This window comes from Tamandua tetradactyla, chromosome 24 (assembly GCF_023851605.1).
Source record: "Tamandua tetradactyla isolate mTamTet1 chromosome 24, mTamTet1.pri, whole genome shotgun sequence".
In the NCBI taxonomy this organism is placed as follows: Eukaryota; Metazoa; Chordata; class Mammalia; order Pilosa; family Myrmecophagidae; genus Tamandua; species Tamandua tetradactyla.
Window position 1 is genome coordinate 16,944,037 of NC_135350.1, and position 1,153,433 is coordinate 18,097,469.

General features: G+C 36.5%; 7 protein-coding genes, 1 long non-coding RNA gene, 1 other non-coding gene and 4 pseudogenes across 27 annotated transcripts; 5 read left to right on the forward strand and 8 right to left on the reverse strand.

The window, feature by feature from the left end:
* Nucleotides 1–66,134: 66,134 nt before the first annotated feature.
* On the reverse strand, nt 66,135–107,540 carry LOC143668592 (myosin regulatory light chain 12B pseudogene; annotated as a pseudogene).
* Nucleotides 107,541–119,735: 12,195 nt separating this feature from the next.
* Nucleotides 119,736–132,386, forward strand: GIMD1 (GIMAP family P-loop NTPase domain containing 1). The gene is made up of 3 exons (XM_077143221.1): nt 119,736–119,846; nt 121,154–121,547; nt 132,109–132,386. Exons 2-3 carry the CDS (start codon nt 121,155–121,157, stop codon nt 132,367–132,369), a joined length of 654 nt encoding a protein of 217 aa, XP_076999336.1. The 5' UTR covers nt 119,736–119,846; nt 121,154; the 3' UTR covers nt 132,370–132,386.
* A 37,112-nt stretch (nt 132,387–169,498) lies between these two features.
* Nucleotides 169,499–226,847, reverse strand: AIMP1 (aminoacyl tRNA synthetase complex interacting multifunctional protein 1). 2 transcript variants are annotated; one of them, XM_077142627.1, is made up of 7 exons: nt 226,491–226,847; nt 203,457–203,590; nt 201,806–201,919; nt 198,455–198,625; nt 189,361–189,572; nt 177,507–177,675; nt 169,499–169,749 (listed from the first exon to the last, which is right to left on the reverse strand). In XM_077142627.1, exons 2-7 carry the CDS (start codon nt 203,563–203,565, stop codon nt 169,583–169,585), a joined length of 942 nt encoding a protein of 313 aa, XP_076998742.1. In that variant the 5' UTR covers nt 203,566–203,590; nt 226,491–226,847; the 3' UTR covers nt 169,499–169,582. The 2 variants fall into 2 exon arrangements, with proteins under 2 accessions (XP_076998742.1, XP_076998741.1); XM_077142626.1 differs by having other exon boundaries at nt 226,535–226,840.
* Nucleotides 226,832–515,104, forward strand: TBCK (TBC1 domain containing kinase). Of its 8 annotated transcripts, none has more exons than XM_077142618.1 (26): nt 226,835–227,146; nt 236,227–236,449; nt 270,847–270,919; nt 299,675–299,789; nt 301,122–301,195; nt 316,039–316,180; nt 321,403–321,463; nt 322,584–322,645; nt 322,837–322,898; nt 323,856–324,004; nt 326,974–327,112; nt 328,387–328,486; nt 330,488–330,537; nt 330,729–330,858; nt 341,249–341,347; nt 342,930–342,992; nt 343,511–343,637; nt 344,855–344,905; nt 347,258–347,341; nt 359,258–359,343; nt 389,924–389,960; nt 390,931–391,092; nt 430,646–430,821; nt 474,105–474,280; nt 493,857–494,016; nt 514,481–515,104. In XM_077142618.1, exons 2-26 carry the CDS (start codon nt 236,257–236,259, stop codon nt 514,589–514,591), a joined length of 2,682 nt encoding a protein of 893 aa, XP_076998733.1. In that variant the 5' UTR covers nt 226,835–227,146; nt 236,227–236,256; the 3' UTR covers nt 514,592–515,104. The 8 variants fall into 8 exon arrangements, with proteins under 8 accessions (XP_076998740.1, XP_076998736.1, XP_076998737.1 ...); XM_077142617.1 differs by having other exon boundaries at nt 226,835–227,142; XM_077142619.1 differs by lacking the exon at nt 514,481–515,104 and adding an exon at nt 509,064–509,490 and having other exon boundaries at nt 226,835–227,142.
* A 13,370-nt stretch (nt 515,105–528,474) lies between these two features.
* On the reverse strand, nt 528,475–657,664 carry NPNT (nephronectin). Of its 5 annotated transcripts, XM_077142628.1 has the most exons (14): nt 657,357–657,663; nt 655,003–655,103; nt 637,526–637,576; nt 625,012–625,104; nt 620,555–620,647; nt 617,123–617,242; nt 615,733–615,852; nt 613,984–614,118; nt 613,579–613,701; nt 611,811–612,182; nt 591,301–591,387; nt 590,686–590,784; nt 583,378–583,634; nt 578,916–581,950 (listed from the first exon to the last, which is right to left on the reverse strand). In XM_077142628.1, the coding sequence occupies exons 1-14, from the start codon at nt 657,428–657,430 to the stop codon at nt 581,855–581,857; spliced, it is 1,821 nt and encodes a 606-aa protein (XP_076998743.1). In that variant the 5' UTR covers nt 657,431–657,663; the 3' UTR covers nt 578,916–581,854. The 5 variants fall into 5 exon arrangements, with proteins under 5 accessions (XP_076998747.1, XP_076998743.1, XP_076998745.1 ...); XM_077142630.1 differs by lacking the exon at nt 620,555–620,647; XM_077142629.1 differs by lacking the exon at nt 637,526–637,576 and having other exon boundaries at nt 578,917–581,950; nt 657,357–657,661.
* Nucleotides 541,557–556,052, reverse strand: LOC143668454 (uncharacterized). The gene is made up of 4 exons (XR_013168449.1): nt 555,961–556,052; nt 555,743–555,863; nt 544,867–544,949; nt 541,557–542,587 (listed from the first exon to the last, which is right to left on the reverse strand). It is a non-coding gene; the product is annotated as an uncharacterized LOC143668454 (long non-coding RNA).
* An 8,598-nt stretch (nt 657,665–666,262) lies between the features above and the next one.
* On the forward strand, nt 666,263–667,538 carry LOC143668455 (GTP-binding nuclear protein Ran-like; annotated as a pseudogene).
* Nucleotides 667,539–712,158: 44,620 nt separating this feature from the next.
* Nucleotides 712,159–918,763, reverse strand: GSTCD (glutathione S-transferase C-terminal domain containing). The gene is made up of 12 exons (XM_077142633.1): nt 918,411–918,763; nt 901,970–902,410; nt 900,890–901,357; nt 884,622–884,873; nt 880,165–880,258; nt 755,626–755,741; nt 755,421–755,465; nt 753,786–753,914; nt 731,577–731,710; nt 728,989–729,019; nt 725,586–725,655; nt 712,159–714,873 (listed from the first exon to the last, which is right to left on the reverse strand). Exons 2-12 carry the CDS (start codon nt 902,387–902,389, stop codon nt 714,692–714,694), a joined length of 1,941 nt encoding a protein of 646 aa, XP_076998748.1. The 5' UTR covers nt 902,390–902,410; nt 918,411–918,763; the 3' UTR covers nt 712,159–714,691.
* On the forward strand, nt 744,021–744,211 carry LOC143668625 (U2 spliceosomal RNA). The gene has a single exon (XR_013168491.1). It is a non-coding gene; the product is annotated as a U2 spliceosomal RNA (small nuclear RNA).
* LOC143668503 (prolyl-tRNA synthetase associated domain-containing protein 1 pseudogene) lies at nt 790,545–793,005 on the reverse strand (annotated as a pseudogene).
* Nucleotides 791,828–950,780, forward strand: INTS12 (integrator complex subunit 12). 7 transcript variants are annotated; one of them, XM_077142638.1, is made up of 9 exons: nt 854,706–854,868; nt 877,648–877,759; nt 878,416–878,597; nt 936,630–936,794; nt 940,144–940,296; nt 941,821–942,008; nt 943,432–943,591; nt 945,029–945,175; nt 948,405–950,780. In XM_077142638.1, the coding sequence occupies exons 4-9, from the start codon at nt 936,639–936,641 to the stop codon at nt 948,987–948,989; spliced, it is 1,389 nt and encodes a 462-aa protein (XP_076998753.1). In that variant the 5' UTR covers nt 854,706–854,868; nt 877,648–877,759; nt 878,416–878,597; nt 936,630–936,638; the 3' UTR covers nt 948,990–950,780. The 7 variants fall into 7 exon arrangements, with proteins under 7 accessions (XP_076998750.1, XP_076998753.1, XP_076998754.1 ...); XM_077142635.1 differs by lacking the exons at nt 854,706–854,868; nt 877,648–877,759; nt 878,416–878,597 and adding exons at nt 791,828–791,946; nt 849,393–849,491; XM_077142639.1 differs by lacking the exons at nt 877,648–877,759; nt 878,416–878,597.
* LOC143668065 (RNA polymerase II elongation factor ELL2 pseudogene) lies at nt 853,324–856,221 on the reverse strand (annotated as a pseudogene).
* Nucleotides 950,781–953,292: 2,512 nt separating the features above from the next.
* On the reverse strand, nt 953,293–1,121,799 carry ARHGEF38 (Rho guanine nucleotide exchange factor 38). The gene is made up of 14 exons (XM_077142641.1): nt 1,121,439–1,121,799; nt 1,077,087–1,077,274; nt 1,044,328–1,044,451; nt 1,023,131–1,023,278; nt 1,018,080–1,018,097; nt 1,004,783–1,004,982; nt 1,001,364–1,001,497; nt 990,062–990,166; nt 988,218–988,340; nt 984,403–984,714; nt 975,495–975,638; nt 974,505–974,703; nt 974,099–974,358; nt 953,293–957,256 (listed from the first exon to the last, which is right to left on the reverse strand). Exons 1-14 carry the CDS (start codon nt 1,121,632–1,121,634, stop codon nt 957,071–957,073), a joined length of 2,337 nt encoding a protein of 778 aa, XP_076998756.1. The 5' UTR covers nt 1,121,635–1,121,799; the 3' UTR covers nt 953,293–957,070.
* Between the last annotated feature and the right edge of the window lie 31,634 nt (nt 1,121,800–1,153,433).

The window sequence follows — 1,153,433 nt, forward strand, 5'->3', positions numbered from 1 at the left end:
AAAAAAGGGGGGGGGGCAAAAATAAATAAATAATGGGGGGACGGGGTAAAAAATGAGTATATTGAAGTACTAGTGGTCAATGAGAAAGAGGAGTAAGGGATATGGGATGTGTGAGGGTTTTTATTTCTTTTTCTGGAGAGAGATAAATGTTTTAAAAGTGATTATGGTGATAAAAACACAACTATGTGATGATATTATGAGCTATTGAATGTACAGTTTGGATGGACTGTATGTGTGTGAGGAAATCTCAGTAAAATATTTTTAAAAAGAAGAGCAAAAAGCCAATTCTCACCTGGAGGAACTAGGCAAAGAATTGCAGAGTAACCCCCAAAGCAAACAGAAGGGGAAAAATAACAAATATTAGAGCAGAAATAGATATTGAGAACATGAAAACAATAGAGAGAATCAGCAAAAACAGAAGTTGATTCTTTGAGAAAGTCAGTAAAACAGATGGACCCTTAGTTAGACTGACAAAGAAACAAATAGAATGCAAATAAATAAAATCTGAAACAGGAAGGAGAACATAACTACTGAGCCTACATAAATAAAAGAGATAATGAGAGATTAATATGAGCAATTATACGCTAAGAATTAGACAACTTAGGTGAAGTGGATAACTTTCTAGAAAAGCATGAACAACCAACACTGACTAAAGAAGAAATAGAAGACCTCAATAAAACAATCATAAGTAAAGAGATTGAACTAGTCAGCAGAAATCTCCCAACAAAGAAAGCCCAGGACTATATGGTTTCACATGTGAATTCTACCATGCATTCAAGAAAAAATTAGTGCCAATCCTTCTCAAACTCTTTTTGCAGGTTTGAAAGGATATATGTACCCTAGAAAAGCCATGTTTTAATCTAAATTCCATTTCAAAAAGGCAGAATAATCCCTATTCAATACTGTATGTTTGAAACTGTAATCAAAATATCTTCCTGGAGTTGTGATTTAATCAAGTGGTTGTTAAGTTGGATTAGGTGATGACATGTCTCCACCCATTTGGGTAGGTCTTGATTACTTTCTGGAGTCCTATAAAAGAGAGAACATTTTGGAGAATGAGAGCGATTCAAATAGAGCAGAGTAGAATGACATAGCCATGAGAAGCATAGTCCAACAGCCAGCAGCCTTTGGAGATAAAGAAGGAAAATGCCTCCCAGGGAGCTTCATGAAAAAGGAAGCCAAGAGAAGAAGCTAGCAGATGACACTATTCATCATGTGCCCTTCCAGATGAGAGAGGAACCCTGACCGTGTTCACCATGTGCCTTTCCAGATGAGAGAGAAACTCTGACTGTGTTTGCCATGTGTCCTTCCCCTTGAAAGAGAAACTGTGAACTTCATGGGCCTTCTTGAACCAAGGTATCTTTCCCAGATGCCTTAGATTGGACATTTCTATAGACTTGTTTTAACTATAACTTGTTTTAACTGGGACATTTTCTCAGCCTTAGAACTATAAACTAGCAACTTATTAAATTTCCCTTTTTAAAAGCCATTCTGTTTCTGGCATATTGCATTCCAGCAGCTAGCAAACAAGAACAGATTTTTGTACCAGGAGTAGGGAGCTGCTGCTGCAGTTTTCAAATACCAAACATGTTGGAACAGCTTTTTAAATGAATAAGGGGAAGAATCTGGAGGGGTTGTGAGGAACTTGATAGAGAAGGCCTAGAATGTTTTGAAGAGAATCTTCACAGAAATGTGGACTCTAAAGATACCTCTGACCAGGCTCTAGACAGAAATGAGACGTGTGTCATTACAGACTGGAAGGAAGGCAATCCTTGTTTTAAAATGGCAAATCTGGCAAAGTTGATAAGTGCCTTTGTCTGGAAGGCAGATTTTAAAAGGCATGAACTTGGATACTTAGCAGAAGAGATCTTCAAATTAAATGTCGAAAGTGCAGCCTGGTTTCTCTTCACAGTTTATAGTGAAATGTGACAGGAAAGAGATGAGCTGAGAACTGAACTCTTGGGTGCAAAGAAACCAGAAATTGATGTTCTGGAGAATTCTGGGCCTCCAGGAAGGGAGACCCCAGAGAACAGTGCCCCACATGAGGACTTTGCCAAATGTGAAATCAGTCGGCCATTTCACAGAAAGCCAGGATTGGACATGGAGTTATCCAGGAAGGATTTGTGGAAACTCCTTATGTCTTATGGACATGACCACAGCTACTGCATAGAAAGCCAGTAGGAGTGCTGTGGGACCTATATAAACAGAGCTGCTGCCAGTCTGGACTGGGGGGTTCAGAGAAGGGACACATTGGAGGAAAAATAACTTCAGAGGCAAAGCCACAGAGGCTGAGATCTGAAGTCAAGAAGCCTCAGGCCAGGAGAGCAGACCCATTCAAGCCCGTGAAGAGGGTGAGTTTGTCCCAAAGGCAAAGGATGGGCCTCCCACCTCATTGCAGTGTAAGAGTTATGTCGCCTCAGTCTTTGGAGAGGGTGAGACATATTCCTTGGGTTTTGGGGAGAGCCTGGCTGCCACCACATGGAGGGGTTGAGCGTGTGTCCCAGAGAAGGCAGAGAGCCTGAGTGCAGCCCCAATGCTTAGAGAGGGTGGAGCTGAGAAAAAGGTGGTCTCCCCAATGTCCCCCAAGGTTGCATTCAGAAGGAGTCAGGCCTTGGCACAAGCCCTTAGAAAGGGTGAGACTGATGCTTTCAGAAGTCCTGAGGATAAATGACTCTTAGACTTTGAAATCTAATGGACTTTGCCCTGCAGGTTTTTGAAACTGTATGGGTCTGGTGACCCCTGTGTTCTTTCCTTCCTGTGCAAATGTGTATATGTGTCCTGTGAATGTTCTTCCTTTGTATCTTGGCAGCAAATGACTTGTCTTGGGTTTTTACAGGTCCAAAGCCAGAGGATAAGTTTGTCTTAGAACAGACCATGCCTGTAGCTAACTTTGATAGAAGTTTGTACATTTCTAACTTCGTATTTCATGTATATTGCTACTTGTGGCTTAAAGTTCTCTGATATTGTTATGGAATGAATGTATTTTGTATATGGGGAAAACATGCGTTTTTTAGGGTCCAGAGAGTGGAATGTGCAGATTTGAAAGGATATATGTCCCCTAGAAAAGCCATGTTTTAATCTAAATACCATTTCGAAAAGGCAGAATAATCCCTATTCAATACTGTATGTTTGAAACTGTAATCAGAACATCTCCCTGGAGATGTGATTTAATCAAGAGTGGTTGTTAAACTGGATTAGGTGATGGCACGTCTCCACCCATTTGGGTGAATCTTGATTAGTTTCTGGAGTCCTATAAAAGAGAGAACATTTTAGAGAATGAGAGTGATTCAGAGAGGGCAGAGAATGACATAGCCATGAGAAGCAGAGTCCAACAGCCAGCAACCTTTGGAGATGAAGAAGGAAAATACCTCCCAGGTTGCTTCGTGAAACAGGAAGCTAGGAGAAGCTAGCAGATGACACTGTGTTCACCAGGTGCCCTTCCATATGAGAGAGGAACCCTGGCTGTGTTCGCCATTTGTCCTTCCACTTGAAAGAGAAACTGTGAACTTCATTGGCCTTCCTGAACCAAGGTATCTTTCCCTGGATGCCTTTGATTGGACATTTTTATAGACTTGTTTTAACTGGGACATTTTCTTGGCCTTAGGACTGTAAACTAGCAACTTATTAAATTCCCCTTTTTAAAAGCCATTCTGTTTCTGGTATATTGCATTCTGGCAGCTACCAAACTAGAACACTCTTCAAATAAATTGAGGAGGAGGGGAAGCCACCTAAATCATTCTATGAAGCTAATATTACCCTAACACCAAAGCCAAAGATACTACAAGAAAAGAAAATTACAGACTAATCTTTTTAATAAATATAGGATGCAAAAATCCTCAACAAAATACCTTCGAATTGAATCCAGCATCAGATGAAAGAATATACACCATGACCAAGTAAGTTGTATTCCAGGCATGCATGTCTGGTTCAACACAAGAAAATCAACTAATGTATACACCACAATAAGTCAAAGGAGAAAAACCACATCATCATCTCGATTGATCAGAAAAGACACTTGACAAAATTCAATATCATTTCTTGATTAAAACACTTCAAAATATATGAATAGAAGTAAACTACCTTAACATGCAATAGATGAAAAGCCCACAGCTAGCATCACACTCAATAGGGAAACACTGAAAGTTTTCTCTCTATAAGCTGGTTAGAAACTGCTATGCATCCCCAGAAAAGCCATGCTTTTCTAATCCAATCTTCTGGGGCCATACCTATTGTTGGGTAGGACCTTTAGATTAGGTTGTTTCATAGAGATGGGACCATGTCCATTCAAGGTGGGTCTTCTTAATACAGTTACTGGAGCCCACTGAGGGAGACCCATTTTTTTTTGGAACTCACTCAGAGCCAAGAATGTTTAGAGAAGCTAAGAAAGAAAATTGCCCAGAAGAAGCCAGTAGGACTGACAGGAACTGCAAGAGACATTTTGAAGCCAACCCAGGAGAGAAGGGTTAGTAGGCATTACCATGTCCCTTCCCATGTCACAGAGGATCCCCTGATGTCATTGGCCTTTCTTCGGAGTCAATAAATCTTTCTCTGGATGCCTTAGATTGAACATTTTCATGGCCTTAGAAGTGTAAATTTTAATGTAATAAATCCCTTTTGTAAAAGCTAATCCACTTCTGATATATTGTATTTTGGCAGATTTACCAAACCAAAACATTCTAACATCAGAAACTAGACAAAGATGCCCACTGTTAGCACTGTTATTCAACACTGTACTGAAAGTTCTAGTTAGAGCAATTAAGCAAGTAAAAGAAATTTTAAAAAACATCCAAATAGAAAAAGAGGAAATGAAACGGTCACTGTTTGCAGATAACATATGTAGAAAATCCAAAAAAAAATCCATAGCAAAGGTACTAGAACTAATAATTGAGTAGAGCAAAGTGGCAGGGTATAGATCAACATGCAAAATTCTGTAATGTTTCTATAGAACAGTAAACAGCTATCTGAAGAGGAAATAAAGAAAAAAATCCATCTGCAATAGCAACCAAAAGAATCAAATATTTAGGAATAAACTTCACCAAGGGCACAAAAGACCTATACACATCAAACTACAAGAAATTAAAGAAATTAAGGAAGATCTACATAAATGGAAGGATATGCTGTATTCGTGAACTGGAGGATTAAGTACAATTCAGATGTCAGTTCTACCTAAATTGATTTATAGATTCAATGCAACAACAATTAAAATCACAACTCACTTTGTAGAAATTAAAAAACAAATAATCAAATTTATTTGGAAAAGCAAAGTGTCCTGATAACTAAAAAATCTTGAGAAAAAAAATGAAGTGGGAGGTCTCACACTACCTGACTTTAAAGCATATTACACTTGCTATGGACACTTGATACTTGATAAAGCAGTCAAGTTGACTCAACTGAGACAGAGCAGCCTCTTCAATAAATGGTGCTAGGAGAACTGTATATCTGTACCTAAAAGAATGAAAAGGTCTCCAATATCACACTTTATACAAAGTTAACTCAAAGTGGATTAAATGCCTAAACATTAGAGCTAATACCATAAAATTTTTAGAAAAAAATGTAGAGAAATATATTAAAGATCTTGTGACAGGAGGTGGTTTCCTAGACCTTATACCCAAAGTGTGAGCAACGAAAGAAGAAATAGATAAATGGGATGTCTTCAAAAATCGAATACTTTGGGGGCATCAAAGACTTTGTCAGGAAAGTAAAAAGGCAACCTATACAATGGGAGATAATATTTGGAAACCACATATCAGATAAGGGTTTAATACCCAGATATATAAAGAGATATTACAACTCAACAACAAAAAGACAAACAACTCAATTCAAAAATGGGCCAAAGACATTGTGCTGATCTGAAAGTGTTGTCAGGAAAACCATGTGTTTTAATCCTGAATTAATATTGTAGGGTGAAAACCTTTCATTAGTTTGTTCCCAGGGAAATTGACCCACCCAATTGTGGATGTGACATTTTAATTACATTACTTCCATGGAGATGTGGCATGCTTAGTTGTGGATGTGGCCTTTTGATTAGATGGAGATGTGATTCCACCCATTCAAGGTGAGTCTTGATTAGTTTACTGGAGTCCTTTAAAAGGGGAGCCCTTTTGGAGAAAACACAGTTGCTTCAAAGCAGACAGACATGCAGACTTTTGAGGAAGCTTGGAGTGATGACAGAGAGAACAGATGCCTAGACATGGACCCTTGGAAATGCAGAGCCCAGCAGACATCGCCATGTGACTTCCTATGAGATACTAAGCAAGACAGAACCCAAAGCTGTGTACTAGAGAAGCTAAGTGAAGGCCCACAGATGCTTAGAGAGGAAACTACTGGCATCAGAAGCTGGAAGCAATGGAAAATGGAACAAGGACCAGCAGATGCCAGCCACATGCCTTCCCATGTGATAGACATTGACCTTTCTTGAGTCAAGGTATCTTTCTCTGGATGCCTTAGTTTGGACATTTTTATGGCCTTAGAACTGTAAACTTATAACCTAATAAATTCCCTTTATAAAAGCTAACCCATTTCTAGTACATTGCATTTCCAGATGCAGTAACAAACTAAAACAGACATGGACACTTTTCCAAGAGGAAATACAAATGGCTCAAAAACATGAACAGATGCTCAACTTCACTGGCTATTAGGGAATCCAAAACAAAATAAAATGAGGTATCATCTCAGAACTACTAGAATGGCCATCATAAAAAAAAATAGAAAACTGCAAGTGCTGGGGAGAATGTGGAGAAAGAAGCACACTTATTCACTGTTGTTGGGAATATAGAATGGTGCAACCATTCTTCCCATCCTTGGGAAGCTAAGTATAGAATTTCTGTATGATCCAGCACTCCCATTACTAAATATATACTCAGAGGAACTGAAGGAAGGGGCATGAATTGACATTTATATGCCAATGTTTACAATGGAATTATTCACAATTACTGAGAGATGAAAACAGCCCAACCTATCAACAGACAAGTAATAAACAAACTGTGTTATATACATACAATGGAATATAATGCAGTTGTAAGAAAGAATAAAATCATGATGTATGTAACAATGTGGATGAACTGTGAGAACATCATGTTGAACAAAATTAGGCAGAAACAGAAGGACATACAGTATTTGCTGTATGCTCTCACGAATGTGAACTAGCTATAATGAGAAAACTCTGAGAGTTAAAGTTGAGAACACAGGTTATCAGGAGATAGAAAGAGGGTAGAGATTGGGCATTGATGCTGGAGGAGTGAAAAATGTTCAACAAGATAGATTGTAAAGATCCAGAAATGGATAGCACAATACTATCTTATGTAGCGCAATATTGTAAGTATAATGAAAAAATATAAATATGAGTATATGGTTGAAAGAGGAAGGCTATGGGCATGTATCACATGACAAGAAAAGATAGAAGATAAAGACTGGGACTGTATAACTTACTGAAACTTAGAGTTCATAATGATGGCTATTAAATGTACAAACATAAGAAAAATTTTGAGGGAGAATGAATGAATGTCACTATTGTAAGGGGCTGAAAATGGGGTGGTATATGGAAAAAATACAATCAGTGTAAACTAGGATTATAGTTAACGGTAATTTTTTCCATTAATTGTAAGAAAGGCAACATACCAAAGTGAAATGACAATAAGGGAGGGATATAAGGGAATGGTACGGGATTCTTGTTGCTGTTGTTGTTTCTCCTTTTTAGTTTTTATTATTTTTTAATTTTAATTTTAATTTTTTCCTCTTCTTTCTTTGTGGAAAAAAATGGAAATGTTCTCATATAGATTGTGGTGGTGAATGCACAGCTTTGTGGTTATACCGGGAGCCATTGATTGTTCATTTAGAATTGATTATATGGTGTGTGAATAAAACTGTTTAAAATAATTAGCAGAAAGATACAAGTGATGGAGAATATGTGGAGAGGGAGATACCTATTCACTGTTGGTAGGGAAGTAGAATGATGCAGCTCCTCTGGAGGACAGCATGGTGGCTCCACAGGAGGTTAAGTGTAGGGTTACCATATGATCCTCTCTTAATAACCCTGTTATTTGGTATATGCTTGGAAGAAGTGAAAGCAGGGACATGAATAGACATTTGCACACTAGTGTTTATGGCTGCATTTTTTGTGATTTGCAATGGGTGGAGGTTGTCTAAGTGTCCATTGATGGATGAATGAAAGGGCAAACTGGTTTATACATACAATGGAATATTGAGCAGCTTCAATAAGGAATGAAATTGTGAAGCATGCAACATGGTGAATGAAACTTCAGGACATTATGTTGAGTGAAATAAGCCAAAAACAAAAAGACAAATATTGTAAGTCCTCACTAATATAAACTAACTATAATGAGTAAATGCTGAGAACTGAATTTGAGAGCATAGGTTATCAGGGGATAGAATGTGGGCCAAGATTGGGCAATCAACGATTAAGGAGTACAGAATGTTCAGAAAGGTTTATTGTGGCTCTTACAGCACAATGGTTGTAAGCTCTTACAGCAGTCACATCAATCCTGAGTTTTAACTGTTATTTCTAAATTCTAAAAGCCTGAGCTCTTTGTGTATAAACTGGTTGTTCCTTGTAACTTTGGGTATCTGTGTGACACCTGAGACTGAGAGTTGGAGTTGTACAGCTCTGAAAGTCTATATTACTCCATACAGCAACTGTTAAAGAAGTCAAAAAAGAGATCAGACTTCAATTAGAGATGTGAATGATATGGAATTTGTTAAGACTAAGTTAAATCAGAATACAGGGTAATGAATGATATTGACTGTAGTTTGAAAGTTCAATTTTGTATGAGACCAAAAGAATAGATGTTTATTTGGTAGAAACTTCATATTTTCTGTAATACATTATTTGATTTAACCTATATGCTCAGTTTATTTAAACAACATAATTTCATGGAACCTGGAATAGAGAACGAGGTCTTATTATTCTGTACAGGTTAATGTAAAACTCAGACACATCTCAGAGTACTTTGGACAGAAAATAAAATTATTTGCAAAGCCCACCAAAGGACTGGGGGAAATGTGGGAATATTAAACTTCCCCACTTTGGGAATTCCTGATATGTTCACAAGCATTAGGGACTCTGAATTTGATAAGTCAAGCCCTTGATCTTGGGGCCTGTCTTGTGAGACATATTCTTGTAAAGGAGAAACTAAGTCTACTTATAATTAAGCCTAAGCATCACCCCCAGAAAACCTCACTTATTGCTAAGATGTGGCCTCTTTCTCTTAGCCAACTCCACAGGTAAACTCACTACCCTTCCCCCTATGTTGGATATAATTCCCAGGAATGTAAGTCTCCCTGGCAATGTGGGACATGACTCCCAGGAATGAGCCTGGCCCTAGCATTGTGTGATTGAGAATGATTTTTTTACTGAAAGGGGGAAAATAAATGAAACAAAATTAAGTTTCAGTGGCTAAGAGATTTCAAGAGTCGAGAGGTTATTCTGGAGATTATTATAGATATTCCTTTTTAGTTTCTAGTGTGTTAGGCTTGCTAGAAGAAAATACCTGAATCCTTTGAACTATAGTCCAGTAGACAGGATTCTTGATGATTATTGTATAAGTATATAGGTTTTATCATGTGACTGTGATTGTAAAAACCTTGTGATTGACACTTCCTTTTTCAAGGTATAGGCAGATAAGTAATAAAATAAAGACTAAATAAAGAAAGAAGTAATTGGGAGTTAAGGGGTATGGGATGTTTTGTGTGTTTTTTTTTTTTTTTTTTTTTTTTTTTTTTTTTTTTTAAGAGAGAGGGAGGAAGGGAAGGAAAGACAGAGAAGGAAGGAAGGATGGAAGAAAGGGAAACATTTTCTTGTTTTATTATATTTTGTTTGTTTGTTTGTTTTTTACATGGGCTGGGGCCGGGAATCGAACCGGGGTCCTCCGGCACAGCAGGCAAGCACTCTTGCCCGCTGAGCCACCGCGGCCCGCCTGTCTTTTTAATTTTACTTTTTTCTTGAAGTAATGAAAATGTTCTAAAAATGATTATGTGATACTTTGAGCCATTGATTTTGTACTTTGGATGGATTATTTGGTATGTAACTATATTTCAATAAAATTGCATTAAAAGTAACTATATTTTTGAAGGTTAGCAGTTCTTCATTTGCAGAAATAGTTCTATTTGAAACTATTTCTTTACATAAAATAATAGACTGTCACTTTGTAAAACCAGGAATAGAGTTGCCAAAATCAGTCAATGCATATATATCAGTTCACATTACATCTTTGGAGTTAACTGATAATTATGCTAGACAAGAGAGAGCAGAGAAAAAGCAAGAGATATAATTTTCTCCAAAATAAAATGAAATACAGAAATAAATTTCAACTTACCCCAAATATAATGTTTGGCACAAATATCTTTGCAATATTAAATCCCAAAAATCCAGTGGAAAATAATCTTTGTATATCGCAAAAACATGACAGCATATGAAATAAACTATGTCCTTTTAGAAATGTAAGTCAAAAAAGCTCTATTTTTGCTTTCAATGCCAGTTTTTCAAGTAAGAAATTTTAAAAAAATGGGTGCTATCTTGTGGTAGCATCCACTGCTACATATTATAAATTGCCCCTACCTTCCAAAAAAGGCTTCCCCACCCCTCAGTAGAAGTACTTTTACCCCAATCTCAGGCACCCTCTCAGATTTGGTCTTGGTTCAGTTCCAGAATATAGAAGAGGATAATTAAAACAAAAAAGAAGAACTAGAGTTAGAAGTAATGTCCTGACAACATTACCCTGATAAGAGGTGAACATCAATGTTAAAAAAAAAAAAAAGAGGTTGCAATGGAAAATAAAAGCACATTGGTGGTAGCAAAAGGGATTTTAAAAGTTCATGAAGTGAAATTGGCAGTCTCAGGTGAAAATTAACTACAGTCTACATAAGGAAAGATACCTTTTTAAAGAAGAGGACAGGAAAGCACACAAATTAATGTTTACCCTACTATTGATAAGTTTGCTGACAATCAAGGAAGGGAATAAGAATTAAAAAGGAAGGCATTACTAAATTCATTTTATTCTATTTCTAAAATGCTACAAACCATATAACTATTATGAACGGTGATTTCCTACTAATAATTACATAAAATCTTTCAGTGTAAGAATAGGCATTTCAAAGTAGGCAAAGTAGGATTCCTGATTACAATGTGAGTCAAATGGATTTGCCCACAGACTTTTCACATTGTAAGGTACTAAAATATAGAGTTCCATGGCAAGTGTTGTGAAAGCTGTGGTTAAAACCAAAGGTTTCATCATGGAATGATCGTCTGTCATCTTTAATATGTTAGCATTTATTATGAATACTCAAGAGATAGATTTAGAGTTTAATTATTTTCTAAGCTCTTACAGGTAAAGAATCATGTTTTATTCCTTTCATGTATAGCTGGGGACTAGTGTTCCATGTGAAACATTTTGGGAGACATCGCTCTTATTCCATGGTTCCAAATCATTTTCATTAATGAAAGCTTTCAGCATCCTTTTCCACTTACTCTAACTGGACACAATATGACAGAGGCTAAGTAGGCATGTAATAAAGAAGGGAGTTGTATCTTAAATGAGTACTTGCTCTAATAATTAGAATTTCGGCATCATGATATTGTCAACAGAGCCAATGACTTCTTTAAAATTTTTTATTGTAGTTATGGAATAATGGTCCCATTCATACTCTGTAACACTGCTGACAAAGTCTTTTGCCCTAACTACTTGCAAAGTCAATGACTATAGCAATAATTGTTGATAAATTGCCTATTGGTCACATAGGTACAATATGTAAAGAGGTCTTGATACCTGCATGATATGTGGCAAAGACTGGGTAGCTATTCACCAAAATCATTTCACTTTTATCCTAGGCACAAAGCTGGGGTATATTTTCCAATCACTTTTGCATTTTAATGTTACCATGTAACTAATTTCTGACCAATGGAATTTGGATGAAATAATGTATCTCACTTCAAGGTGAATCCCATAAAAATCTGCTACCTGATCCTTCAGTCTCTTCCTTTCCCCCAATACACCAGTAGAATTTGATGGCCAGAATGACCTTTGAAGCAATGAGTTGAAAATGAGTCTCCTTTACCCTGGACCTCTGAATAACTGCATAAAGCAGAGGCCACCCTCTAATACTACCAACTCTGATTGCGACTTTACATGAACAAGAAAGAAACAATTGTATTGTAACTGAGATTTCAGGTTTATTCAGTTTATAGCATCTAGAACTACTATAACTACTGATGAAAGATACCTGGCTGTTTGGCCAAGACCAACAGTGGCCTTGCCGAATGTGGCTACATTTCTTTAATTTGACCACAGTGTTTGGGTTTCTTCTATTCCATATCTCTGTTTATTTTCCTTATATTTGGAAAGGCAGTGAGAAAAAAATAATGCATGCACAGTCAGAAAGTCTATCATTTAATCCCTGCTACTTATGAGCCATGTGATTTTTTAGTAAGTCAATAACTTTCACTTAAATGATCTCTAAATTATTTTTGACTTTTTGGTTCCATTTTCTGAAACACGCTGCCCCTTTCACCACTCTAAGACGCACATACACACACACATGCACACACACACAACCAATATTTCCCTTTACCCTTTTGACCCAGACTTATCTTATTCTGCCTTTCTCTGGCCTTAACTTACCCTTTCAAATCACTGGTTGATATGAAACTTCTGTATGACTCTCTACCATCTGCTTTGTCTAGTTCCATATGTGCCACCCACCCCCAGGACAAGTTATTTCCTCAATTAATGCTTGACTGCGTTCACCACCCAGTTCTTCTAACTTCAAGTCCTATAATCTTTTCACTCTATCACATGGCCTTTTTATTATAACTTGAAAAAATATTACAGTGATAACAACTGACATTTAGTATAGCAGATAAATTAGTTACTGAAGCAGAGCTAGAGCAAGGAAGGGAGTAAAAGAAAACTACACATTGCAAAACTAAATGTCCTGAGGTCACTGCTTTTAGTTATACTATTTACTCATGGAAAAAACTTTATATCTTCATATCAAGTCTTACTATGGATGCATATAAGTATTAAGTATAGTGATATTAGATATTTCTTTCTGGGCTTCTTTTTACCCTCTACCCACTCTATCATCAGCCTCAACATTCAAAGAGTGGTTATTGTTTTTTATATGCACCAAAGAGTCAATTCTTGGCTGTGAGTTCTAAAACAAGCTCTTATAATTTATAACAGAAATAATAGTTCTTCAGAGGCAGAGTTTTAAACCTTAATTATAGACTTTTGGAGAGAGAAAATATTTTTGAGTGTTAAAAAACAGACTTTTACCATTAAAAGCCTAAATTCCTAAACATAATAGTTATACCACAAACAATAACTTCAAAGGAATCTGTCAGGTTAAAGCAGTTTCATTCTTGAAAAAGATCCCTCAGGTTCTGCAAAGAAAAGGAAGTGGAGTAAAGTACCTGATTGGTGAGTGACAACCATTGGTCCAGGGTTCTCAGTTGTCTAGTGCTAATCTAGCAAAAGAATTTAAATAAAGGGGACTCCATCTCTTCCTACTCTTTTCACTTGGCATATTGCAAGACAATAATCTTGAGTACATCTGCTCTCTACATCCAACTTCATCTCTGGTATGTGGTTACAGAATTTAGATTAAAAAGTGGAAAGGCTAAAAGTTCTAAGCTTCCAATATCCAAAAGTGATATTCTGATTGCATCTCACTCCTGCATCTATCCCTCAAATGGTTCCAAACATTAAAAAGAATAGAAGTGTCAGTGTTACAGATTGGTCCTCTTAAACTGCAACATTATCATAAGCAAGTACACCTTGATATAGTTTATCAGAAATCATCTGAAGTATCATTTTATGACTATTTCATTTGTTTCTTCAGTCCACACCTTACATTTGAAAAGAGCTCACTGAAATATATTTTATATAATTATAAAAACATATGGAGAGGGAAATTGAGACAAGGAAAATATAAAACATAGGAAATAACAAAGAATGTGAGATGAAGTTAGAGCCCAAGGATATATGCTAAAAAACCTGAGCAGAGAGAAGTGAAGAGTGAATTTGTTTCTGAGACTCCTTGGCAGCCAACATTCTAATTTTCTCATCCATTGAATTATAATGTCTTGTAAATATTACTGCTTGAATTCAAATCAGTAAATCTGTAGATATTACTGAACTCTTATCAAAAAGAGAGACCATCAAAACCAATCTCTTCATTCAGAATCCAGAGGTTCTTGAGCCTTGGTCTTTAATAGCTAATTAGGAAAGTTATGATCACTCAAATCTTTATGTGACCTTGTTCTACCTTCTTGCTTTAAAAAATATGAGTATAGTAAATACAGTAACATATCAGATCAATATAGTTTTCATTTTGAATCCAAAGAATTTTTAATCAAGAAACATCTGTTTCTTATTCAATACCATAGGTTGAAAACTTTTGATTAGATTATCTCCATAGAGATGTGACACACCCAATTGTGGGTTTGATCTTTTGATTAGATGGAGATGTAACTCCACCCATTCCAGGCGGGTCTTGATTAGCTTACTGGAATCTTTTAAAAGAGAAAATATTTTGGAGAAACCTCAGAAATGACAGAAACCCCAGAGCCGACAGAAAGAGAACCAATAGAAGTGACAGAGAAATGACACAGAGAGAGCTGACACAGATGCCATTGCAGCAGATGTCACCATGAGATGCTAAGCAAGTCAGAACCTGGAAAGAGTCAAGGGAAGCCAAGAGATGAAAGCCAGCCCCAGAGAAGCAAAGAGAGGAACCTCCACAGGAGCAGAAGCTGAAAGGATGGATCTCAGGAGCAAGGGACCAGCAGAAGCCAGCCAAAAATGTTTCTGTTCCATTGACCTCCTTTTAGTTAAGGTATTTTACACAGGATGCCTTAGTATGGACATTTTATAGGCTTTTAATACATTTTATAGGTTTAGAACTGTAAATTTGTAGCTTATTGAATTCCCCCTTTTAAAAGCTGTTCCAGAATATAGCATTCCAGAAGCTTGCAAACTAGAACATACAGAATATATTTTCTGAGCATAATGAAATTAGATTGCAAGTCAATAACTGAAGACCAAAAAGAAAATCTCCAACCATATGGAAAATAAGCAGCATACAGCTAATTAACCCACAGGTCAAAGAGAAACTCTCAAAAGACATTTTTTAAAAAGCATATCACTGGGGGGTGCAAGGGTATTTCAATGGTAGAATTCTTGACTGCCATGCTGGAGACACGAGTTCAATTCCCAGTCCATGCTCTTCCCAAAAACAAGCAAGAAAACAAAAGAAAGAAAACATTCAAACAAAAATTCAACAAATGGTGCTGCAATAATGGGATACTCAAATGGAAAAAGAATATGTGGCCCCCACCATACATCATACCAAAAAAAGCATAGCACTGAAGGAAAATGAAAATACAGCATATCGAAATATGTGGGATTCAGCGAAACAGTGCCAAGAGAGATATTTATAACACTACATGCTTACATCATAAAAAAGTAAAGCTTTCAAATCAACAATCTCAGTTCCTATCTCACTAGGAAACAAAGGGAAAAATAAAGCTGAAGCAAGCATAAGGAAAGAAATATTCAAAATAAGAGAAGAAATCAATGAATTGAAACAGAAAAGGAAGAGATAATGAAACAAAAAAATACTGATCTTTGGGGAAAAAATCAAGATAATTGATAAATCTCTAGCAACACAGACAAAAATAAAGAGAAAATATACAAATCATCAAAATCAAAATGAAATAAAAGGTATCATTACAGATCTTGCTGCCACTGAAAAGCTAATTAAGGAATACAATGAACAATTTAACACTCATGAATTTGACAACTTAAAAGAAATGGACCAATTCCTTGGAATTCACAAGCTGCCAAAACTCAACTATGATAAAACTGTAGGAAATGCAACATGTTTGCTAGAAATGTGTCATATAGAAAGTATGAAGTTTAATGGAGTCAGACATAGTAGATAATAACCTAAATTCTACTCCATATCCAGCACGTGTAAGCTATTGACTGTGGGCAATTTATTTAACCTATTTGAGCCACTATTTCTTTAATAATAACATGGATTTGATAATGTAGTCTTCATAGTATTATTGTGAAAGCTAAATGCTATAATATACATAAAATAAATAGCATGCACTGATTGTATACTTTGGATGGATTGTATGGTGTGTAAATATATCTCAATAAAATTACATTAAAAAATGGGTAGTGTGGTGGTGCCTAGCAGATTAGATGCATATTAAATTTTATCCTCCTTTCTCTCTCTCTCTCTCTCTCTCTCTCTCTCTCTCTCTCTCTCTCTCTCTCTCTCTCTCTCTCTCTCTCTCTCTCTCTCTCCCTCCCTCCCTCCCTTCCTCCCTCTCTCTCCTTCTCTCCCTCTTTTTGCATGGGCAGGCACCCTCCTTTCTCTTTTGATGTTTTAATTTGAATTAAAATTTTAATAAAACTCATATATTGAGAATAAAATTTCACAATAAGAAAATCATTAACAGAAATAAACTTGGTCAACAGCTGACACTGGAATAAATATATTATTTACTATTTTTCTTATCTTGAAGTGAAAAGGGTAAAATAGTTCCATGAACTAACACTACATTTTACTGCCACTCTTTCAAATACAACTGACAGAATATGTTAGTTTACATGTCAAAGGCAACGAAGGAACTGACTTTTCAGAGTCTGTCATACTTCCAATTGATAACTTAAAAGCTTTTACAATGTTAATTTGCATTTAATTAATTTTGTTTTCAGCAGAAAAAAGTTTTAATAAAATCAGTAGTAACCTTCCTTTGGAGCCAGAAATTATTAGTCTTTGCCTTACAGCAAAATATTAACTTCAAACTCTTGAGTAAGTTGACCTCAAAAAAAATGTTTCAGCCTTTACTTTTATGGGGGGGCAGGCTCCAGGAATTGAACCCACATCTCTGGCATGGCAGACAAGAATTCTGCCACTGAGCCACTATTTTACTGCCCTCAGTATATACTTTTATATGCAATTCACAATGATAAATCAGGATAGAGAGAATATGTGCATGTGTGTGTGTGTGTGTGTGTGTGTGTGTGTGCAGCTGTAGAGAAATTTTATGGTTTTCTTGACCTTATTTTGGCAACTTGAAAACTCCTGAGACTTGAAGTTACTGTCCTAGGGAAATTTTGTATGCTGAAGCTGACAGTTGGGCTTCTGAACCATTCCCTCTGGCAGTTAAAATGTTCAGAGAATCTTGGCTTTTTCATGACAAGACAGCTTTGTTTATTTGGGGGGGGGGGTCCAGGAATAGAACCTGGGTCTCCCACAAGGAAAGTGAGCATTCAACCCCTGAGCCACCTGTACACCCAAGACAGCTTTAAAATAACAAAACCACAAAAGGGTGAGCCATGGTGGCTCAACAGGCAGAGTTCTTGCCTGCTATGTCGAAGACCCGGCTTCAATTCCCGGTGTCTGCTCATGCGAAAAAATAAAATACTAAAACAAAAGAAATGACATTTTAACTAAAATGGAAAAATAATTACTGTTCATTTTTTAAAGAAAGTTAGGGAAATGTTTTGAAATTATTTTATCAGCTATTCATCTTCATTGATCTTTTAGAATAAGTGCTCATTCTGTTAGAAAAGTTATAGTTTTCTTTAGGAAAAATGGAAATATGTCTACTTAAGTGTCTAATCTAAAATATATTTGGCAGAATAGGAAGCTCTCACCCCTCCAAGAAGAGGTAGTGGACAGGCAGAAACTGTCTGAAATAATTGTTCTGGGACTCCAGAGGCCAGGGGAGCACTATACAGCATCCAGGGAAGAACAGAACAAAGAAGCTGAGAAACTGTGATAAGAAAAACAAACAAACTGTGAATAACTTGCTCCATGGCAACTGCCAGCACCCATCACCCATTCTCACAGTGAGCCACCTCGGGTCCAACTTCTGGCAAGCTGCTACAGATGGAGAGGGATGTACAAGCCCTCCTCCCCAAGAACAGGTGAGGCACAGCCAAGTACTGATCATAGCTTCTGATTGGTATACTTAGATTGCTGAGTCCTGGCTCTGAACTGCTGCTTTAGCTGGCCCTGGATGAGGTCTGTCATGGCCTCTGTTTCAACACTACCCCCAATAGGGGTGAAGGTGGTAGATTTTAAAAAGCACAGGTCCTCCCCAGGGCAGTGGGGAACATTTTGTTGAAAAGTACCATCTTCTGGGCATATTAGGAAAGTGCAACTTTGGGAAGCATCAGAAAAACCTTTTGATGCTTTTTTCTGACCCTAGGCCTCTTTGTTACTGATCTGCATTCCCTTCATGAATCCCTTGCCCTGTTTTGGCTGGGAAATACTGATTTGGGAAAGTTCTTTCCAGGGTGAGCTTCTCCCAGAATTTGCCCTCTAGGCAAAAGCAGCTAGAGCCAATGAAAGGACAGGAAAAAAAAGCCTATAGGCAAAACAAATACAAACAGAAGAAATCACAATTCCTGGAGAAGGAATAGAGGAAGGGAAGCTTTCTCCTAGAGGTGAAACAACTGCACAAAAATGCAATCTTACAAATTGTTCTGCATACCTAGGGCAAGACTCAAATGAAGAAGAGCTGTAAAATCTGATCAGTTAAACACAGGCAATTCTAAAGGTCTAGAATAAGTAGAAACAACTGTCAAAGAAAAGCCTGAACATAAAGACAATCAGCAATAAAACCCCAGGCAAGAGAGAGAAAATGACTTTCAAGGTAAATTCATCAAGATGATCAGATGCCTACACATCAGCCAAAAAAAAATTGCAAGCCATACAAAGAAACAGGAAGATATGGTCCACTCAAAAGAACAAATTAAACTTTGGAGGAGATGCAGAATTTGTAACGACCAATCAAAGATGTTTAAACAAATATCCTAAATCAATTCAAGGAGATGAAGGAAGATATATCTAAAGAGATAAAGGGTATTAAGAAGGCATTGAGCATAAAGCAGGATTTGAAAGTATGAAAAGGAAAACAGAACTTACACTAGAGTAGATTTGAACAGGCAGAATAAAGCATCAGCAAACTAGAAGATAGGGCAATAGAAATCTTACATACATAAGAACAAATGAAGGAAAGAATGAAAAAAAAACCGAGTATGGTCTGCAGGAATTGAATGACAACCCAAATGCACAAATGCATACATTAAGGGTATGCCAGAAGAAAAAGAGCAGGGAAAAGCAGCAGAAAGAATATTTGAGGAAATAATGGCCAAAAATTTCCCAACTCTTATGAAAGATATAAATATACATGTCCAAGAAATACAGTGTACTCCAAACACAATAAATCCTAATATACCTACTCCAAGACACATGCTAATCAGAATGTTAATGCCAAAAATAAAGAGACAATCCTGAAAAAAGCAAGAGAAAAATTATTGGTCACATACAAGGGAGCCTAATGCTTCATAAACCATGGAGGTGAGAAGGTAGTGATATGCTATATTTAAGCCACTGAAGGAGAAAAACTACCAGCCAAGAATCCTTTATCCAGTAAAACAATTATTCAAAAATGTGGGAGAGCTTACAATATTCACAGATAAACAAAAACTGAGAGAGTTCATCCACAAGAGACTTGTTCTATAAGAAATTACTAAAGGGAGTTCTGCCAACTGAAAAGAAACAACAGGATAGAGAGGCTTGGAGGAAAGTGTGTAAATGAAGATTATCAGTAAGGGTAAATAAAAGGGTAATAAGAGACAAAATAAGATATGACATAAATGAAACAAAAGGTTAAAATGGTCAAAGTAGACACTGCCATTACAATAATAATGTTTACTATTAATGGATTAAACTCTCCAATCAAAAGACACAAGCTGACAGAATAGATTAAAAAGAATGAGCCATCTATATGATGTCTACAAGAGACTCATCTTAGATTCAAGGACACAAGTAGATTGAAAGTGAAAGGTTGGAAAAGATATTCCATGCAAACAGTAACCAAAAAAAAAAAAAAAGAGCTAAAGTAGGTATACTAATATCAGACAAATAGACTTTAAATGCAAAACCCTTATAGAGATATAAAACGGGCAATTCACAAGAAAGAAATAACAATCATAAATATTTATGTACCTATCCAGTGTGCCCCAAAATGCACTGATTCAAACACTGGCAACACTGAAGGGAGAAACAGATGTCTCTACAATAATAACTGGAGACTTCAATACACCATTTTCATCAATAGATAGAACAACCAAACAGAGGACCAATAAGGAAATAGAGAACGTGAATAATACGATAAAGGAGCTAGACCTAGCAGACATATACAGAAAATTGCACCCACAACCAGCAGGACATTCTTCTGAAATACTTATATATCATTATCCAGGATAGACCACAAGTTGGGTTACAAAACAAGTCTCAATAAATTTTAAAAGACTGAAATTATACAATGCACTTTTTCTGGCCTTAATGGAATGAAGCTGGAAATCAATAACAGGTGGACAACTGAAAAATTCACAATATTTGGAGGTTAAACACACTGTAACACAATCAGTGGATTGAAGAAGAAATTGCAAGAGAAATCAGTAAATATCTCTAGATGAATGAAAACAAGAGTCCAACATATCAAAACTTATGGGATGTGACTTCTGGGAAGATGACCAAATAGAATAACTCCAGATTAGCCCTGCTCCACAGAAATGTTAGAGAAGGGACAGGAGGGTGACTAAGGCTGATCTGGGAGAGCCTTCTGTACCACATGGGGCAGATCTGGTTGCAGAGGCTGAGAAAATGAGAGGCAGAAAGCTGGGCCCTGGCATGGAGACACAGAGCCACAGAGCTGGCAGGAGTGCACAGATGGGAGCCCTGGACTAGAAAATAAGCCAGGCTGCATTATTTGGCTCTGCTACCCTCACCAGTACAGCCCCATGACTGGCGACTCACCCCACACCCCACACACCTGAACCCCGTCACCCACTATTATTCCCCATGCTTCAGATGCCCCCACCCCACTACCTCCCAGCAGATGTACCTGCCCAACACCCCACCCCAAGTGCAGCCCAACCTACTTCTCCTGCACCCCTCCTGAGCACTATCTTCCCCTCCCTCATTCCTGAAGAATGTTGCCAGTGCATAAAGACTTTGGACACTAACCTCCATACCTAGGCTACCACTGACCCCCTCCTTGCCCATTGTGTTGCACAGCTTCACTCCACCCTCCCTGAACTCAGCACATCTGTTTATGACACTTCTATGGCCCATGCATGCATGTGGGCCCCCAATCATGTCATTCAGTTCTGGGAACTGCACTTTACAGCAGCCCTAGAACTGCATATACACATGGTCCTCAGCCACACTTCCCAGCTCTCAGAAAGTGCTGAGCTGTGCAGTCAGGTCACAGCTACCTCAATCCATGAAGGAATAACACATGCACACAAAGGGCCACAGCTCTACACATGCACACAAAGGGCCCCATGCCTTTGACCAGTGCACACCAGGGTTACATCCCCCAGACTAGTACAACCACACAGCTACATCCTCCCTGGGCACTGGGTGCTCATGTTCACAAGCATCAGTGTAACATCCCCAAACTGTGCCTATAACCTGCCCTGAAACAAATCACTGCACTGAGAGCCCCACCCCATACCTTGCTCCCTGTTATACAACCATCCCACAAACACAAGGCTTTAGACTACTGAGAGAAATTAACTCCCAACGTAAATCAATCAAGATATTTACATGCTGCAAAGATAGTGGAGGATCACTAAGCATATTACAATGCAGACAGATATAGCCCTGTCTAATGAGCAAATTAAAACACCAGAGGAGACACAGACTTTGGAATAACTAATCAAAGATATTCATACAACTCTACTTAATAAAATAAGTGAGATAGTGAATGATATAAAGGAGACCAAGAACACAGTTGAAGAGCACAAAGAGAAATTTGAAAGAATAAATAGAAAAATAGTGGATATTACAGAGATTAAAGACTCTGTTGACAAAATAAAAACATACTAGAGCACACAACACCAGATTTGAAGAGAAAGAAGAAAGAATAAGTGATATAGAGGACAGGATAATTGACTTCAACGATTCAAAACAGCAAATGGCAAAAAAAGATGGAAAAAAATTGAATGGGAACTCAGGAAAATGATAGACAAAATAAAGTGCCCAAATAGAAGGATCATTGGTGTCCTAGAAGGAGAAGAGAGCAGTAAAGGGCTAGGAAAAGTAGTTGAGGATATAATGGGGGAAAACTTCCAAACCCTCATAAAGGACATAAATATGCAAGTCAATGAGGCCCAAAGAACTTCAAACAGAATAAATCCAAATAGGCCTTCCCCAAGGCATGTACTAATCAGTCTATCAAACGTTGAAGAGAAGCAGAAAATCCTGAAATTGGCAAGAGAAAAACAATTTACTACATACAAGGGAAATCAAATAAGGCTGACTTTAGACAACTCAACTAGCACCCTGTAGGTGAGAAGGCAGTTGTATGTTATATTCAAGATCTTGAAAGAGAAAGACTTTCAGCCAAGAACTCTGTACCTAGCCAAGCTGTCCTTCAAAACTGAGGGGTAGCTCCTGCTCCGGTGGCTCTCCAACCACCACGGTGCCCTCTTCCTCCTTCACCAGCTCCTCCGCCACCAGACTCGACAGCCTTGCCACCCTCACCTTTCCTCCTCCAGAACAGCTACGGGGAGTGGAGACAATACAGAGCAGCTCCCGGAGCCACGACAGAGATAAAAGGGACAGCGTACCCCATCCTGGAACGGCTGACTGTCTGGGAGAACCAGCTCCGGTGAGATCATCGAGGGACGTGGGCTTTCCTGGGTGGGACGGCAAGTGGCCAGAGTACCTCCCTTCCTCCTTCCCAGGCCAGCTGGCAGAATTGGGCAGGCAGTCCCCTTGGGCCGCGGGAGCTGGCGTTCCCACCACGCAAGGCCCCACAGACCAACTGAGAGAGTTGGGTCGGAAATCCCCAGACTGCGGAGAACGGTGACCAGGGGGTCCCTTCCAAACACGTGACTCCCCAGTCCGGCTGGGAACAGTGCACTCTCCCGGGCTGCGACAGCTGGTGCCCTTCCACCACGCTTGCCGCCCTGGGCAGACTAGGAAATTCGGTCGGGCGCTCTCACGTGCTGCAGCGGCCGGCGGCCCTCCCTGCGTTCGGATCCCCGGGCCGGTTGGCACTCTTCGAAGACGCTTCGGCTGCCGAACCTCCCCTATGGCAAGAGTTTTCCAGAGTTAAAGGACCCAAGCAACTTTAACTGGTGGATCCCGTAGACAAATGTGTGCCACAAGCGCCACCTACTGGGCAGGATAAGAAAAACAGAACCCAGAGATTTCAGAGAAAAATCTTTCAACCTGTGGGGTCCAACACTCAGGGAAATCTGACTAAATGCCCAGACGCCAGCAGAAGATAACGGATCACGCTCAGAAAATTGAAAATATGGCCAAGTCAAAGGAACAAACCAATAGTTCAAATGAGATACAGGAGCTGAAACAACTAATGCTGAATATACGAACAGAAATGGAAAACCTCTTCAAAAACGAAATCGATAAATCGAGGGAGGACATGAAGAAGACATGGGGTGATCAAAAAGAAGAAATAGAAAAACTGAAAAAACAAATCACAGAGCTTATGGAAGTGAAGGATAAAGTAGAAAAGATGGAAAAAACAATGGATACCTACAATGATAGATTTAAAGAGACAGAAGATAGAATTAGTGATTTGGAGGATGGAACATTTGAATTCCAAAAAGAAACAGAAACTATCCGGAAAAGAATGGAAAAATTCGAACAGGGTATCAGGGAACTCAAGGACAATATGAACCGCACAAATATATGTGTTGTGGGTGTCCCAGAAGGAGAAGATAAGGGAAAAGGAGGAGAAAAACTAATGGAAGAAATGATCACTGAAAATTTCCCAACTCTTATGAAAGACCTAAAATTACAGATCCAAGAGGTGCAGCACACCCCAAAGAGATTAGACCCAAATAGGCGTTCGTCAAGACACTTATTAGTTAGAATGTCAGAGGTCAAAGAGAAAGAGAGGATCTTGAAAGCAGTGAGAGAGAAGCAATCCATCACATACAAGGGAAACCCAATAAGACTATGTGTAGATTTCTCAGCAGAAATCATGGAAGCTAGAAGACAGTGGGATGATATATTTAAGTTACTAAAAGAGAAAAACTGCCAACCAAGACTCCTATATCCAGCAAAATTGTCCTTCAAAAATGAGGGAGAAATTAAAACATTCTCAGACAAAAAGTCACTGAGAGAATTTGTGACCAAGAGACCAGCTCTGCAAGAAATACTAAAGGGAGCACTAGAGTCAGAACCAAAAAGACAGAAGAGAGAGGTATGGAGAAGAGTGTAGAAAGAAGGAAAGTCAGATATGATATATATAATACAAAAGGCAAAATGGTAGAGGAAAATATTATCCAAACAGTAATAACTCTAAATGTTAATGGACTGAATTCCCCAATCAAAAGACATAGACTGGCAGAATGGATTAAAAAACAGGATCCTTCTATATGCTGTCTACAGGAAACACATCTTAGACACAAAGATAAATATAGGTTGAAAGTGAGAGGTTGGGAAAAGATATTTCATGCAAAAAACAACCAGAAAAGAGCAGGAGTGGCTATACTAATATCCAACAAATTAGACTTCAAATGTAAAACAGTTAAAAGAGACAAAGAAGGACACTATATACTAATAAAAGGGACAATTAAACAAGAAGACATAACAATCATAAATATTTACGCACCGAACCAGAATGCCCCAAAATATGTGAGGAATACACTGCAAACACTGAAAAGGGAAATAGACACATATAACATAATAGTTGGAGACTTCAATTCCCCACTCTCATCAATGGACAGAACATCTAGACAGAGGATCAATAAAGAAATAGAGAATCTGAATATTACTATAAATGAGCTAGACTTAACAGACATTTATAGGACATTACATCCCACAACAGCAGGATACACCTTTTTTTCAAGTGCTCATGGATCATTCTCAAAGATAGACCATATGCTGGGTCACAAAGCAAGTCTTAACAAATTTAAAAAGATTGAAATCATACACAACACTTTCTCAGATCATAAAGGAATGAAGTTGGAAATCAATATTAGGCAGAGTGCCAGAAAATTCACAAATACATGGAGGCTCAACAACACACTCTTAAACAACAAGTGGGTCAAAGAAGAAATTGCAAGAGAAATTAGTAAATACCTAGAGGCGAATGAAAATGAAAACACAATATATCAAAACTTATAGGACGCAGCAAAAGCAGTGCTAAGAGGGAAATTTATTGTCCTAAATGCCTTTATCAGAACAGAAGAAAAGGCAAAAATGCAGGAATTAACTGTCCACTTGGAAGAACTGGAGAAAGAACAGCAAACTAATCCCAAAGCAAGCAAAAGGAAAGAAATAACAAGGATTAGAGCAGAAATAAATGAAATTGAAAACATAAAAACAATAGAGAAAATCAATAAGACCAGAAGTTGGTTCTATGAGAAAATCAATAAGATTGATGGGCCCTTAGCAAGATTGACAAAAAGAAGAAGAGAGAGGATGCAAATAAATAAGATCAGAAATGGAAGAGGAGACATAACTACTGACCTCACAGAAATAAAGGAGGTAATAGCAGGATACTATGAACAACTTTACGCTAATAAATACAACAATGTAGATGAAATGGACGGGTTCCTGGAAAGACATGAACAACCAACTTTGACTCAAGAAGAAATAGATGACCTCAACAAACCAATCACAAGTAAAGAGATTGAATTAGTCATTCAAAAGCTCCCTAAAAAGAAAAGTCCAGGACCAGACGGCTTCACATGTGAATTCTATCAAACATTCCAGAAAGAATTAGTACCAACTCTCCTCAAACTCTTCAACATAATCGAAGTGGAGGGAAAACTACCTAATTCATTCTATGAAGCCATCACCCTCATACCAAAACCAGGCAAAGATATTACAAAAAAAGAAAACTACAGACCAATCTCTCTAATGAATACATATGCAAAAATCCTCAATAAAATTCTAGCAAATCGTATCCAACAACACATTAAAAGAATTATACATCATGACCAAGTAGGATTCATCTCAGGTATGCAAGGATGGTTCAACATAAGACAATCAATTAATGTAATACACCATATCAACAAATCAAAGGAGAAAAATCACATGATCATCTCAATTGATGCAGAGAAGGCATTTGACAAGATTCAACATCCTTTCCTGTTGAAAACACTTCAAAAGATAGGAATACAAGGGAACTTCCTTAAAATGATAGAGGGAATATATGAAAAACCCACAGCTAATATCATCCCCAATGGGGAAAAATTGAAAACTTTCCCCCTAAGATCAGGAACAAGACAATGATGTCCACTATCACCACTATTATTCAACATTGTGTTGGAAGTTCTAGCCAAAGCAATTAGACAAGAAAAAGAAATACAAGGCATCAAAATTGGAAAGGAAGAAGTAAAACTATCACTGTTTGCAGACGATATGATAGTATACGTCGAAAACCCGGAAAAATCCACAACAAAACTACTAGAGCTAATAAATGAGTATAGCAAAGTAGCAGGCTACAAGATAAACATTCAAAAATCTGTAGCATTTCTATACACTAGCAATGAACAAGCTGAGGGGGAAATCAAGAAACGAATCCCATTTACAATCGCAACTAAAAGAATAAAATACATAGGAATAAATTTAACCAAAGAGACAAAAAACCTATATAAAGAAAACTACAAAAAACTGCTAAAAGAAATCACAGAAGACCTAAATAGATGGAAGGGCATACCGTGTTCATGGATTGGAAGACTAAATATAGTTAAGATGTCAATCCTACCTAAATTGATTTACAGATTCAATTAGTCCTAAAAGACATATACAGGTCATTGCACCCCAAAACACAAGGTTATGCATTCATCTCTAGTGCTTATGAAATATTTTCCAGGGTAGATCATATGCTGGGACACAAAACAAGTCTTTATAAATTCAAAAACATTGAATGAGAGCATTCACAAATATACAGAGATTAAATAGCACACTTGGATCAAAGAAGAAATTGCTAGAGAAATCAATACCTATCTGGAGATGAATGAAAATGAAAAAACAATTATCAGAACTTAAGGGATGAGACAAAGGCTGTGCTAAGAGGGAAAATTATTGTCCTAAATGCCTATATTAAAAAACAAGAAAAAGCAAAAATCAAGGACTTAACAGCACACCTGAAGGAACTTGCGAAAGAATAGGAAGCTAATCCCAAAGCAAATAGAAGAAGAGAAATAACAAAGATTAAAGCAGAGATAAATGAATGAGAGAACAAAAGAGCAATAGAAAGAATCAATAAAATCAAAAGTTGGATCTTTGAGAAAATCTATAAAATGGATGGGCCACCAGCAAGACTGACAAAGGAAAAAAGAGAGTGAATGCAAATAAAGAAAATCAGAAATAAGAAGGGGTGGATTATCACAGACCCTGAAGAAATAAAAGAAATCATAAGAGGATAATATGAACAACTATATGCCAGAAAACTAGACAACTTAGATGAAATGGACAAATCCCTGGAGACCCACAGACAAGCTGCACTGACTCAGGAAGAAAGAGAAGATTTCAACAAACCAATCATAAGTACAGAGGTTCAATCAGTCATCAAAATCTTCCTACAAAAAAAAAAAAAATGGCCCAGGGCCAGACAGCTTTAACAGGGGAATTTTATCAAACATTCCATAATGAACTAACACCAATCCTGCTCAAACCTTTCCAAAAAATTGAAGAAAAAGGAACTCTACCTAACTCATTTAATAAAGCTAATATCATTTTAATACCAAAACTGGGTAAAGATGCTATAAGAAAGGAAAACTACAGGCCAATCTCCCTAATAAATAAAGATGCAATAACTCAATAAAATATTAGCAAATCAAGTCCAACAGCACATTAAAAGAAGTATACACCATGACCAAGTGGGGTTTATATCAGGAATGCAAGGATGGTTCAACACAAGAAAATCAATTAATGTTAATACAGCACATTAACAAATTGAATGGGAAAAATCACATGATCATCTCAATTGATGCTGAAAAAGCATTTGACAAAATTCAGCATCCTTTTATGATAAAAACACACCAAAAAATAGGAATCAAAGGTAACTACCTCAATATGATAAAAAGAATATATGAAAAACCGATAGCCAGCATTATACTCAATGAAGATAGACTGAAAGCTTTCCCCCTAAGATCAGGTACAAGACAAGGATGCCCACTGTCACCACTATTATTCAACATTGTGCTAGAAGTTCTAGCTAGAGCAATTAGACAGGACAAAGAAATAAAAGGCATCCAAATTGGAAAAGAATAATTAAAACTCTCATTATTTGGAAATGATATGATCCTATACTTATAAGATCCTGAGAAATCTACAGCAAAGTTACTTGAGCTAATCAACAAATTCAGCAAGGTGGTGGGATATAAAATTAATGTGCAAAAATCTGTAACATTTCTATACACAAACAATGACCTAGCTGAGGAGTCAGTTAAGGAAAAAATTACATTCAAAATAGCAACTAAAAGAATCAAATACTTCAGAATGTACTTAACTGGGCATGTAAAGGACTTGTACACAGAAAACTTTATAACATTGCTAAAAGAAATCAAAGATCTAAATAGGTGGAAAGAATTCCCTGCTCATGGATAGAAAGGTTAAATACACTTAAGATGTCAATTCTCCCCAAATTGATCTCCAGATTGCACCATACCAATCAAAATTCCAACAACCTACTTTTAAGATTTGGAAAAGCTAGCTATCAAATTCGTCTGGAAGGGAAAGAGACCCTGAATAGCTAAAAGCATCCTAAAAAAGAACGAAGTGGTAGATTTAGCACTCCCTGACTTTAAAACCTATTATAAAGCCACAGTGGTCAAAACAGCATAGTACTGGCACAAAGGCAGAAGTATTGACCAATGGAATTGAATCAAGAGTGGAGAAATAGACCACCAAATCTATGGTCAACTGATTTTTGTCAAGGTTCCCAAATCCTCTGAACTGTGGCAAAATAGCCTTTTCAATAATTGGGCATGGAAGAACTGGATATCAATAGCGAAGAGAATGAAAGAATACTCTTTCATTCTATTCTTTCTTTCCTATCTTCACACAAAAGTTAACTCAAAGTGTATCAAACACCTAAACATAAGAACTAGCACCATAAAGCTTCTAGAAGAAAATGTAGGGAAACATCTTCAAGACCTAATAATAGGAGGTGGCTTCCTAAACTTTACACCCAAAGCATAAGCAACAAAAGAAAAAATAGATAAATGGGAACTCCTCAAAATCAAATGGTTCTGCATTTCAAAAGACTTTATCAAAAAGGTGAAGAGGCAGCCAAATCAATGGGAGAATATATTTGGAAATCACGAATTGGACAAAGGTTTGATTTACTGTATCTACAAAGAAATCATACAACTCAACAACAAAATAACAAACAACCAAATTATAAAATGGGCTAAAGACATGAATAGTCATTTTTCTGAAGCACAAACACAGATGGCTCAAAAGCACATGAAGAGATGCTCATTTTCATTGGCTATAAGGGAAATGTAGATCAAGACTACAATGAGATACTACCTCACATCTATAAGAATGGCTGCTATTAAACAAACAGGAAACTATAAATATTGGAGAGATTGTGAAGAAACTAGGACATTTTTGCACTGCTGGTGGGAATGTATAATGGTGCAGCCACTATGGAAGACTGTTTGGCTGTTCCTTAGGAAACTAAAAATATCGAGTTGCTCTATGACCCAGCAATAGCACTACTTAGTACATACACAGAAGAGCTGAAAGCAATGACACAAACAGACATTTGCACACTGATGTTCATAGCCACATTATTCACAATCACCAAAAGATGGAAACAAACAAATTCCCATCAACAGACGAGTGGATCAACAAAATATTATATATACATACAGTGGAATATTATGCAGCTGTAAGACAAAATGATGTCCTGAAGCACATGACAAGATGGATGAGTCTTGAGGACATAATGTTGAATGAAATTAGCCAGACACAAAAGGATAGCCACTGTATGATTCCACTTTTATGACCAGCATAAAGGTATAATCAGAGGCTTATAATATAGAACATGGGGGGCTTAGAGATACATAGAAGCTAGAGATGGGTGAACTGTTAGCTAATGAGGTTGAGCTCCAATGTAAGGGAATAGATAGGTGTGAAAGTGATTCTCTAGTGGGTCTATAAGTAATATTACCATATTGAAGATGAACAAGATTGAAAGCGATTGTATAGACCTACGTGTCCCACTAATACACACTAGAAATATGAATTAGTTCTCACAAGAATTACTTCAAAGATATGATTCTTGTATAAAGAGTGTTTAAGTCCAGGCTACAGGGGGAAAACAGCTATTGCATGCTTTGGACTATGTTCAAAAGGAAACCATCAGCACTATCACAGCAACAGCAGGGGTAAATAATGGGGAGAGGGGCAAGAGTTAAGAGGAGGTTTAGATTTCCAATTTGGTGAATGTGTGTTTATTGGTTTTCTGTCTCTTGGGAACAATGAAATTATCTAAAATTGAGAATGTTGATGGACTCAGGACCTTGGGCCTTCTACTTGATGCCTGATCAATGCATATGGCTGAAGGATGTAGTGATGGAGTAGATTGAGGAATGCTGGTGTACTTGTGAATGACGATTGTGCTGCTGCAAAAAGGAACAAAGTCGTGAGGGATGCAATGATGTGAATTAACATGTGGGACATTTGATGAGACAAATAAGCCAGAAACAAAATAACAACAATGGTATGGTCACCTTTAGAAAATGCTTATACAGAAACAGGGGCCTAGACTGTAAGCTTTTAGAGCAGACATATTAATTCCAGAGTGGTGATTATTATTTCTGGATCTTGAAAGGTTATTTTATATACATAACCTGATATTTAGAGATAAGAACGAAGCTGAACACGGTTCGGGTTAAAGTAATTCAGAATATAGGGGTAAGGAAGACAGTGTCTATATTTTAGAACTATACATACTCTTTGAGACCAATGGAAGAAAGGTTTATTTTGTCTGGAACTGAAATTTTCTGTAGTGCATAATCTATTTCAACCTATCTGTTTAGCTCATTTGAACAATTGAAACACAGGGACCACAGAATAAGAAAGAGGTCCTTTAATCCTGCTTAGATTATTGTAATGTCTGGAAACATCCTAGAGTATATTAAGCAAATAATCAAGAAGTATTGGCAAAGTCCACTGAGGGATGGGAGAAAGAATATGGAACTATTAAATCTTACCATCAGGGAATCCCCCGATACTGTGTCAAATTTTAGGGACAACCAAATCAATAGGCCATGCCCTCAATCATGAGGCTTACTCTTGTGAAGTTTATGTAGGTAGTGGATAAGCTTAGACTACCTATAGGCATGTCTAAGAGTTACTTCTGGATGACTTCTTTTGTTGCTCAGATGTGGCCTCTCTCTCTCTCTAAGCCCAATCATGCAAGTAAAATCATTGCACTCCCCTCCATGACACCATGAGATCAACAATTCCACCCTAACCAAAAGGAGGAAAAGAAGTATAATTGATAAAGTATCAGTGGCAGAGAAAGTTCAAATACAGCCGAGAGGCTACTCTGGAGGTTGCTCTTATGCAAGCTTCAGTTAGACCCTTACTACCTATCATAACCTGCCACCCCTAACCAGGATCATTCCACCCAATCCTAAAGAACACCTAGGGCAATTTATAAGATTCCACAAAGGTTCCATACACTAGAGTAACTTTCCAGACACCTACAACAGCCAGATGGATTCCTGATCCAGATAAGTCTTGAAACCTAACCCAGCCTGTCCAGAACATCAGATAGTTCCATCTCTGTACCCCATATTAGTGAGACCCTTCCAATATCAAAAATTTAGAATTGCCATAGCCCAAACACCCTCAAAGAGAGGGATGGAAAAATCAAAGGTGATGGTGCAGTTATACATAGAAGATAGGACTTAACAAATAAATATGAATGCTGAATCATTAAATTGATATCTCTTTTAGTCTCCAGTATTTTAGAGCAGCTAGAAGTAAAAACCTAAAATTGTGAAATTGTAACCCATGTCAAACTCTGAAATATGTTCTACAACTAAATGTGGTGCTGTGCTTTGAAATTTATAGATTTTTTGTATCTATGTTATTTTTCACCAAAAGAAGAAGGAAAAAAAGTTGATTGTGATGCTAAAAAAATATTTAAGCCCTCTAGCCTCCTATATTCTGGAGCAGCTAGAAGGAAAAATATGAGAGGATCATAGGGTAGCCCATGAGAAACTCTGGGATCTGTCCTGTCACCACTTGTTGAAGAGTGTTTTGAAAGCCATTGCTTTTTTATTTCTTTGCTTTGTATATATGTTTTACTATATGATAAAAAAAGTTTTTAAAAAATTATGGGATGCAATGAAGGCAGTGCTGAGAGGGAAATTTATAGCACTAAATACCTATATTTAAAAAAGAAGAAAGAGCTAAAATCAAAGAGCGAACTGTATACCTAAAAGAATCAGAAAAAGAACAGCAAACTAATCCCGAAGCAAGAAAAAGGATAGGAATACAAAGATTAGAGCGGGAAATAAATGAAATTGAGAATTAAAAAACATAAGAGAGAATTAATTAGAAATGATTTTTAATATTGAAGGTTTTTTTATATTTGTTTTGTAACAGTAATATTGCTTCTCTTTCCCTTCTTTCTTAGTTACAGTAGGAATAAAATACTGTACCGGGATCCTTACATTACTCTCTAACATTTCTTAGAAACCCATTACAAATTTATCTTTCATTTTGCAAATGTGTAACAGATCTGAATCCCAAGAGAGTAGAGGCACAATACAGGGTATACACACACACACACACGCTTCCTCCAAATGTTGTTTACTAATTCACTTTTGCTCTATCATCCATATCACAACTCCCCTCTAACTCTGCCTTCAGTCCAAATCCCAGTTATGGATTTATTATAATAAATTTATAATAGCATAGATTTATTCCATGTTAGACCTTCTGCCAAACCCAGATTTGCCTATCTAGGCTCTAGACTAGGTGTTCTAGGTATATACTCCCATGAAATGCTGGTATTTCACCAGCTGGCGGGATCCAATTACTCCAAAAAGAAATGATGGTTTTTATTTCAGTTCACCGGGGAAGATGAGGGGGTCAGAGGAGGACTAAAAAATAGTATTTTCTCAATTTTAATTTTAAAATTTAATTTTCCTCAGATACTTTTTATATACCATTGGAAGCTACTACTTATCCACAGAGATGTCCGTATTATATTGATCTTTTTATCAGTTGCTAGAACAAACTATACCTTGATTTAGGTTCTTTTATCTTTGCACACACTGTTCCTCTGCCTAAAATGTCCCCTTCTCCTTCCTTATTTTCTCACCCTCTTTTTGTTCTAGCAAAATCTTTTCCATCTTTTAAATGATAAAATTTAAGGCCTCCTCCTTGCCCATGCCCTTCATCACTCCACGCTTAGTTTAGATCTCCCTCTGGGTGCTTCCATTGTCCCAGTGCACATATCAACTGTCACATGGTCACTTTATAACCTCACTACCTGCTTACTATTGTTTTCAATAGATGACGGAGTCTCTTTAGGACAAAACTGAGGCATAGTTTTCGCGGTGTCCTCAATAGCTTGTATTCATTCAACAGTGTCATATAGAGGCCAATCAAGAGATGTTTATTGACATAAAAAGACAACAGAAATTGAAGACAAATATTTTTTAAAATTTGAAAAGAATTGATCATGCCAGTTTATGAGCTTTTCCTATGGATGTCCGTTATTTTTGACATTTATATTGTATGCAAATTGTATAATCGTTTTTCTCATAGAAAAATTGTTCCAAATTTAATTATAAAATACAATTTATCAGAATTAAGCCATATGAACAACTTTTGAAAATTACCCATTTCTTATTTTGCTTCTTTTATCAACTCTGTCCCCAGCATTTTTTTCTGACTCAAACTGCTTATATAATCTTTTATTTTATTAGAAATAGCAGAAATAGTGCTACAGTATTAACCACGGAAATTTTATCTTCTGATTCTCATCTTCAACTGCAAAGTCTTTAGAAAGAATGGACTTCTCAGGGTAAAACTTAGTATTAGAATTAGGCAGGTTTATCTCCATAAGTATTACATCTTCCTATGTTCTCTACTCCTCCAAAGAAGAAATCTCAAATATCTCTCCACATGATGAAAATCCATGTGATAATATTCCTTAAACGAAGGGTAGCATTATGTACTATTGTTGTTTGTTCCCTTTGGGAAGAGTTCTTTTAAAATTCAAGTTCTCTTTGTGTGCCTGTGGTGTTCTCTTTAGCCATTTTGAAAATGAATTTTAGTAAAGTGCTCCTTTAGGTGGCATTTATAATGGATGCCATTATCACTTATTTCACACATATGAGAATTTTGACCTTGGCATAACAGCCATTAAGATGCCTGAGCAACTCAGCAGGTAAACTCATATCCCTCCACTATGTGGGACATGAATCCCAGGGTGTAAATCTCCCTGGCAAAGTGGGACAGAAATCCTGGAATAAACCAGGACCCAGCATCAAGGGATTGAGAAAGACTTCTTAACCAAAAAAGGGAAAAGAGAAATGAGACAAAATAAAGATTTAGAGGCTGAAAGATTTCAAACAGAGTTGAGAGATTATCCTGGAGGTTATTCTTATATATTATATAGATATCCCTTTTTAGTTTATGGTGTATTGGAGTGGCTGGAAGTACCTGAAACTGCTGAGCTGTGTTCCAGTAGCCTTGATTCTTGAAGACAATTGTATAATGATACAGCTTTTACAATGTGACTGTGTGATTGTGAAAACCTTGTGTCCAATTTTCCTTTTGACTAGGGTATGGAAAGATGAGTTAAAAAATCTGAATTAAATAAATAAATCATAGGGGGAACAAAGGGTAAAATAAAGTGGGTAGATGTAAATACTAGTGGTCAATGAAAGGGAGGGGTGAGGGGTATGGTATGTATGAGTTTTTCTTTTTTCTTTTTATTTTCTTTTCTGGAGTGAAGCAAATGTCCTAAGAAATGATCATGGTGATGAATACACAACTATGTGATGATATTGTGAGCCATTGATTGTACATCATGTATGGGATGTATGTGTGTGAAGATTTATCAATAAAAATATTAAAAAAAAAAAAAAAAAAAAGCCTGATCAGGTCAGGAAAATATCTCAGGTGTGAGCATGGGAGTGGCGGTGGCGGTGGTGATGGTGGTAGAGGGAGTAGTGAACCAGGTAGTTACCCCGGTGGTCACCTGATGGTGGAGGTCACCACGGTGGTCATCTGATGGCTCTAGGGTCCTGACAACAGCAGTAGGAGTGGTGATAATGGTAATAACAGTCATTTTTAGTAGTGACAGTAACGATGGTGCTTGAGGTAGTAGTGGTGCTCTTTCCTTGTACGAATTTAGAGACTTAACACAACACTAAAAGGGGGGGATTTTAAACTCCTGACAACTTTTCTCCACTAATACCCAAGAGACATTGAATACTTAATGAATACTAAGAAAAGAGCTTCCATTTATATGTAGGTAACATGGTGACCACAAACGTTCACAGCTCCTTTAAAATCATTTCTGCCTGAATACACCAGCTGGCATCTGCCCCTCATCCCCTGCCCCCAGAACACACACATCACACTTCCATTCACCTCTCACATTATTTATGTAAAGGACTCAAATCTTTCCTCATTGCCTCTGAGAAATCTCCCTTGATGCCAACCCCCATTTAGTTCTCAGGGCTTTCTACTCTCCAAGCATTTATCTGAGTTTTTAACTATTCACTTGTCCATCTGTCCCAGCAAATATAAAGATACTTGAGGGAAAAAAAACTATAGTTTTTCAACTTTGTATTTCTCCTATCTAGCACAGTGTATGAAATAAATAATGTTTGAATACCTGCTTGAAAGAAAGAATGAATTTCCCTATAAGATAATTGGCTTCTTTGAAAGAACATATCATGTCTTTTCCATCTTTTTTGTTTTCTCTTTCTCTCAAAAAGAGGGTGCTTAGTGATAGTCAAGGAAAAATAAATTCTAAAGATAGCTTTTATATTTATTTGAAATAAGCAGTGATATTATTTCCCCAAGATTTCTTCCATTCCTAAGATTCCAAAGCACTATTGTTCTGTGATATGTAATTTAAAGATGAGAAAGAATATTGACAACAAAAGATGTCTCATTTCTGTTCACAAATTATTTCGGCAGCAGGGCCCGGACTGAATATAAGGCTTGTTACTCCCTTTCTAGTTCTCTTTCCACAAAATCATATTGACTTATACCTCATTTCCTCCCTTCTTGTGTCTTTTTTTATCCAGTACTAAGAACTTAAACAATCTTCATCCAGTAAGACACAGACTTAATAGTGATTCAACTATTTCTGTATTTAGGACCTGCCTCTTCTCTGGTTCAAACAGAGTCAGTCACCATGGAAAATGACACCTGCAGAGATATAGAAAGAAATTATTTGGTCCAGATGGTAACATTTGGCAATGCATGGTCAGAGCTTTAGGCCCAACCAATTCTATCACACCATTCCTTAGAGATGAGCTGAAAGCAAAAACATCCAATTCCCAGTGCTGTTACAGTTTCTTTGATATAGGTCTCACCTATATTAGGTACATAGTAGTGAGACCAGAGATCAAAAACAACTGGTCTTTATTATCTTATGCTAGTTCCCTAGGACACCACTTGCTCAAAGGAATGGAGGTGAATGGATTCCAACTTAGGTTCAGTTGCCCTGAGAAGTTTGCAGTTTCATGAATCTGAAAACAGTACAATCATTCTCAAGACGACTTTGTCCAATAGTGTTCATAGGATCTCCTGCTCCCAAAGCAAAGTTCTAAAAGCCATTCCTTCCAGAAGAGCCAGTTCAACCAGCAGCCAAGTGTCAACTGTGATAAATACGGTTTTAATAAGTGCAAGAAAATCAGGAAATTGTAGACTTTTGGCTCTTGTGATTTTTATCATACCAAGTTTCCCTACAAGGACGTAAAGAGGAGCCAGTAATGTGTCATCCTTTCCATCAGAGAGAGTCCTGCAAAAAGTCAGTGTTGAAGAGACATTTTCCTGTCAGGTACTACTGTATATCAAATATATTCCTTTTGGAGAAAAAGATGAAATTAATTTTTAAAAAAAAAGAGAGAGAGAAGAGACTGTAGCAACACTGGCAGAGGACAGAGTTTATAAGCTGGGCCCAAGGGTACTCCAAATCTATCATAAGGGAAACATCTGACAAAGAAAAATGTGCACTGGCAACTTGTTTGATTGTAATTTCAATGAAAAATTGAAACCATACTTCCATGGGATTAGGCTTCCTTCATTCACCAGAAGGAGGTTCCTGTTAACAATTACAGACCATGTTATTATTGCCTGCACTTCTACTTTCAGGCTGCTTGCCCTTCAGTATACATTGTGAGCTTTGGATGCCTTGAAATGGAAGAAACCTCCTCAGTGAGCCCAGAGGTGGTAGAATTGGTTCTTGATAAGTTAACGTGGACTAAAGTGGTTACAACGGTGGCTTAAAGTGGGCATACATCCTGCAGATGCAATATTAATTAGAGAGATAAATAAATCCAAAGGTTTCCCTTCCTCAGCGACAATAAGCCTTTCTTTATAGTACTCAAAAGAGGCCTATTGTTTGCCCATTATAGTGTAACAATGTTGAGTGGAGGGAAGGCACTTCAATGTATTTTCCCCATGAGGTAAGTATCTTTATTTTTGTCATACACAGAAGAATGATATAAGGAAAATGGTCTTGTGCATGGTTTGCAAAAGCATAAATGTTAAGTAAGGAAAAGCAGTGCCCTAGAATCTGAGAGTTTCTTCACAGAATGTGTTGCATGGAATACCAGAACTATTTACAGCATGTAAATATCGCCAAGAGTCAAAGCAGCAATAACTAATATGTTTAAAGACTAATGAGCTCAAGACCAGTATGTGGAGAACACAGCTGACAATTTACCAAATGTAGAGGCTGGAAAGGGGGGTTATTTTTCTTTATCTATTTTTAACCAAGACTGCTGCTTTTGCATTACAGTTCTCATTTGCCTCTTTGACAGTACACTGGCCATGCACAGAAACATGGATATTAGCCTCCTATGACAAGGTTTTTCATAGAAAAATTTATCCTTGGAACAGAGAAATGATTCTCCAATCCAGTGAAGTTATTTCACTATATAAAGTATTGAATTCTATCGCAAGGGAAAAACACATCTGATGGGGAAAGAGAATGCATCTGAAGGTTAATCCCTTATGAAAGGGCCTCAGCCAAAAAATCTTCTATAGAGTGTGTGATGAAATACACTTGTCCTAGGTAGTGCCAATTATGTAGAAAAATGTCCAATGTTGTCCTGCCATGTCCACTTTTCATGTATATCCCCAGAGGCCAGGAACCACATCTTTTAAACATTGACTCTATTAATTTGACATATGATTGATGCTGAGTTAATAGAATCAAATAAAATATCCTTTATATAAACTCTGTTTTAATATAATTCAAAAGAAATCATACAAAACTCAGAAGTCCTTTCCAATAAATTAAGAATCACAATAGGACTTGCTACAACCTAAGAAAATGCACTTAGGCCTTTAGATGGTACATTAAATCTAACTCCAGCTCTGCCAATGTCAGTTCAAGCCTGATTTGCCTTTATGCATTTCTTCCATTGCTTCAGTGGGTAGCCTAATGGTTTGAAATTATCACTGAATTTCCCAAGAGGCTAAATTACTATGAGGGTGGGCACCAGAAAGACTCTCTCTGATCATTTCAACAGCTTTCTGCCTGCAAAACATCATGTGTAGTCATAGTGACAAGGAGTAATTCATCACATACCTCTAAGGAACAGAGGTAAAAGTGATTCAGACACCAAAGATTCTATAAATTTTGGGGCCATCTCACCTGATTTTGTTTAGGAATTTTTTTCCAAAGATGGAGAAGCTGTTCTCCCATGTATTTTTTTGGTCCCCAGAAAGCAGGACACAAACCTTGGTAGGAGGCAGCTTATATAACAAATGGGTTAAGTGTTGTGTACTGAATTGATATTGACGATCTTGAATCCCCAAAACATTGTGAGCATGTTGACCACAAGTAGAATATAAGCAAATTAAGAAAAGCGTGTTTTTGCAACAATTGATAACCAAACATTGACATGTGGATATGACATGGGCTCGCTTGAATGCCTGTCGGAGAGACGTTTCTTTGATAAAGACCTTACTCACTGAAACTCTGAGGCATAAAACCCCAGCGGGGATGCCGCTGTGGTGAGAGTCAGGTGCACTCAGTTGACACCCCGTTTCTCTGAATCCCAGCTCCAATATCCAGGCTGTGCTGAGAGACACGGGGCCTCCTGCTGAGGTTTTGGATCCTCCACTGATACCTGGTCAGACCAGCTCTGAGGATGCTGTATTAAAGTTTCCTGCCTACCTCGTGTCAGCCCTCGGGCAGAAGGACTTTAGTGCCTCTGGTATCCTCTACCCTTAAATGTGTTGTATGTCCTGCTTATTGCATACTGTTGTGTTAATTAAGCAAGCACATAAACTGCATTGAACATCCAAATCATAGTCATGCCAAATCTGCTTTTGATTGGGGATCCTTTCTGAGGTCATTTTACAGCAATTTTACGACACTCACACAGTATCAAAGAAGACTCTCTTTCCTCTGTGAATAACCATTAAGGCTCTGTTAAAACATGTGTGTTCTCTGTGAATAACCATTAAGGCTCTGTTAAAACATGTTACTTGGGGGACAAACAGATGAATAAAATCTCAATGATCTCAGAAAATTGAAACTAATAAGTGAGGTTTTTGATTATTTGCTTTTTTAAAAAAACAGTTTCTTTTCCAATGTACCAAAAAGGAACAAAACAGCTAAACAAGCTGTGGTATACACATACAACAGAATATTACACAGCTGTAAGACAGAATAAAGTCATAAAGCATATAACAAGATGGATGGACCTTGAGGACACTATGCTGAGTGAGATTAGCCAGAAACAAAAGGACAAATACTGTATGGCCTCACTGTTACGAACTAACATGAATAAATGAACTTGGAAAATTTCAGTTAAAAACAGACCTTCAGGAGATAGAAATAGGGTAGATATTGGGTAATTGAAGCTGAAGGGATACATATTGTGCAACAGGACTGATTATGAAAATTCAGAAATGGATAGCACAATACTACCTAATTGCAGCACAATAATGTTACTACACTGCATGAAGCTGAATGTGAGAATGATAAAAGGAGAAGGGCTGGGGGCACAAATGAAACCAGAAGGAAAGATAGATGATAAAAGACTGAGAAGGTGTAATCTAGGAATGCCTAGAGTGTACAATATAGTGACTAAATGTACAAATTAAAAAATGCTTTTACATGAGGAAGAACAAAGTAATGTCAATATTGCAGGGTGTTGAAAATAGATGGTAATTCGTATTTTAAAACTTTAACTTGTGTGGGACTAAAGAAAAAAATGTTTATTTGGTACAAAATTTAAACAAGCAAAAAAAGAAATGAAAATAGCCAAAAATACACAGAATACATGGTCTCAAAATGTGGACCGATGGACCCTGGATCTATAACAACAGCACTCCCAGGGAACCAACTCAAAATACAAATTTTGGGGTCTCCCTCAGCCAAGGAACCTGTGCTTTATTGACCTCCCACCAAGTGATTCTGAAGCTTGCTCTAGTTTGAAAACCAGTCACATAAATAATAAGGGTGAGCACAAAGTAGGAATGGTGGTGAGGGGGGTTGAGATGCCTACCAGATGGAGACAGTTTGAGAAAATAGTGGCAATAAAAAGATGAAACAGTAGGGATAGTTAGTTGCAGGCAATGGATTGACCAACAGAATATCTTTATATTGTGATCATTAAGTAGGTATCCAACTTGATCTGTAAAACAATGCACCTATTGCATTCAGTAGGTTTTGAACTTCTACTTTAATAGTAAGATTCTCCAATTTTAAAATTAAGAGGAAACATGACATTTAACTTATTTGGAGAACATCTCTAAATACATTTCAAGTATTAGAAAAGAAATAAAGATCAAATTACCTAAGGAACAGTCCTTGGAGATTGTGGTAGTTAGATTCAGTTGTCAACTTGGCCAGGTGAAGGCACCTAGTTCTGTTGCTGTGGACATGAGCCAATGGTACGTGAACCTCATCTGTTGCTGATTACATCTGCAGTTGGCTAGGAGGCACGCCTGCTGCAATGAATGATGTTTGACTTAATTGGCTGGTGCTTAAATGAGAGAGCACACCATGGTACAGCCCAAGCAGCTCAGCATACCTCATCTCGGCACTCGCAGCTCAGCCCAGGCCTTTTGAGATGCAGAAAGAAATCACCCCAGGGAAAGTTGTTGGAACCCAGAGGCCTGGCGAGATCACCCTGTGCCTTCCCACGTAAGCAAGAACCTCAGCTGAAAGTTAGGTGCCTTTCCTCTGAAGAACGAACAAAATAAATCCTCTTTTATTAAAAGCCAATCTGTCTCTGGTGTGTTGCATTTCAGTAGCTAGCAAACTAGAACAAATTTTGGTACCAGAGAGTGGGGTGCTGCTGCTGCAGTTTGCAAATACCAGACATGTTGGAACTGTTTTTTGAATGGCTAAGTGGAAGATTTTGGAGGAACTGTGAAGAGAATGATGGGGAAGTCCTGGAGTGGTTGAAGAGACTGTTGGTGTAAATGGAACCACTGCCAATCTGGACAAAGGGGGACACAAAGGGACAAATTGGAGTTTGCAGAGTGACAACAATGGAAGCTCAGGTCTGAAGCCAAGAAACTTTGGCCAGGAGAGTGGACCCACCCGTACATAGAGAAGGTGAGTTGCCCTGAGGGCAGGGGATGAGTCTCTCATCTCGTTGCAGTGGAAGAGTTGTGCCACCTCAGGCCTTGGAAAAGGTATAGCATGCTCCCTGGGGACTGGGGAGAGCCTGGCTGCCACCACATGGAAGGGTTGAGCATGTGCCCCAGAAATGGCAGAGAGCCCAGGGGTGGCCCCGATGCCTGGAGAGAATGGAGCCGAGAAAAAGGTGGTCTCTTCAAAGTTCCCCAAGGTTGATTTGGAAAGAGGCAGGCCACTGAATAGGCCCTTGGAAAGGGTGGGAAGGCCACTTTTCTAAAGCTGAAGGATAAATGACTTTCAGACTTTGAAATTCAATGGTGTTTGCCCTGCAGGTTTCCTTCCAGTTTCTCCCTATGGATTCTATGACTGTCCCTCCTTTGCATATTAGCACCAGACAACTTGTTTTGTGATTCACAGGTCCACAGCCAGAAAAGAATTTTTTGTACCTTAATATTGTTTAAGGTGATGCATGTAGTTGCCAAATTGACAAGAGGTGGACATGTGGTAGTTAGACTCAGTTGTCAGCTTGGCCAGGTGAAGGCACCTAGTGCTGTTACTATGGACATGGGCCAATGGTACGTGAGTGAACCTCATCTATTGCTGATTACATCTGCAGTCGGCTAGGAGGCATGCCTCCTGCAACAAATGATGTTTGACTTAATTGGCTGGTGCTTAAATGAGATAGTGCAACATAGCACAGGCCAAGCAGCTCAGCATCCACAGCTCAGCCCAGGCCTTTGGCAATACAGAAAGGAATCACCTGAGGGAAAGTTGTTGGAACCCAGAGGCCTGGAGAGAAGGCCAGCAGAGATCACTTTGTGCCTTCCCACATAAGCAAGAACCTCAGTGGAAAGTTAGCTGCCTTTCCTCTGAAGAACTAACAAAATAAATCCCCTTTTATTTAAAGCCAATCCATCTCTGGTGTGTTGCATTCTGGCAGCTAGCAAACTAGAACAGAGAGATTCAGTAAAATTTTTTGTTTGTTTTGTTGTTGTTGTTTTAACAGATTCTAGATTTCTGTAATCCTCCTCCATGGGTGAATAGTTCTAAAATATAATGAAGGATTTAAGTTGGTTAAGTACAGTTGTTAAACAAATAAATGGTTGACACAAAAAGGTGTGTAACCTTTCATTGAGACCTTAAATCAATTCTTCTGGGATGGTTTACAAGAAAGCCAATTAAATGTCAAAATTCAAGTTCATTTTCTAATTTGAGTCTGGATTTGTGGATATAATTTTTAAAAATATAAATTTCCCAGCTCTATATAATTTGATAAATAGGTCTTTTTCTTCTGAAGTGAACCAAAAAGCATAAGACCATTGCTGAGGAATCAAGTATTTAAGAGACAATATGCTAGAAAACAAATTTTAAACTAGTTTTGATATCTTGAGTGCTCAAATCAGAAGAATTAATGTATACTCTTTTTTTTCCTAGTTGTGTAGCTGGCTCAAGATCTGAAATCCTTATGTAATTCACATTCCTTACTTTTAATGGCCATATTGTCATACCTTTTTCAAAAGGTGATTGCACTTATATGGGATAAGACATGGAAAAACCTTGGTAAAAAGTTTGCTATATAAGCAAAAGGTATGGCTTTTTTAAAAATGTAGGAATTACAAATGACTTAAGATTTTCTCTTTAAGAATCATTTCTCATAAAAATACTTGAATGATATATTGCCAGACTATTAAAATATTCCCTGAGGAACGTTTAATTTTTATTGGCAAATTGAAAATTCTTTTCTTTCTTTTTAATATAGTAACTAAATTAGTTTCTTCTGAACTACCCTAATAAACTATTTTCTTATATTTTAAGAAGTTTATTGATTTGAATGTCATTTTTTTAAAACTAACCAAAATTAGGCCTTGCTGAACATTATTTTGACTAGCGCTAATACAGGGAGCAATTGTAAAGGGAAATCCTTCGCCTTCTATGTTCACTTAGCAACTTTACAGCCCAAAATAGAGCAGCTCAAAGAGCTATTTTGCAATTTCGTAGTCCTTCCAGTATGCCACAAGGTCAGGCTGACGCAGCCTTTGGAAAAGGAGACATTTTGAGAGCAGTAAATAGAATAGCAGCCTAAATGCTCAGGCGACCTGGAACCACAAACAGATCATCAAGCAATGATTTGCCAAACAAGAATGAAGTCGTCAGGACACAGACACAGCTGAGACATGAGTTGATGTGATGAATGTTTGCCTGATCCATAGTCAAAATACAATGAAATACACAGAAACCTGAGAGATCCAGTGAAATCCTACTAAACCTTTACCAGTCTTTCCTCCCCCAGAGAATCTAATTATCTAAGAAATGTGACACACAATCTGGTTTGTTCAACATTTTCAGTGGTAATCCAGTTTAGCGTAGGAACTGCCCTATGCCCCATTTTGCTGGGGGCACTATTTGATGAAATGCTCTTTTTACAGAGGGAGGATAATTCTCCTCAAATAACCTAACATTTCTAAGAAATCCTGGCTTTGTAGTTTATGATGTTGAATTTTACAGGGAAGAAGAATTTTTGCTTTGGGAGAAAATCCAAGCTAAAGAGACTTGGGAAATAGGACTGCCTCATTCTACGGGAACAACGGTGACCACAGCATTTGCGGAGTGTATTTTCTTAAGTAGTTACATATGGTTTGCGTCTGTTAATCTCTTGAGCACCCTGTATCTTTACCATTTCATTGCTTGGTGAATTTTCCATTAGTTTTAATTATATAAGAAAGGTCCCCTTCCAAAATGGCACCTTTCTTATTGTTTGTCCTGTAGCTTCACTAAAGGTATAAATAATTCTGTGGCTCTTTCATGTCGCAGGAGCCTCATTTATTTAATTCAGCAAATATTTATCATTCCTGTTTTAAGCTCGATGCTTAAAGTAGAGAATACTTAGAGATACTTCTGTGTTCCCTCTGTAATTCTCATTGTTTATACATCTACTTTGTGAATAGGAATTCATTTGAACGTTATCTGGAAAATTTCAAAAAGGCCATCAATTACTAGTTAAAGAGTTGCTATTTTTTTGCATACCCTACATAGAAATGAACATGTGATAAAGGCTAGGAAACCTGGGTTCTAGTCACAGTTCGGCCACATAATTGTTATGTGATCTTAGACAAATCCCTTAACCTCTTTGGCCCCAGGTTTCTTCTCTAGTTAGGGAAGAGCTTAGACTAGAAAATCTCCTAAAGTCCTTTTGGTTCCAGAGATTGGTGCACTTTCAGGCTGTCATCTGAAATTTCTGTCTCCCTTGGCAGTTGCTGACAATTCTTAGACCAAATTTTGATTTCAGCATTCACCAGTTGAGAGATATAGATCACTTGAAGTGAATGATAGCCACAGATTCAGAAATTATTTTCATCATAAACTCTGACAACCACTTCTTTCATGTTCAATGTCAACTCAGTTTCTCACCTGGAGGTTAACTGCTCTGTGGTCTGTCAGCTGCATACATTCTGGTCAAACCTCTGATGGCTGGCTCCGGCTGTTGACCGAGAAGCCAGTTAGAAAATATTTGGATCTTGACTGTATAATGGGGACTTTCTGATCCCAAAGGAGGTATCAGATGTAATGTGGATCAAGCACTAAATCTTTAGCCAGCATACTCAGGTTTCCACTTTAATTGTGACGCTATAAACTGGATATGAACAGCCTTAGTGTTGTGTGCTTTAATCTAGAGAGTCAGAAAAGTCTTGGAGGACGGGGATAGCGAAGTTTTGAGGCCCTCCCGGCACAGAGTTTACAGCTGCCCTGCCCCCACCCAAGCAGTGTACAGCTGCTTTCAGTCTACCCACCCCGGGCTGAACCCTTTCCTGATGTATACTTAAGTCAGCTGCTCATAGATTTGTGATGCCAGAGGGAAATAGAGAAAGGAACAGAAGGTGAGAAAGAGGGAAACAGGGGTTTTTGTGTCCTGAATCCTCAAGGGGTTATCATCCGGATAAGAGCGAGAGTTCTTTCAGTACATTGTACATCTACTATGTTTTTCAAGATGAAGAAAATGACCCTCATCGTGCTTAACAAAAATGCCTGCAATTTTATTGAAATAAGGTTTGTTGCTTAGTCAGGTCCCTGGAGAGAATTCACCTGTCTCCTCATCCCCACCTTTCCCAACTCCCTCGCATTCCCTACCTTCCAGGCCCTTTCCCCATCCCTCTGCCTCCTCCTCTCTATGCCTCCATCTCTGATCTCACTTCTAACTCATACTGTGTCTGCATGTCTGTCTGTGTGCTTCTGTGTGTTTCTTTCTTTGGCTCTGTGTGTGTGTGTGTGTGTGTGTGTGTGTGTGTGTGTCCAAGTTTGTCTCTCTCTGTCTATATCCACCTCTCCGTCTCATTCTGACTTTCTTTCAATCTCTCTTGCTCTGTAACTGTGTGTTTCTCTTTCGGTGTCTCTCTTTGTTTCTCCTTCTCTACTTCTCCCCCAACCCATTCCTGATCCTGTAGAAAATAAATTTCATGCTGCTAAATACACATTAACCACCGATACTATTACTGATTCTGTTCTCAAAAGTTACAAATATCAGCACAAGTGTATAATATAAAGGGAAGTTAGAATCACTTTCTTCTAGGTGTCTTCTGTAAAAGAAAGTATGGCAATAAATGAAAACCCCCCAACGAAGAACAAGGGCTATTTATACTGAGCTTGCTATAGAAATGGAGTCAGCCACCATCGCTTGTGTGTGGCAGAGATTGAAAGACAGGAAAAGGAGTGGGAAGGCTTTATGGTGGAAAACAGGGAAGACTTCAGGTGCGCCCTAAATGGAAGCTGGAGTGGGGCTAACTAGAAGTGGGGCATCCTATATGATTGGTTAAGGGAGCATATTTGGCTTTCTTGGGTTGATCCAAAAATTGGAAGTGGAATTAGAGAAAACTTAGGGAAGCCGTTAGCTAGTGATTAAGTTCTGGCTATTTTGTGTAGATCATTACAGAGACTGTGGTTTAACTTCCCAGAATGTTTACTGTAAATTATGGCCAGCTTCCTGGACTGTTGCATGGTCTGGGCCAGACTTTCCTGGGCAGGTTACTGCTGATAGTGGGTCAGAGTTTCATTTGTATATTCAGCCTCTCAAAAGGGTCAGAACAGACCTGGAAATTCTTTTACCAGGCTTGAGAATGCCCAGTTGGGAAGCTCAGGCCACAGCTGCCTGAACAGTAACTATGGTCCCAGGATCCCAAGTTAAGCCTCAGGCCCCTTGGACCTCTGGACTTGAGGACAGCCTTGGGAGGGATCGGGAGGGATTTATCTGCAGTTCACTCAGCTTCCGGGGCCCTCAAGGTCTCCAAAGCTGGTGTTCATCTCAGGCTCCCAGAGCCCTTCTTGTGGGTGTTTCTACTAGGGTAGCAGAATAAGTCTGTAAAAGTGGCAAAAACTTTGGAATTAAAAGACCTGATTTCATAGTCTTCACTCCACTTCTGATAATGAGGTGATCACTTAATTTGTCTTCTTTACTTTTCTTCATATATGAAATGGAAACCTCACTAAGCTGCCACATGAGATTTTTGAGGCTGTTGGGACAGTGTGATGAGATAATGTGAAAGACTTTTCTGTTATTGTTGTTTGGTTTGGGTTTTGTTTTTATCATTCTGAGGAGCTTGATAAACATAAGTTTAGGGCAGTGGTTCTCAACCTGGGAAATTTTGTCTCTCAAGGGACATTTGACAACATCTGGAGACAATTTGGGTTGTCACAACTGGAGAGATATTTCTGGAATATACTGAGTAGAGGCCAAGGGTGCTACTAAACTTCCTACACTGCACAGAACAACCACTTATACCAAGGAATTTTCTAGTCCAAAATGACATAGTGCCAAAATTGAGAAATCCTGGTTTAGAGTGGTAAACTTTTTGGAGCAGTCTTATTTATTTATCATTGTATCATCCTCTTCTGTCATTGTTTTATGGCTTTTAGCATGGCCTTTCTATAAATGTATTTTACCTATTTTATCTCCTTGGCACAACTATAAGGATTCTTCAGACATTAAGCAAGAAAAGTTTGCCACTTCTACCCACTGACCAGTCAGCTCCTAATCTTCCTTTCCTCCTTTCTTTGATGAACTCCTAAGCAATAAATATAATGTATTGTATGAAGTTATGCAAAGATTCACAAATCAAAATTCTTCTTCATGATACAGCAATTACAGGTCTAGTGGCAATATAGCTAAGTTTATTCATTCAACCATTTGAAATATGATTACCTAATATGAGCATGGCATTGTGCTAAGCACCAGGGAGACAGTTTTAATATAAATTCAGATATAGACTCTGCCACGAGGGAATTTAAATTCAAGTGGATGAAGGTCTGAAAATCAGCTTTGCTATACACAACAACTGTCAAAGAAACCAAAAAAGATATCAGGCGTCAATTAGAGAAAAGAATGAAGCCGATCAGGTGAGGAATAAGGTAAACTCGAATACAGGGATAAGGAGGATATTGTCCATATTTTAAAATTTTATCTACCCCTGGAACCAAAGGAAGAGAAGTTGATTTTGCCCAAAACCTTAATTTTCTGTAGCATATAATCTAATGCAACCTGTCTGGTAGGTCATTTAAACAACCCAAACATATGAATGGAAATGGGGACTTGTAATTCTGTGTAGCTTAATGTAATGCCTGGATACATCCTAGAGTATGTTGAATAGATGATTAAAAACTATTGGCAAAGTCCTTTGAAGGACAGGAGAAAAAATATGGAACTATAAAGCTTTACCACTGGGGAAACCCTTGATACTTTCCTAAATAGTAGAGACTCTCAAGTCAGTAGGCCAAGTCCTTGATCTTGAGGCTTGCTCTTGTGAAGCTTATTTATGTAGCAGAGAAGCTTAGTGTCATGGTCAGGTTCATGTGTCAACTTGGCTAAGTGGTGGTACCTGTTTGTCTGGTTGGGCAAGTGCTGGCCTGTCTGTTGCAATGAGGACATTTCATAGAATTAGATCATGATCATGTCGGCTACATCCACAACTGATTCCATTTGTAATCAGCCAAGGGGAGTGTCTTCTGCAATGAGTGATGCTCTAATCACTGGAAGCCTTTTAAGGAGGATTCAGAAGAGACAGGCTCATCTTCCTGCTTTGGCTGGCAAGCCTTTCCTGTGGAGTTCATCCAGATTGTCCATTGGAATTGTCGGCTTCATAGACTGCCCTTTGGATTTTAGATTCTGCATTCCCACGGTCACGCGAGACGCTTTTATAAATTTTATATTTGCAAGTGTTCCCTGTTGATTCTGTTTCTCTAGAAAACCCTAACTAATACACTTAGCCTACCTATAGTTATGTCTAAGAGTTACTTCCTCTTTTGTTGCTCAGATGTGGCCTCTCTCTCTAAACCCAACTCTGCAAGTAATATCAATACACTCCTCACTACGTGGAACATGACATAATTAAAGGTTAAAAGTCCCCCTTCAATGTGGGATATGAATCCCAGGAATGAGCCTGGCCCTGGAACCAAGGGATCAACAATCTCTGCCTGACCAGAGGAAGGAAAATAATTGTAACAAACTAATGTGTTAGTGGCTGAGAGAGTTCAAATAGAGTTGAGAGGCTATTCTGGAGGCAACTCTTATGTAAGCTTCAGCTAGATATCGCTCTTTACTGTGGTTTGCCAAATTCCAACCAAAACCATTCCTGCCAATATGTAAGAACACCTAGGGCTTTATCTGAGATTCCACACTATGAGTACTTTCCAGAAACCTACAACCTCCAGATGGGTTCCTAGGCCAAATAAGTCCTGAAACCCAGACCAGCCTCTCTAGAATATCAACTAGTTCAATCACCCTCTCTCATATTATTGACAGCCCTTTCAAACATGAAAAAGTTAAAATGGGCATAGTCAAAATGTCCTAAAGATTGGGAGAAAGATCAAAGTAAAGGGGAGTAATAACAGAGAAGATAGGATTTAACAAATGAGTATGACTCCTGAATCATTAAATTGTTATTTCTTTTAGTCTCCAGTGTCTTGGAGCAGCTAGAAGGAAAAAACTAAAATTGTGGAACTATAACCCATACCAAACTCTGAAATCTGTTCTGTAACTACTTGTAACAATGTACTTGAAATGTATTGCTTTGTTGTGTATATGCTATATTTCATGATAAAAAAAATGACATCTTAAAACAATAAAAAATTTTAAGTGGAGAAGGAGAGGGTATTTTTATCACACAAATAAATATATATTCATAATTGACAGATCCAGAAGGTAGAAAATCAGCAAGGATAGAGTTGGACTGAACCGACCAACAATCAACTGGTTCTAATTTGAATTTATAGAATACTTCTTCCAACAACAGAGTACATAACCTTCTCAAGTTCACATGGCGCATTAACCAAGATAGGCCATGGTTATAAAACAAACACACTTTAACAAATTTAAATGACCAGAAATTATACAAAGTATGCTCTCAGATCTCGATGGAATTAAACTAGAAATCAATAACAGAAAGACAGCTGGAAATTCCATTATATTTGTATATTATCAAATGACATATGGGTCAAAAGAAGAAATCTCAAGAACAATTCAAACACATTTTGAACTAAATGAAAAAGAAGATACAATGGATGAAAATGTGTATGATGAGTGAAAGGGTTTAGTGAGAAATTTAGAGAACTGAATGCATTTATTAGAAAAGAAGAAAGATCTAAAAACAATAATCAAACTTCTACCTTAGGAAACTAGAGAAAGAAGAGCAAATTTTATCTAAAGTAAGCAGAAGAAAATAATAAAAACTTGAATAGAACCCAAATGAAATTGAAAATGGGAAACCATTAGAGAAAAATTAATGAATCCAAAAGTTGATTCTTTGAGATCAATAAAACTAATAAGGGCAGGCCACAGTGGCTCAGAAGGCAGAGTTCCTGCCTGCCATGCCAGAGACCTGGGTTCGATTCCCAGAGCTTACCTATGCAAAAAAAAAAAAGAAAAATAAATAAAAATAAAACTAATAAACCTTTATCCAGGCTAGCTAAGGAAAAAAGATGGCACAAATTGCTAGTATCAGAAATTATATAAGGGTCATAAATACTGATCCCATGGACACTAAAAGGAAAGTAAAGGATTATTATGAAAACATCTATGCCCACAAATTTGCTAACTTAGAAGGAAAGGATCAATTCCCTAAAAGACACAATCTACCAAAGCTCACATGAGAAAAAATAGATTTTCTTAATAGATCTTTATTACATAAATTGAATTAATAATCAATAACCTTCCAAAACAGAAAGCACCAAGCCCAGATGGTTTATCAGGTGAATTCTATCAAACACTTAAGGAAAAATGATACCAATTCTTCAAATATCTTCCAGAAAATAGAAGCAGAGGGAACATTTCCTAACATTTCTATTCATGTATATTATTATAGGATTATATAATACAACTAAACCAAATGGGATTCATTTCAGGTATACAAGACAGGTTCAGTATTCAAAAATAAATTAATGTAGGGTGGTGCAATGGTGGCTCAGTGGCAGTATTCTCACCTGCCATGCTGGAAATCCAGGTTCAATTCCCAGTGCCTGCTCATGCAAAAAATTTTTTAAAAATTAAAAATTAAATTAATGTTCATCACATCAATACACTAAAGAAGAAAAATGATAATATCAAATCAATAGGTACAAAAAGTCATTTGACAAAATTCAACATCCATCATGATAAAAAGTCTAAGAAAACTAGCAATAGAGGGAGACTTCCTCAACCTGCTAAAGAATATCTACAAAACACTTGAAGCTAACAGCATACTTAATGGTGAAAAACTAGATGCTTTTCCCTAATATCAGGAACAAAGCAAGGATATTCCCTCTAACCACTCCTATTCAACATCATATGAGAAGACCTAACTAATGCCACAAGAAAAAAAAATGAAATAAAAAGGATACAGATTTGGAAGGAAGAAATAAAACTGTCATTGTTCACAGATGACATCATTGCTCTTGCAGAATGTAAAAAAAAACTAACCAAAAAAATACAAAATTTCCGGAACTAATAAGCAACTATAGCAAGTTGCAGTATACAAGGTTAACATTCAAAAGTCAATTGTTTTCTATACACCAGCATTGAAAGATTAGAATTTGGAATTAAAACACAACACCATTTATATTAGCTCTAAAAAAATCAAATACTCAGATATAAATCTAACAAATATGAACAATATCTATATGAAGAAAACTACAAAGATCTGGTGAAAGAAATCAAAGATTTAAGAAATGGAGAATTATTCCATGTTCAAGGACAGGGAGGCTCAGTATTATGATGTCAACTCTTCCAACTTGCATAGATTCAATGCACTCCCAATCAAAATCCCAGCAAATTATTTAGAGGCTATCAGCAAGTTAATTCTAAGGTATATAGTCAAAAGACTCAGAAGAGAACTTAAGATTGAAGTAACAATGTACAAACCAGTCTTTTATTTCAGATCAGAATTGTTTCTTTTAATTTATAAAGATTCCACAGTGAGAGGAGGCTTCAGAATTGTCTTCTTTATTCCATTCAATACCTATCTCTTTTATGGGTCTGGGGCTTTAATTAATGTTTTTGAAGCCTCTCCAGTGGTTATTTCTATTAAAACCCACTGGAGAACAAACGTTTTTCCTTTGGACTTCTGTTCTTTTTTTTCCTTTTGCAAGGAATATCCATCCTTTGAAATCTTTGTTCCCTTGCCCCATTCCCCAAGTCCCACCTTACTTCCTCAGCATCTGCTTTGAGTAGCCATTTGAAGGCCCTTTGGTTCCCCTCTGCATGACTTTAGGGCACTTTGATCCTATATGTGAACAGCTACAAAATAACCAGATGTTTCACAGGACCAACTGGGCTGTTCATATGTTTTCAGGTGTTCATATGTTTCATATGTGTATCAGAGAAAAGTACACAGAATTGAAAATTATGAAAGCAACACATTAATGTTGTCTGTTTGCCTTTAGCATAGTGGTTCTCAAAGAAGGGTGATTTTGCCCCAAGGGGACATTTGGCAATGTCTGTAGACATTTCAGTTATCACATTGGGGAAAAGTGCTGCTGGCATCTAGTGGGTAGAGGCCAGTGATGCTAGTAAACATCCTAAAATGCGCAGGGTATTCCCCACAACAAAGAATCATCTATCTCAAACTGTCGATAATCCCTGGGTTGAGAAACCCTCTTATAGCACATGACCTAAATATATCTACTTCCATCTTGTCTTTTGGTGGGAGGGGGGGGATGTGTTTGACTGAATAGTGATGAGAAATAATTCAGTAAGTCACATGAAAAAATATTTGTTTTGTGATGAAGTTCTTAAAAATCACCTTGAATATTTAGAAATGTAAAATTATTTTCCTTTTTATCCAGTAGTGCATGACTCATTTCATACAAAATTCTACTTTAATGTCAATATACATTTTGTCTCTTTAATCTGGGACTAAATTTATGAACTTCTGGTACAAAGCAACTTCCTTTTTGGTGCTCTATTCCCTTTATGATATTGGCTTGCTCCTAATAAACTTACAACTCAGACGTGTGTCTCAGTTCTTACATACTGTCTCCTCTTTTTCCTGTCTCTACTCTCTTTAACCCTCCCCATTTCTGGTTTTACTAAGTTTTGGAAAATACTTTTAAAAAGATAAATCTGCCAAGATTCTAAAACATTTTAAGGAAACCATAGCTAAGAGAAAACATGTAGGTGACATTTTTTCCTTCAGCTACCCCATAGGCTGATGCTGAACTTAAATGAATGCAATTTTACTAAACCTAAATAATTTCTGTTAACACCTCCTCTTTCCAACCAATATTTTAAACATTTTGTCATGCTATAATTCCCATCTTTTCAGTCAGAATCACTTGCTATGCAAAATATTATTTCACTGTAGATTTCTCAGCAATTTTAAATTTCCTCTTTTTCTGTTTGATACCATTTTTGTTTGACTTTCTAAAAGATTAAAGTAAATTGTAGCCAGTGCTAGTGGTCACATGAGTTCTACCTTAAATGGGAGAAGACTCAAGTGTGCAAGCATGATTGGTGAACTAGGAGATAGCAAACGATGGATTCCTTAAGCTCTGTTCTGTCACTTGTTTGTTTCATAACTTTCGTAAATCTGATTTATCTCTTGGCAGAATTTATTTATTTTCTCCTTTGCCAAATAGAGTGTCCAAAAGTAGTATTTCGGCCACTGTTTGTAATAACTGGGTCCTGGACCCTGAATATACCTTCTGTGTAGATTGACAAGTCTCATCTTCATTGCAGACTTGCTGAATCATGAAAGGGTTAGTTTGGAATAAACATGTCTTACCATATTGGGTCACAGCCTAAGGAACTGGCAATCACAATGGAAGACAGAGTGTAGGAAGAAGGGAATATCCTACCTTACCTTACCATAACATTTGAGAAAGTTGTTTTGAAGCTGTCAGAGTTCAAATGTCTCACCTCTTTGCATAGACCACTATTCCTTTTTTTGTCACATCATCACATTTTCAAACACCAAAATGACCTTCTAGGAAACAACAAGAAATCTGTTTCTTTCTGGAGAAAGGAATTAAATGGACTGGGTGAGGACTTGAATGAGACATTTTTTGAATGAATATGACAGATTTGGAAGTCAAAATGCTACCCTTAATACTAATGATACTATTTTAATAATCAGTGGAGTGTTTACACTGCTGCAGGAAAGACACTACAACTTCAAATACAAAAAAATTTGCTAAGCGTTGAAACAATACATACTGTCAAAAATGTAGCTCATTCATATTAAAATAAAAAATAGCTCAGTAAATTTGTTCACTATATGAACATAAATGACAGGTTGTTGGTCCACCAAATATGCAGTGATGACTACATTTCATCAAATCAAATAAATTGTCAATTATCAGACAAATTGTTATTTCAAGTATAATTAATTTCAACTAGTTGTAAGAACATTTTAAGTACAGTTAAGAAAGAAAAAATGAATTATGACATAATTCTTTCTAATTACACTGAGTATGGAGACATATAAATTTCAGATGCATTAAAATGTGAAAATGGGCATCTTAGAATGGATAAAATATGGTAGGTCTATTTTTTTTTCTTTCGAGTTCTATTGTGTAAAAATGAGAAAGATTTTTTTTTCTTTTCCTTTCCCATTTCTTCTTTTGAGGCTTGGATTATTCTGAAAGTTGAAAGACAAAAGAGGTAATTTATTGATGTTCTTCAATGTGGAAGAAGAGTCAAAAAAAATCTCTCAGCATTATTCTCAAAAAATTTTAAATTCAGGTTGGTACCAAAGAGCTTTTTGCTCTTGGTAGACAAACAGACTACCATAAGAGACTATATTTGGAAAAGTCTTATGCTGAGAAGATTGCTTGGTATTGTACTCTCTGACCAACTCCTTGGCATTTTAACAGTTAAGATTTATCATGTAAACTGGCTGCAAGAAAGAGAAAGTCTAAGAAAACAGTAGGAGTAGATTTAATCTAGCTGACCTTAGACTGATTACAGAAATGCGTTATTTTCAGTCAGTGGTCAAAATAAAGATACCTGGTAGACTATAACAACTGAGTCCATAATAAGACAGGTTTAACTCTTAGTTTGCTAGATCTGCTGTAATAAAGTACCACACACTAGTTGGCTTAAAACACAGAAATTTTTTGTCTCACCGTTTTGGAAGCTAGAAGTCCACAATCAAGGTGTTGGCAGCATCACCCTTTCTCTGAAATCTGTAACAGTCTGGTGATGGCTTGCTGACAATCTATAATTCAATCTCTGCCTCCATCACATGACTTTCTCTTTCCCTGTCTGTCTCCTCCTGACTGTTTCCAAATTCCTTCAGCTTCATAAGGATTCTGGTCATTTGGGATTAAGGCCAACCCTTAATATAGTTGGCCTCATCTCAACTATAAGAACTTCAAAGGTACTATTTTCAAATGGGCTCACATCCACAGGAGTGGGGGTTGGGACTTGGATATGTCTTTGTGGGGGATATGATTTAATCCATAACACATGGTAACAAATAAACCCAAGATATCAGTGGCTTCATCCAATAAAAGTCTATTTCCTCCCAGGTTCAATTCCTAGACCATCCACCACCCCCCCTAAAAAAGTCCATTTCTTGCTCATTGCTCATGAAATAGTGTAAAGAAGGTGTTATAGGCCAAAAGCCATCCTCAAATTCTATTTTCAAAGCCCTGCAATATTGACATTCTCTCCTCCAGAGACTCAGGGACACACAACCTTTCTAAAAGTAAATAGATTCCTCTCTGTTCATCTGGAAGATGGGGAAGTAGAATGGAAAATCATATGTGGGAGAGTTCTGTTGTACAGAAAGTAGTCATGGCCACATCTAATTGTAAGGGAGATGAAGTATAGCTGTGTGGCTGGCAGGAAAAAGGAAATAATGAAAGTTTCTGCAATGATCACTAATATTTTCAGGCAGTCAAGTATATTTATATTGCTTGGACTCTCAGCAGATTTCAAGAAAGTTGATCAAACAGTCTTCAAAATACTCATTTCCTGGATTATGTTATATCACACTCCACTAGTTTTCCTCCTACTTCAGTGCCCACAACTACTCAGTCTTTGTTGACTCCTTCTCTCCTGCCTAAAAGCCAAATGTTGCTGCATACCAGGACTCTGTTATATACCTTCTTATTGTCTTTTTATACTTTCTTCCTAGGGGGTTTCATTCAGGTCTAAAGCTCTGAGGTGGATTGAAGCTGTTCTGAACTGCAGAAAAGATCGTGTTCTTTTAATCCATTCTGGTGGATGTAGACCTACTGTATGTGGAAGCTTTTGATTAGGTTATTTCAATTGAGATGTGACCCACCTCATTCAAGGTAAGTCTTAATCTTCTTCCTGGAGTTCTTTATAAGAGGATAAAAGACAGAAAAAAAGAAAAAAAAAAACAGAGAAGTTAAAGAAAAAGCCCCTGGATAGGCTGGGAGATGACACACAAGAAACAGAGAGGAACTTACTGAAGCTAGAGGCCAAAAGCAACAAAATCTGGGAGACAAGGGCTAGCAGATGTCACCATGTGCTTGGCCATGTAAGAGAGGAATCCCAGTTCATCAGCAACTTTTCTTCAAAGAAGGAATTGTCCTTTTGATGCCTTAATTTGGACATTTTCATAGCCTTAGAATTGTAAACTTATAAATTTATAAATTTCCACTGTAAAAGCCAACACATTCCTGGTATAGTGTATTCTAACAGCTTTACCAAACCAAAACAAGCTCCAAATACAATTCGTATACAGATGACTTCCAAAATTATGGCTCTGGCCTGATGTCTTCACTATTTTCAGATTCATTTAACATCCAGCTTTCTACCTTGCCTGTCTATTTAAAAGTCTACTCTATATGCTGCATAGTACTTCATGGTAGGTAGGATTATGCACCCCAGTAAAACACATGTTCTTAATCTTTATCCATTCCTATAGGTGTAAACCTATTGTACACACTGTAAATAGGACCTTGAAGATGTTATTTTTACTTAAGGTATGAATCAGCTGAATGAAGTTGGGCCTTAATCTTATTACTGGAGGTTTTATAAAAACAGAATCATGTGAAAGAGCAGAAGTCAACAGGACCTGGAAGAGAAAGGAAAAGATGTGACCATGTGCATTGCCATTTGATGGAAATTTGAGGACTTAATTAGAAGTTTGGCTTATCAACTGGCAGCCAGTCCAGAACACTGCAGTCTTAGGGAGAAGGCGCTGCTTCACTGACACCTTGGTTTTTTATTCCTAGCTTCAAATCTGTGAGCCAATAAGTTCCTGTAGTTTAAACCAGCTCATTTTATGGTATTTGTGATCACAGCTAAGAAACTAAAACAGTGGTTATTCTGAGTAAACACCTTCTGCAGGCAAGATTTGTGTCCTTGGATAGATAATTCATGAACTTAATCCAGCCTCCGTGTGTATGTGCAGGTGTAGGCATGTGTGTGTATGTGTATTTCTGTCTATAATTTATCAGAAAGACTGTACCTCCCACAATAAAATGAAGAAATGTAAAGTTGGAAGAATTTGGGGGAGGATTACAATTACAAGTGCAATAATAGAAAATATTGGAAGAATACAAGAGAAGAAGCTAAGAATAGGCAAGTGAGTTGGAGATACAAGAGATATGGCATTAATGCAGATCGTAAGGACAGCATAGGTTACATTTAAGAAGGCACTTCAGAATATTGGTGCCGTAAAATGCTCCATTAAAAAAGCATTCCCAGATCAACTGTTGTAAGAAAAGGTTTTTAAGAAATGCTACTATTGAAATTCCAAAATGTACCTTTACCTAGTAAAACTTATAGACTATTTTGTTTTGACTATTTGTGTGAGAAATGACCATCTAATTGGAAGGATGGATGAATGTATGGCTTGTTGATAAATTGCTGTAAATATTACTTAAATAAATAAAGTGTACATCATAGGTTTCTGTATTTGTATTTGTCTTAAAATAACTGTGTAAATGTTACTTTTTTCATGAGTATAAAAATTGTCGTTACCTAATGTTTTCATCTCCATGTGAAATATTTGCCCCTAATCTTCTAAAACTGATGAGAAGTTATTAGAAGAAGATTTGGGGGGTTGGACTGAATTTTTAAGATGATCCTTCCATCTTTAAGCAAATTGTGTAATTAAAGTCTGTTATTCCTTTATAATCCTGCATAACTTTCTCAAGGAACTATGGTATACATGAGGAGGGATACAATTCTTTCCATCTCTAAAATATTATATGACAACAATATTTTAAACTAAAGTAGACTATGAATCATAGTTATCAATGGCAAATTTTCTGCTTATTTATTGGATGTGAAAAGGAAAAGAATCACTTTAGGATTATTTAAATAAGCATTTCTTAAGAAAAAGCTCTTGGCCATGATGACATAATTTGAAGTTTTTAAAAAATATTTCATTATGTATTATTTAGTATTACATTGATACACCTTGTTCTAGTTTACTAGCTGCCAGAATGCGATATACAAGGAACAGAATGGCTTTTAAAAAGAGGAATTTATCAAGTTGCAATTTTACAGTTCTAAAGCCATAAAAATGTCCAAATTAAAGCAAGGATATAGAAATATCCAATCTAAGAGATCCAGGGAAAAATACCTCAGTTCAAGAAAGCCAGTGAAATTCGGGGTTTCTCTCTCAACTGGAAAAGTGTGTAGTGAACATGGCGATTTCTGCTAGCTTTCTCTCCAGGCTTCTTGTTTCATGAAGCTCCCTTGGGGGCATCTTCCTTCTTTAACTCCAAAGGTCTCTGGCTGCATGAACTCTGTAGCTCTTTCCAAAATGGTTTCTTCTTAAAGGGTTGCAGTAAGTAATCCCACCTTAAATGGGTGGAGACACAACTCTATGGAAATCATCTAATCAAAAGTTACCACCCACAGTTGGGTGGGTCACATCTCCATGGGAACAATCAAAAAGCTCCCAGCCAGCAATAATAAATGAGGATTAAAGGACATGGCTTTTCTGGGGACCACCACAGATTCAAACCAGCACACACCTCTTCTTAGAAAACATTTAGTGTAATTGGTAACAGCCCTGTGTTAGTTTACAGTTGTTGCTGTAATGGTTGACTACAAATTTAGTGCCTTACAAAAGATAAATTTATTCTCTTATGGTTCTGGAGATTAGGAGTCTGAAATGAGTATTCCAGAACTCAGAACCAGTGTTTGCCGGGCCATTCTCCCTCCAGAGGCTCTAGAGGAGAATCCATTCCCTTGCTTATTCCAGTATCTGGAGCCGCATCCTTCCCATTCTTTGGCTTATGGCCTTTTTCTCCATCTTCAAAGCCACTGGCATAGCATCTCTTCTCTGATTTTGCTTCTATTTCTGTCTCATGATTTTACCTTCTCTGTCAAATCTCCCACTGCCCCCATTTTATAAAGATACTTGTGATTGCGTTTAGACAATACACAGTAATCACCCCATCTAAAGATTCTTAACTTAATCACATCTGCAATGCCTCTTTGACCATGTAAAGTAATCACAGGTCAAGGATTAGTATGCTATAGTCTTCCCTCTGGCCCAAAATGATTCATGACCATGCAACTTCTCCCAAGGCAGTCAACTGAAAGAATATGTGTATTTTGTATTTTATTTGTTTCTTCCCTTGAATAAGAGTGTTTCTCTGGTTAACTTATCAATCTTTCTGGAACAACCAAGTCAAGCCAACTAGAAATATATTCTGAGCCTCCAAGTCTGGCTTTGTTTAGTGCACCAATGTGTGTAAGGCAACAAATCAGCTGGAGGCAAAAGTTTTGTCAGCTAACCAAAACCATCTGATGTTCTGTTGAATATGGAAAATATGAGCCACTACCACAGATATCACACAATCTATTTCTACTTGTCTCAGACCTACTTTTCACTCTTAGGAGTGATTTATTCATAATGCTCCAAATTTGCTTTTCCATTTTAAGTCTAGGCTTCTTTAGGGGGAACCTTGTTAACGTAGTTAAATTAAAATTCTGTTAAGATTCAGATTCTGTGTGCCCATAATTTTTGTTTAAAATTAAAGTGTTTACACAGATATGACAAAGAAACTAAGGCTTCTGGGTATGAGCTTCAGGGCTCATAGCACAATACAGCATGCTAAATGTAATAGTAGAAAAAAATCAAAACAATTGCATGAGGAAAAAGTAGATTTGTGCTGCTCAAATGTTTCCCTTTTTTCATTTGTTCAATGGATTTCCTAATATACACCAGTACAACTATCATTGTGTTGTCTCAGCTAATCTGAGACAGAACCAAAACATTAAAAAATAAAAGAATGGAAAATACAGAAGAGTGCATAGGAGATATATAGAATTATTTTATTTACATCTAAGTATTTCACTGAAATTCAAGAAAGTAAGAGAGACAATAGGAGAGAATTAAAATCTGAAAGATAACTGTCAAGAATTATACAAAACTGATAAATTATGTCAACCATAAATATAAAATGGTCCATGAAACTCAAACTGGATAAGCAAAAACATAATCACACCTAGATGCTATAATGAAAGCTGCTAAAAATCAAAGATGAAGAAAAGAGAAATTTCAAAACAGGCAGAAAGAGGTACGCACCTCTAAAGAAATAATAGTGTCTTTCTTCTGAATTCTCAACAAAAGAATACAAGCCACAAAAGAATAGAAGGGCATATTTGTTTATAGAAAATAATTCAACCTAGAATTCTAAAAACTCTAAATTTAAGGTGTAAAAGCAAAGATACCAAGACAATTCAATGGGGGAAAGAACAGTTTTTTCAATAAATGTGGCTGGAACAATGGGATATCCACGTGCAAAAGATGAATTAACTCAAAATGGAAAATAGACCTAATTGTAAAATTTAAAACTCCAAAATACTCAGAAGAAAATAGAAATATTCTTAACCTTGAGTTAGTCAGTGATTTCTTAGATATAAAACCAAAAAAATCACAAGGTATAAAGGCAAAAAAATCAATGAATGTGACTTCAGCAAAATTTAAAATGTTTGCACTTTAAAACACATTATGAAGAAAGTGAAAAGGCAAGCCATAAACTAGGAGAATATATTTGCAAATCATATATTTAATAAGAAACTTGCACTCAGAAGGTACAAATTACTCTTGCAACTCATTAATAAAGAGACATGTAACCCAATTTAAAAATTGGACAAAATAAGTCAAGATCCCTCCCACTTCCAACCAGGGACACAGACTGTAAAATCTCTCACAGTAGTGAGACAAATCCCCACCTATATCCAGATACAGAGACCCAAGACCACAGGGACCCTTGGTAGGACTTAAGCCACTGGAGAGGGTTGAATATAAAAGGGAAACAAGGATGAGTTTTTAAAATAGAGGATTAGAGAGGAAATGGCAGCATATTTCCCCAAAGCAGCAAGTAACCAGGCATAAAACTGCCCAAACCAACTGCTTGGGGACCCAGGAGAAATGGGAGAGTATCTCGAAGTCCCTATCAATGAGGGATGAAGAGTCTGGGGAAAGGTGGTCAGAAACTAATCCCAATCTTGGTTTCTGGTCCCATCTCCCACCCATGAGGAAAACAGCATCACGTGGCCCAATCCTTGCCTAGGGGACAGCTGCAGACTGGGATGACTGAGGGAATCCTCCCCACCCAACATTGAGCCGTGTATTTGCCAGTGATAGGAATCCCATAGTTTCAGCTTGTCCTTGTGAAATGCTGCCAGGCTCCAGGAAGTAAACTTTAGGATGATTAAGTCACTGAAAAATGCTATAGACTGTGCAGTCCAAAAAGTGCAGGGGGAAAACTGCAGGGCTTTATAGAGCCTCTCCAAACCCTATCCCAGACCCACTGGAGCTTGTCTATACCCGCTGCATGGGTCCCAGCACTGTTTCGGATGAGAAATATGGATACCCTAAGTGTCAAAGCAGTGCCCTAATATAAACCCAGACAAGAACTGAATCATAGACAAGAGAAAGAAATCACCTTCAGAATAGATGCATCAAGAAAATCAGAAGACAAGTATCACCAAAAAATCACAAAGCATACTAAAAGTCAAGAAGAAATGGCCCAGGGGAAGGAACAGATCAAAAAGTCAGAGGAGATAACAGAAAACTAACCAAAGATATGCAAACAAATCACTTGAGTCAATCCAAAGAAATGAAAGAAAATGTGTATAAAGAGATAAATGATATTAATTTATCATTTAATTAATAAAATTAAATAAGTGAAATAAAGAATAACATGAAAGAATATATAGAAAAATAACAGACATTATGTAAATAAAAGACACTGTGGATAAAATTAAAAATTTACTAGAGACAAACAACAGCATATTTGAAAAGGCAGAGGAAAGAATCATAGACTAAAAGGGATCAAATGAATTTAAACAAAGAATAAATGGAGAAAAAAATGGAAAAATTTGAGCAGGTTCTCAGGGAAATGATTGGCAATGAAAATATGCATATCATGGGTGTTCCAGAAGGAAAAAAGAGGAAAAGGGCCAGGAAGAATATTCGAAAAAATAATGATTGAAAATTTTCCAATCCTTATAGAAGACATACATAAGCAAATCTAAGAAGCCCAACATACCCCAACAGAATAAATTTGAACAGACCCATTCTAAGGCACGCAGTAGTCAGACTGTCAAATGCCGAAGAGAAGAAGAAAATTCTGAAAGCAGCAAGAGAAAAGCAATTCACCACATACAAGGGAAGCCAAATAAAACTAAGTGATGATTTCTCATCAGACATCAAGGAGGTGAGAAGGCAGTGGTACAATGTATTTTTAAAATACTGAAAGAGAAAAATTGCCAGCCAAGAATTTTCTATCCAGAAAGGCTGTCCATCAAAAATGAGGGAGAGTTTTAAATATTCAAGGATAAACAGAAGCTGAGATAATTCGTTAATAAGAGACTGGCCCTATAAGAACTATTAAGGGAGTTCTGCTGGCTGAAAAGAAAACAGGAGCGATCACAGCCTATGGTGAGTGACTGAAAGTTATCCCTCTAAGATCAGGAACAAGACAAGGATGCCCACTGTCACCACTGCTATTCAGAATTGTGCTAACAGTTCTAGCTGGAGCAGTTACGCAAGAAAAAGAAATAATAAGCATCCAAATTGGAAAGGAAGAAGTAAAACTGTCACTATATGCAGAGGACATGATTCTCTATTTAGAAAATCCAGAAAAAAACAGCAAAACCACTTGAGCTAATAAGCAAGTTCAGTAGAGTAGCAGGATACAAGGTCAATATACAGAAATCAAAGATATTTCTACACACTTATAATGAGCTATCTAAGGAGGTAATCAAGAAAAAAAATTCCATGTGCAATAGCACCCAAAAGAATAAAATATTTAGGAATAAACTTGACCAAGCATATAAAGGACCTGTACACAGAAAACTACAAAACATTGCTAAAATAAATTTTTAAATGACTAAATAGGTGGAAAGACATTCTCTGTCTATTGAGCTACAGATTTGAATACCAATCAAAATTCAAACAACCTACTTTGCAGAAGTGAAAAAGCTAACTATCAATTTTATTTGGAAGGGCAAGGGGCCTTGACTAGCCAAAAACATCTTGAAAATGAAGAGCGAAGTGGGAGGTACCCCACTTACTGACTTTAAAGCATATTGTACAGCCACAGTGGTCAAAACTGGTACTGGCATGAAGCAAAACTGGTACAAAGCATGGTACTGGTATGAAGACAGATATATCATTCAATGAAATCAAATTAAGAGTTCAGAAATAGACACTAAATTTATGGTCAGTTAATTTCTTTTTAATTTTAAGATTTTATTGAGGTATATTCTGATACCATATATTCCATCCAAAGTATACCATCAATATCTCACAGTATCAGCGCCTACATTGTAATATTCCACCAAATATATAGGCCACATTTTGTTTATCCACTAATCTGCTGGTGGACACTTAGAATGTTTCCATCTTATGACAATTGTGAATAATGCTGCTATGAATGTCAGCGAATAAATGTTTTGTCTGTGTTCCACTTTCGGATCTTCTAGGTTATACCAAAGTAGTGGAATTGCCAGGTCATCAGAACACTCAAAATTTAGTTTTCTGAGGAGGCATCAAACTGCCTTTCATAGCAGCAGTACCATTTTGCATTCCCACCAACAATGAATAAATGTTCCTATTTCTCCATATCCTCTCCAACACTTGCAGTTTCCTGTTTGTTTAATAGCAGCCATTTTGTAGGTGTGAGTTCATTGTCGTTTTGATTTGCATTTCCCTAATAGCTAATGAAACTGAACATATTTTCATATGCTTTTTAACAATTTGTATTTCCTCTTTAGAGAAATATCTATTGCCATCTTTTGTCCATTTTATAATTGGGCTGTTTGACCTTTTATTGTTGAGTTACAGAATTTGTTATATTTACTGAATATCAAACCCTTATCAGCTATATAGTTATCAAATATTCATTGAGTTGGCTGCCTTTTCACCATTTTGACAAAACACTTTGAAGCACTGAAGTATTTGATTTTGAGGAGTCCCATTTATCTAACTTTTGTTTCATTGTTTATGCTTTGGATATGAAGTCTAAGAAGCTACCTCCTATCACTAAATCTTGAAGATGTTTTCCTATATTTTCCTCTAGAAGTTTTATAGTGCTGGCTCTTATATTTAGGTCTTTGATCCACTTTGAGTTAATTTTTCTATAGGGTGGAGGTAGCGACCCTCTTTCATTCCTTTGGCTATGGACATTGAGTTCTCCCAGAACTATTTTTGAAAAGACTATTCTGCTCCAGTTCAGTAAATTTGGGGGCCTTGTAAAAAATCAATTGATCATAAGTCTGAGAGTCTATTTCTGAACCCTCAATTAAATTCCATTGATCAGTGTATCTATCTTTGTGCAAGTACCATGCTGTTTTGACCAGAGGCTTTATAATTAGCTTTAAAGTCAGAAAGTGTTTGCCCTCTGTGCTGGTTTGAATCTGTAAGGACCCCAGAAAAGCCATGTCCTTTAATCCTCATTCAATATTGCTGGCTAGGAGTTTTTTATTGTTCCCATGGAGATGTGGCCCACCCAATTGTGAGTGGTAACTTTTGATTAGGTGATTTCCATGGAGTATGGCCCCATCCATTCAAGGTGAGGTTGCTTACTGGAGCCCTTTAAGAGGGAACCATTTTGGAAATAGCTACAGAGCCCATGCAGACAGAGACCTTTAGAGATGAAGAAGGAAAATGCCCCCAGGGGAGCTTCATGAAACAAGAAGATAGGAGAGAAAGCTAGCAGATGCTGCCATGTTCCTTTCCAGTTAAGAGAGAAACCTAAACATCATTAGCTTTCTTAAACAAGGTATTTTTTCCTGGGTGCCTTAGATAGGGCATTTCTGTAGCCTTGTTTTAGTTGGAACATTTTCATGGGCTTAAAACGTACAACTTATTAAATTCCCCTTTTTTGTATGTGTGGTTATAATAGTTTATTTTCTATTTTTTACCTGGATAGAATTTTCCAAAAATCTGTTCAAATAATCAATTGCACCAAGATTATTTAAAATTTCAATTATGGCTACAGAATTATTTTATAATGTAGTAGAAATGCATGACACTTTTAAGAATTTGGTGCTTTTCAGAGACAGCATAGTCGTTAAAGCATGATAAGCTCTAGATAACCTCGGTTGAAATTCCAACTCTTTCATTCACAAGTGAATGAAACCTACAACACAACTTACAACCTCATCCCCATTTCCAGTCTGATTATACAATTGCTAAGTGGTAGAAAGGTTTGGAATAAATCTCTCAAAAGAGGGAAAAAAAAGAGTTGTGAAGCTAAATGCATGCAAAAGTTTCTATGAAGGTGGGGGGGGAAGTCTTGGAAATGAAACAGAGTAAGACAAATTAACTGGAAGGTTTTAGCTAAAATTCTTTCAGTCATCCTTGTCCTTTGCTACATGTTTAAGGATGTGCATGAACTCAATGTAGTTGAAGTTCCCTTTTTTGTCAGTAGGTGCTTCTCTGTATAGCTTGTCTACTTCCTTGTCTGACAACCTAAACCTATTCCCCATGGTTGTCAGCAGCCCTTTCAGGTAATCCTCCTGTATGGTGCCTGTTGCTTCTTCATCAAAGCAAGCAAAAGCAATTCTGATGACATCCTCTGGGTCTGTGCCATTGGATTTCTCAACAAACATAGTGAGGAACATGGTAAAATTTATGGGACCCAGAGCCTCATTCATCATCGCTTCAAGGTATGCATCCATTGAATTCTTCCCCAGACAAGCTAGCAAATTGTGCAAATCTTCCATATCCATGAAATTATCTGTGTTCTAATTGATCATATTGAAGACCTCTTTGAACTCCTGAATCTGTGACTGGTCAAACATGGCAAATACATTGGATGTTGCGTCCTGAGGGCAGTTCTTGGTGGTCTTGGTCTTTACCTTTTTGCTCCAGATGGTGGTTGTTTAATTCTGTCCCAGACTCAGACCAGGTTGTCTTGCATGAGTTAACCAGTGGCAGCAACAACCAAGGAGAACACCCCACACTTTCTGCCCCAGTGAGTGGTGGTGGTGGGGTCATTGTGGCAGGCCAGAAGTTTCAGTAGCTCCAACTCCGAGTGAGGGGGGTTGCTGTTGCTTTTATCACTGGGGCAGAGCAAAGCTGAATGTAGCCCTACAAGGAACAGGACTGCATGGTTGGAGCCAACAGAGCATGGGCTTTAGTTGCTGTTGATTTACTTTCTCCAGTCAGTTGCACCTTGTCCCTGCCTCCCCAGGATCATTCCTAAATTCCCTTTTTTTTTTTTGAAAAAAAAAGGCCATTCCATTTCTGGTATATTGTACTCTGGCAGCTAGCAAATTGCAACAAATTTTGGTGCCAGAGAAGTGGGGTGCTGCTGCAGTTTGCAAATACCAAACATGTTACAACAGCTTTTTAAATGGATAAGGGGAAGATTCTGGAAGAGTTGTGTGGAGCTTGATAGTGAAAGCCTAAAATGCTTTGAAGAGATTGTTGATAGAAATGTATCTTGTATCCACCACTTTGCTTTATTAACTCAAATAGCTTTGAATTTGTTTATTAGTTCAAATAGCTTTGCCATAAATTTTTGGGGATTTTCCAAATTATAGGATCATGGCATCGGCAAATAATGCATCTTCCTCTCCAATTTGGATGCCTTTGATTTCTTTTTCTTGCCTAATTGCCCTTGCTAGAACTTCTAACACAATGTTGAATAACAATGGTAACAATGGGCATCCTTGTCTCATTCCCAACGTTAGGGAGAAGGCTTTCAGTCTTACACTGTTAAGTATGATGTTGGCTATGGGTTTTTCGTATATGCCCTTTATCATGCTGAGGAAGTTTCCTTCAATTCCTACCTTTTGGGTTTTAATCAAGAAAGGATGTTGAAGTTTGTCAGAGGCTTTTTTAGCATCAACTGAGATGATCATGTGTTCTCCCCTTTTCCTTCACATTGTCCCTTTCTGAGCCCCCAGTCTAGACTGGCAGTGGCTCCATTTATACACATCCCCCAACACTCTTGCTGGCTTTCTATGTAGTTTGCAAGGATCATGCCCATCAGACAGCAGGAATTTCCATAAATCCTTCCTGGATAACTACATCTCCAATCCTGGTTTCCTCTGAAATGGCCAATTGGCTACACATTTGGCCAAATCCTCATGTGGGGCAGTATTCTCTGCCTGGCATTGCAGTGCAGCTCCTTTACCCCCACCTCTACACTCATGTACAAAGTGAGTGCCTTGGGGCTCTGTGGAGAAAGGACGGAGGCATTAGGACCCAGAGCTTCTCTCTTTCTGGCCAATTGTCAGATTAGCACTGTTCTGCATGCCCCTCTCCTCCTGAGTGGAGAGAATCCCAGTTTCCCCCAAAACCAAGCACCCACATCAACCTGCCTCAGGGATGGGAAGTAAGCACTGGGCAGTACAGCAAGGTCTCTGTGTGTAGATAAAATGAGTCTGCTGGTTTCTGGTTCCTATGAGGGAATTCTAGGTTACATGACTGAGTGGGTTGGTGTTCCCAGCCAGCAGCTGAAGAAGGGGTGTGCCACTCCTCAGCCTTTTCATCTAGCCAGCATGCAGTGGTGGGCCCCAGGGATAGTCACAATTGAGTATACTCACTCCAACTTCCCAATCATAGTTTCTCTGCTTTTTCATCCATGTTTTGTCTATATAAAGTAGAGGTCCTTCTCTGGTCCTAGGAATTGCAGTCATTTTCAATTTTTTTCTCCAGTTTTTCCATGGCGGTGGAATGAGCTCTGCTATCCTACTGCACCATCTTCCCAGACTGATTTTTGATACAGCTTCCAAGTCCACTCAAATGAGAAAGAGCGATCTCTTCAATAAATGATGTTGGGAGAACTAAAGATCCATAACCAAAAGAATGAAAGGGGACCACTATCACATACCCTATTCAAAAATCAAAATGAATCAAAGACCTAAGTATAAGAACCAGTACCATAAACTCTTAGAAGAAAATGTATGGGAACATCTTCAAGATCTAGTGATAAGAGGTAGTTAATTAGACTCTACATCCAAAGCACAAACAATGAAAGAAAAATAGATAAATGAGAACTCCTCAAAATCAAATTCAGTGTTTCAAAATATTTTGTCAAAAGGGTAAAAAGACAACCAAGTCAATTGGAGAAAATATTTGGAAACCACATATCTCATAAGGGTTTGATATCTAGTATATCTATAAAGAAATTCTATAATTCAATAAAAGGACAAATAACTCAATGTTTAATGTTGCACAAGATTCCATGCCTATTCTTAGGCATTCCATAAGACCTTGGAGAGTATATTGAATAATAATCTGCAAGTAGCAAAGACAAACCCATAACCAGAAAAGCATAGGGCAAACCCATATTTTTCTCACATTCATCAGTGAGAATGAACCCCTAACCATTCCCTGACATGCCAAAAAGTGGTTGGTTGGTCTTCGCTAGGAATAGAATCAATTTGAGAATTCATGTTTCTTCCCAAGGCCCCTAATATGCTTTCAATCCCATGCTAATCCTCTCAAAGAGCATATCAGCAGTGTAATAAATCAAAATGATGCTCTGTGGGATGACAGGATATTCTAGTTTGCTAAAACTGCTAGAATGCAACATACCTGAAATGTGGTGGCTTTTAAAAAGGGGAATTTAATAAATTGAAAGTTTATAGTTCTAAGGCCATGGAAATGTCCAAATTAAGGCACCAACAAGAGTGCCTTCACTCAAGAAAGGCCAATGAATTTTGAACTTTCTCTCTCAGCTGTAAGGGCACGTGATCACTTCTGCTAGCTTTCTCTCCCCCAGCTTCTTATTATATGAAGCTCCCCCCAGGGGTGTTTTCCTTCATCTCCAAAGGTCTGTGACTATGTGCACTCTGTTGGTTCTTGTTGCTCTTTCCAAAATGGTTCTCTCTTAAAGGGTTCCTATAAGCAACCCTCTCCCCTTGAGTGGGTGGAGACATATCTCCTTGGAAACCATCTAATCAAAAGTTACCACCGACATTTAGGTGGGTTACAGATCCATGAGAACAATCAGAAAGGGCCCACACAGCAATATTGAATGAGGATTAAAGGACATGGCTTTTTTTGGGTGCATAATAACTTCAAACAGGGTGATTCATATCTCCTTGGAATATTTTATGGCAAAGGATAGGGAAGACTGTAGGCAAATATTTTAGTGAATTACACATGAGTTCAAATGCTATTCATCCTCTTTCCTTGTTGAAATAGAAAAGTATGCATATGACAACTCAATGGCCCCATGCCATGCATTTGAAACTTTATTAATCTTCTCCAGCAACATATTATACTGCATTATTACATGAGTTTGGGAGAGTCTTCATGGAGAGATAGGAAATATTTCAATGTTTTTATTGATGGGAAAAAGGTATAAATTAAAGAATCAGGGAGGGTAAATGACTGAAAAGGTAGAAATTCACATACATTGAGGACATGGTGGTAACTTCTGTAGAGAAAAATAAAGGAGGTAAGGGAAGTAAAGGTTACCAAGGAATGTGTGTGCTACTTTATATAAGGTTGTCAATAAACAACCTCACAAGTGAAGTGATATTTGCAGAGAGAACTGAAGAAAGTAGGGAAATTAACCTATCTAGAAAAAAAAGCATTGAAGGCAGAATAATTGGCTTGCAACATTTGATGGAGGGATAAAATACAATTAGAATAGGAAAATCTAGGTATGGAATAGGAGAAGATGAAGTAAAGAGTGGGTACATGGGGTCAGGGATTAGGGAATAAGGGACAGGGATTTATAAGCCATTGTAAATTCTGTGGCTTTTATTCTGAGTGAGGGGAAAGTTAGTTAACCATTTTGACCTGGGGATGTTGTGATCTGACTTAACATTTTAACATGATTCCTGCTATGTTAAAAATACACCCTAAGAGAGTTAGAGTAAAAACCAAGAGACCAGTTCATAGTCAAAGTATAAATGAATATGGTCTAACTCTCCAGTGAAATAACTTTTACACAGGAAGAAGTTTTCATGTTCCTTTGACTTGGGAGAATAGGATAAAATATGCAAATATAAATAGCATATGCCATGGAATAAATATGAAATACATCTCACCTGGCATATTTTTTTCTGTCTGGTGCTGAAAATTGTATTGCCTACCATATTTCCTTTTGGTCTTAACTATCAAGAAGGTCAGAGCCAAATTTAATGCTTATTGAAATCATTCATCGGTTGACTCATTCATTCACTCACACATTCATTCACTTGATAATCATCTATTTTGTGGCCAGTATGTGCTAAACACTACTAGAAGGTATAGTCCAGGTCTTAAAGACCTCAGCCAAGACAATTATGAAAAAAATCTTGTGTTTTGTTTTTTGTGCACTTTCCTTTTTTGCAGAAGATAGGTATTATCTAGAAAAGCCATTTTTTAATTCTCAAAACTTTAAATGTCACCAATTGTCTGGGCCCAGACCAAGCTCCTGCAAAGCACAGAAGGGGACAGCTGCTAGACAGAAAAACACACCAGGCACAGAAGTGGACATGGGTTTATTGAGACTTATGAACAGGGAAATTTTTCTGGTGACAGCTGGCTGGCTGATTAGTGCTCTGCAAAGGGAAGAGAAATGTACAAGACAATATATGATTTCAGAAAAAAGACATTCTATATAGTCTGAGGACATTGGTTCTCTAGTATAGTCATTAAAGAGGCCTATGGCCTAATGTCTACTAAGGTTAGTGTTTAAGACTGAGATACAACCAAGCATTTTTTAGGTCTATAATTATATTCTTCCCCCTCTGGGGAGATAGTTTATTTTCTTGGCCTTTGTCTTTGTCTAAAGCTGGTTTGTTATGAGGTTTTAGGAGGGGCCCAGGCATTGGGCCATGATATTCCACCCCCACCCCCTGTAAAGGATGCATTGACCATAGGACAGACATTGAATCCATATACCCCAACAATATAAAAGACAACTGGATAGTAATAATCCAACACATAGGACAGATAATCCTATAAAGAAATGCCACCAAGACTGAGTAAGAGAATTAAACCAACTAGAAACAGAGTCAGTAAATAATTGATCAATATTGTGTATATGCTCTTGCATATAATTTAAACTTGTGAAATATTTTGTGAGTGATCAGGAATCTATACACAACATTGTTTATAAAGGCACAGTTTCTGCCCTGTTCCACAGTTAAAATGTCTAAGACCATTCTATTTTGTAAGTCTACTTTCTGTAATTGGGTAGTGAGCCAGTTTGAACGCATTTATGTACCCTAGAAAAGCCATGTTTTAATCCCAATCACTCTTACGGGAGCAACTGTTTCCTCTAATTGCTACTCAGTGCTATAACTTGGAAACCTGATGAGGTTATCTCCATGGAGCTGTGACTTGATCAATTGTGGGTATTAAACGTGCCCCCCCCCCCACATTCCACATGGGTCTGATTAGTTTACTAGAGTCTTCTAAGAGGAGACAATTTGGAGAGGGTTCCTTTGAGAACAAGGAGAGAGCTGCAGAACCATGGCAGAAGGATGGGAGAACCAAGGCCAAAGGACCTCATTAAAACCAAGGCCAGCACCAAGGCCAAAGGACCTCATTTTCCCGTTTGTATGGTCCTGAGCATAAGCAACAACACGTTATTATCATTCCCCTTTTAGGCTGTAAAGTGGCTGATTCTATAGTCTCAACACCTGCATAGGCCCCTCATTAGCATTTCAATAGGAGCTGGGGCTACAGCTCCTGGTCTGGAGTTTAGATGGGTCAGGGATTGATAAATCCTTTTAGTCCATTGTTGTAGGAATTTCTTATCTTTCAACTGTTCCTGTAAGAGCCATTCATTCTATTTATAAGGCCTGCACCTGTAGGGTTATAGGATAAATGAAAAATCCACATTACATCATAGTCCACAGGCCATGCTTGGGCCATTTGCCAGTGAAAGGGGATCCATAATCACTGTCTGTTTTTGTAGATATTCCACAGAGGGCACTTACATTTCTAGAAAGCATATAGTGGCTCTCTGATTAGTTTTCCCCACCAGAAAAGCTAACAGAAGTCCTATGGCAATATCTGCTGCAGTGAATGCATACCTTGCCTCTTTCAAGAGTGGAAAGGGGCTAATGTAATCCAGTTGCCACTGGGCCACTGGAGATTGTGATCAGCTGATGTGTTCCATCTGATGGGGCAATTGTTGTGGTCATTGTAGGAAGCGTAACAGGCATTGCTGTGTGATGTCTATAAGTTGTTGGCATGTGTTAGGTAGCTGGAACATTATAAAGGCTAAACATGCTAGGCTAAACATCATAAAATTTAATACTATTGGTGTCCGCTCTTTTGATGAAGCCACTCAACTGTTTCTTGTGTTTCGGTAGTGTGGCTCTGGACTAGAGTGAGGATGTCTGCCTCAGTGCTCCCAAGTAGCATGTTAAGAGTGTGACGAGGGACATGATAGACAGTTTCCTTTCATCACTGGCAGGTCCCAGATGTCTTAGCACAGCTCTCATCCCCATAAGGAGCAAACTATGATGGTCTATTGTTCTTGTTTCCAGGTTGCCACACAGGTCATAAGGTCTTTATAAACAGCCAAGCTGTTCATACAGACAATATATCTCCTGGTTCATGCCCTATTATCATCCATATGATTCTTAATTTAGCACATTGATTGCTTTGCATAGCACCAGTCTCCTACTGTATAGTGTCAGTCCTTGATTATATCACCACAGCTGTCCATGTGGAAGGCTGTCTACTAGTGGATCCAACAGTATATCATGTAAACTCAGGAGTTGTTCCTGCGCCCTCTATAGTGGGTATTTTCAATGAGTATTTCAGGTCAGAAATTTTAGCTGTTGAATCTTCTATATATGACACTGGTCCAAAACTTTTGTGCATCTCAGCACTAGAGGACTGGTATTGAAAATACTGCTAAAACAAGTAAGCTTTTCCACTTTGTTAAGGTACTTAACTGCACTGCCAAAGTGTGGCTTATTGCCCATATCTATAATCCTTCCATGTATATGGAGGGCAGTACTCAAGGTGACAGGACGTTTCTGTCAGAACTTCTACTTGGAATAGAGCATTGTAAGCAGCACACAATTGCTTTTCTAAGGGTCTATATCTTAATTCTGTCCCTTTACATGACTGTGACCAAAACCACTAGATATTCATTCGCAATGTTGTCTCCGCCACAAACCCCATGCAAAGCCAGTGTCAGTGCTAGCCCCATCCAGTTCCTGGGTAAATCAGCAGGGCAGGGCCTTGCAGCTTGTTACATTCGATTGCCTATCTCTGGCTCTCAAGATGGGCTATTAACATTTTGGACACCTCATTTAATTCTGAAGGAGAGTTGCTGGTTAGCATAATATCATCAGTATAAGGAAGTAAAGTCACAGATTCGGGTTCCTTCCAACTGACTCAGTCTTTAGCCACTAGCCCACCGTAAAAATGGTTGGGTTGTGTAAATAGCCTCATGGGAGCACCATGAAAGTACTTTGTTGTCCTTCCCAGGTGAAAGCAAAAGCAAGTTGACTGGCTTATCCAAGGGAATACTAAAGAAAACATTAGATAAACCTAAAACAAAGTGAAAATAATGCACTTGAGTGCTAATTCCTTGTAGTAAGGAGGCAATATTTGGAATCACTGTAGACAAAGGTGGTGTTACTTTATCCTCTACTTCCCAAACCTCTTCCTTTTCCTTCTCTTCATCATCAGATGAAGACTCTATGGGATTCCAAGCTTTCAGGTCCCACCCAGATTAGTTGGTATTCTCCAGACACAAACTCATGTCTACAGGCTAGTGTTTCTAAGTGATCATCCACACTATGCAAGCATTTGGTTAAGTCATCTTTTTTGTTCACTTGAGCAAGCTGTTTGTCCTTTTCTAATTTTAATTTTTCCTCTAGATGTTGGGCTATAGTTTTGCCACTTTTTCTGCCTCTGTGGCCATATGCAAGGCTCCCAAAAGGGGACTGGATAGGGCCACCACTACTTGGTATTCTCTTTTCCTTTTACTAGATTTAGTTGCCCTGCTATCTGTTGCAAAATGCTTAGCAACCCCACCAGTTTTCAGGGCATCTTTACACTCTCACGGTGGTCCCTATTCATCCAGGAGGGCAGCCACCTCTCTCTATGGATGATAAAGGCGAATTAGGGATTTCCCCATGAATTCTCCCTTCCCCAGACCAATGCCTAGTGTTTGGTCTCCTGGCTGGCTCACCAATTGTTCAGACCCAGACCAAACTCTTACAGAGCTTGGGAGGGGGCAGTTCGTAGACCAAAAATCACACCAGGCACAGAAGTGGGCGTGGGTTTATTGGGACTTACAGACAGGAGAAATTCCCCTGCTGACAGCCAACCAGGTAGTTAGTGCTCTGAGAAGGGAAGAGAAATGCACAAAACAATATATGATGTCAGAACAAAGACATTCCATATAGTATGAGGACATTGGATGTCTAGAGGAGTCATTAAAGGAGCTTATGGTCTGATGTTTACTAAGGTTATTGTTTAAGACTAAGATACGATCAACTGTTTTTTGCATCTGTTATTACAATCCTCCCCCTCTGGGAAGATTGTTTACTTTCTTGATCTTCTTCCTTGCTTAAAGCAGGTCTATTACAGACTTTTAGGTGGGGGTCCAGGCATCAAGCTGCCAAACTAATGGGCATTAAGTGACAAATTAAAATTTGGGACAGTGGGAGGTATTACTTCAATCAAAGAATGGCTAACCTAACATGAAACAACACATAGTTTTTATAGTAAAAAGCATTCATTGTCTATCTCAGAAACAATAAATCATGAATTGTGAAAATATACTGGGTTTTAGATTTTGTTTTCTTTATTTTTCCCCTTTGTTATATAAATTGTGGATTTACAGAACAATCTTGCATAAAATACAGGGTTTCCATGTGCCACCCCACCACCAACAACTTGCATTAGTATGGAATATCTGCCACAATTGATGACAGCATATTTTTTAATTATACTATTAATTAAAGTCAATGGTATAACCTAGGTATCCCTTTGCAATGTAGTTCTATGGATTCTTTTAAAATTTTCAAACTGTTACCATATATGCAGTTCAACACTTCCCCCATTGTTCTAGTTTGCCAGCTGCCGGAATGCAATATACCAGAAATGGAATGGTTTTTAAAAAGGGGAATTTAATGAGTTGCTACTTTACAGTTCTGAGGCTGAGAAAATGTCCCAATTAAAATAAGTCTATAGAAATGTCCAATCAAAGGCATCCAGGGAAAGATACCTTAGTTCAAGAAGGCCGATGAAGTTCAGGGTTTCTCTCTCAAGTTAGAAGGCACATGGCAAACACAGTCAGAGTTTCTCTCTCATCTGGAAGGGCACATGGCAAACTTGGCTTCATTTGCTAGCTTCTCCTGGCTTCCTGTTTCATGAAGCTCCCCAGGAGGCATTTTCCTTCTTCATCTCCAAAGGTCACTGACTGGTGAACTCTGCTTCTTGTGGCTATGTTATTCTGCTCTGTTCTCTCTGAATTGCTTTTATTCTCCAAAATGTTTCCTCCAGTAACTTATCAAGACCCACTCAAATGGTGGAGACATGCTGTCACCTAATCCATCTTAACAACCACTCTTGATTAAATCACATCTCTAGGAAGATGATCTGATTACAGATTCAAACATACAGTATTGAATAGGGATTATTCTGCCTTTACAAAATGGAATTTAGATTAAAACGTGGCTTTTCTAGGGTACATACATCCTTTCAAACCAGCACACCCATTAATCACATTCAGATATATAGCTCATTGCTGTTAATTGTGTTCCCAATGTTGTGTTATCATTACCACCATTTATTATCAAAATATTTCCAACAACTCAAATAGGAGCCCTATATATTTTAAACCTTAACTTCCCAGTCACTATCCCTATCCCATATCCTAGTAAACAATAATCTAGATTCTTAATCTTTGAGTTTGCATATTCTTATTATTTCAGATCAGTAAGATCATTCAATATCTGTCCTGTTGTGTTGGGCTTATTTCACTCACATTTGTCCCCTCACTATTTTTTGTACTTATCACTTATATCTTTGTATATGTTATGTTCAAAACCTAGATTTGTCATTACTTCTATGTATTTGCATTTTATACCCGTGGGAAATAAGAAGTGCAGCTACATAACAAATAACACAATACAATAATTCTGATCTTTATAATTATACAAATGGTTACCTTTATCATAGGTCTTTATTTCTTTATGCTGCTTTGAACCACTGTCTAGTGTCCTTTCATTTCAGTCTGAAGAATTCCATTTAGCATTGCTACTGGTATAGTGATATACTCCTTCAGCTTTTGTTTATCTAAGAATGCCATAATCACTTCCTCATTTTTGAAAGTGAGTCTTACCAGATATAAAATTCTTGGCTGGCAGTTGTTTTCCTTCAGTACTCTAAGTATTTCAACCCACAGCCTTCTTGCCTCCATGGTTTCTGATGAGAAATCAACACTCAATGCTATTGTGACTCCCTTATATCCGACATGTCATTTTTCTTTTGCAGTTTTCAAAACACTCTCCTTATCTTTTGCATTTGATAGTCTAATCAATATGTGATGGGGTATATTCTTAATGTTTATCTTATTTATCTTGTTTTGTGTTCTCTGAGCTTCTTAGATGTCCATAGCCATGTCTTTTTCTAAGTTTGAGAAGTCCTCTGTCATTATTTCTTTGACAATTCCTTTTGCCTCTTTCTCTTTTTCTTCTCCTTCTGTGACTCCCACAATGATATGTTGGTGTGTTTTATGGTGTTTTGGGCCATTTTTGCTTTTAACATTTCTTTTATCTTTCTGCTTCTCAGACTGACTCATTTCAAGTGTATTGTCTTTGAGGTCACTTATTCTTCTGCCAGCTCCATCCTGTTGTTGAAACCCTCCTGGGCATTTTCCATTTCCGATATTGTGGTCTTTAACTCCAGTAGTTCTGTTTGGTTCCCTTTTAAGATTTCTCTCTTTACTTAGGCTCTTATTTTGTTCATTCATTGTTTTCCTGGTATCCTGTAGTTCTTTCCATGTACTTTACTTTATCTCCTTAATCATTTTTAAGTTCATTTTTAAAAGGCTTTGTTCAGTATTCTCATCTTCTTCATTGGTGTTTTCTGTATCTTTATCCTCTTCCTTTGGATGGGCCCTCATTTTCTATTTCTTTGTTTGTTTTGTATTCTTTTGTTGCCCACTGTACATTTTAATAATAATAATGTTAACTCTGGTATTTACTCCCTTGGATGTGTTTCCTGGTTTTATAACCAGCTGGTGATGAGACAGAGATTTTCTTTAGCTCCAACCCTCCTGCAGGTCAGCTCAAGACAAATGCTTTGTGCAATGTTTTCCTTGTTTTGTCCTAGACTTTTGTTTCTTAGTTGTTTTGGAGTTCCCTGTTTACAGGAGTTTTGTTGTCCCCCCTATTCCCAGGAGACCTCCTTCTCCATGTATCTGAAGCCAGTAGGCCTTAGCCCCAGACTGTCTGCCTCTATAGTTTTTTAATTCTCATTTTATCGTCATACACTGCTTATGCCCAGAGGGCAAATTCTGGAAGGAGGGTCACTCTGGGAAGGACTTTCCCAATTTGGCCTTTCCCAGCCAAAACATAGCCAGGGTCCCACAAAGCTAGTTCAGACCAGCTCCAAAGTGTTCTGTGGAGGGGGTCAGGAAAGGCACCAAAACTTCTGTGACAAACCTGAACTTTTCTGGCCTACCCAGCAAATGCATCCCTTCATTCATGCAGCCCTGAGGAAGTGCTGAATCTTAATTCTCCACCACCCCTGCCCCATCTGGAGAGGGTTGAAACAATAGCTGCCTTCAGGGCCAGGATTTAGCTATTTGAATTTGCTAATCTGAACTTGCTAATGAATGCAAGATGGCCACCATTGGCTCAGACAATTTATGAAAACTGAATATATGGCCTTAAAATAGAATGTAGACCGAAATACCCAAAATTTAAATACCCTAAACCTAAATTCTTACTTTTGTAAGATTTGTAGCAAAATTAATATGAATGGAGTTAACATTTTTAATTGTGTAGTGGACCACAAAATCATATCAGTCATAGCAAAATGGCAGAATTCGTGTAGTATCAAAGTTGTCTACAAGAGCTTCAGTGCCTAATGATTTGTAAAGAAAACATGAAACTCCCTCAGCTGCCTTCAATCTAGCTCATCTATGCACTTTTATGGTAATCTATAAATGTTCTTTTTATCTAGAGTATGGTAAAATAATCAGTGATGTATGAGTAAGCTAAGCTACTCAACCAAATATAGATTAAAAAAAAATAGTATCGTATTCAAAATCTGGAAATCCTTGTTGAAAGTCAAGCTCTGTCATTTAAAAGATAGAATGGCAATCTGGAAGTTAGTCACTCATTGGGAATAATAACCTTGGGGTTTCAAATGTAGCCAGCCTATGATATAGAGAGGGAATAAAAACATGAAATTTCTGTTTTGTAATTTTACAACTCTACAAAAAACTTAAAAGAAAACAAAATTAAATCTGCTGGATGTCAACAATGAAAATATTTAATTATCTATTAATTTTACTTAGAAACCATTTCCCAGCATCTGGGAATTCATCAGTAGTTATCATAGTTATTTAAAGGTTTTACAAATAGAAATTTGAGGAGATATAAATAGCAGTCCTTAAGTCCTAATGATTAGCAATACAGGAGTGAAACCAGAAAGTATAAAATTTAGCCCTGTAAAATACTTGTGAAATCTATTTCTCAGTCACATATTTTTCAGTCATGTTTGGCCATATTATTATCTAGATGTCCTAAATAATAATGTTCTGAAACATTTTGGTTCAACCGTGAATAATGCTCCTTAAAGACCTACCTTCTCAATGACCTCTATGATACTAAATCAAATCATTGGTTCTCATCCTCGTCTTTCTGAATCTATCAGCAATATTTGAAACAGTTGATTACCCCTCTTCTTTTATATACTTTCTTCACTTTAATTCCAAAATACCAAACTGTCTTGGTTTTCCTTCTACATCAGTTATCACTCCTATTTCAGACTCCTTTGTTGTTGTTCTCCTCTGATTTCTTAATGTTGCAGTGGCTTTGGGCTAATCCTTGATCCTTTCTCTTCTTTATTTATATGTCTCCTTCAGTGACCTCATTCAGTTTCATAACTGTAAAAGCTACCTGTCATGGTCAGGTTCATGAGTCAACTTGGCCAAGTGGTGGTATCTATTTGTCTGGTTGGGCAAATGCTGGCCTGTCTGTTGTGATTAGGACATTTCATAGAATTAAATCATGATCATTTCAGCTACATTCACAGCTGATTCCATTTGTAATCAGCCAAAGGGGAGTTTCTTCTGCAATGAGTGATGCTTAATCTAATCACTGGAAGCCTTTTAAGGAGGATTCAGAAGAGACAGGCTCATCTTCCTGCTTTGGCTGGGAAGCCTCTCCTGTGGAGCTCAACCAGAGCCTCCATTGGAATTGTTGGCTTCACAGCCTGCCCTGTGGATTTTGGACTCTGCATTCCCATGGTCATTTGAGACACTTTTATAAATTTTATATTTGCGAGTGCTCCCTGTTGATTCTGTTTCTCTAGAGAACCCTAACTAATAAATATCGATACTGGGAGTAGGGTCTTAAGAAACAGAATGGGTTTTTTATGAATGGTTTTCTACTCTGAATGGACTCAAATACACTAAGGACTCTGATTCCCCTAATCAGAATGACACTCCCAATTCATGGAGTGAGTTGGCAAAAGAGATAGTCAAAATATCACCATTCAATTCTCCTTCACTTGTACAAAACCAGGCTCTGGCGGATAATGTTTTTGACACCTTTACAGAGTTTTTTGGAAATAAGTGGTATAGAGATGTTGGCTGGTTGTTGTTAGATATACTGGCTACATTAAGGAGTGAAAAGAATGGGCTTAAAGCTTCAAATGAGAAGCTTAAGCACCATCTGACAGATGTAGACGTTTCTATGAGTATCCTGAAGGAAAATCTTATTTCCTGTAGCTGTAGACTTGAGATCTCTGAAAATCAGACTCAGAATCTTATTGTTAGAGCAGCAACTTTACAACATAAACTGAAATCTCAATCTTGCATGGTGTCTGCTGTTAAAGTGAGGGCATTGGTTGGAAAGGAGTGGGACCCTGAAAAATGGTATGGTGACGTATGGATTGATAATGATGTCAGGGGTGAGGGTGAAACCATAGGTCATGCTGATTCTTCTCGAGTCACTCTGGTCCACCAGTTAGAATGGGGACTTATGGAGGCCAGGTGATCGATGGAGTTTTAGCGCAGGTCTGTCTCACAGTGGGGCCCTGAACCCATTCTGTAGTTATTTCCCCAGTTCCAGAACGTATAATTGGTACAGACATATTGAGCAACTGGCAGAATCCCCACATTGGCTCTCTAACTCGTGCAGTGAGGGTTATTATGGTGAGAAAGGCCAAGTGGAAGCCACTAGAACTATCCCTACCTAGCAAAATAGTAAATCAGAAGCAATATCAGATTCCTGGAGGGATTGCAGGGATTACTGTCACTCTTAAAGACTTGAAGGATGCAGGGGTGGTGATTCCCACCACATCCCCATTCAACTCTCCTATTTGGCCTGTGCAGAAAAAAGATGGGTCTTGGAGGATGACAGTGTATTATCATAAGCTCAACCAGGTGGTAACTCCAATTGCAGCTGCTGTTCCAGATGTGGTTCATTGCTTGAGCAAATCAATGCATCCCCTGGTACCTGGTATGCAGCTATTGATCTGGCAAATGCTTTTTTCTCAATAGCTATTGGTCAGGACCACCAGAAACAGTTTGCTTCCAGCTGGCAAGGTCAGCAATATACTTTCACTGTTCTACCTCAGGAGTATATCAACTCTCCAGCCCTATGTCATAATCTTGTCCGCTGGGAACTTGATCATTTCTCCCTCCCACAAGACATCACACTGGTCCATTATATTGATGATATCATGTTGCTTGGACCTAGTGAGCAAGAAGTAGCAACTACTCTAGACTTGCTGGTAAGACATTTGCATGTCAGAGAATGGGAGATAAATCCAACAAAAATACAGGGGCCTTCCACCTCAGTGAAATTTCTAGGTGTCCAGTGGTGTGGGGCATGTCAAGATATCCCTTCTAAGGTGAAAGATAAGTTGCTGCATCTGGGCCCTCTGACAACCAAAAAAGAGGCACAATGCCCAGTTGGTCTCTTTGGACTTTGGTGACAACATATTCCTCATTTGTGTGTGCTATTCCAGCTGATTTATCAAGTGACCAGAAAAGCTGCTAATTTTTAGTGGGGACCTGAACAAAAGCAGGCTCTGCAACAGGTCCAGGCTACTGTACAAGCTGCTCTGCCACTTGGGCTGTATGATCCAGCAGATCCAATGGTGCTGGAAGTGTCAGTGGCAAGTAGAGATGCTGTCTGGAGCCTTTGGCAGGGGTCTATAGGAGAATCACAATGCAGACCTTTAGGATTTTGGAGCAAAGCCTTACCATCTGCTGCAGCTAACTACTCTCTTTTTGAGAAACAGCTTTTGGCCTGCTACTGGGCCTTAGTAGAGACTGAACGCTTAACCATGGGCCACCAAGTTACCATGAGACCTGAGTTGCCTATCATGAGCTGGGTGCTGTCTGACACACCAAGCCGTAAAGTTGGGTGTGCGCAGCAGCACTCTATTGCAAAATGGAAATGGTATATACGAAATAGGGCCAGAGCAGGTCCTGAAGGCATATGTAAGTTACATGAAGAAGTGGCCCAAATGCCCATGGTCTCCATTCCTGCCACATTACCTTCTCTTTCACAGACCAGAGCTATGGCCTCTTGGGAGTTCCTTACAGTGAATTGACTGAGAAAGAGAAAACTTGGGCCTGGTTTACAGATAGTTCAGCATGATATGCAGGTACCACCCAAAAGTGGACAGCTGCAGCACTACAACCCCTTTCTGGGGTGTCCTTGAAGGACAGTGGTGAGGGTAAATCCTCCCAGTGGGCAGAACTTCAATCAGTGCACCTGGTTGTTCATTTTGTTTGGAAGGAAAACTGGCCAGAGGTGCATTTCTGTACCGACTAATGGGCTGTTGCTAATGGTTTGGCTGGATGGTCTGGAACTTGTAAGGACCATAACTGGAAAATTGGTGACAAAGAGGTCTTGGGAAAAAGCATGTGGATAGACCATTCTGAGTGGGCTTAAAAACATGAACATATTTGTGTCCTATGTGAATGTGCACCAGAGAGTGTCTTCAGCAGAGGAAGGTTTTAATAATCAAATGGATTAGATGACCCATTCTGTGGATACCAGTCAGCCTCTTTCCCCAGCAACTCCTGTCATTGCCCAATGGGCTCATGAACAAAATGGTCTTGGTAGTAGGGATGGAGGTATGCATGAGCTCAGCAATATGGACTTCCACTCACCAAGGCTGACTTGGCTACAGACACCACTGCATGCCCAATCTGCCAGCCGCAGAGACCTACAGGGTGGCAGGTTGATTACATTAGACCACTCCCTTCACGGAAGGGGCAGTGATTTGTTCTAACTAGAATAGACACATACTCTGGATATGGGCTTTCTTTTCCTGCATGCAATGCTTCTGCCAAAACTACCATCCCTACTTATCCATCATCATGATAGTCCACATAGCATTGCTTCTGATCAAGGAATACACTTCATAGCAAATGAAGTGCAGGAAAGGGCACATGCTCCTGGAATTCTCTGGCCTTACCATGTTCCCCATCATCCAGAAGCAGCTGGATTGATAGAATGGTGAATGGCCCTTTGAAAACTCAATTATAGTACCAACTAGGTGACAACACCTGGAAAGTCTGGGGTAATGTTCTCCAGGAAGCTGTATATGCTCTGAGTCAGCATCCGCTGTATGGCGCTGTTTCTCCCATACCCCAGGATCCATGGGTTCAGGAACCAAGGGGTGAAAATGGGAGTGGTACCACTCACTGTTACCCTTAGTGATCCACTAGGAAAATTTTTGCTTCCTGCCCCTGCTACCCTGAGCTCTGCTGGTCTACATGTTTTAGTTCCAAAACAGGGAGTGCTTCCATCGGGAGAAACAACAATGATTCCACTGAACTGGAATCTAAGACTGACACCTGATCACTTTGGGCTACCTATTCCACTGGATCAACAAGCCAAGAAGGGGATTACATTATAGTTTGGGGTGATTGGCCCTGAATATCAGGGGGAAGTAGGACTGCAACTACATGATGGAGGAAAAGAAGAGTTTTCTTGGAATATAGAAGATCCCCTAGGGCGTCTTTTAGTACTACCATGCCCTGTGGTTAAAATCAATGGAAAACTGCAACAACCCAATCAAGGCAGGACTACCAATGGCTCTGAAACTTCAGGAATGAAGGTCTGGGTCACCCCACCAGGCAAAGAACCATGGCCAGCTGAAGTGCTTGCTGAGGGTAAAGGGAACATGGAATGGGTAATGGAAGAAGTTAGTGATAAATATGAACTTCAACCACGTATCAGTTACAGAAATGAGGACTGCAATGCTGTTTTGTTCATGTTATACTATTTAAGTTGTAAGATATCAAGTTTAAGAATGAACATTACCCAAGGATTTGCACCCTATTCTGAAGAGATTTAATGTGTTTCCAATTATATGCAGGACAGTTGAGTATTGTTAGGTGAAAGAAAAAATGTGTGTTTTATTGTTTTTTATTTGGAAATTAGGTATGGTTTAAGGTGGTATGTATAGCTGCCAGGTTGACAAGGGGTGGACTGTCATGGTCAGGTTCATGTGTCAACTTGGCCAAGTGGTGGTCCCTGTTTGTCTGGTTGGGCAAGTACTGGCCTGTCTGTTGTGATCATAGAATTAAATCATGATCATATCAGCTGCATCCATAGCTGTTTCCATTTGTAATCAGCCAAAGGGGAGTGTCTTCTGCAATGAGTGATGCTTAATCTAATCACCGGAAGCGTTTTAAGGAGGATTCATAAGAGACAGGCTCTTCTTCTTCCTGCTTTGGCTGGTGAGCCTCTCCTGTGGAGTTCTTCCAGAGCCTCCTTTGGAAATCATTGGCTTCACAGCCTGCCCTGCAGATTTTGGACTCTGCATTCCCACAGTCACGTCAGACACTTTTATAAAATTTATATTTGCGAGTGTTCCCTGCTGATTCTGTTTCTCTAGAGAACCCTAACTAATACATCACCTATATGTCAATGACTCCCTACTTTAATTTTTCCAATCTAGACTTCATTCCTGAATTCCAAAGTTATATATACAGCTCACTAGTTGTCATCTCCATTTATCTATCTAAAGGGCATTGTCAAAATTAACATGTTTGCAATTATTTCTCCACAACCTTGCTCTTCTCCTAGCCTTACCCATCTTGCACCCAACAATTAATCCTGAGAAAACCCTTTTTGTTTCTCCACATAAAACATATTCAAAATCTGACCATTTCTTACCAGCTCTATTCCTACAACCCTGGTATGAACCACTGTCATTAATAGTGTCAATAACTTTTCAAATAATCTCCCTGTTTCCACTCTTGCCCTTTGCCATGTCCTTTCTGAACACAGTGATACATTTAAGTATAATTCAGATCTTATCACTTCCCTACTCAAAATTCTTCAGTGATTCCGCATTTGAATCATTTGTTAAAACCAATGTCCTTACAGTGGTCTGGATATAGCATAAACACTGTCTAATCATTATAAATGCTGTGATGAAGAGAACCTCTAGGTTCTATATAATCTATCTCTCTGTCTCTGTTAGCTCTTTACCTTATCTCCTTTTACTCTCTACCACTTTCACTTCACTAACCTACTTGTTATCTTTACAACAATGTAAGCAACCTATTGACTTAGGGCATTTGAATTGGTTCATCCGCCTGCCTAAAATACAATTTCCATAGAAATGCACATGGCTAACCATCTCACTTTCTTCAAGTCCTTATTCAAGTGTCAACTTTTCAATGTGTCTTATCCTAATCATCCTATTTTAAATTGCAACTGGTTACTTCCACCTATACCCATGATTATCCTTAACATTTTGCCACCACTAACATACTATATAATTTATGCATTTCTGTATTATGTGCCTCGTTTATTGACCTGAATTCCCAACTCATATATACACCAAATTATATAAGCTCCACTAGGGAAGATGGTTTTTACAATTTTCTTAACTGTCGAATTCTCAAGCACCCAGGGAAGTGAATGACACATAATAAGTAAATAATATATATACATTTATATTTAATAATTTAAATTGAAATATTTGCAAATATTTTTCTCATAAAGATATAAACAAAAGTTACCATCTTATATCATAATATCAATCCAAACTCTTCCCAAATAAACTTTACCCATGTTCAGTGTCTAAGTTTAGTGCCATTTTTAGTGAATAGTCATTATAATAATACAAATTAAAAGGACTCCAGATGATCTGAGTACAAATTCCCAAAGCAATGGAGATAAGAGTGATTGATGACATTCATCCCACAATCAGAACGAGATGAATGATGAGAGACTGCACATACCATCACTCTCTTGGCTGCACACCAGCTCTTAAAACTAGTAATGTGAGTATCATAAAAAGCAAAATGGCAAAAGGTCATGGAAATTAAGCTACTTAATAGTAGCTTAAATAATTGCATCAACAATCTACCCTGGCCCTTTTAGAGGATTATTTGAGAGAACCTATCTGCGTGCATGCCCTGATTTTACCCAGGGCATAAATATTTACTCTACTTAATCAATATAATGTATTCTAATTCATTTGTCTTTGACATTTTTTCCTGGCTGGAGTACACTGTCATCTTATGAGCCTAGCAATCTAGGGCAAACTACAGACCACCTTCCAATTTGGATTATATTTCTGTTCCAAACATATTAAAGAAAATAAGTGTTCACCCTCCATTTTTTGTTGATTCTTTCATTTAATTGTATGCTTACAATTTTTAAAAACACTGTCCTAGAAAGCAATCAGGTATTAGAGTTGAGCATAGTATTAACATTCAAGAATGCAACATAAGCAGAATATTTTAACAGTGCTGTGAATTATACCACCATTCAAATCCCAGAAAACATTTTCAAAACATTAAAATCAATCATATAGTGATGGTGGCGCAGTGGAAGAATTCTTGCCTGCCATGCCAGAGACCCAGATTCATTTCCTGATGCCTGCCAAACAAAAAAAAAATCAATCATATGTGTATATATATAGCTAATTCAATTTTTGGCCCCCACAGTAATCAAATGATTCACTCAAAAATAGATTCTCTATAACGATAAAGCAATTTTATTGTTTAGATTTTCTAGTAATAAAAGAAATACATGTTTATTGCATAAACTCTAAAAATATGAGAGAGCTAATATCCTGATTCCAGTATTTCAAGGTAAAAATCTGTTAAAAAGAAAAATGTAAGAGGGAGTGATCTTAAAGCTCTCTTAACTTGAAATAAAAAAAATGTTGGTACCAATCCACTTTCAGAGTCTGGATGATGAATTGTACAAATAATTTGCCACTATTACGAACCATTATTGTGTTTGTAATTAAGTTCAGAGCTACATGTACTGGGGCAGAATTTGCTAAATCTATAAGAACTATATACCTTGAAAGCAATCTTAGACTCTCAAGATTTGAAATATAATTCTCAATATTTAATTCATTTTGTAATCCATTGTAAAGAAAAAAAGAATTTTTAATAACCCTCATTGCTGAAAAAAAAATCCGATCTGTACTCCTTTTTTTTTTTTTAAAAAAAGGGGAGAACAGATCATAATTGAATTTCATGATTTCATGAACTATCTATTTTGATCTGGCTGCAGAACAAAACTAAGTTTTATTTTATTTCTTTATGAATTCTTTCTCTGAAAACACAAAATTAAAATTAATAAAAGAAATATAATATAGCCTTGCATGAGAGTTTATATAGTGAATTCCTTACAACAGCTGCTTCTATTTGGTTTTAAATTAACTAAGCTTTATATGGAATCTTTGGAGCTGAACTTATAGAACTGCAATACTCTTAACCCTAAAGCACATGTTTCCGATTTTGTGTATCAAAGATAACATTTGTTATACTATTGGAGAAATAAAACTGCATTGTTCCTAAGAGGAAAAAAATGGTGTATCATTTAAAATATTATTGAAATCCATATGGATGTTAACCTTTGGGGGATTGGAGAACTATAGACTTTATCTTTCTCTTGTTTAATATACCATTTCCACTGTCTAGAGAGTATTATTTGGAAAAAGAAAAATAGGGTCCATAACTTTGATATCTAACAAACACGGAATGGTAAAAAGAGACACTCTCAACTCAATTCCTTTGCCCAGTGAAATTTTATATTTATATGTAATAACTTTCTTCTATGGAGATTAAGGAATTCTATGGATACTAATTGATGAATCCTTTCACCACCCTTATGAAATAAGCAGGAAATTTCTTCAGGTCAAGAAATAAACGAAAGCAAAATCACACACTATTGTTTAGTATAGAAGAGGAAATCTAATGAATCATTACACAAAAACTGCTAATTAGCTATTCTTCATCTCTGTTGAGAACCAAACAAGAGGAAATTGGCTTAAAATGTTAAATTACAGAAGGGACATATACAATGGCAATATGAAAGACATTTCTAATGGTGAGAGTTAAATGAGACTGGGTCAGGTTGCTCAAATTACAAAATGAACCTTAACAATGCCCCACAAGACGACAGGGAGGCGCTGAGATCATGAAGGGGCAAAATACTCCCTCCTCTGACCTTCCACTCTTTCACCTCTTCCCATCATAAGATGTGCAGGCACTTGCATTTGAGTTGTTCTCCCAAAACAGTTCCAGCTCTCAGGGAAATATATCTTCTGTGTCAACGGGTTTATCCAGGGCAGGTCCGAGAGCTCCATGATACAAAAGCACCTTGTGAACCATTATCCTCATTTAGGAAGTGGGTAAATAAATAGATTTCATATGTCCTTATGCCAGGAGGAAATTAATTAATGTTCACCTCAAACTCTTCCAAACTCATGAAATCCCATATGAAATTTGTAATGAAAATTACATAGGGGCAGAGTTGGATCAATCTAGAAAAAAGCAGAAAGAAGAACACTGTCATGGATAATATTCTCTTAAGGATGTTGTCTAGGTGATTACAGGCTGAATGGGTGAGTCAACTAAATTTACCATAAGGCGCTATAAGATTCTCCAAATCAAAAATGTTAAACATACTTATTGTCTCTCCTACACTAAGTGAGCAGCTATGGCTGTGAACCCCAGAAAATTTACTTCTCCTTTTTATTAATCTCCCCATGATTTCCCAAAATATGTTGTAAGTACATAAATGGTTAGGAGTGTTGTGCATTAGCATTTCCTCCCCTAAAGCATGACCTCATATAATTTTTCGAAATTGCTAATTAAAATTTTTCCTTTGATTTAGAGACATTTGTCAAAAAAAATAAATTCAGACCCCAGGGGAAAAATTGTTGCTCTAAAACTGATCTGCCTCACAACATTCCAAAAAAAATCAAAGCAACAGCCTGCAAACATTTTCAAAGTTTTGGGACTCAATCCTAGGAATCTCACATTTTGTGGTTGTGGGCCATTCAAAGATGTTGTACCTAATGGCAGGAATCCCATCAACTTGATTAAATTCATTGGCTTAATTTAAAGGACTTTTCAGAATTTTTCATGTATTGTCTTCAAAGGTATGACTTTGGATCCAGTCTTTAATTAGAAGACCTTCCAGACATAATCTCCTGCCTTATTTTCCACATATTGAAGTTTGGAGTAAACAAAATTTTATAAGATAAAATTAATAATGAAAAGTAAATTTTCATTCACATATTCAGCTTGTTAATTTATTCACTTGCTGTAAAGAATAAGATATCCATGCCTCTTGTTTGCAAAATTATTCCACAAATATTCCACTACAACAGGAGATCCAAGGCAACATAAAAATCCCTATTCAGTGTCTCAGTTATTGCCGAGATGGCCTATGCATTTAAGTTATTTGATGAGTTTGATTATTCCTACTAGTCTACACCCTTTTAACAGACCATCCCTGAAAGTGAAGCCACTTATTAATGCTCTTAGGGCAAAATGAGAGTTCTTTCTTTTAACACTTTACAGTCACATTTTACAAGTTGTTGTTCTAACATGAAAAAAAGACATTTTACATTACATTAAAGAAGACATTTTATCATTTCCTGGACCATGCACCCCACCCCCCAAAAATGAAGCCATTTTACAATAAAATAATTTCTCCAATAGTTTTAACAAACAGGGTTCTCCAGAGACAGAACTAAGAGGAGATATATATATAAGCACACTAATTCTTTCACCTGAAGAATATGCAAGTTTTGGGGTAATTTTTACTCTAAAATTTGATATCCTATAACTTGAATCCTATGACATAAAGTTAATACAACTTTATATGATAAGGGGTTGAGACAAGGAAGAAAACAAGATAGTTGCTTTATATATGTATATATACAAACATATTAGTAATAAAACAAAGAAGAAATACTCATAACCACTACAATCACCATTACAGTCCTCATTTATGCAACTGGTCACATGGCTCATAGCTCATGCTTATAACTACCTTTTCCTACAACCCATTCCTTTAACCCTCAGCAAGCATATTAGCTGGTAATGGTTCCTTTTCTGGTGGTGTGACAGAAAGCTTCATTCCTGAATGTTCTGCCTGGAGTTGGGTTGCTGCAGGTTTTCATTGACTTTAATCACAGGGCATGTGAAACTCTTCTGCATTCCAGAAGAACTCTTCTTTACTTCCATATGTAGAAACAATCTTATTTCACCTTGATAATCAGGATCAGTCACTGCAGCTAGTACAATAACTTCCTATTTTTGCCTGGTGATTCAGAGATATCAGTTTCCCAAACTGGGTGGGTAGAAGTCTTAACTTCCAGTACAATGAAATCATTGTTGTGGTTCCTGATGGAAACACTCCTCCTTTTAGAATGAAGACTTACCAGTGGAGCTTAAGGTTGCAGGGACAGTAAGCAAAAATTTTTCTAGGGCTCACTAGGGATAAGAGTGAGTGGTAGCATTTCCATTTCCACCCTTGAATCCTGGACTGTGAATCCTGGCTATAGGAAAAACAGCACCATAGGGTGAATGCTAATTTAGAGCAAATACAGCCTCCTAGAGAACATTGTTCCAGCCCTGCAAGGAATTTCTACCTAGTTAGCACTATCACTGAATTTTCAAAATGCTATTCCACCAATCTATCAATCCAGCTGCTCCAAGGTGATGGGGAGCATGGTAAAACCAGTGAATTCCATGAGCATGTGCCCATTCTCACACTGCTTTCTTTGAAGTGAATTCCTTGATCAAAAGCCATACTGTGTGGAATAAAATAACGGTGGATAAGGCGTTCTGATTTCCACAGATAGTAACTTTGGCAGAAGCATTGCATACAAGGAAGGCAAATCTGTATCCAGATTATGTGTCTATTCCAGTACGAACAAAATGCTGCCCCTTCCATGATAGAAGTGGTTCACTGTAATCAATGTGCCACAATGTAGTATGCTGATCATTTCAGAGAATGGTGCCATGCTGGGAACTGAGTATGAGTCTCTGCTATTGGCAGGTTGCGAAAACCCTGTGTCTGGTGCTCTTTTTATCCAGGGTATGAACAGATGAGTAAAAAGCAAATAAATCATAATGGGGGGGAGAAAGGATAAAAAAAGAAACATATATCCACATACCTCTCCCCCAGACCCCTTTGTCACCAATTTTCCAATCTCATCCCTTCTAAATCCCTGACCATTCACCTGAACCATTGGCCACAACCCATGAGTCAGTATACAAAGGTACCTCCAGGTGCAGTGCTTGAAGTTCTGCCCACTGAGAGGATTTCCCTTCAACACTGTCATTCAGGAGTATCCCAAAAGGGTTGTGGTGTTACCCTTTTCAGTTTTGGGTAGCACCTGTATATTGTGCTGAACTGTCTAAATCAGGTCAAATTTTATTTTCCTCAATCAACTGATCATTAGGAAGTCCCCAAGAGGCCAGAGCCATAAGCAGGGAAACAGAAGATAATGTTGCAAGAATTGGGGCCAGGGGCATTTGGGCCATTATTTAGTGCAATTGACCTATTTGTGACTTCAGGATCTTCTTAAGGCCAATCTCATACATACCACTTCCATTTGAGGATGAAGTGCTGATTTGCATGTCAGACTTTATGGCTTGGTGGATCAGACAACATTCAACTCATGATTGGCAACTCTGTTTTCATGGTAATCTGCTGGCCCATAGATAGGTGTTCATTCACTTCTAAGGCTCAGTAGCTACCCAAAAGCTGTTTTCCAAAAGGAGAGAAGCTATCTTCAGAGAATGGCCGGGTTTTGTTCCAAATCCTAATGATCTGTGCTGTGATTCCTTTAGAGGGGCCTCCCAAAACTCCAAATAGCATTCCTATTTGCCACTGAAACTTCTAGCACCATCCAGAATCTGCTGGATAATATAGCCAGAGTGGCAGAACAGTTTGCATAGAAGTTGGGCCTATTGAAGAATGACCTCTTATTTTAGGCCCTACTCAAAATTAGTAGACTTTTGGGTCACTCAGTGAATAGGCCAAAGTAGGACACCCAGATGAGGAATATGTTGCCTCCAAAATCCGAAGAGAACAACTAGACATTGTGCCTCTTTTTTTGGTTGTAGGAGGAGCCAAATGCAACAGCTTATCTTTCACCTTTGAAGGCATATCATGATATGTCCCACACCACTGAATGACTAGAAATTTCACTGAAGTGCAAGATCCCTGAATTTCTGTTATATGTATCGTCTACCCTCTGACATGGAAATTCCCACCAATTAGTTTAATTTGGTTTCTACTTCTTGCCCACTAAGTCCAGTCAATATAATGTTATCAATAAAATGGACCAATGTTATGTCTTATGGAAGGGAAAGGCAATCAAAATTCTGCAGACTAAATTATGGCATAGGGCTAAAAGTTGACATTATTCCTGAGGTAAGACAGTAAAGGTGTATAACTGGCTTTTCCAACCAAAAGCAAATTCTTTCTGGTGGTCTTTACTAACAGGTATTGAGTAAAAAGCATTTTCTACATCAATAGCTGCATACAAGGTACAAAGGATTTGATTTTATCATTGCTTAATGATACCACATGTGAAACTGCAGCTATGATTGGAGTCACTACCTGGTTAAGCTTATGATAATCCACTGTCATGTTCCATAATCCATCTGATTTCTGCAGAGACCAAATAGGAGAACTGAATGAGGTTGAGGTGAGAATCAGCATCCTTCAAATCCTAATTAATCTCTGCAATCCCACTAGGAAATCACTATTGCTTTTAGTTCACTGGTTTGATAGGTAATGGCAGTTTTATTGGCTTCCACTTGGCCTTTCCTACCATAATATCCCTCATTATACAAGTAAGGAAACCATTGTGAGGATTCTACCCATGGCTAAAAATTTCTATTCCAATTATGCATTCTGGAAATAGGAAAATAACCATAAATGGATTCAGGGACCCTTTGGACCTATTGTGAGAGTCCTTCCCCATCAATGCCCTCACTTTAACAGTAGACTTCCTGCAAGGTTGGGAATTGAATTAACATTGTAATTCAGCCAGTCACACAATGAAACTTTACTAGTCTGGTTTTCAGAAATCTAAAGTCTGCAGCTATAAGAAATGAGTTTCCTTTAGGGCACACATAGAAACTTTCATGTCCTTCTTGCAGCCCTTGAGCTGGGAATTTGAAGCCGTGAACTATCTTTTTCTTTAACAACTGCATCCAGCATATTTTGGAACAAGAAATCAATACCATCATATTTTTTAACTGCACAAAATTTTGTTAAGATATCCAGTGCACTGTCACCCAGAGCCTTGCCTCTTATAAGCATTAGAGTAGCAGTATACACTGGTGATATTTTGCGTATCTTTATTGCCAGTTCATACCATGGGCTTTCAGTGCCACTTCGATCATTGGAAATAGAGTCATTAATGGCTTTTACTCTATTCAGTTTTGAGAACCAATTTCAAAATCCCCAGACCAACTAAGAAATCTCATCCTTAAGATTCTGTTTCTCAATAACTTCTTTCAGTACCAAAATCTGAATTAGTGAGGGTTCTCCATATATATAAAAAGGAAGGCTGCAAGTTGGGAACTCCAATAGAGGTTTCGATGAATTCCCCAGGGGAAGCTGGCTGACTGAATTAGAAACAGAGATTCTTCTTTTTAACTTCTGAAGTCATCAATTTTACCTTTTAGAACTTTAACTGATCAGATGAAATGTCTCTTATTGCTGAAGCCAATCTCCTTTGTTGGCTGTAGATATAATCAGCCATGAATAAAATCAATTGGCTATGACTTAAAGCCATGAAATATCCCCACAATAACAATCAGGCCAGGCTTGCTTAGACGTCATTAACCTGGCCAAGCTGATATATGAAATTAACCATCACAATATGTGAAGAGAGAAAAGAAACTATCTATTGAGCACAATATACTGATATTTTTGAAAATTATTATTTGAACCAATAGGCTAATAATATTATTTCTTAATTTAAAAAATTCCCCTCAAGGATTTTGAACATCAACAATTCTAAGAGGCTTTCTATGACTAACTAGCCTTTGGACTTAAGCCAAAATAAAACTCAAACCACAAAAAAGCATGTATCATGTTACTTTTTATGTGAGGGTGTGGGAAAGAAAACCCAAGTAGTGATTTAAAATAAATTAGAATGTTAGATTATATTTGAGGTTAAAAGTCACATTTTTATAGTATGCAAAATATAAATTACCAATCTCATCAGCTTTTTTACCCTTTAGACAAAACATGAAGAAATTTTTAAAGAGCAAGCACATGTAAGTGATTTTTTGTGTATGTTGTTTGCATTTTAGAAGTGCAATTTGCTTCAAATCTGAACCAAATTAAAAAACAAAAAACAGAGAACATCCTATGAACCAGAGCAAAGACCCAAATAAACTTTACACATCTATTTTTTCTTTCAATTTTCCCAGTTGATGTCATTTGCTTACTTTACAAAAGAAAGAAACTAAAAGTAAAAACACGTACAGAAAATTGCTTTATGTTTCCTGATCATATGTTTTGTCTTTAAGTATACACACTATTTAACTAAATAATCCCTAAAATGGAATTAAAATAAGATCATCCATAAAGCAAAACCTGAGAACAGTGATTCAAATGTGGAAAGAAGGGATTGTTTCTCAGGTCTTCTTTGCCTTTCACATGTATATTTTTCAGTATGCAAATGATTTTACAGAAAATAGTCACTACTCAGAGCAAACAGTATTCTTTGGATCAGAAAAACTAATGAATACACAGAAATCTAACATATTCCCTCTGAGAAATGTTATCCCTGTGGATTATAAAACTTTTAATTTGGGCTTCTTGAATTCTTTCTTTTTTAAAAACATGGGCAGGCACCGGGAATCAAACCTGGGTCCTCTGGCATGGCAGGCAAGCATTCTTGCCTGCTGAGCCACTGTGGCCCACCCCTTCTTGAATTCTTAACTAGAATTTTCTTCCTGTAAACTATGTAAGTTTATCATAATAGCATAAAGTTACTCATTGCATGACCTCCGGAGAAAAGAAGGAATAATGTTCCCCAGTGAAAACAAGTGCGATAATGAAAATCGAATGTGAAGTAATCAAACCCATGGTAGTGCATTTCCTAAGGAAACATTTCATTATTTATGTTAAAACTTTGTCTAATGAACTGTCAAAGCCATAATTTAGTCTTGGAATACTTTGGGTGATAAAATATTTGAGTGATAAAATATTTGAGCTTTGCACTGAGTTCCACCTCTTAGAGTAGATGATTTTATTAATCCATTCAAAACTATTAATTGAGTATCTATTATATTGTCAGGTGCTCTACTTCTGCTTTCAAGGAGCTCAGGGTCTGAGAGAGAGCTGGATAGCACAAACAATGAGAGTAGAATAAAGTGCTTGGAGACATATCAGCCTAGGATTGGATGGAAGCTCTTGGAAGAGGCACTTAACCTGAGTAGGGGCTAAAAGGTGAAAGAAACCTTTTCGCAGCTGAGGTCACTTGAAAGATAAGTGGGATTTTACCAGGAAGAGAAAAGAAAGGAAGTCTTCCAGACTGAAGGAAGAAGCACAGATGGATTTGAGAGCTATTAGAAGGTAAACTAGCACTTGGGGCGATGCAATGGTGGCTCAGTGGCAAAATTCTTGCCTGCCATGCTAGAGACCCAGGTTCTGTTCCTGGAGCCTGCCCATGCCAAAAATAAATAAATAAATAAAGAATAACATATGGGGGTGCAAAGGTAGTTGAGTGGTGGAATTCTTGCCTGCCATGTGAGACACCCAGTTTCGATTCCCAGACTATGTACATCCTCCCAAAAAATCCACAAATGGTCCTGCAGTAATGAGATAGTCACAAGCAAACAGAATGAAGTGCACCCCTACCATACACCACACCAAAAAAAATAAATAAATAAAAATGACATATGATCACTGTCCCAACAAAGCTTCAAGTCTAATTAGCTTGGGTTTGGAGTTGCGGTAAAGGAGGGCAGGAAAACTATCTAAATGTAAGTACAAAAAAATGTTACAGATATATAGAAAAGATAGAATTCTTAAACAGTTTGTATGTAAAGAAAGGGACCAAGTCTATCTGGGGATTAAGTAAGTACTAATAAATTTGTTGATTCAGGCTTTTAGAGAACACAGCACTCTTCCCTGCTAATCCCAGATTCACCTCTCAAACAATATACTCCAGGTACCACAGCCAATCAGAGTGGCTGTATACTCCCACCTTGAAGATCTTAGTCTTCGAAGGGAAAGAAAAAGAAAATGACGTGGGAGCTAAGGTCAGACATCAAGGAGGGAGATAATAGGCTCGGGTGACACTGGTTTTCTTTTACCTAGCAGGTATAGGAGCCTTGGAGGGAGGAGCAGATGGGCCAGGAAGATCTTCAAATGGAAGAACTAACTTGCTTGGCCCATGCCAGCCCCCAGTGCAATTGGTTCTCTGAAGGGAATTGGTAAAGGGCTCCATGGCCCATACTCATTTTGATTTTACAGTGAAGAGGAATAGGACTCAAAAAAAAAATTCTGCACAGTAAGAAAAGAGGCCACAGAAAATGTTCATGCCACCTAAGTGGGGAAAAAGAAGGAATTAGATCAGGTTTCTCATTATGAATGGCAGCAGGGACCAGTGAGACTTTATGGGGAAGGAAGCCAGGCTTCCTTGTTCCTCAATATAAAACAATCTCAGCGTTGCACTGGAAAAAGAATGGAATGCTCATCAATTATATTAAAAGTAGATTGACTTATTTAAAATGCAGCAATGTTTGCCAAAAGCAGATGGAAAACAGAAATTCAAAACAAGGTGAGGTCATCTGCAAAACCCCAGTCCTGCCACTAACTCCCAGCAGCGGACAGATCTCCTATATCAGTATGGTGTTGATGGGAGATGGTTGGGAAAGAGGGAAAGAGGCCAAACCCAGGAGTGGGGAGATAAGCCCAAGAAATCATTTGTATGTCTGTTCCCTTCCATTGTTTCCAACATGGAGGATATCCCCCTTTCCCCTTCTGTTTAAGAGACATTGATATCAATTTAGACTGAATGAATTATTCCTTGTGGGAATCAGGATTTCCTCCATAAACCTATTCTGGATACATGTTCATTAATCTTAGGCACAGCAATTTACTACAGCTAAAACATGCCAAACTCTTGTAATTTCTGAGACTGAACTTGGATGAACACTTTCTATAATGTTAGAATTGTAATTCTAAAGTTTGAAATAACCTTAGAAATATCTAGTCCATTTCCCTCAATTTCCCTACTGGGAAAAGCAAAATTCAGAAAAGTTAAGTGATTTGCCTTAGTTTACAAAACATATTAGTAGCAACCCTAGGCTAGAATCCAGGACTCTGGCTTCTGTTACACTATAAAATTGAAAAAATGAATACTTTGGTTTTAAATAATTAATTCAGGAATAAGGCTTCGAATGCTGGCTAGAGGGTACTCAGTGCTTAGTTATTATATTACTTTAATGAGATCTAAGTGGTAATGTCACTAAAACAGCAGGAATGATAAGAATATACAAACATTATTCAACACTCAAATGATTTTAGGGCACTATACAAAGGGTTTTTATTTTTTTGGTTTTTGTTTTTAAAATCCTGTTAGATCTATGGCCATAATTCAGACTGACTTTCCTTAAAACAAACGCTGGGGATAGGGGAGAGGAAGACAAAGACTTTCCCACCTATTTCTGGGGGAATCATAGTGGTGTGATTGACAGAGCTTGCAAAGGAGAGATTAAATTGAAAGAAAATCACCCCTTGTTACTTCATTGATCCAGTGGAAATTTTTTGACAATCACTGTCAATTTGCACATTAGGTCACTATTCAATTGGCTGAATTTGAAACAGAAAGTACTGTTTTCTGCTACAATGGGATTAAAAATTAAAACATCACAAATTATGGGAATGCTGACTGTAATCACTTACTCTTATAGTTCTTTTCTTTTTAATGTCATCTTCAAATCAGAACATTCAAAACATGGTTTCCAGAAAGAAAGTTGTGGATGGGCTTAAGAGCACATAGAATCATACTTTTTCTCAAGACAAAGAAATGCTATACTTTTCAAAGTTAGAGAAAATAACTAAAATTATTTTGATACTAGAATCCTCCCTCATTGCTTTTAAAATGAAAATGAGTTTCTGAAAATAGATAAAATTGACAGGTGTAAGTAGAATGCCTAGAGACAAGGCATTAGAAATTTAATAGGGATCCTAAAGGGCCTAGCCTTAGAAATTTTTTAAGAAGCTCCATTCTTCCAGTGGCGCAGTGTCTTCGGTTCTGCATAGTCAATCTCAGCATTACTCGATGTTTGAGCTTCTTTTGTTGGAAAATAGGAACTTCCCATCCACCTCTCAGATTTTTTAGAGAGTGAATGACTGAAATGCTTTTTTAAAAAAAATCCAGTGAAAAATTTCAGAGATGTTTCACTTCATTTTCAAAGATTTCAGTGTCTTAAGGTCAAGGTAATCTGAATGAATAATATAGCCCGTGGGGCAGGATGAAGTGGAGAAAAGGAATATTGAACATGTGTGGGTTATAGCATAACTATCAATCCTCTACGATTTTTCCTTCACATTCTTACCAAGAGAATGTACCTCTTTTAAATACCAACGTAACAGCGTGATTAAGAATAGAGGCTTTTGTGTCAGACAGTGTAGGATGGACACCCCAGCTCTTCTGGTTACTAGCTGTGTGATTCTGGATACATTGCTTCACATGTCTGAACTTCAGTTTTTTCATTGAGGGGACATACATCTATGACAGGATGTTGAGTAGAGTTTTTTATTATCTTTGAGATGTTGAGGTCTAAGTGCCCCACTTTGAAAAGACAGTCCCAATAAACCATACCTTCCCAAGGTTTCAGCAGAGGCCAGACTATCACCAACTACCACCCAAATTTCCCCATTTTTGCAAGACCAGAAAGTTATGGAGGGTCCCAGTTGTCATTAATGAAAATCAGTAGAAAAGGGACAATCGAAATAATATTTTTTTCTTTTTTAATCAGTTTTTAATTTTTTTAAAAAAATATAACAAACAAATGCAAACATTCTTAACTTATGATCATTCTGTTCTATGTATATAATCAGTAATTCACAATATCATCATATAGTTGCATATTCATCATCATGATCATTTCTTAGGACATTTGCATCAATTCAGAAAAAGAAATAAAAAGACAACAGAAAAAAATTCATACATACCATACCCCTTGCCTCTCCCTTTCATTGATCACTAGCATTTCAATCTAAATTTATTTTAACATTTGTTCCCCCTATTATTTATTTTTATTCCATATGTTTTACTCATCTGTTGATAAGGTAGATAAAAGGAGCATCAGACACAAGGTTTTCACAATCACACAGTCACATTGTGAAAGCTATATCATTATACAGTCATCTTCAAGAGACATGGCTACTGGAACACAGCTCTACATTTTCAGGCAGTTCCCTCCAGCCTCTCCATTACATCTTGAATACCAATGTGATATCTACTTAATGAGTAAGAATATCCTCCAGGATAACCTCTCGACTCTGTTTGGAATCTCTCAGCCATTGACGCTTTATCTTGTCTCATGTTGCTCTTCCCCCTTTTGGTCGAGGAGGTTTTCTCAATCCCTTGATGCTGTCTCAGCTCATTCTAGGATTTCTGTCCCATGTTGCCAGGAAGGTCCACACCCCTGGGAGTCATGTCCCACATAGACAGGGGGAGGGCAGTGAGTTTGCTTGTTGTGTTGGCTGGAGAGAGAGCCAAATCTGAGCAACAAAAGAGGTTCTCTTGGGGGTGACTCTTAGGCCTAATTTTAAGTAGGCTTGACCTATCCTTTGTGGGGTCAAGTTTCATATGAACAAACTCCAAGATTGGGGGCTCAGCCTATTGCTTTGGTTGTCCCCACTGCTTGTGAGAATATCAAGAATTCAGCTTGGGGAAGTTGAATTTTCACCCCGTTCTCACCATTCCCCAAAGGGGACTTTGCAAATACTTTTTTACTCACTGTTCAAATCACTCTGGGATTTATTGGGGCATCACTCTGGACTAACCAACAAAATCTCCTGTCCTACTCAAGGTTCCATGTACTTATGGTGTTCAATTAAGCTGTCTACATAAGGTATATTCGGAAATGCACTGGTCAAAGTATAAATTTTGTTGCAAATAGACATTTTTTTGCTTTAGTCTCACACGTAAGTTAAAATTTTAAAATATTAATTACCATCTATTTTCAACACCCTGCAGTAATGACATTCCTTTGTTCTTCCTCATGCAAAAACATTTTTAAAATTTGTACATTTAGTCACTATCATTATACACTCTAGGCATTCCTAGATTATACTATCTCAATCTTTATCATCTATCTTTCTTTCTGCTTTCATTTGTGCCCCCAGCCCTCCTCCCTCTATCATTCTCACATTCATCTTCATTCAGTGTTTTAACATAATTGTATTATGGTTAGGTAGTATTGTGCTGTCCATTTCTGAGTTTTTATATTCAGTCCTGTTGCACAATCTGTATCCCTTCAGCTCCAATTACCCAATATCTTACCCTATTTCTATCTCCTGATGGTCTCTGTTACCAACGAAATATTCCAAATTTATTCACTAATGTCAGTTCATATCTCTCAGTGAGACCATACAGTATTTGTCCTTTTGTTTTTGGCTAATCTCAGTTAGCATAACGTCCTCAAGGTCCATCCATGTTATTACATACTTCATAACTTTATTCTGTCTTACAGCTGCATAATATTCCATCGTATGTATATACCACAGTTTGTTTAGCCACTCGTCTGTTGATGAACATTTTGGCTGTTTCTATCTCTTTGCAATTGTAAATAATGCTGCTATAAACATTGTGTGCCCTGTCCATTTATGTCCTTGCCCTCATGTTCTCTGAGTAGATACCTAACAACGGTATTGCCGGGTCATATGGCAATTCTATATATATAGCTTCTGAGGAGCCGACAAACTGCCTTCTTCAGCAGTTGTCCCATTTGACATTCCCACCAACAGTGTATAAATGTGCCTCTTTCTCCACATCCTCTCCAGCACTTGTCATTTTCTTTTTTATTGATAATGGCCACAAACTCCTGACTTTCTTTAATGGCTGATGGCATGTGCCTTGCCTATTTCTCCAACATCATCTTGCTCCATTTACCCTCTCACAGATTATGCTCCAGATATGTGGTTCTTTCATACACACCAAGCTTATTTCTATTCTGGGGACTTTGCACATGCTGTTCCCAATGCATGGAATATCTGCCCTCTGTACTTGCAGGCGACTTCTCTTCCTCATTCGGGATTTCTCAGATTAAATGTTATCATGTTGAAGTAGCCTTCTCTAATTGCCCTGTCCCTTCTATTTTTCTCCTGCTCAGCCATTTATTTATTTCTTCTACAGTACTAATTGCAATTTATTTTATTTGTGTTCATTTAAAACTTTTTTCTGTGTCTCTTCATGAAGACAAAGATCGTGTCTATGCTGTTTAACACTTCATTTCCAGTGTTTATATTGTGCCAGACATAAATATGTGCTCAATAAATACAGTTATCATAATTTTGAGGCTTCACATTTATGAATAAAGCTTCCAAATCATATCTCTAAATCTTCTTTTCTCTAACATGCTCTTTAGTTCTATTTATCTAACCACTTACTGAATATTTCTATCTGGATATCCAATGTTCAGTTCAAAATAATATAAAATGAAACTACATTTATGTTCAGCATTGTATCACTTACGAAGTATAAGTACTTTCAGAGATGCTGTTGTCGTAAGACTTCATTTTTTTGAGTGTGTTAAATGCTGCTCTGAGCATGGAGGAGGTTTATTAGTATTTATTCCTACAATGATATTACATAACAAAACCAAAAAAAAAAAAAAACTCAGAAGTACACAATAATAAAACTTTATTGTTCATGCATCTGGAGTTGTCAGCTATGAAGCTCTGCTAATGTTGGCTGTGTGTTGCTCATACATCTGAGACTGGCTGGCCTTCAGCTGATTTAGCTGGCATGGTCAAGAGCAACTGGAGAGACAGCATCATACTCTTCTCATGGCAATGACAAAAATGCAAAAGTTCAACCCCCAGTGCATAAACCCACTTCAATTTTCTGTTTGTTTCGTGTATGCTCACATTCTATTGAAAAAGCAAGTCACTGACTGAACCCAGGGTTAAATCCAGGTGGTGGGAAGGCCCTGCAAAGTTATATATGGCAAAAGATATGGATACAAGGATTGAAGAATTGGGGACCTTAGTGCAATCAAACTATTGAAAAGGGAACAAATAAAAGAAGGCACCTTTCATGCCCTCTTGGAACTCAGCCTAATCAAGGAGACAGACATAAAGCAATGGTGAGCACATGGCATCAGAGAGATGAGTATGAAGAACCATAGGAGGAGGGAATAAGTAACTCAGCTGTGGGAAAGAAAAGGCTTCACAGCAGAGACAACCACATGTAAATGTTGAAAGATAAATAAAAATAGATTAAGAAATGGTAGAGGGATGAGGAAGCATAGTACATTCTGGGAACAATGACTTGTATGATCCTATTCGAGCATAAAAATGATGGAAGGAGTTAAGGCAGTAGAGGTTCAAGCAGAAACTGGAATGATAGCTTGGATGTAGAGCGTAGTAGTCTCACTTTATTCTGCAAAACTGATATTAAAAGCCAAGTTGTCAGCAATGTTCATAGATTAGCACTGCTAATTTTAGAATATTTTCATCACTCCAAAAGAAATCTCATATCCAGTAAAAGCCAGGGACCTCAGAGAGGCATGGGCAGGCTCCCTGGAGACTGCTTACTTTGGCTATCTCCCTTAGTAGGACATAAAGGGGGACAATGGGTGTCTATAACTGGTAAGACTGGTGTAAATTTTATATAAATTAATTGGCTTTTGTCCTGAAAAGATACAGAGGCCCACATAAGGAGGGGCTATTCCCAGGTCTGTGTGTCTTCGGCCACCCATGGCTAAGCACTCACAGGCCTGCCATTGGCTGCATCTGCCAAATGGCCAGAAGAGAGGCCCAAGGATGGCATAGTATCAGGATGGGAGCCTCTGTAGCTCAGTTCTGTCTGAGCTGTGTCTGCTCTGGTATTCTACCATCCCTGGGGGCTGGAGATGGGAAACACTCCTGATCTGGAAAATATAGCATCCTGATGATGAAAAGGAGACAAGGATCTACCACACTTATGTTGCTGCTGTTTCACTGCAGTGGCTTTCTGTGCACTGTTTTAGTCAGGGTTCTATTAGGAATAGAACCAACAGGAGCAGACACATTTATAAAGGTGTCTCAGACAGCCGTGGGAATGGAAGAGTTCAAAATCTATAGGGCAGGCTGTGAAGCTGGTGGCTCTGATGAAGGGTCTGGACAAAACTCCACAGGAGAGGCTCCCTGGCTGAAAAAGCAGTGAGAGAGTCTCTCTTCTTCCTTAAAAGCCTTCAACTGATTGGATCATCTCATTGTGGGAGACATGCCTTAGTTGGTCACAGATGTAATAAGCCACAGATGCAATCAACTGACTGATGATCTAATACACCAGCCTTACAGTTTATCAACCAGCCATGAAATATCCTTGTAGCAATGGTTGGGCCAGTGCTTGCCTGATCAGACAACTGGGGATGATCATTTGGCCAAGGTGACACCAGACTCTTACCATCACATGGGTTGTGAAGGGTCCAGTCCTTGGCTGTGGATGCTAGCTCCTTAAGGTCAATTGGGACAGACTGGAGAGAGAAGTGGCAGAATATGTGACAGGGTAGATGGAACACCCCTACCCCCAACCAGATTTTTCTATCAATGACCTACGAGATCAAGCAAACCCTGGATGAGGAAGACATTAAAAGCAAAATTAGAAATTTTACCAGACTAGACATTCTAAGCATTCTTAAGGATTTTGTTCAACAAGAGGGAGAAGCAGTGGCTGGCTGGTTACTAAGGGTATTCAAACTGGGGTCTGAATTATTAATAACCCACAGGAGATGAGACAATTAGCAGGCCTTGACAAAGAATCCAAAGTACATCATTAACTCCTGGACCCTCGTGGCCTCCATGCTAAATTTATTCATGACAACCAGGGTTCTGCTATATTTAAAAGGAACAAGGTGGCAATCTCATACCAGGATAAGAAGGTCAATGATATAGTGGAGGAAAGTGAGGGCAAAGAGGCCTCTACAACCCCTCCTCTACCCCTTCTTTCATGGACTTCTATCACATGGAAGAGAGCCTCTGCCTCTGTGGCTGTTACAGCCTCAAGGTAGGGAGCCACTTGGAGGACCATAGAAGAAGTAAGGAACCTCCTGACTAAAGTAGGAATGGTACAGTGGTGTGCTGGTTTGAAAGGATGTATGTACCCTAGAAAAGTCATGTTTTAATCAAAATCCCATTTCATAAAGGTAGAATGATACCTATTCAATACTGTATGTTTGACACTGTAATCAGATCATCTCCCTGTAGATATGATTTAATCAAGAGTGGTTGTTAAACTGGATTAGGTGATGACATGTCTCCACCCATTTGGGTGGGTCTTGATAAGTTTCTAGAGTCCTATAGAAGAGGAAACATTTTGGAGAATGAGAGATTTGGAGAGAGCAGAGAATGCTGCCGCACTACGAAGCAGAGAGTCCATGAGCCAGAGACCTTTGGAGATGAAGAAGGAAAACGCTCCTAGGGAGCTTCATAAAACCGGAAACCAGGAGAGAAAGCTAGCAATGATGCCATATTCGCTATGTGCCTTCTCACATGAGAGAGAAACCTTGAACTTCATTGGCCTTCTTGAACCAAGGTATCTTTCTCTGTATGCCTTAGATTGAACATTTCTATAAACTTGTTTTAATTAGGACATTTTCTCAGCCTTAGAACTGTAAACTAGCGATTTATTAAATTCCCCTTTATAAAGGCCATTCTGTTTCTGGTATATTGCATTCTGGCAGCTAGCAAACTAAAACAAATGGGTATATCATTTTGATATCTCCTTGATAAAGATTTTGTTCAGTAGAATAAGGAAAAGGAGCAGATTAGTTGCTAAGAGTCTTTAATAGGAGGTCCAAATTGCCCCTTTTATGCTCAGCAAAAAAAAAAAAGTCAAGAAATGAAGTTATTGGCTGATGTCACTGAAGACTCCAAGCCCCACCCCTATTGACTTAAAAAAAAAAGTCTAAAACCTATACCACTGCTAGGGCAGATCCCACTGGCAAACAATTAATGAGGCCCGACTTTACTTAAAAAGACTGAGGTGAAGCAAATAGGTAGAGCATTTCTTTGAGCATTCAGACAAGAGACCCAAATGTATCTCCAGCCCTGGAGAAGCCCTCTTGGACACTGAGTCACTGAAAATTTTATTACAGGGAATCCCCTTTTCCTCCAATTTACCAGGCTATCTTGCTCAACCTTATCAGCAAAGCTGATGTAATCCAGGTTATAGATATGGTGGAGCTATTTGGAGGGAGACTGATGTCAAAGTCAAGATCCTGGATTATCAGACCCAGGCAGCCACCTTACCAGGGGCTACATGGACCCTCCCTGTGGCCCCCCACCTCCTCCTCCTTCATATCAAAGGTCCAGGCCCTCCTCCCCACCCCCAAGTTGTGACTACTGGAATATTTTTATTAAGCAGCTACCTCTAGTGGTGGTACCTTTTGCTCTTACTTTCCCCACTATAGGTATTTATGCTTTAACACATCACTTGGAACAAGATCAAATCTTTGTCTCCCTTGGGGGGCTGTGCCAAATGGGACCCCTGTGGAATTGCTCCAGGCAATCAAGGTAATAAACTCTGAAATATCACCTGACAAATATTACAGTGGGGCCCTGGCCTATAATCCAAGATCTCTTTAAAGAGGGATTAATTCATTATACTTACCATGGCCCCGTACAATAACCCCAGTTGTCTAATTCTTAAAGCCTCTACCAGCGAAGGCGAGTAACCATTAATCATACCAACCTTCATGTACAAGTCCTGCCCATCAAAGCTCCTATTTCTATCATCTAATTAATAAAAGGTATACAGGTGAGTGTGGGCAATTGCTTTATTGTGACCAAGTTGGCCAACATATTTTATTCAGTGCCAATACTTAGAGATAAAGAGAGAGAGGAGGGGGAGGGGAGGAGGACAAAGAGGGGGAGGAGGAGAAGGGGGAGAAGAAGGAGGAGGAAAAGGAGAAGAAGAAGGAAGAGAGAGAAGAAAGGAAAAGAAAAGAAAAATTCCTAACCACTGTCTGTACCCCAGAAAAACATGTTCTTAAATCTAATCCATTCCTGTGAATATAAACCCATTGCAAGTAGGATTTTTGATGAGGTTACTTCAGTTACCCATCCTAAATCCTTTTACTGGGGTCCTTTAAAAAAGAATAAAAATTCAGACAAAGAGAGAGAGAAACCCACAGAAGCAAAAAACTGAAATCATTGAAACCCTGAAGAGAAGGGAGAGACCAGCAGATGCTGCTCTGTGCCTTGCTATATGGCAGAGGAGCCAAGGATTGTCAGCAGCTGGTCTTTGGGAAGAAAGCATTGCTTTGGTAATGTTTTAATGTGGACTCTCGGACTCACAACTGTGAGCTAATAAATTCCCATTGTTCAAGCCAACCCATTTCATGGTATTAGCTGGGGCAGCCTGGGAAACTAAAACAACTATGAAGCTGAAATCTGATTAAGGGGCAACTCTAAAGAGAGCCTCCAAGAGGACTTAGCTGCACTTACACATCATTTACAAAAAATGGGGCTGGACAATAGCACCCTATAAAATACAAGGAGCATCAAACTCTGGCAAATTCCTGGACATAAGCCAGTCCTCTAAAGACAGCCAGATTCCCACCACTATCAAACACAAGCTCACCTTAAACACTAAGACTTGCACAACATCTTTTATATTATTCATATTCTAGAATAACACATCCACATCTCATTCTCCCTGAAGTCCATAAACAAAAATCATGTGTACATCTGCTGCTTTCCAGTGGGGACAGCCCCAACAATGTGCCCTAGAATTGGCACAATAAGTCATTTCCTAAGTCATGCCCCTATCCCACTGGGAACAGATTTTAAATTAGAGGTCTTGGCTACCTCTGAATACACCTCTTGGTGTCCTTGGACTAAGCATGGCAAAACCTGACTATTTATTGGGCTCTTCTAAAAACAGAGGCCACAACCCATAGGCTGTACACACAGATTCCCATAAATGCCATGGATGAGATATAATTCCCATCCGGAGCTCAGCATGGCCACTGAAGCCTCACTTATAAAATAGAAATAGTACCTACCATAGAGGTCTAAGCCTGACAAACAGGACCTCTCCAAATTACAGGAGGATGTGGCTTCCCCCATGTGCAACCTCTTGCCCATGGATCGTGAGATGCTGGTGATGGTATCCCCATTGTCCCGTCCTCTAGCTAAGTGGAAAGCCACAAATTATCTGACATGAAAAGTAAGTCAATAATGTCGCTGATAGCAATGCTATTTTCAGCACAGGTCACTGTGGGGCCTGGCCTTGAACATCACACTTACTCAAGAGGGCTATTTGGGTTCTCCACAGTTGGCAGAGCAGGAAATGGTCCAGTTTACCCTCCAGGATGCTCTGAGATGCTAGTTGCCTAATCTCTAAATCTTTACTATTCTTGGGTGGTAGCCAAAAGGCTAATGGGGGTTGGGGGTCAGGCCAATGGAAGGAAAATAATTTTCTCACAAAGTCCCTTGTGAGGGACTCCACATTTGAAACCAGCTTGCATCATCACCCATTTCCACACACACTTTACCCACCACACTAAGGTCACTGTTCAACGTCAGTACTGATAAACCACTTTAATTCATTCCCACACTCTATATCTGGTGATCCCTTGAAGACTACCCACTCAGGACCCCCAAGCTTTCCCCATCAACTGACAGTCTGGGCCTATGCACCTCTGCCTTGCTGGAGTGGGCACAGAAAAAGGAATTGCTTCACTGGCCAAATCATTTACAGGCTGTGATTTGTACTCCAAATACAAACATTGACAACCTCTAGATGGAGTCATCTTCCACAGGGTGGGAGGATAAAGCCTTTTCCCACTGCCCTATTAATTACATGGACAACTTCATCACTGCTGGACCCACCAGGAAGTAGAGATTTTAGCTCTCAAACAAAGCAGTGTCTAAAGGTCCAGGTCACCTTTAGAGATGAAGGAAAGCTTTTATCCAAACAAGGCACAACACCCATACTGGCAAACATGACATACAACAAGCCTTGAGAGGAAGCATTATGTAATCTCTTAGCAAGGGCGAAGCAATGCCAGGTTCAACTCTCATGATGCAGGTAGCAGCCTCGAAGCTGATCCTCACCAATGTTTATTCTGGTTGTGGGTTTTAGTATCTTTGCTGGCTTCACGGGCCATAGGCTTACTTATTGACCCACAAGGCCCCATCATACAGGTCCAGGAATGCTCAAACTATATTCAGCTAATCCTAAAATTGTGCCCGTGGATGGAATAGAGGATATTGCTGGTTGTTTCTTGTCAATCACTTGAAACCAAGCCTGCTACTGAGCATGGCTGATGACCTAAAGCTATCCAACTTATACAACAAATGTGTCCATGGACAGCAATGCTTAAATGACTCTCAACTCAGGAATAACTTAAATAAGATTCTCATAAAGCGTGAAACCGAGGGTCTGGTATACCATTTGCATATGCTGGGCTACTATAATTGACAACCATCCCTGGCATGGAGGATATCTGTTTGCTGTTGGGAGGATGTGTCTACCAGTGTTTGTACTGTACCACCCAAAGAACTTCCACATAGCATCCTAAACAATGGAATCATATAATATAGCCTTTTGTAACCAGCTTGTTTCATTTAGCATAATATTTTCAAGGTTCATCCATGTTGTAGCATGTGTCTGTACTTCATTTGTTTCTATTGCCAAATAATATTCAATTGTATGGATATGCCACATTTTATTTATCCATGAATTGGTTGATGGACATTTGTCTTGTTTCCAATGTTTTGGCTATTATGAATAATAGTTCTGTCTTAGTCATGGTTTTCTAAGGAAACAGAACCAACAGGATATATATATAAATATATATATATTATATATACTTACATAATGTAAATATTATGAGGTTTTTAATAGGAATTGGCTCATGTGACTATGGGAATGGGCAAGTCCAAATTCCATAGGGCAAACCACAAGCTGGGAACTCCAATGAAGGTTTTTGATGAATTCCCCAGGAGAAGCCAGCTGGTCTGAAGTAGAGATGGAAAATCTCCCTTCTGACTGCTGAAATCATCACTTTTCCTTTTAAAGCTTTTAACAAATTGGATGAAAATTCTTTCATTGTTAAAGGCAATCTCCTCCAGTTAATTGTAGAGGTAATCAGTCATAGATACAATCAACTTACTGATTATTTAAGTTCAGGAAATATCCCCACAGTAACAATCAGGCTAATGCTTGCAAATGGACACCATCATCTAACCAAGCTGACACATGAACTTAACCACCACAGTTGCTAAAAACATCCTTTTACAATTTTTGTGTGGATATATGTTTTCTAGAAGTGGAATTTCTGGATCATATGACAACTCTGTTTAACAATTTTGAGGAGCTGCCAAATATTTTTCTGAAGTGACTGCACCATTTTATTTTCCCACAAGCAATCTACGAGCGTCTAATTTCTCCAGATCCTCTATAACACTCATTATTGTCTTTCTGATTTTAGCCATCTTATTAGATGTGATTTTTTGATTTTGGTTTATATTTTCCTGATTACTAATGCTGTTGAGCATCTTTCCATATGTTGATTGGCTGTTTATAGATTTTCCTTGGAGAAATGACTATTCAAATCCTTAGCCTTTTTTTTTTCTGCTCTTTTTTGTGCATGGGTAGGCACTAGAAATGGCCTGAGTCTCCCATATGGCAAGCAAGAACTATGCTACCGAGCCACCATTGCCTGCCTCTTAGCCCATTTTTAAACTGGCTTATTTGTCTTCTTATTGCTGAGTTGTAAGAGTTCTTTATATATTCTGACTTCAAGTCCCTTATCAGATACACTATTTACAAATACTTCCTCCCATTCTGTAGGTTGTCTTTTCACTTTCTTCGTGGTATCCTTTTAAACACAAAAGTTTTTAATTCCGATATATCCAATTTATCTATTTCTTCTCTGTCACTTATGCTTTTGGTGTCTTAGTGTTATATTTAAAAGTTATTGCTTAACCCAAAGTCACAAAAATTTACTGCCATATTTTTCCAAGAGTTGCATAGTCAAAGCACTTTCATTTATGTTAATTATCAATTTTAAGTTAAATTTTGTATATGGAGTGAGGTAGGGAGCCAACTTCTTTCTTCTGCACGTGGCTATCCAACTGTCCTAGCACTGTTGTTGAAAAGACTATTCTTTCCTATTGAATTGTTTTCGCACCTATGGCAGATTCAGTTATGTTATTAATCTTAATCTGTTACTGTAGGTGTGAACCATTTAAAATAAGACCTTTTGAAGATGTTATTTTTAGTTAAGGTGTAGCACAACTGAATGAGGTTAGGCCTGAATCCTGTTACTGGAGGAATTATAAAGAGAAAGCCACACAGAGGAGAAGAAGCTGGAAGTCAGCAACACCCAGAATAGAAAGGAGAGGACATTGCCATGTGATTGGAAAACAAAGAAGCCTCAAGGATTTCCAGCCTGCAAGAATGCTGCTGACCCCAGGAGAAAGAGAATGTTTCAACCTCTGAAACCATGAGACACTAATTCTTGTTGTTAATCCAGTACATTTTGTGGTGTTTGTTATAGCAGCTAGGAAACTAAAACAGCACACAGCTAGAAATTTGTTTGACCATAAATATAAGGTTTTGTTTCTAGACTCTCACATTCTGTTCCATTATCTATTTATCTATCTGTGTTATACATGTTCTGTGTCTTGAGTGGGTACTTGCCAGCCAGACAAGCATTCAGGTGGCATAGGTGTTGGAGGCAGAGGGTAATCCAGGCAGAGAGAACAACCTAAGTAGAAACATGGAGGGGGAACATCATGACCACATTGGGGAATGTTTTAGTTTGCAAGCTGCCAGAATGCAACATGCCTGAAATGGAATGGCTTTTTAAAAAGGGGAATTTATTAAGTTGCCAGTTTACAGTTCTAAGGCTGTGAAAATGGCCAAATTAAGGCAAGGCTAAAAAATGTCCAAATTAAGGCCTCCTGGGAAAGATACCTTGGTTCAAGAAGGCCTATGATGTTCAGGGGTTCTTTCTCAATTGGAAAGGCACATGGCGACCTCTGCTAGCCTTCTCTCCAGGCTTTTCAATAGCTTCCCCAGGGCTCTGTGTGTTCTGTTGGCTCTGGTGATTTTGGTGGCTCTGTAGCTTTTTTCCAAAATGGTTCCCTCTTACAGTAAGCAATGTCTACCTTGAAACGGTGGAGACATATCTCCATGGAAACCATCTGATCTTTAAATCTTAAATGGGTAGGTCACATCTCCATGGAAACAATAACAAATATTCCACACATCAATACTGAATGAGGGTTAAAGGGCTTGGTTTTTCTGGGGTATATAATAGCTTCAAACTGGCACAGGGAACAACAAGGAGTGTTCTTCAAGGAGGCTAGAGCACTGACAGCTGCAGGGTAAAGGAGGAAGTGGAGAGAGAGTAAGGACTATGAACAGGGAGTTTAACATTTATTCTCCAGAAATGTGAAGACTTTTAAGCATGATTATATGTGACTCCAGAAAGGCCTTTTTAATTGTGTGAAGAATGACCTGGGAAATACATGATAGGGAAGGCAGAGAGACATTTCAGAAATTATCTTCTCATGTCCAAGCAGGCAATCAGAACAGCCTGAAGTGAGGCCAGAGAAGAGGGATGGATGCATTTGAAAATGTTTAAGGGGAAAAATCAGTAAGAGTTGTTTGTTGGTTGGATGAGCTAAGTTGAGAGAAAGGGAAGAATTATGCATGATTTCCATGCTGCTGAATCTTGATACCTACCAAGCTAGAAAGCACAATTGGAAAACTAGGTTTGAGTAAAACCTAATCATTTCTATTTGGGATATGATGAATATTCCTGAGTACTTTTGTATGTCAAGCACTATACCAGCTGTTTTAAATGTAGTATTTCATTTAATTTACATGCATTATGTCACTAGCCCTATAAGGTCTTATTGACTACATTTTACAAAAGAGGAAAATAAGTCTGAAGGAAGATATAAAATCTATTCATATTCAATAGCTAGTTAGTAGTAGAACAAAAATTAAAACTCTTATCTATGACTTTTAAATAATTATACCCATTTAAAGTAGATTTCAAGACTATATTTCATGCTAGAAGGTAACTGTGGAAGAAATAAACTGTGTAATTTCAAAACAAGAACTCTAATCTATTCCTTACTACATTTATTCCTCTGGGTTGAATTGATTATTTTTGATTTTCACTACTGTAAAGATAGCCCAATAGAAATACTCAAGCTGGAATGGGGGTACAGATTGGATGAGAATAGTATTTAAAATATGCCTTACTGCAAAGACAAATTCAAATTAAACTGTAAATTTATTAAACATCTACCATAGTGAAGCACTTTGCAAGACACAATCGTATAGATCATCTGTCTTAACCAATACAATAACCTTCTAAAGTAGGCCATTTCTTATTCTGAGTCTAGGCTCAGAGACTTTTGTGATTTTTAACCCAGTTCTTTCCATTTTGTTTCTAAAGATGATGCATTCACTTAAAGGTATCCATTTAACAATAATTTATTTGGGTAACCATAACTGTTCTTACAGGTGCTAATAAAGGAAAAAAGCAAAGCAATTGAGCCTTCTGATTTTATAGCAATGATCTTGGGCAGGTTTCTGTAAAATTTTCACATTTGAGTCTGAGTATTTCCTGCATTGTGAAATACACCTAAGTTTTAGAGAAATACACGAGAAACTTTAGAGTTTAACTTGTTTTGTAATCATGTAATCAAGCCTTTGATTTCTGGAAAACAAATGCATCCATCTCATAGCCATTCAGTAATATGTTTTATATTTACCAATTAATGAACTATCTTTAGGCTCAACTTGAATAAGCTTCAGATCTTCTTTAATATCTATGGTGTTGGGGGTGGACCATGGTAGCTCAGTGGCAGAGTTCTCACCTGCGATGCAGGAGACACGGGTTCATTTCCTGGTGCCTGCCCATGCAAAATAATAATAACAATAATAATAAAATAATAATATCTATAGTGTTGGTATAAACACATTTCAACAATGTTTTACATTTAAAGTTCTTTAAAAATAATCTTTATCTTAAAAAATAGTTGCCATATATTTCATTTTTGTTTAATGCATAGAAGAAACAACTATAGGAGAAAATTTATGTTTTCATACTCAGTGTGTAAATACCATTCATGATACCTTATTGATATACCAGTTTATGATGCCATCTATGGGTTTATTTAGCATAGCATTTCTAAATATTATCCTTTGCCTTATGATTATCAGGTAAATTTAAGCACAGCACATAATTTAGAAATTGCTTTGAAAAATATGGCTTAGCCCTAAAAACAAGCTATTTTGACCCAGAATCAAAAATAAAAACAATATCATATAAAAGACCACCTTGGGCCACAAGGCTGTTTTACCACTTGTATATGGAATCTTTTTCTTGCCATTTATTTTTTAGCAAAGTAAGCTTATTATTTATTGAACAATGTAAACAAGATTGATCTTTATTTAATTTTGTAATATCCTGTATACCTTCCCAAATTGGTCAGAAGACCAAATTCAACTCTTCTACCCACATCTGAGGTTATAACAATATGTTTCGGATGAGTGTCTCCAAATACAACATGCCTAGGTTTTTTTAGCCCAGCAATTTTATAGCAATATTGTAAAGCAGTGACTTCGATTTCACGTAATCATACTTGGCACAGATAGTGGCTTTTATCCAGACCTATTTAATTATACCTTTTAGGAATTATATAAACATCATATGTCTCTTTTCAAAATTTGCCACTACCGTGCTCATTACTGACCTCATCTCTCAAAGACCACACAATGCATCAACCTTAGCATTTGTCTTTTTTGCACTTAGCTCATGTGGTGAGCACCTGAAAACCATTCCTAAAACTTACCACCCACTCTCTCGCCTGTTCTGCCTCTGACTATAAAATCACACTTGTTAATTTCTGTGGAGACTTGGCTGTCAAGCAGGATGTGATGTACTATGTGGGGTCATAATACCAGAGGTAAAATACCAGGTCAGTGCGAGATCTAAGGACACGGTTATTTATGCGAGTTGGTAGGTCTGACCAGGATTAAGTAGAACATAAGCAAAAGATTTGCAAATAATCGAAATCCATATAGTCTCTGAAGTCAGAATATGTGGGTTAATCCCACTTTGCCACTTCCAAGCCATGTGAAGGCTTTGGGAGGATTCTTTTCCCAAGCCTCAGTTTTCTCATCTCAGAAATGAAAATAAGTGTGCCTACAACACAGGTTTGTTCGTGAGAATTACATGAAAAGTTTCAGATAAAACATTTAGCACATAGCAGCCTCATGGTAATTCTGAGGTAAGTATAGCTGCTATTAATCTTGTGGCTGCTGTTGGTTGGTTGGTTTTAGGGTTCTTTCTGATTTTAGTGGCCTGGATCCACAAGATTGGGCCTAAAGCAGAAGCAAAGCCAAACTTCAAGTAACTTTGGACAACTTTCCTTTAGAAAATGCATCATGCTTTGGTTTTATGTAAAATAATAATTTCCCAAAAACATTTTTTGGGAAGGAGACATAGAAACAAAGAACTATTCACATATATTGATGATGGTACTGTTCCTGGGTCCCCTTGCCTTCTTCCAGTGTGCCTCTTCCCTCGTCTACCTTCTGGCATGTGACCCTATTGTTCTGGCCAAGTGCTGCAGCTCAGAACAGTAACCGGCTGAGCAAATGTGTGTCAATAACTACACCATAGGAAAAAGGGGTAACCCTAGTCCTGCCATCTACCAACGATGACCATGAGCAAGTTACTTACTCTCTGTGCTTGAGCATCCTTTAAAGTGGTGTTTATAATACTACCCACCTCAGAGAGTTGTGCAAGTTAATGTATTAAAGTGTCTAGGGCTGTGCCTGACAGAGTAAGAATTACTTTTTCCCATACATTGTGTTTAACTCATACATGACATTACAGACACAGACACACCAACACAAAACTGACATTTCCTTTTCTGCCTCACAAGAACTTCCTTTCTACAGTGTGCCTTTACATCATCTGCACTGCATAGGAATCTATGTGAGATGACACTCATTTGGTTTTCCTTTTATCATATCTCAGTAACACCTCCATATTGTTAGGAATTTGGAAATCTCAAATTCCCATTTTAGGCCACAAAAGTACGTTTAGGGTTGTACCACCGTTGTTTTATCTTTAAGGTTAAATAAAGAGCTGCTATGCAGTAAAGCTTTGCCATCCAATGCTTTATGCATTGAAAACACTCAAGACCTGAATTTTATATTAGTAAGTATAACTAACAACAACACTCTGATAATGTCTGATAAAATTGTCAAATTGTCTTTAATTGATGTGTTTTGCTTAACTTAGTTTATGGTTGTAGATCTTCACTGAAAAGCAATAGATACACATATACACGTGCACATACACAAGCAAACACACACACACATACACGCACACACACCTAACCTCAATATGGAATGGGAAGATGGTAAAGGACCTTTCTACAGTGAAATGACAGTCTTCTTAATTGATCCTGATATCTCTGACATTATCAGCAAATTCTAATAACACCAGCTGGGAACTTAGCTCCATATCACAGCTTTATCTAAGAAAAATGAAAGTCTATGTTTTCTTAGAAAACGAAAACAAAGAGTAGGTTTTCTAGGAAGATTATGTATTTATTGTATAGGATACTTTTATTATTATGCAAGCTCTGTTCTTCTTGAGATTCTCAATTCCTTCATTAAAGGCAAAAAAAAAAAAAATACAACCTCACAGTATTTCTTATAAAAAGAGAAATTTTGTGGCATCAAATCTAGGATAAACCAAGGGTGACATCTGATATCATGGCCATAAATTTATTTTTAAATGTATCATGTCCATGGCATTCCTGATGCTTTGCTTCATGATAAAGGAAGTATCTAGATATTTCACTGGGTATTATTAGAAGAATTTAAAACATTTATATGTTTGGAGTAAAATTATGTACCTGAAATAACTTGAGTCTCTAAAAAGTTGAAGCCAACTTAGTGTTTGATCCCTGGAGGTGAGGGGTTTATAGCTTCATTGATGATTATGAGACCCTCTGCCTCTGTGCTTTTGGCTAATAAAATATATTCATCCAATGGATTGGGTACATATTTACTTCCTAGGTATGAAGAAGAAAACATATACAATGCATGACGTCTAATATTATTTTTATATGAATATATTTCAATGGTTTTCTATATTGTACTGTTAACTTTATTTCTCTAGAGTAATGAGAAAGATCTTTCATCAAAGAGGATCTAAAATTTGAGTTATGGAACATGTAGAAGTCCTTTAAACTTGAGAAGAAGGGATGTAAGTAAGAGGAAGATGTCAATAGCTTGAAAAAAAGCTATGTGTCTACTCAGTCAGGAGCAGCTATTTCAATGGTCCCAGGAAATAAAAATTTTAAATGATCCTATTTTCCTTTATTCTTTTCTGTATTTTCTGAACGCTTGGAAATAAATCGATTATACTTATATTTAAAAAAATTCAAAACTATCAGTAGGAAACCAAGCAAAAAACAAATGCAAACAAAGAATAACATCACAAAAGTTCCTGTGTGTGGAGAAACTGGTAGAATCTTTAAATTACAAAACCAACCAACTTTAGATATAAGACTTCTATTCCCACAAATACTCTTGTCCAGACATGCTCCAAAAACCTTCAAACTGCATTCAAATTAGGACCATCTGTCTTCAAAACTTTAACTCCTGACAGGGTTCTTTAAAATTTTTTGAAAGGTGAGATCTGATGCCTTATTCTAAGAAGAGCTCAAACAGGGTCAACTGATTCATCACCAACCTCAAACAGCTTCTCAGGGTTCCCATCCCCTGACTTGGTGCAGTGTTAGCAAAGGCTAAAGTATATGGTTACCATAAATGCAGATTTTGGTTATTACTCTGAAGATCTTTATTATGAAAAGAAACATCATAAGAGCAAAGGGATTCACAATTCAAGTCAGTGTAAGTTGAAATTTGCCTAAAACTGTGAGCTCCTTTAAATCAAATTGCTGTAAGTCAAGAACTGCCTATACTCAATTTCATTTTACTGAGTATAGAGACACATAAATTATATATCTAGGTATATACATACATATGTAATATATTTGGAATATAATTATTAATCATGTCATCCTTATCCCATAATATCTCATTTCATGGATTGTGGAAGCTAATGTCCTCCCAATGATTCCTGCAAGTTCCAGGGGACTGGTATCCTTCCAGCTTCAACCTCCTGCCTCTCCTTGAATTACTCAGTTCAGATGTCATCTAACAATCCCCAGCATGTGTGGCTGCAGTCCTGTGCTAAGCCAACTCTTTCTCTTAAGTAAGACAACTTCATTCTCTTAATTTCCACCCAAATAAAATAAATAAAATGCTCACAGCAATAACCAAGAATAAAACAAAGTCATCTTTATACAAGGTGACTGTGAAAGTGGCAGACTTTACATCACAGCAATGCAAAGAACTTAACATTGAACATTAGGGGCTTCTGCCTTAAAAATGGTCCCTTAGCTATTTCCACAATTAGAAGATCCAGCTTCCTGCTGTTATAGTTCTTGTTCAGACTCCCTTTCCTTCTTTTTCTCTCTTTTCAGCTATTTCCCATCCTCAGCAATTTGGCTATGAATTTAGGGGTGTTTGGCTCATGTTGTCAGAATCTCCTCTTTTCACCTCAAGTAACTAATCAAACTATTTTCTCAAAGACGATTCCCTTTCTAAAAGGAATTCTTGGAGCCAATGGTTAAAGGCCAATATATTTTTATCCCTGCTATATTATATTTAGCCATCAGCAAAAAGAATGATGGTAATTTTTCAAGTTGTTTTTAAACTTGATTCAAAAAAGAATTTATAATAAATTATTCAATATTATCTAATATCAATAAATTACCATTCATATGACCTCTAAGTTGACCCAGATCTAAAATCTTTATTAAACATGTTAGAAATTATATAAAAATATTTCAGTTTCATTAGAACTTATAACCATGCTTATGGACACTGAGCCTTACTTTTTAAACAGTCATTCCTTGCATTCAGCAAATCATTTAAACTATGATTACAAAGTGGAGGGTTTGAAGAAACTTAAGAACCTCCTACGCTTGTTGTTTTCTATCAAGGAACATGAAGGAAGTCTAGATTTTACCTTTCCTCAAAAGGTTCCCCACACAATCAGTATGTGCTAAAATAGGTTGCCTAAATGAAGAATGTCAGTTTACGGTTGGAGGAAGAAAATGAAAATAAATTCTGGTTCAAAATCATGTCTTAGGAAACACGCTGCTACTGCCACCTGGAGGAGATTCTTTGTGTTTCATTCAAGAAAGCCAAATGTGCTCGTCCGATAAATGAATCCCGCTCATGTTTTCCCTTGTCATATCCACACAGGAAGAAGACTTTTTAATTCTCTGCCCATGAAATCATAAAGCATTCCAGATGTTGCCACGCTCACTTCAAGCAGAAATACGTATTTCACAGACTTTCAGGAACAGAAGAATGTGAACCAAATATGGCCATACTAAGGTTTATATATATATTCTTTTCTTTTTCTTTTTTTTTTTGCGTGGGCAGGCACCGGGACACGGACCCGGATATCTCCAGCATGGCAGGCGAAAAGTCTGCCTGCTGAGCCACCGTGGCCCACCCAAGGTTTCTATATTTTACACATTAAGAATGTGTTTTGGAAAATATGGATTATATACTAGGAAGTGAAAAAATCAGATTTAGTCTTTCAAGATTAAAACCTAAATTTTTAAGCAAAATTTATTTGGCTTTGAGCTATAGTTAATTGTAGTCTTTTTTTTAAAATATGCACTCATTAATTGATATGGAAACTATATGTGCCGATACAATCATGCTAGTGATTTCATCAATTAGAATAAGGTGATAAATTTCAGTAATATAGAAATAGCTGAGTTTTCTTAGAAAATTTTTTAGTTTATAAGCTAAATACCGTTATTAAATCAATATCTAGTTATTGCACATATATATGCATATTTTGGAATGTTTCATGAAGTAGTGTTATGGTACTCATAAATTAAAAGATAAAAGTTGTGACTGTCGCTATAGAACATACAATTTTTGCTTAATATTTACCGATTTTGCATTTCATTTTTCTATAGATAAATTACCTATTTATCTATATCTATAGATTACCTATCAGCAAGACCTCAAATGAAAGCATTTAATCCTGGAAATAGAAGTTTCAGGAAGTACTATTGAAATTACAAGTCTGTTAGGTGACGTAAAACAGTGCAGATTAGAGGACGACAACTAATCATTTATAAAGAGGATGTCTAGTAATATATTAACTACATAAAATACATACAGTGTCAGTCCCAGAGTGGTACAATAACACTGTCAGAAGATTAAAGTTCATACCAAAGAAAAACTGTACCAGCTTCAAGGAAATCTTTGTGGACAGAGCATTTTTAAGACTGGGAAAGGTAAGTAATATACAGCACGTGGATTGAGATCATGTACTCAACCTCCAAAAAATATCATGGGTTTGATTCAGGAGTTTAAAAAAAATGGGCTCTTCAATGCAGCCAACACTTCTAAATGAGTGAGCAGGGGTCAATGTGTGGGATCCTGCGTGCCCTTCTCCTGGAGTAGGGGCAGGTGGTTTACATACAATTCCTTCAAGGTGTTCATGTTAGGGTCTGAGAATTGGGGTGGCAGTTAGAGGATAAGGATAGCCTGAGGCACATAAAACTGGATAATGTAAAGTTACAGGTTTAAGCAAAAATAATAAATATACTATATTAAAACATCTTATTTAAGAATGAACAGATTGAGCATATATGGTAATTGGCCAGTAGTACTTGAATTATTCCATAATTTCAAGTTGTTCTCATTTTCATCAGAGTGGTGCCTGGTTGTAAAAAAATAACTTACCAGTCTAATGAAAATGATCGATGACCTTAAAATGCTTTAAGAAGTTTATGCTACGCACAAAAGTTTAACTTAATTATACTTTACAGGTTTTTTAAATGTAATAGACTCTTCCTAGATTCTTAAACTGCACAAAGTGTTGGATTTGGCTTTCTTAAAGAGCCAATAATGGGCCACTGAGATGATTTATTAATTATTCCATAATTTCAAGTTGTTCTCTTTTTCATCAGAATGGTGCCTGGTTGCAAAAAAAAAAAAAAAAACTTTAGTAAATAGAAACCGAAGTCTACTTTAACTTTATTCATGTTAAAGGAAAGCATTCAGGAAGTCAGGAGAGATGATATTTTGCAGATGCCGCTTGTATATTCAGGGTATGGGGGATGTTGTTAAAAATGCAGGAAGGGCTGTTTTTTTCCACTGTCTGTCCCTAATTCTCTTCCAAAAGTGAGTAATTTCCAAATACTGCTGCCTCTCTGTTCTTGAACTCAACAATCTCAACTTTCATTCCTAAACCAATTCACCTATCACATTAATTAGTTAACATATTTCTTCTAAGCAAAGTATATATTATCTCCATGTAATTTGGTTTTGTTTTCTTATTTTTCTGCAATTATTGCTTCTTCCTTCCCCATCTTACCTGTATTTGACCCCGCCCCCCATTCTGTGTACTACTAATATTATTTCAATTTTTCCTTCTGTCACTGGGGCGTCTCAAGCCCTCCACGCTTTAGCCACTGTGAATGAGCAGAAGGTAAATGAGCAAAGATCATACTTGGAGTGCTGCTGGCCAGGTAGGAAGCCTTATATTTGATGTATATAGAAGTCTCATTGCTTATGCTGTGCCTTTGTTTACCCACAGCATGACAGACCCCAACAAAATGATCATCAACTTGGTCCTCTTTGGCATGACTCAGAGTGGCAAAAGTTCTGCTGGGAACATTCTCCTGGGAAGCAATGACTTCCACAGCAGCTTTGCTCCATCTTCTGTGACCAAAGATTGCTGCCTAGGTCGCAGTTGCCACCTGCACAGCTTCATGCGTCGAGCAGGTCAAGAGATAACCCTGCAGGTTCAGGTGTTGGACACTCCAGGTTTTCCACACAGCACCCTGAGCAAGACACAGGTGAAACAGGAGATCAAGGAGGCCCTGGTACATCACTTTGGACAGGATGGTCTCCACCTTGCACTCCTGGTCCAGAGGGCAGACATGCCTCTCTGTGAACAGGAAGCATCTTCCCCAATCCAGATGATTCAGGTAAGATAAAGAGGCAAGTACACTAATGCTGGTACTTGTCATCCGGCGGATATTATCTTCATAGGAAAGAAACACTAAAAATTGGTCAAAAGGTTAATTTAAAGCATAAAGTGCTGATCACATGGGAACACTGTAAAATTATATGTTTTTTTTCCCACTAAGAATCATTTCTATAATTTCCTTCACAGGAATATAGGCAGCTATTTTACAACTAGGTCATAGAAAAAAAATTGAAATACAAAATTTCAGAGGTTATCTAAGTCTCAAAACCTCTAAGAACTAAAAATCTGAGTATATTTGTAAAGTGTGGCCCCTAGAATACCTGCAAAAAAAAAAAACTGGGAATATTTGTTAAAAATGCATATTCATCTGAGATCTATTGAAACAGAATCTTTCGAGTTGGAACCTTGATATTTGCACTTTAATAAACTCAGCAAATTCTTAAGAACATTCAAGTTTCAGAACTACTGACCCACAATACTGACTTGCAGACATTCAGTGTCAAGGGTATCTTATAATTCACCAAAATATGGGTATTCTTTTTTCACAGCTTTGGTAACTGAACACTGAACATTGGGCACCTGCATAGAGCCCAGTGATTGGTGAATAAGACATGGGCCTTCCCTCAAAATATTTATCATCTGAAAGAGACAAATAAGTAAACAAACAATAAGATAAGGTGTTAAGTGCCAAAAAATGTGATTTAAGAAAAGAGAGGCTTCACTGAGACTTACATGATAGCGAATATTCAGGGAGATCTATGCTTTATTTATTAAAAAAAAAAATCAAGAATTTTGGGTACTTTGCTTGTCACATCACCTGTAGGGCCAGTAACTCCTCCATTCCAGCCACGAGGAGATCACAGGGCCTCAGGGTGAACATAAATACCATATGCCACCTCTTACCTAGTGACCCATCCCTGTTAGTTTGTTGTAAATTGCTACATTGCTTACTTATTTAGCCAGTCTAGCAGAGAGCTAGTCAGAGTGGAGAGGTCCTGGGAGGGTGGATACAGCCAGAGCTAAGAGGAGATGTGAAGCCTATTTAGAATATATGTGTGTGTGTGTGTGTGTATGTTTATATATAGACAATCAACAATTCCTGGAAGCTGCTCATTGAGCTTCTCCGTTGTATTCAATCTTTTGATTCTCTTGTCTCAGGCCACCCAAGATTAACTGCTGAACTTCACTGTTATTATTCAGCAGCCTCATTAAGCCACTGAGCTCAATCTACTGGATCCATGGCTAATAGAAACTGCACAGGTAAACTATATGGAGATTAGGAAGCACATATTTTCCGTTCAAGGAGAATTTTTGTAAAAGCTACTCTTCTTTTGATACAATCTCTGACCATGCTGTTGAAGAACCAATTGTTTCCAGAATGATGATATACTTTGCTTTAAAGAAGGATTTTTTTTCCTTAACTAGCAAAGAAATAAGATTATTCTAAATGACAGACACTCATTTTGTTTTTCAGTAACTGTGCATGTTTCTAAAAATGAAAAAAAATCCATATGTGTTATCACAAGTAACCAGTAGAAAAATTAGGGTGACAAGAATATAAAAACAATCCTCATCATCCAACTTCTGAAAAATCAAGGACATGCTGCACAAAAGCAAAGAAGAGAAGATGATTACAATTAAGAAACAATGTGAAATTTAGAAAAACCTATAAATCTCTCCCAAACTATTAAAGCCTACATTTTTTGTAGTTTATTTTTATTTTTTTGTGCATATTATTCCTTTGCTTTATTTATTTATTTATTTTTGCATATTCATCATCATGATTGTTTCTTGGAACATTTGCATCTATTCAGAAAAAAAAAAAAAAGAAAACAGAAAAAAAATTCATGCATACCATACCCCATACCCCTCCCCTTCACCTATCACTAGCATTTCAATCTAAATTATTTTAACATTTGTTCCCCTTATTATTTATTTTTATTTCATATGTTTTACTTGTCTGTTGATAAGGTAGATAAAAGGAGCATCAGACACAAGGTTTTCACAATCACACAGTCACATTGTGAAAGCTATATCATTATTCAATCATCTTCAAGAAACATGGCTACTGGAACACAGCTCTACATTTTCAGGCAGTTCCCTCCAGCCTCTCCATTACATCTTGACTAACAAGGTGATAACTATTTAATGTGTAAGAATAACCTCCAGGATAACCTCTCAACTAACAAGGTGATAACTATTTAATGTGTAAGAATAACCTCCAGGATAACCTCTCGACTCTGTTTGGAATCTCTCAGCCATTGACACTTTATCTTGTCTCATTTCGCAATTCCCCCTTTTGGCCAAGAAGGTTTTCTCAATCCCTTGATGCTGAGTCTCAGCTTATTCTAGGGGTTTTCTCAATCCCTTGATGGTGAGTTTCAGCTCATTCTAGGATTTCTGTCCCATGTTGTCAGGAAGGTCCACACCCCTGGGAGTCATGTCCCATGTAGACAGAGGGAGGATGGTGAATTTGCTTGTTGTGTTGGCTGGAGAGAGAGGCCACATCTGAGCAACAAAAGAGGTTCTCTTGGGGGTGACTCTTAGGCCTAATTTTAAGTAGGCTTGACTTATCCTTTGTGGGGTTAAGTTTCATATGAACAAACCCCAAGATTGGGGGCTCAGCCTAAAGCTTTGGTTGTCCATACTGCTGTGAGAGTATCAAGAATTCAACTTGGGGAAGTTGAATTTTCCCCCTTTTCTCACCATTCCCCAAAGGGGACTTTGCAAATGCTTTTTTACTCACTGTTCAAATCACTCAGGGATTTATGGGGGCATCACTCTGGACTAACCAACAAAATCTCATGTCCTACTCAAGGTTCCATGTATTTATGGTGTTCAATTAAGCTGTCTACGTAAGTTATATTAGGAAATACACTAGTTAAAATATAAATTTTGTACCAAATAAACATTTTTTGTGTTAGTCTCACATATAAGTTAAAATTTAAAATATTAATTACCATCTATTTTCAGCACCCTGCAGTAATGACATTCCTTTGTTCTTCCTCATGCAAAAACATTTTTTAAATTTGTACATTTAGTGACTATCATTATACATTGTGGGCATTCCTAGATTATACCATCTCATGGTATAATCTTTAACGTCTATCTTTCTTTCTGATTTCATTTGTGCCCCCAGCCCTCCTCCCTCTATCATTCTCACATTCAGCTTCATTCAGTATTTTAAATTAAATGTATTACAGTTAGGTAGTATCATGCTGTCCATTTCTGAATTTTCATATTCAGTCCTGTTGCACAATCTGTATCCCTTCAGCTCCAGTTACCCAATATCTTACCCTATTTCTATCTCCTGATGGTCTCTGTTACCAATGAAATTCTCCAAGTTTATTCACTAATGTCAGTTCATATCAGTGAGACCATGCAGTATTTGTCTAAAGCCTGCATTTTAAACAATATTTCTGTAGAAATAAAGTGGGGGGGGAGTAAATTTCAATCCATTGCATCAGTGTAATTTTTAAATGGTTTTGAAAATTTATTTAAAACTGCTATTAAATAAGCATTTAGCTTAGCTATAAATGGATGTAATTCAGTAAATGCATAAACAATTATTTCTCAAAAGCTAACCTGAGTCTTGCCCCATGACCCAATATTTATCTCTATAATGGTCCTATGCTGAGCCCAGAAGGATCTTCTAAAAGATACACATTTTGAAAATAAATTTGTTCAGTTTTAGGATGTACAACAATATTGTTATCCCTTCCTTCATATACAGATGAATTAGATTAATACATGTCTCTGGTCTTTTTAAATAGCACCTGGCATCTAGCCTTTTCTTCTTACGGCTGCCTTCCTTAAATCAGTGTCCGGTTCAGGAAGAGAAGAGATGGGCTCAGGCTAAGCTCAGATCCAGAATACTTTTGTTCCCAGAATAAACAACTTCTCTCTTCTAGGAGAATTTAGCAGTTTCAGTAATCCTCAGAAGTGTCCATGACCCCTGAAAAGCCCTACAGATTTATCCTGGGGTTCTTCCATGGCCCTTGGTAGAATGTCACCTAAGCACAGGCTGGTTATTTATGACCTTTTTTGCTGAAGGTGCCTCAGATACTGGTGGCAGTAATCGATGTGCTCACGCATTGGGAGCAGCTGCAAAATGCCTGAATTGTCAACAGGACCAGCAGCTGTTAGGCAGATCCTCTTGTTCCAGATATATCTGGGTTTACTTTTCCTCCTGGCTGAAGCAACACAGACACTGGAGCCTCTGCCTTCTTCCTTTTTCTTTCCCCTTGCTTTGAAGCACTAATGCCTGCCATGGAAGGAGTCTACAAGGCCAGTTCTTCTTCCCAGTGCCTTCTTGTTGTCTCTTTACAGAGCTCTCCCAATTTGTGTTCTAATATTTTGGAGAGGGGATATGGGCCACTAGTGTGACAATCAAAACATTTTCCCCAAATGATATTTTTCTTCATTTATGTTATGCCATCATTTATTTAGAGCAAAATGATGGAAACATCCATGAGTCATTTCTCCAAAACTGGGAAATAAAGGAAATTATTTCTAAGGGAATTACCATTTGGATGTTTTAAAAAATCCGCAAATAATGGATCAGAGAAGATATAAGTAAGATCATCTTAACTAAGAGCTGATATGCAGTCAAGATTATCCAGGAATTGAATCCAGGAATTGACTAAAGTCCACATTCTTTCTATGACCATAGTATCATGTACTACTAATGCATTCAAAGCGCGCTTCCGACACGTATTGCTGTTTCATAAGCAACAACTTGCCTATTGATGTCATGAGTGGGTGTGTATACAAAAGGCTCAGAAAAGTCAGTGCAGAGCCTGAGAATACTAAGCAGACAACATGGGCTTAATCATTAATAGAATTTAGTAAAAAATTAAACCATGGGAGGGCCATGGTGTCTCAGCAGGCAGAGTTCTCGCTTGACATGCTAGAGACCCGGGTTCAATTCCCGGTGCCTGCCCATGCAATTAAAAAAAAAAAATGAAGCCTTGCTATTTTCTAGTTATGTGACAATAAATACATTACTGAAGCTTTCTTGGTTCTAGTTTCTCATTTATAAAATAGGAATAATTTTACCTATGTTAAAAAGTGCCAAGGGTTAGATTTAATAAGAGTAAAGTGCCTATCATTGTGTCTGATTTATATTTGATTCACAGCAAATGGTAAATTAGCACTATTATTATTGTGCTTTTTATTATTATCATTATTGCCCGAGGGTGATGAGTGCTCATTCAAATGAACTACTGGACATGGGCAGCATACTACAGAAGTTAAGTGCATGGGTTCTGGAAGAGGTTATACCTCAGTTCAAATTCCAACTTAGCTATTTATTTGCTCTGTGACCTTGAACAAATTATGTAGCTTCTTTAAACCTTAGTATCTTCCTTGGTAAATTGGAAATGATAATAGGTTTACTTCATTGGTTTACTTTGGGATTAGTGCCAAGTTAACATGGCAGTGAATTGTTTAATCCAGCCACTGGATCATGGTTTGTACACAATAAATGGTAACTATGGTCATTGTTATTTTTTTTTTCTGTTAGTACTTGTTTTATCTTAAAGTAGAACATATTGTTTGTATAAATAGCTTTCTTTGGAATTATCAAAAAAGTAAGAGTGAAATAACATTTGCCCAGGCCTGATTTAGAGTTTCAATAACTTCCTCGTGAATTTAGAAAAAACAAATTGGGAAAGAAATTCACTGATTCAGTAAGATTAAACTGAGAAACCCCCAATTTACAGGCTAGGACATGGGCCTAGCAGTGAAGGGGCTTTTGTTATAGGACCAGATCTGCCAACAATCGGCCATGTGGCTTTGGCCAAGGCATTTAGCATCAGAAGGGCTCAATATCCTCATCTGTAGAGTGAGGAGATTCGGACAGATGATCCTGGTGTCTCTACCAGCTGACTAGTTTCTGAATCAAAATTCACATGCTCATCTAACAAGGTCTTATCAATCAGGTTTGGCTCTCTGAGAAAGAAAATGTGACATTTTAAGTGGGATGAGAGTAAGGGAAAGCATTAAATATAAAGAATGATCCTTATTGTCCTCCTTTTTCATGGTAATTTTTTCTCAGTTGATGTAATAGTTGGCTTTTTTTTTAAAGTTTCCCCCTAAAAGTCCAGATGCTATGATTTCATCAACCACAAACAAATGGGGCAGGGCTGGTGAGGTCCTGGGAAAATGAACATAATTCTTGGAAAACAAAGTTTATACTCTAGTTGTCCCAAAAGGTCTAGACAAACTCATACCCATTAGCCCTCTAAAACCAAACAATTCATGATTGATTGAAAATTTCCATCTAGCTTAGTACTATATTTAAATTATTAACACCAGATAACTTACATTAACTTATCTTGCTCTTGGATTTTTATGTGAGGTATCAATCAACTGTGGTTATTCTTTCTCTGGGTCCATGGAGAACATGTTTGGCTACTAATATGATGACTATACACACAGCGACACTACTTTCAAATATTCCGCTATTTTCCAGCCAAAAATCAATCTAAAGGTTATAAGCTAAATCGACCACTCTCTTCTATTTTTTGGCAGTAATTCAAAAGTGCAATTTCTCTCACAGTTGAGGAAATGAGCATCCTTTCATAAATAATTATCAACATGTAAAAACTTCCCAGTGGCTGAACACATGGAATCGTAAGTGGTGCAGAACTTACAAATCTATTAACCTTAGGTGATTTACGTTGTTTCCCTAAATGAGATTTCTGTTTAAAGCATAGGATGTGTCTGGTGTGGACAAAGAGGAAATGTGTTAATGTTACAATGCAGAAAACCAGGAATTAAAGGTATATTGTGAAAATGCTAGCATGTAATGCAATAAGCACTGAGCTTGAAATAGAAGAAATATACTATGAAACAATTATAATCTTTTAACTTAGAAGAAGACTGTACCAAAAAGTTTACTTAACCTGCATTCTTATTAGAATGATAATGACAAGTATGGCCCAAGCGTCAACCAAATAGTAACTGTTTATGAACTTTAATGTAAGTATATCAGTATTATGATAACCAGTGAAGCCATACCAATGTGTACTGGGTGAATATCAGGTCTGGTTCTAAGTTTGAGAAGTCTCCAGAGATCAGGATGATCAAAGATCAAATGCAATAGCTATAGAGAAATAAAATCCCAGTATTATACAATCTCTAATACTGTTCTTTCACTTTCTTTACTTGAAATGTCTTTATTGCCCTTTAATTCAGTTGTTGATTTCTGTTCATTTTTCAAGAATGAACTCAAGGTATCATCACATGCTAGAAGTTTTTCTCTACTTCTTCCCTTTACCCTCATCTGCCACCTCCACTGCAAACTGGGCTGATAAATTTCTGTCGCTTAGTGCCAATCAATTTTTCTATCATAACACTTGCAATTACAACAAATAAAAAATACCTTTCCTGTTGTTGCCTTTCCTTAGTTCTAACTTTGGTGAAAACAATAATCTTCCCTGAATCAAGCAGGGATATTTTTTGTCATATTCCCCCACTGTGTTTCTGCAATTTAAAACTGCCTAGAATAGAGTAGACTCTCAATACATATTTGCTGAGGAATGAATCACCTAGAATGCTCTTTAAAAATTCATATTCCCAGACCCATCCCTAGAGATTCTAGTATTTTCAGCAAGCATTCCAGTAATTCTGATGTAAATGGTCCAGAAATATTTTTATTTCCAGATCCTATATTTGGTACATGTTGTATTAGTTTTTAAGCCACCATTCATTTATTTTGCCACTCTATGATCCCTTTACAACATACTATCTGCAAGCTCTGAAGAGGTCTGCTAATATTGCTATTTCGCCATTAGCTAAAAAATTGGGAGGGTGACATGTTTAAATTTGCACAGATCTATATACTTTAAAAGTTGGGTTAAAGTTGTATAAATGAGTTTTTGTTTTACAGGTACATAAGCATATGCCAATTAAAGTAACTCTTTGGAAATTTCTTTGGTAAAGTTTAGAATTTTTCTGTTAAGGCAAATAATTATTACCTAATGTATGGGTCTTGAAACTTCAATTCAGATTTTCCTAAAACAGGGCATTTTCAGGAAAACTAGCTGTATTAGCTAGGGTTCTCTAGGGAAACAGAATTAGCAGGAGATATCCGTAGATACAAAATTTATAAAAGTGTCTACGTAACCATGGGGATGTAGAGTCCAACGTCTGTCGGGCAGGCCACAAGCTGGTAACTCTGATGAAGTTTCTCAGCAAACTTTCTCAGGAGAGGGTGGCTGGGCAACCATGGAGATGGAAAAGCCCAAATCTGTAGGGCAGGCTGTGAAGCCGGTGACTCCAGTAAAGAGTTTGGATGAAAACCACAGGAGAGGCTCACCGGCTGAAGCAGGAAGAATAACTGTCTCTTCTGAATCCTCCTTAAAAACCTTTCTTGCAGAAGACACTGCTCTTAGCTGATTACAAATGCAATCACCTGTGGATGCAGCCAATATAACCATGATTTGATCCATGAAATGTTCTCACAGCAACAGATAGGTCAGTGCTTGCCCAACCAGATGACCAGGCACCCCCACCTGGCCAGCTGACACATGAACCTGAGCATGACACTAGAAATACACTATTCTATGGTGTAGAAAGACAAATTTTGAAAGGATATGAGGAAAAATTATCTTATTTTTAAGATAAATATATATCTTATCATATATATTTCCTTATATATATGAGGAAAAAAATCATGTGCCTATTCCTTGAGAGGGCCCCTCTAAATATAAAATCAAAAGTACAGACTACAGGCAAATGCACGATAATGAAATATAGGAAAAAATGAAAACCCTTAATGGAAACTATAATTTTGTTCCTGGAATATTAATTGAACTTCTTTAAACTAAACCTTCAAGCAACAAATAAAGCCCTAAATCTGCTATTTCAGCTGAGAATGAGGTTCTAAGCTTCAAATTAACCCAACAGACATTTATTAAAATCTACAAAGTGCTAGAAGCTTTGACTGATACAGAATGCCTTAGACCTTGCCTTCGAGGAACTCATGGTGAAATTGTAGATATGGATGTATAAATAAATACGTTATGAGTTATAATTAATCATTTATGATCTGAAGATATTTCTAATTTTAAACACTTGTCTCACAGTTTCCCATGAGTATTTTCATGTTAGATTTTCATGCCTTGATTCATTCTCTTTCTCTTCCTTCCTTCTTCCTTCTTTTCTCCCCCTTCTTCTTTCCAATTTTTCAGTGTTCTAAATACCACTTCTGCATTTCTTTTATATATTAAAACTATTTTTCAAGACCCTTTAACTAGTTTTTCAAGATTTTTTAAAACAAAAGTTTGTACTAATACATGTAATTCAACTCTCTATCAGTTTCCCCATATCATAATGGAGATGATAGTCTCCCACAAAGCATCATGTTGAGCATCAAGAGATAAAGTATGTAAAGCGTTAAACATAATGCCTGACACATAGTAAGCACTCCCTAAGTGCTAGTTGCTCTTCTTACTTCCTTTCATTTGATTATTAGAGATCCTGGATATTTCTTGCTATGTTTATTCTTAGGCAGTTTATATTTTTCTTGCTAGATTATAAACTAGTAGCAACTTTTTTTTTTTTTTTTTTTTGCATGGGCAAGCAGGCACCAGGAATGGCAGGAGAGAATTTTGTCACTGAGCCACTGTCGCACTGCCTTGGTAACAGTTTTTGAAATATTTTGGTAACAGGAGTTTTTGATTGGAAGGAATTTTATTTTGTTGTCACATTGTCATGATTTCAATTAATATTGGAAATATTCAAAAAAGTTAAATGATTATTTTTAGATGTCTCATATTGTGTGAGCTACTTGCTAAATGCTGTTACTTTTGCTTTATATCAGCTTATTTTCACTAATCAAATAAGAGTTTATTACATAACCCACATCCACAGATTACTGAACCAAAGAATATCAGTTCTTATTGTCTTTAAAACACATTAGAAGTTATCTGGTAAATTTTGTTTGAGCCTATGCATGTGAAGTGAGGAGGATGCAAATTACAGCAGTATTTTGTAGTTGTGCCAAATCACCAAATGTGTTTTTATTTTAGGTCTTCCATTTCATGTCAGTTGATTAATCAATAGAGTGTAACCATGGAATTATGTAAATAGTAGTTTTAATAGATAATTTTAGTGATGATGATAACATTTCTACAAAATAAGATATGATATATCCCTTGGCCACAATTCTCTGGCTTAAAGGAAGTGGTTTTAATAGATTTAAGTTGACATGCAAGGAAAAATGATAACAGAATATTGTAAATGTAATTATATCAAATGCAACATTGATAATATACAGCTTTGAAGTCATGTATGCATCAGTTATAACAGCAAAATAAAATGGAGAACAGAGGCCTTTATTTTTTTCCCAGAAAGCCTACCCATTTCCCTCGATTTGCTTAAAATACCAGATACTTAGCCCCATCTTCACTCACTTTACATTTGTTAGCTTTCGGAACCATAATGTCAGGAGGATCTTTTAGCCAACTATATTGGACCATAATAACTTCTCCACTCATTTTTGAGGAATATTGTCCAAGGCAAACAACTCTTTAACTTCTTCTCTCTTCTAGGAAATTCTGGGACATTCTTGGAACAATTATACCGCCATTCTTTTCACTCATGCAGAAAAAATGGAAGAGGCTGGGTTGAATGAAGAAGAATATTTACATGAGGCCTCTGATACACTGCTAACCTTACTAAATTCTATTCATCGCAGATGTGTTTTCCAGTATAAAAAAGGACACTCACTTAAAGAACAAAGAATAACAATCTTAGAAAGGATCATGGAATTTATAAAGGAAAACTGTTATCAAGTTCTTACCTTTAAATGAAATGTAGGTGAAAGGAAAAGTGCAGAAACCTGGTTTCAAAAACCAGGGTTTGGAGTCAGAAACCTGGTTTCAAAAACTAACTTTATTACCATGACGTGGACCATATCTTTTCATGATTGTAGACACTGGTATAACCACTTTGGAAGACTGCTTGGCCATTATCTACTGAAAAGCATTAGGAATTCATGATTTCTAATGCAAACCAATGACAACAATTCCACCCCTGTATCTATATGCAGCAGAAATGTGTACATTTGCGTATTAAAAGATAAGTACAAGAATGAAAAAAAAATGTACATGAATGACCATAGAAGAACTATTCATAATAGCTAAAAACTAGAAGCTATTCAAACATCAACAGCAGAATGGATAAGTAAATTATGGCATATTTACACAGAGGAATATTGTAAAGTAATGAGAATGAGCAAACAATAACTACATACAACAATATAAGTAAATTGCTCAATCATAATATTGAAGAAAAGTGGCCAGACATCAAAGGAGCACATACGTTATGATTCCATTTGTATAGTATTCAAAATAGTCCAATTAATCTAATTAAGCTAATTTGGTGTTAGAAGTGTTAGAAATCAGGGACATAAGTACCCTTGGGTAAAGAAACGATAGTGGGTAAAAGGAGGTGCTAGGGAAGCTTCTGAGAGTCTGCTAATATTTTATTTCTTGATATGGGGGCTGGTTACACAGAGTATGGTCACTGTGAAAATCTAACCACAGATACTTTTGATTTATGAATTATTCATTGTGTATGTTTTACTTAAATAAATATTAAAAATGAATAAATTATTATCCATTTTAAGAAGCTAGCTCCATTGCTTCTTTGAAGTTAGGTGAGGAAAATTACCTACCTTTTCAGAGCCTGTTTCCTCATCTGGAATACCTACTTCATAGTTATTATAATGATGAAACAATTTGACATTTAGTAGATGATCAGTAAGTGTCAATTTTCCTTTCCACTTTCTTATAATCTGTAGTTACTATTTAGTTTTGGAAGATAGCTGAAAATCTAGAGAAAAGCCCTGCAGCAAAACAAGTGTATCATAATGCATGCATATGAGTAAAGGCTTGACTGAAGCAGAGGCTTCCTGTCTTGGGAAGTTGGCCACTTAGGTTTAGTAGGGAGCTTCACAAAGGGCTTACAGGCAGAAGTGAGGACTGAAGGAAAAGAAATCTGGTCAGTCATCATAGCAAGTCTACCATCAAGTCAAAATCAGAATACCTTCATATTCAATATTTGCACTTCAGCTTTATAATCTATAAAATGCTTTCACACACATAATTCCCAATTTACAAACAGCTTGTTTTCAAAGAGCTAATGTATAAGTTGGATTTTGGTGTGCCGACAATTACTATATTTTCCATTAGAAATAGATTCATAGTTGATGACTAGTCTCTCAGGTCAGTCCTCAAAACCTGTTTAATGCTTGATATTACCTGAACGTTAGCACAAATGGTATTAGAGAACCTGAAATCATTATAATTTATAAAATGTTTCTATAGGAAGCAAATTCCAACTTGAGGGTGGGCCACGGTGGCTCAGTAGGCAGACTTCTCGCCTGCCAAGTCAGAGAATTGGGTTCGATTGCCTAAGTGCCTACCCACGTTAAAAAAAAAATTCCAACTTGAAAAAACACCTCACTTTATTTCCCTGCATAGCCCCTTCCCCTATCACTGTAGGCCCAGGACTGTGAACTGGGGTAACAACTGAGTTGGGGAAACAATTTCCCCAGGGATTGGTGGTGTGGCAACAGAGAGAAAAGATTGAGGCCAAAAGCTACAGGGTGGTAGAAAATTCGGATTTTAGTCCTTCATTTAAATGGTGTCAGCTAATTTTTTCTAGAACATACATACTAGTTGTTTTCAGGAAAAATATATTGTGCAGATATCGAGGATTCAAGATCCTAAGATCAGGAACAAGACAAGGATGTCCACTATCACCACTGTTATTCAACATCGTGTTGGAAGTTCTAGCCAGAGCAATTAGACAAGAAAAAGAAATACAAGGGAAGAAGTAAAACTATCACTGTTTGCAGATGATATGATACTATATGTCGAAAACCCTGAAATATCCACCTCAAAACTACTAGAGCTAATAAATGAATACAGCAAAGTGGCAGGTTACAAGATCAACATTCAAAAATCTGTAGTGTTTCTATACACTACTAATGAACAATCTGAGGGAGAAATCAAGAAATGAATTCCATTTACAACTGCAACTAAAAGAATAAAATACTTAGGAATAAATTTAACTAAAGAGACAAAAGATCTATACAAAGAAAACTACAAGAAACTGTTAAAAGAAATCACAGAAGACCTAAATAGATGGAAGGACATACCATGTTCATGGATTGGAAGACTAAATATAGTTAAGATGTCAATTCTACCTAAATTGATTTATAGATTCAACGCAATACCAATCAAAATCCCAACAACTTACTTTTCAGAAATAGAAAAACCAATAAGCAAATTTATCTGGAAGGACAGGGTGCCCCGAATTGCTAAAAACATCTTGAGGAAAAAAAACGAAGCTGGAGGTCTCACACTGCCTGACTTTAAGGCATATTATGAAGCCACAGTGGTCAAAACAGCATGGCACTGGCATAAAGATAGATACACTGACCAATGGAATTGAATAGAGTACTCAGATATAGACCCTCTCATCTATGGACATTTGATCTTTGATAAGGCAGTCAAGCCAAGTCACCTGGGACAGAACAGTCTCTTCAATAAATGGTGCCTAGAGAACTGGATATCCATATGCAAAAGAATGAAAGAGGACCCGTATCTCACACCCTACACAAAAGTTAACTCAAAATGGATCAAAGATCTAAACATTAGGTCTAAGACCATAAAACAGTTAGAGGAAAATGTAGGGAGATATCTTATAAATCTTATAATTGGAGGCAGTTTTATAGACCTTACACCTAAAGCAAGAGCACAGAAGAAAGAAAGAAATAAATGGGAGCTCCTAAAAATTAAACACTTTTGTGTATCAAAAACTTCATCAAGAAAGTAGAAAGACAGCCTACACAATGGGAGACAATATTTGGAAATGACATATCAGATAAAGGTCTAGAATCCAGAATTTATGAAGAGATTGTTCAACTCAACAACAAAAAGATAGCCAATCCAATTACAAAATGGGAAAAAGACTTGAACAGACACTTCTCAGAAGAGGAAATACAAATGGCCAAAAGGCACATGAAGAGATGCTCAATGTCCCTGGCCATTAGAGAAATGCAAATCAAAACCACAATGAGATGTCATCTCACACCCACCAGAATGGCCATTATCAACAAAACAGAAAATGACTAGTGCTGGAGAGGATGCGGAGAAAGAGGCACACTTATCCACTGTTGGTGGGAATGTCAGATGATGCAATCGCTGTGGAAGGCAGTTTGGCTGTTCCTCAAAAAGCTGAATATAGAATTGCCATATGACCCAGCAATACCACTGCTAGGTACCTGCTCGGAGGACTTAAGGGCAAAGACACAAATGGACACTTGCACACAAATGTTTATAGCAGCATTATTTATAATTGCAAAGAAATGGAAACAGCCAAAATGTCCATCAACAGACGACTAACTAAACAAACTGTGGTATATACATACAATGGAATATTATGCAGCTTTAAGACAGAATAAACTTATGAAGTATGTAACAACATGGATGGACCTTGAGAACATTATGCTGAGTGAGACTAGCCCGAAACTAAAGGACAAATACTGTATGGTCTCACTAATATGAACTGACATTAGTGAATAAACTTGGAATATGTTGTTGGTAACAGAGATCATCAGGAGATAGAAATAGGGTAAGACATTGGGTAATTGGAGCTGAAGGGATACAGACTGGGCAACAGGACTGGATAAAAAAACTCAGAAATGGACAGCACAATACTACCTAACTATAATATAATTATGTTAAAACACTGAATGAAACTGCATGTGAGAATGATAGAGGGAGGAGGGCTGGGGACATAAATGAAATCAGAAAGAAAGATAGATGTTAAAGATTGAGATGGTATAATCTAAGAATGCCTAGAGTGTATAACAATAGTGAAATGTACAATGTACAAATTTTAAAAATGTTAAAAAAAGAAAAAAGATCTCTGATGCTGGTCTGATGTTAATGATGAGTAGAACAGAAATGACTTTTAATTTTTTTTTTCTTCTTCTTTCTTTGCATGGGCAGGCACTGGGAATCAAACCCGGGTCTCCAGCATGGCAGGCGAGAACTCTGCCTGCTGAGCCACTGAGGCCTGCTCCAGAAATGACTTTTGAAGTCAAAGAGACAGTCTTCTGTGTTCTTCCTGAATTATTTAACATATTTTAGATGCACACACATGTACACACGCATATCATTTTACATAAATGTTCAAATGTGATCATAGTACACAATTGTCTTTCTTTTATGTTTTGCTTCTTTTAATTCTTCTTTACATTTCTCCTCTTTCCCACACTCCTCCTTGTCTACATGAATCACCTCATTACACTCAGGTAACTCATTTCAACCAAAAGCCTGGTATGTGCTCATTTGTATTTTTCTGCATGCCCAAGTAATTTCTCTCTCTCTCTCTCACACATGCACACAAATAGTACATATATACACGAAAACACATATAGGACTTTTTATCCTTCTTACAAAACATTTCATATTATACACTCTTCAGCATCTTTCCTCACTTACCACTACCTCATATAAATCCCTCTGTTGGGTATTGAATCATGTCCTATACAAAAGACATATTCAATCTCAATCTGAGTTCCTATAGACATGAACTCATTTGTAAATAGTATCTTTGAATATGGTACTGTATTATTTGTTAAAACATGGATATCATGTTTATGTGACGCCACGTTGAATTAGGATGGACTTTAATCCATATGGCTAAAGTCCTTATAAGAAAGGAAATTGGACATAACAATCCTTAGAAGTCAGTGGAAGCCAGAAGTAGAGGAAGAGAGAGAGATTGCCATATGATGGGGGGTTGTCGTGTTCATCAGAATGCTACAGATTTCGGAGGAAGTGTGGTCTTGCTGGCCAGTTGATTTTGGACTTACATCCTCCCAATGTGTGAGCCAATAAATTCCCATTGTTTAAGCCAGTCAGTGTGATATTTCTCCTAGCAGCCCAGCAGATACCTCCTGTAGAGAGCCGCTTTCCGGGTTTGGCCTAGTGGACACGCTGCAGCCTGCTCTAGAGTTCCCCCCGCCCATCGAGTGAGCTAAGATGGCGCTCACATCCTGCTTCCGCAAATGACGCACACGCCCACCAACCCTATCTTCCAATCACCTCTGTATACGTGGCACTAACCTATTGGGTTTGGGCACAGTATATAAGAGGTTACCCGGACGGGGTGGGCGGAGACGACCCACAGGGAGCCGTGCCTGACGGCCGCATAGAGGTTGTTCCCCCGCGGGGCATCTTGTCCCGCGCGGAACCTGTAACAGAGAATGCAAGCTTAACTCCAGTAAAGGTCTGTGCTTACAACTGCTACATGTCTTGGATCTGTGTTTCTCACCAGCGCGGATTTGTCTGCGTCTCTCTGTCTCTCCTCATTGTCTCACCCGCCGGCCGGGGACCAGAGGCTGAGCGAGAAGTCGCGGACAAGTGGTGGCCCGTACGGGGAACATGGGTTCGTCCGTACTTAAAGATCACCAATGCCAAATTAACACCTTTATTTGATTTGCTAAAAGGAGATTCAGACCTACACTCGCCCCGGTGTCTCACCCCAGAGGCGAGGCAAGCACTACGTCAGGTAGAACAGGCGCTCAGTAGTGCTGCTTTAAAAAGAATAGACCCCCAAAAGCCATTCGAAGCCTGCTTACTGCCAACAAAACTACAGCCCACGGCAGTGCTATGGCAACAGGGACCATTACTCTGGGTCCACCCTGGAATTTCCCCTAAGAAAAGTTTAGAGCATTTTCCTACAGCAATTGCAGAGTTGGCATTGGAGGCCATCAAGAAGGCCATACAGCATTTTGGCCAACAGCCTAAGTACCTCAGAGTACCTTACTCTTCTCAGCAACTTGAGATACTTACTGGATGTATAGATCAGTGGGCCATCCTCCGATGTACCTTTTCGGGAGAAATTGATAACCAATACCCAAAAGATCCCCTCTTACAATTCGTCACCCGTCACCCAGTAATCTTTCCTAAGGTAACTTCATCTAAGCCACTAGTGAACGCCCTCACCGTGTACACGGACGGTTCCAGCTCCGGTTCAGGAGCATATTGTGTAGAAGGAGGTTCTCCTAAAACTGTGTTCTTCCAACCACAGAGACCTCAATGGGTAGAATTACAGGTCATTATTACAGTCCTGAAAGAAATTACCGATCCCCTAAATATTATATCTGATTCGATTTATGTCGTAAATTCTGTAAATATTTTAGAGACGGTGGGCATTATAAAATATTCCTCCTCAGTAAGACCATTCTTTATCAAACTTCAAGAGACAATATGTGCCAGACAACATCCTTTCTACATAACTCACATTAGAGCGCTCACAGGCCTGCCAGGCCCCATGGCACAGGGAAATCACGTAGTGGATGTGGCCACTCGACAGCCACATATCTTCCCTGCGCTGACACCGTGTCAACAGGCCCAAGAGTTTCATACTAAATTTCATGTCAATGCAAGCACCTTAGTCAGACAGTTTCACATACCGCGTGCAGCTGCCAGAGATATAGTCAGAGCCTGCAATAATTGTGCAGAACAGAGGGTAGTCCCTTCAGTTGGAGTTAACCCTAAAGGTCTCATCCCGGGAGACATTTGGCAAATGGATGTCACCCATCACTCAGAGTATGGTAAAGTTAAATACCTGCATGTGTCAGTGGATACTTGTTCTCAAGTTTTATTTGCCTCTGCCGAATCAGGAGAAAGAGTCCACCAAGTAATTGCACACTGCCTTGCCGCTTGGGCAGCTTGGGGTAAGCCGAAAATATTAAAAACAGATAACGGACCTGCTTACACCAGCAAAGCCTTCCAAAGATTTTGTGCAAATATGGAAGTGCAATTAAAACATGGTATCCCTTACAACCCTCAAGGGCAAGGAATCATTGAAAGAGCACACAGGTCTCTTAAAGACTTGCTCAAAAAACAGAAAGGGGGAATAGGCCACGGCCTGTCCCCGAAGGCTCAACTGTCTGTAGCCTTATTTACATATAATTTTTTAAATGAAAATGCACAAGGAATGACACCTGCCCTACAGCACACCACTCCGAGTCCTCCACATAGAGGTCTAGTCCGTTGGAAGGATGTCCTGTCAGGACAATGGCAAGGCCCTGACCCAGTGCTCAGCTGGGCCAGAGGCTCTGTTTGTGTTTTTCCCCAGGAGCCAGGACGTCAACCAGTGTGGGTTCCAGAAAGACTGGTGAGAACCGTGACATCGCCCGAGGAGGCCAAGGAGCTGCTGCCCAAAAAACCAACAAGCCTTCAACCTGAACCATCAGATCAGGCCTCCAACTCTGCTGATGACGGCGGCGACTGACGAGATAGCAACGAAAGCGCCGGTCACCCTTCGATTGTTTAGAAGGGGGACCAGTTTTAATAACCCCCGTTGCCTTCGACCTTTCCAAACTGGGCGAGACTGTACAAAGTCTGTGGAACCGAGTCACCTCTTGGTTCTCTTGGCCCAATTTGACTACTTGGATTCTCGTGGCAGTGGACTGGACTATTAGTGGGCTTAGTCACTGTTAAATGTTTGTTAGAACGCTTGTTCCAGACACAGCAGCAATTACGTGTCACTACCATGTTGGCTATGTCACTTGCCCCTGATGCCCCTGGCGACACCCGCACCGTAGCCCTGTCCTCCCCCTCACTGTATGACCCGTCCCGGCCACTCAGGGCGGGGCGCTCGAAAGTAAGGTCTGCTGCAAAGCCCATGGCCGTGTCCCGGGTGTAAAAGGCGGCACCAGAAGTCATAATTTTTGTCTAAAGGATGATCTCTAAGGCAGAGTCACGGTCCTGGCCAGACTAGACTCCGGCCATTGCACAGAGACACCTAATGACGCTCTCGACTCTGGTTGCCGCTCTCCTGAGCCCCGCTTGACCCAGTTGCGAGGCGAAGCACTGCAGGGAGGAGTCACGTGGTATCCAGTTCACGGACTCTCCGGTCTCTATATGAGGTGAGCATTCTGGTCGGTGCCAGAGGCTCCGTCGTGTGATGACGCGAGCCTAGTCCAGACTCCCCAAAGCACCAAAACAAGTAGTGGGCTAATCAAGCTCACGGGAGCACCATCATCAATAGAGACACTGGGTACAAGAATACGGTCTACGGACCATGCCTCTTATAAAAACAAAAAGGGGGAGATGTAGAGAGCCGCTTTCCGGGTTTGGCCTAGTGGACACGCTGCAGCCTGCTCTAGAGTTCCCCCCGCCCATCGAGTGAGCTAAGATGGCGCTCACATCCTGCTTCCGCAAATGACGCACACGCCCACCAACCCTATCTTCCAATCACCTCTGTATACGTGGCACTAACCTATTGGGTTTGGGCACAGTATATAAGAGGTTACCCGGACGGGGTGGGCGGAGACGACCCACAGGGAGCCGTGCCTGACGGCCGCATAGAGGTTGTTCCCCCGCGGGGCATCTTGTCCCGCGCGGAACCTGTAACAGAGAATGCAAGCTTAACTCCAGTAAAGGTCTGTGCTTACAACTGCTACATGTCTTGGATCTGTGTTTCTCACCAGCGCGGATTTGTCTGCGTCTCTCTGTCTCTCCTCATTGTCTCACCCGCCGGCCGGGGACCAGAGGCTGAGCGAGAAGTCGCGGACAACCTCCAACTCTAAAAAATAGCTCAAACTCATTCTTTCTACTGCCGCATAACATTTCATGATATACCTGTAGCAATGTATGCAACTGTTCCTCTATTGATGTACATTCCAGTTTTCTGCCACCCAGAGCAATGCTCCAACTACTCTTATACATATATTTTATATAGTATTGACTTTTTTCCCTGTAAGTTATATTCTTATAAGTGGAATTTCTGAACTGAAGCATGTATATATTTTAACTTTAGTATATCTTACCCACTTTCCAAGAATTTTGTAACAAACTTTATCTTCAACATTATGGATAACCTTTTCCTATATGACAGTTTGATAAATGTAAAATCATATCTCAATTTTACCTTAATTTGCATTTCCCAGAATTCTACTGGATTTGAGCCTCTTTTTATGAGCATGTTGGTCATTTAGATTTGGTTGTTGATTAATTATTTCTTCACATCTTTTGCCTTGTTGCTACTAAACTCTTTGTTTGAAAGTGCTTGGAACACTTTAGAGGAGGTATACTTGATATTTTTGTTCAATTGGGGTGAGAATCTCAAGAGAAGATCCAGTTTTCTATTGAACTATTTCCTGCTTGGCAAATTGGAATAGTTCTATGCATACCATTGATACTAATCCTCTTTCTGTCCTTTGTATGGTAATTTTTTCCCCAAATCTATTACTTCCCCTTTAATTTTGTTTATGGTAACTTGTGCATGTGTATATGTTGAATAAACTCACCATTAGTGGAACTAATTGCAACTTGCAATAAAAGAACCTTACTAGAACACAAGGCCAGGATTAGATCTAGGTAAGATAATAGATGTCCAGAAAGTTTGTCGTACATATCCCATTTATTACCTTTCCTATTAAAGTCTATTTCTTTGCAGTTTTTCTTCATATCCCCTCAGACGCCCAAACTGTACATTATTCTCATTCAGAAGCCCAAATCTCTACTTTTTTTGTTTTTTGGTATGAGCAGGCACCGGGAATTGGACCCAGGTCTCAGGCATGGCAGGCAAGAATTCTACCACAGAGCCAACATTGTACCGCCCTCTACTAAATTTTATGTTTGAAAGCACAGGGTCATTTTAGAGTATTGGCAGATGGTAACTTGATATTTTGTGTAGCTGTGGTTAGCGTCTCATTAAGTGCATATCATCTTGGGGCATTAGTGATCACCCCTAATTCCCACAAGAGTTGGCTCTGAGCCTTGGTAGGTTTAATCTGTACATATCACCACAACTAACAATTTTAGACTTTCCTTTTTGTGTTGTTTTTTTCAGCTATGTTTATCTGTTCTGTGCCTGTTTTCATAAGAATTTGCTTAGGTTTTCTACTGATTTCCAAAGACATATCACAATTCTTTTATATACACTAATGTTAAGTGGCATTGCTAGTTCCCAGATTCTCCGACATACTTTATTTTAAAAAAGAAGTCTCTTTTCACAAGCATATGAAGTTTTTTTTTTCAATATATATGCTATTGCAAGAAAAAATGTTACATTTCATATGAAAACTGAGGGTTATGGGAAAAAGTTACTTCTGCCAAAATTATTCTCTTTCATTAAAGTTATTTAAAGTGGCTTTTGTTTTGCATTTTCATTAATCTTTTTCAAAGAGAAACTCAGTTGTGGTGTTGATTTTGGAAGACTCCTGAATTGTACTTTCCAAATTCCCCAGGTGTGAAAAGTTGAGTGGGTTTTAAATTAACAAATATCAGCCAAATACATAATCTTAGGGCTGAAAAGTCAAGTGGATGTATATATCGAGAAGATTTCTCTACTGGGATGTATGATATTCTAATGAGACAATTTACAAAAATAAATGTAAAATATTGTCAAAGCAGCCTGACATGAAGACTTATCACACAGCATAATTGGAGAAATGAGCAGACATTAACAACTGATATTTGAATAATTAGATAGAATTCATGTAACCATAGGAAAGACACGAAGAGTGATCAGCTCCTTCACTGAAAAGGATTTTTTTTCTTGTAATTATTGAGTCCAGGTTTGTTTCTGCTGCTGTTGCTAAGGACAAGAGCCCGCCAGATAGGAAATGATGTTGATCAAGGCATAAAATAACACTCACACACATTTTAACTCAAACATCTAGAGGATTGGGAATAATGTGCTTTAGCAGGGGATGGGAGTGAGGAAGAAGGAAAGATAAAAAAACAAACAAGGGAATACATAGGATGAAAAGTATAATACACAATAATTAATTCACACTCTAAAATTCCAAATGGCTCATTTTCAAACAAACAATTGTTTCAATGTTCTGGGCCCTTTGTCCAAATATTTATTTGGAGTTATACCCCTGTGAATTACCTCTGCCAACTTATCCAAAGGAAAAACCATAATTATAAAAAGTGCAATAAACAAGAATGCCTAAGTCACTAAATCTTTCCTATTCCAACCTATTAATATCTGAAAAACCTACAGTATTTGTGCAGAGGCATATTAGCCAACAGCAACTATCCACATTTTCATTACTATTGCAAATTTTGGAGTTATCATCTATGGTGGTTGGGAACTGCATGTACCCCAGAAAAACATGTTCTCAAAGCTGATCCATTCCTGTGGGTATGTAACCGGACCTATTGATGAGGCTACTTCAGGCAAGGTGTGATCCCACCACAATCTAAATGGTCTTAATCCTTTTACTATGTCCTTTATAAAATGAAATTCAGACACACAGAGAGAAAGCCATGAAAGTAAGAAGCTGAAATTAATGAAACCCCAAAGAGAAGGGAGAGACCAGCAGATGCCACCATGTACCTTGCCATGGGACAGATGAGCCAAGGATCAGGGGCAGCCAGTCTTCAGGAAGAAAGCAATGCCTTGATCTGGACATTTTCCCAGACTCTAAACATACGCTAATGAATTCTCATTGTTTAAACCAAACTATTTCATTGTATTTGCTGGATGAAGTGTTTTCAGAGAAAGCTAAAACATCATCTAAGTAGTACTGCAATATGATACATCTACAGAGTTGCTCCTGTCTTTATCTACCTATACCTATCTATCTGCTTCAGTGTCTTTTCTCCCACACTGGTTTTTGGGATAGACTGATATGATACACCAGTGCCCAAAATAACGGCACTACTTAATCAAGGCAGGGTGGCTCTATTAAAAAGGCAACTGCTGGCAGCAGCAGCAGCAGCCTGGTTTTGCCAAGAGAATTCTTCCTATGAACTTCCATAGCAAAAGAAAAAATAATTTGATATTCTCTTTATAACCCCTCCAAAGGAGTATTTAATGATCTCATCGCTCTCTTTAGAGTTTCTTAAATACTCCACTAAAGAGGCTAAACTAATCTCCTTAGATGAACTACTAGAATTAAAATATTTTCAGATTTCACCATCTTTCCCCTGTGTTTGTTTGTAAATCTGCTGGCCTTGCAATATACCAGAAATGGAATGGCTTTTAAAAAGGGAATTTATTAAGTTGCAAGTTCACAGTTCTAAGCCTATCAAAATGTCCAAACTAAGGCATCCAGATAAAGACACCATGGTTCTAGAAAGAATGGGTCAGGAACACCTCTGTCAACTGGGAAAACATGTGGCTGGCATCCGCAGGGGTCTCTGGCTTCCCATTTCAAACATCTTCTGTGGGTACATTTTCCTTCTTCATCTCCAAAGGGCTCTGACTGTGTGGGCTCTGTTAGCTCTAAAGCTTTTTCCAAAATGGTTCCCTCTTAAAGGGCTCTGGTAAACAACCCCATCTTGAATGGGTGGAGACACATCTCCATGGAAACCATCTAATCAAAAGTTACCATCCATAATTGGGTGGGTCATATCTCCATTGAAACAATAACAAAGATCCCACCCAGCAATATTTAATGAGGATTAAAGATAGCTTTTCTAGGGTACACGATAGTTTCAAACTGGCATATCTAGTTTAAACAAAAGAAGTTAAGCGTTTCATTCAAATATAATTTCTCATAGATATCATATGACAATATCACAAACATGAAAAAAACACGTTGTAAGTTCAACCTCATTTTATCTGACTGTTCACCCATCTCTAGCTTCCATGTATCTCTAGGTCCCCTATATTGTGTATTATAAGCTTCTGATTTTACCTTCACCATAGTTATAAAAGTGGAATCATACAGTCTCTATCCTTTGGTGTCTGGCTTATTTCACTCAGCATTATGGCTTCAAGGTTCATCCATCTTGTCATGTGCTTCAGGATGTCATTACGTATTACTGCTGCATAATATTCCATCCTGTGTGTATACCACATTGTGTTAATCCACTCATCGGCTGATGGGCAATTGGATTGTTTCCATCTTTTGGCGATTGTGAATAATGCTGCTATGAACATCAGTGTGCAAATATCTGTTTGTGTCACTGCTCTCAGCTCTTCTGGGTATATAACAAGTAGTGGTATTGCCAGTTCATAGGGCAACTCAATATTTAGTTTTCTAAGGAACTGTCAAACTGTCTTCCATAAAAGCTGTACCATCATACATTTCCACCAGCAGTGCATAAGTGTCCCAATTTATCCACATCCACTCCAACATTTGTAGTTTTCTGTTTATTTTTTTTTATTTTTTTATTAATTAAAAAAATTAACTAACACAACATTAGAAATCAATCCATTCTACATATGCAATCAGTAATTCTTAATATCATCACATAGGTGTATGGTCATCATTTCTCAGTACATATGCATCGATTTAGAGAAAGAAATAGCACGACAACAGAAAAAGAAATAAAGTGATAACACAGAGAGAAAACACAAATAAAAAAAAAAAGTACAAAAATATATAAGAGAAAAAAAAACAAAAAAAACTATAGCTCAGATGCAGCTTCATTCAGTGTTCCAACATAATTACATTACAATTAGGCAGTATTGTGCTGACCATTTTTTTTTTTTTTAGACATCATACCATTCTACATATGCAATCAGTAATTCTTAACATCATCACATAGATGCATGATCATCATTTCTTAGTACATTTGCATCGGTTTAGAAGAACTAGCAGTATAACAGAAAAAGATATAGAATGTTAATATAGAGAAAAAAAATAAAAGTAATAATAATAAGAACAAAACAAACAAAACAAAACAAAACAAAAACCTATAGCTCGGATGCAGCTTCGTTCAGTATTTTAACATGATTACTTTACAATTAGGTGTTATTGTGCTGTCCATTTTTGAGTTTTTGTATCTAGTCCTATTGCACACTCTGTATTCCATCAGCTCCAATTACCCATTATCTTACCCTGTTTCTAACTCCTGCTGAACTCTGTTACCAATGACATATTCCAAGTTTTATTCTCGAGTGTTGATTCACATCATTGGGACCATACAGTATTTGTCTTTTAGTTTTTGGCTAGACTCACTCAGCATAATGTTCTCTAGGTCCATCCATGTTATTACATGCTTCATAAGTTTATCCTGCCTTAAAGCTGCATAATATTCCATCGTATGTATATACCACAGTTTGTTTAGCCACTCTCTGTTGATGGACATTTTGGCTGTTTCCATCTCTTTGAAATTGTAAATAACGCTGCTATAAACATTGGTGTGCAAATGTCTGTTTGAGTTTTTGCCCTTAATTCCTTTGAGTAGATTCCCAGCAATGGTATTACGGGGTCGTATGGCAATTCTATATTCAGCTTTTTGAGGAACCGCCAAACTGCCTTCCACAGTGGTTGCACCATTTGACATTCCCACCAACAGTGGATAAGTGTGCCTCTTTCACCGCATCCTCTCCAGCACTTGTCCTTTTCTGTTTTGTTGATAATGGCCATTCTGGTGGGTGTGAGATGATATCTCATTGTGGTTTTGATCTGCATTACTCTAATGGCCAGGGACATTGAACATCTCTTCATGTGTCTTTTGGCCATTTGTATTTCCTCCTCTGAGAGGTGTCTATTCAAGTCTTTTTCCCATTTTGTAATTGGGTTGGCTATCTTTTTGTTGTTGAGTTGAACAATCTCATTATAAATTCTGGATAGTAGACCTTTATCTGATATGTCGTTTCCAAATATTGATTCCCATTGTGTAGGCTGTCTTTCAACTTTCTTTTTTTTTTTTTTTAAATTTTTTTATTAATTAAAAAAAGAATTAACAAAACAATTAGAAATCATTCCAATCTACATGTACAATCAGTAATTCTTAATAACATCACATAGTTGCATATTCATCATTTCTTAGTACATTTGCATCGATTTAGAAAAAGAAATAAAAAGACAACAGAATAAGAATTAAAACAATAATAGAAAGAGAAAAAAAAACAAAAACAAAAACGAAAAACCTATACCTCACATGCAGCTTCATTCAGTGTTTTAACATAATTGCATTACAATTGGGTAGTATTGTGCTGTCCATTTCTGAGTTTTTATATCCAGTCCCGTTGTACAGTCTGTATCCCTTCATCTCCAATTATCCCTTCTCTTTTTTTTTTTTTAATTAACGGAAAAAAGAAATAAACCCAACATTTAGAGAGCATACCATTCTACATATGCAATCAGTAATTCTTAACATCATCACATAGATGCATGATCATCATTTCTTAGTACATATGCATTGGTTTAGAAGAACTAGCAACATAACCGAAAAAGATATAGAATGTTAATATAGAGAAAAAAATAAAAGTAATAATAGTAAAATCAAAACAAAACAAAACAAAAACCTATAGCTCAGATGCAGCTTCATTCAGTGTTTTAACATGATTACTTTACAATTAGGTATTATTGTGCTGTCCATTTTTGAGTTTATGTATCTAGTCCTGTTACACCGTCTGTATCCCTTCAACTCCAATTGGCCATTATCTTACCCTGTTTCTACCTCCTGCTGGACTCTGTTATCAAGGACATATTCCAAATTTATTCTCGAATGTCTGTTCACATCAGTGGGACCATACAGTATTTGTCCTTTAGTTTTTGGCTAGACTCACTCAGCATAATGTTCTCTAGGTCCATCCATGTTAATACATGCTTCATAAGTTTATCCTGTCTTAAAGCTGCATAGTATTCCATCGTATGTATATACCACAGTTTGTTTAGCCACTCTTCTGTTGATGGAGATTTCAGCTGTTTCCATCTCTTTGCAATTGTAAATAATGCTGCTATAAACATTGGTGTGCAAATGTCCGTTTGTGTCTTTGCCCTTAAGTCCTTTGAGTAGATACCTAGCAATGGTATTGCTGGGTCGTATGGCAATTCTATATTCAGCTTTTTGAGGAACCACCAAACTGCCTTCCACAGTGGTTGCACCATTTGACATTCCCACCAACAGTGGATAAGTGTGCCTCTTTCTCCACATCCTCTCCAGCACTTGTCCTTTTCTGTTTTCTTGATAATGGCCATTCTGGTGGGTGTGAGATGATATCTCATTGTGGTTTTGATTTGCATTTCTCTAATGGCCAGGGACATTGAGCATCTCTTCATGTGCCTTTTGGCCATTTGTATTTCCTCTTCTGATAGGTGTCTGTTCAAGTCTTTTTCCCATTTTGTAATTGGGTTGGCTGTCTTTTTGTTGTTGAGATGAACAATCTCTTTATTAATTCTGGATACTAGACCTTTATCTGATATATCATTTCCAAATATTGTCTCCCATTGTGAAGGCTGTCTTTCTACTTTCTTGATGAAGTTCTTTGATGCACAAAAGTGTTTAATTTTGAGGAGCTCCCATTTATTTATTTCCTTCTTGAGTGCTCTTGCTTTAGGTTTAAGGTCCATAAAACCGCCTCCAGTTGTAAGATCCATAAGATATCTCCCTACATTTTCCTCTAACTGTTTTATGGTCTTACACCTAATGTTTAGATCTTTGATCCATTTTGAGTTAACTTTTGTATAGGGTGTGAGAGATGGGTCTTCTTTCATTCTTTTGCATATGGATATCCAGTTCTCTAGGCACCATTTATTGAAGAGACTGTTCTGTCCCAGGTGAGTTGGCTTGACTGCCTTATCAAAGATCAAATGTCCATAGATGAGAGGGTCTATATCTGAGCACTCTATTCGATTCCATTGGTCGATATATCTATCTTTATGCCAATACCATGCTGTATTGACCACTGTGGCTTCATAATATGCCTTAAAGTCAGGCAGCGCGAGATCTCCAGCTTCGTTTTTTTTCCTCAAGATGCTTTTAGCAATTCGGGGCACCCTGCCCTTCCAGATAAATTTGCTTATTGGTTTTTCTATCTCTGAAAAATAAGTTGTTGGGATTTTGATTGGTATTGCATTGAATCTGTAAATCAATTTAGGTAGGATTGACATCTTAACTATATTTAGTCTTCCAATCCATGAACACAGTATGCCCTTCCATCTATTTAGGTCTTCTGTGATTTCTTTTAGCAGTTTTTTGTAGTTTTCTTTATATAGGTTTTTTGTCTCTTTAGTTAAATTTATTCCTAGGTATTTTATTCTTTTAGTTGCAATTGTAAATGGGATTCGTTTCTTGATTTCTCCCTCAGCTTGTTCATTACTAGTGTATAGAAATGCTACAGATTTTTGAATGTTGATCTTGTAACCTGCTACTTTGCTGTACTCATTTATTAGCTCTAGTAGTTTTGTTGTGAATTTTTCCGGGTTTTCGACGTATAGTATCATGTCGTCTGCAAACAGTGATAGTTTTACTTCTTCCTTTCCAATTTTGATGCCTTGTATTTCTTTTTCTTGTCTAATTGCTCTGGCTAGAACCTCCAACACGATGTTGAATAATAGTGGTGATAGTGGACATCCTTGTCTTGTTCCTGATCTTAGGGGGAAAGTTTTCAATTTTTCCCCATTGAGGATGATATTAGCTGTGGGTTTTTCATATATTCCCTCTATCATTTTAAGGAAGTTCCCTTGTATTCCTATCTTTTGAAGTGTTTTCAACAGGAAAGGATGTTGAATCTTGTCGAATGCCTTCTCTGCATCAATTGAGATGATCATGTGATTTTTCTGCTTTGATTTGTTGATATGGTGTATTACATTAATTGATGTTTTTATGTTGAACCATCCTTGCATACCTGGGATGAATCCTACTTGGTCATGATGTATAATTCTTTTAATGTGTTGTTGGATACGATTTGCTAGAATTTTATTGAGGATTTTTGCATCTGTATTCATTATAGAGATCGGCCTGTAGTTTTCTTTTCTTGTAATATCTTTGCCTGGTTTTGGTATGAGGGTGATGTTGGCTTCATAGAATGAATTAGGCAGTTTTCCCTCCACTTCGATTTTTTTGAAGAGATTGAGGAGAATTGGTACTAATTCTTTCTGGAACGTTTGGTAGAATTCACATGTGAAGCCGTCTGGTCCTGGACTTTTCTTTTTAGGAAGCTTTTGAATGACTGCTTCGATTTCTTTACTTGTGATTGGTTTGTTGATATCATCTATCTCTTCTTGAGTCAAAGTTGGTTGTTCATGTCTTTCCAAGAACCCGTCCATTTCCTCTAAATTGTTGTATTTATTAGCGTAAAGTTGTTCATAGTATCCTGTTATTACCTCCTTTATTTCTGTGAGGTCAGTAGTTATGTCTCCTCTTCCATTTCTGATCTTATTTATTTGCATCCTCTCTCTTCTTCTTTTTGTCAATCTTGCTAAGGGCCCATCAATCTTATTGATTTTCTCATAGAACCAACTTCTGGCCTTATTGATTTTCTCTATTGTTTTCATGTTTTCAATTTCATTTATTTGTGCTCTAATCTTTGTTATTTCTTTCCTTTTGCTTGCTTTGCGGTTAGCTTACTGTTCTTTCTCCAGTTCTTCCAAATGGATAGTTAATTCCTGAATTTTTGCCTTTTCTTCTTTTCTGATATAGGCATTTAGGGCAATAAATTTCCCTCTTAGCAGTGCCTTTGCTGCGTCCCATAAGTTTTGATATGTTGTGTTTTCATTTTCATTTGCCTCGAGGTATTTACTAATTTCTCTTGCAATTTCTTCTTTGACCCACTCGTTGTTTAAGAGTGTGTTGTTGAGCCTCCAGGTATTTGTGAATTTTCTGGCATTCCGCCTATTATTGATTTCCAACTTCATTCCTTTATGATCCGAGAAAGTGTTGTGTATGATTTCAATCTTTTTAAATTTGTTAAGACTTGCTTTGTGACCCAGCATATGGTCTATCTTTGAGAATGATCCATGAGCACTTGAGAAAAAGGTGTATCCTGCTGTTGTGGGATGTAATGTCAAATAAATGTCTGTTAAGTCTAGCTCCTTTATAGTAATATTCAGATTCTCTATGTCTTTATTGATCCTCTGTCTAGATGTTCTGTCCATTGATGAGAGTGGGGAATTGAAGTCTCCAACTATTATGGTATTTGTGTCTATTTCCCTTTTCAGTGTTTGCAGTGTATTCCTCACGTATTTTGGGGCATTCTGGTTCGGTGCGTAATATTTATGATTGTTATGTCTTCTTGTTTAATTGTTCCTTTTATTAGTATATAGTGTCCTTCTTTATCTCTTTTAACTGTTTTACATTTGAAGTCTAACTTGTTGTATATCAGTATAGCCACTCCTGCTATTTTCTGGTTGTTATTTGCATGAAATATCCTTTCCCAACCTTTCACTTTCAACCTATGTTTATCTTTGGGTCTAAGATGTGTTTCCTGTAGACAGCATATAGAAGGATCCTGTTTTTTAATCCATTCTGCCAGTCTATGTCTTTTGATTGGGGAATTCAGTCCATTGACATTTAGTGTTATTACTGTTTGGATAATATTTTCCTCTAACATTTTGCCTTTTGTATTATATATATCATATCTGACTTTCCTTCTTTCTACACTCTTCTCCATACCTCTCTCTTCTGTCTTTTTGGTTCTGACTCTAGTGCTCCCTTTAGTATTTCTTGCAGAGCTGGTCTCTTGGTCACAAATTCTCTCAGTGACTTTTTGTCTGAGAATGTTTTAATTTCTCCCTCATTTTTGAAGGATAATTTTGCTGGATACAGGAGTATTGGTTGGCAGTTTTTCTCTTTTAGTAATTTAAATATATCATCCCACTGTCTTCTAGCCTCCATGGTTTCTGCTGAGAAATCTACACATAGTCTTATTGGGTTTCCCTTGTATGTGATGGATTGTTTTTCTCTTGCTGCTTTCAAGATCTTCTCTTTCTCTTTGACCTCTGACATTCTAACTAGTAAGTGTCTTGGAGAACGCCTATTTGGGTCTAATCTCTTTGGGGTGCGCTGCACTTCTTGGATCTGTAATTTTAGGTCTTTCATAAGAGTTGGGAAATTTTCAGTGAAAATTTCTTCCATTAGTTTTTCTCCTCCTTTTCCCTTCTCTTCTCCTTCTGGGACACCCACAACACGTATATTTGTGCGGTTCATATTGTCCTTGAGTTCCCTGATACCCTGTTCAAATTTTTCCATTCTTTTCCCGATAGTTTCTGTTTCTTTTTGAAATTCAGATGTTCCATCCTCCAAATCACTAATTCTATCTTCTGTCTCTTTGAATCTATCATTGTAGGTATCCATTGTTTTTTCTATCTTTTCTACTTTGTCCTTCACTTCCATAAGTTCTGTGATTTGTTTTTTCAGTTTTTCTATTTCTTATTTATGTTCAGCCCATGTCTTCTTCATGTCCTCCCTCAATTTATCGATTTCGTTTTTGAAGAGGTTTTCCATTTCTGTTCGTATATTTAGCATTAGGTGTCTCAGCGCCTGTATCTCATTTGAACTGTTGGTTTGTTCCTTTGACTGGGCCATATTTTCAATTATTTGAGCGTGATCCGTTATCTTCTGTTGGCGTCTGCACATTTAGACAGATTTCCCTGGGTATTGGATCCAAAAGTTTGGAAGATTTTCCTGTGAAATCTCTGGGTTCTGTTTTTCTTATCCTGCCCAGTAGGTGGCACTCGTGGCACACGTTTGTCTGCGGGTCGCACCAGTAAAAGGTGCTGTGGGACCTTAAACTTTGGAAAACTCTCGCCATCCGGGGGGTTCGCTAGCCGAAGCGGCTTGAGCCGGCCCGGGGTCCGAACGCAGGGAGGGTTGCTGGTTGCCACAGCCCGGGAAAGAGCCCGTCCGAATTTCCTAGTCGGCCCTGGGCGACAAGCATGGCGGGAGGGTGCCAGCGGCAGCGGCCCGCCCGAGAGAGTGCACTTTCCCCGGGAGTCACGGGTTTGGAAGGGGCCTCCCCCACCCGTCACCGTTCTCCGCGGCCTGGGGGTTTCCGATCCAATTCTCTCAGTTGGTCCGGGGGGCTGTGCGTGGTGTGGGCGCTAGCCGCCTTGGTTTCAGGGGACCGCCTCTCCAATTCTCCCAGCCGGCCCGGGAAGGGGGAAGGGAGTAACTCCGGCCGCTTGCCGCCCCGCCTGGTGAAGCCCGCGCGCCTCAGCGATCTCACCCGAGCTGCTTCTCTCAGCCAGCCAGCTGTTCCAGGATGGGGTACGCTGTCTTTTTTATCTCTGTTGTGGCTTTGGGTGCTTTCTGTATCGTTTCTACTCCCCTAGTAGCAGTCCTGGAGAAGAAACTAAGATCCGCACGTCTTACTAAGCTGCCATCTTCCAGGAAGTCCCTCTTTCTACTTTCTTGATGAAGTTCTTTGATGCACAAAAGTGTTTAATTTTGAGGAGTTCCCATTTATTTATTTCCTTCTTCAGTGCTCTTGCTTTAGGTGTAAGCTCCATAAAACCGCCTCCAATTGTAAGATTCATAAGATATCTCCCTACATTTTCCTCAAACTGTTCTATGGTCTTAGACCTAATGTTTAGATCTTTGATCCATTTTAAGTTAACTTTTGTGTAGGGTGTGAGACATGGGTCTTCTTTCATTCTTTTGCATATGGATATCCAGTTCTCTAGGCACCATTTATTGAAGAGACTGTTCTGTCCCAGGTGAGTTGGCTTGACTGCCTTATCAAAGATCAAATGTCCATAGATGAGAGGGTCTATATCTGAGCACTCTATTCGATTCCATTGGTCGATATATCTATCTTTATGCCAATACCATGCTGTTTTGACCACTGTGGCTTCATAATATGACTTAAAGTCAGGCAGTGCAAGACCTCCAGCTTCGTTTTTTTCCTCAAGATGTTTTTAGCAATTCGGGGCACCGTGCCCTTCCAGATAAATTTGCTTATTGGTTTTTCTATTTCTGAAAAATAAGTTGTTGGGATTTTGATTGGTATTGCATTGAATCTGTAAATCAATTTAGGTAGGATTGACATCTTAACTATATTTAGTCTTCCAATCCATGAACACGGTATGCCCTTCCATCTGTTTAGGTCTTCTGTGATTTCTTTTAGCAGTTTTTTGTAGTTTTCTTTATATAGGTTTTTTGTCTCTTTGGTTAAATTTATTCCTAGGTATTTTATTCTTTTAGTTGCAATTGTAAATGGGATTCGTTTCTTGATTTCCCCCTCCGCTTGTTCATTGCTAGTGTATAGAAATGCTACAGATTTTTGAATGTTGATCTTGTAACCTGCTACTTTGCTGTACTCATTTATTAGCTCTAGTAGTTTTGTTGTGGATTTTTCCGGGTTTTCGACGTATAGTATCATATCGTCTGCAAACAGTGATAGTTTTACTTCTTCCTTTCCAATTTTGATGCCTTGTATTTCTTTTTCTTGTCTAATTGCTCTGGCTAGAACCTCCAACACAATGTTGAATAATAGTGGTGATAGTGGACATCCTTGTCTTGTTCCTGAACTTAGGGGGAATGTTTTCAATTTTTCCCCACTAAGGATGATATTAGCTGTGGGTTTTTCATATATTCCCTCTATCATTTTAAGGAAGTTCCCTTGTATTCTGATCCTTTGAAGTGTTTTCAACAGGAAAGGATGTTGAATCTTGTCAAATGCCTTCTGTGCATCAATTGAGATGATCATGTGATTTTTCTGCTTTGATTTGTTGATATGGTGTATTACATTAATTGATTTTCTTATGTTGAACCATCCTTGCATACCTGGGATGAATCTTACTTGGTCATGATGAATAATTCTTTTAATGTGTTGTTGGATACGATTTGCTAGAATTTTATTGAGGATTTTTGCATCTATATTCATTAGAGAGATCGGCCTGTAGTTTTCTTTTCTTGTACTATCTTTGCCTGGTTTTGGTATGAGGGTAATGTTGGCTTCATAGAATGAATTAGGTAGTTTTCCCTCCACTTCGATTTTTTTGAAGAGTTTGAGGAGAGTTGGTACTAATTCTTTCTGGAATGTTTGATAGAATTCACATGTGAAGCCGTCTGGTCCTGGACTTTTCTTTTTAGGAAGCTTTTGAATGACTGCTTCAATTTCTTTACTTGTGATTGGTTTGTTGAGGTCATCTATCTCTTCTTGAGTCAAAGTTGGTTGTTCATGTCTTTCCAGGAACCCGTCCATTTCCTCTAAATTGTTGTATTTAGTAGCGTAAAGTTGTTCATAGTATCCTGTTATTACCTCCTTTATTTCTGTGAGGTCAGTAGTTATGTCTCCTCTTCCATTTCTGATCTTATTTATTTGCATCCTCTCTCTTCTTCTTTTTGTCAATCTTGCTAAGGGCCCATCAATCTTATTGATTTTCTCATAGAACCAACTTCTGGCCTTATTGATTTTCTCTATTGTTTTCATGTTTTCAATTTCATTTATTTGTGTTCTAATCTTTGTTATTTCTTTCCTTTTGCTTGCTTTGGGGTTAGCTTGCTGTTCTTTCTCCAGTTCTTCCAAATGGTTAGTTAATTCCTGAATTTTTGCCTTTTCTTCTTTTCTGATATAGGCATTTAGAGCAATAAATTTCCCTCTTAGCACTGCCTTTGCTGCGTCCCATAAGTTTTGATATGTTGTGTTTTCATTTTCATTCGCTTCAAGGTATTTGCTAATTTCTCTAGCAATTTCTTCTTTGACCCACTCGTTGTTTAGGAGTATGTTGTTAAGCCTCCATGTATTTGTGAATTTTCTGGCACTCTGCCTATTATTGATTTTCAACATCATTCCTTTATGGTCCGAGAAAGTGTTGTGTATGATTTCAATCTTTTTAAATTTGTTAAGACTTGCTTTGTGACCCAGCATATGGTCTCTCTTTGAGAATGATCCATGAGCACTTGAGAAAAAGGTGTATCCTGCTGTTGTGGGATGTAATGTCCTATAAATGTCTATTAAGTCTAGTTCATTTATAGTAATATTCAGATTCTCTATTTCTTTGTTGATCCTCTGTCTAGATGTTCTGTCCCTTGATGAGAGTGGTGAGTTGAAGTCTCCAACTATTATGGTATATGAGTCTATTTCCCTTTTCAGTGTTTGCAGTGTATTCCTCACGTATTTTGGGGCATTCTGGTTCGGTGCGTAATATTTATGATTGTTATGTCTTCTTGTTTAATTGTTCCTTTTATTAGTATATAGTGTCCTTCTTTGTCTCTTTTAACTGTTTTACATTTGAAGTCTAATTTGTTGGATATTAGTATAGCCACACCTGCTCTTTTCTGGTTATTTGCATGAAATATCTTTTCCCAACCTTTCACTTTCAACCTATGTTTATCTTTGGGTCTAAGATGTGTTTCCTGTAGACAGCATATAGAAGGATCCTGTTTTTGAATCCATTCTGCCAATCTATGTCTTTTGATTGGGAAATTCAGTTCATTGACATTTAGTGTTATTACTGTTTGGATAATATTTTCCTCTAACATTTTGCCTTTTGTATTATATATATCATATCTGATTTTCCTTCTTTCTACACTCTTTTCCATATCTCTCTCTTCTGTCTTTTTGTATCTGACTCTAGTGCTCCCTTTAGTATTTCTTGCAGAGCTGGTCTCTTTGTCACAAATTCTTTCAGTGACTTTTTGTCTGAGAATGTTTTAATTTCTCCCTCATTTTTGAAGGATAATTTTGCTGGATATAGGAGTCTTGGTTGGCAGTTTTTCTCTTTTAGTATTTTAAATATATCATCCCACTGTCTTCTAGCTTCCATGGTTTCTGCTGAGAAATCTACACAAAGTCTTATTGGGTTTCCCTTGTATGTGATGGATTGTTTTTCTCTTGCTGCTTTCAAGATCCTCTCTTTCTCTTTGACCTCTGACATTCTAACTATTAAGTGTCTTGGAGAACGCCTATTTGGGTCTATTCTCTTTGGGGTGCGCTGCACTTCTTGGATCTGTAATTTTAGGTCTTTCATAAGAGTTGGGAAATTTTCAGTGATAATTTCTTCCATTAGTTTTTCTCCTCCTTTTCCCTTCTCTTCTCCTTCTGGGACACCCACAACACGTATATTTGTGCGGTTCATATTGTCCTTGAGTTCCCTGATACCCTGTTCAAATTTTTCCATTCTTTTCCCAATAGTTTCTGTTTGTTTTTAGAATTCAGATGTTCCATCCTCCAAATCACTAATTCTATCTTCTGTCTCTTTAAATCTATCATTGTAGCTATCCATTATTTTTTCTATGTTTGCTACTTTATCCTTCACTTCCATAAGTTCTGCGATTTGTTTTTTCAGTTTTTCTATTTCTTCTTTATGTTCAGCCCATGTCCTCTTCATGTCCTCCCTCAATTTATCTATTTCATTTTTGAAGAGGTTTTCCATTTCTGTTCGTATATTCAGCATTAGTTGTCTCAGCTCTTGTATCTCATTTGAACTGTTGGTTTGTTCCTTTGACTGGGCCATATTCTCAATCTTTGAGCGTGGACAGTTATCTTCTGCTGCTGGCGTCTGGGCATTTATTCAGATTTCTCTGGGTGTCGGACCCAGCAAGGTTGTAAGATTTTTCTGTGAAGTCTCTGGGATCTGTTTTTCTTATCTTGCCCAGTACGTGGCGCACGTGGCACACGTTTGTCTGAAGTGTTTGGAATGGGTCTCCCCCAGTCACCGATCTCCGTGGCCTGGGGATTTCGGATCGAATTCTCTCCATTGGTTCAGGGGCCGCGCGTGGTGGGGGCGTCAGCTGCCGCGGCTTGAGGGGACCCTGTGGCTGGTTGCGGGCCGCAGCGGGCCTGGGGGATTCCCCACCAGACCAGGAAGCCTCCCGCGGGGGGGGCTACCACGGCTTGGATGGCCCTCCTATCTGAGACTCGTATCTGCGGAATCGAAGCAGAGACTCGAAGCCGCCCGCAAAAGAGGGGTGCCGCCTGCCTCGGCTTGGGAAACTTGCTTCTCCAATACTCTCAGCCGGCCCGGAAAGGAGGGAGGGAGTAGCTCGGACCACCGCAGCTGCCGCTGATCGGGAAATCGCGCGCCGCTTGGGGGTCTCACCGCAGCCGAGTCTCGCAGTCAGTCTAGCCAGCCCAGACTTTGGATAGCCTTCTGATCCGAGATTCGTAGCCGCGGACTCAAAGCCGAGACTCGAAGCCGCCCGCAAAAGAAGGGCGCCGCCTGCCTCGGCTTGGGAAACTTGCTTCTCCGATACTCTCAGCCGGCCCGGAAAGGAGGGAGGGATTAGCTCGGACCGCCGCAGCTGCGGCTGCTCGGGAAATCGCGCGCCGCTCGGGGGTCTCGCCGCATCCAAGAGTTGCAGTCAGACTTGCCAGCCCAGACTTTGGATAGCCCTCTGATCCAAGACTTGTAGCCGCAGACTCGAAGCCGAGACTCGAAGCCGCCCGCAAAAGTGTGGCGCCAGCCACCTTGGCTGGGAAGCTTGTCTCTCCGAGTCTCTCAGCCAGCCTGGGAAGGAGGGAGGGATTAGCTCGGACCACCGCAGCTGCGGCTGCTCAGGAAATCATGCGCTGCTCGGGGGTCTCGCCGCAGCCAAGTTTCGCAGTCAGACTTGCCAGCCCAGACTTTGGATAGCCCTCTGATCCGAGACTCGTAGTCGCGGACTCGAAGCCGAGACTCGAAGCCGCCCGCAAAAGTGTGGCGCCGGCCGCCTTGGCTGGGTAGCTTGTCTCTCCAAGTCTCTCAGCCAGCCCGGGAAGGAGGGAGGGATTAGCTCGGACCGCCGCAGCTGCGGCTGCTCGGGAAATCGCCCGCCGCTCGGGGATCTCACTCACCGCAGCCGAGTTTCGCAGTCAGACTAGCCAGCCCAGACTGGGTTACGCTGTGTGTCCATTCCCTGCTGTAGCCCCAGGAGCTGTTCTGTACTGTTTCTGTTCACCTATTAGTTGATTTGGAGTCGGAGGAACTAAGACGCATGTACCTTACTAAGCCGCCATATTGGATCTCTCAGTTTTCTGTTTAATAGCAGCCATTCTTATAGGTGTAGTGAAACTAGCATTTCCCTTATAGCTAATGAAAATGAGCATATCTTCACGTGCTTTTCAGCCATCTGTATTTGCTCTTCAGAAAAATGTCTATTCGTATATTTAGCCCATTTTAAAATTGGGTTGTTCACTCTTTTGTTGTTGAGTTGTATGATTTCTTTATGTATACAGGATATCAACCCTTATCCAACATGTGGTTTCCAAATGTTTACCCCATTGAGTTGGCTGCCAACTTTGTGACTTTTTCACAAAGTCTTTTGAGATTCAAAAATATTTGATTTTGAGGAATTCCCATTTATCTATTTTTTCTTTTGTTGCTTGCACTTTGGGTGTAAAGTTTAGGACATTCCTCCTATTATTAGGTCTTGAAGATGTTTCCTTACATTTTCTTGTAGGAGCGTTATGGTATCTATTTTTTCTTTTGTTGCTTGTGCTTTGGGTGTAAAGTTTAGGACGTCCCTCCTATTATTAGGTCTTGAAGATGTTTCCTTACATTTTCTTCTAGGAGTGTTATGGTACTGGTTCTTATATTTAGGTGTTTGATCCAATTTGAATTAATTTTTATATGGGGTGCAAGGTAAAGGTCCTCTTTCATTCTTTTGGCTATTGATATCCAGTTCTCCCATGGCCATTTATTGAAAAGACTATTCTGTCCCAGTTCAGTGGATTTGGGGGCCTTGTCAAAGATCTATGTTGACCATAGATTTGGTGGTCTATTTCTGTATTCTTGATTCAATTGCATTGGTCAATACTTCTGTCTTTGTGTTAGTACCATGCTGCTTTGACCACTGTGGCTTTATAATAAGTTTTAAAATCAGGAAGTGTTAATTCTCTCACTTCATTCTTCTTTCTGATGATGCTTTTAGCTATTTGGGATCTCTTTCCTATACACAAGAATTTGGCACCTAGCTTTTCCAAGTCTTCAAAGTAGGTTGTTGGAATTTTGATTGGTACTGCATTGAATCTGTAGATTAATTTGGGTAAAATTGACATCATAACTACATTAACTTTTCCTATCCATGAGCTGGGAATGTCTTTCCACTATTTAGATCTTCTTTGATTTCTTTTAGCAATGTTATGTAGTTTTCTGTGTAAAGCCCTTTACATCCCTAGTTCATTCCTTGATATTTGATTCTTTTATTTGCTATTTTGAATGGAATTTTTTCCCTTAATTGGCTTCTCATCTAGGTTATATAATGTGTATTGAAACATTACTTATTTTTGCATATTGATTTTATACCCTTTCAACTTGCTGAATTTGTTTATTAGCACAAGTAGCTTTGTTGTAGATTTCTCAGGATTTTCTGAGCATAATATATCATGTCATGTGCAAACAATGAAAGTTTTATTTCTTTATTTCCAATTTGGATACCTTTTATTTCTTTTTCCTGCCTGATTGCTCTAGCTAAAACTTCTAGTACAGTGTTGAATAACACTGTTGACAGAGGGCATCATTGTCTTGTTACCAATCTTAGGGGGAAAGCTTTCAGTCTCTCACCATTGAGTACAATGCTGGCTATGGGATTTTCATATATGTCCTTTATCACATTGAGGAAGTTACCTTTGATTCCTACATTTTGAGGTGCTTTTATCAGAAAAGGATGCTGAATTTTATTGAATGCTTTTTCAGCATTGATCAAGATGATCATGTGATTTTTCCCTTTTGATTTGTTAATGTGCTGTATTACAATAGATTTCCTTGTGTTGAACCCTTGTTCCATTCCTGGTATAAATTCCACTTGGTTGTAGTGAATAATTCCTTTAATGTGTTGTTGGATTCAATTTCTAGTATTTTATTGAAAATTTTTGCATCTATTTTCATTAGGGAGATTGGCCTGTAGTTTTCCTTTCTTACAGCATCTTCACCCAGTTTTGGTATTAAAGTGAAGCTAGCTTCATAAAATGAGTTAGGTAGTGTTTCTTTTTCCTCACTTTTTAAAAGAGTTTGAGCAGGATTGGTGTTAGTTCTTTTTGGAATGTTTGATAAAATTCCCTTCTGAAGCCATCTGGCCCTGGGTGTTTCTTTGTAGGATGATTTTTGGCAACTGATTGAATCTCTGTACTTGTGATTGGCTTGTTGAGATCTTCTATTTCTTCTTGAGTCAGTGTAGCTTGTTCACGTGTTTCCAAGAATTTGTCCATTTCATCAAAGTTGTCTACTTTGTTGGCTTATAGTTGTTCATAGTATTGTCTTGACTTTTTTATTTCTTCAGGGGCTGGGGTAACAACCTCCCTCTTATTTCTGATTTTCTTTGCATTCTCTCTTTTTTTGTCAGTCTTGGTAGTGGTTCATCGATTTTATTGATTTTCTCAAAGAATCAACTTTCGGTTTTATGGATTTTTTCTATTGTTCTTTTTTCTCTCATTCACTTAACTCTGCTTTAATCTTTGCTATTTCTCTTCTATTTGATTTGGGTTAAGTTTGTTGTTCTTTCTCAAGTTCCTCCAGGGGGAGCAGTTAAGTCCTCAATTTTTGCTCTTTCTTCCTTTTTAATATAGGCATTTTGGGCAATAAAGTTCCATCTCAGCACAGCCTTTCCCACACCCCATAAGCTCTAAAAAGTTGTATCCTCATTTTCATTAGTCTCCAGACAGCTACCAATTTCTCTAGCAATTTCTTCATTGACCCATTGGTTGTTTAAGAGAGTGTTATTTAATCTCAATATATTTGTGAAAGTTCTCATTCTTTGGTGGTTATCGATTTCCAGCTTCATTCCACTGTGATCAGAGAAAGTACTTTGAATAATCACAATGTTTTTAAATTTATAAAGAGCTGTCTTGGGCTGCAGCATATGATCTATCCTAGAGAATGTTGCATGAGTAGTAGAGAAGAATGTATATCCTAGGTTTATCTTTTCTTCTTCTTCTTCTTCTTTTTTTGCATGGGCAGGCACCAGGAATCAAACTCGGGTCTCTGGTATAGCAGGTAAGAATTCTGCCACTGAACCACCATTGCACCACCCTATTGTAATGATCTATATATGTCTATTAAGTCTAATTCACTTATCAAATTATTTAAATTCTCTCTCTCTTTGTTGAAACTCTGTCTGGTTGTTCTACCTATAGAAGAGAGTGATGTAATGATGTCCCCTACTATTATTATTGAAACCTCTATCGCTCCCTTCAGTTTTGCCAATGTTTGTCTCATGTACTTTGGAAGTCCTGGATTGGGAGTATAAACATTTATGATTGCTATCTATTCTTGGTGAATTGTCCCTTTTACTAATATATAGTGTCCTTCTTTATCTCTTATGATGTTTTTCCATTTAAAGTCTATTTTGTCTGATAATGGTGTAGCTACTCCTGCTTTCTTTGGTTACAGTTTGTGTGGAACATCTTTTTCCATCCTTTCACTTTCAATCTATTTGTATACTTGTGTCTAAGATGAGTCTCTTGTAAACAGCATATAGCCAGATTATATTTCTTAATCCATTCTGCCAATTTGTATCTTTTAATTGGTAAATTTATTCTGTTAACATTCAAAGTTATTACTGAAAAGACATTTCTTGAATCCACCATCTCATCCTTTGGATTTTATTTGTCAGATCCCTATATATTTTCCCTCTTTTTCTTTTTATCTTTTAAGTTACCCCTACTGATACTCTTCAATTTTGTGCCCTCTTTAAGACCTCCCTCTCCCGTTTTGTTTTTGTTTTCAGTCAGCAGAACTCTGTTTAGTATTTCTTGTATGGCTGGTTTCTGTTGACAGATTCTCTCAGCATTTGTTGGTCTGTGAAAATTTTAATCTCTCCCTCAGTTTTGAAGGACTATTTGACTGGGTACAGAATTCCTGGCTGGAAGTCTTTCTTTTTCTGGATCTTAAATATATCATACCACTGCCTTCTCACCTCCATAGTGTTGTTTCAGTAGTCCAAACTCAGTCTATGTCATTTCCTTTGTATGTAGTAGATTGTTTTTCTCTTACCATCATTTTCTGCTTCTCTTAAACATTTGTCAGACTAATTAGTATATGTCTTGGGGTAAGCCTATTTGGATTTACTCTATTTGGAGTTCATTGTGCTTCTTTTATTTGCATATTTTTCTCTTTTATAAGAGTTGGGAAGATTTCCCCCATTATTTCCTCAACTAATCTTCCTAGCCCTTTACTCTCCTTCTGGGACACTGATGATTCTTATATTTGAGCACTTCGTTTTGTCCATCATTTCCCTGAGATGTAATTCAAAATTTTCCATCTTTTTTTTTTTTTTGCCGTTTTTCTCCTTTATGTGTTCAAAATCACTTTTCCTGTCCTCTAGTTTGCTTATTCTTTCTTCTGCCTCTTCAGATCTGCTCGTGTGTCCCTAGTATAGTTTTGATTTGGTTGACAGCATCTTTAATGTCTGATATCGGTTATTTTTCTATTTATACTTTCAAATTCCTCTTTATGCTCTTCTAATGACTTCTGGGTCTTCTTTATGTCATTAGCCATACCATCGATTTTATTTGGTAGAGTTATGGGAATATCTTTGATTAGTTGTTCCAAAGTTTGTGTCTCCTCCAGTGTTTTAATTTGGTCATTAGGTGGGGCTTTATCAGTCTGCATCTTCATAGGCTTAGTGATCTTCTGTTGCCTTTGAGGCATGTAAATATCCTCATAGGGTTACTTTGGAAGTTGATTTCCTTCAGCAGTCTAAAGCTTTGTATTTGTGGGATGGATGTGGAGCAGGATGTGGGGTATGGGGCAGGGTACAACAGTGCAGTGACAGGTTGTGGTGCAGGTATAGGCACCAGCTGGGACTCTACGCTGGTGCCTCTGAGTGTGGGGTGCGGGTCAGGAGGAGATGTGGGGGTATGCAACTCAGGCAGACCTTGGAGCACATGAGCAGGATGTGGCGTGGGGGAGAACAAGTAGGGCAGGGTGGGAGGTGGGTGGATGGGACATGTGCAGATGCATGGGGGCTTGTGTGCAGACAGGATGTGGGTAAGCACATGGAGTGTGGGTCATGGGTATCAGGGTGTGGGGCATGGGGCACAGAGGTTGGGGCACAGGGAGGACAGGGCACGGGTGTGTCCTTGCACAGGAGGAGGAGTCTAGGGAGGCTGGGATGCAGATGCACATATGTTAAGAGTGGGGCACAGGTCACAGTGGTTGCAGGAGGGGGGTCAATGGTAGGTGATACTGGGTGGGTAGGGCCATGGCACAGGTGCACAGGTGCATGGGTAGGCTTGGAGCAGGGATGCACGTGTGTGCAAGGTGGGGGCTATGGAGCACAGATGCTCAGATGAGCACCTGTCAGGTGTGGGAGCAGGGCAATCATGCTGGAGCGCAGGACAAGAGAGTGCACGTGTGTATCGCAGGGGGTGTTCAGGGGTCAAGAGATCTGTGCATGGATGCATGGGTGCTCAGGGAGGAGGATGTGGCTTTGTATTGAGCGGGTCTCAAGGGTGGAGACCTGGTGTGCACACGTGCAGAGTTTAGGGGCAGCAGGGTGGGGTTGCTCCTGCATAGGCTGGGGGCGGGTGTTGAACAGATGCACAAGTCAGTGTTTGCCCAGATCTGGGGAGGCGTGCACGTACCTGGGGGGAATGGACACTGATGTATGCATGTGCAGAGCTGAGGGGTGGGGTGGGGTGGCGGGGCAGGGTTATGCAGTGTATGGGTTTGAGGAGGGTGTGGCCTGGGCCTAAAGGTGAGCACGCTCTGCCTGTATATGCAGTTGACTGCCTGCAGGGGGTAGGGAGGGGGAGGTGGGGTTTGAGGGGCTGGGCACGGTGCGCAGTCTTGGCAGGGGTGGAGATTGTGTACTTGCTGGAGAGGTGAATGGAGTTGGGGTAGGCATTGGTGCTTGCGGGGTGGAGATGCGTGATGGGGTTCATGTATAAGTTCAGTATAGGGGAAAACTGCTATTGCTTGCTATGGGCTGTGTATAACAGGAAAACATCAACAGTACCACAGCAACAGCAGGGGTAAATAATGGGAGAGACAAGCGTTAAGGGGAGGTTTAGATTTTCTATTTGGTGAGGGTGTGTTTATTGGTTATGTTCCTCTTGGGAACAATGAAATGATCTAAAACTGAGTGTTGATGGACTGTTGACTTTGGACATTATACGAGATGACCAATGAATGGAGGTGGCTGAAGGATGCACTGGCTGAGACATAGATTGGCGAATGATGGTGTATACATATGAACAAATATTGTGCTGCTACAAAACAGAATGAAGATGTGAGGTATGCAACATCGTGAGTGAACCTGTGAGATATTTGGTGAGGCAAAATAAGCCAGAAAAAAAGAGCAAATATAATATGGCCTCATTTAGAAAATATTTATAAGAAAACAGGGGCCCAGATTGTAAGCGCTTATAGCAGTCACATTTAGTCCGGAACAGGAATCATTATTTCTGGATTTTGAGAGGCTGTTTTATGTATGTATAACCTGGTATTTAGCAATAAGAATGAAGTCCATCATATCAGGATTAAGGTAATTCAGAATAGAGGGGTAAGGAGAACATTGCGTTTTAGAACCACATCTACTCTGAGACCAAAGGAAGAAAGGTTTATTTTGTCCAGAACCTAAATTTCCTGTAGCACATAATCTAACTCAACCAGTTTGGATAGATCACTTATACAGTCCAAACACAGGGGGCCCAGAATAAGAAAGAGGGCTTATAACCTCGTAGTTAAATGTAATGCCTGGAAACATCCCAGAGTATATTAAGCAGATAATAAAAAAGTATTGCCAAAATCCCTTGAGGGATGGGGGAATAATAGGGAAGTATTAAACTTTACCACCAGAGAAACCCCTGATACTATCCCAAACATTAGGGACACCCAAATCTAGGTCAAGCTTCTGATCTTGAGGCTTATGTATGTAGTGGAGAACTTGAGCCTACTATAGGTATGCCAAGTAGTTACTTCTGGAGAACCTCTTTTGTTGCTTAGACGTGGCCTCACACTCTCTAACCCAACTCTGGAAGTGAAATCATTGTCCTCACCCCTTGGTGAGATGACTCCCAGGGATGAATCTGGCCCTGGCACCTTGGGATCAACAATGCCATCCTGACCAAAAGGGGGAAAAGAAGTGAAGCAAATAAGGTATCAATGGCAGAGAGAGTTCAAATAGAGTTGAGAGGCTACTCTGGAGGTCACTCTTATGCAATCTTCAGTTAGACACTGCTACCTATCATAGCTTGTCAAACCCCAACCAAAACCATTCCAGCCAATCCTAAAGAACCCCTAGGGTATTATATACAATTCTGCAAAGGTTCCATGCACTAGTGTAACTTTCCAGAAGCTTAGAACCTTCAGATGGGCCCTTGGTCAAGAAAAGTCCTGAAATGCAGAGGAGTCAGTCTCTCCAGTACATTAACTAGTTCTATCTCCCTATCCCTTATTATGGACAGCCCCTCCAACATGAAAATGTTAGAATACCCCTAAAGAGTGGAAGAAAGATCAAAGGTGATGGTAGAGTTAGTTATACAGAGAAGGTAGGGTTTAATAAACGAGTACGATTGCTGAATCATTATATGTTATTCCTTTTAGTCTCCAGTATCTTAGAACAGCTAAAAGTAAAAACCTAAAATCGTAGAATTGTAACCCATACGAAACTCTGAAACCTGTTCTACAATTACATGGTTTGAAATTTATTGTTTCTATTTTTCACCAAAAGAAAAAAAGCCAATTGTGATGATAAATGCACAGCTATATGATTAAAAAAAACAAAACAAAAAAAGAGTAGTCACCTATCTGCTTATTTCATCCTTGTGAATGAGAATTCAACTTCTTGGGGAATGTGATATCAGGAAAGCATAGGAAGGATTTCTGGAAGGACATATCCCGATCATAAATTGATACCAACATAGTATGTTAATTGACATCCATTATGTCCAGGCAATGCTCTAAGTATTCCATAGGAACTTAGTCATACAATTGTCATTTCTCTACGAGGTATTGCATATTGTTACTCCTACTTTACAGATGATGGTAGTAAGGCAATGAGAGGCTAAATTGCTGTCAAAATTCATACAGGCATTATGTTGCAGAGCCTGAAATAGAAACTAGGCAATCTAGTTTCAAACTTAATACTACTAAATTCTATAGATACATTAGCATCTGCCTCATCTATAGATGCAAGTTTTAGAGTTGCAAAGCTAAGGCTCAGATTCTGTGACCTGATTAAATTTACTAATATTTTTCTGAGACCTCCTGTTAACTTGAGCCTTGCCCTAACCACACCCTCTATTTTGCCAACATCCTTAACTTCCACGAATTACTTGAAGACATTTTTAGTCTAAAAAGGAGTTTAGGTAGTTTAAAAAAAATTTTTTTATCTGTTTGGTTGGGCCTTGGTATTCTTGATAGAAGCAATACAGGGTAAAAAACATTTGAAAATTTTCATAAAAATCAACACCCCAAAACGACAAAAGAATATTAGAATTTGTAACTATGAGACCAGTTCGTCTCCTAACATTTACTGTAAGATTGTGGGCTGACTTTTCATATGAAGGTATCTTGGGAGAGAGGCGCAACTCCCTCACCCCCCGTTTAGTTGGTACTACATAGTTATCATGTAGTAAATGCTCACTACTAATCAGAAGACATCAACTATTCAACCTGTGAACTAATACCAACTCCTACTGTTGAAATCCTTAAATGGCAGAGTACCAGATAGAAGACAGAAGGATTATACTGCTTGTTAATAAAGAAACTTCTTTATTGATTCAGCAAGAGTTCTCCCACCACAGAAATACAAATTTGAGTGTGAAAGTGATTGAATAGGGACTGAACTGATAACTTGAATAATGCTTTTAATGTAACTAAAAAATTGTTCCTTATCAACTCTCTTTCTTTAGCACTCACATGAATTGTCACATGCTATGAATCTGTGGGAGTTATGGAAGGAAGCATAGCCATTTGGTCAAACTGGCAGCATACAATATAGTGCTTGAGAAAGAAACTGTCCATACAGATTTCTAGTAGATTATCTTGGCAGCAATTTCCAATCTTTTAGATCTAATAAAAATGCTAACATTTGCTGTGTTTTCTTGAATGGTAAAATGAAAGTTATTATCATTTCCAGAAGAATGTTATACAGTATTTTTTACTCTTTTAATGAAAATTTTTTGCAGGTAGGTAATGGACTTTTTGCAATGTATTTTTTTTGTGGAGAAAATTTACAAATATCACCCACAAATCAATCACTGACTTGTCATGGGCTTTCACAAAAGAACAAACTTTTTATTTATTATTTCTAGGTTCTATGTATAATAAATTTTGGCTTCAGTATCAAAACTTTAGTTAATTTGAGCTGGGTTAGACTATTTCCATACTTAGTTGGAAAAAATGAATAGGGGCCATTTCGACTATTTAAAAGTTATTGGAATATCTTTTAAATCAAGTAAGAATTATTTAAAGAAATTTAATGTAATTGTGAAAAATACACAACTCACAAAAGATTTTATCACAAAGTCTTCATTCTCCAAAGATGAACTTATCTTGAGTACAAAATAACTTCTGAAATTCATTTTGTGTTTATCAACAGATGTTAATGATGCTTTGTTAGTATTCTGTTAGTATTCAATTTTTCAGAAAGATAAAACTTCTATGAAAACACTACGTCCTGGCCTACGAGAGCAACGTGGACTTAAATTAATGAACTTTATGCCTTCTATAAATCTTCATGGAGGATTGTTTCATAGTTTTGTCTGCTTTGCCTCGCCTTTTGATTGGAGGCTGTGGACAGCTTCAGTGCTAGGAATGTTTTTGTGAATGTATGTGGTTTTTTAAACATCTATACTCTTCCCTCCATGAATGAATTTCTTTCTTGGTAGCCCGAATCATCTTTCATCAGCTCAAGGCTGGAAATCAGTGATTATAATTCCTAGGCCTGTTTTCATTGTCCCAACAGTATCAGCAGGATGAATAAGAATAGGTCTTTGACACCTTAATGTTTATGTATATTTAAGTATTTGGCTGCATCTTTTTTTTTTTTCAATATAAACAGTATGATGGCCCCTGAAAACCAAAATAAATAAACCTTAAATGCTCTGCCAAGGGCAATAAGCTATAAATAGTCTTTTATTAGGTACCCAATGAATCTTTATAAGATAGCCATAATAAAAAAAAAGACTCTCTTATGATCAATTTATTGGAAATTACAAAGGAAAACAACCTGATAACCAATATTTCCACTAAAAATCAAATTACCAGAAAACTTCTTTCCTATATTATACATGATTTTTAAAAAAATAGGTAAAAATGTTTCCCTAATCAATTTAAAACAATATATACCAGTTAAAGCACATAAAATCTAGAAAAGAAATAACACAAAAATGACACAAAAATTTCAAGGTATATGAGACAAATATATTCTTTTTATTGTTATTAAAGTTTTCTTTAATGAATTCCAATATCTGAAGCGTTTTCTTTTATTTGATTCCACTGTTGGCCATGGTTTGAGCCCTACACACTCCCTTCCCTTTCACCTCAAAGGGAGCTCCTTTGTATGTAGCCACACACTCGTCATTAGTGCAAAGATCAGGCTGTATCTGCTCCCATATCTTCTTTTTGGGATTTAGTTCCTTGTCAGGCTCTCCTGTTGGGGGGGGAGAAATTACATAGCTAACATACAAAAATTAATAAAAAATTGTCCATAGAGATTTCCAGTAGATTATCTTGGCAACAATTTCCAATCTTTTAGATCTAATAAAAATGTTAAATTTGCTGTATTTTCTTAAATGGTAAAATGAAAGTTATTATCATTTCCAGAAGAATGTTATATATTATTTTTTATGCTTTTAATAAAAATTTTTTGTAGGTAATAGAGCTTAATGAATCTGTTTACCAAGTTATTAACACAAAAATGTAAGATACTCATTTTATTAATATAAATAAATAAATGAGAGCACATTTTGATGTGCTATATTTTTACACCTGGCAGGCACAGCTTATGCTGTACTATGTTTCAACATATGAGTGACTAGACTTCTGCTCTAGTGCTGGGATTATCTAGCTAAATATGTTAACTACTTTGGGTTTCCATCTCCTGCTCATTTCACCTGGTGAGAGGGAAAGAGAGAAGAGGGACAGGGAGACAAGGACTATCATCTGCTAAGCACCAGGAATATACATTGTTGCATACAATTCACAAAATCCTGATTCAAATTTTAAATGTAAAGAAATTGGGACTCAGAAGATATGTTACTCAAAGTCATACAATGAACAAGTGGAGCCAGAATTTTATACCAAAACCCATGTTCACTATTACAGCAACGTGCCTCTTCATAAAATATTCTTTAGAAAAGAACCAAATAACTTTCTAACATGCAGATGATAGCCCATCTGTTCTGTTTATATGTCACACTATATACTTCATAATCAACAGAAAACAAGTAAGTAGTAGCATATATATGGTCTAGGCCTAAAGACAACTAAAATGCCAAACAAGCCTCTATTCTATAATGGGGAAGTAGAAAATAACACCTAATATAAGAATAGGTTTAATAGTTGGATGTTCAATAATGTGGAATTGAGTTTTAGTTCATGAAACTGAAGAAAAGTAATGTATAACATAAGACTTCAAACAGAAACTAATTTTCCTGGAGATAATAAAAAGAATATTACTGAAGTATAATTCACAGTAATTACGGAAGTAAAAAACCTTTAAGATCTTTTTTTCAGTGACTCACAAGCTGAAATCTCTTGGCATAACTTATAAATAACCTTTTAAACATTATCACAGAACTGCTTATAATCCATATTCTGATTGTATGTTATTATTTAAAGTAGCATTTATTCCCCACAATTAGACATATATATGAATAACAAAATTAAGTAATATGGCCAGTCATGGTGGCTTTTTTCCTTTTTTAGCTCTTTAGACACCATAAAACTGGCAGAAATGAACAGAACTGCCTTCTAAAATGTAGATTTTTGGAGATAAGAGAAGAGTTAATTGAATAATGAATCTACAGAAGAGCATAATATAATTAAAGCTGAAAGGCTAATCAGTATAAATTTACCCCATAAAAGTATTTGGACAAGAGAAACTCTAGTAACAAAAGATTTAAAAAATTCCAATAAATAAAATGCAATTATACGTCCCGTTAAGACATTTACTTCCTTTTACTTCTTGTTTCTTAACCATTCACTATGCTATAAGCATCAACTTACTTTGTGCATAGGACAGAATGTTGGAAAGCTAGAGGCAGAGGCCTCAAAGCCTTAAGTAGGTCTGAACTCTGATGTTGGATCTGGAGCCCCCCATATGGATGAGTTAGTTCAAGAAGCAGGAAGTTCCAGATTTTTGTAAATGTTTTTTATTAAGACTTTAGATTTTATGAGTAAATTTTTGCAGAATGTTGACATAAGCCCGAAGTATAAAAAGGCTGTGGTGACATAAAATTAAGCTTCTCAGATCTTGGGAAAGGTATTGTGGTATCTAGAAAATAATTTTCTTAATAGACAGCACTTATACAGTACTTACCACGTGCCTGTCATTGCTTTACATGGGGCTTTACAGATAAGACTAAGTGCTTTACAGGTAATTAACTCATTTAATCCTCTCAGTATACTATGTAAAAACTACTGATTACTCCCATTTTATAGGAAAGGAAATTTAGGCACAAAGGTTGTAGCTAAGAACTTAAAAGTCGGGGGAGTTTGCTAAGTATTTAAAAGTTTAAACCTCACAAAACTACTGGAGACAGAGGTCATTAATAATCCCTTTTTAATGACAAAAAAACTGAGGCCCAGAAATGTTCCCAGGTCACCCAGCAATCATGGAGCTAAGGTATGAAACAGTTTTAAACTTCTTACATAAAACTGTAATAATTTCAAAAGAACTGAGATTTGAACTAAAAACAAACTAGAAACTAATAAATGTAATCACCAAAGCTTGACTGTTACACACAAGACTCAATATCTGAATACTATGAATGTAACTGCAAGATTATAACAAATCACTAAAAGGAGACAATAATCATGAAAGTGCTTAGCAGACTAGGAAGTACTAGACAATTGTCTATTATAATACTTAGAAAGATGAGCACTTTCATTGCTTTAAGCTAATTTAAACAGTAGATACTATTAGAAATTTTGTAAATTATATCTTGTTTCTAACTATATGGGGAAAATTATATTTTGAAGAATTCAAATTATCTTTTAAAAAACTAACTACCACTATGCTGGAAGATTTTCCAATAACCAAAGCTTTGAGATTATAATTAAAATCTGCCACAGTAAGAGCACCGACTGTGGGAATCAAGAGTTGGGAAACGCTTGGATGGAGTACGATTGTTTTTACTCAAAATGTTTCCTGGCCATATACTTTCTGGTAGGGTGTAAAAGCTAGTTTGAAATGAGACTTTCCCATGAAAAATATTTAATATTTTAAGGATTTTTTTTTTAATGAACTATATTTCCCAGAATATATATATATATTTCAACATCCCTGTGTGTTGTATTTTTTTTTTTGAATCTTATTTTCTTAATTTCTTTTTTTTTGGATTGGCTAAGAGGTAGGTGCTATCAAGGGACTGAGAAAACCTTCTCGACCAAAAGGGGGAAGAGTGAAATGAGACAAAGTGTCAATGGCTGAGAGATTCCAAACAGAGTCGAGAGGTTATCCTGGAGGTTATTCTTATGCATCTAGTAGATATCACCTTGTTATTCAAGATGATGGAGAGGCTGGAGGGAACTGCCTGAAAATGTAGAGCTGTGTTCCAGTAGCCACGTTTCTTGAGGATGATTGAATAATGATATAGCTGTCACAATGTGACTGTGTGATTGTGAAAACCTGTGTCTGATGCTCCTTTTATCTACCTTGTCAACAAAGGAGTAGAACATATGGAATAAAAACAAACAATAGGGGGATCAAATGCTAAAATAAATTTAGTTTGAAATGCTAGTGATCAATGAAAGTGAGGGTAAGGGGTATGGTAGGTATAATCTTTTTTTTTTTCTTTCTTGTATTCGTTTTATTTCTGTTTCTGAATTAATGCAAATGTTCTAAGAAATGATGAATATGCAACTAAGTGATGATATTGTGAATTATTGATTATATACGTTGATGTTTTATTTGGTTTCCTAATTTTTTTTTTTTTTAACATAGGCAGGCACCGGGAATCGAACCTGGGTCCTCTGGCATGGCAGGCGAGCATTCTTGCCTGCTGAGCCACCATGGCCCGCCCTGGTTTCTTAATTTTTTAATTAATAAATAAATTTAAAGAAAAAAGCTTTAAAAGGTTTTCCCCTCCAAAAAAAAGAGGTAGGTGCTGATAGCAAAAAAATTTCCTAAAACTAAAATGCCATGCTTCTGAAATTGCTAAACATGTGCCGAAGCTCATCATTTGGAAACGGTTATATATATATTGTAAGAAAACTAATTGTTCAGAAATTTAGGCCAACTCATTCTAAACAAAACATACAGGGAACAATGATTAGTTCAAAGAGGAGAGAGTCCAAAGATCACCTTTTTAATATATGAAATCTACAAAAAGGAATAAATACAAATTTCAGAGTCCTACTCATTCACAAGTCCAGATTAAGAACCACAAATTTCATTTTACCTAGCCCATTCTTTTGCACAGAATCCTCAGTGATCGTTACCTTCCTTTTGATATATGACATTGTTATAAAAAGCCTAACACTAAATCAATTATTTTGTCTGATTATCAGGGATCTTGAGCCACTGTAATTATAATCATTGTCAATTGTGGTTCAAAACCTGAAACAAAACTTTGCAAATAAGGGGTCAATTATATTTACAAAGCTATACAATGGATAAAAGTATTTTGGAGGGAATAAACTTGATAACCATGAAGGAAAATATTTACATTGCTCCAAACACTGTACTTTTTAAAAAATATTTTTAATAATAAATCTCTTTTTATATACTCATTAGCCAATTCATTGAACTCTATTCTATGCCAGGAATTCTTCTAACTGCTAGGAATATATCTGTGTATAAGAAAAGAAAAATCCTGATTTCATGATGTTTACATTTTGGTATAGGCAGACTATAAATAACATAATGGCAGTTAAGTGTTCTGGAGAAAAATAAAGCAAAGAGGATTTTGAAATATCTCTGAAATATCTGAACAGGCTAAGGGGCAAGTCATATAGAGCTATCTGGGCAAAGAGCTAGTGGCTCAACTGGAACAACTAAGGAACAAAGTACACCAAGATTGGTGAGATAATGGAGGCCTAATCACACAGGTTTGTCAGCCACTGTAAAGACTTGGGCTTGTATCTGGGGTGAAATAAAAAGGCTTCTGAGTGGTGTTCAGCAGGAAAGGAATATAATCTGACTTACATTTTAAAAATTAATTTTATTTATGTACAATCCATATCCATCAAACATATCCAAACCCCACAGTCATGAAATCTAACTTACATTTTAAGATCACTCTGGCTACTATAACTGTATAATGAAGAAGGGCAAAAGCAAAAGCTGGGAGGTTGCTGGTGATCTTGACCAGAGTAGTTTTGGTAAAATGGTAGAAGAGAAACCCAACTGAAATGGATTTAGAGGAGTAGGAGGGGCAGAATCAACTACAGAAAAGTTTGTTAAACAAAAAGTGGACCCCCAAATTAAATACACTTGTATATTATAGAAGTTTGTGATTAATTATTATTTTATATTTTTAAAAACTCACTATCAACAGAAATAAGCATGATCTTGGAAGTTAAGTCTGGATGCAAATTCTCAATTATTATTAGACTGTGAATAGGCCTTCTTAAAAAGAGCTGTCATGGGCGGGCACAGTGGCTCAGTGGCAGAGTTCTTGCTGCCATGTCATGCTGGACACCCGGGTTCGATTCCAGGTGCCTGCCCTCGTATTAAAAAAAAAAAAAAAAGAGCTGTCATTGTCTTGGATGAAATAGAAATACTGTCTTCAAGTTATTTTTGTTTGGAGCTTTAGGGGCCAGTTATCATATTTAAATAATAAAACATACAGCTTCACACATTTAAGATTTATAAAATTGTTTCATAGGAGGGGAGTTTTAGGCATTGTTATGAAAACATTATTTAGTATCTTCTAAACTTTATGGAAGATTTGGCTTTTTAAGTTTTTTCAAGGCCAAATAAGAATTCAAAGTTTGACCTCCAAATGTAATATCTATGCCACACTTAATACACATAACAAGAAATATAAATCTCTAAGGCCTTAAGCACATCAAATGAAAATCAAAATATACCGGTAGACACCTTAAGCTTTACAATGTAAAACAGATGCCGAAAAGAACACTGATAAATCAGTTTTCTCTAGGAAAAAAAAAAAAAGATAAGGCTAATGGTCTGTACAGTATTAACTGTTATTTCTCTTCAGATGTACTACTACAGAAGAGTAACTAGCTGTGAAATACAAGCAAGATGACTATTAACAGACCTTACAGCCCAAATTTCTTCAATTATCAAAGTTATTCAGCTTGGTTAAGCATATTATGTGTTAGGGAATAATTCAAGCACCCTTATGGATCATTTCAGTGTTAGGTTTTCCCTTTCTTCACTTTCCAAATATTTTCTGTACCTTCTCCACATATTCAGGTGACTAAGTTACAGTGAGGATTTGTGAATTTGGAAGAAATACCAGATTTTTTTTTTTTTTTTTTTTTTTTTTAAAGGAAAGACAGAGAGAAGGAAGGAAGGATAGAAGGAGGGAAGGAAGGAAGAAAGGGAAACATCTTCTTGTTTTATTGTATTTTGTTTTTCCGTTTTTTGTTACATGGGCTGGGGCCGGGAATCGAACCGAGGTCCTCCGGCATAGCAGGCAAGCACTTTGCCCGCTGAGCCACCGCGGCCCGCCCCAGAAATACCAGATTTTAGAGCAATGTAAATATAAATATACAAAGAGCCAAACTGAATAACATATTCAAGATTATAATAAAAGGAAGAAGTTCATACCGGGATCTATTAAGAATCTTTAGTTACAGTGGGTAAATAAAAAACAATTTCTTTCAATTTACTTCACAGTACAATTTAGATAAAAACTGTTTCAAGTTCTTAAATATCTGTTATTTTATGAGACAAGGGAATGAAAGAAGTCATATTAATAAAAAAAGAAAAGCCTTCATAAACAGTCCATATTAACTCACAGCAAGCAACAAACAACAAACAAAAAATACTACAGTACTAGAAATTCAGTCACATCTATGTTTTGATCCTTCCACTAAACTGTGTATAACCCTAAGCAAGTGACTGAATTTTGTTGGGCCTCAATTTCATAATTTGTGAGATAGTGGTATATATATGTATTTCTTTCAGTTCTAAACATACTACATATGTTATGTCAAAAAATTCAAGTTTTTCCAATAAGCACACGATGGCTTAATTTAATCTATGAGGTTTGGGAAATGTTTTGAAATTACAGGAGTAGAGTAATGATCATATGCTCCCATCACTCAAAGGCATCGTAGTTCTTTGTGAAATGATTGCCCCCAAACTCAATTTACCAAAAAGATTCATAGATCACAGACATTGTGTTTCCCAAGCTATTGTATTTGAAGTTACGGACACATAAATAATCTCCTGTGCTTTTTATATTAGTTGACTTTAAAGATGGAGGAAGCTGAGTTTCAAGGGAATTAACATATGCTTTCATTTATATCTCCTATTTCTACTATTCTAATGTTCAAATTCTTCATACTCTAATATTCCATCAAACAGTCAATAAAGAATTTTAAAAAATATATCTATATAATCACATCAATTTTGCTACTCCATTAAAACTCAGCTGTTTCTACATGTGGCCCAAAGCAAATCTTAATTTTTGAACTTAATTCTGCTTGTTATTCCAATTTATTTCTGCATTCCCATTATGTTAGGCAAATGGACACCTTTTAAATAAATGCAGTCTTCTAATTTCTCCTCTAATGAGGTCTTCTTCCTTTCATGAAAGAAACATTCATTATCTTTTTTTGTTCCGCTTCAAATGCAAGTACAATATTAGAAGGATTGTGAGAATTACACATTTTTCCTGTCTGAACGTTTCTTCTCTTTGTCTTTCTGTGTTGCATTGTGAGATAATCTGCAGCTGAAATGATCTTGCAGCACATTGATTTTTTTCTCTATTCATACCACACTCTACCATTACGGAAGTATTAGCATTTTACCTACGGCAAAATATCTCTATGGTATTTGATATAATGTGTGCGTTCCTGGAGAGGGGAATGGTTAAGATACCTTTGCTCAATGCACCATCTTGAGTAAATCTCAATAATAATTAATGGATATTTAACATAAAGCTTTGTGGTTTATACATGAACTGATTTTAACCTTAAATATTACCAGGACTTCTTAAAGGACAATAATTCTCAAACTATTCCAAATAATTACTAATAAATACTTACCAGGGAAAGTATCAAAAGTAATTCTGTCTCCAGGAACAGATCCCTTAGGAGGAGCCAAGATTTCAACTTTCTCTGGTGAACTAGCACACATCACCATTGCTTGAGATAGTATTCCCCTCATCTTTGCAGGTTTGAGGTTACAAAGTAAAATCACCATCCGATTTTGCATCTGTGAAGTATAAATTGATGAACAAAGATGTACAGAAATTCAGAATAAATCTAGACCACATTAGGAACATCCAATATGCTAAATATCAAATGCTCTACTTTTGTGGATGTATCTGTTTTTATAGTATTGGATACTATAGTATTTTATACTTACAAAAACATGAAATAAAAACCCAAACTAAACTGACAATGCATTAAAGCTGAAAGTGCAAATGTTTTTGAGTTCAATATTTATTGAATGAAGAAAAAAACAGCTGAGTGAATTAGATCAGGTTTGAAATTTCAGCTGTCATTTGCTAGAAATGGAAATGTATAAAGTTGATCTCACTGGTTTCCTTACAGAATGAGAGAAATAATATTGAATGTAAAGGGCTGGCATAAGGGTTAAATGGGTAAAACATTTAGTCTAGCGTTGGCATTAAAATAAATGCAATCTTTTCCGTACATATTTGGTATATACACTCTAGTTATTTCCAATACTATGCAAGATTCGTCTTCTAATTATAAAATATATACTCACAATTTAATAATTCAAGCATCATATACACTGCAATGAACATACAGTGTAATTTCTATAGGCATAAAAAAATGATTAGAAATTTCTTTAATCTTCAAACGTATTGTCTTAATTTCCCCCCAACTGGTAAAGTTAAAGGAGAAAAAAAGGATTCAATCTCAATAAAAGACAGTTTTATTAATAAATGTTATATGCAAATGTACTCCTAAATTTTATGATTTAAAAAAAATTCAAATTCAGAACTCAAATTCAAGATGCCCTCCGTTAGAGTCTTAATGAATAAGTCGTCTTCAAAGACAAATTTGAAAATGCTTCACTTATGAGAACTTTAAAAAAAAAAGAACTATGTGATGATATTGTGAGTTATTGACTATTTAACAGGAACAGAATGATCATACGATAAGAATGTGTTTGTATGTGGGTAGGATCATAAATTAAAAAATTAAAAAAACAAAAACAAAACAAAACAAAAAAGTGGTTACAGCAAGTAAGTGTAAAAAAAAAAAATACAGAGCTACCAGAAAATCATTAAGGCATTAGTTTCTCTAAGAAGACAGATCTGAAGAAATGCAAGAAAGTGAGAAAAAAATTAAAACAAGAGTGATGCCCCGGCGGGCCGCGGTGGCTCAGCGGGCAAAGTGCTTGCCTGCTATGCCGGAGGACCTCGGTTCGATTCCCGGCCCCAGCCCATGTAACAAAAACGGAGAAACAGAATACAATAAAACAAGAAAATGTTTAAAAAATGTTTCCCTTTCTTCCTTCCTTCCTTCCTTCTATCCTTCCTTCCTTCTCTCTGTCTTTCCTTTAAAAAAAAAAAAAAAAAAAAAAGAGTGATGCCCCGATAAATCCCAGAGTGAGGACTTCCTGGAAGATGGCGGCTTAGTAAGATGCGCGGATCTTAGTTTCTTCTCCAGGACACCTACTAGGGGAGTAGAAACGATACAGAAAGCGCCCAAAGCCACAACAGAGATAAAAAAGACAGCGTACCCCATCCTGGAACGGCTGGCTGGCTGAGAGAAGCAGCTCGGGTGAGATCGCCGAGGCGCGCGGGCCTTACCGGGCGGGGTGGCAAGCAGCCGGAGTTACTCCCTTCCCCCTTCCCGGGCCGGCTGGGAGAATTGGAGAGGCGGTCCCCTGAAACAAAGACGGCTGGCGCCCACACCACGCGCAGCCCCCGGACCAACTGAGAGAATTGGATTGGAAACCCCCAGGCCGCGGAGAACGGTGACGGGTGGGGGAGGCCCCTTCCAAACCCGTGACTCCCGGGGAACGTGCACTCTCTCGGGCGGGCCGCTGCCGCTGGCGCCCTCCCGCCACGCTTGTTGCCCAGGGCCGACTAGGAAATTCGGACGGGCTCTTTCCCTGGCTGCGGCGACCAGCAACCCTCCCTGCGTTCGGACCCCGGGCCGGCTCAAGCTGCTTCGGCTAGCGAACCCCCAGGACGGCGAGAGTTTTCCAAAGTTTAAGGTCCCACAGCACCTTTTACTGGTGGGACCCGCAGACAAACGGGTGCCACGAGCGCCACCTACTGGGCAGGATAAGAAAAACAGAACCCAGAGATTTCACAGAAAAATATTACAACCTTGCTGGGTCCAACACCAAGAGAAATCTGAATAAATGCCCAGACGCCAGCAGCAGAAGATAACTGTCCACGCTCAAAAGATTGAGAATATGGCTCAGTCAAAGGAACAAACCAATAGCTCAAATGAGACACAAGAGCTGAGACAACGAATGCTGAATATACGAACAGAAATGGAAAACCTCTTCAAAAATGAAATTGATAAATTGAGGGAGGACATGAAGAGGACATGGGCTGAACATAAGGAAGAAATAGAAAAACTGAAAAAACAAATCGCAGAACTTATGGAAGTGAAGGATAAAGTAGCAAACATAGAAAAAATAATGGATAGCTACAATGATAGATTTAAAGAGACAGAAGATAGAATTAGTGATTTGGAGGATGGAACATCTGAATTCCAAAAAGAAACAGAAACTATAGGGAAAAGAATGGAAAAATTTGAACAGGGTATCAGGGAACTCAAGGACAATATGAACCGCACAAATATACGTGTTGTGGGTGTCCCAGAAGGAGAAGAGAAGGGAAAAGGAGGAGAAAAACTAATGGAAGAAATTATCACTGAAAATTTCCCAACTCTTATGAAAGACCTAAAATTACAGATCCAAGAAGTGCAGCGCACCCCAAAGAGATTAGACCCAAATAGGCGTTCTCCAAGACACTTACTAGTTAGAATGTCAGAGATCAAAGAGAAAGAGAAGATCTTGAAAGCAGCAAGAGAAAAACAATCCATTACATACAAGGGAAACCCAATAAGACTTTGTGTAGATTTCTCAGCAGAAACCATGGAAGCTAGAAGACAGTGGGATGATATATTTAAAATACTAAAAGAGAAAAACTGCCAACCAAGACTCCTATATCCAGCAAAATTATCCTTCAAAAATGAGGGAGAAATTAAAACATTCTCAGACAAAAAGTCACTGAAAGAATTTGTGACCAAGAGACCAGCTCTGCAAGAAATACTAAAGGGAGCACTAGAGTCAGATACAAAAAGACAGAAGAGAGAGATATGGAAAAGAGTGTAGAAAGAAGGAAAATCAGATATGATATATATAATACAAAAGGCAAAATGTTAGAGGAAAATATTATCCAAACAGTAATAACACTAAATGTCAATGGACTGAATTCCCCAATCAAAAGACATAGATTGGCAGAATGGATTAAAAAACAGGATCCTTCTATATGCTGTCTACAGGAAACACATCTTAGACCCAAAGATAAACATAGGTTGAAAGTGAAAGGTTGGGAAAAGATATTTCATGCAAATAACAACCAGAAAAGAGCAGGAGTGGCTATACTAATATCCAACAAATTAGACTTCAAATGTAAAACAGTTAAAAGAGACAAAGAAGGACACTATATACTAATAAAAGGAACAATTAAACAAGAAGACATAACAATCATAAATATTTACGCACCGAATCAGAATGCCCCAAAATACGTGAGGAATATACTGCAAACATTGAAAAGGGAAATAGACTCATATACCATAATAGTTGGAGACTTCAACTCACCACTCTCATCAAGGGACAGAACATCTAGACAGAGGATCAACAAAGAAATAGAGAATCTGAATATTACTATAAATGAACTAGACTTAATAGACATTTATAGGACATTACATCCCACAACAGCAGGATACACCTTTTTCTCAAGTGCTCATGGATCATTCTCAAAGATAGACCATATGCTGGGTCACAAAGCAAGTCTTAACAAATTTAAAAAGATTGAAATCTTACACAACACTTTCTCGGACCATAAAGGAATGATGTTGGAAATCAATAATAGGCAGAGTGCCAGAAAATTCACAAATACGTGGAGGCTCAACAACACACTCCTAAACAACGACTGGGTCAAAGAAGAAATTGCAAGAGAAATTATCAAATACCTCGAGGCGAATGAAAATGAAAACACAACATATCAAAACTTATGGGACGCAGCAAAGGCAGTGCTAAGAGGGAAATTTATTGCTCTAAATGCCTATATCAGAAAAGAAGAAAAGGCAAAAATTCAGGAATTAACTATCCATTTGGAAGAACTGGAGAAAGAACAGCAAGCTAACCCCAAAGCAAGCAAAAGGAAAGAAATAACAAAGATTAGAACACAAATAAATGAAATTGAAAACATGAAAACAATAGAGAAAATCAATAAGGCCAGAAGTTGGTTCTATGAGAAAATCAATAAGATTGATGGGCCCTTAGCAAGATTGACAAAAAGAAGAAGAGAGAGGATGCAAATAAATAAGATCAGAAATGGAAGAGGAGACATAACTACTGACCTCACAGAAATAAAGGAGGTAATAACAGGATACTATGAACAACTTTACGCTACTAAATACAACAATTTAGAGGAAATGGACGGGTTCCTGGAAAGACATGAACAACCAACTTTGACTCAAGAAGACATAGATGACCTCAACAAACCAATCACAAGTAAAGAAATTGAATTAGTCATTCAAAAGCTTCCTAAAAAGAAAAGTCCAGGACCACATGGCTTCACATGTGAATTCTACCAAACGTTCCAGAAAGAATTAGTACCAATTCTCCTCAATCTCTTCAAAAAAATCGAAGTGGAGGGAAAACTACCTAATTCATTCTATGAAGCCAACATCACCCTCATACCAAAACCAGGCAAAGATATTACAAAAAAAGAAAACTACAGACCAATCTCTCTAATGAATACAGATGCAAAAATCCTCAATAAAATTCTAGCAAATCGTATCCAACAGCACATTAAAAGAATTATACATCATGACCAAGTAGGATTCATCCCAGGTATGCAAGGATGGTTCAACATAAGAAAATCAATTAATGTAATACACCATATCAACAAATCAAAGCAGAAAAATCACATGATCATCTCAATTGATGCAGAGAAGGCATTCGACAAGATTCAACATCCTTTCCTGATGAAAACACTTCAAAAGATAGGAATACAAGGGAACTTCCTTAAAATGATAGAGGGAATATATGAAAAACCCACAGCTAATATCATCCTCAATGGGGAAAAATTGAAAACTTTCCCCCTAAGATCAGGAACAAGACAAGGAAGTCCACTATCACCACTATTATTCAACATTGTGTTGGAGGTTCTAGCCAGAGCAATTAGACAAAAAAAGAAATACAAGGCATCAAAATTGGAAAGGAAGAAGTAAAACTATCACTGTTTGCAGACGATATGATACTATACGTCGAAAACCCGGAAAAATCCACAACAAAACTACTAGAGCTAATAAATGAGTACAGCAAAGTAGCAGGTTACAAGATCAACATTCAAAAATCTGTAGCATTTCTATACACTAGTAATGAACAAGCTGAGGGGGAAATCAAGAAACGAATCCCATTTACAATTGCAACTAAAAGAATAAAATACCTAGGAATAAATTTAACTAAAGAGACAAAAAACCTATATAAAGAAAACTACAAAAAACTGCTAAAAGAAATCACAGAAGACCTAAATAGATGGAAGGGCATACCGTGTTCATGGATTGGAAGACTAAATATAGTTAAGATGTCAATCCTACCTAAATTGATTTACAGATTCAATGCAATACCAATCAAAATCCCAACAACTTATTTTTCAGAAATAGAAAAACCAATAAGCAAATTTATCTGGAAGGGCAGGGTGCCCCGAATTGCTAAAAACATCTTGAGGAAAAAAAACGAAGCTGGAGGTCTCGCGCTGCCTGACTTTAAGGCATATTATGAAGCCACAGTGGTCAAAACAGCATGGTATTGGCATAAAGATAGATATATCGACCAATGGAATCGAATAGAGTGCTCAGATATAGACCCTCTCATCTATGGACATTTGATCTTTGATAAGGCAGTCAAGCCAACTCACCTGGGACAGAACAGTCTCTTCAATAAATGGTGCCTAGAGAACTGGATATCCATATGCAAAAGAATGAAAGAAGACCCATCTCTCACACCCTATACAAAAGTTAACTCAAAATGGATCAAAGATCTAAACATTAGGTCTAAGACCATAAAACAGTTAGGGGAAAATGTTGGGAGATATCTTATGGATCTTACAACTGGAGGCGGTTTTCTGGACCTTAAACCTAAAGCAAGAGCACTCAAGAAGGAAATAAATAAATGGGAGCTCCTCAAAATTAAACACTTTTGTGCATCAAAGAACTTCATCAAGAAAGTAGAAAGACAGCCTTCACAATGGGAGACAATATTTGGAAATGATATATCAGATAAAGGTCTAGTATCCAGAATTTATAAAGAGATTGTTCATCTCAACAACAAAAAGACAGCCAACCCAATTACAAAATGGGAAAAAGACTTGAACAGACACCTCTCAGAAGAGGAAATACGGATGGCCAAGAGGCACATGAAGAGATGCTCAATGTCCCTGGCCATTAGAGAAATGCAAATCAAAACCACAATGAGATATCATCTCACACCCACCAGAATGGCCATTATCAACAAAACAGAAAATGACAAGTGCTGGAGAGGATGCGGAGAAAGAGGCACACTTATCCACTGTTGGTGGGAATGTCAAAGGGTGCAACCACTGTGGAAGGCAGTTTGGCGGTTCCTCAAAAAGCTGAATATAGAACTGCCATACGACCCAGCAATACCATTGCTAGGTATCTACTCAAAGGACTTAAGGGCAAAGACACAAACGGACATTTGCACACCAATGTTTATAGCAGCATTATTTACAATTGCAAAGAGATGGAAACAGCCAAAATCTCCATCAACAGAAGAGTGTCTAAACAAACTGTGGTATATACATACGATGGAATATTATGCAGCTTTAAGACAAGATAAACTTATGAACCATGTAATAACGTGGATGGACCTAGAGAATATTATGCTGAGTGAATCCAGCCAAAAACTAAAGGACAAATACTGTATGGTCCCACTGATGTGAACGGACATTCGAGAATAAACTTGAAATATGTCATTGGTAACAGAGTTCAGCAGGAGTTAGAAACAGGGTAAGACAATGGGTAATTGAAGCTGAAGGGATACAGACTGTGCAACAGGACTAGATACAAAAACTCAAAAATGGACAGCACAATAATACCTAATTGTAAAGTAATCATGTTAAAACACTGAATGAAGCTGCATCTGACCTATAGGTTTTTGTTTTGTTTTGTGTTGTTTTGTTTTGATTTTACTATTATTACTTTTATTTTTTTCTCTATATTAACATTCTATATCTTTTTCGGTTATGTTGCTAGTTCTTCTAAACCAATGCAAATGTACTAAGAAATGATGATCATGCATCTATGTGATGATGTTAAGAATTAATGATTGCATGTGTAGAATGGTATGATCTCTAAATGTTGGGTTAATTTCTTTTTTTCCGTTAATTAAAAAAAAAAAAAAAACAGAAGGGATAATTGGAGATGAAGGGATACAGACTGTACAACGGGACTGGATATAAAAACTCAGAAATGGACAGCACAATACTACCCAATTGTAATGCAATTATGTTAAAACACTGAATGAAGCTGCATGTGAGGTATAGGTTTTTTGTTTTTGTTTTTTTTGTTTTTTTTCTTTCTATTATTGTTTTAATTCTTATTCTGTTGTCTTTTTATTTCTTTTTCTAAATCGATGCAAATGTACTAAGAAATGATGAATATGCAACTATGTGATGTTATTAAGAATTACTGATTGTACATGTAGATTGGAATGATTTCTAATTGTTTTGTTAATTCTTTTTTTAATTAATAAAAAAAAAATACAACAGGATTAGCTCGATGTAATCCTTTAGGGTTCAAATAGCTGTGATCCTCTTGTGTAGAAAAATAAACAAATCTACAAAATTTGATATTTAATTTTGGGGACTGTTCTAGTTTGCTAGCTGCCAGAATGCAATATATCAGAAATGGAATGGCTTTTAACAAGGGGAATTTACTGAGCTGCTAGTTTACAATTCTAAGGCCTAGAAAATGTTCCAATTAAAACAAGTTATGGAAACGTCCAATCTAAGGCATCCAGGGAAAGATACCTTGGTTCAAGAAGGCCAAGAAAATTCAATGTTTCTCTCTCAGCTGGAAGGGCACATGGCAAACATGGCAGCATCTATTGGCTTTTTCATGGCTCTACATAAAGCACTCTCTCCAAAATATTTCCTCTTTTAAAAGGTTTCTAGTAAGCAACTCCACCTTCAACGGGTGGACACATACCTTCATGCAAATCATCTAATTAAAAGTTACCACCAACAACTGGGTGGGTCACATCTCCATGAGAACAATCAAAATGTTCCCACCCAGCAATACTGAATGAGGATTGTGCTGGTTTGAAAGGAAGTATGCCCCCTAGAAAAGCCATGTTTTGATCAAAATCCCATTTCATAAAGATGAAGTAGTCCCTATTCAATACTGTATGTTTGAAACTGTAATCAGATCATCTCCCTAGATGATGTGATATAGTCAAGAGTGGCTGTTAAACTGGATTAGGTGATGACATGTCTCCACCCATTTGGGTGGGTCTTGATTGGTTTACTGGCATCCTATAAAAAAGGAAACATTTTGGAGAATGGGAGATTCAGAGAGAGCAGCACCATGAAGCAGAGAGTCCATGAGCCAGCGTGGAGATGTAGAAGGAAAATGCCTCCTGGGGAGCTTCATGAAACCGGAAGGCAGGAGAGAAAGCTAGCAGATGATGCAGTGTTCACCACGTGCCCTTCCAGCTGAGAGAGAAGCCCTGACTGTGTTCGCCATGTGTCTTCTCAGCTGAGAGAGAAACCCTGAACTTCACTGGCCTTCTTGAACCAAGGTATCTTTTCCTGGATGCCTTTGATTGGATATTTCTATAGACTTGTCTAATTGGGACATCTCCTCAGCCTTAGAACTATAAACTAGCAACTCATTAAATTACCCCTTTTAAAAGCCATTCTGTTTCTGGTGTATTGCGTTCTGGCAGCTAGCAAATTAGAACAAGGATTAAAGACATGGCTTTTCTGGGGTCCACCATAGATTCCAACCAGCACAGAAACTAAGTGCTTCTGCTTTACAGAATGTTTACTATTACTGTCTTGATCAGTTAAATACAGACGTTTTTATTAATAGCTTTGTTTATGGCCATGAATGACAGCTCTGGGAGAGAAGATATCATTTGTAACTTTTGAGAATAGAAAAGAAGCCCCAATGAGGAAGAGTTTTTCCAATTTGAGCTGGTTCAAAATCAGATGATTCCTTTCTCCAGAGTTCCTTATGAGCCTAACTTCATAAGGAATTATGAAGGCACCCTGGTCTTATGCAAGGTGAAATTTAAGAAAGAAAAAAGCATGCACATATGCCAAGAATATTTCCTTTTTTGTAAAAGAAAATGTTCTTAACTGATCTTTCTAATTCCATTTTTTTTCCTCTAAGCAAAGCAGCCAGAATGATCCTATTCAAATGTAAGACAGACCATGTTACTGCCTTGTTCAAAAATCTTCCAATGGCTTTCCAGCTTACCCAGAATAAAATTCAGTCTTCACAATGATCTATAAAACTTTTGTAATCTGGCACCTTTATAAGTGAACTGATGTCCCACTACTTTACCCCTCATTTTCTCTACTCTAGCAACACTGGACTCCTGCTGTTCCTTGAACATCCCAAGCATCCACTTGCCTCAGGGTCTTTGTCCTTGCTGTTTCTGCTGCTTGAAATGCTCTCCTCCCAAACAGACACATGACTCGCTTTCTTCATTTCCTCAGATCTTTACTTAAATGTCACTTTCTCTGTGAGGCCTTCCCTGGCTACTTCATAAAATAGCAATGTCATGCTAGCATCCACATCTAGTTTCTTTCCCTGATTTATTTTTTTCTTGGCATTTATTACTATTTAACATACTATATATTTACTTATGTCTTGATAATTTTCTGGCACCCCTCAATAAATGTGAATTTCATAAAAACAGGACTTTTTAAAATTCACTACTGTATTCTTTGGGTGTAGAATAGTGTCTCATACACTGTAGGTGGTGCTCAAGAAATATTTGCATACAGAAATATGAATGAATAAATACACAGATCTGCACAAGTTCATAAAGTCAAGAATCAGCACTGCACAAGTTCATAAAGCCAAGAATCAGCAGAGTTGGCAATGAACAGAAAAAACTGGTAGATGATTAATATAGAAGACATGTATAAAGCAAGTTAAAAACTACTACTGTTTTTTATTCTTTCCATTGTCATTATATATTTTCTTAAAAACTAATTCTTTGGGAAGGTAAATATAGTACTTAAAATCAAGAAAGAAAGGAAGTAAGTGTGTTCAGAAGAGGGCACCTGAAAGCCTGTAAGCTTGGTACAGATAATAGCATAGATCAGGTATCAAAACACAAATGTTTACCAGGAAAATAAATGAGTAAAGCACACAATACAATAAACAAAGAGTACCCCTCTTGTTTTCCCGAGACATGGTATAAGAAATAGGTTATTTTCCTCTTAACTTTACAAAGGTAAAAATAACAGAAGGGTAATTATAAATACCAACTAATCACAACTGGACCTTCACATCAGCTATGAAAAAAACTATGGAATGACTGGAACCACGGTGATCTGAAGAGTGCACCTTCGACCTAAATTCGGGCACCCACTACTTAGTGTTACCCAATTGATGACTTGGGAAAATGGGTGCTTGGTACAGTTAGTTCTCATTTTTACAGAATTAAGAAATCTGGACTTTCAAAGGTGAAATTTCATGTGAAATTTTTAAAACACCATCTAAGAAAAATGAAAATTCTTCTGGGATTACATTCCTTCCATAAAATGACAGCTTGTGATTTTTAACCTAAATCATAAGTACGGCACTAAAAATTGTAGAACTCCTGTAGTTAGAAGCCTCAAGACTTGAATGAGAAAAAGGGAGGTTGACCAGTGCTGGAATTAAGGGCACTCAACATTGGATTCAGATGGAGATGTATGTATTACTTAAATGCACAAGGTGTTTCACTTTCCTAGCCTCATCTGTAAAGGGGATGACATTACTTAACAAAGAGTAATGCATAGTATTAAATGAAATAGTGTATGATAAAAATTTACACAGGTCAGGGTATATGTTAAGTGCTTTGTAAACAACAGCCATATTCACTGTCATCATCATCCTCCTCCTCCTCCTCATTCCATCATGGAATTTCATTATTCCTTTATTTCTAAAATCACTAGTATATAAACCAATCTAAAAGTAAAAACATATTTTATTTCTGTAGTACCCAAAATTATTTGTATATCTGAGAGAAGCAGAGGGGATTCACAGAAACTGAACTTGCTATTTTAAATATTCTTACTTTATTCTTTAAAAAACTGATTAGTTTTTATTTTGTCATTACTTAGATATTGAAATATATATATATTGTTTTCCATATAAGATACAAAACTAAAAATGTTCAAAAAAAAAGAAAAAATACATCTTTTCTTCCTTTTATCCTCAGATTCTCTTAATGCATAGATCTTTTGTAGTTTTCAGCGGCTTTATTCTTTTTTCTGGAATTCATCAAATTCAATCAAATTCGCCTAATCCGTATTGGGCTCATGTTATAAGCTCATCTGATACAGAATTATAATGGCAAAACATCAAGATAGAGGGAATGAAAAGAGACATGTACACAGAAGTAATTTTCAGGTGTACAGTTTACCTGTTCAAGAGGAACATGATTCACCAGGCCACTGACAACCGTTCTAGGGGCTGTTTCACCCACATCTACTTCTTCTACATACAAAGAATCTGCATCAGGGTGTTTTCTGGCAGTGATAATACAACCAATCCTAAGATCCAGGCGGGAAACATCTATTGGCTTACAATCAGCACTTCCTGCTAGTGACTGCTGTTTTTTCTCCTTCTTCTCTCCTAAAAAAATAGTACAATGGGGGAAATCAGAACTAAGGCAAAAATACAATTACAAAAGAATTATTTAATCCATAACATCTTGACCTCTATTTAACTATTTCTCTGTTGAATAACTGTCTATACCTACAGTTAAAGACAAAGAGCAGAGGTTGGCAAATTATGACTCCTGAGCAAAATGTGGCCCACCACTTATTTCTTTAAATAAAATTTTATTGGAATTCAACTATGCCTGTCCATTTATATTTATCTATGGTTGCTTCTGTGCTACAAAGGTAGAGTTGGGTATCTGTGACAGAGATTTATGGCCTACAGAGTCTAACATCTATACTAATTGGTTCTTCAGAGAAAAAGTTTGCCTTTCTTTAAAACAAGTAAGAAATCCTTTGAAATTTCCACTGTGACAATTTAGAGGGTGAAATATCCTTTATTTACAAAGAACTCTAAATCAGTAGCAAATTGATGGAATGAATGACAGTGAGATTATACAATTCCAGTGATTAAATGGTTCTTTAATCAAGTATATATACAAATGTATATATATATAAGGAATTTCCCTATTTCTTAGATTTCTCTGATACAATTAATTATTAGGACTTCAGGTTTATCCATAGCAACTATTTGAGAAGAAGGGATTATTTTATTTGATTATTTAAAAATAATCTTAATTTTGTTTATATGCTGATAATATAACTTATTAATATATGATTACTTAAGCCACTTGGTCAAAATGCATCCTGCAACAGAGTAAAAAGGTAAAAAATGTTTATTCCTTTAGTTTTACATATATCTTCTCTGGCAGAAACAAATTTAAAATCAAAATGAAATTTTGATAAAATCAAAATGAATCTAACTTTCCAATCTGCAGCACAGAGGTAAACTACTGTAATCTGGAAACATTTTTCTCAACTATATCTTTTGTTAATCTTTGAACAAATATTTACTGAGAGCTAAGGCACTGGAAATGATATGAATGGTCCAGGCTGTCAAGGAATTAAAAATTTCTTTTACAGGAGACAGACATGTACATAATGAAGAATATGTGACAAATATTACATACATAAAGAATACAGATGCACAAAGAATAACTATGCATGGAGCAGGAAAGGAGAATTTTTTATAACAGACTTTCACAATTAACATATAATTTACAAAAGAGGCGATACAGCTAATTTAAAATATGAAACAGCTTTTAAAATTTTATTAGCAAACTTAGTGTGCACATTGGCTCCCTGGACCGGGTTGGTGACTCGCTGTCCTTGGAACCTCTCACTGAATGATAGAGCTTGGTGCCATTGTCACTGGCCCACAACAACCACACTCATCCCCTGCCCTGCAGCTGTTGTTTGTTTTGCTACCACCTTGGGACCAGCTGTATGATTAGGCCACAATGTTCAAAGAGTAAAAATATTCTTCAGTTTTGTGGTGTTCTTGGTCACACAGTTATGGAGTTTCTAAACGACAGTGGAGATTACTGCCAGGCACTGTGCAACCCCTATGCAGACAAACGAACTGTAGAAATTTGCTACTACCTCTGCCAAGAGATCCCCATAAGAGCTGTTAACCGGGTCACAGAAGTGTTGAATTGAAATCTGCAGAGCATTTTGCAAAAGCTCTGACCTGGATGGGGTAAACATTAGTGCACTTCTTTATATTGCATTAGTATTACTAAATTGAAGAACTGCTACTTCTTGTTAGGGGGTTCATTTCATTTTCCATTACTCCCAACTTCATACTCAAAGCACTGAGAATTTTAAGTGGATTATACTAAAATAGACTTCACTTTCTCTAAATCATTTCTGTATTCAATTTTTAACTAAATTAACATGGTGCAAATGAACAGCCCTGCTCCTGTAGAAGTCACATACAAGAATATGAGATTTCTTATCACATATAATCCAACCAATACAACCTTAAGCAAATTTACAGAGGGACTTAAGAAGTATGGAGCTACCACAATACTAAGAACATGTGAACCAACTGAGGACACTGCTCTTGCAGAGAAGCATCCATGCTCTTGATTGGCCTTTTGATAATCACACACCACCCCAAACATACTGATGACTGATTAATTCTTATAAAAATTAAGTTTGGTAAAGAACCTGGTGACTGCATTACTATCCATTATGCTGCAAGTCTTGGGAGAACACCTTTGCCCTTGCAATGATTGAAGGTGGAATGAAATATGAAGATGCAGTATAGCTCATAAGACAAAAAGCAGCATGAAGCTTTTAACAGTAAACAACTTTTACATTTGGAGAAGTATCATCCCAAAATGCAGCCATGCTTCAAAGATCCCAATGGTAACAGAAACAAATGCTGCATTTAATAAAACCAAGATGTCTGAAGCTACTGCCTTGCAGTGGAACTTGAGTGAACTTAATCTGTTGTATATATTAACCAACAGACTGGTGAATAAATGTAATGAAGCTTCCATAAGAGTCAGAAAAGCAGTTTTATCATGATATGAGTGTGACAGAATTGTAACCTCTGTTTGAGTTACGATTAGCCTATCTGGACACATAGCAAAAGAATCTTGCTAGTCAGCATTTAAAATGAACTTATCATTTATAACATTTTACCTTTCCTGAAATCAGGCAGTATTGAGTTACAAATCTAATCCTACGCCAGAATCTTATCAATATATAAGAAATTTAAAGATTAAGTGCCAAAATACCTAGCACAAGTATGCATATTTTTAGCATCATGCAGAATTAAAATACCAAGAACTATGAACACTCTAGACCTTATGTGCCTTATTCCTTCAGTCATTTCAAACACTGGAAGTAGGCTCTATATAGTTATTTGCCTATTCATTTTAAGTTTATATCTCCCACATTCTCACCAGTATACATCAGGTTTATACCTCCACTAAATATTTTTGTATTTTTACCGAGTCCTTCTTTTCCCAACCTCTCTTGCAAAAAGGAACGTTTCTGCTAATCACTTCAACAAACATCTAATATTTTATATGCCTTTGAGCTCTGTTACTTAATATTTGGATACTTGATAACATTTTATTATATAATTAAAAAATGGTGATGTATCTTACTGTTAGTTCAACCATACATTTATACTGTCTGGGAATACATGGTTATAGTCCTGTGGGAGAAATAATTTGTTAGTGTTCACCAACTTTCAAAAACTAGTGCAAGGGCGGTGCGATGGTGGCTCAGTGGCAGAATTCTCGCCTGCCATGCCGGAGACCCGGGTTCGATTCTGGTACCTGCCCATGCCAAACAAAACAAAACAACAACACAAAACTATTGCAAGAGTTTAAACATTAAAATAAATAATGAAATGAAATTTAAAATTTTTCAGCAAATAAAAAAATACCATTTTCCATCTAATTAATTAGCAAAGATTACTTCTTGTTAACTCAAATGATATAGAAATACGTATTACAAATTACTAAAGAAAATACACCCCAAATTCTAACAACAGTTACTTTGAATGATAAACTATTTTCTTATAATATTATAGCATGAATAGTATATCTATATGTGTGTGCATCTTTATATATACAAGTGTACATATATATATAAATATATGCTCAAATATATTTTTAACTTTAATCTACTTCCTGGGTATCTGAAATACCTTAGTCAGAAGTCCACATTCCAGAAGTGACTGCAGATATACATGAGCTTTGCTAGTTATTATGAAAAATTTTAGAAATAATTTTCACTGGCAAAAAGAGTGATGTTCAACATACATGATTGTCTAGAAGGACTGTAGGGGCCATAGTCCTTGCATGAACAGAATTTTGGAATCTAGCAATCCTAGCAGCCAAACACCTGTGGAATAGCTCTTCGTATCTATGTTGCCCAATATGGTAGCCACTGGCCACATGTGACTATTCACAATTAAATTTTTTTAAAAATTAAAAAAATTAAAATTCAGGTATCTAGTCATTCTAAATCATATTTCAAATGCTCAGTAGCTACATATGGTTACTGGATAGGACATTTTCATTATCACAGAAAATTCCATTGGACAGAGCTGTTCTTCTAGACCTGAAGCTACATTTGGTTTTATAAGCCCTTTATCTCCCTGCTACCCCTAAAACACACTTAAAGGAAGACTTTGTTGCCTCATCTTACTAGAAGGTGGAATGATCCTACAGTCAGAATAACAGAGCATCCTCTCTGGAGAAGTGAGTGTGTACATTTCACCAAACTTGTAAGAACAGGCTGTAAGACTGTTTTCTGACTACTTCTTAAAAATATTTATCAAGTACAAGAATTTAATTTAGTCAAACTTATTTTCATTGTAACCATACAACCCACACAACTTCCTAGTGGTAAAGTTGTGTAGAAAGGATACATAGTATGTATCTACTTCTAACCAACAGAGGGAACAGAAACAGGACCAAAGGAAACTGACAACAGAGAATTATGCTGTTTCTCACAACATCTGAGAAAGGAATGCAACAAATCCTAAAACACACAGTTTGGTATTCTTCACTTCTACATCCATTTCTTTCATAGTTAAATTATAATAAGTGTTTATCATCTGCAATAAAGCAAAACGGTATTATTTAAAACTGATCCTTATTAAATATTTCTAAATAATATTTGTGTTTGGCAGCCTCTAAGATGGTCTCCAATGACTACGCCCCTAACCTTGTGTAATCTCTTCTCCTTAAGTGTATATGAGTTGGACAGTGATTCTCTTCTAAAGAATAGGATAAGACAAAAATGATCGGTTGCCACTTACAGGATTATGTTATATAAAGACTATTACTTCCACCTTGCTTATTCTCTTCTACTTTACCCCTTAGAACCTTCTTTATGGGTCAAGGTAAGCTATTATATTGTGAGTAGCTCTACGGGCAGGCTTTATGTGTAAAGAACCAATGTCGCTGGCCAATAGCCAGTAAGGAGCAGACATCTGCCAAAACGTGAGATTTAGCACACATGTGAGTGCTGATGTGCGTGATCTTAGAGGCAAGTCCTTTCCCAGTCAAGACTTGAGATGACTGCAGCCTCAGCTGACACTTAATTATAATCTTGTGAGAGATCCTGAGCCAGAAGGACTCAGCTGAAGCTTCACCCAAATTCCTGACTCTAAGAATCTGTGAGATAACAGATGTTTATCTTTCTGTAAGGCATTAAGTTTTGAGTAATTTGTTACACGGCAATACACATTATAATCTTAATCATTAGAATTAAGCCTTATTTAATATTTATATATAGGACTTGAATCCTCAGTACCCAGGACATAGAAAGCAATCTAACATTCAAACGCAGTATGAAAAGGAATCTCTTTTGTTAAGAAAGTTCATATTGACCACTGAAATTCATTAATGGTTTGTCAAGAAATGTATAAGATTAAAGATGACAAACATCTTTCTCTGTAAGACAAAGACCACAATCTTCAAGTACATTTGTTAACATTTCTTTTTACTGCCAGGTAACTCTTTAACATTATTGAATTGCTGGAGCTACTTGGTTAATTATAATAGAATACAAATTAAGAAATTAACTAAACTGTACATTACTGAAAATTCCCAGTTAGAGGCCTCTGAGAACAATGTATTCTTTAGCCAAAAATTGGGTAACATTTTCTAGAGTATAAACACTGAAACGTACTTGGGTCAGAAGTATCTCCTAATCTATAGTCTGGAGCAGATCTACACCGAATTCAGGGTATGATGCACTCTAGGTCCATCTATTTATGGAATAAATTAGAAAACTCAATGAAGCTTGCCTAATCCAAAAGCTAGACTCATTAGGTACAGGTCATTTTTAACCTATTAAAAATACCCTGTGAAAGAAAGAAAGATCATTCAGGAACTACCTCATCCTGGTGATAATAATAATTATTATTATATTATTATTATTATTATAGAAACTTTTTCCTCTTTCAGCCTAAGACTTCTTTTTATCAGAGAAGTTGTAGATTCATGAAAAATAATGCATAAAATACAGGGTTCCCATATACCACTTTATTATTAACACCTTGCATTAGTGTGGTACATTTGTTAAAACTAATGAAAGCACATTTTTATAATTGTTCTATTAACTATAATCCATGACTTACCTTAGGTTTCACTGTTTGTGTTGTACAGTCCCATGAATTTTTTTTTAACTTTTATTCTAGTAACATATTACAATTTAAAAGGTCCTCTTTAAATCACATTCAAATATATGATACAGTGCTGTTAATTATGCTCACAATATTGTATTACCATCACCAGTATTCACTAGTAAAGCTTTTCCATTGATCCAAATAGAAACTCCACACATTTTAAGTCTTAACTTCCTATTCCACCAACCTGTCCCGATTTTCGAGTTTGTTTAGCATAATGATTAAACATCAGTGAGATCATACAATATTTGACCTTTTGTGTCTGGTTTACTTCACTTTATATGACATCCTCAAGGTTTATCCATTCTTTTTTACTGCTGAATAATATTCTATTCAGTGTATGTAATTTTGTTTATCCATTTCAGTTGATGGGCCCTCGGGTTGCTTCCAAGTTTTGGCAATTGCGAGTAATGCTGCTATGAACATCGGTGGGCAAATATGCATTTGAGTCCCTGCTTTCAAATCTGGGTACATAGTTGCTGAATTGCTGGGCCATATGGCAATTCTACACTTAACTTTCTGAAAAACCACCAAACTGTCTTTCACAGCTGTTACACCACTTTACATATTTACATATACAGCAATGAATGAGTGTTCCTATTTCCCCACACCTCTCCAATAATTGAAATTTTTTGTTTTTTTAAACAGAAACTTTCTACTGGGTGTGAAATGGTATTTATCTCACTGTGGTTTTGACTTGCATTTTCCTTAAGGCTAATGATGTTAAACATCTTTTCATGTGCTTTTTGGTCATCTGCATATCTTCTTTGAAGAAATACTAACTCAAATCTTGTGTCATTTTTTAATTGGGTTGTGAGTATATATTTCAGGATACTAAGCCATTTTCAGATATGTGATTTCCAAATATTTTCAACCATTGTGTAGGTTATTGTTTTATTTTCATGATAAAGTCCTTTGACGCATGCAAGTTTTTAATTTTAACGAGGTCTCATTTATCTCATTTTTTTTTTGCTGCTTCTGCTTTGGGTATAAAGTCTAAGAAATCATTTCCTGACACAAGATCCTAAAGACGTTACCCTATGTTTTCTGCTTGGAGATTGATAGCTTCAGCTCTGATATTTAGGTCTTTGATCTATTTTCAGTTGATTTTTCAGACAGTGTGAAGTAGCGTTCCACTTGCACTCTTTTGCATATGGAGATCCAGTTTTCCCAGCACCATATGAAGAGACTATTCTTTCCCAAGTAGTCTTCAGCCCTTGTCAAAAATCAGATGGTTATAAATGTGAGGATTGATTTCTGAACTATCTATTTGATTGCATTGGTCCATACATCTGTCCTTGTGTAAATACCAGTGTGGATTACTGTGGCTATGTATTAAGTTTTAAGACCAGAAGTGTGAGTTCTCAACTTCATCATTCTTTTTCAAGATGGCCTTAGCTATTCAGATTTCTTTAACCTTACATGTTAATTTTGATGATTAGCTTTTCCATTTCTTCAAAGAAGGCAGTTGGAATTTTGACTGATACTGTGTTGAATTTGTAAACTACTTTGGGGAGAACTGACATCTTAACAATATTTAGTGTTCCAATCCATGAATACAGAATATCCTTCCATTTATTTAGGTATTCTGTGATTTTTTTCTGTAATGTTTTGTAGTTCTCTATGTACAAATCTTTTATATCCTCGATTAGATTTATTCCTAGATAAATGATTCTTTTAGTTCTATTGTAAATGGAATTTTTTCCTGATTTCTTTTTCTGATTGTTCAGTGCCTATATATAGAAACATTATAATTTAGGAGCACTGGTCTTGTACCTTGCCATTTTGTGGAATTTTTTTATTAGCTGTAGGAGCTATGTTGTGGATTCTTTCAGATTTTCTGTACTTAGGATCACACCACTTGCAAATAGGGAAAGCTTAACTTCTTCCTTTCCAATGTGGATGCCTTTTATTTCTATTTATATAATTGATCAGCTAGAACTGCTGGTATAATGATGAATAACAGTGGTGAAAGTGGGCATCCCTGTCTCTCATTCTTGATCCTACAGGGAAAGCTTTCAGTCTTTTATTATTAAAATTGATGTTAGCTATGACCAACCTAAGATTTTTTCTTTACCTCACCTGTCTAGCACGGTGACACCCTGAAGCTACCAGGTAAAACATTAGATCAGGACAATCTGAACAATTCTTAGTCTTCACCATTATTCTCAGTTCCTCTCCTTCAGCTCTTCCAGTTTTCAATGTTACCGCTTGATGGCTCTTTCCCAAAAGCAATGAAAGAAAGTCATGGGTCCCACAGTCCTACTAGTTAGTAGTCATTACTGATGTCACTACAGTGGTAGATGTACTACTGCAAATCCAAGTTAAAACTTTTCCCAAAGAAATATACCTAAACATGGTAAACATGATGTCCTATAGCATTTAGTCATTTGAGTTCTAGAATATTCAGACCTGGATTTGAATCCTGGCTTTATTACTTGCTAATAAAAGTTCCAAAAACCCATTACTATTAAGGAATGTAGGATACTCACATAAAAATTCTTTATAGTACCTGACTCAAAATAGGTGTTTACCTAAATACTTCATATGTAGTTTAAATAATCTTTTGTAGGCAAGTCTAACCAAAAGATCATCATTCATCATAATCAAAGGTATGTTATGGATTCCAAATATAAGCTTCATAAACAGAACTAGTTCAAAAGTTGATGGAGGCCTCCATTTTGGGGAAAGGATTCCTCAAAAAGGTTTGAAATTTACTTAGATATCACCATTGTAAAAAATGTTGATAAAATTTGATAAACCATTCAGAACAAAACAAATGTTAAAAATACCTTTCTTTTCAATTTTCTCTTTCACCTTCTTTTCTTCTTCTCCTCTACCTCCATTTTTCTGTTCACTGGCACCAGAAGATATGGTTGTTATTGATGTAGACTGTATCACACTTCCAGAAAGTGTAGAATTATCTTGCAGTGGAGTACCAGATGGGAAAGGTATTTGTTTCACTGAAATAGAAAATGAAAAAAGATTTTATTTATTTATATTTACATTTAGATTAAATCAAGAAACAAGATGAGAAATATGGAATTGTGAATCACAAATGTTAACATCTTTTTAAAAGAAAAATTCACTGCATATCACTACTAAGAACCTACCTATTGTCTGATACTGTAAAAAGGCTGCCAAGAAATCAAGTGTATTCTGACCATTACTGAATTAAAAAAAGGATCACCAATCAATAAAGTTTGAAAAACTAAAGCTAACCATAATAGCTAACCATTTATTATGGACTTGTGCTTCAGACACTTTCAAAATGCTTTGTATAAATGAACTCATCTAATAAATATCCTTTAAGGAAGGTTCTAGTCATGTCTGCATTTTACAGATGATAAATCTCAGCCATACAGAGGTTAAGAAATCAGTCCCTCAAACATACAGTGAGTGAGGGAAATATACTTTTACAGTTTGGCAACTAAAAAAAAAGATGGCAAGTTTTCCTGCTCATGTTTTCTTTTAAATTGAATAATCAACTAAGAATGTTGCTTTAATATTAGCTATTTCTAGATTAGACTTAATGGAGAAAAAACTTGTCTATGACTCTATTTCAAAAGCCAACTTTTTAAAGAAGCAAAAGACATTCCTTCAGCAATGTTTTAAGATACTAATAACATTCCCATAGCCTAGAAAATACGGAAAAAATAATCTTGTTAGGGATTTCGATGTGTCTTAGATTCTGGCCAACATTCACACTAGTAGGCATTTTTTCTGTTTCCAGGAAGCTAAGTGTTCCCAAATGTGCGGGTTTGAAAGGATGTATGTACCCTAGAAAAGCCATGTTTTAACCCTAATTCCATTTTGTAAAGGCAGCTGTTTCTTCTAATTCCTATTCAGTACTGTATATTTGAAACTGTAATTAGATCATTTCCCCGGAGATGTGATTCAATCAACAGTGGTTGTTAAACTGGATTAGGTGGAGATGTGTCTCCACCCATTCGGGTGGGTCTTGATTAGTTTTCCTCTATAAAAGAGGAAACATTTTGGAGAATGCAAGAGATTCGGAGAGAGCAGAGAATGCTGCAGCACCACGAAGCAGAGAGTCCACCAGTCAGAGACCTTTGGAGATGAAGAAGGAAAACACTCCCCCGGGAGCTTCATGAAACAGAAGCCAGGAGAGAAAGCTAGCAGATGACTCCTTGTTTGCTATGTGCCCTTCCAGATGAGAGAGAAACCCTGGACTTCATCGGCCTTCTTCAACCAAGGTGTCTTTATCTGGATGCCTTAGATTGGACATTTTTATAGACTTGTTTTAATTGGGACATTTTCTCAGCCTTAGAACTGTAAACCAGCAACTTATTAAATTCCCATTTTCAAAAGTCATCCCGTTTCTGGTATATTGCATTCCAGCAGCTAGCAAACTAGAACATCAAAATTCTAATTTGATTCTTCTAATAATATGAAGTTCTATTTATCCCTAGTTTACTAGACAGAATGGAACACTTGAATTTGAACCACTGATTTGTTTTGACATTTCTTCAAATAAAATCAAGAGTTTAAAAGTTTAATGTTTACAGGCAATTGAGACAAATGAAAAGTAGTTTTATACTGCTAGTATTTTAACTGTTTAATTTTGTACCTGTATCCAAATCTACTAGTCTTAGAAAGCTATCAACAAACCTTGCACCTTCCACTGACAAACAATATTGCCTCTGAGCACATACTATAGATTTTTCCCTTATTTTCATTTAACTAAGGGTAGAATTCCTACTCCAACATTAAAAAAAATTCACTGATGGAACGGTGGTCAAAAGAAATAGTAAGAGAAACTTTCACCATAGGCTTTTGGGCTACCTTCACTTACTTAGGAAATATTTTATTTTTACGATCCAATGCCTTTCTGTGTGGTACTTTGAAATTACAACAGAGCTATTACTGTTTAAAATGTTCCCTTTTATTTACATCATAATAGTTGAAATGACAATTATTTACTGACTTGGATAACTTAAAAATTATATGATTTTGGGCAAATTATATCTCTAAGCATCAATTTCTTTATTTTTAAAACAAGGATATCAATGTATGTATATTTTTAGGATAAAATAAATAATGCATGTAAAGCACCAGGCACACAGTTCTTGGCATACAATAAAACTTAATAAAATTAACTATATATTAATTATAGTTAATTTTTCATTAAGTATTCAGTAGGGAACAGTGATGATTAAGGTAAAGATAGCACAGAGAATAAAAGCAGAAGTTCTGAACTGTAATGCTACCATTTTTGTGTAATCTCAGGCAACATCATTTGCCTTTTCTAAGCCTCTTTTGGAAAAGGAAGAGGAATCCACAGTAGCACTGGTGTGATGATAAAATGAGAAACCAAGTGTTCTAGTTGGCTAGCTGCCGGAATGCAATATACCAGAAACAGAACGGCTTTTAAAAAAGGGGAATTTAATAAGTTGCTAGTTTACAGTTCTATGGCCGAGATAAAGCCCCAATTAAAACAAGTCCATAGAATTGTCCAATCAAAGGCACCCAGGGAATGCTAACTTGGTTCAAGAAGGCTGATTAAGTTCAGGGTCTCTCTCTCAAGTGAGAATGCACACAGCAAGCACAGTCACAGTTTCTCTCTCATCTGGAAAGGCACATGGTGAACACAGTCAGGGTTCCTCTCTCATCTGGAAGGGCACATGGCAGACATGGCATCATCTGCTAGCTTCTTCTCCTGGCTTCTTGTTTCATGAAGCTCCCTGGGAGGCATTTTCCTTCTTCATCTCCAAAGGTCACTGGCTAGTGGACTCTACTTCATGGTGCTACAGCATTCTCTGCTCTCTCTGAATCTCCTTCATTCTCCAAAATGTTTCCATTTTTATAGGACTCCAGAAACTTATCAAGAGCCACCCAAATGGGTGGCGACATGTCATCACCTAACCAACTTCACAACCACTCTTGATTAAATCACATCTCCAGGGAGATGATCTGATTACAGTTTCAAACATACAGTACTGAATAGGGATTATTTTGCCTTTATGAAATGGGATTTAGATCAAAATATGGCTTTTCTAGGGGACATACATCCTTTCAAACCAGCATACCAAGCGTTATACCTAACTTAACAAACACTTAATAAAGGATACAATTACTATTATTATAAATCATAACAACCCAGTATTTCTATATTTAATCACCTCCATTTCGAATTTCTGCCTGAATAAGCTCTTCTTTCAGTTCTTCGATTTCTTTCTTTAATTTAGCATTTTCAACACGAAGTTTCTTCTCCTCTCTTAAAGTTGTCTGCAAAACTAGGATAAAAGAACATCTAGTTGGATGGCAGTTGTGTTTTCTAAACAGTTTCTTAAAAATACTACATGAAAAGAACACATACTAGTAAGCACAGGTTTGGTCAATTCCTTTTTGAGGTTTAATTTCTTATTAGAACAACATTATGCTTAACTTAAAAGGGAGAGAGAGAAAAAGAGAGAGAGATGAAATAGTAGAATTTCAGGAAATCACTTTCTTAGATTCTATAAAGGTACTTACCAATATCAAGTTACCACATTTTCATCATTGTAACTAAATGAAAGAGCAATGGTAAATAGCTTAAGAATGCAGTACAAAAGTGACAGTAAAAAATAAACTGTAAGAAAGAATATTAGATGTATTAAACTACAAAAAAAAGAACAAGTTTGATGCCTAATAATGACAGTGAAGAAATATTCTAATATCTTTTTTTCAGTGTGACATTTCCTTTTAAAAGAAGTTAAACAATCTTTTTCTCCTAATGTCTCAGAAGTTGAATTGGTCAAACATTCAATGAGTGAAATAATTTCAAAGATTTGCTCAAGATATAATGTGCATGCTAAAGGTGAACAAAGTCTATAAAATATAATAAAATAACAATTGGTCTCAGTGGGGTTGGTTCTACAGCCTAGGTGAGATTCTGAAAGCATGTGGGGATGTTTCTGGCTGTCACAAAAAAATGGGAGTTACTACTAGTATTTACTGGGCATGGCCAGATATGCCAGACGTCTTGCAATCTGCTGGATATTCTGCATAATGAAGAACCATCTCACACCCTACAGAACTTCCCAGTAAACCATCATACATTTGTGTAGCTAAAATGGTATTTTAAAATTAACAAAAAAAAACAGCAAAGGGAAAAATTTTTGGAGAGTAAATACAGGATACTGAAGGGCACTGCAGTCTTATGTAGGAAAGAAAAGCACTTATTTCTGTTAGTGACAAGAAAAGATTCTGGAAGTCTCATTACTTCATTAACACAGGGTGTTCAAAAAATTTGGTTTTAAGAAAGAAAATAAACACACAAAAAACAAAACAAAACAGAAATAAGTCATGAAAGTAGTAATTTAGGTACGGTATTTTTGTTCAGAAAATAGCAATCTCTAAATAAAAGTTAAAGAAATATTTCTATGTAAAAATCATTTCAGGAAAAGCCTTGACGAAAGCAATATGAAAATATAACACATTATCCGCTATATAAGGTTATAAGAGATATTTGACTTTATATTCTATTTCATCCAATTTTCTTAATTTTGAATCGCAAATTCTGAACCAACTTATTTTAAACATCATATTCTTCCTTTAGAAGTCCTTGAAATAATAGATGGTTTTCTATTACATATCATACATTTGCTATAGAACAATTCTAGTTTATTTTAGTCTTAGGTATTACTACACACAAAATTAAATTATTAAAGGATTCTAAAAGTTTTTCCCAAGATTATAAAGCAATAAATTATGTGGGAAACATATGTTTTGCTCTGTCAATAAACAATTCATTTTTAAAGTATTTCCTTAGACATTTTTTAATTTCCTTACTTGCTTTTTCCTTAAGAAGAGCAACTTGCTTCTTAAGATATTCAATAATTTGATCTGCCTCAGCACCCTTCTGTTCCAGACTCTTCAGAATAGCATCATTGGTGGCCATTTTTGCCAAATAACGGCAGAAATTCCTAAATTAAAAAATTAAAAGTGATATATTGTAGAAGGAACACATTTATCATTCAGGATACAGTAATAAAGCAGCCTGAAAGGAAGGACATTTTCTACTGTAACATATCAACATGTTAGAAAAACACTTTTTCTATGTACAGCAACAAACCAATGGTGGAAATGTTAAAATAGAGAATTCCCTGAATCTGTTTGGGAGAGGAAATCTACTTTTTCCTAAATGTAGGAAACATGCTATTTAACCACATTTTAGGTTAAATATTTTAAATTTAAATATTGCAGAAATTTATTACATAAGATGTGGGCCATAAGGGAAAAGAATAACAATACCTTAATTAAGCTATTGGGAAGAAAGCTATAATTGAGAATCATACCTGTGTTTCAAAGTAAAGAAAGCTACTGAATTCTTTCTTTATATGACATTTTAATAATTGGATATTTCAATTTCGTACAATTTTCAGGAGAAGCATGTGAAGTAGGAAGCACAGTAAAAGAAGAACATCACTATTAATCATATGCCTACTCAAGAAATAATGTCAGTATATACTACATCATTTATAAAAGAAAATTATTGCAACTTTAATTTTATTATAATGTATAGAAGTTTTTAAAGATCTGGACAACGTGCAGAAAAATGAACATAAGCAGACATTCTGAGATTAATTCATCATGTTAATGTTTAAAATGCCTAAGATTAAGACAAATAATCATATTGACAAAAATGGTCAATCTAATTCTATGAACTACTCTTTTTGACCTGATTTAGCTTTTAATTATTAACTCAAAAAAGTATACCATAAGCATTGATGAATGAATTCTGATTTTAAATAAATGAAGTAGCACTCAATAAAAATGAAATGTTATGATGATGAAAAATTGGCCAATGGACAAAAACAAGATCTTTTAAAAATTTTCAAATTACAACACAATAACCATCCAGACACTCCGAAACATTTAGTTTTTTTTAAAAAACAAGAAAACCAATTCTCAAAACACTTTATACCAAAAGTTGGCAATATATATGATATACAAACTGATTTTAAAAAACTATAAAAATAAAATTGCTAGTAAATGAAGAAAATATAAATAGGGGTTAACTTGAAAAGCCATAGTACTATTACTTTAATAACTTATAACAATGCAGACTAAATAAATAAAAGGTATAAAAATACAAAATGAAGACATCACCTTTTAAATTCTACTACTTCTACCTAAGTAAGCCTACTAAATACCCTTTTGTTGTTCTCAAATGTCTGCAAAGCCAGAACCTTAGAAAAATATATAAATGGATATTGTCAAAGCAAGGTAATGAAAAAGCCTTTCTTCTGAACTTTTAATATCCTGAATTACAGCATTCTTTTAGTTTAATGTCTTTCTATTTTAATCTAATATAATTAATGATCAAATATATCAATAGGTGAAAAACAGCTATGTTACAAAAAGGTTAAGATAATCAGTATTTGATTTGGTATAATCTGCAACTTTTACTCCCCTAGCAAAGAAAAAAAATGATGAATAATGTCGAAGAATGTGAAATTAGCGATATACTTTAGAAAAATACAGTTTGTAAAGGTAAAGCTCATAAACCATCTTACTCAAATTTCAAAGTTCTTAAAATAAAAAACTAGCAAACAAGTATCTTAAAGATACAAAACAAATAAATTAAAGCATAGTTTCATAAATTTGCTAACTAATTCAGAAAGTCACCTCACAAATTACCACCCAAGATGCTGAAAAATGAAATATGAATTTCACTTATGCCCAGATTCAGGCAAAAATAGTTTCAAAATCTTCTAAGAGTAATCTGAAAATAAAAATCATAAATCCTAGCCTAAGAGAAAAAAATTAAATTTTACTGAGACGATAAATCTATTAACTATCTGCCATGTATAGTTACAAACCTAAATAAAATTTAATATAACTTTTGCAATACATACTGAAGCACAGGCATACATTTGAGAAGAGAGAATGCCATGTTTCAAAAACACAGACGCACAAATGACCTAAATATGTTAAACACACATACACAACTACAAAAAGGAAACACTGTGATAAAGGGAAATGATAACAACTATTAAAACTGATGAAAACAATAAATGAAAGAAAATTAGAGAAATCCTTAAAAACACTGCTAGCAACATGTGTTAAGAGATAAGAAGATGTGAAAATGAAGGCTTTTGCTATCCTGCTTTTTCTGAAATCAAAACACTATTATCACAAACTGAAAACACGCAACAGCTAGTCAAGACTAAGAAATAATTCTAGTTTTCCAGAATATGATCTAACAGCTAATAAATTAAGCTTGAAAAACATTTTTATGAGTAAATTGCACAGCAGTTTTTTTTTTTAACTAAGTATTTCAATAAAATACATATCTCAACCATGGAAAACAAGTTATTGAAGACTAAGTCAAATATCTGTATCTGTCTCTGACCCAAATGTAAGGGGAAAGATTTACATCTCATAGGACTGAAGTGAGGCAGAACGAGATACTATAATAATAGTAAATAAGATTTTTGGCACATAATACATAAAAGGTAGATAACTATTACTATCTGTCATGCACTAAGCAAAATTTTGGGAACACAAGAGAACAAAGAAACAGTATAAAATAATCCTCACCTTCAAAAGTCCACAGTATGATAGTTATCTAATTTCATCCTATTTTCTAGGTCCATAAATATGACTATCACATCTTCTTAGAGGGTAGCGATGTACAACTTACAGAGATTAGTATTAAAAATGTACTCAGATAACTTGGTTAAGTCACACATAAATTTCTTTCATAGTGGTATAAAGTCTATAGGGATTGTGTCAGTTTGAAACTGTTATGTACCCCAGAAAAGCTATGGTTTATTTCCTAATCCAATCTTGTGGGGCTGAAAACTTTTGATTACATTACTTCCATGGTGATGTGATGTACCCAATTGTGGGTGTGACTTTTGTTTTTTTTTAACTTTTTTTATTAATTAAAAAAAATTAACAAACAAAACATTAAGATATCATCCCATTCTACATATACAATCAGTAATTCTTAATATCATTGCATAGTTGCATATTCATCATTTCTTAGAACATTTGCATCGATTTAGAAAAAGAAATAAAAAGACAACAGAAAAAGAAATAAAATGATAACAGAGAAAAAAAAAGATTATACATACCATACCCCTTACCCCTTGCTTTCATTTACCACAAGCATTTCAAACTCAATTTATTTTAACATTTGTTCCCCCTATTGTTTATTTTTATTCCATATGTTCTACTCTTCTGTTGATATAGTAGCTAAAAGGAGCATCAGACACAAGGTTTTCACATTCACAGAGTCTCATTGTGAAAGCTATATCATTGTTCAATCATCATCAAGAAACATGGTTACTGGAACACAGCTCTACATTTTCAGGCAGTTCCCTCCAGCCTCTCTGCTACATCTTGAACAACAAGGTGATATCTACTTAATGCATAAGAATAACCTCCAGGATAACCTCTCAACACTGTTTGGAATCTCTCAGCCATTGACACTTACTTAGTCTCATTTCACTCTCCCCTCTTTGGTCGAGAAGGTTCTCTCAATCCCTTGATGTTAATTCTCAGCTCATTCTAGGGTTTTTCTCAGTCCCTTGATGCTGAGTCTCAGCTCATTCCAGGATCTCTGTCCCACGTTGCTAGGAAGGTCCACACCCCTGGGAGTTATGTCCCACGCAGAGAGGGGGAGGGTGGTGAGACTGCTCGTCATGTTGGCTGGAGAGAGAGGCCACATCTGAGCAGCAAAAGAGGCTCTCCTGGGGGTGACTCGTAGGCCTAAATTTTAAGTAGACGTGACCTATCCTTTGTGGGGTTAAGTTTCATGTGAACAAACCCCAAGACTGGGGGCTCAGCCTACAGCTTTGGTTGTCCACACTGCTTGTGAGTATATCAAGAATTCAACTTCCCCAAGTTGGGGAAGTTGAATTTCTTCCCACTTTCACCATTCCCCGAAGGGGGCTTGCAAATACTTTTCCAGTCACTGATCAAATCACTCTGGGATTCATCGGGGCATCACTCTGGACAAATCAACAAAATCTCATGTCCTACCTGAGATTCCAAGTACTTATGACATTCAATCAAACTATCTACATTAGTTATATTAGAAAATGCTCTAGTCAAAATAAAAATTTTGTAACAAATAAACATTTTTTGCTTTAGTCTCACACATAAGGTGATATTTTAAAGTATTAATTATCATATTCAGCACCCTGCAATAATGACATTCCTTTGTTCTTCCTCCTGCAAAAACATTTTTAAAATTTGTACATTGTACATTTCACTATTATTATACACTCTAGGCATTCCTAGATTATACCATCTCAATCTTTACCATCTATCTTTCTTTCTGATTTATGTTCCCAGCCCTCCTCCCTCTATCATTCGCACATGCAGCTTCATTCAGTGTTTTAACATAATTACATTACAGTTAGGTAGTATTGTGCTGTCCATTTCTGAGTTTTTATATTCAGTCCTGTTGCACAATCTGTATCCCTTCAGCTCCAATTACCCAGAGTCTCACCCTATTTCTATCTCCTGATGGTCTCTGTTACCAAGGAAATATTCCAAGTTTATTCACTAATGTCAGTTCGTATCAGTGAGACCATACAGTATTTGTTCTTTTGTTTCTGGCTAATCACACTCAGCATAATGTCCTTAAGGTCCATTCATGTTGTTACATACTTCATAACTTTATTCTGTCTTACAGCTGCATAATATTCCATCTTATGTAAATGTCACAGTTTGTTTAGACAACTGTCTGTTGATGGACATTTTGGTTGTTTCCATCCCTTGGTAACTGTTAATAATGCTGCTATAAACATTGGTGTGTAAATGTCCATTTGTGTCCTTGGCCTCCTGTCCTTTGAGTAGAGACAGCATATAGATGGGTCCTGTTTTTCAATCCATTCTGCCAGACTATGTCTTTTGATTGGAGAGTTTAATCCATTAACATTCAGTGTTATTACTACATGGGTAGTACTTCTACTATTTTGCCTTCTGGATTTTATATATCTAATTTTCCTTCTTTTTACCTTTATTCATAGTCTTCCTTTCTACACTCTTCTCCACACCTCTCTCTTCTGTCTTTGTATCTGTCTCTAGTATTCCCTTTATATTTCTTGCAGAGCTGGTCTCTGGGTCACAAATTCTCTCAGTGATTTTTTTGTCTGAAAATGTTTTAATTTCTCCCTCATTTTTTTTTTTTTTAGAAATCATACCATTCTACATATGCAATCAGTAATTCTTAGCATCATCACATAGATGCATGATCATCGCTTCTTAGTACATTTGCATTGGTTTAGAAGAACTAGCAATATAACCGAAAAAGATATAGAATATTAATATAGAGAAAAAAATAAAAGTAATAATAGTAAGAACAAAACAAAACAAAACAAAAATCTATAGCTCGGATGCAGCTTCATTCAGTGTTTTAACATGATTACTTTACAATTAGGTATTATTGTGCTGTCCATTTTTGAGTTTTTGTATCTAGTCCTATTGCACAGTCTGTATCCCATCAGCTCCAATTACCCATTATCTTACCCTGTTTCTAACTCCTGCTGAACTCTGTTACCAATGACATATTCCAAGTTTATTCTCGAGTGTCGATTCACATCATTGGGACCATACAGTATTTGTCTTTTAGTTTTTGGCTAGACTCACTCAGCATAATGTTCTCTAGGTCCATCCATGTTATTACATGCTTCATAAGTTTATCCTGCCTTAAAGCTGCATAATATTCCATCGTATGTATATACCACAGTTTGTTTAGCCACTCGTCTGTTGATGGACATTTTGGCTGTTTCCATCTCTTTGCAATTGTAAATAACGCTGCTATAAACATTGGTGTGCAAATGTCCGTTTGAGTTTTTGCCCTTAATTCCTTTGAGTAGATTCCCAGCAATGGTATTGCTGGGTTGTATGGCAATTCTATATTCAGCTTTTTGAGGAACCGCCAAACTGCCTTCCACAGTGGTTGTACCATTTGACATTCCCACCAACAGTGGATAAGTGTGCCTCTTTCACCGCATCCTCTCCAGCACTTGTCATTTTCTGTTTTGTTGAAAATGGCCATTCTGGTGGGTGTGAGATGATATCTCATTGTGGTTTTGATTTGCATTTCTCTAATGGCCAGGGACATTGAGCATCTCTTCATGTGCCTTTTGGCCATTTGTATTTCCTCCTCTGAGAGGTGTCTATTCAAGTCTTTTTCCCATTTTGTAATTGGGTTCGCTGTCTTTTTGTTGCTGAGTTGAACAATCTCATTATAAATTCTGGATACTAGACCTTTATCTGATATGTTGTTTCCAAATATTGATTCCCATTGTGTAGGCTGTCTTTCTACTTTCTTGATGAAGTTCTTTGATGCACAAAAGTGTTTAATTTTGAGGAGTTCCCATTTATTTATTTCCTTCTTCAGTGCTCTTGCTTTAGGTTTAAGGTCCATAAAATTGCCTCCAATTGTAAGATTCATAAGATATCTCCCTACATTTTCCTCTAACTGTTTTATGGTCTTAGACCTATCTTTGATCCATTTTGAGTTAACTTTTGTGTAGGGTGTGAGATATGGGTCTTCTTTCATTCTTTTGCATATGGATATCCAGTTCTCTAGGTACCATTTATTGAGGAAACTGTTCTGTCCCAGGTGAGTTGGCTTGACTGCCTTATCAAAGATCAAATGTCCATAGATGAGAGGGTCTATATCTGAGCACTCTATTCGATTCCATTGGTCGATATATCTATCTTTATGCCAATACCATGCTGTTTTGACCACTGTGGCTTCATAATATACCTTAAAGTCAGGCAGTGTAAGACCTCCAGGTTCGTTTTTTTTTCCTCAAGATACTTTTAGCAATTTGGGGCACCCTGCCCTTCCAGATAAATTTGCTTATTGGTTTTTCTATTTCTGAAAAATAAGTTGTTGGGATTTTGATTGGTATTGCATTGAATTTGTAGATCAATTTAGGTAGGATTGACAACTTAACTATATTTAGTCTTCCAATCCATGAACACAGTATGCCCTTCCATCTATTTAGGTCTTCTGTGATTTCTTTTAGCAGTTTTTTGTAGTTTTCTTTATATAGGTTTTTTGTCTCTTTAGTTAAATTTATTCCTAGGTATTTTATTCTTTTAGTTGCAATTGTAAATGGGATTCGTTTCTTGATTTCCCGCTCCGCTTGTTCATTGCTAGTGTATAGAAATGCTACAGATTTTTGAATGTTGATCTTGTAACCTGCTACTTTGCTGTACTCATTTATTAGCTCTAGTAGTTTTGTTGTGGATTTTTCTGGGTTTTCGACATATAGTATCATATCGTCTGCAAACTGTGATAGTTTTACTTCTTCCTTTCCAATTTTGATGCCTTGTATTTCTTTTTCTTGTCTAATTGCTCTGGCTAGAACCTCCAACACGATGTTGAATAATAGTGGTGATAGTGGACATCCTTGTCTTGTTCCTGATCTTAGGGGGAAAGTTTTCAATTTTTCCCCATTGAGGATGATATTAGCTGTGGGTTTTTCATATATTCCCTCTATCATTTTAAGGAAGTTCCCTTGTATTCCTATCCTTTGAAGTGTTTTCAACAGGAAAGGATGTTGAATCTTGTCAAATGCCTTCTCTGCGTCAATTGAGATGATCATGTGATTTTTCTGCTTTGATTTGTTGATATGGTGTATTACATTAATTGATTTTCTTATGTTGAACCATCCTTGCATACCTGGGATGAATCGTACTTGGTCATGATGTATAATTCCTTTAATGTGTTGTTGGATACGATTTGCTAGAATTTTATTGAGGATTTTTGCAACTATATTCATTAGAGAGACTGACCTGTAGTTTTCTTTTTTTGTAATATCTTTGCCTGGTTTTGGTATGAGGGTGATGTTGGCTTCATAGAATGAATTAGGTAGTTTTCCCTCCGCTTCGATTTTTTTGAAGAGTTTGAGTAGAGTTGGTACTAATTCTTTCTGGAATGTTTGATAGAATTCAGATGTGAAGCCGTCTGGTCCTGGACTTTTCTTTTTAGGAAGCTTTTGAATGACTGATTCAATTTCTTTACTTGTGATTGGTTTGTTGAGGTCATCTATGTCTTCTTGAGTCAAAGTTGGTTGTTCATGTCTTTCCAGGAACCCATTCATTTCATCTAAATTGTGTATTTATTAGCGTAAAGTTGTTCATAGTATCCTGTTATTACCTCCTTTATTTCTGTGAGATCAGTAGTTATGTCTCCTCTTCCATTTCTGATCTTATTTATTTGCATCCTCTCTATTCTTCTTTTTGTCAATCTTGCTAAGGGCCCATCAATCTTATTGATTTTCTCATAGAACCAACTTCGGGCCTTATTGATTTTCTCTATTGTTTTCATGTTTTCAATTTCATTTATTTCTGCTCTCATCTTTGTTATTTCTTTCCTTTTGCTTGCTTTGGGATTAGTTTGCTTTTCTTTCTCCAGTTCTTCCAAGTGGACAGTTAATTCCTGCATTTTTGCCTTTTCTTCTTTTCTGATATAGGCATTTAGTGCAATAAATTTCCCTCTTAGCACTGCATTTGCTGTGTCCCATAAGTTTTGATATGTTGTGTTTTCATTTTCATTCGCCTCGAGGTATTTGCTAATTTCTCTAGCAATTTCTTCTTTGACCCACTCGTTGTTTAGGAGTGTGTTGTTGAGCTTCCACGTATTTGTGAATTTTCTGGCACTACGCCTATTATTGATTTCCAACTTCATTCCTTTATGATCCGAGAAAGTGTTGTGTATGATTTCAATCTTTTTAAATTTGTTAAGAGTTGCTTTGTGACCCAGCATATGGTCTATCTTTGAGAATGATCCATGAGCACTTGAGAAAAAGGTGTATCCTGCTGTTGTGGGATGTAATGTCCTATAAATGTCTGTTAAGTCTAGCTCATTTATAGTAATATTCAAATTCTCTGTTTCTTTATTGATCCTCTGTCTAGATGTTCTGTCCATTGATGAGAGTGGTGAATTGAAGTCTCCAACTATTATGGTATATGTGTCTATTTCCCTTTTCAGTGTTTGCAGTGTATTCCTCACGTATTTTGTGGCATTCTGGTTCGGTGCGTAAATATTTATGATTGTTATGTCTTCTTGTTTAATTGTTCCTTTTATTAGTATATAGTGTCCTTCTCTGTCTCTTTTAACTGTTTTACATTTGAAGTCTAATTTGTTGGATATTAGTATAGCCACTCCTGCTCTTTTCTGGTTGTTATTTGCATGAAATATCTTTTCCCAACCTTTCACTTTCAACCTATGTTTATCTTTGGGTCTAAGATGTGTTTCCTGTAGACAGCATATAGAAGGATCCTGTTTTTTAATCCATTCTGCCAATCTATGTCTTTTGATTGGGGAATTCAGTCCATTGACATTTAGTGTTATTACTGTTTGGATAATATTTTCCTCTAACATTTTGCCTTTTGTATTATATATATCATATCTGATTTTCCTTCTTTTTACACTCTTCTCCATACCTCTCTCTTCTGTCTTTTTGTATCTGACCCTAGTGCTCCCTTTAGTATTTCTTGCAGAGCTGGTCTCTTGGTCACAAATTCTCTCAGTGACTTTTTGTCTGAGAATGTTTTAATTTCTCCCTCATTTTTGAAGGACAATTTTGCTGGATATAGAAGTCTTGGTTGGCAGTTTTTCTCTTTTAGTAATTTAAATATATCATCCCACTGTCTTCTAGCTTCCATGGTTTCTGCTGAGAAATCTACACATAGTCTTATTGGGTTTCCCTTGTATGTGATGGATTGTTTTTCTCTTGCTGCTTTCAAGATCTTCTCTTTCTCTTTGACCTGTGGCATTCTAACTAGTAAGTTTCTTGGAGAACGCCTATTTGGGTCTAATCTGTTTGGGGTGCACTGCACTTCTTGGATCTGTAATTTTAGGTCTTTCATAAGAGTTGGGAAATTTTCAGTGATAATTTCTTCCATTAGTTTTTCTCCTCCTTTTCCCTTCTCTTCTCCTCTGGGACACCCACAACACGTATATTTGTGCGGTTCATATTGTCCTTGTGTTCCCTGATACCCTGTTCAAATTTTCCCATTCTTTTCCTGATAGTTTCTGTTTCTTTTTGGAATTCAGATGTTCCATCCTCCAAATTACTAATTCTATCTTCTGTCTCTTTAAATCAATCATTGTAGGTATCCATTGTTTTTTCCATCTTTTCTACTTTATCCTTCACTTCCATAAGTTCTATGATTTGTTTTTTTAGTTTTTCTACTTCTTCTTTATGTTCAGCCCATGTCCTCTTCATGTCCTCCCTCAATTTATCGATTTCGTTTTTGAAGAGGTTTTCCATTTCTGTTCGTATATTCAGCATTAATTGTCTCAGCTCTTGTATCTCATTTGAACTATTGGTTTGTTCCTTTGACTGGGCCATATTCTCAATTTTCTGAGCGTGGACCGTTATCTTCTGCTGCTGGCGTCTGGGCATTTAGTCAGATTTCCCTGGGTGTCGGACCCAACAAGGTTGTAAGATTCTTCTGTGAAATCTCTGGGTTCTGTCTTTCTTATCCTGCCCAGTAGGTGGCGCTCGTGGCACACGTTTGTCTCACGTGTTTGGAATGGATCCCCCCATCACCGATCTCCGCGGCCTTAGGATTTCCGATCCAATTCTCTCCGTTGGTTCAGGGGCCGCGCGTGGTGGGGGCTTCAGCCGCCGTGGCTTGAGGGGACCCTGTGGCTGGTCGCCGGCCGCAGCGGGCCCGGGGAATTCGCCACCGGACCAGGAAGTTGCCCGCGGGGGAGGGGCTTCGGTCACTGGCCGCCGTGGCCTGGGGAATTCCCCACCGGACCAGGAAGCCGCCCGCGGCGGGGGGGCCATCGCGGCTTGGATAGCCTTCTGATCCGAGATTCGTAACCGCGGACTCGAAGCCGAGACTCGAAGCCGCCCGCAAAAGAGGGGCGCCGGCCGCCTCGGCTTGGGAAACTTGCCTCTCCGAGACTCTCAGCCGGCCCGGGAAGGAGGGAGGGAGTAGCTCCGGCTGTCGCAGCTGCCGCTGCTGGGGAAATCGCGCACTGCTCGGGGATCTCACCGCAGCCGAGTCTCGCAGTCAGACTAGCCAGTGCAGACTGGGGTACGCTGTGTGTCCATTCCCTGCCGTAGCCCCGAGAGCTTTTCTGCACTGTTTCAGTTCACCTAGTAGTTGCTTTGGATGAGGAGGAACTAAGACGCACGTACCTTACTAAGCCGCCATCTTCTGGATTCTCTCCCTCAGTTTTGAAGGACAATTTTGCTGGATATAGAATTTTTGGTTGGCAGTTTTTCTCTTTTAATAATTTAAATATATTATCCCACTGTCTTCTTGCCTCCATGGTTTCTGCTGAGAGATCTGCACATAGTCTTATTGGGCTTCCATTGTATGTGATAGATTGCTTTTCTCTTGCTGTTTCAAGATCCTCTCTTTCTCTTTGACCTCTGACATTCTGATTATTAAATGTCTTGGAGTATGTCTATTTGGATCTATTCTCTTTGGGGTACGCTGCACTTCTTGGATCTGTAATTTTAAGTCTTTCATCAGAGTTGGGAAATTTTCAGTGATAATTTCCTCCATTAGTTTTTCTCCTCCTTTTCCCTTCTCTTCTCCTTCTGGGACACCCACAACACGTATATTCATGCGCTTCATATTGTCTTTCAATTCCCTGAGTCCCTGCTCATATTTTTCCATTTTTTTCCCTATAGTTTCTGTTTCTTGTCGGATTTCAGATGTTCCGTCCTCCAGTTTTGACATCGTATGTTCTGTCTCTCGAAATCTACCATTGTAGGTTTCCATTGTTTTTTTCATCTCTTCTCCTGTGTCTTTCATTCCCATAAATTCTGTGATTTGTTTTTTCAGACTTTCAGTTTCTTCCTTTTGTTCTTTCCTTGCCTTCTTTATATCCTCCCTCAATTCATTGGTTTGGTTTTTGATGAGGTTTTCCATGTCTGTTCGTACATTCTGAATTAATTGTTTCAGCTCCTGTATGTCACTTGAATTGTTGGTTTGTTCCTTTGACTAGACCATATCTTCAATTTTCCTAGTGTTATTTGTTATTTTTTGCTGGCATGTAGGCATTTAATTACCTTAATTAGTTAATTCTGGAGATTGCTTTCACTTCTTTTATCTAGGGTTTTCTTGCTGGATGAATTTGTTGTCTATCTGTTCTTTGACATTCCATTCAGCTTTATCTGGACCTTTAGCTTAAGTTTTGTTTAACAGAGGAGAATTTTTCAGTTCTTGTTTTTTGTTTCTTGCCCTGCTTGTGTGGTGCCTTCCCCACTGCCACACTATGAAGGGCTACCTAGATATTATATACCCCAGCCAGGTTTTCCCAGATCAAACTGGCCTCCTATCAGGAGGAAAGAGTCACCTGCGTTGGTTTTCCCTGAGGGTGAGACCCAGCAGGTTGAAAGACTTTCCTGTGAAGTCTCTGGACTCTGTTTTTCTTATCCTCCCTGGGTGTGGTGCTTGTCTGACTGCAGGTCCCACCAGCATAAGATGATGTAGTGCCTTTAACTTTGGCAGACTCTCCCTGCTGGGGGCGTGGTGGAGACAGAGGAGAGGTTGTAGGCTGGTTTTAATGGCTTCAAATTACCAAGCCCTGGTGTCTGAAATTACCAAGCCCTGGTGTCTGTGGGTGTGACTTTTTGATTAGATGGAAATGTGACTCTGCCCTTTCCAAGTAGGTCTTGATTCATTTATTATGGTTCTTTAAAAGGGGAAACATTTTGGAGAAATTTCAGATACAGACACCTGAACAGTTGCTTCAGAGCCAACAGAAATGCAGACATTTGGAGATGCTTAGAGTGCGGACAGAGAGCAGACATTTAGATATAGATGTCTAGAGCTGCAGAACCCAGAAGACATTGCCATGTACCTTCCAATGAGATGGTAAACAAGTCAGAACCCAGAATTGTGTCCTGGAGGAGCTAAGTGAAGGCCCATAGACACTTGGAGAGGAAACCACAGGCATCAGATGCTGGAAGCAATAGAACTGGAAACAAGGACTAGCAGACTCCAGTCATGTGTCTTCCCATGTGACAGACATCAGTTTTCTTGAGTCAAGGTATTTTCCTCTGATCTGGATGCCTTAGTTTGGACATTTACATGGCCTTCTCTGGATGCCTTAGTTTGGACATTTTTATGGCCTTAGAAGTGTAACCTTGTAACCTAATAAATTTCCTTTTTAAAACACATTTCATTTTTGGCATATTGCTTTCCGGGAGCATTTAAAAAACTAATATAGGCATGAAAATATTAATATATTTACATTCTAGATTCTAAATTGTGTGTTCATCATAGTGTGCAAAATATACCAAAGAACATCTATCTTTAGGAATACAACAGCAGCCAACTGAAAATCTTTACACACTTTTCTCTATAGAAAGATATTGCCATCAAAACTGTTATTTAAAGATAACACTTGAAATTATTTAAAGAAATGGTGCACACAGAAGGAATACTCAGTAGAACTAAATGAAATAAAGCAGATTTCAGTTTGCATCCCCATGAAGGTCTTCTGAGCACTGGTATAAACGTTCTCAGCTCTAGATTAAAAAGCAGTAATCCAGTATTAGTCAGACAAGAATATCAAGAGAACTGTTTTATGTGAAATGATGTAAACTGTTGTTTTAAGGAAAGGAAAAACAAAAACTAACTGAACTAAAACCTTAGCTAAAGACCATGTGAATACCTGAAACTTGAACTCTATAAACTAAATACTTACAAGTCCTTATCTGGTTGTGTAGTAATTAAAAGCTGTCCAACAGTTTCCATAAATCACAGAATCAAGATATATATCATATATATTGGCTTACTTTTAAACTATTTTAACTGTGGTAATATCATCAATTATACCACTAAAAAAATAACTCATTAGAAGAGAAGGGGAGGAAATATATTTTGGTAGAACTGTCATTTCTCCTGCAATAATTGAGTTTTCTTGGCAAAATAAAACTCAGGAATGACAATAAAAACGCATCAACTGTTAACCAGTATCTACTCTTTCTCTACTTCTAGAAAAGTGGTCATCTCGAAATAATATTCATGATGCCAACATTAAAAACTCTTGTCTTGTGAAATCTAAAGATATTTTGAATTAGCTTCTAGTCAGGTGTATGTGTTGATAAAAAAACTTTTCTCAAATGCTAAAAGACAGTTGTTTTCAGAATTTCTGGGTTATGCTAGCTGGAGAGGAAGATGGATCACAAAACACAGTCATATGCCACGTTATTTTATTCAGCATATGATAAATATTGCTTTCAAGATTTCTAAAGAAACCCAATTAAAGCATATTTAAGCATTGCTGGTTCTAAAGATGGATGTGAGAGGTTAGAAGTTACAATTGAAGTCTTAGTGGTAAAAATGTCAGATTGTGAGTATAAACTTAAAAGCTCAAATTTAGCTCTAAGTACACTAATCTCACCAAACTTCATTTGGAAAACTTTATTTAGGAAAAATTAACTTTCTAAATTTAATCATAGAAATTAGATTTAAAATATTTTAAAGTTATAAAATCACTTTCAGCTAAGCCTACCTATAATTATGCCTAAGAGTTACTTCCAGAAGATCTCTGTTGTTGCTCAGACATGGGCTCTTTCTCTCTAAGTCCAACTCTGCAAGTGAAATCATTACCCTCCCCCAATGTGGGACATCATGTCCAGGAGTGTGACTCTCCCTGGCAATGTGGGACATGACTACAGGGATGAGCCTGGCCCTGGTGCCACAGGAGGAAATGAAATGTACCCAAATAAGGTATCAGTGGCTAAGGGTTCAAATACAGTCCAAAGGCTATTCCTATGCAAGCCCAGAAGGGCCAGTCTCCAAGAACATCAACCAGTTCCATTCCTCTGTCCCTTACCATCGACACCCTTTACAATAATGAAAAAATGTTAGAATGGGCATAACTCAAATATCCCTAAAGAGTGAGAGAAGAATCAAAGGAAAAGGAGGAGCTATAACAGAGAAGTTAGGATTTAACAAATGAATATGACTGCTGAATCATTATATTGTTATTTCTTTTTAGTCTCCAGTGTCTTTGAGCAGTTAGAAGGAAAAATCTGAAATTGTGGAACTATACCCATATCAAACTTTGAAATCTGTTCTGTAGCTACTTGTTAAAATGTACTTTGAAATTTATTGCTTTTTTGTATATATGTTATATTTCACAATAAAAAAAAGTTTAAAAAATTTACTTTCAAACTTACTGAAAAATAAACATCACACAACTCATTTTTCCTAAAATTAAAATGATATGAGATGCTACCTTTTAAGAATGAAATTGCTGAAGTGCAATAAAACACCAAAATTTTAACATACCCCATGCGCCTTATGCTGGAGTGTACATGCATCATGTATGGAGCGTCATATAGGGATGAAGACAAACTGTGAGGAGGATAGAGAGGATGAAGAATCATTCTATAGGGCAGTGAATTCTAATCTGCAGATCCAATAAATTAGTAAATTTCTTTAGGCTGTTGAACTATTTCAAAAAGTTAAATGGAAATCATACCTGAATTTAGATTACATAGGAATTTTTAAGTGTAGTAATTAGTCATTAATTCAATAAATTGTTGTTGAACATCTACATGTCAGCCACTGTGGTAAGTACTGCAAAATAAATGAGTAAGAAACAGCCTCTCACTTTGAAGGAATTTATAATCTACCAGGGGGGAAAGGTGGAAAATGTAATTACAAGGACAATAAAGCTTAGGCAGCCCTTAAGAAGAGCAACTTATTCCAGATCGGGATGTAATGGAAAGTTTCTGAGTGGGGAAACATCAAACCTAAGTCTCAGAGATAAGTAAACCCAGGCAGGGCAAAATACGTATGAGGCGAACAAAAGCATAGCAAAAAAGAAAGCATTCTAGGATCAAATAGCAGCATACTAGAAGCTAAGAAGTTTTTTTTTTAAAGGAGAACAGCCAAGGTGTGTGTAAATCAACACGCGGAAGCAGAAAGGATGAATGGAAGAGATATGTAAAGAAAACTGGGCCAGATGATAAAGTGTCTTTTTAACTAGGCAGCCTTGGTCAAGTTCAACAGGGAGCCACTGAAGGGTTTTAAACTAGAAGCGACGTGATTAGGTTTTCAATTTGGAGATAACTGGCTACAATGTGGAACAGAAGGACTGAAGCAGGGCAGAAGACTCAAAGCAAAGTGACTTCACAAAAAATTATTTTAGAAATAAGCAGTGAGATGTCTGGACCAGTTGAACAGAGAGGTTCAAAGAGAACAGGAGACAAGATTAGCAGAATAGAAGGGAAAAGTTAATGAATTGGGGTATGTTTAGTGTGAAGCTTCTATAGTAGCTGGCAGTTCTACTGAGAGAACCTACGATTAGAAGGAAACAGAAAATGACATTTTAATCCCCAGTGTTTCATGAATTTCCATTGCTTAACAAATGCAGTTAATTTATTCCTTCAAAATATGAGCTCCATTGTCCTCCTCCCCTGTGTGGGACATGACTCCCAGGAGCGTAAATCTCCCAGGCAATATGGGACACTACTCCCGGGGATGAGCCAGGACCAGGCATTATGGGATTGAGAAAGCCTTCTTGACCAAAAGGGGGAAGAGAAATAGACAAAGTTTTAGTGGCTGAAAGATTTCAACAGAGTCAAGAAATTATCCTAGAGTTTATTCTTCTGCATTATATAGATATCCCTTTTCAGATTATGGCATATTGGAGTGGCTAGAGGTAATGTATTCCAGCAATCTTGATTTTTGAACATGACTGTATAACTATATAGCTTTTACAATGTGACCATGTGATTGTGAAAACCTTATGGATGGGGCATCCAGGTTATGCACAGACGAGTAAAAAAATAAGGACAAATAAATAAATAAATAAATGGGGGTGAGGAGATAAGGGGTTAAGAAAAAAAAGGATAAATTGCAACATTAGTGGCCAATGACGAGGGGTAAAGGGTATGGGATGTGGGGCTTTTTTTTAATTTCTTTTTATGAAGAGATGCAAATATTCTAAAAAATGATCATGGTGATGAACACACAACTACATGATGATGATATTGCAGGCTATCAAGTGTATAGATCAGATGGGCTGTATGGTGTGTAAAGATGTCTCAATAAAAATATTTTTTAAAAAATGAGTACCAGGAGGAATTGATATAGAGTCTTTGAAGATGAAAAGTTCAGGAGTCACTAATGAAACAGATTTCTGCTAAATTCCCACATAAGGCTAATTTAATTAGCTCACCTGACAAGAAAACAGCTGACTGATAGATGGCACATTTAAAAAAATCCAATTAGTAGGAGACTACTAGCAAGCATTCCAGCATAATCATTTTCATTATTCATTTTTGATTGCTCTCTTAGTGATTCTAATCATCTCTTACACTAACCCGAATGATCTAAGTATATCATACATTTATTGAATATACACTATTTAAATGAGCATACAAATGTAAATCATACATTTATGTTTATGCTACAAACTATACTAAATATTTTATGTGCATTATCTCATTTAATCCTCACAGCTCAGAGTCACTCTGGTAAATTATTAACCTCATTTCATCAGAGGAAGAAACAAAACTGACGCTGCCTGATAAAGTAACTTGTACTGGAATACACAGCTACTTAAGAGTTTTGTCTGATCCCAAAGTCAATGTTTTTAAACACAAATAGGTGGTTCCAATACAAATGAATCCCAAGTCTTACAATTTCACTCACTGGTTTTAAAATACAAACATTAAAAAAAAACAGTTCTAATCCAATAAAGTTAGCTTAAAAATGTATTATTTCTGTATCATCATCTCTCTCACACACATTTTGTAAAACTGGGGAATCAAACTGCAAATTTATCTGATATATCCTTTCTTGGAATAAAGAAAAGCCTAGAATTAGGCTTTCTGGTACTGGATTATTAATTATTATTTAAATTTCTCAAAAATGCAAACAGATGTAAAAGTTCATGCCAATGTTTTCCAGTGACATGCAGAAAGTGATCACTAGCAATGGCCAAGGTTCAACAAACCTTGCTTGAATGACATACTTAATGGGTTGGTGTTCTTGATAAAATTATTAACTTCTGTATGCTTCATTTTCCTAATTTGTAAAATAGGGGTATTTTCACCTGATTTAATTCCTACCTCTCTGGTATTTCCTTTTGTCTCCTTTTCTCTGATGTGTACTTCTAATGTTGATGGTCTTCAGATTTTGGTTCTAACATTAGTCTCTTCCAGGGATTGTAAACTGTTACACTGCATATAGAGATACCTCTGTGTTCCAGGGAATAGCGTTTGTAGCAACTAAATGTGAATGTTGCGGCAGGCTGAAATATGTACTCTAGAAAAAAAAATGTCTTAATCTTAATTCCACTACTGTGGATGTGAATCCATTGTAAATAGGACCCACAGAAGATGTTATTTTTGGTTTAGGTGTGGCTAACTGAATATGAATGAATTTTAATCCTATTACTGGAGTACTTAAAGTAAAACCCACAGGGAGTTCTGAAAGATGAAAGTTAAGGAAATCCAGAAGAGAAAGGAAAGGAAAGTGGAAAATAAAGGAGAGGAAATTTTCCTGTGACTACATCCATGGAACCAACAACTACCAGTCAGCCAGAATCTAACTGACCTCAGTAGGAAAGGAGTCTTCTAGCCTCTGAACCCATGAGCCAGTGAATTCCAGGTGTTTAAGCCAATCCATTAGATAGTATTTGCCACAGCAGCCAAGAAATTAAGGCAAACACCTTTAAGCAAGGCATATATACCTCACCACTCCCTGTTACTGCAATTTATATTACTACCCAAGTCCCTAAAAGTAAAATAAGCTTATGATCTCAGCTTTACTTATAGTCCCTGGTTTTGTGCCATGTGTTGGATTTATAGCAGAGAATAAACATGTTGCCTGCACTCACTGAGCTTTCAGACCAATGGGCAAGAGATCTTTTTTTTCTTTTTTAAATGAAGTAAGTTCAGGACAACAGTTACCACTAACACTGTTTAAATATCAGACAGATGTCTTACCATTGGGCCCAGTGTTCATTTCAATAATACGTTAAGTGCAGTATTATGATTTTCAATCATAACGAGTATAAGCTGAATTTCAACTATAGGCTTGAAACTGGAAGCTTTTCCTCCCTATTATCAAGAGAACAAAACAATAGATCAAGTAACTGACTAAGGATTAAAACTTAAATGATACATTGGATAATTTCAAACCTATGTGTGAAGTATTTTTTAAAGCATCAACTTAGAAACATGTCTCTAGTTTTCGAGAATTCATGTGCATTTTAAGCAGCAATCCTCTGGAGAGTGAGGTTAGGGGTAAGTGCCCTTAATGTATAAGGCAATCACTAAAAGTTAGAAAATTCTGTCCATTAGTTTTCATACTACCTTTAGGGAAACACTAGTCCTTTGAAATGCTACAGACGTTGCAGAAAAAGAAAGATCTAAGGTTGGATAGGAAAAGCAAAATTTTTTAAGTTTTTAAAAAAATTTTCCTCAGAGCCTTAAGTAAGCTAATATGCATGATAATAATAAAAAGTAACATTTACTATGTGCTGGCTAAATGTTTTATATGGATATGCAATGAATACTGTAATCATCTCCATTATACAGATAAGAAAGCTTAATTAACACTAATTTAGCTAATAACTAAATGAGGACCAATAATCCCACCCTGTCAGATTCTGGAGCTAGCTCTTTTAATGACCAAGCTACAATTTCTCCAAAGATTATAATCAGAAAGCATTTCCCATTATATTTAACTATGGACTCCTAACCAAGGAACACGAACATGGTCTACCATTTATTAGAAGTAGTATTCTCTAAAACAGTTCGGGAAATAATGACAATCTCTGTGTGTAAATGTAAAAAAAGTAAATATGAGAAGATTAAAATAGATACAATATTACATTGCAAGCAATTACCAGTATTATAAAAATACTTCATAGATAAGAAAAAAAAAAACAACCAGAAAACATATACCAAGTATGTTAACAGTTGTGTTTGGTTGATGGGAGGCAAGACTTGTCTTCTACTCCTTTTTTAAATTAAAAAATTAATAATAATGAGCATATTTTAATTATAAAAAGCTTTTGAAAAGTTTTATTTAAATTACAAAAAGAACATATAATTTGCTGTTCCCTCACATTAATTTGCTCTTCTCAACTTTAATCACTATATTTCATCAACCCAAAAATTCACTAATTATATGATGGCTTTTTAACCAATTTAAAACAAACAAATATATTATGTTTGAGATTTCTGTAATTTTTAAATAGCTTCCCTTTTCCTCAGCAATCTCAATAGTCTGTTTCTGTATCTAAATTGCCTGTAATTTCTTCTAAATAACAAATCTCCTGCCTGAAGACTCTCAATGTGAGGAATCAAATATAAACAACTAAGCTACTACTTTGAAATGGAAATTTTCAGTGGAAATTTTCTATTTTATTTATAGCATGGAAACTTGTACAAAAACCTAAAAGTGTCTCTCTTCTTCCTCAAATCTGTATCAACACTATATTTCATCATCTCTAAGATGACATGAGTTGTAAAATGGCTCCACTCATAAGATTCTCTATTATTTTATGTACCATTAAGAAAAAAAAATCCTACCAATTCAATTGATCCAATGCTTTCTTAACACTTAGACACATCCTTTATTATTTATTGAAACACCTCTTTAAATTAAGTCCTAGATTTTTATCTTATATAATTCTTTTGTTTCCCTGTGTTTCCGCAAACACAGCAACTTTTCATTCTAATACTAAATCATAATCTTTCAATGGACATTTAAAACTGAAATTAACCTAAACTATATACCAACAGTGCATAAATTCAACTAAAATGATGACAATATTAAGTTACGACCAATTTGCATATGTGTGGGCAATGACAACTATGTCACAACTACCAGTTAGTCTATGGTGATTTTTAAAACATCAACAATTATAAAAATGCACCCGTTTCTGAGATGTAAAAATCTTAGAATTGATTAACTTCGGTAATTTTATTCATTTTTTCCTTCCCCTTTCTCCCTTCACCCCTCTATTTACCTCCCAAACTTCTTTCCCCCATTTCCTTTGTGGGCTTATTACCAGTTTTATCACTGTGAAAGAACACCTTTATTATGCTGCTAAGTAATGTGGCACTTTTTGAAACTAGGTTAAAAATATCAGCTAGAGTTTAAAATGCACAAGTCAAGAGTTCACATTTAAAGCATAGTAAACTATAAAATTAAATAAATCGAGAACAATGCATTTCAGTGACAAAATACAGAGCAGCAGCTAGCAGCAGGAATTCCCAAGCGTCTTTTATCAATTTTTGCCAAAAATTATAAAACAGCTAAAACTATGCTTCTTATGAAAACTCATATTTATTCTTTATTTTTTCCATTACTTATCCATCGGCCTTCTTCCCCTTTACTGACAAGGACAGAAGAGGTTCTAGAGGGGTTACTATAAAGGATAACTTTAAGAGGATGGCTATAAGAGGAAAGTGCATGTATTTTTACATTCTACAGACATAAACACAAAAAATTTCTTTCCAGCAAAGTGTGCATAAAATTCAAAAAGGAATTTATTTAGGCATTCGATGACTCTCTTATCTCAAGCAGGGTCATCTTTTACCTGGCTCAAATTTTCTTCAGTAGGATTTAACCAACCCTATCCATCCACAGACACATTCACCACTACCTTTCTCTTATTTCCTACCCAGGGACACAGGCAATAATAGCCACTACTTTAATGGGTCAGGCACATTATGTGCATTGCCATTTAATCTCTACAACCTAGTGAAATATTACTTCCCTTCTATATACTCAAATTATATGACTTGTCTAAGTCTATCTAACTATCAAATGGCAAAGCCAAAATTTTAACTTAAGTTTTTCACACTACAAAACTCAATTCATTTTTAAAGTGTCTCCTAAAGTCCAATTAAAAACATAATAATACACCATCCATAACACTCCTGCATATCTAAAATAAGAATATCAAGAATCAGGCTGACCGTTTCTTAACCCTTGCTCTATCAGCATAACTTCTTCCCTGGATTACTGTAAAAGCCTCTTTCTTCACCCTGCGCCTTTCAGTCTACTTTATAACAAGTTATCCTGTTAAAGAGGAAATCAGACCATATCACTCCAATACTGCAAACTCTCCAAAGGCTTCTTACTTCATTCAGAATAAAAGTTAAATGCCCTCAAAATCTTTTATGACCTCTTCCTGTGCTCTGATTTTGTCTCCGGCTACATCACTCGCCTCGACCCACAGACTCCTCGTATTCCAGACAAATTTCTGTCTCATGGCCTTTGCAATGTCTGGTCTCTGTCTGACTGCACTTCCCCAAGATATATGCGTGGTTCTCTCATTTCTGTCAGATCTTTACTTACAAGTCATCTTTCCAGTACCACTTTCACTGGTCACCCTAAAATTTCAACTTCTCACTTCATACCTTCCTTCCCAGCTTTAGTATTTTTCTCTTAACACTCCTCCATGACCTAGAAAATGGTATACTTTCCTTACTCATTTTGTTTAGGACTTGTCTTCCTTAATAAATTGTGGACTCCACGGGGACAGAAATGTTTGTTTTACTTACTGTTCTCTACCAGACACCTAAAACAGGGCCTGGAACATAGGGGACACTTTGGCATTTGCAAAATGAACGAATTCCTGCCTCCCCTTACCCAACTCCTGAGATACAAATCCGCAAAAGAGTAAACCTGCTTGTAAATACGTATTTCCCTATAATATCCCTTCCTTTAGCCTCTTATCCCATTTCTCAAACGTGGCTCCTTTAGAAGGTTCCAAGCACTTCCCTTCTTTCTCTAGGGAACATTGGTCCCGGTGCGAGCAGACTTCGAACTAACACTCGCAGGCCAGGGTCTCCCTTTCAGAGGGAAATAGGAGAAGGGAGTTACCTACGACAGCAAACAGCCTCCCCCCGACCATCCGCACCACTCACATGAGGTGGACGACAGTTCCTGTGCAGCTTCACTCCCACGCAGGCAGACAGCCTCCTGAGTTCAACAGCAGTGAGAAAGGACCCAAGAAGGTGTCTCCATTAAACGCCTAAACATTCCACAGATTAAACTACAAATTCTGATGTCCCTTCTTTGTTCAGCAGCCACATCACGCTACCTGCCTTCCATTCCCTCACCCCATATAAACCGTCCAGGCACCAGTTCCTCGATTTGTACACGTTGTCATTGGGTCAGGCAATGGGCAGGAGATCAGAGGTAAGGTCTTTGCTCACAGCTGCGTCGCGGAACATGTGAGGTCAGAGGAAACCGCCGGAGTGAATCTGAAGGGCGGGCGGAAGTCTCGGAGCTGTCAGTGGAGACTTCGGGAGTGGCGCTTCTGGCTAGGTTCAAAGCCGGGAACCTCAGCTAGTTTATCCCGGAACTGGCAGCTCCGAGTTCCCTGCGCTCCGCGAGCGGTGTCTCTTGTAGAAGCACGGGGTCCGGTCCACTAAGCAGTAGCCACGACACCAGCCACAGCGGCAGCGCTGGAGACTAAATAGAAGCTCCATCCCCCTTGTCTGTGTGCCCGCCTTCGACCCCAGGCTCAGAGGCAGGTATTCGGGTATTCTAGTTTGTCTTTGTGGGTGTGACTCGTGGGAGGCAGAGGAACGTTAGGTGCAACTAGTGGTTGCGAGTCTCAGCGGTAAAAGAAAAAGCGGTGCTGTAAAGCTGCATGCTTCTGGGTCTCCATACCTAGCTTCATCCGCCCTCTTCCTAATCACACATTTACCTAGGTCGTCTGGGTACTGTAGATAACTCTGAGAATAATCAGTGCGCCACTGCTTTAAAGGAAGGCTTAAAGAGGTTAGCTGTCCCATAACTCACTATAAATGTGAATTCTCTCTTTGGTTTGTTTCTGGTTGTCTCTTGTTCTTCTTGCTATTTAAGGCACATTAGAGACAACTTTTTTTGCGGGAAGATTACATGGAATAAATAACTAACTTAATAAATCTGTAAACTTTTATTCTTGATGAAATTAGCATCTTTTGCACTATTGACATTCTTTCTCCCATTTGAGTCACTCCAGTTTTTTGAGGACAGAGATTGAGTTTTGTTCACTCTGGTTAGGCAGCAGTTGTATAACATCTGACTTCAAATTGGATAATTTTTGTTGAATGAGTGAATTTTCAAGCCCTTACATTTTCTTTTTATCAACTTCTAATCTCTCACATCGGCGGTTTTTTTTTTTCTACTCCCAAGTGTGTCATCTGTCCGTAAATGCGTGTGTATTTGTGTCTGAGCCCTTTTATGTGCACCATCTAAAAAGTAGCTTTTGAAAGTATTCTATGCTAACTTAGTGTTTAATCTTTTTGAGACAATTGCTTTTTGTTTATTTGGTTCTTTGTTTTGTTTTTTTGTTTTTTTGTTTTTAGTTTTTTATCTAAGTAATAGAGGCATATATTTGAAAATCCAATGGGATGGTATACTAGGATTGTACGATAAAATTCAGTAGTTCAGTTTCACCTTTCCACTCTCATGTTCTTCAGAGATAGCTGCTTTTAACCTTTTCTAATTTTAGATCTATATGTTGAATAACAAGTTAAACTGCTCATTGTCCCTGATTTCTTCTTAGGTTAGCTCACACCATTCACATCCTTTCTTCTCCAAGGTTCGAATATTTATAATCACAATTTTTAGTTTTCCTATTGGTTACTTCTAAAATCCTGAATAATATATGTAAACTTTACTTGTTTTCACATAAACTTTTGAAAATTTATTTTGACTCCTTATTTGGTCAAATGAGAAAAGTGTTTTGTTCTAGCTTGCTAGCTGCTGGAATGCAATATACCAGAAACAGAATGGCCTTTAAAAAGGAGAATTTAATAAGTTATTAGTTAACAGTTCTGAGGCCAAGGAAATGTCCCAATGAAAACAAGTCTATAGAAATGTCCAATCTAAGGCATCCAGGGAAAGATACCTTGGTTCAAGAAGGCCGATGAAGTTCAGGGTTTCTCTTTCAAGTGGAAGGGCACATGGTGAACACAGTCAGGGTTCCTCTCTCATCTGGAAGCGCACATGGCAAGCATGGCGTCATCTGCTAGCTTCTCCTGGCTTCCTGTTTCATGCAGCTGCCCGGGAGGCGTTTTTCTTCTTCATCTCCAGAGGTGGTTGGCTGGTGAACTCTGCTTCTCGTGGCTATATCATTCTGTTCTGCTCTCTCTGAAGTCTCTCATTCTCCAAAATGTTTCCTCTTTTATAGGACTTCAGAAACTAATCAAGACCTACCCGAATGGGTGGAGACATGTCGCCACCTAATCCAGTTTAACAACCCCTCTGGATTACATCACATCTCCAGGGAGATGATCTAATTACAGTTTCAAACATACAATGCTGAATAGAGATTAGAAGAAACGGCTGCCTTTACAGAATGGGATTAGGATTAAAACATGGTTTTTCTAGGGAATGTACATCCTTTCAAACCAGCACGTTTACTCTTCCTTTTCTGCTGTCACTGCAGAAACCAAATCTATCACCTCTTTCCCTTAACTATACCCTTATTTGTACATTGTCATGGTTGCTAATTTTCATTATCATTTTTCTTCAATTGTTTTTTGCTTTTGCCTGAAAACCAATAGATGTTTACAATATTATGGCTTTATAAATATTCTTCAGTACAGAGTCAAGCAGTGTGCTATGACACATTTCCTTCACTATGTTTTAATTTCCTGACCCCTGTGCCATAATAAAAACAATATTTGTAATATCAAAGTCAAATGGATTCTTCTTTCTTATACTCTACTAGGAAAAATATAATTCCATAATTGAGATTGCTTTATTTTTTGGACTATGTACTTCTTATATAGTTTTTAGCCCTCCTCCCTTTCATGACTGCCTTTCTGTTTTCTTTTGTGGAAAAGGTGTACGTGATTATTATTATTTTTTAATTGTGAAAAATAACGTATATACAAAAAAGCAATAAATTTCAAAGCACACCACAACAATTAGTTGTAGAACAGATTGCAGAGTTTGGTATGGGTTACAGTTCCACAATTTTAGTCTTTTCCTTCAGGCTCCTCCAAGACACTGGAGACTAAAAGAAATATCAATATAATAATTCAGGAGCCAAACCCATTTGTTAAATCCTATCTTCTCTTTTGTAACACCACCTTCTCCTTTAATCTTTTTTTATAATCATTTATTTTTATTGATATGTATCAATTATATATTCACATATCATATCCAAAATGTACAGTGGTTCATAATATCATCATATAACTGTGCATTTATCATCACAATATACATTTTTTCTTTCTTATAAAAAATAGCACATATACAAGAAAGCATTTAAAGCACATCACAACAATTATTTATAGAATAGAGTTCAGACTTTGGTATGGGATATAATTCCACAATTTTAGGTTTTTACTTCTAGCTACTCTAAGATACTGAAGACTAAAAGAAACATCGTAGGAATGATTCAACAATCCTACTCATTTGTTAAATCCTACCTTCTTTGTATAACTCCACCATCACCTTTGAACTTTCTCCCACTCTCTAAGGGATTTGGACTATGCTGATTCTAACTTTTTCATGTTGGAAGGGGTTGTCGATTAAATGGGAGAGGGGTGATGGAACTAGTTGATGTTCTGGAGAGGCTGGCCCCTCTGCATTTCAGGACTTATCTGTTCCAGGGAACCATCTAGAGGGTGTAGGTTTCTGGAAAGGCTCATCCCTGAGAGTCATCTCCCACATCACCGGGGAGACTTTCACTGCTGGATGCCATGTCTCACACAGTGGGGAGGGCAATGATTTTACTTGCAGAGTTGCTTTTTTAATCAGTTCCTCCCGTTTTTGTGGGTGGTTTGAAAGCCTCGCTTCCATTCCCCTTCTTGAAGACATTCCCCTTGGAGCCCAATGACTGTTTAACAAATTTTAACAAATTGCTTTCCAAGTCAATTGTATACATTCTATCCTAGAGGTTACATTCATTGAACTCTTAGATAAGTCCCATTTTTTTCTTGAACCCCTCGTCTTCTATTATTTGATTTTAAAATCCATTTTACTAGAATATATCCCAAAGAAATTTGTTCAAAAATGTTATATGGATGGTAATTTTTAAAAATTTTTTGTATGGCTGTAAATTATTATTTTGCTTTTATGATGGGTAGTTTGGCTATCAATCAAACTATAAAATCAAAATCATGTTCCCTCAAACCTTTGAAGGCTTCATTGTCTTCTGACTTCCATTGTTCTTAATGAGAAGTCTAATGCCAGTCTGATTTTAATTTGTTGATAGCCGAACTATTTGTTTTCCTCTCTGAAATATGCATTTTCTACTTATGCTTGTTTTGTTGCTTTGAAAATTTGTGGTGACATGTATGAGATTATTCTCCCTGGAGTGAACCTACCTATTCAGAGGCACTAGTACAGGTGTCTCAGTATGGGTCTTTTTTTTTTTTTTTTTTTTGTCTTCCTTGAAAGAATAAGACTTTTTAATTTGAAGTTATATGTCTCCTTTCAATTCAGGAATTTTCTCCTATCTTTCATAATTTCCTCCCTTTTACTTTCTCTATTCTCTGTTTTAGAAACTCCTGTAAGGTAGATGTTGGATTCTTGTTTTCTTTTTAATCTTTTTGTCTTTTTGCATCATGTTGGCATGTATTTTTGTTTTTTGATATTCCTTTCTCATGGCTTCTTAATTTTGTCTTGTTTTCTTATTTTTATGTGATGTGATTTATTTTAAAATACAATGATTTGAAAAGTGGTCAGATTGATGATTTTTGATGCATGTATACATCTGTGGAGCTTTTACCACCCCAGTTACATATAGAATATTTCCAGTACACCAAAAATTTCCTCTCTTTCCCTTTCCATTCAGATCCCTCCTCTCCACCCAGGCATAACTGTTCTGATTTTTATACTATGGTTTAGAGCTACTGTATTCCAGAACTATGTTCAAGTGGAATGTTATAATGTATACTCTCCTTTCTGCTTCTTTAATTAGCATAATGTTTTTGCTATACATCCATATGTCCATGTTTTGGCATGTTTTGTTCTTTTATTGTTGTTGAAAAGAATTCCACTGTATGAATATGTCACAACTTATTTATCTGTTCACATGTAGGATTTTGTATTGCTTCCAGTTTTTGGCTATTATAAGTAGAACTACTCTAAATACTCTTGTACAAGCCTTTTGTGGACATATTTATTTTCAGGTCAAATATCTAGGAGTGGAATTTCTGGGTCATAAGTCAAGGGTATTTTCAACTTTGCAAGAAAATGGCAAACAATTTTCCAAGGTTTTTGTGCCATTTTACCTTCTCTCAAGCAGTATTTCAGAGCTTCAGTTCTATATTATTCTCAACTTGGTATTGACAGTCCTTTGAATTTTAGCCATTTTGGTAGGTATAAAATGGCATGTCATTATGGTTCTAATTTGCATTTCCTTGATGATTAATGATATTAGACACTTTTTCATGAGTTTATTATCTATTTGTATATCTTCTTATGAAAATGTATGTTCAAGACTTCTGCCTATTAATTTATTGGCTTATTTGTCTTTTTATTACTGTCATAGGAGTTCTTTATATTTTTTGGATACAAATGTTTTATCATATATGTATATGTATATATATGCACATGCATATATATATAAATGCACATGCCCTTATATCTGAAAAAAATGTCAGCTATATATATATATATATATATATATATACATATTGTCAGATGTGTGTGTGTGTGTACACACTGTTTTAGTTTCCTGGACCACTCAAACAATACCATGAAATGGGCTGGTTTAAACAACAGGAATTTATTTATTCATGGTTTTGAGGATAAAAGGAAATCCAAATCAAGGCATCATGAAGGTGATGCTTTCTTTCAGAAGGCAGAAGACCGAGATTCTAGGGCTGGCTGGTCTTAATTCTTGGCTCCTCTGTCACATGGCATGGCACAGCACATGGCAGTGTCTCCTGTTTCTCCCTTCTGTTCTGGTTCTGTCCATGTCTAGCCTCTTGTTTTCTGTGACTTTCTCTCTTTTTGTCTGAATTTCGCTCTATTTATAAAGCACTTTGGTAATAGGATTAAGACCCATCCTGATTGAGGTGGGCCACACTTCCTTAACTTAAGTAGCCTCATCAAAAGATCCAACTTACGATGGGTTCACACCGACAGGAATGTATTAACTTTAAGAATATGTTTTTCTGGGATACATACAGCTTAAAACCACCACCACCACCACTAAACACACACACATACACACATAGACTCACACACACATTTTTTTCCTAGTCTTTGCCTTGCACTTCCATTTTCTCAAGGGTGTTTTTTGATGTGCAGATTTTTTTTATTTTTATGAAGTTCAGTTTATCAAATTTGTCTTTCATGGTTAGTGCTTTTTTGTATTTTGCCCAAGAAATCTTTGTGTAGCCTAAAGTTGTAGAGATATTCTCATTTTGTTGAAAATGAACTCATTGTGGTTTATAAAAATGTTTAAATTATGAAATATGTGATATATAGTATATACACACATATGTAGACAAGTATAGATAAAGGTTATGACAATTATGAAGCATGATAATAATAATAGGAACACTCATGAACTTCTACTCCAAAACTAGGGTATTGGTCAAGACTTTTGAAGCTTCTTGTGGGTCCAATACCAGACAAGAGTGGTAGGTTCTCTGCCTGATGCATTTAAATGACCAAATCCTGAAACACCAGGGTTTCAGAGTAAAAGTTTATTTCTAGGTGCAAAGCAGGAGATCAGATGGCCTATTGACCTAAAAATCTGTCTCCCTGAACTGCAGAAATTCTGATAGGTTTATAGTATTAAAAAATGGGCAGGTTTTAGGGTCATGAGCACAATGGCTCAAGATGAGGAGGTTAGAGATGATCTAATTATTGAGCATGTGCAAATTAATTACATGCTTAAGCCACAGAATGTATGTAAGAAATGGTAGCTTTAATACGACAAAAGTTGTGATTTTTAGGGTTATGAGATATAGGTCACTTATAAGTTTTATTTAAGCTACTGCATATATCAGGTTTTACCATTTTGGTTAGATCCAGCTTCGTTTATCAAGATAACTTTGGAATTGTGGCGAATTAGTTCTCGGCTGACTCAAGGCCCTTCATTAATTAACATTAGGGTCTGATTTTAAGTGCTCTTAAAACCCTCAAGTTGAAAATACAGATAAAAGGGGTACAAGTGAGGATCAGTCACAAAGGTTTTATAATCACAAGGGCAACAAGATAAAGGCTATGTAGTTATACAATCATTGTCAGAGATCAAGGCAACTAGATTACACTTAATCAATCTTAGTAATTTCCTTGTAGCTATTCTAATATACTAGAAAGTAAAAAAAAATCTATATGACGATTCAATAATCATAATCATTTGTTAATTCCTACTTTTCAGGTACAGGTCTCTTTTTTAAATCTCACTCCTTTCCACAGTGATAATCCTGTCCTGAGGCTTTTAATTTTCATTCCCTTGCTTTTTGAATTTAGGCTTATCATTTATGTAAGTATTATTAACTGTTTATTTAGTTTTGCTTGTTTTTGTGTTTTATAAAAATGGCATAAGTTTTGTGTGGCTATTTTTTCATTCAACTTTAGATTTTTCAGATCCATCCATGCTGTTTAATATACTTTAATTTGCTTATTTTCCATCCTCTATAATCTTTCTTCAGGTGAATGTACCACAATTTATTTTACTTATTTATTTGGACATCTAAGTTGTTCCCAATTGGGTGATATTAGGCCAGTATGGGGACGTTGTAAACAATATCATTGATCTCTCTTGTATGTATCTCCTTTTGTATGTATGTGAGAGTTTCTCCCAGAGTGGAATACCAAGGTAGTGTCAGAGGGTTTTCCAAAATGATGGTATCAATTTATACTATCACATCCAGTGAATGAGAGTACCTATTTCTCCATATTCTCACCAACATTTTTTTATTTTCAGATTTCTTAATTTTTATCTGGTAGATATAAATTTTCATGTGGTTTTAATGAACAGTCCTTGATTATTAATGAGGATTTCTCATATATTTCTGGTCATTCCTCTTTAATTTAAAAAAAATGCTTTCCTATAACCTCCTGTTTTTACAATATGATTCACTATCTTCCCAGATCTCTCTAAACATACTAGAGTTGTGGGCTTCTAAGTTTTTTTTTTCTACAAATTATTTTGGTTGCCTATAGGGCCAATTTTTTGGCTATCTTTCTTTCTTATTATGCTGTATTCTTTCCTCAAATAGGTGATGATTCCTGAACAGTTCATATTTAAGAATTAGGGAAGGCTCTCGGGGAACTTTATGTATGTAGACAGGGCTTGTTGATGGGCTCACTTTGCTTGAGAATGGTTGAGTGTACAGCCATATATTACACTGGTATCCTGCAAATTCCAGAATTAAAAGAGGTTTGCTTCCTGGCACCAATATCCATACCAGTTGCTGAAAATTTACTCAGATAGTTTGTTCTGTTTCTTTATGGACGATCCTTATCTTTTTTGGCTTGGAAGGTAAACACCTACCCAGTTTTGGAGGATTGGTGGTGGAGCTGACTTTTCTATTCTTTGTAACTTCAAAACATTCTTCTAATTGCTGTTCATCGCTGTCCCTGCTTTCTCTGAGTCTAAAACCTCTGAATATGAAGAGGCCAAGCAAAGCTTTTATTGGTTGTAGCTTCTTCTTTTCTGTTTCTTATAACAGTATTTTTCATATGCATTAAACTTTACAAGAGTTTCTTGAAATCGTTCATCAGCTCACAGCCTTTATCTGTTTTCTACCTTGTTACGGGTTTATATATTTTAAAACACTCCTTTTTAATGTTTGTAGTAAGATTTTTTAGGTAGACATTGGCATTCCAGCAGTTTTGTTTCAAAAGCTGAGAAGGGGAGAAGGAAATGCTTGACCAATGGAATGTCTTTTAAATGAGAAGCCTGGATAAGAGATTTTTGTGCCAGGGGATCTTTTCTGTGGCTGTTGCCTTTATGTAATTCAGATTGATTTGGAGCAAATTTCTTGATTTCCAGGCATCCCTTGTTATATAACTCTGGGAAACCATTTGTTTTGGAGTCCATGCCAATAGGGCCCCCAGGCTGCACAGGTGCAGCGTCTATCTATAAATTGGAGGCAATAATATCCATCAGGATTGTTGAGGGGAATTAAAGGAGAAAACATATGTAAACCATCCAGCACAAAAGCACAAATTGATTATTATCAAAATTATAGAGCCTTTTATTATCTAGTTTAATTTTTACTACTGACAGTATCGTCAATAGCTTAGAGTTTCTGATTGGCATTTTATTTCCTGTCTTGACTTCCCTCACTCAGTGAGAAGAAAAGGTTCTCCATGGTCAGTTAGTTATTCAAGTTTTAGGTAAAGAGAAGAGCCTTATCTCTGAATATGCAATGAGAGATGCAAAACTAAAAGTCCTCATGGAGTGCTCTCTGTTCCTTTTTATGCTATTGAAAAGCTTGGATTTTGATTTAGAACTGCAATATTTATTTATATTTGGATGTTTATTCCTCTTTGATATATTCTTGAAATTTTTACTCTTTGCTATTTTTTGCTGTGATGTGTCCAGGTTGGCATTTTCTTCGAAGTTGTATGTAATTTTATGTTTAAACTGAGACAGCCTTGGCTTATAAATTTTTTTTTTGTTCCTTTTCTCCTTCTGCAGGTTATTGTGGCAGATTTGAGGACTCTGAAAATGTTTCCCTTGAAGGATGCTGAAATGGGTGCCTTTACCTTCTTTGCCTCGGCTCTGCCACATGATGTTTGTGGAAGCAATGGACTTCCTCTCACACCAAATTCCATCAAAATTTTAGGGCGTTTTCAAATCCTTAAGACCATCACTCACCCCAGACTATGCCAGTATGTGGATATTTCTAGGGGAAAACATGGTAAGTATTTTTCCTTTTTGTGCTTTCTACCCTGGTGGCGCCTGATTAAGTTATAAATATACAGTAAATGGATAAAGAAATATGCAGGGCACACACACTACACACTCTCACACTTTCCCATTCATTTACATATCTGTCAGAATCCAAACTCCTTACCTTGTATAATATGCAAGATCCTTCAAGATCTACTCTCTGTTGACCTCTTTGATGCATTTCTTTGTCATTTCTACAGCTTCAGTTCTTCACTCTAGCCACTGATTCACTTACAATTTTCTTCACTGTGCCATGGCTCTTCAAATGTCCTTGCTTTTGTACTTTGCTATTTTTCTCTTCTGGATGATACTATACTGCATTTCCATTCTTTTTCTTGTAAACCCCTACTTTTCCCTCAAATCTCATGTTATGTTACTTTTTGTGGAAGTTTTGCTGCTATCTGGGCTAAGTCCCTTTCCTAGATGCTTTCTTAATTTTTGTATCATATTTTATTATCAATTGCTATCTAATTTGTCTTCTCTGTGGATTGTAAGTTCTTGAGGATAAGGACTAAATGACTTTTACTTCAACTTCACAGCCAATACTGCATGAATGTATGATTTGAATGATTTAATCTTTCTCAGATCAGAGAATCAGGACATTTAATTTTCTCTTTCAGGGAAACTGCCTACCTTAAGCATATGTCTTCAACTTCTGTAAAAAGGAAATGAAAGTTTAATGTGAGAAACTTTAAAATTGTCAATTGGGATGTATTTTATGATTGAAAATAATAATTTGAGCTAACTCTGTCTTCCAGTAAACGGAGTTACTAGAAATTTTTCTTTTTGATCTGCATTACTCTTTTCCTGTAGGATTCTGTATTAGTTTGTTAAGCTGCCAGAATGCAATATACCTGAAATGGAATGGTTTTTTTTTTTTTTATTTTTTACATTTTTGCATTTAAGAAAACAAACAATATACTTAGTAACCATAGGCATATTTAAATAAAGTATCAATATAATCAGTGTAAAGCCTGTGTTTGCACAGTAAGTTTCATAAACCAATTTAAAATTAAGGCAGCAAGGAAAAAAATCTACATGTTCGGATAGCAAAGTTCTAAAATTTTAAGTATTGAAAACTAACTTAGATACCATTTGATCAGGTGTCAAAACTGAATGTTCTCAAAATATCAGGTAGAAAGTTCTTACAAATATCTGCATTGTGATAGTAATGACCTATGTTACCATACATAATCTGTTATACAGGTATTTTTACAATTAATATATGGAAATCTTAACCCCTAAAATGGTTATCTTAGTTAGTTTATCCATAGGCATATTAAAAAAAAATCTAAATAATCATCGTAAAGTCTGTTTGTACAATATGTTTCATAAACCAATTTAAAATTAAGGAAGGAAGGAAAAAATTCTATAAATAAAGATATCAAAGTACTTGAATTCTAAATATTAAACAGTTATCTTAAATACCATTTGATTAGCTATCGAAACTGTATGTGTTCTCAAAATATCAAGTAAAAAGTTGTTACAAATATGAACTTTGCTATAGTAGTGAGCTATGTTACTAAATATTTTCAAATTTTTGATTTCAGAAATTTATTCTATTTAATATTACTATAACTGCCTATAGTTTTTTTCTAATCATTTTTTGTAGTAAAATATAACATACAGATACTAAGAAAAGAAAGAAAAAAAGCAATAATTTTCAAAGCACACTTCAACAGGCAGCCACAGAGCTTGTCATGGGCTACCCTCAACTCTGATTTTTCCTTCTAGCTGCTCCAAAAAACTGGCGGCTTTATCAGAGTCATAATAATGGAATCATACAGTATCTGTCCTTTTGTGCCTGATTTATTTCACTCAGCATTATGTCCTCAAGGTTCATCTATGTTGTCATATGTTTTGGGACGTCATTTTGTCTAAATGCTGCATAATATTCCATCGTATGTATATACCACATTTTGTTTATTCACTCGTCTGTTGATGGGCATATTGTTTCCATCTCTTGGCAATTGTGAATAGCGCCACTATGAACATTGGTGTGCAAATGTCTCTTTGTGTCACTGCCTTCAACTCTTCTGGGTATATACCAAGTATTGGTAATACTAGGTCATAGGGAAATTCAATATTTAGTTTTCTGAGAAATCGACAAACTGATTTCCACAGCGGCTGAATCATTTCACATTCCCACCAACAGTGAATAAGTGTTCCAATTTCTATGCATCCTCTCCAATATTTATAATTTCCTGTTTGTTTAATACCAGCCATTCTTACAGGTGTGAGGTAATATTTCATTTTCATCTTAATTTGCATTACTCTTATAGCCAGTGAAGATGAGCAGCTCTTCATAGGCTTTTTTTTTAGCCATTTGTATTTGTTCTTCAGAAAAGTTCCTATTCATTTCCTCAGCCCATTTTACAGCTGTGTTGTTTGTTCTCTTGTTGGTGAGCTGTATAATTTCTTTATGTACACAGAATATCAAGCCGTTATCCGATATGTGGTTTCCAAATATTTTCTCCCATTGAGTTGGCTGCTGTTCAACTTGTTACCAAAATTTTTTGAGGCACAGAAGCTCTTGATCTTCTGTTTTTTCTTCCACAGCTATTAGCTGTCTTTCTTTCTTTCTCAGCTTTCTTTCTTTCTTTCACAGCTGTCACAGCTGTTTGTTTTTCTTTCACAGCTTGTACTTTTGGTATAAAGTTCAAGGAGCTACCTCCTATTACTAGATCTTGAAGATGTTTCCCTCCATTTTTTTCAAGAAGCTTTATGGTACTGGCTCTTACATTTTAGGTCTGTGATCCATTTTGAATTAATTTTTGAATAGGATATAAGGTAGGGGTCCTCTTTCATTCTTTTGGCTATGGAAATCCAGTTCTCTTATGCTCACTTATTGAAAAGACTATTCTGTCCCAGTTCAGTGGATTTGGGGACCTAATCGAAGACCAAATGTCCATAAATTTGGTGGTCAATCTCTGCACTCTATTCTGTTCCACTGCTTAGTCCTTCTGTGTTTGTGCTAGTACCATGCTGTTTTCACCACTGTGACTTTACAGTAAGCTTTAAAGTCAGGAAACGATAGACCTACCAGTATGCTCTTCTTTTTTTAGAATAACTTTAGCTATTTGAAATCTCTTTCCCTTCCATATGAATTTGATAACCAATTTTTCCAAGTCTTAAAAGTAGGTTCTTGGGATTTTTATTGGTATTGCATTGACTCTGTAGATCAGTTTGAGTAGAATTGACATCTTGATGATATTCAACCTTCCTATCCATGAACATGGAATTTCTTTCTATCTATTTAGGTCATTTTTTATTTCTTTTAGCAATTTTTTATAATTTTCTGTGTATAAGTCCTTGACATCCCTAGTTAAGCTTATTCCTAGGTAGGTAATTCTTCTGGTCACTATTCTGAATGGAATTTTTTCCTTAGTTGTCCCCTCACATAGGTCATTGCTTTTGTATAGAAACATTTCTGAATTTTGTACATTAATCTTGTATCCTGCCACTTTGCTGAATTTATTAGCTCAGTTTTCTCAGGATTTTCTAAGTATAGGATCATTTATTTATTAGCTCAATTTTCACAGGATTTCCTAAGTATAGGATCATGTCATCTGCGAATAATGGAAGTTTTACTTCTTCCCTTCCTATTTGGATATGTCTTATTTCTTTCTCCTGTCTAATAGCTCCAGCTAGTACTTGTAATACAGTGTTGAATAATAGCGGTGACAATGGACATCTTTGTCTTGTCCCTGATCTGAATGGGAATGCTTTCAATTTCTCACCTGTATTAGTTAGGGTTTTCTAGAGAAACAGAATCAACAGGAAACACTCACAAATATAAAATTTATAAAAGTGTTTCACATAACCATGAGAACGCAGAGTCCAAATCCACAGGGTAGGCTGTGAAGCTGGCAATTCCGATGGAGGGTCTGGATGAACGCCACAGGAGAGGTTCACCAGCTGAAGCAGGAAGAGAGCCTGTCTCTTCTGAATTCTCCTTAAAAGGCTTCCAGTGACTAGATTAAACATCACTCATTGTAGAAGACACTTCTCTTGGCTGATTACAAATAGAATCAGCTGTGGATGCATCTCACGTGTTCATGATTTAATTCTATGAAATGTCCTTAGCGCAACAGACAGGCCAGCACTTGCCCAACCAGACAAACAGGTACTACCACTTGGCCAAGTTGACACGTGAACCCGACCATGACACTCACCATTAGGTATAATGCTGGCTGTGGTGTTTTTCATATATGCCCTTTATGATATTGAGAAAGTTTCCTTTGATGCCTTATTTTTGAAGTGTTTTTATCAGGAAAGGATGCTGTATTTTGTCAAATGTTTATTCAGCATCAATCGATATGATCATGTGATTTTTTCCTTTGGATTTGTTAATGTGCTGTATAAAGTGGATTGATTTTCTTATGTTAAACCACCCTTGCATTCCTGGTATGAATCCCACATGATCATAATGTATAATTCTTTTAATGTAGCATTAGATATGCTTTATTAGAATTTTGTTTAGAATTTTTACGTCTATGTTCATTAGGGAGATTGGTCTGTCTTTATATGATTTTCATATTAGAGTGATATTAGCTTCATAAAATGAATTAGTATTCCTTTTTCTTCAGTATTTTGGAAGAGTTTCAGCAGGATTGGCATTAGTTATTTTTGAAAAGTTTGATAAAATTCTCCTGTGAAGCCATCAGGTCCTGGGCTTTTCTTCATGGGAAGATTTTTTATAACTGGTTAGATCTCTGTACTTATAATTAATTTGTTGAGATCTTCTATTTTATTTTGAAGCAGTATAAGTAATTGATTTCTAGGAATTTTCCATTTCATCTGAGTTGTCTAATTTGTTGGTATATAGTCATTCATAATTTTCTCTTATGATTTTTTAAATTTCTTCATGATCTGTGGTAACCAACCCCCTCTCATTTCTGATTTTATCTATTTGTGTCCTCTCTCTTTTCTTCTTTTGTAGTCTAATAGGGGACCATCAATTTTATTAGTTTTCTCCATGAACCAACTTTTAGTTTTTTTTATTCTTTCTATTGTTTTATTGTTCTCCAGTTTGTCTATTTCTGCTTTAGTCTTTATTATTGCTCTTCTTTTATTTGCTTTGGAGTACATTTACGGTTCTTTCTCTAAAATCTCCAGGTGAGCAGTTAAATCCTCAATTGTTTCTGGTGGTCTTTAAAAACAGTTATTGAGTAAAAAGCATTTGCTATATCAATAGCTGCATAACAGGTAACCAGGGGATGTGTTGATTTGCTGAAGTAATGATACCACATCTGGTACAGCTGCAACTGGAGTCACCACCAGGTTAAGTTTATGATAATCCACTGTCATCCTCCCAGATCCAGTGGTTTTTTGTATAGGCCAAACAGGAGAGTTGAATGGGGGTGTTGGGAATCAGTACCCTTGCATCCTTCAGGTTCTTAATGGCGGCACTAATCTCTGCAGTCCTTCTTAGAATACACTATTGCTTTTGGTTTACTATTTTGTAGATAGAGGCAGTTCTAGTGGCTTCCACTTGGCCTTTCCTACTATATTATACTAGGCCAGTTCTAGCATTTCAGCTCTATGTAGGTCACTTTTGGGTTTATGCTTCAGCCCCCTGTCCCCCCAAATTGTAAGGGCCCTTTCTGACCCCTTGAGTTACAACATTGAATCCAGACCTCTATTAGTGGACCATATCAATAAATTCAGTCTGACTCAACTTTATGTTCCTTCTACCTTCATTCCACACCATTAATATCCATTCCCACACATATTCCCCTGATTTATGTCCATATAAATTGGAAAAATCAGGCAGTTCATTTGTAGCGTAATGCACCTCCTCATAAGTAACACATTGTACCTCATCCTTCTGGACCTGTTGTAACTTCAGTCTAGATCTAGGTCTGGAAGAAACAAGGGGTGATGGGGGTGGTTCATGGGAGGAGTTAGTAATATCTGGCAAGCACACTGCCATGTGGCATTCCATTATAGTTTCATCTAGTGAAACAGGATTAATCTCTTCAGCTGGGGATGAGGGCTGTTGCAAGTTTATCAGGCACAGGGGATTTAATCTCTTCAGGTGGATACTGGATGGCCAGTTCCTCAGTGTATATTGGAGGTGGGTGGCTAACTTCCCAGGGAAGACCATTACATGTTTATCTGGCAAAGGAGACTCAGAAGAATCTAGGGTTTCATTGTTCTCACCACCATCATCAGCCCTTTTGTCCTCATTCCAGTTTTCCTGATCCTATTCCTTCCCAATCAGTGCCCTCACTTGAACAGCAGACATGCCTCTAAGATTAAGAATTCAATTTACATTGTAATTCAGTCAGTAGCACAATTAGACTCTGGGTCTGGTTTTCAGAAATCTCAGTCTGCAGCTACAAGAAGTAAGAGTTTCTTTCAGGGCACATAGAAGCTTTGATGTCTTTCATGCAGTGCACTTGAGCTGAGAATTTGAAGTCTCATGCCCATCCCTTTCTTTAACAACTAAATCCAGCATATATAGAAACAACCAGCCAATATTATTATACTTTTTTAACTCCAGAAAACTCTGTTAAGGTATCACATACACTATCATCCAGACCCTTGCATCTTATAAGTATTTGAGTAGCAATACCTAATAGTGATATTTGGTGTATCTCTATTGATAGTTTACTTCATGGACAATCATTGGACTATCATGTCTTTTTGATCATTGGAATCACATTAGAAAGCCAATTCCCAAAAACCAAGAAGCCACTCAGAAATCTCATCCATATGATTCTATTTCTCAAGAACCACTCCTGGTTCCAACAGCTATATATGGGTTCTCCAGAGAAACAGAACTGACAGGATACACACACACACACAAAGAGATTTATTATAGGAATTGTTTTATGACTCTGGGCATTGGGAAGTTCAAATTTCATCGAGCAGGCTGCATATTGCCAACTCCAATGACGATTTCATTGAATTCCTAGGATAAATTGGCTGGCTTATATAGATAAAGAAATTCTTCCTTCTCACTGTTGAGATCATTCTTCAACTGATTGGTTGAGGCTTCTCCCATTACTGAAGGCAGTCCTCTTTATTGATAGTAGATATAATCGGCCATGGATTAGAGGCAATCAACTGACTAATAATTTAAATCCATGAAATACCCTCAATCAAGCCAGTGTTCAATTGACTAAAACCACTGGACACCATAACTAGCCAAGTTTGCACATGAACTTAACCATCATAGACATAAATATAAATACACACACAGACACACATTATTTTGGGGGCTCCTTTTGCTTTGCTGAGTTGTCTTTGATTGCTCCATATTAGTAAATGTCTAGCATGTTTGGCCTAAGCTTTCAAAAACAAGAATGTGAGTGCAGCCATAATTGAGGCCTTATGGGTCTCTCTCTACAGGGACAAACTGTAGGGCAGAGTTGATAGAAAGCTGAATTTGAAGTAAAAGTTATAAAAACGCTAGTAAATTGAAGAGGTACTTAGAAACCAGTCTTTCTTGTCAACCCTGACTTTCCTTATGTTATACCTTGCATACTAGCAATATGAGTTATAACTGGGGTTACAATAAATAGTTCAACAGACTCGTACCATTCTATAGCCCTCATTAACCTAAATGCCAAGTATTTGGATATGAATAAGACAGGATCCCAGATACAAAGTAAGCTCCAGAAATAGTAGAGGAGAAAAATGCAAACGTGATTTTAATGCAGTAATTGTTGTTGTAATAGATGATGTACACTGTGATATATTATGGGAATGCAAAGGAGGGAAAGCTATATTCTGCATGGAAGAGTGTTGCTTTAGCCAATATCATGTAAAAATTTGCGGGAGGTTGGGTAAGGAATTTTTGGAGACAGAGATGTTGCTCTGTTGTCTGTAAAGTTTTATTTCCTTATATTTATTCATTTTAACAACAAATGGCCTGAAAGGGTTAATAGATTTTCAAAATATGTGTTGACCTTTTGACACAGACCTAAAAAACAATTTTAATATCATTCTTAATAATTTTCATTCTTTTTAAATAAATTTACATTTCTTAATTATCTTATTTCATTCCAAATAAAATTTGAGGAAAGTTGTGGACATACATACAATATTTTTATATATATGGTACACAAAGGAAAAATATATAATCATAGTGGGAAGAGAGAAAGCAAAGTTAGATTAAGATATGAGTTTAGTATTATTAATATATAGTTTCTTCAGATGGACCATAATATTTTTTTGTAAACTTCTTGTAGGTCAAGGCAAAGGAGGAAATCCATTCTTTTAGATTACTTTTTTTCTTTTCTTTTCTTTTTTTAAAATTTTTTAACATATGATCATCCAGTTCTACATATATATTCAGTAATTCACAATATCATCACATAGTTGCAATTCATCATGATCATTTCTTAGAACATTTGCATCAATTCAGAAAAAGAAATAAAAAGACAACAGAAAAAGAAATAAAGCGAAAACAGAAAAAATAAATAAATAAAAAAATTATACATACCATACCCCTTACCCTTCCCTTTCATTAATCACTAGCATTTCAATCTAAATTTATTTTAACATTTGTTCCCCCGTTATTTATTTTTATTCCATATGTTCTACTCATCTCTTGACAAATGTGAAAAAAAAAGATCAGTTGCAAATTTTATACTGTTCTTAATATCTGTTTTCCAGATGAAGTATGGAGATATTAATATGAAAACTTCTTTGGTACAGGTATCTAAGATATCCTACTTGTGTTGTTATGGGTATCATTCAGAACACATCTGGCTAAGTTTGCTTTGGTATTCTGTTTCTGTTTTTTATGTGTTGTGTGTGTTCATCTCTGAGCTGGGAAGTTTCTATCTTCTTGACCCATATTTTCTTGGGTGAACATCTGTGGAAACTAAATTCAACAGTTTAAAATAGTGGCTTTACATCAGGGGCCACAGGAGCCTATCCATTAGCTTCAGGAGGTCTGTAAACTCTTTGAAATTTTATATAAAATTGAGTGTGTAGGTATGTATGCATGTACATGCATGCACATTCAGTTTCTAGATACAGAGTCTATTGTTTTCATCAGATTCTTGAAGAGGATTCCTAGTGTAAAGAAGGGGTATAAAAGAGCACAAAGAGTAAGATGGCAGAGCAAAGTGGAGCAAGTTCACTCCTGCTTTGTGAAACAAGATAGGAAAAATACCCAGGGGAAAAAATGCCCAGGACTTCAGGTCCCAGGGTGTGAGTAGTCTAGGAGGGCCTTTAGGTAGTATTGGGGAGGAGAACTTCAGTGGATCAGGGAAGAATGAATGGGTCTGGTGAGGAAGGCACAATAGGAGGGAACAGACCTTCCTCAGCTCCAGCTTGCACAGCTGCCAGCTGGGGAAACCTCCCACATGGTTGCAGTGGACAGAGCCCCTGGGAGAGGCTGGAGGCCAGCGATCCTCCACTGCAGGGCAGGCCTCCTGGAGGGAGTGATCACTTGGTTGGATGCAGGAATAGTCGGCTGCAGGTGCTGTGTCTGGCAGGCCCATGAGCACTATGCATCTGCTGATCAGCTGATCCCCCACTTTGGTCAGCTCCCCACTCCCCCTGGCAGAGACCTGCCAGCGGCTACCCCTAGTGGAGCAGCCGCCCTTGCTGAGCATACCCACCTTGAGTTGCTCTGGCCAGGAAGGGCTGGGCTGATGGAGGAGGAGCTTCTAGCCGGTCATCTGCTGGGGAGAAGGGTAAGTGCAGGCAAGTTAACTCCCTATCTACCTAGGTCTTTATTTTTATTTTTTATTTTTATCTCTTATTGCTCTTAATATTTTTTTTATTTTTCCCCCTTTTAAAACATATTCTTTCTATACATTTTTATTTGTAATGTAATTGTCCTTTTCTCATTTTTAATATTCTAATTTTTTATAAATATTTTATATATTTTTATTCTTTGTTTTCTATTTTTTATTTCACATATTATTTTTATTATTCCATTTAATTTATCCTTATTATTACTATCGTTATTTTTCTCTTAAATTTTCTCTCCCTCTGGTGGGCATCAGCCTAACTTCACTCTTGGGTGCCTGTTATTGTTGAGATGTACTTTGCTGTGGTTCTTGTTTTTGTGTTTCATATTTTTATTATATTATTATTTTACTTTATCATCTTTTTTCTTCTTTTTTTCTTTTCTCATTCTGCGTGTGTGTGTGTGTGCATACACTGAGAGTCAAACCTGGGTTTCCTTCATGGTGGGCAAACATTCTGCCACTAGAGTGCCCACGCAACCCAGCCTAGCTTCTAATAGACCCTTAAGTTGAATTGTATCCCCTACATGAGATCCTTAGACCTTGATTTGGTGGAGAATAACTGACAAAGTGCGAAAGGAAACAGTCAGTAAAAACTAAGTAAATGCAAAACTTTAGAAGAGTGAAGGAAATCAACTTGCAAAATAACCATATTAAGATATTCCAGTGCCCCAAACACAACAGAAAAATTACAAAGCATACAAAGATCCAAGCAGAAATGACCCAGGTAAATGACCAAATCAAAATTCCAGAGGTGACAGAGATATGGAACAACTACTCAAGGATATTTATAAAGAAATAAAGGATATCAGGGAGACACTAGAAGAGCATAAAGAAGAATTCAGGAAGTTAAATAGAAATGGCAGATCTCACAAAAATGAAAGATACAGTAGACCATGTAAAAAATATACTGGAGACAACAATAGCAGATTTGAAGAAGAGGAAGGAAGAATAAGTGAGCTAGAAGATAGAAAAGTGGAACTAGAGTGTACAAAAGAACAAATGGCAAGAAAGATGGAAAAAATGAACTGGATTGTAGGAAAATGATGGGCAACAATAGGCCCAAAAATAGAAGAATTATTGGTGTCCCATAAGGAGAAGATAAGATTAAAGGGCTGGGAAAGTTGAAGATATGATCATAGAACACTTCCCAACCTTTATAAAAGACACTAATAGGCACATCAAAGAGGCCCAGCAAACTCCAAATACAATAAATTTGAACAGACCCACTCCAAAACACATACTATCAGGTGTTGAGGAGAAACAGAAAGTCCTGAAAGCAGTACAAGAAAAAGCAATCTACTACATACAAGGGAAAGCACATAAGACTGATTTCAGACTACTCAACAGGTACCATGGAAGCAAGAAGGTAATGATATGATATTTTTAAGATCCTGAATGAGAAAGGATTTCAACTAAGAATTCTATATCCAGCCAAGTTATCTTTCAAAATTGAGAAAGAGGTTAAAATCGTGAAAGACAAAGAAAGATTGAGAGAACTAGTCAATAAGAGATTAGCACTACAAGAAATATTAAAGGGAGCCCTCAATTGATAAAGAAAGAGAAGGAGCTCTGGAGGAGGGCACAGAATTGTAGAATATGAGAAAGGTAATTGTTCTGGTTTGCTAGTTGCCGGAATGCAACACACCAGAGACGGATTGGCTTTTAATAAAAGGGGATTTATTTTGTTGGTTCTTCAGAGGAAAGGCAGCTAACTTTCCACTGAGGTTCTTTCTTACGTGGAAGGCACAGGATGGTCTCTGCTGGTCTTCTCTCCAGGCCCCTGGGTTCCAACAACTTTCCCCGGGGTGATTTCTTTCTCCACCTCCAAGGGCCTGGGCTGAGCTGCAAGTGCTGAAATGAGGAATGCCAAGCTGCTAAGCTGTGCTACATTGTGATCTCTCATTTAAGCACCAGCCAATTAAGTCAAACATCACTCATTGCAGCAGACACGCCTCCTAGCCGACTGCAGATGTAATTGGCAACAGATGAGGAACTAAGGGCAGAGGAACAGCAGCATGACGGCTTAGTAAGGTGCGCGCATCTTAGGTCCTCCTCCAGAACAACTACTAAATAACCAGAAACAGTACAGAACAGCTCCCGGAACCACGACATAGACCGGACACATAGCGTACCCCAGTCTGGACCGACTGGACCGGCTGCGAGACTCCGCAGTGGTGAGTTCCCCGAGCTGCGTGCGCTTCCCCGGGCCGCAGCAGCTGGCGGCCGGCACCCCTCCCTCACGGGCAGCTTCCTGGATGGCTGAGAGTCTCGGAGAGGTGAGTTCCCCAAGCTGCAGCGGCCGGCAGCCCTCCCTCACAGGTGGCTTCCCGGACCGACTGTGAGTCTTGGAAAGGGGAGTTCCCCAAGCCGCGGCAGCCGGCAGCCGGCACCCCTCCCTCACAGGTGGCTTCCCGGACCGACTGAGAGTCTCAGAGAGGCGAGTTCCCCAAGCCGCGGCGGCCGGCGGCCAGCACCCCTCCCTCGCGGGCGGCTTCCTGAACTGGCCGTGAGTCTCGGATCAGTGAGTTCCCCAAGCTGCGGCGGCCGGCGACCAATGGCCCTCCCCCACAGGCGGCTTCCCGGAGGGAAAGGAAAGAGTCTCCAGCAGTAGCAGGGACTGAGTCCAACTAAACACCAATAGTGGCATTAATAAACAAATTCTGACTACTAAAAATAGGCCCCCAGCACAGGCGAAACTGATCAAGGCGGAAGTCACCTATTGGGCTAACTGAAAAAGAGAAAAGGGGGCAAAACAGAGCCTTCTGCGGCTGTTTCTGTGGAGGCTTGGTTGCCTCTGAGCTCAGCGCTGGGATTACACAGATTGCAACTGCCCCAAACGCAGAAACAGGCTGCTTTTAGGGCTCTCTACCATCTGAACCTTCCCCAGGGAGGGGTGAAACGCAACTCAGGTGGAATCCTTCTCTCAAGGAATTCAGATCCCAGGACTTCGCAATTTGAAGCCATTAACCAGCCTACAACCTTTCCTCTGTCTCCACCATGCACCCAGCACGGAGAGCCTTCCAAAGTTAAAAGAGCCACAACATCTTTTGCTGGTGGGACCCGCAGACAGGCAAGTGCCACATACTGGGCAGGATAAGAAAAACAGAGCCCAGAGACTTCACAGGAAAGTCTTTCAACCTCCTGGGTCTCACACTCAGGGAAATCTGATAAATGTCCAGACGCCAGCAAAAAATAACAAATCACACCAGGAAAACTGAAGATATGGCCAAGTCAAAGGAACAAACCAATAGTTCAAATGAGATACAGGAGCTGAGACAACTAATTCTGAATATACGAACAGAAATGGAAAACCTCTTCAAAAACCAAATCAATAACTTGAGGGAGGACATGAAGAAGGTAAGGGATGAACAAAAAGAAGAAATAGAAAGTCTGAAAAAACAAATCACAGAACTTATGGGAATGAAAGATACAGTAGAAGAGATGAAAAAAGCAATGGAAACCTACAATGGTAGATTTCAAGAGACAGAGGTTAGAATTAGTGAACTGGAGGATGGAACATCTGAAATCCAAAAAGAAACAGAAACTATAGGGAAAAGAATGGGAAACTTTGAGCAGGGGCTCAGGGAATTGAATGATAATATGAAGCGCACAAATATACGTGCTGTGGGTGTCCCAGAGGAGAAGAGAAGGGAAAAGGAGGAGAAAAACTAATGGAACAAATTATCACTGAAAATTTCCCAACTCTTATGAAAGACCTAAAATTACAGATCCAAGAAGTGCAGTGCACCCCAAAGAGAACAGATCCAAATAGGCATTCTCCAAGACACTTACTAGTTAGAATGTCAGAGGTCAAAGAGAAAGAGAGGATCTTGAAAGCAGCAAGAGAAAAACAATCCATCACATACAAGGGAAACCCAGTAAGACTATGTGTAGATTTCTCAGCAGAAATCATGGAGGCAAGAAGACAGTGGGATGATATATTTAAATTACTAAAAGAGAAAAACTGCCAACCAAGACTTCTATATCCAGCAAAATTGTCCTTCAAAAATGAGGGAGAAATTAAAACATTCTCAGACAAAAAGTCACTGAGAGAATTTGTGACCAAGAGACCAGCTCTGCAAGAAATACTAAAGGGAGCACTAAAGTCAGATATGAAAAAGACAGAAGAGAGAAGTGTGGAGAAAAGTGTAGAAAGAAGGAAAATTAAATATGATATATATAATACAAAAGGCAAAATGGTAGAGGAAAGTATTACCCAAACAGTAATAACACTAAATGTTAATGGACTGAATTCCCCAATCAAAAGACATAGACTGGCAGAATGAATTAAAAAACAGGATCCTTCTATATGCTGTCTACAGGAAACACATCTTAGACCCAAAGATAAACATAGGTTGAAAGTGAAAGGTTGGGGAAAGATATTTCATGCAAATAATAACCAGAAAACAGAAGGAGAAGCTATACTAATATCCAACAAATTAGACTTCAAATGTAAAACAATAAAAAGAGACAAAGAGGATACTATCTACTAATAAAAGGAACAATTAAACAAGAAGACATAACAATCATAAATATTTATGCACCGAATCAGAATGCCCCAAAATATGTGAGGAATACACTGCAATTACTGAAAAGGGAAATAGACACATCTACCATAATAGTTGGAGACTTCAATTCCCCACTCTTATCAATGGACAGAACATCTAGACAGAGGATCAATAAAGAAACAGAGAATTTGAATATTACAATAAATGAGCTATACTTAACAGACATTTATAGGACATTACACCCCACAACAGCAGGATACACCTTTTTCTCAAGTGCTCATGGATCATTCTCAAAGATAGACCATATGCTGGGTCACAAAGCAAGTCTCAACAAATTAAAAAAGATTGAAATCATACGCAACACTTTCTCAGATCATAAAGAAATGAAGTTGGAAATCAATAATAGGCAGAGTGCCAGAAAATTCACAAATACATGGAGGCTCAACAACACACTCTTAAACAACCAGTGGGTCAAGGAAGAAATTACAAGAGAAATTAGTAAATATCTCGAGATGAATGAAAATGAAAACACAACATATCAAAACCTATGGGACGCAGCAAAGGCAGTACTAAGAGGGAAATTTATTGCCCTAAATGCCTATATCAGAAAAGAAGAAAAGTTAAAAACTTTTTAAAAACTGTTAAAAGGAATCACATAAGACGTAAATAGATGGAAGGGCATACCATGTTCATGGATTGGAAGACTAAATATAGTTAAGATGTCAATTCTACCTAAATTGATTTACTGATTCAATGCAATACCAATCAAAATCCCAAAAACTTATTTCTCAGAAATAGAAAAACTAGTAAACAACTTTATCTGGAAGGGCACGGTGCTCCGAATTGCTAAAAGTATCTTGAGGAAAAAAAACGAAGCTGGAGGTCTCACGTTGCCTGACTTTAAGGCATATTATGAAGCCACAATGGTCAAAACAACATGGTACTGGCATAAAGATAAATATATCGACCAATGCAATCGAATAGATAAATATATCGACCAATGCTCAGATATAGACCCTCTCATCTATGGACATTTGATCTTTGATAAGGCAGTCAAGCCAACTCACCTGGGACAGAACAGTCTCTTCAATAAATGGTGCCTAGAGAACTGGATATCCATATGCAAAAGAATGAAAGAGGACCCGTTTCTCACACCCTATACAAAAGTTAACTCAAAGTGGATCAAAGATCTAAACATTAGGTCTAAGACCATAAAACAGTTAGAGGAAAATGTAGGGAGATATCTTATGAATCTTACAATTGGAGGTGGTTTTGTGGACCTTAAACCTAAAGCAAGATCACTGAAGAAAGAAATAAATAAATGGGAGCTCCTAAAAATTAAACACTTTTGTGCATCAAAGACCTTCATCAAGAAAGTAGAAAGACAGCCTACACAATGGGAGAGACAATATTTGGAAATGACATATCAAATAAAAGTCTAGTATCCAGAATTTATAAAGAGATTGTTCAGCTCAACAACAAAAAGACAGCCAACCCAATTACAAAATGGGAAAAAGACTTGAACAGATACCTCTCAGAAGAGGAAATACAAATGGCCAAAAAGCACATGAAGAGATGCTCAATGTCCCTGGCCATTAGAGAAATGCAAACCAAAACCACAATGAGATATCATCTCACACCCACCAGAATGGCCATTATCAAGAAAACAGAAAAGGACAAGTGCTGGAGAGGATGTGGAGAAAGAGGCACACTTATCCACTGTTGGTGGGAATGTCAAATGGTGCAACCACTGTGGAAGGCAGTTTGGCGCTTCCTCAAAATGCTGAATATAGAATTGCCATACAACCCAGCAATACCATTTCTAGGTATCTACTCAGAGGACTTAAGGGCAAAGACACAAACGGACATTTGCACACCAATGTTTATAACAGCGTTATTTACAATTGCAAAGAGATGGAAACAGCCAAAATGTCCATCAACAGACGAGTGGCTAAACAAACTGTGGTATATACATACGATGGAATATTATGCAGCTTTAAGACAGAATAAACTTATGAAGCATGTAATAACATGGGTAGACCTAGAGAACATCATGCTGAGTGAGACTAGCCAAAAACTAAAGGACAAATACTGTATGGTCTCACTGATGTGAACCGACATTAGAGGAAAAACTTGGAATATGTCATTGGTAACAGAGACCATCAGGAGATAGAAATAGGGTGAGATAATGGGTAATTGAAGCTGAAGGGATACAGATTGTGCAACAGGACTGTATACAAAAACTCAGAAATGGACAGCACAATACTACCTAATTGTAATGTAATTATGTTAAAACACTGAATGAAGCTGCATCTGAGGTATAGTTTTTTTTATTTTTATTTTTCTCTCTATTATCGTTTTATTTCTTTTTCTGTTGTCTTTTTATTTCTTTTTCTAAATCGATGCAAATGTACTAAGAAATGATGAATATGCATCTATGTGATGATATTGGGAATTACTGATTGTATATGTAGAATGGAATGATTTCTAAAGGTTGTGTTAGTTATTTTTTTAATTAATAAAAAAAAAATCTAAGGGCAAAATGGTAGAGTCAAGAACTGAATTTACAATAATTACTTTGAATGTAAGGGCTAAACTCACCAGTTAAAAGATACAGACTGACAGAATGGATTTAAAAGCATCTATATGCTGTTTACAGGAGATGTGGCTTAGATTCGAGGACACAGTTAGATTGAAAGTGAAAGGATGAGAAAATATTTTCTATACTAACTGTAGCCAAAAGAATGCAGGAATAGCTATAATAATAGCAGACAAAATAGAGTTTAACTGTGGAGATCATAAGAGATAAAGAAAGACCCTACATATTTATAAAAGCGGCAATTCACTAGGAAGAAATAACAATCATAAGTGTGTATGCTCCTAATCAAGGAGCTCCTAAGTACATGAGGCACATATTGGAAAAACTGAAGGGCGCTATAGACATATCAACAGTAATAGCAGGAGACTTCAATACACCACTCTCTGCAATAGGTAGAACAGCCACACAGAGGGATCAACAATGAAATAGAGAACCTAAGCTATAGGATAAATGAGTTAGGCCTAATAGACATATATAAATCTGTTCTAGTTTGCTAGCTGCCGGAATGCAATATACCTGAAATGGAACAGCTTTTAAGAAGGGGAATTTAATAGGTTACTAGTTTACAGTTCTAAAGCTGAGAAAATGTCCCAATTAAAACAAGTCTATAGAAATGTCCAATCTAAGGCATCCGGGGAAAGATACCTTGGTTCAAGAAGGCCGATGAAGTTCAGCATTTCTCTCAGCTGGAATGGCACATGGCAAACATGGCAGTGTCATCTGGCTTTCTCCTCATTCTCAAAAGGAGCTCTCTTCTTCGTCATTCTGTGACATTCTGAAGCTTTCCCCCAAATACTTCTTCTGTAGGAGTCCACTAAACTAACCAAGACCCACATAGAATGGATGGAGACATGTCTCCCTCTAATCAAATTTAATACCCACAATTGATTGAGTCACATCTCTAAGGAGACACCTAATCAAGTTTCTGACATATAATACTGAATAGGGATTAGAAGAAACTGTTGCTCCCACCAGATTGATTAGGATTAAAACATAGCTTTTCTAGGGTACATAAATCCTTTCAAACTAGCACAAGATCCTTACATCTAAAAACACCAGAATACATATTCTTCTCTAGTGCACATGGGACATTCTCCAGGGTAGATCACATACTGGGACATAAACTGAGTGTCCATATATTTAATAAGATTGAAATTATCCAAAGCACTTTCTCTAATCACAATGGAATAAAGTTGGAAATTAATAATCACCAAGGAACCAGAGCTTGCACAAATATGTGGAGATTAAACAACACACTCGTAAATAATCAGTTGATCAAGGAAGAAATTGCTAGAGAAATCAGTCAATATCTGGAGATGAATGTTAATGAGACTAGAACATATGAAAACTTATGGAATATGGCAAAGACAGTACTGAGAGGGAATTTTTTTTTGCCTTAAATGCCTATATTAAAAAAGAAAAGTGAGCAAAACTTGAGGATTTAACTGCTCACCTGAAGATTTTAGAGAAAGAACAGCAAATGCACCCCAGAGCAAATAAAAGAGAAATAATAAAGACTAAAGCAGAAATAGACAAACTGGAGAACAACAAAACAATAGAAAGAATCAACAAAATGAAAAATTGGCTCATTAAGAAAATTAATAAAATTGATGGTCCCCTATTAGACTAACAAAGATGAAAAGAGAGAGGACACAAATGAACAAAATCCGAAATGAGAGAGTTGTTGTTACCACCGATCATGAAGAAATTAAAAAAAAAACATAAGAGAAAATTATGAACAACTATCTGCTAACAAACTAGGCAACTTATATGAAATGGACAAATTCCTAGAAACACACAAATTACTTATACTGACTCAAGAAATAGAAGATCTCAACAAACAAGTAAAGGGACCCAATGCAGTCATCAAAAATCTTCCCACAAAAGAAAGTCCAGGACCAGGTGGCTTCACAGGAGAATTTTATCAAACTTTTCATAATGAAAACAACTAACGCCAATCCTGCTCAAACTCTTCCAAAATATAGAAGAAAAAGGAACACTAACTATCCCATTTTATGAAGCTAACATCACTCTAATACCCAAATCAGACAAAGACGATATAAGAAAAGAAAACTATAGACCTGTCTCCCTAATGAAAATTCTTAATATCCAGTGCTACATTAAAAGAATTAGACATCATGATTAAGTGGGATTCATACCAGGAATGCAAGGGTGGTTCAACATAAAATCAATCAACATAAAACAGCACATTAACAAATTGAAAGGAAAAAAATCACATGATCATATCAATTGATGCTCAAAAAACATTAAAAAAAAATCCAGCATCCTTTCCTGATAAAAACTCTTCAAAATTTAGGTATCAAAGGAAATTTTCTCAGTATCATAAAGGACACATATGAAAAATCCATATCCAGCATCATACCTAATGGTGAAAAATTGAAAGCATTCTCCTTGAAATTGAAGATGAGACAAGGATGTCCATTGTCACCACTATTATTCAACATTGTATTAGAAGTACTAGCTGGAGCAATTAGACAGGAGAAAGAAATAAAAAGCATCCAAATAGGAAGGGAAGGAGTAAAACTTTCATTATTTGCAGAGGACATGATCCTATACTTAGAAAATTCTGAGAAATCTACAGCAAAACTGCTTGAGCTAATAAATTCAGCAAAGAATCAGGATACAAGATTAATGTACAAATATCCGTAGTTTCCATATATAGCAATGATCAATCTGAAGTGACAACTAAGGAAAAAAATCCATTCAGAATAGTGACCAGAAGAATTAGGTATCTAGGAATAAACCTAACCAGGGCTGTCAAGGAATTATATGCAGAAAATTGCAAAAAAAAATGCTAAAAGAAATAAAAGGTGGCCTAAATAGATGGAAAGAAATTCCATGCTCATAGATAGGAAGGCTGAATATCATCAAGATGTCAGTCCTACTCAAACTGATTGACAGATTCAATGCAATACCAATAAAAATTCCAACAACCTACTTTGAAGACTAGAAAACCTGGTTATCAAACTTATATAGAAGGGAAAGAGATCTTGAATAGCTAAAGATATCCTAAAAAAGAACAAACTGGAGGTTTATCACTTCCTGACTTTAAAGCTTTCTGTAAAGCCACAGTGATGAAATCAGCATGGCATTAACACAAGCACAGAAGGACTGACCAGTGGAATAGAATAGAGAGTGCAGAGACTGACCACCAAATTTATGGACATTTGATCTTTGATAAAGCCTCCAAATCCACTGAATTGGGGCAGAATAGCCTTTTCAGTAAACGAGCATGGGAGAACTGGATTTCAATAACTGAAAAAATGGAAGAGGACCCCTACTTTATACCCTATTCAAGAATTAATTCAAAATGGATCAGAGACCTCAATGTAAGAGCCAATACCATAAAACTTCTAGAAAAAAAAATGTAGGGAAACATCTTCAAGATCTAGTAATAGGAGGTAGCTCCTTAAGCTTTATACCTAAAGCACAAACTGTGAAAGAAGAAAATAGACAAATGGGAATACTTTAAAATCAAGAACTTCTGCACCTCAAATGACTTTGTTAAAAAAGGTGATGGAGCAGCCAACTCAATGGATGAAAATATTTGGAAACCGCATTTTGGATAAAGCTTGATATCCTGTGTACATAAAGAAATTATACAGCTCACCAACAAGAGCACAAACAACTCACTGATCACCAGCATTTCAATCTACTAAATTTATTTGAACATTTCCCCCCCTATTATTTATTTATTTATTTTTAATCCCTATGTTTTACTCATCTGTTGATAAGGTAGATAAAAGGAGCATCAGACACAAGCTTTTCACAATCATACAGTCACATTGTAAAAACTATATCATTATACAATCACCTTCAAGAAACATGGCTACTGGAACACAGCTCCACATTTTCAGGTAGTTCCCTCCAGCCTCTCCATTAACCTTATTTAAAAAGGTGATATCTATGTAATGCATAAGAATAACATCCAGGATAACCTCTTGACTCTGTTTGGAATCTCTCAGCCTTTGACACTTTGTTTAGTCTCATTTCACTCTTCCCCCTTTTGGTCGAGGTTTTCTCAATCCCTTGATGCTGAGTCCCAGTTCATTCTAGGATTTCTGTCCCATGTTGCCAGGAAGATCCGCACCCCTGGGCGTCATGTCCCATGTAGAAAAGGGGAAGGCAGTTTGCTTGTCATATTGGCTGAAAGAGAGAGCCACATCTGAGTAACAAAAGAGGTTCTTTGGAGTGATTCTTAGGCCTAATTTTAAGTAGGCTTAGACTGTCTTTTGTGGGGTTAAGTTTCATATGAACAAACCCCAAGATTGAGGGCTTAGCCTGTTGCTTTGGTTGTCCCCACTGCTTGTGAAAATATCAAGAATTCTCCACTTGGGGAAGTTGAATTTTCCCCTTTTCTCACCATTCCCCCAAGGGGACTTTGCAAATACTTTTTTATTCACTGTTCAAATCAATCTTGGATTTATTGGGGCATCAGACTGGACAAACCAACAAAATCTCATGTCCTACTCAGGGTTCCATGTACTTATGGTATTCAATTAAGCTGTCCACATAAGTTATATTAGGAAATGCACTAGTCAAAATATAGATTTTGTACCAAATAAATATTTTTGCTTTAGTCTCATACCTAACTTAAAGTTTTAAAATATGAATTACCATCTGTTTTTAACACCCTACAGTATTGACATTCCTTTGTTCTTCCTCATACAAAAACATTTTTAAATTCGTACATTTTGTCACTAGAGAATATCTAATTTGAGGACTTAGACCTACCAAAGTTGTTTTGACCTGAACTTAATGGTGTGCCATATCACATATTTACCAGTCAGGCCACACACAGTCAGATCCACTAGATAGGTTTTGCAGTTTGTATTCTGCACCAAATTTTCAGGCTAATGGAGTAAGTGGGAGCTGAAGTCTGATTCTAATTCTTTTGGTAGGGGTGGGTGCTTTATCTAATTTGCATAAAGACCATGAAGATGTCTCCTAAATATAATCACCGTAGACTGTAGATAGCTTTAGTTCTCTGCCATTTGCGAGATGCCCAGATAGGAACTTTTAGCAAGTTTTGCTGTTATTGTTGTTAAAAAAAGAGCTTTTTGTTAATCATTTTTTATTTGTTAAATGGCTTCCATGATATCGAATAGGTGTTTATAGATTATAGGGACCTTTTAGGGCTTTTGACATCACTAAACTATTGATGGATATTGTCAATCCCTGCATGATTGTAATGTTTCCATTTGTAGACTTGGCCCAGTTTCAAAACTACTCCAAGCAAAGCTTGACTGTATAGTAAGATCCTCATCATATGTGGCTAGTGATCATAATTAGTCTTGCTGTTTTAAGTTTGGCAAATTTGGAGTAGGCCTATCTCATTTTTCTTGCCACATTTACTAGGCCTCCTTTTCTTGGAATAATTGACTTAATAGTTCTAGATATTTCTCGAACTCTTCCTTTGTATTCTCTGCCTAAATGGACCCTTGAACTGCCTCATGAAAGAATCTTCTCTGGAGAATAATACTGCTAACCCTGCTTTTTGGTATCAGGGTCAAGTAGGAATTGATTCTCTCAACACTGTAATGTGAGTTGATGATCGTTGTTCTTTGGAGCCAGCTTGTTTTGGTTTGGTAAAGCTGCTGAAAGGTAATATACCTGTAATGGGTTGGCTTTTCCAATAGGGATTTATTAACTTAGAATTTGCAGTTCGTAGGCCATAAAAATGTCCAACTCAAGGCCTCAACCAGTCGGATGATGCCTGAACTCTGAAGATAGCCTATTGGTTTCTGGGACTCCTGTCACATAGGAAGCCACATGGCTGGTGTCTACTGGTCCTTTGCTCCGTTTCATAGCTTTCAGCTTCTGCCTTCAGTGGCTTCCTCCCTATGTTCTTTGTGTCCTCTTTCAGCTTTTCTGGGACCTTTTGTTCTGTGTTTTATCCTCCGTGCTGGTTTGAAAGGAAGTATGCCCCCTAGAAAAGCCATGTTTTAATCAAAATCCCATTTCATAAATGTGGAATAGTCCCTATTCAATACTGTATGTTTGAAACTGTAATCAGATCATCCCCCCCCAGATTATGTGATTTAGTCAAGAGTGGCTGTTAAATTGGATTAGGTGATGACATGTCTCCACCCATTTGGGTGGGTCTTAATTAATTTACTGGAGTCCTGTAAAAGCAGAAACATTTTTGAGAATGGGAGATTCAGAGAGAGCAGCACCACAAAGCAGAGCGTCCACGAGCCAGCGACCTTTGGAGATGAAGAAGGAAAATGCCTCTCGGGATGCTTATGAAACCGGAAGCCAAGAGAGAAAGTTAGCAGATGACGCTGTGTTTGCCATGTGCCCTTCTAGTCAAGAGAGAAGCCCTGACTGTGTTTGCCATGTGCCTTCTCACTTGAAAGAGAAACCCTGAACTTCATCGGTCTTTTTGAACCAAGGTATCTTTTCCTGGATGCCTTATATTGGACATTTCTATAGACTTATTTTAATTGGGACATTTTCTTGGCCTTCGAACTGTAAACTAGCAACTCATTAAATTCCCCTTGTTAAAAGCTGTTCTGTTTCTGGTATATTGCATTCCGGCAGCTAATAAACCAGAACATCCTCTTATAAAGGACTCCAGCAAGGGGATTAAGACCCATCTTGAATGAGGTGGGTCACATCTCAATTGAAATAACCTAATCAAAAGGTCCCACCTGCAATAGGCCTACACCCACAGTAATGAACTGTAGGTACATGATCTTTTCTGGGGTACTGTGGTAGTTAGATTCAGTTGTCAACTTGGCCTGATGAAGGTGTCTAGTTCTGTTGCTGTGAACATGAGCCAATGGTACTTGAACCTCATCTGTTGCTCATTACATCTGCAGTCAGCTAGGAGGTTTGCCTCCTGCAATGAATGACATTTGATATAATTGACTGGTGCTTAAATGAGAGAGCTCAATGCAGCACTGTCCAAGCAGCTCAGCATACCTCATCTCAGCACAAGCAACTCAGCCTAAGCCTTTGGAGATGCAGAAAGAAATCACCCCAGGGAAAGTTGTTGGAACCCAGAGGCCTGGAGAGAAGGCCAGAAGAGATCACCCTGAGCCTTCCCACGTAAGAAAGAACCACAAATGAAAGTTAGCTGCCTTTTCTCTGAAGAACTGATAAAATAAATCCCCTTTTATTAAAAGCCTTTCTGTCTCCGGTGTGTTGCATTCTGGCAGCTAGCAAACTATAACAGGTACAAACCACTTCAAACTACTGCACCTTTGTGCTTCCCTGCTTACCTTTCTCCTGAGATCTACTGAGATGTATAAAATTCATATATTTAAAGTTTGGTTGCTGGTAATGAAAACATCAATGATTTTTAAAAGGTTAGGGAATTTGATTGTCTTACTTATATTGGCAACGTGCAGTTCCCTGAAAAATTGTGTATATAACAGTAAATAACTGAATTAAAAATAGGTGTTTATTAAAAGTTCTGTTTGTTCCATAATGTCCAATCATTTTAGTTACATCTAATTTGAAAAATTTGAAAAGATTCTACTCAATAGCCTCCTTAGTGAACAGCACATATTTCTCAGTGTTGTAATACTATATGATTTTGGTTTGTGATTTTCTTTATTGTGTCCTCAAAGAATTTTGATTTTGATTCTATTTTTTCCCCCTTATTCTGTTCCTACTAATGCAGATATCTCTCATTTTGTCTTTGTTAGTTTTTTTTTCCCTTCTCACATGGAGTTATGTGATGTGACATGGTCTATTTTAGAAATCTTCTATTTTCACCTGTTAGCTCACAAGTCAGGGTTTCAGTTTTCTGTAGATCATTGAAAACTCATTCAAGATTATTTTATTTTATTGCTAACTCAGTAGGATGAAATATTCAGTCCCAAGAACAGTGGACATCTTATTAGAATTTGAGAACTTGGTTTACTAAAATAAAGTTGAAGAAGTTATCTATAAAAGAAAAAAGCTAATAAAACATGAATGTACTTAAATTTAAAATTTTAATTTAAATTATTTTGAGATTGGAATCTCATCAGTGATTAGAAGCAGAGTGACGATTGTAAGTGGTAATATATACTATATATATATGTATATATATGTGTGTGTGTGTATATATATATATATATATATATATATATATTTTTTTTTTTTTTTTTTGCATGGGAAAGCTCTGAGAATTGAACCTGGCTCTCCAGCTCGGCAGGCAAGAATTCTTGCCACTGAGCCACTGGCATACTGCCCAGTAATATATACTATTTTGTTTGATATCTATTACCCACAAATCTTTTAGTGATTGCTAGTGAAATTTTCTTTAGCTAATAGATTTGAAATCAGGTAGAAAATGATAGAATTGTTAAAGACCTGTAAAATTATTTATTTGGAATCTCTAGCTGCATATAAATTTCTACTTAAAGTGTCTGTGTCAGTCAGGGTTCCACTAGAGAAAGAGAGCCAGTAGGATATATATAGTATGAGATTAATTGTTAGATTTCTTGAGGGCTGACTGGGTAAGTTCAAAATCCATGAGAAAAACAAGCTAAATTCTTACAGGAGCTGCAGCTGCAATTCATGGGTGGAATTTCTTTATGGACATCTCAGTTTTGTCCTTAAGACTTTTCAGCTGGTTGAATCAGCCCTATCTAGATTATTTAGGATAATTTCCTTACTTAAAATAAACTGAATATAGATTTCAATTACGTTTACAAAATACCAGCTCTACAAGAAATACAAAAGGAAGCACTACAGACAGATAGAAAAAGACAGGAGAGAGAGGTCTGGAAAAGAGTGTAGAAATGAAGGCTATCAGTAAAGGCAAAAGGAAGAAAAAAATAGATATCGAAAATCTGTAAGATAAAATGGTAGAAGAAAGTACATTAAATGTTAATAGATTAAACTCCCCAATCAAAAGACATAGACTGGCAGAATGGATTAAAAAATACAGGACCCATCTATCTGCTGTCTACAGGAGACTCCTTTTAGACCCAAGAATGATCAAAGGTTGAAAGTGAAAGGTTAGAAAAAAATATCTCATACAAACAACAACCAGAAAAGAACAGGGTTAGCTATACTAATATCCAACAAATTAGACTTCAAATGTAAAACAATTAAAGAGACAAAGAAGGGCACTACATATTAATAGAAGGAATAATTCAATAAGAAGTTATAACAATCGTAAATATTTGCATCTAGGCAGTGCACCAAAATACATGAGACCAACACTGACAACACTGAAGGGAGAAGTAGACATCTATACCATATAGCTGGAAACTTCAATTCCCTGATGTCATCAATGGATAGAATTTCTAGACAGAAGATCAGTAAGGAAACAGAGAATTTGTATAGTACAATAAAAGAATTAGACTTAACATATTTACAGAACATTACACCCCACAACAGCAGGATATACATTTTTCTCAAGTGCTCATGGATTATTCTCAGAGATAGACCATATGCTGGATCACAAAGCAAATCTCAATAAATTTTAAAAGATTGAAATAATACAAAACATTTTCTTAGATCATAATGGAATGAAGTTGGGAATTGATAACAGGCAAGGGCCAGAAAATTCACAAATATATGGAGACTAAACAACACACTTTTAGACAATCAGTGGGTCAAGGAAGAAGTTACAAGAGAAGTCAGTAAATATTTAGAGGCAAAGGAAAATGAAAACAACATATCAAAATTTATGGGATGCTGCATGGGTGGTGCTGAGAGGGAAATTTATTGCCTTAAATGCCTATATTAAAAAAGAAGAAAGAAAAAAAAAGAGCAAAAATTGAGGAATTAACTGTTCATCTGGAAGAACTAGAAGAACAGCAAACTAACCCTGAAGCAAACAAAAGGAAAGAAATAATGAAGATCAGAGCAGAAATAAATGAAATTGGGAATAGGAAGACAATAGACAAAATCACCAAAACCAGAAATTGGTTCTTTGAGAAAATCAATCAAATCGACAGACCCTTAGCTAGGTGGACAAAGAAAAAAAAAAAAAAAAGAAAGAAAGAAAGAAAAAAGAGAGGATGCAAATAAATAAAATCAGAAATCAAAGAGGGAACATAACCACTGACCCCAGAGAAAAAGGAGATAATGAGAGGCTACTATGAGCAAGTATATGCTATTGTACTATACAATGTAGATTAAATGGACAACTTCTCAGAAAGGTATGAAAAGCCAACATTGACTCAAGAAGACATTTTGCAACCTCAGTAAACCAATCAGAAGTAAAGATATCAAATCAGTTATGAAGAAGCTCTCAAAAAAGAAAAGTCAGGACTAGATGGCTTCACATGTGAATTCTAGCAAGCATTCAAAAAAGAATTAGTACAATCCTGCTCAGACTCTTAAAAAAAAACTGAAGGTGAGGGAAACCAACCTAATTCATTCTGTGAAGCCAACATCATCCTAATACCAAAGCCAGACAAGAAAAAAAAGTACAGACCAATATCTTTAGTGAATATAAATGCAAAAAACACCCAAGAAAAGCAAAAACAAAAACAAAAACAAAAAACTTGCAAATCACATCCAGCAGCACATTAAAATAATTGTCTACCATGACCAAGCAGGAGTTATTCCTGGTATACATGTCTGGTTCAACACAAGAAAACCAATGAATGTAATACACTATTTCAATAAATAAAAGCAGAAAAAAACATATGACCATCTCAATTGATGCAGAATAGGCATTTGACAAAATTCAATATCCTTTCTTGATTAAACACAATTCAAAGGATAGAAATAGAAAGGAATTTCCTTAACATAATAAAGGGTATATATGAAAAACCCACAGCTGACATCATCCTTAATAGGGAAAGGCTTTACGCTTTCCCACTAAGATCAGGAACAAAACAAAGAGGCCCACTGTCATCATAGTTATTTAACATTGCATTGGAAGTTCTAGCCAAAACAGCTAGATAAGAAAAAGAAATAAAAGGTATCCAAGTTGGAAAGGAAGAAGTAAAACTCTCACTGTTTGCAGATGGATATGATTTTGTATTTCAGAAATCCCCCAAAATCTGCAGCAAGACTTCTAGAGCTAATAAATGAGTACAGAAAAGTGGCAGGGTACAAGATCGATACTGCCAAATCAGTAGTGTTTCTATACGCTAGTAATGAGCAATCTGAGGAGGAAATCAAGGAAAAAAATTCCATTTGCAGTAGCAACCAAAATAATCAAATATTTAGCAATAAATTTAAATAAGGATACAAAAGGCCCATACACAGAAAACTATAAGAAATTGCTAAAAGAAATCATGGTAAACCTAAATAAATGGAAGAGCATATCATGTTCATGGATTGGAAGACTGAATATAGTTGTCAGTTTTACCCAAATGGATTTATAGATTCAATGCAATACCAATTAAAATCTCAACAACTTACTTTGCAGCAATAGAGAAGCCCATAACCAAATTTATTTGGAAGGGTAGGGTGCCCCAAATAGCTAAAAGTATCTTGAGAAAGAAAAATGAAGTTGAGGTCTCATAGTACCTGACCTTAAAGAATATTACAAACCTACAGTGGTCAAAACAACATGGTGCTTGTGTAAGGACAGATATGCTGACAAATGGAATCAATTTGAGTGTTCAGAAATAGACCCTCTCCTCTAATGGACAACTAATCATCCATAAGGCAGTCAAACTAACCCAAAACGGACAGAGCAACCTCTTCAATAAATGATGTTTGGAGAACTGGCTATACATAACCAAAGTAATGAAAGAGCATTTACATCTCACACCCTATACAAAAATTAACTCAAAATGGATCAAAATACCTAAACATTAGAGCTCAGAACGTAAAACTTTTAGAAGAAAATATAGAGAAATACCTTATAAATCTTGAACTAGGAAGTGGTTTCCTAGACTTTACACCCAAAGCATGAGCAAAGAAAAAAGAAATAGATAATGTGATCTCTTCAAAATTAAACACTTTTGTGCATCAAATAACTTTGTCAGGAAAATCAAAAGGTAGCCTACGCAATGGAAGACAATATTCAGAAATCACATATCAGATAAGGGTTTAATATTCAGAACATATAAAGAGATTTTACAACTTAACAACAAAAGAGAAACAACCCAATTTAAAAAATGTGCAAAAGACATGAGCAGACATTTTTCAGAAGAGGAAATATAAATGGCTATAAGGCACATGAAAAGATGCTCAGCTTCACTGGCTATTAGGGAAATGCAAATCAAAACCACAATGAGATACCATCTCACACCTGCCAGAATGACCATTATCAATAAAATAGAAAACAGGAGGTGCTGGAGAGGATATGGAGAAAGAGGCACACTTATTCACTGTTGGTGGGAATATAGAATGGTACAACCACTCTAGAAGGCAGTTTGGCAGTTCCTCAGGAAGCTAAGTATAGAATCATCATAGGATTCAATAATCCCATTACTAGGTATATATTCAGAAGAACTGAATGCAAGGATACATTTTCACACTGATGTTTATAGCAGCATTATTTATGATCACCAAGATATGAACCAGCCTAAGTAAGTATCCATCAACGGACAAGGGGCTAAACAAATTGTAGTATATATATATGATGGAATATTGCACGGCTATAGCAGAATAAAATAATGAAGCATGTAACAATGTGGCTGACCTTGAGGACACTATGCTGAGTGAAAATAGCCAGAAACAAAAGTGCAAATACTGTATGGTCTCACTAATATTAACTACCATTAATGAATGAACTTTGGGAGTTAACGTTTAGAACACTGGTGATGGGAGTTAGAAAGAGGGTAGAGATTGCATTTCGTGCTGAAAGAATACAGAATATGCAACGGTACTGATTGTAAAAATTCAGAAATGGATAGTACAATATTATCTGATGGTAGTACAACAATGTAAGTACACTGAGTGAAGCTGAACCTAAGTGCGGTTGAGGGAGAAGGGGTCGGAACACGTAAGACACAGGAAGGAAAGAGGATCAAGACTGAGATGGTATAACTTAGGAATGCCTAGAGTGGGTGATGGTAATTAAATGTACAGATATGAGAATGTTTTTACATGAGGGTGAACAAATGAATGTCAACATTGCAAGGTGATGAAAATGGAATAGTATACAGGAAAAAATACAATAAATGCAAGTTGTTAGGGGCTATAGCCAACAGTGATGTTGTAATATGCTTCCACTGAATGTAGCAAAAGCATTATGTAAAACTACATGTCAACAAGCAGGGAATATGGGGGAGCAGTTGGGTTCTTTGCGGAATAAAAGGAAATGTCTTCATATAGATTATAATGGTGAAGGTATGGTTGTTTACTTAGATTGGGTTGTATAATGTGCACATAAAATGGTTTAAAAGAGAACAGAGAGAAACAAGAACTAGAGAAAATGGGACAAATGGGTGTACCTATTCACTGTTGATAGGGAAGCTTAGAGTGCAGTCTCTCTGGAGGGCAGTGTGGATTCCACAGGAGACTAGCCATGGGGTTGCCATATGATCTTGCAACCCATTGCTAGGTATATAGCTGGAGGAACTGAGTGTGGGGACACACATTTGCATACTTTTTAAAATAGCTGCAGTGTTCTTGATTTGCTATGGATGGAGGTGGCCTAAGGGTGCAAGGACTGAGGAATGGAAGGGGGAACTGTGATATATACATACAGTGGACCTCTGAGAGCAATAAACAATGAAGTTTTGAGGTATGCAACTAGGTGAATCAATCTTGAGGACAGTATGTTGAGTGAAATGTCAGAAACAATAAAACAAATATTAACATGCCTCACTCATATGGACTAACATAATATATAAGCTCAGAGTTAGGTTGGAGTCTATTGTCAAGGGTCCTAGAGTATAAGCCCTTACAGAAGTCACATATATTCATGAGTTGTAACTGTTATTTCTAAATTCTGAGATACTAAGCTATTTTTGTTAAACTTGATTGTTCCCTGAAACTTGGGGTATCTAAGTGACATCTGAGACTCAGAGTCAGACCACTGAAGCTATGAAAGTCAGTATTACCCCATACAGCAACTGTTAAAAGTTGAGAAAGTGATCAGACTTTGACTTGAGATTTGAGTGAAGCAGATCTGAACAGGACTAAGATAGATCAGAATACAGGGTAAAGGATGATATGGTCCATATTTTAAAACCTCAACTTCTGTTTGAGACTAAAGGAAGAGATGTTTATTTGTTGTAAAATTACATTTTGGGCACTGCATTATCTAATTTAATTGTATGGTCAGTTTATTCGAACACCTTAATTACATGGAATCCCGAATAGGGTGTGCAGTCTTGTTGGTTTGTACAGTTTTGTGCAATGCCCTGATATATCCTAGAGTAATTTGGGCAGAGAATAAAAAAGTTTTTGCAAAGTCCCCTTGGAGTCTGGGGAGATAGGAGAAAATATTAAACTTCTCCATCTGGGGAATTCCTGATATTGTCGTATGCAGTGGGGACAGCCAGTTCAACAGGCTGACCTTGGGGTTTGCGCCTATGAAACTTTTTCTTGCAATGGAAAAGCTAAGCCTATATACATATAATTATGCATAAGAATCACCCACAGAGAACCTTTTTTGCTTGGATATGACCTTTCTCTTTAAGCCAACTTGGCACTTGCTGCCCTCCCTACTTCATGGGACATGACTCCCAGGGGTGGAAATCTCCCTGGCAATGTGGGACAGAACTCCCAGGATGAGCTGGGATCCAGCATCATGGGATTGAGAAAATCTTCTTGACCAAAAGGGGGAAGAGAGAAATGAGAGAAAATAAAATTTCAGTGGCTGAGAGATTTCAGATTCGAGAGATTATCCTGGAGTTTTTTCTTATGGATTATATAGATATCCCTTTTTACTTTATGCTATATTGGAGTAGCTAGAGGGAAGTATGTGAAAACTGTTGAACTGTGTTCCAGTAGCCATGATTCTTGATGATAATTGTATAACTACATAGCTTTTACATTGTGACCATGTGATTGTGGAAACCTTGTGTCTGATGCTCCTTTTATCCAGGTATGGACAGGTGAGTAAAAATATAAGAATAAAAAATAAATGAATAATAGAGGTAAGGAGTGAAGAATTGGGTAGATTGAAGTTCTCATCAGTGAGAGGTAGTGGTAAGGGGTACGGGATGTATAAGTTTTTTCTTTTTATTTCTTTTTCTGCAAGGATGCAAATGTTCTAAAAATGAACATGGTTCATTTCACACCTACGTGATGAAATTGTGAGGAATTGTGTATTATGGATGGACTGTGTGTGTGTGAAGATTTCTCAATGAAAATATTTAAAATATATATATTAATCTGCTTTACTGTCAGACACAGCTGATAAGGGGGAAAAAAGGTATGGGCCAGCTCTCCGAACTTTTTTAAAACAACCTGTTGGAAAATAAAGAAACCATCAGGATATTGATTGTGCCTACCAGAATTTTATATTATTTAATATCCACAGGCTCAATGATGTTACAAACAATCCCAAGTTGATTTTCTGTTCTTTCTTCATAGCTCTGAATCAGACCATTTCTACTTTTCTCAGGCTTCTGAACTCAGTTTTAAAGACCTTATGTTTAAATAAGATTCTCAAGGCAATCTGTTCCTAAATCTGCTTTATTTTCCTGGCTGTTAAAACCAATACTGTACAGTGGGCTTGCTTACCAACAGAAATTTATTGGACCATGGTTTTTGAGGTTTGTTTCCTCCTTGGGTTAGTATCTTCTAGCTGACCAGCAATATTTACAGTTCCTTGGCTTTGCCATCATATGGTAATTTCCTCTCCTTTCTCTTTCTGGTTCTGTTGACTTTTGGTGCCTTGCTTTTCTCAGTCTTCTCTTTCCGTGTCCAATTCCCTTTACATATAAGGTCTTTAGCCATTTTTTATTATTGGGTAAAGACCACCCTCATTCAGGAAGAGCAAAGGAATGTCATTACTGCAGGGTGCTGAAAATAGATGGTAATTAATATTTTAACATTTCAACTTATGTGTGAAACTAAAGCAAAAAATGTTTATTTGGTACAAAATTTATATTTTGACTCGTGCATTTCCTAGTATAACTTATGTAGACAGCTTAATTGAAAGCCGTAAGTACATGGAACCTTGAGTAGGACATGAGATTTTGTTGGTTTGTCCAGAGTGATGCCCTGATAAATCCCAGAGTGATTTGATCAATGAATAAAAAAGTATTTGCAAAGTCCCCTTCAGGAAATGGTGAGAACAGGGGAAAATTCAACCTCCCCAAGTTGAATTCTTGATATTCTCACAAGCAATGTGGACAACCAAAGCTATAAGCAAAGCCCCCAGTCTTGGGGTTTGTTCATATGAAACTTAACCCCACAAAGGATAGGTCAAGCCTACTTAAAATGAAGCCTAAGAGAACCTCTTTTGTTGCTCAGATGTGGCCTCTCTCTCCAGCCAACACAACAAGCAAACTCACCACCCTCCCCCTGTCTACGTGGGACATGACTCCCAGGGGTGTAGACCTTCCTGGCAACGTGGGACAGAAATCCTGGAATGAGCTGAGACTCAGCATCAAGGGTTTGAGAAAACCTTCTCGACCAAAAGGGGGAAGAGTGAAATGAGACAAAGTGTCAAGGGCTGAGAAATTCCAAACAGAGTTGAGAGGTTATCCTGGAGGTTATTCTTATGCATTAAGTAGATATCACTTTGTTATTCAAGATGTAATGAAGAGGCTGGAGGGAACTGCCTGAAAATGTAGAGCTGTGTTCCAGTAGCCATGTTTCTTGAAGATGGTTGTATAATGGAACAGCATTCACACTGTGACTGTGTGATTATGAAAACCTTGTGTCTGATGCTCCTTTTATCTACCTTGTCAACAGACGAGTAGAACATATGGAATAAAAATAAATAATGGGGGAACAAATGTTAAAATAAATTTAGTTTGAAATGCTAGTGATCAATGAAAGGGAGGGGTAAGGGGTATGGTATGTATAATTTTTTTTTCGGTTTTCATTTTATTTCTTTTTCTGAATAGATGCAAATGTTCCAAGAAATAATCATGATGATAATAATGCAACTATGTGATGATATTGTGAAGTATTGATTATATATGTAGAACGGAATAGGAATGTTTGGTTTTTGGTATTAAAAATAAGTAAATAAAATAAAATAAAAGACCATCCTCATTCACTTTGGGTATAAGTTAACTAATAGCAAAGTCAAGTGTCCTGTTTACAAATGAGTTCATACCAGTAGGACCAATGGTTGGGACCTTTGCATGCCTTTTGTCGGGGACAAGATTCAATTCCCCGTATCCCGCAATTCTGCCTCTCTTCAAATATTCTTCATATTAGCATCCCATCTTTTCCTTCTCCTAGTCTGTCAGAAGGATTACTTCTTCATTTCTCCCAGATAAACCTTTCCATCTGTGTTTTTTCTAATGCAACATGGAAGGAATACACAAGATGAAAAAGAGTTGTTGTTTGTTGTTTTAGTAGATGTTTATTTAATTATTCTGCGTATTTGGTAACTATACAATTAATATCTAGTCTGAAAGCTGTTTTAAAAATTATTTTGTGTGATATGTTTATATCTGCAGTTGGATATATTATTTTGTTATTAAAATTGTATGTTAAATATAAAATATAATTGCTTTGTTTTACTCAGAGAGACTGGTGGTGGTGGCTGAACACTGTGAACGGAGTCTAGAAGACTTGCTTCGAGAAAGGAAACCTGTGAGGTACTGAGTATTATCAGGGCAATTAAATCGAAAGCAGAAGTTGACAAAGAAAAAGGGATTTTAATTAGAACTGTAGGGTTTTTATTTCTTCTGCCACTTGTTTAATGATAAAACCCAGGTGCAGATTTCCATTTTAGGGAACTTAATGTACAGGCCTCATAGAAATCCAACCTTAATGTTATCCAGTGTTCAGCATCTGTGACGTAGGCATTCTCCAAAGTCCTTGAGAAAAAATTTTTTGTCTAAACTTTTATTACAAGACCTTCTTTACAGATTTTTAAAATTATCTTAAAACTCATCAAAAATCACTAATGATAAAGAAGTTGCAGTTAACTGATCATAAATGCTTGCCATGATTCTTTATCCATCCTAGTTTAAAGAATAATATGTCTCATTGGTCAGTACTTTTCACCACTGCCACATCCTAGATGAAAATAAATATTTTTCAAGGAAGGAAAAATATGTTACTAAATGATGATAATTTGAAAGAAACAAACCAAATACACTGAATAAAAGTATTTTCCTTGCTACTTTAAATGATTATTTTAAACAGTGTCTAGAATGAAAGGTGCAGGTATTATGTATTCCTTAGCCTTACTTGCTTCTTTGGAAAATTTTAATTTGACCATAACTAATAAAATTGACTTTTCTATACATTTAGAAATAGTTTAACCTTACTCAATATATTTTCCTAATTGTAATTTTTGCATGTCAGCAATCCTGATTTTGTTGTGTTTTTTAAAAAATGTTAGGAAAAAATACTTTAACAAAAGCCTGGGTTAAATTTTTGAAAAGATTTAGAATGCAGTATGCATGATAACAAAGGCACTATCTAGGCAGCCCTGAACAAGTTTTTTAATCATTTTTGTCATCTATAAAAAAGGGAATTTTCCTTTATCAAGGGATCATAGAGCAAATTATTCTCAACTTATTTACTGTGCATTACATTTGCTAATATAGTGATCAACTGCCTTGATAGGCGTATATTTTTATTATTTCTTATGTTACTATGTTAATCTACCATCACCCTTTATTTTAGTGGTATATTTCTTGACATAAGGACACATCACAAAATCTAAGTGAAATTTCAGAGCTATAACTTAAAGGGGAATTGTTATAGAAATACCTATTCTATGATTCAGCAATTCCACCCCTAGTTACAAGGTCTTCTTAAATTTTGTACCCTAAACACCTCATTTACCACCCTAGTCCTAGTCCTGCCTACATATTCAATTAAGAGAAAAGAAGAAAATACATGTCCACCAAAATATTTGTGCAAGAGTGTGACCAGAAACATTATTATCAATAAACTGGGAAGAGCTCAAATGTCCATCAGCGAGAAAACAAATAAATCAATTGTAGTGTATTATTCAGAAATAAAAAGGAATGATCTACTGATACATAAACAACGTGGAGAAACCTTCTTATGCTAAGCTAAAGAATCTAGACAAAAAAGATTATATACTTTCATTTTTGTGAAGTTCTAGAACAATTAAAGCTCTTCTATAGTGATAGAATAAGAACAATTGTTGACTCTGGTTGGGGTTAAGAAAGTAGTGCGGGGACTTACTCAAAATAGCTTCAAGGGAACTTTCTTTGATGATGGAGATTTTCTACATTTGATTAGTGTATTACATGGTGCCTACTTTGGTCAAAATGTACTGAAATGCATAATTAAAATGTAAATTTATCTCTCTTGAAAAAACACAGAACTGTTATATCTTTGGCTTGAGTTCTGAATCTTTCATGTAGACAAAATATTATCTTGTTAATGAAGATACTTGTTCCAGTAGCATGACTTTGTGTTTCTTGGTTTCTAGAAGAAGAAATACTGTGGAAGTTGAATTAGTTATTTATTGCTCCTTAACAAAAAAATCTAGCAGCAGCTTAAAACATCAGTAAGCATTTATATATCAGTATACATTTATACAATTTCTCTGTCTCTGGAATTCAGAAATGGCTTAACTGGGTGGTTCTAGGTCAGGGCATCTCACTCAGTTTCAGTCAAGATGTTGGCTGGGGCTGCAGTCATTTGAAAGTTTGACTGGACTCAGAGAATCTATTTCTAAGATGATCCACTTATTTGATACTGGTTGTTGACAGGAGGCTTAAATTCCTCCCTTGCAGGCCTTTCCACAGGCCTCTTGACTTTATCACAGAATGGTGGTTCTCTCTGAGCATGAACAACCCAAGAGAGAAAGAAAAGCAAGGTGAAAGCTGCTATGCCTTTTATGACACAGCTTCAGAGACCATATGCTATCATTTTTCTAATAGCCTATTGATCAATATCATTGTGGGAGGGGATTATACAAGAATGTGATTCCATGCAGTCATGGGTCATGGAAGTCATAGAGATCATACAAATACTTAAAAAAAAAAAAGAATTAAGTGTAAAAACAGTATTAAATACAAACTGAAAAATAATTGAAGTTTTTAAAATTATTCATTATTCAACTTAGGTAGGTGGGCAGATAAAAGGAAGGAGTTTACACTTTGAAGAGAGGGTAAACTATTAAGGGAATGTCCAGAATTACTAGAGATGAAACAAGGCACCATGGACTTAGTTACACTAGGACAGGAATTGCTGTGTGTTAACAAAATGATGTTGCCCATGGTCTTGTGGTTTCAGCTGCTCCATAACCGCAACTAGAGAAGTCCTCTGGTCATAAGGATGGTAGTGATTGTAGAATGTTCCTTTTGATCTCCATATTTCTCCCTCCCCACTTACATTTTCCTTTACTTGCTAAAATAATTGATGGTGAAAGAGAATAGGGAAACTCAGAAGGCAGATTTCCATTTCCATCATTTTAACTCAACTCCATCCTTCTTTTTACTTTCGATTGTACTGTATAAGGATACCATTAGCTATTGCTTTGCCAATAGGATTAAATCCATTCTCTTGAAAATTTCAATATTTCTGCATTTCTCACCATTTTTCCTTGTTTTAGAGATGATGAATCTCATAGCAATGAAAATCAATAATTTCTGTAATCTAAAGAAGTCGCCTATCTTCATTGCTTTAGTGTTTATCCTCATGAGGATAAAATGTTACAGATGGAAGTGTATTCTTTGAGGAGAAAGTTGGGGTTAAATGCAATATGCACATAATCTGTCATAACATTTACATTTTCTAATAGTCTTTTTCATTTACTTAAAATAGACATATAGTAGCTTTTAAAAGTCTTTGTATTAAAAAGGAAATAAAAAATAAAAAAAGTCTGTACTTTCTGCAAGAAGATGTATTTAAACATTTGTGTAAATAAAGTGCTAACTTTTAAAATTATTCTGGTAATAGACTAAAATGCAATATTTTTCTATAGTGACTATTATAGGAATGATTATATGAACAGCCTATAATGAATATTATATTCACTTTGGAATATAATATTAAGCACTTACTGCCTGTGAGTAGAAATGATTCTGAAAGGTTCAGTTCCAACTTGTTACCTGATCCATTTATCTAAATTAGCTTTGCTGAAAACTATTTGACTTTTCCACATATTTGTATTACATTAGTCTCCAATAACAGCAGGTTTCATGTTCAGAGTTCATGTGCTGCAATTTTAATTAAGTCTGTAACCTGTTTATGGAAAGTGAGATAATGTTCTTGTGGCTTATAAATCAGATCTTTCCCCTACTGCCAAAAGTAAACACCCTGCACATGTAATAAAGGCTGAACCAGTCAACAGGAAATCTTCTATTTAGATGGGGCTGTAATTTGAGCTATGATTTTACATATCCATCTGCCTATAACTATTGCAAAACTGCAAGTTTCCAGTTGTCCAGTAGTTATTTATAGTTGATTTTCTAAACATAAGCATCATCCAAGTCATATATCTTATTTGACTTAAAAATGAAAACTAGAAATTTAGAGAAGAGTCTTTTGTGTTGATTTATTTACTCAACTTTCTTCTAGGACAAATTTGCTATCCTTGAACTAAATAATACTGTACTAAGATATTACAGTAGTAAGTTGCATTGCAGATATATTACATTATAATTGAAGACTATCTTGATAGTCTTGATAGTCTCTCACTGGAAAATCAAGCATTCTCTTGTTATATTTTTAATGCTCAGAAAACCCTTTTGAGAATTCATGTTATTCAAACAGAAAATAATAATTTCGTGCTATGACTTGAAAGTATTATCAAATTAGCCTTTTTGAAAGTAATTTCATTTGTGCAGATAGTTTACTAACTTGGTTTAAAGGAGAAAATTACTCGTCATTTTCTTTAGTGTCCATTCAGGCTTGAATATAAGAAATTAATTTTGGGAGAGAGCTGATGTCTTGCCAGTGGCATTTAAATGTTACCTGTGCCAGAGTTCTAGCTTGCCAATATTTTTCTCAAGTTTCAGTTACATGATCAAAATTATATGTTGGAAACGGAGAGGCATGGAATTCAGTTAAACCACTATAATTGGTAGGTTTCAGGAAAGAAAGTACAGTGTTTTGGAAGATTTTGTTTGAAGTCATCTCATATTCGGTGCTAATGAATCTACTTAATTGCTACTCTAAAGCTAGATTCAAGGTACGGAAAAGGGAAGAAATTTAGATCTGAACTTCTCTTTGAAATTTTTCCAAAGAATGTTTGAAAAAGAGATATACCTTTATCACTTCTATTAGCAAACATGAGGAAATAGTTTGCCTTTTAAGTCTAGGTTCTTAGAAGGAAAGTATTTCCATTCTGTATTAGTATTATTCAGAGCTTGTGTTTTTGCTTAATGTATGAAAGTGCCAGCAAATGTAGCTCATAGGTGGATACTCAGCAAAATTTTGGCGCTTGCAGTAGTTTCTGCTTTGCCTTTAAATTTGCAAGTGAAGGCAGGGTGGGCAATGTAGGCATATTTCTTTAATAAAATGTAGTTTGTCATATGTTTTTAGGGTTATGGTTTTGAAAACTTAACAGAGAACCATCAGCATTGCAGAGTTTATACATGGAAACTTTGATGGGAAGCAGACTACGTCTGCAGCTGTTTACTAGCCTGATGGAAAACATGATCTGACTGATTCGGATGAGTAAATTTTATTTTCCCTATTAAAAGATTGCTGACTCACTGAATTAGATAGCCCAAAAGAATTTTGGACACACTCTAGAATACAGTCTGCAGTTGGATAATGAGCCATAGGTCATAGACATTTGAAATGGAAAGTAGGAAGTCTTATTTCAGAATATAAGGTGATGGTGGAAGTTGAGCCTTGTATGCATTTTTGTCTTTTAAAAGGCCTAGTTTCAAAATCTATTTGAAATTATGGCAATGTAGTCAAGTAAACTTAAGATTTATATTACTGACCTATATTTTCCTTCCTATTTTAACTATTTTGTTTAAGGAAGGAAAAAAATTCTGAGTATTAATACCAAAAGGATCCTCTTACTCAGACTCGCAATCTTGCAGCTTTTTCTTTTCCCCTCTCATACCATATATCCCTTTTGTTGTCAAATACTGTTAATATAATCTTGGTGATCCTTCTCATATCCCTGCTGTCTTCTACATTCTTTAGTTCAGACTTTCCCTAAGGAACTGCTTGACTATTGCAGTACTCTTCTAACTGAACTTCTTATTGTTAGTCTTTCAGTTCTTCAGTCACTGGTACTTTCTGTGGCTGTATTGATAAAGATCACTCCATTCCCTTCTCAAAAAATTTGGTGGCTCTCCATTTTTTTATGAATAAAATGCAATTTATAGGCATAAGACCTGACTGTAATCTAACTCTAAATTACTTCCTAATAGTAAGTAAATAGTGCAAATAGCTCTTATTGTTACCAGTATATAGTTGAAGAGATTGAATATCAGAGAATTGAAATACCCCTGGAAGACTGGAAGACTGAGCTGAGTCTTATTACCCAACAATGTATCTCGAATCTTTAGTGCAGTAGGGAGCGTTCCTTCCAGCATGTACTTTATTCTGTCTCCCTCTGTATCCTTCTTGTCAACCAAATCATAAATGTTATTTTCCTTCTCCAAACTTCTATAATACATAATTATGTCTCTCTAGTAGTAAGGTTCTTACCCCTTTTTAGTGTATAATTGTTTGCATACAATTATAGTATTAAGGAAGGTATGACTTATCTTCCCTACATAGCCATATATATTTTTGACCCCATGTGCTGTAATCTATTCATTTTTCTGACTCCTAAGGCTGTTAGGATAAAAATTTGCATATAGTTAATGTGATGATAAATAAACTATTAAATGAGCTAATTATAGCTGTGATTCACCCCAGGATGAATTAAAAAAAAAATTAGAGTGTAACCTAGCTTTCAAATCCTCATCGTGGATTACTGGAAATGCTAATATTATTATTTGTAACTAAAATTAATAAAATTATTTAAGTAAAGATCAGAAATCTGATACTCTTATTAACGCTTTGATTAAAATATTTTGTGCTCCTTACCCTGTATTCTTCTTGCCTTTCTCTTGTACTACCTCCCTGACCTACAGTTTTTTCTCCATATATAGTTATATATAGCTAGTACTTAGAAAATGAAGGTGATGGGTAAAACAAATAATTATTTGTACTACTATATATTTACTAGATAGCACTAGATACTGTGCTGCTGAGTAGATACCAGATATTTATTTAATTGTATCCAAACAATGTTTGGTGGGGGTTGTTGAGTAAGGAATCTACCAGTATGCACTCCACCTTCACCCCCAAACCCTTTTCTCAGTCACATTTAAAGTCGTTTTCTGATCAGTTACATTTTACTGGAGAGAGAACCATCTGAGTGTGACAAGACTATATTTGAATCTACTGAGGGGAAGAAGGCGTTTAGGAAGATGCTTTTCTACAGCAATATAATTGAGATTTTAACCAAGATTTTTACTGCTTAATCAAAATCTCAGAATGTCAAACTAGGTAATTATTACAATAAGTATGTATCTTATAATTAGGTACACTAGTGTAACCAGTTATACTCCATCTGTTGGTTTCCAAATAATTATAAATCATTTCCTATTAAAAATATTTGATTATATAATCAATACTTCATCAATGTACAATAACATGGTTATTGAGCAAATATTCTGCCTACATTTCTTTGCCTCTACCTGCTTAGCATCATCTTTTACCTATTTCATGTTTTTTTTCTATTTGATTTACTAGTTGCCCTGAAATAAATGTTACCATTTTATGGTAGCTGCTAACAGTTACTGAATTTCTTTTTTTATGCTACACACTGTTACATTCACATATATTAGCTCTTGTAATAGGTCCTCTTGGTTTATTAACTTTTTATAACCTGCTTCATTAAGAAAAACATTAAGCCACCTTGTTTTTGTGCAATCATTTGCTTTTTAGTTATATTTGCTTTTCAGCAAGTTAACTTGAGTTCATCTTTTGCTAGTGTCATATAGTTATCTTGACCTTCTTAAATCTGTTTTATTTTATGATTTGGCCTATTATTTATCTTTTCCTTGGGATATCGATAGTCTCTTTGCATTCTACTTTTCTACCCTGCCCAATTCATCTGTAATTGATATCAAAATAAGCATTGCCTAACTTTGATATAAAGTGCTCTAAAATCTCAATGAATATTTTAACTCTTGAATTCACATTTTTCTTGGTAGAGAATACTGACCAATGAAGCTAAGGGGCCACCATTTTAATTAGAATATATAAGTGCTGATTGGTTAAAATAATTTCATGTGGCTTTTATAGTTTATATTTTTCTCTTTCAAGGATTTCTTTACTAGTCTTTCATTTTTTACGTATGTATATATGTATGTATGCATGCTTGTATGTGTATATATACACACATACATAAACACATATATATACTTGCATACATAGATCTATATACACACATATATGCATACATATATATTTTCACTTTTACCTTATCAGTATTCTTTTAAATATTACATATTTGCATGCATGTATGTATGTGTGTAATTTTCAGGAATTATCTTTCAATTCTGTAACGTTACTTGTAACTCTAAGGACTTGTGCTAATAGCCTATTCTTTCGAAGATACAGACTATTGAAAAAATTAGCCTGTCAGGAAAGAATTTATGGTTAGAGAAGATCTCTTTTTTTTCCCTTTAATCATTCAGTGAACAGTTACTATGTTTCCATGTACCTGTCACTAGGGATACAAAATCATGATCCTTTTCTTCTAAGAACTTGCAGTTTAGTGTTCTGAGTTAATGAGGTGGTACTGTGGCAAATAGAAACATTTAAAAAGAAAAAAGATTCCCATCATCATTATTATTATTATCATTTGTACAATGAAATTTCTACACGTGGATTTGTTAAATAAAATTTGTGCAAATGGAATTGCTGAGTAAAAAAAAAAAAATATATCTGGATGGTGCGACAGTGGCTCCATGGCAGAATTCTTTTCCCAGGTTTGATTCCTGGTGCCTGCCCATGTGAAAAAAAAAAAAGATATCTGCTATGTTTTCTCTTTGAAGCTCATTATTGTCTTTCATTATACAATCAAGTCTCTTGAATTTATTTTTGTATAGGGTATGTGAGAGAGAGGTCAATTTCATTTTTTTTTATACAGACATCTATTTCATCCAGCACCTTTTGTTGAAACTACGACCAACTGAATTGTAATCACACCCATAATGTAAATTAATATCCATGTAAATGAATATCGATGTGTTAGTTTTCTATTGCTGTTTAACAAAAGTACCACACACTTAGAAGCTTAAAATAGAACCCATTTGTCAGCTAAGAGTTTTTCTGTAGGTCGGAAATTTGAGCAGTGCTCAGCTAGATCCTATGCTCAGGGTCTTACAAAGCTGAAATTAGGGTGTTAGCCAGTCTGTATTCCTTCTTCATGGTTCTTGTGTAGAATATCCTTCCAAGCTCATTCAGGTTGTAAACCAAATTCAGTACGGAGGCCCCTCTTTTTTTTTAATTGCTATCAAGGAGGCGTTGGTTTCAGCTCCTAGAGGCCACCCAAATTCCTTTTTACTTGACCTTCCCCATCTCAAAAGACAGCAATGGAGAATATTCCTTATATCATGTCTCTCTCCTACTTCAAATATCTATTTCTTCTGTCCCTGAATTTTAGACACAGATTTTAATGATTCATGTCATGAGGTCAGGCTCACCTAGATAATCCCCCTCTAACCCTTATACAGTTTTCGCTGTTATTAACATTTTGCATTAATTAATGTGGTCCCTAGTTAAAATTGGTGAAACAATATTATTAAAATTACAGTATTAATTATAGTCCATAATTTACGTTATAGTTCATTTTTTGTGTTGTGTAATTCTATGAATTTAAAAAAAATGTTTATTCTGGTAATATATGTACAACCTAAAATTTTCCCTTTTAACTGCTTTCAAATATACAATTCAGTGATGTTAATTACATCTGCAAAGATTGTGCTACTATCATCACCATTCATTAATGAAATATTTCTTTTGCCTGAAACAGAAACTTTGTACCAATTAAGCATTAACTCTACATTCCCCATCCCCATCCCAGCTCCAGGGAAACTGTATTCTACTTTTTGACTCTGTGAATTTGCATATTTCTAACTATTTCATACAAATGAGATCATACAATATTTGTCTTTTGTGACTGGCTTATTTCACAAATAAGGTAATCTCTATAACTTCATCACAGAAATAATTTCCGTCATAATTACAATCTTGAGGATTATGCAATGTATATACTACAGGGAACAGGAATCTTAGAAACCATCTTAGAATTCTACCTACCACACTTTGGTTAGTAAAAATTTGAAAATTATTTTAGACTTATAGCAAAAGTATGATATTTGGTGCTGTCTTTTATCTTCGTATGTAACTGTTGCTGATGAAGTAGGAATTTTGGTCTGCTGGATGTCCCTAAGACCATTTTCAGCTTCATTGTTTCACCAGAGGGACTCATAGGAGTCAGAAGTTTTCATACTCTTAGTTTTGGTTTACTACAGCAAAAGGGTACAATGCAAAATCAGCAAAGGGAAAGGCTCATGGGGAAAACTATAGAGGAAACAGATGCAAGCTTCCCAGAGTTCTCTCCCAGTAGAACTGTATAGGAGATTAATTCCTCCACCAAGAAATTGGACAACACATGCAAAGTGTTGTCTCCCAGGGAAGTCTACATGAGTCTAAAAGTCTATGATTCTTGTTATTGAAGCTGCAGACCTCAAGAAAGAAAGCAGGAGTGCCCCATAAGTCACATTGTTTGTACAAACAATGTAAACAAACTGGTACTTTGTGGTTCAAGGTTGATGTTGAATTTTAGCCTGTTATTTTCCATTAGAGACAACTTTTTATAGCCAATACCTCATCAATTAAAATTTTTGCTGAAATATCAGATGCACTATAGCTAGAGAAAGAGAGCAAGAGTAAGAGCTAGAGTGAGGAAGAAGAGGGGACTGTATTTAGAATAGGGGATATATGTAACAGAGATTAGAACTTATTTAAGTCCAAGCAGGTAATTTAAGTAATTTAAGTGTATGACGCTGGAACTGGGTTTAATTGCAAGCATGTACCACCTTACTCAGCCCCACCCAGTTGTTGCCTTTTTAGAATGTGGCCTTATTACCATACCTTTTACATTTTCAGAATAACTCAAAATCTGGATTTCTTTGTGTATCTGAATTTCTAAATGTTGCCAAGTAATTAAAAAGTTTTATAATACTATGATCCACCATAATGGGCTGAATGTGGCCAATGGGCAACCACTGTATAATAGAAGTTAATATCTTTTATCAGATATTATATTAAAAGTAGGATAATATTCCTTCTATTCTTTGATTTAATTGGATGGTGCCATTATAGGAAGGAATGAAAAGTACTAGGTGTTTAACTTAATACCTATTTGCTTATTTTTAACACACTGGGGAGAGAAGGTAAAATGTCAGCAATTCCTAATTTTACCAGTGAGGTGAGAAATTACATCGTTTTGAAAAACTGTTCTTTCTTAAAGAAAACTTTTTTTAAATAGCAGAATGATCTGCATATGATAGTGCTTTCTGTATTTTCACCTATGAAAACTTTCTATTTAAAAAATCACCTATACAATTTTGAAAAACTTCTTTAAAAAAAATTAAATAGCAGAATGATCTGTGAATGATAGGTACCGTCTGTATTTTCACATATGAAAATGTTCTATATAAAAAAATCAGCTGCCTATAGGCTTTATTGGTCATTGGTCACAGTGTTTTTTTATTCAGTCGTTACTTTGCTGCTTTTTAAATACATTATTTCAGTAACTGAGGAAGCTTCAGGTTAACAGTGATAGAAATTTGTGCTGGGGCGTTCCACTGACTGCAGGGAGGCACTTTGACTTTTGTTCTGTAGTATTTTCTATACCCATAAAAGGCAAAAGAGAGAAGAAATAGTAATGAAATTAATCATATAATTTTCTTTTGGGAATCTTTGAATAAGAAAAATCACTGAGTTGATAACGGATAAAGTGTCAAAATGTGAAAGACCTATAATTAAATAAGTACTTAGAGTCAAGTTACTAAAAAATCAGAATTTCTGTGTGGTTATATTTTTCCTTTGTCTCATTTGTTTTAGTTTTTACTGACTGCAGTAGGGAATACAATATGCATCCCTAATTCATTACAGTCTTCATACTGATAGTATGCCAATTCCTGTACAATGTAGGAACCTTGTAACAGTATACTTCCATTTACCATCTTGTGCTTTGTGTATTGTTTTCATAACATTTGTATTTATGGTCATATATTATAAATCTCACAATACATTGTTATGTTTATTGCTTTAAAACAATTTATTTAAAGACACTAAGATATGAGGAAAAGGGTCTTTTGCATTTATCCATGTATTTACTACTTCTGAGCTCTTAATTCCCCTTTTCTGATCCAATCTCATCTGGTATGATTTTCGTTCAGCTTTAAGAACGTCTCTTAAAATTTCTTTTAGTTCAAGTCTTTAGCTGAAATCTCACAGCTTTTGGTCCTCTGAAACTGTCTTTTTTCACCTAATTTATTTTAAAACACTGCAAAGTTGAAAAAATTACACAGTGAACTTACAGATTCTAAAAGTGTCACTGCTAATTTTTGCTTCATCACATATCTACCCATCTATGTATACCTCCGAAATCCCTTTGCTGATCCATCTTATTATTTTGATGAATTTCAAAGTTTTACTTATTCTAGAATCAGGCAGAATATACTTTTTTGTGTAAGGCTTTTTATCACTCAGCATAGTGTTTCTGAGGTTTAGCCATGTAGTTTCAGGTGTCAAAGCTTATTTCTTTTTATTGCTGAGTTGAATTCCCTTTAATGAATATACCAGTTTGTTTAGCAGTTTTCCATTGCTGTTATCTAGGGCTCTTTCCAGGTTTTTGGCTATCGTGATTGTTTTAGTTTCCTAGGCTGCTCAAGCAAATACCATGTAATGGTTCAGCTTAAATAATTGGAATTTATTTGCTCATGGTTTTGAGGCTGGAAAAATGTCCAAATCAAGCATTATCAGGATGATACTTTCTCCCCAAAGACTTTGGCTTTCAGAAGCTGGCCGCCAGTGATCCTTGGTTTCTCTATTACGTGGCAAGGCACATGGTGGCATTTCCTGGTCCTTCTGGATTCTGTTTGAACTTCTGGCTTCCTTTGGCTTTCTCTCTCTGAATTTCATTCCAATTTTAAGGACTCCATTAGTAGGCTTAAGACCCATACTGATTGAGCTGGGTTACCTCTTAACTGAAGTAGCCTCATCAAAAGGTCCTACTGACAATGGATTCACACCCATTGGAATGGATTAACTTTAAGAACCTGTTTTTTCTGTGGTACATACAACTTTAAGTCCCTCACAATGACTAAAGCTACTACAAATGTTCTTGTCTTTTTTGTGATCATGTATTTTCATTTCTCTTAGGTAGAATTAGAATTGTTGAGTTATGGCTCTTGCTCAATTTACTTATTATTTCAAACAGTTCTTTTGTTGATTCCTGAGGATTATCTATGTAAACAGTCACATCGGCTACAAATATGTTTACATCACCTTTTTAAAAAAAAATTGTCTTTCATTTTATTTTTTTTTTTGTATGCTGTATGGCAGGGGTCGCATTTCATTCTTTTTCCATGTGAATATCCCCTTATTGCAGCACCATTTGCTGAATTTTTGTTTATTTGGTTTTTTGTTTGTTCGTTTGCTTATTTGTTTGTTTGGGAAGTGCATGGATCAGGATGGGTCTTGCCGCATAGCAGGCGAGAATTCTTGAGTTTTCTTTGGACCCCTTGTCTTTTTTTTATTTTATTTTTCCTGTCTTTTATTTTTTAATGGATCTTTTGTACTGGCAGAAATCTCCAGTATGGTGCTAAACAGAATATCAAATGTCACCATTGCCTTGTTTTGGATCTCAAAGGAGAAATGTTCAACATTTAATGTTTATGTATGATGGAATCATACAATATGTAGCCTTTGCTGGACATTTCTGGAGGGCCATCTCATCACTACATAAAAGGAAGATGATCACCTCTCTCTGCAATGTCAGCAGGCATACATCTGGCTCATGTAAAAGTATTCAAGCTAAGAAGGGGAAGACTAGCCATGGCTTTTTCTCTGTTTCTCTCAAGACAAATACTTGCCTTAACAGAGAGGACCATTCTTGGTTATTTGTAATCTTATGATTTCTTTGTTTCCTGGCATCTTTATTGAACTAGTAAAATGGATATCAGGGGTGTTTTAGTTTGCTAGCTGCCGGAATGCCACACACCAGAGTCAGACTGGCTTTTAATAAAAGGGAATTTATTTTGTTCTTCAGAGGAAAGGCAGCTAACTTTGCACTGAGGTTCTTTCTTATGTGGGAAAGCACAGGATGGTCTCTGCTGGCCTTCTCTCCAGGCCTCTGGGTTCCAACAGCTTTCCCTGGGGTGATTTCTTTCTGCATCTCCAAAGGCCTGGGCCGAGCTGCGAGTGCTGAGATGAGGTATGCTGAGCTGTTTGGGCTGTGCTACGTTGTGCTCTCTCATTGAAGCACCAGCCAATTAAGTCAAACGTCATTCATTGCTGCAGGAACGCCTCCTAGCTGACTGCAGATGTAATTAGCAACAGATGAGGTTCACGTACCATTGGCTCAAGTTCACAGCAACAGAACTAGGTGCCTTCACCTGGCCAAGTTGACAACCGAATCAAATACCACAAGGGGGAAAAAAATAAATATCTGCTACCTTTTACACATATATGGTGAGTGAAGCTTAAAGTATTTTTCCAAAACCTATCATAGTAACAGCTGGAGCTCAATCCCTCTCTTTTGACTTTACCACCTATGCTCCTAAGCACTGAGGTATAGTGTAGTTGTTAAAGAACATGAATTCTAAGACTAGCCTACCTGGGTTTGAATCACAACTCTACCATTTACTAGTTCAGGCAAGTTATTTAACCCCTTCATGCTGAATTTTTTTATCTTATGGGATTAATAGGTATAATTGTATAACAGCACTTGATTTAGTATGTGTTATTTGTTTCCTACTAGTAGTGGTAATAGGCTTATTTTTATAATTTCTCTAATATGCTAAATGACTATTTGATATAATTATCAATCAGCCTCACCTGTGAATAATCATAGCCTTTATATGGTGACCAAATATTGTTTAAATTATGATTAATCAATTAAAGGATCATTCAATATATCTTCATTAAAAATGTGTATGTTTCAGACACTGGGCGAGGTGCTAGTGATTATGAAGATGTATACAAAGTCCCAAACTTCAGAGAGGTCACTGGCTAGTGAGAAGACAGGGTTATAAACAAGCAATTACAATATTGCCTTTGGTGAGGTCGTTCAAAGTTTATGCACAAGGTTGTCTTGGTAGAGAGAGTACTTTACTTCCAGAAGAATTGTCTTAGTTTATCAGAGCTATCACCACAAGTACCACAGAAAAACTTGTTTTGTCTTAGCAACACTGGAAATTACAGGTTTATGGTTTTGAGGCTAGAAGTCTGAAATCAAGATAGCAATAAGGCTTCCTTTTCCCTGAAGATGGTAGTGCTTTGGTGCTGGCTGGCAATAAATCTTTGGGCTTTTTTGCCTTATATTTCTACCTCCTGTTACGTGGTGATGTCCTCTTCTGTTTTGCTTTTGTGTTTTGGGTTCCCCGCAAGATCTCTAGTAATCTAGATTAACTCCCCCTGGTTCAATAGTACACACTTTAACTAAAAATAACATCTTTGGAAGGTCTTGTTTACAGTGGGTTCATACTAGGAATTTTGCCCTATGGTCCATCATAGGGCAAAATTCCTCTGTTTCTGTGGACGAGTGAACCTAGAAGATAAGTTACCTGCTTCACAATGGTGGAACAGACATAGGCACAGGATAAATATTCCAATTCCAGAAGGGAGAAACAGGAAGGGAGACAGGGATCCCAGCAGGGCAACCTCCATTAGATAAACTCTGAAAATCATCTCTGGATTGATGCCTTGTCTTCTGGACTTGTGGGAGGACACGCCACCCTTCCCAAGTGTGAAGAAGCATCCATGCTCTCCCTGAATATTGTGGTGGAAAGTCCATCCTCCTCCAATTGCCTGGGAAGAAGCCCCTCTTTTGGGTTCAAGGAGCTGTCTTCATTCTAGGCCTCTGCTTCTGTGGTTCTGGCTTTGAAGTCATTCTTCCTTCAATTCCTCTCGTCTCTGTTCCTTTCAGTCCAGGCTGGCAGTATTTCTGTTCTTGTAGAATTCTCAAAAACCTTGTTAGCTTTGCATGTAGTTCAAGGGATCTAGACCTTGTGGCAAAAGGATTTTCCACAGATCCTTCCTGGATAACTGTAGTTCCAGTCCTGGTTTCTTCTGAGATGACTGGCTGGACCCATGATTCGTGTGCCTATTCAGTCTCCTTAGGAAAGCACTATTCAGCTAAACTTTTGTACAGAGTCACATTCTGTAGCACCTCCCAAGAAATAAGGGAGAGCCCTGATAGAGTCACTTCTGACCCTGATCACAGGGCATGCTATCTGGATAGGTGAGAATTGCTGGTTCTTTTATGCTGTTTATCCCTTTCCTCTCTCTTTTCTGTAAGCATCAAGGAGAAACCAGGTTACACCTTCCACATTTAGCTTGGAATTCCCTCAGTTATATACCTGTGTTCACTGCTTACAAGTTCTGCCTTCCATTTGACATCAGAACACAGTTTTGCAAATTTTCTGCCTTTTTATAATGCCTATCATCTTTTCTCCAGTTTCCAATAGGACATTCATCATTCCCTTCTGTGCTGGTTTGAAAGTACTGTGTACCCAAGAAAAGCCATGTTTTAATCATGCTCCAATCTGGTGGGAGTAGCCATTTCTTTTAATCCTTATTCAGTACAGTAGAGCAGAAACTAGGGATTAGATTGTCTCCACAGAGATGCAACATGCCCAATTGTAGGTGTGGCCTTTTGATTAGATGAAGATGTGACTCCATCCATTACAGTGGGTCTTGATTAGTTTCCTGGGATCCTTTAAAAGAGAAAACATTTTGGAGGAAGCCAGAGATGACATAAACCTCAGAGCTGACAGAGAGAGAGCTGACAGAAACTTCAGAGCAGAGCCAGCACAATACCAACACTTGGAGAACAGAGATACAGATGCTTGGAGATGCTTGGAGCCCAACAGATGTCACCATGAGTTGTTAAGCAGGCCAGAACCTGGAGAGAGCCAAGGGAATCCAAGAGATGAAAGCTAGCCCCAGAGAAGCAAAGTGAGGAGCTTCCACAACAACAGAGGCTGCAAGCAATGGAGCCCAGGAGCAAGGGGCCAGCAGATGCCAACCACATGACGTCCCAACTGATCAAGCTGTTCTGCAAAGTATCAGCCTTTCTTGAGTGAAGTTACCCTCTTGTTGGTACCTTAATTTGGAAACTTTACTTCCTTAGAAATGTTAACTTGTGACTTATTAAATTCCCCTTTTTAAAAAACCATCCAGTTCTAGTATTTCACATTCTGGCAGCTTATGCAAACTAGAACAGATTTTGGTACCAGAGAAGTAGAGTATTGCTGTGGTTTGCAAATATCAAACATGTTGGAACAGCTTTTAAATGGATAAGGGGAAGATTCTGGAAGAATTGTGAGGAACTTGATAGAGAAGGCCTAGAAAGCTTTGAAGAGACTGTTGGTAGAAATGTAGACTCTAAAGATGCCTCTGATGAGGCTTTAGACAGATATGAGGAATGTGTCATTGTAAATTGGAAGGAAGGTGACCCTTGTTTTAAAATGGTAAATAATTTGGCCAAATTGAGTACTGCTGTTGGATGGTTGTTAGACTTTAAAGGTGATGACCTGGGATACTTAGCTGACGAACATTCCAAATTGAATGTAGAAAAGGCAGCCTGGTTTCTCCTTGTAGCTTTTACTAAAATGCTGCAGGAAATCAGGAAAGAGATAAACTGAGAGCTGAACTCTTGGGTACAGAGAAACCAGAAATTGATGGTCTAGAAAATTCTGGGCTTCCAGAAAAGGAGACGTCAGAGAATAATGCCCCATGTGAGGATTTAACCAAACATTGAACCAGTCAGCCATTTCAGAAACAGCCAGGATTGGAGATGGAGTTATCCAGAAAGGATTTGTGGAAAATCTTTTTGTCTGATGGGCATGAACCCAGCATACTGCATAGAAAACCAACAAGAGTATTGTGGAATCTGTATAAATGGAACCACTACCAGTCTGGCCTAAAAGGAATGGAAAAGGGATAAATTGGAGGAAAAATAATTTAAGAGACAGAACAAAGGTCTGAAGCCAAGTAACCTCAGATCAGGAGAGTGGAACCATGCACTTGGAGAGGGTACGTTTGCTCCATAGGCAGAGGTTGGGCCTTCCACTTTGCTGTTCTGGAAGAGTTGTGCCCCAGGCCTTGGAGAGGGTGGAGCACATTCCTTGGGGATTGGGAAGAGCATTGCTGCCACCACATTGTTCTGGAGGGGTTGAGCACGTGCCAGAGATGGCAGAGAGCCCTGGGTGTGGCCCTGATGCTTGGAGAGGGTGGAGCCAAGAGAAAGGTGGTCTTCCCAATGTCCCTGAGGTTGCATTTGGAGAGAGCTGGGCCTCTGCATAGGCCCTTGGAAGGGGTGGGACTGCTGCTTTCCAGAGCCCCAAGGATAAATGTGTCTTGGACTTTGAGATCTAATGCAGTTTCCCTGCAGGTTTCCAAAACTGTTTGGGTCCTGTGAGCCCTATGTTCCTTCTAATTTCTCCCTATGGAAATAGAAACTTGTAACCTATGACTGTTCCTCCTTTGCATATTGGCAGCGGATAACTTGTTCTGAGTTTTACAGGTCCAGAGCCAGAGGAGAATTTTGCCTTAGGACAGACCATGTCTGTAGCTGACTTTTATGAGATTTTATACTGTTTCTGACTTAGTATTGTATTTGTAGTGGTATTGAAATTGCTTAAGATTTTCTGATATTGTTACAGAATGAATGTATTTTGCATTTGGAAATTGCATGTCTTTTCAGGGCCCAAAGGGTGGAATGTGTTGGTTTGAAGCTATTATGTACCCCAGAGAAGCCATGTACTTTAATCCTCATTCAGTATTGCTGGGTGGGATCTTTCTGATTGTTTCTGTGGAGATGTGACCCACCCAATTGTGAGTGGTAACTTATTATTAATTAGATACTTTCCATGGAGATGTGTCTCTACCCATTCAAGGTGGGATTGCTTAGGAGAGTCCTTTAAGAGAGAACCATTTTGGAAAAAGCTTTAGAGCCACCAGAGCTAAAAGAGCCCACACAGCCAGAAACCTTTGGAGTTGGTGAAAGAAAATGCCCCTGGGAAAGCCATTGAAGAAGCCTGGATTGAAAGCTAGCAGCCTTCACCCTGTGTCTTTCCAGCTGAATGAAAAACCCTGAACAACATTGACATTCTTGAACCGAGGTATCTTTCCCTGGATGCTTTAGTTTAGACATTTTTAAGCCTTGCCTTAATGTGGACATCTTCGCAACCTTAGAACTGTAAACTTTCAACTTAATAATTCCCCTTTTTAAAAGCCATTCCGTTTCTGGTATATCTCATTCTACCATCTTACATACTAGAACACCTTCTAAGGCCTCACCAGAAGTATCTTTAGCATCTATATTTCTACCAACAGGTAATCTGGCTTTTTCCATCAAGTACCTCAAAATTCTAGCCTCTACTCTTTATACAGTTTCAAAGCTATTTCCACATTTTTAAGTATTTGTAGTAGCAACACCATTTCTCAGCACTAGAAACTATCTCAGTTTGCCAGAGATGTTATCACAAATAGCACAAACTAATTTTGACTTAACAACACAGGATTTTTTTGGCTCATGGTTTTCAGACTAGAACTCAAAAATCAAGATGCCAGCAAGGCTTGCTTTCTCACCCAAAACTGTAGTGATCTGATGCTGGATGCTGGCAATCCTTAGTCTTCCTTGGTTTATATTTCTTCCTCCCTTTGCATGGTGATGTCCTCTCCTTTCTGGTTTCTATGATTTCTGTGTTATCTTTGTAAAGCTTTGTGTAATCTGGATTACAGACCACCTTGGTTCAGCTGGCCACACCTTAACTAACTGAAACATAACATCTTCAAAAGGTCCAATCTACAGTGGGTTCACATCCATAGTAGCAAGGACTAAGATTAAAAACATGTGTTTTCTGGGATACATGATTCACACTCCAGAAAAAAAAAAAATAATCCAGGAACATTTTATTAAAGAAACCATGCTTGCATTAAATCTTGAATGACGGATAAGTATCAGCAAAGTTCACCAGGTATAATGGCAGAAAAATAGCATGTACAAAAAGGCATGAATGAGCAAGCAGATGAGCAAGGCAGAAGCAGAGGGATTACATGGGAGGAGAATTAGAAGAGATAAACCTGGAGAGGTAAAGAAAACACTGGTAGAACAGTGAGAGTACTCTATGTTTCTTTACAACATATAAAACAGTATTGGGGGATAGGGTTGGGGCACTGTTTTTTAAGCTGGCAGGTTTTGATGTAGTTTGCTCTATCAAGTGGCTTAAAATGAAAAAATAGAGGTCATAGGAAGAATAACTGATATTCTACTTTTCTGATGAGTTCCTCTCAGATTACCCACAAGAGAGATTGTGATTTTCTCTACTATGATCATCTAAATCAAAGAAAGATTTACCTCACTTCTACAAACAGTCTGATTAAAGCATGTGATTAAAGCATTCTCCTGATATCTAACTTTAATTTTCTTTTTGTATGTTAGTACTTAATTTTTCGCTGTCTGGATGTTCTGTCACTTGTCAGTATTCTTTGTCTTAGGTGGTAAGCCACAAAAAAGAAATGATCTGCTTGTTTTTTGAAGCATTTGCCTGTACAACAGTGTCAAAATCAAGTAAGTCCTTCAAAATGATAATGATGACGACTAGATATTACCCAATCAGCTACATATATCTAAGACAAAGATTGTACGAGCTGATAAATGCTAGATTTTTATTAGTTGGAAAAAAATGGTTACTACTACCAACAGAAATCAAGTTGATGGCAGGGGTACAGATCTGACTAGACATGTACCATTGTAAGTTCTATCTTAGAGAAAAGTTACAGTCTGTGTCATTCCAATTGCTGTCAGGGTATGGGAAGTAGGATTATTAGCCTGTTTGTTTGCACTGCCACTCTCAGTGACTGTGATGACAGAAGTGTTTATGGAGTTTTTTTGGAGACAAAATCATAGGGCAGAAATATATAGCTCACCTGGGATCGTTCCTACAATTCTGTTTACCGAATTTTATTTTCATAGAGAAAGTAGAAAACTGTTCTGTTAATTTTATTGCACCAGGGAAATAATTGGAGAGCCCAGTTTGCAAACTTTTTTAACTAACAGAATATAGATATAATGAAGCAAAATAGTATAATTTTGTAAAAACCCTGAGATTTTTTAGTAGAAATTAAGCTTTTTGTCTTTTTCTTTTAAGATGATCAGGATTCTGTGTGAGGTTATTTAGCCTATGTGTAGTGGTCCATTTCCCCCTTTATAAATTTTCAGTTGAGGCAGAGTAAAATTGGAACACTCCCCAAGCATAGCAAATCAGTGACAGAACTTTCTGGCTTCGCATCGGAACCTCAGGTCAGAATAGTATGCTTTCCATATGTATTTTGATCTTATCAAATTAATTTTCTGCTGAGAAAGGAAAGTTATCTAGTATTCAAGTTGGAAAGTTCTTTCCAAATTTATTGTATTCCACTGAGAATTCGCTACATTCCAGATTTATAACTTTCAAATTTGGCTGTTTTGTAGTGAAAGCTCAGTTGGAAATTATGACCAGTGTTACAATTTAGAGACCGATGGGCTGGTTTTTCTTAGACCTACTACTGGATAATTTTTAGATAGCCATTAATTTAATACAACTTCCATTTCAAAACAGCTGAATTTAAGGCAAACCAACTCAAATTTAGCATGGATATAAATATCCTCTCAGGGTAAAATGTGTGCCCAATATTGAAATAAGGTATTTCCTATTTTAAATCTAAAAACTTTAGAGTTTTTATTTTCTTTAGAATAGATTGCTTTGTTAAGTATTATGATATTTTTAATAAAACATCATAATTTATTAAGTGATAATTGGCAAATTAAGAGCTTCAAAGACATCAGCTCATTATCGGATGAGCTCTCAAATTCCAGAATTTTATATCAGAGAATCATTAAACGTTATGTACAAGTTGACCTCTTTTGTTTCAGGTTATACAAAGAGAATTTAGGTTAAAGATAACACCAAATTACACATTTATTATCATCTGAAAATTATTTCTCCTCTTTGTTTCATAAATCACGCAGTAGTTAACCTATATTTCATCTGTGTTTCCTCTCCCTAACATTTTACCTTGGGCTGATACCAAGCAAGGAAAGTTTAGACCAATAGGAAAATTTCTGAGGGAATGATCAAGTTTTATAAGGTGAAAGAACATCTTGAACTCATAAAACCCGTGGTGTGTTTCCTCTCTTGGTTTGCTAGCAGTATGGGTGTTTTGGCTTGTGGAATGCCCCTTAGTAATATCACGGATCATAGATCTGAGGAAATAGCATGTGTGGTTTTAGTTACCGCCTATACATGAATGACTTCTAAATCTATTTCAGCAACCCTGAACCCCTCATTCTCTACCTTGGTCTTGGTTTCTTGCAATCTGAATGACATCTCTTCATGGAAACATTGCAAATGCCTAAAAATCTCATGATTTGAGGCCAAGTCTCTCTTAAACAACTTTGAATCTCTCTTGAACACCTTAATCTAATTTACAGTCTTAGCCAGATATTAACAAGATTTTCTTATTAAACACTGTACCCTTGTTTATTGATCAAAAGATTTGGAAATGAAGGGGAGACTAGAAAGAGGTATATTTGCAGCATATGAGCAGATAGTGTGTAAACTTGAGCTATTTTACATTTTCTTGACTGAAGTATTAGCACTCTTAAAAATGAAGCTAACATTTGATCAACTACTATTATGTCCTTCTCTTTTGAGTTGTTATTTCATTAGTGGAGAAGTTATCTATTTATCTGCACTGTCTTGCTTTACCGTGTGATATTTGATGCATTTATTGAACATTTATCATTCAGTACATAGTTATTGAATACATACTTTACAGGCACTATGATAGGTATATGGAGTCAAAGTTGAATGAACTAGTCCTTGCCTCAAGCTACAGTGGAAAAGAGTAACCTATAGAGAAATAATTACCACAAAATTAATAAGCTTTGGGGAGGGCCACGGTGGCTCAGCATTGCCTGCCAGGCCAAAGGACCCGGGTTCGATTCCCAGTGCCTGCCTGTGTAAAAGTGAAAAAAAAAATTAATAAGCTTTGTACTGTCAGAATACAGGAAAGGGGGTGTTCTACCAGAGGGCAGAACAGTAGAAATTATGAAGAGACTTCAAAGGGTAAGTGACCCTAGACCTAGATTTATGAATTCATCAGATGGGCAAGGATGAGAAGCTAACATGGATCCTGAAAAAACAAAAAAAACAAAAAACAGGAGCTAGATTAAATAGGAAATAAAGGATGTCACGAAGGAACTGATTATCTGAAATAGCAGAAGAGGCTCAGAAAAACTCGGGAGGTCACGGGGTCTTGGTGAGATTAAAGAGCAGGTCTTTAGAAATGAGAACAGAAATGTGGAGGACTGTACTTGAAAATCTGGATGTTGAAATAAAGTTATCAGAGGTTGAGCAATGTTCATTTGTGACAAAATATCTGTATTTAGTGATACTGGCTGTGGTGATGAACATGTGAATCCACCCAATGCATAGAGATATTTAACCCGTAATCTTGGCCTCATTATTATGTTGTAACCAGCTAAGCTAAACAGCTACATATGGTTTCAGGATGATTGAATCAGAAACAAAGTGTAAATTTTCTTTGAAATACATCTGGAAAGGGCTAAACTACATATATGTGGGATGTATTAGCTGAATGTTTTTGAAAACTCATTAAACCATATTCAAAATCCAATGCAACTGCATTGATTTGTGCCTAGAAACTAGCAGCAGTTGATGGTGGTAGTGGTGGTGTTTGCTTTGTTTTATTAATTTTTTTCTCATTTAGCTTTTATCATCCCCAAGGTTTATGATTTTTTGTAGTTCTGGTTTGGTCTAGCTAATGTGATGTATTTCCCTCTTTTATTTTCCTCAGGAGACAAAGGTAAAGCTGTCTAATTCACATCTCCTGGCTTAATCTTTTGTACTGAAATTATCAGTTTGTAGATCTGTCTCTCTTGTTTGTGGAAACTGATTCTTCTTCTTGTTATCCATTGGACCTGATATAGTACCAAGCACCTAATAGCCACTCAATTAATGTATTTAAATATAAATGAAGGGCGGTACAACAGTGGCTCAGTGATAGAATTCTCACCTGCCATGTAGGAGACCCAGTTTTGATTCCTGGAGCCTGCTCATGCCCCGTCCCCCCCCCCCCCAATAGATAGATATAAAAATGAAGGTATCTTAAATGTCATCTTGCCTAATTAAAAATTATCTGTCATATTAGTTTAGAATCCATGTTTTGGCCATATCTGTGTTTTTATAATCAAAAGGGATTCTCACGCTCATTAAATTTTTCAGAGAATTGGGGACAATGGAGAGAGAGTAAATACTACCGTCCAAGTCTTTTTAAGTAACAACGGTAACTGAAAATTTTAAAAGAAGGAGAGTATTTTCTGACTTCAAGTCTAATTTATATTTTTCAGATTGGTAATGGGTTTCTCTATCAATGAGATTCTGACTTGGAAATTATATGAGATAAAGGCTTGTTGACCTCTGCCAACATCTAGAATGAATCCGTGCTCTTAATTCTTAATTCATTTGAGTCCTTGTAAATTGTAACATGCTAACTATTACAGGACACATGATTTTGTTGTTGTTGTTGCTTTCCTGTTACCTTAAAATTGCTACTTCAAAATTAAAAAAAATTGCATGATCTAAGTTCTCTGCAGTATTAAAGAACCCAGTTTTAAAACAAACATGTAAACAAAATTCCACAAAAACTAATTTCTCCTTCTCCTCATTTCAGAAAATAATATTACCTTTTTCTTCTCCCTCACACCTTATGTGCAAATATATATATATATTTTTAAATAAATGTATTTTAAAAAATTCTTCATGGGCAGGCATCAGGAATCAAGCCCAGGTGTCTGGCATGGCAGGCGAGAACTCTGCCTGCTGAGCCACTGTGGTCTGCCCTGCACCTTATATTTTAAATAAATTTAATAATTAAATCCCAAGCATCCAAAAGGGTAGAAAAACAGATCTGATTTACTATCTATTTAAACTGAAGAGTACTGAGTCCATTAACTGTAATTCAGATGTATTTTCAAGTAATAGCTAAGAAAGAGTGTCATCCATTTCAAACTTTATATGATTGAATTTTTTAAAATGATGTTTTCATGTGTTTATCAGTTATTTTTAATAGGAATGTGATTTGACATCCAAGCTTTTTCCTATTATATCTTTCAATCAGTTAGAAAAAGCAGTTTAGAAAGTAGAATATTCAGTCTTTTATGTTCAGCTGCTTCAGAGCTTGTTTAATGGAAGAATCACTTTGAAGGTTTGGTTTTAATTTCATAAAGCATCTGTATTGAAATAGTGTGCTGCTGAGGCCCTCTAGTGTCACAGATGAGTATGGCATCAGCTTTTAAGAACACTGTGTCGGAGAGAGAGGAGACTGAAGAGGAGGAAGGTGGGAAGGAGGAGAGGAGGAGGAAGAGGAAGAGAGAACAAGGACAAAAAGAAATTACTGTAAAGTTGACTTTAGAGTCAAATGAGCTCAGAAAACTAGGTTCTTACATTTTATTTGTTAATCAACCCCAAGGAAAGGTTTTCTGTTTTTAAAGGCGTGCGTCTGTGGGGGGTGGAGGGTGGCCGGTGAAAGGGGTTGCATTCTTTCATGTGTACATAGTTCACAGTGTAATTTTGCTTCTGCACAAAATCCTTTCAGAGTAGGTTACAAATGACATTGGTTTTAACATAGGTTTTTTTTTTTTTTTGAGAATAAACAGATTCCACTCTTTTTTTTTATGTTTCAAATTGTTCTTGTTTCATACGCACCCTACTTGCTCATGACTGGCACTTTGATATGGGAGAAATTATTTGCTAAAAAAACGTTGTTTGCTGGTGAATTTAAATAGCATTCTTTATAAATAGTAATCTTTATAGTTCCTTTTATACTTCAGTTTATAACATAGCAGTTTACTGCTTAATGAAAAAATATGACTGTCCAATAGGAAGTATCATTCCTTTGAGGAAAAAAAATAAGTTTGAGAGAAAGAGAAGGGTCATTGGGAAAAAACACCTCACCACAGAGAAAATGAAGGAATATTTCTTTTTTATTTCCTGAAATAAAAGAATTCTAATAACTAGCCTCAAAAAAAAAAAACCTCAAAAGAATAAATTACCTATAGCCAAAGAATAAGATTTATTGAAAAGGAACTAGATAACAGAAATTAAACAATAAAATAGAAAACAAAATAGATAAGGCTAAAACCATGCTCACAGATAGTAAAACAAGAAGTTGATAGGGAGAATAGATCCAGTTTACATCTGTTCACTAGGAGTTTCCACAGAAAGATACTCTGGAGGAAAGAAAGTCATCAAAGATAAAACAGAATTGAACTTTTCTTAATGTTGATTTAATTTCAGGTTAAAAGGGCATACCTAATGCTGGCTAGCAATAAGTGTGCAAAAATCCCACACCTAGGTTTATTGGGCTGAAATTTTACAACTGTAAGGATAAAGTAAAACAGGATACTAAAATCCTGGGTGAAGAATAATGGGTATTTACAAGAAAATTAGACTTCTCAGAACACTACAAGACAACAAAATAATTCTTTCCATGTTTAAGGTCAAGAATAAGATATTTTAAAATATGCCATTTTTAGAATGTTTGCTTTTGTGCTCCTTTATGAAAATTTTTTCAAGGAGATATTCTAGCTAAATAAAACAAACACAAAAACAGAATAATATAAGATATTTAAAAATGGTGACTGATAACCTTCAAGAATAGAATTATAATGATAATATTATACTACCACCAAATCCTGACATTTTCTCTCATTGAAGCTAGAGGTTTATTAGTATAGGTTTATAATTCCTTTTCTGCTTAGTTCTGAAGTGAGTATTTACTATTCATGGTACAGCAATGTGCCATTGACTGCCCATCTCTTTCAGAGTAAAAGCCAAAAAGGCCTTACAATGACGTAAATGGTCTTGAATGATCTAGCATCTTACAGTCTGTCTGCCCTCATTCCCTGTCATGTTCCCCTTTGCTGGCTCCATTATAGGCACAGTGACCTCCTTGCTCTTCCTTAAACTGCTGAGTGTTCTCCAAGTTCGGGGCTTTCTGTGCCCTCTTCAGTCTAAGGGAACTGCATGTCTCACTTCCTCTAGGTTTCTGCTCAAGTGTCACCTTCTCTGTGAGGTCTTCCCTGATTACACTACGTATAAAACAACAACCAGCTGCCTCATACTTTCTCTGTTTTTCTCCTTAGCATGTAATCACAACATCTCATATTATCTATTTGCTTGTTTGTTTTGCCATTGAGAAAGAAACACAGATTTCTTTTATCCCATTATAAAATTCAATTATGTAAATATGTAATGAAAATCTTGAGTTGGGGAAAGAAAATGTGCAAATTGTAGAAGTATATTAATTTTATCATCTTATATACTGAGGAGTTAATTATATTAAATAAAAGTCTAAACACCAAAATAATTGAAAACAGAAACTGCTAAGGGTGATTACCTCTGGGCAGTCGGACTGGGATGAGAGGGGAGAAAGAGATACTAGTTTTTCACCTCTGGTTCTTAGGGTTTTAATTTAAGAAACAGGTTCACGTTGATATTCTTTTTTTTCCTGTTATTCAACTGCTGATTTTTATTTGTTTGTTTTTAAATCAGATATCTTGAGGTGTAATTTAAGTACCTTAAAATCTACTCTTCTTAGTGCACAGTTCTATGAGTTTGACACAGTTGTGTAACTGTCACCAAAATCAAGAATACAACAGTTCCATCACCCCTTCCCAAATTTCCTCATACTGTTTTGTAATCAGCCCTTCCCCAATCAAGCTCATGGCAGGTGATTTGTTTTTCCCTTCTTTTACTTTTAACCTTGCATTTATTGTGGGTTTCTTGTAGATGAGTGAAGTTGAGTCTTAATTCTTATCCAGTACAGTATTCCTTGTCTTTTAATTGGTGAATTTAGATCATTTGCTTTTAAGATATTTATTGATACATCTCTATTAAAATCTATTGGGGGGTGCAAGGGTACTTCAGTGGTAGAATTCTCACCTGCCATGTGGGAGACTCAGGTTCAATTCCCAGTCCATTCCCACAAAAAACAAACAAGCAAAACAAACAAAAGTCCAACAAATGGTGCTGCGATAATGGGATACTCACAAGGAAAAATAATGAAGTGTGGCCTTGCCATACAGCATACAACAAAAGAAAGTCTATTAGTTATTTTCTATTTATCTTATCGGTTCTTTGTTCTTCTTCCCTTTTATTCTGCCTGCTTTGGATTGAGGATTTTTTTTACTATTCCATTTGATCTCCACTATTGGCTCATTATTTATACCTCTTATAAATATTACTTTTAGAAGGAACCTTCAGATATTAAAGTTTTAAATATATATATATAATTTAAAATGTCAAAAAATAGAAAAGAAGTCTACACCAAAATGTTAATTTTGGTGGTTTTGGGGGTTGGGCTTGATAGAGCCCCAACTTTCCTGTATATTCCTAATTTCTTATGTGAGTGATTTTGAGTTTTGAAAAATTAGTGGGAGAAAGGAGACAGAGAAAGAAAGAAATTATGTAGAGTATGACTTAGAGAGGATAGAATAATAACTGAATAGAAATGTTTGATACATCACAAAATTACTGTAGGTTACTCCGTAAGTAAATGTGGAAAATAAGCTCATGTCTATAAACCATAAAATGCATCATAGCTATTTTTCAAGACCTAGATATTTTGTCTTGAGAGTAGTAGATGATTGTCATTGTCTTAATTCTGTTATATATCTGTAACTTTAATGGTAATTTGGCAAAGCCAAACCTGTAGAATGCAAACTATGCCCTTCTATAAATAATATATGCCATCTAAATTAAAATTACTCTTGGAAAGAAGAAATGCTGTTATTAGCGTTAGCCTTTAGGGAAACTATAGGATCATTGTCAGCTCAGTTCTGTTATAATCAGAAAATCTAAAATATGTGCAAGTAGGTATTTTATATAGATTGTATTTTCTCTGATTGGAGGAGGAGCAAGAAAAATATAACTGTTTGAATTTTATCACTAGGCCTCATTTCATTCCTTAGAACAGGTTCTCTATCTGCTTTGTAATTGATCTGTGACTTTTTGCTTTCTTTGTAGCTTTTCAAAGGTTCTGTGCATAGCATTTGAGGTACTTCAGGGCTTGCAGTATATGAACAAACATGGTATAGTACACCGTGCACTGTCTCCTCATAATATCCTTTTGGACCAAAAGGTAATTGTCAAATAATATAATAAATTAATGTTCATTATTGAGATTGAAAGCTATGAAGTCATGCTCACTTAATTAATCAGAAGGACCATACAATAATAATATGTTTAAGAATCCTCACAATGAAAAGACTCTATGAAAGTGATATTATCTTGTAGTTGCTAGAAAAAGCTAGAATCTTTAAATTATATAAATCCACATTTCTTTTGCATGAATAGTCTTCTTTTATGTCTCCTTTTCTAGCTTCATATTTCATGTTTTCTTTAACTCTTTTTATCCCACCCATCTTTTAAAATTTGATTTCATTTTAAGAAAATGTCTCTTACCACTTATGTAGAATATTATTTTCATAAGGGCAACTTCTTTCTGTTTTCTCTTCTTTATTCTTCATCTACCCTCTTTTATTTATCTCATTTACCAGCTGTTAATACCGAGCTTCCTTTTCTACTGGAATGATTCTTTACTACCTGGAAGTCTTCTGTGGGATTAATAAGCAATCAACCCTTCTAAAAGGATTAAGAGTAGAAAGGTGGTATATTTTCAGGAATAATGATAATTTCACTGTTCTTGAATCAGTAGGACCTTCCTTTTTCTCCATTTCTCTTCCAGACTTTCAATACAGTTACCTTATGGTATTAAAAATTACAAAAGAAAATATTACACTCATTAATTTCTGACTCATGGCAGAGTACCATTGTCATAGCTAATCTAAATTGTTTTAAAATGTAAACTTATTATAATGTTGGAAAATAAATTTCATGGTCAGAAAATCAACAAACATATTTTAAAATTGACTATAAAAGCCTTAGCCATCAAGATGAAGAATACTTAAGAGAACCTCACATTTATGATAATTATGGTATTCTCAAACAATGTAAAAGTTATTGGAAGTCTAGCAGATCTACCAAAATCTTGATGTTTTGTGAAAGTAATCTTTTTCAAGTTAAGAACTACCATGTCAGGGTTAAATTAGAATATTAGGAATGAACTTTCTACCCCCTGAAAAAAACTTCTTTTATTAAAATTAGTACAAAATATTCTAACCAAGGATTCAAGAAAAAATGAGAACATTTTGCTCTTTTTTCTTTGTCAAGAAGCTGTAGATAATATTTTTGTCATTCTGAGATACACACACATATGCACACACATATAATGAGTATGAAGCAGAATTTAAACATTGGAAGATAGTTTGTAATAAATCATAGTAAATTGAAAGTAATTTCTTAATGTCTCTACCTATCAAAAGGTTTTCTTACTTTTAACTATGTAATGATAATTTCCCTTGCCAGTAATATTAAAATACTTCATAATGATTTTTCTCCTTTATTTTTGTAGGGGCATATTAAATTGGCTAAATTTGGACTTTATCACATGACAGCTCATGGTGATGATGTTGATTTCCCAATAGGGTAAGATTATGTTTTCTTTTATTATGAGTCTTGTTTTAAACTTTGTAATCTTTGATAAAGTGTATACTTCTGTTAGTTATTAGTAACTATATTTCTGACACTAAAAAACAGCTTTTCTTTATTAATACACCTTAATTTTGCATGTACTTTTTGAAACAGTAGACAATGAGTCATTCCAAGCATCCTAAAGATCCTTGATATTGTTCCTTCATTTAACTGGCAGAGAGGCTAACAAATTATTGACCCTCTCTTTATTGTGAAAATAAATTACTAATTTACTAATTAATTGAATTTCATTCAGAATTAGATTAGTTAGAGGCAAGAAGCTTAACAGATTCCCAGGTGTGTACATCAAGAGTCTGAGAAAGATCACCCTCACATTGTTTTCCATTTAATGTTTCTAAGTGAAATTCCCAGTTCTCTAAGATCCAACTATAATTTAAGATTTCAGTTGAGTCCTAGTGGATATCTGAAGTATTAGGGTAAATTCCATACCTGGAAGTATGTGTTTAACCTGGAGAGTTTAATTTGATCACTTCTTGAAATAGAATTCCCGATGTACATTGGCCTTCAAGAAAGGAATAGTAGTTTATTTCATCCTATATTCAAATGGATGCTTTTGATATGATTTTTGTTATATTTATTGAATGGTTGCCCTTAAACATTTTAATAATATAATTTTTAAATTTTACTAGTGGCTAATTTTGGTATAACTTTAGATGCATGAAAGTTAGAAAAAATAGGACAAAGAATTCCTAATTACCCTTGACCCAGATTCCCCAAATGTGAGATTCGCTACATTTGTTTTATCTCTGTTTCTTCTCTTTGACTGTGTGTATATATGCATATATGTATGTATGTATATATGTATGTATAAATATAATTTTTTGTATCATTTAAGAGTAATGAGCACACATGTTGGCCCTTTACTCCTATATACTTCAATTTGTATTTCCCCAAATGAAGAATTTTCTTATATAACTTCAATACAATTATCAAAACCAGGAAATTAACATTGATATGATACTATCATCTAGGGACCTTAATCATATTTTAAAAACTTTTGTGTGATTACTTTTAATAGTGTCCTTTTGTGTTTCACTCTTTGGGCTTTCCATACTCAATTCTATCACACCATTACTGGGGATTGTGACATGGAGTCATAGAGTATTTTCCTGAAGCAGAACATCGCTTAAAAACTTAATTAGAAGTTAAGAGACAAACGCCTCATTTATAAATTGCCCTTTTATCTTTAAAAGTTAGATTGCAGGTTTCTTATCAAAATTTTCATTAGCTATGGTATAACTAATAACTTTAGACTTTAAATAAATTGTTTATTCATTCCTTCCTTTATTCATTGAGAATACTTTTATGGAGTACCCTCTCTCCTGGATGCTGAATGTACAAAAATAGGTAGGATAAGTTCTTGCCCTGAAGAGGTGCATCGTTTAATGGAAAAATTTTCTTTTTGATGACTTACTTATTAAAGTGCATAAATTCATAGTCTTTTTGTTTGACTATCAAAAACTTGTGGTCAAAAGTAATGAATAATTCTTTTTACAAGCAAAAAACCAATACTTTTTGTAAATAAAGTCAACAATTTCTTATTTCTTGAAAAATTTCTTTTGAATTTAATGAGGATAAGTTCATAATAAAGCTGTAGCATCTTTGTCATGTGACAATAGCCATTTGAAATGACTTCTAAAGAACTGTAGTAAACATGAATGCTGCAACTACTTCCTTTGGTCTCAATCGATTTTTGTGAGACAACTCCAAAAACATAATGTAAACGAAAATTACTTTAAGTTTTCAACTTCTGTCTCAAAATGTTTTAGGTTTTGCTTTAGTGATGAACGGAAGAAAGGAATTGATTTTGCATAAAGTACATTAGGCAGTTTGAAGAACTACACTTGAATTTCAATTGCTTGGATAGACTTGCTCTTTCATTACCATTTGGTCTGGCCTACTTTGAAGTCTAAGACCCAAAAGGTCTTGCCAGAAAGTATCAAAGAGCAAAATGTGAAACATTAGCCAGAAAAAATAGTGATCAAACAGCTAAGGCATGAAAGAAAATATTTACACCAGAAGAAGCTTGCATTTGATTCAAAAGACAAATATTAAGGAACAACAAAGTAAAATGTTAACATCTGTTTCAAAATACTGTAAAGAATTAGAAACTGGACACTCATTTCAGTTGGCCAGTAGCTTAATACCTTGTTAAAACATCAAACAGATGATGAAAGCCACTTATATTTACTTCACCAGTCATTCTCACACCAAAGTTCTGGTAATTACCTTTGAATGTTAAATGCTATGCTAAAGAAGAGGACCTTGTTGAAAAATAGATGCTCTACATTAAAGAACAATTCTAGGACTTCTTGTTTGTGTTAAGTCCTGTCCTTGATTAAAAGGGAAATTGCAAGTTTTGGAACAAGGGCCACCAGTGTATTTTTAGGGATCACCAGCCAGTTTTTGTTGTAACAACTTACCCTTAGTGTTCTTGATGTTTTACTACCCATACTATCATTTTTGGGTTAGTTTCCTAAAAATAAGGATTAAAAACGAATAATTTGCACCTAGATATATCATGGTGACATCGATAAAAATACAACATTGCATTTGTGCCACATTTTCCATTTTTATAAAACCTCCTTACGTATTCACTGATCTTTTAATGGTTTTGTGAGTTAGGCATTATTATTTCTTATTTTACTGATGAAGACATTCAAATAACATATACAATATATGGTAGGACTGGAATTAGAACACAGGTATTATAACATCAAGCCCAGAGCTTTTCCCACTACACTTTAGCTGTCCAAAGATTTCACAAATTCATTTAGAAAGTGAACAGTACAATCATCTTAGGGTAAAATGGCATAGAACAAATTTGTGTGTAAAAGAAATATGTGATCAAATTAAAAGATACTGATATCGCTGTCATGATTATATTAAAACAAAATATAAAAAATATTTAAAAACATAATTTACCCATTTGACTTTAAAATTATATTCACTGACATAATGAACTTGTATTTTACCTATATATGTGAAGCCCATTCCTGCCTTCAGCAGCCATATTTTGTCTCTGTTCATGTTAACTGCCTTATCTGCCTCTCCCTGGTTTCTTAACCCTGCTTCTCAACTTTGGGGTCATTATAAAATCATCACCCACCAGCCCAATAACTTGTATCTGTGGTCCTCGCCCAGCAATGCCAGGGGTTATTTTATAAATTACCTTTTCATACCATCCTTCTAAAACTGGACTATAATGAGGAGTTGGGAGGGGGAAGGATAAGAGGTCATTTTTCCCCCAGTGATAAAGAATTTGTGGTCTGTGTCTCCTTTTGGGAAATGTGTTTTTTGAAGGATATGGTCCTTTAAATAAACTCAAATGTTTAGAGCTATAAATATTAGAATACAATAATACTGGCTGGGCCTTCTGCCTGCTGAAAGACAGACGTCCAACCTTGGGCTTAGCAACATCTAGAGATCATGTTAAGGTGGAAGACTCCAATTAATGAAGCTATCTGTTCTAAACAGATTTTAGTACAAAGCAAGAACACCAGTGCAGTTAATAAAATACTCTGCACTGGGGGACAGGGGACAAAAAAAGAACAAAAATGAAGCATTGACAATCATAGTAGGAGGAGGTAGCTTTGAAAAAGAAAAACCAGGAATATTTGTATGCCCACACCATACTATAATTAATGAAGGTGACTGCCTAAACAACAGATCTTCAGTGTAGATGAAACACCCTTCTATTGGAAAAAGATGCCATCTAAGACTTTCATAAATCAAAAGAAGTCAATGCTTGGCTTCACAGCTTTAAAGAACAGGCTGACTCTCTTGTTAGGAGCTACTGAAGCTGGTGACTTTAAGTTGAGGCCAGTGCTCATTTATCATTCTGGAAATCCTAAGAGTTATAAATCTACTCTGCTTCTGCTCTATAAATGTAACAACAGACTCTGCATGACAGCATGTCTATTTACAGTGTGGCTTACTGGATATTTTAAGCCTATTATTTAGACCTACCACTCAGAAAAAAAGATTCCTTTCAAAATTCTACTGCTCATTGACGATGCACCTAGTCACCGAACATCTCTTATGGAGATGTACAACAAGATTAATGCTATTTTCATGCCTGCTAATACAGTACCCATTCTACAACCCATGGATCAAGGAATCATTTGACTCTCAAGTCTATGTATTTAAGAAATACATATTTTAAGTCTGTGGCTACTATAGATAGTGATTCCTCTGATGGAGGGGGTGCAAATTTAAAACCTTCTAGAAAGGATTTACCATTCTAGATATCATTTAAAACATTTGTAATTCATGGGAGGAGGTCAAAATATCAACGTTCACATTAGGAAGATGTTAATTCTAACATCATGAATGACTTTGAGGGTTCAAGACTTCTATGGAGGAAATAAATAACTGTAGATGTGATAGAAACAGCAAGAGAACTTGAATTCGATGTGGAGCTTGAAGATGTGACTGAATTACTGCAATCTTATGATAAAACTTGAGGGGATAAAGAGTTGCTCCTAATGAATGAGCAAAGAAAGTTGTTTCTTGAGATGTAATGTACTCCTGGTGAAAATGCTATGAATATTGTTGAAATGACAACAAAGGATTTAGAATGTTACATAAACTTAGATGATAAAGCAGCAACAGGTTTTGAGAGAATTGACTACAATTTTGAAAGAACTTCTATCTTGGTTAAAATGCTATCAAACAGTATCACATGCTATGGGGAAGTCTTTTGTGAATGAAGGAGTCAATCAGTGTGGCAAACTTCATTGTTTATTTTAAGAAATTGACACAGCCACCTCGCCTTCAGCAATCACCACTCTGATCATTCAGCAGCCAGCAACACTGAGGCAAGACCCTCCAGCAGCAAAAAGATTATAAGTCACTGAAGGCTTAGATAATTGTTAGCATTTTTAGCAATAAAATATTTTTTAATTAAGCTATGTACATTGTTTTATTTAGATGTGTTGTTATTGCATACTTAATAGACTGCAGTGTAGTGTAAATATAACTTTCATGTGCACTAGGAAATAAAAAAAGTTGTGAGTTGCTTTATTACAATATTCACTTTATTGTGGTGGCCTGTATCTGAACCCACAATATTTCCAAGGTATCCCTATAATACCATATATCATATATATAATATATTGCATAAAAATATAGAAGAGGTGAAACAAATGCCTTATGGTTACTAGAGAACCATAAGAAGGATACAGATAAATACTATGGAGAGTCACTGTGAAGAATGATTATTTCTGCTTTATCAGATCAACTAAAGTTTCATGGAATTATTGATAAAAATGAATTTATCAGAGATTAAGATTAGAAATCCAGCCCATTTTATAGAATATACTCTTTTTAAAGACTGTTTTTTATTATTAAGTAAAACCGTTTACATTTATGAGTTTGGAAGACAGCAGATAGAATTTTTGTCTGGAAACTAGGATTTTAAAAGTGTTCGCACAATAGGGTGTTTTACTGTTCCTGTTGGTGCAAACAATGTAGTTTATGCTTACCTGGAGTTAGCCAAACTCTAGTTTAAAGGAATAGTCCCCCAGATTGCCAAGTATGCCCCAGACTTCTGAAACTAACTGCAAGTTTAGAAGTTTCCCTAAACTATTCTGTTTCTGTAGTTCATTAGAACTCACAGGACTCATGAAAGCACTATACCTACATTCAGTTTTATTGTAGCAAAAGGATACAAATTGTAACCAGCTAAGGAAGAGATGCGTATGATCAGGTCTGGGAGGACTCCAGATGTGAGCTTTGGTAACTTCTATGTGTCGCAAGAGGCACGGAGTATTGCCAATTTAGGATGCTCACTGAGCTTCCCTGTGAAGCTTTCTTATCAGGGTTTCATTACATAGGCTTGATTGATTGAATCACTACCCACATAGTTGAACTCATCATCCAACCTCCTCTCCTTACCAGAGGATTGGCTGATATTACATGGCTCCAAGTTCCAACCCTCTTACCACAGGGTTGATGGATTTTCTGGTGTCACCTAATTATCATAAACTATCAGATGTGATCTCAGCAGTTCACTGTCAATAGCATAAACACTACTATCACTGAGAAATTCAAAGGGTTTAGTAATAACCTGTCCCCCTTCCCCCTAGCAGCCTGGAATAAGACCAGACCATTCTTTAGATGGAACCAAATTCCTTACTACACAAAGCCAAGCATTTGCCTTTCTTCTAGGGATTTTGAATTTTAGTAGATGCTAGGCAGAGGGTGCCTATTTGGTTGGCCCACAGTAAAAACCTTGGGCACTGAGTCTTTAATGGGCTTCTCTGGGCAGAAACATCTTCCTCTTGTACTCTGTATGATCCCTGATGGGAGAGAGAGAGATAGAGCTTAAGAAAGCATATAGATTTCCTCCACACTCTGCCTCTGTCTTTTTCCCTTATGATGCTGCTATATGTCCATACTATCTCACAGTTATAAATCTTAGCTGAGTATGCTAAATTCCAGGAGTCCTTCTAGTGAATCTCCAAATGTGGGTGGTCTTGAGGAGCTCTAAGAGAACTACGTACTAGACAAATGCACAAAAACCTTGAATGGGAACTTCATACAAGAGGAGACCTGAATGGCCAATAAACATATGAAAGATGCAGCAAGCTCATTAGTTATTATGGAAATACAGATGAAACCACAGTGATGTACAGTTTCATTCATCAGATTGTCAAACATGAAAAAGTCTATCAGTATCAACAGTTAGTGAAGAAGTAAGCAATAGGGAACTGCCTTACACTTCTACTGAAAGTATAAATTAGTACAACAATTTTTGAAAATCATTTGGCATGATGTAATACAGTTGAGAGCACACATCCTATGACCTTAGACAACCAATCCTTGCTTGAATGTACCTTTGTACCCTTGGGAAACTTTTGCAAATGTACACCATACATAGTATTCCAAGCAACATAGTTTATATATAAGAAACAGGAAACTGTTAAATGCTCATTAATATTAGAATGTATACATACATTACTGTATGTTCATAAAATAAAAGGAAAAATGAATGACAACTACATGCAATGATATGGATGACTCTTAGAAATAAATAATACAGCTTGAAAAAAAGGCAAAGCACAGAAGAATATACAGTCAGCATAAGTCTAATAATTTAAAGTTCAGAAATATACTTGACTAGACTAAGTAATATACATTTTAGGGATAAAAACATATGGCAGAACTATAAAGAAACGTAAGGGGATGATCAATAGAACAATTCCAGATGGCTGTACCTACTGAGGGTTAAGGAGAGTGTTATAGTCAGCGAGATACAGAGAAGGACCTTTGGTGGTAATTTGATGTTCTTAACCTGCATGGTGGGTTCATTGATGTTCTTTGAAGCTTATCCTTTATACCTTATTCATGTTTAATAAAGGGACTTTTGCATTAAATATATGTACTAATAGTTTTCAAAAACCTTGTTGTGGACTTCCGGAGAAGATGGTGGCTTAGTAAGACACGCGGATCTTAGTTTCTTCTCCAGGACAGCTACTAGGGGAGTAGAAACGATACAGAACAGCGCCCAAAGCCACAACAGAGATAAAAAAGACAGCGTACCCCATCCTGGAACGGCTGGCTGGCTGAGAGAAGCCGCTCGGGTGAGATCGCCGAGGCGCGCGGGCTTCACCGGGTGGGGTGGCAAGCGGCCGGAGTCACTCCCTTCCCCCTTCCCGGGCCAACTGGGAGAATTGGAGAGGCGGTCCCCTGAAACCGCGGCAGCTGGCGCCCACACCACGCGCGGCCGCCCGGACCAACTGAGAGAATTGGATCAGAAATCCCCAGGCCGCGGAGAACGGTGACGGGTGGGGGAGGCCCCTTCCAAACCCGTGACTCCCCAGGAACGTGCACTCTCCCGGGCGGGCCGCTGCCGCTGGCGCCCTCCCGCCACGCTTGTCGCCCGGGCGACTAAGAAATTCGGACGGGCGCTTTCCCGGGCTGCGGCGGCCAGCAACCCTCCCCGCATTCAGACCCCGGGCCGGCTCGACCCCTTCCAAGCCGCTTCGGCTAGCGAACCTCCCGGACGGCGAGAGTTTTCCAAAGTTAAAGGTCCCACAGCACCTTTTACTGGTGGGACCCGCAGACAAACATGTGCCATGAGCGCCACCTACTGGGCAGGATAAGAAAAACAGAACCCAGAGATTTCACAGAAAAATCTTCCAAACTTTTGGATCCAATACCCAGGGAAATCTGTCTAAATGTGCAGACGCCAACAGAAGATAACGGATCATGCTCAAATAATTGAAAATATGGCCCAGTCAAAGGAACAAACCAATAGTTCAAATGAGATACAGCAGCTGAGACAACTAATGCTGAATATACGAACAGAAATGGAAAACCTCTTCAAAAACGAAATCGATAAATTGAGGGAGGACATGAAGAAGACATGGGTTGAACATAAGAAGAAATAGAAAAACTGAAAAAACAAATCACAGAACTTATGGAAGTGAAGGACAAAGTAGAAAAGATAGAAAAAACAATGGATACCTACAATGATAGATTCAAAGAGACAGCAGATAGAATTAGTGATTTGGAAGATGGAACATCTGAATTCCAAAAACAAACAGAAACTATCGGGAAAAGAATGGAAAAATTTGAACAGGGTATCAGGGAACTCAAGGACAATATGAACCGCACAAATATACGTGTTGTGGGTGTCCCAGAAGGAGAAGAGAAGGGAAAAGGAGGAGAAAAACTAATGGAAGAAATTTTCACTGAAAATTTCCCAACTCTTATGAAAGACCTAAAATTACAGATCCAAGAAGTGCAGCGCACCCCAAAGAGATTAGACCCAAATAGGCGTTCTCCAAGACACTTACTAGTTAGAATGTCAGAGGTCAAAGAGAAAGAGAGGATCTTGAAAGCAGCAAGAGAAAAACAATCCATCACATACAAGGGAAACCCAATAAGACTATGTGTAGATTTCTCAGCAGAAACCATGGAGGCTAGAAGACAGTGGGATGATATATTTAAAATACTAAAAGAGAAAAACTGCCAACCAAGACTCCTATATCCAGCAAAATTGTCCTTCAAAAATGAGGGAGAAATTAAAACATTCTCAGACAAAAAGTCACTGAGAGAATTTGTGACCAAGAGACCAGCTCTGCAAGAAATACTAAAGGGAGCACTAGAGTCAGATATGAAAAAGACAGAAGAGAGAGGTATGGAGAAGAGTGTAGAAAGAAGGAAAGTCAGATATGATATATATAATACAAAAGGCAAAATGGTAGAGGAAAATATTATCCAAACAATAATAACACTAAATGTTAATGGACTGAATTCCCCAATCAAAAGACATAGACTGGCAGAATGGATTCAAAAACAGGATCCTTCTATATGCTGTCTACAGGAAACACATCTTAGACCCAAAGATAAACATAGGTTGAAAGTGAAAGGTTGGGAAAAGATATTTCATGCAAATAACGACCAGAAAATAGCAGGAGTGGCTATACTAATATCCAACAAGTTAGACTTCAAATGTAAAACAGTTAAAAGAGACAAAGAAGGACACTATATACTAATAAAAGGAACAATTAAACAAGAAGACATAACAATCATAAATATTTACGCACCGAACCAGAATGCCCCAAAACACGTGAGGTATACACTGCAAACACTGAAAAGGAAAATAGAGTCATATACCATAATAGTTGGAGACTTCAATTCACCACTCTCATCAATGGACAGAACATCTAGACAGAGGATCAATAAAGAAATAGAGAATCTGAATATTACTATAAAGGAGCTAGACTTAACAGACATTTATAGGACATTAAATCCCACAACAGCAGGATACACCTTTTTCTCAAGTGCTCATGGATCATTCTCAAAGATAGACCATATGCTGGGTCACAAAGCAAGTCTTAACAAATTTAAAAAGATTGAAATCATACACAACACTTTCTCGGATCATAAAGGAATGAAGTTGGAAATCAATAATAGGCGGAATGCCAGAAAATTCACAAATACGTGGAGGCTCAACAACACACTCTTAAACAACGAGTGGGTCAAAGAAGAAATTGCAAGAGAAATTAGTAAATACCTAGAGGCGAGTGAAAATGAAAACACAACATATCAAAACTTATGGGATGCAGCAAAGGCAGTGCTAAGAGGGAAATTTATTGCCCTAAATGCCTATATCAGAAAAGAAGAAAAGGCAAAAATGCAGGAATTAACTGTTCACTTGGAAGAACTGGAGAAAGAACAGCAAACTAATCCCAAAGCAAGCAAAAGGAAAGAAATAACAAAGATCAGAGCAGAAATAAATGAAATTGAAAACATGAAAACAATAGAGAAAATCAATAAGACCAGAAGTTGGTTCTATGAGAAAATCAATAAGATTGATGGGCCCTTATCAAGATTGACAAAAAGAAGAAGAGAGAGGATGCAAATAAATAAGATCAGAAATGGAAGAGGAGACATAACTACTGACCTCACAGAAATAAAGGAGGTAATAACAGGATACTATGAACAACTTTACGCTAATAAATACAACAATTTAGATGAAATGGATGGGTTCCTGGAAAGACATGAACAACCAACTTTGACTCAAGAAGACACAGATGACCTCAACAAACCAATCACAGGTAAAGAAATTGAATTAGTCATTCAAAAGCTTCCTAAAAAGAAAAATCCAGGACCAGATGGCTTCACATGTGAATTCTACCAAACGTTCCAGAAAGAATTAGTACCAATTCTCCTCAAACTCTTCAAAAAAATTGAAGTGGAGGGAAAACTACCTAATTCATTCTATGAAGCCAACATCACCCTCATACCAAAACCAGGCAAAGATATTACAAAAAAAGAAAACTACAGACCAATCTCTCTAATGAATATAGATGCAAAAATCCTCAATAAAATTCTAGCAAATCGTATCCAACAACACATTAAAAGAATTATACATCATGACCAAGTAGGATTCATCCCAGGTATGCAAGGATGGTTCAACATAAGAAAATCAATTAATGTAATATACCATATCAACAAATCAAAGCAGAAAAATCACATCATCATCTCAATTGATGCAGAGAAGGCATTTGACAAGATTCAACATCCTTTCCTGTTGAAAACACTTCAAAGGATCGGAATACAAGGGAACTTCCTTAAAATGATAGAGGGAATATATGAAAAACCCACAGCTAATATCATCCTCAATGGGGAAAAATTGAAAACTTTCCCCCTAAGATCAGGAACAAGACAAGGATGTCCACTATCACCACTATTATTCAACATTGTGTTGGAGGTTCTAGCCAGAGCAGTTAGACAAGAAAAAGAAATACAAGGCATCAAAATTGGAAAGGAAGAAGTAAAACTATCACTGTTTGCAGACGATATGATACTATACGTCGAAAACCCGGAAAAATCCACAACAAAATTACTAGAGCTAATAAATGAGTACAGCAAAGTAGCAGGTTACAAGATCAACATTCAAAAATCTGTAGCATTTCTATACACTAGTAATGAACAAGCTGAGGGGGAAATCAAGAAATGAATCCCATTTACAATCGCAACTAAAAGAATAAAATACCTAGGAATAAATTTAACTAAAGAGACAAAAAACCTATATAAAGAAAACTACAAAAAACTGTTAAAAGAAATCACAGAAGACCTAAATAGATGGAAGGGCATACCGTGTTCATGGATTGGAAGACTAAATATAGTTAAGATGTCAATCCTACCTAAATTGATTTACAGATTCAATACAATACCAATCAAAATCCCAACAACTTATTTTTCAGAAATAGAAAAACCAATAAGCAAATTTATCTGGAAGGGCAGGGTGCCCCGAATTGCTAAAAACATCTTGAGGGAAAAAAACGAAGCTGGAGGTCTAGCGATGCCGGACTTTAAGGCATATTATGAAGCCACAGTGGTCAAAACAGCATGGTATTGGCATAAAGATAGATATATCGACCAATGGAATCGAATAGAGTGTTCAGATATAGACCCTCTCATCTATGGACATTTGATCTTTGATAAGGCAGTCAAGCCAACTCACCTGGGACAGAACAGTCTCTTCAATAAATGGTGCCTAGAGAACTGGATATCCATATGCAAAAGAATGAAAGAAGACCCATCTCTCACACCCTATACAAAAGTTAACTCAAAATGGATCAAAGATCTAAACATTAGGTCTAAGACCATAAAACAGTTAGAGGAAAATGTTGGGAGATATCTTATGGATCTTACAACTGGAGGCGGTTTTATGGACCTTAAACCTAAAGCAAGAACACTGAAGAAGGAAATAAATAAATGGGAGCTCCTCAAAATTAAACACTTTTGTGCATCAAAGAACTTCATCAAGAAAGTAGAAAGACAGCCTACACAATGGGAGACAATATTTGGAAATGATATATCAGATAAAGGTCTAGTATCCAGAATTAATAAAGAGATTGTTCATCTCAACAACAAAAAGACAGCCAACCCAATTACAAAATGGGAAAAAGACTTGTACAGACATCTATCAGAAGAGGAAATACAAATGGCCAAAAGGCACATGAAGAGATGCTCAATGTCCCTGGCCATTAGAGAAATGCAAATCAAAACCACAATGAGATATCATCTCACACCCACCAGAATGGCCATTATCAACAAAACAGAAAATGACAAGTGCTGGAGAGGATGCGGAGAAAGAGGCACACTTATCCACTGTTGGTGGGAATGTCAAATGGTGCAACCACTGTGGAAGGCAGTTTGGCGGTTCCTCAAAAAGCTGAATATAGAATTCCCATACGACCCAGCAATACCATTGCTGGGAATATACTCAAAGGACTTAAGGGCAAAGACACAAACGGACATTTGCACACCAGTGTTTATAGCAGCGTTATTTACAATTGCAAAGAGATGGAAACAGCCGAAATCTCCATCAACAGAAGAGTGTCTAAACAAACTGTGGTATATACATACGATGGAATGCTATGCAGCTTTAAGACAGGATAAACTTATGAAGCACGTAATAACATGGATGGACCTAGAGAACATTATGCTGAGTGAGTCTAGCCAAAAACTAAAGGACAAATACTGTATGGTCCCACTGATGTGAACAGACATTCGAGAATAAATTTGGAATATGTCATTGGTAACAGAGTCCAGCAGGAGGTAGAAACAGGGTAAGATAATGGGCAATTGGAGTTGAAGGGATACAGACTGTGCAACAGGACTAGATACAAAAACTCAAAAATGGACAACACAATAATACCTAATTGTAAAGTAATCTTGTTAAAACACTGAATGAAGCTGCATCTGAGCTATAGGTTTTTGTTTTGTTTTGTTTTGTTTTGTTTTGACTTTACTATTATTACTTTTATTTTTGTCTCTATATTAACATTCTATATCTTTTTCGGATATGTTGCTAGTTTTTCTAAACCGATGCAAATGTACTAAGAAATGATGATCATGCATCTATGTGATGATGTTAAGAATTACTGATTGCATATGTAGAATGGTATGATTTCTAAATGTTGGGTTAATTTCTTTTTTTCGGTTAATTAAAAAAAAAAAAGAGAAGGGGTAATTGGAGCTGAAGGGATACAGACTGTACAACGGGACTGGATATAAAAACTCAGAAATGGACAGCACAATACTACCCAATTGTAATGCAATTATGTTAAAACACTGAATGAAGCTGCATGTGAGGGATAGGTTTTTTGTTTTTTTTTTTTTCTTTCTATTAATGTTTTAATTCTTATTCTGTTGTCTTTTTATTTCTTTTTCTAAATCGATGCAAATGTACTAAGAAATGATGAATATGCAACTATGTGATGTTATTAAGAATTAGTGATTGTACATGTAGAATGGAATGATTTCTAATTGTTTTGTTAATTCTTTTTTTAATTAATAAAAAAAAAAAAACCTTGTTGTGTTGGTGGAGGTGTGGAGAAATAGGCACAGTCGCACGTTATTAGTGAGTATAAATTGACAAAACTTAATTGAAATTTAAAACGCATGTACCTTATTGATCTTGTAGTGCCCCTTCGAGGAATTTATCTATCAGCTATACATGCATAGTTGTGGGGGAAATTCAGTATTTGCAATATATTCATTTCAGCATTGTTCATAATAACCAAAGAATGGAACTTGTAAAACATCATTCATGAGAGTTTGGTCATATAAATGCGTCTTTTCAATGAAATTCTTGGCAGTTTTAAAAAATAAGTAGGCATCTATACTTATTTTTATAGAACAATCTCAAAAATAAATGGGAAAAACATATAGAGCATTATTTATAGTGTGCTGCCATGTAGGGTAGGGATGATTGGTAGAAAATATATAAAGAGAGTTGTGTAGAGGAGAAGACTGGAAGAGAAGGGGAATATCTTGGGAAAGGCACACAAAGAGATGAGAAAGAGATTTTACTTTTCAATTTTATAAATTTTTACAGCTTTTGATTCTTATACTTCTCAAAAGAATAAATACTGTGGTAAAGATTAAATGTATGTTTAATAATAGATCCATATTAAGAGAAGATATGCAGTAAGGGAAGAAAAAACCCCTGGAAATATAGAGGATTGTGAAATATACACCTGATAAACCACAGAGGAAGCAAAGAAAGGATCTAATGCTTTAGGGAGACATAATGGTTTTAAAACTGTTTGAGAGTTGTGTGTTTACTCATGATGTCTATACATAAAATTCTATGTTGTGATGGTTTGTTAGAATTCTTCCTAGCAACAGTTAATTAGATTGCAAGGAATTTTTGTATAGATCTTACCACTGGAAATAAAAATGAACTACTACTTTTCTGCTCCTTTGTTGTATGTATCAGTTATTCATTATTTTAATATATCACACAGGTATCCATCATACTTGGCACCTGAAGTAATTGCACAAGGAGTTTTCAAAACCAGTGATCATATGCCAAGCGAAAAACCATTGCCTTCTGGCCCCAAATCAGATGTATGGTCTCTTGGAATCATTTTATTTGAGCTTTGTATGGTATGTATATAGAAATATTCTAATTAAAAGACTTGTGTATTTATTGGAATAGCATTTTTGGAGAGAAAAGTTATTTAGGGATAATGTGCTTTTATTGTAAAAAATGATTAGATCTGAGAATAGATTTAATTTTCAATTTGACTTTTAAAAAATCTTATTTGATAATTAATATGCATATTATTTTGGTATCTTTAGAAATATTAAACTATGTACACTTTTTTTTATAGGACATGCTGTCTTCCTTTATGGTATTCTTTCTTCCTAAATACTCTTAACTATTCTGTTGAGTTATGTTTCCTGTAAGACTCAGTTCAGATATTGGCATTTTATGATGACTTTTCCAGATATCCTGTATTTTTATTACAGTAAAGACTAAGCTACCATATTTTTTTTTAACGAATTAAAAATATAAGCGTTTGGGTGCACGGGTAGTTCAGTGGTTGCAATGCCCACCTTTCATGTGGGAGACCCAGGTTCAATTCCCAGACATGCACCAAAAAAATAATATGAGTGTGTATGTGTATATATATATATATATATATATATATATATATATACAGGCACTTAAGGAACATAGATGAGCTCTGGTCTATAACGTCACACCATTTTTAATACCTGGTTTCCAAAGTTGCTCCTTTTATCACTTTTCTAGCTAGAGCTCAGGGCAATTATATTTAAAAAGGTTACCTAAAAGTTGCAAATTTCAACTCTGTACTTTTCAATCATGATAATTTACTCATGTGACTGCGTCTAGCTACGAGGGAGGCAATGAAATACAGTCTTTACTTAGACACCAAAATTGAGGGAAAAGACTGAAATAGATTTGGTGGGACAGCTAACAGTTTATCACATCCTCCCTTTTCTCATCTATCTACCCTACCGGCAAAAACCTGCACGTGTTAGGTGTCCTCTCTTCTCTGCCCTCCTTCTGTAACATTTGCCACATTAGTATACTCTATGTAGACTATGAGGTTTTTCAAGGCTGAAATTTTGGTTATTCAGCTTTGAGGTGAAGCACCTTTGTCTAATTCTGGCATATGGTAAGTGCTGAAAAAATATTTGTTGAAAAAATATTATTTCTGTCTCCCAAAGGATTTTCAAAAATTTAAAAATTTTTGAAAATTTAACTCATTGATATTTATCATATATATGAATTAGATTGACATGTTTCTTTAATTTTGTATATTTAATAACTAAATCAGCAGCAGACATAGTAAGGCATAATAATTAAGAGATAAGCTTCTGTAGTGAGAGAGATCTGGATTTGAATTCTGGTACTGCTGCATAGTACAGCTGTGTGACTTTGGATGGCTAACTGAATTTCTCAAGCCTTGAGTTCTAGTTCTATAAGTAATAATAATAATTTATATATTATAAAATTGCTGGAAAAATTAAAAATTAAATTAAATTGCTGGCCTAATGTATATAAAGAATTTGGTACAGTATGTGACATAGCAAACAGTCAATAAATGTTAGCTTTTAGTTAATATTATTAAAATAGGAATTTATTCTTAATGACATGGTACCTTACATATTAGCATTTCTTCCAAGGTAAAAACCCAGCTTTTCAAATTATTTGCTATCCTTTGTCTAGATCATCCTACTTCTTGTTGCTAAGAAACTTAGTAAATTTCATTCTTGTTTAAAATCATAGTTTAACTGAAAAATTTTATTTGAATTTAAATGTGAAGTAATATATAAGTGTAAATGTCAGTTATACAGTGTTTACTTTTTATTATGATAACCTATGACTAAACTCTTATGATGTAGGTATATAAGTAATTCAAGTCAACAAGTGTTAATGAGGATTTACAGTGTATTTGGTATCATGTCAAATGCAAAAGGGGTAAAATATGATTAAGACAATGTCAAAGAGCTTATATTTTCAATTCCAGATTCATGAAGTACTGAGATAAATACAGAGACCTGCATAAATCCAAGAAAGGAAAGATTAATTCTATCATAGGGGATTCATAGCATTTTAAGTAGTACTCAAAGTATGGATTGTCCAGTTTAAGGATGGAAGACTGAACATAAACTTAAATCTTCCTACACCTCAGCAAACCCTTCTGCTTGATTTGAAGTTTTAGGAAATAAATTATTAACACACAAGCAGGTAACAAAGGGAACTTTTGTTACACTAGATATTCAGAGGAAATAGATGAGAAGCTGTATCTAAGACATTTTGCTAAGAAGCTCTTATGATATTACCAGAAAATTAGTACAGCCACTCTTCCATACAGAAGTTTCCATAGTTCAGACATGTGTAGGAAAATTCTGTATCAAAAGATGAGTATGTATCGAAGAAAACACCAAACATCTACAGATGTTTTCTATAGTAAAAATAAATAAATAAACAGAAGGATGTATGCCCAAGAAACAGTCTTGACAGTCAATTAAAAAGACATTAAAATAAATATGTATTCTTTAAGAGATAAAGGAAATCTTTCGTGAAAAAATTAAGAGGCTATAAAACATGAACAGTTACTGAAAAGAGCAAGAACCACATTTTCCCCTCTGTACATGGTTTTATTATTTATATAATAAAATATAGCATCAATGATGATAGTATGATTATGTGTAATACATAAATATGAACTATCTGTACACATCTGCAGGTCTAAATCAGAACTAAGATACATAAAATTGAAAGCAAGGCGGGCCACGGTGGCTCAGCAGGCACAGTTCTCGCCTGCTATGCCAGCGACCCGGGTTTGATTCCTGTTGCCTACCCATGCAAAATAAAAAAAGAAAGCAAAACTGAATGCTTTAAGAATAAAAGTAAAAACTAGGACTGAACACTGTGATACATCAGAGGTAGTGCCTCGTGTACATACTTGGCTATTTAGAGATGAAAGCAGGCATTACCATAATGGTAAACTAACTGCATTCATTTATATATAAAAATCAAGTGTCATACATCGCAGAAAACCTTCCATTTTAACACAGAAGCAATATTACCAGACAGGCATCAGTGAAGTGTACTGTCTTTTCTAGTTGTTATTGTACAGTGTTGTAGATAATGCAGCTCATGCAGTACATCCAAGAACACTAGAGTCCTACACCCAAGTACAATATGTAATGCAGCCCTCTGCAAGTAGTGCTGGTTGCCACTAAGAAGTCTACTGTAGCCATGTTGTTTATAGTTTTCCATGTAGAAAGGCAAAATTACATTAAGAAATGAAGTCTTTAAAAAGCTTTAAACATTCTTTCTTGAGCCAAAACATTCAACAAAAGATACACATGAAAAGTTAACAGTAGAACCCACATTTTTAATATAATTAAACTTAATAGATGGATCATACAAAATTGGACACAATTGAAAATGAATGATGGGGCTAAGGCGTTCTCTCAAAATATGGCAGAAAGGATAAAGAAATTGAAACTATAAAAGAAATGTTAGAAGACAGGGAAGATGGACCCAGGTATTCTGTCTAATAGAGGTATAAGAATTAAGGAATAAAACAATTACAGATCAAACAATTGAGGAAATGATGACTAAATATTTCTCAAAGCTGAAGAAAATGTAAGCCCTCAGTTTAAAAGAACCCAGTAATTACCATGCAAGGTAAATTTGAAAAATCAACACATAAGACAAAAAAAAAATTTTTAAACACCTAGAAACCTTATAGTAAACCTTTAGGAGTTAACCAATAACAAATTAATGGGTAACATATATTGAGTGCTTATCAAAAACCCAGGCACATTTCTAATCACTTTAAGTCTAATATCTTAATCGGTCCTTATACCATACTTATAAAGTTCTTCTGATTATTATCTCTACTTTACAGATTGGGACATTGAAGAAAAGAGAGATTATATAACAGTAAATAGTTAAACCAGATTAGCACCCATCAATATGCCTCCAAATTGTATTCTTTACCAGAACATTAAAAGCTGCCTCTGACATAGTCTTTATCAATGTTAAAGAGAAAATCTTAAAACCTACTAAAGAAAAAAGACAAATTACAAAGGATGAGAATTAGATTGAGATTAAACTTCTTAGCAGGTTGTATACAAGAAAACAGTGGGACAATGCCATAAAAGTGATGAGAGAAAGTAATTTTGGATTCATTAATTCACAAAATTCACATTCAGAAATGAGAAATAAAAGAAGGTTCTTTCTTCTCTTCATTTTAAAGAAATTTCAAAGAGCCTCTTTATCTCAGCACAAATACCAGGCTATCTTCTCTTAGGCTGTTGTCTTCTAAGTCTATTTAAAGGATCCTCTATGTTTAATTTGTTTATCTAAAGAGAAATATTATACTATTATTATATAATAGCCAACATTTATGAAGCATTTTCTATGTGCCAAAAATGCTAAGCATTTGCAAGAATATATTATATAATCCTCACCAGAATCTGTAGGGCATATGCCATTAATATTCCAATTTTATAGATGAGAAAAGTAAGTTTTAAGGTATTTAAATAATTTGCCCATGTTATATATCTGTTTGAATAGTGAAAGTTCAAACTTGGTGCACAAGCGTTGCTCAAAACGTATTTGTTGAAGGGATAAGTTTGTTTACTCCAGACCCAATGCCAAGAAGCAACCTGGGAAAGACTAATAAGGAAACTGCTAAAATATATTGTTCGCATCTTAAAATGAAGAAACCAGGTGCTATGAGACACAGAAGATGGCTGTCAACATCATTGTGGCAGAAAGAAGCAGTGTCATAGAAACTCTCACAATGAGACAACAAGTCTACCTGAATCATGACACATATAAATAAGAATTAGGCAGACGAAAGAATAGAGTGACTCTTTCCCAGAAGGCATCTTGGTCTCTTAATTAAATAAAATTCTTGGTGGCCTGAATCCCTCTAGACATCCAGATATGTCTGAATTTTATAAGTGAACAATACTTGAGATCAAACTAGAACCTAACGATCCTTAGATTATAAAATTTTTGAATGTTACCTATTATGAACCATTTAAAATGTTATCCTCATCATGCTGCAATTATGGGATACTCACATGTTAAAATAATGAAATGTGATCCTACCATACAGCATACAAAAAAATAGATAAATAAATAAGATTAAAATGTTATCTTTATCAGTAAAACTTTTTAGTGGAGCTTAATTTTAAAATCCAGTAAATCCCTCTGAAGAAAAATGGAGGTGCCTGAAAAAGTCATTTTCAGCTATGGAAAAAAAAAATACTTCACTGAGGAAAAAAATGGAAATGTTAACAAGAATTTCTTTTCCCATTTTATTTAGGGCAGAAAATTATTTCAGAGCTTAGATATTTCTGAAAGACTCAAGTTTTTGCTTACATTGGGTAAGTGTCTTGAAATTGTATTATCTTTCAACTGTGAATGTAATATTTAGTGACTATTAGTAATCTTGCACAATGAGAGCATATTTTTCTGAAATCATGAATAACTGAAATATCCTCACTTTCTTTAAGTTTCTAATGGTCAGTGGTAAAAACAGCATAAGAAATGCCATCGAAAATATTATAGCACAATTTTCTTTATTCTCTAAGGATTTTTATTCTGGATGGAAATAGCTTTATTTTCATGATCTACCTAAGAAAACTCACTTGTAAAATCAGAATACAAGAGTATAAATTGTACTTCTCTGTAGTAGTTTACTTTCAGATTATGTATCTTAATTTATGAACTGTCTATTTGATGAAACGTGTGAATAAAGATTCAGGAAGACTATTTATTTTTCTTCAAGCAGGTGTATATCTTATATTCATGTATATTAGATGTATGCATTTGTAATTCAAATTAATAAAAATTTGTGTAATCTAATTTAGAGTGGAATGAGTTAAGCATGCAGAGTAATAAAAGGGAGAAAATATGAATAGAACACTTACATATGAGAATGACACACTGGTGTCCAGGTTAAGGTTTACAATAATAAGAATATGTGCAGAATAGTAAAAACAAATATTAATTTATTTTATAAATAAAATTGCATGCACTTTTACCATATTAATAATTTTTAATTTTAAAGAGTGATAGTATAGCTATTAGGAAGTCTGATATATTCCTAAATGTAATCCACAGACTAAACATATTTTGATTCTCTAGAGTATTTATATGCATTCTCCAAATTGTATACAATAAAAATAAACTAGTCTTATCATCATAAAAAATCAATAAAGACTTTTAAAATACAAAATATATATAGGAAAGGAAAATCTTTATGTTCCTTGAATCACTGCTTCATCTCACTATTTAAGCTATCTTTCAGTATCAGTTAATATTTAATGTTTGAGGTCTTCATTTTTACTAAAACACTGAAGAGAAAAATTAAAGTTCTGTATTTTTTAATATACCCAATTCCAATACCATATTATACTATTAAAAAATATTAGTGTATAGTTTCAAGTTAGTTTGATAGATTAGAAAAGCTGTGTTAATTCGTATAGTTTTTCTGTTTTATAGACTGCATCGATGACACTGTAATAGTTCTGGCTGAAGAGCATGGTTGTCTGGACATTATAAAGGTTTGTCATTAATCTGTTAAATGAAAATTTGGTTTTTTGTTTTTGTTTCTATATACTTGAGATCCAGTAGAAGGCTGGAAATAAAGACTTTTTTAAAAAAAAATCAGAACCTCTCAGAGTAGCAGAGATTTGGGTATTATATATTTTCAAAATGGTTCACCTTAAGTAATTCCTCTCTCTCTACTTACCAGGAGCTTCCTGAAAATGTGATAGATCTTCTGAAGAAGTGTCTCACCTTCCACCCTTCTAAGAGGTTGTTAATATTAAGAATTTGGGATTACATTGGGATCCTTAGGATATAACTAGTAGATTTTTTCTTATTTGTTGTAATATTAATGGATTAAATAAAAATATTTACATATGTTGTAGCAACTAATTGACACCAGCATCACAACAGTTTAAAGCCATTAAAATTTGTGTTAGTAAAAGAAGAAAAAATAAAGTTAAACCATAGACAGAAAATTATTGTATACCAAAAGTCACTAGTTTGTTTCTTAACTTCTAAGTAGAAAATAAACTAAACTATAGAATGTAGAGATATTCCTAGATGCAAATTATAATATAAGAGAAATAAGAACGAAAGCTTCTTGCAATATGTTGTAGAGAGCTTGAATAAATGTTGAGGTATATTAACAATTACTAACAATATAAAAGGATTTCTTAGAAGTTTTGTTAAATGACTTTTATTTGAAGATGTTGCTGTTAGTCAAACAGTTGTTCCAAAACTCCTTAGGCATGTAAAGTTTGAAAAGAATGTCTTCTAATTTGTCTTTAGAAGAAACTTTATCAAGATATTAGGAAGAGAATGGTGTTAAAGGTCTAAATTTGGGTAAATATACCACATTACACTAAATAGGTAGAAGAAAAACTAAGAGTTATTATTAATGAACTTATTAATTAAGATATTCAGTGATGCAGATACATGCTGATCAGGCTAAAAGTAATAAATATAGAAGCTCAAGCGGAATGAGTTTTGATAGATCATAAAGTACAAAAATCACAAAAAAGTGAAAAAAATCCAGCATTTACTCATGGTCATTTGATTGTTACATAAAGAAATACATGTAGACTCTGCTAAAGAGAGCTTCATTATTTTCTGAGGTAATGAGGGATTTAATATTTTTAACTATCCCCTTGAGGGTATCCCATTATTCTAAGAAATATTTAATGACTTTCATTCATGCTCTGAATTTTAAATGTTTTTCTCAAGGCCAACTCCAGACGAATTAATGCAGGACAAGGTGTTCAGTGAAGTGTCACCTTTATACACCCCCTTTACCAGTCCTGCCAGTCTGTTTTCATCTTCTCTGAGATGTGCTGATTTAACGCTACCTGAGGATATCAGTCAGCTGTGTAAAGGTAATGATAAATGAGACATAGGTAATGATATGAGCCTTGTTTTTACCCTAGTTCCAGTTTTGAATTTATCAACAATATATATTACATGAGTGAAAATTTATGAATAATTATCTGGAATTTAAGAAATGAGTCTGAAAGTGTTTAAAATATAATTGACCTAATATTTAAATGCTTAAAATTTAAAGTTTATATATACAAACCAAAGTCTTATTTTCTTAGCAAAACTTATTATGAAAATATGGTCTTCTATTTCTAGTGCAATTTCTATTACACTGAGATATTTCTTCATCAATAATTTATATGATATTCCAATGAAGTCTAAAAATCATATTATTGATAGATGTCCCTTCTTTGATACCCTATGTATTTAAGAGAATATCAACTTCTTGGCTTTCATTCCTGTGTAAAAATTAAAACTCCCAGAATGTGTGTTTTAGTGACACTAGTAAGTTATACTTGTACATGAAAAGTTATGACAGATTTACTAAGTATTCACTCATTTAAATATTTATTGAGTTTCTACTATATGTAACATACTATCTTTAAGTAGTATCCATGCCAGATAGGAAAGCAGACAGAATTTAATTACGAGTATAAATAGAAGAAGCAGCCATTGATTCAAGATGTGAGATCGGCATAGTTGGTGTTGGTTGCCTACCCACATACTCTTTTTTTTTTTTTTTTTGTCCTATTCCTTTCCCATAGAGCCTTTCTCTAATATAGAGGGTAAAATTTCCCAATTTTCCTGCTCCTAACTTCTCTTTAGTAGGGAGGAAATATTCTTGTGGCCTAGGGTTAACTAATGATATCCAAATGGAAGTCTCCCAGGCATGAAGGTTTCTTCTAGGAAAAAAAAACATTTCTTTCTTGATAAAAGAGAAGCACTAGTACAGCAATTCTCTTCCTGCCTTTGAATGCAGGAAATGGGTCTAGAATTTTTTCAAGCTTGAGCCCCTGAATAAACCTATGCTTCATTAAGAGAGATGAATAAATGTCTTTATGTGTAAGCTACTTTTAGTAAGATGATACTATTTGTAGCCAGAACATTCAGATTGTTATGAAAGATGAATCAGAATCTGTCATTCATATCTTTTTTTTTTTGCCTCTATCAGTACTGACACTGTAGGCAGTAGTATGCTTGTAAATATTCCCTCCATAGCTGATTTCAAGCTGAAAAGGGGAATTCCCTCAATGTGGAGTTGAAAAGAGATATGCAGGAACATGCCATTATATAGCTATGTATACCATACAGACAAATTAGACATAATCCTAAGAGCACTGATAATAGTAAAATACATTAAATAAAATAATTAGAAATTGAATTTTTAATATTTATTACTTTTTATTTTAAAATATAATTTATTTCATTGTAAGGTTTTGTCATTTAATTTTTAGTAATGCCTATGTTTAACAATCAACTCAAAGAATTCCTGAAAATGTTATAGTAGGCTCTTATGAGGTGGTAAGTGGTAACTCTAGCACACTGCTACATGGAGATCACCATTGATTTCAGTCAGGTTGAAAGATGAGTTACTTAGTAAAAGTACATTTATTAAGTTGTTAATTAAAAATTATTTAATTACTAAAAATTGTCTTTTCTTATAGTCTTTGTTATCTATTAATGAGAAAAAAGATGTTTGAATTTTAAAGTATCAATGAATTGCTCTTTCTTCATCAAATTCTTAGTCTACTTTACCCAGAGTGTCTTCAATCAAAAGTGAGACTTTTAAGAAATGCCTGTTAAACCCAGCAAGTATTTATTGAAAGTCTATTGGGTGTGTTTGGGAAATACTAAAGAAATTATCTTTGTTTTGGAGGCAGTTAGGAAAACTATGAAATAAATAGTGAACAAGTTAGGCAAATACATGTAGTTTTTGCTGTTTTGCATAGCTCAAGCTGGGCATTTAGAGCAGTCTAATTAATGCTCTCATTTATCCGAGCCCGGTATCTGAACTAACTGCATGAAATTGCATGAAAATTCACAAAACTGATTTATGTCAATCTAAATAATTATTTTTGAAATACTTTGAAACTTATGCTCAGAGAAGTTGCTTTCATCCTTTTTAATAAAACATTCATTGCTCTGGTCAGGTTGATAAAGTGTTTTTAATAGAATTATTTGATATTTTAACTCACCTTTAAAGTTAAAAGAAAAAGTAATTTGTGTTCCTCTTTTTCAACTGATATGATCAACCATATCCTTTCAAAAAAACAGAAAAGGTAAAGACTGAGAATAAGGGTAGGCTATTTAATTTAAAAGTAAATGTATGTTTTTATCACTAGAATATTATATATCTAATTTCAAGTGGGAGTTATTTTTATATGTGGTATAATTTAAGTACATTTTTACTCTTTATATAAACAAGCTATAAAATATTTTTATTTCAATTTTTAACAAACATAATTTTACTGTTTTCCAGGTTTTCAGCACTTAGAAAAATGTTAACTCACATAATTTTTATCTGACCCACTAGACAGAATTTGGAACCATAAAATTTTAGAAAGGTAGTCTGGCAAGTATACACAAATCCATAAGGCCCATATCTGCAATTCAGAAAACCAAAATACTTTAAAAATCAAAAGTTGTTTTTCTTTTTTTTCCCTAGAGATTGAAAGCAAAACATGATAAAAAGTTATTTAAATTTAATTGACATCAACTGCTGAGATCATGATTTTTTTTCTTATCTGTCCTAATATAGTAAACATATTTTACATCAAATGAAAAACATATCATTTCTCCTTTTGTACTAGTATTTTTGCATTTTCCCATAAAGTTGTAAATACACCCAATATGTATTAACTACATCTCAGCCTCTATGTATTTTTTATATGAATGTTCTAAAGGGAATCTTGTTTTGTTCAGATTTTCTCTTTTCTTTTTTTCAGAATGTCAGCTATTTTTACCTGTTGACTTTTAATTAAAACAGGAAGTTTGGTAGCTATGATTCTTTTCAACTTGTTATTAATAGATATAAACAGTGATTTCCTGGCAGAAAGATCTGTTGAAGAAGTATATTACCTGTGGTGTTTGGCTGGAGGAGACTTGGAGAAAGAGCTTGTCAACAAGGAGATCATAAGGTCCAAACCACCTATCTGCACACTTCCCAAGTAAGGAAAGAAAACTTCTGTTGGAAATGGAAACAGAATGCAATAGCAACATTAAAAAAAAAAGGATTTTTGTTGTATTCCAAGCAAGAGATAATGGATTTAATTGGAAGTTAACACCTTGTATTATTGACCACAGTTTCTTTCAGAATCCCCTTTAATATTTTTTATTATCTTACTCTTACTATTGTATTTAGTAAATTTGCTTTATCTATTTGAACCAAATTTGTTTGTAGAATATCTTAAAATAATTGATGTTTAATAAATGAAAAATGTACAAGTCAGAAAGAGCACTGATATTCAAGAGAGTTAACTAGGCTAATGTGCCCACTATGAAGAACTAATTTCTATCTTAAAATATATTTTATAATCTATGTGACCTCATTGCATGTTCTAGAGAGCATCACCATGCTCAGTTACTATTGAGAAGAAACCTGCAAAACTGCAGAATAGGATACCATGCTGTAATATAAATTAGACTGGAAATTAAATAACTTTTGCAGTCCTAAGAGTCACAGTTACTATTCTCTTGCTATTCATATTTGCTCTAAAGTTAGATTCTGAATCACTTGCACTTCTACCAATGCCTTAAAAATTTTGATTTTAGATTTTAGGATTTATGTCTGATAATTTAAGAAGCTAGAAATCATCTGCTCATCGCTTTTTTTTTACTTTGCAGTGCTAAAATTTTACATTAAGTATTTGGATAGACTATTGGTTTTCGAATTTTTAAATATTAAATTATATTGTTCACACATTGAAATAGATAGAAAAATCAGAAAATAAGATGAGAGAAATTCTAGGAGGAAATAGTTTCAGGAATATATAGAATCTCAGAAGTAATTCTGGGAATTATCATGCATTTATTTCATTTCACTAGGAGAAGAATTTTCTTTCTCCTAATTGGTTATTGTCCATTATACTTTTTCTTCTTACCTTTATCATTTTCCACCCATATAAAGCTTGACTCAGGATAGTGTCAGGAGGATAATTTTAGCATAGAACTTCCATTAACAAAGAGTGGTAAATTATACTTTTCTATTCCTAAAATACTTTATACTACATACTGTATTCGTACTAAATCAAGAGATACTTAAAAGTGATTTGTCTGGAGAAATCTCAAATAGCAGTGGAATTTTTTATTAACTATTCAATTTGAAATTTTTCTCTTTGATTCAGGAGTTGGTGACTTACAATAAATTTTATTTTCTAGAAGAAACAGTAAAGTGAATAATGTGTGCTCATTAGAATAATATATTTTAAAAATCTCTTTTCAGTTTTCTTTTTGAAGATGGTGAAAGCTTTGGGCAAGGTCGAGATAGAAGTTCACTTTTAGATGATACCACTGTGACATTGTCTTTGTGTCAGCTAAGAAATGTAAGAATGGTATTTTACCAAATTTGCATTAGATTTTTTTTTAAGTTAAATCCTTATAGATACACATCAAGTCTTGTTTTCTTCCCTGATCTCATAGCATATGCAAGAATTTCTAAAAGGTATATACATCAATGCCTGACAAAAATGCCAAGAACAGAAAATTCAAATATAAAATTATTACTGCTTGATACATTGAACTTATGTTTTCTTTTGAAGAGCAAAGGGTGTGTACAGGGGGGAAAATAAGTTCCAATACAAGGCAGCAAACAATAAACCATTACTAAAGTATATAGCTTTAACTATTTTGGTTTTACCCTTATCTTTGTTTCTTTAAGTATTATCCAAGTTACTATCCTAAAGTAGGCTTAATTCCTACTTTAACTGCCTTAATTCCTTCATATTTCCACTGGTAAAATTTAAAATATATTTTCCTATAATTATTAAGAAGAAATGTTAATATTGCTGAATTTTTAAGTTATGTGGAAACCAAATAATTTTTAACTTATACTTTTCTGGATAAGTATTTTTCCCCTTTTTCTTACCCTTAGTATGCTAAATTCTTAATTAAAAAAAACAGAAAAGATACATAAAATATGTAAGACATTCAGGACAGTAAAATGAAAACTTAAAAATACTATAAATATTAATAATGCAGTAAAACTTGGAAAATTTCATTTCTCACTTAGAATATTGATCTTTGAAATGAACATCTAAAGGTTTCAAGCAAAATGGAATAAACGGATAATATTTTAATTTTCAAAGAAAGGACTGGCATAATTTCAGTAATCATGAAATTCTCAATGTTAGGTAAAATATTTTTCTTTGGCTTTTAAAATTCTGGAAGCAACTTACATTGACTGGTGCTCAATGACTCTAATCAAAAGAAGATCAGTGCAGGCTGCACACAGATCTTGTGTGGAGTCAGTACCCACAGTGAGAGATACTCTGCCTTCAAGTTGAAAGTTGAACTGAAAAGCAGACCACTGCAGGCAAGATGGCATTAGTTTTAATCACCTTTGCTTAGGACGAGTCTCAGATTTTACCTTAATATCGCCTGCCCACTTATGTTTTTGATTACCTATAATCCTGGCTGTGCTCGATGTTATTATTTGGAGCAACGTTTTTTATGATAACTTTGTGAAAGAAATAATTAAGAGAATTTTTGTTATTTAGTTTGTTAGCTATTTGAATCATACATGCTCAATGTATACAAATGGAAAAAATCTGTTAAATCCTTCTTAGTTTGTATTAATGTCAAAGCAAAAATAAATCTGACTTGGGCCTTAATTTATGGAATATATATAAAAAGAATATTCAATCTTATTCTACTGTTAGTAACTCTGAATTGTGTTTGGAAAAATTAATACTGTTATGAAATTTTTAGCCAATAAATGATTTGTGAATCAGGCAGTGCCAAACCAAATATGGCAAGGAAGCCTCCTGAGGAAAGAGAAGGGGGAAGTTAAATAGGACAAACATAGGAATAAGCAAGAAAATGTTCTGATTGAATATCTAATATGTGCTGTCTTATTTAGGGTGTTTTTCAGTGGAGAGCCTCATTTTATGGTGTCTATTTTTGATTGGCTGTCATTAAGATTTCTTAGCACAGCAGGCATTTATAGGGGCTGTTAAAGGCAGCCTCTCTCAAGTTTCAGTCTTACTACTTAGGTTTGTCAGTCAGAAACTGACAAAGGCCAGCCATCCCAATTTAATGGTCTCCTGAATTTTATATTGACAACAGATACCTAATATTTATGAGCGGTACTGGGAGATAAACCAACAATCGAACAACGAAAAAAAACTGTTCTTTCTAAATGAAACCTAATCAGTATAGGCATGGTATGTTTATATGTTTATGATAGCAAAGAAATTGAAATTCTATTTTATACTGTTCTTGGTACTTTTAGAAATTCATAATTTTTATATTATTTTTCCTTTTAACAATAAATCAGTGTTGCTACTCCAGATGTTTAGACTTAAAGATTTCCTTTAAATTCACAGAGATTAAAAGATGTTGGTGGAGAAGCATTTTACCCACTACTTGAAGATGAGTGAGTATACATGTTTTGTGTCACATTTATTTTTCTTTTCTATGAATATTAGATTGGCAAGAAGTCTGTTCATTTTCTTTGAAAAGTATTTCTTAAGCAGAACACAAAAGCCTAGTTTTAGAGACAGTGTTTTGGTTTGTTAAAATTTTGTACTGTGTATCAGTTCTTCTATTTTTGTTCCTCTTTTATAGCCAACCTAATTTACCTCATTCAAACAGCAGTAATGAGTTGTCTGCAGCTGCCACTCTGCCTTTAATCATCCGAGAGAGGGACACAGAGTACCAACTAAACAGAATTATTCTCTTTGACAGGCTGCTAAAGGTAGGAATTCTACAAAAGTATTGTAATACAATCCTTTTTAAAAAAATCATTCTTAATTCTTAGGGAATCTTCATGTCAGGAGAAGAATAATCCTTACGACTGATTTTTCCAATTAACTTTCTCTAATTATAAAAATGACATAGGGCGGGCCACAGTGGCTCAGCAGGCAGAGTTTTTGCCTGCCATGCCGGAGACCCAGGTTTGAGGTCCCTGTGCCTGCTCATGCAAAAAAAAAAGATGCATAATAAATAAAATTTAAAAGTAAAAACAAGATGTGGGAATATATACAACATCATGTCAGACAAAGGATTGCTATCCTTACTATATAAAAAGCACTTTATTATATAAGAAAAAAACAGTGGTTTTAGGCTCAATGTAAAACATGTAATTAGGGACAAGAATTATATAAGGTGGAGGGGACAGAAGGGTATAGAAACATAGTTTGTATGTACTTTTTTAAATGTTTTTTTAATTGTAAAATATATATACAAAGCAAAGAAAGAAAAAGCAATAGTTTTCAAAGCACACTTCAACAAATAGTTACAAAACAGATCCCAGAGTTTGTCATGGGCTACCATTCCACCATTTCAGATTTTTCTTTCTAGCTGATCCAAAATGCTGGATGCTATAAGGAATATTAATATTGTGATTCAGAACTCATACTTGTTTATTACATTCTGTTTTCTCTCTTTTATCTCCTCCTTCGCCTCTGATCCCTGTCTCAGTCTATAGGAATCTTTAGGTAATGCCCATTATGATGTTTTTCATGTTGATAAGGGCTGTTGGCACTAAAGGATAGGGGAATTTAATCAATCAATAATCTTAGAGAGGCTGGTCCCTCTTGGTTTCAGGATTTATCTGACCTAAGAACCCTCTGGGAATTATATGTTCCAAGAAAGCAAACTTAGGGCAGGTAACCTTTATAGAGTCTCAGTTCAAACCCTAGATGCTCTTTTTTTTATTCTTTTTTTTTTTTAACTTGGACAGGCACCGGGAATTGAACCCGGGTCCTCTAACATGGCAGGCAAGCATTCTTGCCTGCTAAGCCACCGTGGCCCACCCCCTAGATGTTCTTAAACAGCAGTGTTGTTAGTTGGGGTTTAGCAAACCTTGGCAATTAGTACTATCCAATTGAAACTTGCATAAGAGTAGCCGCCAGAATAGTCTCTTAACTCTATTTAATCTCTCTTAGCCACCGATGCCTTAATTTATTACACTTCTTTTACCCTTTTATTCAGAAAGGTGTTGTTGATCCCAAAGTGCCATGTCATGGAGAGACGTACCCCTGGAAATCACACCCCACATTATCAGGGATATTTTTTACCCTCGAATGTCATGTCCCATGAATTGAGGAGGAGGATGATTTTCCTTGAAGAGTTGGGCTTAGAGAGAGAGAGAGAGGGGTCACATCTGAGCACAATAGAGGTTCCCTGCAAGCAACTCAAGCATCTTTTTGAGTAGTCTTAGGTTCTCTATCATGAAATAAGTTTCTTAATGGCAAGCCTCAAAATCAAGGGCTTAATCTATTTTCTTGGGAGTCTCCAATGGTTGAGAGAGTACCTGGGGTTTCACAGATGGAAAAGTTTAATAGTTTCATATGTATTTATTTATTTATCTCCCCCCTTTTAGACCCTCAAGGGATTCTACCAATACTTTTTAATTATCAGACAACCTCATTCTGAGATGTATCCTGGTATTACATTAAGCTGTACAGAATTACAAGGCCTCATTCCCGTTCTGGACTCCAGAAGTTTAAGTTGTTTAAATGAGCTGCCCAGACAGGTTGATTTAGATTATGTATTGCCAGAAATTTAGGTTCTAGACATAATAAACCTCACTGCCTTTGGTATCATATAATAGGTAAAGCTTTAGAGTACATACATTATCATCTTTTACCCTGTACTCTGATTTACCTGAGACCAAGCCAGATTGGCTTCATTTTTTTGTTTTTTTGGGTTTTTTTATTGATATATATTCACATATCATGTAATCAAACAAAGTGTACAGTCAGTAGTTCTCAATATCATCATATAGCTGTGCATTTATCATCACAATCGGCTTTTTTTTCTTTTCTGTAAAAAATAGTGTAGATATAAAAAAGCAATAAATTCCAAAGCATACACAACAATTAGTTTTAGAACAGATTTCAGAGTTTGGTATGGATTCCACATTTTTAGGTTTTTACTTCTAGCTGCTCTAAGATACTGGAGACTAAAAGAAATATCAATAGAATTATTCAACAATCAGATTCATTTGTTAAGCCCTACCTTCTCTATATAACTCCACTATCACCTTGGATTTTTCTCCCACTCTTTATGGGTATTTGATCTATGCCCATTCTAACTTTTTCATGTCATAAGGGGCTGTCAATAATGTGGGATTGGGGGATAGAACTAGTTGATGTTCTGGAGAGGCTGGCCCACTGCATTTCAGGACTTATTTGGTCCAGGGATCCAATTGGAGGTTGTATGTCTCTGGAAAGTTACCCTAGTGCATGGAACCATCGTAGAATCTTATTTAATGTCCTAGGTGTTCTTTAGGACTGGCAGGAATGGTTTTGGTTAGGGTTTGGCAAGCTATGATAGGTAGCAATGTCTAACTGAAGCTTCCCTAGAAGTGACCTCCAGAATAGCCTCTTGACTCTACGTGAACCCTCTCAACCACTGTTACCTTATTTGTTACACTTCTTTTCCCCCTTTTGGTCAGGATAGCTTTGTTGATCCCAAGGTACCAGGACCAAGCTCATCCCTGGGAGTCATCTCCCACACCGTCAGGGAGACTTTCCCCCCTGGATATTATGTCCTACATAAAGGTGGAAGGCAAAGATTTCACTTGCAGAGTTGAGCTTAGAGAGAGAGAGAGGCCACATTTGAGTAACAAAAGAGGTCCTCTGGAAACAACTCTTAGGCATACCTATAGGAAGGCTAAGCTTCTCCACTATATATGTAAGCTTCACAAGAGCAAGCCTCAAGATCAAGGGCTTGGCCTATTGATTTGGGTGTCCCTAATGTTTGTCACAGTATCAGGGGTTTCCCCAGTGGTAAAGTTTAATAGTTCCATATTTTTTCTCCCATCTCTCAAGGACTTTGCCAATACTTTCTGATTATATACTTAATATACTCTGGGATATTTCCAGGCATTTCATTAAGCTATACAGTATTATAAGCTCTCATTCTTATTCTGGTCTCCCTGTGCTTGGATTGTTTAAATGATCTATCTAAACAGGTTGATTTAGATTATGTGCTACAGAAAATTTAGATTCTGGAGAAAATAAACATTTTCGTTTGGTCTCAAAGAGTAGATGAGGTTCTAAAATACAGACAGTATCTTCCTTACCTCTGTATTCTGAATTACTTTACTCCTGACTTGATCAACTTCATTCTTATCTCTAAATACCAGGTTATACATAAATAAAACAACCTCTCAAAATCTAGAAATAACAATTCCCTCTCCAGACTAAATGTGACTGCCATAAGAGCTTCAAATCTAGGCCTCTGTTTCTTCTAAGTATTTTCTAAATGAGATTACGATATTTGCTCTTTTGTTTCTGGCTTATTTTGCCTTACTAAATGTCCCACAGGTTCATTCACAATGTTGCATGCCTCACAACTTTGTGTCTTTTTGTAGCAGCACAGTATTCGATCATATTTTATAGCAGCACAGTATTCACACCATCATTCACCAATCTGTTTCTCAGTCAGTGCATCCTTCAGCAGATTGGCTTCACTTTTAACTCTAATTGAGGCTTGATCTCTTTTTTAATTACTTTAACTTTTATTGTATATAGCTATGCTAATTTTCAAGGCTGTAGCACTCCATTTCTGAGTCTTAGGTGTCACAGAGTTATTCGGAGTTCCAGGGAAATGCCAGCTGGTACACGTATAGCTTAGTGTCTCAGAATCTAGAAATACATTTACAACTTCAAAGTAAGTGTGGCTAGCACTTTAGACTAGTCTAAAATCTAGACTCTGATTTTCTTAGAAGTGTTTTCTGAAAGAGACATTAGCATATCGGTTCTTTTGTTTCTGGCTTAGTTTGTACAACACGTGTCCCCAAGGTTTATTCATTTTTTTGCATACCTCTTGATGTCCTTCCATTTTGTAGCTGCACCATATTCCGTCATATCAATGTATCATAGTTCACCATTCTGATTCTCTGTCATTGTATAGTTTGGTTCCCTCAATCTAGTAGGGATTATGGATAATGTCCAAAATAAAAAAACTGTGTTTTACAGAATCCTCACGTGTACGTACAATCAGCAGAACGCTCAATTTTAGTCAGTTTTCCCTGGCCTATAGTTACAAAGAACTGACAAACATACCGTCACCAACTGTCAAATGAAACTACCTCTTATCACTTGTCCCTCTCCCCCAATTAGTTACAAGATTAATTAGTTAATGTATCCCATCACTTTGCTGAACTTTTTTATTAGCTGAAATAGCTTTGCCATCGATTTCCCAGGGTTTCTAAGTGTAGGATCATGTCATCTGCAAATAATGAAAGTTTTACTTCTTCCTTTCCTGTTTGGATGCCTTTTATTTCTTTCTCGTGTCTAATTGCTCCAGCTGTGACTTCTAGTGCAATTTTGAATAGTAGTAGCAGTGAGCATCCTTGTCTCATTTCTGCTCTTAAGGAGAATGCTTGCGTCTCTAAATATTAAGTAGGATGCTGGCCATGGATTTTTCATATATACCCTTTATAATATTGAGGAAGTTTCCTTCGATTCCTACCTTTTGAAGTGTTTTAATCAGGAAAGGATGCTGAATTTTGTCTGATGCATCTTCAGCATCAATCAATATGCTCATGTGATTTTTCCCTTCCAATTTGTTAATTGCCATATAACATTGATTGATTTCCATGTGTTGAACCACCCTTGCATTCCTGGTATAAACCCCACTTTGTTGTCATGTATAATTCTTTAGTGTGTCATTGGATTCCATTTGCTAGAATGTTGTTGAATATATTTGCATCTATGTTCATTATTAGGGAGATTGATCTGTAGTTTCTTTTCTTGTAGCGTCTTTATCCAGTTTTGGTGTTAGAGTGATGTTAGCTTCATAAAATGAGTTAGGTAGCTTTCCTTTTTCCTCAACTTTTTGGAAGAGTTTGAGCAGGACTGGTGTTAGTTCTTTTTGGAATGTTTGGAAAAATTCCCCTGTGGAGAGAATGAGCAAAGTTGATGGTGGAGTTATACAGAGACGGTAGGATTTAACAAACAACTATGATTGTTGAATCATTGTCTTGATATTACTTTTAGTATCTCATATCTTAGAGCAGCTTAAAGTAAAAATCTAAAATTGTGGAATTGTGACCCATACCGAACTCTGAAATCTGTTCTGCAACTAATTGTTGCGATGTGCTTTGTAATATTGCTTTTTTGTATATATGTTATTTTTCACAAAAAAGAAAAAAATTGAATTGTAAAAAAAAAAAGATCAGAAAAAGAAAATCCCATGGAATAAAACAAAGAATAAAAGAAATAAATTCCCCTGTGAAACTGTCTAATTTGGGCTTTTCATTGTATGATGATTTTTCATGTCTGATGGAATCCCTTTACTTGTAATTGGTATGTTGAGATCTTTTATTTCTTCTCAAGTCAGTATAGGTAGTTCGTGTATTTCTAGGAATTTGCCCATTTCATCTAAGTTATCTAGTTTGTTAGCATGTATTGGTCATAGTATTCTCTTATGATTTAAAAAATTTCTTCAGAATCCATGGTATTGACTCCCCTCTCATTTCTGATTGTTTATTTGCATCCTCTCTCTTTTTTTCTTTGTTAGTCTACCTAAGGATCCATTAATTTTATTGATTTTCTCAAAGAACTAACTTTTGATTTTGGGATTCTTTTTGTTTTATTTTATTGTGTTGTTTTCCAGTTTATTTCTACATATTCTTTGTTATTTCTCTTCTTTGCTTTGCTTTGGGACTAGTTTGCTGTTCTTTCTCTAAATTCTCATTGTGAACAGTAAAGTCCTTGATTTTTGCTCATTCTTTATTTTTAGTGGGGTGGAGGGGTGCATGGTCCAGGAATCAAACCCAGGTCTCCTGCATTGAAGGTGAGCATTCTACCACTGAACCACCCATACAACCCATTCTTATTTTTTAATGTAGGCATTTAGGGCAATAAATTTCCCTCTCAGCACTGTCTTTGCCATATCCCATAAGTTCTGATATGTTGCGTTTTCATCATCATTCATCTCCAGATATTACCAATTTCTCTATCAATTTCTTCTTTGACCCACTGATTATTTAAGAGTGTGTTGTTTGATTGCCATATGTTTGTCATAGTCTGTTTCTTTGGTGATTATTAATTTACAGCTTCATTCTGTTGTTGTCAGAGAAAGTGCTTTGGATAATTTTCAGTCTTATTAAATTTATGAAGACTCATTTTATGTCCCAGCATATGATATATCCTGGATAACATTCCATCTTCACTAGAGGAGAATGTATATTCTGGTGTTTGGGGTGTAGTGATCTATATATGTCTGTTAGGTCTAATTATTCATTTATCTCATTGTTTGGTTCTCTATTTCCTTGTTGATCCTCTTTCTGATTGTTCTAACTATAGTGGAGAGTGGTGTATTGATGTCTCCCACTATATTTGTTGAAACGTCAATGGCTCCCTTCAGTTTTACCAATATTTGCCTCCAATATACTTTGGAGCTCCTTGATTAGGAGCATAAACATTTATGATTGTTATTTCCTCTTGGTGAATTGTCCTTGTTATTAATATGTAGTATCCTTCTTTGTCTCTTATGATGTCTTTACATTTAAAGTCTGTTTTATCTGCTATTAGTGTATAGCTACTCCTGCTTTCTTTTGGTTACAACTTGCATAGAGCATCTTTTTCTATCCTTTCTCTTTCCATCTATTTGTGTCCTTGGGTCTACGATGCTCTTATACACAGCATATAGATGGATTATATTTTCTAATCCATTCTGCCAATCTGTATCTTTTAATTGGTGAGTTTAATCCATTAACATTCAAAGTTATCATAAAAGCAGTTTTTAAATCTAGCATCTTATCCTTTAGTTTTTATTGTCAGCTCTATATATTCTTTTCCCTTTCTCTCTTTTTGTCCTTTAAATTACCATTATTGGCACTTTTCAATTCTTGCACTCCTCCAGAGACCCCTCTCCTGTCATTTTTTTTTAACCTGACAGGATTCCCTTTAGTATTTCTTGTAGGGCAGTTCTCTTGTTGACTAAGTTCTCTCAGTCTTTGTCTTTGAAGATTTTAGTCTCTCCCCCAGTTTTGAAAGACAGCTTGGCTGGATAAAGAATTCTTTGCTGAAAGCTTTCTTGTTCAGGATCCTAAATATTTCATACCACTGCCTTCCTGCTTCCATGGTGCCTGTTGAGTGGTCTGAACTCAGCCTTATATATTTTCCCTTGTATTAGTAGATTGTTTTTCTCATGCTGCTTTCAGGACTTTCTGTTTCTCAGTGAAGTTGGTTTCCTTCACTGGTCTAAAGTTTTGTATTTACTTGGTTTTGTGTTGAAGCTTTCCTTTTGCACTTGGTTTGTCAGTAACTCCCCACCAAACCAAGGCCTGTATCTCATGTAGGGGGTGCTAGTTCAACTTGAGGATCTATTAAAGGTTGCGCAGGGTTGCATGGGTTTTTCAGTGGCAGAATGCCCACCCACCACGCTGAAGACCCAGGCTCGATTCCTGGCCCATGCACCCGCAAAAAGAAAATAAATAAATAAAAATAATAATAAAAAGATAAAATATAATAAAAAATATGAAAAAACACACCTCAACAGTATTAGGCCACAAAGTTAGAAGGAGATACCCCATGATGTAGTGGGAATGAACTCAAACTGGTGCCCACAGAAGGAAGAGAAAAATAATAAACAAAACAGTTATTATATATAAAATAAAAAATAAATTTAAAATAATAAAGAAAAATAAATATATAATTTGCATATAAATAAAAATTTTAAATGACAATTATATTAGTAAAAATATATAGAGAAAAAAATTTTTTTTAATTTTAAAAAGCAAAAAAGAACAGAAAAAAGAAACCTAGGCAAGTAGGGAGTTAACCAGCCTGCACTTACCACTTCTCACCAGCAGGTGGTGATCCTGAGGCACCTTCTTTCCTCAGGCCCGTGGCTCCCGGACTGCAGCTGCCTGTGCGTGGTGGCAGGGGTCTGCACCTGGCCCATGGTAGTGGGACGGCTGGCTCTGGCATTGAAGGAGGAGCCGACTGCAGCACTTGGCTGTTCAACCCGCAGCACTTGACACTCAGCCGATTTCCCCGCACTGTATCAAACAGGCCGGCTGCAGGATACCTGACCAGGCTTTGCTCCCAGTGCCTAGGGTCGGGGCTCTTCTTTGTCCACCTTTGGGCTCCCCACAGGCACCGCCAGTCGTGGACCTGCCCGGGGAGGTGTCAGCAGTTAGAGCAGCAGTTGGGGCGGGCTGGAATTGAGGGATGGTCAATTCCCTCCAATCCACAACTCTCCACATGCCACCCTCCGCCCCTGTGGGAATCACTGCCGATCTCACACACCCTCGTCTCCCCGCCCCAGTTCCCCCACCCCTTCGCCTCCCCAAGAATCACTGAAGACCCTCTACAATCACTCACCCCTCCAGGACCGCATTCCCAGTCATTCTCTCTCTGTCCACTATCTTGTTTCACGGAGAAGGAGTCAACTCAATCCACTCCATTCCACCATCTTCCCAGAAGTCCAGTTTGTGTATACGTTTAAAGTTGGTAACAAAACCAACGAGATTGTTACAGATTCAGTATATTAAATTTAAGCTCCGTGATAACTACAAAGAAAGTATCAGAGAACATGGAAGGTCATAGAGACAGAAGTTAGAGTACAGGTTTCCAGGCAGGGGAAATGGGGAGTCCATTAGTTTCTTAAGCTGCTCAAAGTAATACATTGAAATGTTTCAGCTTAAGTAGTAGTAATTTATTCACTAATGGTTAGATTCTGGGAAAATGTCCAAAGCAAGGAATCATCAAGTTGATGCTTTCTTCCAAAGACTGGCTGCTAGCATTCCTTGGCTTCTCTGTCACATGGCAAGGCACATGGCATCTGCTGGGCTCTCCTCTCTCTTCTGAGGTTTCACTGAGTTCACCTTCTTACTTCCAAGCCTTTCTCTCTGTCTCTCTGTATTCATTCTGTTTATAAAGGACTCTAGTGATATGATTTAGTCCCATTCTGAATGAGGTGGTTCTCACTTTTAAATGAAGTAGCTCCATCAAATGATCCTACTTAGAATGAGTATACACTCAGAAGAATGGTTCGGAGTAAAGAACATGTGTTTTTGGGTTCGAACAACCACAGGGAGTTAATGCAAAATGTGCATAGCATTTTTATTTGGGATGGTAGGACAGCTTTAGTAGTGGAATATGGTGAGGGTACTGCATCAAGGTGAATGTGATTAATCCCCCTGACTGTTGTGCTTAGGAGTGGTTGAGATGGGAAAATGTGCATTGTGTATGTGTATTAATATTTGCGTTTTAATGTGTGAACCTATACATACATATATATAAATTTGCATTGTGTGTATATTAAAATTTGCAATTTAATGTGGGAACATATACATACACACCACACATATATATATATATATGTATGTATATTATATATATATAGGTATATGTAAAAAAAGAGAGAGAGAGAAAAAATAATAGGTAAAAACACCAATACTGAAACAGAAGTGGTTGAGGACATAATAGAAATGCAATTGGTCAGTAGATATATTCAAATTGTTCATCCTCACTGTGAATGAAAAAAAAAAATTAAAATAGGATTTTTTTACATACCAAATTAGCAAAGTGGGGAAAAAAAGTTAAATGAGATTGGAACTCACATTCTCCTGGAATAAGTATTAATTGATTGAAACATTCTGTAAAGCAATCTGAAAGTATCTGAAAGCCTTACCAGCATCCATATCCTTTGACCTAATAAATCTCTTCTAGAATCTCTCCTAAAGATGTTAAATATGGACAAATTTATATGCAAGAATATAGAAGTAGCCATATAATAGCTTATATTCATTAAACACTTTCTGTCACCACTTGGTATACAAAGTACTTTACATACATTATCTTATTTAATGCATATGAATTTGGTAATATTATCCTCATGTAACTCATTCATAATGCTCCCCAAAATAGAGAGGAATGTTTAAAAAAAAGTTAATTCACCTCCTCTCTTTTATTGTGATATACAAGATTTTCAGGGGGATATGGGACCATTTCACTATTACTTTATGTATATTAATAATACCAGATACAGTAATTTCAGATACTTGGAAATTTATGACATCACCTTCAGCTTTATCACTGATATGTTCAAAACTATCTAGACTAAATAATGACATTTGGTAATTTGAGGCATTTTTTATTTCTTTTTTCATACTATAGGCTTATCCATATAAAAAAAATCAAATATGGAAAGAAGCAAGAGTTGACATTCCTCCTCTTATGAGAGGTTTAACCTGGGCTGCTCTTTTGGGAGTTGAGGTAAGAAAGAAAAGAGGCTAGACAGGCAATTAAAGCTGATCAAAAGTGCTAAGAAAGAACATCCCAGTATATATGTTTTAAGTTTTTAGAAAATTGCATAGTAAAATATGAGCATTAAAAATAATTAGGAACTTTAAGTGAAAACAGAAGAATGGAATGGGGTTGGAGTAGAGTGGAATGAATTCCAAGTGATTGGTATATTTATACTGTCTAATATTTCATTGGTGGGGTTCACAGAAAATATCTTTCATTTTAAAATCAGAGACGATTTAGGAATATATCCATTACGATTGTATAGTCCTGCTTATAAAGTATGCTCATTTATGTGGTTCTGTTTGGAGAAATCTTACACTCCAATTTGTGCTTTGTCAAAATCACCAAATATAATTTAGTGTATCTTTCTGCTTTTGGCAAATATATCCCAAATAGGCTATGCTGTCAACAGAAATAGCTACTTTGTCTTCCATTACACTGTGGCATTAAGAAAAGGAGAGTGTCACAGAATTTTTAAGGATGACTTACAGTATTAACAGGGAACTTTGGTGACAGCAGTCATGCTAATGCGCCAAATCCTTGTTGGCCTTTTCATTTCCTATCGATTTGTCATCCTCCTATTTTGTAGCTATTCATCACTCATTTTTATTCTGAATGCCCTCAAATTTTTAAAATCCTTTTCAGCCTTCTGTTGAAACAATTTCCTTTCTTCATTCCTGATTTTCTTGATGAGACCTTACAAATATCTTTGCTTTGGGTTGGTTACTGTACCAGAATGCCTATTGTTCCTTTCCTCTTTTTGTTAATTGTTGGAATTTAAAACCATATAATGCTAAGGTTCAGGAGGACTTAGGAGGTCAGATTGTCCAAATCTCTTATTTAATAGATGTCCCAGAGAATTGATACGACAAGTAATGTCAGAGTTTGAATCCCAAATTCAGGACTCTTTTTCTACCATGAGTCTCATGCTCAGTCTTATAACATGGCCAAATTTTGAAGCACCTTTTTCAATTATTCCTGCTCTAACAGAATAACTGAAAAATGTAAATGAATTCCATTGTCCCTTAATGATTCCATAACTGCATGATATTCCACTCTGTCCCAAACTTTTGTTTCCTGTTGCTAAACTACCACTCCTTTAAACAGTTTCATTTCGTTTTCTTTCATTACTAACTTTAACAGGGAAATTTCTTATGGGCTGACCCCACCTCCCCCCACACACACATACTCAAAAAAATACAAGCAGATCTTTAGTTTTTCATGAAAGTTTTACTATGTATGAGATAACAATGACTAGAGAATAACAAGGTAGTGTTATGTTCTGGGGGCTGGAAGGTTGGCTAAGCATACTCATTAGCTAAATGACTCATCCAATACACTTGCCTGCTGGTATATATAATTCAAATGTCTGCCTCACGAAATGGAAATTTGTCACCTATCAGAGACATTGCCAAAATCAGAATTTCTCTAAGAGTTAAACTTGTGCCTATCTGTAATTTCAAAGGCAAATGTTTATAAGAACTAAATTTTATTTATTAATAAGTTATTAAGAAATCTATTAAATTTAATGTTTCATTATTTTTTGCAGGGGGCTATTCATGCCAAATATGATGCAATTGATAAAGACACCCCGATTCCTACAGATAGACAAGTATGATTTAAATTTTCTTAAGCAATCTGAGATAATTCTGCTAAATCTTTAAATTTTAGAAAGACATGAAAAAAATTTCTGCTTTGTGAATATTCAGCTGCTATCGTGTATGTAAGCGTAATTCTTATGCTTATAAACTGGCGAGTTAGAACTGTTCCTTAAAGAAATTTACGTTAAGTAATTTTTCCTAATACTTGTATTTTTCGTCTAAAGAATTTGACCTGTGTTTAGAAGAGATTGTAAAGTAAAGTGTTATTGAAAACTATATTAATTCATAGCTTTTTCAAAGGCTGAAATGGTCCATTTTCCCCATTTAAGTATACATATGACTTCTTTGCTATCTTCAGAGAATTAATATAAAATTCAAGAAACTTTAGACACCAGGATGATAAATGTTATCTATTTTAAAATTTTTATTACAGTCTCTTCTTTTCCTTATCTTATGGCTCATTGGAGTTCACTCTATCACAGTTCTACATTACTGAATGTGTTTTTTATACCTTATTTCTATTTTATAGATTGAAGTGGATATTCCTCGTTGTCATCAGTACGATGAACTATTATCATCGCCAGAAGGTCATGCAAAATTTCGGCGTGTATTAAAAGCCTGGGTAGTATCTCATCCTGATCTTGTGTATTGGCAAGGTAACTTTTCTTTTGCAGTTATTGAGACTCTTCTTGTAGTATTAGGAACATGTGGTGATTGACAATTTTACAATAGAACAAAGTATCAGAACATCCTTTACCTTGAAGAAAGTCAATATCAAAGTGATGATTCATTTTTTCAGAGAGTATATAAGAACTTTTTAAAAAAAAACTTTGTCTACATGCCTAATCAATAACATTTAAAAATGCATAATTTTCAAAATAGGACAGCTTACCATCATGTTGATTAGGAAAGTAGAATGAATATTTGGTGCTATCAATATGTTTGTGGATAGATTTTTTTTTCAACACTTAGGGAAATAATAAGTTGATTGCATGCTGTAAGTAATTTTGGGTCAGTTGAGATTCTTACCATTTAATGATCCACCAATTAATGCTTCTCATGGTTAAATTAGGAATTAGGGAACAGGATATCACCCTAAATTGTTCATTTTATTTACTTGCCACTCTTTTTTTTCCTCAGAATATTTAATGCCCCAAATTGATTTTTAATTTTGTGCTGTTATTATTTTCTGGTCATTGAAAAATTCAGAAATGATAGAACCATTCCACCCAGCCTTATTGTGGAAAGTGTTAATGAGCAGTGGTTTTTAAATAATTTCAATTCTCTTTTTCTTAGTGGTGAAACTTAAAACGAAGTTATTATTTTTCCTACTTCTGACCATTTTGTAAGACTTCTGTAGCTTTGTAACAATTATAGCTAGATTTCTGTACATTCTTTCAACAACATAGGAGCAACATTGTTAAGAACAAGAAATATATACTATATATTTGTACCTCACTTCCAAATTTTCAAAGAATTTTGATGTCATAATCCCAAAGAAACATATAAGACCAATCCCCGTCTCCTAGGTGGAAAGTGTGGCTGGAGATGTGAACTGATTGCCAAGACCACACACCTATGGTCAGATATGAGACTTTGTTCCCAGGCTTCCAACACTTTTATATTTCTCTATTATTAAACTTCTTTCTTTAACCAATAATAGTAGTGATAATAGCTGATTTATATTGGGTATTTATTATATACCAGACATTATCAATTACTTCTCACAATAACCCATGAAGTAATACATCTCTAAATGAGTAATGCTTAATCATGTTCTGTCGATATAGAAGTAATGCAGAGAACTGAATAAGGTGTATATGTGCAATTCTACTGAATTGTATTTATTTGATTCCTTTCCTCATATGACCAGGACTTGACTCACTTTGTGCTCCATTCCTGTATTTAAATTTCAATAATGAAGGTAAGCCTCTTTATCACTTAAATAATCACTGTTTTTCTAAAATATTTTATTCAAATATGAGCAGTTCTTTTTTTTTAAGCATCTTCTCTCCCTGGTAGATATTGCAGATTTCTCTGAAATAATCCATCAGACTAATTTTAGAGAATTTTAAGAATTAATTTATTGCTGGAGAGCTTCAGTGATGACCAGGAAATGACTACAGATTTGGGAAGACTGAGTAGTCTTTATGTATTCATCCACTTTGGTGACCATTTTTAGGAAACTTTGGAAAAATCTGACTCTGTAGAGACTGGTTAGGTTTCAGTCTAAGAATACTTTCTCAAATATTTGTAAAGAAATTAATATTGGCTATCTTTTCCTGTAATCTTGGATCTCCAAAGCCTAACATTTTGAACACTACCTCCTCACGGTAGTAGTGAAGACTTACTCTCCTTCCTCTATCCATACATGACTTTCTATTTCAGGGAATTTATCTTTTGTTTGTCTAGAATTTCATTATTCATATACCAATGTGATGGCTCCTTTTGTTGTTGTTGGCAGCTTTTTTACACGGATTTTTTTGTTTTCTTCCTCTCTGCTGAATGCCTTTTTTTAGTTGGCTATTCAATCTACACAATTTGTAGTTAAATCTACTCAAATCCCAAATCCTTAATTATATACTTGTTCTAGTTTGCTAGTTGCTGGAATGCAGTATACCAAAAATGGAATGGCTTTTAAAAAGGGGAATTTAATAAGTTGCTAGTTTACAGTTCTAAGGCTGAGAAAATATCCCAATTAAAACAAGTCTATAGAAATGTTTAACCAAAGGCATCCATCCAGGGAAAGATACCTTGGTTCAGGAAGGCTGAAGTTCAGGGTTTCTCTCTCATGTGAGAAGCACATGGCGAACACGGTCAGGGCTTCTCTCTCAGCTGGAAGGGCACATGGTGAGCATGGCATCAAGTGCTAGCTTTCTCTCCTGGCTTCCTGTTTCATGAAGTTCCACGAAAGACGTTTTCCTTTTTATCTCCAAAGGTTGCTGACTTGTTGACTCTGCTTCTCATGGCTATGTTATTCTGCTCTACTCTCTCTGAATCGCTTCTTCATGCTCCAGAATGTTTCCTCTTTTATAGGACTCCAGAAATTTATCAAATCCCCCAAATGGGTGGAGGCATGTTGTCACCTAATCCACCACTCTTGATTAAATCACATCTCCAGGGAGATGATCTGATTACAGTTTCAAACATACAGTATTGAATAGGGATTATTCTGCCTTTACAAAATGGGAATTTGATTAAAACGTGTCTTTTCTAGGGGACATACATCCTTTCAAACCAGCACAGTACTTATAGAGCATTTTACCATGCTCAATACCAGAATTCCCATCCTTTCAAATTCTGCCTATTTTGTGTCATTAGAATTTTTATAATCTTCTGGATGGATATAACATAATCTCAGAGAACTGAAATTTCACTATTTGAATGGTTTTTAAAATGCTCTGCTCTCTAATATCATTATTCATTAGTCTAGACTACAGTTTTTGCTATGTTTTGTTTGGTGGAGGCCATTATCACCTAATCAATTCCAGAATAGTAAGAGATCTGTGTTTGAAAGTATAATTTATGATGTACATTCCTAAATCCAAAATTCTCAGCTATTGTTTGCATTGATAGTAATCAAGAATTATGAGATTTGTGTAGCTAATTAACAATGATCATAATTAGAAATGAACAAATTTCAGATAATAATTCAGTTAATTCAGATAACAGCATAGAATTATACATTTGATGTGGCTAAATGGGGAAATTTAGGTTATATATATATGTTACTAGAATACAAATTTAAAAAAAAACACATAGGACTGTACAACAGAAACAACGAACCCTAATGTCAACCATGGACTAGAATTAATAATGACATTCCTTCATCATTTGTAACAAATGTTCCACACTAATGCAAGGTGCTAATAATAAGGGGGGCTTGATGGGAACTCCGTATTTTCTGCATAATTTCTACAACTTACCGAATTAAAAAAAAAAAGAGTATTGAGTCTTGTGTGGCTCATTAGTAATGGTCATATTTAGAGATGGAAAACATTTGTAAAGTTCTGGTCATATAATTTCTATTATTGTCGAATAACATTATTGTCGAATAATTTGAAATTGAAAAGTTCCTAAAACAACTATCTTTTGTTGTCCAAAATATTTTCTGTTTTAAAGAATAGAGAAATTTTCTGCTTTTTCAGATGTGTTTCCAGCACTTACCATAACTGTTTCTTAATATAGACTCAATAAAAGTATGCTACGTAAAGAACTTATGGTCATTTACCCCATTAACTAATTTGTTATATATCTTTGCCTTATTCTTTCACAGCTTTGGCTTATGCATGTATGTCTGCTTTTATTCCTAAATACCTATATAACTTCTTTTTGAAAGACAACTCACATGTCATACAAGGTAAGCAAATGTCATTCTTTGTCTTTTAACAAGGAAAGTAACTTATACTCAATTAAATTTATGTTTTTGACTCAATAAATTATGGAGATAATCAGCTAAGACCCGTGAAGATAGATCGTAAAGTTTTTAGTTTTTCCTCCAAGTTCAAAAAGAATTATTGTATTTTGTAATGACTGTTTAATGTCTGAACTCAATTCTGTACAAGTACAGGCATACTAGTCTTAAAGAAAAGAAAAAGAGATTGCTGTTTGTCTCTTTCATATTAAAATTGCCCACAATTTTTAATTTCCCCACAGAGTGAGCCTATTGTGAATTAGTAAAATGTACAAGCTTTATTTATTGTAAGCAAACAGAATATTAAAAATTTATTTGCCTCAATCTGCATGTTTTTCTCCACCCAAAATATCTTTCCTCTTTCTTCTACTTAAAATATACTTTCTTCATGGAGGTTCAAGTTAGAGTGTGACCCATTTGTGAATTCTTTCAGTACTACTTCATCCCTCTTCAAACTTATATAATTTCTCAATGCTTTTTGGAGGTAGTATAACACAAAAGTTAATAATAGGCACTTTTGAATCAGACAAACCTTGTTTTGTATGTAAGCTTCAGTATGTATTTCTTGTGTGATCTTTGGCAAATTCCTTAAATTCTCTGGGTAATCTTTTCCTCATATAGTAAAATATTGCTATGAATATTAAATGTAATAAAATATGCAAATGTCTGGCATATTGAAAAATTCAATAAATGCTATTATTTGTTGATGTTGTCAATTATATTTGCAATTTTTTTTTCTAGTATCATTATACCATGGCATTACATATTGTTTTATGTCCTATCCTTTCAACAAGATTCTAAATATTTTCAGGGTGGATAATTTTCTTATTTTTTTGTATATATATATTTTTAGAGCAGATAAAAGATAGTCACACAGTCACTCCATTTACTATTTTTATAGCATTTGTCCGACACTCCCTGTTTTAGAGGTTTTACTTCTACATTTATATCTCATTTAGTCTACCAAATTTTAGACAACTTGAAGCTGGTACTATGTTTTAATTATATACATATTTAAATTGTAGTAAGCACTGTTTGAATTGATGAAATAGAAAAATTAGAAACTGAGTCTGATCTATCAAAAATTCTGATATAAGTAGGTTCAGTCTCAATAATACTTTTTCTTAGAAATTAGTGTAAAATTATAGTATCAGAGGTCAACATACTGAGAAAATAATTAAAAAGAATGCAGGAAGGGAAATGTAAATTAAAAAGTTAAAGAGATTAAAATTGGAGATATGGAATATATATAAATAATTCAGCAAATAAAAACATTTTTTTCCAGCATCATTTGCATTGACATACAGAGAAAAATAATTTAAAAATTATTTTACTATTGTGGCATATTGTATATGTGGCATATAATCATTTATATGCCTCTTTTGCATCTACAATGTAAATGAGGGCTCAGATTTGAAATAATGTTCCAGTGTCTCTCTGTTACTTCTGAAGTATAAATTCTATGGACTTATATTTGTATTTTGAAATTATTTGGTTTGATGTGAATATGTTTATATCTATAAAGTTAAAAGAAGAAAAATGTAGAGAGAATAATGTTCAATGAGTAATGTACAGAAAAATAACTTTCTGAACAGTTTGTAAGTTATACTTTGAAGAGATTTTGAATAAATCATAAATCCCTAACCCAATTAGCCATGTAGATATTTAGTGACTTGATATATTTATACTATGTACCATTTATAGTAATGATGATAAGGTTCCTTTCTTACTAGGAATTAGTTTTCAAAAATGAAGAAGATAGATTAACATCTAGCTAATGAATATTTATAGTTTAAAAGAACATTAGAAAGATTTGGGAGGGAAAAAGAATAGGTTAAAGGGTTGTATGTTTTAGATGTTACTATATATTAGAAAATTACTGTTCAAAAAGTTACAGCAGTTCACATTGTTATTAACAGCATATGACAATTCCCAATTTTCTGCACGTTCCTAGAATATGGACTTGTCTAAATTTGGGATTAATTTGAAAACATTTTTTAAGATTTTAACTTTTTTACTTTGACTTTTAATAATCAAGGAGGAATGTGTCTTATAGGAAGGAAGCTGCTTTCTGCTTGTAGATTAATTTAGTAAGACTATCCATTGTTTATCCATTCATTTGTTGTTGGATTCTTGAATTGTTTCCACCTTTTGACTCCTCTGAATAGTGCCACTATGAACATCAGTGTACAAGTATCTGTTTGAAACCCTGTTTTCACTTTCCTTGGGTTTATACCTAGAAGTGAATTGCCATATTATATAGTAATTCTATATTCAACTTTTTGAGAAACTGCTATACTGCTTTCCACAGTGGCTCTACCCTTTTACATCCCCACCAACAATGCATTGTAGTTCCACCTTCTTTGCATTCTCACTAATTCTTGTTATTTTCTGTTTTTTTAATAAGAGTCATCCTTGTGGGTGTGAAATATTATCTTATATGGTGGTTTTGATTTGCATTTCCCTAAAGGTTGGTGATGTTTAGTGTCTTTATGCTTATTGGACAATTTTATATTTTCTTTGGAGAAATTCCTATTCAAGTTCTTTGCCCATTTCTTAATTTGGTTGTTTTGTTGTTGTGGTTGTGGTTGTGGCTGCTGTTCTTGCTTGTAGAAATTCTCTGTATATTCTGGATCTTATCAATACAGGGAAGACAAGTTGTTTTAAATCATTTGTTCAATTTTTATATTGGCTATATATAAGAAAATGAAGCATGGTTTCAGTTAATTAAATCTTTCTATAAGTAATTGCTCTGCACTGTACCAGGCACTCTTTAAGGTATTGGGGTTCTTAAGATGAATATCATCCAATTCCTTCCCCTGGGATGTCATAATGTGGTAAGGGAAATACAGCTAAATAACTGTAAGTATATAAATTGCCATGTTAGCACAGAGGAAGAAGTTGGAGTTTTTGTTTTGGTTTGTTTTTTTATTGTTTGCATTTTTTTTTTGTTCTTGTTCTTGTTTTTGTTTTTGTATTTTTTTTTAAAAAAAAGGACTGCAGTAAAAGAGTACGGAGTGGATTAATAAAACAGCCAATAGTCAGATCCAATACATGAGGTAGGGAGGAGAGTAATAGACAACTGAATAAGTGTTCTAGTTTGCTAGCTGCCGGAATGCAATATACCAGAAACGGAATGGCCTTTAACAAGGGGAATTTAATGAGTTGCTAGTTTACAGTTCTAAGGCCAAGAAAATGTCCCAATTAAAATAAGTCTATAGAAATGTTCAATCAAAGGCATCCAGGGAAAGATACCTTGGTTCAAGAAGGCCAATGAAGTTCAGGGTTTCTCTCTCAAGTGAGAAGGCACATGGCAAACACAGTCAGGGCTTCTCTCTCAGCTGGAAGGGCGCATGGTGAACACGGCGTCATCTGCTAGCTTTCTCTCCTGGCTTCCGGTTTCATGAAGCTGCCCGGGAGACATTTTCCTTCTTCATCTCCAAAGGTTGCTGGCTCGTGGACTCTCTGCTCTCTCTCTCTGAATCTCTCATTCTCTGAAATATTTCCTCTTTTACAGGACTCCAATAAACCAATCAAGACCCACCCAAATGGGTGGAGACATGTCATCCCTTAATCCAGTTTAACAACCACTCTTGACTAAATCACATCATCCAGGGAGATGATCTGATCACAGTTTCAAACATACAGTATTGAATAGAGATTATTCTACCTTTATGAAATGGGATTTATATTAAAACATGGCTTTTCTTAGGGGGCACACTTCCTTTCAAACCAGCACAATAAGGAAGAGGAATGAAGAGCTGAATAAGGAGCTGTAAAAGTACACAATTTATAGTTTACTGAAGTTTGATAGAAGAAGAATTGTTCATTTCTAAGTGGTTTTTACGCTTGGAATTTGAAATATTCAGCTTATTTTATCATTTCCCATATTTGTTTTGTAGTTGTTGTAAGCTTTAAACTTCCAATTAACAATGATTTTGATCGATATATGTATATATATATATCACATGCACACTTTTTCCCCTTAAATTTTGGAAAAGTCCCCTGTCGTATGAAATTACTTGCTCAGTCCAAAAGAGTGAATGCAAAAACGCTTACATATTATATTATCTCTGCAGAATTTGCAAGTTTCTATATTCAATAACAACTTCAGTTGCTCTTTGGAAAAAAATTGTTTTTATAATTAGACACTACTAGAAGTTTAAGAATTTTTATTTTTAAGTTTTTAACTAAAGTATGTTTATATACTCATAAAAATCTCAAATGTTTTGCCTCCTACAGGTGAATATAAAAATTATTTAATAATCAAGTTATTCTCTTTCTTTTTAGCCCTTGTCCTATTACCTTGTTACCTGCAGACATTTTTTAAGAAGATAATAAATGTAATCACTTTGTCCCAAATGAAAAAATTAATTTTTTGGCACTATTGGCTTATCCCCAGCAAAAATGCTATTGAGTTGATTAGGTATCAATATACAGGGACTTAAAAAATAATATTTTACTCATTGGACAACTCAGGGTTGGCCCCCTATATTATCTAAGATTACTAAAATTACTCTAAGATTCAGAATCATAGAGAACTAGTTTGAAAAAGATGGAACCATTTGATAGGGATATATTGACTATAGTTTCAGAGATATTGCAAAATAGGCTTATAACTTGTACAGCAGGCTATTCAAGAGAGGAAAGGTCACTTTGGGCCAATGAAGGATTAATAGCCATTTAGATATTTAGAATAGGAACTGATCCTTGGTGGAAAACTCAACTATACCTTAATGTCATTTTTGCAATCAGGAAAGGAGCTTCCTAGGAAACTGATCTATAAGACATGATAAGCTGCTCTTTGAAGTCATTCTCTGTATTTTATTGGTCAAAACAGCCAAAGGAATTTTGGCATAACATTAAATATATCTTCTACTTGTATTGTTTTTTAAAACCAAGTCATATTCACATTTGGACTATGGAAAGATGTTGTTGCTAAAAGTCAAAGAAAAAAAGATGGAGGAGACACCAGATAAATCTGGGAAATAAAATCAGGTGAAAATCCCACAATTTTCTTTTTACTTGCATATGACATTTTAAATCTTTTGATGGCAAGAGGGAGATCTTGTTCACTGTGATGTCCCTTTCATTTAATATAGTGTCACTCATAACTTGGGTGACTATATAAGTAAGTTGGGATACTTCTGAACATCAAAATTGGCACTAACTGCACCAGATACTGAATCTACAAGTACAAACTGCTATCCTCCCAGGCAAATTAGGGTATATGGTCACACTACACATAGACGTTCAACAACTCTTTGATGGGGAGGGAGGGAGGAAGGAATATAGGCATTCAAAGTCAAAAGTCCAATTGTCTAATCTAGGATTATAAAAATAAATCTCCTATCCTACCAAACAGTGGCAGAGAGAGCAAGAATATGCAATTTCACTATTAGTTATGTATTTAGAAAAGTAGTGAATTGCTTATTTCCAGTTTAATGCAAATCATTTACAGGTTGTGACTCAAATGATGGGCTATGGAGAGGTAGTAAGGAGTACATAGAATGTACAGCCTTGCCTTTCAAAATAATATCTTGCATTATGTGACTGGGGAGATTTTTCTTGAGACAGAAAATGTTCTACTTTTATTAGAAACTATAAGTGAGTTTACTTCCATATTTTTCACCAAAATATATTATGTAAGCAAAAACGAAAAGTGACTCACAAATATAACCCTGAAGATTAACTTTTTCTTCCCTTTCTCTTCTCTTTACATTTAGACTAAAAGTTGGTGCTCATTCTTGTGGCTTTAGTTAGTAAGCCACATTTACAACTCACAGACTTTGTAATAGGAAATAATCTCCTTTGGGTTCATTTTCAGTGAAATAATATTGGCTTTTTTTTTGAGTACTATGAATCACAGAAATCACCAAATGATTTGGAAAACTGGCAACTGATGGAAAATAACAAATATTTACAGAAACTGAGAATATAATTTGTGATTTGTGAGCAGAGACAACTGTTTACTTTCACCTGTCATCCATAATCTTTCATCTTTTTACTCCACCTAAAAGAGAGAAAGCTGAAAGACATGACAGAAAGGGAAAAATAAGGATACTTATATGTAGGATTTTCTGAAATTCATATCTTTATCTATTTTGTGGAGTTTTTTTAGTAAAACAGAGTGGCGGACCACGCTGGCTCAGCAGGCAAGAATGCTTGCCTGCCATGCCAGAGGACCTGGGTTTGATTCCCAGTGCCTGCCCATGTAAAAAAATAATAATAATAATAAAAATTAGAATTAAAGTATATGTTTCAATAGCATCAATGTATAGCCAAAATAACATAATATCTTGGGCAGGCCACGGTGGCTCAGCAGGCAAGAATGCTCGCCTGCCATGCCAGAGGACCCAGGTTCGATTCCCGGTGCCTGCCCATGTAAAAAAAAAAAAAAAGCCTTATTTATAAATAGCTGCACAAAAATATTGTGTCCATGTGAAATCCTTATGTGAATTGTTTGGAGATTTCCATTAAAAAGTAGGTAATAAATAAGTTGTTTTAAAATGAGGAACAAGATTAAGAGCAAGAAAGGATTAACAAGGAATAAGACTATTTTATCTCATTGCAAAACATTTAAAGATAAAAGGTTTCATTAAAGTATAGAAAATTAACATTGGGCACGGGTTTTTGCAGTAGTATAATGTTAAATTTCACTTGAAATTTAAGGGAAAGATATCCTAAATACATTTTTTTTTTTTAGAGACTAGCATTTGCCTTTTCATCGACATCCTAGGTTAGAAATTCAGTTCTCATTTGCAGTAGTTAGAAATTCAGTTCTCATTTGCAGTAGTTACATTCTATAAAGTCCCTGCAAACACAGAATTAGCAAATACCAAAGTATTGCTTATGGGGGAAATACATGATTAGGTTCGTATGAGCCTTTGGTCACAACATTTCCCCAACCAATAAATATATAACCTTGTTTTATGTATGTTTCTGCTTAAGACCCTTTATATCTTTTGCTTATTCCTTAAATTTGCATATGTTGATTCCCTAGGAAGTTCTTTGTTTCACCAGTCTTTTAGAGACTGCCCCTTTTAACTCTATCTAGAAATAATATCACTACTTTCAGAAAATTTTAGAGCAACATTTAAACAAAGCCTCAGAAAATAAATTTAAGCAAGTTTAATCAGAAATCTCATTGGTGGTAGGTAATTGGAATTCATTAAATAGGTGTTGTTTGATTAACTTTGAACTCATGGCCAAGAGTACTATAACTCATGCCTAAATGAAGGTTATCTAACACTCATATTTTCTCCATAAGGCATGTAACAACCCAAAATCCAAGAGTGGTTGGTCTGATCTGTGATCACTGCTTTTACCAGCCACTTCAGAGTGTTGTGGGGCTGGCTCTGAGGCAGCCACTCTTCAGAGACCCCTGAAGCAAAGGTGGCAGAGGAATCTTAAAAAAACAATACCTTTTTTCTCTCTTTTCTCTTTCCATTCCCCATTTGGGAGCAAAAACAGTTTGGAAAAGCAACAAATTGTGGCTACAAACCTCAACAACAACAATTACAAAGATACTGGCAATCCCAGAGGAGTAAGAGAACTAGATTTCTAGAGTTATGACAACATAATACCTAGAATGTCCAATCCTTAACAAAAAAATTAAAAACACTTACGGAAACAGGAAAATATGGCCCATTTACAAGAAGAAAGAATTTGCCAGAAACCATCCCTGAGGAAGCTTATACATTGGAACAGCTAGTTGAAGGCTTTAAATCAACTGCCTTAAATACGTTCAATGATATAAAGGAATCCTTATACAAAGAAAACTAGGAAAACATTGTCTGAACAAAATAACGACATAGAAATTATAAAAAGGAACCAAAGAGAAATCTTAGAGCTGCAAAGTATAGTAATTTCAATAAAAAACTCATTATATTCGATTCCCGGTGCCTGCCCATGCAAAAAAAACAAAAGCAAAAACAAAACAAAACTCATTAAACAGATTGAACAGCAGATTTGAATAGGCAGAAGACAGTATCAGTGAACCTTAAGAAAATTGGAATTAACCAGTGTGAAGAGCAAAAAGAAAAAATAGTGAAGAAAATTGAACAGAGACTAAGGGACCTGTAAGATGCAATCAAGTGCACCAACATATACATCATTGAAGTTCAAGAAGAACAAGAGAAAGAGAAAGAGACAGAAAAAAGTATTTGAAAAAATAATGGCTAAAAACTTCCCAAGTCTGATGAAAGAATGAATATACACACCCAGGAAGCTCAATGAATTCAAAGTAGGATAGAATTTAAGAGATCTATACCAAGACACATAATGACATTGTCAAAATCCAAAGAGGATTTTTTTAAAGCAGCAAGAGAAAAGCAGCTTGTCACATATAAGACTGATGGTAGATGTCTCTTCAGAAACCATGGAGACCAGAAAATAATGAGATGACGTATTTAAAGTCCTTAAAGAAAAAAAATGTCAACCAAGAATTCTATATCCAGCAATATTACCTTTCAAAAATGAAGGAGGAATTAAGACATTTACAGATAAACAAAAGCTGAAACAGTTTATTACCAGAAGACTGCCCTTCAAGAAGTGCTAAAGGAAGTTCTTCAGGCTGAAATAAAAGGATACTAGACAGTAACTCAAAGCCCGAAGCCATAAGAAGAAATAAAGAACGCTGGTAAAGATGATTACATAGGAAAATATAAAATGCTGAATTACTGAGTTTAAGTTTATAAATGCTTTTTCTACTCTATAAGACTTAATAGACAAATATTGTAAAATAACATTTAATATCCATGTTAATGGGCATACAATGTATAAAGATGTAATTTAACACAACAACAATATGAAAGGGAAAGGGTGACGATATATTAGAGCAGAGACTTTGCGTACTACTGAAACTAGGTTGGTACTAGTCAAACTAGGTTGTTACTGACTTAAGATATTAATTATAATTACAAAGGCAAATACTAAGAAAATAACAAATATAATGAAAAGTAAAGAAGGAAATCAAAATGGTACCCAACAAAAGTAACTAAAATGTATAAAAAAGTGGTAGTATTACAATTGAAGAACAAATAACATATAAGACATATTTATGGTCATTTAGCCATAAGTAGATCTCTCCTTTTAAAGTGAAAAGACATTATACAGAATGGGAGAAAATAGTTCAAACCATATACTTGATAAGGGTTTGAAATCTAGACTATATAAAGAACTCCTACAACTCAGCAACAGAAAGATAGCCCAATTTAAAAATAGGCCAAGGATTTGAATAGATATTTCCCCAAAGAAGATATTCAGATGGCCAATAATTATATGAGAAGATGCTCAACACCATTAGCCATTAGAGAAATGCAAATTAAAACCACACTGAAATACCATTTCACATCTACTAGGATGGCTATTATTTTTAAAAAAAAAACTGGGAATAACAAGTGTTGACAAAGATGCAGAAAAATAGGAATTTTTGTATATTGTTGGGGGAGATATGAATGTTTCATTGCCACTGTGGAAAACATTTTACTGGTTCCTCAGATAGTTAAACATAGAATTACCATATTACCTGGAAATTCCACTTCTAGCTGTAAACCCAAAAGAATTGAAAACAGGAACTTGAACAGATATGTGTACACTGATATTCATAAGAACATTATTCACAATTGCTGAATGGTGGAAACAACCCAAGGATCTTTCAACAATGAATGAATAAGTGGAATGTGGTCTCTACATACAGTGGATATTATTTGACTGTAAAAAGTAATGAAGCTAGGATACATGCAACAGTATGGATGAACCTTGAAGACAACATGTTGAGTTAAATAAGCCAGACACAAAAGTACAAATATTGTATGATTTCTCTTTTATGAAATATTTATTAGAATAAAGAAATTCTTAGAAAGTAGAATAATGGTTACCAGGGATGGGGAGAGTGGAGAATGAGAAATTGCTAACTAAATGAGTATGAGTTTTAGTTTGGAATGACAAAAATTGTCTGGAAAGAGATAGTGGTGAAAGTTATATGATAGTGTCAATGTACTCGATGTCAAAGAATTTTCCATTTAAATTATGTATATTTTACTGCAATTAAAAATAAGTTCACTTCCCGGTGCCTGCCCATGCAAAAAATAAAATGAAATAAAAAAATAAATAAGTGGGGGGTGCAAGGGTAGTTCGGTGGTAGAATTCTTGCTTGGGGAGACCTGGTTTCGATTTCCAGTCCATGCACTTCCCAAAAAACAAACAAACAAGCAAAACAAGTGAGCAAAAGACAAACAAAAAATTCAACAAATGGTGCTGCAATAATGGGATAATCACATGGAAAAATAATGAAATGTGACCCCACCATACAGCATAATAAATAAAGAAAGTATGCTTTGTAGAACATAAAATCGAATGAATGCCTTTGATTGCTGATGTTACATACATATATACATACCCAGGTCCTGGGTAAATTGGGACCTTAAATATGCCGTCACTTATGGGAAGGAGAAAAAAAAAAGTTGTTGAATCCAAAAGATTTCTAGGACTTTCAAATATCTCCTTGGTCTTCACTCTGATTTATTACTGCTGAGGCTGATGTGAATTGTATCATTTTTGGTCTGAGAGGAAAAGGTGAGACAGTGCATGAACAGAATGAATTCTGTTGTATTAGGATTAACAAATGTAAGAAATCAAAAAGCTCTTAACTAAATGCTTATTCTGTATCAAACAGCTATAGGTATAAGTTCACATTTGATCCAGAATTCAGCTTTATTATTACGTTAAGTATACCACCTGATTTTGATGGGCGGGTGGCAGTTTATTCTCCTCTTTGTAAAATATGTGGTATTGCTTATAGGTAAATAATTATAAAATGCATTGTGGTCACTAGAAGCAAGGCTCTAATTGAGTAAAATAGGGATGCTACATTTTTACTCCTACTGTCAATGATTTAGTAATTTTTCATAACATTAAAAATAAAGATGTAAAAACTGAAAAAGAAACATTATTTTTGGACAAATTTTCAACAAATATTGGTTTGAAAATAATCCTGTTACTTTACTGAAGGAGGGAATTGAGGATATTAATTAAGGGAAACCTTGAGTTATTGTTCTGTCAGTCTCAAAAGAAAAAAAGATGAACCCTTTTGAAATATGTATTAAATTCATTTTTATAATTATTAAAAATTTGATGGTTGCTTGCCTTTGAGTTGATTGTTACTAATATCTTTTTTAGATTAGAACATAGTGAGTAAATTGGCAAGAATCATATGTTGAAAGAACGGAAAAAGTAAAATATTTCTCACATTCTACACTGAACCTTAAGAATTAGAATGGAATTTAAATTAACAACACAGATTTTAATTGCCTTTTGAGTGCCTGTTTTCTGATTGGTATGATGTTAATTCTTATTCCTAAACATGCCAAATATGTTAGAACTAGAACAGATGCCAATTCTGTATGGATAAACAACTTTGAGGCATAATTATTCTATTTGTCACTGTTTCTAAGTGTTGTTCCTTATTTAAGGATATGTTACTCTTTCTGAACATTCAATAAATGCAAAAAAGATTTAATATCACTAAAGAAAATGTATTTGTAGACCTTAATGGGAAAACATCATTCATCATGTGTGTAATTTGTGACTTAGGAGATTAATAACTGTGAAGGCTGGAAGTAAGTTGTGGCATAGATTCTTGGTATGTTTATTTAATAATTAGCAGTGAATTGAAATTGTAACAAAACAGGAAATTAACTATTAAGACATGTTTTTTTCATGGATAAATTAAATGTCATTCAAAAATTTCATTCATAGACAATATTATGTAACTATGTAAATAAAACTATAATTTATTTTAATTAAATGTCTCTATTTTAGGTGAAATGATGATTGCCTTAAACTTTCTTGTCATTTCAGAGTATCTCACAGTGTTCTCTCAGATGATTGCATTCCATGATCCAGAGCTGAGTAATCATCTCAATGAGATTGGCTTTATTCCAGATGTAAGTACTTGGTTCATTAATAGAACATGAGGTAAACAATATAGCAGAAAATAGCAGTACAAAAGAGTTTTTAAAATTTTGTTGTCATGAGAGGTCCATATCTGAACAAGTCATTGCTGCAAGTTATGGACTTTTGTTGTAAATTTGTTTAGTTACTTTCTATATTCTCATTTTTATTTATTTTTCTAACATGTTGAATGTATCAGATGGTTTTAAAAACCTGTTAATGTGATTGTTATACAGCGCTGTGAAAGATTTTCACTTAGAGTTTATGATATTCAGGACTATTTTTTTAAGACATAAGAAACTTGTACATAATAAATTCTTAAGTAGCTGCTTCTGTTTTTCTTGATATAATTAGCTTGGAAGCTTTGCCAGATTTGGGCTTACCTCTTTAGCTTCTCAGTAGTCCATTTCAGACTACAAGTTAGAGTTCAGGTCAAAGTTTAGTGAGTGTATGACTGAGCAGTTACTCATTTAGTGGTACCTGACACTGAGTAAAGCATCCTTTAAAGGGCAGTTAGAGTATAGTATCATAGGTTTTTGTAAACCTCAAAAAAATGCTTTTTAAGTTAGAAATCTTATTCTATCTTAACCTTCTTTGTCTCCTGATCATGCTTTTCCTGTTAAAGGCACGTATCCTTGATGTGCAAGGTTAAGGATAAAAATGTTTATACTAACACTCAATGAATGAATTTAAAGTATTAACAGTAACACATAGTATAAATATTCACATAGTTCTTTGAAGTTTAAAAATACTTTCTTAAAAGTATTTTTTCATTTGCTTCTCAAAACAAATCTGTAAGTTGTGTGAAGCATATATTTTCAACATTTAACAGATAAGGAATTTAGTCTTTGGGAAGATAAAACTAATTGGTCACATAACTAAAACTTTAACCAACATCATTACGCATCCCCACCTCAGCCACCCACATTCTGGGTATACCTTCCATTGGCAGACTGGGGACTAAAGCCTATGTCTCCTTACTAAAACCTTCTCCTTACTCCTAGTTGATTGCTCTTTGTATTGTTCTGTAGCTGTGATGTTTATCCTCAGACCTAAAATAACCATTCTTAACATTTACAGTACCATTTGCTTCTTGGCTTTTGGAGAAACATCTTTCATTTAAGTATATGATTTATTCAGTGAGAGTCCCATAAAGAACACATAAAGGCTTTAAAACAAGAAGTAAATGGCAACAAAACAAAGACAAACCCTATAATCGTTTTATGTTACCCTAAATTTCTTGCCTCAAATTATAAATGTGAAGTATAACACAATGCTAAATTAAATCTTAGGCTAGAGTTAGGAAATTTATTGAAGGATTGATGGTTGAGTTGGCAATGATGTTGGATTTTTGAGAAAAAATAATAATAATTGAATAAATCATAGTTGAGTTGGTAATAGCATTGGATTTTGGGGAAAGAATGCAAATTAAGTAATAAATGAAAAAGAATGGTAGTAACTAAGATACAAACCAAAAGAAGGGATAATTATTTTCAAAATGTGCTCTTGAAAGTGTCTAATTAGGTTGTTCTCAGTACTGAGCAGAAAACTGAATTGATTCAGTGTTACACATTGATAAAACACATTTATAGAGACATATATGTATGGAATTATAAGGACAGTCTGATAAAACCTTTAGACATATTCATAAACATATATAGTATTAAGAAAGAAATAACAGAAGAAAGAATATCTTTAGAAAATTTGGACTCTGAATGAGTATGACACAAGAAGTAGTAGTGAGCAAATCAATGTTAAAAAGTTCAACACATTAAATGCTTCTTATTTGTCAAGCACTGCTTCATACTCTTAAATATAGTCTCTCATCTAATTGTCACATTTGTACATGTAATTAAATATTTATGGTTATGTATTTTTACATAAGGCCAATTTTACAAGGGTTAATAGCAAGGTAGAAATAAAATTATAGCAATGACATGAAAGGTAAGAATAGATGGGAAATTTGTTTTAAAGTGTTCTAATATTTTTGTATCACTTGAGGGGAAGATAAATATGCTCATTATATTTAGATGTTGAGTCAAGGATCCTGGATCTGAGATTTGATTTTATCTTATTTACAAGCCAATAAGTGCCTGTTATTGTTTTATGGCTACTGACATATAAGACTGATGGGTCAGAGTTGGAGGATTTTATCACTCACAGCACAGCAAGCAGCTTGAGCATCATTATGTTGGTTCCACTTGTTCCCAATTTCCATGAAGACAAGGGCTGAGATGAATCATGTACTTGCAGGGGATCGGGTAACAGGAAAGAAATTCTGAGTTTAGGGAAATCATAATTTTTCAAATGGGCGGTAAGCCTGCCTTATTTTTGCTCTTCAGAGAAAGAGATATTATCTTTTTCTTACAAGGATAGAAGTAAACTTGTTTTTGATCTAGAGAGAGAGTCTATCTCTATATTCCCAGGTTGTTATGCACAGACATCTTTGGAAAGATAGTCCAGAACAATGGAGAGTCAGTGTATTTGCTTACAAGACTTGCAGAAGTATTAGTGATCCATGGATCCCCCAACACATACATGTTAAAAGTATAATGGTCATTACTGAAGGAATAGAAAGAGAATGTATAACTGTTAAACCAATAAAAGCTGGGGCGGAGGGGGTGATTGTGAAACAAAGAAATGTCAATTTGTCTTATAAAGACAGAAAAGCAGAACATAGAAAGAATTTAAGTTAAATTGTCTGTTAAAAAAGATTAGCAGGATATGTGTTTTTTAAAACTCCATCTATATGCTGTTTCCAAGAAACACACATAAAAATATAAGGATTTTGGTAAAAAAAAAAATGATAAAAAGAGCATATGTGACTCAATATTAACCAAAAGAAAGCTAATAGTGATATTTATATAAACTAGTGAAACAGAAAAGAGAACCCAAAACAAGCCCACCCACATATGGAATTTGGTATAGTATGGAGGTGGTTTCACATAACAGTTAGGAAACAAGGGGTTATAGAACAAATGGTCCTGATACAATTGGATGACTACTAAGTGGGGAAAGGGGGACCATAAAAAGTAGTCAAAGCTAACCTCCCAAGCATAAAAGTAAGTTCTACATTGCTTAGAAGACCTAAATATGGAATGTCATATTTATTATCTCAGTCTAGGAAGGAATTCTAATAGGTGTTATAGAGCAGACAGTACATAAATTTAAAAAAGAAAAATTAGAACTGGGGGAGTGGTACAAGCAGACTTCGATTGTAATGATAATGTATTACTTTGATCTTTAAAAATTTTTGAAGCAAATGAGGTAAAACATTAATGTCTATTAAATCTGAGTGGAGAATATATTGGTGTTAAATGTGCTACACAGGGTGAGTTAATTATTCAGTAGTTTTAAGATAGTGTCTTTATTTGGTTTAGATCTGTTCCCATTAATTCTCTGCTGAAATTACTGGGACATTTTTGTATAATGTTTTATGAAAACTCTTCAATAGTAGTATTATTATGAAAGTAATATTGATTTATGTGTGTAGTGTAATTAGTCTTGTGGGACATTCAGAAGCCACATGGTTTGGGAGGCAATTCAAAGTGTGTTGAAATGTACAACATATAGCAAATTTTGAGCATACCCTGACCCCCAGCCACTGATTGCAGTAGTAATTCTCTAATCACTGTGACAGTAAAATGCCTCTATACAAGTTTCTAAATGCTCTCTGTGGAATGGTAATGTCATTATGGAGAATCCTAGAGGACACAAAGAGAAAAAAGGAAAAAGAATGTTTTTTAACCTAGAGAAAATTGCCCTTGTCTACAACTATTCTCTTGTCACAGTGGGAAAAACTATTTAAGAAAGAAAGTAAAAATGTTAATATCAAGATTGTTCTTGGAATTTGTTATTATTTTTTATTTGTTTTGTTTGTTTGGTCTGTTTCTAAAGTCTGGAAAATGTAAAATGTTTCAGAGACTATTTTGAAATTTAATTTTGTAAATGGATTTGATGTTTTTAATGTATAGATTGATGACAGAGAATCTTGGTGGAAAGGTACATTAGTCAGGGTTCTCTAGAGAAACAGAGTAATAGGAGATATCTGTAAATATGAGATTTATAAAGGTGTGTAACTGGGGATGGAAGAGTCCAAAATCCACAGGGCAGGCTGTGAAGCTGGCGGCTCCGATGAAGGGTCTGGATGAACTCCACAGGAGAGGTTTGCTGACTGAAGAAGCAGTAAAAAAAGTCTTTCTTCTTCCTTAAAAGTCTGCTGCAGCTGACAGGAGTGCCCAGTTGGTGGGAGACACACCTTAGTTAATCGCAGATGTAATCAACCACAGATGCAATCAACTGACTGATGATTTAATACACCAGCGTTCTGGTTTATTACCCAGCCGTGAGATATCCTTACAGTGATGGTCAGGCCAGTGCTTGACTGACCAGACTGGGCATTATCACTTGGCCAAGTTGATACCAGAACCTAACCATCACAATTCACCCCTTGTCAACTTGGCAACTATACGTGTCACCTTGAAACACACTTAATTTCCAAGTGGAACATAATGACAGACATATGTTTCATCTAAATTCTCAGCTGCCCTGTGTACAACTGGAAGCACACTACATCTCTCCAGAATAGGGTGAAAAACCTTAGGTGACTTCATATACTATGACTTAAATACTGTAACATGAACAGTACGACTTATGTCATATGATAAGAGGAAAATAAGATATTTGCTTATGTACTAATGCAAACATACTCGTACCAAAACAGAGAGAAAATATGCATACAATCACATTCCTTCTTTCTGTAACTAGTCATGTGGTCCTAGTTCATATTTCTTTGTCTAAAAAAAGTCTTTATTTGAAAATATTTTTACTTTATATAGAATAATAGATTGGCAGATTTGCTTTTTAGCATTATCAGCATTTTTAAGATGCTGCCTTGTTTTCTGACTTGTATAATTTTTGTTGAAAAATCTGTAGTAATTCTTATAGTTGGTCCTTGGTGTATAAAGTGTCTTTCTATCCTCTAGTTCCTTATAGAATTTTCTTATTATTTATTTTAAACAATTCAATTGTGTTGTGTCTTTTTTTTAATTTCCTTTTTATCCTTCTTGGGTTTTTTTGTGTTTTGTATTTAGCTTCTTAAATCTGTGAATTTACAGTTTTCATCAAATTTGAACAACTTTTTTTTTTACCATTATTTCTTCATATCCCTTTTCTTCCCCCGTTCCTTCTGGTACTCTGATTTTATGCCTGTTAGAGGGCTTGAATTGTTCTATATGACACTGAAGTTCTGTTTGTTCTTTTTTGTTGTTGTTGTCTTCTTTCTCTCTGTGCTTCCATTTGAATGGTTTCTATTCCTATGTCTTCAAGTTTCCTGGCATTTTCTTTTGTCTAATATACTGTCATCTCATCTAGTAACACTGCATTTTTTGCCTTTAGAAGTGACATTCGGTTTATTACACCTCTCCCTTTTCTCATCAATATACTCATTTTCCTTTGATTCCATAAGTATATTTATAATAGCTGTTTTAAGGTCCTTGTCATTTCTAGGTCTGTTTGTATTGATTGCTTTTATTCCTGATTATGGGTCACAATTTGCTGTTTCCTTACATACTGATAATTTTTATATGATGCCAGACATTGTGAATGCTACATTACTGAGTGTTTGGATTGAATTGTGATTGTGTTTCTCCCTTTGTAATGTGTTGTTTATGTGTATTTTTCTAAGATAAATGTAAATCTAGTTGATCCTTTTGTGTCTTATTTTTAATAAGGCCAGTACTAGAGTAGCCTTGAATCTAGGGCTAATTTAGCCCTACAGTAAGTCATGACCCTTTAGCTATCCCTACTGATTGCTATAAGACTTCAACAAGTTCTCTTACTATGGATGAATGAAACATAAATGTCTCCTAGCCCTAGCCCTTTGTGAGCTCTGAGAATTGTTCACCTTATAAGTCCTAGCTATAAATTCCTTCCTGAATTTGTGAAGTTTCACATTATACATAGGTAGGTTAATATTTAGCAAAGCCTCAAGATGTCTCGTAAGCAGAATTCTGAAACTTGTTCTCTGCACAGTTCCCAACTCTTCTGTACTGCGTATAAATTCCCACCAGCTTTACTTGCCCGTGTTCTGATTCTGTCTTTTCCACTGAACAAGATCACAGTTCTCTGTTTTTGATATCCCATCTAATTTTTCCCCTTTTCTCAGGGAACACATACTAAACTGCCTGTTGTCCATGTCTGAAAACAGTTACTTCATTATTTTTCCCGATTTTCTAGTTTTTATTAGCATGAGGATAATTAGCATAAAGCCAACCCATCAATAGATAAAAATAGAAATTTCCCAGAAGTTATCTTTTGATGTTCAATAAAAACATGGTGCAGTAGCATCCTGTCTTTGCTGTTATAAATAGCACAAACCTGGTGGCTTTAACCAACAGAATTGTGTTCTCTGACAGCCCTGGAGGCCAGAAGTCCAATATTAAGGTGTTGGCAGGGCTGCACTGCCTATTGAGGATCTCGGGAAATGTCTGTTATTTACCCCTCCAGCTTCCAGTAGCTATCAGCAATTATTAACTTGCGTCTTCATCTCTCCAATCTCTCCATGGTCATGTATCTCCTCTTCAGCGTTTCCCTCTTCTGTGTGTCTCCTCCAAGCTCCCCCCACCTTTCTTTTTTAAGGACACTTGCCATGGGATTTAGTGCCCTTTCACATAATTAGTTACATCTGAAAGACCCTTTCTCCAAATAAGGTAGCATTCACAAGTTCTTGGGATTGACATGTGGACATATTTTGGGGGGAATTACCATTCACCTCACTATAGTATTCCCTCTGGCCATCGACTTACATCCTAACATCTCTAAGTGTCTTGACACTTACACAATCAACTATACTCCAAAATTTCATCTAAATATTATAGAAATTACCTAAATAAAGTAGGAGTGAGATTCTAGGAATGATCCATCCTCAAGCAAAATTCCTCTCCATCTGTTGATGGTTTTGAGGCTGGAAAAATGTCCAAATCAGAGCACCATCAAGACGATGCTTTCTTTCTGGAGAATATGGTGTTCTGGGACAGGCTGTTGACAATCCTTTGTATTTAGCTTGTCACATGGCAGCATCTCCTGGTCTCTCTCTTCTCTTCCAGGTTTCATTCTTTTTTTTATCTCCTGGCAGCTCTGTCTGTGGTTTCTCCATAGTTCATATTTATCACTATCTTCTACTACCATTCCATGTTCCCTTTACCCTAAGCACCAGCTGTCCCTGGTTCATTGCAGGTGGGATGACCCAAACCTTCATTCCTGAAGTTTCTGGATTGGGTTGTTGCTGTTTTCCATTGACTTTAATACAGGGCATAGTAGTACTAAGAAACGCCCTAGGGGATCTCCTGTATTCCAGGAAAGCTCTTCTTTAACTCCATTGTGTAGTTGCAATCTTATTTCCCCTTGATAGGATAAGTCACCCCAGGTAGAATAGTAATCCCCTTTCTTGCCTGTTGATTCAGTGGCATTAGAAGCCCAAAGTGGACAGGTGGCAGTCTTAACTTCCAGCTCAATGAATCATTGTTGTGTCTCCTGGTAGGAGCATAACTCCTTTTGGAACTGAGACCTGTAGGCCAACAGAACTTAAGATTTCAGGGGCAGGAAGCAAAAGTTTTCCTAGTAGATCACTAGAGGTGATAGTAAGTAGTGCCACTCCCATTTCCACCCCTTGATTCCTGGACCCCAAGAATCCTGGCTATGGAGAAACAGCACATACAGTGAATGCTGGGTCAGAGCATACACAACCTCCTGAAGAATATTTCCCTAGCCCTGCAAAGTACTGCCACCTAGCTGGCACCATAATTGGGTCTTCAAAAGGCCATTCCACTGTTCTGTCAACCCACCTCCTTCTGGATGATGAGGAACCTGGTAAGTCCAGAGAATTCCATGAGCATGTGCCCATTCCTGTACTTCATTTGCTATAAAAGTGGGTTCCTGGATCAGAAGCAATGCTGTTTGAAATACCACAACAGTAGATAAGGGATTCTGTAAGTCCACAGATAGTAATTTTTACAGAAGCATGACGTATAGGGAAGGCTAACTCATATCTGGAGTATGTGTCTATTCCAGGGAAAACAAATCGTTTCCCCTTCCATGATGGAAGTGGTCCAATGGGAAACCTCAGAGAAAGGTGCCATATCAGAGACTGAGACACATTGGGCACTCAGCAGTGGCTGTAGCCAGGTCAGCCTTGGTGAGTAGAAGTCCATGTTGCTGACCCATGCATCAGCTCCATCCCTACCACCATACCCACTTTGTTCATGAGCCCATTGGGCAATGGTAGGAATGGCTGAGGAAAGAGGATTACTTGTGTCCACAGAATGTCATCTTACCACTTGATTATTAAAAGTTCTTCTACTAAAGACACCCTCTGGTGAACATTCACATGGGAAAAATATGTTCATGTTCTTCACTCACTTAGGAAGATCTATCCACATACCTCTTCCCCAGACCTCTCTGTCACCAATTTTCTAAGTATGCTCCTTTCAAGTCCCTGACCATCCAACCAAACCATTTGCAACAGCCCATGAGTTAGTATACAAACACACCTTTGGCCAGCTCTCCTTCCAAGCAAAATGGACAACCAGGTGCACTTCTTGAAGTTCTGCCCACTGGAAGGATTTCCCCTCACCACTGTCCTTTAAAGACATCCCAGAATGGGGTTGTAGTGCTGCAGCTGTCCACTTCTGAGTGGTCTCTTTGTATCGTGCAGAACCATCTGTAAACTGGGCCTCTCTTCCTCCGTCAACTGACTGTAAGGAACTCCCCAAAAGGTTATAGCTCTGATCTGGTAAAGAGAAGGTAATGTGTCGGGAGTGAGGCCATGGGAATTTGGGCCACTTTCTCATTTAACTTACTTGTGCCTTCAGGACCTGCTCAAGCCCTATATCATGGAATACCATTTCACCTTTATGGCTTGGTGGTTCAGGCAGCACCCAGCTCATGATAGTCAACTCAGATCTCATGATAACTTGGTGGCCCATGGTTAAACATTCAGTCTCTACTAGGGCCCAGTAGCAGCCTAAACGCTGTTTCTCAAAAGAAGAATACTTATCTGATGGTAAGGCTTAGCTCCCCAAATCCTAAGGGTCTGCATTGTGAGTCTCCTCTAGGGAACTGCCAAAGTCTCCAGATACCATCCCTATTTCTAGCACCATTGGATCTGCTGGATCATATGGCTCAAGTGGCAGAGCAGCTTGCACAGCAGCCTGGACATGTCACAGAGTCTCCTCTTATTCTGGTCCCCATTCAAAACTAGCCACTTTTCTGGTCACAAAGTAAATGGGTCAGAGTAGCACATCCAAATGAGGAATATGTTGTCTCCAAATCCAAAGAGACCAACTAGGCAATGTGCCTCTTTTTTGGTCATAGGACAGGCCAAATTCAACAGCTTATCCTCCATCTTAGAAGGGATATCTCAACATGCCCCACACCACTGGACACCTAGAAATTTCAGGTAGAAGGCTCCTGTGTATTTGTTGGATTTATCTCCCATCCCCTGACATGCAAATCCCTTACCAATAAGTCTAGAGTAGTTGAGAGTTGTTGCTACTTCTTGCTCAGTAGGGCCAATCAGCATGGTATCTCCAATATAATGGGCCAGTATGATACCTTGTGGGAGGAAGAAATGTTCAAGGTCCCTGCAAAGAAGATTGTAACATAGCGCTGGAGAGTTGATGTACCCCTGAGGCAGGGCAGTGAAAGTATATGGCTGGCCTTACCAGTGAATGCAAACTGTTCCTGGTAGTCTTTACTGACAACTATTGAGAAAAAAGCATTTGCTAAATCAGTAGCTGTATGCCAGTTACCAGGGGATGTGTTGATTTGACCAAGCAATGATACCACATCTGGAATAGCAGCTGCAATTGGAGTCACCACCTGGTTAAGTTTACAATAATCCACTGTCATCCTCTAAGACCCATCTACTTTCTGCACAGGCCACACAGGAGAATTGAATGGGGATGTGGTGGGAATCTCTGCATTCTTTAAGTCCTTAAGAGTGGCCCTAATCTGCAATCCCTCCAGGAATCCACTATTTCTTCTGAATCACTATTTTGCTAGGTAGGGGCAATTCTAGTGGCTTCTACTTGGCCTTTCCTACCATAATGGCTCTTTTCCACAAGGCAGAAACCCCATGTAGGGATTTTGCCAGTTGCTGAGCAAGTTGAATCCTAGTATGCATTCTGGAACTGGAGAAATAACCACAGAATGGTTACAGGACCCACTGAGATGGACCTGAGCTAAAACTCCATTGATCACCTGACCTCCATAAGCCCCTACTCTGACTGATAGACCAGAGTGACATTTTGGGTCTCCTGGAATTAGTGTCACTTCTGAACCAGTGTCTAATAATCCCCCCAAAATCTCATTACTTCTTTTTCCCCAGTGCTCTCTTTGGGGAAGGCTGGGAGGAAGGGTAACAGTGTGAATTTTGGACGATGTAAAAGTGTGCTTCCCCAAGGGTACCCAGCACTTACCTCATTCAAGGGGCTCTCGATCTGTAAACTCTCTCTCAAGTCTCAGAATTGATTAAGGGGCCATGACTCCGCTTTTGTAATTCAAGTTAGACTTCTGTTCACTTGACCTGAATCCTTCTGCTTATACAGCTCAAACAAGAATTTAGTAGCTGCCCATCTGTTTTACTTCTAGATACCACATAATCTACTAGCCAATACCCAGAGTCTCAGTGAGTCAGATTGTTTTGACTTCTGCTTTGAATCTGCTGTCCATTTTGGTGGTCACACCCACCTTGTCTATGGTGATTAACTGGCCAACTTGGGATCCAGTCATCCCCATTCTGTTTAAGGATTCTGGTTCAGTGACAACAGTTCCCACTTTAACATCTGACCTACCACAAAGGGCAACTACAAAGTGCTTCAAAAATGATGGCGCTAATGATGAGACTAGCTCTCACAAATTTATTTCTTGAGGTTCTGGTGAAAGATGTATCCTTGGAAATTCGTGGCATGTGTGAGCAGATCTTCCATGATAAATCCACTCTAACATTCCAATCTCTCTAAGCCTTTGTATCCCCTCATCTACATTATACCAGGGTTGTTCTGATTTTGACTTCAGATCAGCCACCTTTGAGCCATGTTTCAGCCAGCCATCCATACAAACTATTAATGTGCTTCCTAACCCCTCAAGCTACAACATTGAATGCAGAATCTTTGCTTAGTGGGTCCATATCGATAAACTCAGCTTGATCCAAATTTATATCCCATCCACCATTATCCCACACCCTAAATATCCATTCCCACACATACTCCCCTGATTTTTGTCTAAATAGGTTGAAAAACTCATGCAGTTCTTTTGGAGTATAGCATACCTTCTCATGAGTCATACTTTGTACCTCACCTTTCAGGGCCCATTGGGACTTTAAGTCTAGTTACAAGTCTTGAAGAAAAGAGGGGTAGTAGATGTGGGTCATGAAAAGAAGTAGAAGTGTCTTTCAAGCCATTTACCTCAGGGCATTCCATTGCAGTTTCATCTGGTGAAACAGGTTGCTCCAGAGAAAGCTGGAGAGAATTGCTCCAGAGAAAGGAGTGAGGGCTGTGTCTCCAGGGGAGGTGCTTACAGGTTTAGCAGCCACTGAAGGGTTAATCTCTGGCCAGAATGGAGGCTGGGAAACTGCTCCCTCAAGGCAGGCTAGAGTTCAGGAAGCTCTTTCTCAGGGAAGTCCATTACAGGTCTATCTAGCAAAGGCTCAGCAGATTCCAGGGAGTCCATCTCTCTATCACCATTGTTATCAAGCCATATATCCCCATCCCATGTTCAAGATCCCATTCTTTTCCAAGCAATGCCCTTACTTTAACAGAAGTCACCCTGCGAAGTTGAGATTTTAGTTTATGTTGTAAATCTGCTCCTTGCACAATGAGGCTGTGTCTGGTTTTCAGAGATCTCAAGTCTGCAAACAGGAAATAAGATTTTCTTTCGGGACAAACATGGAAACTTTTGCATCATTCATACAGGACTTAAGGTGCAAATTTAAAGCTTCAGCTCATCCCTTTCCCTTTCCCTCATCACTGTATCCAGTGAATCTAACAACAACCAGCCAACATCATTATACCTCTTAATTCCACAAAACTCCATAAAGGTATCAAAAACACTCTCACCCAGAGCCTTGCCTGGTCAGGTCTACAATTAGCAGAATCTAATGGTGATATTTTGAGTATCTCTCTTGTCAACTCACCCCATGGACTGACAGTGCCATCTTAATTATTGCAAACAGAGTCGTTAGTACCTCTGAGTCTAATCAGAGTAGAAAACAATTGTAAAAGGCCATTTTTTAAGATTTTTTTTTTCTCAAGAACCACTCTTGGTACCTAGCTGAATTAGTCAGGGTTCTCTAGTGAAACAGAACTAACAGGAGATATCTGTAAATATGAGATTTATAAAGGTGCCTCATCCAGCCCTGGGAAGGGAAGAGTCCAAAATCTCTGGGGCAGGCTGTGAAGCTGACACCTCTGATAAATGGTCTGTATGAACTCCACAGGAGAGGCCAGCTGGCTGAGGAAGCAGTGGAAAATTCTCTCTTCCTTAAAAGTCTTTGACTGAGTGAATTATTTTGGTGGTGTGAGACACTTTAGTTGATCGCGGATATAATCAGCCACAGATGCAATCAACTGACTGATGATTTAATACACCAGCCTTCTGGTTTATCAACCAACTACAAAATATCCTTGCACCAACAGTCAAGCCCCTGTGTGTCTGACTGGATAATTAGGCTTCATCACTTGGCCAGGTTAGCACCAGAACCTAACCATCACAGAAGGATATGATGAAATGGGGAATTTTTCTACAGTATTTTTGTAACTCTGTTAAGGAACACTTATTTTTCAGTTGCTTTTCTTTAGTTTGTGTGTGTGATGTTCTTTTTTTTTTAATTGCCTTCAGTGCTCTACTCTTTAAAATAATGTTTTTAGATAATATTCTGTACCTCTAATAATAAAGGCTAGGATTTATCAAGGTGGAGGGTGGGCACTTTGATAATGAGTTCCCAAACTCAGTTTCCTGCTCAAGAACTACTAATCTTACCCAAATAAGTCCTCATTATTCTTACATCATTGAAATGCATGTTCCTGTTGCAGGAAAGTATGATTCTGGCTCCTTTCCATTTTCTGTGGGTCAAAGAACTCTGAATATGGAACACTGCTGAAGCTTGAATACTTAGGAATAGTGTGGACTGATGTGATGTTTAGATTATATATGTCATGGTGCTTTTGTGATTTACATATAAATAGGGTGGGTAGTGTATATTTGGCAAAATTGGGGCCAGAGTGATTTTTTTATCACTTTTATCTTGGTATGTGTTTCTACTTCTGAAAATATATCAGGCCTTTTAAATGAGAATAAGAATAATATTTCTTCATTTTTAAGTCACCTGCTTTCCTAAAATACAATGAATAGCATTCAACTTGCAAATTACCAAAAGTTGAAGGATGGCCATTAAAAGAAATGATAAGGGCTACATCTCAGTACTATGCTTTTTGAACCCACTGTTGCAGCAAAAGATAAAGCTAACTAATTCAGTGATAAGCAAGATATGCTGGCAAAACCATTATAATTTAACTGCAATCTGAAAGGATTGCACGCTACAACTAATTTTTTCCTTCCTTAAAAATTTATTGCTATCATTTTCAAATTTATATTTAGCTCTTGAATTTCTGCTGACAGAAAACATTAGTAGACTACTCAGAAATAATTTTTCTTTTTTCTTGTCTTCATAGCATTGTTATTACATAAACAAATTGAGAAAAAAGAAAATGTATAGTCATGCTAGCACCGTTAAGAATTGTACACTCTTACCAACATTCAACTCAACACCTTTTTCCCAAATCTCCCATAAAATTGGAATGATCTACTAGTAGAGACTCTCTATTGGCTCCCCTTGTATTGAATGTAAGCACACACTTGTGAAGACATAAAACCTAGCCCTTCATGCCTTTATTTATCCACACTTTAGATAACAAAAGTTTCAATTGTCCATCCCAATTACATATGAAATCATTATTCTGAGGAAAGAAGTGTGTTTCTTGGTCTGAAGAAATGTGATTCAGGTACAGTGTCTTCTATTTTCGTCCTTTTATAGTACTCTGAGCATTTGCATCTATCATCAGGTAAGCAAAGTACAGTCCAGAGTAAGTGTCTTTTCCTATCAGGACCCATTTGTAGCCTCCTCAGACTACTAGTGTCACTCATTCTTGCCAGCTTTATTTGAGGCCTTTCTCCCTGGAGAATCTGTCCCATAGCCATCTGCTGTCTCTGTCTCTCTTGGTGGCAGACAAAAAAATTCTTAAGGCATTTTGTGTCTCAAATGGTTCAAGAGTAGTATGTCTAGATACAGCCCATCTCTTCATTGCTGTTCCTGTCCCGTTTCATGGCCCAGGTGGCCACCTCAAGCAAGCACACCAGGTATCTACTCACTGGTTCCAGTCACTTCCAATCCTGAAAGAATTTCTTCTGATGAACATCAACATCCTACATTAAATGCATTCTGCAGATTCTCTTCGTGATTTCCTTGGGCCTGTGCCCCATCTGGGCATCCCTTTAATAGGCCATTTTTCCATTGACTTTCAGACTAGGCCATAGGTCACTGCCTTTGAATAGGTAAAATCAAAACAGAATCAAACATCATGCAATTCAGGTCACTGAGCTGATTTATTTTTACCTTATTCAGTCATAGTGGTGGCCTTGCAAACAGAATGCTGTCCATTTACCCTGGAACTGCTACCTGTACACCATAAAGCCATTCATTTGTCAACAGAGAACTGGCTGTTCATTGGGCACCATTCAAATGGCAGTAGCACCTTGCAACATTTCAGGTGGTTCCAAAGTCAGTCCTAAGATAAAATAGGCTCCCTGCTCGTGAGCACCTTCTTGCATTCCCCCAGTAGCATATTCCTGCACAAACTATTTCCATTTAATTATGGAATTCTTCTAGACTTTGCTCTCTCCTGTTAGAGCATTCCTCCAACATCACCGAAGACATTGTTATTTCAGGTTTCAAGATTATTTTAAATGCTTTAGTCATAGGGACAGTATTGATTTGTGCCCAATAGCATGCTACTTGACTCTCAAATGGAAATTTTCTGTTCTACAGTCTCAGTGATTATTTCTGGGTGGTACTCACAAGCTTTTGCCATAAATCGCATTCCACACAGTGCTATTGTAGGGCCAGTTAATGTCCTATGTTGACTTGGACAATCTTATGGGTCCTTATTTAGTATGTCCAGTCAATATTGGTGGGTAAGTAGATTTACATACCTTTGTTTTACAATACTACCTAGAGGAAGCATTCCCAGGTAGAATGTCTATCCCAATACTACATTTGAATGAAAGAGACATGATCCCCTGACATAAAGCCTGTCCAAACATACCAATTTTCATCTACTTTTTTACCTGAATCCTATCAATCTTTACATCCCTGTATCTTCCCAGTCTAACTGTAGCCCCCATTAGGACTTCACCAACTGGTTTTGGAAACACAGCGCACAGGGCTTCTGTGTCTAGTAGTCCCAGCAATCCCACACCCTGACCATTTTACTGACTTGTACAGTGGCTTTGTGTCCCCAGCTTAGAGTCAGGCCAATGAACCTTGGCCCTCTCCACAGTCCTTATCTTGATTAGCTTGTGAGACAAGTGCCCCTGGTGATTGTACCTCAGGTTACTCATTGTTGTCCTTGCCTTGTAGCTTTTCATATTTCTCCAAACTACGGTGAATAAAGTAGATTTATGTTGGATACTTTGATGTTTGGGGGCCATCAGGGGCTCTCATGAGTCCAACTTCCCAGAGTGCTGCGTTAAAATTGCATCATTGGGCGGCTACAGTGGCTCACTGGCAGAGTTCTCGCCTGCCGTGCTGGAGACCCAGGTTGAATTCCCAGTGCCGACCCATTCAAAAAACAAACAAACAAAATAAAAAACCCACATCATTATGTTTATTCATCACATTTCTTATTAACATTTTAAAGATTTCCATTTTGTTGGTTCCAATCATTTGACTCTGTTTCTCTCCAGTCTCTTGCTAATCAATGTAACCTTTTCTACTATCTGTTGTTTACCATAACTTTTCCCTTTGGAAAGGCTTTGAGGCTTGCAATTGTAGTAGTTTTTCCTTTCCTAGATCCAAGTTTTGCCCAGTGTCAAGATCTACTGTTGTATGTTTCTTTAGTAGGGACCCTGAGACTAGTGCTATAGCTCAAACTATTGGGGATTCAAGCTTGGCCCAGTATCACAATATGCCTCAGTGCTTTTCTTTTGCTTTCATTTTAATTTGACTTATTGGTAGGGGCCCAGAAGCTAAAGTCTGTAGTTCAGACCTCCTGGATGCAAGCTTGGCCCAGTGTCAGGGTCTATCCCAAAATTTCCTTTACTTTCTTTTTTTCCTTTGGAAGTAGCCCTGAGGCACCGTAGTTCAAAACAGCTAGAGTCCAAGTTTCTCACAGCCTCAGGATCCACCCCAACACCCTCCTTTACTTTCGTTTTAACTATCATGAATAGCAATAATCAAGTGATTTTATATTTAGCTTTTTTCTAATTAATTTGCATTTCCTCAAGTATTAGTGGGCCAACTCCCTGGAAGTTGAACCCATCATTCCTAAATTCCATTGGTAACTTTTACCTCCAGAAATTGTTGACAGCACAGCTGCAGTCCCATAGTATATATGTCTTCATGGTCATCCACGAATCAGATTCATGATAATCTACTCTCTCACCCTTTTTCTTTCCAAACTACATGTTTCAGAGACTAGTCAGTGTTTTCTATCAAATCACATTTCTCCTGATACCAGTTATTCAGTTTACCTCCCAGAAGCTGAGGGCAAAAGCCAGCAACCCTCTTTGAACAAGGCCAAATTCTTCACTACTCAGAAAGTATAAATGCAGCAGATCTCAAGCATTTTGGTCTCGGTACTCCTTCCTACTATTAAAAATTATTGGGAGTCCCCAAAGTATTTTTGTTTATGTGGTTATCTTTATCAATATTTACTAATATATTTAAAAATATTTATTAATTCATTAAAAATAACAATAAGGAATATTGTATGTTAAAAACATTTTGATGAAAACTAACTATAATTTCCAAAAAAATACTGAGAAGAATGGAATGTTTTATGTTTTTCAGTCTCTTTAGTTAATAGGAAAAAGCTAGATTCTCATACCTGTTCCTGTATTCCATCTGTTGCAAAATGTTACTTTCATCGAAGTATATGAAAAAAATCTTGCATTACATAGACATGTAGTTTGCAAAAGACCTTTTCAGACTAGTGGTTATTTCTTAAAGGCTAGAAAGAGAGTGAAATCTAAACACCATATCAATCAACTTTTCATACTCTATTATATTAAAATCCCTTCATCTATCTTGTACTTTGCATTGATGACTCTTTTTACCCATGTATGATTATGTTATCTCAAATATTGATCATTTGAATAATATTGGTTAACTAAATTATGCAAATATTCAAACTGTGAAACATTTCATTATAAGAATATTAAAAATCATAATCATGACCCAAATTATGGATAGAATAACTAGACAGATTATCATTAAGAAAACAGAAAACTTAACCAATACTATAAACCAACTAGACCTAACAGACAAATTTAAGATACTTCACACAACAACACTTGAATGCACATTTTTTGCTAGTGCATGCAGTGCTCTCTAGGATAGACCATATCTTAAGTCACAAACCAAGTCTTAATAATAAATTTAAAAGTACTAGAATCATAAAATATTTCTCCTGCAACCAAAATGAAATGAAACTAGAAATCAGTAACCAAAGAAAAATTGAAAAACTCACAAATTTGTGGAAATTAAACCATAACCTCTTAAGCAACCAATGCATCAGAGAAAAAATTACAAGGGAAATTCAGAAATACCTTGAGATGAATAAAATAAAAAATATAACATGCTAAAAAATTATGGGATGCAGCAAAGGCCGTGCTGAGAGTGAAATGTACAGCTGTAATTGTTCACATTAAAATAGTAGAGGGCTGGCCACAGTGGCTCACTGACAGAGTTCTCACCTGCCATGCTGGTGACCCAGGTTCATTTCCCAGTACCTGCCCGTGTAAAAAAAATCTGAAGAAAGATCCCAAATCAGTGACCTAACCTCATTCCTGGAGTAAGTAGATAAAGATGAACAAACAAAATCCAAAGTCAACACAAAGATGAAAATAACAATGATTAGATCAGAGATAAATGAAATAGGAAATAGAAACAATAGAGAAAAAAATCAATGAAACAAAAAGTTGGTTCTTTGAAAGGATCAATAAAATTGACAAACTTTTAGCTAGACTGACAAGTGAAGAAGAGAGAGGATACAAATAACTATAATCAGAAGTAAATGGGGAGACAATACTACTGATTCCACAGAAATGAAAATAATTATGAGAGGGTATCCTGAACAATAGTACACCAACAAGTTAGATAACCTAGATGCAATGGAAAGACCCCTGGAAACACGTGGTTTACCTAAGATGAATCAAGAAAAAATAGAAAATCTCAACAAACGAAAAAGAGATTGAATCGGTAATCAAAAACTTCCCAACAAAGAAAAGTACAGGACCAGATGCCTTCACTGGTGAATTTAACCAACATTCCAAAAAGAATTAATACCAATCCTTCTCTGAAACTCTTCCAAAAAACCGAAGGGAAAGGAAATTCCTAATTAATTGTATGACCTTATTCTGTGGTCTTATTTTATGAGACCAACATCACCCCACTACCAAAGCCAGATAAACAGATAGCAAGAAAAGAAAATTAAAGAATAATATCGCTTGGTAATATACATGCAAAATTCCTCTACAAAATTATAGGAAACAAAATCCAACAATAAACACACAAAATTATATACCACAATCAGTGGAATTTATCCGAGAAATGCATGAGTAGGTCAACATAAGAGAATTAATTAGTAAACCGCGTTGATAGAATGAAGGAAAAAAAGAATATGTGATCATCTCAATTTATACAGAAAAGGCAGTGAAAAAATCCAACACCCTTCTTAATAAAAACACTCAGAAGATTAGGAAGAGGAAGCTTCCTCAATATGACTAAGGGCATATATGAAAAACTCACAGATAACATCACACTGAAATCTTTCCCTCTAATATCAGAAATAAGATGAGAATGTCTACTTCTGCCACTACTATTCAACTTTCTACTGGAAATTCTATCCAGAGCAATGAGACAAGAATAAATAAAAGGCAGCCTAATTGGAAAAGAAGATGTAAAACTTTCCCTATTTTCAGATAACATGATTGTTTTTGGTTTTTGTTTTGTTTTGTTTTGTTTTTTCACATGGGCAGGCACTGGGAATCGAACCCGGGTCTTCAGCGTGGCAGGTGAGAACTCTGCCTGCTGAGCCACCGTGGCCCAACATGATCCTTTTTATAGAAAATCCAGAAACATCCATAAAGCTACTAGAGCTAATAAACCAATTCAGCTGAGTGGTAGAGTACATAATCAACACTCAAACATCATTTGTGTTTCTATAGATGAGTAATGAACAATCTGAAAAGGAAAGCAAGAAAAAAATCCATTTATACTACCAACTAGAAGAATCAAATATGCAAAAACAAATTTAACAGAGATGTAAAGGACTTGTACACAGAAACCTACAAACTATTGCTGAAAGACATTTGAGACCTAAATAAATGGGAAGACATTCTTTGTTCATACCTCGAAGATTAAATACTAAGATGTCAGTTCTACCCAGTGAAATTTACAAATTCAACACAATCCTGATCCAAATCCCAATAGCCTTCTTTGCAGAAATGGAAATGCCAATCATTAAATTCATATAGAAGGGTAATTAACCCCTATTAACCAAAACCAGCTTAGAAAAGAACTAAGTTGGAGGATTCATACTTACCAATTTTAAAACTTATCACAAAGCTTGAATAGACATTTCTCAAAAAATACATATAGCAGTCATCAATAAGTACATAAAAATATTCCATTAATGAAACTAGGTAAAATGTTTAATAAATCCTATAGTTAGCTTGGGGAAGGCACAATTTAATGCACTGCATTAAAAAAAATTCCCCTTTCAATTATCATTTTATATATTTGGCCATTTCATCATAGCACAGACTTTTTGGACCAAGTTTTATTTTCATTTTGAGAGGAAGAACATATGACAAGAACAAAGTATCCTAGCACTTCAAATTACTCAAATTTCAGGTGCAAACTTGCAAAAAGGATAAAAAATTTGAGTTAAATTATTTGCCAATGTCACCTCTAAAGCAAATACATGAGATTGAGGGTAATCAATAGTATATTAAAAATACAACCAATTACTAACTAGTCATTAATCGTTTATTTGAAATGAACTTGACCCTCATCTTAAATCAGCTGTAGGGCAGAGGAAACTTGAATATTCTGGTACTTCAACTCCATTTTGACTTGAGGCATTGATGCAAACACGTCCCACAGGGCACAGGTGACAGATGGGAACTTGGGTCAGACTCTTGCAGACCCAAATCAGTGTTCAGGCCCTGAGAAGCGAGACAGCAGAGCCTGAGACTGGGGATCACTTGTCTTGGGAACTCGAAGTAAAATTGTTGAAATTATTTCCAAATGAAGTAGATACAGTAAAAAGATTGATAGGCTAAAAGAGATAGATACACTTTTTAAAAAGGACAAAGTACTTTAATTACAAAATTTAAACTCATATTCCATTAATGAAACTAGGTAAAATGTTTAATAAATCCTATAGTTAGCTTAGGGAAGACACAATTTAATGCACTGCATTAAAAAAAATTCCCCTTTCAATTATCATTTTATATATTTGCGTATTTTTGGACCATAATATTCTACTCTTCACAATCAACTTAATGAACCTCTCCCATTGTTTTTCCTACTGATAGTTCTAAACTTGATAAATGAAAAGACCACATGAAATGCTAAATATTAGTATTCTTTCTTGATATTGCTAGGGGGCAGTATTTACTTAGCTGTCTTTTCTAGCAAACGAACACTGGACAAAATCAAGTGTATAATTTTATGATCTGAAGAAAATTGTTAACTCTATGGATGATTCCTTTTCATTGGTTTTTCAGTTTCCAACTTTTTAAATCAGGAAAATAGCTAGTGATAGCTATCATTTAATATTGTATAGTTTTATATTTGTATTCAGATATTTCATTATTTAATTACTATTTAAAAAAAATAAAACCTGCCTGCTATAAAACTATCTTATTTTGCTGTCTTTTTGGATTATCAGTCACTGCTATGAATCTGAACCAATATATGAGGAATTATTTAGGTTGAAATTATAAATTAAGATTTTAAAAGAGAGAAATATAGAAACCATAAATAACAGGCATTACAATCTCATAGAATGTTGCCTACTTATTTACCTGATTATAATTAGCTGGGAAGAGGTAACCTGTGCTGGTGAGCACCTACGAGTTGTATATTAAACTTGAATTAATTATTACTTTTCAAATATCATTAGCATATGATTGTTTCACTTATTTGTAATAACATTTTTCATAATAGTTGTCAAAGTGTAGGTCTATAACAAAAGCTCGTTTAGTGTTTTTTTTCAATTCTTACTACTATTTATATTAAATAATGGGATTTTTAAAAATAAAGTAACCAAAGAAGATTAACTGTTTTTTTTTCATAATTTCACATTTTTTGAAAGTTCTTAAGAAAGATATAGTCTCATCAGATCTGTTTTATGACTGTTTGATCTGTTAAATCTTTTCCTTTTTGTTATCTTCATTGTACAATTCATTCATTCTTTTAACAAATATTTGGTTGCTACTATGTGCCAGATATTTTCCTAGGTCCTGGGTACATCAGGAAAATTTTAGACAAAATATCTGCCCTCTTGAGCTTACATTCTAGTGGGGAGCAAGGGAATGGACAATAAAGAGGATAAATATATTATGTTAAATATATATATTATATAATTAAGTAGTTAAATAGTGAAAAAGTAAAGCAGGGATGTGGTTATTAAGTACTCAGATGAAGGAAGAACTGAACTTTTAAAAGGATATCCGAGGAAAACTTTACAGAAAAACTGACTTTATTGAATAAGTGCCTTAAAGTGAGGGATACAGCAATCCAAGCAGAGGCAACAGCAAGTGTTACAGCCCTAAACTGAATAGAAGCATGCCAGGGAAATTAACAGAGCAACCAGGAGACCACTGTGACTAGAGTAAAGTGAATGAGGAGACAAGGTCAGAGAGGTAATGGAGAGCCAGGTTGCGTAGAACCTTATAATTCATAGTTAGGACTTTGACATTTATTTTCAGTTGTGGAATGCCATTGGAGACTTCTAAATAGTAGAGTGACTTGTTCTGTTCTAAACATTTTAACAAGATCCTCTAGCTGCTATGCTGAGAGAAACCAAAGGAGGGGCAAGGATGAATCTAGACAAGAGATGGTAGTGGCCTCAATCAGAAATTAGCAGTGGGGATAGTGAAAAGTTTTCATATTCTGAATATATATTTTGAGATAGATCCAACAGACTGCTGGTGAAAAATGTAGCATTGAAAAAAGAAGAGTCAAGAATGACTCCATAATTTTTTACCTAACTTATTTTTACCTGAAGGATAAAACTATACCTGAAGTTTGGAAGACTATTCTTGGAAGCACAGACTTTGAAGAAAATATCAGAAACTCAGTTTGGGGCATGTTTTGTATCTCTGTTAGACATAAAAGTAGCGATACCAAGGAGACAGTTGGGCACGTGTTTGTAATTCAGGGAAGAAGTCTGGTGGAGATTTAAATATGAGAGGCCTCACACTGTATGCAATCACTTAGAAAAAAAATAGAAAGGAGAAGTTCAAGAATTGAACCTGGTACACTCTAATATTTAAAAGTCAGGGAGATGAAAGGAAATAGAGAAGGAACATTCACAAAAGTAAGAAGAAAACTAGATAAGTATGGTGTCTCAAAGCAGGGGGAGCAATGTTTTGAAGCAGTAGAAGTAGGCAACTATGTCAAGTGCTACAGATTGTGGGAAAAAACGATTGTGACTGAAAATTGGCCAGTAACATAGACATCATTGGTGACCATGATAAGAGCAATTTCAGAGATGAGGTGGAGGCAAAAACCTGATTGGAGTGTATTGAGAGTTATTTAATGAACACTTAACTGTTCTTATTGAATTGTGAGCTCCTTACAGGCTGAAACTATGCTTGGTTCACTGCTGTATCCTATCACCTAGTATAGTCCTGGCATAGGCTTTCAGTAAATATTTTTTTAATTAATGGATAAATGAATTAAATGAATTTTTATCTCCAAGAATCTTACCATTTTCTTAGGGAAAGGAGGGTAGAAAAGGCCATAAAATCCTTTAACTTTGCTCTCATTGGCCTAGAAGAAAAACCTTTATTGTAGCACTTAACTATTGAAGCATTGTAAACATCTGCTCATATGTCTGACTCATCTACAATAGTGGGATGCGTATTGTCTGGATATAAGCATTTCAGACTGAATGGTTGAATGAATGATTTATGACTACATGAAAAGATGAATGAACATTGAGAATTAATTATAATGGAAAGTGTGCTAAGATAGTTAGTTATAATATACAACTACAATATAATTGCATATGATATTATAATATATGATAGGATGTGCTACAAAGCATAGTAAGAGGGGTATAGGTTAAGTTTTCATAGAAGACATGGCTTTTTTCTTTGCATGCGCAGGCACCAGGAATCAAACCTGGGTCTCTGGCATGACAGGTGAGAACTCTGCCTGCTGAACCACTGTGGCCCACCTGAAGAAATGGCAACTGAGGCAGGCTTTGAAAAAAACTAATACAGGTTTGATTGATAGGAATTGTGGAGAAAGAATTTTCAATGAAGAAAAGGTGAAAAAATTTTCATAAGAAACCAGTATTTGTGTTCAGAACGTAGTGAATCATCTATCTTAGCTAGATAGTAGTACATGTATAGGGAAGTGGTGAGACACAGAAATATAGCCTGCTGCCCTATTTCTTACATTGATAATAATAGTATTTTAAATTTATACACATTCACATATATTATTTTATCCTCGCAGCATCTCTATGACATACATACAACATTTGCCATTTTTACTATTCCAAAAGAAAAGAATTTGGGATTCCAAAAGCATAGTATAGATAATTGGCAGAGCAAAGACTTAAATACAGATTGTTCTGACTTCAAGTCCCTGGCTCTTTTTGCTGATTCACAATGGTCTTAACTGTCTGACTAGGAAGTTTATACAGAATTTGATATACAGTAGGTAGTCAGACATATTGGAACAGAAGAATTATGTGATAAGAGTTGAATTTCTATGAAGGAAAGAGTAGAGCAGATAGATTCAAAGCAGGAGGAAAAACTATGTATCATTTGCGATAGTCCACGCAAGAAGAAATGAGAACCAAAACTACTGGATAAAATCAAAGGACAGAAGAGTCCTTTTAGAAATAACATCTATAAGATTTGACAAAGTGTTTTAAAATTAAACGATTTTTGGAGCTAAATAACTGCTATGATGGTGGTGATAGAAGAGATAGCTTTGGGGTATTTCAGTTTGCTAATGCTACCAGAATAGGGTATGCCAGAAATGGATTAGCTTTTACAAAGGGGATTTATTAGGTTACAAATTTACAGTTCTAAGGCCATGAAAATATCCAAATTAAGGCATCAATAGGAGGATACCTTCACTCAAGAAAGGCCAATCACAGCTGGGGTTTCTCTGCCAAATGGGAAGACGCATGGTAATGTCTGCTGGTCCTTCTCTCCTAGGTTGGTTTCAAAGTGGCTGTCTCAGCTCCTATAGATCCTTCCTTAGCATCTCTCAGGGCAGTCTTTCTCCAAGCAACTGCTCTCTGTATCAGCTCTAAACATCTGTGCTTTCTTAAAAATGTCTCCCTCTTAAAGGACTCCAGTAAGCAGATTAGGACCTGAATAGGCAGGATCTATCACCATGGAAACAACTTAATCAAAAGTTCCCACCCACTGGGTGGTTCACATCTCCATGGAAATAATCTAATCAAAAGGTCCCACTTAACAATAAATTTGCTCCTTCAAGACTGGATTGAAAGAACATGGCTTTTCTGGGGTACATAACAGTTTCAAACCAGCACAGGGGGTGACTGAAATAAATTTTATGTTGAATGGGAGATGTAAGTAAGATATCCATATGGAGATATCTAATAGACAATTAGAAATATCTTGAAGCTTGGAAGAGATTCTCCAAGCATTTGTTAGGTACCAGCTTTTTTTTTTTTGGCTTAACACATTTTTTTTTAATTAGGCAATACTTAGGACCTTATATCATTTTTTTAAACTTTTTTTATTAATTAAAAAAAATTAAGAAACAAAACATTGATATCATTCCATTCTACATATACAATCAGTTATTCTTAATATCATCACATAGTTGCATATTCATCATTTCTTAGTACATTTACATCGATTTAGAAAAAGAAATAAAAAGACAACAGAAAAAGAAATAAAATGATAATAGAGAAAAAAAGATTATACATACCATACTCCTTACCCCACACTTTCATTTACCACTAGAATTTCAAACTGAATTTATTTTAACATTTGTTCCCCCTATTATTTATTTTTATTCTCTATGTTCTACTCTTCTGTTGATATAGTAGCTAAAAGGAGCATCAGACATAAGGTTTTCACATTCACAGAGTCTCATTGTGAAAGCTATATCATTGTTCAATCATCATCAAGAAACATGGCTACTGGAACACAGCACTACATTTTCAGGCAATTCCCTCCAGCCTCTCCACTACATCTTGAACAACAAAGTGATATCTACTTAATGCATAAGAATAACCTCCAGGATAACGTCTCAACTCTGCTTGAGACTTTGACACTTTGTCTCATTTTACTCTTCCCCCTTTGGTCGAGAAGTTTCTCTCAATCCCTTGATGTTAATTCTCAGCTCATTCTAGCGTTTTTCTCAGTCCTTGGATGCTGAGTCTCAGCTCATTCCAGGATCTTTGTCCCACATTGCCAGGAAGGTCCACACCCCTGGGAGTCATGTCCCATGCAGAGAGGGGTAGGGTGGTGAGACTGCTCGTCATGTTGGCTGGAGAGAGAGGCCACATCTGAGCAACAATAGAGGCTCTCTTGAGGGTGACTCTTAGGCCTAAATTTTAAGTAGACTTGACCTATCCTTTGTGGGGTTAAGTTTCATGTGAACAAACCCCAAGACTAGGGGCTCAGCCTATAGCTTTGGTTGTCCACACTGCTTGTGAGAATATCAAGAATTCAACTTGGGGAAGTTGAATTTCTCCCCACTCTCACCATTCCCCGAAGGGGGCTTGCAAATACTTTTCCAGTCACTGATCAAATCATTCTAGGATTCATCGGGGCATCACTCTGGACAAACCAACAAAATCTCATGTGCTACCTGAGATTCCAAGTACTTACGACATTCAATCAAACTATCTACATGAGTTATATTAGGAAATGCTCTGGTCAAAATATAAATTTTGTAACAAATATTTTTTGCTTTAGTCTCACACATAAGGTGACATTTTAAAGTATTAATTATCATCTATTTTCAGCACCTTGCAATAATGACATTCCTTTGTTCTTCCTCATGCAAAAACATTTTTAAAATTTGAGGTACCAGCTTTTTTAATTTATTGATTTCTCACTAAAGATTTTCTGTTTTCTATTTCATGAACTTCTGCCCTTATCTTTGTTGTTTCCTTGCTTTTGGTTTCTTTGCTCTTCTTTTTACTACTTTCTTAAGATAGAAACTAGGTCATTTGTTTCAGGACTTTCTTCTCTTCTTCTTGGATGTTTAGTGCTCTAAATAAATTTTCCATTAAGGAAATAGCTGCAACCTAAATTTTTGATATGTAGTTGTTTTTATTTTCATACAGATCAAAATATGTTCTAAATTCTTTTTTTTAAATGAAGAATTTGTGGGTTTGCAGAATAATCCTGCAGAAATTACCAAGTTCCCATATAACCCCCCCTCATGTGCACAGTTTTCTCTATTATTAACATTTGTATCATTTGCATCAGTGTGGTACATTTGTTAAAATTGATAAAACTATTGTTTTTATAATATATAAAAACAATGATATTATAATATTATAATAAATTATATTTTATTATAATTATACTATTAATTGTAGTCTATAGTTTATATTAGGGTTTAATGTATGTTGTACACTTTTGTTTGTTTTTACATTTTATTCTAGTTACACATATACAACTTAAAACTTCAATCTTTTAACCACATTCAAATATATAATTCAATGGTGTTAATTAAATTCACAATATATGCTACCATCACTACCATCCATTACCAAAACTTTCTATTTCCACAAGCAGGATCTCTGTACCAACTAAGCATGAACTCCCCATTTTCTATCCCACAGTGCTTCCTGGTAATCTATATTATATTTTTTGACTATGAATTTGCTTATCTCATTATTTCATATCAGTGAGATCATACGATATTGGCCCTTTTGTGTCAGTTTCGTTTTACATGATATCTTTAAGGTTTGTCCATGTCATCACATGTATCAGAATTTCATTCCTTTTTACAGTATAATGATATTCTATTGTTAATACTACAGTTTTTTTATCCATTCATCTGTTCCTTGAGACTTGTATTGCTTCCGTCTTTTGGCTGTTGTAAATGTTACACACTAGCAACATCAGTGTGTAAATGACAGTTTGAGTCCCTGCTTTCACTTCTTTGAGTATATATATTCTTGAGTATATATGTTTTTTGAGTATACACCTAGACATGGAATTTCTGGGTCGTGAGGTAATTCTATACTTATCTTTCTGAGGAACTGCCAAACTGTCTCCCACCAACAATGAACAAGTGTTCCTATGTTTCTGCTTCTCCAACACTTGTTATTTTTCCTTATTTTTTTCCATAATAGTAGGTATGAAAATGGTATCTCATTGTAGTTTTGATTTGCATTTCCCTAATGGCTAAGGATATTAAGCATCTTTTCATGTGCTTTTGACCATTTGTATATGTTCTTTGGAGATATATCTATTCAAGTGGCTTGCCCATTTTTTAAAATTATGTTGTTCATACTTTAGTTATTGAATTGTAGGATTTCTTTATATTCTAGATATTAAGTGCTTATCAGATATGTGATTTCCAAATATTTTCTCCCAGGGTATGGCTTTCTTTTTACTTCCATGATGAGGATCTTTGATACAAAAATGTTTTTAAATAAGATAATATTCCTTTTCTCTATTTTTTCTTTTGTAGCTCTGCTTTTAGAATAAAGTATAAGAAATAATTGCTTTATAGAAGGTCCTGCCAATACTTCCCTGATTTCTCTAAAAATTTTATACTTTTAGTTCTTATGTTTAGGTCTTTGATCCATTTGAATTTTTAAATATGGTGTGAGGTAGGGGTCCACCTTCATTCTTTCACTCATGCCTATCCAGTTTTCTCAGCACCATTTGTTGAAGAAACCATTCTATCCCCGTTGAGTGTACTTGGCAGCCTTGTTAACAATCAAGTGGCCATAGATGTGAGTGTGAACCCTCAATTTCATTCCATTGGTCTATGTATGTTTTCTTATGTGTATATACATGCTGTTTTATTTCTCTTGCTTTGTAATGTTTTAAAATTGGGAAGTGTAGATCTTCCAACTTCATTCTTTTTTTTTTTTTCTTTCAGGATTGTTTTGGCTTTTTAGAACCTCTTCCCCTTCCATATGAATTTGATGATTAGTTTTTGTATTTCTACAAAGAAGGCTATTGGAATTTTGATAGGATGTGTTGAACCTGGAAATTACTTTGGGCAGAATTAACATCTTAACAATATTTAGTCTTCAAATCCATGAAAAGGGAATATACTTACATTTATTTAGCAATGTCCTTACAGTTTCTGTGTGCAAATTTTTTACATCTGAATTAAATTTATTCCTAGTTATTTGCTTCTTTTACTTGCTATTCTAAATAGAATTTCTTTCTTGATTTCCTCTTCAGATTGTTAGTTACTGGTGTATAGAAATACTACTGATTTCTGCTCTAGTAGCTTTGTTGTAGCTTTTTCAGGATTTTTCTCTATAGAGAACTATGTCATCTCCAAATATGATGTTTCACTTCTTCCTTTCCATGATTTCTTTATTTCTTTTTCTTGATGAAGTATCTGGCTAGAACTTCCATAACAGTGTTGGGTAACTGTGGTATCAATGAGCATCCTTATATTTTTATATCATTGAGGGAAATCTTCCCATCTTTCACAATTGTGCATGACCTTAGTTCTCTGTTTTGCATATGTGCCTTTTTTCATGTTAAGAAAGTTTCCTTCTGTTCCTAGTTTTTGAAGTATTTTTATCAGCAGGGTTGCTGGATATTTTCAAATGCCATTTCTACATCAATTGAGATTTTTTTCCCTTCTGTTCTATTAAATAATATATTACTTAATTCATTTTCTTACTTTGAACCACCATTGCATATCTGCTAAAAATCCCACTTGGTTATAGTGTATGAGTCTTTTAATGTACTGTTGGATTTGGTTTGTTCACATTAGATTGAGGATTTTTGCATCTATATTCATAAGGGATATTGATCTGTAATTTTTTTTTTCTTATTGCCTCTTTATTTAGCTTTGATATTAGGGTAATGTTAGCTTCATAGAATGAGTTAGGAAGCATTCTCTCCTTGTCATTATTTGCAAAAGTTTGTGCAAGATTGATGTTAATTCTTCTTGAAATGTTCGGTAAATTCACTAGCTGTTTAGTGCTGGGGTTTTTTTGTTGGGAAGTTTTTGATTACTGATTCAGTCTATTCCAGCCTCTTCCTTTGACGTCTTCTGTTTATTCTTGATCAGTGTCATCTGATCAAGGAGGTTTCTAGGAACTTGTCCATTTAAACTCAGTTATATATTCTTTTGTACAGTTGTTTATACTATCCTGTTAAAATCCTTTTTTATTTCTGTCATTTGTCTATGTGTCAATAATATAAATGATGGTATTGTAGTGAGCTGTTCCAGACAGTAAACTTATGAAAATAAGTTGTTACTAGCTAAGGACCCGAAGTATTCCATGATTAATACCATAATTAATACCAAAATATTCCATAAAAAATTACTACTTTTATTCTTTAGGAAGTCTCCCATTACTTGAGAAGTGGTAACAAAAGCGTAATGTTTCATAACACCTTTTTATGAGACATTTTCAATATTTTTTCAAATGTCTTCTCATTAATTCTCAAAAATACCTAGTAGGAATATCTAAATACTGAGGAGGGAAGACCTTTAAAATGTCAGCAATATTTTTATACAAGCTGAAAAGTATATTCTTGAAATTAGCATGCTAGTATTGCCTTTGGATTAGCCATGGTCTTGAGTATATAGCCTTTGAAATGAAAACATTCTGTGGAATAATCCCTGGCACAAAAGTTATCTACAGAATTTGTAATGTAGATATCCTATTATATAGCATTTGTGATAATAACTATAATTATCTGCATTCTCTTTATTTTAATCAATGGAGGAGACCAAAAAATAGAACTTCTTCACCATTCAGTTTTTTGGTAATCATTCTAATTATCTGTTTTATTTCCTCTTTATCCATCCCCTGTTCCCCTTTGTTTTTCCAATCATAGCTCTATGCCATCCCCTGGTTTCTCACCATGTTTACCCGTAAGTATCATTTTTCCCTTCCTTTTTGTATTTTTAAAGGATAGCTCCATTTTACCCAGTATATTTACAATAATATTAAGCAGATTTAATAAGCGTCCTTATGTAATTCTGTTGTAATAGATTTGGGATGAAAAGATTTTCAATTGTTCTGACCCTGAACATCAAAATAAAATTTTATAGGATGAAAATCAATTTAACATGTCATGACATATAATTTCTACCTCTATTGAAAAAGAAATTACATTCACTATAGTATTTACAGAAAATTTAGAGGGACAACTTTTACAACCAAATCAATCTTAATTTTAGAGATTGTCTAGAAACTCACAGTTTTGTTATTTTCCTAAAGTAACATTCTACTGGAAATTAAGCAGATTATGTGAATGTGTAATATTTTAATCATTTACAAATATTAATACAGTGGATATCCTGCTTTTTTGTATATCCACATGAAAAATGGAATGCAATATGCTGAAATAATCAATATGAATTAGCCTAGAAAGGTCTCCATAGGATATTGTTAAAAGAGAAGAAAGTTGCAAAAAATATAAATTTGTCCATAGGATATTTGGGCAGGAATCTAATAAGAAAATTATTTGGAGTGCATAATTGAAATGTAACTATTCTGTGCCTAAAACATTTCTAAAGTACATCTAGGAAAATAAAGTTTGAGAATAATATGACCTGGAAGATTCTGGAAGAAATATAATCATTGGGACAACTATACCAAGATTGTTAATGGAGGTTAGAAAATGCCATCTATTTGACCAATCTGATTATCACTTCTTTAGGATGCCTTCAAACGTTATTAATCTACAAAGACAAATAAGCATTTTATAAGAACATTGGGTAGGAATTTTTATTCTTAAATAATAGTTAATAATCATGTGTCTATCAAAACATTGCTGTTTGGATTTTTATCTCGCTTTTTTAAAATATCTATTTATTTATTGCTTGTGTCATTTTACAGATGTATTTCCACTGCACAAAATTTTTCACCTCTGGGATACCTTACTACTTGGGAATTCCTCTTTCCCATTCTGTATTGGAGTAGCAATTCTTCAGCAGCTACGGGACCGGCTTTTGTCTAATGGTTTTAATGAGTGTATTCTCCTCTTCTCTGATTTACCAGGTATAGTTAAAAATAAATGGAATCATTAAATTTGGCTAGAAAGTAATGAGACATTTAAAGTCATTTGCAGAAATAATCATCCAAACTTCCAGAATTTATGATCTCTCTCCAGCTTCTCTCCTTTTACACCCTGCCTCTTGCATTGTAGGTACAGAATCGAATCATGTTAGATTACTGTAGTTTACTTTCATCTCAGAAAGTGATGTCACTGAAAGTGTAGACGAACAAAGAAAAAGAAGTCCTGGGGACATTTGCCTTCTTTAGCATTTTGCTTATAATAGGCCTGTTTTTATTCAGCTTATGGAAAGTAAATAAAGAGCATTTGGGAAGGTGTTTTGACAATCTCTTTGGTTTTACAAAGATGTAACTCACATGGAGCTTTGCAAACTCTTGGCCATAGCTGCTTGCTAATAATTTGACAGTTGACAAAAGGGGTCACTATCTTCTTGGTCTCCAAGAAAATGCCAGTCATTCAATGTAGGTTGGTTAGTTAAGTCAAATAGGTTATTCACGAGTCAGGAGATGGTAAATCTAGGAATTGAAAGCTAAAGTTTGGAAATATGGACAACTATAGCCTAAGCTTTGATGCATAGTTAAAAAGATGAAATTTACATGGTTACTAAGATATAAACTAAATCTATGAAAGAATTAAAAACTAAACTGTGGTTTTGCAGAAATTAATATTGCATTGACTCCATCCCTTCTTCTGATTCTATTCTTGTTTTCCATATGTTCAAGGCACACATGTGATGTAAAATTATACAGAAGAAATATTTGTTTGAATATCAAACAAAGAAAAAAGATACCTTAATATATTTATTATGCACTCTCAAGAGGAATAAGAAACCTGTTGCCTTCCCTTATTTTTATTTTTGATGGGTAGTCTGTACCTGATATTCCTCCATCTCTCTATTGTTGAAAATCTTCATCCCTTTTGGGAATATAATAACAAAAATGCTTTAGATTTATTTGAAAATTCCCCTCTCAAAAAAATTTAAAAGTATCACTAATTTATCAAACTCAGAATTAAAATTATTTCTTATATGAAAAAATAGTAGTTTATTTCTTATGTTAATTTTTTCTGAGGGATTCTTTATGAAAAGTAAGCTTTTTTTTTCTTTTTGGTGTGGAACAATAACAAGGTCATTTCATGAACTAGGAAAACTGTCACTAGCAGATGTTTTTCTATAAATTCCAACTTGCCAAAATAAACATAGGATGATTGATTAGGAATAAAGGCGTTTTTCCAGTCATTTCTTTAAAAAAAAAATTAGTACTAATGCTGATTGTGAATTTAGAAAAACAATTTTAATGACTTTCCAATTTCATGCAATGTCTAGATTCACCAGTTAAATGCTGGTGAAATATTTTATAGGTAGATTAGTGGTAGCTCTGCTTCTCTGCTAATTTCTGAAATCAGGAGATAAGAAATATGTTTGTTAGAACTAACTAGTTGAAAAGGTAAACTGTGATGTTTTTGAAAAAAAGGATGCCTCCTATTAATATGAATTGCCTTGATCCTCAGTGCTGTTATTTCTGACTCATCATTTATTTGGTCGTGGTATAATATTCTCATTGGGGGAAAAAAGAGTTTATAAGAAAAACATGGTTTAACCACAAGAATAAAGCAGAAAGAATTTAAATGTAAACTTTAAATATACATATGTGTTGTTGTTTTTTAATTGAAGTACAACCATTTGGGGCATTTTTCCCAAATAGGTCAAAAGGAATATCATTTTTCATCATGCCAAGCCCCCATCTGTGCTTGTACATTCTGCTTAGAAACTGAGAATTGGTCACAGGAAGAATCTTAAGAAGTGAATTCAGATTAGCAAACATACAAACACAAGCATGCCAGATTTTCCTTCTCTAAGCAAAACATTATGTGTGTTAACTTAGAACATTTTTGAAAGAAATTGTTTTTCTAGTCTACCGAAAAAGAATAGATAAATTAACTCCGAATTTCACTTCTAATTCTTCAAAGTCTTTTGTTAAAGACATGTTAGGATTAAGCATCGATATGTTATGCTTTGCTGAAATTCCCACTTAACTGATAAGTAAACTATCAGAACAAATGTAACTAAATTCTTTGCTGAAGAAGATTGGCAAATTCACTGTTAATATGTATTGGCAGTGACATAATAGAAACTTGCTTTTTTTTTTTTTTTTTAGATCAACCCTCACAGTTCTTTCCACAGGGGAGACTAAGTAGCCTAATGATGAACATGAACTGTAGAGCCAGATTACTTGGGTTTAGATCCTGGCTTGGCCACGTAAAGTTGTGTGACCTTAGGGAAATGGTTGACCTCTTTGAATCTCTTTCCTTATCTCTGATTATGAGAATAATAATAGCAACTACCTCAACGGATTGTGGCGTTAAGTAAGTCAGTATATCTAAAGAACTTAGAGCAGAGCCTGGCAAAGAACAAATGTTGTTATGATGATGATGATGATAGGTTGGTTGTACTTCTTACTTTTTCCCTTTTATCATGACATACTTTGTCATTGGTAGTATAAATGCAGCAATTATCCCATTTGGCTCTTCCTGTGAATTATTGAAGTAAGTTTCAATACTGCGTTTTTGTTACCAAAAGCAAATGAGGACTTATCTAAAAAGACAAATTAATATTCAATGTTAAGTGTATATTATGACTAAGAAGACTCTTTCTTTTTTCCTTGTTCAGAGACAGCATAGTATAGTGACTAGAGAGCACTGACTTCAGATTCAGACAGACGTGGCTTTGAGTCCTAGTTCTACCACTCACTAGCTATGTGATTTTTGGAAGCTTTCAGTGTGTGCTGCTAAAAGAGCGTGATCTAGAAAGTAAGATAGTTATGAGTTCACATCTCAGCTCTGTACCTTCTAGCTCTATCAACTTAGGCAAATAATTTCATCTCACTGGAAAGAGGATCCTGTACAATATAGAATCCTTTAAGTAAAAATGGATATAATATCTGTGTTTGCCTTAGTATTATTGTGAGCACTTATAATAATATGCATAATACACCTGGCACAAAACCTGGTTCAGAGTAGGCATAACTTTTAAAAAAGATTATGTAGCATTTAATATTGAACTAGCATTCATTCTATGTCAGTTCACTCTCCTTTCTTCACCCTTTCCTCTACTTTATACTAATCCTTTTATTCGTGAAGTGAAAACTCAGCAGAAAGGCTTGATACTCTGCCAAAATTGCTTCTAACTTCTGTTGCCTTGTATTCGATATATAGTGTGTTGCTACATTCCAAGGAAGTACAAATGGTGCTAAAAATTTTTGCTACAAGTTCTTGACATGTCTTTGTTATTTGTGCCATTTTGGTCCTAGAGGAAACAACTATGAGAGCAGTACAATTGGCACTTCTCATATGTTCTAAAAATAGTGGCAAGGTATTTTGAAAGAGATAATGTGTTTTTCATAACACCATACAATACTGGATTTTGACCACTGGTGTTAAGAGAGCAGTTTCCATAGTTACCACCATTTAAACCCACTTATTACAGAGTGAAATTTGCAGCCTTCATTCTGCTGTAGTGTCCATTTCACTTATTTTTTTTTTTAAGTGTTTGAGAATATATCCAAACAGTTTTCAAGATGAGTATGATATCTGAATAAAACCAGAAAGGTTGTACATACTTTTTTTGTTTGTTTGTTTGTTTGGTTGGTTTTTTTGCATGGGCAGGCACCAAGAATCGAACTAGTGCATACTTTTAAAGTAGATTTGTAACAGAGGATGTATTTAAATGATTTTTTTTATATTGTTGGGACATTTCTTTTGTATGGCTAAAAATTAATTCAAAATGCAGATGTTAATCTATATGGTGGAAAGAAATCCTTAGTCTATGTATCTTTGGATGTCTGGGCAGCTTCAAAGGGCAGAATAATAGAAGCAAGAAAGTTTTTCCTAGAGAGCCTGTGGAAAGAAATTGACAAATCTATGTGGAAGACTACTTAACTTATTCTCAGATGTTAAAATAGTGACTTTAACATTGAGAGAGAAATATGTATATATAAACTATATTTAAAGGAAATACTGAGACTTTTTTAAAGCAGTTTGTATTATATTACTTAGATTAGTGTGGGCTATGTCATGAAAGCAACACATTTTTTTTTGGCAGTGCAGTTATGTGCCAGAATGCCTAAGATTCATAATAAAAGAACCAGGATATTTCTTTCAAATAACACAAATATGTTGAGACTAAAACAAAATAAGTCAAATTGTAAAAATGAAGAAATAGAGGAAACTACTAAAATATGAAGAATTCTTTAAAAGCTATGTCTTATTATTTTCTTGTTTCTCCCCAAGATGAGCAATGCTGAGAACAAGAGTGAAAGAGGCAATTCAATTCTATTTATGAAATTCCGTAGATATTTTTTGTTATAGAAGTTGTGGGTTTACAGAAAAATCATACTTAAAGTACAGGATTCTCGTATACCACCCTATTATAGCTTGCATTGATGTGATGTATTTGATACAATTGATAAAAGCACATTTTTGTAATTGTACTATTAACTATAGTCCATCTTTTAAATTAGGGTCCACTGTTTTTTGTTGTGCAATTCCATGGATTTTTAAAATTTTTATTAACATATATACAACTAAATTTTCCCTTTTAAACAAATTCAAATAGATAATTTAGTTCTGTTAATTACATGTACAATGTTGTGCTACCATAACCATTATCCGTTACCAAAACGTTTCTATCATCCTAAATAGAACCTCTGTAGATTTTAAGCATTAACTCACTATTCTCTACCCCCACCCTGTCCACTGGTAACCTATATTCTAGGTTCTGGAGTGTTCCACGATACTCTGGAATTTTGAAATAGCTGACTCAGCTAGTTCCTGCCTGTTTAAAAGTTGCTGTGGTAGGAGAACTGATTCCTGGAGCTTTTTAATCTGTCATGTCCCCACAATTCCGCTCCATAGATTTTTTTTCTTATTTTATTAATTTTTAATTTTTTTAAATTATAACAAACAAATGCAAACATTCTTAACTTATCATCATTCCATTCTACATATATAATCAATAATTCACAATATCATCACATAGTTGCATATTCATCATCATAATCATTTCTTAGAACATTTGCACCAATTCAGAAAAAGAAATAAAAGACAGCCGAAAAAAATTCAACCTCTTACCACTCCCTTTCATTGATCACTAACATTTCAATCTAAATTTATTTTAACATTTGTTCCCCCTATTATTTATTTTTATTCCATATGTTTTACTTGTCTGTTTATAAGGAAGATAAAAGGAGCATCAGACACAAGGTTTTCCCAATCACACAGTCACATTGTGAAAGCTGTATCATTATACAATCAATCACCTTCAAGAAACATGGCTACTGGAACACAGCTCTACATTTTCAGGCAGTTCCCTCCAGCTTCTTCACTACATCTTGACTAACAAGGTGATATCTACTTAATGCGTAAGAATAACCTCCAGGATAACCTCTCGATTCTGTTTGAAATCTCTCAGCCATTGACATTTATTTTGTCTCATTTCACTCTTCCCCCTTTTGGTCAAGAAGGTTTTCTCAACCCCCTGATGCTGAGTCTCAGCTCATTTTAGGATTTCTATCCCGCGTTGCCAGGAAGGTCCACACCCCTGAGAGTCATGTCCCATCTAGACGGGGGGAGGGCAGTGACTGGAGAAAGAGGCCACATCTGAGCAACAAAAGAGGTTCTCTTGGGGGTGACTCTTAGGCCTAATTTTAAGTAGGCTTGACCTATCCTTTGTGGAGTTAAGGTTCATATGAACAAACTCCAAGATTGAGGGCTCAGCCTATTGCTTTGGTTGTCCCCACTGCTTGTGAGAAAATCAAGAATTCTCCACTTTCAAAAGTTGAATTTTCCATCTTTCTCACCATTCCCCGAAGAGGACTTTGCAAATACTTTTTATTAACTGTTCAAATCACTCTGAGATTTATTGGGGCATCACTCTGGACAAACCAACAAAATCTCATGCCCTACTCAAGGTTCCATGTACTTATGGTGTTCAATTAAGCTGTCTACATGAGTTATATAAGGAAATGTACTAGTCAAAATATAAATTTTGTACCAAATAAACATTTTTTGCTTTAGCTCACACATAAGTTAAAATTTTTAAATATTAATTACCATCTATTTTCAGCACCCTGCAGTAATGACATTCCTTTGTTCTTCCTCATGCAAAAACATTTTTTAATTTGTACATTTAGTCACTATCATTATACACTCTATGCATTCGTAGATTATGCCATCTCAGTCTTTATCTTTTATCTTTCTTTCTGATTTCATTTGTGCCCCCAGCCATCCTCCCTCTATCATTCTCACATCCAGCTTCATTCAATGTTTTAACCTAATTGTATTACAGTTAGGTAGTATTGTGCTATCCATTTCTGAGTTTTTACAATCAGTCCTGTTGCACAATCTGCATTCCTTCAATTCCAGTTATGCAGTATCTTACCCTATTTCTGTCTCCTGATGGTCTCTGTTACCAATGAAATTCTCCAAGTTTATTCACTAATGTCAGTTCATATCAGTGAGACCATACAGTATTTGTCCTTTTGTTTCTGGCTAATCTCACTGAGCATAATGTCCTTAAGGTCCATCCATGTTGTTACATAATTCATAACTTTATTCTGTCTTATGGCTGCATAATATTCCATCTATGCAATATTGTAATGTTCCATCTATGTAATAAACAGCTTGTTTAGCCACTCATCTGTTGATGGACATTTTGGCTATTTCCATCTCTTCGCAATTGTAAATAATGCTGCCATAAATATTGGCGTGCAAATGTCCATTTGTGTCCTTGCGCTCATGTGCTTCAAGTAGTTACCTAACAATGGTATTGTCGGGTCATATGGCAATTCTATATTTAGCTTCCTGAGGAACCACCAAAATACCTTCCACAACAGTTGTACCATTTCACATTCCCACCAACAGTGGATAAGTGTGCCTCTTTCTCCACATCCTCTCCAGCACTTGTCGTTTTCTGTTTTATTAATAATGGCCAATCTTGTGGGTGTGAGATGATATCTCATTGTGGTTTTGATTTGCATTTCCCTAATAGCCAGGGAAGTTGAGTATCTTTTCACGTGCCTTTTGACCATTTGTATTTCCTCTTCTGAGAAGTGTCTGTTGAAGTCTTTTGCCCATTTTGTAATTGGATTGTCTGTCTTTTTGTTGTTGAGTTGAACAATCTCTATATATATTCTGAATACTAGACCTTTATCTGATGTATTATTTCCAAATATCATCTCCCATTGTGTAGGCTGTCTTTTTACTTTCTTGACGAAGTTCTTTGATGCACAAAAGTGTTTAAATTTGAGGAGTTCCCATTTCTTTCTTTCTTTCTTCAGTGCTCATGCTTTGGGTGTAAGGTCTAGAAAACCACCTCCTATTATAAGATTGATAAGATATTTCTCTACATTTTCTTCTAACAGTTTTATGGTCTTAGATCTAATGTTTAGGTCTTTGGTCCATTTTCAGTTAATTTTTGTGTAGGGTGTGAGATATGGCTCCTTTTTCATTCTTTTGCAGATGAATATCCAGTTCTCTAGGCACCATTTATTGAAGAGACTGTTCTGTCCCAGGTGTGTTGGCTTTACTGCCTTATCAAAGATCAATTGTCTGTAGATGAGAGGGTCTATATATAAACAGTCTATTCTATTCCATTGGTCAGTATATCTATCTTTATGCCAGTACCATGCTGTTTTGACCACTGTAGCTTCATAATATGCCTTAAAATCAGGTAGCGTGAGACCTCTGACATCATTTTTTTTTTCTCATGATACTTTTAGGTATTGGCGACACCCTGCCCTTACAGATAAATTTGTTTATTGGTTTTTCTGTTTTTGAAAAGTAATTTTTGGGGATTTTAGTTGGTATTGCATTGAATCTGTAAATCAATTTAGGTAGAATTGACGTCTAATTATATTTAGTCTTCCAGTCCATGAACATGATATGCCCTTCCATCTATTTAGATCTTCTGTGATTTCTTTTAATAATTTCTTGTAGTTTTCTTTGTATAGGTCTTTTGTCTCTTTAGTTAAATTTATTCCTAAATATTTTATTCTTTTGGTTGCAATTGTAAATGGAATTTTTTTCTTGATTTCCCCCTCAGATTGTTCATTACTAGTGTATAATAACACTACACATTTTTTAGTGTTGATCTTGTAACCTGCCACTTTGCTGTATTCATTTATTAGCTCAACTAGTTTTGCTGTGGATTTTTCAGGGTTTTTGACATATAGTATCATATCATCTGCAAACAGTGAGAGTATACTTCGTCCTTTCTGATTTTGATACCTTGTATTTCTATTTCTTGTCTAATTGCTCTGGCTAGAACTTCCAACACAATGTTGAATAACAGTGGTGATAGTGGACATCCTTGTCTTGTTCCTGATCTTAGATGGGGAAAGTTTTCAGTTTTTCCCCGTTGAGGATGATATTAGCTATGGGTTTTTCATATATTCCCTTTATCATGTTGAGGAAATTCCCTTCTATTCCTATTCTTTGAAGTGTTTTCAACAGGAAAGGGTGTAGAATTTTGTCAAATGCCTTTTCTGCATCAATCGAGATGATCATGTGGTTTTTCTGCTTTGATTTGTTGATATGGTGTAGTATATTAATTGATTTTCTTATATTGAACCATCCTTGCATACCTGGGATGAATCTTACGTGGTCATGGTGTATAATTCTTTTAGTGCTCCTGGATTTGATTTACTAGGATTTTATTGAGAATTTTTGCATCTATATTCATTAGAGAGATTGGTCTGTAGTTTTCTTTTTTTGTAATGTCTTTGTCTGGCTTTGGCATGAGGATTATGTTGGCTTCATATAATCCTCATGAATTATATTCATGAGACACTATGTATTAATAAAATACATAGCTTCCTAACTCATTGAATGGCTTTCCCTCCTTTTCAGTTTTTTTGAAGAGTTTGAGCAGAATTGGTACTAATTCTTTCTGGAATGTTTGGTAGAATTCACTTGTGAAGCCATCTGGTCCTGGAGTTTTCTTTTGGGGGAGCTTCTTAATGACTGATTCAGTTTCTTTACTTGTGATTGGTTTGTTAAGGTCGTCTGTTTCTTCTCAAGTCAATGTTGGGTGTTCATGCCTTTCTAGGAAGTTGTCCATTTCATCTACATTGTCGAATTTATTAGCATAAAGTTGTTTGTAGTATCCTCTCTTCCTTTATTTCTGTGGGGTCAGTAGTTATGTCTCCTCTTTCATTTCTGATTTTATTTATTTGCATCCTCTCTCTTCTTCCTTTTGTCAACCTTAATAAGGGTCCATCAACCTTATTGATTTTCTCATAGAACCAACTTCTGGTTTTGTTGAGTTTCTCAATTGTTTTCGTGTTCTCAATTTCATTTATTTCTGCTGTAATCTGCATTATTTCTTTCCTTTTGCTTGCTTTGGGGCTAGTTTGCTGTTCTTTCTCTAGTTCTTCCAAGTGAACCATTAATTCCTCAATTTTTGCCCTTTCTTCTTTTTTGATATAGGCATTTAGGACAATAAATATCCCTCTTAGCACTGCCTTTGCTACATCCCATAAATTTTGATATGTTGTGTTTTCATTTTCATTTGCCTCAAGATAAATACTGATTTCTCTTGTAATTTCTTCCTTGTCCCACTGATTGTTTAAGAGTGTGTTGTTGAGCCTCCACATATTTGTGAATTTTCTGGCACTCTGCCTATTGTTGATTTCCAACTTCATTCCTTTATGATCTGAGAAAGTGTTTTGTTTGATTTCAATCTTTTTAAATTTGTCACCCAGCATATGGTCTATCCTTGAGAATGATCCATGAGCACTTGAGAAAAAAGTGTATCCTGGTGTTGTGGGGTGTAATGGTCTATAAATGTCTGTTAAGTCTAGCTCATTTATTGTATTATTCAAATTCTCTGTTTCTTTATTGATCCTCTGTCTAGATGTTCTTTCCATTGATGACAGTGTGGAATCAAAGTCTCCAACTGTTATAGTAGATGTGTCTATTTCTCTTTTCAGTGTTTTCAGTGTTTGCCTCGTGTTTTGGAGCATTCTGACTCAGTGCATAAATATTTATGATTGTTATGTCTTCTTATTGAATTGTTCCTTTTATTAATACATAGTGTCTTTCTTTGTCTCTTTTAACTGTTTTACATTTGAAATCTAATATGTTGGATATTAGGATAGCTACTCCTGTACTTTTCTGATTGTTATGTGCATGAAATATCTTTTCCCAACCTTTCACTTTCAACCTATGTTTTTCCTTGGGTCTAAAATGTGTTTCCTCTAGGTAGCATATAGATGGGTCCTGTTTTTTAATCCATTCTGCCAGTCCATGTCTTTTGATTGGACTGATTGAAGTTGAATCCATTAACATTTAGTGTTATTACTGTACGAATAGTACTTTCTTCTACCATTTTGTCTTTTGGATTTTATGTGTCATATCTAATTTTTCTTCTTTTTACCTTTACTGATAGTCTTCATTTCTACACTCTTCTCCACACCTCTCTCTCTCCGTCTTTTTGTATCTGTCTCTAGTGCTCCCTTTAGTATTTCTTGCGAAGCCAGTCTCTTGGGCACAAATTCTCTCAATGATTTTTTTGTCTGAAAATGTTTTAATTTCACCCTCATTTTGGAAGGACAATTTTGCCGGAGATAGAATTCTTGGCTGGCAGTTTTTCTCTTTTAGTAATTTAAATATATCATCCCACTGTCTTCTCGCCTCCGTGATTTCTACTGAGAAATCATGAAAAACCTGTTTCTTTTTTCTTTTTTCTTTATCCATCAACCCTGCCTCCTCAGCACTGGGGCAAAAATCAGCAACCTCCACTTTGACCAGGTTCAGCTGAGCTGGGGGCCTATTTTTAGTAGCCAGAATTTGTGAATTAATTTCACATTTGGAGTTTTGTTGTGCTCAACCCCTGCTGCTGGTAAAGTAGGCAAGAAATGAGAAATAATACTAGATATTAGAAGATATTTAACTTCTTTTTATTGACATAACCTCCATCCAATTGGTGGTATATTTACCCTCATCTAGAGAAATAAAATGGATTCCTAACACCATAACTTAATTTTTATTTGATCTCCTAAGAATTGTTTAGCAAATTGTAAACATTTGATTTCTAAGTGCTCTATGAGATATTATGTGTATATGCATATCCTTTATGGCATCAGTATCTCTAGATTGAAAAGCATAACTGGCAAGAACATAAAAATAATTCAGTCATACACATGTTAATGTGCTGGTGGGTAGTTGTCATGTTGCCCGATAGAGTAACCTTTCAGCAGCCTAAAATCTGCAGGTGATATTTAGTACTCATTCATTAATTACTATTCCAGTGTTACTGCCTGGGAGGAATAAGCCTCACAACAAGATGCTCATTTATAATAATTATCAAAACCATTAGAAGATGGCAGAGTAGGAAGCTCCAGAACTCAGTCTTCTAGCAAAACAGCAACTGAGAAAACTATTTTGAAACTCCAGAGTATAGAACGCTGTATAACATCCACAGGAGAGCCAGAGGAAGAGGGTGATAAATTATGGTAAAAGAACAGTAAATTGCTCTTTCCATGTGGCTACTACCAGCTCTCATCCCCCACTCTCATGGCAGTCTCCTGGATCCAGCCCCTAACTAGCTGCTGGTGATAGAAAGGGGCCTAAAAATCCTCTTCCCCAAGAAGACAGTGGGCATGGCCATTCACTGATCACAGCTTTTCCTTAGTGATTATAGATCGCTGGGTTCCAGCTCTGAGGGCAGCTCTTGTTTCAACCCACCCACCCCAGTCAAAGGTTGCATCGGCCATTGTTTCAGCTCTCCCCACACAGGGGCAGAAGTGGTGGAGATTTAAAGATGTGTGTTTCCTCGCCACTGCAGGGGAAAGTTAGCTGAAGGGCTCCATTTGCTAGGCGCGCCAAAAAAGCTAAGCTTTGGGGAATGACCATAGAAGGTTTGGTTTTGGTGCCCATGCTTATCCTCTCCCCAGGGCACTTTAGAACTGGTCTGCACCCCCTTCATGGGTGCCTGGCATTGTTTTGGCTGGGGAAGGCTGACTTGGGACAATCCTCTTCTGGATGACCCGTCTTCCAGAATTTGCCTTCCACGCAAAAACAATGGGAGACAATGAAAGGAGTGTAAACAGCATGGAGGCAAATAGTCTGAGACAAAGGCCACATTAACAAAGGAAAAAAAACATGATCACCATAGTTGATGCAGAAAAGGCATTTGACAATGTACCACACCCTTTCTTCATTAAAACCTTTAGAACACTAGGAATAGAAGGAAACTCCCTGAACATGACAAAGTGTGTATATGAAAATCTCACAGCTAACATCTTCCCTAATGGTGAAAGACTGGAAGATTTCCCTTCAGATCAGGAACAAGACAAGTATGCCCACTGTCACCACTGCTAGTAGACATTGTATTGGAAGTTCTAACCAGCACAATTAGGCATGATAAAGAAATAAAAGACATCCAAATTGGAAAGGAAGGAGTAAAAATTTCTCCGTTTGCAGATCCTACAAACAGAAAATCCTGAAAAATCCAAAGCAAAGCTCCTAGAGCTAAATGGATTCAGCAAAGTGGAGGGCTACAGGATCAATACCTTGAAATCAGTACTGTTTCTATACGCAAGCCACCAACAACCAGAAGAAGAAATCAAGAAAAAAATTCCATTCAGAATAGCGAATAAAAGAATCAAATATCTAGGAATTAATCTAATCAAGGATGTAAAGGACTTGTACAAAGAAGCTATAAGGCATTGCTAAAAGAAATTAAAGACCTAAATAAATGTAAGAATTTTCTGTGTTCATGGATTGAAAGACCCATTTTAAGTAAGATGTCAGTACCACCCAAAGCAACTTATAGAGTCAGTATAATATGAATCGAAATTCCAGCAACCCTCTTTGCAGAAATGAGAAAGCCAATCATCAAATTTATATGAAAAGATAAGGGACCCTGAATAGCTAAAGCCATCTTAAAAAAGAAGAATGAAATTTTAGGACTCATATTTTCTGATCTTAAAACCTATTACAAAGCCATTTTAATCAGAACAGCATGGTACTGGCACAACAACAGACATAAATCAATGGAATAAAATTGAGAGGTCAGTTATCAACCCTCACATTTATGGCCAACTGATTTGTAGCCAAATACTTTATGTGGACCAATACTTTAATATATGGGCTAGAATGATCAAACTCCTCAAAGAAAATATAGGGAAACATCTTCAGGACTTTGTATTAAACAATGTTTTCTTAGACTTTATACCCAAAGCACAGGCAACAAAAGAAAAAATAAAGGGACCTCATCAAAATTAAAAACTTCTGTTCCTCAAAGGACGTTATCATGAAAGTAAAACAACCTTTACAATGGGAGAAAATATTTGGAAATTACATATCTAATCAAGGATTAATATCCAAAATACATAAAGAAATCCTTAAATTACCAGCAAAAACAGCTCTACTAAACTATGGGCAAAAACTTGAACAGACATTTCTCTAAAAAAGATATGCAAAAGGCCAGAAAGCACATGGAAATCTGCTCATCATCATTAATCTTCAGGAAAATACAAATCAAAACCACAATAAGATACCATTTCACATACATTAGAATGGCTTCTATTAAAAAATAAATAAATAGGGTGCACAGGTGGTTCAGTGGCAGAATGCTTGCCTTCCGTGCAGAGAACCAGGCTCAATTCCTGTACCATGCACCTAAAATTAAATAAATAAATAAATGGTAAATAAATAAATGTCAGAGAGGTTACAGAGAAATAGGAACCCTCATTCATTGCTGGTGGCAATGTAAAAGTACAGCCACTGTGGAAGTTGGTTTGATGGTTCCTCAGAAAACTAAATATATAATTGTCATATGGTTTGGCAATCCCACTACTAGGTATATACCCCCAAAGAATTGAAAGCAGGAATTTCAACAGATATTTTCACACTGACATTGGTGGGGGCATTATTCACATTTGCCAAAAGATGGAAGTAACTCAAGAGTCCATCAATCAATGAATGAATAAATGAAAGGTAGTGTATATACCATGGAATATTATTCAGCTGTAAAAAGGAGTGAAGTCCTGATACATGTGACAACATGGATGAACCTTGAAGACATCATGTTGAGTAAAATGAGTTAGACACAACAGAACAAATATTATGACTCACCATTTTGAAACAATTAGAATAAGCAAACTCATACAGTCAGAATCTAGAATATAGGTGACCAGTGAACTAGGTGGGGAAAGGGAATGGGAAGTTAAAGCTTAAAATTTACAGGGTTCCTATTTGAAATGATAGAAATGTTTTGGTAATGGATAGTGGTGATGGCAGCATAACATGGTAAATGCAATTAGCACTGAAATATATATCTGAATATGATTAAAAGAAGAAATGTTAGATTGTATAACATGGTAACAGAATAAAATTTTAAAAATTAATCCATGGTTCTATGAACGTCCCATGCAGTAGGGTAACTTTCCAGAAACCTACAACTTCCACATGAGTCCCTGGACCAGATAAGTCCTGAAACCTTGAGGCCCCAGCCTCTCCAGAATATCAGCTAGTTCTATCTCCCTACCCCATATTATTGACAACCCCTTCCAACATGAAAAAGTTAGAATGGTCATAGCCCAAATACCCCTAAAGAATGGGATAGAAAGATCAAAGGTGATGGTGGAGTTATACAGAGAAGGTAGATTTTAACAAATGAGCATGATTTGCTGAATCACTAAATTGATATTTCTTTTAGTCTCTAGTATCTTAGAGCATCTAGAAGTAAAAACCTAAAATTTTAGAATTGTAGCCCATACTAAACTCTGAATGTTCTACAACAAATTGTTGTGCTGTGCTTTGAAATTTATTGCTTTTTTGTATATATATTATTTTTCACAAAAAAGAAGAAAGAGTCGATTGTGATGATTAAAAAAAAAGTTTATTCCTTCTAGCCTCCTATATTCTGGAGCAACTATAAGGAAAAATCTGAGATGATGGTATGGTAGCCCATGACAAACTTGGGGATCTGTCTTTTAACTATATGTAGTAGAGTGCTTTGAAAACTATTGCTTTTTTCTTTCTTTGCTTTGTATATATATTATATTATGCAATTTAAAAAGTTTAAAAAGAATTAATCCATGTAACTACACTACAGAAATAGCAAACCCTAAGTTAGACTTTAATTAATAGTATAATTATAAATATATGCTATCATCAGCTGTCATAAATGTTCCACCCAAATGCGAGATATTTGTGGTAGTGGTATATTGGAATCCTGCATTTTTATGCATGATTGTTCTTTAATTAAGAAAAAATCCTGAATGATCAAAAAAAAAAAAAAAAAAGAAAGAAAGAAAGAACTGTAGATCACTGGGGAAGGATGGAGTCCTTATCAGGGACATATGCCTATTGTGTAAATGCCAGGCAAGTTGCAAAGCAGACCCACCCTCCAGACTCCAAACAATATATAACACACTTTTACTCAAATAAAGTGTTCTCTGAGGAAAAAAGGAGACACAGCACGATGGCTTGTTATACCCCTTGAAAATCTAATTTAAACCAGTAAATAATTTAAATCTTTACTTTCATCTATCCTATTGCCTACTCTTCAAGTTGGTTCCTCTGTTTTGTTCTTGTTGTTGCTCTTTGTCTTTTTGTTCAGTAAAGCATAGCTGAACTGGGAAAAGAAATCCATTAGTTAGCATTAATTAAATTGTTACTAATACTGTGTTACTCTTTACAGTTGAATGGAATATTTCTGCCTTAATAAGTTCCATAGCAAAAAATTCCAGCAATATTATGCAAAATAGCATTAAAAAGACCTACTTCGGGTTTGTTCTACAGATGGTGCAAAATTAAAGTTTCTTAATTCAAAACTTGAAATGACTTTTACAGCATTATTAATAATAAGCATTTTCGAGATGGTATCCTGCTTATTTTAGGCCTTTAAAAAAATTAAATGATAATTTTATTCTTTCTATTCACAATATTATCATGGTGTGCAAACCTTATTAAGTATCCATTTTTTTCGAAGCACTCTATTCAAATAGGAATAAGTGAATTTAGTTGATGCAAAAATCAGCTGTTCCAACCTTATTTCTCCACTTAAATTGTATTATTGACAATTCCACATTCTACTCAAATAGTTACATTGTTTATAAATGAGTTATCCTACCCACAAAGATAAAGAAATTTTATTTTCTCAATCCTAAATACTGTTCCAACATCCTTAACCCTAACATCTCAGTGCATTGGTGATAGCTGTTACTGAAGCTCTTAAATAGAAGCACAGAAGTGAGACATGTTTTCACACAGTTACCTAGTTTATCTATGTTCTCTTCTTCTCCTTTATATTTACTGCTTCATTCCTGATTATTATATTCCTGAAGTATTTTTAATAGTATAAACTTGAAATAAATAAGTCCAGATACTCGAAGTGAGCCTGACTTTGAGATCTAATAAGCATTTTAACGAATAACAATATATATGGATATTACTCTTTTAATTTTATAGCAAGATACACAGTAACTTGAAAGTATAAGAAAAATCATGTACATATTTTTTAATCCTTCATATGTTTATATTGATTTTTTTCTGTATAATTTGGACAAAAAGCACAAAAATCTGATTACCTTTAAATTTAGTTTTCACCATTATTACCCTACATAATATATAGGTTGAAAGTGTATTTTTTTTCTTTCAAAACATTAGGCTTTGAATTTCATAAGTTAATTAAAATAAGATAGTGGTATAATACAATTGTGAAGTTTTAGCTAAAGCAAATTTTCACATTAATCTGAAGCAGCTGAGATATTTTCTTGAAATGCCTAACTAGCAAAAATGAAGTATGACCAGTGTTATAATGGTACAAGATGATCATTAGCTGAATGGGCAGTGGGATGCTAAAAATTCCCCATCGATCATTACTTATCTTAAACCAAAAATGCTGCCAGGTAAATGTAGGAGCAACAGAGCATTTAGCCACTCTGACCTCTAAGCTGAAATAAATGTTCATAAAAATATATATAAGTAGTAGAATGGCTACTGAAAACTCTGAAATTATAGAATGATTCTAGAATATAGAAAGGTTTAATAGAACCATAAAATATCCCAAATTTCAAAACTATTTTAAAGATTTCTAATTATAAAAATGAGACACTGTTTGGGTTTTCAGTTAACAGTTTCGTGAGCCCATTTAAGAATATATATAAATGAAATAGAGTTATCATAATCTTTACATATAATCTCCCAATTTTAAATATTGCCTCAAGTTTTTAAACGCTACAGAACTTGAACAAAAATCATGGCCACTAGGCTGCTAATTTGTAAACTTTTGTTGGTTATAATGGTGATGCATGCTAAAGAAAGCAACAGGAATATATAACAGGTGTCCCTACCAACTATCCATGAAAATGTATTTTCAAAATTTTCTCAGGTCAAATCAGTCTTGTTGGCTGGGGGTAGATAGAGAGTTGCTTTGTTCTTTTATGGAAAGGGGGAGATTTGAAAATAGTTGTCAGAATACATGACTTCTAAGCTGAAATAAATGTTCATAAAATTATATATAACTAGTAGAATGGTACTGAAAACTCTGAAATTATAAAATGATTCTAGGATATAGGGAGGTTTAATATAACACTGACCTGTTATATTTTGCTTTTGTTATATGTTGCTTTTGAAGTATAGCACTGATATTTCAATTTGTAGATAATTTATGAAGTTGAAAGAATGATTTCTTGTATGTTAGGAACTACAATGAAAAATAAGGTCAGGGTTGACCAGAATTTTCTACTTACCTTGAAAATTGAAAGTAATGTCCATCTTAAAGCTGCTTACAGTGTTTCAAGAATCTAATAAGAAGGCCCTTATCTATAGGAGAGCAGCTTATTGTATGATTGACAAAAATTTCTGCTTTCTGAAAATTTTAAGCAGTCCATAAATTATCTTATAGTTTAGATCAATGATATTAAACATTTTGTTTCAGTATAGCAATGATGGAATTTGTTTTTTTGTTTTTTGTTTTTATTTTTCTACTAAATGTTTTTATGTGGCTTGGGTTTACCTAACACTTAAACAGCATTTTTCATTTTTGTAGTATATTAAAGTAATCAACCTCAAAAGCCTTTAGAAGTCTGAAACTATGTTTTAAGTTCCCCACATATATTACTGAGGCATAGCACAAATAAGAATGTAAGGACCAAAACTTATGCTTGAAAGTGATACTTAGCATATGTTGTCACCTTTGTGATTTTATTTTAATAATGTAATAATACTCATAGGTTCCATTTCTTCTCTCTCCTCAACCTAGCCCTATTGCTGTACATTTAGCACAAAAATGAAAATAATTTGATGTGCTACCTACCTCAGTGATCTTCAACAGAATGGAAAATAACTTCTTATCTTACCATGTGTTCCTTCTAAGTGTGTAGTGAGTATGCAGAGTCAAAACAAAATAAATTAAAATAGAGAAGAGAAGAAGATACAGTAATGTGCTTAGAGATTATTCAAAGTTATGTAACATGGAAGGAATTACTAGAATTTTATTAAAAATAATTATCTTTAATTAAAAAAATTCATACTACTTCAATCTCAATACAAATATCTATCATGAAAAAAATGCTTATTAAACTTGAACACAAGGTTGTTGTTGCCACAAAATTCAAATACCTGTTTTGTTTCTGATTTACCATTAAATGTAGAAGAAATAGAGGAAATGATGACTGCAACTGACCTGATGCTACATCTTCCAAGCTGCTGCATTCTTTTTTTTTCTGACGTGTGCTATGTGCCATTATCAACACCAGCACATCATATGTCTTCCTGCTCAATTGCTAAATGATAAAGGCAATGTTAAAAATGGAAAACTGTTTAAGTATCCATATACAGTAATGTTTATTGCATTTCCTGTTTATTTCTTACTTCATTGTTATCATTAAATAGCAGGGATGAAAGATGCTTAGCAAAAATGTGCCAGTAATTACATGCACATATCCTGGATTTGAAAGGCTGGGTGAATTAAAGTAGTAGCCCACTTGCATATTGTACCATCCTATTCACCTTAGAGTACATATCAAGCTGTGTTTTTTAAAATGTATTCATTCATTCTTTCAACTAATATTTACTTACTGCCTACTACTAGTGTGTGTGTAGTATTTGTATATGTGATATATATTAATGTTATATGCATGTGTGTGTATTAGTGTTATAGCTGGTTTATCATTTCTTTGTACTAGCCCAAAACATTCACACATAACAATTTAAAGATGACCCAATAGTACCCTTAACTGTGGCTGACACTTCCAACTTAGATAACCTTAATTACATGTGATAATACCTCATTGTTCCATTAAGTCTTTGATTGTCTGTGCATTATTTCTCTAATTATTCAATGAGGGAATTCATCCTTCCTCTTAGAATTGTCTTGTGGAATCAATAGGATTTGTAATCCAGTGGAATGTTAGATGTGTGAATCAATTCCAATACCCTAACAGATGGGTAGGTGGACATGACACTAGGAAAGATAATAAGTTAAGTTTTGATTATAAGGAACAAGACCTATTCAGAATAGCTCAGGTAAAAAGGAATTTTTTTGTCAGAAGGCTTGTGCATGAAACTAAAAAAAGGATTTAAGAGTCAAGGCAGTTCTAGAGAACTGCTTCTTTCTGTCTCTGCCGTAAGCATAGGATCTTTTTATCTTTCGTGACAACTCTGTTTCTTTATACGCTTATATGTTTTTATGTGCGTGTGTTCCCTTTTCTTTTCTCTACAATATGATGTCTTCAGCTTATTCAGAATTGGTGCTCTCTCCTAACTTTAGTTTTTACTTTCACCTATTTCCTTTTCTGTACCAAGATCATCGTTTTCTATAGTTCTGTTGGTGGTGGTGGTGGTGAAGTTAACTAAAATGAAGCTTTTTTTCAGTCAGGGAATTTGTCTTAAATTTCTTTGGTATGTGCTGGATTCCTTAGAATGGGTTTTTTGCCTAATAGACGAGAGAATCTAAACTGATTTTGATATATTTGCTGACTTGATTATATTGGTTAAACCCATATCAAAGCATTATATAATGTCTTCATCTCTTTATTGTTAACTGATTTTTTAATTTAAATTACTTAATCTGGAAAATAAAAGGCTGATGTGTAAAAATTTATTGCTATACATATTTTAATCCAGTTATTGAAAAGCTATTCTACAGCACCATAAAGAAAACAACCTACTTTGAAGTGAAAGTTGTTTCTTTTAGGTACTTTCAATTCTTCATCTAAACAGTGGTGCAGGTATTGGGAAATTCAATTATAAGTGGAATAAATTCGGAACTGGAATTCATTTGTTATGAATAGTCCCCCAACTATTTGTTTTATGTTGGAATTCAATTACATTTAGCTGTTGCTTTTTAAATTTAATTACAAAATATATATTTCCTCATATTTGTTTTCCACAGGCTGATATTAAAGTTGGTTTGCTCAGGGCGGGCAGTGGAGGCTCAGTGGCAGAGCTCTTGCCTGCCATTCCAGAGACCTGGGTTCTATTCCTGGTGCCTGCCCATGTTAAAAAATAAAAAAAGAAAGAAAAAAAATTGGTTTGCTCAGCAGTGTAGTATACTAGGAAGAACATGGGCTCTGGAGTAAATCTCTCTTCATTTGAATCCCAGCTCTCTCATGGGACTGAACTGGGCCTCAATTCTTCTGTACAGCTACAGTAACCAAGATAGCATGGTACTGGTATTAAGATATGCAAATAGATTTCTGGAAAAGAATGGAGAGTCTAGAAGAAGACCTTCCCAAATATGGTTATCTGTTTTTTGAACCAAAGCACAAAGGCAACTCAATGGAGAAAGGATAGTCTTTTCAACAGATGTTTCTGGAACAATTGGATATCCATGTGAGAAACATTTGAACTTTGATCCATACTGCACGTCATTTGCAACGATTACTTGAAATAAAGCTAAAACTGTGAAACTTCTGGAGAAAGCAGAGATTTTTTTTTTAACCTTGGATTAGGCAAAGATTTTTTAGATATGACAGTAAAAGCATAATTCATAATAATAAAAAATAAAAACTGATTGGGAGGGCGGTACGATGGTGGCTCAGCAGCAAAATTCCCACCTGTCATGCCAGAAACCCGGGTTTGGTTCCGGGTGCCTGCCCATTTAACAACAACAAAAAAAGCTATTGGGAGAGGTAGTATGAAATGATTACAAAGAGTCATAAGGAAGCTTTTAAGGGTAATAGATATATTCATTATCTTCATTGTGTTGAAGTTCAAAATGTAACAATTTGTACATTTCAAATAATTGCAGTTTATTGTATATCAATTATACCTCCATAATGTGGTTTTAAAAAAGAATGTTAAATAATGGTTTCTAATCATCAGGTTAAAGTTTAAAAAAAACAAAAAAGGAGAAAATTAAAGTATGCACTAGGATTGGAGTCTTTTCTTATAAATATCAATCAGCAATATTAGAAATAGAAATATTTAAATATCAATCAGCAATATTAGAAATAGAAATATTTAAATTTACCTTTATAAAAACCTAATTGGGTAAGAGCTCTTTTTAACAGTATTCTTGAAAAAAAATAAAAGTGTAGAATTATTTTATTTAGAAGCCTGGAACTATCTAGATAAAATCATAGTAGGAAAAGTTTAATATTTAAAAAAAATTTTTTTAACAAATTAATTGTAGGCCATATTGGAACACTTAAATATTTTTTTTCAGTTAAAAAAATAAATAAAGACCAAACTAGATGTTTTAGTATTCTGATTACACATTATGCATCCATGAATCTTTATATATTGATGCTGCAACATACGGATTTTTCTGCTCATCTCAGATATTTAATGCATAAATTAAATATGTGAATAAGAGCACATAAGATAAAGTGTGTTACACAGTTTAATAATGATGTCAGACTAAATGCTAATAAATAGAGACTTGTAAAAAAATACTCTTTATAGAACAAAAAGGCAAAGCAAGTGTAGACTTACTATTGAGAGTAAGTAAAAACTTCCAATTTTAGTATAATGTTCCCAGAACTGTAAATCCTCAGACTCAGAACGGTTTGACAAGCTCCTAAAGTGGAATATGTTGACCACTATCTGTGAGACCTTAATGTAAGTAAATTTATTCATTCAACACATGTTTAATAAACCCTACTATATGATAGGCACAGTACTATGCACAGGGCCCTAAAGATTAAAAAAAAAAAAAAAATGTACTACTAGCCCTGTAGAAGGATGGAGAGAAGGCACTAAGTCTTAATAAATAGCATAAATATGACACTGAGGTGTGACATAACAAGCCTATTATGAGTAAGATGCTAACAGAATGACTAGAGGAAAGGATGAGAGGTAAATATTCTGGTGTGGTTGGGCTGGGGTAATGGTGGTGGTGATAGAAACTGGTGAAATAGCAGAGTCTGATTATGGGGGCTTTGCCTAACATGCTGACATGACTTACTCTATGCACATCCAGATAGTTATAAGCAGAAAAATTATGTGATCAGATTTACATTTTAGAAAACTGATTCTGGCTGTAGTATGGAAGATGGATTGGTCTAATCCAAAATGTTATGATTCTAAGCAATGAAAAGAGAGCAACTGGTCAGAGATAAGTTCAAGAAGGTGGTAATAGAGTCCCTATTGAACTTAGGCCTTTAGCCAAAATAAATTCAATACCTAGTCTTGACGGAACTTTCAGATGCTATCTTTCATTAGCACCTGTAAAATGTTAGTAAGTTGGTCTCCCACTACAGATTCTGGTGTTTTATAACTCTCTTTACCTAATAATAAAATTCTGTCCTTCCGTTCCTTGGCCTACAGATGATACTCATTACAAACACTATTTAACCATAGATCAGTAAGTTAAAATGGGTCTTTGTTTGAAAGATCTAGCATCTATGCCAAATATGTCCACTATAATATACTTTATCTCAATACATCAAATAGTAATATAGGTGCTATCAACCTGTGGATGTCATGGAGTAGTTTGCCTACAATTTGTGTTATAGAGAATGCCTCATAAATACGCATATTTCCAGTCACCTTGAGCTCTCTGCTAGTAAGATAAGCAACCTTACAGTTTTCTGTCTGTTCAGCATTGGCAGTTCCATTGCATTGTTATTGGAATGCTTTTCGTGTCATAGAACATCAATACCTAGAATACATCTAGCCACTTTTTAGAAATAAATTCTTTGTCAAATAATATTGGTGGTTGAAACAGCAGAATAACATGTTGTAGATCACCCTTACAGTTTTGGATATTAATATAAATTATTCAAATGTTTTTTCTAAAGTCTTTAATAGCATCATAAATGATGATATATAATTGAACAATTGATGTATAATTCTGAACCTAAATCCTCCATTTTATTCCAAATGAAAATTTCGTGAAACCAGAAAACTTTATAGGAAAAGAAGATGCACAGACTTGTGCTTTGGTTTGTTTCTCTCAATATTTAAACATTTTAAAGATTGAGATAAGATATAAATCAGTGAAATGCACAGGCCTTAACTGTAAAATTCAATTCATTTTAACATTTGTAAAATCCATATAGCCAACCCCTCAAGCAGATTTAGAATATTTACATCATCTCAGAAGGTTCTTTCATGCTACCTGCCAATTAGTCCCCACCTACCCCTCATAAACCACCACCTTTCTGACTTGTGTCAGTATAGATTAGTTTTGTGTTCTTGAGCTTCATAAAAGTGATATCACACATATGTACATTTTTGCCTCTGAATTTTCCTATTCAATATAAAGCTTCTGATATTTATTCATATTGTTGTGTTTATACATAGTTCATTCACTTTAATTGTGGAGTAGTGTGTAGTTATATAGATTTATCATAATTTGATATCCATTCTTTGGGTATTATGGACATTTGAGTTGTTTTGGCTTTTTAACTTTTAGGAATAAAGTTGCCTGAACATGACATTTTTCTATATGCCTGTGCCATGCTGTTTTGAGTATGGTAGCCTTGTAATAAGTTTGAAAATTGAAAAGTATGAGTGCTTTCTCAAAGTTTTGGCTATTCAGGGTCCCTTACCTTCCATATAAATTTGGTGATTGGCTTTTCCATTTCTGCAAAGAAGAATATTGGGATTTTGATTGGAATTACATTGACTCTGTAAATCATTTCGGGTAACAGTCACATCTAAATATTTCTAATCCATAAGCAAAGAATATCCTTCCATTTATATAGGTCCTCTTTGAAGTATTTTAACAATGTTTCATAGTTTTCCATGTATAGGAAATGGAAGTTGTTCCACATAAAACATTGGTTGTTTAAATGTATTGTTTCATTTCCAGCTACTTTTTAATTTTTCAGTTCTCCTTCTGTTATTGATTCTGGCTTCATTTCATGGTAGTTGGACCAGATACAGATTGATTTCACTATTTTTTTAATTTATTGAAACTTGCTTTGTGACCTGACATATGCTTTATCCTGGGGAATGACTCACATGCACTAGAAAAGAATGTATATTTTACTTCTATTTCATGAATTGTTCTATATTTATACCTAGTAGGTCCATACAGTTTATGGTATCATGCTAGTCTTCTATTTCTGTGTTAATCTTCTACCTAGATGTTCTATCCATTGTTGAACTAGGTATTGAAGTCTTCTTCTATTAATGTAGAAGTATACCTCTCCTTTCAAATCTGAAAATCCCAAATCTTCCTATATTTGGGACTCCTCCATTAGGCGCATATATATTTATTTGTTCTATCTTCTTGTTGAATTGACCCCTTTATCAATATATTGTGACTTCTTTGTTCCTTGTATTAGTTTGCTAATGCTGCTGGAAAGCAATATACCAGAAATGGAATGGCTTTTCAGAAGGGAATTAAATGTTACAATTTTACAGTTTTAGTGCTGAGAAAATATTCAAACTAAGGCACCAACAAGAGGTTACCTTTACTCAAGAAAGTCTGATGTCATCCGGAACACCTCTGTCAGCTGGGAAGGCATATGGTTGGCATCTTCTCATCCCTTGTTCCTGTGGTCTGTTGCTTGCAGCCTCTGTTTCCTGTAGGGATTCCTCACTTGACATCTGTGGGCCTTCACTTAGCTCCTCTGGGACACAATTCTGAGTTCTGGCTTGCTTAGCATCTCATGAGAAGGCATATGGCAGTATCTGCTGGGCCCTACATCTCCAAATGCCTAGGTCTCATGTTGGCTCTGTCAGCTCTGAAGCAACTGTTTTCCAAGCATCTGCATCTGCTCTGTGCTTTCTCTAAAATGTTTCCTCTTTCAAAGAAACCCTATAAACTAATCAAGATCCACCTTGAATGGATAGAGTCAAATCTCCGTCTAATCAAAAGGTCACACCCACAATTGGGTACATCCATGTCCATGGAAATAATCTAATCAAATGGTTTCTGCCCTGCAATACTGAATCAGAATTAAAAGAAGTGGCTGCCCTCACAAGCTTGGATAAGGATTAATAATATTTTCAAACTGGCACATTCCTTATAACAGTTTTTGACAGAAAGTCCATTTTATGTAACATTAGCATAGCTACCCCAGCTCTCTTTTGCTTACTATTTGCATGATATATTTTTTTCCATCTTTTCACTTTCAACCTCCTTGTGTCTGAATTTATGGTGACTCTATAATAAATAGAATATAGTTGGGTCATGCTTTTTTATACATTCTGCCAATCTCTTTTTGAAAGAATGGAAATTTTGATCCAATTAAAATTTAAATCAAATTTTGACTGGAAATTTTAATCCAATTAAATTTAAAATAACTACTGGTAATGCAAGACTTTCTTCTATCATTTTGCTATTTATTCTTTGTAAGTCATATCTTTTTCATCCCAAAATTCTAATGTTAATGCAAATTTTAATATTCAGTTATATTTCAGGTGTTATACTATTTTGAGTCCTTTTTGCTTTCCTTCTCTCAATATTTTTGAGTATTTTCTTTGTTGACCATTTGTTTAAATTTAATATACTAAATCAATAATAATTGCATTTTATTTGATACAACTTAAAGTGCATATAATATGCAGACACTATTCCTATACTCCTTTTTCCTGACATATTTGTTGGACTTGTTAGTATCTTTGAACATTGTATATTCAAGACCATAGATTTGTCATTTTTTAACGCATTTTCATTGTAGAATCAGTAAGAAGTAAACAGTGGGGTTACATACCTAAAATTACAATACAATATTATAGGCATTTATACATACTCATATGGTTACCTTTGCCAGAGGTCTTTTTTTTCTTTGCTGCTTGTATTCACTGTCTACTGTCCTTTCCTTTCAGTCTGCAGAACTTGAATTCCCTTTAACATTGCTTGGAGAACTGGTCTGGTGGTGATAAGCTTCCTTGGCTTTTATTTATCTGGACTGTCTTACTCTTTCCCTGAGTTATGAAAGTTAGTTTTGGAAGATGTAGAATTCTTTTTTTTTCACATGGGCAGGCACTGGAAATCGAACCTGGGTCCTCTGGCATGGCAGGCAAGCACTATTGCCTGCTGAGCCACCGTGGCCCATATGTAGAATTCTTGATGGGAAAATTTTTGTTTTCAGCCTTCTTGCATCCATGGATCTCAGTGAGAAATTGCACTTAATCTTCTTAATGCTCCCTTGTAAGTGACACACTGTTTCTTTTTTGTGGTTTTCAGAATTCTCTCTTTTTGTTTAACATTTTACAATCTAAATATAATATGATACAGAATGGATCTGTTTGGGTTGACCCTGCTTAGAGTTCCTTGAGCTTCTTGGATGTGTATATTCATGTCTTTCAGTTGGGGGAGTTTGCAGCCATTATTTCTTTGAATATTTTCTCTGCACCTTCTCTTTCTTCTCCTTCTGGGACTCCCAAATATGCATAAATTGATACTCTTGATGGTGTCCCACATGTTCCTCAGGCCCTACTCACTTGTATTCATTCTTTCTTCTTTCTCCTCAGACTATATGATTTCAGTGGTCTTGTCTTCAAATTCACTGATTCATTCTTATGCTAGTTCCCATCTGCTGCTGAACCCCTATAGGGAATGTTTTATTTCTGTTACTGTAGTCTTCAGCTGTTTGGTTCTATCTCATAATGTCCATCTCTCTTATATTTTCTTCGTGTTCATCTGTTGTCTTCCAGATTTTCTTTTCTTCTTTGTCCATGTTTTCCCTAAGCTCCATGAGCATATTTTTTACCATTTAAGAAAATATCTTTGGTGTGTTCTACATCCTTACTGATGGTTTCTAATATATTATTCATCTCCTTTTCCTGCCCCATCACTTCCTGTTCCATTGCATGTTTTGTATTCCCTTGTTGCAACCAGGACGTTGTGGTATATTAAGATATTATTTCTGGAACTAATATGCTGAGACCCTGTCCTTTAAACTATATCCAGCTAGTTCTATGACAGTGCTTTCTTTGAATTTCAGGAGCTAATGTACAAACATACATACATACATGTATATATGTACAAACCTACATGTATATACATACTTATGTGCATACATTCATGCATAAAAATACCTTCCCCAGTCTGCTGTCCTTCAAAGTTTAATTGTAAGTTGGAGTACTCCCTCTAATGTAATGACTCTCTGGTCTTCTCTGTGCATACATCTTGTCCTTTGTCTTTGACATGCAGCTTATGGCCCTAGGAAATCCTCCATTTGCATATATCCATCCTCATTCCCTTAGGAAATAGTGTTTCCTCACTGTGCAGGTACTACACTGTCTTCCTTCAGCTGGCATTTGTTTGTCCCAGGTAGCTGCAGTCTGACTATTTCCCTGTAGTGTTCCATAATAGGACTCAGTGAGATGCCTTCTATACGAAGGGTAAGTTCTGGGAGATGAGCCTTTGATGAGTGTCCTAGTTCAGTCTGTCAGGCTATCACCAGATAGATTGCTCTCACATATATGCTCTCGATATGTTCATGAAGGTTATTTTTCTCCCTCTAGAACCAGGACCGGGTATCCACACTAGGATCATGGGATGCTCCATGCCAAGCCAATGAAGGGGTCAGGAAGGGCTAGCAAGGGTTCCATGAACCTACCATTTTTAAGTTGTCTTTTTCTTGATTTGACACTATCTTTTTTATTATAAACCTTTGTCTCCTTTCCTGACAACAATTAATTCTGACAGTTTTGCTAATTTTTTGTTGTTTTTCTGTGGAGGGAATGACACTTGGAGCTACTTACTCTGCCATTTTTCCTGTTATTCCTGTCCTTGGTTTGTTACTGTTGTTTTTATTAAATTGATGAAGTTTATTTTTTAGAGCATTTTTAGGTTTACAGACAAAATTGATCAGATAATACAGAGAGTTCACATATAAACCCTCTTCCTAGGTCGATTTTCTGTATTTTTAACATCTTGCTTTAGTGTGTCACATTTGTTACAATTCATGGACCAATATTGATGACATTGTTACTAAGTAGCATAAAATCCATAGTTTACCTTACTCTTTGTCTTGTAGAATTCTATGGGTTTTCATTAATGCATAAAGTTCAATTGAAGTGCTAAAATTTCCATTTGTTTTATATATCTAAATATTTATGCTATTCTGAAGTTTTTCTTTGCCTATCAGTGTTAGTCAAAGCCTTATAATTAAAAGCATTTATAAAGTAGTTAAATTTTCTGATAGACAAAGAAACCCTAGGTTTTGTTAACTTTCCAAATGCAGCCCTATAACTGCAGCACATTCTTGTGATCTATTCATATAAACACTTTGACATTATCATAATAACAGTCTGCTTTGAAAATTGGGAAAACTTATTTGTGGCTTTCTGTTTACCCTTTTTTTTTTTCTACCAAATAATATTTTCTTAATGTATTTTTTCTCATAATATTCCAAATTCTTGGCTTCTGTTTATTATGTTAAATACAAATAAAGAAGAGGCCTAGTGTTCATTGATTGCCTATTAGTAATATCCTATTCTATGATAGAGAAACAGAGATGCAGAAAAATGAGTTGGCCAAAATTATACAACTTGTAAGTAACTGAAGTGAAATTCAAACCCGGGTCATGCTGTCTCCCAGGTTAATATTCTTTCCAGTACACCACTATTATCATGTTGCTATTTTTAGCAAATACCTTCACTACCCCTGTGGGGCATGAGCTAAACAAAATGGGTTAAGCTTCAAGCCCTCCTTACCCATTTCATTTCTCTGGTCCACCCTTTGGAACCAGAGCCTATAAAGTTGAAACCTTTCCAAATTAGAATGGCAAATTGCCCACACATTTATCTGTACCCCCTTCTGAAATAACAGTAAGGAAATAAAAACATAAAATCCGAAGAACAAAGAGAATGTAAAGAGAACACTAGTAGACAAAAGATATCATCATTTATTTGAAAGATGGAAAGCAATTACATCAGTAACTAACTTAATAAGGCAAATACAACTGAAACTTTCAAGCAAGCCAATTTTTTATACAGAGCACTAGAAAGTCTCAGGAATTGAACATATGTGGAATATAAAATCAGAAAATAATCAGTTGAATATATGCATAAGGAATAGTTTCATCACACCCAGCATCCCCTAGATCCTTGCCACTCTGCCAGCCAATGGTCCACTCCTCTGCCATCCTAGAAGACTGGAAGGCAAGGCAGATCCAAATTTTGTGGACCTTAAGGTTATACCATATGAGGAGGTAACCCTCTTTAAGAAAACTATACAAAAAATTGCAATGTAAAATTAGGCTCCCAAAAATGAACATTTAGAATGATGAAAGAGATCACAACAATTTGCAAACCAGGAAAATAATATTTTTATTAATTGAATGTCTGACAAACCTCTCTAATATTTTTCCTTAGGTTTTTTGGCTTCACACTTATTGATCACCTCTTAATATGACAATGATTATATATTTTCTGTAAACACAGTAGAAAGGTAATTAGTCTTTCCACTAGCAGGATTGATCAAAATGTATTTTCATTATGGATAGTTGGAATGCATAACACATGACTTTTCACAAAGGCATACTCTGTTGTATTGCTACAGGTTTGTTTCCTATAAACACAGGAGTACTATTTTGTTCAATCCCCTTTTACAAAAAGTGAAAAATTTATGATACATTTATAATTGTATATGTAGTATTATCAAGTCTATTCCTGGAAGGAGAGTATTTCTCCTTTGACCAGACATCAATGAGAGCCATAATTTCCTAATTCTGTGCATGTTATGTTTGGAAGAGGTTTTCACAGTCTAGTTTGTGGTTTATACATTTCAACCAGGTTTCTCCCCCACCACGCATAAACTTCTGATACTCGAGCACATTTACATTACACTACAACCTCTGCTCATGATTAATGGGTGGTAGAAGTATTCCAGGAAATCATTTCTAGAGTTAGCAATAACTGATTGTACCTAAAAGTGACTTCTAATCACTGAAATATATCCCATTAATTGAAACTGAATGTATGCATAATTTAGCTTACTACTAATTAGATCTCAAAAGTGTCCACAGCCACTCTGTTACCCAATACAAGAGGAAAAACAACAATGTTGAAAAAAGACAGTAGTCTACGTTGATTGTGGTTTAAGTATCTTTACATTTGCAAATTTTACAAGGACATGACCATATGAACAGGAAATTTGTAAGGGCATTCTGTGGAGTATGGAATCAGAGAGTTTTGAGACTACCTCAGGGGTTTATCAGAGAGCATGAGCAACTGAATATATATAGTTACAACCTATAGTCAATTCCCAGCATTATGGCAGATCAGCTTTGGCCTATCAAGCAGGAGACTGGAGAATTCTCTGAAAAAGCAAATGTCCCAGAGGGACAAATACCTTACTTAGGACTACTTTAACAAAATGACCATTTCCCACCAAGTTAACTTATAGTAAATCACGAGTCAACAAATCCTTACCATACATAACAAAACTTCCAAACTGTTCATTTTTTAGAGGGGGCTGTTCTCTTAAACATTAAAGTCTTGAATCACCAAACATTTAAGGAAAGCCTCTAACTGAAAGATAGAGACCAGCACAAGTTGAGTAAAATAACACAGAGGAAATAAACACAATACAAAGAACAAAGTAAATTTAAAAGTGATTAATTAGTTCATTGGTTTTAATTAATCGTTTTATATTCTCAGTGATATTTAGAAGAAGATATAGCAATGAGGAAAGAAACCGAACATTATATTTTAATTAATAGATTAAAAATATTTACTGAAATTAATAATGATATGGAAATTCATAATATGCCTTAAAGTCAGGCAGTACAAGACCTCCAGCTTCGTTTTTTTTCCTCAAGATGTTTTTAGCAATTCGGGGCACCCTGCCCTTCCAGATAAATTTGCTTATTGGTTTTTCTATTTCTGAAAAATAAGTTGTTGGGATTTTGATTGGTATTGCATTGAATCTGTACATCAATATAGGTAGGATTGACATCTTAACTATATTTAGTCTTCCAATCCATGAACACGGTATGCCCTTCCATCTATTTAGGTCTTCTGTGATTTCTTTTAGCAGTTTTTTGTAGTTTTCTTTATATAGGTTTTTTGTCTCTTTAGTTAAATTTATTCCTAGGTATTTTATTCTTTTAGTTGCAATTGTAAATGGGATTTGTTTCTTGATTACCCCCTCCGCTTGTTCATTGCTAGTGTATAGAAATGCTACAGATTTTTGAATGTTGATCTTGTAACCTGCTACTTTGCTGTACTCATTTATTAGCTCTAGTAGTTTTGTTGTGGATTTTTCCGGGTTTTCGACGTATAGTATCATATCGTCTGCAAACAGTGATAGTTTTACTTCTTCCTTTCCAATTTTGATGCCTTGTATTTCTTTTTCTTGTCTAATTGCTCTGGCTAGAACCTCCAACACAATGTTGAATAATAGTGGTGATAGTGGACATCCTTGTCTTGTTCCTGATCTTAGGGGGAAAGTTTTCAATTTTTCCCCATTGAGGATGATATTAGCTGTGGGTTTTTCATATATTCCCTCTATCATTTTAAGGAAGTTCCCTTGTATTCCTATCTTTTGAAGTGTTTTCATCAGGAAAGGATGTTGAATCTTGTCAAATGCCTTCTCTGCATCAATTGAGATGATCATGTGATTTTTCTGCTTTTATTTGTTGATATGGTGTATTACATTAATTGATTTTCTTATGTTGAACCATCCTTGCATACCTGGGATGAATCCTACTTGGTCATGATGAATAATTCTTTTAATGTGTTGTTGGATACGATTTGCTAGAATTTTATTGAGGATTTTTGCATCTATATTCATTAGAGAGATCGGCCTGTAGTTTTCTTTTCTTGTAATATCTTTGCCTGGTTTTGGTATGAGGGTAATGTTGGCTTCATAGAATGAATTAGATAGTTTTCCCTCTGCTTCGATTTTTTTGAAGAGTTTGAGGAGAGTTGGTACTAATTCTTTCTGGAATGTTTGATAGAATTCACATGTGAAGCCGTCTGGTCCTGGACTTTTTTTTTTGGGAAGCTTTTGAATGACTGATTCGATTTCTTTACTTGTGATTGGTTTGTTGAGGTCATCTATGTCTTCTTGAGTCAAAGTTGGTTGTTCATGTCTTTCCAGGAACCCGTCCATTTCCTCTAAATTGTTGTATTTATTAGCGTAAAGTTGTTCATAGTATCCTGTCATTACCTCCTTTATTTCTGTGAGGTCAGTAGTTATGTCTCCTCTTCCATTTCTGATCTTATTTATTTGCATTCTCTCTCTTCTTCTTTTTGTCAATCTTGCTAAGGGCCCATCAATCTTATTGATTTTCTCATAGAACCAACTTCTGGCCTTATTGATTTTCTCTATTGTTTTCATGTTTTCAATTTCTTTTATTTGTGCTCTAATCTTTGTTATTTCTTTCCTTTTGCTTGCTTTGGGGTTAGCTTGCTGTTCTTTCTCCAGTTCTTCCAAATGGATAGTTAATTCCTGAATTTTTGCCTTTTCTTCTTTTCTGATATAGGCATTTAGAGCAATAAATTTCCCTCTTAGCACTGCCTTTGCTGCGTCCCATAAGTTTTGATATGTTGTGTTTTCATTTTCATTCGCCTCGAGGTATTTGCTAATTTCTCTAGCAATTTCTTCTTTGACCCACTCGTTGTTTAGGAGTGTGTTGTTGAGCCTCCACGTATTTGTGAATTTTCTGGCACTCTGCCTATTATTGATTTCCAACATCATTCCTTTATGGTCCGAGAAAGTGTTGTGTATGATTTCAATCTTTTTAAATTTGTTAAGACTTGCTTTGTGACCCAGCATATGGTCTATCTTTGAGAATGATCCATGAGCACTTGAGAAAAAGGTGTATCCTGCTGTTGTGGGATGTAATGTCCTATAAATGTCTATTAAGTCTAGTTCATTTATAGTAATATTCAGATTCTCTATTTCTTTGTTGATCCTCTGTCTAGATGTTCTGTCCATTGATGAGAGTGGTGAGTTGAAGTCTCCAACTATTATGGTATATGAGTCTATTTCCCTTTTCAGTGTTTGCAGTGTATTCCTCACGTATTTTGGGGCATTCTGGTTCGGTGCGTAAATATTTATGATTGTTATGTCTTCTTGTTTAATTGTTCCTTTTATTAGTATATAGTGTTCTTCTTTGTCTCTTTTAACTGTTTTACATTTGAAGTCTAATTTGTTGGATATTAGTATAGCCACTCCTGCTCTTTTCTGGTTGTTATTTGCATGAAATATCTTTTCCCAACCTTTCACTTTCAACCTATGTTTATCTTTGGGTCTAAGGTATGTTTCCTGTAGACAGCATATAGAAGGATCCTGTTTTTTAATCCATTCTGCCAATCTATGTCTTTTGATTGGGGAATTCAGTCCATTGACATTTAGTGTTATTACTGTTTGGATAATATTTTCCTCTAACATTTTGCCTTTTGTATTATATATATCATATCTGATTTTCCTTCTTTCCACACTCTTCTCCATACCTCTCTCTTCTGTCTTTTTGTATCTGACTCTAGTGCTCCCTTTCGTATTTCTTGCAGAGCTGGTCTCTTGGTCACAAATTCTCTCAGTGACTTTTTGTCTGAGAATGTTTTAATTTCTCCCTCATTTTTGAAGGATAATTTTGCTGGATATAGGAGTCTTGGTTGGCAGTTTTTCTCTTTTAGTAATTTAAATATATCATCCCACTGTCTTCTAGCTTCCATGGTTTCTGCTGAGAAATCTACACATAGTCTTATTGGGTTTCCCTTGTGTGTGATGGATTGTTTTTCTCTTGCTGCTTTCAAGATCTTCTCTTTCTCTTTGACCTCTGACATTCTAACTAGTAAGTGTCTTGGAGAACGCCTATTTGGGTCTAATCTCTTTGGGGTGCGCTGCACTTCTTGGATCTGTAATTTTAGGTCTTTCATAAGAGTTGGGAAATTTTCAGTGATAATTTCTTCCATTAGTTTTTCTCCTCCTTTTCCCTTCTCTTCTCCTTCTGGGACACCCACAACATGTATATTTGTGCGGTTCATATTGTCCTTGAGTTCCCTGATACCCTGTTCAAATTTTTCCATTCTTTTCCCGATAGTTTCTGTTTCTCTTTGGAATTCAAATGTTCCATCCTCCAAATCACTAATTCTATCTTCTGTCTCTTTAAATCTATCATTGTAGGTATCCATTATTTTTTCTATGTTTGCTACTTTATCCTTCACTTCCATAAGTTCTGCGATTTGTTTTTTCAGTTTTTCTATTTCTTCTTTATGTTCAGCCCATGTCCTCTTCATGTCCTCCCTCAATTTATTGATTTCATTTTTGAAGAGATTTTCCATTTCTGTTCGTATATTCAGCATTAGTTGTCTCAGTTCTTGTATCTCATTTGAGCTATTGGTTTGTTCCTTTGACTGGGCCATATTCTCAATCTTTTGAGCGTGGACAGTTATCTTCTGCTGCTGGTGTCTGGGCATTTATTCAGGTTTCTCTGGGTGTCGGACCCAGCAAGGTTGTAAGATTTTTCTGTGAAATCTCTGGGATCTGTTTTTCTTATCTTGCCCAGTAGGTAGCGCACGTGGCACACGTTTGTCTCAAGTGTTTGGAATGGGTCTCCCCCAGTCACCGATCTCCGCGGCCTGGGGATTTCGGATCCAATTCTCTCCATTGGTTCAGGGGCCGCGCGTAGTGGGGGCGTCAGCTACCGCGGCTTGAGGGGACCCTGTGGCTGGTTGTGGGCCGCAGCGGGCCTGGGGGATTCCCCACCAGACCAGGAAGCCTCCCGCAGGGGGGGGGCCGCCGCGACTTGGATAGCCCTCTGATCCGAGACTCGTATCCGCGGACTTGAAGCCGAGACTCGAAGCCGCCCGCAAAAGAGGGGTGCCGGCCGTCTCGGCTTGGGAAACTTGCCTCTCCGAGACTCTCAGACGGCCCGGGAAGGAGGGAGGAAGTAGCTCGGACCGCTGCAGCTGCCGCTGATCGGGAAATCGCGCGCCGCTCGGGGGTCTCACCGCAGCCGAGTCTCGCAGTCAGACTAGCCAGCCCAGACTTTGGATAGCCCTCTGATCCGAGATTCGTAGCCGTGGACTCAAAGCCGAGACTCGAAGCCGCCCGCAAAAGAGGGGTGCCGCCTGCCTCGGCTTGGGAAACTTGCTTCTCCAATACTCTCAGCCGTCCCGGGAAGGAGGGAGGGAGTAGCTCGGACCGCCACAGCTGCGGCTGCTCGGGAAATCACGCGCCGCTCGGGGGTCTCACCGCAGCCGAGTCTCACAGTCAGACTAGCCAGCCCAGACTTTGGATAGCCCTCTGATCCGAGACTCGTAGCTGCGAACTCGAAGCCGAGACTCGAAGCCACCCGCAAAAGTGTGGCGCCGGCCGCCTTGGCTGGGAAGATTGTCTCTCCGAGACTCTCAGCCGGCCCAGGAAGGAGGGAGGGATTAGCTCGGACTGCCGCAGCTGCGGCTGCTCGTGAAATCGCGCGCCACTCGGGGGTCTCACCGCAGCCGAGTCTCGCAGTCAGACTAGCCAGCCCAGACTTTGGATAGCCCTCTGATCCGAGACTCGTAGCCGCGGACTCGAAGCCGAGACTCGAAGCCACCCGCAAAAGTGTGGCGCCGGCCGCCTTGGCTGGGAAGCTTGTCTCCGAGACTCTCAGCCGGCCCGGGAAGGAGGGAGGGATTAGCTCGGACCGCCGCAGCTGCGGCTGCTCGGGAAATCGTGCGCCACTCGGGGGTCTCACCGCAGCCGAGTTTCGCAGTCAGACTAGCCAGTCCAGACTGGGTTACGCTGTGTGTCCATTCCCTGCTGTAGCCCCGGGAGCTATTCTGTACTGTTTCTGTTCACCTATTAGTTGATTTGGAGTCAGAGGAACTAAGACGCATGTACCTTACTAAGCCGCCATCTTGGATCCCCCTCTGAACATTATATTTTAATTAATAGATTAAAAATATTTATTGAAATTAATAATGATATGGAAATTCAATATACTTTATAATAAAAGGGTTGGATTATAAAATTGAAAAAATCTCCCAGAAAATGAAAAAAATACAAATGGAAAGAAAGTAGAAAAAAAAATTATTGGAAAAGCAATTCAGTAAGTACAGCATACTTATCATTAGAAGGGAGAAGAGAAAAAAGTACAGAAGAAATTATCATAGACATCAAACAAGAAATATTTCCTTAAAGGATTGCAAAGAGAATAGAAAATGCCCAGTGCAATGGAGTAATATACATTTAGTTATATCGTTATGTAATTGCAGAACACATGGGATCCTAGAAAGCCTACAGAAAGGGAGAAAATCACATAAAAATGATATCAAATCAGCATGGCATCAAACTTCTCAGAAGACAACTGTGGAGCACTGCCTTTCATAACACTAACAGAAAAAAAATTCAATTCTAGGATTCTATACCTAGCCAAATTATCCGTTAAGGGCAGAATGAAACATTCTGGGAGACATGAAAGAAATTTGCGTCCTGTGCCTTCTTAGAAACTACTGGAGGATATGTTTCACCAAATGATGAAATAAATCAAGAAGAATAAATGATGTCTTCAAAAATTAGAGAGCAAATATTAGAGAAGTCAGTGAGAATTGAATGTCAGTAAAGAGAAGTCTCTGTCTATTCAATAGATCCAGGAAGCAATTCGTAGGCATTAAAGCAAGAGAACAGATGGCTCTAGGAGAGATAACTCCTGCACCTATTCTCAACCAAATGGAAACACATGAGAGTGATTCATCATTTAAAAAATAGTTTGATACTTTTGTAGAGAGCCATTATTTAATAAATGAAGATGAAGAAACCAAGACTCACAGAAATTTTCTTGCTCAGAGTCACAAACTTAGTATGTCATGGAACTTGGATTCAAGCCAAGGAAAGTTGAATCCAGTGTACATGCTTTATTCACAAGATGATATAAAAATAGCTATAATACACAATAGGAACAGGGTGCCATAGAGTGAGAAATTACTTTTTAAGAATAATTGAATTTTTTAATGCACAGTTTACAGAATGCTTTTTTTGTCATATTTTAATCATAATGAAGTGCATTGGAAGCATTTTAGATAGAGAAGTGGCATGGATCAAGTATTGGAGAATGGGATATCTGCCAGAAATAACAACAGAATAGGATTACGGTAGACACTAGTGAATTCTCAAGAGTCACTGTAAGCCTTTTATTGTATTGGTAAAGTGTTTGGGAAGCAAATACAAAAAAGTTTTTCATAGCCATTGATTTAAAGGCTGAACCACATTCTCTGATTTGTATCATTGACTTGACTTCAAGCTTTTATATGAGTAACAGATATGTCAAAATGATTTGAGCACTGCAAATGCAAAATCTATGGACCAAAATGCTTTTCCTTTGGAGATTAAATAGTGTTAAATAGATAACCATTTTTCATATTATTGGCAGTTTACTCTTTAGCTGCCACTTTTGTTTTAACTGTTTTAATTGGAAACTTTGTAACATAAATTGAGCATATATCTTCCTTCTTAAGCAGAGTAGAGAAGCGTATCTTAAATTCTGATATTTTTTCCTTAGTTTGTGTTCTTCTCTTTGTGGAATATCAAGTTGATAATGATATAGAGCTTTTATAAAAAATACATTTCACTATATTGACCATTAATCAAATAACAGAACAATATCTCAAAACCCAAAACTTATTTGGCTTTCTATTTTATAGATTTTCTGATAGAAATAAGAGCTAGGATGATGAAATGTTTGTGTAGGCATTGAAATAACCAGCTGTGAACTTGGCAAAAATCGCTAATAATGGATAAAGGAATGCTTAATTGAGTAACTGGCCTCCCAGACCTGCTGGCTGTCCTTCAAATCTAAGTTGTGAAATGGCTAAAGATGCCTTATAACCCTTTCATAACCGAAGTCATTCTACTCAGGACAACACACTTAACACAAAAAGTCGCATAGCTTCTTTATGTCTTAGTTTCTCATCTTCAACAGAAATCGGGAATATAATACCTACCTTCAAGAGTCATTGTAAGAATTAACTAGGCTAGGTGAAAGTGTAAGAGTCACATAGTGTCAGTTTCCCTTTCCTTTTCCAAAGATTCTCCACCTTATCAAAGTAGTCAACTCAAAGTGCATAACTTGTATGCCATTTCAACCACAGAATTAATTTAATGTCCTTTTTACTTCCAGCCCCTCTTTTCAAAAACAAAAAGAAAGAAAAGAAATAGGTAATTTCTTCTCCCTTTGCAATTTAAAACATTAGTACATTTTTTCCATTATTTATCTAACCCAACATACTTGGACTTTTGCAAAATAAACAACGGTATCTGCCAGTTTTTAATGTTAGGAATATAGCAAAAGAAAAGCTAATCAGTGCTAACGTCCTTCATCCCCACCAACTTTTGGACTTCAATTGTCTGTCTTTGATCTCTCCACTTTCAGCTAACTCCCCAAACAGGAATGTTGGCCTCCCAATAAGCTAGCATCTCATCAAAAGATATAAATAGTTCATTGATATTGTAATGTCCTCGTTACTTCTATGTCAAAGGTGCTTAAATTTTGAATCTGAGAGAGAAAAGGAGATCTTCTATGAAAATGTGTTTATCATTTTAATGAAGAGCATTTAATCCCTCTCCATATGAACCCCAACTTAAAGCTTTCTACACTCCACACAAGAAAATATGAAAAGAAAGGGAGAAATGCTGAATCGTAAGTTGAATCAATTTGCCCCAATTGTTTTATATCTTCTTTATCAAATAGAAATGAAAGTTTCAGTAAACTTCACTAGAAGTCGTGATGAGTCAACATCTGAATCTTTTTTCTACCCATTCCAAAATTCAAAACCTCCCAAATTCTATTGTTTTGGAACAGTGAAAAAATAATCACAGAAAATTGACAGATTATGAAATAGGGATATAGGTTATATTGAAATGATGATGTATTGAAATATACATACACACTCAGAAACATTCATATGCATATGAATATATGTAGGATGTAATGCCAAATCAAATGTACACATACATTTTATGTTTATATATATATTTTTAGATGTATTTATGTGTCTACAGAATATATCCCAGTCATAAACATGCTGATGAATAGCTGTATAATTTTTTTACTGACATCTTTTCTAGTTAATATTTTAGCCATATGCTTTCTGGATTTATACATCTGGGAAAGATTGTGTTTTTTATATTAACATAGCAATCCTAACTCTATACATTTACGTTTTTAAAAATTTCCTGTCTAGAAATTGACATCGAACGCTGTGTGCGAGAATCAATCAACTTGTTTTGTTGGACTCCTAAAAGCGCTACATACAGACAGCATGCACAGCCTCCAAAGCCAACTTCTGACAGCAGTGGAGTCAGAAGTTCAACATCTTATTTCTCTTCTGAGGGTTCAGATACTCCAAAGACAGATCTGGTATGTATTTGCAAATTCACTTTACAAATTGAGAAGAAGGTGGATGTTAAAATTAATATATCCTAGTACCATTGTTTCTGCTTAATAATATATCTTTTATACTTTTATGTCCTTAACATAGCTATTTTTAAACATATGATTATATTTATAAAATGTTTCAGAAAATCTTTATGTTTATTTGGTTATATAATTAAGAATACTATTTTAACGTACTTGTTTGGGTTACAAATTTTGCTTTTTTTCCATACAATCATAGTATCTGTGTATACCTCACCTAGTTGTATAATAAAATAATTATGGAAACAAAAGAATTACAAAAACAGAAAAAGACAGTCATTAATAGTAGGAATGTGCCATTACTTATTGTAGTTTGGTAAAAGAAACAGCATTTTGGGTAAAACTAGGCAGCTCAAATTTTTCACAGTGGGCATCCTTACTGTGGCTTTATAGGTAACCAAGTTTTTAGTTATAATAATTCATATATTTCACACTTTCCAATATTACCACAAATATCTCATTCTCATGACATTGAATTAAAATTAGCATGTATATAATTTCTGAGACCCTTAATAAATTACTAGGATATATTTCAACTTGTAAAAATTAAATATTTTAATGAATGATATTAAAACATTCTCATTTTTATTTAATATACGTTAAGGTTGAACAATCGATTTTGCAATTAGGCATATTTTACAATTAAATGTTTTTTCAAAATTCCCAATTTTTGCCCATTGGCACTTTCAGTAATTTTTCATGTTCCCAAATATTCGAGTGTACCCATGTTTTCACATTTTTTCATCATGAGCAAATTATTTTTATTAAATACATTTATGAATATGATTCTGCTCATGGTTGAATGTAAAGCAATTTTAGCAATTACAACCTCTGCCTCCAGAAATATAGATATTAAACAGGAAAAGAGCTATATGAATTTGTATGTGAACGATTATAAGACATTTCTAAAATATGCTGAAAGGTAACATAAGGATAAGACTAGAAAATAAATTATTTACGTTGCAGTTGTCCAAAACTGGAATAGGCTTCTCCAGGAGAAAGTAAGTTCTCAAGCACTGAAAGTATTCCTGCAGAAGATACTATTACCATGTAACCGATTTTAGTACAAGAACTCACTTATCTACTTAAGGTTATTCCAGACAGTAAGTAAGGTAGCTTGAAACTTTGAAATTCAACAATTCTAAATAAAAGCTTCCTTCATACTTTTCTTCTTTGCAAATTTTGAATTGCAGTCTCTTCATAGAAGAAAAATTCCCATGAGTTACCATCTTCATAGTAGAGAGACATCCTTTGGCAGATGAACAGTTTGAGGAACTGTAATGGCAAATAATGAAGGGGGAGTAAGTAAGCACAGAAGTAGTAAGATGGAATTGGGAGTTTGAAAAATTGAGTGAAAAATGAGGGGATAAGAAAATTAATGATTACTGAATACTTGGTGTATTCCCAGAAATATGCTTGACTTTAAAAATATAGATATGTAATTTAATCCTCACAAGCACCTCTAAGTGTAACTAAACTTACTTTATAAAAATATTTATTCTTATTTTATAATGGGAGGATGAAAATGAAGCCCAGAATGGGATTGATAACTTACATACCTAGTAAATAGTGAAGTAAAAACTGAAGCTCAAGTCTTTATGACATTACAATATATGTTCTTATTTTTTAATTGATATGTAATTCATATATCATTTCACCTTTTTAAAGTATACATTTCATTAGGTTTTTAAACTTTTTATTGTAGTAACATATATACAACTTAAAATTTCCCATTTTAACCACTTCAAGTATACAATTCAGTGGTATTACATCCACAAAATTGTGCTTCCATTGTCAATATCTATTAACCTAATTTTCGTCTTGTACAGAAACACTTTCCCATTAAGCAATATCTTCCCTTTATCCCAACTGTCCCAGACCTCCTGGTACCCACCTGAAAGCTACTTTCTGTCTATGAATTTGTTTATTCTGGATACTTCATATAAGACAGATCATACAGTATTTGTCCTTTTTTTTGCTTGGCATATTTCACTCAACATGATATCTTCAGAGTTCATCTATGTTACAGAACTTCATTCCTTTTTATGGCTGAATTCCATTGTATTGTAAATACACCATTTTGTTTATCCATTCATCTGTTGATAGACATTTGGCGTTTGGTTTGTTAATGTTGCAGGAATGCAATATACCGAAATGGAACAACTTTTATAAAGGGAATTTATTACATTACAAGTTTACAGTTCTAAAGCCATGAAAACATCCATATTAAGACACCAAGAAGTTACCTTCACTCAGAAAAGGATGACGCTGTCCAGAACACCTCTGTTAGCTGGGAAGGCATGTGGCTGGCATCTGCTCGTCCTTGTTCCTGGTTCCATTGCTTTTAGCTTACGATGCCAGTGGTTTCCTCTCTAAGCATCTGTGGGCCTTCACTTAGTTCCTCTGGGACACAACCCTGGGTTCTGGCTTGCTTAGCATCTCATGGGAAGGCGCATGACAACCTCTGCTGGGCTCTGCCTGTGTCTAGGCATCTGCACTCTGTCAGCACTCCAAGTATCTCTAAACATCTATGGCTCTTTCAGCTCTGAAGCAACTGTTCTCCAAGCATCTGCATCTGAGGTTTCTCAAAAATGTTTCTCTCTTTAAAGTACTCTAACAAACTAATCAGGACCCACCCTGAATAGGTAGAGTCACGTCTCCATCTAATCAAAAGGTCACATGCACAATTGGGCATGTCACATCTCCATGTACGTAATCCAATAAAAGTTTAAACCTTAAGTAATAGGTCTAGACCCACAAAACTGGATAAGAATTAGAACATGGCATTTCCTAATAACCCATAGGCCACCTTCACCCATTGCAAATCATGAACACTGCCACCATAAACACTGTTGTGCAAATGTCCATTATTGTCCCCATTCTCTGTTCCTCCAAGTATACACCTAACTGTGGGGTGCAGAATCATATGGGAACCACAGCCCTAACTTCCTGTGGAGCCACCACACTGCCCTCCAGAAAGGCTGCACCATTCTACCTCCCTACCAACTGTGAATAGGTACATCTCTCCATGTATTTTTTCTCCAGCTCTTGTATCTCTCTATTCATTTTTAAACAGTTTTTTATACACCATATAATCTAACCTAAGTAAAAAATCAGTGGTTCCCCATATAATCACATAGCCATGCCTTCACCACCCCAATCTATATAAGGATATTTCTGTTTCTTCTGCAAAGGATCCCATACCTCTCTGCCATATCCTCCACTTATTGACATTTAGCTTTGGTGTCTTGCCTTTGTTACACTCAATGGAAGCATATTGCAATGTTACTATTAACTATAGACCCTAGTTTATATTGATTGTATTTTTCCCCCATATACCATCCCATTTTCAGCACCTTGCAATGTTGACATTCATTTGTTCTCCCTCATGCAAAAATATTCTTATATTTGTACATTTAATCACCATGATTGTTCTTAGGCATTGCTAAGTTATACTGTCCCAATCTTTTTCCTCTATCTTTCCATCTGGTGTCATACATGCCCCCTGCCCTCCTCACTCAATTATACTCACACTCAGCTTCCTTCAAAGTACTTACAATATTGTGATACTGTAAGATAGTATTGTGGTATCTATTTCTGGGTCATTACAATCAGTCCTGTTGAAAGTTCTGTACTCCTTCAGCATCAAATGCCCAATCTCTACCTTCTTTGTATCTTCTGATAAACTGTGTTCTCAATTTTAACTCTCAAAGTTCACTCATTAATGTTAGTTCATATAAGTGAGACCATACAGCATATGTTCTTTTATTTCTGGCTAATGTCACTCAACATAATGTCCTTAAGATTCATGCACATTGTTACATGTTTCATGAAGTTATTCTGTTCTACAGGATATTCCATTATATGTATATACCACAGTTTATCCACTCATCCATTGATGGACATTTAGGCTATTTCCATCTCTTGGCAACCATGAATAATGTCGCTATAAACATTGGTGTGCAAATGTCCATTTGTGCCCTTGCCTTCAGTTCCTCTGAATGTATACCTAATATATTAGATAAATATGGGATTGCTGGATCATATGACAGTTCTAACTTAGCTTCCTGAGGTACCACCAAACTGCAATCCCAAGTGTTTACACCATTCTGCATTCCCAACAGTAGTGAATAAGTGTGTCTCTTATTCCACACCCTCTCTTGCATGTTCTAGTTTTCTGTTTTTTATTATGGCCATTCTAGTAGACATGAGATGGTATCTCATTGTGGTTTTGATTTGCATTTCCCTAATAACCAGTTTGGTTTCTCTAGAGAAACAAAATCAACAGGAAATATTTGTAAATATAAAATTTATAAAAGTGTCTCACGTAACCATGGGAATATAGAGTCCAAAATCTGTAGGGCAGGCTGTGAATCTGACAATTCCGATGGAGAGTCTGGATGAACTCCACAGGAGAGGCTCGCTAAAGCAGGAAGAGAGCCTGTCTCTTCTGGATCCTCCTTAAAAGACTTCCACTGATTAGATTAAGCATTGCTCATTAAAGAAGACACTCCCTTTGGCTGATTACAAATGGAATCAGCTGTGGGTATAGCCAAGGTGATCATGATTTAATTCTATGAAATGTCCTCATAGCAAAAGACAGGCCAGCACTTGCCCAACCAGACAAACAGGTACCACCACCTGGCCAAGTTGACACATGAACCTGACCATGACAACCAGTGAGGCTGAGCATTTTTTCATACATTTTGGAGCCATTTGTATTTCCTTTTTGGAGAAGTATTTGTCCATGTCTTTTTCCCATTTTTAAATTGGGTTATTTGTCTTTTTGTTGTTGAGTTGTAGAATCTCTGTATATTCTGGATATTAAACCCTTATCTGATATGTGGTTTCCAAATATTATCTCCCATTGCATACGCTACCTTTTTACTTTCCTGGCAAAGTCCTTTGATGAACAAAAGTGCTTAATTTTGAGGAGATCCCATTTATCTATTTCTTCCTTCATTGCCTGTCCTTTTGCTGTAAGGTCTAATAAAATCACCTCCTATCACAACATCTATAATAGAATTCCCTTTATTTTCTTCTAAAAGTTATATGTTCTTATTTCTAACATTTGGGTCTTTGATCTGTTTTGAGTTCATTTTTGTAAAAGGTGTGAGATATGGGTACTCTTTCATTTTTTTATCAGAATTTTTCAGCTCTTTTTTCTGGTTCTTACCCTGCCTCTATGGAACATTTTTTTTTGAAGAGAATCACCCCAGATATGATTAACCACAATCAGATTTTCCCAGACAAAACAGGCACAGATCTCAGGAGGAGGGTATGATCAGTATCAAGTTTCCCTGAAGATGAGACCCAGTAAGTTTTCTATCTTCCCTGTGAAGCTTCTTGACTCTTTGCTTTTTCTATCCTGCCCAGCAGGTGATACTTGTCAGTCTGCAGCTCCCCACCAGTATAAAGTGGTGTGGTGCCTTCAATTCTCAGCAGACCCTGTCTTTACCAGTGGTGTGGTTGAGCTAGAAGCTGAGGTAAAAAGCAGCTTAAGCCATTTCTGTTTTCCAGCCCATGAAGTCTAAATTCTCTGAATGAGAGCTACCAAATGAGCTAGGCCCCATCTCCCCCCTCCTTTTCTTGTGGAAGATATGGCCTTTAAGGAATTTCCTTCACTTGACTAGTTACTTTGTCTCTCAGGCATGTCTTAACTTACCCTTGCCTGGGTCAGTGCTAACAATTGAAAATGCCTGAGACTTTCTCTAATGAGTTACTTAGAATACATTTTTAAAAAGAGAGAGAGAAAAATAAATAAATAAAATACATTTTCAGAGTCAGTTCCAGACCCCAGTGTTCATCAGTCAAGAGCCAGCGTTGTTACCCAGCTCTTTAAAGGGGTATGGCCCTTTTTCATTATTCTGCATTTAATTGACTCCAGAAGCTTCTGGGTTCTTTTTTGTCCTTTTTTTTCTTTCTTCATCAGTCCCTTCTCTGCCAAGAAAGTAAGGCCTCAGGGTTATTCGCCTGCTCTCTCTGGGTTAATCTGTGTTCAAATCTTGTATTCAGCACTCTAAATTTGTTAATTAAAGACACCATTGGAGCTTGGTTGAGCTACTTTCCTGTGCTCCTAGTAGGGTCTGCTCATTTTCCCACCAGGAAGAGTCTCCAGCACCTGCTATGCCGGCAGGGAAGGGGTGTCCACCTCCACAGTTCAGAGGCTTTACTTACAGTTCATGCTGTGATCTCATCACCCATTGTAGACTAGTGTACAATGTGTGTCCAGTCACGGATATCCCCAAGCAGTTGTTCCAGACAGTTCCTGGCTATTTCCTAGCTGATCTAGAGGACTAACTAAATTCCATACCTCACAATACCGCCATCTTGCCCCGCCTTCCTTCTGTCCTGGAGCGGCCACACTTCTGGCCTCACTCTACTTCTGTCCTCTCCCTGAACTCTGGTTGTATCCAGCTGGCATCTGGATTTGGACCTCTCCACCCTCCTTTCTCCTCCCCTCCACCTTGCCACTCCAGCTACACTGGCCTTCTATTAGATGGTTTCTAAAGATCAGAAAATTATAATAACAATTCAAATGATATCAAACTTTAATTTTGTAGTAAAGTAAAAATTTACAAAGGAAAGTAGCTGCCTATTTTACATGTGAATAAATGATTTTAAAACTTTTTCTTATCCCTAGTCAGAGATGAGATTTTGGGTTAAATCATTTAATTGTTGGAATGTCACAAAAAACAAAATCCTTTTATATATTCCTAATAATGTGAGTTTCACAGTTCTGTATCTATTTGCTAAAGCCTTGTGATGCAAAACAAACTTTTTGTGTACCTTTAAATTACATCTGTTTATGTGCTTTAAATCATATATATTGTCCCCATCAACAACAGTACTAAGAACAAGGAAGAGAAATACACTGCATTATTTACATGAAATATTGCTATATAAATAATATTCAAATTTTAACTTACTTTTCATTAAAATTATTTTGCCTTTTTTATGGGATATTTCAGTCATAAAAAAATATAAGTAATAACACACACAGAACAATTCGCTAATTTATTCAACAGTATATTTGAATACATACTATAAAACTGTTTTAAGTTCTTGGAATATAGCACTGGAGGTAAAAGAGTGCCTGGCCTCATAGAATTTGCATTTAGTAGATTAGTTTATTAAGCTGCCGAAATACAATATACCAGACATGAAATGGCTTATAAAAAGGGAGTTTAATAAACTGCAAGTTTACGGTTCTAAGGACATATATATGTCCTCACAAAGGCATCCAGAGAAAGATATCTTGGCTCAAGGAGGAGTGATCTGGGAAGGCAGATGGCTGGCATCTGCTGGTCCTTGTTCCTCGTTCTGTTGCTTCAAACTTCTGATGCTAGTGGTTTCTTCTCTAAGTATCTGTGGACATTCACTTAGCTGCTCTGGGACAGAAATTTCTTTTTGATTTCTCCTTTAAAGCTTTCAGCTGATTAGATTAAATGTCACTAATTGCAGGAGACACTCCCTTTAGCTGATTTGCACATGTATTCAGCCATGGATGCAGTCAACATGCTGATGATTTAATAAGCCAAACTTCCGGTATGTTAGCCAGCCACAATATGACCTTGAAGTAATGGTTACATCAGTGCTTGCTTGACCAGATACCTTAGTACCATCTTGGCCACGCTGACACATGAACCTAACCATAACACCATGTGAGCCTGGTGTCTTTTAATCAGGGAGATATTTGATTACCCATTCATTTTATTCTTGAGTCAATTTTGGTAAGTTGTGTTTTCCTTAAAAAATTATATGTTTATTCAACATGCTTATTAGAATTCTGTTTTTAAAGTATCCATTTTATCTAAAGTTTTATATGTATATACTATTTATATAAAATATCTTTCCATTGTAGCTGAAATTTTGTCCCCCTTTCTATCTTTATAGTTTATTTGAATCCTCTTAGTTCTATTTTAAATGTTAATGTAATAGAAGGTAGATTCGAAATAAACAGTGTATATATCTCTATAAAAACATTTTCATTAAAATGAGGATTATCTTAGTTCAGAATCTATTTAGGTATTCTTGTGTCAGATTCTATAACAGATAGAAAATAACTTTTTAAATTTAAAGATAAACTGTACTATTACTAGTAGAATGGAAGTTTGAAAACAACTGTGAAAAAATCAGTTTAACTTTAATTTATGCATGCATCTATTGTACTTATTCCCTGAGACAGATTGTTGTTATAGAAAAAGTATGAGCTTTGCTACTAGGTGGACTTGGTTTCCAATTTCAACTCTGCCTTTTTTTGGTTTTATAATCTTGAATAATTTGCATAACCTCTCTGAATCCTAGTTCCCTTATTTGCAAAAATAGAAGTGATAATAATAATAATATAAACTCAGTAGGTTTGTTTTGACAATGATATATGTAAAGCACCTAATTCAGTGCCTGGTGCATAATAAACACTAAAAAAATGGTAACAGTTATTATTATATGTTAAAGGTTAAGTAAGGGTTAAAAGTTTCATCTTTGAAAACTACCTAAGAAGAATAATCTTCTGTATCTAATTTGTACAAAAGAAGTAATATTCTGTTATTCCTGTATTTCTCCTCTGCTGTATTAGCTTTATTACTATCACTTTACATTTGGAATCAAATAGTAAAGGGGGGGGGAATGGGGAGGTGGCTTTCCGAAGAAGGAATCTTTGTGGCAGTTTTATGTCAGTAATTTCAGTTAAAGATTTCATGTTGACCTTTACTTCTTAGTTTTAATGCTATTTTGATCCCAACAGTACAGAAGAATTGCCAAAATAATTATTTCATTTAGTGCCAATATATTTTCTGTCCACTTCTCCCTTCAGTAGCTAAGACTCTGCTTGAAAATTCTGACCACAGCTTATTAATTAAAGAAAAATATAAGTAAATATATATAATTTTGGTGAATGAAATGAAAAGGATTTTTAAAACTACCTATACTTTGGGGAAAAAGCATGTCAACACTGGATTCCTTTAATCTAGTTCTTTGTCAAATTTTAATCATCATATTAATTTACTAATGACTGGTATAACTTAGTTGCATGCAAGCTGTGATTAAGCAAAAAATATGGATAAGTTCTTTTGTGATAACTTGATTATAAACACATTTATATTTTGTTAATTCCTTGTATACATTATTGTAATGAAGAAAGCATAGCAATAACTAAATTATTTTCAGTTTACAGGGTAAGCTTTAAGTATGAAGTGAATATGAATTTAGTGTAGATAAAATCTTTAAAACATATTTTTATACTTTAAATTGGAATAGTTTCTGAAAGTCAAATGTAAATTTCGGTTTAGAAAATTTCAACCTAATAATAAAATCACTATTTTATAATTTCAGTGACTTAATATTAACATCATAGTGCTTTACACTTTTCTGGTACTTTATACACATTATTTTATCTGACCCTAAAAAATTCTCTGAAGTAAGTAAAGTAAGCATTTTTATCCCCATTTTAGAGTTCAGAAAACTCATAAAAATTACTTAATGGAAGTTAAGTGGTAAATTGCCATTTTAGCAATAGTGTAAATGTGTGTTTTCCCCTCTTATTCATTGAAATGTATTTATTATATTATATCATAACTTACTCTGTGATCATAGCCTTTAAAATATGTTTGTAATTTCCTCCCTTTCTTTAATGTGTATATTTACATATACTTGTGTAATCACTACGTATCTACTTGTAAATAGAAATTTTTTGCAATAAATTAAAAGGAAAACACAGTTATGTAACCTCTTTTTTTCTAACACTTATTAACAGTAGAATGTAAACCTACGGGAGAATTAAACACTTCTAAAATTAATTAGAGCAGTAGATGAATTAAGAACAGAAAGTTTAGCTTTGTATCTGTTTTCTTTCATGTTGTGTTCTAATATTATTATTTTCAAATTATCTCTCTAAAAGTAAACTGTAAAAAATATGTCCCTGTCTATTCAGATAGAACATTGAGTAAAGCTATTTGAAGGGGAATGGGTACTAAAACTTAGTGCTTTGATCATCTAATTTGGAGAAGGATAGGAAATTCTTAAAATTCTTCAGATGAGATGCCTGGCAGTGCCTTATCACCACCACTGAATTGTTGATGAATTTATTTTTTTAAAATGCTGCTGATTCAACCACAACATCTGCTTTAAAAAGCAGTAGGAATTCATTTGCAGTTTTCAGCTCCAAGAAGGGAATAGATCTACTAAAGAAAAAGTATGTCAGAGACATTAGGTTTTTTGTATACAGTGAAATAACTGTGAGTGTGGGTGGCTGTATGTTTTCCAGAAATAACTTTTTTCATTACATTTGCTGTTTTCTGTTTGGCTGTTTATCCTTTTCTGCCAGATTTAGACTACTTTTGAGAGAATATTGTAACAGTGAAAGCTGTACATACTTTGTTTTAGTCTTCTACTCTTACTTTGAGATTCAAAACAATCTGGAATCATTTAGCAGTTTTTATAGAATCAACCCAGCCCCTTCATTTTTTATTAATATTAATAACATCTACATGTGATGCAAACATATTCCTGTTGCTATATATGGTAATTAATATTGTATGGATGTTACTTTTTAGATATTATTATAGATCTGTACTCAAACTTTTTCAACTGATCATAGAGTTTTCGCCCATATTCGTTCAAAAAAAAAATGATCATATTTTCAGCCTCAGGTAAACCAGTAAATTCCAAGATGTAAAAATAACATAGACAATGTGTCTGTGGTCATTATCCAGTCAGGTTGGAAAGTAATGAAAATAACCAAGGACAAAAATCTATTACCTCTTAGAAATTAGAAATAAATGAAAAACAAAGCAAAAGGAAACCAAGATACCCTCTATGGTAGATTGAACTATAAACCCCAGAAAAACATGTTCTTAATCATAAATCATTTCTTTGGGTGTGGACTCATTGTAAATAGAACCTTTTGTAATGTTATTTGTAGTAAATTGTGGTCAACTAAACCAGTATGGGTCTTAATCCTATTACTGGAGGCCATAGGAAAAGTTCCCATAGAGAATTCACAGGGAAGCAAGAAGTTGGAAGTCAACAAAACTGGAAGAAAAAAGAGAAGATGCTGCCATGTGCATTGCCATGTGATAGAAAAGCTAAGGACCCAAGCACCACAGTCTTCAAGGAGAAAGCATTGCCATGCCTCAAATTTGGACTTCTAGCCTCAAAATGGGAGCCAATAATTTGCCATTGTTTAAATCAAGCCATTTTATGGTGTTTGTGACCACATTGGGGATAGTAAGACACACCCTCTTTCATAATCATGGAATAAAGAGGACATCCATGTGAAAGTATTAGAATATTTATAAAATAATATGAGGAGCCTACATTTCAGAACCTATAGGATATGGTGTGACTGGTACTTAAGGAAATTTATAGCTGAAAAGTTGTATGAACTATAAGAAAAAATAAAATTAAGAAATTAAATATGCAATGCAGAAAGTTAGAAAACTGGAAAACTTTACTTGTTTTACTTACTATGGAAATCAAAAGGAAGAAAATTGAGGTAAAAGCAGAAAATGATACATTGGAGGAAAAAAAACAGCAAAACTAGTATCTTATAACTATATTGATATGGAATAATTAAGAAACAAGGCTGTTTATTACAGATTTCTGAGGTAGAGACTAAAAATTTGCATTTTTATCAAGCTTGAAGAGCTTGAAGAGTAGCTGCCTTTGGGGCTAAAGTTAGAGTTTTTAAGAAACAATGTGGTATGGAGCAGGAAGTGTAAGATTTATGGAAAAGCTTTGTATGGTAGTATTGGAGACTTATACCTCAAATGTTCAGCTCTTCTTATATTTCCTGTTATTCCTTGTCTTGTTTCCCTTTTTTTCTCTTTTACCATTTTCTAATTACATTGAAAATTCCAACCTGTCTCACATGTGCTAAAGAGAACAGGGAAAGCTTTTTTACAGGGAGAAGTGAAAAGAAAGGGAAATGAAGTTTGAAGGCAGTGTATTGGGGTGGTGGGGGTGATTAGAGGAGGCAAAGGGAAAGATGAAATTCAAGGAAAACAGAATTGGAATTCTTAGCTTCATCATCTAAATTTGTTCCTTTTTCTAACATCAAACCTTGGAAGGTTTAGATTTTGTTCGGGGATTTTGAAAAATTCATTCCTCTTACATTATTTAGAATTGTCTAAATAAAATCAGATAATGTACATGAAAGCTGGAAAAGCAACTAACATACAGCATTTATTTTTATATTTACTTACATAAATACCTCACTTAGTTGATCTTTTTATTCACTCATTCTACACATGTTTAATGAGTATCACATCCCACTGGCCTAAGTATTAGGCAAAAAAATCTTGGCATAGATCTGTAGAATAGAATAGTTACATTATCCTTAATTTGGAATGGCAGCTTTTCCCTCTTTTGCCTGTCTTTGAAGACTTGCACATATGGAAAGAGTATATGTATTGAGAATGGATTTTTTTTTTTAACTTCCTTAGTTGCATGCTGTAAAAACTCTGAGTGTCTACCCCATTCAAACAGTTTCTCTTAAATGTTGTGGTTGACATTTTCAAAGTACAGAATCTTCAAAATTCTATACATATATTAAAAATGATGGCAGTTATAACTTACTGTGTTTTGATTATTGGTGTTAGGTAAAACTTAGTGAAAAAAACAGATGACTTCCTGACTCTGCTTTTAGTGGTTATCCCTGTCATGCTCACAGATTTCAGACTGCACTGAAATTTTATTATGTATTAAAATTGATTTTTAACATATTTATAAAACATGTGCATCAAAATGCATGTACTTCCAAGTAGTCACTTCATTATTCCATTGATGCTGCCATTGGTCAAAAGAACTCTGGTGAAGTTATGCACAAAAGCCAAGGGTCTGACTCTCATCTGAGGCATAATAAATATTTTTTAAATAGAGTAATAACTTACCCAAATGTATAACCCTTGCAGATAAGTAAAAGAATGTCATAGATTTTAAGGTAGTTTAAAAAGTAAAGTTCCAAAATGCTTTGATCATTTCCAAGATATCTTTCATATATCATTTCTATTATATTTATTTTTAAGGTCACATTATTTTGTGGTTACACTTTTCAGACTCTTCATTGTTTGAGTTTAGCAACACTGAAAGTAATAGAGAATCCTTTTAAGACAGTTATGTTTCCAAAGCCATGTGAGATATGGCGTCAAAGCCTCTTTATGTAGCACTTTATTTTCTTAGTCAAATGCCATCACCTAATTAATTTAGCTCTTTTTTAATTAGACTTTTAATCAAGATTCTAGCTCAATAAAATAAAAATGTAGACAAAGTGTGACACCATAAGAAATACTGCAAAAAATGTCTTTGCTGCTAAAACAGAGAAGGGCTCTTCCATCAGTCCCTGAAGTTATATCAGTGTGAAAATGTAAAAGTTACATTTTGGTTTTCATTAAAATCTGTTTCCCTTTCAGTGATCCACTGATGGATGTCTACTGCTACTTATTCAGCACAATGCTAACTAGATTCAATATAGGCATCAACAAACGTACAATATCAATATCAGCAACAAAAATAACATCCTGACTCCTGACCTCAAGAAATTTCCACATTAACTGTAGAAGATTGTTTATAATCTGGTGCTATAGAATATAAAAGCTCAGAGAAGGGAGGGTCACTGTGATCTGTAGTCAGTAAGGTGTGGTAAAAAGGCTGACGTTTCTAATATACTACCCCTGGATTATAAACTCTTCAACATCTGAGATCTGGTCTTAAAACATGTCTAAATTGCTCTTATCACCTTCATAATACCTTGCACATAATAGATGTTGATTGGTTGATGTGCTGGTCTGAATCCGTGGTGGACGCCAGAAAAGCCATGCCCTTTGATCCTCATTCAGTATTGCTGGGTGGGAGCATTTTGATTGTTTCCATGAAGATGTGACCCACCCAATTGTTGGTGATAACTTTTGATTATATGATGTCCATGGAGATGTGTCTCCACCCACCGAAGGTGTAGTTGCTTGCTGGAATCCTTTAAAAGAGGAAACATTTTGGAGAGAGTCCCCTTTTGGTAGAGCCACTAGAAAGCCAGCAGATGCCACCATGTTCACCATGTGCCCTTCCAGCTGAGAGAGAAACATTGAACGTCATCGGCCTTCTTGAACCAAGGTATCTTTCCCCGGATGCCTTAAGTTGGACCTTTCTATGGACTTGTTTTAATTGGGACATTTTCTCAGGCTTAGAACTGTAAACTAGCAACTTATTAAATACCCCTTGTTAAAAGTCATTCCATTTCTGGTATGTTGCATTCCGGCAACTAGCAAACTAGAACAGTTGACAATATCGAGTCATTTTATTTTATTTTATTTTATTTATTTTATTTTCAAGTCATTTTATTTGAACCAGCCTTTGAAAAATGGGTAGGAGAATAACTACTTTTTATTACCATGAGCAATCTCAAACCAACCTAAAAAGAATGTATGGAAAATGAAAATAATATTGCATGTTCAACTAAATAGATTTGTTGTGCTTACTCTTTCCAGCATATTCTGTACTTTGGTAAATAGCCCCTTACTGTAATAGGCCATATTCTCTCTGCTAATGAGAGGATTTGCAACACAATGAAGTTTAGTGTGCTAGTATGTTACGGATGCAGGAGCTGGGATTCTATGATAACACATAGCTTGTAACTTTGTGGATATTAACTTCTTAAAGAGTTGAAAGAAGCTAGATAGTTGTAATTATGCAAAGTGAAATTTAAGTTGTTCTTAAATACACATACCTAAATTATATTTTTAATTAAATAAGTTATTCTAACCATAAATTTAATCATCTTTTACTTTGAATAGACCTTTTTTGAGTTATAAAGTCTAAGTGTACCAGAGATCCTTTCTCCTTGTTATTCCTATCATCGTATCATGTGTGCAAGTTGTATTTAGTTTTTATTACCTTTTATTTAAGTGATGAGTTTAGCCCTTTCAAAAATATAACCACTCTGTAGCAAATACCAGAACATGCAAAACATATGCCTTTGTAATTACAAAATGAAGTTATGGAAGTTCCTGAAGAAAAACAGGGGAAAAGAAGAGCAGAAGAAATGGCGAAGCCGGGAAGGCATATTCTTAAACTCTTTGGATTTATGTTAATTGTTTTTATTAGTTCTCTGTTTTAATTGATTATGAGCCCTTAAAATCTGATCCTAATTCGTGTTAGTAGAAGGTCTGGGTTCTTGGCAAGAAACGCCATTTTTGTTGAGAGGGCAGTAACTGCACCTAAAAAGTTTCTGAAGCCCTTGTCTAATTAAAGATGACATCCTGATATGAATAGTCATTCCTGAGCAGAACTGATCCTATGTGAGGAAACATCACTGATCTGTCTCTAAGCTAGGTCAGGTTTCTATTTCAGTTAGTCAAAGAGAGAACTCTTCCAAGTTGGAAACAATTGATGAGTACTTATTTCTGAAGTTAAAGAAAGAACGGCTGACAATGAGTAGTCTTTCAGAATCTGACACTGTATTCAGAAACTGCCAAGATTAGTATTATATGGGAAAGCTCTGTCTGGTAACATCATATTGAGCAAAATAAATACAAAAAGATTTATTATTTTCTGAAATCAATGCTATTGTTATTTAGAGTTTAATAATAGGATTATTTGTCTTTCATATAATTTATCTTGTTTATTTATCATTTGTCATTATATTTTAATATCTATTTACTACAATCATGAGGTTACCAGATTATTCAGTATTATCCATTTAGCTATTTATACCTGAAAAATGCATTTAAATTCCTGGACAAATTCTTAAGTACTTGGTGAGAATTTTTGCCACACCCTTTAAAAATGGATAAGTAATTGCAAAAAAAAATCACACTATTGTCTTAATGATTTGGAAACATAGAGATAGAGACTACCAGCATTCTACAATAGCTTTTTAATATGACTAAATGGTTCTATTATATTTAAATATATGTATTTAAAATATGTTTCTTATACTTTAGGACAGGACTTGGCATTATATATTCTTTGTAACATCACATAAAACACAGAAGTGATTAAATATATTGCAAATAGTAAGATGTACTTAGATAATTCCAAATTTTTCCTTTTCAACAGTGAAAAATAATTGTTTCATGAAATTTTCATGGAGGTGACATCTTTTATTATTTAAGAAAATTTCCTCATTAATATTAAAGTTTGATATGGTTTTAATTTTTGATAAGCTGCTGAATTTTAAAGTGTTTTTAGAGCCACCAAATATTTTGGATCATGCAGACAATATATATATTGTACTGTAGTAATTTTTTATTTACGTTTGTGTGATGTGACAAAATAGATGTGAATAGTAAACACTGCTTGACTATGTTAATAAAATTGTTAAACTATAAAAATATATATATATATATTAGAGTTTGTTCTGTAAGTCTTTTATTGTCTGCTCAAATATTTATACAGTCTAAAAGTCTGGATATTACAGTACTTTAGTAACCAATAAAATATATAGACCTTGCCCTGATTAAATTTATTGCTCCTAGAAATTGAAATTACTAAAATGAAGCCTTTTTGTTAGATGTTCATTTGAACATTTATGGGTTTTTTTTCCTTATTGTGTTCTTATAGTTGTACAAAAGTTAACTGCTCTGTGTAAAACTCTAGCAATGAGTCATTCTTAGCCATAGACTCATTTACATTCAGCACATACTTCAGGGATATTAATAATTATACTTTATTTACCCTCTCCTCTCTTGTTTTTCTTCTTATTTTAAAGGAAGACATATCATTTCCAATTTTAAAGGCCTTCCTTTCTATATTTGCTATTCATCTTATTTCCTTATACTGTTCTCAGGATCAGTATTAACCAGTGATGCCCTTTTCACTGGTTCTTTCCTTATGATCTATAAGTATACATATTTTTCCACTTTTCAAATATCTCAAACTTTTATATAAATCTTGCTACACCCACAAGATGTTCTTCTGTCCCGCTGTAAACATCTTGAAATAATATGTCTATTCAGTCCTTTAACTACTCATAGTTTAACTACCCCACCTAATTCATAACTTTTTCCATTTTGCTTTTGTTTTCCAGGAAAGCAGGAAACCGTTCTTTTAGAGACAGCCAGTGAAATATCCAAAACACTAGCCCAGTGAACTTTCATTGTTCATCTTTCTAATCCCCTGAGGAAATTCTTGTAATGATCACCCACTTGTTGCATATTCCCTTCTCCTTTGGGTTAATATTCTTCTCTGAGTTCTTCTTCCTTTGTTATTATATCTCTGATTTCTTTCTTTCTCTCACCTCCAAAATATAGGCAGTCCCAGGATTCTCTCCAAGGTTAGCTTCCTTCTCCAGGTAACTATTTCCATTGCTCTAGCTGTCACCAAAAAATGTCCCAAAATTCAATTCTACCCCAACCTTACCCCACAATTCTAACTCTGTGCCATCCTATTTGATTGTCTCTCAAAGCTCAAAATTTCAAACCCTGAGTTAAACTTTTCTCCAGGTGTAAGTTAAGATTTTCAGAATGTGAAGAAAAGAAATAAGCTGTAGGATAACCTCAGTTAACAAGCATTTATTTTAGTAATACAGAGAGAAATAAGAGAGATAGAAAAATAGTCTCAGAGCCAGACAGCCAGAATTTTGGAAATTGTAGCATTGTGCAGGCTAATATGATAGCTCTGGTTATCCAGTGACAGCTTCGGTGATTCAACACACTTTTAGAAGCTGATGTTTTTTGCTGCCTATAGGATGACTCTGGTGTTCCCTTGCAGGTTTTTTATTTGTTTGTTTGTTTGTTTTGCTGCTGCCCAACTCACTTCTCGCTACTTTTATGACTTCCATTTTCTACCATTTCTCTCTGAGTAGCTCTACTGACTAGTGACTTTCCATTTTTCTCCCATTCATACCCCTAAAGAGAGTTGTAAAAGTTGCTCTTAATTCCTTAAACCTATCTTATTCTTATACTTGCTTCATTTGTGTTCTACTTTCTTCATTTGCCTGAAACTGCTCTAGTGAAAGTCACAAATGACTCTTTTCAGTATTAATTTCACTTGAAATCTTAGCAGTCTACGGAACAATTAACTGTTACTTTTTTAAAAGCATTTTTCTCCTGGGTTTCTGGTACACCACAATCTCCTTGTTTTTCTCTTGTCTCCCTATTGCTGTTACACAATATCTTTCACTGTCTTCCATGACATTAACTGCATCAGGATTCTGCGTAGGCCTTCTGTTCTCACATAAGACAGATATTAGCCAACCTTATACTTGTACCATACTGTTACCATGCCTTCCGATTATTAAACTTCTTAAACTTCTCTTCTGAACTCAAAGAGGCCCATATATCCAATGCCAGTTAACACTCCATTTGGATGCTTCACAGGAGCTCTAATTCAACAGATATGAAATTGAATTTATATTTTTCCCTTATAGCATTCCTTATATCAGCAGCCATCAGTACCATCTTCCCATTTGTTCAAACCAGGATCTTGGATTAATCCTTGACTCCTGTCTCACCTTCTAAATTCAACCTGTTCATTAATCTATCTACTCTCCATTTCTGCTACCATCCTTTTAGTAAGTTCACAATGATTTCTTGCCTATTTTCCTACAACAGTTTCCTGACTGGTCTCCCTGCATCCACTCTAATTCCTCTCCAATCCAGTCTTCATACTTCAGGTAGCATAATCCTTTTTAACCAAAATTCTTACCAAGGCCCTTCCCATTACTTTATAGTGAAATTCAAAATCCTTAGCATGGCTCTGTATGATCTTCCCTGTGTTTACCTTGTCAACCTCTTCTATCAGAATTTGTCCTCTTATTATTGTTTTTTTAATGTTCCAGCATAGAAATTAGACTTTTCTCAGTTTGGGTGTACCCCATAGATGCTTCTGCCTTAAGGCCTTAAGGCCTTCATTGCCTTTGTTCAACTTGAATGAGAATTGTGTCTTAATCGTTTTTGTGATCCCACTGCTTAGCACAGTGCCTGACACATGATAGCTCTAATCAATAAAATAATAATAAACTTCATTTACTGCTAGTGTATGGGTACACTGAGGAAAGAACCATTCCTATCTTTGGATCCCCAGGGCCTAATTCAATGCTACAGAAATAGCATGTTCTCAATATATATTTATTCAATTGAAGTAATTACCACAGATAAAGATATACTAGATAATCCTCAATTCACGGAAGCATTCAGTTGATCAGTCAAGCTGCTTATTCATCAGGCTAGTGGCCCTATCTACTTTCCCTATATAGCGTGTATAAAATTTATAATTATACACTTACTTGTTGATTTGTTTTATATTTTATTCCCCCACTAGAAAGAGGGGGGAGACAGTCTTGTTCACCACTGTACCCCCAATGCCTATTGCAGTACCTGACATATAGTAGGTGATCAATAAATATTTGTTGAATGAATTAATAAAAACTTCATTCTAGTTAACCAGTGTTTTATTATATCTTCTCTAAGACAATATGTCTGAAAAACAGTCCTCAAAACCTTCTATAATACTTGTTGAAAATGCTTATTCTAGGCTCCACCCCTAGCTCAGGTCTACCAAATCATCTCTGAGGTTCGGCTCCTCGAATCTATGTTTTTATTAAGGTCCCTGGATGATTTTTATATTTATTAAAGTTTGAGAACTCCTGTAAAGAAAGTTTAAATTCTTAACAAGACACATTGTTACTATTTTCTCATGACTCATCTTTACAGCTAAAGAAATGTTTAGCTAAACAGAAATGTTTTTTCATGGAGGCAAAAACCCTTAATGATAAGACATTCATATTTATGGTTATAGTCTTACCTTTTTATTGATTCCTTATGTATATTTTTACTCGAGTCTACTTGTTTTATAGTAATTTAGGCTAATGTCTTAATGCAAGGTAACTTGCCGTTCATTAATTAAAAATACAACCTGTTTGACTATTCAGCAATCTCAACCTCCTCACTCTGAGTCCCCTCCTCTCATCTTTACCACTAAGAGGCAGGCCTCTTCTAAATCTCTTTCTTCTGCCATTTTGTGAAATTACTTATTCCAATTCCTAATCAGCTATGCTAGCCTTAAACACTGGAATTTAAAAAGTCATCCATTTGGAAATAAATTAGAGTGAGAAACTCATTCAGGTCTCAAAAATTATATGTTCCCTACTAATGCTTTATGGTGTTTTCTCTCTTGAAATCAGTAAATGGTAACCCTTTTAAATCAACGCAGAATGTGCACAATGACCCAGGTAGTACTTACAGAGTGTTAATATATGAGTATATGTGGGTATGAATATAATCACAGTTGTCATATCACATGGAAAGCATCAGAAATTGAAAATGACAAACTTCTTCCTTTTGAAAACTTAAAACTATGAACAATTTTACTTCAAGAAAAGAAATGGAAAGAGGTGAGAGAAATGGGAATTAAGGAAAAGCCAACAGAAATATGATGATTTATAAAATTAATTTTATGTTACCATTCCATTTTTCCTCATCACTTTAAGGGAATTTTTACTGAGTTGTATTCATTCAGCAGTTCATAGTCATTTATTAAGCACCTGATAATTTGTTAAAGGCTTTAAATTTATGAGAAGTTTTTCACAGTTCTAGTTCCATAGCAGTGTGGACTGCACCTTTTCCAGGTACCTTGCTGATTGAAGGTATGTGAGGGAAGGTGGTCAAGAGCAAACCTATAGTTCAGATAAAAGGAAAAACCAGCTAATTCCCTTACCTTGCCCCCATTACAGACTTGCTGTTCATTTTCCATTCTCAAATGTTATTTACAACATAGCCTTAAAGTCTAGAGTTAGCAAAATTTTTATCATTTTATATAAACTTCCTTTCCCCCAGTCTATCAGTTTCAAATTTGGGGTGTAATTAAATTCAACATGCCAGAAAACTATTTTGGCAAATGAAATATTGTATCAGGAAGGGACAAATAACATGTAGTAGGTTGTTTGGAAGGGTAAAAGGAACAAAAGCTGTCTCAAATCCTTTATGGAATGAGTCAGAGTATAAATAAATAAATAAATGTAACAAGTAACTTAATTCTTTATTTCCAGGCCAAGACTGTAAAGTAGTGATGCATATTTACCATTGCTATCTTTTTCTCAGTGACCTTCATATTTTTCTCATTTAAAAAATCTAATTGTTGTTTCTAAAACAGAAGTCTGAAGTTTGGAAATGTTGCATGGTAGTTTATCACTATATTTTTAAACATTTACTATTATCCTTTTCTTTGAAATATCTTAGGGAAATAAGAATTTGTAATTGCATATTAAAAATATTGTCTTCCTTTTAGTTTGAAATCCCTAAGCCTCTCCTCCTATCATCCAACTATTAAATGCCACTTTTCTGAGCATAGAATTTTCTGTGTTCATAAGTGTCTCCTGGATGAAGCAATGCCATGTAAATTTAGCAAATGAAACAAGGAATATTAAAAATGTGCAGGACCATACAAAAAGTAAATAATGACATAGCGAATACCAGAAGATTTCTAAGGTGTACTGTAATTGAGGAAGATTTTTCGGGGGAGTAGGATGTGGAAAGGAAAAGAAAGATGTTTAAAAGTTTTAGGTAAGAGGGTGTTGGGGGTGGAGTTCTTGATAGGAATCACAAAATAAAAAATAAATATAAATTATTGTCATCTTTAGTGAAAATAACACCTAATGATGGTTCAGGGTGGCGTATCCTGCCTATCATGGGCCCAAGCTAGTACATGGACTGATCTGAGACCACACACTTCCCAATAGACATCAGGATGATGCTTTGACATAGCATTAGCATATCCACATTGCAGTTGCTGGGAAGGTTATGCTGATGACAGTTTTTATCCCTTTGCAGCCTTATTTAATTCAGTATTGATTTGAGACATGTCCAGTAGTAATGTTTTTCCACCAGTAAATCTATAGAATATTTTTTCTTCATGAAGAGTGATGGGCACAGGTAACATAATTCCAAGTGACTAATGAATATCTGGGCCTTGAACTGAAATCTTCTTAATGTACCCTCGAAGTTCGGGAATGTCATTTCATGTCTCACTGACATCCCTTGGCATTTATGAAGAAATTCTACACAAAGGCTAGTAACAACAGCCTTAGCTGTAATTGCACAGGATTCAGTGAATCTAATGATTTTCACAGTTCCAAGGTATAAATACCCTATTTATTGCAGTCCTGCTCATGAAGAATTCCATAAAATATGCAAAATAAGTGAATAAACAAGCCATGTTATATAAGATTCAAGAATTATAAATAGAACTACTACTAAAAATTAATTTATTAGCTTGATTTGTACATGCAATTAGAACAGAACTAATCAAAGAAAGAGGTAATGAGAAAAGAAAAGACACCTTGTATCTTCAGCATTCTTACATCTGCTAGAAAGTTATTTCTAAAAGTTCATTCTTTCTTTGTTCCCTCAAACCCAAAATGAGCAATTTAAAAGCTTTGCTTAGCTGGAATTATTCCAAAATGCATCTTTTTTGATTCTAGATTATTGTTTGGAAATCTTAGGGAAATCAAATAAAACAAACACTTAGGGTGGTCAAGTAGAGTCCTGACAGACTTACTACATTTTAAGCTTTTTCCTTATCAAATGGATATTGCTGGAATTGGTTTAGGATTAAGAAAAAGTTTGTTTCCTTGCATAAACTAAATAGTTCCCATTGATTTAAAATGCCCCTTTATGGTAAATTAGATTTCCTCATATATCTATGTCTATTTTGTCCTTTTCAGTTACATTATCAGCTTCTATTTATTCATTACTCCAGTATCAAGAGGTTATTAAAATTAGAATTATACCATCAATTAGCACTGCTTCAGTATGAATTGTGGAATTGGCTTGCCTCTTTCTTCTCTCCCCTTGAAAAACAATTTTGTATTTATACTGTGATTGAATTAAATGTATAGATAAATAGGCAAAAATGACGTGATATTGAGTTTTATTTTTTCCAAAAGCAGGGTATGTCTTTCTATTCAGGTCTATAGTATTTTAATGTTTCCTCTGTAGCATTTTAATGTTTTCTTGCATATTTCCTGTTACGATTACTCCAAGATATTTTAACTTTTTCTTGCTATTATTTCTAAGATATTTTATTTCATTTTATTTTCTGGCTGGTTGTTTTTGATATGTAGAAAAATTGTTGATTTTAAAGTTTGGTTAGTGACTCAAAACACAGACTGGAACTTTTATATCCCAGCTCTGCAATAACAGCTGTGTGACCTTGATCAAGTCACTTGACCTTTCCATGCCTGTTTCCTTGCACATAAAACAGGGGAATAACATTATATACATCATAGGATTTATTGAGATGATTAAATGATTTAATATATGTAGAACACTGCTGACATATTGATGACTGTAAGTTTTCATTATCATCATCATCATCACTTATCAGCCACATTATTTTTCTCTTAGTTTTTCAGTTGATTTAAATTTTCCAGTTATGTGTCATCTGAAAATTATGATAATTTTGCCTCATTTGAATTTTATACCTCATATCTTTCTATGATTCAGTTGCTTCAACTCTTTCTGGAGAGTGCTAAATAACCGTGGTTTTCTTACTTTTATCTTTTCCTTAACTCTTAGATTTAATGGACGTGTTCTTTTTTTTTTAAATCTTTTAGTTTGAGAGATAAACTGTACCATATTAAGAAAGAATCATGCATTTTGATTTCTTAAGAGTTTTATCAAGCACCTTTTCAGCACTTTTTCTGATAGTAAGTAGAAAGTGAAAATAAGTGATGACTATTGACTACTAAAGCCTTGTCTTTCTGTTGTATCTCAGCTGTTCAGAGGCAGCTCTATGACTAGACCCTGTCTCATCTCTTTTTACACTGAGAATATCACTCCTATAAAAAACTGCCAAACTTTTAGCTTAAGCCAGTTTAAAGTCCCTCCTAACCACTGAGTGGAAGTATTGCAAGAATTTGTAAAATGTGCAAGCCTGTGATTTTGAAAGGGAGTTAGGAAAAAAATAATAACTAGATTTGAGGGGAAATGAAACCTTAATTAAGATTGACCAACCAAAGTTAAAGAATAAATTTCAGTTAAATTTAAAATGTCAAGAAATTCTTTGAATCCTGTCTGGCTGGAAAGGAGAGAATTATTTCTAGTAGTAATTAAAAATTTAAAATTACCTTTTCTGAGAGGCCATGTTTTGGTTTGCTAAAGCTGCTGGAATGTAGTATGCCAGAAATGGGTTGGCTTTTACAGTGGAGATTTATTAACTTATAATTTACATTTCTTAGGCCATGAAAATGTTCAGCTCCTTAAAGCATCAACAGAACAATACCTAGACTCTGAATAAAGACTGCCAGCATCAAGGACACCTCTGTCACATGGAAAGGCCCCCAGCCGGCATCTGTTGGTCATTTTCTCCTGGGTTTCATTACTTTCAGCTTCTGGCTTTAGTGGATTCCTCTCTCAGCTTCTATTGGTATATACTTGTCCCTCAGCTTCTCTGGTGCTGATCTCTATGAGTTTCTCTTAATTTCATCTCTCTTAAAGTACTCTAGTAAAAGGATTTAGACCCAACTTGGGGTAACTCCTCAATTGAAATAACCTAACCAAAAGGTCCTACCCACAGCAGGTCTGTACCCACAGGATGGATTAAAATAACATGGCCCTCAAGATGTAGTGGAGAGGCTGGAGGGAATTGCCTGAAAATGAAGTGCTGTATTCCAGTAGCCATGTTTCTTGATGATGATTGAACAATGATACAGCTTTCACAATGAGACTCTGTGAATGTGAAAACCTTATGTCTAATGCTCCTTTTAGCTACTATATCAACAGAAGAGTAGAACATATGGAATAAAAATAAATAATAGGGGGAACAAATGTTAAAATTTAGTTTGAAATGCTAGTGGTAAATGAAAGCGAGGGGTAAGGGGTATGGTACGTATAGTTTTTTTTTCTCTACTATCATTTTATTTCTTTTTCTGTTGTCTTTTTATTTCTTTTTCTGTTGCCTTTTAATTTCTTTTTCTAAATCGATGCAAATGTACTAAGAAATGATGAATATGCAACTATGTGATGATATTAAGAATTACTGATTATATATGTAAAATGGAATGATTTCTAAATGTTTTGGTTAACTTTTTTTAATTAATAAAAAAAAGTTTAAAAAAATAAAATAAAATAAAATAAAATAAAAATAACATGGCGTTTTCCTGAATACATAATAGGTTCAGACCACCACAGGCCAATACTAGTTTTTGGTGTAACATACCCATCTAACATATACTGGTTAATGTGTGATTATATGTGGTATTCTTATTATCATTTATAGCATTATTGCCATTTTAGTTAGATCAACTTCATGTGTTTTAACCAACAAATTTATCATCTGGTGTGGTGGCTTGAAGCTGTATGTACCCCAGGAAATCATCTTCTTAAAGTAAATCCATTCCTATGGTTATAAATCCATTGTTGAGAAGGACCTTTTGACAAGGCTACTTCAATTAAGGTGTGCACCACCTCATTCAGGATGGGTCTTAATTCTATTACTGGAGCCCTTTATATAGGAATGAATACAGAGAAAGAGAGAGAGAAAAAAAGAGAGAGGATATGCACGCATGTATGCCACAGAAGCAGAAACTGAAAGCAACAAAACCCGAAAAAGAAGAGACCAGAAGACACCATCATGTGCCTTGCCATGTGGCAGAGTAGCCAAACTTCACCATCAGCCAGTTTCGAGGAAGAAACCATAGTCTTAATGATGCTTTGATTCAGACATTTTCATAGCCTCAAAGTTGTAAGCTAATAAATTCCCATTGTTAAAGCCAACCCATTTTGCAGTATTTGCTTTAAGCAGCCTAGGAATCTAAAACATTTGGTTTTGCAATAGAATAGTATTGTGAACACATTTAAATGACTCTACAATTTGACTGGAGATGCCAAAGAATAAATTTTAATTTTTTCATTCAAAACAGAATATATAGTTGTTAAAAGGTATTGGTCCATTTTTTAGCCATAATACCATTTTTTAAAAATTTTTACAATAAATTCAACTTAAAATTTTCACATTTTACTACATTCAAGCATATAATAAACTGTTGTTATTACCACCACCCTTTACCAAAACTTTACATTCAGCCCACATTTTAAACCTTAACTACCTATTCCTTACCCATACCTTTCCTAATAACCTATAGTCTAGATTCTAACTCTGTGGGTTTGTTTATTCTAATTATTTCATATCAGTGAGATCATATAATATTTGTCCTTTTTTTATCTGGCTTACTTCACTCAACATGATGTCTTCAAGATGTTGCTTTTATCTTTTGGCAATTGTGAATAATGCCACTATGAATTTCAGAGTGCAAATAACTTGTTGGAGACCCTGCTTTCAATTCATTGAGTATATACTTAGAAGTCAGATTGTTAAGCCATATGATAATTCTCTACTTAACTTTCTGAAGAGTTGTGAAATTTCTTCCACAGTGGCTGCACTATTTTACAGTCACACCAGCAATGAATGAGTGTTCGTATTTCTCCTCATCCTCTCCAACACTTGTAATTTTCCTTTTTTTTTTTAATTGCCATTCTAATTGGTATGAAATGGTTCAAGGTTGTAAGTGTGGGCATGCTCAAGAGAGAGAAGCCCCAGGTGCTTTTTAGCTGTTTGTATGTATCTCCTTTGGAGAAGTGTCTATTCAAATATTTTGCCCATTTTTTAAATTTAGTTGCTTGTCTTTTTGTTGTTGATTAAAGGATTTATTCATAATTTTGGATATTAAACCTTATTGCATATGTGGTTTCCACATATTTTTCCCATTGTAGGTTGTCACTTTACTTTCATGACAGTTTTTTTTTTGGGGGGGGGGGGCGCAGCGCGTGGTCTGGAAATCAAACCCTGGATCTTCTGCATGGAAAGCGGGCATTCTAACCACACTGAACTACCCATGACCCCATGACAAAATCTTTTAAGGTACAAAAGTTTTTCATTTTGACAAGGTCCCTTTATGTATTTTTTTTCTTCTGTTGCTGTGCTTTGGGTACAAAGTCTAAGAAACCATTACCTAACACAAGGTCCTAAAGATACTTCCCTATGTTGTTTTCTAGGAATTTGATTGTTTTGGCTCTTCTCTTTAATAATGTTAATCCATTCTGAGTTTATTTTTGTATATGGTATAAAGTAGGAACCCACATTTATTTTTTTGCAAATTGAGATCCAGTTTTTCCAGCAGCATCTGTTGAAGAGACTATTCTTTCTCAATTGAGTGGTCTTTGCCCCCTTGTCAAAAATCATTTAGCTATACATGTGAGGGTTGATTATTGAGCTCTCAGTTTGATTCCATTGGTTTATATGTTTGTCTGTCCTTATGCCCAAAACATGCTGTTTTGATTGCTGTAGTTTTCTAATTAGTTTTAAGATCAGAAAGTGTGATTCTCCAACTTCATTCTTTTTAAGATGGCTTTGGGTATTTGAGGTCTCTTACCCTTCCATATAAATTGGAAGATTGGCTTTTCCATTTCTGCAAAGAAGGCTGTTGAAATTTTGATTGGGATTGAGTTACATCTGTAAATCACTTTGGGTGTAATTGACATCTTAAGAATATTTAATCTTCCAATCCATGAACAAAAAAATGTCCTTCCATTTACTTAGTTCTTTGTTTGCTTTTAGCAATGTCTTGTAGATTTCTAAGTATAAGTTCTTTATATACTTGGTTAAATTCATTCCTAAATATTTGACTCATTTAGTTGCTATTATAACCGGAATTTTTTCTTGATTTCCACTACCAGTTGTTCATAGCTGCTGTAACAATGGCTACTGTTATAACACTGTCTATGTAGCACTAGCTCCTGTAACATATCAGAAACACCACTGATGTGGGTGTATTGACCTTCTACCCCTATTCACTTTGCTGAATCCACTTATTAGCTGTTTTGGTTTAGATTTTAGGATTTTCTACGTATAGAAACACGTCATGTCATCTCCAAAGAGGGAAAGCTTTACTTCTTCCTTTCCAATTTCAATGTCTTTCTTTCTTTTTCTTGCCTAATTGCTCTGGATAGAACTTCCAGTACAGTGTTGACTAGCAGTAGTGACATTGGGCATCCTTGTCTTGTTTCTGATCTCTGAGGGAAAGATTTCAGTCTTTCCCCATTGATTATGATGTTAGCTGTGGGTTTTTCATATATGGCCTTCATCTGTTGAGGAAGTTTCCTTCTATTTCTAGTTGTCCAAATGTTTTTATCAAGAAGGATTTCTGGTTTGTCAAATGCCTGTTCTGTATCAATTGGAATGATCATGTGTTGTTTTTTTCCCTTCGTTCTGTTAATGTGGTGTATTATATTAATTGATTTTCTTATGTTGACCCCCCCTTGCATACCTGGCATAATCCCACTTTATTGTGGTGTATAGTTCTTTTAATTGCCATTGGATTCAGTTTTCTAGTATTGTGTTGAGTATTCTTACATCAGTATTCTAGGAGATATTGGTCTGTTATTTTTTTTTCTTGGGGTATCTTTTTCTGGCTTTGGTATGAATGAATTAGGGAGTCTTCCTTTTTCCATTTTTTGGAACGTTTGAGCAAGATTGTTGTTAATTCTCTTTGAAATGTTTGATGAAATTCCTCTGTGAAGCCATCTGGTCCCAGGAGTTTCTTTATTGGAAGGGTTTTGGTTTCTGACTCAGTCTTTTTACTAGTATTGCTTTGTTGAAATCTTCTATTTCTGAGTCAGTGTAGGTTGTGTGTTTCTAGGAATTTGTTAATTTTATCTAGATTATCTTATTTGTTGGTGTACAGTTATTCATACTCTCATAATAATCCTTTTTATTTCAGTGGAGTCAGTCAGCAGTAATGTCCCCTTATCATTTCTGATTTTAGTCATTGTATCTTCTTTGTTTTTTTTTTTCTTCATCAGTTTAGGCAAAGGTTTGTCACTTTTATTAGTTTTTTCAAAGAACCAATCTTTGGGTTTGTTGATTCTTTTGTTTTTGTTCTGTATTTCATTTAATCTCCTCTCTAATCTTTGTTATTTCCTTTGTTATGCTCACTTAAATTTGTTCTTCTTTTTCTAGTCCTTCTAGTTTTGAGATTAAGTCTCAAATTTGAAATTTTTTTTTCTTTTTTAATATAAGCATTTAGAGCTATAAATTTCCATCTTCACAATACCTCTGCTATATCCCATAAGTTTTGGTTTGTTGTACTTTCATTTCCATTCACCTCAAGATATTTCCTAATTTCCCTGTGATTTCTTTTATAGCATTTTGGTTGTTAAAGAGTACCTTATCTAATTTCCGCATGTTTGTGAATTTTCCAATTCTCCTTCTGTTATGGATTTCTAGCTTCATTCCATTGTGGTTGAAGAAGACAGAATGCATGATTTCATAATTTTTTAATGTATTGAGACTTGTTTTGTTAACTAAGATATGATCTATCCTGGAGAATGAGGAATGAGACTTGTGTACTCAAGAATAATGTATATTCTCTTGTTGTTGAGTGAAATGTTCTATATATGCCTTTTAGGTCTATTTGCTTGAGAGTCTCATCCAAGTCTTCTATTTCCTTATTATCTTCTCTCTAGTGTCTATCCATTATTTTTATGTGTGTGTGTTATTTTCCCAATTGAATTTTTTTCCTTCTTTTTTTATTAAAAAAATTTTATTAATTTAAAAAAATATATAACAACAAACAACATTCTTAACTTAGCATCATTCCATTCTGCATGTATAATCAGTAATTCACAATATCATCACATAGTTGCATATTCATCATCATGATCATTTTTTAGAACATTTGCATCAATTCAGAAAAAGAAATAAAAAGACAACACAAAAAAATTCATTCATACCATACCCCTTACCCCTCCCTTTCATTGATCACCACCATTTCAATCTGCTAAATTTATTTTAACATTTGTTCCCCCTATTATTTATTTTTATTCCATATGTTTTACTCATCTGTTTATAAGGAAGATTAAAGGAGCATCAGACACAAGGTTTTCACAATCACACAGTCACATTGTGAAAACTGTATCATTATAGAGTCATCTTCAGGAAACATGGCTATTGGAACACAGCTCTACATTTTCAGGCAGTTCCCTCTAGCCTCTCCATCACATCTTGACTAACAAGGTGATATCTATTTAATGCATAAGAATAACCTCTGGGATAACCTTTCGACTCTATTTGGAATCTCTCAGCCATTAACACTTTATTTTGTCTTATTTCCCTCTTCCACCTTTTGGTAGAGAAGGTTTTATCAATCCCTTGATGCTGAGTCCCAACTCATTCTAGGATTTCTGTCCCACGTTGCCAGGAAGTCCCACACCCCTGGAAGTCATGTCCCATAAAGACGGGGGAGGGCGGTGAGTTTGCTTGTTGTGTTGACTGGAGAGAGAGTCCACTTCTGAGTAGCAAAAGAGGTTCTCTTGGGGGTGACCCTTAGGCCTAATTTTAAGTAGGCTTGACCTATCCTTTGTAGGGTTAAGTTTCATATGAACAAACCCCAAGATTGGGGGCTCAGCTTATTGCTTTGGTTGTCCCCACTGCTTGTGAGAAAATCAAGAATTCTCTACTTGCAGAAGTTGAATTTTCCCCTTTTCTCACCATTCCCCTAAGCGGACTTTGCAAATACTTTTTTTAGAGTCTATCCATTATTGAAAGTAGTGTATTAAAATCTCCTACTGTTAATGTGGAACTATCAATTTCTCCCTTCAAACTGTCAGTATTTGCTTCATTTATTTTGGGGCTCTGCTGTTAGGTGCGTATTTATTTATAAGTGTTGAATTGACCCCTTAATCAGTATATAATAACCAACTTTGTCCCTCATAACTACTTTTGACTTAAAGTCTACTTCATCTGATATTAATATAGCTACCCCAGCTCCCTTCTGGTTACCACTTGCATGGTATTTTTTCCATCCTCTCATTTTCATCCTACTCATGTTTTTTAATTTAAATTGATTCTCTTGAAGATAGCCCATAGTTGGGTCATGCCTATATATCCATTCTGCCAATTGCTTGCCTTATGTCTGGAGAGCTTAATCCATTTACATTTAAAGTCACTAGTGAAAATTCAAGACCTTCTTGTGCCATTTTGCTTTTTAGTCCTTGTAAATCTTATACCTTTATGTTTCTCAAGTCTTCCATTAATGCCTACTTGCATATTTATTTAAATTTGTGGTATTGTACCGTATTGAGTCCCTTCGCATTTCTACCTAGGCATATTTTTTCATGTGTTTTCCTTGTGACTACTATGGGTTTACAATATAATATCCTAAATACATGAGAATATATAATTTTTCCGTCACATACATATGTGCTGTTCCTATAACCTTTCATTCTGTTTTGTACTCATTAAAAATTATGTCTTTGTACATTGTATGTCAGAAAGCATAGATTTTTCATTGCTGTTTATGCATTTGCATTTTTGCACCTATAGAAAATAAGAGCTGGAATTGCATACCAAAAAATACAGTACAATATTACCAGTTTATAATTACCCAAATGGCTACCTTTACTGAAGGTCTTTCTTTATCCTGCTTTGAACCACTGATTAGTGCCCTTTCCTTTTAATCTAAAGAACCCCCTTTAGCATTGCTTAGAGGGAAGTCTAGTAGTGATGAACTCCCTCAGCTTTTGTTTATCTGGAAATGTGTTACTCTCTCCCTCATTTTTGAAAGACAGTCTCACTGAATATAAATTCTTGGCTAGCAGTTGTTTTCCTTCAGTGCTTTAAGTATTTCGATCCACTGCCTTCTTGCCTTCATTATTTCTAATGATAAATCAACACTCAATCTAATTGGGACTCCCTTACACATAACATGTTGCTTTTCTCTTGTAGCTTTCAGAATTCTTTCCTTGTCCTTTGTATTTGACAGTTTGATCAAAATGAGTGGGGCATATTTTTCTTTACATTTATCCTATTTGGTGTTCTCTGGGCTTTATGGATGTGCATAGTCACTTCTTTTGCTTGGATTGGGAAGTTTTCTGTTATTATTTCTTTGAATAGTCCTCTACCCCTTTCTCTCTTTCTTATTCTTCTTGAACCCCCATGATGCATATATGGTTATGCTTGATGGTATCTCAGAAGTCTCTTTGACTATTTTCACTTTTTATAATTCTTTTTCCTTTCTGCTCCTTAATGTAACTCATTTTAATTTTATTGTCTTCAAGTTTGCTGATTTTTTCTTCTGCCAGCTCCAATCTGCTGTTGAAACCCTCTAGGCAATTTTACATTTCAGTTATTGTGGTCTTCAACTCCAGTAGTTCTCTTTGGTTCTATTTTTAAAAAATCTTACCCTTTATTGAAATCCTCGTGTTGTTCATTCATAGTTTTCCTAATGTCCTTCAGTTCTTTCTCTGTATTTTCCTTCACCTCCTTAAGCATATTAATGATCTTTTTTTTTTAAGTTATTGTTCAGTATGTCCACAGTCTAGTCTTCTTCACTGGTATTTTCTGGATTAAAATCCAGATCTGGATTAAAATTATTCTTCCCATCCAAAGGAATGATGATTCCATCCAGATGACAACGTAACCTGAGTACATGGAGCAAATGGTAATGTTAATCACTTGAGTGTTCCAGGAAGTAGGCCAGGATGAGAGAGAGGGTTAGCAGACCTAGGAAAGGTAGAATTTGAGATGAAAATACCAGTTTAAGTAAAGTGCTATGGCCCCTTGGTCAACAGCTAGCTCTACTCCTTGAATCTCCAGATCATTGATGCCACTGAAATTTGGCCATATTGTTCTATGTGGAATAGCAGCTCAATAACATTCCAGAAGCAAGATATCACTAGTTCTGCTGTAGGAGTTAAGCTGGGTAGAATCACACTCTTTTTTGTGTGTGTCTTGTTTACCTCAACCTAGAAAGTTTATCAGGTTGCGGTTTTACCTTGAAAATTATTTCCAGGAGTTTATAGAGACTCCTGGAATCTATAATTATTTAAAAAAATAATCAAGCAGTGCTAACACTCCCCCAACATCCACCTTCACTCTGTTTTTAACCCCTAAGTCACTGAAACTTGAGTTCTTCATTTACTATTACCTCCATCTCCTCTGCCCTAATTTAGACCAATTTAAATTGTATGAAATATTTCCCAGCTACTTACCTTGAAAATGCGTAAGTTCTTAATGACTTAATTTTATATAAACATGTCATGTTTTATGAACTTTAAATACTTTAGTAAACCTCATAATTAGAATCACTCCTGAATCTGAATAGCGAATCCTCTGGTGTCCATAAATTTTATGTACAAATGACTAACATCTGCCCTGGGAAGAAAGCTAGAGTTTAGGGCCTATTAACAGTTGAAAATCAATTATAAATAAGGTCACATAATTCAAGAGCTAGAAAGAACATAGGATATTATCTAGTCCTGCGCTATCATTTTACAAATGAGGAAACTGAAGCCCTGAGTGATGAAATAACTCTAAAATGATGTTGTATATCAAATGGAAAATTACTCTCTTTATAGAAATTTAGTTTACACACAACTTTTCAGGAACACATCTTTGAAAATTTTAACATAGAATCCGTAATCACTGAAAAAATTATATCTCTATTCTTTGTGTTTCATATTTATGTATACTATCATTCTTCTTGAAAGAAAAATATATTCTCTCTATTGTAAGCACTATGTTATGCTGTTTCCAGAGTATGACAGTTTTGTTTTAAACTCCATTTTCAGATACTATATTTCTAAATTTTAAATAAAGGAACCTGTCCATATTTCCTCTAAAAACCAAGAAAGAGAAGTAAAAACATCCCTGAAACAATTTCTTGTTTTAAGTATGTAGTTAAAAACATCTTTGAAGTTGCAAAAGTTTTTGATGGTATATGAGAATCTATTCCGTCTCATACATGAGCATGAAATATACTAAGAAAGCAGTTTATTTATTGAATACGTGGAAAAATAAGAATAGATGAATATTATCATAAAAAATTTCAACTTTATGTTTTTCCAAGCTTTGTTAATGTTTTATATTTTAAGATTCTATCAGCAATATATAGATTGTATATAGATTACCTGCCAAAATTAGTATATAGATTGCCTGCGGAAATTAGGGTACCTTTTCTGATATTTTTTTTTTCTTTTTCTTCAAATTATTCATCCTTTCTTGTGACTTCAACTCTAATTCTATGCTTATGATTCAAAAAATGTGAGCCACTACTTTTCCCAAACTCCAGTTTCTATCTCTAACTACATTCTTGATACTTCGACTTTTTAGATCTTATGTCACCAGAAGTTTCATGTGTCTGTCTATACCTGAACACATCTTCCCCTTATCTGCTATCTATCACTATTACCCTTTTTTTTCTAATTACTCATGCTAAAACCTTAAGAGCCATCCTTTACTCACCCCTGTCCTTTATCTCCTGTATTAATTCTTACATATATTTTTATAATGCTTCCCATATATCCATCTTTCTTCCATTACTTTTTCTTTAATTCACCCAATATTACTGAATAATTACTGAGTTTCAGGCTCTCTTCTAGGGAATGGAAGTATGAAAACAAGCAAGTCCAAATCTCTGGTTTCAAGGTGCTCATGGTACATTGACAGAGACCAATGTAAATTATTTATGGATCAGGATTAGGGGCTGTAAACCTGACAAGTTCTGGCCAGTCACTTGTGAACTCACTTTTGAAAATTATTTCAAAGTAAGATAGAGCCCTGGCTTAAATTTCTGCCATATTTGTACCAAGCTGAATTAGTAAAAGTATAAAGGATTTTAAATCAGGAAGGCCTCATTCAACATGTCACCTAGAGGGAGAATCAAATCTCTAGAATTGAAATGAAAACACCTTTCCAGGGTGTTTGGTAGAATTGTATCACACACACCATGCTAGAAAACCCTTCATTCTTTACCTGAAAATATCCTAGTCATCATTGCGTTCAGCCAAATGTTACCTTTTCAAGGAAGTGTTCCCAAATTGTCCAGTTTATCCTGACCAAAAGAGCCAGTCCTCCTGCTGTACCATGACAGAAACCAGGCTGCGGTGATTTCAGGAGTGAATGGTAAGGAGAAAATAGAAATGAGCAGGAAATAAGCGGGTTAGTAACTTGGGAGGGTCTCACTACTTGGAGCGCAATTTTATTATTTGATATTTATTGTCTTAATTTATCTTTCATTGTGGATGGAAAATAATTGGATACATTTTTAGATCAAGGAAAAATAATCAATGGAAAGGGAAAGACTAAAAGGAAAAAAGAGGATAATAGATAGAGCAAAGTTTTCAGTCTCCAAAGCTATCATTTCATCTAGAGCTTCATAAAATTAGAATTCTAACAAGCTTTCTGCCTGTCATTTTTCCCATCTCTATTTCATCCTTCAAAATACAAATTAATCTTACTAAGATACTGCTGTTACCATGTGATAAATTCTTCAATAACTCCTACAGCCTTACCTGTTTGTTACATAGTCAAACTTCTCTTTCAAGAGCTTTCAAAGCTCTTATGATAGTAGCCCTTACATAACTGTCCAGCACTATTTCTCTCATTTCCAGGACGGGTGCGCAGCTCAATAAGACTAGGCTTTTCATTGTCTTCTTCACACCCATTAACTGTAAATCCTACAATAACAAGGATCTTTATTTGTTCACTGACATAGCTCAAGCACTATGCAGAGGTGCTCACTAAACATTTATCAAATGTTTCCTTGTTGCTGACAATTCATAACACAATTACCTACTTCTGTAGCTCTTTCGTATGATTTTTCCTGCTCCTTTATTTTAAATTTTCTTAAATTATAATGTAGATAAATATATAAAATATTTATAAATATAAAATATTAATATTAATATTAAAATGAATTATATTATCTTGTGTGTCTTCTATCCAAATTTGAATACACAAGACCTTGCCCTAATTGCTGATCTCTTTATCATTTTTTTCTGAATTTAGAATACTATTTATTTTATTGGTTTTCTTTATCTAACATCTAACATCTCTACATGTTTTCCAATGTCAGATCTTACTTATTACTTATGATCATGAGTTCTCTTTTGTAAAACCTTTTGTATTGTTGTCAACATTTTGTTAAAAATCATCTTCAGAAGGATTAGATTCATAGTTATGAATTATTAACAAGAGTTATATAATAATGCTAGTTAAAAATTTTTGATATTTTTGTAAATTTGTTATTGTCTGTATTTTTGTAAATTTTTAAATCTTAAAAAGTAGCTCATGCTTAATGAAGAAAACTTGTAGAACACAAAAGCATTAGGAAAAAAAGTCAAATTAATTATTCCCACTCAAAAATAACTAAATATGTGTGTGTATGTATTCACCAAAAGTAGAATCATTGTGAATTTATAATTTTACAGGGTTTTTCCTTTTGATATTGTATCTTGAACATTTCCTCTATTAAGAAATATTCTTCTAAAACATGATTTTCATGGATGAATGATATTTCCTTACATGGATTTGCTACCATGTATTTATGCTACCCTCTTTTATCAAATATTGACATAATTTGTTTTTCATAATTCAAGAATAACAATATGGTTGTCAATTTTTTTTTCTTTTGCGTGGGCAGATACCAGGAATCAAACCCAGGTCTTTGGCATGGCAGGTGAGAATTCTGCCACTGAGCCACCATCGCACCGCTCTGTCACATATTTTTGCCATATAATTTTGTATAGTCTGTGATTATTTTTATAGGGCACATTTCTAGGAATAAATTTCTAGATTAAAAGATATGTATATTTGAACATTTTTTATACATATAACCACATTTTTCTACTGGAAGTTTATAATAATTTAAACTTCACCAGGGGTGTTTTAAAGTACCTTTTTCCTATGCTATTACTGTCAGAATTCCAACTGCAAAAGATGGCAAGTTCAAATTAGAATAATTGAAGAAGAATTTATTTACAGGAATAATAATTATAAAGATGAGAGTGGGATGTTGGGAAAATGCAAGAGATATTGTAGCAAATCATGTATACTAGCTATAGACCTGTTACACCCCTAGACCCAAAAAGATGAGGGAGGAAGAGGTTACCAGAACATGGAAGGAGAGAAGTAAGTAGAGAAGCCATCTTAGAGAAACAGTGAACTTTAGTCAGGGGACACAGCCAACCAAGTTGACCTCTCAAGTTGGAGACCAGGAAAATGTATATCCTGACCTTGCTTCTCCTGTTGTCTGGGCCCATTTGAAAGCTGGCGTAATGGGAGCTCTCTTGTTATAGTTCATACATATTGCCTCCCTAGGCAGAGAGCCAAGATGGAGACCACTGGGCTCTTTTTTACTTTAAGGGCATCTTGCATTTTTTTGCTTACATATGTTAACTCTTCTTTAAGAGGTCAGCTTTTCCTATAAGCTTGTAAATATTTCTAATTGTCAATACTAGTTTTCTTTTTTCTATTTAATTCTTTCCTTCATCTATAAATCATTTTGTTGTACGGTATAAGATAGAAATATAGTTTTATTTTCTTCTAGTTAACAAGTTATCCCAACACTATATCCTAAGTAACATATCCTCTCCCTCAATGAGCTGATATGGCATCCTTATCTTTTACCAAATACTTGCATATGTGTTTGAGTTTGTTTCTCTGTGTTACATTGCATTCTGTTAGTCTTTAGTCTGTTCTGATGCACTATTTTAACAGAGAGCAATGAATTTTATTGTTTTTCAGTATTTTCTTGACATTGAAAATATTTAATGTGTCAAATGAACTTTAAAATTTGAATGACAAAGTCCAAAAATGGTTCTTTTTTGGGTGTTTGGTGAAAACTGTAGTATATTTATAAATTTCTCTAAGAAAAAAATAAAGTTCTCATAATATTGACTCTTACTTTACAAATAACATTGTATGTTTGTCAGGTTTTTCAAATGTCCTTCATAAAACTACTGCATTTTCTTTAAATGTGCTATGTTTATTTCTAGGTATTTTGTTTGTTTTATATTGTGAATGGAAGCTTTTGCTCATTTTATTTTCTGATTGGTTACTGCTAGCATATAGATAAAATTATTTCAGTGTATTTTATAAATTAATATTTAACAAATTCTTGTCAATTTTATCAACTTTTCCTCTTATTATTTTCAGTTGTGTAAAAAGACTGTTGCATCATCTAAAATGTGTTTATTCATTTCCAATATTTACACCTCATTTCTTTTTCTTATTGTTTCCATGGCAACTTCAAAACAAAAACAAATAATAGTGCTGATAGCTATGTTTATTTCTACATCTTGATGGTAATAAGTATGCCTCCAATTGTTCATCAAGTAGAATGTTAAATATTTGAGATAAAAAACATCTCAAAGAACATCTTTCACCTTTCATCATTCTAATTAAGTCTCCTTCTGATATGATATCATGAGTTTTCTTTTTCTGAAATTGGAAATATTTGTGAAGTTTTATCACATGTGGCTTTTTGTCACCTATGGTGATTACATAGTTAGGGTAGTTTCATAAAATGGTATGGGGAACTTTTCATTATTTGGTTTCTGACCATTATATGATGAGAATTCTCTGTTCTCTGAAAATGAGATAGAACTGTTTGGGACAAGATACTTCGCACCTTTTTTGCAGAATAATTGTTTGAAAACTTTAAAATTTTGCCTGTATGTATATAAGTCTCTTCAGGTTTTCCATAATTTTTGAATGTATGCACACACACCAATTCTGTTCAGATATGTTTAGGCCTATGAGTATATAGGTCAAGTCAAGTTTCCTACTCTTTTAGGAATAGTTTTTATAGCTTATGTTTTTCTATAAAATGTCCTAATTTTTTCAAATTTATTAATATAGAGTTGTATATAGTAATGTATTGTTTTAAAATATTTCTGCATGCTTATATTCTTTCCCATTTCTATATAAACAAAGAAATAAGAAAGAAAAAGCATATGACATACTTATATAAAAGAAAAATAAAATGTACATGTTTATATTTTTTCTCATTTCTAATTACACATTCCATACACAAACTTTCCAGCTTTCTTGGTTTCTCCCCAGATTTCAACTCTATGCCTTTTTTCCTTCATTAACATCTTTATTACTAAATTATTTTACCTAGTTTCCTAAGGATATTTGTTTGTTTTATTTTTTTGCCTTCTTTATATTCACCTACATTCTTTCGATTCATTATATTAAAGAACTTATTGCAAGCTATATATGGCAGCAACTGTCATCTTCAAGTTTTAAATTGGGGAATGGAAAGAGTGAGGTATTATTAACACTGATATAGATTTCTGTGTTCTTGGTTAACCATCACAGTGTCTAGAGGGTGAAGAAAACATGATTTTCCATCCCTGAAGAGTCTGCCTAATAATCTAGGTATGAGAATAGGTTCTGCTCTGCAGTTACTTAATCAAATTTTTTCAGTCATTCATTTATCAAATATCTATTGTCTTTTTGTGCTGGACCTTGTCCTCCTAGTATTTTTAGATATACAAATATGAAAAGGCATAGAACCTACATTCAAGGAGATTGTAAAGTTTGTGGAGAAAGTCAGTATATCACAATTACAAAAATAATAATAATTACTATGATGAAGTTGTGTATTACTATTATTTGAGGAGCATATACATACCCCATATATAGCAAAAATTACTCAAGAAAAGTAGTAGAAGACTTAGAAATTTTATTTAATTCACTTATATTCAAAAAATATATTTGAATACCTTCTCTGTGTCAGAAAATACTTCCAGTCCTAGGGATGACATAGGCATAAAAGTCATTTTCCTTATTCCCAGTCTAGTGGGAATAAAGAATCCAATTATACTAAAGATATGTACCAGATATTTGTGGGGACACAGAAGGGAAACAGAGCAAGTCTGTTGAGAGTTAACAGGAAAGGCTCTCTCTGCAGAGAATGTCATGTTAAACTGAGCCTTGAAGGGACTACAGGGACTTAGTAGGTGGACAGGATGAGGCATTCCATGCAGAAGGAGCCACATGTGCAAAGGCATATTGGCATGAAAAGGCAAGTAATCTGCTAATGTTAAAGCATAAGGAGCAATGTGCGGGATAAGAAAAGATACATAAGAGAGAAAACATTTATTGAGATCTTACTATCTCAGACACCATTCTAAATGTGTTAAATATGTTAAATAATAATAACCCAGTAGGGTTCAGCTAGCTGCTCTTATCCCATTTTGTAGATGAAGAAGGGTGCATATCTTGCCCAAAGTCACATACTGATAAGTCACATGGCCAAGACTTGAACCCAGGTAGTATATAGTCTGCTATCTTATATTGTCAGAGATTAATTTATAAAGGGATTTATATGGTATACTAAGGAATTTGGATTTTATTCTCCCTGTGTCTACAAAGTGTTTAAATGATAAAATTACATGATCCGATTTTTATTTTTAATTCAGATGGTATTTGGAAGGTGGGTTAAAAGTAATAACTTCAGGTGAAGAGGGGAAGCAGGGAAGAAAGGAGATATATAGAGAAACAAACAGCTTCTGGAATCCACATAAGAGATAAGCCCAGATAGAGGGCAATGAATCAGGGAACAGATTTGAAAGATATTTTGGTGGAACTTGGGGATATGATGGATTTGGATGGGGAACAAGGGAGAAAGAAGAGTCTAGGATGATTGCCAGATTTCTGTCTTGCGTAACCAATTTGAAGTTAGTGCCAGAAAGCATGACAAAATTTGGGAAGGTTTCTGACTACTAACTCTATATTCTAATAGCTAAAATGCCTTTATTGTTATTTAGAAGCTATTGTTTCTAGTTAGATATACAACCAACAGTATACAGGCATGTTCTTTCTCATTAAACGTCTGCCATTTCAGACTCTTAAGAATCGTGACAAAATCATTCTCCCAGTAACTTTAGCTTAATGGACAAAACAGAATGCTGTCCTGTTACCAGGGTTAGTTTTTTGTTTGTTTGCTTAGATTTATCCCTAATATATCCTCATAGACATTTCAGAGAGCCAACACTATCTAAAGATGATTTTTACTCATAACACCACTATGTAAATTGTGACTTCAGTTGACCGTGGAACAGGAATTTTTAAAAACTAGGTCTCCAAAGCTTAATAATGTGTTGTATGTTTAGGCTCTTGAACAGCAATGAAAAATTGATAGACATTTCCAGTGTTGTTCTATACTTATCCTAAATTCTTGACCATTGTCCATAAACTAAAGAAGTCTTATGGATTTGAAATGCCAATCACACAAGGAAAATGCTAATATCTGTGATACTGACTAAGACAAAAGTTGTTCAAAGAAAGTTTTATTTTTATGCTCTCAATTAAGATTATACAATGAGTAGCATAACAACTTATAAAACTATCTAATAGATGAAAAACTAGATTTTGTCTTTTTTTAATATTGTATTTTATTCTTAAAGCAATGTGTGTAAGTTGTCCTAAATCGAAATTACTATTTGCAGAGGAAAAGCACATACATGTTCCATCTTCCATATACAGTTCTTTACTGATACACACTCACTAAAGTTCAGAAAGTTATGAATTTGTCAGCAATTCCTTTCATTCAGTTCTCCTTATTTAATGTGCCAATGATCTTTCCTTTGGAAAACTCCTTTCATATAATGCATTTGATTGGAACCAATGCCAAGGTCAAACCTTTCTGTAACTCAGTCAGTTTTTCAGAGAATGCTTCGGTCAAATCCTCTTCTTCATCAGCCAGGACACTCCTTTCACTCAGACGTAACCTGGTTTGAAATGCCACTTTCATCATTAAATAATTAAAAACAGAACTAGAATAATCAAGATTCTTTATTTTATCTTCATAAATGTAAAATTACATGTGAATGCTGGGAGAAATGCCTATAGAAGTTGCAATCTAATGTAAAAGGAGATGAAAGCATTGGTTAAGTGGTTTGCTAACTTTAAAGCTCTTTAATCTTTCTGAAGTACTTTAAATTCATACCGTTTGTTTTACTGCAGTTCCTAATATTAAAAAATTTAAATTCCTAATGCCTAATTTTTTTTTATTAAGAGCCATTTACCCATAAAGCTTAGCAATTTCCATTTCTGTTTAAAAGCATAAGGGTTCGTTTCCCGGACCATGCACCCCCCCAAAAAAAAAAGATTAACAGCACCAAAGAATTTAGAGCATAGTCAGGGAAAAGCCCAAGGACTCAGAGCTGACATCAAACCCCAGTTGAAAAAAGCGTTTTCAAAATAAGATTTTCTTGGGGTGCAAGGGTAGTTCAGTGGTAGAATTCTTGCCTGCCATGCAGGAGACCCGGGTTCAATTTCTGGCCCATGCGCTTCCCAATCAAAGAAACCAACAAGAAAACAAGCAAACAAAAAATTTAACAAATTGTGCTGCAATAATGGGATACTCACATGGAAAAATGATGAAAAGTGACCCTGCCATACAGTATACAAAAAAAAGTGAAATTTTTTCTTGTGATTTATATGGTTTATTTTCTCCTAACTAGAAATTCTAAATTTGAAGTCCACAATGAAATTAAGAAAAGAAGTAAGTGATATAATTATCAGATTCAACTTTTAAAACTTATTAAGCATATAAATAGAAATTTTCTTTTGAATCCCCATGTTTTCAATCAAGTGAATTTGATTGAAATTGAAAGTTCTTAAATTCTTCATTTATATAGCAAATAAGTTTTTAAGAATATTTAATTCTCAGCAAATTTATGTTGAATTGAGTTGTATTGCATTGTATTGCCTTTTATAAGGAAAAAAACATCCTTCACTCTACTAAATAACATGGAGAATAATTATACATGGTCCTTAGTCTGAATTGGTCTTATACCATATAAAAGACCATACACCAATGTGCTGGTTTGATAGTCTAGAATCAGATTTTTCCACTTGCACAATAAAGACATGTTGGCAGTTTGCTTTACTGTCTAAGAAAGCATTATGTTGCTCTTTATTCATCTCTTAGAAACTAATTTCCACTCAACTTTTCATATATATATATGAAAAGTTGAGTGGAAATATGCATATATATCTATATATATATATATATATATGGATACTGAGTTACAGTGCAATTTCTCATATTACCTGAGTTGTAATTAATGTGATTCACCATAACAGTAATTTTACTTGAAGAAAAATGAAATTGCTTAAAGGTGTTGTTTTTCAAGATAAATAGTAACTCATAAGAAAAAATGTCCCTCATCTCTTTCTAACACATTTGAGCCAAGAATTTGTAGTGAGGTAAGAATGATGCTTTCTTATATGTGTATGTGAGACTAGTAGGAAAAAAAAATAAACTTCAATAGTAAGAATGCAGTTATACAACAGACTGCCAAAATGAGACAGGTTTTTTTCCTTCCTTTTCTCCCACATGCTAGATTGATTGTTATCAAGAGCCTAAAGATATTCTATACTGGCTATTGTTTGCTCTCTACAATATTCTCAATATCTGTATCGTTTGTTTATCTTTTCAGTCAAGAGAATCCATCCCTTTAAATGACCTAAAGTCAGAAGTGTCACCCCGGATTTCAGCAGAAGACCTGATTGACTTGTGTGAACTCACAGTGACAGGCCATTTCAAAACACCCACCAAGAAAACGAAGTCCAGTAAACCAAAGCTCCTGGTGGTTGACATCCGAAATAGTGAAGAGTATCCTTTACACATGTGGTTTTAAAAGACATATTTCCTTAATCGTACTGCTTTCATTTCCATATAAAGGGTGTGTGGTAAAAACAAAGAACATTTCTGGGATTCCTATGAATTCAGATAGCTAAATAACTGTTAAACCAGATAGCAGAATAGATTTGCATGAAGTTTCATAAGACAACATTACATACCAGCGACCTTAAAATGTTTTCCAAACCATGCCAGAATATTGGGATATCTTATTGGTTTTTCTATTTCTTTAGTGTATTTTGTTGTTCTTGAGGACGTTGAATCCTTCTGCTATAGAAAGAAATTTTGGCAGTTCAAAGAGTAAGTAAACCTGATGTATTTCGTAGCCTTGTAAAAGAGGTTGCCAAATCTTATTAAACTTGTATTTATTATAATTTTTCAAACATTTCCTTTTAGAAAACATATTAAGGCATTTTTCAGTAGGATTTCTACTGTTGAATTTAATATAATTTCTGGTGGGATTTTTTGTTGTTTTTTTTTTTTTGCCTGGGCAGGCACCAGGAAACGAACCCGGGTCTCTGGCATGGCAGGCAAGAACTCTGCCTGCTGAGCCACCCTGGCCCGCCCTGGTGGGATTTTTTGACATTAAAATATGAGCATTTACAAAATAATTGCAGTTCAACCTTTCTCCTTGTATTTTCATCAGACTCTCATGAAGCATGTTTTGGTTCTCTATAGTCTAGAATCTAGATAAATGATTTTCAGACTTTTTAACAGAGAAAACCCCTTTTTAAATAAAATCTTTCTTAGAAATCCAACTTATAAAATATAAATTATTTTATAATTATTTTCATAAGCTTATATTTGTAACAGCTTGATGGTTTCTTATATGTTGAAACCAGCATAAATAAATTTTCACGTGCATATTTTCAATCTTAATCTTCGTATCATACATTTTAACTTTTAGACCATACATTTACAGAATTCATGAAGCAATCTGTAGACTCTTAGGTTACTAGGAATAGTTTGAAAACGCACTATTTCAAGACACATACCCATCTTTTTGTAAAAAGTTCCTACTTTTTTATTTTCTGTAAGCTGTGAGACCCCTGAGTTTGGAAAAAGTGTAAATGTTAAAGTTCCCAATTGTTAAGGCTTCAGAGATAGTGGAACTTCCTTGCCAGATTAGGTGAATAGTCTCGCAGAATAATCAATAAATTCCAGTTGACTGGTCAGAGACCTCTCTTAAGTCCCTCTTATCTGTTAAGTTTAAAGTATTAAACTCAGTATTTTTAACTTTTCACTTATATGTCTTTTGCTTCAGCTTTGGTCATCAGAAAAGCATGGCATTTAGTGCCCTATTTTAATTTTAAAGACTACTACTAAAATAATTAAAATATGTTATGTATATTCTACTCCTCTGATATTTCCTTTCAAATAATTCAACTATTTGAAATTTTAAACCACAATATGAAAATCACACTCAATCCAAGGCTTTCCAAACCTCATAGTCTGGTTTTTCTTTCACTGATGCTCTCCTTTATTTCCTGTGGAATGAATAAAGACAGAACAACAGAAAGCAAATCAGCTGGTCTGAGCGCTGTTCCCCAATGACTATGGATAAGTCGCAATGTAGGGGTGACTTCATGTCAGAGTTCAGAGTTCAAACTAGGCAGAGATTTAAGGGGTTTTATTAACTAAAATTGCTAGAAGGAGAGAATCAATATTGTCCTGTGCCATTTTAGAATAGGAATGGGCCCTAGGGAATGAAGAAAATAAAATCATTTATCTTTTATGAATCCTGAAGAGCCCAACTTGTGAACTTTTTGAAAGCATGCTTTAAAACGGAAGTATTCTTAAAGTTGGGCCATTTATCATCATAATGTGCCTAAAATTTTCCTTCTAGCAGCCTTACTTTACCACATATTTTAGCACGTCCCACCACTAAAAATCAAATATTGGGACCTGAATATCATAGTACTTTGAAATAAATCACTAGCTAAACTCTTTTCAGAGAGTTATTGGTTATTATTAGGTCTCTACTAGTGTCAGGAATACAGTAAAAAAGGGAGAGTTGTGGATTCTAAGATTCCCTTTGACTGAAACATCTAACCTACCCAGCTATGACCTTCCAAGGCTAGAAAAGCACATAAATCTTTTATAATCTATTATGATATATTATGAAGTAACATTTCTTTCTAATACTCTTCTAATCCCTGTTTTCGAGAAATTAAAATTATAAGGGAAATGTGTATGCATAGTAATAAAGAGAGTCATAAAGCAGTGGTTAAAATTAATCTGTTAGAATGTGTTGTTTGATTGTTTTACGTGGCAACAATATTAATAGCAACCAGTAAATATTACACTCGATGGTGCTGTCAGTGCTATGGATAATTTTTAAAGAAAGTATAAAATATAGTTCTTACCCATTGTGTTGCTTTTAGTATGAGGAATATAAAACATTAAAATATTTTATGTGAAAAATAAACAGACAGTAGAGACAATTTATAATAGGTACCAAATGAGCAGTTCTTGCAAAAACACATCAACAAGAACATAATCTCCAAATAAGGAAGCTAGGCAGGGACAGGGCTCGTGTCCTTTAAATCTTTGTTGCCCCAGCATCCAACCAATACCTATAAAATATTTACAGAAGGAAAGAAGACAGGATTGCAAATGCTGGAGCCCCAGAGTCTCCCACCCATACTCTTCAAAATTATAACATAAAGAGAGAGTTAGCAATATATAAGGCATTTTGCATTCTGTAACCGATCCAATGATTTCTGAGATCCTTCTCCCTTTAAGCCCAAACCAAGAGACTACTTAAAAGAACACAGTACAATCAGAATTTAGAGTTAGAAACTCTTATAATCTAGCATGCATTTATTTAATAATTATTTGCTGTCAGTGTACTACACATTGGGGATTTGTTGGTGAACAAAATGACAAATTCACTGTCCTTGTAGAAATTACATTTTAATGGGAGATCAGTAATTGCTACTGATCTCAAGTAGCAATAAGTTCTATCAATAAAAATACAGCATGGATGATCTGGATAGGACTAAGATATATCAGAAGATTGGGTAAAGGATGATATCATCCATTTTTAAAACTTCAACTCCTGTGTGAGACTAAAAGGAGAAATGTTTATTTGATGCAAAATTTATGTTTTGGAAAGTGCATTTCCTAATTTAACTTGTATGGTCAGTTTAGTTAATACCATAAGTACATGGAATCTTGAATAGGGCATGAAATTTTGTTGGTTTGTCCAGGTTAGTGTGATGCCCTGATAAATCCCAGAGTGATTTGGACAGTGAATAAAGAAGTAGTCCCCTTGGGGGGGATGGGGAGAGAGGGGACAATATTCAACTTCCCCATTTGGAGAATTTCTGATATTCTAGCAAGCAGAGGGGACAACCAAATCAATAGGCCACGCCCTTGATCTTGGGGCCGCCCTTATGAAATTTATTACTGCAAAGGATAGGCTAAGCCTACTTAAAATAAGGCTTATGAGTCACCCCCAGAGAACCTCTTTTGTTGCTCAGATGTGGCCTCTCTCTCTAAGCCAGCACAACAAGTGAACTCACAGCCCTCCCCCTCTACCTGTGACATGACTCCCAGGGGTGTAAACCTCCCTGGCAGCATGGGACAGAAATCCTGAGATGAGACGGGACCTAGCATCAAGGGATTGAGAAAACCTTCTTGACAAAAAAGGGGATGAGAGAAATGAGGCAAAACAAAGTGTTGTGGCTGAGAGATTTCAGAGTAGAGGGATTATCCTGGAGGTTATTCTTATGTAATATATAAATATCCCATTTTTTGTTTATGGTGTATTGCCATAGCTGGAGGAAAGTACCTGAGCTGTAGAATTGTGTTCCAGTAGCCTTGTTTCTTGAAGGTGATTATATGATACAGCTTTTACAATGTGACTGTGTGATTATGAAAATTTTGTATCTGATGCTCCTTTTAACTAGGATATGGACAGCTAAGTAAAAAATATGAATAAAAATAAACAAATAATAGGGGGAACAACGGTTAAAATAAATTGGGTAAATGGAAATACTAGGGGTCAATGAGAGGGAGGGGTGAGCAGTATGGTATGTATGAGTTTTTTCTTTTTTCTTTTTTACTTCTTTTTCTGGAGTGATGCAAATGTTCAAAAAAATTATCATGGCAATGAATACACAACTATGTGATGATTTTCTGAGCCACTGATTGTATACCATGTATGGAATGTTTGTATGTTAAGAATGTTTTCATGTTTGTATGTTTTATTAATAAAAATATTTTAAAAATCAGCATGGAAAAAGATAGACAGTAATGATGAATGTTAGTGGAGATAGAATGCTCAAGGAAAGCCTCTCTAAAAGGATGATTTCAGCAGAGCTGAATAATGCGAAGAAGCAGTGAATGATACAGAAAAGAATATTGTAGGCTGAAGGAACAGGAAGGTCAAAGATCCTGCTTTATAAACATGCTTGGGATTTTGAACCAGCAAGGGAACTGGTGTAGTAAGAGATGAAACCAAGGAAGGTAAAGTCACTGAAGGCAAGAGAACATATGAAACAGTAATTTCTGCAGTGTGATTTCAGAGTTACTAAAAAACCTATACTATCTTATTACCTATTCTCACTGATTTCTGAAAATTCACAATTAGAGATTTATATTCTTGACTTAAGACTTTTTATATCTAATTGTTTTTGTCTGTTTTATCCCATATATAATATTTAGCTTTCACTTTTTTCATTTTTTTCTAAATTACAGCTGTAGTAGGTTTACAGAACAATCATGTAAAAAGTACAGAGTTCCCATACACCCTACCACCACCACACAGAATTCGCCCTATTATTAATATTTTGTACTAGTGGGCTAACTTCATTAACATTTATGAAGCAATATTATTATAATTATACTATTAACTGGTGTCCATAGTTTGCATTAAGGCTCACTCTATGCTATAAATTCTGTGTGAAATTTTGTGAAATGATATCTTACAAACTCTCAGTTTGATTCCATCATTCTGTATGCCTGTTCTTGTGCCAGTCCAGTGTGCCCTTGATTAAGGTAGCTTTGCAAAACGATTTAAATTGGAAAGTATGAATCCTCCAACTTTGTTATTCTTTTTCAAGATGACTTTGCCCATTCAAGACTCCTTACCCTTCCATAAAAATTTGATGATTGGCTTTTCCATTTCTGCAAAGAAGGTTGTTGGAACTTTGATTGGGATTGTATTGAATCCGTAAATCACTTTAGGTAGAATTGACATTTAAACAAAATTAACTCTTCCAATCCATGAATATGGAAGTCTTTCCATTTATTTAACTCTTCTTTAATTTCTTTTAGCAATATTTTATAGATTTCCATGTACAAGCCCTTTATATCCTTGGTTAAATTTATTCCTAGATATTTGATTCTTTTAGTTGCTACTATACCTGGATTTTCTTCTTGATTTTATTTTCAGATTGTTCATTATCTATGTACAGAAACACCACTAATTTTTGCTTGTTGATCTTGTACCCTGCAACTTTGCTGAATTCATTTATTAACTCCAGTAGCTTTGTTTTGGACTTTTCAGGATATTCTGCATATAGGAACATGTCATCTGCAAATAGAGAAAGTTCTTATTCTTCCTTTCCATTTGGATGCTTTTTTATTTCTTTTGCTTGCCTAATTGCTCTGCATAGAACTTCCAGTACAATTTGTTGAATAACAATGGTGATAGTAGGCATCCATGTCTTCCATACGATCTCAGGAATGGAAAGTTTGCTTTCTTGCATTGCCGTTGAGTACAATGTTAACTGTGTGATTTTCACATATGCCCTTTAGCTTATATTTCTGGTGTTTTTTCAAAAGTGTATGCTGGATTTGTCAAATGCTTTTTCTTTATCAGTTGAGATGATCATTGTGTTAGGGTTCTCTAGAGAAACAGGACCAACAGGAGAAATCTTTAAAATATGAGATTTATAAAGACGTCTTGTGAGCCATGGGAATGGAAGAGTCCAAAAGCCATAGGGCAGTTTCTGAAGCTGACGGCTCCGATAAAGGATCTGGATGAACTCCACGGGAGAGGCTCGCTGTATGAAGAAGCAGTGATGGAGTGTCTCTCCTTCCTTAAAAATCTTCAGCTGATTGGATTATCTTGCTCTGGGAGGCACGCCTTATTGATCGCAGAAATAATCAGCCATAGATGCAATCAAATGACTGATGATTTAACATACCACACTTGTAGTTTATCAACCAGCCACGAAATATCCTTGCAGCAATGGTCAGTCTAGTGATTGCCTGACCAGACAACTGAGCATAATCATTTGGCCAAGTTGACACCAGAACCTAACCATCACAATCATGTTTTTTTTCCTTTGTTTTATTGACGTGGCATATTGTATTACTTGATATTCTCATTTTGGAAAACACTTGCATTCCTGGAATAGACTCCACTTGATCATAGTGTATAAATCTTTTAATGTGTCCTATTGGATTTAGTTTGCTAGTATTTTGTTGAAGATCTGCATCTATGTTCATGAGGGATATTGGTCTATAATTTTTTCTCTCTTTTCGATATCTATATTTGACTTTGCTATTAAAGTGTTACTACCACATAGAATGAGTTAGGAAGTTTCCCCTCCTCTTCTACTTTTTGGAAAACTTTGAGCAGGATTGATGTTATTCTTCTTTGGTTATTTGGTGTATTCACTGGTGAAGCCATTTAGTCCTGGACTTTTCTTTTTTGTGTGAGGTTTTTTATTAGATTCAGTCTCTTCAGTTGTATTGTTTTATTGAGAACTTCTCTTTCTCCTTGAGTCATTGTAAGGTGCATGTGTGTTTCTAGAAACCTGTCCATTTCATCTAGGTTATCTCATTTGTTGGCATTATAGTTGTTTACTATATCCATTTCTGTGGAATGAACAGGAATTCCCCTTTCATTTCTGATTTTAATTATTTGCATCCTCTTCTTTGTCAGTCTAGGTAGAGATTTGTTGATTTTATTGATCTTTTCAAAGAACAAACTTTTGGTTTCATTGATTCTTTCTTTTTTTTGTTCTCTATTTCATTTATCTCCTTTCTAATCTTTATTTCCTTCCTTCTGCTCACTTTGAGTTAATTTGTGCATCTTTTTCTCATTCTACTACATATGCAGTTAGGTTTCTGATTTGAGATCTTTTTTAATGAAAGCATTTGGAGCTATAAATTTCCTTCTAAGCACTACTTTTGCTTCATCCCCTCAGTTTCAGTAATTTGTGTTTTTGTTTTTATTCACCTCAAGGTGTTTCTTGATTTCCCTTGTGATTACTTTTTGACCCATTGGTTGTTTAATTTCCACATTTTGTGAGTTTTCCAGTTCTCCCTCTGTTATTGATTTCTAGCTTCAATCCATTGTGGTAGGAGGAGATACATTATATGATATCAATATTTTTTAATTTATTGAGACTTGTTTTGTGTGGTAACATATGTTCCATTTCAGAGAATCACCCATGTGTACTAGAGAAGAATGTTTATTATGCTGCCATTGGTTGAAGTGTTCTATATATATCTGGTAGGTCTAAATGGTTTATAGTATCATTTCAGTCTTCTATATCCCTACTGATCTTCTGTTTAGATATTCTATCCATTATTGAAAGTGGTATATTAACATCTTCTACTATTAATGCAGGACCATTTATTTCTCCTTTCAAATCTGTCAATATTTTCTTCATATATTTTTGGGCTTTGTCAGTAAATAATATGTATTTATAATTGTTATGTCTTGTTGAATTGATCCTTTATCAGTATAAAGTGACCTTCTTTGTCCCTTGCAAAAGTTTTTTACTTTAAATCTATTTTATCAGATATTAGTATCTTATACTAGAGAGATTATATTACTATATTTTAATACTGAGAAATATTAGTGTAGCTCGCTTTTGATTACAGTGTCCATGGAATTTTTTTTTCTATACTTTCAATTTCAATCTACTTGTGTCTTTGAATTTGAGATGAGTCATTGTAAGCAGCACATAGTTGGCTCATGCTTTCTTATTCATTCTGCCAATCTCTGCATTTGACTGGAGCATTTAATCCATTTTTATGTAAAGTCACTAGGGATAATACTGGATTTTCTTCTGTTTCTTGACTATTTGGTTTTTGTAAGTCTTATTCCTTTTTTGATCCTAAATTCTTCTGTTAATGCCTACTTTCATATATATTTAATTTTTTGTAGTGTACCAGTTTGAGTCCCTACTCATCTCCTTCTATATATACTTCTCATATATTTTCTTTGTGATTATCATGGGGTTTAAATTTAACATCTTAAGTCTATAATAATCACGTTTAATTTGATGCCAATGTAATTTCAATAGCATACACAAACACTGTTTTTATACCCTTCCATCCCCCACCTTTTTTTAAAAAATGTTTTTTATTATTAAATATAACATATATACAAAGAAAAGGAAGAAAAAGCAATGATTTTCAAAGTATACTTGAACAAGTAGTTACAGAACAGATTTCAGAGTATGTTATGGGTTACCATTTGTTCTAGTTTGCTAGCTGACAAAATGGCTTTTTAAAAAGAGGAATTTAATAAGTTGCAAGTTAACAGTTTTTAGGCTGTGGAAATGTCCCAACTAAATCAAGTCTATAGAAATATCCAATCTAAGGCACCCAGGGACAGATACTTTGATTCAAGAAGGCCAATGAAGTTCAGGGTTTCTCTCTCAAGTGGAAAGGCACATGGCAAACACAATCAGGGCTTCTCTCTCGGCTGAAAGGGCATATGTGAAACACGGCGTCATCTGGTAGTTTCCTGTCCAGCTCCCCAGGAGGCGTTTTCCTTCTTCATCTTCATCTCCAAAAGCCACTAGCTGGTGGGCTCTCTGCTTCTCGTGGCTATGCGGCATTCTCTACTGTGGCTGTCTCGTGGCTCTGCTACTCTTCTCTGGCTCTCTATGAATCTCCCAGCCTTTTCTCTTACTGTTCTCTTTTTTATAGTATTCCAGTTAACTAATCAAGACCCACCCAAATGAGTGGAGGCACATCTCCACTTAATCCAGTTTAACAAGCACTCTTGATTGAGTCACATCTCCAGGGAAACGGCATATTTGCAGTTTCAAGTAAACAGTACTGAATAGGGATTAGAAGAAACGGCTGCCTTTACAAAATGGGATTAGGATTAAAACATGGCTTTTCTAAGGTGCATACACACTATTCCACTATTTCAGATTTTTCCATCTAGCTGCTCTAAAACACTGGAAGCTAGAAGAAAATTTTTTTCTTTTTTGTGAGAAATAACATATATACAAAAAAGCAATAAATTTCAAAGCAAGTCACAACAATTAGTTGTAGAACAGATTTCAGAGTTTGGTATGGGTTACAATCCCACAATTTTAGGTTTTTACTTTTAGCTTTTCTAAAATACTGGAGACTAAAAGAAATATCAATATAATGATTCAGCAATCATACTTGTTTTTTAAACCCTACCTTCTCTGTATAACTCCAATATCACCTTTGATCTTTCACCTACTCTTTAGAATATTTGGACTATGCCCATTCTAACTTTTTCATGTTGGAAGGGGCTGTCAATAATATGGAGTAGGGGGATGGAACTAGTTGATTTCTGGTGATGCAAGGTCCTTCTGCACTTCAGGACTTGTCTGGTCCAGGGACCCATCTGGAGGTTATAGGTGAGGACAGTGATTTCACTTGCAGAGTTAGGGCTTAGAGAGAGAGGCCACATCTGAGCAAAAATAGAGGTCCTCTGGAAGTAACTCTTAGGCACACCTATAGGTAGGCTAAACTTCTCTGTTACATACATGAGCTCCCCCCCCCCACCTTTTTGTTGTAGTTGTTGTGCATTATATCTTTATACATTGTATATTTAGAACCATGGATTCATCCTTACTTTTATGCAAATACATAATACTTCAGGAATTGCATTTAGATTCTGCAACAAGTAAAAAGTGGAACTGCATACTAAAAATACAATACAATAGCACTGGCGTTTATACTTAACCATGTGAGTGTCTTTACTGAAGATATTTATTTCTTTATGCCACTTTGAGCTACCATCTGGTGTCTTTTAATTTCTATCAAAAGAACTCCTTTTGGCATTGTTCATAGGCTAGGTCTAGTGTCTACAAACTCCCTCAGCTTTTGTTTATCTGGGAATGTCTTAATCTCTCCTCAATTGTGAAAGGCAGTTGCACTGTATATAAAATCTTGGTTGGCATTTGTATTCTTTCTGCAATTTATATATTTTATTTCACTGCCTCTTTGCAAATTAATAATTTCTGATGAGAAATTGGCACTTAGTCTTATTTTGACTCCCTTGTACGAAGTAATACATTGTTTTTCTCTTACAGCTTTCAGAACTCTCTCCTTGTTCTTGGCATTCAACAATCTGAATACAATGTGTGTGTGTTATTCTCTTTGAGTTTATCCTGTTAGGGGTTTGTTGGGATTTATGAATGTATACATGCCTTCTGTTCAATTTGGGAAGTCTTCTGCCATTATTTCTTTGAATATTTCTTTTTCCACTTTCTCTTTACTCCTTCTAGAACTCTCATAATGCATATATTAGATTTGATGATATCTCACAAGTCTCTCAGGCTCTGTTCACTTTTCTTTTTTCTTTTTTCTTTTTTCTGTCTGTTCCCTAGCCTGAACAATTTCAATCATCTTCTCTTCTCAGGATCACTGATTCTTTTTTCTACCATCTCAAATCTGTTATTGAAACTTTCTGGGGAATTTTTTATTTCATTTATTTTCATATTCAAATCCAATATTCCTCTTTAGTTCCTTTTTATAATTTTGTCTCTTAATTGAGAGTCCCAAATAGTTCATTCATCATTTTCCCCATATGATTTAGTTTATTCTCTAAATTTCTTTCTCTCTTTGAGGATATGGAAGGTCATTTTTTAAAGTCTTTTATCTGGTAAGACCAAAGTCTGGTCTTCTCCTTTGATGATTTTTGAAGTTGTATATTGTTGCTTTGAATCAGCTATTCTTTCCTGCTTTTTTTTTCTTTATTTCCCTTGTAATCTTTTTACATGTGGCAAATTTTAACATTTTAGTGAGTTCACTGTGGAATTTAGTCCCTCAGCTGTTTATTCCTTAAATTTGTACACAGCTAATGATATGGCAGGGATTTCTTTAAGTGCCAGAAGCTAACAAAAACAGATCAATATAAAAGCACCATAAACATTTTTTCAAACTGATGCTGTGTTAGCTGGTGCACTCCTTCAGAATTTAGGCCTCCTAGCAAAAGAATCAGTCTGAAGTGAAATTGCAGGGTACTGTCTGCCTTTTCTGAGCATACCTCTTAACCTGGGCATGCATTTGTGGCCTTAGAAATTGTCCTGTTTATAGAAATCAGAATGCTGTCTCTACTCCCTATGGAAAACACCTCCGCCTCTCTCCAGGGTTTTCTCTTGTATTTCTTGAAACCAGTAATCCTTCACTCTATGACAGTCTGATTTAATTGTTTCTTATACTGATTTAGCTGTTATTAAGCTGCTTTTGCCTGCAGGACAAATTCTGGGAGGGCAAGCCAAAGATGAGTGTTTTGATTCAGGCCTTACGGATACTACCCAATAGACTGGCATTGACATTCAGAACCCCAGTATGCACATAAGAGTTACTCTGCTTGCTCTGGAATAGGACCAAGGACTCACAATGAGAGCACAGTCTGGGTTCACACCATGCCAAGGACGGGTTGGTGGAGCAACCAGCAAGGACATCATGAGTTTCTCCTACTGCTTTTAGGTTGTGTTTTCTTGATTCAGCACTTCCCCAATTACTGCAACCTTTTAAATGTTTTCCGGAGTGCTGAGGAAGATGGCTGTACCAAATTTCGCTAGTTCTTCAAAGATTCAATACAGTGTCAGAACCCTGTAGTGTCTTATGCCTCCATCTAGGTCAACAAGAGCCAGTTTTAACATCCTTCACTAAAGACTTTTTAGTGTCCTCTTTTTGCAGAAGTACATGGGAGCAGTAATATATTTTGCCTTACCAGTTATTTTAGAACAAGAGGCATTTAGAATGAGTACATTTAGGTGAATTGATTTCTAATAATCTGTATCATTAAGCCCTTTCATTGTGCCAAGCATGGTTCTAGTCCCATGATGTAAATATTGTTATTTACCTCAGTTTTACTGATGAAGAGTGAGGTTTTTCTTAGAAAGGTTTTAAACAACTTCTCCAAGGTCATGTAATCAGCAGTTGCTACAGCCAAGCTCATGATCCTAAGCTTTATGCTATTTGGCAGGTGACTAGTTGGTCTCTGCATAGCACTGTTCAGCACAAACAAGATTGAGACAAATGTGTTAATATAAATGAATGAGACATGTATTAATTCCTCCAAAATATGTATACATATTCAGATGTTATACACATCCCTTCATTTCTTACATGTAAACTCAATTGTTACCTTGAGTGCCAGTAGGCATAAAGGGCCTAATCCCACATACCAACTCAACAACTCTACATGTTTTTTTCTTTATATAGACACACCCACAGAATCAAGGAAAACTGAACTATTTTAAATTTTGGAAAGCAGTGTTGGGGTACTTTGAGGAAGAAGGCTTTTAAGAAAGCCATTTCCAATTATAGTTACTTACTTTATAAGATTTATTCCATTCAGAATTCTTTTTATTAACTTTCCCCTAAAATTCCTGATAGAGGTGTTTTAAAACTTAAGAAACTAAAGCCTTTTGAAACCCTCAGATATTTTTTAAACTAATCATCTTTATAGAGGAACTCTTAATTTTTACCAGGTAAAGCTTTGTAATTAAACTCTAGGATTTATGTACCTTACCAATCTGGTTATTTAGAAGCAACTAGATATTTACTACTAATACATTCTTGAAATTATTTTCTTTCTCCTTTGCCACAAAATGAAGTCCTATGCAGTAGGGGGGAAATAAACTTTCTGAATTTCATCTTCTCAGTTTGCAAAAGAAGTAAGTTATTTTTGAAGTATTGTTTAGAATAATTTCTAAATTGTTTATAGTCTCCCTGTACCATTTTAATCCTCTATTTTGCCTTTTAGGTTCTTTAAATGAAACTGTATAACACAATTCTGATATAGGTGAAAGTTTTGTTTTCCTAAATTGCACTTTCAAGAGATTTAATGTCTAAAATCAGCTTTAATCCCATTATTTTACCCTGTAAAACAATTAGAATGATTGTTTATAAAAGGGAGGAAGGCAGTCTTATCCTTAGGCAAAATAAGACACTGTCTACTGATAAATGTAAGGGGCAGCCTTACCATCTCCCAGAACTGTCCCATGCCTGATGCCTGAAATTATACTGTTAAAGCTTTAACTCGTAAATTTTTGTTGGAATATAAAAATTTTATTTATTTTTACAAGAAAGAAACATGACATGTTAACCTAGATAAAGTTTCAGATCAGATACATCTGTTCTTCACTACCTTACAGAGATTTAGGAGGAAACAGTAATTACATGTGATAAATAGACAATAGAAAATGTTTCTCACATAGAGGCATAAGTTTCATAGGGAAGGTTAGTAGTTTCAAAGTTTATACACAAGCTGTGTTGTTGTTTTCTTTAATATTTGAGGTTTTGAGTTTCCTGGGGTTCATATTTAGAATGGTCTTAGTCATGGAAATGTAAGTCCAACTGATGTTATCTGTAAACAAATTATTTTAAGGAATAATATTCTCATTTGCGTTGAGGTCAAGGCTGATGTGTTTTTTTGCAGTTTTATTTGTAAAACTTCCCCTGTTGCATTTTTAATATAAAAAATTACAGGAAAGAAACTTTTTTAATAAAAATAATTAATTTAAGATTCATTAAAAACTGTTCATCCTTAGTGAATGTTAATGCTTTTGTCTCTAGACCTAGACTTGTCCTCAAGAGTTAATTTCTAAAATCTTCAAAGTAATTTAGAGATACTTGTGGTCAGAGCAGGATAGAGAATGACAAGGAGGTTTAGAAAGATTTCTTCAGCCCTTCTGGGTCTAGGTTCAAACCCTTATTTGAAATTAAATATCCATCCAGTTGTATACCCATTTCTGAGAGGACCTTGTATAGTGTTGGGGTACATGGTAGCTACTGCTGAGGGATTGTTCCAGTGTCTGTATTAATAGTTAACTGTGAGAGGTACAGTAGCTGTAGAAGAGCTCCTGTTGGCTGAGATCCTTCCATAGCCCCAGTTCCTAGGGGGCTAGGAACAAAGACTACTGATCTTTGTGGTCACCCAGTCAGTCCCGTTTGAGGACCTCATTTGCCAGGCAATGGGGAAACAGAGTTAAATCACAGTAATTTCAGCTTTATCATTTAGTCAGTCATGGAAGGTTTTTCCAGGGACTTAATAATCAGAACTTTGTTTTAAAAATGTAATCTTGTGCAATATTGTGAATAAAATTAATTTCCAAGGGAAAAGAAGATTTAAAGAAAACAAAGCTACTAGAATAGTCTTAGCTCAAGGTAATGAGTATCTAAAATACAGAAGTGGAAATGGGAATAGAGATGGGAGGATGGGATTCGTTAGAGAAGTAGAATGTAGGATATTGCCACTGATGAGATATGATGTCAAAAATAAGGTTTTAGATAAAATAATTTGGAGACTTGAAATACCATTCAATGAAAGCAGCAGTAGATTTGGCAAGGAAAATGATAACTAAAAATGTAATTTTATGTCAGTAAAGCCTATTCAGTTATATTAAATATGAGGAAATGGGTTTAATTCAATAATTCCTTCTTATGCTTTATATATTAAAGGTATAGCTTTCTTTCAGTTTGGGCCTAAGGATATATGACACCAGTTATAACTGGTTAACATAGCAAACAAGCAAGCAAAAGTATATATACCTTCGTGAGTGATCTGATGAAATAGTGGTTTGCTTTGTCTATAAAGGTATGATGTCCCTAAGTGTGTGTGGTGGTGCACAAAGATACATGCTCTTTTAAACTTACAGAACCATGAAATTGTTTCTGAGTTGAATTTTGAGTAGTCAGATATTTTTAAGGTACTTGGAAACAAATCCTTTTTGTAAAATGAAGACCCTTTTTGGAATACGAATATTTACCCAAGTTCCTATCTCATTCTTAGAACTTTTTTTTCCTATCTGCTTGATTAAAGTAAGATATACCTACTTGCAGTATTATTATGCAGTTGACTTATGAACACAGAGACGTCTTCCTAGTTTAGAAACCTAGATGATAGAACACATCATCCCTCACTGTTAATGTTGTTCTAATAGTCCAACTCTTTTGTCATAAGAGTTCACAGTATTTTTTCTCATCTATTTGTAAATTTGACCACCAGGTTTTGAATAATGTGAAAATTTATCTTTTCTATAATACTCACTTGAGTACTTTTGATAATGTCTGCCACATGGAATGTTATGCTGAGTGGTAAGTTTAGGGACAGGAGTATAGTTTACTGCAATACATGGTAAGATGCTTAGCATAAGATCACCAGGTACCAAAGAAAAATCATATGATTGCTGAAATATATTACAGAGTACAGTCAGGGTAGTTAAAAGCTCTACTCCAGCCCTTGGCCAACTGATTCTTACAATAACTGGATGCTTTTATGCTTTTATTGCTACTATTATCCAATGATAGAGATTTCCATTGTAATTACTTCTGACTTCTTCAATTGTGTTTTTCTTACAATTTTTTCAAGTATCTCATTGAAATGTCCTATTAACACTGGAAAGTTAAAAATAAGTACTTATGGGTACCATTGCCACACTTGCTAAAACCAAACTGAAAATTATGGTGGACATTGTTAGGATTGCACTATTGATGTTTATATGTGAATGGGGGTGCTTTGAGGGTGTAGCTTTTAAGTTCCTAGTTTGTAAATAACATGGTGTCTAACTGCTGGATACTATCCTCAGAATAAAGTCTCTTTAAAAATCATTTTAACCTCATAACTGTTTATGATGACAGGGAGTAGCTTTTTTAAATGCAAAGGTAAATACAGAGAATTCAGGTGTTTGTCAGAATATAATATATCAATGAAGTTATACTCATAATACTAATATATATGTATAGTTGCATGTTCATCTCTAACAATACCTTATATACAGAACCTGTGCATACCTGTCTTCCACTGAAGTACCCTGAAATAAAACCGAAGTCCTTAGGGCGTGGAGAAAGTGTTTTCTTGGTACATGCTCTATTATTTTGCTCTCCTCAGATTTAGCCCAGAATTGATTACAATTGACCTTGGTCACTCAGAGTCACTATTTATAATAAATGTCTTGTTACACTCTTCATCTATCATTCTTCCAATTAATACAAAATATACTTTGTGTTACTTTGCTCATTTTTCAAATACCTAGTATTTGAAATTGTGTTTGTTTTGCTCAAAAGGTGAAACAAGTATTCAACCTTTACAGTAATCTGACAGCCTCTCAGATGTTTAGAAATTGACTAAAGAAATTCTGCTTCATCTTATTATATCTGTATCACATGAGAATTTGTATTTTAGACAGTAAAACTTAAATAATTACCAAGGAAACAAGATCCTTAAATAACCAAAACTGTCTGCATTGTCCAGTCTATTTAAACAAAAGAAAATGTTCATTGTGAATTGTAAAATGTAACTAGGCTAGTTTTATTCTTTCTCTACCATTTGCCAGTAATGAATGCAGTTAAGGATAGATTTGGAGGTTTAACCACCTTGTCTACAAGCATTCATGCTTAAAGGGCTTTTGTTTAAGACAAGCATGTTCTTGGATGTTTTCCATGAATTTTTGTTTGACCTTAGAGTAAGAATAAGTGAATTGTGGTTTAAGGCTTGCTTTCTTTTGTGCCTCATCTTCTGAAGTGTCAAAATCGCCTAAAATAATATTTGGAATAGTTCTGCATTTTGGATAATAACTTTCCTCTTCCTCAGAACACTGTTGCCATCATATTTTGTCAAACATTTTAACATTTAAATCAGAATTTTTTTAACAATGTACCATAGATCACAACCCAAAGAAAATTCTACAATAAGTTTATATGACATGCTTTTAGTAAAAGGCAGTTTAGACTAAAATCATCTATAAAATCATAAAATAAATGCATGCTATTGAACTCAAAAAATCACTCAGATGTTTATGGTTTTAGCTACAGATATTGGATATTGGATATTTGGATACATATAGGTTCTCTTTGTAGACCAAATATTCACATATTTTATCTTGTAAACTAAACATTTTTACTTCTAGAGTCAAGGGCTTCTAATTTTCTAATCCTATGTGACTAAAAAATTGTATGTAAGAAGCACTCAAATGTTACTTTACATTGTTACAGTGTCGCCATTGTCTTTATGTCTTCTATTTCTGATTTTCGAGGAAGAGAATCTGATTGGCTCAGCCTTCTTACCCTCCCCACTCATCCAATACCAGCATGACAGCATAGGCTCGCCCTTTCATCAGGGGCAGCAGGCAGAGGCTATCCCAAACAGTTGGGAGCCGTGCAGGTACCCAAACATGCCTGCTTACAGTATTTGAGTAGCATAAATTTGTGTTCTTTTGACTACTGTAATAACACTAAAAAGAAAAAATGTTAGCAGTTGATAAGGGCTATTTGATTAATGCAGAAGTTCTCTCTGGCAACTGATTCAGACCTGGCAGAAATTACATTTCTGAGTTACATTTGCTGAGAATATTTTATGTTGTTAGGTACTTAGTTTGCAGGGTCAAAAATATTCTTTTTGAGATATGTCTTTACTGAAAATGAAAGTATATATCAGAGTAACTATTTTCTGAGGGCAAAGCTATTACTGTTCATGAAAATTATAGTTGAGAACAGTGAATATTTGTAAACATTTGAGAAATTTAGTGTTGAAGTCCAAGGGTGATCTGTCCATGATTATAAATTCTCTGATTAAACAATGTCCACTGTGATGCTAATGTTGATTCTATCTCTTTTTCTTTGTCGGAGGTTTTTTTATGATCCTCTCCCTCATTATTAATGCCACATGCTTCCCTTTAAAGAAAAAAATTATGAAGCAGCAACTGACTAGAAGTTTTAAAATGTAAGATATGTGGTCAATCTCCACAGTCATTCTTGAGATCAGGAGCATTGAATTTCTCCTCTCTCTGTTAAAGAGAGAGACAGAAATAGAGTGAAGTAGTATTCTAAAAGAAGGTAAAACTCTGGAGCAAGGGAGAAACTTTCAAGTCAATAGATAATTATAATTTTCCTCCTTCTTCAGTGATAACTAATGAGTTTTGTGGAAGAATATTAACTGCTTGTACCAGAACCTTTTAAAACCCTATGACTTACCCATTTTTTAAACATAACTAAAGTGGGAGTTTAAGAGTAAATGCCTCTATTTAAACACACAGCATCCCTTCAGTGGACATCATCAGTGATTATTAAGGAAGGGAAGAGATACTATTTGCACTTCTTATAAAGTGGTCTTCACAGCTGCTTTCCTTTTTAGCCTCTCTCCACATTGCTGCCAAAGTACAAATCTGCTTTAAAAAATTTCTTGAACTCTATTGCTCTTAAGGCAAAAACCATTATCTTCAATGTGGTTTTCAAAGCCCTGCATGATCTGACCTTTACACCCATTTCCAGAAGCCTTTTACCTCATACCCTTCCTTGCACTCAAAATTCCACTGATACTGGCCCTCCTGCATTTATCACAATTGGTCATGTATCTGCCTGAAATATTTATCCCTTCTTCCACCAGGCCCACCTCCATTCCATCCCTTTGCTTAATTAACATCTGTTAATTCTTCAAATTTTAACTTGACCTACTTTCTTGACGTTCTCGGGGCAAACTTTTCTTGCCCTCACCAAATTGACACACCCCATCAAAGCATCATACATATTTCTTTCAGAGCAGTTTTCACAATTGTTATTTTATTTATATTTGAAAAATTATTTCATTAATGAATAATATTTAACAATTTCTTCCTCTAGACTTTATATAAAGAAACATCTTTTTATTCCTTTATTTGCACTTTTAATTACTTTCTGAGCCACAGATTTTTTAAGATGGTATGATATTTCTAAATTTTTAAGCCAACGGATGCTTTTAATTCTTAAATCAAATGTAATAGCCAATAAGACCCTTTAGAACTCTTCTAAAGTACAAGTATAGTAAAACTTCACCCCCTTCAGAGAACAAAAAAATAGAAATAATGGAAATGTCAGCTAAGTTTACTAGAGAAATAATCCTACCACAAGGCATTGCAGTGGTTTCTAACCAATGCTAATGACTTTTAACATCCTGAATAGAGTTCCATTTAGCAATTGCTTCCCAAAATGGATAGGTTTTTGCATTATCCAGTTAGACCTGAGACTATCCACATGTCTATAATTTTCAGAGCTTTAAAAATAATAGTAATAGGAATGAATTTAAAAGCCTGGATATTGCACAGTCTATATAATTAGCATCGCTTTGCTGCATCTTGATAACTTTCACAATTCCCTACTTAAGCAGGAAGCTCTTCTACCATTCTCTTTTCCTCTACATTTTTAACATTTCTTTTTTCTCTTAGAGATGCCCCACTTTATTTAGTTAAAATAGTAACATGCTAAATCATGGAAAATGTTGGGTAATGCTATCTTCTGGAAATCTGTTACCTTTGTGTGTTTAATTCATGCACTCAAGTCTGTATACAAATGCATGTTTTCCTTAAACTTTTCTTCTCAGTTTTATTCGGGGCCACATTGCAGGGAGTATCAACATTCCATTCAGCACTGCATTCACTGTGGAAGGGGAGCTTACCCAGGGCCCTTGTACGGCTGTGCTCCAGAGCTTCAAAGGGAAGGTCATTGTCATCGTGGGGCATGTGGCAAAACACACAGCAGAGGTGAGTGTACCACAAATGTCATGCACAGAGGGTGAGCTCCTTACCTGTCTTCTGTGTAAGCTGTCTGAAAGTATATTTCCTCCAGAATTGTTCACAAATGAAATGAGATTTGAAGACCTGCCTATATTCTTACATAGAATGTTTGGCTGCCTTTTCCCAGTACAAAGATGTTTTCTTTTCTGCTCAGTGTCCAGCATTAAGAACAGCAGTACAACTTAGAAAAATAAGGCTTTTTTCTAACTACCTGAAATAGAAAGAATCGGCTTGAATTACCTCCATTGAAGAAAAAAACCAGCACACAGTTGATTTTAATGGGGCATGAAGTGGAGGCTCTGAAAGCTAGTAATGATGGAATTTGTCGAATTGAAGGGTTTTGTATACTAGACACTCAAAGCTTTTTGATGATTGGGAATTCAGGAAGCATATCAACTTTCGGATATGAGGAGTATATGAAATAACAAAATAGCTACTCTGGCTATTTTCTTTACAAGTTGAAAATTTTTTAAACCAAAAGTAGCATATGGAAGCCAAAAACATTTATTTTTTATAAAAGCCAAGTTGAATAATATAGCTTAGTATGAGAACCAAATGGACTTACTAATAGAAACCCGAGAATTAGGCAAAGAATATATCTATTCTTTGCAACATTACATCTTGAGGACATACGTTGAGTGAAATAAGTCAGATGCAAAAGGACAAATATTGTATGACCTCACTGATATGAACTAATTATAAAAAAAAAATAATAGAGATAGAATCTAAAATATAAATTACCAAAGTATAGACTGGAGTTAAAGATGGGAAGTTGATGTTTAATTTGTAATTAACCTATAAAGGTTTGGAACTGGTTGTTGGTGATGGTGGCACATTATTGCGAATGTAATTAACAGCAGTGAATTATATAGGTGAATGTAGTTAAAAGGGGAAACCTCATGTCATATATGTTACTAGAACACAAATTAAGATAAAAACAGGACTGTATAACACAATGAACCCAATTATAGACAACAGACTATAGTTAACAGTACAAGTATAAGAATATTCTTTCATGAATTATAGCAAATGTATGGTATTAATACAAGGTATTAATAATATGGTGGGATATGGAAAAAATGCACCTAATGTAAACTATGCGTGATACTTAAATTGTACTATTTTAACAACTTTTAATCAGTTGTACCAGATGTTCCACACCAATACAAGGTGTTGGAGGTGGGGTGGTATATGGGAATCCTATATTTTAAGCACAATTGATTGGTCTGTAAACCCACAACTTCTCTAAAGAAAAAACAACAGAGAGAATAAACAAAAGTTGGCTCATTGAAAAAAATCTATAAAATTGACAAACCTTTAGTTAGACTGACAAAGAGAAAAAGAGAAAATGTGCAAATAACTAAATTAAAACTGTAAAGGAAAATATTGATATCACTACTGACCATACAAAATTCAAAGCATTGTAATATAATATTATGAATAATTATATGCCAACAAATGAGATAAACAAGAAGAAATGGAAAAATTCTTAGAAATATACCACATACCCAAAATGACTCAAGAAGAAATGGAAAACATCAATAAATCTATAACAAGCACAAAAACTGAATCAATAATCAGAAGCCTACCACCAAAGTAAAGTCCGGAACCAGATGGCTTCATTGTGAATTCTACCAAACAGTTAAAAAAAGAATTAATACCAAACTTTATCTAGCTCTTCCAAAGAATTCAAGAGGAGGGACTATTTCCTGATTTACTGTATAAGGCCAGCACTGTGGTAATTACTTCACATATGTTATCTTGTTGTATTCTTCATAACACCTCATTGAGGCAGGCATTACTCCACACATGAGAAAAACTTGGACTCAGAAGTTTATATAATTTTCCTATATCAGAACCATGATTGAAACACTAGTCTTTCTGACTCTACAGGCCATATTCTTAACTAAGTGAGCTTTTGATTCCAAATGCTACCATTTGTCTTGCTTTTTTAAGTAGGCTTATTCTGACAGTTCTTCCCAGTGTTTGAAACCAAGACTTGAAATTAACTTTTATGCTCTAAATGCTGACATGATTAGGGCTCTGTTTTCATAAAACATTGATCATTTGAAAGAGGGCACCTAATAAGTAGAATCTATGATTTAATCTTCTTTAATATGCCAAATGTTTTCAAACATCCTACTCATTATACTAATCCACAGATTTATGTTTATTCTAATTTTATCATGATGGTCAAAATTTGTATAAAGTCAATAGATAACTCAATTTTTTCATTAACCATCAATCAAAAAACATTTGTCATCTGTTATGTGTCATCTGTTATGTCTATCACAGTGCCAATAAATTTAAAAGTTCAACATGTGAAGGAAATCTATTCAGATGAAGTAATAACAGTGTATGGTAATAATAGTACTAAATAAAGAGGAATCCATATTCCAAATAAATTAGTCAATGCTGTGTTTATCAGAAACCAGGTGTTATGTTATTCTGAACAATACCCTCCATGATTGTTCCTACCTACAGGCAACAATGGCTGAACAAATTATATGCTTAATATATTGGCGTAAAAGAAACATTTGGTGCCTTGTCTTCCTCCCTGACCTAGTCTTAAATTTCCCTTTTGAGTAAAAACCCCTGCTAGCCCTGTCCTGGGCATAACCCCAGTTAGCAAGGCCTGCATCTCTATTTGGTAGGGATGATAACAACTACCCTTAGCTTCTCCGAATAGCCCCTTGCTGCTTCTTTGCTTTTGCACCACCTAATTTACTAACAGGGCAGGTACTTCCATTTGGCTTGGATGATAAGAAGCTGCCCTCAACTTTTTCTAAAAGCCCTGAAATCTTCTGTTTTTCACACCATATAGTTTGAAATTGCCAGTCTCCAGTATCCAGGGGAAAATTCTATCCCTCCTTTTTGGGCCACAAAAAAAGCAAGAGCCCAGGACCCACATGTACTTATTCGTCCCACCCTACCTCACACCCCATACTCCACGGACCCTCAAAGGACTTAGGTTAGGTAAGCCCAGCAGGCCCCTTGCTGCCCTCATTCTCCCCTCTCCCCATCCATGGCCTTTGATTCTTGACTGGCTGGTCATATAAAGAACATCCACAGAACACCCAAAACATTCAGCTATTAATGCTTCAATCTAACATTAGGAAATCACTTTTGAGGGACAGTTTTAACTATTTGTATAGAAATGTATATTTCATAATTATCCTTATCATAGTGTTACAGAGAATTTTATATATATGTTTGCTTATACTATTGCCTAATCTTTTTATCTGCTATAGATGACTTACTATTTTTTTAATCCACTGAATTGAGTGCATCTCAATTTAAAGCATATTTATTGAAACTCTTGTTTCCATGATCATACTGGATATCTTCCATTTATTTGCCCTACCTCCTACTCCAAATCCATTCCCCACCCTTCTCCACCCTGCTCTCTGCCCCAGGAGGCTGACCGCATTTCTTCTGTTTCCAAGTTGGAGAGCTCTGATGGGGTTATAGGAGGGTAGGAGGTCAGGATATTTATTGCCTTGACTCCTTTCCTGAATGATTGCTTCAAATGAATGGTTAATGCTTCTCTCCAGGAGGCCTCTACACAACTCTCTTTTCCCAGCTCCCGGTCTCTTTGGCTCTAGGAGTGACAACAGCTCTGCTTCCGCTAGCCCCATGTTAGCTCTATTCCTTATGGCTCTCTTACAATCCACCCACACCTTTTGTAAGTAACAATGCCTCAGTGTATCCTAAGGGCTTGTTGGGACCCTGATTGTTTCAAAGGTAATATTTAGACATGTGAATTTTGTAGTCAACCTAGATTAGTTTCTGTTTTAGTTTGCAAGCTGCCAGAATGCCATATACCTGAAATAGAATGACTTTTAAAGGGGGAATTTATTAAGTTGCAACTTTACAGTTCTAAGGCTATGAAAATGTCCTAAGTAAGGCCCAACAAAAAGTTACCTTCACTCAAGAAAGGCCAATGAAGTTTGGGGTTTCTCTTTCTCATTTGGAGGGCACATGGCAATTTCTGCTAGCCTTCTCTCCTGGCTTCTTGTTTCCTGAACCTCCCCCAGGAGCGTTTTCCTTCTTTATCTCCACAGGTCTCTGGCTGTGTGGACTCTGTTGGTTCTGGTGCTCTTTCCAAAGTGATTCCCTCCTAAAGGGCTCCAATAAGCAATCCCAACTAGAATGGGTGGAGACACATCTCCATGGAAACCATCTAATCAAAAGTTACCACCCATAATTGGGTGGGTCACATCTCCATGGAAATAATAAAAAAGCTCCCACCAAGCAGTATTGAATGAGGATTAAAGAACTTGGCTTTTCTGGGCTACACAATAACTTCAAACCGCATTTTTGTTTCTTATTAGCTATGTTAATTTGGGCAAGTTATTTAACCTCATCAGTCACCATTTCTTCATTAACAATATGGAAATGAAAATAATCTCTACCTCACAGCATTGTTGTGAAAATTTTACATCAGACATATAAAGTTTAATGCGGAACCATGAAACTAGTCAACACTCAATTAACATCAGCTATTAGTTTCATATTCTAGCACTATTATTTGCATATATGTGAATTTAATAAATACTATTTGATAATGGTCGTATAAAAGTTCTAGAGTTTGATGTCCCATCTACCCTGCTAGCCCCAGTTTATCTGAGATGTATAATTTTGGGCCAGACAGTATGGGAGAAACTTTCATAAGAACTGTTCTGATCCGGTCTCATCTTATCTTCCTCTGTGGGTGTTAAAAAAAACTATTTCTAAGTAAGTAGCAGCTTTTCTTCTGAACTGAAATCAGTGCACTGCAGCTGGCAGCTTGCAGAATTGTATTTTGAAAAGATTGAGAGCCACAGTTGAATGCTGTGAAAAGAAAACAGAGGTGCCAATTCTAGTCAGCACAGTTACAAATTATCATTCAAATGTTTTTGACTTATATGTCAAATTCATATTTGGACTTGGAAATTTTTTGTTTGGAAAACAGTAGGCACTGATTGTAATTTTTCTAGCTTTACGTCATCTGTTAAGTTACTCTAAAGGCTAGTCTGGAAATCTACCAAATGAAAATATTAAATGAAATAGAGTTATAGCTCAATCAAATAAAGTAAGCTTTCAATATTGAATTTAACAATTATCAAAATATCATTGAACAACTCCAAGAAATAGTAAATGAACCACTTGTATAGTATATAACGTATTAAAATCACCCATTTGACATACAAATTATGACTTTCATAATTCCTTTTGTAGTACAAATATGAAGAAATTATACTGCAATGACCAAATTTATTGAATATATTGTCTAAAATCATATAGAAAATACAGAACAATTCTGAGAAATCCTACCTATTCATTTTCCTGAATAACTATAATTGGAAGATATGTAATTTTAATTGTGTTCATTTAACTACTTTCTATAATTATGATGGATTATCTGGTTTATTGCTATGAGATGGTTTCTATACATTTACCACTTCATGAACCTTTTGTATTTTGCCTACCTTCCAATTAAATATATCAGAAAGCCTTTAGAATGTTCTGTTTCTTATCTATTCCCCAGAATAGGGCAAAGAAGAAGAGCTACAAAGATTTTAACTTAATTAGGGCCCCATGTAGAGGATTCCTTGGACCAGGATTAAGTCCTGCTAAAGCCTCATTGTCAATTAACCCTTAATTCACCTTACCCTAAAAGTTATAGAAAGCAGTGAGCTAGTTTATAAGCAAGCCTATCCAGATATGCTGTGAGCAAAGTTATATCAGAATTAGGTAGAATAAAAATTAGATATCCTCAAGTAAGTCAAGGAGTCATAAGTCTTGAAATCTGATCTAATGCTCCAAGGGTTGATTAGATTTTGTACTGATTCTTGCTTCTATATGAATGCTTAATTTGATAAACCAAACAAATATTGATTACATCTAGTGGTAGAGTTCCAGGAAGTTTAAGACCTTTGTATCAAATTGGGTATTAAACCTTAATTGTGTCACATTTAAAATGAAAAATATAGCAAGGTCTCACTCTTGTCTTGTTGCAGAGATAATCATCTTTTTAAAACTCACATGGGAAATTGCATCCTCACTTGTTAAACTGGAATGAGATTCCCTGGGCATAGAGGGAAAACATACCAGCATGATATATATATAGAAAGCCCCATAAAATGTACCTCCTTCAAAGCTTAAGTATACTGAATTAATTCCAGAGGGGAAATGTGTGAGTCTGCTAATTAAGGCAATAACTATTCAGATCAGTAGGGGGAGGTAGAGGTATAACCATCTCAAATCATGAGCTAAATGAACCCACAGAAAGAGACATTGTTATAGGAAGGGACATTGTTATACCTTAAGCATATTGTCCAGATTCAAATACTTTAAGGAAACTCTGCCATTTTGAATTTCAACCTTAATCAAATGTATAGTTTGTTTTGACACCCATAGAAACTATTATCCACGCTACCCTACTCCCAGCTTAAGGTCTAATATACCTCAGCTAGACAAAAATTCTCGCAGCTAGACAAAGCTCATGGTGACTTTTCAATTACCATCTCCCCTTTCCTAGAAGTAAATTATAATGATTAGCAAGAATGATGACTTAGTACAATACCATGCTTTGTGTGTTGTTTGATTATTTTTTTTCCTATGGGAAAACAATGTAGATGTAACTCTAGAGATAGTGGTGATCTCAGAGTGGAAAACTGGTCAACAACATAGGCCAGATAAAAATGAAAAGATCCAATTAGTGTTTGTCTAGCTTTAGTGAGTCCTTAAGAAAAAGACGAAAGCATGTATTGAAACGTAAAACAGAAGTCAGTGATGCTCATAAACTTTAAAAATAAATTATATTTTATGATTATAAAACCACTAAGATTTCATCCCTCCCAGTGTATCACATTCAAATGGTTATGTAAAAAATAAATTGAAGGATTCTTTGCTTCTCACTTTGTCTTGTCAATCCTCTGGAAAATATAAGGGGCAGTTCATCTTAAAGTTAAGGCTTTTCTTTTGTCATCAAAAGAAATATTCTGCTAGAGATCTGGGTTCGATTCCTCTTACCTGCCCGTGTGAAAAAAAAAGAAAGAAAGAAATATTCATTTCATACCATGATAGCCATAATGTGCAATAATATGCAATAATGAGCCATACAGACTATTATTTTTCTTTTCCTTATCCAAAACAAAGCAAAACAAACAAGCAAACAAAAATTAAAGAAAGAGCAAAACATTAATATTTCTGAATATTTGGTTTGGAAACCTAGACAAGAAATTATTTTTATGATGGTGCTCATTTTAGACTGAACAGTGCTGATGCTTCCTACACATGCCATGGAAGAATTAGTCCAATTGTGTTTCCTTATATTCCAGTGGAAGCTAAGGTCATTTGGTTTGTAGAAATTAGAAGTTAATTTATACTGTGATCGTTTGAGAGTTCCTCACCATCTCCTTCAACCCATTACTTCCTGGATCCCTTAACTAAGCATAACCAAGTTTTATGATACTAATGTGAGCATTAGTGGCCCTTATGTTTTCCAATTCTTTCTCTCCTTAGTCCTGTCTCCTACACCCCTCTTTGCTGAAGTTCTTCTTTTAGCCCTTTGTTCCCAGTCATCTGAGATTATTTTACTACAGGTATGTACTTAAAGGAGACAAATGACTCAAACTTTAAACCAATTTAGCCTATATGGTGTCCCTATAGTAAACTTCTCTGGCCCCAGAAAATATCTACCTTGTTCTTCAGGTTAATATGATACTTTTAAACTACTTTGTCTGAGATCCTTTACCTGTCAGTAAATTTATTAGATCTCTTTATGGTTGTACTTTAAACATTAGATAAAGAAGAGGAAATGAATCTCCTTTATCAGTTCCAAATATACAAGGAATTCTTCCAACTCCTTAGATATGTAAACACCAACTTTGGTTGTTTGGCTTTCTTCCTGACCCTCCCTGCCTTGCTTGTCAGCAATGTTTTAGACTGTGGGTTTGCATCAGGTTATAAGGAAACATTTTAAATACTAATGCAGCATGAACTTGGTAGACAGCATATGAGGCTTAAGAGTAACAGTGAAACTCTTCTATATTACTCTGCATTTGTTAAGTGATGGAAAATAACTTACTTTGAAAGACCCATGAACTAAAACCTGCCCCTATTCTCATAGCTTTTCAAAAGTTTTCTGAAGTTAAAAGCAATATAGAAGCTGAATGTAAGAAAAGAGACCTTAAAACATCTAATCCAGATTTTGATTGTCTAACACTTTTACAAGAAGTAGTATGTGGTACGGTACAAACAGTTTTTAAAAAGAGAGGAGCTCATTTCTAATTTCCAGGGGAAAACTGTCAAATCATCATCTGAAACTTGTGATCTCTGGCCCTATATTCATGACCTAGCAAAAGATGAAAGTTCTTTTGTTTCAATGTTATTCTACACACTCACCCTGCCCTCCTCTACCTACCATTTAATTACTACTTAACCATAGGAATGCTTGTGGCTGAATAGTTGCCCTCCTACTTGACCTACAAAGATTAGAACTGGGCTGTGATCCATCAGAACCTTAATTGTGTTTTGATACTGAGTTTTTTATTGTATACATTGTTCTCAGAGCATAGTATTCTTTATGTAATATAACCACCAAGCCTGGAAATAATGAGTTTACTGTTCTCAGTTGCCTAGTGTAAACAAACGTTGATAAATGATTGTTGCTGAAATTCAGGTCCCAAAAATCAAAGGAAAATATACCACAAAAGTCATTTTTGGCTCTTGATACATGATGGTATAGATGATGGAATTTTATCAGAAAGCGCTTTCCCCTAATAGGAACCAACATACATTTTTTATTAGACTAAGAACTACTTTCAAGCAAACTTTACTGTCACATTTTAAAATGTTTTCTCCTATTTTTTAAAGTCTACTTTTCAAAAAAATTTCCATGTACTCATGCCTGGGAGGAATTGTTTGACAGTACAAGCTTTTGTTAAAAGTAATCCTTAAATCTGTAGGAAGATCCCAGTTGCCGTGTCACAAACACAAGATCAGTATCTTAAACTTAACAATTAAATGAATTAGTATAAATGAAAATTTAACTTGGAGCCCATGAATGAGTTTTAGTATGTCTTTGAACCCACTGTAGTTATACATTGTACTGTACATTGCTTTTTTTTTCTGAGAAAAGATTCATAATTTTCATTTAATTTGCAAAAGAACATGTGATCCAATAAACATTAAAAAGTCGCGGGTATAAATCACTGCTACATCATACAAAACACAATTTGCATAACCATTAATGGTGACTTTGTAGAATTTATCAATTGACATAATAGTCACCTGTTTATTAATCTATATTCCCAACAAAACTCCAAGCCTATTGAAGACAGAAACTATAGTGTGTTTTGTATCCCCCGTCCCTGAAACTGTACCTTTCAAATAGAAAAGGTGCAATAAATATTTGGTGATCAGATTCATAATTGCTACATTAATGAATGAACACATGAAAAATTGTAGTTTGTGACAGACTGCATAGTCTAATTGTAATTCATATAAAGAGGAAGATTAGAAAAATACTAATATTAGGTACTAGTTTACTTCAAGACAACAAATACTGAGTACCTAAATAACAGAAGCTATCGTGAGGAAACAAATGAGAAAGACACAGTCTGTGGCCTCATAAAACTTACAATCTAGTTGGGAAGATAAGACAGATGCAGCTGATTAAACTTCAAATCTCTGCTGAACAATGACTGGAGTCTCAGGCCCCTTGGAGAGGATTTCCTGAGGATCTTCCATAGTACTACCGTTTTAGGCAACAGAGTGCTGAGTAAAATGGAAAGTAGAAAAACTAGAAGCAAAAGGACCACTTAGCAACTATTCCAAGAGTAATCAGGGTACAAAATGGAGTTGAAACATAGGAAAGGAAAAGAAGAAATGGGTCCAAGATAAATTACAGAGAGAATTAACACAGCTTTGTATGTAATTGAGTGTGGAACCAAAGAAAGTTTAAAAATAATAATAATAGGGGGTGCAAGGGTAGTTCAATGATAGAACTCTCACCTGCCATGAGGGAGATCCAAGTTTGATTCCCAGCCCATGCACTTCCCAAAAACAAAATAAACAAGCAAGCAAACAAACAAAACTTCAACAAATGGTGCTGCAATAATGGGATACGCACATAGAAAGAGAATGAAATATGACCCTCACCCTATAGCATACAAAAATAATAATATAATAATAATAATAATAATAATAAATGATCTTCAGTTTTCCAGGTTGAGTTTTGGAGAGTTTGCCATTAATAGAGATAGAGAAGAGAAGTAGAAAATGGGTTTGGAGGGAATATAATGAATTTTGAACATGCTGAGTTTGAAATGCTAATGCTATGTTTAGATATAAATTTAGATGTAAATTCCTATTAGCATTTATATATAAATATCTATATCTATATAGATATAGATATCAAGCAAGCATTTAGAGTTTCCAGGGGAGGGCCTATTGTAAAGTTTCCTACATTTAAGCTCTTACAGGAGTCACATTATTCCAGAGTGGTAACTGTTATTTCTAAATTCTGAGAGGCTGTGCTCTTTGTATATAACCAGGTGATTCCCTGGAACTTCAAGTATCTGTGTGACATCTGAGACTCTGAGCTAGAGTTCTGCAGCTATGAAAGTCAGCAGTACCTCACACAGCAACTGTTAAAAACATTGAAAAAGTGATTAGACTTCAACTAGAGATATGAATGAAGCTAATCTGGTTAGGACTAAGGTAAATCACACTGCAGAGTAAAAGATTATATTGACTGTATATTAAAACTTCAACTTTGGGGTAAGACCAAAAGAAGAGATGTTTATTTGGAGCAAAATTTATACTTTCGGTAGCACAATATCTAATTTAACTTTTATGATCAGCTTATTCAAAACATCATAATTACATGGAAACTTGAATAGGGAGTAAGATCTTATTGATTTGTACAGGTTAGTGTGATGCTCTGAATACATCCCAAAGTAATGTTAGCAGAAGACTAAAAAGTATTTGCAGAGTCCCCTTGAGGGGCTGGGAAAAAATGTGGGAATAACAATAAGTTCCCCCACCTGAAGAAGATCTGATATTCTCATAAATATTGGGGTGGCCAAGCTGTTGGACCAAGCCTTTGACCTTGGAGCCTGCCCCTATGAAACTTATTCCTGCAAAGGAGAAGCTAAACCTACTTATGATTATACCTGAGCCACTCCCAGAGAACCTCTTTTGTTGGTCAGATGTGCGCTCTCTCTCTAAGCCAACCCTGCATGTGAACTCACTGCCCTCCCTCCTTCATGGGATGTGACTTTCAGGGGAATAAATCTCCCTGGCAACATGGGACATGACTCCCAGGGGATAAGCCTGGCCCTGGCGTTGTAGGAGTGAGAAAACCTTCTTGACCAAAAAGGGGAAGAGAATAAAGGTTCAGTGGATGAGAGATTTCAAATGGAGATAAGGGTCATTCTGAAGGTTATTCTTATGTAGTATATAGATATCCCTTTTCAGTTTTTGGTATATTGGAGTAGCTAGAGGGAAATATCTGAAACAGTTGAACTGTAATCCAATAGCCTTGATTCTTGGAGATGATTGAATATCTATGCAGCTTTTAAGGTGGACTGTGTGATTATGAAAACCTTGTGACTGACACTCCCTTTATCCAGTGTATGGACAGATGAGTATGAAAATAAAGACAAAAAATAGATAAATAATAGGGGGGTGGGGGTGGGAAGTTTGGGGTGTTCTTTTTTGTTTTTATTTTTATTCTTATTTTCATTTTTTTAGACTAATGAAAATGTTCAAAATTCTATTATGATGATGAATGCAATAGTATATGACGATACTATGAACCATTAACTGTACACTTTGTATGGTTATATGGTATGTAATCATATATATACTATATATAATATATATAAGCATATATTATATATCAATAAAATTATATTTTAAAAAGTTAATAAATGCATTATTCCAGAAAGGAGTACAATAATCATTGATTACCTCAACAACAGACTGTCAAAAAGATCATTAAAACTTATAACTTGTATTTGTTTCAAGAAACTATATAAAAACCCATTGCCTCCAATAGATACTACTTGTAAATAAGAAATAATTGCTTTAGTGAAATTGAAAGATAGAGGCGTTAATGTGGTACATGACTCCCAGGGAGTTCAAACCAGAATTCAAAAGAAAATAGAAGACACAAGGGGAAGGAGGACAGTGTCTGTATTTTAGAACTTGACCTACTCTATGTGACCAAAGGAAGTAAGGTTTATTTTGTCCAAAACCTAAATTTTCTCTAGCACATAATCTAACCCAACCTGTCTGTGTGATCCTTTAAACAACCCAGACACATGGAGCCCAGAATGGGAATGAGGGCTTGTAATTCTATATAGCTTATTATAATGCCCAAATCCATCCCAGAGTATGTTGAGCAGATAATTAAAAACAGTTGGTAAAGTCTCTAGAGGAAGGGGAGAAAAAATATGGAATTTCTAAACTACCACAAAGGAAATCCCTGATATTGTCTCAAACATTAGAAACTCCCAAGTCAATAGGCTAAGCCCTTGATGAGGCGTCCTCTTGTGAAGCTTATTTATATAGCAGAGAAGCTAAGCCTACCTACAGTTATGCTAAGTGTTTCTTCCAGAGATCCTCTTTTGTTCCTCAGATGTGGCCTCTCTCTCTTTAAGCCTAATGCTGCAAGTAAAATCATTACCCTCCCCCCACCTATGTGGGACGTAACTTCCAGGGGTGAAAGTCACCCTGGCAATGTGGGATATAACTCCCAGGGATGAGCTTGGCCCTGGCACCGTGTGATCAACAATGCCATCCTGACCAGAAGAATTGTAACAAAATAAGGTATCAATGGCTGAGAGAGTTCAAACAGAGTCAAAAGCCTAGTCTGGAGGCTACTCTTATGCAGGCTTCACCTAGATATCCCTATTTACCATGATTTGATAAACCCCAACCAAAACCATCCTTGCCACCCCTAAAGAACACCTAGGGCTCTTACTGAAATTCTACAAAGGTACCATGAGCTATGATTACTTTCCAGAAAACTACAGCCTTCAGATGGGTTTCTTAGGCAAAATAAGTCTTGAAACTCAGAGGGGCCAGATTCTCCAGAACATTAACTAGTTCCATCCCCCGTCCCATGTTATTGACAGCCCTTTCCAACATGACATAGTTAGAATGGACATAGCCCAAATACCCACTATAGATTGAGAAAAAGATCAAAGTGGAAGGTGGAGTTATAACAGAGAAGATAGGATTTAAAAAATGTGTATGACTGCTGAATCACTGAATTGATATTTCTTTTAGTCTCTAGTATCTTGGGGCAGCTAGAAGGAAACACCTAAAATTTTGAAACTGTAACCCATACCAAAATCTGAAATCTGTTCTATAACTAATTGTTGTGGTGTGCTTTGAAATTTACTGCTTTTGTATATATGTTATATTTCATAATAATAAAAAAAAAGTACAGTGAGTGACTAATAGAAATGCCATAGCAAGTAATTTTAAAACAAATACTTGGAAGTACCCATTTTCATAATATGTAGGAAATAAATGTTACAAAGCCAAACCTACAACAGGGCTTGGCACAGACAAAGTACTCAATAAAGGTTAACAATAACAACAGAGGATCAATAATAATAGAAATAATGATAAAATACTTTGGGTATAAGTAGAATTTCTGGATTTCTTGTACTTATTAAAATGAAGTCCATCAGTTTGCTTTCTGTAGGATATTAACTGAATATCAAGAGCAATAGAAGGAAAGGATTAAGCAATTGGAACTCTTTGGATGAAAGATACCCCAGAGATGCAACTCAACATGAGCATTACTATACTTATATAATTGTTCTATATTGATGTTAGTTTTTGGTTGTGACTGAAACCAATGTCCAGCTAATAATCAAATGATCAATTCTTGGATCTGCTATTAGATTAAATGATTCTAAGAAAGAAAAGAAAGCAGAACACTGTTTTGAAATGAGCAAAAAATATATATGTTATTGGAATTTTAACAGAGCAAAACAATGGAATAGAAGTTATTTTGACCCATGTTTGTTCTGAGATAGGTTTATGGCTTAAGCAACTGAAAAAGTAGAGGTACCATTTCCTGAGATGGAGTAGACTTCAGGAGAGAATTGGGGGAGGGTTCAAGGCAGGAATCCAGTGTTCTCCTTTGAAAGTGTTAAGTTTGAGAAGTCGATTAGACATCAAAGTAGAGAGGTTGAGAAAGCAACCAGGGGACTAGATGAAATAGCATAGAGGATGAATAGAGAAGAAATGAGGTCAAAAGTCTAAACCTGGGTCCGAATCAGGAAGATAAGGAAGATCCACCAACGAAGACCAGAAGGAACAGTGATGAGGTAGAAGGAGAATCAGGATAGCCTGACATGCTGAAGGCTAATGGAGTAATGTTTTGAAAGGAGGAGAGCAAGCACAAATGTGCCAGATCATGCTGATGGGTCAAGTCAGATTCAGAAGGAGTCTTAAAAATTAAATTTGGCAATGTGGAGACTGTTTTTGACTTGTTGAGACTATTTCACAGGAGTGATGAAGACAAAAGTCTGACTCGAATAGATTCAGAATCATTCCTGTAAGCAAATTAGAAAAGATATAGAGAACAAAACTGAGTATTAAAGGAGACTTAAAATGCATCCACTAAGTACGACCTGCAGGCCTTGTTTGAATCCTTACACAAATAAACAGACTGTAAAAAAAAAAAAAGACATTTATGAGCTAATTGAAATTTGAACACTATATATTTGATTATATTAAGAAATTATTGTTCACTTTTACTATAATGATATTTTGGTTATATTTTTATATAGAAGTCCTTTATTTCAAAAATACATATTTATGTATAACATGATAGAGTATCTGGGATGCATATCAAAGCTATATAGGAGTGAGGAGTGGCTGGGAGGAATAAATGAAATAAGACTGACTGAGTTATAGTTGTTGAATCTGAGTATTGAGTGCATAAGAATTCATTATATTCATTCTATTTTTATATATTTTTTGACATTTGCCAACAGGGTAAAAAGAGAGAGAATGAAAAGAGATTAAATGAAGACAGCAACCATAGATGACAGAAAGTTAAAACGAGAAAACATCAACGTGCTACAGTTATTTTTATATTCTCTAACATAAACTATAAAATTTTGCTTTGTAAGACAAAATCTTTACACTGTCAAATTTAATAATTCCAAAGATCGATTCCAAGTAGAATAGAAACAACTTGCTTACAAGTTTATTATAACTCTTTGGAGACAAAACTAATATATATAATACTATGGATTCTGACTATCCCAGACACTATTAGAACAGTTATTTTTAAAATAAACATGGATCAAAAAGCCTGGACCATGTAATGGCTGTGCTTGTAAATACTCCCACTTTTTTTCTTATTGCATAATTATTCATTTCCCAGTATATAACACACTAAACGAATACCCTGGAACTACCTGTTCTGCCTCTTACTTGTCACAAGTGCCGGTGATAGGATGTCGAATAATTGCTGAGCCTGTGCCCACCTCCTTGGCCTTGCCCTGCAGGTTTTCCTCCATGCGTGAGATTAGAGGACTCGGCAGCCACTCCCCCAGCGATGCTATTACTGTAAACACCACCTCCACGTCTTACGTAGGATTACTAAAAATAAACTTTTAATTAGTTAATTATAAAAGACCTGAATACGAAAAATGAGCGGGAGACCAAATATTTATTCCAGTTATCCAAGGAACACTGTAGGAATTGAAGCAAATGATGGCATCTCAAAATTATAGTTGATTATATAATTGAGGAGGATCTCAAATAAGTCATCCCTACCTTTTTCCTAATCTTTGTCACAGCTCTTAAGTTTTTAATTGGGATCCCAATCAATCTAGATCTTTATTAATTACCCAGAACTCTCTTAGACAAATCAGAAAAGATAGCACTTCAGTTACATTTAACCCAAGTTCACACTGTAATTTAGATGGAAATATCACCCCTATTCTATATTTCATCTCAAATATGCTTATCTGAGCTGTATAGCTAAACCGTTAAAAATAAAGATCCATAATTTGCCTTAAATTTCAGCCTCATTCTAACCACACAGTGCCAGAAATATTAAATATTTCCATATTTTTGAGCATTTCAGAGGGTCAAGAGGACACAAAAGACTAATACAGCATTAGGCCCACATCCATAAAATCAAGAAAATTAAATTATTATGGCTGCTCATTATAGTATGTGAGTTCCCTTATTCAATACCATGCTCAATCAAAAGAACAATTTTCATACCCAAACTTTAGTATTATCTCAGGAGAAAGGAAGAGACAGATAAAAGACAGAAAACGACTTCCCAGTTTCACCTTCACCAGAGTGTCAGCTAATCCATGCCAGTTGTCCAGTCTACAGTATGAACTTAAAATTCACAAGGCCACAATTTTACATCAAGAAACTTAATTTTGGTTCCTTGTGTTCCTCTCTCAAGTCCTGTAGAAGCCCAAAATGTTCTTAGCTTTCTGCTACTACTGTTGATTCTTCCCATACCTGTGTCCTAAGGGAAAGTGAAAAAAAACACAAAAACATGTACCTATGGTTTAATCTTACCTATTCTCAGCTTTTTAATTGCTTGGCCTTAGTTACCTTCTCTACACAGGGGCAGCTAAAAAAATCTTTCATCCACTTATTTATTCTCCTGCTGCAGCATAACTTGACCTCCTCTGGGCAAGCATGCCAGTCTCTTAGTCCAAGCCAAGATGCAAGATAAAGAGAAAACAAGACAGAGTGGCACCCACAAGAGTCTGCCACATTCAAACGGTATTCTGCTTTGAGATGTGCCTACCCAGACCCTAAAATGAACACCAGCACTAGATCCTGCTCACTAGAGAAATAATAAACATGCAAGAGCTCTGTCCTCTCCACATGGGAGTACTGCCCACAAGAAACAAAGCTTCCTCTGCCCTCTGGGATTCCAGCAAATACCTAATCCTTCCAGGTCCATAGAAGATGTTTCCCTATAAGTCTTGGCTAGTTGTGAAGTTTGAGAAGTCCTATTATCTCCACTTGGTCTCACAAATTCCAGTCCTATAAAAATATAGCAACCTCTTCTAGTGCAAAACGCCTTACTCTCCACATCTTTACCTATAAGAATTGCCATTTGAGGTCCCAAACAAACTGGACCTCCAAATGAATCTCAATGCTAGCTATACATTAGAATCTCCTGAGGGGCATTAGGAAACAACTGATGCCAGAGTTCCATCCCAAGAAATACTGATTTTTATTAATCTGAAGTAGGTATTGGTTTCACTATTCTAAAAGCACCCATATGATCCTGACGATTTGGTAACCACTGGTCCACTATGATATCCTGCCAGTTCCACCAAGGACAGTACTCGGTATGTCTACAGCCATGGTTTTGATTTGAATTCTCTCCCAGCGCTCAGTCTCTACACTAGGCCCTTCCTCCCCCAAGTCTATTCTCCTGAATATTTATTCACTCAGACTGCAAAGCCCTGCCAGATGGGAAAGAGAAGGAACCTTGAACTCTGCATTCTACACACCTTCTCCTTGTGTATTGTGGCTCTTTTCACACAGTAGAAAGGCATCCCAGCACATTCACAGCCCTTTCTTTCTTCATTAATCTGTCAAGCTGTAGCACCACGAACACTGCCTGATCAGTGTAGGTATTGTGACCATCACATCTGGATCCCCATTCCCTTCAGGAGTCAATAATGAAAGAAGAAAAGGACCCAAAAAAGTCCCCCACCAAGTTCTGTTCAATTCAGAACTACTCTGAACTTTTGCTTTTGTAATACTCATACTACTTGATATTAATTGTTCATGACTGTCTCCTCCATTGAACTGTAAATTCCACAAAAACTGAAATTATGCCTATTATAGTAGGTGCCCAGTCAAGGGTTTGATTGACAAGTAAATGAACAAATGATGGAGAAGGAGTAGAGGGGCTGTTTCCATGGCAGGAATGGGAAAAGGTAGTCATGACTTCCCTGTTAGTGACCAATATTTAACATGGATGATGAAAACCACATGCAGAGGACCAGAGGCGCAGAGCTCACAATCTTACTGAAAATTCAGCAGTTGCTCTTTTTCTTTAATCAAGCACAGCCTTGCTTCTTTGCAGTGTCCACACACTTGCCATCTTCATATAATCCATTTTACTTTTCTTCTTAGACCTCCCACATATCACAGCCTGATTGTTGGAAATTATTTTGTTCTGCCTGCTTAGCCTTTTCCACGTTCCAGCTCAGCAGCAGCAGAATTATATTCCTTCTTACAATAACAGTGGAAACTCTTTCCAGCTTTACAGCAGAGTTTAAGAGAGATTAGTTAAATGTACAGTAAGTCCTTCTTTAGTCATTTTCTGACTTGTGTGGTGTTTTGAAAGTACTGAAAGCTAAGACTGCTTATCCACAAGGCCTTTTGAGTAATGGTATGTTTGTCTTAGAACTCCAGCCCCAGTGGTAATTGTATTGCTGCATGTGGGAGAAGAAGCCAAAATTTTCCGTAATTATGTGGTACAGGGACCTTGCTGCCTGCTCATGACTCAGGACAGATGAATCTGGTGCCTCAGTTCTTAAGGATTAGGGTTGAAAGAGAAATAAGTGAGAAGAACAGGATGAAGACCAACTCAAATTGTCACTCCAGTTCACTTGGCTCCTCTTGAAATAGGGATGCACTGTTTCTCTTCAACATTAGCTACCTTTAAGGATTCTTTTCTGGTGACTCCAAAACAGTATAGGACTTGAAATGTAAACAGCATTTTCAATTTCTATTAAGGGGCACTGCAGAGGATAATGGGTGGGGACAAGAAGTATTGAGATCCAATTTGGAGGTAATTTTGAAGATTACTAAGATCCCAGTTCCCAGCAACATCTATTCCACCCACTAACTGACACCTTTATCCTTTTGACTTAAGACAGTGTTTCTCAATGTATTTTCTATAGTTACCTGTGTCAGAATCCTTTAGGAGTGTCTGTTTAAAAATGCACATTGCTGACCCAGATCAGTAAAGCAGACTCTGTGGAGATGAGGCCTTGAACTCATCTTGCCCAAACCATGAAGCTAATGCTTCTGAACTCCAGTGACTATGCTGGCTTGAGACTTTGCTAACTAGTAAGCTTCAAATAGCACCAACAAACTATAGCACTGTGAGCAGTTATTAGTCATTGTTCTTGGAAGATCTGATAGAAGTATTGATAGAAGGAGTAATTGAAAAGAATTTGGGGGCACAAATAGTCAAAGAAGTGGAATGAAACAATACCAAGGGAAAAAAATAAAAATAAAACATCCAGAAAGCCAAAGAAAAAACATCTTTACAATTTTACCCCAGGTTATATGGTCATATGCCATAATTTAGTTCAGTCCAGCAAATATATACTGAGCTATTATCATGTGCCAGGCACTAGAAATATAATGAAATAGAACAGGGTCACTTCCCAGAGGAGAGTCTGGTAGAGGAAGTAGGCTTTTAAATGGGTAATTAACTAACTGTGATAAGACCAAGGATAGAGATTCACCCAGGAAATTTTAGGAGCTGGGAAAAGTGGCCCCAACTGGGACTTACAGTGTCGAGGACAGCTCCTGGAGAGAGAAGTGCCAGTTCAAGGGAATAAGTAGAAGTTGGGCAGGTGAGTGAGGATAGATGGCTTTAAGGAGAATGTAAAGGGGGGCTAAGAGCTGGTGGGAAATGAAACATGTTCCCACAAGAGGGTAAACTGCATGAACCAAGGCTCCAAGTCACGAAGCAGTGTGATTTATCAGGAGATTGACAAGCAGTTCCAGGCTGCTTTATCAAAAAGGATTGCGGAATGCTAATCAATAATCCTGAATAGGTGCACATGAGCCAGGTCAGGGAAATGTTTGTATGTTTTGGTAATGTTCTCAAAGCCCTGTTGTACTAGCCATCTAGAAGGCTTCCTGGATCTTTCAAATTAATTCCAAGTTGTTGGTCTCAAACTGTTAATTATGATTGCTCCAAAAACATTACAACCAGTTTACAGGTCCTTTCTGGGACATTTTACATGGAACTGCAAAAACTAATAAGTTGTCCATAATATTAAAAATTTTCACCGTAAATCTGAGAATGTTTTTATTGGAAGGATACAGAAAAAATAGCAACATTAGAGAGCCCCTCTAGAGAGAGTCTGAAAGGAGTTTTCTACTCACTGTTTACCCATTTATGTGGTTTGAATTTTTTTTACCATTTGTATTTATTGCCTACTCAAAAAAAGATCAAAGAAAGCTAAAGAGACATATTTACTCCATAACTTAAAGAAATTATTTGCCAACATATAAAAGAGTAATTTAACTTCTATTAAACCAATTAAAAAAAAAAGTCAAGTAGTTTTGTATCACAAAATACTTACATGTAAGTATATAAGGCAAAAATGGAAACAGGAAGAGCTTTTGTATATCTTCTATAATTGTGGCCTTTTTTTCTCTTCAGTTTGCAGCTCATCTTGTGAAAATGAAATATCCAAGAATCTGTATTCTAGATGGTGGCATTAGTAAGCTCAAGCCAACAGGCCTACTCACTCTCCCTTCTCCTCAAATTTGAAGAACCAAGTGTATGACATCAAAGGACAGAGGAGCATCAGCACCAAAGGCCAGAACAACACAGCACTTCGTGGCCTGGCTACTCTCGGAACTAGAGAGGCAGATTGTTGAATTTCCATAAAGCCTTTGTCATGAGACATTTTTTAAAATCTCATTACCTAAATGTTCAGCTATCCAGGAAACAAACTTGACTGTACATGTATTGCTGAAAGAATTTTCTTAGCAGTGAAATCCGATCATGCATTTTTACCACACTGCCACACAAAGCCAGAGGAATTCAGCTGACAAGGTAGATTTAGAAATTTCAAGATATCCCAGTTGCACTGAAAAAGCTGCCCTCCATTGCACTGAACAAACAGTCCTAACAAAGGTATTATTTAGATATATAGACTGAATGTGGGCTGAAATCATCTTCTTTCCAGAATAATGAAAAGTGAAAAGCAATTCATTCCTTATAATGCATACATACATTAAAATACATTTCTTATAAATAAATGCTGTATTTGATACCTCATTTTTGGTTCAGACAAGTTGTGTCTTTGTGTGTGTGTGTGTGTGTGTTTAGAGGGACTCAAGTTTTGGCCATTGCAAAAAGTAGAAATAAATAACCTCTGGAAAAATAACAAGCCATAAACCATTCATATTAGATATTTATTCATCTCCTGTAGTAGAGAAAAGCAAAATAAAAGTGGCTTTAATGAACTAAAATTTATTTCTTTCTCACATAAAAGTCTACATTGCCAGTCCAGAACTAGTATATTATGTTCATAATCATTAAGAGTTCAGGTATATTCATTCATTGTTTTACTACCCTCAAGATATGGCTTCCATCTCATTAATCAAGTTGATTGTTCAGATCCCATTATTACATCTTCAATCTAGAAGAATAAGAAGGAAGAAGGGACCCAAAAGGCAGGAAGAAATTGGGAGAGAAGAAAGAAGGAAGGAGAGAAGGGAGGTAATGTTTCCTCTTATTAAAAGCACAAAGCAGAAGCTGCATGTATTGCTTCTGCTTACATACCATTGGCTAGAACTAGACACATGGCCATATCTAGCTCCAAGGAAATCTGGGAATACAGTCTTTGGCTGGGTAGCCATATAGCCAGCTAAAAATCCTACTACTGTCTGAGAAGAGACTACATATTGAGGGACAGCTAGAAGCCTCAGCAATGTCATTCTAAAAAGTGCATACTGTACTTCATTGAATCTAAGACACTATTTATCAGGTTCTCTAGAGAAACAGAACCAACAGGAAATATCTGTGAATATGAGATTTATAAAGGTGTCTTAATGCAACCGTGGGGGTGTAAGAGTCCAAAATCCTTAGGGCAGGCTTTGAAGCTGGCAATTCAGATGAATGGTCTTGAGAACTCCACAGGAGAGGCTCCCTGGCTGAAGAAGCAGTAAATATTCTCTCTTCCTTAAAAGTTTGTAACTGATTGGATAAAATCCAAGTGATTGGATCATCTCATTTGCAGGGGATAAACCCTTAATTGATCATAGATGTAAGCAAGCACAGCTGCAATCAACTAACTGATGATTTACTACACCAGCCTTCCTGTTTATCAACCAGCCACAAAATATCCTTGCAGCAACAGTTAGGCCAGTGCTAGCCTGACCAGACAACTGGGCATCATCATCATCTGGTCAAGTTCACACCAGAACCTAACTATCACAGTCCACCCCTTTTCAACTTGGCAGCTATACACCTCACCTTGAAACAAGCTTAATTTCTAAATATAACACAATAGCAGACATATATTTCACCTAACAATACTCAACTGTCCTGCATACAACCAGAAACTCACTACATCTCTCCAGAATAGGGTGCAAGGCTTTAGTTAACATTCATTCTTAAGCTTGACATCCTATAACTTAAATCCTATAGCATGAACAATATGATTTATGTCATATGGTAAGAAGAAAACAAGATATTTGCTTTATGTACAAATGCAAATATACTCATTACAAAACACAGAGGAAATATTCATACCATCACGGTCTTCATTTCTGTAACTGGTCATATGGTATAGTGCATATTTATCACTACCTTCTTCCACTACACAGTCTCTGCTCTCTTTACCCTCAGCAAACACTTCAGCTGGCCATGGTTCTTTGCCTGGTGAGGTAAACCAAACCTTCATTCCCGAAGTTTCTGGGCCATTGGTAGTCTAGTCCATTGGATTGGGTTGTTGCAATTTTCCATTGACATTGATCATAGGGCACTAAGAGATGCCCTAGGGGATCTCCTGTATTCCAGGAAAACTCTTCTTTACCTTCATTGTGTAGTTGCAGTCCTATTTCCCCTTGATAGGATCAATCACCCTAGCCAGTAAAGTAGTCCCTTCCTTGCCTGTTGTTTCAGAGACAAGAAAAGCCCAGAGAGGCCAGCTGGCAGTCTCTTAGCCTCCAGTTCAATGGAATTGTTGTGTCTCCTGGTAAGAGCATTCCTTCTTTTGGAACTAAGACTTGTAGACCAACAGAGCTTAAGGTTTCAGGGACAGAAAGCAAAATTTTTTCTAATGGATCATTAGGGGAGATAGTTAGTGGTACCACTCCCACTTCCACCCTTGCATCCTGGACCTGTGAATCCTGGCCCTCAGAGAAACAGCACCATACAGTGGACACTGATTCAGACATATGCAGCTACCTGAAGAACACTGCCCCAGCACTGGAAGGTATTGCCACCTACTTGGCACCATATTGGGTCTTCAAAAGGCCACTCCACTGTTCTATTGACCCAGCTGCCTCTGGATGATGTGGGACATGGTGAGACCAGAGAATTCCATAAGCATGTGCCCATTGCCATAGTTCATCTGCTGTGAAGTGAGTATCAGAAGCAATGCTGTGAGGAATATCATGATGGTAGATAAGGCAGTCCGCTATCTAAGGATGGCAGTTTTGGCAGAAGCATTGAGTGTAGGGAAGGCCAACCCATATCCAGAGTATGTGTCTATGCCTGATAGAACAAATCACTGTCCCTTCCATGATGGAAGTGGTCCAATGTAATCAACCTGCCACCAGGCAGCAGGCTGATCACCTTGGGGAATGGTGCCATATCAGGGATGGAGTGTTGGTCTCTGCTGCTAGCAGATTGGCCACTCTGCAGTGTCTGTAATCAGGTCAGCCTTAGAGAAGAGAAGCCCATGCATAACCTCCATCCCTACCACCATGCCCACTTTGTTCATGAGCCCATTGGGCAATGGCAGGAGGGGCTGGGGAAAGAGGATGACTTGTAACCACAGAATAGGTCATCTTATCCACTTGATTATTAAAACCTTCCTCTGCTGAAGTCACCCTCTAGAGAACATTCACATGGGATACAAATATCTTCATGTTTTTCCCCCATGCAGGTCTATCCACGTACCTCTTCCCCAGACCTCTCTGACACCAATTTTCCAACCACATTCCTTCTAAGTCCCTGGCCATCCCGCCAAACCATTAGCAACAGCCCACATGTCAGTATACAAATGCATCTTTGGCCAGTTCTCCTTCTAAGCAAAATGAACAAATGGGTGCACTGCTTGAAATTCCATCCAATGGAAGGATTTCCCCTCACTACTGTCCCTTAATGATATCCCAGAAAAGGGCTGTAGTGCTGCAGCTGTCCACTTTCTGGTAACACGTGCATATTGTACAAAACCATTTGTAAATCAGGCCTGTTTTCTCTTCCTTAGTCAACTAACTGTAAGGAACTCCTCTAGAGGCCATAGCTCTAGTCTAGGAAAGAGAAGGCAGCGTGTCAGGAGTGGGGGCAATGGGCATTTGGGTCACTCCCTGGGTACAACTTACTTGTGCCTTCAGGATCCACTCAAGCCCTATTTCTTATATACCATTCCCATTTTATGAGGGAGTGCTACTGTGCACACCCAAGTTTATGGCTTGCTGGGTCAGACAACACCCAACTCATGATAGGCAACTCAGGTCTCATGGTAACTTGGTGGCCCATGGCTAAGCATTCAGTTTCTCCTAGGCCTAGTAGCAGGCCAAAAACTGTTTCTCAAAAGGAAGTAGTTATCTGCAGCGATTGTAAGGCTTTATTCCAAAATCCTAAGGGTCTGCGTTGGGATTCTCCTATAGGGGTCTGCCAAAGGTTCCAGACAGCAGCTGTTTGCCACAGACACTTCCAACACCATTGGATCTGCTGGATCATATGGCCCAAGTGGCAGAGCAATTTACCTAGCAGCCTGGACTTGTCACAGAGCCTCCTCTTGTTCAGTGCCCACTCAAAACTGCCAGCTTTTCTTGTCACTAGGTAAATGGGCCAGAATAGCACACTGAAATGAGGAATATGTTGTCTCCCAAGAGGCCAACTGGGCATCATACTTATTTTTTGGTCATAGGAGGAGCCAGATGCAACAGGTTATCCTTCACCTTAGAAGGGATATCTCAGCATACCCGACACCACTGGACACACAGAAATTTCACTGAGGTGGGGGGCCCCTGTGTTTTTGTTGGATTTATCTCCCATCCTCTGACATGCAAATGCCTTACCACTAAATCTAAAGTAGTTTCTACTTCTTGCTCACCAGATCCAATCAACATTATATCATCAATATAATGGATTAGTGTGATGTTTTGTGGGAGGGAGAAACAATCAGGGTCCCTGCAGACAAGATTCTGAATAGAGCAGGAGAGTTAATATACCCCTGAGGTAGGGAGGTCTTGCTAGCTGATTGCAAACTGTTTCTGGTGGTCTTTACTGACAGCTATTGAAAAAAAGGCATTTGCTAATCAATAGGTGCACAGCAGGTACCAGAGGATGTGTTGACTTGCTCAAGCAACAATACCACATCTGGAACAACAGCTGCAGTTGGAGTCACCACCTGGTTAAGTTTATGATAATCCACTATCATCTTCCAAGATCCATCTGTTTTTGCACAGGCCAAATAGGAGAGTTGAATGGGGATATGGTGAGAATCACCACCCCTGCATGATTCAGGTCTTTAAGAGTGGCACTAATCTCTGCAATACCTCCAGGAACCTGCTTCTGATTTACTATTTTGCTAGATAAGGACAGTTCTAGCAGCTTCCACTTGGCTTTTCCTACCATAATAGCCTTCAATCAACAAGTCAGGTAACCAGTGTAGGGATTCTGCCAGTTGCTGAGTATTTCAGTTCCAATATGCATTCCATAACTAAGGAAATAACCACAGATTAGGCCCAGGGACCCAGTGGACCCACTGTGAGATGGACCTGAGCTAAAACTCCTCCAGATACCCCTACTCTGATGGGTGGACCGGAGTGATGTTTTGGATCTCTTGGAATTAGTGTCACATCTGAGTCAGTATCTAGTAATCCCTGAAATGCTGATCATTTCCTTTTCCCCAATGCACAGTCACCCTGGTAAAAGGCCATAGGTCTCCTTGCAGAAGGCTAGAGAAGGTTAAAAGTGTAACTTTTTGGCAGTGTAGCAGGGTCTTCCCCAAGAGTACCTGGCCCTGTTCTCATTCAAGGGGTGCTGGGTCTGTAAACTGTCTCAAGTCTGGAAATTAACTAAGGGCCCATGACTCTCTGTTTTTGCAATTCGGGTCAGACTTCTGTTCACTTGACCTAGAGCTCTTCTGCTTATGCAGCTCAAACAAAAATTTAGTAGACTTCCCATCTATTTTACTTCTAGGTACCCCATGATTTACTAGCCAATGCCAAAAGTCTCGTGAGACAGATTATTTTGACTACTCCTTTGGGTCTGTTGTCCATTATAGCAGCCATGCCCACCTTGTCTATGGTGATTAACTGTTGTCACATGTTTTCTACCAACTCAGCATCTGAGCATCCCCATTGTGTTTAAGAGCCCAGCTCAGTGACAGCAGTTCCCACAGTAATACCTGATCTACAGAGACAGGTGACTACAGAGCTCTTCAGGGAAGATGGAGCTAGTCTTACAAATTTATTCATCAATGTTCTGATAAAAAGGTGTGTTCTCTGGACATTTCTGAGGTGTGTGAGCAGGTCTTCCATGATGAATCCACTCTAGCATCCCAATCTCTCTAAGCCTTTGGATTCCCTCATCTACATTATACCAGAGCAGTTCTGGCATTTCTACCTCAGGTATTGGCCACCTTTTGATCCATGTTTCACCCATCCACTAAGACAAATTGTTAATGTCCTTTCTAACCCTTCAAGCTACAACGCTGAATGCAGTATCTTTGCTTATTGGGCCTATATCAATAAATTCAACCTGATCCAAGTTTTCATTCCTTCTACCATTATCCCACACCCTTAATAGCCATTCCCACACATATTCCCCTGATTTCTGTCTATGTAAATCGGAAAACTCATGCACTTCATTTGGAGTATAGCATACCTCCTCATGGGTCATACTTTGTACCTCACCTTTAGGGGCCTGTTGGGACTTTAGTCTAGTTATAAGTCTTGAAAAAAAGAGGGATGGTAGGAGTGGGTCATGAAAAGTGTTAGAAGTGTCTTTCGAGTCAGTTGCATCAGGGCATTCTATTGCAGTTTCATCTGGTGAAACAGAATTAATCTCTCCAGATAGAGGAGTGAGGACCGTTTCCCCATGGGAGGTGGTTACAGATTTAGCGGGCACTGAAGAAACTCAATCTCTTTAGATGGAGGTTGGATGGCTGATTCCTCAGCACAGACTAGAGGCCAGGAAGCTGTTTCCTCAGTACAGACCATTACAGGTCTAGTTAGCAAAGATTCAGCAGAATCCAGGGTTTCCATGTCCCCACTGTCATTATTATCAACCCAAATTCCCCCATCCCAAGCTTCAAGATCCCATTCTTTTCCAATCAAAGCCCTTACTTTAAGAGCAGACACTCTGCAAGGTTGAGAATTTAGCTTATGTTTTAAATCTACTACTGGCACAATAAGACTCTGGGTCTGGTTTTCAGAGATCTCAAATCTGTGACAACAGGAAATAAGATTTTCTTTCAGGGCTCAGATAGAAACTTTTAATTCTGTCAAATAGCACTAAAGTTCCAAATTTGAGGCCTTCAGCTCATCCCCTTCCCTTATAACTGTATCCAGCACATCTAATAGTAACCAACCAACATCATTATACCTCTTCACTCCACAAAACTCTAAGGTTTTAAAACCACCACCCAGAGTCTTGCCTCATGTAAGCATCCAATTAGCTGAATCCAATGATGTTATTTTGCATATCTCTATTCCCAACTTATGCCTCGGACTGTCAGTGCCATCTTAATTATTAGAAACAGAGTCATTAATGCCTTTGAGTCTAATCAGAATAGAAAACCAATTGTAAAAGCCCATTTTAAAGATTCTGTCTCAAGAATCCTCCCCTACACACATACACTTCTGGTACAAAGTTGTGTTAGTCATGTTCTTTAGAAAAATGGAACCAACAGGAGGTTTACAAAATAAATCTAAGATAAATTATTATAAAATAAATACGATAAAAATGTCTCACACAACCGTGAGAATGCCAGAGTCCCAAATCCGTAGAGCAGGCTGTGAAGCTGGCAATTCCAATGAAAGGTTTTGATGAACTCCACAGGAGAGGTTCACTGGCTGAAGAAACAGTGAAAATTCTCTCTTCTTCCTTTAAAGTCATCATCTGATTGACTCAAATCCATCTGATTGGATTATATTGTTTGTGTGAGTCATGCCATTAGTTGATCATAGATATAATCAACCACAACTGCGATAAACTGACTGATGATAAATAAACCAGCCTTCTGGTTTATCAACCAGTTATGAGATATCCTTGCAGTAATGGTTAGGCCAGTGCTTGCCTGGCCAGACAACTGGGCCCCATCACCCGGCCTAGTTGACACATGAACCTAACCCTCACAATAGGTATCTGCATGGATAAAAATTAAAATAGCCTATGGTAATATTTTTCAACTACCAAACTTTATCTAATACCAGATGGTAAATAAGTAAATTGAAATTTCAATTCACTGAGTGAAGGAACGATCTCTAAAATTCCATTTAGTTCTAAAATTCTAGAAGTTGAACAGTTGACTTCCAACAACACAGGAAGGTTAGCTAGTTGCATCTTCTCATCAAAACATAAAAATGCTGGGTCAAAAAAGACTACAAATGGTGTTTAATACTAACCAAGTTTCAAAGAGAAATCCCTTGATGTCAGAAATGAAGAGGAGCTGAAAGCCACAACTATTTGGCCCCTGGGAAAGCAGATATTAATACAGGTTCTAGGAAGTGGAGTTTTAACATGCATATGGAGATGGAAGACATAAACTTGGGCCTTCTGGGGAAAGAATTAGAATTAAGACTATTCTACCAAGTGATAGTCTCAAAGAACTCTGCTGCATGAATGATTAGCAATAACTTCCCACCAAATTAGGAAAGTTGCAAAGGAGATTGTCATCAGCTTGGTATTTTTGGAAAAGGAACAAAATGATAATAGTTATAAATTTTCCTTTAAGTGTTCAGAAGAATCTCAAGACCAAAGATGTTTAAGAACTACCAAGTTAGATTTTGTGTAGAAAAGTAACAGGGTAGAATTACAAACCTTAACTACTTAGCACTGGACCCAGCACATACAATTTCTCACACACAAGCTATGGGTTTTGTAATCCAGTTTTACCTCACAAAATATTAGAAATAGTACAAATTGTAAATAAGCTATTAAAAAGTTAGCCATATACGCTACTTTGAAAGTGTTCTGCACCCCAGTAAAGCCATGTCCTTTAATCCTGATTCAGTATTGTAGGGTGGAAACCCTTTTGATTAGATTATCTTCACATAGATTAGGTGTGCCCAATTGTGAGTGTGGCCTTTTGGTTAGATGGAAATGTGACTCTGCCCATTCAATGTGGGTCTTGATTAGTTTACTGGAGTTCTTTTAAAAGGGCAACATTCTGAAGAAACCTCAGATGCAGATGTTTGGAGAACAGTTGATTCAGAGCTAAGAAAGACATGGATGTTTGGGGATGCTTGGAGTGCCGACAGAGAGAGCAGATGCGTAGGCATGGGCAGAGCCCAGCAGATGTCACCATATGCCTTCCCCAGAGATACTAAACAAGACAGAACCCAAAGTTTTTGCCTCAGAGAAGCTAAACATAGGCCCACAGATGTTTAAAGAACAAACCATTGGCATCAGAAGCTGAAAGCAACAGAACCGCGAGCAAGGACCAGCAGAAGCCAGGACATGCCTTCCCATTTGATAGAGGTGTTCCGGGCAGCAGCAGCCTTTCTTGAGTGAAGGTAACCTCTTGTTGGTGCCTTAATTTGGACATTTTCATGGGCTTAGAACTGTAAAGTTCTAACTTATTAAATTCCCTTTTTAAAGGCCCTTCCATTTCTGGTATATTGCATTCCAGCAGCTTTAACAAATCAATACACCATATATTTAAAAGTTGCATGTATTTATATATTTCCTGAGTAATTTTCTTATTAATGTCTTATGATAGATGCTTGACACATGAAGACTAAACTTGAACCTTGGCAAATTCAGTATTCTGTAGATTGATTGTGATAGTCATGGCTTCTCCTGTGGCTTTCAGGTCAAATATCTCCTCTTGGATTGACATTCTTTAATATCTTTTCTTGTCCCTTTCAAGGGGCTCATTTTTTATTTGCATTGTCTGCTGCATTTCAATAACACTATTATTTTTCAGTGCTTACTGTGACCAACACACAATGCGTGGATGGATACCAAAGCACCCCCCATTCCTGGATATTATATATTATCACTCTGGAGGTGAGAGTTAATCGTCTTGTCTTGGATAAAGACTAATCTTGGAGCTATAACAAATGTATTTAAAGCATTAAGCCAGATTCTAAATATTGCTTCCTGAAAGATTCAACTTTTCAAAATATTAATCTTCAGATACTATGAAACTTTTTTTTTAAAACTATATGGTGAACATTCTGATTAAAGACTATAATAGGCTGACCACTGATTAAAGCATTAAAACCTGAGACAATCCATGCAGAGGAGATTTAATTTTCTGATTAACCTGGAAATCAGGTTTTTCTTTTTATTGTAATTGTTTTTTTAAAAAATATATTGGCACATTTTTCAGTCCTTTATGGTAGAATAGCTTGGTATTTTAAGTCCAGTAGTGTGCTGGAACTGGCTCCCACTGCTTGCGAAGTCGAGTGTGCCCCCCAGTCCCCAACTCCATCTTCAGTGAGCTCACAATGGTAGCTTACAATTGGCCATGGTGTGAGTATTTACAACATGGAAATCAGCCAAGCATCACTAATCAGGACTTTTGGTTTCTTTCTTCATTTTTGGACAGCAGGCCAGTAACATTTACCAGCACGTTATCGATTTTAAGGATCTTAGGATCATTATATTAGTCTATAGATCATGAAGGTAAAGGGAATTTTAAAGATCTTCCCATCCAAACTAGTTATTTTTCAAAATTATAAGAAAATTGAAAAGATTTTGCAAAGATCACATAGCTACTAAAAGCCTGATCCCAAACTAGAATTCTTCTTTCCTGATTCCTAGCCCATTTCCACCACATCCAGATAGAGAAGGTGAAAACACTAACTCCAATTCATTTCACATTGATTGCAGGCCAACTTTGGGTCTGGTCTGTCTTATGCGTGGGGTGCAGAAACAGAGCACTGAAAATGATTCAGCTAACTGCTGCCCCTAGAATGTGGATATACCACTTGATATTAGCTTATTTTCTATTTACTTGCTTTCTTAGAAGATGACATTCACACATTCAAACTAAAAGAATTCTAGCAAAGAAGCATGCAGTTGAGTTTTCCAGCCTGAGGGAAGAACCACTGTTCTCAGGAACACTTGCTATTAATTAAGTGATCTCTTCACCTCTAAAAAGTGATCTTTTCAACAGAAAAACATCCCTAAGTAGAGAACCATATTGTCGTTCTCCACAGTAAAATCCTTGTTCTACAGGGCCAAGGTTAACCTTTGATCTATTCATCTATGTCTTAGCCAGGGACCAGGCTCTCCCTTACATCAGCCTGCCAGTTATGTGCAGAAAGCGGCTGGGGGAGGGGGGAATGGAGGGAGGGGAGAACTAGTCTCTAGTTCTCTTAACTATAAAACACAAGAAATAGAAGTCATCAGCTAACTTAAATAAATTATTTTTTATGCTTTGAAATAAACTATCCTGATAATTCATAACTTAAACAGCATTTATTTATCTCTTTTACAATTATCTTTTAGACTTTAATAATCCCAGGTACCAGGCATTCATCACCATGGATTCCATATAAGGTCATTAAGCATGTGAAGAGTATAACTGCTGGATTGCAGCCAAATGATAGTCTGCAGAGTGACATGCAACCAAGAAGGGAAATAGGTAGCGAGAGTTTTAACAAATCTCTGCACCCATACTCTATTTCTCCTTAATTATGCACGGCAATACAAGATGACCACATGAAACATCTGCAGTGCCCAGCGTGACTGTTTTAACTCCTTATTCTGAGACTCCTCCCTCGTTGCAAAGGTTTCAGGAGGTTCTTCTTGTCCCAGGAATATTCTCTGTCCTCGTCCCCCACCTGCCCTAGCATGTGCTCTGCAGACCCTTTCTGAGATTTGCCTTTGGAGGAAAGTCTAATCTGAGCACCTGTTGTAATCAAGCCATTTTCAGGGCTTTTATCCACTTGCCTGGGTGCAGGGAAAAAAGTTGCAAAATATTGATGCAGAGCTAGGAAGTTAGTTTGGGTTATTAACTTCCCCAGATTAGCATGATTTGTGCTAGAGTTAAAACGTTTTCAACCCTATACTGGGCTACTACAACTGGATGACTAGATACCACCTTAAATCACAATTTATCTATAGTTAATTCTAACAAGCCCTTTTTTTCATATCAACAAGACATTATTAATGTCAGATAGCCATTTTGATTTATGCCATGATTTGGCACCAAAAAGAGACATTGAAGGAGTGTTTTCCTGGTTACAAGTTAATTTTTAAATACCCTTCCCCCCTTTTACGTTGAAGTAACCAACATAAACCTTAAGAAGATTAAATCTAGTAGTGTCCCAGATAATAGAAATAAAAATAGTTCTGATTTCAGAAATAAATATACCTAGAGATATTTATCCCTATTTTAAAATATTGAAGACTCTATTATGGCTGCCAGTTAAACTAATATTTTGTGAAACCAGTTGGATATGAAATGTGCTGACTAGGCATTTAAAACATCCCAAGATGTGCTTAATTTGTAAATCATATATGTTTGTCAAAGTGTGCATGTGCAAGTGAATGAAATAATAAAAAAGGAGATGATTTTAATAAATAATTTAAATCTATCCCACTCATTTCAAAATAAATTCTTATACTTTAACATGAATCCTAGTCTGCAATATAATATCTATTTAAAATTTCAGTGGTGATTTATATAACATATAAAGCCAGTTATATGCTTGTACAGAAACTGTCCCATTCAATAACAATAGCTAAGGCAGAAGCTGGCTACATTAGTGCCCTATAAATAATTAATTGTATGACATTCTGAAATGAATTTAAAATAGTCCCTTTTGATTAAGTGAAGTAATATTAAAATTCATATTAAAATTAATTACTGTCAACCAAATTGATTCTATTAAATCAGAATAAATTAATGAAGAAATTAATTGTTGCAATTATTTAGCCCTTTTAATTAGCTTGTCCTGCCCGGGATATAAACTGATCCTTTTAAAAAGCTGCTAGGCATTTATTGTAAAGCCTGACTGAAATTTTATGTGAGTATATTATTGGGTGTGCATTTTACTACTTACCATCAAGAACAAAATGATGATTTTTAGGGTCTGAACACAATGTTAAATTAAATATCTCTTACTGGTCAGTTGCATAAAAATAACCAAGTAAATTGTAAAAGTACCCACAGACAGCCCCCAAGGGGTTATTCCAAACACACACCCTCTACCTAATAATGTAGTCCGAAACCAGGAACGAGGTTCTGCAAAAGCATCCAGGAATGTTACGGGAAAACAGAACTGAAGCGTGTTACCAGGAACGAGGCTGCAAACCTCCACGAACATTATGCGTGAACAGAACGAACTGGGATCGAGGCTCCAAAGTCTCGGGAAAGAGATTTTATTAGTCTATGACCATAGGTCTCAGCCAGTAGCCTCTGAAAGTCTGAGCCCCAAACTGGGCTTTATACAAGGTATTTAAAGACAAATGAGTGCTATTGTCTTCCCTGTATGGTAACTGGCTACACTTGAGCGAGGTGATTGGCTGCTCGCTGGTGAGAGGTGATTGGCTGCTTGCTAGTGCGCAGCACCAGGAAGGGTTGAGAGAGAGCCCGGAACGGGTCTGCTTGCTGGTAGGAGGTTGCTTGCTGCAATAGATCATGGCTCCAAGTCATGTTTTTATTGCTCCATGAAAGATATCTCAAGGACAGGTAAAGCCTTAAAGTCCTCCATGACTCCTTTTCCGCAAATGGCATGTGTGTGTTTTGTTTATCCGGATCTTGGAAGGCTGGAATGAGGAAGAACTTTGGGCCGGGGTTTCAGGTTGGCTGGCATTTAGTTTAGTGTTCATGGCTGAGGGAGATTGAACTTTCTCAAGGATCTTTCATTTCACAAAACTAAGTATCCTTAAATCCATCAGAATTACGGTAAACCCCACTTCCTGCAGCACTGGTTAGGAAGCAGAACCCTCGCCTGTGGTCTAAATAATGATATCTTCAGAGCAGTTCCTCCAGAACACCAGTGTCAGAAATAAATGCCCAGACGCCTAGAGAATAGGAAATGTTTCATTTGCCAATGCCATCACGTTAAGAGTAAACTGTCATCCAAAGACCTTGCTGCGCAATACCACATGCATTTCAGAAAGAGAAGGAACAGTTAGAGCTTTCCTATCTTTTAAGAAACCAGTAACTATAGGCAACGTGCAGCAAAAGGAAGAGACTAAGCATCAGAGAATCTGGATCCTCCTGGTCCCCACTGTTTTTCCAGCCTGTCCCGGGCAAGTCCCCACCGAGTCTCTAAGACGCCGGTTCCTCACCTGTGAAACAGGGATAATAGCACTTCATCCAGTCTGTCTCCCAGGGTTATGATGAAACCTGTGGGAAAGCATTTTGTAAATGGAAAACTGCTATTTAAATGTAATATTTTATCATTTTTTATAAAGTCAGACCTGTTCTGTAAAACTAGTAAGCCAAAATTTTGATGTATTTCATTTTCTAAAGGAGAAATTTTGACAGCTGACTGACAACAGATAACTAATCCTACAATCTGTCCTATTATGCAACAGAAACAAAAGGGGGAGGCTTCATGAACAGGGTTAAAATTATATGCCCCACACTTGCTACAGTTTGATTAAATTAAAATCAACTATTTCTGCTAAATTGATTTGTTCTATCCAATATCCTTTCTGGTTTCTCTTTTACACAACATCCTTCCACTAACTCAGATTTACCAATTTAACAACACACCCCTTTTACAATAATTTAAATTCTTTTTTGATAAAATCTGGCAGTTTCAGTTTTGCCAGTAAACATCTATACCTAGATGGCAGAGATTAACTTTGTTTCAATTCCACCCTTCCCTTTAGTTTTATCTCCCTCTCCCTTGCAGCTCTCTCCTGGACTTCAAAGCAGCTTTGTGGTTTGCCTTGCAGAAAATCAATGGCTGGGAGATGAAAAGCAGCTCTTTTTTATCTCTGCCTGCTGAAGGTCATTCTACTCAGTAGCATCTGTCTGAGATCCTCAGCCATTTTTCCTTGCATAGGAGAGAACTGAATTGATTACACACACAGAAACCATTATAAGGAGAGAGTGGTGACTATTTTAAAGGGATAGGATCATATCCAAACGTGAATATATTAAAAAGAATAAGTGGAGTGTTGATTTGTATTTGGAGTATAAATTAAGACTTTTTTTTGTATGCTGTATGGGTGGGTCAAATTTCATTATTTTTCCGTGTGGGTATCCCATTTTTGCAGCACCATTTGTTCAATTTGTGTTTGCTTGTTTTTTTTATTCTTTTGCTTCTTTTTTTTTTTTTGTTCTGGGGCAAGTGCATGGACCGGGAATTGAACCCGGGTCTCCTGTATGTTAGGCGAGAATTCAACCACTGAACGACTCTCGCACCTCCAAGACTATTATTGAAGGTAATCTTGAGTTTTTAAAAGAGCTATGTCTGGATTTGTTATGGACTACCAAACTATATAGTTTATCCAATTCTCTCATGGGTACCTAAGAAGTTGTTTGAATTTAACAAATTATGAGCACTATGGGGCATTAATAAATTAATGTTGATGTCTACCTACATAAGCAGAAACATATTTCACTACAGCCAAATGTGGCCTTGCTTATCCAGGCTGTATATTCTGTAATGATGATGTCAAATGTGTTGCTTAGCTCTCTCTTTATAGCCCAAAGACATTTCTTGAACCACTATTGGGAAGAGAGACATGAATTCCCCAATGCCTTCAAGTCAGAAGTGTGCTTTCCTGGGGTCCCATGGCATATAACTGGCTTCTATGTAAACACTTTTGCTTCTGTGATGTGGTTAGAGGGGTTGTGTCAGGGAGTAAAGTCGTGGTAGAATCTTGTAGAATTAAAGCCGAGGATCTAAATGTCCTTGGCAGTTACACTGGCACGTTCCCAAGTGTATACACCAGGAACAACTACGAGTGGAGAACCAGTAACATTTTATTCGTTGGGCCCGTGACCACTATACCCCGGTTCAGGGCTTCTGTAAATACGGGTTAAAGCGCACAGCTTAAGCTCACGGCCGAGTGGGCATTTTCTCTGCCCCAACCCAGAATCTAAATCTGGGAATCCTATTTTCTGGGTTATCACACAATATAGGAAGTAAAACAGAAGGCCAACAATGTTAAGTGTACATGTAAAAAAATAAGAACATAAAGTTGGCCAGGTAACAAAACAAGTCTTGGTTCAGCGTGTCAGTTATACTACTTGCCATGGAAGAGAAGGGAGAAAGTACCTTTCAATACACACTAACCCTGCCCATCAATAAATATATGGCCCCAAAACTCTTCTGGAACCAAACCAACCGGGTTATCATTTCTTCCTTTTGTTGGGAGAAAAAAGGGAAGGTTGGAAAGGGGAACAGGCAGTCTAAGATTGATTCTAATCTGCTACATACGTGACTCTTTCTCCATTTCTAGATTCTTTGAGGGCAAGACAGCACCATGTTCATTTTGGCATTTTCCATACAAACGAATTGTCCTTCGGTCCAAGAATAGGTCCGCAGTAAGTATTTTTTTCAGTGAAGGAAAGAAGGGAAAACGTGTTTCCAACATAAAAAGCATCCACCGACAATGATTGATTAAGCACTAGATAGGAACCTGCCCCTTGGCATACATGAAGCAGGTAATTTTAAAGAAATAGAACATGGGCCCTGCTTATAAGGACTGGCACATACAAAGGAATTAGAAAAGAAAAAAAATAATAAACTGTGGGCACACAGGCTACAAATGTTCTATTTCTATTTCGTTTTGCACATTCAATAAGCTGGACCTGATACGTCCCTCCAGCCAAAGCTGTCCCTAATAATACACTTTACAAGAGGGGAGGCTTAGGAGTTTGGGACTCAGACCTTTGCTGCTTACTGGACGCATGACCTTGCACAAATTGTTTTACCTCCTTCAGTCTCAGTTTCTTTATATGCTAAATGAGTCTGGTTAATATCTGCTTTGTAGGCTTTGCATGAGGAATAAAGAAGTACAGTTATAAAGCAAACAGTACTTAGGACATATAGCACATAAAATTAGAGGTAGCTATTTTTATTGTTTTTGTTTTTAACCTACCAAAGAAGAACTTTTCACCTAATTATGAGTTCACCCTTGTAAGCACAGTAAATCTTGTAACTTTACCATGCTTGAGGTCCTTTTCCATTCATTTTGTGGGAATTAATTACTCAAGCCAAAAACAGAGCTAAAGGTTGCCGTGGGCACGATGAAAATGAGGGTTATGAGTGTTATACAGTAATGAACCGGATGCTATGGAATTCGATGCTAACTCTCTTTTGCTGGTCCTTGGGGAAGCGGCACCTATTGGCTAGGGTTATTTGCCTGCTCAAAGAAAGACACTCCCTTGCCAGCAGCTGCAGCTACCCCACTGAATCTGTGCTGGAACCATCTGCCCTGACTGTGAGGAGTTGTGCGTTTCTGCCCCGATATGCTGCCCTGCTGCTCCTGACTTCTTGTCAAAGACCCTATTTTGAGAAGGTTGTGTAGAGGAGCAACCTGAAATTCCCTTTTAGCCTCTGGCTTTGGCCAGCATGTTCTCTTACCCTGTCTAAAAGTGACTCTTATCCTTAACTGGCAGCCGTCTCCTACAAGCACAGCGTTTTCATTCTGCTGCAGGTGGTGACAGCACGTCTTCCCAGGAACATCAGCAGGACAATTTGATCTTGATGCATGAATTGGTACATAATTCTGGTGCCGCCGAGCACAAAAGTACCATGATAAATCTTTCCCATGCAGCTTAATTACTGATATTAGTAATAAGTTAGTTATTCTTAACTCTGAGGATCCATGAATTCAGGGAGGAGGGAAGAGATTTTTATTTCACAACAGCGTAGTGTATTTTCTGTTTCTGTTCTTCTAAGTAGCCTAATTATATAGCTCCTACCCCAAGATAAAATTCTTTGGAACACTTTTCTATGGTGACCTTTAATTTTCAAAGCTACCTTAAGCATGTTTGTTATTACAAACACTCATACTGAATAAAAGAAATACAATAAAATAGCACTTAGCAAGGTATTTATCCTATGTAGTAAAAATGATTTATTTTTATTGTTGTTGCTCAATATTCTTTTCTTTAAGGACTGACAGTTTCTTGGCCGTATAGGAACTTTGCTTTGCTAAGCATACTTTTAGATGCGTCTGAGTACACTTGTAACATTTGGAAGAGGAGTGATTGCACATTTTGTGGTAAGCTGCTGTAATGCAGTGTGCAATACATAATGGTGGAAGAGTGTGTGCTCTTAGAGTTACACTAATTTGGATGGGAACATTGGCTTTTCCACCCTCTGGCTGCGTGACTTCGATATTTAATTTAAACTTCCTAATTCTCGATTTTCACATCTGTAAAGTGGGTTTAATAATTGTGTGTGCTTCACAGGGTTATTGTGAAGATAAGTGAGAAAATACAGTAATGCACTTATTAGAGTGGGTGGGACACTGGAAGGACTCAATTAATGGGTACTTCTAAATTCTCCTGCTTTTGAAATGCAAGTAAGATGCATTTCTTGGCTAGTAGAGGTAGCTTCCTTCCATCATGGTATCTACATGCCAAGGATGAGGGAAGGAGGGTGGAGAAGAAGCCAGCTATGCCCTCGAGGAGCTAGGAAGTGGCCTAAAAGAGGCAATTTAAGGTACAGTGAGAAGGCAGGAAGCATGCCTTTGTTTGCTTGGATGGTCAGAAAGACCCTTCTACTAAGACTAAATGAGGAGTAGGAGTTTTCCTCTGAAGGGTAGGAGAGGAGGGCATTGCAGGCAGAAGGAAAAGAATCCACAACAGCAAGGAGGTGAGTGAAAGTGAGGAAACATCAGGGAGGTAGAGGTGGGAGGGAATGAATGAGGGAGCAACTTTTCCACTGCCAACACTTCCCGGGCCAGTGCGAGAGCACAAATGGAGACCATATTCCTTCACCATGCGTGCAGAGAATCTGAAATTCCAGGTACCTGGAGTGAGCCGTGGGGGAGGGTACACAGACTCAAGATGAGCACATAATTCTGACCCCAAGGCAGGGCCAGAAGAGGACATAGGGGAGAGAACTTTTTAAGCCTACCCATTGTGTGGCATTTGTCATAGCAGCCTGGAAAACTGACAGAGGAATAGAAGGAACCAGCTACAAGGTAGGTTCCATGAGAGTAGGGACTTTTTCTGTCTTTTCACATGTGAATCCATAGCACCAGGAATAGTGCCTAGCCCATGAATTTGTTGAATGAAGGAACAAATGTTTCAGTCATCAGCTGCTGCGTAGCAACTCTTCCCGACCAAGGGTGGGGGTGGGGAAGGAACTTAGTGACTTAAAACAACAACAATTTATTATTTATCCCACTTCTGTGGATTGACCAGGCAGTTCCTCTGCCTCATATCATGGGGTTCTGGGAGGTACTGGCTAAAAATACCTTCTATCATATGGGTAGCAATTGATGTAGGCTGCTAGCTGGGAGCTCAGCTGAGGTTGTTAGGAGTACCTTGGTTCCCTTCCATGTGGACCTCTTCATGGGATGGCATGGCCTCCTTGGAATAGCTGCTGGCTTCCAACAAGGAGCCTTCCAACTAGCAAAGACCATACAAATGGCAGAGCAGACGCCTGGAAGGATGATTCCTCCCAACCCTGAACCAACTACCTCTGAGCTTCTTTTACAGAAACAGAAATGAACTTCTATATTGTTTAAGTTATGGTGTTGCTTTGTTTTTCTGCTAAATACAGCCAAACCATATCCTAACTAGTATGTCCAATGAGCAAGAAGCAAGCAATGCTCGTGGTTTTACTATATAGCCAAGAAAAGCAGCATGGCTGAGTCAATGTTTCTCATTTCTACCAAACAGTTCTCTTTTTATTACAAATATTTTATAACATCCACTTTACTCTCTTGAAATGAAGTTCATGGAGAATTTTGCCTACTGCCAGCAATAATGTATATTTACACACACAATGCCTTAACTATAATTTCCTGTATTTATATAAAAAGAAAATAAGTCATAAATATATATTTCAGCATATAAATACTGGGGCATGACCACCCTAGAAAACATAAAGAAACTGACAGGTGCTTATACCTTGTTTCAGTTTACTAAAGCTGCCAGAATGCAATATACTAGAAAGGGTTGGCTTTTTCAATGGGGATTTATTAGAGTACAAATTTACAGTTCTAAGGCCATGAAAATGTCCAAATTAAGGCATCAAGAGGAAGATACCGTCATCCGGGTTCCTCTGTCACATGGAACACCTGCTGGTCCTTCTCTCTGCTGGGCTCTGGATTCAATCGCTGTCTCCAAAATGTCTCTGGGTATTTCTTTCTCTCTTAGCTCCTCCCAGGGAATTTTCTTTCTAAGCTTTCTCTTGCCATTAGCTCTCTTAAAGGTCTCCAGTAAAGGATTAAGACCCACCTTAAAGGTGCTGAGTCACATCTCCAGTGAAACAGCTGAATCAAAAGGTCCCAACCAGCAACAGGTCTACCCCCACAGAGATGGATTAAAAGAACGTGGCTTTTCTGGGGTACATAACAGCTCCAAGCCAGCATATGTCTATATACAATGAATATTTGGATTTAAGAAAAGTGAAAAGATATTTACGTATATAAATATCTGGTAGGACACTCAAAAAGCATGTGGAGTGGAGAGGGTGACCTGCCTCACACATTACCACATCTTGCATTTTTGTCCATTAAGTGTCAGTAGGACCTCCCGATCATTGTCATAACCAAAAATGCTCCGTAAATTTCCAAAATGGGAGCAGTAGCCACTCCAAATGGAAAACCTCCAGTTTAAGTGGATCAGGAACATCTTTGTCTCTATCTTTGGCACAGAAAGCACCAGGAGGGGAGCTTCACCTGGGCACATTGCCTTTGGCAGCCTGAAACAAGGTAACCGCCTGCCTGCTGTGGCATCTCTGTTTTTTCACTTATTGTTCTATCTTCAGAGCAGCTGTGAACAAGACTTTCCCAATTAAAAATGCCAGATTTAGCAAATAAAAATATCGGGTTCTCAGTTAAATTTGAATTAATAATTCAGTTAATAAATCTTAGCACAAGTGTGTCCCAAATATTTCAAGGGATGTACTTATACTTAAATTATTATTTGTCACTTATCTGAAATTCAAATTCAATTGAGCACCCTGTGTTTTATGTGACAAACTTACACCCAGTGTTGTTTGTTCCTCTCAGGAACTTAGGGAAGTCTGTTCTAAGGGCATCTTTAAGTTGGGAAACTTTAAGAACTCTGTACAAAGTATAACATTACCCTGTGTGGATTCCATGGAGTGGTACTTTCACCCAATTCTCTGCCAGAAAAAAAGAGGCTGCCTACCATAACTCCTCTTGGAGATTCAAAAGATATATCTCACACCAAAACTTAAATAGGCCCTTCCATGAAGATATCCATGTAATTGCTTAATCCGGTATTTTCCAAACTAATTTCACATAGCACCTGCTAGCTGCCCTGAGCTATTGGTTGACCATGGAAGCAAATCTAATGTTGCAGGAGACCGGCTTTAAGGAACTCCAATGCTGGAGCCCTAAACTGGTCCCAGGAAGCCACCCACCCACCGTGTGTTTACTCCGACTCTGTGGGCCTCTGTTTCTCCTCTGAAGAGTTGAGGAGTAGAATGAGATTAACTTGAAGGTCCCTGGAGTGTACGAAATCTAAAAGATACAGCTTTCACACACATTCTCTTCCCAGAACTGTGGTCTGTCCCATTATTGCCGAGAGCCAACTAAGGCAAACTTGAAAGTTGGAATTAACCAAAGACCCAAACCTCAAGTTGTGCATAAACTATATCCAGTAGCCTGGCTTCTCCATCCTGTTTTCAGCTCTGATCTTTTGCAGGTTCAGCAGATGCCATAGTGATTATCTCTAATTTCATGGGAAAGGTGTGAGACACCCAATAATAACAGCAATAATTTAACAAACTAGCAGATGCCGGGTATCATTTTTTCATCCCCATAGCAAGACACATGATAAATATATGCGTGCAAAAGAATGTTCATCTGTGATAAAAGACGTAAGCACATGTACAGAAGTCTCCAACTCACAGCAATTTGAGTCCCAGTAAGCGGTTAAGAGCACATTTCCCACAGAAATGTTTTACATGGTTTAGACTCCCAGAAAAACCCATTCCTCAAAACCATATAACCCCTGATGAAACTATAGTTCAAGTAGTATTGTTCAAAGGCTAAGCATGAAAAGCCGCCCATTTGGTCCCTTTCTCCCCCATCTCCTGTCCCCCACTTAACAGCCCCTCTCTTCCAAAACTCCCTCCTATCAGTAGCTTTACTGCTCTGCCAAAGAAAGAAAATTTTGCCACCCCCCAAATATAATGCTTTCTGCAGGCTCAGTCACCCTGAGAGTGGGAGCCCCAGCCCCACTCTCATAATGGTGCTGGTTGGCAATTCATACATAAGGGATGGGAAAGTTTGCAATTCCTAAATCAAAGCCTATATTACCTGATGCCAGCAAGCAATGTCTGCTTTAAAAGCAAAACGTGGGGAGTTCAATGTTATTTTCATCTTCTATGATGATAAGAGAGGAGCCAGCTGGAATCTAAATGGGTTTCTCTGCTAGGACACGCATGTCTGGGCACACCTGTCTAGTTGTGGGCAGGGGTCCTGGGGCAGCAGAGTGCTGGTCTAGAGCAGTGGTTCTCAAACTACAGTCCTCAGACCAGCAACATCAGCATCACTGGGGAACTTGTTAGATAAAGAAATTCTTGAGACCCACCCCAGATTTAAGAAAGCCTCCAGGGGATTCTGATGCTAAAGTTTGAGAACCATTGGTCTAGAATGTTGATTCTTCTTTCTGGCCTCCTCAATTTTTGTCTGCACTGCATAAAGAGAAGGGGCTACAGGCAGAAGATGAAGGGCACGTTCTCCCAAGGTTGTACACAACCTGGCAGCATGACCGCGGCTGCCTGGGAAGCAGAGTGGGACAGAATGTGGGAGGCAATGTCTCTCTGGTCCAGTGAGGACTCCAGAAGTGCAGCAGTTCCTGGGCACCCTGAAGGCATCTGCGACATGGACGTCTGGACCATCAGGAAGTGCCCTGGGGCCATTTAGAGAAGAGGAGAAACACAACCACCCCTCAGGTATCTTCTTGGACCCCAGCTAGTGAACCCTGCACAGCATAAAAGTCTGTTCTTGAGGTTACGTGAGACCCCACTGGGCACTGGGGAGTCTCCAAAACTGGGTGAGACTGAGTGGTTCATGCAGCTGCCAGGGTGTGGGTGGGGGGAGCTTGTAACTTGGACTTGTACCTTTAATATGATATGTTAGTCTGCTGAGGCCTGGGGAATATGGGTCACAGGGGACTGAATATTTATCTTTAGGATAGGGTTTAGCACATAGAGAACTCTGATGCCTTTGCTTCTCTAGGATGACTGTTGTATAAACACAAGTGGAGAAAAATCTCAGCCTAGATATAAAAGCAAAAATAGGCTGTCTCCCTTCCCTCCCTCTCTCTTTCACTCTCTCTCTCTCTCTCTCTCTCTCTCTCTCTCTCTCTCTCTCTCTCACACACACACACACACACACACACACACACACACACACACACACACGGGCTTGCATGGCACACTGCAGTGGCTAATTACAGATGACTTTTGGCTGGCAATGAAAGCATGCTTGCCTGAACATCAGTCCAATTCACAGACTCCCGTCCCCATCAACTTCAGACCCCAAAACCATAAAAAAGCCATTCAAAAGTTTCTGAAAGTTTCCATCCAGCAATGCCTCCTCAGATGCAGTGGTTTGGCAATTTTGGGTCTTCCTGTGCTCTCACAAAAAAGGTATCAAATTTCTGACTACTGTTCCTGTGGTTGAACTATATTCCTCCTCCTTTGAAGATTGTAACTTCTGAAACATTGGCTTCTCCTTTTTCTTTCCTACTTATTTACTCTCTAGTAACTCGAAGGCTCTGAAACCCAAGTCATGGAAATTGTTAATTGCACCCTTGAGTTTCTTTGAACAACAAAAGTGGTGATTGCTCCTGCTGGGCTGCCAGGCAGTTCAAGGCTCATGTACTTGGTGAGGCATGGCTGGAGCTCACACTGAACACCAGCTCTGCCTATGGAGCTGCTTCCTTCCAAGGCTGGCAGCTTAAGCCTCATGTTGCTACTTTTTAAGCTACTGAGTATCTCAGCATTTCATTCTCCAGAAAATTTTTCTAGAAAATTAACTTTGGGGAGTATTATGTGTTCTATTAATTTGCCCTGGACACCATTAGCCTCTAAGTGAAATCTCTGAATGTTAGTCAGCACTCGTTTCTGTTGAGTGTATCATTTCCCTCAGACTGTGGAGAGATCAGACCCACTGAGACACAGATATGACAATTCTTGTCAGTGCCCCAATGCCAACTGTTTCTTGTCTGCTGTGGCTTTATGCCATGGTGTTGTGTAATACAAACCTCATCTCTCCTGCCATCTTTCATTACCAACTTTCAGCTGAGCTTCCTTTATCAGATAGCTGGAAAACCAGTGAACACAAATATTTTCCAGGGCCAGAATCTGTTTAGAGCCAGTTCTCGAAGGACTTCTGCTTCAATTACTCACCTCATTCCTGGGAACCCTTTCTAAGAGCCTACCTGCCAGAGAACCTAAAACAAATATAGGTCTTTCCTCTCACCTTACTTTCTGTTATTTTACATAGAGGGGCCTTCATGCTAGAAAATGTGACTTAGTGAAGTGGAGCCAGAGAGAGAGATTAAGTGGCACTGCAGACCCTGCTGTGAACTCCTGAAGACCCAAAGGTTGACAGTGACCAGCCAAGGCCACCCTGTCAGAGGCAGCCTAAGCTGCAGGTGGGACCATCCGTGGAGACCCAGCTTGTACGCTATCCAGGCCCTTTTAAGTCAGGACAGAGTGCTTTAGTTCTGCCGTGGAAATAAATCTCTAAACTAGGATCAGACATCTCCTGCCAAGGCCAAAATACAGAGTTAGTAACAATGGCTTCTTTGGTGTTCTGGAAAGGGAAGGCTTTTGGCACAGCTCACCCATCGCCCGCTGAGAGGGACGTTCCTCTGTTTCCCCGTTTCCCTTTCCTTCCTCTCCTTGAACGGTGAGATAAGCAGATCAAACAGTGTCACCCATTTCACCTTGAATGAGCTATCTTATCCTTCTGTATCGATGTCACTGACATTTGATTCTGAGGTATTGCGATAGGTGATAAACCTTGTATAGAGGTACTAAGAAGAAAGGATAGTAAGAATAAACAGGTTCATTGTTGACAGGTTTGCAGGTGCCTCCCAGAAAGGGAACCTATTCACCAGGATACTTTTCCTTCCTTACAAATGCCTTGTTAATCTGGCCAAGCACAGTGATAGAGGTGAGGGGAGGAGGTATCTTCATGTTTGAAAGACTTTATTAAAACTGGCTTATGTGGTGCCCCAAAATTGAAAGGTTTTTCTGGCCTAGTGTCAATAGTAGTAATCTTAATTTAAAGAGCTGGGTTCCCTTTCAATGTGTCTCTTCATCAGCAATCTTTTTTTTTGGGGGGGTGGGGGGGCGCTTTGTCCTGGAATCGAACCCGGGTGTCCCACATGAAAGATGAGCATTCTATCACTAAGCCACCCGTGCACCCCTCATAAGCAATATTACTCATATTTTTCTCATTTATGATCTCACAGAAGCCAGTGGTGAGATATTCAACAACCTTTGTTTTCAGGCTACAGGTGGTAATCGTTCTGGAGTAATCAATAGTTTCAGTTATGGTTTCTGGCCCCATTTTGTGGAAACAAGTCTAGACCTGTGTCTGGGATCAGAGGCTTGACCTTGTAAATAAAGAACTGGAGCCCTTAACCCAGAAGAATGCCACGATTGCACTCTGTAAACTAGCTGTTTGACTGGGAGAACTTGTGGGTTCATAGAAAGGACATGGGCTACAGATTTAGGCAGATACAGACTCAATTCCCAGCTCTACAACTCACTGACTCTGTGACCTGGGGCAAGTCACTTAACCTCTTGAAAACTCAGTTTCTTATCTATAAAATGGTACCAATCAGACCCATCTTGGGAAGATTTAATAATCTAATTTAGGTTAAATACCAGACCTTCTCTCACCAACAATTGCATTTCCTAGACCTTCATTCTACTTTATTCTGTTCTCTTCTCTGTTTCGTATTTTAAACTCAATTTTATCAATGAAAAACAAACAGACAAGACGATTATGGCTTTAAAAACTCTCCATATAACCCCACGGGATAAGAGAGAAGAAGTGAAGTCAACTATACCTTCTTAAATTGGATTGACAATATTATGTTCCTTTCCATATGCTGTCAGATGATTCCTGAATATGTATTTCCAACCCAGACCTCTCCTTTAAGTGCCAGACTCAGTATATCCAATGGCCTCTTTGACAACTCCAAATGGATTTCTAATAATTAAATATTAAAACAGGAAACTTCTGATCTTCCCCTTTAAAACTTCCTCTCCCACAGTTTTTCCAATCTCATTTAATAGCAGTTTCATCACTCCATTGCTTGGGTTTGTTTTGGTTGCCTCTCATCTTCTCACCCCCCACATACAATGCATAAGCAAGTCCTATTGGTTCTGCATTCACAGTATTTCAGACTCTATTTTTATCACCTTCACTGCCAACATTCTGATTTAAGGATTATTGCACTGGACTATTGTAATAGCTTTATAGTTTACTCTCAATACGACAGTCAAAGGAATAATTTTAAGGTCTGACACTCCAAGTGGCTGCCCATATCATTAATAATAAAAGTCAAAGTTCTTGCATATAGTCCTCAGCACCCTATTTAATCTGTCCTCCTGGCATGGCTCACTCTGCTCCAGTTGACACTGGACTCCTGGCAGTTTCACAAAATGCAGCAGTCACACACCAGCTCCAGGCCTTTGCACATTCTGTTCCATCTGCCTGAAATATCTTCACCAAATGTCTCCAGACCTTACTCCCTCACTCGCCTCACCTTTACTTATGTATCATATTGTCAATCAGACCTTCCTTGTCCACCCTATTTAAAATTTAATCCTAACCCCAATTCCCTGAGCCCCTTCCACCCTCCTTCTCTGCTTTATTTTTCTCCATAGTCCTCATCACGATGTGAAGGCTGTATATTTGACATGTTTATTTTGTTTATTATTTGTCTTCCCCCTGCCCTATTAGAATGTTTGCTCCATGAGAGCAAAGGAGTTTTGTTTAATCATGTGTCCCCATCAAGTATTATGTGTTCAATAAAAAAATAATAATAATAACAAATGAGGTGATGAATGAAATTCCCAGGAGATCTTCCTTTCTCATTTCATGCAATCTTTCACTTGTCCTGTTCTATACTTTCTTACCCTTAGATCAGAACCTAATTGTTCCAGTTTGCTAGCTGCCAGAATGTAATATACCAGAAACAGAATGGCTTTTAAAAGGGGGAATTTAATAAATTGCAAGTTTACAGTTCTAAGGCCGAGAAAATGTCCCAATTAAAGCAAGTCTATACAAATGTTCAAGTGAAGGCAAGAAGAGGTTACCTTCACTAATGACAGGCTGATGAAGTTCAGGGTTTCTCTCTCAACTGGAAAGGCACATGGCAAACATGGTGACATCTTCTAGCTTCCTCTCCAGGCCTCTTGCTTCATGAAGCTCCCCAGGAGCATTCTCCTTCATCACCAAAGGTTGCTGGCTGGTAGACTCTGTAGTTTCCATGTCTCTGCTATTCTCGTCATTCTCAAGTTTTCTCCAAAATGTTTTCTCTTTTAAAGGATTCCAGTAAACTAATCAAATCCCACCTGGAATGGGTGAAGTCACATCTCCATCTAATCAAAAGTTAATACCCACAACTGGGCAAGTCACATCTCCATCTAATCAAAAGTTAATACCCACAACTGGGCAAGTCACATCTTCATCTAATCCAAAATTAATAACCACAACTGGGAAAGTCACATCTCCATTGAGATAATCTAATCACGTTTCCAACCTATAGTACTGAAAAGGGATTAGAAGAAATGGTTGCTTCCACAAGACTGATTAGGATTAAAGCATGGGTTTTCTAAGATACATAAATTCTTTCAAACCAGCACCCTAATCTATCCCTAGACTTCATAAAATGTAGAATAATGGCCACCCAAAGTTATCAAGTCCTGAGCCCTGGAATTTGTAAATGTGACCTTATTTGGGAAAAATGTGCTGGCAGATATACTTAAGTTTGGGATCTTAAGACCAGGAGATTACCCTGAATTAATTTAGTGAGCCCTAAATGTCATCACAAATGTCTTATGAGAAATAACAGACACACAGGTGATGTGAAGACTAAAGCAGATGTTGGAGTGGTGATCACAAGCCTAGGAATGCTGGAACAGCCACCAGAAGACAGAACAGGAAAGGAACAGATTCTCCCTGCAGGGGAGAAGGAGTGCACCAAGCTGACACCTTGATTTCATGCTTCTCACTTCCAGACTGTAAAAGAATAAATGTTTCATGTTGTAAGTCACACAGTTTGTGGTAATTTATTACAGCAACCATAGGAAATTAATACAAATCTTAAACAACTAAAAAAAATAGAAAAACTATGTGAAACACTGGTTTTCAGATATTGGTCAACAGGCAGTTTAGGATATTGACCAGTGAAAGAAGGAAAACAATTGCAGGATTTCCACTATGCAGTACGGGGAGAGAGAACACAAATAGTCAGTGGTTACCCTGAGTTGAAAACACAGTTGAGAACATGGCAAGGCCAAGGGAACTAGAATTCACAAGGCAGAACACCAAAGAGGAGAGAGCTAAAGAGAGAGAACACTCTGAAGAGCTGCGGTGGGTTCACCTCAGATCTCCAGCTCAGTGATTAGCACAATGCTTGTGAAACCACTACCTGAGTCTAGGAAAAAGACCAGGTAATAGAAACAGGTCAGACAATCTCTGGAGCACATTTGGAATGGGAACAGTTCATGATCCCAGCAGCCAAAGTAGAAAATCTCATAACTTATAGGACATCAGATAGAGTATCAGAAGTTTGTTATTTCAATAGTAAAATAACAAAGTTAAGATTAAACCTCAAAAGGAATAACCTCTTGTCAAGTAACTTAACTGAGCCTCAGAACAGAGCAAAAGGATATATAAAGGAATAAAAATTATTCAGAGCCAAAAAAGTTAAAATTCACAATGTTTGGCATCCAATAAAAAGTTACCAGGTATGCAAAAAAATAGAAGTAGAACTTGTGACTCATGACAAGAAGAAATTTCAATCAATTGAAACTGACACAGAACAAGGGAGATAGAATAAATAGACAAGTGCATTAAAAGAGTTGCTATAACTATACTACAGATGTTCAAGGAAAGCATGAGCATGTTGGGGGAGTTATGAAGATATTTTTAAAACCTAAATTAAACTTTTAGATATGACAAATACAATATCAAAGATGAAGCATGTATTAGAGATTAACAGCTGGTTAGAGGTTATAGAAGAAAATATTAATAAACTTGAAGCCATAGCAATAGAAACTATCTAAAATAAGACATGGAGAGAAAAAACACTAAAAAACATACACAATAAAACTTCAAAAATTGAATGCCTAATATATGTGAAATTGGAGGCCCCCAAAAAGGAGGGAAAAAAATATTTGAAGAAATAATGAACACCTTTTTCCAAATTTGATGGATACTATAAACCCAAGAGATCCAATATATTCAATAAATCCAAAGTACAAGAAACATGAAGAAATCTACACCAAGACACGTCATAATCAAACTGCCTAAAACTGTGATAAAACAGAAAACTTTAAAAGCAGCCAGAGAAGAAAGACATTTTCCAGAGGACTAAAGGTGAAAATGACAGTGGATTTTGCTTTGAAAATAATGCAAACCAAAAGACAATGAAATGCACATTGTTGGGGTAACTTCAAAAAGAAAGAAAGAAAGAAAAACCATCTTTAAAGCACTGAAAGCAAACAGCAAATCTCTCAACCTGTACCCAAAGAAAATATCTTTTTATAAAAAGGCAAAATTAATATTTAAAATATTCAAATCCTGAAAGAATTCATCACCAGTAGAACTTCTCTATAAAAAATGTTAAAGGAAATCTTGTACCGAATGAAAATCTAATCTACACAAGAGATCAAAAAGCACTGGATGGTAAACAAGAGGGTAAAATATAAAATACTTTTTCCTTACTTAAAAAATATCTTTAAAATGTAGTTGGCTACTTAAATCAAAGATAAAACATTGTATTCAGGGATATATAACATATGTAGAAGTAAAACATATGACAACAATAGTGCAAAGGCAGGGAGAGGAAAATTAAGTATTTGTTATAATGTTCTTATACTATACACAAAGTCATATATTACCTGAAGCTATACTATGATAAATTAAAGTTACATACTATAAACTCAAAAGAAACCACTAAACGATAAAAAATAAAAATAAACACTGAAACAACAAAAATCAGAGACATAGTTAAGAAGCAACCAAAAGAGATAAAAATGGAACCATAAAAAACACTCAATCTAAAAGAAAAAAGGGAAAGATGGAATAAAGAACATGTGGAAAATATAAAATAGCAAGATGGTAAATTTAAACCACAGCATATCAATAATCACATCAAGTGTAAATAGTCAATATTTCAATTAAAAGACATAAATTTTTAGTTTGGATGATTATAACTATGCTACCTATAAGAACCCCACTTTAAATATAAAGACATAAATAAGAAGTGAAAAAAATGTAAAACAATATACCACCTTATACTTCCCCAGTGTCCCATCACAGATTCTAGTCCAGGAGTCACAGCTAGATTTTTGTTTTCACACAGTCTTTTCTAATCCTGGAACAGAGAGGGAAAAAAAAGTTTGGAAGCTGCTGTCTCCATTATGGCCTGGGGATATATATGTAAATGGAGCTGTAGCATTTGTATCTGTAAAGAACTTTCCAGGTTTACCAGCTCAGTTTGCACTCTCATTCAGACTTAGTGATAGCCTCATTCAAGTTACAGGAACCGAGACATACTTTAATATAACTCAAGGATTTACAGAGAAGTAAGAGAGACAGGAAATAGTCACAACCCCAACACTACCTGCTCTCAAGGAGACCAGAACATCATTAAGGACAGAGTAGGAATTGTAAAACTAAGAATCATGGGAAAAAAAATTTCAGTGGGGAGAGAATACAGCTCTTGGCCTCTGGGGACCAGAAGCTCCATGCCCTATGGCCTCTGATATTCTCTGTCTCTGTTTAAACTGCATTGTGAACTGTCAGGCTCAGGTCTAGATTCTAATTGGATAACACAAGTCGTTGTTTTATGTACAGAACTGTATCAGTCAAGGACCAATGTGAAAAAGCAACTCATGCCACCTGATGCAGTTGAATATGGGGAGAGAGTTACAGGCCTGTTGGAAGATTTAAAAGGCAAATAGGACAATGAGCAATCTGGAGGATGATTATCCCCTTTAGGGCTAGAAATCAAAGGGAGGAGACGATGTTACTAGACCCGTAAGCTCAGGCTTCCCAGAAAATGTAGTTTGTAAGGGTCAGTCCCATGTGATACAGAGCAGAGAATGGGGAAGATCAGATATGGATCTGAGAGCAAACACAAATAAGCTAATGACCAGCTGAGGTACTTTATTTGGACAGAGTTCTTGTACTAACCATCCCATGAATAACTTTCTTTGGCTCACAGGCCTATCCCTGCCCTCTTGGTCGGGGAGGACTTGAACATCAGGGCTTTGACACTGGACATTTCCAAATACAAGCTAATCTTAGATATGGAAATGAGGTTACATTTTATTAAAATCCTGTCTTCTCTCTTATTCTGATGAATTACACTGGGAGTTATGGGGATTAGATTTTTAAAAAGGTATTCAGCAAGGCTCATTATTAGAATTTTATTTTCTAATATGTTCTTCCTTGATGCAGGTCATCATGGCAATTGTAGCTCAATTGCTTCCTCTTGGTTCCATGCCATCTTAGTCTTCTAGAGCTGCCATAACAAATTATCACAAACTGGGTAGTTTAAAACAACAGGAATTAATTTTCTGGTCTTCGCATTAGTTCTGGAATCCAGAAGTCTGAAATCTAGGTCCCAGCAGGACTGGTTTCTTCTGGAGGTTCTGAGGGAGAGTCCATTCAAATGCTTTTCTCCCAGTGGCTGGTGGCTGCCAACAATCCTTGGCATTCTTTGGTTTCTAGCTGCATAACTCCAATCTTCACGTTGCCACCCTCACACCGCCTTCTTCTCTACATCTTAAAGCTCCCTCAGTTTTTCTCTTACAAAGACCTCCATCTTTAGATTTAGGACCCACCAAGATAATCTAAGATGAAGTCTTCTCTAGATCACTAACTTGATTATCTGCAGAGACATTTAATCTAAGTAAAGTCAAATTCACAAGTTCCTACATGAGTCTGGTATACAGAGCCTTGGAGAAATGGAATATTTAATGGGAAGCTGCCGTTCAACCTACTATCCATGATTAAGCCAATGCTTGCAGATTTCATTTTTGTGCCTCGGTGTTGCCAAGAGGGAAACACTGGTAGGATTCCTGCAGAATGCTTCCATGGTCACTTGACATCTGATACACACCAGTCCCTTTTGTAGAGAGATGCTGTGGTGTGCCAATTGTGGCACTCAGAATTGTATCAGTAGATAGATGTTTGTGTGGAAGGGCTGAGTTGCTTTCCCTGTGTTGATCTGGCAAGATACTTATCACCTAAACACCCTGAAAAAGCTCCTTTTTTTTTTGGCTTGGGCAGATTTTGATTGAAGAATCAACTTTTAATTAATGTTAAAATTTAAAAAAGGTTTTTATGAAATATTAAACTTTGATATTTTTTAGAATTTGGTAATTTTTTAAATGTGAAGATGAATGCTTTTTATTTAGGTTATGTTCTTGATTAACAGCTCCATAGAGAATTTCATTGATCTGTTCCTTTAACTGAATGCAAAGAACGTTTAAATCTCTATGTGAAATACTGCTTGCATTGGGTTCCCCAATCTTCTCAGCTGTGTTTCTTTCTTTCTTCTCCTCTGCAATATAAATTCTATAAGGGCAAGGATTTTTCTTTTTCACTGCCATATCCCCAGTATCTGGAATAATTCAAGGCACATATTGAATCCTCATCTTTGTTGATTAGATTAAATGATTGCTAATCTATGACCTTCATCATTTGATTTCAAGAAATAAACTCTGGACAGGGACATGGGGACCAAAAAATAGAATATGGAATATGATTACCTCTAAGAATATGGCCCAGGGTTTATTTGTTTGTGTTTTTTTTAGTCTGTTTTGCTTTTTTCCTAGTAAGTAATTAAATATGCATCTAGTCTACAGATTCTTGGAGAAATGAAACATTTAACTGCTCAAATGATTTACTCCATGAAGCGTTCTCTTCATTACCGGTTGTAATGGGTTGAATTGTGTCCCTCCCAAAAAGATGTGTTAGAGCTCTGACTACCAGTCCCATGGACGCGACCCAATTTGGAAATAGGGTCTTTGAAGATATTATTAGTTAAGATTCGGCCAAACTGGAGTAGGGTGGTTCCTAAAACCACTATGACAGATGTCCTTACAAGAAGGGGGAGAAGAGAACAGAGAGACAGCAGGGAAAAGGCCATGTGAAGATGGCGAGGAAAAACTGGAGGGAAGCAGCTACCAGCCAGGAAACACCAAAAATTGCCTGCGAAGACCAGAAGGATCCTCCCCTACACGTCCCAGACGGAGCACGGACCTGTCGACACCATGATTTTGGACTTCTAAAGCCTCCAGAATTGTCAACTTAAATTTCTACTGCTTTAAGCCATCCGGTTTGTGTTACTTTGTTACTGCAGCCCTAATACACTTAGACACCTGTCATAGAAAGAGTGATGGTCGGAGGTTGTTTCTGCAGTGTGAGAAGGGCAGGATCCAGCCATCACTAAACTCACTGCCATGAGCCTGACACCCCTTGGACCCTGTGTGCCCAGCTCGCCTATGGCAAGACTGTGCCCAACAGCCCTGCACCCAGCCACAGCCTGCAGGATGGCATAGTAAATCCAACCATGAGGAAAGATTTGTTAACTTCGGAAATTCTACTGTTGTCCAGGGGAAGCGTGCCCTAGAGGCCCTGACAGACCATTGTGTTGATTTTCTCTTAAAGACAGCACTTTGTGAAAATGTACATTGTAAAGGGGTATAAATGTAGTAAAGGTAGCAATTCATATGAACCGTGCAAAAACTACAGAGGATTGTGGCAAGGACTTCCGGGGGACAGGAGATTAATAGAACTACATTACAGTCATGCATTTACCCAAGCGGCCAAGAACAGGGATTCACCTAGCAAGAAAAGGAAAATGGAAAACTCCATATACAACCAGAAGTTGTCAAACAAGACCGCTTCTTTTGCCAAGTAATGTGCCAGAAATTGGCTAACAATAGTCTTGAGTGACACCAGTACTAGTCCAGACATACAGCTCTCTTCTGGCCCAGAAGCCCCAAAATCCATTTTCATATCAAAAAGTTCTTTTCAGCATTAAATATCCAAACTCAAGCTGGAGAGAGTGAACTTTATAATATGAACCTGTACCAGTTTTGGAAACACTGGATGTAGAATCCCAAATTGACTTTTCACTTGCAGACTTCTCTGCTTGGTCCTACCGAGATAGGGAGCATTTTATCTTCCTAGGCCTATAAACGCTTGATACGCAGCCACAGACTTAAACTACTTCTTAAGATAATTGCCCTCATCTGCCTCAGGGAAGTATTTGGAAACACTCCAGCTTTTCTGTGAGTACTGATTCATCCGACACAGAAACTCAAACAGAAGGAATTTCCACTGCTGAAAAAAAAATCTGCTCTAGAAAGCAAAGTTCATTTGAACAGTAGAGAAGCGCAGCCTGTGAGAACTGGTTTTAAAACCCAGGGAAGTTTATTCTTCACAAGCAATGAAACTCAAACAGCAAAGATGACTTTCTTTTGACTGCTTTGGCCTGGAGCATGATGGAGTTTCAGTTTAGTCCTATAGTAACCCAGACATTTGAGAAAGTGCACATGGTTTCCAGCTTCTGTCTATGGGAAGACACAATTTTCTTCTAAATTTAAAAAATAGTGAATAAGAATAACTATGCTATCTATGTCGCATGTAGTTGATTATACAGTTGCTTCTATTCTGTGCTTCTTTGCCTTTTGTACTGATAAACGTGAAATTTATAAATGGCGCAAGTATATAAATGTGAGTTTAGAGTGTAGGATGTTGATCTTGTGTATGTATTTTTAAGTTATGCTCTCTGCTCTGGCCAAAGTTTCCAAATGGAATAATTCTGATATCCAGTAATCTGTCTCTCAATATTTCTTACTTATAGCAGTGAAGCCAAGAGGTCCTTAATGAAAGCAATACAAATTTAATACTCATTTTCTTTAGTCTATTTGTTTGCTTTTAAGAGAGCTTGAAGTATCAAAGAGAATGAAAAACTCAAGGCACAACTCAGATTTTGTTCCTAATCTGCACCAGCAAGAAGCAGAAACACGGTCTGTCAAGCGGTCCTCTCCTGGGGTTCGGGTTGATGTTTCTAAGTTCCTCTAGAAAGCAATGTGCTTGTTTCAGAAGCACGCTGGCTCTCTAGTTTACACCAGATTGCACTGGTTATTTGTTCGCAAGCGATTTGTTATTAAAGAGGAAAATCTTTCCTTCAACGCTTCAATGTGCTTTTCCGAGAACTATACAGCTTATCTGATGTATCCAGAAAGAAGCCTTCGCTGGTTATAACAAAACCAGTTGTGTCCAAAGGTCTAAGATTTAGAGATAAGTTAGGCACCCAACAGAGGCTCTTTGGGAAAAGTTGTCTTACTGGAAGACCATTACAGAATGAGTGTATTAATGATTTGCTCTACAGACCATCAGTTTTCATAGTCATAGCTTTTTACTTTTTTTTGTAAAATAAATCATACACGCAGAAAAGTCAATAAAACAAATGCACAGTTAACAAGTAATTATAAAGCCTACACCCATGTAGCACCTCTCAGGTCAAGCAATAGAACATTGCCAGTACCGCAGAAGCTTCCAGGGTGTCCTTTCCCAATCATAACACTCTCTTTCCTCTTATCTTAGTTTTTAGTATAATTATGTCCTTGCTTTTTTTTTATCATTTCACCACCTATATTTGCATCCCTAAAATTATAATTTAGTTTGACTTACTTTCAAATTTTATATAAATGAATCACAGTATGCATATTTCAGACTTGTTCCTTTTGTACATCATGTTTATAAAAATCCACATTTTTGCCTATAGCTTCAATATTTTTTTCTCATTTCTACACAGTATTCCATTGTATGAATTTACCACAGTTTACCCATTCTGTGTTGGGGGTGAGCAACCATGAACAAAGCTGGTGTGAGCATTCGTGTTCAAATATTCCGGGCACACGTACGTGTGTTTCTCCAGGGCACAGAATCCTCTGGCAGGGAGACTGCTGGGAAGCACAGAGGACAGTTATCTTCGCCTCCACCAGATAGTGGCAATCTGTTTTCCAAAGTGATTGTAGCACTTCCACTTCCACCAGTGGTGATGAGGTTTCCGTTGCTCCTCATCTTCATCTTTTGTGAACTGTTCAAATTTCAGATTTGATTTTTCAAGAAACTTCTACCTTAAACTTTCATGAAACAAGATCACAAAGATATATAGGTACTGACCTCAGTCAATACTCTCTCTGCACGGCCTAATAATGCGAGCAACTCCATTCATACCATTGTACCCTTCTGTACAAGTGACCAAGCGGCCCAGCAGTTGGTTTCAACTGATGTGCTCCCAAAACCCTCCTGGGCCTGGACCCTCCCCTGTGCACATGCTTCACTTCATCCATAGTTCTCTTAAGATATAGTTTTCATAGCTAAGCATAGCCTGCCCCCAACGATCTGATGGGTGTGTGAAATCAAGTTTAAGGAGAAACTATTCTGCAGCAGCATAAAGATGTCAAGATGCAGGCGACTTGCCAAGACAGCAGGAGTGAGGCGTGGCACCACCTGTCTTTGTCTGCAGTGTGAATGGGATTTGATAGCTTAACTATTGTGAAATTCGACATTGTCTTTCCCCTCTATATGAAGTGAAGGGAGCTATGAATGCATTTTTGCAGGCTCAGAAAACTGCCAACCTTTATGATCGCCATGTAGGAAGGCAGCGCCCTGCCTGCGACTTGCCATTCATGAAGCATCCTACTATTGCTCAGGAGAGTTCCATCACAGGAAATTTGTGGGTCTTTAAAAGATTTTAGGAAACATGAATGTTGACATTCAGAAAACTACCTAAGAGCTAATGGAGAACGTTCATGTGGGAGCAGAAAATACAGATAAAAAAAATCATGTATTTAAAATGTGCTAAAAGAAGGAAATTACTGCCAGTTACTGAGCATAATACAAAGTACCAGGCATTTGTTCACAAATTTAGATATAGTCTCTTCATTAACCTTCCAAGCAACCTGATAGCTGAAATGTTCTTCCCTTCTCCATTTTCCCATGCTTCAACCCAGATCACTCATACTCATCATGCAGTGCTCGTCTTAAGAGTCTATTCCTCCTGGCAGTCTCCCCTGATATTCCAAGATGGGTTGAATCTAACTCCTGTGCATTTTCATGGAACCCTGTGCTTCCTTCATGTTAGAATTCACCACACTGTATCGTAATCTCCTTTTTCATCTGTTTCTCCACTAGACTGTAACTTCTAAGGTGATAGAAACTGTGCTTACCTGCTTTCCATTGTAACTCAACATTATCTCAGAATATGGCCCAGAATGGGAATCCAAAATTATTTGTTGAAGAAATGAATGATTATCCTCATTCTACAGAGAAAGTAGGAAAATAAGGTTCAAAGAGGTAAAGTGACCTGTCCAAGATTGCAATCCTGGTCAACCTTAGCTCCAGGGCCCATGTGTCTAACCAGTACGGTATCATGGTTTCCAATAGCTCCCTTCCTTTACACACCCATCATGCACCAGGCACTAGGCTGCCTGCTTTACTCGCTGTGTCTCAGTCCCCACACCAGCTCTGTGTGACAGGTCACCCCCACCACCCCTTTTACAGATGAGAAACAGATACTCAGAGAGTTTAATACCTTGCCCAAGATCTCACAACCATTAAATCCAGAGCCATGAGTTGAGCTTCTTAGGTTGACTCCCACCTTCTTTTGCCTAAGCCTCCCTCTCTGGATAAGCCAGTTGCACGATTTTGGCTTTTGCAAAGAGACTGGTGTGAATGGAGCTGAAAATCTGCTTTGGGATTGTGATTGGAATTATCCTCCAGTTCTTCCTTTACATTTGCTAATAACTCTTGGATAAAATACATCAGCTGAGCAAGCACGTGTGTTGTTTAATATCAAATGAGGCATGTGAATGGAATCACTGTAAGTGTGTCTGATTGGGGCTCTGGATTCAGATTTTTTCTGTTCAAACGCAAACCTGTTTCTCTCTAGTAGTGCAAATTGGGCAGGTTCCAAACCAGGCTTCCATTTCTTGTCTGCCAAACAGGAATGAAACATAATATGATGCCCATAAAGCTGAAATATAACATTTTGTACTTAAATGTGTTTTCATTCTATGTTCGTGGGTTAGTTAGTATGCTGTTTTTGCTCATAACAGGAAGCCTTGATTCAACTAGTTTAACAACATAGAATGTACTGAGTCAAATAAGAAGACCAAAGGTCAGCGGGCTCCAGCAATGGTTAATTCAGTGTTAATTCTCAGGGACTCAGTGTCTCTCACCAATTCAGCCTCCACTTTGACACCTCCCCATTTCAATCCTTCCTTACAGAGTTCAATTTCCTTCTGGTATACTCCATGAATAATTCTGGAGGTAATCTAGGATTTGACTTAGCTCAGACCAATTGCTGAAATATCTTCACGTCCCTGTGGCTTCATCTTTCTGTTAATGGAGCCATCCCTCCTGTGGTGGTTTGAAGCCATATGTACCCCCAGAAAAACATGTTCATAAGTCTAATACATTCCTGTGAGTGTGAATCCATTGTAAGACTTTTGGTAATCTTCCTTCAAATTGGTGTGGCCCAGGATGGGTCTTAATCCTATGAATGGACTCTTTTAGAAGAGAAAGCCATAGGAAACAATTAACTGGAATGGAACTCAGAAGAGAAGGGGGAGACCAGGAACTGCCACTGTGTGCCTTGCCATGTGCCAAGCTAAGGACCAAGAGTTGAAAGCATCCAGCCCTAGAAAGCCAGTCTTGGGAAGAAAGCAGCACCTTGATGATGCCTTGATTCGGACATTTTCCCGGCCTTGAAACTGTAAGCTAATAAATTCCCTGGTTTAACCCAACCCATTTCATGGTATTTGCTGGGGGAGCCCAGGAAACTAAAACACCTCCCTTGCAGCAGACAAGGGGAGGTGCTAGTTAACTGGTTACCATTATTCCTGCTTCCTTTTCCCATCTCTTTATGTCCCCTTTATATCCCCCATGGGTTTACTCTTCCCAGGCTCCACCTGGCAAGTTTTGTCCTCCCAGGAGAGCAGCTCCTACTAAGTGGTCCAAACATGAATTTCCTACAAATGCTCCTGGAGACTTTTCAATGTGGGAGCCAGCTAATCAGAGTCCATAAGACATGAGGAGAGCAAAATGGGATTTAGTGGCCCCATCCCCAAAATGCATGGATTTTTAAGTAGTTTTCATCTACAGAATATTAATGGCAGAAATTCCAGGCACAGGAACAATCAATGTGGTGAACAATTCCAGAGAAGTAAATTTTAACTTTTTTCTGTAGTGTTTTCCTTCTCTTCCTTGCTTTTTCATTTTGTTTTGATTTTTAGTTCTGATTTCAAAGGCAAAATCTTAGTACAGAGAATTTTGAAAATGCACACACACACAAAAACTGGTAAGCACTCATTATTCTACATTATTAAGAATCTGGTAAATACATATATATATACACACACACACACACACACACACTAATTGATATATATATGTATATATCAATTTTCTTTCTAAGCAAATACTTTTTATTTCCAAACAAAGAATCTCATCCTATATTCAGCTTTGGTAATTGCTTTTCTAACTAAGCAATGTAGCATGAATATCTTTTTATGTTAATAGATATAGTTCCTCAGAATAAAACTGCAATGGCTGCAGAGAATTCCATTGTGTGGATGTACGATTATGTATTTCAGAAAGTCCCGTTGTGGGACAGCTTTTGTCATTTCAAACAAATCTTTGTACATACTTAGGCAGGTGCATACTTGGGTGTGTTCTCAAATCTCATTATATACATGAGGTTTCTATACTTATAACTGCAACATTGAATGTGGAATTTCTTTTCTATGACACTTGCTGTGCTCATCTGCAAAACAGAGATGACAACTACCTCTCAGGACCATATAACATATCAATGAAGGTTTATAAAAAACTTATAAAGTGTTTTAGAAATGAGGATAGTGTTATCATGATCACTCCTAGATCTAGTTATCTTAATATCAATTTAGAAGATGAGTCCTTGAAGACCTCTCTGTACTCTGTTAGTCTTTTCAAATAATCATGGATGGCATTCCACTTTATCTGCCTATGCGTGGATTCACATATTGTGAAGGTATCTGTTCATTTGGAGTCTCCCCAGTCTTTCTGGTGCTTCAGGTCCCAGACATCTCATTTTAGGGCCCAGGCTGTGCACACAGACCAGGCTCGTGGTTCTTGCCCTTCTTTTTCCAGAAATCACAGTGTGTGAGCTGACCTGGGCACCCCTGACTAATATTTAACCTTGTAATATAAACCGCAAATCATTGTTAGAGGCTGGATGGATTGATCTGGAATGTAAAGGTTTATTTATTTACTAGCTCCCTAATGTGCAGGGTTATGTTACTAGGGGCGATGAGGTCGACTAGCCAAGCAGGAAATGTGCACACTCCTTACGGTTGGGGTGTAAGTCAGAGCTACAATATTCTGACTTCAGTGAGTGGTGATTTTCCACAGAAGCAAAAGGTATGAAACACGCAGTAGTGGCAGGAGTCCCAGGTTACTGAGCAGAACCGAAGGCAGAGTAGAGTCAGGAATTCTCAGCCTCAGACAAGATTATTTCTTCATGTCCCATGTTTGCCTCCCCCCACCACACACACATGGTTACACAGATCCACTTGCCAAATCCTCCGTTTCAAGGACCATCTCAAGGCTTTCATCTTTGGTGAACCTCCCCTGACCTTTTCCACCCTTTTCGATATCTCTCTCTAAATTCTTTCAGCACCTAACAGTCTATGCCATATGTGAGCTGTCATCTCTGTTCCTGTTTCATGTCCATTACGCTTGTCTCCCAAAACAGATAAGCACTCTGAAGTGAAGGCCATGGATACTGGTCTCCACCCTTAGCCAGAGAAAAGCACAGAGTTAGTGCCCAACCCATTCTAGGGGTGGATTGAATCAAACAGGGTTAGATTTCCCTTCTTGCTTAAATTTTATTTAACCAACATGTATCAAGGGCCCATTACCCACCAGCTTCTCAGATAGACACCTCATGGATGAGTCACTTGGCAAAAACACCATTGAATATATAGAATGGTAATCACATACAGTGCAAATCTAAGTTATGTGACAATACTTAGAGATGGTTCGAGCATGCTTGTCCCCTTACTGTATTATTTAGTGTGCTGCGGTTGAATTATGTACCTTAATTTCCACGTTTTTACTCTTAATCTCCATTCCTGTGGATGAGCACTTGAAGATATTAATTTTCAGGAAGGCATGGCCTGGCTGAATCAGGATCGGCCTTCATCTGCATTGTGGGGACCTTTATAAGCAGAAGGATTCCAGACACAATGAGCAAGAGGAGCCGGAAACCGGAAGTCAGCAGAAAACCACAAGAACAGATGCAAAGAGAAATCCACCTGTGTCAGGAGGCAGAGATGCAAGCCAAGGCACCTCAGGGCTCATGGCAAGCCAGCACCAGAGCACCACAGAATTTGGGGAGAAAGCATGGCCTTGGTGAGGCCTTGATTTGGGACTTTTAACCTAAACCATGAGCTAATAAATTTCTCTTGTTAAGTCAACCCTTTGTGTAGTTTTCGTCATAGCAGCTCAGCAAGTTAAGACAGTGACAGAACCCAAGAAGGAAACTCAGGGGAGCCCTCATGTCATGGGTAGGAGGGCACTTAAGAACTCCTCTAATTCCTTAGCACGTTCTATCGGGAAGCCACCGTGCCCAGGCACTCCACCAGCTGCTGGACCGAGTGGTGAAAAAGCCAGAGCAGTTTCTGCCCCTCTGGTACTCACTGCTGCTCACACCTTGTATGTGCCTCGCATATTTATGAAACTGATATCAGCAATTTCACAGCTTGCCCTGATCTGCATGCCATCCCTTATTCACTCTTATGGATAGAAATGCTTCTTTATATCAGACCTAAATCTTTCTTGCCATAGTGTGCCTCTCAAATATGAAATCACCGGTGTAGAATTCTGTGCACATAGTATGCACTCCAGTAAATATGTATCAACTGAAAAAACAACAACAAATAATAAACTTTTAGAAAAGAATATTTACTCCAGAGGAGTGTAAATTTTTTCAGAAGTCATAATCATTATCTTCTTCACACTTGAATCCTTTGTTTCCTTTCTGCTGTGTCTTAGGCTTTCCAAATTTTTAGATGAATGAATTGGTAAATGGAAAGATGAAAGAGTAAATAGATTTGCATCTTGAGTTGTAATATCAGAGATTTAGAAAAGAAAAAAAAAAAAAGAGGCCAACTCCCTTATTTTACAGGATAGCTCTGGGCCAGAGAAGTTAAATTAACTGGTCAAAACAACACAGATATTTTTTAGGCATCAAAATAACAGCACTTTATGCAAAAAAGCTATAAAAGCCTTTGCGTTCCTCATTGGTAGGAACTACAAAAGGACATTTGTTCAGTAAAATAGTTTTTTTTTTTCAAGATTCCATCATAGTAATAGACTTTAACGACTCAATTCCTTTAATTGCATGGAAAATTCTAATGAATTAGGAGCATCTCAAGGAATTCTTTTTAATAAGACAGCTCCCTATCAGGTAAAGAACCCATGAAATAAATAAAAAGTCATGTATAGCTTTCTCTGAATAGCCCCAATAGTACTTGCTGTGAGACCAAAAATAATTCCTCTTTAGGGCCACACAATATAGCTTACAAACCTTATTTTAATTATGTGACCTCTACCTGCTGCATTCAGTGTGTATCAGAAAACTGTAAATACTCTCACCCTCGTCCTGAAAGGTTACTATTCTGGAGTCTGGCTATGAAAACCTTCTGCGTGCGAAGGAGAATTAAAAGAGTAACATCAGCATAAGCTCATTTCACAGCTGCAATGGGAGCTGAATAATTTTTTGTTTTGCAAAAGTGTGCCCAAAGTTATTTATTCAAAATACATTTACTGAACACCTGGCATGGGCAAAGCACGGTGTTGGCAGATGTGGAGGAAGCACAGACAAATAAGACACGGAAGCATCTTTCAAGGACAGGAATCCCTGCTACAGGAACAGACGACTGGCTTAATCAGGGAAGGGGCTCAGTTAGCTAAACGGCCAAGAAATCATTCTGGCTTTAAATGAAGCTTGATTGAGTGGCTCAGCTATAGCTCCCAGGACCTAGATTTGTCTTTCTTGTCCACAGGGTCAAGTTATCCTCAGACATCAAAGGCTTGTGGCAACTTCATATGCTCCCCTTGAGGGGGCAGGTGGCAGCCACCACTGCGAGACTGCATTCTCTAGGGAAGGCAGAGTCTGTCTCCATTTCTTAATGATAATTGGGAGGTCTAACTTGGAGATCCCACATCTCAACCAGTCACCACAGCAAAGGAAACACCTGATGGGCTTGCGTTTGTGTTCCACGCACATCCCTGAGCTCTACTACCACTGGTAGTAGCCCTTCTACTGACTGGGTTAAGGCCCTGAGGGCCTTCCTGGAGCTGGGAGGGGGTGGGGATGGAGGTTCAACTCCATCCAAAGTGCTTGTCAGAGAGTGGAGAAAGTGGAGTTTCACCTAATAAGCATGAGACTTCTTTTTTCTAGAGAGAAAGGAATGAATAATAGAGACGCAACCAACAAATCCCAGCACCCTGCAAATGGCCAATAGTGAACCCAGGGTGAGATGGCAGTGAAGCCCCCCCCCCCCCAAGCAGGACCTGACTGCAGCACCTCAGGCCAGGTTTTTATGGTGGGAACAACCAGGAGCTCTGCCTAAGCCACAGTGAAAACAATCACTTAGGAGAGGGCTGCTTTGGCTTTCAATGGGAGACTTAATTTTGCAGGAAGGCATGTGTGCTACAGAAGATGTGTTTTACTCTTCTGGAGTGATAGAAGCTAGGAACTGCAAAGCAAGCTGGGAGTCAGAGCTATCTGAAGAAACTGATGTCAGCCCTCTTGCCAAAGCCAGAACCCAATCTACCTATGACTCACATCATCTGTATTGGCGGCTACTTCTTCAATATGCAAAAATTAACTGATATTCAGAATGTTGGCACCGAAGTTTATTAGGAAAAGCTGCGATAATGTTCAGTACTTCTGAGGTGGTAAACAGCATATTGACTGGAAAATACCTTGAAATAGTAGCTGAAAGTGTCAGCTTCTAGTGCCGTCTATACCACTGATTAACTAGCAGCAATATAAAAACAAGGAGACCGTGGAGTGAGGCTGTCAGTGCTCAAATGCCACCTTCACAGGTTTCTAATTGTGTGACCTTGGGCAGGTTACTTAACCTCTCTGACCCCAACACTTCTCATCTATAAAATAAGGCTAATAATCCTTATTGTTAATGTGTGATCTTGCTGTGTCTCAGTTTCCTCTCTTGTAAACAAATGAATGAATGCTTTACATAGCAGTTATTAATTGCCTGGTAGATACAAAAGATAGTGTTATATCTGTGGAATGGAAAAACATTCGGAAGTGAATGTGGTTTATTGCGGTTCACACCACAGAAAAAATTTGGAGGCAAACCCAAACCTTCAAATCCCCAGTGCAGATAACCTTGGATGCTTCCCTGTTTCTGGGAGAACGGGCTGTGTCTTAATGATGATCTCCAGCTGGTCGGGATCAAGGGCTGACAGGAATAAAGTAGTGGTATCTCTTTATAATCTTTATTTTTTCTCTCTTTATAATCTTTTGAAGATTTCCTGCTTCCTTAATAGCCAGTGTTTCTACTCTAAGAGTGTAAAGTCAGAAGCATCAGCTCCTGTGAAGAGGAAACGTTTTCTAAGGAAAATTTCAAACAACGACCGGGAGAAACCCTCCCCAGCTCCCAGCCGTATGATTTCCCCTGCAGGAGGCTTTCGCCCAACCCTATGACCAAACCCGTGCACTCCAGGCAAGGTCCTGCGGTGTAGCCAGGGTTGTAGAGCCCATGGTTTGAGTCTGATTTCCAGGTCTACCCTCCCCATGCAACTTTGGACAAGTTACTCAAATTCTCTGGACATCAATTTCCTCTTCAGTAGAATAGGGTGTGGGGAATAATAGCTTGTAAGGCCATTGTGGGAGAAGTTTGATGATAATTACTTAGCTCCATTCCTGGCCCATGAGATCAGTGAGTGCGGTTGTATTGATGAAGCCCTGAGAAGGCAAGCTGTGAGAAAAAGGTACATTGGAGACCGGATATTTTCAAGTTGCCCTTGACAGGTAGTTGAGCTAATCCCATGAGAGGGAAAAACGGAATCATTGCCATCTTTGGGAACTTGGGCTCTGAAAATGATACTATCTTTTTAAAAATTTTTTTACTTAATTTTTAAATTAAAAAAATAATACAACAAAAAAACACAAACATTCTTAACATATGATCATTCCGTTCTACATATATAATCAGTAATTCACAATATCATCACAGTTGCATATTCATCATCATGATCATTTCTTAGAACATTTGCATCTATTCAGAAAAAGAAATAAAAAGACAACAGAAAAAAATTCATACATACCATACCTCTTAACCCTCCCTTTCTTTTTTTAATTTATTTTTTATTTATGATACATAACCACATACAAACACATTCTTATCATATGATCATTCTGTTCTTGTTATATAATCAATAACACACACTATCATCACATAGTTGTATATTCATCGTCATGATCATTTCTTAGAACATCTGCATCAATTCAGAAAAAACAATAAAAAGAAGACAGAAAAAAATCCCTACATACCATACCCCTCACCCCTGCCCTTCACCAACCAACAGCATTTCAATCTACTAAATTTATTTTAACATTTTCCCCATTATTTATTTATTTTTAATCCATATGTTTTACTTGTCCGTCAATAAGGTAGACAAAAGGAGCATCAGATGCAAGGCTCTCACAACCACACTTTTCTAGGGGGCATACTTCCTTTCAAACCAGCACAGTCACACTGCGATAGCCATATCATCATACAACTATCTTCAAGAAACATGGCCACCGGAGCACAGCTCCACATTTTCAGGCAGTTCCCTCCAGCCTCTCCATTACACCTTAACTAAACAAGTGATTCCTATTTAGTGCATAAGAATAACCTCCAGGATCACCTTTTGACTCTGTTTGGAATCTCTCAGCCATTGACACTTTATGTCTCATTTCTCTCTTCCCCCTTTTGGTTGAGAAGATTTTCTCAATCCCTTGGTGCTGAGTCCCAGCTCATTCTAGGATTTCCGTCCCACATTGCCAGGAAGGCCCACACCCCTGGGAGTCACGTCCCATGTAGAGAGGGGGAGGGCAATGAGTTTGTTTGCTGTATTGACTGGGAGAGAGAGGCCGCATCTGAGCAACAGAAGAGGTTCTCTTGGGAGTGACTCTTAGGCCTAATGTTAAGTAGGCTTAGCCTATCCTTTGTGGGATTAAATTTCATATGAAGGAACCCCAAGTTTGGAGGTTTGGCTTATTGCTTTGGCTGTCCCCACTGCCAGTGAGAGTATCAAGAATTCTCCACTTGGGGAAGTTGAATTTTTTCAGTTTCTCACCATTCCCCCTAAGGAACTCTGCAAATACATCCCTATTTATTGTTCAAATTGCTCTGGGATTTATTTGGGCATCACTCTGGACCAACCTACAAAATCTCATGCCCTATGCAAGGCTCCAAGTACTATGGGATACTGTCTTTTTAAAATACAAAATTAATTTAAACTGGAAAGTATTTAATGCTATTGTTGCTATAAAAATGTCAGCTTGTCAAAATGCTCCAGGTTTTGCTTGAACTATGGCTGATGAGTGGTAGTCAACAGGACACAAATGCTGATAGAAAACAACCACAAGGATTCCAAAGAGGAGAGAAGAACAAGGAGAACGATTTCTTTTTTTTTTTTTAGTTTTTGTCTTTAGTCTTTGTAACTCTAGATAAATTTTTTTCATCATTTATTTAATTAATTTATTTAATAAATAAATACATAAATAAATAAATTTATTAATTAAAAAATAAAGAAACAAAATAAAACAACATACATAATCAGTAATTCACAATATCATCACTTAGTTGCATATTCATCATTTCTTAGAACATTTGCATTAATTCAGAAAAAGAAATAAAAAGACAATAGAAAAAAATAAAATGAACACAGGAAAGAAAAAAAAAAAGATTATACCTACCATGCCCCTTACCCCTTGCTTTCATTGATCACTAGCATTTAAACTAAATTTATTTTAGCATTTCTTCCCCCTATTATTTATTTTTATTCCATATGTTCTACTCCTTTGTTGACAAGGCAGATAAAAGGAGCATCAGACACGAGGTCTTCACAATCACACAGTCCCATTGTGACAGCTGTATCATTATTCAATCATCCTCAAGAAACATGGCTACTGGAACACAGCTCTCTCTTTTTTTTTTTTTTTAGGTACATGGTCCGGGAATCAAACCCGGGTCTCCCACATGAAAGGTGAGCCTTCTACCACTGAACCACCCGTGCATCCCGGAAGCATTTTAATGCCTTGTGCAAATGCCCCACCTTTCTCTTGCTTTTCTCCACTGCCTCCAATTAATTATTGCCCATTTTTATTGTAGCTGATTAAAGCAGTGATGGGGATAATATAGCAAATAGTGAAACAGTATGTGGTTCATTGGAAAGAACGTGAACTTCAGAGCTCATCTGCCTGCTACTAACTAGCATGACTTTGCGTGAGGTTTTTTATTCTCTCAAGGCCTCAACTTCCTAATTTATAGAATAGAGACAATATTTCTTTATAAGATTGTTGTGAAGTTTAAATAAAACAATATATGTCAGTGGTTTGGCCCACATGGGCACTCAATGAACAAATATTTCTTTGTGCGTGTGCTTTTTTTGTCTTCTAGTTCTTTTTGCAGTTGTTGGGTACATTTGCTTTGTCCACATGCTACCTTTTCTAGATTCATTTGCTGGTTTGAAACTTTGTGTACCCCAAAAAGCCATGTTCTTTAATCCTAATTCAATATTGTAGGGTGGGATCTTTTTTATTGTTTCTATGGAGATGTGACCTACCCAAGGGTAGGTGGGAACTTTTGATTAGGTGGTTTCCATGGAGATGTGTTTCTACCCATTTAAGGTGTGTCTTGATTAGCATACTGGAGTCCCTTAAGAGGAAACCATTTTGGAAAAAGTTCCAGAGCCGATACAGAGGGAGACCTTTGAAGATGCAGAAAGAAAATGCCCCCGGGGAAGCTATTTGAAAGGGGAAGCCCAAGAGAGAAAGCCAGCAGATGTTGTGGTGTGCCTTCCCAGCTGACAGAGGTGTTCTAGACTCATTGGCCTTTCTTGAGTTAAGGTATCTTTCTCTGGATGCCTTTGTTTGGATATTTTTATGGCCTTAGAACTGTAAACTTGTAACTTAATAAGTTCCATTTATAAAAGCCAACCCATTTCTGGTATATTGCATTCTGGCAGCTTTAACAAACTAAAACAATTTATTTAAAATGGAAATGTCAAATTCATTTCAAACACTTTGCCTTATCCTGTTGGTTAATTAATGATTTTAGTTAGTTTGGATGCCAAAGTTTTATGCTCTTTGGTAATATGAACTCTGTTATCCCAGACAGGCTTTGAATTCCCCATGCCTTTTGACTCATGAATACTCTAAGATTCTTTTACTTCAAAGGTGAGGAGTCATGGTACATAACCAGTAGCCCATAAGTTTCTTTATCCTAGATCTAGTTCCTGAAGATAATTCTTTGCCATGGAATATTTTCTGCAATGTAACTTTACACTTAACATTGCTACCTTCAGCTTGGAGAATCCCCAAATGCTCTGCAGAGCTGATCTATAACTAAGTGAGAGACAGCTGAACATGCCTGTCCACCTTGCTCCCTAAAACAAATGGGCTTTGGAAATGGGGAAGCAAACCCCAAACATGCACTTTAATTCCAAAACTAGTCAAAAGGATGAGATTTCATTGTATGTTGATCCTGTTGTGCTTAAAATAGAAGTTATGTTCTATACATATAAATCTGTGCTATGTGTCATAAAATAAATGCTAGTCATTCAAAGGGCTAAAATAAATGCTAATCATTCTAAGAGTTCTAAGAAAGTGGTATGTAAGTGTATACACACATGTATATATGATAAACACATTGACATTAAGGAGTAGAATCGGTAATAATAATAATAATAAAGGTACTAAGGATAACATAATAATAATAATAACAGCTCTCTCTCTTTATTAGGTGCCTCTTAAGATGCTGTGTTAAGTGCTATACAAATACTACACTATTCACATTCATTTGCACGTAAACTATGCAGAAGAAGTACTGTAATTCTCATTCTAAGGAAGGAAACTGAAGTTCTGAGAGGCTGAATAATTCACCCAAGATGAATAGCCAGTAACTGGCAGAGCTGGGCATCACTGGGTTGTTCAAAAAGCCTGAAATGACGATGAGGAGCCTCTTGAACCTGTGGTTCAGGAGAGCCTGGACATGAGGCTGCGGATGAGGCGCCATCAGAAAGAAGTGAACAAGCTTACAGTGAGTCCCATCCAACGGGAGCAGGAGCCCCCGCAGCAACTTCTGTCCTCATACCCACCTACCTAAGGAGATAGGCATGAGCTACAGAGAGTCAAAATGTAGATTCTGTGGGCAGCAACCACTCCTTTGTGCCACACATGGTGACCTTGGAGCACAGACAGGGCCCAGCCAATCCACCATTGCTCTGGGCATTTAGGAGGCCTCTCAGAAGCACCCACTGTCATTTCCTACAGCCCCAAGGCATCCCCATTGAATGAACTTGCTCTTTACCCAAGAGAGGAATTTAAAGACTCCTCTTGGGTGGGGCACGGAGGCTCAGCAGGCAGAATACTCTGCCATATGGGAGACCTCAGTTTGATTCCCTGTGCCTGCCTATGCAAAAAAGAAAAAGAAAAAAACTCATCTTTTCTTCTCTTACCTGCCCAAGAAACTTACATTTGCAAGTCAAAGCCACTGCCAATGCTAACAAGAGGTTGGAAAGGAGTTCTTTTTGGTATTCACTCTGAGTGGAGACCCAGTTCTTTAAGTCCTATACTTGGCCACAACCACTTTTCTAGTAGTTTCTATAGGACTGTCACCCCTCCCCCTTTTCTTAATGGAAGCTTTGAGTTCCAGTGAAGAAATATGGTCATCTCACTGAAATCTGAGTTGGTCAAATTTGGCTCATGGTTTTTAATTTGTAATATGGCAACTTGAGGGCACAATTTTAGTCCTGCCTCAGATACCCACAAAGCACCATATAGAAGCTGTGAGTCAGCTCTGATTCCCCAGGGAACCATGACTGGCTTTCCTTTTCTGTCAGCATGACTCATTCAAGGATGTTCACCTTTTGGTTCGCCCTCATTCTGTGCCCTGAGCACTCGCCAGGCTTGTTTTTAGCAGCCTTCTCAGGCCTGGCTTCCTGCCCAGAGTCTCTACAGAAACTCTGGCCTAGCTCCTATGATATGGCTGAGGGAAGCAGGAAGATCTAAACTGGGCTTAGTGGCCCACATCCCAAGTGCCCTCATTTCCCAGGACATCCGGCTTTTTGTTTGCCTTCCTGACCAAGCCCCATGAAGTTGCTCACAAACGCTACTGCCCAGGAAACTTCCACCTCCTTTCCTCAGCTTTCTCTCTCAGTGAGGGAAAGGGGAAAGAAGAGCCAGGCTTATAGCAATTTGTTGGTATTTGAAGGTATTTTTAGCAGCACCCTTCTTTCCTCTGGATGAGAAACAAACAAAAAAACACCCAAGAGTCAAAAAGAGAGCAAAATATTAGTTGTATCACTGCTAAAGCAAGATCAGAGACGGCATCTTGGACCTGAAATCAAAATAGCTTCCTACCCATCTACCTAAGAAATGTTCTCAGCCAGAGTGACTGGACACTTACAAGACTTCCAGGGGCAAGGGCTGCCCTGGGGAGCTTACAAAGTAGAGAAAAGCACATGGCTACTGCAGGCAGGCAGAGATGCACTGAAGGGATGTCCTGTTAGCCCCGCTTAACGGGGAAATATGGACCAAGAGTCCTGTCTAACACTCTGTCTTTTCACCAATCTCTCTACTGGGATGGAGGGAAGAGAAGAGGGAGAATGCAACAACTTCTTTGATACCTCAGGAAAGGCAGCAATTACCATTTGTGAGTTGATGGAAATCCAAGGAAGAGGGAAAGAGCAATCACCACCCTACCCCATTACGAACACACCCCCCCCACACACACACACATGCAAGAGTTGTATCAACAAGTGGCAACAAGGAAGACTCTGAAGATTAAGGAGGAAGAGAAAAGTGTTCTCCTGCCCCCAAAATGTAATGTGGAATGAAACATTAGAAGCTTGAAACATAATGCAGAATAGTTCAGGGATCCAAGTATTTGCTATCTTGTAGACAATTCTTTAATTACTGAAATGGTAAACACTGTGACCAAAACACACTTAGCTTGCAGAGGAAAGCATACAAGAGGATATTGATTGACATCCTCAAGTGCAAAATGGCATCACTCAAAAATATATCTTTCATGAATGTTGCCGAGACCAGAATATTATTTTAATGTTTTTTATTAAAGCTGTTAAGAGCCTTATGGAATATGAACTAAGGTCATATCTTCACAATTCAATTAGTTCAGGGTTTTAAAAATCAAAATAACTAGATTAGCCCTTTTTTCAGTGTGGCACTTTGATCTCCTTTGGAAATGCTGGGAGCACAGAAATGGCACTGCCAGGTCAAAGGGGAGTCTTGCACCTGGACAAAATAACCAGTGACTTCATACCATGAGCTGCCAACCACTCCCACTCATGGGAGGATTTCCTTTGTACCCAAGGAAATCACGGGTTTTCTATAGTAGGACAGGAGGGTGGGACAAGCCAGTATTTAGCTGTGGCACTGTCCCCACAGGCCTCCTCAGGGACGGTTTAATAAGGTCACACAAACTCTGGAGCAAAAAAAAAAAAAAGATCTCGTTTGGGACAGCTGGTTAATCTTCTTGGATTAATAAAGTTGGAACCAACTTGAAAAGATGTGGATGCAGTAAGAATAGCACTGCACATTTGACAGAATTTCTCATTAAGGCTATTTTAAAAATATCTAGACTTAATATTTTTTAAAAAATAAGTGGTACCCTGTTACATATGAGAATGACCCACTAAAAGAGAAATTTATGGGAGCTCAGTTTCAGTGATCTCATAAAAATGTGACTATGGAGACATTTGATTTTGAATATAAGTTGAAAGTTAGCACATCAAAGTGGAAACAATATTTTGCAAAGCTTTCCTCCCAGGATTATCACAGCCCTTCGAAAAAATGTTGTAAGCAGGAAACTTTCTCATTGTTTTAGTTTGTAAAAGCTACCAGAATGCAATATCCCAGAAACAAAATGGCTTTTAAAGGCGGGAATTTATTAGGTTGCATGTTTACAGTTCTAAGGCCATGAAAATGTCCAAACTAAGGCATCCAGAAAAAGGTATGTTGATTCAAGAAGGGCTGATGGGTCCAGAACATCTCTGTCCACTGAAAAGGCACATGGTGACATCTGCTAGCTTTCTCTTCTCATTTCATAAGGCTTCCCCAGAGGCATTTTCCTTTAGCATCTCCAAAGGTTTCTGGCTGCGTGGGCTCTGTTGGTTCTGGTGGCTCTGAAGCTTTTTTCAAAATGTTCCCTCATAAAGGGCTCTAATAAGCAACCCACCTTGAATGGGTGGAGACCCATCTTCATGGAAACCATCTAATTAAAAGTTACCACCCAAAACTGGGTGGGTCAAATCTCCATGGAAACAATAAAAAAGATCCCACCTAGCAACATTGAATGAGAATTAAAGGACATGGCTATTTTGGGGTACATAATAGCTTCAAACCGGAAAACTCCTGATCCTTGGAGGAGCTGCAGGAAGATTTCCAGGTTTATAACTTCCCTCCAGGTATTTCAGACACAGATAAATTAAGCATATCTGAGGGTATTACTGAGGATATCCTGTGCCTTACAAATCAGATATTTAAATGAACATTGGATTATTATGTGTACATGATTATGTTACCAAAATTTATAGTTCCCATCCTGTATGGTTCTCTCTCTCCCCATTGCTGGCTTTGAAGAGCAAGTGCCATACTGGAGAACCCCACATGGCAAGGAACTGCAGAAGGGCCTCAATAAGTTGAGGGCAGCCTCCGGCCAAGAGGCTGCAAAGGTCTCCAGCCTCTAGCCAGCAAGTAAATGAAGACCTCAGTCCTATAGAAGAAAGAAGCTGAATTCTGCTACAACTAGGTGAACTTGTGTTTTCCTCATCTCCTCTTTGCCCCCTGAGTGAGGGAGGAATTCCAGCCCTAGGGTTAGGGGGCTAGGCAAACACATGGTGCCTGACACTGGGCACTGGAAAGATGAGATTGGCAGTAATGTATGAGTCACAGATACTCACAGCCTGGGGGAGACGCCGCACACCATGGGGGTCACACTCAGGAACTTGGTGAGCAGTCAAGGTCTGTGGGAGGCAGGCTTTGTAGTAACAAGAAGGTGAGGTGACCACTGTTTCCCACAAAAGGATGTGTTGGGCTTGTTTGAATAATTCCACAGCCTGGCAAAGAACTGAAATCCACTATTCAGGGATCAGGAGGAAATGCACCGATCTGTTTGATAAGGAGGGATATTTGCATGAGGACCTCATCTGCTGGGGCAGAGTGGGGAAAGGAACATTCCAGAACCTCCACCAAATTTGGAAATGGGTCCTTCTATAGTCAAGTCTCAAAAGAGTCTCAGCAACCCTGGCTGACACCTGAATTACAGACTTGCAAGATCCTGAAACAAAGAACTCAGCTATGCCATCCCCAGACTCTTTGCTGTATGTTCTCATCAGGCTTTGAAATGACATTGGGAAAAATCCATTTCCCATAGAGTTATCAGACCAAGAAGATATCTTTAAAAATTAACCATACAGCTGTGAAAAAAAAAAATTTAACCATAATGCAAATGCAGACAGAGTAGGTGCATCTTTCTCATTCCTTAAAGCAAAGGACAGCCCTCTTAAAAGTAGAGGCCAAAGAGTTATTACTTTTTTTAAATTTTCCCTTGATAGCAGCATAATGTGATGTGGGTTGAAGAAATTAGTCAAAGAGAGAATTTGCCTAAAGTGAATAACTTCACGCTGTTTTGTTTTCTGCCTCTTGAATTTTGCTTCTCCAGGTTCGTGGTGCTACCAGAGCAAGAGGCCCTTTGGAGCAATCCAATACAGTTTAAAACAGTGTCCTTAAAAACAGGGCAACCCATGACAATGAGAGATCCAGAGGCCCCGAGAGATCCTAATCTCACGTTACCCTGTGGGAGAACTGATAGCTTTTTCCTAACTTGAAGGTAGATACACTACAAAGCTCCATTGCATTCAATTTCCAAACAGGAACCCGGACTTTGATTTGTAAAGAAGTATCTACTCTGCATGAGGAAGATCAAACTGTAATATGAAGGAGAATTTGATGCATTGACCAGGATCACTCTGAATCAAAAGCTGTGCCAGAGGTGGAGACGAGGACTCCTGGCCCTTTGAAAGAGCCACGTAACTGTTAGAGCATTCCAAGCAATGCTTGGAATTAAAAGTACAAACTCTAGCTCTGGGGTGGCTAGTAGGTCTCAGTGTTTAATGTAAGCCAGAAAGCAGAGAAGGAGCCTAAAGGTGAAAACACTGGGAAAAGGTCCAGGGATAGAAGAGAGATGAAGGCCTTGTGTGTTTAGGGAAAAAGCAAGAGTACAGAAGGGACGGAGGGTCGGAGGGGTGGTGGTGGTACTTGCAGAAAAGGCTCACTAAGCAAACCTTACAGGAAAGGCAGAACAGTCCGCCAAACAATTTTAATCTCTGCTGAAAAACAAACTTGTTTTTTTCAATGAACATGGTCCAAGGCTAAAAATCAACACTGTTCCAAGCAGAACAAGGCAAGGTTTTTGTTTTGTTTTCCCTTTTTTTGACATATTACCCGGAAGCCCCTGGACTTAGCGGCATTTTTTTTCGTTTTGCATGGGCAGGCATTGGGAGTTGAACCTGGATCTCCAGCATGGCACATGAGAAATCTGCCTGCTGAGCCACCGTGGCCTGCCCTTAGTGGCATTTTTATGAAGAATTTCCTTGGCATTTAATCCTAAGTAACATAGTTTTTGCTAACATCCAGCCATTTAAGTCTGTGGGGGAAAAATGCCATTTTAAAGAGAACCAAATGTAGAAAATGCCATACTGTACTTTGCCGATTAGAAGGGCTCCACAGTCGCTTGGAGATGCAATTGAAAGCTATTTTTCCAGTATTGGTGAAAGACTGGCCCTGATCTGGTCACACATTTACCTGATCTTCAGTTTCCAAAGTGTTCATCAGGAGTCACACTGCCTCCTGCACTAAGGCTTCCAGAGTGAAGCTGAGTATCCACAAAGGCATCTGTAGCCTTGGGTTTTGGCCTCACTATTACAATGCTTGAATTAATACAAACACTCTGAGCTCAACTACAGACTATGTAAACCTAAAAACTTCAACTACTGCTCTTTGCTCATTCCCATCCAAATGGGATTCGGAGTAGCCGGGAGACAGTGGCAACCTTTGTTGCCCTTTTCTTAGTTGCTTTAAAATGAAATGTTTTAGGAACTAAAAAGAAAGTTTCCTATTAGCCTGTTTCTCCCCTATTTCTAGAGAACTACAAACTGCCCAGATCTGGCATTTCTGGGAATCTAACCTCATGCACTACATTCCAGGCCCCCAGGGAAAGTTTCCATGGTTCACTGGAGCAAACGAAGAAAAGGAAAGAGGTCAGCAATTACAAACAGATTGTGAATCATTTCCTGTAGCATAAATAGGCTTCTGGAATCTCTGTCTGCAGAGGCTGTCCAAAGTTCCAGAGAAACAATTCAATGTTTACAGTTTCTCCATTCAATAGAATACTATGCAGCCATTAAGATGAGGTAGTAGAAAAACATAATCAACTTTTGGGAAAGCTATCCACTAAATAGAACTGTTAAGTATAATTAAAATTGAAAGTCTGAGAGGATATGTAAGCAACAAATCACTGTGGAATTAGCAGGCATAGCGATAGCTGTAATTCTGTCATCTATGGAATCTGCAAGTATTTTCAATATCATATTAGAGTTACTGCAGCTATCTTGAAATGTTTATGTTAATCACTTCTTAAATATTATGGTATTTATCAGACCTGCTATTAAATCATGCTATTTAATGGTTTAATAAGGAACACATATATTATTGCAACGAAATTTTTTGTTAAAGATTTTGATATCTATATTTCAATATAGTTGGTTTCCATTCTAACACTATATATTTGATTTATGCATTTCAAAACATTATTTTGAAAAGGGACCCCAAGGCTTCACCAAATTGACAAAAGGAGTAAGGTTAAGAACAAAAAAGATTAAGAACTCCAAGAGTGCTTAGGTCAGTTCTTTAAGCATACCTTTCCTTATTTTTGGTAAAAATGTTGAATGTCTATACCCTGAGGTCTGAAAAATGTCTGTGCTTTGGACAAATTTGGCTCACAGGTCATAGGTCAGCTTCTTTGTCCTTAACCATTTTAAATTCAAATTTAAAACTTCTATCCAAAGTCAGATCCTCATTTCACTTATTTGTTACTGTGTTCGAGGGTTTAACAAGAACAAAAACACAAATAAAAAAGCACCTCATTATTTTGGGAAAAAAAAAGTAGCAGTACCAGATGCGAATTCCCTTTGGAATTTGTACAAATGTAAAACCTGTAATAATTTGGTTGTTTGGGGGGCTTTGAAGAGATGTGAGAACGCACCAGTGAATGGAAACTTTGTTTATATCATACAACTCTTGGTAGAATCATACAGTTTTGTATATATAAATGCAGCATAGATAATTTCAATTTTGTGGCAAAGCATAAAATTATATGCTTGCATACATATAATTGCTTGGTTAACCTAGACTCAAGCTAGAAAATGTCATAACAGTTTAAAAACCCAAGGAATTGATTCACTGTACTTCTTAAAACATATTAAAAACGTTGATGGTAGTTAAAAAAAAAAAAGTTGATGGTGGTGACTGAAAGGACAAGTCTAAATATAAATTTAAAAGTTTCTCTCCCTTCTCTTTGTAGCATTATATACAGAAAATGAAATTGGTTATTGTTGTTGTCATTATTTCATCCTAGTTTGAGTTTTACATACAATTGCTTTAGATTAAGCTCATACCAACAGCACAAATTCCAATTCAAACCAGTAATGACCTGGTATGAAATGAGTGTCGTGAGGACAGAAGCCTTCCTTATGTGCCAAACTGAAGATGTTTGACATAGAAATAGCTAATATTTATGACCAGGTACCAAGGTAGGTTAGTTACCATTATTTATAATATTGTGATTAAAACATCTTATATTTTTATTTAAAAAAATCCAAATCTATGAGAAAGTAGAGTTCTAAGAAACCCTATTCTACTTTAAGAACTTAATAGTTAGGATTATATAGTGGTTTAGATTTGATGAAATACTTCTACATGCTTGCCTCACCAGAACCCTGTGAATTAATCAAGAGAAAGTTATTATCCTTGTTTTACAGAATAAAGGGAATCACTCAGAAACTATGTGATTTTAATATTCAACCCATTAAAAAACTACCAGAGATCTAATTTTAAAACAATAATAGAATTATAAGGACCATTTAATAAGGGCCAAGTACTTTTCCGCTTTAAGCACGTAACATGAAATATCACATTTAAATTTTACTCTATCCCTGCTATGAATTTCCTCACAGAAAACCAACGAGAATAGGCTACTTGGGCTCAAGGACACACATCTAAGAAGCGGCACAGCCATGATGCAGAACTGGGTCTGTTTGATTCCAAAACTCTTGCTTTTGGCCAAATTGGGTGCTAAATTGACTCTCTGTAGCTTAGAATTATCTGGTTTATATGTTTTTTTCCTCAACTTTCTATTTTGAAAGATTCCAAACCTAAGTTTGCAGAAATAGTACAATGCACATCTATAAATCCTTCATGTAGATTTGCCACATGTTCACATTTTGCCAAATTTATCCTTTTCTCTCTGATACACATATTTTGTTGTTGTTGAGCCATTTGAGAAGTTTCAGACATTATAAAATTTCACCTCTAAATACTTCTATGTAGATCTCCTAAAGCAAAAATATTCCCCTAACCTACATATCTAAACTGCAATATTCCTACCACACTCCACTGATAATACTACTATTGTCTAAATTGTATTCCCTTAGTTTTCTCAATAATGGTCTACTTATTTTTCCCAAACTAGTATCCAATCGAAACTCATGCATGATGTTTAGTTTCATGTCATTGTCACCTCCTTTAGTAGAGAACAACCCCCCAACCTTTGCTTTTTAAATCATTCATGACACTGAGATTTTTGAAGAATCCAAGCTGGTTGTTCTAGTGAGTGTCCCTCAATTTGTATTTGTTTGATTGTTTCCTCATTGTTACGTACAGGTAGATTTATATGTTAATTTCTGTGTCCAAGACCCATCCATCCATCCATCTATCCATCCATCCATCAACCTGTCCTTCCATCAAATGTTAACAGAGTGTACACTTAGTGTCAGGCAATATGTTGTAGAGAGTTCTATAAAATAGCCTCTCACAGGAGACCCGCCACCCAAAGACACCATCCCTGCTTGTCACAGAAAGACAGGTGCAGCCCATGGATGTAGCCTGGGCCTAGAATGAAAAGAAGCTAAGGTAGAAGATGGGGGAACGGAGCTATTAGAAAGGTTTTCAGAAATACAAGCTGTTAAACATGAGCAAAGTGGCATACAGATAGAAGGAACAATTATGAAATGTACTGAGATGTAGCCAAATGTACTCACTAACTGCAGTGTTGTGAATTAAAACACCAGGCTCAGAGCAGAGCATTAAAAGCCAGATTGACATTCTCTAAAAATCCCTAGGACTGCTCTTGGATCTGTGTGTGAAATTGGCCTTGTACCTAAGATGAGACTGAACACAGCATGTTAATAAAACAGTAACCCAGAATCACCCATTGACTGTGAATTATTGACCCCAGTGAAGAATATTTGCATAAATTATTATGCTTCACTGCAAAAGGAAAAAAAAATGTAACTTCGTCTTTATTACTCATATATTTGTTGTCTGCTTTCTCACAGAGCAGGAATAGAGATGTTCTTTTATACCTAGAAGCTATTTCACAAAAGACTTGAAAACATATTAAAAGATGGGTGAGAAGTGTAGTATTTAGTCTACTTGAGCACACAGACAAATGTTGACAACTTTGTGAGTTTTATTTTTTAAAGAAAAATTACGAAAATTATACAATGAAAATCTTTCACCTAGAGTCCCTAGATGTTAACATTTACTTAATTTACTTTAGCCCTTTCCTTCTATAAGTATGTATATTGTTTCTGTTGCTATTGAACCTGTGAAGAAGTTGTAAATTTTATTTTTCATGCGTCTTTCTCCATTATTCTAAGTATTTGAAATATGTTTCCCAAAAGGTAAAATTGTTTTGGAGTTTTTAGCTGCATTTGAAACTTCTCCTCTATTCAACTTTTCAAACAGAAGATCTCCTTGCAGTTGTGTTTTTAGGCTCCACGATTAAACCTGCCCCTGGATTAATCCTGGCATGTTCTTACCAAGTCATTTAATCTTTCTTAAACTTGGTTCTCTCATCTTGTTGCAGGTGGCAATTATATCTACTTCCTTGTATCGCAGTGAGGATTAAATGAACTACCACAAAAGCTCTGTGTAGACTGAAAATTTGCTGAGCATATCCACAGTACCAATGAAATAACATCAACTTGTATTCTTTTGGTTATGAACTGACTGAAAAACCTCATTCAACTTTGAGATAATTGATGTCTGCCGCATTGCTGGTATTTGGTAGGCACTCAGTCAACTATAGTGGAAGGCAGGAGCTTCTGTGCTTGTCCCTGAACCAGAGTCCATCTCTAAAGCAGTGGTCCTCCAACTTTGGCATCCAGGTCACCTGAAGGGCTTTTTAAAATACAGACTACTAGAACCACTCAAGAATTTCTGCTTCAGTAGGTCTGGAGGTGGCTTGAGGATTTTTTATTTTTTGTAGACCTCTTTCCCTAAAGCACGGTAAGGACGGGTAAATTTGTTTCACAGGAGCTCACATGTGGGAAAAAGCTATGCTTTATAGAAAAGCTTAATACTCGAAAGTGGTGCTTTGCAAACCTAAAGGACATATATATGAATTGCCCAAGGTATCTTGTTAAAATGTGGATTTCAAATCAGTAGATTTGGGGTGCACTCAGGGTTCTGCATTTACAAAACTTCACAGGTGAGGTATATACTGCTGTTAGTCCACTGATCATACTTTTATTAGCAAGGCTGAAAGATATAACTCATGGCTGTACATTATGTTCTGTTTAAAAGGAAGAAGAGAAAGGCTCTTCTCTGTTTATTACTAAATATTCCAAGCTTCCTGCTCCCAGCCACTTGTCTACTCTTCAGATCATTTGGACGCTAAATTCAACCCTGCAGGAACTGAGCTGCTTTTTTTTAATCTTATTTAACCACAGATTTGGAGGAGTTTATGAAAGTACACCCAGTGCAAAAAGATAAATGAAAAAATTCTGCTCTGCATCTATGACTCTTGTTTGCCAAAGAGACAAAACTAATTCATGAGAGGGGACAGAGCAGTACTATTGACCCACCATTTAAAATGCTTTAGGAATGAAATCATCACGGAAGAATTCACTCTAACTTCAAATTAAAAAATGTAATCCCGGATATTTTGCATTTTTGATCAGCGTGGGGTGGGGGCAGTCAGAAGAACAGAAGCAGAGCTATTAGAACTTGTCAATGATTTGAATAAATAGGGATAAAAAAGCAGTAACAGATTTCAAGGATGCGTGGCATTGATAAGGCAGTGATTCCATTCAGAGGGGAGAGAATTAGACGGTGGGGAGCAGGTTTAGGGGAAAGAGAATAGGAGAGTTTGGGAGTTGGTAAGTTTGAGGCTCCACTGTGGCATCTCCCAGGACCTGATCAGTAGATGGGCAGAGGTGGGAGTGTAGTTCTTGGAAGCCAGGGGAGATTTCAAGAAGTGGATATAGTCAGTCATCTCTGCCAAATGCTGTTGGCACGATGATGTATCTGGATTGAACAGTGGAACCACAGATAAGTTAATGAGCAGCTTTCAACAGAGCAGTTTTAGTAGAACAGTGGTGTTAAAATCAGAGTTAAGGAGTGAGACAGGGGTGTTAGTTAAGCATGGGAGAATTTGTCTCATGTAAGTCTCTCTTTCCAGACAGTGGAAAACAGAGAGGGTAAGAAAACTCAAATTGTCTCCAAGTCCTGTGCTTTGGAATCACTGGAGAGCTTATCACACACGTTGCTGGGCTTCGTCCTGAGTTTCTGATTCCGTGGGTTGGACGCACAGCCCAGCAATTTGCATTGCTAACATGTTCCCTGTGCTGATGCTGCTAGTTTGGGACCACTCTTTGGTGGTTACCAATTTAGAATCACTGATTTGGCTCAGGGTTTCTCAACTTTGGCATTAAGGACCTTTTGGGCCAGATAATTCTTTGTTGTGGGAGAAGTGTCCTGTGCTTTACAGGTTGTTCAGTAATATCCCTGGCCTCTACCCAACTGTAAGACCGTAGCAACCCCTGGTTGTGACAACCAAAAATGCTTCCGAAGGGTCAAAATTGCTCCCGGTTGGGGACTGCTGATTAGATAATTTAACACATCAGAAGAGTCTGTCTGCAAACGGATCCAGAGGGGCTTGGGCTGGAAAATGGAGTACTACATGAAACAATAAAACAGAGCCCACAAAACAGTTTATCTATGCTCTTAGGTATGAATCTGTTAGCTGGAAATTATATTCTGATTAAGGCTCAGTTTTTAGCTTTTAATGGACTAACCACAGAAAATCAAGTTGGAACTAACTTCCGCTGTAATTCCAGGTTGCTTCCAGGTTTCGGCATCTTGTGCCCTGCAAAGATTTTCTAATAAATTATCCCCCAATTGATGTCTGCCCTTTTGTCTTCTAAGAGGTATTTCTCCTTGGTCATAGTATTGTATTTAAGTGTCCTCAGTTGTGACTTCCTTATGCTGAAGATCCCACCACTTGTCAGACAAGGCACTGTTCTGTACCAGATGGGCATATTCCATGTTCCCCTTTCCCCGCAAAAGAGTTCGAAAGAAAAAAAAATAGAACTTGGTGAGCATTTGTAAATGGAGATCTTGTAATCATAGACATTTAGGCCTTCCAAAAGTGAATCAAAATCCCCCACAGCATATTATCATGAAGGACGTGCTACTCAAATTGCAGCCCCAGGAACAGCAGCCTTTCCATAAATAATAATAATAATAATGGGGGTACAAAGGTTAAAATAAATTGGGTGGATGGAAATACTAGTGGTCAATGAAAGGGAGGGGTAAGGGGTATGGTATGTGTGAGTTTTTTCTTTTTTCTTTTTATTTCTTTTTCTGGAGTGATGCAAATGTTCTAAAAAATGATCATGGTGATGAAATACACACCTATGTGATGATATTGTGAGCCACTGATTTTACCCCATGATTTATCAATAAAAATATAATTTTTTAAATGCAGAATTGGGCCCCACTCCAGAGCCCTAAAGCAGGAGGCTCCACTGTATGCACATTAACGTCTGCATGATTTGTGTGCACATAAAGTTTGAAAAACACCTGAGATAAGGTCCTGGAACCCACCGCTTTGTTCAGAGCCAAGGTACCACGTACCACTTTTCAGAACAGCAATTTTGCATGTAATTTTATGATTCTGATAAATGTCCATCTCCCTCTCTAGACTGAAATCCCACACGGACGAGACTTCTTAATGTTGAACCTGAGCCACGTGCATGGTAAAAACTCTACAGTCTGCTAAATAAATCAATGCAACTGGATCCCGGAATCTCGTACTTATCTGCTTCCACCACTCCCCAACCTACAATGGGCTTCAGAAGGAGCTGAACACTTTTTCTTTTTTTTGAAGAGAGTTTATTAAAAGAACTATTTACAAATATAAGGACAAAGGGTACTCAACGTGGATTGATGACTAACAAGCCAGGGATTCCTAACAGCTGGAAGCTGTTATCACCCCTGAGGGAAGGGGGAAGGTAGGGAACCTGGTGAGAGCTGTGGTTGTGGAAGAGGGCTGAAATAAATTTCTTAATCCACATGTTGAGAACACCTGCTCATTCTCAGGGCTCCAAGAGACGATTGTGAAGGATCCCAGAAATAAGGGAGCATGCAAGTTTGATCTTTTGCTTGAAGTATGTATTTTTCCAAGACTTGAGTCTTCCCGTTGCCAAGAGCGCTCTTAGTATTGGGGAAAAGTCGCCATTGACCATCTCTATAATTCTGCAGTAGTGCTATGGATTAAAAGCAGAGGGACTCTGCCCGATGCACTCAAATGAGCAATTCCTGAGACACCAGGGTTTCAAAGAGAGAGTCTATTGCTAAGTGCAAAGCAGGAGATCAGATGGCCAACTGTCCTAAATATCTGTCTCTCTGAACAGGAGTAACTGCTAGGTTTTTTCTGTTTGTTTTTTTTTTTTTTGGATGCTGTGTGTCGGGTCACATTTCGTTATTTTTCCATGTGAGTATCCCATTATTGCAGCACCATTTGTTGACTTTTTTGTTTTGCTTGTTTGTTTTCTGGGAAGTGCATGGACCAGAAATGGAACCGGGATCTCCGGCATGGCAGGCGAGAATTCTACCACTGAACTACCCTTGCACCCCCCTGACAGTTTTGTAGTATCAAAAGGTGGGCAGGTTTTAGGATAATGAGCACAATGGGATTGACATGATGAGGTTAGAGATTATCTAATTATTGAGCATGTGCAGGCTGATCGCATGCTTAGTTACAGAGCCTACGAAAGAAAACGGCATTCTTAATATATGGAGATGCGTGTGATTTTAACGAGGTACAGGTCACTTACAGGTTAAAGTTTAAGCTACTGCACATGTCAGGTGGGCCAATTTGGGTTAGACCCAGCTCTAACAGGGCAGTTTTGGAATTGGGATGAACTAGTTCTGGGCTGACTCGAGGCCCTTCATTAATAAACATTAGGGGCTGTTTTAGTGATCATAAGACTCTAGAGTTGAAAAACAGGATAAGGGGGTACAAGTGGCGTGAGTCACAAGGTTTTTTTAATTGCAAGATAAAGGCTATATCTTTATATATAGGCAGCTGGATTACAGTTCAGAAATTTCAGGTATTTCTCTCTGGCTATTCTAGTATACTAGTAAGTAAAAAGAAATATCTATATAATGATTCAGTAATCATAATCATTTGTTACATCCTAACTTCTCTGTTACAGTAGGACTAAATTTAATGCTGCATTTTTTCATTAGTTTTATTTTTAAGGTAGTTTTTCTACCAAGAAAAAGTTATTGGAGAGTGAGTAAAATGTCATAAGTTAACAAAATCAGCTGCAATAAAAAGATTTATTTTTCATGTATAATCCATATATATTCATATATTTACTTAGATCTTATCCTGCCTAGCCATACAAGGATTTTAAACCAATATTTACAACTAAAAAATATGTAAGATGACAAATAATGCAACCTGAGCTAAGTATGACATGGTTTAGTTATTGTGATCTAAACTTTCCCTGTATATGCTGGTGAAAAGTCTCAGATTTTATAGTCTAGAAAGCATAATAATGTAAGCAAGACCTTTGTTCCAAGTCTTACAAGAAGTAAAGAGGATTCTACTATAGGTGGCTTTTGTGAAAACATCAATAAGCTAGCTCAATCCTCTTCCCCCAATCACAAAAAATAAAACTCAAAACTGTACGAAACAGACAACTGCATTATTAACAGCGTTTTTAATTTACAAAGAATTCTTTTTATTTGGCTGTTTTGGAAAAACACGAACACTTTTCACTTTAGAAAACATTAAATAATAAACAAGTAAGATGTCATACAGTACTTTGGATAACCTTCTTCCACTAGCTTAGTGCAATGAACTATTGGCACCTAAAAGTGAAATTTTCAATTATTTTCCCCTTTCATCTTCCAATCCCCCAAAAAGAAATGAAGCATTAAAAACGGATCTAAGGCCATATTTTCTGGCCTCTGATCAAAGGTTCAATGACTGATATTCTCCCCTCCATCCCACACCCCCGAGTAAAATGACAAAAGACATCCTATTGCAACAATTATTCACAAAAACACCACCATTGTGTAGAGCTTGGGAGACTGCAATTCCTAAGAGAAACCAAATGACATCAATTGGGGGAAGGAAAGTTCCTGGCAGTGGTGTTCGGTGTAGTACTTTTTCAACAGCCAAGTTAACCTGTCATACACATAGCAGAGAGAATGCACCAGATAAAAATCTCTCTGAACTGTGTTCCTTGGGAGAGTCTCTGAAAAGCTGAAATACCATCTGTTGAACAAGTCAGAGGTTTACACCTTAACGAAGGAATAACGAAAATAAAGACACCACCACCACATCAGGCTATCCGTGAGATATTAAAATGTCCATGATATTGTCTTTTAGAATAAATACATTTTTTTTTCTTTTCTGTATTTTGTTTTAACTCTGCTAGGCTTGCCATAAAGGGAAAGACATTTTTTGTGAGCTGGGTATTTGATGGGCCACTTCCCCTTTTGACCCTCACTGTGATCAAGAGAGAAATGCCTCCATTAGACCCTGGCCAAGCCTAAATTACTTTGCTCTGAAGACTTTCATTACGTAGGGATAGGATAAAACATCTTTGGGGGGATTCTCTAATTTATTACTTTACTTTCAGGTGAGAACCTCTTTAAACATCTTACATTAAGTTTTTATCTAATATTTAAAACAAGAGATTCACACTTCTCTTTGTAAAAAAAAAAAGGATTCTAACTTAGCAACTGTCTCTGCCAGGAAATGTACCCTGATACTCTGGCCTAAGCCTGTTTCCTCTTGTTCTATTTTTAGTGCGCATGGAGAACAGCTGGTCCCCATTCTCTCTGTACGAACCCTTCATATATTCGAAAACCATCAACAGTCTGCCCCTCAGTCTTCTCTTCTCCAGGCTGAATAATCCCAGTTCCTTTAATTTTTCATCATAGATCTTTTTTTCCAACCCTTTAATCATCTTTGTGATTCCTGGCAAAAACAGCAGAAAATATTTTGATTACTTGAGCAGAAATGAAGAAAAGCCTCAGGAGTAAGTTGTCTTTCAAAAGTTATGGGATTTTTTAATATAAAGGCAAAGCATGCACGGAGGAGATAGAGCCAGAGGTTCATTAGAATTCCAGTCTTGTCCCTCTAGTGTGAGTGAATCCACTTCAACACATCCAACACCTTACAGCACAGGGCTGGCTTCCTATCGTACCTGCCCCGTTTATATAGATTTAGAAATTAGTGTGAAAAATCATCCCACTGGAGCCTCCCCCATGCTGCCCCACACTCGCCTCCATAAACAATCATCTCTGTGAAACAACTAGAATTTTTACAAAGCTTTTTACAGGTTACCAGAGAGAGACATGTAATTGTAAAAGCACTGGTTTGAATGTATAACCTGAAGCAGTGAGGGTTTTATACGATAACTGTGGTTACTTGTCGGTCTGGTTTACTATCCTTTGGACAGATCAAACTCAAGCCCACTAAAAAAAAAACAAAAAACTCACTCCACTACCACAACCTCACACCTCTTCCAATTCTCTCTTGCATTTCACCACGAATTTTTTAACTCAAGAGATCACAAGCTGCCTTTTACCTTGCAACTAGAGTCTGTAAGTATTAGGAACACATACATATTTAATGTCAATAGCACATTTACACAAAACACAATGCTACTAACAAGGGATTGAGTGCCCACTCTACGTAATTGACTTAAAAGAAAAATACAGAATACAAGGTAAGAATAAATGCATCTTGATATGTTACACACCCTTCTTTTATAAAGTAAATGACAGAAAAAGTCTGAGTTCAGCTCCAGGCCAGAACTAAGTTAAAGGAAGGGGATAAACCAATTTCGCAAGCACATTGCATATCATATTTTACGGGGAGTCAATACTACTCATGGTACAACACTGAACAGATCAACAGGATGGCCATTTGCAAAGCAGATTTCTTTTGAAAACTCCCATAATTTGCTCTGATATTTTGCCACGAAGAGCACCTTGAAACCAAGATGAAGGATGGCAGTGGTCGTACATGCCAAAGGCCTTCCTCAAAGAGACATAGGATGGAAAGGAACACCCAATGGCTTGGGTGTGTCTGCAGATGTCCCTTATATTTCAAAGAGGCTTTCACTGTTCATTGGGATTGCACAAAAGCAGGCTAGCAAGATGTGGGTCACCAACCAGAGCTCTTCCTGACCCACTCTTCTCCTAGGCCCGATAAGAGGGAGGAGAGGACAGGAGGTGAGGGGTGGAAAAAGAAGAGGGAGCAACATAGGAATTCATTGCTAGTTCTGGAGCTGCTAGGGTTCTTCAGAGCAGTGGCCTTTTTTCAAGCTCACATCATCCAATCCAATCTCCCCAGTGTGCCCACGCCTTTTTTCGCCTTTGAAGATGACCTAGGAGAGAACCATACACCAGTCAAGTCTCCTCTGCCCCTTTCCAATGCCCATTCATTTAACCACACAAAGGCAAACCTCCCCAAGACTAAATATTGCACTTCTTTAACAGAAGGAGAGACTAGTACATAGCCACCAGTGCCACCTAAAAAAGAGGCTTGCTTTTGATAGAAACTGAAATCATCAGTAAACTTTTAATCAAACCACATTACTCAGAAATGATTATTCTTTAAAAAGCCATTCTAGACTACAGACTAGTTCAATTCAGGAATGCTTATGAAGCAGGCACTTTTGTCAGAGATTGCCAAGATCCGAAATAAGAAAAGTGTTAGGGGACATAAAGGTGCAGAAATTAAAAGCCAAAGATCTAAAGAGATCATAGTCACACAGCCTGTCTTATATGTTTCTTAGTTCTCTCTTTGGGAAATTTTTTGCCTAAAATTGAAATAGAAAATTGAATAGAATCAAACTCCATAATCCAATTACCATGTTGTTTTACCTGTGTAAAGGGCAAAATTTTTCACTATTTTTATTATCAGAAGATAAAGGGCACTAATGCTCCTTTAAAAGCAGGAGAAACCTTTCAACGCTCTGATTTGAAACTATTTATCTTGTTTTGTTGTTCCAAGCAATATAGGTATTAAGAAAACAATTTTAAGAAAACAATCAAGGAAACATCAAAATCCAAGAACCAATGATATACGTTTTATTAACAGTTTTTTCTTTTTAAAATTGTTTATAGAAACTATATGATTTGCAGAATCTCCAAACAGCACAAGTTCTATAAGCGTGAAAATGAAGAGAGCCCTTTGTTCAAATATACTCATTATTTTGGTGGGGCATCAGGCACCATTTTTCTTGCTATTTGATTACTCAAAGGTAATATATTCAATCAAAGCCTTTCCCACATCCTGTACTGAATAGAATTGTGCTTTCCAAGGGTATTGTTCTGGGTTCCCACCTAAGGCTGCTTAACTATGATCTCTGAGGCAGAGGCAAACAAAATTGAACTTTAAAGAAACATTTCCAAAAAAAAACGGAACACTTCCAGCCAGGGTAAGGGTGGCGAAAGTCTGAAATACAAGGAATTGAAGGAGAAAGATAAAAAAAAAAAAAAAAGCAGGTAAGGTTAAACTCACCGCTTCCTCCTTTTGAAATTTCTGGCTTTTGTTTACTATTTTATTCCTATTTTATCATTTCATTGAAAAAGGGGAGGGGTGCTTGCCAGGGTGATGGCGTTCACGGGTTGCAATGAAAAAGGATGAAAAGGCAAAAAAAGCAATTACAGAAAGGGGCCGGGAAAGACAACAAACCTCCGTCTGAGTGTAACTGAATGCACAGAACAAGCCTTCGTGGAAATCGGATCCCTGAGCTCTCCTGTGAAAGGAAAGCTTCCCAGCCTCTGCCTCCTTTGCGGTTCTACTTACGCTCTTGACGTCAGCCCCTCGCAAGGAGATGTGTGTCTGCCTCCAGCCATGGCCACCATTTCTTCCCCACAGGGCTGCTCCCTGGGCACCGTGTTTTCTCACAAACACCTGGAGTGTGCCGGAGTGCAGCCCAGTCACCTTGTGCCTGAACGACAGGCACAGGTCCCCTGAATGCATGAGGTGGCCGAGAGGTAGCACCAAGCGAGCGGCTTTTCCCCCTGGGCCTTTGGCTGCTGAGACTGTCAGGTACTGTCCACCTGCAATGGGAAAAGCAGGGCTGGGTGTGTGCGCGCCAACACCCCGTGCTAGTGCCAACAGCATGGGCAGCGGTTTGACTTCTTATGTTTTAAGAAACTGCACACTTTTATTAAAAATATATATTGTTAAATGAAGTCTAGAGGATGACAGACTGGACAAGGCTGTTTGTCTTGCAGCGGAGTTTGAAAACATTTTATTAAAAATATATACTGTTATAGAAACTGCACACTGTGACAGCCATTTATAAATAATTCCAGATTTCTGAAAGAGCAAAATATACCTTATTGCCATAGTCTGTTTTAGATTCTGTGGTTCGGCAGTCACAGATAACACATTTATTTTGCTGATGGGGACTAAAAGTTATGCCAAGGACACATAATAACTAGTAAACAAAAACCTATGAATATTTCCAGTGGGATATTATCAGACATACATAAATATACACAAATAGACACATATTCACCACCTCCTGAATGTTTGTATTGTCTGAAACCTCCTGCCAAGCTGGCTAATAGTTTGGTGTAATTCACTCTGAGTTGCCAGGGAGAATTTTCTATAATTAACCTCTGGACAGTAGAGCAGATGGTAATTTAAAGGGCACTCTGTTTATTCTCTCCTTCTCCCACTTAAAAAAAAAATGAAACCTCTCTTTTTTTTAAAAAAGGATCCTTAAAAAATTAAAAACAAAAAAAGTATCAGAATTTGCTTCTCACCCTGGTGTTGACTTAACTTCAGGACCACGCAGGGGTGTGCTGGGCTTAACTGAAAAATACACCCTGTCTTCGTGGAGCATCAATTTTACTTGGAGGTAAGTGGTTTAAAATATTCTTATATTAAAACAAATCTACAACATTATATAATCTATCACATGTTCTGTTATATCTGCATGAATACAAAATGTCAATAGAAATTTCACTTTGATGATGTCCTTGGGTCCCTAATGCTGCACACTTTGCTTCCTTCTGTTAGGGGAATTGGAATTAAAAAATAAAAATATTTTAAACAGCAGTAAGTGAGGGATACTGCTTAAGAGAGACGTTAGTTATGAGTAGTATTTTGACACTCAATCCCTGTACATATGAAAATTGGGTCACTCCCATCAGACTGTTTTATAGCAGCCAAGCCAAAAAACACACTGTGTATTTCAATACTGATTTGCCCACAGGAAAAATCTGGTTGAAATGCCACTCATGTGTGCCTGTTTTGGTAGGGACCCTATTTCTGTTTCAATTAAGAGACAGAGCATCATCATTTATGCTGAATTCGTATGACATTATAAGCTTTGGGACGCCCACCTATTATTCTTCAAGTGTATTCTCCTCCACCAATTCCTTCCAAGTACTTTTCATGTGCCCGGCTCGGTGCTAAGGTTCCCCCACCTAACAAGTCATTTAAGGGAACACTATCGTTTGGCAGACGCAGTAGCCAAGACTTAGGGAAGTTAGTCCCAAAGGTATCACCAGACAGTGAGAGGCAGGGTACTGGTTTGAGTTCTGAACTGCCTGAACCTCTCTTTCAGCACCTCCTGTTCTGTACTAGAACGTCTCCACATTTCTCTTCCAGAAGCCTGTTCACTCCTTGAAGTCAGAACCAAAGTTTCCCCCAAAGCCACCTTGTTATGTTGCCCAGCATGTGGTAGGTATTTAGAGCTGGCTTTTGAACAAATGACATGAAAAACTTGCAGGGAAGTAGGTCCTGGACTCATGTACTTGAATCACCCAGAACAAACGTGTACACAATTTCTTATCCTCTCCCTGCTCCCCAAATTAATCAAAACAATATTTTGGGACAAAACATTTACATGGCTATTAAATGTTTCCCCATGAATCAGCTTTTGAATCATCACAAGCAATTTGGCAGAGATAAAGATGTACAGTTATTATTCACTTTTAACTAAAACAAGGTTATTTTACGTCCCTGGGGAATGTATACTTACATCATTCTGCCAGATGCTGCATGCAAACAAGACAACCTAACAAGCCAAGGCATCCTAATAAAAATTTCAAATAATCTTTATTTTAAATTCTAAAATTTAAAATGTGGTGAGGCTGCACTTGCCCTTCCTCTATAGAGCTGCTCTTTTTTTTCTTTTTCTTCAACCAGGGAGAATTATTTCACTTGGTATAAAAGGAAATGTTACAAAGGTGGAACAGGAGTTTAAGGAAAAAACTAACAGTAGCTAAGAGAGGAAAACACGCTCTCGAACAAGCTATCTATTGAGTAAAAATTTCACTTCTGATTTAAAAATGCTGGTTTAAGAAATAAAACTGCATTAGATATTTTCACTGTTTCAGTTTAAAGCATCACAACGTCTAAAGAATATATATACTATAACATATATAAATATGTGGCAAATAATAGGTGCTGCAAAATTTGACCAGAAAGTTAGGTGATAAATTTTTAATCTACCTGGTTTTAATTCTATACTACTTTGTAACTTTACAATTTTCAATTTACAAAGAGTATAACAACACCTATTACTCTAACCTATTATCTGTGTGGTCAAATGATGGGAGGTTTTGCAGTGATTTCATTCACATTTAATGGACCAGATGAAAAACCAGCCCAGGTAGAACTAAGATGACTATGTTCACTAATCTTTTACCCCTTGAGTGCAAACAGCTTAATCTCTTTCTAACAAAAGAAGTTATTCATGCCCATAGCAAAAAAAAGAGAGAGAGAGCAAAAGAGAGAAAATAGAAAAGCATAAAGAAAACTAAAAGCATAATCCCCAAAACTAGAGATACTAATGTTAATATTTTGACTTTTGAATTTTTCTTTATATAAATACATGCAAACAAATATACATGAATAGGTGCCTTTAAAAAAAAGTAATACTATATTCACAGTGTTTCAACTTTCTTTTTTCTTAAATATGTCAGTCTTTTTTCTATGTTAATAAATAGACATAATTTTATAGCTGCAAGTATACGATTAAATGACTGCATCTGAGGAGGGCAACGGGGACCCAGGGATAGGCGGAAGCCTTCCTTTTCATTGCTAGTTTACTTTTCCACTAGCATGTATTTCTCTTTCCAAATCATGTTTTTAATGCTGCACTAAACATACTTGCATGTACATGTTGCCACACTCATTGATTTAATTCCTGGGGGCAAGCTGTAGCAGACAGAGTGCTGAGTCAGTTGCCTTTTCTCCTGATCCCTGGAGATCAGGGTTCCAGGCAAAGGGCCTGAGGTTCAGCCTTGTTACCTCATCACTGGTGGGACATGGGCCTGTGGAATGGGTCACAGCTACAGGACTGCAGCATGTTACCACACCTGTTGGAAACTCTGTTTTCCATTTCTGAAAGTATTAATTTGATTAATACTTTCACATTAAGTTCAAGACAGAGTGTGAAAAGGCCTAATGAGCATCAAGAAGGGCAGTTAGCAAATACAGTTATTTTGCAGCTGTTTCTCAAGGTCTTTGATTTGTTTAAGGGGTACTTTAGAGATATTAGCATATGAAAATATTTGCAAATGCACACCATTAAAATCAGTCATAAATGTGGAAATCCAACTATATGTTCCTACAAACTATAAAATATAGGTCAAAACAAGTAAATAATTAACTTGGTAATTAGAATAATTAATAATAAATAAATAATAAACATCAAATTATTTAATAATAAATAATTATTAAATAATATTTAATTATTAAATAAATGACAAATGATAAATTATTTAATAATAATTTATTAAATCACTCATTCTTCTCTGGTCTTGGCCTGTGATATACACACCTACACACACACACACACACACACACACACACACACATGCAACCTCAACTGAGCTTCCTAAAAGAAAAATAGGCATGAAAAGGTAAGCTTTGTTAGTATTGTTCCATCAGAATTTCCCAATATATTCTTAAAAGCCCATCTACAATCCATGTTGATAAATGCCACGCACTCCTATCCCTTTCTTCCAACTCCTTTCGGTCTTCCCGTCAATTTTTCCAAGCTAGAGAAACCCTGTTCATTTATTTCCTTGATATTCTCTGGAACACTCCATTCTAAATCAGAGGTTCTCGGAGTTGGTTTATAAGATTTTCTAATTCAGCCCTCAACCAAGGCTCAAAGCCCTTTAACAATATCTTCCCAGTGTCACCAGTCAACCACCTCCATCAACAGAAGACTCGCTTCTTCCATGTCAGAAGTCATTCAGTCTGGGACCTGTATTTAGACGGGTATTTAGAATCTGCATTTAGAACTTTTCTATCAGAAAGTCCCTTCTGAGAATGAACCAAAATTGATGTCCCTGTAGCTCTTACTCATTGATCTTACTTCTTCATCCCCTTGTGGCCATGGAGAACAACCCTTGATTACAGGATAGCCCTCCAAGTATTTGAAAAGCAACCCTACTCAATTATTTCTTCACCAGACTAACCATCTCAATTTCTTCAACTGTTTCAGGTATCAGACCTCAAGATACCTTTCCATTCAGGTCACATTCCCTTGAATGACCTGCCATTATCTCTATTTTCTCATAAAGAACTCTCAAAATTGGTTTACACAACTCAGAATGAGCTGCAATTATCCTTTCCTCATTCTGGAAAATGACCCAACTTTTTGGCAGTAACATCACAGGAATCACACATACTGATTTCACTATCTACTGAAACCCTAAAGCCTTTCCCACTTACTGCTAAGTCACACCTTCTCCCTCCCACAGGTATGTACTAGTTTCTAGACCCTAAGTAACACCTTATATTCTTCCCCATTAGATTTCACCCTCTAAAATGTGAACCATTGATCTAAGCTTTTGGATCCCGGTTGTGTCATTTCACTCAGTCACTTTTCCCTGTGGTCTTGAGTTATCCACAGTTGGGCAAGCATGCCTTCATACCTTCACCCAAGTTGTCTATACAAACTTGGAACAACCCTAGAAGAACATCCTCTAGAGAACCAGAGTCCATCAAGAGTTATCCAATCATCCAGCCAGTTGCCACTGATTTTCAATTTGTTTTATACTATCATGGCCAAATGGCCATTTCAGGCTTTTTTGTCTATCATTTAGTTTTCCATTCCTCTTGACATTTTTTTTTTCCATCAGAAGGGAAGGGGAATTTGGTTCACAACACATTTAAAAATTTGCAAAATGTGATGAAATGATTAAAAAAGTGTTGCAATATACTAAATTGCTTCCAAAATATAGTTCTAAAATCAAACCTACTCAGAAGGAATGTAAAGAATTCTTTTGTATATAACATAACTCGGTCTCCCTAATGATGCTTACTTAGTTGAGTTACACATTATAACCATGCGCAACGTTCAACCATTCTATCTACATGGCGACCAAGGCTCCTTCCTTCTGCAGCAAAACTTCTCCAGGCCAGCAGCCCACCAAATCTATCGACCTGCAATCAGCTATTTAGATTATGCACCTGTATGAACAACTGAGGTCCGTGGTGGGACAGGGGAAAACTCAGTGTAACTCTGCCGATGGCCTGGATGTGAAATCAGCTTGGACACTAAATTCCACCACTCTCTAGCTCTGGGGTCTTAAGAAGTTTAAAAACAACTGTATAACTCACTGGCCCTCAAATTTCCTTTGTGAAATAAAAACAATATTACTTGCTTTGCAGGGTAGATAAGAGGACACTGCATAAAATTAATGAGGTGATCAATAAGCCAGGACTATAATAGGCATTAAATAAATGTTGGCATCTCTTACCCATAGATATCTGTAACACAGATAATTACTTCATCCTGTTCAGAGTTAATCTTAAATAATGGTAAGAGAGTGAATGTGAGAATAATATGTGCGGTGTGTGAGGTGTTGAATGATATTTTATTTTTTAACTAAGAGAAATCTACAAACCCGTTTGGATCCATGGAATATTCGTATTTTTCAAAAGTCTACCTCAAATTTGATTTTTTTAAAAATCTCTGTTATATTTCAGTGCTAGGGGCTCTAATGATTGCATATTGGGGCTGATTATTACATATTTTATTATTCCAAATATCAAAGGCAGCACCATCGGTATCCCATGGGGACTGGTAGTAATGCAGATTCTCAGGCCACACACCAGGCCAGCAGCCTCGAAATCTGCATTGTAACAGGGTCTCCAGGTTATTTGTATGCACATTAAAGCTTGAGGATAACTCATTTAACAAATCATACGCACTTTCAAGTTAACATTTGCATGTTTTGTGCTGTATCTATATACTAGGCACATATGTAAGACTAGCCTTGTAAAATAAATTAAACAAAACACTTAAAAGTTTTTTTTTTCCACATCTGGTTCCTTCATTCTTCGGTCTAGAATGAGGAGTATAAAAGAAAGAACAGAAGCCAAACTCCTCATCCTTCTATTAAGTTGGCCTCACCCTTAAAATATTTAATTACTGAAGGGAGGATAATAGTCAACAACATTAGGTAGCTTCGCTTCCTGAAGCAAGAAGACACATCTTATAAGTACTGAAACTTTAAATTCATAGAAATTGTGCAATTTATAAGTCTGTTCATTTTCTAAAGAACTATTTCTAAATTCAAGTTTCTAATAACTTCTTTTTTCTTGTGGAATAAGGAGTGGTCATTTATAACTAATTTCTCCAGCATCCAAGTGAAATTAAAAAAATTTCAGATACTCACACTCTCATAAATTTCTACTGTCTCCTACTCTCTCTCAAATTAATTAAAGGGGGGGGACTGTCATTGAGAAAACAACCGTAACAGCCAGGGACCCACCCCATGTCTGATGTACCCCTCTATTCAATTCTTTCATTGCTAGGAATAAGCCATTACAAATAACTTGAAAACTATGTACTGTAATGAGTTTATTTACCAAACTCTTTTCAAAATAATTAGCAGGCCTTTTAATTAGCTACCTGTCTTCCCATAATATAACCCTAGTTGATAGGTAACACATTTAACTCACTTAAAAAAAAAATTTGGAAACATGTGTTGGACATGCTTTTTTTTTTTAACCATTTGTTAAGTAAACACAGAAATGCGGTACGATATACTTGAATAGAAGAACAAGGGTCTTTGAATAGGGTCAAAATGACATGAGGACCAGAGAGAGAGTAAGATGATATGGTTTTACCTGTTGGATCCCTGACTGGTTCCCAGTGCAAATCATTGTCTTTTTCCCTGATCCAGCCACAAAGTCCGTGATCAAAATTACAACTGTGTATGAGAACACCTACAAGGAAATGATCACAAAAGGGGTTGTTAAAAAAACCCAACAAATAACAACAAAAAAAGAATCTGTGATCCAGGGTATCTGTACAGTAAGCTTTCTCTCCTACCCACGCTTACCTAACCCACCAGAACTTCTCTCCGTGAGATCAAAGGGAAAGTACATGACTCCTTTCTTAGCAAATTGTGCATGTACGCTCAGCTGTAAAAATAGCTCACACAAGTGTTGCCAAATTATGACCTTGTTACGTCATCACTTATAAAATATGATTTCCTCACAGATTACAGACTGCCTTTATATATTTTTTTAAATGAAAAAAATGACTATTCTTAATTGTTTTTGCTCAGCTGATTTTTCAGGAGAAACCAGTTTGCTTTGGGAGAAAAAAAACAGAAGAAAGAAAGACAGGTATAGTTTTCCCAGATGTAATGAAGCAATCAGAAATTTAAAAGTTATTTTCATGAAATGGAGGGAAACGGCAAAATGTCATTATAAAGAGTTTAAAGAATATGTTTTTACCTGGATCATCCTTTGCTTCATCATCTGCACTGATTCCTCTTTCTATTTCAAATATTTCAAACAAGTCATTTGAAGGCTGCCGTGGAACTGCAAGAGAGAATTTTTTTAAATGAAGTATTAATAAGGATACCCTTTAACAAGTAGCAGGGGGAAAAATCCTAGGCATTTCATTTCTCTGGAAGAATTCAAACCATTTATTTAAATTTCATATAAAGATTCAAGAAGTTTAATCTGCAGTGAAAGATTTATTTGGGCACAATAAAAAAATATTTCAAAAGCTTCTAAAAGTCAACATAAAAACACACAAAAAGTGTTCATCTAGAAAATATATTTTAAAAGAGCTACCATTTCCAACAAAATATGGGATGCTAAAATACATCTCTATAAAAGATACACTATAATTATAATTAAGTGTGCACACTTAATTAAGGCTGTTTTAACTGAAATGTCTATAAATCCAGTGAATGTTTTGGTTTTTCTAACAACAGAATCCACTCTCTTCTAACCAAGTCCACACACGTTGTACTCTGATATGTATTTATCATGGCATCTTTTGCTTCAGCAGGTTCCTTGACCCTTTTAGGATTCAATCAGAACTTCTTGGCCCAGAACTCAACCCACCCAATCAAAACACACAGCACTGTCCAAACATGCCATTCATTTTCAGGTCTCTGACCCCATTCCCCAGCTCGGATGTTCTTGTTCTTGCTAATTAACCTGCCAAACATCCCCTTTCCACTCATGACCTGGGATTAACATCACTGCATCTCTGAAAACCTCGACGCCCCAGGCAAACTTAAATTTTCCCCTCTTGTACTCTAACAGCTCAGGTTTACAGCCTCTGCTAGACCCTTTCATAAAGAATTGAAGTTGTTTAAACAAATCTGGGTCCATCCCTCTGCTAAGTCGTGGAGGTCCTAGAGGGTACCACTCATCCTATTCATGTGGCATTTCCAGGGCTTGACCTTGGTGGCAGTCAATGGATGTTTACTAAATGAATGCAGACATCCTCTTGGAAGCCCATGTACTTTGTCAGTCCTTTTCCTCAAAAGGAAACAAAAGGGACAGAGCTTAATAATCCATATTTTAAAAGCTAAGTGATTCAATGAAATCATTATTCATTTATTCAATGAATATTTGATTGCCAACCATGGCCAAGAACTGTGCTAGGGGCCAACGAGGCAGGGTGAACAGGATGGACAAGGAACACTTCTCAAGGAGGGTGCATTCTAATGGGAGAGGCAGACACCAATCAAGCAGAAAAATTAAATCATAGTTCTAGATTGTAATAAGGGCCAGGAAGGAAAAAGGGCAGACTATATCATTGAAAGTAACTTGGTGAGGAGTTGGTGGTGGTGAGAGGAATTCTTGGCCAAAGGCCAGGGAAGACTCCCTTCTACTTGCCAGAACTCAAGTTAATTAGCTCTATTTTTATAAGGCAGGGAGTAAAAGATGTAATACCAGTCAAAAGGGTTCTCTTTTCAACCACGGCCCTGTTATCTTTAGGAAGGATTTTTTAAATTAATAATCTCATTATATTTGTACTGGTTTCTTAGCTTACTGCTTCTAATGTTTGTTTCCCTTTTGGTTTCAAAATTCCAAACTCTGCAAAACCTCAGAAGGTTTTAGGCACTTGGTTTCTAAGAACCATTTCATTTTGCAACTGATGATCATGCATACACATGTTACAATTTATTAGAGATCTGAAATGATTAGCAGCCATGACTTCTTACAATTTTGCATGCTCTACTCTGGGTTCCTGCCAAACTCTTTAACTAATTTTCCTTTCTTACTCACAGGAGTATGGATTCCTAACATCATCCCCCTGAAGTGCCAAGAGAATGGACGCCACTCACTCCCTGGTATATTTTACAGTTTATGCAAAAATATTAAGTGACGTATACAGTGGACACAAATTTTTGCACAGTATGATCTCAGAAAAACAAACCAACCAACGTAAATACAGAAAAAAGCATGACAAGAAATATTTCTATATGCTGATTTTGGTGGCCTTTGAGTACTACAGTTGAAAGTGATCTTTTCTCATTTGCTGGTTTGTCTTTCCTGATTCTTTATTTTTAAGACTGTCTATAGAAAGAAAGATTTTCTATTATGAAAGAAAAAATTCTTACCTAAAACAGAAAAAAAAGAGCATTCTGCAGATCAGATATACACACCCCTACCCTAGAGCAACTATTTAGCTATTATTTGTATTTTGATTGCTCAATGAGAATGTGAATAGTTTGATATTCACGTTAATACATGACTGATATGTGTTTAAGACTTGCAGAAAATGTTAGTTAAAACAAATGACTAGCCTTGCTTGAAAAGAGAAGTTTAACCAAGACACTCATCATGATTTTTCTACTTAATCTTCTCTGCTGCATACTTTAGCTAGCATTCAATTTAAATAAATGTTTTATAGAATGCATACATATCTGATATTCTTGTTGCTACATGAATTCTTAGAATTTAAGTGGTATAATTCTAGAGATTAAAAATGCTGATGATATAATTCCTCCACCATCTATCTACCCATCTATTCCTCCTTCTCCTTCTTCTCATTGATTCACTCATCGATCAAGAAATAATTAGCAAGCATCCACTCTGATGAGGCCCTGGGCTAACTGCTTTTTGTGAAGCAATTAAGAGACATACTCTTGCCTTCATGGGATCCACCTTCTAGAGATGAAGAGAGACATCTAAAAGATGAAGTAGTGGATGGCGTGTAAGCATGGAGGGTTGGGGAGCTGGGCAAGCTTCTACGGTGAGGATGGCGAGCATGAAAATCTTCTCTGAGAAGTGATACTCAACACTAGGGCAAGAAGTGAAGTAAGGCCCCAGAGAATTGAAAGAGCATGAAACTAAAACATCCTGCTCTGGAGAGCTGGAGAGCTTCTAAGAGGAGGGACGAGGTCAGGCGGAAGGGAACTGAATGAAACTGGAGATGTGGGCAGATTGTGCAGGGCCTTTTTAAGCCTTGTAAATATTTTGGACTGTATCCTGGTGGAAACTGGAAGCCACTGAAGGATTCTAACTGAGGAGTGCCAACATCAGGTCTACACGCTAACGTTACTATTCCAGCTGTAGCATAATGAGTGAACAGGAGGGAAGTAAGAGTGGATGCCAAAGACCAGTTATGCCCAAAATTAACTTAAATTAAGAATTTTCATGAACTCTTTAAAAGATTTATTTCCTAAAATATTTTCTTCCATTGGTCAGTATTTCACCCTCTAAAAAATAGATATCTTTCTCATTGCTTTCTAAAACCTCTGTATGAAAAGTAAAGGGAATACACAGTTACCAAAGCAAGACAGGATAAGAATGTGGTTGGGTTGGGGTTAGGGGAAGGAACTCTTTTATAAAGGCTGTGAAGGTCTGGAGCCAGTGAGAACAATCAGCCACACAAATGAGCAGGAAACCTCTCCTAAGAAACTCTGGCCCAGTACTTTCTATTAAATAACTTTTCCCCAGAGATGTGACAGTATTAATACAACTGGCAGTCAGAAATAGGGTTTTCCAAAGAGCCATTTACCCAGAAAGCATTAAGAATAAGCATGGGGACTTCCGGAGAAGATGGCGGCTTAATAAGGTGCGCGCGTCTTAGTTCCTCCTCCAGAACAACTACTAAATAACTAGAAACAGTACAGAACAGCTCCCGGAGCCATGACAGAGACCAAACACACAGTGTACCCCAGTCTGGACCGACTGGACCGGCTACGAGACTCCGCTGCGGTGAGGTCCCCAAGCAGCGCGCGCTTCCCCGGGCTGCTGCGGCTGGCAGCCGGCCCCCTCCCTCCCTCCTTCCTGGTCTGGCTGAGAGACTCGTATCAGCGGTTCCCCAAGCCGCGGTGGCCGGCGACCGGAGCCCCTCCCACACACGCAGCTTCCCGGGCCGGCCGGCTGGGAGCCTCGGATTGGCGGTTCCCCAAGCCGCGGTGGCCGGCGCCCCTCCCCGACATGGGGCTTCCCAGGCTGGCTGGGAGCCTCGTATCAGCGGTTCCCCAAGCTGCGGCAGCCGGCGACCGGAGCCCCTCCCACACATGCGGCTTCCCCGAGGGAAAGGAAAGAGTCTCCAACAGTAGTAGAGACTGAGTCCAACCTAACACCAATAGTGGCATTAATGAACAACTTCTGACTACTAAAAATAGGCCCTCAGCTCGGGTGAAACTGATCAAGCGGAAGTAGCCGATTGGGCTAACTGAAAAAGAGGAAAGGGGGCAAAACAGAGCCTTCTGCGGCTGTTTCTGTGGAGGCTTGGTTGCCTCTGGGCTCAGCGCTGGGATTACACAGGTTGCAACTGCCCCAAACGCAGAAGCGGGCTGCTTTCAGGGCTCTCTACCACCTGAACCTTCCCCGTGGGAAGGGGGAAACGCAAATCAGGTGGAATCCCTCTCTCAAGGAATTCAGATCCCAGGACTTCACAATTTGAAGTCATTGAAACCAACCTACAAACTTTCCTCTGTCTCCACCACACACCCAGCAGTGAGAGTCTTCCAAAGTTAAAGGAGCCACAACATCTTTTGCTGGTGGGACCCGCAGACAGACAAGCACCACATACTGGGCAGGATAAGAAAAACAGAGCCCAGAGACTTCACAGGAAAGTCTTTCAACCTGCTGGGTCCCACACTCAGGGAAATCTGATTAAATACCCAGATGCCAGCAAAAAATAACAAATCACACCAGGAAAATTGAAGATATGGCCCAGTCAAAGGAACACCCAATAGCTCAAATGAGATACAGGAGCTGAGACAACTAATTCTGAATATACAAACAGAAATGGAAAACTTCTTCAAAAACCAAATCAATAAATTGAGGGAGGACATGAAGCAGGCATGGGATGAACAAAAAGAAGAAATGGGAAGTCTGAAAAAACAAATCACAGAAATTATAGGAATGAAAGATACAGTAGAAGAGATGAAAAAAACAATGGAAACCTACAATGGTAGATTTCAAGAGACAGAGGCTAGAATTAGTGAACTGGAGGATGGAACATCTGAAATCCAAAAAGAAACAGAAACTATAGGGAAAAGAATGGAAAAATTTGAGCAGGGGCTCAGGGAATTGAATGATAACATGAGGCGCACAAATATATGTGTTGTGGGTGTCCAGAAGGAGAAGAGAAGGGAAAAGGAGGAGAAAAACTAATGAAAGAAATTATCACTGAAAATTTCCCAACTCTTATGAAAGACCTAAAATTACAGATCCAAGAAGTGCAGTGCACCAAGAGAATAGATCCAAATAGGCGTTATCCAAGACACTTACTAGTTAGAATGTCAGAGGTCAAAGAGAAAGAGAGGATCTTGAAAGCAGCAAGAGAAAAACAATCCATCACATACAAAGGAAACCCAATAAGACTGTGTAGATTTCTCAGCAGAAACCATGGAAGCAAGAAGACAGTGGGATGATATGTTTAAATTACTAAAAGAGAAAAACTGCCAACCAAGACTTCTATATCCAGCAAAACTGTCCTTCAAAATGAGGGAGAAATTAAAACATTTTCAGACAAAAAGTCACTGAGAGAATTTGTGACCAAGAGACCAGCTCTGCAAGAAATACTAAAGGGAGCACTAGAGTCAGATACAAAAAGACAGAAGAGAGAGGTATGGAGAAGAGTGCAGAAAGAAGGAAAATCAGATATGATATATATATATAATACAAAAGGCAAAATGGTAGAGGAAAATATTATCCAAACAGTAATAACACTAAATGTTAATGGACTGAATTCCCCAATCAAAAGACATAGACTGGCATAATGGATTAAAAAACAGGATCCTTCTATATGCTGTCTACAGGAAACACATCTTAGACCCAAAGATAAACATGGGTTGAAAGTGAAAGGTTGGGAAAAGATATTTCATGCAAATAACAACCAGAAAAGAGCAGGAGTAGCTATACTAATATCTAACAAATTAGACTTCAAATGTAAAACAGTTAAAAGAGACAAAGAAGGATACTATCTACTAATAAAAGGAACAATTAAACAAGAAGACATACCAATCATATATATTTACGCACCAAATCAGAATGCCCCAAAATACGTGAGGAATACACTGCAATTACTGAAAAGGGAAATAGACATATCTACCATAATAGTTGGAGACTTCAATTCCCCACTCTCATCAATGGACAGAACATCTAGACAGAGAATCAATAAAGAAACAGAAAATTTGAATATTACAATAAATGAGCTAGACTTAATAGACATTTATAGGACATTACACCCCACAACAGCAGGATACACCTTTTTCTCAAGTGCTCATGGATCATTCTCAAAGATAGACCATATTCTGGGTCACAAAGCAAGTCTCAACAAATTTAAAAAGATTGAAATCATACACAACACTTTCTCAGATCATAAAGGAATGAAGTTGGAAATCAATAATAGGCAGAGTGCCAGAAAATTCACAAATACGTGGAGGCTCAACAACATACTCTAAACAACCAGTGGGTCAAGGAAGAAATTACAAGAGAAATTAGTAAATATCTCGAGGCAAATGAAAATGAAAACACAACATATCAAAACCTATGGGATGCAGCAAAGGCAGTGCTAAGAGGGAAATTTATTGCCCTAAATGCCTATATCAGAAAAGAAGAAAGGGCAAAAATTCAGGAATTAACTGTCCACTTGGAAAAACTAGAGAAAGAACAGCAAACTAACCCCAAAGCAAGCAAAAGGAAAGAAATAACAAAGATTAGAGCAGAAATTAATGAAATTGAAAACATGAAAACAATAGAGAAAATCAATAAGACCAGAAGTTGGTTCTATGAGAAAATCAATAAGATTGATGGGCCCTTAGCAAGATTGACAAAAAGAAGAAGAGAGAGGATGCAAATAAATAAGATCAGAAATGGAAGAGGAGACATAACCACTGACCTCACAGAAATAAAGGAGGTAATAACAGGATACTATGAACAACTTTACGCTAATAAATACAACAATGTAGATGAAATGGACAAGTTCCTAGAAAGGCATGAACAACCAACTTTGACTCAAGAAGAAATAGATGACCTCAACAAACCAATCACAAGTAAAGAAATTGAATCAGTCATTCAAAAGCTTCCTAAAAAGAAAAGTCCAGGACCAGACGGTTTCACATGTGAATTCTACCAAACATTCCAGAAAGAATTAGTACCAACTCTCCTCAAACTCTTCAAAAAAATTGAAGTGGAGGGAAAGCTACCTAATTCATTCTATGAAGCCAACATCACCCTCATACCAAAACCAGGCAAAGATAGTACAAAAAAAGAAAACTACAAACCAATCTCTCTAATGAATATAGATGCAAAAATCCTCAACAAAATTCTAGCAAGTCGAGTCCAGCAACACATTAAAAGAATTATACATCATGACCAAGTAGGATTCATCCCAGGTATGCAAAGATGGTTCAACATAAGAAAATCAATTAATGTAATACACCATATCAACAAATCAAAGTAGAAAATCACATGATCATCTCAATTGATGCAGAGAAGGCATCTGAAAAGATTCAACATCCTTTCCTGTTGAAAACACTTCAAAGGATAGGAATACAAGGGAACTTCCTTAAAATGATACAGGGAATATATGAAAAACCCACAGCTAATATCGTCCTCAATGGGGAAAAATTGAAAACTTTCCCCCTAAGATCAGGAACAAGACAAGGATGTCCATTATCACCACTATTATTCAACATCATTTTGGAGGTTCTAGCCAGAGCAATTAGACAAGAAAAAGAAATGCAAGGCATCAAAATTGGAAAGGAAGAAGTAAAACTATCACTGTTTGCGGACGATATGATACTATACGTCGAAAACCCGGAAAAATCCACAACAAACCTACTAGAGCTAATAAATGAGTACAGCAAAGTAACAGGTTACAAGATCAACATTCAAAAATCTGTAGTGTTTCTATACACTAGCAATGAACAAACTGAGGGGGAAATCAAGAAACGAATTCCATTTACAATTGCAACTAAAAGAATAAAATACTTAGGAATAAATTTAACTAAAGAGACAAAAGACCTATACAAAGAAAACTACAAAAAACTGTTAAAAGAAATCACAGAAGACCTAAATAGATGGAAGGGCATACCTGTTCATGGACTGGAAGACTAAATACAGTTAAGATGTCAATTCTACCTAAATTGATTTACAGATTCAATGCAATACCAATCAAAATCCCAACAACTTATTTGTCAGAAATAGAAAAAACAATAAGCAAATTTATCTGGAAGGGCAGGGTGACCCGAATTGCTAAAAGTATCTTGAGGTAAAAAACAAAGCTGGAGGTCTCACGCTGCCAGACTTTAAGGCATATTATGAAGCCACAGTGGTCAAAAGAGCATGGTATTGGCATAAAGATAGATATATCAACCAATGGAATCGAATAGAGTGCTCAGTTAGAGACCCTCTCATCTATGGACATTTGATCTTTGATAAGGCAGTCAAGCCAACTCACCTGGGACAGAACAGTCTCTTCAATAAATGGTGCCTAGAGAACTGGATATCCATATGCAAAAGAATGAAAGAGGACCCATATCTCACACCCTACACAAAAGTTAACTCAAAATGGATCAAAGATCTAAACATTAGGTCTAAGACCTGAAAACAGTTAGAGGAAAATGTAGGGAGATATCTTATGAATCTTACAATTGGAGGCGGTTTTATGGACCTTAAACCTAAAGCAAGATCACTGAAGAAAGAAATAAATAAATGGGAGCTCCTCAAAATTAAACACTTTTGTGCATCGAAGAACTTCATCAAGAAAGTAGAAAGACAGCCTACACAATGGGAGATAATATTTGGAAACGCCATATCAGATAAAGGTCTAGTATCCAGAATTTATGAAGAGATGGTTCAACTCAACAACAAAAAGACAGCCAACCCAATTACAAAATGGGAAAAAGACTTGAACAGACACCTCTCAGAAGAGGAAATACAAATGGCCAAAAGGCAGATGAAGAGATGCTCAATGTCCCTGACCATTAGAGATATGCAAATCAAAACCACAATGAGATATCATCTCATACCCACCAGAATGGCCATTATCAACAAAACAGAAAATGACAAGTGCTGGAGAGGATGCGGAGAAAGAGGCACACTTATCCACTGTTGGTGGGAATGACAAATGGTGCAACCACTGTGGAAGGCAGTTTGGCGGTTCCTCAAAAAACTGAATATAGAATTGCCATACAACCCAGCAATACCATTGCTAGGTATCTACTCAAAGGACTTAAGGGCAAAGACACAAACGGACATTTGCACACCAATGTTTATAGCAGCGTTATTTACAATTGCAAAGAGATGGAAACAGCCAAAATGTCCATCAACAGACGAGTGGCTAAACAAACTGTGGTATATACATACGATGGAATATTATGCAGCTTTAAGACAGAATGAACTTATGAAGCATGTAATAACATGGATGGAACTAGAGAACATTATGCTGAGTGAGTCTAGCCAAAAACTAAAAGACAAATACTGCATGGTCCCACTGATGTGAACCAACATTCGAGAATAAACTTGGAATATGTCACTGGTAACAGAGACCATCAGGAGTTAGAAACAGGGTAAGATAATGGGTAATTGGAGCTGAAGGGATACAGACTGTGCAACAGGACTAGATACAAAAACTCAAAAATGGACAGCACAATACTACCTAATTGTAATGTAATTTTGTTAAAACACTGAATGAAGCTGCATCTGAGCTATAGTTTTTTTTGTTTGTTTGTTTGTGTGGTTTTTTTTGTTTTTTATATATACATATATTTTTATTATTATTATTTTTATTTTTTTCTCTATATTATCATTCTATATCTTTTTCTGTTGTTTTGCTAGTTCTTTTCCTAAATCGTTGCAAATGTACTAAGAAATGATGATCATACATCTATGTGATGATATTAAGAATTACTGATTGCATATGTAGAATGGAATGATTTCTAAATGCTGTGTTAAGTTTTTTTTAATTAATTAAAAAAGTAAATAAATAAATAAATAAATAATAGGGGGAACAAATGTTAAAAATAAATTTAGTTTAAAGTGCTAGTGGTAAATGAAAGCGAGGGGTAAGGGGTATGGCATGTATAATCTTTTTTTTTCTGTTATCGTTTTATTTCTTTTTCTGTTGTCTTTTTATTTTTTTCTAAATCGATGCAAATGTTCTAGAAATGATGAATATGCAACTATGTGATGATATTAAGAATTACTGATTGTATAAGTAGAATGGAATGATATCTTAATGTTTTGTCTATTAATTTTTTTAAATTAATAAAAAAATTTTAAAAAAAAGTAGAAAGACAGCCTACACAATGGGAGACAATATTCAGAAACGACATATCAGATAAAGGTCTAGTATCCAGAATTTATAAAGAGATGGTTCAACTCAACAACAAAAAGACAGCCAACCCAATTACAAAATGGGAAAAAGACTTGAACAGACACCTCTCAGAAGAGGAAATACAAATGGCCAAAAGGCACATGAAGAGATGCTCAATGTCCCTGGCCATTAGAGAAATGCAAATCAAAACCACAATGAGATATCATCTCACACCCACCAGAATGGCCATTATCAACAAAACAGAAAATGACAAGTGCTGGAGAGGATGTGGAGAAAGAGGCACACTTATCCACTGTTGGTGGGAATGTCAAATGGTGCAACCACTGTGGAATGCAGTTTGGCAGTTCCTCAAAAAGCTGAATATAGAATTGCCATACGACCCAGCAATACCATTGCTAGGTATCTACTCAAAGGACTTAAGGGCAAAGACACAAACGGACATTTGCACACCAATGTTTATAGCAGCATTATTTACAATTGTAAAGAGATGGAAACAGCCAAAATGTCCATCAACAGACGAGTGGCTAAACAAACTGTGGTATATACATACGATGGAATATTATGCAGCTTTAAGACAGAATAAACTTATGAAGCATGTAATAACATGGATGGACCTAGAGAACATTATGCTGAGTGAGACTAGCCAAAAACTAAAGGACAAATACTGTATGGTCCCACTGATGTGAACCGACATTAGAGAATAAACTTGGAATATGTCAGTGGTAACAGAGACCATCAGGAGTCAGAAACAGGGTAAGATAATGGGTAATTGGAGCTGAAGGGATACAGATTGTGCAACAGAACTGAATACAAAAACTCAAAACTGGGCAGCACAATACTACCTAATTGTAATGTAATTATGTTAAAACACTGAATGAAGCTGCATCTGAGCTTAGTTTTGTTTGTTTGTTTGTTTGTTTTTATATATTTTTTGTATTTTTTATTTTTATTTTTTCTCTATATTATCATTTTATTTCCATTTCTGTTGTCTTGCTATTTCTTTTTGTAAATTGATGAAAATGTACTAAGAAATGATGATCATACATCTATGTGATGATATTAAGAATTACTGATTGCATATGTAGAATGGAATGATTTCTAAATGTTGTGTTAGTTAATTTTTTTAATAAATAAAAAAAAGAATAAGCATGGGGAAGTAAATATAAAAATTATCATACATGCCTCCCTCTGTTAGACTTCTTGCAAAGAATAACTACAGCAAAATTTAAGTGCTATTTATTAAAAGGTTTGCAAGTTCTGTTTCTGTCCTAAGATGTCTTCCATGACATTACCTAGGACAGAGTTGACATTTGCTGTCAGGCTAAAAGATTAAATATATCAATATCTTAAAGTATTTCTATGCTTAGGGGTTTATTTCATTGAAAAAAAATGGCACATAACTTTATTAGTATCCTGAAGGCTCCTTTCAGCAACAGAATCTAGGAATTTTAGAAACTACAAATGAATGACATTTGATAAATGACAAGGGTTTTATAGCTGTGTCTGTCTTTTCCTTTTTTTGTTTTTTTTCCAGATTCAGAACATATGTATTATTGCATAAAATGAGCACAGAGAAGCAAGCAAAAGACTGGAAATGACTTTCTATAATTTCCTTAAGTGCATTAGAGAAAAATCTTAGTCATCTATAGATTACTAGCAAAAAGAAAAGGGTTGTTAATCCTCACAGAAATATCCCTTTGTCAAAGCTTTCATCCCACAGAAAGAATCTACAGCATTCATAAGATACTTTTGGGCTAGGAGTAAAGTACAGAAATGGAAAAAACAAATATTTCCATGGTAGAAGGTAGAATATAGACACAGCTACTCAGTAATGAGGCCAATTCTTATGACACCCCTATTTCACCTTTCTGTATTGTACCTTTAATAAAGTTTCAGACTAACTGAAGTTCTGCCTGGAGCAATCCCAGGAGAATAGAATATCAAAAAGATATTCTTTTCTTTTCTAAGCACAACCGTAAGGGTCATATCACGACTTCTCCAGATCAAGGGAACACTTGACAGGTTTTATTCTCTTTTCACCTTCTGAGCCAAAGAAAATCATGAAGATTGGGCTTCAGCAGAACTGAACAGAGGGTAGTACATAGATTTTCTAAGACCTAAGAAGTCTGCTTGGATTGAATGAGGCATGAACAACTTCTGGGGTGGAGTTGAAGCCTACCAAGTATAAGGGACAGGTAGGTGTCAATGCGCTCAGGCTAATAGGACCCATTTAAAGGAAGAAAGGAAGCTTTCATTTCTGATGTTCAGCAGAATCAATATGTAAGTTTTCCATCAATTCATCTCTAAAAAGTCCATTGCCACTGTTTATTTGCCTTAAGGAAGTTGAGGTGATGATATCTTTATTTTAACGTCACAACTGTTCAACCAGGGACTATAAACACCTTAATGAAGCATAATATCCCAATTATTTGGTAATAAGTGAAGGATATGCTAAATAACCAGATTTCTGTTTTCATTTTCTCTAATCATGTAATAGCTCTCACTTGCAAATCAATTTGTTTCAAAAGGATCTGGTAGGCTAAAAATAACACAAACTCTTTAATGAACCATAATAAACTGTATCAGAAAAATAAAAACCCAGAATTAGAACACAAAATAGGAATGTGCTTTTATCAGAATTAAGTAGGAAACACTATCATTACCATATAAATGAATTCAAAGATAACAATAGTAGTAATAGTTAATATATATATATATATATATGTATGTATGTATCATTATTATGTGCCACACACTATATAGGAGTTTTACCTGTACCCTCATTTAATTTTCACAACAATCCAATGAGGTAGATACTAGTATTATCTTCAACTTAAAGAAAAGAAAATAAAGGCACAGGAAGTTTTAGTAACAGTCCTCAAATCACAGAGTGGCTATGGGCATAGCACTTTTAATTACTGCTCTATAATATAGCTATTTTTGAAAAAAAATGTGCATACAACTTTTTAAAAGTTGATTTCAGAATTTGGTCACATTCACCAAGAATTCAATTTATTCTTTCTAGAGAGAACTATTATTTTCTTGAAAACTTTCAGAATTCACAGTACCCGATCCTAACTTGTAAGCAGTGGCAATTCACTTTTTCAAACTTCACTCCTAGCAGAAATTCAATTTTCAGAGAGGTGTCAGGCATCTTCTTGTGGTCCCTCTAGGCCTTATGTTTACAGGAAAGCAAACTAGTTTGAAGACCTTTTCACCCCTCAGCAGAAACAATTTTTTCACTCATCATCCATACTGCAGAGACTGTACTATTTCCATGACTAAGAACAATGTGATCAGATCATCCACAGACTAAAACCTGTGGAAGAGAAATGAGGGAAAGATCAGGGGATAGCAAGCAGCAAAGCAGGAATCAGTAAAAAGGAAACAATTTTCTTATTGCTTGGAACCCTGGAGTTTCAACATATCTCATATTCTATAATAGCTTGGTGCATTAGTCAGGGTTCTCTAGGGAAACAGAACCAGCAAGAGATATCTATAGATATGAAATTTTGTAAAAGTTTCTCATGCAACTGTGGGGGTGCACAGGTTCAAATTCTATAGGGCAGGCAGCAAGCTGATAGGTCTGGTGAAGGTCTTCAATGAATGCCCCAGGAGAGGCTGGCCAATTGAAGTAGAAAGAGAGATTCTCTCTTCTGACTTCCCCTGTAAAGCTTTCCTGTGATTAGATTAAACATTATTAACTGCAGAAGACACTCCCCTTGCTGACTGCAGATGTAATCAGCTACAGATGTAATTAGCCATGGATGCAGTCAATAAGCTGATGACTTAATAATCAGAAATGTCTTGTAATGATTAGTCAGCGCTTGCTTGACCAGACAACTGGGCACCATCACCTGGCCAAGCTGACACATGAACCTAATCATGACACTTGGGCAACAATGAGTCTGGTTCTTTGAAATGGCAACTCATAGGAGCAGAGCACCTAATACAATATTACATTGTATTCCATAATCTCAATTCTGCAATACCTTTCCTCCTTAATTTATATGAGCAGATACATGTTTAGGCATGTTGCCATTTTTTAAACATCCCACATCTGTCTCCAGCCATGACTTGGCTCTTCTGAGTTGGAGCTGTCCTTGAAGGATTAGAGATTTCTGTGATGCAGATCCCTGTGTGGTCTGCAGACCAGAAGCATTTCCCGTGAGCTGGTTAAGAATGCAGAATCGCAGGTTCTACCCCAGACCTATTAAATCAGAATCTCTATTTTAAGAAGAGTTCCATGTAATTTTATTGTATCTTAAAGACTGAGAAGTATATCCCTCGAATGTCTGATTGAATAAATGTGCTGTAGGATGTAGGAATCTACTTCTTAAATAAACCTCCTAGGTTACTCTGGTTAAAATGGGCTTCCGGCTATGCTCTGAAAAAACACAAACAAAAGCCCTGCTTTCTGGTTCAAGTGATATGTTCCTTGCAGTAATCTAAGTTTCCTAGTTAGAACTGGACATACTTGATAAACTCAATTGTAAAGAAAATCTTGAGAGGTTAAAAATAGAAGTTAATAAGACCTTTAATGAATTTTTCAAAATCAGTATGTTTTAAATAAAATTAACATGATTAAAAATCAGAATTCCCTGGGGTACTTTTTCAAAATGCAAGATTCCCTCTCCTGCTAGAAAGAGGAGGATTATATTACCACTATTTCCCACTCCTGAAAGGAGTGATTGCTATAACAAATAACTGCCACCAAGGGATAGCAAGATTAAAAATCCCTGTATGAGCACATTAAAAAGACAGTAAACACCCAAATGTCATAAACAGGATATCCGTGGTTACAATTGTGTTTTTTCTCTTCTTTCTTCCAGACTTTTGTACACATGCACACACATAAACACATATTTTATATCTAATAGGGGTCAAATGGTGAACATAGTTTTCTATCTTCTTTCCACTTAAAATTTTTATAACACTGATTTTTTTTACAAGTCATTAAATATTTTTCAAAAAACTTCATTGTTAATACTTCATTATATTGCTAGACTAAAAAGCATTTCCCTCAACTTCATTTACTCTAGGCCCTGGGTCAAAGTTTTCCTTATTTTCTTTCCTCTGGAGCAGCTCCTACCTGCTCTGACACCAGGACTAGGTAAAGACTTTTGTTTTTGGAGTTCCTTCTCCAACTCTTCTACAATTCCCTACAGCACACCTCTGGTTTCTATCCAGGCATTCCACCATTAAATCTGCTTTTCAGTCCTAAAGTTGCCCAGCACCTTTCTGCTGTGCCCCGCACCCCCCCACGCTGCCCACCCCACCAGGCTCTACCAGAGTCCAAAATATTAATTCAAGTGTCTTAGATACAATGCAAATCAGCTGACGGGAGAGGGTTATTGGGCTTGTGAAAAGTACATCTTCATACTTCTTAGTTCAGCCCAGTCTGAAATTTGTTACATTGAAGTCTAATCCTAAGAGTTAAACAATCGCATGGTTAAATCTGTTTGGGAAATGATGCACATTATATTTCTCTCCTACAGATTCACAATGGCCATCAGCACATTAAAGTATTGAGAAATCATGCAGTTAACAAACCTGTTTATCTTAGCTAATCCTAGAATATCTCAAATTTATTGAGTTCAGAACTTTCTTAGGTATACAGTTGTACAATATCCCTATCCCAGAGAGCGTATGTTCTCTGAAACACATTTTAGGAAGCACTGGTCTGTACCATCAGTGAAAGTACAAGAATTTCATGCCATATCAGAGAGCCTTTAGTACTGCTCAAATCATGTCAGTAGGGCTAGCCCTGCAGATATATCTGATAATATTTTTATTCACAACCTAAAACCGTAGGGTCCTTAAAGGTTAAATATGCTTAATATTTTCACATCACACATGAAAGATGATTGTCTTAATCACATACTACTTAAATTCTCCCACATCCTTATTCCTATAAAATATAGCTTTTACATTTCATAGTAATTCATAATTCACAAACTGTTTTACTTGCATTGTCCGATCTTTGAAACCACTCTGAGAAAAAAGGTTAGGGATAATACATCCGTTTTACAGATGTGAAAAATGTGATCGGTAAGCATAGTAAGTTGTCCAAAATTGCACAGAATAAATAATAGAAGTGAGTATCAAAAGTAAGTCTTCTGATCCAATGTCTTCTATTCTTAGTTGGAGTTTAAAAAAAACCCATTTCATGTTTTAACCCAACTTTCATATCCCTTTTAATGCCTTTTCACTATTTCTCAACATCATGCTTAAAATTGAAAAGTATATTAGATTTAATTGATAGTTTTCTAGAAAATTTTTGTTTTCAATGGATGTATCAAATTGTATCAGGTTAAAAGAAGGACCATAATCTGAAATAACTGTGATCATTTGAGGAAGGACGTATCAGAATGAACAAATGAAATTCAGATAGTTCAAGCACAAGAAGGATTATTTGGAGAGAATGAAAGGAAAACTGTACTAAATATAAAATTCTATTTCACTTTCTTCAACAAATATTTCTGAGTGGTTAGAGTTAGAAGGAAAAATATCTGGAGATGAAATGGTTGCCTCTAAATCTAAAATACAAGATAATTGGCAATGGAGAAATATTTCAGATTATAATACCTTGTTTTAAAAAAGAATTAACCTTTCCAATCAGTATCTGATCAGATCTTACCATTATGTATCTTTTGGATCCCATAGTTTAAATAGATTTGGAAAGCAAAGAACATTCATAGGGCAAGCCAGACAGATTGCTAAGAAAACAATATCTTTAAGAAAACATTAAAGAAACAGAAATTACTGAGGCCAAAGAAGAAACAGTTGGGTAATTTCCTGAAAGAATCACTCAAGTACGTCGAGTATGCTTTCTGTGTCCATCACCCTTGAGGATCTGACACTACCCAAGGGGGATAAAACACAGTTTTGTGAATTTAAATTAAACATAGGAATACGCCCATAGTGAATGAGTTATTGGAAGAGACTTTATTCATTTTAGAGATTTTGCCTAATTGAGATGATTTAATAGAGACTGCAACAGGAAATCACACTTGGATTAATCATTTAATACTGGTTTAGATTAAAGCTTTTAGGCCCCAAAATAAAATGCCAAAAGGCTATTATAATTATCACATTTGAACTGCTTACTTGAAGTTTAAATGATGTGTTTTTTTGTTTTGAACTCCTTTCTTTTGTGTCAGGAGTAAGAGTACAAAAAACTCCAGTCTGAACCAGTATGAATTATACTTTGTTTATACTTAAAGGAAACACTGTTTTAAGGGGTTGCTTCTTATACCTTTCTTACAGTAAATAATTTATGTACCTTTACACAGGCAAGATTTCAAATAATAAAAGCATAAAGTAAAAATTTTTAACTTTTCATTGTCTCTGAATTGCTATCATTTCCCTTATCACTGACATTGATTTTTCTAAGTTCATAATCTACTGTTACAATATGTATCTCCAAAGGCAGGCAGGGACAGAGGCATGGGAGAAGAGAAGGAGACCAAGAAATAAATAGTAGAAGGGCAATTTAAAAAAAGCTCCTCATAATATAAAAGTAAGAAACAATTTAAAAAGAACATTTTTTAATTCATAAATTCAGATGAAATGTTATTGCATTTATTTAGCTTTGAAAATTTGAGTACCTGATAATAAATAATGCTTCTTAATTCTAAAAAGTTGTGAGTAATCTATTCTTTCATTCCTTTGTTTAACAAAAGTATGTAAGGTCTAATGACATGACAGGAATCATTCTAGCTTCATGGGATACACCAATGACCAAAACAAAGATCTCTGTCCTCAAGAAGCTTATAAACTAGTAAGGAGAGATAAAAAAAATAAACACAATACAATTCTTTTTTAATTGTTTCTTACTTTTATATTATGAGGAGCTTTCTTTAAATTACCCTTCTACTATCTATTTCTTTGTCTCCTTCTCTTCTCCCATGCCTCTGTCCCTGCCTGCCTTTGGAGATACATATTGTAACAATAGATTATGAACTTAGAAAAATCAATGTCAGGGATAAGGGAAATGATAGCAATTCAGAGATAATGAAAAGTTAAAAATTTTTTACTTTATGCTTTTATTATTTGAAATTTTGCCTGTGTGAAGGTACATAAATTATTACATTCTGTAAATAATACAGAATGGTAGAAGGTGATAAATGCTAAAGAAAAAAACAGTAGAGAACAGAGAGACTGGGGTGTTGGTAGTGATTAGAGGAGCTTACAGAACTAAACAGGGAGGTCAGTGTAGCCTCACTAATAAATTGACTTGAACAAAGAGGTGAAGAAGTCACTAGCATTGAATGAAGTGGGTGCCTTTGCAAAAGCAGCGAAGTACCATTTATGGTTTAAAAAATCACTCTGGCTACCAAGTTGAGAACAGGCTGCAGAGGGGCAAGAGCGGAAAGAGAGAAACTACTAAAAGGCTATGCAATGCAGCTCCAAAGTTACTCACCCATAATTCTGAAACAGGCAAGCTGTTTCTGTAAAGCATTAGGTAGGAAAACTAACCTACAAGTAATGTACCCTAATTGTCTTCATATAGCCAAATTAGTGTGAATATTCATATGCTTCACAATAGAAATGTAACATGTTTGATTAAATAATACATAGTATAGTTGCCTTATTACTTTTATAAAAATAAAAAAAAAAAATGCTGAAAATCCACAACTTTTCTGGATAAAGGATTTCAGAAAGGCAAACCAGAGGAGAGAAGACTTGGTAGCAATTGAGACTGTGAGAAGTGATCACGTTTCAGATACGGTCTGAAAGTAGGGCAAACAGGATTTCCTTACAGAATGGATGTTGCAAAGAGGAATCTAGGAAGGCTCCAATGTCTTTGGCTTAAGTAGTACGATGGAGTTACCACAAACTGGAGTGAGAAAGGCTGTGAGTGAAACATGTTTGGGGGAGGTCAGCAGCAATTTGTTTTTTAATTTTCTTTTCTTTTTTTTTTCAGGAGCAATTTGGACATGTTAAGTTGAGTCATTATTTTCAGCCAACTGCTGAGGTTCTCCTGAAGGTGATAAACAAATACAGATTTGAGGAGAGATCTGGGCTAAAGACATAGTGTGATGATCTTACATTAGACAATGGTTTCTTAGACTTTATACCCAAAGAACAAGCAACAAAAGATAAAGTAATTTTGATGGTATCTCATTAAAATTAAAAATTTTTCTGCACCAAAGGACTTTATCACAAAAGTGAAAAGAAAATCTTCTTTGGGAAAACATATTTGGAAACCACATATCCTATAGGGGTTTAATATCCAGAATCTTTAAGAAATCCCAAAGCTCAACAATAAAAAGACAAACAACACAACTAAAATATAGGCAAAAGACTTGACTAGACATTTTTCCAAAGACAAGTGGCTAAAAAGCACATGAAAAGATGCTCAACATCATTAGCTATTAGGGAAATGCAAATCAAAACCACAATGAGATACTATTTCACACCCACTCGAATGGCTATTATTAAAAAACAGACAATTATCAGTGTCAGAAAAGATGTGGAAAAATAGGAACACTCATTCATCGCTGGTAAAATGGTGCAGCTGCTGTTAAAGAGAGTTTGGCAGTTCCTCCAAAACTAAGTATAGAACTACCTATGACTCGGCAATCCCTCTACTATGCATATGCCCCAAAGAATTGAAAACAGGGAATGAAACAGGTTTTTGTACACTGATAGTAGTATTATTCACAATTGCCAAAAGATGGAAGCAACCCAAGTGTCCATCAACAGATGAATGAATAAACAAAATGTGGTATATACATGCAATGGAATATTATTAAGAAGTAAAAAGTCCCAGTTCATGTGATAACATGGATGAACCTTGGGGATACTAAAAAAGTTTGCTGATTAAAAGAATGAACAGTTGAGTTAAAAGTAAAATGTCACAGGATGTAGTAAGGTCCCTAACTCTTAAGTGTTTTCAAGTAAATCTGAACATGCTGGGAGAATTTCCATTCTGTAGAGGAGCTGTGATCTACTATATATAACTTCATGGTATCCCTTCCATTTCTACACACAGTCTTTTCTACGTGTCCAATTGACTGACTCTTTGTACAGTTCTTTATAATAATAAAATTATCAAGAGGGATATATTATTTTCTACTTTATAGCTAATTCCCTTTATGACTTTGATTCTTATTCAAGGCATGGCTATGGTTGAAATGTTATCATAAATGACTTGCAAAAAATGCTCAAACAGTTATTCACTTACTGAACACATCTCCTCTGGGTTTCTGTGGCGCTGTCTGTATCCTGTTGTCAACTGTAATCGCTCTTGGAGATGTACTGGCAGCAGGCGCTACAGTCATCAGTCTGGTGGTTGGCCTTTCTGGGGTAGGTGGTGGTGGGGTTTTGAGCTCTATTGGGGGTGGAGGGGGTGGGGGGTGGGTAGGCTGGGGTGTTGTTGGCTTAGAAGTGGGTCTGTTGGTAATAACTGGAGGAATATATGGGGTCTTCACAGGCCACCTAGTACTTCCAACATCAGGAATCAAATTACTGTGTCCTGCATCACCCTTCAAAAAGGTGTCATTTCCCCGTGGTATATAAATTGGACCTGAAGGCTCAATCATGACTCTTGGAATATCTGAAAAAGTCAAAAGATTTAAATAAGTGTGTAAACATCCTTCCTTTGGAAGTAAAACATCAACTGTAAAAACAAACACAGAAACATCTCATGCCAACTAAGTTTACCTTTCACATTTAGAATATTTCTTTACTAAGTCAGGTTGCTTTCCAAACAACAAATGTGTGAATGTGTGCACGTGTGTACTATATACATATGTAAATATATGCACACACACATAAGTATATTAACATATGTCCATCCTTTGGATGTGGGCAAAAAAATATATTGGTGTTTTTGTAATGAATATGTATTATTTGAAAAACAAAATGTTATAAATATTTATAAAGTGGATACAGACTACAATCAATGAGGTTTCTAAAAACTGCACAGTGCAAAAGAGAACAGAAGCATTCTAAGTTGTTTTTTTAATATGCGAAATATATGCTTAGAATCTATGTCAAATGTCCCCATGCTATATGAATATTATAAAATCATGTTTAGAATTGTTCAAAGACTAATATTTTTCTCAAGTGCACTTATCTAAATTCAACCAACATTTTGAGTAAACATTCTGCATATTATTTTATAGTTGGTTTTCCTTCCTCTTACTATTGTTTTTAAAAAAATAAATTTTAATTTATCAAAATCATCTGTGGAATTTTTTCCTTGATAATCTTTACCAAAAGAAACCCAATATTTAATCTGCCGAAATGATATATTACTGACCAAGAATGACCCTACAAAAACCTTTTAATCCCAATGATTCTATGCCCCATGACTTTCAGAAAATATTTTACTCAGGAAAATTTTTTAAATTATGTATTGCCACATGAAATGTATGCTAAGTTATGGCTTTTGGTTTGCAAAACTTTCATCTTGAAGGTTATGTTTTTTTTTCATGCTTATCTATGAACAAAGCCACTACTCCAAATATAGCTTATAAATTTTAAAAAAGAAAACAGTTCTGAAAGTAGAGAAAATACAGATGAGAATGATTTATTTTTTATAATGGAGTTGGCAGATAAAAAAACAAAGAAACAAAAACTGCAGAACATATTCAGATTATCCCACTATCAGAACCTAATGCCAACCAACACTTATTTCAGATTTTAATGAAATTAAATATTCAGGGAGGGCTTTTTAATTTCTCCCCAGGTAAAAGGAAGCTGTTGAGAGATTTCAGTCATGGGAATCTGATGCTCTTAATATAAGAATGTAGTATCGAATCTTTAATTTTTAAAAAATACCTGCGCAAATTATTTCATTGCTTGTGGAAAGCACAAACTAACATTGCTAGCTATGAAAAATTTACTTCTGTGATAAAAATACTGTTTCTTATCTTCCCTCACAAAAGCCTTTCTGTGGTTCTGTATTTCCTGCTGGAGTATAGAGCTGGAAGAGAACTGTTACTCACACACGCAGTTCAGCCCATCGCCCTGGTATCCTTCTTTACATGTACACCTGTAAGACCCATGTATGTTGTAACATCGAGCAGAGCTGCTGCACTGATGCTGGCCAAGGGCGCATTCATCTATATCTGCATCAGGAAGAGGGGAAAGAAAGGGTTCACTTGGGAGATAATAGGTTGATGGGAAAAATATAGTTTCAAAAAATGATTTTTTTTTTGCAACATGGAAGTCCATGTACAATTGTCAGATAAATGGAAGAAATGTGGATCCAGAACCATCAGGGGTTGAACTGAACTTCTGTCTATTTAACGGCAATACACCCTCCCACCCTGACACCTGACCCATCCCCAGAGCTAAAAGACCTCTCAGCGATATAAGAAACAAATAAGGCAATGGTGGAGTGTCATTACCATGACACTGGTATCTGCCTCCGATGTACATGAGGTCAAATCCTCTGTGGCACTTGCAGATGTAGCTCCCGAAAGTGTTGACACACTGCCTGAATCTAGGGCAGGAGGCTCTTCCAGTGGCACACTCATCAATGTCTGGAAACACAAGTCACAGCTTAGAAAGAAGAGCATATTCAGATGAAATATATTTTACATATAATAAAAAAACTGAGCTGTCTGTAAATGGTTGCCTGGAAGACAATAAGCTCATCATAAATGTTACACAGCTGGTTGCCCCCATGGACAATGTCCACATCTCCAAAACTCAACTCATCCTCCTGTCCCAAGATGCTCTTAGCTTGTGCCTATATCCAGCTGGTTGCTTGAACTAGAAACAGGAATTATCCTTAGCAATTCTCTTTCTCATCACTCCCAGGTGACTAAGTCCAGTTAATTCTACCTCTGAAACTTTATTCGAATCTCTCCACTCACTGCCACTTCCCCAGCCCAAGCCACCATCTCCCAGGTTTGACTAGTCTAAGAACCTCTAACCCAGCCTCTTGGCTGTAAGTCTTTCTCCCTCCAAAACATTCCCCACCCAGAGGCTATGACCTGGCTGAAACGTAGATCTGTTTCACATGTTTTCAGAATGAAATCCACCTCCTTCACTGCCTCCTTGAAGGCCCTGCAGTATCTGGCCCCAATCTACCTCATCCATTGTATTTCAAGCCACCATCCCTCCTGTTCACTCCGCACTCCAGCCGTGTTGCTCTTCTCTCTTTAAAAACCTCACACCAGCCAAGCTCTCCCACTGCCTGCCCTGAAACGGGGTTCCCCGACTTCATGGACTGGTTCTTCACAAAGCTCTTCCTCCAGTTCTTATTACAGGGATTTCTCTGACCACTGTTTTCTAAAGGAGACACTTCCTGTTTTTTTTTTTTTTAGTATCTCATGTTAACTTTTAGAACGCTCTGTATTTTTATTGGGTATGTTTCTTTTCTGCATCCTCTGAGGATCATCATCCTGTCTGTTTTACTTATCACTGTATATAACTAGCAATTGGCAGTGTCTGGAATATAGAAAACACTCTTTAAATATCTGCCGAGTGACCAAATGTCTCCGTTCATTGCATGCTTACTACATGCTAGGTTTTATGCTGAGCTCTCTGCATATACGCTCTTATTTAATCCTCACAATGGTCCCATGTGCTATTACACCCATTTGAAAGATAAGGAGACACAAACTCAAAGAAAGGAAGTCTCTTGCCTAAGGTCACATACCTAGTATATGGCAGGGCCAGGTCTGAACTCAAAGCCCAGACTCCTAACCATTGGCTTTCCTAATCCCTACGGAAAAAAATCTAATCCTTGGGCAGGCCACGGTGGCTCAGCAGGCAGAGTTCACCACACATACAATTTATCCTTGTCTACTATTCAGCTTCTACTGTCTCCTCTCTCCTTTGCCCCTCACATTGCAGAAATACTGAGTCCTTCATGTTTTCCTAAATCTTCTGCTCCAGGTGAATTCTAGCGCCTTTGAACGTGGGTCCCTCTGCCTGAAGCTTCCTCCTGCCCCTTATCCTTAGGGAAAGGAAGTTTCCAGGTTTCATTCACAGAGATCTTTTCTCTTCTGAAAAATCTGCTATCTTCTGAAGGGTAGCTAATTACCTGATCTAGGTAACTGTCTTTTTCTCTTTTTCCTCATCACCATTTGCTTTCCTCCTTTATCCCAGAGCAGCTGCTCACAGAAATGCTTAATGTTACAACTCACCTACGCAGGTCCTCCCATCAGGAGCCAGCTGCAGGCCAGGAGAGGGGCACTGGCACCGGATCTGTCCTTTTACAACATCACAGCCATACTGACAGTTTGCCATAGAGCACGTCAGGGCACCTGGGAAGAGATTTGGCCAGCTAACTCAGAGAGATAAAGAACATACTCTGTAACTGAAATAAGTATGCTTCTCACTTGTCCTGAGATTAGTGTCACTGAATCGACAAAGAGGACTCAAGTATCCAACACTCTAAAGAGAGTAAAAAAAAAAACTAGGGGAAGGGAGAAAATGCACACACACACATCCTCAGGGTTGATTAAGGAGGAGTTAACAAGTTCTGTTGTCTTCTGAGATGCTTTTGAAGAATTAGAAAGCAAATACGAAATTTTATTCCACATAAATTATCTGGAGAATTTTCCAATAGCCAAGAAAAGTGGAGAATTGAGGTATTTTCCCAGATCACTCAAGCTGCATGTTGCTCTTAACTAAAACCTTCAAGTGAATGTCTGAACTGCCCATTTAACTTCTCCAGGGACAACAGTGTAACGGGATTCTAGCATCACTACTGCATGTTGTTAAATGTACCCTCCACTCCAAAAACTTAAAGGCTACGTTTGTGTTACAGTAAATAAGTTAGTCAACTTTGTTGGTTTTATAAAATGCAGCCAAGTTAACTGACAATTCAGTGAAAAAAAATAAAGCCATCAAATGTTTGCTATCATAAAAACACAATTTCAAGTTCAGGCTGCAGAGAATTTTAGGGCATCATCCATCTTAAAAACACACCCAAGTGTGTGCAGGAAACACCATAAATTTCTCTTACAAAGATATACATGGAATCTACTTTTTGTTATTATAATAACTTTTTTCCTTTTAAAGTAGGTAATTTTTTAGAAAAGAGAAGTAACTCAATCTTTAGGTTTTTGTAAGAAAATGTAAAAACAAAGTAGAGAGGTATTTATGAATGATTTATAATCATTGAATAGACTGATGGCTCCTCTACCAGCAAAAAGCTTAGTGTCCACCCTTACAGAGCACACAATATTGCGAGCATTTTCGCTAATGCTCTTTTTCTATCTGGAATGGTTCTTCTATGTCCAAGGGGAAGACAAGGAAAACCATGTGGAGAAAGACGTTAGGAAATAGACTTGGTCTTGTGATTCTTGTTCTAAATACCCCTTCCATATCAACCTAACATGGCTGCCCATGGTCGAGGAATGTTAGACGTCTAAAACGGGCGTCCCTTACTTTGATTTTCATTTCCTCAGGCATGCATGCAAACACACATGTCCTGTTTAAGAGGGCCACTTTCACTGGGGCAGGCTACCAACAGTATAACATGAAATCGAGCCCTAAGCAGTTATAAAACAGTTAAGATTCTTGACATACTTGAGCAGGACCCATCCGGCATAAGCATATATCCATTGAGACAGTAGCATTTGTAGCTGCCGTAAGTGTTCATGCATCTGTGCTTACAGGGCCGTGGCTTCAGGCCACACTCATTTAGATCTGAAAAGAATGGGGCGTGAAGTAGACAAATCACAACTTCAGCACTAATGTTAAACTTTTCAAGTACTGCTCTAAATAGGAGAATGAGGGGGAAAAAATAGGTCAAGCTATTATAATCAAGCTATACTATATACTGATTATAATATAAGAGAGATCTTGTTCATGCAATTTTAACTTGAATGCCACTTATATTAGGGGCAACCAAGAGATTTCCATCAGATGTTATGAAAGTTTTAAAACAGTGAGAAGCCATACGAATTCCCAGGGTTTAAATTATGTGTAGTGCATGTGACACCTAAGAGAATTCTTCCCACAGATGTGTGTCCACCTTGTCAGCCCTTGAAAGAACAGCACATTAACTTTCTCTTGGGTACAGGTACTCTATCATATATTATTTATCTGGCTGCCAATAGCCTCAAAATACCAGGTTTCAACTCCTAGATTCACTCCTGACAATGCAATCTCACTCTTTCAATTTCTTCCTTTCTCTATTTAAAGAGAAGACCACATGAGCCTATTTTACTTTATAGGAAATAAGTGTATTTTAAAACATTAGAATGCTTTGAACTTCCTAAAGGAAAGCTAGATTTTTCAGAGGATAAGAGCTGCATGAATTAGAGTGATCATTACTGTGTTATTTCTTCTTCAATCTTGCAGTTTCTAAACTGATCTCTCATTAAATGAACTTAAAAACCCTCTCAAATATTTTCATTCATTTGGCAGTTAAGAAGGGCATATTGAAATACTAATGGACAAGACATAATGGACTATCATTATGCACTTTAGGTTTACTGGTATAAATACCAATCTTAAATGAATTAATGAACTTCACATTATGTAAATTTTCCAGCCCAAGTGGAACACTGCTTCAAGTGAACACATAACATAAATCAACACTGAAATAGTAATGTCTAAAATACAGACTTCATATAAAGAAGAGTGACCACATGCTTAGTTTATCTGGAAACACCAGAATAAGCACCTGATTAGCATAAGACATCCTGCTGGTGGTTTTAGAGACTGGTTTCAACTTAACGCTTTTCTTCTCTTAACTATGGGAAGAAGCACTTTGAGTGAAGGATTGTGCAATTGAAAGGAAAGAAAAACAATAGACAATCACAATTTTAAAAATCAACAGCAAATCACTCCATGAAATAATATGGAAAAGGGATGCAAGCACGCAACACTCAATGGGTAAGTATAGAGACATTTCATTGACTATTTCATCTATTATACTGGCACATGAGTATTCAAATCTAACAGCAATTTCAGAAACCTGCCGTCTAACAACTGTTGATTGACTGGACGATATTCCCTGACAGCTGGCCAGTGCTGATTTCCTCAATGGCTGTGGTCATTTTCCCATCTGCTGCAGGCATGTGTCTCTAAGAACTTCAGTGACCCTCACAAAGACTACTGAATAAATTATGAAATAGGGCTCACAACTATCCCTGATGATCAATATTTAACAAATATCAGACTTGCTAAAACAGGGAGCTTTGAAAGATTAAAAGCTTCAGGTATTCTGGTGATGAACTTCTTTTTCCTAGAATTTTTTCAGAATCTCTGTTCTCTGATTACTAAACCTTATTTTCAATTGACCAAATGCTTTATCAATTTAAGATAATATGTGTTGCTTCCAAATAACTGCTGTACTCATTATCACAATTTAATGGAAAAGAGACCTAGTAGTGCTGTGTTAATATCAAATGAAGTCATAAATTCCCAATTAGAGTAAATGCTCCTATATTAATAAGTGAACGATCTTAAGAACACGAAAAGTTCTTCTTGATGACACTGTCTCAAATAAATCCTAAAAGTTGATGAGAGAACCATGGAAAGAAAATGTTAGATTTCTGTTTGTCTATTTACTTTATCCTTGCTCCTACTGCAGAAGTTTATAATAAAATATAAATTATAAGAAAAATCTACAACAAAATACATTTAACGAATTCTATCCGGTACCTATATTATTACTCCAAAGACAAAACTTAACAATTAAACCACTTACATTCAAATCCTATCATTATTTAGACAATTATTAGAAAGCATCTATTACCATCAGGAGTAGATTTAAGCAGGCTGGTAGATTCAGGAGCTTGAAGGCGGAGGAGGGAAAGAAGGGAGCTGGTCTAGAATAGCAATGCAAGCTGCATAGCATTATTATTACACTTCAGGAAAAAATGAATCAGAAATTTTATTAGCATGCAGAACACTGAGAAGGAGCTTTAAAAATCTGGGTAAGAGTCATTGAATAAGATAACCCAATGGATTTGTATGGAAAATAACCTTTTATTCATTGTAATGCATTTGGGTGTATTTTTTCCCTTTGAAGCCTAAACTAGGCAGTGTTTTAGAAATCTAAACTTTTAAATTTTATCTGACTAAAGTGGAGGCACAGGCAAAGAGAGGATAAAAGGTCAATTGTCATAAACTTTTAAGTTATCAGTGACTTTGAAATTAATCCCATTGTTTTAATCCCTTGTCCAGAAAATACACAAATGTATTAAATTTCCTATCAGCATAGAGGTGGCACTTAATAATTTTAATTTTTTAATTCAGTCATTCTAAGTTCCTAACCCTATGAATGGTGAAGGATATAGACTCTCAGAAGAAGAATTTTCAAATGATGCTAATGATTTACTTTTCTATAAAACTTGGCAACATGACACAAGCATTATTATTTTTGGTATTCGGATTCTCACACCAACCCTGTGTGGGAGTTTGGCCAGCACTACTCTCACCTTATTACTGATGAGTTACCTAAGACCCAGACATTTAACATCTTGCTTATGATGGTGCTAAATAAGGGCCATACTGGAACCACATCTTAGGCCTTTTGATATCACAAAACATACACCAAAACAAAGAAACTGATGCATGGTTTGGCTTCCAGGTAACCTAAAGTTTTATACCTCAAATCGACGGTGGTAGGGAAGGAGACTTGATCACTTCTAAAATCTACTTGGCAAAAGCCAGCAAAACCCCAATCCCAGTTGTTTTGAATTCCTGACTTGCCCTACATATGAAAACAACATATATTTTATATATCTGGTTTTTAGAGAAAAATTTGAAACCAAGAAAAGAAGAGGAAAAACAACGATGCTTGAAAGGACAGTGGAGGCTCCAGCATTTTCAGAGCATAGAAAATCAGCACCAGGTGACAATTCCTGCCGCCTGCTTTACATGCTCAGGATGCCAAAGGCTGGGCACTGTCAGGGTCTGGTCTCCAGAACATTTGCAAGAAGTGACGTAACTGCAGGAAGCTGTGTCGGTGGAAGCAGCAGACCACCTGAGACAATGCACGCTCACCCCTTGTAGGCAAACTTGTGGCTTGATGATCCAGGGGTTGGAAAAGAGGCTGTTCACTGCCTTGGTCAAGAGGAGTTGGGTAGAAGTGTTCATCTTCACACCAGGAAGAAGGTAATAAGAGTCAACTTTGAACTAATATCATTTTTAGCCCTAAAAGTCTTTATAAATATGTGTTAAACAATTACATAAAGTTAGTAGACTGTAAAAAGAATGCTTTAGATGCTTTGCATAAATTACCTTCCAGTTCTTCTGACTTCTCATATTTTTAATTTAAATTTTCCTAAAACCTAACACTGCCACCTTTCTTCTCAAGAAGACACACCACACATTGTAAGTTATCAATCCATCTATCTCACTGATTTTTTTTAAGACAGAAACAAAACATGGTTACTTTAGAAAGCATGAGAAAATTCAATTTAAAAGCAGATTATAAAATATTAATAAGAATCAACTTGCCCTGTTTAGGTACCCTGAGGTCTTAATTCACTAATGTGATTTTCCTCTATATTATTATGTACAGTAGTGTATAATACCCCATAATTATGAACAAATTTATGATTCTTGTGAAGATCTAATTTAAGTAAGTAGAATGAAGAACATTGATATTTTCATTCAAAGGCAAGAACTTGTGCTACATTTAAGTCACATTTAATTAGAACATACATAAGAAGCTTTATACAAAAACAAAAATTTTACTGTTGCCATTTCTTGATTTATCAATACGTAAGATGGGTAAGAATGAAAGAAAAGGATCAATAAGTAAATCATATCCTGCGTCAAGACTATTTATTAACAGCCAGCTAAATTTCCAAATCTAATGAACATGGCATTGGTTTTGGTGGTTAAACCACACATTTTTCAAATGAAATAAGGTTGTAGGCAACAGCTTAATATTTGTGTAAAAGTACTTAGACTGTAGACTGTTGTGTTTAGGAAAGCAATCAACTTTCAGATTTAACTAGTCCACCAAAGTTTACTGTCTGATTCTGCACTACAAGACACCAATTTTTTTTTTTCTGGGGATCAGGAATTCAACAATATGAAACATAAACCATGTCAAAACATTATAATTGATATTTCTACACTGCTTCTCCTGAAATTATTATAATACACACAATGAATTCACAAGAATAATTCATCCTTGAAAATATATACTGATATCATTCCCAATAGGGAAATTATAAAAAGATTATTATCTATAATGGCATTTCAGCTTGACTGGGGGAAAGGGGATTTGTATGCAGTCAGAGACTCAGTGAAGGGGAAAATATACATGAATAAAATTACTGGAGAAATTAAGTGGGAGGGAAGTAAATGGTCAATGAGAATCTTACCAGAGTTTGGTTCAAAATTCCAACTATTGTGAAAGATACCTTCTCCCTCAAAGGTTACGTTAATGGTCAGACCAAGCCATTTTCAATATCTGATCCAGGTGTAGCAAATCCAGAAAATGACTCAGAGGGAAGAGTGAGCCACTAGCACATTTGCTGTAAACTTGTGACAAGACTGTTAAATTAAGCCAGCTCCAAAACGTGGCTTGACCTATTCTTGGTGCTCCCCAGGTAGTAACAAAGTGCTCCTTAAATGTTCTGTCATTTACTCAAGCTATTCATCACCTTAAGCATGTTTCCAGGGGGATATACTTAAAGTACATAATGTGCAACAAAATTCTTAGCGAATACTTGCTTTAAACAAAAGCCTACTTTAGTCAAAAGCTAATTTTCAGTTCTGTGAATTTATTTCAAACTTATCTCTTCTTGCTATTTCTCCCCTACAGAAAAAAAGAAATCTGTTTGGTTTCCCATACTCTGAAGCATGTATTCTACTTGATTAAAGTGTCTGGACCTGGATAGAAACAGCCTAAGTAATCTATTTCGCAGATAGAGACAATTTACTCTAGTAACTTCTATGGCATGCTTTAAGCAACTCTCACACTTGATCACTCATGACAACCTCTCTTAACCTCATAGAACTCTCAGTAGAAGGCAAAGATTAAGGTGCTGTCCTAGACAACTCCACGGAACTCTGTCAGACCAAAAATTATTACACAAAACAGTCATTTAACATGCAGTTAATGTGGACTTAACCTGTGCAAGTCACTTTCTTCATAGGTTTTTTAGTAACTTAGAAATCAAAAAGACACCACAAAGGGTTCTTAATCTTTGGGGAGCATAAACTTTCCATCCAGAACAAGCCACAGCTGCTTATTGCAAGGAAGGCAAAGTAAGATAAAATGAAAACAGGTAGGTTAATTGTAAGCTGGAATTTTATTTTCAAGATTGTACTTGAAATCATATTTTCAGTGTCAGCACTATTTTTGCAAGTATAAAATGCATTTTTCTACTAAAGAAATCCTATTCCATTTAAGAAATGTGGCTTAGGAGGCAAGACTATAATAGTTGTATGTTAAAGGAAAAGTTTGTGGTAAACTGGTTTTCTGAAAATAAGAGATACCCAGAAATGGCTCCTCATTTTAAATAATAGTTTTAGTGTCTTTGAAGCTTAATCAGGCTGAGGTATCTCCTACAAATAAATTTAAATGAATTTCTCTGCTTCTTTTTATAGTCTTCTCTGTATAAATTCCTGGCACCAGGACGACCAAGTTTTGTGAAGCTGACGTAAATTAATGAATGAAATCTCTGATGGTTTATATTTACCACTTAGATAAAGAGAGAGAAGCATACCGAAATTCTCAAATGAACACAGATAATTCAATAACCAGAACCTGCCATTTGTGAACTTAGGCTGGGGAAAGAAAAAAAAAAAGGATTTTTAAAAGAGCAAACTGCGATAAAATAAAAATCACTTATTTCTAAAGAACTGTCTAGGTATATCTGATAAAACCCAAGTTAAGAAATTGTATTATAAGATAGAAAAGAAGCACTGGGAAAATCATTTATAAATCAAATAAATAATATGGGAACACACTTTAAGAATAACAACTTGTTCTACCATTGAACATGTCACATTTTACTAGAATGGATTTCATCTGATTGTTCAGTAACTATCACATATACTTTGAAGCATCAGTGTTCTGCATTGTTAGAAAGCTATGTGTATAAATCACTAGTTTACATGACACTTCTCAAGCAGTATCTTGGGATAAGGACCAGATATTATGGATCAGGAGTGTTTCAACAATATTATTTCTGTATCACGGAATATCAAGTAAGTGTCAATGGGATGATTCGACCCCATATTTTTTCATTTGACCTTAAAATGATAGAGTATTACTTTAGTTAAGAAATAAGTAAAAGTCCTGGAACCTGCCCATGGCAAATAAATAAATAAGTAAAACTTGACTCTTTTAGCATTTTATCTTTCTAGTGAAATCTAATTCTAGCTTTTCCTTATTTCTGGTTTTTTACCTCCTACTGCAAGAAATTTTTTTTTTGGCTGAATTAGAAACACAAGTTCCTGTTAGACTTGTTTAGTATGAGACAGAGGATTTTCTTCATTTAAAGCTAATATGGTAGAAACAGCATGGATTATATGGCAATAGGTCTAAGTTGACATCCTAGCTCTTTTACCACGTAATTCTGTGAACAGGCAGGGTGCTTACTATCCCTGAGTTTCAGTCAAATGAAAAACGGAATAATAATGATATTATTTGCAAGAATTATAATTTTATTTATGTATTTATTTTTTGTATGCTGTGTGGTGAGGGTCATAATTCATTCTTTTCCATTAGATTATCCCATCTTCACAGCACTATTTGCTGAATTTTTTTCTTTCTTTCTTTTTTTTTTTTTTGTAGTGCACAGGCTAGAAATCCCCAGGTCTCCTGCATGGCAGACGAGAATTCTACCATTGAATTACCTTGCACCACTAACAACTATAATTTTAGAAAACACTTCCTCTTAAGGTTGCTGTAAGGATGAAAGTAGAAAATACATGCAAAATACCAGCGATATTGTGAGTATTGAATAAACGTTTGCTTTCATAAGCAACTGAAGCCAATTAAAAATGACTTGTTAAGTAATCCACATTTTTATTTCTCTCAAGAACATTCCTAACTGGTCAGCACCTGAGAAATTTAATCACAGAATCAAAGGCCTCAGAGTTTGTAGGAACCTCAAAATTTCAAGTCAAATCTCCTGCCTGCCTTTGGGTATGAAAGAGGTTTCTCGCCTAAGTAGAAATTGAGGTTCAAGGAAATTGCTGAAGCTACCTAAACAGTGGACAGACAAGACATACCGGAATGTAAGCCTTCTACCTCTCCTAATGCAGTGATTCTTTTCTTTCTTCTCCTGATGTGGTGTAGCTTCAGAATACATTTTGATTAGTGTCAGACAATAAGAATAAAGGGATGAAATTCTTTTAATTGTCCTTTGATGAAACATATTAGAAGATTAACCATTATTATATTTGTATGCATAAATAAGACGATAAATTACATATTTCATAGGAATAGAGGTGGCTTGTGATTACATATTTGTATCAGACTGTTTTCTTACCTTGATTGCAGGTTTTTCCGGCATATCCAGGATGACATTTGCACTTATTTGGTCCAACACATTCACCATGTTTGCATTGTGGTTGGCACACAGCTATGAAAAACGGATATCCAGCTTTACTTCTTTGTCAGTAGCACATCAACTATGCAGTATCTATGGCATGTACTAGTTTGGCAATAAAAGAAAAAACTAAGATCTTAGAGTTCAGTAGCACAAATATACAAAATCACTGTGTTCTGTAGTGGTAAGCATTGTCTAGAGTACACATAGTTGCACACGTGTGTGTACATATGTGTGTCTTACTTGAACCTGGAACAATATTCCAAATTGCTAACCATGAGGACAATATTCAAAATTAAATAGTGAAAAAAAGAGAAAAAATATATTAAACTATGCATAACCCTCATGATGTTAATCAATGGTTTCAACTTTATAATAACTTATACCCACAGTTTCAAATCCATTCTCCCAAATGTACCTCAAAAAGTATTTCTTCATCCAAAGATATTACGTATGCATGAAATCCAGGAAAATTTCCAACTAAGTTCTAAAATCAATGCTTATTTTATCAGAAATAACATTATTAAGTATAAAATTATTAAAAATGAAGTGAAATCTAAAACAATTTTTGTAACTTCAATTTAAGAATATATTTTGTACTTTCTTAATCCCAAGATGCACTGCAATTGCTTTGCCATCTATAATGATCTCTCTGTGGCCTATCACAGCAAACAGAAAGTTCTCAGTTTGACGTTTACTATCTTCTATCCATTGAGTTCCTCTTCCCTCAGGACCCCGCTCAGTCTTCCATTCCTGCCACAATGCTGGATGGAACCCATTCTGTTTACTCTAAACCAGCAGCTCTCAACTGGGTGTGTTTTTGCCCCCATGGATCATTCGGCAATGTCTGGAGACATTTCTGGTTGTCACAACTGAGTCGGGGTTAGTACCAGCATCCTCTGGGCCAGGGAGGCTGTTAAATATCCTACAATGTGCAGGACAGCCCTCAACAACAACGAAATATCCAGCCCCCCGAATCAGAGTGCCAAGATTAAGAAACTTTGTTCAATGACAAATGTGTCTATAGTATGATGACAGGTACTACAAGAGATGAAAAAGAAATCGTATACTGTTGCTGCTAGTCTCAAGGATGCTACAATCTAGTTGAAAAGACAAGATAAGCACAAGTTTTTCCTTCAAGGCAACATTTATTTATGAGCAAAATGAGTGGTATATATTATAATTGAGAAGAAATCTTCAAACAAGCAGATTCATATGGTACAGAAAACTACCTAGAAAAAGCTGGAGTTGGATCTTGAAGCATGAGAATGGAGGAAAGAATCCTAGGTGAGGGGAACTATTGCAAAATACAACATCGTTTACTTAGGGGATGCTGAGGAAGCTTGTCAAGCTAAAGAGATGGGTAAATGCTGGTGGGAGAGAAAGAGGCAGATAATCATAGATGAGTGGTATCAGATGATGTTCCCTAAATTTCAGGCTGCGGAATATACGCTTTATCTGTGGGGAATGGGAAGGTTCTGGGAGTTTATCATCATCAGAATTACTTGATAAAGATCAGCCCTCTGGAAGTATTAGCATGGTGACACTAATACACAGGGTTCGTAGGATGGAGTAAGAGAGTCTAGAGGCAGGGAGAGCAGTTAGAAGGCCAGTGAAGTCACTCAGGTGTGACATGAGGAAGACAGGATTTGTAATGGTGACAGAAACAGACGTGCCTCAGTAGCCGCTGCGTGAAGTGCGACAGGCTTTGGACACCAAGGGGAACAGGTCAACAACGACACTCAGGTTGGAAGCTCCTGACACTTGCTCATTCCCAAACATGCCCCCAGTTTCCTGGGATAGGTGTCCAACACCAGTTCCTTCAAAACTTCATCACTCCTGCATATCACGTCATTTCTGTGGGATTCTCTGTTTCCTGAATCAAATCTCCCTAATCTTTCCCCCGTCGGCGCTCCATGGGGCTGTGTGCCAGCTTCACCCTCCAGGCCTTGTCACCCCAACTGGGTCCCTCAAGTCTCACGGTCCTTAGGAGGGCCGCTCAGTAGGGGTTTAGTTCAGAAGCATGCAGAAAGGGCACGCAGAGTGCAAATGGTATAGAAATGCACTTGGAAAACTCTTAAACTCTGATTTTAGACGTGTCCTCAAATTCCCAGGGAAGTCACGTTGTTCAGATCTGTGAAAATAAATGCACTGTCCAGGAGGGTCTCACAATATTACTCTTAATCAACTGTACACTGGTTCATGTTTTCAAAACAAGGCCTGGAAACAAGCCATTCTTGATGTAATTCCCGGGCCCCTTCACCAAGAGATACAAACTTCAAAAAAAAAAATTAATCTCAAAAAAAGTTTCCATAAATCTTAACTGTTTTTATGAATGTAACCTGGATGATTCAAGCATCCCTGTGGCTCCCAGAGTGCCATACTTAAAAAGAAAAGGTAGACATCTTAAAATCGTTAAATGCAAGTCAAGGCAATTATCCCCCAAAGCACTGGGGTTTGAAAATATCAAACAGTTTAACTTGAGATTCCAGGCTATACTATTTTTGAAACCCCTGATGGTAATTAATAGTGCTTACAGATGCTTTATAGGAACAAATGCTTTTATTAACCCCCTCCTTTTTCTATTTGTTCTTGGTGGGGTGTCCTAATCTCAGGCACGTAAAATACACATGAACCAAGAGGCCAAGACTGTAAAGGTTTCATTCATGTTTAGGGAGTCAGTAATTTAAAGCAAACTGTTATTTGCATGTCTATCTGACAGATTACTAACTAATTTAATCAACCACTCTTCCATTAGCCAATGCTATTAAATATGACAGGGTTCTCATAGAACTGAAATAAATCAATTTTTTTCTTCTTACAAAAAGAAAACCCTTCCAAAAATATTACACAAAAGCACTTTCACTTTTTATCTTGCTGGCACTAAGTGTGGAATTGACTTCAACAAGCATGTATTGAACTTCTGCTACATATACTGTAGGCAAGTTTGGGGGGATGAGAGATTCACAAAGGATATAAAAAAATTAACCATAGAACTATACTATATTGATCAAACTATGTCAAAAACTAAGAAAGAGAGAAGAACAGAGTGAGGGAGGTGAAGGCGGCAGTCAATAACCATGACTGTAGATGCTGGAAAAGGCCTGGGTAGCAAATGTGATGTAAGCAATTCTTTGCGGTAAGAAGCAGAGAGAGACAGGATGGAAACAAAAGCTTTTCAGAAAATAAGAAAGGGAGGAGCAGCGGGGAAGGGGTTGTCAGTGGGTGCCAAATGTTCTGGTCGGGCGTCAGGGTAAAGTGCTTAAAACAGCAGATGAGATTGGAATAAAAAAGCCAGGACTAGACCATAAAAGGTTTTGGTGGTAGAAACTGCTGGATGCTTACTATTATCAATTTTTGCCTTTTCTGTACAAAGAAATGGCTTCTCCTCCGCCCCCAGTAGGGGATAAGTTAACAATGGAAAACTACATTTCGTATGCTCCCTGGAGGTTAGGGGCAGCCATGTGATGAATTATTTTGTGGAGCTTTAGGAATGCTACTTAAAAAGAGGGCGGACTAGTATAACTTCTTCTCTTTACTGCCTGGAATGTAGAAGTAATGGCTGAAGCTGCAGTGGCCACTTTATGACCACGAGGTAACCCTGAGTTCTTGGAAGGAGGATGGAGCAAAAAGGAAGGAGAGTAAAACGTCATAACATTAGTCCTAAACTGCCATTCTAGCAATTTAGGGGACTGTTCTTTGCATCTCCTAAATTTATTACTCTGTGTCCCCTAATTTGTCACTTGCAACCAAATATGATTCTTAACTGAATGTCCTTGAGAACGATGTTGTACAATTTGGACTCTAGTCTATGTTTAATAGCAAGTCAGCAAAGGTTCTCTTTGGATACACACTTAGGAGAGAAGTGTTAAGAGCAGACCCTAGTACAGTAACGAACTTTTAAAATTTACTTTATATCTATAATGCCATAAACCATGAGAATATATAAATAATTCTATTTTGACATCTAAGATATTAATTTAGAAAACATATACCCATCTTGAGACTACAGAAAAATGACTCCCAACTTCCTTGTAAATTGGCCTACTGTAATGTGAGCTCTTAGGGACCAAAACAAACCAACCTTTACAACCTGCCTTACTCTATATCTGGCTGGTAAGTAAAACAATGAATAAGTGGTCTGTCTTTAGTAGCCCACTTGAGCATCCATCGAAAAGCATCAAAAATAGATGATGCACTTGTGTGGAAGAAACAAAGCCTGTTGGTGCAACAGGTTAATCAGAAAAGGCAGCACTGATTCTCTGAACTTCAGGGACAAGATGTTTGGACCAGGGACAAGAAGTTTGGGCTATATTTGATGCCCACCATCCCCTAGTTTATAAATACAGTTTAGCAATTCGGTATATAAGAGCCAGGTGAGGGTCACAGATGGTCATTGAATAATAGATTTTTCCCCAAATCAGGTACCAGAATTAAGCCCAAAGGGCAAATTGTGCTTACAATAATTACTTGCTAACATTCCTGCAGCATAAACTCCAAAATGCTCTTAAAATAACCTCTAAGTCATTTTTTTCAAACTAAGAAACGAAACAAGTCTCAACTGACAAAGCAAACAGAACTTTTTAATGTCACGTGTCCAAGCCTCTTCTGTCTGACTGCAATCTAAAATTGTACTCTTAAAAATTCATCCTACTCTTCCCGGAGCCTGCCCATGTGAAAAAAAAGAAAAAAAAAATCACCTTACCTGATGTAACTGGGGTTCTGAGAGTTGGACAGTATTTTCTGATTCTCATATAATCAGTGAATTGTCAAATAAATTAGGAAAAATTAAACTCCCACATCAGTTTTATATGCAGTTTTTTATGTAAGGAAATTATGTTGAGAGCCAAATGCCAACATTTGAAAAAATAAGGATATGTTGAGATTTCCAAACAGATAACGGCTCTAGAAAGAGACAAGGGAAAAGCCAACCTGACCCAGCCTTAGGTGTTGGTAACATAAGAAGGGTTTTCTAAATGTAAATAAGATCGTCTCTGAAGCAATCCTAGGAATCATTGGCAATTTTTGCTATCTACTTTAGGTTGTTGGTGTAATTGGTAAATCAGACACGGCACAACTAAATGCAGAGCAAAGGACCTTATCCTCCATGGTTTGTAATTTAGAAACAAATGTGACATACAAGCATGCAAGGACAGGGCAGAAGAATGAAAGGACACAAAACTGGGAGATTTCAGAGAGCTCTCATTACAATTAAGCACATTCCCCAAACTCACATATGGACAACTTTGTCTGAAGGAAACAGGAAAATATGATGAGAAATATCACCATGAAGTTTTTTTCAAAGAGCATTTGGCTTTGGAAGTAGAAAAGTTGCTAAAAGAAGCATGGAACAACAAAAGCTGAAATAAAAGTACCTTTTGTTGTTATCACTATAAAAATATTACCCATTAAATGCTCTCATGAATACAGAACTCAAAACCACTTTACATGACAGATTAAATTTATTCTCACAATAGCTATATAAGGGAAGAGAGAGGCAGGCATTATCCTCATTTCACAAGCAAACAAGTGAAAGCGCAGAAACTTAAGAGAGTTGCCTAATTTCAGTAAAAACTTCTTATCCCAGTTCTACACTCAATCCACTAGTTTGTCTAGTGTTCAGAAAAAAGCCAGAAAGCCTAGCATTTTGGAGGGATTTAGAAAGCAAGAGAGTAAGATTATAGTAAAACACGAAGCAGAAGGAATGGAGAAGTAGAGAATGTCAGTGGTGATTAAAGACATAAAGGTATTTAAGTTACATTTCCCAAGAAAGAAAAGTTACAATTAAGAACACAATCTAAAATTTTAGAAAAATTAAAGTAACTCTACCAGAACTCTTTAAAATAAAAAAACTCTTTATTTTGTTGCTTGCTTTGTGCAGATGCCAGATTCTGACCCATTAAGAATTACAGAATTGCTGTCTCTTATGAAGTATTGCTACAACTGTGAATTACGTTTTTTTTTTTTTGCTTTAGGGCTCACATTCTATCTAATATCATTGTCATTAGGAATTTAACTGATCATGAACTATAGTAAAATATTAAGTCAATCAATTGGAAATTTAGAGCATGAAGTTAAAATAAATGAGGTTTTGTGGTCCATATGACATTGTCTCCGAGGAGCCGTCTGATAATAGCCTATTTTGCTTTTACCTTTATTTGGGAACATCCAATTCAGATAAATTTCTCAGGTACCTATTTTGTTTCTCACTATTTACCTTTTAATTTCCAAAACACCACAAGGGAAAATAAATCGTAGTTCATAGAGTACCTACCCACAGGGTGGCTGGGAGGATTAAATGAGAAAATCCACATAAAACACTTAGACAGTATCCATCTCATAGTCAAAGCTAAATAAAATGCTAGCATTGATGAGGATGACAAGGTAGAGGAGGCCCTAAGACACTGTGTTAAGAAGTGGGATATAAAGATGAGTAAAAGACAAAGAACTCATCCCTCAGTAGGTAAGTCTACTAAGGAAAAAAGGGGTTTTAATAGTATACGTAAAGAAAACAAAAGAAGGAGGAATCAGTTATGTAAATTTAGTAGTTAGAAAAGGCATTGAAAAGGAAGTACAGCTAAAAAATATTTTCCAAAAAAGGAAATTTATAAGTCATCTGTGCTGGTCTGAAACTGTTAGGTACCCCAGAAAAGCCATGCTCATTTAATCTAATCTGTGTCTGCAGACTCACGGTGCTGAGAACTTTTAATTAGGTTACTTCCATGGAGATGTGGCTCACCCATTCAAGGCGGGTCTTAATTAGTTTACTGGAGTCCTTAAAAGAGCTCACACACAGAGAGAGACAGTTCAGAGAGAACACAGAGGACAGAGAAATTAAATAAAGACACAGAAGTTTGGAGATGCATAAGGAATGTGCCCCAGAAGACACCAGAAACTGAGAGAGCCGTCTGAAACCAGAAGCTGGGAGACAAGCAGTCGTCATGTGCCTACCCATTTGACAGAGAAACCCTGGACATGATCAATCTCTCTTGAGTGAAGATCTCCTCTAGCTGATGCCTTAATTTGGACATTTAAATGGCCTTAGAACTGTAAATCTGTAGCCCAATAAATCCCCTTTGTAAAGTCAATCCATTTCTGGTATATTGCATTCCAGCAACTTTGGCAAACCCAAACATGTAAGAATTCATCAGGAGACAATGAAACACATTACAGAATTTCTTTTAGTTGAAAATTTTCATATTTATTTTAGCAGAAGATTTGATCCTCTAATTTGCAGTGTGCTTACTGAGCAACCACCACAAAAAGCTAGAAAATATTAATGTAATGATGATCTTTTTAACACCCCAAATTCCTACACTGTGAGAGTCACTGATCACAATGAATTGATCCTTACATTAACTATTAAAAAAACTTTGTGACCATGGATAGATGGTCAAAGACAGTGTGAAACATTCGTCAGTTTAAAGAAAAAAAGAAAACAATTATTTAATAACTCCAAAATTATCTGACAAAAAACTTTAAATAAAAGTTTAGAAACAACCTGCATGTCCATTAATGAGGGATTAGTTAAATGAAGGATGGTACAATGGTCTTGCTGCATCCAGCCCTGTGCACTTCATTCCCAACTGTTGTTAGAGGGACCTCGCTAACCTGTGATTTCACCATGCCATTCTCTTGCTTACACTCATCCAATGGAGTGTCATGTTTGGTTAGCTCACCATGCTAGTTCAAACTCTCAGTGAAGCATTCAACCCCACATTTTGTGATTTGACTCTTGCCTATCCCAACAGCTTCATCTCCAAGTGCACCCATAAGTATAGTAACAAATTATAGTTCCCAGAAAATAACATGCTAATACATCCACACATTTATAGGGAATGCCATTCTTCCTCTTGGCTGCCAGACTAATATCTAGACAGATGTCAATACTTAGCTTACACATCTCCATCTCCAGGATTTCTTTAGCTCTCTATGCTAACTTTATAGTCTTCCTCGGTATTTTCAAAAGCCTCTTGGCATATCGCTATCATAAATTAAAAATATGTTTATATTTACATAAACACATACCACATTATGTTGCCATAATTATTTTTCTTATCTAGCTCTTTCAGTAGACTGTGAACACTTTAAACACATGGTTCCTTTTCTGAAATAGAGTCTCCCGACAAAGACAGACATGACAGGTGTACAAGGTGTTAAAGGAATAAAGAAGAAGGAATTTCTCTGCAGAGAAGTGGGAATAGAAAAGATTTCAGGAAAGGCTTTCAAGAGAAACTGTGAGATGGAATCTTAAAGGATGGGTAGGAATTCACCTAGGCAAAAAGGCAAAGGGGCTTTCACTCAGAATGAGCAGCATAAGTAAGGCCAGAGAGGCAGGAAGCAGCAAAGGGTATTTGAAAACATAAGGGTTGTTTCACTGTAACTGGGACCATATAACAGAAAAAAAAATTATCCTTCAAAGATAAAGCAATAGTCAGCCTGTAGAGTCTTGTACTAAAAAATTGGGATTCTATTCACAACTGCAATCAATGGATTTTTAGCAGGAAAGACACAATCAGATTATATTTTATGTGTTTTCAAGCATGGAAATTGATTTCTTTTTAGAATCTCAATAAGGCACAAAGATCTGTGATATATAATAAGGTCATATGACAGGCAGATATTAATTTTGCTAAATTGTTAAAAAAAACACAATCTGTTTATTAAGATAACATCTTGTTCACTTCTTTTATCTGTCTAATATAGAAGTGTGCTGAACTGAACTTACCTGGGCATTATCGAAGCTATTACATTGGATATGCAAGACATAGTCCCCACCATCAGGAAGCCAACAGTCCAGCAGAACCAACAGGACAGATCCACAAATAACCATAGCATGGGGCAGTAGGAGCTATCTCCATGCGAGTGGGCATATAAGCCCATGCAAGTTACATGCAAGTGTTACAACTAAGCTTAGAGAAGGGAAAGACTTCCTGAGTTAGTCAGAAGGCATGGAGGAGAAGGTAGCATTTGAGAAGGTGGCAGGACTGAATTTCATTATGTTGAGTTAGGAGAGAATTCAAACTTAAAAATAAGTGTGACCATTAATTCCTAACAATGAGCTTTCAATAGAGTATTTGCTTAGAATTAGTAGTCATAGTGGTGTAGAACAGAGCAAAAGTCAACCATAAGAAAGAATAGAAATAAATTGGTAGAGAGTAATTTCTTTCAGTCTTTGATATAAATGAATGTCGAATTAGTTTCTCTCTAGGCTGAAGTGTTAAACTAGAATTTTTTTCAAGAACTTAGAAAATGTTCAGCAGACTCCCAACATAGCATTTTACCTACCTCACATTCTTCTTCTAGAATTTAAAGGTGCTCCTTTATTGAGGCAGCTGTTGACAATGATCAATGCTAAGTTTGCAAAGGGGAAGGAAGGTTCCAGTAGGACAACAGCAGTGAGATCATCAGAGCACATCCTGTATCCCAGTTAGAGCTCACCGCTAAGCTCCAGACCCCAGAATCCTACACAGACTTTTGCCAGTCGAAAGTCTCACAGCACTTCAAACATCCTTCATGTGAAACTGAAGTCACCTTCTTCATCTACTCCTGTGTTCTCTGGCTCTCTGAATACCACACCAAAACCGTGAGATACAGCCTTGGTTCCTCCATCTTCCTTACTCTCCACATCATCACTACCACCATGGGCGCCATTTTGTTCAATGTGAACGACCCAGTTACTGAGCAAAGTGCTTTGTCTTTCCTCATTTGATCTTCATGAGGCACATTTTATCTTATCTACATTTCACAAAAAAGAAAGCGACAGCTCAGGAAGGTTGGGTAAGTTTCCCAAAAACAGAGCTCATGGGGGCACCCAGGTGTATCTCTGTGCCCAGACCACGGTCCCCACTACTGTCCTCTGCTGCCTGACTCCCCAACTTTTCTTTCTAGTCTCTTTCAAACCCTGTCTTCTTCTCTGTGTCACTACCACTCCTTAAAATCAAGTCTAGTTTCTCACCAGGTTTACTATAAAAGAATCCATTCCTGAATCTCAAATACCCATTTTCCACAAGGTCAGGGAGGAAAACGCAAAACATTGGCATTTGCCCTGAAGGAAGTGATGAAATGGATCCCATGCTCCCTCTACACCAGGCAGCTGCTAAGCAGCTCCAGCTCGCTGACTCCCTGAAGCAGTGCAGAGTTATTGATTTTTCAAGAAAAGCCTGAAATCCGCGTTTTCTATGAAACATTGGCAATTATTTCAAATATGTTGAAACACTGTCAGTGAAACCAGATTCACTGGTAAGCTAGATCTGACCCACTGGCACCAGCTTACAACCCCTTGAAATATAAATGTGATCATGGAATTTCCATGCTTAAAATCTTTACAGCATTCCTCTAAGACTTTGAGATAAAGGCTAAACTACTTAATGTAACATCAAAGGTCTTCAGCATGAGAAGCCCATTCCTACATCTTTCACATCTCTGATCAGACACCCTTCAAACACCTACACCACCGCCGGACTGAGGTTCTGGTGTTTCCTAGCATGTGTTTGCTCATGCTCAATTCTGAGGTCTTACTGCACTTTTCTGTCTGCCCAGGCTCCCTTCACGCGACTGAGTTATTACTCAGGATTTGATTGGACCATCACAACTCCATCATTCCAGGTCTGGGGAACAACCACCTCAGATATGCTCCCGCAGTATCCTATACTGAAACACACCTGCATCAAAACGTGCCTCCGCCTGTTTTAGCATCATCTGTGGCTCTTCAATACCGACAGTAGGTGATATAAATACCCAGAGTTTTGTCTTATTATGAAGATATCCATGGCAGTTGGCCCAAGACGAGGCAGGTCACAGCACTTAATAAGTATCTGCTGAATCACTGAATTAACTGCACACCAGAATCCAAGTCTACCTTGAACCTCCCCAGCAAGAACTGTTCTTCTCCCAAAGTCATTCACCTCTTTATCCCTAACTCTTTCCTACTTTACAATCGAGGAAGGAATTAAGAGCCAGCTTTATTACCAAATTGAGCTTCTCACAAGCAAAGGTCCACAGCTTACTGATCTTTACATCTCTCCCAGCACCTAACTGAGTTTCTTCCTGCTAGGAAACTCCCAAATATTTGTCAAATAAATCACAGTAACTTTAAATGCTAAGGTTTACAATTCAATTCTACTTCCTTCCAGTTCCTTTTCCAACTGCAAACACTGTTAGGTAGTCTAAACTGTACTCCACTCTGAGGTTCAGAGATGAATATTATTAGAGAACAGGAGGAAGGAAAGGTTCGGAAGCACAACCCGCTATCAGTGAAAGTTTTATTTTAAAAATAATCATTTGAGAAATTTCCCCTTTCCAAATGATTATTTCAAAAAAAAAATAAGGCATATTTTAAACATGTTTTAAAAGAATGTTCTATTATGGATCCTATGATAGGCCCTAGTAAAAACTGCTCAGAGTTCTCCATTTTTGTATTCTATATATTGCCCATACTCCAACAATAGCCAGCATTTATCAAGAACTCTGCAACAGACATTCTACCTTCAGCCAGGAACAATTCTGCAAAGTAGGTTTAATGATTAGGGAAATGGAGCTCAGAAAAGCTATATAAAATGTCTAATATCTCACAGCTGGTAGGGCACAAGAAAAGGTCCAGGATCCAGATCTGTTGTTACAAAGCACATTTTCTGCTCTTTTCTTGGTATTGCCTCCTCCCTCAGTCATCTTTCTACTAGTCAACTCTTTGTAATTATAAAATACATATGCTTTGTATCCTCCTTAACTTTTAGTTCCAGCACTATCAATTTTCCCTGAAATTTCTAGAATTTAAAATTCTACTTGAAAAAGAATTTCTATGACATAAGATAGTACCCTTCATCAATCAGTTAAAATTACATTGGCTTTTTGGAACCAATTCTATGAAATGTTAGAATTTCTCTTATCTCCCCAAAATTTTCCATAAGGGTGATTTCTTAGGTGACATTATTCACTTCCAAAAATATTTTAAATGAGGAACTCTTTACGTACCAAAACAATAGCATGAATACCCATAGGTGCTGTACTAACATCTTGTATATTTTATACAATAAAAATATTTCTTACCTGGATTGTTCCATGGAGAATTAATGACTATGAGATATAATTCCCTCCGGTTAATGAATGATAGGCTGATGTTAGTAATTTCATTTGATAAATAAATATGTTTTTTCTTCTGTATATTTTTAATACTTAAACTATCCTTTAAAAGGTTAGGATGGAGTTTAATTTATTAGATTCATAAAACAGAAGAAAGGAATATAAACTGAAAGGGAAAAGTTTAATGTAATAATCAAATTAAAATTAATTGAGCATAATTATGAACAGAATAAGCACATCTCTAAGTAATATAGTTTCCACCAAAAAAGCAACTAAAAAACACAACTAATGTTAAGTTTTACTTATACTTAGAAGTTATGCCTTTCAAGACACAGATTAGCCAAAATTATTTCAAGAAATATGTTCATCTAACCTTGGAGCTGGCACCTTATCCTGGCTAGTCTCTGCCTTAAGACGTAGTAAGCTGTAAAACAAATGTCCAAAAAAAGAAATTCCAGATCTTTTCTCTGTAAGGAGGCTGGACTTGGGTATTTATCAACTTGTTACATTCCCGGAGACTTACACATATTCAATTTCAGTGTTTTTCTGAAACAAAAAAAAAATCTAGGACATGTTTAAAATAGTAATATTTTAGTCACCATTTTGTTACTAAAAAACATTTTGCAACAAAAATATTAACCAAGAATTGAAGTTATGCTATTCTTCCACAATCTAAACTCTAAATTAAAATATTTCAGACCTTTTGTGATGCTGTACCTCCCAATCCAATTTTTCATTTTCAGATTTTTAATCTTTGATTCCCAGAGACAGTATCCTTTTATTTAAATGGGTGTTGCATAAAACATCTGAAAAAAATTAAAACTTTTGATCAATTGGTAACAAAGGCTGGTATTTTAAAAATTGATATGCCCTTTACTTACCTGTTTCTTATATACTGTATGTTCCTTTTTCTCTCCAGTTCTGGAGAGGAAATATTAAAGGTTTTTTCCCTTCCCTTCCACAGCATTTTTTACTTGAATGGCTGCTTTGGTTGTCAATAGCAACAAGAATTACAGTGAAAGCTCAGCCATTACAATAGAAGAGACATAAATAACCCAGTTTAATGAAAGTAAAGGGAGGAAAACTTGAATTAACACTGATAATGGTCAGTGTTTAGAGCAGGCTAGAGGCCCTCCTGCAGGTAAGGGAAGAGATGATTTTACTTCTTCTCTTTGGGATTAACATTTTCCCTCTTTAGAGCATAAAATATCCTCTTTAACTATCAATTTGTATGCTAATTTGCATAATTTAAAATTAGGTTCTTGGAGCCTTTTTGGGATAATAACAGAAAAACATAAAAAGTCTGCTTTGATTCAACTGCAATAATAATTTGGATTCGGATTCAGAGAGTTTACTATGTATTTTTAAAGGAACACATTATATTTGCTTGTGGAAAGCTTTTTTCATGTTGGTTAAACTTAAAACAAAACAGGGTTTTCTGTTCAATTTAAAAGAACTCACCATATATTAACATTGACATATTTATTAAACTAGAACAATGCAATATCATGTAAAATCTAAGTAAAGGCTGACAGTAAACCAATAGCATAAATAGAAAATTACATTCTGGTTCACATATAAAGAAAAACTGTTTGTGACTATGGTTATGCATAAGAAGGACATTACATAAAAGGATACCGTTCTTTGATATTCTTCAATAGCCAATTTTGGGAAAAATAATTTAAGTGTTTTTAAAACAAAGATAAAGCAACTCATGAAGAACAGCAAGCATCATTATTTTCTAACTAGTTGCATGAGTGCCCGAGGAGCCAAGCAGTTCTATATAATTTATTTTCCTCTTATATCTTAAAATTTCATTCACATATCCCCTAATTTAGCTGAGACACATAAAAAATTAAGTCAGTTTTATGGTGTCAACATGTAAACATCTTAAATAAAACCTCTAGCATAAAATTTTAGCCAGTGTCTCACATTGGCTGAATTTTTAAAAACTATACACAACTGCATCTTAAATCAAAGCAATGTTAAACCTGGAGAAGATGATTTCCAGGAAGTTTCTGGGTTCTATTCTCCACTGATGCATGAGGAAATTTTCATAGAAAACCATCACCACAATTTCTGTGACTAATTCCCCCAAATAAATGCCCTATGTGCGTCTGCTGTGGGATAAACCCCATGGGAGAAGCACTAAAACAGGATTCATTAATAGCACATAAAATAGAAAAACATCTGTCCTATTTCCTCTTGATAACCTGTTTCTCTACAGCCATTGTAAGATGACCACAGTAGCAAATGCATGCAGCCTTGCAAGCAAAGCCAGTTAGAGTTTGCAACTCTCGCATCCTCTCTGGCAATGTTTCCAAGGACCGCTGCTTCAGTACATCTGGGGATTCTGTGATACTTGGTGTTTTTCTAGGCATGGCTAAATCACAATCAGAACTATGAAGATGTTATGAAGTTGTAGCTCATATAAACCAAAGAAACCAAACTATTCGGGAATTACTTTTTTCTTGCCTGCTAAGCATATGTTTCCAGAATTGAAGTCAAGCCATAAGTATGCCTATCTTCTTGTGTATAGTTCAATTTACTTTAAGGGATTATGAAATAACCTAATGGTAAGCTTAGCATAACTTCTGAAGAGGAAATAATAAAATGCTGCAGATTAAGATGGCTTTTCAGTTACCACGAGACCCAGGTGGGAGTCATAGGGCCTCTTAAAAACAGCAGAGCATAAGCCGTCACCTCCTTACAGGTGACAGGTGCCACAAACACACATGAAATGAAAAGATCCGCCTGAGCGCGGTACTCTCACCTCCCAACCCTAAACTTCAGCTGGAAAAAGGGTCTAACTCTAAGGTAAAGTTCTCCAGGTGCCAGCCTTAAATGTCATGCTATGCTCTTCATTGTCAAAAGGTTGATATTAGCCTGGCAAACTCTATTCACAGGTATCCAACTCTGAACATTCATAATGTCAATGTCAGGGACAGCAATTCTGAGTAAGAATTTGGTTGATCCCAACTTTCAGTACACTACTTTATAAGTATTAAAGCTATAGAAGAACTCATCAGACTCAACACAAGGTCAGAGTACAGATCATTTAGCAAGTTACAAATTATTTCTTCATAATTTTATACTTTTCTTTCATAATGGAAGATCTTAGCCCTGGCAACGTTAACTCTTCAGCTCCCCTCCAGTTTGTTACACGGTGACAATTCAGACAGGTTAGATTCTTGGTTCATGTTGATTTCTGACAAACTCTCCTCTGCTTCCCACAAGGAGAGACTGGTGCCCTCTCAGAGCATGGGTTGAGCCACCTTTTTTAGGAGCTCTAGTCATTCCAGGGCATATCTGCATTGGGCTTTCTGGTTCCATTGCCGCTGGGGTCTCAGGAGTACTTAAGAATCAGCCTTTCCTCACACCCCAGGGAGCAAGTCTTAAGTTTGGTTACTAGATGGTGAAGTGCAGAGTGCTTCCCACAGACTCTGCTTGGAGTCTATTCAGTGCCTTAGGATTAAGCAGCTCTTTGTTAGACACGGACATCATGATTAAGGATCACCTGGCTCCTTTGTACACCTGTAACCACCAGGGACTTAAGGGAAATGGGAACTGGTCAAAGGTAGGATTCAGCTGTTCCTGGATTCACTGGCTCTTAGTCCATACAATGGCACAGGTATTAAATGATGCCTGGAAGCAGTGCAGTATGTTTGTGCTCTCCTCCTTGTTCCAAGCCATTAACATACATTGAAATGAAACAACACATAACAAAACCAGATAGGTGTATATGTTGATATTCAATGAATACCAAGATAGTAATTGAGTATAAAACTGACCCCACTGATTTCTTTGCAGAACCCCCTTACACTGGGACCTAGGGAACAGCTATCTGCACTCCATTCACAATGCCACTGGAAACAAAATCCATCAATGGTTGACAAGATTTTTAAAATATATGGACTGGCCTTTAATCAATATTACAACAAAATTTCATGAATTTGTTAGAGAGTCTAACTTAGAACTGCCTTGTTGAACTCGGAATTGTCCATTCAAAACCCTAAACAGTCCAACCAACACAGTTAGATATTCTGGGCTGGATCAAGATGAATCATCAGAAAGCACTTAATGCTTTTTAAAGTTTCACGTAGAATAGCTTTCCATGGACTGCACTTTGAAGCAATGGCCTGGTCTTACATTGAAGACTCTTCTATGGCACAGCTTTACAAACTCCACCACTGGCTTCCTAATAGGAATGGTGCTGAGGCCCTTTGCATTCCATCTTTCATTCCCACTATGTGAAGAACCACAGAAAAATCTTCTTTCACTACTACATGCAGGAGGAGCCATAATTTTCCCCAAAAAACCTGTGTCCTTTTTTTCCTAGGAGACAACATGAATTACATGAGCAATTTTATTTCTCTTTTTTCCTTTGGCTACTGAAGCAGAGAGTCAAATTTGTAAAACACATTTAGGATCCCATAGCTTACATGTCTGCATTTTAATAACCCATCTCCCAACATCTTACCTTTTCCCTACCTTTATTTTTCTCCCTCTAGCACTTGTAATTCTATTTTCCTACTTCATTGCATGCATTCCTAGAAGGCATTTCAAATCCTCTCTTTAATAGAACTGAACATGAACAAGGTGAAATAAAGAGATCAATTCTATTTATCTGTTCAGGTGCCTTCTAAGGATTCAAAAATAGAAAGTGACTGAACAGAATATTTCCATTCTGTAATATTATCCATAATTTATCATCCTTTAAATTACATATTTTATATAAGAAGATTTACAACACTAAAATTGAGGGCTCTCCAACTATTGTACTAATAATTAGAATGTCTCTATTAACTGCCCCACATCTAAATGTATATAACAACAATGATCAATATGCAAAGATATACACCAATGCATATCTTATAAAAGCAAAATACTGACAGCAAACCAAATGTCCATAAATAGGGAATGTTTAATTAAGTATTGTGCATCTATACAGTACTAAACTGTGCAGCCACCAAAAAGAATGAGTCAGGTTTACATGCATTGATAAGGCTAGGTCTCTAAAATGTAATATTATATGAAAAAAAGCAAGAATAACATGTGGTATACTGATAACATGCAGCACAGAATAGTTTGTATTGCATGTTATCATTTTACAAAAATGTAGTATTTTTAGAAACGTTTAGAAATCTCTGCAAAGATCAACAGAAAACAGTGCTGCATATTGGAGGTTGGAACCAGGTGCAGGGAAACAGGGAAGCTAGAAGACTTACCTTTGCTGCCTTCCTCTCCCTCTCAATTTTGTACTTATACATGTATTTATTAATTTTTAAAACAAGGTTAAGTAGATAATGGGAACAAGGATCAGAATAAAGAATGGAAAAGATACGCTCCTACACTTTTAAAGTTATTTAAGTACTTTCAAAAATTGCAAGTTTTAAAAAGTATTTTTAAAATAAGCATTTTAAGATTATTAAAAAGCCTTTTCCAAAAAACTTTACTAATATCTCAAAATTCTCACATATTCCTCTTCTAACAGGTCTAGTGAAAAAGCAAATATCATATACATAGCTATAATGATTATGGCTGAAATAAAGATAATAAGAGATCAATAATTAAGCAATCCCTGAAAGAATGCTTGAGTCTTTCTTACAAGTCATAGGACTTCACATGAATAAAAAGTTGACAACAGGTAGGTAGAAAGCCAGGTGGGGTAAGGGAGAGCCTGGAAAAATGGAATGGCCTCACCTTATCCTTCCAAACTCATCCAACTCCCTCTTGTCCAGGAGGAAAGCAGATAAAATATGGGGGCAGACTGTCACTGAACTGTCAGATTCTGGATATAGGACTGTCTGATCCTTGGCTCAGCGTTGTAATCCAGTCTTTCCCGTTGCCTACTTACCATCCGATATAACAGGGCCAATGAATCGAAGTTACAAATGGATGCGCCATTTGACCCTCCTAAATATTTATCCTGTAGAAATACCAGGACACATGCAAAATGACATATGTTCCAGGTTGTTTATTTTAGCACTGCCTGTTTTAGCAGAAGATTAGAACCCATGTAAATGGCCATTAATAGGGGACTAGCTAATGAATGACGGAACAGCCATGCAATAGAATACTCTAAATCCATTATAAAAAAGTGAAGACATTTTTCAGTAACTGATGATATGGAATGCGCCTCCAGATGTACTGGTAAAGAAAAAGGCAAGGTGCAGAACCACCTGTGTGGTATATTTCCTTTTGTGTAAAGGTGGTGGGAAGAAACTATCTTGGAATTTTCCCAAAAGTATGTAAAATATTTCTGGAAGGTACACAAGAAGTTGATAATACTGAAACCTCTAAAAAGGGGTATTTGAGGGAATCAACACATTATATATTACAAAATAAATATTTTTAAAATAATTGACAAGGCTTTTTTTAAAGAAACCTGCACAAAATTGGTGTTTTAGAAAGTAACAAAAGTGTCAGTGTGTGTGGGGGGGGGGAGGGGCGGCGGGGCTGAAGATTAGGGCTGCCTGGTAAGGATGCTGTGGTGAACCTCTCCCCTTCCACACTCGCTGAAGGCACTGCATGGAATCACTCAGCACCACTGCATTATCACCTTAAAATCATGCACTCGATTCAACTGATTCAAAATGCATACAACACGAATTCAGCAGATAAAATGTACTAAATAGAAATGCTGGATACTTTACTTGCCATAGCAGGGGAAGGGGAGGAACACACCTATTTTTTCAGAAGCTTATTGAAAAATTTCCAAGTAGTAAACACCGTGCTGCTTCTGTAGCCAGAAGCGCCTCCACAGTGCCAGTGTGCATGCGTGTGCTTTAAAGCAGTGTATCCCTGTGGCAGGTGCTTGAGGGCAGACCTAGCAGCTGAATTTGCAGAGACTAAAGTGCTTCCTTTTACCTGGCCTGACCTCCCAGTTTGAGGGTACTAGGATTTCTAATCCATAAAGGTTAAGACCTGCAGAGATTAACTTTATGCGGAGATCTTAGGAAATTAGTAGATCTTAACAGTATTATATAAAGATCAGTTCTAAGGGAAAAAGACTGAAAGAACTAAAAGTAATTTCTGTGAAACTTAACTTTGAAGACAGCACTTACTGAAAATTACTTGTTTTGAAAGGTCAAACTACTTCAACACTGATTTTAGTTTGAAATCTACATTCCAAGACCACTTGAAGTTACCCTGAGTACATGGTGTTCTGAAATAACCTTTTCAAGGAAAGTGATGGTTGAATAATCTTAATCAAAAACACTTCTGAACGATTTGGGGATTCGGGTTTAGTAGCTGAGACTAGGTATAAAATTATGAACTGTTTTGCTTTAATCTTATCTCAAAAAATATAATCAGATTCTGCCTCTCACTCCAAAATTACATGAGAAAGCTAATAAACATTAGGACACTGAAGCATGCCCAGCTGAAATAAATTCACAACAGACCCCATTGGCAGTTTTCAGTATGCCTCTGGATAGTATAAACTCTACCCCATTCACCACCACACACACACCCGAGGAGAGTTCCCGTCACTTGTAGGCTGCAAATAATTATATGGGTAAAAATGATTTATATATAAAATGTTGATTCATGTTCAGTGGATCTTGCCACAGTTGTTGACAACAAATGGAAATTTGGAATTTCCAAAGTATTTCATTAGAAATAACCTCTTTATAAAGGTGTAGTTTATATAATTTTGTAACTAGGGAAAGGAAGTCAAGGACCAGGGCAGGGAGCAAGAATTAATAAGTTATGCTCTGTTTAGGAGGCTTAAATGGAGCTTTCTAAATCAAGATACAAGGAAAAAGTGAAGCACAAAATTTAAACATTTCATTTACTAACTCAGAATTATTTCTTTAAACTAAAAGCCTTTTAATTTGAAACATAGACCAATTAATTCAATAATGTATTCATTATTCCTTCCAGTGGCTTACAATCATTAGCCTGATAATATTCCTTATCCAACTAAAGTTTCTTCTATTGTATATTGTATAATAACTCCAAAAAACCTCAGAGTAAATTATTTCTCAGTCCCTCTGTTGCACTAACATATATGTTTATTAAAAGCTGATAAAATCCAAAATTTAAAAATTAAATAGGATTTATACAGTACAACCTTCACTTACCTCAGGGAGAATGTAGGAGGAAATGAGGCAAAGAACTAATAAGGCAAAGTCAAGCTTTAAGTGTAAATTTTCTATCTTTCCAAAATCTCCAGCAGGAACACAATAAAACATCTGCATTTTGCCTAGTCTTAAGAAGAAATGACATAAAACCACACTAATTTACTAATTTCCTTCAGAAACCACAAATTGCTCACTGTCAGCCAAAAAACTTAGAAACAAGATAGCCTTGTTGAAACCTGGAATTAGTTATATTTTAAGTTTTTCTTCACAGCTCCATAAAGTGCTTTCAACAGAAATCCTATTTTCATAAGTCACATAGGCAGCCAAATCTCCAAGTAAACTGAGTGACAATCACATGGAAATACCAAATTTAAATCTATGTACACTATTCTATATTAAAGAAATTCTCAGATGGAGTTTAGAACTGGAACTACTTAGAAATTAGCTGAGAAGTGTCAAACAACTAACCTTGTGCAAAACTCGGCACTCAAACTCAGGTCTCCCAAACTGTCTAGAGCTTTTAGTTAAGAGTTGTTGCAACTGTCAAACAAGAATTTTAGATCTGGCAACACTTTCTTTCAGAAATAAAGGTGAGATAAGGCAGTCCTAGATAAACAAAATCTGAAGAGGTTCATTACCATTAGAAATGCCCTATAAGCTTTACCAAAGGATGTTCTTCAGATTGAAAGGAAAGGACACTAGACAGTGGTTCAAAGTGGCATAAAAAAATAAAGACCTCTGGTAAAGGTAACCATTTGGGTAATTGCAAATGCCAGTACTATTGTATTGTATTTTGTGGGATACGTAACACCACTTCCTACTCCCTACAGGTGCTAAAGTACAAATGCATAAAAATAATGATAAATCTATGGTTTTGAACACACATTGTACAAAGGTAAAAGTGTAATGAGTGCAAAAATAGTGAGAGGATGGATAGGTATAGAAAAGTGTATATGTATGCTATTGAAGTCAAATCTGAATGTTACATATTTAGGATATTAAATTTTAGCCCCCATGTTAATCACAAGAAAAATATATGGAAAATATATCTAGATAGAAAAGACATTCAATTTAGTACAATAGAAAAATTAAATAAATATGAAAATCAGCAAAGAACAGAGGGGTAATAAAGGTATAAGACTAACAAAAGGCTAAACAGCAAAATGACAGAAGAAAAGTCCTGCATTATTAGTAGTAACTTTAAATGTAAATGGATTAAACTCTGCAGTCAAAAGGCAGAGATTGGCAGAATGATGAAAAGCATGATCCAAATATATGTTTTCTGTAAAGACTCCCCCTAAATTCAAGCACACAAATGGGTTGAAAGTGAAAGGATGGAAAAAATATACCATACACATAGTAACCAAAAGAAAGTTGGGCTCACTATATCAATATCAGGTAAAATAAACTTTAAGTAGAAAGAAGTTATGAGGGACAAAGATGGTTACTGTATATTAATAAAGAAGTAAATTCAACAAGAAGATGTAACAATTATGAATATACATGCACCTAACAGCTCCAAAATATATGAAGTAAAAACTGACAGATATGAAGAGAGAAATTAACTGTTCTACCTTAATAGTAGGAGACTTTAATATACCACTTCCAATAATGGAATATCTAGACAGAAGTTCAATAAAGGCACAGAAGACTTCAATGAAGCTCTAAACCAACTAGACCTAACAGACATACATAGAACACTTTGCTTAACAATAGGACACACCTTCCTCTCAAGTGCACATGGATTATTTCCCAGGCTAGACCAAATCTTAGGTCACAAAACAAGTCTCAATAAGTTACAAAATAATGAAATCATACAATGAATCTTCTCTGACCACAACAGAATGAATTCAGAAATCAATAGCAGAGAACTGGAAAATTAAAAATCAAGTGTAAAGTAAACCAGGCACTCTTAAACAACCCATGGAGTAAAGAAGAAGTCACAAGGGAAATTTGGAAATACCCTTAGGTAAACAAAAATGAAAATACAACATACCAAAACTTAAGGGATGTGGCAAAGGCAATGCTGAGAGGGGAATTTATAGGTCTAAATGCTTATATTAGAAAATAAGAAATATTTCACATCAGAGATTTAACCTCAAAACTGGAAGAACTAGAGAAATTTAGAGTAAGCTAAACCCAAAGCAAGCAGAAGGAAGGAAATAACAAATTAATATTTGTTGGGGATAAATGAAACAGAAAACAAAACAAAACAAAAAACAATAAAGAGAATGAACAAAACCAAAAAAGTTGGTTCATTGAAATATTAAAAAAATTGACAAATTTTAAGCTAGACTACAAAAAAAAAAAAGAGAGAGAGAGAGAGAGAGAGAGAGTGAGGACACACACAAAAAAATCAGAATTGAAAAAAGAGGGACATTACTACCAATCTTTGAAATAAAAGGACTATAAGAGGAAACTTGAATAACTGCATGCCAATAAATTAAGATAACCTAGATGAAATGGACAAATTCTTAGAAACACACAAACTACCTATACTGACTCAAGAAGAAATAGATGATCTCAACAAACCAATTATTATTAAAGAGATTGAATCAGTAATCAAAAACCTCCCAGGACCAGATGGCTTCACAGGTGAGTTCTACCAAACATTCTGGAAGACTTAACACCAATTCTGCACAAACTCTTCCAGAAAATTGATGAGGAGGGAACCCTCCCTAATTCATTCTATGGGGCCAACATCATCCTCATACCAAAGCCAGATAATGATAGTATAAGAAAAGAAAATTACAAACCAACATCCCCTATATATAGATGCAAATATCCTCAACAAAGTACTAGCAAAACAAATTGAACAGCACATTAAAAGAATTATGCATGCGGGCTGTTCAGTAGTAGAATGCTCGCCTGTGATGCAGACCTGGGCTCAATTCCAGGCCTATGCACCACTCAGAAAAGAAGTATGCACCATAATCAAACAGGATTTATTCCTGGTATACAAGGGTGTTTGAACATAGAAAATCAATTAGTGCAATATACCACATTAACAGAATGAAGGGAAAAACAAAACAAAACAAAACACATGATCATCTCCACTGGTACAGAAAAGGCAATTTATGAAATTCACCATAAAAATACTTCTTCATAGTGCCTGCCCATGTAGGGGGAATAAAAAACACTTCTTCACTAAAAACAAACATTTAGAAAATTAGGAATAGAAGGAAACTTCCTCAACTAACAAAGGGCATGTATGAAAAAACTATAGTTAGCATCCTATTTAATGGTGAAAGAATGAAAGCTTTCCCTCTAAGTTCAGGAACAAGACAAGGATGCTTACTGTCATCATTGTACTGGAAATTCTAGACAAAGTAATTACATAAGAAAAAGAAATAAAAGGCATCCAAGTTGGAAAGGAACAATTAAAACTTTCAATATTTGCAGACGATATGATCATATATTCATAAAATCCTGAAAAATACATAACAAAGCTCCTAGAACTAATAAATTCAATGAAGCTGGAGGGTACAAGATTAATAACCAAAACTCACTAGTGTTTTATACACAAGCAATGAACAATCAGATGAAGAAATAAAGAAAAAATCCATTTGCAAAAGCAACTAAAAGAATCAAGTATCTAGGAATTAATCTAACCAAGGATATAAAGGACTTACATGCAGAAAACTATAAAACATTGATAAAAGAAATCAAAGACTTAAAAAATGAAAGTCCATTCCATGTTCATGGACTGGAAGATTAAATGTTGCTAAGATACCAATTCTATCCAAAGCGATTTATGGATTCAGCACAATCCCAATAAAAATTCCAACAACCTTCTTTGCAGAAATGGAAAAGCCAATCATCAAAATTCATATGGAAAGCCTGCCTATGCCCTCAGAAAAAAATTATATGGAAGGATAAAGGGCCCTGAATAGCCAAAGTCATCTAGAAAAAAAATGAAGTTGAAGGACTCATGCTTTCCAATCTTAAAACTTAGGACAAAGCCACAGTAATGAAAACAGTATGGTACTGGCACAAGGACAGACATAAAGAACAACGGAAGTGACAGCTCAGAAATCAATCTTTACATTTATGGCCAACTGGTTTTTGACAAAGGTAGACTGTCCACTCAATTGGGCAAGAAGTCTTTTCAACAAATGGTGCTTGGAAAATTGGATCTTCATTTGCAAAAGAAAGGAGGAGGCCCTCTACCTCAAATCTCATAGAAATACTAACTCAAAATGGATTAAAGACCTAAATATAAGAACTGGAACTATGCAACTCCTAGAAGAAAATGTAGAGAAGCGTCTTCAGAACCTTGTGTAAGGCAATGGTCTCTTGTCTTTACACCCAAAGCACAAGCAACCAAAGAAAAAATAAATAGGATCTCAGCAAAACTAAAAAGTTTTGTGCACCAAAAGATTTTACATGAAAATAAAACGACCACCTACACAATGGGAGAAAATATTTGGAAACCACACATCTGATAAATGTTTAATATCCAGAATATATAAAGAAATCCTTCAACATAAGAATGAAAAAACAAAGAACGCAATTTAAAAATGGGCTGGAGGAAGCCAAGGTGGCTCAGCAGGCAGAGTTCTCACTTGCCATGACGGAGACCCAGGTTCAATTCCCGGTGCCTGCCTATGCAAAATAAGTAAATAAATAAATAATAGAAAATTAAAAAATAATAATAATAAATAAAAATGGACTGAATACTTGAACAGACATCTCTCCAAACAAGTTATACAAATGGCCAGAAACAGCACACGGAAAGGTGTTCAACATCTTTAGCCATCAGGGAAATGCAAACTAAAACCACCAGATACCATTTCAGACCCATCCGAACTGGCTACTGTTAAGAAAATGGAAAATTACAGTGTTGGAGAGGATGCAAAGAAATAGGAACATGCATTCACTTCTGAGGAGAATGTAGAATGGTGCAGCCTTTGTGGAAGGCAGTTGGATGGTTCCTTGGAAAGTTAAGTATACAGTTAACATATAACCCAGGAATCCCACTTCTAGATAAATACCCCAAAGAATTGAAAACAGGGACTCAAACAGATATTTGCACACCAAGGTTCAAAGCCACATTATTCACAATTGCCAAAAGAGGGAAGCAACCCAAGTGCTCATCAACTGATGAATGGATAAACAAAATGTGGAATATTATTCAGCCATAAAAAAAAGAATGGAGTCCTGATACATGTGTCAACATGGATGAAATGTGAAGATATCATGTAAGGTAAAATAAGCCAAACACAAGAGGATAAATATTGTATGATCTCACTGATATGAAATAATTAGAATAAACATACTTACAGAGTCAGAATCTAGAATATAGGTTACCAGGGAATGAGGTAGGGATAGGAAATAGGAAGCATAGCCTTAAAATGTACAGAGTTCTTATCTGGAATGATGGAGATGTTTTGGCTATGGATGGTGGTGATGGTGGCACAAAATTGTGAACATAATTTACAGCACTGAAACATATATCCAAATATAGTTTGAAAGGGAAATTTTAAGTTATATACATGGTAATAGAATACATTTTTTTTTAAATCCATGGAACTGCACTATACAGTTAACCCTAAGTTAAACCACGGACTATAGTTAATAGTACAATTATAAAACGTGCTTTCACATTTGAACTATATTTCACAAATGCACCACAGCAATGCAGGCTTTTAGCAATAGGGTGGTATAGGGGAATTCTTTATTTTATACATGATTGTTCCGTAAACCCACAACTTCTCTAATTAAAAAAAAAGTTGTTCCATGCTATGTTTCCATTGCATACACAGCTTTTTAAAGTATACAACCCCTGAGAAATCTTTATTATAGAGGTTTCCTCCAGGTATTAAAAATTGTCAATATGATTAAAATGAAATGTACATTAAGATGATGGAAAAGTTAAGGAACAGAATAATTACAGAGCAAGAAACAGAAATATTTTGTGATGATTCATGTGTGATTTGAGGAGTTGTGTGCTGTGAATGTATAATCATCAGTATGAACATATGAAATAAATTTCACTTTACAATAAAAAGCCATGTCAATAGTCAAGAAAGGTAAAACCCAAGACAATTATATCAAATTTTGTATTTTCAAAATGCTGGAAATTCATTTATGAGTCAAGAACACAAAACAAAGAACCAAATAACAGAAAGAAGCCAAGGGTATAACCTTCAAAATAACTGAAAACACAACCAACCTACTTCTGGATTACGTCCTGCCTTCTCTAGCAGGGCAGGTATGTTGGGATAAACACATGGATTATGTGGGCAGGAGGCACAAGGACAGCACTATGCCTGCTCGGTTAGCATCTCTGATCCTTCCTTCCTCAGTCCCAGAGGGAAGGAAGGGAATTCTCCTGGCTGAATATGGCTTTGAAGCTAAACTTTGTGAGCTAGAAGGGCGAGTGACTCTCGCACCCTGCGATGGTAGTCAGCCTCTACAAAGCCTGTACACAGGGGGCTAGCCAGTGAAAATGAAACGTTGCATGTTTGTGGAGACATGTATATATGACATGAATATTGAGGCAAAATATCTCACAAATGCTCAACCAAATGGACTGGACATTCACCAAAGGATCACTGCACTAGGGCATGAGGTCTGACAAATGATATAATGAGGGCACTGCTTTCCCCGTACTTATATGTATGTCTTCTCAGGAATAAATTGGGGGGTTCGGTGTATAGGCGGGGATAGTTCCCTTTTACTTTGCTATGCTAACTTAGTGGAAAATTCCAAAGTGAATTATTCAGGAAAACGAGAACCAGGTCACCTTTGATAAGGAAAGGAGAATGTGTCTCATGAGAAAGAACTCTGAGAATATCTAAAGGTCAGAAAGGCAAAAACGTACTTCACATAAAATTTCCTACATGCTCTGTGGAATTTTTATTCCAATGCATTTTCTTTGAATAGACGTAGGCAAAGCTTTTAATTTCATAGACTTCCATCAAACAAAACAAAACAAAACAGTTTTTAGAAATAAACTATCTGTCTCCACAAACCTCTTTGGGGGGCCGTTCTTCCCCTCTGAGCTGACCTCTCACCCCCACATTCCTCTACCTGTTTGTATCAAAAGAAAGACAGGTAGAATTCTGATCTGACAAGAGACATGTGGACCTTCTGAGGTCCTGGAGGGAGGGGGGGACACATAGAAGGAAATGTACATCTTTGAACTCATGTTTACAATCTTTGCATCTTCAATACTACCTGTAAAGAGCCATATGGACCTTTTTAATTTAAAGGAATTTTATTTTATTGCAACAACGGAAAAATGAACCATTTTTCATTTTGGAAGTATAAAACAATATATATGTATATATCATGCTTAATGAACAAAAGACCTGATAGGCAGGGTTAAGTCCCACCCTGCAACATTGCTTTAGTGTTCCTTTATATTTCTTTACTTTTGTCAAACACATATTTGGTATTTACTCTGTGCCATGAAGAGTTTTAACTGCTTTACAAAAAGAAATCCATTTAAATCTCATAGTGGTCCTTTAAGGTATATATTATTATATCCATTTTAGAGATGAGAAAAATAAAGCACAGAGAGGCAGAGTGAATTGCCCAAAGTCACACAGGTAATGAGGTGGAACTGGAAGTTAAACCCAGCAGTCTGGTTCCAGAGTTCAAGTTCCCTTTCATTATGCAGCCTCTCAAATCAAAGTTAAAGTAAACTGTGATTTGTGCAGGATCATCTTTCACCCTTTTAGAGCATTACCACTTAATAATTAGTTCATACTGGGATGCATTTCCCCAGATTCTTGAAACCAGAGTGAAAAGGCAAATATTATCAAATCCTACTTGTGATCACCTTGCAATCTTTTGGAAACATATTGAAAGTATAAAAAATAATAAAATAGTGTTCCAAATCTTCAGCAAAAGCTACTGTGCACAGAGGAAGTGCTGGGAAATGTTTGAATGTTTAAATTCTGTAATATCACTTTGAAAGGTGTCTTTATACTCATTCAAATTCATAATTGCCTGCTAGTGCATAAGAGAGAAAATTCAATTACATGGATAAAGAGAAACAGAACAGCTCTCAAAGGCTCTTCCTGGGGAATTCCACAGTCCATGAACCTCTAAGAGTCAGAGGAATTTTCTTTGGAATTCTTTAGCACATCTGGTGGAGCACATAGGTACTCCTACACCTCTCTGATGGCTCTGAAATTCTGCCTCCAGGAAAAGTGCACTTGGCTGCAGCTCAGGGAATCCTGACAACACAGCCTCATCCTGGATAGGGCTGGTGCACTGTGTACACCTCACAGCACTTCAACATTCACTTTGAAAGTTTCCTGAAAATTATGGCAGCAAAGCAAGGAAACTATTCCTACAAAGAAACTACTCTTTTCTTTTCTTGAAATCAGGAGGTGTGTGTATGTGTGTGTGTGTGTGTGTGTGTGTGCGCGTGAAGCCAAGAAAATAGTCTTCTCATCCTTTGCTTATTATCAGAGCCTGGTGTCTCTTCAAATTCCATACCTGTGGCCTCCAGCTGCACAAATACTTCTCACAATGTGGTACAAGTAGCAGAGGACTAAATTTCACTAGGCATCTTTTCACTTTTTCATCATCTTCCTCCAACAACAATTTTAAATAGGCTAACCAGTGGGGGCATAGCAGCTCACCTAGTTACTTCCTTATCTGGAAACCAGAGTTATTACCATCTCCCTCCAGCTGAATTCAGGGACCAAAATGTGCAAAGGGTCAGCCTGGTGGCTTGCACATGGCAGGTAGTCAGACAGTCCCCTTCCCCTTTCTACCCCCAACTCAGAGAAGCCAGCTTATATATGCAATTTCAGAGTCAACCTCTCACTGTCACTCTCTCTCCTTTGCAAAATTAAGGTTAGACATCATCTGAACTTCTCAAGGGTTAAGAGTTAGGAATTCCTATCTTTCCCGAACTTTATTTTACCTAACTTCTCACAGTGCTAGCACATCCATAAGGCAGGCTCCTACCTTTCTAGCTCCAGTCTTCTTAATTCCCTACTCTATTCCTCTAAGCCCCTTCCTACTTAGGAAAGCACATATCCAGTGTGGAACCCAGCTTAGTTCCCATGATATCATCAGACATGCCAACTCTCACTCTAAAGATGTCCTGAGAATTATGTGGTCATTTTGGGCTACTGGGGGGGGGGGTGATGGGTGGGCATAAAGCTGGAGATTCAGATAAAATGCTGAGAAAAAAATTCTTAAATTCTCAATACTTGCAATGTGACTGAATTTTGCCATCTGAATATCATTTCTTATCACAGGAAATGGAAAAATCAGTGTTCTGATTGAGCGCTTATTATACGAGGATGATTATTATTTTTACAGAACTTAGAAATGATGGGGTTTTTTAGAGGTTTTATCTGATTAGACTGGGTGGCCCATTTAGAACAAAGTCAATATAACCTTACTTCAAAAACAAATTTGCAAATGGGCCACTAAGGTAAGGATTTTACAACTACTATAAGATTCAGAGTTTATTTAGTGTAAATTCAGTCTAGACTCACTATCTTACTCCCATCTTAGCGCCTGGAGCAAAGGAGAGAAAAGGGGAGCTGGAGATATTGGGTGCAAATGCTAAAATGAGCATTCTAGCTGGCTCTCTGGGAATAACAAAGCTTAATACAGGTGCAAGGGGCAAGAATAAAAAGTCAGGGACTGTATCTGAAAAGTCACAGGTCAGACCAGCATCCCAAGCCTTGCTCAGTAAGGAGCCTTCTGATGTGTGACATGAAGTCATGAGTGACGGTGGAAAGCCCCACCTCCCAAGCAGCCCAAGGCCTCCGGAGATGATACTCACGCTGACACTGTCCCCAGGACCGGCGAGCCCAGCCCCAGCAGCAATCAATCCTTCCACCATAACGACACAGGCCAATCGATGACACTATCTGCCTGGGCCACCTACCAAACAAAAAGATTCCAAATAAATACAGACACACATAGGATTAAAAATAACATCCTCATTGTTATTATTTTAGGAAAAAATTTGAAACCATGCCCAATAATTTTCTATTAACTCTTTCATGCCTGCAGAAACGTAAAGATTAAAACACCTTCGCTGAAAGTTATGATTTACTTTCATATTTCAGACAGTTACACATACACACAGGAGTAGGAAAAAACATGGAGGGAGGTATCCTTTCTTAGTTGAAAATAACACCAGCTAAAACCAAGAATTCCCAAGGCCGCCCCTTGCAGGGTGGTTTCTGAAGCTTGAAATAAAACAGATTTCAACGACTGGCACCTGTTACTGACAGGAATGTCAGTTTTGATGACTGAACATAAACTGAAAACTATTAAATAATACAAGACATATCAGAGCAGCAAAAAAAATTAATTTCTGCCTCACATAAAGGGTAAAAGGGGGAGAAAGAGGGGAAGTTCATCAAAATCAAATGAAATGGAACTCTTTTCCAGATATACCCCTTGGCAGAAATGTTCCCAGAAAAAAAATGTACTAGAAAAAGAAATCTAAATATCAACCAAGAAGAGTTTAAAGTATAGCTGACATCTCAAGTGTCCTTGTGGTTTGAAACTTTCCTGTATCAACAATTCATCTTATTTTCCTCTATAATGTAAATAAAGACTAAAGAAAGTATTCAGTTTCAAGATACTGATTTATTCACCAGATTCCACTCTAACACCTTTTATGGTAAATTGTCTCATTGTTTAGATTCACACCTAAATGGCTTTTTTCTTTGTTGTTATTACAGAGAACCAACATTTCATTTGGATGTTTTAGACATCTTTTTAAAGCTACACTGAAATCTTATATATAATCAGATGATGTATTTCTTGTTGCAAATGTGTGTGCACAAAACTCACAACATACCGGTGTGTGGGCAAAGAATTGCTTTAAAAAAAAAAGTCTACCCTTTGGGCGCTAGCCACATTTTCTTAAATTCTCCTTATCTTTTCAACTCTTTTTTCCCCACTTTTACTTCCCCCTTATACCCTCAGGTCCAAAATACAAAATAACCCCGAACTTTCTATTTCCTGCAGCCAGGAGGTAAACAAAAGGCTGTGCTTTTTCTCCTAAGCGTTTCACTTCCATCCCCTTCAGAAACAAGATCGCCAATCAGTAGTGGAATCGATTTCTTCCCAGATTGCAGGTAAAACAGGTGCGGTATCTTTCTTAAGGACTGCGAGGGGGGTTGGGGAAGCAGTGACCGAGTGACCCGGGTTACAACCTCTCCTGGCCGCGCCTGCCTGGGTTTTTTGCGCGAGTGCAGCGATCCTCTCACCAGGCGAGTCTCGAGTCTGTAAGTGTGTGGAGGAGGGCTAACCTAGCACACCCTCCCGACACACATATACGCACACTGCCGCATGCACACACACGCCCCAGCGGATCCCGCGGCTGGGGGAGAGGGCGCCGCGCGCTGCCGCCGCGGCAGGACACGCTGAGTGACAGCCGAGCCCGAGCCCGGGGTTGCTGGAACCTGTCAGAGCACGCAGCAGTCAGGCTCGCCCAAGGACTGAAAAGCAGGGCACGCACATGCACGCACATGCACACACACACACGTAGCGTTCCTCTTGTCAGCCCTTATTTTAAGTCCTCCTTCCTCAAGAAAGCCAACTGGGGGAGGCAAACAGGTCCCCCGCTCCTCGCCTAATGTTTCTCGCCCCGACCCCTGCGTGTGGTTGGCCCTGACAGCTCCGGGTCGGGATTTCGCCTGGGGCGCCTGGAAGTTTCCCCACTGGTGCGCCGTCTAAATAAAGAGCTAGAGTTTCCCATCCAAAAGAGGTCCCGCGCGTCACGTCCACTTAGGGGCAAAACTGCGCCCTCAAAACCAGGATCGTGGGCTTGAGCCTCTGTTCGCCTCCAGCCCTAAATTCCCGAACCCAGAACAGAGAAGGATGGCTTGCCCGAGCTGAGGAGACGCCATCCCGGAGCCCAGTCGCGGCTGCGACCCGGGAGTCGCAGGAGGCGCGCCCTCCCGGGTCCCGGGACGCCGCTGGCTCCCAAGCGATTCGCAGTCGATCGGAGCGGCTCGACAGCTCTCCTACTGCCGAGGTTGTGCAGTGGTCCAACTTCTGCACCGGGGAGAAAAATGCCTCTCAGACCGCGAAACTCCGCGGAGACGGGAGACCCCAGGGTAGCGAGCGTGAAATGAGCGAAGGTAGGGGGAGAGGGAAAGCCGGGGGTCAACTCACCTCCCGTCAAACTCCGCGGCCGCCGGCAGGTACAGCGAGGACAGCAGCAAAAACAGCGTGAGCAGGAAATCCATGCTTGGCGGCGAGAGCCGGGGGACAGCGGAGCGCGGGGAACAGGCTGCGGGTGGGAGAGGAGGTTGCGGGGCGCAGAGCAGAGGCACGCTAGCCTCCCCGATTCGGCTCTCCGGTGGCGCCTGCGAGCTGCAGACTCCGGGAATCCCCTGACGCCGCCGCCACTGCTGCCACTCCCGGAGGAGAGCCGCGCGGCAAGCAGGCGGAGCGGGTCTGCGGCGCGACGCCGGGAGCCCCCTCCGGCTCCCTCCCCGGGAGGGGAGGCGCTGCAGGGGGAGCTGCGCCGCCCGCGAGGAGGGGCGCGGGAGTGAGGGGGGCGCGCGTGCGCCGGACTTGCAGCCTTCCCAGCCCCGCGCGAGGGGTAAGGGAGTTCAGCCCCTCCCGGGGCCCCGGCGGGGTGAGAAACCCTAGGGCGGGGGCGCTGCTGGAAGGCAGCGTCTTTTGGGGTCCAGCCAAGCCGGGCGAGCCCCAGGTTGGAAGAAAAGTTGCAAGCCGGGGCCGGGAGAGGGAAAGCTGGGTGCTCAGCAGGAAAGCGAGAGGTGGGGAGGAATGGGGCTCCAGGCGTAGGTGCGCGCTCCGCGGTTCCGCCCCAACAGGTGGTGACCGCAAGGACCAACCGTAGCTTTCGCGGGAGGGCGGAGAAGCCCAAGACAAGAGAGGTTTATGGGGTTGGAGCTGAACACTGTCTGCATTTAGCGAAACCTCAGCACGACTTGCACAAATTAGCAAAGGCAAACTCCAGGAGTTGCTTCTCCCACAGAGCTGGCAAAAGCTTTTTTTTTTAAAATTTTGTAACCAACCGAAAGAAATGTTTGGCTCTCCAGTCGAGTTTTGAAGAAGAAACTTGCAGTCTATTTCTGTATCACCCAGCTCAGCTCAGCTCAGAACACACTAGGATAGGAACGGTCGCCCCTCCAGGGTACTTATCCACCAGAGAGGGAAAGTTGCTACTACTTCGGAGTCTTTATGATGCCTAATGAGGCTGATATCATTTAGAAACCATATTAAATCACCACTGCTTCGTTGTTGCAGAGTAAAAAGTATTATTGTACGGAAGAACTGTTCAAATGAAACACATAGTGATTATCCTAAAGTGCATGTTAATACGTAAGTCAAATCAATTTCACCCTACTCTAGTGACTCCCCAGTGCTGCGGACTCGCCTGCCTCCTCCCTCTTTCTACTCCATAGACCCAGCCTTAGAGCCCTTGACTGCCTGCGCCCAGACATCTGCATGTCCCCAACCTCATTTCCTTCAGTCTGAGCTCAAATGTCATTTCTTTGTTGGGGCCGGTTACCCTATTTAAAAACTGCAGCCTGCCCACTCCTAATGCCCCCTACCCTGTTCCACGTTGTCCCTTCTCTGTATCCCTTGTCTTCTAGTTTAGTATATAATTTGCTTATTTCTTGTTTGTATGTCTGTGTGTTTGTAAAGCTCCTTCCCGCTAGGATGCCTAGAACGGTATCTGGCATATGGTAGGGGCTCATTAATGTTTGCTGAATAAATTTGTTACATTAAAAACTTTTTTCTATCTCTGTTTTCTTTTTGAGGTTTCTACAACTTCACAATTTTAATGGAAAGTTCTGTGGCAGGGTGACCTCAGTATCCTGAACTCTATGTGTGCAAAAACAGGAATTTTCTGCAAGTAAAGGAAAAGAATAGTTTCAACTTAAATGACTCTGATTCCAAGTTGTTTTCTGTTAGCAAAACAAGTTTCTATTTTAACCTCAGGAAACATCCATGCCAATTCAGGGTTGGGACATTATTTTAGGCAAACAGCTTGGTGTCATCCATTTCAGATCCTTATAATGAAGTCCAAATATGTAGGAATCAAAATATTTTTCTACAGAAAATCAAATTTTTTAAGTGTAATGTAGGCTGAGTTCCAGGCTCCAGTGACTACTCCATAGCTGTTTTCTTTATTTATTGGTTCCTGGGATGCATGTGCAAATAAACCCCACTAAAACAATGCATGATTAGGGAGAAAAGGGCTCACCTACAGGCTGAAAAACCGGAAATGGAAGGAAGGAAGAGCCAGTGAAAATGAGATGGCTGTCTGGTTCAAAAGAATGATGCTCCTTCTTCGCATCTCTCTTTTATTGTTTGCGGATCTTTTCTTTGACCCAGAGAATGCTCCATTCACCTTTCTACTTGAGTCCCTGCTTTGTGACATTCAGTTAGGAAGACTTGTCTGATTTTTTGCTATCTTATATTCTCTTATAACAGTGTGTGCCCCCTAGCATAGCTCTTAACGCATTTTGTGAAACTTCCTCTCTGCTATACTAGGCTCTCCTAAGATACTAGACTAACCAATAGGAGGACAAGGGCAATTCCTGTCTTGTCACTGTATCTCCTGTGCCCAGCGTAATGCCTGGTACAAGGCTTACATTCAGTAACTATGGATTGGATTGGATTGGATTGAATTCTGCCTGGTATATTTAGTTTGTCTCTTGAGGCGCTGTAGCTGGTTATATTAGTCTTTGTTGACTCATGGAATGAGAAGACTTTGGTTATTGTGCTGCAATTCTGACCTCCAGTGATCATTCCCAAAATAAAGAAGTTGAGTTCCCATGGGAGTGACACTTCACTATTTCAGTCTTTAAAAGCACAAGCAAAAACCAGATCAAAGAAACTTGCTTTTAGCAACATCTGTTCTTTTTCAGTATGACATCCTTTTGGTTAGGTTTCATACCAGGTAGTACCACCTTGCAAGTAACAATCTCAGTTTTCTCACTCACAAATAATTATCGATTTCTGTTCACAATAGAACCAAACAAACACAACTTCATAAACTTGGAATTCAAAAGTCCTTTCTGAATTATTTGGTCATTAAAGAAAACACAAATATTTACTGAAAGCCTACAATATCACTATTTCTAAATGCTGGGAATTCAGCTGGGAACAAGACAAAGCCCTGTCCAGAAACAGTTTACATTCCAGTGGGGGAGCAAGACAATGAGTGCTGTAAAGAAAAAAAGAGAAGGATAAGTGATAGAAGTGATGGGAGTGTGATTTTAGATAAGGCAGTTCGATCACTTCTCGGGAGGTGACATTTGAGCAGAGACCGAATGTTACAAATATCAATTCTAAAGCCTTAAATAAATGATTAGCAAGTATAATCTCAGACTATATTAAAAAATAATCCATCATAGTCAAGTTGACAGAAAATCCCTATGTGAATAAAGGGTTAACAAAATCCTTTCCCCTTCTGCCTGAGAATCTGGCCTTCTGTTAAGGTTCTAGCTCTGTTCCCCTAGCAACCTGATAAGGTGGTATGTGAACTATGTTGTTATACTGCTGGCAAAAATGACCCCCTGATTGGTAACCTACTTTTGGACAAGGAGAACCAAATATATTTTATAGCAAACCATAGCGTTGCTACCTTAGTGCAGTGACTCATGGCAGGACATATGTCTTGCAGGATCCTGGGCACTATGCCTAAGGGGTTGTTGCAAGGGATATTGGCTCCTAAGGAGCATAAGATTGTTAAGCTGAGGTAGTTTCATACCTGTTTGATGATTTCGCATATTGCACCTGAGCTGCATTGCTCTATGGATTGCTCTAAGGCTTTCTGTTGAAGAGGACTGCTGGAGGCTGCTATACTGGCACGCTGTGGTCCCTGTTCCATATCCTTCTGAGTTACCAGGGACCACCAGTGGCCAACAAAGTCTTGTGAGTCTGAATGTTTACTGGAACCTAAGGAAACCTCCTGAGGCTGTAGCAGACCCTATGTTCAGCACTATTCATTGCTGATTAAAAGAAAAAAAAAAAACATTAATGAAATACGAATGGGTGGACAATTTTACAGGATATATGTTAACTAAAAGGCAGAATATTTTATTACAATGAAATACTGGGAGATTCTCAAGTCAAAAGCAAGTTGATTATGTTCACATCCCTACTTTTGCTTTATAGTATTCTAGAAGTAGTAGTCTCTGCAATTAGAAAAGAAAGAATATGAATTTTTGAAATTGAGAGGCAAATTTCTAATTGTTTGCAGATGATATGATTATGTAATGAGAATATCCAAGATAATCGTTGAGGACCAAATCATGGGCCCCCATCACCCCCAAAAAAGGCATGTTCAAGTCCCAAGCCCTGGTCCTGTGGGTGTGAACTGTTTGAAAATAGGGCCTATGAACATGCTATCAGTGAAGTTGTGTCCAAACTGAATGAAGGTCGGCCTTATCCCAATGAAGTTAGGCAAAGGAGAGTAGACATGGAGATAGAAGCCGTGCGAAGCAGTCAGAAACTGGAAGTCACTGGGAAGAGAAAGGAGAAGACGTTACCATGCACATTGCCATGTGACTGAAAAGCCAAGGACCACGGATCACCAGCAGCCAGCCTCAGAGTGCCGCGCTCTTCAAGTAGAAAGAATCAGTCCCCTTACTAATGCCTGGGTTTTGAACTTCTCTTAGCCAATAATTTCCCATTGCTTAAGCCAACCTTTTGTATGATATTTGTTTTAATAGACAGGAAAATAAAACAACAATCGATTAAAATTTATTTGAAAATATAAGAATATCCAGTAAGAGAGTAATAAAAATTGATACTTTAAATATATATGTATATACAGACACATGCATTTAGTACATGGAAAAGTTTAAAATTTAATGAAAAAAATGCCAACTTAAAAAATGTATCTTAAAATTTTTATGCCAGCTTTCTCTTTACAAACTGAAGACATCAGTCTTTTGGATTAATGCAGTATACATGGAAACTAACTGGCTTCAGGCACTACTATTACTGTGGATGACTCATTCATTTTCAAATAATTCTGCCAAAGACAATGGAGAACTTTTTTGATAGGTCTTCGATTCTATTTTAATATCACTAGAAGCATTGATATAGGCAGACCAGCAAATTAGAAAGCAGTTTCAAGAGTTATAAAATAGAGTTATGTTTTACTCGTCCACCCTTCAGCCCTTTTAAAATTGTATCTTGCTAGTACTAGTCTGATATCAATGTTGAAGAAATTTTGATTCATGTTTTTATATATATAAATAGGAAGATCTTTACAATAACAAAACCAGGAATGGCTTTATATTAGAGTAACACTAACTAACTGGCTACTGCAACACACCACTCCCAATGTTTCTGGCTTAACACAATAAATATTACTTTCATGTAAAGCTTACTGCAAGTTGCAAACTTTAATGCAGGTTGGACAGCTCTCTTAAGTGACCCCTTCAAATGGCTCCAAGGGATCGCTATCTGTCTGGTGGCTCTGGCTTCCTGGAGTTCTCCTCATGTAGTTTCATGGACAAGGAAGAGAGAGAGCATGGGCACTCACACATACAGGTTTGGACCAGGCCCAGAAGTGGGGGTATCCCTTTGGCCACCATCTGGTCAAATGGCTCCAACTTAACTGCAAGGGAAATCAGAAAATATATTTTTTCCCAAATACCAAGAAAGAAAATGAAACTGTTAATTGAATACATAGCAGTATCTCTGCCATAGCCTCAAGAAGCAAGTAAACCTAGTATTTAACTACTGCCATTAATTATGGTATCACTAAAAAATCATGGTCTTTGAAAATCATTCTCCAAAATTCGTTTAGTCTATTGTTTTCATTAAACAACAAGTCACTAGGTTTACTTGGGAATTCCTAATATCTAACTCACCTAATTAAATTAGGAAAATTGTGTAAAGGACCTAAGCCACATATAGTAAGTATTAAACAAATATTGATTATCTCCTCAACCCACGTGGCAGTTTTGTTGTTGGGAATTATTAATATTTTTTCTACTTGGATTTTTCTCTGTCCAAGGTAGGCGACTGCAAATATTTGGCATGGATATCTTCTATGCCTCAACCATTTCTGACATGCTCTATTGTGAACTTCTAATCTCAATTTAGCTTTCACCAAAGTGTTTAAGCAAATCCAAGATTGCCTTAAATTTCCCTTGCCACATGGGGAAGTACTAATTAAGCTTCTCAACTTTCATAATAAATTGTCAACTTACTTTTCTGGTTTCCAAAACATGGATCACTCCTCAAACAGCACAGAACACCACCCTTCAGGCCAAACATTAATGCTTATCAAAAATCTTTACTGAAATAAATGATATTTATAGAAGCCAGTTTAGATAAAGGGTATACTATTTATCAGTTCCTGGTATTCCCAAATATTGACCTTGGATCAAGTTGGTCTCTTGGAACTTAACTTAGAACCTGGAAAATCCTTCTCATACTGAGTTGGACTTTCAGCTTTTAGGAGTTTGTTGATAGAAATATTCACATGAGAACTGCATTTGTACTTTCTGGAAGACTGTTACAGATGTTATCTAATGTATCTATTTTGATCCCATGAGGTGACTAGTTTCTTACAGAAGTTAGGGTCAAGAAAAAAGTTTGTCATTTCTAAGAAATTTTTTTGTATTCTACTTCCTAATGAAAACTTCCAGTACCAATCTTCCTTTTTAAAAGTGGCTGCCAGGAAGCTTAGAGTTCAATTCTGTAACAAGAGTTTTGTTAACTCACAAGGTGAGTTAGCATGTGTATTAGTCAGGGTTCTCTAGGGAAGCAGAACCAATGGGAGATATCTGTAAAAATGAGATTTTATAAAAGTGTCTCACGCAACTGTCCTTGCAGTAACGGTTAGGCACAATGCTTGCTTGAATGGACAACTAGGCACCGTCACTTGGCGGAGCTGACACATAAATCAAACCATCAGAGCATGAATGCTCTTTTCCTGCTGGCAATGGTCCTGATTTTCTCTTTCTATTTTATTACCCTTATTTTATATTGTCTTTTGATAAGGTCTTTTCCAAGTCCATTTTGGAAAGAATCAGAACTTTAAAAAAATCCAATCAATAAAAATAAAAAATATATAGTCTCCCAACTATTAACATTTAGGATTGATTCTGAGCTGTAAAGATTGAATGAGCCCAGAGTTAAAACTTAGCTGATTGCTTGTTTAAGATTTCCCAAAGTGTTTTTTCCTGCTTCTGACATTGAGTTTTGTTCTCCAGAAAATCTTTAAATGTCTAATTGAACTATATTTCTTCTATGTATGTAGTTTCCATCCTTGATAATAGTTCATTTTTGGCGCCTCTGTTAAAACAGTAAAATTTGTCACCAATAGAATGGATTGTCTTTTCCTAAAGGAAGACGCAGAATACAATTCTGTGATCCCACAACTCTTTGTTGGAAAGCTTGTTATGTATAATCTGTATTGGTTAAGATCATATTTACTTGATCTGTCCCAAGGGGACAAAACTGCCCATCATTCTAAACACAGCTCTAGCCCAATCACCTATTGAATAAGCAAGGCCTTAGTCCCCAGTGCAACTGACATGAACTATAAAATTCATTGAGATTAAACAGTTGGAAGATTATTGGTAGATTGATATTTTTTATTTGGACACAGGTTCTTTGACTCTGGTAAATGTGTATATTAACTATAATTAATCTGCAAAATAATGTCATCAAAGGGTCATATTACTTTAGAGATATGATCTCATTTTTCTAAATGCAAGTCAGTGTGATTTGGAAGAACTTTACATAAGGAAAATAATTACAGGATAGCTTTTAGGGTCAGTCAGATTTAGGATTTAATCTCATTGTGATAAGCGCCAGCTGAGCTCCAGCTAATTATTTAATCTTAAACTCATTCTCCTCTTCTATTATGTATGAATACCAATGTGTGTCTTCCAGGATTATTGTGAAAATAAAATAAATGAATATGTAATGCCATCACCACAGTGCCTGGTCCTTAGGAAACATTCAAAAAATGGCAACTATAAGGAAAAATAAATCTAACATAGAGATGTAATGCCAATATTTATGGTCTGGGTCACAACCCATGCCCTGGGGTATCTGGATTTAATGTACCACTATCTCCACAGCATCTGAGATAGAAAGGAATGCTGGGCCATTTCTGCATTCTTATGAACAAGTCTATTTCTCCACAAAGATTTCATGTCTCCTTCCATGAGAGAAACTGGAAGCAGAGGCTCTTGTCTTTCAACAGCAGGTATGAATGCTACTTACAGAACAGCAAATTTAAGCTTTAGGAAGCTTCCAAAGAGGAACATAGTCACCTGAAGTAAGAGGTTGTTAGAGAATGCCATGCATACAGACTCAGAAGAGGGGAAAGAAAGGACTGACTGGATTTCATCTCCAGGTTCCATTTTAGCAGCAGTGCCAAATGCTCCCAGCCAGGCAGAAGATGTCCTCTGAGTTCATGTTAATCCTTGGTGTAATCAGCTCAATTTTCTTCATAGTTTAGAAGAGAGATTGTTTTCCCAATAAAAATTTTAAAAGGCATCTATTGCATAATTGTTGTGTTGTAGTACCATTAAATCTAAATCCTACTTGTCCTTTAGAACTGAGATTGAAGTCAGTTTCATCCTGCAGTCATTTAGTTTGATTTAGTTTTCCAAAACCAAAACAGATTGTTGTCTCCATGCTATCGCCTTTTTTATGTTAATGAACCTTAAAGTATCTCTATAAAGGACCCAGAGAAAGGAGATTTGAGCTTAAGAGGTCAGGAGTAAAAGTGTCCAGGGACTTTAGTAACAGCCTGGACACTGAAGGGGTCTGCACAACAGATTCTTTGAGGTATTGATGATGTGGTAACATAAAAGAATATGCAGTAAAGATTTGGCTCACCTTAGGAATGTTTTCAAATTTTGCCATTGACTTACCTATGCCATTTTTAAACCTGTTTTTCCCCACTAAAAGTTTGTTTGGTAGGCCATTTAGAACTCTTATTTTTATAGAAATTTGTATGCTATTTGAAATCTGAAGAGTAGGATCACAAGATATACAACAAAAATATAGGCTAGAGTCAGGTGGGAGACAGAGACACTTCTGGAAGAACCATCGTGATGGCTGCCCAAGGACAACCCCAAGTTCAGGTAAAACTTGTATGGTTGCCAATGACGGTACTGGAAAAGCTACATTCATAAAACATCATTTGACTGGTGAATTTGAGAAGAAGTATGTGGCCACCGTGGCATTGAGGTCCATCCCCTTGTGTTCCACGCCAACAGAGGATCTATTAAATTCAACATATGGGATACTGCCAGCCAGGAGAAATTCAGTGGACTGAGAGATGGCTATTACATTTATATTAGCTAGGGTTCTCTAGAGAAGCAGAATCAGCAGGAGATATCAGTAGATATAAAATTTATAGAAGTGTCTCACATAACCATGGGGATGTAGAGTCCAAGGTCTGTAGGGCAAGCTGCAAGCTGGCAACTCCAATGAAGTTCCTCAACAAACTCTCAGGAGAGGCCCACTAGGCAACCTTGGGGACGTAAAAGTCCAAAATTCTTAGGGCAGGTAGTGAAGCTGGTGACTCTGATGAAGGGTCTGGACAAACTCCACAGGAGAGGCTGGCTGGCTGAAGCAGAAAGGACTGTCTCTTCTGAATCCTCTTTAAAAGCCTTCTGGTGATTAGATTAAGCATCACACATTGCAGAAGACACTCCCCTTAGCTGATTACAAATGCAATCAGCTGTGGATGTAACCAACATGATCATGACTTCATTACTTAAGTCCATGAAATGTCCTCATAGCAACAGACAACCAGCGCTTGCCTGACCAAACGACCAGGCACCACCACCTGGCCAAGTTAACACCTGAACCTGACCATGACAACATCCAAGCCCAGTGTGCCATTATAATGTTTGATGTAACATCAAGAGTAAGTTGCAAGAATATAGCATAAAGAATGTGGCATAGAGATCTGGTAGAAGTGTGTGAAAACATCCCCATCATGTTGTGTAGCAACAAAGTGGATATTAAGGACAGGGAAGTTAAGGCAACATCCACTGTCTAAAGGATTCAAGGGTAGTTCAGCAGCAGAATTTCTCACCTGCCATGTGCGAGACCCAGGTTCAATTCCCGGCCCGTGCACTGAAAGAAGAATCCTTAGTACATTTCTGCTAAAAGTAACTACAACTTTGAAAAGTCCTTCCTTTGGCTTGCTAGAAAACTGATTGCTAAAACACCTTAATTTGGAGTTTGTTGCCATTTGTTGCCATGCCTGCTCTTGCCCCACCAGAGGTTGTCATGGACTCAATTTTGGCAGCACATTGTGAGCATGGCTTAGAGGATGCTCAGACAACTGCTCTGCCAGATGAAGATGACGACCTGTGAGAAAATGAAGCTGGAGCCCAGCTTCAGAAGTCTAGTTATATAGGCACCTGTCCTGTGATGTCAGTGATGCAGCTTGTTTGCCACTTTATTATATAGACAAGCAGATCTTGTACTTAATCTTTGGGATGCAAAGGAGATGAATGGGCTTTGGTGTGAATGTGGCAGTTCAAAAAAGAAAAAAGCCTTCATTTTTTGCACCTGCATATTTAGCTGTTTTGGAACACTAACTGTTTCTTTTTTGAGTTTCAAATGTAAGACTGCTACAGTCACATCACACACACATAAACTATATATGTATATATACATATATATATATACACACACACACACACACACATAGGCAAAAGTTCTGCTTCTAGCAGTGATAGACTAGGATACTTGGCTGAATCCTCCCTTTGAGAATAACTAGAAAAGTAGCAAGGTACTAGAATTGTGGGGTCCAGATGTGGGAGCACAGGGAAGCCCAAAGAAGTAAGCCTGACATTGCATTGCTTTTCCTTGTAGGTGACCACCAATTCTAATCTGAACAGAGGGTTTAACAGACTCATGAATCTGGAGGAAGAAGCCTTCCCAAGTGTTGAAATGAAATCCTGAAAGAGTATACTATAGGAGTCAACTGGACTTAGATCAGCCTTTCCAAAGATTAGAGTCTGAGTGATTAGGTGATCTGTGTCTACCACTGCCCTAGCCCAACTGCCTACCAGGAGCAAAATGAACCCTCTTTGGAAGAGGAAAACATTATTTATGACCTCAAATTTTCTCTGAAAGTTTTGTCAATGTCTGGCACGCAATCAAAGATTACCATGTATATCAGATGAGTCTGAAAGAAGGATGACAAGAGAAACTGATTCACAGGGGATACAACTATTAGAGTTGTCCAATATAGAGTTAAAAATCATTATGATTAATATTTTCAAGGAATTAAAAAGTAAGATTGGGAATTTTGGCAGCGAGTAGGAAACCGAGATAAAATTTAAAAAATAATAAGGAATTTCTAGAATTGAAAAGCACAATAACAAATTAATCATTCAATGAATAGTTTAATAGCAGATTAGACACAGTTGAAAATGAAATCAGATAAATCAGAAGAAAATATCTCGGGGTGAATCATGAAGAGGCAAAAGGATAAAAAATATAGAAAAGAATGTAAGAGACATATGGGATAGGTGATAAAATCTACTACAGGTGTTATTTTTGATCTTAGAAGAAGAAAGAGAGCTGGAGAAAGAGACTGGGGTAATATAAAGGTACAAAAAGATAATGGCTGAGAATTTTCCAGAATTGTTAAAAGAAATCAAGCCACAGATTTAAGAACCATGAACTGTAAGCAGGACATATGCAAAGAAAACCAGACCTTGACGATGCTGCTAAAACCCCAGGAAAAAATCTTAAATGCAGGAAAAAACCACCACCAATAACACAAAACAAAACGAAAACATATAAAGGAATATATTGACCATTCCTATCTCCTATCTTTGGGTGGTGATTTAAGAGAACAGCTTTACGTGGGAACTTGAACAGAACATGGGCAAGTGAACTTGGATCTGCTTTAGTCTGTTTCCAACAATTGCCAGTTACTTTGGGGACATTAAGGCAGTTTTCTTCACTTTCCAGATCTTTATTTCGTGATGATAAATACCCATTTAGCACTCTACACCTGCTATGCATTGTATAATATGACCAATTTCGAGGGCTTATGATCTGCTAGGCCCTATTACTTTCCCCAATATTAGATAAGCAAACTAAGCCTTGGAAAAGTTAACTGATTTTTTTTAAGGTCACAGGAATAAGAAGTAAAGTTGCAATTCATATCCAGTCTGCTGGACTTCGTGGCCCTTTTCTGCTAACCCTGCATCCAGTGGAAACAGCAAATTCCTACAGGGTAGCCTATGACTCAAACTTTCTGCTCTTCCTTACAGTGCCCAGCCAAGTGCCTTACAGCCAGTGATTGCTCACCTAATAATAGTTTTAAAAATGATTCTGACAACAGCAGTTGACTCTATTGAGCACTTAGAATATAGAAGAGCACATTTGCTTCCCATAATCCTCCTCTGAGGTAGGCACCAGTATTATCCCAATTTATATATTAAAGCACTAAAAAATATATGAAGACACAGGCAAGTTCACAGTGCTATTAAGTGGTGGAAATGGAATCCAAATCTACGTAGTTCAACTTCAGAGCCGGCGCTTGTAACCATCATGGTTACTGCTCTTGCTTTATTGTTGTTCATTTACGAGAGAGGCCAAAGGAGAGAGGAGGGGCCTGGGTGAACACGGACAAGATCCGAACCATCCTTACTGCAGTTGTTAAAACATCACACACTACCCAAATAGAGGCACAAAGAGGCATAAATGATCACACAAGAAACTCTGGGGTATTCATTTTGGTTTAGGGACATTCTTTAGAAACTTGGCAGTTCAGTCACTTGTATTTTTCTTTACAAGGTGAATGAATGCCCCACACATATATTCACCATAATTATTTTTATCACATATTTTTCATTTTCCTATAGCTTCAACTGAAACTTTTTTTGTATCTTTCCAAATTCATTTTACTTTTATCTTATCCCTTGGGATGAAAAATAAATGAACTAAGCTCCAGGACTCCATCTCCCCCACAGAAGCTTTGAACAACTAGCAAGAACTGGCAGAAACATCTTTCTCAGAGCTCCAGAAAACAGTTAAAGGGCTTCAATAACAAGGTGAGTGCTGAATCAATATAAAGGTAACTTAAGAATGGTAGGAACACCTTGCGATGCCCTTGCTGCCCCTTTCTGAATCCCTCAGTGCAGGTTCATGGTCCTGCTTCCAGAGGGAGAAGAGTAACCTTTGTGCAAATCCTGAAGTCATGGATATCTATGCTATTCCATCTAGGGCAGCATGAAGAACTGAACAAGGAAATGCTCTGCAGGCTCATTGTCCCAGAACTTACTCTGGTCTAGAGGAATATAGAACCCTGTAAGAGAACAGTCAATTAGCAGCTGCCTGGGGCAAGGGAGTCCCAGCTGTGCGACATAGAGTGAAGTGCCAGGACCATGAAGAAACACTGTGTTCTTGGAGAATGAGGACATTAGTATCTACATAAATGGCGGAATTCATAGGGCCATGTGCACATGCTCAGGACAAAACACGTGTACAGAAACAACTGGCTATGCTTTTGCCTCAAGCTGTTGTCTAAATTCATTATTAGGAGAGTTAAGCTTTGAAGAAGAGCACTCTTATAGGCCAATCTGCAGTCAAGGAAAGGTACTTTCTTTTCTCCTTTTTTTTTGTTAGTTCTTGATATTTAATAAAATTTCTGTCATAACATTGGCTGGAATTAAGCTTAAGGAACAAATGTGTTACAGGGTAAATTCCAGCGATAATACGTGAAAATATAAAAATGACCATATTGGGGAAAAAAACATTATAAAGCATATAAAGACACAGGAAGTGATGGCACAGGTGGTAAAGAAGGAGACGGAAAATTAGAAATCATCAGTGAGGAGAATAGACCTGGGACATATCAGACAAAGTCTTTAAAAAAATGGCCTGAAATATGCTAAAGACCTCAAGGAAAACCTGCACAAAGAACCATAGGACATCAGGAAGATGATAAATGAACAGAAAAAAATTTATATGAAAAAAAAAAGAGAGAGAGATATCATGAAAAGGAACCAAACAGAGTTGAATACCAGAGTAACAGAAATAAAACATTCCCTAGTGGGGTTTAGCAGCAGAATGGAGGTGGCAGTAGAAAAAAAAATCAGTGAATATGAAGTTATTGAAATCATGAAAGAAAAAAGAATGAAGGAGAGCGCACAGTACATGAGAGACCTGTGGGATCCATTAAGTAAACCAATATACATGTTTTGGGAATCCTGAAAGGAGAAGGATGAGAGAAAAAGACAAAGAGAATATACCGAAAAATAATGACTGAAAACTTCTCAAATTTAATGAAAGACATGAATATACACATTTTATTAATTTGTTAAGCTGCCAGACTGCAATATACCAAAAATGGAATGGCTTAAAATTAAAAAGATAATTTTATAGGTTACAAGTTTACAGTACTAGTGCGAAGAAAATGTCCAAACTAAGGCACCAATAAGAGGTTACCTTCATTCAAAAAAGGCTGATGCTGTCCAGGACACCTCTGACAATTGGGAAGGCACATGGCTGGTATCTGCTGGTCGCTTGCTCCTGGGCTCTGTTGCCTTCAGCCTCTGTTCCTGTGGGAATTCCTCACTTTGCTTCTCTGGGGCTGGGTTTCATCTCTTGGCTTCTCTTGGCTCTCTCCAGGTCCTATCTTCTTTGACATCTCATGGGAGGAGAGTACATGGCGATGTCTGCTGGACTCTAAGCATCTCCAAACACCTGTGTCTCTGTTCTGAGTGCTCTCCAAAATGTTTCCTCTTTTAAAAGACTCCAGTAAACTAATCAAGACCCACCTGGAATGGGTGGAGTCACATCTCCATCTAATCAAAAGGTCACACCCACAATTGGGCGTGCGAAATCTCCATTGAGATAATCTTATCAAAAGTTTCTGCCTTACATTATTGAATCAAGATTAAAAGAAATGGCTGTCCGCACTAAATAGGATCAGGCTTAGAACATGGTTTTTATGGGGTACATAATATATTCAAACCAGCACAATATCCATGATGCTCAATGAACCTTAAACTGTACAATCCCAAATAGGTAAGCATCAGACAATATTATAACTAAACTGTCAAATGCCAAAGATAAAGAGAATCCTGAAAGCTCCAAGAGAAGCAACACATCACATAAAAAGGAGTCTCAAAGGTTAAGTAATAATTTCTCATTCAAAACCACAGAAGCAAAAAAGGAGTGGGATAACAATTAAAAAAATTGCCAGCCAAGAATTCTGTGTCCAACAAAACTGCATTTCAAAATGAGGGTAAGCTTAAGATATTCCCAGATAAACAAAGGCTATGGGAGCTCCTCACCAATATACTGGCCCTATAAGGAATGTTAAAGGGAGTCTTTGGGATAAAAGGAAAGGACACTAGGCAATAGGCCAAGGCTGAAGGAAGAAATAAAGATCTCTAGCAAAGGTAACGACATGGGCAAATAGAAATGCTAGTACTATTGTACTTTTAACTTGTAACTCCATTTTTTCTTTCCTAAGGATAAAAAATGCATGGAAAATAATGATAATCAATGGTTTTGGACTCATAATAAATAAATATAAATCTGTGATAAATACGTAAAGGTGGGTAGATGGAGGAATATAGAAACATAGTTTGTGTGTGCTATAGAAATTAAGTTGGTTTACCAAACAAACAAGATTGTTATAGATTTAAGATATTAAGCATAATCAGTGTAGGTTTTTTTGTTTGGGGTGATGGGGAAGTTCTGGTAATGGTTGATGGTGAGGGTAATATAACATTGAGCATGTGACAAATCTCACTAAATAGTATACTTGAGAGTGGTTGAGATGGGAAAGTTTATGATATATATATATATATATATTTCCACAATTTAAAAAGTAAGAGCAACTAATGAGACAATGACAAATGCAATACATGTACCCGGACTAGATCTAATAATGGAGGAAAAGTCTCTAAAGGACTTTATTGGGACATATGAAAGAAAAAAAATTGAATGTATATTATAAGCTTTCTATCAATGTTAAATTTATTGAACTTTGTAATTGTGCTTAACGTATTTATATATGTAAATATCCTTGTTCTTTGGAAATGTAAAGGGAAATATTATGTGTTCAAGGAGAATGGTATGTGCAGCCTACTCACATATGTTTAGAAAATAGATGAATGAGTGAATGGATGGAGGGACAGACAGACAGAAAGATACATAGACAGACAGAATGATACAGCAAATGTGACAAAATGATAAACTGGTGGCATCTGTGTGTGGGGGGTATGGGGTGGGTGTGGGTGTGACGTTGGTTGGAATTCTCGGTATGGTTTTTGTATTATTTTTGCAATTATCCCGAAATTGGAAGTTATTTCAAAATAAAAAGTTTGAAGAAAAAAAGTAAATGAACTGGATACATGTCATAAATAATTCTTTGGTGGGTCCCAAATTAGTTGGGGCTTAGCAGAACTACCAAATCATCACAACTTATTTAGGACTGTTTGGAAGCAGAAGAATAAAATAGAACTCTTGTTTGGGGGAAGATGGTAAAATGTTAACAGGTTCCAGGAAGAAGGCAGAACTATTCAACTCCAATTTTCTTCTTCCTCAAGGAAAATGAAGCATCTTTATCTCGAAAAATCTAGGGCAGATATAAAGTGAGTCATAAATTTTACAACTCACTCTCTCAAAGGGTATTGAATTACAAAATATGATGATCTGACTTTCTCCTAGGCCTTATGTATCTAATCCAGTACCACAGTTAACATTAACTTTTAAATGTCAGTAGTCTCAGAAGAATGAACACAAATCCTGGATGAAAGTATTTCAAAGATGCTGTTATCGAAAGCTCCCTGGCTGTGAATGGAGTCAGATGTGTAGAATTTCTGCCTTAGGGCTCATTTAGTTGTGAGAAACAGAAGCTCACTCTGTTTATTATGCAACTGCTCTATGGATTTCAAGAGGGAAAGGATAGCCAAGGCCTTTGGGGAAGTACGCTTGGAAACAGAAAAGCCTTCAGGAGCTCATGAGAGTATTCTCTGGGGCTGCATACTCTCTCATCTACTTTTTTTCTGTTTCCCTTCTCCAGTTTTTCTCAGCAGGCTGGTGCTCTCTCAGTTTCCCTCACAGGCCTACCTCCCAACAGCTCTCCTAATCACTGATTCTTTAGCGACCATCACCAGCTAGTCAGCTAGTGTCTGTCAGTTCACATCCTCAAGATGAAAGTAATCAAACTGACCTGGTTCAGGGATCCAGTGTCCACCTTTTGTCAAACCAAGAAGTGTTGAGTTTATGTGGTGTAAGCATGGGACAAAGGGGTGATCTATAAGGGAGAGAGAAAGGGGGTTGTTCTCTAAAATGTGTTTCTAATCATTGTGATCTGGCTCCACGCTCCAGTGACCTGGGTCGTCACGAAATCTTAAATATCAAGAATAAGTTTAAATATTAGGACAGGCTTTGGGAAAAAGCCTTATTAAAAGGGAAAACTGGGCTCTTAATATTATATGTAAATTATTCTCCAACAATCAGCGTATAAGCTCACATGTCAGAAAGCTACATGGATAGGTTGGTAGTGATATAGCAAAGGTGGTAAAATGTTAAAATTGGTGAGTCTGGATATCTCCACCAATCACATGAAATTCTAAAATTAAAATTTTAAGCAACACACTTGAACATTGAAGATTTGTAGGGTGTTAGGTAGAGAATATTCAATTCTTGTATGTACAATAAATGATACACGATTTAAAAACACTCTTTACTGAGCTCTAACTTGAATGAGACAATGTGAAAAATTTTGTGGGGGTCAGCAGAGAGTGACATTGCACATTTTTTTCCCGACAGCTTCACCCAGCCTGGATTGAGTTAGCTTCGAAATTAGAGCAGGCCCTGAATCAGAAGTTACCATCTGCTCCAAACCAGATTAAAGCTCAGAGCCAAATCCTGGCTCTGCCCCGCACTGCCATATACGAGAGTGGGGCCAGAAATAGGGGGAATCAGAGATGTGGACAACAGTCTTGATTTCTACTTTCTTGGGCTATTTTTTTTTTCCATATTAGAACTCATGTCTTGCTGTGTAGTAGTTTAAGGGCAAAATAGCATTCTCATTCATTTTTATTAATAGTTAATTTCCAATTTAAATATAGGCTATAATATTTTAAATATTAAAATGTTTATATCAGTTTTTAAATAAGTGGTGATGTCAACTTATTTAAGCAAAAAATCGTTTGTGTGGCTGTATGGTTACAAATACTTGTTGAAGGTTTTGAAGCAGTATTTTTTTTAGTTTTTCAGGTGTAATTAAAAATAAATTAATTTTAATAGATTATTTTCAGTTTTTACTCTGAAGCATGTATGGCTGACTTTTTTTCCTTTTGAAATTCAGTTTCAATGTCACTGTATCACTATATTGTTTTTTGCTTGAATCCTTTAACACTTACCTTTTGGGTATAAGTGAGTGGATTGTCAGTTATGGCAAAATGCTAAAAAATTATTAGATATTTTTATGTGGTTTTAATACTTACGGATATATTATTTGATATCTAATTATAGTTTTTAATGAAAGGCAGTATTTTCCAGAGGGAAAAGAAAATGCATCTGTTTGGTCACAACATTTGGCACACATTTATTCCTTGGTCTTTATTTGCAGAGAGAGAAAGGAAGTTGGGTAACTAAACAGAATCTTCCAGGTGCTTTTCCAGAAAAAACAACAACCCTATTAGGTCAGTGTTATCCCTGGCTTTCAGATGGGGAACCAGAGACCTAGAAAGGTTACATACCTTACCCAAGGTTACACAGCTAGTAAGTGGCAGAGTCTAATTTCTAATGCAAGTCTTTCTGATTCTAAAGCCCACATTCTGTCTACTACATCCTATTGCTTGGTGGTTTCACAGACCCTTTAGATTCACAGCACATTTCAGCTAAGACAGAAAAAAATGAATGTTTTAACTAATTGTAATGTAATTCAATGTAAAGCTCCATTCTGAGTATATGTGTATGTATGAGCATGCAGGAGTGGGAGGTTATCCCACTCCATCATTGCAAAATTAAGCTCTCGCACCCTTATGCAACTTGCTTTCTCCTGTAAAAGATAAGGAAATAGCTGATCATTGGCTGCAGAGCCTTGAGCAGTAAACCCACATTAAGGCTGAATTATCATAGAAAAGTAGGCCCGCAGACTCTGGTGTGATTACATGAAAATAAGAACATTAAGGCTATTCTACTTCTGAGTATTTGGCCTCATTGAAGGAACATTGTTTCATATTTGTGGATTCTGAAGATTTTTCTTACTAGGAAAATATCTCAAAGTCATTTATACCCAGCAGACAAGGTAAAGACTGATGGTAAAAAGGATCATGGATGAGTCAGGGATGGAGCTAGTTAAAATCAGGACACGCAGATGCTTTCTCAACCAAAATGTAGCATGTAAATGGTGACTGAAGTAGTGCACAAGACTCAGCGTATTGAGGATACAAAGTACCTTGTCAAAGCACTGCACACAGAGGCATTTGAGCTAGTCTTGGGTTTTTCTTCCTAGTCACCTCTTAGAGCCTAGATTTGCATCCTCTCAATTATCTTCTTTCTCTTAAATTAATTCCCTTAGAGAGAGCAGGTGCATGTCTGCTTTCACTAGATGGTAAAAGTGCCTCTAAAAATGATTAAGGGACTAAGAAGATTCATGAGAAGAGTTTAAATAATATTTTTCCTTAACTGTTAAGAAAAAGAAATATTTCTAAGTTAATCAATCTATAAATTTTATTTGTGATTTTAAATATTGTGTGTAACTAAATTAATAAGTCAAATATTATAAATAGACATATGACTATTTCATCTACATCCCTAAAAGTTTATATGTATAACTGGGGCAAAACATTGGGGGAAGGATATCTTGTTGGAAAAATACATACCTCATCACTTGTCATCAAATGATGGATTTTTGTTTGTATCGTTCAGTAAATCTTAGGTAGGGAATAATATGTTGAGAAAAGTCTTTAAGAGAGATTACTGTGACAACTATGTATAAATGAATTGAAAAGTGAATACCTGAAAAGGATTGTGTGGTAGTTATAAAGGAAAACAGGGCACTGAGAAATAAGTGAGGTTATCAGTAACTTTTACCAAAAGCAACTCAACAGGTCTTGGTGATGGAGTATAGGTATAGGTATACTCTCATACCAGAATGAGATATGCCATCATAACTCATTTCCTGGGACCAGTACGTGGCTGCCTGAGCAAAATCAGTGTTCTGTTGGCAAGAAAGAAAGGGAATGGCTATTGGGTAGACAACCAACAGAGATTACCACAATAAACATTAACTGGGTCTTAATGTCTACCCAGACATTTTCTCTCTCTATTTAAGAGGTATAGGGCCTGAGAGTTTTTTCTTTAAATGAAGTAAAGGTGATCCTGAGTTCCAGGACTGTTAGTTGGGAAGGTGACATAGTGACTATATCAAGAATGATTGAAGAACAGAGAAGAAAATAATTGTTGTAATTTGCTAGCTGCCGGAATGCAATATACCAGAAATGGAATGGCATTTAAAAGGGAGAATTTAATGAGTTGCAAGTTTACAGTTCTAAGGCCAAGAAAATGTCCCAATTATAACAAGTCTATAGAAATGTCCAATCAAAGGCATCCAGGGAAAGATACCTTGGTTCAAGAAGGCCGATGAAGTTCAGGGTTTCTCTCTCATCTGGAAAGGCACATAGCGAACACAGTCAGGGCTTCTCTCTTGGCTGGAAGGGCACATGGCGAGTACGGCGTCATCTGCTAGCTTTCTCTCCTGGCTTCCGGTTTCATGAAGCTCCCCGGGAGGCGTTTTCCTTCTTCATCTCCAAAGGTCGCTGGCTGGTGGACTCTCTGCTTTGCCGTGTTGATCTCTCTGAATCTCTCATTCTCCAAAATATTTCCTCTTTTATAGGACTCCAATAAACCAATCAAGACCCACCCAAATGGGTGGAGACATGTTGTCCCATAAACCAGTTTAACAACCATTCTTGACTAAATCACATCATCCAGGGAAATGATCTCATTACAGTTCCAAACATACAGTATTGAACAAAAATTATTCTACCTTTATGAAATGGTATTTATATTAAAACATGGCTTTTCTTAGGAGGCATATTTCCTTTCAAACCAGCAAAATAATAAAGTTAAAATTTTGTTTGTAAACAGAAAAAAAAAGTATTGTGAAGATGCCAGTTATTTTCTGATTTTTAAAATTCAGTACTAGTCTAAAAAATATATACTACTGGGACCTTTTGGGGACAGCATCATTTCTGACTTTGCTCTAATTCTCTTGCTCCTGGTCATTGACCTGTATTCATGACAATTCTCTCTAAATATTGCTGATTAAGGAACGTAAGCTTTTTGTGCTGCAGTAGTTTCTAACTTTTCCTCACAATATTGTCAGAGTACAACTTCTATTCAAGCCATGGATCCCCACCTAGGGAAAACAGGGGCCTGAGACATGAGAACTCTGAGGAGAAATGAGAAAGAAATAATGGATTCCCTGATGAGTCTGGGCCCCAGAAATCCTTTAAGTCCATTCCAAACGAGCTCATAGAGTTGTCATGGGCCAATAGTTGTTAAATTAGTGTTAGTGCCAATTAGATAGTACACAGATCGAGGTTTCTTCTCAGAGAAACCCTGGTGAGCAGTTTTCCTGATGCTTCCTTTTTCCTCATCAGACCTTCTTCCTCATCCCCAGTCTACATGCCTGCCTTGCATACATATCTACTGATGGAACCAATTCTGCATTCTCTGTGACTTCAGTAAGAAATGGTGGAGCCTCAATTAACCACTGTAAGTCACAATAGAAGCACTAAACTCCCCCCAACAAATTCATGCTAGTGACATTCATCTTATACTCACTTAGGTTGTTTCAGAAGCTCATAAGTGTTCCTAAATAGTTTAGAAAAAAAGAAAAATTTGCTATTCAAATCAATATTCGCTTAACTGCCCAAACATTCCAAATGATAGCATATATAAACATTGATGCACAGAGTGCTTGGATATGCACTGTAGGCTAAGGAGATAGGGTGCTATTTGAAATACTATGGTAATCAGTTTCCCCCTGCACAAATGCAGTTTTTGAAAAATTGTCAGCTTCTTTATAATTTTGAATGTATTACACACATGTGGTAAAACAAATTAAAGCAACACATAAAGATATAAAATTTAAAGTAAGACTCCTTTTTCCCACTCTGCACCCTCAGTTCCACTCCCCAGAAGTAACTCTATCAGTCATGAATGCTTCAGGCTGCGAGTAACAAAAACACAAAAACCCTCACTAATATTGGCTATTGTTACTTCACATGAAGTTTGGGTAAGTGGTCTCAGGGTTGGCTTCAGAACCTGTGAGATAATTAGAAAACAGTTTCCACTCATGGAGTGTCAGCAGTATCACCCTTCCTTGTCACAAGAGGGATCTCACAGCTGATAGCGTATTTTCAAATGAAAGATTCCCAAGCTAAAGAGGAATCTCATCCCTCATTCTCACGGCAAGCACTGAGTCATTTGCCCATTCCTAGACCCCCATGGCACAAGAGAATGAGATATGCCATCATAACTCATTTCCTGGGACCAGTACATGGCTGCCTGAGCAAAATCAGTGTTCTGTTGGCAAGAAAGAAGGGGAATGGCTATTGGGTAGACAACCAACAGAGATTACCACAATAAACATTAACTGGGTCTTAATGTCTACCCAGACATTTTCTCCCTCTATTTAAATAAATATATTTTATGTACCATATAATGTATAATATATTTGTATGTACCACATATATGCTCATATATACATCTACATATGTACATAAATATTCTCACATGACTCTTACCTAAGTATCGTCCATTTTTTAGATAAAAGAAGTGCTCTATGCATAATGCTTAGCACCAGGGCTAGCACACACTAACTGCTTTGTCAGTGCTCATTATTGTTAGTATATTATCAGTATTATTACTTACAGCTCTTGGGAAAATAAATATCAGTTTAAAAACAAATGTGTGGGTGGGCCACGGTGTCTCAGTGGCAAAATTTTTTCCTGCCATGCTGGAGACCGGGATTTGATTCCCGGTGCCTGCCCATGCAAAAACAAGAAACAGAAACAAACAAAAACAAACAAATAAGCACTTCCTGGAGCCTGCCCATGTAAACACACAAACAAAAAAACAAATAAGTACCATTTTCTAGGAGATATGAAAATTTATTTTAACAAAACTTAAAAAAATTATGCCAATACTTTTATTCTTTGCTATTGAATACTCTTAAAGTTATTAGTTGCATAGCTCCTTAAAAAAAAGATAGAAGAATTACTGTGGTCAGCAGTAAATTCTTTTTAAACATAGTGAAATAATTTTGTGAATAACAGCTAGGTGACTAAATGTTTGCTTTCAGATGAATATCTAGCCACAAAAATTTTCTAAAGAGGTTAATATACAGGCAGAAGTAGAGATGGTTAGGTATTAACTATTTTTGGTTTATTTGCACAAAATATCATGTTAACTATTGAATTTCAAATTATTGAGAGATCTTTGGAGGGGAAAATAACTTCACTTCTATTGACCTAACTTATACAGAACAGAGAAGATGGGAGTTATTTGAGAAATTTTTACAGATGAAAAGGCCAATATAGAAATTTCAGGTAAAAGCAAAACACTTTTCTGCAAGTATTTGAGAAAATTGGATGAAAGCCTGAAGAGAGAAAGGTTGTAGAGGAGATACGTCTCCTTACTTATCCTGTAATAAGACCCTGATTAAGGGCCCAAGGTAGGCATTTTTGCATTAGTCAGGATTCCCTAAGAAAACTGAATCGACTGTGGATATTATGAGGTTTTTGTAAGAATTGTCTCTCTTGACTGTGGGGATGCACAAGTCCATATTCCATAGCGTAGGCTGCAAGCTGGGGACTCAGATGAAGGTTTTTGATGAATTCCCGAGGAGAAGCAGGCTGGCTGAAATAGAGATGGAAATTCTCTCTTCTGACTGTTGAAATCATTATTCTTTTAAACCCTTCAACTGATTGGATGAGATGTCTCTCAATGTTGGAAAATCTCCTTACTTGTTTGTAGCGTTAGTCAACCCTAGATGCAATCAACCGGACTGATGATTTAAGTCCACAAAATATCCTCATAATAACAATCAGCCACTGCTTGCTTGCCAAAACAACAGGATATCATCACCTGGTCAAGTTGACACACCAGTTTAACTGCAGCACTCAGGAGTAGTGAGTCCTGCATACTGCAGATGACTCTTCAGCCTACAAACAAACTGACCTGTCCAGGCCCTTCATACCAAATTGTAAAATAGCTTGCCTGTAAGGTAAAAACCAGATCTTATGATCCCACTTCTCATTGTTCTAAAACATGTTTTTAAAATATGAAAATATTTATTATATATGGCAAGTTATTCAGTCTCTCAGACTTCATGTTCTTCCATTTTCAAAACAAGTGGGTTGAATTCAATGCTGGCAGTGAGCTCCTAGTCTAAATTGAAGACCAACGTTTCTGGAAGTGACTAGTCATTGGAATTCCCTAGGGGCACTTTGAGAAGTACAGGTCCCTCCATGATCTAGTCACTCAACAAATGATCCTGGCCAGCTTTAGGTTAGATGCTGGCCACACAATGATGAATGAAACTGACTCAGTCCCAAGCCTCTTGGAATTTACCTAGTCCAGTAATCTGTGTTTCAAAATTCTCTCCAGGAAATTCTCATAACTAAACAGATTAGAGAACTGATAGTACAGACCAAATGGAAAATTTTACTTGGGACAAACTCCACTTTTTACCCTGGTTATGCTTCTGTTTTTCACTGAAGTTTTTCAAACAATCACAGGCTGCTTCTCTAAAACAAATAACCTAGATTGAAACATAAATATTTACAAAAAGAAAACACACACTTAAATATTGTTACAGTACTCTGATTTTGGGTGAGATTTTAACCAATTAACATTGGTGGTTGACACATTAACTATAGACCATTTGCACAAGTTAAAAGAAAATCATATTTGGATTTGAAACTTTGAGAGTAAATGCTTATGCAAATAAATGAATTATTTATTTCAAGTCTTATTATTTATTTTGATTTCCTCTTTAATGGATTTAAAAACCTAATGTACAATCCTATATTGTCGATCCCCCTTTTTAATATGGAAAAATTAGAATGGGCATATCCCAAAGATCCCTATAAATTGGGAGTAGAATCAAGGGAGAAGGAGGAGCTATCTGTAACAGAGAAGAGCAGATTTAACAGTTGAGTATGACTGCTGAATCATTATATTGACGTTTCTTTTGGCCTCTGGTGTTTTGGAGAAGCTTGCAGGTAAAACCTGAAGTTGCGGAATGGTAACCCATACCAAACTTTGAAATTTGTTCTGAAACTACTTGTTAAAAGGCACCCTGAAAATCATTGCTTCTTTTTATTATCATTATTATTTTTCCTTTTTGCATATAACTTATAATTCACAATAAAAATGTTTGTTTTTTTAAAAATAATTCAGACATATTTTTTCTCTGCTCAGATCCCTCCATGGTCCCCATATCACTTAGAGTACAAGCTCCAGGCCTTACCTAGAGTACAACTTGAGCCAGAAAATTGCCCCCCACTGACCGCACCAACCCCTCTCTTCCTGTCACTCACACCAGCTGCACCTACCTCCTTGTTATGCTACCCAACCCAGTGGGCACACTCCCACCTCAGGGCCTTAGCACTTATTATTCCCTTTGCCCGGAACCCTCTTCCTTCAGAAAACCACCTTGCTCAGCTCTTTGCTCAGTTGTCCCCTTCTCAGGGACAACTTCCGTGTTCACCCTATTTAAAAGCTGCCCCCCTCCAGGCCACCCAACATTCAATATACCCCTTCCCTGCCTTATTTCTCTCCATGGTGCTTAGTATCTTCTAAAACGTTTCTCCCATTAGTGGGACTATGTGCTTCAAGAGGGCAGGAATTCTATTTCATTTGCTGCTCTGGTCTCAAGGGCTGGAAGAGTACTTGGCACATAGTAGACTATATATATATATGTTGAATGAATTAATACCTCCTATGAGGAGGTTTAAATGAGGCAACAAAGAAAAAGCACTTAGCATAGTGCCTGATATGTACTATGCACTCAGCAAATAGTAGCAATTTTAATCTTGATGATAACACCTCTGCTGCCTTAGATCAAATCACACCTGTGGTTCTGTATCCATCAAGTACGTTTATGCAGGTAAAATCAGGTTATACACCAAAAAGAACTAGGTATAGACCCAAAAGAACTGAGAGCAGAGAGGACAACAAATACTTTTAGACCCGTGTTCATAGCAGCATTATCCACAATAGCCAAAATATGAAACTACCCAAGTATCCATCAACAATGAATGGATAGACAAAATGTAGTCTCTCCATACAATGGAATATTATTATGCCATAAAAAGGAATAGAGTTCTGATACATGCCATGATAGGGGTGAACCTTGAAGATATCATGCCGAGTAAAATAAGCCTGAAGCGAAAGAATTAAAATTATATGATTTCACTTATAGTAATCTGCCTAGCATATGCAGATTCACAAATACGGAGGATGGGGCTAGCAGGGGATAGGGTGAAGGAAGGGAATGAGGAGTTTTTTCTTAATGGGGACAGAGTTTCTATTTTGAATGATGAAAAGCTTTTGGTAATGGGTGATGAATGTATTGACTACTGAATTGTATACTTATTATGATATATATATATATGTAAAAGAAAAAACCCTAATGTACAACATTTAATACACGACAGTGGAAAACTTGCTGAAGTGTTTTCCTTTATGACTTCTGAATGCTGAGATTTACAAATGGACATTTTATATTTGCTGGGGTTACACACAATATTTTCCTTTAAACAATACAGAAATGAAAATTTAACAAGATCAAATAGCTTAAAGACTCTCTGTTTCGATGCCACCAAATTATAAACAAAAAATGGGAAGCACAACTTAACTCCAGGAATATAAGTCTAGGAGACCTCAAGGATGAATGTTAACAAAAGGGCTATGAACAGACAATGCTTTATTGCTTGCTATGTAAATTAGTAAAACTCTTTATGGGGAGATTTCTTCCCCAATAACACCTACATTCCATGTGTGTTTATTTTTAGTCTCTCTGTATCAATCCAGGTTCCATCTGGTAACAATTGATGTCTGGCAGTTCAGATGAAGAGCCTTTAATGTAGGAATCACCGAGGTGTAGGCTGAGAGGAGGGAATAAAAAAAAAAGGATGATGAGATGCCAAAAGACTAGCAAAAGTGGGAAGCAGGTAGACAGTGTTGGGTTCACAGGGACAAAAGGAAGAAAGCATAGTCCAGTGAAGATGAAACCTGGAGGAAGGAGTCCGGTTGGGAACTATTGTTAAGAGATACACTGTGCCAATGACACCTTCCCTGAAGCAGAGGACAGAGAGCATACCCTCACCTCTCCCTCTTTTCCTTATTGTCTTCAGATTTTCTACTGATGCTCCCCAGATGTCATTACCTGAGAGCACTAGTAGAGCTGGATGGATAGAGGACATATGCACAATTTAAGGACAACCAGCAGACACTCTAAAAAGACAGTTTGTAGTGGATTTTTAAAACTATACTCCATTCTCTTTACGTATTGCATTTACTTTGTGGATCCATGGCTATTTCAACACTAAACTGTGGTTTTTATTGCAAACAAGCTTTTATTCTCTATGTCTTTATTAAATTCCAGCAGAAGAATTACACGTTTTTATGTTGCCTTCCCTTCTAGTCAGTTAGTCCATTATTAGTAGTAACTTGTAAGCAAGGAGGGCAAATCCACTATTAAAAGGTATTTTGGATTAGCTCTATCCTTATTTAGAATGAATAATCCAGAATTTGACTGTGGTGATTAAAATAATAGGATTAATAAATGATTTAATTTATGTGTGTGTTCCCTCTAATTATAGGGAGTTGGCTTGTAGTTATCATTAGCATGGGTGTGGGCTGAGTCACACAAAAGAATGCTTTTTTGAATACTTGGGTAATTGAAAATGCCAAGATACAGTTTAAGAATCCAGCAAGAAAAGGAGTACTTATCCTTAATGCTGCTGAAAACCTGGATGAATAGGCTTCGAGATGCTGCAGGATGAAGAAGGCAGCACCTCAAATGCCATTCCCTAAAGAAGGACAACTAGTACTAGGCTAGCTGCCATTCATGCCATTTCACAAAAGGTTACCCACAAGGGCTGCTAACCACTTCAAGAAGCACAAATGTCATTGCCAGGACTTGACTTTCTTCAAGTGCAGTGATATAAAAAGACTAAAGGCAATTTGATCCAGAATGATAAATTCAGCATCATAAATCATATGTACATCCAAAAAGCAGTTTATCTTTCCCAAGAAAAAATTTGAAAAATACAGCATTGACACACTAAGAAATCACAAAGAAATCTGCTAGTGTCTGTATCACAAAGAAATCTTGCTGGCTTCTAGTTTTCAAGGGAGTAATTTAATGTTAGTGATTTTATAGAAGAAAAGCTAAATTTTCCAGCTTTCATTTATCCTTCTCATGGGCAAAAGTCCCAACTAGAGAAATAAGGCAGGGGACAGGCAGTCAAAGGAAAACTCATTCGATTCCATTTTATCTGCAAGTTACAATTTAAGATAAATCTGGCCATTTATGTATTTGCAATTATTTTCAAGTAGCCCATGTAAGCTTTACTTTATACTAATTGCAGCATTATTATGTAAAATACAAAAGGTTGGGTAGTCTTAAGATTAGGAAGAGGCTGTTGACAGAAATCAAGTGCAAAGTAGTCTCTCTCCACTAGGTTCCTCCTTTGCCATCGCAGTCCCTAATGCTGAATTAAATTCCCATTGGGTTTAAGTCTGGGCATTAGTTGCCTAATTTGTTTTAAGTTGCTTCAGTTCAGCAGCAAGATCTCTGGAAGCACCCTTCCTGCCCCTCATAAAGATGTCTGTATCTACTATGTGGTGAGGTGACCAAGTCTCAACCATAAGTTTGCAGCAAACACACAGGATTTTCCCATTTCCTAAAACAGTGCTCCACAAACAACTGAGTGCCTTCTCATGGCCAATAAGACTATTGCCAGATAACGTATTTAGAAATTCATTTGTAATTTTGTTCTTTTCTCCCACCCCCACTTATTATTCTTACTCTCAACCCCACAAAAATTAGTTGAGCTTGTACTTTTTTGGTGTTGTAGTCTACCCAGGGTTTCTAAAGCATAAGCAACTTGAAGAAAACCCAGCTTCTGCCTCTTATGAAAGTCTGAGTTTATTGCCAAGGCAAGGTTAGGTATCAAGGTAGGGTAGGGAGAAAAACAGGGAAATTTGAGGAGGGTCATAGGTGAGAGGGAAAATTTCCCCAGACCGACAAATGTCAGTGTGTTCCTGCAGGATGGGAGGCCCCTGTCACAGTCTGTGAAAGCTATCTGATATCGGAGAGGAGCAGTGTGGTGTACCTAGTGGTCAAAGACCTCAAGCATCTGAGTTCCCAGTTGTAGCAACAATGTAAGATTTTTCTCAGTTTAAAAACTGGCATTAAATTGTCTAATTAAATGTCATAGACAACTTCTGTTCATTTATTAATCTTTCGTAATAGCAAGTGTGGTGCACAGACTTATGAATCACACCCAGTTTCTTTACCTTGCTATTACAAAGTATATTGTTTAGAATAACTTATGTAGGCTCAATGAGCCTTAGTTTATACACCTGGAAAATGAAGGATTAGTACCAGTCAGGCAGTGTTGTGATAATTAGAGATTAGAAGCAACATGTGGCTTATACAGTCAGTAGAAATAAATAATGTAGAATAACTCTGGAGAGTTATAAAAAATTTTTACAACCATAAATTCTCCTAGCCAACAGTTCTGTTTTTTTTTAACCAACTTTTCCCAACCTTCCAAAAACCCCTTGGATCAGCTTTTGAACTGCCTTTTCTTCCATTCCATTCCACAAGCCCTCAAAAGAACAAATAAGCAATATTCACCTAGAATATTAGTTTGTAACATATTTTAGGCCATAAGACCCCTTTGAGAATCTGAAGAAAGTCATGGAATCCATCAGTAAAATGCACACACGCAATAAATTCTGCATATCGCTTCTTAGAATCATGGACACCTGCCCCCCGCCCCCAATACTCGTTGAATGAACTCCAGTGTAAGAAGACTTGTCCTAAAATAAGATATTTTCTGGCTTTCTTGAGACAAATTAATTCAGGTGTCAGCAGACTTTTTCTGTAGAGGATCAGAGAACATATATTTTCAATTTTAAGGACCGGTCTCTATTACAGTTCCTCAAGTCTGCCTTTATAGTGTAAAAAAAAAACACTAGAAAATGCATAAACAAATGAGCATGGCAGTGTTCCAATAAAAATTTAGTTGTGAAAATAGGCTGTAGGCTGACTGCCCTGGGGCTGCAGTTCATTGACCTATGAAATAGATCCTGATTGCAGTAATCATGAGCTGGGAAATTCTAGAATACATGCACAATACATGGACAAATATACAAAAGACCTACATATTCATATTAAAAGCCAGGTAAATCTATTGTAAGAGAGCAGCACTGCTGCATCTCCTTCCTTCTGGAATGCCCAGGATGGGACAAGAAACTACTGAGATGATCCTTCCGTACCTTCACAGTTGATAATGTATTTTAATTTGTCTTCTGATGGCAACTGGCAGGGTTCTTTCAATTGTTTTGACACATCGTGAGAGCCATCCTTAAGTACTTTCTACCAGTAACATAAATTTATAATGCAATTTAATTTATGACTGGGATCATAGGAAAACACACAGGATTGAGTTAACATTTCTCTGTACCTACCATGTTTTAAGGACAATATGCCTCTATTTAAGAAATCTGTTTAAGGTTTCATTCTACTATGTATTTTTGTTTTTGTTTTTCTCTCTTTAATTTTCAGCTATGTATTTTTATTATTGTTTTTCTAAAATTCACTCTTGGAAAGCACACTTGATATTCACAGTCAAATTCTGGAAAACCAATGGCAGTGTGAGTACAGATTCTATACCATAAATGTCTGTAAATTTAGAAATCACTGAAAGAAAAAATTTACAAGCATCTGATTGATAGCTTCAAGCAAGTCTTCATGAAGAATAAATATTTTCAGACTAACCTGATCTATTAAGGTCAAAGTCCCAGATAGATCAAGAAAAAGAGAGTTCTGATTTATCTTGGCTCTACAAAGGTTAGGTGATTCAGTTGTATAAGGTAATAAATTTGGAAAATATGGTCCAGACAGCATAACTATTAGGTATGAACACAAATTGCTAGAGGGTTACAAAATAATAATAGGTGTTTTTCAAAGTCAGTTAAGAGATTAGTTTTTTTTTTTTAGGTTTTCATCACTAGCCTAGATAAAGAAATAAAGAAATCAACATGGTCAATATCTTAGAAAGGTGATTCAAGAAGTAGAACATTTAAATATATCAATAATCATCAAAAAAATTTAATAAGTGGCTTAAAATATTGTCTGATTCCCTCTTCCCCAAATATTCAAGATAGTTCACATGCCAGTGGACCAAGCAGTCAAGAAAGATAATTCATATCTTATAAAAACAATTACAGAGAATAGAAAAAATTTCTTTTCAGATCTATTAATAATGGTATTATCCAAACCAGATCAGGAAAACATAAGTCCCACTGCACATATGAATAAAGATGATAAAATTAAAAACAAGCTATTAGTAATGGAATAAAAACACCTGAGCAATTAAAGTTTTTCCCAGAAATATAAGGACAGTTCAATATTAGAAAATATATCATGGAATCAGCTTCATTAAAAATTAAAAGGAGAGGAGTTCCGGGAAGATAGTGGAATAGGATAGATGGAGTCCACACCTGCTCCAAGGAACAGGTAGAAAATGGATGGAAGGGTGACTGAGAAGGTGATTCCAGGGTGTACGTGACCTGGGAGAGTTTTCTGCACCATATAGGGCAGCCCTGGTTGCAAAAGTTGAGGAAATGAGAAGAGAATCGGAGACCACCTGGCTGGTGCCAACAGCCTAACGTGGAAGTCCTCAGCAGTGGATGGGTGCGGAGATGGGGACTAGGAAGTAAGCCAAGTCACGTTTCTTGAATGTGCTACCCTCATCAGTGCAGCCCTGTGATCTGCGACTCACCCGCACCCCATACCCCATGCACCTGAACCCCATCACCTGCCCCCCCTCCAGGTTCCAAATGCTCTCACCCTGACAATCCCTCACACACATATGGGCCCCACAACCCCACCACAAGTGCGCACATGCCTGCACTAGTCCAACCCACCTCTTCTACAAAAGAGCAGCTTGCCCAGCTCTTCCAGTCCATGCAGGCAGTGGACTGTGCATAAAGGCTGGGGCTCTTAACTCCATACCCAGGTGGCACCCATCCCCAGCCCATACAGTCATGCAACCACACCCCCACACCCCCCATCCCCAACTCTGCACACATCTACATTAGTTTTGGCCCTCCTAGATCTGTGCATGCATATGGCCCCAAGTCATGCCACCCCGCTCTGGGCAAGCACTGACCTGCGCAGCCAGGACACATCTGCCCCCAGCCCACACAGGTACATTGCTGACCCACTGCCCTGAGCTCTGTGCATGCACACAAAGGGCCCCATGTCTGAGACCAGCACATACTACGGCCCTGATCCCCAGACCCGTGCACCTGCAGAGCCACATTCTCCCCACCTCTTGGTGCCCATACTCATAGGTACCAGTGTACATCTCCAACCTGTGCTTATAACTGTGCTGCATCGCATCACAGCACTGTTGTGCTCACTATGTGCCCTGCATCCTGTCCACATCCATCCCCAAAATACAAGGCTTTAGATTACTGAAGGAAATCAACTTTCAGAGTAAACCAATGAAGATATTTAAATGCTGTGAAGACTGTAGAAGATCACTAAGCATATCATGATGCAGACAGATATAGCCCAGCCTAATTTTAACCAGATTAAAACACCAGAGGAGACACAGACACTGGCACAACTAATCAAAGATGTTCATATAATTCTACTAAATAAAATAAATGGCATGGCTAATGACATAAAGGAGATCAAAAAGACACTAGAGGAGCATAAAGAAGAATTTCAAAGAATAAATAGAGAAACAGCAGATATCATAAAGATTAAAGATGCTGTAGACCAAAGATGCTGTAGACCAAATAAAAAAACGTTGAAACACACAACAGTAGATTGGAAGAAGCAAAAGAAAGAATAAGCAAAGTAGAGGACAGAAATCAGTTGATTTCAAACACTCAAAACAGAAAATGGCAAAAAAGATGGAAAAATTTGAATTGGATCTCAGGGAAATGATGGACAAAACAAAGCACACAAATATAATATCATTGGTGTGCCCCCAGAAGGAGAAGAAAACAGTAAAGGAGTAGGAAGATTAGTTGAGGATATAATGGAGGAAAAGTTCCCAATCCTTATAAAGGGCATAAATATGCAAGTCAAAGACTTTCAATGAACTTGAAATAGAATAAATCCAAATAGGCCTTCCCCAAGACATACTAATCAGTCTGCTAAATGTTGAAGAGAAGCAGAAAATCCTGAAAGCGGCAAGAGAAAAACAATCTACTATATACAAGGGTTAACACATAAGACTGAGTTCAGACTACTCAACTGGCACTATGGAGGTGAGAAGGCAGAGTGGTATGATATATTTAAGATCCTGGAAGAGAAAGACTTCCAACCAAGAATTCTGTACCCAGCCAAATTGTCCTTCAAAACTGAGGGAGAGACTACAATTTTCACAGACACATAAATCCTGAAAGAATTTGTTAATTTTAAGAGACTGGCCCTACAAGAAATACTAAAGGGAGTTCTGCCAGTTGAAAAATAAAGACAGGCGAGGGAGGTCTAGAGGAGGGCACAAAATTGAACAGTATCAATATGGATAAAAATAGAAAGAGGAAAAAGAATATACAGATCTGAAAAATAAAATCCAACAGATAAGATGGTGGATTCAAGAAACACCTTTTCTTGAACTCCAATGTAAGAGAATAGATAGGAGTGAAGGTGGTTCTGCAGTGGGACTATAAGTAATATTACCATATTGAGGATGAACAAGATTGAAAAGGATTGTATAGACCTATGTGTCCCACTGATTAACACTAGAAATATGAATAAGCTCTTTCAAGAATTACTTCAAAGATATGACTCATGTACAAAGAGTGCTTGAGTCCAAAATACAAGGGCAAAGCTGCTATTGCATGCTATGGGCAATGTTCAAAAGGAAACCATCAGCACTACCACAACAACAGCAGGGGTAAATAATGGGAGTGACAAAAGTTAAGAGGAGATTTTAAATTTCTTATTTTGTGAGGGTGTGTTTATTGGTTTTCTTTCTCCTGGAAACAATGAAATTATCTAAAATTGAGAATGTTGCTGGACTGTGGACTTTGGGCACTATACATGATGGCTGATGAATGCAGGTGACTGAAGGATGCACTGACTCAGAAGTAGATTGGCAAACAATGGTGTATACTTATGAATGAAGGTTGTGCTGCTTTAAAAAGGAACAAAATTGTAAGCCATGCAATGATGTGAATGAGCATGTGGGACATTCGGTGAGACAAAATAAACCTGAAACAGAAGAACGACAATGGCATGATCTTCTTTAGTAAATGCTCATAAGAAAACAGGGGCCTAGATTGTAAGTTTTTAGAGCAGACACATTAAGTCCAGAGTGGTGATTATTATTTCTGGATTTCAAAAGGCTGTTTTATATCTATAACCTGATATTTAGACATAAGAACAAAGCCGATCAGGTTGGGGTTAAAGTAATTCAGAACACAGAGGTAAGAAAGACAGTGTCTATATTTTAAATCATACATACTCTTTGTGACTAAAGGAAGAATGGTTTATTTGGCCTGGAAATGAAATTTTCCATAGTGCATAATCTAACTTAACCTATCTGTATAGCTCATTTGAACAATTGAAACACAGGGATCCCAGAATAAGAAAGAGGTCCATTAAACCTGGATAGATTATTTTAACCCCTGAATACATCCTAGAGTATATTAAGTAGATAATCAGAAAGTATTGGCAAAGTCCCTTGAGGGATGGGAGAAAGAATATAGAACTATTAAACCCTACCATCAGGGAATCCTCTGATACTGTGTCAAATTTTGGGGACACCCAAATCAATAGGCCATACCCTTGATCCTGAGGCTTACTCTTGTGAAGCTTATGTAGGTGGTGGTGATGGCTAGACTACCTATAGGTATGCCTAAAAATTATTTCTGGAGGACCTTTTTTGTTGCTCAGATGTGGTCTCACTCTCTCTAAGCCCAACTCTACAGGTGAAATCATTCCCCTCCCCCTACATGGGACATGACATTCATGGGTGAAAGTCTCACTGGTAGTGTGGGAGATGACTTTCAAGGATGAATCCAGCCCTGGCACCATGGAACCAACAATTCCATCCTGACCAAAATGGGGGAAAGAAGTGTAAGTAATAAAAGTATCAGTGGCAACAAAAGTTCAAATAGAGTCAAGAAGCTGCTCTGGAGGTTGCTCTTATGTAAGCGTCAATTAGACCTTGCTACCTATCATAACCTGCCAAACTCAAACCAGGACCATTTCAGTCAATCCTAAAGAACACCTAGGGCAATATATAAGATTCCACAAGTGTTCCATGTACTAGAGTAACTTTCCAGAAAACTACAACTTCCAGATGGGTTCCTGGTCCAGATAAGTCCTGAAACCTAGAGGGCCCAGTCTCTCTAGAACATCAGATAGCTCCAACTGCCTACCCTATTTTAGTTTCTGTCCCTTACAATATGAAAAAGTTAGAATGGCCATAACCCAAATACTCCTAAAGAGAGGGATGGAAAGATAAGTGGTGATGGTGGAGTTATACAGTCAAGATTGAATTTATCAAATGAATATAATTGCAGAATCATAAAATTGATATTTCTTTTAGTCTCCAATATCTTAGAGCAGCTACAAGTAAAAACCTAAAATTGTGGAATTGTAACCCATGTCAAACTCTGAAATGTGTTTACAACTAATTGTGGTACTATGCTTTGAAATCATTGCTTTTTTGTATATATTATTTTTCACAAGAAAAAAAGAAGGAAAAAAGTCAACTGTGATGATAAAAAAATATTTAAGCCTGCTAGCCTCTTATATTCTGGAGCAGCTAGAAGGAAAACTCTGAGAAGAAAGTTGGTTCTTTGAAAAAATCAATAAAATTGATGGGCCACTAGCAAGACTGACAAAGAAAAAAAGAGACGACGCAAATAAACGAAATCAGGAATGAGAAGGGATGTATTATCATATACCCTGAAGAAATAAAAGAAATCATATGACAATACTATGAACAACTATATGCCAACAAATTAGACAACTTAGATGAAATGGGCAAATTCCTGGAGACACACAAACAAGCTACACTGACTCAGGAAGAAATGGAAGATCTCAATAAACAAGTAGAAATGATTCAACCAGTCATCAAAATTCTTACATAGAAAAGCCCAGGGCTAGATGGCTGCACAGGGAAAGTTTATCAAACATTCCAAAAAGAACGAACATCAATTCTGGGCTGAAACTTTTCCAAAAAATTGAGGAAGAAGAAACCCTACCTAACTCATTGTATGAAGCTAATATCATTTTTTATAACTTTTTTTATTAATTAAAAAAAATTAACAAACAAAACATTTAGATATCATTCCATTCTACATATACAATCAGTAATTCTTAATATCATCACATAGTTGCATAGTCATCATTTCTTAGTACATTTGCATCGATTTAGAAAAAGAAATAAAAAGACAACAGAAAAAGAAATAAAATGATAATAGAGAAAAAAAGACTATACATACCTTACCCCTTACCCCTTGCTTTCATTTGCCACTATTTCAAACTGAATTTATTTTAACATTTGTTCCCCCTATTATTTATTCTTATTCCATATGTTCTACTCTTCTGTTGATATAGTAGCTAAAAGGAGCATCAGACACAAGGTTTTCACATTCACAGAGTCTCATTGTGAAAGCTATATCATTGTTCAATCATCATCAAGAAACATGGCTACTGGAACACAGCTCTACATTTCAGGCAATTCCCTCCAGCCTCTCCACTACATCTTGAACAACAAGGTGATATCTACTTATTGCGTAAGAATAACCTCCAGGATAACCTCTCGACTCTGTTTGGAATCTCTCAGCCATTGACACTTAGTCTCATTTCACTCTTCCCCTTTTTGGTTGAGAAGTTTCTCTCAATCCCGTGATGTTAATTCTCAGCTCATTCTAGGGTTTTTCTCAGTCCCTTGATGCTGAGTCTCAGTTCATTCCAGGATCTCTGTCCCACGTTACCAGGAAGGTCCACACCCCTGGGAGTCATGTCCCATGCAGAGAGGGGTAGGGTGGTGAGACTGCTCATCATGATGGCTGGAGAGAGAGGTCACATCTGAGCAACAAAACAGGCTTTCTTGGGGGTGACTATTAGGCCTAAATTTTAAGTAAACTTGACCTATCGTTTGTGGGGTTAAGTTTCATGTGAACAAACCCCAAGCCTGGGGGCTCAGCCTATAGCTTTGGTTGTCCACACTAATTGTGAGAATATCAAGAATTCAACATGGGGAAGTTGAATTTCTCCCCACTCTCACCATTCCGCGAAGGGGGCTTGCAAATACTTTTCCAGTCACTGATCAAATCATTCTGGGATTCATCAGGGGATCACTCTGGACAAACCAACAAAATCTCATGTCCTACCTGAGATTCCAAGTACTTATGACATTCAATCAAACTATCTACATGAGTTATATTAGGAAATGCTCTAGTCAAAATCTAAATTTTGTAACAAATAAACATTTTTGCTTTAGTCTCACACATAAGGTGACATTTAAAAGTATTAATTATCATCTATTTTCAGCACCCTGCAATAATGACATTCCTTTGTTCTTCCTCATGCCAAAACATTTTTAAAATTTGTACATTGTACATTTCACTATTATTATACACTCTAGGCATTCCTAGATTATACCATCTTGATCTTTAACATCTATCTTTCTTTCTGATTTCGTTTATGTCCCCAGCCCTCCTCCCTCTATCATTCTCACATGCAGCTTCATTCAGTGTTTTAACATAATTACATTACAGTTAGGTAGTATTGTGCTGTCCATTTCTGAGTTTTTGTATCCAGTCCTGTTGCACAGTCTGTATCCCTTCAGCTAGAGTTACCCACTATCTTACCCTATTTCTATCTCCTGATGGTGTCTGTTACCAATGACATATTCCAAGTTTATTCATTAATGTCAGTTCATATCAGTGAGACCATATAGTATTTGTCCTTTAGTTTTTGGTTAGTCTCACTCCGTATAATGTTCTCAAGGTCCATCCATGTTGTTACATACTTCATAAGTTTATTCTGTCTTAGAGCTGCATAATATTCCATTGTATGTATATACCACAGTTTGTTTAGCCACTTGTCTGTTGATGGACATTTTGGCTGTTTCCATCTCTTTGCAATTGTAAATAATGCTGCTATAAACATTGATGTGCAAATGTCCGTTTGTGTCTTTTCCCTTAAGTCCTCTGAGTAGATACCTAGCAATGGTATTGCTGGGTCATATGGCAATTCTATATTCAGCTTTTTGAGGAACCGCCAAACTGCCTTCCACAGTGGTTGCACCATTTGACATTCCCACCAACAGTGAATAAGTGTGCCTCTTTCTCCACATCCTCTCCAGCACTTGTCATTTTCTGTTTTGTTGATAATGGCCATTCTTGTGGGTGTGAGATGATATCTCATTGTGGTTTTGATTTGCATTTCTTTAATGGCCAGGGACATTGAGCATATTTGTATTTCCTCTTCTGAGAAGTGTCTGTTCAAGTCTTTTTCCCATTTTGTAATTGGATTGGCTGTCTTTTTGTTGTTGAGTTGAACAATCTCTTTATAAATTCTGGATACTAGACCTTTATCTGATATGTCATTTCCAAATATTGTCTCCCATTGGGTAGACTGTCTTTTTATTTTCTTGATGAAGTTCTTTGATGCACAAAAATGTTTAATTTTGAGGAGCTGCCATTTCTTTCTTTCTTTCTTCAGTGCTCTTGCTTTAGGTGTAAGGTCCATAAAACCGTCTTCAATTATAAGATTCATAAGATATCTCCCTACATTTTCCTCTAACTGTTTTATGGTCTTAGACCCAATGTTCAGATCTTTGATTCATTTTGGGTTAACTTTTGTATAGGGTGTGAGATACAGGTCCTGTTTCATTCTTTTGCATATAGATATCCAGTTCTCTGGGCACCATTTATTGAAGAGACTGTTCTGTCCCAAATGAGTTGGCTTGACTGCCTTATCAAAGATCAAATGTTCATAGATGAGAGGGTCTCTATCTGAGCACTCTATTCGATTCCATTGGTCAATATATCTATCTTTATGCCAGTACCATGCTGTTTTGACCACTGTGGCTTCATAATATGCCTTAAAGTCAGGCAGCGTGAGACCTCCAGCTTCATTTTTTTTCCTCAAGATACTTTTAGCAATTCGGGATAAATTGCCGAATTTACCCTGCCCTTCCAGATAAATTACCCTGCCCTTCCAGATAAATTTGCTTATTGGTTTTTCTATTTCTGAAAAGTAAGTTGTTGGAATTTTGATCAGTATTGCATTGAGTCTGTAAATTAATTTAGGTAGAATTGACATCTTAACTATATTTAGTCTTCCAATCCATGAACATGGTATGCTCTTCCATCTATTTAAGTCTTCTGTGATGTCTTTTAACAGTTTCTTGTAGTTTTCTTTGTATGTCTTTTGTCTCTTTGGTTAAATTTATTCCTAAGTATTTTATTCTTTTAGCTGCAATTGTAAATGGAATTTGTTTCTTGATTTCCCCTTCAGATTGTTCATTACTAGTGTATAGAAACACTACAGATTTTTGAATGTTGATCTTGTACCCTGCCACTTTGCTGTACTCGTTTATGAGCTCTAGTAGTTTTGCTGTGGATTTTTCAGGGTTTTCGACCTAAAGTATCATATCATCTGCAAACAGTGATAGTTTTACTTCTTCCTTTCCAATTTTGTGCCTTGTATTTCTTTTCCTTGCCTAATTGCTCTGGCTAGAACTTCCAACGCCATGTTGAATAACAGTGGTGATAGTGGACATCCTTGTCTTGTTCCTGATCTTAGGGGGAAAGTTTTCAATTTTTCCCCATTGAGGATGATATTAGCTGTGGGTTTTTCATATATTCCCTTTACCATTTTAAGGAAGTTCCCTTGTATTCCTATCCTTTGAAGTGTTTTCAACAGGAAAGGATGTTGAATCTTGCCAAATGCCTTCTCTGCATCAATTGAGACAATCATGTGATTTTTCTGCTTTGATTTGTTGATATGGTGTATTACATTAATTGATTTTCTTATGTCGAACCATCCTTGCATACCTGGGATGAATCCTACTTGGTCATGATGTATAATTCTTTTAATGTGTTGCTGGATTTGATTTGCTAGAATTTTGCTGAGGATTTTTGCATCTATATTCATTAGAGAGATTGGTCTGTAGTTTTCTTTTTTTGTACTATCTTTGCCTGGTTTTGGTATGAGGGTGATGTTGGCTTCATAGAATGCATTAGGTAGCTTTCCCTCCACTTCAATTGTTTTCAAGAGTTTCAGCAGAGTTGGTACTAATTCTTTATGGAATGTTTGGTAGAATTCACATGGAAGCCATCTGGTCCTGGACTTTTCTTTTTGGGAAGCTTTTGAATGACTGATTTAATTTCTTTACTTGTGATTGGTTTGTTGAGGTCATCTATTTCTTCTTGAGTCAAAGTTGGTTGTTCATGTCTTTCCATGAACCCGTCCATTTATCTAAATTGTTGTATTTATTAGCATAAAGTTGTTCATAGTATACTGTTATTACCTCCTTTATTTCTGTGAGGTCAGTGGCTATGTCTCCTCTTCTATTTCTGATCTTATTTATTTGCATCCTCTCTCTTCTTCTTTTTGTCAATCTTGCTAAGGGCCCATCAATCTTATTGATTTTCTCATAGAACCAACTTCTGGTCTTATTGATTTTTTTCTATTGTTTTCATGTTCTCAATTTCATTTATTTCTGCTCTAATCTTTGTTATTTCTTTCCTTTTGCTTGCTTTGGGGTTAGTTTGCTGTTCTTTCTCCAGTTCCTCCAAGTGGACAGTTAATTCCCGAATTTTTGCCCTTCCTTCTTTTTTTGATATAGACATTTAGGGCAATAAATTTCCCTTTTAGCACTGCCTTTGCTGCATCCCATAAGTTTTGATATGTTGTGTTTTCATTTTCATTCACCTTAAGATATTTACTGATTTCTCTTGTAATTTCTTCCTTGACCCATCGGTTGTTTAAGAGTGTGTTGTTGAGCCTCCACATATTTGTGAACTTTCTGGCACTCTGCCTATTATTGATTTCCAACTTCATTCCTTTATGATCTGAGAAAGTGTTGTGTATGATTTCAATCTTTTTAAATTTGTTGAGACACGCTTTGTAACCCAGCATATGGTCTATCTTTGAGAATGATCCATGAGCACTTGAGAAAAAGGTGTATCCTGCTGTTGTGGGGTGTAATGTCCTATAAATGTCTATTAAGTCTAGCTCATTTATTGTAATATTCAAATTTTCTGTTTCTTTATTGATCCTCTGTCTAGATGTTCTGTCCATTGATGAGAGTGGGGAATTGAAGTCTCCAACTATTATGGTAGATGTGTCTATTTCCCTTTTCAGTATTTGCAGTGTTTGCTTCACACATTTTGGGGCATTCTCGTTCGGTGCATAAATATTTATGATTGTTATGTCTTCTTGTTTAGTTGTTCCTTTTATTAGTAGATAGTATCCTTCTTTGTCTCTTTTAACTGTTTTCCATTTGAAGTCTAATTTGTTGGATATTAGTATAGCTACTCCTGCTCTTTTCTGGTTGTTATTTGCATGAAATATCTTTTCCCAACCTTTCACTTTCAACCTATGTTTATCTTTGGATCTAAGATGTGTTTCCTGTAGACAGCATATAGAAGGATCCTGTTTTTTAATCCATTCTGCCACTCTATGTCTTTTTTTTTTTTTAATTTTTTTTATTAATCAAAAAAAAGAAAAGAAATTAACACAACATTTGGAAATCGTTCCATTCTACACATGCACTCAGTAATTCTTAGTATCATCACATAGATGTATGATCATCATTTCTTAGTACATTTGCATCGATTTAGGAAAAGAACTAGCAAAACAGCAGAAAAAGATATAGAATGTTAATATAGAGAAGAGAATTAAAATAATAATACTAATAAAAAAATATATATATATAAAGGAAAAAGAAAAAAACAAAAACAAAAGATACAAACAAACAAACAAACAAAAAACTATATTTCAGGTGCAGCTTCATTCAGTGTTCCAACCTAGTTACATTACACTTAGGTATTATTGTGCTGTCCATTTTTGAGTCTTTGTATCTAGTCCTGTTGCACAGTCTGTATCCCTTCAGCTCCAATTACCCATTATCTTACCCTGTTTCTAACTCCTGCTGGTCTCTGTTACCAATGATATATTCCAAGCTGATTCTCGAATGTCGGTTCACATCAGTGGGACCTTACAGTATTTGTCCTTTAGTTTTGGGCTAGACTCACTCAGCATAATGTTCTCTAGGTCCATCCATGTTATTACATGCTTCATAAGTTTAGTCTGTCTTAAAGCTGCATAATATTCCATCGTATGTATGTACCACAGTTTGTTTAGCCATTCGTCTGTTGATGAACATTTTGGCTGTTTCCATCTCTTTGCAATTGTAGATAATGCTGCTATAAACACTGGTGTGCAAATGTCCGTCTGTGTCTTTGCCCTTAAGTCCTTTGAGTAGATACCTAGCAGTGGTATTGCTGGGTCGTAATCCATTCTGCCATTCTATGTCTTTTGATTGGGAAATTCAGTCCATTAACTTTTAGTATTATTACTGTTTGGATAATATTTTCCTCTACCATTTTGGCTTTTGTATTATGTATATCATATCTGATTTTCCTTCTTTCTACACTTTACTCCATACCTCTCTCTTCTGTCTTTTCGTATCTGACTCTAGTGCTCCCTTTAGTATTTCTTGCAGAGCTGGTCTCTTGGTCACAAATTCTCTCAGTGACTTTTTGTCTATAAATGTTTTAATTTCTCCTTCATTTTTGAAGGACAATTTTGCTGGATATAGGAGTCTTGGTTGGCAGTTTTTCTCTTTTAGTATTTTAAATATATCATCCCACTGTCTTCTAGCTTCCATGGTTTCTGCTGAGAAATCTACACATAGTTTTATTGGGTTTCCCTTGTATGTGACAGATTGTTTTTCTCTTGCTGCTTTCAAGATCCTCTCTTTCTCTTTGACCTCTGACATTCTAACTAGTAAGTGTCTTGGAGAACGCCTATTTGGGTCTATTCTCTTTGGGGTGCGCTGCACTTCTTGGATCTGTAATTTTAGGTCTTTCATAAGAGTTGGGAAATTTTCAGTGATAATTTCTTCCATTAGTTTTTCTCCTCCTTTTCCCTTCTCTTCTCCTTCTGGGACACCCACAACACGTATATTTGTGCGCTTCATATTGTCATTCAGTTCCCTGATTCCCTGCTCAAGTTTTTCCATTCTTTTCCCTATAGTTTCTGTTTCTTTTTGGAATTCAGATGTTCCATCCTCCAGTTCACTAATTGTAGCTTCTGTCTCTTTAGATCTACCATTGTAGGTATCCATTGTTTTTTCCATTTTTTCTTCTTTGTCCTTCACTCCCATAAGTTCTGTGATTTGTTTTTTCAGATTTTCTATTTCTTCTTTTTGTTCAGCCCATGTCTTCTTCATGTCCTCCCTCAATTTATTGATTTGGTTTTTGAAGAGTTTTTCCATTTCTGTTCGTATATTCAGCATTAGTTGTTTCAGCTCCTGTATCTCATTTGAACTATTGGTTTGTTCCTTTGACTGGGCCATATCTTCAATTTTCCGAGCGTCATCCATTATTTTCTGCTGGTGTCTGGGCATTTGATCAGATTTCCCTGGGTGTGGGACCCAGCTGGTTGAAAGCTTTTTCTGTGAAATCTCTGGGCTCTGTTTTTCTTTTCCTGCCCAGTAGGTGGCGCTCGTGGCGCTCGTCTGTCTGCACAGCAGTGGGCCCGGGAAACCGCGCGTGGAGGCGGGGGTCGCTGGCTGCTGCGGCTTGGGAGAGTGCCGGTTCTAATTGCCCAGCTGGCCCGAAACGCCAAGCGTGACGGGAGGGCCCCGCTATCCAACGTTCCCAGTCAGACCGGGGAGCCACGTGCGTGGAGGGGACCCCAGTCGCCAGCCGCCCCGGCCGGGAAAACGCACGCCCCTCGGGTATCTCACCGCAGCAGATTCTCCCTGCCCGTTCAGCTGTTCCAGAATGGGGTATGCTGTCTTTTTGGTCTCTGTCGTGACTCCAGGAGCTGTTTCGTATTGTTTCTGTTTCTTTAGTTGCTTTTCTGGAGGAGGAACTAAGACCCGCGCGTCTTACTAAGCCGCCATCTTCTCCGGAAGTCCACTCTATGTCTTTTGATTGAGGAGTTCAGTCCATTAACATTTTGTGTTATTACTGTTTGGGTAGTACTTTCCTCTACCATTTTGCCTTTTGTATTTTATATGTCATATCTAATTTTCCTTCTTTTTACCTTTATTTATAGTCTTCCTTTCTACACTCTTCTCCACACCTCTCTCTTCTGTCTTTTTGTATCTGACTCTAGTGCTCCCTTTAGTATTTCTTGCAGAGCTGGTCTCTTGGTCACAAATTCTCTCAGTGACTTTTTGTCTGAAAAGGTTTTAATTTCTCCCTCATTTTTGAAGGACACTTTTGCTGGATATAGAAGTCTTGGTTGGCAGTTTTTCTGTTTTAGTAATTTAAATATATCATCCCACTGTCTTCTCACCTCCATGGTTTCTGCTAAGAAATCTACACATAGTCTTATTGGGTTTCCCTTGTATGTGATGGATTGCTTTTCTCTTGCTGCTTTCAAGATCCTCTCTTTTTCTTTGACTTCTGACATTCTGACTAGTAAGTGTCCTGGAGAACATCTATTTGGATCTATTCTCTTTGGGGTGCACTGCACTTCTTAGATCTGTAATTTTAGGTCTTTCATAAGAGTTGGGAAATTTTCAGTGATAATTTCTTCCATTAGTTTTTCTCCTGCTTTTCCCTTCTCTTCTCCTTCTGGGACACACACAACACATATATTTGTGTGCTTCATATTATCATTCAATTCCCTGAGTCCCTGCTCATATTTTTCTATTCTTTTCCCTATAGTTTCTGTTTCTTTTTGGATTTCAGATGTTCCATCCTCCAGTTCACTAATCCTAACCTCTGTCTCTTGAAGTCTACCATTGTAGATTTCCATTGTTTTTTCATCTCTTCTATTGTGTCTTTCATTCCCATAAGTTCTGTGATTTGTTTTTTCAGACTTTCCATTTCTTCTTTTTGTTCATTCCTTGCCTTCTTCATGTCCTCTCTCAATTCATTGATTTGGTTTTTGATGAGGTTTTCCATTTCTGTTCATATATTCTGAATTAACTGTTTCAGCTCCTGTATCTCATTTGAACTATTGGTTTGTTCCTTTTACTGGGCCATATCTTCAATTTTCCTGGTGTGATTTGTTATTTTTGCTGGTGTCTAGACATTTAATTACCTTAATTAGTTTATTCTGGAGATTGCTTTCACTTATCTTACCTAGGGTTTCTTGCTAGATGAGTTTGTTGTCTATCTGTTCTTTGACCTTCAGTTCAGCTTTTTCTGGGTCTCTAGCTTATGTTTTGTTTAACAGAGGGTAATTTTTCAGTTCTTGCTTTCTTTTTTCTTGTCCTGCTTGTAAAGTGCCTTTTACCTCCCCACCCTTAGGAGGGTCTACATAGGTATTACAGACTCCAGCCAGGTTTTCCTGGACTAAACTGGCCTCCTATTGGGGGAAGGAGTCACCTGCATCAGTTTTCCTTGAGGGTGAGACCCAGCAGATTGAAAGACTTTCCTGTGCAGTCTCTGGGCTCTGTCTTTCTTATCCTGCCCAGTATGTGGTGCTTGTCTGTCTGCAGGTCCCACCAGCAAAAGATGTTGTGGCTCCTTTAACTTTGGAAGGCTCTCCCTGCTGGGGGCATGGTGTAGACAGAGGAGAGGTTGTAGGCTGGTTTTAATGGCTTCAAATTGCCAAGCCCTGGGCTCTGAATTCCTTGAGAGAGGGATTCCACCTAAGTTGGGCTTCACCCCTCCCCTGGGGAACAGGCAGGAGATAGCCCTGAAAGCAGTCTGTTTCTGCCTATGTCTGGGGCAGTTGCAGCCCGAGTAGTCCCACCACTGAATCCAGAGGCAGCCAAGCCTCCATAGAAACAGCTACCAAAACTTCTGTTTTGTCCCCTTTCCTCTTTTTTGGTTAGCCCAATAAGCGACCTCTGTCTTCACCAGTGTCGCCTGAGCTGGGAGCCTATTTTTAGTAGTCAGAATTTGTTTATTAATGCCACAATTGGTGTTTGGTTGGACTCAGTCCTTTCTACTGTTAGAGTGTCTTTTGTTTCCCTCTGGGAAGCCGCCTGTGGGAGAGGGGCACCGGGCGCCGGCCACCGCGGCTTGGGGAACTCATGGTTCCGGAGACTTGCAGCCAGTCCAGCTGGTCCAGACTGGGGTACGCTGTGTGTTCGGTCACTATCGTGGCTCCGGGAGCTGTTCTGTACTGTTTCTGGTTATTTAGTAGTTGTTTTGGAGGACGAACTAAAACACATACATTGCTAAGCCACCATTTTGGCCCCCCCCAATACGTTTACCTTAATATCATTTTAATACCAAAACTGAGTAAAGATGCCACACAAAAGGGAAACCACAGACCAATCTCCCTAATGCAAAAATTCTCAACAAAATACTAGCAAATCAAATCTAACAACACAATATAAGAATTATATATCATTGCCAAGTGGGGTTTATAGCAGGAATGCAAGGATGGTTCTACATAAGAAAATCTAATAATGTAATACAGCACATTAACAAATCAAAAGGGAAAAAAATCACACCATCATCTCAATTGATGCTGAAAAAATTCAACATTCAACAAAATTCAACATCCTTTTGTGATAAAAACACTTCAAAAGGTAGGAATCAAAGGTGACTTTCTCAATATAATAAAGGGCATATATGAAAATCCAATAGCCAGCATCATACTTAATGGAGAGGGACTGAAATTGTTCCCTGTAAGATCAGAAACAAGACAAGGATGCCCACTGTTACCACTATTATTCAGCATTGTACTAGAAGTTCTAGTTGGAGCAATCAGGCCAGACAAAGAAATAAAAGGCATCAAAATTGGATAGAAAAAGTAAACCTTTCATTATTTGCAGATGACATCATGCTATACTTGAAAAATCCTGAGAAATCTACAACAAAGTTACTTGAGCTAATAAACAAATTCAGCAAGGTGGTGGGATATAAAATAAATGTGCAAAACTCAGTAACATTTCTATACACAAGCAATGACCTGAGTGGTCAGTTAAAGAAAAAATTCTATTCAAAATAGCAACTAAAAGAATCAAGTACTTAGGAATGAATTTAACTAGGGACACAAAGGACTTGTACACAGAAAACTGCATCATAATATTGCTAAAAGAAATCAAAGAAGATCTAAATAGATGGAAAGACATTCCCTGCTCACAGATAAGAAGGCTAACTATAGTAAGGTGTCAATTCTGCCCAAATTGATCCACAGCTTCAATGCAGTACCAATCAAAATTCCAATGACATACTTTGAAGATTTGGAAAAACTAATTACCAAATTCATCTGCGAGGGAAAGAGACCCTGATTAGCTAGAAGCATTCTAAAAGAGAGGAATTAAGTGGGAGGATTAATACTTCTTGAGTTTAAAACTTTTTATAAAGCCACGGTGGTTAAAACATCACAGTACTGAAACAAAGATAGAAGTATTGACCAATGGAATCAAATTGAGAGTGCAGAAATAGACTGCCAAATCTATGGTCAACTGATTTATTATTATTTTTTGCATGGATAGGCACCAGGAAACAAACCTGGGTCTCCAGCATGGCAGACAAGAACTCTGCCTGCTGAGCCACCATGGCCCACATGGTCAACTGATTTTTGACAAGGCCCCCAATCCACTGAACTGGGACAAAATAGTCTTTTCAATAAATGGTTCATGGGAGATCTGGGTATCAATAGCCAAAAGAATGAAAAAGGACCCTTACCTTACACGCTATACAAAAATTAACTCAAAGTGTATCAAACACCTAAATATACAAACTAGCACAATAAAGCTCCTAGAAAAAAATGCAGTAAAACATCTTCAAGACCTAGCAATAGGAGGTAGCTTCCTAAACTTTACACCCAATGCATAAGTAACAGAAGGAAAAATAGATAAATGGAAACTCCTCAAAATCAAATGTTTCTGCACATCTAAAGACTTTGTCAAAAAGGTGAAGAGGCGGTCAACTCAATGGGAGAAAATATTTGGAAATCACATATCGTACAAAGATTTGGTATCCTGTATACATAAGGAAATCATACAACTCAACAGCAAAAGAACAAACAACCCGCTTATAAAATGGGCTAAAGATATGAATAGGCATTTTTCTGAAGAGCAAATACAGATGCCTCAAAAGCATATGAAGAGATGCTCATTTTCATTGGCTATAAGGGAAATGCAGATCAAGACTACAATGAGATACCACCTCACACCTATAAGAATGGCTGCTATTAAACAAACAAGAAACTATAAATGTTGGAGAGGATGTGGAGAAATTGGAACACTTACGCACTGCTGGTGAGAATGTATAATGGTATAGCCACTAAGGAAGACAATTTATGGAATACAAATGGTCAATAAATATAAGACGAGTATGCAGCCATATGGGTACATTTGGAGGAAAAGAAAGCAGGGACAAGAACAGACATTTGCACATCAAATTTTATAGTGACTTTATTCACAATTGCCAAGAGATAGCAACAGCCCAAATGCCCATCAGCAGAGAAGTGGATAAACAAACAGTGGTATATACATACAATGGAATATTATGCAGCAGTAAGATAGAACAAAGTCATGAGGCATGCTACAACATGTATGAACCTTGAAGATGTTATGTGAAGTGAAATAAGCCAGAAACAAAAGGACAAATGCTTTATGGTCTCACTAATATGAACAAACTATAATGAACAAATTCTGAGAGGTAAAGTTGAGAACTTTATTAAGAGATAGAAAGAGGGTAGTTTGGGCACTTGATGCTGAAAGAGTACAAAATGTTCAAAAGGGTTGATTGTTAAGATCCAGAAACAGATGGCACAATACTATGTGTTGGGTGCTCAATATTGTAAGTATATTGAACAAAGCTGAAGGTAACTACAGTTGATAAAGGAAGACTAGGAAGATGACACCAGAAGGAAAGATAGAGGATGAAAACTGGGTCTGTATAACATAGCAAAACCTAGGGTGGGCAATGAGGGTGATTAAATGTACAAATATAAGAAAGGTTTTATTTAATGGAGAACAAATGAAGGTCACCATTGTAAGGTGTTAAAAAGGGGATAGTCTATGGAAAAACACAATCAATCAAACTAGGGTCTATGGTTAATTATAATATTGCAGTGATTTTTTTCATTAATTGTAACAAAGACAATATACCAAGGCTGAATATCAATACCAAGGGGGATATAATGGAGAGGTATGGGATTCTTGTGGTTGTTATTGTTCCTCTTCTTTCTTCATTTTTTCATTTCTCTTTGTGGAAGCAATGGCAACATTCTCCTATAGATTGTAGTGGTGAATGCCTATCTATGAGATTATAATTTAGGGATAACTATATGATTATAGTGTAGGGAAGTAGAATGGTGCAGACCTTTGTGAGGGCAGTGTGGTGGTTCCATGTGAGACTAAATATTGGGTTTGACATATGATCCTGCAACCCTATTAGTAGACAAAGACTTGGAAGAACTGAAAGCAGGCACATGAATAGGCATTTACACACCGGTGTTTAGGGCGGCATTAATAATGAATTGCAATGGATGGAGGTGGACTAAGGGTATATTGACTGAAGAATGGAAGGGCACAATCTGGTGTATACTGATGACAGAACAATGAGCAGCTGCAGGAAGGAATGAAGTCATGTGGCATGCAACTAGGTTAATGAACCTTGAGGTCATTATGTTGAGTGAAATAGTCTAGAAACGAAAGGATAAATAATGTATGGTCTCACTAAATAAAGTTAACTATAATGAGCAATCTCTGAGAATTTAGTTCAAGAGTATAGGCTATCAGAAGATAGAAAGTAGGCAGAAGATTGAAATGTTTTATTGTAAAGGTTCCTAGATTGGAAGCTCTTACAGCAGTCACGTCTATTCCCATGTTTCAACTGTAACATAAATTCTGAGATACTGTGCTCTTTGTGTATACCCTGGTAGTTCTCTGGAACATTGGGTAACTGTGTGACACCTGAGACTCAGAATTAGGGTTCTGCAGCTCTGAAAGTCAGCTTACTCCATACAGCCACTGTTAAAGAAGCTGAAAAAGAAATCAGAACACAATTAGAGATATGTATGTAATGGAGCTGGTCAGAACTAAGGTAGATCCAAATACAAGGTAAAGTATGATATTGTCTGTATTTTAAAACTTCAACCTCTGTGTGGGACCAAAGGAAGAAATAATTGGTCCAAAATTTAAATTTTCTGTAGCATATTACCTAATATAAGCTATCTGGTTAGTTTATTTAAACAACCTAACTACATGGGGGCAGAAAACAAAAAAACTATTTTCAAAGTCCCCTGAGGGATTGGGGAAAAATATGTACCTATTATATGTCCTTGGGGAAATTCTGACATTTTCTCAGCATTAAGGACTCCCAATTTAATAAGCCAAGCCCTCGATCTTTGGGCTTGCCCTTCTAAAACTTATTTCTGCAGTGGCAAAGCTAGGCCTGCATACAATTATACCTCAGAATCACCCCCAGAGAACCTCTGTTGTTACTCAGATGTGGCCTCTCCCTTTAAATCAACTCTGCAAATAAACTCACTACCCTCCCCTTACATGGGATATAACTCCCAGGGGTTTAAGACTCCCTGGCAATGTGGGACATAACCCCCAGTGATGAGTCTGGTCCTGGCATCATGGGATTGAGAAAGTCTTCTTGACCAAAAAAGGGACAAGAAATGGAACAAAATAAAATTTCAGTGGCTAAGAGATTTCAAAGAGTAGAGAAGTCATTCTGGAAGTTACTCTTATGCAAGCTTTAGCCAGATATTGCAAACTGTCATGGTACGCCATGCCCCAACCAACAGTATTCCTGAAAACCCTAGGGAGTTCCCTGGACTCTACCTAAGTCTCTATGAAATTTTTCTTGGTAAGTTTATCTTCTCAGAAACTTAAGACTTACTGATTGAGCCTAGGCCAGATAAGTCCTGAAACCCAGAGGTACCAATTCTCCTAGAACAAGAACGAGGTTTATTCCTCTACCCCAGAAGGTCAACACCTTTTTCCAGCATGAAGTTAAAATGGTCATTGCCCAGATATCCCTGATGATTGAAAGATCAAATGAGAGGAAGGAGGTATTCTGAGAAACTAAGATTTAACAAATGACTGTGACTGTTGGCTTCTTATGTAGATATTTCTTTTTAGAGTCTAGACAAAAGGAAATATCTGAAATTGCTGAAATGTAATCCAGTAGCCCTGATCTTTGATAATGAAGATCAAAGATCTCAAAAAAATCACAAAAAATATATATACATACCTAGTTGCCCATGTTTTTATGGATCTACTTCTGGATGTTTTGTTTTGTTCCACTGATATATGTTAACACGGTCTTAGTTAACCTGCCTCTATTGCAAGTCTTAAAATTGGGTGGCATGAAATACTAGTGGTCGGTAAGAGGGAGGGGTAAGGGGTATGAAATGTTTGGGTTTTCTCTTTTCTTTTAATTTTGTTTTCTGGCATAATTCAAATATTCTTAAAATGATCGTGGTGATGAATACACAACTACGTGATGATATTGTATTGCAAACCATACTTTGAATGGATTTTATGGTATGTGAAGATATTTCAATAAAAATACATTAACAAAAGAATAAATCGGTGAATGAATAGGCAATTTGTAGAATACAAATGGCTAATAAATATATGAAGAATATGCAACCATATGAATAAATTCAAAACTGAAAACAAAAATGATGGCATTTTTGCCCAAAAAAATTGGCAAAAATAATAATAAAAAATACCTAATCTGATAATGTTGGTTGAGGGTGCAGGGAAATAAATACTTATATATTCTTAGTAGTGGTATAAGCTGGTACCTTCTACAAGGAATATTTGGCATCTTAGATCAAGCACTTTATTGTAGGAGACAGAATTAAGAATCTGAAACTCCATTTAATAAATTTATCTGAAACTTCTATAATAAAGCCAGCTCCTTTGAGTGTTTATCCTGCAAAATTCTTTTATGAAGATAAATGTGAAAATTCCACAGAGCAGTGATGGGAAATATTTGTGGCCTAGGCTCTCTCTGTCTCATTGGTGGAGTCAATATAATCCCCTACACCAAATCGACAGCACTTGGGACCTTTGCCTGTAACACAGGAGATGTGATGGCCTTTTCTTTCCATTGTCCATCTTCTTTCTTCCCCCCATCTTTCCCTTCTCCTCCCTAAACTACATTGCTGGTTGTACAACACAATATTATTCACGATTATCTTCATTCCCCTACAGATTTACATATCTTCTCCCTATTAAACTTCAGAGGGGCCACGTAAGTTGCTTAAGTGATCACATTTTCAGCTTATTCCAAATAGAGGCAGCTCTGTCAGTCTTGTTTCTGGTGTAAAGATAATGTGGAGTAGAATCATAGCCTAGTGAAGGGTAGATATAGCATGAGTGTCATGGTCAGCTTCATGTGTCAACTTGGCCAAGTGGTGGTACCTGTTTGTCTAGTTGGGCAAGTGCTGGCCTGTCTGTTGCAATGAGGACATTTCATAGAATTAGATCATGATCACATCAACTGCACCCACAGCTGATTCCATTTGTAATGAGCCAAAGGAAGTGTTTTCTGCAATGAATGATACTCAGTCTAAACATTGGAAGCCTTTTAAGGAGGATTCAGAAGAGAGAGGCTCTCTTCCTGCTTCGGCTGGTGAGCCTCTCCTGTGGAGTTCGTCCAGACCCTCCATCGGAATCGTAGGCTTCACAGCCTGCCCTGTGGATTTTGCACTCTGCGTTCATGCAGTCACATGAGACACTTTTATAAATTTTAAATTTATGAGTGTTCCCTGTTGATTCTGTTTCTCTAGAGAACTCTAATACATCGAGTGAAAGATACATCTTTTTGTGTAAAGGCAGTGAAATTTTGTTATCACTGCACATCTTAGTCAATCTTGAAAGGATTGCTAAGAAGCTTGAATTTGAATATAAGCTCTGCCAGTTACTGGCTGAGTTCAAATCCAGGTCTGCCCTTACCGTGCAACCTTGTCCTTAGTTTCTTTAAAATGAGATTATTAATGGTATCTAGCTCTTAGAGTCATTGTGAAGATTCTGTGATTTAAAAGAGTAAATGTGCTATAATTTGTAAAGGGCTCAGAATAGTGCCTAGACAATATTAAGCACTAGATGGGTGTGTTTTAAAAGAAATCTGTGTGTGTTTGTATGTGGACAGAATAGAGTCTAGGAAGGTATACCACAACGTGTCATTAATGAAGTGATTTAAAAATTTTCTTCTTTTTGCTTGGGCACATCTTCTAATTTTTCTTTAACAACCATGCATTTCTTGTGCAATTATAAAATTCTATCTAAAAATTCCCAACTCCTTTGTTATTTAAAAAACTCGTGTTGCTTTCTTTATCATGATATTATTACATCACTTCAGCAAGAATATGATCTCCAATTTCATTATGAAAGTCAACAGAAAAGTAGATTTTGGAATGTGGGAATTCCATTAACAACAATTTTTCTTGAACCATGAAGTCAGCAACACCTGTAGCCAAAATCTTTAGAATAAGACTAAACGTTTAATTACTGTTCATCACGTGGTTTTGTCTTGAGTGTTTTGATTTCTAAAATGACTAAATTTGTCTCTATAAGTAAGATAAAGTAGCTTAGCCATTAGTAATTACACTCGGGGTCTCTGAGCCAGGCTCTAATGCCAATGAAAGATGGGCTCTGGTTTCTAATGCTATAACCTTGAAGGAGCCCTGGGCAATGGTTGGAGTGAGACCAGGTCACTTGCTGAGACGATTGCCACTGCCACAGTCTTCCTGCCTGCATTGAACTCCTTTTATTTGCCTTGGCTAGGAAGGAGCCCGGCAGGGATTGACACAGAAAAATCATAACCCAAGAGCGAGTACTAGCACCCACATCTATGACTAGTCACAGCCCCCTCACGGCAGGACAATGCCATGCCTTAGAGCAAGGGTTGGAGAATGGTGGGGTGACTTCCTTTTTTATTCTTCATACTCATCTGTAGGCTTTTTCTGGCAGGGCGTAGAGGAAGTAAGGTGCCTTGAGTCATCCAGAGAGGACTGACAGACCCTTGTGAGTGGTGGGCATCTTTAGCAGATACCTAACACCAAGGAAGTTAGAAAGGCTTCCCTCAGGAGATCAAGTGTCGACTAAGAGCAGATGAATGAAATGTAATTAAGCCAGCAGGTGGGGAAAGGGAAAGATAATCTGGGTACTGAAAAAACTATTAAATAATAATAAAACCTCTACACTGCAAATTACAAAATATTGCTGAAAGTAATTAAAGAAGCACTAAACAAGTGGAAAGATATACAATGCATAAATTTTAAAACTCAACACTGTTAGGATATTCTTTTCCCCCAAGTTGATCTAAAGATTCCAGGCAATCCAAAAATTGCCAACAGTCTAATTTTTAAAAGAGATTAATAAGCCAATTCTAAAATGTATATGGAAGTATATGGATTTAGAATTGTCAAAACAATCTAGAAAAAGAAAAATGAAACGGGAAGGTTTAAGCTACCTGATTTCAAGACTTTCTATAAAGGTATAGTAATCAAGACAAATGGATTAATAGAACAGACTAATTGAAAGAGTATAGAAACAGACCCACAAAAACACACTAATGATTTTTAACCAAGGTACCAAGTCAATTCAATGGGGAGTATAAGTTTAAAAAAAAATGGTGTGGAACAACTGTATATTCCTCAGAACTTACCTACCTACCTATGGATGTGATTACTGATTTGAGATGGATCATAGACTTAAACATAAAAGCTAGAAACAAAGTTTCTATAACAAAATATAGGGGAGATCTTCATAACCTCAGGGCAGGTAAAGATTTATTAGAGAAACACAGAAAGTATTAAGCATAAAATAAAAAACTGGACTTCATCAAAACTAAAACATTCCTTAAGGAAATGAGTAGGTAAACTGCAAATTGGGAAAGGTATTCTCAATGCATACACCTGACAAAGGAATTATATCCGATAATATAAAGAACTCTTATAAATCAACAACAAACAACCTAATTTTAAAAATGAACAAAAGACTTGAACACAGAGTTCAAAAATGATGCTTAACATCAGTAGTCATCAGGGAAATGAAAATTAAAACCACAATGAGATGGATACCATTTCACATCTACTAGAAAGGCTAAAATAAAAAAAGACTGACAATATCAAATGTTGGCAAGGGTATGGAGAAATGGAACTTTCATACATTGCTGGTGAGAGTGTAAAATGGTACAACTGCTTTAGAAAACTGTTTGGCAAATGGCATTCATTTAACCTATGACCCAGCAATCCTACTACTAGGCATTTATCCAAGTGAAATGAAAACATATGTCCACAAAAAGACCAGTGTTAAGAATTTTCTTAGGCCTTATTCATAATAACCCCAAAGTGGTGATGATCCAAATAAACACCAACAGGAGAATGTATAAACACATTTTGTTATATTTAAATAAGGGGATGCTTCTTGGAAATAAGAAACAAGCTGTTGATACACATAATATTGTGGATGTATCTCAAAAAACACAATGTTGTGCAAAAGAAGGTAGACACAAAAGACTACATACTAAATGATCTACATGTAGGACAAAAACAGGCAAAACTAAGGTAGGATGATAGAAATCAGAGCGGTTGCCTTTGGGGTAGGAGTAGGGCATTGACTGAAAGGAGCATAAAATAACTTTCTGGGCTGATAGAAATGTTTATATCTTATTTTAGGTTGTGATTTTATGGTGTGTACAGTTGTCAAAACTCCTCAAACTAGACATTTAAAATTTGTTATTTATTGTATGTAAATTATGCCTCAATTATAAAAGAAAGTTCAGGATAAAAGAACAAGCTGTGTTCATGGTTGCAAATGAAATTATTCAGGGCTGATGGTTAATTCTCTTAAAATTTATCTCAGAAAATAAGGTTTGAAAGCTCTTTACCTCTTCCCTGTAAATTACTTCCACATTTTAACCCACAATGATGAAAAAGTTATTTCTGACCAATTAAAGTCCTTTCTTCTCTTGGTATGTATTGCACAAGGGTTGAAAATATCAAAAGCAATGAAGTAAACCTTAACACAACTAGAACAACCTAGGACATGTAAAAGTCAAATAATTAGCATCATATGAGAAAGGACTTGCCATCTGTCTTAAGAAACTTTGGAGGAAAAAGAATTTGGGTAGAGAACTATTCAAATAAGTTTCCATACTCTGCACTCCCTTTACCACCAATTTATACTCAAGTTTTATTAAAAAAAAAATCTAAATAAAAATGATTTTTATTTTATTTGCTGAAAAGCAAATCCTGTGACCAACCATTACATTATCACATTATATTTTGATACAAAAAACTTAACTTTCTTACTTTTTTTCTTCTATGTGATTTAATTTCCTAGGCAAGGGATAGTGTCTCTTGTAACTCATCTTCTATCCTGGAAGGATCTAGGTCAGAGTCTTGAAAATAAAGTTTCCTCAATATTTATAGACGAATGGATTAATCCTTGTATTTACAGATTTGTTAGAATTTATGCTCAAATTACATGCACCCACAATGGAAAATTTACAGAAACTATTTTATAATCTCTTCATATAAAATGTTTGAATCAATAATGATCTCATTTGGTAATTTATGGGAAAATATTTTTAAAATGTATTAGATGCTATATTAGTCCAACTAATCTCACCTTAGAAGCAACTATGCTGTAATCATCTGATGATTTTTTTAAAAACTATAGAAAAAGTATAATTGCTAACAATATAAAAAACAAACAATCCCCCCCCACCCCAGTCTAGTTTGTCTCCATGTGAATATCTAAATATTTATAAAATCAAGGCTCCAAATACCAGGTGATCATTGTTTTAACTTGAACTTCACCAAAAGAAAAACTGTGAGCTGTGAAGAAAATTGTCATTCCAGTGATGCAATCTCCATTAGTGACTGTTCCTCTGTTGGCAGCTAAGGCTTCAGGGGATTCTCACTACGAAAACCAGAAGTCCTTTAATCACACACCGTGAGAGCGTTTTTGCGATGCTTTGCAGGCAGCCTTTCTTACAAGATTTTCCTGCTGCTTTCTTTCCGCAGCACAAGAGCTTCAAGATGGCCAGTGCTGTTTCCTAGTTAGGCCAAGAACTTCCTGAATGCCAGTGAGCTCTCATTGTGAAGACGGGTGGCGACACATCAGATGTGAATGCCTCATTCTAAGTGGGACGCCCACGAGCATGTTATTTTTGGGAGAGCAGCTCTCTGGCTCCATGGATATCACTTGGACAGAGTAGCCTTGCTCTTCTGCAGCTCTCGCTCGGTCCGTATCCACCAGGCACATGCACTGCTTCCCTGAAACACAGTCAGATGGTACTGTGAGACAGTCCTGCAGTAACAGCCCACATTCAGCTTGTTTAAGGGATTCCACAGTGTCTACCCTAAAGTCCTGTTAATTCTCTCTTAATTTAGGCCTTAATCAATATGGAAAGAAATTACAAGTTCATGGCATTTCACAGATTTGTCTGCTGTTAATTTAAAGAATGTTAACCTTTTAAAATGTATTCATGACCAAATCTTAATTAAAAACTATGGATTCTATTTATTTTGATTAAAAATCCATGTAAAGACCTTCTCTCTGCATTCCCTATGAAAATATACAATTGATAATATTGTGAGAAAAACATTTCCTGTCGCTAAGAATATCTAAAATAACATGCTGGCAAAGGGCATTGGAAAGACATTTTATACTTCCTACCTGAAGTTTTTTAGGACAGTGAATATTTGAGAAAATTCTCATTTGTGTGCTTATTATTTCAGATCGATATGCAATGTGTGTAATGTGCTCTTAATTTTCCAAGCTCCTGCACCCCTATAAAATAGTACTATTCCATTTTCTTTACAATCACTGGAAAACAAAAGAGGAAACCTGACTGGCAAGCAAAGCAGTTAATTTGATTTCCTTTGGCAAACAGAAACTTCTATTTCAAAATAGCTCAGAAACAAAATGATTTGTGCTGAATATATTCAAAGCCATGGTTTACTTTTACACTTTCAATTGCTTTAAATTCAATATATAAACTTTTTCATCCTTTTGGGAAAAAGTTACTGAGTAGGCAGAGCTTCATTCATCCCATTTTCTCTCCATAGTTATAATAATGCCTAGACATTATTTTAAAATACTTTATTTGAATGACAGTGGAAACTGCTAAACTAAGACGTCTTCAGAAGTGAAAGATAACTAAAATGAAAAAGTTCTGTGGAAGACAGAATCCTCACAGAAAAGACAGTGGAAGGTGAAATCAGTAGGTAAAGAAAATCTTGTACATTTTCTTTAAAAGGACCCATGACAAAAAGATGAACTGTTTAGCAGTGATATGAAAACTTTATATCCTCTTTATCAACAGCTGTATGGCTGATTTTTTTTTTTTACCCCTTAAAATATTGTCATTCCTTTAAGACACCTATAAATGTCTCCCCTATCTACTTTTCAATTTAAAATGAAACACTGTCTGTCAGAATAGGATGCTCTACATTCCTATAGTACCCACCCTGGTTTTACATTGCAGCACATTTACCCTTGGCTTTGATCCCAGACCAGCTAATTTTTTCTTTTCCATAACAAAGAAGAATCTCATGTCTTCACAAGTTGAAAAGTGTCTTTATGACTGAAATTCAGTTGTTGGTAACCTACCATTTGGGGCCTGGTAAGTTTCCTTAAAGCATCACAGAATACAAGCATGGCCTGTAGAAAATATAGATGCAGATATCTGACAGATTCTATGACTTTGCTTGAACCTGACTCACCCACTCCCCATCAGTGATCATGCCAAATGCTCCTGCTCTTCCTCAATTCAAGCAACTTTCCTTCTCGCCACTTCCTTCTGGGTTGATGCCTAAAACTCACATCAACCATGTGTACACCCATGCACCATGCTAATTATGTCTGTGTCCCATCTAGTGGAGTTGTAGCAAATGTATATTTGATAACTCAAATTTTGGGAGTTGAGAAAAAAGAAAAGGAAAGAGAATGAAAGAGGAAGAGCTTGTATGCATGACAGAGCAAGCTCTTTCTACATGTCTACCCACAGAATGTGAGAAAAAGAAGGAAATCAGTTGTTTCCTCAGTCTCAGCTCTTGAATGCGTCTCCAAGTATGAGTTCTTGCCATGCTGACTATATTTTAGAGAATAGCAATGTAAGCTAACTACTACATCTGGTGCTCAGCCAAAGGAATAGCAGTCTGTTTTCTAATATATTATGCAGGAAAACAGGCTATGTTGGAGTTATAGAGAGACATTATGATGGCTTCCATTGTGGGGCTTTCAAAATAATTTTTAATATTGTTTAACTTCACCCAATCATCTTAAGCCTTGCTTTTAGAATCTAACCATTCAGCACAAGTTGTGACTCCAGTGAGCTGGGATGCAGTGTAGCACAGGTAGATAGGAGGCAAGATGGCAGTTGAGTGAGGTGTGGAATTTAGTTCATCCTCCGGAGTATGGCAGTAAATAACCAGGCATGGCACAGAACACCTGCTGGGGGAACATCCATGACTGGAACACAGTGTACACCAGTCTGGACCAGGTGGAATGTCTGCGACCCTGCACAGAACTGTAAGACCCCCAAGCCTCAGAGGCCAGTGCTTCTCCCCCATGGGTACAGCAGGCTGGTTCCCTGAGGGGAAAGAAAACAGACTTTACTAGCAGCAAGGGCATACATAGCTCAACTAAACTCCAACTGTGGAATAAATTAACAAATTCTGACTATGGAAAATAGGCCCTCAGCACAGATAATTCTACAATAAGCACTAAAGATATTAGAAGCTTTTGCTCCAGCAGAGAGGGATAAGGTTGATGGAAACAAACAAACAAACAAAAGAACAACCAGAGGTATTTTGAGTTAGACAGCATAAAATACTGGAAAAGGGCTGGACCCCAAGCGCATAGAGCCTAGAGATACAAAGTGCCATGTACCAACTTAAGCATTTGATTGATAAACCCAAGGAGCAAGGGTCCGCCTCTGAAAAGGCTTTTTTACCCCTCTCTTTTTCTGTTCCTTAATAGCTCATTATATAGGACTGGAAGCCTTTTCAGGCCCCAGCATTGCCTCAGGCAAGGGCAGAATTAAGCTTGTCTGAGAGACAAAACAACTAGTCAGGTTAAAGGAGTTAATTCCCTAACTTTGTCTTCCCCAAAAGAAAGGTGGGGTCCAGCTCAAGTGGAATCCCTCCTCCAAGGAATTCACACCCCAGGGACTGGAAAACTGAAGCAATTAAGGCCATCATATTACCTCACCTCTGTCTCAACCACTCCCTGACAGGGAGAGTCTGCTGAAGTTAGAGGCACCACATCATTTTATGCTGGTGGGAAGCTGCAGGCAGAGAAGCACTACATGCTAGGCAGGATAAGAAAAGCATAGAGTTTAGAGGCTTCATAGGAAAATCTGTCAGCCTGCAGGGTCTCACCCTCAGGGAAAACTGATGCTGGCTACAATTTCCTTCTGAGATGTGGGCCTGTCTGATGGGAAAAATCTGACTGGGGTCTATAATATCTGAGGAGAACCTCCTCCTCCTCCTCAAAAAAAAAAAAGGGTCTATATAGGCAGGGCAAGTAACAGGAAAATAAAACTGAAAGTTTCTGATCAGTTAAACCAAACCTGTGCAGGAGGTCTAGAATAAATTGAACTGAATTTCAAAGAACAGATAGACAACAAAGCCATTCAGCAAGCAAATTCTAGGTAAAAGTGTGAAAACAATCTCTTGAATAAACTAATTAAGGTAATCAAATGCCTAGATGCCAGCAAAAAATAACGAGTCATACTAGGAAAATCGAAGCTATGGCCCAGTCAAAAGAACAAGTCAACACCTCAAATAAGATACAGGAGTTGAAACAACTAATTCAGCATGCTTGAACAGACATGGAAAATCTCATCAAAAATCAAGTCAATGAGTTGAGAGAGCATATAAAGAAGACAATGGGGAACAAAAAGAAGAAATTGAAAGTTTAAAAAAACCACAGAACTTATAGGAATGAAGGTAAAACAGAAGAGATGGAAAAATCAATGGAAACCTACAACAATAGATGTGAGGAGGCAGAAGAAAGGATTAGCGAACTAGAGAACTAGACATCTGAAATTTGACACACAAAAGAAAATATAGGGAATGGCTCAGTAGGCAGAATTCTCGCCTGCCATGCTGGAGACCCAGATTCAATTACTGGTGACTGCCTGTGCAAAAAAGAAAAGAAAAGAAAAGAAAATATAGGGAAAAGAATGGAAAAATAAGAGCATGGTATCAGGGAATTGAATGACAACATGAAGTGCATGAATATATGTGCTGTGGGTGTCCCAGAAAGAGAAGAGAAGGGAAAAGGAGGAGAAAGACAAGTGGAGGAAACAATCACTGAAAATTTCCCATCTCTTATGAAAGACATAGAATTACAGATCCAAGAGGTATATCGCATACCCCAAACAGAATAGATCCAAATAGACATACTCCAAGACACTTAGTAATCAGATTGACAAATGTCAAAGAATAAGAGAGAATTTTGAAAGCATCAAGAGAAAACAAATCCAATATTACAAGAAAATCCCAATAAGAGTATGTGTATATTTCTCTGCAGAAACCATGGAGATAAGAAGGCAGTGATATGATATATTTAAGATTCTAAAATAGAAAAACTGCAAACCAAGAATTCTATATCTAGCAAAATTGTCCTTCAAAAATGAGGGGGAGATTAATGTTTTTAGATAATCACTGAGAGAATTTGTGACTAAGAGACTGGCTCTGCAAGAAATACTAAAGGGAGCACTAAAGGCAGATGGGAAAGGGCAGGAGAGAGAAGTCTGCAGAAGAGTATAGAAATGAAGACTATCAGTAAAGGTAAAAAGAGAAAAAACGTTAGATCTGACATATAAAATTCAAAAGACAAACTGGTAGAAGAAAGCACTGCCTTTACAGTAACAATGTTAAATGTTAATGGATTAAACTTCCCAGTCAAAAGACATTGACTAGCAGAATGGATTAAAAAACAGGACCTGTCTATATGCTGTTTTCTACAGAAAGCTCATTTTAGACCCAAGAACAAAAATAGGTTGAAACTGAAACTGAAAATATATTTCATGCAAACAACAATCAGAAAAGAGCAGGAGTAGCTATACTAACATCTGACAAATTAGACTTCAAATGTAAAACAGTTAAAAGAGACAAAGAAGGACACTATGTATTAATAAAAGGAACAATTCAATAAGAAGACACAACAATAATAAATATTTATGCTCTGAGCCAAAGTGCTCCAAAGTACATGAGACAAACACTGATAACACTGAAGGGAGAAATAGACACCTGTACCATAATAACTGGAGACTTCAATTCCCTACTCTCATCAATGCACAGAACTTCTAGACAGAGGAACAGTCAAGAAACAGAGGAGTTGAATAATATGGTAAATGAACTCTTCTTCACAGACATTTACAGAACATTACACCCCACAACAACAGGGTACACATTTTTCTCAAGTGCTCATGGATCATGCTCAAGGACAGACATATGCTGGGTCACAAAGCAAGTCTCAATAGATTTGAAAAGATTGAAATAATAAAACATGCTCTTTTGGATTATAATACAATGAAGCCGGAAATCTATAACAGGAAGAGGGCAAATTAGACTTCACAGACATTTACAGAACATTACACCCCACAACAGCAGGATACACAATTTTCTCAAGTGCTCATGGATCATGCTTAAGGATAAACCATATGTTCGATCACAAAACAAGTCTCAATAGATTCTAAAAGATTGAAACAATAAAAAATGCTCTCTTGGATCATAATACAATGAAGTTGAAAATCAATAACAGGAAGAAGGCCAGAAAACTTACAAATATATGAACGCTAAACAACATACTTTCAAACAACAGTGGGTCAAGGAAGAAATTACAAGAGAAATCAGCAAATATCTCAAGACAACTGAAAATGAAAACACAACATATCAAAATTTATGGATGAAGCAAAGGCAGTGCTAAGAGGGAAATTGATTGCTTGCTGAAAACACATCAAAGGATAGGAATGGAAGGGAATCTCCTCAACCTGATAAAGGGAATATATGAAAAACCCACAGCTAACCCACAGCTCAGTGGGGAAAAACTGAATAAAATCAGAAATGGAAGAGGAGACATAACCATTGACAAGACAAGGATGCCCACTGTCACCTTTGTTTTTCAGCATAGTGCTGAAAGTTATAGTCAGAGAAATTAGACAAGAAAAAGAAATAAAAAGCATCCAACTTGGAAAGGATGAAGTAAAACTTTCACTGTTTGCAGATGACATGATACTATATGTCGAAAATCCTCAAAGCTACTAGAGCTGATAAGTACAGCAAAGTGGCAGGGTACAAGATCAACACCCTTAAATCAGTAGTGTTTCTATGCACTAGTAATAAGTAATTTGAGGAGGAAACCAAGAAAAAAATCCCATTTACAATAGCAACCAAAAGAATAAAATATTAAGGAATAAATTTAACTAAGGATACAAAAGACCTATATACAGAAAACTATAAGAACTTGCTAAAAGAAATCATGGAAGACCTAAATAAATGGAAAGGCATACTGTGCTCATAGACTGGAAGAAGAAATAGAGTTAAAATGTCAATTTTACCCACATTGATTTATAGATTCAATGCAATAACAATTAAAATTCCAACAACTGACTTTGTAGAAATAGAAAAACCAATAATCAAATTTATTTGGAAGAGAAGAGTGCCCTGAATAGCTAAAAATATCTTGAGAAAGAAAAATGAAGTCAGAGGTCTCAAGCTACCCAACTTTAAAGCATATTATGAAACTACAGTGGTCAAAACAGCATGGTGCTGACATAAAGATAGATATATTGACTAATGGAATCAAATGGAGTATTCAGAAATAGACCTTCTCATCTGTGGACAATTGATCTTTGATAAGGCAGGTAAGCCAACTCACTTGGAATAGACAAGCCTCTTCAATAAATGGAGCTTGGAGAACTGGCTATCTATTTGCAAAAGAATGAAAGAAGATCCATATCTCACACCCTGTATAAAAATCAACTCAAAATGGATCAAAGACCTAAACGTTAGAGCTAAGACCATAAAACTTTGAGAAGCAAATGTAGGGAAAATATCTTATAAAACTTGTAATAGGAGGCAGTTTCCCAGAGCTTAAACCTAAAGCACAAGCACTGAAAAAAAAAAAATAAATGGGAGCTCCTCAAGTACTTTTGTGCATCAAGAACTTTGTCAAGAAAGTAAAAAGGTAGTCTAAGCAATGGAAGACAACATTTGAAAACTGCATTATCAGATAAGGGTTTGGTATCCAGAATATATAAAGAGATTCTTCAACTGAACAATGAAAAGACAAACAACCCAATTTAAAAAATGAGAAGACACGAACAGACACCTCTTAGAAGAGGAAATACAAATTGCTAAAATGCACATGAAAAGATGCTCAACTTAACTGGGTGTTAGGAAAATGCAAATCAAAACCACAATGATATTATGCTGAGTGACATTAGCTAGAAACAAAAGGACAAATACTGTATGGTCTCACTAATATGAACTAACATTAATGAGTGAACTTTGAGAATTGAAGTTAAGAGCACAGGATTTCAGGAGATACAAATAGGGTAGAGATTGGGCAATTGGTGCTGTAGAAAAACAGATCGTACAATAGGACTGATTGTAAAAACTCAAAAATGGATAGCATAATACTACCTGATTGTAGCACAATAATATAAGTACACTGAATGAAGCTGAATGTAAGTATGATTGAGGGAGAAGGGTTGGGGGCACATAAAAAAAAAGGAAAGATAAAGACAGAGGCGGTATAATTTAGGAATGTCTAGAGTGGACAATGATGATGATTAAGTGTACAAATAAAAAAACATTTTTGCAAGAGGGAGAACAAATGAATGTCAACATTGCAAGGTGCTGAAAACGATGGTATATGGGGAAAAAAGTAAAATCAATGCAAAGTGGGATCTATGGTCAACAGTAACATAATAATGTGCTCACTGAATGTAACAAAGGCATTATGCCTAAACTAACTGTCAGTGTTGGGGGACATGGGGGAGGGGTATGGATTCTTTGTGGAAAAAAAGGAAATATCTTCCCATAGGTTAAGGTGGTGAAGGCATTTCTATACACTTAGGTTGGATTATGTGAAGTATGAATAAAACATTTAAAAATGAACAGAGAGAGATCCTGGTGCCTGCCCATACCAAAAAAAAGAACAGAGAGAAACAAGTGCTAGAGAAAACATGGAGAATGAGATGTACCTATTCACTGTCTGTAGGGAAACTGAAAGGTGCAGTATGTTGGTTTCCACCGGAGGGTTAGGGTGGGGTTGCCATATGATCCTGAAACCCGTTGCTTAGTATATATCTGGAGGAACTGAGTGTGGGGACACGAATGGACATTTGCACACTGGTATTTCTGGCAGCAGTGTTCAATATCCCCAACAGACGGAGGTGGTGTAAGGATACAACAACTGAGGAATGGAAGGGGGAACTATGGTGTATGCATACAATGGACTACTGAGCAGCTGCAAGAAGGAATGAAGTGAGGCATGCAACTAGGTATAAACCTTAGGGACTGTATGTTAAATGAAATGTCAGGAACAAAAAGAGTTAAATGAAATGTCAGGAACAAAAATACTATCATGCCTCAATCATATGAACTAACTATTATATAAAAACTCAGTGAACTGAATTCAAGAACATGGGTTATCAGGTTGGGGCCTATTGTAAAGGATCCTAGATTGTAAACTCCACAGCAGTCACATATATTCAGGAGTTGTAACTGTTATTTCTAAATTCTAAGATACTGAGTTGTTTGTTTATAACCAGGTCACTCCCAGAAACACTGGGTATTTATGTGACACCTGAAACCCAGAGTTAGAACTCTAAAGCTATGAAAGTCCGCAGTTACCCAAACAGGAACTGTTTAAAAAGTTGAAAAAGTGATCAGACTTCAAGTAGAGATAAGAATGAAGCTGATCTGGATAGGACTAAGGTATATCAGAAGACTGGGTAAAGGATGATATCATCCATATTTTAAAACTTCAACTTCTGTGTGAGACCAAAGGGAGAGATGTTTATTTGGTGCTTATATTTGAGTACTGCATCTCCTAATTTAACTTGTATGCTCAGTTTAGTTGAACACCATAAGTACATGGAATCATGAATAGGGTGTGAGATCTTGTTGGTTTGTCTAGGTTAGTGAGATGCCCCAATATGTCCCAGAGTAATATGGGCAATGAATAAAGAAGTATTTGTAGGGTCCCTTTGGGGAACTGAGGAGAAAGGAAGAAATATTCAATTTCCTCATTTGGGGAATTTCTGATAACTCTCACAAGCAGTGGAGACAACCAAATCAATAGACTGAGCCCTAGATCTTGGGGTTTTCCCCTTTGAAACTCATTCCTGCAAAGTATATGCTAAGCCTATAGGCCTCTTGGGCCTAGTTTTAAGCAAAATTAGGCCTAAGAGTCACCTCCTGAGAACCTTTTTTGTTGCTCAGATGTGGCCTGAGCTTTTCTCTAACTCAGCTCAGTAGGTGAACTCATTGTCCTCCCACTCTGTGGGACATGACTCCCAGGCATATAAATCTCCCTGGCAATGTGGGCCAGCAATACCGGGATGAGCCAGGACCCAGGATCAATGGATTGAGAAAGCCTTCTTGACCAAAAAGGAGATGAGAGAAATGAGACAAAATTAAGTTTCAGTGGCTGAGAGATTTCAGATTTGAGAGGTTATACTGGAGGTTATTCTTATGCATTATATAGCTATTCCTTTTTAGTTTATGGTGTATTGGAGAGTCTGGAGGGAAGTACCTGAAACTGTTGACCTGTGTTCCAGTAGCCTTGATTCTTGGAGACAATCATATAAAAGTATAACTTTTACAATGTAACTGTGTGATTGTGAAAACCTTGTTTCTGATGTTCTTTTCATCCATGGTATGGACAAATGAGTAAAAAAATATGGTAAAGAATAAATAATGGGGGGGGGGGACAAAGGGTAAAATAAATCAGGCAGATGGAAATAGTAGTGGTCAATGAGAGGGAGGGGTATAGAGTATGGTATATATGAGTTTTTCCTTTTTTCTTTTTATTTCTTTTTCTGGAGTGATGCAAATGTTCCAAACATGTTCAATGTGATGAATATACTACTATGTGCTGATATTGTGAGCCATTGATTGTACACCAAGTATGGAATGTATGTGTGTGAAGATATACCAATAAAAATATTTTTTTTTAAAAACGAGATAGCTTCAAGTATGGAATCAAATAATTTCTGTTTATATTGTAGCTCTTTCATCTACTAGCTGAAGGACCCAGGTAAGCTCTTTATCTCAGGTCTCTCATCTGTAAAATGTAAATAATAGTACCAACTCCTAAGTATTATTGTAAGAATATACTGAGGTAATAGGTGGAAGATATTTAGCTCAGTACTTCAATGTGCAATAACTTTTAAATGTGACTATTCTTCTTAATGGTATTTATTTTTCTGAAGTGAAGTCTTTAATAAATTTATTCCTTAATAAATTTGAAATGCTTCTGTGTGTCTTCCAATTTAGGTAATGTTTAATATTACAAAGGTCTACTAAATTGGCCTACAAATAAGGATATACACACATATTTCTTTCCCAAAAAGAAATCGCTAACATCCTTGTTTACATATTTTCTTTAATGCATCAATTTTGGCATGCATAAGTTGATTTTTCCATCTTCATTATTTCCTTTTGTGGCTTCTGATAGATCCTTCGGTTTGTTTATATCAGTACAAAAGAGATTTAACATAATTCTATTCAATGCACAAATATTGAAAAATGTATTTAAAAGTATTAATGTTAACCAAAATGGGATAAAGTGTTGTTATAGTTAGAAAGTCTTTTTTCAATATAGATTGAGTTTTCTGGGAAAAACTAAACCTTAGTTTCATGTTGATATACAGATCAATCTTTCCAATAGAGATCAGTAGGTTCATTCCTAGGCATATTTTACATAATTTACTCAACAGCTGTTCTGTAAAAACACATACCTATTAACCTGCGTTGGGGTGGGAGCTGGACAGCTGTCTGATCTGCAAATCTGCACAGAATCATGTGTTCCTAGAAGGAAAAGTAATAGAATGTGGGTTTATTTTAACCTGCTTCCAAGTTGTAAAAATAACAACAAAAAAAACCTCATTTTTTTCTGGAGTTCTATGCTGTTGAATTGAATAAGGTACTGCCCAAATAACATTGTTAAAAGCAAACTTTCAGGAAATGGTCCTGAAGACTGTTTTTCCCTTCAAGTATACTTCTCTTCAGATGTAGTTCTTAAGATGAGATGCAAGGAAAAGCCCCAGACCCATTTTGATCAGTAGCTTTTGGTTGAAATATGACAACTGAGTTATGTTTTGTGATTATAATACATTAAACCAAAAGATCTAAAATTCACTTATCTTTTTCTTTTAATAAAATGTATTTGAGTCTTAGGAATGTAGCTGCAAGAAAACATTCTTGGCGGTTTTCATACTACCAGAAGAAAAGGAAGTGGTGTCAACGATCACCAATTTGTGGCTTCTATAGTTCTCTGGGATCCCAGGCAGAGTGCTGGCTGCTCCCCTGCTTTTCCTGACCCTTCCCTCTATTCAGTCCCTTTTGAGGAGGAGCGTGGCTTGCTCACTCTTCTCTCTGCCCAAATGATGGAAGGAGGTGGATTTATTTCTGCTTTAAGACAAACCACAAAGCAAACGTGAGGATTATGGTTTCTGCTTAATAATTTTAAGAAAGATTCCATTAAGGGAAAAAATGAGTTTTAAAGGGACAGGTTACTATGAATTTGCACAACACTCTTAGATCCTCAAGATGCCAAAGCTGAGTCATTCGGCAGTCTAAATGATTAGTGCAATGTTCCCACAACAACTGTTTGTTCACAACAGCTGCAGTCTCCAAATGTGTAAATGATCTCACCTGCAGACTTAACAAACAGGTTGAACCCAGATTCATCATTTGTCCCTAGTCTTTTGTGCATTAAATTTGAGGCCTTCATTTTTTTTTTAATTTTTAAGTTTTTAAAAAATTTTCTGAGGTCTCTATTTTTAAATATGGTAACTGATGTGACTATGGCACATGTGGTTCTCTTTCAAGGGATACCTTTGTTTCAACGTTTATGTATTAAAAAGACTGTTTTAATGCTTACTATACAATTTACTGGCAATGGATGGGAAATTAATAAAATGGCTCCAATGAATTCCTTTCATTAAGCTCCCACAAAGTAACCGGCATCAACTAGGCGCAAAGGGGCAGAAGAAGAATTTAGAATATATATATTCATTTGATTTGAAGGAAAGATAAGCAAACACAACCTTTGTTCTTGAGTATTTGAAAACTAAGATACACTTCATATACATGTAATTTAAAGGGAATCACAATCTCTTTTTTTTTTTTTTTTGCGGGTGTGTGTGTGTGTGCATGGGCCGGGAATCAAACCCGGGTCTCCTGCATGGAAGGCGAACATTCTACCACTGATCTGCCCATGCACCCAAGGCAATCATAATCTTAGACAAAGTTCATTTCTCTTGATTGATAAGTTTTACCATATTTTACTGGAATTATTTGTGTGTGTGTTTTCCTCAGTGGAAGTTAATTTCAGAAAGGGCAGGGCACATAGAAGGTAGGTGCAAAGGTCTGCTGCTAAATTGAGCTATGGATTCACTTCCAAAATGACTCTCAAGATATTTGGACACTAAGTCCATTTGGTTCTGCCTTCCATTCAAACAACCACAGTTCAGTTAAGAAATGCTTAGAAATCACCTTGCCACAGTATGTAAGAAGCTAAAACTTCTCAAAAGAATGAGTGGCCAAGCAGCTTAGGGGGTTATGGGAGAAAGAGGAGATAAAGATAATGAACTGGAGAACAAGGGAGTTTCTATTCTCTGGAAGAGCCTGGGTGCCCCATCTCTTTCTGCTCTTTAGGAATTTCACATTCTTTCCTAGCCAGCAGTGAGGCTCTGCATCTCCTATAGTGGTACCTTACCTCCTCACCATCCTAGATTTTTTCCACATTGTCCTCTCAGAGTTTGCTTTACCTGGTTTCACTCAAAGTGATAGGATGGTGGTGGTTAAAAAAAGGGGTTTAGGTCCCTTTTAATTTCCCCCTTTATTAACAGGGCTTTGTCATAAAAATAAATGGAGTGTTTTGAATTTTATGAAAATAAAGGTCCAGAGATCCAAGAATCTCAAGAATATGAGAACTTTTAATCTAATAGGAGAAGGCAAGAAATTTTCTGGTTTTGGGTGAAAGCATGAAATCTGAAATCCCTCTCCTCTCCTTAGGTTTCTGTGTATACTTGTATGGAAAGGGAGGGGAGTAGGAGAAATAGTTGGAGGGGGGCATTTAAGAGTCAACAAGTAGGGTTGCCAATGAATATAGGTGCCAAGATGGAAGAAATAAACATTTTTGGGTCATCTTAACTCATGGTTTCACTGTTGGATGGAGAAGGTAAAATTGCAAAAAGGGGCAGGGAGAGTGGTGGTGGTATGTAAAATAAGAATATATGTTTTAGTCTGTGCCAGAAGTAGAATTAACTGAACCAAGAATCCAAAATAATTTATCAACCTGTAAAGAAATTATTTGTCTTTTCTTAAGTATTGTTCTCATTTTTAAATTGCATTATAACATGTTATTGACCAATTAATTAGTGATGATGCTCAGAAAGCTAGAAACTGTTGCTCAGATTGATGACTCAACATTATGTAAAGTTCCACAGGCCAAATCTGGCCCATGACCTGTTTTTGTACAGTTTACAAGTTAAGAATGGTTTTACATTTTTAACGGGTTGTAAAACAACCACCACAATGCAAAAACAATTACAATTACAACATAGAATAATATCTGACAGAGATCGGATATGGCCTGTAAAACCTAAAATATTTGCTATCTGACCTTTTATGGAAAAGTTTGCCCCAGATGATCTTTTCAAGGATGTCTGTATAGTGAACAGCTTTGAAAGACATACCTACCATTTCCCTCTGGAGCAAAAAGGCAGGTATAATTATTGCCCATTGTAAAAGATTTGGGTTTTGTAAGCTCAGAGTTCATCTCCTGTGATGCACCGCTCTCTGTGTGTAGGTATTACCTGGCCTTTTTTGTGCTGCCTTTTGGGAAATGGACCTCAGGAAGCCAGTGAAAAATGATGAGACCCCGACTACTGCTATTGCCATGAGCATTAAATCATCCTTTGTTTCTGACTCAGGAGTCTTCTGCCAGCATGCATGTAAGTGGGACAATTCTTGTCAGTTACTTGAAGAGCTGATCTCAAATTTTGTTTTAGATGCCATAATAGATGCTCATGAGTATTTTAAATATAATTATTGATTATAAACTCCATTTGAAATTTGAAAATATAAAGAAGGGATAAAAAGTGTAGTAAAAAGACATTTAGATCTTTAAGTTACCTTGTATGATAAAATTTCCTTGAATTGTTCACTGAAATAGAAAAGAAAAAGGAATTAGTTATCATTTTAAACATCAACTAATAGGAGTAGAAATTATCTTGAAGAAACAAAATTTTAAATGAAAATATGTATTTTGTCTGAAGGATATAAAAATGCTATCCCCAATATAATTGATTCTCCTTTTTGAGGTAGTGATGCCTTATAAAGTCATCGTGAACAATATTTAGTGAATACTGAATCATTTGCTCCTAGGAAAATACAGGGTTAGGTATCTGAGATCCTCTGGTCAACATTTTCATCAGCTGATCAACACCTAAACTTGTTTATGTAAGTTTCTGTTTAAAGACACCTTACTTAATATATAGCGCTGATTTAATTAACATCAAATTCACGGCCAACAGCATTATAGCTAATACCTGAATGAAGCTTTCCTAAAGTATTTTCTCCATGTTCTAGTGTTTAGGAACACCACATAGCACTTCAGAATGATACTTGGGGACCATTTTAAACAGTAGAAGCACCAATAAAAAGCACAAGAATGCGAAAACATGACATTAAAAATCCTGTCAAAGGCAGGCCATGGGGGCTCAGCAGGCAGAGTTCTCACCTGCCATGCCGGGGACCTGGGTTCCATTCCCAGTCCCTGCCCATGCAAAAAAAAAAAAAAAATACTGTCAAAAGGACACTTGTTTACAGTATGAAAGCTGAAACAAGATGTCACAGCCTCACTTTATTTGACCTTAGCTGGTCACATGTACATCAGGTGGTTCAAAATTTTTGCTGTTCAGCACAACTCTGCACAAATGACTGCAGAAGTTTCCCAAATGTCAATTTGGTGGTGGGGGGTGGGGGGTCTCAAAGAACTTATAGAGAGTAGGTGAATCTGCAAACTTGAAATCTGCCAATAATGAGGATCACTGTGAAAACTATGCCAGTTTAAAATATTTTTATAAGAAAACAAAGGTGTACATGTGCAGTATGTCATTAACTAAAGGACTTCTTTCACGGGTTATTTACTTACACTGTAGAGAGGCATAAATATTTCTCTTCCCTTCATAAGGTGCGTATAAATCCAGGAAGCCAGTGCTGTGGCAATTATGTTAAAGGCAAACGTACCTCCCATTAACATTATGTCTTTTATTAATGCTGTAAACCAGGTTCTTGATTGTGTCATTAAAAAACATGTGTCTATACATTTGATCCTTACTTACTATTAGCACCAGTTAATCTTTAAAATTTGTACTCAGTGCCACATAATATAGAAACAGTATGGTATTTATAAATTCCCTACTTTAACCTTAGTAACTAGGAAAGGTCTTGTACACAAAGAGGGAAACAAACTTTCCAAGACATCATTTCTAAGGACCACGGGTGGGGCTGGGGCTGGGGCTGGCGGGCGGGCGAATGTCAATAATTCTACAGGGGTGTGAAAAAATTGACATTAACTTGAGACCTTAAATTAGACTGCAGACTGAAAAAGTCACGTTCGTATTTTTAAGATTCTTTATAAATTATCCCCAAATATTAGATTTACACATTTCCTGATGGGTTGGAAAAATACACATCTTATCTCCGTGTATTTAAAATAAAATGAAATTACAACCATCGATTAAGTCCCACATTATTTTATTTCTGGTTTTCAAAAGTTCCTTTGGCTTTCTTCCAACTAGTTGCAAGTGGCACTTAGGAGCAAAATAATGAAAGCTGAAAGAAAAGAAGCTATTTATTTGTATTCTGTTATTTTATGTTACTTATATAGACTCCTATATGAATAAATTCTAATAGAAATATTCTGAGGTCTTTTAAAGGTATTAATGCAATTGATCAAGAAAACTCTTTTTACACATAGTGGACACGTAAAAGAATAGACTTCCCACAAATAACATTTTGATCTATTCTATAATCATGATTCTCAAAAGCAATGAATCAGAGAGTGAAATGCCATAAACACAAAAAGTGAGGCCCTCCTATTTTAGGGGTTAAAGGGATGAGAAATAAAACATATTCCTTTTCTGTGTGGGATAAGAAGGCCTGTAAAAATGGATGCCAAGCCTCAGATTTAATCAACACCCATGGGCACTATTTAAAAACACAACCGCTACTAGTTAGTAGCAATACTTCATCACGTTTATTGAGAGCTTCCACTATGTTGCTCTAAGTTCTTCACACATACCATTAACTTCTCATAAAAACCTTGAGATATTATTAATCTCCCCATTTTGTAGTTGAGAAAATGTAGGCAAACAGAGTTTAAGTAACCTGCCAGAGGTGAAACAACTTCAGGATTTGCGCCTGGACAATAGACTGCCTATACATAATCACCATACTCTACTCCCTCTGGTAGATGATCCTTTAATTTCATTTGGAAAAACACAGATTAGTGCTTAAACTGTTAGACCTCTAGTCTACTGACTCCTGGAAAGAATGAAGGATGGATGTAGAGGAGGTCATCTCTTCCCTATACAATTCATAAGCAAAACTTGTCATTGTGGAAGGAAGAAATGAACTCAAAACTGAAATCTCATTGCAATTTTATATCAAATAAATTTTGTCCATTTTGGTGTCTCTAATAAGGCACTAAATTTCACCTTTTTGGAAAATTAAACTTCGAGGTGTTCTGAATGAAGCCATAACAGCAAGGGCATGTGACAAAGGAAGCCCGTGTTTTGATGCAGTGTTCAATCACCATGTCTGTTGCCACTCCACAAGCATGCAATGCCACCTGGAAAACAAAACCAGGCCATACCACTAAGTTCTTTCTTAACTAACAGTGCCACTTTATGCTACTTTTTTTTTTTTTTTTTTACTTTTTGTGAGGACTGATCCCCAACAAGAGGTTTCAGGTTACCAGGATAATATTCTATAGTAGTTTAAATATTTCTTATTTGGACACACCAAAGGACTACTTACCTAGATGTATTAATTAAGAAAATTAAAACAAGGTTGAAAGATTACAAAGGGAACAATTGCAAATGGAGCTTAAGATTCATTCAGTGGAAAATTTCATATATTAAATGTGGCAAATTTAATATATAGGCAGGTATAAACTAGTGCTCTTGCTGACTATGAATTTAGTTCAGCTGTAGCATGTGGCAAGAACCCAAGAACACTGGGTTTGAAATCAGAATTCCTAGTACAGAACGCTGGTTGGCTGTGTGACCCTGGGCCACTTAAGATTTGCTTCTTTGGATGTAAGTCACTTCAATTATAAACTATGGTTATCAATACCAACATATAAAGATGCTATGGTACAGATTAAATAAAAATGTATATAAAAGCATTTTGTCAAATGCTCTATGAATATAATCTAGTCAGTGTTAGATAAAACTGATAAAATCATATTTATATAGATCCTTTCAAAGTGTTTCATATAATAAACATCCTTGAATTATGAATTACAAGAACAACTTTCAAGGGGTTATTTAAAAACGAAGGAATAAAATTATGAACTGTTACCATGATATAGCCTCAATAATTCATGAAAACAAAAATTACCCTAAAATGACTTTAAAATACATTTTCAAAATGCACTCTTAAATATGTTTATATAGCCTTACAATTTAATGTAGACAACTGTGAAAATTATTAGTACCAATAAAGCAAAATAACACTTTATGAAGGAAAATCAGATATGTGGATTTTGAAAGATCAATTATAGCTGGTTTTTTTTTCAGAAAAATGCTCAGATCTCCATTTCATCTGGACAGACAACTTGGGTTGGATTGTAATTGCCCCTTCTAGGGACAGATCTCTTAACTTTAAAGTAAGGCGGCTCTCAGGGTGAAGACGGAGATTTTCTGGAAATTTCTGGATGAAAAGAATCTTCTTTAGAATTGGAAAGTCAAATGCAGCAGTATACTCTATAGAGGAAAGAATCGCTCTCCTCTCCACTCATCTTGAATTCTCCTCTCCATCCAGGCTTAGACGGGCTTCCTAGAAGCCAACAATCTCAATTGTTGCTGCCAACCCACCTTTCCCATTTCACTCAGAAAATGGAGCACTGGAAGGCTGTCATCGAGTGAAAATAGAAACAAATTTAGGGAAATTGAGGGAAGAAAGAACCTTGATTTCTCACCTGACCCATTTATTTAGTCAGGTTGGAACAGCAAAAATCAGGCCTATTTTTTTTTTTTTCCCCCTTTATTTGGGAAGTTGGGGGTTTACAGAAAAAAAAAAATCATGCATAGAGTACAGGATTCCCCTACACCACCCCAGCACCAACGCCTTGTATTGATGTGTAACATTTGTTCCAATTGATCAAAGCACATTTTTATAGTAAAAATCCAGGGTTCACTGTTTGTGTAGTTTAGTTCCAAGGATTCTTTTTTTAAAATTTTATTGTTACCGGGCGGGCCGCGGTGGCTCAGCGGGCAAAGTGCTTGCCTGCTATGCCGGAGGACCTCGGTTCGATTCCCGGCCCCAGCCCATGTAACAAAAACGGAGAAACAGAATACAATAAAACAAGAAAATGTTTAAAAAATGTTTCCCTTTCTTCCTTCCTTCCTTCCTTCTATCCTTCCTTCCTTCTCTCTGTCTTTCCTTTAAAAAAAAAAAAAAAAAAAAAAAAAAATTTTATTGTTACCATATATACATACAATCTAATATTTTCCCTTGTAGTTATATTCAGATATATATATTTCAGTACTGTTAATTGCATTCAAAATGTTATACTCCCATAACCTCCATCCATTATTAAAATATTTCCATCATTCCAAATTGGAACCCTGTACATTTTAAAAATATTTTTTATAGTATAACATAACATATATATGAAGCAAAGAAATAAAAAAGCAAATAGTTTTCAAAGCACTCTTCAACAAGTGGCTAAAGGACAGAACCCAGAGTTTGTCATGGGCTACCATACAATCCTCTCATATTTTTCCTTCTAGCTGCTCTGCAATGTAGGAGGCTAGAGGGCTTAAATATTTTTTTTATCACCACAATCGACTTTTTTTCCTTCTTCTTTTGCGTAAAATAACATATATACAAAAAAGCTAAAAATTTCAAAGCACAGCAGCACAGTTAGTTGTAGAACATATTTCAGAATTTGACATGGGTTACAAGTCCACAATTTTAGGTTTTTGCTTCTAGCTGCTCTAAAATAGTTGAGACTAAAAGAGATATCAATTTAATGATTCAGCATTCATATTCATTTGTTAAATCCTGTCTTCTATGTATAACTCCACCATCACCTTTGATTCTTCCATACCTCTCCTTAGGGTTGTTTGGGCTACAGCAATTCTAAATTTTTGATATTGGAAGGGTCTGTCACTAATTTGGGGTAGGGAGATGGAACTATCTGATGTTCTGGACAGGCTGCGCTAGGTTTTAGCACTTATCTGGACCAGGGACTCATCTGGAGGTTGTAGGTTTCTGGAAAGTTACTCTAGTGCATGGAACTCTTGTGGAATCTTATACATTGCCCTAGGTGTTCTTTAGGATTGGCTGGAATGGTCCTGGTTGGGGTTGGCAGATTATGATAGGTAGCAAGGCCTACCTGAAGCTTGTGTAAGAGCAACTTCCAGAGTAACGTCTCGACTCTTTCTGAATTCTCTCTGCCACTGATACTTTATTAATTACACTTCTTTTCCCCCTTTTGGTCAGGATAGAATTGCTGATCCCATGGTATCAGGTCTGGATTCATGCCTGGGAGTCCTCCCAACATCTCCAGGGAGACTTTTTCCTGGATGTCATGTCCACGTAGGGGGAGGGGAATGATTTCACTTGTAGAGTTGGGCTTAGAGAGACAGGCCACATCTGAGCAACAAAAGAAGTCCTCCAGAAGTAACTCTGAGGCAAGCCTAAGGTAGTCTAAGCTTCTCGGCTACCTACATAAGCTTCACAAGAGTAAGCCTCAGGATCGAAGGCATGGCCTATTGATTTGGGTGTCCCCAAAGTTTGACACAGTATCAGGGGATTCCTTGATGGCAATGTTTAATAGTTCCATATTGTTTCGCCCATCCCTCAGGGGACTTTGCCTGTACTTTTTGATTATCTGCTTAATACACTCTAGGATGTTGCCAGGCATTACAATAATCTATACAGGATTAAAGGACCTCTTTCTATTCTGGGATCCTTGTGTTTCAATTGTTCAAAAAAGCTATACAGATAGGTTGAATTAGATGATGCACAACAGAAAAATTCAGTTCCAGACTAAATAAACCTTTCTTCTGTTGGTCTCAAAGAGTATGTGTGATTCTAAGATATAGACACTGTCTTCCTTACCCGTATGTTCTGAATTACTTTAACCCCAACCTATTCATCTTCTTTCTTACATTAGGTTATATATATAAAACAGCCTCTCAAAATCCAGAAATAATAATCACCACTCTGGACTTAATGTGTCTGATCTAAAAGCTTACAATCTAGACCCCTGTTTTCTTATAAGCATTTTCTAAAGGTGACAATACCATTATTGCTTTTTTGTTTTAGGCTTATTTTGTCTCACCAAATGTCCCACATGTTCATTCACATAGTTGCAGGCCTCATGACTTTGTTCCTTTTTGTAGAGGCACATCCTTCGTTCATAAGTATACATCATAATTCGCAAATCTATTTCTCCATCAGTGCATCCTTCAGCCACCTGCATTCATCGGGCATCATGTAGAAGGCCCAAAGTCCACAGTCCATCAAAATTCTCAATTTTAGATAATTTCATTGTTCCCAAGAGAAAGAGAACCAATAAACACACCCTCGCCAAACAGGATATCTAAACCTCATCTTAACTCTTGTCCCTCTCCCCATTATTTATCTCTGCTGTTGCTGTAGTAGTGCTGATGGTTTCTTTTTGAACATAGCTCATAGCATGCAATAGCAGGTTTCCCCCTGTACCCTGGACTTAGACACTCTTTATACAAGAATCATATCTTTGAAGTAATTCTTATGAGAACTAATTCATATTTCTAGCGTGAATCAGTGGAATGCATAGGTCTATACAACCCCTTTAAATCTTGTTCATCTTCAATATGGTAATATTACTTCTAGACCCACTGGAGAATCACCTTCGCTCCTATCTTTTCCCTTACATAATGAGTTCAACCTCACTAGCTAACAGTTCACCCATCTCTAGCTTCTATGTGTTTCTAAGTCCCATATATTCTGTTTTATAAGCCTTTGATTATACCTTTATGCTGGTCATAAAAGCGGAATCATAGAGTATCTATTCTTTTGCGTCTGGCCAGTTTCACTCAGCATTATGTCCTCAAGGCTCATCCATCTTTGTCATATGCTTCAGGATGTCATTTTGTCTTACTGCTGCATAATATTCCACCATATGCATATATGACATTTTGTTGATCCATTCGTCTGTTGATAGGCATTTGATTTGTTTCCATCTTTTGGCGATTGGGAATAATGCTGCTATGAACATTGGTGTGCAAATGTCTGTTTGTGTCATTGCTTTCAGCTCTTCTGGGTATATACCAAGTAGTGCTATTGCTGAATCATAGGGCAACTCGATACTTGGTTTCCTAAAGAACTGCCAAACAGTCTTCCATAGTGGCTGCACCATTATATATTCCCACCAGTGGGCATAAGTGTTCCAGTTTCTCCACATCTGCTCCAACATTTATAGTTTCCTGTTTGTTTAATAGCAGCCATTCTTATAGGTGTGAGATGGTATCTCATTTTAGTTTTGATCTGCATTTCCCTTATAGCCAATGAAAATGAGCATCTCTTCATGTGCTTTTGAGACATCTGTATTTGTTCTTCAGAAAAATGCCTATTCATATCTTTAGCCCATTTTATAATTTGATTGCTTGTTCTTTTGTTGTTGAGTTGTATGATTTCTTTGTAAATATAGGAAATCAAACCTTTGTCCAATATGTGATTTCCAAATATTTTCTCCCATTGAGTTGGCTGCCTCTTCACTTTTTTGACAAAGTCTCTTGACGTACAGAAGCATTTGATTTTGAGGAGTTCCCATTTATCTATGTTTTCTTTTGATGCTTGTGCTTTGGGTGTAAAGTTTAAGAAGCTACCTCATTCTACCAGGTCTTGAAGATGTTTTCTTACATTTTCTTCTCAAAGCTTTTTGGTGTTAGCTCTTATACTTAGGTGTCTGATTCATTTTGAGCTAATTTTTGTGTAGGGTGTAAGATAGGGGCTATCTTTCATTCCCTTGGCTATTGATATCCAGTTCTTCCATGCCCAATAATTGAAAAGATGATTTTGTCCCAGTTCAGAGGATTTGCAGGCCTTGTCAAAAATCAGTTGACCATAGATTTAGTGGTCTATTTCTGCACTTTCGATTCGATTCCATTGGTCAATGCTTCTGTCTTTGTGCCAGCACCAAGCTGTTTTGACCACTGTGGCTTTATAATAGGTTTTAAAGTAAGGGAGTGTTAATCCTTCCACTTCATTCTTCTTTATTAGGATGCTTTTAGCTATATGGGGTCTCTTTCCCTTCCAGATGAATTTGGTAGTTAGCTTTTCCAAATCTTAAAAGGAGGTTGTTGGAATTTTGATTGGTACTGTGTTGAATTTGTAGATCAATTTGGGGAGAATTGACACCTTAACTATATTTAGCCTTCTTATCCATGAGTAGGGAATGTCTTTCCACCTATTTAGATCTCCTTCGATTTCTTTTAGCAATGTTATGTAGTTTTCTGTGTACAAGTCCTTTACATCCCTAGTTAAGTTCAATCCTAAGCTATTTTGAATGGAATTTTTTCCTCAACTGATTCCTCAGCTAGGTCATTACTTATGTATAGAAATGTTAATGATTTTTGCACACTAATTTTATACCCCGCCACCTTGCTGAATTTGTTTATTAGCTCAAGTAACTTAGCTGTAGATTTCTCAGGATCTTCCAAGTATAGTATCATATCATCTGCATAAATAAGAGTTTTATTTCTCCCTTTCCAATTTGGATGCCTTTTATTTCTTTGTCCTGCCTGATTGCTCTAGCTAGAACTTCTAGCACAATTTGAATAATAGTGGTGACAGCGGGCACTCTTGTCTTGTACTTAATCTTAGGGAGAAAGCTTTCAATTTCCATTGAGTACGATGCTAGCTATCAGTTTTTCATATATTCCCTTTATCATATTGAGTTAGTTACCTTTGATTTTTATCTTTTGGAGTGTTTTTATCAGAAAAAGATGCTGAATTTTGTCAAATGCTTTTTCTGCATCAATCGAGATGATCATGTGATTTTTCCCTTTTGATTTGTTAATGTGCTGTATTACATTAATTGATTTTCTTGTGTTGAACCATCCCTGCTTTCCTGGTATAACCCCCACCTGATTCTTTTAACATGCTGTTGGATTTGATTTGTTAATATTATATTGAGAATTTTTGCATCTATGCTTATTAAGGAGGTTGGCCTGTACTTTCCTTTCTTATAGTATCTTAACCCAGTTTTAGTATTAAAATGGTATTAGTTTCATAAAATGAGTTAGAGTTCCTTTTTCCTCAATTTTTTTGGAAAAGTTTGAGCAGGGTTGGTGTTAGTTTTTTATGGAATGTTTGATAAAATTTCCCTTTGAAGCCATCTGACCCTGGGCTTTTCTTTGTAGGAAGATTTTTGATGACTGCTTGATGGTTGTAAAGCAAGGCGCAGGGCACCATGTGGGCACTCTGTGTGGCAATTTGTTTCAGAGCAGGTATAGACACAGGTTGGGAATGGTAAATGCTTGTGATCCTCCCAGAGGCCAGGGAGATGTAGCTGTGCGGGTGCACCAGTCTGGGGGCATAACCCTTGTGTGTGCTTGTCTAAGGCATGGGGCCCTTTGTGCGCATGTGTAGAGCTGTGGCAGCAGGTCAATGTCATGCCTTTGTGGACTGGGGCAGTTGTGACCTGGCTGCGCAGGTCAGCACTTTCTCAGAACTGAGAGGTGTGGCTGAGGGCATAGTTCTAGGACTGCTGTAAAGTATGATTCCCAGAGCTGAATGATGTGATGGGGGGCTGTGCACATGGGTGGGCCTGGAGTGCTGTAAATGGATGCACAGAGCTCATGTGGGGCAGAATGAGGCAGTGCAAATCTATAGGTGGGGGTCATGGATAACCTAGATATGGGGGTTAGTGTCCACAGCTTTTATGTGCTGGCAACAGACTGCAGGAAACAGGGAGGGGGAGATAGTGCTCAGGAGGGATGCAGGAGAGATGGGTTCAGCTGCAACTGGGGTGGGGGTGGAGGGCAGGTATGGGCTATGGGAGCTGGTGGGGTGAGGGCACCTGGAGTGTGGGGAATGGGAGCAGATGATGGGGTTTGGGTGTGTGAGGTGTGGGGTGTCACTGGTCACAGAGCTGTGCTGGTGAGGGTAGCATGCCCAAGGAACGTGGCCTGGCTTACTTCTTAGGCCCGGGCTCCTGTCCTTATACTCCCATGGTTTCTGCAGCTCCTGCCTCCACATCAGGCTCCAGCTTTCTGCCTCTCAGTTCCTCGGCCTCTGCAACCAGGGCTGCCCTATGTGGTGCAGAAGGCTCTACCAGGTCAGCTGCACTCCCGAATCACCACCTCAGTTGCCCTCCTGTCCCTTCTCTAACTTTTCCATGGAGTAGGGCTAAGTTCGAGCTCCTCTATTCGGCCATCTTCCTGGAAGCCCTGCAACCCTGTGCATTTTAAGCCTTAACTTAAGCATTAGTAGCTGGAGAAAAACTACAGATGCATTTTTTTCCTGGAGGAAGAGAGGGGAGAATTAACCCTTACTGAGTGTCCTTTATTTAATGGGCACACAGATCTTTCTATGCTCACAACAACCCTGAAATATTTAATCTCCGTTTTAGAAGTGAGTAAACTAAGGCTGAGGGAAATTAAGAAATTGCCCCAAACTAAGCAGCTACTAAGGGGCAGGATCCTGACTCCAAGCATTAATTACATGAGGCTGCCTCTCACAAAACCCTCTGATGCCCGCAACAAAGAAAAATTTAGACTATTTACCTATATAAGTCCCCTTACAGTTTATTTCTCTCATTTAAACAAAATAACTAAAAATCAAGAACTATTAACACAACAGGTTTTAGGTCTAAAAGTTTTTTTGCATCGCATACTCCTTACTTTCACTATCTTTATATGCAGGCCAGAAATAACAAGAAATAACTAAGAGAGATAGAGACCAAAGAACCATTTGAATTTGGAAATTTAGCATACACTAAAGGTAACACTTCAAACCCATGCGGGGAATGATGGACTGTGGTGGTCAATTTTGTGTGCCATCTTGGCGAGGTTATGGTAGCCAGTTGTTTGTTCAAACACTGGTCTAGAAGTTGCTGTGAAGATATTTTGTAGAAGAGAGTAGCATCTACAATCAGATGAGTTAGAGTAATAATGTAGGTGGCTCTCTTCTAATCAGTTACTCCCTTAGCTGATCCCTTAAAAGCAGAGAACTAGGGATTCTAATCTCTTAAAAGCAGAAATTGGGGATTCCTGATATAAGAAGGAATTCTGTCTCAAGACTACACACTTCACTCCTTCCTGAGTTTCCAACCTAAGAAATTCAAACTCAAACTTCAACAACACTCTTGACAGAATTCCCAGCCTTCAGTCTGCCCTATGGAATTTGGATTTGTCAGCCTTCACAATCATGTGGGCCAATTCTTTATAATAAATCTCATAGAAATTCCTTATAATAAATAAATATACATATATACATAAATGATGCATACTATTTCAATTATTGTGATGGTTAGGCTCAGGAAATGCTTTTCCTAAAAATATATGCATATATATATATATATATATATATATATATATATATGAGAATATGTTTTTCCTTCCACTTAAAGAAATTATTTGTTGATTCTGAATATGACATATTTTTAAACATATTAAGACTATGCTTTATTCATACCCCCAAATGTAAGCTTGTGCTAGATGTATTTATGGCTCTAGTAGGTTCCCTGTCCTATTTATTTATTTATTTTTCTTTTTTGTGAAACAACAACACCACATATACAAAAAAGCAATAAATTTCAAAGCACACCACAACAATTAGTTGTAGAACAGATTTCAGAGTTTGGTATGGCTAATTTTAGGTTTTTACTTCTAACTGCTCTAAGATATTAGAGACTAAAAGAAATATCAATATGATTCAGCAATCATACTCGTTTGTTAAACCCTACCTTTTCTGCATAACTCCACCATCCATCCCACTTATTTTTCTTTTGAGCGTCATCTACTATTTGTTGAGCCTCTTCCCAGAGGTATTATTAGTCCCCATTTTATAAGTGAAGACTCTGAGGCTCAGAAAGGCTAAGTGACTGGTACAACGTCATGAGTGGTTGGACAGAAATTTGACTCTAAGCCAAAATCTTTCTTCCAGTCCTCTCTGCTTCCAGGCACTCCTGTCTTTTTATGGGGGCTCGAACACGGTGTCATTGACTGGACTCTCTAGCCTCGGCTTTCACGTTAACTTGTCATGTCACTGCTCCCCTCTTAGAGCCTCATCTTTTCTACCTGTAAAGTGAGAGGGCTTAGCTGAATGATCTCTAAACCTGCCCCAGCCAAATTATGCTCTGAGCCTTTGCTTCTAGAGGCAATTTTTTTTGGGGGGGGGGGCGGGTGGTAGGGGGTGCATAGTCCAGAATCGAACCCGGGTCTCCCGCATGGAAGGCAAGCATTCTACCAATGAACTACCAGTGCGCCCTCTAGAGGCAAATTTTAAACCATGGTTATCCTAAATAAAAGCAGGCATTGCCGCAACTGTGTATCCATGCTCCCTTTCTTTAAAAACTTTCATGCAACAATGTTAAGATTCAAATAATGCTAAAAGACATGTCCCTTGTCCTATACCCACTTTCCCATTCCTGAAAGAAAAAGAAATTGGCTACTCAAAGCCAAAGCTTTCCAACTTTTCTGAACTTTATCTCTTTTTTTCTATATAATAAATGTATATTGTTATCTCTTGATTTGTCAGTATTAGATATTTATCTATTGTCTTCCCATTATGTAAGATGAGGTTTTTGTTTTCTTTTTGTACATTTATAAATTCTCTTCCCTTTTTCCATCATCCTAATATAATCATCTCAATTTTTAGTTAAATGTTCCTACAGTGTTTTTATTACTATGGCTTTCTATAACTGTTCACTGCTGGTCTGAGTGTGCTGTACAATACATTTTAAAACATCTAAACCTTTTCCTACCCAAAATCTCTGTAAAATGTTTTATAACACAATTTTCCACTGTGAAAATTGTCAAGTAATTGGCCACTTCTATTTTTCTCTCCTGAAGACATCTTTCCTGGGTCCTTCTGACCTTTTGTTACAATATGGATTCAAAGCTTTCTCTTGTTCTGAGATTTTCCTTTTGCATCACATTAAGAATTCCCTTCCCTTTCTCTTGTATTGGACACTGCTTATTTCTTTTTCTTATTTGCTTTCATTTTAGTGAAGCACGTATTTTCGTAGTATCTAGAAAAACAGTGCATGCTATGTACATTTTTTGAGACACTGTCTGAAAATTTTCTTTATTTTAGCAGTTTCCAGAGAAATGGTGCATGTAATACATATATTCTTGAGACACTGAATATCTGAAAATTTTCTTTATTTTACCTTCAGACTTGATGGATAGATTGTTTAGGTATAGACTTTTAGGTTGGAAATTTTTCTTTACAACTTTTTTTTGTGCCAATTTTAAATAGTTCTATTTAAGACATTGCATTTTTCACTTAAGACACAGTGGTAATAGAGTGCTATATTGTGTCCTTTCCTTGTATACATATTCTGTAGTTAGGTATTGACAAGGCCCAGGAATTTTGTATAGCAGCAGAACTGCCACAGAATAATGCCACAGAATGTGCTATAAATTTGGGTCCTTCAATTTTACAATGCTGGAGTATGTATGCCAACCGATTGAATCAACATCGTCAATGGTGGGTTAGAAGAGGCACTGCCAGATGGAGGTGTTCCACCACCAGGGAACCCCCAGGCACTCCTTCTGGCATGCCGCCTGCACTCTGCTACAGCTTGGTAATGAGGGGATTGTGGACTTCCTCCAGCTCTTTCTGTTGCTGTTCAAATTCTCCCTTCTCTGCTGTCAGATTCTTATCGAGCCAATTGATGATTTCAGCACATTTGTCAAGAATCTTCTGTTTGTCCTCATCATTGATCTTGCCTTGAAGTTTCTCATCTTCAACGGTTGCTTTCATGTTAAATTCACAGGATTCAAGCAAATTCTTGGAGGATACCTTGTCTCCCTGCTTCTCATCTTCAGCTTGTACCTCTCAGCTTCCTGACCATGCACTGTCTTCTTTGCTCAAATGACCCTTGTCATTAGTGATGGTAATCTTTTTCTCTCTTCCTGTGCTCTTATCCACAGCAGAGATATTGAGGATGCCATTGGCATCAATATCAAAGGTGGCTTCAATCTGAGAAACACTGCAGGGGGCAGAAGGTGTCTCTGTGAGTTCAAACTTGCCAAACAGGTTGTTATCCTTGGTCATGGCACACTTATCTTCATAATTCTGAATAAGCACACTGGGCTGATTGCCAGAGGAGGTAGCGAAGGCCTGCATTGCTTGGTGGGGTGGTATTGCCCTTGATGAGGACAGTCATGACTCCACCAGGGGTTCCAGTATCAAGGGAAAGAGGAGTAATATCCAAGAGCAGCAAATCTTGAGTGTTTTCAGATTTATGTCCAGATAGTATGGCTGCCTGGACAGCTGCACCATAAGCAACAGCCTCATCAGGGTTGAGGTTCTTGTTCAGTTCTTTTCCACTGAAAAAGCCCTAGAGAAATTTCTGAATCTTGGGGATATGAAGGCATCGCTAAGGGCTTTCTCCATGGGGCCAGAGTACCACGGAATAGGTCAGTGTTCAATTTTTTAAACTGAGCATGGGGAATGGAGGTATAGAAGTCAATTCCTTCATAAAAAGAATCAATTTCAATACTGGTCTGGGTGCTGAAAAAGAGAGTGTGCTTAACTTGTTCACAAGCAATACGGAGGTGGCATACAGCTTTCTTGTTCTCACTGATGCCTTTCTTATGCTTGTGCCTGAACTCAGCAATCAGAGAGTTGAACATTTGGTTGTCATAGTCTTCTCCACCTAAGTGAGTGTCTCCAGCTGTAGATTTGACCTCAAAAATTCCATCTTCATCGCTTCTCGGCCTTTTGGCTAAGATCAAGTGTAGTATCTGTTCTTATCAGTTTAATATCTGATACGTCCTCTATCCGAGGACAATATATTAAATGGATTTTTGGAGTTGGGAGATGGCATGGGAGCTTGCTCCATCCACTCCACGCATCGACCTTGTATTGCAATACTTCCGGGAACGGTGCACCCCACCTCGGGGGAACAAAAAATGTATAAAAAAATCAAAAAAATAAAAAGCTGTCTGAACTGAGAAGCCTGGAGAGAAAGCTAGCAGATGTTACCATGTGCCTTCCCAGCTGATAGAGAAACCCCAATCATCACTGGCACTTTCATGAGTCATGGTATCTTCTTCTGGATGTCTTGGTTTGGAAATTTTTTTTGGCTTAGAACTGTAAATTTGTAATTTAATAAATTCCCTTTATAAAAGCCAACCCATTTCTGATATATAGCATTTCCAGCAGCATTACAAACTAAAACACTGGGGTTCATTGCAACTCGATTCTTTGTGGCATCACCAATCAATCATTCAGTATCAGTAAAGATGGCATATAGTTTGGAGTTGTTTGGTTCTTCTGATTTTTGGCAATTATCTCTACTTTTCCATGTTGGAAGACACCAACACAGGAGTAGGTGGTGCCAAGAGCAATGCTAACAGCAGGTCCCTTAGACATGGTTGCTTATAGTAGGCCTGGTTCATAAAAGAAAACAGAAGCCCTGGAAGCTAGCACCACATTTAATGGGCCCTTTTCAATTTTTAAGGCATTGCTTCACGTCTTATAGCCTTTCATGTTGCTGTTGAGAAGTGTGATGGTATTTTGATTCCAAATTCTTTGTATATGAACTGTCTTTAAAAAATTTACTATTTATTTTTTATTTTGCCTAACATCTTTAATTTCCAAAAAGTTCTCATTCTTTGGTCATTCTTTTCTCTTTTTCCTTCTTCTTTTTTTTTTTTCCCCATTCTGTCCTTGTTTCATTAATGCAATACATTCTCTCCCTGAATAAAATCCTTTGTCATGTTTGTTGCTTTAGTTTCTCATACTTGGTGTTCCTTGGTTGTCAGTTCAAATAAAAGACAGAAACAATTCAAAGCTGACTGGAAGTTTTGAATGAAAGGGGAAGGCTTGAAGACTGGTGAGCTTCTTTAGTGATTGAGTAATTAGGTGGCCAGCTGGCTTTTTTTTTTTTTAATTACAGCTATATTATCTGTGGTTATCGTCTCTGTAGATAGTTCTGTTCCTGCAGAGAATCCTTTAATTCCCTTAATTCCAAAATTCGAAAATTATAGGACTAAGGGTGGAGGTGAAGGGAAATGCACCATTCAGTATGCAAATTCTCATTTTGTTTTTGCTTTCAGTACGGCTTATCACCCCTGCCCTCTGTTGCGCTTGGTGTACCTATACTTGAAGCCTCCCTGTTTCAGTTGCTTCACAGAATAAACTTCATTTCTCTTGCAAGAGTAGGGGAGAAGTATTTAACTGCTTACATACAAGATGTGAGTGGGAATCTGGGTCTCTCCATAATACTTTAAAATAAACATGATACCAGCCCCTCTTTATTCCCATCCTCCAAGGTTTCTGGTATCCTGAATTCTTGAACTTTTCTGGAAACCTGAAGGAGCAAAGTGACTTGTTTCCTGATTACCCTCTTACTGCTCTCAACCCCTTGCATTAAAGTTTGATCTTTGTCTTCTCTACTAAATAATTTACCATTTTTCCTCAGTTGCTTTTTGTCTTCAGATGTTGTGGTTCAGGTTACAGAATCTCGAACAGTTTCATCAAAGATGGAGTTTGATTTTCTGTTTCTTGTTCTCTTTGTTATTTGGAGGGTGGCTGATGTTTCCGGGGGTGAAGAGAGTTGAAATATCTCTATCTGCCATCTTCACTCTGGAAGTCCTCTATTTTGCTTTAACCATGTTTTTTTTAAAATTGTGTTTGCACAATATATAATTTCTCAAGTTCCTTATCTTTCAAAATGAGGATTATATAAATTACCCATCAAAAGTGTTACTGAAGTACATTCTATAATTGCATCTGCTTATTCTAATTGTACACTAACATGCATAACTAGAAATGAGCTTGTAATTAAGCACTCAGCACTGCTAAATCATATGCAATCATTAAAAATTATGTTACAGGTAAAATAGAAAAAACTAAACACAGATAGCTGAAAAAAACTGTTTTGAGATTTCAATGTAAATTGATAATACAAAATATTTCCAATACCATTACCAATTATAACCTTGTCACCTGGTTCAGATTACCATATCCAACTAAATAATTTAGAGGACAGGTTATTTAGTCTTAATGCAATTTTTGTATTTTAATGCAAAGTGTGCATTTTCCTATAGTCATGGCCTTTTCGGTAATACTGGTTGAGAACTAGGTTTGAGAATAGATGATCATATATTGTAAATTAGATCTTAAAAAGTTTAATCTTGAACAGGCATTTGCACACTGATGCTTATGGTGGCATTACTCATGATTTGCAATGGATGGAAGTGGCCTAAGGGTACACTGACAGATGAATGGGAGGGTGAACTGTGGTGTAGACATATGAGAGAATATTGAGAGGCTGCATAAGGAATGAAGTCCTGTGGCATGCAACTAGTTTAATGAACCTTGAGGACATTGCGTTGAGTGAAATAAGCCAGAAAAAAAAGGACAAATAATGTATGGTTTCACTAATATAAACTAACTATAATGAGCAAACTCTGAGAACTGAATTTGAGACCATAGGCTATCTAGGGATAGAAAGGCAGAGATTGGGCAATTGATGACTATGGAGTGCAGAATGTTCAAATTAGGCTCCACTGTAAAGGTTCTGAGATTGTAAGCTCTTACAGCAGTCACATCTATTCCTGAGTTTTAACTGTTATTTCTAAATTCTGAGATGCTGTACTCTTTGTGTATAACCTGGTAGTTCCCTCTAATATTGGGTATCTGTGTGACACCTGAGATTCAGAGTTTGAGCTCTGCAGCTCTAAAGGTCAGCGTTACTCTGTGTAAGGAACTGATAAGAAGTTGAAAAAGAGATCAGACTTCAATTAGAGATATGAATGAAATGGACCTGATTAGAACTAAGGTAAAGCAGAATACAGGAAGTATGATATTGTCTGTATTTTAAAACTTCAACCTCTGTGAGACCAAAGAAGAGATGTTTATTTAGTTCAAAATTCAAAATTTCTGTGACACACTGATTTAACTTGTATGGTCAGTTAATTTAAACAACCTAATCACATGGAAACTTGAATAGGAATGAGATCCTGTTATTCTGTACAGGTTTAATGTAATAACTGGATACTTTCTAGAGTATTACAGGCAGAAAATAAAATAGTATTTACAAAGTCCCCTTGAAGGATTGGGGAGAAATGTGGAACTATTAAACTTACCTACCTGGGGAATTCCTGGTAGTCTTTTAAGCATTAAGGACTCCCTATTTAATAAGCCAAGCCTTCGATTTTGAGGCTTGCCCTTATGAAACTTATTTCTGCAATGTCAAAGATAAATCTGTTTGTAATTATACCTGAGTCACCCCCCCCCCCCCGCCCCAGAGAACCTCTTTTGTTACTCAGATGTGGTCTCTGTCTTTAAGCCAACTCTGCAAATAAACTCACTACCCTTCTCTAACATGGGACATGACTCCCAGGAGTGTAAGTCTCCCTGGCAACTTGGGACATGACTCCCAGGGATGAGTCTGGCTCTGGCATTATGGGATTGAGAATGCTTTCTTGACCAAAGAGAAAGGGGGAAAGCAAATGGAACAAAATAGAGTTTCAGTGGCTAAGAGATTTCAAATAGAGTTGAGAGGTCATTCTGGAGGTTACTCTTATGCAAGCTTTAGCCAGATATTACAAACTATCACAATATGCCATGCCCCAACCAATAGTATTCCTGAAAACTCTGGGGAATTCTCTGGACTCTAAGTTTCTATAAAAGTTTTTCTTAGTAAGTTTATTTTTTCAGAAACCTAAGGCCTCCAGATTGTTCCTATTCCAGATAAGCCCTGAAACCCAGCAGTATCAGTCTCACCAAAGACATAAACCAGTTTCATTCCTCTAACCCATAAGGTCAATACCTCTTTCCAACATGAAGAAATTAAAATGGTCATTGCCCAAAAATCCTTGAAGATTGAGAGAATGGTCAATGGAGGGAGGAGGTGTAACTGAGAAATTAGGATTTAACAAATGACTGTGACCACTGATTCACTGTACTGATACTTCTTTTTAGTGTCTGGTGTTTGAGAAGAGCCAGGAGGAAATACCTGAACTTTCTGGAATGCAATTCAGTAGCACTGATCTTTGATAATGGTCATATAACTATATAGCAAAAAAAAAATTGGTTGCCTCTGTTGATATGGATTTATATCTGGGTAGTTTATTCTGTTCCACTGATCTATATATCTATTGCTTACAAAACTAAACTGTCTTAGTTAACCTATCTCTACTGCAAGTCTTAAAAATGGGTAGAGTGCAATACTATTGGTCAGTAAGGGATATGGGATGTTTGGGGTTTTCTTGTAACTTAAATGTTTAAATGTTCTAAAAAATGATCATAATGATGATACACAATTTGTATACTTTGGATGGATTGTATGGTGTGTGATTATATCTCAACAAAATTATATTTTTTTAAAGTTTAATCTTGTAGAGTAAATCTTCATAATAAGGATGATTATGTAGTCCATACTGGACAAAAGGTATAATATGTCTTTAAATAAATATCTGTAAAAAACCAAATAGTCCTAAAAACATACATTTTTACACACAATCTTTTGTAAGTAGCCCTTTAATGGTATGCTAATCTATCCACACTTACTTCAGGGCCATGCAGTTATGAATATATTTAACATGAAAAAAGGAAACCCTTTCTGTATGTGTCTTACTTTTGAGAAGATATTTATATTTTCCTCAGGACATTGAGAGTCACTATAAGCAAAATCAGAGTAAGTGAAATATGAGACTATTTCTATAATATTCAAATACTTGTTTTGAAGTAAATTATATGTGATATGATATATTTACATGTTAAGAATTATTTTACATACTTTCAAATACAAACAGCTTTAGCCTACAACATAGGCATGCATATATAAGATATATATAAACATAATTATCAAACAAATATATTTATTTCTTATGTTTTTATTGCTAATATTTTTAAGAATACAAAAATAACATGCTAAATGTGGAAAATTTTGCAAGTATTAAGAATAAGAATTATTACTCAACCACCACATTTAGAGATAGCCACCTTTAAAAAACTGCATATCAAATAAACTCCTCCCATCCTTTTTTAATGCAGTTTTTACATGGTTAAGATCACACTGTAGAGACTAAGAGGCTCAATTTATTCAGTATTTCCCAAATGCCAGCAACCTGCTAAGTGCTTCTCATACATTATATGAACATCAGAATAATCCTATGAGCCAGCTATTTTATTATGCCCATTTTATAGATGAAAAAATCTAAGGATTAGCAAGTTTAAGTAAGTTGCCCAAGGCCATACAACTAGCAAGTATTCAGGTTGGGATTTTAACACAAGGTTGTTCAACGTTAAAATTCATGCTCTTATCCATTATGCTATATAGTTCTAGTTCGTTGTTTACCATTACAACTAGTTTTTTATTACCTTAATATATCATTGCAAATATCATGTGAATGAAAATTTTCAAGGCTTCTGTTATGAGTAGGCCCAACTAACATTTAAAAACTCTTTGCAAATATCAAGAGTAAGAATAGAATATCATTGCTGCTTAAATTATATGTATTTAATTACTAGAGACTTAATATGTTTTGATATGCTTATGAAACATTGTATTTCTAAATAAGTATATTTTTCATAAGCACATTGTAAATGAGAGACTTTAAAATGACTTTTTGGAACAAACACAATATTATGTCACTGATTCCACCATTGGTTAGACCTTTGTGGAAGATCTGAAAATATTTTGATTTGTTCTTTTTGAGATTATTTCAAATCAAACTAGGTTAACAAAGTTAATAAATCTATTTACTTTCACCTGTTACAGGTTGTAATATTAATGAAGGAGATCAGACTAACAATTACTATTTCAATTTATATATATATTTGTTTAAGGTTTCTAAAGATAGCTGGCTCTTAGAGCTTAAAATTCTCTGTTCAAAATCTTTACAACATTATTATTACTTTTTTATGGACAGGAACCAGGAATCAAACCTGGGTTTCTGGCATGGCAGGTGAGATTTCTGCCACTGAGCCACCATCGCACCACCCTACACCACTAATTTTTATATCTAAGAAAAATAGTAAAAGAAAAAGCACTTACTAAGCAAGGTAAACGCCAGCTCTTATTTGAAATATCACAAAATCATGGATTAGTGCAGTTTTAATATATTTCTAATAGTTGGTTATTCTGACTTTTCCTCCAGCCACACTATTTTTCATGGAATCTATTTAACAAAATAGTTAGAGCCACTGATGCATTTAGTCTTATTTAAATAATGACAATAACTCAATTACCTTCTAGGCAAATTATTTTCTTGAGAGTGAATCTAATTTTGGTTTAACCCTCCAAGTAATTTTAGTTCATTTTCTATATACCTTGACAATGGTAATTATGGAAAGAAAATGAAGAAAATCCATTACAGACACATTATTATGAAATATAGGAAAATATCACTTCAAAAAAGACACATGCACATTTAGTTGATATTAGTGAATTATGACCTTGGAATTATTAAAAATTTGCCAGACTGAATTCAGCATCTATGAGCCATGGAAGGACAAACAGATGCTAGCCTGTACCCTAGGAATTAACTGTTTTGAGAAATGAGCAAATGAGCAGCAATATCTTGCTTCTTTAAATAGTCTGTCCAGTGTGTTAGCAATATAGGGATTGACTGAGACTGGCTGGTTTGTCTCGAAGGAGAAGTTTTAACCTTTATCTCAACATTTAATTAAAGTTAAAGTTGCTTATAGGTATGTGTGTGTGTATTTTTAAGGCAGTTTTATTGAGATACATTCACACACCAGACAAACCATCCAAAGTACCCAATCACTGGCTCACACGCATACAACCCTATGATCAATTTTAGAACATCTTCATTACTCCAGAAAAGAAAGAAAAATAAAAAAGAAAACCCAAATTCTCCCACACCCCTTTATCCCTCCATGCAGATTTGAAAGTATTAAATACCCCAGAAAAGCCATGTTTTTATTCTGATCCAACCTTGTGGAGGCAGCCATTTCTTTTAATCCTGATTCAATAATGTATGCTGGAAGACTTTGATTAGATTATCTACACAGAAATGTGATGCATTCAGTTGTGTGTGTGACTTTTTGATTAGATGGAGATGTGACTCTACCCATTCCAGGTGAGTCTTGATTAGTTTACTGGGATCCTTTAGAAGAAGAGATGTTTTGGAGACAGCCAGAAATGACAAAGTTGACAGAGAGAGAGAGCTGACAAGAACTCCAGAGCAGAGCTGACACAGTGCCGACACTTGGAGAACAGAGATATGGATGTTTGGAGATGCTTGGAGCCCAGCAGATGTCGCTTTGAGATGTTTAGCAAGCCAGAACCTGGAGTGAGCCAAGGGAAGCCAAGAGATGAAGCCCAGCCCAAGAGAAGCAAAGTGAGGAGCCCTCATAGGAGCAAGAGTCTGAAAGCAATGGAGCCCAGGAGTAAGAGACCAGCAGATGCCAACCATGTGACTATCCAGCTGACAGAGGTGTTCCTGACCCATCAGTCTTCCTTGAATTAAGGTGTCTTTCCTTGGATACCTTACTTTGGACATTTTTATAGGCTAAGAAGTATAAACCTGTAATTTATTAAATTCTCTTTATAAAAGCTATTCCATTCGGCAGCTTGCAAACGAACACCTACCCCCACCCCCCATTATTGACTCATAATATTGGTGTGGTATATTTGTTAATGTTGATGAAAGAGTATTAAAACATTACTGTTAACTATAGTCCATAGTTTACAATAGGTACATTCCCCCCATATATCTCTTTTTTATTAATTTCTTGTAACAGTGCCATAGATTTGTTCTAGTTCATGAGAGAACTTTTTAATATTTGTGCAATTAACCACGGAGATTGTCAACCTCAAGATTCACTGTGTTATACTTTCCCATGTTTTAACCTTCAACTTTCCTTCTAGTGATATACATGACTCCTCACTTTCCCTTTCTACCACATGCACACCCCTTTCAGCACTGTTACTTATTCTCACAACAATGTGCTACCATCACCTCTATCCATTTCTAAACGTTTAAATTCAACCTAGTTAAACATGCTTATACGTATATTTTTAATATGAATCTTCTGGATCCGATGTCTGCATTTCCCTTAATTTTCTTATTAAAAATTACCCTTATGAGAGTTTTCTTATTAAAAGTTTACTTCTCTTTGTAGAGACTTGGCTTGAGATAACCAATCCAGATCACACATACATAGGAAACAAATTTCATACTTTTTAGGCTGCAAAAAATAACAATAAATTCCACAAATTTGCAGTAGTCAAGACTTAAGAAATGAACTTCAATGGAAAAAAATCAGAAGTACTACAAAAGGTCTGAGCTTCTGAAATTGGACAAAAGTTTCACCCAGACAAACCAGTACAGTCAGGAATGCAAATTAGTATAACCATCCTGGAAAGTGGTCTGGCAAATGTATCAAAAGCTTTAAAAGATGCCAGTGATGCAATAATTACACTTTTATGTATATGACCCCAAGGAATCAGAAATTCAGATAAAGACTTATGCACAAGATATTCAACACAATAATAATTACATTATAACAATAAGAAAAGAAACATGATTAATGAATAGGGAAGATTTAAGACAATGTTCAATTAAAGGAGGATCTATGCAATATGATCTGAATAATGTTAACATAAGTATAAATACACATTTGTTAGTGTATAAGTATATATAGCATATAAAGGCCCAAAAGGTTTTCCACAGTATATAACTCTTAGTAGTGGGAATAGAAGTGATTTCTTTTTATATCATTATATAAAATATAACATATATATAATATAAATGTTTTTTTCTATTTTGAGCATATATTCCTATAAAACAAGAAAAAAATTTTTAAATGAAAACAAGCAAAAGTAGCAATAGTAACACCTTAATGAAACAAATTCCACAAGAGAGCACAGAATCTTAGGCTTAAATGAGCTGACAGAATCACATATTTTAGTCCTTTTTTAGAAATGTCAAACAATAACAATTTGATCTGAAGGGTTTAAAAACATAATCAATATTCCTTTTGTTACATGAAAGCTAAAAATACCTATAGAAATGAAATTCTAACTAAGGAAAATCTTATCTAAATGCAAAACTATTATTTAGAACTTACAAGTTTCTTTCTTATATTGTCTTTATTTTTCTTTTCTTTCACTCTCTTCTATAAGTACAGAATAAACTTTGGCAAGTTATTTCATTAGTATCCTTTCATTCATTCATTCATTCATTCATAACTATTTTTAAGCATTTACTATGTGCCAAATGTAGGCAGTGGGGGTTCTACAGTATAGAAAATAAATTTCTTGTCTGGTGGAAGAACAAGTGGTATCTCTATCATGTAATAATGAAATGGTATAGATAAAATAATATTCATTAATCTGCTATAATTTATAAATGTTGGAAAGGAAAAATTATTCATTTCTTTGTTTAGCAAGGAATATAAAATTATCCCCCTTTATTTACTTTTAGGCATATAATTTGTTTCATTTTGCTAATTAAAGATACTGAAATTGAAATTGCTTGATTACTTACCCCAATATTAAACATTCCTGTAAAATACTCCATATTTGCTTGAATGAACCAAATGTTGCTTAAACCTAGTTCATCACTTCTCTTCTTAGCATGAACTAATGATAATTCCTTGTTTTCTATTAATGTAACCTAGATTTCATCCAGGAAAAAATAGTAATATTCAGTAATATAATTCAGACATTAGGATAAAGCATTATGACTATATTTCATAATGTAGAATGTAGAAATATTATGTTATTTATAATAATGTAGAAAATATTATCTTGATCTTTTATCTTATTCCAGGAAATACACCAGATAACGTTGAGTACAAAAATGAACAAGGTCTTTGAATTCTTGAAGTTCATATTATGGTGGTATACATACATGTGAGATAGGCAAGTTTAATACAGGACGATAAGTGCTATAATGAAGGATATAAGGGAAGGATTAGGAAAGGTTTTCATGGAGGAGTAATGATAACTGAGGCTGAAAAATGAATGGAAATTAGCTGAGGAATTTGAGGAGTATTTCAGGTAAAGGGAGAGGTTAAAGGAGCCAGATCACGTGGGGTAAAAGAAGGTTCAGTCGGCTGTAATGTATAGTATGGATAGGTGGGGGCAAGGCAGAAGGCACAATAACCAGTTATCAGTAACAGTAATCAAAGCCAGAGGAGAGAGGAGTGGGGAAACATTGGTTTGGATGGAGAGACGTGAGCAGAGTTTTGCTATCATTTCTAGCCCTACCCATTATTTTGTCCTTTTGCTGAGTCTTAGGAAAAACCTGGATCCTTTTGCCTAAAAAAACTATTTTCAGTAGCACACTATCTAATCTAACCGGCATGGTCACTTATTTAAACATCATAATTACATGGAACCTTGAATTGAGACTGATATCTTGATGGTTTGAACAGGTTAGTGTGATACTTCGATACATTCTAGAGTGATCTGGGCAGATTAAAAAGTATTTGGTGGCTCAGCAGGGAGAGTTCTCGCCTGCCATGCTGGAGACTTGGATTCGATTTTTAGCTTCGATTCCTGGTGCCTGCCCATGCAAAAAAAAAAAGTATTTGCAGAGTCTCCTTGAGGAATGGTGGAAAAAGGTAGATGCTTGGCCCTGACATCGTGGGAGTGAGAAAGACTTCTTGACCAAAAGAGGGAAGATAAATGAAACAGAATAAAATTTCAGTGGCTGAGAGATTTCAAATAAAGCTGAGAGGTCATTCTGGAGGTTATTCTTTGTTTTTTGTTATTGTTGCTATACTTTGATGCAATGAGCAAAAATCGAGAACACTAAAAAAGAAACCATGCTTAGCAAGTTTCAGGAGCCAATATTTCAGTATAAAGTTGTGCTAAAAATAAAACTATTTTCATAATTGCTAACATAATTATTAAATAACGATGGAAGTCATTCCTTTTGAAAATTATTCAAAAATATAACTTTTTTTTTCTTAAATTGAAAACTGTCGTGCGGTTCTCCATTTTTTTCCCCTTAAGATTCTAAATCTTAGTTTACTTCAAAGAAAAAAGAGAAGTGTCTATATTTGATCTGAGGGAATGATTATAAATTCAAAGAGCAGGGCTAAGTCAGATCTGGCTAACTTAATCGTATAGTTCTCCAATGTTTCCTTTTATCTCTTATTCATTCAGACATTACCTGGCATGATGGTAGCAAATGAGCAAGGACAATTCCAACATGGCCCTGGAAATGCAGAAAGAGAAACCAGTTAACTTTGCAACTTGTAGCTTTTGCTCATTCTGAGACAACAATCTTGCCAAATGAAAATAAAACTTTGAATGTAATATTGTAAAGTCACATAGTCCTGGAAAGTCTAAAAGGGACAAAAGGAGAGATAAAATACCCCACCACTGCAGAAATCCACAATTCTGTCACCGGGTTTGGCCTGATTAGTCACCACGTAAACAAGGTTGTTTAACTGTTGCTGTTTCCTCAAAGCTCGATCACTGGACATTTTACCTGGAAGACAAGAGAAGAAGAAAATGAAACAGGTTTTGTGAGGATCTGAGAAGACACACTTAAGAGTTGACTACCAGCACATAAGAGGAGGGGTGAATATATATATTTATGAAAGAAAAAAAATGATAAAACCCATATAATGGAATGTGAGAGTATTAGAAAACTAGAACCTAGAGAGAAATTCTTTATTTGTACTTATTTTATTCCTATCCAATTTTTCCTTCAATAACCTGAAAGAAAATCTATGAAAAAGTTTTCTAAAGAGTGGAAACAAATAAACAAAATATTAAGTTCAGAGTTATAAACAAAGTAAGTGTTAAGTATTTGCTGGATGGATTTCATTTAAAAAAGCAGTAAATAATTTCTTCCATCTATTCCTCTTAGAAATAAAGTATAAGGATTACCTAATTTCGGAACATTGCTTAAATCTCCTTGGTGAAAAAAGATCTATAATAAATGAAAACATTTTTATTTTTTAGTGGGGGCCCCTTGAACAATGAATCCTTCAGTTAGGACACCTGGGAAGCCTTGGGACAGAGGTGTCACATTGTCCAAAATATGTCAATGGTTATTGGCTTTAGAGAGAAATTGGATTTTTCCTTTTCTGCCTGAAGCGTCCTTTCCTCATGAGACATATAAATTGAATGCAATTAGAGAGTAAACAGAGTGCATTTCCAAGTACACAGTGCCTTGGGCCCAGCAGCGTGAAAACATCTTAACTTTCCTTTCAATAGCTACTAGTCAAGTCCACGAAATTATTTTCAGAAGAATGAATAAAAGTATTTGTTTTCACATATTTCAAGCATGCACTTTATGAGACTGAGATTAAGAAAATATAAGAGAGCAGGATTCAGTAATATAGGTAAAAGGGAAAACTCAGATAATTCTTTTGGTTTGATCAAACACCATTTAAAGCCACTAAGGTTTCCCTCTCCATTTTTATAGGAAAACAACATGACTGTTTTCATTTCCTTTCTTTTTTTTTTCTTTGTTATTAAATGTTCATGCTAGGAAAAAGTAGAAAATTTTGATGAATACAGATATATGTGAGAAAAAAATCCATAATCTCATAGTCCATAGGTAACATTTTTGCATATATTGTTCTCTAAACAATGACCACATTCATAAATTCATATTTTTTTAGCCAGCATATAAAATTTACTATATTTTAAATATATTTCCTCATTAATACATTTATTTCTGTAAGTTTTAATGGCTGCATATATACCATTGATTATATATCATAATTAACCAATCCTCTATGGTTAGACATTCAGGTTTTTCTTTTTTTGTTATTAATAACGTAACTATCATTTGTATAGCTGAATCCTTGTGAACATTCTTATGTCAATTTCAAACATGAAGAACACTGAAGTCAACAGTCTGGTTTGACTTCATTTCTGAGGATATAGGTTCATGTAGCTTCTAAAATAATTATCTTCATCTTTCTCTAATAATATAATTGCACAAGATTTAAAGATAGAGAAAGAGAAAACCCTTGTCATCCCACTTTCATGAACAACCATTCCTAAGCAACTCACAGATATTTACAGACTTTATAGTCATGCAAACATCTATTCATATATTTTCTCATGAATGGGACCATACTATTTCTATCTATATGTCCGCATATGTATACTGACACACATAAAATGTTCTGTAGTCTGCCTTTTCACTTAGATATGTTATGTATATATCAATGCGCATAGATCCATCCTTTCTAATAAATATTTAGTTGCCTAGCTCTGTCATTATTTATTGACCAATCTTCTATTAACAGCCGTTTAGGTTGTTTCCAGTGCATCCCTGTTACAAATGAGAAAAATGAACAACTTTGCACATAGATCTGAACAACTGTCTTTTTTTTTACAAATAAATTACTAGATGTCGAACTGTTGGAGCCAAGAGTATGCTTATATAAAATGTTGATACATACTGAGAGCTGCGTCTGTTCAAACTAGTACAATCCAAATGATAATACCAGTTTATACACCCACCAACAGTGTATGGTCATTCGCCAGCCTCTATGGCAATAACGTTTCCCAACAGTTTACTGTGACAATTTTCAAACATATGGCAAAGTTGAAAGAATCTTACAGTGAATGCTTCTATATACTCCATCAGGATTTTATCACTAATAATTTAGTATACTTGGTTTATTTAACATATCTATCCATAAATCTGTTTTTCTACCCACCCATGAATCCATCTGATATTTTTGAAAGCAATATAGTTTTGATTTGGGGGAAGAAGAATAAGAACAAGGAAGGAGGGGATCAGAAGATAGAAAATGACTTCTGAAAGCAACTTTGAGCCCTTTTGGAGAGCTACAGTCACAAATGCTGCTGCTACACGTAGGGCATTCTGCTAGAGCCACCAAGAGGCAAGGAATGAGCACAGGTATTTCTGTGTTTGTGTGTTTCTTATAATTCATAGCCGAAGGATTTTCACAAAAGATGGTCAAAAAGATTTATCATTTTCTTGTGAATAAGAATATAGGAAAAGAAAATTTATTTAAATGTAATCTCTGATAGTAAGTTCTGTACCACATTTTCTATTAGCAATTTATTATTTCTTAGCTTTCTTAGATCTGTTTCAAAAGCAAATGTTGGTGAAGATCTGTTTTTCTTGTTAAGATGGCATCTCTGCATATCAAGAATACATACTGAAATGAGGGTTGAAGGCAAAGAGGTACTTTTCAGGGTTGTGTTTAAGTAGAGAGACTATTAATTAGTACGTAATATTAACAGAGATTGAGTTAAAAATTATGGCAGGAAGATGCCTAGATGCTTTATGGAAAAGATGCTTCTATTAAAGCATCCCCCTGCCCCCCATTCTAGTTTTAAAAATATTATGAAGCTCCTGGAAACATGAACAGGATTTCAAAAACATTCAACAAAGTAAGAAAATAGTATTTGGGGATATGATACTAATTTAAAAATCATCCTATTTTCTATTTTTTTATCCAGTATCGTTGTGCCTGAGATATCACTTGCACATATAAAATTGCAATCTACTTTTAGCTTGACAATAAGTGATGATGGAAAAAGAAACCTGAGAGTTCAATGTTTTAATACAAATGATCTCATTTGGTCTGGAAGTCATTCTCCCACAATGGACTCTTTTTCTTGCTTTTCTTCTGATTATTTAGACAACTTCAGTGTTGTCTGCATTACCCAAAAAGAAAGTACAGGGGACTAGAGACCAATTTTTAAGCTAAGGAAGAACTATGTTCATACAACCTGCCTTTCTGGATTGTTCAAAGCATGAAATAAGGCAAACAACTGATGAAAATGTGCACATGTGCAGCCAGGACACGTGCATAGTCTAGTAATTTATGCCTTAGATCAGGATCTTAACGTTTTCTTTTTTACCCTGAAGCAATAAATTACCTTGCATGTTATAACTTCCTCATACAAGGAAAATGGCTGGGTACGTGGATACACATTACACTTCTTTATTAAAGAAATTTTTGTTGTTTTGCTTTTCAAAGCATTTTCTTTTGTGACAGAACATACCAATCATGTTCTGGGAGTTTTCAAAAATATAATTAAATATGGTGATAAAGAAAAACACTAAAAACTAATTGATTAAAGATAAAAATCATACCATTTTTTGATGGAAAGCTATAAAATTGAAAGAGCAAAAGCATATTTGTTTCACAGAGATACATGTACACTGCTCTTCTAGAGAAGGCATAAGACAGTTAAATAGACAATGTGTCACTAACAGGAACTTTGATATGTTAAAGGGAAGGTGACAACCTTAAATTTTCATGTTTTCAAAAGAGACCTGATAAATAACATTAAGAAAGAACAAATTGATGAATACTGCTTGTCATGCTTTACAGGACAAAAGACAGTGAAGCTCTGGTTCCATTTCCAGGATAATTATGGTTTTCAGGTCTGGAAGTCATTAAAGCACCTGCTATTTGCCCAGTACTTGTCTATATGCTGAGAACACATCACCTCAAAGATGAATTAAACATAATTCCTGTTTTTAAGGAGCTAGGAGGGTATCTAAGAAAAAGGTTTGTGTGGGTAGATAAATAATTGTGATAAGAAACATGTTAAATGTTAATTATGTGCAAAATTATATGCACTATAGATAAAGGACTAAGTGCTTAAGACACCCGAGAGAGCTTCTCAGAGACTTGGGGCATTTTGGCTGAGTCTTTAAGAAGGAACAGAAACTTGCCAGATAGAATGGGAAGGAAAGGGATACCAAGAACAGAACTGCATGGCATATTTAGGGGAAAACTGCAAATAGCTCATATAGGTTTGAAAATGAAACATCGAAGGGGAAATAGTAGAGCATAAGATAGGCTCAAAATATAGGCAGGGCCAGATGGAAAAGGGCATTGCTTGGTATTCTACCTCTCTTAGCCCTAGAGAAAACTTAAATATTTAAAGTGCTTAGAGTTCCTTAAAGAGAAAGAAGAAAAAATTTTTTTCTGACTATTTGAATAGACAGTACTATTGTTTTTACATTATTATATACTAAGGATGTCCTTTTATAATGCTAGCCTACATCATTTTCATTCTGGATAGAGTGTATCCTCAAATTCGATAGGATTATACATTCAAAAATTCTCTGGGGCATTCAGTCTTAATTGATGCTAATTGTCGTTAATTGATTTAATTAAGAAAATGAAACTGGATCGCTTGAACTTTTAAATCGTTTTGAACTCTTGTGTTTTAGATGAAGAAACCCTACTGGGTATTCCTTCTTACTCTCCTTCCCAGGCTCCCCTTCCCCTGGTATAGTCCTTAAATGCTCTCTTCATCAGGTCCTGTCTCTGTGCTGCAGCTCAGCACAGAACACGCTTTACCTGGGTATATTACTGAAGTCTTTTCCAAGTTTACCCACTAAAATAGCTCTCTTTTGCTTAAAAATCCCTTAAGGACTTCAGAATAAGAATAAAATCTTAACTTTTTGGCAGGAGAACAAGGTCTTTGATGATCTGAACCCTGATCACTTTGCCAGGTTCACCTTCCGTTACTTTCTTCTCTGTACCCTCACTGAGCGACCAAGAGTTCCATGACTGTATCATGCTTTATGTAACTGGTTCTCTCTTAACCAATGGAAACCTATGTCCTTCCTTTAGAAACTCAGAATCTCACCACCTTTCCACACTCCAGGCTGAATTTAGAACATATATTACTTTTGTAATAATACTAATAAAACGACAAAGGAGAAAGAGTTTTCAAACTCTTTTCACCACCCAGAAGTACTAAATAATCTTTCATTTCATAGAGCCTATTATTGTTAGATAATGAAAAATTTTATAATAATGGTACCTAGGCACAAGTCACTATAATAAAGTTCAAAAAAGAACTATTAGCTGAAATTGCTTCTGTCTCTCCGAAATAGATACAAATGACTTTTCCTGAAACTACATAAATGTGAGTCCAATTAAATGGAAAGAGTATTAGAGCATGATAGGCACTTAACTGGTGCTCAATAAAAGTTTAATGAATTAATTTTCTCTGCCATTATGAAAAACTGCATTTCAAGGCAGTATACTAATTTTTTGTAGGTACTAAATACGAAAACAAGTTAGATATCAATGATATGTCTGTATCTGTTGATATATTAAAGAGGTTGATTATAAAACTCTTTAAAGTAGGGGTGAAAAGTTTTTGCAAACTTTTGTAAAGGAATGAGAAAGGAGCCATTTAAAGCTGTTTGAATAGACTTTAAGAGTTAGAAAGGCAGAAACAGATTTTTAAAGAAAACTCATGAGACTATGTATGAAACTAAGAAGCAATTTAAAGCTGAGATTGTAGGTTAGGGCAACTTATTTTTTTAATTATGGGGAGAACTTGTCTAAAATAGTCAAAATTTAGAGTAGTTCTTTCAGTTTTACATTTCTTAAAGCCCATTGCAGGGTAGCATCACTAATCCTCTTAGCCACACTGAACTCAGAGTGACAGTATTCCTGCAACAATGGATAAGAATCATCCCACGCTTTCTTCACCCCTTACATCCCTTCCCCACAATTCACATAACCGACAGGTCAGTGTATAAAATCAGCAAAAGTGGGATGGCATTTTCAATCTGACAGCTTTGTTATACGACTTCAGAGAAATCAATAATTATTAACTGAAAAAGACAGTAGAATTTAGGGGAAAATCAAAATGTTAGAAGAGGCTGATTTATTCCTCTCAAAATTGAGGAACGTGACCTCATAAATTTATCTCTCAAACAATCATTCAGCCAGCAAAGTAATCAACCAGCTTGGCCTACATAGAACTGTTCTGAAAAATGTTAGGGGCACAAAGATGTATCATGTTTGGTTTCTGCCTTGAATGAATTTATACCTTATTTTAATTAGTACAAAACACATTTGAGCTTATAAGATGTATTTTGTTACATTGTAAAATATACTTTTATAATGAAATTTTAACGACCATAACTTACAAAAATCCAACAAAGCTTCTAAAATAAGTAATACCTTCTTTTTATATGAAGTACTGTTTATTAAGTACTTGTGTATTTATTATATCATTTAATCCTCAAAACTGTCAGGTTGTGAGGATGTATGACATTCTTCTTATTTTACAAATGAGGACACTGAGCACTAAAGAGGCTCAATGACTTGCTCAAGAACATGTAGCTGGTAAGTAGTAAAGCTGGGACTCAAACAAGTAAGGATTTCTATCTTTCCAATATTCTCTGCTACTTCTTGAATGGATGGCATTAATTAATTGTGACTTCAGCATTTCAACACAGGTGTCTTTTTTTTTGGCATGGGCAGGCTCTGGAATTGAACCCGGGTCTCTTACACGGCAGGCGAGAATTCTGCCACTGAGCTACCATTGCATCTCCCACTGCTGCCTTTTTGTGTATGGGTTCAAGGAAACAAGGGGCCTTCTATCAGGGAAACAAGGGATTTCCTTAGTCATTACAAACCAAAGAAAAAAAAATTCTTCAGAATTGGTCATAAAATGCACTTTATTTTAGTTTTCCTCTAAATAAAATTCCTGAGAGCAGGCTTACCAATAAAAAGGATCATTTTAAGATTTTAACTTCAGTGTTTTGGAATACAGCACGAAGGCATTATTTAGAAGTCTCGTAAGTCATTCTGTTTAATGAATTGACCTTTGGGTGCCACCCTTTCCAGAAAGAGGCATTTACTCACTTTGAGACTGAAGCATTTTTTTTTATTTTGAAGAACAGTGATACAGGAGAGGTTGAGCAATCAATTTGTTGCAAAATCGGATTATCCAGGAGGAAAGAAATGAAAATAGATTGGAGAGATCTTTCATGTTACAGCACTGCAGGTGCTGGCTAAAAATAGCGTGCACCATCACACTTCCATATCCAATTCTAGAGCATCTTTAAAAAACCAATAACTAAAAAATATTTAGGCAAGATGCTGGCTTGAGGGACAAAGGTTAAGTAAAGAATAGTCGCATTATTCACCAAATAAAAGCTGGTGCTTCATTTATAGAAAAGCCTTAATACAGTGAATAATGGAAATTTTAAAGCCTTCTTTTTCCAGTTATTTTTCTTTAAGATTAATAAATCATTCTGATTTCAGAACAACCAGAACCCAGAATTAATTGGACACATATATTTTCATTTTGTTCAAAAACTACACTACAGAAAGTAAATATCACTTTACTCTGGCATTTGGGTATTTTTTCAAAAGTCTACAATATTTTCCAAGTTGCCCACAAGACCAAACTGAATGCTTTTAGAACAAAGAAAAAATAACATAGAAAATAGTTTGGGTACGTATTTCTCCCACCTCTTTTTCAGAAGCTTAAGTTAACATTTTTAACAGTATCATTCATTTTTTTTACTTTTTTTTTGGTGCATGAGTCAGGAATTGAACCTGGGTCTCCCACATGGCAGGTGAGCATTCTACCACAGAACCATCCATGCACCTCGTTAACTTTTTTTATTGTATAGTATAACATATATGCAAAGCAAAGAAATAAAAAAGCAATAGTTTTCAAAGTACTCTTCAAAAAGTGGTTACAGGATAAATCCCAGAGTTTGTCATGGGCTACCATGCAATCCTCTCATATTTTTCCTTCCAGCTGCTCCAGAATATAGGAAGCTAGAGGGTTTAAGTACTTTTTTATCATCACAATTGACTTTTTTTTCCTTCTTTCTTTGTGAACAATAACATATATACAAAAAAGCTATAAATTTCCAAGCACAGCACCACAATTAATTGTAGAACATATTTCAGACTTTGACATGGGTTACAATTCTACAATTTTAGGTTTTTACTTCTAGCTGTTCTAAAATACTGGAGACTAAAAGATATTAATTTAATGATTCAGCATTCATATTGATTTGTTAAATCCTATCTTCTGTATATAATTCCACCATCACCTTTGATCTTTCCATACCTCTCATTGGGGTTGTTTGGGCTATGGCAATTCTAAATTTTTGATATTGGAAGGGTCTGTCACTAATATGGTGTAGGGAGATGGAACTGATTTTCTGGAGAGGCTGGGCTAGGTTTCAGGACTTATCTGGACCAGGGACTCATCTGGAGGTTGTAGGTTTCTGGAAAGTTATTCTAGTGCCTGGAACCCTTGTGGAATCCTATAAATTGCCCTAGGTGTTCTATAGGATTGGCTGGAACGGTCCTGGTTGGGGATTGGCAAGTTATGATAGGTAGCAAGGGCTACCTGAAGCTTGCATAAGAGCAACCTCAGAGTAGCCTCTCAACTCTATTTGAACTCTCTCTGCCACTAATACTTTATTAATTATACTTCTTTTCCCCATTTGGTCAGGATGGAATTGTTGATCCCGTGGTGCCAGGTCTGGATTCATCTCTGGGAGTCCTCTCCCGTGTCACCAGGGAGACTTTCACCCCTGGATGCCATGTCCCATGTAAGGAGGAGGGCAGTGATTTCACTTGCAGAGTTGGGCTTAGAGAGACTGAGGGCACCTTGTTAGCTTTTTGAGGTCACTCAAGTAACCCTCAGTTTGCTTTCAATTTGATGTGTTTCAGAGCACTTAGGTTAAATGTACTCTAGTATCCTGATATGGTGAATACTAACTTTCCCAAAGTCAAGTGATTTTAAAAAATAGTTTCTTTAGTTCTTTTGTACATAGCATATATGCCGGTTTGAATCTTTGGTGAGCCCCAGAAAATCAGACTCATTGGCTACTGTTTTTTTATTTAATCATTTATATGTATTTCATTTCGATAAGAAAAATTAAAATGGTGAATGTCTATGCTGATAAAGCACCCAAATTCTTTGTTAGTATTCACATCAAGAGGGTTCTCTGTCCCCTCCTTCCACTTGAATATGAGTTTGACTGATGTAATACTGAAATGACACTGTGCCTATTTCTAGCAGCTTCTACTTCCTATCTCTTGAGATGCTTGCTCCTGAAATACAATTTAGGTATCTGAGTTACAGATCTGTGAATAAAATCAATAAATATTTAAAGCCTCTATGTTTTGAAATGATTATTTACGTAGCAAGAGATCATCAGAACAATATTCTACTATTGGGCTTGTAAGGAGTACCATTATCAAATAGTATTAGGTACCCACTATACACAGAATGGTGCTGGATACCATGACAATAACTAAAATAGAAAACTGTTATCATACTTAAGAGTTAACCCTCTAAGGGAGTGGTATTCATTATAAGTTACATAAGGCCTGTAGAAACTTCAAAGACAGTTTTGGATTCCTAGAGTTCTACTGTTTCCTTCCCCTTGCAAATGGTCTTTGTGGGCCTAGCTGTAAAGCTTGATAGGGTCTCAGCAGCAAGGGAAGGTAAAAGGATAGGACTATATAACCAAGCTATAGAGAAGGGTGGGATGGGGACAGTTCAAAAGGGACCTAATCTGGGCAAGAATTGATATCCACACAGGTCTAATTTGATGGGTGGTGTCTAGCAGCAGGTAGTGTTCAGCAGTGCTCGAGACAGTCGAGTTTAGGAAAAGGGAGAATTACAAGGGCCTTGGAAGAGGATGGCAGCAACTTAGGGGACATGTGTGTAGTCAAGGTTTACCCTAAGGCACAACAGATGTCAGACTGAAAGTACTAAGGATGCCCTGCATCTGCCTCCCATCAGAATGGTCAAATGAGATGCTTCAGGGCTCCAATACCCACAGAAGCTTTGAATAACCAGCAAGAACTGGAAGGAACATCTTTCTCAGGGGCTCAGAAAATAGTTAAAGGACTACAGTGATAGTGCAACCTCTGGATCAAGAAAAATTCTACTTAAAAGAGGTAGGTGGGGCCAGACCTTTGCACCTGCACAGCTACATCCTACCTGGCCACTGGGTGCCCACGTTCACAGGCATCAGCATAGCATCTCCAACTTGTACCTATTCCTGTGCTCCAACGTATCACCGAAATGTTGTGCCCTGCTCTGTGCCTTACATCCTGTTACATCCATCCCACAAACACAAGGCTTTAGACTACTGAAGGAAATCAACTTCCAAAGTAAATCAATCAAGATACTTATGTGCTTGAAAACAACAGAAGATCACTAAGCATATCACAATGCAGACAGATATAGCCCAGTCTAACGACCAAATTAAAATTCCAGAGGAGTTTCAGATTTGGAACAACTAATCAAGATGTTCACATAACTCTACTAAATAAAATAAGTGGGATGACTAATGACATAAAGGAGATCAAGAAGAGCATAAAGAGGACTTTGAAAGAATAAACAGAAAAATAGCAGATATCACAGAGATTAAAGATGCTGTAGACCAAATAAAAAACATACTAGAGACACACAACAGCAGATTTGAAGAGGCAGAAGAAAGAATAAGCAAACTAAAGAACAGGATAATGATTTTGAGCACTCAAAACAGCAAATGGCTAAAAAGATGGAAAATTTTGAATTGGAATTCTTCTAGGGCCAAGAGACTGGCCCTACTGAAATACTAAGGGGAGTTCTGCTAGTTGAAAGAAAAAAAACAAGGGAGGGAGGTGTGGAGGAGGGCACAGAAGTGAAGAGTACCAGTAAGGGTAACTTAAAAGTTAAAAAGAGAAAGAGGAAAAGAATATATGGATCTGACAAATAAAATAAAAAAGATAAGATGGTAGATTCAAGAAACTCCTTTTCAGTTATAACTTTGAATGTTAATGGACTAAACTTACCAATTACAAGATACAGATTGGCAGAACGGATTAAGAAATATAACCCAGGTATATGCTGCTTACAAGACACTCATCTTAGAAACAAGGATACAAATAGACTGAAAGTAAAAGGATGGAAAAAGATTTTCCATGCAAGTTGGAACCAAAAGAAAGCAGGAATAGCTATACTAATTTTGGACAAAATAGACTTTAAAAAGACATCATAAGAGACAAAGAAGGACACTATATATTAATTAAAGGGACAATTCACCAAGAAGAAATAATAATCCTAAATATTTATGCTCCCAATCAAGGAGCTCCAAAGTACATGAGACAGACATTGGCAAAACTGCAGGGAGCGATAGATGTGTCAACAATAATAGTAGGAGACTTCCATATACCACTTTCATCTATAGATAGAATAACCAGACAGAAGTTCAACAAAGAAAAGAAGTTAAACAACTTGATACATGAATTAGGCCTAATAGACATATATATAGGTCACTGCACCCCAAAACACCAGGATATACATTCTTCTCCAGTGCACATGGAAAATTCTCCAGGATAGATCATATGCTGGGGCACAAAACAGGTCTATATAAATTTAAAAACATTGAAATTATTCAAAGCACTTTCTCTAATCACAGTGGAATGAAGCTGGATCTCAATAACTACCAAAGAATGAGAATACTCACAAATATATGGAGATCAAATAACACACTCTTAAACAACCAGTGCATCAAAGAAGAAATTGCTAGAGAAATCAGGAGCTATCTGGAGACGTATGAAAATGAGAATACAACATATTAGAACTAATGGGATGTGGCAAAGGCTGTGCTGAGAGGGAAATGTATTGCCCTAAATGCCTATATTAAAAAACAAGAAAGAGCAAAAATTCAGGACTTTAACTGCTCAGCCCCAAAGCAAATAGAAGAGAAATGACAAAAATTAAAGCAGAGTTAAATGAGTGGGAGAACAAAAGAACAATAGAAAGAATCAATAAAACCAAAAGTTGGTGTTTTGAGAAAAAAAAGCAATAGGTGGGGATGTAGAATGGTGCAGCTGCTGCAGAAGACAGTTTGGCAGTTCCTCAAAAAGATAAGTATAGAATTGCTATTTGATCTGGCAATCCTGCCACTAGGTTTATACTCAGAAGAACTGAAACCAGGGATGCGAACAGACATTTGCACGTTGATGTTCATAGTGGCATTATTCACAATTGCCAGAAGATGGAAGCAACCCAAGTGTCTATGAACCAATGAATGGATAAACAAAATGTGGGATATACATAAAATGGAATATCATTCAGCAGTTAGAAGGAATGATGTCCTGATGCATGCAACAACATGGATGAACCTTGAGGACTTTATGTTGAGTGAAATAAGCCAGACACAAAAGAACAAGTATTGTATGGTCTCACTAATATGAACTAATTACACTGGGCAAACTTATGGAGTTTAGAGAATAGGTTACCAGGAGACAGAATGATGTTAGAGAATGGGGAGCTGATGCTTAATTTGTGCAGAATTTTTAATAAGGTTGATTGTAAATGTTTGGAAATGGATAGAGATGATGAGAGCACATTACTGTGAGTGTAATTAAAGTGCTGAATTATGGTGTGAATGTGATTGAAAGGGGGAGTCATGTATATAAGCTCGGAGAGGCAAAAACAGGTTGTCATGGGTGAGGGGGGGCAGTGAGAATGGGGAGTTGATGCATAATAGTTAAAGGGTTTCTGTTTGGGAAGATGGGAAGGTTTTAGTAATGAAAGGTGGTGGGGTTAGTACAACACTGTGGATGTGATTAATCCCACTGAAAGGTATGGTTGGAAGTGGTTGAGTTTATATTGTATATATATTCCCACAATTAAAAAAAAGAAAGAGCAGCTAATGAGATAATGACCATTAAATGCATTTAATGGTTCTGGATGGGATCTAGCAAGGGAGGAGAAAACTCAAAGGGACATTATTGGGACATATGAAAAAATTGAAATGCAGAATGTAAGAATTATATCAATGTTAAATTGTTTGAACTTGATAACTATTCTTAAGGTGGCTGCAGAAGTAAATATCCTTGTTCTTAGGATATGTCATTATTAAGTTTTTAAGGAACATATTGTATACAATCTACACTCAAGTGTTCAGAAAATGGATTGATAAATATGTTGATGGATGGATGGAAAGATAGAATGATATAGCAAAAGTGGCAAAACGGTGGTGGGTCTGGCTATAGGGGGTATGGGGGATGTCGGAGTTCTGTGTATGGAGTTTGTATTATTTTTGCACTATCGTATAAGTTTGAACATACCTCAAAATGAAAAGCTTTTAAAAATTAAAAAAATACTATGACATAATTGAAACTGCATCAGTTGGGGGTACTGTATCTACTGATATGCAGATTTACCAGTTCAGGGGCCGAGTTGGGCAGGGAAAGGCAGGAACTTATATTTTCTTCCTGAATAAGAATTTTGAATCTACTTTTTTTTTCTGATTCTTTCATTAAAATCTCTACAGACTAGTTCATTAATTTAAGAAATACTTCTTAAGCATTTATTACATGGCAGGCCCTGGCCAAGCTTCTGGGACACAGTGGCAAACAAGGGAGATGCTTACATTGTAGTACAGAGGATCCTGCAATAAACAATTAAATAATTAAGTAAATATACTGGAGAGTGATAAATTCTCTCTGGTATGGAGAGAATTAAAATAGAGTGATTTGATGGAAGCCGACTAGATGAACAGTTTAGATTAGTCAGGGAAAGCCTCACTGAGCAGGTAACCTTTAATGTGAGATTTGAATAACCAGAAGCAGCCAGTCATGAGAAGACAAGAGAAAAAAACATTACAACAAAAAGAACAGCTGATACAAAAGTCTTTAGGTGGAAAGGAGCTAGGGTTGTGTTTGAGAAACATGATTATAATTATATATGTGTTAATCCTCTTCACTAGGGTATATAAAGTCATTGACAGGATAGTCTTATTTGCTAGTATCAGTACTGTTGAAAGATCACTATGTGCTAAATATTAGCATGGTTTATTTCCTATCTAAATCCTTTTTCATAACAGCTTAGTGCGGTGGGCACTATCCCCCCACTGTCAGAAAAACTTAAACAAATAAAAAACCAAAGTGATTTGCCTTTGTCAAAATAGTTGGTATATGGTGGAACCAGTATTTAAATCCTGGCCATCTTCCCCATGGCTTGTGGCATATCTACCACTCCAGGAATCTTCAAATTTTTTCATCACAAACCCTTACCAGTAAAACATTTTTAGAGCAGGATTCAACTACATGCAGTACCATCAAATTGTCTATGAAATATTAGTAAAGTTTATGGTCTTTTTTAAGAAAAAATACAGAACTTTTATCTGTGGGCATGATGCTGCCTCCCTTGTCTAGCACAGGTGTACGTAATGGGTCTTATCTGCATTTCTGACACCAGAGAAATTTACATCACTTTGGAAAATAATTCTTTTGCATTTTATAATGTTTTTAACTTTAATCTCAAAATTAGGATTACAGATAAGCTAAAAGCTATTTGTTTTTCAGAGAAATGTCATGCAGCGGGAGTGCTGGAGTTGAAACAGATGTCTGTAAATTGCTTTGATTTAGTGAAAAAAAAGTTTCCAGGACTTACTTATTTTGGTGGTTGTAGTATACCCATGGCAAGTGTCTCTTTTGGCTACAACCAGAGTTCAAGAATTATGAATACTCCTATGCCATCACTGCGCAGACTTTTAAATTCAAAAGTAATGGTGAATAGCTGATTAAAAACTATAGTGTGTGGGCATGCACAAGCACACATACGCAAAACCAAACACTCTGCCCTATATGCTCACCTGTTCACGCCCATACTTTCTAAAATGCAAATGTGTTCATGTTAATTTCCTTGTTAAAAGTCTCAAATGGTTCCTCCACTGCTGATAGATTTTTAACATTGAGATTTCAGTCTGGTCTTGATTGGTTCCTAAGACTCTTTCTCCCATTATCTCAGCATTCTCTGTACAACCAGTTACTCTCTAAACACACCCTGTTCAATCACATTTCTGATGTTTAATTTTATTTTTTTATTTAAAAAATTTTTAATTTTATTTTTCTTCCTTTTTTTAAAATTATATATTTCTGAGGTTTTAAACATACTATTTCCTTTGCTGTGAATACCACTATCTCAGAAATTTCAAACCATTTGTGAAACAACAGTCCCTCAAGATGTTATGAAAGATTAGGAGGGAAAAAAAGTGGGTTTTACCATGAAGTAGTTTTAGGAAATGCATATATTAACCCATTTTTGGAGAATCACCATGCTTGTTAGCATATTAACTGCTATACAAAGGCTTACAGTTTAGAATTTGGTTGAATTTAGGTTAACATAGGATTTCCCAAATCACTTGACAATTGAATGCTTTTAATATCTAATTCTTGTTAAGAACTATTTCTAGAATCCTCTCTAGGAAACATTACTTTATCCTGCCTTTTTGCCAAAAAAGACCTACTCATCCTTTCAAAATCCAGTTCCAATGAATGCAGTGAGTCAACAGAAGCATAGACAAGATTCTTTAGATTACAAACTCTTCCACCTCAGGTATTTCCCAGGGACCTGCAGAAATTGCATAACACACAAAACTTAATCACATGCTAGTTAGGTTCTAGACACCAATTTAGCAATAAAAGTAACTTTTTTTTTAAATTGAGGGCTATAAAAATTCAAAGACATTAGCCATTATAATACTTCTTTTTGAATAATAATATAGAAAAGAAATGACATTTTAATGTAAATTTTTGAAATATTCTGAGAACACCAAGTTAAAGGTGGTATACACCACAGTTAGATTGATGCAATGTTTAATTATATACCTAAACAGCCAATTGCTTATGAGAATTCTTGAAGATGATGCTTAAAACTTGAAATTTCTGAATACCCAATGAAATATACAAAATAAACATCTAACATATGTTAGGAATACAGACATGGTAGCATGAGGGTGTTCATGAGTCATCCACATATCCACAAAACAGGCAAGGGAATTTCCTCTCTCAAAAACAGCGATGCATATCTTAGGCACTTCCAAGAACAACTAAAACCAGATTTGAGGTCTTAAGCATTCTCTCCCATTACTTAAATCCCATATATATGATACAGGGTGAAACCAAGCCTATAGAACAATAAAAAGGGAGATGATGGTTATTCAAAGCTTGAGTTTACTCTAATATTACAAATATGCAACTACTTTTTATTTCCAAGCTCATAAAAAGGATTTGAATTTTCTCCCTTCATTAGTTAATAGAAAACAGACTTCCTATTTTATGTAAGACAAATAAAAAGAATTGTACTGATAGCGCTATAATTCATAAAAGGATGATTTAGTAAAAGATCCTGTACTTTCACTTATAATAAAAGAAATAACACTAAGTTACCATGTGGAAGATTTGATTGCCTTTTAAAGAATCATATTCAAGCACTGAGAAAAGCACATTGCGATTAGTAATAAGAAGCAGCGAAACTATAAATAACCTACTGATTTATACAACCCACAAACAAAAACAATTTCTTTGCTGAAGTATACTTTGACAAATTGTAAACAATGTCTCCAGAAGGAAGAAGAGCAGTTTAAAATTAACACTGCCATTGGGAGTGTACCAAAACCATACATATTTCCTTTCCATCATTAATAGAGGAGCAGAGCATTTCAATAGTCAATGCAACAATTCCTAAGTGCCTATTGTGTGCTATGCACTGTTAGAAGCTTGGGATTATAGTAGTCCCTATTGCGACAGGGCACGCAGTTCAATGGGAGGAAAGAAATAACATATACACAAATAAACATATACCATACCAGGGGCTAGTAGAAAAATAAAAAGAGAAGGGACAAAGAATGAGCGGGAAGAGACATTTAAGGTAGGATGATCTGAAAGGGCCTCTCTGATAAGGTGATATTTGAGACCTGAATAAAATGAGGTAATGAGGTATATGGATTTATCTGGGAGAAGAGTTTTCCAGACAGAGGAATAATAAGTATAGTTAGTGCATAAGGCGATGGCAGAATAGAAGATCAGGAGGTAGCTAGAAGAACCTTGGATTTCATTTTGAATTAGTTGGTGTTATGGCATTTTTTACCTAAATTTTAAAAGGGTCTCTGTAGGCAAGGAAGAAGAAAGGACACTACTGCAATAGTCAAAGCTAGATGTGATGGCCGCTTAGATTAAGAATACAGCAACGTGAGAATGTTTGAGCCTTGCATATATTTAAAAAACAGAGCCAAAATAATATGCAGGTGGATTGGAAATGGAGGGTAAGAGAAGAGTCAAGGATAACTCCAGAGTTCTTGACATGAGAAATTAGAAGAAATTAACTTCCATATACTGAGATTTAATAGAAGTCTGAAGAAGAAGTCCTGATGTTTTCAGTGTTCAGAGGTTTGGAAGTTTAAGAAGGACCGCAAAGGAAATTGATAAGGAGTCATTCTATTGGTTTCTAAGAGAACGAGTGAAAGAAACTATTTCAAGGTGAAAGAAATGATAAACTTTGTCAAATGTAGCTGATAAACCAAGTAAAATAAGGACTGAAACTGGTCCATTAGATTCAACAAATGGAAGCCACTGGTGACTGTGACAACAGTTTTCTGGTGGGGCAGAAGCCTGATTATAGTGGGTTCAAGAGAGAAATATAACTGATGCACGTAGCAGGCAACAGAGAAATAGAAAAACATCGTTTTACAATGACCACAGTAATATTGATTTGGATATGAATCACCAATAGATGCTAAAACCACTGAAAAACAGATGGAACCCAAGACAGTCTCAAAGCAGCTCCCAGAGATTATTACTATAAAGGGAGATCAGTATCTCTACAATGGAGACATTTCCCAGACTCCATCTTAACCAAGTGACCTAACGACATCACCAATAATGTGTCAAACTGATATAATGAGCTCCCTGACATGATGCATTCAGAGGGATACAAAAACAACTATGTAACATTCTTACCAAAAATGTTTAGGAGTTATTCTGTTGTAGACCTGCCAATAATTTAACTCTCATCTAATAGAAGAAACAGATATACCCAAATTGGTAACATCCTGCAAAATAACTGGACTACATTGTTAAAAAAATGTCAATATTTCACCAATGTTAATTGCAGCATTATTCACAATAGCAAAAAGGTGGAAGCAATCCAAAGTGTGCATCAACAGATGAATGGGTGTGATGGTTAATTTTATGCGTCATCTTAGGTAGGTTATGGTGTCCAGTTGTTTGGTCAAGCGAGCACTGGCCTAATTATTACTGTGAGGGTATCTAGATGAATTTAAATTATTAGTCAGTTGATTGCATCTAGGGCTGATTACATTTATAATCAACAAAGGAGATTGCCTTCAGCAATGACAAGAGTCTCTCTTCATCCAAACAGTTGGAGACCTTAAAGCAAGAACTGAGGATACCAGAGGCAGAAAAAAGAACTTCAGCCAGCCCGCTTCTCCTGGTGAATTCAATGTCACCTTCATGGGTTTTCAACTTGCAGCTTTGCCTTATGGAATTTGACTTGCCAATCCCCATGGTTGTGTAAGCCAATTCCTACAATAAATCTCTTAAAAATGATAAATATATCCTGTTGGTTTGGTTTCTCTGGAGTACCCTAATACAGATGGATGAACAAAATGTGGCAATATACACAATGGACCATGACTAAGCTATAGAAGGAAAAGAAGTCTAATACATGCTACAGACTACAGCATAGATGAGCCATGTTCATCATGTTAAGTGAAATAAGTCAAACACAAAAAGACAAATCTTGTATGATCTTACTTACATGGAATATCCAGAATAAGAAAATTCATAGAGACAGTAGTTTAAAGGTTAGCAAGGGCCTGGGATGAGACTAGGGGGAGTTTTGTTTAAAGAATATAGTTCCTGTTTGAAGTGATGAAAAGGTTTGGGTAATGGATGTTGGTGATGGTAGCACAATACTGTGAATGTAGTCAATAACAATGAATCGTACATTTGAAATGGTTAAAACTGGAAACTGAGTTGTCTATTACTAAAATAAAAAAGTTTTTTTAAAAAGTCAACGTCAAAATGTCAAAAAAATCCACATAGGAGCTGATCTAGACTAAAGAAATATGGCAACTAAAAGCATTGCATAATCCTTGATTGGGTAGTGCATGTTAAAAGAGTGTGAGATACAACTAACTGTTGTGATGTGCTCTGAAATTTATTGCTTTTTTTTGTATATATGCTATTTTTCACAAAAAAGAAAAAAAGTCAATTGTGGTGATAAGTGCACAGCTTTATGATGATATTGTGAACCACTGATTATATACTTTGGATGATTATATGGTGTGTAAATATATATCAATAAAAATAATAATAACCGCAAAATAATAGATCTAGCAGAAGATTTCAAGAAGACCTCTGATCTTACCTCTTGCTTGTAGTAGATCACTTTCTTTAATCATTTCAAAAGAAATTGTAAACAGTGGACACATATTACTAACAGACAAAGCTGGGCAATGTACTTGATGTAATTGTTCTATTCTTTCTATCAATGTGAATGTTTCAAAATGTTCAGAATAAAATGTTAAATATGAGGAAAAAGGAGAGTACAACCGGACAGTTGGAAATTTGAATATGGGCAGTATATCTGATAGTATTGTATTAATGTTAAATTTCCTTTGTGCTATAATTGCATTGTGGTTATGAAGGAATGCTCTTATTCTTAAGAGATACATACTCAAGAATATTATTCCTAAAAGATACATGCTTATGGGTGAAGCATCACAATGTCTTCAAATAACCTTCAAATGGTTCAGCAAAAATGCCCATGTATTAAATGAAGAGATAAAACAAGTAAGAAAGCAGTACCAATTGGTGAACCTAGATGAAGGTTACATGGGTATTCATTCTATTACTTTGCAACTTTTTAATAGATTTATCATTTTAAACAAAAGATTGGAAGAGGACAGAGGGAGTGGGTAAACATCAGGGCATAGACATTTGAGGAGTTCTGTTTTAAACGGGAGCAGGTAAATGGGGTGGTAGCTGTAGGATGAAGTATCTGTTGAAAATGGAAGATGCTTGGGCATTTTTGTTAACTGATGGGCATTTCCTGTTGAGGGCATGAGGGGATGGGGTACAATGCAGTGAACAGCTTGGGCTTAGATGGGAATGTAAGGAAGTAGCCTGCAGTGTACAGGCAGAGAAACAGGGATGTTGGCACGTTTATTTGCGGAAGCATGTAGAAGCTCAGTTTTTACTGTTTTTATTTTTTCTCTGTGAATTCAGTGACAGAGAGGAAGTGCTGAAGGTTAAGAGAGAGAAGGAGAGAAGGAAATGATCTGAAATGGATACTTACACTGAGTTGACTCAAAAAATATTGTATAAGGATAGCTAATGCTAAGGACCCAGTTCCTTTAGGAAAGATCTATATAATTATAAAGATGGAAGAAAACCTACAACTCATATTTACATGCAAAAAATGTAAAGCAATCCGAAGTGTGCATTTTCTTTTTTAATTAAGAAGTTGAGAGTATGAAAAAACAGCTAAAAACAGTGGAGAATGTGGTTAACTGGCCAAATGTAACAATAGTACCAAGGATACAAAATACTTATTGGAAACCTCCTACATGGTAGTTCTATGCCAGGTACTTTGTATACATATCTCTTACACTGAAAACTACCTATATAAATGGAATACATTTCCACCTCCATTTTCCACATGAATAAAAGAGGCTCACAAATTTTAAATACCTTGCCCAAAGTCACATAGCTATTTTTGTGAATGGAAGTTAACATTTGTACTGCAGCTATCACAGTTTGTCTTATTTTAGGGAATTCTCAATGAGACTGCATCTTATCTAGTTAGTTCTATATAGTCTCTACCTTTACTATGCCTGGTATCCACGGCCTTTCAAATTTCTCTGTTGAATTAATGCTTCAGTAAACCTGAAGTCTATAAGAACTCTAAGACTATTCAAGACATAGTGTTGATAATCAAACAGTAAGGGAAAAGGAGCAATGAGAGAAGCAGGATCAACGGCAGAGACTGAGGTAGTCAGTGCTATGCAAAATCAGCATATGTTTCTTCACTGATTAAATATATGGATGAAGAAAACTGGACTAAGTGCTGATTGATATTTGAAAGTTCATAACAGATGCAATGGGGAAATGTCTATGAAAACAATGTTTCACACATATATGAACAATAAGGGGTACATACTGGGAGGCAAGGAACAGAAAGGAGGAGAAGGGGATGGCGAATTCTTAACTGCTTGGTAATTCATAAATTCTCACGTAACAAGGGGGTGCTTAAAGAAGTAAACTTTCATTGCTTCACTTTAATGCAGTGCCAGTCTTTTAATCCCTTCCTGACCCATTTTTATTCAGTACTAAAAGGGTTCATTGTTTGATTTGGGTATTAGCTTTTAAGGAGATTAGTTTCCAGGAAAGGTAAAGCATTTTGTACATAGAGAAGGAACCTCATAGAAGATATCAGAGTGTACCTGTTCTCAAATCACTTGTTAGAAGGCAATGAAAAGGTAATGAAAAACAAAGTAACAGAATAAAAAAATTCTAAATATTACAGATGAAATTTAAAATAATTTTGTATGAAGTTATTTCTCAATTAAAAATATTTGATAATCTTTCAAACTATGTGGGTGGCTTCTATAGTTTTAACCAAAGAGATGCTGAATCATTTATTCAGAAGCCAAAAATTGAGAAATGATGGATTTTTCTTCTAATCATGGATATCAATCTGCATTAGATTATTAATTACAGCTCATAATGCCATCATAATGAATAAAATGAAATACAGTGGGGAAACACATAAAAATTCCTAAGTCTTCATATAATTTAACTTTCCTTAGAGGCTTCTAGCTTGATTTTAACCTTTCATAAAATGTCTATATATTATACCAAGTGGGTACAGATCAGTTTTTCTTTGACCTATCAGTTCCAATATCCTTTATAAGAAATAGTTTGTAATTGTCCTTCTTAATTATGCTGAAATGAAATTCATAGGGAATATAGCTTACTTTCCTATGTAATCTAATATCCCTAAACCATAATATAATGTAGAAAGAAAAAATGTTTTATAATAGCATAGTATTACAATAAGTAAATGTTCAATCATGATTACTAGAGGACAAAAATGCTCCCACAAAGAACCTTCAAATGTTCTTAACTCAAAAACTTAAGTATCAGTGCAAGGAGGAAGAGCAGGATATCTACATATATAGAAAAAATAGGTTGGCCTCAGTTTTCTCTACAGCATTAAATGCCATATAATGGAGCAATATTTAAAGAGTCTGACAGAGGATGAATTTTTTTTACACAGGTATATACACCTGTGAAAGCAAAAGAGCTACCTTCTCTAGTGTGCAAGTCTTAGAGAGTATACTTACCTTGTCTGGGAAAACAAACAATACCGTAACATGCCAGGCCCTAGTCTAAGTAGTTTCTATATATTATCTCATTTCATCTTTAGAACATTATCCCCATTTTGCAACTCAGGAAAGTTAATTAACTTGCCCAACATCATGCAGCTTGCAAGGAGAAATATGAGGGACTCAAAATCAGGTCTGCCAGACTCCAAAGATTTGGCTTCATCAACAACCATGGAAATGTATCTTGGAAGTAAAAATTTTAAAAGAGAAGATACAAAGGCAAATATATATTATTACAAGAAAATGACAAGTGGTTTTATGTAATGTTGGTGTGGAGTCTTTCTAAATCTAACATCAAATGCAAAAGCTTGCTTTTAATTTTTGTTTAAAATATAATTACCCATTTTCCTTTCTGTTACAAAATCAGAGAAAATTACAAGCTCGCTATAGCAGAAGGATGAATCAAACAATTGATGAGGAACTCCATACAGAAGTCATATTACCCATAATAGGTCTTAATTCATTTTATAAAATTAGATCAGTTTAGGGTTAAGTAATTTTATTACTATCAAAGAATTTGTAAGAAGAAAAAAAAAACCCACCCTTAATTATGAATCCTACAACCATAACACAATTCATTTAATAAGGACAACATTTCATTTATCTTGATGTTGTCAAGGTATAGGATAGAATGAATAAACAAAATATTTACTGGGCAACTATTATGCATTAATTAAAACTGGTGTCATTTTTAAATATTCCCTTCCACACTTTGCCTATGTGCATACCCTACTTCAAAATTAATTTTAACATAAAAGTTTTCATGGAAAAATAATGCACAAATTTTATATTTGGAGTTTTGGTAATAAATGATTAAATGTTTAACTTAAGGAGGTTGTGGTAGTTAGATTCAGTTGTCAACTTGGCCAGGTGAAGGCACCTAGTTCTGTTGCTGTGGACTTGAGCCAATGGTATGTGAACCTCATCTGTTGCTAATTACATCTGCAGTTGGCTAGTAGGTGTGCCTGCTGCAGTGAATGATGTTTGACTTAATTGGCTGGTGCTTAAATGAGAGAGCACAAGGTAGCACAGCCCAAGCAGCTCGGCATACCTCTTCTCAGCACTCGCAACTCAGCCCAGGCCTTTGGAGATGCAGAAAGAAATCACCCCGGGGAAAGATGTTGGAACCCAGAGGCCTGGAGAGAAGACCAGCAGAGACCATCCTGTGCCTTCCCACCTAAGAAAGAACCTCAGTGGAAAGTTAACTGCCTTTCCACTGAAGAACTAACAAAATAAATCCCTTTGTATTAAAAGCCAATCCATCTCTGGTGTGTTGCATTCCAGCAGCTAGCAAACTAGAACAGAGGTATTAAGAGAGAACTTTCTAAAACATTTTTCTATGTCATGTGAATGTAAAAAAATCATTATTTTACTTTATAAGAATAAAACTGACACTTCTTTTTCTTTATGCCCATACTAGGAAATATATTCAAACTTAAGAGTCATAAAGTCTAGAAAAGCCCCTAAGAAATCACTATGCTTATCTTTATAACACTAGATCAAATTGCCCAAATAATAGTTGTTAACATTGATATAAACACAGAGAAAGGGATTTTTAGAACCTTTTGCAAAACCCATTTCAATGTTTAATCGTTTTTGCTTCTAATGTAAACATATTTTACAAACATGTATTTTATTTCTAGCATAGACCAGGCACTGTGCTAAGTCCCAGAGATCACAAAAGGATAAATAATGTCGTTATCCTTAGGGATCTCAAAGTGTAGGGGAAGAGACAGGCAAATAAACAATCACAACACATGTGATAAGTCCTAAAACAGCTCTCCAATGACTGCCATAAAAACATACATGAAAAGTACCCTCCTATGGGTTTGTGTGTGTGTGTGTGTGTGTGTGTGCGTAGTACGATATGGGAGAAGAGGAGGGGAAATCAGACAAAGGGTAATTAAACCTGAGCAAGTGATAGCTAGACAGAAAAGCAGTAGTAGGGATGGAGAAGTGATGAAGAAATTGAGATATATTTTGAAGGTAGAATAGATAAATGAGAGTAAAGGAGAAGGAAGGACTGAAGATGAGTATGTTTTTGACTTGGAAAATTAAGGAGATAGTAACACTTAACTCTTAAGACAAGAGAAAAGGAAGTTTTGAGAGCACAAGAATGGAATTGGGAGTATAAGAAGAGGAAAGAATGACTTTGGCTTTGGGCATGTTGAATCTTTGGTACAATGGGACCTCCAGCTAGAGAGAACAAAACTTGTTTGGAAAAATAGGTCAGAAGCCCAAGAAAGAAATGAATTTGGGAATTTCCAGCACATATGCAGGTCTTGGGGCATTGGGGATACATGAAATGACCAAGGGAGAATGCGGAACTTAGAAGTGAAGAGAGGCAGACAGACCCCTAGTGAATATCAGATTTAAAGAGCAGGGACAGGTACAAGAGTCACCAAAAATGACTAAGGTAAAGTCACAACCATGAGAGCATGTTGACACAGACACAAGAGCAAAGTGTTACCAAGTAGGGATTAAACAACAATGTTACATGCAATACAGATTTAGTAAGTTGACACTGAAGGTGTTCAATGGATCTGGCAGAGTGGCGGTCACCCTAGAGCACTGACTCTAGGTAGCTTAGTTTCAGTAGAGTGATGCAAAGAGCAGAAGACTGCAAAGAGTTAATGGTAAATGAGAAGTGAAGAAATAGAGACAAAGGGTAGACCCCAGTTTGAAGGAGCTAAGCTTTGAAGTCAAGGAGAAAGGATATTTGCTAAGGAAAAGCATGAGAGATAAGAGGTTTGATGGTAAAAGACAGGGGATGATAGGGAAGGGATCATGAATTTACTTGGTAGGATTAGCCTGGGATAGGAGAGATACCTTCCTTTGGAAATAGAAATGGCATGAAATTAAGGAAGTTCTTGAACGTGAGAGATTCTCTAAAAAATTTACCTAACATGATAGACATAAGTACTAAACCTCTGAGAGGTGTGTTGGCGTCCGTGAACCTGTAATTATAAACTAGGTCCCTTTCTTGGCTCACCTCCCAAGCACACACACACACATACACACACACACACACATACACACACACACATCTACGTTTCTCTACTCTCCTACTATCCCTCCCATCCCTTCTCCAAACCCAAATCTGAGGTGTTAGAACTTCTCTTCCTAGAAAGGAAAGGAGTCAGCACAGTGGGCTGTAGGAACTTCTTAGAAGCCAATTCTCCATTGACACAGTTAACAATAACTCAATTACACCTGGAAATGACTATATGCCATATAAATACAGTCCATATCAAAGATTTATATCCAAACCAACTGCCCCTTAGCCAGATCACCAAAATATCCATGTATAAAACTGTAGTTTTTTAAAAGTTGACATATAATTTAAAAATTATATATTTTAACAGTGGGTAGACTAATCAATACAAGTCTATTGTTATCTGACCCAATGGCTCCCAGTTTGTGACTATTTACCAAAAAACAAAAGCAAAAAGTAAGGGGTGGAAAAGGGCAAGTAAATGTGATCAATCAAGAAAATTCAGGCTAAGAGAAAACTACATAATAAAAGATAAACACAGATGAACTGAATAAGAACAAACATGGTAAATGCTATACTGGGTTACCAAGAGATATGGATGCTCGGTATTAATAATAATTTTTCAAAAGACCATAAATTCACTAAAATAAAAGGATGGTGGAACAAAAACTGAAAACAAAGGGTATTTGCCTTTCCCAATATTCTAGGCAAAAAGCTAGCACAAAAAAACAAGTGGCAACATTAGTATCTGATAAAATAGAATTTAAGGCAAAAAAATGTAGCACACTAACAAAAGGTGGACTCTTCTGGAATGCAGCAGCTGAGAATTTTTATGTACAGAACACAATGTATCAAAAATACGCCACAAAAATATTAGGAAAAAAGACTGAAGTGGGAAACTTAAACACACATTTCATAATTTAATCAACAAAATATAAGTCAGGAGACTGAGCATTTAAATAATTAACAAGTTGAAGTATCCAGACATACGTTTATATGAATGTGTACCTATACAGGAAGTTGGCTGAAGATGAGAAGAGAATCATCTCCCTATCTAAGTAATGTGAGGACAGGCTTCCTACTCAGATCCAGCCAATTGTTGCCAGAGGGATCATAAGTCTAATGTTTCAAAGTGTTTCAAGGGAATCTAAGATATTTTATTTACACACACACACCCCTGCATGCATAAACTTTGTTTCCTGCTTGGACAGAATATACATTTTTACATGCCTGTGAACATTTACAAAATTGATCATGTGTTGGATTAGAGATTCTGATCATGAATAAAAATTGGCAATAAAAACTGTCATAAAATCACCACAATAATAAAACAAGTCAAAACTAAATACCTGTAAATTTAAAACATTCCTTAAATAACTCTTGAATGAAAATATTAATCAAAAGTAAAACCATATGCTATTAAGAAATGAAGAATAATGAGAATGCTATAGTCAAAGCAGTTTTCAGAGAAAAGTTGTGAGTCTGTGGTAGATTCAGTTGTCAACTTGGCCAGGTGAAGGCACCTAGTTCTGTTGCTGTGGGCATGAGCCAATGGTACGTGAACCTCATCTGTTGCTGATTACATCTGCAGTTGGCTAGGAGGCGGGCCTGCTGCAATGAATGACATTTGACTTAATTGGCTGGTGCTTAAATGAGAGAGTACAACTTAGCACAGGGCAGTCAGCTCAGCATTCCTCACTCAGCACTTGCAGCTCAGCCCAGGCCTTTGGAGATGCAGAAAGGATTCACCCCGGGGAAAGTTTTTGGAACCCAGAGGCCTGGAGAGAAGACCAGCAGAGACCATCCTGTGCCTTCCCACGTAAGAAAGAACCTCAGTTGAAAGTTAGCTGCCTTTCCTCTGAAAAACTAAAAAATAAATCCCTTTGTATTAAAAGCCAATCTGTCTCTGGTGTGTTGCATCCCAGCAGCTAGCGAACTAGAACAGAGTCCATATCAGAAATGCATTTATCAGAAAAAAACTGCATGGAAAAATAAATGCCTAAAGCATCCAATACAAGCAATCAAGTAAACAACAGTAATATATAAGGAAAAAAACAAGATAAAAGTATCCAATTTCTAGAAATGTGAAAGATTCTGATAAATTTATTTCAAATATGAAATAATGAAAACACATTGCTGATGAGGATATGTTTAACAATAAATGGAATTCTGTAGACCACTGAGTTGCTAAACTTCAGTAGCTCACTGTTTTTCATACCAAAACTAAATCACAAACATAGTTTCAGGGAAACATAACATAGGTTTTTGAAATTTTTTATAGTAGAGCCAATTCTATTAAAACCCCAAATATTAGCAGTATGTCTTCCCAGGATTCAATATTATAATTTATTGGGCACGCCCTACCTACTGATCCCTTAATCCACCTTCAAAAAGAATACAGCATATCTCTGTCAGGGTGGGCTTCATGCTACACTTGTGTAATTTATGCAGATAAAAAGTATTCAAAAACCCTTTAATCCCTTTTTTCTGGCTTGTGGAAAAGAGATTTAAGTTTTGGCTGGAGGAGGTGTGGGGGTGTGGGGTGGGGAGAGAAGCAAGATTATGTAGTGTACTGAGATTTGAGGTAGGGGCTGTACACTATCAAGTATATGAATGTAAATGTAACTAGGGTGCCAGGAAGAGTAAAATCAAATACGAAATAGAGTTTAGAATCAAGGCAAACTTATTTGCAATTTAATTCAGTTAACACAAAAGTCACTGGTTAGAATGAGAATCATTGTTATTTTATTCCCTCCTTTCCTCTTTTCCACCTTTACTTTTTCCTCCCAATACTTACTAAGGCTCTATTCAATGAGATAGACACTGGCCCTGGTCAAGGCACTTACAAACTTGGTGGAAGAAAAGCACTGACAAGCCAACAGATAATTAAAGTCTATTTACTTAGTACTACGGTAAAGGAAGTGCCTAGAACAAAGGGAGTCATAGGAGATTCAGAACCGGAAAATATGGTGAAGGGGGAGAAGGAATATTTTAGACAGTGGAGCAGACAGCAGTTCAGTATAAGTAAAGCACCGAGAGTGAGAGTGGAATGGTAAGTTAGGCTGGAGCAACACATCAAAGCCATGCTAAGGAAGTAGGACTTTCTCTAAAAGCAATGGGGAGGGATTGGAGAATTTTCAAGACAGCGAATGCCGCAACCGGAATTGTGTTTGTTTGCAAGTGTCATTCCAGATGGGAAGTGGAGAATGGACTAGAGACAAGAAGAGCTGTAGGCTGCCTGTCGCAATCATTCCTGTGAGAGATAAAAGTGGCCTGGAATAGGATACAGAGGACAGGAAGGAGTGAGTGGATTTGAGAGATAGCAGCAAAAATAAAACAAAAAAGAAAGCCATAGGACTGAGTGATTCATTGAATAGGAGTAGAATGAGGAGAAGGGGGAATTGAGGATAACAGCTACAATTTATCCAGTGCTTACTATGTGCCAAGAGCTGTGTGCTTTATGTAAATTATCTCATGATCTCACAGCAACCTGGAGAGATATAATATAGGTATGAATATTAATTTCATTTTTCAGATTAGAAAGCAAGCTCATAGAGGCTGACAACTTGCCTAATATCAAATAACTAAGTGGTTGAAGCAAACCATACTTGGGTCTGGCTGACTCTAAAGCTTGTGCTCTTAACCACCCAGGATTCTAGAAAGGCCCAGGGGAAAGAGTGATTTACAGAGTCAGGGATCGCAGGAGGAAGTGAGGTTTAGGTAGTGGATGAGCCCGGTGAGGAAATGAGCTCAGTGGCAGCTGGATATTTGGTTTGGGGTTCAAAATCTGAATGAAAATACAGATTTGGGAGATTTGTGAATTGCAACCATGGAAGTGAATACAGGAAAGGAAACAGGGTGTAAAGAAGGGAGAGCCACAGATAGCACCCTGCAAGGGAGGAGCCAGCACATTAGAAGGAGCTACCGGAGAGGTAGGAGGAAAACCAGGAAAATGTAGCATCACCTGACCAAAGGGACAAGACCATTCCAACAAGGAAGGGTGGATGGTAGAGTCATATGCTTTTAAAGGATCAGATATAATATTTAATGTTTTGGGCCTTGGTGAGAGAAATTTTTGTGAGAATTCTTAATGTAAGGTGAAACATCAGTAAGAAAAAGGGTGAAAAACACATTACATGATGGCCCTAGACAAAAGAGCACCAAATTTTTGGCATATATATACAAATACATATATTTGTAACCCAATTCTCATGATATTTATTGTGTCTCTCAAGTCCTGTCAGAGCAGGGCTCATGTATAAGTGCAAGGTGTGAACACATATACAATGTAGAGAATTGTTTTCTGAGGGTTTTCCAAGTCAAGCCTATGGAAGAATATTCCTTTCAGAATTTTTTCTTAAATTCCTTTCAGAATTTCTAAATGAGAAAATAATCAATGTCTTCAAAACCATAACGGGGGGAGAAGGAGGAGAACTGCAGCTCTATGAGCCAGAACAAGTTAGAATCAGAAGACAAATCATTTTGTCTTTATTTTTTACCTCCATAATTCCCACCTTCTCTTCTGTTCTTTCTTTGGCAGAGAGGACCAACTAAAAGTGCATTTAGTGGCTCAGCAGACTTCTCCTTATAACTGTGAATGAGCAATGCTCCAAAAATGACATGGGCAGCTATCTGTCTTCTACATAAAAAGTAAAGTGGTTCATTAAGGAAAATCTCAAATGTGGTCACTAAATTGTGTATTATGTTACTGGTATCAATGATATCCTAGAGCCAAGCAAGCCATTTGAAGCATATAATATGTTCCCGTGGGGGTTTTATCTCACCTAAGAGTACTGTAATGAAACCTTTCTAACCGTAGTTCAACCTAAGAAGTGAACATGTCAAGATAAAAGTCGTGGTGCACAAAATGGGACTCTTATTTCACAGATTCTCACCTTCTCTTTGATTTTCCTCCAAGACTCTCTCTATGTGCACACACCATGTCCATCAAATATATTTTATTTGAATTGGGTGTTGGAGTTAGTCCCACTAAAATATATTGAAATAACCTAAAAAACTACTGGATAATCATTCCTTAAAACCCAAAGCATAATTAGGATATCTGAGAATGTGTTAGGTAGCCCTTTATCACTGTATTCATAAACAAAAGCTACTTTTCAGAGCTTCTGTGAGATTCCAACAGATTTAAGATACAAATGTGGAAGTCAATGAAATAACTTTAAGTATAAAAATTCAAAACATAAATTTGCCTGTATGACTGTAACATATGCAAATGAAAGGACTAGAGGGAGTGATACAGAAATATCAGTTCTTTTGTTTAGATATTTTCTCTTTTCACAAGTAAAATTTGCTACGATGTCACTGTTATAATTTTAAAATAAAATCTGAAATATGCCTTAAATAGAATATTCCTTTGGAAAAGATACAAAACAAATAGCTACTAAGCTTAATTTGTGAGTTGACTGAAGGTAATTATCTTCTACAATGTTTTCGTTATGCATGTTCCAGTTTTAATACATATGAAATTATCTCCCTCATGAGAATTTTTTTCACTTGGAAATATCTGGTTCTGATTATGATACCTTGTACAATTTAGTTCCCTTTCAATATGCATTTCCACCTGTTCTTGCTTTTCCTCCCCATTATAACTAAGATTTTGCCCATCCTCTACTTTATTTCATCCTGTTTTATAAATTTCGTAGGGAAAAAACCACACGGAGATAGCTTTCTAAAACTTACTTGGTAGCTGAGGGGATATTTTCATATGAAGCTGATAGGATTTTGATCCTGTTCTCCACTAAGGAATAGGAAGTTGTTGAAGTAGAATGCTGTAGAAACAGTGTTAACAGAATGTTGTAGAAAATCTGAGGTAAGACATTGGAACTGGGAACCCATCCAGTGACATAACTAGCTTTGCAGCTGATAATCTTCAATAACCATGCCAATTTTTTGCTGGGAGAAAATAGCAACTTTATAGCCCTCTTGAATAAAAAAAAAATTGCTATGGGAATTTTAAATATTTACAAAAGTAGAGTGAATAATATAATGAAATTCTATTTTATTTATCACTATTTTGCCAATCTTGTGCCATCTATCTCCAATCCCAATTTTTCCCTCTGAGGTAATCTTAAAGAAAACTCAGATAACTATAATGATTTCAACTCTAAATATTTCAGCATGTCTCTGTTACAGATAAGGACTTTATTTTTTCTAACATTACCATATCACACTCAACAAAATTAGCAGTTATTTCTTAATATCACCTAATATTCAGCTTGTGTTCAAATGCTAAACTGTCTCAAAAAACATGCTTTTGCAAATGATTTATTTGAATCAAGATCAAAACAAGTTCTACATATTGACTCTTTGGTCTCTTATCCTATAACATTTACCCTTCTTCCAATTCCCTTTTGTTCACTCACAAAGTAGCTGACTTTTACTACTCATTTCCTTCTAGATATTTTTGATTTCTAATAAAAGTGAATTATACTACTAAGAGAAATTAGTTGACATGACTTGCTTTTGCCATTCAGATGTTTTCTTTTTGTAGTTCTTCTTTGTTAATCAGTTGGCATCCAACTGACTTATCATTGAGAAGATATCAAGGCAAAATTTCAAAGTCTTATTACTTTTCCTTATACATTACATTATATCTCTCCTACATTTTCCTTGTTCTCCGGAGGATGACAATGAATGTGTCCTTCAGAAATTTTTTCAAAAGAATGTGGAATTAGGGACAAGAGCTCTGAATTTCCCCAAAGCCTAAAGAGATATGTGAGGGAAAATGCTACTGTTCAACTTCTCATCTTCTCTTGCTCTAGTCTACGCAACTACTAGGGAGCTAGAAAGAGGAATGCTTGGAGATCCATGTGTACTTGAACATAATTTGATCAGAGATAGAATTTAATAAATAAGCAAGCTAACAGAATACTAGAAACCTTTACAGAGACCTTGCTGAAATTGTAGAAGTCTGGTGCTAATGTATATTAAACACACTACTGGGCAGCCTGTTGTTGTAGGTCCCGAATGACACTGTGATTTCATCGTCTGTTCCAATTTTAATAAATTGTAGTGGCTGATTAGAGGATGGTTAAGAATAAGAAAACAATCATAAAGACTAGCAGATGGTAAGCATTCAAATTATGTCATCATCACTCTTATGTCTTATAAAGAATTCATTATAAGTTTGTCTATTTTAACAAGTTTTAATTTAGATTTCTGTATATGTTAAGATTATAGATTTTATTATACCACCGATTGATTAAAAAGCTTTATATGATGGAAACGGCAAGTTTTACTTCTTCCTAAAAAGATTTTTGAGTTTCAGTATTATTGCTTCACTTTTGCACATAAAACTGACTGCTAGGCTAAGCTTTATCATAATTAGAATAAGATAGAGAAAACTTGACATGACAAATTTTCTTCTAGCAAGGTAAAGATCCAAAGTCTATAAAATACTGTTATTTTACGTAGTTCATTTTGCAAGAGACTTTCAAGGTATCTTATGAAACATCTAGCTCAATCTCATTTTCAATGCACGAAGACTCTGCTCAACATGACAATACCTTATATTTAAAGCTACAATTTTGATACTAAACTCAACCCACGCTAATCCTGTCTGTTATAGTTTACAAAATTATTATCTTCTATAATATTTCCAATAGTTCTATGAGAATGGTATTAGCACGACCATATTATAGGTGTGAAACTGAGGCTAAGAGAGGTAAAGGGCAAGCCTGAAATCACACAGCAAATAAGTGAAAAAGAATGTCAGATCTCAAATTCGTCTGGATCCATATTCTTTGTACTTGGCATAACACAGTTGAACTTTTTTTTTTAACGGTAAAAACTTTATTTATGGTAACACAGAGATCCAACTCCTAACAAAAACCATTCTATTTGGTTGCTTTGTTTTTTGAAAAACATATTATTTTTCATTTTAGGTTTTAACACGTTTCTCCTAAAAAAAATTAAGATGGGTTAACATTCAGCTATAAAACTGATATAAAAAAAGAAATAAAAAATTTTCATAACAAGTGGTTAAGAATCACTTAAAAAGTGACATATAATTTAGTCAAGTATTCCTTTGTTCCTTCCCCTTTACCCCAGAAAACTTATTTTCAGATGCAACTGATAACCTTCCATAACCTTGTTTAAACTCTAACAGTTCTAATCATTTTGGGGTGAGTTCTAGAGATGTTGAGAGAACAATAAGAGAGCCTATCAATTCTGGTAATCCCAAAATAGATTTAATAGTTGCACAAATTCTTCCCTTTCATTTTCACTTACAGATTGTGGGAGGCAGAATTCCCGTGATTCTTTTCATTCATGTCTTCATTTTGCATGCACAAGCAACCTAAAGTTGCCAAGTTTATTGTCTTAGAGATACAGTGTAAAGTAGATAAAAACATGGAATTTTGAATAAGTTTATCATTTATGGAAAATATTTATTAATTCCAAACCTCTTATATCCATTCCATGCTTTCTAAAAATTCTACCATGAGTAAATCTGCAGTTTTTGATCGTTTGTATTATTAAATAACTCATGTTATTTTTACTTTTATTTTGCCGGTAGTCATACATTTTGGGGCAGATTAAATACAATATCTTTGCCACATGGAAAGTACTTTTTGAGTGATTGAACTTAGGAAAATGTGTTCCTCTTCTCTTAAGAAGATCCTATTTGGTTGCACTGGAGGAAGACATGAGAATTTTCATGACCATGTGAGAGAAATTTTTGTAGTCTGGTTGGGTTAGATCTTCAACTCATAAAGGATTCTGTTTGAATCTGAGTGAGATGAAAAAAATGTGTCAAATTTCCTTACTCTTTCTGTTTTTGAACCAGTTTCTTTATAACAACTGGCCCTACATTTTCTTGGGATTTTATACTCTTTCAGATGCCATAATCGAAAAGGGATAAGTAAAAATTTAATATAGTCTAGAGGATAGAAAAAACTTGTACAAGTTCACATTTCTAGCCTCTAAACTGAGACTAAATGAATCTTCTGAAGGGTATAATGTATATTCTACTACTGAGTTTTAAAATGTAACTTTAATAGTATAGTAATTACCACGTGACATTTTTCATCCCTAGTTTGAATGTTTTCTAAATTAATTAAATTCTAAAGATATACTTTCTAATAGAAAGTTAATCAGCTATTTTTCACAGGGAAAAAAATCACTGATTTTAAAAACAAACACCAAAAAACAAAACAAACAAACAAACAAACAAAATGCCAAACAATGGAAAGCCTTTGCTTCTGTCCACATGTTTGACTTAGTTAACTTGCTGGGGCTTTTGTATTCCAGCCCTCATATGAATCTTAAAAATATTTCTTTAAATTTTATATTTTTCAGTTTACAAAGATACAGAAAGTAAAAATCCTCCTTATTCCATTCACCAAAGTAACCACTATCACTAACAATATATTCCTATATTCTTTTTTATTTTTTCCCCCAATATATACACTGTCTTATGCATACTTTAACACACTGTTTTGCAACTTGCTTTTTTAGAGTACAATTAACACTTTAAAAGATAAGTAAGATGTAAGATAAGTAAGAATCTTGAAGTATTTTCAGTAGTTGAAGGAATTCTAATAGGGAGTAATTGTAGGGGAAGGTAAACTGGGGTCTTGGAACTAAACTGCTTTAATATATCTTTTTCAAAACAGCCTTTAAGATGAAATAGTTGGTGATAGTAGCATGACATGTTAAATGCAATTAACAGCACTGAAATGTATATTTGGATGTGATTAAAATGGGAAATGTTAGATTGTATATATGGTAACAGAATAAAATTTTTTTTTATCCACAGAACTGCATAACAGTGAAATCTAAGTTAAACCATGGACTATAGTTAATAGTACAATTATTAAAATGTGCTTTCATTAATTGTAACAAATATTCCACACCAAAGCAACGTGTTAATAATAGGGTGGTATATGGTAATCCTGGATTTTCTGCATGATTGTTCTGTAAACCTACAATTTCTCTGAAAAATAAAAATGAACCAGTCTTCCTAAAAAGATTTAATTACTCAAAACAAGGGTATTAAATTTTCAGATAATTTTTAATACTGCTTGTAAATTACAAATAAGAAAAATAACTTTCATAAACAAATTTAGCCTAAATATTAGCCTAGCTAGTTGTTTCTGTCAAAATTTAGAATTATGGAGTCAAGTCCTGCCTTCTTCAGGAATACGAGAATGTCTTCAGTGCTCAATCCCGTGGTTGCAGCCTTGGTCATAGGATGAAAGTACACCTTTTCATGTCCACCTTCCAGAAGCGCAGAATCTAGAACAAATTTCACATCCCCTTCATGATAGAAGAAAGTCAAGGATGCAGCACAGCCTTGGCCAAGTTTTAAGGTTGTTTTTTTTTTTTTGCGTGACCGTTGCACTGGCAAACCTCTCTGATTTTCAGTCCCAACATCCAACTGTTTGGCAAAGATCATTTAAATTTATTTGTCTATCATGAAGAACCGTCACCATCCAACAGCCGTTTCTCTTTTTGCTTTTAAGAAATAAGTTCTTAACTATGTGCTCCTTACAAACGTTGGACATGAAGCTTCATTTCTTCAACTGTCAACACTGTTGGTGGCTCCACGGCCTTGGGGCTCCCAGCGGCTATCCCGGCGGGCCAAGCCGCTGCTGCAGTCCCTGTGGCGGAGGGCGATGGAATTGAGCTGCAACTTTTAAAAAATCATTACAACAATCTTGTGAAATAGCCACGGTAGGAAATCTATACTCAGTTTTTACAAATGAGAAAAGTTATTCAAGTTTACAGCCCCGCTCACAGTAATGTTAGTAGCCATCAGAACAGCAGGGCAGGACACAGATTTCCTGTCTGCTGCAATACTCTTCTGTTTGCCACCTTGGTGTGTCTTTGCCTGAAAATTCTCATTAAGGGCATTCTTTTCCTAGAGATGTATTTATTACTTGACTATTGGGGAAAGAGTTAAAAACTACCTCACTTTGACTTGATCCAGTTGAGTCTTTAAAATAGTATATACTCATGAGCCATATTTTATTCTCAGAAAAGTTAAGATATACATTTAACTTTTAAGTTAATAGAGATAAATTAATGCAATTCTTAAGACATATGCTAATATAACTGCTAAAAGTACTTCTGATAGAAGGGAAAGAAATGAAACTATAAATAGCTTAAAGTGCTATTAGTACAAAGCTGAATACTTATTTAACATAAATTAAAAACTGAAAATTGGGTACAGGCAAAAAATATCTTGAAATGCACTTGGTACTATAAAATGTCTAGAAATGCAAGCTTTCTAATTCTGTTTTGCAAATAATTATAATCTGTATTTATATTAATCTTCATTCCAAAGCAGGATCCTGTGCAAAATCAGGAGGGCCATACACTCTGGGGTTGAAATATCCACATAGAGTCAAGGAGAAGAGGACTCACTACCAGATGAAACGCTAGGCACTCTTCTCTCAGCTGCTGATTAAAACACAAGTCTAGAAGTCTGTTTTGCAAAGCACAGCGAGTTTTCACATCCCCCATCAATACCCTGACTTGCAGAATTTCACTCGCTCCTTGATTTATCTTTTAATGTTCTGACTTGTTTAGCAGCCTGACTGTGCTGAAGTATTCTTTAACACACCCTGATTCTGATTTCCTAAGTGTTTACTACGATAGTTTTCTTCAGGTCGATGTTTCTGACTCTGATCTGGTTACATGACCCTGATTCTACATTTTTTTCTATACATCATGGCCTGCTTCTCTTCCTCACAGTTTGATTAGCTGAGCCTGAGCCTCTTCCTTGGACATTCTGGCTTTCAGTTTAGTAAATAAAAATGAGATAAACCTAAACTACCTAGATCATGCTTTTCCAGGTGGCTGCAACAAACTCTCAGGAGCGCTGTGGGATATTCTAAAATTTCAAGAGAACCTGCAGTACTTAATAACTGCTGAGTATCACACAACTAGGCGAGGTAGTTCACAGCTTCAACAGTAGATGGCGCTACATTCGCTTCATTGGCTAAGTTGGGTTTTTGGCGGTTGCTATAATAAAAAGCAGGACAATCAGTATGCAACAGATAATGGGGGCTGTAATGTCCTATCTGATTCTAATGTTTGAGAAGTAGTGCAGTGCTCAACAGAAGCACACATCCCACCAGTAAGTAATGATGGTTATTTAAGAATGAAATAAGATATCATGTTTTCCTTAAAGTAATGCTATTTCTCCCCCCAAAGGGCTGCTAAATTGTTTAGACATAATGCTTTTTAATATGTTTGAACTTAGTTATCTAATAAATGGAACTGCTAGCTTTGCTTTTGGTCTAGGGGTGCTGTGAAAAAGATTTCTGACACATTAAGGGTGAAAGTTTGGGAACCAGACATATAAATTATTTTGCTGTATGTGTTTGGAATATTTATTCATTTGTATTAGCACCTACTGTGTTTCAGGAACGGTTGCAGGTTCTAGTGGTGAACAAGTTGGGCAAAGGTTTTGCTCTCATGGTGTGCATGCCCCATCGGGGAGAGAAATAATAGATAATTTCAAAAATGGTTAAGTACTACGAAATAATTAACAGAGTAACCTGATTCTGACAAGGGCAGGGAAAAGAGTAAGTTTGATAGGGTGGTTCAGGGAACATATCTCTGCAGAGGTGACTTTTGCACTAAACAAAACCATAACAACAGGCAGCCATTTAAAGCACTTCAGAGATCATGCTTTACTCACCAACCACCAGTTTTATATCTTAATCATTTTTTTTGTTGGTTTTTTTACTAGCAGATTACACAATCCGAATCAGAGCAATGGCCGTGTTCTCTTTTTGTCATGGATTGTTTTTAATGGGGGGGGGAGGGAGGCATAAGAACTATTCCTCCTTTTCCTAAATAAGGAGAATGTGATATTTGGGTGCGGGCTTAACAAGTCTTTGTTTTTTCAGTATATATTAGTTAGCCATGCTGTAGTGTAATAATAAAGCTGGTATGAGATTCTTATCCCTTCCTTTTGAACTACCAACTGTTCTAAAAATATTAAAGCAAGTAATGATAATTTGCGGTGCTTATTTTCTTGTTCACCTTTTTTTTTTAATTTTACAAACTATAAATTGGGTGTGTACACTCTTTCCACTCACCCTCACTATTCTGTAAGTTTTAAGTCCTAGCATTTGATGGAAATAAGCACCACTGCATCCAAGCACGATATTACTGTGCACATTTTAAACCATTTAGCACTCCTACTTAAGTTCAGCCTATTTTATTTGTCCTATAATGTAATTCGTTTAAGGACTTATGCAGCATATCAAAGTTGGTATCTATCATTTTGTTTAAAAACATGAGTTTCTTTTAGAAACCTCCAACTAAGGAACATAGATCTCATTGTGTACTTTGAAGTTTTAGTTGGGAGATCTCTAAGTTAGTTGCTATCAACATTCCTAATTGTCCCTACAATTCCTTCTATTCTTGGCAAAGGTCTCCACTGAGTAGAAAATCAAAATCAATAATGATGCTATGCCACACTTCCCTCTTTGCGTCTTTTCTCTATGGCAATATTATTAGTAATCTCATAAATTAGGGGAAATAAAGTCATTTCTCCTGTCAAAGAGTAAAGGTAATCATGTCATCAATTCTTTTTTAATGATTAAGAACATGTATGTAAGCATGTAAAGACCTGTTGAGGTCTTTACCGTTCTAAGAGTCAATGACTCTTTCATGTTAGTAGTAAAAGGCAGAAAAAGAGAAAACATACATAGACACACAAACTCCAATTTCATGTTCCCATAGTAAAATTCAAGATATAAAAACCATAACCATGATAGTTTTGGTATATGAGTCAAGATTTGGCCATTTACCTTCGACAAGCTATGTCCCCAAATCTGCTTTATTAGCAAAACTGCAGTTAAAAAGAAAAGCTTTGGAAAACATTTTTAACAGAATATGCAATATGTAATAAGAGGGATGTTAAGAAAAGCTAAATATTTCAAATTCAGATTTATTTGCTTCATGAGTTTGACACACTTGGGTTGCAGAATATAACATTTACTGTAATATTTGGATTTTTTAAAAATCTGAATTTATATAAGAAATATATTTGTTTTAGTAATATAAATGTTAAACAACATACAAAATATCATATTTATGCTGTCAACAAGACATATACATATATATATATGAAACTGCCTATTATGTGCCTGAATTTATTTCATTCTAAAGTTTCTTCTGAACATATTATCTTCAGGTAGGCTAAAGATGCATATTTTAAGCCATAGGAAAATCATTACATTTTTTAAAAACTGGAATATAACCTGTAAGTGAAAGGTGAAGATAAAACGGAATCATAAAAAAATTTTGAAAAATCTGAACGCATGTAGGAAAAGAAGAAAAAAGAAAATGTGACAAATAGAAAGCAACGAGCAAAGTGACAGATTTACATCTAAGGGTCTTTCTGGTCAAATTTAAAGTGCTGGAGAGAACAACATAGAATAGTGGAATAATCAGTATATTAAGAGTGAGGAAATTTGTTTCTATCCCTATTTCTGTCACGTTTTAACTCTGTAACTTTGGGAAGGTCAGTTTAATTATCTGTAAAATGTGAAAGTTGAAATCAGTGACCTCCATAATAATTTCCAGTTATAAAACTGTATGTATCTAATAAAAAATAAATGAATCATAGCTCCTAAATATCTAAAAATAAATGGTGGTACAACTTCTAAATATCTAAAAATAAATTCAGTGAATTATGCTGATGAAGTATTTATAAAACCATAGGGAAAATATTTACAATAAATAATCCAGGGGAAAAAGGAAACAAAATCACAATACACTGTATGATCACTAGGAAATCAAATGCCCACAATAATGAACTCTGCATAGAAAAAATACTGTAAGGAAATTCAGAAAAGTTTCACAATGATGGTAAGACCAGGGATAATTATTTTTCTTTCCTTTATTTTGCCACATTTTTCATCAATAAGTGTATGTGAAGATTATGATGGTCTAGTGAAAAAGAAAGCTTTTAAATGCTCAGTACTACAACAAATAATAATGGTACAAAATGTACATTGCAGGCAGTGCGACGGTGGCTCAGTGGCAGAATTTTCGCCTGCTGTGCCAGAGATCTGGGTTCCACTCCTGGTGTCTGCCCATGTTAAAAAAAAAAAAAGTACATTGCATAATATCTATATTCCTGAAAATTTGTATATAAACAAAACATAAATATAAATCTAGCTCTCAAGGAAAAAGCAAAAATAGCTTTCAAATATTTTTGCTTTATTGAATGCTTCTCCCTGGCTCATGTCTTTTCTTTCTATCACTGTCCTTTAAGAGAAAATTCAAAGAGAACTTTCATGACTGAATTTTTTCCCAAGCTCTGAGATATGTGAAGACAGTTTCCCAATTTACAAAAGGGACAATGCTGCTTCTTCCTAACATCTAACATCTGTAAACCCCAAAGGTTCTTTCTTAAAATGTCATGATATGTGGGCCTGCTGAGGCAGAATCACCTGAGTCACTGTTGATGCAAATTCTGGAGCTAATCCTTGTTCTGATTCACAATGTGAGGCCTGAAAACATGTACTTTAATGAACATTCTAAGCTGATTCTTCTGTAAGCTTTAGCACAGTGCTCTAGGGCAGAGATTCTCAAAGCATGCTCCCTGGACCGGCAACACTGGCATCACCTGGAAATTTGTTAAAAATGCAAACTTTCAGGCCCTATGTTAGACCTACTGGGCTGAAAACTCTGGATTAGGGCTCAGAAATCAATAATTTATCAATTAATCTTGGCAAATCTGGTACACATGAAAATATGAGAATCAATGCTTTAAGGCAATGGTCCGCAGACCATTGAACAAATTTTTGTTTATCACGAAAAAATATTTTGTGCATGCACTCCCCTTCTGAATATATGTAAATAATATAAATATATTGCTGTTAGTCCATATGCCACATATTAGTCAAGCTTAATTTACTTTTGTAGATAAAAATACAAAATAAAGGGCAATTCTAATACTCTCTTCTATTTGTGAAATACCACATTTATACCTTAATCTGATTAAGATTAATCAAGAAGACAATTACAAATAAATATCACTTATGAATATGGGTGCAAAATATGAAGTTTGTGAACAGAATCCAACACCACATTAAGAAAGTATTACATCATGACCAAATGGAATGTAAGGTTGGTTCAATATTAACAAACCTATTAATATAATATACCATGCTAATAGATCTAGGGAGAAAAATGATATAATATCACAGATACTTAAAAAACATTTGACAAAATTCAACACCCATTTGTGATTTTAAAAAAAAGAATCCTAGCCTAGGACATGCTGGATACTTTTTACGTGATACATATGAATCTTAGTTGTAAAACAAGCATTTACCTAATAGGGAAACACAAGAGGCGTTACAACTGCTATCAGAGATCAGGATGCCCACAGTTCCTCTACCACTTGATAATGTACTGGTGCTATTAGCAAAAGTAATCAGAATAGTGAAATTAATTATATTTGATTTGATTTATAACAGAAAAAATAATTTTATATCTGAATTATAAAAGAAGAAAAACGACTCTATTTGTAGATGATCTAAAACAATAAAACAATTGTTAGAAAGCAGACTATAAACTCTAAATACAGAAATCCATAGCCCTCATATGTAAAAACAAAATCAAGTTAGAATATGTAATGGAAGAGAAAACTATTTACAACAGGACAAAAGAAGATAAAATCAATAAGAACTGACCAGCTGTTTTCCAAAGTAGTCCCACCATTTTCATTCTCACCAACTATGTATGAAGGTTCAATTTCTCTAGACCATCATTAAAACTTGTTACTTTATGTTTTTTTGTAGCCATCCTATTGGGTATGAAGTGATACTGCAATATGATTTTGATTTGCATTTCCCTGATGAATAATGATGTTGAGCATCTTTTCATGTGCTTATTTGCCTTTGTATATCTTCTTCGGAGAAATATCTATTCAGATGATTTGCTCATTTTTTTTTTGCCAAAAGCAGAATCTCTCTTTATTATTAAACAGGAGAAACAGGAAAACCTAAAGTTCTGTCAGACACAACGGAAACTTGGAAGACCAAGAAGAGGGCAGCAGAGACTGGAGAGAAATCCCAAAGCCCACATGCCCTCTGACCTGCGTGCCCTGGACCCTCGGGCCCCATTTGCTCATTTTTAAATAGGGTTATTTATCATTTCATTATGGAAATGTGACAGTTCTTTATATACAATAGATACAGTGCCTTATTATATATATGATTTGTGAAAATTCTCTCCCATTCTTCTGGATTGTCTTTTAAATTTCTTTTTTTTTTTTAGTAATAAGATTTCATTTATTATCAATATGACAAAATATATAAAATTAATTCTTACAAAATACATCATTCTTTGCTTCTAAATTTCTTTTTCCCCCCCATTATTTATTTTTATTCCATATGTTCTACTCGTCTGTTGACAAGGTAGATAAAAGGAGCATCAGACACAAGGTTTTCACAATCACACAGTCACATTGTTACAGCTGTATCATTATTCAATCATCCTCAAGAAACATGGCTACTGGAACACAGCGCTACATTTTCAGGCAGTTCCCTCCAGCCTCTCCATTACATCTTGAATAACAAGATGATATCTACTTGATGCATAACAATAAGCTCCAGGAGGATGGAACATCTGAATTCCAAAAAGAAACAGAAACTATAGGGAAAAGAATGGAAAAATTTGAACAGGGGATCAGGGAACTGAATGACAATATGAAGCGCACAAATATACGTGTTGTGGGTGTCCCAGAAGGAGAAGAGAAGGGAAAAGGAGGAGAAAAACTAATGGAAGAAATTATCACTGAAAATTTCCCAACTCTTATGAAAGACCTAAAATTACAGATCCAAGAAGTACAGCGCACCCCAAAGAGAATAGACCCAAATAGGCATTCTCCAAGACACTTACTAGTTAGAATGTCAGAGGTCAAAGAGAAAGAGAGGATCTTGAAAGCAGCAAGAGAAAAACAATCCATCACATACAAGGGAAACCCAATAAGACTATGTGTAGATTTCTCAGCAGAAACCATGGAGGCTAGAAGACAGTGGGATGATATATTTAAATTACTAAAAGAGAAAAACTGCCAACCAAGACTTCTATATCCAGCAAAAGTGTCCTTCAAAAATGAGAGAGAAATTAAAACATTCTCAGACAAAAAGTCACTGAGAGAATTTGTGACCAAGAGACCAGCTCTGTAAGAAATACTAAAGGGAGCACTAGAGTCAGATATGAAAAGACAGAAGAGAGAGGTATGGAGAAGAGTGTAGAAAGAAGGAAAATCAGATATGATATATATAATACAAAAGGCAAAATGGTAGAGGAAAATATTATCCAAACAGTAATAACACTAAATGCTAATGGACTGAATTCCCCAATCAAAAGACATAGACTGGCAGAATGGATTAAAAAACAGGATCCTTCTATATGCTGTCTACAGGAAACACATCTTAGACCCAAAGATAAACATAGGTTGAAAGTGAAAGGTTGGGAAAAGATATTTCATGCAAATAACAACCAGAAAAGAGCAGGAGTAGCTATACTAATATCCAACAAATTAGACTTCAAATGTAAAACAGTTAAAAGAGACAAAGAAGGACACTATCTACTAATAAAAGGAACAGTTCAACAAGAAGACATAAGAATCATAAATATTTATGCACCGAACGAGAATGCCCCAAAATACGTGAGGAATACACTGCAAACACTGAAAAGGGAAATAGACACATATACCATAATAGTTGGAGACTTCAATTCCCCACTCTCATCAATGGACAGAACATCTAGACAGAGGATCAATAAAGACATAGAGAATCTGAATATTACTATAAATGAGCTAGACTTAACAGACATTTATAGGACATTACACCCCACAACAGCAGGATACACCTTTTTCACAAGTGCTCATGGATCATTCTCAAAGATAGACCACACGATGGGTAACAAAGCAAGTCTTAACAAATTTAAAAAGATTGAAATCATACACAACACTTTCTCGGATCATAAAGGAATGAAGTGGGAAATCAATAATAGGCAGAGTGCCAGAAAATTCACAAATACGTGGAGGCTCAACAACACACTCTTAAACAACCGATGGGTCAAGGAAGAAATTACAAGAGAAATCAGTAAATACCTCGAGGCGAATGAAAACGAAAACACAACATATCAAAACCTATGGGACACAGCAAAGGCAGTGCTAAGAGGGAAATTTATTGCCCTAAATGCGTATATCAGAAAAGAAGAAAAGGCAAAAATTCAGGAATTAACTGTCCTCTTGGAAGAACTGGAGAAAGAACAGCAAACTAACCCCAAAGCAAGCAAAAGGAAAGAAATAACAAAGACTAGAGCAGAAATAAATGAAATTGAAAACATGAAAACAATAGAGAAAATCAATAAGACCAGAAGTTGGTTCTATGAGAAAATCAATAAGATTGATGGGCCCTTAGCAAGATTGACAAAAAGAAGAAGAGAGAGCATGCAAATAAATAAGATCAGAAATGGAAGAGGAGACATAACCACTGACCTCACGGAAATAAAGGAGGTAATAACAGGATACTATGAACAACTTTACGCTAATAAATACAACAATTTAGATGAAATGGACGGGTTCATGGAAAGACATGAACAACCAACTTTGACTCAAGAAGAAATAGATGACCTCAACAAACCAATCACAAGTAAAGAAATTGAATCAATCATTCAAAAGCTTCCTAAAAAGAAAAGTCCAGGACCAGACGGCTTCACATGTGAATTTTATCAAACATTCCAGAAAGAATTAGTACCAACTCTCCTCAAACTCTTCAAAAAAATCGAAGTGGAGGGAAAGCTACCTAACTCATTCTATGAAGCCAACATCACCCTCATACCAAAACCAGGTAAAGATATTACAAAAAAAGAAAACTACAGACCAATCTCTCTAATGAATATAGATGCAAAAATCCTCAACAAAATTCTAGCAAATCGAATCCAACAACACATTAAAAGAATTATACATCATGACCAAGTAGGATTCATCCCAGGTATGCAAGGATGGTTCAACATAAGAAAATCAATTAATGTAATATACCATATCAACAAATCAAAGCAGAAAAATCACATGATCATCTCAATTGATGCAGAGAAGGCATTTGACAAGATTCAACATCCTTTCCTGTTGAAAACACTTCAAAGGATAGGAATACAAGGGAACTTCCTTAAAATGATAGAGGGAATATATGAAAAACCCACAGCTAATATCATCCTCAATGGGGAAAAATTGAAAACTTTCCCCCTAAGATCAGGAACAAGACAAGAATGTCCATTATCACCACTATTATTCAACATCATGTTGGAGGTTCTAGCCAGAGCAATTAGACAAGAAAAAGAAATACAAAGCATCAAAATTGGAAAGGAAGAAGTAAAACAATCACTGTTTGCAGATGATATGATACCTTACGTCGAAAACCCGGAAAAATCCACAACAAAACTACTAGAGCTAATAAATGAGTACAGCAAAGTAGCAGGTTACAAGATCAACATTCAAAAATCTGTAGCATTTCTATACACTAGTAATGAACAAGCTGAGGGGGAAATCAAGAAACGAATCCCATTTACAATTGCAACTAAAAGAATAAAATACCTAGGAATAAATTTAACTAAAGAGACAAAAAACCTATACAAAGAAAACTACAAAAAACTGTTAAAAGAAATCACAGAAGACCTAAATAGATGGAAGGGCATACCGTGTTCATGGATTGGAAGACTAAATATAGTTAAGATGTCAATCCTACCTAAATTGATTTACAGATTCAATGCAATACCAATCAAAATCCCAACAACTTATTTTTCAGAAATAGAAAAACCAATAAGCAAATTTATCTGGAAGGGCAGGGTGCCCCGAATTGCTAAAAGTATCTTGAGGAAAAAAAACGAAGCTGGAGGCCTCACGCTGCCGGGCTTTAAGGCATATTATGAAGCCACAGTGGTCAAAACAGCATGGTATTGGCATAAAGATAGATATATCGACCAATGGAATCGAATAGAGTGCTCAGATATAGACCCTCTCATCTATGGACATTTGATCTTTGATAAGGCAGTCAAGCCAACTCACCTGGGACAGAACAGTCTCTTCAATAAATGGTGCCTAGAGAACTGGATATCCATATGCAAAAGAATGAAAGAAGACCCGTATCTCACACCCTATACAAAAGTTAACTCAAAATGGATCAAAGATCTAAACATTAGGTCTAAGACCATAAAACAGTTAGAGGAAAATGTTGGGAGATATCTTACAAAACTTGCAATTGGAGGCGGTTTTATGGACCTTAAACCTAAAGCAAGAGCACTGAAGAAAGAAATAAATAAATGGGAGCTCCTCAAAATCAAACACTTTTGTGCATCAAAGAACTTCATCAAGAAAGTAGAAAGACAGCCTACACAATGGGAGACAATATTTGGAAACGACATATCAGATAAAGGTCTAGTATCCAGAATTTATAAAGAGATTGTCCAACTCAACAACAAAAAGACAGTCAACCCAATTACAAAATGGGAAAAAGACTTGAACAGACACCTCTCAGAAGAGGAAATACAAATGGCCAAAAGGCACATGAAGAGATGCTCAATGTCCCTGGCCATTAGAGAAATGCAAATCAAAACCACAATGAGATATCATCTCACACCCACCAGAATGGCCATTATCAAAAAAACAGAAAATGACAAGTGCTGGAGAGGATGCGGAAAAAGAGGCACACTTATCCACTGTTGGTGGGAATGTCAAATGGTGCAACCACTGTGGAAGGCAGTTTGGCAGTTCCTCAAAAAGCTGAATATAGAATTGCCATACGACCCAGCAATACCATTGCTAGGTATCTACTCAAAGGACTTAAGGGCAAAGACACAAACGGACATTTGCACACCAATGTTTATAGCAGTGTTATTTACAATTGCAAAGAGATGGAAACAGCCAAAATGTCCATCAACAGAAGAGTGGCTAAACAAACTGTGGTATATACATACGATGGAATATTATGCAGCTTTAAGACAGAATAAACTTATGAAGCATGTAATAACATGGATGGACCTAGAGAACATTATGCTGAGTGAGTCTAGCCAAAAACTAAAGGACAAATACTGTATGGTCCCACTGATGTGAACCGACATTCGAGAACAAACGTGGAATGTGTCATTGGTAACAGAGACCATCAGGAGTTAGAAACAGGGTAAGATAATGGCCAATTGGAGTTGAAGGGATACAGACGGTGTAACAGGACTAGATACAAAAACTCAAAAATGGACAGCACAATAATACCTAATTGTAAAGTAATCATGTTAGAACACTGAATGAAGCTGCATCTCAGCTATAGGTTTTTTTTTGTTTGTCTGTTTGTTTATTTGTTTGTGTTTTTTTTACTATTATTATTTTTATTTTTTCTCTATATTAACATTCTATATCTTTTTCTGTTGTTTTGCTTGTTCTTTTCCTAAATCGATGCAAATGTACTAAGAAATGATGATCATGCATCTATGTGATGATGTTAAGAATTATTGATTGCATATGTAGAATGGAATGATTTCTAAATGTCGTGTTAATTTCTTTTTTTCTTTAATTAATAAAAAAATAAATAAATAAAAGAATAAGCTCCAGGATAACTCTGTTTGGAATTTCTCAGCCATTGACACTTTGTCTCATTTCCCTCTTCCCCCTTTTGGTCGAGAAGGCTTTCTCAATCCCTTGATAGTAAGTCTCAGCTCATTCTAGGGTTTTTCTGAATACCTTGATGCTGAGTCTCCGCTCATTCCAAGATCTCTGTCCCATGTTGCCAGGAAGGTCCACACCCCTGGGAGTCATGTCCCACGTAGAGAGGGGTAGGGTGGTGAGATTGCTCGTTGTGTTGGCTGGAGACAGGGTCTTTTAAATTTCTTGACTGTGTCTTTTGAAGGACACAGTTTTAAATTTTGATGAAGCCCAATGTATCTATTCTTTTATTTTGTTGCTTATGCTTAATCCAAGGTCATGAAGATTTACTCCTTTGTTTTCATCTAAGAGTTTCATAATTTTAGCCATAACTTTCCTATCTTTGATCCCATTTTGAGTTAATTTTTGTATATGTGTGAGGTAGAGGTTAAGTTATTTTAATCTTTATGATGGAATTGTTTGCTTAATTTCATTTTCTGATTGTTGCTAGAGTATAAACATACAACTGACTTTTGTATATTGATCTTGAACCCTGCAACCTTGCTGAACTTGCTGGTTGTCATAGTTATTTAGTGGACTGCTTAGGATTTTCTATGGACAAGGTCATGTCATCTACAAGTAGACATAGTTTCCTTTGAAATTTGGATGTCTTTTATTTCTTTTCTTCCCTAATTGGCCTGGCAAAAGCAGGCACTCTTATTTTGTTCCTGATCTGAAAAAGAAAACATTCAATCTTTCATCATTAAGTATGATGTTAGCTGTGTTTTTTTTTTTGTTTTGTTAAGGTCCTTAACATGTTGAAGAAGTTCCCTTTGTTCTGAGTTTGTTGAGTATTTTTATTATGAAAGTCAGTTGGATTTTGTCAGATGTTTTTTTTTGTGCATATCCATGAAATGATCACATGATTATTGTCCTTTATTTCATTGTTATGGTGTATTACATTAATTAATTTTGGGGTGTTAAACCAACTTTGCCTTGCTGGGGTAAATTCCACCCGGTTTCCTTTTTCTCCATTGCTGGATTTTTGTGAACTTTTGTGTTTGTTGAGTTTATCAAGAACGTTTGTGCCTGTATTCAGAAAATATACTGGTCTTCCTTTCTTGTGAAGGCTTTTCAGTAGTTTAAAAGTGTTATGGGTTAACAATTCTGAAACTATTTTCTGTGAATTCTAGGAATAAGCAAATGACTAAATAAATATATTGAGGATAACAGTGATCTTAAGTTTTTTACTAGTGGAGAAAGGAGATACAAAGAGAGAAGGAGCACAAACATGGGAGGACTGTAAGGAACTCCTTGAATCTGACTCGGAATTGGAAGTATCTGTATGACCTCATGGTTATATACATATGCAAACTGACATATATATATATATACTAACTGTGTCCACTAGGAAGCAAAGGTATTCTAGTAGCAATGATTATTCTTAGTATCCAGATCTTGGTATATTTTGTGGTACCAAGAATTAAGACAGTATTCAAAGATTAATGGGGGCTGTAATGGTTAAGTTCATGTGTTAACTAGGCTAGGTTATGGTGTTCAGTTGTTTCGTCAAGCAAGCATTGGCCAGATTACTACTGCGAGAATATTTCATGGATTTGTAGCATTAGTAAGTTGATTACATCTATGGCTGATTACACCTGCAATCAACTAAGGAGATTGCCTTCAACAATGAGAGAAGTCTCATCCAATCAGTTGAAGACCTTAAAAGGAGAACTGATGATTTCAGCAGTCAGAAGATAGACTTTCCATCTCAACTTCAGTCAGTCAGCTTCTTCTAGGGAATTCACTGAAAATCTTCATCAGAGTCCCCACCTTATGGGCTGCCTAGTGAAATTTGGACTTGCCCATCTCCACAGCTGTATGAGCCAATTCCTATAAAAAATCTCACTACGTATGGATAGCCCTGACTAATACAAGGACATATAAAAAACATGTACGAGTCAGTTTGAAGGGGCTCCTATTGCCCAAATCTGGAACAATTTGAGCACTGAAATAAATAATTATCATAGTGAGGTATAATCCATTGAATATAATAAGAACCCATGAATTTGTATGTTGTAAATACAGAGAATAAGTAAATAAATGGGGGAGAAGTGAAAGCTTTTCCTTAGTTTCCCAATTAATGAATGAAGAAAGAATAACAGATGCTAGAAAATCACCATTTGCAAGCATAGTTAATAGTAATTAATTAGTTCAGGCAAGGAACTCAACAAATGGATGCTAAAACTAGTGGGAGAAAAGTAGATGAAGAGCAAGATATATATATAGTCTCAAAGTACTTTTCCACAAATTACTTATTGATTATAAAGGGAAATACAGTAAGGAAACCTAGCGGTTTCTATACTGCCATATTAACAAGCTAATCAACAATACCATTACCAGTAATGGGTTTAACTAGCATCATGTACCTCTTCTGTAAAATACCACTTTTTTGGTATTTCTGTCCAAAATCCATAATTGGAGTCTGATTTTGAAGAAACATCAAACATTCTTAAAAATAACTGACTTGCATTCTTCAACAATGTCAAAGTCAGAGATTGCAGAAAACGGCTGAGAAACCATTACAGAATATAGAAGCTTGAAAAGTATATGCAATAAATGATCCCGTACTGGATCCTGGGCCACAAAAAAAAAAAACTATAATAGTTATTATTGGGACAACTGAAGAAATATGAAGGCTATGAACATAATAGTATTGAATCATTGTTAACATTACCGGTTTTGGTCATTGTATGGGGAATATTTTAGAGAATGTAAGGAACAAAGGGGTATAACATCTATAGCTTACTTTCAACTGGTTTAAGAAAAAAAATGCATTATATGTAGGCACACATACAGAAAAAGAAAAAAGAAAGAGGAGAGCTTGAGTGTGAATAAAAAAGCAAAATATGGCAAAGTGAAAATATAAATACTGGTGAATCTGGGGAATATTTTTGTACTATTTTGTGACTTCCCATAAGTTTGAAATTATATCAAAATAAAAACTTTTAAAGTCACACAAGTTAACAGCAATTTACAAAAGGAAAAATCTGAATTTTATAAAATGCATGCATTTTCAGAAAGTGTACAAATTACTTTGCTAAAGCAACAGGATGTTACTTTTTGGTAAAACCACAAGATTCTATGTAGCAGAGTAAACTTAAAAACATAAAAAATTAAAGAGTCAACACTGTCCCCAACATATTCATTTCAGAAAGTTTTTTGTTTGAAAGGATAGAAAGAAAAAGTTCAATTTCCTGAAGATGTAATCTACTATTATCCACACCAGGTGCAATATCCAATCTTATCCAAATAAATCAGTCTAAATTTATACCTCTAAGAGCAAGAAAGGTCAACATTCAAACAAATTGTTCATCACAAACAGAGGGAAAGAATGTGAGACGTGCTCTGTACAAATGAAGTGAACTTATGTTCTGTCACAGTTGCTATTTAACATTGAGATGACTGACAGAAAAGTAAAAATTTCAGGTTAGGCCAAAATGGTACAGTTAATTTTTTTATACATAATACAGAGAGAGAGAGACACACAATAATTCTTTTCAAATAGCTTAAAATGAGAAATAAACTCTCTATATTTACTAAGACAGCAGAACACAAGTGATTATTAAGAATTCTGAGAAAAATATAATTCTTATGGCTTATGAAGCCATGAATGACCTTTTTGTCCCTGTGCTTTTCATTTGCTTTCCCTGTTCTTTATATTCTTCTCTCCATTTCTTTTCCTCTTAACTACCATGCCTGTGCAGGCTAACCATAAATACTGCTTAGTTTTACCAGTGGCACTTAGAGCTTCAGAAGGTGACAACCTTATACAAGGCATGAACAAGAAGTGGCACATTCATTTTGACAGGGCATTTAAATGAAGCAAAACATCTTTCAAAGCATCTCACTGAAAAACAATTTCTGCTGAGAAAAGAGTCTCTAGACTTCAAATGTGAACTACCCCCCTCTGAGATACTGTGCACCTTAGAGAACATTCTGGCAATGTTCATTTTGACTTACAGCTGCTTCACCCAAATTAGTAATATTTTTGTCAAAGAAAAATACAGAGTTTAAGAAACTAAGAGACAAGGTTATAAATGAGAAAAAAAATCTGAAAATTTATATTTCATCTTTAATAATTCTTGCAAAAAATGTATTACCTTTAGGTCTTCCTTCCCTTAGCAACAGAAATATTATTTTGACTTTCCCCTGCTTGTTCTACTTCTATTCTGCTGCAGAATAGACTTTAAGAATGCTAATAGAATCCTAAATCCATTTTTGTTTTTAAAGAAAGGAAAATTAAATCCAAGAAGTTTAAAGAAAAGCAAAATCCTACAATGAAATAAATTATCAGGTAGTGTTAACATTTTATTCCATTCTCTATATTTTTTATTCAAAAATATCAAAGTACTGAGTGAGAGGAGGAGGTAAAAGTAGGCACTGTGGAAATCATGTTACATATTATTTTACCTAACGATATGAGATCGATATTATGAGTCTCCGAGCTGAGAAATTTAAGGCTTGGAGAGTTTAAGCAAGTTGTCTGTGATTATACACGGAAATGGCTTTAAATCTAGGTATGTGTGAAAACTTATACCTGTGCATATCTCTATAGCTTCCCTGGAATTTTTCTACTATTACTGAAATAACACAAATAAACCTCGATTTTTCAAATAAATCAGGAGGAAAAGAATTCCAGAAATAAAAATTTCAAAATAAATTTTAGAGATATAAAATATACTGTACTTCAAATACTCTGTCAAATCGGTTTATACGTAATTGGACAAATCAGCCAATCATAAATTAAAATGGAAGTTTATAAACTAATCCTTCTTATTGAAAAAAAAAGATGAAAAGATGTTCAAACTTAACAGTATGAACCACTAACAAACTAATCCATAAAAGCAAATTAAAAAAAAAGTGCTAACAGCATGTTTTCTTGCTTTAATACAAATGTTCCTCAGTGAATAGACACTCCCTCAAAATGACTCACTCAAATATTTCATCCATTTGTTCTCTGCCCAATCAGTTTTTCTATGTCTCAGACTTCTTGTTACCAGCTGGAAGAGGACATAGTAAAATTTCCTAGAAGCTTTATACTAGCAATCTGGTTGCTAGCCAGATACAGTAGCACATTTGTTAATTTAGCCAGGAAAAAATATTCCAGAGCATCATGAAGAAAGTCTAAGGGGAAACCAGCGAGCCAGTGAACAAGGCAGATGAATATTGTAAGACAGCTTTTCTTTAGCTGGGAAAGCTCAGATCAAATTCCCTGCAGGGACCTTCAATTTCACACTTCATCATCTAGAGCAGGTTGCTGTTAACAAGCCATGGGCCACCGACGAGATGAGGGCATCACCTTTGAAGCACCCCGGGTCTATCCATCATGGGAAATGGCATAAACATGTTCCTTGCTGCTCTTGTTAAGCAAGGCTGATTATTCATTATTATTAACATGTATTTGTTGGCAAGGAACAATATGGAACATGTAATTAGATTCAACATCTGCACAGCAGGTTGTGTAACCAGCCAGTACTTTTTTTCCTCTAGAGGGGAAAATAAGCTAAAAAATCAAGATCAGGTTTAAAGTTAAAGCATTACATATTTAACTACATAAGGAGCACCACTGACTTAGAAGTAAGCCTGACCTAACAGAAAATATCTTCCATGAAATATCTTTGAAGAGCTAACCATGTCTAAGTGAACATTATTAATAGGAGATGCCTGAATTCTTTCACTGTCAGTGGCTTCAAAATTTCTGTGGCGAAATTTGGCAAAAGCATATCTTTCAAACGAATTAGTTTGTTCAAGGGTTCATCTAAGGAAAAGCAGAAATGTTTTGTTTTACTACATTTTTAACAGCTTATACTTCTTACATAACCTAAGAAAGATGTTTTCATGATACAAATGAGTTTTTTTAAATCTGAGGACTAAGTCATTATTAATGACTTAATTATTATTATTAATAATTATTAATAAGCTCATTAAGGAATATTAATTAATCTTATCACCAAGATTTCTCCTCCCCACCCCACCCAGATTTTCTCCTTACATCAGGCCTGCATAGAATGAAGAAAATCGAAGACGATATTAAGCTTCTACTTATTACATTTCCGTTTTTTGGCATATTTTATAATGTATATAACACATTAGTTGAATAGAACATATATGGAATTCATAAATATACATTAATTAGGCCTATATCCTCCATATTTTGACATATAGAGATGTATGATACAAAGGTTTAGTGCGAGTCAGGAGTAAACAGAAAAAGGAAACATTTTTATTTCATAGAACATGAAGCTTCTAAGCTTTTAGCTGGCCAGGACTACTTACACTGGATCCTCAACTAGTCTGTACTTCCTGACCTTCCCTTCTACCTCCGCAGGAAAAGATGGTTTTTCAGTTATGGTTCATGTCATCAGTATACATGAACTCAGGCAACAAAATACAAACTAATATAGAATGCTTTAAAAAAACCTTCAAGTTTTTACACCAATATGCCCAACTAATTTTTAACAAAACTGCAAAAACAAAGCAATGGAGAAAAGATGGCCTATTCAACAAATGGTACTGGAGCAATTGATATCCATAAACAAACAAACAAAAAAAGTGAACCTTGACCTAAACTTCATGCCTTATAAAAAAACCAATTCCAAATGGACCACAGATGTAAATGTAAAATGTAAAACTAAAAAACTTTAGAAAAATATATAGGTAAATATCTTCAAGATCTAGGGCTAGGCAGAATTCTTATCCATGACACCTGAAACACAATCCATAAAAGAAAACATCGATAAGTTGGACTTCATAAAAATTAAAACTTTGTTTCGCCAAAGATGCTCTTAAGAGGATGAAAAACAAACTACAGATGGAAGGTAAATATTTGCAAACCACATGTATAACAAAGGACTTAAATCTATGATTTATTTAAAAAATTCACAATTTAAAGAAAACAAACAATCCAAATAGAAATTGGGCAAAAGGTACAAACAGTCATTTTACCAAAGACAATAAACAGATGGCAAATAAGTATATGAAAAAATGTTGAAGATGGCTATCAGGGATATTAACATTAAAATGAGATATTACTACATACCAATTAGAATACTAAAATAAAAAAATAATAACACCAAATGTTACTGAGGATGTGGAGAGACTGGATCACTCATACACTGATGGTGGGAATATATGTGAAATGGCCTAGTCATTCCGGATAACAGTTTGGCAGTTTCTTACAAAACCACACACGAATTATGCTGACCAAAAAAGTCAATCCCAAAAGACTGTATGATTCCATTTATATAACATTCTTAAAATGGCAAAATTTTAGAAATGGAGAACAATTTAATGGTTGCCAGGGTCAGGAATGAGGATGGAGGTGGCTACAAAAGGGCAGCAGGAGAGAGCCTTGTGCTCATGGAACTGCTCTGCATTTTGACTGTATCATTGTCATATCCTGGTTTTGATATTCCACTATAATTCTCCAAGAGCTTACTACAGGGGGAATCTGAGCAAAGGGCACACTGGATTTCTCTGTATTATTTCTTACAACAGCATGTAAATCTACAATTACCTCAAAATAAAAAGCTTTATTTGGAGTAAAAACAATCTCTTTAACAAATCGTGCTAGAAAACTGGATTTCCATTTGCCAACAACAACAACAACAAAAAAGGAGGACCCCGATCTCAAAAAATCAACTTAAAATGGATCTAAGACCTACATACAAAAGCTGGAATTACCAAATTCCTAGAAGAAAGCATACTAAAGCATTTTTAAGACATTTTGCTACACAATGGTTTCTTGGACTTTACACCCAAAGCACAAGCAACAAAAGAAAAAAAGTGATAAATGGGACCTCATCAAAATTAAAAACTTTTGTGCCTCAAAGTATTTTGTCATGAAAGTAAAATGACAACCTACATAATGGGAGAAATATTTGGAAACCACATATCTGATATAGGTTTAATATACAGATAAATATAGAAAGAAATCCTACAACTGATCAAGAAGACAAACAACCCAATTTTAAAAAATGGGCAAAAGACTTGAAAAGACATTTCTCTTAAGATAGACAAATGGCCAAAAAGCACAAGAAAAGATGTTCAATATCATTAGCTATCTGGCAAATAGAAGTCAAATCCCCCATAAGATGCCATTTCATACCCACTTAGAATGGTTACCATTTAAAAAATAGAAAATTACAAGTGTTATAGAGGATGTGGAAAAATAGGAAAACTCATTCATCATTGGTGGGAATGTAAAATGATGCAGCCTTTATGGAAAACAGTTTGATGATTCCTCAGAAAGTTAAGTATAGAATTAACATATAATCCAGCAATCCCACTTCTAGGCAAATACCCAAAAGAACTGAAAGCAGGAACTTGAACAGGTATCTGCACATCAATGCGCATAACAGTATTATCCACACTTGCTAAAAGATAGAAGCAACCAAAGTGTCCATCAGCAAATGAATGGATAAAGAAAATGTGGTATATTCATACCAGGTGAATATTATTCAGCCATGGAAAAGGAATGAAGTGCTTATGTATGCCTCACATCTACTTTTAGACATAATGTTGAGTGAAATAAAGAAGACACAAAAGGACAAACGTTATATGATCTCACTAATATGAAACAGAGTAAACAAATTGTTAAAGTCAGGAGCCAGAACACAGGTTACTAAGGGATAGGGAATGGGAAGCTAAGGCTTAAAATATAGAGGGTTTCTATTTGGAATGATGGAAATGTTTTGGTAATGGATGGTGATGATGGTAGTACAACATTACACAATTAACAGCACTGAAATATATATCTGAGTATTATTAAAGGGGATATATTAGATTGTATATATGGTAAAAGAATAAATTCTTTTTTTTAATTGATAGAACTACACTACCAAACAATGAACCCTAAGTTAAATAATGGACTTTAATTAACAGTAAAAATGTGCTATCATCAATTGTAATAAATATTCCACACCAGTCCATGTTATATTGGTAGTGGGGTGTGTGCCAGTTTGTACCCCAGAATAGCTATGTCCTTTAATCCTCATTCAATATTGCTGGGTGGGATCTTTTTTATTGTTTACATAGAGATATGACCCACCCAAGTGTAGGTGGTAACTTTTGATTAGATGGTTTCCATGGAGATGTATCTGCATGGGGTTGCTTACTGGAGCCCTTTAAAAGGGAACCATTTTGTAAAAAGCTTCAGAGCCAACAGAAGCCACACAGCTGGAGCCTATGGAAGATGCATAAAGAAGCTGGGGAAGCTGTTGAAGAAGCCTGGAGAGAAAGCTAGTAGACATCGCTATGTGCCTTTCGGCTGAGGGAGAAACCCCAAACATCACCAGCCTTTTTGAGCCAAGGTATCTTTCCCCAGATGCCTTAGATTGGACATTTTTATAGCTTTGCCTTAATTTGGACATTTTCATGGCCTTAGAATTGTAATATTGCAACTTAATAAGTTCCCTTTTGTAAAAGCTGTTCTGTATCTGGTATATTGCATTCTGGCAGCTTACAAACTAAAACAGGGTGGCAAATAGGAATCCTGGATTTTATGCATGATTGTTCTGTAGACTCACTTCTTAATAAAGAAAAAAAAAAGTACCAAAAAGAAAAAAAAAAGAAGGACCTAAGTGGTGCACACAAAGCAAAGTGACAGGAGAGTGATGCAATGGGAAATATTTTAAAGAGGGTGGAGAAGGTACTCTTTAACAGTTGACATTTGAGATGCAACCCAGGCAAAGAAAGGTCAGGGAAAATATAATTCTAAGGAGAAGGAGCAATAAGTGAAGAAGGACCAGAGACGGTAATAAGCTTGATATGTTTGAAGAATATCAATGTGATTATATATTAGAAAATGAAGTGAACATTAGTAGATAAATTCAGTCCTTTCAGATCCTGGGAAAATGGCTGATTTAGCAAATGCACTGGAAGTGAGCACCTAATTAAGAAAAAAGACTACTTAAAAGTGGTAGGATGCAGTGGTGCACTGGCTGGCTCCTGTCCATCTCCTAACTTGAACTCGCTCGGTGTGAAGCCAGCCCGTGCTCCCAGTGTAGATCTCTTGTACTGGATCAAAAGGGAGCAGAGTAACCCTGTACACATATGGGGAGCATGGATGTTTGGTCCAGTCTATCTGGTAGTGGCCTGAGGACTCACTGCCCAGAACTTGCCCTACAGGAGTGGAGCAACAAGCCCCTCTACAGAATGCTGTGGGAAAGCAGTCAAATTGTGCTACCCAGAAAAAGGGATGGTTGGCCGTATGATATACAGTACAGAGACCAAGATCATCAGGAAAATATTTCTTAGGTAAGACAAGCATTTTGTATCTGGAAAAACCGTCTTTCAAAAATAAAGGAAGATGGCAGGCCATAGTGGCTCAGCAGGCAGAGTTCTTACCTGCCATGCCGGAGACCTGGGTTTGATTCCTGCCTGTGTTAAAAAAATAAACAAATAAAAAACAAGGGAAGAATTAACTTTGCCAGATAAATAAAAGCTGGAAAGAACTCCATCACCTCAAGACTGCCTCTACAATGAAATGGTGAAGGGAGTTCTACAGGCAGAAAGGAACAACTAACCAAGCGACATGAAGAGAAAAGGTCTCCAGTAAAGGGAATGACACATGTAAAAATAGATACCAGTATTATTGTACTTGTGATTCATAATGCTACAATGCAAAAGCATTAAAAGTATTAATACATCTATGGTTTTGCACACACAGTGTACAAAGATATAATTTGTAACAATTACAAAAAAAGTGAAGGGGGAAGGGGTTTAGGAGCAGTGTTTGAGTATGCTATTGAAGGTAAAATGGTATAAAATTGAACATGACTGTTATAGATTTAGGATGTTAAATTTAAACCTTAGGGTAACCGCAAAGAAAATATGTGAAAAATATATCCAGAAACAAATGAGAAGAGACTCAATATGGTACAATAGAAACATTCAAATAAATATCAATGTAGGCATTAATGGAAGAATTGAGAGTAAAAAAGGTATAAGACTTGTGAAAACCAAATAGTAAAATGGCAAAAGTAACATTACTAGCAGTTACTTTAAATGTAAATGGATTGAACTCTCCAGTCAAAAGGCAAAAATTGACAGAATGGATAAAAAGGCATGACTTAGCATCCTCTGCTGTGAAGTTCTTCCAGACACTTCGTTGGAGCTGCCAGCTTCACGGCCTGCCCTATGGATTTTGGACCCTTCCATTCCCATGGCTGCATGAGACACTTTTATAAATCTCATATTTACAGATCTCTCCCGTTGATTCTGTTTCTCTAGAGAACCTAACACAGCAACCTACACAATGATACAACCTACTCAGATGATAAAGGTTTAATGTCTAGAATATATAAACAAATACTACAACATATGGGTAAAAGACTTAAAAAGACATTTCACTGAAGAAGATAAACAGAAGGCCAAAAATCTCATGAAAAAATGCTCAATATCTGATTTAGCAATCAGAGAAATGTAAGTCTAAACCACAAGGAGATACTATTTCACCTCCACTAGAATGGCTGCTATTAAACAAATGGAAAATTACAAGTGTTGAAGAGGATGTGGAGAAATAGAAACACTCATTTATCTTTGGGTAGGAATGAAAAATGGTGCAGCCTCCGTGGAAAACAGTTTGATGGTTCTTCAGAAAGTTAGTATAGAATTAACATATAATCCGTCAATCCCACTTCTAGGTAAATACCCAAAAGAATTGAAAGCAGAGACTTGAACAGATACTTGCACACCAATGCTCACAGTGCCATTATTCACAATTCCCAAAAGATGGAACCAACACAAGCAACCATGAGATGAATGGATAAAGAAAATATGATATATTCATACCAATTGAATATTATTCAGCCATAAAAGGAATGAAGTTCTTATGGATGCCACAATAAGGATGAACCTTGCAGACATCATGTTGCGTGAAATAAGGCAGACACAAAAGGACAAATATATTTCTCACTGATATGAAATAATGAGAGTAAGCAAATTGTTAAAATCAGAAACTAGAATACATGATACCGGGGGCTGGGGCAGGGATAATGGTAGGAAACAGAGAGTTAATGTTCAGTTGGTCTAGGACTTTTTGGGGTAATGGTAAAATTTTGCTAATGGATGGTGGTGATAGTTGTAAGCATTGTGAATATAATTAATACCACTGAATTATATATTTTAATGGGTTAAAAAGGGGGAATTTTATGTTGCATACGTTCATAGAATATTTTTTTTTAAATCATAGGACTAAACAATATAAATGGTGTATCCAACAAAAACTACAGAGTATAGTAAATAGCATAATTACAATACTGCTTCATCAACTGTAAGAAAGGTAGCAAGCAAGTATAGTGTTAATAATAGAGAAAACTGAGCATGTGCAGGGGGTAAATGGGACCTCTGTATTTTCTGTGTGATTTTTCTGTAAATCTACAAGTTCTACAATAAAAGAATTCAATTTTAAAAAGAACATAGTACAACACAAAATTTTTATTTATATTGTTATAGAAAATACTATAACTCAAGGCATATGTTTAATTAAAATAGTGACCTTGAACTTCACATAATATAAATCCTTTGATTGTTTTCACAAAACTAGAAATTGCAGATGTTGGAGCTGTCAAATACTTTTTTGTCAAAATTAGCTGTAGGAATGGGAAACAACAGCATGACAATCCCTAACAGCTGATAATTTTAAACCATTTACAAAATATTGTCTCACTGCTTTAAATTAATAGGAATGATAAAACACTGAAATAAACAATACTTAATTAGTGCTATTTTGTTACCTTCTAATAGGTATCACAAAAAAATTAAGGAAATATCGTTACAGAGGACTTTCAAATACGCACATAAATACATATATAGATATATTACATATATATGAGATTTTTTGTTGTTATTTAACAACATTGTTAAAACTATGCTTCCTAATATTTACTGAGCTCAACTATACCAATTCTGTAGATGCATTTATTCTCCAAAACAAACCTTTTAAATAGGTTCTATTATTAAAGTAAAGCTAAGCTCACAGCTCTTTCTGAAATTGTATGCCATTATCTTGGCTTCAATTACCCTTTGATATTCATTTCTGCCTGACAAAATTATATCTTAGATATGAAAGTTCAAATGCCAACTGTAAACAGCATTAATCACTCTCTTTTCAGAGTTCCTAAAAGCTTTTATTCAACAATACTCATTAAAATTGTTCTAAAACTATTTATTAAACAGCTACTACATTCAAGACATTCAGCCATTCATAAGAGGTCACAGTGTAGGAGAGATTGTTAATATAATTTTAATAATATAATGGCATTATTAATAATGCCTTTAATTTACTGGATACTTATCAGTGTACCAGGCAGGGTACTGAGTACTTTAGAAAAATGATCTCATTGAATACTTACTGCTACTCTATAAAGAAGTCATTATTAACATCCCTATTTTACAGATGAGGAAACTAAAGCTTAGAGAAAACATGTAACTTATCTAAAGGCATAACTAATAGATGACAGAGCCAGATCTATTTGAATTTAAAGACTGTACATTTTTAAATGTAATTTTATTGAGATATATTCACATACATTATAATCATCCAAAGCACACAATCAATGATTCACAATATCATCATATAGTTGTGCATTCATCATCACAATCAATTTTTTAACAATTTCATTACTACAAAAAAAAATAAAATAAAAAAGAACACCCAAAACACCCCATACCCCTTATCCTCATTATTTATTTATTTCCTGTCTTTATTTTCCTATTTACCTGTCCATACACTGGATAAAGGGCGTGTGAATCACAAGGTTTTCACAATCACACAGTCGCACTGTGAAACTTATATAGTTATACGATCATTTTCAAGAATCAAGCCTACTGGGTTATAGTTCAATATTTCCTTCTAGTTACTCTAATACACTAAAACTTAAAATGGATATCTTATATAATGCAGAAGAATATCCTCCAAAGGACATCTCAACTCTATGTGAAATCTCTCAGCCACTGTAACCTTTTATTGTTTTATTTCTCTTCCCACTTTTGGTCAAGAAGGCTTTCTCAATCTCATGATGTCAGGGCCAAGCTCATCCCTGGGGGGTCATGTCCCATGTTAGCAAGAAGATTTACACCCCTGAGAGTCATGTCCCACTTAGCAGGCAGGTCAGTGGGTTTACCTGCAGAGTTGGCTTAGAGAGAAAGGCCACATCTGAGTGACAAAAGAGGTTTTCTGGAGGTGACTCTTAAGAATAATTATATGTAGTCTTAGCTTCTCCTTTGCAGGAATAAATTTCATAAGGGGAAGCCCCAAGTCAAGGGCAAGGCCTATTAAATTGGTGGTCCCCGATGCTTGCGAGTATATCAGGAATTCTCCACAGGAGGAAGTTTAATATTTCCACATTTTTCTGAAGTCATTCTAGGGGACTTTAATACTTTTTTTATGTTCTGTCCAAATTACTCTGGGATATATCGGGGTATCATACTAACCTGTACAAACCAACAAGATCTAACTCCCTATTCAAGTTTCCACATAATTATGGTAGTCAAATAAACTGACCATACAGGTTAAATTTGATAGTGTGCTACAGAAAATATAAACTTTGCACCAAATAAAAATCTCTTCCCTTGGTCTCACACAGAAGTTGAAGTTTTAAAACACACTCAATATAATATCATCCTTTACCTTTTAGTCTGATTTCCCTTTTAGTCAGATCTGCTTCATTCATATGTCTAATTGAAGTTTGATCTCTTTTTCAGTTTTTTTAAACCGTTGCTGAATGGGGTAATGCTGACTTTCATAAGTGCAGTATTCTAGTTCTGGATCTCAAGTGTCATACAGATACCCAAAGTTCCAGGAAACAACCAGATTACACACAAAGAGCTCAGTATCTCAGAACTTAGAAACAACAGTTACAGTTCAGGAAAAGATGTGACTGCTATAAGAGCTTGCAGTCTAGGAACCTTTACAATAAGCCTTCCCCTAATAACCTATGCTCTTGAATTCAATTTTCAGTTTGCACATTATAGTTAGTCCATATTTATGAGGCATTATAATATCTGTCTTTTCATTTCTGGCATTTTTGACTCAACATACTGTCCCCAAGTTTCATTCACCTAGTTGCATGCCTCACAACTTCATTCCTTCTTGCAGCCACTCAATACATTGTTTGTATACATCACAGTTTGCCCTAGCATTCACCAGTTGAATACCTTTAGGTCATCTCCATCCATTGCAAATTGTGAATACTGCTGCCAGAAACACTAGTGTTCAAATGTCCATTTGTGTCCCTGCTCTCAGTTCTTCCTACTATATAACCACTAATAGGGGTTCAGGATCATATGGCAACCTACACATAACCTCCTGTGAAACCATCACACTGCCCTCCGGAGGGGTATACCATTCTACTTCCCTACCGATAGTGAATAGGTACATCCCTCTATCCATATTTTCTCCAGCACTTGAATCTTTCTATTTATTTTTTTTAAAGTTTTATTCACATCCTATACAAGCCATCCTAAGTAAAGAAACTGGTTCCCAGTATAATCACATAGTTATGCATTCACTACCACATTCTATATAAGGACATTTCCATTTTTTCTGCAGAGAAAGAACAAGAGGGGGAAAATGAGGAATAAATAATAAATAAATAAATAATAAAAATAAAAGTGAGAAACAACGACAACACCAAGAATCCATGCCTACCCTTATATCCCCTTCTTATTGACTTTGGTACATTTACATTTTTACATTTAATGGAAGCATATTACAATGTTATTTTTAATTATAGACCCGAGTTTATAGGGTCTATAATGTACACTGATTGTATGTTTCCATATACCATCCCATTTTCAACACCTTGCAATGTTGACATTTATTTGTTGTTTCTCATAAAAACATTTTTATATTTGTACATTTAATCACCATCATTGTCCACTCTAGGTTTTGCTAAGTTATACAGTCCCTATCTTCTGTCTTTCCTTCTGGTGCCATATATGCCCCTAGTCTTCCTCTTTCAACCATACTCAGGCTTGGCTTTGTTAAGTGTATTACAATATTGTGCTACCTTCAAATAGTTTTGTGCTATCTATTTCTGGATATTTACAATCAATCTTGTTGAACGTTCTGCACTCCAGCATCAAATGCCCACTCTCTAACCTCTTCCTATCTCCTGATAACCTGTGTTCTCAACTTTAACTCCCAAAGTTTTCTCATTAATGTTAGTTCATATTAGTGAAACCATATAATATTTGTCCTTTTGCTTCTGGCTAATTCACTCAACATAACGTCCTCCAGCTTCATCCATGATATTGCATGTATCATGACTTTATTCTGTCTTGCAGCTGCATAACATTCCATCGTAGGTATATACCAGTTTAAACACTTGTTTGTTGATGGACATATGGGCTGTTTCTATCTCTTGGCAATTGTGAATAGTGCTGCTATAAACATCAGTGTACAAATGTCCATTCATGTCCCTGCCTTTAGTTCCTCCAAATATATTACTGCCTTCAGAAATGGGATTGCTGGACCATTTTCTACTTAGCTTCCTGAGGAACCTCAAATTGCACTTGGAGCAGATGCACCATTCTACATTCCCACCAACAATGAATAAGAGTGCACCTTTCTTCACATCCTCTTCAGCAGTTCTAGTTTTCTGTTTTTTTTGATACTGGCCATTCTAGTAAATTTGAGATGATATCTCATTGTGGTTTTGATTTGCATTTCTCTATGAGCCATTGAAGTTGAGTATCTTTTATGTGTTTCTGAGCTGTTTGCATTTCCTCTTCTGAAAAGTGTCCATGTATTTGCACATTTTAAATTGGTTGTTTGTCATTTTGTTGTTCAGTTGTAGGATCTCTTTATATATTCTGGATATTAAAACTCTATCTGATTTGTGGTTTCCAAATATTGTTTCCCATTGTGTAGGCTGCCTTCTTACCTTCTTGACAAAGTCCTTTGATGCACAAAGTATTCAATTTTGAGGAGATCCCATTTATCAGTTTCTTCTTTCATTGCTCATGCTTTGGGTATAAGGTTTAGGAAACTACCTCCAACCACAAATTGTTAAGATTTTTCCCTACCTTATTTACTAAATGTATTATGGTCTTAGCTCTACTGTTTAGATCCATTCTGAGTTAATTTATGTATAAGGTGTGAGATGGGATCCTCTTTCATTCTTTTGGATATGGATATCCAGTTCTCCACGCAACAGTTATAGAAGAGGGTGCCCTGTCCCAGTTGAGCTGACCTGACCACCTTATCAAAGATCAATTTTCCATAGATAAGAGGTTCTATTTCTTAACATGCAATTCAATATAATTACTCAGTTTATCCATCTATGCCGGTTCCATGCTCTTTTGACCACTGTGGCTTTGTAATATGTTTTAAAGACAGGTAGTGTGTGATCTTCCATTTCATTCCTCTTTCTCAAAATATTTTTAGCTATTCAGGACACCCTACCCTTCCAAATAAATTTGGTTATTGGTTTTTCTACTTCTGCAAAGTAAGTTGTTGGGGTTTTAATTGGGTTTAATCTATAAATCAATTTGGGTAGAACTGACATCTTAACTAAATTTAGTCTTTCAATCCATGAACATGTCATCAGCAAACAGTGAATGTTTTACTTTCCCTTTCCAATTTGGATGTCTTTTATTTCTTTTTCTTGCCTAATTGCTCTAGCTAGAACTTCCAGCACAATGTTGGGTAGTAATGGTGACAGTGGGCATCCTTGTCTTGTTTCTGATCTTAGAGGGAAAGTTTTCTAGCTTTCCCATTGGGCATGGTATTAGTTGTGTTTCCTTTACTCCCTGTATCATGCTGAGGTAGTTTCCTTCTATTCTTATCTTTTGAAATGTTTTCATCAAAAAATGATGCTGAATTTTTCTGCATCAATTTTTCCCTCTGATTTTTGATGTGGTGTGTTATATTAATTGGTTTTCTTGTGTTGAAACACTCTTCCATACCTAGAATAAACCCCACTTGGTCATGCTGTATAATGCTATTAATATGCTTCTGAATTCGATTTATGAGTATTTTGTTGGGGATTTTTGCATCTATATCCATTAAAGAGATTGGTTTGTAAGTTTATTTTCTTGTAGTACCTTGTCTCACTTTGGTATTAGGGTGGCTTCACAGGATGAATTAGATAGCTTTCCTGCCTCTTCAGTTGTTTTTGAATAGTTTGAGCAAGATTGGTACTGCATCTTTCTTGAATGCTTGGTAGAATTCCAGTCCTGAAGTTTCCTTTTTTGGGAGTTTTTTTTATAACTGATTCAATCTCTTTAGTTGTGATTGGTTTTTTGAAGTTGTCTATGTCTTCTCAAGTTAATGTTGTTTGTTCGTGCTTTTCTAGGAAATTGTTTATTTCATGCACATTGTCTAGTTTGTTAGCATAGTTGCTTATGGTATTCTCTCATAGTCTCTTTCATTTCTACAGAGTCAGTAGTTATGTCTCCTCTCCCATTTCTGATTTTACTTTGCATCCTCTCTTTCTCTCTCTCTCTCTTTTTTTTTTTTTTTTTTTTTGGTCAGCCTAGCTAAGGGTCCATTGATTTTACTGATTTTTCAAAGAACGAATTTCTGGTATTGATTCTATTGCTGTCTTGTTCCGAATTTCATTTATTTCTCCTCTAATCATTTAATTCTTTCTGTTTGCTTTAGGGTTAGTTTCCTGTTCTTTCTCTAGTTCTGCCAGATGAACAATTATTTCCTCAATTTTTATTCTTTCTTCTTTTTAAATATAGACATTTAGGGCAAAGAAATTTTCCTCTCAGAATGTCTGTTCTGCATTCTGTAAGTTTTGATATGTTGTGTTTTCATTTTCATTTGCCTCAAAATATTTTCTGATTTCTCTTAGTTATTTAATCCTTCACCCACTGGTTGTTTAAGAGTGTGTTGTTTCGCCTCCATGTATTTGTGAAGTTTTTGGCCTTCCACCTGTTATTCACTTCCAACTTCATTCCATTATGATCTAGAAAGTGCTTTGTATAATTTTGATATTTTAAAAATTTGTTGAGACTGGCTTTGTGACACAACATGTGGTCTATCCTGGAAAATGATCCATAAGCACTTGAGAAAATGTGTATTCTGCTTTTGTGGGGTGTGATGTTTTCTAATGTCTGTTAAGTCTAGTTCATTTATTGTTCTATTAAAAAATCTGTTTCCTTATTGATCCTCTGTCTAAATGTTGTATCTATTGATGAGAGCAATATACTGAAGTCTCCAAATTATTGTAGTGGTATCTACTTCTCCCTTCAGTGTTGTTAGTGTGTGTTTCAGGTATTTTGGGGCATTCTGGATTAGGGCATAAATATTGTTTATTGTTGTCTTCTTGATGAATTGCCCCTTTTATTAATACATAGTGCCCATTTTGTCTCTTTTAATTGTTTTACATTTGAAGTCTAATTTGTCTGATATTGGTATAGTTAATCCCACTCTTTTCTGTCTGCTGTTTGTGTGAAATATCTTTTTCCAACCTTTCATTTTCAACTATTTTTGTCCTTGGGTTTAAAGTGAATCTCTTGTAGACAGCATATAGATGGGTGCTATTTTTTAATCCATTCTGCCAGTCTATGTCTTTTGATTAGGAAGCTTAATCCATTAATATTTAATGTTAGTACTGCATAGGCAGTGCTTTCTTCTATCATTTTGTCTTTTGGATTTTATGTTATATTTTAGTTTATTTCTCCTTTTTTACCATTATTAAGAATCTTCATTTATACATTCTTCTTCAGACCTCTCTCTCTCTCATGTCTTTTCCTACCTGCTTGTAGTATTCCCTTTAGTATTTCTTGTAGAGCAGGTCCTTTGTTCAAAATATCTCTCACAGTCTGTTTGTCAGAAAATATTTCAAACTTTCCCTTACTTTTGAAAAACAGTCTTGTCAGATATAGATTTTTTGGTGGGTGGTTTCTCTCTTTTAGTATCTAAACATATCCTACCACTTCCTTTTCACTTCTATGGTTTCTTCTGAGAAATGCACATATAGTCATATCATGCTTCCCTTGTATGTGATGGATCACTTTCCTTTTGCTGCTTTCAGAATTCTCCTTTTGTCTTTGACATTTGACAATCTGAGTAATGTCTTGGAGCAAGTCTATTCAGATATATTCTATTTGGGTATGCTTTGCTTCTTGGATCTGTAATTTAATGTCTTTCATACGAGATAGGAAATTTTAAGTGATTATTTACTCCATTATTCCTTTCTCCCCTTTCCCCTTTTTTTTCTTCTGGGAAACTCATAACATATATATTCATGAACTTTGTTGTCATCCAATTCCCTTTTTCTATCTGTTCTTATGTATAAGATTTCAGATGCCCTCTCTACTAATTCACTAATCCTTTCTTCTGCTTCTTCAAATCTGCTGTTGTAAGTCTCCATTGTGTTTTTCATCTCTTCTATCATGCCTTTCATTCCCCTAAGTTCTGCCACTTGTTTTTTCAAGCTTTTGAGTTCTTCTTTATGGTTGCCCAACATATTCTTTGTATCCTTTATCTCTTTTGCAATATCTTTTCTCAATTTATTGATTTTATTTTTTATTTGATTTAGCATGTCTGTTTGGACATCTTTAATTCATTGCTTCAACTTCTATATCTCATGTGCAGTGTTAGTTTTTCCTTAGAGTGGCCCATATCATTGTTTTTCCTTGTATAACTCAATATTTTGCTGGTATCTAGGCATCTGATTTCTTTGAGTAGTTTATTCTAGAGGTCGTTTTCACTCTTTTACTAAGAGTTTTTTGTTGATTGGCTTTGTTCTCTATCTGTTCTTTGACATTCAGTTCCACCTATTCTAGACATCTAGCATAGCTTCTATTTAATTGATCAGGATTTTTCAGCTCTTTTTCTGGTTTTGGCCCTGCCTCTATAGAACCTTTATTTTTTTGAGGAGGTTCTCCCCAGATATGATTGACCCCCATTAGATTTTCCCAGACAAGACAGGCACAGGTCTCAAGAGGAGGGTGAAATCAGTATCAAGTTTCCCTGAGGATGGGACCCATTAGATTGTCAGACTTTTTGTGGAGCCTCTGGATTCTGTGCTTTTCCTATCTTGCTCAGCAGGTGGTGTTTTTCAGCCCAAAGCTCCCCATCAGTGTAAATTGGTATGGAGTCTTTAATTCTCAGCAGATCCCGTCTTTGCCAGGAGTGTGGCTGAGACAGAGAGCTGAGGTAGAAGGTGGGCTTATGCCATTTCTGATTCCCAGCCCTTGGTATCTGAATTCTCGGAAGAGAGCTGCCACTTGAGTTGGGCCCCATCCCCCCCTTTTCTTAGGGAAGATATCCCTTTTAAGAAATCATCTCCTACTCTTGACTAGTTACTTTGTCTCTCAGACATATAACTCCACCCTTGCCTGGGTCAGTGCTGACAATTGAAAATGCCTGAGGCTTTCTCTAATGAGATAATTAGAATAGTTAAAAAAAAAAAAAGCAGAAGAAATCCCTTTTAAGAACCAGTTTCAAGGTCTACAAGTCAAGAGCTGGAGTTAGTATCTGCCTCTATGTGCACCTGTTTTCCAGTATTCTGAGCTCAGCTGACTTGGAAAGCCTCCATTAGTGCCACCTCTTTGCTGTGAGAGAGCTTAGAATTCCTTTTCTACTTGCTCTGGATTTATCTGTGCATAGAAATTGTATTCAGCAGACCAGATTTGTTCATTAAAACCAAATTGGGGGTTCTGGGAAGATGGTGGACAGGAGTGGAATGAGTTCACTCCTGGTCTGTGAAACAAGATAGAAGACAGGGAGAAAATCTCCAGGACTGCAGGCTAGGAGTTCAGGTAGGGTCTCCTGCATGGTAGTCAGCCATTCTGCTACTGGAGTACCTGTGCACCCTGGCCTACCTTAAAATAGACTGTTAAGTTGAACTGTATCCCCTACATGAGATCCAGACCTTGATTTAGCAGAGAATAACTGACAAACAAAGTATAAAAGGAAACATTCAGTAAAAACTAAGTAATACAAAACTTTAGAAGAGGGAAGGAAATCAACTTGCATAATAACCATATCAAGATAAATAAATGCCCAGAACACAACAGAAAATCACAAAGCACATGAAGATTCAAGCAGAAATGTCCCAGCCAAATGACCAAATCAAAATTCCGGAGGGGATACAGAATATGGAATAACTACTCAAGGATATTTATAAAGAAATAAAGGATATCAGGAAGACACTAGAAGAGCATAAAGAATTTGGGAATTTAAATAGAAAAATGGCAGATCTCACAGAAATGAAAGATACAGTAGAACAAACAGAAAATACATTGGAGACACATGATAGCAGATTCAAAGAAGCAGAAGGAAGAATAAGTGACTAGATGATAGAACAACAGAACTAGAGCACACAAATGAACAAATGGCAAGAAAGATGGAAAAAATGCAATGAATCACAGGGAAATGATGGACAACAAGAGGCGCAAAAATATAAGAATTATTGGTGTTCCAGAAGGAAAGAGAAGAGCAAAAGGTTGAGAAAGTTAGCTAAAGATATAATTGGAGAAAATTTCCAACCTTTATAAAAGATACGAAGATGCACATCAAAGAGGCCCACTGAACTCCAAATAGCATAAATCTGAACAAGCTCACTCCAAGACACATACTAATCAAACTGTCAGGTGTTGAAGAGAAACAGAAAGTCCTGAAAGCAGCATGAAAAATACAAACTATTACATACAAGGGAAAACACATAAGACTGACTTTAGACTACACAATGGGTACCATGGAAGCAAGAAGGCAGTGGTATGATATTTTTAAGATCCTGAATGAGAAAGGCTTTCAACCAAGAATTCTTTATCCAGCTAAGTTATCCTTCAAAACTGAAGGAGAGATTAAAATCTTCAAAGATAAAGAAAAATTGAGAGAACTAGTCAACAGGAGACCAGCCCTACAAGAAACACTAAAGGAAGCCTGGTCAGCTGATAAAAAAAAAGACAGGAGAGAGATGTCTGGAGGAAGGCACAGAATTAAAAAATATGAGTAAAGGTAATGTAAAAGAAAAGAAAGAGAGTAGTAAAATAATATACAGATCTGAAAAATAAAAACTAAAGGACAAGATGGTAGAATCAAGAACTGCTCTTACAATAATTACTTTGAATGTTAATGGACTAAACTCACCAATTAAAAGATACAGACTGATGGAATGGATCAAAAAACATAATCCATCTATATGCTGTTTACAAGAGATACATTTTAGACTCAAGGACACAGTTAGGTTGAAAGTGAAAGGATGGAAAAAGATTTTCTATGCAAGCTGTAACCAAAAGAAAGCAGGAGTAGCTACACTATTAACAGACAAAACAGACTTTAAATTTAAGGACATCATAAGAGACAAAGAAGGACACTACATATTAATAAAAGGGACAATTCGTCAGGAAGAAATAACAATCATAAATATGTATGCTCCCAATCTAGGAGGTCCAAAGTATTTGAGGCACATATTGGAAAAACTGAAGGGAGCTATTGACATATCAACAGTAATAGTGGGAGACTTCAAAACACCACTCTCTGCTATAGATAGAACAACCACAGAGGCTCAACAAGGAAACAGAGAACCTAAACAAAAGGATGAATGAGTTAGATTTAATAGACATATATAGATCATTACATTCCAAAACACCAGGATACACATTCTTCTCTAGTGTACATGGAACATTCTCCAGGATAGATCATATACTGGGACAAAAACTGCATCTCTATCAATTTAATAAAATTGAAATTATCCAAAGTACTTTCTCTGATCATGACAGAATAAAGGTGGAAATTAATAATCACCAAAGAACCAGAGCTTACTCTGATATATGGACATTAAATAACACACTCTTAAATAATCAGTGGGTCAAGGAAGAAATTGCTAGAGAAATCAGTAAATATCTGGAGATGAATGATAATGAGACTACAACATATTAAAACTTATGAGATGTGGCAAAGTCAGTGCTGAGGGGGAAAATTATTGCCCTAAATGCCTATATTACAAAACAAGAATGAGCTAACTTGAGGATTTAACTGCTCATCTGAAGAATTTAGAGAAAGAACAACAAACTAACCCCAAAGCAAATAAAAGAAGAGAAATAATAAAGATAAAGCAGAAATAAACTGTAGAACAATAAAAGAAAAGAAACAATCGACAAAGTTAAAAGTTGGTTCTTTGAGAAAATTAATAAAATTGATGGTTCCCTAGCTAGACTAACAAAGAAGAAAAGAGAGAAGACACAAATAAATAAAATCAGAAATGAGATGGGGGTTGTTACCAAAGATCATGAAGAAATTTCAAAGATCATAAGAGAATATTATGAACAACTATAGATAACAACCAGATAACTTAGATGAAATGGACAAATTCCTAGAAAGACACAAATTTCCTATACTAACTGAAGATCTCAACAAACCAATTACAATTAAAGAGATCCAATCAGTCATCAAATATTTTCCCATAGAAAAATGCCCAGGACTTGATGGCTTCACTGGAGAATTTTCTCAAACTTTTCAAAGAACTGACACCAATCCTACTCAAACTCTTCCAAAACACTGAATAAAAAGAATGCTACCTAACTCATTTTATGAAGCTAACATCACTCTTATACAAACTCAGATAAAGATGATTCAAGAAAAGAAAACAACAGACCAATCTCTTTAATGAACATAGATGTGAAAAACCTTAACAAAATATTAGCAAATCATATCCAATGCCACATTAAAAAAATTATATGTCATGATCAAGTGGGATTCATACCAGGAATGCAAGGGTGTTTTGACACAAGAAAATCAATCAATGTAATACAGCACATTAACAAATCAAAAGGGAAAAATCCTATGATCATATCGACTTATGCTGAAAAAGCATTCGACAAAATCCAGCATCTTTTCCTGATAAAAACACTTCAAAAGTTAGGCATTGAAGGAAACTTTCTCAATATCATTAAGAGTATATATAAAAAACCCATAGACACCATCATATTTAATGTTTAGAAACTGAAAGCATTCCCCTTGAGATAGAGGATGAGATGAGGATGCCCATTGTCACCACTATCATTCAATGTCGTATTAGAAGTAACAGCTGGAGCAATTAGACAGGAGAAAGAAATGAAAGGCATCCAAATAGGAAGGGAAGAAGTAAAACTTTCATTATTTGCAGATGACATGATCCTACACTTAGAAAACCCTTAGAAATCTGTAAAACTACTTGAACTAATAAACAATTTCAACAGAGTGGCAGGATACAAGATTAATGTACAAAAATCAGTAACGTTTCTATACACAAGCAATGACCTATCTGAAGTGACAATTAAGGAAAAAAATCCATTCAGAATAGCAACTAGAAGAATTAGGTACTAGGAATAAGCCTAACCAGGGATGTCAAAGACTTAGACACAGAAAATTACAAAAAATTGTTAAAAGAAATTAAAAATGACCTAAATAGATGGAAGGCTATTCTATGCTCATGGATAGGAAGGTTAAATATCTTCAAAATGTCAATTCTACCCAAACTGATATACAGATTCAATGCGATAGCAATAAAATCCCAACAACCAACTTTGAAGAGATGGAAAAATTGGTTATCACATTTATGTGGAAGGGAAAGAGACCTCGAATAGCTAAAGATATCCTAATAAAGAAGAGCAAACTGGGAGGTCTATCACTTTCTGACTTTAAAGTTTACTGTAAAGCCACAGTGGTCACAACAGCATGGTACTGGCACAAAGATAGAAGGACTGACCAGTGGAATAGGATAGAGAATACAGAGATTGACCACCAAATTTGTGGACATTTGATCTTCAATAAGGCCCCCAAATCCACTGAATTGGGACATAATAACCTTTTCAATAAATGGGCATGGGGGAATTGGATTTCAAAAGCCAAAATAATGAAAGAGGAACTCTACCTTACAACTTACACAAAAATTAATTCAAAATGGATCAAAGGCCAGTATCATCAAACCGCTTGAGAAAATTGTAGGGAAACATCTTCAAGATCTAGTAACAGGAGGTAGCTTCTTAAACTTTACACCTAAAGCTCAAGCTGTGAAAGAAAAAATAGACAAATGGGAATTCCGTAAGATCAAGAGCTTCTGTGCCTCAAAGCGCTTTGTTAAAAAGGTGAAGAGGCAGTCAACTAAATGGGAGAAAATATTTGGAAACCACATTTTGGATAAAGGTTTGATATCCTGTGTACAGAAAGAAATTATACATCTCACCAACAAAAGAACAACCCAATTATAAAACGGGCAGAGATAATGAATAGGCAGTTTCCTGAAGAGCAAATACAGATGGGTAAAAAAGCATAAGAAGAGCTGCTCATCTTCATTGGCTATAAGAGAAATGCAAATTAGGATGATAATGAGATATCACCTCACACCAAGAATGGCTGCTATTAAAGAAACAGGATACTATAAATGTTGGAGAGGTTGCAGAAAAATTGGAACACTCATTCACTTTGGTGGGAATGTAAAATGGTTCAGCTGCTGTGGAAATCAGTTTGGTGATTCCTCAGAAAACTAAATATCGAGTTGCCCTATGACCTGGCAATACCAATATTTGGTATTTTTTCCCATTGAGATCAAGTGAGATTCATACCAGGAATGCAAGGGTGGTTCAACATAAGAAAATCAATCACTATAATACAGCACATTAACAAATTGAAAGGGGAAAATCATATGATCATATCAACTGATGCTGAAAAAGCATTTGACAAAATCCAGCATCCTTTCCTGATAAAAACACTTCAAAAGTTAGGCATTGAAGGAAACTTCCTCAATATCATAAAGGGTATATATGAAAAACCCATGGCCACCATCATACTTAATGTTTAGAAACTGAAAGCATTCCCCTTGAGATCGAGGACAAAACAAGGATGCCATTGACATTTGCATATCAATGTTCATAGCAGCACTGTTTACAACTGCCAAGAGATGGAAACAATCTAGGTGGCTATCAACAGATGAGTGGATAAACAAAATGTAGTATATACATACAATGGAATATTATGCAGCATTTAGACAAAATGATGTCCCAAAACTATGACAACATGGGTGAACCTTGAGGACATAATACTGAGTGAAATAAATCAGACACAAAAAGACAGATACTGCCATTATTATGACTCTGATAAAGCTACCAGTGTTTTGGAGCAGCTAGAAGGGAAAAATCTGAGTTGAGGACATGGTAACCCACGACAAACTCAGAACTGTTATGTAGCTGCTTATTGAAGTGTGCTTTGAAAATTGTTGCTTTTTTCTTTCTTTTCGTTGTATATATATGTTATATTTTACAATTAAAAAAAGATTAACAAAAACCATAGGCAGTTATAGTAATATTAGATAAAATAAATTCCTGAAATAAAAAATTTGAAAATATTCAGTAACATAGCTCACTACTATAGCAAAGTTGATATTTGCAATAACTTTTGACTTGATATTTTGAGAATGCACACAGTTTTGATAGTTAATCAAATGGTATTTAAGATACTGTTTAATATTTAAAATTCAAGTAACTGATATCTGTATTTATAAATTTTTTTCCTTCCTTGCTTTGGTTTTAAATTGGTTTATGAAACATATTGTACAAACAGGTTTTATGATGATTATGTAGATTTTTTTAATATGCCTATGGATAAGCTAATTTAGATATCCATTTTAGGTGGTTAAGATTTCCCTATATTAACTGTAAAAATATTTGTATCTTCATATTTTCCTGAAATAAGAAAAATATTTAGTAACATAGGTCATTACTATAGCAATGCAGATATTTATAATTACTTTCTACTTGATATTTTGAGAACATTTACAGTTTTGACAGCTGATCAAATGGTATATAAGTGAGTTTTTAATACTTAGCATTTAAGAACTTTGCTATCTGAATATGCAGATTTTTCCTGTTGCCTGAATTTTAAATTGTTTTATGAAACTTACTGTGCAAATACAGGTTTCACAATGATTATGGGAATACTTTATTCAAATATGGCTATGGTTAAGCTAACTAAGCTATCCGTTGCTGACGATTCTAAGTATATTATTTGTTTTCTTAAAAATATGTAAAAAATTAAAAAAATCAAAAATAAATAAAATGGAAAAAAAATCCATAATTGGAGCTTGGTGGAGCTACCTTCCCTTGCTCCTAGTAGAGACTGCTCCTTTTTCCCATGGGGAAGTGTCTCCAATACAGCCTGCCATGCCAGTGGGGAAGGGGTGCAAGCCTCTGCATTTTGGGGCTTTACTATTAAGTTCCGTGCCCTTCCACCTGCTCCAGACTGGTGTACAATGTGTGTCTGGTCATGGATGTCCCCAGACAGTTGTTCCAGATGGTTCCTGGCTATTTATTAGCTACTCTAGAAGGACTAAGTAAATTCCACAGCTCTATGCCATCATCTTTTCCCACTTCCAAGCCTGTGCTTTTAAACTAATTCCTGTACTTAAGAAGTGGCATCTATTCGAGGAAAAACAATGCACTTAAATAAATTATAACAGAAGATGAAAAAATAATGTTCCATAAAAACAGAAGGAAGAGACTGACAACATTTTTCTAGGAAACATCTAGGCTGGGCCAAAAGATAAACATGTGGGAAATGGAAAAAATCCATTCCTGATTGGCAGTGATACAGAAGTATTGGGAATGCTTGAATTGTACATGGGAAATTGAAATATTAGTTATGCTTCAAAGGTCATATTCTGCAAAAAGGGTGTTAATATTAGAGAGATAAATATATCTATCACCACAGAAGGTTAAATACAAATGTATAGACTCAGACTTTCCCACTAGTCTGAGTTGCCTAAATTCTGAATCAATTTAGTACCCTTATCTTTAAAAACTTTATGAGACATGAAAATAAACCAATAAATTTTTGTTGCCCAAGTAGAATTAATTTAGTAGACTTTTAATAAATGCTAACTAACAATTACCCCATTGCTACTATCCCATCACTATAAAGAAAGCTACTGTTAACATTGTGGTCTTTTCCATTCCAAACACTTTGAGAACAGGTTTGATCTAATTAGTTATATATTATGAAGTTTTATTTGACAGCAATCTTAGGATAGATTGGAGAGACAGAAACTGGATATTGGGGGAGTAATTATAAAATAATAAGGCTCTCAAATCACAATCTAACCCACTAGAGATGGAAGACCCCCTGGAGATCATATGATGCAATGTCCTTATCCTACAGAGGAAGAAACCAGACCAGATAAATAAAACTAGCATCTTTAAGAATATAACTAACAGACCATTAATTGTCAAGTAAATGGCTCTCAGAAACATGCTATGTGTGGGGAAACTCTAAAATAGAGTATGCTCAGCATGAAGGCTAAATGAAAGGTAATAAGTATAAGCACTAGAACAGAGAGAGAACATGCTGAACTTTTAAGACTTGAGCTACAAATTTAACCAATTTAACACTCTAAGGGTAAGTCAAAATGGACTTTTTAGCAAGCTTTCTTTTTCTAGCACTGTCTGTAATACCCTATACAGAAATAGAGGATGGTTATAAACCAAACAACTAATCAACCAACAAATGAAATCTGTTTTCTGACAGCAAAAGTTACATATGCCTATGGTAAAAATGTGAAAAACCAAGAAAAATATAACAAATTAAATAATCAACCATAAAATCCACAGCCAAAGATAGCTATTATTAAAAATCTGCCTTGAAGAATTGATAATTCTAGGAAGAGAAAGTAGTAATTGCAAAAGCCTGGAGGCAAAAACCCATATAGGACCTTTAAGAATCTGAAAAATAGCAACTTGGAATATAAATTTGGGGAGGACGGGGATAATTAGTCTGTAACAGATCACACACTACATCTTCCATCTGTGAATTTATAAAATGTAGTGACCATGGGTGGGTTAATTTCACCTACGCATTGCAGGCTGCTTCCTTCATTATCATGCCACCAGTGGCTCCTGAATACTACTCCTTGGTAGAATGGATTTATGATGGCTCTCTGTCCTCTTGGCATGGGAAAATAAGTACAATTGGCTATATATAACATCTGTTTAACTTATTTCTCTAGTTAAATGGAAAAGATTGACAATGGTGCCTTGATTAATAATATTAAAGAAATGGATTTTAATTAGTTGTTAAAAATCTTCAAATGTCTTTTATAAACATAAAACAATTTCTTCATTTAAATGAAAACATTGTAGAAAATAAGTATATTCTTATACTTCATGATTTTTTGCCCTGTTAATTGTTTTACAGAATAAATTATACGAGACTATTATAAATCCTTAATACTTTCCTCAAAAGAAGAATGTCATAAATAACACTTAGTGACAAACAGTAGTAGGAAATAAATCTTAACTATGTGTTCTAGCTTGCTAGCTGCTGGAATGCAACACACCAGAGGTGGATTGGCTTTTAATAAAAGGGGATTTCTTTTGTTAGTTTTTCAGAGGAAAGGCAGCTAACTTTCCACTGAGGTTCTTTCTTATGTGGGAAGGCACAGGATGGTCTCTGCTGGCCTTCTCTCCAGGCCTTTGGATTCCAACAACTTTCCTCAGGGTCATTTCTTTCTACACCTCCAAAGGCCTGGGCTGAGCTGCAAGTGCTGAGTGAGGAATGCTGAGCTGACTGCCCTGTGCTAAGTTGTACTCTCTCATTTAAGCACCAGCCAATTAAGTCAAATGTCATTCATTGCAGCAGGCCCGCCTCCTAGCCGACTGCAGATGTAATTAGCAACAGATGAGGTTCACCTACTACTGGCTCATGTCCACAGCAACAGAACTAGGTGCCTTCACCTGGCCAAGTTGACAACTGAATCTAACTACCACACCATGTTAACATATGAAGTAAAAATCAGCATATCTTTGCCAGTCATATACCTTATGAACATTAATTAAACAATGATTATGAATTTAATTTAAAATATTGCTGTCTTGTGTTTTCAATGAAATTAAAGCATTTAAGGGAAATCAGTAAACTTTATTGTTGTAAGCCTTGAATATAAGAAAGATTTTTTTTAAGCTCTTAAGATATTCTTCAGTGGTAGTGCATGTGTAAAAAATAAAACGGTAGGCCTGATCATCCTTAAGAGCCTTTCTAAATATAAAACAAAAATTTCACACCTACAGAATGCTGAGAACTAATTTTCAAAGCCACAATAAGGCAATAACTCATACTATGCATAAAAATGCACATATACAGATTTAAGCATACAAAAACTATTATGCCATTTCCTGTCATAACAAATTTTTTTCAGTTGTGAAAAAAATGTTTTCAAGCTAAAAGAAAAAAGCATCAAACTATTCTCTTGAGAAAAAAGAAAAACTTTGATCATTTTCTCTTGTCTTAGTAATGTGCTCAAGTTTCTCAAAATATAAGACCAAACTTCAAGAAATACTTTTTTTTTAAGCTAATAATGATTCTAAGGTGACTCTGTCAGGGACTGTTGGAAGTATTGTGGGCACAACTAGCTCTGGGGAAATGTCAAATATAACTAAACATATATTTTTGATTCAGTGAGATTTAAAGCAATATAAAACCTTGGACTGGTTTTAATGGGGGAAGATGTGATTAGAAAACTCAAAGAAATGCAACTTTGCTCCTAAATTTTAATGCAAAGTATTGCTTTCTGAAACATCAAGTCATATGACTGACACTTTAAGTTACTAAGAAATATAATTTTGCTACTAACTAAAAAAGTGCATGGTACACTGAAAATTGGTGTTCAATCTCTTACAAACACAGAGAGGCAACATAGCATAACTGGTTAAGACTGTCTCACATACACTAAGTACCTTATATGGTTAAAAAAATACCAAACAAGACATATATAACTAAGAAGAAAAATGTTCAACTCTAAAATCTTTAATTTTACTCATCCCTTTCCTTTCTCACTTCTGTTTAATGAGTTGGTAAAAGTAATAAAGAGGTCTTTTATGATGGATTAACAATACAGGGCTTCATAAAAGACAAATATTTAGGAGGATTCTCATTTTAAGGAGGATTTTTAATACCCTCTGTGCTCTTAATTCCTCATCTGCTTTTTATGTGGAATTTCCAAGCTGGCGAGCCTTCTACAATAAAAAGAAAAATGTGACAGATTTGATACAGTACCAAAACATTTTGATGTTGGTTCATGTTTGTCTTGTTTACTATGTAAACAAGAATGGTATCATTCTAGGTATTCAGCAGAAACAGTCATTCATAAACTCATTTATCTTGAGAACATATTTTTTAGAGATGGCTTATACTTATTTGTCTGGGACAAATTATGTTCTTAACCAAAGGAGGTGACAAGACTCACCAATTAACTATATGATCTTTCAAAATCTAAATTTTTTTAAACTTATACAAGAAAGATTGAAATATAAGCCAATCTCCAACAGATATTACACTCAAGAGCAAACACACACACACACACACACACACACACACACATATATATGTTCAGGCAAACTACTTTCTCTGAAACAAAAGCATGAATCAATTTAAAACTGAGATACAATTTTTAAAATCTTATGTGGATGTGAAGTAAACAAAAAGCAAAAAAGGCTCATCAATAGAAACTGGTCACTGTAAATGGCAACCTGGAGACTGGAAATGTCAATTTCACACTGCACTAAGCATATCCTACCAAAGATGACCAAACTGCTGTTTGGAAAAATATCAACACCTGCTACTACATTCCCTGAAGTAATAGGTCAGTCGTATTAGACATCAGGTAAAAAACAGCATCCACTTGGATCTATCCCCAGTAATCATTTTCCATCTGTTTCAGCACTTATTTAAAAATCAGATGTGTTAATTGACCCAGAACAAGCAGCTAACTCTAAATAGAGTATAGTTTTGGCTTGGTATTAGTAAATGCTAAGAATATCCTAAAAAAAGCAATAGGGAAAACTTAAGGAAATTAGAACATATTCATCTAGGACTTCAGGCTGACTGCCAAAATACATAATCTATTGCTACGATCTGCCACTCAAATGCCCCGTTCAGTCAAGTGCCTCCCATAGTGCTGACAGACCCAATCATAATCATTTATTAGGTGATAAAAATTATGCAGGGGAGGACTGTTTTCCATATGAGTAGTTCCTTCGGGAAACCACTCAAAATCTGGCTTCAGGGACTGAAGACACAGACACTTCCAATCTGACAACAAAGCAAAAAGTGTGTTGCCGTCTTACTCAGAACCTCTAGGGAATTTTCTCCCTCTGGGAGAGCAGGTGGGGTAATCTACTACTACTACCCAGTCCCTTTCTGACATGTGCAAATGAGGGCTATCAGTTTTGTGCAGGTAAAGAGCAGCTCCAGAAATAGAATTTTCAAATTTAAGATTTAACTTAGGGTGACAAAGCACACACACACGGAATGGTGACGTAGATTTAGGGCACAGAAAAAAAGGCTAATACACCCTTGACACAAGTAACAGGTGGAATTCTCTCCATGTGCTTTTGGTTAAGTTTCTTTCCACAGTATATCCCTGCATTGCTACACTCCAGAACAAATGGCAAAAAAAAAAAAAAAAAAAAAGTCAGCAATCTCTTACACTGAAATGCCAGGTTTTCATTATACCAAAACTAAATGGTGGTTGTGTTAGTTAGATTCAGTTGTCAACTTGGTCAGGTGAGCATACCTAGTCTTGTTGCTGAGGACATAAGCCAATGGTGCGTGAACCTCATCTGTTGCCAATTATATCTGCAGTCAGCTAGGAGGTGTGTCTGCTGCAATGAGTGACGTCTGACTTAATTGACTGGTGCTTAAATGGGAGATTGCAACATAGCACTGCTAGCAGCTTGGCATTCCTCATCTCAGCACTTGCAGCTCAGCCCAGGCCTTTGGAGATGCAGAAAGAAGTCACCCCGGGGAAAGTTGCTGGAACCCAGGGGCCTGGAGAGAAGACCAGCAGAGACCATCCTGTGCCTTCCATGTAAGAAAGAACCTCAGTGGAAAGTTAGCTGCCTTTCCTCTGAAGAACCAACAAAATAAATCCCCTTTTATTAAAAGCCAATCCGTCTCTGGTGTGTTGCATTCCGGCAGCTAGCAAACCAGAACAGAGTTGGTACCGGAGAGTGGGGTGCTGCTGCGGTTTGCAAATGCCAGATCTGTTGGGACTGTGTTTGGGATGGCTAAGGGGAAGACTCTGGAGGAACTGTGAAGAGATTGATGGAGAAGTCCTGGAGGGCTTGAAGAGACTGTTGATGTAAATGGAACCACTGCCAATCTTGGCAAAGGAGGACACAAAAGGGAGAAATTGGAGTTTGCAGAGTAAGAACCATGGAAGCTCAGGTCTGAAGCCAAGAAACCTGGGCCAGGAGAGTGGACCCACCCATATACATGGAGAGGGTGAGTTTAACCTGAAGGGCGAGGATGAGTCTCCCCTCTCATTGCAGTGGAAGAGTTGTGCAGCCTCGGGCCTTGGAAAAGGCATAGCACGCTCCTTGGGGGACTGGGAGAGCCTGGCTGCCACCATGTGGAGGGGTAGAGTGTGTGCCCCAGAAATGGCAGAGAGCCCAGGGGTGGCCCTGATGCCTGGAGAGAATGGAGCCCAGAGGTGGTCTCCTCGATGTTCCCCGAGGTTGATTTGGAAAGAGGCCGGCCACTGCATAGGCCCTTGGAAGGGGTGGGACTGACACTTCCTATAGCCCAAGGATGAATGACTTTCGGACTTTGAAATCCCATGGTGCTTGCCCTGCAGGTTTTACATCTGTGTTTCTTCCAATTTCTTCCTATGGAAATGAAAATCTGTATCCTGTGAATATCCTCCTTTGCTTTTGGCACCGGACTTGTTTTGAGATTCACAGGTCCACAGCAAGAGAATTTTTTACATCTGTTTAAGGTGATGCTTGAAGTTGCCAAGTTGACAAGGGGTGGACATGTGTTAGTTAGATTCAGTTGTCAACTTGGTCAGGTGAGCATACCTAGTCTTGTTGCTGAGGACATAAGCCAATGGTGCGTGAACCTCATCTGTTGCCAATTATATCTGCAGTCAGCTAGGAGGTGTGTCTGCTGCAATGAGTGATGTCTGACTTAATTGACTGGTGCTTAAATGGGAGATTGCAACATAGCACTGCTAGCAGCTTGGCATTCCTCATCTCAGCACTTGCAGCTCAGCCCAGGCCTTTGGAGATGCAGAAAGAAGTTACCCCGGGGAAAGTTGCTGGAACCCAGGGGCCTGGAGAGAAGACCAGCAGAGACCATCCTGTGCCTTCCACGTAAGAAAGAACCTCAGTGGAAAGTTAGCTGCCTTTCCTCTGAAGAACCAACAAAATAAATCCCCTTTTATTAAAAGCCAATCCGTCTCTGGTGTGTTGCATTCCGGCAGCTAGCAAACTAGAACAGTGGTCAAGTAGAAAACAACATAAAATGTTGTAGCTCTTTGGTAAACGACAACAGGCAGAGTCATATACAGGTTTGAAGAATCAAGAAGTCAGAAAAACATAACTTTATGTTTATGTTCAATAAATATATTAATACGAGGAAAATGAGTCAAATCTTGTCTAATGGAATAATGGTCTATTTTACTACTTTAATAGATTAGTCACTGACCTTTGAATGTCACAAAGACTCTTTAGAATGTCATTTACTAATATCCATAGGTCATAAAATTAATAGATTATATCAGTATAGATGCCTCCATTCTCTTCAGAAAGTTCATTTTTGGAAATAATATGTGAATGTATAAAGGGACATATAAAATCGTGAGTTGTTTTCTGTCCTTTCAAGGAGTTCTAAAAGCATGGAACATTGTTTTGAAATGAAAAGAAGACTGCACTATTGTGAACATAATCAACAGCACTGAATTATATATTTGAAAGTGATTAAAAAGAAATTTTAGGGCTGAGCCCCCAGTCTTGGGGTTTGTTCACATGAAACTTAACCCCACAAAGGATAGGTCAAGCCTACTTAAAATTAGGCCTAAGAATAACCCCCAAGAGAACCTCTTTTGTTGCTCAGATGTGGTCTCTCTCTCCAGCCAACACAACAAGCAAACTCACCACCCTCCTCTTGTCTACGTGGGACATGATTCCTAGGGGTGTGGACCTTCCTGGCAATGTGGGACAGAAATCCTAGAATGAACTGGAACTCAGCATCAAGGGATTGAGAAAAACCTTAGAATGAGCTGAGACCCAGCATCAAGGGATTGAGAAAACCCTCTGGACCAAAAGGTGGAAGAGTGAAATGAGACAAAGTGTCAATGGCTGAGAGATTCCAAACAGAGTGGAGAGGTTATCCTGGAGGTTATTCTTATGCGTTAAGTAGATATCACCTTGTTATCCAAGAGGAAATGGAGAGGCTAGAGGGAAGTGCCTGAAAATGTAGAGCTGTGTTCCAGTAGCCATGTTTCTTGATGATGATTGAACAATGATATAGCTTTCACAATGTGACTGTGTGATTGTGAAAACCTTGTGTCTGATGCTCCTTTTATCTACCTTGTAACAGATGAGTAGAACATACAGGAATAAAAATAAATAATAGGGGGAACAAATGTTAAAATAAAATTAGTTTGAAATGCTAGTGATCAATGAAAGGGAGGGGTAAGGGGTATGGTATGTAGAATTTTTTCCTCTGTTTTCATTTTATTTTTCTGTTGTCTTTTTATTTCTTTTACTGAATTGATGCAAATGTTCTAAGAAATGATCATGATGATGAATATGCAGCTATGTGATGATATTGTGAATTACTGATTATATATGTAGAATGGAATGATCACATATTAAGAATGTTTGTGTTTCTTTCCTGTAATTTTTTTCAATTAATAAAAAAAATTAAAAAAAAAGAAATTTTAGGTTGTATTATGTTATCAAGAAAAATAAATTTTAAACCATAGATCTGTACAACAAAAACAATGAATCCTAAGGAAAACTATGGACTATAGTTAATAGTACATTAATAATAATATTGTTTCATGAATTGTAACAAAAGTACCACATGAATGCAAAGAGTTAATAATAGTGAAAACTGACTTTTTGTATGATTTTTCTGTAAACGTACAGCTAAGGGAAACAGTAGTCCCCTCCCTCCAAACACACACACACACACACAAATTTAAAAACTGGGCTTTGTGATGAAAAAAAAGAGCAAAGATTATGATATTAAAGGCCTTAAATGAGCTGGTTCTATATTACCAATCCATTCTTAATTACTATTACTTCATAAAATTTCTGATATTCACTTAAAATTCCCTTCTACATACTCATTCTCTCTTGTCTACCTTTGTTAACACTGTTTCTTGTTATTACTGTGCATTCTCCTTTCTATTAATGTGAAGTTGATTTTTTTAAGGCCAAATTCAAGACCTGCCTGACCTGCTTGAAACATTTTCTAACAAAGGCATCAATCTCCCTCCTTCCTGGTGTTCATAACACCTACTGCTACAGTCTTTCCACTTCAGTGAACCCTAAACAACCACAGAAATTCTGTTTCTAAAATGCAATGTAGTTGACAAAATCTAACTGGTAATATAAAAGTCTTATAGAAAATAGGGGATTAAGAAAAAAATAATGCTTTTAAATGTTTTTCTTAAAAGGGAAAGTTCTAGAAGGGATATATTCCAAAATAATATAGATTTATTGGAATCATCCAGCTCCCACAGACTTCCCAGTAGGAAACCCTGCTGCTGAAGCAGATTCTCCCACAAGTTCAGTATTAGGTGGCTATTTCTCTTATCCTTGAGGCAGGCCTTACTGACAGAATTTTCTGTATCTTATACCTGAATTCTCTCTTGACTCTTTTTACCCCCCAAATCCTAGTGAAATGCATGTGCCACCAACTGGCCAAATTACTGGGTTGCATAGGGCACACATTTCTAAGCTGATCACATACCATGAAGGAAGAGAATACATAAGTTTTTCGCTTCAGCAGTGCTTCACAGGCCCAATGAAATGGGCCAGCCAAGTAATGTGGTAAAAATAATCACACTTCTCCTTGTTTGGGGATACAATTATAATCTGAATCTCAAAACTTTGGTTTTGAGGAAGTGTGCTGGTTTGAAAGGAAGCATGCCCCCTAAGAAAAGCCATGTTTTAATATAAATCCCAGTTCATAAAGGTAGAATAATCTCTATTCAATACTGTATGTTTGAAACTGTAATGAGATCATCTCCCTGGTTGATGTGATTTAGTTAAGAATGGTTGTTAAACTGGATTAGGGGATGACATGTCTCCACCCATTTGAGTGGGTCTTGATTAGTTTCTGAAGTCCTATAAAAGAGGAAACATTTTGGAGAATGAGAGATCAGAGAGAGCAGAGAATGCTGCAGCACCACAAAGCAGAGAGTCCACCAGCCAGTGACCTTTGGAGATGAAGAAGGAAAACGCCTCCCAGCGAGCTTCATGAAACAGGAAACCAGGAGAGAAACCTAGCAGATGACACCGTATTCACCATGTGCCCTTCCAGCTGAGAGAGAAGCCTTGACTGTGTTTGCCATGTGCCGTCTCACTTGAGAGAGAGACCCTGAACTTCATCGGCCTTCTTGAACCAACGTATCTTTCCCTGGATGCCTTTGATTGGACATTTCTATAGACTTGTTTTAATTGGGACATTTTCTTGGCCTTAGAACTGTAAACTAGCAACTCATTAAATTCCCCTTTTTAAAAGCCATTCCGTTTCTGGTATATTGCATTACAGCAGCTAGCAAACTAGAACAGGAAGTAATGTATTGTATTTCACTGAAGATTTTCTTAAAAGAACATGAGTCCTATTCTAATAATGAAAAAGGTCTATTTTTGTCCTTAGTTCGTATAGATGCTCCCAGGTATTATTTATTATCATTTTCAGCAAATTTTTAGTGATAGAAATGATTGAATAAAGTTCTTGGCAGTAAAATTTATTCAATGGCTTAAAATACAGCCCAAATTAATCATCACTAGTTGAAAATGTTATTACCATGAGGCAAAAATTCACTGTGATGGATACTATCTTCAGTTTGAGTTCCACAATCATTTTTTTGTTTGTTTGTTTGTATCCTGAATTTTCTGGTAGGCCATCAGAAGAGTCTCATATTTCTGCAATTTCATAAGGATATGCATGTATGTATGCAACCAGGCTCAGGCACACACACATACACTCACACCCAATCAACAAATTACAAGAACACCCTAGGTTAGGAGGCTTCCCTAGAGCTAGTAAAGTGCTAAGAGCTAGTGTACTAGGTACTTGGGGGTTCGTTCTATTCATTATATTTACATTTGCATGTCTCAAATTGTCCATAAGAAATTAAGAATTAATTCTAGAACTTTAAGCACAGTACTGCTAAACAGTGAGAGAGAAAATGTCTTCTAAACATTTAACAAAACCAGAAAGTACACTTTTCAGAGAGAAATGATAAAGGGTTTAATGCTTATTCCAGTCTTTCCATTTTCTAGCTGTTTGACCTTGTGCAAATTGCTGAACTTCTCTAATCCTTGGTTTGAGAAAGTAAAACCTTTAATGTTTGAGGATTAAATGAGTTAATATTTGCAAATTGCTTAGAAGAGTCCCAACACATAATAAGCCCCATGCAAATGTTTAGTAAATAAATGAGAAATCCTTCATACTCATTTGCCCAACAACTTACAGGCTACCTGATTTGGAAACTAAGCTTTAAAAAAGGTGGTGTCACTGCATTAGGATGTTTTTAAAAAGGATAGTACAAAAAGACTTTAGAATGCTTCAAAAAATGTTCTAGAGGATATTAACAAAAATATATGACTTTCTATAAAAATAAAATAATAAATGCATTACAAGCTTTTCTTATGATATTTTAATCGAGTCGAGAGGCTACTCAGGAGGTTGCTCCTACGCAAGCTCCAGGTAGACCTTGCTACCTACCATAACTGGCCAACCCCCAATCAGGACCATTCCAGCCAATACTAAAGAGCACCTAGGGCAGTATATAAGATTCCACAGGGTTCCATGCACTAGAGCAACTTTCCAGAAACCTACAACCTCCAGATGGGTCCCTGGTCCTAATAAGTCCGGAAATCTAGCCCAGCCTCTCCAGATCAGCCTCTCCAGAACAACAGATAGTTCCATCTCCCTACCCCATATTAGTGACAGACCCTTCTAATAAGAAAAATTTATAATTGCCATAGCCTAAACAATCTTGAAGAGAGGGATGGAAATATCAAAGGTGATGGTGGAGTTATATAGATAAGATAGGATTTAACAAATGAATATGAATGCTGAATCATTAAACTGTTATCTCTTTTAGACTCCAGTATTTTAGAGCAGATAGAAGTAAAAGCCTAAAATTGTGGAATTATATCCGATGACAAACTCTGAAATATGTTCTACAACTAATTGTGGTGCTGTGCTTTGAAATTTATTGCTTTTTTATATATATGTTATTTTTCACAAAAAAAAGAAAGAAAAGAAGTTGATTGTGATGACAAAAAAATATTTAAGCCCTCTAGCCTCCTATATTCTGGTGCAGTTAGAGGGAAAATATGAGAGGATCATACGGTAGCCCATGATAAACTCTGGGATCTGTCTGTAACTACTTGTTGAAGAGTGATTTGAAAACTATTGCTTTTTTATTTCTTTGCTTTGTATATATATCATACTATACAATAAAAAAAAAGTTAAAAAAAGAAGACGGTCTTGACTTCTAGGAAAATGGCTGAATAGGATAAGCTGATTTCATCCCTACACCATGGAACAATGAGAGAAAGTATGGAAAAACAACTGGGACAGTGGTGCTAGGGTATGAGTGACCAGAGAGGGACTACTACACAATATAGGGAGGAACTGGATGGAAAAGCAGAGAAACTATGATTGAGAGGATGGGGTGAATTGACTTAGTCCAGCTGGGGCAGCCTGTGATGTACAGGCCAGAGAAGGTGCTGAAGCAGTAGCATGTTACTGTACTCCCACCTCCACAGTGAACTTGAGAGATCTTCCGTCTCAGCTCTGCAGGCAGGAGCTTCTGTGGTAATCAGTAAACTTGATTTACTTACACATACAGACCTTGTTGCCAGTGCCCAATGCCTATTGCCTCCACCCCCACCCCAAGGCAGGCTGCTGTGGACACCTGGTTTTGGTGAAGAGTGGGGGCCCTGCCCTTAGAAGGAGGGTAGCACACAGAGCAGAGTCTATCTGATGATTGGCTGGTGAAAGAGATTCTGTGTCCCACTACTGCTTTTTCTATGGGGGCTGAGAGCATTCACAATATGCACAAGGAGAGAGGCAGGGATGAGGGAGCGAGCCGCACTGTAGTGCCATGCACTCCCAGGCTGGCTATGGGCAAGGGAACTTGAAATTCTCAGACCATCAGCCCAAGACCATTCCACACAGGAGCCTGGGAACCACCAGATACATTGTGCCCACAAGCAGATTCTCTGCTGAGGTACACAGTACCCAGGCCCCACCCTTCACACCTGGAGCTAGTGGCTTTCTGTGGAGACCTGGGGAGTTGACGTATTTGCACCTGGTCTCCATCCTGCCCAGCCAGTTGACACAGTCATGGAGAGGCAAGGCTGAGGGCAAGAAGGGGCCCAAGAACACCATCTGCGGGGTAGAGAGGGAAAGTGCACTCTGGCAAACTGTCTCCTTAGCTTTTAACAGATCTTCAATTAGAGATGTACCTCCTGCATGAGGTTCTGGCTTTGGCTTGGCAGGGAATTACTGACAAGTGCAAAAGGAGGCCTCAATGCAAACCCAAGCAACTACAAAATCTTAGTTGAGCAAGGGAAATCAACTTTCAAAATAGCCTTACCAAGACAATCAAATGGTAAAAAAAAACAACAAAAACTCACTAAGCACATGAAAAATCAAGGCGATATGGCCAAGCCAAATGTCCAAGTCAAAACACAAGAGAAGAAACAGGATTTGTACAAATCTCCTAAATAACTTTAATGGGTTGGCTAAAGACATAAAGGATATCAAGAAGACACCAGAAAAGCATAAAGAAAAATTTGAAAGAATAAGCAGAAAAATAGCAGACCTTAAAGAAATGAAAGACATTGTAGATCAAATTAAAAATACATTAGAGACACACTAGAGTTGATCTGAAGAGACAAAGAAAGAATAAGTGAACTAGAGGACAGGACAACTGAATTCAAATGCACAAAAGAACAAATGGTAAAAAAGATGGAAAAATTTGAAATGGATCTCAGGAAAATGATGGACAACATAAAGTACACAAATATAAGAATCATTTGTGTCCCAGAAGGAGATGAAAAAAGGGCTAGGAAGATTATTTAAGGAGATATTTGGGCAAAACTTCTCAACCTTTATAAAAGGCATAAATATGCAAATCAAAGAAGCCCAACAAACTCCAAATAGCATAAATCCAAATAGACTACTCCAAGACACACTAATCAGACTATCAAATGCTGAAAAGAAGCAGAAAGTCTTGAAAGCAACAAGAGAAAAGCAATTCACCACATACAAGGGAAGCCACATAAGACTAAGTCTGGACTACTCAGCGGACACCATGGAGGTGAGAAGGCAGCGGTATGATATATTTAAGATTCCAAAACAGAAAAACTGCCAAGAATTCTTTCTCCAGCAATGTTGTCCTTCAAAAGTGAGGGAAAGATTAGAATTTTCACAGACAAATGCTGAGAGAATTTGCTCTGCAAAGAAATATTAAAGGGAATTCTGTTAGTTGAAAAAAAAAAAAAAGGCAGGAGAGATAAGTCTGGAGAAGGGCACAGAATTGAAAAGTATAAGTAAGGTTAACTTTAGGATTAATTATGTTTTTTTTTTTTTTTTTTTTTTAAAGGAAAGACAGAGAGAAGGAAGGAAGGATAGAAGGAAGGAAGGAAGGAAGAAAGGGAAACATCTTTAAACATTTTCTTGTTTTATTGTATTCTGTTTCTCCGTTTTTGTTACATGGGCTGGGGCCGGGAATCGAACCGAGGTCCTCCGGCATAGCAGGCAAGCACTTTGCCCGCTGAGCCACCGCGGCCCGCCCCAGGATTAATTATGTTTTAAGAAGTAGGAATGTTTTAATAGAATATTAAAATATTCTATTTTTGAGTAAAACCTTTTATGTTCTATAGGCATTCAAACCTAACAAGGGCCTCTCTCTATTAGAAAATCAAGGGAAATTATCACCTCTTAAAAATGGTTGGGTACAATGCAGGCACTTACAATTAAATATAATAATAATCACAGATGCAGCAGAAAAGCTCAGCTGACATTGATCATTTCTACTTCTTGATACAGAGAGATAAAATATATTAATAATAAACCTACATAAATACAGGTATTTTGGTTTAAGAGTTTACCCAATTTTGCTAGCAACACAGCTATATGAGAAAGGAGGAAGAGACCTGGAATGCAAGGATATCACTCATGCGGCAAAAGCACAAAATCTGCTCTTCACAAGGAAGATCTTTAATTTCAGAGTAGACACTGTGATCAAGGGTTTCCAGGATGTGAGGAGAAGTAGAAGAGATGCTCTATAATCTCCCAACCCCCTTGCTGAAGTAATACAGTGCATTCAGCAAGTGAGAAATTATTTGAAAAACCAAATGCGTTCAAAATTGTAAACCTCCTAGCAAACACTACAATACTTAGAAGGCTATTTTATCATCCTTCACCTGCAACTCTGAAGATTTAAAATAATCACATTAAAGCAATTTTCTATAACAGTTGTTGAAAGTAATTTTCAGCTAAATTATAACATGAACTGAAACAAGCTGTGAAGGAAGAACTCTTCCAAAACATTTCACCTAACACCCTCTCCCCAATATAGCAATTTTCAAATTTTATTAGTTTCTTTAACATAATAGCAATACAAACCTATGTGAGTTCACAACAAGAGACTCCATAGAGGTGTCTGCAGTTTAATTACAAAGCATGATGGATATGGAACTAGAGATCTGATCTCAGTTGATAGATGAACAGTGTGTCTTGATTGTGTATCACACAATGCATATTACTTATGCTGTCCATGAACTTATTTCCTCATTCCAGATCATCTAAAATGTCTCTCCCAGTTTTGAATTCCCATAACCTCTGTGCCAGTTCTCTTAACTTGCCCCTCCAAAAATCCGCCTGCTCTCTGCCCAGATGACCTCATATATCAACAAGTTTCCTTTCTTGAATGGGTTGGGTCAATGAGAAAATTCAGCAGGAAATCAGATGGAGAAGGTGAGGTCAGGATACTTATTCCTCTGGCTCTTAACTCTGCAGGTCACCTGGGATTGGCTCTGTGTCTTGCTTGAAACTTACTGCTCCTCTCAAGGCAGACTGTACTACATGGCTTTTTCTCCTTAGTTTTCCCCATATCCACTCAAGCATAGAGGTGGAAACAGCTACTTTGTGACTAACCCCAGATTTCTGCATTATCTTCTTAGAGCATATACAATTAATCTCTTTGAATATAAACTTCCTCAAATGATCCCAACTTGAGTGTGCCATCTTTTCATGTTGGGAATCTGACCAATACATCATTAAAAGAGTTTGTTCAAGTGCCTAAATCAGAATCCAATATATCTCATGAAGAATAGCTCTATAAACTTGGACATTGCTTAGTAATGAGAAACATATCCAAAGCACTTATTTTTTAAACAAAGAAAATTACTTAAAAAGCATTTTTTTTATTCAGATCATTGCCTGTCTAATCCAAAAATGACCCGATTTTGCAGCAGACCACTAGATTTGGTGAAAACAGATAGGCATGACTGGAAAGCAATTTTCAAAATCATTCTCATTAATATCACTTTTGTCATTGGGTTTCCCTCCTTGATTTGCTGAAAAAAAATTAAAGTGCATGTCTCCAAGGGCATGGAAGTATTTAGTCAATAAAGTTGTTTAAGCAAAAAGGAAAGAGAGAAGGTTTGACCCTATCTACCTACAAAGCACCCTATAAAGGTTTTGTGTTTGTGTGTGTGTGATTCTATAAAGCAGTGACTTTTTAATCACAGTGGAAAGATTTTGTCTGTATAAGCACTTTGAAAATTTATGTCACATACTTATTTCTTTTCGTTCTTACAGAAGTTGTAGGTTTACAGAAAAATCATGCATAAAATACAAAGTCCATATACCACTCTATTATGAACACCTTGCATTAGTATGGCACTAGTGTGGTAGTGTGGTACATGAATTTGTTATAATGCATGAAAGAACATTTTTATAACTGCAGTATTAATTATAGTCCATCATTTACAATAGCATTCACTGTGTTGTACAGTCCTTTTTTTTTAATTTTTTATTCTAGTTACATATAATCTAAATATAAAAAATTTTAATGTTGAGTTTGTTGAATATGTACACTGCCGCAAAAAAAAAATGCTTTTGTTTTCCCACTGCAATAGACAATTTTTAAGATAATGAATTGTCTTGAGAATTAAGTTTAACCAATTTTGTAAAATGTTTGCTGTGTGATCATTTTCAAACTTCTTAGGTTTGGGAAGCAAATACGTTTGCATTCATATATACAGAATATGTTTAACTTTTAAATATAATCATGGTTTCAAAATAAAAATGAATTTAATAATTTTCTACAAGCATATATAATTCATATCTAGAAACATGATGGTATTAATTTGTGACATTTAAATAATTACAGTCTTCTATTTCTGACTACATTTTTGCACTATGGTTAAGGATAATTTTTTGTTTTTTCTTCAGATGATCCAAAATTGGACAACTGTATTGTTGCAGTGCCTGTCAGCTATTGTGATTGCCCAGCTATTAGGAAAATTTCCTTGTTTCAGGTATCTCTCTAATGTGAGTTAAGTCTAATTAAGTAAAAGTAATGAATGGGTTTGAAGACTAAGAGGAGCTGGTTCAGAGCACAGAATAGAATAGTTCATTGTGTAGTTGAGCTGATTTTTAATCATAACTGTTTGAATAATGCCAATTTTAACTGAAATTAATAATACTAATTAGTTTTCCATTAGCAGAAAAATAAGGATCCAGCCCATTTGTTTTCCCTCTATCTTCTAAATGTAATTGTAAACATTTAGGATTTTTAAAAATAATTCTTCAATGTTTAACTATAGAGTTTTTAAATCTAAAAAATTACTTGCTGTGAGATAGGTTCAAAAGAATCTAGGAAGGCTTTAGATAATTTAGAAACTAAATTATATGAGGAAATACCATTTTGAAAATGTACAAAAAGGAATTAATACAAACCTAGTTTTGTACTAATTATAAATAGAAATGGTCTTTCAGGGCTTTTAGAACACTTACACATAGTTTGCAAATAACCCTGAAATGTTTGGATTACTTATTTGTCTTTGTAGAAAAGGATGTTGAAGGCTGAGATTAACTACCTTATTGCAATTACCTTTGTTTTAGAGCAAAGATTCTTTTCTCTTCCTCATTTCTTCTGTGTGGCACCGCCAAATAAATTGTCGTCCACTTAAAATGGGTAACTAAACATTAAACCACTAACAATTAATGTAAAACACTTACCAATCTTCTTTCAAAGCTGCCTCATTCTAAAGCATCAAAGCCTGTTATTACAGATTCAGTATCAGTGAGCATTGGAAAAACTCATAAAACAAAAAACTTTGGCTAAAAGAAATTCATCAGAAAAGTCTTATCTTGAAGTCAGTACATATTTTTAGTCCAAATTAAGAGAACTTGGGTGCCACTGGAAACAGCAGGACTAAAATGGTGCTCCAGGTCATGCTGAAATAAAATGGCCACCCTAACTATATTTCAACACTAAGTGAAGAGGCATTAGAATTCTTGGCTGGTATTGGTACTATATTAATATTAAAAATGTCTAATGTATCATAATTAGATTTACCTTTGATATGGATAATTTGAAGTTTAATCAGTGAATTAATAGTGTTTCCAAAATAAATCATGGTAATTTTCAAACATGTCCAGTACCATAATAAATGACCTAGTGGAGCCAGGAATAGACATAAATCTCCTTGATTGTTCAATAAATACTAAGTTTACAGACAAAAAAAAACTACAGATAATTTTTACACTTTACAATATGGCCTAATTAAATAAAGTTCTGATAAATTTTATTGTTTGGGTGCATGGTCCAGGAATCGAACCTGGGTCTCCACATGAAAAGCAAGCATTCTGCTACTGAACCACCTGTGCACCCCAGATAAATTTTTTAATCACATAGATGTTTTCTCATGTCAAATATTTTTATTCAGTTTTAAAAAGCAATGCTTTTGGGTGGGCCACGGTGGCTCAGCAGGCAAGAATGCTCACCTGCCATGCCAGAGGATCTGGGTTCGATTCCTGGTGCCTGCCCATGTAAAAAAAAAAAAGCAATGCTTTTAAAAGATTTTATGTAATTCACACTAGATAAAACCTTTCTTGGTAATCTGTCATCATGGTTTCTGCAAAGTACTTAAAAACATGTTCTATAAATAGGCTTCTTGAAGTATAACACTAAAAGAGCAAAGCATAACATAATACTGATAAGCATTAGAGTAAATCCAACTCTAGAGAAATAAAGACTTTTAAACTTTATTTTTTAAATCACTATGCTATCGTTAAGTACACTTAAAAGAAAAAAAAAGGGCAGTATATTTTCTTAAGAAGATAATCTGGTTTCATGGCTTAAAAACAGAAAAAGAGAAACAAGAAACCCAGTGATTCAAATGCTACGTGGGTTTTGCTACCAAAGCTGTGAACCCATTTTACCAGTTCTCCCCTAGACCATGAACAGGTCCTACACTGTCACTTGTGGCATTTGAACTAATAAAACCTGAATCTTGCTATTCTTTTTCAGGTTCTGTTGATAGCAAAGTGGTTGCAAATGATTTAGCTAGTGTTATACAAACGTGTCCTTTCCACAGCTGAGCTGAATATGAAATTCAAAACAAATGTATTCTCTCAACAAGTTTGATAGCCAAAACAAAATACTCAGTCCCAGTTTTCAAGACTTTCAAATGTAAATTGAAATTGGATACTACTGAATTTTCAACATGAAAGAACTTCCTCTACATCTTCTCTACATGAACATACATACATAACACTATAATATCCTCTAAGGAACCTTGAAATTTTAAGGTGGGGATGTGGGTGGTCAGAGGGGACCCAAGTATAACTATCAGCAGGATTTATACTTGAACTATTCTTAAACTATATTAATCACTACTCAATCAATGCTGCTCTGAAGGAACTCAAATTATGTTATATCATTTGACTTTTTCCATTTCTCTGGGAGCCTAAGAATAGAAATCTGTGAAATGGACTATCTGTTGAAAGTGATAGGCAATGTTTATTAGTGTGTATTAGCATGGCACTGCTATTTAATAAGGCGAAATCCATTAAGATGTCTTTGTAGCTCTTGCCTTGCATAAACGAACATTTGATTTACAAGCAGTCTCCACAAGTTTCCTGATGACCTTTTTAAAAGGTGAGCTTCAATTTTATCTTTATCTTATTTCCTTGATATTTTCCATATTTCTGCTTAGATTATATTTTAACTTTTTATCTTTAAATAATTATAGACCCACAGGAAGTTGCACAAGTAGTACACAGAATTCCATGAATCCTTTACCCAGCTTTCCCCAATGGTGATGTTTTATATAACTATAGTACAATATCAAAACCAGGAAATCAATGTTGGCACTATTCTGCTCACGACAGCAAGTAAACTTATACAGTTTCTACCAGTTTTTTTGTTTGTTTGCTTTTGCTGGAGAGAAACATCTTTATTAAAGATACTAACGAAACTTCAACAAATATTTCAAAACAGATTTGTAAACATAATGCTTCCCTTTTCAACTGGCAGCACTTTGAAAAGACAATACAATAAAACAACACTTGAATTAATATTAGTTCAAAATCCTGATTTTTTTTTACCACATAACTCATGTTCCCATATGATAAAACAAATGACAGCTTAAATCAAAGTCAACAGATAAACTCTATGAAATGAAAATTTATGCAGTTTGATGACTCGCAATATGATATAGTTAAATATATCTCTCCTTTTTTATATTTCTGGCACCCAGGAAGAAAAAAAAACTTCAAATATATACATTTCATGTAGGTAATAGCTCCTTTGTGTATCTCTCTTCAAAAAAAAAAAAAACTTTATAGCCGTATATAGTTTACCTATATGTTTAATGTTATAATTTTCCCCCAAAAGTATAGATGTTTCATTTTCTTATCAGTTTTGGCCGACATTAATAAAGCTGAAAAACTGCTGAAGTGGAAATTTTTTTTGTCTTCCACAATAGGAGCAATCTGTCAGAAAAAAAAAAGAAAAAACCTATCGTAACCCTGATCAGTTGTGACCTGAGCATTTGGCCTCCTAAGAGTAGCAGCTTTTTTTCCCTTCATGAATGCTCACATCTGCACAAACTCTGCACACACACAGCTTGAGCACACATTTCAGACACTGGTAGACCATTGCTCTGATCCCGTGGGAAGCAGCGTGGCTAATGATTAACCACACTGTGTACACAACTAGCAAACACCTTAAGGCAACCTTAGCAATGGAGGGTTAACCTGTAAGGCTGATTTACTGTTCTACATCAAGTCAGCCTGAATATACATATGTATATGCATATCTACATGCATAAATATAAACTTCTCTATTTCTTAACCCTTCAAAACAATGTTTTAATTTTGTGCAAATTTCTAAGTATTCAACCATTTAAGGCTAAGAGTTCGCATTAAGAAAGTTCACAAAATAGGCTTATGTTCATCCAAAATCATTTCACTTTGCACATTTTTAATTTGGTTTTATGTTTTTATGCACACAACTTTGAACTATGGACACTGGATCTCCACTATCTTAAAAAAAAATCATTTCTAATGACAAATGCAAGCTTTTTTTTTTTTTTTTTTTTGCACGGGCAGGCACCAGGAAGCAAACCCAGTTCTTCAGCATGGCAGGCAAGAACTCTTGCCACTGAGCCACCGTTGCCCGCCCGACAAATGCAAGTTTTTGAGGAAAAAAATTTTTTGAGGAAAAAATTATTTAAAGTATAGATACTGGATCTCCAATATCTATCTAAAAAAATAATTTCTTATTGATAAACACAAGTCGTAAGCAGAAAAGGAATCGGACAAAGCAGCTTCAAAAATGCAAGGAAGCAGAACTAAGTGGGGAAAAAAGTAAAAAAGGAACTCAAGTTGATTAATACTGAAACTTTCAACAGGCAAAAATTTCTTTCTTCTTCTATTTTTTAGAACACTAGAGCAACTCGCTTGGAATTTAAACCATCTTCTGGTCCCAGCAGAGTTCTAGTGCCATGACTGCTTGCTGTTGTTAAATTCACCTGTTAGTCTTTTGATGTGAGCCAGCTTGTTATGAAGATACTCACATCTATATTTTTCTTCATGGTAAATGGGATTAGACTGCTTGATTTCCTAAAATTCTTGTAAAACATCTTCACGAACATCCTGATACTCTTTTGAGCCTGGAGAAAGGTGCTTTCGTTGCGCAATTTGATAAATCTTCTAGCTACAGTCTTCCTCCTGGCATACAAGGCCCTTGTATTTACCATACTCAGAATCGAAATCAACTTTGTATTCTGGCATTGCTCATAGGAGACAATAGCAACATATTTTATCAAATAATCTGGGAGCTCAATTTTTGAAGAAGGCTCCAGGGAGACAATGTAACCCTCTTGAACTCCTTCACTTGGAATTCGGACTGGAGTTATTTAGTTTGGCAATTTCCTCTTCCCTTTTAAAGTCCTCCTCCTCTTCCTTGACCGTCTCAATGCTGTGCTTTTTTATTTGGTCCTTTTCCTTGCTTGCTTGCTTTTTTTTTTTTTTTTTTTAAATCTTTTTGGACTTTTTGTGAGATATTGAATGATTTTCTTCCATAAGCTTTGGACACTTTAGTAGAACTGAACAGGGTTGGGAAGGTTTTCAGAGAAGTCCTTGAGGTGTATTTGTCTTGCTGGTCTTCATAGATACTACTGTTTTGACTAAAACTGTCAACAGTAGTTCTTGACTTCCCAGGCCGCCTGGAGTCCGAGGGGAATTGGAGTGAAGATTTACAGACTAAGGAGGATTTGAGACCGGCAGGTTGGTTGAAGACAGCGGTGGAGGGGTGGGGATGGCAACGGTTACAGTCGGGCAGCTGAAGACCTGCAGCAGGCTTCTTACTCGTGGGACTCAGGTGACCATGTAACGTTGGTGGTACTCTGTTTATCAGGTGAGATATTCTGCTTTTTTTTTTTTCTAAAAAAAAGGATCGATGATATCTGAATTCAACAGCCGTTGCTGAAGAGAAGATGCACCATCATTACTAGAACATGGGGGGAGATTCTGAACGGCTGGTACCAGCAGCTTTCTGACATGGATTTGTTTCCTGGAGAGCACTGACGCCAATCACCATCTATTTCTCTGTATCCACGCCAATTTCTTTGTAGCTCTTTAAAAATATCATCCTTTAAGGCTTACAAGAGGTCCTTAGGACTCAAACTGGCTACCTGCCTCAGAATTGCTCCGAGGGAGTTGTTGTCTGTTTGACTGACTCCATCTTTCTGCAAGCGAGCAAGCAACTCAGGTTTCTCGTAGGCCTTCGATGCTAATAAGTGAATCAGTGTCCCTGTATGGTGGCTGAGAAACACTGCTGCTGCGGTTTGTTTTTCCAGTTGTATTTCAGGGTTTTATGGGAGCTGACCTTTTCCTCTCAGGCACTGCGTCTGAAACAGTCCGAATTTACATACTTTTCCCTGCATATGGCACCAGGTTTGATAACGTTTGTGTTAGAGCAGTGGGACTTCTTTTCTGCTTGAGTCATTCCTTCTCATGTCATCTCATAGAAGTTGTTCGTTGCACAAGCTGTAATTTTACCTTGTGTAAATGCCAGGCAATTGAGCCGGGAGGCCCCAGAGCAGCAGATTGTTTGTCCAGCCCTTTCCCGCAGCCTCCATCTTAGTCTCCCCAAAGCTGCCTCCGCAGCTGGGCGCTGTGCTCTGCCGCAGCTGGGCGCTGTGCTCTGCCGCAGCTGGGCGCTGTGCTCTGCCGCAGCTGGGCGCTGTGCTCTGCCGCAGCCATCGCTGCTCTGACCTCTGCAGCCGCTGCCACTTCTAGGGCCATCCCGCTGCTGACATACTGTCATATATTTTACCAATTTTTATATGAACTTGTTCGTGTGTATATAGTTTTATGTGATTTGAACCCACAAATAGATTCGTGTAAATATCTCATCACCACAAAGGAACTCCTTTATAGTCGTATCCTGCCGCCCCCATCCTTATACCCTGCCAACCACTGATCTGTTATCCATCTCTCTAATTTTGTCATTCCAAGACTCTTATACATATTAAATCATATAGTATATGTAACCTTTTGAGACTAGCTTTTTATATTAAGCATAATGCCCCTGAGATCTGTCCAAATCGTAGCAAGTGTAAACAGTCTTTTACTTTTTATTGCTTTTTTGTATTTCATTGCATATATTTATTTTTAATCTTTCATCTCTTGAAGAATATAATACAATTATTATGGATATTCACATACAGATTTTTGTGTGAGTATAAATTTTCATTTCTCTGGAATAATTGCTGAGTCTTGTGGTAACTGCATGCTTAGTTTTGTAAGAAACTGCCAAACTATTGTTTATAGTGGTCAGACTATTTATTTTACATTCTCATCAGCAATGTATGAGTGATCTCGTTTCTCCAGTTCATCACCGGCATTTGGCGTTGTTACTTTTTTACTTTAAGCATTCTAATAATTAGTGAGTAGTAATATCTCGTACTTTTAATTAGTATTTCACAGATGTCCTAGAAAGTTGAACAAATTTTCATGTGCTTGTGTACATCTGTATATCCTGTTTGGTAAAATATCTGTTAATTTTTTTGCCCATTTTCTAATTGGATTGTTTGTATTTCTACTGTTGAGTTTTGAAATTTCCTTATACGTTATATATTCTAGATACAAGCTCTTTGTGGGATATGTGGTTTACCAATACTTTTTTCCAGTCTGTAGCTTATCTTTTCATCCTCTAAACAGAGTCTTCTGCACAGCAAACATTTTTAATTTTGATTAAATCCATTCATCCTTTTAAAAATATTTTTTCATATTTAAAATGGTTTAATTTTTTAAATATTCTCTTCAGTGCTAAAATGTCTTCACTCGCCGTTGCTCATTTCCATTTAAAAATTTTTTTTAAACGAATAAAATCACAAAGTTCAATTAAACATGCAGATTTTAAAGAATAAGGAACTTTCTAGAAAGTCTGAGCTGTAAGAGTACTATTGGGGGATGGGTACTATTGTCAGAACCTCAAATTCTTCCTAGGGCAAGTTTGTGGTAGAGTGCTGATGGCCATGGTAGGAGGCCAGGAGTGAAACATAGGGGACAATTACAGCGGAGGGCAAAGGACTGTTAGCAGCTAGTGAGCCCAGGAGAGGCAGGGCAACCTCAGGACTAAGCAGAAGTGCTAGACAGCAAGAAGTCTCCATGGACTTTCTGCCCCACCTGGAGAAAAGCCCTTCCTTTCCTGGATTAGATCTTCCTTTGCCTCCCGAGTCTACCCAGTCATTCTCCAACAACAGCCTACATAGTCCCTAGCCCTACATGAAATCCATAAATTTACAGGTCTCCATTCAAATTTGAGTAACCCTAGGCATTCTCTTCGCTGGAGGGCGTCTTCCACATTTCCCTCCTCTTGCAGAAACGCCTGTAGTTCAGCTAAAGGTTTTGAGCAGACACAGCACCTGGTGATGACAGGTGTGCCATGGGACGGCTGATGCTCCAGCCAACTTGGATGCAAAGAGGACATGAGTGCTCCTCTTCTCAGAAGCAAGCTGACAGAGGTGCCAGGGACAGGAAGTTGATGGTACGAGTCCGAATCCTGGGCCAACCTTCCAGCCCAGGTTCATTATGTGTAGGCGCTGGACGCCAGTGCTTGCCCTTACTCTAGCAATACAGCCCGGCCAGAACCACAATGTTATAAGTAGAAGTGGGAGGCCAAGAGCGGGAGGCGCCTTGGAGGTGCCAGCGCTCTGAGGCCCTAGGGCAGCACTGCAAGTCGGTCCACACAGAAGCGCTTCAGGGACAGGGATCCCGTCTTCCACTTCCGCGGCAATCTTGTGTTTCCACTGCAGCTAGCTCTTCCTTCCTGCGGATGGGAGGTTCGTCTGTGGTTTCTGAGGGAGGGAGGGAAGGAAGGAGGGCATCTCGAGGAGCTCCTGGCCCAAGGTGGGTGGCTTGCAGGAGTCGGTGCAGAAGCCCGAGGTGTACTCTGGGCTCAGGAACTCGCTCTGCCAGGCGCAGGGCCTCGCGTGTGTGCTGCTGTCCACCTCGAGTTGGTAGACGTCCGACATAGAACTCTGGTTGCCGTTTTCATCTTTTTCTTCCACTTCTGTACTTTTTTTTTTTTTTTCTGCCTGGGCAGGTACCGGAAATGGAGCCCGGGTCTCCCGCGTAGCAGGCGAGAACTCTGGCCCGCCCTCACACTTTCTTGTGGCCGCCATTAGCTTCTTTGATGTCATCTTTGGTCGGGCTTCGGGTCCCTGCAGGAACCCACCAGCCCAATTGGGCGACGGCGGGAGCTGCGGAGGGCGGGGGCCAGGGAACCCCTCGCCATTCACTGGGAATCGGGCCCCACCTGGGACACCGCCCTCCCACCGCAGTAGCGTCACCACTGAGGTCGCCGCTTTTAACTTTCTGGTGTCCTGTGTAAGAACACTTGTCTAGCCTTAGGTCCCAAAGCTTTTCATGTATAATTTCTTCGAAAGTTTTATGGTTTACATTTTACATTTAAATCTAAGACCCATTTCAGGTTAACTTTTCTATAAAGTGCAATTTATGTAGATTTGGGTTTTTTGCCTATGGATCTCCAACTGATCTAGCAACATTTGTTGAAAAAACTATCCTTCCTCCATTGAGTTGCTTTTGAAACTTTTTCAAAAATCAATTGGGTGTATCAGCATAGGTATATTTTTCTTGGTAATCTAGTCTTTCTGCTCTATTAATGTAGGTGTCTGTCTAGTCAATGATTGTAGCTTTATAGTAAGTCTAAATATGGAATAGAGTGATTCATCCTACTTTATTCCTCTTTTTCAAATTGTTTTAGCTAATCTGTATCTTTTGCCTTTCTATATACAGTTTAGAATAAGCTTTCCCATATCTATACAAAACCTTGTTGGGATTTTGATAAAAACTAAGTCTATAGACAAAGTTGATAAGAATTTGAATTATTTTAAAAGGTTCAAATAAGAAAAACAAGAACCATATAAAAGATACAAGTATAATAAAAATAAAGTAACACTAAAAATAGATGCCTTTCTACTACTTTTCTACCTTATGTTACCTTCTTTTCCAATAGACTACTATATAGTGCATTATATTTTTTAATTTAAAAATTCATCAAATGACTAATTAAAACCTATTATAAAAATATTCTTACCACCTGCACAACTTCTTGATTACCAGGCATAATTAATTAGTATTCTATGAAACACTATTATTTTTTTATATCAGCAATATCTAATGATAGAATAATTGGAAGAATTTTGCAGAGTAAAAATTTTCCACCATTCTCTATATCTATTACTATTACTCTTGCTGACTGCTCTAACTTTCTGCTAGAAAAGGAGAAAAATTAAACGCATGGTTGGATCAATATAATATATGTATGTATTATTATATGACATATTACTATATGACACACATATCCCTTTCTGTATTTCATTCTCTTTTACCGATATATATTGGTGAATTGGCCCTGCATTAGAAGAGTACCACTAAGCAAATAACAAATTTGCTCTTTGCAATACTGTTATATTTAAAACAATTTAATATAAATTGTTATGCATTTAATATAAATGTAAATGCTGCATTTTGAGGCATTTACCATCACACTATAATGCAGTTTAAATTTTAAAAATGTATTACTTTTGGTAAAGTACCAAAATCTGTTTGAGAATCTCATTCTTGACGAAAGAGAAAATAGTTACAAATTTGTAGAGTTCTGAGTCAAACGTGATCGGATTTTAAATTTCACAGCCAAAGATAATTTTGAGAAATGAAAAACATTTACATTAGGGAATTTTTAATACACACACACACAAACTCACTATTGATCGCAGTCTTTTGGTGTGCTTTTAATATTTTAAATGCCAGAAGTCTTGTAGTCTACAGTTATTCAATACTAAAAAAAAAAAAAAAAATTGGGGAAGAACATAGCCTTACAACATCTCACTCCAGATTTTATTTTTAAAATAAAGTAAATATTAATAATTTTGAATCTTGTCTAGCTTGGTGTATTAGTTATGGTTCTCTAGAGAAACAGAATCAACAGGAAATATTCATAAATACAAAATTTATAAAAGTGTCTCACATGACCAAAATCTGTAGGGCGGGCTGTGAAGCTAACAATCCCGATGGAGGGTCTGGATGAACTCCACAGGAGAGGCTCGCTGGCCAAAGCAGGAAGAGAGCCTGTCTCTTCTAAATCCTTCTTAAAAGCCTTCCAGTGATTAGATTAAGCATCACTCATGACACTCCCCCTGGCTGATTACAAATGGAATCAGCAGTGGATGTAGCTGACGTGATCATGACTTAATTCTATGAAATGTCCTCATAACAACAGACAGGCCAACACTTGCCCAACCAGACAAGCAGGAACCACCACATGGCCAATTTGACACATGAACCTGACCATGAGTCTACCCCTTGTCAATTGGGCAGCTATACACATCATCATAAACTATACCTAATTTCTAAACAGAAAACAATAAAAGGCAGGTCTATTTCCCTCACCTAAAAATACTCAACTATCCTGCATATAACTGGAAACACATTAAATCTCTCCAGAATAGGGTGCAAATCCTTGGGTAATATTCATTCTTAAATTTGCTATCTTACAACTTAAACAGTATAACATGAACAAAACAGTATTACAGTCCTCATTTTGTGGAGGGCCAGAAGCAATCACTCAGGCCCAAGCAGGAGCAATTAATCAAGCCTAAGCAGGGAAAATTCCCACAACATTGGGGCGGCATGTCCCCAAGAGTTAAACAATAACCAATGTTAAGAAACTGAGAGAATGGGATGTGTTTTGGCAACAGCTAACGGCATTTTTCTGCTTCTATGATACACTTGCTTGCTAGCAACTGCAAAACCACAACATAATTCTAGCCTTTATAAGCACACCTTGAAAACCTCTAGGGGCTGCTCTCTGAATCCTCCTTCTTGGAAGTTTCTGGGGCAGTCGCCAGCTGGCTAATAAAGACTCCAAATTGGCTTGCAGTTTTGAATTATGTGGTCTCTCTTTTGGTGCTCTCCACAACAATTTCTGTAAGTGATCACATGTCATACTTCATATTTATCACTTTCTTCCACTACCCATTCCATGTTCCCTTTAGCCTTAGCAAGCACTTCAGCTGGCCGTGGTTCTTTGCCTGGTGGGGTGACCCAAACCCTCATTCCTGAAGTTTCAGAGCCATTGGTAGTCCTACCTGCATTAGGTTGTTGCAGTTTTCCATTGGTTTTAATCACAGGGCATGGTAGTACTAAAAGACACCCTAGGGGATCTCCTATATTCCAGGAAAACTCTTCTTTACCTCCATTGTGTAGTTGCAGTCCTACTTCCCCCTGATAGTCAGGGTCAATCACCCCAGCCAGTAATATAATCCCCTTCTTGGCTTGTTGATCCGGGGGCATGAGTAGCCTAAAGTGACCAGGTGGAAGTCTTAGATTCCAGTTCAATAGTATCATTGTTATTTCTCCTGGTGGAAGCACTCCCCCTTTTGGAACTAAAACCTGCAGACCAGCAGAGCTCAGGGTCACAGGGACAGGAAGCAAACATTTTCCTAGTGGATCACTAAGGGTAATAGTGAGTGGTGCCATTCCCATTTCCACTTCATGGTTCCTGGACCCATGTATCCTGGCTATGGGAGAAAGAGCACCATACAGCGGACACTGATTCAGAGCACACATAGCTTCCTGGAGAACATTACCCCAGCCCTTCAAGGTATTGCCACCTAGTTGGCAACATAATTGAGTTTTCAAAAGGCCATGCCACCATTCTATCAATCTAGCTGCTTCTGGATGATGGGGAACATGGTAAGACCAGAAAATTCCATGAGCATGTGCCCATTCCCACACTTCATTTGCTGTGAAGGGTGTTTCTTGATCAGAAGCAATGCTGTGTGGAATACCATGACAATGGATAAGGCATTCTCTAAGCCCATGGGTGGTAGTTTTGGCAGAAGCATTGTGTGCAGGGAAAGCAAACCCACATCCAGAGTATGTGTCTATTCCAGGTAGAACAAATTGCTGTCCCTTCCATGAAGGGAGTGGTCCAAAGTAATCAACCGACCACCATGTAGCTGGCTGGTCACCTCGGGGAATGGTGCCATATCAGGGTCTGAGTGTGGGTCTCTGCTGCTGGGCACTCAGCAGTGGCTGTAGCTAGGTCAGCCTTGGTGAGTGGAAGTCCATGTTGCTGAGCTCATGCATAACCTCCATCCCTACCACCATGACCACTTTGTTCGTGAGCCCATTGGGCAAAGGAGTTGCTGGGGAAAGAGGCTGACTAGTATCCACAGAACAGGTCATCTTATTCATTTGATTATTAAAACTTTCCTCTGCTGAAGTCACCCTCAGGTGCACATGCACATGGGACACAATATTTTCATATTTTTAGCTCACTCAGAAAGGTCTATCCACATACCTCTTCCCCAGACCTCTTTGTCACCAATTTTCCAATTATATTCTTTCCAAGTCCCTGACCATCAAACCAAACCATTAGCAACAGCCCATAAGTCAGTATACAAATGCACCTCTGGCCAGTTCTCCTTCCAAGCAAAACGAACAACCAGGTGTACTGTCGAAGTTCTGCCCACTCTATTTCACTTCACCACTGTCCTTCAAGGAACCCCAGAAAGGGCTTGTAGTGCTGCAGCTGTTCACTTTCAGGTGGTGCCTGCATCTCGTGCTGAACCATCTGTAAACCAGGCCCAAGTTTTCTCTTCCTCAGTCAATTCACCATAAGGAACTCCCCAAGAGGTCATAGCTCTGGTCTGGGAAAGAAAAGGTAATGTGGTAGGAGTGGAGATCATGGACATTTGGGCCACTTCCTCATGTAACTTACTTGTGCCTTCAGGACCTGCTCTGGCCCTATCTCCTATATATCATTTCCATTTTATGATGGAGTGCTGCTGTGCACACCCAACTTTATGGCTTGGTGGGTCAGACAGCACCCAGCTCATAGTAGGCAACTCAGGTCTCATGGTAACTTGGTGGCCCAGGTTAAGCATTCAGTCTCTATTAAGACCCAGTAGCAGGCCAAAAGCTGTTTCTCAAAAGGAGAGTAGTTACCTGTAGGAGATGGTAAGGCTTTGTTCCAAAATCCTAAGGGTCTGTGTTGTGATTCTCCTATAGGGCCTGCCAAAGGCTCCAAACAGCATCTCTATTTGCCACTGACACTTCCAGCACCATTGGATCTGCTGGATGGCATGGTCCAAGTGGCAGAGCAGCTTGTACAGTGGCCTGGACCTGTTGCAGAGCCTCCTCTTGTTCACGTCCCTACTGAAAATTAGCAGCTTTTCTGGTCACTTGATGAATGGGCCAGAGTAGCACACCCAAATGATGAATATATTGTCGCTAAAATCCAAAGAGACCAACTAGGCATTGTACCTCTTTTTTGGTTGTCAGAGGGGCCAGATGCAGCAACTTATCCTTCACCTTAGAAGGGATATTTTGATATGCCCCACACCACTGGACACCTAGAAATTTCACTGAGGTGGAAGACCCCTATATTTTTGTTGGATTTATCTCCCATCCTCTGACAGGCAAATGCCTTACCAGTAAGTCTAGAGTAGTTGCTACTTCTTGCTCACTATGTCCAATCAACATGATATCATCAATATAATGGACCAGTGTGATGTTTTGTGGAAGGGAGAAACAATCAAGTTCCCTGTGGACAACATTATGACACAGGGCTGAAGAGTCAATATACCCCTGAGGTAGGACAGTGAAAGTATATTGCTGACCTCACCAGCCAAAAGCAAACTGTTTCTGGTGTTCCTTACTAACAGCTATTGAGAAAAAACCAGTTGCCAGATCAATAGCTGCATACCAGGTACCAGGGGATGTACTGATTTGCTCAAGCAACGAAACCCCATCCAGAATAGCAGCTTCAATTGTTACCAGTTACCACCTGGTTGAGTTTATGATAATCCATTGTCATCCTCCAAGACTCATCTGTTTTCTGCACAGGGCAAATAGGAGAGTTGAATGGGGATGTGGTGAGAATCACCTCCATCCTTCAAGTCCTTAAGAGTGGCGGTAATCTCTGCAATTCCTACAGGAATCTGGTATTGCTTCTGATTTACTATTTTGTTAGATAGTTCTGGTGGCTGCCATTGGCCTTTCCCACCATAACAGCCCTCACTGCACAAGTTAGAGAGCCAATGTGGGGATTCTGCCAGCTGCTCAGTATTCCAATTATGCATTCTGGAACTGGGAAAATAACTACAGCATGGATCCAAGGACCCACTGGACCCATTGTGAGATGGACCTGCACTTAAACTCCATTGATCACCTGACCTCCATAAGCCCCCACTCTTACTGGTGGACCAGAGTGACGTTTTGGGTCCCCTGGAATTAATGTCACTTCTGAACCAGTGTCTAATAATCTCCAAAATATCTGATCATTTCCTTTTCCCCAATGTACAGTTATTTTGGTAAAAGGCAATCAGTCTCCTTGGGGAAGGCTTAGAGAAGATTAACAATATACATTGGTGGCAGTGTAACAGGGTTCTCACCCAAAGGGATCTGGCCTCCCCTTCATTCAAGGGGCTCTGGGTCTGTAAACTGTCTCAAGTCTGGAAACTGATTAAGGGGCTGTGACTCGGTGTTTTTGTAATTCATGTTATACTTCTGTTTACTTGACCTAGAACTCTTTTCTTCATACAGCTCAAAGAAGAATTTAGTAGACTGCCCTTCTATTGTATTTCTAGGTGCCCCATGATTTACTAGTCAATACTACAAATCTCTGTGAGTCAGATTACTTTGACTCCTGCTTTGAGTTTGCTGTCTATTATACTAGCCACCTCTACCCTGTCTTTGGCAATTAAGTGCTGCCACCTGGCTTCTGCCAACTCAGGATCCAGTCATCCCCATTGTGTTTAAGGATTCTAGCTCAGTGATAGCAATCCCCACAGTAATATCTCACCTACAGAGAAGTGCAACTATAGAGATCTTCAGGGATGATGGTGCTAGTCTCACAAAATTATTTTTCACTGTTCTGGTAAAAGGTACATTCTCCAGACATTCCTGGGGTGTAAGAGCAGGCATTGCACGATGAATCCACTCTAACATTTCAATCTTTCTAAGCCTCTGGATCCCCTCATTTACATTATACCAGCGCAGTTCTGGCATTTCAACTTCAGGTAATGCCGGCCACCTTTTGATCCTTGTTTCAGCCAACCATCCAAATAAACTGTTAATGCCTTTTCTAACCCCTTAAACTATAACATTGTATGCAGAATCTCTGCTTAGTGGGCCCATATCAATAACTTCAGCCTGGTCCAGCCTTATATTCCTCCCACCATTATCCCACACCCTTAAAATCCATTGCCACACATATTCCCCTGATTTCTGTCTATATAAATTGGAAAACTCACACAGTTCTTTTGGATTATAATGTACCTCCTCATGTGTGATAATTTGTACCTCACCTTTAGGGGCCTGTTGGGACTTTAGTCTAGTTATATGTCCGGAGGAAATGAGGGGTGGTGGGGGTGGGTCATGGAAAGAATTAGAAGTGTCTTCCAATCCATTTCCTTCAGGGCATTGGCAGTTTCATGTGGTGGGTGAAACAGGATTAATCACTCTAGGGCTAATCCCTTCAGGTGTAGGTTGAGTGGCCAATGCCTCATGGCAGGCTGAAGGTGGGGCGGTTATGTCCTCAGGGCAGACCATTACAGGGTTATCTAGAGAAGACTCAGCATGACGTAGGGTTTCAACCTCGCCACTGACATCATTATCAATCCTTATGTTGCCATCCCATTTTTCAGGGTCCCATTCATTTCCAATCAATGCCCTCACTTTAACATCAGACACCATGCAAGATTGAGATTTCAGTTTATAAATTGTAAAGCTGCTACTCTAACAATAATATTCTGAGTCTGATTTTCAAGTTTACAGCTACAGGAAATAAGATTTTCCTTCAGGACACTCATAGAAGTATTTACATCTGTCAGACAGCACTTAAGCTTCTCGTTTGAAGCCTTAAGCTTATCCCTTTCACTCATTAATGTATACAGTGTATTTAACAACAACAGTCATTATCTCTATACCTCCTATTTCCACAAAACTCCCTAAAGGTGTCCAAAACATTATCCCCCAGAACCTGGCTTTGTACAAGCAAAGTATTAGAAGAATCGAATGGTGATATTTTGACTATCTCTTTTGCCAACTCACTCCATGGACTGGCAGTGTCATTCTGATTCTGGGAATCAGGGTCCTTAGTGCCTTTGAGTCCAGTCAGAGTGGAAAACCATTCATACAAACCCATTTTTAAGATTCTGTTTCTTAAGAACCACTCCTGATACCAAGTTGTATTAGTTAGGGTTCTCTAGAGAAACAGAATCAACAGGGAACTCTCGCAAATATAAAATTTATAAAAGTGTTTCATGTGACCATGGGAGCACAGAGTCCAAAATTCACAGGGCAGGCTGTGAAGCCAACGATTCTGATGGAGGCTCTGGAAGAACTCCACAGGAGAGGCTCACCAGTCAAAGCAGGAAGAATCTCTTCTGAATCCTCCTTAAAAGGCTTCCAGTGATCAGACTGAGCATCACTCCATGCAGAAGACACTCCCCTTTGGCTGATTACAAATGGAATCAGCTGTGGATGCTGCTGACATGATCATGATTTAATTCTATGACATGTCCTTGTCACAACAGACAGGCCAGCAATTGCCCAACCAGAGAAACAAATCCCACCACCTGGCAAGCCGACACATGAACCTGACCATGACACTTAGTAAGGTGGAAAAATAAGAAATTAAGACCAGTATTTAAATATGTATCATTTTTTTCTTGAAACAATGAGTTACTTTTATTTAAATTATCAGGATACTTCTATTTCCACTTAAACTTGCTACTATAATTGGTCTAAAGTAGGGGTTTTCATATTTACCAAAAGGCTCAGAGGTATGCATGAACTCTTAAAGCTGATGTACTCTATGTTAAAAACAGAAAAATAATTGAAATTGTGAAGAAAAATTTGGAAAGTTTTAATGTTGCTCCTCTTATTTTGGTGCAGCTTGAAATTAAAGCAGCTAATATATGCATCATGCCTGTTGTGTAGAGTAATAGTTCACACAGTATTGTCCCCAAAAGCAGCATCACCTGAATACTTATTAGAAATGTAAATTCTAGGGCCTGACCCCAAGACTCATAAAGAAACTCTTGAGTAGAGCCAAGCAATATGTGTTTTGACAAGAACATGTGATTATAACACAGTGATTCTGGAATGTTGTAGGCTGAAACTAATGGGTAGTATCAAATGTGAAAACAAATGGGTTAGGGAAATGAAGAATCCTCATACCCAGCCAAGAGGCTCTAGGATGAGAGTTTATGTTTAGATTCCCCTAAGGAAGACACAACTGACATTTTGAATAAAATAATTGTTATAAAGAATTTTCAGCATCTCTGGCCTTCTGAGAGGAATACCAAGAAATAATACTCTTATACATTGACCTTGACCCCAGGGTTGGTATAGGAATCACTGATGGGGGAAAGCCTCCCTTTAGTCCTTCCCTTCTCCAACTTGGACCCACCCTTTTTCAAAGGCCACACTCTTCCCATTTTCTCCAAATCACTTCTGTTTAAAGAAAGGTGGGATATTCCTATTAATTTGCAGAAGCATACTACAAAAGTGTGGTGATAAGGGTACAGACTTTTTATTGAGGCCAGTTTTTACTAGTTATATATTACTATCTCATGTTATATTTTTCTTAAAGTCAAGGATCAGTTCATTCTTTTCAAGCCCAACTAGTTTACAGAAAACAAATTGGAGAAAAAAAACTTGACTATTTACATAAATGATTCGCATCAGGGTAATTTTTACATTTAAAATCTTAGACATCTATAATTGCCATGTATGAAGGTGCTAAAAAGAAATACCTGCCTACTAAGAGAAGACAATCTGTCACTAGGAATTAAAAGTTACGTATCCCTTTAGAACATAAATCCTACCAGTGACCTACATAGAAGGAGTAAAGACATACTAATTAGTAAATTCTTCTTGTAAGACATCATGCATGACTATCCCAAGCAAATGAAATCTATTGGGTTTAAAACCTTTTAGAATGGAGATATCTTATGATCTCCTTCTGGTAAATCTCTGCCATTAATTTTGTTTCATTTCACCTTAACTGTAAAGTATATATGCTAAACTGAGTAGTGGTGGGTAAAGGAAAATGAGAGGTGATGTTTAGGGTTTTTGTGCACTATTCCCATATTACTTCCCTTTGGAGATGATGCTCTCATGTAGCTCAAAAGTAAACAGTGACCTCAGGTATACCCAATTTAGGCACTCTTCTAGACAATGGAACCTTAAATAATAGAAAAGAGATCATAACTAGAACAAAACCTGAAAAAGCTAGCTTTTATAAGCTCAAGCTTCTGACTCTCCTCACTCCTCCAGGGTTGCTATTATTCTGGGTTAGAAACAACTCCTAACATAGGGATCACCCACCCAAGAACTACTGGAGAACAAATAATACATAGTATGGCTAAGGCCAGCTCTGTTCTAGATTTTAAGGCAAAAGACTGTATCTTTCTTCAAAACTGGAGGGCAATAATTCTCAGGGCAAGAACACAGGATGCCTCTGGATATGACACAAGGAGTCTTCAGGCTAAGAGTATTTATCCTGGTTCATCAGAGAAGGAAATCAAACAGGCTTTTGAGGCCAAATAGTAATAGAGGATATACAATTGCCAGGATGTTCTCAGTGCAAAGGCTGGTGGTTGGAAATTTGTGATCACAACCAAATCTCTATCAAAGGGCATGATTAATACTAACTTAAACCTTTCATTCCTTACTTTATATAATTCATCTTGCACAGAAATAACTCATCACAATAATCTGTATGATAACTTTGACTATGTACCCTCAGTTAAAAGATTAAATTAACTATACAATCTGTAATACAAATTTTAGGTGTATTTTTCTTAGGGATTTAGGCATAGCAATTCTGAAACTACCATTCACAAGCTGCAGAACTGAACAATACAAATATATTGCTAATGTTGACAGCTAGGATTTTTATTGTTGGGAAAGGTAGATTAGGAAATGGAATGTGAAAAGTCTAGGAAGAACCTTGTGGCATTAGATTGGAACCAGAGTCATTAATATAAACTCATGACTTTTAATATATAAAAATAACAGACATATATATAGATATAATTGTAGCAGTAGATATTGAGCTAACTCCTAACTCTTCTTGTTGAGATGACCTAGAAGCAATAACAATCCATGCAATGAGCACAACCTGGTGCTTGATTTCTAAATACCCAAGCTCCTTGGAGAAATGGTTGATTTTAAAGTTAAGACAGAAAATGACAAGATCAGCCTGCAACATGTTGTTATGCCAGAAATCAAAGAAGTACCCATAGAATACTGGGGATTTTTTAAGTGTCAAGAGACACCTTGAAGGGACTCACAACTTGGGACAATTTGAGCATCAGAATAAATAATGACAGTGATGGATTATAATTAGTTCAATACATTTAAAATTCATGAGTCTATATGATGTTTTAAAAAGTGAAAACTTTTTCTTACAGTAGAGTTGCAACTAATATATAAATGGGCTATGGATATGAAAAATCTCTTTTTGCAACTATCACAGGCAAGAAGCCTTAAATGAATGTAAATTAATAAGTGAAAATTTTGGAAACAATATATAACGTAGTTTCAAAGTATCTACCCCAAAGGACTTATTAAGTCAAAGAATCAAAATGCAAATTTAAAGACATTCTACCAAAAACAGACCTCAACTTTTGTAAAAAGTCCATCATGAAAGACAAGCTGAGAAACTGTTTTACATTGAAGGAAACTATATAGACATAACAACCAAAACTACTACAATCTACTAGACTGTAGATTAGATAATAGTATGCACTGATATTAAGTATCTTGTTTTGATAATTGTATTATGGCTATTAAGAGAATGTCCTTGTTCTTAGGAAATCATTAAATATTTAGGAGTAAAGGGGCATGTTGTCTGCAACTTTCTTCCAAATAGTTCCAGATATAAAAATACTAGCAACAATAATGCATGTAAAATCCTTAATTCTCTTTTCTGCAAACTTAATCTCAATTAGTTTAACCTTTTAAATCTATCTGAGATAAAAGAATTCAAAGAGTTGCCTGATTTAAGCAGAAATTGGGGAGGTTAAAAAAGGATCTATTCTTGTTAATCCACTAGGTTCTTATATTTAAAGAAGACAGTTTATTGGGGAAGGAAAACATGCACATAAATAATTATAGTGTAAGAAAAGCACAAGTACCAAGAATTATTAGAAAGTACTAAATGTACATGCACAGAATGGCAGAGCACCAAAATATATGAAGTAAATATTGATAGATTTGAAGGGAGAAATAAATGGTCTGCTTTAATAATAGAAGAATTCAAAACAAAACTTCCAATAATGGACTGAACATCTAGATGAAGATCAAGAAAGAAATACAAGAATTGAATGATAAAATAAGCAAAGTAAACTTAACATACATATGAAGAAAATTTCACCCAACAGCAGCTGAAAAATATTCTCCTTTAGTGTACATGGTTGATTCTTTAAGATACACCATATGTTAGGCTGTAAAATAAGTCTCAATAAATTAAAAAATATTAAAATCATAAAACATGTCTCCTCTGGCCACAATGGAATGAAATTGGAAATCAATAACAGAGGGAGAAATGAAAATCCACAAACGTGAAAAATAATCACAGCCAATAGGTCAAAGAAAAAAAATCACAAGTGCAATTAGGAAATATCCTGAGGTAAATGAAAACAAAAACACAACATACCAAAACTTATGAAATATAGCAAATGCAGTGCTGAGAGGGAAATTTATAGCTAATAAGTCCTTACATTAAAACAGAAAAAACTCACAAATCAGAAACCTAACCTCTCAACTGGAAGATCTGAAAAGAACAGCAAACTAAATCCAAAGCGAGCAGAAGGAAGGAAATAAAGATTAAAGTGAGAATAAATGAAATATAGTATTAAAAAAAAACAATAGAATCAATGAAACCAAAACTTGCTTCTTTGAAAAGATCAATAAAATCAAATTTTTCACTAGACTGACATGGAAAATAGCAGAAAGCATGCAAATAACTAAACTCAGAAATGAAACAGAGGCATTATTACCAAACCCACAGATAAAAAATATTATAAAAGATTACTATTAACAATTCCATGTCAACAAATTAGATAACTAAATGATATCAACAAAGTCCTAGAAACACACAAACTACCTACACTGACAAGCATAGCTCAACATAAGAAAATTTATTAGTAAAGTATACCAGATTAATAGAATGAAGATAACCCCGCATGACTATCAGAGTTGGCACAGAAAATGCATTTGACAAAATCCACACCCTCTTTGATAAAAATGCTCAAAACACTGAGAATAGAAGGAAACTTCCAGAACATGATAAAGGGTGTATATATATATATATATATATATATATAAACACCACTAACATCATAGTCAATAGTGAAAGACTGAAGCTTTTTCTCTAAGATTAGGAACAAGGCAAAGATGCCCACTGTCACCCCTGTTATTGAATATTATTACACTGGAAGTTCCAGCTGGAGCAACAAGGCAAAAAATACAAATAAAAGGCATTCAAACTGAAAAGGAAGAAATAAAACTATTTTCAGTAGACATGATTTTACTCAACAAAGCTAAAAGGGCCAATAAATGAATTCAGCAAAGTGGTGGGGTACAACATCAACAAGCAAAAATCAGTAGTGTTTTTACATGCCAGTGATAATTAATCTGTAGAGGAAATCAAGAAAATATTCCACATACAATAGGAACTAAAAGAATGAAATATCTAGGAATAAATTTAACCAAGGATGTAGAGGACCTGTAAATTGAAAACTATAAAACATAACTGAAGGAAATCAAAGAAGACCCAGAAAATGAAAGGATACTGTGTTCATGGATTAAAAGACCAAATATTGTTAAAATGTTAATTCTATCCAAAACAAGTTACAGATTCAACACAATCCCGATCAAAATTCCAACAGCCCTTTATGCAGAAATGGAAAAGCCAATCATCAAATTCATATGGAAGAGTAAGGGGCATCAAATACTAAAAAATATCTTTAAAAAGAAAAACAAAGTTGGAATAGTCACTCTTCCCAATTTTAAAACTTACTACAAAGCCAAATGGGCAAAAATGCATGATACTGGCACAAACACAGATATGCAGAAATTTGGAATTGAATTTAGATTCAGAAATCATCCCACACATTTATGATCAACTGATTTTTCACAAGGATGCTGTGCTGGTTTGAAAGGATGTATGTCCCCTAGAAAAGGTATCTTTTAATCTAGATCCTGTTTCATAAAGGCAGAATAATCCCTATTCAATACTGTATGCTTGCTTGAATCTGTAATTAGATCATCTCCCTGGAGATGTGATTTAATCAAGAGTGGTTGTTAAACTGGATTAGGTAGAAGCATGCCTCCACACATCTGGGTGGGTCTTGATTAGTTTATGAAGTCCTATAAAAGAGAAACATTTTGGAGAATGGGAGATTAGAAGAGAGCAGAGAATGCTGCAGCACCACGAAGCAGAGAGTCCACAGCCAGCAATCTTTGGAGATGAAGAAGGATAATGCCTCCCAGGGAGCTTCATGAAACAGGAAGCCAGGAGAGAAAGCTAGTAGATGATGCCATGCTCGCCATGTGCCCTTCCAGCCAGAGAGAAACTCTGAGTTCATCATGTGCCTTCTCACTTGAGAGAGAAACCCTGAAATTCATCGGCCTTCTTGAACCAAGGTACCTTTCCCTGGATACCTTTGATTGGATATTTTTTTTTTTTTTTAAAGGAAAGACAGAGAGAAGGAAGGAAGGATAGAAGGAAGGAAGGAAGGAAGAAAGGGAAACATCTTTAAACATTTTCTTGTTTTATTGTATTCTGTTTCTCCGTTTTTGTTACATGGGCTGGGGCCGGGAATCGAACCGAGGTCCTCCGGCATAGCAGGCAAGCACTTTGCCCGCTGAGCCACCGCGGCCCGCCTGATTGGATATTTTTATTGACTTGTAATTGGGACATTTTCTTGGCCTTAGAACTGTAAACTAGCAACTTATTAAATTCCCCTTTTTAAAAACCATTCCGTTTCTGGTATATTGTATTCTGGCAGCTAGCAAACTAGAGCAGATGCCATATCTACTCATATGGGAAAGAATACTCTCTTCAACAAATAGTGCTGGGAGACTGTATGTCTACAAAAGAGTGAAGGTGGACTCCTACCTCATACCATATACAAAAATGAATTCAAAATAGGGGAGTACAAGGGTAGTTCAGTGGTAGAAAGCATCTTTAGGACCTTGCATTAGGCAAAGGTTTCTTAGACTTAACCTAAAGCAGATGCAACAAAAGAAAAAAAATAGATAAAAGGGATCTCATCAAAATTAAAAACTTTTCTGCATCAGCAGACTTTATCATGAAAGTAAAATGACAACCCACAGAAAGGGAGAAAATATTTGGAAACCATATAATCGACTAGGGTTTAATATCCAGAATACAAAAATATATCTTTCAATACCACACAAAAAGACAAACAACCCAATTTAAAAATGGGCCAAAGACTTGAATGCACATTTCCCCTAAAAGATATACAAATGACCAAAATGCATATGAAAAGATGCTCAATATCACTTACTAGTAGGGAAATGAAAAACAAAACCATGTGCCATTTCACAACTAGAATGGCTACTACTTAAAAAAAATGGAAAATTACAAGTCTTGGAGAGGATGTGGAGAAAGAGGAACACTCATTCATTGTTTCATTGTTTGTGGGAATGTAAAATGGTGCAGCCACTGTGGAAGACAGTGTGGCAGTTTCTCAGAAAGTTAAGTATAGAATTTCCATATGACTTGGCAATCCCACTTCTAGTTATATACCCTAAAGAACTGAAATCTGGGATTCAGATGTATACCTAGGTTCACAGTAGAATTATTCACAATTATCAAAAGATGGAAGCAACCCATCAATCAATGAATGGATAAACAAAATGTGGTATATACAAATGATGGAATATTATTCAGCCATAAAAAGGACTGATGTTCTGATACATGTCACAAGATGGATGCACCCTAAAGACATGAAACAAGCCAGACACAAAAGGACAAATACTGTATGATCTCACTGATATAAAATAAGAATAAGCAACTCACAGAGTGATAATCTAGGATATAGGTTACCAGGGGATGAAGTAAAGCTAGGAATTTAGGAGTTAAGGCTTAAAATGTACAGAGCTTCTGTTTGAGAAAATGGAAAAGTTTGGTAATGGATGGTAGCGATGGTAGCACAATATTGTGAATATATTTAACAACACTGAATCATGTAATGGAATGTGGTTAAAAGGTGAAATTTAGGTTGTATGTATATACGTTACCAGAATAAATTTTAAAGAAATCCATGGAACTGCATAACATAATGAACCCTAAATTAAACCAATTATAAAAATGTGCTTCCATCAATTCTAACAAATGTTCCACACCAATGCAAGGTGTTAATAACAGGATGGTATATAGAAACCCTGTATTTTATGCATGATTTTTCTATAAACCTACAATTTCTCTAATAAAGGAGAAAAGAAAAAGAAGGAAAAATCTTGAAAAGACATTTTTCCCAAGAAGATACACAAATGGCCATAAAGCACATCATTAGCCATCAAGGAAATGCAAATGAAAACCGTGAGATACCGTTTCATATTTGCTAGAATGGTTATTAAAAAACAGAAAATTGCTAATATTGGAGAAGATGTGGAGAAATAGGAACCCTTGTACGTTGTTGGTGGGAAAGTACAATAGTTCAGCCACTGTGGAAGATAGTAACTTCTTTCAGCCTGGGTTCTTAAAGATTACTTTGACAATAACTATGGATTGGGGAAACAATCTCTAACTCTTCTCTTCCTATTCTCTTCCATACTCATTTCACATCAGACTCTCTCTTGCCACTCCACCAAAATGCATTTTTCAAGGTCAAGAATGATCATCATACTGCAAAATCCAATGGTTACTTCTTGTTCTCATTTTATGAAGGATTTTGATTTATGGAGGATTTACAAAATCTTTCAGCAACATTATTATAGTTGATCATGCTCACTTCAATATGATTGGTCTCTAGGAAATAATACTCTCTTGGTTTTCATTCAAGCTCCTGGTCAAGCTCTCTAAAATTCTTTTGCTAATTCCTCTCTTTTCACTGATCTCTTAACTTTGGAGTACCTTGAGTTTAATGTTTAATCCTATTCTCTCAGGAAGAATCTTCTCTCAGGGACTGAATATCATCTATATGTAAATGCTAAAGCACCCAAATGTGTATACTTCCATCCTAAATCTCTCTCCTGAACTCTAGACCCCAATATCCAACTGACTGTTAAATAAATCTACTGTGATGACTAACTTCAACTCAACTTACCTCAAACTGAAACCATCTTTGGTTTCAAACCTGTTCCATCCAGTCTTCCCCTTCATGGATAATGGTAATTCTGTCCTTCCAACTGCTCCACCAAAAACCATGCAGTAATCCTTCACCTCCTCCTTTCAATCAAACCCCACATAGAATCAATCCGTTTGAAAATCATATTGACGCTACTGTTAAAGTATATACAGAATCTAACCATACCACCTCCACTCCTAACACCCTAGTCCAAACCATTATTATCTCTTCCCAGGGTTATTATAAAAGCTTCTAAGTGGTCTGCTTCCTTTTAATCTAATTTCCTTCCCATTTCAGTGTAATCTCAACATGGCAGCCAAAATGATCTTATTAAAACTTAAGTTAGAATATGTCACTTCCGCTCAAAACCTTCCAATTGCTCCTTGTTTCTTGTAGAGAAATGATTAAATTCCTTATAATGTTGTTCTAAGGCCTGTTTCAGTTTCCTAGTTGCTAAAGCAAATACTATGCAATGGTATTTGTTGTTGCTGCCTTAAACAGTGGGAAATTACTGGCCGAAGGCTAGAGAGGCTAGAGAAGTTCTAATCAAAGTGTCATCAAGGCGATGCTTTCTTCCCAAAAACTGGCATTCTGGAGCTGGCTGCCAGTGATCCTTGGTCCTTGGGTCCTCTATCACATGGCAACAAACATGGCAGCCTCTCCTAGCCTCTCCTTACTCTTCTGGATTCCACTGACTTTCAGTTTCTGGTTGCTCATTCTGTGAGCTTCTCTTTCATTTTGCTTATAAAGGACTCCAGTAATACAGATTGAAGCCAAACCTTGGGCTGCAGTTTAACTGAAGCAACATCTTGAAGAGATATTAATTACAATGGCTATACCTAGAGGAATGAATTAAATTTAAGAATATGTTTTTCCGGGATACCCAGCTCCAAACCCTGCAAGGCCCTGGTCTATCCAACCCCCATTATCTCTCTGGCCTTCCTTTCTACTTACTTTTCCTCTTCATCTGTGCCATTCCAGTTATACTAAACTTCTTGCTATTCCTTGAATAATCTCATTAGAATATTTGCACTATATTTTCTTTCCACCTGGTTTCCTCTTCTCCAAATGCCTCATGACTGTCTTCCTAACTTCCATCACAGTATTGTCCAATCTTCACTTCTCAATGATGCTTACCTTGATAAACCCATTTAATTACAACCTACCCACTACCAGTGCCTCCAATTCCCCTTCCTGTTCCATTCTTTCTCCTACCCTCAAAGCACTTAAAACTGCTAACATTCCATGTCATTTACTTAGTTATTATATTTCTTGCTTGTCTGTCTCCTCCCACTAGGATGTAAGATGCATGAGTACAGTCACAGAACTCCCTCTTCATTTACATGCTTCATTTTCCCATGAGTTTTTATATCAATTTGGTATACTAAGGTCTTGATGAGGAAACTGTTTACATTATTCTTGAACTTTAACACCAATATCAATAGACATAAAATTTCTATCAAACTATCTCGGGGGGAGAAATGATTGGGTGAATTGGAGTAGCACCAATATCTATAATACAAAAGTCCAATAAAGTTGAGATGAAAGTAATCTACTCTCATTGGAATAGATAATAAACCAACACTTGAAGGGCATTACCATTGAAGAAAATGAACACTTAGAATACTTTAATAGTTGAATACTCATTATTTATATCTTGCTGAATAATGTACTTGGGTTCCCAACAACAATAAAGAAAAGAGTACTTCACAAAGGAAAAAGGTAATGAAATAGAGAAATAAATTTATTTGCAGTCAAGACACTGATATTATTGATTAGGCACCTGAAATCCTAAATAAAGGAAACAGAAGTGTAAGCAACTAAGGGAAACTTATGAAATGAAGGACACACACAATGAAGGAAAGAGCTCTGCAGAAGAATAGTAGCTTATCAATGTAGAAAGAATACTGGAATTAGAAAATCACCATCTTTCAACTCAGTGAAATAATGGATTCAGGCAAGATTGTCAGTGAATACTAATACCATAAGTGAAATGTCGATGAAGGAAAGGATTTTCACGTGGTAGTATATTATTGCCCTAGAGATTACCTGCTAGTTACAAAGGTAAAAGAATGCTTTACAGTGGAGAGATCTAAGTGTTGTCCTTGTGACCCAGCGATCAAACTTATTATCAAAAATAATGGACAAGCCACATATTATATGTCTCCTAATGTGAGGAAATAAAAACATAGTATCGTTTATAAAATACTGTGCACAAAAATATTAAACCCAAAACTAATCAAGTCTTTTACTCTAATTTCTAGTTTCCAGGAAATACCAAGAATTTTGAACAAGTTAAATGACACCAAGAGAAAATAATCAGATAAAACCAAAATATCTACTTTCTTCAAGATAATTGGCTCATCTCTTCAAAAGGTCGGTAGTGTAGGGGAAGAGGGTGGATACACTTTAGAGTAAAAAGACACTGAAGAAATACAAATAATATTTGATTGGCTCCTGGGTCAAAAAAAAAGTAATGAGACATTTTTGGCACAACAGAAAATTTGAATATTAATTGAGTATTAGAAGATATTAAGGATTGCTGCATATTTTATAAGAGAATGCCCTTCTTTTTTCAGAGATGGCTACAAGGAATTAAGGAGTGACATGTCCTGTCTTGAAGTGATTTGGCCAAAACTTATGTCTGTATATAGAAGAAATATGGCAACATGCTAGCTATTGAATCTAGTTGTAGATATCTGAGTAATCATACTATTCTTTTATGTACATTTGAGACTTTTCATTATAAAAAAGTTAGAAAAAAAACACTCCCTTTATATTACCACACCTTCAATTCCTTCTCCCTGAAAGGAAAAAAACCGTACTAATCTACTTACTACCCTTATAAAAGAAGGGACTTTATCTTATTCACTGCTAAATCTTCAGTATCTACCATAGTATCTGGTTCCTAGTAGGCTTTTAGTAAATATTCATTCATTTAAGTGATTCATTAATGAGGTTCTAGAACACCCATTAGGCCATATTTTCTAATAGAACTCAGTATGTTAAAAATTAGCATATTAATGTTACAGGTGCCTATTCTTTCTGTGCAAAGTATGATAAGATCTAAGACTTTGGAGGATGAGAAATCTAGCACTGATCAATTTAGTCTGACACAATGTATTGGGGAAAGGAAGATGCTTCATATACTGTAGGCCAGTTTGTCTGAATCCTCTACATTAGAGTCTGTAGCCCACATCCAGCTAACGATAAGGTAGGTTTTTTTATTTTCCCTTCTCATTTTTCCTTGTGTATGACTGTCATTTTGGAAACTCATGTGGAAGGTTGCATTAGGCAGAATTTAATTAAATCTATGGGCCAACTACAATCTTCAAGTCACACAGAACACTAATCTCGTTACTTCTAATAATTAAAAATTATGTCCTTGATTGCAAAATCTGAGTGACGAGGTACAGACGCTATTAGGAAACATCACAGAAGAGAAGAATATGAAAATGAAAGTAAACTATTCCAAACAGCATTTGATATTTGGCTTAATATGTAATTAAGGAACAGTTGAACATATAATAAAATTGAACACTGAGTAGACTGAAAAATCTTCCACCTAAAATGGTATTTAAAAATTCAACAAATATCCTTTAAGTAATTAGGGTTCTAAGGGTAAGGAATATATTCAAATATTTTTTAGGGCCTTAAAAAAAAAAGGAGAGAACTGAAAATAAGTATAACAACCCTGAACTGCCACCCTTGCTGCTCTGAGGATATTTGCTATAAATAGTGATCTAAACTTTAACAGCAGAACAAAGAAGAGAAGCTAATCCTTGATCCCTGGCAGGGTGGAGAGCTAGAACTAATATTACTACATAAAACCAGAAACCTTGAATATTACTATGAAAAGATGCTCTAAAAAAAAAGTCATATCCTCCAACAAAGGAAGATTATAAGTTAATTTAACTGTTCAAACCTCACCTTCAGATAGAAAATGTTGAAGAAATCCCAAACAAAAACTAATGCTAAATGGTCTGAAACTCTAGTACCTTGAGATGCCAGGCATAAGCAAGTATAAATCCTTTCTATGAGAATTTACCTTTAACCCAGGCCCACCAGGATTCCCACAGATTTAAGTAATCCAAAAATGTATTCATAATCTAAAATTACAAGACTTAGAGGGAAATAAGACAACAGAAAGTGAAATGAGACAACAGAATGAGACCTCTTTGGACATGACCTATTTTATCTTCTGCATTTTATAATGTTTAAAAATTATGAGAGGAAGCTGAAATGTGAACAAGGAAAACGATAGTATAAAAAAGGTACAAACCAAGTATAATTTCTAGAAATAAATTAAAAAACACAATCATTTAACTAAAAACCTAACTATAAAGATATTTTTGCCAAACTTTTTTTTTTAAACAACTGAAGAAAATTGATCATGAACTGGATATTAGATTATCAAGGAATTTTTGCTGATTTTTTTTAGGTCTAATAGCATTGAGATTATAAAAGAAGTCAATACGTTTTAGATGTGTGTACTTAAGTATGACATGTTGTTTGCAATGTGTTTGAAAATACTTCAGCAAAGGGAAAAAAGGGGAGATGAAAAAAAGCAAATGTGGCAAAATGTGAGACCTTGTTAATCTGAGTCATGTGCATATATGAAATTTTTCATAATAAAATAAAATGAAAACCCAGTGGATAGTATAAACAGAATATTACATCTAGTCCAAATAGTTAAAGAGAGAATTTAAGAATTGAAAAACAAATCTGAAAAGAATATCCAGATTTTGAATAAAACAAAACAAAACAAAAAAACAACTCACCTTCCTTTGGGCTCACTGCTGCAGGAAGATTATTCCAATCAAGGCTCCAGGTAGGACAAGGGTGTGGAGAAAACATCACTTCAATGCCTTTCTCCTAAGAAAGGAAATAGGCCCTTTCCAAATCAATGCATTAATAAAATTATATTACGTGTTGGAAGGTTAAATTTCTATTTTCTGTACCAGCAAAGAGGAGCATAAGTAGTAACAGTCATTAATTATTAAGTTAGTGATATTAAAAACATAATTCTCTTGGGTTTCTTTATAGCACAATTACCATCTTATATTTTTATATGATGATAACAACAAATAATGCTTTTTTAAAAATGAGAATACACAGAAATAACAAGCTACCCAGAAACATATTGAATAGCAATGAGAAAAGTCACCAGAGGATAAAAATTTTATCAAAAGCAATTCACATAGAGATCATCAAAAACTATGTGTATCAAGGTCTGACTTCACATATATGAAAATTGTCATAGCCCACGAGCTATATCTACAGCCCCAAAAGCCCTCACTTTAACAGAGACCCCAAAACATTACCAAACCAGTCTTCTATGATCTCAGCAGTATTTCTAGAAAAGGATCCCTTGGGTTTAAACAAATGATTTCCAACACTTTAAAGAATGAGGACCCCTTTTCAATGTATCAAAAATTTCTCAGGCTCCTTCCCATGCTATAAATTGTGCATTTATTTATTTGATATACAGACAGCGTCATGGCATACACCTGGATCCACAATCCAGAGGACAGATATCCACAGTTCAGATATATATTTCTTATCTCCAGGAATATTCTATTTAAAAGAAAAACCTCTGAGAATCCATCATTAATCCCTCTGTATCAGTTAGCTCATGAGATTACTTTCCATTATGAAAACTGGCTGAACTCAGGTCCCAGAGATCCCTTCTTGGGACTAGAGATATAATTATAAGTCTAGATACTGAGAACACTCACTTGTCTCCAGAAAGATAAATATATCTCTCTGACATTATCTAGCCGTACTAAGCTTTTCGGTATCCCTCATTTTCCAAACTCATTCCTATCTCAGGGCCATTATTCTAAATACAGCTTTATTGAGATAAAATTTATGCACCATAAAATTTGCCTTGAAGGTGTACAATTTAGGTTTTAGTATATTCACAGAGTTTGTGCAACTATCACCACTATATATTTTTAGAACATTTTCAGTACTACAAAAAGAAACCCCATAGCCATTAGCAGTCACTTTCCATTCTCCCCCATATCTGCATCCCTAGGCAACACTCATCTACTTAGTCTCTGTGAACTGGCTGAGGGTCTTTTTACTTGCTGGACCCTATGCCAAGAACACTATTTCTCCAAATCTTCAGTCAATTCAAGTTATCTGCTCAATGTTATCCTCTCCTCAGATAGGTCTTCCTGACCACCATATCTACAAAGCTCCCCAACCTCCCCACATTATTTTTTGACAGCACTTATCATTACCTAATATTATACATTTATGTGTGTCTTATTTGTCTCCCCCATCAGAATGTAAGCAACTGTGAGGGCAGGGGTACTGTCCAATTTGTTCTTCATATATCCAGCCCCCAGAACAATATGTTGTCTACTAAACAATGTGTTTAGTAGACATGTAAATTTTTTTGACAGAATGAATAAATTAGAACTTCTAGCAAACAAGGGGGATTTTTGGTAGGCAAAGCTGTGCCAAAGAGAATGGAAGGAAAAAATGGTGAGCTGTGCATGCTCCTAAGAAAATCTTCACTATTTCACATTTCTGCTTAGCATTAATTTCCTATGTTCTCATGTGATTATACAAAAATGGACAGTTACAGGGGAAGTAAATAAATTCACATAAGTATTAATTTGGTATAATGTTTATTGTCTTTTAAAGTACATGCAACAGAGAACTTCACTAGTAGCAGCAAAGACAATGTCCTAGTTAAGAAAGAATATTCACTGGATCTAATGTAGTCTATCAAGTTAGAACTAAAGTGAAAATTGAAATCTTAATTTATTTTCAGATTTGAATCTTTATTTTAAAAAATCATGGATATAATGTCACAGTCATCCTTCATCTATAATCATAAGATTTAATGTCAGAAAACAATCATGCAGAATGTTTAATATATTCCCCTAATTTCATAGATGGAGAAATTGAAACCCTTTGTTAAATAACTTACTTAAGGTCATAATATTAGCTTAGCTACCAAGCTGGAACAAGAACCTAAGCCACCTGATCACTAATACAGTCTGTCACTGCAGTGGCAGGCTTTAATATTTTTTAAAATTTCCTGTGGACACCAGAAAAGTGTGACTCTCGGATCAGGGAGATCAGAGAAGCATAATTGCCTTCTGGCATTAACTACTGCATTTGAAATCCCTCACTATTTCTGCATCACGACCATACTTCCCATGGTCATGATTCCCAGTGATAGAATGACAAGTAGACATCCCAGTGACAGGATGACAGAGATGCTAAGGCAAGTCCACTGCTAGGAGACACATGACTCCTGAGGAACAGCTTTGGCTTGCACTCTCTCCATTGGCTTCATCAAACTCTTTCAGAGAGTTTAAACTGTGTTAAAACTTTTCTTATCCAACTTTGCTTCCTTTCCTCTCTTCTCCATAAGGGTTAGGACTATTATGTCAGACAGCTCTCCCAGCCTCCTTTGGCTCCCTTCCCATTTTCCACAGACTATGGAGGAGTTGTTCTCAACACCTGTGTAGAGAGCTAGACCTGATGATGCAAAAGATGGACTGTGGCTGCTAAGAAAATTCATCTCTCTCATGTTTGACCACTAGAAACCTTATTGACCAATGTCCTCAGTTGCTAGGCTCTGAAATCTATAACCATATACAAGCTGAGACCATGCTCACCATGGGCTGCTCCTAAACCAGTGACTGAAAGTGCAGGGACACTAAAGCAGACGCATTCCTAACAAACATGAAACTCCTCTGATAGCTGCTTTGGGCTCAAAGACTCCCCATTGGCCTTGGCAAAACTTTCTTAGAGCTGCATAGCAATCTAAATATTTTCTTACCCAACCTTCCTTTCCTCTTTCATCTATAGGGATCAAACCTGCATCATAGTCTGAAGGCTTTCCAAGTCTCCTCAGGTCCCCTCCTCATTTGCCTTTATAGGGGTTTTCTCAATAAATCTCTTGCATGTCTCATCCAATTTTGGAATCTGCTTCTTGGAGGACCTGAACTAACACATCCCTTCTAAGTTAAAAATTTAGGATTCCCCTTATATTCTTCAGATTCGTACAAATGGGCCTATATTTACCATTGTTATTAATGTTTTCTGAATTTAATTTTTGTGTATTCCTTTTTGCTTATAAATATTTTAATTTATAAAATGCAGATGTCTTTCCTAATGTCATTATTTTGCCCTTTCCTTCAGTTGGAATAACACATGCAGAAAAATCTGAATTATCAGTTTTTCTTTAAAGGGTCTGCATAAGTATGAATTAAAAATACACGTTTGGGGTCAGTAAAATTTTAAAAATTAACATTTAATATGAAGCAAATTACTCTCCTGTAATTTAAACACTCAGGAGATGAACTAGATATCCCTGTATAGTGTAGTCATCTGATCAAAGAAGATCAAACTGCACACATTGCTTTCCTACCTTTTAAAATCAACTGGAAAATGGTGTTTCAACTTTATGAATAGCTAACTGAACTTGGCTGAACAGGCAAGGGACTTCTATCACTATATGGGAATCTTTTGCTTTACTAAGTTAACAAGCTTTCTGTCAACTATAGAAAACAAACCCCACCTAACCTAAATAGCGAAATATATTTTCTAATGAAACTCAAATTGAGTAGCACCTTTCGCTTCATAAATGCTCCTCAATTCAAATAAATCTTCAGTTAGTCCCAAAGCAAAACATTTGTGTAGATTATTTTGAGTGGGAGGGAAACTTCTTACAAGTAGTCCTGTTAGAAACATACAAACTATGGCCCAAAAAGGGAAAAAAAAGCAAATTATATTATGTTCTTATTCTATAACATATGGATTCTTATTATATAATAAAGAATAAAGTAAAAAACAATTTAAACCTTGGAAAAATATATTAACTTATTCATCTTCACCTTTCTTTAACTTCAAATCAACATCTTAAAATAAAAAAGACTGAGGCCAAAACTATGCAATAGAAAAAGTGTGAAAACAATACACTTGACCAGGTATGGTACTACCTGATCAATGACTTGGGGGAAGAAAATAAAATGTTTAAGAGACTTTTTGAAAAAAATTTTAAAGACCATATTGTGATTTATTTGGCTCCAAAGACACACAATATTATAAATGTTCGATTTACTATACTTCATATAAATGCAAATGTCTATCAGAAAAATGGATAGCTACTAATGAAACTGATAAAATGATTACAAGTTGAAGTAGAATGTGCACCACCATTATCCCATGAAATTTTTCAAGGAAAACTTTAATAGAACAATTTAATTACCATTAACTTGGTCATAGTTGGTCTTGGTCCTCCTATAAATGAAGAATCATTTTGCTCCTCTAAACCTGGGATCTCATTCAAGTTTGGATGTTGCTCGTATGAGGAGGTCCATAACTCTGATGAATGAAGAAAATGTATTCCACACTTAGAAGCTGCTGTTTTTACTCTTGGTACTTCCTGAATCCTCTGGTACCAAGAGACTAGTAGTGGTAATTCTACCAGCTTTTCAGAAAGATTTTTGCAGATAATTACCTAGGCAGGAAAAGAACAAAACAAATGATTATACAGTTTTTGTTTGTTTATAATAGCTGCATTGTGGTATACTTTACGTACCATAAAACTCACCCATCTTAAGCATACAATTTATACAGACCTGTAACTATAATGACAATCCCATTTAGAACAATTCTATCACCCCAAATACTGCCCTCATGCCTGCTTGCTGTCAATATCTGCTCCAGTCACAGGCAACCATTGATCTTCCCAATTCTATAATTTTGCTTTTTGTAGAATTGCATATAAATGAAATCATACAATATGTATTTGTCTTTTTCCACTTATCAGGCTTCTCGATATAGTTGCATTTATCAGTAGTTTGTTCCTTTTTATTGATGAGTAGTAGCCCATTATGTGGACATACCATATTCTGTTTATCCCTTTACCAGTTGATGGACATATGAACTGTTTCCAGACTTTAGCTGTTATGAATAATGCTGTTATACATATTCATGTACAAGTCTGTGTATGTAGAAATGTTTTTCATTTCTTATGAGGAGATACCTAGAATCAAGTTCCTAAGCTGTAAGATAAGAGTATGTTTAACTTTTTAAGAAACTGCCAAACTATTTTACACACTGGCTGTACTATTTTATATTCTCATTAGCAATGCATGAAGATTCATTTCTCCACTATCTTGCCAGCACTTGATATTGCCAATTTTTATATTAGCCATTCTAATGGGTGAGCAGATCCCCATTATCATTTTAATTTGTATTTCCCTGCTAATGATGTTGAGCATCTTTTCATGTGCTTATTTACTCATTCATATAGCTCCTATGGTGAAAGGTCTATATGTTTTTATTATCCATGATACAATACAAAAATTGTGACAACTCTTGCATTTGGAGATTAATATTTCTGTTACTATATAAGGATTAAATATGATTCCAAAAAATAAACTTTGAATTTAAACCTGACATGTAAAGGAATTTTCAAGACATTTTAATTTTAATAATTCTTAATATTTATAACATTAACAACTTTGAATAATCTTTGTGGAAAGTACAATGAGGAAAACAAAATTGACCTTTAAGCCTACTGGTCAGCCAACTCCTAGTGATATTAATAAAATGAAAACACAAAATTAATTTTAAAAAATTTTGGTAAATGAAAATTGTATCAAAAGAGTTAAAATGAAAAAGAAAAAAATCCAAAACCTATCCTGACTTCCAGGAGGTGAACAAAGTTAACAGTTGCTTGTTAAGGACAAAATTGAGCATATACTTACTTCATTTTAATTTTTACAAATAGAAACATTTGATACACATATTTTGCCATCTTGATTTTTTCACTTATTAATATATTTATTTTAAAGACCTTTCCATATTAGTAATATATTAATCTATCACACTCTTTTTTTTAACCTTTGATTGAAGAATAAAAGTATACAGTTGAATTTTCACAAGAAACTTGCATACTTACACAACTACTATCAGGATAAAAAAAAAAAGTAGATCATAACCAGCATTCCAGAAGCTTCCTTTATGTTCCTAAGTTACCACAGCTACTGAAAGGAAACCACTATTTTTCATTTCATCACCATCAATTAATTTTGGCTTTTTTTTGAGATATTGCAATTTTTAAAGAAAAATCATGCATAAAATAGAGTTCCCAGGGTGGTGTGACAGTGGCTCGGTGGCAGAATTCTCACCTGCCATGCCAGAGACCTGGGTTTGGTGCCCAGTGCCTGTCCATGCAGAAAAAAAAGGCTTACTTTAGGGTACACTGATTTTTTTTTAAAAATTATTTTAGTAACATATATACAACCTAAAATTTCCCCTTTAACCACATTTAAATACATAATTCAGTACTGTTAGTTATCTTCACAGTGTTGTGCTACCATCACTACCATTCGTTACCAAAACTTCTCCATCATCCCAAATACAAATTCTGTACAATTTAGAATTAATTTCCCATTCTCTACCCACCCCCCTGCCCCCAGTCCATAGTAACCTACATTCTATTTTCTAATTCGATGAATTTGATTATTCTAATAATTTCGTATCAGTAAGAGCATATAATATTTTTCCTTTGTGTCTGGTTTATTTCACCTTGAGCCTCCAAGGTTCATCATGTTGGCGCGTGAATCAGAACTTCATTTTGTTTACAGGTGAATAATATTCCGTTATGTGTATAATACCATATTTTGTTTATCCATTCACTGGGTGATGAATCCTTGGGCTGCTTCCACTTCTTGGCAATTGTGAATGATGTTGCTATGAACATCAGTGTGCAAATCTATGTTCAATTCCCTGCTTTCCATTCTTTGGGGCATATAAAAAGTAGGATTGCTGGGCCATGTGGTAATTCTGTACTTAACTTTCTGAGGAACTAACAGCAGCTGCACCATTTTACATTCCCAGCAGCAATGAATGAGTGTTCCTATCTCTCCACATCCTCTCCAAAACTTGTAATTTTCCATTTTTTAAATGGTAGTCATTCTAGTGGGTGTGAAATAGTATCTCATAGTTTGTAGGCTTTTGAAAATATTGCTTCTGTTCTACTTTTCTCTTTCCTCCCCTTCTGAGATTCCAGATATATACTATTAGAACTGTCTTTGTGATCCGAATGTTTCTTGCACTATTTTCTGTATTTTCCATGCTTTTTTCTCTTATATGCTACAGTCAAGAAATTTTCTGCTAACCTTGTAGTTCACTAATTCTCTACTGGCTATGTCTAATTTGCACATAATCAATCTACTGAAATCTTAATTTTTGTTACATTTCATTCTACAATTTCCATGTTTATCCTTTTATTATAGACTTCAGTTATTTGGTGACAATTTTGATTTTGTCATCTATTATGAACACATCTACCACAGTTATTTTAAAGTCTGGGTTTGACAGCTCCAAAACCTGAGTCTTCTGTGGAACTGTCTCCATTTTCTATTTTTTTCTCTTGGTATTGTTTTTCAGTATGCCTGATAATTTTCAATTGTTTTTGTAAATATTCATTTACAATGTTGCTCATGAAAAATTATGGAGGCTCTTAAGGACCTTCTTTTCCTCCTGCAAGGATTCACCTTACATTCTAGAAAGCAACAGTAATAGGGACAGTTCACCACAATTCTCCAGAAATATGCTGTCCCAAAACATATTTCTATCCAAGACTCTCTTGCTGTTTCACCCATGCTTCTAAAATGAGCACCCACAGGGTCCAAATGAAGCCTGAGGTATTAACTACAGATAATCTTTTTTGGAAGATAATCCATAGTTAATTCTTACCTTCCAGTCCATGAAGCAGGTGGCAACTGTGCTCTGATTTTCAGCTGCTTTTACTTGGCTTCTTAGCCTTTCTCCCTGTGCAGATGATATTTAAAAATAGAGAGGGATGAAACTACCTACTTCCCTGTGTCTCTTCTCTAAAGGATCTTGACTTCTCAAGGCAAGACTACCAAGATCATTTTTTATTTCCTAGTCCCATGAGATTTCCAAAAGCTCTGCTGACTTCATTTCGTGGCAGCTGCTCTCTGGTTCTCATGTAGAATTAGGCTAACTTTAAAGAAATTCCTTTCTCTTCAGTATCTTGTCCTCTATAAATCATCAATTATCCAATGTTTAAAGAAGTGTTGTTTGTTTGTTTGTGGTTGTTTGTACTTTATCCTACTTTTCTTCTGTTCTTTGTTAGAGATGCAGAAAAAGCTATTCCAGAGTTATAACATTCTTTTTATTTAAAAATTAGTGTTCTAGTCTATAGGTATGCCACAATTTATTTGGCCTACACCCTATACATTACCATTTAGAGTACTGCAAATATTTTGCTATGAAAACAATTCTAAGAGAAATATCCTTAAACTTATGCCTTTGTACATACGTGAGTATATACAGGACATGCTGCCAGCACTGCAATGCTAGCTTATGGAAACTTTGCTTTTTATCAAACAACCCTCCAAATAGATTGCAATAATATTACAAAAAAAAACTACAGAAGAAAAAAAAAGGAAAACATAAAATTTTACTTAAGGATGCCACAATCTTAAATGTGTATGCACATAACAATTCTTCAAAATACATGAAGCAAAATCTACTAGAATTGAAAGAATAAACAAATCTACAGTTATAACTGGAGATTTCAACACTGCCTTCTCAGTAATTTAAAGAACAAGTACAGGAAATCAGTAAGGGTATAAATAAAAGAGGACTAGTAACCAAATTGACCTAATTAACATTTAAAACACACCACTAAACAACAGTAGAATACCCATTCTTTTCAAATGCATATTAAACAGCCACCAAATAGATCACACTTTGGACAAGAAAATGAAGTTCAACAAATTTAAAAGACTTGAAACCATAAGAAATATATTATCTGAACACAAAAAAATTAAACCAGAAATTAATCATAGAACGAGAACGCATAAATTCCAAAATATTGGAAACAACTCATTTCTATATAACACGTGGGTCAAAGAGGATGTTAAAAAGGAAGTTAGAAAGTATTTTTAATTGAATGAGAATGAAAATATATCAAATATTGTGGGATGTAGCTAAAGCACTGCTTTGAAATGTCTATAGCATTAATTTTTTATTAGAAAAAAATGGTTTGAGTCAATAATCTGAGAAGTCTACCTTAAGAAACTAAAAATGAACAAACTGAAAGCAAAGTTTTCAGAAAGAAAACAAAGTAAAGCAGAAAGAAATAATAAAAAACAGAATAAAGTTGAAAACAGACAAGAAATTGAGACAAACAATAAAGCCAAAAGCTGATTTTTTAAAAGAATCAATGAAACTGATAAACTTCTAGACAGGACCAATTAGGGGGAAAAAAGAGCGAAAACAGATTATCAATATCAGGAATGAAAAAAAAAAAAGCCATTGGTACAGATCCCACAGCTCATTAAAAAAAAAAAGGAATTTTATGAACAAATCCATTGCAATAAAGTTGAGAACTTATATGAAACAAATTACCTGAAAAACACAACTTACTAAAATTCACTCAAAAAGAAATAGATAGCCTGAACACCTATATCTATTAATGAAATTGAATCCATAGTTCAATGCTTTCCAACAAAGAATGTCTCAGACCCAAATGACTCAACTGGCAAATTCTATCATACATTAAGAAAGAAAGAAAACTATATATAAATGAACTCTTTAAAAATAGAAGAGGAGCACCAATTCCAAACTCATTTGTAAGGCTGTTATTAGAGTAATACCAAACCAGACAAACAAGAAAACTACAGAGCAATATTCCTAATGAACATAGACATAAAAATTTTCAACCAAATATTAGTGAATAAATCCAGCAATCCTTAAAAAGGATAATACATAAGCAAGGGATGTAACTTTTATTCCACATTTTAGAAAGGAACCAATGAAATGGCTTTTTAAAAAGACGAACCATATGATTTGTTTCAATAAATTCAGAAAAAACATATTTGACAAAATTCCATATCTATTCATGAAAAAGACCTTCAACAAATCAGAATTAGAAGGAAACTTCCTCAATGACATTTACAAAAACTTTTGGCTAGTACATATCTAATGGTGAAAGACTAAATGCTTTCCTCCTAAGATTGGGAACAAGGCAAAAGGTATATACTCTTTTAAATATTCACTGATGTCCTGGAGGTCCTAATCTAGTTAGGAAAGCAAAATAAATAAAAGGCACATACTTTGGGAAGAAAGAAATAAACCCACCTTTTTATCCACAGATAACACTATTGTTTACATAGAAAATCCAAAAGAATGTATAAAAAGCGATTAGATCTAAAAAGTGAAATTTGCAATGTCACAGGGTAGACAGTCAACTGTATTTCTACATACTAGCAACAGACATTTTAAAAGCTGAACTTTTTAAAAAAAGTATCATTCAATGCCATCAAAACCCATAAAATACTTAGGGATAAATCTAACAAAATATGTGCATAATATATAATGGTGAAAATTACAAAAATATTTAAAGGAGAAATCAAGATAGACTTAAATAAATGGAGAGATACACTTTGTTCATGGATTGGAAGACACAGTATTGTTAAGATCAGTTCTTTCCCAATTGATCTACAGATTCACTGCAATCCCAGTCAAAATTTCTGCCATCTTATTTGTAGAAATAAGCAAGAGAAATCTAAAAATCTGTATGGAAAAACAAAGGATCTAGGCTAGTCAGAATAGTATGAAAGAGTCACACTATTTGATTTCAAGACTGACTGTAAATTTATAGTAATCAAGATGGTGTGCTATTGGCAAAAGGTAGGGATATAGATCAGTGGCACAGAATAGTCAAGAAATAGGCATAAACATATACGATCAGTTATTTTGGACAATGTTGTCAAGAGATCGTATAGAAATAAGTGGCATATTGATACACATGCACACACACACACATGCACACACACAACAAACAAAAATACCCAAGAATCTCAGCCCATATTTGAAAGTATATATAAAAATTAACTCAAGTTCTATACTCTATACTTAGATATTACTGAAATCCTTTCATATAAAGTGTTTATGAATTACTTATACATTTAACAAAAAAAGATATTTATTAAAATAAAAGTGACATGGGATTGATATCCCACAAACAATAAGAGGCCTAGAATGTATGTGTGGATTACTTGTACAATAATAATAATAATACATGAAATATACGCACATTAGAATATATACAAACTATACATACTAGCAAAAGTTTATATTCTATATAAGCTAACAAAAGATTAAATGTCTATAAATCACTAAGAAAAGGCCAAAAATCCAGTCATAAATAAGAATGCAGTCACATACTATCTTATAACCAAATTAAACAAAACAAAACAAAACAAATTAATGGAAAAGGCCAACAGTCCCTAGAAAAAGGGCAAAAAAATATGAACACATAAATTTTGAAGCACGGATGTAAACAAAATAACATTTTAAAAGTCTATAATTTCTTCAATTTTTTTAAAATTTTACATGTTACATACAAATGTCTATCATTTTTCCTTGGTAGCATATTTTTTAACCATTCCATGAACTTCTTAATCAACTTTCCTCAAATCTGAAACTCCTACACCTGTAATTCCTTGCTAAGAACACATTACACTGTCCTTGGCCCTCATTATATTTGGTTAAGTTCTCACCATACTAAATAGAGAGAGTAAATGCTAAATCAAAACCTAAACTACTTCATACATACTTAAGAAAATTAAAGTGGCTAATAAAAAGAAAGGATGAAAATAAGCAGAAGTATTGACTTCCTCAAAGCAAATTATGAAACATTTAAAAATTATCACAATTGATGTGTTTTGAGGAGTGTCAATGGAAATTTTGCAGTTCACTGGAAAAGCAGATTACATGGAAATGAAGAGCTTGTACTGTTATTTTAATAGTGATCGAAAGTTCCTTTCTTATTTTTTTTTACTGAAGTCATCTTCCCAGAATGGATGAACTATTACAGAGAATCAAACCAATATTGATTTAAAATAATATAGGAAGCTCCCTTCAAAACCATGTTTGAAAAATATGGTACTTGACAAAATAAAGAAGAAATTTCACTAAAGTAAAATAGTAAAAATAATAATAATAATAAAAGATAATTATAATGTAACAAAAAAACGGGATATTCAGAAGACATTTTTATAAAGCAGCACTTAAAATAAGGCTTTTATTTATTCATACTAGAAAATTTTGAAACCATTATACCTGATGTAAATTAAAACCTTTTGGTTGTCTTTTAATCAGAAGCTTTCTCCCTAGGACTATCACCAAACCTCAGTTTCTTTAAAAATTAGTATGTTCTTGTTCTTTGAGAGGCTATGAATGTTGTTTCCGTAGAAACAGTTATAATGCCGCAGAGATTATGATTCATGGTAATTAACAGATAAGCAAAAAAGGTCATGACAGAGAATTTCTACAAATATATCTAGTAATAATCAGTACCAAGTTTATCTAGAAAGGACAGAAAATTAAGGAATAATTCATGTGTACATATTTTATCTGGACATTAAGATTAAATATGTACATGTAATTGATTATAAGGGTATAAGTATTTTGGGAATGCTTTGAAGGAGTAAACTTCAGAGAGAGGATTATTTTATTCTTTTTTATGTTCCTAATGCCTATACATAAAAACTATTCGATAGATAAAAAGCAATTTAACTTGCACCTTTATTTCAACAAATTTCAGTTCTAAATCTAATACTGTTCCTTCTGTACCCAGCCTACTTACCACATATCTGTTTGGTAGGGTACCTTGCTTTATTTTAACCCTTTATCATTTTCCTTAATATCCCACTTATTCTGGCCCGTCCCTGGCTCATCCTTCGAGACCCAGTTTGGAGTGTTTGAAGCAATCAGGGATGTTTCTGATACATGCACGTACACACACACACACAGAGGTCAATTAAAATAGATAAATTTAACAATTAAAAAATAGATAAACAGGAGGTCTTTCAGGCTGATTAAATCAGCCTAGAGATTATATATATTGGATTTTATTGCAAAAACTAATTAATATGCAGAATGACCCATTTTTAAATCTAAGCAAAAAAAAAGGTAAGAACATTACGGGAAAATGAGAGAATCTATTCTTCTTTGGGTGAACAAAAGGCATTTAACAGAGCAAATAATAACTCACTCAACACAAAACTCATAGCTTACCACCCAAAGCTACTGGATGTTTGTGAAAAGGTCTAAACCTTATGTACATACTCAATGAACAATCTAAGAAACAAAAGGAAACATGACAGATAGAATCCTCCTCTGAATACACGGGCAGCAGATTGCTGCTATGAAAATATTCAGAATAAGCAATCTTATAGAAACCAAAAGAAAGAAATATGTGTGTCACACCCAAATCATGTTGATATCACCTTCAAATAAATGACATTTAGAAAGTCACGGAGTTAGAAGTCAATAGAAAAAATTAATAATTCAGTAAACATAGGGAAATAAAACAGGGAATAAAGGACAAAATTAATAAAAATAATAGATACATATTTTTGAAAAATATTGATGCATATATTAGAACTGAAAATAAATTATTTGACAAGAATAAACACACAAACATGTAGATATGGAGAAGTAATTCCTTGTTAATACAAAATAGTTCAAACAATTTTTATGCATTTTCGCAGAGACTGTGTTGCTAACCTGATATGAGAGTGATTAAGAGCACATATTCTAGAACCAGATGTCCTGGGTTTGACTTCCAGGTCTGCTACTCAGTTATGGTGACTTTGGGCAAACTATATAACTTCTCTGTGACTCAGTGTCCTGATTTATAGAAAGTACTTACCATATACTTAGAAGGGTTAAAATAATTAAAATTTATAATAAATTTAGAATAGTGTCTGCCTGCTATAAGCAACACTACAAAAGTGTTTGAGAAATAAATAGATACAACAAACTCCTGTGTTTACTTATGGAGAGCAATGTCTGGTAGTTTGAGAAGAGGTGAAGGCTGAAAATATAGATTTAAGAGCCACAAACAAGAGCCTTGTACTTAAAGCCATTATCCTGGATGAGATCATCTAAGGGATGTATATGGACAGAGAGATGGAGCCCAGGAGGGAACCCTGCACATGACAACATTTAACGTCAAGCAGAGCAGAAAAAAACAGCGAAGTAAGTAGAAAAGGAGTACATAAGATGAAAGAACTAACAAGAAAGTTTTAAAGAAGCTAAGACAAAAAAAGTTGTGTTCAGGAGTGCATGTGTTGAACACTGCTGAGAAGTTAAATGCAGTATAATGGAAGAGTGACTTTAGGATTTGGCAAAATAAAGGTCACTGGTAATCTTGACAGGCTGAGTTGTTGTGGAACAGGGGAACAATATGAAGTGAGAAAAAGAAAATTAGGTGGAAAACATGTAGACAGACTACAGATAGATATCTTGAGATGTTTTCCTATGAAGGGGAACAAAGACATGGCATAAAACTGGATGCAGAGATTGGATTGTAGAACATGTTTGTATACTGTTGGGAAAACCTAATAGTGAAGGAGAAATTGAAATGCAGGAGGCAGGGGGACAAATGAGAGAGCAAAGTTATAGAAAAAGCATGAGGAGATAAATCCGGAGGGCAAGTACAAATATGAGGGTGAGGTTTATATCTAATTCTCTCAGAATACTCCAACCATCTAAAATTCTGCCTTGTAAGTAATGCTTACTCTATTGAACGTAAGAACAAATGACCAAGAAATAGTTTATTACCATCAGAGAATAATCCCCTAAATCAGAATGTTTAAAACTGCTGGCCATGAACCATTAGGAGGTTGTGAAATCAATATAGTGGTTTTCTAAAACATGAAATGAAGTAAGAAACAGAGCATATGGTAAGGTGGGTTATTTTGTATGTACTTTTAAGTATATATTTATATGCATATATAATACAAAGATGTATCAACTAATTGTATACTCAATCTTATAAAATAGATTATTTACTGTAAATTAGAGTAAAAAAGTTTGAAAAACACTATTCTAGATGGCATTCTGGGAGCCAAAAAGTTTGTAATTCTCACCAGTCCTTAATTGCCTGGAAAGATTATGTGCTAAGGGAAGTGAGTTTACAGCATGACAAATTAATGAAATCAGAAATGTCTTCATTTCTTCACCTTTCCTTTACTCTCCTTGGTATTGATTTATTCTTATTAGTTTAATGCATATGGCATCTTTCTTTCCCTTAGAAAATAAATTGTCATTAAATAACAATGTTTCATGAAAAAAAAAAATGAGGCATTTTACTCTGGGTGACAGGTCACCCCATTTAATCAACATGCCAGGTAGCTCTACTAATATCTGCACAGTTCAGGAGGTACTAAACCACATTCATCACACTCAAGAAGATACATTTAAGAATGTGGCTTATGAAAAATATGTGAGATGAAAATTAAATTCTTTCCTAAGAAATGGAAAAAAAACAAAACAAGTTACCTAGCTCATAAGATGAAAACCATTATAAATGTCACAGAGTTCTTTAAAGACAAGAAAATAAGAGGATTTATTCTTGAAACAATGATTGAAATAATTGCTACTAACAGCACAAAATAATTGCTACTAACAGCACCTAGTGGTTTTGTAGCTCATTGTAATAAGGGGCAGAAAAATTTGTCTGAATAAGAGATACAAAATGTTGCATCTATTTCTTCTGAATTTATTTACAATCACTTATAATATAAAATATTTTGGGGTTACTGATAACATTTCCTTAGACACGTCTACTCTTTCTAATACAAGCCATAATTAACAATGTTTAGATGAACAAAGTAAGCAGGGTAAAAAAAATAGTGAAAAAAAACACAATTAGGTAAATGGAAATATAATCCCAGTTCTCTACATGAAATGCACTTACAGAATAAATGATTTACTTATAGATTAAATTAATTTATATGGAATTTACTTACAGATTAGTTAACACTGAAAACTCTTAAAGGGCCTGATGCATAGAAGATATGGAAAATACAAATTAGTCAATAAATAAGCGGCATACATGATTTTTGCATTATGCAGTCAATAGTCAAGTCTCCATGTTATTTAGAATTTTATGTCAATGGAGATGCTGAAAGGTATTAATATAGGTATTTTTGCTCGCAAGTCAATTTCTAACAAGAGATGAATGATTTTTCTTTAGCTAATGAGGATGTGCCATCCTTTAAGACAAGTCAATTCAAAACGTTACACTTTAATATCAGAATACATATAGAATGGCTACTATCCAAGAAGAAAATGAAAAACAACACAAGGGTAAAGGGCTGGAATACGCATTTCTCTAAAGATATACAAATGGCCAATGATCATATGAAAAGATGCTAAACATAATCAGTCATTAGGGAAATGTAAATCATAATCACAACAAAATATCCCTTGAAATCCACTATGAGGGATATTTTTAAAAGAAGTAGAAAATAACAAGTGTTGGCAGTGATTCAGTGATCTCGTAATTTTCAAACATTATTGATATGGAGGTAAATTGCTGCAACTACTATAGAAAATAGTTTGGTTGTTCTTCAAAAAGCTAAACATAAAATTACCATATGACCTGACAATTCCATTTCTAGGTATATACCAAAATAAATTGAAAACAGGGACTCAAATAGATACTTGCACACCAATCTTCATAGCAGCATAATTCACAATAGCCAAGATGTTGAAACAATATGTATCCATCAACAAATGAATGGATAAACTAAATACATAAAATGGAATATTAGTCAATGAAAAAAGTAACAAAGTTCTGATATACGCTTCAATGGATAAACCTTGAAAACATTAGGTTGAGTAAAATAAGTCAACACAAAAGGACAGATATTATATGATTCTGTTTATATGATATATTTAGAATAAGGACATTCATGGAGACAAAAAATAGACTAGAGTTTACCAAGGGTTGGAGGAAGTGGAAAGAAGGGAGTTATTGCCTATGAGGTAAGCAGTTTCTATTTGGGGTGATGAAAAAACAAAACTTTTTCATCACCCCAATATTGTGAATGTTGCACAACATTGTAAATGTGATTAATTCCATTGATTGTACTTAAAAATGGTAACAATGGAAATACTATATATATGCTACCATAATACAATTTCCCTTAAAAGTGGAAAAAAATAGAAGTTAACATATAAAATTAAATCATAAGTATCAAATTACAAAAAGATCTCATTAAATGGCAACTTCTCTGTCATAATCCAAGAGTAAAATAATCTTTTAATTAGTTCTATGAAAGTATACCTGTTTACTAGTAGCGAGTGAAAAATAACTATGCTCTTCTAAAATCAGGAAGCAGTAGGACTTTTGTCCAGTAAGGATATTCATTGCTACCTCTCCCATTTACTGACTATATTATCTACTAGAAGATTCTAGTAAATGAATTAGAGGGGGCAAAAATGTTAAGTGTGCATTTTAATCTACAAAGAACTGTTAGGTTACCAGGGGCTAACTTTGCAAACCAATATCCACTGAAGAGAAAAAGGAGCATAAAGCAAGTATATAAAATCTCAGCCACTGAATCTCCTGGCCCCAGGGTTCAGCTCTGTGTTTCTAATTCAGACCTAGTAGCTTGATCTTGATTCTTGATCACAAACTTGATCGTGACTCTGATCATTTAGACTGCCACTCCATCATCCAAATGCATACTAATGCAAGCATGAAGGCTCAGCTACATAAGCACTGTATGAACTAAAATGACTGCTTAATTACCCAAGAAGCCTTAGAGAAGAAAAATAAACATAGAAACATCAAGGCCTTGGCAAAGAAAGATGAATTCCTGAAAGAAAATGTGCAGATAAAAATAAATAAATAAATAAATACAAAGGCACAAAGGAAAATATTTTGATAATTAGTTTATGTATTAAATGTTAAAAGAGAAGAATTTAAGAAAATTCTTAAAAAGAAAAGGCTGAGGGTACATATTTTCCTCTATTTCAAACCAGAATAAAAACAAAGTTCCTCAGTATTTCCTCTGGAAGTATACATACAGTAACTTTGGATTTTCTACCTAACTTCCAAGGGGGAAAAAATCTGTCAATTAGGAAAACTTTGGCCTCAATAGATCCTAAGCATGTAAATGACATTTAAATTTAGCAAAAATGACAGGCAAATCACTTGAAAAGAAGATGGCCATGTAGGGTATAGGGCTAAAATCACCTCTACTCTGATGAATCCAAATTTTAATCTGTTCTGTTCCATTTCAAAGCAAATACTTTGAGGTCAACCTTATGACCTTATTTTCTTACCATTATTTAAATAAATATTTATTTGTTTCTTTACTATTTCTATTTTTCTTCTACTAGAATATGAATTACATGAGGGCTGGAGCCCACAATGCCTGGCATATGCAGTCAGGTTTCAATAAGTTTCTGAAATTAATGAACGCATATGCCATTTTGATTCAATTCTTATGACATTAGAAACAAACACAGTTACCCAGAGAAGCCAAGAAGACTATTTCATAATGTATCTAATGATTGAAGTTGGTAATCAAGAGGTCAAGGATAAGGAAATAGAGAAATCATTTGAGTACAGAAAGAAATGTGATGTCTTTCTCCCCATCCAGTTGCATGGACACTTGAACATATATGACATCCAAAATACCAATCAACATCTAAACAATTCCCAAGTATCCCTCTTTGTTATGTCATGTACTTTAATTCTGAAGTTATTTGGCCTCAAATCTTGTTTTGTTTTCAATTTTGAAGGAAAAAGAAATGTTCCTTAAGAAAATGAGAATTGATCAACATTATTAGTGAAGCACCAGCCTCCAAATATAGATGGCTTTTATCCTGGGTCATCAGAGATATATGATGAAGTATTGATGATAAAAGAATGAATTCTGATTCAATAATAGGAAAAAGAGTGAGATGTTTCAAAGAAAGGAAAAAACGCAGTTCTCGAAAACCAAGACTGCAAGGAATGTAGCATCTCATGTCCATTGTTATTATGTTCACCCTATTCTCTCTTCCTCTATGAGAAAAAAATATATATATATAGTTGTGTGTATATGTGTGTGTGCTTTCACTCACACGCTGAACTTTTTTAACAATAGGATGTTGGCCATTTGTGTAGGAAATTGTAATTCTCAAATAAAGAAAAGCATTTTGAAAGTGATTTTTCTTTATCAGTAGAAAGTGCTTTCTACTTTCTGTCTTTAAAATAGAAATGTTGTCCAAGAATCCTCGCACAGCAAGAAATTCCTTACTAAGGAATTGAGGCAATCAATGCACAAATTTTAATCTCACATTTAAGACAGTAGAAACCTTAAATATATAAAATTTATTATTATTAACATCACAAAATGTTAATGTATGTGAGAACAATAATATATTATGTATCGTTAAATGTTTTAGGAAAACCCTTAAATATTCAACACCAAGGAGAGGAAGGTTAACTTAGTTTGCAAGTCTACTGGGAGTTTTTTCAAGATTTAACATTTTTATAAGGATAACTTCTATTTATTGAACCCCTTTCTATGAGCCAGGATCTGTTCCATTTTTTTATATATAATGATTCTAAGTATAGAATTTCTAATCCTCACAGTAATTCTTCAAGGACAAGACTTAGAGAGGTTTAATAAACAGACCAAAGTCACAAAAACTAGTAAGTAAAATACAGAAACAGGATTCAAACCCAAATCCAAAGCAGAACTCTTTCCACTGCTCTACATGGTTCATGGTTCATGCTCTACAGGAACTTTGAAGGTGAAGTGGAATTGCAAAGAGATGGAACTTTATCACCATCCTAATAATAATTTGTTTTGAGCAAACCAAACCTCTGCAACAGAAATTTTCCCTCATTCATTTATTTCCAAGTAATGCCTATGAGAAAGTAGAAAGTCATCCATCAGTATATGGATAAAAACTGTCTGCCAATTTATTTATCTAGTTTCTGTAGTATAATCTGTTTTTTAGCTTCCATTCTTCTCTCAAAATTAAGTGTCTTCCTTAAAGCCCTCTGAATCTGTTCTTGAGCCTAAAGGGTCAGCTATGCCCCAGTTCTAGCCAGTTAATAATGTACCTGGTTAGAAACTAAAAATTTCCTCCTTTATTCTGCCACAGAATAAAATAGCATAGCCAGCCTCTTTAATTTTATGCAGAACAAGAGATGCACTAGGATAAGGATAAAATATTTCTGATTTGATAATGCTTAACATAATGAGATTAGTATCTTAAGTGACTAGTAAATTACAAATTATAGTTGACAATCCTTTTCAGTTTTTTTATACTGGACCCTCTAATCTTAGAAGATAATTACAATCACAGTTTGAAATTAATAATCATAATAACTGCTAACATTTTAGCAACTCAAAATTAAAAGTCATAATAATCTCTAATATTTACTGAGTACTATGTAGCAAGCACTGTTCTCCACACTTTACACAAATTATGTCATTTATTCCTTACAATGATCCCATTAGATAGGTATATGTTATTATCTCCATTTTACAGATAAAAATGGAGATAGGGAAATATTAATCATTTGCCCAGGGTCAAAATGATAAAAGCGAACTGGGGTGCAAACCAAGGCAATTCCATAGATTGAAGCTTATAGTAACGTATCCATTGCAAATAAAAACTTACCAAAAAATGATGGATACAGGGCAAGAGCACGATATCTGCCAAAGTGAAGTAAAGCCCTTCTGCAAACACATGCTCCAGTGGTGGAAGATCAGAAACCTTAGCTTTTCTGATGTGAGAAGGTTCCCTGTTGGTAGTAGCTGGTTCTTCCTGTACTGTGAGCTTTGAGAATGCCACTTTCAATTCCAAGCTGTTTGGCTCAGGGACCACCTCTTCAGATGTTTCCTGTTTATGGACCTTGCTCTTTGTTTTTTCCTTAGTAAGTGAAAGCCCAACTCCAGCAGCCTTTTGTTGTTTCAGCTTCTGCCTACGGAGTTTGTCATCATTATGCACTCTAACAGGCTCACTAAGCTTTTTCTCTAGCTGTAGTATTTCTACAGGGATAGTTAGGGGCTGTTCCAAAGGCTCTCTGAGAAAATTCTCAATAGCCAAAGGGATGGTGAGTTCACATAGCCTGGTCCATTGACTAACCTACAAAACAAAACAAGAAATGAAATGATTCTTTATTTTCCACATAGCTTGAAGAAAAAAAAAAACAACAAAACTTTCTGTTGGGAAATAAAACTGGGTTAGAGAACTTGTCGAGTCATGGGTAAAACGATCCCTGTGCTAGACTTGTAGGCTATATCAGAGATAAATTACTGCGTTTCAGAAGTGACAACATCAAGCAATAGTAAGTTCAGCAGTCCTGTGTCATCCTCCTACTGAATAAATCCTTACTTCCCAATATCTTTAGAATACTTAAAAAAAAAAAGCTAGGATTTCTAAAACACTGTTACTTGAGCTCCTGTTTATGTGCAAAATTCTTTTTAAAAATCATCAGTGTTCACAAAAGAAAAATGGTGAACAAAGAAGTCACTCTCTAAAAATCATCTCTAAACTTCACAACTTATATTTCACATTCTTATTTTCCAATACCACACTGAAATACTGGCACACATGAAGGGCTACTTTATTTCATTGGTAATTGTGGATTTTTCTAATTTGGTTACCAACAGGAAGTTAAAATAAATATTCAAAAGAATGTATTATCAGTTTGTAGCTGTAAACACTAGTAGAAAAGAAAAGAAACAGTATACTTACTTCAGCACAGGCTTTCAAGCAAGTCTTTTTAAAACCCAGAAGTTCCAAAATTTCCTTCTTTGAGGGGTCTGCTTCATGAGATTTCTGGATTATGTGTCTTAGTACTACAGCAAGTCCTGCTCTACAAAAATTGCCTGGTCTTTCCACTGTTGCAGGTAAACGGCAATTCTGGACTATTGATGGAAGCTCTTCCCTTGAAATAATCCGTATTTCAGCACCCTGGGACAGTGCATTTCTTATTAGTGAAATGTCGGTACTTTCTCTGGTGAGAACTAAGCAAATTTTAAAGATTTTACAGTCACAATATGACAACAAAAATATAGTTACAAATGTATGAAGAGGAAAGACACATCCTTCTGTTTGGTGAGAAAAATCCAGATACAGATATTCTTCTGGAAGACTTTTCTTAATCCCCTTCATTTTCTTCTTTTATTGGTTCACCTGAAGCATAAATTGAAAAGAGTATAGGCCTTAGAATTTACCACTTCAGAAGCTAAAATGATAGATGTTTTAAGAATCCTGTTCTAGAAATCAGCAAGGATTTCTGATAGTAAGACTCTGGAGACTGAATGAATGGCTTCCCCCCCAAAAAAGATTTTTCACTAGTGCAATTAACTACTATTAGGGTGATTTCACACCCAGCAACTTTAAAAGGAACACATCTCAGGTGTCTTTTAATAGAACCCATCCAATCAAGTATTTGGGATCTCACTGGAAGTGGGAAGAGAAAAGATGAATAGAATGGAAAATAAGAAATCAACTAAGAATCCTGAGACCTGTTTGTTTGGGATAACTAGGCTTGAGCTTTGACAACCCTAGACCTCCTTGACTAATGAATGCTCTCCCCATGCTGCTTCTTTTATATGCAACATACAATATAATACACAGGGGTAAGTTAATTACTCCATGAGAAACAGATTCTCCTAGAGTAAACAGATTTTGATCTATGATGAGCTGTTCAGCACTGACTCACAATAGAAAAAATATTTTAATTTCCCCATAACTTAGACGTTGATAACTGAGAGATCTCACACTTAACATGTCCAAAATCAAGTTAAACTTAACATGTCCAAAATCAAGTTGTTTATTCTCTCCCACCTCCAAAATCTGCTCCTCACGTGTCTTCTCCATCACAGTTAATGGAACACCATCCTTCTAGTTTCTCAGGCCAAAACCCATGGAGTCATTCTTAATTATTCTTTTCTTCACCTTCCTGTAACCAATTTGGCAAGAAATTCTTTGGACTCTACCATTGACATATATCCAGAATCTGACCACTTCACAGCATTTCCACTGCTTCACTGCGATCCAATCCTCTTTTGAATTATAGCAATTGCCCTTTTAACTGATCTCCCATCTTCCTGTCCTAGCTCCCTCCAGGCCATTCTAAATATAACAGCATAAGCCTAAGTGAGCCCCTTAAAACTGAAGTAAAATCCTGTCACTACTCTACTCAAAAGCACGCCAATGTCTTCCCACCCTGCTCAGAGAAAAAGCTAAAGTTCTTAAATTGACCTTAAAGCCCCCCATTATTTAATTCTTCTATTATGTCTCTGTGTTCATCTCATCAAATCTCCTTATCCTTCATATGGCTCCAGTCAGTGGCTTGCTATACCTCTAAAATATTAGGCACATTTCCACTTCCTTCAGGTTTTTACTCAAATGTCAACTTCTTATACTGAAACCTTACTCAATTTAAATTGCAAACCCCAAACCTCACACACACAGTCCAAAAAACCTTCATATCTCCCCCTTCTATGCTTTATTTTTCTCCATTGCATTTATCACGGTTGAAGCATGCTATATATGTATTTTATCTGTCCAACTTCAACTACATTGTTCCATGAATAGAAATTTTAGTTGTTCATTGCTATACCTGGAACAGGACCTGCCATGTATATATATATATATGTATATATATATACAAAGACAAAAAGTATTTATTGAATGAATCACATGGAAGATACACAAGTTTGTTATTTTAAAGATGCAAACATGCAAAACATGCACAAATTATTGATGGGTGTTTGCAAGTCATATTCTTTGAGGCTTTTGTCAATTATCATGACTTTTTAAAATATTTATACATCTCCTGGGCTCAAAATTTCCCGTTATTTTAATCCATAAAGCACCATCCAAAATTGACACTAGATGGCACTCTTTAAAAGCATTCACCATGAAAGAATGTAATAGGAATGGTACTTCAGAGGAAGAATTTTTCATTTAAAAGCTTTTTAAAAGTACATATGCAACTCACTTTTTCTAAGTGAATATAAAAAGCTAGGGTACCCTGAATTTTAGGAAAACTTCAACATACTAAATTTCCTTTAATATCATAAATTTCTTAGATTATTTTGATCAGTACCAAACACTTTTCAAGTTTCTTGGTTATCAGCTTTTCTATTAAAGAACTAATAAACCATTAAAATAAATGGATATAGTTACAAAAATACCCCTAGGAAACCTCTTTATAATGCAAATAATCACTACTAATGTTTTATTAATTTATATTTATTTTACTAAAACATAACAGAAGTACATATGGTTTACTTCTTTAAAAGATTATCTGAGGGAAAACTATTTCATGTAAAGTAATTTAAGAACACAACTTTTTAATCCATGGAAAGCATTTTCTCCCTGAACTTACTTACCTTTTGGGTTTTGTTTGATACCTACAAGTGACTTTAAAACAACATATTCAGGGGTATTTATTAAAATTTCACAAGCAAGAAGAACCAATAATACTTTCTAGGAACACAGAGACTCTTTGAAGAGTTTGCCTCTAGAAATCTGTTGGTAATTTGCCAAACTGCTTAATTTCCTCTTTGAAGATCACGAAGTGCTTCAAGGCGGCAGATTTGAAAGAAGACATGATCAATTTCCTTACTTGCCCAGCAATCTAGGAGATAGCTTCACACTACACTTGCTAACCCTTTTTTATTTAAACTGAACTCAGTGTCATATTTTAGTTTTTGTTTTTGTTGATTTAGGATATGTAGAGTTATTAAAACTTACAGTACATATAAATACATTTGACATTTTCCAAGGAACACAAGAACCGTGAGAATAATAGTCGTTTATACATTCTACATACTCTTCTCACTTCGAGCACTTAAAAAATTCTAAATATCAAAAAAGTACCAATAACCTGACCCTGGAGATATCTAAAAATTAATGAGTTTCCAGAGAAAAAATGCCAAGTACTGTTGATTTTTTTTCCTTTTTTGAAAAATAACATATACAAAACAGCAATAAATTTCAAAGCACATCACAACAATTAGCTGTAAAACAGATTTCAGAGTTTGGTGTGGGTTAGAAATCCACAATTTTAGGTTTTTACTTCTAGCTGCTTTAAGATACTGGAGACTAAAAGAAATAGCAATATGATTCAGCAATCCTATTGATTTGTTAGACCCTAACTTCTTATACAACTCCACCATGAACTTTGATCTTTCACCCACTCTTCAGGGGTATTTGGGCTATGCCCATTCTAACTTTTTCAAGTTGGAAGAGACTATTGATAATTTAGGATGGGGGATGGAACTAGTTGACGTTCCAGAAAGGCTGGCCCCTCGGCATTCAGGACTTATCTAGTCGAGGGTCCTATCTGGAGGTTATAGGTTTCTGGAAAGTTACCCTAGTGAATGGAACCTTAATGCCCTAGTTATTCTTTAGGATCGGCAGGAATCGTTTTGACAAGTTATGGTAGGTAGCAATGTTTAACTGAAGCTTGAGTAGGAGTGACCTCCAGAGTAGCTTCTCGACTCTATTTGAACTCTCTCAGCCACTGCACATCATTAGTTACACTTCTTTTCCCCATTTTGGTCAGGGTGGCATTGTTGATCCCATGGTGCCAGGGCCAGACCCATCCCTTGGAGTCATCTCCCATGCCACCAGGGAGACCTTTGCCCCTGGATGTCATGTCCCACGCAGTAGGAACAGAAATAATTTCACTTTAGAGTGGGGCTTAGAGAAAAAGAAACCGCATTTGAGCAACAAAAGAGGTCCTCTGGAAGTAACTCTTAGGCATACCTATAGGTAGGCTAAGCTTCTCCGCTACATTTATAAGTTTCACAAGAGCAAGCCTCAAGATCAAGGGCTTGATCTGGGTGTCCCTAATGTTTGACACAGTATCAAGGGTTTCCCCGGTGGTGAAGTTTAATAGTTCCATATCTTTTCTCCCATCCCTCCAGGGACTTTGCCAATACTTTCTGATTATCTGCTTAATATACCCTGGGATGGATGCATGCATTACATTAAGTATGCAGGATTAACAGCACTCATTCTTATTCTGGGCTCCCTGTGTCCAGTTTATTTAAGTGATCTATCCAGACATATTGAGTTGAATTATGTGCTACAGAAAAATTTAGATTCTGGACAAAATAAACCCATCTTCCTTTGCTCTCAAAGAACAGAAGCAGTGCTAAAATGTGGAAAAGGTCTTCCTTACCCCTGTATTCTGAATTACTTAATCCTGACCTGATTGGCTGCATTCTTATCTCTAAACACCATGTTATATATATATAAAATAGCATCTCAAAATCCAGAAATAACAATTATGACTCCTGACTAAATGTGACTGCTATAAGAGCTTACAATTTAGGCCCCTCTTTTTTTACAAGTATTTTCTAAATGAGCAATACATTAATTGCTCTTTTGTTTCTGGCTGATTTTGCTGACCAAATGTCTCACAGGTTCATTTGCAATGTTGCATGATCCACAACTTTGTTCCTTTTCATAGTAGTACAATATTCAATCATATGTATACACCATCGTTCGCCAGTCTACTTCTCAGTCAATGCATCCTTCAGCCACCCCTATTCATTAGGCATTATGTAGATGTCCAAAATCAATAGTCCATCAATACTCTCAATTTTAGATAATTTCATTGTTACCAAGAGAAAGATAACCGATAAACATACCCTCACCAAACAGAAAATCTAAACCTCCCTGTGCTGGTGTGAAAGGATTTATGTACCCTAGAAAAGCCAGGTTTTAATCCTGATCAATCTTGTGGGAGGAATGGTTTCTTCTTATCCCTATTCAGCACTAAAGGTTGGAAACTTGATTAGGTTATCTCCATGAAGATGTGACTCAATCAGTTGTGGGTATTAAACTTGATTTGATGGAGACATGTTTCTACCCATTCTGTGTGGGTCTTGATTGGTTTACTGGAATCTTATAAAAGGAGACATTTTGGAGAGTGTTTCTTTTTTGAGAAAGATGAGAAAATAAGGAGAACAATAGTAGATGAGGAGAATATGGGAGAGCAACACAGCAAAGTCACGAGAATCATGAAAAAATCAGTCATTAAGAATGTTTGTGTTATATATGGATTGGCTTTATTAATTAAAAAGAAACAACATAAATCAGATAATTAAAGAACAAACAAGCACAGAATCCACAGTGACCTTTGGAGATGAAGATGGAGAATGCCCCTGGGGAGCTTCATGAAGCAAGGGGCCTGGAGAGGAAATGAGAAGATGTCACCATGTTCACCATGTGCCCTTCCAGGTGAGAGAGAAACCCTGAACCTCATCAGCCTTCTTAAACCAAGGTATCCCTCCCTGGACACCTTAGTTTGGACATTTCTAAAGACTTGCCTTAATTGGGACATTTCCATAGCCTAAAAACTGTAAGCTGCAACTTATTAAATTCCCCATTTTCAAAGCCATTCCATTTCTGGTATATTGCATTCTGGCAGCTAGCAAACTAGAACACTCCCCTTAACCCTTGTCCCTCACCCCATTATTTACCCCTTGTGGCACTGTTGATGTTTTCCTGTTAATCAGCCCATAGCATGCAACAGCAATTTTCCCTATACCCCGAACTTATAAACTCTGTACAAGAGTCATGCCTTTGAACTAGTTTATGCAAGAAACTTATTTATATTTCCAGTGTTAAATGGTGGCACATTTGGGTCTATACAACAACTTTTAATCATCTTCACCTTCAATATGGTAATATTATGTATAGCCCCACTGGAAAACTGCTTTCACTTCTATTTATTCTCTTACACTTGAGTTCAACTTCATTAGCTAACCATTAACCCATCTCTAGCTTCTGGTGTATCTCTAGGTCCTCTGTATTCTGTATTATAAGCCTCTGATTTTACCTTAACCATGGTCATAAAAGTGGAATCATGCAGTATTTATCCTTTTGTATCTGGCTTATTTCACCCAGCATTAAGCCCTAAAGGTTCATCCATCTTTTCATGTGTTCAGGACATCATTTCTTCTTACTGCTGTATAATATTCCATCATATGTATATACCACATTTTGTTAATCCACTCATCCGTTGATGGGCACTTGGATTGCTTCAATTTTTTGGCTTTTGTGAATAATGCTGCTATGAACATTGGTGTGCAAATGTCTTTGTGTCACTGTTTTCAGCTCTTCTGGGTATATACTGAGTAGTGCTATTTACTGGGTTATAGGGCCACTCAATATTTAGTTTCCAAAGGAACCGCCAATCTGTCTTCCATAGTGGGTGCACCATTATACATTCCCATCAGCAGTGCCTAAGTGCCCCAATTTCTCCACATTCTCTTCAACATCTGTGGTTTTCTGTTTAACAGCAGTCCTTCTTATAGGTGTGAGATGGTGTCTCATTGTAGTCTTGATCTGCACTTCCCTTATGGCTAATGAAAATGAGCATCTCTTCATGTACTTCTTAGCCATCTGTATTTGCTCTTCAGAAAAATACCTATTCATATCTTTAGCCCATATTATAATTGGGTTGTTTGTTCTTTTGCTGTTGAATTCTATGATTTTGTTATGTATACAAGATATCAAACCTTTGTTTGATGTGTGATTTCCAAATATTTTCTCCCATTGAGTTGGCTGCCTCTTCACCTTTTTGACAAAGTCTTTTGAGGGGCAGAACCATTTGATTTTGAGGCCTTCCCATTTATCTATTTTTTCTTTTGTGGCTTGTGCTTTGGGTGTAAAATTTGGGAAGCTACCTCCTATTACCAGGTCTTGAAGATGTTCCCCTACATTTTCTTCTAGGAGCTTTATTGTACTGGTTCTTATATTTAGGAGTTTGATCCACTTTGAGTTAATTTTTGTATGGGGTCTAAGGTAAGGGTCCTCTTTCATTTTTTGGCTATTGATATCCAAAAATTCTCCCATGCCCATTTATTGAAAAGAGTATTTTGTCCCAGTTGAGTGGATTTGGGGGCCTTCTTAAAGATCAGTCGGCCATGGATTTGGTGGTCTATTTCTGTGCTCTCAACTTGATTCCATTGGTCAGTGCTTCAATCTCTGTGCCAGTACATGCTGTTTTAACCACTGTGGATTTATAATACGTTTTAAAATCAGGAAGTGTTAATCTCCCATTTTGTTTTTCTTTTTTAAAGGATGCTTTTAGCTTTTTGGGGTCTCTTTTACTTCCAGATGAATTTGGTTACTAGCTTTAAAGTCTTCAAAGTAGGTTGTAGAATTTTGATTAGAACAGTGTTGTATCTGTAGATCAATTTGGGTAGAGTTGACATCTGAACTATATTTAATCTTCCTTTCCATGAGCAGGGGATGCCATTCCAGCCATTTAGATCTTTGATTACTTTTAGCAATGTTATGTACTTTTCTGGGTACAAGTCCTTTACATCCCTAGTTAAGTTCATTCCTAGATACTTAATTCTTTTAGTTGCTATTTTGAATAGAACTTTTCCCTAATTGACTCCTCAGTTAGATCATTGCTTGTTTATAGAAACATTACTGATTTTTGCACATTAATTTTATATCCCGCCACCTTGCTCAATTTGTTTATTAGCACAAGTAACTTTTTTGTAGACTTTTCAGGATTTTCCAAGTATAGTACCACGTCATCTGCAAACAATGAAAGTTTTTACTTCTTCCTTTCCAATTTAGATGTCTGTTATTTCTTTGTCCTGCCTGATTGCTTTAGCTAGAACTTCTAGTACAATGTTGAATAATACTGGTGACAGAGGGCAACCTTGTCTCGTTCCTGATCTTAGGGGGAAAGCTTTCAGTCTCTCTTCATTGAGTACAACACTAGTCACGGGTTTGCCATATATACCCTTTATTATATTGAGGAAGTTGCTTTTGATTCCTACCTTTGAAGTGCTTTTATCAGAAAAAAGATGCTGTATTTGGTCGAATGCTTTTTCTGCAACAATCAAGATGATCATGTGATTTTTCCCTTTTGATTTGTTAATGTGCTGTTTTATATTAATTGATTTTCTTGTTTTGAACCATCCCTACATTCGTGGTATAAACCCCACTTAGTCGTGGTGTATAATTTTTTTTAATGTGTTCTTGGATTTGATTTGCTAGTATTTTATTGGTCTGTGAAAACTTTAGTCTTTCCCTCAGTTTTGAAGGACTATCTGGCCAGGTACAGAATTCTTGGCTGGGCATCTTTCTCTTTCAGGAATTTAAATGTATCATGCCACTGCCTTCTTGCCTCCATAGCGCCAGCTGAATAGTCTGAACTCAGTCATATGGGGTATCCCCTGTATGTAGTATATTATTTTCCTCTTGCCGCTTTCAGGATTTTCTGCTTCTCTTCAATATTTGCAGACTGATTAGTATCTGTCTCGGGGAAGGCCTATTTGGATTATTCTATTTGGAGTTCATTGGGCTTCTTTGATTTGCATATTTATGTCCTTTATAAGAGTTTGGAAATTTCCCCCCATTATATCTTTAACTAATCTTCCTAGCCGTTTACTCTTCTATTCTCCTTCTGGGACATTGATGATTCTTATGCACTTATTTTTTCCATTATTTCTCTGAGATCTAATTCAAATTTTTCCTTTTTTTTTTTTTTTTGCCATTTGCTCTTTTGTGTGTTTGAAATCAGTTGTCCCGTCCTCCAGGTTCTTATTCTTTCTTCTGCCTCTTCCAATCTGCTGCTGTGTTTCTACTGTATTTTTTATTTGCTCTAAAGCATCTTTAATCTCTGTGATATCTGCTATTTTTCTGTATTCTTTCAAATTCCTCTTTATTATCTTCTAGTGTCTTCTTGATCTCCTTTATGTCATAAGCTACCCCCTTGATTTTAGTTAGTAGAGTAATATGAACACCTTTGATTAGTTTTTCCAAAGTCTGTGTTTCCTCCAGTGTTTTAATTTGGTCATTAGACTAGACTATGTCTATCTGCTCTTGATATGTTTAGTGATCTTCTGTTGCCTTTAAGGCATATAAGTACTTCAATATGGTTACTTTGGAAGTTGATTTCCTTCATTAGTCTAAAGCTTTGTATTTGTGGGAAGAATGTGGAGCAGGGTGTGAGACATGGAGTGGGACATAAGAGTGAGGTGATGAGTTGCAGCACAGGTATAAGCCTGGGTCAGGGACACTACGCTGGTGCCTGTTAGTATGGGGTGTAGGGTGCAGGATTGTGGAGGTGTAGTGCAGGGGCCATGGGCCAGGGTGCAGCTCAGGCAGGCGTTGGAACGCTGGAGCAGGTTGTGGCGTGGGGGACACAGAGGTAGGGCACAGCGGGAGACAGAAGTGCAGAGGCCGTGTGGTGCCCAGGGGCTGGTGCGCAGGCAGGATGTGAATGGGTGTGTGGAGCATGGGAGTCGTGGGTATCAGGGTGTGTAGTATGGGGCACAGAGATCGGGGCATAGGGAGGGCAGGGCAAGGTGTGTTCTTGTACAGGGAGAGGGGTCTAGGGGGTCCAGTTTGCAGATGTGCTAATGTGTAGGTATGGAGCATAGGTCACGGGGGTTGTGTGATGTGAGTCAGGGCAGGTGATGTCAGGTGGGCGGAACCCTGGTGCAGGTGTGCAGATGCGCATACATGGATGCGTGGGTGCCCAGCAGGGTAGATGTGGCTGTGCACCTGCACGGGTCTGGGGGGTGAGGCTCTGATGGGTGTGCTCAGAGCTCGGGAGGAGAGGGCCGGGATTGCTTCTGCATGGCCTGGGGGCGGGTGTGGCCCAGATACACAGGTCAGGGCTTACCCAGAGCTTGGGGGTCTGGCATGGTTGTGCAACTGTATGGGTTGGGGGCAGGTGTGGTCCAGATATGGTGATGAGCACCTACAGCCCGGATGCATAGGCGACTGCCTGCAGGAGGCAGGGGTGGCAGGTGGGGGTTGAAGGGCTGGACGAGGATGTGTCAGTCTTAAGGGTGAGACTGTGCGCCATGCAGAAGTGGTGGTCAGGCCAAGACAGGCATGCTAGCGTATGGGGTGGGGTTGTGAGGTGGGGACACACTGTGGAGGGAGGTTGGGAGGGGACGCTTGGAGTGTGGTGGTGGGGTGGATGGTGGGGTTCAGGGGCGGCGCACGTGAGGGTAATGGGTTCAAGGAATGTGGCTTGACTTACTTCCTTATCCCCATCTCCCTGTCCATGTGCTCCTGAGGGCTCTGGGCTTCCATTTTGAAAGGGGCACCTTAGGCTGTTTGCACTAGCTGGACTCACCTGTTCTCTGCATCTCAATTCTTCAGCTTTTTGTAACCAGGACTTCCCTATGTGGTACAGAAGACCCTATCAGGTCACTTACAGTCTGGAATCGTCATCCCATTTGCCTTCCCATCCCTTCTCTAGCTGCTCCTTGGAGCAGGGGTAAACTCGGCCTATCCTGTTCCACCATCTTCCCAGAATTCTGATTAACATATATATATATATATATATATATATATATATATATATATATATATATATATATATATATATATATATATATATATATATATATATATATATATATATTTTAAATATTGATGTAGGTGGTTATTTCCTGAGAGATTAAAATTATAACTTAGTGAAGCTGAAATTTTTTTTGTTAAATTTTTCCCCTTTGGCAAATTCTCCCCAATATGTACTATTGTATTTCCAAAATAAATATTAAATGTGTAGCAAACCTATACAGAGTTGATATTTGGGGCTTGTGCTGTCTTCAGTTTTTCAAGAGCGTAAACATAGGTTTTGCTCATACAAGAGAAACCACAGTTCTTTTTTTCCATTACTACCTAGAGAATTCTCTAGTTTATTAACTTTATGTTATGACTTTTAGGAAGATAAGTACCATAGAATCTACTTCTGGATATCCTGAGCTTCTGGGCACAAATCTTGTTACTCCTTATTACACTCTTGCCAAGCACAGCAATAGTGTTATTTGCTCTTTGCTGCAATAGGTGCCACATTGCAACTACTCATGAGGAGTTAGAAAGCAGCAGAAAAAATCACAAAATTCAGGAGAATGACAGAGCTCATAGAGAATGCATCTCCTCTTTTAAATCATTGGATTAGTCCAAGGTTTAAGATTTTAGGCATTTAGAGTTTTCTCCACTCTTATTCCAATTAATATAGGCTGGCTTTAATAAAATGAAATGTTGCACATGTAAAAATGGAAATGACTTTTATAACTGCTTTTTATTCTAAAGCCATTTTATTTCTTCACTCCCTGAGTGAGAAAAATTACAGTAAATGTATTAAAAACAAATATAACTCTACAAGCCAGAAATTGAAAGTTTAGTGCTCAAAATTCAAGTCAGGATCCATGAAAACTAAGTATTACATAATAGATAAATAATTTGCATAATAGATAGTGCCCCCCCCCAAAAAATATATGAACAGTGAAATATTAACCAGCTCATTTGGTTTTTATAAAGAATTTATCATTGTGTTGGGAATTTAAAAGGAGCTTATATGAATGAACAAAGAAATACAATTCTAAATAAAATTACATATTTTATCATCCATCTACTTTTATATGTTACTTTTACACATTACATCTAATCCTTGCAATCCTTACAAGTACATTTTATTTTCACTTTGTGGATGAGAATTGTACATCAGTCTGAAAGTATTAATTAAAGCTAAAAAGGATGTTAATTTAAAACACTCAAAAATAGATATTTTTCTAATATAAGCAGCACTATTTTCATAAGCTTCAAATTTTATAAATTAAAGCACATGGTAACTTTATTGTGGCAAAAATTTCATCAGAGTGAAAATTATCAAAATTTACAAATTATTCTGTACAGGTGTGCTGCACTCAGTAATCCTTGATTAAAAACTCATGTTCTAAACGCAGGGTTATTTGGCAATTCTTAGCACTGGATTGCATTCTCTGCTGGTTCTTCCTGATCTCCTTTACTATATTCTCCTCATATCACTCAGCGACCTAAGGTTCAGTGCTTTGATTTCTTCTGTCTTTGATGGGTGGCTTTCAAACTTTTTGATCATGCCACACAGTAAGAAATAAAATTTATCTTACAAATTACTGTAGGGATTAAAATTGAAACAAAGTGTCTCAGAGTAATACTTATTTCATTTCTTAGGATATATCCAATATGTTTACTCTTCTTTCATTTCCTTTTTTTGTAAGTGTCGGTTGTGACTCACTAAATTGATTTCACGTGCCATTCACACTCAGTATGATAGCACTATTCAAGGTGATCTCCAATGCATTGATTTAAATATCTAAGACTCTTATATTTCTATCTCAGCCATATCCCCTCCCCTCAACTCCTAACTTCTATCTTCCATTGACATCTTCCAACAGACATCCTGCCTGTTTCTCTAAAATTGTTGTTCCTCCTTCCTTAGTGGTCTCCTTGGTAAAATGACACCACCATTCACCCAATGCTTAGGCCCAAAACACTGAAGTCCCACTCAACTCCTTTTTCTCTAACATATCCTGCCATGTCTACTTTTAAAACACACCCTAAATCCAACTTCTAGGCACCTCTACCACTACCACCCACCAGCTCTTACTAGAAATGCTACAGAAGCCTCAACTATTTTCCTTGCTTCTAATCCTCCCCAAAGTCTATTTGCCAACAATAATCAGGGAAAAACATAATCGGATCCTGTTCTCTGCTCATAACCATCTAATGGTTCCCCAGTACACTTAGAATAAAACTAAAATTTCCTAAAGTGGGCTAAAAGCCTGATTTGACCAGAGCTATTCTTTTCTGGCCTCACTTTCTCCCACTCTTCCCCCTTGCTTACCACCTTCTGGCCACGGTTCTCCTTACCTTTCTCAGAAGATGCCAGGAATGCTCCCCACTTAAGAATCTTTGTACTTGCTGTTCTTTTTGCCTAGAATGCTCTTCTCCAAGATATTCACATGGCTTACGCCTTCATTTCATTGAGGTCTCTGCTTAAATATTAACTCCACAGCAGACTATCCTAATACCTGAATTGAAATTGCTCTTCCTTCATTTCCTAAACCATTATTCTGCTTTCTTTTTCTTCATAGCACTTATTATCTGACATTATATATTTATCTGTTTATTTTCTATGTTCCCTGCCCTCATGCAATGTAAACTCTATGAGGGCAGAGACTTGATCTATTTGATTTATGGTGGTATCTCCAATGCTTTATGGCACATTCAGTGCTCAGTTTAGTTCAAGGAATGAATAAAAGAGCATACATAAATCAATATCAATAATGACTGCAATGAGTCCTACTGGAAAATGTTGTGTCCATTATCTGAGCCTCATGATACCATTCTATTTTTTCCAAATTAATCTATTTTAAAGATCAACCTAAGACTAAAATAAATGAAGAAATGAGACTGACCATCTCTGTTGAATTGGAGAAAGTCTAACAGGACCCCATCCAAATTTGTAGATAATGAAATCATAGAAGTAATGCTATGTATTGATATTCAGACAACAGAACTAGGATCCTAAACAGATTATATATACTTAAAATATTTTTACAGCAACAATTATGGAGTAATGGACACGAGCCCAGAGTTTGAGCCAGATTAACTGGGTTCAAATTCTAGTTCTGATACTTAGGAACTGTACAAAACGTTTGTATATCTGCTTTCTCATTTTTAAAATGGGGAAAATAACAGTACCACTCTATAGTGTTTTATGAGAGTAAGTATTTATTATTGTCCTTTATAATATATTCCCAAATTCCTTACCCATTACCATTGTTAAAATAGGAAAACTTTGGTGGGAAAAACTGAAATTATGCTTATATTTCCTAACTTCTTCCCGAGAAAGTTAAGGGATTCATATTGAACTGAAAAGGTTTTTTATTGCTGCCCAAATACTGAAAAAAGTGTTTGTTACTGAGGCTGAGAGCCAAGAAGTTGCAAACTGACAAAATATAAATCTGAAACTTTTAGTCAATGTGCATATTAACTGGTTAGATCATACAAAATAAGTTTGTTACAGTTTAAAAGTATGAAGAATTTAATTTTCATAGATGGAAATTAGACCAGTTTAAATCTCCTACATCGTGCTTCACATTATAAATTCTAGAATTTTGCCTGTTTTATATATTTCAATATTATATATTTAAAAATAACAGTATTTGGTTATAGATTCTCATCCTACTTTCTTAAAATAATACAGGTTTTTTAAAAATGTGTGCCCCTACAAAAGTATAGATATTAAAATATTAAAGGTTAAGAAAGTAAATAAAAAAAAGAAAACCAGCTTCTTCAGGACTCATTATATTATGTAACATGGGGATACATATAGTTAAATCCTAAAGGATAAAATCCTAATAAAAGCCAAAGATTAAAATTAGCTGTTTTTTTTCTGGGCAAGAAGTTAAAAAAAAAAAGTTTTAAACGTAAAAAAAGGACTACTATAACCATAGCCATAAGGGAAGTGTGTCAGCCTGTCTCTGGAGAAGCAGGGAAATTATCTGTTGCCATGGAATCAAAATGCTTGCAGCTAAACTTGACCTCATAATTAACAGGGATCCACACAGTGAATACTAACATGTTAGAAATATCAGCAGGCCTGAAATAAAATTACTGAATTCCCACAGCAAGTAATACCTTGCTTGTTTTGAGCTAAGGTTTAAATTCCCGAATTCCAAGTACTAATCATAACAGAATTCAGTAGACTAAATACTTAACTCCTTGAGAAATAAAACAACATATATCTAGGGAACTATGTATACCATGGCTTTTTTTAGTTGCTAAGCCCCAGAATTTGTTTCAAGGTCTGCTAAACTGCTGCTTTTATAAAAAGTGATTGTATACTATTATTTTTATCTCAAACCACAGGTGGTGATGGCAGACTACAGTCTGGTTTTTTTTTAAGTGTATGTGCATGAGCAGGCACCAGAAATCAAACCCAGGTCTCTGGCACAGGAGGCAAGAACTCTGCCTTCTGGGCCACCGTGGCCTACCCTAAAGTAAGTTAAAAAAAAAAAAAAATCTTGATGGGCATACTACTACAGAAGTTCAAGTTTGTGTTTTGTTTAAAGCAGGCAAAAATGGAGACATGTAAAGAAAATATAAGCACTGATCAAACAATTCTCAAATGTACTTGAATTTTCATACTAATTTTTGAAGTTAAATCTCTTAAAATGTTTATTCAAGTATATCTCAACACAATTTTAAGTAATGAGCATGCCTAAGGCAATTCTCTCAGTTATGTAGGCTCCCCACAAGGCAACTTAAAAAAACTCACATGGCTTAATGTTTGATTTATTAAACATGACAGCAAATCACTCAGTTGTGTTATAACAAAGAATTTATTTTCACAATATATTAATGATCATGTTTACATGTTTTAAATTCACATCACTAGTTCTTACCAGCTTGTGCATTTTCTCCTGTAAACAGTTTCTATAGATAAGCACAGAAAAAAGTAGAAGGACACTAGTCTCTTTACCATTAATTTAACTCAAGATATATTACTAAATGCTAGCATGTTCATGGCATTCAAGAACCTATGAAAAGGGATGGCTGATGGCTCTAAAGGATTTTGACATTAAGAATAAAGGGGGGAAATCATTGTGATGAAGAATGCACAGCTATATGATGATATTGTGAACCAATGATTGTACACTTTGGATGATTATGTGGCATGTGGATCTATATCTCAATAAAATTGCATTAAAAAAAGAATAAAAGGGGGAGGGGAGACATAGCAAACCAGGTCTAGAACTGAGAGTTCTGTACTATCGTCTTTGAAGTCAAAGCAATTTTCATGCAAGCTAAACTTAAACTTTCTATAGAAGTCAAAAACCGAAGCGAAAAACGACCCTGTGTAACATTAAGCAAATGGCCCAAAATCAAACAAGTCCTTTGGAGCAACAGTTACGTAGTATTCATATATAATTACTTTCTCCAAATCAAGAAGGACTGCAGAGGGAAAGTAAGTGCCAAAAGGAAAAGTTAAAGCCTGATCCAAAGAGTCTTGAAACAACAAGAAGCAAAAGGCAAATCACCCCACAGATCCTACAACTGGAAGCTGCTCCATTCTCCCGCAGGGAGGAACCCGAGGGATTGGCTTGGGGAAAACCTGGAACCGCGTTAAACTAAGAAGGGGCCCAGGGCCCTCGGCCGCATCTTCAAGAGCTCTTTTCCAAGAACCCGGGGCGGCTGCAAGGCTGGAGGAGGATCCGGACACTAATTCCACGCCGTCGCCCTTCCCGCCCTTTCCCCCGCATCCTCAGCCCCGTCGACCCTGATGCCAAGAACAGTTGTCCCATGGTCGCTGGGGCTGAGGAGCCGGCGGCCCGAGCGCCCTCTTTACCTAGTCGCAGAGGCGCGGCCAGGCAGGAAGGGTGCGTGAGGAGTGTCGGCGACGCGGGTTACCCGCGCCTACCCGCCCCGCCGGAGCCGGGATTCGGAGGCAGGTCCTGGAAGCTGCCGCAGGCAGACCCCTGGCCTCCGCGGGGGCCCAAAGGAAAACAGAAGGCAAGTCTTCTACGCAATTACCGCACCGGCAGTCATTCATAATACGGCGGACCGGAAAGAAAGGGGACACGTCACTTCCTGTCGTGCAGGCTAAATCGTTCCCCCTCGGCCCTGCCGCGGGAACTCTTGTTTTCTCTCTCCGCGCCGTCTGGAACCGGGACCTGTTCGGAAGGGGCCACCGGGAGCCGACGGGGCGGCGGGGCGGAGCGGTGAGTTGTGACTTGCGACCCGGCCTCTGGGAAGCTCGAGACCCTCGAGGGGCGAGGTGGGAGTTTTTAGTTTTCTCACTCTGACGCGGAAGCTGGTTATTTAGAGAGATCGCGTGCCCAGTCGGACCACTGTCCCCTTTCCGTGCGTCCTCCGAGTGAGTTGCGGACTAGGGCGCGCGGACTGAGGACTCAGCACTAGAGACCAGGTTCTTGGAATCCTATCTTGGATCTTCCTCAGAAGGTGTTGGCGACCTTTCAGCACAGCTGCTTCTTTCCGCCTCTGTCCTCTCTGGCTTCCTTGTCTAGGACCTTTTCCCGTGTTAAGCCTTTGGTGTGTCCTCCTTTGATCAAAAAAGATTGGCATTCATTTCTAAGTGTCATCTGTTGCATTTCAGCTTCTCTGGTATTTGATGGATTTGGAATAGGGGCCGCTCTGCCTGCCTGGCGTTTCCAGACATGGTCCTAAAATATCATTGTAACCAGGGCAGAGAATTCAGTGGAGATGTGAAAGGTGCAGCATCTTTAGAAAGAAATTTATTGGAAAAAGGTTGCAATGACTTGCCAAGACCTGAAATACAAAATTTTCTAGAGCAGTTTAAGAAAGCATCCCTACTATTGCACTCTGCCTGAATAGGTTCAATTTCCTTCAGCTTGGTTCACATGCAGAGGATCGACTTTGGAACTTCTTTTGGAATGTGGCAGGTAGATAGTATTCCGATTTGCTAAAGCTGCTGAAATGCAATATACCAGAAATAGATGGGCTTTTATACAAGGGGTTTAAGTTACAAACTTCAATTCTAAGGTCATAAAAATGTCCAAATTAAGCCGCTGTTCCAGTTTGCTAGCTGCTGGAATGTGATATGCCAGAAACAGAATGGTTTTTAAAAAGGGGGATTTAGTAAGTTGCTAGTTTACAGCTCTAAAACTGAGAAAATGTCCCAATTAAAATTAAAGTCTATAAAAATGTCCAAGCTAAGGCATCCAGGGAAAGATACCTTGGTTCCTGAAGGTCAGTGACATTCAACATCTCTCTCAGCTGGAAGGGCACATGGCAAACATGGTGGCATCTGCTAGGATCTCTCCAGGGCTCCCGCTACATCAAGCTCCCCGGGAAGCATTTTCCTTCTTCATCTCCAAAGATTGCTGGCTGGTGGATTGCTGTGGTTCTCTCAGCCTCGTGGCTCTGCTCAGCTCTGCTGTGGCTTTCTCCCGCCTGTAAAACAGGGACTCTCTCCAAAATGTTTCCTCTTTTAAAGGATTAATGGGTGGAGTCATAACTCCATGGAAGCTCTCTGATTAAAAGTTAACACCCACAATTGGGCTGGTCACATCTCCTTGGGAACAATCAAAATGCTCCCAGCCAGCAATATTGAACGAGGATTAAAGGACATGGCTTTTCTGGGGTCCACCACAGATTCGAACCCACACAGGTGCCAACAAGAGGATACCTTCTCTGAGGCAAGGTAGTCACTATCTGATACAGCTGTGTCAGCTGGGAAGGCATGTGGCTGGCATCAGCTTTGTTACCTTCAGTTTGTTGCTTTCAGTTTCTGATTCCAGTGGCTTTCACTCTAAGTATCTGTGTGTCCTCCCTTACTTTCTTCTGTCAAACTCTGGATTTCATCTCAGCATCTACAAACATCTGTGTCTAGATTTCATTTCTCTGCTCTTCAGGTTATTTCTGAACTCTTTCTCTTTCATAACCTCTTTTAAGACTTCAGTAAACTAATTAGGACCCACTTAGATGGGCACAGTCACTTCTCCATGGAAACAATCTAATCAAAAGATTCTACACTAAACAATGAGTCTGCCCCCACAAGATTGAATTAGGATTGAAAGAACATGGCTGATAGAAGTTACCAGAAGATGGCAGAATAGGACAAGTCGAGTTTGCCTCTACCCCAGGGAACAGCTAGAGAAGGGACCATATGGCAAGTGAGACAGCAATTCCCAGGTGTAAGTGACCTGGGAGGGTCTTTTATACCACATAGGGAAGTCCTGGTTGCAAAAAACTGAAGAATTGAGACACAGAGAGCAGGAGTCCATCCAGCTAGTGCGAACAGCCAAAGGTGCCCCTTATGAAACTGAAGCCCTCAGCCCTCAGGAACGCATAGACAGGAAGACAGGAACAAGGGACTAAACCAAGCCACGTTCCTTGATTGCACTACCCTCACCTGCCCTAACCACCCTCCCCCCACCTCCGCTGCAACCCACGGCTTCACCACACCCCATGACCCTGAACCCCACTACCCACCACCCCACCCCACTCCAAGTACCCTGGACCCAACTTACCCCCACCCCCACGCATCTATGCCCCTCATTCCTGCCCCGTGCATGCACATCTTACACAGCTTGACCCACAGTCTCATCCCACCCCCTCCCGAGACTGGTGTACCTGTGCCCAGCCAGTTAACTAACACCTCCCCCTCCCTATCCCCTGCAGGTGGGAGCCTGCACATCTGGGCTGTAGGCACTCACCTTCATATCTGGGTCACACCTACACTCAGCCCTTAAGTCAGCCATCCCTGCCATGCACCCACACTCTGGATAAGTACACGTCTGGCCGCACCTGCCCCTAGCCCACCCACCAAGGCGCAACCTTGGCCCACTGTTCCTGAGCTCTGCCCACATGCACAACAGGGTCCTGTCCCCTAGATTTGTGCACATGCATAGCCACATCTTCCCCGCTGGGCGCCCATGCATCTGTGTACCAACCTCTTGACTCCTGTACCCCAACCCCCTGCCCCCCACACATGCACATACTTGCCCCACCCCCACCCCAGCGCAAACACCCTGTTCCCCACCTGGCATGTGCTCACGTGTACATTTGTTCTATATGGCCCCTACCCTGCATGCATGTACACCCCTGCCCCATGCTAGGGCCCAGCCCACCCAACATCACCCAACCCTGACCCTCATCCTGCAACCTGTGCCCTGCCCCTGTGCACTCATGCATCTACATCCTGGGCCCCTGGGCCCCTTCCCCTGGTCAAGGACACATCCATGCCCTGCCCTCCTTGTGCCCGGACCTCTGTGTCCCATACCCCACACCTGATACCTGCAACTCACACTCTCCACACACCCACCCACATCCTGCCTGCACACCAGCCCCCATGCATCCGCACAGTCCCCCTTTCCATCTCCTGCAACACCTTACTTCTGTGTTCCCCATGCCACAGCCTGCTTCTATGCTCTAAGGCCTGCCTAAGCCGCATCCTGTCTCTACAGTCCCTGCAACACACCTCCACAACCTAGAGCCCCACACCTCATACTCACAGGCAATAGCATAGCATCCCTAACCCAGGCCTGTGCCTGCGCTGCAACTCATCATCGCACTGTTGTGCCCTGCCCCACGCCCTGTATCCTACTCCACATCCATCCCACAAATACAAAGCTTTAGACTTCTGAAGGAAATCAACTTCCAAAGTAAACTTGTCAAGGTATTTACATGCCCTGAAGACAGCAGATCACTACGCATGTCAAGATGCAGAAAGATAGCTCAGCCTAATGACCAAATTAAAACAGAGGAGATACAGACTTTGGAAAAACTAATCAAAGATGCTCATATAACTATACCAAATAAATTAATAGGATGGCTAATGACATGAAGGAGATCAAGAAGACATGAGAAGAACTTCCGGAGAAGATGGCGGCTTAGTAAGACGCGCGGGTCTTAGTTCCTCCTCCAGAAAAGCAACTAAAGAAACAGAAACAATACGAAACAGCTCCCGGAGTCACGACAGAGACGAAAAAGACAGCGTACCCCATTCTGGAACAGCTGAACGGGCAGGGAGAATCTGCTGCGGTGAGATACCCGAGGGGCGCGCGTTTTCCCGGCCGGGGCGGCTGGCGACTGGGGTCCCCTCCATGCACGTGGCTCCCCGGTCTGACTGGGAACGTTGGATAGCGGGGCCCTCCCGTCACGCTTGGCGTTTCAGGCCAGCTGGGCAATTAGGACCGGCACTCTCCCAAGCCGTGGCGGCCAGCGACCCCCACCTCCACGCGCGGTTTCCCGGGCCGACTGCCGTGCAGACAGACGAGCGCCACGAGCGCCACCTACTGGGCAGGAAAAGAAAAACAGAGCCCAGAGATTTCACAGAAAAAGCTTTCAACCAGCTGGGTCCCACACCCAGGGAAATCTGATCAAATGCCCAGACACCAGCAGAAAATAATGGATGACGCTCGGAAAATTGAAGATATGGCCCAGTCAAAGGAACAAACCAATAGTTCAAATGAGATACAGGAGCTGAGACAACTAATGCTGAATATACGAACAGAAATGGAAAAACTCTTCAAAAACCAAATCAATAAATTGAGGGAGGACATGAAGAAGACATGGGCTGAACAAAAAGAAGAAATAGAAAATCTGAAAAAACAAATCACAGAACTTATGGGAGTGAAGGACAAAGAAGAAAAAATGGAAAAAACAATGGATACCTACAATGGTAGATCTAAAGAGGCAGAAGCTACAGTTAGTGAACTGGAGGATGGAACATCTGAATTCCAAAAAGAAACAGAAACTATAGGGAAAAGAATGGAAAAACTTGAGCAGGGGATCAGGGAACTGAATGGCAATATGAAGCGCACAAATATACGTGTTGTGGGTGTCCCAGAAGGAGAAGAGAAGGGAAAAGGAGGAGAAAAACTAATGGAAGAAATTATCACTGAAAATTTCCCAACTGTTATGAAAGACCTAAATTTGCAGATCCAAGAAGTGCAGCACACCCCAAAGAGAATAGACCCAAATAGGCGTTCTCCAAGACACTTACTAGTTAGAATGTCAGAGGTCAAAGAGAAAGAGAGGATCTTGAAAGCAGCAAGAGAAAAACAATCCGTCACATACAAGGGAAACCCAGTAAGACTATGTGTAGATTTCTCAGCAGAAACCATGGAAGCTAGAAGACAGTGGGATGATATATTTAAATTACTAAAAGAGAAAAACTGCCAACCAAGACTCCTATATCCAGCAAAATTGTCCTTCAAAAATGAAGGAGAAATTAAAACATTTATAGACAAAAAGTCACTGAGAGAATTTGTGACCAAGAGACCAGCTCTGCAAGAAATACTAAAGGGAGCACTAGAGTCAGATATGAAAAGACAGAAGAGAGAGGTATGAAGTAAAGTGTAGAAAGAAGGAAAATCAGATATGATATATATAATACAAAAGCCAAAATGGTAGAGGAAAATATTATCCGAACAGTAATAATACTAAAAGTTAATGGACTGAATTTCCCAATCAAAAGACATAGAATGGCAGAATGGATTATGACCCAGCAATACCACTGCTAGGTATCTACTCAAAGGACTTAAGGGCAAAGACACAGACGGACATTTGCACACCAGTGTTTATAGCAGCATTATCTACAATTGCAAAGAGATGGAAACAGCCAAAATGTTCATCAACAGAAGAGTGGCTAAACAAACTGTGGCGTATACCTACGATGGAATATTATGCAGCTTTAAGACAGACTAAACTTATGAAGCATGTAATAACATGGATGGACCTAGAGAACATTATGCTGAGTGAGTCTAGCCCAAAACTAAAGGACAAATACTGTAAGGTCCCACTGATGTGAACCGACATTCGAGAATCAACTTGGAATATATCATTGGTAACAGAGACCAGCAGGAGTTAGAAACAGGGTAAGATAATGGGTAATTGGAGCTGAAGGGATACAGACTGTGCAAGATACAAAAACTCAAAAATGGACAGCACAATAATACCTAAGTGTAATGTAACTAGGTTGGAACACTGAATGAAGCTGCACCTGAAATATGGTTTTTTGTTTGTTTGTTTGTGTGTTTGTATCTTTTGTTTTTGTTTTTTTTCTTTTTCCTTTTTATATATATATATATATTTTATTAGTATTATTATTTTAATTCTCTTCTCTATATTAACATTCTATATCTTTTTCTGCTGTTTTGCTAGTTCTTTTCCTAAATCGATGCAAATGTGCTGGGAAGTGATGATCATACATCTGTGTGATGATACTAAGAATTGCTGAGTGCATTTGTAGAATGGAATGGTTTCTAAATGTTGTGTTAATTTCTTTTCTTTTTTTTTGATTAATAAAAAAATTAAAAAAAAAAAAGACATGAGAAGAGCATAAAGAGAAATTTCAAAGAATAAATAGAAAAATAGCAGATAGTACAGAAATTGGAGATGCTGTAGACCAAATAAAAAATAAACTAGAGACACACAACTGCAGATTTGAAGAGGCAGAAGAAAGAATAAGCAAACTAGAGGACAGGACAGCTAATTTCAAACACACAAAAGAGCAAATAGCGAAAAAAGATGGAAAAATTTGAATTGGCTCTTAGAGAAATAATGAACAAAAGAAAGTGCACAAATATAAGAATTATCAATGTCCCAGAAGAAAAGAGTAAAAGCCTAGGAAGATTAAGTGAAGATATAATGGGGAAAACTTCCCAACCCTTAAAATGAACATAAAAATGCAAATCAAAGAAGCCCAGGATAGAAGTAATGACCAATGGAATCAAATTGAGACTACAGAAATAGAATACCAAATCTATGGTCAAATAATCTTCAACAAGGCCCCCATATCCACTGAGCTGGGAAAAATATTCTTCTCAATAATGGGCATGGGAGAGCTAGACATCAATAGCCAAAAGAATGAAAGAGGATCCCTTACACACTGTACAAAAATTAACTCGAAGTAGATCAAATTCCTAAATATAAGAAACAGTACAATAAAGCTCCTAGAATAAAATGTAGGGGAACATATTCAAGACCTAATATTAGGAGGTAGCTTCCTAAACTTTATACTCAAACCACAAGCAACGAAGTAAAAAATAGATAAATGGCCTGGATTCAATTCCCAGACCATGCACCTAAAAAAAAAAGAAAAAAGATAAATGGAAATGCCTCAAAGTCAAATGTTTTTGTGCCTCAAAAGACTTTGTCAAAAATGTGAAAAGGCATCCAACTAAATGGGAGAAAATATTTGGAAATCACACTTCTGATAAAGATTTGATATTCTATATGCGTAAAGAAGTCATACAACTCAACAGCAAAAGAGCAAACAACCCAATTATAAAATACCCTAAAGGTATGAATAGGTATTTTTCAGAAGAGCAAAAACAGATGGCTAAAAAGTACATGAAGAGATGCTTATGTTCATTAGCCATAAGGGAAATGCAGATCAAGACTACAATGAGATACCACCTCACACCTATAAGAACGGTTGCTACTAAACAAGGAGGCAACCACAAATGTTGGAGAGAATGTGGAGAAATTGGGGCACTTATGCCCTGCTGGTGGGAATGTATAATGGTACAGCACTAGGAAAGATATACTGCAGTTCCTTAGGAAACTAAATATCGAGTGGCCCTATGACCCGGCAATACCAACCCTTGGTATATACCCAGAAGAGTAGAAAGCAATGACCAAAGAGACATTTGCACAGCAATGTTCATAGCACCATTGTTCACTATAGCCAAAAGATGGAAGCTATCCAAGTGCCCATCAACAGATGAGTGGAATAACAAAATGTGGTATATTCATATGATGGAATATTATGCAGCAGTAAGATGAAATAACATCCTGAAGCACATGACAAGATGGATGAGCCTTGAGGACATAAGCCGGACACAAAAGGATAGATACTGAAAATACCACTTTTATGACCATGGTTAAGGTAGAATCAGATGCTTATAATAAGAATATAGGGGATTTAGAGATACACAGAAGCTAGAGATGGGTGAATGGTTAGCTAATGAGGTTGAACTCAAATGTAGGGGAATAGAAGTGAAGGTGGTTCTCTAGTGGGTCTATAAGTAATATTACCATATTGAAGGTAAACATGATTGAAAGGCATTGTATGGACCTATGTGTATTATGGATTAACACTACAAATATAAATAAATTCTTACATGAACTACCGCAAAGATATGAATTTTGTACAAAGAGTATATAAGTTGGGGTATAGAGGGAAAACTGCTAGTGCATTCTATGGGCTATGTTTAACAGGAAAATATCAACAATACCACAGCAACACCATTATTACACCAGAGGTAAATAATGGGGCAAATGACAAGAGTTAAGGGGAGGCTTAGGTTTTCTGTTTGGTGAGTGTGTTTATTGATTTGCTTGTGAAATTGTCTAAAATTGAGTGTTGGTGGACTGTTGACTTTGGATATTATAAATGATGCCCAATGGATGGAGGTGGATGAAGGATGAACTGATAGAGAAGTAGATTAGCTAATGATGGTGTATACATGTGTTAAAATATTGTGCTGCTACAAAAAAGAAACAAATTTGTGAGGCATGCAACATTGAATGAACTTGTACAACATTTGGTCAGGCAAAATCAGCCAGAAACAAAAGAGCAATTATTGTATGGTCTCATTTGGAAAATACTTATAAGAGGGGCCTAGATTGTAAGCTTTTATAGCAGTCACATTTAGTCTGGAGTGGTGATTGTTATTTCTGGATTTTGAGAGACTGTTTTATATATGTATAACCTGGTATTTAGAGGTAAGAATGAAACCGATCAAGGATCAAGTTGGACTTAAGGTATTTCAGAATACAGGGGCAAGGAAGACATTGTTTATATTTTAGCACCTCATCTACTCTTTAAGACCAAAAGAAGAAAGGTTTATTTTGTCCAGAACCTAAATTTTTTGTAGCACTTAATCTAACTCAACCTGTCTGGACAGCTCATTTAAAGAATGGAAGCACAAGGAGCCCAGAATAAGAATGAGGGCCTTTAAACTTGTATATTTAATATAATGCCTGGACATAGCCTAAAATATATTAAGCACATGATCAAAAAGTATTGGCAAAGTCCCTTGAGGGATGACAGAAAAAAATTGGAAGTATTAAACTTTACTATCAGGGAAACCCTAGATACTGTGTCAGACATTAGAAACACAAATCAATCGGCCAGGCCCTTGATCTTGAGGTTTGCTCTTGTGAAGCTTATCTGTGTAGCAGAAAAGCTTAACCTACCTATAGGTATGTCTAAGAGTTACTTCTGCAGAACCTCTTTTGTTGCTCAGATGTGACCTCATTCTCTATAAGCCCAACTCTGCAAGTGAAATCATTGCCTCCCCCCACCCCACATTGAACATGACATCCAGGGGTGAATGTCTCTCTGGCAGCATGGGAGATGACTCCCAGGGATGATTCTGGCCCTGGGACTGTGGTATCATCAGGGTTATCCTGACCAAAAGTGGGAAAAGAAGTGTAACTAATGAAATATCAGTGGCTGAGAAAGTTCAAATAGAGTAGAGAGGCTACTCTGGAATTCACTCTTAAGCATGCTTTGGTTAGGCATTGCTGCCTATCATAACTTGCCAAACCCCAACCAAAACCACTCCTGCCAAACCTAAAGAACACCTAGGGCATTATATAGTATTCTACAAAGGTTCCATGCACTAGGGTAACTTTCCAGAAACCTACAACCTCCAGATGGTCCCTGGACCAGATAAGTCCTGAAATGCAAAGGGGACAGCCTCTTCAGAGCATCAACTAGTTCCATCTCCCTAGCCCATATTATCTATAATCCCTTTCAAATGGAAAAGTTGGAATGGGCATAACCCAAACACCCCTAACGAGTAGGTGAAAGATCAAAGGTAATGGTGGAGTATACAGAGAAGATAGGGTTTAACAATGAGTAGAATTGCTGAATCATTATATTCATATTATATTTCTTTTAGTCTTCTTTATCTTAGAGCAGCTAGAAGTTAAAACATAAAATTGTGGAACTGTAATCCATACTAAACTCTGAAATCTGCTCTACAGATTAGTTCTACAACTAATTGCTGTGATGTGCTTTGAAATTTATTGGGGTTCTTTTTCTGTATATATGTTTTTTTACAAAAAAATAAAAAATAAGCAAAAAAGAATTGTATTTTGTAGAATGTTGGCTTGAAGATTGATTTCAAGATCTTTTTTGGTAATTTAAATACGTAAAGTATGCAGAAAATGTTTTTGTGAAGGAAAAAGAGAGTACTTTTTCCCCTTAAGTAAAATAACTGATTGTTGCAGAATGAGAAACAGGAATGTGTTGGACAAAATGAATGGATATAGAAAATTGTAGAGGTCTTGTTGGAAGTGAACTTTATTGGTTGTGGTTAAGGTTGAATACGATTTTATAGTTTTGTAAGATTTTTAATAGAGTTCTCTTCAGATGTATCTTCATGCAAAACAAGAATTTGTTTTTCACTCCGTTAAATGATAATCTTTTCTTGGATTATTTATTTGTTCTTAGTGAGAAGCTATAAAAGGTTCTTAACCATCTGAGTAATCTACCTAGATGACAAAGATTTTATGTCTTATCAGGCCAATATAGTTATTGATATGTATGTAGACTATCTTCTTCCTTATTGTTTTAAACAGTGCTTCCTTGCTTTAAAAAATATATTTTGTCTTTTAAAAATCATGTAACTCCTCTATTTACTTTCAAACTTTAATGTCACCTTGATTAAATAAAGAACCAAGGAAAAAAAAAGTCAGGGAGACCTAGTCCAAAAAAAAGAACATTGTTTCTCTGGGTTAGATAATAGTTTCAAACCAGTACAACTAGGAAATGGGACCTAGGGAAAAGGCATATATACATATTTTGTATTTATATATAGTACCTGTTTAGATTGGAGGGATCCAGAAGCCCTAGGAAGTGACATTTAAACAAAAATCTCTTTCATTCATTAATGAATATTTTTGAGCACATGTTAGCTTCCCACTCCAGGAATATAACAGTGGAAAAACAAGTCCCTGGCCCTCGTGGAGTTTGCAATCTGGTGGGCATAATCAATTTAAACAAAGTGAAGAATGGGAAAGAGAGCATTCCAGACGAGAACATACAGGTACTCAGTCATGAAAGAAGTAGGGGTTGTTTTGTTTTGTTTTGATTTGAGCTATGGGTTTTTATTTTGGATGTGTGATTGGTTGTGGGGAAAGGGAGTTGTGCTGGGTTTCCTTTTTGTTGGTTTTTGCTGGCGCATTAAAAATGGTTAGATTTGTTTTAGAGGAGAGATGAGACCATTACACTTCGCTCTGATCCCTTCATTCAGTAATGATACCTATTATGTTGTGTACTTTGTAAAGCAGAAAAAAAGATAGGCAAAAAGATAAATATAGCCTTTTCCCTTCAAGTATTCAAGAATTTTGTAGGGAACATAACACTACAAACAGATATGGTTTAAAGTAGTCAGTGCCAGTGCCATGAGAAAGTACTATGAGATCTCGTAGGAGAAAGAGGCAATTAGTAGTATTTGGGGTGGGGAAAGGCACAGCAGCTTTCAGTGGAGTCCTTGAAGAAATATTTGAACTGAGTCTTGAAAGTTGGAAAATATAAAAATGCAAGAAAATCTTCCCAAGCCAAAAAAAGTATGAGTAAAAATGAAAAGACCAACTAATGGCTCTGCTGTAAAGAATTTTTAGAGGCAAGAAATGATAGAGTTTAGGTTTATTAATGAATCTTTTTAAATACAAGGCCAAGTATTTTGAAGGTATACAAAGCCTTGATTTTGTAGCAAGAAAATGGTTTTTTTAATAAAGAAGGAAGAAAAGTATTCTTCAGCTACATTGATATGGCCACAGTTAATGAAATCAGGAGGAAAAATAGAAAATTATTGTTTTAGTTCAAGTGTGCAAATAAAAACCTGAATTTGAGTAGTACTAATGAAAATAGAAAATGGGACAAATGTGAGAAATGTCAGAATCCACAATAAGGACCTGCTGATTATTTGGGTAAAAAGAGTCAGGGAGGGTTCAGTGAGGGAAATATTTAGGCCTCAGACTTGATTAACTGGAAGTTGTGTCATTTACTGATAAACAGTGCAGGACAAGAAACTTGAGGGGGAGAGAATTCATAATCTCAGCTGTAGTCATAACTGAATTCGAGATGCCATTAGAACAATCAGGTAAAGATATCTACTAAGCATTTTAAAGTGTAGGATTTAAGCTTAAGAGAGATTAAGGTGAAAATAAATGAAAGAAATCATATGCCTAGAGATGACAGTTGAAAATATGATATGTATAAGATTGCCAAGGGAGCAGTTGATAGCAAAGCTAAAGAAAATAGCCAAGGACAGATACTTGATCAATACGAAGAGAAGCAGGGATGAGAAGATGAGCCAGAGAAAGAGGAGTCAAAGATAGGAGAGGAAAAACCAGAAAAGGTGAGTATGACAGAACTCAGGGCTGAAAATTTTTATGAAAGAGGAAGTGGATAATGTGTTCATGGGCCAGCATTTGCTAAGTACTGCAACAGGCAGTCTGCTAGATACAGGGTTACAGCAATAAGACCAGTCCACTCCCTGCCCTCATAGAACATACATTCTAATGAGAAATAGATACTATTTGCATAATTAACAGTATGGTGTTTATTATGAAGTACACAATATTTTGGGACCACACAATAAACAATAAGACTTCTAATTTTGTTGGGGAGATGTGCAGGAAAAATCTGAGATTTAAAGGGTGTGTAAGATGAAGGGAGGAAAAGCATTTTCTATTAAGGTGCTGAGATGAGAAAGAGTATGATATGTTGGAGGAATTAAAATAAGTCATATGTGGTTATCACAGAGGATGACTGTAGCTAACATTTAATGAACATGTACTCTGTTAGTTAAGTTGTAACTTTTTTATACATATAAAATGGTAGGACATTAGGGACCTTGTTAAGAATCTCATTCTTTAATGTTTGGACAGTGAGAAGTAACAAAAATATTTTAAGCAAGGGAGTGATATGAAAACATTTGGAGGGAGGCAGAAGTGGTCATGGAAAGACTGATAAGGCTGTTGCAGAGGGCCAAATAATAGGTAAGAATTTGATTTGGGATGGTAGTGGTAAGGATTAAGAATGGAAGATATATTTAAGAGGTTTGGTGATTGAATGTAGGATTGTATGGAAGAGGGAGGAGTTAAAGCTGATTCTCAGGTTCTATCTGGAGTAAGTAGGTGACTGTCATTTATGATGAAGATGAAGAACTGCTTGGGAGATAAAGAGGTTATGGGTGGTTCTGTTAAGAACACGTTGAATAGAAGGCACTGCTAAGATATCCAAGTCAGGCCCCAGAAGTGGAGTTTGAAAGAGAGGTATGGGCTGGAGAGATAAATTTATAATCACTGGCAAAAGGCTGTAGATCAAATTGTCTAGGGAAATCACCTGGAGAACTTAACACATTTGAGGGGCCCTACTCCCAACTGTTTTTGTACTGGACTATTGGAGAGTTATTTCTAACAGAGTTCCCAGATGATGCCATTGCTACTGATCCAGACACCACACTTTGGGAAGAAGGTGTAGATGAGACAGGAGACCCAGAACCAAACCTTGAGGAACTTATTTTGTGTTTAAGTGGAACTGAAAGTATCTACGAAGGTGAATGAGAAAGAAGTAGGAGGAAATCCAGTAGAATACGGTGTAAAGTATTTCTAAGAAGTTGGGAATGGTCAAGAGTATAGAATGCCACTGAGAAATCTAGATGAGGATTTAAAAAGTATTCAATTTCCGTAAGTAGGGCTGTAAATGACGTTGGTGAGAACATTTTCATGGAAAAGTGTGACAAAGGTTAAATTGCATGAATTGCAGCAGAAGTAGAAGGACTGAAGTAAAAAGAATACGAAATATAGGTGACTTTTTGAGAAAGTTTTGCTATACAAAGGAGAAGACAGGATGGAAGAGTCTTCAATATAAATGTCACTGAGGAGATATCAGTAGAAAGCAAAAATCTGAAAACAAAGAAGCCAGAATAAATAATCCGTAGTTCAAGATGACAAAGAGGGCAGGAAGAGAAGGAATCCAGAATGCGGGTGGCATTACATGTAGGACCACCGTCTTTTTTTTTTTTTTTATCACGTGGGAAAGAGGAAAGGATGGGTACAGGTAAGTCTGTAGATGTGGTGGCAGTAAATTGAGTCAGTTCTTCTCTGACAGCTTCTGTTTTCTCTCTGAAGTAGGTGAAGTTATCTACTGAGATTGAGAAGCCATTTTAAGGGAAATGGAGAAAAGTACAACTCATTTTTGCAGAAAGTGAGGATGTGATTTAAACAGAGAAGGATGATAGGATTTCTAAATTGTTTGATTGCCTAGATGAGGTTGGTAACTCAGAAGATAGAGGGGAATAATCTGCCTGTTGAAGTGTGTGTATTTTCTTCTCAATTTCACTTACAGTTAGGGGCAGGTGGGGAGAAGGTGGATAGCGGGGTGGATGTCTGCAAAGTAGATGAAACTAGAGGGCTATGGAGCAAGGTTGCTTGTAGTATTAGAAGAGAGTCATTGAAAGGCTGGACCAAGAATGTAAGCTATATAGGAAATAAAGTGACATACTGCAAATAAAGAAAGAAAGAAAGAAAAGCGATTGGAGACAAAAGATCATTATTGAATAATGGGAATTTCTTTTACCTATATATATTTACCACAGGTAATTCTTAGCATCAGCAGATATTTTCCCTCCTACCAACACCACTACTGCTACTTTCTTAGGCCATTGCAAATTTTTAAAGTGGTAATTTTTTTTTCATGCTCTTCATTTAAGCAAAACCTAGGTTTTAAATGAAATCTACATTTAGAGCATTAAGCTTCTTTCATATATTTCTTTAGGTCTTTTTATCGAGAACTCTGCAGTAAGACTGAAAATGACTCTTTTACAGCCTGTTTTGATCTTGGGTTTTGAAATATATGGAAAAGGAATTGTGTAGAATTAATGTGATTCTGTATAACTATGGGAAAATGTTTTGGGAAATCATAAAGGAGAAAGATTGACAATATTATCCATAGTTGCTTATCTCTCTAGTACTTCAAAAGAAGGAAAATAAATTTCTATCAATATATGTACATTTGCCAGTAAGTAAGAAGTAATGAAAACCATCCAAGGCAATAGAACAGGAGAAGGAAAAATAAGAAAACGAAAACATAAAGGGTAAAAACAGAAGTTTTTTTTTTTTTTTCCAACTACTATTTTCTGTTTGATGAGGGAAGGAAGTTATGGCAAGAAAGTTCTGATAAGGAGAAAGCAGAGGGATAAAGGAACTGGAGGTCTACGTAAATTCAAAGAGCAGGTAGAGTAGGAGTAAAGAAATGAGCAGAGAAGAAGGAATGTCTTGCTAACTGAAGAGGTTCCTATATCAAGGCAGTGTCAGAGGTAGAATAATGGAAGACTGTAGTCAAAGAAGAGAATAGTTGTGGCAAGTTTCAAATGCAGTAGCTGAAGATGAGACTTCTTGCATTTGAAGTCCTACATAAACTGAGTGCTGAAGGTGAAGAAGATGATCAATATGTATGCTAAAATCGTCAAAGGTGATGGCAGGGGAAAGGAGGAAGATGAACCTAGTGTAAGTGTTCTACAAGTTAGAAACAATGGAGACGCAAGTATGGATTCTAAGAGAAGATGCGGATAAATTGTAGTCATGGAATATTTTTCTGAAAATAGCAATATAGACTAAGGGTATAGATTTCTTTGCTCTTGGAAAGGGAACAAGTCAAAGGAACCCTCCATTGTAGAAGATTGTAGGGAGGTGATGTCATTGGGGAAGTGGGGAGTAATAAAGGTAAGGAAATAAAAGGAGTGTTTGGGAAAAGAGTAGAAATATAGGAGAATGTATTGATAATAGATTAAGGGCAGAATATGGTAGGTAGGTAAAAGTGAAGTTAGTGTGGAGAAGAGGCAGGGCTGAGATGAATGAGAGTACTTGAGGGATTTGCAAGGGGACAATAGTTTGTACCTTAAAGCAGCCAGTGCATATAATAGGGAAAAGAGAAACTGGAAGTTGCTAGGTAGGCTAGAGCAGTGATTTCAAAGTTTTCTCATCATTTATTCCATGAGTAAAAACTTGAGCACACTAATATATTTGTGTATTTAGTCATCAATTATATACATACACTGCTATCACTCTGTACATTAATAGTCTATTTCTTAATAAAATTTTAAATGTAAATAGACATTGTAATATTTTCTTCTATTTCCCACTAGGGAAATCACTAGACTAGAGGGGAACATTTGTGACTTAGGGCGGGATCCAAGCCGATTGAGTTTTCTAGGACTGTATTAAAAGAACTGATTCCAAGGTTCCAATTGGAATGTTAGTTTTGATGGCATGTCTTCTGTAGACTTGTAATTTAGGTGCTTGATTCTTGTCAACTAATCTGTAATGTATACCTTTTTATCTGAAATGTGGAACCATAACTCCTTACTTTGCTTCCATTATTTCAGCATTGAAATTTCCAAATTTTCTAGTATATACAAGAATTCTTCCAGGTAGCAACCCTTTGGTCAGCATCCCATAAAGAGATTTTTCTGGATAAGTAAACTACCATGCCATATAAAATTTAGGTCAATAGGAAAACTAGACTCTGCTCCTCTCATGCATTCTGGAGGAGTAGCAGGTTTGCCCTTCCTTTTAATCTTGGAAATTTTATTGAGGAGCTGAATTCAGAACAGCCCATGGGTAAATGTTAAAATAACCTTTCTGTGTCTATTGTAATATATACAGAGTGTATGTAAGAATATAATCTTACCAAGTGACAGAGGCTGCTTTTTGGTTTTTAAACTCTCAGTAATACAACTATTTGAAATAAGGTTATTTTCCTTCTAGTATTGGTCTTTGAATTCCTTTGCATGGGTGAGTCAGATGACATCTTAATAGAGCATAGAATTTGGCAATAATTTTGAGGTTAGCAGATATCTAATACTTTCTCTAAAACTTGAAAAAAAGTTACAAAGTGTGTGTTTGTATGTGTGTGTGTGTGTATTTCCTGTCACATTTGGAGAGGAAAGTAGGGGGAAAGGAACAAACAAAATCTATTTCCAAGCTGAGTTTTTCTATGCCAAGATCCAACCTAGAGCAAGCTTTAATGGGTTTATAAACCCCTGATAATGGGAGATTACTGTGGAATTGCCGATAGATCCTTATGTAGCAGTGTAAGTGTGTTGCATTATTATAGTATTAACCTCAAGGATCGAAGATAGATTTCAAGCCTTGGTATATTGATCAAAGGATTGAACACAAAGAATACATTTTTATTTTAATAATACCTTGCCTGGAGAGGTGTTTGAAAAAGTGATATCTAAGAGTAGAACTACATGAAGGCATTGGCATTAGCTGAAAACAAAACTTTTTGATGTTTTGGAATTTCATAAGCCTTTGATGTTTATCTTTAACTGCCTTGGCGATTTCTTAAGCTTAGTGCACAGGCCATGATCATGAGCCCTATGATATATGTTTACACATACATAACTTTCAAAAGATGTGGCACCATCCTTCAGAGACCTTGCTTTTTAAAACAGGTTAATGCATAAGATACCACAATCTGTGATCAAATAAGGTTATCATTAGTATATTTTCTGAAACTTTAAAAATTGGACTGGGAACTAAGGAGGGAAAAAAAGATAACTGACTTGAAAGCTGCAGCAGTGGTCTCTATAGCTCAGCATTTAGGGCATTTTCTAACTATTGCCTTTCTGTGTCAACCCCCCCCCCCCCCCAATTTTTGTCATAGAAATAAGGTTTGAAAGAAGAAATTTTGATATATAGTAAACTTGACCTAAACACATCGAATTCCTGTTTACTGAAATTGTAAGTGCATCTTTTAAAGCAGAGCTTGGAAGGACTCTTTGTGGCGAGGAGAACCTAATCTGGATTTAAAATTTTGCCATAGATACACAGAACTTTAATAACACTGGCTGCATCGGGGGATGAAATCTAGGCGATTCCCATCAGGAATAAGAAGAAAATTTACTTTTATGGCGATATTTTGGACCATTTGAATTTTGTAATATTACTTATTATAAACAAGAACAAAGTAAATAAAACTTTGACATTAGATAATTGAGCATTGTATCTAAATTACTTTCCTTTTTTTTTTCATTTATTCCTTCAGGGGTTTACAATGGCTGCTGCTGTGAATTTGGAACTCGATCCCATTTTTTTGAAAGCACTAGGCTTCTTACACTCAAAGAGTAAGGATTCTGCTGAAAAACTAAAGGCACTGCTTGATGAATCTTTGGCTCGAGGCATTGATTCAAGTTACCGTCCATCTCAAAAGGTATCTAAATGAATGAAAAGATTGGCAGGAGTCTTATAACAACTGTAGTGGTACAATGATAATATTTAGACCATCTCAAGACAGTCTCTGCCAAAATATTTGCTTGTGGCTTGACGATTTAGATTCTTTCTCTTTTCTTTCCTCAAGCATTCATAAAACTGTTATACCTCATAGAAAAATGTTAGCTGGGGGTGGGGGATATTCTGTTCTATTACATTATATATATATATAGAAATCCACTTGTTTAAGACTTATTTTAATTTAATGATCAGAATTTTTTTAGAAACTGCTGAATGTTAACCATAACTTGCTTGTAATTACTCTCTAATATTTTAAGAATAAAAGATAATAAAGTAAAAGGCCAGGACTTTTACAACAACGTAGACTGAATGTAGCAGGGCAATTTAAGGGGATCTGAGGTATGGATGAACACTGGGAGCAGTGTTGCTCCAGTTTTGTTAAGAGCAAAGTGGCACTGGCAGCTTTATATGAAAAAACATTTCTGTTTTAAACCCCAGCTTACCTCTTGCTACTTATATGAAGATAATAACTTATCTTGTGTATTTACTGTATACCACACACTTTTCTGAATGGAATCATGATAACAATCCTTTGAGGTAGGTATTGTTTATCTTCCTCATTTTATAATGAGGAAACTGAGGTATGTAGTAATTTCATTTTACCCAGCTTTGGTTTTTTATTGGTCAAATGGGGATAAAAAGACTTACCTTGAGAGTTGTGAAAGTTAAAAATGATGAAATATGTAAATAACCTAGTAGTATCTACCAGGTGCATAATGAGCTCTCATACCTTTTTATATTCTCTAATACATACTAAGACAAGCTTTCATGCCCATCTGAAACCCTAGCCTTGAAAATCAAAGTCACTCACGTCCATGGACCTAGGGACCAAATTGGAAAGGGGACAGATAGAACTACACAACTGGCTCCATCAAATCCAGAGTCTGAAGCTTAGTTCCTAGGCTTACTGCCCCATAGTGGTATTTTGTTCTGACCTTTCAGTACCAGCTCCAGGATTCCCATTCGACCTCGTATCTTCCATTCATTCTCAGTCTAGTAGGTTCATTAAGTTCAGATCAACCAAATTAGCATACCTCTACAAAACATCTATCCAATTCATTTTGTTCTGGGTATTGCTGGTATTGGCCACATAGGAAAAACCTATTGTTACTTTAAAAAAAATAAAGCAGTATTTTGAGATTCTAAAATAGAAAGAAATTTATCTATTAAAGCACGAGAAATTTTCTTTTTATTAAAAAGCCTACTGCCCTTAGGTTTCTAACTTATCTTGGTCAGTTTGGAGTAAATACTGTTATGTTTAAGAGCACAGGTTCCTTTAATTTTAGCCTTCAGCTCAACATTTGCATCACTAGAATTTTGTGAGAAGATTGATTTATGTCCTTGTTTCTCAAACTTTAGCATACATAGGAGTCACCTGGAAGTACTCATGTGCTTGCAGATGTTAACAACCAGCCCTCCAAGTGAAGTTCCAGCATGGATATTTACACTAGTAGGCAAAAATGAAATAATGAAGGTGGAGCTTCATTTACTCATCGACAATATGAGCAACTTTTTTGCTGAATTAGATGATAGCTTTCAACTACTAGAAGTCTGTGTCCTCAATTTTTTATGTTACAGAAGCAATATACTTATAAGTTTAATCTACATTATTAACATTTTCTCCATTACTTACTTAAGAAAAAGCCACATAGTAAATAATTTAGGTTTTATGGGCCAGATGGTCTCTGTTACTTCCACCATTGAAGCACAAAAGCACCCATAGATAGTAAAGAAATGAATGGGTCTGGCTGTGTTCCAGTGTAACTTTATTTGAAGAAACAAGTGGTGGACCAGATTTGCCCTATGGTACTCAGTTTGCTAACCCCACCCAGATCTAGACAGTCAGCACAACAGTAAATCAAGCCCTGCTAAGAATAGATATAATGCCCCATTCCTCATCCCTTCTTATTTTTCTTCCCCCTCAGAGATAACCACTACTCTGAAATTGATGTTTAGCATTCCCATTTATGTTTTCATACTTTTATGTATTATTACAGAAAAATAGACTGCTTTCACCTGATCAGGGATGCTCTTCTAGTTTTATTTAGAATGGTGGGCAGTGCCCTCCTTTTTTGAGGAGAAATTCCCAGGGGCTACTATATGCATAAATTTCTATAATATTAACAACAAAATAAGTGTCTGTCAATAAAGCTATAATGTAAGAACAAGGTTAGAAGCTTACCACAATGGAAAGGCAAGTCACAGACTGGAAAAAAATATTTCTAAATCATATATCTAATAAGGGACTTGTGAAAGGAATCTATAAAGAACTCTTTAAATTCATAAGAAAACGAACACCCCCATTCTTAAAAATGGGCAAGAAATTTTAGCTGACGTTTAACCAAAAAAGATGTATGCATAGCAAATAAAGTACGTGAAAAGATGCTCAACATCATTAATTATTAGGAAATGTAATGTATATATTAAAATGTCTAAAATTAAAAAGACTAACTGTATCAAATGTTGGTGAAGATTTGAAGAAGCTGAAATCCTCTTATATTCCTGGTAGAAATATAAAATAGTACAGCCACTTTGGAAGACAGTTTGATGGTTTCTTAGGAAGTTACACATATAGCAACCATTCTACTCCTAGATATTTATTCAAAAGAAATGTATGTGTATTTCCATATAAAGATTTGCACATGAATGTTCATAGCAGTTTTATTTGTAGTAGCTAAAAGTACAAATGACCTAAATATCCTTAATAGGTAAATGGATCAACAAATTGTGGTTTATCCATTCAGTGGAGTTACTATTCAGCAGCGAAAAGGAATGAATTATTGATATACTCAGCAACCTGAAGGAATCTCAGTTATGCTGAGTGAAAGAAGGTAGACAAAAATTAGATTACATACTCTAAGTTCTGTTTTATATAAATTTCTGTAAAATGCAAACTATCTGTAGTTACAGAAAGTACATCAGTGATTGCTGGGGTGTAGAGGGAGAGGAAGAAGAGGATACAGTGATTACAAAGGGCCGCAAGGAAACTTTTGGTGATTATGGATGTATTCGTTATGTTGATTATGGTCATGTTTTCACAGGTGTGTATATATATGTCAAGACTTACCACATTGTGTACTTTAAATAGGTACTGTTCATACATCAGTTGTTCTTCAATAAAGTTGTTTAAAGAAAAGTACTTTGCATTGGCCACAACATTTTGTCTTCATTTTTAACTGAAAACTGTTTAGTTTAATGTCCTATTTTTCTGTGATGTGTTAGATGGTCTGAATGTTTTCTTATGTCTGGCTTTTTATTTTACCTCTTAGGATGTGGAACCACCCAAAATTTCAAGTACAAAAACTATTCCCGTTAAGCAAGAGCCCAAAACGTCACCCAGTCTTTCTTCTGGTAATAATAATGGCAAGGTGCTCACAACTGAAAAGGTAAAGAAGGAAGCTGAAAAGAGGCCTGCTGATAAAGTAAGATTTTATTTTAATCTAGTCAAAAGAAAAAGTAAATCAGTTGTTGCATAGGCAGGAACAATGTTTTATGCTTACTTCTTTTATATAATAGTTGTGCATAATAATTACTTAGTGTATGTATTTTCATAGCTATAATTATTAACTTTTTGAAAAGTTAAGTAAAATTTAGAAATTTTTTTTTAATTATTCACGAGTGTCATTGTTAACAAATATTTGGGCCAAGGGGATGTAATAATTTCGAGTGTAAACTTTAATTTAGAGAGTTTAAGTGGAACCACTGTTGAGAAGAAAGATAAAGACGAAAGAGAAAAAGATATAAATAAATAAACATGAAATTTGTTATGGAATGGCATGCATAAGAAGGGACCTTAGCTTGCTATGGATAATTCTTGGATTAGCTATTTTGGATGATTTCTGCACATATGTAATAAATAAGATTTTAGCAATTAGTGACAGACTCATTTAAAAAACACAATGTGGTAATTCCTGCCCTCAAAGTACAGTGTATCATTCCCTTATATTTTCATAATTTTGCTGATTATCTTCTATTTATAAACTATATTGTGGTGTTTTCTTTGATTTTAAATTTACATAAATGGTAAATTTATATAAATGATGTTTGTGTATGTAACTTGCTTTTTCTTTACTCAGCATTGTGTTTTTGAGATTTATCTACATTGGTACATAGATCTAGATATTTCATTTACTTACCATATATTATCATTATATTATATCATTGTAGGAATAAACCTCTTAATTCCCCTACTAATGAGCAATTAGATTATCCTTTTTCTCTATTCCAACACAGAAATGAGCTGCTTTATATATATCTCTTTGTGCACATGTTAATAGTTCTTTAGGATGTAAACTTATAATTACATGTCATAGGATATGTACATCTTCAACATCACTAAGTATTACTAAATAGTTATCCAAAGTGGGTAAATTTTGTTATCCAAAATAGATAAATTTTGTTATCCACAATTTTTGGCAGTACACACACAGGTGTACCTTTAACATTTAATCTTAATGAGAGAGAGCCAGAATAAGCTTTGAAACAATTATGGCAATGCATTAAATCTGGATGGCTAAGAGATAGTACATAATTCTCTTCAATCTATTTTAAGTAATTTTAGTTCATAATTTAAAATACTTAAAATAAAAAATAGCTTTATCAGTGCTGTGGTCTCCCAATTCAATTCAAAGCATGTGATAGTAAAAAAATAATGAGGCAGTACGAGCAAACCCCATTGAACTTCCAGAATTCTTTGATGGGTAAAATAATTTTTTTTAAAAAAGGAAAACAGATATATGCTAAATTGCTCTACTGTTCTTTTAACAGAATGAATTTAAGTCTTCTACTGATCTTTAGTGCACACATCTATTTCTAATTATGTGAAAATATCTGTAAAATAAACTGGGTAATTGCACACTATCCATCTTAATCACTTCTCAGTGATTTAAAGTTTATTCTCCCACTTTACTTTCATTATCATTTTCTTGACTGGATGCTTTTAATAGGTGAAATCAGACATCAATGAAGGAGTTGATGTTCCAAAGAAACCTAGACTGGAGAAACCAGAGACACAGTCCTCTCCTATTACTGTCCAAACCAGCAAGGATTTAGGTATGGCTGACCTGTCCAGTTTTGAGGAGACCAGTGCTGATGATTTTGCAATGGAGATGGGATTGGCCTGTGTTGTTTGTAGGTAAGTTGTACCTTGCCATAAATTCTTTTGTTGTTTTTAAGGCGCAGACAACCAAAAAAAAGGGTTAGATCAGATCATTAGTTGGGGGGTTTATATTCTGTTTTAATTACTTGGGACTGAGAAAGAGATAAATTGATTACACTTCATGAACTGCTTATATGGGAATTTAACTTCTTAAAATTGTCAAATTATTTTACGGACTGTGGTTTCTTTAATTTATTGTAAAATTTTCTGCATTTGGTTCTAGAAGGAAAGTGATTATTGCTTTATTCTTTAAGAGAAAGAATCTGTTCTTCATGACTCAGTTATTTCTTTTTTTTTTATTTCGAAGTTTGTGTTGCTTTTTTTTCTGGATTACATAAACTCTTATATGTCATTTCCTAAAACGTATTATATCTTTTTCAAAGGATAGAAGAAATGCATCATTTAGATGATATAGGTTATTCTGAGTGTTGTTTTAAAATATGGCTGCATAATTATAAAAAACATTGATAATTCTGCTTTGTAGAAGATGCATTTAAACATAGAAATAACTAGATTTTAAACCCCTTGAAGCCAGGGGCCAACTTTTTAATGCTTAATAGCCTTTAATGTGTAGCATAACAAAAAAAAAATGCCATTTTTATCACTGTTTTCTTCAGAAAAATGTTAAATTCTGGTGCATTGGGATTGAGTAAGTATAAGCTATTGTGAACTTTATAGAGAATAAGTTAATATGCTGAATAGCACTATTTGAGAGAACATCACTGTTTTCATATATATTTGTTTTTTTCAGCCTTTATCTACCATGAAGGTTATCATTTTATAAATTTAAAAAAACAGTTAAATAATTATGAGGTGGAAACTAGTAGCTGTAATGCTTCATCAAGAAACTTATAATAGTGTTGTAAAGCTATCATTATTGCTTTTTGCACTACAGTAATTTGTACTCTTTTGGTACATATATTGCTACATTCTGTTCAGTTGGTCAGACATTTATTGAGCACCATATGTCTGCACAGTAATGTGCTGGGCACTGTAGATAACTGTTTCTGCCTTTAGATAACCCACATGTTAATGAGGAAGACAGAACTACACTCACGAAGTCTAATAGAATTACAAAGAAAGTATTATGAAACTATTGAAGGAGGAGTCAAAGTCTACTACTTTCTCGAAGAAAGAAAAACAAATTGCAAGGATGATATAATATAATTATATTATAGCCAAATATAATTATTAAGGCACAAACTACACGTGTATTAATTACTGAGCACAAGCTTTAAAAGAATGAAGTGTTTATACAGACTGTTTGGGTTTGTTATTTTGCTCTTTGGTTTTCTAGATGGTTTTCCTCTTAATCTATCAAACTTTACCAGAACAGCCCTACAATGGCTTCAGAATGTTGCCTTCCAGAAAGTATAAAGTTTTATGATTATTCTCTTAGGCAAATGACAGTGGCATCTGGTAATCAATTAGTAGAATGTCAGGAATGCCATAATCTCTACCACCAAGATTGCCACAAGCCCCAGGTGACAGACAAGGAAGTGAATGACCCTCGCCTGGTGTGGTATTGTGCCCGCTGTACCAGACAAATGAAAAGAATGGTAGGAATGATATTTTTCACTATTTTAAAGTCTGTAGCTTTTTTGTTGATGTGTACTTTCTAAAACAAACATTTGAACACTTAGAACATTAAAAAAATAAAATTATAATTAAATATAATTATTTAATTGTTTACGTGTCGATTGTATGTGTGCTTTACGTTTCTGTGCCTAAAGATGGGATTATTTTATCTGCATTTTTCTCTGTTCTTATTATTCTAATGTAGACAAACACAGGATTGGAGACCCACAAAATATAAATACTCCTTACTCATTTGTCAATGTATTTATAAACATTTAAAAATACTATTGTACCCTATGGCAGGCGTGCCACGGTGGCTTAGCAGGCAGAGTTCTCACCTGCCATGCCAGAGACCCGGATTTGATTCCTGGTGCCTGCCCATGCACACACACACAAAAACCACTAACCCTGTGGTTAGTGTTGGAATACAAAGTCCTAATCTTTGATGAATTTAGTAAAGGAATATAGACAATATCTATTCCTGATATTAAGCCACCAACCTTACAGTTGTGTACAGAGTCAGTATTCCTTTGTGCTCCCTATTTTTCCATCTCTGTTCCTCAATTTTTCCTTCTCATTGTCTTTCAGAAATGACCCATTTGACCCATGCCTACCTTTCCAGCCTTCTGTCACCATATATATTTATACACTCTGACCATGCCAGGCTGTCATTCCCTAAATCTGTTGTGAACTTTCATTCTTCTATATGGCCCCTTTCTAAGCTTCTTCCTTTCATCTACATACCTTTCATTCCTTATCTGCTTTGCAGATTATCTTAATGTAAATGTTTGAAGGCACAGGGGATGCCTGTTCTACCTTGATAACATGGAAGTTTTTATTCATGAACTTTTCTAAGATGAGTTGGAGTCAGTATGCTATTTCTGCAATGTGGGAAAACCTCAAAAAGGTTCATCACTTACCACTAAATAATCTCTTCTGGTCATTCTGTATTTAAAACTGTATAATTAGTCTGAGCTTTGAGAGACCACCTTTTAACTTCCTTCAGTTACTCAGATTTATACCTGAGAAGAAAACTCATAAGTCTTTGACCATCCATAATGAGAAATAAATGTACTTCATGATGAGTAAAGACAATTGGTTATATATAGATGTTGTTTTATTTGAAACAGTTTGGTTTGTCTCATTAAAATGGTAGTTAACCAGTCTTAATCTGTGGGGTTCTATAGTGTAATATTGTCTATACTGTTTAGAAACGGTTGAAATCTATAAAACCATTAATATGATGGTAAAAATTTGTTCAAGTCTATACTTTCAGTATCATCATGATATTTTTTTAAATCTTCAGCTGTATTTCAATTTGATCAAGGAGGAGTTAGTGCTATGATAGAATTTAGATTTATTCTTTTTTCATGGTCAATTAAGAATTTATATCTAATTTAAACTACTGACTTCTTCAGGCTCAAAAAACTCAGAAACCACCACAGAAACCAGCCCCCACTGTTGTTTCTGTTGCTCCAGCTGTCAAAGATCCATTGGTTAAGAAACCAGAAACTAAACTCAAACAAGAGACAACTTTTCTAGCATTCAAGAGAACAGAAGTCAAGGTATGATACATTCCATTTTTATCTAAGATTGTATCTTAATTTAGGTAACTAAATAATAGTTGCTTGATAACAATTCACTGGGAAACTTTATGTAGTAAATGTTGGAAATTAAGACTGTGTTACTGCTAACATTAGGTAGAAAAGGAGTTTTTCCAAAATAATTACATCTCTAACTCTCTGATTTCCCTTTTTGTCAGAAATAGGACTTATGCACATTCCTGTATGATATTCTTTTCCTAAATTTTTTTAAAAGTATTTTTATTGAGAAACCTTTGCGCACATACAGTCCATACATGGTGTACCATCAGTGGCTCACAGTATCATCACATAGTTGTATATTCATCACCATTATCAATTTTAAAACATTTGCATCACTCCAGAAAAAGAAATTAAAAAAAAAAACCCTCCTTATTGACCACCAGTATTTCAGTACACCCAATTTTTATTTATTTCTTATACTTATTTTTTTACTCATCTGTCCATACCCTGGATAAAAAGGGCATCATACACAAGGTTTTCACAATCACACAGCAGTATGACATTCTTTAACATTCTTATATAGTCACACACTTATCTCTAATCAGGAATTTAGTTTAAATTCTAAATACCTCTGTCCAAAGTAGTATACTGCCTGTACTGATTGGTCCTGTGTTTTGTTTTGTCTTTTTCCCCTATTTATTGACTATTAAAGAGATTTTCTTGCTTTGTGTTATTTTTTCCTTTATTACCATGAGCTTTTATGGTAACTACCTCTTATACTAAGGAACCATATCACCTAAAATTATGCTACATTAGTATTAATATCTTGGCATTTTTATATCATGGAATAAAATATTTTTCTAATCAGAATTTCTATCAGAAGTAAGTTACTGAGTACATGGGTAGTTCAGTGGTTAGAATGCCTGCCTTTCAAGTGGGAAATCTGGGTTCGATTCCCAGACCATGCACCCAAAAAAAAGTTACTTACTAGCGGGGCTGGCCACCATGGCTCAGCAGGCCGAGTCTTCACCTGCCATGCTGGAAACCTGGGTTTGATTCCCAGTGCCTGCCCCTGCAAAAAAAAAAAAAAAAAGTTACTGGGGTTACACATTCCAATTTTAAGTGAAGTACTAAAAATGAAAGAAAGAAAAAATATTTCCCCCAAATTCTCATAAGATTAATGCCAGAAAATTCTAAAAATAGTAGCTTGTCCAAGTGATTATAAGTAGTAAAGTTCAAAAACATGCAGTGATAAAGACTGAATATAAATTACTCTGATAAAGATACTGATGATTTTACTTGCAGATTCTTTTTTATTTAATCCTTTTTTTTATTTAGTCCTTCTTGTACTTTTACCAGGAAAAAGTTGATATCCAAGGACTATCATTATGGATTATTTGTCTTGCAAACACTTGATAAATTGAAATAGAAGTAAAAATAATGTATTGAAAGTAATTAGAGTTACTATATTCAACACTTAATCACTTTTACTAACCTGTTACTCTTAAAGTTTACTTTTAGGAAATCCCATGTGAAATCATGTTATGACAAATTAAGACCTTGAATGTCATGTTTGTTTTGATGAAGGGGTTTTAGTGTTTTTATGATGTAAGTGAATAAATTTTACTGTGAAAAAAATTTTTTTCCCATTTGTATATAAAAAGTGAGTAACTTTCTAACTAGGAAAATGACCACGAAAATATTTATAGTTGAAAATAGTTGAGAAATTTATTTTCTCCACTGAAATACTAACAAAGTACCTGGGCTCCATTGTTTATATTACTTTATTTTTATGTGTTTTGATAGTATTATACACCATCTGTCATCCTGTTGAAAAAGCAATACCAGGCAACAGCAAGCCATTAAAATAAAATGTCAGACACATAGAACTTGCTTTCTTGTTTGTACTTCATAAGTATTGGTCTTTTTAATTACTTCAGATGGGTTTTCTTTTGTAAAATTTTTTGAGAGATCATTTTGCCATATGGCAGACAGTTTTTATGTTTAATAAGATAGAAAAGATAAAAGTTAGCTCTTTCATAACTGAATATTAAAAGTTTACTGCACCTGTGTCCTTTTGCTTTCTTGACTAACTTTTTCTCTCATTACCTGCATGTGTTTCTGTAGGAATTTATAATTTATGTAATGTGTTTCCTTCTCTGAATAACTTTATGCAGTAGTTGTCAAAATACAACTGTCAAAACCCTATCATTTTTCATAGTATGTGAACAAAAATATGGACCCCTTTTCTTATTAAAAATATTAAGATCTCAGAGCATTCTATTTTGATTATTTTTAACATTAGTTAAAAATGTTTACATGCAGTTTTTTCTGAAAACTATTTAATTGGACCTTGAAACACCTTATCAGTTTTTTTCAGAAATCAATTCTAAAATATGACCTGATGTATTGTAGCCATGATCACACCAGTTTTTAAAAAATAGGACACTATTTTTAAGACTTTACCTCTTACTTTTGTGTGAATTTTACACTTTTGTGAGTCTTCTTAAGAGTATGAAAGAAGAGCGTGCCAATGAAAAGTTGAATTCATAATTTGAACAAAGGACTTTTAATGTTCTTGGTATCATTGTCAGCTTCTGATTAGCCAAAGAAGTTAGCTGGAGTATTGAAGTGTTGTACTTTTAAGAAATACCTCTGGGAGTCAGACCTGCACAGTATGTTACTGTGTAGCCTGTGAGGCTAGTAAAATCTTTTATACAGAAGCAGGGCTCTCTTATGTGATAGTTTCAGCGGAAGCATGGACAAGTTGTGGAAACAGTTATGAGACATTTTCTTTTTAATATTTTAGGAGGGTTATATACTTATAAGTAGTTAATTTTGAACATCAGTATATTTTTCAGTGCAATAGCTATTGCACTGAGGTAGGTAATACCTTTTTCAGTGAAAAACTATTTAAGCATTAAATCTAATTTTGATATGTCTTATAACAGAATCTAAAATTCTGAGATTCCAGATTTCTTTTTTGGAATTATTAGAACAAGAGTATAGATTCCAAAAATTTCTGCTTTGAAAATAGTAACCCCACTAATTGTGCATAAATTTTGTTATATTTATTTTTTTCAGATTGGTTTCATAGGAACCTAATTTTTATGGTGTGATTTAAATTTCTTGTCATTATTTTGGTATAAAAATGTATGAATTAAACTTGTTATATATTCAAAACATTATATAGATATTGATTATACTTGGTTCTAATGTAGTATTTAATTTATCTTATTATTTTTTTTAGACATCTGCTGTTATTTCAGGAAATTCTTCTAGTACCGGTGTTTCTTCTTCAGTAACTAGTGGCCTAACTGGTTGGGCAGCTTTTGCAGCCAAAACCTCTTCTGCTGGTCCATCAACAGCAAAATTGAGTTCAACAACACAAAACAATAGCGGGAAACCGGCTCCTTCATCAGCTAACCAGAAGCCTGTGGGTTTGACTGGTCTGGCAACATCATCCAAAAGTGGAATAGGTTCCAAAATAGGTTCCAGTAATAGCACTACGCCCACTGTACCTCTGAAACCACCTCCACCTCTTACCTTGGGCAAAACTGGCCTCAGTCGCTCAGTTAGTTGTGACAATGTTAGCAAAGTAGGTCTTCCTAGTCCTAGTAGTTTAGTTCCAGGAAGCAGCAGCCAACTAAGTGGGAATGGAAATAGTGGGACAGCAGGACCTAGTGGAAGTGCCACCAGCAAAACCACTTCAGAATCGAGCAGCTCTCCCTCAGCATCCCTCAAAGGTCCAACTTCACAAGAATCACAGCTCAATGCCATGAAGCGATTACAGATGGTCAAGAAGAAAGCTGCCCAAAAGAAACTCAAGAAGTAATGTGATCAAGTAGGTTTTTATATCACAATACCCTAAAGATGAAAATCTCAATATTAGGACAAAAAAATGTAACATGCTTTAATTTAATAAAAATCTTCACGATCAAATTTCTGTTGTCTTACCTTAAAGTGCTAAATAATATTTAGTGAAACTTAGAAACCTTTTTGTTTTAAACCTCTTTAACATTTTTATTTTAACACTTTCCATAGTATATGACAACAATGATTAGAATAGTTATATCTCAGTGAGAATATCTAGAATCCCAGAAGATTGAAAACACATGTTAATTTAAAGAAAAAGATAATAGTCTATCTTCTAGCACTGTTCCAAGAATTGATCCTGTGAATAAGGTGCCTTATAGGATGAAGGATGGCCCATATAAAGTTTACTACTTTTTCCTCTCAACATTCTCGTGTTCAATATCGGTCCTCAACTTCATTTCAATTAATTTTCCCTCTCTGTTCAATTAATTCGTCCCCCCCTTTCTGAAAATTAAACTTTCATAATTTATTTCTTATACCTTTTTTATCACCTCATATCAGTTACTTAGATATGTCCATTTCTTTCAACAGATTGTGAACTACTGTGCCCTTTTAATATGTTAGTTTCCCCACGATGTCGGTGTAACGTATGCACATAGTATATACTCAATAATTGTTGAATTTTGACCCATCCTAGCTACACACATTCCCTGAGAATTCTTGAGAAAAATACTCATTTTCAGAGAGTTCTTGTGAATGTATAAAATTCTTGACTTTACACACAGCTTCTTCCTATGCTAAAAATGTTATAGCATGTTACCTAATTTTAGTTAACTTTGTATAAAAGAAGCTCCTATGTAATGATTTATTCTTTTGATTGTTTCGAAGTATGTGTGTATACATTGTGAAGTCAGAAAGTGTGAAAGGTCTGAGTTGTTGCCTTATTTGCAAGATAGCAAATTAATGTGCCACACTTTTACATATACATTCAGATAGACATGAACCAATCTGTTCATGTCTAGATCTGGGAAACAAGATTGTTTATTACAGCAAAATGCAGCAACCAGATTCATACCTAAATTGAATCCCAATCCCCAAGCTGAGAGCCTCGTGATCTGCTTATGTAGTGGGTTTGCATCACAGGAGAGAAGAAGCAGAATTAAGAGACTTGAAACTGTTATAAGCTACTAGCACCTACCTATCCTCATCTCCAGAAAAAGAGAGATTACTCATTACTGGGAAATGTTAGCAGATATGTCCAGGAAAGGGGAGGAGAGAGCTTTACATCTCTAAATCTCTCCAGAGGACTCTATCTTTAGGAAGGCACTATGTCTAGCTTCCTAGGCTGTCAGGCAAACATCTTTATTTTGTTTTTGTTTTTGTTTTTGTTTTGTTCAGAAGGCCAGGATCATGCACAGTCATGAAATATTCATGGAAAATTATTTCTTGACATATATACACACTTGTGTTGCCAATCATTATACAAAGTCTTTTGTTATTCAGGAATATCTGATTTCATCCAGAAATTGGAAGTCCAACAAATACCCACGTTCACAAGACATTGAGCAACCTTGTTCTGCCAACTTTGTGTACTATAGGCAATGAAGTTACTGAATCTTCCACCCTGTAAAACCTTTAATCTCAAACCCTCACTCTTAATCCCTATATTTTTCTAACATCATTATTCTAAAATATATTTATAAATGATCTCTGTGATGAGAAATTTTTTAAAATTAAGCTTGGTCTTTTTCTAAGGAAAGATACTATTTTAAACTCTTCTGCACTATTAAATAATGGCACTGTTATGCTTTACAAGTGGAATAAACTATTTATATGTTCAAAATCTGCCTACAGATGTTTGTATTTTGAGAAAAAGATTTCTGTTGATAAAACATCAGTTTGGCATAACCCCAAATTCTCCTTTATTGGAGAAGTTCAGGATCAAAATGACCGAAAATAAATCCATCATTGTTTATAGTTCAGAGCAGGTTTTGACTAAACTGGACAAAATAACCTTAGGCTCAGTTTAACAACAATGTAACATTAGTACCTATAGGAAATTAAAGCAGTAATGCTTGCACATTGGCACTTGAAATGAAAATTTTTTTCTATCATAATCAGTGGATAGATACTGGGTAGAGTTGAGAAGAGAAGCAATGTGTTTTAATTTCCAATGATTTCTCAGACAGAATTCAGAAGAATTGTTTAGGAAGTAATTTCCCTTTCACTGAACAAGGCTCTTTATATAGATAGTGTGTATAAATGCAAAGGTATATGTTTAAAATAAATAACATAAATATGTATATATCTAATAAGGTTTAGCTCAGTTTGATATTTTATAAAAGTATATTTGCTATTATTGTTTTCTTCAAGTAGCTCTTATACCTTGATTTTTATGTATTATAAAGTAAGCTGCAAAGTTTTTTAACTATGATAAAAGTGGCCAGTATTTATCAAAATATTTTTGTTGCATATAGTTTGTATTTCCCAGTACGATTTAAGTTTCATGAGGACAGTGATTTTGTCTTGCACACTACTTTGTATTCCCTCTGCAGCTCTCAGTAAATATTTATTGGTTCAATGACTAAGTGAGCCAATAAGTTGCTTTTGAGATTGTAAATTCAAATCCTATTTTAATGAAATTTAGTGAGTATCACTTTTTTTTTGTTATTGGGTTTTAAGATTGTTCAACCATAAACTTTCATGAATTCCGTTTTTATTTTTATTTTTTGGCATGGGCATGCTCCAGGAATTGAACCCAGGTCTCTGGCATGGCAGGTGAGAACTCTGCCACTGAGTCACTGTTGCCTGCCCAAACTTTCATGACTGAAAAAAAACAAAAACAAAAAGGACAACCACTGATCTTAAGTCAGTAGTTGACTTTGAATCCCAAGTTCCTCCATGAGCTGTGTGACCCTCAGTTTCCTTCTTTGTAGAACATACTTACAATTAATGAGATAAAATGGAAAGCACCTACTATTCAAAGGTTAGTTAGTTCACTCCTAACAAGGTTGTGGTAGTATCATTTACTAGTGACAGATTGTAAATTATATTGTGATGAACAAAATCTATACAGGAAATGCATCCTTTTACAAAAATAAATATTTATTAATGCAATAATTATAAAAATTATATAAACAGAGAAAGCCATAAATACATTTACATAGCATAGAATTAAGTAGTAAGATAAGCTTTATTACGTTTGCTAAGAATAATTCCTTAGATTTTTGAACAAGGACATTTCATTCCAGTAGTTACTAACGTATGATTTGTTTTCCTGAAAAAATAAAGAAAATCTTGCCTAGACCTAAAGAATAATACCAGGAAAGCAGTAGCTGGCCTACAGACTCAGCTTGAATTCTAGAAGGCCTGGAGTGAACATTTGTTACACTGGAATCATTTGTAGATCATCAAGAATTAATGTCTGAGTTTTTGTGTATATCATTTGATGTCTGTGAGTGAGAAGCAGATTAGGAAACTAACTGAAAAAAAATCAAACTGTAAAGTAGTAACGTTCTAAAAATAGTAGTCTATCTCCATCCAGAGAGTATAAATTCTGGTATCCTTCCAGTTGATGAAATTTATTTCTCATCAACTATAATGTAAATTTATATCTAATTTAGCTTAAATTTTGTGAAGTCTAGTTCTATTTCCACACAGTTATAGCAAACAAGATTTAAATAGGGTGGTTTTCTTGTGCCTCAATTATAAATATTTCCTCTCTTTATACACATGGCTTTAAGGAATTTTTGCAATGGACAAAAATCCGAGAAGCTTAAAAAATGACAAAAAAAAAATCCAAAAAGCTTATGAGAAAATTTAGGGGTTTTAATTCCATATTTCAGTACAAAACCAAATTTTTTATAAATCACCTGAACTATATTCATCAAAAATAGTGCCAGGTCCTAAATAGCCATTTCTAAAAGCCCAAATTATATTTTAGACAAAATATGAAATACAACAGCACTTAAAGTATTTCATGCAATGCTTCACTGCTATGTTTAATTCACAATGTATATAATATCTCTCCTGCAACTCTCAACCTATGTAAAATTGTTTTACACTAATGAATACTAAAATACGATTTTTCTGGAATAATAACAAATGTTTAGATAGTGGCTTTGTGACTTTCACTTGATTTAAGCACCCATGGTAATTTGGAATTACTGGATTAATTCTTTGCAATTTCTAAACTTTATTATATATAGTATTAGTTTAAACCATTTGTATTTTAAAATAAATCTTAAAATGTATGTGTATATATATATATATATATATATATATATATATATATACACACTTGTCTATTTGCTTTCAAAAGAAAAACAGCCAAAATTAAAAAATAAAACCCTCTTCATTTTTGGTAAAAGTACCTACTTCAGAGGATCCTATAACTGTATAATAAAAGTCATTTAAATATAAAGAAATAATTATCTTAGTATATCTAGCCTTAATTATAATAATGTCATGAACAATTTTATCTTTTTGAATCTTGCCAGAATTATACATCTCTTAACTATCTTGGAATTTTATTTCTCTTATGCTCAACAAAATGTCTGACTTCAAAATTACAATTATTTGGTATTAAACAACACAGTCTAATGTTAAAATCAAAAACACGGGGCTGGCTCAGCAGGCAGACTTCTCGCCTGCCATGCTGGAGACCTGTGTTCGATTCCAGTGCCTGCCCATGTGAAAAAAAAATCAAAAACACCTAAGTGGCATATAAAACAATAATATAGTTTTATAGTAATGTGTGTTTACCACAATAGTGGGGAACTGCAGTAGGTGGCTTCATTACAACACTTGCTCAGCAGCTATGATTTTAGTGGTATGGTTTCTTCAAAAAATCAGACAGGAAACATCAATCCTACAACCACTCAAGTAGACAAAACTTCTTACATATATCTGGTCACTTATATCAGCCAGAAAGCAAGTATGTGCTAATCCTTCATTTAATCCTTCACTTTTGTAGATCACAGCTAACAAAATTTATATATACATATACACATACACACACATACACACAATAAAAAAAATTTAAATCCCCCACTGTTTCGGTCATTAGCATGTTCATAGTTCCCCCAAATAGCCCATATGGATTTTTTTTTCACCTTACACTAGCCAAATTAGAATAAATTTCAATTTTAGTTACAAAGGGCCATTAAAAGACATAAAAGGTCCCTGTATATCTAAAAAAGAGCCTTCTTTTGGTACCTTTGATGGTTTGTTTTTTTGGACCTCTGAAAAGATCATGTTCTTAAAGCTAATTCATTCCTGTGTGGAATGAATTGTGGGTGGAACCTTTTGATTAGGTTATTTCAGTTGAGGTGTGACCTGAGTGGACCTTAATCTCCTTACTGTTGTCCTTTATAAGAGAATGAAACTCATACAAAAGAGAGAAAGAAACCCAGAGGAAATGAGAGAGGACACACAGAGAAGCTGAGAGAGAAAGCCACAGAAAACAGAGGAAACCACTGAAGCCAGAAGCCGAAAGCAGTGAAACCCAGAAGAGAAAAGAGAGGCCAGCAGATGTCATGTGCCTAGCCATCTGACAGAGGAGTCCAGGAGTCATCTGTTGATGCCTTGATTTGGACATTTTCCTAGCCTTAGAATGTAAGCTTGTAAACTAATAAATCTCCATTGTAAAAGCCAGCCCAATTTTGGCATATTGCATTTCAGCAGCTTTAGCAAACTCAAACAGATACCCAACTCAAAACCAGAAAATGTATTATGACAAAAAAACAACCTAGCAGTAGAACTTAATAAAACCATGTTAGATTAAGAATTTCAATAGCAATATCAAATCATGTAAAGTTTTGTCTTACAGATTTCTGTGGTGTGCATGTCACATATGTTTGTTAAAATCCATAACCCTTTGAAAAACAGCACTCTTCGTTTTGTTTGTAACAGCATCAATGGTTGCAATGGTAATATCAGCAATATATGTAATAATATAGGGATCCAGTAAATCCTCCAAAGTAAAACTCAAATTTTAAAATTTAGTGTCAAATTAGCACATTTTATATAGACAATGAAAGTCCACCTTAATTTGGTTTTTAAAGGAAACCACTAAAGTTAAATTTAATTTAGTCTTTTTTCTGCTCCAAAGAAGTATTTTCAGCTTGATAAAATGCTTGACAAAATATACCTAATCTTGGGGTATTCCCTCAGCAAATACTCAAAAATCTTGGGGTAATTCCCTCAGCAAATACTCAAAGTTCACTGTCCAGGATATTGAACGATAGCAAATATTATCTTCCATGCCTAAGTACAAATGGGCAATTAAAAATATTTATATTGGGTAGGCCACAGTGGCTCAGCAGGCAGAGTTCTCACCTGCCATGCTGGAGACCTGGGTTCGGTTCTCAGTTCAGGCCTAAGCAAAAAAAAAAAAAAAAAAAAAATTATATCATGGTTCAGAACATGGAATACTCATTCTCTACTCACCATCCAAGCAATTGAGCTATCCAAAAACATTTCCTCACTGAAGTATCATTAATGATATACATAATATGGTTTTAAAAAATTATACTTTCAAAAATGTTTTAGCACAACAATAAAAAATAATATAAACCCAGATCTTTTAAGTTCTTGTAGCCCTTGATTTTGAAACACTTCTAAATACTTAAGTATGAAAATGGTCCTTATCAGTGTTTACAATGTGCTTCAACAGCCTTGCAGAGAGCAAATGTATATACTCCTGGAGGATTAATTCACTGTAGTGCTTAGAAGCATGGACCCTGGAACAAGTCTACATAGGTTTGAGTCCCAGCCCCAACACTTCTAGTAATGTGACTAAATTACTAAATTACTTCACTTCTTTTCCTTATAATGTTCTGAGTATCAAATAAGTTAAACATTTGTTTTAATTTGTCAATGCTGCTGGAATGCACTGTACCAGAAATGGAATGGTGTTTGAAAAGAGAATTTATTAAGTTGTAAGTTCACAGTTCTAGGGCTGTAAAAACATCCAAAGTAAGGTTTCCAGGGAAAGATGCCTTGGCTTAAGCAGGGCAATGTGTCCGGAATACCTCTGTCAGCTGGGAAGGTATGTGGCTGGCATCTGCTAGCTTTCTCTCCAGGCCTCTCATTTCAAAATACTTCCCTGGGGATGTTTTCTTTCATCATTTCCAAAAGTCTCTGGCTGTGAGAGCCCTGCTTGCTCTGAAGCTTTTTCCAAAATGGTTTCCTCTCAAAGGACTCCAGTAAGTGACCCCACCTTGAATGGGTGGAGAAAAATCTACATGGAAACCACCTAATCAACAGGTCCCACCCACAATTGGGTGGGTCACATCCCCATGGAAACAATTAAAAAGACCCTACCCAGCAATACTGAAACAGGATTAAAGAACATGGCTTTTCTGGGGTACACAACAGTTTCAAATCAGCTCAACAGTTAAGCATTTAGAACAATGTCTGGCATGAAATAAATTCTCAGTAAGTTTTAGATATTATCATATTATTCACTTTTTTTTCTTTTGGTTCAAAACCTACATTCAGGTGCCTGCCCATGCAAAAAAAAAGAAAACCTATATTCAATAAAGGATCCACATCAAGGACTTTTAGTTAATTATTAATCAATTTCTATTCTTCTGCATATATAGGGTCCTCCCTGCTTTATTCATATGTATAAACTATATCATTCATTGTAGTATATAAATATGTATGTGTACATACGTAAATACACATATGGTTTATATGTATATATATACACATGAGAGATAAACATGAAAAGCAAAAACATAAATTAAGGCAAAATAATATGATAAATTGAAGAACCTTATTGTTAGAGCCAACATTTTTGGTGAGAAGAGAATATATTCTTTAACCTTTTCAAAAAAGAGCTCCATTTTTTATGTAGTTGCTAAGTAGATTTTTTGCTATTTCTGTTGGTTTAGTATCACCTTCAACATGTATTCTTGATAAAACATGAATAAAATAATTTCACTAGGAAGCATAGTCTTGAAGTGAGATATACTATCAGTTCATGGAGGTTGGAGGTTTCTTGCTTTTTCTAGGCCAACTTTTTGTGATGTCAGCTTCATGAGGTAGTCAATCAACTGCTTGGCAGAAAATAAAAGTCAAAGGCATATTTTCTTAAGCATAAGTCATCTTCCCAAGGTAGTTAGCGGGCACATATCCTTTCTGCCCTTGAGCTTCAGCTAACCACCACTCTTTATTGCCACTTAGGTCACAAAATCTAAGTATGTGGACTCTTTGGTACTCCTGAAGACTGAGTTCATGGTCACTCCGTGCTTCAAAGGCATGAACAGCATAGAAAATCTAGACATAGAAACAAATGACATTATGGGAACCAAACTCCAAAAATTTACACAAACATGATAAAGGTTTGCAAGCCTTTAGAAGCAATGCTAAAGTTTTCTTATTTATTTAAGGCTACGATGCCTAACTCCTCTTCTGTTGGATTTAGTTTGCAAAAGTATGGCCTTCCAGCCTCTCCAGGGTTATCAAGTAATTACATCTCCCTGTTCTTCAGTGTAGACACTGCTTCTCAACAAGAAAATATCAGAATAGGCATTACCCAAAGATCCCTATGGATTGGGAGAAGGATTAAAGGAGAAGGAGGAGGTATAATAGACCAAAATGGGATTTAACAGATGAGTGTGGCTGCTGAATCACTATATTAATATTCCTTCTAGCCTCCTATGTTTTGGAGCAACTGGAAGGAGAAATCTGAGATGATGGTATGGTAGCCTATAACAAACTCCGGGATTTGTTCTTCAACCACTTGTTAAAGAGTGCTTTGAAAATTACTGTTTTCTTTCTTTGCTTTGTATATATGCGTATTTTATAATTAAAAAAAAGTGAAAGAGCAGAAAAAATTGTAGTTGACATTGCTTCATCCCAGGAAAGATCAAGAAGAGCATTTTAGCCCTCTGCTTTCAATAAGTTGGGGTGAATAGGCATATAAGGCATCTCTTGGCATTATTAGCAACAGTTGTTCCTGAATAATTCCAATAGGCCTTGAAAGATGGTAGTATTCAATCAATAAATGTTTTCCTGGGGGTGTAGTGATCCCTGTCTTCTGCTGTAGGGTAAGCTACCAAAAAGAAAGGAAAGTATAGTAAAATGAATATTTGACTTGGAATCAGATGTGAGATTCAGTCACAATTCTGCTCATCAGAGCAGAGTCAAGTGGTTTAACTCTTTGTTTTCTTATCTGTAAATGTAAATGATTTCAACTAATCTGAAGAAGAAATAGCTTATAAAAATATTTATATAATAAAAAGTAAGGATTTTTTGTTTTTGTTTTTGTTTTGGGGGGTATTGGTTTTGAAAACTTTTTTAATGCAATTTTGTTAAGATATATTCACCATACAATCCATCCAAACCATACAATAATGGCCCATTGTATCATCACATGGTTGTGCATGCATCACCAATTGTAAGGCTTTTACCAAGAATTTACTAACATTTCTGGGGCTGTTCATGTTATGAACAGCTGGAAGCTATAAAAATCCACCACAGGGGTATTTATGAAAACCCCACAGCTAACACAATACTTAAAGGTGAAAGACAGAAAGCTTTCCATCTAAGGTCAGGAACAACACAAGGATGCCTACTTTCACCACTACTGTTCAATATTGTACTTGAAGTTCTTTAATCAGAGCAATTCATCAAGAAAAAGAAGTAAAAGTAATCCACATTGGAAAGGAAGAAGTAAAACTATCTTTACTCATAGATTACATGATCTTATATTTAGAAAATCCTAAAGAATTCACAAGAAAGCAGAGCTAGTAAATGAATTTAGCAAAATATCAGGGGGTAACATCAATAAAACAGGTGTGTTTATATACACCACCATTGAGCAATCTGAAAAGAAAATTAAGGAAACAATTTCACTTGCAATAGTATCTAAAAGAATAATATCTAGTGGTAAATTTAATCAAGGAGACAAAAGACTTGTACATTCAAAATTACAAAATATAACTGAAAGATAGTAAAGAAGACCTAGATTAATGGAAAAATATACTAGGTTCATGGATTGGAAGACTTAATATTGTTAAGATGTCAATACTATGCAAAGCAAACTACAAAATCAGTTCAATCCCTATGAAAATTCCAGCAGTCTTTTTTTTGCAGAACTGGAAAAGCTAATCCTCAAATTCACTTGGAATTGTCAGGAGCCCTGGACATTCAAAACCATTTTGAAAAAGAAAAACAAGATTGAAGGATTCACACTTCCTGATTTCAAAACTTACTACAAAACTACAGTAATTAAAGCAGTGTGATACTGGTTTAGGGATAAACATCTAGATTAATGGAAAAGAATGGAAAGTACAAAAATAAATCCACACATCTATGACCAATAGATTTTCAAGGATGCCATGACCATGAAAGTGGAAAGAATAGTCTCCTCAACAAATGGGCTGAGAAAACTGGGTATCCATATGCAAAAGAATGAAACTGGGCTCCTATGTAAAACCATATAAAAAATTACCTAAAGATGGATCAAAGATCTTAATATAATAACTAAAACCAAAAATTCTTAGAAGATAGCATTTGGGAAGATCTGCACCATCCTGATTTCACAATGGATTATTAGATACCAAAAGCATGAGTAATTAAAGAAAAAATAGATACATTGGACTTTATAAAAATTGAAAACTGTTGTGCATCAAAATACATTATTAAGAAGGTGAAAAGACAACCTACAGAATGAGAAAAAATACTTGCAAATCAAAGGGTTTAATATCCAGAACATATAAAGAACACCTACAACTCAACAATAAAAAGAAAAACAACCCAGTTTTAAAAATGGGCAAAGAATTTAATAGACATTTCTCCAAAGAAGATATGCAAATGGCCAATAAGCTCATGAAAAGATGCTCAACATCAATGATCATTAAGGAAAAACAAATCAAAACAAGACCCACTATATTACTATATCATACCCACTACGATGGCTATTTAAAAAAAAGTAAAATAACAAGTTGATGATATAGAGAAATTGGGACCATTGTACCTTGTTGGTGGTAATGAAAAATGATGCAGTCACTGTGCAAAACAGTTTGGCAGTTCTTCAAAATAATAAAGGTAAATTACCATATAATCTGGCAATCCAGCTCCTAGATACATACCCCAAAGAATTAAAAATAGGGACTCAGATACTTGTACACCAGTGTTCATAGCAACATCATTCACAATAGCCAACAGATGGAAACAACTCTTATGCCCATGAACTGATGAATGCATAAACAAAACGTGGAATATACACAAAATGGAATATTACTCAGCGTGTGAAGGAATGAAGTGCTGATACATTCCCCAACATGGATGAACTTTGGAGTGAAATAAGCTAAACACAAAAGGACAAACTATTATATGATTCCACTCATATGAAATATCAAGGATAAGCAAATTCATAGAGACAAAAAATAGATCAGAGTTTGCCAGGAGCTGGGGGGAGGAGAATTTGGAGTTATTGTTTATAAGGTACAGAGTTTCTGTTTTGGGTGATGAAAAGTTTTGCTACTATGGTGATGATAGCAGCACAGCACTATGAAGGTAATTAATGCCACTGAACTGTACACTTAAAAATGGTTGAAGTGGTAAAATGTATGTATATATAAATAACAATAAAATTTTAAAATGCTATGGCTCTGAGGAGAGTGGAGTGAATGAAACAGTCATCCTACTGGGAGGAATCTAAACTGTCCATGCTTGAAAGCAATTAGACAGTGTATATTGAAAATGTCTTTAATACTAATTCCTTTTGAGTTAATAACAGCTCCAAGAATCACTTCTACAGAAAGAGAAACATTGGCAGAGATTTGTGCAAAACAGTGTTACTGCAATACCCATTTGTAAGATGAAAAGTGAAGGGGAAATAAGGCTAAAGGTTTAGCAAGAGAAGAATAGTTAAATTCTAGATCATCAAACTATAGAAATTTGTAGTAATAAAAGCGAAATGTTTTCTGAGATTAAAGGGAAAATGTTTATGGTAAAATATTAAGTGGGAAAAAAGTGGATGTCAAATTAGGTATACAATTTAAAGCTAAAAGTGTTTGATGGTTTCATTCAGTGGTGCGATTAAGGTGATTTTCATTTTACTTCTTTATTCATTCCTTTATTTTCCAAATCCTTAAAATGACAATATATTAAATTCATAATTTTAAAAATTACTTTAAATGACTGAGAAAAAGCTAATAGTCCATTTTTCCATCAAAAGAATTTTTCTCTGACCTCAAAATAACACTTCATAATTATTGGATGCATAAGAAACCCAAAACAAGTGTTTAGTTCCTCTTCCACTAAAATCAGGACAGATAATAAAAATTTATGACATAAGCAACTGGCTAACAATATTAGTTCATTCATTTAATCTAAAATGTATTAATTTTCTTCTAAGTGTCAGATAATTATGTTATCAAGAAATGGATAATGCAACTAGGAAAAGAAAATGCAAAAAAAAAAAAGAAAAAAAGCTGTGCACAAACAGATGATAAATCTACTCACTGAGAGCTGGATTTTGAAAAAAGTAACATTTTATAGGTGACAAAGTTGATAGAGAAAGTGGGTATGCCATATTCGAAGGTAAAGAGATTAATACATGCAAATAGTATATAGGAAAGGCAACCTGATTAACTTCCTCAAGAGAAATAAGGCGGCATAGTTGAGCAGGAAAATGCCCTGAGTGGTGTGGGGACCATATGTTAGAGCTAATGTTATTTAAATCTTGAACTTTTAATGAAATTTTCATTCCAGTGATTTGTACCTGATCTCAACAACTGTAGTATGAGTTCCAACTCTAGGAAAGAAAATGCATTTAAACTTTTCTCCATTGACCATGTCATGCTACACAGTTGGAATTCAATTACTGTTGAATTGACTTGAAAGTTAGGCTTGGATATCATACACTAGGCAAGAGACGTTGTTCAAGCATGGGTTGTTTTGTAATAAAAAAAACAAAAATGGGAGCCTAACCTGCCTTTTATAACACTCATGACATGTCAAATGTGTTCTATACTCAACATCCCTGCAAAAGCTCTGGCTTGGGAAGTTAATGCCCTTAATCATAGAGCCAGTACATGGTGCAACTAGGACCCATATCTTCTAAATCTCAACCCTGTGCTTGGTCCTTTCTCATTGTGCTTTAGGAACCAAATTCTTGTACCAGCAGTGACATGCAGAGTGTGTGTTTGCAGAAAGAGACTGGACTCTTTAATATGTTGCTGTTGCTGCTGCTGCTGCTGCTATTTTTGTGGTTTCTGTTTTTAAAGAGAAAACACTGCATAAGTTCACAAGACCATAGGGGAGATTTGGTTAGAAAAAGAATTCAGAATATGATGTCCTATAAGACCCTGCATAAATTACTAGCTATCTTTGTAATTTTTGTAAATAATTTGCTTTACCAATACAGCTGTAGATATTCATCAAGTTGGATTACCTACTGTGGTAGACTGAGTTACGTACCTCAGGGAAAAAAAAAAAACAAAAAACATGTTCTTAATCTTAATCCAGACCCCTGTGTGTGTGAACCCGCTGTAAATAGAACCTCTTGAGGATGTTATTTTTAGTTAAGATGTGGCCCCACTGAGTAAGAGTGGGTCTTCATACAGATTACTAGAGGCTTTATGAAGAGAGCCCAGAAGCCACAGTGTCCAGACTGGAGATGACATCCCCTGCGATGGAAGAAAAACAAGCCAGGAGCCACAGGGATTGCCACCAGCCAGTACCAGAATGCTACAGTCTCCGGGGCGAAAGCAAACCTTGCCAATATCTGAATTTTGGAATTCTCCTAGCCTCAACACTATAAACCAATATATTCCTATTGCTTAAACCACCCATTGTGTGGTGTTTGTCATAGCAGCCTGACAAACCAAGTCACTTACTAATATACCATTTCCTAATTATTCGTCATGGTTTCTCACTTTGGTACAGATTCTCTCAAGAGGAATACAAAATCCTTCATCTAGATCTATTAGGTGTGAAACTGTAGTATGGCTTATACATTAAACATTAAATAAAGATTCTCATCAAATTGTAAATTTAAAGTACAAAATTATAATAAATATTTGCAACACTTTAGAGGACTATGATCCAAAATTATCATCTTTTCTTGGTTTTATGTAATGTGTGTATATATATATCCATTTAGCATATGATAGACATTCAAAATGGAAAGAGACAGCAGTCAACAGATAATGTTAGACCACAAATTAGAAGTTTTCAACCTGTTATGAATTTAAGAGCTGAAGGATTTCTCATTCTTTTGAATATTAATTGCTAGGCTTTATCTTTCTAAATTTAAATGTTAATGCGTTTTTGGTTCAAATGCATTAAATGTTACTAATTTAAGCCATAATTATCTAATGTTTTTCTCTTTTTCTTTGGAATTTATTAAAATATATTTTATTGGACGTTTCTTTGCATTCTGTAAAGTTCTGGCTCACTTGATGTTCAATATTCTATGGATACAAATCAGTTTTGAACAGCATTTACTTCTTTTAATTTTTATGACACTGCTGTATTATTGACTCAAACTCAATTTATTACCAATCCTTCTAACTACCAGATCTTTCTCTGTGGTACCATTGCCAGCTTAGTACTCCCTTATTCTATATTTGTGCCTTTAATTATTCTATCCTTAGTGAGCCACATTGCCTGTCTTCACTGAATCTCATTTTATTGATTTCACCCCAGTTCTCCAATTAACAACAAAAAACATAATATATTTTAACTTTGATTTCCAAAACTAGAATGCTACAAAAACTACCACATGCAGTATTATATCATATGTAGCTCAGAAAGCTGAGATAGCTGTATTGAATGAAAAATGTTAATTCTTCTTTCTCACCCTCCAAGAGCTGAGCTTTCTTATTCTTCAGTTAAATATTATATGTTTTTATTACACAAATAATTTTGATGAAGAAACAATTTTAAATAAAGATAAGCAAAAAGAAAAAAATCGCCAACTGTTATTAATAGCTTGCACTTCTTTTTTTTCTTTCTTGCTTGCTTCCTTCCTTTATTGTTTCTTTCCTTCCTACTTACCTACCTAAGGGGGTAATACAATGGGAAATATACTATATATATATATTTTTTCAATCTTCTTTTTCCCTTTAAAATATATTTGAGAATCTTTTCATTTCAATATTTATCTCTAAAGCATCATTTTAATGACCAATTAAATACACCATGATACAGCTTGGCAACTTTTTAAAACACTTTCTAAACAATGAGGTATTGTCATCTAGGACCTCTGAATAAATTAAGAGAGTGAACAAATAATAGAGAAATATGCTTTGAAATTTCAAGACAGAGTGTGATAAGAACACATAGCAATAGCCAAACGAGTTAAGGCTAAATCATGACTGGGTGAAAATATTTGCGAATCATATATCTGGTAAAGAATTCTTTTGGGCAACATTTGAACATACACATCACCAAAGAAGGTATATGAATGAGCAATAAGCATATGAAAAGATGTTTAACGTCATTAATCATTGGGAAAATGAAAATTAAAGCTACAATGAATTATACCTGACAACCATTTGAATGATTAAAATAAAAAAGACAGACAGTGAGTAGCTGTTGGTGAGGATGTGAAGAAGCTCAAATCTGCGAGCCTCAAACATTGGAACAGCCACTCTGAAAAACAACTTGGTGATTTCTTTAAAAGGTAAACATAGATTTACCATACCAATCACCGATTTCACAATAGGCATTTACTCAAGTGAAATTAAATCATCACAAAAACTTGTACACAAATGCTCATAGCAGCATATGACAGTTCAAACTAGAATTAAAACAAATGCCCATAATCTGGTGAATGGATAAACAAAATATGCTCTATCCATAGAATGGAATACTGTTAGGCAATACAAAGCAACAATGTATTTATATGTCATGGATGAATCCGAAAAACATTATGCTAAGTGAAAGAAGCTAGATGCTTCTCATTATTCCATTTATATGAAAAATCAGAGAGAGAAGGGACGGCAATTCCAGGGTGTAAGTGACCTGGGAAGGTCTTCTACACCACACAGGGACGCCCTGGCTATAAATACTGAAGAACAGAGACACAGAGAACCTGAGCCCTTCCAGCTAATACAAAAAGCCTAATAACCGCTTTCCAAAGAAGGCTCAGAGCCCTCAGGAGGCATATAGAACAGGAAGACCAGGACAGGGCACCAAGCCAACCCCCGCTCCTTAAACCCGCTACCCTCCCGTGCCACTCCCACTCCGTGACCTGCTGTTCACCCAAATACCCAAGCATCTGCACCCCATCATACGACCCCACTACCGGGCTCCAAGTGCCCCGCTGAGACCCCTCACCTGCGCATCCTCACCCCACAACCCGTACCCTCACGGGCACACCTGCCCCAGCCCAACACACCTCTCCTGCGTGCAGCAGTCTTGCCCTTCCCCTCCTGAGACCCTCACACCCCTCACTCACTCCCCAACCTTCCCACCCCCGCCTCCCCCTCCTGGTCCCCAGCAGACAGTCGCCTGCGCACCTGCATTCGGGCTACAGGGACTCACCTCTATACCGCGGCCACACCCGCACCTAGCCCATACAGTCGTGCAACCCCGCCCAGCCCTCCTGAGCTCTGTGCACGTGTACATCAGTTTATGGCTCTCCCCTATCTGCGCATGCACACTTGTACAACTCTATCACTCCCCCAGCTCTGGGCAAGCACAACTGGGCCACAACCACACCCAGCCCGCACTTAAAAACCCAGCCCGCTGCCCCTGAGCTCTGCACTCCCGCAATCCAGGGCCCTGCCCATCCCCTAGCCCAGCTCACATACACAGCTACATCCTCCCCTCTAGGCACCCACACAGCGGTGCACTGAACTCTTGACCCCAGCACTCCACATCCCTGCCCCATTCCTGCGCAAAAGCTCCCTGCTTCCACATTTGGCAGGTGCTCACGTGCGCATCTGTGCTACATGGCCCCGCCCTGCACACGCAAACACTCTTGCCCCAAACCCCCCAGTACTTGCGAACCCGGGGTAGGGCCCCGCCCACCCGACATCACCCGCCCCTGGCCCCTGACCTCCTCGGCAACCTCCCTGACCTTTGCCCAACGTACACACTCGCACATCCACAACCCGCCCCCCTGGACCCCTCCTCCTGCTCAAGGACAGGCCTGCACTGTGCCCTCTCTGTGCCCCTACCTTTGTGCCACCTACCTCACACCCTGAGACCCACAGCCCCCACGCTCCACAACCCACATCCTGCCTGGACACCAGCCCCCTGCATCCGCACAGGACCCCCATCCACCTCCACGTGTCCCCCACTCCACACCCTGCTCCTGCACTCCAGAGCCTGCCTGAGCTGCACCCAATACCATGGCCCGCGCACTGCACCTCCACAACCTTGCACCCAATACCCCAGAGTAGCATTCGCAACCAGTGCCTATACCTGCAGTGCAACCTGTCACTGCACTGTTGTGCCCTATGCTACCCCCTGCATCCTGCTGCACACCCACCCCACAAATGCAAAGCTTTAGACAACTGAAGGAAATCAACTTCTGAAATAACCCTATCAAGATATTTACATGCCTTGAAGATCACCAAGCATATGAAGATGCAGACAGATATAGTCCAGCCTAATGACCAAATTAAAACACCAGAGGAGTCACAGACTTTAGAACTAATCAAAGGTGTTCATATAACACAATTAAATAAAATCAATAGGATAGTAAACACTAGAGGAGCATAAAGAGAAATTTGAAAGAATAAGCAGAAAAATAGCAGATATCACAGCGATTCAAGATGCTGTAGACCAAATAAAAAATATACTAGAGACACACAACAGCAGATTGGAAGAGGCAGAAGAAAGAATAAGTGAGCTAGAGGACAGACAACTGATTTTAAATATACAAAAGAGCAAATGGCAAAAATAGATGGAAAAGTTTGAATTGGATTTCAGGGAAATGATGGACTAAACAAGGTACAAAAATATAAGAATCATCAGTGTCTCAGAAGAAGGAGGGAAGAGTAAAGGGCTAAGAAGATTAGTTGAGGATATAATGGGGGAAAACTTCCCAACCCTTGTAAAGGACATAAATATACAAATCAAAGAAGCCAAACGAACTCCAAATAGAATAAATCCAAATAGGCCTTCCCCAAGACACATACTAATCAGTCTGTCAAATGTTGAAGAGAAGCAGAAAACCCTGAAAACGGCAAGAGAAAAGCAGTCACTACTGGAAGGGTAAAAACATAAGACTGAGTTGGGATTACCCTGCTGGCACTACGGAGGTGAGAAGGCAGTGTATGATATATTTAAGATCCAGGAAGACTTCCAGCCAAGAATTCTGCACCCAGCCAAGCCCCTCAAAACTAAGGGAGAGATTAAATTTTTTCACAAACAAATGCTGAAAGAATTTGTCAACAACAGACTGGCTCTTCAAGAAATCCTAAAGGGAGTTCTACAAACTGGAAAAAAAAAAAAAAAAAAAGACAAGAGAGGGTGGTCTGGAGGAGGGCACAGAATTGAAGAGTACCAGTAATGGTAACTTCAAGGATAAAAAGAGAAAGAGGGAAAAGAGTATATAAATAGGACAAATAAAATCCAAAGGATAAGACGGTGGATTCAAGAAATGCTTTTACAGTAATAACTTTGAATGTTAACAGATTAAATTTACCTTTTAAAAGATACAGATTATCAGAATGGATTTAGAAACATAATCCAGCTATATGCTGCTTACAATAGACTCATCTTAGACACAAGGATATAAATAGATTGAAAGTGAAAGGATGGAAAAAGATGTTCCATGCAAGATGTAACCAAAAGAAAGTGGGAGTAACTATAATAATACCAGGCAAAAATAGCCTTTAAATGTAAAGACATCGTAAAAGACAAAGAAGAACATTATATATTAATAAAAGAGACAATTCATCAAGAAGAAATAACAACAATAAATGTTTATGCTCCCAATCAAAAGGCTCCAAAGTATACGAGACAAACATTGGCAAAACTGAAGGGAGTGATAGACATTTCAACAATAACAACAGGAGACTTCAATACACCACTCTCCTCTATAGATAGAACAAGCAGACAAAGAATCAGCATGGAAATAGAGAAGTTAAATAATTTGATAAATGAATTAGACCTAACAGACATATACAGGTCATTACAACCCTAAACACCAGGATATACATTCTTCTCTAGTGCTCATGGACACATTCTCCAGGATAGATCATATGCTGGGGCACAAAACAGGTCTTTATAAATTTTAAAATATTGAAATTATTCAAAGCACTTTCTGTGATTATAGTGGAATGAAGCTGGAAACCAATAACCACCAAGGAATGAGAAGTTTCACAAATATATGGAGATTAAATAGCACAACTTCAACAACCAGTAGGTCAAAGAATGAATTGCTAGAGAAATCAGTAGCTCTCTGGAAATAAATGAAAATGAGAATACAACTTATCAGAACTTATGGAATGTGGCAAAGGCTGTACTGAGGGAATTTTATTGTCCTGAATGCCTGTATTTAAAAAGAAGAAAGAGCAAAAATCTAGGACTTAACTGCTCACTTAGCAGAACTTGAGAAAGAACAGCAAACAAACCACAAAGCAAATAGAAGATGAGAAATAAAGATTAAAGCAAAGTTATGCAGCAGTAAGATGAAATGACGTCCTGAAGCACATAATAAGGTGGATGAGCCTTGAGTACATAGATGAGTGAAATAAGCCAGACACAAAAGGATAAATACTATATGATTCCACTTTTATGAACATGGTAAAGGTAAAATCAGAGGCTTATAATACAGAATATAGGGGATTTAGAGATACATGGAAGCTAGAGATGGGTGAACAGTTAGCTAATGAAGTTGAACTCAAGTGTAAGGAAATGGATGGAAGTGTAAGTGGTTCTCTAGTGGATCTATAAGTAATATCACCATACCGAAGGTGAACATGATTGAAAGGGGTTGTGTGGACACACATGTACCACTGATTGACACTAGAAATATAAATAAGTTCTTTTTTCTATAACTTTCTTATTATATATTATAACATATATACAGACAAAGAAGTAAAAAGGAAAGGTTTTCAAAGTACTCTTCAGCAAGTAGTTACAGGACGGAGCCCAGAATTTGTCCCAGGCTACCATATGATCCTCTCAGACTTTTTATTCTAGCTGCTCCAGAATATAGGAGGCCAGAAGGCATACATTTTTTTTATCATCACAGTAGACTTTTTTCTTTTTTGTGAAAAAAATAACATATATACAAAAAAGCAATAAATTTTAAAGCACAGCACCACAATTATTCATAGAACATATTTCAGAGTTTGACATGGGTTACAATTCCACAATTTTAGGTTTTACTTCTAGCTGCTCTAAGATACTGGAGACTAAAAGAGATATCAATTGAATGATTCAGTAATCATATTCATTTGTTAAATCCTATCTTCTCTGTATAATTCCTTCCTCACCTTTGATCTTTCTATCCCTCTCTTTAGGGGTGTTTGGGCTATGGCCATTCTAACTTTTTCATGTTGGAAGGGGCTGTCAGTAATATGGGTTAGGGAGATGGAACTATTTGATATTCTGGAGGTGCTGAGTCCTCTAGGTTTCAAGACTTATCTGGTCCAGAGACCCATCTGGAGGTTGTAGGTTTCTGGATAGTTACACTAGTGCATGGAAACTTTGTGGAATCTTATATATTGCCCTAGGTGCTTTTTAGGATTGGCTGGAATGGTCCTGGCTGGGGTTTGGTAGGTTATGATAAGTAGCAATGTCTAAGTGAAGCTTGCATGACAGCAACCTCCAAAGTAGTTTCTCGACTCTATTTGAACTCTCTCTGCCACTGATCCTTTATTAGTAACACTTCTTTTCCCCCATGTAGTCAGGATGGAATTGTTAATCCCATAGTGCCAGGGCCAGATTCATCCCTGGGAGTCATCTCCCATGCTGCCAGGGAGACTTTTACTCCTGGATGTCATGTCCCATGTAGGGCGAGGGCAATGATTTCACTTGCAGAGTTGGGCTTAGAAAGAACGAGGCCATATCTGAGCAACAAAAGAGGTCCTCCAGAAGTAACTCTTAGGCATACATGTAGGTAGGCTGAGCTTCTCCACTACCTAAATAAGATTCACAAGAGTAAGCCTCAGGGGGTGCAAGAGTAATTCAGTGGTAGAATTCTTGCTTGCCATGTGGGAGACTTGGATTTGATTCCTAGCCCATGCACTTCCCCAAAACAAAACAAGCAAGCAAATAAACAAACAAAAGCAAACAAAAATTCAACAAATGATGCTGCAATAATGGGATACTCACATGGAAAAAAAATGAAAAGTGACCCCACCATATAGCATTAAAAAAAAAAAAAAAGAGTAAGCCTCAAGATCAAGGACATGGCTTATTGATTTGGGTGTCCCTTAAGTTTGACACAGTATCAGGTGATTTCCTGATGGTAAAGTTTAATAGTTCCATATTCTTTCTCCTATTCTTCAAGGGACTTTGCCAACACTTTTTGATTATCTGCTTAATAAACTCTAGGATATATCCAGGCATTACATTAATCTATGCAGGATAAAGGACCTCTTTCTTATTCTGGGGTCCCTGTACAAATATAAATAAGTTCTTGCCTGACCTACTTCAAAGGTATGAATCTTGTACAAAGAGCATATAAGTTGGGGGTATAGGGGAAAAATGATATTGCATGCTCTGTGCTATGTTGGGAAACAACAACAGTATCACAGCAACATCAGGGGTACATAATGGGGAGAGGGACAAGGGTTATGGGAGGTTTGGATGTTCTATTTGTACGGGTGTGTTTATTGGCTATTTTTCTCTTGAGAACAATGAAATTAACTAAAATTGAGACTGTTGATGGACTGTTGACTTTGGATATTATACATGATGCCCAATGAATCTACAGTGACTGAGAAGTAGATTGGTAAACGAAGGTGCATACAGATGATTGAATATTGTGCTGCTACAAAAGGAACGAGGTTGTGAGACATGCAACATTGTGAAAGAACCTATAAGACATTTGGTGAGGCAAAAAAAGCTAGAAACAAAAGAACAATTATTGTATTGCTCATTTAGAAAATACTTATAAGAAAACAGGAGCCTAGATTGTAAACTCTTATAGCAGTCACATTTAGTCCAGAGTGGTAATTATTATTTCTGGATTTTGAGAGGTTGTTTTATATATGTATAACCCGGTATTTAGAGATAAGAGCAAAGTGAATCAGGTCGGGATTACGATAATTCAGAATACAGGGCTAAGGAAGACATTGTATATATTTTAGAACTTCATCTACTTTTTGAGACCAAAGGAAGAGAAGTTTATTTTGTCCAGAACCCAAATTTTCAGTAGCATGTAATTTAACAGAACCTGTCTGGATAGATCCTTTAAATAACTCAAACACATGGAGCCAGAATAAGAATGAGGGAATTTAATCCTGTATACCTCAATGTAATACCTGGATATATCCAAGAATATATTAAGGAGATAATAAAAAACCATTGGAAAAGTCCTTTGAGATACAGAGAAAAATCATGGAGCTATTAAACTTTACCACCAGGGCTACCACTGACACAGTGTCAAACATTAGAGACACCTAAATCAATAGACCAAGCCATTGATCTTAAAGCTTGCTCTTGTGAATCAGCTTATGTATACAGCAGAAAAGTTTAGCCTACCTATAGGTAAGCTTAAGAGTTACTTCTGGAGGACCTTTTTTGTTGCTCAGATGTGGCCTCTCTCTCTCTCTAAGCCCAACTCTGCAAATGAAATCACTGTCTCCCTGGCAGTGTGGGAGATGACTCCCAGGGATGAGTCTGGCCCTGGCACCATGAGATCAGCAATGCCATCCTGACCAAAAGGGGGAAAAGAAGTGTAACAGGGTATCAGTCACTGAGAGAGTTCAAATAGGCATTGCTACCTACCATAACTTCCCAAACCCCAATCAAAGCCATTCCTGCCAATCCTAAAGAACATCTAGGGCATTATATAAGATTCTACAAAGGTTCTGTGCAATATGGTAATATTCCAGAAACCTACAACCTCCAGATGGGTCCCTGAACCAGATAAGTCCTGAAATGCAGAGGGGCTAGACTTTCAAGAACATCAACTAGTTCCATCCCCCATCCCATATTACCTACAACCCCTTACAAAATGAAAATGTTAGAATAGGCATAACCCAAATATTCTCTATGGAGTAGGAGAAAGATCAAAGATGATGGTTGAGTTATACAGAGAAGGTAGCCTTTAACAAATGAGTATGATTGCTGAATCATTAAATTGACATTTCTTTTAGTCTCCAGTATCTTAGATCAGCTAGAAATAAAAACCTAAAATTGTGGAATTGTAATCCATACCATACTCTGAAATCTGTTCTACAGTTAATTGTTGTGATGTACTTTGAAATTTATTGCTTTTTTGTATATATGTTATTTTTCACAAAAAAAGAAAAAAGTATTTTTTCTAACCTCCAGTGTTTTGGAACCGGTTAGAAGGAAAAATCTGAAATAATGGAATGGTAACCCACAACAAACTCTGAAATTTGTTCTGTGACTACTTGTTGAAGTGTGCTTTGATAATCATTGCTTTTCTTTTTCTTTGTATATATGTTTTTTAACAGTAAAAACATTTTAAAAATATGCAGAAAATGGCAAATCTACAGGCACAGAAAGAATATCAGTGGTTTCCTAGGGATGGGGGTGGAAAAGAAAATTGACTGCAAATGGCTATAAAAGAATTTTTGAGGTGACCGAAATGTTTTAAAATGAGATTGGGATGATGGTTGCACAACTCTAAAAAATATGTTGAATTGTACATTTAAAATGGATAAATTTTATGGTATGTAAATTATATTTTAATGAAGCTGTTTAAAAAGAATTGCTCATGAATTGGACAGTAGCCAATACACTGTTGAGGAAAGAAATTAAATAGACAAAAACTTTCTGAAAGCCAGTATGGCAATGTCTATAAAAACATATATCTTTGACCCTCCAATATTTTTAGAAATTCCATACAAAGATATTTATATAAGTCAATGACAATAGACGAACAAGAACCTTCCCTGAAATATTCTCTAAAGAAAATAACTCCAACTATTCTAAATGCCTATATTTAGGATAATAACTACATAAATGATGACATAACCATAAAAATGGAATTCCAGGCAGATTTCTATAAAAAAAATAAGGTAACTATTTAAAAACTGTTGTGTCTAAGATATACTGTTAAGTAAAGAAATAAGATTATGTAAACATATGATATGTTCCCACTTGTATAAACGAATGTGTTTTGTTTCACAATGTCTGATGGGATATACTCCAACATTGTATCTTAGAGTAGGACTAGGGGAAAAGGTAATAAAGATTACTTTTAATTTATGTATTCTATTTGAATTTTCTTAAACAGTATTACCTTTATAAAAATTAAAATTAATAAAGCACAACTAAAGAAAAATCCAGTTTAAAAATAAATGTTAGTTAAAAAAAAATGATGGTAGTTGGTTGGTGATTAATAGTTAAGCATATTGAAACATTCTAAGGTAGGGAAAAGGAAGTCTATATTATACTTACTATTTTGTGAAAGGATCATCCCAGCAGCAATTGCATTGGTGTAGTGGGGAAATGGTAGCTCTTAAAAGTTTCACTATAAGGTATATGGTGCTATGCATGAAATTAAAAATAGCCAATTATTAAATAGGTTGATGAAGATATTCCTCCTAGAGGAATCATGGACAATTTATTACATGTTACTGTTGGCAATCTGTCCAGCATTGAACTGCTTTTCTCTGATGGAGGACTACAAAAAAAATCTTTGATTCTTACTAGCAGAACAATAGTTTACTTAATTATTACTATTTTTACTATAAATAGTAATAGTACTTGTTACTATTTATTGAGTGTCTACTCTTATTCATTGCACACACACACGTTATCGCTAATCCTCATACCACGCTGCAAAATAAGAATTACTATACTCTTTCCCTCATTTGAGCAAACAGGTTCAGAGAATCAAATTCCTTGCAAAAAGGTGCACAGAGAGTAAGTGGTAATAGAGTTTGGTCTCCTTGATGGCCCAACTTTCAGTTCTCCACCAAGTCTTGCAGTAAGATAGAATGTATCTTTCCTGATTCAAAGAGCCAAGCATTTTTACATTAAGGTTCAAATACTTACCTGTTCATCTACCTCCTGAAAACTGTCAACGTCAGTGCCATTTGCTTCAAACTTTCCACATGTGCCACTAAGAGATGAGCTGCTATCACTGATGCTGCCTTCTGGGGTGCCAGTGATACTGTCACTAGCTGGCCGTGAAGAGACAAAGAGGCTGATGTTATCAAAATCATCATCACACAACCTGTTCTCAGCATCCACCTTCTGCACTTTTGCTGGGTTGTAGGGTTTTAAGAAGGAGGAATATACATATCCTTTTGCAACTGAATAGGAAATAAAAAGAAGAAAGAACCAAGATCATGCATATACTCTCCCCAAACATTTGTGCTTAGAGAGGCATACAGAGGTCACTGGGAAAAATTCAGATTAAAGGGGGATCGTTGCATGCATCTTATGCAAAGAACCTTACTTCCTGTGTCAACAAGCCACCGACTTGTACTCCCCAGTGGATCTTTCTGTTCTACCACCGCCACCAACTCCCCCTCCAGAAGATTGATGTCATATTCTTGCGTAGCATTGCATTTGCGTTTAGCTTGGAATAGTTCTTCTGCACTGTATGTGGATAGTAGTTTGGAGCGGTGAACATCAGTTTGACGTGGCATTTCTGGCTAGGAGAAGTAAGGAGAAATTTGGGTTTTGATAAATGTGTAACAAAATCCTCACTGAGTTGTATAATTCTCTGGAAAAATTTTAAATCTAGTAGTACCCATGCACTGATTTGGGATTATTTCAAGGTGGAGGCATAAATCAGGTGTGTTCTGTGAAGTACCTAGTCAAATTATTCAGTAGAAAAATTCTCTAGTTAGCACATGGGGGCAGTGTTGTAGAGAAGAAAGAAAAATCAACTGAGAAACCGAAGGCAGAAGTTCTAATCCCTCTCATTTTGAGTAACTTTCAAATTCTCTTTGCTATACAGAAGACAATCCCCATTGCCAATTTAAGCATTTGACAGATGATATTTAATTACATAAATTGTACATATGCATGTCATTTTCTGGGAAATAATATCAGCAAATTAGGTAGCAGACAAGAGACCTAAACCTCATTCCACTAAGTGATTTTGAGAAGGTCATTTCATCTCTGGAGCCTGAGACTCCTTATCTAGAAGTTGAAAGGTTTGGACTACATGATAACTCTCATAAAATTCTATTTATTCATTCATCAAATATTATTGAGTTACTACCTGGTGTGAAGAACCATTCTAGATACTTGTGAAAAAAACAGATAGACTCTATTGTGTTTTAGATGGTGGAAATAGTCAAGCAATTATACACATAATAATTAGGTAGATTATACTCTTATAGAAAGGGATAAGTGATTTGGAATATAATAGTATACTAAGACTTGAGCAAGGCAAAGAGGTGATATTCATCACTGTCATAAATGCTGACAAACTCACCAGAATTTGCAAAAGTTTCTTCTTTTCAAAACTCAGTTTCCTCTCAATAAAGGTGGCACTGTTATCCTTTACAAAATTCAGATTTTGGACCTCTTCTAGTACTTGGTTCTGAATCTCAGAGATGCTGGAGGTCAACAGTGGCACCTATTCATAGAAGTGAAAGGAAAGAAATGATATGGCACTGTTTGCAGACAATACTTAATCATATTAGGTGTTGAATTTACTGGACTTGTGAGGAATAGTTGAAAGAGTGTAAGATATTTCCGCAGAAAACAGTAAGGAAACTTTGTGGCTTCATGTAAAGACAGCCTATTTTGCTTTCTCCAGAAACACGATGGATTATTTTTTTTTAAGGTTCAAGCCTAAATAAAAGAAGAAGAGAAAAATAGCAATAAAATTGTGGAAGAAAGTCTCAGCGATTGATAACAATAGGTACCTCGAAATGTGGTGGGAGTAAGTTGGTGGGAAAGGAGAAAGAGGTTAAAATAAACACTGGTTAAGAACATGTGGTGATTTTAAAACAAGTCAGCAAATTCATTGCCAGGCTCCTATCAAGGCATGGAGTTTATGTACCTCCCATTTAAACTGGGTGGGCCTTGATGATTACCTCCACAATAGAATATGGTGAAGTTGATTCTGCTTGATTTTCAAGACTTAGATTACAAAACGCTATGAGGTTTCTGTTGGTTTCTCTTGGGACTCACTCTGGAGTCTTTAGTCACCATGTCAGAAGTTCAGCTCCACTGTGGGCACCATAAGCACAGACCATATGGGCAGACCACAGAGAGCAGGGGTGGGAAGGGCAGGCCTGTGGAGCCCCCCTAGGTATCTAATCTTTCCATCATCATGGGACTGAGGAAGAAGATGACTCTAGCCTTAGCTATTATCCATCTTCAACCTCATGAGAAACTCTAAGTGAGAATTACTGAGTTGGCCTAGCTAAGCCCACTGGCTGCCAGAACCATGAGAGACAATAATAATAAATGATTATTATTGCTTTATGTAACCTCATTTGGTGTAGTTTGTTATGTAGTAATAGACAACTGGAACCGTTTTCAAAAAATTTTGATGCCAAGATTCTTTCCATACTTCAATGGAGCTGGGAGACTGCATCTTCCCTACCTTAGCAAAAACTGGAAGTTTTATTCACTGCAAATCATAAAACAAGGAGTCTCTGGACTGGGGACAGTAGGCCCAAATAAGAGTAGGGGAACCCTGGTTGGATATTAGATCCTTAATCCATTTTGGAAACAGGTAATTAAATGAATGGATATACAGTGGATCTAGAGACCCTGTGGCCAGGCCTAGCAGCCATACATTGACCTCCAGGCAGAAGACTGGAAGAGGTGTCTCTGGAGGTGCTGACCAGCCCGAGAGGAAAAAACTTAAGATGATGTCAACAGGGGGTTCCCAAAAGAAGTGACAGCCAGATTACTCCACAATAGTGAAGCTCACAGTTTTCAACTCCTACCTATGTGCTTAATGGTGTCAATTATTCCCTGGCTTTTTTACTAGTAGTGAATGACCAAAGATATCAGATATCTGCATTATGCCTCGAATATGAAAGAGTCTGACAAAAAGACAGCAACCTATCTTAATTTTAAGAAAACAAAAAAGAGTCCTTAAAACTAAATTTATGATAGCAAAAATTTAAAAAAATCAAAAGATGGCTTAGAAGAATAAGTTAGGAAAATTTCTTAGGAAGTAAGCCAAAAAGATAAAGAGATAGAAACTAAGTAGAAAAAGATCATAAAAGTAGAACAACCCAGGAAGTCCAGAGAGAGATAAAAGAGAAAAGGAGGAAAGAAAAATCATCAATGTTTTATTTATGAAAACATTTTAATGAGGACAAATTTCTCCAAAATTTTTAAGGTGCTAAAAGTTTCTCAAAAACAAAGTACTTCTTTGCTCCTCTTCCATTATAAACTGCAATGTGAAAGACGCTTAGATAATGTTAACAGAAACAGAAAACATGGATTCTCCCACCTTTAAAAGTTCTGTGATTCAAAGTGAAATCAAGAATACCTAAAATAATGTCTTCTCCAATTAGCGAGCACTTATCAAACCTCAACATTATTATGAACTTATAAATCTACCTTCTACCATGACTATATAGTATACAAAATCTCTATAGACCACAGAATGAAATTATCCAAAGAAACTGAAAATTGAATTTCACTGAGAAAATATTAACAAGAAACATATATAACTTAAAAAAAATAATGATGGGACCACTAAATAGCCATTTTGAGGAAGATAAAGTTGGGTCCATATCTCATATCCTAGACCAAAATCAATTCTACATAGATCAAATAATTAAATTAAAAATATGAAACCACAAATATACTAGAGGAAAACATGGGTGAATTCTTTTGGGACCTCAAAACATGTCAGTATTTTCTGACTATGACTCAAAGTCTAGAAATCATAAAATAAAAGACTGATAAATTTGACTGTATATTTTTTTGCATGACAAAAAAATGCCATATACAAAGTCCAAATACAAAAGATAAACTGGGGAAAATAACCTCAATATATATCTCAAAACAAAAGGTCATCTCCCTAATATATACACTGCTTCTAAAAATTGAGGAAGAAAAACCAACAACTCAATTTTAGAAAGGGCAAAAGATATGAAGATCTAGGCTACAGAAAAAAAAATACAACAGTCCTCCAACATATGAAGATTCTCTACCTTATTAATAACTAGAGAAATGCAAATTGAAATTACACTATGAAACCTATTAGACTGGCAAAAATCCAGGGAAACTGGCTCTTATATATGTACAGATGGGAATTCAAAATGGTATAATTTTGAAGAAGGGAATCTGGCAATTACATAAGTATTTACCTTTTGACACAGAAATCCCATGTCTAGAAATCTCTTCTAAAGATACTCACACACTCACAGATTGGTGCACTGTACTGCATATAAGGTACACTTCAATTTTAAAAGTTTAAAAACAGGGGCTGACCAGGGAAATGCAAATCAAAACCGAGACAAGATATCATTTCATACCCACTAGAATGACTATAATAAAAAAGAGGTAACAATAGGTGTTGGAAAGGATATGCAGGAATTGGAACCCCCATACATTGCTATTTGGTTTCATTGAGCCACTTTGGAAAACAGTATGGCAGGTCTTCAAAACTGTTAAATATGAAGTTACCATATGACCCAGCAATTCCACTCAGAGATGCATATCCAAGAGAAATGAAAACATACACCCACAAAACTTGCAAATGAATGTTTATAGCAGCATTATACATAAAAATCAAATGGTGTGTACAACCCCAATGGATATAACTGATGAATGGATAAATAAAATGTGGTCTATCCATACAATGGAATTTTATTTGGCAAGCAGAATAAATGAAGTGCTGAAACATGTTACAACATGTATGAAATTTGAAAATATTGTGCTACATGAAAAAAAGCCACACACAGGTCACAGAGTATCACATATCATATAATTCCATCGATATGAAATGTTCCAAATAGGTAAGTCCATAGAAACAGAAAATAGACTGATAGCTGCCTAGCTGGGAAGATTGGGGGAAAATGTGGAGTCATTGTTAATGGGGATGGGTTTCTTTTAGGGGTGATAAAGTGTTCTAAAATTGATAGTAGTGATGGTGCACAACTCTGAATATATTTTAAAAACATTGAATTGTATACCTTAAATGAGTGGACTATATGGTTTATGATTTATATCTCAGTTAAATTGTTACAAAAAAAGGGAGGGACTGTTTATACACTGTTATATAGCCATGCAGTAGACTACTATAAAACTGGAAAAATAATGAGGAAGCTTTCTATGTACTGACATGGAAGCATTTCCAGGATATATTGTTAAAAAACAAGTTGCAGAAAAAAAAAAAAAAAACCTTGCAGAATGCTGTAGATAATTTGCCACTGCTTATGCAAGAAATAAAGATATATATTTGCATTTGGTTTTATTTGCATGAAGAAACCCTAGAAGGATAAAAATATACTAATAAAAACGATTATGCCAATGAGGGTGGGGGATGGGGGTAGGGGACAGGAGCAGGGTGAGACTGCCTAAACATTTTCATATCGTCTTGACCTTTGAGCCAGGTGAATGTAGCACCTGTTTGCTCAATTGATTTAATTCAAAGAATATGTTAAAATGTAATTAAATACATAATAAAAATGAATTAGAGGAGCAGCTGCCAGGCCCTGCTGGTCACCTGGCACCAACAGATAAGAAGCTCAGGGTGAGAAAGGGTTGGAATGCCACTCATTGATTCAAAGTGCATCTTGAATCTGCCAGGCAGAGGAAACTTTCCTGTCGGTCTTTCTCGGGCCATTCCAGAGAGTTATATTCAGAAGATGGAGAAGATGTGCACATGCGTACATGTAAGAGCGCTTAATCTCATCTTCCAGGGCTAAAAACTGTAAGAGTAGGCATAGTGCCTGTCCGGGTCCCTGATTAGGACACGGAAGTTGCTCTGATAAATCTAATGCTCAAAGAATGATAAAGAGGCAGTGGGCCTTGAAGCCTTCTGGGCTGAGGGAGGGCTACCTGAGGGTCCCCAGATTCTAGATCAGACTCAGGGCGAGGGATTGCTCACAGTTTGTCTTTGGATGGTTAGCTCCAGAACCTTAGAGGTGGTTCTGGTCCTCATTTACCCACTATCCCGAGGCTGTCTCCCCTGTCCCCACAGCTCCACATTCAGTCTGTAGCCAGATCACCCCAGACGGTATCTCCTAGGATTTCTGGGCTTTTACCAGCAGCAGGGCAATGTTTTCTGGAATGCTCCATCAGGGCGAATGTCCCAGAGTCTCAGTCACTACCTGGAGCCCCGGTGTGACTCTCTGAATTAAGCGCCATCAGTGTCAGCCCCTCAAATGCACACTCACTCACTTTCCACATAGAGTGGGCAAGAGGAAAACTGCCAATTTCGTTCTCCATGGGAGAGCGGCTGGGAAACAAGATGCCTGATTAGAAAGGGACTTTTTGAGGCTGAAACATACCAGAAAATAATCCCAGGTTGAGAGGACCAATCAGGACTCCAGCTTGTTTTGCCTGATGCAGAAGGCCAGCTTGTGGCTGCCTGGCAGCTCCACCACGAACACCCTTGCAGAGTGAACCTCCTGCCCCCATTCAGGTGACCTGCCGTGGCTGCTGGTCTTGCATCTTCCCAAGTCTGGCTTGGCAAGATACTTGGACTGCATGCATAACCACCTTCTTGAAATTTCCGTGACCGAGGCTTCTTCTCTTGGGCTTCTTCTCTTTGGGTTCTGAAATCCAGGCACTGGACAGATGTTTTGTCCTTAGGGTTAAGATGAGGAGCAGTGATAACAAACCATTGTCTCTTTAGACACAGACTCGTAAGGATGACCCAGGGGATCTTTCGACTCCTGCTATAAGGTATATTCTAGACAGTAGAACCTAAAGGCATGTGGCATATTTTGTACAGATCACCTTCTGGGAGGAAAATGTTTATCACTCAGATAACTTCTCTTCTTTTCCCTACATGCTGCCTGTCCCTTGAGCAGACCCTGCCAGGAGTGACTCATGTCTTCCTTTGAAAGCAATTTCCCAGGGCATGTGACAATATTACCCAAACACCTGCCATGACACGAGCAAAAGCTGGGCAGCCGGGCAGTGCAAGGGAGTTCAGTATTCACGTTCTTGCTTGTCATGTCGGAGACCTGGGTTCAATTCCCCGAGCCTGCACATGCCAAAAAAATAAAAAAGACCAGAAAACCCTTCCTTCACTCTGGTCCTGTACTTCCCCCTACAAACAAGCAAAACAAACAAGCAAAAATTTCGCAAATAGTACTGCATTAATGGGATAATCACATGGAAAAATCATAGAATGTAACAACACCATACATCACACAAAAAATTTTAAAAATTTTAAAATTAAAATTAAAAAATTAAAAAGAAAAAAGCTGGGCAGTTGCTCCTGTCAGAGCATCAGCCCCATTTGCAGGGGCTTTTAAAAAGATGTGGACGTCTAATACTCAGGAGGCAGCAACTCAGTATCCTAAGAAGTTAGAATTAAGAAAAAAAAATGAAATGGAGTCTTTAGGCATCTGGAGCTTGGGACAAACTGCCAGTCAGAAGGTCCGCCAGCTCACAGGGACTATTAGGTGGATTGTAACTTCACTCCCAGCTCAGAGGAAGAGTCTGTGGCTCTGGGATACACTCCCTGCTTCCCATCCTCTCTAAGAAATAAATCTGAGCCCATTAAGATATCCCTGATGCTGGCTGGGCAGGAAGGCAGAACAAGCAATTTCAGTGAAATTCTTTGGGGACGGCTCTTAGCTGGCCTGGCCCCTCAGCCCTTTGTGCAGAGAAACTACTCTTCAACCTTGGCTTTAAAAAAGTGTGTCTACTAGGAACAAGACAAGAAAGGGCTCCAGGAAGTGGGTAGTGAAAGAAGTGGAGCCCTTTCTTGTTCTGTTTTCTGCATGTTAATTGATGACCTAGAGAACTCATACCGCAAGATTCTGAATCAGACAGAGAGGCAAGGGATTGCTCACAGTTCATCTTTGGATTTTCAACTCCAGGGCTTTAGAAGTGGTCCTGACCCTCACTTACCCACTGCCTTGAGGCTGTCTCCCCTGTGCCCATAGCTCCATATTCTGTCTGTAGCCTGATGACCCCAAATGGTATCTCCAAGATCCCACAGGCCTTTCTTTTGACCTCTGAACCCAGACTTGGCCCCTTGGCTCTCCTTGCACATGGATGTACAACAGGATTCTCAGATTCAGTATATCTGAAATGGAGCTCTTGCTGTTTTATTACCCCAAAAGTTTGTTTCTCCCCTGTCTATCCCCGGCCCAGGAAATTTCCACCATTCATCCAATTTCCTGAGCCCAGAGCCTGGCTGCCCTCCTTGTTTCCTCCTTCATCATCCTCCTTCTAGGCATCAGGTCTTCTAAATATATCTCACTACTGTTATCTCTCCATCTCCTCTTCCTGGATCAGATGACTACAATCACTGGTTCCCACCCTCCTCATTCTGTTGTCCCCCCCTCCATGCTTGCTTCTTTCCCATCCTTCTGTATAATAGCTGGTGGTGTCATATTCTACACACCTTGGATCCCATCCTGCCCTTGCCCAAAACCCTTCCCATAATTCTTGGAGTGAAATCCAGTTGCCCTCCCCTGTCCTAAGGGTCTGCAGGACCAGCTCCCTAACAGCCTCTCCCACCCCACCTTGTACCATGTCTCCTCCCTACCATACGCTCCAGCCACAGTGTCTCCATCCCACCTCCACCAGTTCTGGAGTATGCCAGTTCCTTTCCCACCTTCCTGTGCTGTCCCCATCCCCTGGAGTGCCCGGTGCATTGCTGGCTCACTCCCATCCTCCCCCCTGGGCTCCAGCGGTTTCTTCTGGAGGCAGAGAGGAGGGGTACTTTCTCCCCAGCAATCCCCCATCCTATTCTTATGTTTCCTTCACTCTGCTCGGTGCGACCTGTAACCATCCCACTTTTCACTGGCTTCCCAGTGTCTCCCCTATTGGAATGTAAGAGCCTTGAGGTCAGGGGCCCTTTAGTCTCATTCACTACCATGTCAGTCAGGTTCTCCAGAGAAACAGAACCAGCAGGATATTAGCAGATTTATTACAAGGATTTGGCTCACACAATCATGGAGTCTGGCAAGTCTGAACTCCATAGGGCAGGCCACAAGCTGGAAATTTCAATAATGAGGATGCTGTAGTCCTTAGCCTGAATTCCCCAGGGGAAACTGCTGGCCAGAAATCCCAGCAAGAGCCAATGCTGAAGTTGAAGCAGAAATTCTTCTGACATCTGAGACCCTCGGTTTTGGCTTCAAAGAATTCCAACTGATTGGATGAGAAGACTCCCCAGATTGCTGAGGGCAAATCTCCTCTGTTGATCATAGATGTAAGCAACTCATTATAGATGTAAATTCAATCTCAAAATAACCTCACATTAGCCAGTAGACCAGTGCTTGACCAAACAACCTCACCAAGTGGACACATGACCGTATATCACAGCCACAGCACCTCACACAGTTCCTAGCACTTAATTAGGCTTCATAAATATTAGTTGAATGAATTACTTAAAAATGAATTATGGGGGCAGGCTATGGTGGCTCAGCAAGCAGAGTTCTTTCTGACTTGCTATGACGGAGACCCGGGTTCACACAAAAAAAGAAAAAAAAAGAATAAGGAGCAATACATTTTGCTCCAAATACTGTGAGTTCAATATCTAATCTGTAAATAATGTATTCTGGTTTGAAGCAGCTGAATGGGAACTAACACACATGAAAAGAAGGGTCAAATTACAGAAACCAAGCAGATTTAAAAAAATTGATATTGGATTGTAAATATCTTTCTTCCTCTTTGGGAAAAAATAATTATAAAATAATATCCTAGCTAATGGAAACTTAATGCTTAGCTCACCTTCCCCCATATCTCTTTATTTGTGCGTATCTACATATTGGGCTTTCCTTTCTTGGGAGGAAACAAAAGAAAGAAGAATGATTTCATAGTTATTCTATTCCTGCTGTTACACTGAGATGGCTTTTTGGTATCCACACTTAAATAGTCACAGTTAACATTCAAGAACTGATGAGTGAGAGGAGAATGCAAAATATAAGCTGATAAATGTGGCACCAGGCAGGTGGAACTACACTGGCTCCAGAAGTGGGTAGAATGATGCTGAAAAGCACATGGTATTAGAAAAGGAATGTCCAACAAGAGCTAAGAATGTAAGTCACTGTGAACTGAATTAGGAACTGTCTTTTAGCTTCCTGGGGAAGAGGGATAAGGAGCAGGAGACTTTGACTGGCATCAGTTATGCACACACACACACATACATGCACAGAACAGGGCTTTTCTTGCATGGGTGTGGTTTGCAACAGATCCTGTAGGCAGAGGTAGGCACAGGCTGGTGCCATGCTTACCGGGCCCACCGTGGAATAAGTCCTCTGTGCCTGGAGCATCAGGTCCCTAAGGAGGGTGATGAAACTGCACAGACAGTTCAGCAAGATCCTCCGAGCAGCCTGGTTGAACACCTGGAGCTCTTCCACAAGCTGGGCATTGAGGGCTTCGTACTCTTTTTTCACCAAGTCTGACTCATTTCCTGCAGCCCGCTGTAGGTAGCTGTTGTAATCCAGCAGTTTATCATAGCGTTTCTGGATGAGCTTCTGAGGCCCTGGGAATAAGGACAGCAGGGCTGACAGAGGGGTCAGGACGAGCCTTTGTAAATGAGCTGCCTGCCAAAAGCAAAACAATCCAACATTACTTCGAGAGTAACAACCAATTACCGTGCCCAGTGCTGTTGTGAATAGGCTCAGCTCCTCCCCGGAGGGACATAAAAGAAATCAGCAATGTATCTAGTCAAGTTAAGAGAGAAGCAGATCATTTTTTGGTCTCACTAAAACCCATTCAAGGACGTAAAACACGGACTCTAGACTCTAAAATTGAACAGGAAGAGGAATACAAAAAGTTTGCAACCCCCCGCCCCCCCTTTCCTTTTCCTGTCTCCAAGACTCCTCTCTGTTGGCAGTAAAGACTCCTCTCTGTTGGCAGTAAAAGGAATACAGTTGGACTTAGAGGAGCTTGTACCTTATTCCTCCCACAGCTAACCCAACATCCTGGCTACCCCGGGTAGAATGTATTCTTCATAAGGTTAGCGCTTCTTTCACATAGGTAGTTTAGATCTTGTGATAGAAATGACCATAGAGTACTATGTCCTCTTTAGAAACACTGATGGATGAAGCTGATGCCTGATTCTGCTTCTTAAATTGTTACATTTTTAGGTCTGAGTCACTGACAGTGAGCTTCATATTAATGTCCAGCCCTATGCCAGCATTTCAGCACCCTAAATTTAATTTTCTCTGTTTCTCTTTCCTTTCCCTCTGTTCTAAAGTACACTCTTGTCTTCTGTTGGCTGACTGCCCTACTTTGCCATTTATCATATAAAATTTTTGAATAGTAATGAATACCCAGCTGTAATTACATCTGGTTTTTATATACTCTTGGGTTATATGGTTATTTTATGGCAATTTGCAAGTAGATTTCTCTTTTGGACCCCCAAATAAGTTCTAGGGAATCAGCATCTGAGCAACGGCTGTATTAATTAACCTACATGTTGCCTGGTAACTTTGTCTGAACTCAGGGGAAATCTGGAAGAGAGGGGAAACCAATCTCTTATTGGCACCAGAAATAGCCTACACAGATCAAGTCTGATGTCTAACTTATGAGGTAATCAATATAAGCCTGCAGCCTGTTAATGAGTTCTTTGATTAAGAAAAGAATCTGTTTACTGTATCTGGGATAAATTACTGTGTTTGTGTCTTGACTGGATTTCTACAGGTAATCTAATTACAATATATCTTCCCAGTGACTCACAGACAGGAACCGGTTCTCCTGTACATAGGAAATCCGATTGGAACAAATCAGAATCAGATCTTATTTTAATATTTTGACATTTATAAAATGTTAACATAAGGGTCATTCATGGTTAGATAATAACTATTCTGCCTTTAGCTAGATTTTGAGTTCTTATTTGATATTTAAAATAAGTTTTATATACTTTACCCATAAAAGTGCTTTTTCATATTGAGCTTTGATATAATTATTTTGATTTAGTTTAACTTATTATCTTGTGGTTTTATACAAGTTAGAAACAACTTTCTCTTTTATTTCCATCAAATTCTGGAACATACTTGCTGAGGGAGAAGCTATCTGCTTTGTTCTTAGATAGTACTCAATAAATATTTATTAACCTAATTAATAATTAATAAAACTAAAAAGCAAATCTTTAAGAACTTTTCTAGAATGTGCTCTATATAATTAAGTCCAGGAAATGCATAAAGAACTAGCAACATCTTTTCCCATTAAAAATTGTTATGGATGGAACCACGTCCCATGCAAAGTCCTGCTCAAGTGCTAAATCCAAGTCCTATGGACTTTGAAGATATTATTAATTAAGGTGAGTAATTAAGTGAGTGGGATGGACCATAATCCCAGAGGACTGGAGTCCTTATATACAGAGGAAATTTGGACACAGTGAGTAGTAGGAGACTGACAGATGGCCATGTGACACAGGCAGAGATTGAGCTGTGGATTGCCAGCATGCTGCCACCAGATACTTCAGAGAGTGCACAATCCTGCTGACACCTTGATTTTGGATTTCTAACTTCCAAAACGGTGAGACAATAAATTTCTGTTGTTTAAACCAACCAGTCTATGGTATTGGATATAGCAGCCCTGGCAAACTAGGATAAACATATGTTGTAAAAACATCTATATCTATCTATCTATCTATCTATCTATCTATCTATCTATCTATCTATCTATCTATCTATCTATCTATCTAGATCGATAGTGGTTTGAAGCTGTTATTAACCCTAGAAAAAGCCATGTTCTTTTAGTCCATCCCTGTGGGAACAGACCAAATTGTGGGTGGGACTTTGGGTTCAATTGAGATGTGACCCAGCCCATTCAAGGTGGGTCTTACTCCTGCACCAGAGCCCTTTATGAGAAACCAGAGAGAAACACCCAAAGACATTTTGGAGAGAGCTTAGAGAGAACAGAAGCTGGGAGAGAAGGATCAGCAGTCGCCGACCATGTGCCTTCACCGCAGATACCAATCAGCTTTTCTTCAGAGGAAGTAATGTCCTGTTGAGGCCTTAATTAGGACATTTTAGAACTGAAAATTTCTAAACTAATAATTTCCCATTATAAAAGCCAACCCATTTCTGGCATATTGCATTCTTACAACTTTAGCAAACCACAACACTATCTATCTATCTAGCCTATCATCCTTAGTTCAGATGCAATCCTGGCATTCCATTCCGCAAGAAATGCAAGATCTTTTGGAGGCTGGGTTTGAAAATACGTGGGACTGTTTATTTGTTGTCACAATGACTTCATATGGGGGACATTACTGAGATTCAGATCATGGAGGGCCAGAAATGCTGAATGCCCTCCAACATAAGGGCCACTCAATGAAGATTTGCCTGACCCAAAGTACCAATAATGTCAATGCTTTGAAGCACTTTCAAGATGATGAAAGGAATCTATTATATATTTTATAAAATATTTATAAGTATGAAATAACACTTTTGGAAAAACACAAGACAGTATATTAAATTTAGTACTACTCTAGTGCCACTCAAACTACTCTACTCCCCAAATATTTTATTAGTACAAGCACATTTTCATGATTCCCAAGCTATTTTTAAAGGATATTTAATAAATAAATATTTTGCCACAGAGCAGAAGTAAATAATATATGATTCTTGGTAAAATCCCATTCTCTAAAAAACAAAAGAAAAAAGCCTTTGCTTTCCACATTATGGTTAACAGGAGTCACATCTTTAGAGAGTACCTCTACCTCTCCTGAAGGACTTGGGTATTTCTAGAGACTCCTTTAAGAAAACCACAGCTTTATAACATAATAAATCCTTGAAATATCATACATAGGCTTAAACTAAATCTCAATTTCAAAAGCTTCACAGACACTAACTATCCCTAGAAGCACAATCTGAGATTCCCTCAAATTTCAATTATGGTAAAATGCTCACTAATTCATTTAAAAGTATTTAGTGATTAAAAAAAGATCATTTTTAAACCTACTAATTTTGACATTAACATTTACTTTGGTGCATATTTTAATTTTAACTCAAAAAAAAAAAAAAGAAATGAAAAGCAGCTTTAATTTTAACCCTACTATTTAATTTGCATTTATCTGTGAATATAATTAACTTACAAAGTCATCACAAGGATTTGGGGCATTACTTGGGGTCTCTGAATAGCCATGCTCCTCCTCATCTTTCTTGTACGAAATCTCCTGGAACTCCGTTACACTCTGCAGAACTAAGGGCATGGCATCCTGAAACCAAAGAACAAAGTTACAGAAAGACAAGTTCTGAAGTCAGTACAATGAGATGTATCCTAAATGTGGACCTCATCACCACTGAGAGTGAAAAATAAAGAAAGGAAAGACAAAACATTTCTTGAATACTTTGCACAGTCAATCAGCTTACTTGTAAACAAACTATTTTCTTAACATTTCCCCCTGTCACTTTCTTATATTACTCTGTATGAGACCCTCTTTTACTAAATGAAATCTATTCCAATCTCCTCGTTGGTCATTCGTTAGCATTCACTTCTTACAAATACTTTTTAAAAGTCACACCTCTTTCATGTATATCTTCAGTTTTCCTTAGTGAATCCATTGCTCTCTTTAAGAGGAGATGTCCACGTTTTGAATCGATTAGTGGAAAAAGACCTTCCTATAGTTATTCCACAGAGGCTCCTTGAAAGTTACATCAAGAACAGGGCTTTCACTGCCCTTCAGCTGTTATAATAGTTTTGGTTTTCTTTTCACAGTAGCCAGTACTTCAGGAAGAGAACAGCAAATCTGACTATAAAATCAGGCTTTGCTTCAGTTTATAAATAAGAACAGAATGTTGCTTGTGGGTTACCTAACATGGAAACATGTCTTAAATGATTGTGTCTGCCATCTTTATCCTCTGCTGATGTGATATTTTATCTAAGCATACAAACAACTGCCTTCAAAAACAGACCTCCAAAAGAAAATGGAAAGGGGGCCATGTATTAACTGACTTATGTCTATCTTTCTATGTCTCATAGCCATGACCATTGTAAGGATATTATTAGACGCCACGTCCTCTTTATGATGTCCTGATGGGTCTTACTAATGAGAATAATTGTATCGTACTCCAATCTGCACATTCAAATCAGTGATTTTCAACAGGGGCAAGGAATTCTCCTAAGAGGCTGAAAATTTGTAGGGTTGTTTAGTCTTCTGGCCTAGTTGGATGGGATCATTCATATATTGTAGTTCATATTATATTGTTAGAATTTATTTTCCTTTATATTGAATTTTTTCCATACATTTACTTATATAAGGTTGTATTATCTGTGAATTACATTTCAGAATCATAAAGAGGGGCATTACAAAATTCTGGTTATAAAATAAATAAAGAGGTATAGTTTAAGTCTTAGAATTGTGTGATCATATATCCTCTTTTGAGTTGTGAGCTAGTGAACTTAAAGCAAAATTTGAGACCCACTTGTGGATTTTTGTGGTCTTTATGACCTTTATGTTTACTTTTTAATTTGTTTTCTGATTTCATTTTATATCCCACTTGGATTTTCTTCTTTTCTTTTTTAAACTGAAATTATGTGAACATGTACTTTAGATATCTTTGAAAACTACCTTAAATACAACTGAAAGAGATATGTTAGTATAATTATACTTAAGATGATTTGCCTCATCTGTAATTTTGTGTTAATGAACTCATCTTCATCACAAAGAACGTATGCCTTGAAGGCAGTCATGTAAGACCAAAGGTCCCTACTACATGGCCATGTGGACTGTGGAGAGGGTAGAGCAGGTAAGGGAACCAAAACCAAAACCCAAGTCTTTATATTAACTGCCTTCACCAGCAGTCCACAGCCTTCCAAATTTGATATGATGGAGCATGTCATCATATAAATGAATGAACAGGCACATTTAATTTTCACAATAACCATGGGAAACATACATTCCTGGAAAAACATTGAAAACAATTGTGCCTTACCTACCTGTATGTGTAGAAGACAGAATGAAATGTTCTTCACAAAATGCCTCACAGTCTTTTCTAAACATCTAAATAGCTTTTCTTCTCTGTTAAAGGTACTGTCTTTCACCTAAAATGTATATGAAATTATTGATATTTATAACAAGTTAATCTGGGATTTGTAAAAATATCATGGATCATATTGACCCAGCACATTACAAAAAACTCACTGGTGGGATGAAAACCTTTTACGATATGCCATCTTAGCCCACTACTCTCTGAGTTGGCACACAGAAAAACTGATGTCGCATTGATAAAGCAAAGTCACACGATGTAGCTTAATTTGTTCAGTTTTCACATAGCTTCACCCATGTTGGAGTAGCTGTACGATTATAAAATTTTTCTGTACAGTTTATAATAGTATATGTTGTGCATGCACTCATCTTTTTTCAATTAGGAAAGTAGTAGGTTTATAGAAATACCATGCAGAAAGCACAGTCCCCATATACCACCCCTCACACACAGTTTTCCCTCCCTATTATTAACACTTTGCATTGGTGTGGTAGCATTGTTAAAGTTGATGAAACGGTATTATTATATCATTAAATATAGTCCATATTTACATCAGAGTTCACTGATTGTGTTGTACAACCCCGGTTTTTTTTAAAATTTTATTCTAATAACATATATGCAACCTAAAATTTCCACCTTTTAACCAGATTCAATTATATAATTCAGGAGTGTTACTTATATTTACAATACTGTACTACCATCACCACCATCCATTCCCAAAACTTTTCATCACCCCAAACAATAACTTTCTACTAATTAAGCATTAACTTTCACTCCCTACCCCCAGGCCCCTGGAAACTTACAGTTTCTGAAACTATGAATTTGCTTATTCTAATCATTTAATATCAGTGAGATCATATAATATGTCTTTTATACGTCTGGCTTATTTCACTCAACAAGATGTTTGCAACGTTTATTCATGTTGTAGTATGCATCAGAACTTCATTCCTTTTTATAGCTCAATGATATTCTATTGAACGTATATACTGCATTTTGTTAATACATTCATCTGTTGATGGACACTAGGGTTGCTTCCATCTTTTGGCAACTATGAATAATGCTACTATAAATATGAGTGTGTAAATATCTGTTCAACTCTCTGCTTTCAGTTCTTTGGGTTATGTACCTGGAAATGGGATCACTGGGTCATATGGTAATTATATACTTAACTTTCTAAGAAACTGTAAAATATTTTCCACAGCGGCTACACCATTTTACATTCCCACTAAAAATGAGCAAGCGTTCCTATTTCTCCACATCCTTTTCCATATTTGTATTTTCCTTTTCTTTAATAGTAGCTGCTCTGGTGGATGTGCAAACCAACTCATTGTGGTTTTAATTTGCACTTCCCTAATGGCTAATAATGTTCGCATCTTTTCACATGCTTACTGGCCACTTGTACATCTTCATTGGTGGAATGTTTATTCAAGTCATTTGCCCATTTTTTTTTTTAACATGGGCAGGCACCGGGAATCGAACCCGGGTCCATTTTTAAACTTGGTTGTTGGTCTCTTGACCGTTGAGTTGTAGGATTTCTGTATATATTCAGTATATTAAATGCTTTTTAGAATATGTGGTTTCCACATATTTTCTCCTGTTCTATGGGTTGTTTTTTATTTTAAATTTGCATTTTGATGCAAATAGATGTTAATTTTGGAGAAGTCTTATTTATCTATTTCTTTCCTTTGCTGCACATGCTTTGGATGTAAAGTCTAAGGAATCATTGCCTAACAGAAGATCCAGAAGATGCATCTCTGCTTTCTTGTAGGAATTTTAAGTTTTGGTTCTTATATTCAGGTCTTTGATCCATTTTTAGTTAATTTTTGTATATGGTGTTAAGGAGGCATCCACCTTCATTGTTTTGCATATGGATATCCAATTTTCCCAGCACCATGTGTGGAAGAGAATTATTTTCACACTGAGTGGACTTGGCATGTTTGTCAAAATTCAATTTTCCAGAGTTCCAGAGAGATGGCGGAATAAGAGAGGCGAAGTTCACTCTTGCTCCCAGGAACAGTTAGAGAAGGGATAAGATGGCAACTGGGATGGTGATTCCAGGATAAAAGTGATCTGGGAGGGTCTTCTAACCACAAAGGGAGGCCCTGGTTGCAAAAACTAATGAAAACTGGAGACTGTCCAGCTAATGAAAACAGCCTAATTTGCCCCTTTAGAAACGGGAGCCTGAAGCCCTCAAGAGTGCACAGATGGGGAGACGGGGACAAGGAAAGAAGCGAAGCCGAGTTCCTCAAATGAGCTACCTTCAGGTGCTGGCCACAGCATGCGACTCCCCCACACCCCACCCACCTGAACCCCTACACCTGGCCCCTGAACTGGGCTCCAAGCATCTCTGCCCCGACATCCTCCCCACCCCCACGTGTCCCTCTCCCCACAACCCTGCTTTGCACATGCACACACAAGTGCCCAAGCCCTAACTACCTCTCCCATGCAAGTGCATAGCCTTGTCCTACTCCTGCCAAGACCTGTGCAGCCACTCCCAGCCCATCAACCCCCACCTCCCCCTCGCTGCTGCCTGTAAGCTGTTTCCTGTGCTTTGTGCTGTGAGTGCTCACCTCCATTCCCCGGCCACACCCTCCCTCATCCCATATAGCAGTGCAACCCTGGTCTACTACCCGTGATCTCTGCACAAAATGCACACCAGGGCCCCACCTCCCAGAGCCATGCACCCGCACAACACATCCTCCCCACTGGGTGACCAAGCATCCGTGAACCAAACTCTTGACCCTGGTACCCCAACTCCCTGCTCTGCACACATGCACACACTTGCCCCACCCCCTGGCACAAGTACCCTGCTCCCACACCTGGCAGGTGCTCACATGCACATCTGCGCTACATAGGCCCCACCCTGCACATGCGTGCACCCCTGCCCCAACCCCCGAACCTGCACACTCACTCTAGAACCCCACCCACCTGACATCACCTGCCCCTGACCTATGACCCACAACCCCCATGACCTGTGCCCCACCCCTACACACTCATAAATCCACATCCTGGCTCCAGGGACCCCTCTCCCTGTACAAGAACGCACTTGCACTCTGCCCTCATTGTGCCTCAACCTCTATGCTCCAAGGCCTGCCTGAGCTATGCCCCACATCACAGATCCCACATTGCACCTCTGCAACCCTGTGTCCTGTGCCTCTCACTCACAGGCACCAATGTAGCATCCCTGACTGATGCCTATACCTGTGCTGCAACCCATTACCACACTGTTGTGCCCCATCCCACACCCTGCATCCTGCTCCACTCCATCCCACAAATACAAAGGATTTACACTACTGAAGAAAATCAACTTCCAAAGTAACCCTATCAAGATATTTACATGCTTCAAAGACAACAGAAGATCACTAAGCATATCAAGATGCAGACAAATATAGCCCTGCCTAATGACCAAATTAAAACATTGGAGAAGACACAGACTTTGGAACAACTAATCAAAGATGTTCATATAGCTCTACTAATTAAAATCAGTGGGATGGCTAATGACATAAGGGAGATCAAGAAGACATTAGAAGAGCATAAATAGGAATTTGAAAGAATAAACAGAAAAATAGCAGATATCACAGACATTAAAGATGCTGTAGAGCAAATAAAATATATACTAAAGACACACAACCAAAAACTGGAAGAAGCAGAAGAAAGAATGAATGAACAAGAAGACAGGGCAAATGACTTTGAACACACAAAAGAACAAATATCAAAAAAAGATGGAAAAAAATGAATTGGATCTAAGAAAAAGGAGAGACAAAGAACACAAAGAGATGAAGCACACAAATATAAGAATCATCAGTGTCCCAGAGGGAGAAGAAAAAAATAAAGGGCTAGGAAGATTAGTTGAGGATATAATGGGGGAAACTTCCCAACCCTCATAAAGGACATACATATGCAAATCAAAGAAGCCCAACAAACTTCAATTAGAATAAATCCAAATAGGCTTTCCCCAAGACATATACTAATCAGTCTGTCAAATGTTGAAGAGTAGCAGAAAATCCTGAAAGTGGCAAGAGAAAAACAATCTACTACATGCAAAGGAAACCACTAAGACTGAGTTCAGACCACTCAACTGGCACCATGGAGGTAAGAAGGCAGTGGTGTGGTATATTTAAGATCCTGAACAAGAAAGACTTCCAGCCAAAAATTTTATACCCAGCCAAATTGTCCTTCAAGGCTGAGGGAGAGATTAAAATTTTCATAGACAAACAAATCCTGAGAGAATGTCAACAATAGACCAGCCATACAAGAAATACTAAAGGGAATTCTGCTGGCTGAAAATGAAAGACTGGAGAGGGAGGTCTGGAGGAAAGCACAGAATTGAAGAGTACCAGTAAGGGTAACTTACAGGATAAAAAGAGAAACAGAGAAAAAAATGTATAGATCTGACAAATGAAACCAAAGGATAAGATGGTGGATTCAAGAAATGCCTTTACAGTAATAACTTAGAAGGTTATTGGACTAAATTTACCAATTAAAGGATACAGATTGGCAGAATGGATTAAGAAATACAATCCAGCTATATGCTGCTTATGAATGACTAATCTTAGACACAAGGAAACAAATAGATTGAAAGTGAAAGGATGGAAAAAGATGTCCCTTGCAAGCTGTAACCAGAAGAAAGTGGGAGAAGCTATACTAATATCAGACAAATAGATTTTAAATGAAAAGACACCAAAAGAGACAAAGAAGGACACTATATATTAATAAAAGGGACATTCACCAAGAAGAAATAACAATCATAAATGTTTATGCTCCCAATCAAAGAGCTCTGAAGTACATGAGAAAAAGTGAAGGAAGTGATAGATGTTTCAACAATAACAGTAGGAGACTTCTATACACCAGTCTCCTCTAGAGATAGAACAACCAGACAGAGGATCAACAAGGAAATAGAGAACTTAATTTGATAAAGGAATGAGACCTGATTGACATTCTTCTCTAATGCTCAAGGAGCATTCCCCAGGATAGATTATATGCTGGGGCACAAAATAGGTCTCTATAAACTTAAAAACATTGGAATTATTCAAAGCACTTTCTCTGATCACATTGGAATGAAGCTGGAAATCAATAATCACCAAAGAACAAGAACTTTCACAAATACATAGAGATTAAATAACACACTCTTAAACAACCAATGGGTCAAAGAAGAAATTGCTAGAGAAATCAGTAGCTATCCGGAGACAAATGAAAGCAAGAATACCACATATCAGAATTTAAGGGACGTGGCAAAGGCTGTGCTGAGAGGGAAACTTATTGCCCTAAATGCCTATATTAAAAAAGAGCAAAAATCGAGGACTTAACTGCTTACCTGGAGGAACTTGAAGAAAAAACAGCAATTAACAAGAAAGCAAATAGAAGAAGATAAATAACAAGGATTAAAGTAGAGTTAAAGGAATGGGAGAACGAAAGAACAATAGAAATAATCAACAAAACCAAAAGTTAGTTCTTAGAGAATATAAAAAAAAACTGATGGAATCGGGCAGGCCATGGTGGCTCAGTGGCAGAGTTCTCACCTGCCATGCTGGAGACCCAGGTTCAATTCCTGGTGCCTGCCCATGTTAAAAAAACAAAAAAACTGATGGAATCATCTCCTACGCTACCAAGGAGACTTTCACTCCTGAATGTCATGTCCCATGTAGGATGGATGGCAAAGATTTCACTTGCAGAGTTGGGCTTAGAGAGGGTGAGTCCACATCTGAGCTACAAAAGAGGTCTTCTGGAGGTGACCTTTAGGAATACTTATAGGTAGGCTTCTCTGCTACATACGTAAGCTTCACAATAGTAAGCCTCAGGATCAAGGGCATGGGCTACTGATTTGGGTGCTCGACACCAGTACCAGGGGATTCCCTGATGGTAAAGTTTAATAGTTCCATCATTTTCTCCCATCCTTCAAGAGATTTTGCCAATATTTTTATTATCTGGTTAGTATACCCTGGGATGGGGGTGCAAGGGTAATTCAGTGGTAGAATTCTTGCCTGCCTTGCAGAAGACCTGAGTTCAATTCTCAGCCCATGTACATCCCCCCCCAAAAAAACAAACAAAGATGAACAAACAAACAAAAATTCGACAAATGGTGGGGCAATAATGGGATAGTCCTATGGAAAAAGAATGAAATACGACCCCTGCCATACAATATATTAAAAAAATATAGACTCTGGGATTTATTCAGGTATTACATTAAACTATTCAGGATATAAGGCCCTTGTCCTTATTCTTGACTCCCCGTGTTGTATTGTTTAAATGATCTATCCAGACAAGTTATGTTAGATTGCATACTACAGAAAGTTTAGGTTCTGGACAATATAAAACTTTCTGGACAGATTTTCTTAAATTCATTTTCCAAGGACACATCGCTAGAGATTTTATGTAGTATAACTCGGCTGGGGCCCAGATGATTCTAAAGTAGCAGGTTCAAGCACCACATTGTGAGAAATACTGCCTTTCTCATGTTGCTTTCTTTTGCTGGAAGATACTGATGTCCCTCTTTTGCCTTGTAAAATGTTCATTTTTTAAGGACCAGCTCAAATGTTGCCTTTCTGTGAATACTCCTTCAACTCCTATTCTTTGTGTTGTAGAAAATTAACTGCTCCTATGTGCTCTCTCAACACTAGCTAATTATTTAAATGTTTCTCTCCACTGATGGACAGTAAGTATTTTGAGACGAAGTGTTTTTGCATTAACAATAGTAATAGCTAACATTTGTTAAACTCTCATGTGTTCCAGACACTTTTTCTTCCACTCTCTCACTTAATTCTTATGCAACCCTATGCACTAGGTACCAGTAATCTCATTTTAGAGATGATGAAACAGAAGCTTAGGAATGTGTGGCAGAGACTAACATTTTCCCCATTGTTCTTTTACTAGTAGAAAACCTACCCCTTAATTTGGACACATGGTTGCCCTGCTAGACACTACAATTCTTAGACTTTCTCACAGTTAGCTGTCATCTTGTCACTATGACTGGACACATAGCATGTGAGCAACAGTGATATGTGTTCTTTGGGTCTTGGCCTTACAGTATTATCCTCAGGACTTGAGGAACACATGGCCTGGACCCAGCTTCAACCAAGGAGATGGAGTCAAAACCTTTAGAGAACAGCACAGAAAAATCTGGGAGAGACTGGGTCCCTGAAAGAGCTGGTGAAGCAGGACCTGTATGGAGTCACAGATTAAGTTAGGAGAGAGAAATAAACAGCTATCTGGTTTAAGCTACTATGTTTTGAATCTCTTTGTGGAAGCGTCTTAGATTTAACCCTAATAAAAGTGATTAAAGAAACTTGTTTGGAAGAACAAGCATTCAAATACAAGCAGTTCAAATTCAGAGCTTACATGTACTTTTTTTTAGTGCCAATCTTTAACACAGAGCCTATACATGAGAGTTCAATAAATGCATGATGAATTTAATAGAACCTTGGGTAAATGCATACATCCCAGTGCCACCAAATATTTCACCTGAGCTGCTGACAAGTGCAAAATTGATTGATTTGAAATTTATTTCTTCTTCATTCTGACCTATGCAGCTGATTTTTCTGATTAACAATGAAATGCTTCGGTTCCAACATGACATTATCTCAAAGATTAAGGAGAAAAAAATCTATTCATATACTTTCAGGCTATTTGACTACAGTTTTTTTTAGTACACAATTAAAAAATATAAGAATTTGATGATAAATAGTTTGAAGAATGTAATAGCATATACAAAAGCCTGTCCAGAATTGTTCCTCACTAGAATTTTCTTGAGCATCAAAAGCAAAATCCCAAAGAGTAAAGAGAGAACTGTTTTCACCATATGTGCTTATGACTTGGGGGCTACAATCTTTTCTTAGATTGTAGAAACTTAGATGAGTTTCCAATTCAATTTTACTATTGTTGTGTTTAATTGAAATGTCTTGATTTTTCTTTCTCTGATCTGGGACCTCATACCATAAATGTTCCCCAACTTCCCAAATTAAAGTTCTGCATTGAAAGGAGATCCTGGAATTGCCTCCTATATGCAACGGACTCAAGTAGCCCCTAGAAGAATATAAATAACAAAGATATAAAGTACAAGAATGATACAAGCCATGACTTAAGAGTTTAAATTCACATGGAAAATAAGATGCATATTAAAAGATAAATAACAATGCAAGCTAAGAATATAATAACAGTTATGATAATAGTGAGAACCAATATATATTGAGTAGTTTACACTGTTAGGAACTTTCTTTACATGCATCGTCTCTTTTAATCCTCACAACCAGCCTATGGGTTAAGTACTAGTAGAACTCTTAATTTATAGATGATCAAATTAAATTTAAGTGATATGCCTAAAGCCAAATGGTTATTTAGTGGCAGAGGTAGGGTTAAAACCCAGGGAACTTCAAAGATCTTGCTCTAACTTTATGCCCCTGTGCTGACTCCTGCAAACATGAACAGGCTAGGTGAGTGGGACAGACAACTGTGTTAGGCATTCAGAAGAGGGAAAGCCACTCTGCCTCAGGGATCAGAAAGCTGCAAAGGCTTCATGGAAGCAGGAAAAAAATGACCACAGCAGCTCAAGAGTGATGCAGTTGAATCACCCATCTAAAACCAACACTAGACCACTCCATAGCTGTCTCTGGCTCAAACTAAAATACTTTAGGTAGAGATATTAAAATAGTAAGTGATGAACACAGGCAAATGATAGGAAAATAAATAAGGACTATATAATATCCTATGGATATTATATATCCACAGCTATGGAGTGGTCTAGTGTTGGTTTTAGATGGGTGATTCAACTGCATCACTCTTGAGCTGCTGTGGTCGTTTTTTTCCTGCTTCCATGAAGCCTTTGCAGCTTTCTGATCCCTGAGGCAGAGTGGCTTTCCCTCTTCTGAATGCCTAACACAGTTGTCTGTCCCACTCACCCAGCCTGTTCATGTTTGCAGGAGTCAGCACAGAGGCATAAAATTAGAGCAAGATCTTTGAAGTTCCCTGGGTTTTAACCCAGGGGTATTTTTGTTTAGAACCCAAAATTTGGTTTTACTACTTCAGGGCCACGAACTGTCTACTTTGATTCTCAAGGGTGTCCCATTTATCATTTGCTTTAAGATCATTAATTTCAAAACACCTGGAGTGTCTGTAAAAATACAGATTTCTAGGTTCCACCTTTGAACCAGGTGGAAGCTTGGAATCTGTCGTTTAGCATGCTTCTCACGTAATTCTTACACACATTATAGTTTGAGAGCTTTTACGAATACCTCCATTATGAGGGATTGAGGTGAAGCTAGTTCAAGCCAGGCTAAACAGCTGACAGAAAATAGTTGTATATGCTAATATAATATGCTGCTGGGAGGACAATTTGTAGGGGGAAAAAATACACAAAGTTAAACATCTTAGGTAGCTTGGGGCTAAAAACCCGAGAAAGACATATTCTTAAACTTAATCCATTCCTGTGGGTGTGAACTCTTGTAAATAAGAACTTTTGATGAGGTTAATTAAGTTAAGGTCGGTTCAGCTGAATTAGGATGAGTCTCAATCCTATTACTAAAGGTCTTAAGGAAAGGTGACAGAGAGAGAGAAAGCCAGAGGGAGCAGCCAGAAATGAAAATTATTGTAACCTGGAAGAGAAGAGGGAAACCAAGAGTGGCTGCTGTGTGCATTACCATGTGACAGAAAAGCCAAGGACCAAGGATCACCAACAGCCAGTTCCCAGAACTCCATGCTCTTCTGGGAGAAAGCATCTCCTTGATGCTGCCTTGATTTTAGAATTCTCCTAGCTTCAAAAACATGAGCCAATAAATTCCCATTGTTTAATCCAACCCAATGTGTGATATTTGCTTTGGCAGCCAGGGAACTAAAACAGCATCTAAACACTTGTTTGATTTCATTTATTGATTTTTGTTTGTTTGCTGTCTTGTTTTATTTTTGTTTTTTGTTTTTAACTATTTTATTGTATAGTATGACATATGTACAAAACAAAGAAAGAAAAAAAGCAATAGGTTTCAAAGCACTCTTCAACAAGTAGTTACAGGACAGATCCCAGAGTTTGTCTTGGGCAACCATAGGATCCTCTCAGATTTTTTCTTCTAGCTGCTCCAGAATATAGGAGTTTAGAGGGTCAAATAATTTTTTATCACCACAATCGTTTCTTTTCTTTTTTTTTTTTTGTGAAAAATAAGATATATACAGAAAAGTAATAAATCTCAAAACACAGCTCCACAATTAGTTGTAGAATGTATTTCAGAGTTTGACATGGGTTACAATTCCACAATTTTAGGTTTTTACCTCTAGCTGCTCTAAGATACTGGAGACTGAAAGAGATATCAATTTAGTGATTCAGCAATCATATTCATTTGTTAAATCCTATCTTCTCTGTATAATTCCTTCCTCACCTTTGATCTTTATATCCCTCTCTTTAGGGGTGTTTGGGCTATGGTCATTCTAACTTTCTCATGTTGGAAGGGGCTCTCAATAATATGGGGTAGGGAGATGGATCTAGCTGATGTTCTGGAGAGGCTGGGCCCTCTATGTTTCAGGACTTTTCTGGTCCAGAGATCCATCTGGAGGTTGTAGGTTTCTGGAAAGTTACACTAGTGCATGGAACCTTTGTAGAATCTTACATATTGCCCTGGGTGTTCTTTAGGACTGGCTGGAATGGTACTGGTTGGGGTTTGGCAGGTTATGATAGGTAGGAAGCATGTGTAAGAGCAACCTCCAGAGTAGCCTCTCGGCTCTATTTGAATTCTCTCTGCCACTCACATTTTATTAGTTACACTTCTTTTCCGCTTTTTGGTCAGGATGGAATTGTTGATCCCATGGTGCCAGGTCTAGATTCATCCCTGGGAGTTCATCTCCCATGTTCCCAGAGAGACTTTCAACCGTGAATGTCAAGTCCCATATAGGGGGTAAAATTGGTGAAATAAAGATAATATGCACATTGAGGGTAACATATTTTAAAAAGCAGAGATAAAACAGGGATGGAAGAGGGCATTGCCTGGGGGTGAATATGGGCTAGCTAAGTACCAGGCTCATGAGGCATCTCTTGTTGAGCCACTTCCTTATCTCTCCTTTGTCTTCTCCCTGAAACACCACAGCAAAGAGAGTGTCAAAACTCCTTCACTCTCACCCACTATTTCCCCCAAAGGAGAGGGAGAGAGAAATAAAGAGCATAGAACAATTACCTTGATCAACTAAAAGCTCTGAATACAAAAACAAAAAAACAAAACCTTATAAATATATCAGTGCTCATGTTGCCCAGGAAACTGATTGTGGCCCCCCCAAAAAATTACCTGTGATTCTCCTCTGGTCAGAATCTTTAGATGATTTGTCACCCTTTTTGATTTCTTGCTAATTGAATGAATATTTAGTTTAGACAACTTATCTTTAAGTGATTCATCCTCATCATTCTTTTTATATTTTAGAACTGAAACAGAAGAACACAATAATATACTTAAACATGTATTGCATAAAAGGGTGGGCTTTACCCAAAGCAGTCGAGATTCATATTTATATTAAAGATCTAAATCGAAATGATTTTTGACTCTTCGCTGCGGACGCCATGCCTTTTGTCACATGCTCCACCCCACTGCCCCCTCAGACCCCTAGGCATCCACACCACTGCCCTTCAGAACTCAGCTGCCCAGCGACTCCAGCTTCTCAAGTCCCGAGGTTCATTCACCTCCCTCATTAAAGAAATCCTTGATACTGGAAAATGTCCTCACTCTCTTCTCAGCTATGCATTTACTTGGGGCTTCTGCAATGTGGCATCAAGACCTAACTAATGAATAGACCACTGTGCCTAGTATAAAGAGACTTCAGATTCCAGATGGCTTTCTACTAGCTGAGAGATTCTGGGCAAGCCAAGTCATCTCTCTGAGCTTTACTCATTTTTCTTTAAAACGATTTTCACCTTTCATCTTGTTCCAGTGTTAAAAATCCCCAATGTTCAGCGTTGGGAAGGATGCAGGGATATGGACACGCTTATACAATGTTGATAAGAATTAAACCAACATGGTTTTTTGTAGGGACAATTTGGCAGAATCTAAACAAAATGTAAGTACTCATTTACTATGATCAAGAAGTCTATTCAAAGTTTTGTTCACTGCAACATTGTTTTCTAGTAGCAAAATATCAGAAACGATATGAAAGTTTAGCCATAGAGGAACAGTTTAATAAATGATAATACACTCATGAAATGGAACACTTGTGGAACTGCAAAAAAGAAGGCAATAATAACTGGAAGAATGCTCAGGATATATGGATAAGATTTTTTTTAAGGCTAACTGTAGTACCTTACACGTTGCAGGAAGGAAAGAAGGAGAAAGAGGGGTGAGGGAGAGAGAAAAGGAAAATAGGGAGAAAAAGATACAGAAAGTATGAAGAATGCAATAAAATATTAGATGTACAAACTAGAGTTACAGGGTTGGGAAAATTTTCTTCTTTAAAACTCTGAAATAGTTTAAGCCAACAGGAAAGTATATATATAAAAAAACAACAATTTTCACCTCCATTGTGAAATACTAAAATTTGCCTCATTTGCTTCCAATCTTTTTATTTAAAAAATCACATAACACTAAATCTCCCTCATCTCCATCTTTGATCCCAAAATAGAATTTATATCCAATTATTTTTAAGCCTTTACTGTGTATATAGCCATAAAACATATAGCATTATTTTGCATATTCTTGAACTCTATAAAATGGTACCACACTGTACATTGCTTATGTTCTTTTGCAACTTGCTAACGTACATAAAAAACCCAAAAATCTCAACATTCTGTTATTGTGATTTATACACGTTGATACATGTACTTTTAGTTCACTCATTCTTATCTTCTCATTAGATCACAGCATATGTCATAGTTTATCCATTATCTGGATAAATATGTAAGTACTTTTCTTCCCCTTTTTTTTCAATTTTGAACAATGCTAGTTACTAGTATGTCTCCTTGAACACAAACACAGAGTTTCTGAATGATAAATACATAGAAATAGACTTTTTGGTCTTGGGTATGTGCATCTTCAACTTTACTAGTTATTGTCTAATTACATTTGACATTTACATTTACACTTGCAGGTTGAGATTCAGCACTTAGTATTACCCATTTTGAAAATGTTTCGCCAATCTTATAGACTGGAATGCCGTTGATTTTAATTCGCATTTCTCTGATTCCTAGTAAAGCTTAGCACTTTTTTTGGTGGGGGGTGCATGGTCTGGGAATGGAACTTGGGTCTCCCACGTGAGGGGCAAGCATTCTACCACTGAACCACCCATGTACCCCGAAGCTTAGTATTTTAAAATGCATTGGTCTTTCTGTGAATTAGCGTTTATTATTAATAACACTTTTTATTAGAATGTCTTCTTATTGATTTAGTATCAATAATTGTATATTCTGAATAATAATACTTTGTTTAAGGGCTGTCTTTTCATTTTGTATATGATGTCTTTTACTCTTTTACTTTTTAATCTACACCCTTCTATATCATTTTACTCTATTAATATAAACATATTACTTTTTAAAATTAAAATTAGAAAACAAAATAAATACAAATAATTGAAATGGTTGGACCAGTTAGCACTGAAGTTCCTGCCATTTAATGTCTACTTGAGATATAAAAGCCAATTAAGGATTTTATGGGCACAAATCATACTGAGGTCCTAGGTCTACCCAAGCCTAAAATAAGCTGTGATCATGATACATTACTATGTCTGGAATGTATGGGAACCATGTAATTCTTCCCGTTGAAATCTAATTTTATTTAGATACTAATTTTAGCCCTTTGCTTACATAGTTAACAATAAATGAATTCTATAAAGGAGCATACTTGTTCTCTCCAACTGAGCAATGATTGCCAAACGATCTCTGTTCTTTGTGCATTAGGATCGGATAAGTCTGATGTGCTAGATGGTCCTCCTCAGACGGTCTGCCCTTTTCCATGTCCCCTTTCCCATGCTAGCTTTCCACTGCTACAGCTACCTGCCCATGTCTCTTCTCACCGCTCATACCTACATCGTCAGTAGTCAAAGGAGATGTAGCTGCTTGATCAAAAATTGTCATTTTTTGTGCCTCATTATCTTCTCCTGAACTGCTGGAAAGGGAGTTTCCAGGAACACCTCAATCTTCTCCCTAGCTACTAACTCTTAACATCAAATGATCATTGTAATTTTATTTGTCAGCTTAACTAGGTTATGGTGTCAAATTGTTTGGTCAAGCAAGCACTAGCCTGATTGTTATTGTGAGGATATTTCACAGTTGGATTTGCAGCTATGATCAGTGGATGGCATCTATGGCTGATTGCATCTACAATCAACAAAGGAGATTGCCTTCAGCAGTGATATGAGTCTTCTGATCCACCCAGTTGGAGTGGTAAAGCCAGGACTGATGATTTCAGAAGTCAAAAAGAAAAACTCCTGGCTTTACTTGCAAATTCCCAGGTTCACATGAGCCAATTTGTATAATAAATTTCTTAACATTTACATTTATACATTGCATATATACAGATACAGCTATATTTATATCTATATCTGTATCTATATCTCTCTATATATCTCCTGTTGGTTCTGTTTTTCTGTAATGGAGAACCCTAATACAGTAACATTCACTGCTCCTACTATAACAACTAATATCTTTCCCTGATTCTGATTCTCAAAGACATAAATAGAACACTCCAATCAGAGAAAACACTCAATATATTATACCTAGTCTTACCTAAATCTTTCCTCCTTTTAAGTTCATTGATGTTTATGTTAATATCTTTCACAGCAGCAAAGGCATCCTCTAGTGCTTTATAATCCGGGTGAGATGGAGGGGTCGAATTCCGAAGTTCACACAGTAATAAGGGGTATTTCATCACACGCTGAATTGGTTTGATCATTAAAGAGCCCATGTCCAATAAGTTTGGTTTGCCCCTACAATAGACATAAATAGGGACAGATTATAAACTTTTGTGTTATTAAGTCTTTTTCACTTTTATAATTAACCCTGAAACTGTTTCCTGCTTTTTGTTTCTCAGTTGGCCATATAAACTTTTTAATGAAAGCAAGATCAAAATATAACACAAAGAAGCAAGTCTGGAAGTCCCTACTACTAAACAGAAACCTAAAAGAAAACAAATCTGAGAATATCTGTTCACCAGAAAGGATTCAAAGCATTATTTCCATCCAAGTTCCACTTACAGTCCTTTAGAACAGATTCTATAATAATAGCGGGAAACAATTTCAGAGTTATTTTTTCATGACCACTGAGAAAACATACATTTTCCTGATGGTATTTTTTGTGATTAGTGAGCAAAATAAATTCATTATTTAATAATCTAAATATATGACTTGCAAAGTACAATCAAAAGAAAGCACTGTCTTCTCTCTTTCACCAGACTGGGAGGTTGCATTTCAAAGATTGTATCACCATCCCCAAAGACCTGTATAATAAATAAGACCTGTTCTCTAATTATTATTATTAGCATCACTATCACTACTCACAGCTGTCATGCAATGACTTCACCTGTTGAATTCTTCTTAGCCAACAGATCTTCTAATAGCTAAGCAAAAGTGAGCACCCGCTCCTGACTCCCCTTTTAGGGACCTCTCAGATGAGGACAGAGTTCCAGCTGGCCATGCAGTTCACAGGAGGTGAAGAAATCAGGAGCTTGGTCATGCCATGCTCTAACCCTCTGTTGTTCATCTTTCAACCATAAGTCCAAGATTTCTAAAAGCCTCTTTATACAAATAGGCAAATAAAGAGAAATTATAGAATCTGGATACATGGGTTTTTCATAATTCAATTATATTTAAGAACTAATATGAATACACAACAGACTATATAAATTAGAATAGTGAACCATCTCTAAATATTAAAATAGTGAAATATTTCTAAAAATGTTGAGCAAAGTTAGAAAAGTTGCATCATGTCTGAAGGCATCTTAGAGACTAATTCCACCCTTCATTTGATAAATGAGAAACGAAGGAACTTTATCACACAAATGTGCATTCGCATGCATGTACACACACATACACACACACACATGCCACTAACTGTCTATCATAGCTCCTCATTTTACTTTCAGTATAGCCTTTATCACTGTTTGGAATCATCTTATTTCTTTACTTACCAGTTTACTATCAATTTCCCCTTCACCACTATATCTCCAGCATGACATACAGTACCCTCAGTGAATATTTATAGACCGAAATGATAGATTGCTCAAATTCTCTGTGATGTGCTTTTATTTTGTATTGAGCAATTTTCCCCAAATTGCAAAGGTGGCCCTGAATAAATGGCTGAGGAATTTTATTATCATGCTGAAAAAAATGATGGTAACTTAATAGAGATAAAAAGACCAAAGCAAATCAAAAAGCAACTTTTTTTAAAGGAAAAAAAATAAATATTAAAAGTTTACAGGGGAGTAGAGTTGGTTAATATGATTAAACTTGCGCTTCTACACATTTGCTCCCACATATAGTAAGCATTAGAGTGAAGAAAGGGGAGAAGAGAGAGAGAGAGAGAGAGGGAAAGAGATGTTATTGGTTTCCAAGAGGATTGCAAAGTAGATGGAAAAATGCAAATTATTATCAACACTAAGAATAGTTACTAAAAAACATAATTTCTAACTTGCTGACTTAGCATTACCTTTTAATACGAAGGACAGCATTTTGTTATGTGCCTTAAATAGAGATTCTACAATGATATAACAGTTAGAAATTTAAGTAGAAGTATTGTCTTAGATAGAAAACTAGTCAGGGATTTAAAGGTATCAACTTGATCAGAGGAAATCATATTATTTATATGGACATGATCAGAATTTCTTTAGAATTTTTCCTTTGACTATCACCATTTATTTAATCTTTTAAAAATCATCGACAATATAATCAAAATATAAATATAATCAAACATTTTAATATAATATCAATTTTGGTAAGATACTTTACTAACACAGTCTATTCTTTTATATGCACATTTTATTTTTAATTATAAAAAATACAAAGCGATATTAAAGTGTATCTTTGAGCTGCCATCCTTTCTTCCTTACCTAGGATTTTTGTTATGCCCAAGTCTTATCATCCCTTTTTTTTTTGTTACTGCCCTTTAGCATCAAAGCTCTATTCTCTCCATTTTATATTTTAAATTACAGTAATAATTATAAATGACTGTTGTTTCCCTTAAAAGCATCACAAATGCAAATCTTAAGAGAAAACACTTTCTCAAGAAATGGGAAATCTCCCAGAGATTTTTGTCTTTAGACATTCACTTTGGACATTTGCCCTAGTGATGAGCAGTGATGCTCTGAAAGCTGCTTCACACAGACAAGCAATATGGCAAACAAGATAGAGGATGTGTTATAAGATAATGACACTCCAGGGCTATCAGCATATGGGGTTCGCCCCACCTACTCCCACCCAGTAAGATTCAGTTCTGACAACAGTGCAAGGCAGGTGAATCATATGTGTCATACAGCCTGTCTCAGTCAGACAGACAATTATCATGTCTCCATCACAGTAAGCAATCAAATTGGTAACAATTCCACATACACATATATTGGGCTGAAACTGAGATCATTGCTAATTTTTTATTCTGTTTCACCTTCCTCTGTCTTATCATGAACACGTTTGTAAGTGAGATAAGTAGCTGCACTAATCTCATTACAAATTATTATTAGAACTTCACAAAGTCGAGTAAACACAGCTGGCTTCATTTTAGCGGTATCCAGTTTTACTGCAAAGAGCATCAGAGCAAATCCCTTTCAAAACTTGTGCAATGAAAATTAAAATGATATACAAACAATGTAAAAGCTATGGTGGAAAACGGAAAAAATCAAATATACGACATTGAGGCACATCTATATCTCTTAACTAGTGGGGCAAAATAAGAGGAAGAGAAAATAATTATGTGACTACTGATCCCATTGACTTGAATTTCCTCTATTTTATGTCCACACGCATCTTAAAATTTAATATTTCTTTTATAGTGGTCACAAACTACTTATACCAGTAGTTTAAATAAAACATACTAGTAGTTAAATAAAACAATTATTTTCAAATAACTCTCCTTTCAAAAAAATTTAAACCCATTTTAAAGGACACTGCACATTGCAAACAAAAGCACTAGCTGTAAATAGAAGATAACTCTGAAAACAAATACATGATATTAACACATTTTAGAAAACGTACAAATGAATGAATGGCAACTTATATTGAAGATCAGAGAGAACCAGTAACATGGAGAGGAAGTAAGTAATCATTGCTATAAAAGTTCCTGAATTAGTCACCCCAAGTACCTATGAAAGTGGGAGTTGAGGAAAGTGGAGTTAAAATAAGAAGGATTAATTAGAAGTTTGTTGAAGAAAAAGCCTTATCTTTGGGATGCTATTAAAGAATGGGGATCAATGGGAGGACTAATTAAGAGCCCTTGGAAATTAAAGGTAATAGCAGAAATAAAAGCTCAATAACAGTTTTGGAAAAAAATGTTGAGAAACTTCCCAGAAAGGAGAATAAAAATGGAAAGGATGGAAAATAGAAGAAATACACAAGAAAATTAGAAGGTCAATCTAGGAGCTCCAATATCATATCACTCCAAATAATAAGAGTTCCGGAAAAAGTGAACTGAGCAAATATGGGGAAGAAGAAACCAGCGAAGTAATTCAAGAAAGCGACAGGCATTAGCAGTTTGAAAGAACTCTTACTGCAATGAAATGTTATCAGGTACAAACAAATGATCAGAAAGCAGGATAAACTTCAGATTTCTCAGCAGCAACACTAAAAGCTAAAAAACAATGAAGGCAAACCTTTAAATTCTGAAATAAAATGATTTTCAACTTATAATTTTATACCTAATTAAGCTATACAGCAAGTATGAGAACAAAATAAAAATATTTCAGACATAAAAGTGCTCAAAATGTTACTTTCATTCATTCTTTGAGGAATGGAGGAAACAGTTAAAGGATGGATTCTACCAAAATGAAGGAGGACCAATACTGGAGAGAAGAAAAGAGAATCTCAAAGATGATGGGGAGTTCCTAGAAAAACATCTTCATCTTGTGTCACTAATCCAACCTTAGATTGGCTCCGGAAGGCTCTGGCAGTGGCTATTTTACAGAGGTGAAATTGATAGCATGCCCAATGCATCTGATTGCCTTGAACTATAACTTAAATAACCGGCCATGACTTTTGCATTAATGATTACTTCAAAGAAAATTAAGCAAATGAAAGGAAAAGGAAGAAGAGAAGGAAGCAGGGAGGGGAAGGATGGGGAGGCAACAACAAATAATTGACTCCTGGAAAAACAAGTAATTGGGCAGGCCACGTGGCTCAGCAGGCAGAGTTCTCACCTGCCATACCTGGGTGTCTGCCCATGCAAAAATAAAAAAAACAAAAAAACAAGTAATCATAGTTTACTCTGAGACTCAGGTCTAAAAAAAAAATTACCTAAATATAAGAATTCAAATGCAGATTATTGCTTTAGTCAAAATTAGAACACTTATATTGGAAAAATGGGTAGATGGGGAGGATGTGTGTGTAGCAGCAGGAATGTAAGGAAGAAAGATAAATTCTTATCTTCTATAGGGGGAATCAATAAACAGAGCTAAAAAGAAAGAGCAAGCATGTTTTTAGGGACATGACGACAAATATCAAAGACGACAACTGAGAGATATGAAAATGTGCTTAGGTTAAGAGTGGTTTGGGGTAGGTAGGAAGACAGGCCACTATTATTTTTCTAACCAAAGCTTATAGAATTATGTAACTTTTTCAACCACAAAGACGTATACTTTTGACAAAAAGAGAAACTTAAAAAGACAAGTCACGATGAGATCTCACACCTTCTAGAGTGGCTATTACTTTAAAAAATAGAAAACAACAAGTGCTGGTGAGGATGTGAAGAAATAGAAACACTTGCACCTTGTTGGTGGGAACTATAAAATGGTGCCACATAAAAGTTTGGCAGCTCCTCAAAAAGTGAAACTGGTCGTCTCCCTTCCAGCTATATATCCGTAAGAATTGAAAGCAAGGATTCAGACAGATATTTCTGTATCAATGTTCATAACAGCACTATTCACAATAGGCAAAAGGAGGAATCAGCCCAGATGACCATCAGCAAGCAGATGAATCAATAAACAAAATGTGGTATATATATATATATATATATATATATATATATAGGGAATATTGCTCAGCCTTTAAAAAGAATGAATTTCTGATACATGCCACTACATGGATGAAACTTGAAGACATCACGTTGAGTGAAATAAGTCAGGCACAAAGGGACAGCTATTGAATGAGTCCACTTATATAAAATAGTTAGAATATGCAAACTCATACAGATAGAAAGTAGAATACAGGTTACCATGTCAGGGGAGATTGGGAATTAATGCAAAATGTGTATTTCTGTTTGGGGTGATCAGAAAGTTTTGGTAATGGGTGGGGGTGAGGGTAGCACAAAATTCTGAATGTGATTAATCCCACTGAATAGTATGCTTGGGAATGGTTGAGATGGGAAAGTTTATGTTGTATATATGTTCTCACTATCAGAGGAACAGCTAAAGAGACGATGACAATTAAATGCAATACATGATCCTGGACTGGATCTAATAATGGAGGAGAAAGAGCTCAAAAGGACATTATTAGGATGTAAAATGGGAATATAGACTGTAAGCTTTATACCCATGCTAAATTTCTTGAACTTGATAACTATTTAAGGCATTTATTTAAGTAAAGATCTTTGTTCTTAGGAAATGTACATGTGTTCATGGGGCATGATACATACAACTCATTCTCAAATGTTTAGAAGACAGATGGATAAATACATATGTAGACATAGATAGATTATTGATAGATAACAGATAGATAGATGGATGCATAGAGATAGATAGGATGATACAGCAAATGTGGCAAAATATTCAAATTGATGAGTCTGGGTATCTGAGAGAGAAGGCATGTTGGAGTTCTCTGTATGGGTTTGTATTGCTTTTGCAACTGTCCTATAAATTTAAAATTATTTCAAAATAAAAGTTTAAGAAAAAAATAATAGGAAACATGCAAGAATTCTCAAGAAAATTCAGAAAAATAAGAGACCTGAGCTGGGACAGTCACAACTGTTATTAAAATACATTATAAAGCTACAAAAATGAAAACAGTTTGGTAAAATACATACAGAGGTAGATGAACAGCACAAACAGAAAATCAAGAAATAAAACACAAATATATTTAAAAGTTGAATACAAGATAAATATAACATTTCTACTCAGTGAGGAGAATTGAATTATTCAATATCAGGTGTTAGGATACTTAGCTAGTTATATAAGAAAAAAAATTAACACAGATTCCTATATAACTTTCTATATCAAAATAACTTCCACACATCGAAGATCTAAATATTAAAAATGAAACCATGAAAGAATCTGAAGAAAACATAGAATAATTTAAAAAATTAATCTGGCATTTGCAAAGCCTTTCTAAGCAAGGTGCAAAATCCAAAAGCCAAAATAGAAAAGTATGATAAAATGTTTATTTAAAAATTGAGCTCAGCAACACAAGCAACAACAACAAAAAAAATTAGCAAAGTCAAGAGGCAAATGACCAACCGGATAAATTTTTGTGACACATATGACAAAGAACAAATTTCCTTAATATATAAAAGAGTATGGTTTGGGGCGGGCAATGGTGGCTCAGTGGCAGAATTCTCGCCTGCCAAGCCGAAGACCCGGGTTCGATTCCCAGTGCCTGCCCATGCCAAAAAAATAGAAAAGAAAAAAACAGAAAAAGGGTACGGTGTGGCCAGATTTTCCTTATTATTCCTCAAAGAGACCAGAAAACCAATTTGTGTGTGTGTGACAGATTTTTAAATGTTGACAAAAAGTCAAAATTAATTTACTGTGTGGGCTCAAGAAAACTCATTTTAGGAGCCTCTACACAGACCTCAGATCTATCCAACATCCCGGAGAAGTCAAAGGTGAGCTTTGGGTGTCTTAAGAACCTCAACAGGGAAGAATGTGGATTCCTCCTAGAATCCACATTCCTACCTCTTATCAGAAGGTAGGTTTTAAATGAAATACTTGTGTGTGCACACACACACACACACCTGCACACACCTCTCCAAAACAAATTTTAGTTCTCAGAGACAGTCCTCCCTGGGGACATCTCCCTAAATGCAGAGAATGTGTTGGCTTCCTGCCCAGTTCAGAATTGTGCTTTTTTATGTTACAGTACAGAACAGTGGCAGTCTCTTCCTTTCCTTCAGTTCAGCCTCCAATACAATGTGAGAGGCCTTCCTGTTTGAGAAACAGAAGATATTATAGAATTATTGTTGCTAGACCCTACGGTAGCTTTTAAATCAGCTCCTTTTCTGTACAAAGATCAAATAATTTTCCCAGGTTGTCTTCTTCAAAAAGAGAGAAGCACTATGAGAAAACTATGATTCAAAACTATTAGTGATCCTTGCCAAGGATGAGTGTGAGTTGGGGGTAGGAATCCTGGGGTGTGTGTGTGCACGCATGTGCCATTGTCTGTGTGTGACTAAAAGAGACTGAAAGGATGTATAGCTAAATATTAAATTCACCCTGAATGATGGGATTAATAATGAATTTGCTTTTCTTCAAGGTGATTGTCAGTGTTTTCAATTATATCTACAATGAACCTGTATTGGTTTTATAAATGAGAAAAAAGGACAATAAAAACTATAAGAAAATTTTTTAAAAAGTGATTACCACTGGGGTACATATGACACCAGAATGAAAGATAGAGGATAATGACTGAGAGAGTATAACTTAGGAGTGCCTAAAGTGGACAATGATGGCAAGTAAATGTACAATATAAAAACGTTTTGGGGGTGGTGTAATGGTGACTCAGTGGCAGAATTCTCATCTGCCATGCTGGAGACCCAGGTTCGATTCCCAGAGTCTGCCCATGTCCCCTCCACCACCAAAAATGGGAGGAGAACAAATGAATGTCCACATTGCAAGGTGCTAAAAATGGGATGGTATAGAGGGAAAAATACAATCAATACGAGCTAGGGTCTATAACATTGTAATATGCTTCCACTGAATGTAACAAAGGTATTGTGCCAAAACTAACACAAGTGGGGGATATGGGGCAGGGGTGTGAATTCTTTGCAGAAGAAAAGGAAATGTCTTCATACAGAATATAGTGGCAAAGGCATGGTTATTTACTTGGGCTGGACTGTATGATGTGTGAATAAAATCTTTAAAAGTGAACAGAGAGACAAGTGCTACAGAAAATGTAAGAGATGTACCTATTCACTGTTGGTGGGGAAACAAATGTGCAGCAGTGTTCATGATTCACAATGGATGGAGGTGGCCTAAGGGTACAATGATTGAGTAATGGAAAGGGAAACTGGGGTGTATACATACAATGGATTACTGAGTGACTGTAAGAAGGAATGAAGTTGTGAGGTATGCAACTAGGTGAATGAACCTTGAGATAGTATGTTGAATGAAATGTCAGAAACAAAAAGACAAATATTATCATGCCTCACTCATATGGATTAACTATAATATACAAACTTGAAGAACTTAAGTTGAGAGCTTGGTTTATGAGGCTGGGGCCTATTGTAAAAGGTCCTATATTGTAAGCTCTTACAGCAGTCACATCTATTTTGGAGTTGTAATTGTTATTTCTAAATTCTGAGATTCTGAGCTATTTGTGTATAGCCTGGTTGTTCCCAGAAACTTTCAATATTTATGTGACACCTGAGACTCAGTTAGAGCTCTGAAGTACTACCCCATACAGAAACTGTTTAAAAAGTTGAAAAGTGGTCCTACTTTGATTAGAGATATGAATGAAGCTGATCTGAATCAATTTCTTTGTGACACCAACGGGAGAGATGTTTATTTGGTGCAAAAATTTATATTTTCAGTAGTGCATCATCTAATTTAACTTGTATGACATCTTGACTAGGGCATGAGATCTTGTTGGCTTGTAAAGGTCAGTGTGATGCCCTGAGTAATTTGGGCAGAGAATAAAAAAGTATTTGCAAAATCCCCTTGGGTGACTGGGGAGAAAGGAGGAAATATTCAACTTTCCCATCTGGGGAATTCCTAATATTCCTACAAGCAGTGAGGACAACAAATTCAATAGGCTGAGCCCTTGATCTTGTTGCTAGAACCTATGAAGATTATTCCTGCAAAGGAGAAGGTAAGCCTACTGATAATTATGCCTAAGAGTCACCCCCAGAGAACCTCTTTTGCTACTCAGATGTGTCCTCTCTAAGCCAATTCGGCAGGTGAATTCACTGCCCTCTTTCGTACATGGGACATGACTTTAAGAGGTATAAATCTCCCTGGCAATGTGGGACAGAACTCTTGCGATGAGTTGGGACCTGGCGTCATGGGATTGAGGAAGCCTTCTTGACCAAAAGGGGGAAGAGAGAAATGAGACAAAATAAAGGTTCAGTGGCTGAGAAATTTCAAACAGAACAAGAGGTTACCCTGGAGGTTATTCTCATGCATTATATAGACATCCATTTTTAGTTTATGGTGTATTAGAGTGACTAGAGGTGAGTACCTGAAACTGTTGAAGTGTGTTCCAGTGGCTTTGATTCTTGAAGATGATTGTGTAACTACATAACTTTTACAGTATGACTGTGCAATTGCGAAAACCTTGTGTCTGATGCTCCTTTTATCCAGGGTATGAACAGATAAATTAAAAAATAAGGAAAAATAAATAAGTAATGGGGGGTGATGGGGTAAAAAAATGGGTAGATTGAAATAGTAATGGTCAATGAAAGGGAGAGGTAAGCAGTATAGGATGTCTGAGTTTTTCTTTTTTCTTTTTATTTATTTTTCTGAAGTGATACAAATGTTCTAAAAATGATCATGGGATGAATGCACATGTGATGATATTGTGAGCCATTGGTTGTATACCACGTATGGACCAAGAACCTCTCTTAGTACTTGATGAATAGAACCAGGCTATGTGAGTGACGATCTGTCAATAAAATATTTTGAAAAAATAGAATGTTATTTTTGACTTATTATATTGGTACAAGTTTCAAAGATACAAATATTAATTGTGTCTGGTGGTGGCAAGTGATGGATAAATGGACAATTCATATAGGGGTAGTAGGGACAAAAATTGTTCAAGTTTTCTGAAAGTTTCTGACAATATGTGTCAAAATCCCTTTTGATCTAATAATTCCACCATTAGAAATTCATCCTAAGAAAAACAACCATTTATTCTACAATGATCATGTATAAAAATGAACACATAACATTAGTGTTTATTAGGCAGATAGACTAAATTCACCTGTTAGTAAGCTTTTGGGAAACTAAATTAGAGTATATTCATATAGATAGAATATTATCCAGTCATAAAATATATGGATTTATATTTACTGCCATTAAAAGATGTTCATGATGTCTTGATGAATTAGGTAGCAAATTTCCATACAGAAAATGCACCGTGGTCCTGTTTTAGTCAGTATGTTTGTGTAAAGAAAATCTCCATGGTGAGACGAGGCGCTCCCTGCAACGTTACAATGGTTAACTCTGGAATATGACTACAGATGACCTTTATTGTCCTTATTTTGATTTTCTATATTTTTCAATGGTTCTTCAATAATTTAAAAAATACTAAGTTTAGTAAAAGGGAAACTAAACTGATCACCTTTTGAGATGAATAGAATTCCCTTATTCCAAGGGTGGTAATAGCTAACCAGACAGAACACATACAATAAAGAGTTAAAACATAAAGCTGAGCCGAAGACTGAATTTTTGGAGATAGTTAAATTTAGAATAGGCATCTTTTTCTTGTTTTAGAATACACGACGTGTATCAGATGCTTTCTTGGGTTCTCTTTTATAGAGGAATGCTATGATTCTTATCTGTTTTATACTGTCTTTGATGTTTGCATAAGATTAAAAATTAATCTTTGCCTTTCTCTTTATTTTTTTTTTCAATGTAGATTTTTTAAAAAACCAAACAATTTTCAGTTACCCTAAGTAAGAGATTTCAGTGAGGCCATTTGAAATACACATCTTTCAAATGCACTCTTGGCTGCAACATTCCTGTCCCTAGCTACTAAGGAACCTGACAATTACATAGCACTCAACACGCTTTTACCCTTTTACGTAGCAGCATGAGTACCTCGTGAGTGAAAGGAGAGGAACAGGAAGGAAAATAACTCATGGCAAACACAGCTTTGATATTCAGCCAGCCACACACTGTGACTGCTCTTCCTCTCAGTTCTTGATGAATAGAACAGGCGAGAGGGGCATACATAACCTTGCTAACTCCTAAAGGTTTGTCACAAAGGCTAGTGTGATTTTTAAAAGCAAGTATTCCAATTCAAAGTACTGTTATAAGTAGTCTGTGTCTAAGAGTGTGTACACGCTCATTGTATGAAGAAGAATTTCTCTCTTCTCTGAATTAATCTATCTCCTACAATTTTGGATTATGAAAATCTAAGTTTCAGGAAAAGAAACTAAGCAGAATTTGTAGTATTTGAAGTTCTTCTCCACCTACCCAGCTATGTGAATCTCCAGATCTTGGCACAATGCTAGGGACACAGACTTTATAATGGGACAGCCCGTCCCACCTTGCCCATCCTTCCATCCCCTGCCCACCAACTATCACTGAAGAGAAGCCAAGAAGGACTTGATGTGTGAAAGGACCAAAATGCGAGAGTTAGAGTTCCTTTCCATTACGTACTTCTTCAAATTCAAATCTTAGAACCGGAAATCAAGTACACAAAAATACTCTGATCTGCTTGTACTGTAGGATATTTATTCCTTCTCGAAAGAAAAACGCCGAGAGGGTAAGAGAACTGCGTGCCTATTTTGGTGTACCCACGCCATCTTCCCAATTTGGCTGAGGTGTAAGCTTAGGTCTAGAGTTCTCCTGCATGTCTGATCCCTCCCCACAGTTCCAGAATTCTGTATTTTCTCCTGCTGTTCTGCATCAAACTAAGAATGGCAGATATTTATGGTTTAAATTAATATAATATTTACGGGTGAATTTTTTTTTTGCATGGGCAGGGCCCAGAAATCGAACCCGGGTCTCTAGCATGGCAGGTGAGAACTCTGCTGAGCCACTGCAGCCCATTTATGGGTGAATTTTATATTTCTTGATCTAAACTCTCAGGAGTTCAAAATACACAAGCAAGCAGAAACACAAACACAAGACCAGAAACTCCAGGAATTTAGCTCGTTGCTGACCATTTCCAGCCAAACAAGAGCTTTTTAAAGTTCTAGTAAATTTGAGCTTTTTTTAAAAAGTCAATACCACCCTTTCAGTACTAGTTAGGCCGGACATGCTTTTCTTTGAGAGACCAAGATGACTCCCAAAATGCACATGCTTTTGTTTTTGTTTTTTGCATGGGCAGGCACTAGGAATCGAACCTAGGTCTCCCCCATGGCAGAAAACTATGCCACTGCGCCACCATCGCCCACCCGCACATGTTGTTTTATAAAATCATTTCTATGTTGTTCTAGTGACCGACGCTTTCATCTTAATATTTTATTGCGAATGTTACATACATATGTGTGTATGAAGCTTTTCTCTAGAAACCATACAAGTCCAATTTTAAAGAAACTCAGTATTTTACTGTAATACATAAAGAATCTTTTCTTTTGTGCATTAATCTATGAAACCCTCAAAAACATTATGGTATTAATGTGAGATCTTTAAAAAGACTAATGTTGTTCTTAAGGAAAAGTGTTTTGGATACAGTAAGTTTCCTAAACACATGAATGGTGGGGAGTTCCTGGCACCTGCAAATGTGTGATTTAAGCAAACTATACCCTAGGATTCTTCTAAAAAGTTCAGAAACGTATATGTGATAATTTAATAAATAAGACCATCTCAGAAAAATTGGAAATAAAGTAACATTGAAATCTGATGCATCAATAATGTCTAGGGTGAATACCTTTGCAATCTTCACTTATTTGGTAAAAGCAATGCACGTATTGTAAATGTTAAATATTTTGATTTGGAAGGAATTTTCAGGAGTTTTTCCCCATGATTTTTATCTTTGACTTTCATAAAGGAAAAAGAATGACTTACTCTTCCATGTATATTTTCCTATAAGAGAAAGAGAGAAAAAAGGGAATTAATGTAAATCCACATATTTGAAATAGCATGAAAACATTGTAAAATTTTTTAAATTCTAGTATGTAAAATAAGACAATAAGTGATTTTCACGAATTTCCTATAGAGTTCATCTCATTTTATAATCCTGTCCCTGAAGTTGTTAGTATGGGCACTATTTTTCTTTCACGTTTTGTGTAAAGTTTAAAACTGTTAATTCAGATTATGGTTAGTACGTTTTGATAATCTGGAAATGGACTGAACTTCAAGTTTTGTTTACATTGTACAAAGAGGCTTTACTAAGCACAGTAAATAGGAGAAACCAAACGTGCAAGATTACGATGGAACTGTTTAACTGATTTGCAGAAAACTATTATCAGTTGCTTGATAATATCTCTCTAATGTAATGCAGATTATAAACAATTCACCCATTCGATTACATGAGTCTCACAAAATCATGTCATTAGGGATTACCAGGGTCACTAGGAATTGCTAGCTTTTGTGGCTTCATTTTGCTCAAGAAAACTAAAGTTCTTCCTAGCTAGGCACCTCACGACCTGCTCCTCCTCCCATTTCTTCCTCATTTCCTATCACTCACCTACTCTCCGGATCTGCAGCAGCCACACCGCTCTCCTTGCAGTTTGGAAAGCCTGAAGGCATGCTCTGCCTCTGGGTCTTTGCACATGATGCTTTCCCGGATGCTTCTTCCTCCAGGGAGAGCTCTGAGGCTTACTCTCTTACCCCCTGTATACTGCAAACACTCTTTCCACCCATAGCCTTTATCACCATTTCCCATCTTACTTCTATCCATCACACTTGTTGCCTTCTAATATACTATATAACTTATTTAATTTATTGTCTGGCTCTCCCCTTAACAAGGATTTATGCCTGCCTGTTTCATGCTGTATCCCCACTACCTAATATGTGACTAGCACATGGTAGGAGTCCAAAAGTATTTGCCAGATTAATTAATTCACGATGAAAAGGTAGAAAGAATTCAGGTTAAATTTAAGGAATGAAGTTTTTCTCTAAAAGTCTCACATGACTACAGAGAAATAAAATAATAACCTGTGCTTATTACTGTATCACCGTGGTCTCTGATTTCCAACCTTTTCGAATACAACGATATGTGTTCAATACCAAAAAATGTGTGATCCCATCCCATAAGACCAGACAGTGTTTAAGCATTTAATGATTGAGAAAAATCTCTAATGATATATATTTATGCTGAATTTCATAAATTTTAATGGATTTACTACTTTTTAAATTAATCCCACTACTCCATATAAGTGAAAAACGGTGGCATACCAATGTGTAAATTATATTGTTTCCTCAATCTTCAGACATGTTATATGAATGGATTCTTAGACAGCTTGAAATAACTAGGTATCACTAAGTTAAGACCTCCTGGTTGAGAATCAACTGCAGAACTTTAATTATTTTAAATCAGCAGGTATCACAGCTTTAGGCAACGATTAACTGCTATATGAAGAGCACTTCTACTGTAATAAAAGAAATTGTACATCCAACAGATCCTTCCATTCACTTCCTTTAAGCTCACATTCTTTTCCCAATTTCTATTTTTTCCTAAGATAGAATTTCATTTGCCCTATTTTCTCTGTAGATAATAGATCAACAAGTTTGAGAAGAAAAATAAAAATAAAAATTATATTTTCTACAGAAACAAATGGATAATTATGTGATAATTTAAGGGTCCTTAAAACACTGTGAAGTTGAAAGAAAAGATTGTTTTTATGGCAGACATGGAAAAGTATTTATCTTTTTATTTTGCTTATTTCAAACATTAAACCTAAATAATGTAATAAAAACAGCACGTAATCATATTTAATGCAAGTATAACATTTTTAAAAAGAATCTGAAAGATTTTCCATTAGAGGAAATCATAATATATGGAGTGGTAACATCACATTATCAAATCCCCTTAAATTTGCTCATTTTAAAATCTCTCTTTTGGACTACAACTCTCCAGAACTTAAATCCAGCCAGGGATAGTTCAGAAAGAAAAAAGTTAAATTGTGTGTATTTACCCTTTTATGGGATACCTAAATACATCTTCCACCATACCTCTACTCTCACAAGCTCTCATAAAATTCAGTTCACAGTTAGTAAAAATTTTATATGTGACTCCTTAACGATTATAGTTTTTGTTCAAAGATATATGTCAAGGAATTGAAAGAATTTCTAAAAGTACATTTTACTTGGAATATTTCATTAGAATGATACTAGCAAGTATAAAATGTGGTGAGAAAGTATAAAATGTAGATTTATTTGAATGGAGAACTTAGAGCAGCCAAAATGCCCAGATAACTAGAAGTTTGAGGTTTTACTTTTAAGGATGCTAGACTTGATTAAGAAAAAGGTAAATAAAGAACAATTTATAAAAAACTAGACATGAAGCTACCAAATGTTTTCCATCCATCAAAAAACTTAGCAATGTCCCATCATTCTTTTTCTATTACAAAATTAACACATCTCCAGGACTTTGAAATACAGAAGAGACTTTGGTGGGTATTTATAACTAGAAAAACAGAAAAAGGAAGCAGCAGACAAGCTATGCTAATTATAGCTACACTTCCATTTATAGCCATTCCAATTTTCACTTTCCTCATACAGATCAGCAAACTTATATAATCCTAAGGAGGCTAAGTAACTGGATAGTCAGCAACTTCCACATGTTTGGAGATTATGTTAATACAGAAGATCCCACAATCTTAGAGGTCACTGATGCGATTCTGCCACTGCTTCTTGTTGAATAAATTTGAATAAATTAAAACTTCTCAATTTATAGGCTAGAGATGCAGATGTGATATTGTGCTTTTGAATAGCTTTAGTCCTTTCTTTCTTGCAATCTCCAAGCCTGAAATTACTCCTTAGACTGTATCTTCATCTGTGTGAAAATAAAAAACACCAAAACTCCATCTGCTTCAGGGGAAAGCTGTAAGTACGTACTGTGGATTCTAAAGTAGTTCTTAACTTGAGCATGTATCAACAATCACCTGAGGATGCTTGTTGAAAGTTCAGATTCCTGCACTGGACCACACAACAATCCAATTTTTTGGTCTGGAGTGGAGCATAAGAATCTGTACTTCTGATATACATCCCTGGTAAATCTGATGCAGGGGAGCTCACACACCAAGAAATATTGCCCTAACTTTTCAAAGTGAAACATTGCTCTAAATTTAAAGTATCTCTCCTTTTTGGAAATTAGTCTTGAACTGCACTGTGACAGCATCTGGTGTGTTATTTAAATTCACACTTGTATTGTTATTAAACTTTCCAGATGGTTCTGTTTATCTACCCAATTAGAGTATATGTTCCTGGAGGCAAGATCTAGGTTTCCAAATATTTTCTTTATACATTTTCAACACTATCTTGTACTCTTAATAAATATTTATTAGGCCCTCAAACATACGTTAATTTTGGTTAAAATGCAACATAAGTTGCTTTAAAATCCTCTTTAGCTATTCAAGCATGAAGCCACTCTCACGCGGATATTGCTTCAAAGCAACTTGTTCCAGTACCCCCTTGCAGGGTAGAAAATGGAGGCAGCACCTAATTTCATTAGAAATTGGCAACTGTGCATTTGGGCTCTGTTATTCAGCCACAAGGAAGAGGCAGAGGACAGTAATAATAGCTTTGACTGATTACTAGGCAAGGCAAGCCAAACCCTTAGGGTATTCCAGACTCTCTTTGGCCTATAAACCTGTGTGAAAACCTGTTTCTCAGAATTTAAAGCTGAGCTCAATTGAGGTCAGTATTACAGTAATGTCAATAATTCTACGGCTCTCAGCCTTCAGGCAAACCAGTACAATTCATCATTAACTTTACTTTCGTGGAAAAGCAACTTTTGTGAAAATGGCTCTAACTTAAACTATTTGATTTTGATTTTCTGTGCCTTAAAAAAACAGTTCTGCCAATCTTGCTTCCTTTGGATTTTTTGTTTTTCTAAACCTTAGCAACAACTTTCCAGTGCCTGAAAATTATTTCTTAAAATCAGAATCAGAATGACTCTGAATACAGATGATTTAAGGCATTACCAGGCTACATTAAGACTCCTTTTCTGTCTGCATCCCCCACTCCCAACAAGAGTATATGAGGGAGGTATGCTGGAGAGTGGGGTCGGCATGCACTGATTTAACACCACAGCTCTCCCTAGTTGGTAAATTTTTAGTCAATTCATGATCATTCAATACTGGTATAATCCTTAGACATGAAAGATACCATAACAGAACTACTGGATAATATATGGAATCGGCAGTGATTTTGGCTTTACATTTCATGTGGTAGAAAACAGTATATACAGTAAAATCTCCTTTTAAAAGATTCTTCTTTTAAAGAATCAAACCAAACCCATGCCCACATTTATGCATATGAATAGACAATGCAATAGATGGTGGAATAGCAAGGGCTTAAAAAATATCTTATTTGTACTATCCTTATGTTTTTCAGATTTTTATAGGGAATAGATATTTCTTCTAGGGGGAAAAAATGTATATTTAGCACCCCTCTCTCCGCAAATTCCAGGAATAAAGAAAGGAGGTGTGACTAATTGTCCTGAAACTAATTTTAACAGGGGCTGATTCTGCTGACCTCTCCTCTTTCAGAGTCACAGGACATTCCCAGTCCTCATTCACCCCATGCCTCAGTAGTCATGCAGCCACGGGGTGGCCTGCATAGTCCTTGAACTGTGGGAGCAGGCAAGCAGCCATAGCTTTAAGGAGGGCTTTCTTTCTACATTTCTTCCTTTTTTGGATATTGCATTTTCCTATCTCTACAGAGTGCTGAATCTTCTTCCATGTTATTTTTAGTCATCCTCGCAAGGAAAAAAAAAAAAGTCAATCAGGGCTTCTGGCATGTCAGCTTTCCATAAAGGAGTGCAAAGCAGAGCTCCCAGCAAGCGTCATAAAACATAGGATTTATGTGAGGCCTTTTATCTAAATCCATTCAAAATGTTCCCTGCCAGGCAACTGAGAGTGGATGAAAATCATCATTTGAAAAGGCCTTACTTCAAGGACTGGATACAGCCGCTCAAATGTTGCTTCAGCTCTTCTTCCTTCTCATAGGACTCCAGCACACTGTGGGCTTCATCGTGGTGATAGCAGTAGGTTTTATAATGTTCCTCCAGAGGGCCTTTAATCTGCAAGAATACTTCCCCTGATAATGCAAAACAGAAGCAAAATGACATCAAGTCAGACCAAATGGGTACCTCATGGTTCGTTAGTCAACCATGCGGACACTGTTAAAAGGTTGGTTGGGTCCCACTTTATTCCAGATTATTCAGAAGGGGTGAAAGTCTTTGAGTGGCCTTCTTTTCTCTTTTTTCTTTCCTTCTTTTCTCTCTCCTTCTTTCCTCCTCCTCTTCCTTTCTACCTTCCTTTCCTACTTTCTTTCCTTCTTCCTTCCCTCCCTCCCTTCCTTCCATCCTTCTTTTCTTCCTTTCTTTTACAAAACAAAAATAAGGAGCTTCATGGGGATAGGCAGCAAAAGAATGTTGGTTTCCTCAAAAAGTGTCTTTACCTGTTCAGTGAAGGCGCAGTGTCTTGGTTAAAAGCACACAGTTTAGAGCCTCTCCACATGGGCTGGAAACTGACTGTGCTACAGACTGCCTTTCCTAACCAAGTTATTTAAACTCTTTGAACCTGTTTCTTCATCTATAAAATAGGGACAATAATAGACCCACTTTCAGGGTCATCATAAAAATGAAGACAGTGTGTGTAAAGTTCAGAGCACAGTACATACATAGTAAATGCTCAAAATGAGGTAGTTACTGTTAATTTATAAGAGGCAACGGTAAGTAAAATTTCAGGTGCTAAGTGAGTTATGTTTCAATATTTATTCCACAATCATTTCCCGAGGTTCTCTGAAAGGCAAGTGATGGAGTTTGTAGAAATACAGTATTGCCTTCTATGTGACAATAAAAAGAATTAATAGGGTCATTACTCCTGTTAAAAATCAATTGGATAATATTATGAACCAAATTTATGACTACCTCTTCAAAAATCAACTCGGGCTAACTGTATCCAGGCATTTATGGAATCTTTCCTGATATCATGATAAAATTGGGTCTATAATTGTTGTATCGAGTGGTTTTTGGACAATATTTGATTTAATCACCCACTCCATCATTTTATAGTACATATTAAGCATCTACCCAGCCCAGCACTGTGTCAGATAATGTGGGGGGTACAGAAGAAATGGGTGACAAACATTGCAAATTTGGGATTGATAATGATTTGGGCCTGAACAGATTGGGAAGGCTAAATTGATGGGCAGTGCCCTGGATCAATTATAATAACAAGAACAAATTACTCTTCCTAAAAAATGACATATCTTTAATGTCTTCAACATGGTGTATACATTAACTGTTTAATTCCTTATTCTCATGCAGAGATTAGGTTATTTTATCCATAAATAAAATGGGGAAATCTGAGTCTGAGACATGTACATGATTTTTCCAAGGTCCCAATAGGAGGCGGCAAAGCCAGGATTAGAAGTTTCTCAGTTTTTCTTGCATTTCAGCCCTTAGTATATCACAGCTTTGCTGGACTCTGACAAGGTGATGCATTTGGCAAGAAGAGTGAATTTAGAATCAGAAATTTAGGATTATCATTTAGTATTTGTGCGCTGATTTTAGGAATGGCTTCTTCATTTGTTTTTTTTGCAAATCATGTAAGTTTCAGTTCCCTCATTTGTATAACAGAAATAATCATTTGAGAATTAAATGTATGGTGGATACAAAAAATGGCTGCTTCTGTCTAGCTGCTCAGTGTATGTCCCTTGATACTTAAGGTAGTTTTTTATCTCTAGCATTAAACACTTGTATTTTTTAAGTAACATATTTATTTTCTAATTTAATTATCTAGCCCATAAAAGTTTTTCCTTTCCCTCTCATTATTTGTGATTTTCTTGTGATTATATTTAGATTCTAAGGTCATGAGTATGTGTATTAGGGGTTTTATCTTTACTGTTTTGGGTGTGTATTAAGGCTTTATTTTTACTGTTTTGTTCTTTAATGAAACCTTTTCTGGCTCTGTAAGGAAACTCAATGACTGTGAACATCTTTGGACCTAAAGGGTTGAGGGACTCTTGTTTTGTTCCTGGGATATTACTGAGTTTACTGAGTCGATTCTTTGAGCAGTGTAAGTATTGCAATATTGTTCTTCAAGACAGTAACACAAACAGTAAGAAATAGACTAGTCACAAGAGAATAAAATAACATAAGCAGGGAATGAATTTAGGGCTTAGCATGAAATGAAGAGAGACTTCCAGTATCAAAATAGGTAGCAAATGGGTGGATAGGTGGGGGCTTTGGCTGAACAAAGAATTAAGGCTCAGAAATGGAAGTGGATGACAGGCTTAGATGGAGGCTCAGCCAGAGAGTCAGGAGCAGATGGTTTGCATATACACAGCCCAAGACAAGTTGGAGCTGCAAATATGTATGTTCACTACCAAGAAGCTGAGAGTAGGGACAAAGAAAGAAATAGGTGAGGACAACCTCATAAATTCACAATATGATCAAATCAGAAAGTCAGAAACAAAAACACTTATTTTGCACACAATGAAACTATTGACTGGAAATTCCCTTGCATTTTCTCTAACAGAAGTGGTCTAGGGTGGGAGAATTTATAACTCTTCCCTTAAAAGCAGAGTCCATTTTTCAGTCTTTTCCAAGTAAAATTCTGTAGGGGCTCTAGTTATAATTATTAACGTCAAAAATAATTATTAAAGTTAAGTACTCGAATTGAAAGTCACTTATTCACCCAAAGGTTCACTATAGTACTGGGAGGCAGAATATCAGACCCCCTCCAGCCCTACCAGGGTATTCTGCTTCATAACAGCACAGACGAAAGGATGTGTCTTGCACAAAAAGTGATTCTGTTTCCATGGTAACATAACTCACTGCCGTGCTTCTTTAATGGTGAAGGACAACTGCCCTGCTTAATGTATGTGAATTTGAAGAGATGGACAGGAGCAGAGAATGGACTGAGCCTAAACCAGTGAATGTTTTTCTGTCTGACACGAAGGTATCAGAATCCTATAAAATTCATATAATTATCATGTGCTTCTTTCTACAAATTTCACAACCTAAGAATTTCTGCACTGTCTTCCCCAAAAAATAATTGCTGTAAAATGGAGAAAAAAAATGCAGCCTTTTAATTTTCTTAGTCATTTCCCTTAGAAACAACTCCTATAACTAAAATTATTGAACATATTTTATGTGCTGGTCTCATTACTCCATGTCACAATGTGCTCCCTTCACTAATGCTAATATATTCACGTTCCTCTTCTTGACCCGTCTCTTCTTTACTTCCAAACCCCCATGCTCACCCCCAAAACTTGCCACAGTAAGCCAAAGGACCTCCTTATTATTCCGAATGCACTCTAAGGTGAGTTTCCCCTCCAAGTACATAAGCCAAGGTGAAGCCAGTGATAGACAAGACATCTCCTTGTTCCAGGTCTTGTCTAAGAAAATAGCATTAAAAAAACAAAGTGGTTGCATTATTTTACTTCATCTTTATTTGACAACAATTTATTGAAATGATAGATACCATAGACACAAAGAATTGACACTTCTCTCAAGGAACATATATTCCAGCAAGGAAGAGACAAGATGAAGCTCCTGTTTGCCACACAATGTGAAAAGTACAATAATAGGGCTAAAAGCACAGATGAACACCTATTCTGACTTTGGGGACCTTTGAACTCGTGCCACAATAGCTTTCCCCTGAAGTAAGAGCTATGGGTAAGTACAAAAGTGAGGAGATACCAGAGAGTAAGGTTTTTTTTTTCAGAAGCTGCAAGTGGCTAAGTATCACTGGTAGTACAATGTTTCTGAGGAAGTAACAGAAGAGGCTGTTGAGGAACTCAGGGGCAAGATCATGAAGGACTTTGTGCATCATTAAGGGGTTTGAACTTTAGTTTGAAATTTAGATGGAAAAATTCTAATGGATTTTAGGCAGCAGACTAACATGATTACACTGGATTTTAGAGAGAGTACTCTGGTAGTCATACAAAAGGTGGAATTTGTGGGAAGGGTTGGTTAAGACTGGAGAGTAGAAACCAATTAGTCATTTTCTACAATAATTCAAGAATGAAGGCTAAATTATAGAGGTTAAAAGAGCTCTAGAATCAACTGTCTGGTTTAAATCCTGGCTTTGCCCCACTGGCTGTGTGGCATTTGGAAAGTTACTTTACTTCTCTGTTCCTTAATTTCCTCATCTGTAAAGAAAAATGGATAATAGTAATAATGTATTTACATATACATATAATAATGTATATGCATTAATAATACATATACGTTATTACTAGCTGGCACATTGTAAATGCTAGGTGATAGGTTTAATCACTAAAGCAAAAGCAGGGAAGATGGATAAAAGGAAGAAAATGGATTGTAAGTTTATGTGAGAGAAGAGGAAGGACAACCCCAGGCACAGCTCAGTTCTGGCTTCAGTGACTGTGGTAGGTTAGATTCAGGTGTCAACTTGACTAGGTGATGATGCCTGGTCGTTCTGTTTCTGTTGCATTAAATCATCAGTATGTGAAATTCATCTATGGCTGATTACTTTTGTGGTCAGCTAAGGGAGTGCCTTCCACAATAAGTCAGGTTTAATTTAATTAGCTGAAGGCTTACAAGAGAGAGGTCAGAAGTGAGCTCAATACTCAGTATACCTCATCTCAGCACTTGTGGCTCAGCCCAGACGTTTGGAGATGCAGAAAGGAATCACCCTGGGGAAAGCCGTTGGAACCCAGAAGCCAGGAGAAAAGACCAGCAGACATCACCATGTGCCTTCCCATGTAGCAGAAAACCTCAGAGGAAAGTTAGCTGCCTTTCCTCTGAAGAACTACACATTTCTAAATAAATACATCCCCTAATTAAAAGCTGATCCAACAAAGGTTTCATGCACTAAGGTAACTTTCAGAAACCTATAACCTCCAGATGGGTCCCTGGATAAGATAGGTCCTGAAATTTAGAGGGGCTCCCTCTCCAGAACATCAGCTAGATCCATCACCCTACCCCATATTATTGACCCCTTCCAACATGAAAAAGTTAGAATGGGCATAGCCCAAATACCACTAGTGAGTGGGATAGAAAGATCAAAAGTGATGGTAGAATTATACAAAGAAGGTAGGGTTTAACAACTGAGTATGATTTCTGAATCATTATATTGATATTTCTTTTAGTCTCTAGTATCTTAGAGCAGCTAGAAGTAAAAACTAAAATTGTGGAATTGTTACCCTACCAAATTCTGAAATCTTTCTTACAACTAATGGTCATAAAGTGCTTTGGAATTTATTGCCTTTTGCTTATACATTATTTTTCATAAAAAAGAAAAGAAAGCCAATTGTGATGATAAAATGCCTCCACTGTTCTGGAGCAGCTAGAAGGAAAAATCTGATGATATGGTAGCCCATGACAAACTCTGGGACCTGTCCTGTAACTACTTGTTGAAGAGTGCTTTGAAAACTATTGCTTTTTTCTTTTTTTGCTTTGTATATATGCTATATTATACAAGAAAAGTGTTAAAAAAAAAAAAAAAAAAAGAAGCCAATCCATCTCTGTTGTGTTGCATTCTGGCAGCTTTGGCAAAATAAAACAGTGGCCATGTGGGTAGACAGTGATGATAAAATTAGGAAAGAGTTTAGGTGGAAAATGATGAGTTTAAGTTTGGATATGTTGAGTTTGAGTTACCTATTGGATAGTAAAGTGAAGAAGTCTTGTAGGGAATTGTATATGTGAGTCTGGAATTCAGGGAAAAAAGTATCTGGAAGAGAGATACAAGTATGCTGAAATTCAGGTAGTAGAAGTCACAAATTTGATATAGTCATGCAAAAAGTTCACAGGAGGGCGGGCCGCGGTGGCTCAGCGGGCAAAGTGCTTGCCTGCTATGCCGGAGGACCTCGGTTCGATTCCCGGCCCCAGCCCATGTAACAAAAACAAAGAAACAAATTACAATAAAACAAGAAAATGTTTAAAAGATGTTTCCCTTTCTTCCTTCCTTCCTTCTCTCTGTCTTTCCTTAAAAAAAAAAAAAAAAAATAAAAAAAAAAAAAAAAAAGTTCACAGGATAAGAGAAGAGGGCCTGAGGACCAAATGCTGCAGAACACCAATGTTGAGGGGGGTTGGGAGGAAGAGTCTACTGAGACATTTGAGAAGGTATAGACAGAGAGAAGAAAGGAAAACTCAGGTGGATGTCAGCAAAGGCAAGGAAAATTTTAAGAAAAATAAATGTACAGAATGGTGAGAAATACTGCAAAGAGGCTGAATAAGTTGTGGGTGACTGAGTCTGCTATTTGTTCCCCAACATTAGTACTCCCCTCTATTGCAATGGAATTTTGTGTTGCCCTGAATAAAAAGTACATTTCCCATCCCCCCTTGCAATTGGTGCAGTTAGGTGATTAAAGTCCACAGTGAGAAACAAGTGAAAAATCCTTTGACAGCATCTGGGAACCTTCCTTAAGAAGCAGCTAGCTCCCCTCTTACCCCTCCTTCTTCATCCTTTTCTCCATTCTACTACCTGGAACTTGGAATGTTATTTTGTACATGAAGATGAGGGCATCCCTTGTGGTGTGGCTATGAGCTGCAACAAACTGTGCTTCTCCCTTCTCCCATGAGAAAATATTTTAGGAGCAATCCTAAACTGAAGGACTGTACTATCCCCTCTTTTACTACCCATAAAATTTCATTCAAAAAAAAATCTGGGAAAATATTGTATGAACCATCACTTATGAAGAGTTTAAAGAGGATGCTACTTGTATTAGCCAGAAAAAATACATGGTAAGTTCAATTCTCAGAACCAATTAAGATGGTTTACAAAGAGAATTTTAATTTAAATCTTAAGCATCAATTGTTGTCTGAGACAAGTTTTTTTTTAATAGGTTTTATCTGTGGTTCTATGTAAAAATTGTCAAGGCAGAGTATTCAGAATACAGAGAAGAGGGTGGGGTGTTCTTAGGGCAGAGGGTAGATATGACCTACATCCTGGGTAAAAAGTCTGGATGAGATAGTATATGTTTCTGGCTGTTACTTCTCATGTCCATTGACACACACAACTAGTAAATGAGAGCTATGACATACCACCCCCAAATGAAAGGGCTTTCATGGCAGCTTCCACCCAGGGAGTTCCAAGGAGAGTTCCCATGCTCTACTCATCCTCACTTGTTGGGAGCCTGGCTGCCAGAACCAAATAAGCAGCAGACTAACCAAACCAGACTGCCAGGTCATTTATATGCTTTCCCCTTTTTTCCTAGCCTTCTTCTCTACTCCAAAGAAGGTAAAATGAGGAGGGAAGGTGAGAGGGAGAGATTGAAAGAGTAAATTTTGATTAAAGAAGCCACTATCCTTTTTACTCTGATTTAGTTCCTACTTCATCCAGGGAGAAAACTGACTACTAAGGACAACCAAGAACCCTGGCTAGGATTTTGAAACTCAAACCAAATACAGATGCCAGATGGCACATGTGACCACGGGATTAAAACAAGCATACTTCTTGAGCATTTTACTAACATATTTGAAGAAAAAAAACATTGTTTTCATATAAAAGCATAAATTGTATATGAATTCCTAAAATATAACGAGACTTCAAAGTTTTTTCATGGTTGTGGCTACAGCTTCAGGTCGTAACTCAACATACCCTGGGGCTCATGATATTTCTTTGTTGATACAAGGACTATTTTGGTTAAAAATATTAAGAAGCCCTAGATTAAGACATGATCAGAAAAATGTGTCCTTTGGATTGGATGACTCTGAGATGTCTGGTGACTTTGTAAGAGCAACTTCAGAGAAATAGTTTTAGGTGGGAATGAGAGGTGAGGAAATGGGACCAATGAAGGAAGCTGGAACATGAAGAGAGAGAAAGAGAAAGAAAGGTAGCCAGAGTAGAGGATGGGAAATTGTCCCATGACAATCGCTGTGTCCTATGCAAGGGAGGGCACTGTCATAAAGTGAAGTGGGGTCTCTCAAAGAAGGTACCATTTTTCAGTTGAGGCAGCATCCACCCAGCACATCAGGGAGCGGGAGGTAGCTTGGCAACTAAGCAGAGGCAAACTGGGAAGCATAAGTAGCTGGAGATGGACAGTGGATTGGAATGAAGAGAGCTCTGGCCTTTAGTTGGAAGGGCTAGAGTCCCTTCTTGACTTTGCCCATGATTTGGGGTAAATTAGGAATTTACTGTTTTTGTCTGAATTATGAAGCAGTGGGGATGGATGGTCTTTAAGTAACAGTCCAGCTTCAACATTTAAGAATATAACTATTTGATTTGATGATAACTCATGTGCTTTTCCTAAACCTTGTTGAGGTTCAGGATATTATCACCTCTGATGTGAATTTTTATAGTAAGTAGCACATTGAGTTAACACTGACTCTCTCAAAGTTGAAAGTTAAAGTCTGTGTTGGCTAGACTAGGAAAAGGTATAACAGAGTTTCCCTATTCAAGGTTGATAATACTGAGGAAGACTCTGTTCTTAGACCAATCTGTGATTCTTCATCTATCCCATCCTAGTAAGTACTCTTCTTGAGAATGTTTGCCACTAGAGCTCATTGCCCTATACTACCTAGCAGCCTCTGAATATGGCACTGGCAAAAACCACAAGGCACACTCAACAACAAAAACAGCAACAATTTACTGTGTGCCACCTGTGTGCCAGCTGTTCTCCTGGACCCTTATCATCTCTATCATTCATTCCATTCATTCAGTAAATGCTTATTGAAGACGTTGTTCTGGATGCTGGTGATACAACAGTAACAAAACAAAAGCTCAGAGACAGGGTTTGATCTATATCTTGTATTCTGCCATAGAGGTCCTGCTATTCCCATTGAAAATATCAACAACTGCACATAGCATTCAATGCTAGTTGTTTATCCATTCTTCTCTCTTCCTTATAAACACTGGCAATACACCCAGTTAAAAATACTCATGTTTCTCCAACTCTGTGGTAGTTAGGGGTGGCTGTGTGTGTGCGTGTGTGCACATGTGTAAAATGAAATAATATGTGTGCAAAATGAAATGATGAGACACAGGAAGTTGCTGGGGGGTGTGGGGGTGGATTCTACTCCCCTGAAATGAAAAAGTCTCACAAGGAGGTGGCTTTGTTCTTACTGCCAGGTGGATGTGATGCCTGGAAGTGGAGCAGCCATCTTGAGTGTCATGGATTGAATTATGTTCCCACAAAAGGTATGTTCACACCCTAACCACTGGTCCTATGAATGTGAATCTGTTTGTAAGTAGGATCTTTGAAGGTGTTATTAAAGATGAGGCTCATCAGGACTAGGGTGGATCCTAACCCGATATGACTGCTGCCCTTACAAGTGGATGAAATTTGGACCCAGTTAGTACGGGACAGGGCTAGACAGCCTTGTGACAGTGACAGAGATTGAGTTATGCCAGAAACCAAGGAACATCAGGGATTACCAGCCACCCTCAGAACTGGAAAGACTTCCTGGCATCATGGCCCCGCCAACCTTGATTAGGACTCCTAGCCTCCAGAAGTATGAGACGGGACATTGCTGCTATTTGAGCCCATTAGTTCATTACAGCAGAGAGAAGACCCTGAGGCCATGAGGTGAGCCTTATGCTAAGGATTGTGAAAGAAGAAACCACCCAGAGCCAGCTAACAGCTGCATCAGTCCTAGACTTTTGAATTAAAGGATTTCTTGTCTTTTGAGAAAATAATCCCCTTTTTGGTCAAGCTCTTTCAGTAGCTTTCTACTCCGGGCAGGCAAGTCTAATCCTAACTGATACAAGTGACTTTCTCAAGGCCACAGAGCTAGTGGTGACACAGCCTGAATTAAAACACAGATCTGTCTCCAATGGTCATGCCCTTTCCAGGCTACTGGGCACCTTCCAGGCCTGTCCCTCCTATGGGTGCACTTCTGCTTTCAGCCTCCTGCAACTGGGAATGTGTTCAGGCACCTACAGGACTCGCCCACTCCTCGGGTTTAGCACTTCATTTCCACATGTATTCTGACAATATTTTACCTTTCACTCTTCTCCCTGCACAGCCAAGCCACTGACTTCTCCTAGCATGCTCTCTCTAGCAAAGCATTCTAGGACTTACCATCCTCCTCAGATAACAGTGCCATGGAACTTTTTACCAAGTCACTCTTATTTTATTTTTATCATCTGAAATAAGTCTAGTACCCCTGGTGCCCATCTTGAGCTCACTCAGGAGACTGGCGATCCAGCTGCATTGCAGCCAGGATTGCTTCCTGCTAAATTTTTTCTTTCTTCTATGGATGTGTGTATCCTTGACCCTGAAAATCTCATTTTTTTTTTCAGTCATATTCTCCTAAGTGGACAGTTTTCTTGTTACTGTTAAAATCTGGCATAACATGTCCTCATTTTTCAGCTGCTGCATCTGGGTCTCCCACATCTTGTCCTTACACACTTTAGTACGTAGGTCTGAGAGTCCCCAGTCTGTCCCAAAGGCCAGAACTAGCTAGGTCAAGACTGTCTGTGTCCCAAGTTAAACACACACACACACAATAATACTAAAAAACTTATTCAGCTGAGCTACATTGTGGCAATCTCTCCTGGTATCATGACCTGCACCATCAGTGACAAATGCTCTTCTCACCAAATAAATTAATGCTATAAGCATGGATCCTGCTTTAAGGACATATGAAAGACACTGCTTTAGGAGAAAAAGTCCCGGTGCAGAGCAACAGTGCCTAATCTACTACATCTTCAAAGAATAAAAAGCTTAAAATTGTCTCTCTCCAAGCACAAACTCACCCTTAGGAAAAAGCATATGTGAAATACAATTTCTTTATGATAAGCTTCTTTGAGTTTTGGCTCTCAGTACAAAGTGCATAGAAACAAACAACTAAAGTAGACTCAAACATGTTCATGACTCAGTCTTTTTAAAATATATTGAACCATAACAAAAATGCAGATATATCTGAGAGGATGCAATTGCCATTTTGGTTATCTATTGATAGGAAACAAACCACCACAAAACTCAGTGGCTTAAAACAACAATCACTTTATTTTCTTGCATGATTCTTTGGGTTGACTGGGCTCAGTCATATGACTCTTCTGCTCCATTTGATGTCAGCTGGGGCTGCAGTCATCTAGGTGCTCAATGGGGCTGGAACTTGCAGTGTGGCTCCTTCTCAGGTCTAATGGCTTGGCAGGGGAGATGGAAGCCTGGCGTCATTGGGATGCTGGCATAGCTGGGCAGCCTTTTACTCCACATTCTCTGGCCTGCTATCTCTCCCTCTGGCTTCACATAATATTTCCAATAGGGAAGCAGGACTTCTTAAATGGCAAGCTCCCCAAATCACAAATGGCAAGGCTTTCCTGAGCCTTAGGCACAATGTCATTTCCTCTACATTGTGTCGTATTGTATATTGTATCCTCTACATTGTAGTCATAGGGCCAGTACAGAGTCAATACAGGGTAGAAACACAGCAGCATGAATTGGAGGCATGTACATTGCTGTTAACTCTACCAAATGTGGAAATGATCCTATATATGCCAAATCTCCCTTCATAGAAGAAAATGTGTCACCTTATTAGATATATGAATCATAAAGACCTAAAAATATTGGGAGCATCTAGAAATGGCACATCTCCAGCAAATTTGATTTGCTTGTCTTGAGACCTTAAATAAGACCTCTGAAAAAAATTAACACTTTATCCGATTGCCACATACATAAGAAATCAAGCTTTGTAAATAGATGGGTAAATGCAATAATCTCAGGATAATAATAAATTAGTAAGAGTTACCATGTGCTGGATATTTAAGGATAGATACTAGGCTAATAACCTTTATACAAGATTTTCTTTAATCTTCACAAAACCCTATGGGGTTGGTATTATTGTCTCCAATTTTCAGATGAGAAATTGAAGTTCAATGAGTAACTTTGTGCCTAAGAGCACACATCTAGCAATCAGATAAGCCAGGCCATAAAGTGAAGTCAGTGTGATATTGAAGTTTGGGTATTCTCAAATTCTCCACTATCATCTTATCTGTATTGTCCTCACACTATTTTCTAAAATTGTTACAGAATGATGTTCCATATAAAAGTCTCACATCTTATACTCTTATCTCCAAAGATAGCCTATATAGCCTACTCAAGTCAAGATTTTAAAATCCATATTCTATCTTGTCATGATAATCCAGACAATTCCCCGGGGCTCTCAGATCAGTAAACATATGCCTTTGTGCTTAAACTTATACCTCATCTAGACCCCAAGACTATTATTGAGTAAAATTCTCCTCCTGGTTTATCTAGGTTTCAGGAAAGTTTCCCCATTGACACAAGAGCTATGAATCACAATTACTCTTACTTGTGCCATGGAAAGAAAGAGAAACGCTACACCTGTACTTTTCATTTTGTGGTATCATGGTTTTGTAAATAACACACCAAAAAGCAGTTTATCTTATGAAATGATGGTGCTTTGGTGAAAAATTTAGTGATGACGACTGCCACTGAGCTCTGTATTGATTTGGCTATTGTGAATAGATCACAGAGGCTCTTTCGGCACTGTGTGCTCCAGCCTCACTGAACTGCAGTCCTTGTTAAGAACTGCCCATACTCTTCTGCCTTGGGATCTTCACCCCATTGTTCATTTAGACAGTCTTTTGCCTTATCTTTTCAGTTTGCTCAGCTGCTCAAAGCAGACACCAAGAAATGCATTGACTTTAACCATGGGAATTTATTGGCTTACAAGCTTACAGTTTTGAGGCTGAGAAAAATGTCCAAATCAAGGCATCATTAGGTGATGCTTTCTTCCCAAAGACCAATTATCAGTGATCCTGCACTCCTCTGTCATAGGGCAAGGCAGATTGCAGCATCTGCTGGTCTCTCCTTTCTCTTCCAGATTTAATTGTTTTCAGCTTCTTGCTTCCATGGCTTCTTTCTCTCTCTGTATTCATCTCGTTTATAAAGAACTCCTGCAAGAGAATTAAGACCCACCCTGGGCCATACCTTAACTGAAGTAAGCTAATCAAAAGGTCCTGCTTATAATAGGTTTATACCTACAGGAACAGATTAACTTTAAGAACATGATTTTATTTTTTATTTTATTAAGTTGTGGATTTACAGAACAATCATGTATAAAACACAGAACTCCCATACACCATCCCACCACCACTACCCTGCAATTGGTGTTGTGACATATGTTACAATTGATGATGGCATGTTTTTATAACTGCATCACTAACTAAAGCCCATGATTTAACTTAGGGTTCAATGTTTGTGTAGTGTAGTTCCATGGTGTTTTAGTTTGCTAATGCTGCCTTAATGTGGTATACCAGAAATCGGTTGGCTTTTATAAAGGTGATTTATTAAGTTACAAGTTTGCAGTTCTAAGGCCATAGAAATGTCCAAACTAAGGTATTTAAAGAAAGATAAAGGATACCTTGACTTCAGAAAGGCCAACATCTGTCACACAGGAAGGCATATGGTTGGCATCTGCTGGTCCATGTTCTGTTGCTTTCAGCTTCTGATTTCAGTGGCTTCCTCTCTAAGCATCTGTGGGCTTTCACTTAACTTCTCTGGGGAAAACTCTGGTTCTGACTTGTTTAGCATCTCATGGGTAGGCACATGGCTATGTCTGTTGGGCTTTGCAACTCCAGACGTCCGTATCTAGGCATCTGCTCTCTCTGTCGCCATTCTAAACATCTCCAAATGTCTGCATCTGTGTCAGCTCTGGTTCCTGTCTAGCTTCTGTAGGCTCTCTCAGTTTCTGGGGTCTCTTGAGGCTTCTGCATTTTCAAACATCTGTGTCTGTTTCTGCATCTGAAGTTTCTCCAAAATGTTTCCTCTTTTAAAGGCCTGAAGTAAATAATCAAGACCCACCTTGGGTGGGTAGAGTCACATCTCCACCTAATCAAAGGTCACACTCACAATTGGGTGTGTCACATCTCCATGGAAGCAATACAATCAAAGTTTCCACCCTAAATAATAGGTCTGCCCCCATAAGATTGGATTAGGAAAAGAACACAGTTTTTCTTGGGTACATAACAGTTTCAAACAAGCACACATTGATTTTTTTTTTTTAAGTTTTTATTCTGTTACTGTATGTGTACTGAAGAATCGCCCCCTTTTGATCATATTCAGGTGTTGTTAATTGCTTTACAATGTTGTACTACCATCACCAACATCCATTACCAAAACCTTTTCTGGAGTACAAACAGTTTCAAACCACCACATCCATAGTTTTCTAAATCCTTCAATCCAAACTCAAAAACCACCTTCAAAATCAACTCTTCCTCATCATCTGAGTTGAAAATAATTAATATTTTATCTGTGAACCTGTATATTATCTATATCTCCAGGAAAAAATCATCCCCAAATTAGTAACTGAAAACAACAACCATTTGCTCACAGTTCTATGGGTTGGTTATTTGGACAAGATTAAACTGGGATGGCTTGTTTATGTGTGGTGTTGACTGAGTTTACTTTTATCCTTGCAGTCAGTTGGTGGTTTGGCTAGGGACTGGCTGGTCCAGAAGGGCCTATTTCACATATCTGAGGAGTTGTCTGTGTTAATCAGAATGGCTGGGTAGATTGGGAGTGGGAATTGCAAGGCTGTTGTAGTTCAACATTTTGCAACATTTCATTGGTCAAAGCAAGTCACAAGGCCAGCCCTGATACAAAGGATGGGAAAATGAAAATGAGACTCCAATCCTTTTCCTTTTTCAATAGGATCTCATTTTCAAATTTTTTTTCATAAATTTTTCTGCAATGTTTTTCAGAGTTGAAATGCATAGCATTAAATTTGACACTGTGAATGAACATCTGCAATTGTTTTCTCTGTAAATGATCATTTGATAACTTTTAATTTTGAAAAGTTTTGGAAAATTAACTTAAAGCTTACCAACAGATTGCAAAAATAGTACAGAATATCCAAATATCCCTCTTCCAGCTTCCTCAGAGTTAACATCTTACCTAAACATAGTGCAATTGTCAGATAAAGGAAATTAACTACTATTGACTATATTACAGATATTATTTGAATTTCAACTCTAATGTCTTGTTCCAGGATCCTCCTCAGATTCTCACTTACTTTTTGCTGTTATACTTCCTATTGTCTCTTGCAGTCTGCAACAGCTTTTCACTCTTGCCTTATCTTTCATGACCTCGACACGTTTGAAGAACATTGCTGCTATTTTATTGTATATCCCTTATTTGAATCTGTCTGATGATGTCTGATGTTTTCTTGTGATTGGAAATGACCCCATAATTTTTTGCAAAAATACCGGATATGATGTTGTGACCCTTGGTGCATTATCTCTAAAGATTCACGATGTTGGTATGTGTTACTATTGGTGTTGTTGACCTTAATTGCTTAATGTGGTCTCTACTGGGTTTTTCCCAATAAAGTAACCATTAACCTCAAAGTTTCTCTTTAGAGAAATCCATTTAGATCTACTGTGGGCGGGCCCTTTGATTGGGTTATTTCAGTTGAGACATGCTTCAGGTAGACCTTAATTCTTGTACTGGAGTCCCTCATAAGAGATGAACTTCAGGGAAACTGAGAGAGAAAATTCAGAGAAGCTGAGAGAGGACACACAGAAAATAGAGAGAAACCACAGAAACAGAGAGGAAGTCACTAAAACCAGAAGCTGGAAGCAACAAAACCCTAAAGAGAAGGAAAAGACCTGCAGACATGTGCCTAGTCATGTGACAGAGTTGCTGAGGATCTCTAGTAACTTGTCTTCAGGAAGAAAGCATCACCAACTGATGCCTTGAATTGGACATTTTCATAGTCTAAGAACTGTAAGCTTGTAAGTTAATAAATCCCCATTTAAAATGCCAACCCATGTCTGGTATATTGCATTTTGACAACTTTAGCAAATTCAAACAGGGTGGTACTTTGTGACTATGAAAATTCTATTTCTCTTCAAACTTTCACCCACAATTTTTGCATCCATCAGTGGATCTTGTCTGCAATAATTATGACTGTGGTGTTCACCTAATGGTGATTTTCTATTTTTCTCTTTCCTTTGATATTTATTAATTGAAGGTACTGTAAGGAACAGTTGTCCTTCTTCCCCATTTGTTTGTGGGTTATGAGTATGAACTCACTGATATTTCTTCTATTCTGTGGGTTATAAGTTGAAGCTGTTTTTTTATTTTGCTGCTAAAATTTGTAAACCATAATATTTTTAACATAAAATACTCTATAAGCACAGAGGCACCTAATAAGGTCAGAGAAAAAGTTGCTAAATGGAGGATATTCACATTCTACATACATATATATAAGCTGAAATATTTCACATGTACTTTTTCAGTCTCCATTTGAACTCTTTTTTATTTTTGCTAAGTTCAACTCATCAAATAAGTTGTCTCCATTTATGATTTTTGAGTATTTTGTTGAATTTGGTTATTTCAAGATATGATACAGAATATCAATTTACCAATGAAAGAGAAGCTCCATCACAAGATTCCTCCTACAAGTCAAATTTTCAAAATTGAAATTATAGAATTTCAAAATTAAATCTTTTATACAATATGAGCTTTCATTGTTTAATATTTCACCTCATTTCTTGGTTTTTGTAGGGATGCATTTCAATGTCTTTTGGTCTGCAATTTTGTTTTCAATAACTGTGATGTGTAAGACCTTCAAAACTGAGGTTATTTTCCCCTCCATTTATTGAATGTCTTAGCTAAAGACTTCCTACTGATTTTGAACAAAATGCAATAACATTTCAGAGGCCTTGTTTACAAAAAAAGTGTCCACTTCTATTTTAGGAGGCTTTGGTTGATACATAAAGTAGACATTTCAGAGAATCAAATATTTCTAAAAACTGATTATTGGCCAACTGCAAAAAAAGTACACTGCTGTGCTGAAGACTTTTTTTTTTATAATATTCAATATCAAATTTATTGCCCAAATTTTGTAGTTTGCTCTAACGTTGTGTGTATAAAAACATGCATAAATTTTGACAACTAAGGTTCCTATTTCTATTAATACACCATCACATCTTTAATTACATGTATACCACAATCAATCCTTGCACATTTCTGCTCCATGGATTTATTATTTTAGTAAAAACATTGTTTTACTGTGATGCTGTCCTACACCAAAAGTTTCATATCATCATTTGTACTGACAATGCTTAATTTTTAAATTAAAGTTACAATAGCATTTATAACAATGTCAAACAATTCTTCTTTGACACAATAAACTTCCAAAAGATTTTCTTTGAGTCTATGAATTGGATTTAAAGAATTTGAAAATCATTACTGGAAACAGTGTTACAAAACTGTCAGCATTTAATTGTTTGTAAAACTGCTCTGTTAATGATTCCAAATCATTAATAACCATTGCTTTACATTTCTCACAGGTCCAGGGAAACTTGGAGTCAAAAATTAGTGAAGTTAGTTTTTAATAACTCTCATTTGACATAAATGAAAAGTCAGGCTGCATGGAGTGATATGCAAACATACCTTCTGAAGCTAATGCGTTAAATAACTTATTTTAGGTGGGGCATTTCTAAAATAATGACTAATTTTTAATGTGAATGTTCTTGCTTCTTCAGTAGATTTGAGTCTCCTGGTTTTCATTTGGTCAATGATAGTATTAAGGGCCCCGTGGTTGGATGGTGTTTTGTGTGTTGTGTTCATTATCTGCTTTCTTGAGAAGGAGAAAATCAGTACTGAACTTTCTATTAAACATGCACACATTAAACTTTTGCTTCTGAAAAGGTTTATTGCAAAATATAAGAAAAAAACAAATAATAAAAAAGAGCTGTAGATTTATGTCGTACAATAAATAACCAAACTATTGTAGCAACTGCATCCAGAGACTCTGTAGCAGGACTGCTCACCTCTATTCCCACACGAACTTCATTTACATCTAATCTAGAATTCCTTACCTACTCCTTAGCCCCACTGACTGTCAGCCTGGTCTGACATGGGCTACCTAGCATGGGGCCATGACACTATAGTCTACCACATCCAATGGGCAGCACAGGCAGCAGAGTCAAACATATTTCCCACTATCACCAGAACAGGAAGGAGTTTGCTGTCTCTAGTTGTCCAAATTGCCTTCATCTTTATCAATCAGAGTGCTACATGCTGCACTTGAAAGAAAGATATAAATTCCACTGATATTACAAAAATAGGGAAAAGAGAGATAGACTATCTGTGCTGGTTTGAAATGATATATCTACCCTAGAAAAGCCTTGTTTTAATCCTAATCCCATTTTGTAAAGGCAGCCATTTCTTCTAAACCCTATTTATTATTGTATGCTTGAAACTGTAATTAGATCCTCTCCTTGGAGATGTGATTTAATCAAGAGTGGTTGTTAAGCTGGATTAGCTGGAGGTGTGTTTCCACCCATTAGGATGGGTCTTGATTAGTTTCTGAAGTCCTATAAAAGAGGAAACATTTTGGAGACAAGAGATTCAGAGAGAATGAGAAGAATGATACAGCCACGAGAAGCAGAGTCCACCAGCCAGCAACCTTTGTAGATGAAGAAGGAATATGCCTCCTGGGGAGCTTCATGAAACAGGAGGCCAGGAGAAGAAGCTAGCAGATGATATTGTGTTCACCATGTGCTCTTCCAGATGAGAGAGGAACCCTGACCATGTTCACCATGTGCCTTTCCAGATGAGAGAGGAACTCGACTGTGTTTGCCATGTACCCTTTCACTTGAGAGAGAAACCATGAACTTCACTGGCCTTCTTGAATCAAGGTATCTTTCCCTAGATGCCTTAGATTGAACATTTCTATAGACTTGTTATAATTGGGACATTTTCTCGGACTTAGAACTGTAAACTAGCAAGTTATTAAATTCCCCTTTTTAAAAGTCATTCGTTTCTGGTATATTACATTCCGGCAGCAAGCAAGCTAGAACACTGTCTTTCAGAGTTTACCATGTGTTACAGTGAGAACTCTGTTTACTGCCCATGGGTCTTATGCCCTACTAGGAAAAAACAGTGTCAGAAGTTGAAGTATGATGTAGAGATCTTACAAAACTTTTATAATGCAATTATTAATGGTAATACTCCTTTAAAAATGCTAGATTTGACTGAATGCTTAAACAGCAGGTTTTGACGATGACATTCTAGGCAAATCAGGGTACACGATCAACTTAAACCTGGAGTCGTGTTTGACTCAGTACATGCAATGATTCCTGAAATTGTGTTTATGCTTTCTTCTACATTTCTCTTGAATCTTATCTCTATTTTCTATTCTCCCTGTACTTTAGCCTAAATACTTGGTACCACATATCTGCATTATTTATAACAACCATTTTATTGGTCTAGAACTCAAATTCTCTTTTTTTCTTACATTTTTCTTTTTTTTTAGCATGAGCAGGCATGGCAGGCGCAAACTCTGCCATTGCACCACCATGGCCCACCCACAAATTCTCTTTTTTGTCCATTGTCTTCCTATCTATCAGATTTGTCTTCCCCAGGAAGAAATTTTTGCATCTCATCATACCTTTGCTGATAATCTTTTAATGGCTTCTCATTACCTGCAGAGAAAATTCCAAACTTTGATTCCAAGAACAGTCTGTCCATAATCTCGTCTTCTGGATTCATTTCTCACTCCTTCCCTACTTGAATCCTTCACTCCACTTGATCACCCACCATCTCCTACACATACCTGGAATTTGGACTTGCTTGGTATTTTCTATCCATGCTCTTTTCATGTTGTTACTTCCACTTAGAATCTTCTCCTCATCTTGCACTCCACTTGTCCAAATCTTAACTATGCCTTTTAAGGTCAAGTCCAAGTAGCATCTTCTTCAATAATCCTTCTTTGATGTTTAAAGGATAAATATTCTCTGTATCCTTGAAGTTCTGCAGAAGTGTAGAAACTACTCTGATGGCATGTTCTACAAATAACTGAAAACCAAGCAGCTCTTTGATTGCAAGTTTCTGAAGGATAGAGATGATGTCTTTCTTCTTTGGCTTCCCAACAACGCCACACAGCACCTTACTCCATGACCATGTTGATACTCAGTAATCATTTGTTGAGCAAATTAATAAATGAATGGATAATGAATCCATACTAATTTAGTAATGAATAGAATCACTTCTTTTAGAAACTATTTTTACAATATAATGGGGAAATCACAAAGAATGATTGAATTGGTGGGGAATTTAAACTCATCTCAGAGGAAAATCCTTTTGAGAAGATTGACCTTTGGTATGTAAAAAACACTACAAATAGGCAGTTCATTTCTTTCACCTTTGTATAAGATCAACCTTGCAATTAAACTGTGGGTCTTCCATAAACACACAACAAAACCAATTTCTTCTCTGATTTCTGGTAGTAAATAAGGATATAACAAATAAGCTATAATATGCTTGTGTATGTGTGTCTGAGTGACTCAAAGAAAGAATCCACATCAAACTCTCCTAGTTACTTGTAGGGAAGGTGGTGACATTGGAAGGGTGTATGAAAAGGACTTTTATTGTTACTCTATATACTTCTGAATTGTTTTAATGTTTTTTAATGGATATATATTGTATACAATGTGGAGAAGGAAAAATGATTTAAAAATTATTAACAACTCTTAGCATGCATGGAATTCACTGCTATATATGATATCTGAAATGTGGTAACTGCCTTCAAGAAGTTCATAACACAGCATTTCTTTTGAAATTCCCAAGAAATGTGGAGAATAAAATTCTGTAACATTTTCAATTATAATCTCTGTAGTCATTTTTGAAAATCTTACCAGAGTAGGAAAATTGATACATCAATGACTGTTTGAGAGTAAAAAACATACTTGAAAAGCAAATAATGTGGAGAAAAAGGGAAAAGTGGTGTGGAAAAGCAGAGCTTGCTTAGTTTTCATAAATCACATAAATTCTTCATGAAAAATTTACAATATAAAAATTAAATCAATTCATAGGCATAAGAACTGAAAACATTGTGACTAAAATCAGTAAACCTATTAAAATACTTAAATGTTTAATTATTTAAGGATCAAGTAAGTGTTAGTCATAAAACAAAATAAGAGAACATATGGAAGGAAGAAAGGTTGAAAGGTCGAAAATTAAAAAGCAAATGGTATACTTAGTGCTATGAAAGGACATCAGCAAACGGATATAAACCCATTTGAAAATACATATGGAGTTTGTGTAATTATAGTGAGCCTAAAGATGAGTTTAACATTTACTTATCTCCTTGGAAGCTTGGTGAGTCAGGAAGAGAGATAAAATCTAAGTACAGGGAGGTTATTAGAACATTATTTCCTGTTGTATTGTAGAACTCAAAGAATAAACATACCAATTACTTGCATGGCTGGTTCCACGTCTGTTGTGGCCTCTTCCAACAATGACAGCAGCTTGGCTGATATCTGATGCACGGATTCAATGTTGCTAAACAAACTGTCCACGTCCAGCCTATGAATCTAAAGAAATACAAACACTGAGCATCAGCTGACAGTGAGATGCTCTTTGTTTAAGAATTTTTTTTCCCTGCAAAGAAATAAGCATTTTATATGCCAGCCCATGCTGTCTCCATCAATCATTTCTGCAAACATTCTTATTTGGGATTTCTAGAGTGAGTGTGCGGTTTTTCATTCAAGAAATTGGGATGATGCATCTATCACCTATGTCTTTTTCTTTATTTTGAATATGTTTCAGTATGTCAAGTGTACACATTTCTATAAATATCAGAATGCTAAGAAGATTTGGGCTACCTAATAGGCTTTTCTTTTAATTGCTCCCTATGGAGGCACATCCTAGAATATATGAATTTAGGATACTTTGCTGCTTATGTATAGCAGAAGTCAAACTTTAGCCTAGGCATGTAACTCTTTTCAAAGTTGTTTTAAAACCCCAGAGATCCCAAAAGTGATGTCAAATGGATGTGCTCAGTTGTTTCCTGCTTCTTTTTTTCTGTCAAAGAGATCTTGCAAGAATTGTGAATAGAAATCTTCTCCCAACATGTTCTACACATTAAACATTCACCAGAATTTGTAATTCCATGCATACCCAGGAAAAGCAGTACAGTAATTCCCAAATTTTATAATTGGTGCTTATAATAATTTGTTTTTCATTATCCATTCCTTCAACAAATAGTTCCTGAGCACCTTTTAGTCAGTGAGAATTCTGACAGAAGCCAGATTTTGTATAGATATTGGGTAATGAGTCTAGGGATGGCTTCCTATCATAAGCTATCAAGGTAGAGTATGGCTAGCTATGTGCACAGATTTTATTGGGTCTTACTCAAAATCTTTCTTTTGAGTTGAAGTCAGATCTACTTCCATAACCAAATAGTATCTATTCAGGGCATGGCCAGATTGGTGCAGACTCTACTGGGCAACAGATAGCAGAGAACAGGAGTAGGTGCCCTGTACTCATGGTTTTCAGTGTATGAGGTCGCGGGGGATAACCAACTCATGGGGATGCTTCAAAGGTGAAATGCAGCGTTGCTGTTGTAAAATCAGGCCAGCTGAACTAGGGGAAAGATAGAGAAAGGGACCAGATAAAGGGACTGAGAAATTAAGAAAAAGCATGATTTAAGGGCATGAAATGAGGGAGGAATCTATAGGAATTCTGGAGATGAAGGCCAAAAACTGCAGCTTTTTCCCCCAGGCTTTTAGCATCAGTTTTCTTAGTTGTCCTAGTTCTATTTAAGGGAGAGGAAGGAGGCAGTTCCCTTTTTGAAACTGGCCCATCTGTTGTTCCCCATATTGGACACTGGTATTATTTTTTGAACTTTTTATTTTGAAATAATTTCTAATTTACAGGACAGTTGCAAAAAATAACACAAAGCTCATACTGAGAAATCCAATATAACCCCAATCCCCCAAATACCCAGATACATCAATTTTCATTTTTTGCCACCTATGCTGTTTCTCCTCTCTCTCTCTCTCTCATATCTATCTAACTGTCATCTTCTGAGCATTTGAAAGCAGGCTATAGACATCGTACTTCTTGAATATATACCATTCCATGTAGATTTCCTATGAACAAGAACATTCACTTAACTGCAGTTATCATGGTCAAGAAATTCAATATTGAATTTCTAATAATAATTTTCCTAACAATGTCCTTTTGAGACTTCTCTTGTCCATTCTTAGATCTCATCCAATATCACAATTGAATGGCATGGACATTCCCTCTTTAATTTCTCTTTCTTTTTTTCAGAACTGTGGAAACATACATACAACATAAATCTTCCTATTCCAACCTCTCCCAAGCATACGTGGGATTAATCACATCAACATTGTGGCAGTGCCCTCGCCACCATCCGTTATTATAACATTCCCTTTACCACAAGCAGAGTCCCTACACCCTCTTTTCATTCACTTCCCGTGTTCTCCCACCTCCCAAGCCTGGTAACCTGCACTCTATTTTCTGCCTCTATGCATTTGCATATTCTCTGATATTTTTTGGTGGTTACCACGTGTGACAGTTTGAAAGGATTATGTACCCTAGAAAAGCCATGTTTTAATCCTGATCCATACTGTGAAGGCAGCCCTTTCTTTTAATCCTGACTATTCAGCACTGTAGGTTGATAACTTGATTATCTCCATGGAGATATGACTCCACCCATTCCAGGTAGGTCTTGATGAGTTTACTGGAATTCTTTAAAAGAGGAAACATTTTTGAAGAGAGTCATGATCACCGTGAGAGCCCTGAGGATCATGAGAGCCCATGCAGCCAGAGACCTTTAGAGATAAGAAGGAAAAACACCCCCAGGGGAGCTTCATGAAACAAGAAGCCTGCAGAGAAAGCTAGCAGATGTCACCATGTTTGCCATTGCCTTTCCAGTTGAGACAGAAACCTTGAACTTTATTGGACTTTCTTGAGTGAAGATAATCTCTTGTTGGTGCCTTAATTTGAATATTTTATTATACACTTGCTTTAATTGGGACATTTTCACAGCCTTTGAACTGTAAACTTGCAACTTAATAAATTCTCTGTTTTAAAAGCCATTCTGTTTCTGGTATATCGCATCCCCTCAGCTAGGAAACTAGAACACCATGGGGCTTAAATTTAATATCCTAAAGTTGTAATAATCTTGTTGGCTTTGATACAAACTTAACAACTTCAATAGCATACATAAACTATGTTCCTATACCCCTCTATCCCTCCACCTTTATGTAGTTCTTGTCACAAATTACATATTTACACATTATGAGTTCAAAACCATTGATGCATCATTACATTTTATGCATTTGTCTTTTAGATCCTCTAGTGAGTAAAAAGTGGAGTTACTAATAAAAAATACAATAGCATTCATATTTATATTTATACATGTCATTATCTTTACCAAAGACCTTCATTTCTTCATGTGGCTTCAGTCAACTGTATATTGTCCTTTCCTTTCAAACTGCAGAACTCCCTTTAGCATCTCTTGTGGGGCAGATCTAGTGGTGAGGAACTCCCTCAGCCTTTGTTTATCTTGGAATGTTTTCCTTGATTTTGAAAGACAGTTTTGCCAGATTCAGAATTGTTGATTGGAAATTTTTTTTTCTTTCAGCATTTTAAATATATCATCCTACTGTCTTCTTGTCTCCATGGTTTCTGATGAGAAATCAGCACTTAATCACATTGAGGCTGGCTTGTATGTGACACATGACTTCTCTGTTGCAGGTTTCAAAATCTTCTTTATCTTTGGCATCTGACAGTTTAATTATAGCATGGCACAGTGTAAGTCTATTTGGGCTTACCTGGTTTGCAGTTCATCGAGTGTCTTGGATGTGTTCATTCACGACTGATTAAATTTGGGAAGTCTTCAGTCATTTTTTCTTTGAAAATTCTCTCTGGCCCTTTCTTTCTTCTCTTTCTGAGACTCCCACAATGCACATATTGGTAGGCTTGATGGTCTCCCACAGGTTCCTCAGGCTTAGTTCACTCTTCATTCCTTCCTCTTTCTCCTCCTCAGACTGGATGATTTCAATTGCTTTTCTTCAAGTTCATTGATTATTTCTTCTGCCAACTCCGATCTTCTGTTGAATCCCTCTAGGGAATTTTTAACTTCTGATAGTATGGGCTTTAGGTCTGTGTTATTCCTTTTCATAATTTCCATCTTCTGTTGATGTCCTCTTTGTGTTCTTCTATTGTTTTCCTAATTTCCTTAGATCCTTTATCTATATTTTCCTTTCACTCTTTGAGCATTTTTAGGACCATATTTTTAATCTTTTTCTGGAATGTTCCAGGTCTGGTCCTCCTCAGTGATTATTTCCAATGCCCTAATTTTTTCCTTTGCCTATACCATCACTTTTTGTTTCTTTGTATCTTTTGTAGCCTTTTGTTTAATCCTGGACATTTTGATATTTTATTGTGTTATTGCTGCAATTTGGACTCTCAGGCATTTTTTCCTTAAGCCTGTATCAGGTTAGTATTATGACAACATTTTCCTTGAATGAAAGGGACTCATCAAAAAAAAAAAAAGAGAGAGAGAGAGAGAACAAAATGAAACCCCTTTCCATATCTTTGCAGATTGACCTGTGGAAGTGCTTTCCTTCAGAGCTTATCCATAATATGAGTTTGGAGAATTGCTCTAAGCCAAAGCATGGGAACTCCCTTATCCTTACTGTACCTGCATCTAGCCTTAGCATGCTCTTCTTCCATAGGGAAGAGTTTCTTCATAGACCCAGACACTTCACTGTATGCCCTCCAGCCAGCAATCCCTTCCCCCAGGTAATTACTTGTCTGCTGTCCTACACTATTCTGTAGAAGAGCCCTTTGAACTGTCTTCTATATGTAGACGAGTTCTGGAATAGCAAGTCTTTTAGGCCACCAACAGACAGACTGGGCCAAACATACATGCTTCGGTATGTGCACGAATGTTACTCTGCTCTCTCTGGAACTGAGATCAGGGATTCTCTTTGAGAGTGCAGGCTGGCTCCACACTGAGCCGTGAGGGGACAGGGAAGAAGCCAGCCAAGGTATCACAAGACACTATGGCTTTCAAAGTGTCCTTTTACTTGCTGTGGTACCAGCCCTGTTACTGCAACCCTTGAACTGTTTTCTGGAATTTTTAGAACGATGTTTCTGCCAGTTCTGGCTGGTTGTTTGAAGTTTCCCTGGGGGGGGGCACAAGCCCTGAAGGATCCTGCTCTGCCATCTTGATCCGCAGGCATTAGATATGGGTATCATTTCAACAAGGATATGCTGAACAAGGAAGCATGACTTCACATTGCACTTTCTAAAATTTTAATGACTATACTGGCTACTCCTTATGCAATATGGTCTTGCTGTATATAATATTTCTTTCAACCATCTTGGGAAATTTATCACCCTGTTATAATTAGTCCTCCTCTCAAAACAACTCCAAGCCTCCTTGTAATCTCAGTCTGTGTGATTATATACAGTGGATTTATATCAGCATCGGATTATACACTTTTTATTACTACTTTTATGTATTCTGAAATTTTCTGTATTGCCACATTATATTACATTGCAATCACTACTAGCTCTTAAAGTCTTTAACTCACTATCTCACAAAATGTTCCTTTGTTAAGCACTCAATATGGTAAGACAGAGTAGATGTGGCTCTTTTGTCTGAAATCTATTGATTTTAAGGTTTCCAAATTCTGTATTAGAACAGACTATTTAGTATTTCTGTATTAGAACAGAATATTTTTTATATAAAATAACTAAAAAGCAGATAGCAAATATTGGACTCTTTTTGCTAATTATAATCTTAAATGTCTCAGAAGTCATATATCTCTGAGTGCCACTGGTTTTAATTATTGTTTATTCTAAGGAATTGCCTTATGTATTGGGAATTAATTAAATCCATGAAGTTGTAAATTTGGTTAGTGCATTAGGTATTTCCCAAAAGTTGGGTAAGAATGAAATTATTATAGGTTGATTTATATTTTAAATGTACTAGTTTATAGTTCTTAAAATAATTTTTTGAAATAAGTCCTTCTAAAATGTGGAATTTCATCCCCTAATTTACCTGCTTTATAAGACAAAAGACCAGATTCAATTAACATGGTAAATTCTTATTAATATTTTATTTTGTGGAAACTTTATTCTAAGGAACTTGAAGTGCTTCACATTTATAATTTCATGTATCATACCAACTGCTCTGTAAATACGAGCCAGTTTCAAGATGGAGAATCTAATGCAGAGTGAAGACAGGTGCCATACTTAAAATTATGCAAGAATTAAGGACAGAGTTGGAAATGGAAATTGACCTTCTAGTCCCATGCCTTCATTCATTACCAGCAAACAATAATAGAGCACTTTGCCGTTTCTGTTTCTCATTTATTTGTTTCTTTGGTCTTCAATTTTTCACTAAGTTGTCACTATACTTTTATAATTAATTTCTCAAAGTCAGTATACTGCACATCTGTCTAGTTTAGATTATAAATTCACTTAGCAAGAATCTAATTCTGTATTCTATCTATAATCTTAGCTCAATACAACAAATATTAAATAATAAAACATAGGTTTTAATTACATTTCCTCCTGAAGGGCAGAAAGGATTAAAACATCAATTGGATTGGTTCTAATAGCCCCTATCACCATGGGCTCATAGGGATTCTGTGAATCATGAAATGAATTCACATCCAGACATTGCTATGTCAAGGGATGAACAAATGCCTGGTCCAAATAGGCTTTCAAAAATGGTAGATGATAGTATGATTACTTATGTAAATTCAAGAAACCATCTATAAACATTTATTAATCATTTCCTAGATACAGGCAATATTCTAAAAGCTTGAGTGTAATTATATTCTGAATGGATTAAAAAATCATCTTTTGGTAAAAAGATTTAGTCTAAATATGCATTATTCAAAGTAAAGTCAATATATAATAACTCAAACTTACAAAATAGAAAAACTTAAAGGCTAATGTTTCCTTTGAGAATTTAATTCTTTGCTTTATAAAAGCGTTCATCACAGGATATATTTCAAGTAGCACATTGCCATACATTTAAACAATTACTGAGCTTACAGTTGCATACATGCAAAACTCCCTAGGTAGAAATGTCTGAATAAAGGAAATAAACCTATAAAACTGTATTAATTCGAACCAGGTTCGATTCCCGATCCATGCACTTCCCAAAAAACAAAACCAAACAAACAAACAAACAAATTCAACAAAAGGCGCTGCAATAACAGGATACTCACATGGAAAAAGAATGAAATGCGACCCCCACTATAAAGCATACAAAAAAAAACCTGCATTAATTCAGAGACCATATTCACTGGTACAAAATTACTCTGTACATCTGCAAGCACCTTATACTCACTGTTTCCAAAGCATCCCTTGCATTATCCTGCTTTCAAACCTTAGCTTAGATGCTTCCCTTTGCTCAAAAATGCTTTGCCTCCATTTTACCTGTCAATATTCTACCCTTTTGAAATGCAGTAAAGTAGCAGTAGTATCTGTGCAGCAGCTTGTTCATCCCTCCATCCAACTCTATCTAGACCTGGTGGAACTGTCAGTCATTCCTCCTTCACTTCAGTGAAGCATGTGACCTAGGCTGGCCAATCAGTCTATACCATGATCCTAGCTTCAGTGGTTCCGGAAGGGTCAATGAGAACCTCACTAACTTTTAATGACTGGATGTTGGGAAAGAGAGAGCCTGGATCTTAAGTCCTAACTGTGTAAGTTTCTGTCAGCAGTAATCTTTGTGGAGAGCTTGAATGTGATTAAGTTAGCATGGAGTGGGTAGCTCAACCTGACAATATCACATTAGCCCCTGGGTCTAACTTTGCCAAATAAGTCATCTCTATTACATAAGCCAATAAATTGCCCTATATTTGAGCGAGTTTGAATTTTACTTATGTTAACTATACTAATAGGTGACTAATACACTCTCCTTTAATTTTGGCTAAATTCTCATGTCCCCCAACAAACCTTCCTTCTCTCTTAATTAGAATTAGTCTCTCTCTCCTGTGCTCTCATTACTCTAACTTTGTATTGCTGATTCTGTGCATTGAAGCCCAGTGTACACACCAGGGACATTCATCCACTCGTCCATCTCTATGTTGAATTTGTGAGTCCCTCCAGGACAGTCATTTTTGTAGGTTATCTGAATATCCCACTATGTTTAATACAGTGCTGGGCACGAATGTAGATGCTCAATATAAGTCTGACAATATGAATTAAGGCAAATCTCTACCATTTAAATGATATGTTTACTCTTAGTTGGGGACTCTAAACAAATGTTCTTTGAAGTCGTTTCACTGGGCTCTGAATAACAAGTATGCAGAGATTAAAAGTATTTAAAAAACAACTAAAAATTACGTAATTTTGTTGCTCAAATCTGATATTAGGTGAATATTTTATCATTTTCTATCTCATGCATCTACAAATACATACACAGTTTGGCCAGTATCTACCTAGCAAATTTGCTGACAAAGGCCAAACTGCCCCCATAGTTTACACTGTGGGAAATCCTTGTTTATTGCTTTCTGTTTAATGAGCTCTGGCCTACTCAGCCTAAATACAGAACAGAGAAGAATAATCAAACATTTTTAAGTGTCACACAGACCTCTAAGAACAAACAGCTTTAAAAGTGAACACTAAAAAGAAGCATATGAACAAACTTTTTAAAAATAAACTATTATCATAAAAATAGTTCATGCTCATTATAGGAAGTTAAGGACACATAGATAATTAAAAGAAAGAAAATACAATCACTCATAATTGAACCATCAGTCATAATATATTTTGAAGTATGTCCTTCCAGATTGTTTCTGTTTGTGTATATGTGTGTACATCTATACAAAAAGAATTATATACTTCAAATAATGTTTAATTTTCCATTTAATGGCATAACATGAACATCTTTTCAGGTTATTAATTCTCCTAAATTGCACCATTTTTAGTGTCAGCGTAGTATAGAAATATTTTAATTTAATCAATCGCTAAATATTTGAAATCTATATAGATTTCTTTTTTCACTATTTTAAACCTTGTTCATACCCATGATTATTTCCTTATGAAAAATTTCATAAGTTAATTATTGAGTTAAAGTTATTAACATTTTTAAGGTTTTTAAATAGAGTTGGCAAATTGCAGGAGGAATTATAGACATTGTTTTTCTTCTAATGACCAATGGTTTAAAAAAAAAGACCTGTTGGATATTACTGTCCTGATCTGAACTTGGGAATGTATTTTAGGATCTTAATTGATAATCAAAATCACAAAACTGAAAAGTTCTAGGTATGTGCACATGAAATATATGCTAGAATTGTGGAAGAAGGAAAAAAACAAATATCATTCTTTTTAAGGGCCATATGTCTATGGAAATTTTTTAGAAAGGACTTTGATATTTCTATTTGTTGTAGTTTGGCAGTAAATCCAAGTTCAATGCAAAGCCCAAACCTTGACCTCTGCATTTACTCTAGTCATTAAATATTAGAATTCATATAGAGTAAATCCACCTGGAATGTTATCTGATAGGATCTAACAGCACCTGTCCACCATTTATGCCACCTATAATACAGTTCCATGCAGAGGATTACGATGAGGTCTGGGTATGTTCCATACAATTAGAAGTCTCCATTATTAATATCAAAAGCATTGAAGTTCAATGATTTTGAGGTAACAAATTCGGTGGAGTGGAAAAGAGCCATATCAGAGCTGGGGATGTATAAAGAAAACTGCAAGAAGTGGAGACCCAGTGCAGACAGACTGAGAGAGAAGAACCAGGTCTTGTTTTACCTTTTAATGGTGGAATTAAGAACATGGAATGCTTGTAAGACAGAAATTGTAGCAAGTAGAAAGAGTAGATGTTAGCAGAAGACCCTGGCAATCACTGGGCTAGGAAGATTATCCAGTTACTATGGCATTTGCTCAAACATTTGGCTTCTAAAACAAATTTGGCTTAAAAAAAAAAACAAAGCTTTTCAGGGTAAACTAGCCATTATTTCATCAGGTTTCTTAAAATTGCTGATTTATATGTGTGAAACATCCTGTTGTGAAACTGGATTATAAACTGGTTGATTGTGTCAAACTACAAGTTGAATCAATATCGCAGCTAAACAGCAAGTCTTTTGACTAATCTTACAGTGAAACGACCAAATCACCTGATAACTGCCTGGAAATATTCCAGACCAGAAGGTATCTGTATGAGCACAGAGATATCAATCCCTTTATAGAAAGAAGGGCTGGGACCCTGGGACAGCAATCTCAGCATGTGCAGGAGGAAGGGCAGAGCTAACAGTGGTGAGTGAAGGCCAGAGCAGAGACTATGGTCAACTGGAGAGGTCCCTGGGGTCTCTGAGAAAGGAAGAGGATTAAGAAGTCCATCCCAAACTATGACTTGACTAATAATAGAAAAGCCAAGTACTTATACGGATATCTTTGGATGAAAGGTAGGTGTTTTAGTTTCCTTGGCTGCTCAATCAGACCCATCATGATTGAAGTGGGTCACACTTTAACTAAAATAAACTCATCAAAAGTCCTACTTACAATGGGTTCACACCCACAGAAATGGATTAAGCTTAAGAACATATTTTTCTGGGGTACACATAGCTCCAAACCATCATGGTAGGTAGTTGGGCAAAAGTATTTTCCTTTGTTTCTCTAACCTGTCCAGATACAGGGGTAAAGAGAAAAAATTTACTTGGTAGAGTTTAGGGAGGACTTCATGTTTATCATCCTTCCCTACTTAGAATTATATATGAAACTCTCAGAGGACAAATGGTACTGCTAGGAATAGGCCTTCTGTGCTGAAAGGTCAGTAAATTTTGTAATCCATTTAGAAATTTTTAAAATGTACATATTAAACACATGAGTTGTATTGTCAAAACACAAGAGAGAGTAACTTGGAAACTGAAACAACCAGTGATATTATAAAAGGAATATTAATTTTTGATGTACCAAGGCAGCCTAAAAATGAGATATAAAGCCTACCGGTTGGGCTCGAAGATTGGGGTGAACATTTTTGTGCTTTTATCACTTGAGTACTCTCTGTGAGTGTGTGATATGTGTGTTCCTGTGTATGTTTTTTCTTTTTCCTGTATATATGTTCAAACTCAGTGCTTAGTAGGTATGAGAACCAACTAGCCGAAGTATAAACAATACTCTTAACCTTTTCTATAGAAGGCCCATATCCTTCAAGTCTAATACCTGAAAGAAATCTCTGGTACTAAGAACCATGTAGCTCAACACTTACCTTTTTTTTTTTTATTTACTAACACAACTGCAAAACTCTAATTCTCAGTAATATAGGAGAGTCTTTACAGAGAGGACTAAGAGAGTCCTGGACTCACTAAAAACAATTTTTCAAAGGTATACTAGGCTTTTGCAAAAAGAAAAATACATTTACTCTAAGTGATAATTGAGAGAAGAAAAAAAGAGTGACAAAAGTAAGAAAAATGTCATGTGGGTGGGTGTATAGTCTGTTGTAGCTTCCTTTCATAAGGCAGGAACTAGGAACAAAACTGTTAGAACATACAACATATACCTATAAAGTTCATCTGTGTTGTAAATTCAAGAGTCTCCCAGGGTTTTTCATTTGGTCTAGTGGCCGAATTCTACAACTTCTCCCTAGTGGAATCTCACTTAATTGCTCTTATAACCATATCCAGGTTAATCTAGCCTCTGCTTAAAATTGTTTAATGTTCTTTTTTTTTTGACTCAAGATGGTGGCTTAGTAAGGTATGGAATTTAGTTCATCCTTGCGAGTAGCTAGTAAATAGTCAGGAAAGTACAGAACAACTGCTGGGGCCACATCAGTGACCAGACACACAGCGTACACCAGTCTGGACAAGCTGGACCAGTTGTGATCCCACCTAGAACCGTGAGTCCCCCAAGCTGCAGAGGTTGGCACCCCTACCTCATTCTGGCTGGTTCCCAAAGGTGAAAGGAAAGAGACTTTACTAACAGCAAGGGGCTGAGCTCAACCAAGCTCCAGTTGTGGAATTAATTAATAAATTCTGATTACTGAAGATAGGCCCCGAGCTCAGATAAACCTCGAATAAAAGCTAAAGTTACTAGTTTTTGCCCAGCACAGAGGGGACAGGACTGACTGGAGGGAGGGGGGAATAAAAACAGGTTTTTTGGATCAGACTGCACCAAATACTTGAAAAAGTCTGGACCCTAAAAAAAGGAGGGGGGGTCACATAGGACCTGGAGATACATAGAGCAACATACCAACTTAAGCTTTTGATTAACAAATCCAAGGATTTGTCCTTGCTCTGAAAAGGATTTTTTTTTGCTTTGTTTCTACTGCTTAACTGATCATTAGACACAACTGTAAGCCTTCTCAGGCTCCAGCTAACCTAAGCAAGGGCAGAATTAAGCTTATCTGAGAGATAAAGAGTGAAACAATCTGCAGAATAAATGAATTAAGGAAATTAAATTCCTACATGCCAGCAAAAAATAATGTCATACTAGGAAAATTGAAGATATGGTCCAGACAAAGGAACAAACCAGCAATTCAAATGAGATACAGGAGTTGAAACAACTAATTCAGAATGTTCAAACAGACATGGAAAATCTCATAAAAAATCAAGCCAATGAATTGAAGGAGGATATAAAGAAGGCAAGGGACAAACAAAAAGAAGAAATCAAAAGTCTGAAAAAACAAATTACAAAATGTATGGGAATGAAAGGCACTGTAGAAGAGATGAAGAAACAATGGAAACCTACACAAAAGGCTGAAGAAAGAATTAGTGAACTGGAGGATGGACATCTGAAATCCAACAAGCAAAAGAAAAGATAGGGAAAAGAATGGAAAAATATGAGCAGGGACTCAGGGAATTGAATGACAACATGAAGCGCACAAATACATGTGTTATGGATGTTCCAGAAGGGGAAAAGAAGGGAAAAGGAGGAGAAAGACTAATGGAGGAAATTATCACTGAAGATTCCCCAACTCTTATGAAAGACTTAAAATTACAGATCCAAGAAGTGCAGCATACCTGTTCTACTTTGCTAGCTGCTGGAATGCAACACACCAGTGATGGATTGGCTTTTAATAAAAGGGGATTTATTTTTGTTAAAATTGTACAGTTCTTCAGAGGAAAGGCTGTTAACTTTCAACTAAGGTTCTTTCTTACACAGGAAGGCACAGGGAAATCTCTGCTGGCCTTCTTTCCAGGCCTCTGGGTTCCAATGACTTTTCCCGGGGTGATTCCTTTCTACATCTCCAAAGGCCTGGGCTGAGCTGCAAGTGCTGAGATGAGGTATGCTGAGCTGCTTGGGCTGTGCTACATTGAGCTCTCTTATTTAAGCTTCCAGCCAATTAAGTCAAACATTATTCATTGCAGCAGGCATGCCTCCTAGCTGACTGCAGATGTAATCAGCAACAGATGAGGTTCACATGCCATTGGCTCATGTCCACAGCAATAGAACTAGGCACCTTCACTTGGCCAAGCTGACATATGAACCAAACTACCACATGTCCACCCCTTGTCAACTTGGTAACTATATACATCATCTTAAATGATATTAAAGTGGCAGAAATTCTATTCTGGCTGTGAACCTATGAATCTCAAAACAAGTTATCTTATGACAATAGGCAAAGGAAGACAGTCACAGGATACAGGTTTTCATTTCCATAGGGAGAAATCGGAAGGAACATAGGAGCCACAAGACCCAAACAGTTCTGAAAACCTGCAGGGCAGATTCCATTGGATTTCAAAATCTGAAAGTCATTTATCCTCCTGCTTTAGAAAGTGGCAGCCCCACTCTTTCCAGGGGCCTATGCAGTGGCCTGCCTCTTTCTGAATCAACCTCAGGGGACATTGGGGAGACCACCTTTTTCTTGGCTCCACCCTCTCCAAGCATTGGGGCCATACCTGGGCTCTCTGTCATTTCTGGGGCACATGCTCAACCCCTTCATGTGGTGGCAACCAGGTTCTCCCCAGACCCCAAGGAGCATGCTATTCCTTCTCCAAGGCCTGAGGTGGCAGAAATCTTCCACTGCAATGAGGTAGGAGACTCATCCTCTACCTTCAGGGCAAACTCAACCTCTCCATGTATATGGGTGGGTCCACTCTCCTGGCCCAAGGTTACTTGGCTTCAGACCCAAATTTACATGGTTCTCACTCTGCAAACCCCAATCTGTCCTTTTTGTGTCCCCCTTTGTCCAGATCAGATGTGGTTCCATTTACACCAACAGTCTCTTCAAGCACTCCAGGACTTCTTCATCATTCTCTTCACAGTTCCTCCAAAATTTTCCCTTATCCATCCAAAAAAAAAAAAAAAAAAAACACGTCCAACATGTCTGGTATTTGCAAACTGCAGTAGCACCCCACTTCTCCGGTACGAAGTCTATTTTAATTTGCTAGCTGCCAGAATGCAACACACCAGAGATGGATTGGCTTTTAATAAAATGGGATTTATTTAGTTAAAAATGCATAATTCTTCAGAGGAAAGGCTGCTAACTTTCAACCGAGGTTCTTTCTTACACAGAAGGCACAGGACAATCTCTGCTGGCCTTCTCTCCAGGCCTCTGGGTTCTAGCAACTTTTCCTGGGGTGATTCCTTTCTGCATCTCCAAAGGCCTGAGCTGAGCTGTGAATACTGAGATGAAATATGCTGAGCTGCTTGGGCTGTGCTACATTGAGCTCTCTCATTTAGGCTTCCAGCCAATTAAATCAAACATCATTCATTGCAACAGGCATGCTTCCTAGCCAACTGCAGATGTAATCAGCAACAGATGAGTTCCACATGCCAATGGCTCATGTCCACAGCAATAGAACTAGTCACCTTCACCTGGCCAAGTTGCTACCTGAACTTAACTACCACAATACCCCAAACAGAAGAGATCCAAATAGACATACTCAAAGACACTTACTAATCAGAATGTCACATGTCAAAGAAAAAAAGAGAATTTTGAAAGCAGCAAGAGAAAAGCAATCCATCACATACAAGGGATGCCAATGTGCAGATTTTTTAGCAGAAACCATGGAGGCAAGAAGACAGTAGCATGATATATTTTGGTTTCTAAAAGAGGAAAACTGACAACCAAGAATTCTATATCCAGCAAAAATATCCTTCAAAAATTAAGGGGAAATTAAAGCATTTTCAGACAAAAAAAACACTGAGAGAATTTGTGACCAAGAGACTGGCTCTGCAAGAAATACTAAAGGGGGCACTAGAGGCAGAAAGGAAATGACAGGAGAGGTGTGGAGAAGAGTGTAGAAATGAAGACTATCAGTAAAGGTAAAAAGAGAAAAAGTTAGATATGACATATAAAATCCAAAAGGCAAAATGATAGAAGAAAGTGCTGCCCTTACAGTAATAACACTGAATGTTAATGGATTAAACTCCCCAATCAAAAGACATAGACTGGCAGAATGGATTAAAAAACAGAACCCATCTTGATGCTGTCTACAGGAGACACATTTTAGATTTAAAGACAAACAAAGGTTGAAAGTGAAAGGTTGGGAAAAGATATTTTATGTAAATATCAATCAGAAAAGAGCAGGAGTAACTAAACTAATATCCAGCAAATTAGATTTCAAATGTAAAACAATTAGAAGAGACAAAGAAGGACACTATGCAGTAATAAAAGAAACAGTTCAGCAAGAAGACGTAACAGTAGAAATATCTATGATCCAAGCCAGAGTGTTCCAAAGTATATGAGTCAAACACTGATAACACTGAAAGGAGAAGTAGACACCTGTACCATAATAGTTGGAGAGTTCAGTTCCCTGCTCTCATCAATGGACAGAATATCTAGACAGAGGATCAATACAGAAACAGAGAATTTGAATAATACAATAAATGAACTAGACTTAACAGACATTTATAGAACATTACACCCCACAACAGCAGGGTACACCTTTTTCTGAAGTGCTCATGGATCATTCTCAGGGATAGACCATATGCTGGGTCAAAAAGCAAGTCTCAATAAATTTAAAAAGATTGAAATCATACAACAACGCTTTCTTGAATCATAAAGGAGTGAGTTGGAAATCAATAACAGGAAGAGGGCCAGAAAATTCACAAATATATGGAGGCTCAACAACACACTCTTAGACAACCAGTGGGTCAAGGAAGAAATTACAAGAGAAACCAGTAAATATCTCAAGGCAAATGAAAATGAAAACACAATATATCAAAATTTATGGGATGAGGCAAAGGCAGAGCTAAGAGGGAAATTTATTGCCCTAAATGCCTATATCAAAACAAGAAGAAAGAGCAAAAATTGAGGAATTAACTGTTCACTTGGAAGAACTGCAGAAAGAACAGCAAACTAACCCCAAAGCAAGCAAAAGGGAAGAAAAACGATGATTAGAGCAGAAATAAATGAAATTGAGAACATTAAAACAATTGAGAAAATCAACAAAACCAGAAGTTGGTTCTATGAGAAAATCAATAAGATTGATGGACTCTTAGCAAGGTTGACAAAAGGAAGAAGAGAGAGGATGCAAATAAATAAAATCAGAAATGGAAGAGAAGACATACCCACTGACCCTGCAGAAATAAAGGAGGTAATGAGAGGATACTATGAACAACTTTATGCTAATAAACTAGACAATGTATATGAAATGGACAACTTCCTAGAAAGGCATGAACAATCAACATTGACTCAAGAAGAAATAGATGACCTCAACAAATCTTCAAGTAAGGAAATTGAATCAGTCATTAAGAAGTTACCTTAAAAGAAAAGTCCAGGACCAGATAGCTTCACATGTGAATTCTACCAAAGATTCAAGAAAGAATTAGTACCATTCCTGTTAAAACTCTTCAAAAAAATTGAAGAGGAGGGAAGGCTACCTAACTCATTCTATGAAACCAACATCACCCTCATATCAAAGCCTGACAAAGATGCTCAAAGAAAAGAAAATTACTGACCAACCACTCTAATGAATACAGATGCAAAAATCCTTAACAACATTCTTGCAAATCAAATCCAGCAGCACATTAGAAGAATTACACACCATGACCAAGTTGGATTTATCCAAGGTAGGATAGGATGGTTCAACATAAGAAAATCAATTAATGTAATAAACCATATCAACAAATCAAAACAGAAAAACCACATGATCATCTCAATTGATGCAGAGAAGGCATTTGACAAAAATTCAACATCCTTTCTTGTTGAAAACACTTCAAAGGATAGAAATAGAAGGGAACTTCCTCAGCATGATAAAAGGAATATATGAAAAACCTGCAGCTAACATTATCCTCAATGGGGAAAGACTGGAAGCTTTTCTCTAAGATCAGGAACAAGACAAGGATGTCCATTGTCACCACGGTTATACAACATTGTGTTGGAAGTTCTAGCCAGAGCAATTAGACAAGAAAAAGAAATACAAGACATCTAAATTGGAAAGGAAGAAGTAAAACTCTCACTGTTTGCAGATGATATGATACTATACATCAACCCCCCCCCCCAAAATCCACAGCAAAACTATCATAGCTAATAAATGAGTATAGCAAAAGTGGCAGGATACAAGATCAACACTCAAAAATCTGTAGTGCTTCTATACACTAGTAATGATCAATCTGAGGGGGAAATCAAGAAAAAAATTCCATTTGCAATTGCAACTAAAAGAATAAATTATTTAGGACTAAATTTAACTAAAAATACTAAAGACCTATACAAAGAAAACTACAAGAAATTGCTAAAAGGAATCACAGAAGACCTAAGTAAATGGAAGGGCATACAATGTTCATGGATTGGAAGACTAAATATAGTTAAGATGTCAATTCTACCTTAATTGATTTATAGATTCAATGCAATACCAATTAAAATCCCAAAAACTTACTTTTCAGAAATAGAAAAACCAATAACCAAATTTATCTGGAAGGGCAGAGTATCCTGAATAGCTAAAAATACCTTGAGAAAGGAAAATGAAGTCAGAGATCTTGCACTACCTGACTTTAAGGCATGTTATGAAGCTACAGTGGTCAAAACAGCATGGTACTGGCATAAAGATAGATATATTGACCAAAGGAATTGAATAGCATGTTCAGATATAGACCCTCTCATCTATGGACAATTGATCTCTGATCAATTGATCAAGCCAACTCACCTGGGACAGAACAGTCTCTTCAATAAATGATGCCTAGAGAACTGGGTATCCACATACAAAAGAATGAAAAAGGATCCATATCTCACATCCTATACAAAAATTAACTCAAAATGGATCAGAGACCTAAACATTAGAGTTAAGACCATAAAATTTTTAGAAGAAAATATAGGGAAATATCTTATAAAACTTGTAGTAGGGGGTGGTTTCAGAGATTTTTACACCCAAAGCATGAGCATTGAAGAAATAGATAAATGAGAACTCCTCAAAATTAAACACTTTTGTACATCAAAGAACTTTGTCAAGAAAGTAAAAAGGCAGCCTATACAATGGCAGACAATTTTTGGAAACTACATATCAGATAAGGTTCTAGTATCCAGAATATATAAAGAGATTGTTCAACTCAACAACAAAAACACACACCCAATTACAAAATGGGCAAAAGACTTGAACAGAGACTTCTCAGAAGAGGAAATACACATGGCTAAAAGGCACAAGAAAAGATCCTCAACTTCCCTGGCTATTAGGGAAATGTAAATCAAAACCACAATGAGATACCATCTCACACCCACCAAAATGGCCATTATCAATAAAACAGAAACCAACAAGTGCTGGAGAGGGTGTGGAGAAAGAGGCACACTTATCCATTGTTGGTGGGAATGTAAAATAGCACCACCACTGTGGAAGGCAGTTTGGTGGTTCCTCAGGAAGCTAAGTATAGAATTTCCATATGATCCAGTAATATCATTTCTAGGTATCTATTCAGAGGACATGAGGGCAAGGACACAAACGAACATTTGCACACCAATGTTTATAGCAGCATTGTTTACAATTGCCAAGAGATGGAAACAGCACAAATGTCTATCAACAGATGAGTGGCTAAACAAGCTGTGGAATATACATATGATGGAATATTACACAGCTGTAAGACAGAATAAAATTATGAAGTATGTAACAACATGGATGGACCTTGAGGACATTATGCTGAGTGAGACTGGCCAGAAACAAAAGGACAAATACTGAATGGTCCCACTTATATGAACTAACTCTAATGAGTGAACTTGGAGAATTTCAGTTAATAATAGAGGTTATCAGGAGATAGAAATTGGGTAGGATTGGCTAATTGGAGCTAAAGGGATACAGATTATGCAACAGGACTGATTGTAAAAATTCAGAAATGGATAGCACAATGCTACCTGATTGTAGCACAATAATGAAGTACACTGAATGAAGCTGAATGTAAGAATGATAGAAGGAGGAGGGCTGGGGGCACATATGAAACAGAAGGAAATATAGACGATAAAGACTGAGGTGGTATAATTTAGGAGTGCTTAGAGTGTACAATGATAGAGACTAAATGTACAAATTAAAAAATGTTTTTTGCATGAGGAAGAACAAAGGAATGTCAATATTGCAAGGTGTTGAAAATAGATGGTCATTCATATTTTAAAACTTCAACTTCTGTGTGAGGCTAAAGCAAGAAATGTTTATTCAGTAAAAAAATTTATATTTTGACTAGTGCATTTCATAATTTAACGTATATGGACAGTCTAATTGTACACCATAAGTACATGGAGCCTTGAATAGGGCATGAGATTTTGTAGGTTTGTCCAGGTTATTGTAATGCCCCAATAACTCCCTGAGTGATTTGAGCAGTTAATAAAGAAATGTTTGCAAAATCCCCTTGGGGAAATGGGGAGAAGGGGGAAAATCCAACTTTCCTATTTGGAGAATTCCTGATATTCTTTCAAGCAGTGGGGACAGTCAAATCAATAGGCCGAGCCCTGAATCTTGGGGTTTGCCTCTGTGAAACTCATTCCTGCAAAAGTCAGGCTAAGCCTACTAAAAATTAGGCCTAAGAGTCACCCCCAGAGAACCTCTTTCATTGCTCAAATGTGGCCTCTCTCTCTAAGTCAACTCAGCATGTGAACTCACTGCCTTCCCCCACTACATGGGACATGACTCCCAGGGGTGCGAATTTCCCTGGCAACATGGGACAGAAAGCCTGGGATAAGCCAGGACCTGGCATCAAGAGATCAAGAAAGCCTTCTTGACCAAAAGGGGGAAGAGAGAAATGAAACAAAATGAAGTTTCAGTGGCTGAGAGATTTCAAATAGAGTCAATAGGTTATCCTGGAGATTATTCGTATACACGATATAGATATCCCTTTTTAGTTTATGGTATATTGGAGTATCTAGAAGGAAATGCCTGAAACTGTTGAGCTGTGTTCCAGTAGCCTAGATTCTTGAAGACAACTGTATAAAGATATAACATTTACAATGTGACTGTGTGATTGTGAAAACCTTGTGTTTTATGCTCCTTATATCGAGGGTATGGACAGATGAGTAAAGAACATATGGATAAAAATAAGTAAATAATAGGGGGACAAAGGGTAAAATAAATTGGGTGGATGGAAACACTCGTGGTCAATGAGAGGGAGCAGTGAGGGGTATGGTATGTATGGGCTTTTAATTTTCATTTCTTTTGCTGTAGTGATGCAAATGTTAAATGATCATATGATGAACGTACAACTATGCAATGATACTGTGAGCCACTGAATGTACACCATGTATGGATGTTTTTATGTCCAGAATATATGGTTGAATATATTTTTACGTTTTTACAATCAAAATATTAAAAAAAAAAACAAAAAAACATTTCAATGGTTTTCCAGTGCCAACCACCTAAAGTAGAGGCTGCTGATGAGCACCTCCATGACTTGCCTCTGTATCTCTCTCCTGCCCTATTTCCTCCTGTCTCTTGACTTTCCAGTCACACTGAACTTCTTTACTCAAAGTACACACCATTCTGATACATCTGTATCATGCCACTTTCTTGGAATCCAATAACAATAATAAAAATACACAAAGTTAAAATTGTGCACTTTTTGCCTCAATTTCAATTAGGGTGCCAATTTCTTAGATATCAAATGCTAAATGGAATATGAAATGGTTTGCCTTATGCTAACCTCACAAAGGAAATTTCGGTGAACTGTTTCAAAATCATCTCTGTCAACCTCCTGTCTGAGAAACTTAAAGGGGCTGTGGCTTAATGATGGTGAAGTTGGGATGTGTCTGCAGTCTCATAGGTTGTCAGGGCAAGGGATGCATAATTGCATCCCCTGGACCAGATGTAGGCCCTGTGAGGGGGTGAGCTGGTGTGACCCCCATCTCTGATTCTACCTGAAGAGGGGAGTATGGTAAATCCAGGACGTCTTGGCACTGAAGAAGGATTTGCCGACCACCAATTGGAACAGAAATGCATCCACCTGGGAGAAGGGACCTTCCAGAGAGAATCCCTCTCTCTCCCACCACAGAAATTTCCAAAAAGCCAGGAAGGCACCTATGAAGAAGTCATATTATAATGTTTGCCAGAAACAGAGAATGTAAAGACAGTCTGTGATGATACTGGTTCAAATGGACCTTCCCTGTCCCTTATCAGTCCTCCATCCCATCCTCATCAGGGGCTCAGAAATCGGTTGGTGAGTTGGCATTGGGGTGGGGGGCACAGGACAAGCAGTAAGAGGAGGAGAATCAGGGAAGAAGCCAGCCCTGCTCCAGCCTCCCACTGCACGCTTCCAGGTACAGCAGACCTGAGCTGGGGGGCAGCAGAAGAGTGAATGCCATCTCAGGGTTAATATCTGCAACTGACTTGCTAATTTCTGTTGAGGCAGTGTTTATTATTGAAGGACTGTCACATAAACGTAAGAGAAAAATTATTGTCCTGACAAGTCTTCAGCCAAAGGCAGAGCAGGATTTCCCCACTCTTTTGGGTTGATGGCAGACAAACAGGAAGTTGTCATTTGATTATACCACAAGCTGTGTTTGTTCAACACAGTGGTTATAGCAACAATGACAGTTTATTGAGTACTCATGTACCGGGAATTCTGCTGGATTTTTCCTTTTATTCTATTTTATTTACTCCTTACAAGGCATCACTATTGTATCTTTTTCTTCAGTTGAAGAACTCAAAACTCAGTGAGGTTAAAAGATTTCCTCAAAGTCTCACAGTTGTGAATCTCAGAGTCAAGGTCAGGGAAAGGGCTATTGGATATTAATGCTGCAGCATGTAATCACTATGCTAGGCCTCCTCTCTCTCTGGACAGGGTAACTTGAAATCATCCCTCAATATTCAGTTCAGGACAAATTTCCCCCAGAAAGCTTTCCTTGACTACATAGGGGAGGCTAAGGTGCTGTGCCCTGCAGTTCCCTGCATGTACTTCGACCATGGTACTTAACCACAGTGTTATGAAGGTATTCACCCACCTGCCTCTCTTTCCTACTTGTCTCTAAGTTTTTGAGGCCAGTTACTATGTTGTATTCATCTCAGTCTCTCTAGCATTTAGCACTTGGCACCTGTGTTAACAAAATCCTAGAGAGAAAGATAACCAAAGGGAAAAGGCAAGTCAACTTTTGTCAGAGTATATATTCCTGTGGGCTTCATCGCCCTAAAAGAAAACACAGTGGTTAAGCCTACAGTCTTTAGCATCTGGCTACTTGGGTTTAAATCCCATTTAAAAGTAGGGGATAATTAAGCCTATATCATCAATAGATGTGAGTATGAAATGAATTAATTAGTAAGTTGTTTAGAACAGTGCTGAGCACATAAGTATAGCTCAATGAATGTTTCCTGTTATTGTTATTAGGATAACTATAGAATGACTATTAACCAAACTGCTAGATGAACTAGACAGTTCCAGAATTTTACAAACGTGTTCCAAATGTTCATTGATCTGTTACAAGAATGATTAATTCCTAATAAGTTAATGCAGGTTTATTTATGTTTCTATTACGCTGCACTATAAATCCTGACAACCACACAGAAAAAGGAAGGAAGCAAGACTGAGTATTGATCATAGAGAACAAAGACAGGTCCTGGCAATACTTTTAAATTGCTTGTAATTTCTCACTTCTTCCCTCCTTTTTGAACAACTACCTCTTTGTTAAGAACCCAAGGTTTCCAGCCCAGTGTCCTTAAGTTACCTGAGTTCCAGAAGAGTGTCAAAAACTCAGGACCGTTTGAACTTCACTGGGGAGGCCCAAAATGTTGGGAAGCCCACACCCATTAGAGGAGAGAAAGAACTGGAGGCTGAGACTGGCGACCTAAGCCAGGCCTCACTTGGTGTGGACTCGCTTTCTCCTTCTGGAAGACGGGGGGTTATCTGCTTCATGTGATTAGCAAATATTCTCCACACCCTCACCCCAAAGCTAAAGAAAGAACCTGCAGGATAGAGCCCTGAGACATACAAGCTGTGTGAGCCCAGAGTTGGGGCAGATTTTTGGGTGCCCAGGTATGAAATGTACCACTAAACTCCAGACTCAAGGTCACCACAGGCTCTTTCCTGTGTATAGTATAGTATATACTATCTCCAACATTCATTTAGCCTTTTTGGTCATATCATAAAATTCTACCAGACTCCATCTTGTGTCTCTGCAAAAACTTCTTAACTGATCTTCTTACCCTATATCCCACCAGCTTACCCTATACCTTCAGTTTAGTCTTCCTAAAACAATATGTTTGATAGTGTAACTCTAACTCTGATGCTTTAAAACGTTCATTTCTTCCCAGTTGGCTACAGGAAAAAGCTCCAAATCTTTGTTTGGCCAAGATCTATCTTGTTTTGCTCCATTAAAAAAAAAAAATGTTTCACAAGGACACTCTGCTCCAGTCAAATGAATTACTCATTCTGAAATTTTCCTTAAGCTAGCTCTGCTACAGCTACTGAAGGACCAAGCCATGAAGGTAACTTGGAGAAGAACTTTAAGGTAAAGAAAATAGCAAGGGTAAAGGGCTTGAAACAGTAGCTCTCCTGTTCAAGGAACAGTGAGTCCGAATATAGAAATAGCTGAGGTCAGAGAGAATGGGGGCCAGCTCATCTAGGATCTTGTAGGTCAACACAATCGGAGTGAGATGGGAAGCCATTGGAGGAGATTAAGCTGAATTGTGACATGATCTGACTGGTATTTTAAAAAGATCACTTTGGCTACTTGCCTGGTTGAGACAAGAATAGAAGGAGAGAGATAGGTTAGGAGGAAGTTGCAGTAATCTAGGTAGTTATTGATAGTTTGAGAACGATAGTGGAAGTAGCAGAAGACGTGAGAAGTGGAATAATTATGGGTAAAATTTGAAGATAGAGCCAACAGAATTTATTGCTAGATCCAATATGGCATCTAAAAGAAACTGAAGAGTCAAGGATTTTTCCAGGATTTTTTTGCCTAGGCAGCTAGAAAAGTGGAGGTACCATTTGCTAAGATAAGGGAGATTGCAAGTGGAGCAAGATTCAAGGTGAAAATTGGGAACTTAGTTCTGGACATGTTGTAGACAAGCATGTAGAGATTTGAGTAAGAGGTTGAATAAACAAAGCAGGATTTAAGGAAAAATGTTCATGCTGGAGATAAAAGTTTGTTGTCCAGTAGCATGTAAATAAGATTTAAAGCCTTGAAACCAGATCTGATACCCAACAGAGTAAATGTAAAGCAAACAACAAAAAAGGGGTGTGTGTGGTGGGGGACAGACTGCCCCCTCAGCTACTTCAGGGTTTAGAGATGAGTGAGGTCAACCAGTGAAGGAGACTTGAGAAGGAGCAGTCGGAGTAAGGGGTAGAACCAGAAGGGTGTGGAAACCCAAAAGACAGAAGAAGGAAGTGTTTCTGTCGAATGCTACTCACAGGTCAGGTAAGTAAGCCCCTCTGTCTATTCACATCTAAAGCAATTGTTTTCCGCATAACTAAATTAGCATAACTAATCATGAACATCCTTCTGTTGAGATCGCTGCAACCAATTGCCTTGAAATATATCTTGGATTGTTATTTGGCTCTGTATGTGATCATGAGTTATTTTCTTGACCAAATTATAAACTCTTCTGGGACAAGGCAATGTGATCAACTTCCTTGAGTGTCAAACAGAACTCAGCAGAGTGCTTTGTATGCAATAGGCATTTGACAAACATTTCATCTTTTAATTTGCAAATTCAACTGAAATATCACATTCACCATGAAATATTACCCAGTTAATGTGCCTGAAAGTGATCTGCCCCTTCTTTGAACTCTGGTCGCCCTTATTATCGGTACTTATCAATTATTGCTTTGCATTGCTAGTTATCTTTTTATAGCTATAAATGTTTTATCACCTGTAATGAGGGATTCTTATTTTTTTAATGGCAAAGAATGTGTCTGATAAATCCTATATCCTCCAAATGACCTAAAATTAATTAATTCACTCATGTAATCATTGACCCCTTCTGCATCTAAAATGCCTTATATCCGTGCTTATTAATAAAATACTTGTTTTCCCAAGATGTGCTTCCTTCCTGACCCTTTCCTATTTACTGTCCTTTTCTGAGGCACACAGTTATGTTGATCTATGCCTAAGTAAAGCTGCCCTGGCATCTCTAGCATTTTATTAGAGAGGTTTATGGCCTCATTAGAGTAAGCACAGCCTCTGGAATTTTGTTGCTTAATCTTCACAAATAAAAGCAAATTAAAATAGTGCTTTATGCCTCTCAATTCTGAGAGTGAGGTAATGCACATAGGATCATCTTACCCAGGGTGAAAGGATGACTTTTTTGGATATTAAATAGTTCTGCAAATCACGCCTCCCTCTTTCACTCCTGGACATTCCAACCCCTGCTCTGAACTGGGAAATGCAACCATTTATCTCCTCTTAGATCAGCAAGTTTTGATCTGGACTAAAGGTCATAAAATTAGAGAAATCTGAAGTTGCCCTAAAATGGAGCTTATGAAGTACTTATAAATGTAACGAGGAGGAGAACTTTTCATCATAAACCTATAATACAAAGACAAAAAAAAATCTTTCTCTCTTTTTTTTTTTTTAGCTGAGGCTTCTGAACAAGCAGAGATAAGAGATTTTCTTTCCATGAAAAGAAATTCCACAGAGTAGAACATTGATGTATCACTCCCATACCCATCTAAATCTGAATCCAATCTGACAGCCAAATATGCGGTTTCCAGGATGCTAAAGTAGAAATGTCCCTCCCGGGGAAAATCGAAGAGTGGATTAAGAGTCAGCATCAGTGACTGAGAAAGAGATCAGTTAGACATTATATATTATACACAATCACTTTGTGGTGGGGAGCACATTTATTTGTGTGATTTTTTATGTTTAAAAGTAAACATTTCACAACCCTAATCTTCTCTAACATATAAGAACTGCCTTTATTAACAAAATTTTAGAAAAGTGAGGAAAACTTCACTGAGATGTCTTTCCTTACTTTTCAGTGGTGACTTCTAAGTATTTGACCTTATCATGTAAGAACAAAGACCCATGTCATGTGATAAATGCTGGGATTCCACGTAGAAGATGAAAATTAAGTCTTTCATTTAAAAAACATCAAATTCTAACATGGACCACAGAAGATCACAGAATTCTTCACTAATCATGAAAATGAGCATTTCTACAGGATTGGACAGTGTGCATCACAGCAAGAAGGATAAGTGGTGCTTAAAGCAGGCTGTTGGCAAGGGTATAATGCCATTTCAAAGTCAGCACATTAGCTCCAAAAAGCCAATATAGAGTGGAATCAGAATTTCAAATGTATTTCTTTTGAGTCATTGCTCCCAGTATCTCATTTATAGTTAGCAGGAATGACTTTGACTCTCTGATTTTTACTTAGTGAAGAGACCAAAATTCCTGTTTGTGATAGACTTTATGGCTTTCTGGGCACTTCTCATTTTCACATTTATCAGCCTGGCTTTACCTCTGTAGTCCCTGAAATCTGTGAGGCCCTGACCGAAAAACTTGACCCAGGGGAGCTGCTGCACTTTTTACAGTGGAAGGAATTAAACTGAGGAGGAGTTAGAAGTGGGGAAAGGAACTTGGCCAGCTTTTCCCTCAGTTTGTTTTTCAGATTAGAATGATTTCTGGTATTCCAAGCACAGCATGAGAAAGGGCCAAGATCCATAGAAGATTATGATAACATTACAAAGTTTCTTTTAAAGCATTTCATTTGTACTTCTATCTTTCAAATGTAATCTCTAACTGCCTGAAATCACAATAAAAAGAGAATCAAACAGAAAGCTTGGGAGACCAAATAAGGTAAAGAGTCTTTTTTACCTTTTTATCCTTACATGTAAAATTTAGCATGTGTAATCCAAAAGGATAATTTGGCTAAAGAGGAAAAAAAAGAGGAAGACAGAGAAAACACGTGCATTGAATTTTTTAAAATTAAACTTTTATTTTGAGATAATCGTAGATTCACATGCAGTTGCAAGAAATACAGAGAGATCCATGTACCCTTTTACCCTGTTTTTCCAGTGTAATATAAAACTACAGTACAAGCATTGGCTTTTGATGTGGTGGTGTTAAACATTCTATGAATGGAGGCTGGAGACTGCATAAAGACGACATGCCTGTAAGAAATCATCACCTTGGTTCCACTTACTCCAGGGCAATTTCATGGAGGGATGCTTCGATCTGCCTGTGCTCTTGGGAAGTTGGCTAGCCCCAACTCAACCTGGCTTCAACCTTCTCTTCCAGGCTTGACATAGTAGTTTAAGCTACACCAACTTCATTTGGGCAGGGTGGGGAAGCAAGAAGCTGAGTGTCAGGAGCCCTGTGGTCCCTTCTCTCCATTGCCCCTTTGAAGAAGAGGCAAGTTATGGATTTGTCCTCCTTAAATTCCTCTGGAAGGGCAGAGTCTGTCTTCAACGTTTGCCTAACCCAGGGCTTCTCACCCAATTTTGATCAGAGGGAGAAGTTTGGTAAGATGTCGATATAGTGTGCTGGGTGTCATGTAGAATGATTGCTAGATGTGGTCCCAGCCAGCAGGACAGTGAGCCAACTCACTGCTAACCTTGGCTTTCACGGTGACACCGGTGGAGACCCCTTTGTATTTAGGAGTTGTGCACCTCGAGAAGACGTTAACATTATTTTCCTCAAATTTGTGGCCACTTAAGAAATAAAAGATACATATTTTTCTACTTAAATTAACATTTGTAATTTTTGTTTGAAAACATAAGATGTAAATATATTATATTCCTCAGGGAGAAAAGGTTCCATAATGGTATAGGTGGTATGATTCCAATTTCATAAACTATTTGGGTGTATTGATATATGCCCAGACAATAAACCAAAATATTCCCAGTACTTACTTCTAAGTGGTAGGCCAGTAGGTAATTATTTTCTTCCATGTTTTTCCAAATGAAAATTATTCATGAAATTGTTGCCATGTAATGTATCCAAATTTTAACAGAAAATTGAATTGAGCTCTTGACAGTACATAGTTACAGATTATTTTTACCTTTTACAGAAAAACAAACTCAATCATAATGCACAGAATTGGACCAGAAATAAGAAAATCCAAAATAAATATATATAATTATCATATATAAAAGTTCAATCAACTATATATACTTAAAATATGCTTGGAAGGGGAAAAAGATACTAGTGATAATGTTGGCTTCTAGTAAAAGGAACTCGGTGGCTGAAGAAGGCAATGATACTCTTGAGATCTGTGTAATTTTGTACTATGCGAATTTTTAAAATACAATAAATAATTGAAAACCAAGAAATAAAAACAGATATTTCTTTTCCTCTAGCTGCTTTTTCCTATCACTTCTTGTCCTTTCCTTACACACAAAACCCATTTTCCATGGGTAGATCAGTTTACTCTGGTTTTAATTTAACTTACTGCCAAGAACATAGACTCTCTCCTGTAGCCAGCTCTGTTTGCATAATAAATAACTAGAACCTGTTTTCCCACTAAATGTTTCAACACTGAATGTCATCGATAACTTTTCCTTCTTTTGCAAAGTCTCGCACAATGCTGCTCTTACATTAGATGTAACCGCTCACTTTGACCTACTTTCAGTCAGGTGGAAGTCTGTTTGTAGAAAAGCCTTGAAGTTGAGATTAAGGTTTGTAATCACGAACAGTTATCAGTCAAGGACTGGGTGTAGACATTAATTTGTACACTGATTCACTCCCACAAGCTCACTCAGACAGACTTGGTGTTTTCTCAGTTTTCCACTTCCTTCTTCCAATATCTACTTCCATAAAATGACTAGTTTCCTCTGGGAACGGTCTAAGTTTGATTTCTCATAGAGAAAAGACAGTGGATCAGATGACTTCCCAGAGTCTCTTCCGGTCTAACCTGCACATGTTAAATATTTACTTACGTTACACAGGTTTAGTTAAGCACGGTTTTCAGATTGTTCCAGAGGCCACATGATAACTTGTTTTTTGTTTATCTATACATTTTGACACTAACTTGATGACAGTTGGATTGTGTGCCGAGAACATGGTATGTAAATGGCTTAGAAGGAAGTGAGGATGTGAAGAAGCTAATAAAAAAAATTGGCAAAGTTAAAGAGCTGAAGGTATTGGGGCATCAATTATTTACCTCAACACTCATATAAATGTTTATGAGTTATGTTAATCCCTGAGCATTTATTTACTTAATCGAATGTTAAGATTATTGAACTGGGGAGAAGGTGGCTCCGACATGAGAACTCTGAGAAATCTTAAAAGAGTTCTTTTAGGTTTAGTATGTGACTGCGTGATTGTGAAAACCTTGTGTCTGATGCTCCTTTTATCTACAGTATGGACAGATGAGTAAAACATATGGGTTAAAAATAAATAAATAATAGGGGGAGCAAATGTTAAAATAAATTTAGTAGATTGAAATGAAAGGGAGTGGTAAGGGGTACAGAAAAAATAGAGGAAACAAAGGTTAAAATATATTGGGTAGATGGAAATACTAGCAGTCAATGAGAGGGAAGGGTAAGGGGTATGATATGTATGACTTTTTTTCTTTTTATTTCTTTTTCTGAATTGATGCAAATGTTCTAAGAAATGATCATGGTGTTAAATGTACAACTATGTGATGACATTGTGAGTTCTTGACTATATGCCAAGAATTGAATGATCACATGGTAAGAATGTTTGTGTTTGTATGTTGTTATGTTTAAAAAAAATTAAAAAATTAAAAAAAAGAACTCTAGTATAACAGAACAAATAGGCCACTACACTGAAATCAAATTCCACAGCAAGGAAGACAGAGAACATTGAAAGAAGACCTAAACAAAGTACCAGATGTGGAAAACAACAGGCTATAAACTATGCAGAATAGAATAACATAGGGAATATGAGTTAGACTTATGAGGTTGTAATTCAAAGCATTGAGGGCAAAAGTTAAACATGCCAAATAAACTATGTGCTATCATAATGAAAATGTTTTATTTGACCTAGTCTGAGACACACTAGTTATGAGAATTGCTTCTGAGGGTTGCATAAGAAGCAAAAAACAAAAAACAAAACAAAAACAAAAGCCAAAAAAAAAAATTAAGGAACATAATATAAGATTACAGCACAGCAATGGCGTTCATATCAGTGGGGACAGATTAACTCACCTGTGTAGAAAATGGCTTAAAATTACCAACATTTTCATACGGATAAAGTACTGATTCCATTTGACACAACTATGGATTATGAATTCAAAGGAAGCCGTTTTCTTAGATACTTTATTTTTTTTTTTTTTTTTTTTTTTTTTTTTTTTTGGGAGGAAGGGAAGGAAAGACAGAGAGAAGGAAGGAAGGAAGGAAGAAAGGGAAACATCTTTAGACATTTTCTTGTTTTATTGTATTTTGTTTGTTTGTTTGTTTTTTACATGGGCTGGGGCCGGGAATCGAACCGAGGTCCTCCGGCATGGCAGGCAAGCACTTTGCCCGCTGAGCCACCGCGGCCCGCCCGATACTTTATTTTTTTATTGATTATTAACTCATAACGGGGGCAGATTTTTGGTAAATTGTGCTTATGCTTCTTGAAACATGTTTTAGTCATCTATGCCTTTATCCATATTACATATTTTATATCTAATTTTAAAAGATAAAAACAGAATAAAGATGCAGAACACAGACAACTCCTTTAGGGCAAGAAAGATTTTTTTTATTTTGTTTTTATTCTAAGGTGGAAGAGAATGGTGACTGATGAGAATGGTCGAATAGAGTAGGGTAAAATGAATAAGGCAGGAGATGGGGTGGGGTGGTGCAGGGTTGGGGTAGAGTGGGAGAGTAGGGGACTGTCCAGAATGAAATGCTTGTGGAAGCCAGAAGGGATAGACTAGACTCTAGTGCATATATAGAGGGGTTATCCTTAATTAGAAGAAGAAGAAACCATTCATTCTTCCAACAGTGAGGAGACCGATTATATGAGTAGAGATGCAGGTAGGTTGGTGAATTTTGTGTTGGGGGCACATGCATCTTCTTATTGTATCTATTTCCCTCCATGTAATGGTGAGTTAGGATGTTAACTTTGAGTAAGGGGAGAAGAGGGAGTGGTTTTTGAAGTCTGAGGAGTACAGAAGATGTGACATCATCCCTCCAGAGCTTATTACTGGGGACCCCATTTGAGGAAAATGGTTGTGAATTTAAAGAGATTGGTTCAGTTGCATGGATGAAGTTGTGGAACAGGCAGAAAATTGAACTTAACCACAGTAGGGTTTTTCCAAGGGGAGTAATTAGAGAGAGAAATAGATAAGGGAATTGAAGTCATATCCAAGGAGTGATTCTAATGAATAGCCCATGGCAGCTAACCAGGAGTGGGCCTGATGAAAGCCAGCAGGCAGTGCCGTCAATGCCTGGCCGATCCTCGTGGCATCAAAAACCTGCCAGAGAAAAGGTACCAAAGGGCAAGGACTGAAAAGAGTGGAGGTGGTGGTTAGAGGATGGTAAGCTTGAAATTTTGATTTGAAAAGGCTGAGTTTATTGATGATGACAAGTTCTAGCTTTGACCCTGGCATGGCTGTGATGAGGTTAAGGAAAAATCACTGATATGAGAACATCAAGAAACTGAGTGAGAGTCCCAGATGTTGGCTGGAAATGATGTCAGAATTAGGGGGAGCGAAGGAGAAAGCTATAGAGTTATTGAGCCAGGTTCTAAATTTTGATTATAAATAGGAGTGATTAGTAGTACCAAAAGGAAGTGTAGCTGGTCGTACAGTTTGATGCCATGTGCATTTAAAAATCCATGTTTTAATACCATTTTAATTAGTATGTAAATGAAAATTTTATTAGTAACCATTAATATCTGCCAGACTACAGGCTACCTCAGATGCAGCTAGCTTAAATGAAATGAAAAAAAGAAAGACCAAATTAATTCTGTATACTTAGTAATAGAAATAGAGAGCAAATTTTTATCATGACCATGAATATTATTACTACTTTTACAGAATTAGTATGTAATTTTTAGACTTTCAGGAAGTTGCCTGTTTACTTCGTGACTTAGAAGATGTGAACCATGGTTTTCAGAAGGATAAAGGATAAAATTAGAATGCCATTAAAGTACTTGAAACAAGGTTTGGCACAAAGTAAGTGCTCAAAAAAAAAAAAAGCTGTAAGGCGTATAAAGATGTCTTCCCTATGAAAAAAAATTCCAAGACTACTTTGCCATCCCTTTTTATACATTGTCTTAAATGAAAAAATAAATTTATATCAGCGGTCACCTTCCTTGACACTGAGTTCCCTTAATTTGTAGACCAGATGTTTGTCCTATTATTTCTGGGGAAAGTCTTGTGTTAAAATTTTAAACTCTGGTGTGCAAGGATAGCTGAGTGGTAGAAATCTTCCCTCCCGTGCCAGTGACCCAGGTTCAATTCCCAGAGCCTGCCCATGCCAAAATAAATAAATAAATAAATTTACCTTACATTTGGGTTCATTTCTATGTTTAATTTTATTTAACTAAATAGTCATAAGTTAAATTATGCTCTAACTTTTTCTCTTCTAAATCCTTGCTCATCATTGAGTCAAATTAAGTGACTTGTTCCTGGACTGCTGAAAACCTGTTGCTCAAATTGTTACCAGTTATACTGAGAATCTAAGAAAGAATACTAAGAAACTTCAAAGTGGCAAAACTGGGAGTTTCCTTATTCCCATATGTTTCCTTGGCCAAATAGAGGGACTCTGAAGTTTCCTCCATTGACTCAAGAGATATTTGAGCAATGACGCCTCCTGCAGAACCCAAGCCTGGGGACTCGAGAGAAGGGCACGTTGCTCCATCTCTCTTTGGCACTTTGGTGCTTCATTTTCACACTGCTGGTGAAGCTACTTAGGACACAGAGGATAAAACAACAACAGTTGAGGGGAAAACAACCACCTCAAAGTTGCATTTACCTGTTTGTTTCTCAGAGGCTGAACTACTTCGCTAACGCACAGCTGTAAATCGTTGAGATAGTCCTTTTCTGTCTGTATCAGCTCCTTGATGATTTTCGACCGCTTTGCCATCATTCTCCTCATCTGATGCTCTTCCCCCTGGGCTGAGGTCTCAGCAGCAGAAGACCCAGTCTGTGGAGTCATCTTTTCTGTTAAAAGAAAACATCTATGCATGAGGCTTTCTGCTGAGGTTTTCTTTCATTACAAACAATGCCAGCACAGGATTACTGTTAGAAAGGAGAAACACTCTGGGTATCTTCCCTGTGTGCTCTTAGGAAATGATGCGCAGTAGTTCCTGGGAAGTTTGGAATCCTATGAAATTATGAGCAAGAGTGGAGGAGAGGATGGATAACTCCTAACAACTCAGTTGAATGATTCCTGGCATGATCTGTGCTTAAAATATCCCCTTGCTACTATCTGAGGCAGCTGGGTGGAGAATGTATAAAAAATACAGCTCACAATTCCTGGTCACATTTGCTTTTAAATCAAGGGAAACTATTTAATTAGTAAGTGAAACACCTTGCAGTTGTGTTTGTCCCTAATGTAAATAATCCCTCCCATTCTCAGGGGATAGTACCCAATTCATATGATTGAGATTTTTCAGTTAATCGGAACCCATGAGGAGCAAGGCAGTGGCGCGTTAAATTTCAACTAAGATTTTTCATGGTTTATTTTCCATATTAAGCATATCTTGTTATTTCAAAATACTGATCTGCCAAATGGAAACTTCTAATTTAAAAAATCAAACCACTGAAGACATGTTGAGATAAATAGGAAGCCTCAAACATAGCCAAGGTCTTATATGAAGTCTGAAGGTGAGAAAGCTAAATATTCTAAAGCAAGACCTTCCCACAGCAATGTAAAGTTTTGGAAGCCAGAAACCAAACCAAAGACCATGAAATCAGGTCAACGATGCATATCAGAACCATGTGTGCACACGTGTGAAGCAAAATGGATTTGTTCAAGCTTAAAGTCATTGCAAACTTAATTTTCACCTTTATCACTGCAGTTTTAGAAGTAATTTTATTTCATTTAAAGATAATATGATCCTAGTAACTGATATGTGAGACATCTTCAATGCTGATAATACTTCCTGAGGATGTCGAGCTTTACGAAAGGGCCTATAAAGAGAGTGTACCAGGAAAAAAAATGCACTTGGCCATGCATGTGTATGGAAAACAAGAGAGGGTATTCCCTAGGCGACTGGATATAAGAACTAAGACAATTAGGGAAATGTTATAGTGTAGGAATTAATGGTTTGACATAGAGTTTTCCCAAGAATGCAAAGAGATACTTCAAAATGTAAGGAGAATCCCTACTCTCCTTTCCCACTAACTTCAGGAGTTGAGGCTGAGGCCGAAAAGCCAGACATGTGTGGGGTTTGGGCTGAATGGGTAATTCCAACATTAGTTTGGAAGTTGCACTAGATCGATCTTTGGACAATCCTGACTTTCAGGTAAATATGTTTCTGGATCATCTGGCTGGTAGCATTCTTTCCTTTATTTGGAATGAAGATAGATTTGACAAACGGCATCTAAGCATGTGGTTTCACAAAGTTTGGGCCATTCAATATCAAAAAAGATAATCTAATTTACATAAGGAGAGAGAATGAATGCATGTGATATTCTGTAATGTTCATATCTTGATCTATGCGGTGCTTGTTAATTTGTGATAGTTTTACTGGAAAGTAGACAGAGCCAGCCTCCCAGTGCCCCAAATGAGAAAAGAAAAGTTATAATTGCTTGTTGTTACCATCAACTATTTTGGGTATAAAAGAGTGAAGCATGTCACCTTCCATGGGGGACGCAGTGACCAGTTTGTGTACAGAACTTGACCTTGGTGGGTCTCCTCTGGGCAACTCCTTCTAAAAGGGTGGGGGCTGGGGACAGAGGACACAAGGGGAGTCATGTGAGTTCTGTACTCCTGGGATGTATGAAAGAGTTGACAGAATGAAACCATACTAAGAGAAAGCTGAGAAGCCAGTACAAATAGCACCTGATTATTACTTAGCATTTTATTAAAAATAAAAAGGACACTGTTGAAAAACTCTTCTGCCTGATGTCAGTTTTTCCAGGCTCAGAACCTTTTGCACTTGGCCTTATAAAAGTAATATATTTGGCGTGCAACGGTGGCTCAGTGGGAAGAATTCTCACCTGCCGAGCTGGAGGCTAGGGTTTGATTCCTAGAGCCTGCCCATGCAAACAAAGCAGAAAAACAAACAAACAAACTATATATATATATATATACATACACACACATGTATTTGGGGCCTAGCAAAATAAAGGGAGTCTTCCCTGATCTTTGGCAAAGAAATCTTCCTACAACACATTCTAAATTCCAGGACTCAATTGCAATATCAATTTAACTTTTAGATTTTCCAGTTGCTGCATCTTAAAATGTACATCAGATTTTGATTTTTTAATACTGTTCACAGCTTATTCAAAAACTATTTGGGGGCAAAGATGGCCGAAATAAAGCATTAGTCAATATACTCAACTTTGGAAACTTCTCCCTTGAGGTATAAAAACTTTCTGCAGGAACTGAGTTAGGCAACCTTATGAGATATCTCTGTTTGCTTTTTTGACTCAAGTTTATTGTAACAACAAAGATCTGACTTGCATCATTTTATGGTCAGGTCTCTAAACATCTTCTGTGTTTGTCTTACTTAAATCAACAAACTCTCTACAATGCATTGTGGGCATGACTTTTGTTTTTTTAAGATTCTTCTCTGCCTTTAAAACTTTAATATTTTAGTTATATTAAGTTTTTAATACAGAAGTGTAACACGTGAATATTACCAACACATATCACTAAAATCGGCAGTCAGCTAAAACAATCCTTCATTTCTGGATAAAGCAAGAGAGAAGCTAACTATATAGAAAAGAAGGAAAAATAGAGCTTTGGGAATAAATATTTTCCAGCAGTTAGCATAAACTAAAATGCTCTGTCAACAACAGAAGTGAAACTGAGGTTAATAGGACATTAAGATTGTTTATACCCAAATGTGCCACTGTATATGAAAACCACACCATGCAACTGACTTCCTTCACCCGTTGGTATTTATTTCATGCACAAGCTTCACTTTTCCAGCAGTTATGATGAACTTTCACTATTCTAGCCACAAGTTTCAATACTAACATATGTGGAGATTCTTGGCAAAGGAAGAGTATATGAAGGGCATGTACTGTGGTTTACAGAGAAGGGAATCAGACTTAAGGTTAGCTCTGCTACTCTCAGCAGTGGAAATGTGGTCCTGAGTCATTTATCCTCACACAGCCTCACTTTCCTCATCTGTAAAATTTGAATGAAAACAAGTTATCATGAAGACTGAATTACATGAGCAGTACTATGTGGAAGTGCCTTGTCATCTTTAAAATGATGCAAGTGTTCAGTATTATTTCTACAGCCATGGATATGATAGAGGTCGTTTCCCTAAACTTTCAAACTTCTCTACATGTAAGGTAAACAGTTAATTTCATTACTTTATGGTTGTTGATTGTTAGGGAGAAAGCATACCTCATAAGTGGCCGGACAACTATGTTCAGATGAGAGAGGAAGAGAAACAAAAATAGGGGGCAATACTCTAGGAGGAAGTCAGAATGAGCTGGGATTTGAAATCCTGAGTTGCTTGCCTGAGTAGGATATGTGCATGGGACTATCTTGATCTTTGAGAGAAGAAAAAGCACCCAAAGGTATGGGGTGGGTGGAAGAGGACTGATAGCTGGGGTTTGGCTTAGGACTAGTCATAACTTCTGAATGCTGTGTTGTTGTGGTTACTATTGCTACTGCTGTTTTGGGGGTGGTTTTTAAGACTGTTGTCTGAGGCCTTTGTCTTCTGTTAAGGGATCTCTGCCATTTAAAAAGGAAAATCACAACAGCATAGATAAGTTTAAGGTTGATGTCTAAAAGCCTATTAGGAAACTTAGGCTAAAAGTAGGCTGCCAAGAATAACTCCTGCCTACTTGAGCCTCAGCCATTGTTTGACAGATGAATCTCTGCTAATTTCCTATTGCGAGTCTGCATTTGCATCTCTGAAGAGACTTCTCGATTTTGAAAACTCTCTGGACTTTAGTGGTCCCATGTCCTGATTTACCTTTTCACTATTGGCCTGTTTTCTCCTGGCTTCTATAGACTATTGTTCTTTGTTGTGATCAGAAAAACAGCCCCCACAGATGTCTACACTATAATCCCTCAGAATCTGTGGGTATGTTCATTTGCACAGCAAAGGGGGCTTTGCAGATATGATTAAGGCTACCGATCTTGAGATGGGTGATTAACCTGGATTATCCGGGTGGGCCCCATCTAATCATGCGAGTCCTTAAGAATTAAACAGGAAACCAAGACAAGAACACAAGAGAGATGCAGCCTGAGAGGACTTGAGCTGCCATTGGTTTTAAAGATGGAGAAAGGGATCTAAGAGCCCAGGTATGCAGGCAGCCTCTAGAAACTGAGACTAGCCTTGGGATGACAGCTCAAGGATACAGGGAACTCACTCCTACAATGGCAAGAAACTAAATTTTGCCAAGAATCTGAATGAGCCAGGAATGGGTTCTCCCCTAGAGTCTCCAGAAAGGAACATAACTTACCTTGATTTCAACCCTGGAAGACTTAAGTAGAGACGCAGCCAGACCTAGCTGATTTCTGATCTACAGAAACTGTGCGATAACGCACTTGTCTTGTTTCAAGCCACACATGTTCTGGTGATTTGAAGACTGATATCCCCATATATGTTAGTCCCTAAAAGATCAATCAGGATTCCCATGCTTGGACTGCCATTTTCAAGAATATTGAGCTACTTGCTTATAAAATTCTTTCCAACAGTGCTCCACAATGAATCTTCCTGAACTGTTTGTCCAAGCATTGCTTGTCCCGTGAGAGCTTGATATTCACTTCTGAAATAGGCATGAAGAGAGTTGGATTTTTTTTTTATTTCAGCATAGTTTTTTGCCTTTATTCAATATTTTGGTTTCAGTACAGGCCATAGAAACCTCACTTGGAAGATAAGGGTAGAGTTGGAAAAAGTTTCAATTAGTTAATGATTAACAGTTATCTGGATATTCCTTGTGCTCTTATTCATTATCATCTTGAATTCAATTAAATAGTTTCTGAAAGCAGCCATGCAATGGTTCAAGTGGCAGTTCTGGTTGTTGGCAGTAGCTCTAAAGGACACATTAGCAACAACAATGAAAAGAAGAAATAAATGACAATCCAAATATAGTTCACAAATCATGTCAAAGCAATTCCAACATGCCTGACTAGAGATCCAGAGATATGTAAAAAATGCCAGCTAAAATATTTTTAAAAGGATTTTAAATGAATGAACGAGGCTTCCAAATGTGTAAGACATTCTCTAAGGCCAGGAATAAACTTTGAATGCAGTCCAGGGAAACCATATATCTTGGCAACCTCTACAGACATGGTGGGCTAATAAATCAAGAACTTTGTGCATCTGTGGTGAAGATACAAGGCCTTTGAGGACTGGATTAGAACAATGTCTCTGAGCATCCAACAACTTGATTAGAGAACAGCATAAAGCCAGAAGTCAGGAAGGGACACACCTCAGGAAAAGGTGAACTCAGAAAAATTATGCTCCAAAGGGAGAGATATCAGTAAAATGACTGGTTCCAGGCTCAGCTCTGGATTGTTACAGATAAAAAAAGTCCCCTCATATTTCAACTCTCATATAGGTTTGAAACTTAAATTAATTCAACATTTAACAAATAATTAACAGGCCTATTATAGGCCACAAACTTCTGTAGAAGCTGGGGATACAACAGATAAAAAATATTTTTAAAACTCCCCAAGTTTTCCTCCAGTTCCTTACTTGCATACCTATAATAAAACTTACCTTCTCACCAAGAAAAAGACAATAACAACTCCCTTTCCTTATAGAGCTTTAATGCTATTGTGGGAAGAATAAATACATGAAGTAAGTTATTTAGTATAATAAAGGTGATAAATGCTATGGAGAAAACAAAGCAATAAGGGTTTCCAGGGAGAGTGCAAAATATGTGCAATTTTGTATAAAATGGCAGGAAGTTCTCATGGATGATGACAACTGAGCAAAGACTTGAGGGAGCTGGGGAAGAGAGCTGTGCAGCTCTGGGGATGTAGTTTTCAGCAAACAACCAGCCAGTGGAAAAGCCTCATGGTGAGACTGTGCACAGCCTGAAGAAGGTCAATGCTGCAGAAGAGGAGTGGAGAGAGGAGGAAAGATCAGCAAACTGGAGGAGGGGCAGTTTGGAGGAGATCATGGGGCTCTGGAGGTATTTAAACAGATTTAAATTTCTTAGTGTTATTGCAGAAAGTGTAAAAATATTGATTAATGTAGGTATTTTTTAATTATGAATGCATGTTAAAATTTCAAGGCCAACCATAAAATCATGGAAATAAGACTTGAGTTTTCAAAACCAGTATGGTTTTGAAATGGAATTTTCAAAACCATTTTCTACCAGAGGCAAAAGTAGAAAGAGAAAAAAGTAACAAAAGACAAATGGGAAAAACAGAAAGAGAGGAACAAATAGATGATGCAAAATCAGGTAGTAGATCAAAATATACGAGTAATTATTATAATAAATCTACTTACTGAATTACCAAACTGGATTAAAAAAAAAAAGCAACTAAATGCTGTTTATAAGAGATAGAACATAAGCAAATGTTTGAAAGCATAAGAATAAAAAAAAATACACTGAAAAAATACTAATTAAAGGAACTAATTAAATGTATCAGAAAAAAAGAGTTTAAGGTAAAAAGAACAATTAAAGTAAAAGGGAACATTAAATACTGATAAAATATGCAAGTCATCAGGAAGATATGAAAATTCTGATTTCATATGTCCTGAATAATAAGACTTCAAAATTGTGGGAAGCAAAAATTGAAAGATTTGTAAGTAGAATTTGACAAATCACCCATAATAGCAAGTAGTTGAAGCATAACTGATAGAGCATGTTGGGGAAAAATTAAGTAAGGATAGAAAAGACTGCCTTGAATAATTACTGATAACTCCTTTTAAGGATTTATTAACCTTTAGAAAATATTTATAAAAACATGCAATATTCTAGACCATAAAATTTCAAAGAATCAGTACACAAGAACCCTTATATCTAACTACAATTGAGTTAAGTTAAAAATTAATAACAAAATAAAAGATAACTCATTCACTTAAAAACTTCATAAATTCATGGATCATAGAAGAAATCACAATAGAAAACAAATGATATTTATTCTGAAAAATAAGAAAATTATCACATTAAAGCATGTGGAACATAGCTAAAGCATTGCTTATAAGAAATGTATAATATTAAGATCTGTGTAACATAACATATGCATATGTAAGAGAAGATTCAGACAGAAAATTAATGATTTAAGAATATAACTAAAGAAGTTAGAAAAGAAAAGTACAATAAATCAAATGGATGTGGAAGAAAGGAAATTAAGAATAGAATTTAATGAAATTGAAAACAAAGCTAGAAGAAAGAAGACTGACAAAGACAAACTTTAGTTCTGTGAGAAGACTAGTAAAATTACTAAATCTTTGTCAAGGCTAATCAAAGAAAAAAGCACAAATACACTGTTTTTAAGAATTAAAAGGGGTAATGATTCTATATGCAATAGAAAATAAAAAGATAATGAGGAAATACAAAAGATTTGAAAGCATAAAATGAACACAATCCTTCAAAATCACAATATATTAAAATTGACAAAAAATAACTGAGTAGTTATAAAACCATTAAGAAATTAGATCAATAATTTAAGTTACCTCTACAGTCACCACATACACACAACTTTACTGGTATAAGTGGTTTAACAAGCAGAGTTCTTCCAACCACTCAAGATAAGTCCACTTTTACATAAATTCTTCCAGAGAATAGGAAAAAGGTGAATTCTCCACAACTCTAACTTTGAGGCAAAAGTAACTTACATATCAAAACCATACAAGGACAATATTAAAAGGAAAATCACAGGCTAATTTCATGCATGCAACTAGCTGCAAAAATCATAAGCACATCAACAAATGAAATCCAAAGCTGTATTAAAAAATATGTATCATGACTCAGTCGGTTTATCTCAGGAATACAGGACTAGTTTAATATTAGAAAATCTTTTCATCTCATTTATAAAATAAATGAGCAAAACTGCAAAACCAACCCAATATATGTAGAAATGCATTTAATAAAATTCTATATTCATTCATAATTTAAAACAAATTTTAAAAAGCTCTAAAACAAATAAAACAAACAAAAATCTTAGAAAAGTAGATGTAGAAGGGAATTTCTTTAACTGGAATAAGGATATCTACCAAAAGCAAGCATGTTATTTAAGAGTAAAACCTTTCTTTTTATAAGTTTTTCTTTAAAATCAAGAACAAAAAAGTAGGCCATTGCAGTCACTTAGAGTCATCAGCGTACTGAAGTGCCTGGCCAGAACTGGAAGACAAAAAGTTTATAAAACTTAAAATTGTTAGAGTAGAGGAAAAAATCAGTTAATGTTTGTATGTGATATGATTGCTGTCTACATACTATATCCAAAGAAATCTACAGGAAAATTATTAGAAATAATAAGCAGGTGTAGCAAGGTCCCTGGCTATAAATCTGATTGATCTCTATATATGCAAGCAACAACTAGAAAATGAAATTGTGAAAAAGATACTATTTCTGATAATAGAAAATAAGATTCCTAGGAATATATCAATAACAGATGCAAGATCTTTAGGGAAAAAATTTAAAACATTTTGAAAGACATTAACACACCCTAAAAATATAGACAGCTATATCATATCTATAGATGAAGAGATAATACATCTTAGAAACATCAATTTTCTTCTAATTGTTCTCTGAAATCAACTTAATTTTGATCAAAATCAAAAGCAGTGTTTTTCTTTGTAAAAATTCAATAAGCTGATTTGTTTATCAGGCATACACATTATTATAACACGTATATGAAAGAGCAAAGAGCCAAAAAAAAAAAAAAAAAAAAGGCCTAGATACTCCCAAAGAACAGTGAAGTAAGGTAACTTCCCTTGCCAGACAAGCCTTATTATATAACTAGAATAAATAATACAGGGTGGTGGTGGTGCAGAGAGAAGTAAATAGACCAGTAGATGCTAGAGAACACAAAAAACAGATCTGCAAATATATTTAGTAGTTTGCTCTAATAGAGAAGTGGCATTGCAGAAGAGAGGGCAAAAACTGAGTATTCCATAATGATACTGATGATCAGTTATTCACATGAAAAAAATTAGATTCTTATTTCACATCATACACAACCATCAGCTCTAAGTGGATTAAATATTTAAATCGAAATTATAAAAATGCTAATTTTTTTAGAAGAAAGATAGGAGAGTATCTTGATTACCTTAGTCAGGAAAATATTTCTTAAGCAAGGCACCAAAAGAATAAACCATAAAGGAAAAAATTGATACATTCCACTGCCTTAAAAATTAAGAAATTCTCTTAGACATGACACTAAAAGCATGATCTCTGCAATGGTTTGGAGCTGTATGTATCTCACAAAAACAAGTTCATGAACTTATTCCATTCCTGTAGGTGTGAACCCATTGTAAGTAGGACATTTTGATGGTAAAGTAAGTCTTAATCCTATTAAGACTCATCCTATTTCTAGAGTCCTTTATAAGCAGAGTGAAATTCAAATAGAGAGAAGGAAAGCCACAGAGGGAGTAGCCAGAAGCCAAATATCAGTGGAACCTTGAAGAGAATGGAGAGAACAGGAGATGCCATCACATTCCTTGCCGTGTGATAAGCTAGGGACCAAGGATCACTGAGAGCCCCAAACACCACAGTATGTAGGGAAAAGTCTTGCCTTGATGATGCCTCGATTTGGACTTTCTCTTAACCTTAAAACTGTGAGCCATTGAGCAGCCCTGGAAACTAAAATAGTATCTAAAGAAAAAAAAAATCAATGAATTAGATTTCATAAAAATTAAAAACTTTTGCTCCAAAGAAGGCCCTGTTAAAAAGATCAAAAGACATGTCTTAAAACTTCAACTTCTGTGTGAGACCAAAGGGAGAGATGCTTATTTGGTGCAAAATTTATATTTTGGGTAGGGTGTTATCTTATTTAATTTGTTTGGTCAGTTTATTTGAACACCATAATTACATAATTACATTGAATAAATTGTGAGATCTTGTTGGTTTATACAGGTTAGTGTGATGCCCCAATATTTCCAGAGTAATTTGGGCATACAATAAAAATTCCCCTTGGGGAACTGGGGAGAAACAAGGAAATACTCAACATCTCCATCTATGGAATTCCTGATATTCTTGCAAGCAGTGGGGACAATTAATTTAGTAGGCCAAGCCCTCAACCCTGTGAAACTTATTGCTGAAAAGGTGAGAGTAAGCCTACTTATGATTGTGCCTAGGACTTGTCCCTGGAGAGTCTCTTTTGTAGCTCAGATGTGGCCTCTCTCTCCAAGCCAATTTGGCAGGTGAACTCAAGGACGTCTCCCTATGCAGGATATGGCTCCCAGTGCTGCAAATGTGCCTGACAACATGGGACAGGACTCCTGCGATGACCCAGGACTTGGCATCATGGGCTTCAGAAAGCCTTCTTGACCAAAAGCGGGAAGAGACAAAATAAAGTTTCAGTGGCTGAGAGATTTCAGAGTTGAGAGATTATCCTGGAGATTATTCTTATGCTTTATATAGGTCTCCCTTTTTAGGTTATGGTGCATTGGAGTGTCTAGAGGGAAGTACGTGAAACTGTTCTGGCAGTCTTGATTCTTGAAAACGATTGTATAACTACATAGCTTTTACAATGTGATCATAAGATTGTGAAAACCTTGGCTATGATGCTCCTTTTATGCAGGGTATGTTAAAATGAGTAAATAAATTTAAAAAAATAAACAGATAAATAATGGGGGCGGGGTTGCTTGTTTGAAAGGATTATGTGCTCTAGAAACACTATCTTTTAATCCTGATCCATCTTGTGGACGCAGCCCCCTATTCAGTACTGTACATTGCAAACTTGATTAGATTATCTCCGTGGAGATGTGACATGCCCAATTGTGGGTATAACACTTTGATTAGAGGGAGATGTGCCTCCACACATTCCAGGTGGGTCTTGATTACTTTACCAGAATCCTTTAAAAGAGGAAGCATTTTGGAGAAAGCTTGAGAGCAAAGAGCCATGAGATCCACAAGATGAGAACCACAGAGCCCACATAGCCAGAGGCCTTTGTAAATGAAGGAACAAGCCTCCCAGGGAGCTTCATGAAACAAGAAGCCTGGAGAGACAACTAGCAGATGCCGCCATGCTTACCATGTGCCTTTCCAGTTGAGAGAGAAACCCTGAACTTCAGTGGCCTTTCTTGAGTGAAGGTAACCTCTTGTTGGCACCTTAATTTGGATATTTTTCTTGCTTTAATTGGGACATTTTCACAGCCTTAAAACTATAAACTTGCAACTTAATAAATTCCCATTCTAGTTCTGCTATATTGAATTCTGGCAACTTGCAAACTAGAACAGGGGTAAGGGATAAAAAAGAATTGGGTAGATTTAAATACTAGTGGGTGAGAGGAAAAGGTAAAGGGTATGGGACATATGAGTTTTTTCTTTTCTCTTTTTATTCCTTTTTCTGGAGTGATGCAAATGTTCATGGTGATGAATACACAACTATGTGACAATATTGTGAATCACTGACTGTATATTGTGAATGGACTGTATGTGTTTGAAGATTTTTCAATAAAAATATTTTTTTTTTAAAAAAAGGATTAAACAACAAGCTACAGCCTGGGAGAAAGTGCTGCAAACCTCGTATATTCATTTCCTATTATTGCTGTATCAAATCCCCACCAATGTGCTAGCTTAAACAAGAGAAATATATTCTTTCACAGTTCTGAAGGCTAGAAGTCTGAAATCATGGTGCTAGCAAGGCATATTCACTCTGGAAGCCTTTGGGCATAATTTGTTGTCTTTCTCTTTCAGCTCTGACAGCTTTAAACATTCCTTGGCTTGTGTTTTCGTCACACCAATTTCTATCTCCATCTTCACAACACCTTCTCTTCTGTCTGTCTAATCTCTTTCTGCCTTTCTCTAAAAGGATGCTTAAGATGACATCTAGGGTCCACCCGTTAATCCAGGATTATATCCTCATCTCAAGATGCTTACCTTAACCACACCTGTGAAGACCCTTTTCTCAAATAGGATAACACTTAGAAGTTCCATGGCTTAGAATGTAAGCATATCTTTGGAGCTGCCATTTAGCCCATTAAGGTACATTTGTGACAAGAGACTTGAAACTAGAATGTGTGAAGAGCTTTCAAAACTTAACAGTGGAAAAACAATAATATATTAGAAAATCGACAAAAGATGTAAACAGACATTTTACCAAAGAAAACATAAGGATGACAAATAGCACAATAAAATATGTACAACATAATTAGCCCTGAAGGGAATGCAAACTAAACCATGATTAGATATGATTACACACTTATTAGAATGGATAAAAGGGAAAACAGTGGTAACACCAAATGCTGGCAAGAATGCAGAAAAAGTAATTCATATATTGCTGGTAGGAATGTACAATGATACAGCCGCTCTGTGCTGGAAAATAGTTTGGCAGTTTCTTATAAAATTAAGAATAGTACTTAATTAAAAAGTTAAACATAGTATTACCATATGACCTAGCAATTTCAATCCTATATGTATAACCCAAAATATTGAAAACAAGTACTCAAATACTTGTACACAAATGTTCAAAACAGCACTATTCACAAACAGCCAAATGGCATAAAAAAAAATCTATCAATAATGGATAGACAAACAAAATGTGGTATATACATACAATGAAATACTATTCAGGCTTAAAAAAAAAATGAAGTCCTAGTCTATGCTACAACATAGATGACCCTACAAAATACTATGCTATGTGAAAGAATCTATACTCAAAAGATCACATACCTATGATTCCATTTATATTAAATATCCAGAATAAGTAAATCTAGAGAAGCAGGAAGTATATTGGTGGTTGCCAGCAACAGAGGGAAGAGAGGAATGGGGAGTGACTATTTAATGGATACAGGTTTTCTTTGGGAATGATGAAGATGTTTGAAACCTGATAGACATGGTGGATGCATAACATCATGACTTTATTAAATGTTACTAAACTGTACATGTTAAAATGGTTCATTTTATGTGTACTATGTCACCTCAAAAAGCAAACTAAACTAAACTGAAATAAATACAGCACTTGCCATATGACCCAACAATCACATACTTGGACATGTATCCCAGATAAATAAAGACTTATGTCCACACAAAACCTACACACAAATTTTCAAAGCAGCTTTATTTGTAACAACCCAAATCTGGAAACAATCCAATGCCCTTCAATGAATGACTGATTAAACTGTTGTTCATCCAGAGGAACAGCAACTTGGATGGATCTCAAGGACATTATACTGAGTGTCTTTATATTGTATGAATCCACTTACACAACATTCTCAAAATAACAAGACTGTGTGACCCAACCTGTCTGGTGGTGGTCTGAGGAACTTGCTATCCCAGAACTTGCCCTAGTGTAGAAGGTAGTTCACAGAGCTCTCCTAAGAATACCTCAAGGAGAGCAGTCAAGTTTTGCTGCCTGGGGCAAAGGATTGCTGGCTGTAGGATTTACCGGCCTAGGATCATAAGATAACTATTTCCTAGGAAAAAAGGGACATTTGGAACCATGTAAATGGGGAAATTCATAGGGTTAAATGCACATACCCAATACAAATTACAAATTAGGATAAGGGAGATCCAAAACTTTAGCTTGAAGCTGTGGCTAAGCCCTGAAGAAGAGCATTTGCACAGGCCAATGTCTGAAGATTGGGAAAGTTGTTTCTTTTTTTCTTTCAGCTCCTAGCATTCAAGGAAAGCTCTGCCATTATGCTAGCTGGATATAAGCTTATGGAACAGACTCCTCAGAGTGTAAAATCCAGCCATAACAATTAAAATATCAAAATTTCCAGGTTTAAACAAAAGGTTACAAAACTTACAAAGAAATAGGAAGTGATGGCCCAGGCAAAGGAGAAGAGTAAAGCATTAGAAACCATCAATGAAGAGGGCCAGACTTCTAAAAACTGGTCCTAAATATGCTCAGAGTGTTAAAGGAAAACATTGACAAAGGACTTAAAGAAATCAAGAAAATGATAATGAACACAAAGAGAATATCAACAGAGAGACAGAGATTATGAAAATGTACAAAACAGAACTAAGCCTTCAGCTACAGACATTAAATATTCCCTAGATGGGTTCAGCAGCAGATTGGAGCTGACAGAGGAGAGAATCAGAGAATTTGAAGTTAAAACAATTGAAATCATTCAGTCAGGAAGTAGAAAGAAGAATGAAGAAAAATGAACAGAGCCTGAGAAGCCCATGAGACACCATCAAGGGGACCAAATAAATGCATTGTGGAGCCCCAAAAGAAGAAGAAAGAGAGAGATAGAGAGAGGATATTCAAAGAAATACAGCTTAAAAACTCCCTAAATTTAATGAAAGACATGAATACACATCCAAGATCCTCAAACAGTATACACCCAAATAGACTTACACCATGGCATACTATAATCACCTGTTGAATGCTGAAGATAAAGAGAGAATTCTGAAAACTGCAAGAGAGAGGCAACATGTCACCTACAAGGGAACTTCAGTAAGACTGTCTCGATTTCTCATCGGAAACCATGGAGGCAAGAAGTCAGTTGGATGACATATTTAAAGTGCTGAAACCAAAAAATATGTTAACCAAGAATTCTGTATCTGGCAAAAACCTTTTTCAAAAATGAAGGCGAAATTAAGACATTTCCAGATAACCAATATCTGAGGGAATTTGTCACCATTAGACCAACCCTACATGAGATGCTGAAGAGAGTCCTACAGATTAAAAGCAAAGGACAGTAGACACCATATTGAACCTGCATAATTAAATAAAGGTCTCTGATGAGGATAACAACATGTGTAAATATAAATGCCAGTACTATTTTATTTTTGATTAGTAACTCTACTTTTTACATCCTTCAGGATCTAAAAGGTAAAGCATAAAATGTAATGATAAATCAGTGGTTTTGGATTCATTGTGCATAAGCATACATTTGTGAAAAAGGACATAAAGGTGGTGGGAAAGAGAGGCTTAGGAACATAGTTTGTTATGCTATTGAAGTTAAATTAGAATAAAAGCAAACGAGATTGTTGTAGATTTAGAATGTTAAGTTTAAGCCCTGCAGCAACTACAGAGAAAATATCACAGAATATGTAAGCTCATAGAAACATAACTAAAAGTACAGGTTGACAGAGGTGAGGAAGAGGGGAAATGAGAGTTAACCCATTAATGCATTATGGGTATAGAGTTTCTGTTTAGGGATGTGGGGAGGTATTAGTAACATTGTGAATGTGATTTATCCCACTGAATGATATGCTCAAGATCGGTTGAAATGGAAAAGTCTGTGTTGTGTATATGTTCCCACAATTTTAAAAAAGTGAGAGCAACTAAAGGGACAATGACAATAAAATGTAATATATGACCCTGGATGGGATCTAGCAAAGGAGGAGAGAGGGCTCGAAGGAACATTATTGGGATATGTGGGAAAACTGGAATGCAGAGTACAAGCTTTATATCAATGTTAAATTTCCTGAACTTGACAACTGCACTTGAGGGGGTTACAGAAGTGAATATCTGGGAAATGTACTTGGCAGTATTATGTGCTCAAGGAGCATGATGTATACAAAATACTTTCTCAAGTGTTCAGATAATGGATTGATGAGAGAGAAGGAGAAACAGAGAGAAAGAGTGAGAGAGATACGAGATCGAATGATATGATGAATGTGGAAAAATGTTAAAATTGGTGGATTTGGGTATCTAAAAGAGGTGGAGGTAGGGGTATGCTGGGGTTTTCTTAACTGCCCTGTAATTTTGTAAGTATTTCAAAATAAAAGATCTGGAGCTTACATATTGATGTGGTTATGTCTTAAAAATATAATGATGAGGGACTTCCTGGAAGATGGCGGCTTAGTAAGACGCGCGGATCTTAGTTTCTTCTCCAGGACACCTACTAGGGGAGTAGAAACGATACAGAAAGCGCCCAAAGCCACAACAGAGATAAAAAAGACAGCGTACCCCATCCTGGAACGGCTGGCTGGCTGAGAGAAGCAGCTCGGGTGAGATCGCCGAGGCGCGCGGGCCTTACCGGGCGGGGTGGCAAGCGGCCGGAGTTACTCCCTTCCCCCTTCCCGGGCCGGCTGGGAGAATTGGAGAGGTGGTCCCCTGAAACCAAGGCGACTGGCGCCCACACCACGCGCAGCCCCCGGACCAACTGAGAGAATTGGATCGGAAACCCCCAGGCCGCGGAGAACGGTGACCCCGTGACTCCCGGGGAACGTGCACTCTCTCGGGCGGGCCGCTGCCGCTGGCGCCCTCCCGCCACGCGTGTTGCCCAGGGCCGACTAGGAAATTCGGACGGGCTCTTTCCCTGGCTGCGGCGACCAGCAACCCTCCCTGCGTTCGGACCGCGGGCCGGCTCAAGCCGCTTCGGCTAGCGAACCCCCAGGACGGCGAGAGTTTTCCAAAGTTTAAGGTCCCACAGCACCTTTTACAGGTGGGACCCGCAGACAAACGTGTGCCACGAGCGACACCTACTGGGCAGGATAAGAAAAACAGAACCCAGAGATTTCACAGAAAAATATTACAACCTTGCTGGGTCCAACACCAAGAGAAATCTGAATAAATGCCCAGACGCCAGCAGCAGAAGATAACTGTCCACGCTCAAAAGATTGAGAATATGGCTCAGTCAAAGGAACAAACCAATAGCTCAAATGAGACACAAGAGCTGAGACAACTAATGCTGAATATACGAACAGAAATGGAAAACCTCTTCAAAAATGAAATCGATAAATTGAGGGAGGACATGAAGAGGACATGGGCTGAACATAAAGAAGAAATAGAAAAACTGAAAAAACAAATCGCAGAACTTATGGAAGTGAAGGATAAAGTAGCAAACATAGAAAAAATAATGGATAGCTACAATGATAGATTTAAAGAGACAGAAGATAGAATTAGTGATTTGGAGGATGGAACATCTGAATTCCAAAAAGAAACAGAAACTATCGGGAAAAGAATGGAAAAATTTGAACAGGGTATCAGGGAACTCAAGGACAATATGAACCGCACAAATATACGTGTTGTGGGTGTCCCAGAAGGAGAAGAGAAGGGAAAAGGAGGAGAAAAACTAATGGAAGAAATTATCACTGAAAATTTCCCAACTCTTATGAAAGACCTAAAACTACAGATCCAAGAAGTGCAGCGCACCCCAAAGAGATTAGACCCAAATAGGCATTCTCCAAGACACTTACTAGTTAGAATGTCAGAGGTCAAAGAGAAAGAGAAGATCTTGAAAGCAGCAAGAGAAAAACAATCCATTACATACAAGGGAAACCCAATAAGACTTTGTGTAGATTTCTCAGCAGAAACCATGGAAGCTAGAAGACAGTGGGATGATATATTTAAAATACTAAAAGAGAAAAACTGCCAACCAAGACTCCTATATCCAGCAAAATTATCCTTCAAAAATGAGGGAGAAATTAAAACATTCTCAGACAAAAAGTCACTGAAAGAATTTGTGACCAAGAGACCAGCTCTGCAAGAAATACTAAAGGGAGCACTAGAGTCAGATACAAAAAGACAGAAGAGAGAGATATGGAAAAGAGTGTAGAAAGAAGGAAAATCAGATATGATATATATAATACAAAAGGCAAAATATTAGAGGAAAATATTATCCAAACAGTAATAACACTAAATGTCAATGGACTGAATTCCCCAATCAAAAGACATAGATTGGCAGAATGGATTAAAAAACAGGATCCTTCTATATGCTGTCTACAGGAAACACATCCTAGACCCAAAGATAAACATAGGTTGAAAGTGAAAGGTTGGGAAAAGATATTTCATGCAAATAACAACCAGAAAAGAGCAGGAGTAGCTAAACTAATATCCAACAAATTAGACTTCAAATGTAAAACAGTTAAAAGAGACAAAGAAGGACACTATATACTAATAAAAGGAACAATTAAACAAGAAGACATAACAATCATAAATATTTACGCACCGAATCAGAATGCCCCAAAATACGTGAGGAATATACTGCAAACACTGAAAAGGGAAATAGACTCATATACCATAATAGTTGGAGACTTCAACTCACCACTCTCATCAAGGGACAGAACATCTAGACAGAGGATCAACAAAGAAATAGAGAATCTGAATATTACTATAAATGAACTAGACTTAATAGACATTTATAGGACATTACATCCCACAACAGCAGGATACACCTTTTTCTCAAGTGCTCATGGATCATTCTCAAAGATAGACCATATGCTGGGTCACAAAGCAAGTCTCAACAAATTTAAAAAGATTGAAATCTTACACAACACTTTCTCGGACCATAAAGGAATGAAGTTGGAAATCAATAATAGGCAGAGTGCCAGAAAATTCACAAATACGTGGAGGCTCAACAACACACTCCTAAACAACGACTGGGTCAAAGAAGAAATTGCAAGAGAAATTAGCAAATACCTCGAGGCGAATGAAAATGAAAACACAACATATCAAAACTTATGGGACGCAGCAAAGGCAGTGCTAAGAGGGAAATTTATTGCTCTAAATGCCTATATCAGAAAAGAAGAAAAGGCAAAAATGCAGGAATTAACTATCCATTTGGAAGAACTGGAGAAAGAACAGCAAGCTAACCCCAAAGCAAGCAAAAGGAAAGAAATAACAAAGATTAGAGCACAAATAAATGAAATTGAAAACATGAAAACAATAGAGAAAATCAATCAGGCCAGAAGTTGGTTCTATGAGAAAATCAATAAGATTGATGGGCCCTTAGCAAGATTGACAAAAAGAAGAAGAGAGAGGATGCAAATAAATAAGATCAGAAATGGAAGAGGAGACATAACTACTGACCTCACAGAAATAAAGGAGGTAATAACAGGATACTATGAACAACTTTACGCTAATAAATACAACAATTTAGAGGAAATGGACGGGTTCCTGGAAAGACATGAACAACCAACTTTGACTCAAGAAGACATAGATGACCTCAACAAACCAATCACAAGTAAAGAAATTGAATTAGTCATTCAAAAGCTTCCTAAAAAGAAAAGTCCAGGACCAGATGGCTTCACATGTGAATTCTACCAAACGTTCCAGAAAGAATTAGTACCAATTCTCTTCAAACTCTTCAAAAAAATCGAAGTGGAGGGAAAACTACCTAATTCATTCTATGAAGCCAACATCACCCTCATACCAAAACCAGGCAAAGATATTACAAAAAAAGAAAACTACAGACCAATCTCTCTAATGAATACAGATGCAAAAATCCTCAATAAAATTCTAGCAAATCGTATCCAACAGCACATTAAAAGAATTATACATCATGACCAAGTAGGATTCATCCCAGGTATGCAAGGATGGTTCAACATAAGAAAATCAATTAATGTAATACACCATATCAACAAATCAAAGCAGAAAAATCACATGATCATCTCAATTGATGCAGAGAAGGCATTCGACAAGATTCAACATCCTTTCCTGTTGAAAACACTTCAAAAGATAGGAATACAAGGAAACTTCCTTAAAATGATAGAGGGAATATATGAAAAACCCACAGCTAATATCATCCTCAATGGGAAAAATTGGAAACTTTCCCCCTAAGATCAGGAACAAGACAAGGATGTCCACTATCACCACTATTATTCAACATTGTGTTGGAGGTTCTAGCCAGAGCAATTAGACAAGAAAAAGAAATACAAGGCATCAAAATTGGAAAGGAAGAAGTAAAACTATCACTGTTTGCAGACGATATGATACTATACGTCGAAAACCCGGAAAAATCCACAACAAAACTACTAGAGCTAATAAATGAGTACAGCAAAGTAGCAGGTTACAAGATCAACATTCAAAAATCTGTAGCATTTCTATACACTAGTAATGAACAAGCTGAGGGGGAAATCAAGAAACGAATCCCATTTACAATTGCAACTAAAAGAATAAAATACCTAGGAATAAATTTAACTAAAGAGACAAAAAACCTATATAAAGAAAACTACAAAAAACTGTTAAAAGAAATCACAGAAGACCTAAATAGATGGAAGGGCATACCGTGTTCATGGATTGGAAGACTAAATATAGTTAAGATGTCAATCCTACCTAAATTGATTTACAGATTCAATGCAATACCAATCAAAATCCCAACAACTTATTTTTCAGAAATAGAAAAACCAATAAGCAAATTTATCTGGAAGGGCAGGGTGCCCCGAATTACTAAAAACATCTTGAGGAAAAAAAACGAAGCTGGAGGTCTCGCGCTGCCTGACTTTAAGGCATATTATGAAGCCACAGTGGTCAAAACAGCATGGTATTGGCATAAAGATAGATATATCGACCAATGGAATCGAATAGAGTGCTCAGATATAGACCCTCTCATCTATGGACATTTGATCTTTGATAAGGCAGTCAAGCCAACTCACCTGGGACAGAGCAGTCTCTTCAATAAATGGTGCCTAGAGAACTGGATATCCATATGCAAAAGAATGAAAGAAGACCCATCTCTCACACCCTATACAAAAGTTAACTCAAAATGGATCAAAGATCTAAACATTAGGTCTAAGACCATAAAACAGTTAGAGGAAAATGTTGGGAGATATCTTATGGATCTTACAACTGGAGGCGGTTTTATGGACCTTAAACCTAAAGCAAGAGCACTGAAGAAGGAAATAAATAAATGGGAACTCCTCAAAATTAAACACTTTTGTGCATCAAAGAACTTCATCAAGAAAGTAGAAAGACAGCCTTCACAATGGGAGACAATATTTGGAAATGATATATCAGATAAAGGTCTAGTATCCAGAATTTATAAAGAGATTGTTCATCTCAACAACAAAAAGACAGCCAACCCAATTACAAAATGGGAAAAAGACTTGAACAGACACCTCTCAGAAGAGGAAATACGGATGGCCAAGAGGCACATGAAGAGATGCTCAATGTCCCTGGCCATTAGAGAAATGCAAATCAAAACCACAATGAGATATCATCTCACACCCACCAGAATGGCCATTATCAACAAAACAGAAAATGACAAGTGCTGGAGAGGATGCGGAGAAAGAGGCACACTTATCCACTGTTGGTGGGAATGTCAAAGGGTGCAACCACTGTGGAAGGCAGTTTGGCGGTTCCTCAAAAAGCTGAATATAGAATTGCCATACGACCCAGCAATACCATTGCTAGGTATCTACTCAAAGGACTTAAGGGCAAAGACACAAACAGACATTTGCACACCAATGTTTATAGCAGCATTATTTACAATTGCAAAGAGATGGAAACAGCCAAAATCTCCATCAACAGAAGAGTGGCTAAACAAACTGTGGTATATACATACGATGGAATATTATGCAGCTTTAAGACAAGATAAACTTATGAACCATGTAATAACATGGATGGACCTAGAGAATATTATGCTGAGTGAATCCAGCCAAAAACTAAAGGACAAATACTGTATGGTCCCACTGATGTGAACGGACATTCGAGAATAAACTTGAAATATGTCATTGGTAACAGAGTTCAGCAGGAGTTAGAAACAGGGTAAGACAATGGGTAATTGAAGCTGAAGGGATACAGACTGTGCAACAGGACTAGATACAAAAACTCAAAAATGGACAGCACAATAATACCTAATTGTAAAGTAATCATGTTAAAACACTGAATGAAGCTGCATCTGAGCTATAGGTTTTTGTTTTGTTTTGTTTTGTTTTGTTTTGATTTTACTATTATTACTTTTATTTTTTTCTCTATATTAACATTCTATATCTTTTTCAGTTATGTTGCTAGTTCTTCTAAACCAATGCAAATGTACTAAGAAATGATGATCATGCATCTATGTGATGATGTTAAGAATTACTGATTGCATATGTAGAATGGTATGATTTCTAAATGTTGGGTTAATTTCTTTTTTTCCGTTAATTAAAAAAAAAAAAGAGAAGGGGTAATTGGAGCTGAAGGGATACAGACTGTACAACGGGACTGGATATAAAAACTCAGAAATGGACAGCACAATACTCCCCAATTGTAATGCAATTATGTTAAAACACTGAATGAAGCTGCATGTGAGGTATAGGTTTTTTTTTTTCTTTCTATTATTGTTTTAATTCTTATTCTGTTGTCTTTTTATTTCTTTTTCTAAATCGATGCAAATGTACTAAGAAATGATGAATATGCAACTATGTGATGTTATTAAGAATTACTGATTGTACATGTAGATTGGAATGATTTCTAATTGTTTTGTTAATTCTTTTTTTAATTAATAAAAAAAAAGATTAAAAAAATATATATATAATGATGAGTAAAAAAAGGCATGTCACAACATAATATATGCAGTGTGATTCCATTATTATAAAAGCCAAATCCAAGCAAGAGTATATTTTTAGTGATAAATTAATGTATATAAAGCTATAAAGAAAAGAAGGAAATAATCTTTTAAAATGTAAAGGTTGCCTCTACAGGAGGCTGAAGAGTAGGACAATAATAGAACTATTCGTAAAACTTGCATAATGCTCATTTCTTGCCAGGCATGGTTTTAATTGCTTTACTGATATTAACTTAATCATCACAAGAACCTGAAATACGTACTATTGTAATATTTATTTTAGAGATGAGGAAATTGAAGTACAAGGAAGGTAAATAACTCCCCATGTTTGCACAGTAAGCTTCCGATGGAGGATTAAACCCTTGCAGACTTCTTCTGGAGGTGCTGCTTTTAACCACTATAATTCAGTGGTATTCTAATGTTCTGGATCTTAAATAGTGGTGAGTTCAAAGGTTTGGTTTACTGTCATGCTTTAAACTGACCTATACTTTAGTTATATTATGTATTAAATTATTCATTATCTAGTTCTAAGAAATGATGAATATACAACTATGTGATAATATTTTGAACCATTGATTGCGCACCAAGTATAGAATGTTCATGTGTTAAGAATGTTCGTGTTTGTATGTTGTTTGGTTTTATCAATAAACATTTTTTAAATTATTCATAATTTTTAAATTAAGGAAACTAAAGAATCATGGAGAAACACCATCGTCTGCACAGGATTTTCCTAGTTTCATAGGATTCTCTGAAAGAGACTTTAAAGGGACTATTTCATTTCTAATCAAAGATATTTTCTCCTTTTTGAGGTTAATCAGAAAAAAATCAGCCTTCTTTTTTCCTTTCCTTATCATTCTTTCCATTGATAAGATAGGTGATGCCTAGAGAGGATGGTTCTCTATACTTTAATTTTTATCATCCCCTGAATTGTTCCCATCCTCATCTCAGCTCTTGCTATGGAAGAGGAAGAAATATTAGGCCACAATTTTGTCAACGGTGAGTAACATCTTTTTAAAATATAAGATTAAGTTTTAAGAATATTTTAACTGTTATTTCTGGCAATTATTGCAGATCAAGATACAGCCAAATAACACCTGATGCCGCCCCCCCCCCCAAAAAAAAAACCCCACAAAAACTAATAATGGTCTGTAGAATATTTGAAAGTATCTTTTTGAATACTTCACTGAAAGGGCCAAAGGTAAGATACCTACAGGGGTCATAGTGAAAGTGGACACCCTACAAGGAAACTTTTGTCCTGAGAGTATATGCTGAACTCCAGTGACCCTGAATCTCCATTTTGATGGCTGCCCATTTATATCTGAGGGCAGGACTGGAATGCAGATACAAAACCAATAGAAGAACCCATCCATTTAAGCCTCAGCTTAAAGCTGTAATCTCACCGTAATGATGAACTGGAAATACTTCCAACATGCAGATGAGATAACAATGAAACTTGATTGTTTGGGCCCTGATATCATGCAGAGGTAAAAAAAACTCCCCTGAGAATTCATAACCATAAATTGTAAGGTTTCTAGATCAAATGTATGTTTCCTATCTTGATGGAAAACCTCCACAGAGGAATTTATTTAAAATGGTCCCACTTTTGTGCTGCCCCAGGGAACTTTCAGCAGGAAAGACCAACCCTTAGGAGGAACAGAACTTCAACTCAGGCTTCAGATAATTTCCACAGGTACATTACAAAGCACATGAAATCACAAACAAAACTCTTAAATCAAACAAGGAAACAAGAAACCCTGGGTCAGATACAGAAAGAAAAAAAAAAGAATTGGATTTATCCATACAAAATCCTAAAAGATATTTGAATTATTAGACAGATGCAAAAAGCGTATTTAGCAGTTCTAAAGAAACAAAGAGTGGTTTGAAATTATAAGCAAGGAACAACTGATAAAATAAATATTTTTAAAAGAACACATATAACTTCAGAAAAATAAAACCATTAATAATTAAAATTTTAAGACTCAGTGGTACAGTCAGTGTTCCAAAGGAGATTGCCACTAGATGTTCCTGTGGGCCTTTAATTTCTGTCCTCTGTCTTAAACCTTTACTCTCTGTCAAATAATACAGGGTGTCAGAGGGCATTGTTGTCTCATTCCCAATCTTAGAGGGAAGGCTTTCCATCTCTCACCATTGATGCAATGCTGGCTATGCATTTTTCATATATGACCTTTATCATATTTTTTTTATTAATTAAAAAAAATTAACTAACGCAACATTTAGAAATCATTCCATTCTACATATGCAATCAGTAATTCTTAATATCATCACATAGATGTATGATCATCATTTCTTAGTACATATGCATCGATTTAGAAAAAGAAATAGCAAGACAACAGAAAAAGAAATAAAATGATAATATAGAGAAAAAATAATAAAAAATACAAAAATATATAAGAAAAAACTATAGCTCAGATGCAGCTTCATTCAGTGTTTTAACATAATTACATTACAATTAGGTAGTATTGTGCTGTCCATTTTTTTTTTTTTTTTTTTAGAAATCATACCATGAGAAGGAAAGAGACCCCAAATAACTAAAAATATCCTTAAAATGAAAAATGAAGTGAGAAGATTAACACTTCCTGATTTCAAAGCTTATTATAAAGCCACAGTGGTCAAAGCAGCATGGCACTGATAAAAGATAGAAGTATTGAGCAATGGAATTGATTTAAATTTCAGAAATAGACAACCAAATCTATGGTCAACTGATCTTCAACAAAGCCCCAAAAGTCACTGAACTGAGACAAAATAGTCCTTTCAATAAATGGGAGAACTGGATATCAATAGCCAGAAGAATGAAAGAGGATCATTACCTTACACCCTATACAAAAATTAACTCAAAGTGGATTAAATACCTAAACATAGGAACCAGTATCATAGAAGAAAATGTAGGGAAATACCTTCAAGACCTAGTAATAGGAGATAACTTCCTAAACTTTACTCCCAAAGCATAAGCCACAAAAGTAAAATAGATAAATGGGAACTCCTCAAAATCAAATGTTTTTGTGTCTCAAAAGAGTTTTTCAAAAAGATGAAGAAGCAGCCAACTCAATAGGAGAAAATATTTGGAAATCACACATTAGATAAAGTTTTGATATCCTGTATATATAAAGAAATCATACAACTCAACAACAAAAGAACAAGCAACCCAATTATAAAGTGAGCTAAAGTCCTTATGAATGAACACTTTACTGAAGAGCAAATACAGATTACTAAAAAGCACATGAAAAGATACTCATCCTCATTAGCTATAAGAGAAATGCAGATCAAGACTACAATGAAACACCACCTCACACCTATAAGAATGACTGCTATTAAGCAAACAGGAAACTATAAATGTTGGAGAGTTAGGACACTTATGTGCTGCTGGTGGGAATGTATAATGGTACAGCTGCTATGGAAGACAGTCTAGTGGTGCCTCAGAAAACTAAATATCGAATTACCCTATGACCCAACAATACAACTATTCAGTATATAACCAGAAGAGCTGAAAGCAGTGATGCAAACAGAGATGTGCACGCTGATGTTTGTAGCAGCACTATTCACAATCGCTAAAGGATGGAAACAATCCAAGTGCCCATCAATAGATGAATGGATTACATAGTGTGGTATATACATATGATGGAATATTATGCATCAGGAAACCAAAATGATGTCCTGAACCACATGCAAGATGCCTGAGCCTTGAGGACATAATGGTGAATGAAATAACCAGACAAAAAAGGACAGAACTGTATGATTCCACTTTTATGACCATGGTACAGGTAAAATCAGAGGCTTATAATACAGAATATAGGGGACCTAGAGATACACAAAAGCTTGAGATGGGTCAACAGTTTGCTAATGAGGTTAAATTTAATTATAAGGGAATACATAGAAGCGAAGATGCTTATGATGGGTCTATAAGTAATATTACCATACTGAAGATGAACATGATTGAAAGGGGTTGTATAGACTCATGTACCCCACCAATTAACATTACAAATATAAATTAGTTCTTGCATTAAAAAAATAATAATAATACAGGGGTTGAAGTAGCCCAGCTCCAAGATAATAGTCTGGGTGCATTTAGGATCTCACATTAGTGAAGCAGGCTGCGCCTCTCCTGTTCACCCACATTGTGGAGTGAGCTTCTCTTACTCCATGGTGGAATAGACTTTGTCCAGATGATTGAAGATATCCATTCTCCAAAAGAGAGCAAACACTGCATAGGCATCTCCGATAATGTAACTATCAGGCAATAAAGGAAAGCAAATCCCTTTTAAAACAAAAAGCTCAACCTTAAAAAAAAAAAACTCAATGGTACAAAACACTCGTTGGAAAGATTAAAAAGTAAATTGTATGAAACAGAAAAGATTAATGAATTGAGCTGAAGAAATTATCCAGAATATAAGAGGGAAACAAAAGGAATGTAAAAAACATGAGTAAGATTAGGAAACATGGAGGATTGAATGAGAAGGCTTAATGAATGCTTACTTGGAGTTACAGAAGAATATAATAGAAAATATAAAGAAAAGATAATATTTGAAGTGCTAAGACCTGGGAGCTTCTCACAGATTCAGAAATGACAACAAATACCAAGCAGTATAGAAAACAAAATCAGAAAACTACACCTAGACACAGCATTTTGAAACATCAATGCCCCAAGAATTAACAGATCTTAAGAGCAGACAGAAAGAAAAGATAAATTATCTACAAAGGGAATACTACTAGACCCCTGGTTGTCTTCATAACAGCATTGACAGAAGCCCGAAAATAGTACTGTAACACCTTCAGATGGCTGAGAGAAAATAACTGCCAGCCTAGATAGTATGCCTAGCAAATCTTTCCCAAAAAATAAAGCTAAAATAGGGCAGTGCAACGATGGCTCAGTGGCAGTTCTCGCCTGCCATGCCAGAGACCCAGGTTCCTTTCCTGGTGCCTGCCCATGCAAAAAAAAAAAATTTTCTTTTTTTCAGAAAAGCAAAACTTAGTTTACAGTCAAGATCCTCATTAAAGAAAATTCTGAAGGGTGTACCTCATTCAGAAGGCAAATGATCCTAATTGGAAAGTTGAAATGCAAAAAAGGAATAGGATGGAAATGAAGCAGAAAAGGAGAAATAATATGGAAGGTTAATGCAGAAATAATGACACCTGAGCAAAAGAATTCAGAAGGAGGAAAACAAGCAAGTATAAAGCAATAACCAGTGAAACTCACAAAATTTTCCAATTCTGAAACATTTCATTCTTTTCCGCATAAAAAAGGCAACACAACCTAAAAAAGGATTACAACTAAACATATCCTAGGGGAAGTTTCTGAATTCAAATGATAAACTCTTACAAGTTTCTTGAAAGAAAAATAACGGGGTAAGAATAGGACTTGAATTGAATTTCTTATGTGTAACAGTGGATGTTAGAGAATGCTGGAATACTGCATAAAAAATCCTGAGAGAAAAAGATTTTTATCTTGGCCTCCTTGTTATTTGCATTTTAGGACGAAAGAATACCACTTTCAAGTGCAGGAAAATGTGGAACGTGATCTCCTTTGTAATCCCCCTGAAAATGTCACCTCAGTAAAAATTCCAATCAAATGGAAATAATATTCAAGCATCTCATGATAGTGGGAGACAAGACATATAAGAATCAATGGTAGCGTCTCCCTCTTTCCAAACACTCCTGATGAAAAGATTCAACAAGTAACTGGATCTTGCTGGAAAGCTTAGAAACCATAGTGCTTCAGGGCTTGGAGCTTTTAGGAGAGGGCAGGGATGGGCAAGAATTTACACATCTTTGGAAAACCAAGGGCGTGGAGTAGCTCAGAGCCAAGACTAACAATTTTTTTCCTCCTGTCAGAGAGGGTCCGATATAACCGAAGGGGAGGAAACTAATGTGAATAATTAGAGGTGGTATTTTATTGAGGCAGACCTAATGGAAGAGATATAAGAACTTTAAGAAAATTGAATGTAATGAGTCTGTGAAAGATGTGCTAATAAAACCGACACACACATACACACACACACACACAGAAAGTTTACTGGGTATATTAAAATTTTTCCCCAAATTTAACATTTATTATAGTAATGGGAAAAAGAGAGAAAAAGAAAAGTTTCAATGTCAGAAGCAAGTCATGTTTTTAAATTAAAAATGATTTTGATTTGGGTTTCAAGTGCCAGGCAATTTAAACAAAATGGACCTTGTCATCTTTTAAAAAAATAAGGAAAGGATATATGGGAGTTCAAAAATCACATAGAAAGGAAGGCTTATTATAAAAACGAGGAGTTGAAGTATAAATAGAGTGCACAGCATAACTGAATGCATCTTTGTTCCAAATATTAGACTAGTGATAGAATGACCTTCATAGTTCATTATATTCTTGTATCTCACAGGCTGTTAGGCTATATATTATATGCAGCACCCATGACTGATGTTCTTTAGCTTGGCTTCTTTCTACCGTGCACCACATGAACACTGCATCAAATTTCCTGGCAAAAATGTTATTTCAAGGTAAGGTGTATAATAAAAATGTTCCCTTGATGTCACAACATTATTTCTACTCTGACGCTATTGTTAGAATGATATCTACATTGATTAATACTCACCTGCCATTCAAATAGGAACATATATTGTGGATAAGAATAGCCACGGACACCTTCTCACTCTTAGAAATATAAAGACTTAAGAGACTTTTTGGACGAATTCAACACAAAACAGCAAAACTATCATTAATCTTAAAACTGTGATTCTTATTTCAATGAGTTAATAGCAGTGCTTTCTTCCTATAGAAGGATCTATTCTTTAAAATTATGTTTAATAGCAAAGCATCCTATTCTATGGCTGCAATTATACTGATTACAATATACCATGTAGCCTATAGTAAGAGCAACCATTTCCAGGTACATATTATGTGCTGGATTTTTCATATGAATTTTTTGTAATCGTCCTCGCAATGCTAACCATGGGATAGTACCTTAATTTTAGAGATGAGGAAATGGAAGTAAAATGAGTGTAAGTAAAACTTATCCAGTACCCTGTGTATGCAGGAAAGCTGTGATCCAAGCAGATGCACTTGACTCTGAAGCCTGGCTCTCTCCACACCACCAACTGACAGGTGATGTTGTCTCATGGTACCCTGTGCTATATGTAGAGGAATTGTCCTGGACAGACACATAGTTCAAATCCTGGCTCTGCCACCCACTAGCTCTATAAGCTTGGTCAAGTTACCTGACTTCACTGAACTGCTTCTTCTATAGAAAGAGGGTAATAAAAATAGTGATACTAATGATAATAAGAGCAAATATTTCTGTGCACTCGCGATGTGCTAAAGATGGAGCTTGCCTTTATTAGTCTTTAATCCTCACAAAAACAGTGGATATTTTTACTACCTTCCCTTTACAGATGAAGAAATTGAAACACAAAGAAGGAAGGTGATTTTCCCAAGGTTATTCAACTAACAACCGGCAAGATCGGAACTCAAACCAACCGTCTGACTCCTAAATCTGCATCTTCGTCACCACTCACCACTGACTAATGGGTTGGTTGTAAGAACTGAGATAAAACATGTGAATTTTTTAACTCAGTGTGTGACACATAGAAACCGCTCAAAATATGTCAACTATTGCTTTCATGACCATGATTTACTTATGATTATTCTATATCTGGTTCTGAACAGCTGCACCTGCTTTTCCCTTTTTTTCTACCCCTTGGAAATATTCCGAGAGTGGGAGAGGAGACTGAGTATCAGGAAATTACTCTCCTTGGTTCTGGATGCCCTGGTAGACAAAAAAGCAAAAATCAACAAGGATTACTAGAAAGTTGGTTCAATCCTAAATTTAAATGTGCATTGTAGTTATTCAGGCTGAATTTAAATGAGGTAGATATATAGCCCTTGCATGTTGTTAGATATAATATAAACCTTTGGATTTAAAAAATCTGAGTCTTTCCCATTTACCCTGAAGTAAAATCACCAATGCCAATACATTTCTGAGAAATTCACTGGTGTGAAAGCTTAAAGAGTAAGAAGAAGACTAAAATAGGGTATATGTTCCTGCTAAAGCACACAGGTTTTTTTTTTTTTTATTGTTTAAATTCTAGGTCCTTATTTAATTGGGCTAGATCCCCAGCTGATGCTATTCATCAATAGCTACCAATGAATAATCATTAATTTTGATTTCCATCATTACATTGAAATTGCATTTATGTCTTAATAGAAAAGAATTAAAGCTAATCTTTCATACAACAAGACTTAAGGCTTTGTTTAATGCCCTGCTTGACAACATCCACCCTCCTCACCCCCCACTTCCAACACCAGACCAGGTGGGCACACATGCACCATTTAAAACTCCTATTTATTGGGCAACTTTCAGAGTTACTTGACTGTGGAGAGCACAAGAATAATATGTTGCAATATGTTGAAATTCATAATTTCATCACAACAGAACCACAAATATGTTCAGAATTAAATAAAAAACAAAGAATATAAGAGTTTGAATGAAGTTAGCCATTTTACAAATTCCATAGTTTTTAAAAGAGATCTTATTTCTAATTTAATATAAACTTTTTAAATGGTGGGTTTGGGCTCCTCTTTGGAGCTGGTACTGTGCTTTTGCTGCCTAGTCAATAAAACAACAGTCTTTACCTTCAAGAAACATAAATCTAGAGTTAAATTCAAGATAATTGAATATTTTCCATTTCCTCCCTAAAACACACCAACTAATGTCTATGCATTTCTACATGTAATGACTGAGTTCTACGTTTTCCAAGAATTAGTTGTGTTCAACAGCAAACCTGATTATGCCAGTTGTTCTTCCTATTGTAATTACATTTAATTAGACTTACATAACTTGATGAGATAGGAGAGTGAAAAGAGCATCTGTGTTTCAGTGAAAACTATTTGAATGCAAGAAAGAGTTGATAAAGACAAGTTGCCAAAATACTGCTGATTTATTAGACATTCAATGAGACAACTGTAAAAGATTGAGGAGAAAAATGTTCTAGAAAAATTCTGCAAACAAATGGCTTTGCAATTTAAACTGTCGGTTGATGTACAAATTGGATTAGGATAAATCATGACTCATTCTAAGTATAGTACAGCCTAGGTAGGGGTCAGGTCATCTGGAGAAGTGACACATAATTGAAATCTGGAAGACAGTAGCACTAGGTGAAGAGAGAAGGGCAAGTGTCCTGAGCAGAGGGAAGAGCATGTTCAAAGACTTGGCAGCAAAAAAGATTTGAAAAAAGCTTAGTGTGACTGGCATACAAATGATAGAGGATGGGATAAGTCTAGAGAAATTATTGGGAGACAGATCTTAAGGCCTAGTTAAGGAATCCAGAACTTTTAAAAACAATGGGAAACCAATGAGGAATTTTTAAATAAGGGTGTGACATGATCAGATTCTCTTAGAACCAGAATGGATTTGGCAGAGGGTGGAAAACAAGTTTGTAGGCAATGAAACCAGTCAAGTGGCTTTTCACCTGGACAGTCTAGTGATTAGGGGAGAGGTGATGGCAGTTGAGCATAGTCTGATTGCCAAGAGAGTAGAGAGAACTAAAGAAATCAAGAGAAATTGAGGAGACAAATTTAGCATGAACTGGGGAGTGATCAGTGTTGGTGGTAGAGGAGAAGCCAAAGCGGACTCTCTTTTGACATGGTTAACTAGGTGATGGTGCCATTAGTAGAAATAGGGAGCCATGGGAAAAAGAGCAAGTAGAGGAGATAAGGTGATAAGTCTATTCCATTAGATCTGATTAACAGAAAAGGAAACTAATTTCCAGAGTGAGTTAGTCTTTGACCCTAAGTAACAGAATCTAGATCCTCTGACATAACTCCATTCTACCCCCCAACAGGTCAGTCTTCTTTCTAATCACACAGTGCAAACACCCACCCAAAGCATGACCATTTTCACTGTAATTACATCTCAGGTTTTATTCTTTCTAATCACACAGTGCAAACACCCACCCAAAGCATGGCCATTTTCATTGTAATTACATCTCAGGTTTTATTCCAGACAGATCATTGCCAAACACCAGATATGATTACAAAGGTTCTCTAGTCCCTCTCCACACCATATTTCATATCTGCCTCCAAAAACCCTCCAAACTTTGACTTAGCATTGCATTCTACCCTACGGAGGTAAGTTTCACACAGTAAAATTTTTTATTAGCTTCAGTGTAATCTGACCACAGAAAGATGAATGGGACAGGCCTTCTGTGAAGCAGGTTGAAAATAATTGCATGTGGCACAGGTTTGGGAGAGCAGCCAGTGAGGTATTAATTGAAAATGCAGAGGATGAGACCCTCGTCTACTCTGAATTTGAAAGCTCAAACATTAGGGCAGGAAAATATTTTATCCACTTTAAGCGAATGTAACTTCTTTCCTGTGACTGCTAATTGCTGTAGAAAGTAGAGAGGTGGATTTCAAAAAAAGGAATTTGACAGAACGTACCTGGCTTGAAAAGGTAAGATAGCATTTGTTCAAATTTACAGTCTTGTATAGTAAGCAGCATAGCTCAGTCAAAACCATTAGGAACTAAATAAATATGTACTTTCTGGAAATGTCTTTATTAAAGTTTTTAGAAGATGAGGAAGAGTGAAAGAGGAGAGATCTTAAGCTCTGAATAGGAAGGGAATTTTGCTTGATAAAGTCCTTCCTATATTCAGCTTTGCTATTATAATTACACGATTGCTGTGAATATAAAATTTTGGCTGGAAGAAAAATATTGATATATTCATTTATTTGGTTAACAAGTATTTATTAAGTGAGTATTGTGCCAGGCACTGTTCTAGATCAGTGCTTCTCAACTGGGAGATTTTGCCTCCCGGGGAATATATGGCAATATCTGAAGGCATTTTTGGTTGTCATAATTGGAGGGTGGGAGTGCTACCAACACCTACTCGGGGGGAGGCCAGGGATGGAGCTAAATATCCTACAATGCACAGGGCAGATCCCCACAACAAAATGCCAGTAATGCCAATGTGAGAAACCCTGTTATAGAAGCTGGCAATACAGCAATGAAGAAACAGGGAAAAACCTCAGCTCTCATTAAAATTATATTGTAGTGAAAAGAGAAAAACAATAAATGAATTTAAAAAGCAATATATAAATATATAAAGAGATATAAATATATATCAGATCTGATATACACCAGTAGGCATACCAGATAGCAATAAAGCACAAGAAAGGAATATAATCAATGTGGGGAGGAAGGAAATGTGGTGGTGGAGATTGCTGTTTTACAGAGAGAGGTCAGGGAAGGCCTCCCTAATAAGATGATTTGGAGCAGACACCTGAGTTATGGCATGGGAGTGGGGCTGATATCTTGCTGTCTATATATATTTAAAGATACATCAGTTTACCAATCGTGCATGAATTTAGGGCAAAGATGAATTTTAGGTCATTTTTGAGCAAATGATCTGAGCATCATTGCTTCTTTTTCTTCTTTTTATTGCCAAAAGCCTTTATGCTGGTTTAGATGGAGGGTACACCATTCTCTATTTTTTGTAAATTTCAGACAAATGACAAACCAGGCTGGTTTTCCTTTCAAGCAATGGAACCAGATTCTTTTAACTGAACTTAATGAATTGTTATAGGCCCAGGTTTCAAACATCATACACAGAACAGGATTCCATGCATCTATAGCTGTGCATATAACATACATACATATAATACGTATGTGTATAGTGTACACAAGTGAGTGTATGAGCATGCTCTTACTACACATGATGTAATCTGAGGATAAGGAAGACCATCAGGGTTTGAACCACAAATATAAACATGTAGCATATACATGCAGAAGCATATTTTAAAATAAGGTCAAGGGCAGGCCACAGTGGCTCAGCAGGCAGAGTTCTCACCTACCATGCGGGAGACCCGGGTTCAATTCCCGGTGCAAGGTCAAATTGTGATTTGAGTGTCTTGGTATGAATATTTTGTGGGCAATTTGTATGTACTTTTTAAAACATATAACAGAAAAGATACATGAGCTTTTCTGATAGGTTTATTTCAATCCAAAAATTTATTTCATTCATGATTCATTTAAAGAAAAATTTAACTACAGCTATGTTGGTTATCCTATACATATGAAAAATTGAATACGTAAGAAAATGCTCACTTGAAACTGCAATGTAATTAAGCTTCAATTTTCTCAGAGAAGTACTGACTGTGTTTTCCAAGGATTCCATCATTAAAAGAAACTAATTTCATGTCTTAATTTAATATATCTCTTCTCCACAGAAATGCTCAGAATAAAGAAGTAAAAGCATACTATGAGGCTGTAATTGCAGTGTTTTTGAAGTGTTTTGAATATTTTTAAAACAGTAGCACCACTTTAACACAATGATAATCCTAAGTGTCTGGTGTGTCAATAACAAGCAGTTCAAACCCTAGAACAGTGCTTATTTTCAAATATGTATTTATATTTTAGACATATAGATGTGGTTAAAAAGAAAGGAAAGGAGAAAATCACTCTATTTTGAATCTTTGAACAAAAATAATTTGATTGTCCTTATCTGTATCTGGTTTTGAAAGTGTGAGGTAAAACTCAGAAGAATAACCTATGGGTCTGCAGTACTCGGAAGATGTGAATTTTGCATGCCCCTGGTAAGGATGGCAGAATTTTAATGGGTGATCCAGCAGAAACACAAAATAGAGAAAAGAAATAGCAGAGGTGATAAAAATTGATAATTCCCTCAGCTGAGTTAGATCCATACTTAGGAGCTGTGACCCTGAAACCTTGGTAAAGAAGTTACCCAGATGTGGCTGAGAAGGACCTGGCCATGGGGATTGAATGACCTTCATCCATTCATGATTTTCATTGCACAATTGCCACACCACCCATTTATTTTTTATGCATTCACTCATTCATTCATTCGCTCACTCATTAATTTAACAAACATCATTACTGCATACATGTCAGGCTTTTCCCTAAGTGCTAAAGATACAAAGGTTTTCGTCCTCAAGAAGTTCAACTAAGTGAGAGAGAAGGTGGCATGAAATAACGGACACAAGAAATGTAGAGAGGGTGTGATATAGAATTACACTTTGGGAACAAAGGGCCAGGAGGAAAGACTTGAAAAAAATGAGCAGAGTTTATAAAGCAACCTGGATGTGGGAGAGCACTTCAGACAGATGAAATAGCACATATCAAGGCATGTGAGTGCAAAATAAAACTGTCCTGTAGGCTAGAGATGAAAGTCAGAGAAGTCAGATTGTGAGTTGCTTTATGTACTATTTTAAGTTCCTTGGACTTTATGTCATAAGGCAGGAATCTCTGAACTTTTTTGACTGTGTGTCTTTTAAAATGTTTTCATCAATATATGAATAGTATTAATGTATCATGAACATTAGAAAGTATACAAAATATAAACATTTTCAAAGGTTAAGACTTCAAAAAAATAAACTCCCTGGTTTTCCTTCCTTTAATGGATTGTCTTGAAACCCCCTTATGGGATATGCACTTCCCTTTGGATATCACAGCTATAAAGAATGGGGAAACATAGAGGACTATTACATGAGAAAACAGGTTTGACATTCTGAGCCAGTTGCTTTCATCAAACCTCCTCAATCAGCTGGTTGTCTATAGTTAGGATAAGGAACGTTTTTCAAAAACAAGATAATTCAGGTATGATTCAATTTTGCACTACAGAAGTACAATATTTTAGTGATTCTCTGAAGCATAGAATGTGTTAGTGTGTTGTTGTTTCTTTCTCATTTCCATCCACTTAACACAATTTGTTGAAAATCACAAAATAGTACAGCTACTGGAAAAAACTTTTTGATCACTGTTTTACCTCAAGAATGCAGATGAGTGTACTGGTAGAGCTTAATGTTCTTGGATATTGTTCAAAATTTTATCAAAATCAGATGATTCAGAACAAATCACAAAACTGGTACTACTACTAAAAATAAGACTAAACAATGAAAACTGCATGGTGGTTGAAAAGCATGAAAATTAAGCCAGATAGATATGAATAAAAGTCTTACTCCACCACTTACTAACTGTGTAACCTCTAGGCAAGTTCCTAGGCTTCATTTAACCTTAGTTTTACCTTCCGTAAAAATGGCCACAATAATTTCTTTGCATAGTTGTTTAAAAACATGAAATGTGATGATGCACTGGAGTGCCTAATACAGATGCTCAGTTGGTGCTAGTGCCATCTCTTTCAACTATGAATCCCAACACTGCTAAGTTGATTTTACTACCCTGTTCCTTGTATAAGCACATGCTTGATCTCTCTGCCTAGAATTCCCTTTTCTCAAAAAATAATTTCTAATTGGATTTTAAAAATCAGATTTTGATCCATTTCCTATGATAATTTAGAAGCATAATTAAGCTCTTTCTCATCACAGTTCCTATATTGACTAATTTGTATCTCCACTATAATAAAAACCATTTCTATATGTCGTGGATGTATGATGTGCTCAAAGTTCACCCTTTGTTTGTCAGCTGTCAGCCTCTTCGGGAAGTGTCTCAGGTGAAAGCATGCATCTGGTCATGCCCCCCACCCAGCTTAGCCCCATTCAATAACTTGAAGGGTAATATAAAGGCCCAGACTTTCCATACCACTGAGTACAACACTAAACAGGCATCCTATCTTTAGAACTCCCCTCAGAGCTGGCTAAGTCTTCCTTCAATTGAGGCTATGTCACAGTTCAGCCTCTCCCTCTGCCAGCCCTGCTTTCTTCGATTCTCCTGCTCAGGATGTGATCACAAGTGCATTTCCTGGTAAATCTCCTGCATCCTAATCTCCACCTCAGAATGTGCAACCCAGAAACCCAGCCTGCAGCCATAGCTCAGGCACTTATCACATTGCCCGACTATTTCACTCAATAGACTGGGTTGTTTCTGATTTATTTTTATAGTCTCAGGACCTAGTCAGTACCTAGCATATATGAATACTTAGCCAATGCTTATTCAACAAATTCATTAAAATCAAGATCCTATTTTGTTTGGTCCAGAAGTTATTTCTACTAAATTTCTAAATAATTTATTTTTGTTCTCTCTCTTTACTGGAAACGAATTTTAGAGCAGTTAACCCAAAGGTTGTTTACAATTAAATAGCGGTAAAATGGGGATGATGAATTATAGTGGAAAATACACTAATAAAATAAGGATCAATATAGTTGTACTTAGCCATTTAATGTTTTATAATCACTCAACAAGCATTCATTGACTGAACATCTACCAAATGCTAGGCACTGTTTTAAGTGTTAAGACTTAAGGAGATTAAATTCAAATGGAAAGTGACAGCTCGAAATAGAAGAGAACCACGTAAAAATTCGGGGAGCCATAGGTGTTATGAAGATCACTTTAGGTGTGATGGTCAGGAGAGGTAGCTCCAAGAAGGCAAACCAAGACCTCAATGATGAGAATCCACACTCGCAAATTTTGAAGGAAGAAACCCTTAGTTCAGGAACACAGCAAATATAAAGTCCAGGAAGCAAGTACAAGTGTGAGTCTCATTTTTGGCAACTAAATACAGCAAATTGCTTGTTTTTTTTTCTGGGAGGGGAATATGTTCTATTTCTTAACAGGAGGCAAAGTGTTTTCTTGAACAAAACCTGGATGGTACTGAAGGAGGTAACAAACAATGTCTTTATCAACCTTTTCACAACAAATATAGAAGCAGAAATCTGTGGCAGCCTTTTAAGGGGCATTGCAGACCTAACATTAAGACACATTCAGGAAAGACAATTTCTGTGAGGGGTTCCATTGATTCAGAATAACTACAGCAGTAGTTGGATGGCATGACCTTTAAATTTTCTTCTTTAAAGAAGAGCTGGATGTCAGGCAGCCAAGATTACATATTCAACTAAGGGCCTCGGTGCAGGTATCCTAGATTATTCATTTATTCTCTGATTCATTAATCAAAAAAGAAAGAAATTGTTCAGAACAACTTGGACAAAGGCTTTTAATCATAACACTCCATTTCCCTGCTGCATTTAAATCTCACAATCTCTGCTGACTTCATAGAATTCAACGGAAATATCACCTACCCAGATAAAGAGCTACTTGTTTCCAGTATATAATTCCTTTCTTTTCATTTGCAAATATATGAATTTATTTATATCCAGAATAGAATAGAGCTTTCAGTTTTGCAGATTTACATTAAATTTTATTGAGATGCAAATCAATGACAACAGGTATAAAATTAAAGAAAAGAGACTGTTGATATATTCACTGAAGTGGGAAAGGAGATTCTTAAGCTATGACTATAGGTAAGGTCCACTTAACAGGACATTACTTTGTAATTTTGTTTCTGACAATTAACCAAGACAAGTATTTATTAAGCAGCAACACTCTGGCAGGAGAATGTTGCAAGAATTCAAAAGAAAGAATATATATTCCAAAGTGAAAAACTCGGCAAGTCAAGCTTTATCAAGCAGGTCAAATAACAGAGGAATGTCATCACATTACAAAACGTATATACAAGTTGCTTTGACTTCTTATTACTAATTAGTCATAGATACATAACAGCTGTTTGTTAAATCAACTAGATGCATTCTATTTGGCAAATATTTAAAACAACCAAGTCAAATTCAAGCTTTAGCACCTATTTTTTTCAACTAAAATAGGCTTAGTTGAAAAAGATGCATAACTAAAAATGTGTTGAAGATCAATTAACAATGTGTTTGAAAGCCCCTGCCTAGCAGAGTTCTTAGCAAGTAACTCTCTGCCTCTGTTCCCCTTTCTCCTCCCCTCTCCCCTCCTCTCCTTGTCCCTTCCCTCTTACTTTCCACAGCCTAGTATAGAAGGGATATACCATAGGTTACAACTGAAAGTGACTCATAAGCAGTTCCATAACATTTTAGGGGCCCAGAGGAAAAGCTATAAATCAAGGTGGCAAAGAGTTAAATAAAATATGTTGTCCTCCTATCTTGATAAATATACCTTTATAATAATCTGATTTTAATTTCAAATTCTCAAATCCTTCAGAATTTCAGGGCAAAATTGGGCACATACCTGTGAGATAAACTTATCCCTACTCAGGCCTGAAGTTTGACCCCCTGCTTTTCTCCTCTACTGCCCTCTCCTACCCAAAATGGGCCTGGTAGGCTTGGTGTGAATGCCCCAGCATGGTCAAGCTCCACACACAAGCTATGATCAACTACCAACATGCTTAAGAAGATGCACATCAGCTGCCTCAGTCTACCCTTGGGAGAATGGGAAAGCAAGAGGTCTAAACAGGCCATAATACAGCCAGCGTGGGCTACCACAGAACATAAAAGTTCATGGTGCCAAAAACCATGAAATCAATGCAGAGATAAGTTATGGTTCCAGAGAGGGAGTAACCTTGGCCAATAACCTTGTTCCAAAAACTCCCTACCCAGTCAGTGAGGAGGGGACACAGAGTGATCCTCTAAAGCTCAACACCAAGGCTAAGCCCCTCTTGCCTGATTTAGAGGGTGATATTGACTATAAGTTTAAAAGTTCTGGCAATAATAGCATTCCAACTTCACCAGGAAATCAGTATCTACCAAATATACTAAAGTTGACATGATTAAGGCATCTAGAAAAATTAATGATGAGACAGAAAAGAAATAAATTCATTGTTTTGTGTGTGTGTGCCAAAACCCAGGAACCTACCAAGAAATCAATTAGCTTTTAAAGTGTCTTGATTTTTATAAATGTTTACTCTTCAAACGATGAAACACACTTTTTTTATATTGGTGTCCACATTACAAATCCAGGTACTTTCCATTTCACTAAAAGGTCTATGGAGACTGTGAAGGGCAAGGAGTTCAACAATACTCAAAGAATAGGCTTATAACTCTAGGAGAGAACTATGCAAAGAGAGCTAGACAATTGGTTTTATCTCACCTTTTGTTTAGGCCTTGAACTAAAATGACCTAACCTCCCTGTGTTAAAAATCCTACTCACTTTTATATTGGTCTGCATTCTTAGAAGTCATTATAAATTTAATGTTTCTGTGATCTTACCATCTCTAGTTTATTACTTGAGCCACTTGTACCCTTACTGCAAAATATGTTATTCTGTGTAAAATTCTTGCACTAGAGTGAGTCATTATTATTACTATAGTAAGAGATGTGAAGTTTGAATTGTGTTAGCAGCAACAGACAGGCATTTCACTCACCTACTCTCACTCTTTCAATTGGATGCTTGAAAAGCAATAATATGCATTTGACAATAATTTAACCAGAACACTAGTATGTCTGTGGAGTATAAAAGTACCTAACCCACTCTGAATGCAAACTTATAATGTTATTAATATCAGTCATATAAGACTTTCAGAAGATCACTGAATGTTAATGAACAAACTCAAAAAAAGGTTTTGCAACCTTGTGAACTATGTCTCAGCAGCACTGTCACACATACATCTATATCTATATATGGTAGATAAATTGATAGACATTTGCATACATACAGATACACTTGTACATAACCATTGAAATAAAGCATATTTCAAAGGCAGAGATCACACATATAATCAGATACAAAATCCTTTCCAAAGGCAAGGTTTTCATAATTCAGCCACTAAATTTCCCTTTCTTAGATCATTCTCTGTGGCTCTCAGTAAAATGGCAATGAGGAGCTGACCTAGCTTGGAAGCTGGGATGATATGGCTGCAGTCATTTTGAATGCAAAATGGAAGGGTGAATTGAGATATGGTGGTGGTGTTCTCTGAAAGATAAGTCAGGAGTGACATAGACTTCCATTAAGAATTGCTTATTTTATTTTATAGGTAATGCTGCATTTTGTACTCAGATATGTTTCTTTCTTTTAGTGCGAGGATTATCTTTATTAAGGGAAGCGTGTATCCTCACATATAAGGTCACATACAAATGTAGTATGTGGTTGGAGGTCTGCCTGATACCTTCTCTTCCTGGTCCCACCTGATCATGTCTTAAAAGCAGTTTTTCTAAAAAGCTTCTCCACCCAACCTTGAATAGACCATTTCCTTCTTTTTGTATGCACTGATCCCACCTCTTCTTCTATCATGCCACTTTTTGTATTTATGTGTTTATCTGTCTTATCTTTCCCAACCAGACTTTAAGCCTCTTTTGGAGTAAAGGGTATTTATTCTCTGGTCAGACCTTTTCCTTAATGATTTTGTAGCTGTAATTGCTAGCACATATCCTGTTTTTGTTCAACATTATAACCCCAAGCCACAGCTATAACACATCCAATAAATATCAATCAACTGAATGAAGCTGTTAAAGGTGCCACTAAAATTAGGTTAGCATTGAGCTATTATTACAACTTGAGGCTCAAGTAGGAATACGTTGATGTAAATAGCAGTTTTCCACAAAATTTTGAGGGTGCCCTCATTAGAACCATGTTCTAATGGTCTAACCTAATAGCTCTCAACCAGTGTACCACTTTTTAAAACTACAATTTAGGATTCACACTACTAAATTGATGTCAGACATTGAATTAACAAGGTAGCCTATGTAGCGTGAGTTAAGAGGCAAGCCCAGGGACACCAAAGAGATCTTACATTTCTCAGAACTTAGAGAATCTTGCTCCCTACAGGAAGAACAGTAGATTGCTTTACTTAAATAGAAACACAGTGCTGAAGAAGGCCCACTAAATAATTTGAGGACTGGGAAGATGCCAGAAATTCCAGTATTGGAAAGTACACAGTGACCTCATGGGGGCTGAGGGACCGTCTACCCAAGGGCTCTAACCTGTCCAGGTCTAACCAGCCCAGAAGCATCCTGGGAGCTACCCTTCCAAAACAGCCAAGGAAAAGCTTTTGGCATTTCAGTAATAAAGAGCTCCTTAGGGTGGTTTAGAATTCATCTGCATAATAGTGGACATTGTCCATACCAGACAGCAAATCCACAGAACTGATTGCTCTGAACGTTAATGAGAAAACGCCTTTTATTGTGGCCAAAGCACTTACAGTAGAATCAGGCTAAAAGCTCTGTTAGGCATTGGATGTCAGATTTGGGTTTCACTGAGTTACAAAAGCATAAAAAATGTTACTTATCGGGAGACTGACCTACTTTTACAGGTCAGATACACTTCCTGGTGATTTTGTCAAGCATAGGCAGTTCTAGGAACCAGGCTAACTGAGTCTTTTCTTCCACCTTCCAAGGCAGACTCCAACAGAGTTCAGGAAAGCTGCAAATCAAACTGAGCTCATAAGAAACCTGAAGTCTTCCACAAGGTAACCAAAACACCCACTTTATTTTCTGACTATAAAGTTCTTTTTTAAGGCAAATTTAGGAAGTGAGTAGTGATAATTACTTTCAAATTCCATTTTTAATGTATTTCAAACTCTAGCAAAAATTATTTTCAATTTTTATTTTGCTAATGGAAACCTAAATGATGTGGTATTAGTGAAAATAAGACAGAAGAAACATGCTATTAATGGGAAAAAGCAATGGTCTTTTTCTGAATTTATGTGTGGTCTCTTCATCAAAGAACAGAAAAGAGTTGAAAAATATTAGTAAGTTTTTAAAATTTGGATTAATAGAGGGCATGTCCTATTCTGTCATTATGGTACAATCTTTCCTAAAATTAAAAATAGCTGCTATTTATTGAATACATGCCATGTGTCAGCCAAAATGTTTCACGTAATTATCTACTTTCTCCCGACAACACTGTGAGTTAAGTATCATTATCCCACTTTCACAGATGGAGACATCGAAATTCAGAAATTTAAAGTCACTTCTCAAAGTCTTCTAAGTTTTAAACTGAAGCGTCAGAATTGGAAACAATGCGTGTGTGCGACTTTAAAATCTGCATTATTGCCAGTGTATTCATTGCCTTGAGAAAAATTTATTCACAAGATCAAGCAATACGCCTCCCCCATTAAAAAGAAACAAAGTGTTTAAGGATAAGACTTGACTCTTCTATTTAAAGCTAAGCCACCAGGAATCCTTTTTAAAAGACACTAACTCATAGCAATAATTTTAAAGCCTTTGTTTTAATTAATTAATTTAATTCATTTGCTTAACTAAGTCCAAACACATTTTTTTGAGGAAAGAGATCTTCTAGGTGAAAGCATGTCCCTTGGTCTTTCTAAATTCTTCACAGTTTTTAAGTCCAGAATGACAGCTTGCAGTGGATTTATGAATTCAAACACACACTGACCTAAGAGACAGATTCTGGGAGAATCACATAATAGGTGCTGAGACAGATGCTTATAAAGCTGCACGTTATCAACATCAAAATGAGGTTTTCCTAAACAAATGAACTTCAGAAGGAAAAAAAAAAAGATGGGAGAGGGGAAGGGATAGAAATTCAAGGATTGAAATGGAGGACATGTTCTAATAATTATGTCAAATTATCTATGACCATCACAAAATAAACTAAAATTATTCCTTCAGAAGTCATTCAACCTAAGCATGTTAAATATCTCTTATCATATTTGGGTGCTATTTGGCTTACTCTAAAAGAATGATCATCTAATGATTTTCAACATATCATGTTATACCATCCACTGACTATAACATTCCTTATTTTTCACAGTCATGATTGGTAGTTTTATGTCCCTGTTTAAGAGAGCACAAGCACAGTTCAGTACAATTACCTAGATAGATCTCACGGTGTGGCATCTCACACCTTTGTATCGATATAAACTATCTTTTGTAGGTTTCTAAATCATTTTCCCCCAGAGCTTCCCATTTAAATTGGGTGGGGAAGGGAGAAAGAAAGGGAAAGCTAGCAGAAAAAAAAAAAAATCACCCTTTCCAGAAGGAAAGCAGCAACATTAAGCACAATTGAGAACTGGCTCTTTATTTAACCATATAATAATAAAATTTCTCCTAGAATTTACGAAGCAAATTTACTTTTCCTTTTCTTATTTTATGTGAAAGAGAGGTAGAATTCTATTTTCTCCTCTGTCTTAAGTGGGCTTTTTTTCCTGGGTAAAAGGAAGAGACAGAGACAGAGCTGGGAGTGCAGCAGCCTGGGGCAGCCGAGTTCTTTTTCGGTTACCTTGTAATTTCTGGTTGTATTCGGTCCTGTCAGACTGGCTCCTCCTCAAGGTGCCAGAGTGGTCCCCAGAAACATTGCTTTCAACCACAGTGTCGGTCTTCCTTCTCTCTAGCATATAGAGCCTGGGCCTCAGGAAGGTCAGATTCTTTTTCTTGGGGCCCATGTTTTCTTTCCCAGGGACTTCTTTGGGCTCCATCTGTGGCAAAGACAAGCTTTAGAAGTTGGCAGGTTATGGCTGGTTGCTAAAGTGTCTCAGGGTGAGGGTTAAAGCCACTAGAGTGACCAGTTTAGCTGTCCCCTTCTAACTAAACAGCTTCACTCCAGAGCTACCTGGCTGTGACTGCTACCTGTAGGGAGTCCCAGAGCTCCACCCCTATGAGGTCATTCTTTTTTATGCCTAGAATCCAACAGGGGAGGCTGCCACCTGTTACCTGAGAGACCTGCAGCACAGAGCTAGGCAAAGCAGGGACCTTGTCACATGCCAGCGAGGCAAACAAAAATCCCATTGTGTGGGGTGAGGGCTGGGGGTTGGGGGAAAAGGAAAGTGCACAAGGCGAGGCAGGGAGAAAGGGAAATGCACATTAGCGGAACGAGCAGTTGATGGGTTTACTGTGTGCCTATGGGTGTGTACAGGTGCACTGAGGACAGGGCGTTGCGATCTGCTGCCTGAAAGGCGGATTTGGACAGGCAGTGGCTTTTAGCCAAAGTCACTCTCCCCTGACCCGTGGATTTAGCGTGGGGCTATGAGCGTTTGCATTTGAATCGTAAGAGTGGGTATAGAATCGTTTTTCATGATCGCTGTGTGCACTCAAAACAATACTTAACTTCTTTAACCATCGAACTGTCAGCAAATATTTACTAAAAATATTCTCGGCAAACCCCGATCCGCATTCCTGAGAAAATCAAGGCTCCGCGTGTGAGAGCCGGCACACAGGGTAGCGGGAAATGCTCGTGGAGGCCTGGAACTGCTTTGGTTTTTTCACTTTCCACGTCTACCCTCGTCAGAAATTAATCCTTTCAAGGCCCAAATCCTCTGATGCCAAGTCTTGGTCCCTAAGAAAATAAGACATTTCCTGCATCGCTTTCACAGATCATGTGCCAGAAAAGGGCAGCTCACTTTGAGAAAGTGAAAGGTGGAAAAGTATTTGAAACTGAGACATGTAAAAAGTAGAAAGGATAAGAGGCAGGGGTTGAGAGGGAGAAAGGCAAAGGGTGATAAGCCTTTCATTAATTTTTTGAAGTTGTTTTCCCTCAGATTTACTGAGATCTCTCAAGGGGGAATTTCTCAGAGGCTCTGGGAATGTGCTGAGTGTTTTGTATGCATTTATTAAAGGCGAGACAGCCCTTGAGGAGAATAGATTCTCTTCTATTGTAGAGGGGCCGCCAAAATTCAGCTTTGTGCTATCAATGCCCATTCTGAATCTTGGTTCCTTCTTTTAGGCAAGATTTACAAATGAGTAAAGAGGAGATACCCTCTGCCCCCCCCCCCCCAGGTTGTGTGGGCTATATACAATTTGCATTATCAGCTTAAAATATAAATGACAAATCTTCACCCTCTACAGAGACATATATATATATAGCTTGGCCTATAGAATAGCTTTTATTTAATATAATTGATAGTCTTTTTTTTTTAAGAAGTCCTTCCAAGTACATTTAATAAATATCTTTAAAGCATATTCACTTCTAAGATGTAAATGAGTAACTTTGATTCATGTTAAAAATGTCTCAATTATATGCTATGATTTTCTTTTTTTTTTTTTGGAAGCTGTATGGCAAGGTCACATTTCATTACTTTTCCATGTGAGTATCCCATTATTGCAGCAGCATTTGTTGAATTTGTGTTTGTTTATTTTTCTGTTTGTTCTGTTTTTTTTTTTTTTGGGACGTACGTGGACTGGGAATCAAATCTGGATGGATCTCCTGCATGGCATGCAAGAATTCTAACACTGAAGTACCCTTGCACCCCTAAATTCTAACATTATATATACATATATTATATAAACATATATGAATATATATGGTAATCTGGTTACTAACAGAGATATACTATTGAAATATACTACCACTGCAAAATCAAGCAATGTAAATCGCAGGACTATATGAAATATGAGGTTAGGGAGATAACACTCAAAAATGTTATCAGTGAACCTAACAAAAATGGCAGCATGGTTTTATGCATGATAAATGGTTAAGAAATAAAAAATAATACAATAAATATGCCACTTTTATCTTGAAAAGGTCTGAATTTGCTTGTGGGAATGGCCTTAGAAGGTGTGGAGTTTGTGAGTTATTGTGAAGTGGTGGAAGGAGCATTATTTGAAATCAGATGGAAATTGATAACACCAAATATGGATGTGAAGTTCACAAAACAGACCATGAACTGAGGTAGCTGGTAATATTTGAGGGACATGTGTATATGATCTTTGTACATCCCTACCTGGCTCAGATGATCTGGGTGCCGTGTTCTGCATTCACATAGCATTTGGAGTGGATAAGATTGTACATAAGTAAATGCAAAATTATGTTATGTGCACATAATTTCCTAATATATGAATCTTGTTGGAACAAATTTGAATTTTCAAAGCAAGCATTATAGCAGAACTGATTGTAGAAGCTTTATAATATTTTTAAATTTTGTCAATTGAGAAGATGCATTAGAGGGCTACTATGAGTTCCCTAGTAAATATTTATCTTATTTATTCACAGTAGTTTCTATGTCAACTTAAAAAATGTTAGTAGATGCAGTCTTTCACAACTACCTTTTACTCTATCAATGAATGAGACAGACACTGTTAGTTACTTACTTAACATTCATTCCTACCAATTCCCATTCCTCATGCCATTTTTTTGCCAACAGAAACTTTATTTTGTTGTAGACATAGCCAGGATAGAGACATTTTTTTTAAATGTTTTTGCACTGGGGCATCTTGCTAGACCATCAATGAGGCTGGAGGAACAAAACATGTAATCTGTCTATGCCTTCTATTTTATGGCAGATGTGCAATAACATTTCAATATAAGAAGTTTATATTACTTAAATACATCATTGACATTAACACATTTAAATGTGTTTTATTTGGAGTAGGGAACAAGCCATTCCTCGTCATGGACAATAAATCCAAGACTAAGTTTTAGTCTTGGCTATGACAAATTAATTTCCTGGCATTCTTTATAAGTGACACAATCTCTCCAGATTCCGATTTCTTCATCTGCAAAACATAAGGGTAAGTTGGTCATTACTGCTTGTCACCAAATATTTTTGCTTCTCTATTTAAGCACATGAGAGTATTCCACTGCTCTTTATCATGGCAAAACTGAAGTAACATATGGACAACATAACATCGCACCCATCAATAGACGCATATAAATTCTTTTCTAGTGTGCATAGCTCATTCTCCAGAATGGCCCACATTTTGGTGCACAAAACAGGTCTTAGAACATTTTAAAAGATTGTTATTAACAAAGCATCTTCTCTGACCACAGTAGAATGAAGCTAGAAATCAATTGCAGAGGGAGAACAGGAAAATCTACAAATACAAGGAAGTTAAACAACACACTCTTAAGCAAAAATATATCAAAGAAAAAATCACAGGAAATATCTTGCACTGAATGAAAATAAAATCACAACATACCAAAACTTATGGGATGCAGTAAAGGTGGTGCTCAGAGGGAAACTTATAGCTGTAAATGCTTTTATTAAGAAAGAAAAAAGCTCTAAAATCAGAGACCTAACCTTACACCTGGAGGAATTAAAAAAGAAGAGCAAATTAAATCCAAAGTGAGCAGAAGGAAAGAAATGACAAAAATTAGGGCAAGACAAATGAAATAGAGAATAAAAATAACAGATCAACAAAACCAAAAGTTGGTTCTTTGAAAAGATCAATAAGATGCACAAACCTTTGTCTAGACTGACAAAAAAATTTAAGAGCAAGAGAAAGAACACAAATTACTAAAATCAGAAATGAAAAAAGGCAGACATTAGTACTGAACCCACAGAAATAAAAAGGATTATAAGGGGATACTACGAACAATTTATGCCAACAAATTAGATAACCTAGATGAAGTTGAAAATTCTTAAAGCAAACATACTACCTATACTGACTTAAGAAAGAAATAGGAGATTATAAAAACTAGTAACAAGTGAAGAGATTGAATCATTAATTAAAAATTTCCCAACAAAGAAGAGCCCAAGACCAGAGGACTTCACTGGTGAATTTTACCAAATAACCCAAGAAGAATTAACACCAATGCTACTCAAACTCTGCCAAAAAAACTGAAGAGGTGAGAACAGTTCCCAACTCATTCTGTGAGCCCAGCATCACCTTAATACTGAAGCCAAATAAAGATATCACAAGAAAAGAAAATTACAGACCAAAATCCCTCATGATACAAAATCCTCAGCAAAATACTGGCAACAGTACCTTAAGAGGATTATACACTATAATCAAGTGGAATTATTCCAAGCTTGCAAGAGTAGTTCAACATAACAAAATCAATTAATGTAATATGCTAAATTAATAGAATGAAAGATAAAAACCACATGATCATCTCAATCAATGTAGAAAATGCATTAGACAAAATCCAGTACCCCTTCTTAATAAACACACTTAGAAAACTAGGAATATAAAAAAACTCATATGGTAAAGAGCATATATGAAAAGACCACAGCTAGTCTCATACTCAGTGGCAACTGTATCTTTTCCCCTAAAATCAGAAACAAAACAAGAATGTCTACTGTCACCTTTATTACTCAATATAGTACTGGAAGTTTAGCCAGAGCAATTAAGCAAGTAAAAGAAGCAAAAGCTATTCAAATTAGAAAAGAAGAAGTAAATTTTCCTTCATTTGCAGATGATATAATCCTGTATATATAGAAAATACTGAAAAATCCACAACAAATCTCTTAGAGTTGATAAATGAATCTAGCAAAGTAGTAGGGTATAAGATCAACATGCAAAAATAAGTGGTGTTTCTTTACACTAGTAATGAACAAGCTAAAGAGGAAATAGAGGAAAAAGTCCACTTACAAAAGCAAATAAAAGAATCAAATATCTAGGAATAAATTTAACCAAGGCTGTAAAATACTTGTGCATGGAAAAATAACAAAATATTGCTGAAAGAAATTTTAAAAGACCTAAATAAATGGAAGGACATTCTGTGTTCACTGATGGGAGGGCTAAATATTGTCGATTCAATTCTACCCAAAGTGATTTATGGATTTAACACAATCCCAATCCAAATTCCAAGAGTCTTCTTTGCAGAAATGGAAAAACTATCATCAAATGCATATGGAAGGGTAAAGGACCCCAAATAACCAAAACCATTTTGAAAAAGAACGAAGTTGGAGAACTCACATGGCCTGATTTTGAAACTTATTACAAAGCCACGGTAATCAAAACAGTATAGTGCTGGTACAAGGACAAACACATAGGCCAATGGAATTGAATTGAAAGTTCAGAAACAAACCCTCACCTTTAGAGCAAGCAGAGTTTTGGCAAGGATGCCAAGTCCGTTAAGTGAGTAAAGAGTCTCTTCAATAAATGGTGCTGGGAGACCTGGATAGACATATGCACAAGAATGAAGGTAGGACCCTACCTCACACCATGTACAGAAATTAACTCAAAATGGATCAAAGGCCTAAACATAAGGGTCAGAACTATAAAACTCCTAGAAAAAAGCAGAGGGAAACATCTTCAGGTCCTTGTGTTAGCCAATGGTTTCTTTTACTTTAAACCAGAAACATTAGAGATAAAATTTTTAAAAATTAGATAAAAGAGACATCATCAGAATTTAAAGCTTCTGTGCATTGAATGACTTTATCAAGAAAGTAGAGATAACCCCCAAAACGGAAGAAAATATTTGGAAACCTTGTACCTGATAAAGGTTAATGTCCAGAATATAATACGAACTCCTACAACTCAACAACAAAAAGACAAATAATCCAATTTTAAAAAGGGAAACATATTTGAACAGGGATTTCTCCAAAGAAGATATACTAATAGCCAGTAAATAAATGAAAAAATGCTCAATATCATTAGCCACCAGGGAAATGAAAGTCAAAACTATGAGATAGCATTTCATACCCAATAGAATAGCTACTATTCACAAAAAGATAGTAAGTGTTGAAGAGGATGTGAGAAATTGAAATGTACATTATTGGTGGGGATGTAAAATGGTGCAGACATTGTAGAAAACAGCTTGGCAATTCCTCAGTCAAGTACAGAATTATCAAATAACCCAGAAATCCCATTTCTAGGTATATACCCCAAAGAATTGGAAGCAAGACTTGAACAGATATTTGCACACCAATGTTCATAGTGGCATTATTCAAAACGTGGAAGGAATCCAAGTGTCCATCAACAGATAATGGCAAATGAATGTGGTATATATACACAATGGAATATTATTCTGCTATGAAAAGGAATGAAGTTCTGATGCAGGTTACAACATAGATGAACTTTGAACATATCTTGTTGAGTGAAATATGCTATGCAGAAAGGGACAAGTATTGTATGAACTCACTGATAAGAGATAAGCAGAATATGCAAATTCATAAAGTCAGAAATTAGAATGCAGGTTACCAGGGATTGGGTGGGGGGAGGGGTATGGGGAGTTAATGTTCTATTGATATGAAGTTTCTGTTTGGGCTGTCACAGTGAGGATGACAGTGAGGGAGGCATCACTTTGTGAATGTAATTAACACCACTTGCTTGAAAGTGGATAAAACAGAAAATTTTGGATTGTAAGTAACCAGGAAACCCCACCATAGGCATGTACAACACAGTAAACCTTAATGTAAACTATGGGCTATAGGTAATAGTACACTTATAATAATAGTAATAGTATACTTATAATAATATTATTTGATCAATTGTGACAAAAGTATCACACAAATGCAAAATGCTAATAGGGAAACTGTGTGTGAGGGGGGATATATATGCCTGATTTTTCTATTATCCTACAACTGCTCTAATGAAGAAAAAACATGGTTTTTGTTGATCTTATAATTTGTCAAGTAGGAGACTATTACATACATATACACATATAAGTGAATAAATAAATAAAAATTATGTTACGTACTATGAAAGAAGCAATTAGGGTACATTAATAAAAAAATAACAAGAGGAAAATCTAATTAAAGAGGTTGATCATCTTTTACTCTAGGTTAAAAAATGAGGAGGAATCAGCCATTCAGAGATGGGCGAGGAAAGGAAGAGATCATTAAGAGGGCACAAAAGCCCCGAGGCAGCAAAGAAGGCCCATGTGGCCACAGCAAACTCAGAGGGGGTGAGAAAGGTGACAAGATAAGAAATATGAAGAAGCAGATGGGGAGTCAGATTACGTAGAGGCTTCTGGGGTTTGTCAAGGAGCTGAGATTTATCCTAAATGAAATGGGAAGAAATTGAACAGTTTTAATTGGGAATATAATATGATCCAGAGGAGATTTTTTAAACATCTAATTCCTATATGGAAATTGGATTGGAGGAAAGAAAGAAGAAAAGTTAGGGACTTTTATTATAGGCGCTCAGGCAAGAAATGTGTAGATTAGGTGATAGGGAAGGAGAAATACTGATGTAAAATTGGAACTTCATTTTAAAAGCTGAACTGGCAGGACTTGTATATTATTTGATTGAGGTGGATGATTAAAAAGGAATAAAGGATGAATACTAACTTTTAAGACTGAATGACTGGGAGGACATTGGTGGGGTATGTTAATGTAGGAAAAAAAGGACAAAAGCAGGAATAAATTTGGAAAGGATACCAAGAACTCTATTTTGGATGCAGTAAGGTTAAGATGCCTGGAAGACATCCAATGGAAGTGTCAGATAACCTTTGGATTTAAGAATTTAGACTTGATCTTTAGGTTTTAGATTAAAAAGTTATCTAAAATATTAGATATAATATCCTGAAGTCATCAGAATAGGAATACTATTTAAAGCCATGGATTGATGAGATCATTTAGGAAGAAAATCTATCTAGAGGAGAAGGACCAAAATCAAGCTCTGAAGAGCTCTAAGTTTAGAGGTGAGTTTGGAGGAACAATCACCAAAGAAGGCAGAAAACAGCAGCCATTGAAGTAGGAGAAATGCAGGAGAATGTAGGTCAATCTAGAAGAAAATTTTTCCAAAACGAAAGCGTATTCAGTTTGTTTAGGGGCCAAATACAATGAAAACAGAAAATATTTCTTCTTAGTCTGGTACTATTATGAGTTTCAGTGAAGTGGCAGAGGTGGAAGCAGAATAGAAGGGATTGAAGCATTAGAAGCAAGAAGGTTGAAATAACATGTGTGGGTAAAACTTCTGAGAAAATCTCCAAATAATTATTATTATTGAGCAATTACTATATGTAAGGATTATACATAGGTAAAATAGTGAGGAAAATAGAATAAAATCATATTTCTCAAATATGGAATGAGGGTCAGAGAAATTAAGTAATTCTTCCAAGATCCCAAAGTTAGTAAATGTGAAGTAGGGACTCAAATACAGACCCCTCCTGTAGTAAAACCTGTGGTCTTAGACACTCTGAGATATGTAAAGTACCTAGCGAACTGTCTGACATATAGCAAGTGCAAACAAATGAAATTTTCTTTCTTTCACAAAAACACTGGGAATGAGTCCTCACTACCTATTTTTTGCTCTTTGGGATAAGTCCAAGAGTTGTGAAATTTTATCAAGCGTCTTAAGTGGTTTTTATGCACAAATTTTGAGAATTCCTGCAAGCAATCTCCTTGTCTCCATGTCTCTCTATTCCAATTCATCTTGTCCAATGCCTTTTGAGTTTCCTTTCTAAACTACAGATCGGATTGTGTCATTCTTAGGATTAAATCAGCTTGATGAATTGTTTCCCACTGCATATAGAAAGAAATCCAAATATTCTTTAGGCCTCAATCAGTTTGACCAGTTTCATTTCGAATTACTTACCATTCTAATAGTTGATTGTTGAATAACAAATCACCTCCAAAATTTAGCTGCTTAAAACAACAGTTACACTGTATTAGCTCCTATAATTTCTCTGGGTCAGGAATTTGGGACTCAGCTAAACAGTTCTGATTCAGGTCTATTAAGTGACTGGATTCAAATGTTAGCTGGAGCTGAAACAGCAGAGAGCTGGAACAGATTTGGGGTTGAACAGACATCTTTCTTGCATCATATAGTTTCAGGGCCTCTCAATTTTGATCTCTTCATGTGGGATATCTTTACTTTTCTCACTAGCATGACAGCTTGGAAGAAGTTATGCTGTTTACTTGGTGTCTCAGTGCTCCAAAGGTGAGTGCCCCAGGAGAATCAGGCAGAAACCGTATCCTCTTCTATGACCTGTCTTAGGAAATCATGTAGCAACACTTCCACCATGGACTCAATTCTACCCAGATTCAAAAGGAGGGAACAGAGTCCCCACCTCTCAATGGGAAAAATATCAAAATCACATAAGATGAGCATATGGAATAGGAGAAATTATTGCCTATTATTGGAAAATGCTGTCTGAATCACATATCCATTGCATACCTCACATCCTACTCTCTTTTTTTTAAAAATACAATTTTATTGAGATAAATGTTCACATACCATATAATCATCCAAAGTATGCAATCAGTGTTTCACAGTATCATCATATGGCCATGCATTCATCATCACAATTGATTCTTGAAAATTTTCATAATTCCAAGAAAAATGAAGATAAGAATAAAAGTAAAAATAAAAGTAGAAAAAATCATCCAAAATATCCCATTCCCCCTATTATTTACTCATTTTTTGTCATTTGTTTTTCTTATGCATCTGTCCATACACTGGTTAAAGGGAATGTCAGTTACAAAGTTTTCACAATAACATGGTCACACCTTAAAGGCTCTATAATTATTCAGTCATCTTCAAGAATCAAGGCTATTGGATTACAGTTCAACAGTTTCAGATATTTTCTTCTAGCTAATCCAATACACTAAAAGCTGAAAAGTGATCTGTGTTAGTTAGGGTTCACTAGAGAAACAGAACCAACTGGAGAGATCTGTAAATATGAGATTTATAAAGGTGTCTCATGCAACCGTGTAAATGGAAGAGTCCAAAATCCATAGGGCAGGCTGTAAAGCTGGCAGCTCCAATGAAGGGTCTGGATGAACTCTACAGGAGAGGCTCGCTGGCTGAAGAAGGATAAAAGAGCCTTTCTACCCCTTTAAAAGCCTTCAACTCTTTGGATTAACTAATTGTGAGAAACTCACTTTAGTTGATTGCAGATGTAATCAGCTACAGATGTAATCAGCTGCAGATCACAGATGCGATCAAGTGACTGATGACTTAATAAACCAGCCTTCCAGTTTATCAGCTAGCCACAAAATATCCTTGCAGCGTTGGTCCATCCAGTGCTTGCTTGACCAGACAACTGGGCATAATCATTTGGCCAGATTGATACCAAAACCTAACCATCACAGAATAGACTGCATGACCTCTCACTCTATTTGAAATCTTCAGACTAACCTCTCAACTCTATTTGAAATCTCTCAGCCACTGAAACTATATTTTGTTTCATTTCTCTTCCCTCTTTTGGTCAAGAAGACTTTCTCATTGCCATAAACAGGACCAGGCTCATCTCCTAGAGTCGTGTCCCCTGTTGCCAGGAAGATTTACACCCTGAGAGTCATGCCCCAAGTAGGGGGGAAGGCTATGATTTCATGTGCAGAGTTGGCTGTGAGAGAGAAGTTACATCTAAGCAACAAAAAGGTTCTCTGGGGGTGACTCTCAAGCATAATCGTAAGTAGGCTTTAGTTTCTCTTTCACGAATGTTTCCTGAGGGCAAGCCACAAGATAGAGGCCTGGCTCATCAAATTGGCAGTCATCAATGATTGCAAGAATATCAGGCCTTCCCCAAGTGGGGAAGTTTAATATTTCCACCTTTCCCCCAGTCCCTCAAGGGGACTTTGCAGGTACTTGTTAATTTGCTCAGATTACTCTAGTATATATTGAGGGTATCACATCAACCTGTACAAACCAACAAGATCTCACTCCCTATTCAAGGTTCTATGTAGTTATAGTCTTCAAATAAACTGACCATACAAGTTAAATTAGATAGTGTGCTATCAAAAATATAAATTTTGCACCAAATTCACATCTCTTCCTTTGGTCTTACACAGAACTTGAAGTTTTAAAATACAATCAAAATCATCCTTTACCCTTTAGTCTGATTTACCTTAGTCCTAACTAGATCAGCTTCATTCATATCTCTAATTGAAGTCTGATCACTTTTTCAGTGTTTTTAACAGTAGCTGTGTGAGGTAATGCCGACTTTAATAGCTGCAGAACTCTAGCTCTGAGCTTCAGGTGTTACACACATACCTGAAGTTCCAGAGAACGACCAGGCTATACACAAATAGCTCAGCATCTCAGAATTTAGAAATAACAGTTACAACCTCAGAATAGACGTGACTGCTGTAAGAGTTTATAATCTAGGAACATTTACAATAGGACTTCACCTGAAAAATCATGCTCTCTAATTCAATTCTCAGAGTTTTCACATTATAGTTAGTCCATACCAGTGAGGAGTTATAAAACATTTGTATTTCATTTCTGGCTTAGTTTACTCAACACATGTCCTTGAGGTTCATTCACCTAGTTGCATGCCTCACAACTTCATTCCTTCTTGCAGCCACTCAGTACTTCATTGTATGTACACAACACAGTTCCCCTTCCATTCCTCAGTCAATGTACCTTTAGGCCACCTCCATCCATTGCAAAACAAGGACACTGCTACCATAAACACCCATGTGAAATGTCCATTCATGTCCCCACTCTCAATTCTTCCAAGTGTACACCTAACTATGGGGTTGCAGGATCATACGTCAAACCCTCCTGTAGTGCCATTACACTGTCCTCCACTCTACTTCTCTACTTACATTGAATAGGTACATCTCTCTCTCCACATTTTCTCCAGCACTTGTATATCTCAGTTCTTTTTTAAACAGTTTTATCACACATCATACAAACCAACCTAAGTGAAAAATCAAAGGTTCCCATGGGGACAACCAAATCAATAGGCTGATCCCTCAATCTTGGGGTTTGCCCCGTGATACTTATCTCAGCAAAGGATAGGGCTAAGACTACTTAAAATTAGGTCCAAGAGTCACCCCCAGAGAACCTCTTTTGTGGCTCAGATGTGGCCTCTCTCTCTAAGACTACATGGCAAGCGTACTCACTGCCCTCCCCACCTCTACGTGGAACATGACTCCCAGGGGTGTGAACTCCCTGGCAACGTGAGACAGAAATCCTAGAATGAGCTGGGACTCAGCATCAAGAGATTGAGAAAACCTTCTTGAGCCAAAGGGGAGGAGAGAAATGAGACAAGATAAAGTGTCAATGGGTGAGAGATCAGAGAGAGTCGAGAGGTTGTCCTGGAGGTTGTTCTTATGCATTATATAGATATCCCCTTTTTAGTTTATGGTGTATTGGAGTGGCTAGAGGGAAGAGCTTGAAACAATCTTGAAGATGATTGTGTAATATATAGCTTTTACAATGTGACTCTGTGATTGTGAAAACCTTGGGTCTCCTTTTTTCTACAGTATGGACAGATGAGTAAAAAAATATGGATGAGAAATAAACAAATAATAGAGAAGACAATAGTGGTCAATGAGAGGAGTGGGTAAGGTGTGTGGCATGTATGAGTTTTTTCTTTTTTCTTTCTTTTGCTGGAGAGATGCAATTGTTCAAAAAGATGATCATGGAGATGAATACACAGCTATGTGATGATATTGTGATCCATTGATTGTAACTATGTCAAGAATGTTTGTATGTCAAAAATGTTTGTATGTTTGTTTGTTGTCTATAATTAAAAAAAAATTAAATGGCAATGTAAAAAAGAAAAAAATCAACGGTTCCCAGTATAATCACTTAACCATGCCTTCACCACCATAATGTATATGAGGATATTTCCATTTCCTCTGTAAAGAATCCCATAACCTTCTCCTATATCCCCCACTAATTGATATTTAGCTTTGGCATATTTCCTCTGTTGTATTCAATAGGAATATTACAATGTTGATATTAACTATATACCTTAGTTTGCATTGATTGCATCCCCCCATACTATACCATTTTCAACCCCTTGCAATGTTGACATTCATTTGTTCTCCCTCATGCAAAAAACATCTTATATTTGTACATTTAATCATCATTATTGCCCACTGTAGGCATCACTAAGTTTTACAGTTACAGTCTTAATATCCTATCTTTCCTTCTGGTGTCAGACATGAGCCCAGCCTCCTCCCTCAACCACATTCACACTCAGCTTCATTCAGTGTACTTACAATATTGTGCTACCATCAGAAAGTATTGTACTATCCATTTCTGGGTCTTTATAATCAGTCTTGTTGAACATTCCATACTCCTTCAGCATCAAATGCCCAATTTCTATCCTCATTCTATCTTCTGATAACCTGTGTTCTCAGCTTCAACATTTATTGTTAGTTCATATTAGTGAGACCACACGGTATTTGTCCTTTTGTTTCTGGTTAATTTCCAACAGCATAATGTTCTCAAGGTCTATCCATATTATTACATGCTTCCTGACTTTATTCCTTTTTGCAGTTGTACAATATTCCATTGTATGTGTATACCACAGTTTGTTTATCTACTAGACCACTGATGAACATTTGGACTGTTTCCATCTCTTGACAATTGTGAATAATGCTGCTATACATCAATGTGCAAATGTCTATTTGTTTCCTTGCCTTTGGTTCCTCCCAATATACACCTAGAAATGGGATTGCTGGATCATATGACAATTCTATACTTAGCTTCCTGAGGAACTGCCCAACTGCCTTCCAAAACAGTTGCACTCTACATTCCCACTAACAGTGAACAAGTGTGCCTCTTTATCTACATCCTCTCCAACACTTGTAGTTTTCTGGGTTTTTTTTAATAATGGCCATTCAAATACGTGTGAGATGTTATCTCATTGTGAGACTTTGATTTGCATTTCCCTAATAGCCAGTGAGTGCAAGCATCTTTTCACGTTTTGAGTCATTTATATTTTCTCTAGTGAAAAGTGTATGTCCGTGTTTTTGCCCATTTTTTAATGGAATTGTTTGTGTTTTTCTTGATGAATTGTAGAATTGCTTTATATATTCTGGATCTTAAACCCTTATCTGATATGTGGTTTCCAAATACTATCTTCCCTTGTATATAAGCTGTCTTTCTACTTTTCTGACAAAATTCTTTGATGCAGGAACATGTTTTTTTTTTAAGAAATCCCATTTATCTATTTCTTTTTTCATTGCACACACTCTGGGTATAAGGTCTGGGAAAAACATCTCTTAGAACATGATTTATAAGATATTTCCCTGTATTTTCCTCTAAAAGTTTTATGGTCTTAGCTATAACGTTTAGGTCTTCAATTCACTTTGAGTTAATATTTTCTTAGTCTGTGAGATATGGGTCCTCTTTCATTCTCTTGGATATGGATATTCAGTTCTTCAAATACCATTTATTGAAGAGGCTGCTCTATCCCAGTTAAGCTGGCTTGACTGCCTTATTAGAGATCAATTATCTGTAGATATGAGGGTCTATTTCTGAGCATTCAATTAGATTCCATTGGTCAGTATATCTATCTTTATGTCAGTGTCATGCTGTTTTGAGCACTGTAGCTTTGCAATATGCTTTAAAGTGAGGTATTGTGAGACCTCCCACTTCGTTCTTTTTTCTCCAAGATATTTTTAGCTATTTGGGGTGCCCTGCCCTTCTAAATAATTTCAGCTATTGGTTTTTCTATTTCTGTAAAGTAAGTTGTTGGGATTTTAATTGGTATTGCATTGAATCTATTAATCAGTTTGGGTAGAATTGACATCTTAACTGTATTAGTCTCCCAATCCATGAACACAATACTTCCTTCATTTGTTTAGGTCCTCTGTGATTTCTTTTGCCAATTTCTTGTACTTCTCTGTGTATAGTTATTTTATGTCCTTGGTTCAACTTATTCCTAAGTATTTTATTCTTTTGGTTGTTATTCTAAATAGAAACTTTTTTTTTATTACCTCCACAGAGTGCCCATTACTAGTGTAGAGAAACATAGTGATTCTTGGGTGTTGATCTTGTACTCTGCCACTTTGCTGTATTCATTTATTACCTTTAGTAGCTTTGCTGTAGATTTTTTGGGATTTTCTCCATACAGTATCATTTCATCTGCAAACAGTGAAAGTTTTACTTCTTCCTTTCCAATTTGGATGCCTTTTATTTCTTTTTCTTACCTAGTTGCTCTAGTTAGAAATTCCAGCACAATTTTGAAAAACAATGGTGATGGTGGGCATCCTGGTTTCGTTCCTGATCTTAGAGGAAAGCTTTCTGTCCTTCCCCACTGAATATGATGTTAGCTGTGGGTTTTTCATATATTCCCTATATTATGTTGAGGAATTTCCCTTCTATTCTTACCCTTTGAAGTGTTTTTAAGAAGAAACATTGTTAAATGTTGTCAAATACATTTTCTGCATCAATCAAAATGATCATGAGATTATTCTTCTTTGATTTATTGATGTAATATATTACATTAAATGATTTTCTTGTGTTGAACCAGACATGCATGCCTAGAATAAATCCCACTTGGTCATGATGTATAATTCTTTTAATGTGCTGCTAGATTTGATTTGTGAATATTTTGTTAAGAATTTTTGCATCTAAATCCATTAAAGAAATTGGTCTGTTATCTTCATTTCTCATAGTATTTTTGTCTGGCTTTGGTATTAGGGTGATACTGGCTTCATAGAACGAGTTAGGTATCTTTCCCTCCTCTTCAATATTTTTGGAACTGTTTCAGCAGGATTGGTGCTAATTCTTTCTTGAATGCTTGGGAGAATTCACATGTGAAGCCATATAGTCCTGGACTTTTCTTTTTGGGGAGCTTCTTGATGACTGATTCGATCTCTTTACTTGTAATTAGTTTGTTGAGGTCTTCTATTTATTCTTGAGCCAATTTTTGTTGTTTGCTTTTTAGGAAGTTGTCCATTTCATCTATGTTATCTAGTTTATTAGCATATAGTGTCTCATAGCATCCTCTAATTATCTCCTTTATTTCTGTGGAGTCAGTAGTTATGTCCTCTCTCCTTTTTCTGATTTTATTTATTTGTATCACCTTTCTCTTCTTTTTGTCAGGTTAGCTAAGGGTCCATTGATTTTATTGATTTTCTCATAGAAACAATACTGGGTTTTGTGTGTGTGAATAAACAATAGCCTCTTTTATTTTTATTATTTCTTTTATTTTTGTTTTGCAAATGCATTATTTGATTTTTGAAATTTGTGGGAAAGTGTACATAACTTAAAGTTTACCATTTTGATAAGTTTTTTTTTAACTTTTTAAAAACTTTTAAAATCATATAATATAACATATATAGAGAGCAAAGAAAGAAAAAAGCAATAATTTTCAAAGCGCTCTTCAACAAGTAGTTACAAAATAGATCCCAGAGTTTGTCATGGGCTGCCATGCCATCATCTCAGATTTTTCCTTCTAGCTGTTCCAGAATATAGGAGGCTAGAAGGAATAAATATTTTTTTATCATCACAACTTTTTTTTCTATTTGTGAAAAACAGCAAATTTTTATGAAAAAGCAATAAATTTTCAAAGCACAGCTCAACAATTAGTTGTAGAACAGAGTTTAGACTTTGGTATGGGTTAAAAATTCACGATTTTAGGGTTTTGCTTCCAGCTGCTCTAAGATACTGGAGACTAAAAGAAATATCAATATAATGATTCAGCAATCATACTCATTTGTTAAACCCTACCTTCGCTATATAAATCCACCATCACATTCTATCTCTCTCCTACTTTTTAAGGGTATGTGGACTATGGCCATTCTAAGTTTTTCAGGTTGAAAGGGGCTGTCAATAATATGGGGTAGGAAGACGGAACTAGCTGATGTTCTGGAGAGGGTGGCCACTCTAGGTTTCAGACCTTATTTAGTTCAGGGACTCATCTGGGGTTGTAGATTTCTGGAAAGTTACTCTAGTGCCTGGAACCTTTGTAGAATCTTCTTTATTGGCCTAGGTGTTTTTTAAGATTGGCAAGAATGGTTTTGGTTGGGGTTTGACAAGTTATGATAGGTAGCAATATCTGACTGAAGCATGCATAAGAGTGACCTCCAGAGTAGCCTCTCAACTCTATTTGAACTCTCTCAGCCACTGATACGACTTGCTATGCTTTTTTCCCCCCTTTTGTTCAAAATGGCATTGTGGACCCCACATTGCCAGGGCCAGACTCATTCCTGGGAGTCATCTACTACATTGTCCCACATGGGGTGGGGGGGAGGCAATGATTTCACTTGCAGAGTTGGGCTTAGAGAGAGAGAGGTCACATCTAAGCAACAAAAAGGTCCTCCAAAAGTAACTCTTAGGCATGCCTATACAGGTAGAGTAAGCTTCTCTGCCACATACATAAGCTTCACAAAACAAGCCTCAAGATCAAGGACTTTGCCTATTGATTTGGGTGTCCCTAATGTTTGACACTGTATCAGGGGATTCCCTGGTGGTAAAGTTTAATAGTTCCATATTTTTTTCTCCCATCCCTCAAAGAACTTTGCCAATACTTTTTGATTAGCTGCTTATTATATTCTGGGATGTATCTAGCCATTACATTAAGCTATACAGGATTAAAGGCCCTCATTCTTATTCTGGGCTCCATGTTTTTGGATTGTTTAAATGATCTACCCAGATATGTTGAGTTAGATTTTATGTGCTATAGAGAATTTAGGTTCTGGGACAAAATAAATCTTTCTTCCTTTGGTCTCAAAGAGTAGGTGAGGTTCTAACATGTGGCCAATGTCTTCCTTGCCCCTGTGTTCTGAATTACCTTAATCCTGACCTGACCAGCTTTTTTCTTCTCTCTAAATGCCAGGTTATGCATATATAAAACAGCCTTTTAAAATCCAGAAATAGGAGACTTCCGGAGAAGATGGCGGCTTAGTAAGACGCGCTGATCTTAGTTTCTTCTTCAGGACAGCTACTAGGGGAGTAGAAACGATACAGAACAGTGCCCAAAGCCACAACAGAGATAAAAAAGACAGCGTACCCCATCCTGGAATGGCTGGCTGGCTGAGAGAAGCCACTCGGGTGAGATCGCCGAGGCGCACTGGCTTCACCGGGCGGGGCGGCAAGCGGCCGGAGTCACTCCCTTCCCCCTTCCCGGGCCGGCTGGGAGAATTGGAGAGGTGGTCCCCTGAAACCGCGGCGGCTGGGGCCCACACCATGCGCGGCCCCCCGGACCAACTGAGAGAATTGGATCGGAAATCCCCAGGCCGCGGAGAACGGCGATGGGTGGGGGAGGCCCCTTCCAAACCCGTGACTCCCGGGGAACGTGCACTCTCCCGGGCGGGCCGCTGCCGCTGGCGCCCTCCCGCCACGCTTGTCGCCCCGGGCCGACTAGGAAATTCGGACGGGCGCTTTCGCGGGCTGCAGCAGCCAGCAACCCTCCCTGCGTTCGGACCCCGGGCCGGCTTGAACTCTTCCAAGCCGCTTCGGCTAGCGAACCTCCTGGACGGCGAGAGTTTTCCAAAGTTAAAGGTCCCACAGCACCTTTTACTGGTGGGATCCGCAGACAAACGTGTGCCATGAGCGCCACCTACTGGGCAGGATAAGAAAAACAGAACCCAGAGATTTCACAGAAAAATCTTCCAAACTTTTGGATCCAATACCCAGGGAAATCTGTCTAAATGTGCAGATGCCAACAGAAGATAACGGATCACGCTCAAATAATTGAAAATATGGCCCAGTCAAAGGAACAAACCAATAGTTCAAATGAGATACAGGAGCTGAGACAACTAATGCTGAATATACGAACAGAAATGGAAAACCTCTTCAAAAACGAAATCGATAAATTGAGGGAGGACATGAAGAAGACATGGGCTGAACATAAAGAAGAAATAGAAAAACTGAAAAAACAAATCACAGAACTTATGGAAGTGAAGGACAAAGTAGAAAAGATAGAAAAAACAATGGATACCTACAATGATAGATTCAAAGAGACAGAAGATAGAATTAGTGATTTGGAGGATGGAACATCTGAATTCCAAAAACAAACAGAAACTATTGGGAAAAGAATGGAAAAATTTGAACAGGGTATCAGGGAACTCAAGGACAATATGAACCGCACAAATATACGTGTTGTGGGTGTCCCAGAAGGAGAAGAGAAGGGAAAAGGAGGAGAAAAACTAATGGAAGAAATTATCACTGAAAATTTCCCAACTCTTATGAAAGACCTAAAATTACAGATCCAAGAAGTGCAGCACACCCCAAAGAGATTAGACCCAAATAGGCGTTCTCCAAGACACTTACTAGTTAGAATGTCAGAGGTCAAAGCGAAAGAGAGGATCTTGAAAGCAGCAAGAGAAAAACAATCTGTCACATACAAGGGAAACCCAATAAGACTATGTGTAGATTTCTCAGCAGAAACCATGGAGGCTAGAAGACAGTGGGATGATATATTTAAATTACTAAAAGAGAAAAACTGCCAACCAAGACTCCTATATCCAGCAAAATTGTCCTTCAAAAATGAGGGAGAAATTAAAACATTTATACACAAAAAGTCACTGAGAGAATTTGTGACCAAGAGACCAGCTCTGCAAGAAATACTAAAGGGAGCACTAGAGTCAGAACCAAAAAGACAGAAGAGAGAGGTATGGAGAAGAGTGTAGAAAGAAGGAAAATCAGATATGATATATATAATACAAAAGGCAAAATGGTAGAGGAAAATATTATCCAAACAATAATAACACTAAATGTTAATGGACTGAATTCCCCAATCAAAAGACATAGAATGGCAGAATGGATTAAAAAACAGGATCCTTCTATATGCTGTCTACAGGAAACACATCTTAGACCCAAAGATAAACATAGGTTGAAAGTGAAAGGTTGGGAAAAGACATTTCATGCAAATAACAACCAGAAAATAGCAGGAGTGGCTATACTAATATCCAACAAGTTAGACTTCAAATGTAAAACAGTTAAAAGAGACAAAGAAGGACATTATATACTAATAAAAGGAACAATTAAACAAGAAGACATAACAATCATAAATATTTACGCACTGAACCAGAATGCCCCAAAATACGTGAGGAATACACTGCAAACACTGAAAAAGGAAATAGACACAAATACCATAATAGTTGGAGACTTCAATTCCCCACTCTCATCACTGGACAGAACATCTAGACAGAGGATCAATAAAGAAGTAGAGAATCTGAATATTACTATAAATGAGCTAGACTTAACAGACATTTATAGGACATTACATCCCACAACAGCAGGATACACCTTTTTCTCAAGTGCTCATGGATCATTCTCAAAGATAGACCATATGCTGGGTCACAAAGCAAGTCTTAACAAATTTAAAAAGATTGAAATCATACACAACACTTTCTCAGATCATAAAGGAATGAAGTTGGAAATCAATAATAGGCGGAATGCCAGAAAATTCACAAATATGTGGAGGCTCAACAACACACTCTTAAACAACGAGTGGGTCAAAGAAGAAATTGCAAGAGAAATTAGTAAATACCTCGAGGCAAATGAAAATGAAAACACAACATATCAAAACATATGGGATGCAGCAAAGGCAGTGCTAAGAGGGAAATTTATTGCCCTAAATGCCTATATCAGAAAAGAAGAAAAGGCAAAAATGCAGGAATTAACTGTTCACTTGGAAGAACTGGAGAAAGAACAGCAAACTAATCCCAAAGCAAGCAAAAGGAAAGAAATAACAAAGATCAGAGCAGAAATAAATGAAATTGAAAACATGAAAACAATAGAGAAAATCAATAAGACCAGAAGTTGGTTCTATGAGAAAATCAATAAGATTGATGGGCCCCTATCAAGATTGACAAAAAGAAGAAGAGAGAGGATGCAAATAAATAAGATCAGAAATGGAAGAGGAGACATAACTACTGACCTCACAGAAGTAAAGGAGGTAATAACAGGATACTATGAACAACTTTACGCTAATAAATACAACAATTTAGATGAAATGGACGGGATCCTGGAAAGACATGAACAATCAACTTTGACTCAAGAAGACATAGATGACCTCAACAAACCAATCACAAGTAAAGAAATTGAATTAGTCATTCAAAAGCTTCCTAAAAAGAAAAGTCCAGGACCAGACGGCTTCACATGTGAATTCTACCAAACGTTCCAGAAAGAATTAGTACCAATTCTCCTCAAACTCTTCAAAAAAATCGAAGTGGAGGGAAAACTACCTAATTCATTCTATGAAGCCAACATCACCCTCATACCAAAACCAGGCAAAGATATTACAAAAAAAGAAAACTACAGACCAATCTCTCTAATGAATACAGATGCAAAAATCCTCAATAAAATTCTAGCAAATCGTATCCAACAACACATTAAAAGAATTATACATCATGACCAAGTAGGATTCATCCCAGGTATGCAAGGATGGTTCAACATAAGAAAATCAATTAATGTAATACACCATATCAACAAATCAAAGCAGAAAAATCACATGATCATCTCAATTGATGCAGAGAAGGCATTTGACAAGATTCAACATCCTTTCCTGTTGAAAACACTTCAAAAGATAGGAATACAAGGGAACTTCCTTAAAATGATAGAGGGAATATATGAAAAACCCACAGCTAATATCATCCTCAATGGGGAAAAATTGAAAACTTTCCCCCTAAGATCAGGAACAAGACAAGGATGTCCACTATCACCACTATTATTCAACATTGTGTTGGAGGTTCTAGCCAGAGCAATTAGACAAGAAAAAGAAATACAAGGCATCAAAATTGGAAAGGAAGAAGTAAAACTATCACTGTTTGCAGACGATATGATACTATACGTCGAAAACCCGGAAAAATCCACAACAAAACTACTAGAGCTAATAAATGAGTACAGCAAAGTAGCAGGTTACAAGATCAACATTCAAAAATCTGTAGCATTTCTATACACTAGTAATGAACAAGCTGAGGGGGAAATCAAGAAACGAATCCCATTTACAATTGCAACTAAAAGAATAAAATACCTAGGAATAAATTTAACAAAAGAGACAAAAAACCTATATAAAGAAAACTACAAAAAACTGTTAAAAGAAATCACAGAAGACCTAAATAGATGGAAGGGCATACCGTGTTCATGGATTGGAAGACTAAATATAGTTAAGATGTCAATCCTACCTAAATTGATTTACAGATTCAATGCAATACCAATCAAAATCCCAACAACTTATTTTTCAGAAATAGAAAAACCAATAAGCAAATTTATCTGGAAGGGCAGGGTGCCCCGAATTGCTAAAAACATCTTGAGGAAAAAAAACGAAGCTGGAGGTCTAGCGATGCTGGACTTTAAGGCATATTATGAAGCCACAGTGGTCAAAACAGCATGGTATTGGCATAAAGATAGATATATCGACCAATGGAATTGAATAGAGTGCTCAGATATAGACCCTCTCATCTATGGACATTTGATCTTTGATAAGGCAGTCAAGCCAACTCACCTGGGACAGAACAGTCTCTTCAATAAATGGTGCCTAGAGAACTGGATATCCATATGCAAAAGAATGAAAGAAGACCCATCTCTCACACCCTATACAAAAGTTAATTCAAAATGGATCAAAGATCTAAACATTAGGTCTAATACCATAAAACAGTTAGAGGAAAATGTTGGGAGATATCTTATGGATCTTACAACTGAAAGCGGTTTTATGGACCTTAAACCTAAAGCAAGAACACTGAAGAAGGAAATAAATAAATGGGAGCCCCTCAAAATTAAACACTTTTGTGCATCAAAGAACTTCATCAAGAAAGTAGAAAGACAGCCTACACAATGGGAGACAATATTTGGAAATGATATATCAGATAAAGGTCTAGTATCCAGAATTTATAAAGAGATTGTTCATCTCAACAACAAAAAGACAGCCAACCCAATTACAAAATGGGAAAAAGACTTGAACAGACACCTATCAGAAGAGGAAATACAAATGGCCAAACGGCACATGAAGAGATGCTCAATGTCCCTGGCCATTAGAGAAATGCAAATCAAAACCACAATGAGATATCATCTCACACCCACCAGAATGGCCATTATCAACAAAACAGAAAATGACAAGTGCTGGAGAGGATGCGGAGAAAGAGGCACACTTATCCACTCTTGGTGGGAATGTCAAATGGTGCAATCACTGTGGAAGGCAGTTTGGCGGTTCCTCAAAAAGCTGAATATAGAATTGCCATATGACCCAGCAATACCATTGCTAGGTATCTACTCAAAGGACTTAAGGGCAAGGACACAAATGGACATTTGCACACCAATGTTTATAGCAGCGTCATTTACAATTGCAAAGAGATGGAAACAGCCGAAATCTCCATCAACAGAAGAGTGGCTAAACAAACTGTGGTATATACATACGATGGAATACTATGCAGCTTTAAGACAGGATAAACTTATGAAGCATGTAATAACATGGATGGACCTAGAGAACATTATGCTGAGTGAGTCTAGCCAAAAACTAAAGGACAAATACTGTATGGTCCCACTGATGTGAACAGACATTCGAGAATAAATTTGGAATATGTCATTGGTAACAGAGTCCAGCAGGAGGTAGAAACAGGGTAAGATAATGGGCAATTGGAGTTGAAGGGATACAGACTGTGCAACAGGACTAGATACAAAAACTCAAAAATGGACAGCAGAATAATACCTAATTGTAAAGTAATCTTGTTAAAACCCTGAATGAAGCTGCATCTGAGCTATAGGTTTTTGTTTTGTTTGTTTTGTTTTGACTTTACTATTATTACTTTTATTTTTGTCTCTATATTAACATTCTATATCTTTTTCTGTTATGTTGCTAGTTTTTCTAAGCCGATGCAAATGTACTAAGAAATGATGATCATGCATCTATGTGATGATGTTAAGAATTACTGATTGCATATGTAGAATGGTATGATTTCTAAATGTTGGGTTATTTCTTTTTTTCCGTTAATTTAAAAAAAAAAAGAAGAGAAGGGGTAATTGGAGCTGAAGGGATATAGACTGTACAACGGGACTGGATATAAAAACTCAGAAATGGACAACACAATACTACCCAATTGTAATGCAATTATGTTAAAACACTGAATGAAGCTGCATGTGAGGTATAGGTTTTTTTTGTTTTTTTTTTCTTTCTATTAATGTTTTAATTCTTATTCTGTTGTCTTTTTATTTCGTTTTCTAAATCAATGCAAATGTACTAAGAAATGATGAATATGCAACTATGTGATGTTATTAAGAATTCCTGATTGTACATGTAGAATGGAATGATTTCTAATTGTTTTGATAATTTTTTTTAATTAATAAAAAAAGTAATAAAACTGATCTGGTTAAAACTAAAATAAACAGGGTAAAAATAATGTTGTTTGTATTTTAAAGCTTTAACTTTTGTGTGAGATTTAAAAAATATGTTTATTTTGTCCAAAATTCAACTTTTCTATATATACTACCTAATTTACTGTTTAGTCAACTAATTTAAACAACCTAATTCAGCTTTATTTGCTATAAAACCTGGAATAAAGAATAAAATCAGTATTCCATACAAAAAAAATATCCAGAAATAATGATTACAATTCTGGACTAAATGTGACTGCTATAAGAGCTTACAATCTAGGTCCCTGTTTTTTTATAAGCATTTTCTAAAGGAGACCGTACAGTAATTGCTCTTTTGTTTCTGGCTTATTTTCCCTCATCAAGAGTCCCACAGATTTATTTACAATGTTGCATGCCTCACAACTGGAAACAATACTGATTTTGTTGATTCTATTGTTTTCATATTATCAATTTCATTTATTTTTGCTCTAATCTTTATTATTTCTTTTTTTTGTTGTTTGCTTTGGGGTTAGTTTGCTGTTCTTTCTCTAATGTCTCCAGGTGAACAGTTAATCCTTGATTTTTTTCCCTTTCTTCTTTTTTAATATAAGTATTTAGGGCAATAAATTTTCCTCTCAGCACCACTTTTGCTGTATCCTATACATTTTTGATATGTTGTATTTTCATTTTCATTTGCCTGAGATATTTACTGATTTCTTTTGTAATTTCTTCCTTGACTCACTGGTTGTTTAAGAGTGTGTTGTTTAGCCTCCATATATATATATATGTGAATTTTCTAGCTTTCTGCCTGTTATTGATTTCCAATTTCATTCCATTATGATCTTAAAAAGTATTTTGTGTATTTTCAATTTCTAAAATTTAATAAGACTTGCTTTGTGACCCAACATGTGGTCTATACTGGAGAAGGATCCATGAGCACTTGAGAAAATTGTATATTCTGCTGTTGCAATGTGTAATATTCTATAAATGTCTGTTAAATCTTGATCATTTATCATGTTATTCAAAATCTCTATTTCTTTATTGATTCTCTGTGTTTTATCCACTGATGAGAGTATTGTATTGAAGTCTCCAATTATTACGTAGATGTGTCTACTTCTTTCAGTGCTGCCAGTGTATGCCTCATGTATTTTGGTGCATAAATATTCATGATTGTTATGTCTTCTTGATGAATTGCTACTTTTATTAATACATAGTGTCCTTTATGTCTCTTTTAATTGTTTTACATTTGAAATCTAATTTGTCAGATATTAGAATAGCTACTCCCACTCTTTTCTGGTTGTTTGTGTTGATGAAATATCTTTTTCCAGTCTCTCACTTTCAATCTGTTTTTGCCCTTTGGTCTAAAGTGAGTCTCCTGTACACAGCATGTAGATAGGTCCTTTTAGTTTAAATCCATCCTACCAGTCTATGTCTTTCCACTGGGGACTATAATCTATTAACATTTAATGTTATTACTATAAAGGCAGTATTTTCTTCTATCATTTGCCTTTTGGATTTTATATGTCATATCCTATTTTTTAATTAATTAATTTATTTATTATTGTAAAAAATAACATACATACAAAAAAGCAATAAGTTTGAAAGCACACAACAATGATTAGTTATAGAACAGATTTCAGAGTTTACTGTGGGTTGCAGTTTCACAATTTTAGGTTTTTCCTTCTAGCTGCTCTAAGACACTGGAGACTGAAAGAAATATCAATATAATGATTCAGCAGTCATACTCATTTGTTAAATCCTATCCTCTCTGTTATACCTCTATTTTCTCCTTTGATTTTTTTCTCAATCTTCAGGGGTATTTAGGCTATTCTAACTTTCAAATGTTGTAAAGGGCTGTCAGTCATATGGGACGGGGGATGGAATTAGTTGATGTTCTGGAAAGGCTGGCCCTTCTGGGTTTCAAGACTTATCTGGCCTAGGAAGACATCTGGAGGTTTTAGGTTTCTGGAAAGGAAACATAGTACATAGAACCCTTGCAGAAACTCAAATAAAACTTCAGGTATTCTTTAGGGTTGACAGGAGTGGTTTTGGTTGGGGTTTGGCAAACCATGATAAATAGCAATATCTAACTGAAGGTTACATAAGAGTAGCCTCTCAGCTCTGTTTACTCTCTCAGCCACTGATACCTTATTTGTTACAATTCTTTTCCCCTTTTTGGTCAGAAAAGCATTGTTGATCCCATGGTGCCAGGGCCAGCCTCATATCCCATATTGCCAGGGAGATTTTCACCCCTCCATGTCATATCCCACATTGGGAGGACAGTAAGGGTTTTACTTGCAGAGTTGGCCTTAGAGAAAGAGAGGCCACATCTCAGCCACAAAAGAGGTCTCTGGAAGTAACTCTTAGGTATAACTATGGGTAGACTTAGCTTCTCTGCCACATAAATAAATTTCACAATATTAAGCCTTAAGATCAAGGGTGTGGCCTATTGACTTGGCAGTCCCTAATGTTTGAGATAAGTAACAGGCTTTCCCCAGTGGGGAAGTTTAGTAGTTCCATATTTTCCCTCCCATCCTTCAAGGGACTTTGCCAATACTTTTAAATTATGTTAAACCAAACTCTAGGATATGCCTGGGTATTACATTAACCTATATAGGATACAAGCTCTCATTCCCATTCTGTTTAAATGATATATCCAGACAGGTTGAGTTAGATTATATGCTAAAGAAATTTAGGTTTTGGACAAAATAAACTTCTCTCACTTTGGTCTCACAAAATAGGTGAAGTTCTAAAATACAGACAATGTCCCCCTTACCCCTGTAATCTGGTTCATTTTAGGCCCAGCCAGATTGGCTTCATTCTTATCTCTAATTGAAGTCTGATCTCTTTTTCAATTCCATTAACAGTTGTTGTTTGTGGCTATGCTGACTTTCAGACCTGCAGAACTTCTACGCTCAGTCTGAGGTGTCACACAGGTACTCAAAGTTCCAGGGAAATACCAGGTTATTCATATGTAGCATAGGCTCTCAAAATCTAGAAATAACAATAACATCTCCAAATTAAATGTGACTGCTATAAGACCTTAAATTTAGGCCCAAATTTTCTGGCTTATTTTGCACCACATAATGTCCCACAGATTAATTTACAACGTTGCTTGCCTCACAACTTCATTCTTTTCTATAGCAGCACAGTATTTGATCATGTGTACAGACCACAGTTTGCCATTCTAAAACTCAGTGTATCCTTCAGAAACCTCCATCCACTGGGCATCATGGATAAAGTCCAAAGTCAATAGTCCATATCTCACATTATCCTCACTTAGTGGTGTAAACAATTATTTACCCCTGGTATTGTTGTGGTACTGTTGATGTCTTCCTGTTAAATATAGACTATATCATGTAATAGTAATTTTCCTCCTATACCCCGATATTATAAACTCTTTGTATAAGATTCATACCTATGAAGTAGTTCATACAAGAGCTTATTTATATTTGTAATGTTAATTGGTAAGATACATGGCTCTGTACAACCCCTTTTGGTCATGTTCACCTTCAATATGGCAATATTACTTATAGGTCCACTGAGGAACTGCCTCCACTTCTAACTATTCCCTTATTTAAATTCAACCTCATTATCTAACCTTTCACCCATCTCTGGTTTCCATCCCCTATGTTCTATATTATAAGCCTCTCAGTTTACCTTTATGAAGGTCAAAAAACTGAAATCACGCAGTATCTGTCTTTTGTGTCTGGCAAATTTCACTCAGCGTTATGTCCTCAAGGTTCATCTATGTTGTCATATGTTTCAGGACATCATATTATCTTATTGCTGCATAATATTCAATCATATGTATGCACCACATTTTGCTTATCCACTCATCTGTTGATGGACACTTGGATTGTTTCCGTCTTTCGGCAATTGTGAATAGTGATGCTATGAACATCCATGTGAAAATGTCTGTTTATGTCACTGCTTTCAGCTCTCCTGCATATATAGCAAAAAGTGGTATTTCTGGGCAACAGGGCAACTTGATGTTTAGCTTTCTAAGGAACCGCCTCACTGTCTACCATAGCAGCTGTACCATTATAAATTCCCACCAGCAGTGCATAGGTGTCCCATCTTCTCCACATCCTCTCCAACACTTGTAGTTTCCCGTTTGTTTAGTTGCAGCCATTGTTATAGGTGTGAGGTCATAGCTCATTGTAGTCTTGATCTGCATTTCCCTTATAGCCAATGAAAATGAGCATCTCTTCATGTCTTCATGTGCTTTTCAGCCATCTGTATTTGCTCCTCAAAAAAATGCCTATTCACATCTTTAGCCCATTTTGTAACTGGATTGTTTGTTCTTTTGTTGTTGAGTTGTATGATTTGTTTATATATACAGGATATCAAACCTTTATCTTATATGTGGCTTACAAATATTTTCTCCCGTTGAGTTAGCTGCCTTATCACCTTTTCACAAAATCTTTTGAGGTGCAAAAGCATTTGATTTTGAGGAGCTCCCATTATCATTTTTTTTTCTTTCATTGCTTGTGCTTTGGGTGTAAAATTTAGGAACCTATCTCCTATTACTAGGTCTTGAAGATGTTTCCCTACATTTTCTTCTAGGAGTTTTATGGTACTGCTTTTTATATTTTGGTGTTTGATCCACTTTGAGTTCATTTTTGTATAGGGTGGAAGGTAAGGGTCTTCTTTCATTCTTTTGGCTATTCATATCTAGTTCTCCCATGCCCATTTATTGAAGACTATTTTGAAGCAGTTCGGTGGATTTGGGGGCCTTGTCGAAGACCGGTTGACTATAAACTTGGTGATATATTTCTGCACTCTCAATTTAAGAGTACATTATTAAACCTCTATATATTTATGGAAGTTCTAGCTCTTTGGTGGTCATTGATTTCCAGCTTAATTCCACTGTGATCAGAGAAAGTGTTAAGAATAATTTCACTCCCTTTTTAAATTTATAAAGACATGTTTTGTGCTCCAGTTTATGATTTATCCTGGAGAATGTTCCATGAGCACTAGGGAAGAACATATATCCTGGTGTTTTGGGGTGTATTGACCTATACATGTCTCTTAGGTCTAATACATTTATTAAATTGTTTAAGTGCCCTATTTCTTGCTGATCCTCTATCTGGTTGTTCTATCAATAGAGGAGAGTGGTGTATTGAAGTCTCCCACTATTATTATTATTATTGAAATGTCTATTGCTCCCTCAGTATTGCCACTGTTTGCCTTAGGTACTTTGGCGCCTCTTGATTGGGAGCATAAACATTTATGATTGTTATCTTTTCTTGATCAATTGACCATTTTATTAATATGCAATGTTCTTCTTTGTCTCTTATGACTTCTTTACATTTAACATCTATTTTGTCTGATATTAGCATAGCTACTTCTGCTTTCTCTTGGTTGCAGTTTGTATGGAATAGCTCTTTTCATGTTTTCATTTTCAATCTATTTGTATCATTTGGTCTTAGGTGGGTTTCTTGTAGACAGCATTATAGATGGACCATATTTCTTAATACATTCTTCCAATCTGTATCTTTTAATTGGTGAGTTTAGTTAACATTCAAAGTTATTTCTGTAAAGGCATTTCTTGAACCTACCATCATATCTTTTGGCTTTTATTTGTCAGATCTATATATTCTTTGCCATCTTTCTCTTTTTGTACTTTAAATTACTTTTACTGGTAATTTCAGTTCTGTGCCTTCCTCCAGACCAACTTATCCTCTTTTTTATTTTCTTGCTTTCCAAGATTTTTTTTTACTGTTCTCTGAGAGACAATTTAAGTCTTTCATTATCTCTAGTATTTTTTAAAAGCAATTTTATTGAGATGTATTTACATGCCATAAGATCATACAAAGTGTACAATCAGTGGTTCAGTTGTGCATTCAAATATTTGTGCATTCATCATCACAATTTGTGAATGCTTTTATTACTCCATAAAAAATAAGAATAAAAATAAAAGTAAAAGTAAAAAAGAACAATCAAAACATCCTATATTACCTATCTCCTGCTATTATTTATTCATTTTTGTCTCTATTTTCTTATTCATCTCTCCATATACTGGATAAAAGGAATGTCAGTCAAAAGGTTTTCAAAATCACAAGATCACACCATAAAAGCTATATAGTTATACAATCATCTTCAAGAATCACAGTTACTGGATTACAGTTCAATGGTTTCAGGCATTTCCCTCTAGTTATTCCATATGTGAAAAACTGAAAAGGGATATCTATATGGTGCATAAGAATAACCTCCAGAATGACCTCTATACTCTATTTTAAGTCTCTCAGTCACCAAAACATCATTTTGTTTAATTTCTCTACCCATTTTTGTCAAGAAGACTTTCTCAATCCCACAATGCAATGGCCACACTCATCCCCAGAAGTCATGTCCCACATAGGGATGAGGGCAGCGACTAACCTGCAGAGTTGGCTTAAAGAGAGAGACCACATCTGAACAATGAAAGAGGTCCTCTGGGGGTGACACAGGCATAATTATAAGTATCCTTGGCTTCTCCTTTGCAGGCAAATTTTCATAAGGGCAATCACCAAGATTAAGGACTTGGCCTAAAAAATTGGTAGTCTGCAATGCTTGTAAGAATTTCAGTTCTTCCCCAAGTGAAGTTTAATAGTTCCACATTTTCCCCATTACCTCAGGGGATTTGGCAAATGCTTTTTTTTAAAACTTTTTTTATTGTATAATATAACATATATACAAAGCAAAGAAACAAAAAAGCAATAGCTTTCAAAACACCCTTCAACAGGTAGTTACAGGACAGATCCCAGAGTTTGTCATAAGCTACGATATGCTCCTTTCAGATTTTTCCTTTTAGCTGCTCCAGAATATAAGAGACCAAAAAGAATAAATATTTTTTTATCATCACAATGGACTTTTTTGTAGAAAAAAAAACATATATACAAAAATGCAATAAAGACACTTCCAGGAAGATGGTCAACCAGAGCAGTTTGAGGTTAGCCCTGCTCCATGGAAAAGTTAGAGAAGGGACAGGAATGCAACTGAGGCAGCAATTCAAGAGGGTGGCTGACCTGGGAGAGCCTTCTGCACCACATGTGGCAGCCCTGGTTGCAGAAGCTGAGGAACTGAGAGGCAGAAGCTGGAGCCTAGCCTGACATGGAGGCTCAGAGCAGTGGAGCCCACAGCAGTACACGGATGGATACACGGGACTAGAAAGCTGTCACCAAAACACAAAAGTTGTGGGCACTAACCCCTATACCTAGGCTATCCCATCCCTCCCCCACCCCAATGTTGCACAACTTCACTCCACCCTCCCTGAGCTCAGTGCATCTGTTTACAGCACTCCAAGGCCCACACATGTGCATGGACCCGCAATCACATCATTCATCTCTGGGAACTGCAAATTACAGCATTCCTAGAATTGTGCATGTGCACAGCCCTCAGCCTCACTTCCCAACTCTGAGAAAGCACCTGCACAGCCGGGTCACATCTGCCCCCAATCCATGAAGGCATAATGCTGACCTGCTGCCATGGCTCTATGCATGCACATAAAGGGCCCCATGCCTTAGACCAGTGCACACCAGGATTAAGTCCCCCAGACCAGTGCACCCACACAGCTACACTCTCCTTGGCTGCTGGGCACCCGCGTTCACAAGCACCAGCATAACATCCTCAAACAGTGGCCACATCCACCATGAAACAAATCACCATACTGAGTGCTTTACCTTATGCCCTGTTCCCTGTA

Coding starts and splice junctions, on each gene's coding strand:
- GIMD1 (XM_077143221.1), top strand. CDS start 121,155: ATGACAGACCCCAACAAAATGATCATCAACTTGGTCCTCTTTGGCATG. Junction 121,548..132,108: donor CCCCAATCCAGATGATTCAG/GTAAGATAAAGA, acceptor TCTCTCTTCTAG/GAAATTCTGGGACATTCTTG.
- AIMP1 (XM_077142626.1), bottom strand. Junction 189,573..198,454: donor AGAGAAAATTGAAAAGAAAG/GTATTTTTAACA, acceptor CTATTTTTTTAG/GAGAGAAGAAGGAGAAAAAA. Junction 177,676..189,360: donor ATCATGTTCCTCTTGAACAG/GTAAACTGTACA, acceptor TATACTTCACAG/ATGCAAAATCGGATGGTGAT.
- TBCK (XM_077142618.1), top strand. CDS start 236,257: ATGTTTCCCTTGAAGGATGCTGAAATGGGTGCCTTTACCTTCTTTGCC. Junction 321,464..322,583: donor CAAGTTTTTGCTTACATTGG/GTAAGTGTCTTG, acceptor TCTGTTTTATAG/ACTGCATCGATGACACTGTA. Junction 330,859..341,248: donor TCTTTGACAGGCTGCTAAAG/GTAGGAATTCTA, acceptor TTCATACTATAG/GCTTATCCATATAAAAAAAA.
- NPNT (XM_077142628.1), bottom strand. CDS start 657,430: ATGGATTTCCTGCTCACGCTGTTTTTGCTGCTGTCCTCGCTGTACCTG. Junction 591,388..611,810: donor ACCCAGAGGAGATGTGTTCA/GTAAGTGAATAA, acceptor TCTCTCTTGCAG/TTCCACGGCAGCCTTCAAAT. Junction 581,951..583,377: donor GAGGGGCTGACGTCAAGAGC/GTAAGTAGAACC, acceptor GTTCTCTCCTAG/GTCATCTTCAAAGGCGAAAA.
- GSTCD (XM_077142633.1), bottom strand. CDS start 902,389: ATGAAGGGGATTAAGAAAAGTCTTCCAGAAGAATATCTGTATCTGGAT. Junction 755,466..755,625: donor TGGATTTCTGCAGTGGTGGG/GTATTTTATCTC, acceptor CTGCATTTCCAG/GGCCATGTTGGAATTGTCCT. Junction 753,915..755,420: donor ATTTGCTACCATCATGCCAG/GTAATGTCTGAA, acceptor GATGAAATCTAG/GTTACATTAATAGAAAACAA.
- INTS12 (XM_077142634.1), top strand. CDS start 929,476: ATGTTAGCTTCCCACTCCAGGAATATAACAGTGGAAAAACAAGTCCCT. Junction 943,592..945,028: donor CCAGACAAATGAAAAGAATG/GTAGGAATGATA, acceptor TGACTTCTTCAG/GCTCAAAAAACTCAGAAACC. Junction 945,176..948,404: donor TCAAGAGAACAGAAGTCAAG/GTATGATACATT, acceptor TATTTTTTTTAG/ACATCTGCTGTTATTTCAGG.
- ARHGEF38 (XM_077142641.1), bottom strand. CDS start 1,121,634: ATGGAGCCCAAAGAAGTCCCTGGGAAAGAAAACATGGGCCCCAAGAAA. Junction 1,023,279..1,044,327: donor ACCAGCCATGCAAGTAATTG/GTATGTTTATTC, acceptor TTGCATTATCAG/GGGAAGTATTCTTGCAGATT. Junction 988,341..990,061: donor TCTGTCTTCTACACATACAG/GTAGGTAAGGCA, acceptor CTTTGGTTTCAG/GATGCCATGCCCTTAGTTCT.